This window comes from Balaenoptera ricei, chromosome 5, assembly GCF_028023285.1.
Source record: "Balaenoptera ricei isolate mBalRic1 chromosome 5, mBalRic1.hap2, whole genome shotgun sequence".
NCBI lineage: Eukaryota > Metazoa > Chordata > Mammalia > Artiodactyla > Balaenopteridae > Balaenoptera > Balaenoptera ricei.
Window position 1 is genome coordinate 8948023 of NC_082643.1, and position 1153433 is coordinate 10101455.

The 1153433-nt window shown below is 39.5% G+C and overlaps 9 protein-coding genes, 1 long non-coding RNA gene, 1 other non-coding gene and 1 pseudogene across 27 annotated transcripts; 5 read left to right on the forward strand and 7 right to left on the reverse strand.

Moving 5' to 3' along the window:
- Positions 1-214: 214 nt before the first annotated feature.
- LOC132366818 (U6 spliceosomal RNA) lies at positions 215-321 on the reverse strand. The gene has a single exon (XR_009503541.1). It is a non-coding gene; the product is annotated as a U6 spliceosomal RNA (small nuclear RNA).
- An 8875-nt stretch (positions 322-9196) lies between these two features.
- On the forward strand, positions 9197-75684 carry HERC6 (HECT and RLD domain containing E3 ubiquitin protein ligase family member 6). The gene is given in 30 exon segments (XM_059924325.1): positions 9197-9254; positions 12698-13296; positions 14852-14905; positions 15490-15496; positions 15633-15792; positions 17721-17797; positions 32108-32335; positions 33665-33759; positions 34869-34951; positions 34953-34993; positions 35940-36077; positions 36996-37063; positions 41076-41197; positions 41909-41967; positions 44533-44574; positions 44577-44611; positions 47754-47943; positions 51724-51826; positions 51828-51876; positions 56527-56554; positions 56557-56639; positions 56971-57104; positions 65220-65306; positions 65308-65380; positions 67468-67609; positions 70044-70209; positions 72079-72169; positions 73116-73367; positions 73454-73556; positions 75332-75684. Coding segments are annotated over 30 exon segments (3591 nt in total). The 3' UTR covers positions 75556-75684.
- A 4412-nt stretch (positions 75685-80096) lies between these two features.
- On the forward strand, positions 80097-122266 carry HERC5 (HECT and RLD domain containing E3 ubiquitin protein ligase 5). Of its 2 annotated transcripts, XM_059922395.1 has the most exons (23): positions 80097-80540; positions 82374-82494; positions 83171-83250; positions 85669-85890; positions 87454-87545; positions 87806-87936; positions 89424-89569; positions 90713-90789; positions 91508-91611; positions 92836-92895; positions 94252-94345; positions 97433-97622; positions 98857-99011; positions 105577-105690; positions 106643-106753; positions 108314-108484; positions 110951-111094; positions 111994-112160; positions 117492-117558; positions 118411-118481; positions 120540-120723; positions 120805-120907; positions 121987-122266. In XM_059922395.1, the coding sequence occupies exons 1-23, from the start codon at positions 80270-80272 to the stop codon at positions 122190-122192; spliced, it is 3081 nt and encodes a 1026-aa protein (XP_059778378.1). In that variant the 5' UTR covers positions 80097-80269; the 3' UTR covers positions 122193-122266. The 2 variants fall into 2 exon arrangements, with proteins under 2 accessions (XP_059778378.1, XP_059778379.1); XM_059922396.1 differs by lacking the exon at positions 82374-82494 and having other exon boundaries at positions 80502-80540.
- Positions 122267-124900: 2634 nt separating this feature from the next.
- On the reverse strand, positions 124901-128670 carry PIGY (phosphatidylinositol glycan anchor biosynthesis class Y). The gene is made up of 2 exons (XM_059922397.1): positions 128567-128670; positions 124901-127092 (listed from the first exon to the last, which is right to left on the reverse strand). The coding sequence occupies exon 2, from the start codon at positions 126852-126854 to the stop codon at positions 126639-126641; it is 216 nt and encodes a 71-aa protein (XP_059778380.1). The 5' UTR covers positions 126855-127092; positions 128567-128670; the 3' UTR covers positions 124901-126638.
- On the reverse strand, positions 126951-128643 carry PYURF (PIGY upstream open reading frame). The gene is made up of 2 exons (XM_059924326.1): positions 128441-128643; positions 126951-127092 (listed from the first exon to the last, which is right to left on the reverse strand). Exons 1-2 carry the CDS (start codon positions 128641-128643, stop codon positions 126951-126953), a joined length of 345 nt encoding a protein of 114 aa, XP_059780309.1.
- Positions 128671-128832: 162 nt separating the features above from the next.
- LOC132365745 (uncharacterized) lies at positions 128833-172208 on the forward strand. 2 transcript variants are annotated; one of them, XR_009503210.1, is made up of 6 exons: positions 128833-129072; positions 131613-131810; positions 137212-137490; positions 166716-166867; positions 167256-167311; positions 171057-172208. It is a non-coding gene; the product is annotated as an uncharacterized LOC132365745 (long non-coding RNA). The 2 variants fall into 2 exon arrangements; XR_009503209.1 differs by lacking the exon at positions 171057-172208 and adding an exon at positions 168044-168883.
- A 13146-nt stretch (positions 172209-185354) lies between these two features.
- Positions 185355-698499, forward strand: HERC3 (HECT and RLD domain containing E3 ubiquitin protein ligase 3). Of its 6 annotated transcripts, XM_059922399.1 has the most exons (27): positions 185357-185493; positions 187917-187979; positions 197027-197067; positions 199088-199353; positions 249992-250151; positions 253966-254042; positions 254875-255096; positions 256032-256123; positions 258410-258540; positions 259102-259262; positions 261497-261573; positions 265394-265518; positions 270180-270239; positions 273411-273522; positions 273939-274128; positions 275463-275626; positions 275759-275872; positions 291516-291539; positions 291631-291720; positions 292903-293073; positions 294873-295016; positions 296182-296348; positions 299279-299345; positions 301073-301155; positions 342360-342543; positions 342770-342872; positions 344845-346528. In XM_059922399.1, exons 4-27 carry the CDS (start codon positions 199128-199130, stop codon positions 345051-345053), a joined length of 3153 nt encoding a protein of 1050 aa, XP_059778382.1. In that variant the 5' UTR covers positions 185357-185493; positions 187917-187979; positions 197027-197067; positions 199088-199127; the 3' UTR covers positions 345054-346528. The 6 variants fall into 6 exon arrangements, with proteins under 6 accessions (XP_059778385.1, XP_059778387.1, XP_059778386.1 ...); XM_059922398.1 differs by lacking the exon at positions 197027-197067; XM_059922400.1 differs by lacking the exons at positions 185357-185493; positions 187917-187979 and having other exon boundaries at positions 197053-197112.
- NAP1L5 (nucleosome assembly protein 1 like 5) lies at positions 312584-313323 on the reverse strand. Its single transcript, XM_059923891.1, is given in 2 exon segments — positions 312584-312778; positions 312780-313323. Coding segments are annotated over 2 exon segments (576 nt in total). The 5' UTR covers positions 313236-313323; the 3' UTR covers positions 312584-312658.
- On the reverse strand, positions 363124-703578 carry FAM13A (family with sequence similarity 13 member A). 8 transcript variants are annotated; one of them, XR_009503212.1, is made up of 25 exons: positions 703444-703577; positions 677136-677325; positions 669419-669628; positions 647084-647261; positions 580088-580241; positions 548998-549072; positions 500790-500953; positions 449486-449527; positions 431205-431246; positions 428526-428705; positions 420280-420469; positions 407659-407735; positions 407235-407277; positions 398119-398266; positions 388897-389110; positions 388238-388376; positions 387412-387493; positions 386352-386572; positions 385644-385727; positions 378327-378422; positions 376784-376867; positions 371019-371215; positions 370331-370432; positions 366112-367744; positions 363124-363621 (listed from the first exon to the last, which is right to left on the reverse strand). XR_009503212.1 is itself a non-coding variant. In XM_059922405.1 (24 exons), the coding sequence occupies exons 1-24, from the start codon at positions 703468-703470 to the stop codon at positions 367618-367620; spliced, it is 3066 nt and encodes a 1021-aa protein (XP_059778388.1). In that variant the 5' UTR covers positions 703471-703577; the 3' UTR covers positions 363124-367617. The 8 variants fall into 8 exon arrangements, 6 of the variants coding, with proteins under 6 accessions (XP_059778388.1, XP_059778389.1, XP_059778390.1 ...); XR_009503211.1 differs by having other exon boundaries at positions 363124-363656; XM_059922405.1 differs by having other exon boundaries at positions 363124-367744.
- On the reverse strand, positions 435135-449004 carry LOC132366704 (protein BTG1-like; annotated as a pseudogene).
- Positions 703579-724704: 21126 nt separating the features above from the next.
- TIGD2 (tigger transposable element derived 2) lies at positions 724705-728044 on the forward strand. Of its 2 annotated transcripts, none has more exons than XM_059923892.1 (2): positions 724705-725040; positions 725221-728044. In XM_059923892.1, exon 2 carries the CDS (start codon positions 726134-726136, stop codon positions 727709-727711), a length of 1578 nt encoding a protein of 525 aa, XP_059779875.1. In that variant the 5' UTR covers positions 724705-725040; positions 725221-726133; the 3' UTR covers positions 727712-728044. The 2 variants fall into 2 exon arrangements, with proteins under 2 accessions (XP_059779875.1, XP_059779877.1); XM_059923894.1 differs by having other exon boundaries at positions 724707-724802.
- A 111653-nt stretch (positions 728045-839697) lies between these two features.
- GPRIN3 (GPRIN family member 3) lies at positions 839698-906134 on the reverse strand. 2 transcript variants are annotated; one of them, XM_059923896.1, is made up of 2 exons: positions 906044-906134; positions 839698-843236 (listed from the first exon to the last, which is right to left on the reverse strand). In XM_059923896.1, the coding sequence occupies exon 2, from the start codon at positions 843120-843122 to the stop codon at positions 840771-840773; it is 2352 nt and encodes a 783-aa protein (XP_059779879.1). In that variant the 5' UTR covers positions 843123-843236; positions 906044-906134; the 3' UTR covers positions 839698-840770. The 2 variants fall into 2 exon arrangements, with proteins under 2 accessions (XP_059779879.1, XP_059779878.1); XM_059923895.1 differs by lacking the exon at positions 906044-906134 and adding an exon at positions 905733-905889.
- Between the last annotated feature and the right edge of the window lie 247299 nt (positions 906135-1153433).

The window sequence follows — 1153433 nt, forward strand, 5'->3', positions numbered from 1 at the left end:
TGTATAACAAAGTGAATCAGCTATATGTATACATATATCCCCATATCCCTTCCCTCTTGCGTCTCCCTCCCATCCTCCCTATCCCATCCCTCTAGCTGGTCACAGAGCACTGAGCTGATCTCCCCATGCGATGCAGCTGCTTCCCACTAGCTATCTATATTACATTTGGTACTGTATATATGTCAGTGCTACTCTCTCACTTTGTCCCAGCTTAAAAAATATGGAACGATTCACGAATTTGCATGTCATCCTTGTGCAGGGGCCATGCTAATCTTCTCTGTATCATTCCAATTTTAGTGTATGTGCTGCTGTAGTGAGCACCCATTTGTTTATTTTTGTTTTTATTTCCATTATTCTAGGAGGTGAGTCAAAAAAGATCTTGCTGTGATTTATGTCAAAGAGTGTTCTTCCTATGTTTTCCTCTAAGAGTTTTATAGTGTCTGGTCTTTCTTACATTTTGGTTTTTAATCCATTTTCAGTTTATTTTTGTGTATGGTGTTAGGGAGTGTTCTAATTTCATTTTTTTTACATGTAGATGTTCAGTTTTCCCAGTATCACTTATTGAAGAGCCTGTCTTTTCTGCATTGTGTATTTTTGCCTCCTTTGTCATAGATTAGGTGACCATAGGTGTGTGGGTTTATCTCTGGGCTTTCTATTCTGTTCCATTGATCTATATTTCTGTTTTTGTGCCAGTACCATACTGCCTTGATTACTGTAGCTTTTTAGTATAGTCTGAAGTCTGCGAGCCTGATTCCTCCAGCTCCGTTTTTCTTTCTCAGGACTGCTTTGGCTATTTGGGGTTTTTTGTGTTTCCATACAAATTGTAAAATTTTTTTTCTAGTTCTATGAAAAATGCCGTTGGTAATTTGATAGGGATTGCATTAAATCTGTAGATTGCTTTGTGTAGTATAGTCATTTTCACAATATTGATTCATCTTTGATTTCTTTCATCAGTGTTTTATAGTTTTCTGAGCACAGGTCTTTGGCCTCCTTTGGTAGGTTTATTCCTAGGTATTTTATTCTTTTAATTCTTTTAATTGCGGCATGTGGGATCTTTTAGTTGCGACATGTGGGATCTAGTTCCCTGACCAGGGATCGAACCTGGGCACCCTGCACTGGGAGCATGGAGTCTTAACCACAGGACCACCATGAAGTCCCTCTGCTCTGATCTTTATGATTTCTTTCCTTCTACTAACTCTGGGTATTGTTTGTTTTTCTTTTTCTAATTCCTTTAGATGTAAGGTTAGGTTGTTTCTTTGGGATTTTTTTCTTGTTTCCTGAGGTAGGCTTATATCACTTTAAACTTTCCTCTTAGGACCGCTTTTGCTGCATCCCATAGTTTTTGGATCATTGTGTATTTGTTTCCTTTTGTCTCCAGGTATTTTTAAGTTTTCTTCCTCGACTTCTTCAGTGATCCGTTGGTTGTTTAGTAGCTTCTGTTTTTTTTTTTTTAAATATATATATATATATATATATTTTTTTTAACTTTGGGTTTATTTATTTATTTACTTATGGCTGTGTTGGGTCTTCGTTTCTGTACGAGGGCTTTCCCCAGTTGCGGCAAGTGGGGGCCACTCTCCATCGTGGTGCGTGGGCCTCTCACCATTGCGGGCTCTCGTGCTGCGGAGCACAGGCTCCAGACGCGCAGCCTCAGCAATTGTGGCTCACGGGCCCAGTTGCCCCACGGCATGTGGGATCTTCCCAGACCAGGGCTCGAACCCGTGTCCCCTGCATTGGCAGGCAGACTCTCAACCACTGTGCCACCAGGGAAGCCCCGTTTAGTAGCTTCTTGCTTAGCCTCCATGAGTTTGTGTTTTTTTCAGTTTTTTCCTAGTAGTTGATTTCTAGTCTCATAATCTGTGGTCGGAAAAGATGTTTGATATGATTTCAATTTCCTTAAATTTACCGAGACTTGTTTTATAGCCTAGTATGTGATCTATCCTGCAGAATGTTCCATGTGCTCTCGAAAAGAATGTGAATTCTGCTGTTTTTGGTTGGAATGTTCTGTATATCAATTAAGTCCATTTGGTTTAATGTGTCATTTAAGGCCTGTATTTCCTTATTGATTTTCTATCTGGATGATACGTCCATTGATGTAAGTGGGGTATTAAAGTCCCCTACTATTTAGTGTGTTACTGTCAATTTTTCCTTTTATGTCTGTTAATATTTGCTTTGTGAATTTAAGTGCTCCTATATTGGGTCCATATGTATTTACAATTGTTTTATCTTCTTCTTGGATTGATTCCTTGATCATTATATAATATCCTTCTTTGTCTTTTGTAACATTCTTTTTTTTTTTTAATTAATTAATTAATTATTTATTTATATATTTATGGCTGTGTTGGGTCTTCGTTTCTGTGCGAGGGCTTTCTCTAGTTGTGGCAAGTGGGGGCCACTCTTCATCACGGTGCGCGGGCCTCTCACTATCGCGGCCTCTCTTGTTGCAGAGCACAGGCTCCAGACACGCAGGCTCAGTAGTTGTGGCTCACAGGCCTAGTTGCTCCGCGGCACGTGGGATCTTCCCAGACCAGGGCTCGAACCCGTGTCCCCTGCATTGGCAGGCAGATTCTCAACCACTGCGCCATCAGGGAAGCCCAACATTCTTTATTTTAAAGTCCGTTTTGTCTTATATAAGTATTGCTACCCTGGCTTTCTCTTTATTTCCATTTGTATAGACTACCTTTTTTCCAATCCCCTCACACTCAGTCTGTGTGTGTCTTTAGATCTGAAGTGAGTCTCCTGTGGGCAGCATAAATATGGGTCTTGTTTTTGTATCCATTCAGCCACTCTATGTCTTTTGATTGGAGCATTTAGTCCATTTACATTTAAAGTAATTGTTGATATGTGTGTACTTATTGGCATTATGTTAATCGTTTTTGTAGTTCTTTTTTGCTCCTTTCTTCTTCTTTTTTTCTCTTCCCTTGTGTTTTGATGATTATCTTCAGTGTTGTTTGGATTCCTCTCTCTTTATTTTGTGTGTGTCTATTATAGATTTTTTTATTTTGTGGTTAAATTGTAATTTATATATATGTGATTATTAGTAATCTATCCATATGTGATTATTTTAAGTTGCTGCTATCTTAATTTCTAATTTTAAAAAACTCTTCATTTTTACTCTCCTTTCCTCATGATTACTGTTTCTGACATCATATTTTACTGAATTTCTATATTCTGATTTGACTTTTCCTGCATATTATAAACTAGTAATAGTTAAGGACACTAGTGTGAAAAAATTCTCATAAAACTTTCATGACACAATGATGAGCTCTCCTGATGAAATCTGTAATGGGAACAGCCTTCTATTTTGACTTAGATATATTACTTTATCTTTTCCTTCCAAACTTTCATTATTGACACAGGGCTGGAGGGAGTGGGAAGGAAGAAAATGTCTGAAAATGGAGTACTTACCTGAAAAGCAACATTTCAAACAAGAAGAGATGGAGACAGTTAAATGATAAACTTAAGATCACTGCCCACTCTGTAGCACAAAGGCTGGAGAATAAGTTTATATAAGATCTAGAAAATAAATGTTTTTGCGTAGTCTGAGTTATTAAACCCTGACACCAGTGCCAACTTCATAATTTGTGGGGCCCAGTGCAAAATGAAAATTCACAGCCACGTGTTCAAAGACTAGGAAAAAAAAGTCAATTAAAGGTATAAAATATAATTTTTAAAAATTTTCTTCTATAATCTATTTTTTTCCCATCTTTTCCTTTCAAGGGTAAAAATTTTAATTTTTGAGGAGCTTCGTACTGCTCATTTTCAGAGTCACCTTAGAAAGCAAAATATTGTTCTCCCTTCATCCTAGAAATTAATAAGAAGGGCATACGTTTTTTTCAAAAAAAATCACAACTCTTGGAAGTTTACCACCAGCATCTAAAATGAACAAAAGAGAGAAAAAAACACTTACTATATATTTCAGATTTCTTTGGTGGGGGAGGTCTTCCCATGTGGTATTAATACTTCTTTCAGTTCCTATTACCAAAATAGTAGAAGCAGGAAAAAATATAAACCTAGTGGTTTTTGCTGAAACCGACGAGGTAGCTCTCTTTTTCTGTGCAGACATTCCCAGTGTCTCAGCTTGCTGGAAGAAATTTGCTGACATTTTCCTTTTGTAGTTGTTTGTTTGGTAAAGAATAATAGTAAACATTCTAACATCCACATCTTGGTGATTAATCTTCCACTTTATTGCTTGGTTGTTTCTTTGGTGTTGGTGAGGTCATCTTCCACAGTCTTTTTCAATTTGTCATGGTGTTTTTATTTGCTTAATGTTATTCAAAAATATATATATATAATTTTAAATGATTAGCATGAATTCTACCATTCATCTTTACATTGTGCAATACCAGTTTTAAATGCAAATATAAACATTTAACTTGTATGCAAAATCATAAACATTATGCACTTTGTATTTTGTAGCTCTTATTTACAAGTGTATTTCATCCTTATCAGGATAGTGGAAACACTGCCCCAAATTAACTCAACTGTTTTATTCCACTTCTTGATTCCCACGTGTTCTACCAACACTCTAATTTTGGCCTGATGATAAGGCAGGACAGGAAGGAAAAGGAATTATGGGTTGCCCTATCTTTTCTTTTCTTTCATAATTTAAACTCTTTATTAAATAATGCAATTTCGCTTTCCGCACATTGACTCTTTTCGTAATTTATTAGTTTCCCCAGTTACTTAGCTTTCAAGTGAACCCTCAAATCCCAGGGAAAAGTTTGTGAGCTGAAGTTTATCTAAATAAATTAGGGCTATAAATAAAAAAATTAGTCACTGAGAATCTCTAAAAATAATAGACTTCCTCCTCTGCCACTCTGAGACTAGATGGAAGCTTAACATATTCACAACTTAACCAGCTTAACAAAGTGACCCTCAAAATTATACAGGAAACCTTTATTTTTAGTTTTGAAAGAATATAATATTTGATATTTCAGTGAAAGTATGAAAGTATTCATTATGGGGAAAATCAAAATTTTGTTGGACTTTTCACATTTTTTTAATAAAAAAATTTGTTATTGAAGTATAATTGATTTACAGTACTGTGTTAATGTCAGGTTTACAGCACAGCGATTCAGTTTTACATACATATATATGTGTGTATATATATATATATATATACACATATATTTTTTCAGAATATTTTCCCTTATAGATTATTATAAAATATTGAATATAATTCCCTGTGCTATACAGTAGGTCCTTGTTGGTCATCTATTTTATATATAGTAGTATGTATATGTTAATCCCAAACTCCTGATTTATCCCTCTCCTCACACCCCTTTCCCCTTTAGTAACCATAAGTTTGTTTTCTATGTCTGTGAGTCTCTTTCTGTTTTGGAAATAAGTTCATTTGTATGTTTTTTTTTTTTAGATTCCACACATAAGCAATATCATATATATTTGTCTTTGTCTGGCTTACTTCACTTAATATGATAATCTCTAGATCCATCCATGTTGCTGCAAATGGCATTATTTCATTCTTTTTTATGGCTGAGTAATATTCCACTGTGTGTGTGTGTGTATAAAACATCCTCTTTATCCATTCCTCTGTTGATGGACATTTAGGTTGCTTCCATGTCTTGGCTATTGTAAACAGTGCTGCAATGAACTCTGGGGTATACATGTACCTTTTCAAATTATGGTTTTCTCCAGATATATGCCCAGGAGTAGGATTGCAGGATCATATGGTAGCTCTATTTTTAGTTTTTTAAGGAACCTCCATACTGTTCTCCATAGTGACTCCGTTTCTTTCTATATCATCATTTTCAGCATAAGTGGTTGCCTGACACTGAGAACTAATGGGAGTAAGGAATGGTGTGGTTGGGTTTCTTGCTTCTTTGCATTTCTTAGAATGCCACCGCCTTCCTTCTGTGTTGGAAGCCCAGTTCTTGTTCAAACAGAAAGTGTCGCCTCTAGGGGCTATCAGTGTCCCTACTTATTACTTAGTCGTAGATGTAACCTGCTTACCTTATACTAGGTTTGAGTCTCACTGAGTCTCACTGAGTCCCACACATCATGGACCCAATGGGATTTTGTGCTCACGGGGCATCTTGACCACTATATGTGAACAGGGTGGCAAGAAATAGCAGACATGTTGCACGTATCTCCCCTGCTCACTTGCATACTCCAGTGTTACAGCATGTATCTCCCCTGCTCACTTGCATACTCCAATGTTACATCAGACTGCACTTGTAAAACACAAGTTCAAAGATAAAGTTGTTAAAAATGTTAAGACAGAACATTAAACTAAGTGCAGGGCCTTCTGAGAGCAGGACCCTCTCAGTGTACAACACTGGTCACACACCCATGAAGCTGCCTTGTCTGCTGTATATGTTTGGACCAAACATCTCAAATTCCTTGCTGGTTGTAGAGAGACTGCTCATTGCCACCTAATAATCCTCTCCTTCCTCCTTGGTAACAAAATGCCAATTTTCTTTGGAGTTGTAAGATGCTCAGCTAAAAACTACATTTTCCAGCATCTTATGCAGCTACTTGTAAACAAGTTTTGGTTAATCAGATGTATGCAGAAGTGTTGCATGGGAATTGGGGGATAGCAGTCTCATTCCTCCTTTCCAGCTGCTTAGAATAGAGTTGTGATAGCTAGAACTCCAGCAGTCACCTTGGAACATGAGGCGACCTTGAAGGTGGAAGTTGGGTTCTCAGATAAAATGCATAGAAGGTGCCTGAGTCCCTGAAAAACCATGGAGGTGCCACAGGAGCCCTTGGCTGCTTATCTCAGGACTTTTTATGTGTGAGAGAAATACACTTGTATCTTGTTAAATCACTGTTATTTGGCATTTTAATTATATACAGGTGAAACTAATCCTAACTTACAAGGAAAGCTTCACTGGTTCACATAGGTTAACCAATTAAGTTAAGCAGTGTTTTAAAGACAAACCTTGGGCAGTCCTCAATTTGTTATTGCGTAACATGTTTAGAATACCCTGGCTTGAGTGGCAACGATTTCTAGGATTCAGAGGCACTTTTCCTCTTTCTTCCCAGTTCAGGACTATGTTCTGGAGCTCTGAGATTGCAGGTAGACTCCAGATAAACGCAGTGTTACAATGTAAGGCATTATGGCAGTGATATACGTGAGAGTAGGGTTTTGTAATTTTTTTTCTAAGTAATTTAAATACCAATACCTTACAATGAGCATGGGAAAGAAAATTATAAACATCCTTGTGGATATTTATAAGATTACCTATAGAAAAGAGATGTCAACCATTATTAATTTGTCAACCATAAAAAATAGATGAACTTGTTGCCTAAGAGTAAAGGATCGGGTTGGCTAATACTGCCACCTAGAGTTAAAATTCAAAACTACCACTTATTATCTCTAAGGAGCCTGAAAGGTTAGGGTTTGAGCGGGCAGTTTCTTCTCCCACTGACTAGTACTGGCTCTCCTAATTGTCTTGTGCATTTGTGAAGAGTCACTGGATGACATTTTCCAGGGAGCCTTCCGGAGGTAGCTGGGATGGCAGCTAGAGTGTGATCATAAACCAAGCTAATACATGGGGTGCGGTCCATTTACCATTTATTTGTCCCGTCTAAGGGCTGTCCTGGCTAAGCAGCATGGAGATAGGCTTTGAACTCAGAAGCATTGGGGGTTAAGCAGAAGTGGGTCTAGGAAGAGGATGGCAGAGGAAAGCAATGGAAATGCAATACCCTTACCTCTTCTCAGATGTCCTTCCAGCTGATCCTCAAGGATTGACCTCAGGCCCATTTCCCCTACTCCTACCTGGTTTATTCTGCTTCCCTCAACCCCACGTGTTCCATGATGACCTTTTGTAAGCTCATCCTCTCTCTCATCCCCCTTCTAACATCCTTCTCACCTCACTTTGAGTCAGTGCTGTTTGGTGGAAAGAGGGTAGAGAAGGAGGCGTGGTTTGAATCTGGTCCCGCATTTATCTTACTCTTTATCTTGAGCAAGTCACTACAATTTCCTGAGACTGCAGTTATTCATATCTGTATGGGGTATAATACATGGGACCTTACAGGGTGGTTGCCAAGCCGAAATGGGGAAATGTGTTGTGAGAGAAACTGGCATTTGGTGGGTAGTTAAGAAATTTTATTTTCTTTCCCATTTCTCATTCTCTTGTCCTCCAAAAATCACGGTTAGGGAAAATTAGTAAAAAAAAAAAAAAGGAAAATAGGCTGTTGGTATGAGATATTAGGTATAAATAATCTTCAAAGTCTGATTTTAAAGATACAATGACAATCAATGTCTGTTGCTTTTCTGTTTTTTACCTGTGTGTTCTCTGAGAAAGGGAAGCTCATCAGACATGGTTATAAAGTGGAAAGAAAACCCATGGGCTGTTCAGCTCACTGATCTGTAATTCAAGACCAATCACTTTGACTTCTCTGAGCCTAAGTTCTTTATCTGTGAAACAGAGACAGTGTTCCCTCTCCTGCCTGCTTACTCGGTGCTTATGAGGACACAGCAAGTAAAACAGCTGGAAGGACTTTACAAAGTCTAAAGTAAATACTAATGTAAATAGTAATTATTATTATTTTTTCCCTCCTTGTTATACCCCTAGTAGACATTCAGTAAATATTAAAAAAAATTAACCATGAATTTTACCTAATTAGTTCACCTAATAGTCATTGAATGCCTGTTAAGTGCCAGGCACTATATTTAGCATGTATTGTGTAATAGACACTTTGCTAGGGTTTGGTGAGCCTGCAGAGATGATTAAGGTCCTTTCCGGAGTTGGTTGGGCAAAGGTGAAATAACATAGCCATACAGAGTGAAATCATGGGAGTGTGTGTGTACTGAGGTCAGCATGTGTTGTAGGAGCCCAGAAGGGAGTAACTGATACTGTTAAGTCCAAGAACTTCACAGAGATGAAGCATTTGAGACATACTATTTCTGTAAACAAATGGAGAAGAGGAAATTCCTCTTCTCAAAGTGAACAAAGGGATGGATTTGGAAAAAATCAGGAAGGAAAAGGCAAGTTGTTCGTTGTGACAGTAGACAGAGAGAGAGAACAAGATATGTCTGTAATTGTTGGTGAAATGCAGCTGGAAACATCAAACAAGCAGATCATGGAGGGCTTTATATTATACGCAAAGGATTTTGTGTTTATTATTTCTGTAGCAATAGGCCAACAACCATTAGAACAGTTAAGACATGATCAGAACTGTGTCTTCTGCAGATAACTCTTAGGAGAAAGTAAAAGATTGATTAGAGATGCCAGATATTAGAGATACAGACATGTCAGATGTTATTGCAAAAAAACTGAACCAGGGTAGGAGTGGTGGAGATATAAAGTGGATAGAAAATATGATGCTGATATGAGCCTACATCCTTCAGCAACTAATTGATTAGGGGAAGATTTTGCAATGGGGAGAGAATATACGATGAATTGGAATTGTCTAGATGGAAGGGTTGTGAGGATGTGCCATTAACCCAAAGGGGGCCCGAGAGGAGAGGTCAGGACTCAAAAGTGTGCAAAAATTATTATAACAGAAACCTCAATTAAATGGACTTGGGAGACCAGAAGGGGGAGCTCTCAGGCCCTGGACAATAGCAGAGCCCAACAGGAAGAAAAAGGACTTCCCTGGCAAGGACTCAGCCAATGAAAAGCCATGGACTCTTAGCTTACTACAGTCCTCCCAACTTCCTTTTCCCCTCTATAAACGTGTTCTTCTCTTGCCATGGGGGGATTTGCACATGGTTCACCATGATTGCAGACCCCAGATTGCAATTCTTCACCGATCCCAAACAAACCCACCTTTGCTGGAGAAATATATGGCATTCTATTTGTTAAAGGTCAGCAGGTATGTTATAGTAGAAATTAAATAGGCTTTCTAGTCAAATTAGTCAATGTTAAAATCCTGCCACTTATATGCACGTATCGTCAAACAAGTTAGCAAAACTCTCTGAGCCTTGATTCCTTACCTACAAAATGGGAATGACAACACTGCTTAGTTTCTGTGATTGATGTAGAGGATCCTTGTTGCTTACCTCCTTGGCATCTATCCCCCACTTCTTCCAGCAACATGCCCAGCTTTCACTGGGGAACCTGCTTACTCCTCACTCTCAGAACGCGTGCTCATGAGACATTCTTGCAGGCAGATCTGATCGGCTCAGGAGAGGACATGTGACCCAAATTGGCCCACTGAGGGCATCATGGCTAAACACCACGGCTTTTGTTTGTGAGCAGATTCTTCGCAGGCTGTGAAGCTGAGAGCTGGATATAAAGTTTAGAGCTGCTGTAACCCTCTTGCCACTTCAGAGGAGATTCTGGAATTGTGCAGTTACGCTGCTTGGAGCCTGAAGATGAAGTCCTGATAGCAAGAGGCAGAATGAAGAGATACAGAGAAATGCAGTCTCTCGGACATTGTATAAGCCCTTCTTGACAGCACTTCCCAAAATCAGCCATGACGATGGACTTTTCAGTTATGTGACTGTCAGAAGAGGCTAAGTTATGCTCTCTGTGTGATAACAAACACCCAAAAGCTCAGGGGCTTACAACAACAAAGATTTATTTCTCACTTAGTTACACAGAATGACTGCAACTCTGCTAGATTTTGATCTGGGACCCAGGATGATTGGAGCAATCTCTGTTTGGAAAATCACCAGTTGTAATAGAGGGAAAAGAGAGTAGTAGGGAAAATAAGTACTAGCTCCTAAACCATCTGCCTGGAGGATGCTTCCTGCTTGTCATTGGCCAGAACAAATTCACATACTCAAGCTTGATGCCATAGGGTGGAGAGGGGCAGCAAATATTTCTGAATAATAATAATGCAATCTACCAGTAAATTTCCCTTTTGCTTAAGCGAGCTTAGGTCATATTTTCTGTCACTTGCAGCCAAAAGAACCTTAACTGAGAAAAGCTGTTGAAAGAATTAAATTAGAAATTTTATATACAATAGTCAACACATGGTAAACATTCAGTAACTGGGAGCTACTATTTCCAAGCGCATGAACACAGATGAATTGAGGATTACATCTTTCTCAAATGTTCTCAATTTCTTTAATTTATTCACTATCTCACTAACATTTATTGAGTTCTTTTTATGTGACACACACTGTGCTAGGTGGTGGGGACACAAAATGATACAGTACATTTACAGTTTAGTTCTCCAGTAGATTTCATGTTAAAGAACTTAATATGAGGGCTCAGTGTCTTATGCCTAAGGAAAGTGATAAACATTTAGGAAATTACTATTCAGAAAAAGGTTACATATGGTACATAATGAAATGGAACCAGAAGTATGACCGATACTCATTTACTCACCACTCATTAACCCATTTGTCCAATACATACTTATTAGCCTCTACCACGAGCTAGACCCTCTTGAGGTAGAAAAGCAAAGGACATTTATTCTTGTCTTTACTTAAAATGTAGTAGTAAGGAGAGGTGAGCTGAGAGTATATAAATGGATGCTATAATAAGATAAATAAAACAATAATGCTGATGATGGCTAATGCTGTCACAGTCACCAATAACCTCCATTTGGCCAAACCTAAAGATCAACACTCAACCTTGCTCCACAAGCAATTGACAGAGTTAATCATTCCCTTATTCTTCACTTGCTTCACTTGCTTCACTTGCACACCGCCCTTCCTGGTTTTTCTCCTAAGATCAGTCCTCTGTTACATGCTTAACACACTTACCCCGTGGGTGATCTCATTCAGTCTTCTGGCTTTAAGTATCATCTCTACATTGATGATTCCCAGTTTGATGACCACCTCAACGTCTCTCCCCAACTCCAGAATGATTGAGCTTATTGCCTCCTTGTATAATAAGCGTCTCACAGTTATTACCAGACTGGACTCCTGATCCATCAGCCCCAAACTGGTGCCTCTCTCGGGGTTCCCACTCCCGTAAAGGGTACCACCTTTCACCCCAGTTGCTCTGGCCAACCTCGGAGTAACCCTAATCCCTTTCCTTCTTTCCTCCCACTTCCAATTCATCATCCAATCTGTCGCCTCTGACTTTTAAAACATGCTGAAAGTGATCATTTCTTCTCTCTTCCCCGCTAGGGTATCACCTCAGTCCTGGACTCAGCGTCATCCTTCTGTCCCGGGCTCTCACAGCAGCTTCCCCTAACTGGCTTTTCTGCTTCCGTTTTTGTTCTGTGATTTTCTACATGGCAGCCGGAATAATTCTTTTAAAACTAACGTCAGATCATGTCACTTCTCTTTTCAAAAGCCTCCAAAGGCTCCACTTCACCCTGCACGCTTAGATATGAGAGTGACTCATTCCCTCATTTCCCGGGTCCCATCGGCTCTCTGCTCAAATGCCACTTCATCGGAGAGGTCTTCCCTGATATCTTATCAAAAAAGGCTAGTTCCTTCTGCCCTCGCCCTCCATTCCTTTACTGTTTTATTTTTCTTCACGTTGCCACTTGACATCATACAAAATATTTATTTATCTGTTTATAAATGGGAGGATGTAAAAGCTCCATGAGGATTTTGCCTTTCCAGTGCCAAACGCCGTCTAGAAGAGGGCTGGCACGCAGGTGCTTTTATTAAGTACTCTAGGCATTATTCCACCACAGTTTATTATCAGTTGCATTATCCTAACAGATTAGATTTGCTGTATTACTGTCCACGTTTCATAGACGTGGTAGCCGAGGCACAGAATCGGTAAGTAACTTGCCCAGCGTCACGGGGCTCTCAAGGGGCTTGGCCGGGATGCACATTCGGGCGCTCTTCCTCCGGAGTCCCTCTGCTTCTCAGCACTTGGCGCCCGGGTTCGACACCCGAAAGCCGTTCGCGGGGAGCGAGCTGGACATCAGGGGGCCGCCCGCGAGGGCGCGGCTCACCCAGCCTCCCGTTTCCTGGGACGTCGGCGAGCACCCGTCCCTAGCCTGTGGGTGCCGGAGCCGGCAGAGCGCGCGGATTCGGGCAGGCGGCTGGGCGCGGGAGCGGCCCGTACTTCGGCCGGATCGCGGACCGCCGGAGACGGCGGCGGGGGGACCCGCGGCAACGCGCCGCTGCGGGCGGCCGGCGGGGAGCGTGGCTCGCTGCTGCCGCCGCCGAGCGACGGCGCCACCCGGTCGTGCGGGGCCGACAGCCGGGACCAGCTGGGCCGGAAGGGCGCGGGGCGCGCGGGGGCGCGGGAAGCGGGGCGCCGGGCGCGGGGCGCGCGGGGCGGGGCATCGTGGGGCGGGGCGCGCGGGGGCGCGGGAAGCGGGGCGCCGGGCGCGGGGCGCGCGGGGCGGGGCATCGTGGGGCGGCCGGCCCGCCGGAGACCGGGAAACGGAGCCCCGCGCAGCCTGAGCGCAACGCCTCCCGTTTCGTTTTCCGGACGCGCCTCGGCTTTGTTTCGGTTTCCAGTAGTTCCGTCTTCAAAACGAAACTGAAAGTTGCGCTGAACTGCACAGCGTTCCTTTGCACAGAGATGCCTTTTGGGACCAGCCCTTACGTCTGCGAATCTATCTGGAACAGAGTGACCTTGCAAACGTGGTTTGTGGTTTGGACACCTGAAACTCCCTGAGAAATACCCTAGGGCGTCTTTTTTCTTCAGATTAAAAACATGTATAATAGCATTTTGCTATTATTATTGTATCAATAGAGACACAGGGAAAGAAATCGCTTATTATTCTAACACCCAAAGACAACTGCTAATATTTTGATGCATTTTTTTTAACCTTTTTTTCCTATTATATATTTAATCTTTATAAAATCATGTCATTATACAGTTTTATATACGCAGAATTTAACTCTGTAAATTGCGTTTTCGTCAAACATAATATCATGAACATATTGCCCTTTTATTATGTATTTTTTTAAAATAAATTTTAAATTGTTGCATAACGTTCCAGGTTCTGACAGTACAATTCAGTTATTCTCCTCTTGTGGAAGTTTGTTTTTTTCTCATCAGGGCCATTTATAAATAATAGTATGATTGACATTATTGTAAGTAAATATTTGACCAAATTTCTGATTACTTACTTAAATTCCAAAAGATGTGTCTGGAGGAAAAACTTTTCCTCTACCCTCTTAGTTCTTATACTGAGGGCCTGTGAACTAAACTGACAAAGACAGATTAACGAGAAAAAAACCTTACAACTTTATGAATATTTTATGTGCACAGGAGTTCACAGAGAAGAAGTGAAACTCAAGAAGTGGTTAGACTTAGGAGCTTATATGCCATTTAACAAAGAACAGGGGGTTTGGGTTTTGAGGGATGATCAATTGTGGGGAAATGTCTTTGAAATATATTAGGGAGGCCTTCCCTGGTGGCACAGTGGTTGAGAATCCGCCTGCCAGTGTAGGGGATGCGGGTTCGAGCCCTGGTCCGGGAAGATCCCACATGCTTCGGAGCAGCTCAGCCCGTGAGCCACAACTACTGAGCCTGTGCTCTAGAGCCCACGAGCCACAACTACTGAAGCCTGTGCACCTAGAGCCCGTGCTCCGCAGCAAGAGAAGCCACTGCAATGAGAAGCCCACGCGGCAATGAAGAGTAGCCCCCCCTCACTGCAACTAGAGAAAGCCCTTGTGCAGCAATGAAGACCCAACGCAGCCAAAAATAAAACAAATTAAAAAAAAAAAAAAAAAGATACAAATAATGAACATCTTTAAAAAAAAAAAAGAACTATATGAGGGAAACTAATGGAAGATAAGGGTTACTTTACTAAGGGCTGTTTATGCAGACTCATCTCAGTGCCAGCTCTGGTGATAAGAGTCATTCTTTTCTTCCTGGTATGGAAGGGGGGTGCACCTTCACAGGAGAAATTCATGCCAACTTCACAAATTTATGCTTTTAAGTTGATAAGGGGAAGGCAGAGAACTCTTCCTGCAGCTGTTGATTCTCAATGGCCTTCAGCCCAAAGTCATCCTTAGGCCAAAGTGGCATATTTTGGGGTGGCATATTCTGACCCCCTTCAGGTGGAAATTAGGGACAGCGTGATACTTAAAGCCAAATTCTTCTCCCGGAAGAAGGTACCAGTTTCCACCTTCATGAGTGTATGAATCTTTGGGAATTTTTTTATTGTTGCATAGTTTGCAAAGTAAATCATTGAAAAGGATAAGATCACAAGATTAAAAAAGAAAAAGAAAACTTAAGTGTTAACAAAAACTTTACCGGTAATGATGTGCTTAACTTCAAACCTCTAATAATTCAGAGACAAATGCTTTGGGAGAACAGTTTGGATTGTCCTGTAGGGAAATGTGCTCAGGTTTTCATTTGTGGGCACATCTGGCCCATTGGGAGGCATGTTACTGCACTCTTCACTGTGAGTGCCACTGGCAACTGCCTCTCACACTCAGGCAGGCTCCCTGCCCTTAGCAAAGGATTCACTATTCTCCCTCTTCAGGGCTGGAAAGTCAGAGGAATGGAGGAGGGGTGATCCCATCTTCTCTCCTTTATCTGGCTGGGTTTTGACTCCACCCTCATAGAGCAATGTTAGGGCAAGCAACAAGTCCTTACAGGTTCCCCTCCTCCACATGCCCACCCTTTTAAATAGCAGCCGTATTCCCATAAGGACAGTGCCACACATTGAGCCTATTTCCTTCACACCTTTAAGGTGGACGGTAGGCCTTGATTTAAAAGTCATTGGAAGAGATGGGAAATCCCAGAGACCCTTCCTTTTCAAGAAAAGTCCTTTCTTAAACTTGGTATTAAATTAACAATCTTGTGGGAGGTTTGGTTTTGTTTTTGTTCCTAAAGAACGAATTCCGGCATTGGAAACTCTACATGTTGGTCCGGTGAGCTGTGGAAAGCAGCACTCCCTGGCCGGCTGTCACAAAGGAAGGGTCTTCACGTGGGGATCTGGTTCTGAAGGACAGCTGGGAACTGGAGAATTTAAGGAAATAAATTTTGCGCCTAAGTACGTATTTTAATTCATTCATTTATTCATTCAGTATTTTTGAGTTTCATGTGCCAGGCACCATGCAAGATGCCAGGGTCCAAAGACGGCTGTAACAAACACGGTCCCTAACCTCACGGGTTACAGTGTAGTGAGGGAAGGAGGCGGGAAAACAAGGTATAACACCAGTTATTATTTAATTAGAGTCTGTGAAAGAGCAGGGCAGCATGAAGTGAGAACCTGTGACCCTGTGATCTTAATCTTAGGTACTGGAAATAACTGTGGGACCCACTTGGACCTCCAGAGTTGGTGTAAAGATTATTTTAAAGCGAAAATATTTGAGCTACAGAAAATTCACAGAGACATCTTACCTGACTAAAACAGGGTCTCCTGAAAATACAACTGCCATTAACCCTCCTTTGAGGGAGTTTCCTATGAATTCAGCTGTTGTAAAGACAGACCGCCCAATCAGCATCAAAAAACCCAATTGAACCTTCCATCCTCTCCCACTGAAGCCCTAAAAAAAACCCTTTTGCTAAGTTAATATATGTACACCTCTACTCAGGCTATTGTACAAATTTTCCATTACTGGGAGCTCCTGTCTGTACGTGTAGATAAACTTTGCCTTTTTCTCCTGTTAATCTGTATATACTCAGTTAATTTGCAGGTCCCCAGTCATGGGACACAAGTTGGAAGAGGAAAGGTTTTCCTCCCAACATAACCTTTTGGCTTGTCATAAGCCAGTGGATCCTAATATTTTACTTAGTAAAATCGGGGGAAAAAATCACATCCTCACACACAGCTTCCTAGGCCAAAGGATTTGACAAGCAGTCTGAACTGTGTGTTCATGAATTACGTGCATTGGAAATTTTCAAAAGCGTGTTTTTTAATGCTAGGAGGTTACCTTTTGTTACTTTCTCTGCTCATTAAATTGTGTAAGAGATTGCTGTGGCTTGGGGGAATGAGCACCGAACTTGGAATGAAAAGCCTGAGGTTTGAGTCTGTTCTACAACTGACAGCAGTTCACCTCTCTGAGTTTTCCTAGGTTGAACCGTGTGAAATTGCTGATAGTTATGTTTTTGATCCACAAAAATGGCAATTTAATAGGAATCAACCTAGTGGTATCTTTATCTCACAGGGTGAGATAGGTGATGTAGATGACAGTACTCTATAAATTCTAAAGCCCTGGACTATATGTGTGTGAAGAAATTTATTTTTCTTTTAGGCTGATAAGTATAGCATAAGTATAGCATAAAAGTTAGTACATTATACAATGTGTTAAAAGCCCAATAATTCAAAAGCCCAATTCACTTTTTTTAAAAAAAATTTATTAATAATTAATTAATTTATTCATTTATTTTTGGCTGCATTGGGTCTTCATTGCTGGGCGCACGCGGGCTTTCTCTAGTTGCGGAGAGCAGGGGCTACTCTTCGTTGGGGTGCGTGGGCTTCTCATTGTGGTTGCTTCTCTTGTTGCGGAGCACGGGCTCTAGACACGCGGGCTTCAGTAGTACAGTACACGGGCTCAGTAGTTGTGGTTCCCGGGCTCTAGAGCGCAGGCTCAGTAGTTGTGGTGCACAGGCTTAGTTGCTCCGCGGCATGTGGGATCTTCCCAGACCAGGGCTTGAACCCGTGTCCCCTGCATTGGCAGGCAGATTCTTAACCACTACGCCACCAGGGAAGTCCCCCAATTCACTTTTGAATTATATATTGTCTTGGATTCTGCCCTGCACCTTTGTACATGTTGATGACATGTTAAAATAGCTTGAAGGCTTTGGAATAAAAAGTTTGTTCGGGGTTTTCCATAAGATGTTATGGAAAACCCCGAACAAACTTTTTAGCCAACCCAATAGTACAGAAATACAAGAAAATAAGTTAAAATATCTGTAGTCCACTTGGTGACCCAATCTGAAGAAGGATTAATAGATTTTGTATCATTTTTATTATAGGAAGATAGAAACTCTGACTCGTATAAAAATTATACAAGATTCCTGTGGATGCCACCACTCCCTGGACCTATCAGAAGGTAAAAAAAGTCTTCTTGGATCTCCTGCGTGTCATCAGGAAGTAATCTTTTGTATAAGAATGATACCTGTACCTCGAGTCTGTCATACAGAGTGAAGTAAGTCAGAGAGAGAAAAACAAATACCGTATGTTAACACACATATATATATGGAATCTGAAAAAAAAAAAAAAAAAGAGGTTCTGAAGAACCTAGGGGCAGGACAGGAATAAAGATGCAGATGTAGAGAATGGACTTGAGGACGGGGGAGGGGGAAGGGTAAGCTGGGACGAAGTGAGAGAGTGGCATGGACATATATACACTACCAAATGTAAAATAGATAGTTAGTGGGAAGCAGCTGTATAGCACAGGGAGACCAGCTCAGTGCTTTGCGACCACCTAGAGGGGTGGGATAGAGAGGATGGGAGGGAGGGAGATGCAAGAGGGAGGAGAGTATATATGTATAGATTCACTTTTTTATAAAGCAGAAACTAACACACCATTGTAAAGCAATTATACTCCAATAAAGATGTTAAAAAAAAAAAAGAATGATACCTGTTGAGTTTAATGCACTGGGGTTCCTTTTAATGCATTTAAAGTTAAAAAGAAAACTTAGATGTCGTAACTTACAGAAATCTGACATGTGTTGGCATTTCTCTGAGTAGCGTCAGAAGAACTTGATTTTTGACTTCTTGTAAGTTTTCCATCTCTGGTCAAATTCAACATAAAATGTTGTTGTTTTCCCCCCCCTCCCAAGTCATTCCACAAGTATTTATTTGCCTACAGTGTCTCCAGCAAAGAGGATACAGCAGTTAACAAACCTAAGACCCCGCTTTCATGAAGCTTATATTCTGGGGAGATGTAGGGGAAGTGAGCCTTAAACACACAAATAGTTGTGTGGTGTAACAGGGATAAGGGCGTGAAGAGAAGTGAGGCGAGGCAAGGAGACAGAAAGTGAGGAGGTGGACGGAGGGAAGGGGTCTTTCTATTTTATAAAGGAGGTCAGGGAAGCTATCTTTATAAGGTGAGATGTGAACAAAGACCGAAAGGAAGGGAGAGACAGGATGCTAATAAGGTCATGGTCCAGAGCATGATCCAGATGCAAGGCCATGCCCAGCGGGGGTGCCCAGGAGCAGCAGGGGGTCTGGAGAGGGGGATGAGGGAGCAGGAGAGGCGAGGCCTGAGACATGGTCGTGGGAGTCCTGGTGACATGGGGCTTATGAGCTGTGGTAAGAATTGGCCTTCTATTGAGTGAGAGAGCAAGCTCCTGAAGGGTTCCATCTGACTTATATTTATATTTTTATTATTTATTTATTTATTTGTGGGGGTTTTTTTTTTTTTTTTTTTAGATTTAATTGATCATATATTTTTATCATGCATCAGTCTTTTGCAAACATAAAAAGGAAAATGTGGACCGACCAAACTGGTAAAGCTTTTCCTAAAGCTTCTTTGCATTCTTTTTTTTTTTTTTTTTATAATATCTCTCAATTCTTTTTTTATACAGCAGGTTCTTATTAGTCATCAATTTTATACATACTAGTGTCTACATGTCAATCCCAATCTCCCAATTCATCACACCACCACACCCACCACCCTGCCGCTTTCCCCCCTTGGTGTCCATATGTTTGTTCTCTACATCTGTGTCTCTATTTCTGCCCTGCAAACCCATTCATATGTGCCATTTTTCTAGGTTCCACATATATGCGTTAATATACGATATTTATTTTTCTCTTTCTGACTTACTTCACTCTGTATGACAGTCTCTAGATCCATCCACATCTCAACAAATGACCCAATTTTGTTCCTTTTTATGGCTGAGTAATATTCCATTGTGTATATGTACCACATCTTCTTTATCCATTCGTCTTTCAATGGGCATTTAGGTTGCTTCCATGGCCTGGCTATTGTAAATAGTGCTGCAATGAACATTGGGGTGCATGTGTCTTTTTGAATTATGGTTTTCTCTGGGTATATGCCCAGTAGTGGGATTACTGGATCATATGGTAATTCTGTTTTCAGTATTTTAAGGAACCTCCATACTGTTCTCCATAGTGGCTGTATCAATTTACATTCCCACTAACAGTGCAAGAGGGTTCCCTTTTCTCCACACCCTCTCCAGCATTTGTTGTTTGTAGATTTTCTGGTGATGCCCATTCTAACTGTTGTGAGGTGATACTTCATTGTAGTTCTGATTTGCATTTCTCTAGTAATTAGTGATGTTGAGCACCTTTTCATGTGCTTCTTGGCCATCTGTATGTCTTCTTTGGAGAAAGGTCTATTTAGATCGTCTGCCCATTTTTGGATTGCGTTGTTTGTTTTTTTAATATTGAGCTGCATGAGCTGTTTATACATTTTGGAGATTAATCCTTTGTCCGTTGAATCGTTTGCAAATATTTTCTCCCATTCTGAGGGTCGTCTTTTCGTCTTATTTATGGTTTCCTTTGCTGTGCAAAAGCTTTGAAGTTTCATTAGGTCCCATTTGTTTATTTTTGTTTTTATTTCCATTACTCTAGGAGGTGGATCAAAAAAGATCTTGTGGTGATTTATGTCAAAGAGTATTCTTAAAAAAAAAAAAAAAAAAAAAAAAGAGTATTCTTCCGGGCTTCCCTGGTGGCGCAGTGGTTGAGAATCTGCCTGCCAATGCAGGGGACACGGGTTCGAGCCCTGGTCTGGGAAGATCCCACATGCCGCGGAGCAACTAGGCCCGTGAGCCACAATTACTGAGCCTGCGCGTCTGGAGCCTGTGCTCCGCAACAAGAGAGGCTGCGATAATGAGAGGCCCGCGCACCGCGATGAAGAGTGGCCCCCACTTGCCGCAACTAGAGAAAGCCCTAGCACAGAAACGAAGACCCAACACACCCAAAAATAAATAAATAAACCCAAAAAGTTAAGAAAAAAAACTTAGAAAAAAAAAAAAAAAGAGTATTCTTCCTGTGTTTTCCTCTAAGAGTTTTCTAGTGTCCAGTCATACATTTAGGTCTCTAATCCATTTTGAGTTTATTTTTGTGTATGATGTTAGGGAGTGTTCTAATTTCATTCTTTTACATGTAGATGTCCAGTTTTCCCAGCACCACTTATTGAAGAGACTGTCTTGTCTGCATTGTGTATCTTTGCCTCCTTTGTCATAGATTAGTGGACCATAGGTGGGTGGGTTTGTCTCTTGGCTTTCTATCTTGTTCCATTGATCTATATTTCTGTTTTTGTGCCAGTACCATATTGTCTTGATTACTGTAGCTTTCTGGTATAGGCTGAAGTCAGGGAGTCCTGATTCCTCCAGCTCCATTTTTTTCCCTCAAGACTGCTTTCGCTATTCGGGGTCTTTTGTGTCTCCATACAAATTTTAAGATTTTTTTGTTCTAGTTCCGTAAAAAATGCCATTGGTAATTTGATAGGGATTGCATTAAATCTGTAGATTGCTTTGGGTAGTAGAGTCATTTTCACAATATTGATTCTTCCAATCCAAGAACATGGTATATCTCTCCATCTGTTGGTATCATCTTTGATTTCTTTTTTCAGTGTCCTATAGTTTTCTGAGTACAGGTCTTTTACCTCCTTGGGTAGGTTTATTCCTAGGTATTTTATTCTTTTTGTTGCAATAGTAAATGGGAGTGTTTCCTTAATTTCTCTTTCAGATTTCTCATCATTAGTGTATAGGAATGCAAGAGATTTCTATGCATTAATTTTGTATCCTGCAACTTTACCAAATTCATTGATTAGCTCTAGTAGTTTTCTGGTGGCATCTTTAGGATTCTCTATGTATAGTATCATGTCATCTGCAAACAGTGACAGTTTTACTTCTTCTTTTCCAATTTGGACTCCTTTTATTTCTTTTTCTTCTCTGATTGTCATGGCTAGGACTTCCAAAACTATGTTGAATAATAGTGGCAAGAGTGGACATCCTTGTCTTGTTCCTGACCTTAGAGGAAATATTTTCAGCTCTTCACCATTGAGAATGATGTTTGCTGTGGGTTTGTCATACATGGCCTTTATTATGTTGAGGTAGGTTCCCTCTATGGCCACTTTCTGGAGAGTTTTTATCGTAAATGGGTGTTGAATTTTGTCAAAAGCTTTTTCTGCATCTATTGAGATGATCATATGGTTTTTCTTCTTCAATTTGTTAATATGGTGTATCACACTGACTGATTTGCATATACTGTAGAATACTTCCATCCCTGGGATAAATCCCACTTGATCATGGTGTATGATCCTTTTAATGTGTTGTTGGATTCTGTTTGCTAGTATTTTGTTGAGGATTTTTGCATCTATATTCATCAATGATATTGATCTGTAATTTTCTTTTTTTGTAGTATCTTTGTCTGATTTTGGTATCAGGGTGATGTTGGCCTCACAGAATGAGTTTGGGAGTGTTCCTTCCTCTTCAATTTTTTGGAGGAGTTTGAGAAGGATGGGTGTTAGCTCTTCTCTAAATGTTTGATAGAATTCACCTGTGAAGCCATCTGGTCCTGGACTTTTGTTTGTTGGAAGATTTTTAATCACAGTTTCAATTTCATTACTTGTGATTGGTCTGTTCATATTTTCTGTATCTTCCTGGTTCAGTCTCAGAAGGTTGTGCTTTTCTAAGAATTTGTCCATTTCTTCCAGGTTGTCCATTTTATTCGCATAGAGTTGCTTGTAGTAGTCTCTTAGGATGCTTTGTATTTCAGCAAAGTTTTTGACTGTAATATCTTCTAATATTTTCTCAGGTCCTTTCTCTCTCTCTTCTTCTGGGACCCCTATGATGCGAATGTTGTTGTGTTTAGTGTTGTCCCAGAGGTCTCTTAGGCTGTCTTCATTTCTTTTCATTCTTTTTTCTTTATTCTGTTCCGCAGCAGTGAATTCCACCATTCTGTCTTCCAGGTCACTTATCCGTTCTTCTGCCTCAGTTTTTCTGGTATTGATTCCTTCTAGTGTAGTTTTCATTTCAGTTATTGTATTGTTCATCTCTGTTTGTTTGTTCTTTAATTCTTCTAGGTCTTTGTCAAACATTTCTTGCATCTTCTCGATCTTTGCCTCCATTCTTTTTTTGAGGTCCTGGGTCATCTTCACTATCATTATTCTGAATCCTTTTTCTGAAAGGTTGCCTATCTCCACTTCATTTAGTTGTTTTTCTGGGGTTTTATCTTGTTCCCTCATCTGGTACATAACCCTCTGCCTTTTCATCTTGTCTATCTTTCTGTGAATGTGGTTTTTGCTCCACAGCTTGCAGGATTGTAGTTCTTCTTGCTTCTGCTGTCTGCCTTCTGGCGGATGAGGCTATCTAAGAGGCTTGAGCAAGTTTCCTGATGGGAGGGACTGGTGGTGGGTAGAGCTGGCTGTTGCTCTGGTGGGCAGAGCTCAGTAAAACTTTAATCCGCTTGACTGCTGATGGGCGGGGCTGGGTTCCCTCCCTGTTGGTTGTTTGGCCTGAGGCAACCCAACACTGGAGCCTACCCGGTTCTTTGGTGGGGCTAATGGCGGACTCTGGGAGGGCTCTCGCCAAGGAGTACTTCCCAGAACTTCTGCTGCCAGTGTCCTTGTCCCCACGGTGAGCCACAACCACCCCCGCCTCTGCAGGAGACCCTCCAACACTAGCAGGTAGGTCTCGTTCAGTCTCCCCTTGCCGCAGACCGGCTGCAGAAAGCTAGAAGTTCCTGGCGGTGAGGGGTAAGGAACTGAAAAGCACCAGTATGGGGTCAGAAGGGCCAAGACAACTGATGGTTGCAAGGCTAGTTTATTCAAAGAGCATGAATGTATATATAGTTTTAGTACGGAACGAATACCAGACAACAAATCAGCAAACCTTGTATTTTCACATAATTCTGTCGCCACTATCTATGCGCCATTATCTATGCGCCATTATCTATGCGCCACTATCTATGCATCACTATCTATGCGTCAGCATGCCTTATGGGCCATTCTTTGGAGATACAGACTTCCCCCTCAGGGCAGCACGTCCTTCTTCTGGGGAACAACCAGGGGCTCTTAGATCCAGAGCAGGCACCTGGAACGAAACTGGCCGCAAGCCATTTTCCTTTTTTACGCTCAATACCGCAGCGTCAGGAGTGCATACCAAGAAAGAGACAAGCAGTTCTCCGCAAAGCAGAAAGCTGAATAAGCTTACAGCTTGGGGGCCACCACATTTCCCCCTTTTTTATTATTTTTTAAAGCTTGATAATGTAGTTTTAAGCCATGAACATCCTGACGCAAGATAGCGAAGCGCCCCATTACAAATCTAACAATACAAGGTAATAAACCGATCACCAATAAAAGTAGTACACCAATTGATATCAGGCCTGAGAGCCCTCCATGAATCCATTGTATCGGATTTAGCCCTTGTAGTTGATCTAATAATCCTTGAATCAAATTCTGGGGTCCATCTTTGTCCAGGTGGGCCTCTTGAATAGCTTGTATTTCGGCATTTAACTTTTGAATATCAAGGCTAATGTGTCCATCAGTCCATACACTTAATATATGCATTTTTACTTTTTCCCAATCCCATTGTGAATCATTATATAAATGTTGAGTTACACAAATCCAGGTATATTTGGCATGACAAATCAAACGCATTTTTAATTTTAAAGCCATAACTTGATCCCCTATTCCTATTAGAACATTTTTTAATTCATCTACTTCCGTTTTTAGTTGGGTATCAATATGACTTTGTAGGGCTAATGCTACACTAGTATTTTTAGATAACTGATTAACATAATGAGCCTGGTGAATAGTTTGTGAAAGAGCAATCCCAGCAGTGGCCGCAGTAGCAGTTAAAGCTGCTAAGGCTAGGATTGCACATATTAGAACACCTATAAATCTCTTTGGTCGTTTTAATGCTTCAGTCAATTCCAGCCAGGCTTGCATGCCAGTGTTATGATACCATGGTTCAGACAAATTAACAGGTAACATTACATAAGAAGGTTGCTTCATAATCATAACAGATGTAGATCCTTTAACGGGCAAAACACAACTACTAAAGATACAATTAACACAAGTAATATTATAACCTATAGGATTCATAGTGTTTTCTACAATTAAATCTCCAATCAATAAAGCATAAGGAGGAGCGACGCAAGTAATCACCGGTCTATAAGAAAAGGATAAGGCAAGTTTCCAGAATTCCCATTGCTTGTAAAAAACAAGGCTGTTATTATTAACGGGGACAGAAGAAACTAGTATGGTGCCATTATCATAATCTAAAGTACACCAGACAGAGGCTTTAGTCCATGTATCATTACAAACAGGAAAATCAAACTGCGGGAATTCAGAAGCCATAAAAGCAGGAAATTGTAGTCCTGTGACAGTCTTTACGACCGTAATTTGATGTCCAGCTAATAACGTCCCTTGATTACCTATGGTAGTTTCAATACACAAATAATGTCCAGTATCTTCAATCCTCAAGCGATATATGCATAGAGAATGATCCAACGAAGTATTAGAAGCAAGCTTAGTTACTCTAGCATTCATGTGAATGGGAACGTTATCCTTATACCAAAATACAAAGGTGGATAAATCTTCTTGTCTAGGAACAGTCAAGTAATTTGATTTCGATCTCCCCTCGCCTCCCTGACAAGTTGTCTCCTACTCCGTCGCCGCATTCTTCTCGTCCGCCGGGGGAACCGGTTGGGGTGTGCTGTGGTCTATTGCGAGAGCCTCAGGCGACGCATTCTTCGAGTCAGGGTGTTTATTGGTGATGGTATGATAATGTCGAACCAAGCGCTCCGGGAGCCACCGCGGAGAGTCTGCCTCCCTAGGGAAAACACAAACATGGCCTCGGCCCCATACTAAAACAGGGTCTGGTCCATGCCAAAGGTTAGTCATGGGATCTTTCCATTTAACAAGCGCTTTTTCAGGAGGGGTTCCAGAAAGACCTGTAAACAATCGTTCATAAGGCGTGTGACTAAATGCATCTAAAGTTAAAAAATTTAAAATAAATAAAGCATGATTAAGCATAATCTGAGGAGATCTATCATATTCCCCCTTTTTTATTTTTTGTAATGTAATTTTTAATTGTTGGTTGGCACGTTCTACAATACCTTGACCCTGAGGATTGTAGGGGATGCCTGTTTTATGTGAAATATGGAAAGTTGCACAAAAATTGGCAAAAGCTTTACTCGTATATCCTGGAGCATTATCTGTTTTTAAAGCTTTAGGAATTCCCATAGATGCAAAACAATGAAATAAATGAGTAATTACATATTTAGTAGATTCCCCAGCCAAAGGCGTAGCACATATAAAATTAGAGTAAGTATCAACAGTTACATGAACAAATTGTAATTTACCAAAAGAGGGAATATGAGTAACATCCATTTGCCAAAGATGATGAGGGAGTAAACCCCGAGGATTGACTCCAAATTGTGGAACAGGAAGGTGGGGTAAACATTTAGAGCAGGACTTAACAATGTATCGGGCTGTTTCTCTAGAAATAGAGAATTGTTTTTGAAGCATAGCAGCAGATTGATGATGTAAATTATGTGATTGAGTAGCAAGATCCTGAGGTTGAGATAAACTTAAGCCTATAATCTTTGTATTTTCGTCAGCCAATTGATTTCCCAAAGACAATGGGCCAGGGAGACCTGAATGGGCTCGAATATGTAATATGGCTACAGGAAACTCATGCTGACGAATAATCTTTTGTAGTTGAAAGAAAGTCTGAAACAATTGAGAATCAACAGTATTGCCAATTATAGCAGTTTCTATGTTACGCAAAATAGTAACCAAATAATGGCTATCTGTATAGAGATTAAAAGAACAATGTGAAAAGATTTGAAAAGCCAAGGAAATCGCATGTAATTCGACTCGTTGGGCAGAGGTATGATCTGTTTGTTCTTTATGAAGTAAGTCATCAGAAATAACCACAGCGATGCCATTGGCAGAACCATCAGTAAAAACATTTGGGGCATTGAGAATAGGAGTTGAACAGATAGTTTTAGGAAAAATAAATAGATGTTGAGTAGCAAAATGAAGGAGCTTATTAGAAGGATAATGATTATCAATAATTCCTGAATATCCAGCAAAAGCAAGAGCCCAAAAATCAGAGACAAATAATAGCCAAGAATATTGATAAGTAGTATAAGGTATAATAATAGAATTTGGTTCATATCCTACCAACTGAATATTTCTTCTACGACCCAATTGAACAAGGGTTGCTATTAACTCATAATAAGGTGTAATGACTTTATTAGGCGTATTTTTCACATGAATCCATTCAAGAATTCCTGTTTCTTGCCATAATAAGGCGGTAGGGGTATGTGACGTAGCACAGATTATTAATAGTATAGGTAAAGAAGGCTCAATTCTAGTTAGCTGAGCAGATTGTATTGCTTTGTTTACAAGCTTGAGTGCTTGTTGAGCTTCAGAAGTTAAAATACGAGGGGAAGAAGGATCAGGACTTCCCTTTAGGATATTAAAAAGAGGCTGTAACTGACCCGTAGTTAATTTTAAAGAAGGTCGCAGCCAATTAATATCTCCTAATAACTTTTGAAAATCATTTAAAGTTTTAAGAACGTCAGTCCATATCTCTATCTTCTGAGGTGTAATATTATAATTTGTGATATACTTACCAAGATATGAGAAAGGTGGGTTCATCTGTACTTTGTCAGCAGCAATGACTAGTCCTGATCGTGACAAATGACTTTGAAGGGAATTATAAGCCTTAAGTAAAATATGTTTATCAGAATAAGCAAGTAATAAGTCATCCATATAATGAATAAAATATATCTGAGGAAACTGTTTACGAACAGGGGCAATAACTTGAGCTACAAACTGTTGACATAAAGTAGGACTATTAGCCATACCCTGAGGCAGCATTTTCCATTGATAACGTTGCATAGGTTCTATAAAATTTACAGAGGGTAAGCTAAAAGCAAATCGCAACTTATCAGCCGGAAATAGAGGAATAGTAAAAAAGCAATCCTTAAGATCAATAATAATAATCATATAATTTTTAGGTATGGCTGCAGGAGAAGGCAAACCTGGTTGCAGAGCTCCCATAATTACCATAGTTTGATTAACAGCACGTAAATCTTGCAATAAACGATATTTTCCCGATTTTTTCTTTATAACGAATATAGGAGTATTCCAAGGGCTATTAGACTTTTCTAGTCTGCCCAAAGCAAGCTGTTCATTAATTATATTATGAGCCGCCATTAATTTCTCCTTAGAAAGGGGCCATTGGTCCACCCAGACAGGATTATCAGAAATCCAAGTTATAGGGTCAGCATGTGGTGGAGGAGAATCCAAGGCCCCTAGAAAAAACCCAAGCCTGTTTTATCCCGTTTATTATCAGTCTGTAAGGGTAATTTATTTCCCTGTTGATTTTTTCCCAAACCATTCCTAGGATCATAACCTTGATTTAACAATATATTAGTTACAGTAGGGTTGGGACTAAGCAATAGGATTCCCATTTGTTGTAATATATCTCTTCCCCAAAGGTTAACTGGCAATCCGGGCAATACGTAGGGTTTGAATATTCCTTGATTACCTTCAGCATCCTGCCAATGTAGGTATTGCGAACTTTGTTGTGGAGAATTAGATTGGCCAATACCTTGCAACTGTGTAATGGTTTGGTGCACGGGCCAATTTTTTGGCCAATGTATAAACGAAATAACAGAAACATCAGCACCAGTATCTAATAACCCAGAAAAAGGCCTTCCATTTATTTTTAATACCAATTGTGGTCTTTCCCTACCAATTTGTTGAATCCAGTAAACTGCATCAGAGGAACCGAAAGCCCCAGTTCCTCTTTTGTTATGTTGTAAAATTTTTCCTTCTGGTATGAATGGAATTAATAGAAGCTGAGCTATTCGCATACCGGGTGTGATAAGAAAAGATCCTTTTGATGTTTGAACCATAACCTTTAATTCCCCTTCATAATCAGCATCAATCACCCCAGGAATAATAGTTAAGCCTTTCATAGACATACTACTTCTTCCAAGGATTATACCAACCGTTCCCTGGGGTAAAGGCCCAAAAGTTCCCGTAGGAAGGGCTTGGGGTCCCATATCCGAGGTTAATAAGAATTGGGTGGAGGCACAGAGGTCCAGTCCTGCACTATTTGGCGTGGCCCTTTGAAGGGAGGAGATTCCATTCCCTGAGGAACAAAGGTCTGAGCTGGAGGCGGTGGAGCAGGTTGTGAGGGGATTATTGACATTGCTCCAATTGTTTGATGGGGCCGGAGCAGGCCCCTCCGGAAGTTTCCCGACAAGGGAGTTCCATCTTTATGAGTCACTGATCGACATTCTTTAGCCCAATGCCGTCCTCTTTTGCATCGGGGACAAATTGTGGGAGGAGGAGATTTACCTTGAGGCACAGAACTTACGATAGGCATATTAGGAGTATCAACAGTACAATTTTTTGCAAAATGACCTGGCTTCCCACATTTAAAACAGTTTTTACTTATAGCATTTGGCCCAAATCCTGCCTTAGTTAGGGCTGCAGCTATAGCTGCTCCCTGTAAGTAAGATGATCCAATATCAGAACAAACTCGAATATAATCCTCTAAATTTCCTTTCCTTTTCCATGGACGTATAGCTGCTTGACAAATATTATTAGCATTTTCGAAAGCCAATTGTTTGACGATAATTGCTCCAGAAGGACCATCAGAAATAATTCTATTAACAGCCTGTAATAATCTATCCACAAAATCAGCATAAGGTTCATCTGCCCCTTGCCTTATTTTAGCAAGGTCTTCAGTCCTAGTGGAGGCAGGTAAATGTTTCCATGCATGTAGAGCTATATGATTGATCTGAGCATAAGCCACAAAAGGGAAAGCTAATTGATCCTGTAATAACTGATGTTGTCCTTCCCCAATCAACATCTCATAATTTACTAGCACATTATGTGCAGTATTTCTTTCAGCTTGTTCAGCAGCCTTTTCATAATATTCTGATTTCCAAAGTAAATAGTCGCCACCAGTGAGACAAGCACGAGCAATAGATTTCCAGTCTGCTGGAGGCAATGCTTCTGTTGCAATAGTATCCAACATAGTAATAGTGAAAGGGGCTGTAGGCCCATATTGTGCACAGGCTGCTTTTAAATCTTTTAAAACCTTAAAGGAGAGAGGCTGATATTCCCGATTATTTTGTTGTGGATTTTGAGGATTGGGTCGTTCCACCACCGGGCAGCAGAATAAAGGATCCTCCCCTCTATTAAGAGCTCCCTGTACTGCTTGTTGTAAAGGACTAAGCTTAGGAGGGATAGGGACAGAGACATGTAATTGCTGTAACCGCGGAAGAATATTTTCATCAGGATATTTTTCAGCCTCATATTTGGCTTCTTCACCCTCTAAATCAAAAGAAAAGTCATCATCATCAAGTGAATTAACACTCTTTATCCTCGGTGGCAACGGAGGAGCAGTATCTACTGCAGCAACATGTTCTACAGATTTAGCTGTTAATTTTGGAACTGAATCATAAATTGGATTAAAACAATCTCTTATTAAATTCCACAAGCTAAAAATGGAAACTGAAACAGAAGATGGTCCATGTACTTCATGATATTTAGATAATTCATCTCCTACACGAGTCCAAATTGCTAAGTCCACTGATCCTCCTTCAGGGAACCAAGGACAAGCATCATATACTAATTGCAAAAATTCCAGAAGTTGTGAGGTAGTTACCTTAGTTCCACGGGCTTTTAACATTGAAAGCAAAACCTGAGCAAATAAATCACGCTCCTTAGAGCCCTTTTGTCCCATATTATTTTACTTCTGACTCTTTCTCGAGTTACCGTCCTAAAAACGAAATTATTTCTTGTGGCCACACTATCTCACTCGAGAGTTCTACTTACCTGAAATCTTCCGAAATGCCTCACGCACTCAGGTCCCTGTGCGGGCGCCACTTGCCGCAGACCGGCTGCAGAAAGCTAGAAGTTCCTGGCGGTGAGGGGTAAGGAACTGAAAAGCACCAGTATGGGGTCAGAAGGGCCAAGACAACTGATGGTTGCAAGGCTAGTTTATTCAAAGAGCATGAATGTATATATAGTTTTAGTACGGAACGAATACCAGACAACAAATCAGCAAACCTTGTATTTTCACATAATTCTGTCGCCACTATCTATGCGCCATTATCTATGCGCCATTATCTATGCATCACTATCTATGCATCACTATCTATGCATCACTATCTATGCGTCAGCATGCCTTATGGGCCGTTCTTTGGAGATACAGACTTCCCCCTCAGGGCAGCACGTCCTTCTTCTGGGGAACAACCAGGGGCTCTTAGATCCAGAGCAGGCACCTGGAACGAAACTGGCCGCAAGCCATTTTCCTTTTTTACGCTCAATACCGCAGCGTCAGGAGTGCATACCAAGAAAGAGACGAGCAGTTCTCCGCAAAGCAGAAAGCTGAATAAGCTTACAGCTTGGGGGCCACCACATCCCCTGGGGTCACTGCTCCCTCCCCTGGGTCCCGATGCGCACACTACTTTGTGTATGCCCTCCAAGAGTGGAGTCTCTTTTTCCCCCAGTCCTGCTGAAGTCCTGCAATCAAATCCCACTAGCCTTCAAAGTCTGATTTTCTAGGAATTCCTCCTCGCATTGCCAGACCCCCAGGTTGGGAAGCCTGACGTGGGACTCAGAACCTTCACTCCAGTGGGTGGACTTCTGTGGTATAAGTGTTCGCCAGTCTGTGAGTCACCTACCCAGCAGTTATGGGATTTGATTTTATTGTGATAGCGCCCCTCCTACTGTCTCATTGTGGCTTCTCCTTTGTCTTTGGATGTGGGGTATCTTTTTTGGTGAGTCCCAGTGTTTTCCTGTCAATGATTGTTCAGCAGCCAGTTGTGATTCTGGTGCTCTCACAAGAGGGAGTGAGAGCCCGTCCTTCTACTCCGCCATCTTGGTTCTATCCTCTCCATCTGACTTATATTTTTAAAAGAGCACTCTGACCACTCTTTAGAGAAGAAACTGCTGGGGGCAGAGATGCAATGTGGGAGCCCAGTGAGGTGCTGTTGTCATTTCCCAGGGGAGAAGTGATGGTGACTTGGTGGCTAAGGGGCTAACAGTGGAGTGGTGAGAAGTGGTTGGATCCTGGATAGATTTTGAAGATAGAGGCTTTAGTATTTGTGGGTTGAAGTGTGTAGAAGAAAGAGAGGAGTCGAGGATGGCTTCAAGGTTTTTGGCCTGAGCAGCTGAAAGATCATGGTTACCCTTAACTGGGAGGGAGAAGAAGAGTGGATATTGTTGGAAGGGACTTTTAAAGGTGACCTTGACCATCCCCTTTGCCTTTAGTGAGAGTACTTTAACCTCCTTTACTCTTGTTTTTATTCTTTAAAGATTTTTAGAATTAGGACGGCAGTTGCTCCTTGAATTTGGTATTCCATTGTGTTTGCAGTTCTGAATTTCTCCTCTTTATTTTTGTAGATGGCCAAGTGTTTTCATGGGGAAAGAACAGCCATGGGCAGCTGGGCCTGGGGAAGAAGTTCCCCTCTCAAGCCAGCCCACAGAGGGTGAGGTCCCTGGAGGGGATCCCGCTGGCACAGGTGACTGCAGGAGGGGCCCACAGCTTCGCTCTGTCTCTCTCTGGGACTTCATTTGGCTGGGGAAGCAACAATGAAAGGAAGCTGGCCCTCGGAGGGCGTAAAGTCCCAGGTAACAAGGTAGTCTTGTAGTAAGTCCTTCTTTCTTTCTGGTTGGAAAACCAGTTCTGCAAAGGGCACACTGAAAGGTTAGAACAGTGGTCCCAAACTTTGTGGCACATTAGAATCACCTAGGGAGCTATATTAACTTTTGATTCCTGCTGTAACAAATCACCACAAACCTAGTGGCTTAAAACAACATAAATTTATTAACTCATGGTTCTGGTGGTCAGAAGTCTGATGCAGGTCTCACTGGGTTAAAATCAAAGTGTCAGCAGGGCTACATTAATTTCTGGAGGCTGGAGGGGACCAGAGCATTTTTCTTCCCTTTTCCAGCTTCTAGAGGCACCTACACTCTTGACTCATAACCCACTTTCTTCTTCAAAGCCAGCAATAGCTGGTTCAGTCTTCTTCAAGTCACATTACTCTGACATTCACTCTTCTGCCTCCCTCTTCCTCGGTAAAAGTACCCTTGTGATTACATTGGGCCCACCTGGATAATCCAGGCTAACCTCCCTATTTTAAGGTCAACTGATTAACAACCTTCTTAAATCCATCTGCTTCCTTAACTTCCCTTTGCCATGTAATTTAACATATTCACAGGCTCTGGGAAAAGAACATGGCCATCTTTGGAAGGCCATTAGTCTGTCTACTCTAAGAACATTTAAAAATCTGAATGCCCAGGTTGGACCCCAGACCAATTAAATCAGAATGTCTGGGGTTGGAAGCCAGGCATCAGTCATTACCAAAGACGCCACAGGTGATTCCAATGTGCAGCAAGGTTTGGGAACCACTTGTTTAGAAGATTGCTAGCAGTAGGGGAAACAACCAGTTCCTCTGGCAACCTTTCAACAAAACTCGCTGTGACTTCTTCCCCATGAGCCCCTCTGTTCAGTTCTTTACACGTGACTCACGTATATTTAGTTCTTGTTACATACCAGTACCGTGCTGAGCTCCTACATCTCATTTCATTTAACTTTGTCAACATGAAGTAGGCCATCTTATCTTCTCAATTATTATTGCGTATTTGCAGAACACCTGTTATGTAACAGAAATGAATACAACATAATGGAAGTATTATTGGGAATGGGGGTTTTTAAGCTTAGCTTTCTTGGCCAATAGCCTTAGTCATTCCAGAAAATTAAATATTTTCCAGAAATAAATGCTAAAGTACTGCTTTTCTTTTCCAACACGGGGCTTTCCCTCTGTTTTATAATACTTCTGATTGTTCACTTTTTAAATTATGTTGATGAATTATAACATGACAAAAATATTAAAATATATAAAACCCAGGAAATATGAGTATTTCTTATACTCTAGAGATTCTGCTTTCTTTCAACAGTTCAGAGCTACAAGCCTCAATCAGTTGGTGTACTGAAGACTCTAGGTGTGATTTATGTCAGCTGTGGTTATGAGCACACTGCGGTGCTTACCAAGGTAATCCAAAATGTCTTGCTATTTTTTTTCTTTTTTTTGGCCACACCGTGTGAATTGCAGGATCTTAGTTCCCCAACCAGGGATCGAACCCGGGCCCCTGGCAGTGAAAGCGCTGAGTCTCAACTACTGGACCGCCAGGGAATTCGCATCTTGCTGTTTTTTTAAATCCCAGAGAAATGTTACCACAAGGTACATGTACTGATTATTGTGGAAAGCAATATTTGTATCAACATCTGAAGATATCCATTCAATGTGCAAATGTCTAAAGAGGAGAACTTAGCCAAATATAAACCATGGAATTTTTAAGATCCTATAACAAAAGCTAATTTCAGCTTTAGGAAATATTTTTAGATATTTTAAAATTAGATTAATATAGGAGCTAATCCTTTTAGCAGTTATTCATTCATAATGTAGCCCTACACATGAAAAATATTATACAAGCAACAAAGTAATTTTTATAGGTTTCAATGGCCCATACTACAGACTAGAACATTCTTTGTTCCATTTCTTACTTGGCACAATTATGAGTCAGCTTCCTGAATGTCCCCCCCGCCCCTTCTTGTACTGGCCATACAATACATTCCAACGGGATGGATTCTCTCCATAGATGTAATGAATAGACTTGAAGACTACTTGTGTGGTTGAAATGTTTATTTAAAAACTAAGTATCTAAAATAATTTATATTTTGTTTGTTTTAAAAGCATGTTTGAATTATATTCTTCATAGTTGGCAAGAGGGAGCTAGAGTTGTTTTAATCTAGAATCGTCTTTTGAAAAGAGATTTATTTTCAGAGAAATGATCAAATAAATAAAGCAACCCTATGCTTAAATGTTAGTGTTACTCTTGAACCAGTTAATTTGTCCATCAGTTTATTCCACAAACACCTATAAGTGCCTAGTTCTGAAGGGAATGCCAATGATTTTTCAAGTTTAATGTGCTAATTCTTCATTCACTGTTAGAAATAATAAATACAGGACTCTTCCTCTTTATATAGGGCTTATATTTACCATGGTGCTCTCATAGAACTCTCTTAAGATCCTTAAATCTTTTAGTTTTTAATTACTTTTTTTTAGCCTGAAATTAGCCTGATCCCTCGTTTTTCAAACAGGATGGGAAAGTATTCACATTTGGAGACAATAGCTGTGGACAGCTGGGACACAGCCCCACTGCTGAGAAGAGGGGTCCGCAACTTGGAAAGAATTGAGGGCCTAGTTTCGCAGATTGTGGAAGGTAATAGGTTTTCTTTTTTAAGCATGAGTAGAAAGTGTTGTATTTTATTGCTTAGAAATGGCTCATGTGGAATGTTATTAAACCTTAAGACCCTAAAATATGTGATTACTCTTTTTTAGATCATTCTCCTTTCTGAAAATTTACTTCTTTCAAATACAGTTTAATATTTCTATTTTTTTCTTCTTTATCCTAGACATTTCATTTGTTTCGTAAGAATTTATTGGAAATCTACTGTGCATAGACCACCTTACGAGGGGGGTGGTGGAGTTGGTCTATAACAAAAATAGTGGTGCTTGCCTATTTGAGTTCATGAGACAAAGTTAATCTCATGCAAGTAGAAGATGATATATATTTGCATATGTATTCAGAGTTTTGCATAACCTAATTATGTGGACACTTTGTTTCTTTTTTAATTTTTATTAGAGTATAGTTGATTTACAGTGTTGTGTTAGTTTCTGCTGTACAGCAAAGTGAATCTGTTATACATATACATATATCCACTCTTTTTCAGATTCTTTTCCCATATAGGTCATTACAGAGTATTGAGTAGAGTTCCCTGTGCTATACAGCAGGTCCTTATTAGTTATCTATTTTATGTATAGTAGTGTGTATATGTCAATCCCAATCTCCCAATTTATCCCTCCCTATGAGGACACTTTGCATATAATCTATCCAATTCATGAAAAGCGAAAGACAAAAGAGCTTACATTTAAAACACAAATGATAGAAACCATCAATAATATTCTGCCTTTAAGTTTAGTAATAAGTCAGTATTCACCTACCATTTGTTTAGCCACATGATTTGTCACCCTCTAACTCTGACATTGTGATATGGGATCTGGGTACTTAGTATAAGATAAATCTGTTATTTTGTGTTGAGACATCATCTTTCTCCAAAAATGTGACACATTATAATATGTCTTTATTTTAATATATTCTCTCTTCCACGGTTCTCACACCCTTGTGTATGTCTGTACCACTAGTCAGGTGGTGTCTTTTGGTTGTGGACCAAGTTGCACAAGCAGCTCACCTCATCCGGGGGCTCTGGCAGAGAACTTTGACATTAGCTGCCTGATTTCTGTTGATGGTATGAGTGGTCTCACGAATTTGTGATTTTGTGTTAAATGATGCCGCTGGAGGAGAAATATTATTCAGTTTCCTTTCAAAGGGGTGCACAGAACTGTGGTTCTTTTAGTACTGTTATCTTTGATTTGTACAATATGCATTCTTTTTCTTATGCAGTGCTTCCTGGAGTATTTGGTGATCTTTTCTAAAGATTAAGGTAATACAAAAGAACCCAAATCAGTTACTTAAGCTTCAGAACAGTATACTTTTATATATATATATATATATATATATATTTAATATAAATTTATTTTTATTTTTGGCTGCGTTGGGTCCTCATTGCTGTGCGTGGGTTTTCTCTAGTTGCAGCGAGCGGGGGCTACTCTTCTTTGCGGTGCACGGGCTTCGCGTTGCAGTGGCTTCTCTTGTTGTGGAGCACGGGCTCTAGGTGTGCGGGCTTCAGTAGTTGTGGCACGTGGGCTCAGTAGTTGTGGCTCGTGGGCTCTAGAACGCAGGCTCAGTAGTTGTGGCGCATGGGCTTATTTGCTCCACGGCGTGTGGTATCTTCCTGTACCAGGGCTCGAACCCATGTCCCCTGCGTTGGCAGGCATATTCTTAACCCCTGTGCCACCAGGGAATCCCCACTTTTATATATTCAATCAAACCTCTACTGAAGCACATCAGCCTGGTTTCATTATGCAAGTACATGAAAAGTTAAATTTTAAGCTAAGTGAATATACAACATGTAATCTGATCAAAATTATTGTTTTATACTGTTTGTAGTCAAAATCCATTTAGAAGCCAATAAATAAGTAAATTTAGCTTGGTAATACATTAGCTTATTTTAAAGACTATTTTTTAGAGCAGTTTTAGGTTTACAACAAAAGATTTATTTTTTACTTCTAAAAACAATACTCATGGATTTATGACTTTCTTATAGACCTTGCGGATGTTCAAATCAACCACATTTTTGCTGGAACATATGCCAACTTTGTGACAACTTACCAGGTATCTATTACACTTTCTGTTTCTTTTAAAAACCATTTTTTTCTCTGAGGAAGTGACCAAACCTGACACATACTGATCCAGTAAGACAAGCACAGAGTTTGTTTTTGCTTTGTCAAGACTGAGTCATCTCAGGGGAAAGAGGATGAAACCTAACTGAGTGGGATGGGCAGAGAATAAAGGGGAATAAGTGGGGAACAATGACTGTGACAGTTCTGAGAAGTTTTGTCGTGAAAGGGAGTAGACCACCGTGAGAGGGTTTTGTTGCTGTTTGGAGGGGTGATATTAAGGTATGTTTGTATGATATTAAGGTATGCCAGTGAGAATGATCCAGTTCAGGAGGAGAAAGTGATAATGCATGAGAAAGAGGGAATAATTGTAGAGGTAATGTCCCAGAATAGGAGCAAGGAAGCAGGGTCAAGGGTCCAGTGTGGCAAGTATAGGGCTTTGGGCAGAAATTTTTATTCCGTTCTGATGAGGAACAGTGGAGGTGAGGGTAGGTTGCTTGTGGGAAGGTGATTAGTTCTTCCCTGATTGTTTCAGTTTTCTCAGTGATGCACAAGGCACGGTCCTTATTTGAAACTTAGTGAAGCAGAGGAGGATCGCTACAGGTTTAGGAATAAAAGGAAAGTGTGCAGTAGTGACTCAGAGTGAGACAGTGAACATCGTGGGAGATTACTAGACAGTATAGAGTAACCATTTGAAATCTGTGGTTGTAGGGCATAAGGTGAAATCAGTCGGCACAGTTGTTTGTTTTTCTCCATTGATGTTAAGCTGCTTGGATTCCTTTGGAGTAATTCAGATTGAAGGTTAACTACAGGTGGACTTTTGCTAGGTAAGTACAATAGGAAAGGGACAGAAGACTTGGAGGTATTTGCAAAGGCCTGATTACACTGCTGACCATAGAATCTAAGCTGGGTAAGAAAGACATGAAGAGGAGGATGGATAATGAACAAACAATAGGGTTGATGGATTGGAGAGCCCAGTGGCCTCAAAGAATGTTGGAGTGGATTCCACTCTAAAGTGTCTTCGTCTGTTCGGGCTGCTATAACAAAATACCATAGACTGAGTGGTTTATAAACAGAAACTTGTTTCTCACAGTTTTGGAGGCTAGGAAGTCTGGGATTAAGATGACAGCACATTTGGGAATTCCCTGGCGGTCCAGTGTTTAGGACTCGACACTTTCACTGCTGTGGCCCGGGAACTAAGATCCCCCAAGCTGCACAGTGCGGCCAAAAAAAAAAAAAAAAAAAAAAAAGATGATGGCACATTTTCTGTCTGGTGAGGGCCTGCTTCCTGGTTTACAGATGGCTGTCTTCTCACTGTATCCTCATGTGGCAGAAGGAGCAGGGGTGAAAGAGCTCTCTGGGGTCTGTTATAAAGGGCACTAGTCCCATTCCTGAGGGCTCCACCCTCATGACCCAATCACTTTCCAAAGGCCCTACCTCCTAATACCATCACAGTGGGGGTTAGGATTCCAATATATGAATCTGGGGGGAGAACACTCAGTCCATAACGTTCTGCCACTGCCCCCCTCAAACTCATGTCCTTCTTGCATGCAGAATACATTCATTTCATCCCAACAGCTCCCAAGTCTTAACTCATTCCAGCATCAAAGAATGTTAGCCTGGGAGTTCCACTCTGAAGTCAGTGAATTAGAAGGATGGTGTATGATGATCAGAGAGGAGAACGTTTCTGATGGAAATTTAGAAGGTGGAACAATTTTTGTTGGTTTGTTTGGCTGCGTTGGGTCTTTGTTGCTGCGTGTGGGCTTTCTCTATAGGGGTCTCACTGCGGTGGCTTCTCTTGCTGCAGAGCACGAACTCTAGACGCACCAGCTCAGTAGTTGTGGCTCACGGGCTCAGTAGTTGTGGCTCGCGGGCTCTAGAGTGCAGGCTCAGTAGTTGTGGCGCATGGGCTCAGTTGCTCCGTGGCATGTGGGATCTTCCCGGACCAGGGCTCGAACCCGTGTCCCCTGCATTGGCAGGCGGATTCTCAACCACTGCGCCACCAGGGAAGCCCCTGGAACAATTACTGGTGATTATAAAGTACAGAACATCACCTTTATCTAGGGCAATAGTTCTCAACTAGGAGCGGTTTTGCGCCCCTGCGAACATCTGGCAGCGTCTGTGCTCAGCTGAGGTTGTCCCGAGGGCGGGGCGTGCATGTCGGGGCGGCTGCTGCCGGCCTCTCGTGGGTAGAGGCCGGGGCCGCTGCTGAACATCCTGCAACGCACAAGGCAGCCGCTCACAGCAGAGAAGCATCTGACGCAGAATGCCAGTCGGGTCGGTGTAGAAGCCCCGACCCGGGGCCTGGGCGGCTGCAGGAGCAGAGGGAGAGCGGAGACAAGATAAAGAACTGAGAGGTCACGTGGGGAAAGAAACCGGCTCCATTAAGTGTGAAGCTGCCGAGAAGGACAGGGGAGTGACGCCAGGCGCGGACGTGCGAGGAAGACAGTCGGCAGGGTGCTGAAGTGTTCAGTGATTGAAGGCTCGTGACTAGGACTTCGGCGGGTGATACAGTCTGATGTTACGTGCGTCAGAGGAGCCGGGATTTTGAAGAAGAAAGTAGAAGCAGTGGTCTGTAAATGCCAAGAGCGAGCGCCTCATTGTCCTAAGGTCCCTGGGATGGTGGAGGGGAAAAAGCTTCCCCGTGGTTGAACTCCAGGGAACACCCAGGACTCAGATCAAGACGGTGAAGGGAGCTTTGGGAGTCACGGTAATACATCTTTTTCAGAAGGTCTTTAGCTAAGCATTAAACAAAAGTGAGGCAGAATTCCCTGACTTACTATAAGTTTGTGGAAGCAGAGGTATCTTACGGAGCAGAGCACTAACGTCCTCGGAAGAACGTATTAAAAGACAGGTGTTTCTCTCCAGACGGTGATTTCTGACACCTCTGGTTGAGCCATTGGGTTTCAAATATGATATAGAACCATGGTTCTCAGAAATGTGGTCCCCAATCGGCAGCCTCAGCCTCACCTGGGAATGTGCTAGACGCAGATTCTTGAGCTCCACTCCTGACCTGTTGAATCGGAAACTGTGGAGATGGGCCCAGCAGCCTACGCTTTAACAAGATCACTAGGTGATTCTGTTATCAGTTTGAAAACCACTGATATAAAAGCAAAAACCTGTGGATGATTAAAGGGCAGAAAGAAACTAGTATTTACTGGGTACTTACTATAATCCAGAGGCTTTGTATACCTAATATCTTTTATAAAATCTTAACAGGAGCCCAGAGATGTAGGTATTGTTATCTCATTTTTTAATTGTGGTAAAACATATATAACATAAAACTTGCTATTTCAACCATTTTAAAAGGTACAATTCAGTGGCATTACTTGCATTCACAGTGTTGTGCAACCATCACCGCTATCTACCTCTAAAACTTTTTTCATTACCCCCAGCAGAAACTCTTTTTCTCCCCAAGCAGAAACTTTTAACCATTAAATAATAACTCCCCCTTCCCCACTACCCGTAACCCCAGGTATCCTCTAATACCCTTTCTGTCTATGAATTAGCCTGTTTCATATTAGTGGAATCGTACAATATTTGTCCTTTTGTATCCGGCTTATTTCACTCAGCATAGTGTTTTCACAGTTCATCCATGTTGCAGCGTGTGTCAGAACGTCCTTCCTTTTCATGGCCGAGTAATATTCCATTGTATGGATGTACCATATTCATCTGTCGGTGCTGTTGCTGGACATGGGTTGTTCTCATCTTTTTGGCTATTGTGAATGATGCTGCAATGAATATTGACATACAGTATCTGTTTGAGTGCCTGTTTTCAATTCTTTTGTGTTCTCTCATTTTTCAAATAACAAAACTAAAGCTTGGACCAAGCAAAGTGGCCAAGGCTAGGAAATGGAAGAGCCAGGCCAGTCTGATGCCGTGGCTCCTCCCACCAAACCCCACTGTCTGTCTGAGAGGATGGGGGCCTGTCTCCCACCTGTGTTTTACTCACTACTTAGTGTGTGTGTGTGTATTTTCCTGATCATTCTTTTCTTTCCTCCTAGAAGGATACTAGTTCCACCAGTGTTTCCAGGAAAACCCTGCCAGAAATAAGCCGAATTAACCAGTCGCCGACAGAAAAATGGATGGCAGTGGCAAGAGGAAGTGCAGAGCATGAAGTGGCTGAGAGGTGGCTCTGTCCGACAAAGTAGAAACTGGGAATCTCCTGGTGGTCCAGTGGTTAGGCCTCTGCGCTTTCACTGCTGGGGGCCCAGGTTCGATCCCTGTTTGGGGAACTAAGACCCTGCAAGCCGCGTGGCACGGCCAAGAAAAAAAGGAGAAACCACTTTTATGTGGTTCTGAAGTCTTGGTCATTTTATCCTAGACATAAGAGAGAGGATTTGGCTTTGTCATGAAGGCATTTGCATTTTAACCATGATTCTCTTCTACCATCTCTTAGTTTGAAGAAGTCATTGATGTCTTCATTCATTCATCATTTCTTTAGCAGAGGTATATTGAGGATGTACAATGTGCCAGGCCCTTTGATAGGTGAGGAAGATGCAGGAGTGAATCAAAAATGCTCTCTGTCCCACAAAGCCTTCCTCAAGGCAGACTGTTTTTATGGCTTCATAGTTTATTCTCTGGAGCTCCAGAAGTTTCTGTTTTCAGAAGGATGAATTTTATTTAAATCTAGATGACGTGATCAAATCAGCTATGAAGGGTTTTGGTGAGATTAGCAGTCATATGCACAAAGTATACCCAGAATTTGAAAGACTCTTAAGAGAGCAGTTATTTTCGTTAATGATGATTCCACGTCATTAGTTACATACAGTATTCGGTAAGATAAAAGGGACATGCTTATAGTACGTTGTGACTTAACCTTGTCTTATTATGTTTGCAGGGAAATTGGAGTGATATTTTCATCTCCTGCTTGTCTGACTGCAAGTTTTTAAAGAAAAGGTAACATTTACATGAGACTTACCTTTATTTAAAACACTGGGGGATATTTAAAATGAAATGTTTCGACTCAGTCATTTTAATATGTGAATTTTATCTATGAACAAAAAAAATCCAACATTGAAAACTCCATCGGTTGTTACAGAATTCTCCTATTTTTGTAAAGTAATTTCCTATTGGACCACTGCAAGTTGTAATTTCTAATTTACATTGTTCACTTCCTCTGCCCTGCCCTCCTCTGGTGTCTGATTGGCAGGAATGGTGTTTTTTTCAGAATCTTTGTATCTAGGAGCGATCAGTTCATTCGAACATTGCTTTTGTACTTAGAGGCCAGGGCTGTGCTCTGAAGCTCTTATTTTGAGATCAGTAAGGAAAACAGATTCTATTTATTTTATCTTTAACTAGTCTTACTACCACAGAGGAGAATCTAACTTCTCTCCTGCTTGGTTTGACACTTGGTCTGATTCAGTAGTTTAAACAGTTCCTCTCTTAAATTGCTCAGTGTTTGGTCTTCTGTTTCTTCCCCTCCCTCTATGTGCTCCAATACTGTACCTGGGAACTACTGAAAGATAAAGTGAGGTATATTAAAAATTGTAAGTTTATTTGAGCGAACATCAATTTGAATCACGCAGCACCAATTCGGAATTGCTTAAGAGTGCTCCAGCGAGAGGAGCTCAGGGAGAGACATATAGAGAAGGTACAGAAACAAAGAAAGGAAATTATTTGATTGGCTATAACTTAAAGCCTAGTGGGCTTTTTGTGACTGGTTGCCCTTAGCTTTTGATTCATAACTTTGAGGCATTTACAGGCTTAGATTTTGGTTTGCTTTTACAGGCCACCATGGCACTAGAGCCACTGCAGTGTAATGGCCTCCTTGTTTAATTACTTTAGCAGTAACAAGGGAGGGGAGGGGGAATAGCAGCATAAAGGGGCCCTTAGGCTGCCCTCTGTCTTCTCTGGAGGCCGGTGCCCTGCAGGTCTGTCCGCAGCTGGTGTCACTCATCCCGGTCCTCCTTCGCTAGGTCAGGCCCTGTCCCTCCCTTGTTGACTTGGCCTCAGGTTGGCTCACTGGTTCGGAAGATAGCTGTTCACATCCGCCGCTAGGCGGTACTCACTATTCGCTTAACCCCTGTTGCAGGTACTTCTAGCCTCTAAGTAACCTGCCCTCCCCTCCCCGCCCCCCCCCCCCCATTGTCCCTTTGGCTCTTAACCCAGCTGCGTTCCCAGCCACTCCTCAGGGACACTGGAGGAACTCTTGGGTCCAGCAGATTCACCTGGGAACCAGAGAAGCCCGGGGAAGATGAGTGTCATGCGTGCCGCCCGCAGCTCATGAGGCAGTTATCCTTCTAGAGTCCCCAGAGGCACCTCTATTCATCCCTGCGTATCCCGGCCAAAGGCAGGAGGTGAGAAGTCAAGACACGGCTTCCCTCTGCCGGCTTCCTCTCCCATTTGCCTTCCTCCTCTTGCCATCCTTCTAGCCTAGGAAGGAGGGGACTCTACCATGCAATGTGTCCTGTTTCTCCCCCACTGCAGCCTCAAGCTAATTCTCATTACCTAGAGGAGAATCCTTTCTACACTAAGAATATTATCTTTCTAAAGTGTCAGTGTATCCACGTCCCCTTCCCAGGAGTGATAAACCTCAAGGTTTGATCTGAAGACGCCAAAGGCTGCAAAGGAGAATTTAGTTTACAGGGAAATTTACAGTACTCTGTTTTGGTAGTTGCATAAATGTTTTAGGCCTAGTATTACAGTTGATTGGTTAATCTTAGCAAGCATGAAATATGTAATAGTACATTATAAAGACAAACCGTCCTTCAGAGTGCAGGTTCTTGAAATATTACCAACACAGCCCAGGGAGATGCCACACCTAGACAGAGCCTTGGCAGTATTTCTGAGGGGAATGGCCAGGTCTGAATTTTTTTAAATCAGCAGTTTGGATTAAGGCAGGTCTCTCAGTGTGGGAGGGGAGGATTGGGGACTTCATCAGGATTGAGGAAAGATACTACAATCCGGGAACGGTTGGAAACAGCAAGGCAAGGATTTTGAGGCAAGAGATGCGAAGAATTTTAGGGCGTAAACTGTTGATTGCTTCCCGTGGTAGAGTTAATGGGTCTTTTCAGGAAGTTCCTAAAATGAACAATCAAGCCATTTGCTTGGGCAAAGGTGTCTTGGAATAGTAAAGTCATGCTAATGAAACAGTGGAATCCCAAAGTAATGTAAATACAGATGGTAAGATAGGTGGGGTTAGGGAGTTTCAGTTCTCAGTGCGCAGGCTGAGTGTGAGGGTAAATGGTTTCAGCTCTCAGACGCAACATGTAAACTTTTGCTATTATTGCAGCCCAAACTTGAGATAATAAATTGTTACCTATTCTCTTTTAGGAGGACATAGATTTTATCATTTTTTTGTGTGCCAAGTAAATCGATTATTTTGAAAGAATGCAAGCTTTAAGAAAAAAGATAATATATGATATGTAGTAAAATAAAATTATACATGATGATATATGAAGTTAGAAATATTCCTTTACATCTGTTTATGTGTTTTTTTTTGCATGTCTTGTATCCAAAGAGAATCTGGAGAAACTATTTCCATTGATGTGGACTTAGAAATGGCGAGCAGTTAACAAAAAAAGAATGGATTTCTTCTATGGTAATAACCAATATTCACTTGAGAAAGAGATCAATAGAATTTCTTTACAGGAACCAATATGATTACAGTTTACTTTTGTTAGGAGTTGAGTGAGATGGAAGTGTGATAGGGGAGGGGCTAGTGTTTATTATGAGGTTACTATATGCCAGACGCTGTATTAGGCGCTGGCATTTATTTTCTTACTGCATGCTTAAATGTACAGTAGATACAGTACTTTTATTTTCAGTTTGAGAAAAACAATGCTTGAGAGGTATAACTTATGAAAAGAGTACTAGTTTGGGATTCATATGTTTTGGGACCCACCGATTAAGAATAGACAGATTAACAGAAAAGTTCTACTCGTGAAGAGCAGCTAGGGATGAGGGTTTATATACCAAGGTTAGGGAAGGGGGAGAAATAAATGAAACAATTTCCATTGGGAGACAGATGGGCTTTTACGGGGACACATGGAAGATAGGATAGCTTGTGATAATGTTTGTTTCTGCAATTTCTCATCCAAGTGCAAGTGTGGGGTCTTTTTCCTGGCAGTGAAGCTCGCTTGCCTGCCCACCCAGGAGAGGATTTATAGCTGCTTCACTCTTCGAAGCCTCTGCCTTTAGTGAGATGAGGAAAGCTTTGAAGGCTTCTTTCCACAACAGCTCTATCTCTGACGTCTTCAGTTGAAAATCATCCTTATACCGTTTTGGGTCCCTACATTTGGAAGGGAAAGGGAGAGAGTGTTCCTTAATATGCAGTAGAAACTATTTTTATTTATTTACTTTTTAAAATATTTATTTATTTATTTATATTTTATTTGGCTGCGTCGGGTCTTAGTTGCGGCATGAATGTGGGATCCAGTTCCCTGAACAGGGATCAAACCTGGGCCCCCTGCATTGGGAGCGCTTAGTCTTACCCACGGGACCACCAGGGAAGTCCCTATTTTTATTTTCAAGATGAAAAAGTAAGAATAGTAAATGTGATCAGGTATATTTTTAAAATAAATATTTAGGTTATGCGGGAGATCACTTGGGGTGCTATTCCCAGTGCGAGTTCTAAGAAACATTAGTTTCACAGAATGCTCTATGAAGAGGGGTTCTTAGTGAAGCAGCTTTAAGAACACTGCATACTGTTATGGAGTTGTGATGCACATAAGTAAAGCAAAGATGATGTCATATACTGAAAGAAATCTAGCTTCTTTGACCCTATATTTCTCAAAGTTATTTGACTTTGTGACACTGTTTTCCCATGTACACCTACTAGCATCCCACAGAAGTCATGTTCTTCTGGATATATGAAAACACAAATTGTAAGAACATCAATGTAATAATGTTATACAGTACTTCACAGTTTATTGTTGCACGAATCACCTTACTTAACCCTTAGGACACGTAGAGGCAGATACTCACAGTTAAGAGTATCTAAGATCTGTCAGAGAGAATACATAAGCCGTTGGTTCAGAAACCGGCCCCTGTGCTCAGAGGACAAGGAGAGACTGAAGAAAGAGGCAGCCCCTCCAGATTGGAAGGTAGCAGGTTTAATAAGCAAGGGAACTTGCAAGGCTTGTCTTGGGTGGCCGCAAGATGAGTAGATCTGCACCCGCCCGCCAGAATCCTGAAGTTCACATAGAGGCATTAACTGCTGGGTTCGGTCACATAGACTGTCCAGATGGTCTCAGCAGCACCTTACCCTCTCGAGGCTGCATCCTTGGGAAAGCTCCCACTATGGGCACAGGGGGCGGGGCATGCACTCTAAACACACGGGAGTGGGTGAGGAGCATTTGACTGCCCAGGTCCAGTTTGAGGGTCAGCGTCCTCTTGATCACCGCCTCCAGACATAAGCTCCTCCAGACAACTTGCAGATCTCAACGGCCTATTCACACAGTGAAGATTTTTTTTTTTTTTCTCACACCAAAGTCCAAAGCGGGTTGAGATAGGAGGCACCTGTAGGGAAGGAAAAAAATTACTTTTCCTCTCCTTATCTTAGTTTCATTGGCTGGGGCCTCACAGATCACACTGAGAAAAGACAGATGAACAAGAGAAAAACAGGTTTATTCACACGTGCATCCCACTTACACAGGGAAATACTCAGCGATGAGTAACTTTAAGGAGTGGTTAGAATTTGGGCTTCTAAAGCATCTTAGCGAAGAACAGTAATTTTGTAGAGAAGCGAGAAGACAAAAGATATGGACCTGGAGCTTCTGGGTTGGCAAATGGTGGGAAGGAAAATACACGAAGCAAGCAATGGTGGGTAAGGGCTAGTGAGTAAGGTGTGTGGTGTAGAGTCTCCCTCAGCGCCGGCTATCTCTGCTAGTCAGGTTGTTATCCCCTTCCTGGTGCGGGAAGCTGGGGACGGGAGGGCACCTTCACAAGGGGAATTTATGTTCTGTTTTCAGGTAGATGGGAGAGGCCAGAGAGCTCATTCTGTGTCTGCTTTTTTTCACTTGCCTTCAGCTTAAAATAACCCTCATGTTGGAGTGGCATATTTGGGGGTGGCAAATTCTACTACCCTTCTCCCCCTCTGCCCAGGTTCATTCAGGGGTGACTCAGGCTCCTTTCTGTCATTCTAGGCCTCAGGGCCATGAAATTCTCCAGTAGGTCTTTTGTGTTGGTTGGCAGATGGGGAAAGAGGGTATGAAAGGTCACATGGGAGGCTTTAGGGGCCAAGCCTGGAAGTGTCACACGTCGCCTTCCCTCACGTTCTGTTAGCTAGAACCCGGTCACATGGGCCCACCTAAGTGCAGCGGGGGCTGGGCAATGCCATCTGCCTGCGAGCCCCGGAGGAAGATGACATAGGATTGGCGAGGTGAACATACGGCGTTTTCTCTGCCGCGGTAGAATGTTAGGTCAGATAGATCTGGATATGGATCCCTTCTAATTGAGCAACCGTTCGTTGTGATTCATTCAGTATGTCCAGGCATGTGATTTCACTTTATTTCTTTCATTCACCCCAGTATAAAATAGGGCGGATGGTTCTCACATACTACTTCAGGGGCATTTGGGATACAAGGAGTGATGGAGTTTGAATAGTAGGTTTCGGGGAAAACTAAATGATTATTCCATTTGGAACATAGTGGCCATGAAACCTCTGGTCCCATAGCTTCTTTCTTATAATACTCTGTGTCTAATATATCCTGGGCCTCTCCCTGATCCCGTTTCGACCACAGATGACAACACGTCTCAGGGATCCTCCGCTCAGAGCTCTTCCGTATCGTTCTCCACGCCAAGAAGCTTTGTCAGTCTTGCTTCTGCCCCCGGAGTGTCCTGTCGTGCACGATCCTAAGAACTGGTTGACTCTGGTGGTTCCGTCTGCAGAGGCCGCTCATCACATGACTGGCCAATCTTCACAAGTCCTGAGTAAGTGTGATTACCTTTATGTCACTTTATCTGTATCCTCAATAGAGAGTCACTGTCTGAAGTAGAAGTTGTAGCAAATTTTAGATAGATTGCAAAATACTACACAATTGTTTGAATATGTGGTATGTGCATTATTGAAAACATTAACCTAAAGCTATTGTCAAATCCAAGTTTGTGTGCCTGATGCACAGTGAGGCCAGACAAACCGAAGCATTGGAGTTTGGAGCAGAGAAAGGTTTATTTCAAGTGCCAAGCAAGGAGAACAGGCAGTTTATGCTCAAAAGACCTAAACTCCCTGATGGGTCTCAGGGAAGAGTTTTTAAAGGCAAATTTTCAGGGAGGGCTGCAGAGTGTGTGACTTTCTTCTGACTGGTTGGTGGTGAGGTAACAGGATGGTGCTCTAGGAACCTCAGTCATCAGCTTTCTGGTTGTAACCAGTCTGGGGTTCAAGTGCTTATGGTCAGCCTGAAGTTACCATCTTCCACCTGGGTTGGGGTCTTAGTTCCTGTGGAAGCACTCAGAGATATGTGTCAGACTGTCTTGTATATCCCTTGGGGAGGAACCAGGACCCTGCCCCATCTCTGCACTATTGTTTCCTGACTGGCTTTCCTTCCTTTCTGCGTTCCCTCACTTCCTAGTTAGTAACAGTTTGAATCTGCCCTTTGGAACTCAGGGAAGGTCTCGGAGGTTGAAGCCTTTTTTCCTGCAATCAAGAAGCAGGAGGCGCGGAAAGCGTTTTGTACCTGGGAGCGCCCCACAGGGTCCCGCACGGTTTCGAAGCTATGATAATCATTACTCTGTCGTCACAAAGCTTGTGTAGTTCTTAGACTTGGTCATGGCCTTGACATCAGAATTTAATAACCATAGAGTATCCAGTCAAGATAAAGCCATACTTTGAAACGTTATGTTGTTTTAAAACTTTAGACATTTTGACCAGAGGTGAGGAAAAAAATGTTTAGCTTTGTGTTCTTGTTTTATATTTTATTCAATGCCATGGGATATCCTTTTACAACTTTGAGCTAATGTTCAAGGTCCAAAGCTTAAAAGGTATGAAGGTGAAATGTACAGTGAATCATAAGCTACCTAGTTCCCCTCCCAGAAAGCAGTTACAGAGTAGAGTTTCTTGTGTAACCTTTGAAAGATATTCTCTCTATATATAAAAACATATAGAAATAATAAATCTTTTTAAAAATGGTAGCATACATGCTTTGGCAACTTGCTTTTTTCCCCTAAACAGTATATCTTGGAGATCATTATGTTACAGCACCTATACGACTGCCTCATTCCATTTAATGGCTGAGTAGTATTCTATTGGGAGGATGTACATAAATTTTTGCTATTATAACAGTTGTTGTAACATGCATTTCTTTGTACATACATAAATTTACACGGGCAGGGAAATGTCCAGAAAGCAAAATTACTGGGTCAAATTGTATGTGCGTTTTAAATCCTGAGAGATTTTGCCAAATGGCCCTCCACAGAAGTCAGGGCCACCATGTTGTCCAACTCTAAGTGGTTACCATTCATACTGTCACCCTTGGAATTGGGCAACATAGCTCTGACAGAAGATGCACCAGTTTACACTCAATCAATATGAGAGCATCAGCCCACACACTTCGCCACAGTGTGAACCAAACTTTGGTCTATACCATTCTGAAAAGAAGAATCTCTCTTTTTTTTTCTTTTTTTTTGGGGGGGGGCAGGCCACACTGCTTGTGGGATCTTAGTTCCCTGACCAGGGATCAAACCTGGGCCCCCTGCAGTGGAAGCGTGGAGTCCTAACCACTGGACCGCCAGGGAATTCCCAAGAATCTCTCTCTTTTTTTTTTTTTTTAAATTTATTTTCTTTTGCTGCATTGGGTCTTCGTTGCTGCCCGCGGACTTTCTCTAGTTGCGGCGAGCAGGGGCTATTCTTTGTTGCGGTGCGCGGGCTTCTCATTGCAGTGGCTTCTCTTGTTGTGGAGCATGGGCCCTAGGCGCGTGGGCTTCAGTAGCTGTGGCACGCGGGCTCAGTAGTTGTGGCTCATGGGCTTAGTTGCTCCGCAGCATATGGGACCTTCCCGGACCAGGGATAAAACCTGTGTCCCCTGCATTGGCAGGTGGATTCTTAACCACTGAGCCACCAGGGAAGTCCCCAAGAATCTCTTAATTTGAATTTGAATTTTCTCATTATGAATGAAGTTGTGCTGGTTTTGCTATATTCAGTTCCATTTGTACATCATATTCTAGAAGCTATCAGTTCTCCCCCTTACCTATTTTTCAATTTGTTGTTAGTTTCTTTCTTTTTTATTTAGAAGCTTTTAAACTACTAAGACAATTCTTTTTTTTTTTTTTGCAGCATCTTCCCATATCACTTATTTATTTTATTTTTTTAAATTAATTTTTATTGGAGTATAGTTGCTTTACAATGTTGTGTTAGTTTCTGCTGTACAGCACAATGAATCAGCTATACATATACGATAATTCTTTATCCACAGTATGAGTTGCAATTTTTTTCTTTAGGTTACTAAAATTTTTTTTTACTTTGTGGTATTTTTGCCATGCATAATTATTTTTAAACATTTTTATGCAGGCTACTATATTAACATTTTCTTTTATGGTTTCTAAATTTGGGTCATACCTCAAAAAGTTTACCTCATGATGAAATTTAAAGATTTCCCGTGCTCCTATTAGAATTTTTATTGTTTCATTTTTTAAGTTGATTTTTATAGGATTATATCTGATTTATAATGTTGTGTTAGTTTCTGCTGTACAGCAAAGTGAATCAGTTATATATATACGTATATCCACTCTTTTTTAGATTCTTTTCCAATACAGGTCATTCAGAGTACTGAGTACAGTTCCCTGTGCTATACAGCAGGTTCTTATTATTTATCTAATTTATATATAGCAGTGTGTATATGTCAATCCCAATCTCCCAACTTATCCCTCCCCCACATTGTTTCATTTTTATGTTTAAATCTTTGAACTATATGGAGTTTATCTTGATTAAACTTCATTTTTTTTCTGGATCAATTTCCAGTTGTCACACATTATTAAATGATCTGTTTCATTCCCCACTAATATGCAATGCCACCTTCATCATATACTGAAGTCTCATGTGTATTTGGGTCCATTTGTGAAGTCTCTGCTAACTTAATCTGCCTTTCATGCATCTGGGTCATACTATTTTAGTTACATTAGTTTGAAAATATATTTTAACAGTTGATATGTTTGTTTTTGAGAATTGTCTTTTAAAGGTACAAAAATTCAGTTTGTAACCTCAGTGATATTAAAATATTGTTACTGAGCTAATTTTAAAATATATCCATCTATACAAGGTGTTCATAAAGTCTGAAAACATAGATAATATTATTTTATTTTTTACAGATTAAAAATGTCCTTGATGACATTATATGTCGTGTGTGTATGTGTGTGCATTTGTATTTGTTTATTCACCTATGGATGTTTTCAGACTTTATAGATACCCTATGGAAGTTTCAGTTTGAAAATCATGAAGTCAATCAAGTAATCAAGCATAAATATGAACTATCAACAAATTTTTTCAGAAACCTGAATTTGAGCTTTTAATTCCAAAGATACTTTATCAGGGAAAAAAATTTTTTTCCCAGATCTGTGCGTAATAAATGTTGTCCAGGATGTTATCCTTCAAAAAGATATTTTATGGGTTATGCCATCAGAAATGGAAAATACGATCTATTTCTTACATTAAAGAACTTAGAAGCTGAGGGAGTTTTTTGGGGGGTGCATATTTATCATGGCTGATTTTACACCCCTCAGGGCAGTGTTGGGCATCTTTGCAAGAATCCTCTCTCAACACACTGGTCCAGATGCTTAAAACTGCCATCGTCTCTCAACTGTTTTGTTGGACTGAAACCATTCAGTGACCACAATGTTAAAGCTCTTCTAGAAGTGATGAAAGAAGTGTATAAGGTAAGGGTTCATTTAAAGGAATGTATATACCATTTTACTAAATCAAGATCTCTTAGTTCTTAGTCATTTGGAGGCTTGTTTTGTTTTATTTTCCACATCAAGAATGAAAATATTTTATTTAGCCCTTAATAATTCAGAATTTTGCTTGTTTTGCTAACTGGATAAACGCTGGTGGAATATGTTACATATTATCTATAATATATTAGAGGCACAGATACTCAGATAGGAGAATGATTCAGCATTTTCATAATAAAACATAATCCAGAAGTAACCTAAAGCTACTAATAAACCTAATGATTATTGGAGGATAGGGAGGAGACAGAGCATTTTAAATAAAATAATTAAATTGATATTGTTTAGTTGAAAAATAATTAGCTAACGTAAGATGCTTTTATAAATATAAATTGCTCAATTGGCAATCAAAGCAAATTTCACCACAAAATATCAATCTCAATAGGAGAAAATATTATGTACAAAAGTTAGTGCTGGGACTTCCCTGGTGGCGCAATGGTTTAGAATCTGCCTGCCAATGCAGAGGACACGGGTTTGATCCCTGATCCGGGAAGATCCCACATGCCACGGAGCAACTAAGCCCGTGCGCCACAACTACTGAGCCTGCGCTCTAGAGCCTGCGAGCCACAACTACTGAGCCCGCGTGCCACAACTACTGAAGCCTGTGTGCCTAGAGCTTGTGCTCCGCAACAAGAGAAGCCACCTCAATGAGAAGCCCGTGCACCGCAATGAAGAGTAGCCCCTGCTCGCCGCAACTAGAGAAAAGCCCGTGTGCAGCAATGAAGACCCAACACAGCCCAAAATAAATAAATAAATAAATAAATAAATAAATAAATTTATTAAAAAAAAAAGTTAGTGCTTTTCAGAAGTAATAATGCACTGGTATTTAAAAAGTAGTGTATTTCTTCCCATCTTTATTGAGATATAACTGATATAGAACATTGTGTTAGTTTAAGGTGTACAACGTGTTGATTTGATACACTTATGTATTGTAAAACGCTTATACATTACAAAATGATTACCACCATAGCTTTAGCTAATACCTCCATCACCTCATATAGTTACCATTTTTTACTGTGGTGAGAACACTTAAGATCTACTCTCCTAGCAACTTTCAACTATATAGTACATATTGTTAACTACAATATAATCACCATGCTGTACATTAGATCCACAGAACTTATTCATCTTTTTTTTTTTTCACCCCCCCCCCAGAACTTATTCATCTTATAACTAGAAGTTTGCACCCTTTGACTAACATTTCTCCATTTCCCCCACCCCCCCAACTATGGAAACTACCAATCTACTCTGTTTCTATGAGCTTAGCTTTTTTAGATTCCATGTATAAGTGATAACCTACTGTATTTGTCTTTCTCTGTTTGACTTATTTCACTTAGCATAATGTCCTCACGGTCCGTCCATATTGTTGCAAATGGCAGGATTTCCTTGTTTCTCATGGCTGAATAATATTCCAGTGTGTGTGTGTGTGTGTGTGTGTATACACCATATCTTCTTTATCCATTCATCTGTCCGTGGACACTTAGGTTGTTTCCCTGTCTTGGTTATTCTAAATAATGCTACAATGAACATGGGGCTGTAGATATCTCTTTGAGATTGTAATTTCATTTCCTTTGGATATATACTCAAAAGTGGGATTGCTGGATCATATGGTAGTTCTAGCTTTAATTTTTAAAGGAACCTCCATACTGTTTTCCATAGTGGCTGCACCAATTTACATTCCCACTAACAGTGCACAAAGGTTCCCTTTTCTCCACATCCTCACCAGCACTTATCTTTTGTCTTTTTAATGACAGCCATTCTAACAGGTATGAGGTGATACCATACTGTGGATTTGATTTGCACTTCCCTGATGATTCGTGATGTTGAGCACCTTTTCATGTACTTGTTAGCCATCTGTATGTCTTCTTTGAAAAAATATCACTTCCTCTGCCCATTTTTTAATTGGATTGTTTGATTTTTTTTTTCTCTCTTATATGACTTCTGTATATTTTCTGTATATATTTTGGATATCAATCCTTTATCAGATATATGGTTTGAAAATTTTTTCTCCCATTCCATAGGTTGCCTTTTCATTTTGTTGATTGTTTCTTTTTCTGTGCAGAAGCTTTTCAGTTTGATGCAGTCTCATTTATTAATTATTGTTTTTGTTGCTTGTGCTTTTGGTGTCATATCCAAAAAATCATTGCCAAGACCAATGTCAAGGAGCTTTCCCCTAATGTTTTCTTCTAGGAGTTTTATGGATTTCGGTCTTCTGCTTAAGTCTTTAATCTATTTCAAGATAATTTTTCTGAGTGGTGTAAGATTGGGGTTCAATTTCATTCTTCTGCATGTGGTTATCCAGTTATCCCAGTTGCATTTATGGAGGAGATTATTCTTTCCCCAGAGAGTATTCTTGGCTCCATTGTCATATACTAGTCAATCAAATATGTGAGAGTTTATTTCTGGGCTCTTGTTTCTGTTCCATAGGTCTATTCGTCTGTTTTTCTGCCAGTACCATACCGTTTTGATTACTATAGCTTTGTAGTATAGCTGTAAATCAGGACATGTGATACCTCCAGCTTTGTTCTTCTTTTCAGGATTGATTTGTTTATTCAGGGTCTGAATTGCATTGTCTGATTGCATTGCGTTTATAGATGGCTTTAGGTAGTATGGACATTTTAACAGTACTCTCCCAAGCCATGAACATTGGATATCTTTTCATTTATTTGTGTTTTCTTCAATTTCTTTCATCATAATCTTATAGCTTTCAGTGTACAGATCTTTCACCTCCTTGGTTAAATTTATTCTTAAGTATTTTATTGTTTTTGATGCTTTTGTGAATGGCCAATTAGAGTTTTAAGAAGACAAATAAGAATCCTGAGGAGGGCTTCCCTGGTGGCACAGTGGTTGGGACTCTGCCTGCCAATGCAGGGGACACGGGTTCGAGCCCTGGTCTGGGAGGATGCCACGTGCCGCGGAGCAGCTGGGCCCGTGAGCCACAACTGCTGAGCCTGCGCGTCTGGAGCCTGTGCTCCGCAGCGGGAGGGGCCGCGACGGTGAGAGGCCCGTGCACCGCGATGAAGAGTGGTCCCCGCTCGCCGCAACTGGAGAAAGCCCTCGCACAGAAACGAAGACCCAACACAGCCAAAAATAAATAAATAAATAAATAAATTTATTTAAAAAAAAAAAAAAAAAAAAAAAGAATCCTGAGGAGTCAAATATTTTTAAAAGTAAAAGGGAAATGTTTGACATAAAATAATTGGAGATTTAAAAAGTAAGAAACTTTATGAAGACTTAAAAAGATGTTTGGTAATGGACTCCTTTTGTTTAGAAAAAGTGGACATTACAATTTGTAGTTTCATCATATTTTTCATTCTTGATATTAGTTATTTACCTCTTTATTTTTTTTTTTTTCGTTCAGTCTTACCAGGAAGGTTTTTTTGTAAGACCCAACCTGTTAATTTGTTGATCTTCTCTCCTATACATCTGCTTTTTATTTCCTTAATTTATGTTTGTAGATTTCTTATTTCCTGCCTTCTATCTCTTGGATTAATTTGGATTAATTGGATGTGATGTAGGCTTATTTATAACATTGATTTTCTAGCATTGCTTCTTCTGGGAAGCCTTCTCGAACCCCTAAAGTCCTTCTCCAATAAAAACTGTATCCTAGGTGCCTGATTACTTGTTTTTACCTACTAGATCATGGTTTGGCAATCTATGCCCATAGGCAGCCTCCTTTTTTTTATAAAGAAAATTTTATTGAGGCACATCCATACTCACTTATTTACTTATTGTCTAAAGGTGTTTCATGCTACAAAATGGCAGGGTTGAATAGTTGCACCAGAAACTGTATGATCCGAAGCTCAAAATATTTACTATCTGGTTTTAAGAGTTTGCTGACTACTCTTCTAGACAGTAAGCGATGTATAAACCAGGACAATTTTTAGCATATGTTTTGTCTCATGCCTGATAAATAGTGTGTGCTAAATTAATATTCACTAATTCATAGAGAAAGGGATGAATTTGTCAAAAGTACCTTAGATTGTTTTGTGCTTTTATCCTCAAGATCTAGAAACTGTTTCCAGTGAACCTGTGCCCTAGGAATTGGTTTACTAATCTCCACTGGCAATGTTTTATATCTTTTACAATATTTGTAAAAATTGGAGAAATTATGGATCAAAAAATGGAAGTTTTCTAGAACTCTACTTCATCATTGACCAATGCATTGGGTTTATAGAGCTCTATTCTAATTATCTATATGCTAGCATATATAAAAATAGATGAGGGCTTCCCTGGTGGCGCAGTGGTTGAGAATCTGCCTGCCAATGCAGGGGACACGGGTTCGAGCCCTGGTCTGGGAAGATCCCACATGCCACGGAGCAACTAGGCCCGTGAGCCACAATTACTGAGCCTGCGCGTCTGGAGGCTGTGCTCCGCAACAAGAGAGGCCACGATAGTGAGAGGCCCGCGCACCGCGATGAAGAGTGGCCCCCACTTGCCGCAACTAGAGAAAGCCCTCGCACAGAAACGAAGACCCAACACAAGCCATAAATAAATAAACAAATAAATAAAAATTTTAAAATAGATGAAATCACTTATTGATTGAAAATGAAAATCACAGGTCGTATTCTCTTTAAGGTAAACAAAGCTAATTGTCAACTGCCAGAAATACTTTCAACATAAATGAACTATCCACTTTGTTGAACTTCTATGAAGAGAGAAGAAGAGTGATCTGTAGGGATAAAAACCTGGTAAGAATATCATTTTTACTTTCTGAAGTTTTTCATACTTTAAAGGGGGAACACATTAGTAGCTAGGTAGGTATCTTTTTTGATAAATTAAGATTTGAAAATTTCCTCATTGCAGTGCTGAATTTGCTAAAATAGATGATCATGGAAAACTTAAACACCTTTCAGTCACAAAACAAACGCATTTTCCTAGAAATTTGTTTCTAGTTAATATAGATTCTTACAAATTCTAAAAAGTGTGGAAGTAAATAATTTAAGGTGGTGAGGTAAAGGAATGAACGAAGTTTTCCTTTTCTTTTGATTATCAAAACTATTATCTCTTTTTAATTATTAGATACCTGCAGAAAACCTCAGTCCCATTATTTTCAGTGATTTTCCATTTGTCTTTAATTTGCTCTCCAAAATTAAATTATTGCAAGCTAATTCCCATATAAAAATGCTGATATGTATGTCTTACTTTTTTATTATGTAAAATGTTCAAACATATACAAAATAGAGATAATGCTGTATTAAACCACAGCACACATTTTCAGCCATCATTAACATTTTGCCATACTTTCTTCATTTATCATTTTTGTTATTTTTGTAATTGTTACTATTATTGCTGAAGTATAATATTTTAAAGCAAATCCCAGGCCCAATTTCTTTTCACCTCGCCATACTTCAGTACATTATTTCTGGTTGCTTCACTTTTGTTCATGCTGAGATTAATCAGTGGGTTCAGGTGGTGAACACATTCTTCCATTGTAATATTTCCCATCAACCTTTTTAAAAATAATTAAATCACAGTTGGTGTACAATATTATATAAGTTACAGGCGTACAATATAATGATTCACAATTTTTAAAGGTTATACTTCATTCATAGTTATTATAAACTATTGGCTATATTCCCCATGTTGTACAGTATATGCTTGTAGCTTATTTTATATCTAATGATTTGTGCCCCTTACTCCCCTACCCCTATATTGCCCCTCCCTGCTTCCCTCTCGCCACTGGTAACCACTAGTTTGTTCTCTCTATCTGTGAGTCTGCTTCTTTTTTGTTTTATTCACTAGTTTGTTGTATTTTTTAGATTCCACATATAAGTGATATCATTCAGTATTTGTCTTTCTCTGTCTGACTTCCTTCACTTAGCATAATGCCCTCCAAGTCCATCCATGTTGCTGCAAATGGCAAGATTTCATTCTTTTTTATGGCTGAACAGTACTCCTTTGTATATGTATACCACATCTTTCTTATCCATTCATCCATTGATGGACACAGGTTGCTTTCATATATTGGCAATTGTAAATAATGCTGCTATGAGAAGAGTTAACACCTGTCCTTCTCAAACTACTCCAAAAAATTGCAGAGTAAGGAACACTTCTGAACTTATTCTATGAAGCCAGCATCACCTTGATACCAAAACCAGACAAAGATATCACAAAAAAAGAAAATTACAGGCCAATATCACTGATGAACATACATGCAAAGATCCTCAACAAAATACTAGCAAACCAAATCCAACAATACATTAAAAGGATCATACACCACGATCAAGCGGGATTTATCCCAGGGATGCAAGGATTTTTCAGTATCCACAAATTAATCAATGTGATATACCACATTAACAAATTGAAGAATAAAAGCCATCCAGTCATCTCAATAGATGCAGAAAGAGCTTTTGATAAAATTCGACATCCATTTATGATAAAAACTCTCCAGAAAGTGGGCATAGAGGGAACCCACCTCAACTTAATAAAGGCCATATATGACAAACCCACAGCTAACATCATACCCAATGGTGAAAAGCTGAATGCATTCTCTTTAAGAACAGGAACCAGGCAAGGATGCCCACTCTCACTACTTTTATTCAATATCGTTTTGGAAGTCCTAGCAACAGTACAGAGAAGAAAAGAAATAAAAGGAATCCAGATTGGAAAGGAAGAAGTAAAACTGTCACTGTTCACACATGACATGATGCTATACATAGAAAATCCTAAAGATGCCACCAAAAAACTATTAGAGCTCATCAATGAATTCGGTAAAGTTGCAGGATACAAAATTAATATACAGTAATCTGTTGCATTTTTATACACTAACAACGAACTATCAGAAAGAGAAATTAAGGGAACAATCCCATTTACATCAAAAAGAATAAAAAACTAGGAATAAACCTACCTAAGGAAGCAAAATACCTGTACTCTGAAAACTGTAAGACGTTGATGAAAGAAATCAAAGATGTCACAAACAGATGGAAAGATACACTGTGTTCCTGGATTGGAAGAATCAATATTGTTAAAATGACCATACTAACCAAGGCAATCTACAGATTCAGTGCAGCCCTTATCAAAATACCAATGGCATTTTTCACAGAACTAAAGCAAGTAATTTTAAAATTTGTATGGAAACACAAAAGACCCCTAATAGCCCAACCAATCTTGAGAAAGAAGAACAGAGCTGGAGGAATCATGCTCCCTGACTTCAGACTATTCTACAAAGCTACAGTAATCAAACCAGTATGGTACTGGCACAGAAACAGACACATAGATCAATGGAACCAAATAGAGAGCTCAGAAATAAACCCACACACTTATGGTCAGTTAATCTATGACAAAGGAGGCAAGAGTATACAATGGAGAAAAGACAGTCTCTTCAATAAGTGGTGCTGGGAAAACTGGACAGCTATATATAAAAGAATGAAATTAGAACACTCCCTAACACCATACACAAAAATAAACTCAAAGATTAAAGACATAATGTGAGGCCAGATACTATAAAACTCTTACAGGAAAACATAGGAAGAACACTCTTTGACATAAATCACAGCAAGATATTTTTTGACCCACCTCCTAGAGTAATGAGAATAAAAACAAAAATAAATAAATGGGACCTAATTAAACTTAAAAGCTTTTGCACAGCAAAGTAAACCAGAAACAAGACGAAAAGACAGCCCTCAGAATGGGAGAAAATATTTGCAAACAAAGCAACTGACAAAGGATTAATCTCCAAAATATACAAACAGCTCATGCAGCTCAATATCAAAAAAAAAAACCAAACAACCCAATCTAAAAATGGGCAGAAGACCTAAATAGACATTTCTCCAAAGAAGACATACAGATGGCTGACAAACACATGAAAAGATGCTCAACATCGCTAATTATTAGAGAAATGCAAAACAAAAATACAATGAGGTATCATCTCACACCAGTCAGAATGACCATCATCAAAAAAATTTACAAACAGTAAATGCTGGAGAGGGTGTGGAGAAAAGGGAACCCTCTTGCACTGTTGGTGGGAATGTAAATTGATACAGCTACTATGGAGAACAGTATGGAGGTTCCTTAAAAAACTAAAAATAGAACTACCATATGACCCAGCAGTCCCACTACTGGGCATATATCCAGAGAAAACCAGAATTCAAAAAGACACATGCACCCCAGTGTTCATTGCAGCACTATTTACAGTAGCCAGGGCATGGAAGCAACGTAAATGTCCATCAACAGAGGAATGGGTGAAGAAGATGTGGTACATATGTACAATGGAGTATTACTCAGCCATAAAAAGGAGTGAAACTGGGTCATTTGTAGAGACATGGATGGACCTAGAGACTGTCATACAGAGCGAAGTAAGTCAGAAAGAGAAAAACAAATATTGTATATTAATGCATATATGTGGAATCTGAAAAAAGTGCTATAGACAATCTTATTTACAAGGCAGAAATAGAGACACAGACGTAGAGAACAAGCATATGGATACCAAGGGGGAAAGGAGAGGGTGGGATGAATTGGGAGATTGGGAGTGACATATAAACACTATTGATACTATGTATAAAATAGATAACTAATGAGAACCTACTATATAGCACAGGGAACTCTACTCAGTGCTCTGTGGTGACCTAAATGGGAAGGAAATCCAAAAAAGAGGGGATATATGTATATATATACCTGATTCACTTTACTGTACAGTATAAACTAACACAATATTGTAAAGCAACTATACTCCAATTAAAAAAAAATAAGAAACAGTATGGTACTGGCACAGAAGCAGACACATAGACGAATGGAACTGAATAGAGAGCTCAGAAATAAACCCACACACTACGGTCAACTAATCTATGACAAAGGAGGCAAGAGTATAAAATGGAGAAAACACAGTCTCTTCAATAAGTGGTGCTGGGAAAACTGGACAGCTACATGGAAAAGAATGAAATTAGAACATTCTGTAACACCATATACAAAAATGAACTCAAAGTGAATTAAAGACCTAAATGTAAGACCACATACTATAAAACTCTTAGAGGAAAACATAGGCAGAACGCTGTTTGACATAAATCACAGGAATATTTTTTTTCGATCCATCTCCTGGAGTAAGGGAAATAAAAGCAAAAATCAACAAATGGACCTAGTTAAACTTAAGAGCTTTTGCACAGCAAAGGAAGCCATTGACAAAACGAAAAGACAACCTACCGAATGGGAGAAAAATATTTGCAAATTATATGACTGATAAGAGATTAATATCCAACATATATAAACAGGTAATACAACTTAGCATCAAAAAAACAAACCACCCAATTAAGAAATGGGCAGAAGAGCTGAACAGACATTTTTCCAAAGAGGAAATGCATTTGGCCGACAGGCACATGAAAAGATGCTCAACATGGTTGATCATCAGGGAAACGCAAACCAAAACCACAATGAGTTGTCCCCTCACACCTGTCAGAATGGCCATCATCAAAAAGAACACAAATAACAAATGTTGGTGAGGATGTGGAGAAAAGAGAACCCTCCTTCTGGGGTAATGAGTATCCCAGAAGGAGAAGAGAAGGAGAAGGGAGCACAGAGCTTATTTAGAAAAAATAATAGCTGAGGACTTCCCAAAGCTGGGAAAGGAACTGGATATACAAGTGCGTGAAGCTAATAGAACACCTTATTATCTCAATGCAAAAAGACCTTCTCCAAGGCACATTATATTAAAACTGGCAAAAGTCAGTGATAAAGAATTTTAAAGACAGCCGGGGAACAAAAGACAGCAACCTACAAAGATAGCCCCACTAAACTATCAGCAGATTTCTCAGCAGAAACTCTACAGACTAGGAGAGAGTGGAATGACATACTCAAAATATTGAAAGATAAAACCTGTCACCCAGTGTGGAGGAAAGGGAACCCTTGCACACTGTTGGTGGAAATGTAAATTGGTGTAGCACTGTGGTAAATAGTATGGAGGGTTCTCAAAAAACTGAAAATAGAATTGCCATATGACCGAGAAATTCCACTCCTGCGTATATAGTTGAATTTGGAAAGATACATGCATTCCATCAACCTTTAATGAATAACTTCATCCATTGCATTGTTAAAGTTTGAAAAATGGTGATATTTCTGATCTTATCATTCCTTCCAAAATTATTAACTGGAATTCTGTAAAGAACTTTTCCCTGTCAATCAGGGCCATTTGGTTACCCTGAAAAATATCAGTCCTATATGAAGGTAGAATGATGCTTAATCTTTTTCCTTTCATAATTAAATGTTGCCAAATTACTGTACGTAGTGGTTGTACCAACTTACGTTGCTACCAGCAACGTATGAAAAGCTTCTTTCACACACTCTCACCGATGCAGTGTTACCAAGCTTTGTGATCTTTTCCAGATGTGATGGCTTAATCATAACATTTCAGTTTAATTTTAATTGTGTTTCTTATTATTACATAGTGCCTGAATCCTATACTCTTTTTATTTATGTATTTATTTATGGCCGGGTCAGGTCTTAGTTGCGGCGTGCGGGCTCTTCGTTGCAGCGCGTGGGCTTCTGTCTAGTTGTGGCGTGTGGGCTTCTCTCAAGTTGTGGCGTGCAGGCTGCAGAACACGTGGGCTCTGTAGTTGTGGCGCGGGCTCCAGAGTGCGTGGGCTCTGTAGTTGTGGTGCGTGGGCTCAGTAGTTGCAGCACGCAGGCTTAGATGCCCAGCGGCATGTAGGAATCCCAGTTCCCCGAAGAGGGCTCGAACCCGTGTCCCCTGCATTGCAAGGTGGATTCTTAACCGCTGGACCACCGGGGAAGTCCCTGAATCCTCATATTCTTCAGTTAATATTCATTGTTCTTCTACTATGAGGAATACTGAAATTATCTCGTAACTGTTCTTTCCCACTCCCTTCATTCTCTTCCTCAATCCAGTTTTAGTTACTATGTTCTTAGTGTTAGTCTTTAGATTTTCTTATTTGCTTAAGAGTCTTGGAGCTTGATTTGTAAGCCACAAGTGATATCTTTTCTTCCCGGATAGTGCCTGTGAGTCATTCAGTGAGTTTATTCTGCTTTCCACTTACTCTCCCCTCTGCTTCTTCTCTCCTAGTTGTATTGTTCCCACACAACATTTACATGCTGTTTTGTGTCTCTTATCGCCATCAGCCTGAGCTTTTAGTTATGTATCTATAATCCTCATCCCAGCCCCTACCCCCAGACATTATGCTGAAGATTTCCCAAACATTTTCTTGATTGCTGAGGCTTGTTTTCTAGGCCATTCCTCAGGAAAGGTTTGTATCTGTTTATCTATGATACTTGTACTTTAAAGACTCACATGGTGAGACATGGAGAAGTCTGGGACATCACATGCACAAAATGAGCCGTTTCAGTTATCAAGCATTTCCTTTATATACCCTATTAATTATATAGCTTACATGACATTTTCCAGTGAGCCATGCCCCATAAATCTATAAATTCCATGTTTCTTTATAATAAGCAGCCTAGATAGACAAGGTACATCCTGCTAAAAGCATTCTGTAGTTAAGGACTCTTCCTTTAGTTGTGGTTATTAGTGTCTGTCATCAGCATGTTTACAAGGAGATTTGACTGAATCATCTCCTCTTTTGTTTCCCAGCTACCCCTTTTAAAAATTTTCCTAACATCCCTGGTAATGAGAGAAAATAGATTGTCTTTCCTTGCGAAGCCTACCTGCCCCTTAAGTGTCCTTTAAACAAGTCCTTCCCTACATGGTACTTTCTTCTACAGCAGCGCTCTATCTAACCTCTCTACTGTGTTAATGAGGGTTGGGTGGACAGTGGACCCAGGCAGGTTGCATATTATGAAGCATTAGGGAAGATTCGAGGACAAGAAAACTCTAGTTGTAGTTGTCAAGGGTGAAGTTAGAAAGCAGACGCCAGAGTCCTGTCTTCCAAGGGAGAGATGATGGATGTAGTCAAAATTGTAAGCTCCGAACTGTATTACCAATTCAAATGCATCAATGTAGAGAGGGGAAACCAGTACATGGAGAATGGGTGTAGAGGAGCTGGAAATTAAGTTAAGCTGCAGGTTTCCAGTCCAGTTCTTGGCTAGGTGACAGGAGGGGGGCCTGCAACAGGCCACATACACCTCTCCCTGCTGTAGTCAGTGGAGGGCTTTGCTGGACACTCCCTGTCACTCAGAGCCGCAGGACACGTTGCTCGGCCATCAGAATCGCGACGCATCCCAGAGCTGCAGACTCCTGGACCACAGGAAGAGAAGACCCACCACCAGGAAGGACCAGAAATGGCACTTTTCCATTTCCCTGCAAACCTGGAATTTCTTTACAACAAACATCTTAAGGAACAACCAGAAGAATCTAGGAGCATCATATATCAAATTCCCAGTACTTAGTGGTGGCAGAGATCTGGGACAGGGCCTTCCCAAGCCTAGAGCCACAGGCACACTTATCTCAGATGCTTGTGGAGGGCTTATATGGGCAACCACACTCAGCCTGGAAACCTGGGATGGCATAGCTGTTATCCATCTGTCCTGCTGTCACTATTGCAGGACAGGCCCCAAGAGGGTTGCATTGGTTTATAAATCCTAAATACTCCTTTACTGTCCTTGGGATAAAGCAGAAGCCCTAGAGGCATGTTGAGGTCAAAGCAAGGATAGCAAGTCCAACACTTGATTTCTAATCCAAGGGAGTTCAGCAGAATCAAGATGGTGGGACTAAATTGGTAAGGAAATGTTGAGAATTCAGAGAAGCTACATGGAAGTACTGTATTGGGGGGCCAAGAAGAATGCTAGCTACAAAATGAGGCCACCAGTGACATCTTTTTAGGGAGTTCCCATGCAAATCCAGTAGATGGATCACATAGATCCATCACATAGATCACAGATCTATGATCACAGATCACAGATCATAGATCATAGATCACATAGTAGAGGAGGAGTGGATTTTCTCTGGGAAAGGCTTTCCTCTAGTCTTCTTCCTACATCTGACACGTCTGGGCTCCGCCACTGCCCTTATATTTTTGAGGATTATGGTGGCAAGTCTGTGAAGTGGATAACACTGGATGTAATGCTTCCGCATGTTTAATACCACTGTCACCTGTAAGGATTATGTTTCCTATGATAAGTGATCTGAGATTATTTAGCTGTACATCCATGGTGAGTAATCCCCTGTATACAGTTCCTAGATGCCACAGATCCTGTGATCTCTTTATCTCCCGTAATATAGATACGATGCTCTTTTCCTTAAATAATTACAGTATGAGTGTATATAGCAACGGTAGGCATACATGTGTGCTATATAAAATATGTTTATTTGAAATATTAAACAATTCCTAGTATTCCTATGAGGATTCCTAAACTATTTCTTTTTCTAGGAATCCGAAGGGAAAAGAGTGCATGGATTTTGGGCAAATAATTCTGCAAGGAAAGGGTGAATCCCCTCCATTTACACTTAGAGTCAGACAGTCACCTAGTTGAAGACGCTCTGCGTCAGTTAAGCCAAGCTGAAGTCACTGACTTCCGGAAAATACTAGTGGTACAGTAAAAAGCCTCACTGGCTATTTTTGCTAACGTGGGAGGGAAACATTTATATAGTGTAGCACAGGAAGAGCCTGTGTTTGCAACTATAGTCGTCAGCCTAATGGTTTCCAGGATTCCTTGCTTACCCTTCAGAGAAAAGCTATGGGGTGTTTAATTGAACACTGGGGTTATGAGTTAACTATTAGTTACCTATGGCTACAGAAATGCTGCTTAATGAACCATCCCAAAGCACAGTGACTTAAAATAATAATTTTACAGATCTGCAATTCAGCTGAGGGTCTGCTAATCTAAGTTGAACTCATCTGGGTGGCTTTGCAGATTTTTGTCTATACTTGTTTACGTGTTTGCGAGTTGGCTGGGGATTGGCTGATCTAGGCTAGGTCTGGCTGGGGCAGTTTGGCCCCGGGCCCTGGTTCCTACGTTTTCCATCTTCTTCCTGGGACCCGCTAACATGTTCTCACAGCATTGTCAGAGGTACAAGACAGGAAGCCCAGTCACACGACAAACATTGCTTTAGTCAAAGCAGGTCACGTGGCTGAACTCAAGTCAAGGGCTGGCAAAATACACTCAGCCTCTTTAATGAGAGGAACTGCAAAGTCACATGCAAAAGACCTGGGTCAAGGCGGGGTGAAGAACTGGGGCTGTGAATGCAATCAGCAAGCAGCAGGTACAACAGATACTTATCCTGCATTTTGGCTCTAGTTTTAGTCGTAGACTTTCCAGTATATTGGTTCCAATTGTCGGCATCCTTCACTTCACTTCACACTCTGTGGGCACCTGTAGGGTTTTCACTGTGTGGTACCTCCGATCGTTTGCTCACAGAATAATGACTAACTTTGTAGGTGAGGGCTGGCATCTGTCCAGAAGGGAGTGAATTTTCCTGATATCAGCCATGAGGGGAAGAGTTAAGTTCTCAGAGAAGAAGTCAGAACCTGAGGGTGGGCCTCAGAGAGGAGAGGTATGCCCCCCAGCATGGGACTCTAATGGAAAACATAGAAACTGTTTTATAAGCCAGACTCTCTAGTTGTTGTCTCCCTCTGTACCTATCTTCCTTCAAATCTTGATTATGAGGAAATCAATAGAAAATGATTCTGCCTACAGGAGATGACAAAGAGGTAAGAAGGCAAACTTCAAGACAAACCCAATCAAAATATAGACTCTGAACAAGGCAAGGTTGTCAAGGCCCTTTATGAGCAGGTCCTGACTGTGGCAAAGGCAGACTTGCTAGTGTAAATGAGCAGAAATAGGAAAATCAGAAGCAAGCTTAATTTATTATTGGGCTTTCTGGATGGAATGTGAGGCAGGCCCTTGGAGATGATGGACAGTGGCCAAGGAGTTGGTTGATCAAAGCGCCAGTAAGTAAGATCTTCTAGGCAAACAGAAGAGAAAGAGAACTCTTAGTGAAGCTTGCTGATACTTGTATTAAAAAGATAAAAAGAAACAGACAGAAAGGGAAGGATAGAAGGAGTAGTTAGAGAGGTAGTAGGAAACCCAGGATAGTACTCAACTACAAAGCCCAGAGGTAGACTCTAGAAAAGACGGACCTGTTCTTATTGATGCCCACATGAGTATTCTGGCCAGTCAGCTCTGAAGGTTCCTACAAAGGTGTCATGCCCACGCTGATGGGGAGGGCTGTTTATCTGAAGTCCTAATGAGGGGAGAGGCAGGAGAAAACAAACAATTGTTGACTGGAGCCCAAGTTTTAAAGCCTGAATGATGAGAGGAAGATAAACAAGATAGAAGAATTGAGGAACTTAGTGGCCCAGGGGTTTGAAGCACATCAAAATTTGGTTCAAGACACTGGTCAACATAATTGGAGAATGCGGAGTCTTGCTAGAATCCCGCTTCACTTGGTTCACGCAGCCGTGGAAGGGACCCATGCCCTCACTATACAGTAATCGGACAGTAAATAGGTTCATGGCCTCCGCTGCTCAGAAGCAGATTGAGGGAGAACAGAGTACAGTTAGGTAAGGAGAGCGGATCCTGGGAATCCTGGTGATGGCAGGAGGTTTGAAACTTTTCCGTAAAGGTCAAGGCATTATATTTTAAATCTGGACCTGGGACTGTGTTCTCTTTCCTCAGGTTGAATTTATTAAAGAAATTCGTTCTGTGGGAGAAGGGGTGAAGTCCGGGTTCTTCCACTGTATATTTGAAGATACGACCAAGAAAGAATATGGGATGTTCATATAAACTGAAGAGGGCTCCTACGTGTGGTTTCCTGTCAATGTAAGTTTTTTTTTTTTTTAAAGTATTTGTTTATTTATTTATTTATGGCTGTGTTGGGTCTTCGTTTCTGTGCGCAGGCTTTCTCTAGTTGTGGCAAGTGGGGGCCACTCTTCATCGCGGTGCGCGGGCCTCTCACTATCGCGGCCTCTCTTGTTGCGGAGCACAGGCTCCAGACGCGCAGGCTCAGTAGTTGTGGCTCACGGGCCTAGTTGCTCCGCGGCACGTGGGATCTTCCCAGACCAGGGCTCGAACCCGTGTCCCCTGCATTGGCAGGCAGACTCTCAACCACTGCGCCACCAGGGAAGCCCCCAATGTAAGTTTTTTATTTGTTTTCTTATGGTTTTTCAGAACAGAAAAAGTATACCATATACTGTAACATGAACACAATATATACTAATGTGAAATTAGGTCACATAAAGCCTTGCTACTCAAAACATGCTCCACAGCGCAGAAGCTCCAGCGTTACCTGGAGCTGGTAGAAAAGCAGAATCTCAGGCCCAGATCAGAACATGTATTGTTTAATAAGATCCCCAGGTGATTCATATGAACATTAAATTTTTAAAGAGCTTGAATAAAGCATACTTGAGATATGATAAACGGCACATAAAGTGTCCAATTTGATGAATGTTGATGTACATCTATAGCCATGGTGAAGCTCAAGACAATGAACATATCCATCATCCCCCAGAGAGCCTCAGATCCCCTTCTGATCTTTCTCCTCCCTGCTTCTCCTCCTTGCCCCAGGAGTAGTGGTTGCCCAGGCAACCACTGGTCGGATTTCTGTCACTATAGCACAGTTTGAATTTCCTAGACGTTTACATACATGGACTCATAAGTAGTCTTCGTGTCTGTCCTCTTTCACTCAGCATAATTATACTGAGGCTCGTGCATATTGTTGTATGTATCATAGTTTATTCCCTTTTATTGCTGAGCAGTATTCCGTAGTTTAGATGTACCACACTTTGTTAATCTAGTCTCCTGTTGATGGATATTTGGGTGGTTTCCTAAATTTTAAGAGGCAGTAATCTAGAGTTTCAAATTAAGAGAAATTGTTAATAGAAGCCTAGAGATAATTGCTAATTCTAATAAGGTGATTCATTTATGCAATGATTATATTTTTACAAAGATCCTCAATATGTAAACATTTTCGTAAAGGAACAAAAAAACTTCCTTTCTGTATGAGTAACACAGAGCAAATAATTCTAAAAAGAATCACATGCTGAGCTTCAATTTATTGATCTCCTTTCCCATAAACTTCCAGAATGTTCTTCAGATGACATGGTGGAGTTTGGAACCCAGAAAGGACAGGGACAGGAGGAGAAGATGAATGGGAGTGAAAAAGTACTGAAAGGTGTTTTGTATCTTTTTTGAGAAAGAATGAACCTCTAAAAGATAGGAATGGCCAAGGTGTGCCAGTGGTAGGATTTTTATCAATCAACACGCTTTTGCTGGCTCTTTCTTGAGGTTCCCACATTGTATTAAATATTGTAGAAGATTCAAATTAGTGTGTAACACAATCTCTTTCCTCTTGAAACTTTTTGTATATGTAGATGGAGCGATAAGACTAAAACACCAGGAACTTTAGCAATTTTTTGAAATTATAGGCTGCTGATTTTAAGTGTTGTAATAGTTGTTGAGAAACACGGTAGGATAAGGAAGGAAGCAATCATGTGGGATTAGAAGCCCAGAGTTCTAGTCTTGAGTGCTGATGGCTGTGTAATTTAGCCTCTCTTGAGTTTTCAGTTTCCTCACCTATAAAACAGCTGTCATAATTTCTTTTCTGCCTGCTTTATAGAGCTGTTGTGAGATTAAAACAAGGTATATCAAAGCGTGAAGCACCATGAAAACTTCAGGGCACTATACAAATTTAAGAGATTTCATCAGGACTCTTTCCTTCCTCCTTCCACAGACCCTCACAGTCAACGGCGTCGGTCACCTTCCCTGACCCATATGCTTATCCCTGTAAGCACATCTAGGTCAAGACGGCATCACAGGGGAACGCTCCTCTGACACACACCTGACATGCCTGGTGCCCACTGCAGGTGTAGATAAAGTGTACCCTTCCTTCCTGGTGTCATTTTTGTACATGAATTTGAAGACAAAGACTGTAAAATTAAATAGTGAAAACCTTGGTTTATGAGGCTATCTGAGCATGTTTTTTCATATTCCAGATGTGCTATTAGTAACAAAATGCAAATTCACTTATTCAGTATTCTGAACTGTTAAAATTTGTATTTTAACTTATGGAAGAAATTTACTTTGTGTTTATAGCCTGTGTAAGAACCTCAAATTTTGATTTTCCTGAAGCCCATTTTGTTTCTAATTTCTGACTTTTAGAAAAGGGCACCAAACCTTTTTTTACTAATCTAATTATCCCTTTGGATTATTGATTATTTATAATACATTAAGGATTTTTTTCCTTCTCCTTTTACCCCCTAAATTTGAGAAGAAGAGATATTTCCTCTTTGGGATGCTGTGTGGACACTCCCTGTACAATTTTAATGTCGTCGACCTCCCTTTCCCGCTGGCTCTGTTTAAGAAACTTCTGGACCAAGAGCCATCATTAGATTTAAAAGAACTCAGTCCTCTTTTGGGGAAGTAAGTAAATATAATTGCTTTTCTAGGACTATATATGGAGTCAGTCTCAGTAGTTTAAATATAAATAATGTTATACACACAGACAAGGTCTTCAGTTTCAATAAATGTGCATGCTCTTTAGATGAATTTGAATTTTGGCATGACTTATAATCAAGTAAACATTTAAAAATGGAGAAAAGCCAAATGCTCCTTAATTATCAACCAGCACAATAAACGGAGCTCTGGCCTGGTCTCTTGAATTTATCCAGATGGAAACAGTTGCTTTGGATAGTACATGATATTCTTTTTTTTTTTTTAATTATTGGTTTTTGGTTTTTTTTTTAATTTTTATTTATTTATATTTATTTTTGGCTGTGTTGGGTCTTTGTTTCTGTGCGAGGGCTTTCTCTAGTTGCGGCAAGTGGGGGCCACTCTTCATCGCGGTGCGTGGGCCTCTCACTGTCGCGGCCTCTCTTGTTGCGGAGCACAGGCTCCAGACGCGCAGGCTCAGTAATTGTGGCTCACGGGCCCAGTTGCTCCGCGGCATGTGGGATCTTCCCAGACCAGGGCTCGAACCCGTGTCCCCTGCATTGGCAGGCAGGTTCTCAACCGCTGCGCCACCAGGGAAGCCCAGTACATGATATTCTTTTTTCTTTTTTTTTAAAATTTATTTATTTATTTATTTATGGCTGTGTTGGGTCTTCGTTTCTGTGCGAAGGCTTTCTCTAGTTGTGGCAAGTGGGGGCCACTCTTCATCGCGGTGCGCGGGCCTCTCACTATCGCGGCCTCTCTTGTTGCGGAGCACAGGCTCCAGACGCGCAGGCTCAGTAGTTGTGGCTCACGGGCCCAGTTGCTCCGCGGCATGTGGGATCTTCCCAGACCAGGGCTCGAACCCCTTTCCCCTGCATTAGCAGGCGGATTCTCAACCACTGCGCCACCGGGGAAGCCAAGTACATGATATTCTTAATGAGAATCATGCATGCTATATTTGTTTTAAATAAATCCTATTTAATCATTTCATTTATTTTAATAAATCTGCATGTCATCAACTTTATTTTTTAAGGTTCGAAAAATACTTGTTCTAAGTTAAAAGGCAAACTATATCCTGTGAGGAAAATACTGGCAGCACATAGGACAAAGGATTAATATCTCTGATGCATAACATAGATATTCATGCAGATATGGCTATGTGTGTGTGTGTACATAATAATAAAACGAAAATATGCTCACCTTACTAGTAATCAAGAAAATGCAAATGAAAATGAGATATTTTTCTGCTTACGGATTGACAACTGTTAAAAGTTTCTTGTAAAATGTAGACTTGGCAGCAGATGGGGGGGGAAGTATTCTCTTCTCACGTACTGTTAGTGGAAGAACAAACTGGCTAGATTTTCACCATGTGCTCTGACAGTGTAGAGCAGGGTTTTTCAACCTTGGCAATACTGACATTTTGGGCTGGATAATTCTTTGTTGTGGAGCGCTGACCTGGACATCGTAGGAATGTTTAGCAGCATATGGGGTTGCTACCCACCAGATGCCAGTAGCAAAACTCCCTTCAGTCGTAACAACCAAAGATGTCTCCAGATTTTGCCAGATGTTCCCTGGGGGACAAAACCACCCCTGGTTGAGAACCACTGGTCTAGAGGAAGGTGCTCCTTTTTATAATTTCCACCAAGACGCAGCAGTGTCTGTGTTAGCAGTGGGTCTACCAATCAAACCGTAAATAGAGGTTAATTCCAGGAAGAGGGAGTGGGTAGGTGGAGGAGAAGAAATTCACATGGCATTTTATACATTTCTACATTGTCCGCAGCTTTTTCCACTGAACATTTATTTCTTTTGAAATTTTACAAGAATAATAAATATAATGTTTTAAACCAAATTTTTCATTAGGAATTTGCAGGGAGTTCTAAATGATGAAGCTGGTGACATTAAAGAAGCACTTGGCATACGTTTTTCTGTGAGTACTAATGAAAGCCAGATTGTAGTTTAGATTTAACGTTTTTTAAAAATATTTTTATTACAGTGTCTTAAATATGGGATGTGTCTTTTGAAGGGTGTTTTACTTCTGTAAAACTGTAGGACTTTTCCCCCACTTGCTCCTCATTTGATACCTTATGTCTATATACTCTCAAATAAAGTGAAAAGACAGCAATTATTCAATGTGAACGATATAAAAAACTAAATGGAATGATGTATGCTTAAAGCAATATACAGCATATACTAGGGTATGTCTCTCTCTATATATATATTTAGAAGACGGAACTACATAAGTAATTAACTAACGCCTAGTTATTTAAAATTGTATAGGGAAGAATGTACTAGCATGTTTTGGTGGAAATAACCTCAAGCACACCTGCCATCAGGAAACTCATCACGTAGTGGAGAAGACAACCTTTGCAGAAATAATTTTCACATAGTGATGTATTGTGAGAGGGGAGAGAGAGAGGAACAGAGGACCAACCCTGAGAAAGTCATGCTCATTTTAAATTCTGATGAGTGATGGAAGTTGCCGGGTGAAAAGGAAGCCCCGCCTGCTGTGGCCTAACCATAAGAGAGACGGTGAGGCCAGTGAACTGAGGGTCAGCGCGGCCGGAGGTTCCAGCAGAAGCGGGAAGAGGCTCCTGAGTCGGGCAAGGGTCACATCATGGAGGCCTTTTTGATCCTGCTAAAGAGGTTTGAAATTTACCCTAAAGGCAATGAGAAGCCTTTGAAAGATTTTAAGCAGAATGACATATTCAGATTAGTGTTTTTAAAATATTGTCCTGTCTGCAGCTGGGGAAATGGGAGCAAAACAAAGCCTTCATCCTTTTGCCATATTCTCCAAGTTTCCTTCTTCTAGCTGACCAGGTGTTTCATCCCCGTGTCATACAGGGTTGTGTGCAATGCAGACATAATTTCCTTTTCTTTCTCAATAGAAATGTAAAAAGGGCAAAGTAGAGAATAGTTTAGTCACTGGTAAAGTATATTATTGGCCTTTTTTTTTGCTTCCCTCAAGGAAAGACTGTGTTTCTAAGTGTGTTGATTACATTTTCAACACCTCTGTCATGGCAGTTTATAAGGAATTTCAGAGAGGATTTCATAAAGTCTTTGACAAAGAGATACTTAAACATTTCCAGCCTGAAGAACTAATAACAGCAATAGTTGGAAATACTGATTATGACTGGAAACAGTTTGAAAAGGTAGGTGATCACTAAAGTGCCTCCAATTCTTCCAAACAAGAATTCCCCCTAAAAACCATTTTTCTCCTTTTTTTTTTTTTTTCAAGAATTCAAGGTATGGTCCAGGATACTGTAAATCACATCCTACGATACTGATGTTTTGGAATGCTTTCCATAAATTAACTTTGGATGAAAAGAGAAAATTCCTCTGTAAGCATTGTAGTAATAGATGGATCTATAATTATATATCTTTTAAAATATCTTATTTGAGATAAAGTCATTATTAATGGTGTGTCACAAATGTTAATGGCAAAGCAAGGGTTAGAATCCAGGTTTCCTGCCTTCTAGACCACTGTTCTCTCTCTTACATAAGCCTGTTCCCCATTTTTTAAAAAATGATAGTAATAAAGATATTGCTATTTTACTACCTTGTCTGCACTGACTCTAATACCACCTCCAATTTCAGTTTGTGTCCTCTTTCTTCACTCTAGTTGGCTCCTAATTGAGCCTTTTATCTCACATTCCTACCTTTATTTAATTACCTAAAGTCCTATGGAATTAGGACAATGTCAACTGTCTCAAATGCTATTCTAGAAGTAATAATAATAATAGCAATGACCACTGATGGTGATAATAATAATAACTGCCTTTCTATCGTGTGCCTCCTCTACACCAGGCATTGTACTGATCACTTTATATCTATTACACCCCTTTATCCTAATAGCGACCTCATGAAGCAGGCACTTTTATTTTTCCCCATTTCAGATACAAGGAAAAAAAGGCTTGAGGCATTTAGTGTCTTGCCTGTGTTCAAACAGCTGGTGAGTGTCAGAATGAGAATTTGAACCCAGCAGGCTAATTCAAAGCCCAGGCTCAAGACCACTAAGCTCCGTGTGGTATAAGTACTTCTCTTGGTGGGAACCCTAAGGTTTCCACAGGACAGACTTAATGACTTATTCTCTTACCTTTTCATCCCATTTCTCAGTTTTTCCTGAGATACGCATCTTCTTGCTATTTTTGTTGCTACTGAGGATGTTTGAGGACAACTTTCCCATAAACCTAACCTACTTCTCCACAAGCCCAAACTACCTTTCCAATCTTCTCTCTTAATGGGAAACTTCTGCTTCAGTCCAGTGGTTCTTTTTTTTTTTTAATTTATTTTATTTTTTAATTTTTGGCTGCGTTGGGTCTTCGTTGCTGTGCGCAGGCTTTCTCTAGCTGCGGCAAGCGGGGGCTACTCTTTGTTGCAGTGCACGGGCTTCTCATTGCGGTGGCTTCTCTTGTTGTGGAGCATGGGCTCTAGGTGCGTGGGCTTCAGTAGTTGTGGCACACAGGCTCAGTAGTTGTGGCTCGCGGGCTCTAGAGTGCAGGCTCAGTAGTTGTGGTGCACAGGCTTAGTTGCTCCGCAGCATGTGGGATCTTCCCGGACCAGGGCTCGAACCTGTGTCCTTTGCATTGGCAGGTGGATTCTTAACCACTGCGCCACCAGGGAAGCCCAGTCCAGTGGTTCTGTTGGCTGTACATTCAGTGAGTTCACTTACATTTTCCTACCCCTGGCTTTTTCTTGGGCTTTTCCCCCTGCCTAGAATGGTCACCCAGCTCATCTCCTTGAGAACTGACTAGCCAGCTGTGACCTCTGAAGCTTCCCTGTCACCCCAGCCTGGTGCCTCTCTCCCTGCCTTGAGTCTCAGGGCCTTCATTAGCTCCTCATACTTCCTAGTTGAGCTAAACTAAACTTCCTCGTATCTTGCTGTTATATTTTCACGTATATAATTTCCCCTCAACTAGATCATGAACTCACTAGATCAAGGACCAAGACCAAATGTCATGATTTTTTTTCACTCCACATGGTCCCATGTAGTTAGTTCTCTTTGCACAAGGGGACCCAATAAATATTTGTTGAGTGAAGTGACTGATTTCTTCCTTTTCATTTTAAGTTTTGCTCTTCCTATGAACTCTCTTAACCAAAGTTTATTTCTTTTTAGTTTTTCTTACAGGAAATGAAAGGCTGCATGTAAAAGGCGTACGGAAAGTGGGAATCCTATTTTGCTGTCCTGAAACTTTCAGTGAAAGAGATTTCTCAAGATCACTGACATGTCATAATATTCTGGACCTCCCTAAATATTCTACAATGGAAAGAATGGAGGAAGCACTTCAAGTAGCCATCAACAGCAACAAAGGATTTATCTCACCCACGGTCACAGAGTGATAGTGGCCTTTGAGAGGCTCAGATCTCAGGTTCTCTCACCCTTCGATCCCTCTGTTCTTAGTACAAAGTGTTGGCGGGTTTTAGTTAGAATTAGTTGACAAATGCTGGGATAAACAATAGCATGATGAGTCAAGGATAACATTTTTAATGAATCAACATTTCCTGATCCTTAAACTTGCTATGAGAATGCTTGCTTTTTACTGAATTATTTCCTGAACAATAATTATCATTTAAAAATATACTAAATGTTAAAAGCTAACAGATATTTTTAAAAAATTGTACATCTAGTAAACACTGTCTACAAATATGAAAGACATGCTGAAGTTCAAAAAAATAAAACTGTAAACTAATTCAACATGTTTTTGAGGCACGTAGATATATATTTTTATATTCTGGAATGTCTCCAGAGTTTTGATTTTAGCCAAACAATCTATTTGAAAAATCTAAATGTTAAGGGATTTATTAATTTAATGAATAATGACTTATGCTCATTGCTGTGTTCCAAGAAGCATTCTAAATGCAGATATCATTAATTTGGTTAAAGGCTAAGCCCAACCAGGAACTCCCATCTAATTACAGTTGGAAAAAAATGAAGAACGTGAAATATGTTTTCAGCATCATGGTATAGAATGAATTAAAGGAGAGATATAAGTATGGTAGAAGTGGATTTTGTGGGCCATTTCTATCTCATATAAATTTTAAACTGTAAGCTATTCTATAAATGCCTATTGTCATCCCAAACCATACACAGAAGCCTTGTGTCAGTGGTACTTTGGGAAAGGAAACTATGGGGTGAAGTTCATACTGGGGTGCTGATGTGGAAAGAGGGCAGGCATCTGAGGATAGAGAGAACAGACATAGAGAATTCACCAAGGACACTAGAATGTGAGGTGGTTAGTAGAAACATAAGCCCCCAGCAAATCCTCATAGTTATTTTGGATATATCTGGTTTCTACAATAAATGGAATGAAGGCCCAGATGTATTCTATTTGAATTTTAAGGGAAAAGGTAATCTCTAAATCTTAGGGATCCTTAGGCACCTGACTTTTGGGTTGTGTTTTTCAGGCCTTTCAACTCCAACATTACTTTTTCTATGCAAATGGGTGAACTGTACTAGACATTTTAAGAAGAGATAGTACCAATTCTTTATGTACTCTTTCAGAAAATAAAGGTAGAGAGAACACTTCCCAATTAGTTCTCTGTTGCCAGCATTACCCTGATACCAAAACCAGATAAAGACATTACAGGAAAAGAAAACTATATGTATCTCTCATATGAACAGATACAAAAATCTTCTACAAAGTTTTAACATGTCAAACACCCAGTAGAATATAAAAAGGATAATACCTTGCGACCAACTGGGATTTAGTCCAGAAATGCATTTGAAAATCCATTATATTTCACTATAATAGAAAAAAAAATCACATCATTACCTCAATAGAGGTACAAAAAAACTGACAAAATTCAACAGCCACTCATGCAGGATGAATACTCTTGGAAAACTAGGAACTTCCTCAACCTGATTACTTCATACTTAATGGTGAAAGACCAAATGCTTTCCTACTAAAACTGGGAACAAGGCCAAGATGTCTGTCATCGCTTCTGTTCAACATTGTACTAGATGTACTAGTCCACACAATAAGGCAAACTAAAGAAAAGAAAGGGCATAATGATTAGAAAGGAAACAGTAAAGCTATCTTATTTATAAATTACATGGGTATCCATAGGATATTCAAAGGGATCCATACAAAAAAACTACTAGAACTATTAAGTAAATATAGAAAGGTGTCAGGATTCAAGGTCAATATATAAAAATTAATTGCATTTATATATACTCACAACAATCATACACTGAATTTTTTTAAAGTACCATTTGCAATATCATCAAAAAATAAGAAATACTTAAGGATAAATTTAACAAAATATGTTCAACTGTTTCCTGAAAACTTGAAAATATTGCTGAAAGAGATTAAAGAAGCTTTAAATTAATGGAGAGAGACATGCTCATGGACAGAAGAATCAATATTATCAGCATGTCAGTTCTTCTGAAACTGATCTAATTTAGTGCAGTTTCAAAATCCTTGCAGTCTGTTTTGTAGAAATTGATAAACTGATCTTAAAATGTATATGGAAATGCAAAGGACCTAAAATAGCCAAAACAACATTGAAGAAGGACCATGGTGGAACAGTTGAGTGAACTGATTTTGAGACTTAATTAGAATCTACAGTAATCAAGGCAGTGTGGTACTGGAGTAAAAATGGACATACAGGACTTCCCTGGTGGCGCAGTGGTTAAGAATCCACCTGCCAATGCAGAGGACATGGGTTAGAGCCCTGGTCTAGTAAGATCCCACATGCCGCGGAGCAACTAAGCCCGTGCACCACAACTACTGAGCCTGCGCTCTAGAGCCCACGAGCCACAACTACTGAACCCACGTGCCACAACTACTGAAGCCCATGCACCTAGAGCCTGTGCTCCTCAACAAGAGAAGCCACCGTAATAAGAAGCCCGCACACCACAACGAAGAGTAGCCCCTGCTCGCTGCAACTAGAGAAAGGCCGCGTGCAGCAACGAAGACCCAACGCAGCCATAAATAAATAAATAAATAAATTTATAAAAAAAAAAAAAATGGACATACAGATAATGGAACACAATAAAAAGTCCAGAAGTAAATCGAATCACATATAGCCAACAGTTTTGACAAAGACACCAAGGCAATTCAGTGAGTAAAGGCAAACTGGAACAGTTGGAAATCAATAAGAAAAAGAAAAAGAACCTCTTCCCTTACCTCACATCATAAAGAATAATTCATTTGAAATGTAACAAAGACCTAAAGCTATAAAACTTCTAGAAGATAACATATAAGAAAATCTTTGTTACCTTGGGTCAAGCAAAGATTTCTTAAGACAAAAAAGGCACAAACTATGTAAGAGAAAAAAATGGATAAAGAAGAAAAAATGAATAAACTGCATCAAAATTAAAACTTAAGCTCTTCAAATGACATTTTTTCATGTAATTTTATTTTTTTTGTTTTAGTTTTATCATACCTTTTTTTTAAATTGAAGTATAGTTGCATTACAATATTGTGTTAGTTCAAATGACATTTTTAATAAAATTAAAAGGCAAGCCACAGACTGGTAGGAAACATTTCAAAACATATGTCTAACAAAGGACTTTATATGTAACGTAAAGAGTTCTATTATAGGGACTTCCGTGATGGTCCAGTGGTTAAGACTCCCCACTCCCAATGCAGGGGGCCCTGGTTTGATCCCTGGTCAGGGAACTAGATCCCACATGCTGCAACTAAAGATCCTGCAAGCTGCAAGGAAGATCCCATGTGCAGCAACTAAGACCCAGCACAGCCAAATAAAATAAATAAATAAATATTTAAAAAGAACTCTTGTTATATATAAAAAAACCCTTAGATAATAAGCAATCGAATTAATAAATGGGCAAAAGATGTGAACAGACCACAGAGGAGAGACAGAGATCAGCACTAATAAGCACCTGAAAAAATGCTAAACGTCATTAATCGTTAGGGAAATGGAAATGAAAACTGCAATAAGATAGTACTCTAGACCACCGGGATTGCTAAAATTAAAAAGACTGACCAAACCAAATGTCAGCAAGGATACAGAGGGACAGGAACTCCCAAAAACTGCTGGACGGAATGCAAAATAATATAGCACTTTAGAAGAGTCTGGTAGTTTCTTAAAATGATATTCATGTACTTACCATATGACACAGCAGTTCCATTTTTAGGTATTTACTCCAAAGAAATGAAAACATTTATCCACTCAAAGACTCGTTCACAGTATTCACAGCACTTCTGTTCTTTGTGGCCACAAACCGGAAAGGACTGAAAAGCCTGCCTATTGGTAAATGGATAAAGAAATTGTGGTATATCCATATAATAGAATACCACTCAACAACAAAGAGGGAACCACTGATGAAAGACTACAGGATGAATCTCAAAAGCCTTATGTTAAGTGAAAAAAGTCAGACACAAAAGACTGCACAAGTTTGAGTCCATTCCTAAGATACTCTAGAAAAGGCAAAGATTTATTGACAGACAGCAGATCAGTGGTTGCAGGCACCGCAGCGTGGGCCGTGGGACCGCACGAGTTTCACCACGAGGCTGCGGCAGAGCCCCCAACAGAATGCTTAACGAATTTCAGCTCTCCGGGCCACCATAGTTTCTGGAAATTCTGCACGTCCGCCTGTGTCAGGGCTCCTCCTAGTGGAATTGCAGTGTTTCTTCGAAGGCCACCTGGTCCAGTTCAGGTGGCCACTGCCCGCCCGGGGACACCTTCTCAGCCCTGCCCACCCACCTCTTCACCGGCCAGCGTCCTGTTTACTCTGGCCACCGTCCAAGCCAGTCGTGAGTCATCGAGTTTCCCTTTAACCTTTCCTTTTCGATTCCGCCCCTTTAAAAAAAAAAAACAGCAGTTTCGATTCTCTCTGAAACTGCCGGCTCCGCCCCCCAAACAGCGCATTGGAAGCCCGGCGTCGGGGCAGGGGCGGGGCAGGGGCGGGGCAGGGAGGCTGCGGTTCCTCGACGCCGCCGCGCGTTCCGCCTCCGCACCGCGACGCCGGGGGTCCCGTGGGCGCTCTCGGGGCGGCCATCTCACCCTCTCGTTGCGTCGCCACAGCTCGGTCTCTTCCGAAGGTCCGGAGAGCGGAGGCACGGCCGTGGAGTCCGGGAACACGGTGATGGAGCGGAGGCCACGGAGGAAGTCGCGGGGCGGCGGCGGCGCGCGCTTGGCGTCCGGGCTGGTCCCCGCGTCCCGGCCCGCGGAGCCGCGGGGTGCGAAGCTCTGGCTCTTCCCCAGCGCCGCCCCGCTCTGCGGCGCGCTGTTCCGGAGGACCGAGGCGACGCGCCAGATGTGTTGCACGCGCGAACGCCTGGCGGTGCTGGAGCGCGGCGGGGCCGGCGTCGAGGTCCACCAGCTGCCGGCGGGGAGCGACGGCGCCAGGAAGCCGAGTGAGTGGGGCCGCGCAGCGCCCGCTCGGCCCTCCCGCCGCGGGCTGGGGGTGTGAGTGCGGTGGGCTGCCGGGGTCGGCGCCTGCGGGGTCGCGGTCGCGGTCGGGGCCAGCAGGGACGCTTCTCTGCAGAGTGGCCCGACTTGTGGGCGTGCGGTCCTTCTCTCCCCGCGAAGGAGATTCAGACGGGGACCCGACGCCGCAGCGGTCCGCGGGGGCCGCAGCCGCGCGCCGGCCCGGGGGCTTTTCGCGCTTGGCTCGCGCAGCATCCCCGAGCTCTCGCAGCCGCGATGCCGGCGGGCGTGGAGTTTGGCGGGGTGGTGGCGAGGAGTAGACCGCTCCGTCCGCCGAGCGCACGGACGGAGTGCACCGGCAGCATCGTATCTCCGCCAGCCCTCCTCTGTCGTTGGTGTCTGTTCAGAGTGTGTTTCTCTCTGACCCCTTTTTCGGTCCGCTCCTATTTGGAGTCTTTGGAGAACCTCGCTCGCGTTATCTTGTTCTCAGTGACGATGTTTGCAGGCGTTTTTAAAGAGTGCGTTCAGTTGCGCTTCTCCGTGGTAATCTCTGTAGAGATTAGGTCCGGTGTCCGTAGCTCCGATTCTACAGGTGGGCGGGAGAGCAAATGGCCACACACTCAACTGAAAAATTTGCCCCTTCTGTTGAGTGAAGAAAACGATATTTTACTTTGGTTCGTTTTACTTTTAACTTGAGCGAAGTCGAGGATCTTTTTTCTGTGGGTCATTTGCATTTCTTTTTGGTGAACTGCCTGTTCATTCGTATCTTTGCCTGGCTTTTTAAAAAACTGAGTTGTTCATCTTTTTCGTATTTATTTGGAAGAGTTTTTGAATATTGAGTTAGAGTAGCCTTTTGTCGGTCATATACGTTGTAAAATTTTCCCCTACTTGCTTTTAGCTAAGGTTATTTTATAGTCTACTTCGTCAATCTTTTAAGGAGGTTTATGGATTTTGTGTTATGTTAGAAAGCTATTCACAGTCCAATTTCTTTTTTTAATGTACTCATCTTTATACTAATTTTAAGATTTTATTTTTAAACCTAAAATTTTTGATACGCTTGGAAATTATTTTGACTTAAGGAATGAAGTAGGGGGATCTAGATTGATTTCTTTCTCCAAAATGGCTAGCCGGATGTCCCAATACCTTTTTTTGAATAAACCCTCCTTTTTTTTCAACTGATTTGAAATGCTGGGTCTCTAAAAAACTTTGTTGGGCCATTTCTTCTTTATTACCAAACTGTTTTGGTTCTCTTAGCGTTTTTATTATGAAGTCGTTTGTGCTTTGATATTTTTACATGAATAGATTTTTTTTCGTTAGAACTGAAAACAAACAAAGTCCCAAATCTATCCTACTTTTTGTGAACAAATTAACAGTAAATGGCATAGTGGACAATTTTAAATCTTTAAGTTTTAGAAAGGGCTAAATATGCACTAATGCCAATAACAATTCTTTCAACAACATCCTTTTTAAAAATCGTCCCCCCAAACCAAATGTCTCCTTTTAAGAATATAGGCCTTGGCTTCTAGATGGAGCGTCACGAGGGCTTTATTATTGTTATTTGTTTTGTTTTGGGAAAGAGTGTATCTCAGAATACACAATATATTTGCTCTTAAAATGAGTGGTGTTGTCCAAAAATTAAGATATATTTTCTTACAGCCTTTTTCATTTCTAGCTCTTCAAATTTAGTTTCTCTTTCTGAACTTCTTAAACAGGAATCTAAAAGCAAACTTCTTCCAGGTGTTTTAAGTGTATTATAATGCAATGAATAATAATAGTGGGTAACAGAATGGTGATAGCTCCTGGTTGGATTTGCTCTGCAGAGTGCATTAAGTTAGGGAAAAAAATGAAGATACATTCCATGGACCAAGGAGCAGAGCACCTGCTGGTTCTCTCCTCAGATGGAAAACCATTTGAGTACAACTATAGCATAGAGCACGCAAGGTAAGGAAGGTTTTTTCTTTTATTAAAAATCATTTAAATTTTGCTCAAAAGGCAATCATAATTTTTGCAGGAAAATGTTCCTTTACGTGATCCTTGTTGCTTGCTTTATACAGTGACATCTTAAGTAAATGATGAATTCTGGACAAGTGAATTCTATCAGTGAACTCTAAATCAATTTATGTCTCCCATCGCATGTACCATGTGTTGCTTTGGCATTTAAAGGAAATGATTGGTTAGTCCACGTAGCCCCAGACTGGACTTTCACATTCATTAACTCATTTAGCCCTCATAATAATAATACTGTAAGTTCTATTTACAGAAATAGTTTTCAACCTTGGGAGAAAATGAATTATCATGGAATGATTTGTGAGACTTTTTACTAGTAGATCATATGAATTAGAAGTTATTTTCATCTCGTATTATTCCTGCACCATAAAATTATTGTTTGCAAAAGAGTCTTAGAATCATCTTACCACAGTTTTGTAATGCACATTATTTTCCTTTTAAGCCACTAATTAAACCATGTTATTATTATAATGATTTTACATGTGCTGAATGTGAAGCAGTAAATTTAATGTTTTGAGCTTCAATGCTAATTAAATACAGTTAATAATTCTTACATCAATGTTGTGACTTCCACTGTGGGATCAACATAAAATATATTTTCTTTCATCAGGTTTCAGTGCGTTTTACAAGAAAAAAATAATATAATTCAGATCACATGTGGAGATTATCATTCGCTTGCCCTCTCAAAAGGTACTTTTCTGGAATATTACTTGTTTCTTAGAGGGAGCAAATGTGTGTGTGTATAGAACTAGTAGAGTGTATGTGCTTCACTTTGTCACAGGACAGAAGTATGGTTTTGAATGTGATACGGTCTAGAGCACTACTAAAGGAGATACAAAATTAGAATTCTTGGACCTATAAAATCTTCAGGTTTTCATAATTACTATTCCTACCTTTTGTTCTGTCAAATGACAACACTAAAGCAGTTTGGTAACGAGTTTGATGTTCTTTATTTAAGGGAAAAGAGCCCATGGATTGAGAGTGTCTAGGGCCTCACAAGCACTGGAACACTCTTCCCGAGCGGTTTCGGGCAAGGGCGAGCTTTGTAGAGTGTTAGAAGCCTCAACGCGGAAACAGGGCATGATTGGCTAAGGTCGCATGGCTGACATTTAGAAAGATCAAGGAACAAGGAAATAAGTGTAGAGCGCAGAGTAGACTTGGTGTTTGGGGATTGGCTGACTGCATGTGCTGTGTTTCTGGTCAAGCGGAGCATTTACAGGGGCATGAAAGTTCGGTTTGGTGACACGGCACCTGGGCTACCTCTTGGGGCTAGAGCTTTATTTCAAAAGTTCCATGTTTTTTTATTTTTCAAATATGAAACAGTGAAAATATTTTGAATAATCAAAATCTCCTCTCTGGAAGCAGGACCAGGCATGGTCCACCCTTTTCCAGAACTTTCTTCCCTTTTCCTAGTGCTTTTCCAGCTCCCATGACAGGAGCTCAGAATCCCTTGGGTCTGCTTTTATGGCCAGTTTGCAGGCCTCTGACGTGTTTTAACATTACCTTTTGAATTCAGAGATTCGCCCCAGCCCTTTATTACTTCCTGTTTCTTATCAGATACCATAATGGTAGGGAAGGGAAGTACTGAATATGGAGTATTTCCTGAAGAAACTTGACCTAATTAAGACAGGAAGGCGATAGAGGGGAATTCAGGATCAAGGAAATTTTTTAAATACGTAGGACGGATATAAACATAAACTGAATGAAAGCTGGAATTCAAGGGAAGTAAGTAATCAAGTATTTGACCTGTACTGAAGGCCCTGTTAAGGTTCGAGTGTATAAAACTTGTATTGGAAAAAACTAGTTGTTTGAGTTTATCCATTTATGAACAGATCTTTCATTTTGAGTAAGTACCATGTTGAGGTTGTGAAGGTGAGACAGACACACTGTGCCTTCAAGAAGCCCAGGATCTAGGGATGTGGGGCGAAGGGGTTGTTCAGGGTTTATTATTGGTAAATCACAATCTAGAAGAATGAAAGTTGGGAAAGCAAGAAAGGGAACTCTACTGATCGTTCTCAGTAGTATCATGATATTCCTGGTGGCTGATAGGCATGTGATAATTACGTTTGAAGGAAAACCTCTGTCTCCCACCAGGTCCTGCTCAGTAAACATTAAATCTCCAATATATTTTTTTAGATACTCCAGTAGGTACTGTCATCTCTATGAGATAATATCTAAGAATTTTTCTTTAAAAATATGATCCAATATGTGTAGGTATGACTGAATCACTTTGCTGTACACCTGAAACTAACACAACATTGTAAATCAACTATGCTCCAATAAAAATTTTAAAAATAAATAAGTAAAATAAAAATATGTTCCATATATTCAATTAATGGAAGAAGATGCTCACTCTTTCAAAATGCTGTGCTGCAGTTTTCAGTGTATCTTTAAGGTGTTTATTTAGCATCTTAAGGCACTTGGGAGAGAGAAAGAAAGAAAAGTAGTTTTAGGTTTTATTTTCCCAAATGTAGAATGTTTCTATCTTTCATGGGCCCATCCTGTGGGATTTTTAACATACGTGCTTCTTGAATTTGATTATAATATATTCAGATAACTTTATTCTTCGTCCGTTCGGGCTCCTATAACAAAAGTAGACTGGGGGGCTTAAACAGCAGAAATTCATTTCTCACGGTTCTGGAGGTAGAAGTCCAAAGTCAGGGTTCCAGCAGGTTTGGTGTCTAGTGAGGGCCAGTTTTCTCACAGGTGGAGAGGGCGAGGGAGCTCTATTTATAAGGGCGTTAACCCCATTCGTGAGTGCCCCCCACCTCGCGATCTCATCTAATTCTAGTCACCGCCCAAAGGCCTCGCCTCCTGATACCGTCACACTGAGGGTTAGGATTTCAGCGTAGGAGTTTTGGGGGGGGGACACAGACATTCAGTTCATAGCACTACCCTTTGAGGTAAGAGGTAAGGAATTGTAACTGTCATTGCTAAACGGAAGGTTCTTCTGGTTTTTCTGACCGAGACATGAGAGGATCTGAGCAGTCTTGTCAGTTTGAATGGAGGAGATCACGATGGTACAGTATGGATAGCACATAATGTCCTAGGGTGATGTCTGCTGCATTTTAAACTTACTAAGACAGCGTTTTCTCTGTTTACGTCGAGGTGGTGAGCTTTTTGCGTGGGGAAGGAACTTAGACGGCCAGCTTGGAGTTGGAAGAGGATTTGCCTCGAGCCCTACACCGCAGATCGTGGAGCACCTCTCAGGAGTCCCCTTGGTTCAGATTTCTGCAGGAGAAGCCCACAGCATGGCCTTATCCCTGTTGGGAAACGTTTACTCGTGGGGAAGAAACGATTGTGGGCAGCTGGGCCTGGGCCACACTGACAGTATGGAAACATATTTTCAAATTCATATTCTAAACAAATATATATTTGTCATATAAGAGATGAATGTACCACAGACTTCCCTGGCAAAAAATGGTTCAGATCCCCACTTTCATGAGCACTGACCTCCCCGGTTCTCTCTCTGTCTTCAGGGCAGAATCGGTCTAAACGACGTGCATGCACAGTGTGGAGGTCATGGCTGTAATTGAGACGTGTGTCCGGGCTGAGTGGGAAAAAGGGAAAGAGCATTGGACTGGGGATCAGAATACCTGGGCTGTGATTCCCATTTCAGGTTAACTAATTTCAGGGCCTGCCCAAGTCACTTACTTTTCTCTAGGTCTTATTTTCTTTTTCTGTAAAGTGATGAGTTTGGATGAAGTGACCTTCAAGGTACTTGTGCACTTAAATGTCTATTATTACAATTACATTAGGACAAAAGGATACTAAAATTTTATTTAGAAACTCACCTATCCTAGTCTCATAAGGTATTCATTACATCTGTAAACACACACGAAAACAACAATTCGCATTATTGAGCTACCCTCTACAAAGCAGATGGCAATATTTCTTTTTTTTTTTTAATTTTTAAAATTTATTTATTTATTTATTTATTTATTTATTTATTTATTTTTGGCTGTGTTGGGTCTTCGTTTCTGTGCGAGGGCTTTCTCTAGTTGCGGCAAGCGGGGGCCACTCTTCATCGCGGTGCGCGGGCCTCTCACTGTCGCTGCCTCTCTTATTGCGGAGCACAGGCTCCAGACGCGCAGGCTCAGCAATTGTGGCTCACGGGCCCAGTTGCTCCGCGGCATGTGGGATCCTCCCAGACCAGGGCTCGAACCTGTGTCCCCTGCATTGGCAGGCAGATTCTCAACCACTGCGCCACCAGGGAAGCCGCTGGCAATATTTCTGATGACCCCAAACACCTTGTTAGAGATTTAAGGTGTGGCAGACTCTGCTGCTTTATTAGCTGTGGTAATGTACACGTTCCCCCCAGAGTTACTGATCAGATACTGCATTTCTGCCTCACATGGTCCAATGCTAGTTACTCAGGAGAACCCGTAAGTCAGTGTTAGAAAAATACTCAGAGGAGGGAAAGGAATAAAGGACAGTTGAACTTAGTTTTGCTGAATCTCTAAGTGCTTGGACAAGAAAATAATCGTGAAAGAGAGAAGAGGTGGTGTAAGGCAAGGACAGTGTAGTAGAGACTTTGAAAGAAAAAAAGAAGCTTTATGTTCATAAAAGGGTAATGCTAGATGGGACTTGGAAATATCAGGTATGCTTCAATGAAGGCTAATCAGGTCAGGTTAAAAAGAGAAGAATGGGCTCTGGGAAGTGAAAGTGACACTTTCACAGGTGAGTGCCCCCGAGTGTGGCCCTTTGACCACTGCCCGCCTCTGCTTTTAGACCTAAATGTACCAACACAGAGCCTTTCTTGCCAAAGTGTGTTAGGAGCTGTTGTGATGGGCCTAGAGGAAGTGGTCTGGGTATTTTATCAGTAGCGTGGAACTCTAGTGTGAAATTCACCATTTCCTTTGGGTCACTTGAACTCTTCTTTCCCTTGCATAGGTAAAGATTCTCCTTCCCTTATTGAAGTGCTGGACAATCAGAAAGTTGACTTTCTCGCTTGTGGTGGCTCTCACACTGCCCTGCTTACAAAGGTGCGTGTACCCTTGTCTCTTGACTGTAACTCCAGGAGAGCACTTTGTAGTGCAGAAAGCACTAGAACCTGGAGATGTGGGCAGCTAGCGTTTCCCAGGGAAGAAAGGTCACCACTTCCCACATGCAGGACTGTCTGATCACTGGGGGGCTTTGCTTTGATGGTGATTCTATTGATTTTTCACTGACGCCTTTGCATCAGTGAGTGTTTACTTCTGTGTCCTATTTCTCTAGAAACTGATATGAAGTTCCCTTTCTTTAGGATGGGCTGGTGTTTACTTTTGGTGCTGGACAATATGGGCAACTCGGTCACAATTCAACACAGAATGAGTTAAGACCCTGTTTGGTAACTGGACTCGCTGGGAATAGAGTGACCCAGATAGCATGTGGAAGGTGAGTTGTGAAGTGTCAGTGAAAATGGGTAAGACATGCACAGTAAATTTAGATAGGTAGTTTAATAAAATTTCCATCAGGCTTCTTTGATTGAAATAAAGGTATCAAACATTTTCAGATAGGTGAAGATGCTTAATTTTACATTATTAGACAATCATAGTAAATATTTTACTATACATATTTACTTTCATTGATTTTTTTTTTTTAATGTGTAAATATATTTACTTTCTGTCGGTCCTTTAGTGAAATACCTTTGTAAATGTTCGAATGCACTTTTATCGTAAAAAAAAAGTTATAATTTATTTGGAAAAAAATGAACAAACATGAGTTAGAAAGGTTCATTCATTGATATCATCACTCCATCTCTGCATTAACCAAAGGAACATACATTGTCACCACTTTGGATTTTTCATAACATACATTCCTCCCAGTAGTACGTGTTCCAGAAGGAGTCCTCACCTTAGAAATGTCTTACTGCAAACCAGGCGGCAGTACCCCTACTAACACAGGAGAATTCACTGGAAAGACACGAGACTCACTGAAAGCTATTACACTGACAGTCACTTTTATTACAAGAGGAGGATACAAGTTAGAACCAGTCAAAGGAAGAGATGCATAAGACAGAGTCTGGAAGGGGTCCAAATGAGATGCTTCTGGTGTCCACTCCCCTTGGAGCTATGGGCCGCGTTACCTTCTCCCAGCCTGATACATGACTGAAGAATACTGCCAACCAGGGAAGCTCACCCAAGCCCAGGGTTGTTTTTGGGGTTTCATTGCTTAGTCATGATTGATTGAATTATCGCCCATGTGGTTGAACTCAGCCTCCAGCCTCTGTGTACCGGAGAGGTTGGGCTTACGTACAGCTGGAGGGGCTTCCAGGAGCCACCTGGATAAACTATTAGGTGTGGTCTTAGGGGCGGGCCTACCGTGAATAACAGAGACACTCCTATCGCTTGGAAACTTCTGAGGGTTTAGACATTACCTCCCAGGCAGTGAGGACAAAGGCCAGACCTCGGAGTAAGGCCAAATTCTTTCCTTATACTTCTGTATAGTAGGAGAGGCCATCAAGCAAATCAGTAAGAAAATCAGCATGATAAAGGTCTTTGGGAAATAGAGCTCAGGGAGGATCACCTAATGCTATCTCCTAGGCTGGGGAGGGGAGGGACTCAGAGATGGCTTCCAGAAGGTGGTGACTCAAGCCAAGGCCTAAAAAAGGAGTAGAAGGCAAGAGGTGGTGCTTGTTCTGACGAAGGGAACGTCATTTGCCAGGGTGCAGCGTCATGGCCTTCAGCACACTTAGCGGTTCCAGAATCATCTCAGCCACACGTTAGTGGCGTCTTAGTTTCTAGACGGCTAAGTCGTACATTGGAAATTGGTTAGCTGGTTTCACTGACTGAGTAGCGTAATTTCTTCAGTTCACCAGATTGCTGCATACTCTAATCATTGTGGATAATTGAGAATTGACCGTATGTGCTTTCATTTAATAGGCAGCACACACTTGCCTATGTTTCTGATTTGGGGAAGGTCTTTTCTTTTGGTTCTGGAAAAGAAGGACAACTGGGAAACGGTGGAACACACAATCAACTGATACCACATCCCATGAAATCGCCATCAAATGAAGAACTCACGTTTGGTAAATTCTTTAGGAGCACAGGATTTGACACGAATACCTTGGTTGAGAAACTGATTGTTGTAAGCGTGTAATGTGGGCAAGAAAAGAAATGTATGACTGTGAAGGGAGGTTTTCTAAACATTGCTTTCATTTGTTTACTTGTAAACAGCGTAACACAGCCAATCTAATTTATCAAGTCGAAATAGCCATTAGTTGTCCCTTAGCGCTTCAGGTTAAGATTAATGTGGATTTAAAATGATACAACATAAAATAGACTATATGGGTTCAGAGGCCTATGCAGCCTGTGATTCCAGTTTTCAAGGGACCTATTAATTCCATAGTGATTGTTTTTCTTACCTGATTAAAATGACTCATAATCATATAAAACCCTCAGAATGATGAGCCGCTGACATATGCCAGGCGCTGTCAACTGTGCCTAACTCACCGGCCCTTAAACAGTTCCAGGAGATGTGTACTCTCAGTCCTCTTTTGCTGGAGGGTGCAGAGACTTGGAGGGCAGAAGGTTAGCCTGTGAAGGGTTGTGGCTGGACACGTGAACTGTGCCCTGTGGAACTTAGAGCCTTAGCTCTGAAACGTTCCACTGTAGAAGTGCCTCGGAGCCCTTGGGTCACTTGTTTCTGAAAGCTTAGTGGCGACCGGAAGTACCAAAATTCTCTCAGTTCTTCTGGGGAAATGAACAGTCGGGTTATTTCCTTAAGCAGATCAAGTATTATATCTGATTTCTTATAACCCCTTGCATAGGCTTTTGAAGTACTTAACATTCTTCACAGCCAGTAGTCGTTGATTAAATCTTGAGTTGTAGAATCATATGGGTTTTAGTAAGAGGCGCTGAATTAAACCAGGGAACAGTTAACTAATCAGATATTTGTTTGGCTGTGTTGTATATATAAGCATTTATGTTAATTATGTGTATCAAACTGATACCACGTTGCCGACCTTGTGAATCATCTATGTTTGCTAACTAGACTTTACCCTGAAGTAGATACGTATTTCCGCTTTATCGGTAGGAAATGTACTTGAGTCTTTGTCTGTCAGAAAGATAAAAGGACTCAGTTTAAGAAGAGTCTAAAATTATTTAGGCTGAGTGTGTATATTTGTATCAAATGAGTTTCTAAACTCTTATTTTTTGTAAATCCCTTTCAGAAAGCCGTACCTCGGAAAAGGAGTTAATAATGATTGCTGGAGGAGATCAAAGCATTTTGCTTTGGGTGGAAAAAAAGGTAAAAATAGATCTCTAGAAGTTTTATAACTTGGTATTTTAAGCAAAACAGAAGGTTCTAGAATCTAGATTTGGTGAATTCCAAAATCATCAGGTTACTAGGCTGAGTTTGGGGAATGGTTAGACATTATCGATCCTTTGTTGTCTAAACTACATACGTATTTACTCACAAAAGTCAGCAGATTTGCCCTTAGTGTATGCCAAATACGTGTGATTTCCTTAGACTCTGCTGACCTTTCGGGAGGCTCCTTGCCAAGGGCGTTTTGGTCAGGGTGCTAGTGAACCAACAGGTTGATATTCTGAAGTGACTTTGCCAGCCAATCCTAAAAAAGACCCGAGGTTTATAGTCTTATGAATAATCAGCCCGTAACCCCCGTACCCTACTCCACCAAGGCAGACTGAGTCCCTGCCACTTCTGTACCCAGTCCTTTTAGGATCTCTGCACTCAAAGCTGTCTGATGTTCAGTTTAATCTGACCATACCCATATAAAGCGTTCAGCGTTGGGGCATTCAGAGAAACTTACTTTCGATCTAAGCACCCTTAGACAAGAAATGGGCAACCAGGCAAATGATTGATTGGTAGAATCTTACTTTATGATTTTTGCAGAGCTGTGTTATCCATGCTTAGTATTACTCTATCCTTAGAACGTGCCTAAGAGTTGGATACCTATTTCTGTGGTGTCTGAGTTACTGTATTTTACTCTTTTGTTTGTTTACAGAATTCCTATGTTAATCTGAGGAGGAAAATTCCTACCTTGAATAAAGGCACTGTAAAGAGATGGATTGCTGAAGTGGGGACTAAACAGTGGCAGAATACAAAGAGGTACACCCTAAGGGTCTGTCTGCTCAGATAGCTCTCTAAAGCAGTGTTTCCCCAGCTGGCTCTGCACAATACAGAGATGTGAGATTTTGTGGTCCGCTGGTGGTCCATTAGTCAGAGATCTGCAGAGAAACAGAGCCAGTAAGGTGTGTTTGAGGGTGGTGGGGAGAGATTTTAAGGAATTGGCTCATGCACTTGTAGGGGATGGCAAGTACAGAATCTGTGAGGCAGGACAGCAGGCTGGAGACCCAGGGAAGAGTTGATATTGCAGCTTGAGTCTCAAGGCAGTCTGGAGGCAGAATTCCCTCTTCCTCTGGAGACCTTAGACTTTTTCTCTTAAGGCCTTTAACTGATTGGATGAGGCCCACCCACATTATGGAGGGTAATCTGCTTTTCTCACAGTCTACTGATTTGAATGTTAATCTCCTCTAAAAAATACCTTCACGGCAACATCTAGATTGGTGTCTGATCAAATCTCTGGGTACCATGGCCTAGCCAAGTTGACACATACAATTTAGCATGTAAGCTCCATGGGGGCGTCTTTCTTTACTGCAGGACTTCTCTGGGCCTTTGATATGTTTAATCGTGACACTGAGCAGGAAATACAGTCTACAGTTTCTCAACCCTCGTTGACTTGAGAACCTCTTGTTTGTTGAGCTGTTATTCACAGCTGAACAGCTTAGGCAACCTTACTCTCAATGTTAGGACTCCTACCACCTGTACAAATTATACTCATTTATACAGGCATTTCCTTTTAGAGACATTTTTAGGTATGGCTTCCTAATTCTGGAAAGTAGTTATACCAAATAGCTGCATCATGCAGAGCACAAATGGTCAAGAACTATTTGTGCAAGTACTTCTATGACAAAATTGAGCATACATCCCCACCTTTAATTTCTGGTAATTTTTTTTGTTTCTACTCCAGTGGAATAGAAATAAGTAGGGCTTGGAAAGCTGGGTGGGTTGAGAGTGTTTTATTTGTCCAAGAAAATACCCTAGGTCAAGCCGTATCCTCTTCCCCTCTGGCTTCTCTGAGTACATATCTTTTTATTTCCCATGTTTGCCTCTGAAATTTTGAGATTTCGCAAATGAGACTTTCAGATGCCCATGGCAATATGCAGATAAATTGGAGATGGAGGGAGGAGTTTGAAGGACAACTGATCATGTCTCCTCCTACAAAGAGGCATATTCTGATTTGTTTTAACCACCATCTTATTCCTAATATAGGGAAATCAGAGAGATATTTTCATCTCCTGCATGTCTGGCTGGAAGTTTTTTAAGGGAAAGGTAATATATATAATAAATTTAAAATTCTGTTGCAAACACTACGTATAGATAGCATGGTGACTATGTTAATAATACTGTATTTTACATTTGAAAGTTGCTAAGAGAATAGATCTTACAAGGTCTCATCACAAGAAAAAAAATTTGTAAGTATGTGTGGTGATGAATATTAACTAGACTTGTGGTGATCATTTCACAATATATGCTATACATATATCAGTGCATTATGTTGTACATACCTGAAACTAATATAATGTTATGTGTCAATTATATCTCCATTTAAAAAACTGTGAAAGGTGGTAAAGAAAATGGTTTGAGGGTAAAATAATTATCTATGTCTTTATCTCTTTTTAAAAATTACCTTTTTTTTCCTACAAAAGCACATATATGCTTGCTGTAGAAAATGTCAAAAAAAAAAGACATGAAACAAAAAGAAAATGAAAATCAGAATTCACCACTTAAGTGTAACAGCTAGTGTTTGTATAAATGTCTTTTTTATGCAAATCTGTTGTTTTACAAAAAATGGGATTATATTGTTTTATACATTTCTTCACACTTAATACATTTGCCCATTTTTCCATTTTATTCAATTTTTATATTATTCAGTATTTCCCCATAATATCATTTTAATGGTTGCATGGTATTCCATGGGAAGGACATACCTTAATTTATTTGATTACTTCCTTATTGCTAGATACTAAGGTTTCTTTGAATTTTTAAGTATTATGAAAGAATGACTTTGTACTTCTTTTCCTAAATATTGATATAATACTTACTTAAAAGAACTTTTTCTGTTTTCAGACACTAAATATATGTGTTATTTCACAAAGAATGGGTCTGTTTTTAGACAATATATTCAGTCCAGTATAAATGTAATTCTTGAGTTAAGATAGACATTTCATTAGTAATTTCCTCTTTGATTACTAAAAATTTACTGCTCTGGAACCCCTTTTTTTGGTCCCTGCTTATAGTTCATGTAGCTGGAAAACGAGAAAAACCTTTACCTTTTTTCTGTGGCTATTTTTTTTTTTTTTGTACTGTAAAATAAATATTTATTGATTACTCATTTAAGATAAGACAATATCTGATGTAAAGTCTGATAGCATATGTATTGTTAATGCAGCCTTGCTATTTTTTGACATTTCAGAAATAATCATATTTTGTCAGCTGTATTTTCAATTGTATTCAGCCACATTTTTATAGTTATTGAAAAGGTGAGAAAAAAGTAATTTTATTAAAATGAAGCAAGCTTGAGAAGAAACTTTTCATCTGGATAAAGAATCTAATAAAATATTTAATCTTGAAGTGTCCTTTTTCATTTACTTATTCACCCAGTTTTCATTTACCTTCCTTCCACAGAAGCGCTGGAGAAACGACGTCTATTCATTTGGACTTAAATACAGCAAGGGACACCTTCAAGGAGTTAACCCAGAAGGACTGGATTACTAACATGGTGGTATTCTTCAGATTGTTACTTGGAAAAAGAAAATACACTGAAACATTTTTATAAGAGCTCAAAATTTCAGAAGAAATATCTTGTTTTCAGATACTCTTTGAGACCCTGTGGCATATACAGATTAAGTTAAACTCAGCTACCATTCAGGAGTTTCCCCACTTCGGGTGAAATAGGTGGTATAATAGGCACTTAGGTTACAAATAATTCTAACTAGTTCATCGGTGCCCACACACGCATACACGTATATGTACAGGCACTCCCCGAGAGGGAATGTCTTCAATTTAGGGCTTTAGGAAGATGATTAAAATATTTGTTGAGACTGGTACACTAGAATAAGAACAACATTTTATTTGCAGTTATTTTAAACATAAAAATGTTAGAAATGTATAGAAATGAGAACACTTTTTCTGATATGAGTGTCCCCCTCACCAAGGACTGCCTGGTCTGCACTTCCTTTTTTGTAGGTTCTGGAATGTTCTTGTTCTTTCTGGGATTGTTGCTTCTTCGTTTCAGCACTGTTACTACTATCTTTAGGCTTCCCACTTGGAGATGCTTCAAGCATGCTTCCTTTATTAATGTAGCCTTTCCTAATGTAGCTTTTATTAATTTATTTCCCTGTTCTACTGTACTGATTGATCTAGGGGTGGTACTGTCTATGTTGTTCTCTCAGTCTGTTTCTTTCTGGGTCTCTGGCTCGTTTTTGCACGCTCTCTCTCTCTCTGTCTCTCTCCCTCTCTCTCCCCCTCCCTCCCTCCCTCTCCCCCCCTCCTTCACTTCTCTTGGCTCCCCCCACCCCCATTTGGTCTTTCCTTCCGCTTCTGTGGCTCTTATTCTTTCCCTCTCTCTGTCTCGTGCTTGTTCTCTTCCTGCTCTCAGCTCCCTCACCTGGTCTCTCGCTCTGTCTGTCGCACTCAGCATCCTGTGTCTTAGCTGCAGGTTGTGTCTCGCACACTCTTTTCTCAAGGGAAGATGGAAAATTTCATTATGTTAACTTTGGCAGAACCATTGCCCAATTAGGAGTCTGATGTAAAATGGATCCCTAATTATGCACCTTTATCAGGACTCTGCAGCAGTTAGTAGAAAGATCACCAAAAATAGAAAGCCATTTCTGCATGTGTGAAGGGAAGAGGTTGGACCAGTTCATCACTAAGGCTAATTATACCTTAGTTGTGCCAGAACAATATCATATACAGTGCAAGCGACGTAATCATAGAGCAGTCAGTCTCCCATTGTTTCCGATGGGACAGTTGGATCAGAAGACCTGTAATGTTTCTGTTTTGAGATTTCTGTGATGTGGACGCACAGACGTGGCCTTCCTTCCTTCATTCAGCAGACATTCGAATACTGCGATGCGTAGGGAGCTGTGGTGAGAGCCTGTCTTCAGAGGGTCCTGGTTAGTGAAGGAGACGGATGCCGACGGGCAGGGGTCACTTGTCTCCCCTAGTTCCCAGCTTGGAACATACTGGGTGTATGATAAATATTTTTAGATGAATGAATTCATTCATCGCCTGGGCAGTGAAGGGTCAGCTCTATTTAGAGTGCTCAAAACAAGGTGCCCAGGGGGAGGGGAGTTTACCGGCCACCTACAGGGGAAGCACATTCCAGGCAGGCAGGAAGGTGTGCACCAAGGCACAAGATGTGAAACAGTGTGACTGGCTTGAGAGCGGTACAGTGGTTCTAAAGGGCTGGGAGGTTTGGGGCTGTGGATGAAGAAGAGCCCAGAGGAAGGAGGGGGGGGCACGTGCAGCAGTCAGGTGTGCATGACTCTGAAGCCTGAACCTCGTGGTGGGAGCCCAATAGAATGTTTTGATGTGAAAATAGATCATTGTGAGATTTTGTACATGTAGAGATATCATGTAGCTAGTATCTCATAATTTAGTGATTGAGTTTGAGCTTTGGAGTCAGAAAGATCCAGGAGAGATTCTCACTTAGCTCTGTGACCTTCAGCAGGTTTATTTCCCTAACATGCAGAGTTCTCATCTATGAATCGGGGTTAATAATACCATCTATGTTATAGAGAAACGACAAGGATAAATGAACTTATATATGTGAATTACTTAGCACAGTATCTGACAAATAATAAGAACCCTGTAAACACTAGCTTATCTTCTTAACGGGGTTTTAGGCAAATTACTACCATTATCTGAGCCCACAGAACACATAAACATTCAGAATTCCATTTGAATTTTTCTTCAACACTTGCATTCTGAATTGGGGAAACTATAAGAAGATTGAAAGGGCTAGAAACTAGAGTTTGGTGGAGAGAGTTTGTGATGAGACAGGTGATTCTGTGAGAAGGTAACAGGAAACCATGCTGATTTTCGTTGTTGCAGTTGTTGCTTTTTGTTTGTTTTTGTTTTTTATTTTTGCTTTGCTTTGGGAGATTCTGACACATTCTTCCTCTTTAGAAAATGAGGTGTGCTAGTAGAACTGGAGGGAAGAATGTGGACCTTATCATTGGGAGGGCTGCCTTTTTTTTTTTTTTTTTAAATTGTATTTATTTATTTATTTTTGGCTGTGTTGGGTCTTCGTTTCTGTGCGAGGGCTTTCTCTAGTTGCGGCGAGCGGGGGCCACTCTTCATCGCGGTGCACGGGCCTCTCACTATCGCGGCCTCTCTTGTTGCGGAGCACAGGCTCCAGACGCGCAGGCTCAGTAGTTGTGGCTCACGGGCCTAGTTGCTCCGCGGCATGTGGGATCTTCCCGGACCAGGGCTCGAACCCGTGTCCCCTGCATCGGCAGGCAGATTCTCAACCACTGCGCCACCAGGGAAGCCCGGGAGGGCTGCCTTTTAGTTCTGAGTCCATCGTTCATCCAGTATAATCTTGCACATGTGATTTCTTCTTGATCTCCTTCATGAACCCCAACAATTGGATGGAGAGGACACTTGTCACACATTTACACACCTAGGTATTTGGGAAGCTAGATGAGATGGATTGTGAACAGGGGTTTTAGAGAGACCAAGTGATTGCTCCAAATTCATGGTGGGATGAAACTCCGGGTTCCACACTTTATTTTATTACAGTAATTGCACCCAGTTCCCACTGTGTTCTGAGTGTCTTTTCCTGGATCCTTTCTGACCACAGATAACCACGTGTCTGAGGGATACTCTGTTCAAAAATCTTCCATTTCATTCTCCACATCAAGAAGCTTTAGAAGTTTTCTTCCTTCTCCCAGAGTGTCCTGTGATGCATGACCCTAACAACTGGGAGAGCCTGGTGGTCCCGTTTGCAGAGGCTGTTTATAAAATGCACGCCCAGTCGTCAGAGGTTCTGGGTAAGATCGATGGTTTGCATTTGAAAATACATGACTGTCTTCTTGGTGGAAACACATGCCTAGTGAAGTTACGGCAGAACTTAGATGATTGTGAACACATTCATGGTGTTTAGTTCCTAGTCTTAGTGTATTCTAACATGCTATAATAATTACTGTGTTCATCCAAGATGGATTTTTCTAGTCCCTTTTTAGCGTTCTTTTCATGATACCTGTGTGGCTTGGTCATGAGGTCCTTTGCCCCCTACTTGTCATTATGAAGAACTTCATACACGGATGTTGAAAGACTAGTACAGTGAATCCCAGATACTCTCTACTTGAGAGTCAACAGCAGTTAACATGTTGCCGTGTGTGTACAGATTACATTTGATGTACGGATGGCATTTTATTTTTGCTGAACTATTTGAAAGTGAGTTGGAGATATCAGGGCATTTTACCCATAATATTTCAGCATGCATCTCCGAAGGATATGGAATCCTGTATTACCTCAACATTGTTACCACAGCTAATAAGATTAGCCGTGATTGCATAATATTACCTCACATCTAGGCCGTATTCAAATTTCTGCGCTTGTCCCGAAAAGTATTTTACAGGCTTTTTTTTTTTTTTTCAAAGAGTGTGGGTCAGTAGTCCTGTACAGTGTCTCACATCTAGATTTGTCTGATCGTTTCCTCCTGTCCCTGCATTTCCAGTACACTGGAAATTAGGTCTAGGGGCTTGGTTATATTCTAATGAGGTTTTTGACACAAATAGCACATTCAGCCCAAGGAAGTCCATTCGTTCTTACGTTTTGTCACATTGTAAACGATGAAAAGTTTAAAACATTTTTCTTTTATACAATGCCAAAAGATGGTTTTTAAGAGTTAAAAACTCGTGCTGAGAGCGCAAAAGAGAGTCGTGTAATCACAAATAGTTCTTAATCTGGTTTTTAATACTGTATGCTATTTCATCTGGGTAAAAAATGTGACTAATTTTGTCTGGTTTCCCCCCCCCCCCCCAACAAATTAATTAGATCAAATGTGTGGTTCTCTTAGTGTCAAGGCATTTTTTTGAGAAGATTAAATTCTACCCTTTCAATTCCGATTGTATTTACTGAAAAATTTATTACAAGTGTGTCTTCATAACTACAATATATATGAAAATATTCTGCCAGTTTCAGAAAATATTGACTACTTCTTACCTTTAAGAATCCAAGAAATATTACACGCTGACAGTTACTTACCTTCGTATCCCTCAGAGGAATATTGGGCATCTCTGCAAGAATCTGCTTTCATCAGGCTGGTCCAGATGTTTAAAGCAGCCGTCATTGCTCAGCTGAATAATTGGGCTGGAACTGCCGAGAATAACTATCACATTAAAACTCTCCTAGAAATGTTGAAAAAGCTGCACAGGGTAAGTGCTGTTTTAGAAACCCATGTATCTTTATTTTGCAATAAAAATTCCCTTGGTTTCACCTGGCTTGAAACTTAAGCAGACTCTTACGGAACATGAGGTTGATACTGCTATTTTTAAAATTTTTTTTGTGAATTAAGTCGTGCATATAAAGGAGTGTGTCTAGTATCCACGTACAGTTTAAAGAAAAGTAGTAAAACAGACATCAGTGCAACTACCACCCGTGTTAAAAAAGAAGACATTTCTAGTGCTTTAGAAATGCCTGTGTGTCTCTCACAGATTACACCCCCTCACCTCCCGAAGGTGGCCAGGATCCTGGATTTTCAGTTAATCATTCACTTACTCTTCTTTATTGTTTTATAACCATAAGTATCTCTTGACACTATGCTGTTTAATTTTGCCGTTTCCAAAATTTCATATGAATCGAATACATGCTGCTTACACAACGTTCTGTTTTTTTAGACTCATCCAGATTAATACTTATGTCTGTACTTCATTCATTTTCACTTCTGTATCATAGTGCATAGTGTGACTCTACCAGAATTATCCATTCCAGTATTGATGGATATACAGTATGTGCTGTTTGCAGTTCTTTTTTAGGGGGAGGGTTCCTCTATGAGAAAACATGCTACTGTCAACATTTTTGTACTTATCTCTTGGTGTCCATGTGTCAAGAGTTAGTTTTTAGTTTCCATCCCTAATTCTGGAATTGATAGGTTGGAGGATATGCCTGTGTTGTTCTTTATGGGTAGTGACAAACTGTCTTCCAAAGTGGTTGGACCAATTTAAATCCTCTCCAGGAAATGATGAGAATTCTGTTGTCCCATGTCTGACTTTAAAATTTGGAAAATATTTTTAGTGCCATGTGGAAATCGTGCCAAATTATGACTTTATTGATTGATTGACTGATTGCCGAGTTGGGTCTTTGTTGCTGCCTGCGGGCTTTCTCTAGTCGCAGCGAGCAGGGGCTACTCTTCGCCGCGGTGCATGGGCTTCTCACTGCGGTGGCTTCTCTTGTTGCGGAGCACGGGCTCTAGGCACGCGGGCTCAGTAGTTGTGGCTCGTGGGCTCAGTAGTTGTGTCTCGCAGGCTCTAGAGCGCAGGCTCAGTAGTTGTGGCGCACAGGCTTAGCTGCTCCGCGGCATGTGGGATCTTCCCGGACCAGGGATCAAACCCGTGTCCCCTGCATTGACAGGCGGATTCTTAACCACTGCGCCACCAGGGAAGCCCCAAATTATGATTTTAATTGTATTTCCCTGGTTGTAATGCATTAGAGCATATTTTCATGTTTATAATTGCAGTACTTGTTTCCTCTTCTATAAAATACCTGTCCTTTTGCTCAATTTAAATGTATTGTTTAATTTTTTCTTATTGATTATAGGAGTACTTTTTAGTTTGGATACTAGTCCTTTGTCAATTTTATGTGTTGCAAATATCAGGTCCCAGTTTTTAGCTTGTCTTGGTGCTTTCTGATGAACTCACTTTTTTTTTTTTTTAACTTGTTGGCCACACCCCTCAGCATGTGGGATCTTAGTGCCCCGACCAGGGATTGAACTTGCACCCCCTGCATTGGAAGCGGGGAGTCTTAACCCCTGGACCGCCAGGGAAGTCTGAAACTCATGTCTTTAATTTTAATGTAGATAAAATTTGGGGACTTCCCTGGCGGTCCAGGGGTTAAGACTCGCCGCTGCCGATCGCGCATGCCACACGGTGTGGCTGAAAAAAAAAAAAAAATTTGTCAGTCTATTCCTTTATGATCTTTACTCCATGTGTTTTGTTTTAAACTTTTTTTTCCTTCAAGGTTTTAAATTATTACCCGTATCAGGGATCAGGAGGGCTTTTTTTTGGAAAGGACCAGATGGTAAATATTTTAGGCATTTGTGAGACTTTACAGAAGAAGCAGAGGGCCTGATTTGGCATCGAGGGCTGCTCTAGATAGTCTTCTAACACAGATGAGAGCTGGGACCAGAGGAGGAGTACAAACAGAGGCTCATATACCATATGTCTAATGTTTAAAAGGTTAGAAATCTAGCTAACAACGTGTTGAATGAAATAAAATATACTCTATCTTCCCACCTTGACAAATAAACCTTCCTAATGACAGGGGAAGCCAGGTTTGAATTTCGAAAGCTTGGCTCCTTACAGAGTTCTGCAGCGAAAGGGGAGGCTCCGACGGACTCTCCCCGCTCCCACCGCAGGTCCTCTGCGCTTCTCTTCCTTCCTTGGTTTTCTCCCACACCAGGGCTGGCACGTGGCCGTGTGTGGACACCTCAGCCCATGTCTCTGTGTTCCATCCCACCTCCCACGATAGCCATTCCTTACCCAACCCTGGGGCCCTGGAGCCTTGGGGTGTGTCACCTGTGACACTTGCAGTCCCCAGAGAGCAAGTGGAGGGAGGAACCTGTGTAGCTCCTGGGGCTGGCTTGGAGCCGTTTGGGCAGGGACTTGCGGGTCTTGGGTTCTGGAGCTCAGTCTAGATGGGGATGTGTGATGAGTGGGCCGCACGTAGACAGGCCCCGTTGACCCTGCAGACCCCTTGCGGGAGGGGCTTGGCTGGAGGAGGCCCAGAGCAAAGACCTGTAAATCAGAGGCCCAGGGCACAGGTCACTCCTGCCAAGGTCTAAAGGGAGTATTGAGGTTAGCTTTGCCTTTCACACTTTGGTGTTTAATCCAACTGAAAATTTATTTTTATTATTTTCCATATGAAAACAATTACCTAGCACCACTTAACTGAAATTCTGTCCTTTCTGCACTGATAGGTAATGGGAACTGTCATAAAACAAGTTTCTGTGTGCGGGGTTCACGTACAGGCTCTCTTCTGTACTGTTAGTCATTGTCTGTGGCTCTATATTGTTTATACTTGCTAAAAGAAATACTCCTGTCTTGTTCTTAAAGTGAATCTTGGATATTTTTGGCATTTGGTTCTTCCCTATAAATTTTGGAATTGGCTTTTCAGGTTCTACACACGCATACACAGATCTTACTGGGAATTTGATTGAAATTGCATTTAATATGTATTTCACTTTGGGGAGAATTGACACCTTTACTGTTGTGACTCTTCATGGTATCTATTTCTTCTGCTTATTAGATTATCTTTTAAGTTTTTCAGTGAGTTTTTGTTATTTTACTATGAAAGTCTTGGATATCTTTAGTCAAATCTATTCCAGGGTATTTAACTGTTTTTAAGTTTTTGTAAATGGTATCTTTTAAAAACTATATTATCTGTTGTTGGTTTAACAGCAGATAAACGCATTGATTATAGGAATGCATTGTAGGAATGCATTGATTTTTGAATATTGATTTTTTTTTCTTTTTTTGGCCGCACTGTGCAGCATGTGGGATCTTAGTTCCCCACCCAGGGATCGAACCCGGGCCCCATGCAGTGGAAGCTCGGAGTCTTAAACCACTGGACTGCCAGGGAAGTCCCTGAATATTGATTTTTTAATAGCCAGTGAGTTTGCTAAATTCTTGCATTATATCTAGTAACTTAACTGTAGATACTTTTGCATGTTCTGTGCAGACAATCGTATCTTTGAAAAAAATAATGTTTTTTTCTTCGCAATTCTTATGCATTTTATTATTTTCCTTTGCCTTGTTGCACTGGCTAGGCCTTCCTATCCCTAGTTGTTCAACAGGAAGGTTGAATAGAAGTCGTAGTGATAGTAGGTGCCTAATCTTGTTGGTGATTTTAAAGGAAAATTCTTAATATCACTATTAAATAACATTTTTACTATGGGGTTTTGGAAAATTACCTTTCCAGGTAAAAGGATGTTCCCTCCATTTCTAAGTTGTTACACGTTTTAATTCAAAACAAGTATTGACTCTCTCCTCCTGAAATTCTACTTATTTTGTATGTTAGTTCTTCTCGCTCTGTCATCCATGTCTCTTAATCGTCCTGTCATAATTTCCATCTGTTTGTCTCTTTGTACCCCATTCTGGATGATTTCTTCAGTCCTATCTTCCTGTTCATGAATTCGCTTTTCAGTGATTTTTGTCTGCTATTAAAACTGTCTTTTGAGTTTTATTTCTAGTAGTATGTTTTTCACTTCCGGAAGTTTTCTTTGGTTCTTTAATTTTTTTTTCTTGGTTATTATTTATAATTTCTGGGTATCTGAAGTCTTTGCAGGTCAGTTTTTGCTGTCTTTAGTTTCTGCTGCATCTTCCTCGTGGCTCCTTCATTATCATGTATTTTGTGACTGTGTGTGTGTGTGTATGTGTGTGTGTGTGCACATTTCCCTTGGAACTTTTATCTTTTGGAATTCTTTGAGGGCTGGGTCTTTTCAGGGAGAATTTGCTTCTGCCAGGCTCCTGGCGACACCAGCAGTTTGGTACTATTAAATTAGTCTTTAAAGATATAAAGATTAAAATTTTGGCTTGAGGCTTTTTAGATCTCCAGGTGGTATGAATCTGGTGTGTGAATTTTCGGGAGAGTGCTTTTGTAATGACAAATTCTGTAGGCGACCTTCTTCCCCCAATGCCAGCACCATTTTTTTTTTTTTTAAAAACACTTTTATTTATTTATTTATTTATATTTTGGCTGTGTTGGGTCCTTGTCTCTGTGCGAGGGCTTCCTCCAGTTGCGGCAAGCAGGGACCACTCTTCATCGCGGTGCGCGGGCCTCTCACTATCGCGGCCGCTCTTGTTGCGGAGCACAGGCTCCAGACGCGCAGGCTCAGTAGTTGTGGCTCACGGGCCCAGTTGCTCTGCGGCATGTGGGATCTTCCCAGACCAGGGCTCGAACCCGTGTCCCCTGCATTGGCAGGCAGATTCTCAACCACTGCGCCACCAGGGAAGCCCCATTTTTTTTTTTTAATTAAAAAATTTTAAATTTATTTATTGAAGTGTAGTTGACTTATATTAGTTTCAGGTGTACAGCATAGTGATTTGATACCTCTATAGATTACACGCCATACAAAGTTATTATAAAATATTGACTATTTTCCCTGTCTACATTACACTCCTGTGACTTATGTTATTTTATTTATTTTATTATTTTTTTAATTGAAGTATAGTTGACTTATATTAGTTTCAGGTGTACAGCATAGTGATTTGATATCTCTATAGATTACAATGCACCATACAAAGTTACTATAAAATATTGACTATTTTCCCTGTGTACCTTACACCCCTGTGACTTATGCATCTTATTTTATTATTTTTTTTAATTGAAGTATAGTTGATTTACAATGTTGTGCCAGTCTCAAATGAACTTATCTACAGAACAGAAACAGACTCACAGACGTAGAGGACAGACTTGTGGTTGCCGAGGGGGAGGGGGAGGGGGACGGACTGGGAGTTCAGGTTGGTAGATGCAAACTATTAACATCCAGCACCATTGAAACTACAGTTTGCCTCATGGTCTTGGAGTCAAGGTGGGGATGGGTTGATGCAGGAGTGGAGGAAACAGCTTGTTCATTTCTAGGTTACCCTGGTTCACTCTAATGGTAGCCATTTTGGGTCCCAGATTTATGAAGCAAGGTTCCCTAATTTGAACAGAGTCTGGGCTTTGTCTCCTTTTCTCAAAGTCTCAGCCACTGAAACTGAAGTTCAGGTTCACCAGGTTTGGCAGATACTCTCAAGGGAAATGCCACCTTCCCTTAGTTTTTGGACCTGATTATTCCATATCTGCTGACAAAATCAGTAATGCATCCAAAAATGTTGGTTTACAGTTTATCCTATATTTATGGTTGTTTTCAGTGAATCAAAGTGCCTAATCTATCAAACTGCTTAAAAAAAAAAAAAGTCTGCCCTACTGCTGAAAAGTGATGCCTGTTCTTGGCTGTTTTTAAAGGTTTTATATAAAAGTGAAAGATCAATCAAAAAAATAATTCCAGGTCTTGAAAAATTGAGCAGTTTACTGAAGGGCTCAGGGAAAGTGTATTGTAATGAGCTTGCCATTTACAAAGAGAATTCCTAGAAATACTGAAGCAGCAACAGAAGAAATCTTGAAGGGATCCTGCCGTGTCCTTTGACTCTTAACAGGCAACGTCAGAATGTTTGTCAAGCTCCCCCCACACACACACCTCCAGAAGAATCCACCAAGACGACGCACCCTCTTTCTCCGTGACACTGAGGCTGCTGAGGCTGTCGACAGGGCAAGGCTGAGATCAGCAGGGTCCTGAGGATCCCGGTCACGGGGATGAGACAGCATCCCCGTGCGGTGGCGCTGGTCGGGGCACTAAGATCCTGCAAGCCGGGCAGTGCGGCGCCCGCCCCCCGCAAAAAAAAGAACGAACGAACATGACATGAAGTATTGGGCCCCAGAGTAGTTTGGATTCATATTACACTGTGTTTTTCTTTGCACTTGAGTTTCTTTAAAACTTTTCTGTGGATTAAAAGTAACTAGAAGTTTTTCATCACACCATCAATTTCTACTATTAAATCTTAGGTATCCTTTACGCTCCTGAAAGTTTGGGGCTTTGGCAATGGGGGAACTGGATAGAACTTAATTCTGGTCATTCAGAGTATGTTTAACTTGCTGTTTATTCTGATAATCTCATTTATAGCCATTAAGCAAAATTGTCTTTATATGAAGAACTTTCTCACAGGTGGTATTTTATTTAAGGTAAACCAGACTACATATCAGCTGCCTGAAAATATCTTCAAAGTAAATGAACTCACACACTGGCTTGATTTTTATGAAGATGCGTCCAAAAGGACCGCCTCGATAATGAATGCAGTTAAGTATGGCGTATTTAAAGAGGGTATTGATTGTCGGTAAGTTAATACAGGCACTCGCTGTATAACTTTGTACGAATTTCCAAAACTTCCTGTACTCTGCAAAATTGCCCAATAGAAATAGCAGGGCTTATGGGAAAAGCAAGGCAGACCCCTCAAAACCAATGCAGTTTTGTAGCCAGAACACTGACAGAAAAGTGCTTCCTACCTGGGGAGAGATAGCTCAGATCAACCAGGCAAGCAGCTTGTGGACAGTGCCGTGAGAAGATGAAAAATGCACAAAAACCGAAGGGTAGAAATCTCTCCCCACCCTGATTAGAGGACCGGTGGCACTGAGGTAACACCTATGGGAGTGGAGCTTTGCTCTTAAGGTAGGTATAGGAGGCTCAGTGACTCACCAGGAGCCAGCAGGATAGGGCTGTAACTTTGGGGAGGGTTCCCTGGGTGTAAGTACTCCTTTTTCATTTTCTTAAAATAAAGCTAAAGGGCTCTTGCTGCCAGTTCAGCAGCTAATCTGAGATTTTTTCCTCCTTTTCTCTGAAGGTTCTAATTCTACTCCTAGCACATCGTCCTTTGCCTGGGAAAAATCTTGTCTGAGCTAACCAGCTCTCTACATTCTGTCACTCCCCTGCTTACCAAATGCATCTGAACTAATTTCACATTTCAGAAGTGCAGGTAGCAGCAGAATAGACTCTTTGGGAAAATGTCCAGAGTTTATAATTAATGGTGAAATTAAATGAGTACTGAAAATACTAGGTTTATATACCTTTCATTGATATATATAGAACATTTTCTTAGAATTTTATATATCTGAGCACTACTGACGAGCATTTTGGATTGCTTTGGCTCTAAGTACTGAGACCTGAAACCGTCAGGGCTTTAAGGCTAAGAAGTAAGGCGTAAGATTTCTCTGTCCTTTCGTTTATCAAAATTGTTGTCATTTCCTTTTTTAGGACACTTCAATGGACATCTGCTATCCTGTCATATTCAGTCATTTTCCATTTATCTTTAATATTCTGTCGAAAATTAAACTACTGTATGCAGACTCGCTTTTAAAAATACAGGTATGCATGCCTATTTCTTTGTTTTCATTAGCAAATCAAATGATGAGTACCTTTTCCAGTGTATAATAGAGGAGTGATAAGGGAGCCACCCACGGGTGAAGCATTCAAGAAGCTTATACGCTAATGAAGAAGGCTAGAGAGACTGTCACAATTTGAGTTGGGTTGGCCTTGAGGCCTATTAGGGCCTCAGTAGCAAAGGACAGAGCTTGGGCCTAGCTGTAGGGCTTTTGCCTTGAGGTTGGTGCCGGTAGTCTGCTGAATGGTACTCAAAGACGCGTGGCAGACGTGGGCTTGATTGGGATTAGCACCAGTACATAAGAAGGTCCAATCTAATGGGAAAACATAGTAGTGGGAATAGAGGTGACAGAGGATTCTTGAAATTCAGACCCAAAGAAATGGCTGGTACTCTGTGATCATGCCATAATAAAGGTTTGTGAAAAGTATTTCCCTTCCAGATGTACTTACTGTCATCAGCTGACTTGGTTCTGTTTGTCCGCGTGTCCAGCAAGGGGTTTTGAACTTAAAATTGTACACTTGAAAATGCCTCAGAAAGTGTACCTCATTGCATTTTTGTAAGGATTAAATTTGTTAATATAGGTAAAGCATTTAGAACAGTGCCTCTCACAAAGTGCCCAAAAGTGTTAGCGCTTGTTGTCACTTTTGTGCTTATATATGCATCTGTATATCTCTATGCATGAATAATATTCAAATCTATGTCATTAGAGTAGATACCTTTACATAATGCAGTTGCCATAATAAAACAAAATAGGAAATTGATTTATAAGTTCCAAGTAAGACCATTAATGAAATATTTAACAAAGGAAAATGGAAAGAAAAAAGATATGAGAACTTTATTTTGCTTCAACTCTGTAACTATTCTCTCTTGATTTTAAACAAGCTTCCGGTAATTATTTTATAGAACTGGCATTTGATTTCTCTCTGTTTTGCTAGGAGACATAGACGTTAATGATCCCAAATTGCCATTTGGTTCCAGATGGACGGTCTGCGTGTCTGTCTGTCAGTCTGTGGGTCTGTCTCTGTCATGGTAACTTCGTAGATTATCTGTCCCCTAAAATCTCTTGTCTGAGTTTTCCTCCTAGAAAAGGATATCTCTAGAGAGGTCTTTCATCCTGCACTTTTCCTGCAGCAGGCTTCTTTTCTAAACGTCTGAGCTTCTCTTCCTGATGAGAACACTAGGTTTCAGCTCACTGCTTCAGGCTCACTAGTCAGTCTCTTAGCCTGTTGACGATCGTCAGTCGGTCACTGAAGTGCTCATGATTGTGTTTACGGGATACAGTGGTCCAGAGGAGCCCGCGGTTGGTCACGTTCCTGCGCACCCAGATGAGCCCCGCAGAGCTTTTCATTTCCTGTGTCTCATGTATCTTCTGCTCACGGGGGGTGAACACTGAATATGTAGCCTGTCTCCAGGGGTGTATATAGGGCTCGTTTCATAAATGTTTGTGACACGCGCGTATAATACACTGAACCGGTTTATTCTACTTCGTAAATATCTACTTGGAGCAAACGGTGAAATGGAGTGAAACATTTTTCTTTTCCCAGGAGAAGAAATTGCAAGCTTTTATGAGGTTGGTTGGCGTTGTGGAACAAGAAGGGTCTGAATTTGCTTTACTGCCCACCTTTAATCTAACAGTCAGAAGGGGTCACTTGATTGAGGATGTTTTGAATCAGCTAAATCAGTTTGAGAATGAAGATCTGAGGAGGGAGTTACTGGTAAAGTATAATTCTTACTTAATGTTTTTGCTGCTAAGACAGAAAACATAAAAGAATGTAATGACGGGCCTTACAAAGAGGGAATTATCTCCCTTTTTCCGCTGTGGTTATCTGTATTGGAGTTCCCCTGGTTTCCCCCAGTTACCTGTGAATTCCAGGTGAGCGCTGTCAGTACACTTTGGCTGAGGAGCGGCAGGTGAAATGGTTGTCCTCCCCACAACCTGGTCAGGTAGATAGCCCAGTACTAGCCCTAAGAGGTCCATTCCCTCGTGAGGCTTGAGCAAGCCTGGCTGGTCATCATCACCTTGTGAAGGTTCCGGTGAGATGGGGTGACCCAGAGGAGAACTGAGAGTTTGTTTCTGCTCTCCTGCAGGAACCCAGGTTGCTTTGTTGAAGAGAGAGCATTCTCTTTATTGACTACGTAGTTTTTTGAGGGTATAATTGTAGATATCACCATGTCCTGAATATTCATGAATCACGATCTTTGGTTTAGCTACTATATAACTTGTCTTACTAATAGATACTTGGCACAGAATAATAACGACTAGAAGATCTAATGAATGTTTTCCTTAGGCCAGGAACTACTGTAAAAGCTTTGCACTTGTGTCACTTCTACCCTTGTGTAGAAGGTTCTGTTTTTTCCTCCTTATACAGATGGGGAAACTGAGGTGCAGAACCATGAGGTAACTTATCCCAGGGTGACACAACTGATAAGTGTCAGAGCCAGGATTTCAGCCCGACCATCAGGCTCTAGAATTTCCAGTTAATCAAGACAAGTCAGGATTTTCCTGATAATATTTATTAGAGTGTTTTTGATTCGAGGTGTTAGTTTATCACTTGTCCTACTCAGATTAAAGAATGATTGACTTGACCAAAGCTCAAGATGCTATTTTAAAAGTACGGAGTTTGCAGTTAGAGTTGGCATTTCTGTGTATTTTTGCACATAGATAATTTTTTTAAAATCTAGTGAACTCATGATTCTAAACTGTGTCGGCCAGCCAGCCCACTCAGTTATTTTAGTTCCATTTTTATATTTCATTCATCCATTTTAAAAATTTAGGTAACATTTGATAAGCAGCTACTATTTTCCAGACTGTGTGAGACATTTTACCTGTGTTATCCCATTTAATCTTTCTGATGATCTCGTGGGAAAACACGCTTTGTGAGGTTAAGGAGCTTGCCCATATAAAGGGGCAGGGTAGGAGTAAGGATAGAAGTGCCAGCATAGAGCCGCAGGAATTTCTGGTATTAAAGCAGCATGAAAAAGAAGAGAGGAATGAAAGCTTAAATAGTGCTTCATAAGAGAAAGCAAGGGAGAAAAGAGTGTGAAGAAAGAGGTGGCGGCCAGAAGTGTAAAATGAGTGGGTGAAATCAAGATGAGACATGAGAAACTCAAGTCCTTGGAATTGGGGATTCACAGATTCTTGGTCCTCTTGGAGAGAAGCATTTAAGTAGAGAAACGGGTTTAGAAGTTGGTGTACCTTAATCTCCAAAATTTGGCAACCTACAGTAGAGGAAGCCAGTATTGTCTGTACTGGAAACAATGGTGTTGAGATTTTTTTTTCCTTTTAAGGATAAGGGAGACCTTAACATATTTGTAAACTGAAGTGAAGGATTCCAAGAAGGAAAGGCAGAAAGGAACAGAGCAAGTAATTGAAGGAGCAAAGATGGGTTATAATAGAATCATCCTGAGGAGGGCTTGGTGTCAGCAGGTGGGACGCTGCCTCCTTATGGAATCAACAGCCAAGCCAGTAAATACGTGTGCTCTGGTTTTTCAGTTTTTTTGAAAATTCTGATATTTATGATTTCTTTATGTTTATTTTCATTATACTTAATGTACCTGATGATTATAAAAATGATGCCAGTTGAGGTCAGTTTAGTGGTAAAGACTTCAGGCTCTCAGGTTTGTCACCCGTAGGATTCAGTCTCAGCAGCTGGGGACTTCTTCCCTGGTGGCGCAGTGGTTAAGAATCCGCCTGCCGATGCAGGGGACACGGGTTCGAGCCCTGGTCTGGGATGATCCCACATGCCGCGGAGCAACTAAGCCCGTGCACCACAACTACTGAGCCTGCGCTCTAGAGCCCGTGCTCCGCAACAAGAGAAGCCACTGCAATGAGAAGCCCACGCACCGCAACGAAGAGTAGCCCCCGCTCCCCGCAACTAGAGAAAGCCCGTGCACAGCAGCGAAGACCCAACACAGCCAAAAATAAAAATAAATAAAATAAATAAATTTATTTTAAAAAAAAGTCTTAGCAGTTGTATAACCTTGGGAAAGTTATTTAAATTCTTGAAGCCTCATTGGCCTCCTAGAATTAGTAAGAAAATTCAATACGCTAACACAAGTAATTTGCTTACCCCACCCAGTACCTCCCAAATACTTGGGTCCACAAATAGTTATTAAATGAGATTTAATACATAGCAATACAGAGCTCTGGAAGTGATGCATTATTTGCTCTGTTTCTTTAGGTTTCATTTAGTGGAGAAATTGGATATGACTTTGGAGGAGTCAGAGCAGAGTTTTTCCATTGTCTCTTTGAAGAAATGACCCGGCCAGAATATGGGATGTTCACATATCCTGAAGAGGCTTCCTACATGTGGTTTCCTGTCAAGGTAAGTCCTCTTTTCTTGGTGTAGGTATTTCCTGAGAGAAGAGGTATGGGGATATACCATAGAAAATTAGGTTGTCTAGACTGTTGTATTTTAGGAGAGGAATTATTGATGTAATTATGGAGATAACTTTTTAATTCTAAAAAGGTGATTATTTTCTCTAAAATGGGGGTCCTCTTTCCCTGGGTTTCCAAGTCCACACAAGAGAATTTAAGCAATATATATGTATTGACCATTTCTAGAATGTATAGGTAAAAATGAACCCTTCCTTTCTTAGGCACTCATTCTTTGTTCTGTTTTCCCAGTGAACTTGAAGATAAAGCCTATGAAAAGAAATTGCAAGAACTTTGTTTATAAGGATTACTGAGCCTCATGTGTTTCTATTCCTGTTAATACTTTTATTTTTTATTGAAATATATTTGACATATAACATTGTATAAATATAAGGTGTACCACATGTTGATTTGATATATTTATATTATAGTATGATTGCCATTGTAGTGGTAATTAGCACCTTTATCACATCTCATAATTATTTCTTTTTAGTGGTGGATAATTAAGATCTAGTACCATAGCAAATTTGATGATTATAATACAGTATTGTTATCCATACTCACTGTACTGTGCATTTGAACTCTAGGATTAATTTGCTACTCATTGCAGCTTTTCCACCTAAACAACATCTCTCCTATCTCCTCACCCCCATCCTGTTAATGTTTTCAGTAACCAAAACTGTGGCAGGAATTTAAATTGACTTAATAATTGAATACAAACCCTAAATATTCTTATCTCAAGATTTTTGGTTTTAATTTGTGATTTGATTTTGTGAAAGGGGAAAAATGGTTTACCTAATGTAAATATTCCATCATAATACGTTAAGGTTTTTTTTTTTCTCTTTTCAGCCTAAATTTGAGAAGAAGAATTATTTCTTCTTTGGGGTTCTGTGTGGACTCTGCCTCTTCAGTTGCAATGTTGCCAACATCCCTTTCCCACTGGCTCTGTTTAAGAAACTTTTGGATCAAGCGCCATCATTAGAAGACTTGAAAGAACTCAGTCCTGTTTTGGGAAAGTAAGTTAACATAGTTCCTTTTACAGAACCTTGTCTAACATATATTTAGATAAATATTTAAACACACACATTCCAGTAGTATTTTCATGTTCAATAGTAGCATTCTGGGTATTTTAAACTGATTCTAACTTTGTCAAATTGTTAGACAATAATTTAACTTTCTAAAATTAAGAAAAGTTGGTTTTTCGTATAGTCAGTCCTCACTGTTTGCATTAACCTTTGGTTTATTTGAGCAGAGACAGTCAGGATAGAGCACAGGTTACACCTTGGTGCAAAACCTGCAAGTGATGCTTATTTTATTTCATTTTATTTATTTACTTATTTATTTTAAAGAGACATGTTTTCCAAAGTTGTTTTTTTGTTTTGTTTTTTTAAAAATTTATTTCTTTATTTTTGGCTGTGTTGGGTCTTTTGTCGCTGTGCGTGGGCTTTCTCTAGTTGCGGCGAGCAGGGGCTACTCTTCACTGCGGTGCGCGGGCTTCTCATTGCAGTGGCGTCTCTTGTTGCAGAGCACGGGCTCTAGGCACACGGGCTTCAGTAGTTGTGGTGTGCGGGCTCAGTAGTTGTGGCTCACGGGCTCTAGAGCGCAGGCTCAGTAGTTGTGGCACACGGGCTTAGTTGCTCCATGGCATGTGGGATCTTCCCGGACCAGGGCTTGAACCCGTGTCCCCTGCATTGGCAGGCGGATTCTTAACTACTGTGCCACCAGCGAAGTCCTGATGTTTATTTTAAAAGTTGTTTCATGTCATCATCTTTAAAATGAAAACTTATTTCTAAGTTAAAAGACAAGCCACCACCTCACAAAACGTATTGGTGACATATAATAGAAAGGGTTACTATCGCTGCTGAATAAAGTGTTCCTGCACATCCATAAGAAAAATTGACAGAGTATACAAGAAGGTAACCTACAAAAGAAGCAATAGAAATGGTTCATAAATAAAGATGATCGTGGATAATCATAAATTAAGTGATCATGGAATGCATATTAAAGTGAGAGGCTAATATGGACCTCAAATTGACAGTGGTTGGAAATACTGACGCTGTGTAGTGTCAGCAGGGATTTGGGAAAAGGTTCACTCTGATTTCAAGAATTGTGCGTGGAGTTGTAAATTGGTAACTCCTTGTCAGAGAGCAGTGTGGCAGTACAGTAGCCCCCTATCTGCAGGAGATGCGTTGCAGGCCCTCCAGTGGACGCCTGAAACCGTGGATAGTACCGAATGCTGTATATACCCATGTCTTTTCCTATACGTACATACTTAGGATAAAACTTTATTTACAGGTTTGGCACACTATGAGATTAACAATAACTAATAATAAAAATAGGACAATTATAATAATATACTGTAATAAAAGTTATGTGGATGTGGTTTCCCTCTCTCAGAATGTCTTACTGAGGAAATCTAATGCCTTTTCCATCCTGACTAAGCACTTACCATGCCCTGTGGCCGTAACTTCTGCAGTTTGAGGTGCAAGAGCAAACCAGTATGAATTTCTTTTTTCTTCTTCACAGTTTCCCAGGTAGAAGATTCTTTCATACTGTAGATCCTAGCAACCTCGGCATCTGATTTTTTCTTTCCTTACTAAGTTGAGAACTTTCACCTTTTCACTGAAAACATACAGTTTGTGGCTTCTCTTGGGCCCGTCCGAATTGCCAGCGTCCCTCCTCTTGCTTTTGGGGGCCGTCATTAAGTAAAATAAGGGTTGCGTGGATGCAAGACCTGTGATACCACAGTGGTCATGAGGCAGCTACTGAATGACCAACAGGTGGGATACGCTGGACAAAGGGATGATTTACGTACCGCACAAAGAGGGCTGGTGTGAGATTGCATCATACTACTCAGTACGGCCTGCAGTTTAACACTGATGAATTATTCTGCAGTTTTCCATTTCATATTTTCAAATTGCAGTAGACCACAGATAACTGAAACTTTGGAAAGCAAAACCATGGCTAAGAGGGGACTACTGTGCTTGGAATAAAAAAAAAAAATGTTTGCTGCTTTGACCCAGCAATTCTACCTCTAGACGTTTCACATTCAGAAATAGGCAATCATGCAAATATGTCTGCTAGTGCACGTTGTATTAGATAGTTTATAATATGTAGACTACCTAAGTGCTCTTCAGCGAGGGAATTAAATGTTTTCGGTATATTTATGCAATGGAATACTATGGGGATTTCTAAAAGAATGAGAACGGTAGTATGATTCTATTATTATTATTATCCCTATTTTACAGATGAGGAAACTGAAAGGGAAGAAAGTTAGGTAACTTGCCCCAGATCCCACAGTGACAGATCTGTGGTTGGAACACAGACACTGGCTCCAGAATCCAACTATTAATCATTATACTTAGTATACTAATAAGATAAGGAAAAAATATTGAAAGCACCCAATTTGGAAAGGAGTAGATAAATTTGTTGTTAATTTTTACTGAAAACATTGAAAATGACATAAATAATGCTTATGCCTAAGAAGATGTAATAAACTAAATAACTTAATATACATAAACTGAATAAAGACCACTAAACCCATATTAGCATTTCTCAAACTTTTAGGTCTTAAGACTCTCTTAAAAATTAAGAGAGGCCCCCAAAGAGCTTTTACTTATGTCGGTTACATTTGTCAGTATTTATAATATTAGAAATTAAAAGTGATAAATGTTTTAAATACAGGAATACACGCTCATTCTGTTAGCTCTCATATAGCCTCTGGAAAACTCTGTTCTGTACTTATGACAGAATGTGAAGGAGGCCAGTAACATCTTAGTAGTATTATGAAATTAGTTTTGACCTTGTGGACCCCCCTGTAAAGGCCTCAGGGATTCCCAGAAGTTGTTGGTCTTGGTTATGCTTTGAGAATCCCTGATCTCTATATTCAATAAAACTCCTATTTTAATCCCAGCAGGCTTAAAAAAAAAAAAGGCTTATTTAAAATTTACATGGATGAACAAGGGGCCAGGAATAGCCAAAAATAATTTGCAAGGTGAATAAAGATGGGGAACTTGGCCTACCAGATATCAAGAGTCATTAGAAAGCTGTATTAATTAGGGCAGTATGATATTGGTGCAAGCTTTCCAATGGTACAGGAGAGCATAGAACCTGACCCCTATACACATGGCACTTTGTTAGAGGTAGTATGCTAGATCAGTGGGAACAGAGGTACTGTTCAATTAATGCACCTGGGAAAAAAATGAGAACAGATACCTTACATCACGTAATAGAATCAACTCTGTGTGGATAAGGGACTTAAATATTGAATGCAATGATGATGAAAATATGGACAGTTACCTTTCTTACCATTGGGATTTCTCAAGCAAGGCATAAAAATACCAACATTAAAGGAAAGATTGATAAATTTAACTGCAATAAGATGAAAGAAGTTCTCTGTTCATCAAGAGATACCTTAGCAAAGAGAAAAGATACTCTTCAAACTGTAGATATATGTATAACATTTTGGGGGTGGTAGAAAAATGGGATAAGGGGAGGTACCCCCTATAGGCAGGTACAAGATACTGGCAATGTTTTAGTTCTTGTTTGGGGAGTCAGGTTCACAGGTGTTCTTCATAAACATACCCATAAATAAGCAAATGAGCCGTACAGGGACACATAAAGACAGAGTATCATGAACCAAGTTTATGATGAATCCAGTTTTGTCAGCTGAGTTCCCATTACTTTCCCTCAACCCCCCAAAAGTACAATAAAACATGGTCTGTTTTTATCATGATACCATAATAAAAGATCCAGCATTTTAGAGAATTCCTTGGCGGTCCAGTGGTTAGGACTTGGCACTTTCACCGCCGTGGCCTTGGTTCAATCCCTGGTCGGGGAACTGAGATCTCACGAGCCATTTGGCACGTGGCATGGCCAAAAAAAAAGAAAAAAAGGATCCAACATTTTGGCACAATACGGTAATAAAAAATCCAGCAGGGAAAAGAAATCAACTTGGATTCCACCTTCTCCCAGAGGTCTTCCCCGATGACACGCATCCCTTCAGAAGGAGTTAACCAAGCTCTCCCAAGTTGTAGCTGTACCATTTACATCGTTCCTAGCTGCACATATCTGACAGCACTGTAGTAAGATTTTTATCAGCATATCTTACCTATAAGTCTCAGGATTTAATCAATAATAACGTCTTACTCTCAGCTTTACATCCCTTATCCCTGCCGTACCAGATACTTAATAAATGTTTGTTGAATGAATAAATGAGTGAGGGAGCACATAATACAGTATGCCGTGTATTACTTTACAAGTATTTATAGGGACTTCTCTCCGGTCCAGTGGCAAAGACTCCACACTTCCAGCACAGGGCATGCAGGTTCGATCCCTGGTCGGGGAAACTAAGATCCCGCATGCCGCGTGGCCTGGCCAAAAAATAAAAAATCAAAAAAAAAAAAAGTATTTATAAAGGTGGAAATATAAAGACAGGCTGCTCTCCATTCGGATATAACCTCTGTTCTCACAGATGCCTTGAAACAATTCAGGTGGTCAAATTTCAGGTCTGTCTTAAGCTTGAAGATACTGGGACAGGAGGTATAGAGAAGGTCCTTTGACCCACCCACTCCTAAGAATGTCAAGTGATACCTGATAATTAAAAGGAAATCTATTATTCTGTAAGTAATGTTTATTAAAAGCTTAAAGAAAGGTAACACCAGTGTGGATGAGTTTCAGAATCAGTAGGCATGTTAGTGATCCTTTTCTGAATAGGAACCTCCTGCCAACTGGGTAAGGCAGACAGGGTGGAGGGAAGAGAGCTGGGAATTGTGTGAGGAGCCCGCAGAATTGCAAATAACCCTCCAAATCTCACACTTCCGGTTGAGGTCTGGCCCTCGTTAGACTATCAGTACACAGAAACAGGTTCTGTGAACTGAACCTGACCTCCCACCTTGGGAGTAAGCGTGCCCTTGACATTTATTTTATTTTATTTTTTTAATTTGTTTTAAACTTTTTAAAAAAAATTTTTTTAAAATTTTTATTTATTTATTTATTTTTTATTTATTTATGGCTGTGTTGGGTCTTCGTTTCTGTGCGAGGGCTTTCTCTAGTTGCGGCAAGCGGGGGCCACTCTTCATCGCGGTGCGCGGGCCTCTCACTATCGCGGCCTCTCTTGTTGCGGAGCACAGGCTCCAGACGCGCAGGCTCAGTAGTTGTGGCTCACGGGCCTAGTTGCTCCGCGGCATGTGGGATCCTCCCAGACCAGGGCCCGAACCCATGTCCCCTGCACCGGCAGGCAGACTCCCAACCACTGTGCCACCAGGGAAGCCCAACATTTATTTTAGATGATGTTTCTAGCCATCATGATTATTGACATCTGAAGAATAAAATCATGTGTTCTTTAGGAGTTTGCAGACACTTCTGGATGATGAAGGCGATGACTTCAGAGAAGTATTTCACATCCATTTTAATGTGAGTAACAGTGAAAATCAAATGACAGCTCATATTTAATCTGATTAACCATTTTTATACTTACTTACCTTTAATAAAAAACCACACTGAATTAAGCTAGTACAAAAGGTGTTCTTCCTCATTTTTCATGAGCTGGGTGTATCAGTTAGATTTTACTAAGTAACAGACGACACCTAAACTGAGTGGCTTAGAACAGGAGACACGACTCTGGGGGTGTCTGGACTGGGCCGACCTGGCGGGCCGCCTGGCCCACAGTGGCCTTGCTTACACACCTGGTGGCCAGCGGGCTGGTTGGCTGAGGGGGTGTCGACTGGAACAGCTCTCTCTGTTCTAGTGCCCTTTTATCCTCCAGTAGGCTAGCTGTGGCTTCTTCACGAGTGGTCGCAGGGTTACGGCGAGTAGGAGATGGCAAGCCCCGGCACACAGGCTGCTTTTCAAGCTTTTGCTCCTGTCAGGTCCCTTTGGCTGAAGTACTTCACGTGGCCACACCCAGACTCAGGAGCCGAAGAAATAGACTCGCCCTCTTGATGGGAGGTGTTGCAAAATCACATTGCGTAAATACCAGGATTGGAGGAATTTATGGCCATTTTTTGCAAATCTGCCATACTAGGTCTGTAGTGTGTAAAGTGAATAGTGAGATATGGCAATTGTCCAATTAATTTATTCAATATGATCAGTTAAAATAGATAATTCAAGTTCCTTTAAAAACTTATTTTTCGTTCTGCATGATAAAGGTGGTAATTTTTTACCACCTTGCTGGTTTGAGGAAAAGAGGTATGCTCCAAAGTGTTTTTGTTGATAATAGATTGTTCGGGATTCTCTTGGAGATACTGAGTTCATTTGTGGTTACAGGTGCATTGGGACAAAAATGATGTAGACTTAATTCCTAATGGAAGTCACATAGCTGTCGACCAGACTAACAAGTAGGTACAAAGAAATGAAGTATTTGTTTTGTTTATACACTGTATTTATTTCACTGGGCTCTAAAAATTCCTTGTAGTTATAATTTTCCTTTCTTAATCATTTTCCAAAAAGGCAGAGAATCAGTTCATGTTGTATGTATGTGTGTGCCTCCTAGGGTTTGTGTGCTGGCTGGGAAGGAAATGGCTTTCTTGGAGAGGCCTTCCCTCATCTTCCTGTCTAGGATTATACCACTGACCTCTCTCTCTTTATCCCCTTACCCAGCTTTACTTTTTCTTTTCACGTCACACGTTACGTACCTTTAGGATTTTTTGCTTGTTTACTTATCAGTGTTTCCCGTAGCTCTGAGGAGTGACATGATGGCAGGATCTTGGTCTGTCTCGCTCACCATTGTTTATCCAGTACCTACAGTTGTCCACAGTGGCGTCTGGTCCATAGCAGGCGCTTAGTTTTGTTAATATTATTAGATGTTACTGTGGTATCTTGACTTCCCAATACTTTATGGGATGCCATTTAAAGCCATAGAGTTTGCGATTATAGAACGCTCCCCTGATAGTTGATCAGAGTGGCAGAGAAATATCTAGTGAGCATTCTTTATTTTAAAAAACTTTTTTATTATAATATAACATACAGAAAAGTTCAAAATTATAAGCATGCAGATCAAGAAACAGAACATTTCTAGCTCTGTGGTATATTTTATGAATACACCCCAAGTTGTCCATAGTATTATTGATTGCCTGGCCCTTTCCCCTGAAAGAATTGGCAAATGTGCCCAAAGGCAGAAACTGCAAGTTAAGTGCTGGGCTCACCTCAGGGAGGGAGCTTCCCTTCTGTCTTAGTCCAAAGGCCTCTTGAGTCTTGACTTAGATTTGGAAACCTGGAGCTAGATGTGCTTTTGTTATATTACCTGGGTTTTTCTAGTTCTTATCACTGGGAACATTTGCTACGAGCTACTCCATCAGAGCTAGATGTATAAATCCCCTCTTTATTTGTGTTTAAGCGCAAATAATTACTCTGACAAATTCAGACAATACAAAAGAGTATAAAAAAGGAAGTTTCCCCTGTCTCCCAAGCCCATTCTCCAGAGAGAACAGGGACGGTTTTATTCTTCCAAAATTTTTCTCTTCTAATCTGTCAGTTCTCTTAACTGTGTGACCTTGAGCAATCTCGTACCTTCACTGTGTCTCAGTTTCTTTTCCTCTTTACCAAAATGCCGTAAGAACCTGCCTTGCAGAGTTTTATGAAGATTAAATTAGACAGTACATGAAAAAAACAGCTCTAACAGTTCCGTGGCACATGGTAAGCACCCAGTTATTAGATGTTCTAGCTCTTCCTTTTTTTTTTTCCTGCTTTAAAATATTTTATTGGTGTCCTTTTGATAAGACCAAGTAAAGGCCGCCTAATTCGTTTTGGCCCCCAAATTTCTAGGCAGTCCCCTCCCCCCATCCCCCGGAGGTTGACAGCTGCTCACATGGGTTAATGCGGGAAAGATGTGCAGTTCCTAGGATCTGTCCAACACCGGGTGGAGGACAGCCTTTGTGTCAGCAAAATTCACAGTACCCAGGTAGAAGGCACGCTGCTCTCCACTTCTTGTCCCAGCCTGTTGTTGCAGTGGCAGGAACCATTACCTGGGCGGACCAGCCATCCCAACAGCACTTCTCCAAGAGGAGAATTCCAAACCTTAGGCCTTCAGTCACCAGGCTAGCTAGCCCTGAATCTCTGTGAAGGGGCACTGCCCCAGCTGGACTTCCAAAGCTCTCGTGCTTTATTCAAGAGTAACACACCGGTGGATGTCTCAAGCCCCCTCGTGGCACTGCAGACCCTCCTTCGAGAATCGGGGGGCTGCACACCGGCAACTGTGCAAAGATGGCGCAGGTGGCCGCCGTCCCCTTGTTTGGGGAAGGTTCTGCAGCAGCTGCCAGGCGGACCCCAAGGCCACTGTCTCTTACTGTATTTTTTTTTTTTTTTTCGTACTGTATTTTTATCGTCCTTTTCACCCCCTCCCCCAGTTTTGTTCAGGGTATTGCAGTAAGCTGAAATCATTTTCTGTTTCATTAAAGGAGAGACTACGTTTCTAAGTATGTCGATTACATCTTCAACATCTCTGTAAAGGCATTTTATGAAGAGTTTGAAAGAGGATTTTACAAATTGTGTGACAAGGAGATTATTGAATTTTTCCATCCTGAAGAACTCAGGGATGTGATTATTGGAAATACAGATTACGACTGGGAAACATTTGAAAAGGTACATCATAAAGGCCAAGTGGTTGGAATTAAAATTTTGTTTGTTTGTTTCCTGAATATTTTTTTTTGCATTTTTCTCTAGAATGCACGTTACGAACAAGGATATGACAGTTCACATCCCACCATAGTGATGTTTTGGAAGGCTTTACACAAGTTGACTTTGGAGGAAAAGAAAAAATTCCTTGGTGAGTATTGCATCAGGAGGAGATCTATAATCTCATGTCTTTTCTGTGACGTAAGGAAATCTTGTGTCTCATGGGTACCATTTGCAACAAATCATACTGTCAGAGCCACTCCTAGCCCCGTGGAATGTCCTTTATGCCAGGTTGTCCCAACATCAAAAAATAAATGTTAATATAGGTCTTTCTCCTGTCATTTTCAATTCTGCCTTGCTTCTAAATTTTTCTTCGTTTCTTTGAGCTAAATATTGAGGCTTCTCCTGTAGTTAGTTGTGTCGCCATTCGGTTAGCCAGGCCCTGTGGGATGAGCCAGGCTGTGTGCCGTCATTTGTCTCCACTCCTTTACCTCACCTTCAGACTTTGAGCTCAGTGTTATGCCTGCTCGGTGCTTTTCCTGAGACCTGTCTAATGACTTCCTCTCTCATTTTCTGACTCAACTTCCTTAGCTAATTTTTGAGAAACGTTTATCTTCTTATTCTTTTTTCTGTGGATAACATGGGTTGTTGGAAGGTATTCAGACTTCTCCAGAAGCCCAGCCTAACTCTCCAGTCTTAACGCTTATAGGAAATCTTTGTTCCAGCCAAACAGTCCCCTTGTCTGTACATTCTAGAGCCCACTCTGCGCCTCCCACCTCCAGCTTTCCCCTTCCGTTCCTTGAACCTTCAGCTGCCTCCGTGTGGCCTCTCTAAACCTTTCCCTCCTTAGAGGTTCAGCTTCATTCCGAACTCTCGGAAGTCCTTCCGGTCATCCCAGCCTGATGCCCTCTCCCTGCTCTGAACCCCAGCATTTACACTCAGAAGGTACCTAACTCCATGGCACCTTGTTTGCTGTCTTACTTAAACCCTTTTATTTTTCTCTTGCCGTTTGTCTTTTCCTGCTCAAGAATCTAAATATTCCCAGCCAGACTGTAAGCTACTTGAGGGCAGTGACTGTGTCAGACTTTGTGCCAACAGTGGTCCCCGATGCAGTCCAATGTAGGACTCTGCACAGGGGCCCTCAGTTAGTGTCTTTGAATAAACACATTTCCTCTCTGTAAATTTTGGTCTCTGTGAAGCAGATCACTCATTTTGATTCTTCTTTTTTAGCGTTTCTTACAGGAACGGACAGAATTCAAGTAAAAGGCTTAAAGAACATGAAAATAACATTTTGCTGTCCTGAATATTTGAATGAAAAAGATCCCATGAGGGCACAGACGTGTTTTAGTGTCCTCTACCTCCCTAAATACTCTACGATGGAAAGAGTAGAAGAAGCGCTTCAAGTAGCCATCAACAGCAGCAGAGGGTTTGGCTGACTCTTACCTCACGCTCTTTACCGCTTTCGGGAAATGTTTTCAGAAATAAAATTAACTCCAAAATTAACATAAAAGTCTTGCTGACTGTTCAGTGTGTTTACCTGCTTTTTTAGAATGGCTGTTTTTGCATGTAAGATGTATTAGTAATGATACAGATTAGGCGGTTAAAAAACAAGGTGACCCTGAAACCCAGTGCATCAAGTGAGAGAGAAGGGGTTTTTCTACTTCATAAACGTCTGGGTAGTTTGTCCAGGGCTGAAGTGGTTCTTCTCCCTCTCAAACTGCTCTAGTAAAAGTCACAAATGACTTTCTTGTTGCAAATTTCAGTGGAAGCTTGCCCATTTCCATCTTAAAAAGGTATTTATTGCATTTGAAACTATTGACTACTTTCTCCTCAAAACTCTCATGAACTGCTAGGCTGTCTTTTTTTCTCGGCTGCTTCCTCATGTCCTTTGCGTGCTTCTCTTACACTCCCGCGACCTGAAGCGCCCGTGCAGGCGTCTTTTCCCACTCTGCACGCACCGCTCGTCGCCGTGGAGTCAGTTACGACTTACACGCTGGTGGTACCCAGATCTCTCGCTCTTTGCCTGACAGGAGCTGATAGAGTCCAGCACTACAGCCATCTCTCTGCGTAGCCTGCGTCTACCTGCACGCCTCTCAGCTCCTTCATCGCAGCATGTTCAAGAAGAAGATGGCCGTTTTCCTGTACTCAGCTTGGAATGGTACCACCAATACCTCCTACAGCCGTCTTCCCTTCCTCCCTCTTCTTCACTCCCTACGTTGAAAAAAATCAGTCAGGTTTTGACAATTCTAGTTCTCATCTCCCTCTAAGCCCACTGCCAGCGCTTTAGTTCAGGCTCTCACCATCTGTCCCATCGCTGCAGTTGTCTCTCAACTGGTCTCCTTGTATCTAGACCAACACCGTCCAGTAGAACTTCCCGTGAGGCTAGAAATCTAGATCTGCGCCGTTGAATAAGATGGACCCCTGCTGTAGATAAGGTTTAGCTGTTGAAGAATTTTGAAGAGAGAAAACTTCCGTTGGTAGTGGTGGCAGAAAAAGTGTGGAACTGTGCTGTCCAGTGTATGGCTATTTAGCTAAAATGAGATTCACAATTCAACTCCTCAGTCACGCGAACCACGTTTCAAGTGCTCAGTATCTACATGTGAGACTGCTGGCTACTGTATTGGTGCAGATTTGAGCACGTGTCACCCCAGGGGTCCATGACACACGAAACCTCTGCAAGTTTGCACGTGCTTTTTTTTTTTCCTTTTTCTGGGAAGGAGAGCCATAGTGTTTATCAGCCGCATATATCAAAACAATTTTAAAATCAAGCAATAACGTCCAATCTCGTTAACACTGGTCATTCTAGTTCCCAAATCCATCCCGACGGGCCTCCTGGTCTCCCACCCCTGCCCTGCACACGCAGTGTACCACGTTCTGGTCATTTGTAACTAGCTCAGTTTCCTGGACCGGCTGCAGTCTCTGTCCTGTGCTTTCACACGTGGTTTTTCTTCTGCCTGGAACCCTCCGCTAATCCCACCCCTACCCCTCCTGCTTCCTCACCTCCTCGGGCTTCGGTTCCACCTCCTCCTCTGCCTGGGTTATTCCCAGGCGTTTCTCAGGATTCACTGCCGCTCTCAGGGCTGTCTAGTAGATGCCATGAGAATGAATAAGTTTGTGGAATATGGCTACCTAGCTCAGAATTCCCCAACTACCGTCTTTCAGTTTCCTTCCAAGAGCGTAGCTGCCCGTGGTCCCAGGAGTTAGCTGAAAGTGCCACCTAGTGGCTAATGGCGAAGATAGCAGTCACTTCCAAATGGAGCATTTCATTAAGTGGCACAAAACTTATCCCCTTGCCACACATAATAGTGAGAATCTACTATGGCTCTTGGTTGTACTATGTAATTTTCTTATTTCCTGCCTCACTTAAAACTCCCACCAGGTGTGTGACAACTTCCATGTCACAGATGCAGAGTCTGAAGTTCAAAGAGCCTTCCTTAAACGCCCACTCTGCAGGAATGGAAGAAAATGAAGAGGAAAAGTAGGTCATGACGAGTCCTTTCTTGCTCCCTCAGGGTGGAAAATCCCCACTTAGAAAGCTGGTGGGAAGGAGTTTATTCGTAAGGTGGTTAAAGATGATCCGCGACAGGGATGCGGTGAGGACAGTGGGGAAGAGAGTCTTGCTAAGAGGCTCTGAGGAGGCAAGAGGTCCCTGCCATTGTGGACTCAGCTGATTATTGGGGGGGGAAGAGTGGGGAAGAGGCCCAGTTAGTTAGTGAAAGAACCAGGCAGTATTTCTCACGGTGGGTTTACAGCGCAACAGTCGGAGGTGGTGAGGTCAGCGTCATGACGTGCGTGGCATTCTGTGGCGGAAAGCTGGTGCAGAGATCCCCGTAACGGACAGAAAGCAAGGATGATGTGCTTGTGAGGGACTCAGGGACATGAGAAAGCTGTTGGAGAATTCCCAAGAAAGCGTGTCACATCTCAGAGGGTCGCTAGAACTAGCATAATGTGGTGGGCAAAATTTAGCAGGCTTAAGACCTATATTCCACTACTGTCCGTGTCTCTAACTAGCATTTGACTCCAGCAAGTAAGTGACTTGGAACCACTGAGCCTTATGCTGAACATATAGATACTGTTTTTCTGGTTTTTTTTGGTAACAGCTTTATTGATATACAAGTGGCACAGCATATAATTCAGCCATGTACATTGTACAACTCAGTGGATTTATTATAGTCACAGAATCGTGCAATCATTAACACAGTTGATTTCAGAATACAGTGCTTGTTTTATCAGCAAAATTCTTTCATTTACACTGACCATAGTGAGATTTAGGGCACATTAAAAAGAAAAATAATGCCATTTCAGGAAATGATGGGTACCTCTATTGTCTTCCGTGTTATTTGTATATTGCCATAGAGGAGGGTTTTTTTTTGGGTTTTTTTTTTTTTGCTGCGTTGGGTCTTCGTTGCGGCGCACGGGCCTTCTCTAGTTGCAGCAAGTGGGAGCTCCTCTTCGTTGCGGTGCGCAGGCTTCTCATTGCGGTGGCTTCTCTTGTTGCGGAGCACGGGCTGTAGGCGCACGGGCTTCAGTAGTTGCAGCACGTGGGCTCAGTAGTTGTGTCTCGCAGGCTCTAGAGCACAGGCTCAGTAGTTGTGGCGCACGGGCTTTGTTGCCCCGCGGGGTGTGGGATCTTCCCGGACCAGGGCTCGAACCCGTGTCCCCTTCATTGGCAGGCGGATTCTTAACCACTGTGCCACCAGGGAAGTCCTTGCCATAGAGTAGTTTTTAAAACATGACTTGTACTACAGTATATACATTGAATTAATGCAACAGAAAACACATCCAACCTCGTTTTGTCTTTTGAAGGGGAAGAATCACTATCTAAAGGTTCTGTTAAACTACTTTAAGGTTCTATTAAGAATCAGTTAAGGTTATATTCAGTTCTTAGGTTTCTTTAGGGTAACTACTGAAATATTTATGTTACACTTCTGAAAGAGTTATTGTACTAATCAATCTTGTTGAAAGTTCTGGAAAATCAGGAACTATTAATGTGTAAAATGCTCATGCCCTTAGTAGTGCTATTTAAAATAGGTCTCCTGTGGCAGGAAAATAAACTGAAATGTGCCTCAAAACATAGCCCTCAACTCAATAGGACACAATTAGCTATTTGCAAACCTTTCAACCCCACTTCTACCTCCAGAGGCACATACTTTCCTGGGAAATTATTCTATTTTGGCTATTATGTGTCTCTCTAAATATTCTAAATTTAAAATTTAGAATATTTTACATTTTCTCTTCCTTAGAATCACACTCTAGTGACCAAAGGGGGATAAAAACCCCACAAAACTACAAATTGTTTTATGGAAAATGTCAATATCTTATTTTATCATTAATGTAAGCATGTGATGCCAAAGAAATGAAGGTAATTTTACAAACTCAGAATTTTGGCAAATACATGAAGTTTCCATTTTATTACAGTTTTATACCACATTAGTTCAAATCCATTTCTCTACAACTACCCCAACAGAGCTCCTCTGGAATTATTTCAGTCATCCTTAACATGTGACTTTACCAGACTCTGAATGTAAAATAAACATATAAGATTTCAAATTAGTAACTTTTAATTATGAATGTGATAAGACATAAAAGTCATCAGATGATGGCTGGGGCTATTAATTTCCAACAAGACACTCTGTTGAAATGTTTCTCCTGATACCCCAGGTATAAATAAGAACCTTCAAAAAACAAGGGCACAACCAAAGTACAATAAAGAAGCCTCTGCAGCTTAAGCCTCCCCTAATCCTAAACCTCTGACAGAAGCTAGGCAAAGCATCTTTCTTGCACGTTAAGTGGGTGTCCAGTATTTCCATGTAGTTGAGCTTTCAGAGGCAGACAGACACTCAAGCCTATCCTTAGGATATACCGTCTTGGCTCTGGCTGTATTAATTATGCCTGAAGAGTTTAATACCCATCCAAGTCCAAAGGTGGAAGAACACATACACGGGTATGGTGACCGGCAAGAGCAGACTGTAAAAGCACAGGCTGGTTGTGCTAGTGCAGCCCTGCGGGAAGTTTTCTTCCACGGAGGCCGAGTATAACAGCCCTGCTAACGAGACCAGCGGAATAAGGACAGTCAACGTAGGAAGAGACAGAAACATTCTTCCCCTCCACTGATTACCCGCCACTCTGACTTTTTAAAAGGCGGATGGTATTCAGAAAATTCAGTTGTGTGTGTTGTCGTTCTTACGTGTGATCTAACGCTGCTCCGTTTCTTCTTGCTTCTTATTTTGATGTGTCATCCTAGCTGCCTGTGGTATCATATTAGGAATCCCATCAATAATTGGATAGGCTATTCCTAACTCTTCGTTAATCAGTTCATTTGTCGATGCTTCGTATCTGAGGGGGAGAAAGAAAAACAAAATGAATCGTGGAGAACAAAATGCTTGGAAGAGCTTGATGTTCAATAAAACAGTAACGTTTATCCAGTTCTTCACGTTAAGAGTTAATCCCAGAAAAGCAGAATTAGACTGGTTTTCATTCTAAAAGCAGGAATAGCCCATCGAACCACTTCTCTTAGAAAATGAATCTCTTAATTGTTCCCATTTTAGTCAGTTTCTCTCATTTTCTTTTTCACTTTATTCCCAAGCCATGCCTCAGTTTTTTAAAATACCAGTCAGAAAAGATTTGCCCTTTTCATCCAAATCTTCCTTCATTACTTTTTTCAACCCCAAAACAACCCCCCTTCCTTTACTACTGGAACAGACCCTAGAGGAAATTCCAACTTCTTCATCTTAGAATGAATGCTTAATAGAGCAGCCTTATTGACCCATTAAAAGGAAACCACTGAAAAATCGAGACACAAAAGTTTGAGAGATGAGAGTGCAGAAATGAGGACACTTCGGAACGCAGCGTGTCTGCAAGTGAGCTGTTTACACTATTAGCTAAGAGGGAGATCAAATGGTAGTTTCAAGGTTTAAGAAAACTGAGTGAGTCACATGTTCGTTATGAGAAAAACTCTGAAAGAGACATGAAAAAGATGAAGATAAAGATGACTAGCGATCCGCCACCCCAAGACCACCGCTGACGCCACGTGGGTGTTTCCTGGTGTCGGGGTTCCGAGTCGGCGGCCTGGAACGGTAGTGTTCCCCCACAACGACTCTACGTTAAAGGTTAAGCAGGCCTTTACAAAAGCCAAAAGCCGAAAGAAGGCGGCACCCCGCGCTTACATGCCTAAGGCCGTACACGGCGTCTGCACAAGACTCTGGAGGCCACTGCATTTTTCATCGTCTTGGCTGAAAAATCGGAACGCCGCGGACTAGTCTTGAGTCCTACGAGCTCCTAAACCGGGCTCTCCAGGTGAGAAACCCTTCGGGTCCTTTTAAGAAAATGCGCCATTGCTCAAGCCCCGCCCGCGGGCCTTCCGAACCATTCGGCCCGCCCTGGGGTGCCTGGAAGTCTGCATTTCTAAGAAGGTGCCCTGGCGATTCTCAGGCGCGGCCAGGGGAGAACCGACACGCGCTCCGGCCCGCGCCGGCGAGTGGGCGGTGCGGTTCGGGAGGCCTGGGGCTCGCGCGCCGCCGGCCTCCCGCCTCCCCTCCCCGCGCCGCGGGAGGCCCCGGGGCCAAGGAATGGCAGCCAAGAGCACGCCCGGAGTGACCTGCCAGGGCTGCTCGGCGGCGGCCCACCCGCCCCGCTCCCCGCGACGGGAGGCCGCGACGGAACACCCGCCGCGGGCGAACCTCACCGGAGCGGCTTCTTGGAGAGCGGGCACACCAGGAACTCCAGCAGCGCTGGGTCGAAGGCGCGGGGCGGTTCCCGCGTCCGCTCGCTCTGCTCTGGGGACGGCCGCGACACCGACGCGTGCACACACCTCTGGGCGACCGCGGGCGGCCGTGCGCGTGTCCCCCGCAGCGCTGAGGCGAGCCGGCCGCAAACTCCGCGCGGCATGGCCTGGCGGCCCGCGACCGGGCCCCTGCGCGCCCGTGACCGCGCCCGTGACCACCCGCGCCGCCGCAGGCGCTGCCCCGGAGTCCAGGCCCCGCCCCCCGGTGCTCGGGAAACGCTGCCCCCGACAGGTGGAGGCTAGCGCTTTGGTTCCGAGGACGCCCCGGACCCGACTGCTTTCGCCGCGACACCGCTCGGTAGTTGAGAGCGCGGCGTGCAGCCCGGGCCCCTTGCGGCTTCTCCTGCGCGTTTGCAGGTTACAAACAAAACCGATGCTTAAGGCGGGGAGGGGGGCAGGGTGTCTTGAGTTTTCACCAGAGCCTATCGCAGCGTTGCCAGGAAGCCAGTGGCCGACTTCAGAGTCACACAGTGTTTCACTTGGACCTACGTGGTTATCACCAAAATGAGGTTTCAAACACACTGTCCTGTTGGGTATGTTAAAAACATTACTTTGTTTTATGTAAATCTTTACTATACCACAGTTCCTGCAGCATCGTTTGGCCTTTTTTTTTTTTTTCTTCTCCTTTCATTTAAAAACATTTAAGGACCTGAAAAGAATGACTTAGTCCTCTTCACCTCTAAGATGTCCAGATTCTTACCCTGTGGGACTCATCGGGAACTCAATGGCGTAATAATAATAGCACACCTAATTTGCTTTTATAAATGAGCTTGGAAGCAGCAAGGACTCTAAATAACTGCGTCTGTTAGTTAAATGGGTGATCCATTTAATGGGTTTTTCGCCCCCGGTTTGCCTCTGACTCTCCAAGAAAATGATGCACGTTTTATCTCTTTCTTATAGTGTAGTAGATAAGTGCTTGGGCTCTGGGGTGCGTAGTTTACTCGTTCCATAACTCCAGCAAATGACCTAACTACTCAGTTTCCTTATCTGTGTAATAAGATTAATAATTGTACCTACCTCATGAAATTCCCTCCTGGGGATTAAAATGTGCTAATGCATGCAAAGAGCGTTTAGAAAAGTGCCTGGGACAAATTAATGCTCAGTTAATGTTATCTACTTTTATTTTCTCTATTCTTCCCAGTTCAGTATACTAGGAGATTCTTTGTTAGTCATCATTCTTCTCCCTTTGTTTTGCTAAATATTGAACCTTTTCTCACGTCATTGGTCTTTATCATTTCACACTTCGTGTTCCTCGGAGATAGGGATGGGAGTAAGGAATATAGAGGTACAAATACAAGATTATATTTTCAAATTTCTCTTGCACTCAGCAGTGTAAAAGTAGAGAAACTTTTATTTTGTTTGTTCACTCTATTAAAAAAAAATCCACTACGTTATTTGATGCTTTTTGTTTACTAATGCTCAAAAGATTTCAGCATAGGCAGTTGTCAGGGATGTAGCCTCAAGAGGGCCTATTGTAAAGTTCCTATGTTACTTTCACATTATTTCCTACTAGGGCAGTAGTAGGAATTAATTTTTCAGGTGTAGTTAGTTGATACCTAGGGAAGGAGTGAACTGTAGGAAAGGTAAGTTTCAGCGAGGTATGGGGACACAGAGCTGAACTTCTGCTGGCACTGAGTGGGCCCAGGCCAGGCTGGGCAGGCCAGAACCTTGGACCCCTGTGGGGTAGGGCCAGACACCCATGCTTAAGACAAGCTTCATTAGCTTCATCTCACCTCACCTGGCTGATAGATGTGTATCAACTGGGTTTTCTAACAAGTTATAAATAAATTAGTTTTAGTTTGCATCCACATAGAAGGTTTGAAGCAGATCAGTTAAATTTATATTAGTATTGGGGGAAAATATCTTCAAATTTGTAGCACCCCAATCAACATCCAAGTTTTAAGGAACATGTGAGTGTGTGAAGTATTGGTCCAAACCATATAAGCATGAAGTTGCAAAATATCCCTACACAGCCCTCGCTAATTAAGAAATCTAACTCATTTCTGCATGTAGTATACTAAGCTGAATGTAGGTGACCGGGTAGAATTGTAAAACCGTTAGTCCTTTTTTGACTGTTGGCATGGCTGTGATCTTTCCCATCACAGAGCTCTGGGCTCACACCATATTAGCTCTGTGACCTTGGGAAACTCTCTGCCTCAATCTTCTCATTGGTAAAATGGTATAATAATAGTACCTACCTTGTTAGAGTTGTTGAAGGGATTAAATCAAATAATACAAGTAAAGCAGTTAGCCTAGGGGCTGGCACAGAGTACACATTTAAAGAATGTTATCAGAGCAGCAGAATTCCTTATTGTGGTGAAGCTGTAGAAAATTCTGATGAAAAAGGAAAGCACAATGTACCACTGGAAACCTTAATTTTAACTGACATGGAATTTTTAGAGTTTCCAATGTGGATAATATTGAAACACAACTCTTGGGTTATTATACACATTAAGTGAGTTAGAAATCTCCAGGTAGAGGAGAGGCTAGAATATACATTTTAATAAAGTCCCATGAATACCAAATTTGGGATATTGGAATTTGGGAATCTCTGATTCAGAGAGAGAAATTAAAATCACTTTTCCACTAGATGGCGTCATCAAATATTTGAACTAACATTTATTCCTGCTTGTACTTTTCTTTCTGTGATTACAAAGATTTGCTTTTATTTTGCCAGTTGTTTCCTTAATCTGATGACATTTATTTTAGGAACAGAAGTCATAAAAATGTTATTAATAAAGTTGTAATGAGTTCCTTAAAATCAAGGGTCCAAAGGATAAATGCACAAGAAGTATGAAAAAAATCACAAAAGAGAAAATACAGTTGATCAATAAACACATAAAAATATTCATCCTCCATAGTAAAGTAATGCAAATTTCAAACATCAAAGAACTTTCCATTTCTCACCTATAAAAATTGTAAATATTTCAGAAGTGTAAATCTTAATATTTGCCATTCATTTATTAATTTATTGAATGCCCACTATGTGGCAGGAACTGTCTAGGTTAGTCAGAGTTCTCCAGCGAAACAATTAATTGTGTGTGTATATGTATATATATATATCTGTATATAGGATTTATTATGAGGAATTGGCTCACATGATTATGGAAGCTGAGAAGTCCTAAGATCTGCTGTCTGAAAGCTGGAGACCCAGGAAAGCCAGTGGTGAAGTCCAATCTGAATCCCCGAAGGCCTGAGGGCCAGAGGAGTGCATGGTGTAAACCCCTGTCCAAGGGCAGGAGGAGACAGATGTCCCAGCTCGAGCAGTCAGGTAGGAAGCAAAAGGCATGAATTTCTCCTTCCTCCACTTTGGTCTATTTAGACTTTCAGTGGGTTGCATGATGCCTGTCCACGTTGCGTGAGCTGTTTTACTGAGTCCACTGATTCAGACGCTAATCTCATCTGTCCCTCACAGACATACCCAGAAATCATGTTGAATCTGGGCACCCCTTGGCCCAGTCTAGTTGACACAAAAAGTTAACATCACAGTATCCTAGCGGCTGGAGCTATCCTCTGGATACACCATTATACAGTGTGAAAAATAAAAACTCATTACAACAATACCAAAATGGTTATTACATATAAGAAGTGAAAAAAAGCAGGACACAAATTTTATGCATGAGTACAATTATTTTTTAAACCAAAACTTAGGAATAGGAAAAAAAAAAAAGAATAAAAACCAAGTATTGCACAATTTCTCCATCACTTACAGCTGGGTAACAAAGTGAGTCACCATGTGAGAGGTCCTGATACCAGAGGATCTGAAATGTTATCTTTTTTTTAAATAAATTTATTTATTTATTTATTTATGGCTGCGTTGGGTCTTCGTTGCAGCGTGAGGGCTTTCTCTTGTTGTGGTGAGCAGGGGCTACTCTTCCTTGCGGTGCGCGGGCTTCTCATTGTGGTGGCCTCTCTTCTTGCAGAGCACGGGCTCTAGGCACGCGGGCTTTAGTAGTTGCGGCACACGGGCTCAGTAGTTGTGGCTCGCGGGCTCCAGAGCGCAGGCTCAGTAGTTGTGGCGCACGGGCTTAGTTGCTCCACGGCATGTGGGATCTTCCCGGACCAGGGCTCGAACCCATGTTCCCTGTGTTGACAGGCAGATTCTTAACGACTGCACCACCAGGGAAGTCCCTGAAATGTTATCTTTGATACACATAATAAAGGTAAAGAAATGGACATGCAGTTTTTAATAATGGATACTTTGTTTCTTTCCATGTCCACTAAAGAGATGTGTCCATTTAAAAAGTATTAGTTGGAAGGGGTGCTGCTTTGTCATACTGCCCCAGGCACCACTGTCACTGGCTAGTCCTGCTGTACAGTGTGAGCTGTGGAGCTCTCTTTCCTTCTCATCAACCCTGCTTGGTCTAGGGCACCAGCACGTCTCCCCTGTTGTATCCCAGTAGCCTCCAGCCTGACCTTCCTGCCTCCAGACTCATCCCTTCCATTCATTCCCCCCTATTGTTTTCCAGTGTGATTTTTCTGAAAATCAAATCTGCTCAGACCATTCCCTGGCCTAAAGTCAATACAGCAGTCATCCCCTTAGGCTTGGGAGATCCATTCCAAGAACGCAGTGGAGGCCTGAACCACTGCATAGTACCGAATCCTATATATACTATGCTTTTTCCTATACATACATGCCTATGATAAAGTTTAATGTACAAATTAAGGCACAGTAAGAGATTAATAACAATAATAATAGAATAGAATAATTATTGCAATGTACTGTAATAAAAGTTATGTAAATGTGGCCTCTCAAAAAAAGAAACCAAGTATTGGTTGTCTTTACGTGGTTGGAATATTACTGACTTGTTCTTTAATTGTTTCTCTCTCTTAAATTTTTTCTTTAATAAAATAGTTTTAAAATATAAATATTACTGGTTAATATTTGAGGTTAATCATCAATAGATGTGTATTTTATTTCAAAACTATTGATTCAGTTAAATTAATATTTATTGAGCACTTTCTATGTTCTCAATAGGAGGTAAAAAGAAAGGTATAAAAGCGTAAAAGATATGATCCCGATTTTCAAGAAGTTCATAATCTTAAATGGAGTAAACAGCCTAGGATAAAGTTATCTAAAAATTCTGGTTTATATATGATGCATTTTTTGTGTATTTATTCAACATTTGTTGAATTTATATTGTACATCAGGTACACAAAGGAGGGAGTGTTACCTGTGCCTTATGGAAGGGTGGGGGGAGTATCAGTTAAGTATGGGTCATGTATCACTGTCAAATTATTTACTGAGGTCCCAGGAGACACTCATTTAATCCCCTTTTATAAGCTCTTTTAATCCATGAAAACAAATTTAAATTTTGCAGTGAGGATATAGAATGTTGCTGGCAGAGATGATGAGCCATCAAGACTATATAACTGTCAGATTTCAAATCTGATTACAGAAATGGCCAGGTTTGGAAAAGTCCCTGGTGGTCCATTGGTTAGGACTCTGCCCTTCCGGTGCAGGGGGCACGGGTTCGATCCCTGGTCGGGAACTAAGATCCTGCAAGCCATGCGGCACAGCTGAAAAAAAAAAGGCCAGGTTTGATCTTGAGCTTAAAAATTCAGCATAATTAAGATGTGAACATACGAAATGAGGAATAGTATTTCTTTTTTTTTAATTAATTTTTACTGGAGTATAGTTGCTTTACAATGTTGTGTTAGTTTCTGCTGTACAGCAAAGTGAATCAGCTATACATATACATATATCCCCTCTTTTTTGGATTTCCTTCCCATTTAGGTCACCACAGAGCACTGAGTAGAGTTCCCTGTGCTCTACAGTAGGTTCTCATTAGGTATCTATTTTATACACAGTATCAATAGTGTATATATGTCAATCCCAATCTCCCAATTCATCCCACCCCCCCTTCCCCCTCGGTATCCATATGTTTGTTCTCCGTGTCTGTGCCTCTATCCATATGTTTGTTCTCTGTGTCTGTGCCTCTATTTCTGCTTTGCAAATAAGACCATCTATACCATTTTTCTAGGTTCCACATGTATGCGTTAATATACGATATTTGTTTTTCTCTTTCTGACTTCACTCTGTATGACAGTCTCTAGGTCCATCCAAGTTTCTACAAATGATCCAATTTCGTTCCTTTTTATGGCTAAGTAATATTCCATGTATATATGTACTACATCTTTATCCATAGAATAGTATTTCTTGAAGAGACTCATCACCACTGTTTTGTTCTTTAAAATGTTCTATTTATACATATTTCAAAAATAAGTCATTAAAACTATGTGTATCAGAAAGGAAGTGTCCAGATAAGCAACTCCCCATAATATTAATTTGTCTATTTAGAATAAAGGAAATCAAGGAGAAATGGCAAGAAGTTCTTTCCAACTTGGCTTTAAATAGGAATGGTAGTAGTACCCATCTGTGCTGGCTACTTTGGCCCTCTCAACCGCCATTTCACCTGCCTATATGTGTGGAGAAGTTGGAAAGCTGAAAGTACATTTTCCAGACTCTCTTGCAGCTAGGGTTGTAGCTATGCAGTAGTTCTGCGCACACATGAGATTTGAAAGGGAGACAGAAACAAGCTTCCTGCAGCAGGGAGAGCTGAGAAGCAGGCTCTAACAGACACAAGATTTGCGTGGGTTGGATCTATGTTGCCGTCTGGACACATCTTCTCGAACGTGAGGCGGCTGTGGCAGCAACAGCAGCGTCCTGCCCAATGGATCACAGCTGTGAGGGTGTGACCTTAACACCAAAACTCCAGAGCAAGTCCCCTATTTCTGCTGTTCCAACTCTTCCAATGAATTTATAAGCATGTACTTCCCTATATTAAATTCCTTTATACTGGAAATGCCTAAAATAATTTATTTTTCCTATCCTGAACCCTGAGTGATAAATTATCCTAGAGTGTCGATGAGAATAAAATATAAAAATATATGTAAATCACTTAGAATAGTACCTGACAGTTTGTACTCAATACATGCTAGTTATTTAAATTTTTATTAGGGAGATGAGTTCAGGCTGAAGAGAACAATCTAGGCCCAAGGTTGAAAACTATGGTTCGAAGGCCAAATCGAGCCCACCGCCTATTTTCATAAATAAAGTTTTATTGGAACACAGCCGCTGTCATTTGTTTACATGTTGTCTGTGGCTGCTGTTATTCTTCAAGGTCACAGTGGCAACAGAAACTGAATAGACCACAAAGCCTACAATATTTACCATCTGACCCTTTACAGAAAAGATTTGCGTACCTCTGATCTGAACCATCAAAAAGAATGAGGAGGGCTTCCCTGGTGGCACATTGGTTGAGAATCTGCCTGCCAATGCAGGGCACACGGGTTCGAGCCCTGGTCTGGGAAGATCCCACATGCCGCGGAGCAAATGGGCCCGTGAGCCACAACTACTGAGCCTGCGCGTCTGGAGCCTGTGCTCTGCAACAAGAGAGGCTGCGATAATGAGAGGCCCACGCACCGCGATGAAGAGTGGCCCCCGCTTGCCACAACTAGAGAAAGCCCTCGCACAGAAACGAAGACCCAACACAGCCATAAATAAATAAATAAATAAATAAATAAATAAATAAATAAAGTAAGTTTAAAAAAAAAAAAGAATGAGGAGCACAAGGACTGGGAGACATTCATGAAAACAATCATCCTCTTGACACAGAGTGGTCATTTCTGGGGAAAATAGTTTGGGATGTTTTCTTTCTGCAAGGGTTCAAAGTAGAGCCTTGAGGAGGGGGAGAAGATACTTATTATACGTGCAAAACTCTGATTTTCTCAGTAAAATTGGAGGGATAAAAGGAGGCAAAACCAATGTCACCTGAGGCCTCAGCAGGTAATTTGGTAGTGCTCACAGTACGACCCCTGCCATTTCCCAGGGATTTCCTCTAGATCATGCAGCCCAGCTTGGAAAGTGACCACGTGAGAAGCCACGTAATAAAAGTCTATGCTACCTCTTTCGCACCCAGCCGGTTGTGAGTTCTTACAGTCTGTTTCTTCATAAATACTCTGGCGTTCACCCACTTTGACCTTCATAGTCACTGTTCTAATCTAGGCCTCAGTAAATTTAAAACTGTGGTTAACTGAATATAGTCCTAAATTCCTTGTTTTTAAATTTTTTCTCATTTAAAATTCCAATTTGAAAAGTTTTCTCCTTTTCTTTCTCACTGGCAACTTTGCCAAAAATTTCACAAAAAGAAAAATTATTTATGCTTGATTTATATTTATTATTTTTCAAAAGGCTCATTAACACATCATAGTCACCCAAAGTCCATAGTTTTCCTTAGGGTTCACTCTTGGTGTTGTACAGTCTATGGATTTGGACAAATGTATAATGGCAGGTAACCACCATTATGGTATCATATGGAGTATTTTTACTGCCCTAAAATTCCTCTATGCTCCATCTACTTTTATGTTTGATTTTAAAGTTCTGTGTGTTTTCAGTTTTAACTAAGTTTCTTAGCTTTTATCTCTCTTCTTTTTTTTACTCCTCTTCTCTCTCTCTCTACATCCCTCCCGCCTCTCTCCGCCTCCTCACACTTCTTTCTTCCTCACTTCCTTCCTGCTGCTGGATAAATAGGATCCGTATGATCCGACAGTGCTTTTCTAACTTGAATGTGCATATGAGTCACGTGGGAATCTTGTTAAAATGCAAATTCTAATTCAGTATGACTGAGATCATGCTGAAGAGGCAGCTTGTAATCCTCGTTTCTTAAAAGCTTCCAGGTGACGCTGCTGAGCTTCGGACCACACTCTGAGCAGCGAGATGCTAGGACAGCGATTCTCAAACAGGTGATTTTGGCCTCCAGGGGACACTTGGCAACGTTGCGGAGACATCTTTGACTGTTACAGCTGGGGTGGTGCTACTGGGTGGAGACCAGAGACGTTGCTAAACATCTTACTATGCACAGAACGGCCCTCAGAACAAAGAAGGATCTTGCCCCAAAGGTCCACAGTGCCAAGGCTGAGAGCCCTGCTCTAGAACGATCTTCGAATTTGTAAGTACCCGATGTGTATCTTCTGTGACTCTAACAGGTGTTATTGAATTTTGGAGTCGGGGGGTTGGTGGGATAAAGCTTTCCAGGTTGCTCCCAGTGAGACCTGGTAGGTTCCCTCTTCTTAGCCAGATCCTGTGACTGAAAGGGTTTCTTACATAACATCAGGAAGAATTTTTTCTTTCAGAAGTCTACTAGCCCTCTGGTCGTATCTCCTTCCAATTTATTAAGGGAAAATGATGAATGGAATTTTTCATGGCATTAGCATGATTTTAAAAAGGCCCACTATCCGAAAAGGATAAAAAAAATATGAAGGCAGCAAGTCTATAGGCTTGAAATGTGTGATCTTATATGGCTTTTGTGTTATCCGTATTTAGGCTAGTACTTTATGGGGTTTTAGAAAACAACTGAAGCGATTCCCAAAATGATAATCAATAGATGTTTTACTCTGTATATGTTTCCAATGAATCTTCAGATTGCATCGATCAAATAGTCCGAGGTGTAAAAGAAAACGAACCTTAAAAGAAGCCTTTCGCTGTATTTAGATGAGGAAGATGGGGACTAGCTCTGGAGTTCTTCCCTCTGACCGTAGGAAGCTGTGTTTCCCGTGGTTGAAGAGATTGGGGAATTTCGTAAACTCTAACTTGACTTGGCTCTTCAGCAGCCCAGCCCACACAGAAGAATTATTGCCTATGAAAACTATGATGACTTTACCAGAATCACGATTAAATGAAAGTAAAAATGAAAGATTTTTGCTTAAACTGTGGTCACAATTCCAAGTTTTTGAAAGTCTGCTTTTCCTGATTTTTCTCAGCCTGTCAGGCATCTGTGGCTGACTCACAGCCCAACATTGAACTTCCTACCAGGCGCTTGCTACCTGGCCTGCCAGCACCTGGGGCACAGCCCTGGGATTCATTCTGCCCTGGTTTCTTCTTGCTTTCCTTCCACAGGAAGATAATACCACATTTTCAAACAGTGTTTAGACTTGTCACTGAGGATATTTTCTTTTAATGTAATGATCTCACTGAAACATAATTTATTCACCAACTTATAGAATTCATGAACTGAAAAATGTTATATAAGGTGATTACGTCAGACAGCATGATCCTCTTAAACTTATTATCTCACTCCCCACACAACTCTCCCTCCTCTTTACTCAACTTAGTAAATGATGCCACCATGCACTGAATCACCTGGGCCCCAGAACTGAAGTCTTGCTCTACTCCCTTCCTCTCAGCTCCCACATGCAATCAGTCACCAGGTCCTGTCATTTGCATCCCTTAGTCTAGGTCCTCCTGACTTCTGTCCTGTTTTTCAACGATAGTCTTTTAACAGGTCCTGCCGCCAGTCTTTTTTCAATTCATCCCTCCCACTGTTGCCAAAATATTCTTTTAATGTAAAAAGTAGTCACAAAACTTAACAAGTAAAAGCCTTTGCTTAAAATATAATTTCCAAACTCCTGAATGTGACCGCTTTAGGGGAATTTTCAGCTTTAATCCTCCTGGTGGTCTCTGAATTTTTATGTATATAATCTATATATTCATTACATAATTAATATGTCATTACATAATCAATATGTCATTAATTAATTAATATGTATAATTAATTATCGATTATATGTATATATAATATATGTATAATATATATGTATATGTACATATAATAATATGTATAATTAATTATATATAGATTATATATAATCTATATATTCATTACATAATTAATATGTCATTAATTAATATGTTTAATTAATTATATATAGATTATATGTATATATAATATATATGTATAATATATATGTATATGTGTATATAATATGTATAATTAATTAATTATATATAGATCATATATAATCTATATATTCATTACATAATTAATATGTCATTAATTAATTAATATGTCATTACATAATTAATATGTCATAATCATTACATAATTAATATGTATATTTAATTAATAGATTAATTTTTAGAGCAGTTTCACGTTCACAGCCAACCTGAGTGGTAAGGACAGAGTTCCTGTATATCCCCTCCTCCACAAACACACACAAACTCCTCCGCCATCAATATCCGCCCCCGCGAGCAGTACGTTTGTTGGAATCAGTGAACCTACGCTGACACATAATTTTCACCCCAAATCCATAGCTGATATTAGGATTCACTGTTTGTGTGGTACATTGGATAGGTTTGGACAAAGGTATAATGAGAAGTGTCTACCATTATATATAGTGTCATACAAAGTATTTTCACTGCCCTGAAGATCACCTGTGTTTCACTTGCTCACTTTTCACTTTTGGGGCAGGGGCCCCAAACCCCTGGCAACCACTGATTTTTATCTTAACGTCTCCACAGTTTGTCTTTTCCTGAAGGTCACATAGCTGGAATCATACTGTATGTAGCCTTTTCAGATTGGCTTCTTTCACTTGGCAATATGCATTTAAGGTTCCGTTTTCATGAGTTGATAACTCATTTCTTTTTACTGTTGAGTAATATTTCATTGTCTGGATGTACCACAGTTTGTTTATTCAGTCACCTATTGAAGATCATCTTGGTTGCTTCCAAGTTTTGGCAGTTATGAATAAAGCTGCTGTAAACATTCTTGTACAAGTTCCTATGTGGACATAAGTTTTTAACTCATTTGGGTAAATACCAAGGAATGTGATTGCTGGATCATATGGTAAGAGTATATTTAGTTTTGTAAGAAGCTGCCAAACTGTCTTCCAAAGTGGCTGTACCATTTTGCATTCCCACCAGCAATGAATGAGTGTTCCCATTATTTTACATCCTTGTCAGCATCTGGTGGTGTTGATGTTTTTGATTTTTGCCATTCTTACAGGTGTGTAGTGGTATCTCCTCGTTATTTTAATTTGCAATTCCCTAATGATGAATGAAATTGAGCATCTTTTCATATGCCTTTTTGCCATCTGTATATCACCTTTGGTGAGGTATCGATTCAGATCTTTTGCTCATTTTTAAAATTGGGTTGTTCATTTTCTTGTTGAGCTCTAAGAGTTCTTTTAACATTTTATAATAGATAACAGTCCCCTATCAGATATGTCTTTTGTAAATTTTTCCTCCCAGTCTGTGGCTCATCTTCTCATTCTTTTCATATGTATTTTTTTATATGGGTGTAAATAAAAGTTCAAAATCCTGAGACAGATATAAATTAGAAATATTTTTTCTTTGAAGACCTTTTATTTTTACTCAGAATAATCTTCAGTATCCAACATCTATTTCCTGTACTCGTTCCCTAATTTTCTGATTGCAGTTTCTCTCGTTCATTGTTAAACCCTTTCAAAGATGTGAGCAGAGATTTTTGACCACTTGTCACCCTGATTTATGAGAAGCAAACAAAAAAGAGGTGCACCCGAGGTCAAGCGCTGTCATCTTGACTGAGACACTATTTTTGTCAAGATAATTGACGCAGTGATGACCTTCAATTACAACTTAAACTTTCTCATTTGGCATATTGAAAGTGAATCCCCACCAATCTCTTACAGAGATTGATACTGCAAAGGAGAAGGAATGCAAATTTTTCTCATGTCATAGTGTAAGATATAAAGAGAGCAGAACATCCCATTCTCAGTTCCATTCCCTTGTTATAATTAACACAGTCATCTTACGGGAATGGAATGACCTACTTCAATGTGTCTCGCTTTGTATGTGATAGTTCAACAAGTTAGATATTCACAGATGCAGACAGATGCCAAGAACTCACAACCCCACTTCCATAGGATTGTGCGAAGTTTCCTGGCACAATGGCTTATGCTGCCCTCAGGGAACTGGACCCTGCTTCTCTCTAGCATCTTTTCTCACTGTGGCCACTCCCCATCTTGGATTCAGCCGTTCTGAATTATTTGCTGTCTCACTAATACTCTAGGCTGTTTTATAGCTTCATGCCCTTTGCTCGTGTCCCAAATACTCTTCCATCCATTTGTCCATCTAAACCACTATTCATCTTTTAAGACCCAATTTTAACACAACCTCTCTTGCGAAGATTGTTCTAACCCTCTTCTTTTCTTGGCTCCCTGGGAATTGAACAATCCCAGTGTAAAACGGTGGATTACACACACACACACACCACTTACACTACTTCACTGCAATCATTCATTTATATGTCTGTCTCGCCTGCTGATCCGTAAGATCCTGTAGGTCACATGCCATGTATATTTTTTTCTTTATCCCTGCATCTAGCATAGTGACTGGCATATAGCAGGTGTAAATCAGTGCTTGTAAAATGAATGTAGCGTGTCCAGTACCAAATGTTTTGTTGTTCCTCTTAACTTGCCAGCAGGAAAAATTATTATGCAGTCATAAAACATGCCAGGAAGATTGCTACCAGCAAAAAGCACAGCATAATTAACTTTTCTTTTTCAATTTAGAGAAATTCTAAGCACGTAACATAAAAGACTCTTTGCCAGTTTTTTATAGTTTTGAGCAACATACGTTAGGGTGGTCGTACTAGAAGGAGTGCTGTATGATATCTGTCTTCTAAATTCTTTTTTGTTTGAGGTTATATGTATATTTTAAACTTATATAAAAGTTACAAAAACAGAACAAAGAATTCTTAATACTCTCATCTAGATTTCCTAAGTTAATATATTTCAATAGCTAGATTTAAAAGAACTGAGAGTAACTTGCAGACCTAAGGCTTAAACACTTCAAAACAAAAACAAAACAAAAGACATTATCTCGTATCACCACAGTGTAATTATCAAAACCAGGAAATTAGTATTGATATAATATTATTGTATAATGTATGGATTTCATACCATTTTTGCCAGTTGTTCCATTATAGCAAAAGAAAAAACATTTCTGTTCCAGGATCCAATCGAGGATCAAACATTGCTTTTAGTTGTCATGTCTCATTTCTCTCTTTTAATATGAAGTATTTTCTTGATTCTTTTTTTTTTTTTTGTCTTTCATGATCTTGACATTTTGAATCATTCAGACCAGTTAATTCACAGCAAGTCTATTCCTCAGTTTGACTTGTCTAATATTTCCTCATGATTAGATTCAGGTTATACATTTTGCCAGGAATACCACAGACTGATACTGTGTCCTTCTCAGTGCATCAACCAAGAAGCATTACCGGTGATGTTAACTCTAAACATTATTAAGGTGGCGCCTGCAAGTTGTCTCTGCTGTAAATAACTGTTTTTCGCTATGTAATTATTAAGTATTGTATAAGGATGAGATTATATTTAAGGCTAAATAAAAGAGAACGCAATTTTTCCCAAGTGATCTGATGGGAAATTATTTAGCTCTGTTATTTGACTTCCCTAGAGATTACATGTAAAAACTAGAAGACTATTTAAAATGGCATCTTCTGACACTTTTAGTGCTTTAGCAAAATTATTTATGGAAACAAGATGTAGCTCGGATTTCTGCAGGGCTGAATATTAAAGCCTTAAGTAAACGGGAATTCTGCATTCAGCAGCTCCTCAAGGGGATGAAGCTTGAATAGCAGCAGAACTGTTGTTTCTATATTGCTGTATGCATTTTTCTCACTGTTGGATCACCCTTGAATAGCAGCAGAACTGTTGTTTCTATATTGCTGTATGCATTTTTCTCACTGTTGGATCACCCTTTAAAAACCTCTGACAGGAAGATAATGTCCTAGGCTATTAGTCATAATTTACAATCAAAAGAACAGATTTATGTTGGTGTCAAAGTGATAAGTCCTAACTTTCAATCTCTTTGTTCAACCCACATATTCTTTAAGAGAGAACTCTGCTGAAACTGTACAGGTAATTTGACCCATTTATTCTTTAAATGTTTACTTGTTTTCCAGAGTTATAAATCTAGCACAATAAATAGAATGCTTTGAAACTACTCTTTCAAATGGTTTATATATATATATATATATATGACTTCCAGCCTTAATGTTGAATAAAATTGGTGAAAGTAGGCATCCGTGTCTTAATCCTGATCTTAAAGGAAAAGGTTTCATCTTTTCACCATTAAGTATGATGCTAGCTGTGGGCCTGTCATATACGGCCTTATTATTGGGTTGGCCAAAAAGTTCGTTCGGGGTTTTACCATAACATCTTACAGAAAACCCTGAATGCACTTTTTGGCCAACCCAATATGTTGAAGTACTACATTTCTTCTATACCAAATTTGTTGAGTTTTTTTTTTTTAATCATGAAAGGATGTTGAATTTTGTCAAATGCTTTTTCTTCATCTATTGAGATGATCATATGATTTTTATCCTTCATTCTATTAATATATCACATTTATTGATTTGCGTATGTTACATCATCTTTGTATCTAAGGGTAAGTCTCACTTGATCATGGTATATGATCCTTTTAATATGTTGTTGAATTGGGTTTGCTGGTATTTTTTTTTTTTTCTTCAAATTTTATAATCTCTAGTCCTGGCATATTCTGGGCTTTCCAGGACTATTTTTTAAAAATTTATTTTACTTTTATTTATTTTTGGCTGCGTGGGGTCTTTGTTGCTGCGTGCAGGCTTTCTCTAGCTGCGGAGAGCGGCGGCTACTCTTCGTTGCAGTGCGCGGGCTTCTCATTGCGGTGGCTTCTCTTGTTGCGGAGCACGGGCTCTAGTCATGCAAGCTTCAATAGCTGTGGCACCCGGGCTCAGTAGATGTGTCTCGCGGGCTTAGTTGCTCTGCGGCATCTGGGATCTTCCTGGACCAGGGCTTGAACCCATATCCCCTGCATTGGCAGGCGGATTCTTAACCACTGCGCTACCAGGGAAGCCCTACTGGTATTTTGTTGAGGTCTTTTACATCTGTGTTCACCGGGGATATTGGCCTGTAATTTTGTTTTCTTGCCGTATCCTTATCTGGCTTTGATGTCAGAGTAATGCTGGCCTCATAAAATGCGTTTGGAAGTGTTCCCATCTCTTTAATTTTTTTGGAAAAGTTTGAGAATGATTGGCATTTATTCTTTAAATATTTGTAGAATTCACCAGTAAAGCATAAGGTCCTGGGCTTTTCTTTGTTGGGGAGGTTTGATTATGGATTTAACTATTTTGTTGTTACTGGTCTACGTAACTTAATTTTATTTATTTTTGGCTGCGTTGCGTCTTCGTTGCTGCGCGTGGGCTTTCTCTAGTTGCCGCGAGGGGGGGCTATTCTTCGTTGCGGTGCGTGAGCTTCTCATTGCCGTGGCTTCTCTTGTGGAGCACGGGCTCTAGGTGCATGGGCTTCAGTAGTTGTGGCTCGCGGGCTGAGCAGTTGTGGCTCGCGGGCTCTAGAGCGCAGGCTGAGTACTTGTGGCGCACGGGTTTAGTTACTCCATGGCATGTGGGATCCTCTCAGACCAGGGCTTAAACCCGTGTCCCCTGCATTGGCAGGCGGATTCTTAACCACTGCGCCACCAGGGAAGCCCATTACTGGTCTATTTATATTTTTTATTTATTTATTTATTTTTTTAAATTAAATTATTTATGGCTGTGTTGGGTCTTCGTTTCTGTGCGAGGGCTTTCTCTAGTTGCAGCAAGCAGGGGCCACTCTTCATCGCGGTGCGCGGGCCTCTCACTATCGCGGCCCCTCCCGTTGCGGGGCACAGGCTCCAGACGCGCAGGCTCAGTAGTTGTGGCTCACGGGCCCAGCTGCTCCGCGGCATGTGGGATCTTCCCAGACCAGGGCTCGAACCCGTGTCCCCTGCATTGGCAGGCAGACTCTAAACCACTGCGCCACCAGGAAAGCCCTATTTATATTTTTTAGATCTTCATAATTCAGTCTCGGTAAGTTCTATGTTTCTAGGAATTTATCCATTTCTTGTAGGTTATCTAATCTGTTGGCATATAATTGTACATAGTAGTCTCATGATCCTTTGTGTTTCTGTGGTATCAGTTGTAATGTTTCTCATTTATAATTTTATTTATTTAACTCTTCTCTTTTTTCTTAGTCTAACTAAAGTTCTGTCAATTTTGTTTATCTTTTTGAAAAACCAACTCCTGTTTTCATTGATCTTTTCTATTGTTTTTATATTCTCTATTTCATTTATTTCTGCTTTGATCTCTATTATTTTCTTGTTTTGCTAATTTTAGGCTTAGTGTTTTTTCTTTTTCTAGCCTTGAGGTGTAAAGTTAAATTGTTATTTTGAGATTTTTCTTTTTTTTTTAACATAGGCATTTATCACTATAAATTTCCCTTTTAGACCTGCTTTGCTGTGTCTGATAGGTTTTGGTATACTGTATTCCCATTTTTGTTTGTATAGGGAAGGACTTTTTAAAAGCCCTATCTCCAAATATATAGTCATATTCTGAGGTACTGGGGGCTAGGACTTCAACATATAAATTTGGAGGAAACACAATTCAGCCTGTAACATTGCTCTTCCAGTTCCACTGTTTTGGCACAAAAAGTTCTTAGTTATTCTACCAACTCTACAGGGTTTAAAGGATGGTATCAAACATCCTAAAGTCCCTTAATAGACTTTACAATACACGTTCAAATTTGTTTAATTTTTTAAAGGAAGTCATTTGCAGAATTCTCAACGATTAGGGAATTATGCATGAGAAACATTAATTTTTAAAGTAATGACAGGTCCAAGGGAAATATTTGTTTTCTCTTTTTATATGCCTGAAGGTAACTTGACTATAAAGAGCTTTTACAGTCTAAGCTAAAAAACAATTTCCTTTTTCAGGAAAAATTCTAAACTAAAACCTAGTGTAAGGTTCTCCCAATGTAAAGACGTAATAATTCAAGTGATCTGCATATCTCATTCCCCTTTAATAGTGGTATAAGTGTGAATAAGAACCAAATACTTTAGAAAGGACTTCCTTGCCCTTTGGGGAAATCAATTAGGATAGGCTAGATATGGCACAGTGAAAACAACCCCCAAATCTCAGTGGCCTAAAATAATGAGTTTATTTTGTGTTCTTGTTGTTAGGTTAAATCACATGAAATTACCAGTATTTTATCTTTTTTGAACTAGAGATACTGCAAGTTTGTATGGATAAACCTAGTGCATATCAGTCACAGATGGATTGGGATCTCTCTTTCTTGCTGTCTTTACTGAGGGGTACAGTCTTTGAGAGGTTTCACCAGCTAGGATGTTGCTGGTTACCTTGGCAGAAGGAAACGAACCTTAAAATTATGTACATTCCACTTACATTCAAATATTATTTATCAAAAAAGTCATAAGGTTATGTTTAACTTCAATGGGGTGGGAAATACTATCCATATGGAAAAAGGAAAACCTAAAATATTGGCGACTACCAAATCTGGTAATATTTAGGTCAATGTCAGTTAGTAATAATGATTCTTTTATATACTTTTCTAGTCCTTTCAAGTACTAGAGAACCTGTTTTTAAAAAAATCACATGGCTTAATTATGCAATTATGATTGTTTTTGATTTTTTGCCTCGTAAAATTCGAAACACCCTGGACATTGCTAATCTCAGATGAATCTGATGTTATTTAAGTAAGCTTTGTCACAGAGTTTTAGAAATAGTTTTTGGACCTTGCTATTGTTATAGTAGTAGTCTCCCAGTAATTCTTTAATACTGTGTCATGTTCTTCTATAATGTGTAATATAATTCCTGTGCTAGGGTTATTTTTTTCCAATTTTTTCTGGATCTAGAACTGGAATTTCACAACAGGTACTGAAGAAACCATGTTTCAATAGTTTTATTTACCTTTCTTCTTTCTTATCCCAAACTTGTCATATAATATTTATAATATTTCAGATATTTAATGTTTAACAATGAAAGAGCTGACGTCTTTATTAAACTGGTTGGTCTTATTAACCAGATAAGAGGTTACTGGCCTAGTGAAATACCAGTTCTAATTTTGTATTCTTTGCTAAAATAGTGGTGTAAGAATTGTTTTATAATTTTTTGATTAGAAAGCATAACAACAATAGTAATCTTAGTGGATGTGATGTCGTATTTCCACGTAGTTTTTTTTTTTTTTTTTAAATATTTATTTATTTATTTTGGCTGTGCTGGGTCTTAGTTGAGGCATAGGAAATCTTAGATGCAGCATGTGGGATCTACCCACTGGACCACCGGGGAAGTTCCCTCCATGTAGTTTTTTTTTTAAACATCTTTACTGGAGTATAATTGCTTGACAATGGTGTGTTAGTTTCTGCTGTATCACAAAGTGAATCAGCTATACATATACATATATCCCTATATCCCCTCCCTCTTGCGTCTCCGTTCCACGCTCCCTCTCTCACCCCTCTAGGTGGTCACAAAGCACCGAGCTGATCTCCCTGTACTCTGCGGCTACTTCCCACTAGCTATCTGTTTTACATTTGGTACTGTATATATGTCCATGCCACTCTCTCACTTCGTCCCAGCTTACACTTCCCCCTCCCTGTGTCCTCAAGTTCATTCTCTATGTCTGCGTCTTTATTGCTGTCCTGCTTCTAGGTTCTTCAGAAGCATTTTTTTTTTTAGATCCATATATATGTGTTAGCATACGGAATTTATTTTTCTCTTTCTGACTTACTTCACCCTGTATGACAAACTCTAGGTCCATCAACCTCACTACAAATAACTCAATTTCATTTCTTTTTATGGCTGAGTAATATTCCATTGTATATATGTGCCACATCTTCTTTATCCATTCATCTGTCGATGGACACTTAGGTTGCTTCCATATCCTGGCTATTGTAAATAGTGCTGCAATGAACATTGTGGTACATGACTCTTTTTGAATTATGGTTTTCTCAGGGTATATGCCCAGTAGTGGGATTGCTGGGTCATGTGGCAGTTCTATTTGTAGTTTCTTAAGGAATCTCCATACTGTTCTCCATAGTGGCTGTATCAATTTATATTCCCACCAACAGTGCAAGAGGGTTCCCTTTTCTCCACACCCTCTCCAGCATTGACTGTTTGTAGACTTTTTGTAGATGGCCATTCTGACTGGTGTGAGGTGATACCTCATTGTAGTTTTGATTTGCATTTCTCTAATGCTTAGTGATGTTGAGCATCCTTTCATGTGTTTGTTGGCAATCTGTATATCTTCTTTGGAGAAATGTCTATTTAGGTCTTCTGCCCATTTTTGGATTGGGTTGTTTGTTTTTTTGATATTGAGCTGCATGAGCTGCATGTATATTTTGGAGATTAATCCTTTGTCAGTTGCTTCATTTGCAAATATTTTCTCCCATTCTGAGGGTTGTCTTTTAGTCTTGTTTATGGTTTCCTTTGCTGTGCAAAAGCTTTTAAGTTTCATTAGGTCCCATTTGTTTACTTTTGTTTTTATTTCCATTTCTCTAGGAGGTGGGTCAAAAAGGATCTTGCTGTGATTTATGTCATAGTGTGTTCTACCTATGTTTTCCTCTAAGAGTTTTATAGTGTCTGGCCTTACATTTAGGTCTTTAATCCATTTTGAGTTTATTTTTGTGTATGGTGTTAGGAAGGGTTCTAATTTCATTCTTTTCCATGTAGCTGTCCAGTTTTCCCAGCACCACTTATTGAAGAGACTGTCTTTTCTCCATTGTATATTCTTGCTTCCTTTATCAAAGATAAGGTGACAATATGTGTGTGGGTTTATCTCTGGGCTTTCTATCTTGTTCCATTGATTCTTCCAATCCAAGAGCATGGTATATCTCTCCATCTGTTCGTATCATCTTTAATTTCTTTCATCAGTGTCTTTTGGCTTCCTGCGTACAGGTCTTTTGTCTCCTTAGGTAGGTTTATTCCTAGGTATTTTATTCTTTTTGTTGCAATGGTAAATGGGAGTGTTTCCTTAATTTCTCTTTCAGATTTTTCATCATTAGTGTATAGGAATGCAAGAGATTTCTGTGCATTAATTTTGTATCCTGCTACTTTACCAAATTCTAGTAGTTTTCTGGTAGCATCTTTAGGATTCTCTATGTATAGTATCATGTCACCTGCAAACAGTGACAGCTTTACTTCTTCTTTTCCAATTTGGATTCCTTTTCTTTCTTTTTCTTCTCTGATTGCTGTGGCTAAAACTGCCAAAACTATGTTGAATAATAGTGGTGAGAGTGGGCAACCTTGTCTTGTTCCTGATCTTAGTGGAAATGGTTTCAGTTTTTCACAATTGAGAATGATGTTGGCTGTGGGTTTGTCTTATATGGCCTTTATTATGTTTAGGTAAGTTCTCTCTATGCCTACTTTCTGGAGGTTTTTTATCGTAAATCGGTGTTGAATTTTGTTGAAAGCTTTTTCTGCATCTATTGAGATGATCATATGGTTTTTATTCTTCAGTTTGTTAATATGGTGTATCACATTGCTTGATTTGCATATATTGAAGAATCCTTGCATTCCTGGGATAAACCCCACTTCATCATGGTGTATGATCCTTTTAATGTGCTGTTGGATTCTGTTTGCTAGTATTTTGTTGAGGATTTTTGCATCTATGTTCATCAGTGATACTGTCCTGTAGTTTTCTTTCTTTGTGACATTTTTGTCTGGTTTTGGTATCAGGGTGATGGTGGCCTCGTAGAATGAGTTTGGGAGTGTTCCTCCCTTTGCTATATTTTGGAAGAGTTTGAGAAAGATAGGAGTTAGCTCTTCTCTAAATGTTTGATAGAATTCGCCTGTGAAGCCATCTGGTCCTGGACTTTTGTTTGTTGGAAGATTTTTAATCACAGTTTCAATTTCAGTGCTTGTAATTAGTCTATGTATGTTTTCTATTTCTTCCTGGTTCAGTTCTTGGAAGGTTGTGCTTTTCTAAGAATTTGTCCATTTCTTCCAGTTTTTCCATTTTATTGGCATATAGTTGCTTGTAGTAATCCCTCATGATCCTTTGTATTTCTGCAGTGTCAGTTGTTACTTCTCCTTTTTCATTTCTAATTCTATTGATTTGAGTCTTTTCCCTTTTTTTCTTGATGAGGCTGGCTAATGGTTTATCAATTTTGTTTATCTTCTCAAAGAACCAGCTTTTAGTTTTATTGATATTTGCTATCATTTCCTTCATTTCTTTTTCATTTCTGATCTGAATGTTATGATTTCTTTCCTTCTGCTAACTTTGGGGCTTTTTTGTTCTTCTTCTCTAATCGCTGTAGGTGTCAGGTTAGGTTGTTTATTTGAGATGTGTCTTGTTTCTTGAGGTAGGATTGTATTGCTATAAACTTCCATCTTAGAACTGTTTTTGCTGCATCCCGTAGCTTTTGGGTCGTCGTGTTTTCATTGTCATTTATTTCTAGGTATTTTTTGATTTCCTCTTTGATCTCTTCAGTGATCTCTTGGTTACTTAGTAGCGTATTGTTTAGCCTCCATGTGTTTGTATTTTTTGCAGTTTTCTTCCTGTAATTGATATCTAGTCTTACAGCGTTGTGGTCAGGAAAGATACTTATACGATTTCAATTTTGTTAAATTTACCAAGGCTTGATTTGTGACCCAAGATATGATCTATCCTGGAAAATGTTCCATGAGCACTTGAGAAGAAAGTGTATTCTGTTGTTTTTGGATGGAATGTCCTATAAATATCAATTAAGTCCATCTTGTTTAGTGTGTCATTTAAAGCTTGTGTTTCCTTATTTATTTTCATTTTGGATGATCTGTCCATTGGTAAAAGTGGGGTGTTAAAGTCCCCTACTATGATTGTGTTACTGTCGATTTCCCCTTTTATGGCTGTTAGCATTCGCCTTATGTATTGATGTGCTCCTATGTTGGGTGCATAAATATTTACAATTGTTATATCTTCTTCTTGGATCGATCCCTTGATCATTATATAGTGTCCTTCTTTGTCTCTTGTAATAGTCTTTATTTTAAAGTCTATTTTGTCTGATATGAGAATTGCTACTCCAGCTTTCTTTTGATTTCCATTTGCATGGAATGTCTTTTTCCATCCCCTCACTTTCAGTCTGTATGTGTCCCTACGTCTGAAGTGGGTCTCTTGTAGACAGTATATATACAGGTCTTGTTTTTGTATCCATTCAGCCAGTCTATGTCTTTTGGTTGGAGCATTTAATCCATTTACATTTAAGGTAATTATCAACATGTATCTTTCTATTACCATTTTCTTAATTGTTCTGGGTTTGTTATTGTAGGTCTTTTCCTTCTCTTGTGTTTCCTGCCTAGAGAAGTTCCTTTAGCATTTGTTGTAAAGCTGGTTTGGTACTGTTCAATTCTCTTAGCTTTTGCTTGTCTGTAAAGGTTTTAATTTCTCCATCGAATCTGAATGAGATCCTTGCTGGGTAGAGTAATCTTTGTTGTAGGTTTTTCCCTTTCATCACTTTAAATATGTCCTGCCACACCCTTCTGGCCTGCAGAGTTTCTGCTGAAAGATCTGCTGTTAGCCTTATGGGGATTCCCTTGTGTGTTATATTTCCCTTGCGACTTTTAATATTTTTTCTTTGTATTTAATTTTTGATGGTTTGATTAATATGTGTCTTGTTGTGTTTCTCCTTGGATTTGTCCTGTATGGGACTCTCTACATTTCCTGGACTTGACTGACTGTTTCCTTTCCCATATTAGGGAAGTTTTCAACTATAATCTCTTCAAATATTTTCTCAGTCCCTTTCTTTTTCTCTTCTTCTTTTGAGACCCCTATAATTTGAATGTTGGTGCGTTTAATGTTGTCCCAGAGGTCTCTGAGACTGTCCTCAATTCTTTTTATTCTTTTTTCTTTATTCTGCTCTATTGTAGTTATTTCCACTATTTTATCTTCCAGGTCACTTATCCGTTCTTCTGCCTCTGTTATTCTGCTATTGATTCCTTCTAGAGAATTTTTAATTTCATTTGTTGTGTTGTTCATCATTGTTTGTTAGCTCTTCAGTTCTTCTAGGTCCTTGTTAAACGTTTCTTGTATTTTTCCATTCTATCTCCAAGATTTTGGATATCTTTACTATCATTACTCTGAATTCTTTTTCAGGTAGACTGCCTATTTCCTCTTCATTTGTTTGGTCTGGTAGGTTTTTACCTTGCTCTTTCATCTGCTGTGTGTTTCTCTGTCTTCTCATTTTGCTTATCTTACTGTGTTTGGGATCTCCTTTTTGCAGGCTGCAGGTTCATAGCTCCTGTTGTTTGTGGTGTCTGCCCCCAGTGGCTAAGGTTGGTTCAACGGGTTGTGTAGGCTTCCTGGTGGAGGGGACTGGCGCCTGTGTTCTGATGGATGAGCCTGGTCTTGTCTTTCTGGTGGGCAGGACTGCCTCTGGTGGTGTGTTTTGGGGTGTCTGTGAAGTTATTATGATTTTAGGTAGACTCTCTGCTAATGGGTGGGGTTGTGTTCCTGTCTTGCTAGTTGTTTGGCATAGGCGTCCAGCACTGTAGCTTGCTGGTCATTGAGTGGAGCTGAGTCTTAGCGTTGAGATGGAGATCTCTGGGAGAGCCCTCGCTGATTAATATTATAAGGGGCCGGGAGGTCTGGTGGACCAATGTCCTGAACTCGGCTGTTCCATCTCAGAGGCTCAGGCCTGACAGCTGGCTGGAGCAACCAAGACCTTGTCAGCCACATGGCTCAGATGAAAAGGGAGAAAAGAAAAAAGAAAGAAAGAAAATAAGTAAATAAAAGTTATTAAAGTAAAAAATTTAAAAAAATTATTAAAATAAAGCAATTAAAAAGTAGTTAAAAAAAAAAGAAGAGAGCAACCAAACCAGTAAACAAATCCACTAATGATAACAAGCGCTAGAAACTATACTAACAAAACCCGACAGACAGAACCCTAAGACAAATGGTAAAAGCAAACCTATACAGACAAAATCACACAAAGAAGCATACACATACACACTCACAAAAAGAGAAAAAGAAAAAAATATATATAAAAGGAAAAGAGCTACAAAACCAATAAAGAAATCTACCAGTGATAATAAGCTGTAAATACTAAACTAAGATAAACATAAAACTAGAAACAAATTAGACCCAGAAGACAAACCCCAAGTCTACAGTTGCTCCGAAAGTCCACCACCTCAGTTTTGGGATGATTCGTTGTCTATTCAGGTATTCCACAGGTGCAGGTACATCAGGTTGATTGTGGAGCTTTAATCCGCTGCTCCTGAGGCTGCTGGGAGAGATTTCCCTTTCTCTTCTTTGTTCGCACAGCTCCCGGGGTTCAGCTTTGGATTTGGACTCGCCTCTGCGTGTAGGTCGCCTGAGGGCGTCTGTTCTTCGCTCACACAGGACGGGGTTAAAGGAGCAGCTGCTTCGGGGGCTCTGGCTCACTCAGGCGGGGGGAGGGAGCGGTACGGAGGAGGCGGGGCGAGCCTGCGGCGTCAGAGGCGTCGTGACGTTGCAGCAGCCCGAGGTGCGCGCAGTGCGTTCTCCCGGGTAAGTTGTCCCCGGATCACGGGACCCTGGCTGTGGCAGGCTGCACCAGCTCCCGGGAGGGGCGGTGGGGAGAGTGACCTGTGCCCGCACACAGGCTTCTTGGTGGCAGCGGCAGCCTTAGCGTCTCATGCCCGTCTCTGGGGTCCGCGCTGATGGCCGCAGCTCGCGCCCGTCTCTGGAGTTCGTTTAGGCGGCACTCTGAATCCTCTCTCCTCGCGCACCAGGAAACAAAGAGGTAAGAAAAAGTCTCTTGCCTGTTCGGCAGCTGCAGACTTTTTCCCGGCCTCCCTCCCGGCTAGCCGTGGCGCACTAACCCCTTCAGGCTGTGTTCACGCCGCCAACCCCAGTCCTCTCCCTGCGATCTGACCGAAGCCCGAGCCTCAGCTCCCAGCCCCGCCCGCCCCGGCGGGGGAGCAGACGAGCCTCTCGGGCTGGTGAGTGCTGCTTGGCGCCGATCCTCCGTGCGGGAATCTCTCCGCTTTGCCCTCCGCACCCCTGTGGCTGCGCTCTCCTCCGTGGCTCCGAAGCTTCCCCCCTCCGCCACCCACAGTCTCCGCCCGCGAAGGGGCTCCTAGTGTGTGGACACCTTTCCTCCTTCACGGCTCCCTCCCACTGGTGCAGGCCCCGTCCCTATTCTTTTGTCTCTGTTTTTTCTTTTTTCTTTTGCCCTCCCCAGGTACGTGGGGAGTTTCTTGCCTGTTGGGAAGTCTGAGGTCTTCTGCCAGCGTTCAGTGGGTGTCCTGTAGGGCTTGTTCCACATGTAGAAGTATTTTTGATGTATCTGTGGGAAGGAAGGTGATATCCATGTCTTACTCCTCCACCATCTTGAAGGTCCTCCCTCCTTGTATTGATTTTTATTTCCATGATGGTCAGTGATGTTGGGCATCTTTTCTCATGTGTTTGCTGGCCATTGGTGTATCTCTTTTGGAGGAACGTCTGTTCAGAGCCTTTGGACTCTTTGCAGTTGGGCAGTCTTTTTATTATTGTGCCGCAAGTGTTCTATGTATATTCTGGATACAAGTCCCTTATCAGATGTATGATTTGCAAATATTTTCTGTCATCCTGTTGATTGTCTTTTCACTCTTTGGTGATGTGCTTTGAAGCACAAAATTTCACATCTTCTTTATCCATTCATGTGTTGATGGACCCTGAGCTTGCTTCCATATGTTAGCAATTGTAAATAATGCTGCTGTGAGCATTGGGGTGCATGCATCTTTTTGAATTAATGTTTTTGTTTTCTTTAGCTCTATGCCCAGGAGTGGAATTGCTGGGTCATACAGTAGTTCTATTTTTGGTTTATTGAGGAACCTGCGTAATGTTTTCCACTGTGGCTGCACCGATTTACATTCCCACCAACAATGTATAAGTTCCCTTTTGTCCACATCCTCGCCAACATTTATTATTTGTGTTCCTTTTGATGATAGCCATTCTGAGAGATGTGGGATAAAATCACATTGTGGTTTTAATTTACATTTCTCTGATGGCTAATGATGCTGAGCATCTTTTCATGTGCTTGCTTATTAGTTTTGTTTGTTTTTTGCTAGATTCCTTAGGATTTTCTATATACAATATCATTTCCATATACAATATCGTAACTGTCATAGAGATCGTTTTAATTCTTCATGTACAATCTAGGTGCCTTTATTTTATTACTTAATTGCCCTTCTAGAACCTCCAGCGTGACGTTGAACAGAAATGACAAGAGCAGACATCCTTGCCTTGTTTCTGGTCTTAGGAGGAAAACATTCAGTCTTTCACCATTAAGTATTATGTTAACTAAGGGTTTTTTGTAGGTGCTGTAATGATCTTTTAAAGTATTTATAATTGTTACATTTCTCTTACATGGTCGCATTACCTAAATAAAATGGCATAAGAGAATTTGACAAAATTGAGACCCAATTGAGATAAATGTTGTGAGAAAAGGACTACATCGATAAATATTGTGAGAATAGGGCTACATCTTGTTTTATCCGTAACTACTGGCCATCTTCATTTTTGTGCTTGTCCTGTCCACAACCTCCACCAAGGAAACTGATTCACCATTGGACCCTGCTGTCTCAGGCGTCATATATGGTATTATGGTGATGTCTTCCTCCTTTCCCCGCCCTTCAACTCTGTTTATTGGACTGGAATAACCGTCTGACCCAAGAACAGCTAATCCTCAGGTGAGGCAGTAATCTTCACTCTCTAAGGCCAGATTGAAAAAGATTAATTTAACCAAGTGAGAATTGGACCTAAGGAACGAAGAAAGAATTTTTCAGTTACTGGTGGAAGCTTTAGCTGAAAATTTGTGAGAAGAATCAGGACTTGGGAGGCTATAATGGACCACATATAAGCTAAAATTATAGGGAAGTAGAAATTATATAAATAAGCAGAAACAGTTATTAAAGCAAGATAGAAAGAAGTATATACATAGAATAGAACTGAGTAACATGAACAGTAGAATAGTAGAGGAAAGATTCTGGAACTTCTGCATCTAAGGTTTCTAGAATGACCTTGAATCCAAACCCAATTTCCTGCTTCAGTTCTTGGATTTCCATGAAATCCTAATTTCCTTGTTCCTCCACATGAGCTAATTTGAAAGGGTCTTTGTTCCCTGTAAATAAGTGAAATAACTAAAAACATTCAGGATAAACTCATCACATTTGACAATATTTTTGTTTCTCAAGTGTCCTGAACTCTAAAGAGAAAGACATGGGAAAAGGGAATGGAAATTATTGATATTTTGGAGAGTAGTAAAGGATAAAACCCACGTTGCTTAATATTGTTGCTATTAGTTGTTAGAAACATGATTAGTATTGACTAAATAATTCCTATTTAGGAGAAATATTTGGTAAGGTGCTAATAATGATATTGTTAAAATTACAGTACTGTGCCTGATAAATTGTTCAAGGATAAGGCATTTGGGAAGAAACTTTGTTAATGGGGAATATCCCCTAAGGATGTAAAATGGTATGATGGCAATACCAATTATAGATGATATGAATGGCAAAAGGCTGTGTCTCGGCAGCTGGCACATGACTTCAGATGAAGAAAAAAGTAATTTTGAAGATGAGATAAATAAAATGATTAAGATTAGAGTTGGGCTTTATACAATAATGACTGCTATTTAGTGAAGTGTAGGCTATAATTTTTCCCAGCTGAATTTGATTAAGCCTGCTCAGCTGCCAATAAGGACTTTATTAATGGAAGACAGGAAGAGCTCATGACGGGAAGAGTCAGTATGTAACTGAGATTGGGAGCGATTTTTGACATGTAAGAGGAACATATGAGAAGTTAATGGGATACCTTGGCATTTCATTGGGAAAGAGATAAAGCCTAGCTCCATGGATAGAGTCAGAATTATGTTGACTGAGGTTAGTACATTCATTTATTGGTTAGTAGTCATGCCTTGTTATAACAAATACGTATACTAAAACATGCTGCTGCTTTTGTTGATTTTGGATAATGATTTTGGGTAGGGTGTTAATTTCCAGGCTTACTCAAGCTAATGTTCATGGAGAGCCAAACATAGGATCCAGAATTAAGCTAAATAAAACAATTATCACACAGGCAAACTTTAGTATAGAAATGATATGGTATAAACCATTTTAAGAGTAGGGATTCTACAGATTAATTAATTGACTTTACTTACATATAGTGTAGTATAAGAGCATGGAAGTTTTGCATTCTCTCATTCAGGTTGGAGCCCTTAAATTTATTCCTTCAAAACGTCTCTTACTCATTTTCATGATTGCATATTATATTAATCAGGATTCTCCAAAGAAACAGAATCAACGGGATATATACAGATATATAAGAGGAGATGTATTGTAGAAATTGGCTCATGTGAATATGGAGGCCAAGAAGTCCCATGATCTATAAGCTGGAGAACCAGGAGAACTGGTGGTATAATTCAGTCCAAGTCCGAAGGCCTGAGAACCTGGAGCAGGGGTATCCCAGCTCAAGCAGGGAGCACATTCTCCCTTCCTCCACCTTTATGTTCTATTCAGTTCCTCAGTGGATTGGATGATTCCCACCCACATTGATGATGGGCATCTTCTTTACTCCTGATTTACTACCTATTGAAATGCTAATCTCTTTTGGAGACACCCTTACAGACACACCCAGAAATAATGTTTTACCAGCTTTCTGGGCATCTCCTAGCCTAGTCAAGTGGACAGATAAAATTCACTGTCATACATATGCATTATGTATTATTATGAGGCAGTTTGATATTTGTTTAAAGCACATGATGGTTTAAGGTAGGGAAATTTTGTTCACAAGTGGCTATTCGGTATGCCACAAGTAGAGATTTAATGAAACCCATGGAATTATGGTATATTTTTTATATGGCTAATTATTGGTAATTATGATAGAGTTTGATATAAAAATGCTCTTGAAAATTATATTTAGCATATTTACTGACAATTATATTGCCATATTCTACTAAAAAAATATTTCAGGTGGATATGAAGAACTTTTATATAACTTGAAATAATTTTAATTTACTTACAGTTCTGGTATGATTATGGTTGCTTAAACAAGGATGCAGATAAATCCTATCTTCAGAGATTGAGCAGAAATATTTTATTCCTTAGTTAAGTTTGGTGTGGTGATGGCAATGAAAAAAATTAGTCAATAGTCAAAGAAAGAAAGAACTGGAAATTTCATTGAGCCAACCTGCGGATTATAACTCGGGAGACTGTCTCTCAGAGAGCTCTGAGAACTATTCTGAAGAACATTTTTATGTTTAAATTTTTCTTGTCTCGCCTTAAAATCTGAATTTTACTTCATCAATGAGCATAAGGAGAGAGGAGAATTCTAGTAAATGTTACTCTATAGGAAATTGGTGACCTGTTAAGCTCCAGTGAGACACCTCCTAGTTTGGTAAACTTATCTAGATGAGAAAATAAAGTAGGCTGACAAATTAGACGTAGTGAATATGAGTAGGAGCCTCCAGTTTATATTGATAATTGAATTGGATTTGGGGAGATGGGTCAGAAGGAGAGTTCAAAGTCAGAGTCAAGGGGAGGCTGGGAGCTTTGAAATTGATGATATTGGAAGATATGAAAGTATGAACAAAGGATCCTGGTTATTCTTCCTTTGTTGATGCAAACTTTCCACACAGCAGCTCCTTGGCGTGATACATAAAATCTTTCTAGCCTTATCAAACATCATGCCATTTTCCAATATTCTTTAATGAAAGATGAAGCAATCTGGGTAGCAGCAATTGTGTTACATAAGAGGTGCACTAGGACTTCTAAACTGCAAGTGTCATTGTGAAGAGCAATAATTTTGAATTTTAGCACTCTTTAGCTGTCCAAAAGCTTTTTGTAAACATTTGCAGTCATGGATTAAAACATGAATAAAATGGTACCTAATAGCTCTAAAACCACACTTTTTTGCAGAATTAACTGAACCAAATACTCATATTTTGGAAGAATTAGTTGGTTGAGACCAACCTTTACAAAGGAAATAAGTAATTTAGTTACAGTCTATCAACATTTATGAGTGCCTGTTACGTGCAAATAATCACTGTGGTGAGAGCCATAGAACAGACGTTCTTCAGCTACTTCCTTTTCTAAAACCTCCCCATCAGATAAGTCACAAATTCTATAAGTTCTGCCTCTTTATCCCAGCCTTGATCTGGATCCTCACTTGCACTCAGTTCCACCTCGTTACTGATCTTGCTTGCCCCTCCTTCTACAATCCATCCTCCATCCTGCCTCCATCCGCAGCCGTCTTTCTAAAACACCAGTTACGTCACGTTGCCTGCCTGCCTGCCTAAATTTCTTCAGTAGTGTCCTAGAACCTCCAGGATTAATTTCAACCTCCTGTACATGGCACAAGCCCTACTTATTCTCATCTTAGTTTCTCCAGCCTTATTTCTCACCACTTGTTCTCAGGTACCTTATCATCATACATAGCGAGCTATTTGCAGTTTTGCAGAATGACCTTACACCTCTCCCTTCCCTCTACGTATCCTCTCCAGGTTCATTTCATCTGGGAAGTGCCCACCTCTTCTTTCCCCACCCATCCTTACCCTTTTGGTCCTTTTTCTTTCTTTCCCCAAACTAAGTTAATCACATCTTCCCTGGGCAACCATAGCACTTGTTCATACCACTGTTTTAATGCTTTCCATATTGACTTTTAATAGGTTTAACTGTTTACGTTGATCACTGAACTAGAAGTTACTTAAACAGAAGAGATATTTCTTTCCTTTCTATTTCCTTAGTAGTTGGCACAGTGCCTGGCTCATATCATGGACTCATTAAGTGGTCATACATGCAATCAAATCTACCTCCTAATATCTCTCATATAGGTCTTCTCTTCTTCATTTCTGCTGCCATTGTCTTAACTCAGGTCCTTGTTGCTCATCTGGATTCCTAAAACAACCTGTATCACCACTGTTTTTAGTCCATCCCAGTGCCAATTAATTCTTCATACTGTCACTACTAACATAATATTTTGAATATATAGATCTGATTGTTTCATTGAATTATCTGTGTCTCCTCATTATATTAAGAGTAAAGTCTAAAAAAGCCAAACTCATAGAAACAAAGAGTAGAATGGTGATTACCAGAGGTTAGGGGGTGGAGAAAATGGGGAGATGTTGATCACAGAGAACAAACTTCCAGTTGGAAGGTGAATAAGTTCTAGGGATCTAATGGACAGCATTGTGATTATAGATAACGGTGTTGTACTATATACTTGAAAGTTGCTGAGAGAGTGAATCTTAAATGATCTCATTCCAAAAAAAGAATGGTAATTACATGACATGATGGAGGTGTTAGCTAACACTCTGGTGGTAATCACTTTGCAATATATAAGTGTATAAAAACAACACGTGTTACATCTTAAATTCACACAATGTTATATGTCAATTGTACTTCCATAAAATTGGGGGAAGAAACGGATAAAGTCCAGTTCTTTAGCAAAGCATCTGAAGGTGTTCAGGATAGGGGTCTTCTCTCCTTTTCGAGTCTCGTCATCCACCCCGGCTCCTCCTCAACATAGCCACGTGCTGCACTCCGGAAGTGCCTTGTTCTCTAGCCTCTATTCCTTTGCACACTTGGTTAACTCTGCTAGTGCTGTCTTCTCCCACCCCACAGCTGATAACTCCTGATCATCCTTTATGAGATACATCCTTTTAGAAGTACTTGCTGCTGTACCCAATCCACCCTTGTCCCCATGTACCGTACTGTAACGGTCGCCCTTCCAGGCTATCTCCTGTACAATTCTGTAATGACAGGGATTTTGTCCTGTTCATTTGTCTAATTGCTGATCAATAAATACTTGTTAGACAAGTAAGTGAAGGACGTATTTGATACAACTAGATATATTAAACTGGAATTTTATTTACTTCTTCATTTCTAGTGATAATTGCTTTAAAAGACTTTCTGTTGGTCTACGAACTCCCAGTGGGTTTTTGGCTCTCAGTTAAACAACAGCTCAGAACAGAAGTGTCATATTCATATTCATTCCAAGAAACATTTTTTGAATACTGGCTATGTGCCAGCTAATACACTATATTGCTAGAGTTGATTTTGTTTTCCTTAGCTGTACAGTCTTGAAATTATTCCCATTAAACTTCCTCTGACCATCTACTTATTATAGTGATTTTGGATTTTCTTTGTTTAAAACATTAGCAACCCTTTCAACCTCGTGTTTAACTACAAGCCAAATAAGCATGCACTTGCTATTGCACTATTTCAGTTCAAGCACAAAAATATTAAATGACATTAGCAAATGAATGATCTCTGGTTACTGCCTTTTGATCCCTCCTGCCAGTATGATAGTAAATCAGTGACTGTTTCTGTGCTTTAATTTCTAATCTGTTGTGTTTCTACTTAGTAATATCACCAATATGTTGTTTTCTTTCTTTCTTTTTTAAATTTCTTAATAATATTACATAATTTCCTTACCAAATTTAAACAGGAAGTTTTCTTTTTTTAAAATTTTTTTAAATTAAAAAAAAATCTTTATTGGAGTATAATTGCTTTACAATGTTGTGTTAGTTTCTGCTGTACAACAAAGTGAATCAGCTATACATATACATATATCCCCATATCTCCTCCCTCTTGCGTCTCCCTCCCACCCTCCCTATCCCACCCCTCTAGGTGGTCACAAAGCACTGAGCTGATCTCCCTGTGCTATGCGGCTGCTTCCCACTAGCTATCTATTTTACATTTGGTAGTGTATATGTGTTAGTGCTACTCTCTCACTTTGTCCCAGCTTACCCTTCCCCACTGTGTTCTCAAGTCCGTTCTCTACGTTTCCGTCTTGATTCCTGCCCTGCTACTAGGTTCATCAGTACCGGTTTTTTAGATTCCATATATGTGTGTTAGCGTATGGTATTTGTTTTTCTCTCTCTGACTTACTTCACTCTGTATGACAGACTCTAGGTCCATCCACCTCATTACAAATAACTCAATTTTGTTCCTTTTTATTTTTTTTATTATTTTTTTTTAACATCTTTATTGGAGTATAATTGCTTTACAATGTTGTGTTACTTTCTGCTTTATAACAAAGTGAATCAGCTATACATATACATGTATTCCCATATCTCCTCCCTATCCCACCCCTCTAGGTGGTCACAAAGCACCAAGCTGATCTCCCTGTGCTATGCGGCTGCTTCCCACTAGCTATCTATTTTACGTTTGGTAGTGTGTATATGTCCATGCCACTCTCTCACTTCATCCCAGCTTACCCTTCCCCCTCCCCGTGTCCTCAAGTCCATTCTCTACGTCTGTGTCTTTATTCCTGTCCTGCCGCTAGGTTCTTCATAACCTTTTTTTTTTTTTTTAGATTCCATATATATGTGGTAGCATACAGTATTTGTTTTTCTCTTTCTGACTTACTTCACTCAGTATGACAAACTCTAGGTCCATCCACCTCACTACAAATAACTCAATTTCATTTCTTTTTATGGCTGAGTAATATTCCATTCTATATATGTGCCACATCTTCTTTATCCATTCATCTGTCGATGGACAGTTAGGCTGCTTCCAGGTCCTAAACAGGAAGTTTTCTTTGCTAGGAGTTGCCAGTCTCCATTAGAAGATGGTGCTTAGCCAGATAATCTGTAGCAATATTTCAAATTAAGTGACAGTTTTCTTTTTAAGTGAAAACTGTTAGCTTTGGCTGACTTTTTGGTAATCAAAGGACAAGAAGATCTGAGTTCTTATTTAACCAAAATAAAATAGTATTGATTTCCATCTTATTAAATATAATGGGCAAGTGTTTCTATTTTTACTATGTTTCTAGTTATTTTTCTTACCCATTGATATGAGACCTACATTTTGGACACGGATCCACAAACAATTCATCAAATTGCCCGATTGTTTCATGGCTCTATAAAATATTTATATTGTAATGAGTATAGTATACCTGACTCAGGAATACCACTGAATGAATGGATTTTTGATGAGAGTGCTTGTTGTAGTTTCCTAGGGCTACTGTGACAAGGGGTCACAAACTGAATAACACAAAGAACAGAAGTGTACCGTCTCACAGTTCTGGAGGCTGGAAGTCTAAGATCAGGGTGTTGGCAGGGTTCGTTCACTCTGAGGGATGTGAAGGAATATCTGTCCCACACCTCTCACGTAATTTCTAGTGGCCTGAAGCATTCCTTGGCCTGTAGATGGTGTTCTCCCTGAGTGTTCGTGTTATCTTGCCTCTGTACATATCTCTGCATCCAAATTTTCCCTTTTTATAAGGACACAGTCATACTGGATTAGGGCCCACCCTAATGACTTCATCTTAACTTGAATATCTGAAAAGACCCTATTTCTGAATAAGGTTACATTCACAGGTACTGGAGGGTTAGGACTTCAACATATATTCTAAGAATACATTTTAAAGACTATTATTATAAAAAGTTATAATTATATATTATATATATAATTATATATTATTATTATAACAGAAGATAGCTCTTCCTTTATATTTCCCAAGTTCTGTGAATCGTAATGTCTAAATCCTAATCATCTCAGCACTTTGTTTCCTCAGTTCTAAACACAGTTCCTTTACTCAGTAAAGGTTTATGGAATGAGTGAAGGATATTTTTCTGAAAATATGATCCACAGTGTACACTCCTAGATTGCAAGTGATATGGTTTAGAAAACTTCAGTAATTATTTCAAGATACCAACATATTTCTGGTTTGTTTTCAGTACCAGATCTCTATTTAATAATAAAATTGACATTCAAGGAGATGTAATTAATGTTTAAGGGTACAATTCACAACCCTGCCACAATACTGTACCATCCTGTTTGCTTAGTGAGTTTATTGGTAGATTATATAGCTTCAAGAGTAAGGCAGCAAGTTATGCCTCCTGGAAACCAGCTGGTTTTGCTTTTCTCATGGTTATAGACTACTTACACTAACCAGTCATCTGAAATGTGGGTCATGCGAAGGGACAAGGAAGATGGTGAAAAGGAGTACAGATGGTCCAGCACCAGCCAGTTACCACCATTGGGAGAAATAAACCTCCAAGTCTTCTCTCTGCTTCTACCAATGCCATTTTCACCTTTAAAGAACTCTATCATAATGCTCTCGTCATAATATTCTGAAATAACATGGCTTTGGCGCTCCAGATTTACTATCTTGGAGTGACTTAAGTATTGGGAAGCTGATTCTGATGACTTCAACATCAAAGAGTCATAGGATCCCAGAACTTTGAACTAGACGTAACCTTATGCATCAGTTGGTTCAAAGTTCCAACGTAGTGCACAGAACTTTCCACAGCATCCTGCAAATGCTATTTTAAATGTGAAGAAATAAAATGTAACTGACATCTTATGATATAATATCAAGTAATAAATACTCAGTATAAAGATAAAAATATGCTGACTTTACACTCAAGAATTTATGCATGTTTCCGTTTAAAAAAATGGAAGGCTTGGATGTTCCAGCCGCTGTTTTAGGTGCTTGGATACAACATTGACCGAGACAGACACACTGACTCGCTTTTCTAGGAGTTTACAGTCCCTCAGGAAATGAACACTCAATTTCAATAAAGTGTGGAAAGTGCTACAAATGGGGAAGTTAAGAGTTTGACAAAGCACGTAGCAGGACTCTTAAATTATTCTGGGGTAAGACAAAGTTTCCATGATGAAGCGATGTTTATGTGAAGATTGTAAGGATGAGGAATTAAGATTGGGGGGAGGTGGAGGAAAGTGTTCCTAGCAAAAGCTACAGTACACATCAAAGTCTGGAGGTCAGAGAGAGTATGTTAATGATGATTCTTGTAAAGAATACAGCAAGTTATTTCATATTCTATTTATCTTACTCAATTACAGTGTGACTAATAGTCATGAAGAGAGCTATATAGATAGAGAACACTTTCTTTTCAATGAATTTAATTGTGAATCATCGTCTATTCCTTTCATTTTTTTACACCTTTCTCTTTACATGAATTACAATGAAATTTCTCAGGGGTTCCAGGGGTTCAAGGTCCCTCAGTTCAGGGTTGGTTGTATTAAAACTTTTATTTATTTCCTGAGTATGATCCCTGTGTTATCTCATATAATTCTCAGAACAATCTTGCCAGCAAGTGTTAATATCTGCAACTTGCACACGGGGAAACTGAGCCTCAAAGAAGTTAAATGGTATGTCCAAGTTCACAGATGGCTAGGACACCAGCTCCTGTCTGTCTGCCTCCCTAGCCCATTCTCTTTCCACCTGGCTTTACTGCCTGTAAATTACAGAGTGGACGGTGAGAGGCCTTGTTTGAGACATGAGTTAAGGTTTTTGAAATTGAAAGCCTTCAATTTCAAACGTCGAGACTTCTCTTTTTTATTCTCCCCTCATTCTAGGAAGTCTTCACTCCATTCTCCTATCCACGTGACTGCCTTTGAAAAACTCGTCTCTACTAAAGGAAACTAGAGATTCCTTAAGCCCCCAATTGCTTGGTTTACCTGCTTTAATATTTGAAAATGTACATCATCAGGAAATTTGTTCCTTTATATAAATTCATTCCTTTATGCTTCAGTTTAAAACAAATGTCTCATTGATATACTCCAGAGCAGGGAAAGAACAGAGAGGAAAGGCAACTAATAATTCAGAACCCCAGTGCCAGGACCTATGTTAGACCCTTTAAAGACATTAACTCATTTCATCCTCAGCATATACTGTAGGGTGGATATTATAATTCCCACTTAACAAGGAAGGAAACATTGGCACAGCTGCCTTAGCTGCAGAGCTAGGATTTGAACTCTCATTTGTAGGTAACCGAAGTCCATGATTTTTCTACTACACTATGCTACACTATGCTGATCATTCATTTATTTCTTTCAAGATTTTTTTTGGCCATGCTGCATGGTATGCGGGATCTTAGTTCCCCAACCAGGAATCGAACCTGAGCCCCCTGCAGTGGAAGTGCGGAGTCTTTCATTCATTCATTCATTCATTCATTTATATTTTTGGCTGCATTGGGTCTTCGTTGCTGCGCACGGGCTTTCTCTAGTCGCGGTGAGCAGGGGCTACTCTTTGTTGTGGTGCGCGGGCTTCTCATTGCGGTGGCTTCTCTTGTTGCGGAGCACGGGCTCCAGGTGCGTGGGCTTCAGTAGTTGTGGCTTGCGGGCTCAGTAGTTGTGGCATATGGGCTTAGTTGCTCCGTGGCATGTGGGATCTTCCGGGACCAGGGCTCGAACCCGTGTCCCCTGCATCGGCAGGCGGATTCTTAACCACTGGACCGCCAGGGAAGTCCCTCAAGATTTTCACTGAGAGATTCCATGTGGTATCACTGAGAATATTAAGATGAGAATTGAACTCACTCTTTAAGAAGACCCTTATTTTCTAATTGGCTCTGTATTGCTCATTGGTAATTTATTGCATTAGGGCCTGGTGTGTAATAGGAACCTGACTATTTGATACATTACATGCTTATTTAATTTTCCACCCCAGAATATGTCCACTTGTCACCAGTATGTATGCACTTTGTATCATTTCACCTTTCTTCCTGAGTATACTACTTTGAATTTACTCTCATTATTTATTTGTCCTCCCTGGATGCAGTCATACATCCACGTACCCGTGAAAGTCACTGTGTGTGTTCCCTGAACCTTGATTCTCTGCTCTGCAGGCCGTGCGCATCTGTTCTCCCGGCCCTATGGATGTGGCCAGAAGGATCTCGAAGGGGATGGGCCTGGCGGCGCTCCTGGGCATTCCCACTGCTTGCCTTTGGGGATGGGCAGCTCCTGCTCCTGTAGGACTGCGCGTGCGTCTAGGACTCAGGTGCGGCGAGGCGGAAGGCAGCGAGGAACTGTAGAAGTTCAGCTCCCCTCTGGCTCCTCCACGGGTTATCGTGCTGCTCCCCTCATTTAACTTTGAGTGGGTGGGAACACGTCTGTGCCCAGTGTAGTGCCCGCTTCTCGCTATTTTGTTCTTTAAACTTTTCCATCTCCAGAGCGGCGGAGAGGCAGGGGAAAGGAGGCAAAGCCAAGGCCTGCAGGTGCTTGAGAACCATTAGGGCTTTTTGTTTTCTTTAGAGCAGTGGTAGCCTCTGTGCACTTCGGATGTCCTTGTCTCTAAACTGAGGAGCAAAAGTAGAAACTACCTTGGTTTGAAAATATTTTCCAAAGGTTGCTTCTGAACTCTGATTCACTCTTTTGTTTTTTCCCAGGTCCTAGGAGGATGAACTTGGTGTGCAAACTGGAGGGCTCAAGTACGAAGTCTCAGGTATATCTAACCAAAGCTTTTACACATGCAAGTGTTTAATTTCCATTATACCTGGGACCCCATTATTCCTGATAGGCCTTTGACATCCTCAGGCTTGTGACCTATGTTGGTCCCAAAATCTGCCATCTCTAACAATAACATTTAGGAATCTCCGACAACCTATGCTTGTGCTGTAATCTGGCTCCAGTTTGAATATACTTTAGATACAATTTTTCTGTATAGAAATATTTATCTGGGACTACTTTATTCCACCTAAACCAAATGAAAAACATGGAAAAGTCTGTGAATTGGTATTGTTAAAATTAAATACAAAATGGAGACCAGACTTGAAAATTCCCTGGCAGACAAAACCGTTTAAGCCACAGAAGCAAAACTAAATGGAAATTATTTCATGAACATAAGTAAAAGTTAACTTAGGTTATTTCTTGTAAATGCCTCTGATAATCATAAAAGAAATGTGTTATCTTCCTAAATATGTTATCAGATAATCACTTTTAACCAACCCCCTACCATCTGGAAACCCCCACTGAAATAACCAATCATTGTAAAAGTTAAACAACTTCCTCATTTTCATTTTATAAATCATCCTGTAACATCACGTCCTTGAGCTTCATATCAGTTTTAAATTTGAAATCTCCCAGTTCTCAAACTGTTCTTATATGCAATAAGTCTTACTAAATACCATTTACTGATCTGGTGGTTTTAATTTTGCTATTTCTGGATTTTTGACAGTGTTATGGGCTGAATTGTGTCCTTCTAAAACTTATATGTTGAAGCCCTAATTCTTAGTGCCTCAGAATGTGACTCTATTTGGAGACAGGATCTTTAAAGAGGCAGTCAAGTTAAAATGCGGTCATTAGAGTGGGCCCTAATCCAATCTGACTCGTGTCCTCATAAGAAGAGGAAATTGGGACAGAGATGCATAGAGAGGGACGACCATGTGAAGACACAGAGAGACGATGGCCACCTACAAGCCAAGGAGAGAGATGTCAGAAGAAACCAACCCTGCCAGCAACTTGGTCTCAGACTTCTAACCTCCAGAACTGTATGTAAGAAGACAAATCGTTGTTGTATAAGCCGCTCTGTCTGTGGTACTTTGTTATGGCAGCCCTACCTAGCAAGGTAATACAGTTGGTTTCCAAGTATGTGCTGAAAGGGCTGTGTTTCCAGTTAGACACATTCAATTTAGATAATACAGTACAGCACCAAAGAAGAAATCCTCCAAAACAGTTGATTTTGACAATGTAGTTTTCCTGATTGTATCAATTCTACTCTACCAAGGAATAAGCACTCAGAAATTCAGGGTTATGGCCGCCATTCAGTTGGTGGCAGTTAATGAAGTAAATGTGGCCTCAAGCCATCTTCTAACCAAAAATTGATTTATCAGTGTGTAAAAGTGGTAAAAGTCTTCTCCTTCATGAAGCCTGTAATTAAAGTTACATAAATGGGGACATTTTAATCATAACCTCTACAATCACAATAAAGTCGGGGGACTTCCCTGGTGGTCCACCGGTTAAGACTCCGTGCTCCCAATGCAGGGGCCCCGGGTTCCACCCCTGGTCAGAGAACTAGATCCCCCATGCTGCAACTAAAGATCCTGCATGCGGCAACGAAAATCCTGCGTGCCGCAACGAAGACCCAGTGCAGCCAAATAAATAAGTAAATATTTTTAAAAAGTCAGTAATTTGATATTGTTTTTTGAAAAATTATATTTTGGCAATACTTGTGGGATGCAAAAAATATGGGGCAAGACTAGGGAGAAAAAGAACAGGAAAAGTGTTCACTGGATTTTAATTAAAACATTGTTTATTGAGTATTGCACTTTACTAGAGTGAAAGATATGTATATGTTATAAAAACTAATTTAAGACTGCTTTTTGCTCACGAAGAGAAACAGCTGGGTTTCAGCATTTGTGTGTATTCAAGATCAGTCTTCACTGAGCAAAAGAAACTCTATAGCCATTTGGAGAAGAAAATGAAAAGCTAGCTTACTCATCGGTCATTAGAAGACATTCTTTGTGTGCACATGGAACATAAAGCTCATCAGGTTTATAATACAGCCACTTCCAGTTCTTAGAAAGCTTAATCTCTTGATTAGATGCCATTTTTAGTTGAATATTTTATACCCAAAATTAGAAATTTGTACAATATAACCATTTATTCACACTGCTACCAGGCAGTGTCACTAAAGACCTGTGAACCATGGACCATGCACTTAACGCTGACTTCTGGAATTCTGGGCAGTTCTGGGAGAGGATGATAGGATGGTGACCCAAAGGGTGCAGAGCTTCCCTTCCCACATCTTTGCATGGATTTGAAATCTAATTCTAACAACTCTGAGTATCTGAGAAAAGGAAAGTCCTCACTATAAATTTATTGATCTCCCCAGAGGAGATGCCCGTGCCTTAATGTACCCTTTCCAGAACAAATGAGCAGGAGTAAAGAGAAGGTAATGATTTTAAGGGACACCTGACCTGCAGCCCTGGCAGCCTTTGCTAGCTGTCGGCGAAAACACTCGTGTTGTTCCCGAAACGATGCCAACCCCAAACTCCCCCTCCAGAATGGTTGAATTTCGGAATCTCTTCACCATCCACCAGAAGGAACTTCCACCATCCATGAAGCAACAAGACACAACTGAAGAATGAAAATAGTTGACAGAGCACTGGCATTACGCTGCCAGAAACAGAATGATCCTCACTGAAAGAAGATACGAAGACCCTTGTCGTCTCTCTTCACCTCCACTCCCCAAGTCAGTCTGTACCCGTATGAGAATTGCAGCTCCCTGAAAGCCACTGGAAGGAATGAAACGGTCCACTGCCTTCTGGGGTGTATAAATCCCGCCACACCCCAACTCCAGAGCACTATAAGAAGGGACAAGGGTAAGAAGAGTCTTTGTGGCAGTGCCCACGGGGGGTTGCGGCTTTGCATACATTCCATCTTTTCAGAGTATTAGGGCTCTGGAAAGTGAAGGAAAGAGAAGATGCCACCTTTCTCCTTCAGAGCTGCATTAAATGAAATTCTGCTGATTACTAGAAATGAGTCTGGTCAGGATTTCTCAACGTCTTCGCTCTTGACATTTGGGGCCAGGTCATTCTTTGTTGTGTGGTGCTGCCGTGTGTATGTTTAGCCACATCTCTAGATCTCGGGATGTTTTGCAGCACCTCTGGCCTCTACTTATTAGATGCCAGTAACCTCTTCCCCCCTCCACACACACATAGTGACAACCGACAATGTCTCCAGGCAATGCCAAATGTCCCTCAGGGCAAAATCAGTCCTAGTTGAGAACCATTGGAAGAAGACAACTGGAGACATAATTGAAGAACAGATTGTTGAGTGGAAAAAAATGACCTAGGTATGTAGATCAAAACGGATCACTGATTCTAGGCAAAATCTGTAATTACTGATATTTGTTGCGAGCTTATTTTATGCGAGGTGCTGTTCTAAGTGCTTTACCACATTATCTCATTTAACCCCAGACCACGCTTTGAGGTAGGTACTATTATCATCTCCATCTTACACCCGAAGGAATGGAGACACAGAAAGGTAAGGCAGAGGCCCACTATTAAGTCAAACTGATTCAAATCGGATTCAATCCCAGACAATCTGACTCTGGAGGCAGCTTTCTAATCACTAAGCTATAAACATGTACACCTGTATAAGCCTTTATAAATTGCAGGGCACTTTCCCAGTTTAATCCTGCCTCTCTCCCTGATTCACCTATATTACCTGATGGTTTCTTCCTACAGGTTTAACCTCAGGCAGCTGAAGAGTCTATTTTGACCAAGGCAGCGGTAGAGTTGCAGCACCAGACCCATCAGCTGGGGCCTGGCATTCACTTCAGTGCTTTCAGTTAGACTCTGAAGCGTCTGGGATGAGCCACAACCTTTCTCCACTTCCCTCCACGTTGGCCTAGACCCCTGGCTTCTGCCCCATTTTCTTCTTAAGTGTTTTGATTAATCTGAATCCCATCCACTTGGCTGAGACCTTGATTAATCTAGAAACACCTGCCCCAGTGGGTGTTTTCTATTCCCATGCCCCACAGCAGTATGAGAGTGTACTCTTGCCCCTCTTGTGGGACTGACCTGCCGTAGATGGTCGCTGACCTTCATCAAGCCTGAAATGGTTACGCCCCTTGGTCCACAGTGCTTGGGGTTAACACTGCCTTAGCCTCAGGGATAAGCCCTGTAATACAGCCAGTTCCTCTGGTTCTGGTCCCTCCCAGCCCAGGCTGCCACCCGCCTCCCTAGGGAGCCCTCTAAAAGTTCACGACTTCTCACCAGTCAAGGGAGGGAGGCACTTAACCTTCTTTTTTGGTTTTTGTTGTTTGTTCGTGTTAAAATGTTGTTTTGATCTTCCAAATAATTTATGTAGCAAGCGGGGTATATATTTTAATCCCATTTGAGCAAAGCACCCCAGTGACTTTCCCTAACGCCACAGTGCTACTAAAGTGGCGGGGCCAGGGCTTAAACCCGGGTCATGAAACCATAGATCTTTAGGGCTTGAAAGGCCTTTAAAAGTCATCTAATCCAGCCAAGTAAACGAAACCTGGATCTCCTCCATAACACCTCTGCCAAGTAGTTAACTAGCCTGTATTTGAATGCCTTCCCTCACAGGACAGCTTGGTTCATCTCTGGCTACTTGCGACAGTCATTTGTTTAATCATCTCACACTCTTTTATTCATCAAACAAGTATTTCAGGGCCTAATATGGGCACCATCAGGTGTCATGTGGCTATTGAGGTAATTTCTGGAAGTAAATTTAGTTAAAGATAGAAAGTGGAAAGTTCTACAGGAGGGGTACTGATAAAGTGCTATGGAAACTGTTGGAAATTTCTTCCTTCTACTGACCTGAAAACTGTCTTACTGTGTAGCTTCCAAAATTTGGTCTTAATTCTGTTCTTCCCATTCATTAAAAAAAAATTACTTTTTTTCATTACAGCTAGTGTGTCATCCTTCATTTGTTTCTCGTAAAGGACTTCTCAGATCCTCTCTCTCTCCTGATTACTCCTCCCTGAACCCATTTCAGTTTGTCTATGATTCTCTGCAAGGGTTTCCCTGTAGCTGAACAGAATGGGATGTAGACTGGTCAGAAGAGAAGTGAACTACCATCTCTCATCCTGGATAAAATAATTCTATAGGGCACGAAAACTATTTGGTGACCACACTCATCCATTATTGTTTCAAACTGACTTTACTGTGAACTAATAATACCCACAGTGCCGGATGTTGGAAAGGTAGGGTTGAGATTAGGATCCCACTCTTAGATGTCTTATCCTGTCAGACTATTATACTACTGCTTGTGTGACAGACCCCTTACGACTTAAAGTTAATTAATAATTATTATTTTTAATTGGGGTAAAATACACATAAAGTTTACCATTTTAACCATTTTTAAACATAGAGTTCAGTAGCATTAAATATATTCACTTTATTGTACAACCGTCACCATATCCATTTCCAGAACTTTTTCATCTTCCCAAATTGAAACTCTGTGCCCATGAAACTAACTCCCCATATCCCCCTCCCCGCAGCCTCTCGCAGTGACCATTCTACTTTCTGTCTCCATGAATTTGACTGCTCTAAGTACCTCATATAAGTGGAATCGTATAGTAGTTGATTTTTTTGTGCGACTGGCTTATTTCACCTACCTTAGTGTGTTCAAAATTCATCTATGTTGTAGCCTGTGTCAGAATCCCCTTCATTTTTAAGGCTGTGTAATACTCCATTGTATATATATATACCACATTTTGTTTATCCATCCATCTGTTGATAGACACTTGGGTTACTTCTAGCTTCTCGCTATTGAAAATAGTGCTGCTATGAACATGGGTGTACAAATATTTTTTTGAGACTTTTGCTTTCAGTTCTTTTGGGTATATACCCAAAAGTGGAATTGCTGGATTGTAAGGAATTAATAACTATTTTTAATCCTTTCAGAATATTTTTAAAAATGTACTGCTTGTCTATCCTAGAACATTTTTGTTTGTTTGCTTATTTGTTTTTGTTTTAGATCTCACTTAGACAAGATATAAAATTTCAGGTCTGGATAAATTTAACTGAGTTTGAAATCTCCCTTATCAAATCTGATATTCAGTGATAGCTAGTGCCAGTTTTTGAAAAGCCTTTCTTGGAATAGTAAGGACGCTAGATGCCAATAACCTATCAAAAAGTATTAAAGATACTAGATACCTTTTGGCAAAACACCAATGAAGATATGCTTTTGTATCCTTTTGCATAGGATTCCTCCTTTTCACGTAATGAATCGTCCATTTTCTAGTAGAGTTGGGCCATGCAAATCGCACGTCAAGGTGACTATGCTAAACACCATGTTGCCCTCGGAGTTTAAAAGCTGAGCACTGATTTGGTCGCAGTGTCATTCGAGGGCTCCTCCGTAGCCTGTCAAATCTGACAAGCGTCAGCAGCTGTCACTCGCTCTCTCGTTTGCTCCTGTGTCCACCAAGAGCTAGCAGGGCAAGGCTGCTATGCCATTGGAGTCAGTTCTCTAAGACAATAGAATTCAAGTACTTCAAGTAATAATAAGAGCCCTCATCTACAGTGACGTTTTATGACTTTTTCCTTTCCGAAGTATCAGCTTAGAGCATCGGACTTTCTTTACATCAGACATTCTGTGAAAAAAAGTCCCTTGCTTTACATAAGGCTCATATGTGTAGAAGACATTAACTTATCACTCTCACTTCATAAATTTGAAACGTGAGTCTTTGAACTCTATCCCATGTCTGTTTAATATTTCACTTAGATGTGCTGAGTCTCCTTTCGTAAGCAGTGAATCATCAGGATGTTACAGGATTATCGTCAAAACCGGTTCAGTTAGCGTTCGCCGGGCCAGACAGTGTGCTAGGTGCTTGTGTATACGGTAAGCAAAGTTTAAACCTAGACACTCCCTCAAGGGTCTTATACTTTTAGAGGACACTATTTACGTTCTGAAACCTGTCGTCTCTCAGCCTTCCTCACCTTAGGAGAGGGCATCACTGCCATCTAACCAGCTGCTCAAGCCAGAGATCTAGGACTTTTCTTTGGTTTTTCCTCTGCCAACCCTCCAGCTCCCTTCTCTGCTACCTCCAGAATAGATCGTGGCTACATCTGCTTCTCTTCATCTCCACTGCCATCATCTGAACCCAAGCCACTGCAGTTTCCAGTCTGTATTACTGTGATAGCCTCAATAACCTCCTAGCTGGTCTATCTAACCCTACTCTTGTTCCCCTTCCGTCCCTCGCCGTCCATCAAGGAACCAGCGATCTATTCAAAACCTCCTCATTGCACGTATAAAAAAATCAGAACCCCTGCAAAGCTCTGCGTGCTCCGTCCCTGCCTTTTTCTCGGAAGTTCTCTGCCGCCCCTCCCTCTCTGTGCACTCTGCTCCAGCCACCCTGGCGACCTGGCAGTCCTTTCAGTGTGTAACAACGACCAGCTCTCCTCAGCCTCACAGCTGTCACATCTGCCGTTCCCTCTGCCAGGGCTGCGCTTACCCTGCTTGGCCTCTCTTTACATCCTGAAAATTTAACCTTACAGGCTTTCTCTTCAGGGAGGAATTCCCGGAAAAGGCTGGGTAGGTCTCTCCATTAAAGTGTGTGTGTGTGTGTATGTGTGTGTGTGTGTAGGGGGACAGTGTAGAGATCAGTGTGACAGAAGTGCTCAATGCTGGGCCAAAGTAAGCTAGGGTCAGGGTCTTGGGATGGGTGTGGGGAGCAGGTTGAAGAACTAAGTTCTGATGAATATTTGTCAGATCTAGAATGACCAAAGGAACTGGGAGGGAGGTGCGGGTCAGAAAAGGCAGTTAGGGAAATGTTGAAGTAGTCCAGGGATACAGATAAGGACCTAAACTGGGGTTGAGAAAGAAGTGATATAGAGTATGGAAGGCTGAATAACGGTCTGCCACAGATGTCCGTGTCCTAATGCCCAGAACCTGTGAATATGTTCTTTTATATGGTAAAAGGGACTTTGCAGATGTGATTAATGATCCTGAGATGGGAAATTACCCTGGACCACCTGGGTGTGTCCAATGTAATGACAAGGGTCTTTATAAGAGGGAGGCGGGGTGGGCAACGTTAGGAGAAGGTGATGTTACTGTGGAAATAGAGATTGGAGTAATGTGGACACAAGCTCAGGAAAGTGAGCAACTTCTAGAAGCTGGAAGAGGTTAGAAACAGATTCTCCTCTGGAGCTTCCAGAAGGAATCAGTCTTGCCAACATCTTGATTTTATCCCTGTAAGACTCATTTAGGATTTCTGGCTTCCAGAACTATAAGAGAATAAATGTGTGCCGTTTAAGCCACTAAGTAGGTGGTAATTTGTTACAGCAGCAATAGGAAACTAACATATAGAGGAAGGGATGGATATGAAAGACATTATAAAGGAAAAATGGTGGTTTCTGATGAATGACTAGATGAGGGGAGAAGAATTGAGAATCAAAGAAATTCCAAGATTCTGAATCTAGATTAGGAAGGCATTGGAAGGGGAATTTCTGGGGGAAAAATGAGTCAATTTTATATATTTTGCTTGGGTTCCAGGGAGGGCATCCAAAATTAAGTTTACCTTATATGAGGGTTTGATTTTGGGGCTTCAGGAAGGGGCCCTTAGGAGGCAAAATGCAGCTCCCACATTGTCCAATGATGTTTATATCACTTAGATCTGTTATATCAGAGGTGAAGTCACCTCACTTAAAATTCTCTTCTGGGAGAGAATGACCAAGTATTAAGCCTTATTGCATTTTAGTATGAATGTGCTTATCGTGTTCTTAGATTTGGTAAGTGGTTGAGGCCAAGAGTCCATGAACACTCTTAGAATGCCTGCCGAGCTACTCTTAGAAGTCTTATGTGAGCCATTATTAACTCTTATGTGAGTTATTATGTGAGTATATGCACCGTTTTTGTGGTGATAGTGTATAAGTTTCATCAGCTTCTCAAAAGGATAGAAGATCAAAAAAGAAAGTTAAGAATCATGCTCTACTGGTATGGGATATCAGAGGGCGGAAGAGGACAGGCAAAGGGCAAGAGGAAGCAGAAAAGGCAACACATCAGAAATAGACTCACAGACATAGAGAACAAACTTATGGTTACCAAAGGGGTTAGCAGGGGCGGGGGGAGATAAATTAGGAGTTTGGGATTAACATATACACACTACTATATATAAAATAGGAAAATAACAAGGACCTACTGAGTGGCACAGGGAACTATACTCAATATCTTGTAAAACCTTATAAGGGAAAAGAATCTGAAAAAGAATATATATGTACGTGTACATATGTACAGATATATATAACTGAATCACTTTGCTGTACACTTGAAATTAACACTAAATTGTAAATTAACTATACTTCAATTAAAAAAAAAGGGAAACACATGAAAACTCCACAGTCGTTCTTTTGCTGCAGCACAGTACTGCTAATTCATGCCGCTCTTTTCCCTTACTAGACCCATTTCAGGGCTTCTTGTGCTTCTAGAAACAGCTTGCAAAGCAGCTGCAGAGTTTTTTTGTTCTGTTGAGAGTTATTTTATTTGCTGACAATGTGTTCTTTAAAAGATTCTTTTTTTGGTGTTTTACAGAATATTTCATCTATTTTTAAAAAATGGATGAAGAAATTTTATTTTATTTTTTAAAAAAATATTTATTTAATTAATTTATTTTGGCTGCGCCGGGTCTTCATCGCGGCACGTGGGATCTTCATTGCTGCATGCGGCTTCTTAGTTGCGGAATGCATGTGGGATCTAGTTCCCCAACCAGGGATTGAACCCGGAGCCCCTGCATTGGGAACTCAGAGTCTTACCCACTGGACCACCAGGGAAGTCCCTGGGTTTTCTTTTTTAAAAACTATTTATTTATTTACTTATTTGGCTATGCCGGGTCTTACTTGCGGCACGCGGGATCTTTAGCTGCAGCATGTAGGCTCTCTTAGTTGTGGCATGCGGGATCTAGTTCCCTGACCAGGGATCGAACCCGGGCCCCCTGCATTGGGAGCACAGAGTCTTAACCAATGGACCACCAGGGAAATCCCTCATCTATGTTTTTTAAAGGGGTTTTCTAATATTACAAATACTAGTATTTCCACAAAGTGAATATTAAGGTACTATAACTCAATAAATAATTATCATTGGTAATCTCTTTTCAAAGGTGAGACATAGAAAGCTTAGGTAGCTTTTTTTTTTTTTTTTTTTTTTTTTGAGAAGTAGGCATTTCTTTTATTCACTATAACCCCTATGAATCCCAAACCCACAAGGTCCACACAAACAGAAAAATAATTGTTTAAAATATCTCATTTTCTTTTTCCATTGTGGCATTACTTTTTTTTTTTTATTCAAACAGAAAGTCATGAAAATTATAATCATCCTCCTCAGTTCACTCAGTCCCATGTAATTAATTTTTTTTTAATCTTGATCTTTTGTTAGCACATTTATGAATTCATCAGTTTTCCATTAGAGTTCTGAAAATGCTTATTCACTCAGTTCAGCTGTATAGTCAGTTACCGGAAACCTGTACTTGTCAGAGTCTTTTCCATGAATTCCTTGAAGATGAAACCCTTTTATAGGAACATTTTTGCAAAAGCATCAGAGTACACCCAGAACTGTCTGTATATGACAAAAGACTTAAAAATGACCACAGTTAAAGATTTGGTGAAAGTTCATAACAATGCAATTGACAAGGAAATTTAGTTATTTCTGAGATATACATTTTAAAATAATAACTAGAATTATGACTTATAACATTATACCAGAACATATAAGATCTTTAGGAATTTCATGTAATGTCTAAAACATTTATATTAACATATTTCCATACAAATAACCCAAAGAAAGTTTAATATGTTTTTTTTTTAATTTTTGAATTTTATTTTATTTTTTTATACAGCAGGTTAGGTAGCTTCTAATTAGCAGCAACTATTTTTTTTTTTTTTCCGGTGAAATACATCATCAACAGTTGCCTAGTTGATCTCTAAGTAAAGTGTTTCTGTAGTTAAATCTCCACGTAGCTTAGATTTAGCATAGCCAAGTCCATTGAATGCTTCAGAGGCTGACCTGGGGTCAGAGTCTCTTTCCTAAGCAATTTATTTAGGTAACTGGTTTTCCGTCTCTGTACAGATAAAAATGAAGAGTTTCCATTTTGTTTTGCAATATAATGTTGACTTTAAAAAAAATAAAAATTATTATTGTCAAGATTTCCTTTTAATAATATAAAGGAGTGTACTAGGTTTGTAGTTGATGAAGTTTCCTATAGTTATGATTGATTTCCCCGGGTCCTCTCCATAGTCATGAAGTTTAACATTCAGAGTCTTGCTTTATGGGATAAATATTAATTCAATAAGAGAATAAAATAAATTTAAACAATTTTCAGTTTCTACTATTATAGTCGAATCATAAAGGGTACCTGCTTTGCTGCAATATCAAGGAAAATACAAGCATTTGTTTTTGAAATGACTAGAATTTCATCAAAGTCAAGGCTTGTATAAGTTCAATCTTCTATAATTTATATGCTTTCTGAGTGAAACTGATATGGAACTATGATTTGATTGATAGTGTAACAAAATATCATGTGGAAAGAGGCACTTTGTAAAAACAGATTTGGCTAACCTACATTTGCTCACAAAGAGATGTCAGTGCTTGTTGGGAAGATCTAGCTGGGGAGTACAGCTCCCCGTATATCCTGACTAAGAATAGACTTTGTGAGTTTGGAATGTCATTCTTTTTGATTGAGTTGGCACTTTGGGAAGAACACACATGGGACTCTCAGAGGAAGGGAACTCTGGTCTAAGATGCCAGGTCAGTCAGTCAGTCCTGGCAGTCATCCTGGTGACAAGATGCCATAGCTAGACTACATTAAAAGCCTGTTATAGATGCTTTTTGTAGCAACACACTTACCTTTGTACCACAAACTGGATGGCTTAAAACAACAGTAATGTATTGATATTATCTCACTTTTGGAGGCTGAAGTTTGAAATCAAGGTGTTAGCAGTTGGTTCCTCCTGGAAGCTCTGAGGGGGCATCTTTTCTCTATGCCTCTTTTCTCACTTCTGGTGGTTACTTGGCATTCCTTGGCTTGTAGATACATCACTCCAGTCTCTATCTCCATCTTCACGAGGTTTTACCTGTGTGTCTCTGTGTGTTCACACCGCCTTCTTATAAGGACACCAGTTGTTGGATTTAGGGCCTTCCTAATCCAGTATGACCTCATCTTAATGAAACTATTTACATCTGTAAAGACCCTATTCCAAATACGTTCACATTCTGAAGTTTTAGGTAGACATGAATTTTGGAGGGAAACTATTTAACCCACTACACCCCCTAACATTTACCCTCAGAAACATCAGTACATTTACCCTCAGAAACATCAGTACATTTCCTCAGAACATAATGTTAATAAGACCCAGGGTATATGTTTCACTCCAGGTACAGGGCAGGTCATTTTGGTTGGTTCTAGCCTGACAGGTATACATTTACCTTGAAATTTTATCCAGTTAATTGAAAAGGGAACCAGACAAGAACTTGGATGGAATAGTACAAATCTACCCCTAAAGGCGACAAAAGAACTCAAAGTACGTGCCTACCTGATGGTTGGTGAGTACGGACAATTTCTTTGATTATGCCTGGGACGTACTGCTACCCATAACAAGGTGATTAATGGCACAGGTGATCGGACCACAATGGACGTTATAAATCAGTACACTAAGTTTTCTTTTTCAGAAATGCACAATGAAATGCCTTCTCTGGCTACCACTGCTGGATAACACAAATTCTGACACTTCCGTCTGCTTTTCAGTTTTCTGTGAAACTTGGTGAACCATCAACTCATTGCCATTGGCTTGTGCATGTGTACTGAAGGTGAAAAAGATTAACAATAGTGTGAGTTTGTACAAGACTTCCTTTTTGGAATCTTTTATTTTTGGCAACTATGTGGAAGGACTGTGGGAATCACATGACATCAAACAGAATTTCAGCAAAGGACCGAGAACTCCAATACTACATTTTTATGCATGTAGGTAATTTTTGATATGAATATTTAGAAACAGCTAAACTAATTTTAAGGTAATTTTAACTTTCTTAGCTAAGCTAATTTTAAGATTTTACTAGAAGATTTTTTTGTTTTATTTATTTATATCCCACATGTTCTAGTTGATACCTAAAGCGGCTTACAAAATTAGTACAGTAAAAAAAAGATAAAATGTAAACCAAAACAAAACAACCTCATTACTGGTGAGGGGATTGAGCAGAGGCCACTTAGACATTGTGTGTGTATTTAGCTAGTGTTATTGTTTGTTAGGGAGAATTGGCAATACACTACAAAGCCTTAAAGAGTCTGCCTTCTACCTAACCTAGCAATTCCACTTTTAGGAATTTATCTAAAGGAAATAATCAAGAGCGAAGGCAATCATTTAGCTATGTTCACCATGTATGGCTGTGTTTCACTATTGTTTATAATGGCAAAGGACTGAAAATAATTTAAGCATGCAATAAGCAGGAAATTGGTTAAGTTATAGTATATTTTGTGGATATTTGCAATTGTTTAAAATGCTGTTGTAAAATAGTATTTAAATCTATTGAAGATGTTCAATATATTGTTAACTTCAGAAAACATGGTGTTAAATATTATGTATAAAATGAACCACTTTTAGAAATGCACATACATGCATGGAGAAATGACGGAATATTAAGAACTAAAAATGGGTGGTGAAAGACCAGATCGTTTTTATTTTCTTTTTTCTTATATGTATTTTAAACATCTTATATAGTGTATATTTATTGCATTTGTAAAGAGAAAAACAAGTTTTTTTTTTTAATTAGGTAAGAAAATGAGTACAATGGGAAAATGACAGCAAAGTTAAAATGAACCTTGAAATGAGGTTACTTCTCAAAACGCATGCAATAAGATTCTGTACAGATGGGACATACATTTTGCTGTAAGCTTTCAAAAGCCATTGGAAAATGGGAAACACAATCAGCTACAGTATCTACAAGATAAGATACTATAGTCTCTTATAAGTATAAGGCAAGAACAGTTTGTTGGTCCACAACTTGAAAGTAAATATAATGGCTGATTTCACTGAACTTTTACCTACATGTAGGATGAAAACAAAATGCCAAAGGCCAATAGAAAGTTAAATAACAGTTATAAGTTCCCCTTTATATAAAGGGGAGCCGTAAAGTTTGGAAACACAAACAATACTGTTTTATTTTTTTACAGACTCATATTAAGTAAATTACATTATGTTATAGTATATATCAACTTTACAGACAGAACCCCCTTGATTACTTATTTCTTCTGGAGTGTGCTAAAAGTACAGATTTACTTAGTAAAAATGAGAGGGAGAAATCAGGCAACATCTGCAGATGCCTCTGCTAGGATTAAAGAAAATGTTGTATTAACACACCACACTCATTGCAACATCAACTATGCATTGCTACAAGGCTCTACTTCATGCACTCTTCCGGGACAAACCAAAGCTCGCCCTAAAAACTTTCTTAGGACATGCTCAACCATCCAATCTTGTTAATGTTAATTAATTTCAACCTATATGACGCTAGTGAGTTTCTTATATTTAAGGTAAGGTGCTTGTGTCTCATCCAAATGAGACGGTAAGATAAGAAAAGAAAAACCAATGCAGACTTAAACTATGAATAGTTTCAAGAAAAACAAAGGAATAGTCATAACGGCTGTAAGACCTTTATGGCCAGGAATGATGCTTCTTTTCCAGCAACTCTACATGTAGAAGACATTCAATAAATACTGAATGATTATCTGATTGATGGCAATATTGATTTACCATATCTTTCTTCCAAGTTATTTTTCACATTAATAAATTAATGCTGTGTATTACAGGATGGTTTTCAATAAGTTTAGATAATTTATCCTGGGAATATATAGGCCTCTCAGATAAACTGTATTAAGCAACCAAAAAAATGTGGAAAATGTTTTACAACCAATTTTCCCCTCGAGTATTGACCTGACTGACAAAATGAGTAATTCGTTGGGGGCCCAGGGGGAACCAAGAAACACTGTTGTGATTGTGTAGCTTCACAGGGTGCATACCCATTACCTGTTAAATCATCAGAGATTTCCCTTGCTAGAGATGAAGACACCTATTCTTCAAAAGTATGCCTGTAAGACAGAATGTTGTGGCTGACTTGGTTTTTTCCCTGCATGTTTTTTGTTTTTTGTTTGTTTGTTTTTGACTGCATCGTGGGGCTTGCGGGATCTTAGTTCCCTGACCAGGGATTGAGCCCGGGTCACTGCAGTGAAAGCTGCTGAGTCCTAACCACTGGACCGCCAGGGAATTCCCCCTTTTCCCACATGTTTAATCTGAGATACCAGAAGTCTGTCTCTGTGTAAATTTACCAAGTGACGTTTGTCTGCCGTGCAAGTAAGTAAACACAGAGAACAATAATTATTAAACAGTATTCCTGCTGCACTGAATTTCTTTCAGTTCAAAAACAGGCATATGCATTTCGAGAAGGGAGGTGTGGAGAATGGAGCACATCGCCGTCTGTTCAGCTGGAGGTGCAGCAAACCCCGGGAATCAGCCCCTGTCGCTGGGGATCCTTTGTCTGCCCAGTGCCGGACCACGACCACGGGATCCCTTCTGCCTGTCACGGGTTACGGTTAGAATTTATCACACTGTTTATTTGTTTGTTTATTTTGGGTTTTCCAACATTTTTTAATGTAAACTTTTCAAACACACAGAAAAGTAAGAAGTAAGGTACAGTGAACACCATCTACCCACCACATAGAACCTACACTTAACATTTTGCTGTACTGGATTTATCACATATCTATCCATCCCTTCATCCATCCTTCAATCCATCTTTTAAAATATACATTTCAAAATAAGTTGCTGACATCAGATACTTCCTCCTAAATACTTCAGCATACATAGCATTAATTGGAGCTCAATTTTGTTTACAGTTCTTGTTGGGGTTAAATATTTTATTTTTAACATGAATGTTTTTCTTTTATAAAATTTCTCATGATTAGCCACTATCTAACCCTTGGTATGGTATTTGGTTAACGTTTGCCTACCCCTCCGAGGTAACAGGGACTGTGCCGTTTTGCTCACCAATGTATCCACAGGGCTTGGTATTATAGTAGGTGCTCAATATACAGGGTATTTGTTAGGGAACATGCGGAAGTCAGAAAGAAATGGATGGAAGACAGAGCTATAGAAATGGAAAGAAAAAGTAAACCATGGCCTCTTCAAGCCAGTTTAAATATCTGCTATTATGACTATTGTTGTTGCTGGGGCCATTTAAAGCCATTTTGGTAAATGGAGCAGGACATGCTTGTTGAGGAAACTGCCGTTTTATGTTGGTTCAGTGAAGAAAATAAAATGAAGTACTGTGTATCTTCACTGATTGTTCTGCATAGGAGTAAGTTCCCAGGTTTCTGGCTGTTTATTTGGTAAGGACGCTTAGAGTACCTCAGTTTGTAATTTAGACATCACTCCTATCTCAACTCCAGACTTAAGTCTTTGATAAGCAAGTTTTTCCTAAAGACAAAATTTCATATGAAAAACACTTGAGCCATGAGCCAGAGATAATTGACCTAAATGCTGACTGATTACACATGAAAATACAAATTGATGACACATGAAAATAGAATCTCACTCTCTCCTTCTCAACCATGAGGAACCCTCCTTCCCACCATGACTTCTCTTTGGCCATTCCTCCAGTTCTTTTTGGTGATACCATCCCTGAGTTGGGATTATGTCTTTGTGAGAGACCTGGACTTCTGTGAAACGGCCACATCTCTGGAGCATAAGGAAATTGTGCTAATCTTGTCCCCAGTGTTTCTAAAGGGTCCAGTGTGATTCAGACTTCAAAGGTTGGAATCATTTTCTTAGATGTCCGTCAGTTACCCGGTAACTGAGATTTTGCTTTCTTCTCTCGTCTCAGGAGCGTCTGACAACCTGCTTATGTCACTGAGAATACATATGCCAGCCAACAGTGCCCCGTCCCCAGGATATACTACTCCCCCAAACTTCTTTTCTGCTTGGTCAACCTGTTACATTCTCAGAGAAGATTAACTACAGACCTGACCTGACCTGATTCGGACCTCCTTGGGAAGAATCTGGTCTCGAAGGACCTTCCCGGCTCAAATGGCCGGTTACAGAAATTCTTCCCCGAGTAAAGTCATTCCTTCGGGTTAAAGTAGTACTTTCTTAGCATTCTGCTTCTGTGTTGCAAATTTCAGAGGAGAAGCGGCGGTGGGGTGCGGTAGACTCAGGAGGTCACCTTCGTGAGAATGTTTTCTTCCCAGGATTATCTGTGCATCAGACATGGACCAGGGGAGCTCGGAAAGCCCTGTAACCTCGGGGAGGGCGAGGAGGAAGCGCTGAGATTCAGTGCCAGGGAAAGTGGGCGAGGACAAACTTCTCCATCCGTTACTGGGCTTCAGGCCACAGGGTGTCTTTCAGACGCGAAGATTCCCGCTCCCCCCGCCACCGCGCTCCAGTCTTCCCCAAGCCCCCCGTCGCTGCCGCGCGCCGCTCTCCTCTTCCACGCCAGCTCTCCACGCGGGTCCCGGGAAAGCGCCGACCTCCTTCCCGCTTCTCCTCCCGCGCAGCCCGGCGTTCGGCTCGGCGCCTCCTCCAGCCCTCCAAAGGCGAGTGGTACAAGACTCCTGCACCGTGGATGGAATACGACGCTTAAGAACTCCGCCTCAATTGCCGCCCTCTAGGTTTTCCCCGCCGTGCCCAAGGCTTCTGGGCACCTCTGCACAAATTTGATGAGACTGAGAGCTGAGAACCGGGAAAGCCAACCGCGGATCCGTCTCGTTCCCCTCCCCGCCAGGGAGAAGCAGTCCGGCTCCGGCGCGAACGCTCTGCACCCTGCAGCCGGCGCTCGGCCGACACACACCTGCCCCGCCGTCCCCTCGCCAGGCCCGCCGGTGCCCTCAGCTCGGCCCGCCCCCTCCGCCCTCCCGGGCCTGTGCCTCTCCCCGCCTCCCGCCCGCGGACCTCGCCGCCCCGCCTCGGGCTCCGCCGCGGCCGCCGGGGGTGCGGGCCCGCCCCACAAGGGCGCCCATTGGCCGTGCGCGCCATCCTTCACCCGGCGCATTCCGCCGCCCGCAGGCTTGCGGGGAAACTTCCTTATTATTGTGACGCCGAAATCGGAGAAACCCCGAGCCGGGTCGGCGGAGCCGTCACCGTCGGAATCCCGCGCGGCGGTTCAGCGGCCGCCGAGGTGCGCGGGGCGGGGTGGGGGGGGGCCGGGTCCCAGGAAGGAGGGCACCGCGGAGCCGCGGCCGAGCGTCAGCCGCGTTCGGCGCGGCACGGCGGTCCGCGCGCGGCTCCCGGAGGGGCGGCTGCGGCTGCGGGCGCCTCCCGTGACAGCCCGGGGCAGGGCGCGCGGGGAGGTCGGGGCGCGGCGCCTGCAGTGCCTGCGGGGCGCGGGCGCGCGGGGGCCTCGCGCGCGCCTCGCCGGCGTCCTCGGGGCGCTCCCTCTGACCTACAGAGCCCTAGCGCCCGGGGAGGCCGGAAGCCGCTCCAGAGGCGGGGGCGCCCCCCGCCCCGACTCGGCCGCCTGCGGACTGGGAGGAACTGCGACGCCGAAAGTCAAAAAGAGGATCCTCCCCTTCCTCCCCGCCCGCCCCTATTTAAATTCCGGGGCTTCGGCGACACGGCTGCGGTGAGGGGCGCAGACTCCGCCCCGCGCAGTGGGAGCCGCCGAGGCCTCTGCGCTGGGGGGAACCCCGGCGGCCGCGAGGAGTTGGCGCTGGGGACACGGGGGGCTCGGCGGCCGCGGTGACAGCGCCACCCACCTGACCGAGGCGGGGCTCGGTTTGCCTGCTCGGAGTCCGCCTCCTGGGCGGAGCCGGGGCGAGGGTGTGTGCGGACACGTGTGTGTGCGTGTGTGTGTGTGTGCGGACACGTAAGTGCGCGGACGGGCGCGGGGGTGTCAGGAACTGGGACGTGCGGGGGCAGGTGGCGCTTTGAGTCATCTGCGGATGTGTGGAGTGGGCGCACCGGGACAGCCGACCGAGCCTAGCCTGTGTAACCCGAAACAGACGAGCCGGGGAGGGCTGTAGAGACCGCACCTAAAGCAGCTGTGCACTGATTCGGGCTGTGCGCCCCGGGCTCCGGGATGTGTGTTTTTGAACTTTGCTTTTGGTATATCAGCGTTTCTGGTTGTTTTCTGATTCCGTTTTACTTTAGCTTTTTAATTAGCCCCATTTGGAAGTACCTTAAATTCAGAGCTAAGCCTTCCAGGATTTTGCTTTTGCATTCGTTACGCACGGAATGCTTTAGGAAAGACGATTCAAGCGCTCTCTTCCATTTTTGTGTCTCCTGACTCTTTCCACAAATAGGAGGCTATTTCTAGAACATTTCATCTGATGATTTGATAACATCGAGTGAGCTGCTTTTTTAACTCCAGACTGAGGAGAAAGAAAAGTGAAATAAAATGAGGATTAACACCCTTTTTAAATGCAGCGACTCTGGAGAGAGATGCTGTCTTGTTTTATTTAGTAGCAGATTACTGCGTAGCTCTCTTCTCTTTTCCTACTTTCCTTTACCCTGGGGGGTAGGGGGGTGGCATCATAAACCAGAAAAGGAGAGTAGCGTACTTAACGCCCTTTTAAAGCAAAACCGATGAATTACACATCGTTGACCGCGTGGAGGCTAGGAACCTTCTGGAGAAAGGATGCAGGAATCAAGGAGGAAGGCTTGAGACCTCTTTGGCAGAACTTCTCCCTTGGCATGAAAAAAAGAAACACAGTTGGTTAGCAGGCAGTTTTACTTTTTCAGTTAGTAGTTGGGATTTTATTTTTGAAAAAAGAAACAGAGATTCCAAAATGTTCCAAATGGTGTGGTTGGAGCCATTGGTTAAAGCATTTCATTCCGAGTAACAGATTTAAATTTCTTAAGATTTGCATAATAATTAAAAACTTAAAAAAAAATACATAATGAGAGTTGTACCACTACTGGAGATACAAGATAGTTTTGCTGCCGTCTCAGAAATAAAAGTAATAGTCTCCAAATTGAAAGGCAGTTTCTTACATTATATAGAAATAAAATTGTGATGCTAGTGTCTTAGAATCATGCGGTACTGTACTTTTTCTTTTGAGAGACTTAAGGTGCCTTTCAGATAGTCCCATCTTGTTTTGCATGAAAGAGGATGTGGTGATGAGAAGGAAGGAAAGTCGAGAAAGACTTCAAAACGGCTGTAGCAAAATAAGCTATAATGTGTGTGGTACATGGAAAAATGGAAAAAGTGCATTACTTTTCAAAAATGCATCTTTTTAAACCTAAACGGGAGGTTTTAAAATAACTTTATTTTTAGTTTTACATCTACTACAAATGCTAGGAATTTTTAAAGGTGCGTCTCTAAGTTCGCTTTTAGCATCATGCTCTAACCAACTGAGCTGACTGTCCAGTTGACTCTAACTTCACGTTTAGAGGCGACATCTTCATAGTTGGTCAGTGGTTATCTCATTGGTGTTTAACTAAACTCCAGTCCTGAGATACAATGTTGGGGGAATATTCAAGCTCGCATAATTTAAAGCTATTCTTATTTTCAGAAGTTTGTTTTTCATTTTGTTTTCAATAACATGAAAGCACTTTGTAGCATTCTATATTAATGTTAATTGTTTTCTCTTTAACTTGCAGATCTGCAGGGTGAGGTGGAACTATTCTGGCTTAAGTACAGATGCCAAGTGTGTGTGACCTGTGGTGAGTTCCTTAATTTCTCTGAGCCTCAGTTTCCTCATCTTGTACTTGGGAATAATATCTAACTCACAGAATCGATAAGAAGATTACACAGGATAATCTACGTAAAGGACTCGGATTAGTATAGCTGCCTAGAGAGGGACCTTAACAAATCCTTACTGACTTCTTTCGGCTGTGACAGAGTGAAGAGAAGAAAATGAGCCCAGGAAGTAGGAGACCTAGTTTTTTTTTTTTTTTTTAAATAATTTTTTTTTCCGTCTTAACCATTTTTTATAGTTCTTTATTTATTTATTTTTGGCTGTGTTGGGTCTTCGTTTCTGTGCGAGGGCTTTCTCCAGTTGCGGCAAGCGGGGGCCACTCTTCATCGCGGTGTGCGGGCCTCTCACTATCGCGGCCTCTCTTGTTGTGGAGCACAGGCTCCAGACGCGCAGGCTCAGTAGTTGTGACTCACGGGCCCAGTTGCTCCGCGGCATGTGGGATCTTCCCAGACCAGGGCTCGAACCCGTGTCCCCTGCATTGGCAGGCAGACTCTCAACCACTGCGCCACCAGGGAAGCCCGAGACCTAGTTTCTGGTCTTGGATTCAACCAGTTACTTCTCAGAGGACCAAAGTTAACTTCAGCTGCCATTAAAATGAGGTTAGGAATGTCAATCTCTTGCCTGGAGGTTGGATCAAATGGATTTTTAAGGTCTCTTTAATAAGATGACCCCTTTGATGACATAACGCTGCCCCCTTTAGACATTTACTACATTAAGAAACAGCACTTGCTGGTGTCAGGGGCGTGTGTTTCTGTGTGTGAGCCAGTAAGTGAACTAGACTCGCTCTAAGTTCCGGGGAGTGTGGAGGAAAGCGTGGCTAACTGTTGAGATGGCCTCACGCATCCCTCCGGTCTCCGGCTTACACAGGTTGGTTCTAGCTCTAGTTGCCTACGAACATCGCCAGTGATTCAGCTAATACGAGCTCACTTACTATGTGCAGCATTCTTCTTTTAACATTTGCTTTTAAAATTGGAGAAGGAGTATAGCTTGGCTTTGTTTTAATTTAAGTGGTGGTACAACATCATGTTTAAGAGCATGGACTTTGGAGTCTGGGAGATGAGATTTGAATCCTGCCTTTGCCACTTTAAGTAAGTTTCCTCCACAGCTAGTACTTATTTACCACAGCTAGTACTTATTTACATGCTCTTGGTCAAGTGACTTAACCTGGCGAAGCCTTGAGGTTATAGTAAAGGGCAAATTAAATAATCTATGTAAAGTTTTTAGCACAGATTCAGACACACAGTAGGCTTGCAGTAATAGTAACTATTACTTTTTCTTCATTCAACAAGTATCTGTTGAGCCCTCCCTTGTGCCAGACACTAGTCTAGTCTCTAGGGGTAGAGAAATGAACAAAGAGGCGCAGTCCGTCCTTCATGGAGCTTCCGTTCCTCAGTGCTAGCATTGAGAAACACCATTATTTAATGACAGCTTGGATCGTAAAAGGCATTCTACGGTTCAGATCTGCTAAAATGTGGTGAGGGGCGAGCACATTGAGAATGGAGGAAATACATTGTTGTTTTTTTGTTACTGCTTAGGGAATGTGTATCTAAGGGAACCTGGCAAACAAAACTGTTAACAACTTTAGATTGTGGGAGATGTGGTTTTCTCAGATTCGGGTTCAGTTTTCTAGGCACTCATGAAGCATCTACTGCGCTCCTTTGCTATGCTGGGGACAGGAGACACACAGATGAGTAAAACCCGGTTCCCTACATGGAGAAGCTCTCAGTCTGCTCATGGATGGGGAATTGGTGGGTGAGATGCAAGAAGCAGTGATCTTACCTCAACAGTACTTTTCATTTTTTAAAAGACTGTGAAGTATCTGAAAGCATAAAACAGTATGTGTAATATATGTTCTACAAACAACAATAAAAGGACAGAAGCAGGACTTCAGCCATGCTACTGAAGCTCCCTTTGTGCTCCTTCCAGAAGGTACCCTGCATTGTCACATATACACAGATCTCTCTCAGTCTTTGTATTGATCATTTTTTTGCTTTTCTTCATAGCTTTAGCACCACTAATGTTCTTATCTCCAAATACTTGTTGTACACTTGTGTTTGGACTTTGTAAAGATGCATCACATTCTGAATTCTTCTGTGACTTTTTCCCCTCCTCAACGCCGTTTTTAAGGTTTAGCTGCACTGATGTTTGTAGATGGAATTCATTTCTCTTCCACTGCTGTACAGCGTTCTATTTTATGGTTCTGCTGCAGCTTACCCATTTCCTTACAGATGGACATTTGGGTTGTCTTTGTTCTATGTACTTCAAATAATCCTGAAGTGAACGTTCTTGTGCATATACCTTGGGGCATATATTCATGAGTTTCTTGCTGCATTGTACAGTAGGATAGCCACTAGCCATATGTGACTACTTATATTAAAATAATTAAAACTAAATGAAATTAAAATGTCAGTTCCTCAGTCACATTAGCCACCTTTCAAGTGCTCAGTAGCCACATGTCGCTGGTGACCACCATATTGGACGGTACAGGCAGGTAACATTTCCATCACAAAGTTCTCTGTTTCCAGGTTTTGCTCATCTTTGTATCTCCAGTTCTCAGCATAGCGAAGGAGCACTGTAGATACTTGATAAGTTGGACAGTGCTGGTCACGTACCTAGAATTGGAATGGAATTACTGGGCCGTGGGGTATTTACATCTTCATCTTCACTGGAATTAATGCCCACTTGTTTTCCACAGTGGTTCTGCCAACTTACACTCCCACCAGCTGTGGGTCAGAGTTGTGGTTGCTTTATATCCTTGACTTGGCACTGTCAGACTTTTTAATTCTTGCCAGTCTGGTCAAGTGTCTTTTTCTGAAGGCAGCCCGCGCCTTATGCAGACAACGGAAAGATCATTCTTCTAGTTGTACAAAGCCCAACACCAGGTAGTAAAGAAGGCCCCACCTGTGCAGGGATCATCAGGGGAGGGGTAGGAATGTTTCCTGAGTTGGCTAAAAGGGTCAGAGGACCAAAGTCCAGCTGACGTGAAAGAGAGAGAGAAACCAGCAAGGAGTGGATTCACATTGTTGAAAACTTCTCTCTGCCTTCTGTGCCATTTCTGCCTGTGGTAGTAAACTTTTGGCAATAAAGTATGTCATTAGAATAAATCTTCTTTGTTACTGGAGTTAATTCTGCATTTGAGTTTTGGCTCCAGGTTTATTCAAAGCTTGGATCTGGGGAGTGCCTGCAGAGCACTGAAGCCTGGGACGTTCCCGTTTCCTGCTGTTGGAAAAGACCCTCCCTTCCCCGTGTACCATTTAGGTAAAGGCTTCTGAGCTTATTTGAAACAAAGCTTATCCCTATCATAAATGAGATTAGAAGTCCTTCCTGAGTGTTATTTAGGTTTTAGTGACTTTCAAAGAAATAAGAATCAGTTGTTAGGCTGAATGTTTGCACACTCTGATTAGTAAGACAGAGTTTAGGAATTGCAGCTTGTCTTTTAGCATTCAACTCTCTAGGACTGATAAAAGGAGATTTATCTACCCCCCCACCCCGCCTTGGCCTCCCCAGAATTTAAAAGAAAATACACACAAAAAACTTTGTCCTTGCAGCCTCGGATTTCCTCCGCGTAAGTTATGCCTGCCAGGGTAGGGCTGCCTTGCCCTAGTGCGGATCTGGCGGCACAGCAGGTACTCGCCACAGGAAGAAGGGAGTCACAGCCCAGCCCGTTGGGGAGCTGCCCTGTGTGCCGAGGGCTCGGAGCGGAACACCTGGAGCAGGTGCTGGGGCAGCACGCAGTGACCGACTGGCCCCCTGCACCGAGCGCCGGCAGCACGCAGTGACCGACTGGCCCCCTGCACCGAGCGCCGGCAGCACGCAGTGACCGACTGGCCCCCTGCACCGAGCGCCGTGCCCGCGCTAAGCACTCGTGACTCGCATTCTGTCCCTGGTCCTCACAACAGCCCTGTTGCTCTTCTTGCCACTTCAGGGACAGGAAACAGGCTTAGAGCGTTTAAATATCTTCCCCAAGGTTTCACAGCTAGCACGTGGTTAACTTGGGGCTTGACCTTTGGTCCTTTTGACCCTTAAGCCCTGCTAACATTATCCTGAGTCTTTTACCAAAAACAGAGGAGGAGAAGGACTGGGAAAAGTACGAGATGTGACACGGGGGGAAGGAACGGAAGGTCCAGCTTTCTTCCTTTTGTTCTGCGACGGGGAGATAAGAGGCAGGAAATTGAGGGGCTGGACCGAAGTGGCCCGGGACAGCCAAGGCGGCTGGCGCGGGTGCTGAGCCAGTGTGTCGTCCTGTGTGCTTCTGTAGCACCTTTTTTTTTTAATGGTTAAGCAAATTGTAAAGCTCTTTTTTTTTTTTAAGTTTTTATTTATTTATTTATTTATTTATGGCTGTGTTGGGTCTTCGTTTCTGTGCGAGGGCTTCCTCCAGTTGCGGCAAGCGGGGGCCACTCACTATCGCGGCCTCTCTTGTTGCGGAGCACAGGCTCCAGACGCGCAGGCTCAGTAGTTGTGGCTCACGGGCCCAGTTGCTCCGCGGCATGTGGGACCTTCCCAGACCAGGGCTCGAACCCGTGTCCCCTGCATTGGCAGGCAGATTCTCAACCACCGCGCCACCAGGGAAGTCCCTGTAGCACCTTTTATAATTGTGTGTTTTGAAGGGAGGTGAAAGATTCTACTCCTCTAGAAGCAAGAGAGAGATGGTGAGTGGGGAAAAGTGGGTGAGAGGACCCAGGAGATCAGAATGCCCAGTGATGGAGAACATTGCCAAAGACAGACCCTTAAATTCACGGAAACCCACAGCTCCTAGATTCGGGGGTTCCACCAGAGGGTACTTTAAGTGGAAGCTACATTAATATCTGACTTCTCTTCGACGCACGGAACTTCCCTCCTGAAAGCTAGATGCTTTTAGTGCCTCCTGCTCTAGTTTTGGCAGGGTGCCGTGGTGAGCTAGACCATATCTCCAATTAGGGTTAATCATTCTTTGATAGGAATACATCTTATCTGTGGTTGCTATTTAGTTACCTCTGAATAAGTAGTTTTCTTTTTTTTTTTAACACCTTTATTGGAGTATAATTGCTTTACAATGTTGTGTTAGTTGCTGCTGTATAACAAAGTGAATCAGTTATACATATACATATATCCCCATATCCCCTCCCTCTTGCATCTCCCTCCCACCCTCCCTATCCCACCCCTCTAGGTGGTCACAAAGCACCGAGCTGATCTCCCTGTGCTACGCGGCTGCTTCCCACTAGCTATTTATTTTACGTTTGGTAGTGTATATATGTCCATGCCACTCTCTCACTTTGTCGCAGCTTATCCTTAGCCCTCCCCGTGTCCTCAAGTCCATTCTCTATGTCTGCGTCTTTTGAATAAGTAGTTTTCATTTGACTACTTGAAGATTGCATTACTATAACTCAGGTGGGCAGGATTTTAACAATAGCCCTATTTATCTCTTTTCATAAATGGTTTCTACTAGTCAATCAGGGGTGAAGCCGCACCTCAGGCTGCTTTCCCAGGCTTGCAGTTGGCCAGAGCATCCAGAGTTCACCTGACGCTCAAGGACTGAATCATGTTAAACAGACTTATAAGAAACTGATAGATCCAGGATGCCGAATTAGCAATGAGAAGTAGAAATGCCAAGAAGGCTGGGATGCTTTGGACAGCTGGTCACAGTATTCTTTCCCCATAGTAGTATCTGCCTTGGAAACCAAGTTATTTAAGATTGCTTATTAGGGCTTCTCTGGTGGCGCAGTGGTTGAGAATCCGCCTGCCAATGCAGGGGACACGGGTTCGAGCCCTGGTCTGGGAGGATCCCACATGCCGCGGAGCAACTGGGCCCGTGAGCCACAACTACTGAGTCTGCGCGTCTGGAGCCTGTGCTCCGCAACAAGAGAGGCCGTGATAGTGAGAGGCCCGCGCACCGCGATGAAGAGTGGCCCCCGCTCGCCGCAACTAGAGAAAGCCCTAGCACAGAAACGAAGACCCAACACAGCCAAAAATAAATAAATAAATAAATAACATTTAAAAAAAATTGCTTATTAATCATGGAATCTAAGCAGGGCAGGTGGCTGGGTAAATTTAATGATTAATGTTATGGAGTCTGATCTCCCCATCTCCATTATTGGGCAATAATTACTTAGCAAATCAAATAGTCAACTTGACTGATTATGGTACCCTTTCTCTCTGGACAGAGCTGGAGATATTGGGAAGTTCTGACTGTTTGGCTGTCCATTTTCTAGACTCCTTACTGTATAGCATACTAGTCAAGAGCACATTCTCTGGGCTTAAATCCTAGCTCTGCCACTACCTTATTGTGTGATTTAGTCAAGTCACTTCAACACTTTCTGTCTCACTTTCTTTTTCTTCATTCTCTTTTTTTTTGTCTTCACTTTCTTCATCTACAAATTTGAGATGATAATAGCAATACCTACCTCGTAGAAGATTAAATGATTTAATATCTGTGAACCACATAGAAAAGTGCCAGACTCAGCATAAGCTCAAATGAAGTCTTACCTGCTGTTGTTATTAATAGTGTAATGTTAATATTATCAGTTAGGAGTTTTTTTTTTTAATTTCGAGTGACAGAAATCCAATTCAGACATTCATTCTTAAGCAAACAAAGAAGGGACTTATTAGACTGTATAGAGGTGATTCTCTTTTTTCGTGGTAGTTAAGTTCAATGAAGTTGCTGAGAACACCAAATTAATGAAGACTGAGCCATTGCTCCTGGGGAAACACAGGGTTAGTTAGGTTCCTGCCAAGAGCCTCTGGTCAACAGATCAGTACGTAACCTTGTTTCATATATGTTTAAGTGTGTTTCTGGGGGGAATCTCCTGGTGGTCCAGTGGTTAGGACTCTGTGCTTTCACTGCCTGGGTTCAATCCGTGGTCAGGGAACCAAGATCCTACAAGCCTTGCGGTGCAGCCAAAGGAAAAAAAAAAAAAAATCTAGAAAAAAGTGTGTTTCTTTTTAGACACCTTATTTGATGCCTATTTCTTAAAAATGATTAACTCTATACAGTATTTCTTTATAATAAAACACTAGTCAGGAAGAGTTTTTTTAAACCTCTTCCTGACCCTGGGTAACGTGACAGTAAGTTTCTCTGGCTCTCAGCCTCACAACAGTGCTGTCTAGTACACGCTATAATCAGGCGTCATTTCATGAATCCCCAGATACTCAGTTGCTTTGCTATCTCTTCTGTAGCTTCGCTATGCACTATAGATGTTACTTTAGCACTTTCCAGAGCGGCCACATGTCTTGATCAGTGAATCGCCCCTTTTTCGCATTAGCATTGAACTCACAGCCAACGGCTCTGGAACTCACGCATGAACGAAGCTCATCCATCACGTGTGTTTTCTTTGTGCGGCACTCACAGCCTTCGTGTACTTAGGAACACTAGACGGGGCTTCACCCCTGTGCGTGGGGGGCATTTTAAACAGCAGAATCACCGACAGAACAATATAAAAGTATGAGAACTGTGGCACCAAGTGGAGTCAAATAGATCACTTGCTTGCAGTGTGAGAGTTGAGACAAGAAGGTAGAGAGCATCGTCTTGTTTGATTTGGCTGGGAACGTGCACAGAGAGGGGCTCAGATTTTTCACCTCTCTGCACATGTCTGGGAATGACTGCAAACAGGCTCCAAGTACTGACTTTGAGGTTACAAATAAATATCGGTGGGTAGGCAGATTCACAAGTATGGAATCCGTGAGTGATGAAACACAGCTGTACTCAGGAAGAGTGAAGGTCGGGGTGCTGGCCCTAGGCAAGAGGGGATCCAAGGCTCAGTCACCATCGCTGGGACTCTTTCTGTCTCCTGTCTTTGAACCTCTCTGGCTGGTAGCTTCCCAGTGTCTTACAGGTGTCCTCTGTGCGACAGGGAAGGTAGCTTCCGGCAGCTCCAGTTACCTTCGGAGGCAAGAGGCAGTCTTCCGTCAGAGCTCCACGGGGCTTGGTGGGGGAGGACTCTGGCCCAGCTGGGAGTGTGAACCTCTCTCTGCACCAATCACAGCGGCTTAGGGGTGGCCCTCTCTGAGTGGCTTGGCCAGGGTCACGCTCACCTTTGTGCAGGAGGGCGTAGGGTTTGCTACCAGATAAAGAGGGACTTGAGGAGAGAGATTAGACAAAATAGCAGTCCCTAACACCTTTGAGGAATTTGTTTTAAACTAACCTTCATTCTTCAGGAAGGTCGTGCCACATTGGGTTGCAGTTTCTCTTGCATTAAGTGCGTTTCAGTCGTGGCCCTTTTCAATTGATGAATAGTGTTCCATTGTATTTTATTGATGAGCAGTGTCCATGTTGATGGACATTTGCGTTGTTGCCATTTTTGTTTAGTATGAATAAAGCTGCTGTCAGCATTGTTTATAGACCTTTGTGTATGTAGACATACAATCATAGCTTTTTTTTTTTAAAGAAATACTTTGTCCTATCTAAAGTGAGGCTTTGATTGTGTCCCAAAGGCCTTTTTTTTTTTAATATAAATTATTTATTTTTGGCCACATTGGGTCTTCGTTGCTGTGCGTCGGCTTGCTCTAGTTGTGAGGAGTGGGGGCCACTCTTCGTTGCAGTGCGCGGGCTTCTCATTGCCATGGCTTCTCTTGTTGTGGAGCATGGGCTCTAGGTGGATGGGCTTCAGTAGTTGTGGCACGTGGGCTCTAGAGCACAGGCTCAGTAGTTGTGGCTCGTGGGCTCAGTAGTTGTGGCTCGTGGGCTCTAGAGCACAGGCTCAGTAGTTGTGGCGCATGGGCTTAGTTGCTCTGCAGCATGTGGGATCTTCCCAGACCAGGGCTTGAACCCATGTCCCCTGCATTGGCAGGTGGATTCTTAACCACTGCGCCACCAGGGAAGTCCAGATCTTAATACCATATTTTTAGACACATTGTATTTGGCTGGTTAAGAGGATGGCTTAATGCTTCAGCTGCTTAATCTCATCCTTTATCTCTTAATTCTGACTACTTTCACGCTCTGAGGGCAACTTTATTTTCAAGTTTCTAAGACATCTTGTGTTGTATACTGACTACATCATTCCATACGTTTTTTGGTGTGTGTTCTTGCTCTTGTAGGTGACGTGTAAATCTACTTGGGTGGCGGAGCGGCCCAGTGGGTAAGAGCGCGCGCGTGCGCGTTGGGTGGCGGTGCGGCCCAGTGGGTAAGAGCGCGTGCGTGCGCATTGGCTTCAGGCCTAGATTCCTAGCCTGGTTGTGTTCCTTCCAGCTCTGTGACCTTGAGCGTGCTTCTTAATCTCAGTGAGCCTTGCTTTATCTGAAAATGAGGCTAAAAATAGTGCTGAGGGTACAGAGTTGTTAAGATGAAATGAGATAATGACATAAAATGCTTATTAGGTACAGTGACTGCGGTATAGTAAGCACTATGATGTTTATGTAATTATTGGTAGGAGAGACAAGACAAACTCATGAAACATTAAAAATGAAAGTAATTAGTACAAATACAGCAGCTGAGCAAATTGGGAAAATTAAATTATGACTAGACTGTGAGCTTGCTGCTCTTTTTAAATGTCTGTCCTCCCCCCGCACCCCCCCCACCCCGACCCTATCCCTAGTTTGCATCTTATCTCTCCTCCCTTCCTTCCTATGATTGCATTTAGCTCAAAGAATAACATTTTTTTTTCACGTTCTTTATTGGACTATAAATGCTTTACAATGTTGTGTCAGTTTCTGCTGTACAACAAAGTGAATGAGCCATATGTATACATATATCCCCATATCTCTTCCCTCTTGTGTCTCCCTCCCTCCCACCCCCCTTATCCCACCCCTCTAGGTGGTCACAAAGCACCAGAGCTGATCTCCCTGTGCTATGCGGCTGCTTCCCACTAGCTATCTATTTTACATTTGGTAGTGTATATATGTCAGTGCTACTCTCTCACTTCATTGCAGCTTTCCCTTCCCACCCTGTGCCCTCAAGTCCGGTCTCTACATCTACGTTTTTATTCCTGCCCTGCCATTAAGTTCATCAGTACCGCTTTTTAAAATTCCATATGTGTGCATTAGCAGATGGTATCTGTTTTTCTCTTTCTGACTTCCTTCACTCTGTATGACAGATTCTAGGTCCATCCACCTCACTGCAAATAACTCAGTTTCGTTCCTTTTTATGGCTGAGTAATATTCCATTGTATATATGTGCCACATCTTCTTTATCCATTCATCTGTCGATGGACACTTAGGTTGCTTCCAAGTCCTGGCTATTGTAAATAGTGCTGCAGTGAACATTGTGGTACATGTATCTTTTCGAATTATCATTTTCTCAGGATATAGGCCCAGTAGTGGGATTGCTGGGTCATATGGTAGTTCTATTTTTAGTTGTTGTTTGTACAAAAAGGAAGCATGAATTTTTAAATGGTAGTGAAACTTTGGGGTAGTCAGCTGTAATCAATCAGCCAAAGGTTGACTGAGCACCTGCTAAATCAGAGAGGTATATGTCGTGCTATGGTCTCTGCCTGAGGCAATTAAACTTTGGCTGAGGAGTTAAGTTACAAGAGACAGAGAAAGTTTCCAATCAAGGCGGTATAGTAGATGTGTCAGAGAGGCTCTCAGGTAGGAACTGAAGCTTGACCCAGATCCTGAAGGATGTGTAAGAGGGAATGGCAGAGAAGATAGCATTTCTTTTTCCCCGTTTCTCATTTTTGTTTTGAGTAGTGAATTACTACTATGCAAGTTAACAATTGGCTACCTAAAGGAGTTAGTTCAAAATTAGTTAGTTTAAAAAAACCAAAACCCAGAAAACTCAAAGGACAGGTGCAGCAAGAGAGGACAAGTTGAAGTCGTGAGGGTAGTTTCAAAACAGTTGTTGCCGTCATGGTGTGCAGACATTGTTGCAGCACGTCTCCTGTACTCAGTTCTTCATCAGTGATCTGAAAACCGCATTCTGTGTTCACTGTTCCTTTACACATTTGTTTAGACGTTTTTTAAAACTCTTACTAAAACATAAAAATAGCATTATTATTATAACTACCGTCAGCAATTTTAATATGTTTTATTTTGAGATGCAAGGTATCTGAAGAATATTAAGGGGAGGGCTTCTTTAAAATTGATTACGTTTATTCCTTAAAGTGATTTTTTTTTTTCTGATTCCCCCGCACCTTTTTTTTTTTTTTTTTTCTTACAAAGCTCTCTTCTAGGCTACATGTCTCCCTGAAGGACAAGAACGATGTTATGTTGGGGGTATTGGTCTCTGGGCCAGCCTGGGATGAGCCCTAACCTGCAGGGGATTGTGGCCGAGCCACAGCTGTGTGGATTTACGTCCGACAGACGCGTCAAGGAAGTGGCCTGCGGAGGCAACCACTCCGTGTTCCTGCTGGAGGATGGGGAAGTTTACACGTGTGGTTTGAACACCAAGGGGCAGCTGGGCCACGAGAGGGAAGGAAACAAGCCAGGTGAGTGCACCTAGGCAGCCTCGATGACGGGCGAGGCCGGCCGAGGCTGGGAGAGCTGGTCGAAGGTTTCCTCACCAAGCGTTGACCCTTCAGGGGGGCTCTCCTTCTGGTGAGAAATGATGAGGTAGGGTCTTAAATTGTGACTGTGTAGTATTTTTCACACTAGCATGTGCCGTTTTCTTTGTTACTTGCTGTCTTTTTTTGTTCAGTCCAAATCACATCAAGAGGCCAAAGCTTCATGGAAAAAGAGCCTTGCTGGTTTTTGTCTAGATAATTTTATTCTTTTGTGTTCTTTTAGGAAAGTCAGTTTGACGTTAGGGTGAGCTTTTTTTTTTTTTTTTTCCCCCTGTGCCTGCCTCCCTCTTTTCTCATAGTTATTCTCTCCCATAGCATGTATCAGTATTAACTTGTAATCATTAATTTTTATGTTGACCCTTGGATAAAGGGCTGCAGGGCTGGTCTTAAGGATAAATTGTGAAGTATGTGAAGCACGATTTGTGGGCTCCTTCCCCATTCTTTGCCTCCTGGTTCCCTCATTAGAGCCTCCTAGAGAAAACGCCGCCCCAGGCCTGCCCACCTGGAGCAGTGCCCAGTGTTCTAGCCAGGGGCTCCTAACCTGTGGGCCCTGGACTCTGCGGAGTTCAAGGAAGGGGGTCTGTAGCGTGGGCCATACGTGTATGTACACCTTTATATGTACAGTGCACCTGATACTACATGTTTTCAAATGTAAGTAGATCCTGTTGTTCACTGAAATAAAAAGTCAATTCACAGTGCCAGCAGTTCATTAATTGAGTTAGTAAATCCTAATTATGTGTTTAACCAATGAATATAATACAAAATTATAATATATAGCTATTATGGAGGTGGCAGGAAGGTTTTTGACTTTAAAAAATATTTTTCATATTGGAAAAAACCGAGGTCTTTTTTGGCCTCCTGTAAAAACTCACTTGTGTCTTGCATGGGGCTCCTACGGTGCTCTGTTCCCAGCTGAGAGCAGTATCTCACAGCTAATGCCTGCAGGGGGGGTGATGGCAGGTCCCAGCCCAGCGGCGTGCTCCTGTCTGCGGGGAATGTCTACATTCAAGACCCGCTTTAAGAGACCCATAAGGCCCGCTTTACACCGGTGATCCTGGAGGACTTGTACCCATCCTGGCCAGCCTTTGAAGGGAATGTTTTGGGGGCCAGGAGGAGATCTTTGTGGTAAGGCCTGCTGAGACACCCCGGCTGGGGGGACCCTGGAGTCAGACACACCTGCTGGAGGAGGCGTTACCTCCCCTCTGACTCTGTATTTCTGAACCTCAGCTCCTTTGCTGGAAAAGGTGACTCCCGGCTGTTCTGTAGCTCTTGAAGAAGGCGATTCAGACGGTAAAGACGTCTCCCCAAGGTTACCTGTAGCCTGTGAAGGCCGCCGTCCTCCCGCCTCCTGTCTGTTTTCTCTGTGACCCTGCTGTGTGTGAGGCCGCCTCCCGGTAGGGCCAGCCGCCCAGAGGCGCCTCAGGGCTCACCTTGGTCCTAAGGCCTGGGGCCAGAGGATGGGACCTGGGGTGGCAGGTGGAAAAGGAAGCGAAGCCCTTGCAGGCCAGCGATAGCGAAGATCTGCAGGTGGCAGCGTGGTGAACGCGCCTGAGTGCCATCGGCCGTCCTTCCAGCCGACCCTCCTGCCAGAGCCCCTGGCGCTGGGTGGGCGGTCAGCCCGCAGCTGCTCCCTCCCGGGAGGTAAGGCCGAGTGATGGCGAGCGACTCCAGCCGGCGATGCTCCAGGAAGGCTCTCGGGCTCGACCACGGAATCCAGCCGGAGCTTGCAATCGAAATTTGGGATGAGCCAGGCTCTGGTGTAAATTGCAGCGGAGTCCAGAAATTTCTGTTGCTGGTTACGCTTGCCTGTTAATTATAAACGGCGTAGCAGCTGCGGAATGGTGCCTCATTGAATGGAAAGGTTCTGGGGGAGCGAGCCTCCCTCTTTAATTTTCTCATTGGTAGGTGTGTTCTAAATCTGGGTGCCAGTTGGGTTTAGTTTTAATGAGTGGGAAGAAGAGAGTGAGCTTGTTTTCTCTATGTGTTTATTGAGAGCTGTGACCTGGGGAGCTGCTGGGCACGGAGGGGACGTCAGTGACAGAGGGACCCTGTTTCGGGCAGCCTGGAGTGGCTGGGCCCACAGGAATGCCATCCCCGAGTAACCCCTGTGGTCTTGGGGGAGGGAGCTTGAGAAAAGGCCGCCTCCCCAGAGAGCATGCTTCCGGGGGCAGTGGGCGGGTCTGCCATTTCAAGTCAACATCATTGCCCAGACCAAAGGATTTAGCAGTGGGAAGGATTAAAGAGAGTGAGGGGGGGAAGGAAAGGTGCGGGAAGGTGGTCGTGTAGGGGACGCGCAAGGACGGAGCTCTTCGCTTTGAACGTGTGCCTTGAGTCTGTCCTGCCGACGGTGAAGTGTCCCTTTCTACGCTCGGTCTCTAGCTGGCAAAGTTGCACGGTACCTGAGTTCATTTTTGGGGGGAATTCTGTACGTGCCACGGGGCGGTGGTGTAAAGCCCTCCGCGACAATCTTCAAGGATTTCTGTTTTTCCTCTGTGAGCACATCTAGTAGTTTCCTACTGCATTTGCTGCTTCTGAGGCTACTGTGCTTTCCTTGTACGCGGATTTATCTCCTTCTCAGCACTGCCCTTGTGTGACCAGCGTCGCGTATGTCTCTGTGTGGCGCGGGAGGGTGTTTCCAGGACACCTCAGGCACTGAAACTCCTGGTTACGCAGGCCCAGATGTTCCCCACTGTGCCAGCAGCTGCCGGTTCTAGCTTAGGTGTGTCCGTGACTCATTCATTTGTGCTTTGGCCAAAGGTGGAGAGGTCTGTGACCCCTAGAAGCATTTTTTAATTTAATTTTATTTATTTATTATTTTTGGCTGCGTTGGGTCTTCGTTGCTGCGCACGGGCTTTCTCTAGTTGCGGCGAGCGGGGGCTACTCTTTGTTGCAGTGAGCAGGCTTCTCATTGCGGTGGCTTCTCTTGTTGCCGAGCACGGGCTCTAGGCACGCGGGCTTCAGTAGTTGCGGCACGCGGGCTCAGTAGTTGTGGCTCGCGGGCTCTAGAGCGCAGGCTCAGTAGTTGTGGCACGGGGGCTTAGTTGCTTCGCGGCATGTGGGATCTTCCCAGACCAGGGCTCGAACCCGTGACCCCTGCACTGGCAGGCGGATTCTTAAGCACCGCGCCACCAGGGAAACCCCCTAGAAGCATTTTTTATCGGCAGAATATCAAAGCCCCGTCTAAACTCATTGTCCAGCTTTTTAAATAAGTGTTGGATTATTACTGTCATGTGTACTCCTCTCCCATTTTTCTCCTTCATTCTCTCCCTCACATTGTGATATCAACCTTATCTCCTCCCAAAAATCAGGGATAGTTTCAGTGCTTAGGACAATGTAGGAGGATTAACTAATTTCCTCATGTTTTTGCCCATGAAGTCATCTCATAATTTCCTAAAACATGCAGTTTCAAGAGCTGCATTACAGGAAGCCATGTGTGCCTCTTTGTATTTTCTAAAAATAAAGCAAGCAAACAAAACATCTAAATGATGTTTTTTTAAATAAGTGATTAATCTATAACTAACATTAAGCAAGTCTTGAAATATTTTATTAAATTAAAATAGAAACTAGTGGCCCATAGAAAAAATTCAAACAACTTACCTCAGTTTATTGTGCTTCTCTTATTCCCACCTATCCACATTGTCAACACAACTCTTCTTGTGAAGGGACCCTTCTCCTTTTCCCATACATACTCTGATTTCCCATATTGGGATTTTAGCTTAAGCTAATCCTTGTGTTATCAGGAATGTCTGAATTTATGTAAACCGCTAACCTTTCTTCCTGTCTTGAGTAGGCAAGAACTGTGGTAGATGCAGTTATTTAGTTTAATTTAACCTATGTTAAATTTTAAAAATTCGGGGGACTTCCCTGGTGGCACAGTGGTTAAGAATCCCAACGCAGCCAAAATAAATAAATAGATAAAAATTCTGCAGAGACATCCCAGGAAACCTTTCCATGGCAAACCCCAAGAGTAACAATTTATAAACAGACTAACATTCCGGTGCAGCGCTATTTGATTCACACCTGTGATTGGTTCCTTTTACCTCCTCCTGAGTTAGTTTCTCTCTCTCTTGTAGGTAATTTAATCCAGTTCACATTCACATTTTGTGTTCAATCTAAGTATTTCCGTAATGCCCATCACCATATGTAACAGCTCTCCTGCTGTTTGATAAATGAAGTTTATAAAGCAGACCATCTCAGAAGCCTCAATTCCCAGAGCTGGGGTTGCTGGTAACGGGCTGGTAGAAGTAACACTTTCAAGCAGCTTATCAGGTTGCTCTAGGGCATCTGAAGGACGCCGTAACTCTGTTATGTTAATCAGTTTTTGCCGAAAAGCAAACTAACTGAGCTGAAGGGAAACAGAAGAAATCCGGTAATGACTTCCTAACGTTGCAATGCGTGTTTCCATGGGCTCAACTGTGATATAAAAGGCAGAAGGTACCATAGCAGATATTCAGATCTCAGCACTGCGCTTGTTCGGGGCCCAGCTCTTCCTCAGCAGGAATTGCAGGTGGGGGAGGGCTTACATAGATTCATAAAGGTTAGAGGTTTGCATAAATTCATCATCTCTCTGATGACGAGAATGGTAGTCATCAAACGCCACGGAGGTGTTGACGACTTTGACAGCTGAGTGGACAGCTTTCTGGTCCAGAGCCCTAGGGATCAGGAGCAAATGTCATTTAATAATTTTATTTTTCTGGTGTGGTTGATCGAAAGTTACTTTTTTCTGTCTGTAGTACTCAGCCTACTTTCCTTAAAGACATTTGAATGTTTTATAAAATATATACTTATTCATGAGCATATTCTTCAATGTGAGATGCTATTTGTGTTTTAAAAATTTGCAGTTTACTTTTTTTTCTTTTAAATTTATTTTATTTATTTATTTTTGGCTGCGTCGGGTCTTTGTTGCTGTGCGTGGTTTTCTCTAGTTGCGGCGAGCGGGGGCTACTCTTTGCTGCGGTGAGCGAGCTTCTCATTGCGGTGGCTTCTCTTTGTTGTGGAGCACCGGCTCTAGGTGCGCAGGCTTCAGTAGTTGTGGCACGTGGGCTCTACAGCGCAGGCTCAGGAGTTGTGGCGCCCGGGCTTAGTCGCTCCGCGGCATGTGGGATCTTCCCGGACTAGGGCTGGAACCCGTGTCCCCTGCATTGGCAGGTGGATTCTTAACCACGGCGCCACCAGGGAAGTCCCTGCAGTTTACCTTTAAGTAATTAACACAGTGGTTTGCACCGTGATACAAGAGACTCAGTTCATTTGTTAATTGTAAAAGCGGTTAACTATACATATTACAAGCTGTCTTCATCTCGATGTGCTGATCATTTTTAAGCTGATTAATCCTCATGATAGCCCTGTAAAGTAGGTCAGTAGTAGTATCCCAGGTATATGTAAAGGAGAAGAGGAAAGAGAGTTGAGTTTGAGTTTTGGTTGGGTACTGACAGTTTGGTTTTAATAATCCTGGAATTTTGTCCATGGATATCTTTTTAACTTCAGACTGATTGGGAAGGCCCAGTAGAATTTTATTTTCAAGTTGTTTTTCTCGTTTATATTCAATTTCCACTCAGTCCTTATAAAAGAAACAAAGATATAAACTTGGCCACCAAGAAGCTTGTATTCTTTAATTTACTGGTTGAATACCACATATGATCAAGGTGCTTTGATTAAAGGCACGGAGAAACAATTCCCTTTCATCTTTAAAATCATTAGACGACTGTCAGCTTGTTGTTTTATTCTCTTTTGAGTACCACATAATCTGGGGAAAAAGAACACATGATAATTCATATCTCAGGCGGATACCTTTTGCCTCGCAATTTACCTCATGTTCTTTGTTCCTTTATTTCCTTGAATTACTTATTTCTCATTCAATCATTCAGTCAGCAGATATTTACGGAGTGATTAGACTCCTAGGTTCCCCATTTGCTCTAGATACTGTCAGGACAAAACACCTTTAGCGCAGAGCTGCCCTTTGGGAGTTTATAGGCCAGGTGGGAATAAGGTGTGTTCCTGTGAAGTTTACATAATGCAGTTCACCTTGTGCCGAGCAAGTGATAAAGGTCCTAAGTGTGTCAAAATAAGAGTTGTGGTGGAGAGTTAGGTCTAAGTCAGGTCACCAGCAGTGAGTGCTGAATTCTGATTTCTAAGAAGTGTCATCTTTTCCACTACACACATACAAAGTTCAAGTTTATCTTAGGTTCGTTTGTTCAGGGGCAGCTTTGGTGATGGTGTCAGTCTCTAGGGATGTTCCATGATTTTAGTAAGTCCACCCTTGAATTATTGTGTTGTGATAATGATTTCATTGTCTGGCAGTTTTGATGAACTCTTGTCTAGCTTGGTGATCTGTGATCTTGACAGATCAAGGATAGGTGAAATGTTTCTGAATTTATCAATCTGGATGGAGTATATCTAGTCAGCTGATACTTCACAGTGATTCAAGAGCTATCGGAATCTTTGTCTTCGTGAGTAAATGCCCTTTGATAGCATGTAATGTTGAAATCTGGGTAACTCTCCAACAGATACTGTCTCATATCCTTACAGATTTTAAACCATTTTTTCTCGCATTATTCAGACATGTTTTGCAATTTCTATTATATATAATTATTAAATAACTCATAGCAATTGAAATCATTATTGTGAATGATTTTAATTTAGAGTGTTAGCTAATTATGCAAGCAGTATAATGAATGAGAGCATGGACTCTGGAACCAGACTTATGGGTTAGAATCCTGGCTCTGCCACTCACTGGCTGTGTGACTCTGGGAAGGTGGCTTAACCTCTCTGTGTCTCAGTTTTCTTAGTTGTAAAATGTGGATAATGTTAATAATATCTATCTATTAGGGTTGTGAGGATTCAGTAAGTTGTATGTCAGGTGTTTGGAATAATGCTGGCCCAAAGTATCAATAAGAACTCAGTTAGTGCTAGCTGTTATTACTGCTCATAGTAGTAATTTGTCTTAACACTTTCCATTACAATTTTTTGATCCTCCTATTCCAGAATGTAAACAAATAATAAATTCATTAAGTATATATTATATTTATACATATATAAGTAATTGTGTTAATCATTTTTACAGGTTCCCTTAACACTATAGGGTCTGATGAATGGTATATACATCCAGGGGAGGGAGATGATGTAGGCTAGGGGCGTTAAGAGAGACTTCACACATTATGCTGATTTTTATATTTTGAGTTTTAAAGGACAGTCTTTTCTTTATTTTCCATTTTTTGGGTCCTTGACCTTACTGGTCCCAAGAAAAGTACCTTACATATATCAGGAACTCTGTAAAAACTGCTTATGCACATACAGACATGTATACATATATCTTATCTCTACACCGTGGTTAACATTGCCCCCAGCATTCTGGTCCAAATTTGCACAGACAGGGGAAGCAAATGAAGCCACCGTGGATATTTTGGCACAGCAAGGGCTACTTTGTGATGCCCCTAGAGGACTCGAAGTGGTTTGGCAACACATGGCCAGTAGATTTGATCTACTTCAGAAAGTAGACGGCAATCCATTGATCCTGAGCCCAGCTGAATTTTTTTTTTTGATTTTTTTTTTTTTTTTTTTCCCAGCTGAATTTTGTAGGCAGTTACTTTAGGTTTCCAGTTAGCGTTGATGGGGGCGAATCTTCGGACAGGGTTATACATGACCTGAAAGAAGGTAAGTGGTTTTCTTTCTGCATTCTGCAATGGCCTAAGAAGAGATTACTCTGGAGTCTGAACCTGTCTGATCCCTGGTTTTTTTTTTTTTTTTTTTTTTTTAAATGGGCCTGTACCATCATCAAAAAAAACTACAAACAATAAATGCTGGAGAGAGTGTGGAGAGAAGGGAACCCTCTTGCACTGTTGGTGGGAATGTAAATTGATACAGCCACTATGGAGAACAGTATGGAGGTTCCTCAAAAAACTAAAAGTAGAACTACCATATGACCCAGCAATCCCACTACTGGGTATATACCCTGAGAAAACCATAATTCAAAAAGAGTCATGTACCACAATGTTCATTGCAGCTCTATTTACAGTAGCCAGGACATGGAAGCAACCTAAGTGTCCATCAACAGATGAATGGATAAAGAAGATGTGGCACATATATACAATGGAATATTACTCAGCCATAAAAAGAAATGAAATTGAGTTATTTGTAGTGAGGTGGACGGACCTAGAGTCTGTCATACAGAGTGAAGTAAGTCAGAAAGAGAAAAACAAATACCATATGCTAACACATGTATATGGAATCTAAAAAAAAAAAAAAGGTTCTGAAGAACCTAGGGACAAGACAGGAATAAAGACACAGACGTAGAGAATGGACTTGAGGACACGGGGAGGGGAAAGGTTAAGCTGGGACGAAGTGAGAGAGTGGCATGGACATATATACACTACCAAATGTAAAATAGATAGTGGGAAGCAGCCACATAGCACAGGGAGATCAGCTCAGTGCTTTGTGACCACCTAAAGGGGTGGGATAGGGAGGGTGGGAGGGAGACGCAAGAGGGAGGGGATATGGGGATATATGTATATGTATAGCTGATTCACTTTGTTATAAAGCAGAAACTAACACACCATTGTAAAGCAATTATACTCCAATTAAGATGTTAAAAAAAAATAAAATGGGCCTGTAACAGGATGCTTTCAGCTGCAAGTAACAGAATACTAAACTAAATGTGGCATGAACAATGAGTAAAATTTCTGATCTCACATAAAAAGTCCATAGAGAGGTATTTCTAAGATTGGTTAAACCAAAGGGCACACTGACACCATCAAGCACCCAGGTGCTTCCCACCTTTCTATTCTGCCATCTTTAGTTTGTTGACTTTCTTACTTGGGCTTGTCCCCTCATGGTCACCAGGTGACTGCCACAGCTCCAGGCATCACATCCTCACACAGCTGTGTTCAGAAGCAGACAGGAAGAGTAGTGTCTTGTGTCACCTTTCACAATGGGGAAACCCTTTCTCAGGAACCCTCTTACATCTTTAGTCTCATTGGCCAGGCCTGGGTCACATGCCTACCCTAGACCAGTCACTGGCGTGCCTGATAAGTGAAATAAGAATCATCTGATTGGCACAGCCAGGGCTTATCTCCTAGGCCTGGGGAGGGGCCCAGCAGCCTGGAGGGTTCTGGTGCAAGGAAGAAGGGGATGATGGCTGACAGGTTAGCAGTGCCTAGCGTCTCGTTTCACATTGTGTGCAAACTAATGCCTTTGAATCATGGAGTCTACGTTTTGCTCCGGATTATGGTCTATAGTTCCTTTTACGAACTCAGCACCGTCACATCTGCTTTTAAAACAAAACTAATGGCTGTTATCGTGAGGCAATGACTTTCTTTAGTGTTTATTCTATGATATACGATGTGGAATTGTGTATTTCTTGAGTTAGTATCTTATTCACCTTTGTATCTTAGTGCTGAGCGTAATGTGGTAGGCACATAGTGTAGGTAGTGTGTTAAATATATAAAATGTCTCATGGGTTTTTTATTTTGTTACTTTGCCATGCTCTATATGGGCTTCTGGGAGATTGCTAGGGTTAGGTCAACAAAGATTAGAGTGATCTGTGTTTAAAGAAAATCACCGAATTTTAAGGATGAAGGATAAAAGAGTGACTTGAATGGTAAAGATTTCCACTTATTAGGCTTCACAGAACTGAAAGTGGCTTTGGTGCCGCACAGAACAACTCCAGAGAGAACTGTAGTAGATTCAGAGGCTTCAGCTCAGTAAACCTTACCAGTTCTACCCATTTTTAGGAAGACGGCAAAGATTATGAGTGGTCTGATAAGTGGCATCACCTGGTCCCTGAATCAGGCGTTCATTGATTAGGGGTCCCTCATTTAACTGTCAGACTAATTAAAATCATGAAATGAAACAGACTCTAAAGTACACCCTTTATGATCCGTCCCATCCCTTACTGCCACACCTTTCTGCAGCAATAAGTAAGTTTCCACGTGAGTATGAATATCCATTGGTTAATATGATTGACACAGATCTTCCAGTGTTCAGAGACTTCTTTTTTTCTTCAGAATGTAAGGGTATGAGCTTACGTATAAGTCGGTGGTGGATGGATGGGAGTGGAGTTTTGTAGTGATGCAGATTCCTTCTTCCTCTAGCCCGCTAATGAGGTTGTAACATTTGCTGGGCCCCATTTAAAGCCTGCGTTTATTCTTCGAGTGCTTTACCAACAAGGGTCACTCTGCCACTATGCTGTGTTTTTTTGTTTGTTTCTTTGTTTTGATGTCAGAAGTGGCCTGTTATATTGAAAGTGTTATTTTGGCTCTTGTGATATTTTTCTCCTTTGGTACTGTCAGCTATTGAAATGGAAACATTTGCAATGGACTCAATCTCTCAAAAGGAATATGATTTACGTCATTAAAATTTGAGTGTCTGAGAAGCACAGAGTGAGGTCTAGTCACAATAGCATCTCAGCCTTTTAACTTTTTAAAAATAAATTTATTTAATTTATTAATTTATGGCTGCGTTGGGTCTTCGTTACTGTGCGCAGGCTTTCTCTAGTTGCGGCGAGGGGGGGCTACTCTTTGTTGTGTGTGGGCTTCTCATTGCGGTGGCTTCTCTTGTTGCGGAGCACGGGCTCTAGGCACACGGGCTTAGTAGTTGTGGCACATGGGCTCCAGTAGTTGTGGCTCATGGGCTCTAGAGCGCAGGCTCAGTAGTTGTGGCACATGGGCTTAGCTGCTCCTGCGGCATGTGGGATCTTCCCGGACCAGGGCTCGAACCCGTGTCCCCTGCCTTGGCAGGTGGATTCTTAACCACTGTGCTGCCAGGGAAGCCCAGCCCATTAAGTTTTTTGGGGAGTCGTTCATACTGTTAGGGAGAGAGTTTTAAGGCTTCTTTTTCTCATTGCAAAGTCATGTTAGCTTGTAGAGAGTCCTTACCAATTGAAAAAACCTGCTTCCCATTTCAGATAGATTTGTGGTCGGTTGTATATCACATGAAGGGAATCTTGTGTTTATTGGTTTGGAATTGGCCTGGTGCTGTGTGCATAGGACTAATCGTGGGCAAATAGATTTGTGGTCGGTTGTACTTGGTCCCATGAGGGGAATCTTGTATGTACTGGCTTGGAATTGGCCTGGTGCTGTGTGCATAGGACTGATCGTGGGCAAATAGATTTGTGGTCGGTTGTACTTGGTCCCATGAGGGGAATCTTGTATGTACTGGCTTGGAATTGGCCTGGTGCTGTGTGCATAGGACTAATCGTGGGCAAATAGATTTGTGGTCGGTTGTACTTTATCACATGAGGGGAATCTTGTATGTACTGGCTTGGAATTGGCCTGGTGCTGTGTGCATAGGACTAATCGTGGGCAAATAGATTTGTGGTCGGTTGTACTTGGTCCCATGAGGGGAATCTTGTATGTACTGGCTTGGAATTGGCCTGGTGCTGTGTGCATAGGACTAATCGTGGGCAAATAGATTTGTGGTCGGTTGTACTTTATCACATGAGGGGAATCTTGTATGTACTGGCTTGGAATTGGCCTGGTGCTGTGTGCATAGGACTAATCGTGGGCAAATAGATTTGTGGTCGGTTGTACTTGGTCCCATGAGGGGAATCTTGTATGTACTGGCTTGGAATTGGCCTGGTGCTGTGTGCATAGGACTGATCGTGGGCAAATAGACTTGTGGTCGGTTGTACCTTGTCACATGAGGGGAATCTTGTATGTACTGGCTTGGAATTGGCCTGGTGCTGTGTGCATAGGACTAATCGTGGGCAAATAGATTTGTGGTCGGTTGTACTTTATCACATGAGGGGAATCTTGTATGTACTGGCTTGGAATTGGCCTGGTGCTGTGTGCATAGGACTAATCGTGGGCAAATAGATTTGTGGTCGGTTGTACTTGGTCCCATGAGGGGAATCTTGTATGTACTGGCTTGGAATTGGCCTGGTGCTGTGTGCATAGGACTGATCGTGGGCAAATAGACTTGTGGTCGGTTGTACCTTGTCACATGAGGGGAATCTTGTATGTACTGGCTTGGAATTGGCCTGGTGCTGTGTGCATAGGACTGATCGTGGGCAAATAGATTTGTGGTCGGTTGTACTTGGTCCCATGAGGGGAATCTTGTATGTACTGGTTTGCAATTGGCCTGGTGCTGTGTGCATAGGACTAATCGTGGGCAAATAGATTGTGGTCGGTTGTACTTGGTCCCATGAGGGGAATCTTGTATGTACTGGCTTGGAATTGGCCTGGTGCTGTGTGCATAGGACTAATCGTGGGCAAATAGATTTGTGGTCGGTTGTACTTTATCACATGAGGGGAATCTTGTATGTACTGGCTTGGAATTGGCCTGGTGCTGTGTGCATAGGACTAATCGTGGGCAAATAGATTTGTGGTCGGTTGTACTTGGTCCCATGAGGGGAATCTTGTATGTACTGGCTTGGAATTGGCCTGGTGCTGTGTGCATAGGACTGATCGTGGGCAAATAGACTTGTGGTCGGTTGTACCTTGTCACATGAGGGGAATCTTGTATGTACTGGCTTGGAATTGGCCTGGTGCTGTGTGCATAGGACTGATCGTGGGCAAATAGATTTGTGGTCGGTTGTACTTGGTCCCATGAGGGGAATCTTGTATGTACTGGTTTGCAATTGGCCTGGTGCTGTGTGCATAGGACTAATCGTGGGCAAATAGATTGTGGTCGGTTGTACTTGGTCCCATGAGGGGAATCTTGTATGTACTGGCTTGGAATTGGCCTGGTGCTGTGTGCGTAGGACTAATCGTGGGCAGATAGGTTGTGCTGATGGGACAGCAGGTTCCGCATTCTGCCTGTAGTTCGAGGCTGTTTGGGCCCAAAGTCAGAAAAAGGAGTGCGGGAGGGTCGGGACCATGACGCCCTGGGGCAGCGGATCCCCTGGCTTCCTTCAGGGGGGTGGAGGCCGCCAGGTAGACCCCGCTGAAAGCGAGAATGCGCGGAGCGGGAGGGGGGAAGGGACAGTTGGATCCGTGAAGAATCGCACCCGTGCTGAGCTCACCAGGAGGCACAAGCTGAACTCTGTTCCCTGCGTATGAAGGAGGGAAGGCTGACGTAATTGTGTTTTATTTACTGTGAGGTAGCATCTGACAGGGAGACCTCAGAACAGCTGGTCTCGGTGAGAAGCTGGAAGCTTTGTGTTAGCCCATGTTTTACCCATCCTTCTGTTTTTCGTTCTTCGCTGAAAGTAGCTTTTCAGGTAGAAAAGCTTTGGTGAATGCCTTTAATATATGCGATACGGAGACATTCACGATGAAAGGTGTCTAGTCATTCTGACTATTTCATGCTCTTCCATTGGTCACTGAGGGTAGAATTCAGACTGACTAGGTACCTGTCTCCTTTCTTCTTTACTATTCTGATTCATCATAAAGCAACTCTCAAATGGAGGGGAACTCATCTTTAGGTTTCATACAGGTTTTGTAAATAGCTGCTTTTTTTTTTTTTTTTGGGGGGGCCGTGCCCTGCGGCTTGTGGGATCTTAGTTCCCCGACCAGGGATCGAACCCAGGCCCCGGCAGTGGAAGTGCTGAGTCCTAACGACTGCCAGGGAATTCCTGATAGCTGCTTTTTATATATCTAAATTGACAAAATGTGATTAGGGGTGGGAAGGGGTGGGCCAGTGCCCAGAGAACAATGAGCAGTATTTCCCTTTCCCTCCACCTTCTTTTTCTGTCCCTGTCTCTCTCTAACACACACACACACACACACACACACACACACACACACACACACACACACACACACACACACACACACACACACACACACACCAGCACCACCACTAGACACAGGTTGAATGCGGGGGGCGGAGAATGCCAGTGCATTTCACCCCCGGTTGGGCAGGACCCCTGACCTACAGAGTTTCTTTTCCTTATCATTTCATGAGCTCAAGAAGAACCAAACTGATATTTTACCTCCTCACCATCTCTTTGTTAAATCACTTTATGAATACCATTTAACTGCCCTGATTTAGGTATTTTGTGTCAGAGAAGCTATTCCAAGTTTGTCCACAGTTTAGAGGCACTGTGAACTTTGGCAGTGATGAGAGGACACACCTGTTGCAGTCAGAGCTGCCTTGAGACCTTAGGACTGACCCCCAGGTGTCTAGCCAGGGGGAGCTTCCGGCTTTAGTGCGCGTGGAGGGAACCAACCAGTGCGAGCTTTGTGACGGGAGAGACCGGAGGGGGCCAAAGACTTCAAGACAGGTGAATCCTTTTCTGTTTGTAGTTTAAGTGCCTGCCCTCTGTCCCTTGCTCTGGACGGTGCATCACGGCGAGGCCAGAGCCACGAGTCAAGAAGAAGCCATGCTTCTGTCATCTTTCACTGTTACGGTTGTTTCCTTCCCTTAATGCATTCTTGACTTTGAATTTTATGTGTCACTGCTCTGTGTAATTTGCGTATTTATATAAAGTACTAGGGCGCTTTGACTTTCCTTAGGCTTCTATGCAGAATTTTTTTCTGGTCGGTGTTGCATGGCTACGCTGGTAAGTCAGACGTATGATAACAGGCACTTACTATGCGGGAAAGAATGGTTTACTTAATAAATGCTGTTGATATAACTGGCTGTTCGCCTCCAAACACACCTAAACTCCCTGGCTCACTCCGTATTCAGAAGTAACTTCCAGATGTATGAAAGAGACAAGTGTAAAAAGTAAAACTGCAAAAATAATAGGGGAATGTGTTTGGAACCTTGGGGCTTCTCAAGTGAGACAGATGGTTTCAGAAGCCATAAAGTAAATGATTGGCAGATTTGCGTGAACATAACAATTTTTCCTGTGACATAAGGCATTCATAAATGAAGCCAAATGACAAGTCATAGACTGGGGGAAATAATGGCCACAAATTACCAGATAAAAGGTTTCATATTTCTAATATATCAGAGCATCTTCAAATTGAAAAGTTAAGCAGCCCTGTAATGAAGCGGACGTTTTACAGAGGAGCGCTTGCAAATAGCCAATGAATATATGCAAATATGTTCAGGGAAATTAAAATTAAAACAGGATACTATTTTTTCAGCCATTTGATTGGCACAGAATCTAAGAGTAATATTCACTGCTCGCTGGTCTTGGAAAATGGGCACTGTCATGTCCTGATTGAGGAAGCGTGAGCTGCTGCAATCTTTTTGTAGATCAACTGGCTGTTTTTAGTCAAATTTAAAATGGTCATACCGTTTGAATCAGCAGTTCCATTTTTAGGAGGCTTCCCTACTCGAATAAAAATGTCAGTATATAGCATAAGGGAATATTTCTAAGGATGCTTATTGCAGCAGTATTTTTAATGGCAAAATAGCAGAAACAGTTTACTCATCCTCTAGGGAATAGGTTGAATTAAATATAATGGGTAGTCACAGGATAAAGCTTTAAGTACCGTCTTTATACTGTTGACTCACAGATTATTTCCAGCCTTAACTTCACTGAATTCCAAGCTTGATGTCCACTTAAAATCTCCACCTGGAGATGTATAATTGGCATCTTAAATTTAACATATCCAAAGCCAAACTGATTTTCCTCCCTTAAACCCATTCCTCACCCTGTTTTTCCATTTTTGTAAATGGCGGTTCCATTCTTCAGGTCAAAAACTTGAAAGTCGTCTTTGACTCCCTGCTCCTTCCCTTTCCCCTCCTTTCACTGCCCTGTGTATTTTCTACCCCTGCCCCTCTCCCAGCACCTCCTTATTTCTATTCCCTGCTTTCTTCATAGTTTATCCCTGTCTGATATACTACGTTCATATTCATTTATATCCTCTCTCTCCCTCTCGTAGTTGTTTAAGCTCCTTGAGGGTCAGGGCTTTGTTTTGTATCCCCAATACCTAGAACAGTACGTTGCAGATAGTCAGTGCAAACGTTAGTAATTATTTTTTGAATAAATGATTATATTGTGAAAAGAAACAAAGTTACTAATTAGGGATTATAGGATCCCTTTTTCTGTACAGATAAAATCAAGCCCAAACTTTGTTTTAATGAACTATGTACCTTTCATTTTTCCTTCCTGTGGCTCCTATGTGGAATTCACTTCTAGACAGGCTCACACAGCTCCAGCTGTCAGGCATTTGCTTGGCTGTAATGATCTGCATGTCTACACGTGTGAAGGAGCTGAGACAGAAAGGTCCCCCCCTAGAAATCCTGCCTGCTCTCCTGCATCAGGTTTGCCGAATTTGCTTTTGGGGGCTGAAGTATTTGCGGATCAGTTGCAAATGTATTGTTGCTGCTAGGGACCTAAATATATTGCGCATAGATATCCTGCAGTGTGTTAGTTCCCTTACCCAAATAGGTATGAAGTTTCTTTTGTAATCCTAAAGCTGTAAGTACTCCAGAATGAGAAGCCATATGATTACATCTGTAGTAGACAATTGCACGTGTATTGCTATGACAGGCTGCTGACTAAAGTGTGGACCCATTCCCCGACCCTGAGATATTTTTGATTTTAATTAACATCTTTATTGATGTAATTCACATATTAAACAACTTACCCACTGAAGGCGTACAATTCAGTGGTTTTTATTATATTCACAGGGTTGTACAGTCGAGTTTAGAACAGTTTCATCGCTCGGGAAGGAAACCCCCTACTCCTAGCAGTCACGCAGCTCTTTCCCCCAACCCCTAGCCCTTAGGCAACTGCTAATTTACTTTCTGTCTCTATAGATTTTCTGGGCTTTTCATGTAGATAGAATCATACAGTCTGTGGTCGTTTGTGATTGACTTCTTTTAACTTAGCATAATGTTACAAGGTTCATCAGTGTTGTAGCATATATCAGTACTTCATTCCTTTTTCTTGCCAAATAATATTCCATTGTATAAATATACCACATTTTGTTTATACTTTCAGTTAATTAATGCTATGGACATTTGTGCACAGGTTTTTGTGTTGGTATACGTTTTCATTTCTCTTAGATACCTACCTAGGAGTGGAATTGTTGGGTTATTGGGTAACTCTCTGTTTAACTTTTTGAGGAGTTGTCAACTATTTTCCAAAGTAGTTGCACCATTCTACATTTTTGCTAGTAGTGTTTGAGGGCCTGAGAATTTTTTAAAAATGCAGATCCGTTTCTAAGAGTGCCTACCTCATAGGGTTGTTGTGGAGATAAATGAGATAAAACATAAAGCACTTAAAACAGTTCCTGGCACGTAGGAAGCAGTCAATAGGTGCTGGCTATTTTACTGTTACTGATATAGTGGGTACTCCATGTAGATAACAAGTTCAGAATCAATGCAGTGTTTCCTTTTTTCATTGTGGTAAAATATACCTAACATGAACTTTACCACCTTAGCCATTTTTCAGTATACAGTTCGGTGGTATTAAATACATTCATAATGTTGTGCTGTCGCCACCATCCCCATCATCCATCTCCAAAACTCTTCATTTTGTAAAATTGAAACAGTGACTCCCCATTTCCTCCCCATCCCCCCAACCACCACTCTGTTTTCTGTCTCTATGAATTTGACTACTTTAACTACATACTTCGTATAATCCATTTTGTAGCGTGTGTCAGAAGTTCCTTTTAAGGCTGAACAATAGGCCAATCTATGATAGACTGCATTTTTTTAAAATCCATTCATCCATCAATGGACATTTGGGTTGCTTTCTCTTTTTAGCCGTTGTGAATAATACCTCCAAGAGCATGTGTATACAGATCTCTTGGAGACCCTGCTTTCATTTCTCTTGGGTATATATCTGGAAGTGGAATTGCCAGATTTTTAATTTTGGGGGGGGAACTGCCATACTGTTTCCTGTAGGGGCTGCACCTTTTTACATTCTCGCCAGCAGTGCACAAGGATTCCAGTTGCTCCACATCCTTGCCATCACTTGTTATTTTCTGTTTTTGTTTTTTAAATTAATTAATTTATTTATGGCTGTGTTTTTGGGTCTTCGTTTCTGTGTGAGGGCTTTCTCTAGTTGCGGCATGCGGGTGCCACTCTTCATCGCGGTGCGCGGGTCTCTCACTGTTGCGGCCTCTCTTGTTGCGGAGCACAGGCTCCAGACGCGCAGGCTCAGTAGTTGTGGCTCACGGGCCTAGTTGCTCCGCGGCATGTGGGATCCTCCCAGACCAGGGCTCGAACCCGTGTCCCCTGCATTGGCAGGCAGACTCTCAACCGTTGCGCCACCAGGGAAGCCCTATTTTCTGTTTTTTTGATAGTAGCTATCCTCATGAATGTGAGGTGGTATTTCATTGTAGTTTTGATTTACATTTCCCTAATGATTAGTGATGCTGAGAATCTTTTCATGTGCTTATTGGCCATTTATATATGTTCTTTGGAGAAATGTCTATTTAAGTCCTTTGCCAATTTTTGAATTGGGTTGTTTATTTTTTGTTGTGTTTTAGAAATTCTTTATATATTATTCCCATATCAGATATGTGAGTTGGAAATATTTTCTCCCATTCTGTGGGTTGCCTTTTTTACTCTGTTGATAGTATCTTTGGATGAACAAAATATTTAAATTTTAATGAAGTCCTGTTTGTTTTTTTCTTTGGTTGCCTGTGTCTTTGGTGTCCAAGAAATCGTTGCCAAATCCAGTGTTGTGAAGCTTTTCAATGCAGTGTTTCTTAATATCAGAATCACCTGGGCAACTTAAAAAAACAAAATACAGATGTCTGTTCTTCTTCCCTAAAATTTTCTGATTCTGGAAGCTGGGATGGACTCAGGTATATGTGTCTAGAAAAAGTTTCCTGAGGGATTTCTGCTGCTCGTTTTCTGTTGTGAATCACTCCCTTAGAGACTCCACTCTGGGTGTTTACTCCTAGGACGCTTTCCCTAGGCCCTCTCAGGCAGGTTTTGTTACTCATCCTTTGTCCTCTCATAATGTGCTTTACCCATTTTTGTCTTTGGATTTACTTCATTATAATGAAATCTTTAAATCTGCTGTTATAGACTTTGGGTCACTTTGGATGGATAGATGAATGAATGAGTGAAGAACTAGCTCTTTATCACTCAGGGCACATCTTGGATGTTACCTCTTCCAAGGAGCTTTTCCTGACACTCTCTCCCCTCCACCCCAGGCTGGATTAGATGCCTCTCACGTGGGCTGCTTTTAGCAGTCTGTACATGTGTCTTTCATTACCCTGTGCTGTAATATCAGTTCATATGCCTTGTTTGCCTCTTCAGTCAGAGTGAACTTGAGTGCAGAACTAATCTTATTTCTTTTTTGACCCCTAATAAAATACCTTGTATATAATAAGCTCATACTTTTTCTGGTGTACTGTATTTTTAACAGCTTTATTGAGACCCCTAATGTTCCATTATATATCCATTTGAATGGCTAAAATTAAAAAGACTGACAATACCAAGTGATGGTGAGAATGGGGAGCAACTAGAACTTTTATAGACTACTGGTACGAATGTAAAATGGCACGGTCACTGGAAATCACTGGAACAGCTCTACTGAGATATAATTTACATACTGTAGGATTCACCAATTTTAAGTGTACAGTTTAATGAGTCATAGAGAATCAGGTAACCACCACTGCAATCATGAAAGAGAACATTTTTTCATCCACCAAAACTTCTCTTATGCCCTTTGTAGTCTATTCCATCTCCACACCAACTACTTTCCCTGTGTCTACTTTCTGTCACCATATTTTTTTGTTTTGTTTTGTTTTTTAAATTTATTTTTGGCCGTGCTGTGCAGCATGTGGGATCTTAGTTCCCCGACCAGGGATCGAACCCGTGCCCCCTGCAGTGGAAGCGTGGAATCCTAACCTCTGGACAGCCAGGGAAGTCCTGTCACCATAGTTTTGACACTTCTAGAATTTTATACAAATGGAATCATGCATGAGGTAGTCTCCGGTGTCTGGTTTCTTAGAATAATGCTTTTGAGGTTCTTTCTGTATTGTTGCATCAGTAGTTGGTTTGCTGAGTATTATTCCATTTTATGGGTATACCACATTGTTTATCCATTAACCAGTTGATGGACATTTGGGTTTTTTCCAGATTTGGGCTTTTTTGAGTAAATTTGCTATGAACATTTGAGTACAAGTCCTTGTGTAGACATACGTTTTCATTTTCCTTCAGCAGATTCCTAGAATTGGGATTGCTGGTTCATATGGTAAGTGTATGTTTGACTTCATAAGAAACTGCCAGATTTCCAGTGACCGTGCCTACACCAGCAGTTTATAAAAGTTCTAGCTGCTCCCCATTCTCACCGTCACTTGGTATTGTCAGTCTTATTTATTTGTTTGTTTGTTTGTTTGTTTGTTTTTGGCTGCGTTGGGTCTTCGTTGCTGCGTGCGGGCTTTCTCTAGTTGCAGCGAGCGGGGGCTACTCTTTGTTGCGGTGTGCAGGCTTCTCATTGCCGTGGCTTCTCTTGTTGCGGAGCACAGGCTCTAGGTGCGCGGGCTTCAGTAGTTGTGGCTTGCGGCCTCTAGAACGCAGGCTCAGTAGTTGTGGCGCACGGGCTTAGTTGCTCCACGGCATATGGGATCTTCCCGGACCAGGGCTCGAACCCGTGTCCCCTGCATTGGCAGGCGGATTCTTAACCACTGTGCCACCAGGGAAGTTCCAAGTCTTTTCAATTTTAGCCATTCAAATTGATACATAATGGAGTCTCCTGGTGGTTTTAATCTGCATTTTGCTAGTGACTAATGATCTTCAGCAACTTCTCACATGCTCATTTTTAGCCATTCATATGTTCTTATTTTTGGCAAAGTATATATTCAGATATTTTGCCTGTTAAAAACTCAAATTGCTTGTCCTATTTTTGAGATGTATCCTGAATATATAAAGAACAATTACAAGTCTTTTATCAGAGATACATTTTGAAAATATTTTCTTTCAATCAGTGGTTTTCATTTTCTTAACAGTGTCTTTTGAAGAGCAAAACTTTTTATTTTATTTTATTTTATTTTATTTAATTTATTTATTTATTTATTTTTTTTTTATTTTTTTATTTTTTTTTATTTTTAAACATCTTTATTGAAGTATAATTGCCTTACAATAGTGTGTTAGCTTCTGCTTTATAACAAGGTGAATCAGTTATACATATACAATATGTTCCCATTTCTCTTCCCTCTTGCATCTCCCTCCCTCCCACCCTCCCCATCCCACCCCTCTAGGTGGTCACAAAGCACCGAGCTGATCTCCCTGTGCTATGCGGCTGCTTCCCACTAGCTATCTATTTTACATTTGGTAGTGTATATATGTCCATGACACTCTCTTACCCTGTCACATCTCACCCCACCCCCTCCCCATATCCTCAAGTCCATTCTCTAGTAGGTCTGTGTCTTTATTCCCGTCTTGCCACGAGGTTCTTCATGGCCTTTTTTTTTTATTTTTTCCTTAGATTCCGTATATATGTGTTAGCATACTGTATTTGTTTTTCTCTTTCTGACTTACTTCACTCTGTATGACAGACTCTAACTCCACCCACCTCATTACAAATACCTCCATTTCATTTCTTTTTATGGCTGAGTAATATTCCATTGTATATATGTGCCACATCTTCTTTATCCATTCGTCTGTCGATGGACATTTAGGTTGCTTCCAGGTCCTGGCTATTGTAAATAGAGCTGCAATGAACATTGTGGTACATGACACTTTTTGACCTATGGTTTTCTCAGGGTATATGCCCAGTAGTGGGATTGCTGGGACGTGTGGTAGTTCTATTTGTAGTTTTTTAAGGAACCTCCATACTGTTCTCCATAGTGGCTGTATCAATTTACATTCCCACCAACAGTGCAAGAGTGTTCCCTTTCCTCCACACCCTCTCCAGCATTTATTGTTTCTAGATTTTTTGATGATGGCCATTCTGACCGGTGTGAGATGATATCTCATTGTAGTTTTGATTTGCATTTCTCTAATGATTAATGATGTTGAGCATTCTTTCATGTGTCTGTAGGCCATCTGTATATCTTCTTTGGAGAAATGTCTATTTAGGTCTTCTGCCCATTTTTGGATTGGGTTCTTCGTTTTCTTGTTACTGAGCTGCATGAGCTGCTTGTAAATCTTGGAGATTAATTCTTTGTCAGTTGCTTCATTTGCAAATATTTTCTCCCATTCTAAGGGTTGTCTTTTGGTCTTGTTTATGGTTTCCTTTGCTGTGCAAAAGCTTTTAAGTTTCATTAGGTCCCATTTGTTTATTTGTGTTCTTATTTCCATTTCTCTGGGAGCTGGGTCAAAAAGAATCTTGCTGTGATGTATGTCATAGAGTGTTCTGCCTATGTTTTCCTCTAAGAGTTTGATAGTGTCTGGCCTTACACTTAGGTCTTTAATCCATTTTGAGTTTATTTTTGTGCATGGTGTCAGGGAGTGTTCTAATTTCATACTTTTACATGTACCTGTCCAATTTTCCCAGCACCACTTATTGAAGAGGCTGTCTTTTCTCCACTGTATATGCTTGCCTCCTTTATCAAAGATAAGGTGACCATATGTGTGTGGGTTTATCTCTGGGCTTTCTATCCTGTTCCATTGATCTATATTTCTGTTTTTGTGCCAGTACCAAACTGTCTTGATTACTGAAGGTTTGTAGTATAGTCTGAAGTCAGGGAGCCTGATTCCCCCAGCTCCATTTTTCGTTCTCAAGATTGCTTTGGTTATTCGGGGTCTTTTGTGTTTCCATACAAATTGTGAAATTTTTTGTTCTAGTTCTGTGAAAAATGCCAGTGGTAGTTTGATAGGGATTGCATTGAATCTGTAGATTGCTTTGGGTAGTAGAGTCATTTTCACAATGTTGATTCTTCCAATCCAGGAACATGGTATATCTCTCCATCTATTTGTATCATCTTTAATTTCTTTCATCAGTGTCTTATAATTTTCTGCATACAGGTCTTTTGTCTCCTTAGGTAGGTTTATTCCTAGATATTTTATTCTTTTTGTTGCAATGGTAAACGGGAGTGTTTTCTTAATTTCACTTTCAGACTTTTCGTCATTAGTGTAGAGGAATGCAAGAGATTTCTGTGCATTAATTTTGTATCCTGCTACTTTACCAAATTCATTGATTAGCTCTAGTAGTTTTCCGGTAGCCTCTTTAAGATTCTCTATGTATAGTATCATGTCATCTGCAAACAGTGACAGCTTTACTTCTTCTTTTCCGATTTGGATTCCTTTTATTTCTTTGTCTTCTCTGATTGCTGTGGCTAACACTTCCAAAACTATGTTGAATAATAGTGGTGAGAGTGGGCAGCCTTGTCTCGTTCCTGATCTTAGTGGAAATGGTTTCAGTTTTTCACCATTGAGGACAATGTTGGCTGTGGGTTTGTCATATATGGCCTTTATTATGTTGAGGGAAGTTCCCTCTGTGCCTACTTTCTGCAGGGCTTTTATCATAAATGGGTGTTGAATTTTGTCGAAAGCTTTCTCTGCATCTATTGAGATGATCATATGGTTTTTCTCCTTCAATTTGTTAATATGGTGTATCACATTGATTGATTTGCGTATATTGAAGAATCCTTGCATTCCTGGGATAAACCCCACTTGATCATGGTGTATGATCCTTTTAATGTGCTGTTGGATTCTGTTTGCGAGTATTTTGTTGAGGATTTTTGCATCTATGTTCATCAGTGATATTGGCCTGTAGTTTTCTTTCTTTGTGACATCTTTGTCTGGTTTTGGTATCAGGGTGATGGTGGCCTCGTAGAATGAGTTTGGGAGTGTTCCTCCCTCTGCAATATTTTGGAAGAGTTTGAGAAGGATAGGTGTTAGCTCTTCTCTAAATGTTTGATAGAATTCACCTGTGAAGCCATCTGGTCCTGGGCTTTTGTTTGTTGGAAGGTTTTTAATCACAGTTTCAATTTCAGTGCTTGTGATTGGTCTGTTCATATTTTCTATATCTTCCTGGTTCAGTCTCGGCAGTTTGTGCATTTCTAAGAATCTGTCCATTTCTTCCAGGTTGTCCATTTTATTGGCATAGAGTTGCTTGTAGTAATCTCTCATGATCTTTTGTATTTCTGCAGTGTCAGTGGTTATTTCTCCTTTTTCATTTCTAATTCTATTGATCTGAGTCTTCTCCCTTTTTCTCTTGATGAGTCTGGCTAATGGTTTATCAATTTTGTTTATCTTCTCAAAGAACCAGCTTTTAGTTTCATTGATTTTTGCTATTGTTTCCTTCATTTCTTTTTCATTTATTTCTGACCTGATCTTTATAATTTCTTTCCTTCTGCTGGCTTTGGGGTTTTTTTGTTCTTCTTTCTCTAATTGCTTTAGGTGCAAGGTTAGGTTGTTTATTCGAGATGTTTCCTGTTTCTTGAGGTAGGCTTGTATTGCTATAAACTTCCCTCTTAGCACTGCTTTTGCTGCGTCCCATAGGTTTTGGGTCGTCGTATCTCCATTGTCATTTATTTCTAGGTATTTTTTGATTTCCCCTTTGATTTCTTCAGTGATCACTTCATTATTAAGTAATGTATTGTGTAGCCTCCATGTGTTTGTATTTTTTACAGATCTTTTCCTGTAATTGATATCTAGTCTCATAGCGTTCTGGTCGGAAAAGATACTTGATACGATTTCAATTTTCTTAAATTTACCAAGGTTTGATTTGTGACCCAAGATATGATCTATCCTGGAGAATGTTCCATGACCACTTGAGAAAAATGTGTATTCTGTTGTTTTTGGGTGGAATGTCCTATAAATATCCATTAAGTCCATCTTGTTTAATGTATCATTTAAAGCTTGTGTTTCCTTATTTATTTTCATTTTGGATGATCTGTCCATTGGTGAAAGTGGGGTGTTAAAGTCCCCTACTATGATTGTGTTGCTGTCGATTTCCCCTTTTATGGCTGTTAGTACTTGCCTTATGTATTGAGGTGCTCCTATGTTGGGTGCATAAATATTTACAATTGTTACACCTTCCTCTTGGATCGATCCCTTGATCATTATATAGTGTCCTTCTTTGTCTCTTGTGATAGTCTTTATTTTAAAGTCTATTTTGTCTGATATGAGAATTGCTACTCCAGCTTTCTTTTGATTTCCATTTGCATGGAATATCTTTTTCCATCCCCTCACTTTCCGTCTGTATGTGTCTCTAGGTCTGAAGTGGGTCTCTTGTAGACAGCATATATATGGGTCTTGTTTTTGTATCCATTCAGCCAGCCTGTGTCTTTTGGTGGGAGCATTTAATCCATTTACATTCAAGGTAATTATCGATATGTATGTTCCTATTCCCATTTTCTTAAATGTTTTGGGTTTGTTATTGTAGGTGTTTTCCTTCTCTTGTGTTTCTTGCCTAGAGAAGTTCCTTTAGCATTTGTTGTAAAGCTGGTTTGGTAGTGCTGAACTCTCTCAGCTTTTGCTTGTCTGTAAAGGTTTTAATCTCTCCATCACATTTGAATGAGATCCTTGCTGGGTAGAGTAATCTTGGTTGTAGGTTCTTCTCCTTCATCACTTTAAGTATATCCTGCCACTCCCTTCTGGCTTGCAGAGTTTCTGCTGAAAGATCAGATGTTAACCTTATGGGGATTCCCTTGTGTGTTATTTGTTTTTTTTCCCTTGCTGCCTTTAATATGTTTTCCTTATATTTAATTTTTGACAGTTTGATTAATATGTGTCTTGGCGTGTTTCTCCTTGGGTTTATCCTGTATGGGACTCTCTGTGCTTCCTGGACTTGATTAACTATTTCCTTTCCCATATTAGGGAAGTTTTCAACTATAATCTCTTCAAATATTTTCTCAGTCCCTTTCTTTTTCTCTTCTTCTTCTGGGACCCCTATAATTCGAATGTTGGTGCGTTTAATGCTGTCCCAGAGGTCTCTGAGACTGTCCTCAGTTCTTTTCATTCTTTTTTCTTTATCCTGCTCTGCAGTAGTTATTTCCACCATTTTATCTTCCAGGTCACTTATCCTTTCTTCTGCCTCAGTTATTCTGCTATTGATCCCATCTAGAGTATTTTTAATTTCATTTATTGTGTTTTTCATCATTGCTTGATTCCTCTTTAGTTCTTCTACGTCCTTGTTAAATGCTTCTTGCATTTTGTCTATTCTATTTCCAAGATTTTGGATCATCCTTACTATCATTATTCTGAATTCTTTTTCAGGTAGACTACCTATTTCCTCTTCATTTGTTAAGTCTAGTGTGTTTTGACCCTGCTCCTTCATCTGCTGTGTGTTTTTCTGTCGTCTCATTTTGCTTATCTTACTGTGTTTGGGGTCTCCTTATCACAGGTTGCAGGTTTGTAGTTCCCGTTGTTTTTGGTATCTGTCCCCAGTGGCTAAGGTTGGTTCAGTGTGTTGTGTAGGCTTCCTGGTGGAGGGAACTAGTGCCTGAGCTCTGGTGGATGAGGCTGGATCTTGTCTTTCTGGTGGGCACGTCCACGTCTGGTGGTGTATTTTGGGGTGTCTGTGGCCTTATTATGATTTTAGGCAGCCTCTCTGCTAATGGATGAGGCTGTGTTCCTGTCTTGCTAGTTGTTTGGCATAGGGTGTTCAGCACTGTAGCTTGCTGGTCATTGAGTGATGCTGGGTCTTGATGTTGAGATGGAGATCTCTGAGAGATTTTTGCCGTTTGGTATTACGTGGAGCTGGGAGGTCTCTTGTGGACCAGTGTCCTGAAGTTGGCTCTCCCACCTCCGAGGTACGGCCCTGATGCCTGGCTGAAGCACCAAGAGCCTTTCGTCCACACGGCTCAGAGTAAAAGGGAGAAAAAATAGAAAGAAAGAAAGGAAGGAAGGAAGGAAGGAAGGAGGAAGGAAGGAAGGAAGGAAAGAAAGAAAGAAAGAAAGAAAGAAAAGAAAGAAAGAAGCTATAATATAGTGAAGTAAAATAAAGCTATTGTAAAGCAAAGCTATACAGACAAAATCTCCCCAGAAGCATATACATATACACTCACAAAAAAAAAGGAAAAGGGGAAAAATTAATATATCCTGCTCCCAAAGTCCACCTCCTGAATTTGGGATGATTCGTTGTCTATTCAGGTATTCAACAGATGCAGGCACATCAAGTTGTTTGTGGAGTTTTAATCCGCTTCTTCTGAGGCTGCTGGGACACATTTCCCCTCCTCTTCTCTGTTCGCACAGCTCCTGGGGATCAGCTTTGGATTTGGACCCGCCTCTGCGTGTAGGTCGCCTGAGGGCGTCTGTTCCCGCCCAGACAGGACGGGGTTAAAGGAGCAGCTGCTTCGGGGGCTCTGGCTCACTCAGGCGGGGGGAGGGAGCGGTACGGAGGAGGCGGGGCGCGCCTGCGGCGTCAGAGGCGTCGTGACGTTGCAGCAGCCCGAGGCGCGCCGTGCGTTCTCCCGGGGAAGTTGTCCCCGGATCACGGGAGCCTGGCCGTGGCGGGCTGCACCGGCTCCCGGGAGGGGCGGTGTGGAGAGTGACCTGTGCTCGCACACAGGCTTCTTGGAGGCGGCAGCAGCAGCCTTAGCGTCTCCTGCCCGTCTCTGGGGTCCGCGCTGTTAGCCGCGGCTCGCGCCCGTCTCTGGAGCTCGTTTAGGCGGCGCTCTGAATCCCCTCTCCTCGCGCACCAGGAAACAAAGAGGTAAGAAAAGGTCTCTTGCCTCTTCGGCAGCTGCAGACTTTTCCCGGACTCCCTCCCGGCTCGCCGTGGCGCACTAGCCCCTTCAGGCTGTGTTCACGCCGCCAACCCCAGTCCTCTCCCTGCGATCCAACCTCCGAAGCCCAAGCCTCAGCTCCCAGCCCCGCCCACCCCGGCGGGGGAGCAGACAAGCCTCTCGGGCTGGTGAGCGCTGCTCGGCGCCGAGCCTCTGTGCGGGAACCTCTCCGCTTTGCCCTCCGCACCCCTGTGGCTGCACTCTCCTCCGTGGCTCCGAAGCTCCCCCCTCCGCCACCCGCAGTCTCCGCCCGCGAAGGGGCTCCTAGTGTGTGGACACCTTTCCTCCTTCACGGCTGCCTCCCAGTGGTGCAGGTCCCGTCCCTATTCTTTTGTCTCTGTTATTTCTTTTTTCTTTTGCCCTCCCCAAGTACGGGGGGAGTTTCTTGCCTTTTGGGAGGTCTGAGGTCTTCTGCCAGCTTTCAGTGGGGGTTCTGTAGGAGCAGTTCCACGTGTAGGTGTATTTCTACTGTATCTGTGGGAAGGAAGGTGATCTCCGCGTCTTACTCTTCCGCCATCTTCTCTCCTCCCCCCTCAAAACTTTTTATTTTGATGAAATCCAATTATCAGTTTTAGCTTTTATGACTTATGCTTTCTATGTCCTAAGAATTTTACCTAACTCAAGATTACAGTGATTTTTCTCCTAAGTTTTCTTCTTCAAATTTTATAGTTTAGCTCTTACATGTAGGCCTGTGATCCATTTTTTGCATATGAATATCCAGTTTTCAGTACCATTGTTGGAAAGACTTTATCCGCCACTGAATTACCTTGGCACCTTTGAAAACCAGTTGACCATATGTGTGGTGGTCGATCTCTAGACAGGGTTCATTTTTTGCATATGGATATCCAGTTTTCAATACAGTTGCTGAAAAGACTTTATCCCACGCTGACTTACCTTGGCACCTTTGAAAACCAATTGGTCATATGTGTGGTGGTCTATCTCTAGACATTCTATGCTTTTAATGTACATGTCTATCCTTAGTTCTACACTATGTAGATTACTGTAGCTTTATACTAAATCTTCAGAGTATGTAGTGCAATAGTATAAATTCTCCAACTTTTCTTTTTCAGAACTGTTTTGGCTATGCTAGGTCCTTGGCTTTTGCATATATATCTGAGAATCAGCTTTTCAGTTTCTATCAAAAAACCTGCTGGGATTTTTATTAGGATTGCACTGAATCTATAGATCAATTTGGGGAGGATTGACATCTTAATGATATTGAATCTTGTGATTTATGAACATGGTATATTCTCCATTTTGGGGTCTTCTTTAATTTTTCTTAGCAATATTTTCTACTTTCTAAGTGTACAGGTCTTGCACATAGTTTGTTCTTAAGTTTATAATGTTTTTGATGTTATTACACATGGTATTTCTAATTTTTTGTAGTTTATAGAAATATGGTTAATTTTTTGTGTATTGATCTTGAATAACTTTGCCAAATTCTCTTTTTTTTTTTTTTTTTTTTTTTCGAAGACACCACATTTATTTTTTTTTTTTTAAACATCTTTATTGAAGTATAATTGCCTTACAATGGTGTGTTAGCTTCTGCTTTATAACAATCAGTTATACATATACAATATGTTCCCATATCTCTTCCCTCTTGCATCTCCCTCCCTCCCACCCTCCCCATCCCACCCCTCTAGGTGGTCACAAAGCACCGAGCTGATCTCCCTGTGCTATGCGGCTGCTTCCCACTAGCTACCTATTTTACATTTGGTAGTGTATATATGTCCATGACACTCTCTCACCCTGTCACATCTCACCCCACCCCCTCCCCATATCCTCAAGTCCATTCTCTAGTAGGTCTGTGTCTTTATTCCCGTCTTGCCACGAGGTTCTTCATGGCTTTTTTTCCCCTTAGATTCCGTATATATGTGTTAGCATACTGTATTTGTTTTTCTCTTTCTGACTTACTTCACTCTGTATGACAGACTCTAACTCCATCCACCTCATTACAAATACCTCCATTTCATTTCTTTTTATGGCTGAGTAATATTCCATTGTATATATGTGCCACATCTTCTTTATCCATTCATCTGTCGATGGACATTTAGGTTGCTTCCATGTCCTGGCTATTGTAAATAGAGCTGCAATGAACATTTTGGTACAAGAGTCTTTTTGACCTATGGTTTTCTCAGGGTATATGCCCAGTAGTGGGATTGCTGGATCGTATGGTAGTTCTATTTGTAGTTTTTTAAAGAACCTCCATACTGTTCTCCATAGTGGCTGTATCAATTTACATTCCCACCAACAGTGCAAGAGAGTTCCCTTTCCTCCACACCCTCTCCAGCATTTATTGTTTCTAGATTTTTTGATGATGGCCATTCTGACCGGTGTGAGATGATATCTCATTGTAGTTTTGATTTGCATTTCTCTAATGATTAATGATGTTGAGCATTCTTTCATGTGTCTGTTGGCCATCTGTATATCTTCTTTGGAGAAATGTCTATTTAGGTCTTCTGCCCATTTTTGGATTGGGTTGTTCGTTTTTTTGTTATTGAGCTGCATGAGCTGCTTGTAAATCTTGGAGATTAATCCTTTGTCAGTTGCTTCATTTGCAAATATTTTCTCCCATTCTGATGGTTGTCTTTTGGTCTTGTTTATGGTTTCCTTTGCTGTGCAAAAGCTTTTAAGTTTCATTAGGTCCCATTTGTTTATTTGTGTTCTTATTTCCATTTCTCTGGGAGCTGGGTCAAAAAGAATCTTGCTGTGATGTATGTCATAGAATGTTCTGCCTATGTTTTCCTCTAAGAGTTTGATAGTGTCTGGTCTTACACTTAGGTCTTTAATCCATTTTGAGTTTATTTTTGTGCATGGTGTCAGGGAGTGTTCTAATTTCATACTTTTACATGTACCTGTCCAATTTTCCCAGCACCACTTATTGAAGAGGCTGTCTTTTCTCCACCGTATATGCTTGCCTCCTTTATCAAAGATAAGGTGACCATATGTGCGTGGGTTTATCTCTGGGCTTTCTATCCTGTTCCATTGATCAATATTTCTGTTTTTGTGCCAGTACCAAACTGTCTTGATTACTGTAGCTTTGTAATATAGTCTGAAGTCAGGGAGCCTGATTCCCCCAGCTCCATTTTTCGTTCTCAAGATTGCTTTGGCTATTCGGGGTCTTTTGTGTTTCCATACAAATTGTGAAATTTTTTGTTCTAGTTCTGTGAAAAATGCCAGTGGTAGTTTGATAGGGATTGCATTGAATCTGTAGATTGCTTTGGGTAGTAGAGTCATTTTCACAATGTTGATTCTTCCAATCCAGGAACATGGTATATCTTTCCATCTATTTGTATCATCTTTAATTTCTTTCATCAGTGTCTTATAATTTTCTGCATACAGGTCTTTTGTCTCCTTAGGTAGGTTTATTCCTAGATATTTTATTCTTTTTGTTGCAATGGTAAACGGGAGTGTTTTCTTAATTTCACTTTCAGATTTTTCGTCATTAGTGTATAGAAATGCAAGAGATTTCTGTGCATTAATTTTGTATCCTGCTACTTTACCAAATTCATTGATTAGCTCTAGGAGTTTTCTGGTAGCACCTTTAGGATTCTCTATGTATAGTATCATGTCATCTGCAAACAGTGACAGCTTTACTTCTTCTTTTCCGATTTGGATTCCTTTTATTTCTTTGTCTTCTCTGATTGCTGTGGCTAACACTTCCAAAACTATGTTGAATAATAGTGGTGAGAGTGGGCAACCTTGTCTTGTTCCTGATCTTAGTGGAAATGGTTTCAGTTTTTCACCATTGAGGACAATGTTGGCTGTGGGTTTGTCATATATGGCCTTTATTATGTTGAGGAAAGTTCCCTCTATGCCTACTTTCTGCAGGACTTTTATCATAAATGGGTGTTGAATTTTGTCGAAAGCTTTCTCTGCATCTATTGAGATGATCATATGGTTTTTCTCCTTCAATTTGTTAATATGGTGTATCACATTGATTGATTTACGTATATTGAAGAATCCTTGCATTCCTGGGATAAACCCCACTTGATCATGGTGTATGATCCTTTTAATGTGCTGTTGGATTCTGTTTGCGAGTATTTTGTTGAGGATTTTTGCATCTATGTTCATCAGTGATATTGGCCTGTAGTTTTCTTTCTTTGTGACATCTTTGTCTGGTTTTGGTATCAGGGTGATGGTGGCCTCGTAGAATGAGTTTGGGAGTGTTCCTCCCTCTGCAATATTTTGGAAGAGTTTGAGAAGGATAGGTGTTAGCTCTTCTCTAAATGTTTGATAGAATTCACCTGTGAAGCCATCTGGTCCTGGGCTTTTGTTTGTTGGAAGGTTTTTAATCACAGTTTCAATTTCAGTGCTTGTGATTGGTCTGTTCATATTTTCTATTTCTTCCTGGTTCAGTCTCGGCAGGTTGTGCATTTCTAAGAATCTGTCCATTTCTTCCAGGTTGTCCATTTTATTGGCGTAGAGTTGCTTGTAGTAATCTCTCATGATCTTTTGTATTTCTGCAGTGTCAGTGGTTACTTCTCCTTTTTCATTTCTAATTCTATTGATTTGAGTCTTCTCCCTTTTTCTCTTGATGAGTCTGGCTAATGGTTTATCAATTTTGTTTATCTTCTCAAAGAACCAGCTTTTAGTTTTATTGATTTTTGCTATTGTTTCCTTCATTTCTTTTTCATTTATTTCTGACCTGATCTTTATGATTTCTTTCCTTCTGCTAGCTTTGGGATTTTTTTGTTCTTCTTTCTCTAATTGCTTTAGGTGCAAGGTTAGGTTGTTTATTCGAGATGTTTCCTGTTTCTTGAGGTAGGCTTGTATTGCTATAAACTTCCCTCTTAGCACTGCTTTTGCTGCGTCCCATAGGTTTTGGGTCGTCGTATCTCCATTGTCATTTGTTTCTAGGTATTTTTTGATTTCCCCTTTGATTTCTTCAGTGATCACTTCATTATTAAGTAGTGTATTGTGTAGCCTCCATGTGTTTGTATTTTTTACAGATCTTTTCCTGTAATTGATATCTAGTCTCATAGCGTTGTGGTCGGAAAAGATACTTGATACGATTTCAATTTTCTTAAATTTACCAAGGCTTGATTTGTGACCCAAGATATGATCTATCCTGGAGAATGTTCCATGCGCACTTGAGAAAAATGTGTATTCTGTTGTTTTTGGGTGGAATGTCCTATAAATATCAATTAAGTCCATCTTGTTTAATGTATCATTTAAAGCTTGTGTTTCCTTATTTATTTTCATTTTGGATGATCTGTCCATTGATGAAAGTGGGGTGTTAAAGTCCCCTACTATGATTGTGTTGCTGTCAATTTCCCCTTTTAGGGCTGTTAGTATTTGCCTTATGTATTGAGGTGCTCCTATGTTGGGTGCATAAATATTTACAATTGTTATACCTTCCTCTTGGATCGATCCCTTGATCATTATATAGTGTCCTTCTTTGTCTCTTGTAATATTCTTTATTTTAAAGTCTATTTTGTCTGATATGAGAATTGCTACTCCAGCTTTCTTTTGATTTCCATTTGCATGGAATATCTTTTTCCATCCCCTCACTTTCAGTCTGTATGTGTCTCTAGGTCTGAAGTGGGTCTCTTGTAGACAGCATATATATGGGTCTTGTTTTTGTATCCATTCAACCAGTCTGTGTCTTTTGGTGGGAGCATTTAATCCATTTACATTCAAGGTAATTATCGATATGTATGTTCCCATTCCCATTTTCTTAAATGTTTTGGGTTTGTTATTGTAGGTGTTTTCCTTCTCTTGTGTTTCTCGCCTAGAGAAGTTCCTTTAGCATTTGTTGTAAAGCTGGTTTGGTGGTGCTGAACTCTCTCAGCTTTTGCTTGTCTGTAAAGGTTTTAATTTCTCCATCAAATCTGAATGAGATCCTTGCTGGGTAGAGTAACCTTGGTTGTAGGTTTTTCTCCTTCATCACTTTAAGTATATCCTGCCACTCCCTTCTGGCTTGCAGAGTTTCTGCTGAAAGATCAGATGTTAACCTTATGGGGATTCCCTTGTGTGTTATTTGTTGTTTTTCCCTTGCTGCTTTTAATATGTTTTCTTTATATTTAATTTTTGACAGTTTGATTAATATGTGTCTTGGCGTGTTTCTCCTTGGGTTTATCCTGTATGGGACTCTCTGTGCTTCCTGGACTTGATTAACTATTTCCTTTCCCATATTAGGGAAGTTTTCAACTATAATCTCTTCAAATATTTTCTCAGTCCCTTTCTTTTTCTCTTCTTCTTCTGGGACCCCTATAATTCGAATGTTGGTGCGTTTAATGTTGTCCCAGAGGTCTCTGAGACTGTCCTCAGTTCTTTTCATTCTTTTTTCTTTATCCTGCTCTGCAGTAGTTATTTCCACCATTTTATCTTCCAGGTCACTTATCCTTTCTTCTGCCTCAGTTATTCTGCTATTGATCCCATCTAGAGTATTTTTAATTTCATTTATTGTGTTTTTCATCGTTGCTTGGTTCCTCTTTAGTTCTTCTACGTCCTTGTTAAATGTTTCTTGCATTTTGTCTATTCTATTTCCAAGATTTTGGATCATCCTTACTATCATTATTCTGAATTCTTTTTCAGGTAGACTACCTATTTCCTCTTCATTTGTTAGGTCTGGTGTGTTTTGACCCTGCTCCTTCATCTGCTGTGTGTTTTTCTGTCGTCTCATTTTGCTTATCTTACTGTGTTTGGGGTCTCCTTTTCACAGGCTGCAGGTTCGTAGTTCCCGTTGTTTTTGGTATTTGTCCCCAGTGGGTAAGGTTGGTTCAGTGGGTTGTGTAGGCTTCCTGGTGGAGGGGACTATTGCCTGTGTTCTGGTGGATGAGGTTGAATCTTGTCTTTCTGGTGGGCTCGTCCACGTCTGGTGGTGTGTTTTGGGGTGTCTGTGGCCTTATGATTTTAGGCAGCCTCCCTGCTAATGGATGGGGCTGTGTTCCTGTCTTGCTAGTTGTTTGGCATAGGGTGTCCAGCCCTGTAGCTTGCTGTTCGTTGAGTGAAGCTGTGTCTTGATGTTGAGATGGAGACCTCTGAGAGATTTTTGCCGTTTGGTGTTACGTGGAGCTGGTAGGTCTCATGTGGACCAGTGTCCTGAGGTTGGCTCTCCCACCTCAGAGGCACAGCCCTGATGCCTGGCTGGAGCACCAAGAGCCTTTCATCCACACAGCTCAGAATATAAGGGAGAAAAAAATAGAAAGATAAAAAGAGGATAAAATAAAATAAAATAAAGCTATTATAATAAAAAATAAGAAAAAAAATTATTAAGAGTAAATGTATTCAGAAAAAATTTTTTTTAATTTTTAAAAATAGATTTATTAATTTTTTTATAGTAAAAAATAAGAAAAAGATTTTTTTTAAAAAAATTTATTAAAAAAAAATTTTAATTTTTTAAAATAAAAAATATGAAAAAACTTATTAAAAAATTTTTTTAATTTCTAAAAATAGAAAATACGGAAAAAATTATTAAGAAAGCATATATTAGGAAAAAAAATTTTTTTTAAGTAAAAAAAAAAAAAAAAAAATGGACGGACCTAACCCTAGGACTGATGGTGAAAGCAAAGCTATACAGACAAAATCTCACCCAGAAGCATACACATATACACTCACAAAAAAAGGAAAAGGGGAAATTAATATATCCTGCTCCTAAAGTCCACCTTTTGAATTTGGGATGATTCGTTGTCTATTCAGGTATTCAACAGATGCAGGCACATCAAGTTGTTTGTGGAGCTTTAATCCGCTGCTTCTGAGGCTGCTGGGGGAGATTTCCCTTTCTCTTCTTTGTTCGTACAGCTCCCAGCGTTCAGCTTTGGATTTAGACCCGCCTCTGCATGTACGTTGCCTGAGGGCGTCCGTTCCCCGCCCAGACAGAACGGAGTTAAAGGAGCAGCTGCTTCGGGGGCTCTGGCTCACTCAGGCCGGGGGAGGGAGCGGTACGGAGGAGGCGGGGCGAGCCTGCGGCGTCAGAGGCGTCGTGACGTTGCAGCAGCCCGAGGCGCGCTGTGTGTTCTCCCGGGGAAGTTGTCCCTGGATCACGGGAGCCTGGCAGTGGCGGCTGCACCGGCTCCCGGGAGGGGCGGTGTGGAGAGTGACCTGTGCTCACACACAGGCTTCTTGGTGGCGGCAGCAGCAGCCTTAGCGTTTCCTACCAGTCTCTGGGGTCCGCGCTGTTAGCCACGGCTCGCGCCCGCCTCTGGAGTTCGTCTAGGCGGCGCTCTGAATCCCCTCTCCTTGCACACCGCGAAACAAAGAGGCAGAAAAAGTCTCTTGCCTCTTCGGCGGCTGCAGACCTCCTCTTCGGCTCCCTCCCGGCTCGCCGCGGCACGCCAACCCCTTCAGGCTGTGTTCACGCAGCCAACCCCAGTCCTCTCCCTGCGATCCGACCGAAGCCCGCACCTCAGCTCCCAGCCCCCACCCGCCCCAGCGGGTGAGCAGACAAGCCTCTCGGGCTGGTGAGCGCTGCTCGGCGCTGAGCCTCTGTGCAGGAGTCTCTCCGTTTTTCCCTCTGCGCCCCTGTTGCTGTGGGATCCGCGCTGATAGCCGCGCGGCTCGCACCCGTCTCTGGATTTCGTTTAGGCAGCGCTCTGAATCCCCTCTCCTTGCGCGCCGCGAAACAAAGAGGCAAGAAAAAGTCTCTTGCCTCTTCGGCAGCTGCAGACTTTTTCCCGGACTCCCTCCCGGCTAGCACCAAAGCCCGAGCCTCAGCTCCCAGCCCCCGCCCGCCCCGGCGGGTGAGCAGACAAGCCTCTCGGGCTGGTGAGTGCTGGTTGGCGCCGAGCCTCTGTGCGGGAGTCTCTCCGCTTTGCCCTCCGCACCCCTGTGGCTGCGCTCTCCTCCGAAGCTTCCCCCCTCTGCCACCTGCAGTCTCTGCCCGCAAAGGGGCTTCCTAGTGCGTGGAAATCTTTCCTCCTTCACGGCTCCCTCCCACTGGCGCAGGTCCCGTCCCTATTCTTTTGTCTCTGTTATTTCTTTTTTCTTTTACCCTACCCAAGTACGTGGGGATTTTCTTGCCTTTTGGGAGGTCTGACGTCTTCTGCCAGCGTTCAGTGGGTGTTCTGTAGGAGCAGTTCCACGTGTAGATGTATTTCTGCTGTATCTGTGGGAAGGAAGGTGATCTCCGCGTCTTACTCTTCCGCCATCTTGCCCCCTCCTCGCCAAATTCTCTTAATAGTCCCAGTTATGTTTTTTTGTCGACTCCCTAGGAATTTCTACATAAATGACAATGTCTATAAAAGCATTAGTTTTCACCATTAAGTGTGATATTAGCAGTGGGTTTTTCTTGGTTGCCTTTTATCAAGTTGAGGAAGTTCTCTGATATTTATTCATTTTGTAAAAAATCATGAGTGTTGAATTTTGTTAAATGTTATTCTGAATCTATTGTAGTGATTGTATTGCTTTTCTTTTTTGTCTGTTAAGATGGTGAAATACATTGATTATTTTTGAGTATTAAACCAACCTTGCACTCATGGAATAAATCTCACTTGTTAATTTTTATATATTGCTGCTTTTGATTTCTAAAAATTCTATTAGGATTTGTGCATTTATGTTCATAAGGATAATTGTTTTCTTTTCTTGCAGTGCCTTTGGTTTTGTTACGTGGGTAATGCTAGCCTCATAAAATGAGTTGGGAAGTGTTCGCTCTTCTGTTTTCTAGAAGAGTTTGTCTATATTATATACAGGTTTATTAGAGGTTATTATTTTTTTACTTAAATGGTTGGTAGGATCACCAGTAAAACCATCTGAGGCTACAGTTTTCTTTGTGGGGACATTTTTGTTTTTGTTTTTTTTTTTTAAGAAATTTCATGTAATGTCTGAAACATTTATATTAACATATTTCCATACAAATAACCCAATGAAAGTTTAGTATTAGTTGTTTTGTTTGTTTGTTTTTTTATACTGCAGGTTCTTATTAGTCATCAGTTTTATACACATCAGTGTATACATGTCAATCCCAATCGCCCAATTCAGCACACCATCATCCCCACCCCACCGCAGTTTTCCCCTCTTGGTGTCCATAGGTCTGTTCTCTACATCTGTGTCTCAACTTCTGCCCTGCAAACCGGCTCATCTGTACCATTTTTCTAGGTTCCACATACATGCGTTAATATACGATATTTGTTTTTCTCTTTCTGACTTACTTCACTCTGTATGACAGTCTCTAGATCCATCCACATCTCAACGAATGACTCAATTTCGTTCCTTTTTATGGCTGAGTAATATTCCATTGTATATATGTACCACAACTTCTTTATCCATTCGTCTGTCGATGGGCGTTTTAGGTTGCTTCCATGACCTGGCTATTATAAATAGTGCTGCAGTGAACATTGGGGTGCATGTGTCTTTTTGAATTACCGTTTTCTCTGGGTATACGCCCAGTAGTGGGATTGCTGGATCATATGGTAAATCTACTTTTAGTTTATTAAGGAACCTCCATACTGTTCTCCATAGTGGCTGTATCAATTTACATTCTGTGGGGACATTTTTAAGTTACAATTTCAATTTTTAAAGAAGATATAGGACTAATTAGATTATCTGTTTCATCTTAGGTGAGTTTTCATAGTTTATATCTTTCAAGGAATTTGTCTACTTCACCTAGGTTGTCAAATTTATTAGCAAAAAATAGTTCACAATATTCCCTTATTATCCTTTTCATGTCTGTAACATTTCTTTTCCTGATATAGGTAATTTGTGTCTTCTCTGTTTCCTGGTTAGACTGGCTAGGGGTTAATCTGTTTTATTAATATTTTCAAAGAAAAAGTTCTGGTTTTAGTGATTATTTTTAATCTTTTTTGGTTTTCTTTGTTTCATTATTTGTACTTTTATATTATTTCCTTTTGTTTACTTTGTGCTTAATTTACTGTATTTTTTCTATTCATGCAAAATTTAAATCACTGATTTACCACTTCTATTTTAATAAGTATTTCATGTTAAAAATTTCATTTAAGCATCACTTTACCTGTATTCCACAAATTTTAATCGGTTGTTTTTATTTTTATTCAGTTCAAAATATTTTGTAATAATTTCCCTTATGATTTCTTCTTTGACCCATAGGTTATTTAGAAGTGTGTACTTTAACATCCAAATATATAGGGATTTTACTGATATTTGTCAGTTAATGATTTCTAGTTTAATACTCTGTGGTCAGGGTACATATTTTATATGATTTCAGGCCTTTTAAATTTATTCAGATTTGTTTTACGGCCCAGAATGTGGTCTATCTTGGTAAGTACTCTGTGTGCAGTGGAAAAGGATGTGTGTTTTGTTGTTGATGGAAAGAGTGTTTCATGAATGTCAATTAGACAAGTTGGGTGATAGTGTTATTCAGATCTTCTTTATATTTATTGATTTTGTGTTTACTTGTTATATCAGTTACTATTTCTTCTGGCTCTATCAGTTTTGCTATATGTATTTTAAAGCTCTGCTATTAGGTATGTACACATTTAAGATTGTCAGATCTTTGTGATGAATTGTTCCTTTTAACATCATGAAATATCATTCTTTATCCCTGATCGTATTCATTGTTTTGAAATCTACCTTGTCTCGTATGAATATAGCTATTTCAGCTTTCTTTTAATTAGTGTTAGCATGGTATATCATTTTCCATCCATTTGTGTTTTATTTTTCTGTGTGTTTATATTTAAAGAGGTTTTTAAAAAAGACTGCATAGAGTTGGGTCTTGAGCATCAATCCAATCTGACTGTCTCTGTATTCTGATTGGAGAGTTTATATACAAACATTTTTAAAAGAAAATGGACAGAGGACTACAATTCCATATATAAAGTAGATAGATCTCAGTGTGGGCATGTTCTGCCTGCTGTGATAAAAATTTACCCAATCTATAAACATCAAGTGGGATTAACTATCTTTAGGAAGCCCCTCCAGAAACATCTCATCTTGCATTGTGATTGCACAGAGATACTGTTTATAAGGTAGCATATAGTCTAAAATAGTCAGAAAGCAATCTGCAGTCTTGGAAATGGTCTCCTGTTGCTACATCACATGAAAAAAATTCGAGTTGTTGAAAAAAGATGTGAATAAGAGCGGGAAGTGGTAAAAAGTCCTTTTAAAAAAGCTTAAAAATTTTCCCTGTTACAAAAGTAATACATGTGTATTGCTCACAGTTGAAATACCCATAAGCAAGAAGCAAATAAGAGTGTTTTACTCTTTAATTCTACCACCCTGAACAAAAAACATTATTGCCTTGAAATATATCCTTCCAATATTTTTTAAACATCAATGTAATTTTCAAATGGAGTCACATTGTAATACTTCTCTGTAACTTTCTTTTCCACTTAATATGTCATGAATATTTTTCCATGCTGATGTTCATACTGATCTATATCAGTCTTTCTAATGGCTGCATATTTCAATTTATAATGTATAATCTCAATTTCTAATTTTTCTCTGTTAGTAGCAATGCAGTGTATAGTAATCCTTTAGGATACATTTGTAGAAATTCGACTGTTGGATCAAGGAACTTGAAGAATTCTAAAGCTTCTGGAATATTGTCAAAATGCTTGCCTTAAAGTTTGTACTGACTGGTCGTATACTAACATCAGGTGTCTACTGTTTACTTTTTTGGGAGATATAGTTTGGATTTGTATCATAACTTCAATTTTCTGGGCTTTCATTTTTTTCTAAAAGCTAATCAACTAGTGATTGCTATAATTTTGATTTAATCAAAGATAATTTTTACATTTACTACAGTTTAAATGGTGAGTAAAAAATACTTTTAACACAGCCTCTTGGAAAAGAAGTGGGGTGGAAGGTATTTTGTTGTGATTGCATAGTTAAAACATGTCAGCATCTCAGTGTATTTTGTGATTTCATATAGAGGGTTTTTAATTCTCTTTTGGGTCATCCATGGGTTTTGGCTGCCTTGCAAGGAGGCCAAAGTTAAAAAATTTGAGCTCTGAGGAGGTAAAGTAGCGCTAGTGTTAAGTTAATGTGTATATTGCGTCCCCCGTTCCTTGGTGCAGGGCTCTTGAAACCCGTGTGCATTTCTAAGTGATGGGAGTACTAGGAGCATTTTTTTTTTTTTTTGGCCACGCTGTGCAGCTTGCAGAATCTGAGTTCCCTGACCAGGGATTGAACCCGGGCCCTCGAAATCCTAACCACTAGGCCACCAGGGAATGCCCCATCTTTTGTTCTAATGAGGTGACTCTTGTTGGGCTCCTGGGTGGGTCCTGGTCACCAGAAAGATCCAGCCATGATTAGAGGCTTGGAATTTTCAGCCCTAGCCCCCCATTCTCCAGAGAGGGGAGAGGGGCTGGAAATGGAGGTCATAACTGATCATGCCTATGTGAGGAAGCCTCATGTAGTAAAGGAGACAGACAGGTCTGGCTTGCGGGGGGAGGGGGCAGAGGGCAGGGGCGGTGTGGCAGGGTGGAATGGGCTTTTTTTTTAAAAAATTAATTAATTAATTAATTTATTTATGGCTGTGTTGGGTCTTCGTTTCTGTGCGAGGGTTTTCTCCAGTTGCGGCAAGTGGGGGCCACTCTTCATCGCGGTGCGCGGGCCTCTCACTATCACGGCCTCTCTTGTTGCGGAGCACAGGCTCCAGACGCGCAGGCTCAGTAATTGTGGCTCACGGGCCCAGTTGCTCCACGGCATGTGGGATCTTCCCAGACCAGGGCTCGAACCCGTGTCCCCTGCATTGGCAGGCAGATTCTGAACCACTGCACCACCAGGGAAGCCCTGGGCTTTCTTAACAGTGTTCTATTTATATTAGTAAATCCAGTGCAGATTAATTTATTTTCTAAATGGATTGGTCTTGGTTCTGTCACTTCTCTGATTCATGTATCTTTTGAAAATGTTTTAGTTTCTCCATTCCCCCACAAAGGGTGATGATGCTTTGAAATACCCCTGAACTCCTCCAGTGTTTTGAAATAACCAGTTTGTTTTCCCCTCCTTATTAGGAATTATAGCACTGTAATATGTAACATTTTTTTGGCAGTCATTTGAGACATCTTAAAGCCTGACTTTGCATTTTGATACTAGAGACTTTATATATTCAACAGGTGTTCCCCAGCATTTCTTTAATGAGAGACAGTCTTCCTGGAGCTTACACTCCAATTCTTGTAGGTACCCAAGCAGGTGCTCCAGAGCTGTCATTGTACAAGAAGCAAAAGTTTTGTGAAGGAGAAAGCATCCATGGTAACCTGTGAGCTGAACTTTGGGGGACTGTTAATAGTTTGTGCTGAGGATTAAGATTCCAGTCTTCTTGGAGGGGTCTTGAATTATCAACTGGTGGACTTGGGCATTTGACTATACGAAGTTATATATGCCACTGTATCACCACTGCAGTGGTCCCTTCCGCTTTTAGGGTTCCCTCTATCAGAGCTGTGAGGTAGCTTTCTAATTTACAATCTTTCTCTATTAAAATCCTTTTACAGCATTAAATTATGCCATAGTTGGCAATTCTGAGTTCCTAAAAATAACTGAGTCACTGCAGCTGATCTTATTCTGACTAGTGAAGTGCTAATGACTCAGAAACACAAAGGCTTCTCCCTTCCCATTGCCTGTGACAGGCCTCCATATGTTTTAATGGACTTAGTGATTTTGGCTTTTTTTTTTTTAATTAATTAATTAATTTATTTATTTATTTATTTTTGGCTGCATTGGGTCTTTGTTGCTGCGCGCAGGCTTTCTCTAGTTGCAGCGAGCGGAGGCCACCCCTCATCGCGGTGCGCGGGCCTCTCACTATCGCGGCCTCTCTTGTTGCGGAGCACAGGCTCCAGACGCGCAGGCTCAGTAGTTGTGGCTCACGGGCCTAGTTGCTCCGCGGCATGTGGGATCTTCCCAGACCAGGGCTCGAACCCGTGTGCCCTGCATTGGCAGACAGATTCTCAACCACTGCGCCACCAGGGAAGCCCCCAATTTTGGCTTATTGCATCTAAATGCATACATGGCAAATTTAGATTTACGGTTTTAAAAAAATATTCTCAAACATGTTTCATAGTGTATAAGTGTTTTCAGCCTTTGTATGTGAACATTAAAGCCCAATATTAAAGTCACCTGGCCCTGAACTGAGAACTACTACTCTGAATTTTGTCGTAATTTAATCTTTCTCTCTGATTCTTTAGTTAAAAAGATTTGGTTTAATGATTGTTTAAACTTGGGCAGTCAAACATAGGATCAAGTAAATAAGTGTTTGATATGCTCAGATAACTTAAATGAAGCATCAGCTGCTCAGAGATACTGCCCACAGCCAGGAATCCAGCTCTTAGGTTAAACACAATTGTAGTTTGAACATTTGTGGGAAAGCTGTGCCTTTGAATTTTTTTTTTTTTTTTTAATTTAGCCAAGTGGAACAAAGGCAGTTTGTGAACACACACAAATAGCAGGAAAAAAAAAATGTTACTTTAAAAGTCAGACTCTGGGTTTCTAGTTCCGGGCAGGACAGAGTAAGCACATTCCTTCCTGTCGCTCCTACTGAATGCAGCTATAAAACCTTGATACAATGCATGGAGCAGCTATTTGAGTACTCTGAAAAGCAAATAATAGCAGGTGGATTGGGACAGAAGACCAGAATGCAAAGTACCACCGAACTGGCAATGAGTTTACCATTTTCCCCCTCTGGTCTTCCTGCCATTTGGCCCAGAGGCAAGCACAGCTGTGGAAGTACAGTATGTAGGCTAAAAAGGGAGCCCCAGGAAACCTGAAAGTATCTGAGAGATCTCAGAGAAGGAGGAGCTTGGGAAAGCAACTCCATATAGTTATCTATGAACTCTTGGGCTCATCCCTGAGCTGTACGTGTGGATCTGATCCTACTTAGCATGTAAGTGACTTTGAGAACTTACCTAATAGACCACCACTCAGGTTCCAGACTGGCCACTATGTGGCGCATGCAGGACACAAATCCAAATAGCATGCAAAGGCTTTGAAAAATAAAACAGAAGTGTTATCATTCTCCAGAAGATTTAAATAAGACCCACAGTCTTATAATATTCCAAATGTTCATGATACAATCATACTCAGCATATGAAAACCCAGGGAAATCTCCACTAGCATGGGGGGAGACAACAGATGCTAATGCTGGAATGACATAGATGTTGGGATTATCTGATGAAGACTTTATTTAAAGCAGCTATTGTACAAATGTTCCAACAAACTGGCTCAAACTGTAGTGAAACAAATGGACAAATGAAATTCTTTGCCAAGAAATAGATGACATAAAGAAGAACCAAAACAATAATCAAAATGAAAAACTCACTGGATGGTTTCAGTAGTAGAATGGAGATGACAGAGGAAAGAATCAGTGAAGTTGACGATAAATCAATAGAAATTATGCAAACTGAGTAATAAAGGTTAAAAATATTGGGAAAAAAGTTAACAGGATTTCAGGGGCTTGTGGGACAAGAACAGAAGGTCTAACATTCATGTCAGTCCTAGCAGGAGAAGAGAAAAAATGTAGTGCTGAAAATGATAATGGCTGAAAAATTTCCAAAGTTGGTGAAGGACATAAATATACAGATTCAAGAAGTCAGTAGACCAAGCAAGATACATCCAAAGAAATCCACTCCAAGACAGATCATAATCAAACTTCTAAAAACTAAAGACAAAGAAAATACTTGAAGGCAGCCAAAGAGAAACAACATATTACCTATAGGGGAATGTGGATTTCACCCCAGAAACTATGGACGCCATAAGTGGCACAGTGTTTTTAAAGTGCTGAAAGAAAAGAAGTCAACCCAGAATTCTATGTTCAGCAAAAACAAACAAACAGACAAAAAAAAGCCTTCATAAATGAAGGTAGAACAAAGTCATTTTCAGATGAAGGAAAAGGCAGAAAATTTACAGCCAACAGACCTGTACTAAACAATAGTTAAAGGAAGTTCTTTGGATAGAAGGGAAATGATACCAGAAGGAATATTGGAACATCAATAATGAAGGAAGAGCAACAGAAATAGTAGATATCTGGGTAAATATAATAGACTATTCTCTTCTTGAATTCTTTAAAAATATTTTGATGATTGAAATGAAAAATTATAACATTGTGAGAGTTTTCAAGGTATGCAGATGTAATATTTAAGATTACTATAACTTAAAGGGGAGAGGGGTAAAGAGACCTATATCATGGGAAAGTTTCTAAATTCCACTTGAAATAGTAAATTATTGATTCTAATTAGACTTTGAAAAGCTAAATATTTATATTGTAATCTCTAGAGCACTCACTTAAGTAACTATACAAGGAGATATAATAAAAACCACAGTACATTAAAATGGAAAAGTAGAAAATGTTTAATGCAGAAGAAGGCAGGAATGAGGAAAAAGAGTGATGAAAAACAGGAAATAAAGCAAATAATAAAAAGGTAGATCATGAATCCAAACATATCAATAATTATATTAAATATAAATAGTCCAAACAAAACAATCAATGCAGAGATTATCATATTAGATTTTTAAAATAACCCAACTGTATATAGGAAGGTTGACTACCCAGTCCTGGGTATTTACTCCAGAGAAATGAAAACTTATTCTCACACAATAACCTGTACACGAATGTTTAGTGCATCTCTATTTATAATCGCTTAAAACTGGAAACAGTGCTTTGTGGTACATCCATAATACAATAGAATACTATTCACTAATAAAAAGGAACAAACTATTGATACATATGACAACCTGGATGAATCTCAGAGGCATTATATTGAGTGAAAGAATCCAGTTTTAAAAGGTTAGATACTATATGATTCCATTATGTGACAGTATTGAAAATATAAAACTGTAGTGATAGAAAGCATATCAGTAGTCACCAGGAGTTAGGGATGAGGAGAGAGTGTGACTAAGGGATGGCACAAGGGACTTTTTTGGGTTGATGGAACTGTTCTGTATCTTGATTGTGTCACTGGTTATATGTGCTTAAATTCATAAAATTGTACGCTAAAAAAGGTCAGTTTTACTGTATGATAATTAAAAAATTTTTTTTAAAAAGCTGACTCTGATTTGAGTGCTCAGGAATGAGGTAGAATTCCTTTCATGGAAGTAACTCTCTCTTTTTTTAAATTAGATTTAAAGATATATATTTATTTATTTACGTGGCTGTGCCACGTCTCAGTTGCGGCATGCAGGATCTAGTTCCCTGACCAGGGATTGAACCTGAGTCCCCTGCATTGGGAGTGGGGAGTCTTAACCACTAGACCACCGGGAAGTCCCGGAAGTAACTCTCTTATGGGGGGGGGGGTGGTCCCGCTAGGCATAGTCCTGATCCCCCAAAATGGTTAGATGAAAATAAGAAAGTAGTTGGAATATGGCTTGGGAATAGGACCTTTCAGACACCGAAGCAAAGAAAATGAGGGAGAGTCTTGCCAAGTTGTGAGAAGCCAGGGGCCCCAGAGGAAAGTTGCGCACTAGGAAATTCTCTTTTTGGGGATCTGCAGGGAACTTGGGTTATATTCTATCAAAGATGTTAAAGAAATGAGGGAAGCTGAGCTAGATTACCTAAGGTTTGTCCTGACTCACTTCTAAATTTTCATGTTTCTGTGATATTTATATGCCCTTTGACTTTTTCTTTTAAATGTGTGCACATGTATCCCTGTGTGTGTATATTTTTATAAATAATTTTTAAAATGTAGATAAAAAGTATAAGAATAAAAATGTATGTTTAGTTAAAAGGAGACATCTAAGTGATGAAAGTCTAATCCCTTTTGTCATATTAACTGCTGACACTTAATTTGATTTTAGCTTTATGAAAAATTCAGTACCCAATATTGATCACTGATTTTGTATATGCTGTGTACTTTCCACCCAACTGCTCATGCTGTTAACTGCAAACTATTGGATATATTTCTCATCAGAACAGGCAGTAAGAGGAAAGAGTCTATTTCCCATTATCCATAACTAGACTATTCACTTCGTAGTTACTGTTAACTGATTTAAAATCCACCTGGTCCTTTTCCATGAGGGAAGATGATACAGACTTGTGGGTGTAATGGGCTTGGAAGTCAGAAAGACCCGGGCTCCAGTCCTAGCTCCACCACTCATTCATTGTGAACCTTGGCCAAGCTACACACTTTTTCTCAGCTGGGGCTTATTGGAGAGCCGGCACCTCTCAGGATCGTTGCAAGGATTAAGTTCATACCGGCAACATCCATCTACCCTCCAGGCTCATATCATCCTTCTCTATTACCACCCTATGGTGGTTTACTGCCCAACTTACTGTTAACTTGAAAATACATTAAAAAATTATCATGGGGCTCAAAAGCCAAGTAGCAGTAATCCTAATAACATACGTGCAGTTGAACTGCTGGCTGGCTGTAAGCAGCCTTCCACATTAGCTGCTATTCTGCCCTATTACCTTGGCTTGTTCAGAGTTGAAAACCTTAAAGACTTCTAAAGACCTTCAAGTGTTTCTACGAGAGGATCAGAGATAAAATATACTTTTGTCGTCAAAAAGTGCCAAATATTTCCTTAGTGTGTTTAATTATTTTAATGCGTGGGTTGAGGTTCTGTCATGATCTGCAGAATATAGTGTACAGTCGTGACAGAATGAATCAGAAGAGACGACATGTGAAAATGTGCACTGCAGGCTGAATGTTCCCAACCGGGGCAGGGGTGTATTCAGTGAGAGGTGTGAATGAAGCATTCCCAGTTGACCTAGGGAGTAGATTCTAGAAGAGGGATTAAAGTTGCACTGTAGCAGACCACTAGTATGAATCAGATGAGCTCGGTGTTCTGGCTAGGAGAAATAAAATAAATTGGACTTGATACAACTGTTGGTTTAATCCTCCACAAATCTTTGCATTGCCGAACGGTACCTCTGCCTTTGGGGCTGCAAGTTGTGTTGTGATCGTAGTGGGAGTTCCATGTCTGTTTTGGGGGCCGATATGTGATGGGACAGGAACTGGTTTGCCTAGGGCTTGACCAGACTGGGAGTAAATGGTAATTGGAATCTAGACGTGGCCTTTTGACACTACTCAGCCGTGGTAAGAAAAGATCAAGAGGGATGCTATTGACAGATACCGAGGTAAGGAAATCGGTGGCAGACCAGAGAGTGTCCTGTCAGACCGGGGAGAAACTTATTAGTGTCATGTGAGGCGGTGCACTCACATTCAGGCAGGAAAGGCTCATGGTGGACCTAGGAGGTCAGGAACTGGGGGGCAGGTCTCAGTCCTAGCTGAGGTATCAGGCCAGGCGCTCAGGCCCAGGAGAACATGAAAGCTGCCCAAGTCCTAGAACTATGGTACACTTGGAAATTTGGTCAGAGGAGTAAGAATCTGATTCACCTGAGCTATTTGGGTAAGAGTTTCTCAGTTTTTCCAAAGTAAAGACGGGACTGTTCTTAGTGTGTGGGGCAAGCCTAAGCTGGGAGTTAGCGCCTAATGGTGAGTAGAGGGTAAAGGAGACTTCTCTGACGTGAACATGTTTTCAGCTGCTTAAAAAAATTTTTTTTTAAAGTAACATTTATACCAACTCTGTTCAGGTCCAGTAGCAACTCCCTACCTCTCCTGTTCCCACCCTTGAGTCTCACTTGCAGAGGCCATCACTTTCAATTCTTGAAGCTCTCTTTTTTTTTTTTTTGTACTTAACTTTATGTTTCTAAATGACATGCTTATAATGCTATTTCTTGATTTTTTTTCAATGTTAGACATAATCTAGAGGCTTCACACTGGGGAAGGTTAGCATGCTTTTATATTCTCCAACCACCCTTTCCTCTTTCTCACCCCTAGACGCTTTTCACCCCTAGCTATCTCACCCCTAGCCATCTTTTCCTAAATAGTTGATTTTTTAAGTCAATTAAATTTTTAACTATGTAAATTATATTTATTTGGTTATTATGACTTTATGTACCTTGATTGCTCTTATTTCCTGTAAAACATTGTGTTTCCTGGAGTTATTTCATTTTTTTCATTTGTGTAGTAATCTCTATTCTCTGACAGAAGTGTAAAACTCAATAATATAAACTCATCAGATTGTATGCCATTTTTCACTTTGGAGACATCCCTCCAACTTTTCTTCATAGGCTGCTACATAGCTGTCTTGGGAATATTCTTCAGCTTTTAATGTGTAAGATTCCTGTTTGCTGGAACCTGAATCTTCCTTTGTTTTGGAGGCATGATGTTAGGTAGCTAACTGAGAAAGGCAGCATGGGAGATAAAATATTTTGAGAGCCTTACATCCCTGAAAATTGTTCTTTTCCCCTTCCCTCTCATTTGATTCATGGTTGTCTAGATATGGAATTCTCGGTTGGAAGTCATTTTCCTTCAGAATTGAAGGCATTGCTTCATCGTCTTTCTGATTTTCAGTATTGCTTCTGAGAACTATGATGCCATTCTGATCCCTGTTCTGTTGTATATAAACTGTTTTCCTTTCTAGAAACTTTTGGAATCTTTTTTTGGTGTTCTGAAATTTCAAGCTGAAGTGCTCTAAAGTAGGTTTTTATCAGTCTTTATTCTGAAGTTTTAATAGGTCCTTTCAATGTGAAACTCATGTCCTTCAGTTATGAGCAATCTTCATGTCTTTCTTCTTGGAAATTTTCTACTTTGTGATTTTTCCATTCTCTCTTTTTTAAAAATTTATTTATTTAATTAATTTATTTTTGGCTGCGTTGGGTCTTCGTTGCTGCGCACAGGCTTTCTCTAGTTGCGGCAAGCGGGGGCTACTCTTGCGGTGCGCGGGCTTCTCATTGTGTTGGCTTCCCTTGTTGCAGAGCGTGGGCTCCAGGCACACGGGCTAAGTAGTTGTGGCACACGAGCTCAGTAGTTGTGGCTCGCGGACTCTAGAGCGTGGGCTCAGTAGTTGTGGCTCGCGGACTCTAGAGCGCAGGCTCAGTAGTTGTGGCGCACGGGCTTAGTTGCTCCGCGGCATGTGGGATCTTCCCGGACCAGCACTCGAACCCATGTCCCCTGCATTGGCAGGTGGATTCTTAACCACTGCACCACCAGGGAAGCCCTCCATTCTCTTTTTAAAGTTCTTATTTTTCCGTTGTTGGGCCTCTTGGAATAATCCCCTCATTTCTTTCTTTTTTTTCCTCCTCTGTTGTGTTCTTTGCCTTTTTGTTCTGTTTCTTAGAAAATTTCAGTTCTTACTTCCCATCCTGCTTTTGAAGGTTTTTCCTTTAAATTTATGCTGCCAGGTTTCCATTTTCCAAGATAACTTTGTTTTTTGGATGTTGGAATGTGTCTTGTCTTCTTTTATTTTTCTAATGACTTATTTTTTTTTCTGTTCTCTTCGTGATCTTTTTTTCTTCAGAGTTCATTTTCTTCTGTTTCCTTTGCTCTTTAACTTTTATGTTAAAATTTCCTCATGTATATGTTGATCCTTGGCCAGTCTCTTATATGTAAGAGTGAGGTACTGAAACGTGAGTGGAGCTGTGTGTGGGCAAGTCTTGTTAACTAGTGGGAAGCTGGACATTTCATTGGGGGACCCACAAATGTCAGTAGCTATGGGTCTTTTGGGCCAATTTTCTCAGAGAAATCCTTCTATCTTCTGGCTGGATAGGTATATAGAGAGAGATTGTGTTCTGGAACTAAGGGGAGAAAGGTGTTTTTCTGGATGGGGGAGGTCTCATTGTTCCTAGGCAAAATTTCACTCAATCCCACTGCGTTTTTTTTTTTTTTTTTTTTTTTTTTATTTATTTTATTTATGGCTGTGTTGGGTCTTCGTTTCTGTGCAAGGGCTTTCTCCAGTTGTGGCGAGCGGGGGCCCCTCTTCATCGCGGTGCGCGGGCCTCTCACTATCGCGGCCTCTCTTGTTGCGGAGCACAGGCTCCAGACGCGCAGGCTCAGTAGTTGTGGCTCACGGGCCCAGTTGCTCCGCGGCATGTGGGATCTTCCCAGACCAGGGCTCGAACCCGCGTCCCCTGCATTGGCAGGCAGATTCTCGACCACTGCGCCACCAGGGAAGCCCCAATCCCACTGCTTTTAGTAACATGCCTCACTCCCACTCACACTGGGGCCTCTCTGGTTCCACATCTCCGAATAGTAAGCCTTCAGGCCTCTTTCTGGGGAGAAGCACCAGGCACGGGAGGGAACATCTGGCGTGTGTGTTGCTCCAGGCGTGTGTGCTACCCAGTATAGCTGGGGTTTCAATGGATACCTTTTAGAAACATATAACATCTTTATAAATTTACAGATGTAGTGGTTCTCTTTGAAAAACACAACTGCCTAGGAAGCTAATTCTGTGTAATTCCTGTTTCTGGGCTTTACATTTTCCTCCTTTGGTTTTTTGTTTTTGTTTTTTTCTTTCTTCAGAGCAAATTGGAGCTTTGGCAGATCAGCATATTGTCCACGTGGCGTGTGGCGAGTCCCACAGTCTGGCCCTCAGTGACCGGGGCCAGCTGTTTTCTTGGGGTGCAGGGAGCGATGGTCAACTAGGACTCGTGACTACCGAGGACTGTGTGGCAGTACCCAGGTAAGAATGTCAGTTGCTGTAAGTATTATTTCCTGCTAGTTTCTTTGTTAGATTCCTTGGTTTGGGTTCTGCTTTCTTCTTTTGATCGCTGTTTCCTTTGTGTCACTGTCATGCCTTATACTGTTATAACGCTTGTCACAAAAATTGTAATTATTTATAGAAGTGTCTGTCTCCAGTTAAAAAATGTGAGTTGTTCAGGAACTGTACTTTATTTATTCCAGTAGCCTAGTTGCTGGCAGAGTGTTTGGAACTCAATAATGTTTGAATAAAAAAACACCTCTTCACATTGCTGGACTTACTAACCTTTAACTTAAAATTGCAAACCTAAAACAATTATTCAATGGGTCACTTTAAAATAGAATCACAAGGCTGACCTGATACTCTAATAACAGGCCGAATTACCTTAAGCATTACCAACAGCTAAAATACCAAATATACATAAGTTGTTTAACACAAAAGTACTAATACGATGGTCTTTAGTCCCTTAAGTATTTACTTAATTCTGAATCTTAGATGATTTGGCTAAATACGTAACCGATGCTTCACCACTAAGTAAATGTCTAAAATATTGAAGTTACTTTCAGGTGGATGTTTTGAAGCGGGGGCATCTCTGTTTGTTGAGGGTTCTTAATGATCAAAGAGGCCACTGGTTTATTTCCTTCATTTAATTCCTGCTCCTTTATACTGCAAATGTACAACATTCCTTGTGTTGCAGTACTTGTCACATTCTTTGCAATTTTTAATTTAATAACTATTCTTAGTACAAAGCTGGGAGCGCTTGATGCCAGGAGACCTGGATCATTCATTTTAGCATTGCCATTGCTAAGAGTGCTCCAGCACATGCATTGCTCAGTACAGGTGTGTTTATTAAATGGCCTCTCCCCGCCCCCCCCCCCCCCCCCCCCGCCCAATTACTGTCCCTTTTAAAGGACAGTACATTCTTCTTCCTCTTCCTTTTTTGCCCTTCTTAGATTTTTGTCTCTTTAATCACAAGCTGTTTTAGGGAAAAGAGGAACAGGGAGGTAAGAATGATTTGATTCCATTTCCTGATTTAGAACAGGTAATGTCTTGGATTCATTACTTCCAAAAATTAATTTAATTTGGGGGGCATAGGGAGAGTAGAAATTTTAAAAAGGGGGATGCTATGTTTTAACGAAATTGTAATATTAAGGAAAAGATTTATAACATTAATGACAAAAGTATTTCATTCGTTGATGACCAAAGACTCAAGAAAATCTGTTTAATGGCATTTCATTTCTAAAAATGGAGTGATCTGTGTTAGAGTAGCAGTTATTATTTTTATTAGTCATGTCTAAATTATGGATGACTTCTGAGGCTTTAGTTTGTATATAATTTCATATTATAACTTAATTAAAGTAGATTCATTAATTCATACCTTAGTATTGTGGAAAGTAACATAGTTTTGAGGTCATACGGACTCAGATTCCAGTACTGGCTCTATTACTTATTAGGTGAGGGACCTTGGGCAAATTGTTGAACTTATCTAGGCCTCGATTTCCTAACTTCAGAATGGAGTTACGTAGTATTGTGTACCTTTACAAAGTGATTGGGAGGATGGAGTAAGATGAGTAGGTGAAACACAGTATATGCTTGTGCAGGCGTGTCCTGTTTTCTCCACCTCAAGGGTATAGTTTCTTATTGTTTGTCTTGTCCTATTGGCCTGCTTCCTCTCTGTAACTGTGATTGTGGAGGTTGTATTGAGGGTAATGGTGACGCATAAAGGGAGGAGAGGGGGAATTGGAGTGGAAGCTGGCCAGGAAAAAAGGGCTGTTGCCACATAAGGTTCTGAAACACTGGGCCCCAAGGCAGTATTACGTTCTCCAATTTTAAAACATAGTGGGGTTCTACAAGCTATTGATACGTGCAGCAATTTGGACAAATGTCCAGGGAATTATTCTGAGTGAAAAAGAAGCCAATCCCAAAAGGCTACCTACTGTATGGTTCCATTTCTATAACATTCTCAAAATGACAAAATCGTGGAAATGGAAGGTAGATTACTGGTTGCCAGGGGTTACGAATGGGGGAGGGGAGGAGTGGTTATAAAAGTACAACAAAAGGAATCCTTGTGGCGTTGGAACCATTGAGCATGGTGCTGGATACATGAGCCTGCACAGGTGGCAAAAATACTACAAACTCAGAAATGCGTACAGATAAATCTGGGGAAATATTGGCCTGGCCAGAAAGTTCATTTGGGTTTTCCCGTAACATCCTATGGGAAAACCTGAATGAACTTTTTGGCCAACCCAAACATAAATGAGATTGGTAGGTTATATTAATGTCAGTATCTTTGTTATGATACCATACTGTAGTTTTGCAAAATGTCATCACTGGGGGAAACTGGACAAAGTGTACAAGGGATCTCTGTATTATTTCTTACAAGTGCATGTGAATCTACAATAAAAAAAATAGTTGGCTTCTATTTGGTACTAAATGCATATGTGAACTCTATTTTATACATTTTTTTTAGATCCGAGAAAATAAACCGTTAACAAAAGCAACATCTACCTCTCACTCTAAATAACCCCCTCCTCGCCTATTGGATGTCTGTCTTCTAAAATGCCCTTTCCCGAGAGTGTGCCCGTCTGACTCCTTTGTTCCCATGGCATACACTTAATGAAGAGGAAAACGGCAACTTGTGAATTACTAAAATAGGAAGCAGCAGATATTCTCAGGCTGTCCACCTCTGTTGGGCAGTGCCAAGCATGAATTTTTTCTTTTGATTCTCACCACAACCCTGTGAATGGGTACCGTTCTTATCTCTGTCTTTGACACGAGCAAGCAGAGGAGCGGGATTTAAAAAGTTATCATATGATCTTCCTCTTTATCATCCTAGGGAATCAGAGTTTTGGAGGCATTGCCCTTCTTAATTTTTTAAAATTGTGGTAAAATACACATAACATAAAATGTACCATCGTAACCATTTTAGAGTGTACAGTTCAGTAGTGTTAAGTATATTCACGTTGCTGTGTGACCAATCTCCAGAACTTTTTTTATCTGGCAGAAATTTAACTTTGTACTCATTAAATGACAACTCCCCATTTCTCCTCTCCCAGCCACTGGCAGGCACCGTTAGACTTTGATTTGTATGAAGTTGACTAGTCTAGATATCTCACGTAAGCGGAATTACGGAGTATTTGTCTTTTTGTTACTGGCTTATTTCACTTAGCGTAATGTCCAGGTTTCATTCATGTTGTAGCACGTGTCGGAGTTTTTTTTCTTAAAGGCTGGTGAATATTCTGTTGTATACATATTCCAGATGTGTATACCACATTTGTTTTTCTAGTCATCTGTTGATGGATACTTGGGTTGCTGCCACCTTTTGGCCATTTTGAATAATGCTGCTATCAGTGTGGGTGTACACATATCTCTTTGGTACCCAGCTTTCAGTTCTTTTGGACATATACCCAGAAGTGGGATTGCTGGATCATGGCATTGCCCTCATTTGAAAGCCATTTAGATACTAGCCATGTCCTTAGGGATCTTTCTCCTGTAGTTTACTCCTTTTGTCCCTGAATTGGAGATGACAAGGTGGGAATTAACAGAGGGCTATGGTAATGGGTTTAGGTGCAGAATGGTTGTTTTGTTTTGTTTTGTTTTTTTAAACAGTAGCTACCTAAGAGGCAGGAGGTTAGTGAAAGACTTAGTAGAATTATATCATGTAAGATTATATGTTTGATTTTAAAAAGTCTTTTGTGAAAGATGTTACTTATTACAACTGTTTTATTTAGTTGGGAATATTTCCAATCATTGTTTGTGAATGCCCTTCTTAAGAGGAAAGTCTTTTCTGTTTTAGGTTAATACAAAAGCTGAACCAGCAGACAATATTACAAGTTTCCTGCGGCAACTGGCATTGCTTGGCTCTTGCAGCTGGTAAAGTACATCTATGCTAATGTTACGCTAATTTGAGAACCATTTCCCTTTGCATTTTTGTGTGATGGTATCTAACTGGATACGTTTAACTAACTGGTTAGGGTCTGTGCATTCCTGTTGGACAGCAGCGGTTCTCAGACAGCCTCTGTGTAGCTCACGCTTTTCTCAGGGTTTGGATGATGAAGGAGCTGGTCATCATTGCTGCTCCCACTCTCTCTCGGGGGAAGGTGAGGAGGAGACAGTGCGTCAGTCGTGTGCTTGAGCAGGAGATTGGTTTTTCTGAGCTACAGCTCACTATGGCGTTATATTCCACCATGAAGCTCCCAAATAAATGAAGAAGACGGAGTTAGAAAAACCTAAGCCAGCAGATAATGCTGTATTTTGTTAGGATAAATGTGAGGGGGGGTCAGCACCAACAGGTCCTGCTTGATTCTCTGTGGTGCCGTCCGGGTCATAGCTGGACCCCGTGAAGTCCTGGGTCTCTCATGGCCCTGGTGTGGTCAGAACTCGTTCACCTTGCTTAGTGGATCTAAGCCTGGTAATTGCCTATTCAAAACTGACTTGACTTAAACATTTACTTTTTTCTTTGCGTCAATGTTAATAGCCTTGGAAGGGTGTTAAGGCTCAGCCCATCTCCGTTGTCACGACACGTGGGAGTTTCGGTTGCAGCGCGAAGTGTGTCTGCTCCCTTGCTCTTGGGGGGGCGTGTGTTGCGGCCGGGGGGCGCTAACGAATGGGCCTCCCGGGCAACCCTGTTGTTCTAACAAGGTTATTTTTGTGGACGGCACTTGTGTCATTTCTGGTAATACCAGTTACCCTCTTCTTATTTCAGATGGCCAGTTCTTCACGTGGGGGAAGAACAGCCATGGGCAGCTGGGCCTGGGGAAGGAGTTCCCCTCCCAAGCCAGCCCGCAGAGGGTGAGGTCCCTGGAGGGGATCCCGCTGGCACAGGTGGCTGCAGGAGGGGCCCACAGCTTCGCCCTGTCTCTCTCAGGAGCCGTGTTTGGCTGGGGGATGAATAACGCGGGGCAGCTCGGGCTCAGTGATGAGAGAGGTAGGTGAAGTCTTCACGTGGACCTCTTAACCTCATTTGTTTAGTATGTGCTTCCTGAGGCGCTTGTGTGTGCTGGCCCCGTGTCAGGCCCTAAGGGTGCGGCAGGGACCAAAACAGATAATAATACCCTTGGCTTAGCGGAGATTGCCTGCTCGTGGGCAGACGCAAACCACAAACCCGTAAGTATACAGGACGTCACAGGGTCTGAGAGGAGGGGTTCCTATTTCGTATCAGGTGGCCAGGGAGGGCCTCTCGGATAAGACGTTTGAGCGGAGCCCGTAGGGACTCAGGTCGGAGGGGAGGCGTGTAGATAGGCTGGGCGGAGCCTGCCGCAGTCAGAGGGAGCAGGGCGCGCAGAAGCGCCCGTGCCGGGGGATCCGTGGTGTGCTCAGGGCTGGGGTGAGCGGGAGGCGGGAAGGGTAGCAGCTCAGAGAGCTAGGGAGGCCCCGTCACGCGTGGCCTGAAGGGCAGGGTAGGGATTTGGGCTCCTCTCCGTGAAATCAGGGAGGACACTGAGCCGTAGGCGCTGAGGAGAAGAGCAATCCAATTTCGCTTTGCCTAGAGTGGGTCCACGGGGGAGGCTGGAAGGCCAGTTTGGAAGTAGTGGGAATAAAGATGGATCTGAATGTATTTTGAAGGCGGGGCCAGTTGATTTTGCTCATTGTTGGATGTGTAGTTTGAAATAAAGAGGAAAAGCTGGAAGGGTGAAGCCGCATTTATGAAATGAGGAAAGCTATGCGTGGGGAGTGTAGGGAACCCAAGAGTTGAGTTTTAAATACATTAAAAATGAGGCATCTGTCAGACATCCAAGGGGGGAGGTTCAGGAAGCGGAAGGTGAGAGTCAGGCGTCCAGGGGACCCAAAATTCAGGCTAAGAGAGCTGTGTACATCTCAAAGGCAAATGGTAGTGACACTGTGGTATTTCTCTTATTCTAGATCGAGAGTCTCCTTGCCATGTGAAGCTGCTACGCACACAGAAAGTCGTCTATATCAGTTGCGGAGAAGAGCATACGGCAGTTCTCACAAAAGTAAGGGACTCGGAGTATTCCAGTTTGTTCCGTGGCGCTTTGGTGCTGGGTATGACGCGAATGCTTATTGATCATGCTTTGGTTGGTTGGATAGGGCCTTTTAGAGAGGGCAGTTGACAGTGTCTAAAAGTAGTCCAGCGTTGTCTCCCTTCTCAGCAGCCGTCTGCATTCTCCCTCTTCCCTCGCTCCACTGGCGGTCAGCCTCCAGGCGCTCGAGAAGACGGACCCACGCCCCGTTCCAGTTGACACTAGCTCCCAGGCTAAATGCATATGACCAGTATCCCTACGAAAGCTCCCCAGTAACACGGAGTTAGGCATTAATTCAGCCATACTTCCCTGAAGACCTTTATTAAAAGTAGCACAAAAGTATATATTTTTTTAAAATAAATTTATTTATTTATTTTATGTTTGGCTGTGTTGAGTCTTCGTTGCTATGCACGGGCTTTCTCTAGTTGCGGTGAGTGGGGGCTACTCTTCATTGCGGTGCACAGGCTTCTCATTGCAGTGGCTTCTCTTGTTGCAGAGCACGGGCTCTAGGCGCGCAGGCTCAGTAGTTGTGGCGCACGGGCTTAGTCGCTCCGCGGCATGTGAGATCTTCCCTTACCGGGGCTCAAACCCATGTCCCATGCCCTAGCTGGCGGATTCTTAACCACTGGGCCACCAGGCAAGTCCAACACAAAAGTATTTTTTTCTTCAAGTTGAGCCACAGTGAGATTTAAGAATTTCTAAAAATATGAGGGACTTCCTTGATGGCTCAGTGGTTAAAACTCCGTCTGCCAATGCAGGGGACACGGGTTCAAGCCCTGGTCCGGGAAGATCCCACATGCCACTAAGCCCGTGTGCCACAACTACTGAAGCCCTGCGCGCCTAGAGCCCGTGCTCTGCAACAAGAGAAGCCACTGCAATGAGAAGCCTGTGCACCGCAACGAAGATTCAACACAGCCAAAAAGAAATAATAAATAAATAAATAAATAAATTTTAAATATAAAAAATAAAAATATGAGGACAATACATTCAAATCAGTTATTATTAAGGGAAGCTAGTGGTGTTTAGGGTGTGTCCATCAACCTCCTGAAACTGATATCAGGGAAAAATACGCCCTTTCAGAAAAGATTCTAGAATGCCACTGTGAGAGAGAAAATGCTAAGCTGGCCTGACCCTTTTGGCATTTCTTTGGCATAAATTTGTTCTTAAAGTGATTTTTTTCTATTATGGAAGTAGTTCCTGTTCATTATGGACTAACTGTAAAATAAAGAAGGATTCTAACTCAAAAAGAATCACTGTTAATATTTTGGTGTTTTCAAAGCAGAAATAGAGACACAGACATAGAGAACAAACGCATGGATACCAAGGGGGAAGAGGGTGGTGGGATGAATTGGGAGATTGGGATTGACAAATACACCCTATTGATACTATGTATAAAATAGATACCTAATGAGAACCTACTGTGTAGCACAGGGGACTCTACTGAATGCTCGGTGCTGACCTAAAAGAGAAGGAAATCCAAAAAAGAGGGGATATATGTATACGTATAGCTGATTGACTTTGCTGTATAGTATAAACTAACACAATATTGTAAAGCAACTATACTCCAATAAAAAAAAAAAAAAATATATATATATATATATTTTGGTGTTAAAAAGATAGTTCAATGTATATATAACTTTCAAATATATATAGCAATATTCTGTGTTCCTTTAAAACAAGCCATTTAAATATTTGTAAAAAACAAAGAACAATGTAATTAATGTCTTAAAATTATCTACCTATTTCTTTTGCTTCTAAAACAGTTACATCTAGAGAAAATGAGAAGGTATTTTCATGTCGAACAAATACTATTATAGATTCACTTTGATAAAATGCCTTAGCATTTGTTCAAGTACAGCTGCTAAAAAGATCTTACTCTCCAAGGAATCTGTGGAACATTTAATTTCTTACATACAAATGATCATACAAAATCATCTCATTTCACCTATCTTTTTCTTCTTCTTTTGTTTTCCTTCTTATTAACACATCGTTGTACTTTTAAACAACTTTCAGAATTTATAGATGGCACACATTCCCTTGAGCAGTACTGTCTTTATTCCATAAAGGTGTAGCCTTAAGTTCTTTTTAAATTACTTTTCCATTTAATCAACGTTCCAAAGAAGTGATTTGGCTAAGTACCAAGCGAGTGTAGCGTTCTTATACAGACGGTTGTGATAATGAATTTTGTATACAAAGGCTAAAGGAGTGTACGCAAACTCAGAGACACAGTGCAGTCATGTGGTGTTTGCTCCTTGTTAGAGTGGAGGTGTGTTTACCTTTGGTGCTGGTTCCTGTGGGCAACTTGGACATGATTCCATGAATGATGAGGTTAATCCCAGAAGAGTCCTGGAGCTGATGGGCAGTGAAGTCACTCAGATTGCCTGTGGCAGGTGAGTGCTCCTAAGAGCGTCCCCATAACTGTTAAGACCCAGAAATGGATCTTGTCTTTGTAGTGATGGAGAATGTGGTTAGACCCAGCCACCATCATTTTAAGAAATCTTAACTGCATGCATACCTATGGTGAAAGTTTGCAGAGAGTCCGATCTGAGCAGGGTGTGGCGAGGAAGGGTTTTAGAGAAGCAGAGCCGCCTGGGGCCAGGATGCTTCTTTGGGATAAAGAATAGCGCGATGTGTGGGAGACATGAAGAGAGGAAAGTGAGAGAGCCTCAAAGAATGTCTTGGAAATTTTGCTGGTCCACCCCGCCTCTTCCCACTCATCCCAGATGCAGCAGGCCTTCAGCTCTTTCCGAGTCTTGCCGTCCTCCCGATGACCTAGATTATCAGAGAAGAATGGTGTTACGAAGAGCCAGCACTGCAGAAACAGGCACCTGTGAACACAAGGGGCACCCGTGGGAATTGCAGTGCTCCCATGTGGAAGTGAAAAGTCAGAGTGTGTATTCATCCGTATCAGAAGGGATGCTGATGGGTTAATTTACATTATTTTCCCCCAGACAACACACCCTAGCCTTTGTGCCTTCTTCTGGACTCATCTATGCGTTTGGTTGTGGAGCAAGAGGTCAATTAGGAACTGGACACACTTGTAATGTCAAGTGCCCATCACCTGTGAAAGGTTACTGGGCCGCCCATAGTGGCCAGCTTTCAGCCAGAGCTGGTAAGAGTGATTTTTATTAGAATTTAATGGTATTTTAAATGCTCAAAACAATTGTTTATAGAACACGTATTTATTTTTTACCTTGAGGTCTTTTGGAAGGAATGAATGTGAGATATTTTAACGTCAATCAACAGGTATTTGAGTACTCACTATGCATGAGGCTCTATAGTTGAGATCCTAGAGAATAAAGCAAAACGTGTAATTTTGGCCCTAAGGACCGTGGTGGTGGTGTATACGTTTTATTTATTATCGTTGCTGATAATGAAAGTTCACGTTTACTGAATGCTTAACCAAGTTCCATAACCGTGCTAAGCACTGCAAACAACCTTAAGAACTAGTGGTTATTATCTCCATGTTGGAGATGAGGAAACTGAGTCTTAAGGAGGTTAAGTAACTTGCCCGAGATGATACAGATTCGGGGAACAGGATTTAAAGCCAGGTCTGCCTCATTCTGAAGCCTGTGTTCTTTTTTTTTTAATTTTTAAAAATGTTATACAGTTTTTAAAGATTACACTCCATTTACAGGTATTACAAAATATTGGCTATATTCCCCGTGTTGTACAACACATCATGATAGCCTATATTATACCCAGTAGTTTGTACCTCCCACGCCCCAACCCTATATTGCCCACCCTAGTTCGAACGAACTACTAGTTCGTTCTCTGTATCTGTGAGTCTTAAAGCCTGTGCTCTTAATGCCTGTACTGTGTTACCTTTGCTTTATGATTGCTATTTTGGTGAAAACATGACATGATTTCTTTTCATGCCATTTTTTCCTTCTCTTCAAAAATAGTTGAATTTTGTTCCATTTAGTTTCAAAATAGTTCCATTTCATTAGAAATCAAAATAAGGCAGTCACTCAGTAAGAGTGACTTGAAATAATAAAATCCAGAAGCTTCAATGCAGCTGGAGAGTCATTAGAAAGAAGTGTGATTTAATAATTAATTAATTTTGATTTTGAAGACTATAAAATGACACACTTCTGGCTTGATCAGAATTTTATTTTAACAATAACAATCATAAGTTTCCTACTGGATTATAAGAAACTTAACTACAGGGATGGAGTCTTTTCCCCTTTATAAACCTGGCATATAGCACAGGGCCTGGCACAAACTTCTAACTGAATAAATATTTATGGAAGGAACATTTGAGCATCTAAAAATGTAGTGGAACTTAAACTGTAAAAGAAACAAGATTTTGTTTAGGTGATGTTCCCCAAAGTGAAAGAATGGCTTGGTGTCCTCTTCTCTGTCATTTGTAAATTTCTTTTTCTCTAAGGCATTGTACGCCTGTTAGTAACGAACGCATATATTTAAGAAATGCCACCAATGTAAAAAACTCAAACATTTTATGGGTTAATTTGAAACCACAAAGTTTTTGAAGTTTAATTACCGCATAACTTACGTGATCATAAATCTGTGCTTGGATGTTTGCCAAAGTAGGTAAATTTCAATTTGTTATGTAAATGCTGTGGTTTTAGGAACCTTCCTGGTAATGTGGGAGCACAGAGGAAGGCATCAAGGAGTATTCCGGTTAGAGGAAGTCTGAGCTGTGTCTTAAAGGATGATTTGCAGTTAGCCAGGTAGAGGGCTGTGAGTGGGTGGGCGGTGGTGAGTACCGTGGAATCGCACATTCCAGGAGCACCTTTCCAGTTACGCTCTAGGAGGCGCCGTTTATGGCGAATGCGGTGTGCACTGGGGGAGGCAGAGGAAGAGGCGTGGAGGTAGGAGGTAGTGTGTGTGAGAAGTAAAAGCAAGGTGGTGCCAGGGGTGTGTCAGCACGGACGCAGTATGATGGGAGGCAGAGCGGGTGGTAGGATGTCGAGGTCCTTCGGAGGCAAGCTGCGTCCTGAAGGGGCTGCAGACCACCACACTCAGGTGCCGAATGATTTCTTAGCAGATGTTACGGTTTATGGTAGTGACCGTTCCAAACGTCAGGGCAGTGGCATGACAGAGTTAGAATGAAAAACAGAAACGAGGTCAGGACTAGCTGGCAGTAGGAGGGAGGGAGGGAGGGAGGGTCAGAGTGGAAGGTACAGTTTTATATGTTTAGTTTTAACTGAAGTAGAAACAGTCCTGGGAAGAGAGCCCGGGGAGGAGGTTTCTTACTTTTCGGACATAATTATTAAATGGATAGGAAACCGTTCTGAAGCATATTGTGGAATATTAGAAGAGAGGGGATCAAGGAAAAACGTTAATTGTTGAAAAATATGCTCTTGAAAATTTTTTTGACAGATCGCTTTAAATATCATATTGTTAAGCAGATCTTCTCTGGAGGAGACCAGACTTTTGTACTTTGCTCCAAATATGAGGTAACATTTTCTTTTGACTGTTATTTTGGGGGTGGAATAAGGGTGAACCAATATTTATTTTGATAAATAATTACATGAGAGCAACGTTACTTTTTGTTTCTACCAATTTTATTATATTAAAATAAGCCAACTAAACCTTGAGGTAATCTCCATTTGGCTTCCTTGAAGTGCCAGTAATTTTCTTGGTATTTTAATCACAGAGTTCTAATTTATAATTGAAAATTATTTATTTACATCTGGATTTGTCCCACAGGAGATTTAAGGAGGCCTTAGAGAGTTCACACTCACTTTGGGATTATTTGACTTTCCATCCTTTCCTTCCCTGTTACGTAGCCACAAATGCTGGGTGTCTGAGAACTCTCTGGGTTTGTTTGATGTGATTGAGCCTACGCGAAGTCTAGGAGATGCCACAGTATTCAGCTCTCCTTTGTTATTGATCATCCGCTCGTAGCACCACACTAAAATTTCCCTCTGGTTGCCTCCTGCATCACTGTGGTGGGTGAGTCAGGAAGAATGACATTCTTTCAGGGGTGGAGGTCGAAGAGAACGTGGGCCAGGTATCTGTGACAGGGCTTGAATTCATCCCCCTCTTCTGGACGAGAGATACCAGCCTGAAATCGGCAGCACAGATTCGTTTCCTGCCTTCCACCCCCTCCCCTGCTCCTAGGCTCCCTCTCCTCCCTCCCTCCCTGCCCCTCTCCTCCCTCCCTCCGTGCCCCTCTCCTCCCTCCCTCCCTGCCCCTCTCCTCCCCTGTCCACACAAGCACTTAGGGAGGACCAACCGTAGGTAGTGCATTGATCCTTATCTTCCCCTGGAGGAGCAGGGAAGGGCCCTCGGTGATGACAAAGGAATCAGAATGGGTTGGAAAGAAAATGAGGGTCTGTGGACACAAGGGGCCTTGTCGCTGCTGGGAACTCTCCGCCTTACTCTGATACTTCGCCATCTTTCAATACGCGATGTTCTTGCCTTCTGGTCAGTATCATTCTAGGACTTTGATATTAAAGGTTGCGGTGGGGTCTGAGGCTGCAGGTTGGACAGCTGAAACTGACAACTGGATATTTTCCAGGTCAGGATCCTGGAGAAAGTTCTGTTGAGTGCAGCCCTCTGGGGTGATTTGGAACTGTTGCTTTAGACCTATTTTAGGACCAGCTTCAGTGCTTCACGGAGAAACCTGGAGAAAAGCTGAGGCTATTCTTTGTTCCTTTAAGATGCTAATAAAGCAAAATATGAAAAGCCCTGAATCTCTGCAGGATAATAACTTTGTGTCCACCAGTAGTAGAGTTTGAAGTATTCATTTCCCTGTGAAACTGGCTTGATTAACCAACTTCAATTTTCCTGTGAAATTCAACATAAAACTTTGTCTCATTTCTTTTGTAAATATGGTATCTGGTATTTGTAGTTGGCTTTTGAATTTACTGTAATTAACCCTGTTGGGACTGGAGAACAAAACGTTGATGAGAAGGAGGTGAAAGTAGCCTATTGTTGGAGAAATTAAATTCTCCAGGTTAAATTTTAAACAACTGTAAGAGTTGTATGCGTTAAAAATGTAAGGTAACAAGGAAAAAAGAAACTAAAAATAGAATATGACTTAGAAAAGTATTGTTTGTTTGATTTTGAAGTATAATTAACCTACAACACTATTTTAGTTCCTGGTACACAACATAGTGATATGATATTTCTGTAATTTCAAAATGGTCACCACAAGAAGTCTAGTTACCATCTGTCACCGTACAAAGATATTACGTAATTATTGACTAAGACCTGGGAGTCTTAAAAAGACGCTGATGTCTCTAGAGATTCTGATTTAACTGGTCTAGAGTGTGGCTTGGCTGTCGGGAGTTTTGAAAGCTCTGGTGATCCAAAGTGCAGCCACAGTTGGGAAACACCGACCTAGACCAATTTTTTCTTTTGGGGCTGTATGTAATTCTAAGGTATGGAAAATCGACGTTTTTTCTTGAGTCTTTATGTGATTCTGAGGTTGTACTGCATGAAAGGCATCTGTGGTTTGTTGGACTTGCAACAAGACTGACAGAATAGTTCTTTGCTTATATTTTATTGTAAGTATGTGTTAAGTGTCTGTGTTCAGCTACCCCTTTGAATGGGGGAAGTAATTAAAATTTACATAATGACAGTGGGTTGCAAGACCATGGTGGCAAGGCAGTTTTGTTTGTGTGTTCTCAAGTGTCTGCTTTGTCTTATAGGTTTTCTCTATGTAATCCAAGACGGCTTTTGTTCTCTCAATACATGTCTGTGGTCATTTTGGTAAAATAATTATCAAGAACAGATGATCATAAACTTTGACGAGCATCTCTGATTTGTTACATGCCCTTCTCCTTTCCCCTTATAATGATATCTAAACTCATAACTCTGAGAAAATAACCGAGAAAATTTACTCAGAAAGTTGTGTTTTCTTTGTTTGTTTGTTTGTTTGTAATTAATTAATTAATTAATTTATTTTTGGCTGTGTTGGGTCTTCGTTGCTGCACACGGGCTTTCTCTAGTTGCGGTGAGCGGGGGCTACTCTTCATTGCAGCGCACAGGCTTCTCATTGTGGTGGCTACTCTTCGTTGTGGAGCATGGGCTCTAGGCGCGTGGGCTTCAGAAGTTGTGGCACGTGGGCTCAGTAGTTGTGGCTCACGGGCTCTAGGGCGCAGGCTCAGTAGTTGTGGCACACGGGCTTAGTTGCTCCGCGGCATGTGGGGTCTTCCTGGACCAGGGCTCGAACCCGTATCCCCTGCATCGGCAGGCGGATTCTTAACCACTGCGACACCAGGGAAGTCCCCAGAAAGTTGTGTTTTCATGTGCAGGTACAAAGGAGAAAAAAAATGATCATCTGGTTAACGCTTTAATATTACTTTTTTCCCTCCTTTTTAGTGACAAGTACAGGAGGCATAAAGCACTTTCAACTTTTTCTTAGTTCTAGATCAAGAGCAGGATTTGGGGAAAATAAGTTGAAAAAGAGCAATTTTAGGAAATAGAAGTGCTTATATTATTATTATTTTTTAATCTCACTGAATAAAGGACGTACAGTACAGTGCTGGGCAGCATTTGGGATTTTCAAGGCCATTATTGACATGTCCTTTTTGTTACCTTTCTTATAAATTTATAGCTCTATACTTTGAGCAAGACATTAAGAGGCATTACGTTTTCATGGATGATTTGCAATACAGGTTGTCACTGAACTCTGACTCTTTATAATACGTTTTGTTGGAGTTTGGTCAACAGTTATGGCAAATGATGAGTAATTTACAAGCCTTGATGTTATGGTGATTCAAAGCAGAGCGGGAAAGAAGCCTGAGGAAGTCGTATTGGTTTGGTGTCTCTGGGGAGTGTGCTGAAGGGCCGTCCCCACTCCAGAGCTCCCCATGGGATTGGCTGAGGGCTCTGCAGTTCAGCTTCTCCTTCGGCCCAATCCCGCCTCCTTCATCCCTAAGGAAACGTGGTTCTAAAGCAACCGCCGCCCCCGAACATAAATCTCAGGCTCAGAGTCTGTTTCCCCGAGGAATCTTACAGGTTTAAATCCTGCTGGAGGCAAGGGGACTGGCTGGGTCCTGGTACCACGCCCCCACCAGCTGCTGGGTGGGAAGGGAGCGAAGCACTAGCCCAGGGCAGCACAGCTGGTAGCCCTAGGGAGTGTACTCTCTCGGCAGCTGGGGGAGGGATCGCCCCCATTCTGAAGGGTGGGAGGATCTGGCAGTGCACCCCAGCTCCTGTATGTAAGTGAAGCACCAAGCGGGGAACATCTGGGGAGAGGGAGATGAGAAAAGATCCCTGCTATTACACAGTTTCTCTTTTTTATTGTTACATGTAATCCTCCAGAATTCTTCTCCTGCTGTTGACTTCAGGATGATGAACCAAGCCCATTACACCAGTTTAATAAATGATGAAACCATAGCAGTTTGGAGACAAACACTCTCAGAACACAACAATGCAAATACAGTCAAGTATGTGGTTGCTTGTTTTCATATTTTTTCAAAGTGTGTTGGAACTTCCTAGCTTAGTGATTTTCCCTACTTCCACATTGAGGTTGTGAAGATAAATGGAGTTTTACATTTTAGGGAGTCATTTTTTGGGCACATGTTTATTCAGGATTTGGTGCCCTTAGACCCAGATAACATAATAGGTTGTTCCCCCATTTTCTCACAGAATGTATTCCTCAACCTCCCTTGTTTGGATCTTAATTCTGACTGATGAAGGCCTGGGTTGACCTTTCTGCTAAGAAAGCTCAGTGTTATTGTTTAACTCCAAGAGTTTCTTCATATGCATATCCCAAAGCATCCCAAATCTAAGTCAGCTAATTTTACCTAATCTGAGTAATTTAGCATTTTCACATTCAAAATGATCAGTTGAGATAGTAATTTGGTGTCAAGTAGAGAAAAAAGTACAGTTAAAGGACTGAGGCCTTTCAGCAAGTTTATTTCATTCTTTTTTTTTAAAATTATTTATTTATTTATTTATTTATGGCTCTGTTGGGTCCTCGCCTCTGTGCGAGGGTTTTCTCCAGTTGCGGCAAGCGGGGGCCACTCTTCATCGCGGTGCGCGGGCCTCTCACCACCGCGGCCTCTCTTGTTGCGGAGCACAGGCTCCAGACACGCAGGCTCAGCAACTGTGGCTCACGGGCCCAGGTGCTCCGCGGCATGTGGGATCCTCCCAGACCAGGGCTCGAACCCGTGTCCCCTGCACCGGCAGGCAGACTCCCAACCACTGCGCCACCAGGGAAGCCCTATTTCATTCTTTTTTTTTTTTTTTTTTGTCTTTGAAATTAATTTTAATAACAAGCTTAGTATACTTTGTATTTAATATTGCCAAGTTTCTTACAGACACTTATATGCATTTATATGACAAAACAAAACCATTTGGAAAAATTTGTTAGAGTAATTAGTCATTTTGTTGAAATGAATTTTCCATTATGGTTAACATTTTATCTTAATTCTAAGGTAGACTAGATTTAGAATAAACTGTTGTAGTTGAGGGTGTGGTTGGATACAGCAAGTCTATAACATCTACTCATTAACATTACCATGTGATATGAAGTTAGATGTCTGAATATGTACAAATTGGGTTTCTGGGAGTCTTCCCTGAGAAAAAATGACTAGGTGTGATGAATTAAATGTATTTTTGATTCAGAGATATAGCATGTCTCCTCATTAACTACAATAAAGCTTTTCAGAAATTCAGTGCGGGATTTCCCAGATTCAAAGGCTATAGTCGCTCAGTCCCTTATTGGTGCTAAGGGTAGCCTTTTATGTCCAAAATTGTTCCTTGTCTTACAACAAAAGATGCTTGGAATTCTCATATTTGGGTTAAGCTAACTATTGAAGTACATATGTTGTCTGGGTGAGGAAGTAGTCAAATAATTATCTGCCACAGAAAGCTCATATGACCTATGTCCTTGAGGAGCAGGGGAAAATCTTGGCCATGGTGTCCTGGATTGCTTGGACTATGATTTACACCTGTTCTCCTGATGTGATTATTAATAATTTTTTCTTTACTCTCAAACGTGTCCTGGTTTGGAAGATAATTGCATGATCTTTGTAATATTGTGGAACTCAGGGGATAAATGGAGAGTATGAGACTATTAGACACTATGGAGAGGTGTGAGTGAAAGCATCCAGAAAGAAGATGGAAAAATATGATTAATTTAAATTTCACAGTGTTGTAAATTTTTCTTGGTTTAAATTTCACAGTATTATAAATTTTTCTTGTGAAGATGTACTAGGTATTTTTTTTAATTGTTTATGGACAGTTCAGTGTCAAATTAGTTTTCTTTATACCACTCAATTTCTGATATTTTTTTTCCCTTCCTGCCATTTAGTGTATGCTGAGGAAATGGAAACTAATTTGCTATTAGTCTAAAGAATATAAAATTGTAAAGGTAAATTGCATAGGGAAAACATTTTTTCATTAAATCCCAAATGCATAATAATAATCAACACTTACATGTACTTACTATGTTCTTCATATATTATTATTTAAGAATTAATACAAGTAAAGCACTTAAACACTTAACTCATTTAATTTTCAAATCAACCCTATTTAGTAGGTACATGTATTATCCCTTTTTGTAGATAAGGAAGTTGAGACACAAAAGGATTAAGTGTCTTGTTCAGGGTCACAAAGCTGTCAAGAGGTACAGCCAAGATTCAAACACTGCCATCTAGCCAGTCTGTGCTGTAAGGCTGCCTCTCAAAGATATGTGTGTGTGCTTCTGTATATGTTTTAACTTATTTACTTTGTTATTCCTGTTAATATAATTCTCCTTATCTTATCAAAAGATGAGCTTTAGTTTTATTTACAAAATGTTTCTACTCTTATCCCACTTGTGGTTATTAAAAATAAAAATAAAATTATAGAGTTTTATAGATGTTTTAAAAATAGTCTTTTTCTTATTGGATGAAAGTCAAAAAGTGCAAACTTCCAGTTATAAGATAAATAAGCACTAAGGATGTTATGTACAACATGATAAATATAATGAACACTGCTGTATGTTATATATGAAAGTTGCTTAGAGAGCAAACCCTAAGAGTTCTCATCACAAGGAAAAAAAATTTTTTTCTTTTTTTTTTTTTTTTTTTAAAATTTATTTATTATTAATTTATTTTTATGTCTGTGTTGGTCTTCGTTTCTGTGCGAGGGCTTTCTCTAGTTGCGGCAAGTGGGGGCCACTCTTCATCGCGGTGCACAGGCCCCTCATTATCGCGGCCTCTCTTGTTGCGGAGCACAGGCTCCAGATGCACACAGGCTCCAGATGCGCAGGCTCAACAATTGTGGCTCATGTGCCCAGTTGCTCTGCGGTATGTGGGATCCTCCCAGACCAGGGCTCGAACCCCTGTCTCCTGCATTGGCAGGCAGACTCTCAACCACTGCGCCACCAGGGAAGCCCCAAAAAATTTTTTTCTATTTCTCTAATTTTGTACCTGTATGAGATGATGGATGTTCCCTAAACTTACTGTGATCATCATTTCATGATGTATGTAAGTCAGGTCATTATGCTGTACACCTTAACTTACACAGTGTTGTGTGTCAATTATATCAGTAAAACTAGAAGAAAAAAAATAATCTCTTTCAAAAATGTCCACTACCTAATCATTTTTTTTTGCCAATAGATATCATGTGTCTCTAGCCTTTGACCTCTGTTTTGAGCACTATAGTTCTAATTTCCTGTTAGATATTGTTACCTGGAGCTTTGTAGGTAGCTCAAGCTCTGTCTTTAATCATTTTTTTAAAAAAACTTTTAGTCAAGAATCTTTCAGTGGCCAACTTTAGTACTTTTTTTTTTTTTTTTAAAAAAAAGCAACTTATGCTTTTAAATAACTGAGATGTTCAAAAGATTAGGACTAGCTTCAGGATTCGAATGGTGTTACCAGGACATCTCTCTTTCTCTCTCTCCATCTTAAGAGGTGGTTTATTCTTGGATAGGTTCTTTCTATCCTGTGTTAAGGATAGACCTATTTCATTCTTAAAAGAGAATTTTTTTTTTTTTTTTTTTTACATTTTTACACATTTTATTGGCTTTCCTCAGCTTTTCCTTTTTTCTGCAGAGTCTCATTCTTGGGAATGAATGAATCAGGCTGAATATTAGGTGGTGACGGTTCCCAGAAATGTGTGTAAAGCATCTTGCTTTATGATAGAGATCGTAGTGGAGCAAATGCCCAGGGCCCTAAACTTTGGGCACACCAGGTGGCAGCTTTTTGAGTGGAGGGTCATTGGGAATGCCCTAGAGCAGCTCCATGGTGGTCCTCCGAATCCCTCTAGCTTTGGGTGGTTCTGCTGGGACGCTCAGGCTGGAAGGTGGCAGGGAAGGGGGCTGGGGGACTAGACTCACCGTGGGAGGGGTGGGGGGACTGAGACCTCCTTGGCTGGGACCTTGGCACTTTACTAATTCTTAGTTTTCTTATATACAAAAGGACAGGATGCAAGAAATGGTCTCTAAAGATCTTTCCTGACCTGGATTCTCTGATTAATAGAAGTTACTGTGATCCCCTCCTCAACCGTATATTTGTTTTAGTCCTTCCCTTTTCCTTATATTAAATAAGAGAATCCGGGGTTCCGGACTGCAGTTTCACCCTGGGTCCTGAGAAACTAGCGGTTTCCTCAGAAACTATGTAATTTAGCTAATAGGAATAAACACTTACTTCACTTACTTTTAGTTTCTTTCTCAGATGGGCAACAAAATAGAAGGAAGTACTTGTTTGGTTATTAATTCACAAAGATACTTTCTGTGCTTGATAAATAGCAGCTCAGCTTCTCTGTTTTTGGTTTTATTTTGCGTTCACTTTTGGAGGTGAGGCGGGGAGTGTCTTAGATGATCGGTGGGAAAAGAACGTTCAAGATCATTATTCTTAGGCCCAAGAGTTTTCTTTTGGTAGCTTTGATGCTGTCTTTTTATTTTAACATGACTTACGGAAAACTTACGCTCTTGTCCATCTTGAGACATGACACAATGTTTCTCTAAAGCAATGTACGTTTTCCAAGGCTTCACCTGGGTAAGAAAAAGCGGCTATTAATGGAACCCTGGAATAGAGGACTAAACCTGTTGTTAATGCTTAAACAACCATTTATTTGTAATTATTAAAGGCTTCCCTCCTTTTTTCTTTCTGAGCAGCGGTGTCATTCAGATATTATCTTCTGCAGCCTGTTGGAATGGAAGTTTTCTTGAGAAAAAGTAAGTGATTTAGAGTCTTTAAAAAAAAAAAACAAAAACCCCCACATGTGATGCAAATACTTACTCAGCAAAGGCCATGAAAGACTTCTGTTCTCTTTTAATTAATTAATTAATTTTTTTATTTATGGTTGTGTTGGGTCTTCGTTTCTGTGCGAGGGCTTTCTCTAGTTGCGGCGAGCGGGGGCCACTCCTCATCGCGGTGCGCGGGCCTCTCACTGTCGCGGCCTCTCTTGTTGCGGAGCACAGGCTCCAGACGCGCAGGCTCAGTAGTTGTGGCTCACGGGCCCAGCTGCTCCGTGGCATGTGGGATCTTCCCAGATGAGGGCCCGAACCCGTGTCCCCAGCATTAGCAGGCAGATTCTCAACCACTGCGCCACCAGGGAATCCCCTAGACTTCTGTTCTCTTTGATGGTGGTTGGCCTTAATCCAGTGGATGAGCCAGTGGTTTGCACAGAAATTGGAACGCCCAGTGATGATGAGCGAGAGGACCTCAGGAAGAGCGATCCTGATTCGTGCCTGGCTGGCAGAGAAGCAGGTTACCAGAGAGAGAGACGGCATCTCAGAAAGGGTTGTGTAGTCAGAAGTAAGATTTTTCAGGGCATTCCAAAATGTTAATCGTATTTATTCCTAAATGCTTAATTCTTTAAATAATCTCCTTGGTTTCTTTGGTTTGCTTTCCCATAGTTTTTTCTTTTCTCAAGAAGAGTGAATTTAGGGAAAAAGTTCCAAGGAGGCTTCAGGGACTCCTTGGACTCAGGGCCAGCCCAGCCCACCAGGAAATTACATTTGGCCTGAACTCCCAGGTTGTAAATAATGTTTCTTGGCTGGGCCTTATCCCTTCTGCAAATATCCCCCTCAGGAACTTGCTGCAGCAGAAGGGTCTTGTCATAGGTTTTGATCTTTGGTGATCCCAAGTCGTGACCATCTTTCTATCCTTTTCCTGCCAGTGGCAAGGCTAATGAAATCCCATAAAGACTTAGACTTCAGTTCTGTGTGTGAATCTCATCTCCCGCTCCATCCCTGCCCCAAATTCTGTCCCTAACTGGGTTGCAAGAGATTGCTTCAGAAACTCTGTTCAGTTACAGTTAAAGATTGCGAAGTCATTTACTTGTATCATTAGGGCAACTGAAATGAGCTCATCCAGTTCATTTCAGAGTCAATCCTTAGGCTTTTCCTCCAGGGAAAAATATTCTGTATTGTGCTAACGTTGGTCTTTTAGAATAGTGGTTCTCAACCAGGCTGATTTGCTTCCCAGGGGACATTCAGCAATCTCTAGTGACATTTTTTGGTTGTTACAGTGGTGGAGAATATACGACTGGCATCTAGTGGGCAAAGGCCAGAGATGCTGCCAAACATCTCACAATTCCACCCACCCCGAAAACAATTATCCAACCCCAAAAATCAGTAGTCCCAAGGTTGAGAAATCTTATTCTAGAAGGACAGCTTTTATGAAAGTTGGGAATGGCTCTTGGCCGGATTTCTTAGGCTCTCCATCCTTAGTATCATGGATTCTGTAGATTTGTGGGTAAAACCTTTTCTTTTAAAAATGGACTTTGGTGCTATTTCTGGAGTTCTGCTCCTCCTGCTTTATGTAAAATACATCGTAGTAAACCAGTGAAAATGAAGATCCAGTTTAACAAAGCATAAATACATGTAGATAAAATATTTTGTTTTTTCTTAACAGCATAGCAGAAGGTACTTCTAAGCATATGGACGGTTACCTATGGGACAGTGGAGTTAATTTCTATGTTTTGGGCAAATTTATTTTTAGAACGGCAGTGACAAAAGATCCAACAAACAAAGTCTAAGTAGCTCCTCTTGTTTGACCACTTAGGTTCCAATACATATAATTATGGTTTTTTTCAAATGTTAGAAACTCTACTTATTTTTTATAGATTAAAACAATGATGTCAGATGGTATTAAAACTATCTGAATGTGTCTGTTATGCATAAACAGAAGGCTGTTTTGCAAATAGATAGTCCTGTTGTAATTAGCAGATGTGGTATGTTCAAGAGTGGGAATTTAAAAGAGACATTCTCCAAGTCTCTAAAAAACTAAGACTTTATTTAAGGTTAGAAAAATGATTAGTTGCTCGGAAGTTAAAAACAGTAGCAGTGAAATTAGTCCTTGAGTGAATGTAGTCGTATCCCTTGTGTTAACTGAGCGAGGCATTAACTGTGCATTTATTGTAGATCTGATTTTTTAAAAACTACTTGCTTTAAACTTGGCATTTGTTGATGAGTGGGCCAGTTTGCACAAGGGATGTTTTTTGCACCTAGGCATAGCATCTACGTCTAGTTCAATGTACCACAATGACAGAAAGAGTCAAAAATACAAAAGTCAATCAGGAAAATAACACTGTGCATATAAATTTCAAGACAGCCTCATATTGAAATGATGATCCTTGTACTTTGACTTGAAGGAAAAAAGACTTGAAAAAAAATTTTTTTAATTAATTAACTTATTTTTGGCTGTGTTGGGTCTTCGTTGCTGCACGTGGGCTTTCTCTAGTTGCGGCGAGCGGGGGCTACTCTTCGTTGCGGTGCACTGGCTTCTCACTGCGGTGGCTTCTCTTGTTGCGGAGCACGGGCTCTAGGCGCACAGACCTCAGTAGTTGTGGCTTGCGGACTCTAGAGCGCGGGCTCAGTAGCTGTGGCGCACGGGCTTAGTTGCTCCGCGTGTGGGATCCTCCCGGACCAGGGGTTGAACCCGTGTCCCCTGCATTGGCAGGTGGATTCTTAACCACTGCGCCACCAGGGAAGCCCAAGAGTTGAAAATTTTAAGATCATCTTGAAAAAGGGATTCTAGAGAGATTTATTCTGTCGGGTTTCCCCAAAGTTAATGTTTTTGTGCATCTGGTCCGCCAGGTCAGATTTAAATCTGATCATCTGATCAGTATGTAGAGTATGTATTTTGTTGACAGCTTTATAATTCCTACCTATCAGGGTGTTCGCTTTGTTTTTCTTTTATTACATATTTTTTTTAAATTAATTTTTATTGGAGTATAATTGCTTTACAATGTTGTGTTAGTTTCTACTGTACAACAAGATGATTCAGCTTTACATATACATCTATCCCCTCTTTTCTGGATTTCCTTCCCATTTAGGTCACCACAGTGCATTAAGTAGAGTTCCCTGTGCTATACATATTTTTTGTTTTTGTTTGTTTAGGATTGATGAGCATTTTAAAACAAGTCCCAAAATCCCTGGGATTGACCTGAACTCAACTAGAGTGTTATTTGAGAAGTTAATGAACTCTCAGCACTCCCTGATTCTAGAACAGGTATGTTTTTTTACTTTTACAAAGTGCGTGCTTAAAAATGCATTTTTGCATTGAAATAAGTTGACTTTCAAGAGGAAAAGAAAGAGTAGGATGAAAAGGCAGAAGTCTTGTATACATCATAACTCTGTAAAATACTCGCTTTGGGAATTTGACCTACCTTTAACTTTCTCTCTGGCTTAAGTTTTTCTAAGGAAATGCTCCCCCAGAGTGTAAGGCCTGCATGGGCACAGATCTTTGGCTTTTCTTTTCACTGATGTATCCTGAGTGCCCAGACCAGTGCCTGGCTCATAGAGGGTCTTGAGTACATACTGAATGAATGAGAGTTGAGAGTCTCTCAAATAGTTTATGAATTTAGAGATCAGGTAACTAGATCTCAGGTGTGTTTGAATTTCTCAGTACTCTTTTCTCTCATGCAGATCTTAAATAGCTTTGAAAGTTGCCTGATCCCTCAGTTGTCAAGTTCACCACCAGATGTTGAAGCAATGAGAATCTACTTAATACTACCCGAGTTTCCCCTGCTCCAGGATTCTAAGTATTACATAACGTTGACTATTCCCCTGGCTATGGCCATTCTGCGGCTGGATACAAACCCCAGCAAAGTCTTAGGTGATTTGCTACACTGAATACCAGAGGTTTTGTGCTTTTTATTTTATTCGTGTGACCGTTGGCTCCTGGTGGATTGACATGCAAGAATCTATTTGTTGCCATTTAATATCCTTAACACTTAAACTTTTCTTTCTTTGCTGTTAATTTCTAATTTGCAGTTTAAACAAATCGAACCGTTATTTAGGTTATTTGAAATGATTTACGCCAAACTAATCTTGATTTTTAAATATCCACAAAGTTAGATTATTGGACTTTATTTTTTTCTCCTCCTGCACTTGCTAGTGGTTAATAGTGCCTCAGAATTAGTGTCCATCTGTTGTTTTTTCTCTTATACCTAATTTAGGGGGTGGGAGTGAAATGAACAGTTGGGGTGTGATACACAGGTCTCCAGAAAAGGAGAGGAAGAAAATGACCTTAATGGAGACTTACCAAATGTTTGTTTTGTTTTTCTTTTTTAGGACAGTTGAGCCCACACTGATTTTTGCAGGCTACGGACACTTTGCTGAGATAAGAACCTTCCGTTCCTCAGTGAATTGGAGAGTGTCTCTCATGGGAGTAGAGCCTGAGATGTTTTTATTAATCAAATGCAGAACGTCTGTCACCTGGCTTTTTCCTTTTATTTTATTTTTTCCTGGTAACTTCTTTTTAGGTATTCACTGCAGCTCAGTAACTTCTGTGTTCCATAAGGACTAGGACGTTACTTGAGTGTGGTCTCCCCGTGAGTAAAGAGACCTGTGTGGCTCAGGAGGGAATCACTGGCTTTTCCATGTTGCTTCCACCTTTTGTAGACGGTGGAACCGTTCTACAGATAATCACGAAAGCACTAGTAAGATGTTAGTCCTTAATTTTTTTTAAGCTCCAAAGCCCTTTGGGGCATATTTTCTCAGGTGTTCTAATAGACTGTGAGGTAGAGATAGCAATCTTTGAAGGAATATTACCTGACTTTTAAAAGTTTGGGGGTTTTTTTGCAGGACTTAGGTGGTGGGTGAGAAGAGGGCTGAAAGGACGAGGATATGTGAATGCTCCTGCCCGAAATACGTGCCCGAGCATCTTGTCCGCATGTGCCCTTGGAACTGGACTTCTAGATTAGCCTTCTGGATGAGTCCTTGAGGAAAAAATCAGATAAAGCTTTATAACAAAGCTCCAGGATTCTCGTACAGCTGCCACTCTCTCCAGAAATGCTTTAATGGATTCTTTTTAAAGTTAGTTTTGGGAAACTGTATTTTAGACTAATGCTTATCTTCTAGCTGGAGCAGTTTTTAGCTAGTAGGCAGAAGACATCAATACTTGATGAAGGTCACATGTTGAAATATGTCTTTCCTTTCTTTCTAAAGATAACTGGTGGTCTCAGGTATGCCCGAGATACTTCACGAAGCTGGTAAACCTCTATAAAGGTGCAGTCGTTTATCTACTGAGAGGAAGAAAGACATTCTTAATTCCTGTACTGTTTAACAATTATGTTACAGCAGCGCTCAAGCTCTTGGAGAAGTTATACAAGGTGAGCATAGAGAAGAGCCAGAGGGGGGAGGGATGAAGAGATAGTAGGGTAAAATGATATACCGAGATGTTCTATGGGAAGCCGTTTACCAGTTGCCTGGGCCTTAGTTGTCCTTGTTTTGTTCTTCATCAGGTAAATCTTAAAGTGACGCATGTGGAATATGATACATTTTATATTCCTGAGATTTCCAGTCTTGTGGACATTCAGGAAGACTACCTCATGTGGTTCTTACATCAAGCAGGCATGGTAAGAATTCATGTAAAGCATATCTCAAAGCTTTAATCTTTTTCTCAGAGTACAAGTAAGGGCAAGAAAAGCACATCTGAACTCTAAAATTTGTCCTTGACTTTGATGTTAGTGCTATACCTGTGTTTTATCAGCTGGCTTTTGCATTTTTGAAACACTGAAGTGTTTTGAGTAATCACAAGCAGTCACAAATGGGTAGTCACCCAGAACGGTATAAATTTTAATTAGTTGCCAACATTAAAAAAAATCAAGGTATCTAAAGTAGTCAAACTCATAGAAAGTGGAATGGTGGTTGCCAGGGTCTGGGGAAGGAGAAAATGGAGAGTTGTTGTTTATTGGGTATAGACTTTATTTTATTTATTTTTTTAACTGAAGTATAGTTGATTTACGATACTGTGTTAGTTTCAGGTGTACAGCGCAGTGATTCATATATCTATATCTATATATGTTCCTTTTCAGATTGTTTTCCCTTATAGGGTATTTACAAAATATTGAGTATAGTTCCCTGTGCGATACAATAGGTCCTTGTTCTTCATCTGTTTTGTATATGGTAGTGTGTATATGTTAATCCCAAACTCCTAATTTATCCCTCCCCCCATCTTTCCCCTTTGGTAACCATGAGTTTGTTTTCTATGTCTGTGAGTCTATTTCTGTTTTATAAATAAGTTCATTTTTTTATCATTTTTTTAGATTTCACATATAAGTGATATCGTATGATATTTGTCTTTCTCTGTCTGGCTTACTTTACTTAGTATGATCATCTCTAGGACTTTCAGTTTTGCATGATGGAAAAGTTCTGGAGATTCATTGCACAATAATGTGAATGTAGTTAACACTAATGAACTGTACACTTAAAGATGTTATAAAGATGGTAAACTTCATATGTCTTTTACCACAATTTTAAAGAGTCAAGACACATAAAGTGTATTTCTGACTTTTCTTGAAACTTGGAAGATCTGGCAACATGACCTGTCTTTCCAGATGGCGCCAGTTGGCTGGCGTTCAATGGGGACTCTTTGGATGAGGCTGAGACGTGCCAGAGTCCCCACTGCAGCTTGATTTTGACACTGAGGAAAGGGTCGTTTACTAATTGTCTTCATCGAACAGCTAGCCTACTTTAGTCATCATATGCCAGCTGCCTGAACCCTACAGGCTACCCGTGACTTGGGATTACGTGTGTGAAAATGTCACGTGTCCCTGACTTAGTTCTCACTGTACGTTAGAACTGCGGGTACCTGCCTGCCACCCTTGGGCTGCCTCCTCAGTTTGATTGCAGACTGGCTTGGGATATATGCAAGGCTTTTTAGGATCCCCCATCTGTGGATTATGTAAAAATTTGAGTGATGGCAGAAAACAGAGTGATTATTTGGTTATTTTTTTTTTTTTTTTTTTTTTTTTTAAGAAATTCACGTTCTTTTATTTATTTATTTATTTATTTATTTATGACTGTGTTGGGTCTTCGTTTCTGTGCGAGGGCTTTCTCTAGTTGCGGCGAGCGGGGGCCACTCTTCATCGCGGTGCGCGGGCCTCTCACTATCGCGGCCTCTCTTGTTGCGGAGCACAGGCTCCAGACGCGCAGGCTCAGTAATTGTGGCTCACGGGCTCAGCTGCTCCGCGTCATGTGGGATCTTCCCAGACCAGGGCTCGAACCCATGTCCCCTGCATTGGCAGGCAGATTCTCAGCCACTGCGCCACCAGGGAAGCCCCTCCATTTTTTTTTTAATGTGTGAGTGTTACCGAACCGAACTTGGGTCCGTTTGCCTGCACTCAGTAAAGCCAGTTTCTGACACCGGGTTGTGGGAAGGGAAGTGCACCGTTCACTGCAGGGTGAACTCCTTACCAAGCAAGGAGTCCAGGGAAGCTAGTGTTCAAAACACCTGAACTCCCCGGTGGGTTTCAGGAAAGCGTTTAAAGGCCAGGTGAGGGAGGGGAGTCGCAGAGTATGTAATCTGCCTGTGCACAAGTCTCTGATTGGTTGATGGTGAGGTAACAGGGCAGTGTCACATCATCAGTCCTCAGGCTCCAGTGGGTCTGGGGGCTGTGTGCTCCTGGTCATCAGGTAGTTAGTTTCTTCCATTCGGTGGTGGTTTTAGTATCTGCAGGACAGCTCAGGAAATGCACATCCGATACTGTTATCTAGGTCCTTCAGAGAGGGGCTAAAACAGAGGGTATCGGGGAGGGGTCTGTCCTGGGAAGGCCCCATAGGGTCCTGCTCGGTTACAGGAGCACTAGTCCACTGTGTGTGTATAAACCCCATCTTCTTTACCCATTCATCCATCTCTGGACGCTTCGGTTGTTTCCACATCTTGGCTAATGTAAATAAGGCTGCTGTGGATATGGGGGTACGTAAATCTTTTCAAATTAGTGTTTTCGTATTCTTTGGGTAAATACCCAGAAGTGGAACTGCTGGATCATATGGTAGTTCTATTTTCAATTTTTTGAGGAACCTCCATACAATTTTCCATACTGGCTGCACCAGTTTAAATTCCCACCAACAGAGCACAAGGGTTCCCGTTTCTCCACATCCTTGCCCACCCTTGTTATTTTTTGTCTTTTTGATAATAGACATTCTGACGGGTGTGAGGTGAAACCTCACTGTGGTTTTGATTTGCATTTCCCTGATGATTAATGATGTTGAGCATCTTTTCATGGGCCTGTTGGCCATCTCTATGTCATCTTTGGAAAAATGTCTATTGTGTTAATTGGGTTAACCCAATAATTTTTAATTAATTGGGTTGGTGGTATTTTGTTTTTTTTTTTGATATTCAGTTGTATGAGTTCTTTGTATATTTTGGACATTAACCCCTTATCAGATATATTGTTTGCAAATACCTCTCCCATTCTGTAGGCTGCCTTTTCATTTTGTTGATAGTTTCCTTTGCTCTGCAGAAGCTTTTTAGTTTGATGTAGTTCCATTTGTTTATTTTTGCTTTTGCTGCCTTTGAATTTGAAGTTGGATCCAAAAAATCATTGCCAAGACTGATGTCAAGTTGCTTACTACCTGCGTTTTCTTCTATGAGTTTTATGGTTTTAGGTCTTACGTTCAGGTCTTTAATCCATTTTGAGTTAATTTTTATGTATGATAAGTACGATAGTGGTCCAGTTTTATCCTTTTGTATATGCCCGTCCAGTTTTCTCAACACCATTTATTGAAGAGACTGTCCTTTTCCCATTGTGTGATCTTGCCTCCTTTACATAAATTAATTGGCCATATATGCATGGGTTTATTTCTGAGCTTAACCACTTTTAAATGATAGTAATGAACAATAAGTGGATTTTCCCCCAGCTTTACTGAGGGATAATCGACATTATTGTATATATTTAAAGTGTACAATGTGATGATTTGATATACATTGTAAAATGATTACAAAGATCAAGTTAATTAACACATCCATTACCTCACATAGTTAACTTCTTATTTTGCTTAAGATGTAGTCTCATCAAGTTCCCAGTATCTAATACTGTGTTATTAACTATAGTCACCATGCTGTGCTTTAGCTCCTTAGAACTTACTTATAACTGAAAAGATTGTACCCTTTGACCTATATCTCCCCATCGCCTCCCCTGTTACCGCCCTAGCCCCTGGCAACCACCATTATTCTGTTTCTGTGAGATTGGCTTTCTTGTTTTTTTAGATTCCACATATAAATGATACCATACAGTATTTGTCTCTCTCTGTCTGGCTAATTTCACTTCGTGTAAAATGCCCCTTAGTTTCACCCATGTTGTTGCAATGGCAGGATTGCCTTCTTTTTTATGGATGAATAATATTCCTGTGTGTGTGTCTGTGTGTCTGTCTGTCTCACACTATATGAGTTTTTATGTGTTACATTTTTTGCCTTGGCAGTAGCCGAGGCAGTATAGCATACAGTTCAGAGCACGTGCTTTAGTCAAAAAGAACTGGGTTCAAGTCTCAACTCTGGCCTACTACCTATGTGACCTTAGGCAAATTACTTAATTTCTGTAAGCCTAGCATCCTCGTTTATAAATGTGAATGATAACAGTACTGTGAGAATTAAATGGGAGAAACCATGGAAAGGCCTTACTTGTCAGCGTACCTAGCGCCTGGCATATCATAAGCCCTAATAACTATTTTTCAGTAAGCAGTCTTGGGCACCTAATGTATGTCATGTGCCTGCTACCACTGGGGATGGAGACACGTACAGGACATGGGGGCTGCCTCTGTGGGGTGTTCAGTGTAGTGCAAAAGGAATTACAAAGGGACATAATATGTATGGGCAAAGGGCTATGGTGTATAAAAGCAACATTCTAAAGTGGCTGCTTTTTGCTTATTTTATTTTATTATTATTATTTTTTAACATCTTTACTGGAGTATAATTGCTTTACAATGGTGTGTTAGTTTCTGCTGTTTAACAAAGTGAATCAGTTATACATATACATATATCCCCATATCTCCTCCCTCTTGCGTCTCCCTCCCATCCTCCCTATCCCACCCCTCTAGGTGGTCACAGAGCACCAAGCTGATCTCCCTGTGCTATGCAGCTGCTTCCCACTAGCTATCTATTTTACATTTGGTAGTGTATATATGTCATTGCCACTCTCTCACTTTGTCCCAGCTTACCCTTCCCCCTCCCCGTGTCCTCAAGTCCACTCTCCACGTCTGCGTCTTCATTCCTGTCCTGCCCCTAGGCTCCTCAGAACCATTTTTTTTTACGTTCCATATATATGTGTTAGCATACGGTATTTGTTTTTCTCTGACTTACTTCACTCTGTATGACAGACTCTAGGTCCATCCACCTCACTACAAATAACTCAATTTCGTTTCTTTTTATGGCTGAGTAATATTCCATTGTATATATGTGCCACATCTTCTTTATCCATTCATCTGTTGATGGACACTTAGGTTGCTTCCATGTCCTGGCTATTGTAAATAGAGCTGCAATGAACATTGTGGTACATGACTCTTTTTGAATTATGGTTTTCTCAGGATATATGCCCAGTAGTGGGATTGCTGGGTCGTATGGTAGTTCTATTTTTAGTTTTTTAAGGAACCTCCATACTGTTCTCCATAGTGGCTGTATCAATTTACATTCCCACCAACAGTGCAAGAGGGTTCCCTTTTCTCCACACCCTCTCCAGCATTTATTGTTTGTAGATTTTTTTATGATGGCCATTCTGACTGGTGTGAGATGATATCTCATTGTAGTTTTGATTTGCATTTCTCTAATGATTAGTGATGTTGAGCATTCTTTCATGTGTTTGTTGGCAATCTGTATATCTTCTTTGGAGAAATGTCTATTTAGGTCTTCTGCCCATTTTTGGATTGCGTTGTGTGTTTTTTTGTTACTGAGCTGCATGAGCTGCTCGTAAATTTTGGAGATGAATCCTCTGTCAGTTGCTTCGTTTGCAAATATTTTCTCCCATTCTGAGGGTTGTCTTTTGGTCTTGTTTATGGTTTCCTTTGCTGTGCAAAAGCTTTTAAGTTTCATTAAGTCCCATTTGTTTATTTTTGTTTTTATTTCCATTTCTCTAGGAGGTGGGTCAAAAAGGATCTTGCTGCGATTTATGTCAATAGAGTGTTCTGCCTATGTTTTCCTCTAAGAGTTTGATAGTGTCTGGCCTTACATTTAGGTCTTTAATCCATTTTGAGTTTATTTTTGTGTATGGTGTTAGGGAGTGTTCTAATTTCATACTTTTACATGTACCTGTCCAGTTTTCCCAGCACCACTTATAAAGAGGCTGTCTTTCCTCCACTGTATATGCTTGCCTCCTTTATCAAAGATAAGGTGACCATATGTGCGTGGGTTTATCTCTGGGCTTTCTATCCTGTTCCATTGATCTATATTTCTGTTTTTGTGCCAGTACCATACTGTCTTGATTACTGTAGCTTTGTAGTATAGTCTGAAGTCAGGGAGCCTGAGTCCTACAGCTCCATTTTTCTTTCTAAAGATTGCTTTGGCTATTTGGGGTCTTTTGTGTTTCCATACAAATTGTGAAATTTTTTATTCTAGTTCTGTGGAAAATGCCAGTGGTAGTTTGATAGGGATTGCATTGAATCTGTAGATTGCTTTGGGTAGTAGAGTCATTTTCACAATGTTGATTCTTCCAATCCAAGAACATGGTATATCTCTCCATCTATTTGTATCATCTTTAATTTCTTTCATCAGTGTCTTATAATTTTCTGCATACAGGTCTTTTGTCTCCTTAGGTAGGTTTATTCCTAGATACTTTATTCTTTTTGTTGCAGTGGTAAATGGGAATCTTTCCTTAATTTCTCTTTCAGATTTTTCATCATTAGTGTATAGGAATGCAAGAGATTTCTGTGCATTAATTTTGTATCCTGCTACTTTACCAAATCCATTGATTAGCTCTAGTAGTTTTCTGGTAGCATCTTTAGGATTCTCCATGTATAGTATCATGTCATCTGCAAACAGTGACAGCTTTACTTCTTCTTTTCCGATTTGGATTCCTTTTATTTCTTTTTCTTCTCTGATTGCTGTGGCTAAAACTTCCAAAACTATGTTGAATAATAGTGGTGAGAGTAGGCAACCTTGTCTTGTTCCTGATCTTAGTGGAAATGGTTTCTGTTTTTCACCATTGAGGATGATGTTGGCTGTGGGTTTGTCATATATTGCCTTTATTATGTTGAGGAAAGTTCCCTCGAAGCCTACTTTCTGCAGGGCTTTTTTCATAAATGGGTGTTGAATTTTGTCGAAAGCTTTCTCTGCATCTATTGAGATGATCATATGGTTTTTCTCCTTCAATTTGTTAATATGGTGTATCACGTTGATTGATTTGCGTGTATTGAAGAATCCTTGCATTCCTGGGATAAACCCCACTTGATCATGGTGTATGATCCTTTTAATGTGCTGCTGCATTCTGTGTGCTAGTATTTTGTTGAGGATTTTTGCATCTATGTTCATCAGTGATATTGGCCTGTAGTTTTCTTTGTTTGTGACATCTTTGTCTGGTTTTGATATCAGCGTGATGGTGGCCTCATAGAATGAGTTTGGGAGTGTTCCTCCCTCTGCAATATTTTGGAAGAGTTTGAGAAGGATAGGTGTTAGCTCTTCTTTAAATGTTTGATAGAATTCACCTGTGAAGCCATCTGGTCCTGGACTTCTTGTTTGTTGGAAGATTTTTAATCACAGTTTCAATTTCAGTGCTTGTGATTGGTCTGTTCATATTTTCTATTTCTTCCTGGTTCAGCCTCAGAAGGTTGTGCCTTTCTAAGAATTTGTCCATTTCTTCCAGGTTGTCCATTTTATTGGCATAGAGTTGCTTGTAGTAATCTCTCATGATCGTTTGTATTTCTGCAGTGTCAGTTGTTACTTCTCCTTTTTCATTTCTAATTCTACTGATTTGAGTCTTCTCCCTTTTTTTCTTGATGAGTCTGGCTAATGGTTTATCAATTTTGTTTATCTTCTCAAAAGAACCAGCTTTTAGTTTTATTGATCTTTGCTATTGTTTCCTTCATTTCTTTTTCATTTATTTCTGATCTGATCTTTATGATTTCTTTCCTTCTGCTAACTTTGGGGGGTTTTTTTGTGCTTCTTTCTGTAAGTGCTTTAGATGTAAGGTTAGGTTGTTCATTTGAGATGTTTCTTGTTTCTTGAGGTAGGATTGTATTGCTATAAACTTCCCTCTTAGAACTGCTTTTGCTACATCCCATAGGTTTTGGGTCGTTGTGTTTTCATTGTTATTTTTTTCTAGGTATTTTTTGATTTGCCCTTTGATTTCTTCATTGATCTCTTGGGTATTTAGTAGTGTATTGTTTAGCCTCCATGTGTTTGTATTTTTTACAGATTTTTTTCCTCTAATTGATATCTAGTCTCATAGCGTTGTGGTCAGAAAAGATACTTGATAAGATTTCAATTTTCTTAAATTTGCTAAGGCTTGATTTGTGACCCAAGATATGATCTGTCCTGGAGAATGTTCCATGAACACTTGAGAGGAAAGTGTATTCTGTTGTTTTTGGGTGGAGTGTCCTATAAATATCAATTAAGTCCATCTTGTTTAATGTATCATGTAAAGCTTGTGTTTCCTTATTTCTTTTCATTTTGGATGATCTGTGCATTGGGAAGTAGGGTGTTAAAGTCCCCTACTATGATTGTATTATTGTCAATATCCCGTTTTATGGCTGCAAGCATTTGCCTTATGTTTTGAGGTGCTCCTATGTTGGGTGCATAAATATTTACAATTGTAATATCTTCTTCTTGGACTGATCCCTTGATCATTATGTAGTGTCCTTCTTTGTCTCTTGTAATAGTCTTTATTTTAAAGTCTATTTTGCCTGATATGACAATTGCTACTCCAGCTTTCTTTTGATTTACATTTACATGGAATATCTTTTTCCATCCCCTGACTTTCAGTCTGTATACGTCACTAGGTCTGAAGTGGGTCTCTTGTAGACAGCATGTATGTGAATCTTGTTTTTGTATCCATTCAGCCAGTCTATGTCTTTTGGTTGGACCATTTAATCCATTTACATTTAAGGTAGTTATTGATGTGTATGTTCCTATTACCATTTTCTTAATTGTTTTGGGTTTGTTATTGTAGGTCTTTTCCTTCTCTTGTGTTTCCTGCCTAGAGAATTCCTTTAGTGTTTGTTGTAAAGCTGGTTTGGTGGTGCTGAATTCTCTTAGCTTTTGCTTGTCTGTAAAAGTTTTAATTTCTCTATTGAATCTGAATGAGATCCTTGCTGGGTAGAATAATCTTGGTTGTAGGTTTTTCCCTTTCATCACTTTAAATATGTCCTGCCACTCCCTCCTGGCTTGCAGAGTTTCTGCTGAAAGATCAGCTGTTAACCTTATGGGGATTCCCTTGTGTGTTATTTGTTGTTTTTCCCTTGCTGCTTTTAATATGTTTTCTTTGTATTTAATTTTTGCCAGTTTGATTAATATGTGTCTTGGCATGTTTCCCCTTGGGTTTATCCTGTATAGGACTCTCTGCGCTTCCTGAACTTGATTGACTATTTCCTTTGCCATATTAGGGAAGTTTTCAACTATAATCTCTTGAAATATTTTCTCAGTCCCTTTCTTTTTCTCTTCTTGTTCTGGGACCCCTATAATTCTAATGTTGTTGCATTTAATGTTGAACCAGTGGTCTCTGAGACTGTCCTCGATTCTTTTCATTCTTTTTCTTTATTCTGCTCTGCGGTAGTTACTTCCACAATTTTATCTTCTGGGTCACTTATCCGTTCTTCTGCCTCAGTTATTCTGCTCTTGATTCCTTCTAGAGAATTTTTAATTTCATTTATTGTGTTGTTCATCATTGTTTGCTTTTTAGTTCTTGTAGATCCTTGTTAAACGTTTCTTGTATTTTCTACATTCTGTTTCCAACATTTTGGATCATCTTTACTCTCATTATTCTGAATTCTTTTTCAGGTAGACTGCCTATTTCCTCTTCATTTGTTTGGTCTGGTAGGTTTTTACCTTGCTCCTTCATCTGCTGTGTGGTTCTCTATCTTCTCATTTTGCTTAACTTACTGTGTTTGGGATCTCCTTTTCACAGGCTGCAGGTTCATAGTTCCTGTTGTTTTTGGTGTCTGCCCCCAGTGGCTAAGGTTGGTTCAGTGGGTTGTGTAGGCTTCCTGGTGGAGGGAACTAGTGCCTGAGCTCTGGTGGATGAGGCTGGATCTTGTCTTTCTGGTGGGCACGTCCACATCTGGTGCTGTGTTTTGGGTTGTCTGTGGCCTTACTATGATTTTAGGCAGCCTCTCTGCTAATGGGTGGGGTTGTGTTCCTGTCTTGCTACTTGTTGGGCATAGGGTGTCCAGCACTGGCGCTTGCTGGTCATTGAATGGAGCTGGGTCTTGGCGTTGAGATGGAGATCTCTGGGAGAGCTTTCATCGTTTGATATTACATGGAGCCAGGAGTTCTCTGGTGGACCAGTGTCCTGAACTCGGCTCTCCCACCTCAGAGGCTCAGGCCTGACACCCAGCCAGAGCACCAAGACCCTGTCAGCCACACGGCCAGGTACGTGGGGAGTTTCTTGCCTTTTGGGAAGTCTGTGGTCTTCTACCAGCGTTCAGTAGGTGTTCTGTAGGAGTTGTTCCACATGTAGATGTATTTCTGATGTATTTGTGGGGAGGAAGGTGATCTCCGCATCTTACTCCTCCGCCATCTTGAAGGTCTCCCTCAGCTTATTTTAAAGAAGAGGTGGTAGTGGCTTATTTATTTCTGTTTATTAACTGCCACCATCTACACTTCAAAAACAAATAGCACACAGAATGAGTGCCTTTGTGGGCCCCATAGAGGGCCTCACAAGTGAGAAAGTGAGTGATACAAAGAAAATGCTTCATTGTAAAGCAACCATACTCCAATAAAAATTAATTTAAAAAAAAAACAAAGAAAAAAAAAAAAGAAAATGCTTCACAAATAAAGACTGGAGTCAACCTGACATTGGCTGTCTGTGTGGTCCGGGGCAGTGTCTGGTTCCGGGTAGCAGTATTGTGCGTGGTGAGATGAGGCAGCTGTGTGTGCGTCAGCATTCGGTGATGCTGGGAGCCAGATTTGCCCACGGAAGGTACAGGAACACGTGGTGGCAGGCAGGCCCGAAGGCAGGGGCTCCTGGGTTTCCTCCTTGGTGTTTGTGTGATGCCGCTTGTCTCCAGTCACAGCCACATTTAGGAAATGTTGACTTGGAATTAAAAGAAAGAAAAGAAAAGAAAAAGATATTCTCAGTTCCCCAGTTCTCTAGTTCTGTACCATGTACTTATTCATTGCTTCTGTGTCCTATACTTTAAAAAAATGAACGAAGGTTACAGGGCAGCCCCATTTCAAGCAGGACCACTTGAAATGTGATCCATCAGTAGTACTTTGCTAGTTATAGGTTGTGAGACTCACTTTTGGGGAATGGATGGCCCAGGACAAACAGCTTCTCAGGAGGGGATCACATATCTTACCCGTTCATATACATCCTTCTAGGTGAGGGAGAGCAGTCAGGAAGCAGAATCATAATACTGCTGTTTCAGTATTTCGTTCACGTAGTATGGAAATGCCAGCACTAATACCATTTCTAAAATATTCAGCATCTACAAAACAAAAATCAGTGAAATTATTGTATTTCAAGTACAAAAACTCATAGAGTTGTAAAAAATTTGTAGACATGTAAGTAGACTTTCATATAGGTCTGCTGCTTCTTTTGACTGAATACCCTTCCCTTCTTCACCTTCCATAGAGCTGGCACCTCAGTCCTCCCCCCGGGGTGAGGGTCTTCTGGACCACCAACTCTCTGACCTTGGCTCTGGTTCCCAACAATAGTTTCTTTCCAGCCAACTTACCCAACTGAAAGCATGGTGACCCTGCCCTCCAGAAGAGAGATCAGCCTACCTCCAAAACTGGACTCTTTCAGGGGGCAGGCAGGGGGCCATGGGAGGGACTAGGAGCTGCAGAAGGTGGGCATTAAAGGGGTCTGGGAGGGCTTGTGGTGGGGATTGCAGGGAGAGGGTGGTAGGAGAGAGCTGGAGAACTGGAGTGGGACTGGAGAGAGTCAAGACATACAGGAAAAGCTGCTGATTGATGTCTGAAATAACTCTATCGCACCAATAAAAATACTAGTATTTAAAAATACTAGCTATGGGCTTCCCTGGTGGCGCTGTGGTTAAGAATCTGCCTGCCAATGTAGGGGACACAGGTTCGAGCCCTGGTCTGGGAAGATCCCACATGCTGCGGAGCAGCTAAGCCCGTGCACTACAACTCCTGAGCCTGCACTCCAGAGCCCGTGAGCCACAACTGAGCCCATGCGCCACAACTACTGACGCCTGCATGCTCTAGGGTCTGTGTGCCACAACTACTGAGACTGCGAGCCACAACTACTGAAGCCTGCGCGCCTAGAGCCTGTGCTCCACAACAAGAGAAGCCACTGCAATGAGAAGCCCGTGCACCACAACAAAGAGCCGCAAGTAGAGAAAGCCTGCGCACAGCAACGAATACCCAATGCAGCCAAAAATAACAAATAAATAATAAATAAATTTATAAAAAAGTAAAAATACTAGATATAGTTGTCCCTCAGTATCAACAGGGGATTGGTTCCAGGAGCCCCCATCCCCATACCATGCTCAAGTCCCTCACATAAAATGTTGTATTATTTGCATATAACCTAAGCACATCCTGCCATAGACTTTAAATCATCTCTTGATTACTTATACTACATAATACAGTGTAAATGCTATGTAAATAGTTGCCGGTGTGTGACAAATTCAAGTTTTGCTTTCTGGAACCTTCTGGAATTGTCTTTTTTTTTTTTTTTTTTTGTTACATATTTTCCATCTGTGGTTGGTTGAATCTGCAGATGTGGAACTGTGGATAAGGAGGGCCGACTGTATACTGCCAATGCTGTAAAGCCAACAACTGTTTTTTTGTGTTTTTTAAAAAAATTAATTAATTGATTGATTTATGGCTGTGTTGGGTCTTCGTTTCTGTGCGAGGGCTTTCTCTAGTTGTGGCAAGTGGGGGCCACTCTTCATCACGGTGCACGGGCCTCTCATTATCGCGGCCTCTCTTGTTGCGGAGCACAGGCTCCAGACGCGCAGGCTCAGTAGTTGTGGCTCACGGGCCCAGCTGCCCCGCGGCACGTGGGATCTTCCCAGACCAGGGCTCGAACCCGTGTCCCCTGCATTGGCAGGCAGATTCTCAACCACTGCACCACCAGGGAAGCCCCCCAACAACTGTTTTTATAGTAACTGTTTTCACTTCTCCCATAGTCACTTTTAATTTGAAGTGTTCAAAACTTTATCTTGCTTTATAGACCAACACACCTGGTAAAGATCTTTCTTTTGCCTTGAAAATAGGCAAATAATGCTTAGAATAAAATCTCTTCTGAGAGGGAGGTTAGAAAATTCTGAATATTGGCACCAGTTTTAAACACACTTTCCCAACACTCTTATCCCAAGAGATACTTGTACCCGTTGTAGGTACCTAGTGCTGTTTTATGGTGTGTGTGTGTTTATTTTAGTGATTTCAATTCCAAAATTCAAAGTAATTCGAGAAGTAGGCGTGAGAATGAATCAAGTCACTCTGGGTTCTGTGTGCAGGATTCCAGACCTTGTCTCCCTGCACTGGAATCCTTTCTCTGATTAGTGTTTCTCAGGCTAGGGAAATGTTCCAAGATCCCTGAAGGAACATGTTTCTAAAGAATAAACAAGGGGAATTTTAATTAAAACTGCTTTTCAATGATTTCATTGAAATATACGCAAATACAAAAGGAGGTAGATATACACTTCTTATTCATATAGCATTTAAATGTTATAAAACCAAAGCAAATTTACAGATTAGATATTAACAAAACTCTAAAATCAGTAAAACACCAATGAGCCTCATGGATTTAACGTGATGAGCAAGAATGCCTTACTGAAGCCAAAGCCCACTTGCATTGTGATCAGGTCTGCGGGCTGCCAGGCCTGGGGACTTGAGTTCTGCAGCTTGTTCTATACACCCAGGGATGACTCAGCTCCCTTTTGTCCTTTCAGCTGCTATTAAACCTTCATTCATGCAGGGAGCCAGGACTGCAGTGGCCTTTTCCTGGGCACAAATGCATCACTTACAAAGGAAGACTGCTTTTCTTCTTTCTTATTACCCTTGGACAATTCAGTATAACATGGCACCAGTGCAATCATTAAAATAAATGCAAATTGTATGGTAACACATCATTATAAAGAGGTCATTCAGAATGTGTTTTTATTTTGTTTAGGATATCGTTAAAAAAAACAACACAAAATTTAAAAAATGCATAGCGCACTTTTAGATCTCTGGGAATAAATCCATGGTTTCCTGTTTGAGAAATACTGCTACAGGTCAACATGATCTATACCGTTGATTTTTTTTGTTTCTTTCTGTTAGGTTATGTAGCAAACATTATTCATTAACTTAAGTAAGAAAACCTTTCAGGAGAGAGTTCCTTTTTTCTCTTGGTAAATGAAACTAACATACCTCTTAGATATGTTTGTGGTTGTATTTATTTATAGGCATACCTTGGAGAAATTGTGGGTTTGGTTCCAGACCACTGCAATAAAGTGAATGTCACAATAAAGCAAGTCACACAAATTTTTTGGTTTCCCAGTGCATATGAAAGTTACGTTTATATTATACTGTAGTCTATTAAGTGTGCAATACTATTATGTTTACAAAAACAATGAATGTACAAACCTTAATTAAAAAATACTTTATTGCTAAAAAATGTTAGCTGTCATTTTAGCCTGCAGCCGGTCTCAGTCTTTTTGCAATGGTAACATCAGAGATCACTGATCACAGGTCACCATAACAAATAAGAATGAGAAACTTTGAAATATTGTGAGAATTACCAAAATGTGACACAGAGACATGAAGTGAGCAAGTGCTGTTGGAAATATGGTGCCCATAGTCTTGCGAGACTCCGGGTTGCCACAAAGTTCAATTTGCGGGGAAGGGGAGGGTGGGATGAATTGGGAGATTAGGTTTGATGTAAATATCCTAACTACCATGTGTAAAGCAGATAGCTAGTGGGAACCTGCTGTATAGCACAGGGAGCTCAGCTCGGTGCTCTGATGACCTAGATGGGTGGGATGGGGTGGGAGGGAGGTCCAAGAGGGAGGGGGGATATGTATACATAGAGCTGATTCACTTCACTGTACAGCAGAAACTAACACAGCATTGTAAAGCAATTACACTCCAATAAAAAATAAATGAATAAATAATGTACAAAAAACAAATAAAATTTTAAAAAAAGCCGTATCTGTGAAGCGCAATAAAGTGAAGCGCAGTAAAACGAGGTACGTCTGTATTGTTATTCCCCTCCTCAAAAGTTTATTCAGATTTAGTCACATATTGATGGAGTGTCTTCTGCAGGCCAGGCATTGGTCCCAGTGCCTAGTCAGGGGCAGCTTTCTCAATATCTTTTAAAAAAATGTTTTTGGCTTTATTTATTTATTTTTGGCTGCGTTGGGTCTTCATTGCTGTGCGCGGGCTTTCTCTAGTTGTGGCGAGCAGGGGCTACTCTTCGTTGCGGTGCACGGGCTTCTCATTGCGGTGGCTTCTCTTGTTGCGGAGCACGGGCTCTAGGCACACGGGCTTAGTAGTTGTGGCTCGTGGGCTCAGTAGTTGTGGCTCGCAGGCTCAGTAGATGCGGCGCACGGATGTAGTTGCTCCGCGGCATGTGGGATCTTCCCGGACCAGGGCTTGAACCCGTGTCCCCTGCATTGGCAGGTGGATTCTTAACCACTGCGCCACCAGGGAAGCCCCCCAGGGACAGCTTTCTAAATATTTGGTTTCTCCCAAGAGGAACTCTGTGTGTGTGTGTGTAAAAGGGAGACTTAACATGTTGACAAATAAATGAAATTTGCATTGTCCGCTTTACCCAACAAAATTAACCTCTGAAGTCATGGTTGTAAAGCTCCTGTTTTGGAATTAGATTTCTTATAAATGAGAGTTCTATTAATACTGTGAATTATGGGGTTAGTGAAATGGTTTGTAAAGGTCCTTTAAAATTTTTTTTTAAATTTTTTTTAGTGTTCTTCTCAGTCTGTAGTCATCAAAACAACTAGCCTGTTCCATCAGAACTCCACTAAGCTGTTCAAATGGTGTTAGTTCCATGGTCAAATGGTCAGATAGGTTATCTGTTCTGTTATTTGTTTTGTTATTTGTGCGAGGTAGAAAGTTCAAGTTTTGTAATCCAACTAAGAGACTTTTTATTTTTCTTTACACAGAAGGCTAGACCATCTATAATGCAGGTAAATGACTCTGTAACATTTATTTATGTATTTTTCCAGCAGTATTCTCTGTGGGATACTATAATATTGCCAATAATATGTTTTATTCTAGGATGCTGTAACACTTTGTTCCTACCCTTTCATCTTTGATGCCCAAGCTAAGACCAAAATGTTGCAGACCGACGCTGAGCTGCAGATGCAGGTAACGTATTTTAAACCTTACTTTCTCTTCTTACGGGTTTCTTTCATCTTATACATTCAGTTGTAATTTTTCCAAATAGGAGAAAGTTGATTTGGATGAAGTTCCATTGTAACTTTTAGAACTGTTAGAAAAATTTTCAGCAATTTTGTATTGAATATAACACGTATACGTGAATGCACATCTACATAAACAGGGGGGGTGGCAAGTGTCTTCATAAAGGGCCGTATAGTAAATATGTGTCTTTGTGGGCCATACAGTTGTCTCAAGTATTCAGCTCTGTCGTAGCATGAAATTTGAATTTTATATAATTTTCACATGTAGTGAAATATTTTTCTTTCGATTTTTTAAAGACTATTTAAAAATGTAAAAACTATTGTTAGCTCAACAGCTGTACAAAAGCAGGCAGCAGGCTGGATTCGGTCCTTGGGCCATTGTTTGCTGACCCCTGATAGATAATTAAATGGAGTTGGCAGTTCTTCATTGAGCAAAAACTCGAGTTATAGAGATTTGTTTAATTTATTTTAAACACCCATTTTTATTGTAAAATATAATTGGTTTTGACAAGCCTACAAAGACACCTGTGAATTAGCAATCCAAATCTACCAATTCCCATTGTTGGTGGATATATAACTTCATTCATCTCCCTCTCCCTTTCCCCATCTGTCTGTCTCTCTCTAGCTCTTATCTATATCTCTCTCTATATATATATTTGCTTTCACAGTGATATATCCATGATATTGACAATTCAAAGGTTTTCCAGAGAAAATGGACATTTTTCAAAGAATAAACACCATTTAGCAAGGAGTTATTAGGTTTCTTTTCCTGCCACTTTGAAAGTCATAGTTTCTACCCACTGTCCGTCATCACTTTCTTCTACTAAGATATTATTTCAGTCTTAATCAGCTTAGTCTAAATCATTTTCCTGGAATGAGTTACGGATCATATGGTTTATGAAGTGTTTCAGTTAATCTCTTTGGGTTCAGATTAGAAAGATTTGTGTGTTCTGTAAACATGAGTAACTGAGAAAATCTACTGGAAAAGTTAGGAGGAAAATAAAGACCAAAATGCAGCTGCGGTCAGCCTGGCCCCGACCTGCCCCCGGTCCAGAGGCGGGGCCGGCTGCTGTCCCCACTCACAGGTGCGCTCTGAGTGGTAACTGCGCCCTTGCACGTGCCGTTCCAGGTGGCGGTCAACGGGGCCAACCTGCAGAACGTCTTCATGCTTCTCACCCTGGAGCCTCTGCTGGCCAGAAGCCCCTTCCTGGTCCTTCACGTTCGCCGGAGCAACCTTGTCGGCGACGCCCTGAGAGAGCTGAGCATTCATTCTGATATTGATTTGAAAAAGCCTCTCAAAGTGAGCCCTTCCCTATGTTCCTCTAAATACCTTCCTGGGTTTTCCTTAAACAGTGTTGATGAGGCAGCAAAGATTTTATTAAAATCGTGGAGTACAGCCATTCATTCTTCCTTTCATTCATTTTACAAGAATTTACTCACTTGCTTCTGTCCAATCACCAAACAGAACATCTCAACGTGACATCAGATAAAAATGCCAGTGGATCACTTGAGGGGAACATAGGGCCTTTTTTGTCTGCTCTCTTCAGTTTACCTGCTCCAGCTCTGCCAAAACCAAGTGAACAACAGCACTACTAAAGCTTCAACTAGGTAAAGCTACCAAGCCAGCATCTAGGAAGTCTTTGGATGTCAAAGATTTAAGAGAAAGAAGGTTAAAAAAAAAAAAAGAGAACGGAAAGGTAGTGAGATTGTCTGGGCAGCTGGTGGCCTGTTATGATAGGCCCTCTCAGTACTTGGAAATGATTAAATTAAGAAATTGTCTTTCCTCATAGATTAGGCATGTTTGTGTCACCACTTAGTGTATTCCCAGGGCTTAGCACAATGCTTGGTACGCAGTAGCTGGTCAGTAAATATTTAGTGAATTATTGAAGTTTTAAGTGATTTACCTTTCCCTTCAGAAGACTTTCCTAACTCTATTTCCAATCCTGTTGTAAACTCCAGTTTCTGAAATGTAATAGGCAAGAAACTGGTGGTCTCCACGATCCTGTCACCCTTTTAAAAATTTCCAGTAAGTAGTATCGGTCCCATCCGTCTGCCTGGGAGTTCTCCCTAGAACGTCTGGGTTAGGTTTTTGATATTGCAAAGAGAGGGCGCTTTCTTTGCCCCTTGTTTTCAATCAGTAATTCAGATGGGACAGTTCTTGCTTGCTAGCGTGTTTGAGTTAAGTCTTCTGCTGGCATCCGTATAATCGAAGACCTTTACTCTCCTCCTGCTCTAGGCAACCTTGACCACGGGCACCGGGATAAGCTTGCTTGCTTTTTTTTTTTTGGCTGCGCCACGCAGCACGCGGGATCTTAGTTCCCTGTCCCCTGATCAAAGCCGTGGCCCCAGCACTGGGAGCGCGGAGTCCTAACCACTGGGCCACCAGGGAAGTTCCCAGGATAAGCTTTCTTAAATGCTGTCTTTAGTTCTGTACCCAAGCCCTTACCAGTAAAATGGGGATGATAGTAGTAATTCCAGTGTGTAAGACTGTTCTGAGCATTAGGTTAATAGAGTTTAAGTGCTGGCTGGCATGTAGACAACTCTCAGTAAATCTCGTCCTTTGGTTCGCTGTAGCTGTTGTTGTGATGGGTCTCTTTATAGCCCCTCACAGAGCCCAGGTCTGTGTCCGCTCAGAATGCTCTCCTCCCTTTCATGTGCATCAGTTAGTTCAAGAACCCCACTGAGAGAGATTTCTTCCTTTATTCAAGTTAGTCACTGCTTTTCTCTACGTGCCAGAACATTTCCGTCTCAGTGTATCTGACTCTTGGAAAATAAAATGTATTCTCGAATTGGTTCTTTTATGTTTGCCTCCCTGCCCCAAATAGATGGTAAACTTTCTGTGGACATATGGTAAACTTCTGACTTTCTCCGTATCCCATGAAATGCCTGGTAAAATTTTGTGTGTTTGTAAGTGCCTTGTTAATAATCAGCAGATACACTTTGCAGTTTTCATTGCGTCAGTGTATTCTCTGTTACATCTTCCTTTCTTTGTCCTGACTTTGGAAAGAATTTGCTAAAAAAAAAAAACAAAACAAAAAGAAAAAACATAAAATGCCAATGATTTCCCTGAAGTACTAATTCTACTTTCATTATTTCAAGGTCATTTTTGATGGTGAAGAAGCAGTGGATGCTGGTGGTGTCACAAAGGAGTTCTTTCTTTTACTATTAAAAGAATTGTTGAATCCCATCTATGGAATGTTTACCTACTATCAGGATTCAAATCTCTTGTGGTTTTCAGATAAGGTAAGTTAGTGATGTCACCATTCAGCAGATGGATTGAATTAAACTGCCTTTTTTGTTGTCAGACCAATCCCTAGCCTTCTGATGTTTACAAAGGGGAGCATAACAAAGGTAATCATTTAACATGATTATCTTCATGTTTCCCGTCTTCATGTTTCACCTGTTGCTAAGACCTCTTGGTGTGTTTTGTCACCCATTAGCCCCATTTCCATTTCTAGTAGGTAAGCTCCAAGTTTTGTAATCCTCGGAGGGTAGAAAGAGTATGGTATGATAAAAAAGTTGGTTTTATGACATATAAAAAGTAGTTGTCAAATATATCTTATTTTAATAACAGGGATAGTATGTGTATGAATACTCATACAAATATACACACACTCACACTTTTTGAAAATTCAGTTGGAGAGCTAAGTTTTAAAAGGCATTCTCATTTCAAGCAGACTGTAGTTTCGCTCTTTCTACCAGAGTTTTCTCCCTAGATCTGCACTGTCCTGAAAGGTAGCCATTAGCTTCCTGTGGCTATTTAAGTTTAAATTTTATTTAATTAAAATTAAGTAATACTAAAGTCATTCCCTCAGTTGTACTAACCACCGTTCAAGTGCTCAGTAGGCACATGTAGTTAGTGGCTGCCATCTGGGACAGCACAGAATAGACTGTTTCCATCATTGCAGAAAGTTCTATTGGACGGCATTGCTCTAAATGAGGGTAAGCTGTTCTCTGTATCACAAATGAGCTGTAAATGCTTAACTTACAGCATTGCATCTTTGGGGGACAGCTGAACTTTTGTTAGGGGTACTTCTCTGCTTCAGAAGGTAACTAAATATTAACGAGATCTTCATTCTTTCATACTGAAAATATTTTAAGGTGAATGGCAGATTGTTTTGAGGGCTGCAAACACTGTTTTTCTTTTTTTTTTTTTTAATGTTTATTTATTTATTTTTGGCTGTGTTGGGTCTTAGTTGCGGCGCAGGGTCTTCGTTGTGGCGTTCGGGCTCCAGGGTGCGTGGGCTCTGTAGTTGCAGCACACGGGCTTAGTTGCCCCGTGGCATGTGGGATCTTAGTTCCCCTACCACGGATCAAACCCACGTCCCCTGCATCGGAAGGCGGGTTCTTAACCACTGGCCCACCAGGGAAGTCCCTGCTTTTAACACATTTGCACATGTGGTGAAAGTGTTTCGTAGAGCACAACTGGTTTCACTTGATTGGCATAACCTGCGGACTCGCCATCTACAACTCCACCGTGGTGGACCTGCACTTCCCGTTGGCTCTCTATAAGAAGCTACTGAACGTGAAGCCTGGCCTGGAGGACTTGAAGGAGCTGTCACCCACGGAAGGAAGGTATGGAGCTGGAAGACGGGAGCCTGGTGTGGAGAGCTGCTCTGGCGCTGGGATCAAAGGTTGACAACACCACGTGTACAAGTTAAGAGTTTATCATTAGACTGTGCTGTGTATGCTTTGTCTTAAGACGTAGCTCCACAGCTAGTGGCTTGAAGCAGTGCCTGTGTCACTCTAGGGGCAGAAGGAGAAAAGGGAAAAGGGAAGTCGTAGCTGCCCAGGAATCCAGCTGTCTGCTTTTCTTATCCTGAACAAAAAATTAGGACTTCGAGCTTTGTCATGGTCCATAAGTACAGGGGAGGAAGTATTGAAAAGGGAGTCTGTATTTTGGAAAAGGCTACAGGTCTCCCTGTCCTTCCGTGTTTCTCTTTTCTCTGTCACCTTGACTGTCACACCGCAGCCGCACTCACAGCACTGGTCACCAAACGTGTGGCGGTTTCCCCCTACCACCAAGTAATTCTCCACGACGCCAGCTGGTGTCCTACAATTCATCTCAGTTCTGACACCGGCTACCTAGAGATGGCATTGGATCCCACACACTCAGTGCTCGGTCCCTCCAGACTTCTCTCACCCACTTCGGGCGCCAGTCGCAGGCAGTAGGTCCCCAGGTTACCCGCAACTTCTGTCTGATCTGGTTACAAATCAGAGGTTCCCGTGACCCCTCCTCGGGTCCGATTAATTTCCTAGAGTGGCCCGAAGAATTCAGGGAAACACTTAGGTTTACCAGTTTATTCAAGGATTATGGTAAAGGATACAGATGAACAGCCAGTTGAAGAGATACACAGGGTGAGGCCAGGAGGGGTCCTGAGTGTAGTAGGAGCTTCTGACCCCATGGAGTTGGGGTGCACTACCCTCCCCATGTGTCGATGTGTTCACCAACCTGGAAGCTCCCTGAACACCCTACTGTTGGGATTTTAAGGAGGCTTGCTTACGGTGTGATCAATTATGACCTTCATTCCCAGTCCCTCTCCCCTCTCTGGAGAATGGGGGGCGTGGAGCTGAAAATCATGGCTGGGTCCTTCTGGTGACCAGCCCCCGCCCAGGAGCCCACCCAGAATCACCCCATTAGAACAAAAGATACTCCTAATATTCTCATCACGTAGGGTTTTGGGAGCCCTGTGCCAGGAACTGGGGGCAGAGACCAGTATATGCGTTTTCTGTTATGTCACAGATCCTTTTTAAGAAAGTAGTTTGAGATATAATTCGCATACCACACAATTCACCCAGCTGAAGTATATATAGTTCAGTGACTTTTAGTATATTCAGAGTTGTACAGCCTTTATTACAATCAATTTTAGAATATTTTCATCACCTGAAAAAGAAACCTGGTACTCCTTGGTTGACATCCCCAACTTCCTCATTCCCCAAGCCCTAGGCAACCACTAAGCTACTTTCTGTCTCTATTGATTGCCTATTCTGGATATTTCACATAAACAGAATCATACCATGTGTGTTTTTTTGTGACTGGCTTCTTTCACACAGCACGTTTTCAAGGTTCATCTAAGTTGTAACTTGTATCAGTATTTTATTTCTTTTTATTGCCAACTAATATTTCGTTATATGGATATATACCACATTTTGTTTATCCATTCATCAGTTGATGGACGTTTGGCTTTCTCCTACCTTCTGGCTATTACTAATAGTGCTGCTGTGGATATTCTTACAGACTTTTTGTGTTGATGTAAGTTTTCATTTTTCTGGGGTATGTACCTAGGAGTGGAATTGCTAGGTCAAATGGTAACTCTGTTTCGCCTTTTGAGGAACCTCCAGACGGTTTTCCAGCGTAGTGGAGCCATGTTTTTATGTTATTATTCTTTCTGGCTCTTAAAAAACTCCTTTTATTCTGAGTTTCTCTGTATTGATTTTAGGTAGCATAAGGCGAAGTATATAAAAAGACACCGTATCTGTGACTTTCTCTAAACAGTACAATTCTTTTGACTTCAACAGGAAGGAACATCCCTTTTTTATGGAGAAAGAATACTGATTTTAAGATGGAGATAGAGGAAGGGTGGTCTCTAAGGTGCCCTCTGGAAATGAGACTGTCACACCACCAGTATAGGACACCAATACAGAGAAATCATAAAGGATGTGGGGAGAGGGTGCACAGAGAGAGGAAAAGAAAATTTAGAAGGAATATAAAAAAATGGCAGAGGAGACCCAGGCAGGGTTGCTTTCTTTGGTAACTGAGAGTGACAGAAATGTGTGCTATTTTCTTTGCCAACCTGGCTGAGAATGATGCATTTCAAGTAATCTTCTTGGCTGGTTAACTGGAAACAGATTGAAATTCCACACTAAGAATTTTTTTTCTGGGCAATTTTCTTTCTTTATGGAACTGCCAGACTCCGAGATCACTAAAGAAGAAAGCGTGAATGAGGTCTAGTAATAAGAACGTATTCTCATGAGAGTATACGATATGATCATTGTTGGCAGAAACATGTTTCGGTGTTCTTTAATATGGCAGTTCTTTACCATACAGAGCCCCTTGCATTAACAAGTAAGCTATTAAGATTCCTAAGTGGATACGGTGACTTTGTAGCTTTTTTTTTTATGGTAAGAGGATTTTTCTACTAATGCATATGGATAAAGCAAGTCTATAGGACCGCTGCAAGACCATCTCCTCATGTATCTACTTCTGAGGAATACCAGAGTTAACACATGTGTCAGATATGACTCCATCTGAATTTCTTCATAAATTCAGTAAGATTTGTCAGTAGGAACAGAGAATGATTAATGAGTGTCTTACAAGTCAACTGCCGTATTTCTTTTCAAGATACAGTTGACATGATTTTCTGTCAGTCTGGATTTATGTTCATTCTAGAATCTTCTTTTATAGCATTTCCTTGCAGACAGTCTGGTGGGCATGTGACTGAGATAGAAACACTATTGCCATGTCTGATTTGCCTCATTTCCTTTCTCTGTCAATCTGTGATTAGGAGTCTTCAAGAACTTTTAGATTACCCTGGGGAAGATATTGAGGAGACTTTCTGCCTCAACTTCATGGTAAGGATTTCCACAGTTTACTCATGATTGTAGCTGTCTCTTTCATCATTCATGCTTACAAGTCACAATTAACATTAATTTTTCTCCAAATCGAAGAACAAATTCAGAGACTTCTCTGAACCAAATTATTTTAGTCACAGTGTCTTTTTTTATTTTTAAAATTTTATTTATTTATTTATTTATTTATTGGCTGCATTGGGTCTTCGTTGCTGCGTGTGGGCTTTCTCTAGTTGCGGCGAGTGGGGGCTACTCTTCATTGCGGTGCACGGGCTTCTCATTGCGGTGGCTTCTCTTGTTGCGGAGCACGGGCTCTAGGCACATGGGCTCAGTAGTTGTGGCTCACGGGCCTAGTTGCTCCGCAGCATGTGGGATCTTCCCGGACTAGGGCTCGAACCTGTGTTCCCTGCATTGGCAGGCGGATTCTTAGCCACTGTGCCACCAGGGAAGTCCCTTTAGTGTCTTTTTTAAAATCAAAGTATAGTTGCTGTACAATATTATATCAGTTACAGGTGTACAGTATTGTGATTCACAATTTTTAAAGGTCATACTCCATTTATAGTTATTATAAAATATTTGCTATATTCCTCATGTTGTACAGTATGTCTTTGTAGCTTATTTTATACCTAATAGTTTGTACACCTTAGTCCCCTACCGCTATACTGTCCCTACCCTCTTCCCTCTCCCCGCTGGTGACCACTGGTTTATTCTCTGAATCTGTGAGTCTTCTTCTCTTTTGTTACATTTACTAGTTTGTTGTGTTTTTTAGATTCTATGTACAAGTGACATTGTACAGTATTTGTCTTTCTCAGTCTGACTTATTTCACTTAGCATAAAACCCTCCAAGTTCATCCATGTTGCTGCAAATGGCACAATTTCCTTCTTTATTTTATGGCTGAGTAGTATTCCATTGTGTACATGTGTCACATCTTATTTACCCGTTCATCTGCTGATGGACACTTAGGTTGCTTCCATATCTTGGCTGTTGTAAATAATGTTGCTGTAAACATTGGGGTGCATGTATCTTTTCGAATTACTGTTTTTGTTTTTTTCAGATACATACTCAGGAGTAGAATTGGTGGGTCATATGGTAGTCAGAGTGTTTTGAATGTTACAGGAGTTCAGTAAATGTGTTGAATAAATGAATGAATGATTAATCTATACAATTAAGAAAATTACTGAAGCATTATTTCTCTTTACTCCTATACATATAATTTCTTTTCTAGAGTTCATATCATTTTCTCTTTGATTGCATTTATTGGCAACTCCACGTCTTGGCATATATAGACTACCAAATGTAAAATAGATAGCTAGTGGGAAGCAGCCGCATAGCACAGGGAGATCAGCTCGGTGCTTTGTGACCACCTAGAGGGGTGGGATAGGGAGGGTGGGAGGGAGAGGCAAGAGGGAGGAGCTATGGGGATATATATATGTATGTATAGCTGATTCACTTTGTTATAAAGCAGAAACTGACACACCATTGTAAAGCAGTTACACTCCAATAAAGATGTTAAAAAAAAAACAGTAATGAAGAAAAAAATAAAAAAAGATATCTTTTAAGGTGTCAGTGTTCTCTGACTCAGGTTCCCTTTCTCCTCCTGAGAATGTTCTGTGGTAATAAGTAGTCATTAAGCTACATTTGTTCCTAAAGCTTCTCTCAGTCATTTGGGGTCTAGAAAGATAAGTGGTCAACAAAATTGAAATGTTTCTTTCTTCCCCCTTAAATATAGATTTGTCGAGAAAGCTATGGCGTGATTGAACAGAAGAAGCTGATACCTGGGGGAGACAAAGTGGCTGTGTGCAAGGAGAACAGGTTAGTCCTGACCCTGGACCGTGCACACGTTACTTCATTTCTCTGCACTTTTCCTTTTAAGACCAAGACTGAAGTTAAATTTTCATCCCTTCTTCAGAGGGAGTAAGGGTGCTAAGGCAACTTTAGGGGTTTAATAGTAGAGGAAGCAGCGGACCTGGGTTCAGGAGATAACTGTTGTAGTTCTGCATCTCTGTCTTACTGGCTTTGACCCTGAGCAAATCACGTAAACTCTCTGATCTCAGTTTCTCATCTGTCAAGTGGGGGTTATAATAACTGTCCTGCCTCCCTCATGGAATGGTTGTGAGACTAAAGTGAGATAATTTATAGGAGAACATTTTGGAATGAATGAACTCCCAGCATTTAGCACAAGGTTTCCAGTATCCAGCAGAGTGACTGGCATAAAAATGCTCCAAAAAATGTGTTGAATAAGCGAATGTTGTCAAGATGCTTATTATTATTGTGGTTTTATTGCTGAAGAATTTGTAATACAGGTTTTAAATTAAATTCTTTCTGCCTCATGAAAATTAATTCAAGTATATCTGATTTTTCAGGATGATTTTCTCTGTGTTATCCCTTTGGAGGAGAAAAAAATTCAATTTTGTTTGCCTTTGAATTAAATTATGAGTGAGGTTGTTGGCCATCTGCATATTAATTAATTCAGTTTACAAGCACTGAGTGTCTGCTGTATGCCAGGCATGTTTCTGGGTATAGGAAGTAAGTAACTTTTATCCTCAAGACTAGCTGGGAAGGGGCGGTGTAATGAATGATTGCAGTAGATTATGGTGCATGTGACAGGAAAGTGATAGGCCAAGTGCCAAGGATCCAGGAGGAGAGGCCATAACGCTTTGACCAAACACTGAAGAGAGAAAACATTTTAGACACAGGGAGTACTATGAGTCAGACTCTCAAATTTAACACATGCCAGAGAATGATGAGTATTTGTGGGGCGGGGGTTAGGGTGTGGATGGAGGGTGGGTGCAGTAGTATTGGGGTGGAGCTTGTCAAGACCTTAAATGGGTTTGCAGTGGGACGTGGTTGATCTCTGTTTGAGTGATGACTGGTGGCCATATGGAAGTCAGCCACGTGTGGAGAGGCCCATTAGGAGGCTGTTGAGGTAGCTCAAGGGCAGGGTGGTAAGGGCCAAAGTGAAGGTAGCAGGGATACAGAGCCGGCTTAGTGTCTCATTATATACAGATGGTACTAGAGAGGCATGTAATTTTTTTTTTTAATCAATTTATTTATTTATTTATTTATGGCTGCGTTGGGTCTTCGTTGCTGTGCGCGGGCTTTCTCTAGTTGCGACGAGCGGGGGCTACTCTTTGTTGCGGTGCGCGGGCTTCTCATTGCGGTGGCTTCTCTTGTAGTGGAGCACAGACTCTAGGCGCACGGGCTTCAGTAGTTGTGGCTCGCGGGCTCTAGAGCGCAGGCTCAGTAGTTGTGGCGCACGGGCTTAGTTGCTCCGCGGCATGTGGGATCTTCCCGGACCAGGGATCGAACCCGTGCCCCCTGCATTGGCAGGCGGATTCTTAACCACTGCGCCACCAGGGGAAGTCCCGAGAGGCACGTATTGATAACAACTCTGACTTCTAATTTGGAGAGCTGACCAACAGGAAACAGAATCTGTAGCGCAGGGTGGAGGGGAAAGAGTTCTGTTTTGTATGTGTTGATTTTGACATGTCTGTGTGATACCTGGGTGATTTTGTTTACAGCTGAAAATTTATGTCTATCATCAAGAGAGGTCTTTTTTTAAAATCAATTCATATTTTTTTTTTTTTAAGTAGGATGTTTTCTTTTTCTTTTTTGCATTTAAAATTTTAATACAGTCTTTAAAGGTTACTTTCCATTTACAATTATTACAAAATATTGGCTGTATTCCCATATTGTACAGTACATCCTTGAACCTATCTTACACCAGGTAGTTTGTACCTCCCACTCCCCAACCCCTATGTTGCCCCTCCCCCTGACAGGTAACCATAGTTTGTTCTCTATGTCTGTGAGTCTGCTGCTTTTTTGTTATATTCACTAGTTTGTTGTATTAGAAGAGAAGTCTTATATCAGTAGTTTATTTGTTTACTTATTCCAGTCTTAATCACCAGTGAATTTGAGGTTGCCTACACAAGGAAAAAAGTGGTGAAATAAATAAAAAACGAGGACAGGGAAAATGTATGCTCTTAGAGGCGTTGTATGTATTAGAATAGAAAGTAGACTCTTGAGATGAGGATTTAGGGACCGTTAGCACATTAGCTAGAGACAAAACTTCTCGGCTTAAAGAAGGGGTAGGGGTCAGGAAAGACAAGGGAGTGGCAGTCTCCACTTGGGAGGGCTGTGAGCGAGGGAAGCCTTCTGGAAGCAAGGGTTCATTGAAGCTACGGAAAAAGTTACAGATGAAGAGAAGTTGTTTGCTGTTTTAAGCATGTTGGGAAATTAAAGCTAATTCACTCTGGGTTTTAGTTGGCTTCTCACTGTAAATAGTTGCAAAGATGCAAACAGAGATCCTATGAAATTCACTCTATCCAAGTGATGTATATTGGCTTCCTCCCATAAGTTTTCCCTTTGGAAAACAGGAATGATAGAAAAACTGACAGGCCTCTTCTTCCGTCCTTTTACATTTTTAAAGATAGCTAGAAGCCAAAGTGGTCTAATGTAACATTCAGTAATCTTTTTTGTCATGTAAACTTTTCAGACTATGCAGGAAGCCTCAGCTTTGGGGAAAGTGTGAGCTATAATACCAGAATTAAGTAAAATAATCCAGAAGTTGCTAAGTACCCAACAAAATGGCTTCAGATGATGAAATTATCTTGAGTCTGGGACTCTAATATAGAGGCTAGTCTTGTCTCAAGTAGGTGTTTCAGTCGAAACTCTAACTTGATAAGAATCTTTTGGAGCTGAAAGCACTGTCCTTTCCTTATCTACATAATGTTGGTATTTTTGTTGACAGCAAATGATTTGTTTGATAAGAACAGTCTCATTATTCCGTAGAGTCTGATAATGTTTTTATTTTTTATTTTATTTATTTTTAATTTTTTAATATTTATTTATTTGGCTGCAACGGGTCTTAGTTGCGGCACGTGGGATCTTCATTGCAGCATGTGGGATCTTTAGTTGAGGCATGCGGGATCTTTAGTTGCGGCACGTGAACTCTTAGTTGCCGCATGTGGGATCTAGTTCCCTGACCAGGGATCGAACCCTGGGCCCCCTGCCTTGGGAGTGCGGAGTCTTAGCCACTGCGCCACCAGGGAAGTCCTTGATACTGTTTTTAGAATTGGGGAATTTATGGCAGATCATAAAGTGGCTTTGTGGGTCTAGGTGATTTCTCTTCCCTCCTGGTTTTGACGATCGCTTTATTACATGTGCATGTATGTACCTACGTAGATACATCTATAGTCTTTAGTCTTTCAAAGGATGTCTGAGCTTTTGCGTCAGATTTCAGACACGACGGTGTGTGCATTAGGAGCTAGCAGTGGGCTGGGCAAGCAGCCTGAGGAAGGGCATATTCAGAATTTCTTCACATTCTGGTGAGCCATCCTAATGCGCTGTGTGTTGGATACACCGGGTGGGGAAAAGAGCGATGTCGTGTGGGCATAGGTGATTTGTGATGTAGTCTGCAGAAGAGGCAGTTGTTGGGACTTTTCTTTTTCATATCTTCATAAAATTATTTCTCTTGGGGTACTTTTTGTCTCTGCCTTTTTTGCTCTCTGTCTCTTTCCGGGTCTGAGTTTTTCTCTTTCTGTGTCTGTGCTTCTCTCTCTCTCTCTCACTCTTACTGTCTCTCCTTATTCAGTAGGTGTTTCTTTGAATCAGCAATTGAATTCACTTAATAGTTGAGAGTTTGTGCGGGAACACTGAAGTAGACCACAGTTTGTTTAGGGTGGTAAGCCGTTCTCATATGTAACCATAAATGAAATATGAAGACAAAATTGATTAATTGGACCAGAAGGTGTTCAGAGAAATCCACGTAGACATATGCATCTGGGAGGATGGATATGGGATTAGAGCTGTCGGGAGGACTCCTAAGATTTGGATACTAGAAAGTAGAGACGAGGACATAATAAAAAGGGGAAGGTGCTCTGTAAAGTTTGTGAGCAAAGGAGTTGCATGATAGATGTGGGTCCGTGGCACACTTCCTTTCTTCGTCTTCTTTTTTTTCCTTCTCCATTATTTATATCTGTTGCTGACTCTTGGGCTGCAGCCCGCAGTCCTACAAGCTCTGTACTTGCCCAGCCTTGAGACCGAAGAAAGAGCCCGGAGTCAGCAACAGAGACATCAGTGGTTTACTGGATGGGAGATCTTACATGTCTGAAGCAAGGTTTTGGAGCGACACCCCACTGTGTGCGTCCAAGGTCAGGCAGGATGTGCTGGCAGTCTTTGCTACCGGGGGGATGGGGGAGGTGACCAGTTATAGGGGGAGTTGATGTCAGGTTGGCTCTCAGTTATCAGGGAAACCAGTAGAGGGGCACGCCCCTCAGCACCCCTTTGATAAGCTATCTTCGCAGAGATGTTCTGATCTCAAATTGGAACGGTCATTAGCTAGGGCCTGGGGCAAGTCTGTAGGAAGGTCAGTCGTGTGAGTAGGTGTAGGTGAAGCAGGCACAGGTAGAGCAGGGGATGTACGGAGAGCAAGAGGACAGCCATCTTGAATGTCCTGACCATGCACTGACACATTTGCACTCCTGGACATTGCTGATCCCATGGGGGGTCCTCAGAATCAGTGTGGAGAGCATGCTTTTGTTTACAGCCACGTGGGTTCCTTTTCTCTGTCTGTGCAGTTATTTGCCCCTAATTGACCTCAGGGCTGCTTCTAGAAAACATTTTCCATACGGGTGTTCTGATGACATACAGGTTCCTTAAAAGAAAGACAGTACATAATTTCAAGGGAGTAATAAGGGAACTTACATTATTCTTTTACTTGTATTACAAAACTCCATTGTTCTGTTACCATGACTTTCTAAAAAGTAGCTTCTCTCTTTCTAAAAAAGTTTTCAAATCTTTGTGCAATAAAATGTGCTGTCGTTTTAAATATTGCCAGGCAGAGGGGGATTCTTATTTTTATTGCCAGTACGCGGTGCTTGAAATTTAAACGTGGAATGGCTTCTGTGTTAGGTGCAAGTTTGGGTTTCGGCTTTTCTGGGTTGCTGGCACTCACCGAGCACACGGTGGTGAGCTCACCCGCTGCTTCAGGCACTGTTGTCCGTGACTCTGTACCCGGTGACAGGAGCAGACCCCCTTGCTGACGCAGTTACCTGTTGGGAAGGCTTCTGAGAACCTAGTCTGGTTACTGCCACATTACATAGTATTGCTGTCAGAGTTAGGGACAGCCAGAAGAAGCCAAGCAAATGTTTTTTCCTTTATCTTTAATGTTGCAAAAAGCAGAAATCTTAACATTAAAGCACGTTGAGATCCTGGTAAGAAAGCTTGTATACGAAGGCAAAAGATTAATCATTACAGCTCTTATTTCCTTTTGACAGTTATATGCCATAACCTCATTACTGGGGGGGTCCTTTTTGGGTATTTCATAGATTAGTCTAAGAAAATTAAATGAAAGAACCAAAAGAATAACACCTGCTGGATTTTTAACTTGAACGTTGTGTATACAGATACTGCTGGCATTGAAGCTGTTTCTGTTAACAGTAAGATACTTGCTGTCACCACTGCCCTGGAGGGAAATGTCAGAAGGGTACCAATTCTGTATCCATAATTTATTACATTCCATTTGGACTTAAAATTGCTTTCTTTCCTTGGACAAGAGCTGCAGACAGACAATTGAATTATAAGCATCCAGGTAAAAGAACATCTGTGGGTGATTGCTGGTGGCCACATCTTAGCTAAATCTTGCAACAACTGGCAGTCACATCTGGATAATACTGCATTACATGACTATTTGTGGTTAAGTATTTCTCACACTCTGTGGCATGGTGTTACTACCATTAATAAAAAAACCCCACATATCATTCTAGATTTCCCCCAGTTTAACTCAATTTAATCAAATCGAATGCAATCAATATCTTCCCCCATTTCTTCCATATTAAAAAAGGGGTGGGGAGAGGGAATAGTGAAAAGGAAATGCCAGGCTTAAGGTAAGTGCTCCAAAGGGCACCTAGATTCCATAGAGAGAACCTGAGAATAAAACCCACACATGACAGATACTTCTAGCTCCTTAAGATTTACTGAAGTTAGGACCAATGAAAGACTTCACTTGATATCTCTCTCTTTTTTTTTAACATCTTTATTGGAGTATAATTGCTTTACAGTGGTGTGTTAGTTTCTGCTTTATAGCAAAGTGAATCAGCTATACATATACATATATCCCCATATCTCCTCCCTCTTGCATCTCCCTCCCACCTTGATCTCTTGAGATAGTCTATGAGAGGTGTAATCTTTATTACATCTGCATGTTACTTGCACTGGACTGTTAACAGGAATAGCAGATAATTAAAATGCCAGTAACATTTCTCGAGTGCTTCCCTTGTGTCAGGCATTATTCTGAGTCCTTCACATGCAGTCCTCCCCACTTTACAGTTGAAGAAACTGAGGCAGAGAGAGACGTAAGTCACTTGTTCAAGGTTACACAGCCAGAAGTCCAGTGTTCAAACACCAGAGCCAGAATTCAGAGCCATTCTGTTTGACTGAGAGCTTGTGCTCTCAGTACACTGCCACTTAGAGGGCCAAGACCAGGGCTCCAGAGTCCCCATGTCCCCTCATCCCTAGAAGATAAATGACTTCGAAGAGTTTGCTGTTTTCGTTTCAGACAGACGATGCAATTTTTTAAAAACAAAGTTGGCATAGTTAAAGACATACAATGTACGTATAAAAGTGCATGTCTGAATTTTTTTTTTTTTTTTAATTTTGTATCCGTTTTCTCCCAGATTGTCTTTTTTTTTTTTTTTTTTTTTTTAATGCTATTCTTGTCTGCTTATATTCTTTTTATTTATGTATGTATGTATGGCTGTGTTGGGTCTTCGTTTCTGTGCGAGGGCTTTCTCTAGTTGCGGCGAGCGGGGGCCACCCTTCATCGCAGTGCGCGGGCCTCTCATTATCGCGGCCTCTCTTGTTGCGGAGCACAGGCTCCAGACGCGCAGGCTCAGTAGTTGTGGCTCATGGGCTCAGTTGCTCCGCGGCATGTGGGATCTTCCCAGACCAGGGCTCGAACCCGCGTCCCCTGCATTAGCAGGCAGATTCTCAACCACTGCGCCACCAGGGAAGCCCGCATGTCTGAATTTTTAAACTTAGGTTGAGACAATGCTTATATCTATAATGTTATTATAAAGCCCTCATGGACACCCTTAATAATGGCTGCACAACCTGCTGTGTAAATGTGTATTTTCTACTCTTTCCCTTTTGGGTATCTGGCTTGTTTCTGTGTTCTTTTTTTTTTCTTTCCCTTTTTTTTTTCTTTCTTTTCCCCCTCCATTTTTAATAAGACTGTATCAGTCATCTTATGTATAAAGCTTTGTTTGTTTTTAAAATTTCTTTTTAATGGTAAGGTCCCAAGGGTGAAATTGAATTAGTGTATATCATTTTGAATTTGTTGATATTTTTACTAAATTGATTTTGCTAATGAATTATACCAGCTTATACATTATCATCAATGTATGAGAAGTACCCATTTCATCAAATCCTTACAAATACTGAGTGTTCTTTTTTTTTTTTACATCTAATCTAATTTAATAAGAAACTTGACCTCACTTGTAAAATTTGTATTTCTTCCATGCATAGGCTACTTCACATATTCTGCCCAGCATTGATCCTTTTTACTGATGTTTACCTCTAAAATATTTTTGTTTAAAGAAAGTGAATGAGATAGAAGTGGTCATTGCCCAACATTATTAATGTGTTAAATGCCACTGAATTGTTCATTTAAAATGGCTACGTTTTGTGAATTTCACCCCAATTAAAAAAACGTGTGTGTGTCTGTGTGTGTGCACATGCAAATGTGTGTGTGTACGCTTAATTGTAAACTCTCAGGGAGAGCTGCTGTGATGTGCTTGGGCAGGGAGCGTGGGCATGCTGCAGGCTTCTGCATAATGCTCTTAGAGACTGAGTTGAATGTGTAATGCACGGTTGCCTTTCCTTCTGCCAGTTACGTTGTGCATTGCTTACTAATTTGGGCCTAAAATGGATGAAAAAAGGTTTATGAGTAAGAGTGTTTGACCTGCCTTCAGGGAGGGTATCCTGCTACATGTTAACACACAAGATTTATGTCTGCCTGAGGAACGATCAAATAAGCAATGCAGGAAACAGAGGGGAAAGATCAACCCAGTTAGGAAAATGGTGGAAATTGTTTGACATTACGACGGGCATCAGATATGTGCCTTATCCTGAGAAAAGTAACCAACAGTGGTACGACTGGTAGCTGGGAAACCCCGCAGCTGAAGTCTTACCACAAGTGAAGGGAAGATTGCTGGCCCGGGCACACAGCTCGGCGTGTGTGTCCTCCAGACCCTGCTGGAGGCTGGTCCACCTAGTATCGCCCTTTCAGGACGTGTCTTGCTGCCCCAAACAGGATTGCAGTACTTCCCTTTCTTAAAGTCGTCCGCTGATGTCCTTTACGTATTTCTCTGTTAAGATGAAATGATTCTCGTATCATTTGTATCAACTCTTTATTATATTAAGATTATTAACCCTTTGCCATCTGTATTTATTGCAGATTTTATTCCCAGTTTGCTGTTTACTTTTAAAAATGTGGAGTCTGTTTAAATCTCTAAAACTTCTTAATTTTTGTGTTGTCACGCCTGTCGATTATTTCTTTTGGTCTTAAATCATTCTAAATTTAACCTTTCCCTGTCTAGAAATTGATACTTAATAATATATTTTCTTCAATTAAAAAAATTTTTTTTGTTCTAAGGTAAAAATCTTAATTGTTTTCCTATTCTTACAGGTGAAGATTAGGGTAATTATATGGTTCCAGATCCAGTTTGGGTTTTGATTTGAAGTGTAATAAATTAAAAGTTAATTTGGGAAGAATTGACACTTCTGTGATATTCAGTCTCACCTTCCAAAGGCCTCTTTTACATTTCTTTGTGATACTGTTTTTTTTTCTTTTCATAGGTTATATATACATTTTTATTAGAGGTTTTTGTAAATATTTTGATTTCTTATTTCTACTGTGAAAGAGAGCCCTTTGCATATATTTTTATCATTAGTAGTGGCTAGAAATAGTTATTGGTTTTTTGTTGGTTTTTTTTTTTGTTATTGGTTTTTATATATTTATATGGTTGGTCTATTCCTCAAATTTATGAATGTGATAGCTTTCAGTTGATTCTTTTGGGTTTTCTATGTGTAATTACATGCCTGAAAAAAAATTTTTTTCCCCCCCACTAACTACACACCTTATTTGTTTCATTCATTTTTGCTTTTTTGTGGGATCTAGAAAAATATTAAATGACAGTCTCTTACTCCTAGGGATAAGAAATGAATATTGAATTTTATTCGATTTTTTTTCCTTCTATTTCAGATAATCATGATTAAGATAATCACTGACTTATGTAATACATTATTTTGATTTTCTCTTTTTGTTGTCCCAGCCCTAAGGAAGATTAATAATACATTAAGGTTTCACTCAACTATTGCCATTAGCAACAGGTCAGAGCTTCCTTCCGTTCCCTAAGGTAAAGAGGTCTAATTTTGCTTCTGACTAATTTTAACCCTTAAGGGAAATGGAAGAAAACACGTCTGTGTTTAAAATTTTGGGGGGGTCTTCAATTTTATACTTCATTTAGAATGCCCAAATACAAAGTTGAAATAGACTTTTTAATATATGCATGATGTCACATTAAAGTCTTTTATCCTTTCTGGGAAGAAATCAAAACCTGATTTTTATATTGAGGAAAACAAAACAAGTTTATTGAACTACCTGTGTTTATGAATTAAAGGCCACTTCTTTAACAGTAATATCATGAACTTAGGAATATAATATGTATTTTTTCCTCTTTAGTAATTTAGGAGGATTGAATTTCCAATCATCATCTTTATCTTTCATCTAATAATAATAACCATAATAATAATAGCTAAAATATCTTGAGCACTTAGGGTCAGACACTGGTCTGTGGGATTTATGTAAATTAACTAGTTTGTTCTTCGTAATAATCTGTGAGGAAGGGACTGTTACTACCCCCTTTTATAGATGAGGAGAAACTGAACACAGATTAATGTAATTGCCCAAGATTCACTGCTAATAGGAGGCAGAGCTGGGATTTGATTCCAGGAAGTCAGGGTATGAGTCCTTTTGTTTTTTGAAAATACTGTTTTATTAACACCACAGTGGTAAACAACGTTATGCTTAAATTTCTTTATAGATCACACAATTCAAAACCCACAAAGAAGCTAAGAGTCTTTACATTAAATGTGTCCTCCTAAAAATCCTTTACTGTATGACAGTCTGTTCTCAAGCAGAAAAATTTGATTATGCACCATTTTATATTTAATATATCACATTTACATAGCAACATAATGAAGGCACAGCTAACACAAGCAAACTTAAACCCCTTCTACTTCTGAGCTGGGGGTGGGGACACACAGTTGGATTGGTTGTTCAAGTATATATTTTTTCCACACATTAGCTTCCGTGAAGAGTTCTGATAATTTTCACAGCTACGTTCTAAAAGCTACAAGACAAAAAGACATCACAAGGATCAAACATAACATTGGATACACATGCTTTACAGAATTTACTAGATTCTACATCTTTTCAAGTAAATTAATGTTTGTAAAATGCTAAAGGGATCAGTACTTAAACATTGGGTTTGTTTTTTTTTAACACCTTTGTAAACAGACACTACCAAGAAAACACCTAAGCACGAGACTGTAAATAATGAACACGTATGTTGACAAGAGTGTACAGGTTAATACACCCTCCTTCTCAGAACCAAATATTCAGAGCAGTCTTTAGAATCTGAAGTGGCAGTTTTCTGGGCCTCATTAACAGCACTGTCATGATCTCCGGCACCGGCTTCCTCCCTCCCATCACGCTTCTCTGAAGTGCAAAGCCGATGTCTGGGTTACGAAAGCAAAGTCTTAAAGATGAGATTTTTTTTCTTGGGTTCTGCCGCTTCCGCGCTGGAAAAATGCAAGACTAAAGAAATTGCAGAATTAGGCATATTGAGAACATGTTCAGTCTCGGCTTGGGTGTCTGCGCGTAGTGTGATGATAGTGTGTGATCCAAGGGTCTCCAAGTGACGTTCTTTCCTTCACGTCTACTTGGCACCCTTCGGAAGCCTCAACTCCAGTCCTCGCAGAAGAGATCACGAAAAAACCATTTCAAATTTAACTCGTTCGCAACACCTTTTGGTGTATCGGTGTTCAGACTGGGAACGGGCCGGCCAGAATCTGACTGCGTCGATTTAATATGATGTTAGGAATGTCAGAATTGATTCACATTGTATTTTGGTCCAAAACCTGAGCCTTTTCAAGTCCACCGATGTGTGTAAAAAAAAAAAAAAAAAAAAAAAAAAAAAAATGGGGGTTTTTCATCTGCGTCGTCATTCTGGTCTGCAGTCTCTGCCCCCGCTTATTTCTGGGCGTCGTCAGACACTGCAGCGCGGGGACCCTCGTGCTCGGCGGCGGCGCCCGCCGCCTCCGCTGCAGCCTCTGCCGGAGGCTCTCCCTCCTTCTCCTCCTCCTCCTCCCCCCCCCTCCTCCTCCTCCTCGTCCTCCTCCTCCTCGTCCTCCTCGTCGTCACCCTCTAAGGTCCACGCACACCCCTCCATCTCACCGGTGAGCTCCTGGATCTTAGCGAGCAAGGGCTTATAGATGTCGTTATACTTTTTCTCCAGCGCCTGGAATTCCTTATCAAATCTGGCTTCTATCTTATCGCACCGCTTCTGCAGCTTTTTGAGCGCCAGGACGCGGCATCTCACCGAGTTAGGCAGGCTCCCGATAAAGTCATTTCTAGGCTTCGCTGCGTTCTCCGCAGGCGTCTGGGGCTCCTCAGCCGTCTGACCGACCGCGCCGTCGGAGTCGCCGGACGCGCTGTCAGAATCTCCCCCCTGCGCGCCGCCTTCCGCCATTACCTCCTCCGCCGCGGCCGCCTCCGCTGCCGCCGCCTGGCTCGGCTGCGCGGGGCCCTGGTTCTCCGAGTCGGCCATGTTCGCGGAGCAGCGCAGAGGTCTCGGTGGCCCCCGCGAGCTGCGCCCCAGCGATCCTGCGGCAGGCGGCAGGCGGCAGGCGGCAGGCGGCAAGCGGCAAGCGGCAGGCGGCAGGCGGCGCTGACGTCGGCCGCGGCGGGGACGTTGGCGCGGCCCCGCCCTTTGCCCCCGCGGGCGCTTGACTGGCTCCCCACGATCAGCTGATGGTCGGGCCCTCGAGCCGCGCCAGCCCGCCGCCCGCCGCCCGCCGATGCTGCGCTGCCGTCTCCCCGCACTGCGGGCGGCGTCCGGACCCGTTTCTTAGCGACCGTGCCCGGCCGCCCGCGCACGCCTCCCCCGCGGCAGAGCGGGGCTGGCGCTGGCGGCGGGGACGCGCCGCGGGGAAGGGCTTCATCGCCATGCGCCAGTGCGCCTGGCTTGGCGCTTGTCTGCATCTCCCCTTAGCTGGCGCTGGGCTGCCGCCGGCAGGGCGTCTCTGCCTTACTCCTGGGGAGCCGTCTTTAAGCACCTGAGATTTCACTGAATTCTTCTCCCGAGAGTGGAGGCGCGGGGAGGGCGGGCTCCGTCCCACCCCGTTGAGGACCCGGGTGCGTGTGCTGATGGGGGCGGGAATCGTGCAGTTTACATGCCCCCCATCACCCCCTGCCCCCCCCCCCCCCCCGCAGCAGCCCCTCTCCCAGCCTAGCAGCATATATACTGGTGGCAGGGTCTTCTCCCAGCTAGACGGACCCTGGAAGCAGCTTTGGAGCCGTTTGGATAGGGAATCTCGGAACGCCGGTATCCTGGAATGTTCTCGAAGGGTCCTCGGAGCCCTTGGCCTCTGGGGAGGAATAAAGCGGCAGGAGGGCCAAAGAAAGCAAGACCGTGTAAGCCCTGAGGCCCGGGCCGAGGGCCCCCTGCCTTCCCGGGCCTGAAGCATGTGTTTAGGACTGCCGTTCCTTGGGGACGCGCTGGCACACACACACGCACGTACAGGCATTGTCCCCGAGGCACGTTCAGCACCTGTGCTATGGCTCTTACCGGTGATTCGTGTATGAGAACATCGAGGAAAGCTATTAAATACCGAGCGCTTGTTCTCTAATAGCCATGTGAGTAGACAGTTTAGTTCCTCATTTATTAAATCAGAAAGATAGCTTCTTGAGTAAGGATAAGGGCACATAGTTTAGGTATGGAACGCAAACGATCTTTACAGGGGTTCTTCAGGAGTGGTTTCAAATTCACCATGACTGATATAAATGCTTTTCCTTCATCAGTTATACTGGGACTTGCTGAAGCTTTTCCATAAAACCTGTGACTGTAAGGAAATTACTTCCCTAAGTACATTTGGTGCCGTCTTTTGATTCTTGCGGATATTAGTTAATAATATGTAAAGCACTTAGTGCTGACACTTGGTGGGCACTTCGTAAGTGTTTTGTTTGCAAAATAATTAAATTGCATTTATTAATCCACAAAGATAACCTGCAATAATAATTCTCTTACAAAAGGACATCTCTGTGCCCATCCCCAAAGAAAGTTACTATTTACAAAAGGCCCAGTGTATTCCCATTAGCAAACATGCTAGTTTTTTTTGGTACTTGTGATTCCTATTACTTACTTTCTTAATTCCATTCCAGATAATTTATTATCTGCTTCCCTGTTAGCGTTTGTAATGACTTGAGTTTTTTTTTGTTAAATTTCAATCTTAACTCTGACTGAATTTGCTGTAATAATGTATCTATATTTAGTTGGCTGATCCTATATATATTCCATATATCATATATGGAATATGTATAGGATCAGCCAACTAAAGCTACCTTGAGGTTAGGAATGCCTTTTCTCATTTTTAAAAATAAGGAACTTAGCAGCAGAAAAAGAAAGTGAAATAAATATTCTCTTACAACTATGTATCACCTGATTGGCAGAATTGGGCAGAAACCAGGCCTTCAAACTCCTGTAGTATAGAAGCTGTGACATACTTTAAAAAGACAAAACAAAACAAGACCCAAACTTTATTCAAATCTATTTAACTAACTTAACTTGCTTGAGACCACCAGGGTGTGCCCGTCTTTTAGGATTTTTATGTTCCCATCTTAAAAAAAAATTTTAAACTTCGCCTTAAGCTATGGGGTTCTTGGACTCCTTAATCAATAGAAGCTGATAAGAGGCCAGGTAAGAAATTCAAGCAAGGCTTTATTGGGACTAGTGCTACAGCACAAGGGAGCTAAAGCACGTAACAGTTTCCCTTTTCACTCCCTAAGCGGGGAGGTGAGCGGGTTCCTCATCTGGGGCGAGGGTTAGGAATGGGTCCAGGGGTCAGGCCAGAGGGGTAGCTTTGCTGGTCTGCCCAGCCCCTTGGTGGGTCTGTGTGCAGGGGGCATGCGCAGTACCCTGCTTTCGGTTCCTGGTACCCTGCCTTTGCTCCCGGTTCCTCAGAAGTGACGTTGGGTTTTTGGTCTTTTTGTACCTTGTTCGTAATTTGCCCCAACTGGGCACTCATGCGGTTATTTTTAGTCCCTTCTGCTTTCTTTGTATTTTCCTGCTGGAGGAGATGTTTGTCCAGGTGCCAGCGCTGCAGCAAAGGGTCCCAGCCGGTCTCAAGGCTAATCTTTTTTTTTTTAAGTCTGTATTGAGATCTAATTTGTGTACAATCAAGTTTACCCTTTTAGGATACTTTGATAGACATACAGAGTCCTGTAAACACTACAGTAATCGAACTGCAGAGCAGTAACCTCGTCTCCCCCAGATACGCTCCCTGTCTTTCCCTTCCTGCCCGACCTGGCAACCGTTGATCTGTTACCTGTCTCTGTAATTCTGTCTTTTCCCCAGAACGTCACGTAAATGGAATCATACGTGGGGAGCCTTTTTCACTCAGCGTAATGAATTTGAGATTCATCAGCGGTGTTCCGTACACTGTATTGGTACTTTGCTCCTTTTTATTACTGAGTAATATTCCCATTTGAGTTATTTCCAGTTTTTTTTTGTGATTACGGATAATGCTGCTGTGAACATTCATCAGCAGATTTTCTGTGTGAACAGAGGTCTTTATTTCTCTTGGCTAAGTATCTAGAAGTGGAATTGCTGGGTCATACGGTAAACGTGGGTTTAACTTTATAAGAAACTTCACGGTGTTTTCCACAGCGGCTGAACCCCTTGCCTTCACACCAGCAGTGCCTGAGAGATGCAGTTGCTTCACACCCTCGCCAGCATTTGGTATTGTTGGTTTTTTGTCCCCTCATCTCAGCTGTGTATGTGTCCATGGTGATTAAAGATATTATCTTCCAGCGTGCTTATGTGTCACTCATATATCTCCTTTAATAAAATGTCTGTTTAGAGCTTTCACCCATTTTCTAAATTGAAGTTTTTGCTCTCATTAATTTTTTAATGTTTTTATATATTCTGGGTACAAGTCCTACGTGAGATACGTGTTTTGTAAATATGTTCTTTCAGTCTGGGGCTTGTCTTTCATTTTTGTAATAGTGTCTTCAAAAAGCAGATATTTAAAATTTTGATAAATCCATTTTATTAACTTTTTCTTTATAGATTATGCTTTGGGTGGCATATTTAAGAAATCTTTGCCAACTTCAAGGCCGTAAAGATTTGGTCTTATGTTTTCTTCCGGAAGTTTTACAACTTCAAGTTTCACTTTTAGACTCCTATCCATATTGAGTTGACTTTTAAATAGGTGTCAGGTATAGGGATATATACCTTTAGCATATGAATATTCTGTTGATGCAGTGCGACTTCTATTGAAAATACTATCCTTTCTCCACAGAATTGCTCATTCAGATTTGGCAAAAATTAACTGTCCATGTACATGTGAATCCATTTCTGGACTTTCTGTTCTGTTGCATTGATTTGTGTGTCCTTTCACCAATACCACACTTGATAACTGTAGCTTTATAATAATAAGTCATGAAGTTAGGTAATTCCAGTTGGCTAACTCTGTTCTTTTTCAAAATTGTTTTGCTTTTCTGGTTCCTTGGACTTTCTGTATTAATTTCAGAACCGGTTTGACAAGCTTTTAAAAAGACCCTGACTACAGTTTGGATTCAGACTTCTGAAAACCCTTGGCAATGCATATAGTACCTGCTTTTTTAAATTTGTGTGTTTAAAAATTAACTCGATAAGAGTTGTCTCATTTTATGGGCTTTGTGGACGCTGGTGTACTGTGGAGCTGCAAGTAACACAAAGCTGTGAATAGCACGATGAGCTATCTCGGCACATCGTAATCTCTCACGCAGCTGTCACATTGGAAGAAAGTGCGGTGGGGTAAGGGACGGCACTTTGATCAGGTGGTTGAGAGCACAGGTCTGTACTCAGACATCTGGCTTCAATTTCTGCCCCTGCCCTTATACTAGTTGTTTTCTTGAATTCAGTTGTGAAATTGCGATAATGATCACATCAACTTCAAAAAAGTTGTTTTTTCTTGACTGTTTGTATATTTATTTTTATTGAGTCACAATTCTTATACCGTAAAGTTTACTCAAGGAGTGGCCTTGAGTATTCACTGAGGTGGCGTGTATCCAAGTACTTATTGCAGTGACTAGCACCTAGTAAACACTCCATAACTGTTAATGATCACTATTAAAGAAGAGAATGTGGTGAGAGCAATAGTAATTGACAGAGGTTAGAGTCTGTGTATTAGTTTGCTAGGGCTGCTGTAAAAAAATACTACAGGCTAAGTGGTTTAAACAACAGGAATTTATTGTCTCACAGTTCTGGAAGCTAGAACTCCAAAACCAAGGTGTTGGCAGGGTTGCATCCTTCCGGGGGCTGTGAGGGAAGGGATTACTCCAGACCTCTCTCCTCGGCTTGTGGATGGCTGTCTTCTCCCTGTGTCTCTTCACATTGTCTTCCCTCTGTGCAGGTCTGTGTCCACATTTCCCCTTTTGATAGGGATAGCAGTCCTATTGCCTTAGGACCCACCCTAATACTTTCATTTTAACTTGATAACCTTTGTAAAGACCCTGTCTCCAAATAAGGTCACCTTCTGAGGTAATGGGGGTTAGGACTTTAATACATGAATTTTAGGGAGACGCAGTCCAACCTATAATGCACTGTTCTCTCCCCCCCCAAATTCATGTCTTTCTCACCTATAAATACATTCACTCAATTCCAGCATCCCCCAAGGTCTTAACCTGTTCCAGCATCAACTCTAAATCTAAAGTCTCTTCTGTAATGGTTAGTTTTCTGTGTCAACTTGGCTGGGCCATGGAGTACCCAGATGTTTGGTCAGACGTTACTCTGGGTATGTGTGTGAAGATGTCTCTGGTCGAGATTAACGTCTGAATCAGGAAACTGAGTAAAGCAGATTGCCTTCCCTGACGTGCATGGGTCTCATCCAATCAATTGAAGGCCTGAATAGAAGAAAAAGGCTGAGTAAGAGGGACTCCTCCTGCCTGACTGCCTTTGAGCCGGGACATGAGTTTTTTTTTTTTTTTTTTTTTAAATAAATTTATTTATTTATTTTTGGCTGTGTTGGGTCTTCGTTGCTGTGCATGGGCTTTCTCTAGTTGCGGCGAGCGGGGTCTACTCTTTCATTGTGGTGCGTGGGCTTCTCATTGCGGTGGCTTCTCTTGTTGCAGAGCACAGGATCTAGCCGCACAGGCTTCAGGAGTTGCAACACGCAGGCTCAGTAGTTGTGGCTCGCGGGCTCTAGAGTGCAGGCTCAGTAGTTGTGATGCATGGGCTTAGTTGCTCCGCGACATGTGGGATCTTCCTGGACCAGGGCTCGAACCCGTGTCCCCTGCATTGGCAGGCGGATTCTTAACCACTGTGCCACCAGGGAAGCCCCGGGACATCAGTTTTTTCCTGCCTTCAGACTCTGATGGAAGCATCAGCCCTTCCTGGGTCTCGAGCCTGCCTGCTTTTGGACTAGAACTACATCATCTGCTCTCCTGGGTCTCCAGCTTGCAGATCTTGTGGTTTGTCAGCCTCTATAATTGCGTGAGCTAATGCTTTATAATCTCTCTCTCTATTTGTATATGTATATACACGTATGCCCACACACTTCCTATTGGTTCTGTTTCCCTGGAGAGTCTGGACTAATATATCGTGTAAATATTGTCTAAGTCAGGTATTAGTGAGACTTAAGGTTTGATTCATCCTGAGACAAAATTCTTCTATAACCTGTGAACTTGTGAAACCAGACAGATTATTCCAAATACAATGGTGGGACAGGCATTGGAAAGACATTCTCATTCTAAAAGGAGGAGGAAAGGGGCCAGAGGTCCCAAGCAAATTATAAACCTAGCAGGGCAAATTTCATTAGTTTTTTTTTTAATACATCTTTATTGGAGTAGAACTGCTTCACAGTACCATGTTAGTTTCTGTTCCACAACAAAGTGAATCAGCCATATGCAAACACATGTCCCCATATCCCCTCCCTCTTGAACCTCCCTCCCATCCTCCCTATCCCACCCCTCTAGGTCATCACAAAGCACCGAGCCCATCTCCCTGTGCTATGTGGCTGCTTCCCACCAGCCAACTATTTCACATTCGGTAGTGTATATACGTCGATGCTACTCTCACTTCGCCCCAGCTTTGCCCTCCCACCCCACGTCATCAAGTCCATTCTCTATGTCTACCTCTTTATTCCTGCCCAGAAACTAGGTTCATCAGTACCTTTTTTTTTTTTTTTTAGATTCTATATATACGCATTAGCATAAGGTATTTATTTTTCTCTTCTGACTTCACTCTGTATGACAGTCTCTAGGTCCATCCACCTCACTACAAATAACTCAATTTCGTTTCGTTTTATGGCTGAGTAATATTCCATTGTATATATGTGCCACATCTTCTTTATCCATTCATCTGTCGATGGACATTTAGGTTGGTTCCATGTCCTGGCTATTGTAAACAGTGCTGCAGTGAACATTGGGGTGCATGTCTCTTTTTTTTTTTTTTTTTTAATAAATTTATTTATTTATTTATTTATTTATGGCTGTGTTGGGTCTTCGTTTCTGTGCGAGGGCTTTCTCTAGTTGCGGCAAGCGGGGGCCACTCTTCATCGCGGTGCGCGGGCCTCTCACTATCGCGGCCTCTCTTGTTGTGGAGCACAGGCTCCAGACGCGCAGGCTCAGTAGTTATGGCTCACGGGCCCAGTTGCTCCGCGGCATGTGGGATCTTCCCAGACCAGGGCTCGAACCCGTGTCCTCTGCATTGGCAGGCAGACTCTCAACCACTGCACCACCAGGGAAGCCCGCATGTCTCTTTTTGAATTATGGTTTTCTCAGGGTATATGCCCAGTAGTAGGATTGCTGGGTCGTATGGTAGTTCTATTTTTAGTTTTTTAAGGATTCTCCATACTGTTCTCCATAGTGGTTGTATCAATTTACATTCCCACCAAGAGTGTAGGAGGGTTCCTTTTTCACCACACCTTTTCCAGCATTTTTTGTTTTTAGCTTTTTTGATAATGGCCATTCTGTCATTAGATTTTTTAAAATAATTTTATTGGTGTACAGTTGATTTACAGTGTTGTGTAGTTTCTGCTGTACAGCAAAGTGAATCAGTTATACCTACATATATCCACTCTTTTTCAGATTCTTTTCCCATCTAGGTCATTACAGAGTATTGAGTAGAGTTCCCTGTGCTATACATCAGGTCCTTATTGGTTATCTATTTTATATATAGTAGTGTGTATATGTCAATCCCAATCTCCCAATTTATCCCCCAGCTTCCCCCCTGGTAACCATAAGTTTGTTTTCTACATCTGTAACTCTATTTCTGTTTTGTAAATAAGTTAATTTGTACCATTTTTTTAGATTCCACGTATAAGTGATATCACATGATGTTTGTCTTTCTCTGACTGACTTACTTCATTCAGTATGACGATCTCTAGGTCCATCCATGTTGCTGCAAATGGCATTATTTCCTTCTTTTTATGGCTGAGTAATATTCCATTGTATATATGTACCACGTCTTCTTTATCCATTCCTCTGTTGATGGACATTTAGGTTGCTTCCATGTCCTGGCTGTTGTAAATAGTGCTGCAGTGAACACTGGGGTATGTGTATCTTTTTGAATTATGGTTTTCTCTGGATATACGCCCAGGAGTAGGATTGCTGGATCATATGGTAGCTCTATTTTTAGTTTTTTAAGGAACTTCCATACTCTTCTGTATAGTGGCTGTACCGATTTACATTCCCATGAACAGTGTGGGAGGATTCTCTTCTCTCCACACCCTCTCCAGCATTTATTGTTTGTAGATTTTTTGATGATGGCCATTTTGACCGGGGTGAGGTGACACCTCGTTGTAGTTTTTTTTTTTTTTCCTAGGTTAAATTCATTTTATAACCTGTCCATTTTTTTTTCACACACACACACACACACACACACACTGTATTTTATTTTTACAAGAGATAAATAGACTGACACCAAGCATTGTACATGGATGACCACAACAAAAGCAACAATGATTGCAATTACCAAACACGAAACACACTCATACTATGTCATAATATTGACATTCAGTCCAGTAATCCTCCACTGTAACAGCTCCTTTACTTTGCAGTGAAAATTGATTTGTATATTCTTTGCCTCTGAGTCCTTGTGGGATTTTTTTTTTTTAATTCAAACAAAGTCACAAAAATTACACTCATGCTCATCAGTTCACTCAGTCCCATGTAATTAATTTTTTTTTCATCTTGATCTTTTGTTAGCACTTTTATGAGTTCATCAGTTCTTCATTAGAGTTCTGAAAATGCTTATTCATTCAGTTCAGCAGTACAGTCAGTTACCAGAAACCTGTACTTGTCAGAGTCTTTTCCATGAATTCCTTGAAGATGAAACCCTTTTATAGGAACATATTTGCAAAAGCATCAGAGTACACCCAGAACTGTCTGTAAATGACAAAAGACTTAAAAATGACCACGGTTAAAGATTTGATGAAAGTTCATAATAATGCAGTTGACCAGAAAATTAGTTATTTCTGAGATATACATTTTAAAGTAATAACTAGGATTATGACTTATAACATTATACCAGAACATATGAGATTTTTAGAAATTTCATGTAATGTCTGAAACATTTATATTAACATATTTCCATACAAATAACCCAATGAAAGTTTAGTATTAGTTGTTTTGTTTGTTTGTTTTTTTATACTGCAGGTTCTTACTAGTCATCAGTTTTATACACATCAGTGTATACATGTCAATCCCAATCACCCAATTCAGCACACCACCATCCCCAGTCCACTGCAGTTTTCCCCCCTTGGTGTCCATATGTCTGTTCTCTACATCTGTGTCTCAACTTCTGCCATGCAAACCGGCTCATCTGTACCATTTTTCTAGGTTCCACATACATGCGTTAATATACGATATTTGTTTTTCTCTTTCTGACTTACTTCACTCTGTATGACAGTCTCTAGATCCATCCACGTCTCAACAAATGACTCAATTTCGTTCCTTTTTATGGCTGAGTAATATTCCATTGTATATATGTACCACAACTTCTTTATCCATTCGTCTGTTGATGGGCATTTAGGTTGCTTCCATGACCTGGCTGTTGTAAATAGTGCTGCAATGAACATTTGGGTGCATGTGTCTTTTTTTAAAAAAATTTATTTATTTATTTATTTTTGGGTGTGTTGGGTCTTCGTTTCTGTGCAAGGGCTTTCTCCAGTTCCGGAGAGCGGGGACCACTCTTCATCGCGGTGCCCGCACCTCTCATTATCGCGGCCTCTCTTGTTGCGGAGCACAGGCTCCAGACGCGCAGGCTCAGTAGTCGTGGCTCACGGGCCTAGCCGCTCTGCGGCATGTGGGATCTTCCCCGACCAGGGCTCGAACCCGTGTGCCCTGCATTGGCAGGCAGATTCTTAACCACTGCGCCACCAGGGAAGCCCCCTCATGTGTCTTTTTGAATTACGGTTTTCTCTGGGTATATGCCCAGTAGTGGGATTGCTGGGTCATATGGTAATTCTATTTTTAGTTTTTTAAGGAACCTCCATATTGTTCTCTATCAATTTACGTTCCCACCAACAGTGCAAGAGGGTACCCTTTTCTCCACACCCTCTCCAGCATTTGTTGTTTGTAGATTTTCTGATGATGCCCGTTCTAACTGGTGTGAGGTGATACCTCATTGTAGTTTTGATTTGCATTTCTCTAATAATTAGTGATGTTGAGCATCTTTTCATGTGCTTTGTGGCCATCTGTATGTCTTCTTTGGAGAAATGTCTATTTAGGTCTTCTGCCCATTTTTGGATTGGGGTGTTTGTTTCTTTAATATTGAGCTGAATGAACTGTTTATATATTTTGGAGATTAATCCTGTGTCAGTTGCTTCGTTTGCAAATATTTTCTCCCATTCTGAGGGTTGTCTTTTCATCTTGTTTATGGTTTCCTTTGCTGTGCAAAACCTTTTAAATTTCCTTAGGACCCATTTGTTTATTTCCATTTCTCTAGGAGGTGGGTCAAAAAGGATCTTGCAGTGATTGATGTAATAGAGTGTTCTGCCTATGTTTTCCTCTAAGACTTTTATAGTGTCTTGCCTTACATTTACGTCTTTAATCCATTTGGAGTTTATTTTTGTGTATACTGTTAGGGAGTGTTCTAATTTCTTTCTTTTACATGTAGCTGTCCAGTTTTCCCAGCACCACTTATTGAAGAGGCTGACTTTTCTCCATTGTATATTCTTGCTTCCTTTATCAAAGATAAGGTGACTATATGTGCGTGGGTTTATCTCTGGGCTTTCTATCTGGTTCCATTGATCTGTATTTCTGTTTTTGTGCCAGTACCATACTGTCGTGATTACTGTAGCTTTCTGGTGTAGTCTGAAGTCCGGGAGCCTGATTCCTCCAGCTTCGCTTTTCTTTCTGAAGATAGCTTTGGCTATTTGGGGGTCTTTTGTGTTTCCATACAAACTGTGAAATTTTTTGTTCTAGTTCTGTGAAAAATGCTGTTGGTAGTTTGATAGGGATTGCATTGAATCTGTAGATTGCTTTGGGTCATATAGTCATTCTCACAATGTTGATACTTCTAATCCAAGAACATGGTATATCTTTCCATCTGTATCATTAATTTCTTTCATCAGTGTCATAGTTTTCTGCATACAGGTCTTTTGTCTCCTTAGATAGGTTTATTCCTAGGTGTTTTATTCTTTTTGTTGCAATGGTAAATGGGAATCTTTCCTTAATTTCTCTTTCAGATTTTTCATCATTACTGTATAGGAATGCAAGAGATTTCTGTGCATTAATTTTGTATCCTGCTATTTTACCAAATTCACTGATTAGCTCTAGTAGTTTTCTGATAGCGCCTTTAGGATTCTCTATGTATAGTATCATGTCATCTGCAAACAGTGACAGCTTTATTTCTTCTTTTCCTATTTGGATTCCTTTTCTTTCTTTTTCTTCTCTGATTGCCGTGGCTAAAACTTCCAAAACTATGTTGAATAATAGTGGTGAGAGTGGACAACCTTCTCTTGTTCCTGATCTTAGTGGAAATGGTTTCAGTTTTTCACCATTGAGAACTATGTTGGCTGTGGGTTTGTCATATATGGTCTTTATTATGTTGAGGTAAGTTCCCTCTGTGCCTACTTTCTGGAGGGTTTTTAACATAAATGGGTGTTGAATTTTGTCAAAAGCTTTTCCTGCATCTATTGAGATGATCATATGGTTTTTCTTCTTCAATTTGTTAATATGGTGTATCACATTGATTGATTTGCATATATTGAAGAATCCTTGCTTTCCTGGGATAAACCCCAGTTGATCATGGTGTATGATCCTTTTAATGTGCTGTTGGATTCTGTTTGCTAGTATTTTGTTGAGGATTTTTGCATCTATGTTCATCAGTGATATTGGCCTGTAGTTTTCTTTTTCTGTGACATCTTTGTCTGGTTTTGGTATCAGGGTGATGGTGGCCTCATAGAATGAGTTTGGAAGTGTTCCTCCCTCTGCTATATTTTGGAAGAGTTTGCGAAGAATAGGTGTTAGCTCTTCTCTAAATGTTTGATAGAATTCGTCTGTGAAGCCATCTGGTCCTGGGCTTTTGTTTGTTGGAAGATTTTTAATCACAGTCTCAATTTCAGTGCTTGTGATTGGTCTGTTTATATTTTCTATTTCTTCCTGGTTCAGTCTCGGAAGGTTGTGCTTTTATAAGCATTTGTCCATTTCTTCCAGGTTGTCCATTTTATTGGCAGATAGTTGTTTGTAGTAATCTCTCATGTTCCTTTGTATTTCTGCAGTGTCAGTTGTTACTTCTCCTTTTTCATTTCTAATTCTATTGATTTGAGTCTTTTCCCTTTTTTTCTTGATGAGTCTGGCTAATGGTTTATCAATTTTGTTTATCTTCTCAAAGAACCAGCTTTTAGTTTTATTGATCTTTGCTGTTGTTTCCTTCATTTCTTTTTCATTTATTTCTGATCTGATCTTTATGATTTCTTTGCTTTTGCTAACTTTAGTGTTTTTTTGTTCTTCTTTCTCTGATTGCTTTAGATGTAAGGTTAGGTTGTTTATTTGAGATGTGTCTTGTTTCTTGAGGAAGAATTGTATTGCTATAAACTTCCCTCTTAGAACTGCTTTTGCTACATCCCATAGGTTTTGGGTCACCGTGTTTTCATTGTCATTTGTTTCTAGGTATTTTTTGATTTCCTCTTTGATTTCTTTGGTGATCTCTTGATTTTAAGGAGTGTATTGTTTAGCCCCCATTTGTTTATTTTTTACAGATTTTTTCTTGTAATTGATATCTAGTCTCATAGCATTGTGGTCGGAAAAGATACTTGATACGATTTCAATTTTTTAAAGTTTACCAAGGCTTGATATGTGACCCAAGATATGATCTATCCTGGAGAATGTTCCTTGAGTACTTGAGAAGAAATTGTATTGTTTTTGGATGGAATGTCCTGTAAATATCAATTAAGTCCATCTTGTTTAATGTGTCATTTAAAGCTTGTGTTTCCTTATTTATTTTCATTTTGGATGATCTGTCCATTGGTGAAAGTGGGGTGTTAAAGTCCCCTACTATGACTGTGTTACTGTCAATTTCCTCTCTTATGGCTGTTAGCATTTGCCTTATTTATTGAGGTGCTCCTATGTTGGGTGCATAAATATTTATAATTGTTATATCTTCTTCTTGGATTGATCCCTTGATCATTATGTAGTGTCCTTCTTTGTCTCTTGTAATAGTCTTTATTTTAAAGTCTGTTTTATCTGATATGAGTATAGCTACTCCAGCCTTCTTTTGATTTCCATTTGCATGGAATATCTTTTTCCATCCCCTCACTTTCAGTCTGTATGTGTCCCTAGGTCTAAAGTGGGTCTCTTATAGACAGCATATGTATGGGTCTTGTTTTTGTATCCATTCAGCCCGTCTATGTCTTTTGGTTGGAGCATTTAATCCATTTACATTTAAGGCAGTTATCGATATGTATGTTCCTGTAACCATTTTCTTAATTGTTTTGGGTTTGTTACTGTAGGTCTTTTCCTTCTCTTGTGTCTCCTGCCTAGAGAAGTTCCTTTAGCATTTGCTGTAAAGCTCGTTTGGTGGTGCTGAATTCTCTTAGCTTTTGCTTGTCTGTAAAGGTTTTAATTTCTCCGTTGAATCTGAATGAGATCCTTGCTGGGTAGAGTAATCTTGGTTGTAGGTTTTTTCCCTTTCATCACTTTAAATATGTCCTGCCACTCCCTTCTGGCTTGCAGAGTTTCTGCTGAAAGATCAGCTGTTAACCTTATGGGGATTCCCTTGTATGTTATTTGTTGTTTTTCCCTTGCTGCTGTTTTTTTCTTTGTATTTAATTTTTGATAGTTTGATTAATATGTGTCTTGGTGTGTTTCTCCTTGGATTTATCCTTTATAGGACTCTCTGCACTTCCTGGACTTGATTGACTATTTCCTTTGCCATGTTAGGGAAGTTTTCAACTATAATTTCTTCAGGTATTCTCTCAGTCCCTTTCTTTTTCTCTTCTTCTTCTGGGACCCCTATAATTCAAATGTTGGTGCATTTAATATTGAACCAGTGGTCTCCGAGACTGGCCTCAATTCTTTTCATTCTTTTTTCTTTATTCTGCTCTGTGGTAGTTACTTCCACGATTTTATCTTCCAGGTGACTTATCAGTTCCTCTGCCTCAGTTATTCTGCTATTGATTCCTTCTAGAGAATTTCAAATTTCATTTATTGTGTTGTTCATCATTGTTTGTTTGCTCTTTAGTTCTTCTAGGTCCTTGTTAAACGTGTCTTGTATTTTCTCCCTTCTGTTTCCAAGATTTTGGATCATCTTTACTATCATTACTCTGAATTCTTTTTCAGGTAGACTGCCTATTTCCTCTTCATTTGTTTGGTCTGGTGGGTTTTTACCTTGGTCCTTCATCAGCTGTGTGTTTCTCTGTCTTCTCATTTTCCTTAACTTACTGTCTTTGGAGTCTCCTTTTCGCAGGCTGCAGGTTCGTAGTTCCCGTTGTTTTTGGTGTCTGCGCCCATTGGTAAGGTTGGTTCATTGGGTTGTGTAGGTTTCCTGTTGGAGGGGACTAGTGCCTGTGGTCTGGTGGATGAGGCTGGATCTTGTCTTTCTGGTGGGCAGGTCTGCATCCGGTGGTGTGTTTTGGGGTGTCTGTGACCTTATTATGATTTTAGGTAGCCTCTCTGCTCATGGGTGGGGCTGTATTCCTGTCTTGCTAGTTGTTTGGCATGGGGTGTCCAGCATTGTAGCATGCTGGTCGTTGAGTGGAGCTGGGTCTTAGTATTGAGATGGAGGTCTCTGGGAGAGCTTTTGCCGTTTGATATTATGTGGAGCTGGGAGTTCTCTGGTGGACCAGTGTCCTGAACTCAGCTCTCCAACCTCAGAGGCACAGGCCTGACACTCAGCCGGAGCACCAAGGCCCTGTCAGCCACACGGCTCAGAAGAAAAGGGAGAAAAAAAAGATAGAAAGAAAGAAAAAAAATAAATAAAATTATTAAAATCAAAAATTTTACAAAATTATTAAAAATTAAAAAAATAAAAATTTTAAAAAAAGAAGAGAGCAACCAAACCAATAAAGAAATCCACCTATGATAATAAGTGCTAAAAACTATACTAAAAAAACAAACAAACAAAAAACACGGACAGACAGAACCCTAGGACAAATGGTAAAAGCAAAGCTATACAGACAAAATCACACAAAGAAGCATACACATACTCAAAAGAAGAGAAAAAGATATATGTATCTATATATAAAAAAAAAAAAGGAAGAGAGCAACCAAATCAATAAATAAATCTACCAATGATGATAAACTCTAAATTCTAAACTAAGATAAACATAAAGCCAGAAACAAATTAGATGCAGAAAGCAAACCCCAAGTCTACATTTGCTCCCAAAGTCCACCTCCTCAATTTGGGATGATTCGTTGTCTATTCAGGTATTCCACAGGTGCAGGTACATCAAGTTGTTTGTGGAGCTTTAATCCGCTGCTCCTGAGGCTGCTGGGAGAGATTTCCCTTTCTCTTCTGTGTTCGCACAGCTCCTGGGGTTCAGCCTTGGATTTGGACCCGCCTCTGCGTGTAGGTCGCCTGAGGGCGTCTGTTCCCCGCCCAGACAGAACGGGGTTAAAGGAGCAGCTGCTTCGGGGGCTCTGGCTCACTCAGGCGGGGGGAGGGAGGGGTACGGAGGAGGCGGGGCGAGCCTGCGGCGGCAGAGGCGTCGTGACGTTGCAGCAGCCCGAGGCGCGCCGTGTGTTCTCCCGGGGAAGTTGTCCCCGGATCACGGGAGCCTGGCCGTGGCGGGCTGCACCGGCTCCCGGGAGGGGCGGTGTGGAGAGTGACCTGTGCTCGCACACAGGCTTCTTGGTGGCGGCAGCAGCAGTCTTAGCGTCTCACGCCCGTCTCTGGGGTCCGCGCTGATAGCCGCGGCTCGCGCCCGTCTCTGGAGCTCGTTTAGGCGGCGCTCTGACTCCCCTCTCTTCGCGCACCAGGAAACAAAGAGGCAAGAAAAAGTCTCTTGCCTCTTCGGCAGCTGCAGACTTTTTCCCCGGACTCCCTCCCGGCTAGCTGTGGTGCACTAGCCCCTTCAGGCTGTGTTCACGCCGCCAGCCCCAGTCCTCTCCCTGCGATCCGACCGCAGCCCGAGCCTCAGCTCCCAGCCCCGCCCGCCCCGGCGGGGGAGCAGACAAGCCTCTCGGGCTGGTGAGTGCTGGTCAGCGCCGAGCCTCTGTGCGGGAACCTCTCCGCTTTGCCCTCCGCACCCCTGTGGCTGCGCTCTCCTCCGTGGCTCCGAAGCTTCCCCCCTCCACCACCCGCAGTCTCCGCCCGTGAAGGGGCTCCTAGTGTGTGGACACCTTTCCTCCTTCACGGCTCCCTCCCGCTGGTGCAGGTCCCGTCCCTATTGTTTTGTCTCTGTTGTTTCTTTTTTCTTTTGCCCTCCCCAGGTACGAGGGTAGTTTCTTGCCTTTTGGGAAGTCTGAGGTCTTCCTCCAGCTTTCAGTAGGTGTCCTGTAGGAGTTGTTCCACATGTAGATGTATTTCTTATGTATGTGTGGGTAGGAAGGTGATCTCTGCATCTTACTCTTCAGCCATCTTGAAAGTCTCCTCTCTAGGTCTTTTTTGTTTAACAATTCCCTCTTTATTTATCTCTTTCCCCTTGCATCGTACTGTAAGAAGCCAGACCACACTTTCAGTACTTGGCCAGAAATCTCTACTAAATAACCAAGTTTATCACTTAGAAGTCCTACTTTCTATAAAACACTAGAACAAAACTTGGCTAAGTTCTCTGCCACTTTATAGCAAGATCGCCGTTTTCAAATTTCCAGAAAATAATGTGTTCTTCATCTCCATCTGGGACTTCACCAGAGTGCTTTAATATCCATATTCCTAGCACTGTTCTGTTTATGATTTAATATATGTATTTTCTAAGATAGTAGAAGCTTTCTCTCCAGCTCTCCTCTTTTCTTTCTGAGCCCTCACTGGAATCTCCTTTAATGTCCATATTTCTATCAGCAGTCTCTTCAAGGCAATTTAGGCTTTTTCTATCACTGCCTTAGGACCCTTCCAGCCTCTGCCTATTACCCAATTCCAAAGTCACTTTTACATTTTTAGGTATTTGCTACTGTAGGACCCCCCTTCCTAGTACCTAAATGTGTCTTAGGGTTCTCCAGACAAACAGAACCAATAACACACACACACACGAGGAAGATTGATTTTAAGGAATCTGTGTGTGCAGCTGTGGGGCTTGCCAGTCTGAAGTCTTCAGAGCAGGATGGCAGGCTGAAAATTCTGGCAGGAATTGATGTTGCCGTCTTGAGTGAGAATGCAGTCTGGAGGCCAAATTCCTTCTTTGGAGGACCTTAGTCTTTCAAAGCTTTCAACTGACTGGATGAGGCCACCCACATTAGGAAGACTAATCTGCTTTACTCAAAGTCTACTGATTTAAAAGTTAATCACATCTAAAAAATTCCTTCCCAGCAACATCTTGAGTGAGGTTTGACCAAACAACTGGGCACCATAGCCTAGCCAGATTGACACGTAAAATTAACCATCACAGGCTATAATAAAAAAATTCATGCTGATGGTGCTCTTCTTAGGCAGTTGTACCAAAAAATGTTATTGACTGTTGACAGACTTAAAAAATGCACTACATGAGAGCTGTGAGTTTCAGTTTTATTCAGGGACCTTACTGAGGACGATAGCCCTGGAGACAGTTTCTCAGATAACTCTGAGAAATTGCTCTAAAGAAGTAGGGGAGGAGCCAGGATATATGAATTTTTTGGCTGGGAGATACACGTAGTCAAGCATACATCTTGGTAAAAGATTACTGCTAATTACACAAAAAATTGCTCATCTGTATATGGGAAGGTGCAAGAATCTGGGGTCATTGAAATTCTTCCTTAGATATGTATCTTAACTATCTAGGGGCCCATATATTCAAAACACAGAATGCCTCATTTTGTTTTTTGTCCTGAATTCCTTTCAGTGTGTACCGTAGGTCAGGGACGGCAGTAGCAGATGACTTGATCCTTGTAGAACTGGATGGCGGGCAACATTCTTTGTTTTACAACTCCCTCCCTTTTGATCATAAGTTTAACCAAGTTTTGGGAGGCATTTCGTGACCAATTTGTCCCACAGCACTAAGAAGGCTCATTCCTAGGTCAGGCGAGGATGTCATTGATAGGCCACTCAATGTGCTATCTCTGGATTAGGCCCTGTTAATAACTTAAAAATTCTCTGGATCATTTGTCTTACCAGGCTATTAAGATACAGGAAATATTTTCCCTTGTTCCTTTTCCCATATCTAGATTTGCACCATTACAGTTAAATTTGTATAGGGCTTTATATGTGATGAATTGCCTCAAGATGTTGAGCCATCATTAGTTTTGCCCAGGACCTTGTTACACATTGGGTAATGCAAGAAACAACAATCTTATACAGGATGTAAGTAATATAGCTAGTAACATTAATAAGATCATAAGTAGAGATTTGAGCATGAGCTTCCAGAACCAAACCAGCTCCTTAAAAGATCACCAAGACAAGGAAGTGGATCACTTAAGGCAGAAATCAGATTCTTCATGTGAGTCTTTAAATGTGTAACTTTAGAGAATTCATCTGGTATGAAAATGCAGCATTCAGTTTGAATTATGGCATAGGTGCCTGTCTCTTTGAGATGTTGTTAAGATATCAAGGGCCATGTGTTTTGTAATACTGCTTTTTCTCATCATAGAGATCTCAGAATTCAGTAGGCTCATAGCCTGATTACTATCATTTAAGGCCTATTGGGTGAATTTTGTCAAGGCTTTGATGTGGGTGATTACATCTTCCAGTCCTACTGAAGGCACAAAAATAGCTGTTAAATGGTCATACCAGTGAAATACAGATCTCTAGATCTGTCAGCCTTGTATACATTGTAAATTTGCTGGAGTCATATCTAAATTGGAACACTTACGGCCTTGAGCCCAAGGGAATCCTAGAATACATCTTCCTATCCATTCTGGCAGAAGCCAGGGCCAGAAATTGGTGCCACAAAGCTATTGAATTCCATTAGGTGCAACCCAGTATTGCTGGTCACCTGACCCAGTCTCTTGCATACCAATTGCTATCTTTAAGGGAAATGATTTGTTGGCATTTTTCATAAGGCATTCATTCAGCCTAATTTTCTAGTGTTATTTGGCTCATTATCTTTAATGTGATTTAAGTGTTCACAACATAGGGGGGCCCTTAAACTTAAATGACCATAGCCCAGTGTTAGCCGTATAAATCCATCCCGTAACTGAGGGAGGGTCCCTTCAAATAATTGGGAAGTTCTGTTCTTTGACTGAAATTTAGCTCATTGCTCTGATTGAGCTTGAGTAACTTTAAAAGAGAATTCATGTTTATGGCCAGGGCCATAAAAAGTATGATTGATTGGCCAAGTGAGGGGTTCCCATGTAGTAATATCAATAGTGGCCCTACAACTTCTTTCTTCTAAAATAAATTTTCTGAGGGCCATCCAGTTAGAGCCTTGGAGATAAGAAGTCCACCAAGGTAAACCTGAAGTACTGGATGTAGATAAGTGACCACAAACCCAAATATCAGATTGATTTTTGAAATTTGTATAGGATTGTGCCATGATAGAAAACATTTGATTCATGTGCAAAAGCCCAAGAAATCAAGAAAATACTATAAATGATCATATGGGTCTGGTCTGGCATATTAGTATAGCATATTAGTATAGCTGTCTACTTCTGATATTGTCTTCTTGTCCTGTGGGTGTAGTTTCTCCTCTGAGCATTGTTTTAAGGTGATTTTGAGGCCAGCAGTCCTCTCTATAGACCAGTCTGGTGCAGGGCCCCTTCTTCAGAGGGAAATATGAATCCAAGAATCAGTTCCGTTTAGTTTCACCGTGCATGAGCTAGTTATGGGTACTTGATAAGGGTCCTTTCATCTAGGTTGGAGAGAGTCCTTTAAATGATGTCTTTCCAGTATGTTATCTCTTGGTTGCAGGTCATGGGGCATCTGTCTTTATTCAAAGATAGATTACTGTGATAAGCTTCAGAAACAAATTTAGAATGTCCTTTGTAATATAGTTCAATGAAATCTTACAACAATGCAACATAGTAACAAGGAGCCATGTAGGAAGTTGAGTCTCAGGCAGTAAGTACAAATCACAAAGACAGTTAATAACACTAGAAATTAATATCTACTGAAACAATTTTTTTCCTCTCTAAAATCACCCTCATTTCTGCCAAACATAGCCAAATTAAGATCACATAGGCTCTCTGAAATTCGTTTTGCTGGAACTTTTCATAAGGAATCTCAGGCTGAACTTTTAAAAGGTCTCTCAAGGCCAGAAAAGCCATGCCAAGGACTTGGCATCAGATTCTGCCTGCAATATCCACAGATTTGGGTGGGTTCCTCTCTTCTTAAGGTCCACAGAATACCTTGAGATCCATGCACCTGCCAGGAAGTGGCCTCCCTTATTCGCCTGTAAGCAAAGTACTAGGTTGTTTTTCCAAGAGGCTTTATGGCTCCATAAAGTCCACCTCAGTTCTTTAAAGCTGTCTGCTCATATCTGATTTTTGCATAGTCTCAAATATGACATTCCATCCAAAGTCATTAATGCAGCCAATGTTTCCAGTTATCTCCTGTTATATCCCTGTTATAAGGAGAACAGATTCTTATTGAATTTATGCAAATAATAATATTGCCAGAGAATAAGAATACTAAGAGTTTCCAAATTCTGGAGGAATCAGAGAGAAAAGAGAAATGTTTCAGTTCCGCTTACAAAGGTATAATTTACCAAGTTGCTATGAATTATAGTTAGCTTAAGAGGAAAGAGCAAAAGTTTTCTCAAATCTGCAAAAATAAAACATTAAAAAGAATCAAATTTTTCAAAGAGTCATAAAAATTATAATCATCCTCATCAGTTCGTTCAGTCCCATGTTATTAATTCTTGATCTTCTGTTATCAGTTTTATGAAGCCATCAGGTTTTCCATTAGAATTCTTTAATTTCTTACCCAGTTAAGCAGTATGATCTGAAAGTTACCATAAACCTGTGCTTGTCAAAAAGTCCTTTCTATGAATCTTCTTGGAGATGAAGCATTTTTGTAAAAGCATCAGAGTAAAACAATAACTGTATGTAAATGACAAAAGACTTAAAAAGGCACAGTTAAAGACCTGATTACAATGCATTTGTCAAAGAAATTTGATTATTTTTGTACACTATTACAATATTAAATATTAAAATTTAGATATTAAACACAAGATTAAAATATTAAAATAATGAAATTATAAAGTCCACCATATTAAATATATTTACAATATTAAAATAACTAGAATTATGACAACATTATACCAGGACATATGTAAATTTTAGAAATTTCATATAATTTTTAGAACATTTATATTAATAACATTTACCCATACAGTATAACCTAAGAAGGTTTATCACTACTTATTTGATAATGCTAGCCATGTAATTTAACATATCAAATAAGCCTAATTAGTTTAATATTTCTCTTTGAGAGATATGGGAACATACGTATATGTATAACTGATTCACTTTGTTATAAAGCAGAAACTAACACACCATTGTAAAGCAATTATACTCCAATAAAGATGTTAAAAAAAAAAAAATTTCTCTTTGAGATGTTTCAGGGGCCTTCTGAAGCATCCCAAAGATAGCTAGAGGTCAAAAGAACTTCATTTAGAATTTGATTTGAGGAAGTTTGTCAAAGTTATCAAGAGTTTTTAAAACACTTGGTCAAATAGGATTATAGGTCACTGTGAAACAATACTTATTCACTTAACCATAGTGACAATAAAAGATTTCAAAGGCAAATATAGAAAGTTACAACCGAGTACTTAAAAAGTAAAAAAAAAAAAAAAAAAAACAAAACTTCACAATTGGTTATCAAAATCATATAAATATTCCAAGAAAACTTTGTCTCCTTAACAGAGAACCAACTGCTAGTTTTTCACCATCTTACCATTAACATTATAATTCATTTACTCAATTAAGTTTATTCTAATCTTAGCCAGTCCAGACCATGCACAAAACTCTTTTCTCAGCATTTCTTTTCCACATCATTCTATTGATATCACTTCCTTTTTTACCTTTAGATTTTTTTCCTTATACTTTTCCTTTTTCTCTCTCTTTTAAAAATTTTTATTAGAGTGTAGTTGATTTACAGTGTTGTGTTAGTTTCTGCTGTACAGCAAAGTGAATCAGTTATACATATATCCACTCTTTCTTAGATTCTTTTCCCATATAGGTCATTACAGAGTATTGAGTAGAGTTCCCTGTGCTATACAGTAGGTCCTTATTAGTTATCTATTTTATCGATATATACAGTAGTATGTTTATGTCAATCACAATCTCCCAATTTATCCTTTCCCCCTTTCACCCCTGGTTACCATAAGTTTGTTTTCTACATCTGTGACTCAATTTCTGGTTTGTAAATAAGTTCATTTGTACCATTTTTTAGATTCCACTTATAAGCGATATCATATGATAGTTTTCTTTCTGTGTCTGACTTACTTCACTCAGTATGACAATCTCTAGGTCCATCCATGTGGCAGCAAATGGCATTTTTTCTTCTTTTTTATGGCTGAGTAATATTCCATTGCATATATGTACCCCACCTTCTTTATCCATTCCTCTGTCAATGGACATTTAGGTTGCTTCCATGTCCTGGCTATTGTAAATAGTGCTGCAGTGAACATTGGGGTGCATGTATCTTTTTGAATTATGGTTTTCTCCGGATATGTGCCCAGGAGTGGGGTTGCTGGATCATATGGTAACTCTATTTTTAGATTTTTTAAGGAACCTCCATACTCCTTTTTCTCTTCCCCTCTTTTTAACCTCTCTTGAGGACAAAATTACTTTCTTTTTCCTTAACAAAATGCATTTTCATTCCTTATACCTTGTTTTTTTCTTGCATACAAAGATGTTTCCCTTACTAATTTTAGTAATTTTAATCACACATACTAACTAGAATTCTCAACTTTTTTTAAAAAAATTAATTTATTTATTTTTGGCTGGGTTTGGGTCTTCGTTTCTGTGCGAGGGCTTTCTCTAGTTGCGGCGAGCGGGGGCTACTCTTCATCGTGGTGCGCAGGCCTCTCACTATCGCGGCCTCTCTTGTTGCGGAGCACAGGCTCCAGACGCGCAGGCTCAGTAGTTGTGGCTCACGGGCCCAGTTGCTCCACGGCATGTGGGATCCTCCCAGACCAGGGCTCGAACCCGTGTCCCCTGCAATGGCAGGCAGATTCTCAACCACTGCGCCACCAGGGAAGCCCTCAACTCTTAAGAACCTTAATTTCTAGTGAAAACTAAGAAGTAAACAATTTTAAACTTTCCTTTGTTAGCATCCTGTAGATTGACAAACTTATGAATACTGTTTATAATTTCTAAAAAACATGTGCTCTCTTATAGAGAATGTCTCTGTGTGGCACCAAACATATTTATTAATAGTCCTGAATATCTTCTTTTCTCTGTAAAAGGAAGCCTATGTTTAGTAATTAATGTTTCAGTATATTATTTTATTTTGGAATGATCTAGATATTCAGTAAACTTCCATCATTTAACCTAATTTAGCAAAACTCTAAAGTTTCAAGTAACCAAATATTTGGAGAAACTATTTTTAAGTAGACATACCATAAAACATAATTATCCCTAAAGGGTTCACCTAAAAACTCTTATCTCATTTACATTTAATTATAAAAATTTCATCATACCAAGTTATTTTTCTTACTGACAAATTTTGTAATAGAAATAAGATCTTAGTTGACTTTTAATAAACCTAGGTACAATAAAAGTATTATAATGAATGTCGGTGACTCTAAAGAGTCTGTATTAATTAAACCAGCAAACTTAAACTAAGTTTAGTACCGAATATTAATTTAATACTGAATATTTCCCAGATCATGTGAACCTGAAATTCATTTGGGTTAGTTTCTTTTATATTTCTGAGACTGTATATAAGTGCTTAATTTCCTTTAAGCCAATTAAGTAGAACTCATTGACAAATTAATTTTGGCAATACTATTCAGAAGTAAAGACATATATCTATAACACACACACAGACATATAGACAGATGTAATCAGAGATCTCATAGCTTCATTTTAAAACTTAGTCATGAATCGGGTATTACAATATAAAACTTACTAGTTTATAAATAACAGTTGGAATAAGTTAAGTTTACTCGCTTGGGTTTAAAAGGCCTCTTTTTTCCCTTTTTTCCGTCAGTCCCAGGAATTAGAGATGGTCTAAATAAGAGTAAGATAAGAGTTCTTGAGAGCTCTGGTAGAACATTTATATCTCAAAGATGCAAGGAGAGAAATGCAAGCTCCTCCTAGAAGGACTTCGTGCCCCTAGGGTCAGAATTTTGAAAGATGTTTTATCAAGCTGCCTTGCTCTAACTGCTTATGCAAAAACCAGTTTGGGAATGCCAAAAAAAGAGCCCCATCTTGGCCATTTCAGGGAGGATTTCCTTAATTCTGAAGTAAGTAAGTACTTGCAAGTACAAGTTCTGTATGATAGGTAAACCTGTCTGGGGTATTGGTCAGGGGTTATCTGACATCCCCTTTTCTTCTGTTTGAGAGACTCTATTTCTCATTTTAAAATTGGTTTGTCAGAATAAAATCACTGCTGAAAACTGTGGTGGGCCGATGTGCGGCTTGTGAGCTTAATTCTTCTAGGTGTCACCCTAGAGTCGTTTTAGCTCTTTTACGTGTCTGGGTTTCTCTTACTGGCAGCCTGAAAATGCTCTGGGGGCCCTGAGCACTGAATGGCCCATTCTTGTATGTGCGCCCCTGGCTGAATGAGTGTCTAAGGAGTGGCTTTCCCTAGGGACCTGCTGCACGTGTGAGGCCTTCCGCCACCTCTCCCATAAATGCCTCAGTTGCCCGAGAAAGCTGTAACCACCGGGTCTCCCATAAATGCCTCAGTTGCCCAAGAAAGCTGTAACCAGGCCGGGAGGAGCTCTGTCTCTTATCTGTGGAGCTGAAAGCTCTCCTACGGTATCTTCACTTTTATTCTAACAAATCCTGTTAAGGTAGATGATTTGAGGAAACACATCAGGTCAGCCTCCTACCTAATCACCCAGTCTGAACCTTCCCAGTGTCTTTCAAATGAACAGAATCTTCCCATTCTCTCTCAGCTGGGCACTTTCTCAGAATCTTACAACTGAACACTTTCTCAGTATCTTACAAAGGAAAAGTCTTACCCAGTACTGAATAAAACTCAGGATTGTCAACCAAGGCAGGAGATCCGAGACCAGGAGAGACTCAGCCAAATTCGTCTGGACTCTCCAGGGAGGCACAAGGGCCCTTGCTGGTACCAAGGTCCAGATCCTTGGAGAGTTCAGGTGAAGGAGAAAAGTCTGCTCTGGGTCCGTTCATGGTTGCCAAAACTCTTGACTGAAATGAAGATGCACAACATGAGAGCTGTGATTTGGGGGTTTCTTCAGGGGCCTTACTGAGGACTGTAGCCTCTCAGATAGCTCTGAGGAACTGCTCCGAAGAGGTAGGGAAAGAGCCAATATACGCGAATTGTTTTGGCTGGGAAATACATATAGTCAAACATACATCTTGGTAAAAGATTACTGCTAATCACAAAAAAACCCTCAGATATCTCAAGTTAATGATTTTAGTGCTTATCTATGTATGGGAGGATGCAAGAATCTGGTGTCATTGAAATGCTTCCTAATATACCTCTTAACTGTCTAGGTACCAAAACACACAGAATGTGTCATCCTGTTTTTCATCCTGAATCCCTTTCAGTGTGTACCGTAGGTCAGTGACGGCAGCGCCTTATGACTTGATCCTTGTAGAACTGGACGGCGGGCAACATGCTTTGTTTTGCAGGCTTTGTCTGATGGGTTTCAGGAAAGCAGTATATTGTCTGCATTGTGAGAACTTTCAGCATCTATAGTTAAGATGTACAATAATCTTTTTTACATTGGTGGCTTTTATTTTTAAAACTGAACATTTACCCCATTTTAAAGATGAGAAAAGAGAGGCTTAGATACAGGACATGGCAGACCCTGGACTTGAACCCCTGTCTACCCCACTATCCAGCATATTACATTGCCTGTTGGTTATTGTTTTATGCTGGTCTCAGCCTGTCGACAACCAGTGTTGTGATTGGACCAGTCCTTGTGGTTCTGATACGATTGCAAGATGCCCTTCAGAAATATCCATCAGGACGCTTTGAAAAAAAAAATAAAGGTATATTACTTACTAGACCTGGAAATTACATGGCACACCGGGATCACACAGTAAGGTTGGGTCAAGGGTGGTGGAGAGAAAGCAAGAGAGTGGGAGTGAGAGTCTGGGGTTCTTCTCTTTTGGGGGGTTGACGGTGGAGCCCTAGGGTTTCACGGGCTCACTCTTTGTAAATTTAAAACATAAGAGCAGGAATTTAATGCGTGGGAAGAGAAAAAAAGCGAGTGGCCCGAACGGTCAGTTATCAAAATCAACCGAGATCTCTCAAAGGAACTCCAGTGGCGAGAGGCACCCTGCCTCTTTACGTAGTCTGGTTGTGTGGCTGGAACGTGTTTATTCTCCATTAGCTGTCTTCCAAGTGGATGCTTGCACAATCAGAGCACTTGCATTACAAAGGGAGGAAAAAAAACCCCAAACTGTCAGGGCTCATACTACAGTTAGTTGTCTGTGTAGATTGGTTAATTATTGGTGACCAGATCTGCCTGGAGGAAACCCAAAATGTTCAGATTGTAGTTTTGTGAAGTGTAGTATATATATTACAGAGGACACGTGGAAAGTGTCTGTCTTCAAAGTGTCTGATTTTTTTAATTTTTAGAAAAAAAAATGTAAATACACAAAAGCACTAAACTAATATGACAGACTTCTGTGTATCTATGATCAAAGTTTAAACAGATAGTTATTTGCTTTAGGTTTTTTTAAAAAAAGAATTACTGAAGCCATTGAAATTCTTTCTGTACATCCCCTTAATCCTATTCCTCTCCTCTCACCCTCCTTTCCTACATAGACAAAACTCTTATGAATTTTATGCATATTCTTTCCTGTTTTTATATTTTTATAGTATGTGTAATAAGACAAAGATGTTTTTACATAATGCTTTTATTAAATACACACATTTTATATATATGTCCTATACATAATTTCATACTCATACACAAAATCTCATAGCCATAAACAATGTAATAATCACTAACATTTACAAGGCGGCCTCAGTTCTAAGAACTTTATATGTATTAACTCATTTAATTTTAGTAACAGTCCCATAAATTATGTACTCTCATTCTCCCCATCTTACAGATGAAAAGGGTGAGGCACAGAGAGATTAAATAACTTGCCCAAGGGTCACAAGCCGTAAGTGGCAGAGCCACTGTCTCTTATAGTTAATGTTTTAAGTGTTAAAAAAACAACTTATATAAGTGCTGTTATATTGTACTTAACGTTGGTTTTTACTCAGCATTGTTCTTGAGATTCTATTCCTTTGGACAGAAATTCCATAAAGTGCTATGCTTTTATGGTTTCCATCATATGACTTTACTGTCTTTTCTCTGTCCATTCTCATATTAATGGATATGTAGTTTTGTTTCTCGCAATCTTCTGTATTGCAAGAGAACGCTGCAGCAAACGCCCCTGTACTTGTCTTTTTTTTTTAAATTAATTAATTAATTAATTAATTTATTTATTTTTGGCTGTGTTGGGTCTTCGTTTCTGTGCGAGGGCTTTCTCTAGTTGCGGCAAGCGGGGGCCACTCTTCATCGCGGTGCGCGGGCCTCTCACTGTCGCGGCCTCTCTTGTTGCGGAGCACAGGCTCCAGACGCGCAGGCTCAGTAGTTGTGGCTCACGGGCCTAGCTGCTCCACGGCATGTGGGATCTTCCCAGACCAGGGCTCGAACCCGTGTCCCCTGCATTGGCAGGCGGATTCTCAACCACTGCGCCACCAGGGAAGCCCTGTACTTGTCTTCTTGTGCACACATGTGAGGAGTCTCTCTGGGGCACCAGCTGGTAGTAGAGTAGCTGGGTTAAAGGGTATTTACATTTTCAACTTTTCCAGATATTGGCAACTCCTTCTCCCAGATGTTTATGCCTCAGTGCACAGATTACATTCCCACTAGTCAGAGACGGAATATACATACAGACAATGGCCAGACCATATATCAAAAGGGAACTCTGACAGAGAAAGACAAATATCATATGATATCACTTGTATTTGGAATCTAACCAAAAAAATGATGTAAATGAACTTATTTATAAAACAGAAATAGACTCACAGGCATAGAAAACAAATTTACGGTTACCAAAGGGGAGGGTGGGAGGGATACATTAGGAGTTTGGGATTAACATATACACACTACTATATATAAAATAGATAAACAACAAGGACCTACTGTATAGCACAGGGAACTATATTCTATTGATATATCTTGTAATAACCTATAATGGAAAAGAATCTGAAAAAGAATATATATATATCATATATATATCGTACATATATAACTGAATCACTTTGCTGTACACCTGAAACTAACACAACATTCAAAATTAACTACACTTAAATTTTTTAAAAAATGGGTAAAAAAAAAAAAAAATCACAAACCGCCAAAACAAAAACAAAACAAACCAGAACTCTGACCTGTAACCTGCAGAAACCTGCCCAGAAAACCAACTCCTTATCTACAGTAAGCAGCCCAGGAAGCCAGCTTGCTTTGAGTCAGGCTTGCAGAAGCTATTGTCATAATTAGCATTTGACTGATCCTTAGTGAGATGGAGCCATTGTATTAAGACAGTTCTTTCCAGAGGTGATTAAGGGATTTAGAGTAAGGTGTTAGGAAATTACCTTTTAAAGGAGGGGAGGATACAAATGTCAGATGGGTTTAGCTTTATTCATTTTTGAAGAGAAAGGAAGTAGTCTAGAACCATTATCTTAGACTTTTTCTTTTAAGCAGAAAGTCTTATTTTTTTTTCTTAACTAAATTATGTAGGACCATAAACAAGATGAAAACTGGAACATCTCAGGTAAAATAAAGTCAGTAGTATGGTTCCACCCACCTGGCCCCCTCCCCTTCCTTCTTGCCTCCCCTGCCCCCAGATGACCCAAGACCCCCTTGGTGGAATCCTAGGGCTGGGTGGGAACCTGCAAGATGCTGTAGGGTGCCTGCTGGTGAGAGCATTTGATGAGATTGTTCATCTCTCTCAGCCTCAGTTAGAAGGGGAACGTGATAAATTCTACCAGACTTTGGGCTAAACGTACTCTATTTCTTTGGTCTCCCGGCAGGCAGGAATTTGTGGATGCTTATGTGAATTACATCTTCCAAATCTCAGTGCATGAGTGGTACACAGCCTTCTCCAGCGGCTTCCTAAAGGTGTGCGGTGGCAAAGTGCTTGAGCTCTTCCAGCCTCCAGAGCTGAGGGCCATGATGGTGGGGAGCAGCAGCTACAGCTGGGAAGAGCTGGAGGAGGTAAGCCGGCAAGGTGCCGTCTGTCACCCCCGAGGGAGCGGCCCCGGCCGGGCACAGTGCCCAGAACCTGGTCGCTTTCTTAAGTATTCCCCCGGTCAAGTAGGACTCGGAGGCCTCCTGCATCTCAGTGGCTATTTCTTACTCTCCAGTGCAAATGGTGTGCAGACGTCCACTTGTCATATCCTTCTGGAAGATCATTTTGTTCTTTTTGTCTTTTTTTGGGCAGACTGCCATCTACAAGGGTGATTACTCAGCTACACATCCCACTGTGAAACTATTCTGGGAAACATTTCATGAGTTCCCATTGGAAAAGAAGAAGAAGTTTCTCTGTAAGTAATATCAGTATGGTGTTTGTCCCCATTTCAGTTTTGCGTATGGTACAGGATGGTATACTCCGTGGTGAAGTTCAACTCTTTTAAACGGTAAAGGGTAAGTAAGGAAATGTATTTACATTTTTTGTCTTAGTGATATCTGAGGCGCAGCAGAGGTCGTTAATCCTTATTTGTTGTGTAACGGGGTGGGTGGCATGAAAGGAAGAAAAGCATGTCACTGATTTTTAATTGCTCTAAAAATACTGTTTATTTTATATGAAGGTGATTCCTTTAAGTATTACATTGATGAAATCGAATTGTTTGGATTAACCTCCCTTTCTAGCCTTTTGAAAATATTAGTGTCTACTGCAGATGTAACTGGGGAGATGTGATTTATAATAGCTTTATTGAGATTCAGTTCACACACACATACTGTTACAATTCAGCCATTCAAAGTGTACCGTTCTGTGGTTTTTAGTATATTCAGAGTTGTGAAACTATCAATTAATTTTAGAACACGTTCACCACCCCGAGAAGAAACACTGTACCCATTAGCAATCTTTCCCCATTTCCTCCCAGCCTCCCACCCCTTACCAATCTGCTCTGTCTCTATGGATTCGCCTGTTCTGGACATTTCATATAAATGGAATCATACAATAAATGGTCCTTTGTGACTGGCTGGATGACATTTGAGAATGGTAGTACATTTGGAAAGGAGAATGAAGTCTAGTTTACATGAACAAATTACCCTTTTAAAAATAGTAGAAATCTTTGTGTCATAGTGTAATCAGAGTCATAAATGAGCCATTGAATAGCATAACATTTTTATCAATATAAAATGAAAAAAACAGAGTTTGAAAGGCAGTCTCTTTTGCTTTTTTAAGAATGAGCATATATTAGTATTAATGCAAGATTTACCCCCAGATTCTACTGCTCCCATGGAGTAAGGATGAGAGGAAGCGGAGCTCTTACAAAAGAATTCCTAAAAAGATCCCTGCTTCCCCTCTGCCCAGTTACGTGGGCCCTTGAGAAAAAGCGGCATATGAATCAAAATGACAGGATAAGATTTGCCAGTGGGTGTCGTGGAGCTGTGACGATCAAGAGGCGCTTGCCCTTGGTCCGGGGATTTCCTCAAAAGAAGATGCTTTTCTGTTCAGAGACCATTAGACTTTCGTAAATTTTTATTAACTTTACAGATTTGGCAAGAATGTTTATGTATCGTAGCCTCAGGTAGTGACGGGTTATTTGAAAGTGCTCCTTAACTAATGATTTCATTGTGTCGATAGTTAATTTTCCAGCAGTTCAACAAAGAAGGTTATCTAGTGCTGGAGAACAGGAAAAGACAGCTGGGTTGGTCTTTTTTTCCCCTCCAAGTCACAAGTGTGTCGCAAGAGGGAAATGTCTCATATAATGTTAGTGTCAGATCTTCTGGTTTAAGAAAAATGGAGAGACAGGGAAAGAAAGGCAAGCGAACAGACCCCAAATGGAAGTTCACCAGCCAAGGGGGTCCAATAAGCACAGACACTTGAGGGGAGAGAAGACCCTGAGGCCCCATGGACTGTAGTCTTCTTCCTGGTTTCTGAGGTCAGCTCTTTTCCTAGGTCAGCAGTTCCCTTCCTCTTTGATTTTGTGAAAGCTCATAACATTTATGAGGCCATACATTTCACTGAGGCCATCTTTTTATTTGGGGGCATTTTTGAGCATCTTTCCATTGGATGGATGCTTTGTGTCAGTGTAGAATTAGGGTCTGAAATTAGCCAATGAAAAGTATAGACTTTTTATCCATATAAAACCAAAACACAGGGTTTGAAAGGCAATCTCTTGCTTTATAAGTGAGCATTTATTAATACAACACATATTGGCACACAAAAGTGGTTGTACTTCTCGCATGAGCCACAGGGTGTCACCCCGTCGCTTCTGTTCCCCCCTGGGCCGCAGAGAGCCGCTCCCCATTTACCTAGCTGGTGTTTCCCGTTCTCTTCGTCCGCAGTGTTCCTGACAGGCAGCGACCGCATCCCCATCTACGGCATGGCCAGCCTGCAGATCGTCATCCAGCCCACAGCCAGCGGGGAGGAGTACTTGCCCGTGGCCCACACCTGCTACAACCTTCTGGACCTCCCCAAGTACAGCAGCAAAGAGGTCCTGTGTGCACGGCTGACCCAGGCCCTTGACAACTACGAGGGGTTCAGTTTGGCCTGAGGCTCCCCAGCTTGCCTCAGATTCCCCTTCCTTCCTCCACGTCCACGTTGAGGCCCATACAGAAAATCATGGGGAGTGAGTTCTGGTTTTTTTAATTGTATAAGTGGGTTGGAACTTTTGAATCCTGAACCCGGTTGATGCATTTCTGGGGTGGTAAGCAGTGACCTTTTTGAAAAATCAGGGGTTAGGAATGGGGTGAAAAACTGGCCCTTGTCTGGGAAGCGATTTTGTCTCTAAACCCAGTTCCCCATTGTTCTGTGCACTTGTGACTATGTTGTTGTACTCTGCTGGATAAAAGGGCAGTGGATTTTTAAACTTGCATCCCCCAGATGTCTCTCTCAGCCCTGATCTTTCCTCATGACGCTTCCTTGTCTTCCTAACTTCTCATTCCTCTGCAAGAATGATTTGACTGACCTGTCCTTTCTCACCTGCACATGCAGAACATCTCCTTTCTCTGCAGCCTTGGAAATGCTCCTGGCTTGTTGCCGTCCAACCCTAAGGACTGAGAAGGAAAGGATTACTTCAGAAATTCCCAAGCCCAACAAGCTGAATCTGGGTCCATGACTTTGGTGGAACTCTTGCGAATTTATGGGAGCCTTTCATAAACCTGCCTTGCCTAAAAAAACAGTTCTTGAAGGACTGGCCATCTCCCTGTGGCTCTGCCTATTCCCGGCCCTCCTCAAAGGGGTGCAGAGCCGCTTGGCTTCTCAGCTGAGCCGAATTCTGTCTGGTGGCCCCGCCAAGCCCTTTTGACAACAAGATGAGGTAACAGGCCCTCCCCCTCTTGCATCATTTTGCTTTTGGAGCAGGTTGCATTAATTTTCTAGGGAGTATTTTCTCCCAGAAAAGTAGAACTAATAAATTTCTTATCCTTTTCCCTATCACTTTCTGTCTCTACCACTTCATCTCTCCTCCCCACCCTCCTACTTTTCTCTTCACTTCATCCCATTCTTTGTTACCTGACTTAACGTCCCTTCCTCTCCTCTCCTCCTAGTGGATGCATGCAGTCTATTTTAGTTTTCTATTTAAATTGCAAAATTTCTACTCAGATTTTTTTTTTTTCCTCTTCCCTAACTGCTAAGACTTAAGGACATTCTTTATTATGGAACTTTTGTTTATTGCATTTGAAATGTGTGTTTACAGTGGGATTTCAGGAGGGATTGTGTTTGAAGCAAATACATGTATTTCAAAAATCATGACACACTCAACCTTCTTCATCCTGGGATAAGAAAATTCTACATGAGCAAAGAATCCATGTCAGCCTAATTTTAAATTCCTAGTCACTAGAGAAAAGACTTATTTATATAAAATGAAGTATTTATGAACCGTGAGACAGCATCAAATCTCAATGAAGGATTATAGATTTTTTGCTTTTTGTTTTTAAAACTTATTCCAATTGCTGAATTGGTAGTTTTTCAGTCTTTATAATACAAGATTAAAAAAAGATATACAGTTATATGAAACGTTTATTTTCTATGTGTGTGCATATAGTTCAATATTATGCAATAAATTTGCTGTTTTAACGTAACCAGAACTGTTTCTTCTTGTACTTGCAGAATGGGTAGCTTGCTTTCAGTAGAAGAATTAAGTCATCTACCCGAGTAATCTAATAGAAGGTCAAATTTGCTTCCTGCCACAAGAGAGTAGAACCAACTGCTGGGAAAATGAAGAGGAAAACAAACAGGGTAGCGGGGGGAGCATATGGCATTAAGGATGGATGGGATTTCTGAAGCTTATGATGGGTGAAAAGGCATTTCTCACGGAGGGGAAGGCCTGAGCAAGGGCTTGAACATGGGGGCATATTTAAGGAAGGGCCAGGAACAATTCGAAGGGAGCATCAGAGGAAACAGAATAATGGTAAATAAGACTGGGGAGAAAGACAGCAAGTTTGGGGCTGAGGAACCAGACTAAGCCTTGGGCCTTCAAAATGTTCAGAGCCTTGGGGTGGGGGAAGGAGGCAGTGATAGGAGTTGAGCCTGGTTTTAAGAAAATGCGGATGAGGGTACCTGTGGAGGAATGGAGTGGGAAGGACAGCAGCTGAGAGCAGTGGGGTGGCAGCAGTGGGGTGAGAAGAGCTATGCGCAGGAGAGATGGGAGGAGTGGAGGCGATGGGAGAAATTAAAGGTGAATCTAAGACTTATTAATCTAATGGCTGATGCTAATTAGCCCACTTATACACAGCAAAAAAAATTTTCAATAAGTTTTAAAAAGAATTACCATGTACTGTTTTTACCAGACTTAATAATAGATGGTTTAAAAAGTGGTAAAGAGAACAGTAGCTTTCCATTAATAAGAAGTAAGTTCCACTCAACAAACAAACACTTAAGAGCATACATAAGTGCTCAGTTTGGGGGACAAAAAAGCCTATTACCTTTAATTTTGAATGAAAATAGCCAAGTTATTTTAAATTTGGGGGGGGGGGGCTTCAGAATCCTCATCCATGAAATAAGGAGACTGGACCAGATAATTTCTAAGGTCACTGAGCTCTAAAATTACTGTACATAGAGATGCTCAATAAATTCTTCTAAATGTTTGTTGCATGAATGAAATTCTGTGCTGCTTTTCTAAAAACTATTTATTTTTCTGGCATATATTCTCTTTTTTCCTTTATCACTATTGCTTTAGAAGACTCTTTAGGTAGGCATTTCTAGATTTACCTACCCACCTACCTACCTACCTTCCCTCACCTGCAAACAAACATTTGGAAGTTTCTTCACTGTTTTCAGAAATGTTACCTATTTAATGAAAAAATAATCTCATTAAAATAAGGCAACTTTTGGTGGGTGGGATTTAATGAAAGTGTAACCAGGCAATTTAGCCAATTGTGATTAACTCCCGCTCCGTGTGAAAGCTTTTTGATGACTAAAAAGGTTCTCTATTAATAATCCTGGAGAGCCAGGGTTGGCAACTACAGCCTGTGAGCTAAAATGGGTTTTACATTTTTAAAAGGGTTGGGGAAAAAAAGGATATGTGACAGCAATTATCTGGCCTACAAAGCCTAACAAACAAACATGTTAACATCTGGCCCTTTACAGAAAAAGACTTGCCCCAACCCTTGGAGACCAGACTTGCAGGAATCACAGTAACAGAGTCGATAACTTACTTAACTGAAGTCTCAGGAGGAACTCGGTCATAGCTGATGTTGAACTAGAGAGAACAAATTTCTGGGCCTTTCTGCCACGGGGGTAATACGAAAATCAAGCTTTGTCTAAGATTAACCCACAGAAATAGGCATCAAGGTTTTGTGATAATAACTAACTACCAGGTATTGATTGTAGGCCAGACCCTGCACCAAACATTATCTATGTGCTATTCAGTTTAATTGCTACCACTGCCCTCCTGGCTCGACCACTTACTAGCTGTGTGGCCTTGGGAAGGTTTCTTAACCTCTCTGTAGCTCATTTTCTTCCTGTTTGAAATGGGAATAAACATAATGCCTTCCTCATGGAGTTGTAATGAGAATTAAATGAACTAATTAATGGAAAGCACATACAGAACAGTGCCTAGCACATAACAAGCTCTCAGTAACTATAATTTTCATTCTTATCCCAATTTTTCACATGAAGAAATGAATGTTTAGAGAAAATAACTTGTTCACTGTCACAGTGGTAGGACGTGAACTTGACCATTCCTCTATATTATTATGCTCAGCTGCTAGGGTGGGCAGCAAATTTGACCAGGGATGGATAGCTAGAGATGAGGTTGCCTAGAGCCCAAATAGAAAGACACACTGTGCTGTGTGGCAGGTGACTTCCCTGGCCGCCCGTCTGCAAGTGGTCATTAGAGCAGTGAGCTTTGTTTTCCTGCCACTGTGCAGTTCAGTGAGGCAATTCTACGATCGTGAGACTAAAACACTGATCAGATGTGTGGTTTCTATGTCATCTGCTGTGGATCTCATTGGAGCTAGAGTCTGGGGGCATTTAGTCGTCAGCCTAGTAGCTGTTAACTTCTCCCAGACCATAGTTTGGAACTGATGGTCAAATAGTAGATTCCACGTTGGTGAGCATGTGGAGGTGTGCTAGGTGAGTGGTGTGCCCGGAGAGGGCACTGAAGCTCCGTGCCCATTCCCACCTATACCTTGCTCTATGTATCTCTTCCATCGGGCTGTTCCTGAGTTGCAGGACTGGAGGTGATGCCAGCAAAATGGCAGAGCAGAATACCCAGCCTCCACCCTTCCACAAAGACCACCATTTAGACACCTATCCGTGAACAAACCAGCTCTGCGAGAGCTCGGGGCCCGCTTAAGAAACGTCAGTAATGCAGCTGAACATAGAACCTGAGAATAACCATACAAAAAGGGGAAGACAGCTTCACTCTGCCTGCATCACCCCATCCCCAAAGCCAGCAGTGCTCAGCACCGAGAGGGAGTGCCCAGCTAGAAAGAGGACCCTTCACTAGGAAACGGGGAGTGGGGTGAGTGACCAGCTTCCCCAGCCTTTCGGGGCACCTCATGAAGGTCCCCCTTCAGTTTCACCCCACTCACTCAGAGACTGGCAGAGCTGAGACACATAGAAATGTGGCTAGGGACAAGGAAGAAAAAGCAGGGGCTCCCAGAAGCAGGCACATAGCAGGAGCAGCTGTGGTTTCGAGACACCTGCTCCACAGACAAATCCAGCAGCTTTCACCACTGAAGAAACCAAGAGACAGCACAACCGCCATGGACCCCACAGGTACTTGCATTCACTGACATCAGCCACCTCAGTCCCTACCTATTTATTTTCTTCCCAGCCTGCCCCACTCTGGCCCCTGCTAGAGCCCAGGTACCACACGAGCAGCCAGCCCAGGCCTGTGTGTGAGTACGAGACACCAGCCTACATGCCCCATCGCCATGTGTGCACTTGGGGCTAGCCCCTCCAGCTGTGCACTCGCACACTGCCAGCCTGACACCCACCTGACACCGGCCTCCACTGTGGTGTGCACACCCAGGGGGAGACTGTGCAGCCACAGGAGAACATGCAGACAGCCTGGGACCCTTGCGGCCGCCAGCGTGCCCACAGTTGGCCCTGGCCCTTGCTGCCTGCCCTGGCACCCACCGCTAGGTGTGTGTCTGCAACTGGCCCCTGCCACTACATAGGCATCTGCAGCTGATCCCTGCAGCGGACTGTGTACACACCACTGGCCCCGGCCACCACACTGCCTGTCCTGCTCCTTGGACCAGGGGGCGCTGCTGAGGACCCCAAGCACCATTCAGTTGCTGACGCTGTGGACCCCAGCAGCCTGAGCCAGAGAGAGATCACGCCCCTCCCCCCCCCCCCCCCACCGCTGCCACACAGCCCCACGCTTGGTACCCTGCACCACTAGACCTGGGGTCACGGCACGTTGTAGTGTGCTCCACCAACCCTTGCAGGAGTGAAAGTCTTCACTTACCAAAGTCAGTCCACAATGTCTGGAAGAGGTGACTGCTACTTCAAATGCACAGACACCTGTGAAAGGCTACAGGGATCATGAAGAATCAGGGAAATACGTCTCCACCAAAGGAATACAGTGAACTTCCAGGAACTGGCCCTAAAGAAATGGAGATCCAGGAGATTGCCTGATAAAGAATTTAAAATAATTGTCTGAAGATGCTCAGAGAGCTACAAGAGAACAGAAAAACACTTTAATGATATCTGGAAAATCATACAAGAGCAAATAAGATGTACATCAAAGAGACAGAAAATCTGAAAAAAAAATTTTGGAGCTGAAGAATACAATAATTGAATTGAAGCATTCAAGAGAGACCTTCAACATCAGACCTGAACGAGAAGAAGAATCAATGAGACAGATCAATTGAAAGCCAATCAGAGGAGCAAAAAGAAAAAAAGAATGAAAAGGACTGAAGAACACCTATAAGACTTAGGGGACACCATTAAGAGAAACACTGTACACATCATTGGAATTACAGAAGGAGAAGAGGTGGAGAAAGAGGTAGAAAGCTTATTTAAAGAAATAATGGCTGAGAATTTCTCTCTCAAACCTGGGAGAAATTTGGACTTCCAAGTTCATGAAACTAATAGGTTTATTTTCAATCTAAAATGATCTCCTCCAAGATACATAAAAAACAGTCTAAAATCAAAACCAGAGAATTTTAGAGCAGCAAGAGAAAACAAAATCTCGTACAAGGGAACCCCCATAAGGAAATCAGCAGATTTCCCAGTAGAGACCTTGCAGGCCAGGAGAGAATGGGATAATATATTCAAGTACTGAAAGAAAAAATACCTGCCAACCGAGAATACTTTACCCAGCAAAGTTGTCCTTCAGAAATGAAGGTGAGATAAAGACTCTCCCTAACAAACAAAAATTGAGGGGGTTCACCACCACTAGACCTTACTTATAAAAAAAAATGCTGATAGGAATTCTTCAAGCTGAAATGAAAGGATACCAGTTAGTAACATGAAAACATAAAAATATACAACATACTGATTAAGATAAGTATGTAGTCAGATTCAGAATACTCTAATACTGTAATATGGTAGTGTGTTAATTACTTAACTCCAGTATAAAGGTTAAAGCACAAAAGTATTAAAAAAAAGCTATAGCTACAATAATTTGTTAATACATAATATAAAATATAAATTGTGACATCAAAAACATAAAAGAGAGAAAGTAAAAGGGTAGAGGTTTTGTATGCAATCAACATTAAATTATCAGCCTAAAATAGACTATTATAAGTTGTTTTATGTAAGCCTTATGGTAATAACAAAGCAAAAGCCTACAAGTAGATTGTAGGCAAAGCAAAAGCAAAAGTAGATTCACAAAAGATAAAGAGGAAACTAAAGCATAATCACTATGGAAAATCATCTCACAAAGGTAGGCAGAAAGAGAGGAAGAAAGTAACAAAGGGACTACAAAACAGCCAGAAAACAAAAAGATGGCATTAGTAGGTCTTTACCTATCAATAATTTCTTTAAATATAAATGTATTGAATTCTCAAAAGACAAAGAGTGGCTGGATGGATAACAAAACAAAACAACTATATGCTGCCTACAAGAGACTCACTTCAGCTTTAAGGACACACACAAGCTCAAAATGAAGGTGTGGGAAAAGATATTCATGCAAGTGAAAACCGCAAGAGAGCAGGGATAGCTATACTTGTATCAGACAAACTAGACTTTAAGCCAAAAATGGTAACAAGAGACAAAGAAGATCATATAATGACAAAGAGGTCAATTTATCAAGAAGATATAACAGTTGTAAATATATAGTCACCTAACATTGGAGCTAAATATATTAACAAAATACTAACAGATCTGAAAGGAGAAATAGATGACAATACAATAATAGTTAAGGACTTCAGCATTCCGCTTTTAACAAAGGATAGATCATCCAGACAGAAAATCAATAAAGAAACATTGGACTTGAACCATACTTTAGACCAAATTAGTTAAACAGATATATACAGAACATTCCATCCAACAGAAACAAAACACACATTCTTCTCAAATGCACATGGAACATTCTCCACAATAGGTCATATCATAGGTCACAAAACAAGTCTTAGCAAATTTAAGATTGAAATCATACCAAGTATCTTTTCCAACCACAGTGGTATGAAACTAGAAATCAATAACAAGAAGAAGGCTGAAAATTTCACATACATGTGGAAATCAACACACTCCTGAACAAACAATGGGTCACAGAGGAAATCAAAAGGAAAATAAAAAAACACCTTGAATCAAACAAAAATTAAAACACTTCATACCAAAACCTGTGGGATGCATCAAGAGCAGTTTTAAGAGAAGTTTATAGAAATAAATGTCTATATTAAGAAAAAAGAAAGATCTCAAACAAACTAATTTTACCCCTTAAGGAACTAGAAAAAGAAGAAACTAAGCCCAAAGTTAGCAGAAGGAAGGGGATAATATAAATAAATGAAATAGAGACCAGAAAAATTATAGAAAAGATCAATGAAATTAAGAGCTGGTTTTTGAAAGATAAAATTGACAAACTTTTAGCTAGATTAAGGAAAAAAAAGAGAGAGAAGGGCTTCCCTGGTGGTGCAGTGGTTGAGAATCCACCTGCCAATGCAGGGGACACAGGTTCAATCCCTGGTCTGGGAAGATCCCACGTGCCGCGGAGCAACTAAGCCCGTGAGCCACAACTACTGAGCCTGCATGCTACAACCACTGAAGCCCGTGTGCCTAGAGCCCGTGCTCTGCAACAAGAGAAGCCACCGCAGTGCAAAGCCCACGCACCGCAACTAGAGAAAGCCCGCATGCAGCAACGAAGACCCAACTCAGCCAAAAATAAATAAATAAAATAAATTTATTAAAAAAAAAAAAGAGAGAAGACTCAAATAGATAACATTATAAATGAAAGAGGAGACACTGCAATGGATACCACAGAAATACAAAGGATCATAAGAGACTATTAAGAACAATCACACACCTACAAATTAGATAACCTAGAAGAAACAAATACATAGAAACAGGACACTGTAAAACTCTTAGAGGAAAACAGAACACTCTTTGACATAAATCACACAAGATCTTTTTTGATCCACCTCCTAGAGCAATAAAAATAAAAAAAAATAGGATCTAATTAAACTTAAAAGCTTTAGCACAGCAAAGGAAACCATAAAAAAAAAAACACCTCAGAATGGGAGAAAATATTTGGAAACAAAGCAACTGACAAGGGATTGAGCTCCAAAATATACAAGCAGCTCATGAAGCTTAATATCAAAAAAATAACTCAGTCAAAAAATGGGCAGAAGATCTAAACAGACATTTCTCCAAAGAAGACATACAGATGTACATGAAAAGATGCTCATCACTAATTACCAGAGAAATGCAAATCAAAACTACAATGAGGTGTCTCCTCACACCAGTCAGAATGGCCATCATCAAAAAATCTACAATCAATAAATGCTGGAGAGGGTGTGGAGAAAAGGGAACCCTCCTACACTGCTGGTGGGAATGTAAATTGGTACAGCCACTATGGAGAACAGTATGGAGATTCCTTAAAAAACTAAAAATACAACTACCATATGACCCAGCAATCCCACTCCTAGGCATATACCCAGAGAAAACCATAATTCGAAAAGGTAAATGCACCCCAATGTTCACTGCAGCACTATTTACAATAGCCAGGACATGGAAGCAACCTAAATGTCCACTGACAGAGGAATGGATAAAGAAGATGTGGTACATATATACAATGGAATATTACTCAGCCATAAAAAAGAAGGAAATAATGCCATTTGCAGCAACATGGATGGACCTAGAGATTGTCATAGTGAGTGAAGTAAGTCAGACATAGAAAGACAAATATCATATGATATTGCTTATATGTGGAATCTAAAAAAAGGGTACAAATGAACTTATTTACAAAACAGAAGTAGAGTCACAGATGTAGAAAACAAACTTATGGTTATCAGGGGATAAGAGGGGGGAGGGATAAATTGGGAGATTGAGATTGACATATACACACTACTATATATAAAATAGATAACTAATAAGAACCTACTGTATAGCACAGGGAACTCTACTCCATACTCTGTAATGACCTATATGGGAAAAAGATCTAAAAAAAGAGTGGATATATGTATATGTATAACTGAGTCACTTTGCTGTACACCTGAAACTAACACAATATTTTAAATCAACTATACTCCAATAAAAATTTTTTTAAAATGAGATGTAGAAGTCAGAGGTATAAAAAAAAAAATCAACTGAATCATTTAGAGAAAATTTGGCCATAAGATGAGCAGACGATATAATTTATAAGAATAGCTTAAGTTCTTTCAAACTTATTGTTCTCATAACCATACTTAAAAAGTATGTTTTTGAAATCATGCTCACTAATACCCAATAAAGCTCAGGATGTGTGTGGGGAAAAAAAAAAACGAAAAACTTCATGGGACTTCCCTGGTGGTCCAATGGTTAAGACTCTGCCTTCGAATGCAGGGGCTGTGGGTCTGATCCCTGGTTGGGGAGCTAAGATCACACATGCCTCGTGGCCAAAAAAAACCAACAAACCATAAAACAGAAGCAACATTGTAACAAATTCAATAAACACTTTAAAAAATGGTCCACATCAAAAATAATCTTAAAAAAATACTTCAAATGTCCATCAATTATAAAAAAACAAAACTTAGAAACATACAACCTACCAAGGCTGAATCATGAAAAAAAAAGAAAATCCAAACAAACTAGTAATGAGGAAGGAGACTGAATCAATAATCAAAAACCTCCCAATAAGAAACCCATAGACCAGATGGTTTCACCAGTGAATTCTACCAAACATTTAAAAAAGAATTAATGTCAATCCTTCTCAAACAGGGAACACTCCAAAACTCATTTTATGAGGGTAGCATAACCTTGGTACCAAAGCCAGATAAGGACACTATAAGGAAAGATAACTACAGACCAATATCCCTGATGAATATAAATGCAAAAATTCTCAACACAATATTTGCAAACTGAATTCAATAGCACATTAAAACAATCATACACCATGGTCAAGCAGGATTTATTCCTGGAATGCAAGAATGACTCAATGTATGCAAATCAATAAATGTGATACATCTCATTAACAGAAGGAAAGATAAACTCATATGATCCTTTCAATAGATGCAAAAAAAGCATTTGACAAACGACAACATCCTTTCATGATAAAAAACTCTCAACAAATTGGGAACAGAAGGAACATACCTCAACATAATATATGATAAGTTCACAGCTAACATTATACTCAATGTTCAAAAGTTGAAAGCTTTTCCTTTAAGATCAGGAACCAGTTAAGGGTGACCATTCTCACCCCTCCTATTCAACACAGTACTGGAAATCCTAACCAGAGAAATCAGGCAAGGAAAAAAAGACATTCAAATCAGAAAGGAAGAAGTAAAACAGTCATTGTTTGCAGATGATATGATCTTATATATAAAAAATCCTAATGACTGCACTAAGAAATGCTAGAGCTAATCGAGGAATTCAGTAATATTATAGGACACAAAATCAACATACAGGAATCAGCTGTGTTTCTATATACTAACAATGAAATATCTGAAAAAGAAAAAAAGAAAACAATCCCTTTAATAATAACATCAAAAACAATAAAATATTTAGGAATAAATTTAACCAAGGAGGTGAAAGATCTGTACACTGTAAACTACAAGACTTTGGCAAAAAAAAAAAATTGAAGACGACACAAAGAAATGGAAAGAGATCCTATGTTCATGAATCAGAAGAGTTAATATTGTTAAGATGTCCATACTACCCAAAGCCATCTATAGATTCAATGTGATCCCTATCAAAATCCCAATGGCATTTTTCACAGAAATAGAACAAATAATTTTAAAATTTGTATGGAACCACAAAAGATCCCAAATAGCCAAGGCAATCATGAGAAAAAAGTATAAATTGGAGGCATCACACTTCCTGTTTCAAACTATACTACTATAGCTATAGTAATAACTATTTCAAGCTATACTACAAAGCTATAGCAATTAACATAGTATGGTACTGGCATAAAAAAGAACAAATAGACCAATGGAACAGAATCAAGAGCCTAGAAATAAACCTTTGCATATATGGTTAACTGATATTTGACAGGAAGCCAAGAATACTCAATGGGGAAAGAATAGCCTCTTTAATAAATGATGTAAAAAAAATAAATAAATACATGAATGAATGAATGTATGCTGTTGGTAAAACTGGATAGTCAAATGCAGAATGAAACTGGACCCCTATCTTACACTATTCACAAAAATTAACTCAAGATAAAGACTTAAACACAGGACCTGAAACTAAAACTCCTAGAAGAAAACACAGGGAAAAGGCTTCCTGACATTGGTCTTCGCGATGATTTTTGGATTTAACACCAAAAGCTCTAGCAACAACGACAAAACTTGATAAGTGGGATTATATCGAACTAAAATAGTTTCTGCACAGCAAAAGAAACAACCAGCAAATAAAAATGCAAACTATGGAATGGAAGAAAATATTTGCAAATCATATATCTGATAAGGAGTTAATATCCAAAATATGTAAATAACTCATACAACTCAACAGCAAAAATAACCAAACAATTTGATTTTAATAAAATGGGCAGGAGAACTCAATAAATACATTTTCAAATAAGACACACAGATGGCCAACAGGTACATGAAGAGGTACTCAGCATCACTAAACATCAGGGAAATGCAAATCAAAACCACAAGGAGATATTCATCTCACACCTGTTAGAATGGCTATTATCAAAAAGACAAAAGATAAATGTTGGTGAAGATGTGGAGAAAAGGGAACCCTTGTGCATTGTTGGTAGGAATGTAAATTGGTATAGCCACTATGGAAAACATTATGAAGGTTCCTTAAAAAAATAAAAATAGAACTATCGTACGATCCATCCAGCAATCCCACTTCTGGGTATATATCCAAAGGAAATATAAACAGGATCTTGAAGAGATGTCTGCACCCCCATGTTCACTGAAGCATTATTTACAATAGCCAAGATATGGAAACAACGGGTCTGTCCAAGGATGAATGGATAAAGAAATTGTGGTGTATATATACCATGGAATATTATTCATAAGAAAGAAGGAAATCTTGCTATTTGTGACAACATGGATGGACCTTGAAAGTATTATGCTAATTAAGTCAGAGAAAGACCAATACTGTATGATCTCACTTATATGTGAAATCTAAAAAGCCTAACTCATAGAAACAGAGTAGAATGGTAGTTACCAGGGGCTGGGGAGTGGAGAAAATGGGGAGATGTTGGTCAAAGGATACAAACTTCCAGTTATAAGATGAATATATTCTGGGCATCTAATTAACAGCATGGTGATTATAGTTGATAATACTGTACTATATACTTGAAAGTTGCTAAGAGAGTAGATCTTAAATGTTCTAACTACAAAAAAGAATAATTATGTAATATGATGGAGGTGTTAGCTAATGCTATGATGGTAATTGCTTCACAATATATTAGTGGTTCAAATCAACCTGCTGTACACTTTAGACTTACACAATGTTACATGTCAATCATATCTCAATAAAACCGGAAAAAATAAAGGAAAAAACAGCCAAATCACTGTTAACTGGATGATGGAGAGAAAGGTGGAATGAAGGAGGGCATACAACAGAACGTCAAAACAGATTTGAGGTGCAGCCCAATGAATAGAATGTTTTGTGTCAGGGTCAAGCATAGAAGAGAAAGTATATAAAATCAAGGCTAATATGCAGAATTTTATCATTTCCTCTCAAAAAGAAATGTAAGTGTTGGTTGTCTCCAGTTCTCTTTGGCTCTTAAAAATGCAGCCAAGCATATTTTAAAACATTTGTTAAGTCTCTAGAATATCTAAGAACATGAAGCCCATGTTGCCTTCGTACTACTCAGCCGGGGCTGCTTGAGTTATGAGTCTTCTGCTTTGTGAATGTCTTCATTTTTAAGAGATGCCTTTATGGAGAGTTCATAGGTGCACCGGCGCCTCCACCTGCAGACTTATCTTGGGGAACTGCATCTCACACAGCTGAGGGGGCGCTTGTGATAAGGAAGACAGTAGGTCCTCAGGTCTTCAGAATAGGTGAAAACTCTCCTGCAGATCAGATCAAGGAAATTCTCCAGTTGGATGTGACACAGAAGCTACCACCATGCCTCTCCAACCCACGTAAGGAGGGGTTGGTGAACCTCACTTGTGGAGTGAGAAACAGGGCTATGCAACAGAACAGGTGCTGGAGGAAGTGTCCACCCCATTGTGGGCAGATTCTTTGCATCTATATTAATAACAGCCTCTCCCACGGATTAGCTGATCCAGGCTTTAGTGTTTTTATTTCCTTCTGAAAGTAACGGAGTGTGTACTCCTGAGTTATGTGTGGCATGGAGAAAATTAGTTCAGATGTCAGCATTTTTTTTTCTTCCAAGAGTGGCTGCATGCTTGGCAGGGTGCACAATCATACGGTCTTCAGATCTTTTAAAAGCTGATTTTCCTGGGCCTAACCCCGGGGGAATTGGATACAATCTCTGGTTATTATTGATTCAGTTCCCATTGGTGTTGAACTTCCTGAGAAATTAAATAAGATCTAAAACTCACACACATACACTCCTCAGGTGAAGGGAAACTCTAAACCAGATTAGTCTTTCACGGTCACCTTTTTTTTTAGGATTAGGAGAAAAAGAAAGCCAAAGAGCAAATTTGGAAATAACCCCAATGCCTACAGTGTCATAAGAGGCCCGGGGCTCTTGAGATCAAAGGTCAACAGCAAGTGCCAACTAGGTACTGGCTCGTGGTCCCAGAGGGACCGGCCTGCCACTGCCAAAGTCTTCTTGTTGTTAAAAACGTGTCTCCTGACCTTTCGTGCCTGGGCTCTCCCAGGAGCTCAGATGCTGGTGTAGCAGACTCAAGGGCTCTCAAGTTCAAGTCTGGCAGACTGTCCGGAGAGGAGACCTGGAGCTGCTGAATTTATGAGGTAATGGGGGGCGGGGCCTCATTCAATGAGAGTGGAAGGTCATTTGAACCCAAAGCTTGCTCTGTTGCTGGTGTGAGCAGTGGCACCCCGGCTTTGCCCCCCTGGCGCTGATGAGGGAGTGGAGGGTGACCCCAGGCCCTCTCCCAGTCTCAGCCGTGTCCACAGGCTTGGTGAAACTTAGGATGCTAATTAGGAGCTTGCTAATTAGGAGCTTGCCGAGATCAGAGCAGCTCTTCTCCCTGGGGTACGCTTCATTTTTAGTTATTTAAAAATACAGCCTGAGACAGAAATTTCAGGACACCAGGTGCCTAGAAATCAGTTCAAAGGTTATTCTGTTCCTTCCCTGCACAGAATGCAGGCAATCCCACATCTGTCTCCGCTCAGTTAATTCCCTTGACATGTCTGAGCAGATCTGGACCTCCCAAAACGCCCTAGAGAGAAGCAGACTTAGAGGAGTTTGCCCTGCTCCGTGAGGGAGGGGATTCAGCAAGCAAAGGTCTGTCGGAGAAAGCGGCACACACATTGTGATGCAGATTGCTTGAGAAGAGTCAGAATTTTACTTTCCCTGCCAAGAGAATGGGTCAGTGCTCCCATAAAATCCTTCTCACCGGTTAGTGCTGATTTGTGCCTAAAGTGCTGGAGGCGCCCTCTGTTTCTGACTAATACAAACAAGGCACCAGAGGGCGAGGAGAAGGGTGGTGGTGGGGAACACAATTCCTTTTTTGTAGTGATTCAAAATGTCTTGTTTGGGCTTCGGCAGAGAAAGAATCTTTGTCTCAATGCTTGATGGTAACAGCCCGCCACCATCCTTTACTGCAGATTTATCGTGTGCTCACGTTATGTTCATCCAAGTAAATTCCCACAATAACCCCGATAAGGGAGGTACTCTGATTGTTTCCATTTTTTAGATAAAGAAACGGAGACGGGGAGGGTAAGGAACGTGCAGAGGCCGCAGACTGGCGCCATCTGTCTGCAGCCTGGACCTTGAGCGTCGAGCAGCATTTGGCCTCCACTGGGACTGTCGGGTACCGTCTCTTGTCAACCCAGGATTTGGAACTGATCGTAGGTGCTCATTGCCGCAGATACCCAGGATGCTGTCTGCACCCTCTACTTCAGGTGAGGTCTTTGGACCAGCAGCATTGCAGCACCTGGAAGCTTGTCAGAAAAATGCAGATTGTCAGGCCCCCCCAGGGCGACTGTTCTACAAGACCCCTAGCCAGTATTCCAGTTTGAGAAGCCCTGCCCTCTGCTACCAGAGAGAAATAGATCCTTTGTGATCCGTTGTGCGCCACAACGACTGAGCCTACGCTCTAGAGCCCGCGAGCCACAACTACTGAGGCCACGTGCCACAACTACTGAAGCCCGCACGCCTAGAGCCCGTGCTCCGCAACAAGAGAAGCCACTTTAATGAGAAGCCCGCACACAGCAACGAAGAGTAGCCCCTGCTCGCTGCAACTAGAGGAAGCCCACGCGCAGCAACGAAGACCCAACGCAGCCAAAAATAAATAAATAAATTTATAAAAAAATATTAAAAAAAAAAGTAAAATAGATAAACAAGGACCTACTATCTACACAGGGAACTATATTCAATATCTTGCAATAACCTATAATGGAAAAGAATCTGAAAAAGAATATATATATATATATATAACTGAATCACTTTGCTATACACCTAAAACATTATAAATCAACTATACTTCAGTTAAAAAAAGCAACAGTTACAGAAAAATAACAATAACTCAAAATATCTTACCAAGAAGTACTCAAAGCAGTAGAACCAGCAGCACGACAAAGATTTCTCAGCATCTTTGAATTGCTTTTGAGAAATTAAAGGAAGATTCAAACGTGTGGAAGATTATGAGTTTCAGAATTCACAGTAACATGTAATTTATACACACAAAGGCTCAGCTGAGACATGGAAGTCCAGAGGTCTCGGATTTGGTTCTTGCTGCGTTTTGCACTGGGCCGTTTCCCCGGAAGACGCTGCGCAACTCGGATCCACCGTGTGGTACAAGCCTTGTTGATGGAGAGGAACAGTGAGAAGCAAACTGTCAACAAGCCCAGTTCCTGCCAGACCCCACTTGTGGGCCTGCCAGCCAGCGTTCTGAAAACGCTTTTGGGAATTCCGACTTTCAGCTTTTACTGAATACGAAATTCAACTGTGTATTTATAGCCTTGATAAGCTGACCCAGCTTAGGGATAACCCTGATACACAAGGTTCAGCATCCATTTCTAGAGGGGGTAATAATGAGGCCATTGAAAGGAGTTGACGAGGACTGTCCTTCTCTCCCAACCTCCCCCAGTCGGTCCCTGTTCTGAAATTCCCATTCAGTTCGTCCGTAGTGCTGCAAACTGAGAGAGGAGGAGCAAAAACACTGCCAGGGGAGTTGGGGGAGGCCGTCTGGAGGACCATCAGGCTTTTAAACAGGCTGTAGAAGCTGGTGTACTTGGGCCAGCATCACTTTCTGGTCCCGCAGAGGGGCCACAGCAAAATAGGACTTAAGAAAATGAAGGGTCGCTATATACTGCTTGCCACTTCTGCCTCAGTTTTATTACTTTGGACCCAGTGTTTCAAAAAGGAAGTTACTCACGCGAGCTTCAGTGTTTTTTTTAAATTTATTTATTCCATTTATTTTACTTTTGGCTGTGTTGGGTCCTCGTTGCTGCACGCGGGCTTTTCTCCAGTTACTGCAAGCGGGGGCTACTCTTCCCTGTGGCACGTGGGCTTCTCACTGGAGTGGCGCCTCCCGATGTGGAGCACGGGCTCTAGACGCGTGGGCCTCAGTAGCTGTAGCATGCGGGCTCGGTAGTTGTGGCTCGCGGCTCCAGATCGCAGGCTCAGCAGTTGTGGCGCACGGGCCCAGTTGCTCCGCGGCATGTGGGATCTTCCCGGACCAGGGCTCGAACCCGTGTCACCTGCATTGGCAGGTGGATTCGCAGCCATTGTGCCACCAGGGAAGCCCGAGCTTCAGTTCTGACAGAACGCCAGGCCATTGTGCCGTCAGCAGTGCTGCATCTTCATGCTCCGAAGTCAGACAGATCTCAGTTCAAATCCTGGTGTCAGTACTGGGACAAGGTCCTTGCTCCAAGCCTTAATTTTTTTTTTTTTAATTTCAGGTTTAGTATATTTTGAATGTGTACTTGAGTCACTTAAGTCAGGCGTCTATGACACATGCAGCTTAAAGAACACCTGTAGGCCTAACCTCCACCGGCCACGAGCTGCTTACCTCACACGACTGCAATGTGCCTTTTCCTCCGTGTCACAGTTTTCTGGTGGCCTCATTAGCTTCAGAGTAGTGAGTGGTTCACATATTTGCCTGTGATGGCCTCCGAGACTTTGGAAATGTACTTAAACAGTTGTTTTTCTTAATGTCTTTCTTTCTGCACCCCTCCAGCCCCTTCCATGAACTGCTTCAAAGGCAGCTGAGCACAGAGCCCAAGCCTGTCTTCCTACCGACCATCACGGGCATGTCTAGCTTGTACCCAGTTTGCTCCACCTTCCAATGCCCTCCCTGGAGACAGAATAACAATCTTAATCCTCGGGAGCTGCTGAGGAGCTCAGGGGAGCAGCTTGATCCCTTACATAGGGAAAGGTCAGACCCCACAGAGGGTTCGGTCACACGTTCCTGACGCTGCCAAAAAATTCAGAACATTCACAATGAAAAATATTTTATTTATGTTCATACAAAATACAGTCATGTACAAAAAGGTACATAACATATTTTCATTCGGTTTACATTTTAAAAAAGGAACAACTGTTAATTTCAAATACTTTCTGCTTACATGTCATGTAAACATTGTTCTGGGCCCACGTTATTTACTAAAATTGCATCCACTCTCGGAGATTTTCAGGATTGTATAGGTGCTTTCAGATTGAGAGTTAGATCTGCCGAATCGATTTCTCAAGCTGCACACATGGCCACGACTGGCTGGATTCCAGACCAAATGAGATCCTCTAGAGACATAGCTGCACTTTCATAGCAATATGAAGTTGTAGATGTATAGATTTCATTTTAATACACATCTGTGTGTACCTGTCATTGACCTCAGCTTATCCACATACATCTGTCATGAAGGATCACGGTGGAAGAGTGTGGATGCCCCAAGGGCACGACCTCTACTCTGGAAAGTGGCTGTGACACGTAGATCACCATCTTTTGGAGCTTGCTGTGTCAGCTGCCCTGTGAAGAAGTGCCAGTATGCACAAGTTCAGTACCTACAGATTGGAAAACATGTTTAGCCTATCTTTTGACAAAATGTACTCTTCAGTAGATTTTGAGGGTCACGTGGGGAAAAAAATATAACGGAAGGGAATTAATCAAAGAAAGAGAAAGCACACTCTGGCTTCTGCTAAACCCATGGCCTTCGGAGGAAACACTGCTTTAACGTTTTAGCCCAGTTTTGTCCCTCCCTGTTGGTTTAACCAAATGGATACTACGAAAGAATACCACGGAGGTGCTGACCTTGGTGCAGAAGCTACCACTCCCCACCTCGGGAGAAAACCCCCGAGGATGCAGTGTGTCAGGAAGACCTGTCTTGAAAGCAAAACCAAGTTAGACTACAACCAGATTTTCACAAAGCAGTTAAAAGAGATTATGGCGTTCAGCTGTAAATATACCATCAAAGGTAGTGAGGTATATAGCCTTAAGAAATAGACCCTTAAGAAAGATGGCATCTTCATGATCAGATTAAGAATCTCTTAAAAAATTCATCAACAAACTTTAAATTTTGATTTTCCTTATAAATCTGTGATCAGTTCCGGATACAGGGCTCAATCCTGTCTACTGAGAACTAGGCAGTCCCAGAAAGAACCAACTTAACTGGCACCGTGGCTGCCCTTTGATTCTGATAATAAACTTAACAGTCACCTTATGAGGAATTCTAAGCTCAATCACATTAGCTCTAAGCTCAGCCCTTAGGAGGCACCAAGATCGCTGGCCTGAGTGCATCTCAGTGCCATGCTTATGACACAAGCACAACCCTGAGGCACTTGTCCTGGGCTAGAAATGATACACCTGGGAGCAGGTACACCCTGTAACAGGCTCTTCTGCCACCATGAAAGTGTTGCATCAGGATGAGAGAAAGCAAAAATCACACTGATGTTACATATAGAGGCATTGCTGATCCCTGCCTTGCCAATGAATAATCATCTTTTGACTTCAAACTAGCAACCAAAGCAATCTACTTATTAGCTCACAATAAATTATAGCTAGCAATTAAAAAAAAATAGTTCTCTAGTTTGAAATGTGATGTGGTCTTTCATGGGACTTTTCCCTGAATCGGAGATCACTGAGATTGTGCAGGCTTTCTTCTACCAGCACCAAGACAAACTTCGGCTGTCCTGAAAAACTTCTCAGCAGGCCCTTATCCTAAACCTTGCACATACCTGTCTAAAAAGTAAAATCCAAACTCAATGCTTCAAAGATGAAATGCAGTACTGATAACATACTTAATATAAATATCTATTTCAAGGTTTGCTCCAGACTAAAACACAATAAAAAGCAAATGCTTGGGAAAATTACAAGCCTCTGCTATCTCTGATTCTTACAATCACACAGCCAAGTTTACTCATGCTTTACTTTTACTTATCATTGTTATTAAATAACTCTTGACATTTATTTTGTTGGCAGGTGCTCATAAGCACGCACACATTCCCGACAGAGCAAAGGAAAAACCGCAGTCCAGAGTATTCTGTGTTAAGCCAATTAAGACACTGCCTCTAGGGCCTTGAGACTCTGGGCTGCAAAAATGGTTGCTATGGAAACAAATTTGCCTCAGCATTTCTGGCAGAGCCAGAACCTACGGACTAACCTGTCTTCAGATAGAATCTCGTGTAAACGGGGCTTCCCTCCCTTAATTTGGGCACCATTCTAGAAAGAATATTATTATAAATTACAAAGGAAAACATGACATTCCATACACATTTTACTATAACTTGGTGTCTTCTTTTATTCAATCATACAAATTTGAATGGGAATTCCTGAATAAATCTTTTACTTAATTTACCTTTGGCAGAAACAATAGATTTCAAAACATTTAGTAGCTTCTCATTTATATAGCTTTTTCTCTTTTAAAGTTCTATAGCATATTAGTATTTTCAAAACAATACTCTTAGACAGATGTGCTTTGAAAGTTAACTGGTAATGATGTGATTTATATTATAGCTTATGTAAGAGAATAATTACTTAAAAAGGACAAACTAGACATGTATTTCTTTTAAAAAATACAATTTTTGGTCATGTGAATGATTCATGTTCAGATTTCAAAAATAGAAAACGTCCTAAAGTGCATCATTTTACTTATAATATAGCTCCTTGAAATTATAGCAATCTGCAATGTAAACAGTAGAGCAAAGAATACCAAGCTATATCTATATTGCAGGATTATGTACCGTCTTTAAGTATGTGGATTCAACCAGGGCACTTTCAACATATAGCTCATGCTTTTGGATGATTATTTTTAAGAGCAAACTTAAAGGTATTCTTTTTCCCCTACTCCTGACTTAAACGATTTTCAACCGACAGAGAGCTGCTACTTCACTTCAACAATGGAAAATGCTGCTACAAATCGAATCTGACCAGACAGTTTCTCAAGAACCCATTTTGGAAACTGACAACTGATCAGGAAGAGTTCTCTCCTTGTTATTATTATTAAAGAAAACAAAATGGTACCCTTTGCTGTCCTGTTCATCCCGCAACATTATCTTCAAAAGGCAGAGCCTGCTGAAACACCTTCTCTTGGCAACCAGCGGCTGGTGGGCAGACACCTGTGCTCGACCTCACGGAGCAGAAACGTGGGCCAGGATGGGCAGGCAGAACCAGGACCCACTTTCCTCAGCGCAAACACAGAAAGTCAAAAAGTAACGACAAATCACAAGATAACATCAGCACACTGAAGAGATGAACGATTTGGTGTCTTAAATTCCCTGGTCCCTCCAAAATGTCTAATATAGACAGTTTTGTGACACCGTCTTTGAAAAAATTATGATCATAATTGGCTATACACCATTATTTTTTTTCTCTTTATACATGATCTTGAAAATAGTGTGATTTAGATTCTGCCTTAGGCTGAGCTCTGAGGGCTATACTTACCCCTCAGGAGATTTTTAGTGCAGGTTTACTTAAAAAAAAGAAAAAAAATTAAACTCTGGTAAGTACTCAGGAGGCTTAGAATACAGGCTCTTTCTCTCTCACGATCCTCTACACTTAAGCTAAGAATTAAGCAAGACCCTTTAGTTTGGCTAGAGCCAAAACCAAACCAAACCAAACCCCGAAGAGGCTGCTGGCCTCGCTTAGTGTTTGATATTAAAATCTGAGGCTGGTAAGTGCAGTCAACGTTCAGGAAAGGATTCTCCAGGCTCTTCACCGCTGCCTAATTTAAAAATCAGCACAAATATTAGCTACTTCTCTATCCCCTCTGTCCTCTGCAGATGGTCCAGCCCTAGTCAGGGATCACAGTTCTCTATCAGCTGAGGACGTCGCGAAGAAGCACACGGTCAAAGAGAGGACTGCACGGCCCTTCTGGGCAGATGCAGCTTCCGTCCACCCGAGAGCTAAAGGGGAAGCGATTCACACGAGTGGGGAAAGGCGCAGCTCTGTGGAAAGGTCACGAGGATGGTCGAGGCAGCAAACAGGGCTCCAATGCAGGGCCCCCCCTGACTGGGTCCAAAGAGAGCCCGTGCTCTCCTGGGCTGGGCCCGTGCTCTCTCGGGCACCTGCATTGGACGTGCACAGCAAGTTCGCTCTACAGAGTGAAGTCCTGAGCTTGTTTTGTCACCGTCCGACAGAGAACAGGCTGTGTCTCAGTTATCCAGAGAAGAACAGCGTGTAGCCTCTGTAGATGAGTGTGCGTCAGTGTAGTGATTCGTCGCTGCCAGTGTCAGCGAAGCTTCCGCTACAGCGTGTGTCTGTGAGCGCTCGGGTGCACGGAGATCTCGACCTTCCCTTACACAATTCCTACACGGGGGCAGGTGGGCTCCTTCCATCTAGGCGGTTTCCAAGGCAGGCAGTGGAAACTGGGGATGATCCCAGTGGCCCGGAGGCAGAAGAGCTACTCCCTTTGTAGGTCCAGCTCCGAGGCTGCCTTCCAGTTCCTGCAGAGCTGCTATCTGCCAGGGGAGGCGGGGGGCACATTCCCCCCGCCTCCCCAGCCCCCGTGGCTCGGGTAGGGCTGCCTCCTCACACGGACTTGGAATCGGTGTCTCTCTTGCTGATAAGCACCTCCAAGAGCCTCAGTTTTGCCTTAATGTGCTTATATTCGTTGTATTCTTCAGTCATAGGAGTGCGGTCTTCCTTCTGGACGTTTCTGATGGAAACAAAGGGAAAAGGGGCTGATGATCATCTGCTGTCCCTTCTAGAGGATACTGTTCGCCAGGTGAATGATCATCACGTGGAAATCTGCAGTTTATCACCCCACAGAACCAGTGTGGCCAAGCATCGCTTGGTATCAAGAGTGGAGCTGGGTTTAGACAAGCAGTGAAAGACAGCGTCCCAAGAAGGCACCAGGCAACTGAGTTTCAGAGCTAATCTGGCATCTTGAAGAATGATAGGAAAGACTAAGAAATGTAGAAACTTTCTCCCTCTGCTGTTGCTACGTATGAATTCATACCACAAGTCTCCATACGCTGAAGTCCTTTACTTACACTTAATGCTTTCTCACTTTTATATCCTTCACCTAATGAACCACTAAATTTCTGATTAGTAATTGGTATACCCATAATTTACAAGGTTTAAAAAAGAATAGTTAATACTCCTACTTACTATAAAAATTAGTCTTGGAATTCAGCGATTGGATCACAGAATACTAATAAACCTTATAGTTTACTGAGTAATTTTATATGTATACTTTTTATGTACGCAAGTATTACACTTGGGATCTGATGATAGGGTGAACACTGTACTAAGTACCCTGAACCCGTGATCTAACACAACCCGCAGGAGAACCTGACGAAACGCTGCCGTTGCCCGCACCCTCAGCCGGTACTGCCCCGCTTCTCACCTCACTTGGAAACGCACACGTCAGACATTCAAATACCAGGCTTCCTTTACTTCTTATTAAAGAGTGAAAATGGGAAATGGGACCGCTTGGGGCTCATCTAATTCTGCTCAATGAACTGATTTTATTCCTGCTCTGCCTGCTCAAGGAAAGGACCCTGGATGGTCCCAGGAGAGGGCAGGGCAGGGCAGGGCAGGGGGCATCTGACCCTGGCCCCAGACGTGCCTTTGAGGGTCTTCACTTGCCTCACATACGAAGTGATGGAGCCAGATTTTGTGAAATCTGAAGTCCCTGACAGTTCTAAACTTGCATGATGATGATTGACTCCCATCAATTGTATTTTCTTAAAACTTGTGAAGGTTACATAATTATAGGATATCTGTGCATAATGTGACTATAAACAAATGGGAAAGAAAATGAGCAGACAAGCCAAAAATATGTTTGGAAAGAAGACTGGAATGAAACACATCAAAACATTAATCCTTTGGTTTGTCCTTGGGTATTATTATCGTTTTGGGTATTATTTCTTTTATCTATATTTTCTAAATATTCTACAATTCATGGAGAAAGAAAAACAAATATTTAGGTATAAAAATTCATAAATCTTGAGAAAGTCATTATAGGACAGATCCAAATCAGAGATTCCCAACATAAATTTATACAATAATTGAAATAAACTGAAATATAGTACATTTTTAACGCCTAAGTTAATTTTTATGGTACTTTTATTTCCCAATACTTTTGAGAAGTATAAAAGCAGACTTAAAGAGAAACTGTATTTACACTGTTTAAATAATTTGGATTAAAATAAAACATTTTAAAATGATAAAACTTAACTCCAACGTGAGAGATGGAGCTCTATTCCCTGCTCTAACCTGGTCTCATGCTGTGACTTGAGTCGGACATTCTGTGCGTGGTCACTTGCTAACAGGGAACACTATCCCTCAGCATAGCGCTCTATGATGATGATTACAGTACGTCTTAAAACTCACTGGTGGGGGCTTCCCTGGTGGCGCAGTGGTTAAGAATCCGCCTGCCAATGCAGGGGACACGGGTTCGAGCCCTGGTCCGGGAAGATCCCACATGCCACAGAGCAGCTAAGCCCCTGTGCCACAACTACTGAGCCTGCGCTCTAGAACCTGTGAGCCACAACTACTGAAGCCCGCGAGCCACAACTACTGAGCCCGCGAGCCACAACTACTGAAGCCCGCGAGCCACAACTACTGAAGCCCGCATGCCTAGAGCCCGTGCTCTTCAACGAGAGAAGCCACCGCAATGAGAAGCCCTCACGCAGCAATGAAGAACCAACGCAGCTAAAAATAAATAAATAAAATTTATAAAAAAAAAATAAAAAGAATGTTAGGTGATAAAATGTATTTCAAAAAAAAACAAACAAAAAACCTCACTGGTGAAAGGCACTCATCAGTCAGGAGGGCTTTCTGTTTCTTGTGTATTTCTCATTTGACTTGACGGCTCTGCTTTTAAAATGAGCCTACAAACCAGCGAGACCTAGAGCACCCCTTTCCTTATTTCTCCTTCAGGTTTATTAAGATCAAAAAAACAAAAACAGAAATCAAACCCGGTGCTGTCCACTAGACACTCAGCTTTAAGCTGCTCATTTTAGACTAGAATTTGATGTGGCAGGTGAGTTTTGTAAACGTTCGCTGAATCCGCATCGGTCCTGGATGTCATCCAAGGAGCACTTCTCCCTGAAGGGCCACACAAGCCTCACCATCTCACAGTAAACCTCGAAGGGGCCCTGGGCACAAAACCAAGGGCCGGGTTCCAGGGCAGCTGTAGGGCGGCTCCCACATGGGAGGCTGTGCACGGATGAGACACAGAAGAGGGAGGGCTGCGTGTGAGGAGTGGCAGGGGGAGGACGACACACGCGCTTACCTTCCATTCTGTCTGAAAAAGTTGTCTTCAAAATCACGAAGTTTCTTTCGGATCCTTTTCTTTTCGTCCCTCATTTCCTGAAGGTGTTCCAAGAGTTCTGGTCTAAGAGGGGCAGAAGTATTTCAAGAACATGGCGTTAAATCTGAATAGTTATAAACGTAAGGGATGTGCAACTCGATAGGAGTTGTGGAGAAAGGGAAAAGCATATAAATGCAGGAACTGTGGAAGGAGCTGAGGGTCACCGGAAATGGATGTTTTCCATCCCCGGGAAGCCAAAGCACACTGACGATGGATATGGCTTCTGGGGCCCCTGCGAGGCTCCTGCTACTTATGAATTCCTCAGGCTTGCGAAATCCCATGGCGCTTTGTCGTACTGGCTTTGAAAGAAAGAGATCTCGGTATGTGTTAAATGGCGAGCTGTGGCGCACAGAACCACACAATGCCGTTACCGAGACCTTGCGATTGTTGAAGCAAGATCTCAGATGCTCCCTCAGATAACACGGGATGAAGCATACAAAAACACTGAGCCAGAAGTTAAACAAACAAGCAAAGCCTGTTTTATCCACATAGATGCACCCTAGGCAAGTCACTTACGTTTTGGCAGCCAATTTAAGTACAAAGGCTAAAACAGTATTTCAGAAAATTGTTTTCATCACAACATTCCAATACCACCACCAAAACAACATACATTGAAGCAGCATGGAGATTTGAAAGCCCGGTGTCCTGGCTGCATTTCGATGGTATTTTATCATCCATTGGGGAAATAAAGCCATCAGTGTCATCTTCAAATTGGTCCAGAAAGCAACGTGCACTGAAATCGGTTTTCAGGGTGACGGTGAAGTCTGGCTTTGTGCTGCTATCGTCTTCTGAACCCTCCTCTTCTTCCTGGAGATACACAGCAACCCCAATAAAAACTGGGTCACTTTTTCGGGCCCTCTCTCATTACAGGTATCACTTCACGATCACTTAATTATCCAGACCCCATATAGTTTCTTCTATATAGCTACATTTAGCAACACACGTGTACATGACGGATATATTATTGAATATCTATATATACACAGTAAATAAGACAAACGCTAAACACAGCTACTCAATAGGGAAAAAAGCTGTAAAAAAAAATTAGTATACAGCACAATTAACAGTTATCAAGGCCGAGGGTAGGAAGGAACAATCATCATAATTTATACCCTAAATCAAAAGAAGCAAATGAATCTAAACATTCTCAGCTCTGTGACACTACCTAAAAGAATCCACCACCAGAAAACCAGTGCTTTAAAGATTCTATTAGTTATGTGTCTCAGAATTTTTTTAAGCTATGAAGGTTTTCAGAAATTCAACAATATGGCCTTTCTATCTAAAAGTTGAGATTATGAAATATTTGTGGTTGCTTCATGCACAAAATTTTAGGAAACTTTTGAGAAGATCAAAACATTTATCTTTCCATGATCAGAATCATAAAACTTATGTTTTTTCAAAGAGTTTCCAAGGACCACAGCTGTGTTCTTCAGCATTCAAGATTCTAAGAAAAGTGTGATATTCTCTGTCTTGATAAAAATGCAATTAGAAAAATGAGGTCAACTTATTTTTCTAAGAGAATGTCTTAGTGCCGATTTAAAGCTAGGTGATTCTAAGAAATGATATCGGAGTCTGAAAGAAAGATTTTAAAAGAAGTAATTTACTGCCAAAGTGTACAGTCAGACCAGAAAAGAATATCCTAATATCTTGAGAAATTAAAAAATTGGTTAGGCGTTCAGCTACATGAACAACAGGATTATAACATCAGTCGTTAGTTCAACCAAGTGGCTTCAGGGCCAGTGCAGCCAATGGCTCTCAGGAGGCAGGAGGAACCACCGCTCACAGGTAAAGTACAGGATTCAAACTGTCTGTGGTGGATTTTCTTACCATAAAGTTTGGTATGTTTATAATGGTACCTCTGAGGAGAAATAATGTGAATAAAGAAACAAACAAATGGGCAAAACAAAAGGACTATTACGTAACTACAATGAAACTACTGTTACGAAGGCATGAAGGTAAAGTTGGCAAAAAACTAGGTGGCCTTTCCAGATTCTTTTTGCTGTGACTTCAGATCTCCAATCTCTTTTCTTGATCCATGGAAGTAAAAGCTTCATTATTAATTTTTTAAAAAATTAAAACCATTTTTAAATTCACAGAGTAAAAGTGGCTTTTAAATCAATAGCTTAAAAGTTTCTCTTTTTTATAAGATGAAGTGGCAAGTCCCGTCTACGTCATTTACATAAGAATTGAGATAATGCGTGTTGACTACCTGAGCAGGTACACCGGGCACACGGGCGGTGCTGCTCAGCCTCTGCCCACCTCCCCTTCCCGGATGAGGAGAGCAGGTGGGACCACCTGACTATAAACTCCATGGAGGGAGGGATTTGGGCCTCTCTGTTCACTGCTGCTCCCAGAGCTCAGCCGATGCCTGCCTATATTAGGTGTTCAATAAATGTCTCTTAGTCCAGTAATTCAGCTTTAAAAGAGAAATACAAATTACTATTAAGAGCGTATTAAAGCCCGAGATAGATAAGAAATGAAGTTAGGGGTCTAAGCCTTATCAATTATATCCCAAGGTCCTGAGAGAACTTCAAAATGGGAGAGTGTGTCTTGCACATTCTGAGAACGCAGTGTTTTTGAAGATGAAGCTAAACAAAGCTATTCTCAGTAAGCTGTGAAAAACATAGGGAAAAAGAAACAGCAAAACAGATCTTCAAAGACCATCAGGTGGCTGTGGATACTGAGTAGATTCTAGAAGGAATCAATATCTAGATAACATATGAGCAACTGAAAAAGAATCAGTGATCAACAGTGAGTAGCACTGGCTCCTTGTACACAAATCAGAAAAACGAACCATTTTCTTCTTTTTTGATAGGATTGGCATAATACCTGGATTTCAATAAAGCATGAGGTAGGCTGATTTGTGAAAGGAAAGCTGGCTGTGAACATTTACGCAGAGTGCTGCTGCAGTGCTGATGTGAATCTGCGGGGAAGCCTCTGACCCATCCTTACTCAACATTTAGCAGTCACTTGGATGAGGCGCCAAAGATATTCACAAAATGTGTAGATAACACAGTGGGTAGGGATATCTGGGTGTGCTGGAAATATAAAGTCTAGATGTAATCTATTTCATAAGGCTAGGGTAGAAGTATGAAAAGTAACAAACTGGAAAAATTCAAGGTCCTGTAATTAGATTAGAAAAAAAAAAGTGGACACGCAGACACTAAGCAATCCTTGGAAAAGGAAGCTGGGGGTTGCATAAATCAACAGTTAGGCGGGGCCACAAGCCATGGTTCTCAACTGGGGGCAGGTCTGCCCCCTAGGGGACCTCTGGCAACGTCTGCAGGCGTTTTTGGTCGTCACACTGGGGAGGGATGGTCGTACTGCACTACTTGCACCCAGTGGTGAGTGGAGGCCAGTCCTCCACAACAAAGAGTTATCTGGCCCAAATGTGTGTAGTGCTGAGGTTGAGACCTCCTGCCCTAGAAAGACCAAGAGGAACTCACAGCACGTTGACAGTCGCGTAGGCACAGACTTGGAGAACTGAAGGGCCTTAGTCATCTCGATCAAGGTCAGGACTAGTCCTTGGTCCACTGTCGGGCTGGTTAAACCACATCTAGAATAACGTTCAGTTCTGGGTATCAGTTTTTAAGAGGGATACAGAGAGACGGGTGTGGAGAGCAGAGCCACTGCACTGCCGGACAGTCCGGAGCCCATATCGCACGAGAAAGAGTAAGAAGAACCTGGAGAAAAAATGTTCACAGGGTGTGGGTGGGAGGGGGCAGGGCAGGTGACTGTAAATATGCCAAGTGCTCTCAAGGAGAAAGCAGTATGCTTAGTCCATGGTGCTCCAGAGGCAAAACTAGGCCTGTAAGTAGGAAGTCACACAGTCATAACCGTGAATGCTATAATTTAATTATTTCATCACTTATATTTTATAGTTATTAAACTTACACATTCTAAAATTATATAATTACCATATTGTTTTCGATAATTTTAAAAATAAGTTATAAAACTAATAATATAAATCTTTAGCTCCTGTCGATGCTTAGCCCATGTTAACGAGCGACCTTACTCTCTTCATTGCTGTAGACGTCTCAAGTTGGAGGATGGAATAACTTCTTAGGGACGGTGTCTCTATTTTGTCAGAGAAGTTGTAGAGGAAACTCGTATGTTGGATCAGAGAACTGACTAGCTGATCTGTAGGATTTTGGGGGCTGGAAGTTCTAGGGCTTCAGAACTTGAGCTGGCTCTCTTTCACACACAGCTGGTGTCTTCCCATAAGCATTAAAAATCAGGGATGGTTTTCAAAGAAACCATTTAGATACAATCTTCTTATCTGCACACACACCAAATTCTAAATTATAACCGAATTTCTGAGAATTAGTACAGTCCAAATACATGCTGATAAAGCTGGCCAACTGGGACAAAATGAACTAAAAGACAACACCATTTACGAGAGCAATGTAATAATTGCAAAATTATCTGAAATTTCGATCACCGTTGAGGGCCAGAAGAAGAGCAATGGCCAAAACATAATTGTGAAAAAAATAAACTAAGCTAAAGGATAAGATTTGGAGGAACAACTTTTAAAAAGAGCATCATTCCTGTATCTTCCATTCGTTTCATGAGGCAATTATCAAGTGTCATATTTCGGATGTGTTAAAGAACACATTTTTATCTAGGAATAGTTTTAGCGCACGCTTCTAAGAAAAATATGCTAATTTTCATGCACACACTTGCCCAGATTTCTTCAATTACGGTGATTTAATTCTTGTGTGAAATTACCAGCTAGATAAAATTTGTCTTCTTTCATCAACATCAAGTCTTACTGTAAGAAAATAGCTCTAAGTTTGAAGATACAATTAGTATATTTGCCTAAACTTCACATCTACAGCATTTTTATAAAACAAGTTCTGTTTAAACAACATGAATAGTGAGCACAGCCACTGCCTAACACCTTAAAGTGAGGTCTGTGAAGTAGTTAAGACCCTTGGGAGGTAAGGAAAGGAAGAGAGTGAAGAGAAGAGACGGCTTTGTAGCTTCCGGTTCCTTACCTGAGTTACAGTGGAGAGAAATCAGGCAAGAAAATGGAGCAGTTCTCAACTGGTGTCCCTCCGTGGGAACGAGGCCCCCATATTTTGAAATAATCGTTCCTAACTACAGTAAATAAACGACACCCCAGGCTTGGGGTTGCCACAGAAATATGACAAGAGAAACTCTTTAACACTCACTTCCACTTGGGGTTTTACTCCCACTTCCGACTTAACTGCTAAATAACAATCATCGATTTTTTAAAAAGATTGACTTTGACTTTTCATTTCTAGAGCCCTGTACAAGGCAGTCAGTGTGTTCAGTTGTCCAGAAACAAAAATATGAAAGAGGCTGATCCTAGTCTAGGCCAGTTAGGTCCCTACAGATCTATGGGCACAGATGGTTCCTCCCATTTCAGCAAAAGTAGCCACCGAGGACAAGGGTTATCTGTATAAAATCCATGATTACTACTGGCGGAAAAAATCAGAGCGTATGTTCTAGTGACTGCTGGTCACAGCACTACATTCACAGATCAAGAACAGATTATAAAATTAGCACCAAGGACCAAATGTGCCAGGGGGAAGGCAAGAGGAAAGGAGAGTGGATGAAACTGTACCCACATATCTGTCAAAGACAACTAAGATATTTGTCTATAAAATGATAATTTTTTGTGTGTGCTACGTACACTGCTTTCGTTAATTTTGGTTTCGCTATAAACTTAGTAAATGAGATTTTTTTTTTTTTAAGTTACCCAATGAGTTAATTTAACAAAACTTTGGAGTACAGAAAATCCATTCCTCAAATAGGGGGGAAAGAAACAAAACAAAAAACATTTTGAAAACAAAACAAAAATCCCTGCAAGCAAAGTAAAAACCAACCAAACAACAACAAACAAAACAAAACAAAACACAATAGCGAGGGAATGAAATGAAACTAAGGAGATCAGCTGGTCTATAACATAAATAAAAGAGGACTGCTTAAAGTTGGTTAGAAGCAGCTACTGATTTTCTTTTCTATATTTATTCAGTTCTATTTTATTTATTTATTTATTTTTAACATCTTTACTGGAGTATAATTGCTTTACAGTGGTGTGCTAGTTTCTGCTGTATAACAAATGAATCAGCTATACATGTACATATCTCCCCATATCTCCTCCCTCTTGCGTCTCCCTCCCACCCTCCCTATCCCACCCCTCTAGGGGGTCACAAAGCACCGAGCTGATCTCCCTGTGCTATGTGGCAGCTACTGATTTTTAGGGAAGGCTGCAGGAAGCCATCACCAAAGGGCCCGATCACAGCGGCTTTCCATCCACAGGAGGGAGAGAGGGAGAGAGGGAGAGAGGGAAGGAGGGAGAGGCACTGCTGCAGATGTAGCAAGCGGTTAGCAGCTGGGGGTCTTCACCTTTATCTCCTTGAAGAAGGAAGCAGTTTCGCCCTCGATAATTGGCTGCAGCAAAGGGCTTCTCCGCTTGCTGGAAGGGGAACCCTGCGACAGGCGTTAATAGGCAGGTTACACGGAGAACTTCTTTCCCCATCCCCTTCTGACTCACAAGTATTTACTTCTGCCTTTTAACTACAGACTCGAACCCCTCCCCGCCAAGAAGTCCCAGGAAAACCAGACACAACTGAAGTTCTTGTCCAAGTTGCTGCTTCACTTCGGAGCTCTCCCCGACCCCCAACCACAGAGGCCACATGAAAGCAAGGACGGCACACGAGTATGTTAACCAAACACACAGAAAAAACCTGAGAAGCAACTGCCTCTCCCCTTTCCTCCTAGTCACCGTAACTTCCGGAACAACTAATGATAACGTAAGCTCATCAAGTGATGCAAAGGTTATCAACAGAGGCTACAGAGTCACCCCACTTAGGGACACTAAGGACCCCTGACTGGGGCATATAAAGGACTTCTTAGATTTAATCCTTTTGCTGATTTATTCGGTAGAAAACTTCTAGAAAGGTAGCTTTCTTCAAACACACCTGCCTGAGGTCTCTGGACCCTGCCCCATTAACTATGAACAAATATACTGTTAAAAGACATATGAAGACCGTATCTTGGGCCTAGAAATACACAAGGAGATTTAAAGGACGAACAGAAGAGCGGCAGCTGAGAAGAACACGCGTTTCGGCAACGACATAAAAGCGAGGCCGCGCCCGCTTACTGCGAAGCCTACAGGCCAGCGGAGGAGCCCTCAGGATCCCCGAGGTGAGCGCTAAAACAGAGGCAGAGCGTCCCCACGAGCTGGGCGGGCCAGAAGCACCGCCCCCGCGGCGGGGCTGGGATCGGGGCCGGGGCAGGCTGGCCAGCGCCCCAACGGGCTTCCCAGAGCTGAGGGCCAGTCGCCGCTCCCTACTCCTGACGAAGTCCCGACTCAGAGGCCGAAAGCAGCGAAGTCCAAGGGCGGTGGCCGCCACGCACGGTTCACGGTTGCTGGCCGCCCTCCCTCTTCTTCCACCTCACACTCTCCTACATCCTCCACAAAGAGGAGGGTCCCTCTCCCGAGCTCCTTAGACGCTCTCTCCCTGGACCTGATTCCAGCAGGGCTGATCCATCTCTTGGAGGGGGAGAGAAGACCGTTAACAGAGGCCGCTAAGACTCCTTGTAGCGGGGCCCTGGGGAGGGCACAGCCCCGTCCTCTCGGTGCTCCGCCTCTGAGGAGAGCGTGGGAAAGCCGGCCCAGCACGTGTCAGATGGATGCATACGGCCAAGGCATATCCCCGAGAGGGACAAAACATTTCTCTCGGCCTCGGATTTGCTCATTTTTGGCAAACGTAGCCTCCGAAGTCTCTGATAAATTCTTTATCCCTCAAGCTTAGGGGCCATGGATATTGACGGCAGGTTCAACTATGAAAGACTATTCTTTCATGAGAAGGCAAGTTAGGGCCCTAATAATACAGCCGGGGCCCATTCAGCCAGGTGATCAACAAGCGGGCCGTGGTGTACTCACAATGACGGGGACGGTGCTGGCTCGGGACAGGATCTGTTTGACCAGGCGGTACCTGTCGTACAGCGGTTTCATAACCTGACGTTCATTCTTGCTCACCTGAAATGCAAGAACAGAAGAGCTGAGAAGCCTGCTCCTGGTGGCCAGACTGGCCAAGCACGCTCTGGGCCGAGAGAAAGTACAGGTGATGCAACTGAAGACTCACCACTCTTGCAAAATTTATTAAACTGATGACATGAATCAGTGAATATTTACAATATCTACTCCAGCTGCCGATCATTGGAAATCACTCCCTCAGCAGTACTGCTTTTCTTCAGTCAAAACTATGATCACTACTGATTATTAGTTCCCTATGTAAAACTCTTGAAGGTTGCGAGTTGCCAGATGATTCACTATTTTCTAGGTCCAGGGAAGGAGAAAGCATGTGTTTCTATTATACTACTTACCATGCAGTTCTGTAATCATTTAAAAAAAATATGTCTTTCTTCCCCCTGGAATTGTTGTGTTCTTAGGGACAAATTCTGGCAAACAGTAGGTATTCAAGGAACATATGGCCATAGAATACATGGATTGATTGATCTCTGTGGCCCTAAAATCTGGCACAGGGCTCAAAAATGTTTACAGGACTGACTGTACAGGCAGTGGGGAGACATCAAGCTCAAATACCTGGCACAGTATTTGAAGCCCTTCATGACCTGCTCCTTCTCCTCCTCCTCCTCCTCGTAACTCAAGCTCCAGAGAGAAACTAGGTTGTGTCACACCTCCTGGTCTAGTTCCCTCTGTCCTGGAATGGCCTCCTCACCGCTCTTTGGTTTGGCAAATTCCAGATCAAGAGCCGCCTCCCACACCTGTGCAGGCTTCTCCCGACATGCCCCATTCCGGGAGGCCTGCTCATTCTCTCCTTCGTGTCACCTGCCGCAACCTGTGCGTACCTTGTAATTCACGTATGCTTTGCTATAGACAGAACGTTCGTGCCCACTCACTCCCCCGTCCCCACTCCAAATGCATACATTGAAAAGGAATCCCCGATGTGACGGTGTTTGGAAGTGGGGCCTTTGGGAAGCGATTAGGTCATAAGGATGGAGCCTTCATGCATGGGATTAGTACCCTTATAAAAGAGACCCCAGAGAGATCCCTCACTCCTTCTGCCATGTGAGGACAGCGAAAAGATAGCTGTCTATGAATTGGGAAGTGGGCCCTCACTAAACACCAGCACCTTAATCCTGGACTTCCAGCCTCCAGGACTGTAAATTTCTATCTTTTATAAGCCATCCAGTCTATGGTATTATAGCAGTCCTAATGGATGATATATTTTTATACTCTATAGTAACTATTTGTTGACACGTCTGTCTTCTCTTTAGACTATAAGCCCCTTGACACCAGGAGTTTGTGTTTTTGTACCCCTGGTAACTATTTCAGTGCCTGACATGATAAAAATATTCCATAAATATCTGTAAAATGAGTGAATGAATATTTCAAATATAAATAGGTATGCCAAATTCATAAATATGCATTTGTTTACTTAAATGGAGCAAGAGATGAAGTATCTTTGTTTCAAGTTTGCTGTTGGTCTTCTGCATTTTATTTCTACTGTACACATAAGGCAAGGGTTACAGAGGTAAGGAAGGGCAAATAGTATTCGCTTGGACCATTTCTCTTATGGGCCTTTTGGGCCTTCAACTTTGAAGACAGGTGTAGATTATGCATGAATTGATTATCCTTTGTTGCCTTTTTTATTTGCCTTTCTCAAAGTGATCAACAATAAGTGAACTTTGGATAAACTTGATAGAATACTGCCATTATGCAAAGACATCTTGAGGATTTATCTTCTGTCATCAGCAATAACAATAATCACTTCTTTCTATCTCTTCCTGTTACCAAAATATCAAGAGGCGGCATTTTCTTGCTTTTACTATCTACCATATTAAAAGGAGTCTTAAATTTGGTATTTCATAAAAGATGACTGTCAGAACTGGACGGGAACACAGGAATTATTTCATACAAAAAAAGAGTGAGGGTAGAACCACAGGCTATCACTACTACATACCTACCACAATGGCTGACATGAAAGACAGACCGTGTCAAGTGTCGGAAAGAATGCTGAGAAGTTGGAACTCTCTCTCAGTGCTGGCAAGGGTGGAACACTTTGGAAAACTATTTGGCGGTATCTCCTAAAGCTAAACATATGACTCACCAATTCCGCTCTTAAGTACACATCAAACAAGTGTGGTCTTAAGTTCAACAAAAGACATTCATAAGAATGTTCATAACAGCACTATTTATAAGAACCCCGAACTGGAAACCATCCATATGCCCAACAACAGAACAAATAAGTTCCCGAAATTGAATACTACACAGCCATGAACATGAATGGACACAGCTATATGCAATATCATGGATTAACCTCACAAAAAATAAAGCCAAGGAGAACAAGCCAGAGACCTAAGAATACATACCGTAAAGTTCAAATTATACAAAGTTCAAAAATAAGCAAATCAAATGTATAACGTTAGAAGTCAAGAGAATGGCTTTTGTTGGTGGGGTGGAAGGTCATGGTATTGACTGGAAGGGGACATGAGAAGGGCTTCCAGAGGGCAGGCCACATTTTATTTCTTGATCAGGATGTTGGTGACGTGGATTTGTCTACTTTGTGAAAATTCATCAACATATATATTTATAATTTAGGCTCTTTTCCGTATTCATGTTATACTTCAACAGAAGCTCAACAGTAGCCACAAGTAAGTGTGCGGAATAGAAATAAATGACTTGTACAACCGCACATGTAAAACGACAAAATTTAGTACTGGAACACGTGAAATAATTTTTTCTGTTACTACAAGATGCATTCATTAAATGTATTGCAGATGCAATTAAGGCACATCCTAATCGTCAACCCATGACATGCGGTGAAATATTATGTAAGATAAACAACAGATGTTTAGTGCCCAAAAGACGTGCAAAAAATAAAAGTAATAAGGAGCCAGCATTTCCCCATTGCAGACTAGCATCCTATTACTACATCTGACCATAGAACAACATGGGTGTGAACTACACAGGTCCACTTACACGCGGATTTTTTTCAATAGTAAATACTACATTACTACACGATCTACTACACGGTTGCACCCATGGATTCGGAACCTCAGATATGGTGGAACCATGGATACAGAGGGCCCGCTCTAAGTTATACTCAGATTTTCGACTATGCTGAGGGTTGAACAATGCCTAACTCCCGAATTATTCAAGGGTCAACTGTAGAAACATCTTTGGATTATAAAAGGAGACTCTGGATTTTGGAAGGAAACCTACTGCTAAAATCAGCCAGACATGGCAAATGTGATAGAATCAATTTCCTTTCTAACTCTTTGTTCGAAAACCAAATTTTCTAGTTAGAGTAGATGAAGAGGATAGCTGGCTTATATTTGGCTTGTAATGCTGATATTTAGATTTTCTATGAATTGCTCATTTTAAAAATGAATGACCCTCAGAACTAATCACCTGTGAGAGATCTGATAAAATCCAGTTTTTGACTACGGAGAGTCAAAACTCATCATGATTTTACTGAAGTTAATGTTGGCATTTGATGGAAGTATCTAAACACCAAAAATATCCATGATCTTTAGGTCTGAGGTGATGGAAAGAATACTACTTGATTTACACCAGGATTATTTCCATGATAAATGTCTGAAGCCAAAGGTTTGGTGATACCAAAAGTCAATACAACTTTCACCCTTCATAAAGCCATGTCTTATGTAATTATCAGTGCTGGATTTGTGAGCAGAGCCAAAATCTAACCAAGAGTTAGAAAAACAAAGTAGCACCTTGGTTAAACTGTTAAAAAAAGGGCCGCTGATATTAAGTGGACCATGGGCAAACTGTTCGGAAGTTTGACATCTCTTATTCTCGAGTCACCAGCTGCTCAGGGATTCTACTCCAAACCAAGAATAGCCCTTTGAATGAGCCAGTAAGGTTCTCTGAGTCTCGGTTTCTTGATGGGTAAACTGCAGAATTCAAATTAGAAAATCGTTATGATCCATAATTGCTTAAAAATGACTTCAGGCCAAGCATATAGTATATTGTCTTTTCAATATACTTTCCCTCTTCTTGCTTCAAGCCTTTATTTAAATTTTCATTTAAGTGGCAGCTCTGAGTGGCTTTCAATGTGTGGAAATAGGGTTAAGACTAAGATACACGTTTACACCCAAGTCAAGACAGCATGAACATCTAGCTATGAAGATCTAACGGGTGAAGGCAGCACCTTCCACTCAATCTTTGCTTTTGATGGAAAGAAATCTTCATCTACTGGTCTCTTACTACCCTATTTGGTTGCTCTGTAAGTCTCAGAAAAATATATCAAATCTCCTTAGTAAAACAAAAAATGGTCTGAATCTGTGTGTGGAGGGGTGTCTCTGAGTCATAAAACCGCTAGTGGGAGAAGACAAATGAGATGGATTCTTGTAACAGCTGCATTCTTGGCCCGTTGATTCGGAAAACGGTGACCCTCTCTCCTTTACTATCAGGTAACAATGCTAGGCTGACTGGGCAAAGATCAGCTCAAATAATCCCAAACAGCAGATAAACAAATGATAGTATTTATATGTGGCTTTAGAATTTGCATTTAAATTTGAACACGGTGCATTTAGGGTCCTGTTAGTTCCCTGGTTTTTGAAACAAAAGATTAAAATACATCAATGAGAACCCAGAAGCTCTGGGCAAGCCGCCCACTCTCTCCCCTCCACACCATCATCGGGGTCTGTAAAGAAGGTAACACAGGGAGCTGCAGTCGTCTGTTGTACCTCTGTGACGTGGGCTTCTGATGAGACCCTCAAATGTTGAAAAGGACACACTTCGATAATAATTCATACGGAATCATGTGCCAGTGTGTAAATGAGCGTGTTTTTGTTTTCCTTACATGTGTCGGTCTGTCTGGAGGGTGTCCCGTTAGAGCAAGCAGCCTTGTTAAAACATGTACAGAAGCAGCACACATGGCCTGTGATTTTGACTGTTAGTGTCCTTTTATATCAGAATCTGTAGACTCAGCAAAAAAACCATCAGGCTCTAAGCATCTGCTTTTCTAAAACACTCGCGGTTTGGAATGACGGTTTAGTTCTGGAAGTATATGTATTTTTTGTATTTATAAGTCCAGGGTCCGTGGCAACATCACAGATCTAAGAATGAAAAGTTCACTCTTTGATTTTCAGACTGGTCAGATATCAAGTGAACTCTGCTTTTCCTGAGGAGGCTGGAGTATCATGTTCCAGAGACAGGCAGAGAGCCCGACTCAGGAACAGGAATAAATGACACTTGAACTTCCTAGAGCATTTGTCCCCTGCCCTGTGAGATGCTAGAATGCACATCCCAGAAGTGTTTTTCCTTCATCTAAAAGAATGATGAAAGAAAGGACCACGAATTAATAGTTCATATTCCTAATGGTAAGAGTGTTAAAAAAATGTGCATTTCTCCTGAGTCAATCATTTAATAAGAAGTAGACAGCAGAAGGCAGAACATATAATTGTACCAGAAGTGAAACCTATCATTTACTGAGGAATCCCACCCATCTCTCCCCAAAGCCCCTCTGCCCTACTTCCTCAATGCCAGACAGCCTACAGGTAAATGTGTGTGTGTGTGTGTGTGTGTGTGTGTGTGTAATGTCGTTTAGTCTCCATGACAACCTATAACAGACATCTATTATGAAGACAAAACGCTGGGGCTCTGAGAGTTCCCTAAGCAGCCGAGTCAAGGAGCCAGTCGGCAGGGCGGAGGTTTGAATCTAGGTCTGCTGATCCTAGGGCCTGCATGTTGCCACCGTCCGGGCAGAATGAGAGACTCTGTGCCCAACTCAGAGCAACAAGTACCACTGCACACAAACCCCTGCACTGACAGTAAGGTAAAGACTAGTATTCAGCTGAGAGACCTCGGGCCTCAGGCAAGGAAGTCTTTAAAGGAGTCTGTCAACGTCATAACCTGAATCCACACAATGGAAAGAAGGAAGATACGTAAGTCCCACCTCCCTCATGGAGGCCTGCCTGGTGGCCGGGAGGAGAGCCCTTTAGTGGAGAAGGGGTTTCTCTCTGCCAGAAGAAGTTTTGCTCCATCTCTACAAGTTCTGAATACCCCAGAAGAGAAGGACGAAATTTCACAATGTAGTAGAGCTCCAGAGCGTTCACTATTTGGTTCAACGCCTTGAAAAAATCCGAAACAAAACCTGGCTTGAAACATGACCATTATCCCAGAGCACCAGTATTTTTCCACTGCAGGGACAGGCCAGCAAAATCCATCATCATCAGCGCCAGGTTTTTTGTTTTGTTTTTAATTTAAACCTAATAAATTCAGAACCAAAATACCACGGAGGATCATTCAACAGATAGTTTATTGGGCACATGCTCTGTGTCAGGTCTTGTGCTAGTTGCTGAGGGCCAGGTTCACCATTAGGTAAACAAAACCCAGAATCCCTGCCCTCACAGATCTGATAGTCTAGTGCATTATTCTCGAAGTTTCTTTATCTAAAAGAGCATATTTTTGATGAAAAGACTCTCTCCATGACATAGCTATGGCTGACACTGGAAAAGAGATCTATGCATTTTGGTGGTAGAAGAATCCATACGTGAACATCAACTTCACGCTTCCTTATACCTGCTCTTAAGAACGTGTCTGGTTGGGTTCTTGACAACATTCTTAACAGAAGGTTACTAAGAGTCACTGACTAGGCGATCTGATTACGAGTTCCCTAAGGAACAGACCAGAAGGCTGTCATGCTACCCTCTCCCCCAGGGCTAACAACAAGCATTCAATCAACGCTCTTGCTGAGTAACAAACTGCCTCAAATGCTTCCAAAGCCATATTTTGGACTCCTCACACTTTTGGTTCTGGATGGCAGCTAGAACTTCTCTACAAACACGGGTTGCAAACGGCATTGCAGAGAAACTGAACTTTAGGGCAGATCATTCTAGTTTAGCACCTTCCTTTTATGGATAAGAATGCCTAGAGCCGGCGATGGCAGCTTTATGGGGGCAGGCACGTCTCCCCACTCTAGGGCGCTGCGCACCGATTTATATCCCCCTCCACCATTTTCCCCTCGAAGCAGGACACTAGTGACTACATTTTAGCTGCAAACTAATTTTTCTTTGGAGCTTAATTAAATTTAGCACCTACTAGATAGTGGAACTCCTATCATTGGTTTAGCCTTCCGAAAGCTTACTTCTGGTGAAAATACAGAGTAATCTAAACATCAGGGAACCTCATCTGCAAAATACTGAACACAGATCCACTTCTAAAGCCAGGTAATTTACCCCAATCAGCAAATTCCGCACATTCACGTACCGGCCGTCCATGAATGCTTTCATAATATAACAGAGCTTTCTGCAGGGCCACTTTCTCATTAGCAATCTGGTCTTTGGTCATATCCTGTATAAACACAAGGATAGAGAAATGAGAAAGGGGAAAACACTTGTGAATGTCCCGACTTCTTTATTTAGTTCAACAAATTTCCCACGGTAAGGTTAGAAAGAACGTTTACACAACAGCTCGATCCAAAGCTAGGAATCAGCTATTCCTGGTGTCTTGCTGGAAACACAGCACAGCAGAATCGGCACCTATGAGTACTCCTACCTCCCGTGCAGTGGGCAAAGGCACGTTGCATTGAGGTAAGCAAGGCTGCGAGGCACATGGGGCTTAGCTAACCGGCTCCGGCAATGACTACAGTTACAGGACGCACATTCCCAAAGGCTTGTCTCTAATCCTCCTGCCTCAGAGAGCCACCACGCTATTAACTGAAACAAGTCCATTCTGCAATCTGTACAACAGGGCTTCCTGCTTTCAGTCTGTAGTCCAAACCCGAAGTACCTACAGTTAAAACGCTCTGAGTTTGTTTTATCTGCTTCTCTGGATGTCTCAGAGTGTGGGAGGTTTAAAAAGGTGTCGCTCTGTCACCCTTCCCATTGGGACCCTGGGACATGCCCCGCCATCCTACCACGCTGACCGGAATGCTTTAGGATTAGCAGTCGGCTGGGGGCCTTCACAGAATCACACCTTAATGTCCTCAGGACGGCTGGTTTCCACCCGCTTCTCCTGGAGCTTCCTTTGGATGGACTCCAGCGTGGCTTCGACGCTAGGCTTTAAGGCTTTATCTACCAGCTCTTGCTTCTTCTCGTCTTCTTTCTCAAGTTGGGAGCCGAAACTCTTGGGGAGAGTATTGCTTCTCTGCCGTATCCTGGGGGTTAGGTCCTCTTCCGATATCTTCAGTTTTGACTCTAGGAGAAAAGATTTGGGGGTGGAGATGTATGGGAACTGACGTCTGCTGAACCCAGATTGTTTTTCTGTGCTGTTAACGACTGCTTAGCCTTGTCTTTCTTTTCCCCCAGAAAGTATCTAATTATAATATTAGTCGAAATCCCTGGGTTATTGTGTTAAACCCAAGAAAAATGATAATGTCTTCTCGGATTATCTGGTATGATTTCCTAACCCTCATTCCTGAGGAAGTTTTAGTTCTTTGACAGCCATGCATTAGCCACACCAACCTGTCTGCTGTTCTCAGAATGAGGCGGACGGATGGCTTCCTACACTGATTCCCTTAGTGTTTACAGGTATTTGCAGATCTAGCGCCCAAGTGCTGGCCAACATTTTCCGTATGACGTGTATACCTCATTTTGGAATCATTTTCACTTTGTATTCTATTCTATTGTGTATATGACTCTGTGTCCTAAAAGACAGCAAGTGCTTTGAGGGACAGGGACCAAATCCTTCTCACATCCATCTGTGTTCTCTGTCTTAATTCCACAGCAAATAAAGCCTTGGATTAAACAGGTACTTTGAGTTGAAACCATCATCCTTATATTAGTGATTTAGGGAAGTCAAAAAAATGCTGCCGAATTTGCATCTTAGCTGATCTGGGTTTCCCCGTGATTGAGGCCATGGGAGGACATGGAGAAAGTGTGCCCTGAACACTTAGAGCCCTGGGAAGCAGCTTCAAGAAACTTGTCTTTCCTGGAATACTGTAGCAGTGAGTGGCACTCAGCACGTGGTGAGATCGCAGCTTCGGCACCTGGCTTGTTCCCTGGAGACGGCACCATAGGTCTAGAACGTTACCTACCTTTAAGTTGTTTCCGGAATTTGGCAAGGTCATTTGTCCATTTCAGAACCTCTGGATTGGCTGCTTTGTCGCTGTGGGAAGGCTGAGAAAAGGAAACCTTGAGTAAGTGTTTTGGAATTGGGGCAGGAAAAAGAAGAGTTTGATAATCAGTTTGTTTTAAACAGGAAGGGAAAGTTGAGTTCCACTGGAATAATAAATGAGCCGTGATGAATCAGAGCAACTTCACAGGTGGGATTCCATTATCCTTCTTTATATCTGGTTGTTTATTTATTTTTTAACACTATCTGGTTATTTTTGATGCTTTCAAAGAACTCCTCAGAGGCAAAATTCTGGATTTTTATGATCATGGACTTCTATGAGGCCCATGACCTTGTAGGGTTCAACCTGTCAGGCTAACAGGATAGAAAGCAGAGGGGTATATGATATGTTACACTACAACCACCATGAAAAATGCCTTTTTTGCCACTCTCGTGAGAACTACTAAGGATAGAGCTGAGAGTAGAATGAGGTCAGTACTAATAAAATTTTAGAAGACAATCTCGAATTACGTTTTAGGCAAACAAAATACTTCATTTAATGATTTTTCCCATCCCTGTTCACTGATCAATTTGCAAGACATTGAGGAGAGCATTCAGTTCCTCTGTAAGGATACACCTGTGCACGGAAAATGCTGATACACGATGTCTGGGGTTTATCAGCGTTGATACCCCAGTGTTTATTGCCTTTTAGTTTCGAGATTCCCTAGAAATTTCCCTTCACCTTTATCACTTCTCTGAGTTGCCGACGCATCACGGCAAGGGGGGCGGGGGAGTGAGCAGGCACCCACCTTGTACTTCCGCTCCTCTTCAAACCTGTCTTCAAACTTTCGGATCTTCTTTTTAAGGCTCTGAATCCTCCGCGTGAGCTGGGCAGGCGTCAGGTCCTCTTGCTCGTCGTCGTAGGAGCCCAGAGAGGAGCTGCGTCGCCTGTGAGGGGCACAGCGCAGGGTCAGCTTCCCTAGGGACAGTCACCGCCTGCTGGGAGGGGCGCTGGGAATGAGGGATGTGGCACGGGGAAGGCGGGGGGGGGGGGGTACTGTCCAAACCGTGTTTATCCTCTCGAATAAAAGCAAGCTGACCGCTAATTCATTTTGTGCCCTTGAGCTCTGCGTGTCCTGCCTTTTCAATAGGTCCAATCTTCTCTAGCTCACCCTTATGCTTGGCAAAGCCGGGACTGAAATGTGCACAGCGGACCTCACAGTGAAACACGAGAGAGCTCTGGAAAGGAGGTGCTAATGGAGAGTCAGCAGGTGATGCTGTAGTTGGGCCACAGGTCAAGTGAAAAATTACAACAGAGCGTGTGCACTAGGAGGGAGAATTTCAAATATGTTCCTCCATATGCTTACGACTTAATTAAAAAAAATTACTAGCCATCCGCAACATTCCTCCGACATTCGAATGTTACAGGCATGGTATCTTTGCGCGTGTGCAACGTAAGGAAACATACCTCATGAACGGATGGGAATTGGGGGGAGAAGGAGGCACTTCCGTGTCGTCCAGGTACTGCCTGCTCTGCCCGTAAGCGTAGAAGCGGGGCGAGAGCATGGGGTCGCTGTCCTCATCCAGGAGCTGCCGAATCAGGCGCCCTGCCTGCGGGGAGAGGCGTGCTTCGCCAGCACGAACGCTCTCCTGCTGCCACGAGGAGAAAGCAGGGGCGGGCTCTGGAAAAGAGCAGGGGTAAGAGGGCCAAGCTGCTCTCTAGAGCGCGCTTGTTTTCTGAATGCATCAGGAGCAACTGAACTTGGGAGGCACTGGACGGTTTCACATTTTATTGATTTGTTTATCTTTTGTTTGGCTGCGCCGCACGGCTTACAGGTTCTTGGTTCCCCAACCAGAGACAGAACCCGTGCCCCCTGCGGTGGAAGCACAGAGTTCTAACCACTGGACCACCGGGGAGTTCCCAGTTTCACGGTTTAGGTGGAAGGTTGTAACTCGGGACACTATGCCCTGACCGGAACTGGCAAATCTAACTGACAGCCATCATCTACCCTCTGTCTCCATCCTCACTTGCCTTCAAAGGAGAATGTGCTAGAGCTGTCCTGGGGAACAGTGTGTGCTTCCAACTTTCCCCACAGATCACTGATGATAACTTCTCCATCTGAGGGTGTTACGGAAGAGAAACTCACATGTGCCTGGGAGGGAGGGGTTTGGCCTCATGGCTGGACATCCCTCACTGAAACCACTAAGGAATCACATTAACCTTGTGAGACCCCATCGGTTTAGGAGTTTACGCCCTCCGTTGAGGTCAATCAATAAGCTGTTTTGTGCGCTTCTGCTTAGCATATTAGGATTTAGCATGTTTAAGATACATGCTCTGTACTTGAAACTTTAGAGGCTACTTAAGACTACAGTTAAAGTAAGATACGTGCATAAGATTAGTCAATAGAGAAAAAAAGAATGCCTTACAAAGGACAAATCAGTATGAATTATTTCAGACGACCTTGAAAAAAAAAAAAACAGACTTAGCACAAAATCCTGATTTGTCATTTTGGGAGGGAATAGGATGATATTTATTTCCTTTCACTGTAAGACCCACCTCAATGTATTTCTTTCCTCATTAAAAAAATCCTATCTGACATATTTTAAGGATAGATCTCAGATGATGTAGGGTATTTCATTTGGAATACTCTCTTCATTAAAAAAACAAAAAGATTACGCTTTAAATACACTTGTGGATATTGTGATTTACACAAGGCTGGAATTTGGCCATGATCTTAAATTCTGGGATTCCCACAGTTTGAATCATGGAACAACTGCTCCTTCAGCTATCAAAGTATTTCTAAAATCTACAAAATTATCTTAAACAAGTGCTTACTCTGTATTTTACTTCAAAAGATCATACTGTAATCACGGAACATTAAAGCTGGTTGAAACTTCATACGTCATCTAACCTGGTGACTTTTCAAACCTGGCTGCACATTAGGGTCACAGAGAGAAACCTAAATAACTCCTAACGTACAGGTCCTCACATCACCCAATTAGGCAGAATTTTTAGGTGAGGGTCCACATATGTGTGAGACACACACACACAAACACACGCAAACACACACTCTCTAAAAAGCTTCCCAAGTCTTCCAAAATGCAGTCAGGTTTGAGAACTACTGATTCAGTCCAACAGATTACAGATAAGGACACTGAAACCCAAAGAATTCCAGAGCAAATACCTAATCAATGACAAGAGTTGGGTCTAGAAACTCAGTCTCCTACCCTCCAGGACAGTGCTTCCATTCAGAATGTGCCAGGCGCTTCAAGGACAAGGATGACTGTCTTAAAAAGGTTTTAAAACCCCACAGTACAGTAGGAGAGTTAGGCACATTAATTAAAAAAAATGAACCTCATGTGGAAGGAGGCCCACAGGTTCTCAAAATTTAAAGACAACCGAGTTATCTGGTAACACAGATGATACTGTAAATACTTTGAAAAATGAAAGCATGTTAAAGACAGAGTCTTGCCTATCGAGTCTTAAAGAGTGGCAGAGAATACGCTGGTAGATGGGCATGGCTACAGCCGGAGACTAACAGGAGTTGTTGCATTGTTTGTACTGACGCTGTTGGCTGGCTCCCCTAAGTGGCAGAGGTCAGATACGAGCAGCTCCGGAACCGCCAACAGGAAAGAGTGAAAATGGATTGAGAGGTGAGGGGGTACGAGGGAAGGAGGAGGTGAGTGGAAAGCAATTCCTAGAAAAATAACAAAAATGTAGTATAAAGCTGCAGAAAATGGAACTATTAAACTGACTAGATGACATCATCTGTTTCATGATATTTCATAAGACAGGAGTAATTTTCTATAAGGACTAAAGTCAATGGAACCAGGACAGGGAAAGGGTTAAGATGGCTTGAACGGTAAAGCAGCAGGTAATCACCTCACTGCCAAGCGGCAAAGGGGCAAAACCCCTGGGGGAAGGGCTCGGTGGCTGGTGAGGACAGAGGGCATCGGCGAAACAAAGTCTGATGTTGATATTGGCATGGGCGTGCTGGCTACTTTGACATTTCTCCTCGTCAAAACTCAGTTTGAAAAGCTGTTACTTTAGGTCCTGAAGCCCTTGAATCTGTCTGAATCTAGCAGATACAACTCTTAAAAAATATTACAACTAATCTTTGCTTTGAGCTTGAACTATGTGGTCTCCGGGCACCAAAATTTTTGCAAAAACAGTATGTGTTTGTGACCATTAACCAAACATGTCTCCAGTAAAAAAATATACAGTGATCCTGAGTTAACTACAAAATACTAATCATGTGCTTGTTTGATGCTTTGTGACTAACATGGGGCCATCCCTCAGATTGCCTTTTTGTTAACACAGCTGTCTTCTGGGGCTCCATTCTTGACCCATCGCTTCACTGACAAGACGACAAAATGTGTCATTTTCCTAGTGTCACCAGTGGTATATATAAAGTACATGGCTAAAGAAATTCTAGCTTATGGGTGACACTGTCTCTTGAATTCATTCTTTAAACTTTTACTTTTTACTGTATGATTCTGTTTATTTTTTAATTGAAGTATAGTTGGTTTACAATGTTGTGTTAATTTCAGATGTATAGCAAGGTGATTCAGATATATATATATGTATACATATATATATATACACACACACACACACACACGTATATTCTTTTTCAGATTCTTTTCCATTATAGGTTATTATAAGATACTGAATATAGTTTCCTGTGCTATACAGAAGGTCCTAGCTGTTTATCTATTTTATTTATTTATTCATTTATTATTATTATTATTATTTAACATCTTTATAGAAGTATAACTGATTTACAATTGTTTACCTATTTTATATACAGTAGTTTGTATCTGTTAATCCCAAACTCCTAATTTATCCCTCCCCATCCCCTTTCCCCTTTGGTAACCATAAGGTTGTTTTCTATGTCTGTGAGTCTATTTCTGTTTTGTAAATAAGTTCATTTGTATCATTTTCCTAGATTCCACACATTAGTGGTATCATATGACATTTGTCTTTCTCTGTCTGACTTAGTTCACTTGGTATGATAATCTCTAGGAAATTCACTTATTTAAAAATGAGAAATATAAGACCATTAAGAATTTCAACCTTATAAACTGGGACGAAGTGAGAGAGTGTCATGGACATATATACACTACCAAATGTAAAACAGATAGCTAGTGGGAAGCAGCCGCATAGCACAGGGAGATCAGCTCGGTGCTTTGTGACCACCTAGAGGGATGGGATAGGGAGGGTGGGAGGGAGACGGGGTATATGTATATATATAGGTGATTCACTTTGTTATAAAGCAGAAACTAACACACCATTGTAAAGCAATTATACTCCAATAAAGATGTTAAAGAAAAAAAAGAATTTCAACCTTAACAAAATAAAAAGACATGTTTCATCATTAGTGGCAGACAGAACAGAAGTTTCTCACCTATGCAACATGAAATGCTTATATGATTTCTCTCCTTTTTCTCTCTTTCTTTAATTCTATACAGTCTTATAACTTAAGGCTCCTATTCAAAAGAGTTATATAATTACATGTAATACATAGTTCAATATAACTAAAGAATCAGTAAGACCAACTATTCCTCTGTTTTAGTTTGAAGTGATCTAAGAATACAAGGCTATCTCATGTTTTGATAGTTGGCACTCAAGTAGACTAACAAGAACAAACCGAGAACAACCCTGTAGTCCGTGATAGTATGTCCTATGCATTACCTACCTGCTTAGAGAGCCAGTTTGAGACTGTGTTCACTGACCATTCCCAACTGAGGGCTTGGGAAATATTTTATATTTTAATCAGTAATTCTAGAGCAATGAAACAGACAAGGATATTGCAAGACAATTATTCAAAGGAAAACAGAAAAGAGTTGAGGCTTCAAACTGGATTTTCATCTTAAAGGACCACATAAAACAAAAGCGTTTTCATATCTGGACCAGAATTCCCTGGGTACGGTGGTTTTGATTTTAGCCATGTGTCTGGTCACAAAGAACTCTGGACTTAAGTATGGCACGTCTATTAAAAATTAATCCGCCCAGGTTAGCTGACATCACAGCAGGTCAGAAATAACAGAGATAAAAGCTGTATGCTTGCTACCTAAGTAATAAAAAAGAAGAGATCCTGGGGGAGTTCCAGTTCAGACACACTACAGCGCACATGGAAATAAAGGAGATTCACTGCAGGAAGAGGGAATGCGACTCTGACTGATGTTAATGTGATCACTGGGACATACAGCTCCTCTCTGCTTAGAGGGCTGGACCCATTTACTACACAAAGAAAACTGACTGCTGATGATTTCTCTGTAAGAAATCTGCACAGAATTAAGGGAGCTGATGTCTTCCATGTCTCATTACCACCTATGTATATGCTGTTTAGAGTCATTCCTACTTGTCATGATGTCACACTGTCTTCCCAGAAGGCCACTCAGCAGTATTGGAGGCCCCTGCACATCCCAGATACAGAACCATGGAAGCCCCACTGGTGGGGGGTCTTCCCTGGGGGGATCCTTTCATAAAATTTTCCTTAGAATTCCAGAATTTAATCTTAGAACAATGGCTGTCCTATTACATTGTTCCCATAGTCTCCCAAACTATCAGAGTTAGAGGGAAACTTAGTAGCCATCAATCCAAAATAACATCAACTAGGTCCATCCATGTTCTGCAAATGGCATTATTTTATTCTTTTTAATGGCTGAGTAATATTCCAGTGTATATATGTACCACATCTTCTTTTTCCATTTCTCTGTTGATGGGACATTTAGGTGGCTTCCATGTCTTGGCTATTGTAAACCGTGCCGCAATGAACATTGGGGTGCATGTTTGTCCTAGTGAGTGAAGTAGGTCAGACAGAGAAAGAGAAACATCATATGACATCCCTTATATGAGGAATCTAAAAAGAAATGATACAAATGAACTTATTTACGAGACAGAAACAGACTCACAGACTTAGAGAACAAACTTATGGTTACTGGGGGGAAGGATGGGGGGAAGGGATAGTTAGGGAGTTTGGGATTGACGTGTACACACTGCTATATTTAAAATGGATAACCAACAAGGACCTACTGTACAGCACGGGGAACTCTGCTTCATGTTATGTGGCAGCCTGGATGGGAGGCGAGTTTGGGGGAGAATGGATACGTGTATATGTATGGCTGAGTCCCTTTGCTGTGCACCTGAAACTATCACAACATTGTTAATCGGCTACACTCCAATAGAAAATAAAAAGTTAAAACAAACAAAACAACAACATCAACGAACACTCACTCAGTGCCCATCAAGTGCCTGTGCTGCGTACTCTGCATATGTTAGCTCATTTAATCCCGCAAACACATACTAAGTAGATACTACTATAGTGACTACACGTTATTACGTACTGTGTCACCTATTAAAAGATGGGGAGGCTGAGGCCAAAACTGAGACACGCTGACTACCTTGTCCACAAAGCTGGCTAAGTGGTAGAGCCGGGATGTGAACTCTGGGTGTGTCTGCCTCTTCACCTCATGGTCCACTGTCTGCCGCGATGCTGAACTGGCACTGCTTAGAAAGAGGCATCCGGGTGGAAGTCAGGAGACTTAGTGATCTTGAATCATCATTTTGACTCTTTTGGCCTCAGCTTTCTTAGCTGTATAATGGGAGGGCCCAATTGTAAGATCTTTAAGATCTCTCGCTTCTCTATCTTTTTTTTTTTAAGAGAATTTCCTTTCTACAGTTATTTTTGATAAGCAGTAAGTGATGAATAAGATAGCTGAAGTATTCTATGTCCTTTAAAAAAATGTTCTTTAAAACTTGATTTCACCAGGACAAATCTAATAGAGTAACCAAGTGTTTACATCTCAGGACTTCCACAAGGGGCATCCCCAAATCAACATGAATCGGCTGATTAGGAACATTCTAATTATGTAACTTTCAAGGACTTTAAATAACGAAGACTAGTTCATTTGATTTGTGTATCCATTTAGTTGTGGAGAGTGGAAACCCTAGTAATAGTGATTATGATGTTGCCGTCATGTGGACAGATCAAATAATGTGCCCTAATACATAGCTACACGCAGAGGAAAAAAAAAGATCAAGCGTGTATTATTTATCTGTCAACAGGCACAACTAGACCGTGATCCTACCTTCACCTTGAGAGGGTTCCACTTTATGTAGCCTGTGGAACCTATTGTCAGTTTCATTTTTCTTTTTATTTCCCTGATACCGTACGCCCCAGAAGCCAGAGAACATCATTCCCACGTGGAAGCATACACGGCAGAGAGAAGTACCAGCAGGCTACTCATTAAGTACTGTCTCACCTGATGTTCTGTGAATGAGAATGAACGATGGCTTGCGGATGTAGAATACGCAAACCAAAAAGAGGGCGTGACACTACGTGGTGGTCTGGAGACTAGTGACGGAGACCTATCGACGGATACTGGCTCATATGGTTTCGGTAACGACTACTTTTGTTTATATATTTTGTTGCACTGGTTTCACATTCACAGTTTAAATTAGTGCAGAGTTAATTCCTTACTGGAAAGCCACCATGTTGTTTCTTACTGAAGCTATAGAAAAAGGTGATATTTTAGTGACTGAACTGACTGCTCTCATCTTAGCCACGCTTTAGGCAAAAATTCCTTCATTTTGACTATACTTACAGCTATATTACTGCTATAATGTAAAGCGGACATTTAAAATAAATAAATAAATATATAAGTATACTGAAAGCAGTAACCAAAGGATCTAAACAGCCTTGAAATGAATCCACGTAGATTTCTGAGATATGCAAGTTCAATGACAAATGCAGTCATCGGCAAAAAAAAAAAAAAAAAAAAGTTAAAACAACTCATTTCATAAATTACATGGATAACACAATTCACATTCCCAAGCACAGTAAAATGTATTTCTTTCTCGCCATAAGCTTTAAAAATTTCATCGAGTTTTCCAATACAAAATATAATAAAATGTTGGTCCCTTCATATTATTTTTTGTCTGGCAGAAAGTTCTTTACATTAAGTGATGAAATAGTTTTAAGGAAACAATAAGTTAGCTTTCAACCGCTCTGGAGAGATTTTTCACCTTTATGTTCAGCCTCTTTTAAGTGTGCTGGAAGAGACTATAAATTTATGATTAACCAAAGTAAAAGTAATCCAACACCTGAGTCCACTTCAGTAGGAGAAGGAAGAACCTACCTTCCCCTTTCCTCAATAAATCATCAAGATAATATGGCCAATTTGAATTCTGACCAAAAATCCTAGCTTTTATCTAGAGCTGCATGTTAATGATATGAGGAGACCGTATTCTTGAAACCCAAATATAGCATTTATTTTGGCTACTGTTTTTGTTTTATCTGGGTGACAGTGGCTACCATGGGACTTTTTGGTGGGGTGGTAAGGTTGTTTTCAATGTATGAATTAAAAGCACACCTGATTATTTCAAAGTACACAAAAGAACAACAACAAACGCTAGCCAGGAATGTATCACTTAAAAACAAAACAAAAAACCCTGAATTCTTCCCCCAGTGGACATATTATGAGCTGGGAAGATCTGACAAAATCTCAGATCCACTGCTTAATTACATGGGGAAAACAAAACAAAACAACAACAATAAAAAGAACTGGAACATGTTTCTTAGATTGCAAAGAGGGAAAATTAGAATAAAAAACAGTTTGATTTTGTTTCCCTAAAGCCCTGGATGCAAGGAGCATAATGGGTGCTACTATTTTTCACCTTGTGATCTTTTTAGATCATCTTTTGGTCCTTCATCTAAGATCATTAACATAATGAATACTTTTTGGTTAAAAAGGGGTGGGCAGAAGACAAGAAACTCAGGTGCTTTTGAAAAAGACTGATATTTTTAATAGTTGTAATTCTCTGCTAAGTCATTGTGTTAAATCAGGCTGCTGTTCTGAACTCAGGAGCACAATTTCTCCCCCTCTGTAGCCTTCAAACACACATACGGCCTAGAGGCAGATGGGCACTTATTTTGGACACACACTGATATGTTTGGATGCAGACACATGGAAAATGGAAGAACAGCAGCTTGACAGAACTGCTGCAGGATCCTCCCTGAAATACACTTTTGACAAGATGAGGATACCCTCTTCTTCTGCAGAAGTAAATTTCTAACGTTTTTGTCAAAAATCTGTAGAAAAACCAATCTAAAGCAATGTATTACAGGCTTTCAAGAAGAAGCGCTTTTATTCAATGCTTTCTTGATAAGCAAATTCCTTATGTTTGCTAACCTGGATTTAAAAATTCTTTCCACAAAAACAAACATAGAATCAAAGCAAATCAAAATAACCTTGAAAAATGGGGAGGAGACTTAACGAAGGAGGTGGATGGTGGGCATGTAGCAGGGGGAAGCAGTTACACTGACAGCAAATCCGAAAGGCACACCAGTTCCCTATTACTCAGCTTGGTACTCCTAGAGGGAAAAAGGCACTCACACATCAGCACCCCTGGAGAGTCAAAATGAAAAAAAAAAAAAAAGGACTGCAAGGTGACACTATAATAAAGGATAAGCACATTTTCTTTCACAGATTGCAGTTAGTCTTGGCGACACTGAACGTGACACATTCCTATGTCCGGGGAAGGATTTTCAGTCATTTAGAAAATGTGGTTTACTTCTGCACACACAGCTCTCGCTCTCACCCACACATCCAACATGCTTCTCCTTTCTGCTAATGTACATATGCTTCTCCAACATTAAATCATCCAAACATCAGACGACCTTACCTTCCCAGCTCTTCTCATCACATAACACAGTCAGGTCCAGCTCAGGCGCTCCGGAGACAAAGCTCTCTTGCTGGTCATCAGCACTGGGAGTCCTCTGCAGCTTGCTGTCAGGTACGCTGGGATGCTCCTGGATCTTCATGGTGGGTTCCTGCAATAACAGCACAACGTCCCCAAATCTCCACTGCTCATCAAAACCCCCAAACGTCCGCAGCGATCCCACTCCTGCTGGGTGAAACCTCCTCCCAAGCCACAGCTGCTGATGTCCCCGGCACGGAAACCGAAATCAGAGCTTGATGCCCCCTGGATGATAGCTGGCCACTTGCATGCAAAAAGCGACCATCCATCTGCGCTCCTTTAACTTTGCTTCTGGAAGAAAGACAAGATGTTTTCCGAGGGCTGTTCTTCCTGATAACTGCTGGCAGCTGACAGTCTGGATGATTACCGACTGGGGCCAGGAAGGAGGGAAAAGGAGTTTGTGTTTCCTTAAAGGAGTATGGCTCTCCAGACTGTAAACAAAAACCCAAAAACTCAGCTAGTGCTGTTGCCAAGGCTGTAGCAGCAACATGGTGTCTCCTGCACGCCGACTTCTTTGCCCCTTAGGTAAACAGTGCTGCAGGGCCAGGGGCGGAGGCTGTGTACACGCGTGCTCTCCTGCTGGCCCTGCAGGCTTAGATCAATTAAGCGGGGCTAGCTGCACATTCCCAGATTTCCTGTGGTTGTTTCTGCCTCGAGCGTGGGGAGAACAGGCTATTTATGGAGGAGCTCTGGGTATGCATTGTTGCGCAAATTCAAACAGCAAGGGGGTCTGGTGTCGCAGCTAAGCAGGAAGGAATACACACTCTGGAAATGAGCCAAAATTACACAGGGAGCACGACTTTTTTTTTTTTTTTTTTAAGTAAAAAGGCAAGAGCTGGCAAGTCAGTGATGCATAATTTATATCTTACAAATATGCAACTGTCGCTTGTTTTCTTGGTTTTGTTTATCGGTGGCACGCACACCAGACTAGGATGTCTGGGGGATGGGAAAACTCTCCCCCAAAGGCTGCTATATTAACTAAGTGATTTTGTGTTTAAAAAACTGCATTGAAATTTAGTCTTTTTTACCTTGTCCTTTGGCATCGGGTAAACCCAACCACTGCCATACTCTCCTCTCTCATAAAATTATAAATAAAAGTGTTGCCTCAAAACACATTTCTCAAGTAGCACAGATCTGTACAAAAGATTTTCTCTGAGAATAACTGGAAATTTATTTTAGCAAACATACCATCATTAAATAAAAAAACCAAAAACATATGGAAATCATAAATGATTCTGTTAACGTATGAGAAATATTCTTATGCTTAAAACAAAGCAGTACTAAGACTTCCACCTCCTTTTAATAGCTATTCACCCTACTTTGATATCACCAGGGGAATAGATAGGGTTTTTACTACTATATTTCCATGAAATGAAGCATTCTCTTCACATTTGGGATAAAATGAAATATCACCAATCAGTTCATGATAAGCTACTGAAGTCAGATGGAAATGCTAAGTAAATCTGGGGCTTTAAGACACTTTAAAAATTCTGCTTGTCTATTGTAGGGAAAAAAAACACACAGATTGTGCATTGATGTCACAAAAATCATTTGTTCCCTGAGCTGAATCCTAAGTAGACGGAGTTGAATGACCCAATCTGGCGTTCAGCTTTCTAAAAGTTACAGCATCAGTTAGTCACCTATCACGTGTGTGTGTGTGTGTGTGTGTGTGTGTACACGTGTGTGTGTGTTAGAACCTCATACAGCAAATAAACATTTTCTCAATAAAGATCTCTAATAATTGTTACACTTAGAGACATATAAAAGGGAAGAATATAAGAAATACGATTCCATGCTGTAAGTATGGCACTTTCTTCACGAGGAACGTCTTTGAAGCCACTGACCAGCAGAGGAGCGGACGTGCATTTTCCTTCCGGGCAGAGCTGGGATTGAAGTGGGACTGACATTTAGCAGCTCGGTGCCCTAGCTGAGCCACTTCACTCCTCTGAGCCTCCGCTTCCTAATCTATAAAACGGCATTAAAAACACTAAGCTTGCGAGGTTCCTTTGAAGATCTGCGAGAAGGTATGCAAGGCCTCTGGCATGGTGCCTGGAGCACAGACACACAAATGGAAGCGATCTCTCTTTTCATTATTATTAGGCACCGCAGGAGGATGAGTAAAATATTGCTACACCTCAAAATGCTCGGGAGAGGAGTGGGAGATGAGGCATAGAAACTGCAATTCAAGGTGAAACATGCGACGACAGGGCGGGGCAGAGTCTCAGACGCCTTATGAAAAATGACTGGAGAAGAGAGCCACTTGCGTTCCCATCGTGGATTGACAACAGCGTTTGGGGGCTGTGTGGGCCAGAGGGGCTGGGAAGGAGGGCACTTCATACAGAGAGGAGGGGGAGCAGAGGCGGGCAGGAGTGGGGGACGGTGACCACAGGAGACACAAGGCTTGGGCGCCGGCCCTCAGCACCGATGACGAGGGGGTCGGAGGAGCAGAGGCTGGGCTGCCAAAGGTCCTGCATACTGGGCTAAGTGTGCATTTTACCCTGGGGTAGATAATGGAAAGCCACTGAAGGATTTAAACAACCGACTCCATGGAGAAGTGTGCGTTTTCCAGGCTGATGCCTCGGGCGTGGGAATGCACGCTGCCGGGAAGACCCACAGGCCTCAAGCCGGGCTCACAAACAGCCAGCACCCCCTGCTACACCAGTCACTGGCTCTGCCCCCCCTGTGTCCCCTCAGGGCACTCAAGAGTCCTGCAGTGCTTGACACGACATGTATAAAATCCCCCAGTTCCACAAACGCACAAGCTAATTTAAAACGTGCACTTTTTATGACTGCCACATCCAAATTAGCACCGACCGCAAAGTAAGAAAATTAAAATTAGAACATTCTTCCTTAGTTTTTTCCTCCAGAACGTATGGGTTTACTCACTCCTCCAACAACAGTGGGTTGGTGCACCCGCTCTGTGCCGGGCTCTGTGTGAGACATGCAAGCTGTCTGCACGCAGGGGGCTGGCGTTTAGCGGAGCAGGTTCAACTATGCTCAGTGGAGCTCTGGAAACGCGATTGTGGTGCGAGGCCACAGCAGACCACCTTGTGAACTGGTGAGCTGCCCCTCACGGTGTTCGAGTAAAGTCTGGGAGTCAGAAATGCAGGAGAGGGATCGATTACCGCCCTGGGTAGGGTGTCGGGATAGACAACCTTGATAGGACTCTATTATTCTAACAAAGAGAATCAGGTCGAAATTGTACTAGTTTATTCAATTATAAGAATATATATCACATATTATATACATATAACAGGGCTGTCTATTATATGTCAGGTGCTAGAGACACAAAGAGAAAATTTATTTACTCATTCATCTAAGAAATAATTTGTGAGGGCCTTCCGTGGGCTTGACAGTCTTTTAGATGTTGGAGAAATTTCAGTGGCCCAAATAAAGTCTCTGTCCTAATAAATCTTGAAGAAGGGGACAGTTAATAAAGAAAAAAAAAGTCAGGTAGTGATATGGACATGGAGAAAACACAGCAGGGTAAGGAGGATGATGGAGGTTATGGGCCACGGCCTGCTTTTTATTGGGTGGCCAGGGACAGTCCTTCCAATAAGGTGACATGTGAGCAGAGACACGAAGGAGATGCTCTTCTGTGGGAAGAGCATTCCAGGAAGAAGGAAAGCAAGTGCAAAGGCCCTGAGGCATGGTCATCTCGTACATGTTGAGGAACAGCAAAGAGGTCCCTGTATCTGGAGTCAAGCAGAGGCCGGTCAGGGCCGTCATTTATGCGTGTTTAGAACGTGCACCGTGCCATATATAACGGGATATCATTCACACTGCAGACCTACGTTAACTGACATGAGCTTCTGGACCCCCTGGCTGATCTGCCCAGCAAGGGAGGGATGAGTCCTACATAAACGCACAAGAGCTCGCACAGCCACGGACTCACCTGGCAGGCCTCCCTCGCCAGCGCATCCGCACACGTGGTCCTGTGCTGCTGCGCTCCGAGCAGCCCCCGAGGCTGCTCATTCACTTGCCTGCTGCATCTGGAGGCCTGGTTCCCAGTTTCTGGCCCCGCTGATCTCTGAACCAGACACAGTCACCTTGCCTGTGGTTGCAGAGTGGGCTGCTGGTGTGGTCCCACGGTTTACAGGCACATGGAGCTAAGGATACTGCTCGGAGGCTATATAGGCTCTACAGCAATACACTAGCAAAAAGACTACTCCTCCTTCAAATGTTTGTCAGGCTCCTCTGGGTGAGGCACCTCACCAGGTTGTTTCCCACTCTCTAACAGCGCTTATTTAGAGTACTGTGCCTGTCTACTTGCTTGTCTGTTTCTCCTACTAGATCATTACTGTTAAAATGTCAAGGACATTCTTAAATACCAAAATATTTTTGGTTTCAACTTTTGTTGTTTATACAAATTGTATCTTCAGTTAAGTCAGGGTAAATACATTCATTTCACACGTATCAACTCAGAGGTCCTTGTGCTGTGATGTCACACACTAAACCCTTGTCCAAAATGTGGTACCATATGAAAACATGCTAAATATTCATGTAATGAAATAAACTGAGGGACTGGCTCTTTGGAGAGACGATATGGTATGTCAGATATGGGTTTTAGAGTAAGAGACTGGAGTTCAAAAACAGGGGACCAGTTGCAAGATGTTCCATGAGTAAAACTTCTTTGTACTTGAGATGCTTTTTCTCTCATAGAGGAACAAAACTTCATAAAGTTGTGAAGATTAAGTGAAAAACACGTAGCGTAAAAACAGCTAGCCCGTAATAACTGTAGAAGAAATGCTAATTCCATTTATACGCTACCTCCCCTTCCCATTCATTCATCTGGCAAGTGTTTATTGAACATGTACTATGTGCTAGGTACTGGAATTAAAGGGATTAACAAGATAGGGGATTTGGTGTGGAAGGGGTTCACTGATCACGTAAGTGTCAAGTCACATGCATTTTATAAAAGAAAAACACAGGGTGCTAGAGGGCAAATAAGAGAGAGCTCATTTTGCCTGGGGCCGCAGGTGACATTTCACATTCAGGTGAAGGAACCATTAACTACTAGCCCATCCACCTGAGCCCCGTTAAGACTTGTCCCTGTCTGGCTGGGCCCGGCTTCTTCTATCCTGACTTTATTGATCCTGCTCTTTCTCTGGCATCAAGTCGCTGGTGGATTTTTGTTCTACCCCTTCTCCCTCCCCACACAGGATTTGGATAAGCAGCGTAACCACTAGCTCACCAGAGCGGGGCAGGACACTATCAGTGCCCTGCACAGGAAGAAACCACACAGAGTTAACAGACGGGCCACATGGAAGTATAAACATTTACTGTTTGGCTTGACAATAAAGGAAAAGGAACATAACAAATTCCCCAAATTCATCTGAATCACGAAGCTTCTGTAGCCCTTTCAAGACTGGATGGAATTGGAAATGAATCTAAACAAATAGAGCTTTTAAATTTTTTCTGGTTCTGATATTAAAGCCAGTAACAAATCCCAAAGCTTCCATGATATACAGTGAAGCTGAAATAACAGTCATCCATTTCATAAACACTTGTTGACAGGGATATTTCAGAATTTATCTCAAACCTTCTCAGGGCAAATAAAAGCCTGCATTTAAGCTCTTGTGACAATTCATATTAATTCTTACGCTTGATTAGAAAGTCTTATCTTCTCTCCTCACTTTTTTTTTTTTTTGAAGCAGGATAAGAAAAAGGGAAATAGTCTTTTGTTTATTATGAATGTCCTGTTTGTTATCAAAGGTATGCTTCTAAGCTCTTTTAAGCAGTAGGCTTAGAAAGCATAAAGAATGTAAAAATATCTTGAAAGAATTTAACACTTCATTAACCTTAAACTTCTGACTACAATGACCTCTTCCAGGTAATGTAATACCCATCCATGTACTTAATAATTTTTACATGTTTTGCTTTTTTCACAAAAAGATTAAGTATAAGGTTATAACTTTACTCTTCTGGATTTTATACGGAAGCCTAAAATATTTCCACAATAGAAAATAACTTATTGAAAGGAATCAAATTGAAGCATAAACTCCATTGTAAACTGAACTCTGAAAATTTTTCAGTGTTATCTTTCAGAATCTAGAAATTGCTAGTTTTAAGGACAACCTCTCTCCTGGATACTTCCAGTTGTCAAATGAGTTTAAAAACAAACAGAACAAAGTCTTTGAACTCCACAGGCTCAGGGAAGAGGGGGCTTAAGCTCTTGCACATGTTATCCTATTTCATCCAGACCAAACGGTATTTTATTAAAATGTCAGCCTTCCAAAACTTAGCGGAAGAAATCATACTTAAATTTTTGACATTTTGAAGTGACTCTAACGCTTTTTCCCCATTGCCAATGTGTCACTAAACAAATTTTAATGAAAACCACATTAAGAAATTCAGATGACATAGAAATGGAAAACTCTCATTGACCATCCGAGATCTCAGCAGACTCTGTTTTCGGATAAGATTAGTTGTATAATTAAAAGAAAGTAAAAAGACATGCAACGAAGTATAGGCCCATGTTTACTTTTCAATACATGCCTTCAGACAAAAACACACTTAGGGCTGCAAAATGATTATTTAAAAAATAAAGTCACAGCTGTGCCTGCATTTGCCTTTGAGCAGCGGACTCTAAGCCAGCCTCTCTCTCTACCTGTGTATCCCTCGGAGGAGCATCTGTGAAGCTGAAGGTTAATGTTCCTCATTCTGATGAAAATACCAGTGAAAGAAGAAAGACCAAGCACCTTTCTCCAATAGCTGTCATCTGCTGTGTTACCGTATATGAATCTGGGCGTTTACAAGGAAAAACTTCAAGGGCAATATTAATGAGGACAAAATCTGCCTTAAGTGGAAAATGAAATTGGAAACTTTATCATATCCATTCATAGTGGGCATGTAAATTTTAGCATCTCAATCTGATGCTATAGGAGACTTGAAAAAAATAACAAACAGAATTCTACTAGGGGTAACCAACCTCTAGACTTCCTTTCCATCTCTGAAATTTAGGAATTAGTGCGATATTATCAGAAAACCAGATTAACTATTTGGGTTGTATAAGTTCTAGAAAGTGCTCCATATATTAAAAAGTAGGAAATTATGATAGACTGTAAACAAGGGAAAGAGGTTTAAAAATGGAAGACAGATCTTTTCACAGTCCTTCATTAATAATAAAATGTATTTCTTTCAGTGAAGGAGACACATGCCATCACAAGTAGAAACACAGTCCTAATCTTGTGGAGTGATGTCTTTTTTCCCTCCTTTGGTACAGTTGTGAAAGAAAGATGACACAGAGAGCTTAGTCTGGATTCTAACTCACTGCCTAATTTTATCTCCTAGCTGAAATTACCATGATTACAATGATTATTAATAGTGAGTGCTTCAGGAGTGCCAACAGTGGGCTAGGCGCTGATTGGTAAATGCACATGCGTGACACAAGTAAGAATAGATCCTGGCCCACGGAAGAAAGACTTGAGATTCTTTCCCCGTGATGCATCCTCTGCTGTGGGAGCTGTCCACAAAAACACCAAGGTAAACGGAGTTCAGCACGCATTTTGTTTGGGTGCCACTTGGAATTTATGAGTTAGTTATGTAGTTCATCCACAAAGGCTGCTCTCTACCCTTTTATCTCCTAAATGATAAGAGGCATAAAAGGGAATAACTGAGAAGACCTCCCTAGGAGGCTGGTAAAGCCATTTGCTTTAAAATCAGGTTCAATGGCGTGATGAGTAGGTGCTTGCTGTGAGCAGAGGAAGACAGCAGAGAAAGGAGGAAACAGAAGGAAACTAAAACAACACTACCATGGGGACGCTGTGCTCTGAAAAAAGGTGACTAGAGACAAGGAAAGAAGGTCTGCTTGTTGCCTGGGTCTCAAGGAAGGAAGCATAAAGGAGTTGGAAATAAGCGATGAAAGCAGTGGCTCAGAAGCTGTAAAGTCAAAAAGAAGCAGCTTCCCTTCCCTTCGTCTGGCTGCGTTAATGAAGGAGTGCACGTGAGAAATTGCATAGAGGAGATATGAGGAGTCTAGGACATTGCAGAGGCGGGGTGTCAGGTGGCCATTCATTTCTAGCAATTTTATGCCAAATTCTACATGAGTGGGCATTTTTCTAAGAAGGGGGTCCATAGCTTTTGAATTCTTAACTTGCTAGATTGGAAAACTTTATGGAGGTAGGAACTGCAGCTGTTATTAAATCCCAGCTCCTAGCACATTACCTGCACATAGTAGGACTCAATACATATTACTGAATAAACCCATCAGTGAGTTAGGTTAGTGTCCAAAAAAGATTAACAATCACTGGGTTAGAGGGGAAGTTCTATGTATAATTAATATCTCAAGAGTCAGAATCCAAGGACAGGTTGAGAAATGCTTTAATTCTTGCCAAAAAGAAAGCTGATAATAAGATTGAAGGTGCAGTTGGAAGCATGTGGAAGTACTGGATTACATACACATGCATGAATGAAAAATGAGGCTCAGCACATTGAATGGAAGCCAGCGTCGGGAGCAAAGGAAACCAAATACTTGGGTCAGCAAGGCAATGCCCCCAGAGGACAAGAGGAAAGCCAGGAAAGTCACCGAAACTTTAAGATATAGACCACAGAAGGGAGTTAGATATTTTTTCTCTGTTGTCTACTTAAAACAAGACACAAAACTCAGAAAATGAACTGGATTTAATAACTTGAATTGATTTTATGTTAATTTGAAAATTAATGAGATCATCTCTTTGACAAATCCACTAAAATTCACTATTTATTTTAATCACTTAAAAACTGCATGAAATCATGGAAAATAAAACTAGTAGCTTTGGCTTTTTGTTTTGTCTTATTTTATGGAAAACCTAAGGAGAAATCTCCATGCTATTAAAGTTTATCTTCACAAGCAAAATGAAAGAATTTAAAAAGCAAAAGAGTGGAGTTCTTATGATTTCTCAAGGAATCTTCACATCTTGGCATTTGTCTTTCTCACCAATCACAATCCCGTCACTGAATGTCATCACCCCTTATTGGTAAGCTAATAATACTTCACACTAACTCTCAAGAATGTAGGAACAGACCTGTCACAGTCAAAATCTTACTTGTTAGCAGCTCACCTCAAAATGCTGGGTCTGTCTGCCGTCGTTTTCATTTTCTTTGCTACAAACAAAATATCATAAAATGTCATTCTGTTTTATAACAATGCTTTTCATTCACTGAAATTATGATTTCATTTATTTTAGAAGCTCAACAGCTCTAAATAAAATTCTTATGAAATTCAAAAAACAAAACAAAAAAATTAATCAAAACGAAACAAAACTAGAAACAACACAAAACACGAATATGGTTATCTGCCTTTAACAGCACCATGGTAGATTTTTCCATTTAAACATTTTTCCTCGCTATAAAATACTGTTGGTAAACATATAGTCCTTTAATTCTATTCTTTTTAGTTCTTACAATGCACATTGCACTAAATGAAAAAAAAAAAAGTCTATTCACATTCTTATAAACAGTGTAAGGAGAAAACTCTAAAATTACCTTCCATCGGACATCAGTTCAACATCATCAGGTCCAATCCTTTCATGAGATGGTGTGGGATTGAGACTTTCCATATTCTGTAACAAAACGAACCATTAGTTGCCCAGTAGGAATGGTAAGAGGTATGCAACAACAGACCCTCCTTTCTTTAAAATAGAAAGAGCAGATAACAAGCAGATATTACTTTTAGTCATCAGAGTCCTATCTTTAAAATTATGACAGTTTATTATACACCGCTGGCATAAAATTATATGCTGAACTTTACCATTCCATTACAAAGATATCTGATAGCAGCATAGAAATGGTCATTGTGGCCTATAACGTTCTTGTTACTATCCACATTTTACAGCTAAACAGAAACAAAACCCAGACTCTCAGAATATCAGGGTGGCATTAGAACTAGACTGGAGGAATCTGACCTCTAATGTAATCAGAAGCCAATGTAACATTCATTGCCTATTTAACATCTTTTCAGTATATATTGACAATATGATCTGGGGTAGTATGTAGCTTATATCTAAGCCATAAAATATCCATAAAAAGACATGGAGTTAACTTGAGAACCTCTCTTTCTGTGATATTTAATGTTAATCTTTATATTAGCCAAGATGGAAAAAAAATATAAACACGAAACTTACTTCAAATAGCGTGTATTTCAGGCTCACCAAGAGGGCTTAATGCTTATCAGGAGGTATATTTGTAAGGTTTTCTGACTGCCTCTGTAAAAACGGCCAACAGTTTCTAAATACAACTCAGGTGACTGAGCACAGAGAAAGTAAGCCGTCCCCATGCAGGAAGATTACAAATATGCAAACAAGAGCTCGTTTACATTCGGTAGACCCAAATACAGAGCTGCCTCGGAGATTTGGAACCGAATTTCGTTGAACTCAAAGATTCATACCTGCATTAAAAGACCATTAAGCACAATCCATGTACTCTGTTATCGAAATAAAGAACACATAGTGAAGCAACATGTATTCATCTACATGTTTATAATCTCTCCTTATGAAAAGCCCGTTGGAAAGTATATCTGATTAAGGTTCACAATGATCCCATGAAATTGACATATATAAAAATCTTCACAAAATAAGCATATAATTAGAGTGGATAACTAATCTTTGGCTTGGTAATGGATAAATATTTCCTATTTATGGTGGTGTGGCCAACTTGTCTGGAATTCTTAAAGTTTAAAACCCTAGGCTCGGGACTTCCCTGGTGGTGCAGTGGTTAAGAATCCGCCTGCCAATGCAGGGGACACGGGTTTGATCTCTGGTCCAGGAAGATCCCACATGCCGCGGAGCAACTAAGCCCGTGCGCCACAACTACTGAGCCTGCGCTCTAGAGCCCACGAGCCACAACTACTGAGCCTGCGCACCACAGCTACTGAAGCCCGCACGCCTAGAGCCCGTGCTCCGCAACAAGAGAAGCCACCGCAATGAGAAGCCCGTGCACCGCAAAGGAGAGTAGCCCCCCCCTCGCTGCAACTAGAGAAAGCCCGCGCACAGCAACAAAGACCCAACGCAGCCACAAAAAACAAACAAAAACCCTAGGCTCCATCAAGAATAAAAACAAAGGGAGACAGCGTACCATAATAGCTATCATGGTGGCTTTGGAGCCAGAATGTTTGGGTTGGAATCTTAGCTCCACCATTTACCAACTGTAAGACCCTACTTGACTCTCGGTTTCCTCATCTGGAAAAGGGGGATGGCAACAATACTTAACACAGGGTGGTCATAAGGATTAAATGAGATAATACATGTAAAGCATTAAAATAATACCTTGTACTTTTAATGAATAGTAGCTGTTGTTGTTGATGTAATTATGACTTCTAAAACTGTGAAATCTCCAAGGAAATATTTTGCTGCTATTTGCCCACAGTTAAGGTGATGTTCTAGAAACTAGTAAGAAAGTGTTTGCGTCTGCCACTACTGCACACCAATTTACATGTTTAGATAATTTACACAGTTAGATAATTTTAGAATGGATCTGAGAAATTAAAAAAAAATTATAACCACATTCAATTATACTTACATTTTTATACCTCTAAAGTTTGAGTTAGAAGAGGCCTCTCTAAAATGGCTCTCATTAAGCCAAAGCGTAGTTGCTCTTATTACCTGAATGTGATCTTCCTGATAGAGGGATCTATCTATGACAAAGAATCTTTGTTCTCATTGGTAATCTTCAATAGAGTATCAAAATCTTTAGTGTAAGATCTAGTGCAATAGCATTAGGTTTTCCTGATGCTCTGAAACATGAATTCCTAGGGGAAGCACAACCCTCTACCTTCAGATCACTTTAAAACACTGTCAATGAAATACATTTATAATTACAGTAAATACAAATGACTATTTCAGAAGAAATAAAAAACCTTCAGGTTGAGGCTAAGAAATATTCAGAAAGAAAGAAGAAAAAATAAGCCATAATATTATTATATAAATTTAAAGATACTTCAGTTAGAAAAATGTTAGAAGACTGATTTTTTTCCAAAACAGAAAGAACCAAGATTTAAGCAATATAGGTTTTGAGAATTATAGAAAAAAGATAGCTATGTTTTACAATAGAAAGCTCTGCAAAAAGCAGGTGTGAAATGTGAGAAATTTTAGCTGATTTCCAGGGTTAAAACAAGTAGTAACTTCAACTCCCTCGCCCCCCCCCCCCCCACTTTTTAAAAATGTTTGATCTGTGTGTTTTAGAACTCTCCAAGGACCTGAGTTTTTAATACATGTAATTGACAAAGGATGACTTTCAGTATTGTTCAGTATTCCTCTCTAAAGCTTTATAATAATTCCAGTTTTCAGGTTGTCCTCCACATGTCTGAGACTAGTGAATATTCATAGTCTGCTTTCACCAAAGCAGCACGCAAGTACACCGTGTTCCTTTGCTAAGGTAGTTGGGTTGCCCCTATACCTTTGAGAAACAGGAATCTGTGAAGAATGTGTTTCATCTGGCAACCTACCCTCATTTTTTCAGAAGGAAAATAATAAAGGTAGTGAAGATCCAGGAGTAGTGTAACAAAAGTACCTATTACCATGGGTGCAAAGCATTTTATAGATTCTAACTTGCATCCTTCGCCTAAGGGTTTAGGGAGGGAAGGTTAAGAAATAGATCAGCCATTTCCCCACTTGACTGAGATGGGGGAAGGGGAAAATGGAACGTACAGGTCAAAATATTGGCTGAAATGTAGAAAGCTTCCATTGTAAGAGAAGTATGCTACTGGACTTTCAAACGCTCTGTAGTTGTTAATAGTGCTGGTCTTATGAGAAACACTGACTCAATGCCTTTTGAAGGCTTTAAACTGTTTTATGTCCCAAACACTTCTCTAGGTGTGGTAAAAGAGTAGTTCATTGATGTTTTCATTTATTAAAGTTGAAGTAATAGAATTCTTATTAAAAATAATGTCATTGCATTAACTTAATTTTAATTAGTCTTCTAAAGTTAGGATCTTTTAAAGGTAATAGGTAATTTTAAGAAATAGCAAAGAACAGATTACGTCTTTATGTAGAATTTGATAAAATTGCTTTTAGAATTGCATTAAAAAAAGACAGATAAAGCCTAGTTCTGCTTCATAGAAGGCCTACCAGTGACTTTCAAAACACACAGATTTTCTATGATATAATTTACTTGGACAATTTTTGGGTGTCAGAAGAAACTGAATTTTAAGAACCACTCTCCTCAATTTATAAAAATGACCTCAAGTCTATAAAGAGCAAAAGCTTTGAAAAAATTAGCTTCAGACTGTGGAATTTATTTTCAATTTTTTCCCCTGGCCCCCTCTCTGTTTTGGCGTTGACAGCTCGGCTCAAAACTTGTTTGACCACTGAAGCACTTGAAAACACTTGGAGCAAAAACAAATTTGTCTTCTAGAACTATAAAATGCTGACAAAGCCTTTCTAGAGGACACTCAAAAAATGCCTTCTCTCAGTATACAAACAGCTCCGTCTGAAGGCTGCGTGGAATAGTGCTAGCCAAAACAAGTTCATTATTCTAACCTTGAGCTCTAAGGGAAGGTACGTGATATATTCTCATTAACAAAGGATTAATGGCAAATTTGAATTTCTTTCTGTATCCTTCTGTTTGATGTTTTATTATGCTGAAAACTGCATACATTAATCCACATTCAAAAAGAATTCCTGGCACCGTAAGAGGACACCTACGGAAGAGCCGGCTAGCTGTGCACCCAAGTCCGTTCCACGTTTCTCGCACAGCAATGCAGGAGCCACATGCCCATCGACAGCGTATCCACAGCCCCTCTGGCAGGTAGACGGGGCCATGTGACTGACTTCTCTCCGACAGGATGTGAGAAGTGGCATGTGTGTTTCCCAGGCCTGGCTAGTAACCTGCCTCACCAGGTTCATGCCTTGACACTCACTTCTTCTCTCCTCTTGTGAGCTGGAACGGAGAGGAAAACCGCGAGTGCTCTGGAAGCTACTTGCTGAAGACGGCAGAGAGGCAGTTGGCCTGGGTCCCTGCAACATGGCGTGGAGCAAGTGCTGTAACTCTTCTCCTGAGCCCTAAGCTGCTTTAGATCGTCATGGGAGAAAGAACTTTTACGGTGTTCGAGGCATTGCATTTTGGGTCTTTTTGTTACCCAAGTTACCCTAAGCTATATGGCAACCATTCCTTCGCTCACTTTTTTTTAACACATTTTTTGTGAGTGCTGAGCTATGCTGGGCACTGGGGTACAACGGTGGATGGTGAACCGGCCAGACACTGGGCCCTGCCACTGTGACTTATGTATTTTGGTTACTGCTCCAACTGTAGCTTGTTACACTTTTAATATTATCTTCATTTTTAAGATGGGTGCTATCTGAATAGCCCTCAGCACCCTTGGACCACACAGGTGCCAGAGTGACCCTTTCAAAAGGTACTTCAGAAAATGACTTTTTTTCTCTTTAATCTTCAAATGGCTCCTCATCTCACTCAAGGTAAATGCTCAAGATCTAAAGATGGCTACAAAACCTCAAGGGATCAGGCCCCTTGCTAGGCCTCTGACCTCATCTCCTACAACGCTCCTCCCTCAACTCTGCTCCAACCATGGTAGCCTCTTGTGCATCCTCAAAAGGCTAGGGCTGTTCTCCCTCCACCTGGATAGTCTCTCCCCAGATATCCTGATGGCTCACTTTCTCACCTCGTCCAGGTTCCTGCACAAGCACCGTTCTCAGTGTGGCCTGATCTGAGGACTCAACCTGTGCAATGCCAGCTCTTAACCTCCCATCCATTTCCCATCTTATTTATCCTGCTTCACTTCTCTCCACAGCATGTGCTGCCATCTGACTATACGTTGACTTGTTTCTTATCTGCCTCATCCTTCGAGAGTATCAACTTCAGGATGGCAGACAGTGTGTCTGTTTTGGTCACCATTTTGTCTTTAGTGCCTAAAATGGTGCTGGTCATAGAGTTAATTGTTGTATGATTGAAGGAATGAATCCTTTTAAATCAGTGGTTCAAATGGTGGGGTTTTTTACATTATATTGACACCACTCAGAGAATCACTGTCATGTAGTTTTGGACAGGAGTTCTTGCTGAGTTATGCTGCATTAAAAACACGAGCTGAAACTTTCTGCATTAGGTAAATTATTGTTCCTCAGCAACAGATAAAATGGTTTGGAGGGGGACAGAGGGGAGAGTGGAGGTGTGAAAATATGCTGGGTGGCTGTCCTGATATTCCAGAAGAGTCATAAAAAGGGCCTCAGCTATGCGATGGCAATACAAAGGGAAAAGGGGGACATATTTTTAAAGCAGTCAACTAAATTTGACATATGACTGAAAAGTTGGAAGAAAGATTGGGAGTAAGGAAAAGGAAAGGACTTCAAAAATGACTAAGAAGATGATGACCTGATGAAATCAGATCGGTATACTGAGTGACAAGAGACCAATGAGGAAATGAAGATGAGTTTGACCTTCACATGTTGACTTGGGAGGACTATCTAAGGTGAGCTGCAGAGAGCATCCTAAATGTTGACTTCTAAGTCCTCTGTAGAGAGGTGACATCTGACACCATGGAATTAGAGAAGCTCTCTTGTGAAGTGCTGATGAAAAAGAGATATAAGGCAATTATCTGCATAACATTTACATCTAAGCATGTTTTGCGGAAGATCAGCCAGTAAAGGACACAGTAAAGAAGAATACAGTCATTGAGGTAAGAGGACAAGGAGAGGTCAACATCCTGGAGGCCAAGGGAGAAAGAGTTCTGAGAAAATGAGAGTATCAAGCACCACAAGGACTTGGGGAGGTCAAGGACCAAGCAGACAACAGCACAGAGGTCTTAAAAGACCACTTCCAACCACATGTCCACCCGGCGACACAGAGAAAGTGGTTTCTTAGAGAGGTCTCTAGAGGGGTAGAATTCAGATTACAGGGGTTGATGAGCAAGTGTGGAAAGAATCGGAAATGCAGATTGTTCAAAATTTTTGATGGCAAAATGAAGGGGAGAGATTGGCCATCAGAGCAGAGGGAGGAGAAACGAACTTAAATACGTCCTGCTGTCAGTCTTTCCTGCTCTTTAGCACATTTCACTGCACTTAAATCTCACACAAAACCAGAAAGAGATATTCCTATTCCCATGTTGCAGACGAAGTCACTGAGGCTAAGTAACATGTTCACTTGCCATAGCTATTCAGTGATAAAGTTACCACCGAAATTCAGGTCTGAGTGTAAGACCTATGCTCCTTCCTTGAACCCTGCCTATGATTTCAGAGGGTGTACGCGACATTAAGTAGATGCTGTTTATGAATAAGAGAGCTACTAGACTATGTTTTTTTTTAATATATTAAATGTAAGGCTTATTATAGAATTAGTATAATCACACAAAGAATATTTGGAAAATATTCTTTGGGAGTAACAATTGCCTCTAATACTACCACCACTCCCATAATGCAATCATACAATCGTTTGAGGTATATTTGTCTTTTTTCCTAGGAATGAACATTTAAATATATACTTATATACATATATTCATGCATAAATGCATGCATTGTATATACTGCTTCATAACCTACTTTATTTAAAAAATCTATTTATTTATTTATTTTTGGCTGCGTTGGGTCTTCGTTGCTGCATGCGGGTTTCTCTAGTTGCGGCGAGCAGGGGCTACTCTTTTTTTTTTTTTTTTAAAGAAATTCACGTTCTTTTATTTATGACTATGTTGGGTCTTCGTTTCTGTGTGAGGGCTTTCTCTAGTTGTGGCAAGTGGGGACCACTCTTCATCGCGGTGCGCGGGCCTCTCACCATCGCGGCCTCTCTTGTTGCGGAGCACAGGCTCCAGACGCGCAGGCTCAGTAATTGTGGCTCACGGGCCCAGTTGCTCCGTGGCATGTGGGATCTTCCCAGACCAGGGCTCGAACCCGTGTCCCCTGCATTGGCAGGCAGATTCTCAACCACTGCGCCACCAGGGAAGCCCAGGGGCTACTCTTCGTTGCGGTGCGTGGGCTTCTCATTGTGGTGGCTTCTCTTGTTGTGGAGCACGGGCTCTATGCGCGTGGGCTTCAGTAGCCGTGGAACGCGGGCTCAGTAGTTGTGGCTCGTGGGCTCTAGAGCGCAGGCTCAGTAGTTGTGGCGCATGGGCTTAGTTGCTCCACGGCATGTGGGATCTTCCTGGACCAAGGCTCGAACCTGTGTCCCCTGCACTGGCAGGCGGATTCTTAACCATTGCGCCACCAGGGAAGCCCCATAACCTACTTTTTTTTCTTTTTTTTAAATTTTTATTTATTTATTTATTTTTTATTTATTTATGGCTGTGTTGGGTCTTTGTTTCTGTGCGAGAGCTTTCTCTAGTTGTGGCAAGTGGGGACCACTCTTCATCGCGGTGCGCAGGCCTCTCACTATCGCGGCCTCTCTTGTTGCGGAGCACAGGCTCCAGACGCGCAGGCTCAGTAATTGTGGCTCACGGGCCTAGTTGCTCTGCGGCATGTGGAATCTTCCCAGACCAGGGCTCGAACCCGTGTCCCCTGCATTGGCAGGCAGATTCTCAACCACTGCGCCACCAGGGAAGCCCCATAACCTACTTTTAATATTGAGGGAGAGTATCGTGGAATCCAAGCTCCACCACTTATGTGTGACCTTGGGCAGCTGTTTAATCTCCTGTGCCTCATTCTCCTCATGTTTAGAATAAGAATATTAAAAATAATAACTACCTTATGGATTATTGGAGGATTAAAATTGATAATACATGCAAAGCACTTAAAATACACTTTGCTAAACATTTTTCACTTTATTACATAGTCTTCAGAACCATAACTTTTATTCGATGCATAATGTTTTATTGAATTGACATACAAATGTTACTTATCTGGTCTCCTACTTTTGAACATTTAAATTGCTTCTAATTTTCCATGATTATAGATACTCACGTGGTGAGCAAATTAATACTTACAGTCTTTTCCATATTTACAATGATGTCTCTAGAGCAGGGTGGCAGAGGTAGGATTATTAGATACACTGCGTGACTGAGTTACAGCTTTTGATTCAAACTGTTAAATTGTGCCCTAGAAAGAATGTTTTTAGAGACAGAGACATTTTCTGGGCTGACAGAAATAAGCCAGTGGAGAGGAAGCAATGAAAAGTGTCTGTATGAGTGAGTGAGTGAGTTTGTGTATGTGTTTGTGCACGTACATGGGGTGGGGAGATGGATGTAGAAAACAGAATTTCCCAGGATACTTAACCTTAGAGTTAACCTTAGAATTTAGAAAAACCACTTTACCATTTGAGCAGGTGAGAAAATAAAACGGGTGGAGATCTAGAGAAATTTTGAAGCAGGAGTGAGGGAAGCTGCTGAAACACAAGCTGGCTCTCTTAGCTCTTCAAAATAAACCAGGGGGCAAGGTTTCCTTCTGAGCAAGGCTGAAGAGCACAGGTGTGAGCTAGTAGTGCCAGGAGAGAGGAAAAGGTTTCCCAACCTTTGCAATGGCAATAATTAGAGATAAGGCAGAGCACTCGAATGCCACTCACTAATTTCTGAGCTCTGAATTATCTGTAGTCTCTTAGTCTCTGCTGGTCTTGGCAGCCCCGAGAGGAAAAAGGATAAGGGAAAGTACGCAGACAGTTCCCACTTTAGAGATTCCAAATTTGCAAGATGCTTTTTTAGGTCACTTTGGCTGTGTTGTGGGCTGGTGAGATCACTGTGACATTATCACTCAAACTCTTCAGTCACTCTCTTCTCATTTTCTCTGGAAGATGGTTTGCTCCCATCCCTCCATCAAAACTGCTCTTACTGAGTGATCTCCAGCTTGGTAATTCCAGTGGCTAAGCGTTCAGTCTTCTACTCGGCCAATCATCTGACCTTCTCTTTCCAACTCGAGATACGTGGTTCACTTGGCATTCAGGACACCAAATACACTTCATTTTTTTCTACTTCGCTGGGGTCTCCTTCTTGAGTCTCCGCTACTGGGACCTTGGCACCTCCCCATCCTTTACACGATCGTATGCCTCAGGGCTCACGGTCCCTGAGGCCACTTCCCTTTTCTGTCCATCGTCGTTCCCTCGGTTATCTCATCCAGAACACTGACTTCAAATAGCCTCCGTCTGCTGCTGACTCCCATAATGCATCTCCAGCCAGGATACCCTCCCTAAACTCGCAGAAATCCAGCTGCTTTCCTGCTGTCTCCTCTTACATATTTGACGGGCAGCTCAATCTTAACATGTCCAACACTGAACCATGACATTATCACCCAAACTTCTGTCTTCTCCATCTCGGTAAACTGGCCACACAAATCTTCTAGTTGCCAAAAAGCCCGGAGTCATCTTTGACTCCTCTGTTACTTTCACACCCCCACAGTTACGTAATGTCAGGAAATCCTGGCAATTCTATGTTCAAAAATATATCCAGAATCCACCTATTACCTCATGACTACTGCAATACACCGCTCCAGGAGGACCCATGCACATGTTAGTCAATATGAACAACGCCCCCTAGACTATCGCACTGTGCAGCCTGCAAGGGAATACGTGCTGGCTCTGGTATCACCTTAGTTCACACGAGCATCAGCGCAAACCTAGGTTATGGCAAGAGTTTCCTAACGGGTTTTCCTGCTTCTTGCCCTTGCATGCTTACTGTCTATTTTCAACACAGCAGTCAAACCAAATTTCAGTAAGTCACATCACTGTTCTACCTGGAACCCTCACATGGATTCTCATCTCACCTGGAGTAAAGGCAGAGTCCTTAACAACAATCTAGGAGGCCCTCCTTAATCTGTTCTCTCCCCCCTCCAACGACCTCTTTCACTTTCCTCATTCTCTTCTAACCGTAACAGTATCTCTGTGGTTTCTTGAACAGTCCAGATGAGTGACTGTCTTGGGGTCTCTGCAACCTGCTGTGATAGTATGGCTTGTTTCCTTACTTCCTCTAGGTCTTTACACTCAAGTGTCAAATTCTTGGGAGGTCTCCTCTGACCACTCTCCTTAAAATTGTATCCCCCGCCCTCTCACAATTCCTATCCTCATTTCTTGTTTTATTTCTTGCTTAACAGTCATCACTATCTAATATATTTTATGGTTTACTTTTTTTATCTTGATTTTGTCTGTTTCCCCTACTGGAATGTAGGCTCCGTGAGGGCAGTGATTTTTGCTTGTTTGTCTCACAGCTGTATCCCTAGATTCTGAAATATTTCCTGGCACACAGAAGGCATATAATTATGTATGTTTTTCCAGCTATAGAAACAAAAGTCTAGTCGGTGTATAAAGAACTTGAAGTGGGAGAAGGTTTTGGAGGAGAGTGGGGTAAAGTAAAAATAGAAGGTTAAAAGTAAGTGGGAAGTTAAGATGCACAACTGCACTTTGGACCAGTCTAAATACTAGTCAGTGCTATGTTCCCTGGCTCCTTGCTTTGTGGTGACCTGTGAAGATGAGATTTAAAATGAATGGAATATGAGAGTCAGAAAAGATCTTTGAGAATACCCTCACTTCACAGATGAGGAAGTTTTGCTTCTGTCTCAGTTGTGTAGGCGGGGTTTTAAATTATTCATTGCAACAAAGACACGGTCCACCTAGCTCACTTATGTTAACATGTGACCTGCATAATCCTGGAATGCAGAAACTGGCAGCTAAGGTGGAGACAAACCCTTTCACAGAAAAAAGACCACAATGGAATTAGGGTCTCTCCTCCAGATGTTTTTAAACAAAGACGATGTCCATAGTTTTAGCAATCACACATATTCTAAGGAATAAATGTACTTTCCCACTTTTATTAGCTATTACCACCTAGCTAATTAAGATACTATTCCTGGTGGAAAAAAAAAATATTGATGAGTTAAGTTCATTTTAAAAGGGATTCAGAGAAGTACATTCTTCTCTGAGAAGCCAAGTGTCAGACTTTTAGTCACTGTAATTCTCTTCGGCAGATAAACAAATCATGGGCCAAATAAAGAGCTAATGGAGTTAGTATCATTTAGTTTATTAAAAGTGTTACTTTTCCCCCAAATAAGAATTAAGTTAGTGTTAAAAACCATTTAATGTGCAAGGGTTCCAAAGCTTACATTCTGTAATGGGAGAACTGTGTCAGACACGGGTCTGAGGTGGATGATTGCCATTCTAGCTGATCAATTTATTTCTAGAAACAGGGTACCAAGACATTTGGAAGAAAATGGAATAAACATGTTTCCCCCAGATTTGTATTTATGCATATTTTATTTAGGGAATAAAACTGGGAATCTTCTCTGAGCATATGCAGAAATTGACAATGGGAAAATGAGTGGCCCATAAGTTTTGCTAAATTTACAGAAAACCCAGCATGGAAGTAAAAACTGCTCAGAGATAAAGCAGAACAGAGGCTTTACACATTGTAATAATGGATATTACCTATTACCTAGTTTTATTAGGGACGCTAGTTCATGTTATATTATAAAATTCATCTTCAGGTTTTTTTTTCCTTTTTCTTTTTGGTTAAATTTCTTCAAACTACAGGGAATTAGAAGACAGACTTTTGTTCTCACTTTTCAGAGAAACTGAAACATACACAAAAAAGGATGACATATATTTATAGTTAAACTGCGTAAATGTTTAGGTATTGACTAAAACCACCTGCAATAACTTATGTATCAAATTAACGATCCAGAGTTCAGGTCTGAGGTAACCGTGTAGGAGACTAATTTTTTTGTTTCTGAGTAATACGGGAAAAAAAACTATTTATAGTGTACAGCTTTGAAATTAAATTTCTGAACACAAAGAGATTTCTGAACACAAAGACAGTTGACCCTCTTCCTGTATGTATTTTTCTTTCACCTCACTTTAAGTTCATTCACTCATTTTTTTTTTTACCTATTCATATAGACAGGAACAAATAAAACGGGGGAATATAAGGAAAAATGCTTTGACCATTTTATTCCAAAAATAAAATTTAAAAATGCTCAAAAGAATGAGAGGAAACTCAGACCGATTTCAATAACATGGAAACCGAGGTACGTGTAGCCCCTTGTTCCTTTGGCAAAATGTAATCTACCTTGGACTTGATTCTAATATTTATGAAAAAGAAATACGTGTGTATACTTCGTAGCTCTAAGGTCTTTTTCAGAACTCATGCTCTGTAATTCTGTGAAACTCCACATTGATATTTTTTTACAAAGCAAGGAAAAGAAGTGTGATAGTCCCTAACTGGCCACAAGTAAAAATTTTACGGAAGTATGCACTTACCACAAGACTATCTTGATGTTCACTGAGCTCAGAAAGTTTGCAACTGGATTTCTGACGTTTCGGTTTGCCCCTTTCTCCAATATAACCAGAAGTATTTTCATGTAATTTTTCCGCTTCATGATGAGCATTCAAAATACATTCATCAAGGTTGTTGAACCCAGAAGGAATATTTTCTTTGTTGATAAGTCCCCTTGAATTGAAAAAAGATTTAGCTTAATTTTACTTTAAAAGGTAAAAGGGACATTTAAATGACATTGCCACTGCATCACACAGAAAGTCAGAAGAGTGCTTGGAAATCCCAGGTTGCATCTTTGATCAAAATCTGAGCAGAATACCGCTCCTGAGACCACTTGGTGCCGAATATATCACATGAAGAGAGAAATCATTCCCAGAGGCAAATTGGCAAGGGCTACGTCTCCACCAATGAACAGCTTTTGCGTTTGTACCGAAAGTAATCTGTATTCAAATCAGGAGAATAGTGCAAACTTACAAAGACATTTCCCATAATTCATAGGTTTTATATAAATACACACACACACACACACAAATCTTATAAAGTAATATAATGTATGAAGAAAAATCTGAAAATGAAATATGTCTTTTTCTCCAGAATGGAACACTGATTCTCCCAATTGAGAAAGACACTTTAGCACAGTAGAAATGCATTAATACCTAAATCTGATTGCATTAGATAATCTTGGTAGAAATAGTATAATAAAAACTATGGAATACAAAGCATTTTAACTGAAATATGGATTCATTACTTCCCAGTACAAGTTTCTGGATGTAAGCTTATAACGAGAGTTCCTTCGTGACTTAGTTTTAGACATTTTAATTACAGAATTTAATTCATTTAATGCTCTTGAAATAGTTTTCCTTAAGTATTTTAACATTCCCTTTTAAGAGGTTTTCACAAAATTAAATTACTTAGCAAAATGTTTATCCTTTACTACATCACAGAACAAATTAAACCATCAGTGCAGCACCATGGCTTGGTCAGGTACAAATAAATGAGACTTTATACGCTCCCTCATGGTGTGACCTTAAAGGTACCTCCCTGCAGCTAGAGGTTTTCATACTAAGTGAAGTAAGTCAGAAAGAGAAAGACAAATACCGTATGATATCACTTATACGTGGAATCTAAAATATGGCACAAATGAACCTATCTACAAAACAGAAACAGACTCAGAGACATAGAGAACAGATTTGTGGTTGCCAAGGGAGAGGTGGGGAGGTGAGGGATGGAGTGGGAGTTTGGGGTTAGTAGATGCAAACTACCACACATAGAATGGATAAACAACAAGGTCCTACTGTACAGCACTGGGAACTATACTCAATATCTTGATACAAGCCATAATGGAAAAGAATACAAAAAAGAATGTATATATGTGTGTAACTGAGTCACCTTGCTGTACAGCAGAAATTAATACAACATTGTAAATCAACTATACTTCAATTTAAGAAAAATATATAAAGGTATCTCCCTAGGGCTTCCCTGGTGGCGCAGTGGTTGAGAATCCGCCTGCCAATGCAGGGGACACGGGTTCAAGCCCTGGTCTGGGGGGATCCCGCATGCCGCGGAGCAACTGGGCCCGTGAGCCACAACTACTGAGCCTGCGTGTCTGGAGCCTGTGCTCCGCACAAGAGAGGCCGTGACAGTGAGAGGCCCGCGCACCACGATGAAGAGTGGCCCCCACTCGCCGCAATTGGAGAAAGCCCTCGCACAGAAACGAAGACCCAACACAGCCATGAATGAATGAATGAATGAATGAATGAATAAATAAATAAATAAAGGAGTTCCTTTAAAAAAAAAAAAAAAAAAAGGTATCTCCCTAAACACCCAAAGCTGTTATCTTGAAATAAATGAACTCCAAAGAGTAAAAATAGATGACCATATTTTACTATCAGTTCAATCATATCCCCAAGTGAAAGATAACATTAAATATTTATTCTGCAATTTAAATTCATATCCTGTCTTAGATAGGCTATCATGGAGGCAACATTATGAATTAAATATTATCATAATATTTTCAAAGTTATATTACCTTTGGTGATTTTTAATACTCCATATTTAATTTAGTCTTATTTTATACAACTTTTAATGTACAAATATGTAGATTTAGTAAAATTATATAAAAGATGTATGTAACATTTATAAGAAATATCCTAGGGCTTCCCTGGTGGCGCAGTGGTTGAGAGTCTACCTGCCAATGCAGCGGACGTGGGTTCGAGCCCTGGTCTGGGAAGATCCCACATGCCGCGGAGCGGCTGGGCCCGTGAGCCACAATTACTGAGCCTGCGCGTCTGGAGCCTGTGCTCCGCAACAAGAGAGGCTGCGATAGTGAGAGGCCTGCGCACCGCGATGAAGAGTGGCCCCCGCTTGCCGCAACTAGAGAAAGCCCTCGCACAGAAACGAAGACCCAACACAGCCATAAATAAATAGATAAATAAATAATAAAAAAAGATTGACACCCAGTGCCCAAATTTAAAAAAAAATAAAAAAAAGAAATATCCTAAGTATAAAATAATTGAAGACATGAGGAAAAGTTGAGAAGGACTCACATGCCGGCACATATACAAACACGCTTAAATCTCTCCCCTCCCTGCACTGAGGCCAGTGCCTTCTGTGGATGGTAGATGAGTTTGGTCTCAAATTCACAATCATTTGTTTTACTATTTAAATTTGTCTTCTTCTTTCTCTTCATATTTTCCCTAACTCCCGGGGTATAAATCCAATTGTAATTTTTTAATGGAGGAGTTTTTAGGTTTGAAAGTTGTTATGGACTAAACTGTATTCCCCCCAAATTCATATGTTGAAGCCCTACCGCCAATGTGACTGTATTTAGAGACAGAGCCTCTGAGGAGGTAATTAAGGTTACGTGAGATCATAAAGGTGGGAACATAATTCAAGAGGACTGGTGTCCTTAAAAGAAGAGGCAGAGACACCAGAGAGCACAGCAGAAAGGCCATGTGAGGACACACTCACTGAGCAGGCACCGTCAGCAAGTCAGAGAGGTCTCAACAAAAGCCAACCCTTGGGCTTCCCTGGTGGTGCAGTGGTTAAGAATCCGCCTGCCAATGCAGGGGACACGGGTTCGAGCCCTGGTCTGGGAAGATCCCACATGCCGTGGAGCAACTAAGCCCGTGCGCCACAACTACTGAGCCTGTGCTCTAGAGCCCGTGAGCCACAACTACTGAGCCCACGTGCCACAACTACTGAAGCCCGCGCACCTAGAGCCCGTGCTCCGCAGCAAGAGAAGCCACCGCAGTGAGAAGCCCGCGCACCGCGATGAAGAGTAGCCCCCGCTCGCCGCAACCACAGAAAACCTGCGCACGGCCACAAAGACCCAGTGCAGCCAAAAATAAATAAATAAATAAGTTTAAAAAAACAAAACAAACCCAACCCTGTCAGCACCTTGATCTTGGACTTCCAGCCTCTCTGAACTGTGAGAAAATACATTTCTGTTGCTTAAGCCCTCTAGTCTGGGGTACTTTGTTATGGCAGCCTGAGCAGATGAATACAAAAGCTAAAAATTATTTTTAGAAATTAAAAGACCAAGTTTATTTTCTAATCTTTGTGAATACTGAATGAATGACTGGAATAAATCCTGTCCAAATAAATATACGAAAATCTGATCGTGCCGTTGTGCTCAGGTGGAAATCCTGTTCTCAAAGGAAACTCTTTGCTCTTGTGTGGGTGAGTGCCTCTCACTGCAGTGCCCATGTGACCATGAGAAGCACAGGTGCACGACTCCTTCCCATGACATTGCGACAGGCTCAATCACACCCGAAACACTGTGATCTGACCTGAACTGAGATCTCGGTGGCCTCTCACTTTCACTATCTAGATCTTAGTTTTAGTTTTTCTTTGTTTCCGAGTTTCCTCCTCACCCCTACATACACACATAATGTTCTAGCAATACTGAACTCTTCATTATTCTAAGATAGCATGCTTTTCTTTTTACTTTGCAGTAGGAATTTAATATTTATATAACAAAAGATATGTATCATTTTCTAGTTCACTGTGTTTTGGAAGATTGAAACCATTTTCACCTGTCATGCCTTGCTTTTCTTTTTAAACAAAAGTTTATTATGAAATTTTCAAACAGAGAAAAATAGAGGGATGATCGCCATGAATTTCCTTATATCCATCACCAAGATTCAACATTCCATGCTCCTGGCAGATGGTTAATTTTTTAATAAGAAGTAAACTGAACCCTTTTACATAATGAATACAACATTCCTTAAACTTTCACATTTTGATTGTAACAAATAATAATATAAGCCTGATAATGTTTCCTTATGAATTGAGACAAGAAATCATGTGCCCTAAAATGAAGTATTTATGGTCTTTGTCCTCTACATTGCTTATTTAAAAAATCTGCCGTGATGATATTACTGCAGACTTTATTGACTCTTTAGTCTCACCTTGAAATGTGGTGACTGTTGGCTTAAAGGATATTTTTTTAAATGGTTGCAGCTCTAAGTTGTTAAAGGCAAAATAACAGATCACAGATTTTTATTTTTCAAAACATTTTAAAACCACTCCATATGGCTAATAGCTTTGAATACAGTAAAGTCTAGCTTTAATCTTTCCTTATTTTTTAAGCAAAATCTGTTGGAAATCTTAGATGACAAGTCAATTATGTATAAGCAAACACTGAGAAAACATACTTACTTTAGGCTATAATAATGATTCTTAACTTTTTCACAACTGACACCATGTTAGTGCATCTCCTGGGGACATACCTTCATGGGGGCAAAAGTAGCAGATCTAGCGCTCTGAGAGATAAGGTCCTTGTTCCTCCAAAGCTGTGGAGAGCTTATAGAGCAGCCATTCAGTACGGGCTGAGAGTTCAAGAAGAAGGACTATCAAGACACGATAGTGTCAGGTTAGGAGGGGCCTTATGACCAGGAAGGTGAGGCCAGCAAGGACCATGTGAAAGGGACTTCTGAACGCCCAGACTACACACTAAGGAGAAGCGTCAGGCGAGACTGTGAGTTACTTCTGCTATAAACAGTTTACACCCCAAGATTCTTTCACTCAATGCACAGCTGTGGTTTGACCACAATGAGTGGCCAGAATGAGCGGTGAAGGAACATCAGAGAAGAAAAATGAAGGGAAAGGCTAGAGCTTCATGGATACGTCTTTAGATGATTAGTCAGACTCTACCATTCCCCACCTCCTTTTGTTCCCCTGATGTTGATATTGAAAAACAATCAAGGTAACTTACACTAGAAATATCCCCAGATGTGGGAAACTGTATTTAAATTCTGCAGGAGTGGTTACTCTGTGTTTCATATTTCTCTCCCTGTCTAGCCCCTGTTCACTTTTTTAAAAAAAGTTTTTATTGGAGTATAGCTGCTTTACAATGTTTCTACTGTACAGCAAAGTGAATCAGCTACATGTATACATATATCCCCTCTTTTTTGGATTTCCTTCCCATTTAGGTCACCACAGAGCATTGAGTACAGGTCCCTGTGCTACACAGTAGGTTCTTATTAGTTATCTATTTTATACATAGTATCAATATTGTATATATGTCAATCCCCATCTCCCAATTCATCCCATCCCCCTCTTCCCCCTTGGTATCCATACATCTGCTCTCTATGTCTCTGTCTCTATTTCTGCTTTGCAAATAAGATCATCTATACCATTTTTTTTAAGATCCCACATATATGCGCTAGTGTATGATATTTGTTTTTCTCTTTCTGACTTACTTCACTCTGTATGACAGACTCTAGGTCCATCCACCTCACTACAGATAACTCAATTTTGTTTCTTTTTATGGCTGAGAAATATTCCATTGTATATATGTGCCACATCTTCTTTATCCATTCATCTGTCGATGGACACTTAGGTTGCTTCCATATCCTGGCTATTGGAAATAGTGCTGCAGTGAACATTGTGGTACATGTCTCTTTTTGAATTATGGTTTTCTCAGGGTATATGCCCAGTAGTGGGATTGCTGGGTCACATGGTAATTCTATCTTTTAGTGTTTTAAGGAACCTCCATACTGTTCTCCATAGTGGCTGTATCAAGTTACATTCCCACCAACAGTGCAAGAAGGTTCCCTTTTCTCCACACCCTCTCCAGCATTTGTTGTTGGTAGATTTTTTGATGATGGCCATTCTGACTGGTGTGAGGTGATACCTCATTGTAGTTTTGATTTGCATTTCTCTAATAATTAGTGATGTCGAGCAGCTTTTCATGTGTCTCTTGGCCATCTGTATGTCTTCTTCGGAGAAATGTCTATTTAGGTCTTCTGCCCATTTTTTTGATTGGGTTGTTTGTTTTTTTGATATTGAGCTTCATGAGCTGTTTGTATATTTTGGAGATTAATCCTTTGTCAGTTGCTTCGTTTGCAAATATTTTCTCCCATTCTGAGGGTTGTCTTTTTGTGTTGTTTATGGTTTCCTTTGCTGTGCAAAAGCTTTTAAGTTTCATTAGGTCCCGTTTGTTTATTTTTGTTTTTATTTTCATTACTCTAGGCAGTGGATGGAAAAAGACCTTGCTGTGATTTATGTCAGAGAGTGTTCTGCCTATATTTTCCTCTAAGACTTTTATAATATCTGGCTTTACACTTAGGTCTTTAATCCATTTTGAGTTTATTTTTGTGTATGGTGTTAGGGAGTGTTCTAATTTCATTCTTTTCCATGTAGCTGTCCAGTTCTCCCAGCACCACTTGTTGAAGAGGCTGTCTTTTCTCCACTGTATAGTCTTGCCTCCTTTGTCACAGATTAGGTGACCATAGGTGCGTGGGTTTATCTGTGTAGCTCCTGTTCACTTTTGCCCTTACCCTGCCGTGCTCCTCCCCGGCCCACCCCAGGTACCCACCGCCACCAGGACCACTGTCCAGCTTTGTTCTACCACGCTCACTACCGCTTCCAGCCTCTGCTTGCTATGCCTCTGTCCAAACAACGAGGGTGGAAAGCACGATGTCACGACACATTAAGGATCTTAAAAATGCAGTGTTGCTACATCCTGTGTGGCAAAAAATGAGGCAGAGGCTAAGAACAGTGTTAGGTGAATAATTGGTACTTGCTGTATTAACACAATATAGGCGACACAGACTAATTATATACCTAAACACTTTCTATAAAGCTTAGTCAGTAGCTAATTTTAAATGTAAATATGTGCCGTATTATAATTTTCCTATTTTCTAAAGGAAATATTACAGCACCCCCTCCTATCCACCAGCTCTAAGACAAATATTTTTTAAAACGTGCTGCTTATACCACTTGAAAAGTCAGTGGGTTATATTACTGATACTTTTTAATTTCTAAAATTACATTTGTTAATATAGCTCTTAAACATCTTTATAATGTGCAGCATGGAATTTATTTATACTATTTATCTTTTGTATTTTCTTTAAGCAAAGAGAAGTTGCTTTTTTTCCATCAACATTTTGATGTAGATTATGAGTCCAGGTGAAAAGGAACGAGGCAAACTAGGGCTTGGTTTAGTCTTTAACATTTAATAAGAATTTCAAAATAATAACTTTATAGAGACTAAATGCTACAGTAGATAAAACTTTCAGGAAAAATATGGGACTATCTATTATATATAAATTTATTTTCCTTGACAATTTAAATCATGATTATTCAATAAGATGAATGGTAATTATTCATTTGTATTTTATCAAATCTTTTAATGGAGAATAAAATTTGTTGTAATACTCTTCTTGAAATTCATACTGAGAGAATGCCTTAAAATTAGTCATTATAATAATAAAGAACTCAAGCATTTCCTCTTTTGTTAGACTTAAGCTCAACCTCTCTTGTAGTAAAACATCATCAACTGTCAGAGCATGACAGTAATATTCTGGTATTTAATCAGGTCAAAATAGTAGGGAAATCTGCTGGCTCATAAGCAGTCTGATAGCCAACTGAATGTTGTCTAACAAGGAAAAAAACCACCTCTGGACAGGCATGTGGCAATTTTCTCCTCCAGTGGTTCAGGATCCCTCTAAATATTGACAAGATATTCCTGAGGAAGCCATGAAATGTATTAAATCAGAGGTGACTTCCCATAACATACAAAACATCTAGATGAAAAGGAAATACTTATTCAACCACTTATGAATTTCCAAATGCTAGCCAAGTTTAGAAGGGTCAAAATGAAAACTTAAAATTTTAACCTGAGTACTGAAACGAGAGTGTCTATAACACAGTCACTAATTCGGGTGTATATTTTTAAAAGAAGATGAGCAAATGCAAACAAGAAGTACCAATGCCAACTCACACGTCGCTGCCATGTCGAACTTCATCCTGCTCTTCAGACTGGCGTCGCCGCTGTTTGGTGGATGTGGAGAAAGATGCTGGTGATGTTCCAGATTCTGAGTCCTCTGAACTCTGGCCTCCAGAGCTATTAACATCCAAAAGATGTTGTTCTACAGCTGACCGGATGGTTCTTTCTAAGAGCCTGGTAAAAAAGAATGCAGAGTCAATCAAGCAATGAAACTTATCAATAACTGCGTTTAAAAATATGTCCCCGTACACAGAAAACACACTGGTGGTGGCCAAGGGGGAAGAGGCTGGGGGAGGGATGGAGTGGGAGGCTGGGGTCAGCAGATGTAAGCTTTTATATATAGAATGGAGAAACAACAAGGTCCTACTGTAGAGCACAGGGAACTGTATTGAGTATCCTATGATAAACCATAATGGAAAAGAATATGAAAAAAGAATGTATGTGTATATATATATGCATAACGGAATCACTTTGCTGTACAGCAGAAATTAATACAACATTATAAATCAACTATACTTCAATTAAAAAAAGTCCCCGTAATATTGGAAATATCAGCATTTTCCATGGAACATCGACTACAGCTTCATGAGCAAAGACAGTATGAGGCATTAATCCCCAAATATTTGCGCTGTGTATTAAAAACAAAGCTACACAGTACAAATTCCACCAATGTGATAATTGTGTTTTCCATCTTTGTGAGCCCAGGATACTGAAACACTCACAGCAGGTCTAGCAACAATTATAGGAGGCATTCAGGAAATAAAGATCATTTAATATAAGGCAGAATGAGGAAAGATTTTTTTCCTCATAGAATAATAATGGACCTATTCTTACAAAGGTGAGTTTCTTCCAGATTTATACCAGTTCTGCAGAGGAAGACGGTATGATTTACAAAGCAAATTGGCACAAATGATTTTATGATGCCTAGTATCTCTTTGGAATCCCTTTAAGATAAAATTATATAGGCAATAATGCTATTAAAAAAGAACACCTTACCAGAGCAATTACTCCTCATAGCAGAATGGTAAAATCTTTCTGAACCTCTATTCAATTAAGTTGTAATATATATGATTGAAGCTGTATTCATGCAAACACCCCAATGTATATTACTGGAGATGGAAGGATAGATTTACTTTGTTCAACCTGAAGAAAACAGGTAAGCTCAGGGGCTAAAAAGAGTGCATGATAAGACAGATGAGGTATCATTTTTAAAGCTATATAATCTTTCAATGTGTCTAAACCCATTTTTATCACTTCATTATTTAATTCTGAATAAGCAGGCATGAAAAATTCTAAACTGACACTCCTCAAAGCATGTTTTCCTTCACTTGAAAAAAGGATCACATCCAAACTCATCAAATTGTATACATTAAGTTTGTGTACAGTTTTTTGTATATACACCTCAAAAAAGCTGTTAAAATTTTTAAAAACCACATATATTTTTAAAAAATCGTCAGATCGAGAAACACATTCAGTTAAATAAAATGAGTTTTGAAAATTTAAGAACTTTAGATTTTCCAAATGTAGTTTTATAATAGACTCACAGTAACTTCATTAAAACTATTTTACAACCATGAGCAAGTACGGAATGACTAGGCGTTAGAACTTTAATATCTAGAACTCTACATCCCGACTATTTGAGATTACCTAATAGTGGTACATAGGAAAGTGAATAAATTAATATATACATACATACCAAAGCCACACCTTTTCCAAACGTTACACAAGACATATAAGAAGTAAAGGTCATTAGGAAACAGACAAGAACACATCAGTCTTGGTATAATTCTGGAAGCTCTTTAAAATTCACAAAGATAAAAGCCGTCAAACCTGCCCTCTGAGTGCTTCCTCACATAACAAGGAAGGGAAAAAAAAAAAAATCCCAACTCATCCTATTAGAGCCAAATTCATACCAATTAGTGTTCCTTCTAATTCTTTTCTCTTCTTCCTTATCACACATCTTCCCCTCCTCCTCCACCTGATCCCTGCTCATGGAAGATGCTCCAGAAGGCCCACCCAGGTCCCAGCAATGTCATAGGGGTAAAAGCACAATGACCAGGCAGGGGTAGACAGCTGAAGTTTAGATTTTAGTCTAAGTGCGGTTGGTCGTCTTAGGAGGAAAAAGACATGTGATGGACATAATTCACAGAGCACTGCCCCTGCCCTGTGGAAAAAGGACTTGCTGCCATCACTCATTTGCCTCCTTTTCTGTGTCCTATCAGACTGTAAAGGCCCCAAAGGCAGAGCACAAGTCTTATTTGACATTAGACACCTAACACTACGCTTGGCATACAGCAGGCACTCCATAAATCGAGGCTGATTCAAACGAACAAAGGAAGAAGTAAAATACACGGTTCATATTTCCACCGTTAATGGCAAGACACCTCCCAAAGCACACAGACTGCTTTGCACGTATTAACTGACCGACACGATTTGACTAAAATCAACAGAAAATCTCATATGTTCACACAGCTGAGGGGTCTTCAGTCACACACCCACACAGAAGCTCAAATAGGAACGCTTCTTATTTAGTCTTCTCCTCTGGGTGGTTTTAAAAATCATCATTGGTTGCTTATTATATTAATCTTCCAATGCTATACACCATTAGAAAAGCTTTTTTACTGTTTAATACGTGAGAGGAGGGGAAAAGAACCCAAAATCCGGATCACTTACTCTCCCGTTGCTGACACGTTGCTGACTTGGGATACGTGGGCACTGCAGAAAAGAAGCAAAAGAAAGGAAGCCAGGTTAGACAGAGGACCAGAGACCGCGAATCCAACAATGTGAGGGCATCCCGGGCTCAAAGTATTAGCCAGGCCCTGAATGACCCTCACATGACATTTAATTATCCACTGACGGATGCTGATTTTCACCTGTCTCTAGATTAGAGATGGCCCTGGGTGCATATTCCCAAACAGCTTTTTTTCTCCATGTTAAGATGTGCATGACAGATAGTTTCAAAGGTGACCCCTGAAAACAAGTGACCCCTGAAAACCATCTCTGCCTCTCAGACTACTGCCATGGCCCTAGTCTGGGGTCTTTGAATTTTCCCCAAATGTTAATACGATTGCTGCCGACTGCTTTCCCGCTACCAACTCCCCCATCCCTGCTCTCTGCAACCCAAGTCTGTTCCCTCCTGCCCCACTCCCTCCAGACCTGCAGACAGAAGCATCTTCCTAAAACTGCTCTGAACATGGAGCAGGGGCCATAGGGGACAGAGAACAAGGAACAAACACTGTTTTCTACATGACTCTAACTGAGCCACATTTTCTGCCTAAGTTCCTCAAGATGGAAAATACCTCAAGCTCTATAATGTTTCATCTTAACACCTAATTTATAGCCCTTTTATTGAGCATTTATAAACTTCCTCTAACCTTCCCATTTTCTCCAAAGCCTGAATTCCTTCGAAAGTATTAAAAACTAGTCAATAAAAAAAAAAAGTAGTCCATATAAAACGGAATGGTGAAATGAGAGAACACTATCTGATTAGCACATTTCAGAACTTCACCCTTTTGCCTCCATTCTACTTTCATATAAGCACAGTGTGGGTCGAGGCTGGCATCTGTTTTAACCATATCAGTGTGAGTACTTTCTTACATTCTGCCCTGTAGTGCTTAATTGGCTTCTAAATCAAGATTCAAAAGTATCTATGTTGAAAATGAGATTTAAAAAAAACCTTCAGTGCATGTCAAACTACAGTTTTGCCTAATCTAACAGTTCTCCCATTTTTACTTTCTTCTTTGTAGAAGACACCTGAAGAAAATAAAAGCTGTTAATGACCAATACTGATGGTTGCCTTTCAATCACTCCAAGAATCCTCACTTATATGACAGAATTTTCAGCATGTGAATGTGTTGCTTTGGAATCATCTGTCGAGTTTTTCTTCCATGTACATGTATATGTATATCTCATCCCTTTCCATTTAGAACCTAAGTGCTTCAAGGGATTGTATAATATTTCTCATCTTCTTTCATGACAATACCTACGAATACCACCAGCACCATACCCAGCACAGTATTCATTATCCCAGAGGTGATCAACAGACACTCACTCTACCCCAGAGAATTCCTTTAGCTAAAGCTGCAGCTCTTTGTCATGGTCACAAACCACAGCCAAGTCCCAGAAAAACTGCATAAAAGAGTGCTATTGTTCACAAGGGAAACATATGAGAAGAATCTTCATTAATAAATGAATGAACAAATAAATAAACCTGCATGCTTACTGAGTGCTCACTATGTTTCAGACATTGTGCTTAGTATTGTTTACATAGCTTTTCTCATTTACTGTTTACAATAACCCCATGAAGTAGGCACAATTGTTTTCTTTTCCCTATTTTCAAATGAAGAGGTTAGAGGGGTTAAGTCACTCACAGTCATAGAGCCAAGAAGTAGATGAGCTGAGATTTGAACCAAGAAAGTTTTAGCTTAGAGTCTAAGCTCCTAATCACTACACTCGGCTTTCTGAATCCGTCACTCACTAGAAGAAACACTCTCTAGAGTCATCTTCCTATATGGAGGCCTGGACTTAGGTATTTAACTTTGCTTTTAATTACAACCATTTCTGCCTCACAATACCTGCTATTCATAGAGGTCCCCAGGTTACATAACCAACAATAAATCCTTTGCTGTTCTCTGTCCTGAGCTGGAACAGGCAGTCCCTGCTTTTGATGCTTGTGGCTCACCCTCTGTAAATTCAACACTGTATAATTAACTCCTGTACTCCACTTCTCATGCAGTTACACAACCTTGGTTTTGGGAGCAGGGGCCAATTTGAATAATGACTCCGGGAGAACATACAGGCGGGAAAAGAATACAGACCTGCTAGATACTAAAAACATGCCAAAGACATACAAATATAATCAGCCAATCAGTCAGCCATGCCATCTCAGAATGAAGAGATGTACTTCCTCTCCTCCCTTCCATACACTTTTGACCTGAACTTCTTTTTGCTTCTTAAAGCACACACCGATATTTTTATGTTCATTTTGGGGTGGGGGGGGGTGGGTAAGGAGGAGAAGATGAAAAGAGGTGAGGAAGAAAGAGACACGAAAATGACAACAAATGGGACCAGGTTCTGAGATTCCTAGCTCTCTGAGTAAGTGCTTCTCAAACTCTAATGTGCATCAGAATCACCCAGGATCTTGTTCACTCACAGATTCTGATACAGTAGGTCTAGGTCTAGGAAAGGGGAAGCTGAGATTTTGTATTTCTAACACATTCCCCAGTGATTCTGATGCTGTTGATTTGTGGAAGACATTGATTAGCAAGGTTCCAAATTCTTGCAACTAAAATTCTTTTAGACTTCAGTGACTTAGATATCACAATTGCTATTTTTAAAGATTCTGAGTTATGAAGGTATGATTTGGAAAACATGTGCTAATTGGAATGAATAAAAGGCAATACATCAAAATTTCTCTCAGAGCTTAAAGAAAAATGACCTGAGCCATCTAAATCAGTCTTAAAGAGCCTTTCTCAGAATGCAAAATAAATGAATAAATCAATAATAAGACTAAGTAATTAAACCATATTGATTTTTGTTAATATATTTATCTTAGGTCAAATTTATGATAAATTTATATTTTTGGGTTTTTGTAATAGGCCTCTGGAATTTTTGGTATTACTTAATGTGTCCATACTTCCATGCTTTTAAAATAGAATTTTTCTAAAGGAAGTATCCTTTTTTTTAAATGCCAAGAAACAATTTATTATAGAGAGAAGAAAAATCTCTCATCCAAAATACAGAAATCTGTACAACTCTGCCACAATCAATACACATGAACTGTACAAATTCACACCAGTTCATAATTTACCAAACAAACTATGACTAACAAGGTTCACAAAATAGATGGTGGTTTATGGAAAAGACTTTTCCCCAATTAAGTACCAGGAAAGTTACAAACCAGACCTCTACTTTCTAAAAATAAGAAGTATACTCAGTCTTAGAAAACTACAAGCCAGCAAATGTACAGAGAGCTGGCCGGTGCTAACACCACACTTGAGACAGTGCCTTTTTAAGGGTCTTTTTCAAAGCCTGTTGCCACTGCAGATTCTGGTCACTTGCTACTTTCAAAGCCAAAAACACAACACAAGGTCTGACCATTTCCCCAGGTCATACTTCCTAGTTTGTCTTATGTACATTTATACATATTTAAGTGCTAGGTAAAAGTCTTGTCATAAAATTTCCAGTACTACCATGTTTAAAATGTTGAGCTTTCCTGTTGAGCTGCCAAAAAGGATAACAACTTTAAGTGTCATAGTGCAAATTTTCTCTGCAAGTTCTACTGCAGAGAAAGGTTCTTTGAAATACAGATTGGCGTTAAAGGGACTGATGTAAAAATTTAGGCATCGTGTCTGGGAGAAACTGAAACCGCCCTAGGACTTCACTCCCTTGCAAATAAGGTGATCCTTTACTTGGACTCACAGGCGATTAAATCATTGAAAGGTACTGTCCAAACTATGGCACTGTCACTTAAAAAATTTTTTTGACCACTCTATCTTGTGCCTGTGGTTTAAATTCCATAATCTATCTCCCAAGAGGAGCCCACCCAAAGCAAGTATCAAGTTTATCCATCCATTGTAAGACGATGCATCCATAGACTATATCTTAACCTGATACAGTCATTATACTGTAGTGTTTGGAAGGGCTTGTTCCGTCCAAGAGGAGTTCCTCCTTGCAGCTGATTCCGCTGTCTACGGTTTGCACGTTGGTGCTGTTTTGGGTGCTACCTCCTGCTGGTGAGGCTTCGTGCAGCACACAGATGGAGCCAACCTCTCCAATTCTGTAAGACACTTCGTAGGGATCAACCCAGAGTGTGAGTTCACTTGGGAGAAGCCTGGACAGCTCCTGACCGCTCAGCCCAATCCGCTGTGCTGGCCTGTCCAATGAGAGGATCCACTTTATGGTTGATGCGGACACAACGGTAACCCGATCCCTTGCAGGGCTTTTCTGGGAACCAGGGATGTTTCTAATGTTCTGCCAGCAACTCCTGCAGGCTCCGGCCGAAGGTCTGCAGCTGTCGCTCGCTCGTGAGCCCCTTGATGCGGAGGAACTTGGAGACGAAGGCCTCCTTGGCTGCCATCTCGCCTATCACGGTGTTGGCCCGGGTGTAGAAGGGATGCGCGGGGTCGGCCCGGCCCGGGGCTCCCTCACGGGTCAGAGGGCTGAGAGAGAGAGAGGGAGGGAGGGAGGGGCGGACGGCTACGCTTTTTCTCCTTTCTTTATAGTAAAAAAGTTATTTTCGAGCCAGGAGGCGGCCAGAGAGAGGAAGGGACGAGCGACCGCGAGCCGGTCACAGCGCCCGGACCTCCCAGGACGCCGCCGCCTCCGGCTCTGCAGCCTCCGAAGCTCGCAACAGTTGCATTTCCAGCTCCGAGGGGCCTAAAGAAAGTATTCTGAAAAGAGAACGTTTTGCGTTGGGAATCAGAAAAGTGAAGTTCTGGTCTTGGCTTTGCAGTTCATTAGCTGCAATCACAGTCAGATTGTTGGTTAGCTTGTCTGCTTTGGGTTGGTTTCTTCATACAGAAAATGAAAGCCTTGGTTCGTGATCTCTGTGATTTTCTTTTAGCTCCAGAAGTTTATGACTATCTCAGTTTCAAGGTTATTGCCCTAAAGTTTAAATCATTACAAAAGCTTATAACTGCATATTTAGTTTTATGACAGTGTCAGTCATAGTTAGGGTTTATCAGATACCAAAATGGCTTTGGTCAGGTATCCAATCACCTCCGTAGTTCCTGTGGGATGTGCTTAACAATTCACCAATAACAAGATTTCTAAGAATATTTGATGTCAGAAATAGGGCCTGCTTCCATTGCTATCATCAGCTCATGGAGGTAATGTTAAGACACTAACAAAAAGACAATAAGCAAATAAGCTAAAGTGAAAGATAATGATTTTCTTCATCTACATGTAGCTTGTTTTCTATCCCTTGCAGAGAGCTAAGAATAATGCATTTTTTTCGGAGCACTTGACTGATTTGCTAAGAAAATCTCTTACTTATGCAGTGTAAACACCTGAATATGGAAGAATTCATTTCCTAATGTTGATAAAGCGAGTATTCAAAACTAAAATAAAGAAGCAGACTCAGCATTATGGTCAATTTCATTACCCAAGCCTACTTAAGTGATGATGCAAATGAATGTCCTCCTGGTACGGTCATTCAAAACAGATTCTGAGCCTACTCTGAAATATATTCTATGACATAGTTAAATATATTTAGTCTTTATTTCTATTAGCAAGACACTTCCATAAAGTGATTATGCTCAGAAATATTAGTCTATAAAATTTGCATGTGATAAGATGCACAGAATGCCTGTTGACAACTGATTCTCTTATTAGATCTCTTTTTTTTTTTTTTTTTAATATTTATTTTTGGCTGTGTTGGGTCTTCGTTTCTGTGCGAGGGCTTTCTCTAGTTGCGGCAAGCGGGGGCCACTCTTCATAGCAGTGTGCGGGCCTCTCACTGTCGCGGCCTCTCTTGTTGCGGAGCACAGGCTCCAGACACGCAGGCTCAGTAGTTGTGGCTCACGGGTGTAGTTGCTCCGCGGCATGTGGGATCTTCCCAGACCAGGGCTCGAACCCGTGTCCCCTGCATTGGCAGGCAGATTCTCAACCACTGCGCTGCCAGGGAAGCCCTAGATCTCTTGATTTGAAATAAAGAAATCTTTCAAATCTACTGAAACCAGACATCTTGAAGAAGGATGTGTTCTCTTTTTTCTGTCTGTTCTCTTACTTCAGTATATTCTCTTTTCAGTGGTGTATAAAATGCTGCCCGTAAAATATTGTTTTAATAGGAACCATTAGGTCTAACAGAATTATCCTTTTTCTCTAGGAGATAATATTTACATTCAATTTTTTTAATGAGTAAGAATTTAAAAGACAATTATGTGGTTTGTTTAAGCCTCAGGATGAGGATCCAGTAACTAATCGTCAAACCAGAATGAAACTCTTAATTTGTCTATTTAACAGAATACGGTATTTTTAGTATCATCTTAAAATACTAAAAGTTGATACACACTGTCAACATTATAAGATGACTATACCACTACTTCCTTGTAACTGTATAATGAATTTTTAAATTAAAACATTTTCATGATTTTTAGTTCAATTCTCTACAGTGCCATAAAACAAATACACTCAGTCCTCAATATTTATTCACTTTGTTTTAACTTTTAGTTATGATTATCACATGCAGAAATTTTAGGGAGCATTTATACGTATTTAGATTTTGACAAAAAATATTTATCCCCACATATTTTTATTGAAACTCACATATACTATTCCTTTAAGTATTAGGACTGATTTGAAGAAACGAATTATTCTTCATTCCTATATCTTGATACTGTATAAAATATTTTCTAACAAATTAAACTGAGCCCATCAAAATGTCAAAATACATTTTGTACAGCTTCTTTTGGGCCCTAATTATGGGGGTTATAAGTTTCATATATTTAGAATGTTTTGCATAAAAAGAAATTCAGAGGTTTTTTTAGTTTTTAGACTAAGGTCTTTATAAAGCAAAATTAAGAAATGAAATGGAGAGGTGACTATATATACTATACCCATTTATAGATGAGGAAATTGAGGTTCCGAGAGGTTTAGTATCTCACTCAAGTTTACACAGCTCTGATTCCATCTCATGTTATCTGGCTTCAGATATGTCCTTAATAAAAACATAATCCTTATTCTCAAATAATGCTGCTATTCACATAAATCTTTGGCTACACATTTGTTTCTTTTCTTAGAACTAGAAGAGATTATTAAAAGTACTTTTTGCATTCACATGGAAATTTCTTCTCGAAACTTATGCTTTCCAGAAAACCTTTTATTTCATCTAGGTTTTCATGTTTATTAGCATAAAAGTGCATGAAGTATTCTATAACCTTTAAAAAACTACTATACCCTCACAGCAAATTTCACTTCTGATTATTAGTATTGTCCCTTTTTTTTTTTTTTCTTAAGTTTACCAGAGGTTTTCTTTTTTATTATTTTCATTTTTACTCTCAAAGAATGAGTTCCTGGATTCAAACATGAGTTCTGCTATTTTTATGTTTTCTTTTATTATTATTAAATCCTTTCAGGTTTCCAAGAAGTTGCTTTTCTTCCTTTTTATAACTTCTTATTCTGAATGTGTGGCTCGTTTACTTTCAATCTTTTTAAGAAGGTGAAGTTACTTCTTAAAAAGAGCTTAGATCTCATTCCACAAATTTTGATAATGTACTTTTCCTCTTTTTCTTCCAAATAGTCTGTTTTTATTTCCTATTTGAATTTCTTCCTCCCTTTAGGAGAGTTTTCGTTGGTTGATTGGACATTTTTTCTTAATTACACTGTGGTTAGAAGACATGACTTAATATTTCTACTCTTCAAGAACTTTTAGAGATAGCTGAGTAATCTTTTAGAAAGTAGCAGGAATGCTTAAGCCCTATTTGTAGGTTGTAAAGTTTAGTGTATGTGATGCTCCTATATTTTAAATCTTATTAATTTTATTAAATTCTCAGCGCTATTTATAAATTTTTTTTGTTATAGACATATTGTGCTATATATAAGTTCTATACTTCAAATGTGTTTGCATGTTTATCCTTGTTAACTTAAGGGTTTAAATGTATATGATTTGATACAATGCTAGTTTATACATACTTATTATTTTAACCTTTATATTTTTAGTATGGATTTTACCCAATAAATGTAAGTCTAGGTTTGTCCTGTTTAATGGATTTGGCTTTAAACTCTAGTTGTTCTGGTACTGATATTGCTATCTCTGCTTTCTTTCTGTTCATATTTATCAGAGATAAATCCTATATTATTAACCTTTCTGTGCTATTTTGTTTTAGGCATAGCTCTTTTGAGCAAAACATAGTTCAAGCAGTCATTTTAAAAAAAGTATTTTTAGCTTTTATCAAAGAATTTAATCAATTTACACTTATTGTCATAGCTGATACATTTGTTCTAGTTTTATATTTTTGCTTTATGTTTTATAATTTTGGAGCTTCCTTTTCCTTTGATTTCTGTCTTTGCTCTTATCTTCTGAGGTGATTTGGGATATAGGAATCCTATGCACAATTCTACTAGTTGTTGCCTCTCCAACCCATACATCTGTAACTATTAAAACTGAAACAAAAACCCAAAAAACAAACCACCAAAAAAAAACCCTGAAACGCTTGATGCCTGCTTCTACTCTCCTACCTTCCATGCAAGATAAGAAATTTAGAATTTCATTACTTTCTTTGGCCCTCCACTAATAATTATAATCAGGTTTCTACTTCTTAATTAAAAAAATATTTTGGGGGATTCACCTCTCAATTAGCTGGGTATATGTTAACACTGATTTCTATTTCTATTAGTATGGTTTCCTCCTTAGAATCATAATTTTCAGGTTGGCTTTCTGATCTCTGACTTTCATATCTAACATTATTTCTCTCACAGCTTTTTCTTTACCCTTTTCATTTTGGAAGAGCTTCTCAAGTTTCTCTCTCATCATGTACTTGATTTATTTTAAATACTTGCTGCTCTTTACTGCTTTCCAAAGTTTTAAAAATCTCTGCAAATACATTTCTAGGCTTCTCTTTCCCTCATTTCAGCTGTTCTTGTGTGTCTCTAGCCTTTTAATTCTCAACTTATTCTCTCCTTACAGGTTCCTACTCATATTTCAAAGAGGTTGGTTATGTCCTTGAACATTTTTGGAGAAGATTAGCAAATATTACTTCTCAAGTTTTCCTCTGAATCATACAAAAAACAGTTTTCTGAAATCTGTTTCTACTCTGAGTCCTCAGAGCAAGTCATCCTTTCCCCTAGTTTGTAATTTCTCTTTATAGGTCCCAAATAGTTCTTCGTGTTTAGGGGTTCGTAAGGGGGAACAATCAATTCAGGCAGAGCCATTATCAAAAACCTGGCTGGGTATATTGTTCTGAGTTTATTTCATTGTCGCTTGGCCACAGGCAGATGCCCCCTCTTGGATTTAGACTTTAAAAGCCAGGATACGATTCTGCCCTTGAACAATCTACAATGCATACTTGAGTGGACCTGCTGTTTAGTCCAATTTATGATTAAGCTGGAGAATCAGAAACAAATTTGTAGTTTGTCTTTGTGCAGTGTACACTTGAAAGCATGCATTAAATCCAGTAATCTTCCTGCCTTTATCCCTTTCTCAGATGCCTTTGTTAGGTAATTGAGCATCCCAGGGGGATACCTCCTCCTCTCTGTTGTTTTGTGTACTTAATGTTCTAGTCTCTAAATGGGAGGTGAAAAAGAATACACAACTCAGCTCTGGATGGTTCAGAAAATAAGTTTCTGCTCAGTTGGGGGAATGTCACTTGCTTTTCTGGTCAGTGCAGTAGATACTGGAAGGAATCCAAGTCAGTTTCTTTTGCCTTCCTTCTCTCTTTGTGCTCACTATGTTGTTTAGATGATGAAACATGAAGCCTGCAAGGCGAAAATACGTTTCTCAGTTCATCTCCACTGATGAGGTTGCCTTTGACTTACAGTTTTCTTCTTTTTTTAAAAAATAAATTTATTTATTTATTTATTTATTTTTGGCTGCGTTGGGTCTTTGTTGCTGCGTGCAGGCTTTTCTCTAGTTGCGGTGAGCGGGGGCTACTCTTCGTCACAGTGTATGGGCTTCTCATGGCAGTGGCTTCTCTTGTTGCGGAGCACGGGCTCTAGGCATGTGGGCTTCAGTAGTTGTGGCACACGGGCTCAGTAGTTGTGGCACGTGGGCTCAGTAGTTGTGGCTCGTGGGCTCTAGAGCGCAGGCTCAGTAGTTGTGGCACACGGGCTTAGCTGCTCCGTGGCATGTGGGATCTTCCTGGCCCAGGGCTCGAACCTGTGTCCCCTGTATTGGCAGGAGGACTCTTAACCACTGCACCACTAGGGAAGCCCCTACAGTTTTCTTCATCATTGTTATAAAATTGTCTCTAGTTTTTGTCTTTTATATCATCATTAGAAATTAAATGGGAAGCTGGGAGTAGTTATATCAGACGAAGCTAGTCTGCTTTTAACCTAGAGGTTTACATTTTATTAAAATCTTAAGTTCTTACAAACAGAAGTCTATAGGGAGGCAGGGAGAATGAAAAATGAAGCAGTAAGAGATCTAGACAGAATGGCTACAAAGGCATCATTTTCTACAAGTAAATTTTTCCTTTGCTTTTTCATGCTGAGGAAAGATATGAAGAGAAGCATAAAAATATAAAAATTTATATAATTTATCTTTGTTTCTCAGTATAGCCTAAATATATGTTTAATATTTTAATTAACATTGATAGAATTAAACTCAGAATCTGTACTTCTCTCTTACTATGCAAAAAATATAACTGATTCTCAGATGTCAAGAACTCAATACTGAATCCCTAAAGAATGGTATGATAAACAGTAGTAAAGTTTATAACCATTCTTCAGTATAAAATAATTATACTGTCGGTCTGGTTCAGTGATTTTCAGCCAAGGGTGTGCATCACTTTATGACACTTTTTCTCTCTAACTTTTTTATTGTCGTAAAATACACATAATACAAAACTTACCATCTTCACCATTTTTAAGTGTACATCCAGTGGCATTAAGTACATTCACATTGCTGCACAGCCCTCACCATCATTCATCTCTAGAACTCTTTTCATCTTGTGAAACTGAAATTCCTATTCTTAAACAATAACTCCTGAATCTCCCCTTTCCCCCAGCCCCTGGCAACCACCCTTCTATTTTATGTCCCTATGAATTTGACTACATTAGGTATTTCATGTAAGTGGAATTTTACAGTATTTGTCTTTTTGTTATTGGCTTATTCCACGTAGTATAAATGTCCTCAAGGTTCATCCATGTTGTGTATGTGTTAAAAGTTCTTTCCTTTTTAAAGGCGGAATAATACTCCACTGTGTAGTCTGCATTTTGTTTATCCATTCATCCATTGATGAACATTTGGGTTGCTTCCATCTTTTGGCTATTGTGAATAATGCTATTTTGACCATGGGTGCACAAACATCTCTTTGGGACCCTACTTTCAATTCTTTTGAGTATATACCCAGAAATGGAACTCCTGGATCATATGGTAACTCTAAGTTTAATTTTTTGAGGAACCACCTTTACTAATTTTGCTAGTGGCTGCAACATTTTACATTTCAACCAGGAATGCACAAGTGATTCAATTTCTTGTTATCTTTACCAATACTTGTTATTATTATTATTATTATTATCATAGTAGCCATCCAACTGGGTATGAGGTAGTGTCTCATCGTAGTTTTGATTTGTATATCCCTGATGATTAGTGATGTGGAGCATCTTTTCATGTGCTTATTGGCCATTTGTATATGTTCTCTGGAGAAATGCCAATTCAAGTCTTTTGCCCATTTTTTAATTGTGTTGTATTTGTTTTTTGTTGAGTTTTAGGAGTTCTCTATCTGTTCTAGATATTAATCCCTTATCAGATATATGATTTGCAAATATTTCCCCCCATTTTGTGAGTTGCCTTTTTCTTCTCTTGATAATGTTATTTTTTTGATCATAAAATTTTAAAAAATTTAAAGAAGTCCAATTTATCTATTTTTTCCTTCTGTTTCCTGTGCCTTTGGTGTCACACCTAGGAAATCATTGCCAAATCCAATGTCATGGAGCTTTTGCCCAATGTTTTCTTCTAAGAATTTTGTAGTTTTAGCTCTTGTATGTAGATCTTTGATCTATTTTGAGTTAATTTTTGTATATGGTGTTAGGTAAGGGTTCATTAGGTAAGGCTTCAACTTCATGCTTCTGCATGTGGATATCCGGTTTTCCCAGCACTATTTGTTGAAAAGACTGTTCTGTGACACTTTTTGAAAATATGGACACCCAGCCCACTTGAGACTCAGAATCTTGGCCAGTGAGACCCAGGCATCGTTAATGAGCTCCATATACTTCATACCATTAAGATAGTGTTATCAAAAAATAGAAAAATAACAAATATTGACAAGTATGTAGAAAAACAGGACTCTTGTGCATTACTAGTGGAAATGTACTTAAAAATGTATAAGGTGGTAAATTTTATATTATGTGTATTTTATTGCAATTGAAAAATAATTTAAAGTTGTTTAAATGGCAAATTTTATTTTATTTATATATTACCACCAAGAAAAAAAGAAAAAAGAGCTCCATAAGCAGAGGTGATGTATCTCCTCAGTTTAGAAATACTGTTGTAGTCAAAACGGACAAGGTAAAAACAATTTAAATATATAGTTACCTGTGTCTAAAGACACCCAAAATATCTAGCTGACTTTATCATCTTGGGGAAGAAAAATCAAGTAGATAATTAAATAAACAGCCTGCTTATTTGTTCTACTTTTTAGTTAGTAGCCTGAAACAGGCTTATAAACAAACACAATGTATGGTATGATACACTTCTCCAAACTATCCCATCTGATAATAAGAGCTTTTTACCTCAAAATGATAATTTAGAAAACATACATTATGCTTAAGGAGAAAAATAAACTATTAAAAATTTAATAATACTACCCCACCGCCAAACAACAAACAGAAATTCTAGCACAAGTTGTTTGGAAAGGTAATCCCCAAAAAGCTATCTAAAGATGAGTTAGAAATAATTTTTCTACATATCAAGATAAGAGTGGTATGATATAATTTCCAGATCCCATCTAGTATCTATTTAAATCTGAATTTATCCAAAGCTAAATTTTTTCTTCAACATAAATTCTGCAGTAAAGACTTTCATAAAATTGATGCTTCCTGGAGTCTAAGAATAAAAAGTTAATAAAATCCTAAAGAATGAGTTTGTGTGCCAAACAGCTAATTTAGAAATAAATCTAATTGATGTTCCTGATTCAGGAAAATTAGAAAACATATGAGGGGGTGGGAGGGAGGTCTAAGAGGGAGGGGATATAGGTATACATATAGCTGATTCACTTCATCGTACAGCAGAAACTAACACAATATTGTAAAGCAATTATACTCCAATTAAAAAAAAAAAGAAAACATATGAAATACTGAAACTGACCCTAAGCAATTCCAAATCTGCTAAAATAGTAATTCAGCTTCAATTTGCATGATGAGTATTAAAACTTGGGCTGAAATTGATAAAGACTTAATTTCAAGGTTTCAATGAAGCCCAAAATGAGAAGGGGAAAACAAGAGGATCAGTGCAGATGCTAGAAGCCAAGTGTTAGGTAAGGAATGAGACACTACTCAGAGGCCAGGTGAGTTGTTTAGAGCCCAGTGAATAAAACTGGTTATAGGTATGCAGTCCCTGAAGCATAGATTCAGGATTTTCATAAAGCACAGGCAAAGACGGGTGCTAGGTATATGTAAAATTTAGGTATTCGTAAAGAAGGAATTCATGGGTCAAAGTTAGATGGGATAGGATGAGGACAGGACCTGACCCTGGCCATAGGGAAGGTGAAGATAGTGTGGGGAGATGGGAGCGAGCAGGTAGAGACGAGGAGGAATAGAAAGTGGAGATCAAGAACCCATCTCCCAGTGGAAATAACCACAGAAATCAAAACCTGGGCTTGGCAACACTGAAGACTTAGATAAATAGAAGTAGAACTAGCAACAGATCCCAACCGGATCTGACTGGATGCCACCAAAAGAATTCAGACAACAGTGTGCATGTGGCACAGAAGAACACCTACTGCAAGCTGCTTTCACACTGATCTGAGCAACTGAGGTAGGGGCTCCTTTTCCGGGATTCCAGCCTAGACTAGGACAGAGGCCAGGGTGTGCGCATCTTTGCCAAGCGTGTTCTGCACCCTTAGCATCATGCAGGTTCGTGTTTATTTGCGGCAATCTCACTAAGGGTTTGGTATAACCGGTCCTTCCCTTTCATTCCCTTAATCACTTCAACAGGGCAGGTAATCTCTAACGAGCATCTGGGGAACAATGACACCTACTGTTTGAGCTACTGTAGCTGCAGTAAACTTGCCACATGGGATGGTGGCAGGCGTAGATTTGTAGCTACTATTTCTTTCCTTTGCAAAAAAGGACAAATGGCTCTATGGTGAATTAGGTTAGGTTGGAGAAGTACTGGAATTAAAGAAGACAAGAGTTCTTATCACAGAAGACTATTCATCTAGAATGAGAACATCTGAGTGCATGCCTGTTTATAAGAGGCCTACCTTACTACAGAAAGGCCTGAAGGCAGTGGAAACGTACAGTAGACTAACACGTGGTTCAGCCGTAGATGTTAGAATAGCAATCACAGAAACCGCAGTTCTACAGGGTGAACGGTGGAGCAAGGTAGTGACTGAAATGGCCCCTCTTGGCCTCTGTTCCTGTAACCGACCTCCCTACCCCCAGCCACAGGAAGGTCCTGGAACCTCCACTAAGGCACTGCAGCCTCTCGATATGCTCTCCATCTCTACCCCAGACACAGACCCTCTCTTGTTGCTATAAATAATGCACCTCGTCTCCACTCCAATTGCTGGATGCCTGTCGGATCTACCGTATCTGAGTTCCTTTACAGAGCAGCTATTCTCCTTCCTCTGAAATGGGAGGCCTGCTTTGCCCTCATCTTCTCTCTGTTTTGATTTGGTCTACCTGAAGACGGCCCACTCCCAAACTTGCAGCCACTGAGATTTGCCATTCTACCTTATGTCGGACCTCTCAGAATAAACCACAAAACGGAATACCCCTCCGTTAAATACCCCGTCCCCTCTGGCCTGGCTGCTTGTGGCTGAATCTACTTCTGGTGAAGACCCACCTCAGATGTGTCTCATCTCTTGATTGGGCCTTTCCTCCCCTGAAAAACCTGACCAATTAACACTGTCAACACATAATATTTAGTATTCAATATCCTTAGCCAGGGAAGATAGCATTTTGCCACTACCAATCATTTTTTACTTTTCAAAGGCACAGAAAAAATTATTTTGGATTTAAAAGAGCCAATTTAGTTTTTCATCATGTTAATAATCATTATGAAATTCATTAGTCATGTAATGACTCCCCTTTTCTAACACTGCAGCAAAGGAATTGTAATAAAGTTGGAGGGAAAGGAATAGAAGACAAGGACATTACAAAAATTTATTTAAAATGTTTAAGCATTCATTTGCTCTTACTAGAGGAAGTGCAAAAAAAAAAAAAAAAGTGCACTGATTTATAAATTAAATTATCAGTGGACATGTTTCTGTTTCTAGTCCCAAAATCTAGAACTTAGTCATAATCAACAATCATGTTTTCCTTTTTCTACTTGAATTCTGTACGCTAGATTAACTCAAGAAAAGTCAATCTCAAACCAGCCATGCAAATAATTAAAAAAAAAACAGTTCATGTTTTATCAATAGATTCTCCCTATTTCATGTCAAGTGGGTAAGAAAAAAAGCTAAGTTAACTTGTACCAACCTAATTCTTACATAATTTTTAAGATTATCATGTAATGTTATTCAGAAAAAGAAACTACATTTGAAATTTTTAATTTCAGGCCAAATAATTACGAGTTTTGCATTTATGAAATATCTCCACTTAGTTTAAATTCCCCTCACATGAAAAGAATGCCTGCTGGTAACTTTTCCTTTCTCTGCAACTTTACCACTACTGTAAATGTGGGCTAGTATGCACATTCATTTTCTCCCCTACTTTGATCATATTTTAGTTTTTATGACTCTTAACATTGAAAGCTCAAATAGCTTCTATCGAGAATTCAGTAAATATACTAATTTTCTTTACATTTTTTTGCTTTCATTTAGGAAGTACAGAATTTCTTTTTTCAAGACTACAGAATTACTCTAGATAATTACAAAATTTACACTCTAAAACACAATTATGTGTATCTGAGGACTTACAACTTATAAGTCCATTTTCCCCATCTGCTTTTTAAAACAGTAGTAAAAATAAATAAATAAAATTCAATACTATGTAAAACATAGATTGATGTTACCCAGAGTAATAAAACTAAGACATTCAGAGAATAGTTTTCATTAGTTGTCATGAGCTGGTGCTGGAGTCTTCTGTACCGTGTAAAACCTGATTTCCATTAATATATGATAATCATTTGTTTGATATTACTGTGTGTATTTACATAATGAATACTAGCATCACTGTGTACCCAGCAAGGACATCCTCATGGGTTTACAGTAATTGCACAGTCAAGACAGCCTATGAACCAGAATGTGCTGATTTGGTTGGCAGGAAACCAGGACGAAGCAAATGGACCACCATGTTGTCTCAAGCTGAAACCTCAGATGTTCCCTGTCTTGCCACAAAGTGATTACGCAACAAGCTTCAAGTCGCTAAAGGGCAGAGCACTACTGCAAAGCAGTTACTTGGCCAAGCCTGACGCCCTATGACACATTTCGGAACTGTGGTGGTTGAATTAAAGTCTAAATCTAACACTGAGACTATTGCAACAAATCAGACTCAAAAACAAAATACTTATGTGATACCCTGACACTGCTTTTTTTTTTTTTCCGCATCTTTATTGGAATATCATTGCTTTACAATGGTGTGTTAGTTTCTGCTGTATAACAAAGTGAATCAGCTATACGTATACATATATCCCCATATCCCCTCCTTCTTGCGTCTCCCTCCCACCCTCCCTATCCCACCCCTCTAGGTGGTCAGAAAAGCACCGAGCTGATCTCCCCGTGCTATGCGGCTGCTTCCCACTAGCTATCTATTTTACATTTGGTAGTATATATAAGTCCATGCCACTCTCTCACTTTGTCCCAGCTTCCCCTTCCCCCTCCCTGTGTCCTCAAGTCCATTCTCTAGTAGGTCTGCGTCTTTATTCCCGTCCTGCCCCTAGGTTCTTCATGACCATTTTTTTTTTTTTTTTTTAGATTCCATATATATGTGTTAGCACACAGTATTTGTTTTTCTCTTTCTGACTTACTTCACTCTGTATGACAGACTCTAGGTCCATCCACCTCACTACAAATAACTCAATTTCGTTTCTTTTTATGGCTGAGTAATATTCCATTGTATATATGTGCCACATCTTCTTTATCCATTCATCTGTCGATGGACACTTAGGTTGCTTCCACGTCCTGGCTATTGTAAATAGAGCTGAAATGAACATTGTGGTACATGACTCTTTTTGAATTATGGTTTTCTCAGGGTATATGCCCAGTAGTGGGATTGCTGGGTGGTATGGTAGTTCTATTTTTAGTTTTTTAAGGAACCTCCATACTGTTTTCCATAATGGCTGTATCAATTTACATTCCCACCAAGACTGCAAGAGGGTTCCCTTTCCTCCACACCCGACACTGCTTTTTAAAAAGTAGAATTCAAAATTGAGGAAAGGTTAAAAGAAAAACAAAAAAAAAAACTTCAGCAATTTAAACTTGAATTTATATGGTCATATTACTTTCAAATATAGTTTCTAAGCCTCTGAAGTGGGTAGGTAGTGAGGAAAGTAATGCAGTAAGAAAAGCCTGGTTCTAGGTTATTACTGATACCTAAGTGGGATGGTTCACTGAAAATCACATCAATACAACAACTTCTTAGTCTGGAAGGAAGTGATCTCATCTAACATCTACTCTGATGTAAACTTACCTGTTTTAAGAGTTGTCATTCTGGCTTTATAAACTTTAGAAAATAATCCTGAACTCTAAGAACTTGCTGAATATTAGTTTCACACTTCACTACTATCTAGAAAATGACCTAACGTAAGCCAAGACTTCTTCAGCAAGTGAGGCTTAGGCTCAGAACCCTCCCCACCTGCATGTATGTATAGAACAGAGATTTTAAAATTTAGGTTACACCCTAATCATTAGGCAGATTTTGAAATTAAAATGGCTAGCTTGACATCTTTGAATTTAAAACCAAATATCTTATTTTAGTCTTTTCAACTTCGTTAAATTTTGTTCTAAGATTTCTTAAACAAAAGAGAAGAAAAATATAGCATGAACATTATGGTGAGGGATTCCAATAAGCTTAGTCTGGCCACATCACAGAATATTCTATTGAAAAGAACTAACGTGGGCAAATAAACCCAAAGAAGCCTTAACCCTCCCCAATTCCCTGTAACAGACCAATAAAAATCAAATAAGTACCTCAAATAGAAAGGTGACATAGGTCTTTCATCTTCCTGCGAACTGAAAGGAAAATAAAACTTGAATTAATATAATTCCTGTTAATATCATAACATCTCAATTTTACTAAAACTCTGTTCCACCTATCACGATTTTTCTTTTGACATATTAGAGCTAATCTCACAATGGAGTAAGGTTAGTAAAATATACTCTACCTTGGACCTAGCCAAGGCCAATTACTTCCTCAAGGGAGACCATCAAGAGATGTTTCTTTCAAGATTAGCCTAAGGCAAAAGTAATTCACATCACCCTTTGAAGAGGAAGTTTTTTACTACCTTATTCTACAAGCCCAATCCAAGTATTCATATATTACACATAAACCCTTAAAATGATTACATACTCAGTTATCTCAATAAAGCTAATTACAACTCATTAACGTGATGAGGAAAGTAAGACACAGCCAACAAAATATTCCTGTTAAGTATATGATGCCCTAGCAATGAAATGCTAGGGCATCAGTAAACAACACTCAGGCTCTCTGTCTTCTATAGTTACGCACAGTATTAATGAGGGTGAATAACATGAAAGGACACAAATGAAACTATAAAAAATAGTTTAAGGGACTTCCCTGGTGGCGCAGTGCTTAAGAATCTGCCTGCCAATGCAGGGGACATGGGTTCGATACCTGGTCCAGGAAGATCCCACATGCCGCAGAGCAACGAAGCCTGTGCGCCACAACTACTGAGCCTGTGCTTTAGAGCCCCTAAGCCACAGCTACTGAGCCCACATGCCGCAACTACTGAGCCTGCGCTTTAGAGCCCCTGAGACACAGCTACTGAGCCCACATGCCACAACTACTGAAGCCTGTGCTCCACAACAAGAGAAACCACCGCAATGAGAAGCCCGCACACCAAAATGAAGAGTAGCCCCCGCTCGCCACAACTAGAGAAAGCTCGTGCGCAGCAACGAAGACCCAACGCAGCCAAAAAAAATAGTTTAAGTTCCTCAAACAGCACTGAAGCAATATGAAGCTTAATATAAAAGTATTTAATTAAAAATATGAAATATATACTATAGTAAAATATTTTTCCTTTCTTCTACATGTTTTTTTCTTCTGATAAATGACCTCGAATCAATGAATGAGTCTCTCCTCTTCAGTGTCTACTGGAGTGGTCTTTGAACATTTTTGATTACACACTCATATAAAAATTTGCTTTTAAGCAGCTACTCCCCTTAATATATGACTAAGTATCTATTTATGTTAATTATGTGCATCATTAAACAGATAAAAGTAGAAATGTGAAGTATCAGGTAAAATTAAGAAGCGCAAATATTTTCGTCTTGTACCCCTGTGGTATACCACAAGCATCATTGATGAAAAGAGAAATGTTTGCTTCAGTTGGTAATATCCTGGCAATCACCAAAAATCTTATTACAAGTTATAGTGTAAAACACACACACACACACACACACACACACACGCACGCACCCCTGTCCTGGAAGTTGAAAAGGTCTTAACATTTTAGTTGCAAGATGGCACATAAAATACGGCATGCTATTTTTCACTCTCTCATGATTTTGGTTTCCAATGTCAATATTGCTTAACTATTCTAGTGTTTATCTTGCCAAAGATTTTGTTTGTAACTGATTGTGCCAATTCTTCCCAAGTGAAAGGTAAGTGATAGATCAGCTTTATTCTTGACTCTAATGTTAATGGGCTGAAGGCAAAGCTTGACAAGTTACAGGCACTAACACCTGGGAAATGTCCAGGTGTCTTGGGAAGAAACCACCTGGAGCAGTGCTATTACAGCAGTGACTACTTTAAGCCAAACTGATACAAGGGGCTTACACATTTGACTTCAAAATAGTCCTTGAAAACACTTAACAAATTATAAACATGTTAGAATTGGGTTTGTTTGCTAATCAAGCGTTCAGTGTCAAAAAGTACTAAGTGTGACCCCACTATGCAAAAAGGCTGCAACAAAAAACTTATAATGATTTTACTATTATGGGAACATTGCCTCCGTGTAAAACGGAGCAGGGCCTATGGGGCTCCCAGGCACAGAGGCCTTTTTGTTCCCCATTTCTTGTAGGCAAGACTCCAGCCTCCATGACCTTCCCTGAGTTCCAAAGGGCAGATTCGAACAGTTGCAAATCAAGCGGGGAGCAGCCAGGAAACCACCTGAGGTAAGATTAAAGGGCCCAGAGAAACTCATCAAAATTAGCAGACTGACCACCTGAGACCCTGCACACACCCTAATCCTGTCAGCAACCCCACCCTTTTGAAACTCTGCAGAAGAAAGAAGAATGCAGGACTGTTACTGCCTTGATCCTTACTGCATACCCCTGACCACAAGCCCTGACTGTAAGACCTCTCCCTATTCCCCAGGGAGGGGGGCACAGTTCTTGGGGTGCTAGCCTGCTGTGTTCCCCTCTTTGCCTGGCAAAGAATAAAGCCACCCTTTCTTTCTCCTCCAAAACTCTGTCTCTGTATCTCATTTCGGCATCCCTGTACAGGGAGCCAAGATTTTGGCCACACAAGTGTTATAAAACGAGCGCCGTACTAAATACTTTTTTGCCCAGAACAGATCCTTAACTCTAACATGTAACAAATTATAATGAAAATTAACAAGGGTACTTTAGTGACCATTCAATTAGCAGTATGGTTGGTTTTCTTAGAATTCAGGAGTGCTTTGGGAGGTGATTTAATGGTACAGAGTTCTGAACACAGCTGTTACGTGCTTTGGCTAACACTTTTTGTGTGTGCCTGAAAATTTCCTTGTAGCCAACAGGGGGAATCAAAATCAATCTTTTCTTTCTTTACACCTTCTCTCCCTCAGACACTTACTCAACAGCCAGGTACGATCAGGTGCTTGACATTAATTATCTCATGTAAATCCTCACAAAAATCCCTCCCTGGTACTTGCCCCTCCCTTGAGAACAGCAGGCTCAGAGTGGGCACACAACTTACCCAGGTCACACAGCTAGTGATGTGCAGATAACACACTTTTGTTGTTTACTGCCTTGCCTTCCATTTTAACTTATCAAAATATTATGGAGTGAATGTCCTCATTCTGGCACAAGATCTTGTGGACTTTATAATTTATAAGCTCCATGCCATGCTTCGGATTATAGCAACTCTACACTGACTTTAGTCAAAGTCCATTCACAATGCATTATGCCTGATAGTGCGTACAAGGTGGTTAATTTATTAAAATGTATTGGCACCATGTCAAGAACGTCTCGATAGAAACACAAGTTTTTAATCATGAGCAAATATTTTTCAGGCTGCATGTGTATAAGGTAAATTTGTCAATGAAAGACAAAATCAGAAATTCTTAATTTGGATATGTCCCTGAATTCTGAGCAGTTATAAGTGTTCCAAAAAAGAAAATGAAAGCACTGTTATTTAAATGAAATGAAACAGACTCAGTAGTAGATGTGCTTAGTCAGTAGCAGCCAACAGGGCAGCAATCCATGCGCAGTACCAAGAAGAACAATATAATTTGAAAAGAAAATGAGGATAAATAATTAATTTTGACACTTAATTAGCCTATTTCTTTTTTCCCTTTCATAAAAGTACCCTTGGCCTGGGGTTTAGTAATGTAATCTTGACAACAGTATAAATTATGAAACAACTAAAGCATTGATTTCAAATTGATTAAGTCACTTAATTCTAAAAATCAATTTTATGCATTGACTTTAAAGGCAATTTGAAGGAAAAATGGCCGAGGACAATTCTTCCAAATAGAACAGAGAAAATAAACTTTTCCATAAAATGTACACACTGGAATGCAAAACATTTGAAAATATCACCACTTCTACCTCTGTGCAAAATGAATACTGGACTATTATCACATGTGCCCAAACACCTATTTATAGAGATACTTATGCCTGTTCCTAGCTTTACATCAATCTCAGACATGTCCAATGATATTAACTGAGTTGTAATTTTTTTCCCTAAATTTTAAATTGAGAATTAATTCAGATTTACTTTCAATTTTTAAAAATAAGCACATGTACTGTGAATGAAAAGGGGAGACGTGTCATGAAATGAAGCCAATGACAAACTGTAACAACTTGGAATTTATTCAGTTTCCTCCTTGGTTACTAGTATAAACCCAATGTGTTAATTATTTCCTGTTTGCTGACTCAGAATAATAGCCAAGTTTAAGCGGCTCATTAGTTTGCCTTTTTTTTTTTTTTTAATTCAAATACATTGAGAGATTTGGGCAATCACCTCATGTATGTCAGGCCACTGGGCGCTTAACGTCCTAGACATGGGGTGTTATGGTCTCTCAAAACAGCTACCTGTGGGAAGAACATTTATCAAATAGACCCAAGTAACAGTCCAAATCTAAGAAGCTACAACTGAGAAGGGCAATAACAAAGACAGGAGGGTTTTAGTGGGGGCCTAACTTATCTTTTTTTTAATTTAATTTTTATTTTATATTGGCGTTTAATTGATTTACAATGTTGTGTTAGCTTCAGGCCTACGGCAAAGTAATTCAGTTACACATATACATATATTCATTCTTTTTCAGATTCTTTTCCCATATAGGTTATTACAGAATATTGAGTACCGTTCCCTGTGCTCTACTAACTTATCTTTTTATGTGGTTCAACATTGGTTGAACATAATGGCATGTAAATGGATGACACCTAGATTTACAATCTCTTCCTGAGCTGCACTCATTTCTAAACTGAAGCCACAGAATGCAATCCCTATCAATTTAATTACACAGCAAGCTAACCGAGATTGTGAAAAGCATGGCGTTTTCTGTGTCTAAGAAAAACCAAATACTGTTGGGAGAATTCCCAGACTGAGGTATTCAGAACGGACACTCAGTTACTGGATCAAACCACCATTCCATTCAATTCCCTTTTGAACTGTCCCGATAAATGTTCCAATTAGTCCAACTTTCTAATTGGTTAATGTGGCTGGCTACCCCCAAATTAACATAATCTGCATATTTGGCGACATACTTTAACTACATTTTCAAGTGATCTGAGCTAGGAGAAATAGTTTGTAAGTGTTCCTTGGGTACTGAAAAGTACAGCAAATAGGTAAAGGCTAAGGATTAGGCTCCATTCATTGAAAAAACTAGAAAAACCATCTCCTGGGGCTTAAAAACAAACAAACAAACAAAAAAACACAAAGAGCCAAGGGGAGAGAGAAAGGGAGGGCCAAGTGAAAGGACAAACTTTAAAGTATTAGGTAAACATTTTCTCTGGAATTCAGGTTTTTCCCTCACGTTGCAACAGAATGTACTAAGTGGAAGAATTTTCATAGATGAATTTTCTTTGAGGACGATGAGGTGAGTGAAATTAGCATATTTACTTTCCTTCCTTCCTCTGCAAAATATAAAGTGCCATACTGGAGCCTTTTGATTTATCCACAGTCTCAGGCATTAACATTCATAACCCTCCATTTATAGCGTTTATAACCCTCCACTTGGGGTGTGATGTAGCAGCTGGCGTTCTGCTGCTCAGATTTTTGGTTCAGCTCCATTCACGAACACGGTAGAAAACAATCTCCCTGTTCCTTTTGGAAAACAAATCAGGTTTGGAAAACAGATCAGTTTGTAGCCAAGTGTTTGCCCCTGTAATTTTAGGGGGCATTTTTGTAGATGTATGTATACTTCTTTATTATAAACCCAAGCAACTTTGTTTACAGTTATATTATTTGTATGTTGTAACTAAGAATGCAACACCTAGCTGCCAGTAGAAATAAAAACAAACCACTGAAGTTCAAGAGCAAATATGTTTTCCTGACCAAAGGGTAAATGCAAAGAGCTGAACTGTTAACGTTCACAGGACTAGAAATTTTAGCTAACACGAAGAGGTATTACACTTCGGAAGCAAAACCAATCAAAAGACTTCCAAACATTTACAGCTTTCCCCCCAATAAGACAGGAAAATATTTCTACTATTTTCTTGATTGCTTAGTAGAAATTTGAAATATATTGTTAGGGGATGAACTGTGTCCCTGCAAAAAGATATGCTGAAGCCCTAACCCCCAGAAACTCAGAATGTGATCTTATTTGCAAATACAGTCTTTACAGAGGTGACCGAGTTAAAGTGAAGTTACTGTAGTGGGCCCTAATTCAATATGACCAGCGCTCTTATCAACAGGATATTTGCACACAGGGAGCACGCGTTGTGAAGATTGGAATTGTGTTGCCACAAGCCAAGAACTCCAGGAAGCGAGGAGAGAGGCAGGGACAACTCATTCCCCAGGGTCTTTAGAGGGCGCACAGCCCTAGCCAACATGTAAATTTGGGACTTCTGGCCTCCAGAACTGTGAGACAAGAAATTGCTGGTTTTCTGGGCTACCCTGTTTGTGGTACTTCATCACAGCTGTGCTAGGAAACTAATATATCTACTAAACAAATGTTTTTTCCCCAAATCCGGAATTAAGAACCTGACGAAAGTGTCTCCATCTTATGTAAAGGTTGTGCTCTGGAAATTCATTTGTAGGGATGCGGAGATTAGAATAGATTTCCCACACTGACATGAGGATTCGATTTCCAGGCCTGTACTAACCTCTCGTTCAAATAAACTATCCTCAGTAAGCAGTCCAGAGTCAGTGTTTTGAAAAACTTTGGCCACGATCCAGTTAGAAACACATTTTACATCATGATAGTACACAGACACATAAAAGGGACACATGTCATAAAATTATTCTTACTTTGGATATTTTCTATTTTGTTATACTTCGCTTTATATAAAACACTGGTCACAACCTGCTCCATTGGTTTTATGACCACCAATAGTTCATGACCCACAGTTGAAAAATGCTATGCTAAAAACACATCTCCCTTGCTTGATGTGTAATTAATACTCAGTGAATGTTGCTGAATTAAGATCTATGTTCTCATAGGACAGAGAACAAACACTTTTTCTTCTCTGCCCCACTGCCAGAATCAGCTCTGGGCCAAAGAAGTACAGATATTGTTGAGCCTGGATGGCACAGAAAATCAGAGAGGAAGCGGGTCCAGATCTGCCCAGCAATGGGCGCGAGAATGTCGTTCTAGATGACCGTGGTGGAGCTGACAGAGGATTTCCAGGTCTCTCTCTCTCTCTTTTTTTTTTTTTTTTGAATTTTATTTCATTGTATTTATTTATAGATTTTTTGAATTTTTGAGTTTTATTTATTTTTTATACAGCAGGTTCTTATTAGTCATCCATTTTATACACATCAGTGTATACACGTCCATCCCAATCTCCCAATTCATCCCACCACCATCACCCCCATCCCCGCTGCTTCCCCCCCTTGGTATCCATACTTTTGTTCTGTACATCTGTGTCTCTATCCAAGTCTCTTTTAAATATTCTTTTCCTGCTTATACCACAGGATGGTGTCAAGGAGACTCAGGGACCCCTGGTTTTTTTGTTTTTTTTTGATTCCTCCTTACTTTGTGACCACAGCATTCTTTATCACCTATATTTTGGTCTCTTCAAGTCAAAGAACTATTATACTTGGAGGGAACTAGGGAGCATCTCATTCTAATTCAATCCCTCTACCCAGCTAGTTCCACCCGTGCCCTTCTGATGACCACCTTTCGATCTCTAGGGAGTTGGAGGGGGGTGGTGAGTGTGCTTGTCAGGGAAGGGGAGTAAAGTTTTTAAGCAGGGAGGGGTGGGATTGCTTCACCTTCCATCTCTTTTGCATCTTCCCTACAGTGAGAAGGTCAACAGGAAACTAGCACCACCTGTGGACACAGCCAAGAGCATCACATTCACTTTACAGGGGATCCTGGCTGGAGATGTGTTTAGAAGTCACGGGACAGAATCCTCATGCCTGTTACAATATTTAAGTTGTATTAATAGGCCAACTGCTCTCCTTAAAAAAAAAAAAGTTTATCCCTTACCTCCACACGTGGTCAATCACCAGACTGTGTTGATTTCATCTCAGAAAGAGTCAAGTCTTCTGAATCTGATCTTTCCTTTCCATTTCCATTGCCTTAGTCTTTCATAGGGGCAGTACTCTTTTCCCCTGCCATCCAGAGCAGTTTATCCTTAATACTCCCACCAGATTTATCCCCCTAACCTAAAAGCCTCCCTGCTTCCCCTTCGTCTCTGGGGTAAAATCCAGATGTCTGCACCTGGCACACAAGAGTCCTCCCAATCTCAGGGCAGTGAGCCTCTGTCGACCTCTCACTGCACTTTCATAACTCTGTCTGTACGTGCTGTTCCCTCTATCTTAAATGCTTCCGCCACCTCTCTCTGTCTGGTAAATACTTCATCTCTCAGCTCAAATGTCATCTAATCTGGGACGCCATCTCCATCACCCTGGAGAGGGGAGCGGCTTCTCCCTCCAGGCTCCCGGACACTGTTCACAGCCACGAGGCAGTGCTTAGCGCACGACGCCAAAATTCCTGAGTTCCGATGCTTGCCCCACCTCCTGGATTTGTCTTTATCTTTGCCCCACCAGCACCCAGCAAGGTACATTCCGGGTGCTCAGTCAGTGGCTGTGGAATAAAACCAGCATCATCAAGACCCTGCTGAGTGCTGACACTACCGTGCGATTACATATTTTTAAAACATACACTGTTTATAATTTGTAAAATTAATTTTGCCAGCTGGAAGCATTCTCAGAGAGCTGTATGTTGATTAGTTTAAGTTATCTTCTTCCCTGCGATTCCGAACTTAATGGAAGTGCAACTGTGCCATGGGTTTTCTCCCACCCTTATTTCGAAAAGAAAATTAATTTTCTCCCACTGCACAGAGGGGGAGCTCTGCCATTGTGCCAGTAATATAAACCCTGTACTTTCTGTAGGGTACAGTGAGCCCAGAAAAGGATTTGTTCAGGCAAGGCAATGTTTGAATATGGCCTTGCCACACACTCTATCTGTTTGTTCTGGCTTGAGAGCAGGAAAAGAAAATTTTTTTACTTCATTGCAAACCCAAAGGTTTGGGTGGAGCTTAAAGAAATTTTTGGTTTAGTCACAAAACTATTTTCAATGTAGCTGGAAGCTCTGATTTGTTTTTGAGATTCTTGTTCAGCAAACTGATGTTTATCATTATTATAGACATAGCAATATCGCCTTAGGGAGGCAGTAGTTTAGAATGTAAAAACACAGTAACTTTCTTTTTGAGGGCGTTGATATTAGTGGATAAGAGGATATTTTTAGAACATTAGCAAATCAGTTAAAATGCTTTCTAATCTTTAGATACTGAAACAAATGCAAAAGAATAGGGGGTTACCTGCAGAAGGGAAGAAGGAAACAGGAAACTGTTTTTTTTACTAACTTCTTTCAATTGTTACCTTTATTATAACATTCTTAATGGCTCGTTAATATAGTTTTTATTTAACAGGTATATAATTTCCCCGGTCGTTAACTCTGAACGCGGATTTCTTGAGGCACACGAAACTGTGCAGAAAGCAATGCGAATTCGCCTGTCACCTTCCAGCCAGTGAACTCTCCCTCTGCCAGAGGAAGGCTCCGCACAGAAAGATGAGTCAAGGACTTGTACCTGCACTGCCGTGATTTTACACCGGTTTGCAGGAGGACGAGTGACCGGCGAGTGTACAAAGGTTGATGTCCACCCAGGCTCGAGCTCCGTGAGCTTCCAAAACCAGGGCCAGAGCTCACTCAGCCTTTTTTGAGTGTCTACTACTTATCAGAGCTTATGATAGGGGCTGGAGATACGAAGGCTATTAAGATATGGGCTCAACCTTCCCAGAATTTATAGGCCAGCCGAGAAACAGAAACTTGACATTTGACCATTATCATAAAAAAAAAAGGGATCCAGAGCTACCAGTACTGAGAGCTCGCCCTAATAAGCCAGGCCTTGGGCTGAGAGCTTCATGTACGTTATCTCACTCTATCCTCAGTCACATCTTTGGAGGAAGGTATTACTCACCAGATTTTTCAGATAAGAAAAGTACGTTTTAGAAAGGTTATAAGCAACTGGTGGAAGGTCACAGAGCCAGGCGGGGCTGAGATTCACATCCTGAATCTCAGGTCTGTGGAAGCCAGAGCTCCAGACCTTAAAGTCAGAAGCTCGGTGCAGACCCGCAGGTTAGGGGAGCTTAGGGGACGTAAGTGACACTGGGAGTGAATTGTGCGGGTCACACTGGCATTATTAGGACAAAGATAATGAATGGACAGGAGAAAAGTTCTCCAACAAAGGCAGAGGATGTGTGAAGGTGTGAGGAGGCACGGCAGGGAGCCCAGCGCTGTGGACACAGCAGGTGTGTGCCAGGCGGCGGCACTAGAGGAACTGAGAAAGACACAGAGACAGACAGACAGACACACACGCACACAGAGGCAGGCACTTGAGTTTTCGCCAAGTCAAGGCGTTGAAAATGAAGGAGAGTCCCTTACAAAAACACAGCATAGTTTATCAATGGTCTCCTCTGGCTGGCTTTGGGTTCCTAATTATAGTTTCAGGGGCTATTTTAACCTAGACAGCAAAGTTACATTTCTTCCCATCGTCATTTTGCTGGCAGCAAAAATACTGAGGTATCATCTTAAGCTTTTCCTGAACCCTTCTTAACTTTTTCTAGTGTGTTGGTTCCATTCAATGTGATCTGAGAAAAGCAGTTCAGTTCTTCATTTTTATTTCTATGACGTTCAAGTGTTCTGATTTTTATTCTTATATTTGATGAGAAGATACCATGTTTTCCTGACCCCAAACCTTAAAAGGTTTTCATAAAATGTGTCCTGTGTCTCTTCCCTCTCCCCTTACCCAGTATTTTTATTTCTTTTACTGGGGTCACTTACTTTAAAAAAATCAACTTCTAGGGCTTCCTAATATTTCTTTTTACTACCCTCATCCCCACTATTTCCCATCAATATATCTTTTCTATGCAAGAAATAAAATCAGTTTCCACATCTGGCTTCTTGATGATCTGTTATAATGTAGTATCTAGAAAAGGCAAGTCTATAGAGACAGAAAGTAGATTAGCGGTTGCCTAGAGGTGGGATAGGGGGCTTGAGGGTTGCTGTGGTCAGTTTGGGCTGCTATAACAAGATACCAGATTGGGCAGCTTCAACAACAGAAACATTTACTTCTCACAGTTCCAAAGATTGGAAGTCTGAGGTCAGGGTGCCAGCACGGCAGGTTCTGGTGAGAGCTCTCCCTGGCTTGCAGACTTCCACCTTCTTGCTGTACCTCCACGTGGATGGGGGTGGGTGGGGAGACTGTGCTCTGGTCCCTTCATCTCCTTGTATGGGCACCAATCCTATCTTGGGAGCTCCACCTCCATGGCCCTCATCCAAACCTAGTTACCTCCCAAAGGTCCCACCTCCAGATACCACCACACTGGGGATTAAACCTTCAGCATATGAATTTTGAGGGGCACAAACATTCAGCCCACAGTAGGGATTGAGAGCTAAAGAGCACAGGGTTTCTTCTTGGGTGACAAAAATATTCTAAAATTGACTGTTAGCAATGGTTGCATAACCTTGTGAATATACTAATAACCACTGAATTGTATACTTTAAGTAGGTGAAGTACACGGTATGTAAATTATATCAATAAAGCTATTACTAAAAAAGTTATTTCTGGTTCTTGTTAAGGGAATAAAAAATAGTGCTTTTAAAAGGTTTCATATAGTACGAACTATTTTTTGGCAGTTCATTCTATCATCACATAAATATATAAGTATTATAGGAAAAACAGGGTAAAAGGTTTTGAGAGTTTCAAGAAATTTGATTCTATGGTATTTGCAGTGGCGCTTCCCACAAATCACGCTTTAGGTCGCTTTCTACTATTCACCCAATACAATGCAGTGGTAGAGCATCACCTTAAGTGTAAAGCACTCTTGCTTCAAGAAATTGAAAGACAATGCAAGTGTAAGAGTAACAAAATCAAAAGAAAAGCAATATGCTACTACTCTTTACAATTGAATAGTTATCATTTACAAAGAACTATAATATTCTTTAACTACAAAATTTCTCCTCTAAGTAAGTGTGGTAGGTATTATCATCGCATTTTATAGGTGAGGAAAATGACCTGCCCAAATTCACGTGGCTAATTAGCTGTCGTGTCTGGATACATTTCGTGACGGCAAGTTTACTATCTTTCCATTGCTTTCCCCACTGTTTAGTGCTGACTCTAACGCCTCTCTTTCAGTTTTTCAGTGGCTTAGACAGGGTGATCTCTGTAAAATTGAAGAATACCCTCACCTTAGTTCATACTATCTTCTTTATCTGGAGTAATTAGCAAATATTTAAACTCCAGAGGTACTGCAACCATCACATGAGAGTAGAGCCCACAGAGGTCTGTCTTGTTCTCAATGATTCTTGTTACTACCAAATACAGACCACACTGGTGATGAAGTCCAAGTTCAGATATTCAACCCCAGAAGGGTTAACCCAGACTTGAGGCGAGGCAGCTTTTAACCCCCTCTTAGACTGTGTTTGTGGAGGAGGAGGGCGGGGAGTGCAGGAAGTGCTATCAGAGTGCCAACAAGTTCGGAATAACACGGGTTGAAGAGATAAATTAACTGAAGGAGTCACCACCACAAGCAGTAGAGGGCTCTCTAACATCACCCAGAAGACTCACAAGCAGGACCATCATTGCCTGGGCTGTTCCCTGGTTAAATCCCACATCATCCCCATGTTCCCAGTGTTTACTTGTTTGCTAAAGGACATTCTAAACACCAGTGCTTAGAAAAGACCAGATGAATTCTGCTGATAAGAAGATTCAGTGAAATTTTCCCATGCTGGATCACTAATACATGTTAACTAATCCTGTTGCTATAAACCTTCTTCAAGAGCCATTGCAATTTAGAAGTATGGTGTGTTTCACCATCATAAAATGAATATTCAATAACGTTATGTTGAACACCATAATTTGCTAGGTAAAGTAATGAAAAAGAGAGTTACACTGACATTGTTAATCTCAGTTTCCCACTTTGATAAATAAACCAAGGGAAAAAAGGGATGCTAAACCTGTGAAAACAGATGTCAATGCATTAAAACCAAAGGAATCTAGATTAATCACTAGTGCTCTTAATGTCATGCATCCATCATTAGTCTTTGTGGATATAAGATGAGTTAGTGACTATTTGAAAGTTAATCTAGCAAATCAAACTCCTGCTGTGAAGTTGAGAGTTCTGTCATAGACATAAGAGTGAGTGAAGACTTTATTGCTTAGCCTACTGAAGTCTTTCTCTACAGAAAATGGAGATCCTTACCTACGGATCTGTAATATCTCAGGGAAAACAAGCCAATGGCATATGAATCATGCAAAGAGTCTGAGGTATAAGTAAAGCCTAGAGTCTGATAAAACATACTATCTCTTTAGTGACAGAAGGTAAATTTAATACCAGAGAAGAAAACTTTTATTTCAATTCTTAATATAGTTTCTCTACTTATTTATGACATTATTTTATTTCTTTGGAAGAACTTTTTCAGTTGGCAAGAATATCCATATAATGTTATACAGTGCAAATATTTTAGTATTTCCAAAAATGTTTGGGAAAATTTAACCATCTCAAAAGACATATAAGATCCATCGTTAATTTAAGCCATTTGAAGTGAACTTTAAGAACTGAGTCCCTCACTCTACAGAGGGTCACATTTTCAACATTCAGCCTCTGCAGTTTTTCTAAAAGATGATGAGTTTCTGCATAGTTACTCCCACCCTGGAAAGTCTGCAAATTACATTAAGTTGTAAACAGATAGCAAAATACATTAAAGCGAACCCAGGTATTTATTTCAGTCTTAGCCTCTGACCTCATCTGTTAGTCTCATCTTAGTTACAGATAAGCAGTAACAGATTTATCTTCCAGATACTTTCACAACATGCTAAGAAAGGCTAAAAAGTCACTCATGGGAATTATAAGCTAAGTAGACACTGAGATGCAAACATGCCATCTAATAAGATCATATGCTTATATGAGGTTACATAGGGTAATATTATCCACGCAGGTGCATCTCTACTATTATGCTGATTATACTCTCCATTACTGGATTCACCACAGTAATGTAACTGTAACGGTCTGGTAATGTGTCTGCATCCTTACTAGCATGTGACCTCTCTGAAGCAGAGTTGTGTCTTAATTTACTGGCAGTATAGGGTAGTGTTCGGTCATAAAGAAAATATTAAAAAACACTGTAAGTATGCTTTGTTCTAATAGGTAACACCGACCGTCTAGTAAATGAAAGCATCAATTATGACAAAGACACCTCACCTAAGGTCCTGATATTAAATATGTTATTTGGGGATGTTGAGTAGTATAGCGTTAGCATCTTACATCTTACATCTTGACACCTGCTGTCAATGGCTTTATACAAGCTATAGTCATTAACCAGAGTTTAGATCAGTGTTTCTCTGTGTGGACCATTTGTACCAGATTCGCTTTCAGGAAGCTCGTTAAAATGTTGATACTTTCCCTGTCACACCCAGATTCAGATTCGGTAAGTCTAGGGAAGGAAGGCAGCAGGAAGAAGCTGATTTTTAAAAAATAAGGTCCCTAGGTAATTCTCATGCATCTAAAGAATGAGAGGCATTGGCCTCTCTGCTCAATACAAACATGAGTGAGCATGAGTTTCTCTAACTGGTATTTAAAGCTATTCTTTCCCTCACCCCTCTTTTCATTCAGTTTCTAGCCCCTCAGTGCTCTTAAAGAGAATGGAGCGAAGCATTCATCCCATCAGCCGGCATGTGCACCACGAGGCTCTGCAACTTTCCTGTTCCGGGCGGGATAACAGTGCGGGCAGTTGGCAACAGTCATCTTTACTAGAGGGTCACAGAAATCCTTAGCCAAAAATATTGAATTGGGCTCGGAAGAAGCAATTATACATAGGAACAGGAAAGTTTTCTGCATAAGCACTTAAATTCACAAGAGGTCCATAACGAAGTGAACAACACAAACCTACCTGTTCCTTGCCTTCAAGAAGTACATAATCACAGGCAGGCACAGGCTGGAAGTGAGGATTGCAGGGTAATCAATCAAATTAAACTCTCAGAAACAGGGAGACAGTGAATGCACTGATCGGCAGTCTTGAACGCAAAGTCAAATTATTCCTCTTACGTAGGCTTATTAGTAAGGACTAATAGTGCAAAATAATTTTGCAGGAAATTACGCTGATTCTATTTTAGCTTTCATCAACTTAACTCTCTAAACAATATTTTAGCTGAATAAAGATCTGTTTGCTTCTTAACAGTGATTATATCACTGAGCAGCTTATTACAGAGTTCAGTAAGAGCCAATATGCTTATCTAGAAAGAACTTGCTTAAGACACTTAAGACCTGACACCATTATAAGATAAAACAAGGTCCCAACTTTAAAGTTGGAAACCAAATCAAGACTCCAAAAAGTGTACATTAGTTTTTAGTCTCTTGCAAGTTTCAAGCATGTGGACATTTCCACTGAATTAATATAGACAAATTTCAGATCTATCCATAAATCACTCTGTGCTACCTTGGGTTATCAATTTTAGAAAAGGAATTCTAGGGACACCCCCATCAAGCTCCCATGACAGTGCACTTGGCATTACAGTGAAAGGAAAACAACTACACCGTTTTCTCTCACAGGGTACATCTGCAGGAACCATTTTCCAAACGAACACTCAATTTTTGTTTACCTTATTTTCATGTTGAAACATGAACATCCAGTAAAATATGGGTGGCATGGTTTTTAAAAATAAAATTCAATTTTTTGTCTAGGTTTTATTCAATCTTATAGATAAACCACGTTAACCATTTGACTTTTAAAATCACTTCCACTAACAGTTTTCTTAAAGGAAGCGTTTACATGGAATCAAATGCCACCGCATGTAGAGCAGGTGCGGCTGAAATAGGATAATATGATTGGCAAAAGTAATTCTAAAAATCCTAAAACATGACCTTGGGCAACTCAGACTTCCTTCAAGCCTCAGTTTTCCTGCTGTGAAACTGGTGGGCTGGACTCCATCACCACGGAGGTGACTTCCAGCTTCAACATTCCGCGACACCTTATTCACGTATTAGCTCACCAGCCGTGTTCTTTTTAACAAGCCCTTTGTTTAAATTTACCTTTTTCTGCACTGGTATAACTCCTCCACCTCACCCTCCACGATCCATATTACAATCATTAATGAACAAAACAGCGCCTTGAGCTTAATCATTCTTACAGAGCAGTGTTTTTGTTCAAAGATGTCATCTGTGTAATAAACCTATCTAGAAATTATTCATGGGGAAATAATAACCTTCACGTTTATGTCCACGTATTATAAAGCACTTATTGATAGAAAATCCTTGCCTAGATCTGAACTCCAGCAGAGAAGCCTCCTAAGATGCATTTTTAAGAGGTCTTTTCGCCTGTCGACATCCTTCAAAACGAGCTTGGAGCTCACCGCAGCTCCACAACATTGCTAAGAAGCTGACTCAGTTTTATTTTAAACCCGCTCGATACATTCTTCACTTTCTGTTTTTCTTCACATGTCAAAGCCGCTTTCTTATATTTATTTTCATTCGAGGAAGGCAATAACTGAACAGACGAATCAAGTGAAGAAGATGAGAAGCTGGGCAGAAGTTGTCAGCAAAAGAAGCGGTCAAATATCTACACTCCTCCGGTCTCGGGGAAGCACGTTACGTCCAAGGAACTCTACACCGTTTGCAGCACATGACTGAAAGATGCCAAGTCCTGGCAAAGAAGTCACACGGTTTTGGAACATTCAGAAAAACACAGAAGAGAAGAACAGAACCAAGTAGGAAAGCACACTACCTTTGCAGGGGCATGATTTCACAAGCCATCCTTGTCTGGAGATTTGCAAGGGACCCTCACAACTGTGTCTTCGGCGCCCAGCAGGGCGTCTGTACGGGGTGGAGGGGGGCCAGGCTGCTCTCAGCGGCTGGGCTGGGCTGGGCTGGGGGCCGCGAGGCTGCAGCTCGCCGCCGCCGCCGCCGGAGAAGCAAGTTGCTCTGCCGCCAGCCGGCGTCCTGGCGGGTTCGCAGCCTCCGAACTTCCCCGGGCGGAGCTACAGGGCTGCTCGCTCGCTGCCGCCGCCGGAGAAGCAAGTTGCTCTGCCGCCAGCCGGCGTCCTGGCGGGTTCGCAGCCTCCGAACTTCCCCGGGCGGAGCTACAGGGCTGCTCGCTCGCTGCCTCTGCACATTTCCCCCCGCAGTCCACTCTGACCTTTGTTCCAGGGAAGCAGCTGAGCCCGCCAGCCAATCAGAGGAGCAGCTGCCGCAGGGCTTAAAGGCGCGGCTGCTTCTGCTGCAGCCTCTCGGCGGCGGGCTCGCCTAATTCTGGTAACGCGAAACTCTCCTCCGAGCCCTTCCACAGACGGGCTTGTCCGTCTGCGGAAAGCAACCAATAACTGCAGCAAGAGCAAAGGGTCCCTCAACTTCTCAACGTTTCGGAGGACGGCCAACAAGGAAATCCATTTGTCAAGGAAAGACACTGCCTCCGAAACGAAAGGTTTCTGTGACACAAGGCGTGAGCTATGCTCAGTGTCCTTTCTTCCTTAAAAAAAAAAAAAAAAAACACAAAAAAATCAAACCACTAGCATTGGAAGGCGTGACACTTTTCTAGAAGGCACACAGGCATTCTTCTAGACTCCTGCCCTACCCATATTTATTTCCTGCTCATGTCTGTTTACATTGCGGTGGTTACTGGTCACTGGGGACATCTCCCAAGGCACATAGCTCTCGTTTCTGGGGAGGACACACGTCCTAAGACAGCCCACCGTCTCAAGGGATCAAAACGGCTATTCCCACGGAAGTATTTCAACTGATTATTTCTGTTTATCCTTATAAAGTTGAATGTGTTTATTTAAAGAGTCATTTTCCTCTAAGAACATCACCAGCATGTTTTTGGTTGGTTGATTATTTATAGATTTTTTTTTTTTACAGGTAACACCAAATCAATTTCTCGTAAGGTCTGCTAAATGCCTGTTAATTATCCAGCTCTCCCTTAGTTTCCTCTTCAGTGTGGAATACTAAAGTGTTATTTTAGGAACATAATTGTTCATTCACAGGTTTCAAACGTTGCAACAATAGTAAAAATATATTTTAATAAGATTTCTTCATATCATAGGATTTGCCGAGAGTTACAACAAAGTCCAGAGCACAGCTTTTTGTAGAAGAAAGGGCAGAAAGCTAGAGTCCATGACGTTCAGAAACAGAGTGGGGAGGCTTCCCTGGTGGTGCAGTGGTTGAGAATCTGCCTGCCAGTGCAGGGGACACGGGTTCGAGCCCTGGTCTGGGAAGATCCCACATGCCGCGGAGCAACTGGGCCCGTGGGCCACAACTACTGAGCCTGCGCGTCTGGAGCCTGTGCTCCGCAACAAGAGAGGCCGCGATAATGAGAGGCCCGCGCACCGCGATGAAGAGTGGCCCCCACTTGCCGCAACTAGAGAAAGCCCTCGCGCAGAAACGAAGACCCAACACAGCCATAAATAAATAAATTAATTAAAAAAAAAAAAAAAAGAAAGAAACAGAGGGGGCTGGTACGACCAAAAAAGTATCCTTCTCCCCTGTATTTTTTCCCAGATTTCTTACAGATCACTCATAATTCTGAATTTAGAACACGAAGTCCTTTTGTAAGCGTCTGCTCTCCTTTGCTATATAAAAATATTTCATTGTCTGACTAAATCCTCCATCATATTTATGAAAATGGATTAGTTATCCTGAAACTTATGTTCAGACATTATGACAGAATATCAGTAACTAAAATCAGCCTTTTAAAACACTGGAAGTTAAGTCCAGAACTTACTTTAAGTTGTCAATATAGTCTTTGTTTTGATTCTAGATTTAGAAATACTAATTGGATTCTCCAGTAACAGTAACTTAATTCTATATATTTGCTTAAGTTTTTTATCTTTCAAAAATGCAACTTTACATCTTGCTTAACACTTCAATTAACTTCTTGAGTTAGGAAATCACTATTATATATCATAATATCTATTTTATTGATGAGTAAACTCGGTACTAGAAAATTAAGTAATTTGTTCAAATTCACATGGAAAGTTAGTGGCAGAACAGAAACTGGATTCAGAATTTCTCAGGTCTGCTTCAGAACTCTGCTACATAGCATAGTGCCTACTCTATTCTACATGAGTTTTTAAAATATTTCACAACAAGTATTTTTAGAAATAGTTAAAATTCAAATGACAGAAATAATATTTTGTCTTTTCTAATTTTATGCACACATCAATACTACATGGCTAAAATAGACATATGAGTTCAACAATAAAGGACCCAGCACTTCAGAAATATGTTAAACCAAACTATAATTTACATTCAATACATACTAGCGGTAAAATACTGATGAACAGGGGCACTCAAATTTAAAATCTGATTCCACATATATTTCCTGATAATTTAAGTCTTGCTATCAACATCCCTCGAACATGCCATACTAGTAGTTAGATGTCAGTGGTCATTTCTGAAAATCACCTAACACTAGAACTCAGTAATTAGCTGCCTTTTCAAGTCTCTATTATTTATTTATCACAATTCCTCCTTTTTCTGGTTTTTGGTCGATTTTGGGGGCATGACTTGATGATCATTTTTGAATTTGTACCTGGACCGGAGCTCCGCCTCTCAACTACACCCCCTGCCAGAGTCCTCAATCACTGGAATAGCTTTATTACTCTGTGTCCCACATCCTCACGTCAGTTCTTCACCGTCAGGCAGCAGGAGTACCACTCCTTGAACCCTGCTGGTTCCAGCTTCTCAAACTCTGATACCCTGCCTGCATTTCCTCCGCACGAGCCCCCGGATGTGCATCCCTCAGAACCGTCCTGCCCCTGCCTCCCCCGTTCCTCCTCCCTCTCCTTAGCTACTCAGCTCCGACTGTCCGTGTCTGCAGAGGACAACCTGCACCCAGACCAGCTAACGTGCAGCTTTAAAAAAGGCGCATTCCTGGCTTTCCTCAGCGTTTAATTATTTCTAAAAACAGGTTCACTAGCATCCTCTGCTACTTCACCCCGTATGCATCCTGTGAGCTGCATGCCCTACTAAAACACTAAAAGCCTCCAAACTTCTACACGCTAAAACACTGCAAAAGGAAGTCACAGAACCTTGGCAACGGGGTAGATTAAAATTTCCTGTTATTTCATCTTGGCCTGAACCTCAGTACTCCGGGGCAAACTCTGTAGTTGTCTTTGACTGATTTTTGACTACTTTCCCACAGAAACTATTGCTGACCTTCTCCAATGGCACAAATCTGAATCTCTCTCGGTCACTAATTACCCTGCCTCCTAAATTTACTAAGAAAGTCAAGATCAGCAAATATGAGTGAGTGCCTTTGATCGTCTTTGCATTAGGGGTTGAAGTACCACCACCGCCCCCCGGCCCCCTCCAAACACACACACACACCTTTGCCTCCTTCTTTTTGACTTCTTCCTAGTCTAGGGGAACATGTCCCCACTCACGGGGCTCAAATTTCTTACCCAGGTATTGGATCTCATCATTTTATCCTTCCTCAGGAAGAAGCCTCATGTCTCCTCCATCTTAAATCTGTCCCCCTTCCGACAGGCACCCGAATAAGTGCCCCCCAGCCTTGAAAGCTTTTCCTCGGCAGTCTTACCCTCTGGTGACGCAGCGCCACTTCCCTCCCCTTCCCACTGACAGGCTCCCCAAAGTCCACCTCTGCGGCTCCCACTGCCTCAGAAATTACTCCTCTGCCCCATGTCAATGGACTTCAGACTTCACCACGTTTCTGAAACTGCTTTTAAGGCCACCAATGCTCTTTTGGTCACTAAATCTAAACGCTTCGTCTTAGATGCCTTTTTACTCTCAACTTTTCATTAACACCCACCTTCAGTTTTCTGAAAGTCTTTGGCTCTCTGTGATCTTTCCTGGGAATTCTCCAAGTGCCCCCAGTCACTCCATCCTCCTTTTATCTCATCTGTCTTTCCTCCTGTCTTACGCCTTTCCTGCCTCACCTTCCAGCCCCACATCTTTCAATACAGGCATTCTATTAGGGCTTAATAAACTGCGCTCTGAAATTACGTTCCTAGGGATTGGTTTCTGACTCTGCCACAGACAGGCAGCATAAACTTGGGCAAGCTGTTTAAAAGCTCTGAAATGCCTCTGAGGAATAAATGGAATCATGCATGTAAAACACATAGGATAGTTCCTGGCAAGTAAGTGCTCAATAATTATTAGTATTATCGCCCTAATCAACACTTTCAAAGCCTCATATTATCTGATTCTTAAAATTCTCCTCCTCCTGGCCCCTCTTGTTAATGATGTTATTATTCTCTTTATGAATCAGATTCAAAGCATAAGTCATCTTTACTCCTCCCTTTCCTCTCCTTAACCAAATCTGTTGATTGACCTGTCATGTCTCTTTAATCAGTAGGCCTTGGTCATCTGCAGTATCATGATAACCTTCAAAACGACCTTTCTGCCTCTATTCACTCTATCCCCAGTGAATACATTTCACTATTAGAGTGAATTTTCTACTGTGGTTGTGATCTGGTCACTCACTCCTCTTCTCGAAAGCTTCTACAGCTCTCAGCTACCTCTTAAATGAACCCCAGTGTCCCTCTCCAGTTCAGCTGCTTATACCTCCCCTCAGGAAGCCACTCCAGATGTACCTGGACACTATTTTCAAATCTGCTCTGAACTTTTCTACCCCAAACATTTACCTTTTGTCTAGAGTATTTTCCCATTCCATTTTCTCCTGGCAAAATTCTATGTATACTCAGGCTTAGGCCAGATGGAACAAATCTCTTGCCCCTTTTAACTCAGATAGCCCTTTGCATCGCTTACAATATTTATCTTTTTTTCCCAGCACACCATTTTATTATTATTTGAATCTAAATATTATCTCCCTATTAGAACGTAAGTTCTCCAGGACAAGAATTGTATTTTTCCTGCAGCCGTTACACAGAACAGACACTCAATAAGTGCTGATTGAATGAATTGATACGTCAATCACTCTTCACCAGAGACTGAAGCATAGTTCCTTTAATTAGATTTTAACTTATCAAGCAATATTTCTACCCACTTTTTAATATTTCCCATTGTAGGCCTACACTAAAGATAAAGTAGACACTTCTTGGAGTTTCAAATGAAGGATAATGATAACCAACAATTGAGTAAAGAAATAAACTCTTGGGGTTATACATTGATGTGCAACCACAGAGATGCAAAAAGTTAAGATTCTATTCAAAACTTTCAAAATCTTTTAAGCATTTTACATTATCCAATTTCTCCTAGTGTGTTTATTTCCTTTTCTACACTTCAGCTGGCTTGCAGACTTCTAATTTTCTTACATAACTTCTTCAGCAGATTCCAAGTGTTTGGCAATATGAGTTTGCACTTGTGCTATCAAGAGCAGCAACTGCTCCAAAAATGATGTGGTTTCATTTGTTTTAATTTCAACATCAATTTGAAGCAACCAAAGAACCAAGACCATTTCTTGGCCACATTAATTTGTTTTCATATATTGTTTTAACATCAGATCGATTTGTTTCCTAAGAAAAAATATGTTGCAATAATTTCTTTCTTACAAGTTTGGTAAGAAGGTGCTTCTCAGGCAAGGTTTCTTCCTCATATTTTTTTTATCAATCTTTATAAATTGCACTAAGGAGCAAAACCTTCCACAAGATGCTCGCATAGTATTCATAAATGGTAATGAATAAATCTGACAGGATTTTCATAATCACAAAGGCAGGATTTTCAGGGCACATATAATTTAGATATCCTGGTACTGCTGCAAAGGATCCTGACTAAACTTGCTCTCTGGCAATCTGGGTGAGAACACTAGTGAATTTCAGGGCTCATCGGCGGACTTCATCATCACTGACAGCAGCAAATGTCAAAAATAAAAGAGTCGGGGGGAGAAGGAACTGAAAGGGTGGTATATGTAAGGCAACTGGCACTTATTGAGAAGTTATGCTGCGTTCATTTTCATAGATGTGGAAATGAAGAATTAACTTGAGCATGCAGCTAGTAAGTGTATGACACGAAGCCAGCATCTGAATGCCACAGCATTTCCACCATACGAAAGCTTTTAAAGATGGTAAAGTATTATACTCACCCATCGATAACACACATTATCAACTGGCTATAGGAAATAAAGAATCCTTTCTTTTGGTCTGTGTTTTACATTTTGATGAGTGCATATATATTAAATAAGGTCTATACAGTCTAATAGTGGCTGTCTGAACCAAAGATATACAGTGGACCAGAACAAACCTCTTTTGCTACTCTGAGCCAACAGTCAGAGAGTGTGTGTGTGTGTGTGTGTGTGTGTGTGTTGTGTGTCGTGTGTGTGCTGTGTAACGGTAGAAGCCAGCTGTAGTTGCAGTGGGGGAAGGAAGTGGTTGCCATGGGGTGTTGAAGGAAAGAGGAAGAAATAGAAAAGATGGAAAATCAAGTTTTCAATTGAATTCTTAATTGTATTCCTCTAAGAACATATGGAACTGACAGGTAGGCCGTCAGTTGTTTTTATGTAAAAAACCCCACAAACCTACAGTATTTCTTAACTCAAAGAATTATTATAAAACCTCATTAAAGATTTATTTTAGAAAGCAAAACAGTGACACTTAAACCAGGTTCATGCTAATAGGAATACGGAATTTCTAGTTAGGTAAACTATTTTTCTTCAGTCACAGCAGAAACAAAGAAGCTTGCTTTACTTAAGGCCCCGATAAAAATAACTAATAAAATTAACATAATTAACGTTTCCTCACTTATTTATTAGACTTATTTAGTGTATATTAGAAGACCACTGGAAAAAATCCCATGGGGATAGAAATTATATAATTGTTTTTCCAAAGACACACCTCTTTAATTTTAATGATGGAGCTTGCTTTTAAAACGGTGTATGCGGTTATTTCATTAAAACGTATCTGATTGGCCTTGGTGGGCCTACAATGGCACACAGGGTTCACTTACTCAGGTTCTAAAATCCCGTAGAGCCGCCGTTGGGGGCAGAGGAGAAGGCTGTAAAAAGTGAGGCAAGGCTGAAAGTCCTCCAGAGCTGAAGAGGCACTACTCAGGGTTCCCCTTTCCATCCCACTGACTCCTTGATTTCACTAACTGATTCCAGTGTTCCCAATATGAGTCAAAACCTTCGCCAGAAAGACTGAGTAATGATTTCAAATCAAAAGACAAGTAATTACAGTACATACTCACGGGGGATATGGCCAATATTTTATAAAAATTGTAAATGGAGTGTAATCATTAAAACTGTATAAAAATTAATAAAAAAGACAATTAGCTGTAATTTATGGCACATAAATACAGTTATATAGAAATTCAAACAGAGGCTCTATTTTTTCTTAAAAAAGTGAATTTCTTCTAACAACGGAGGGACTGCAAGTTCTTCATAAAAAATGGTTAAAAATAAATTCTTTGAAACAACTTACATAATTGTTCTCCAACTTTCTGGGACAGTGAAAAATCCACATTTTTGCCAGATGGAATCTCAGTTAGTGATCACTGCCAATAAATAAATGCTTGAGCACATTTTCCTGGAATGGGACTCCCTGGGCATGACTTTCTCCAAATCTCCCTCAGGAGCCCAGATAATAGTGTTTCTGTTCTCACAAAATAAGTCATGTCCCACACAACAGCTGCTACCACACCTGAGATCAGCTGCCTCAGACTGTCCCAGTGACCTTTCACCCTGTTAAATGGTATTTCCTGGCAGGGGAGAAGCAGGCTTCAGCGGGGCTTCCTTAGAGAAACGTCAAAACTGGTTAGTGTGCAATGGTAACCGATTGGTAATCACAGCTGACTCTGTATCCCTCAGACATAAAATAAACTTTTCAAATTTCTGAGATACGAAATACTTAGCATGAGCACAAAATCTCTCAATGGCAATACACTGGCTGATAAAATTAATTTACTTTAAAGTGGCATGCTTTGCTTTCAAGCAACTCAGTAAATGAATGAGCGAAAATATATTAAGAAGGAAAGTGAGAGGAAAGTGATTATTTGTATCACCAAAAATAGGTCACATTAAAAAAATCACACAAATACAAACAAATTAATATAACAAAGCAGAAACAGACTCACAGACATAGAAAACAAATTAGTGGTTACCTGTGGGGAGAGGGAAGGGGGAAGGGCATGATAGGGGTAGGGGATTAAGAGGTACACACTGCTATGTATAAAATAAGCTATAAGGATATATTATTATACAGCTCAGGGAATATAGTCACTATTTTACAATAACTTTAAATGGAGTATAACCTATAAAAATTTTGAATTGCTATGCTGTACACCTGAACTATATAACACTGTAAATCAACTATAGTTCAATAAAAAAATAAAATTAAAAGAATCACAGTAATGGTGCCTTAAAGTGTCAACATCTCTAGAACATTTTAAATGACTTGATTTAAAAAACCATTTTAAATTCAATGTTTCAGAGAATTGGACCCACTGCATTAAATAACTGCATATGTGTTAACATCTTCTTTCTCTAGTGCAATTCATGTGTAGATATTAGAATTCATAAATGAATCCGAAAACTTTTTCCACATTGAATTTTAGTGAGGAGATATACAAGTTGGACAAAGAAATTTCAAATAAATTAGGAAAAAAACTAGACTTATACATAAATTCATACGTAAAGCTAATAAAAGCAATGGTCCCCTCCAAATAGGCAATGCAGTTAATTCATTATTTAAATAGGTGAAAAAATACATTGAAAAGTGAATTATAATTCCATAATAAGTTTCCAAAATGCTGCTTCAGGAAGACAACACTGAAATGTAAGTCAATCTAATTTGAAGAGTCTGGAAACAACCTAGTGAAATATTTTTGGACAAATATGCATACTGCTGGAAATAACATCAGCCTAGACTTCAAATCACTCTGTGTAGAATAGATAGATGGTAATGAGTTTGGCCAAACCGAGTGATAACTGAATGGATACTCTGTTACTAAGAGAAGCTTAAATGAAATAATATTGCCTCTCTTATCCTCAGTGAGTTCACTACCACCACCTATTCTTTTCCATTTCCTTCACCCCTCCCCCTAGTTAAAATTTTTATTACTTAACCTCTGGATGATAGCTTTCATATTAGGTTTGGTCTTTGGTCTTTCCCACCACAAATCCAAACTGTACAGAAGTGATCTTCCCAAAACGCTGCTTTAATAATATCAGAAAGCTCTGATTGCTCTTCATCGCTTAACAAAGTAAAATTCAAATTCTACACACACAAACAGGGCCCTTCTACTCCTCCATCTCCACACACAATATCACTCTCTCCTTCACTTGAACTGGAGGTCCAGGCAGGCTGAGCCGTGCTTGCCCACTGTCGGGCTCTGCTGCCCACTTGTTTCCTGTTCAGGCATTTCTCCTAGCTTGGAATCCTCCTCCCGAACACATACCCTCTCATCCAAACAAAACTCAGCCTTTCTGGGCTTCCCTGGCGGAACAGTGGTTAAGAATCCGCGTGCCAATGCAGGCGACATGGGTTCGAGCCTTGGTCTGGGAAGATCCCACATGCTGCGGAGCAACTAAGCCCGTGCGCCACAACTACCGAGCCTGCGCTCTAGAGCCCGTGAGCCACAACTACTGAGCCCGCGTGCTACTACTGAAGCTTGCGCGCCTAGAGCCCATGCTCTGCAACAAGAGAAGCCACCGTGATGAGAAGCCCACGCACCACAACGAAGAGTAGCCTCCGCTCACCGCAACTAGAGAAAGCCCGCACACAGCAATGAAGACCCAATGCAGCCAAAAATAAATAAATTAAATAAATTAAAACAAACAAACTCAGCCTTTCTGGGCTACTCATATGCTGCCCTTTCCGATTCCCCTACTCAGGGGATTTTATGCTCTTGAATGAGTGAAACCATAATTGTCAAGTCCAAAAGCAGTTCAGTTGTCACTCTATATGATTTCTCTAAAATCTGACAATTACTATGTCTTCCTGGAAACATATGTCATATTTTAATTAAAAGACAGAAAAAAACATTTTTCTTACTGCAAACTATGCAATCTGTGCTCACGCAGAAAATTTAGAAAATACAGAGAAAAAGAATGTAAAAGTCAAGCACAATCCCATCACTTACATAACCGGTATTTAATACGATTCTATGTTCTTCCATTTTTCTCTATTTATATATAATATATATAGTTATGTATAAAGATGGGACAAGGTGAAGGTACTTAATGCCACTGAACCATATACTTAAAAATGGCTGCAATGGTAAATTTTATGTATATTTTACCACAATAAAAAATATAGGACTATGCAGTATAACATACTGTTACAACATACTGTTTTATATCATTAATTTTCATTTAATAATCAGTAATATATTTCTGTGACATTTCTAATCCTCAAAAATACTTTTATGCTTATCTTATCATTTTTTATCCACGATGATAAGTTTAATCATTTGGTTCAAGTAGTGACTGTGAGATTTCTAAATTGTAAAAGAACCTTTCCTCTTTGTAATGAAAAATTATCTGTGAGATGATGATTTGAGACGGTGAAAATTTAGATTCCAGATGTTTGAGCATATATTTTGAAGGCAGAGCCAATAGGACTTGCTTATGGATTGGCTGAGAAAACTGGAGGAATCACAGATTTTTGGCCCGAGTAACTGGGTGAATGGTGCAAATTATTGAGATGGGGGAAAACCTGAGTAGAAATGGGATTGTCTTTTTTTAGGCAGAATTGTAAATTCGGAGTTTTGTTTTATATAGATTGAGTGTGATATGCTCATTAAATATCCAAGTATACTTGTCAGGTAGCCAATAGGCAGGGCTGGCCTCACAGGTATATGAAATATGCAGTTTCACAGGGCCCACACTCAGAAAGCCCCATATTTGGTTTAATGCTCTGCTGTTGTCATCTTGACATTCTCAGTGATTTTTAACAGAGGGCTCCACATTTTCACTTTGCATTGGGGGGCACCCCAAAGTTAAGTAGCTTGTCCTACCAATTGGATATAATAATTTCTAATATAACAGAGAGGCTGGAGCTGGAGGTATAATTTTGGAGGTCATAGGAATAAAGATGGTATTCAGAACTGTGGACCTGGATGAAAGCATGCAAGATGAGCAGGGCTTGAGATGAGGTCATAGGACTGAGCCTTGTGGTGCTCTAACTTTGAGAGGTCTTGGAAAAGAAGACAGATTTTGCAAATGGGACTAATAAAGGGTGTCCAATAAGACAAGAGGAAAACCAGGAGAGTGTAGTATTACAGAAGCCAAGTGAAGAAAGTGCTTCAAAACAGAGTCATTAGTTGGGTCAAATCCTGCTGAGAGATAAGAGTAAGATGAGAACAGTAGACTGACCTTTGGATTTGGCAAGATGGAGACTGCTGCTGTCCTTGACAAGAACAATTTCAGTGGTGTGTCGGGTGAAGAAAGAATGGGAAGAAAGCCTATAAAGACAGCAAGTACATATAATCCTTTACCAGAGCTCTAAAAGAGAAGAGGGATATTGTTTCTAGGGAGGATTAAAAAATATTGAGAGCTATTATAAAATGTTTCTATGCTGATGGGAAGAAACTGGAAGGGCAAAATTGATGTCATAGGGGAAGGAAGTGATTATTTTAACTTAGTCCTTGAGTGAGTGAGAGAGAATGGGGTTCAGAGTACCAGCACAAGGGTTGACCCCAGAGAGGGGCAAATTTGGTTCATCCATTGAGACAGGAGAGAAGGCAGAGTGTAAGGGTACAGGTATGGATACACTGGTAGATTTGGGAGGTAGGAGGCTAATAGGCTTTCCTGATCACTGTGTGAAATAGGATAAAATCTTTGGATTGTGCTGTAATATTTTATAAATCTAAGCCATGCCTATTTCTCTACTAAACTGAAGTTCATGTTTTTAGAAAACAACGGTGGTGAGAGAAGAAAAGAGCTAGTAGGTTTAGCTTTGTTTTTGTTATTCTAACATCAGACTCAGATGTTTGACAAGGAAACCAAAAAGACAGTTTAATGGGAAAGGAATAATCTTTTCAGCAAATGGTGCTGGGACAAATGAATATCCACATGCAAAAGAATGAAGTTGGACCTGTACCTCACACCATATATAAAAATTAATTCAAAATGGATGAAATACCTAAATACAAGGGCAAAACCATAAAACTGTTAGAAGAAAACATAGATGTAAATCTTCATGACCTTGGATTAGGCAATGGTTTCTTAGATAGGACATCAAAATCATAAACAAAAGAAAAAAACAGATTAATTGGACTTAATAAAAATAAGAAACTTTTGTGCTTCAAATGACACTATCAAAAAAGTGAAAAGACAACCCAAAGAATGAGAAAATATTTGAAAATCATATATCTGATAAGGGTTAGTATCCAGAACATATAAAGAACTCTTCTAACTCAACAGTAAAATGACAAACAATCCAATTTTTGAAAATGGACAAAGGATTTGAATGGACATTTCTCCAAAGAAGATATACAAATGACTAACAAACACATGAAAAGATGCTCAATATCATTACTCATTAGGGAAATACAAATCAAAACCACAATGAGATACCATTCTTCTACACCCAGCAGGATGATTATAACAAAAAAGACAATAACAGGTGTTGGTAAGGATGTGGAGAAACTGGAAACATCATATATTGCTGGTAGGAATGCAAAATGAAGCAGCCACTTTGAGAAACAGCTTATCAGTTCTTCAAAAAGTCAAACATAGAGTTACCTTATGATCCAGAAATTCCACCCTTAGGCGTATACCCAAGAGAACTGAAAACATGTCCATAGAAAGACTTGCACACAAATATTCATACTAGCATTATTTGTAACAGTCCAAAAGTAAAAACAACCCAAATGTCCATCAACTGATGAATAAAAAAATGTGGTGTATACATACAATGGGACATTATTCAGTCATGAAAAGGAATGAAATACTGATGTATAATATGATATGGATGAACCTCCAAATCAGATACTAAGTGAAAGAAGGTAGATCCAAAAGGATCCATATTCTGTGATTCCAATTATATGAAATGGCAAGAGTTAGTGGAAGCTTCCTAGAGGAGATGAAAATTGACCATGGACGAAGTGGAACAAGGACACTCCAGATAAAGGGCACACGTTAGCAAAGATACAGACATGTGAAACCACTGGGATATTTGAATAATGTCGTTGCAATGTAGCCTGGGTATACAATAAAGAACTGTAGAAGAGTAAGTCAGGAATGTAGGATGAGCCAGATTTTTAAAGGCCTTGAATGACTTGAAATTTATTCAATGAGAAGTCCTCTTTGTTTTTACAGCACATCTATTACGTCACTTTAAAACCTTCTGCAGGAGGAGCTTCAAGATGGCGGAAGAGTAAGATGCGGAGATCACCTTCCTTTCCACAAATACAACAGAAATACACCTGCATGTGGAACAGCACCTACAGAACACCCACTGAACGCTGGCAGAAGACCTCAGACCTCCCAAAAGGCAAGAAAGGCCCCAAGTACCTGGGGAGGGCAAAAGAAAAAAGAAACAACAGAGACAAAAGAATAGGGACGGGACCTGCACCAGTGAGAGGCAGCCGTGAAGGAGGAAAGGTGTTCACACACTAGGAGCCCCTTCGCGGGCGGAGACTGCGGGTGGCGGAGGGGGGAGCTTCGGAGCCGCGGAGGAGAGCGCAGCCACAGGGGTGCGGAGGGCAAAGCAGAGAGATTCCCGCACGGAGGATCGGCGCCGAGCAGCACTCACCAGCCCGAGAGGCTTGTCTGCTCAGCCGCCGGGGCGGGCGGGGCTGGGAGCTGAGGCTCGGGCTGCGGTCGGATCGCAGGGAGAGGGCTGGGGTTGGCGGCGTGAACACAGCCTGAAGGGGGCTAGTGCGCCACAGCTGGCTGGGAGGGAGACCGGGAAAAAGTCTGCAGCTGCCGAAGAGATGAGAGACTTTTTCTTACCTCTTTGTTTCCTGGTGCGCAAGGAGAGGGGATTCAGAGCGCCGCCTAAACGAGCTCCAGAGATGGGCGTGAGCCGCGGCCATCAGCGCGGACCCCAGAGACGGGCATGAGACGCTAAGGCTGCTGCTGCCGCCACCCAAAAGCCTGTGTGCAAGCACAGGTCACTCTCCACACCGCCCCTTCCGGGAGCCTGTGCAGCCCGCCACGGCCAGGCTCCCGTGATCCGGGGACAACTTCCCCGGGAGAACGCACGGCGCGCCTCGGGCTGCTGCAACGTCATGACGCCTCTGACGCCGCAGGCTCGCCCCGCCTCCTCTGTACCGCTCCCTCCCCCCGCCTGAGTGAGCCAGAGCCCCCGAAGCAGCTGCTTCTTTAACCTTGTCCTATCTGAACAAAGAACAGACACCCTCAGGTGACCTACATGCAGAGGCGGGTCCAAATCCAAAGCAGAACCCTGGGAGCTATGCAAACAAAGAAGAGAAAGGGAAATCTCTTCCAGCAGCCTCAGGAGCAGCGGATTAAAGCTCCACAATCAACTTGATGTACCTGCATTTGTGGAATACCTGAACAGACAACCAATCATCCCAAATTGAGGAGGTGGACTTTGGGAGCAACGATATATATATATTTTTTCCCTTCTTCTCTTTTTGTGAGTGTGTATGTGTATGCTTCTGTGTGTAATTTTGTCTGTATAGCTTTGCTTTTAACATTTGTCCTAGGGTTCTGTCTATTTTTTTTTTTACTTTAAAAAATATTTTTCTTAATAATTATTTTTTATTTTAATAACTTTATTTTATATTATTTTACTTTATTTTATTTTATCTTCTTTCTTTCTTTTGTTCTATTTTTTCTTTTATTCTGAGCCATGTGGATGAAAGGCTCTTGGTGCTCCAGCCAGGCATCAGGGCTGTGCCTCTGAGGTGGGAGAGCCAACTTCAGGACACTGGTCCACAAGAGACCACCCAGCTCCATATAATATCAAATGGTGGAAATCTCCCAGAGATCTCCATCTCAACTCTAAGACCCAGCTTCACTCAACGACCAGCAAGCTACAGTGCTGGACACCCTATGCCAAACAACTAGCAAGACAGGAACACAACCCCACCCATTAGCAGAGAGGCTGCCTAAAATCATAATAAGGTCACAGACAACCCAAAACACACCACCGGACGCAGACCTGCCCACCAGAAAGACAAGATACAGCCTCATCCACAAGAACACAGGCATTAGTCCCCTCCACCAGGAAGCCTACACAACCCACTGAACCAATCTCAGCCACTGGGAACAGACACCAAAAACAATGGAAACTACGAACCTGCAGCTTGCAAAAAGGAGATCCCAAACACAGTAAGTCAAGCAAAATGAGAAGACAGAGAAACACACAGCAGATGAAGGAATAAGGTAAAACCCCACCAGACCAAACAAATGAAGAGGAAATAGGCAGCCTACCTGAAAAAGAATTCAGGGTAATGATAGTAAAGATGATTCAAAATCTTGGAAACAGAATGGGGAAAATACAAGAAACGTTTAACAAGGACGTAGAAGAACTAAAGAGCAAACAAACAGTGATGAACAACAAAATAAATGAAATTAAAATTTCTCTAGAAGGAATCAATAGCAGAATAACTGAGGTAGAAGAACGGATAAGTGATCTGGAAGATAAAACAGTGGAAGTAACTACCACAGAGCAGAATAAAGAAAAAAGAATGAAAAGAATTGAGGCCAGTCTCAGATACCACTGGTTCAATATTAAATGTACCAACATTTGAATTATAGGGGTCCCAGAAGAAGAAGAGAAAAAGAAAGGGACTGAGAAAATATTTGAAGAGATTATAGTTGAAAACTTCCCTAATATGGGAAAGGAAATAGTCAATCAAGTCCAGGAAGGGCAGAGAGTCCCATAAAGGATAAATCCAAGGAGAAACACACGAGACACATATTAATCAAACTATCAAAAATTAAATACAAAGAAAACATATTAAAAGCAGCAAGGGAAAAACAACAAATAACACACAAGGGAATCCCCATAAGGTTAACAGCTGATCTTTCAGCAGAAACTCTGCAAGCCAGAAGGGAGTGGCAGGATATACTTAAAGTGATGAAGGAGAAAAACCTACAACCAAGATTATTTTACCCAGCAAGGATCTCATTCAGAGTCAGTGGAGACGTTAAAACCTTTACAGACAGGCAAAAGCTAAGAGAATTCAGCACCACCAAACCAGCTTTACAACAAATGCTAAAGGAAATTCTCTAGGCAGGAAACATAAGAAAAGGAAAAGACCTACAATAACAAACCAAAAACAATTAAGAAAATGGTAATAGAACATACATATCAATAATTACCTTAAATGTAAATGGATTAAATGCTGCCACCAAAAGACACAGACTGGCTGAATGGATACAAAAACAAGACCCGTACATATGCTGTCTACAAGAGACCCACTTCAGACCTAGGGACACATACAGACTGAAAGTGAGGGGATGGAAAAAGATATTCCATGCACATGGAAATCAAAAGAAAGCTGGAGTAGCAATTCTCATATCAGACAAAATAAACTTTAAAATAAAGACTATTACAAGAGAAAAAGAAGGACGCTACATAATGATCAAGGGATCGATCCAAGAAGAAGATATAACAATTGTAAATATTTATGCACCCAACATAGGAACACCTCAATACATAAGGCAAATAGTAACGGCCATAAAAGGAGAAATTGACAGTAACACAATCATAGTAGGGACTTTAACACCCCACTTTCACCATGGACAGATCATCCAAAATGAGAATAAATAAGGAAACACAAGCTTTAAATGGCACATTAAACAAGATGTAGTTAATTGATATTTATAGGACATTCTATCCAAAAACAACAGAATACACATTCTTCTCAAGTGCTCATAGAACATTCTCCAGGATAGATCATATCTTGGGTCACAAATCAAGCCTTGGTAAATATAACAAAATTGAAATCGTATCAAGTATCTTTTCTGACCACAACGCTATGAGACTAGATATCAGTTACAGGAAAAAATCTGTAAAATATACAAGCACATGGAGGCTAAACAATACACTACTTAATAACCAAGAGATCAATGAAGAAATCAAAGAGGAAATCAAAAAATACCTAGAAACAAATGACAATGAAAACACAATGACCCAAAACCTATGGGATGCAGCAAGAGCAGTTCTAAGCGGGAAGTTTATAGCAATACAATCCTACCTCAAGAAACAAGAAACATCTCAAATAAAAACCTAACCTTACACCTAAAGCAGTTAGAGAAAGAAGAACAAAAAAACCCCAAAATTAGCAGAAGGAAAGAAATCATAAAGATCACATCAGAAATAAATGAAAAAGAAATGAAGGAAACGATAGCAAAGATCAATAAAACTAAAAGCTGGTTCTTTGAGAAGATAAACAAAATCGATAAACCATTAGCCAGACTCATCAAGAAAAATAGGGAGAAGACTCAAATCAATAGAATTAGAAATGAAAAAGGAGAAGTAACAACTGACACTGCAGAAATATAAAGGATCATGAGAAATTACTACAAGCAACTATATGCCAATAAAATGGACAACCTGGAAGAAATGGACAAATTCTTAGAAATGCACAACCTTCTGAGACTGAACCAGGAAGAAATAGAAAATATGAACAGACCAATCACAAGCACTGAAATTGAGACTGTGATTAAAAATCTTCCAACAAACAAAAGCCCAGGACCAGATGGCTTCACAGGTGAATTCTACCAAACATTTAGAGAAGAGCTAACACCTAACCTTCTCAAACTCTTCCAAAATATAGCAGAGGGAGGAACACTCCCAGACTCATTCTATGAGGCCACCTTCACCCTGATACCAAAACCAGACAAAGATGTCACAAAGAAAGAAAACTACAGGCCAATATCACTGATGAACATAGATGCAAAAATCCTCAACAAAATACTAGCAAACAGAATCCAACAGCACACTAAAAGGATCATACACCATGATCAAGTGGGGTTTATCCCAGGAATGCAAGGATTCTTCAATATAGGCAAACCAATCAACGTGATACACCATATTAACAAATTGAAGGAGAAAAACCATATGATCATCTCAATCGATGCAGAGAAAGCTTTTGACAAAATTCAACATCCATTTATGATAAAAGCCCTGCAGAAAGTAGGCATAGAGGGAACTTTCCTCAACATAATAAAGACCATATATGACAAACCCACAGCCAACATTGTCCTCAATGGTGAAAAACTGAAACCATTTCCACTAAGATCAGGAACAAGACAAGTTTGCCCACTCTCACCACTATTATTCAACATAGTTTTGGCAGTTTTAGCCACAGCAATCAGAGAAGAAAAAGAAATGAAAGGAATCCAAATTGGAAAAGAAAAAGTAAAGCTGTCACTGTTTGCAGATGACATGGTACTATACATAGAGAACCCTAAAGATGCTACCAGAAAACTACTAGAGCTAATCAACGAATTTGGTAAAGTAGCAGGATACAAAATTAATGCACAGAAATCTCTAGCATTCCTATACACTAATGATGAAAAATCTGAAAGTGAAATTAAGAAAACACTCCCATTTACCATTGCAACAAAAAGAATAAAATTCCTAGGAATAAACCTACCTAAGGAGACAAAAGACCTGTATGCAGAAAATTGTAAGACACTGATGAAAGAAATTAAAGATGATACAAATAGATGGAGAGTTATACCATGTTCTTGGATTGGAAGAATCAACATTGTGAAAATGACTCTACTACCCAAAGCAATCTACAGATTCAATGCAATCCCTATCAACCTGCCACTGGAATTTTTCACAGAAGTAGAACAAAAAATTTCACAATTTGTATGGAAACGCAGAAGACCCCGAATAGCCAAAGCACTCTTGAGGAAGAAAAACGGAGTTGGAGGAATCAGACTCCCTGACTTCAGACTATACTACAAAGCTACAGTAATCAAGACAGTATGGTACTGGCACAAAAACAGAAATATAGACCAATGGAACAGGATAGAAAGTCCAGAGATAAACCCACGCACATATGGTCACCTTTTCTTTGATAAAGGAGGCAAGAATATACAGTGGAGAAAAGACAGCCTCTTCAATAAGTGGTGCTGGGAAAACTGGACAGCTACATGTAAAAAAATTAGAACACTCCCTAACACCATACACAAAAATAAACTTAAAATGGATTAAATACCTAAATGTAAGGCCAGACACTATCAGACTCTTAGAGGAAAACATAGGCAGAACACTCTATGACATAAATCACAGCAACAAGATCCTTTCTGACCCACCTCCTGAGAAATGGAAATAAAAACAAATAAAAACAAATGGGACCTAATGAAACTTAAAAGCTTTTGCACAGCAAAGGAAACCATAAACAAGACGAAAAGACAACCCTCAGACTGGGAGAAAATATTTGCAAATGAAGCAACTGACAAAGGATTAATCTCCAAAATTTACAAGCAGCTCATGAAGCTCAATATCAAAAAAGCAAACAACCCAATCCAAAAATGGGCAGAAGGCCTAAATAGACACTTCTCCAATGAAAATATACAGATTGCCAACAAACACATGAAAGAATGCTCAACATCAGTAATCATTAGAGAAATGCAAATCAAAACTACAATGAGATATCATCTCACACCAGTCAGAATGGACATCATCAAAAAATCTACCAACAATAAATGCTGGAGAGGGTGTGGAGGAAAGGAACACTCTTGCACTGTTGGTGGGAATGTAAATTGATACAGCCACTATGGAGAACAGTATGGAGGTTCCTTAAAAAACTAAAAATAGAACTACCATACCACCCAGCAATCCCACTACTGGGCATATACCCTGAGAAAACCATAATTCAAAAAGAGTCATGTACCACAATGTTCATTGCAGCTCTATTTACAATAGCCAGGACATGGAAGCAACCTTAAGTGTCCATCAACATGTGAATGCATAAAGAAGAAGTGGCAGATATATACCATGGAATATTACTCAGTCATAAAAGGAAACAAAATTGAGTTATTTGTAGTGAGGTGGACGGACCTAGAGTCTGTCATACAGAGTGAAGTAAGTCAGAAAGAGAAAAACAAATACCGTATGCTAACACATATATATGGAATCTAAGAAAAAAAAAAAAAGGTGGTGAAAAACCTAGGGGCAAGATGGGAATAAAGATACAGACGTAGAGAATGGACTTGAGGATATGGGGAGGGGGAGGGGTGAGATGTGACAGGGTGAGAGAGTGTCATGGACATATATACACTACCAAATGTAAAATAGATAGCTAGTGGGAAGCAGCCGCATAGCACAGGGAGATCAGCTCGGTGCTTTGTGACCACCTAGAGGGGTGGGATAGGGAGGGTGGGAGGGAGGGAGATGCAAGAGGGAAGAGATATGGGAACTTATGTATATGTATAACTGATTCACTTTGTTATAAAGCAGAAACTAACACACCATTGTAAAGCAATTATACTCCAATAAAGATGTTAAAAAAAAAAAAAGTTACAGTGACAAAAAAATAAATAAATAAATAAAAAATAAAACCTTCTGCATTTTTTATCATTGTTAATCATGTATAAGTTTGCCTCACTTAATGGACTAGGAGACCCCTAAAGATTAGAGACGGTGCCTTAGTTCTCTTTGACTTCTCAGGGCCCAGTGCAAAATGTACAGTACAAAGAATGTGCCCAATAAGAATCTGTTGACTTTGAATTACTAAAATAAATTCAGTTAAGACCACAGCAGTCCAGATATACTCTGGTGATTTACATGTTACTAGAAATGATCTGCAGGGACTTCCCTGGTGGCGCAGTGTATAAGACTCTGCGCTCCCAAAGCAGCGGGCCCGGGTTCGATTCCTGGTCAGGGAACTAGATCCCAGATGCATGCTGCGACTAAGAGTTTGCATGCCACAACTAAGGAGCCCATGTGCTGCAACTGAGGAGCTGGTGAGCCACAACTAAGGAGGCTGCCTGCCGCTACTAAGACCTGGTGCAACCAAATAAGTCAATATTAAAAAAAAAAACTGGTATCAAAAATACTTCCAAGTTAATAATAAAAAATAACTCCTTAAATTTGTGTAAAAAAAAAAAAGATCTGCAAACATGATAATAAATTTCTTTACCATTACTTACCTTCCCTTACCAACTGCTCATACTATAAATGGAGTTTAGAAAAAAATTTTAAATTGAAATTTGCATTCCAGTGAAATGCCAAAATTTGAAGAGAGCAATTGTATTGAGTGGCAGACTTTGGTGAATAGGTAAATTGTTTTTTAATAATCAAAAAAATTGGAGAAATCTCAGAGACTTTCATTTTAAATTATAGGAATAAAAAAAAATTATAGGAATAAAGGGAGATTGAAATTAAACACTAGAAAATATGTTTAATAGTTATTCAACATATATGAAATAGTTTATCTAAGATGACCCTGGAATATTTATCATGTGAGCTAGTGGTGGTTAAGAATAGATTAGAAAACTATCTGTAGAAATGGAATTAGATATTTTTTCTAACCCAGCCTGGGACCCTGGGGACTTTTTCAAACCTACGTTTCTATTCATCTTTGTTACGAAGGCCAGGGAGCGTAAATACCTCAGAAAATAGTAGCTCTGTAGGTGAACTGTGTGGTGAGACTTACCACTATGCTTTTCACAAGGTGGTTTTAAACTTTCCTTTCCTCATGTGGGACTTATTGGAGGAAACCTTGAAGAGTCAGCAGCACATTTATATTTGGTAATTTTTCAAATTATACTGTACATGATATGGTTATGAATCTTGTAGCTAAGAATCCTAATTTCATTTCAGCTTCACTAGTCAGTTAAAAATTCTGAAACTTTTTCCAAGTAGCAGAGAGTGGGACACTATGGGGAACAAACAGGTGTTCAGGAAGTAACTGGAGTGCCCTTCGTGAAGTACAAACACAGGATAATTATGGCTGCTTTCTGTTGCTGGCTTGACTTCAGAAATGAAGAAAGTCATAGTTGATTGCCAGAGTTAACAGATTAGCTATCTTGAAAGACAATGGGTACAGTTAATATTGTTGAATATTGATTCATTATTAATATCATTGGAAGTCTGAATCTTAGGAGGTCTACTGTTGTAATGTGACTAAAATATGAAGTGTCATTTGGCAAACATCACAAGACACGATTTCTGCTACAAGGGCAGAGAGCTGCACAGAGATGTTATGAGCCTCATAAAACAATGAACGTCTCCACATAAATAAGCAGCACATTACTGATAGAAATGCAACATCAGGGCCAGAGCCCCCGTGGGGAGATGGCACAGAGATTAAGTGGGGATAATGAGAGGGCACAGCTGCCTGGAATTCTGTGGCATTTTCAAGAGTGGCCAGTGCAAAATAGCCAAGGAACACTTTCCAAGGACCACAAGAAACAGAATTAACACATAAAATTCTACCGTTTTAGAATCAGACCTCAACGTCAGAGAGGTTTAAGTCAGCTAAGAGGACGAGAGTAGAATTTAAATTCAAATTGAGCACGTGTAATAATATTACAAGAATAACGACTATGGCAGGAGCAGCTAAGTATATACCTACCAGGTACTGTCATGGATGCAAAAAAAACACATAAGATGCAGTCCCTCCAGTTCAGGAAGTCACAATCAGGTTGAAGAGAGAAGTATAAAGACATGAAAGGGTGACGTAAATCAAGGTAGAAGACAGGCAGGAAATAATTGTAAAATAATCAGAAGACATATGTTAATCTCAGCCTGCCAACTATGCAATCTTAGATAATTCACCTAACTCAATAAATATCTGTGAAATGAATAACCTTTTCAGAATCATAGTTTCTTCATCCAAGATTACTTTTCAGATCTGAAAATCCTTTCACAGGGTCACCTGACAAAACTGTGATGTAGACAAAAATGTTACACGTAGGGTTATTTAATTTTTTCTAGCATTACTGAGATATAATTGACAAATACAAATTACATATATTTAAGGTATAAAATGTGATGATTTGATATGTGTATACATTGTAAAATGATTACCACAATCAGGCAAATTAACACATCCGTCACCTCACAGCTACAATTTTGTTTTTCTGGTGAGACCAATTAAGGCTGACTGTCTTAGCAAATTTCAAGTATACAACACAGTATTGTTAATTACAGTCATCAAGCAAAACATTAGATCCCCAGAACTTACTCATCTTATAACTGAATATTTTTACCCTTTGACCAACATCTCTCCTTTTCCCCAACACCTCAAGTCCCTGGCAACCACTGTTCTACTCTGTTTTTATGAGTTCAACTTTTTTAGATTCCACATATAAGTGAGATCATACAGTATTTGTCTTGCTCTCTCTTATTTCACTTATTTCACTTAGCATAACGTCTGTCAGGTTCATCCAAGTTGTTGCAAGTGGCAGAATTTCCCTTGTCTGTGTGTGTGTATGTGTGTATACATATATATATACACACACACACACACACACACACAAGAAATATACAAGCAATGTATATACACACACACACAATGGCATATTATTTATACCATGTTGACTTTATCTATTCATCTACTGACAGACACTTAGGTGGTTCCATATATTGGCTATTATAAATAATGCTACAATGAACATGGGAGTGCAGATATCTCTTTGAGATACCAATTTCATTTCCTTTAGATACATACCCAGAAGTGGGATTGCTAGATTACATGTTAATTCTATTTTTAATTTTTTTGAGGAAGCACCACACTCTTTTCCATGTGGCTATACCAACTTACATACCTACGAACAACACACAAGGGTTCCCTTTCTCCCACATCCTCATCAATGCTTACTATCTCTTGTCTTCTTGATGACAGTCATCCTAACAGGTGTGAGGCAATAGCTCACTGTGGTTCTATTTTACATTTCCTTGATGATTAGTGATGCGGAGCACTTTTTCATATACCTGCTGACCATTCCTATGTCTTCTTTGAAAAAATGTCTATTCAAGTCCTTTGCCCAGTTTAATTGGGTTAACTGGATTTTTTTTTTTTTTTTTGCTATTGAGTTATATGAGTTCCTTATATATTTTGGATATTAACCCTTTCTCAGGTATATAGATTGAAATATTGATATTTTCTGCTATTCCATAGTTCGCCTTTTCATTTTGTTGGTGGTTTCCTTGCAGAAACCTTCCTTGCAGAAGTTTTTTTAGTTTGATGTAGTCCCACCTGTTGATTTTTGTTTTTGTTGCCTGTGCTTTTAGAGTTGTATCAAAAAAATCACTGCCAAAACCAACGTCAAGGAGCTTTTCCCCAATGTTTTCTTCTAGCACTTCTACAGTTTCAGGTTTTACATTTAGGTGTTTTATCCATTTTGAGCTAATTTTCAAGTGTGGTGTAAGATACGGGTCCAGTTTCATTCTTTTGCATGTAGATATCCAGTTTTCCTAACACCATTTATTGAAGAGCCTATCCTTTCTCCACTGTGTATTCTTAGCACCTTTGTCAAAGATTAGTTGACTGTATATGCTTAGGTTTATTTCTAGGTTGTCTATTCTGCTCCATTGGTATGTCTCTGTTTTCATACCAATAGCATACCGTTTTGATTACTATTCCTTTGTAACATAGTTTGAAATCAGGAATATGATGCCTCCAGCTTTGTTTTCTTTCTCAAGATTGCTTTTGCTATTTGGGGTCTTTTGTGGTTCCATATAAAATTCAGGATTTTTTTTTTAAGCTGTGAAAAATGCCATTGGAATTTCGATAGGAATTACACTGAATCTGTGGATCTCTTTGGGTAGTATTTTTAAAAATTATTAATTAATTAATTAATTTTGGGGCCTGCACTGGGTTTTCGTTGCCATGCGCGGGCTTTCTCTAGTTGCAGTGAGCGGGAGCTACTCTTCATTGTGGTGCGTGGGCTTCTCATTGCAGTGGCTTCTCTTGTTGTGGAGCATAGGCTCTAGGCATGCAGGCTTCAGTAGTTGCGGTTTGTGGGCTCTAGAGTGCAGGCTCAGTAGTTGTGGCACACGGGCTTAGTTGCTCCATGGCATGTGGGATCTTCCCAGACCAGGGCTTGAACCTGTGTCCCCTGCATTGGCAGGCAGATTCTTAACCACTGCGCCACCAGGGAAGTCCGGGCAGTACGTTTTCATGTGGTTACTTAGCTTCCTTTTCTTTCAATTTGAATAATGCTCTTAGGCCTTTCTTGTAAGGCAGGTCTTGTGGTGATGAATTCCCTGAATTTTTGTTTGTCTGGGAATGTATTCATCTTCCCTTCATTTCTGAAGGACAGCTTTGTCAGATATAGTATTCCTGGTTGGCAGTTTTTTCTTTCACACTTTGAATATATCATCCCAATTCCTCCTGGCCTACAAGGGTCATGCCAAAAAATCCACTTATAGCCTCATGAGGGTTCCCTTGTATGTGGTGAATTGTTTTCTCTCTTGCTGCTTTCAGGAGTCCCTCTTGGTCTTTGACTTTTGACAATCTGTATAACATGTCTCAGAGTAATCTTGCTTGGGGTCCCTTGAGCTTCACCTGGATGTTCATATCCCTTTTAAGATTCAGGAAGTTTTCAGCCATTACTTTTTAAATAAGTTTTCTTCTCCTTTCTCTCTCTCTCTCCTGCTTGAACTTCTAAGTTGTGTACATTCATTTGCTTAATGGTGTCCTCTAGGTCTTGCACGATTTTGTCACTCTTTTTCATTTTTTTTTTTTGTTCCTGTCTTCAAGTTGGCTGATTTTTTCTTCTTCATGATCAACTCTGCACTGTTGAAGGTCTCTATTGAATTTTCAGTTCTGTCATTGTATTCTTCAGCTCCAGGATTTCTGTTTGATTGCGTTTATGGTTTCTATTTCTCTATTATATGTCTTGATCTGTTATGTACTGTTTTCCTGATTTTATTTAGCTATCTACATTCTCTTGCATCTCGATGAGCTTTTTTTTTTTAAATTTATTTATTTTTGGCTGCATTGGGTCTTCGTTGCTGCACACGGGCCCTCTCTAGTTGAGGTGAGCAGGGCCACTCTTCATTGCAGTGCACAGGCTTCTCATTGTGGTGGCTTCTCCTGTTGCTGAGCATGGGCTCTAAGCATGTGGGCTTCAGTAGTTGTGGCACGCGGGCTCAGTAGTTGTGTCTTGCGGGCTCTAGAGCGCAGGTTCAGTAGTTGTGGCGCATGGGCTTAGTTGCTCTGCGGCACGTGGGATCTTCCCAGACCAGGGCTCGAACCCATGTCCCCTGCATTGGCAGGCGGATTCTTAACCACTGCACCACCAGGGAAGTCCCTTGATGAGCTTTTAAAACATGATTTAAAAAATTGCTTTTCAGGAAACGTGTCTATCTCCATTTATTTGGTTTGGCTATTGGAGCTTTACTAGGTTCCTTTTGTGGTGTCACGTTTGCCTGATTCTTTGTGATATGTGTAGCCTTGCACTGGTATCTGCGCATTTGAAGGCGCAAACACTTCTTCTGGTCTTTACAGACTGGTTTTGGCAGGAAAAGACATTCTTCTTTTAGGTCCCTGAGCTGATGGAATTGCCTCTGGGATCCCAGTTAAGCAGGATTAAAGCCATGTCATAGGGCTGCTGCTGGGTCTGTGGTTGGTGGACTTAGGCAGGTGTGGGTCCTATCTGCTCCCTGGGATGATGCAACTGCCTCCAGGACCTTGGTTAGTAGAGCTGGCACTGGGACAAGGGTCTGCCTTAGGGTCCTCAGACAGTGGCCTGTTACCAGATGTGTGGCTCCTGCCAGGTCTCTGGGAGGGTTCCTGCCAGGTCCTGGGTGGGCAGGACTGCCCCGACCATTGCTGAGAAAGGCTGGAACTGAGTTATGGGACTGCTTCGGGGTCCACAACCAAGCCTGAGGTCTGTATCCCTGCCTCTGGGTATATGGATGGATGAGCCTCTTGCCAGTTTCCTAGGTGGGTAGGACTGCCCCTGGCCCATGGCTGAGCGGGGCTGGTGCAAGCTAGGTCATAGTGCTGCTTCAGAATGCAGTCGGACCAAGCTCAACAGTCTGCCTCTGGGGGCTTGGAGAAGCATGTCTGCTGCCAGGTCCTGGGTGGGCAGGACTCGTCTTGGAGCACAGCTGGTGGGAGCCAGGGCGAGTCGCGGTGCTACTTCAGAATCCTCCGTCAGACCGAGGTTGGCAGGCCTGCCTTTGGGGAAATGGACAAGTGTCTCTCTTGCCGGATGCCTGGGTGGGAGGGATTATTTCCAGATTAAGGCTGAGAGTGGCTGGAGCCAGGTCACGGGCTGCTTCAGGTCTACAGTTGGGACTGAGGTCATGGACCTGTTACCCAAGGCGTGGGTGGGCGTGTTTCCTCCCTGGTCCCCTGTGTGGTACTGGTGGTGGAACCAAGGCCAAAGGGGGCTACAGCTGAGTCCACAGGGGAATGGGCCTTTTCCCAGGCCTGTAGCCACCATCATGGAACCATGGTTTGTGAGCCTGCCACCTGGTTGAGGGTAGGTTTTCTCAAAATGACCTTCCTTAGTCTTGGGCTATGCTGGAGTTTTGCAACCTCTTACTTGGATCCCAAAGCTCCTACAAAGGCACTTTTGTCTATGGATGGCTGCCAAGTTATTGTTGCTGTGGGGGGAATATGGGCAGGGGACCTCCTATTCTGTCATCTTGCTGTAAAATTTTTTAAGAAAATATCAAGACAAAGTCTGACACATGATTTAATCTTGAAGAGGATACATGTGAAACCAAGATAAGTTATGGAAAGTATGGGTTATATGGTGGCTGTAAGTATGAGAAAAAGGCAGCCATAGAGGAGGGAGAAGGGGCTGGGAAGACAGGTGGAGAACAGAGAAAGGATTTTCCTGTAGGCTGGGCACATGTAAGCCACTAAATAGTTCCGAGAAGGAGTATGATCTGCATTTGCATTTGCAGAGGTGGTAAGGAGTAGGGTAGTAATGAGGCAAATATAGACAGTGAGACTGTCAAATAGCATTCTGGGATTGGCTGGCTATGGATGGGGTAGGGGGCAAGGGAAGGGTCTGTGGTTTCTTATGGATAAGGTTGACACGTCTGCTAGTTAAGAGTGACATACAATGCAGGATTCTGAATGGGAGATATAGATCCAGAAGTCACTGTATAGAGTTAGGAGTTGAAAACAGAGGCATAGGACCAACTTGTATGAAGAAAATAAATCCAGTAGGTTAGAGGAGTGCAGAAGATGTAGTAATTATCTAACCACAAGGTGATGGAGGCCTAAATTACAGTTGAGATCATGGGGGAGAAAATGGGGAAAAGTATGTCGGAGATACTGAAAAGGAAATACTGACAAGATTTGGTGACTTATTATATAAAAGGTTTGAGTCTAGTGGTTGAGAGAATGCAACACATAGCAAAGTTGGAGGGAAAGATGAGAACATGAGTTCTGTTTGGGCACAGTGAGTTTATGGTAAAGGCTGAAGTAGAGATGGCTGCAGGCCCTGGAAACTTAGAACTGAGTTCAGGTCCAAGATACTGATTTGCATATTATCATTCTGTGACTAGATTAGCTGTGGAAGAGACAACAGACAGAGGAGGGAGTAGGCAGTCAAGGAAGGAGACTTGGAGACCACTGAATACCAAGGTGGGAAGGAAAGGGAAGGAATGACACAGTAGGGGGAAATGATACAGGAAACTGGAAAATTTCAGGAACACGTGAAGCATCACAATACATTCAGTATCATGAAAATTGTTTCCTAAAAAGTGGAAAAGTATGCAAACTATACTCCTGTGTAAATACACAGAAAGAAGTCTGGAAGAATATATAATTAAACCCATAATAACAGTTATCTCCTGGAGGAGAGGGGAGGGAATTTGAATTGTAGAGCAAGAGGGTCAAGGGGAACTTTAGTCTTATCAGTGGTATTTGAAATTTTTCTAAGAAGAATGTATTCCTCATGTAATTCAAAAGTATTGAAAAATGGAACAAATAGATAAAACTTTCAGAATACAACAATGCTTTCCGGCAGAATATGCTATCCCAGGGAACAATTGTTTTTAAAACACATTGAAAAGAGATTTATTGTAGTTTCCCTCATTTATCTATCAAATTAAGAACACCTCTGTAACATAAGCAAATATATTTTAATTCTATATTCTTCATATTATTTTAGGTAAATGATTGGCATAGTGGTAGCTATTTATTTATTCCTATTACAGAAAATGAAAGCATTTTAATCACTCTTATTTGCTTTATCTCTTTATGTAAGAGCCAAGTACAAAACTTATTTTCATTGCCAATGTGTCTATAGGACACTCACCTACAGGAAAGGAGACCAGGAACTTCCGTTGACAGAAGTATACTGGGTAACTTTTCTGCTTTATGAACAATGGACCTATGATTTTCTTTGTGGAACTCCCAAGATGTTGGAGCTTTTCCTTTCTGTTTCTATGTCTCCCTGAAATACTGATCACTTCAATAACTTTTGATTATAGCACAGTAAACCACAACCTGGAATCATTCCAGGGATGAAAAAACAAAGAGCTTTTTCCCTCTCTACCTTTCTCTCCTTATGAATTGCATTTCAAGAGGACCTGACCTTTATTCCTGCCACCATGCTGTCATAGTCAATGAAAAGTACAAAGGAACAAATTCTCTTAAAATGTAGCAAACACAATTCTCTGCAGAGAGCATTTACTTATAACAATAGTGGTATCTCAGCAATTTGCACTCAAGTGACTTTCTTGGTAAAGCATATCCACTTCTCCTTACTCCAACTTTTTTTGTATTTGTATTTTTTTAAACAGTGTTATTGAGGTGTATTTTACATATCATAAAATCCACATTTTCAGGTACACAGTTCAGTGATTTTTAGTAACTTTACCGAGTGGTGTAACTATCACGATAAATCAGTTTAGAATATTTTCATTCCCCTAAATAAGGTCCCTCCAGGCATGTACAGTTAATCTCCTGTACATATACAGTGCCTTCCTGGCTCCCCACCCCCTGACAATCACAACTCTACTTTCTGTTTCTATAAATTTGCCTTTTTTGGACATTTCATATAAATAGAATCATACAACATACAGTTTTTCTTGAGTCTTCACTCTGACTTTATAGAACAAAAACTAGAAGTTTTCCTTTGGCCTTTAAGAAAATCACACATTTAAGGAAATGCATAACCTTTCAAATAAAACATTACAATAAATATTGTTTAACATCTAAAAGACTAAAAATATTAATCCTCTTCTTTAAGTTCTAAAATTAAATTCTGAAAGTAATAATATAGTGCCAGTAACATGAAAAAATAATCATTTATCTATTTCACATGTTGAAATAGATAGTAATATAGCTATCCTTGAAGCTTCAAATTATTGTAACATCTTAAACTTTACATACAGATCTTTTCCTTTTACTTTTTTAGGATGGATGTGTAACTTTCCCTTCCAGGAAAATTTTTAAGTGGCCTGTTTACTAACCAAGTTAACACCTATAGTTTAGTTCTTGTGTAAATGACAAAACAAATATTTTCCTCAATATTTTTAAAAGAAGCAAGATAAGATTATCATGTGTAGGGAGAGGGACTGGAATGTTCTAGCCTTGCCTAAGGGATGCATCTGTCCAACAATATCCTCACTTCTTTGCGTGCCTCTAACCCACCAAACTTGTGCACTGTACTTACACGGCGGAGAAGGACAGGGCTTTTACTCTTTTAAAGTCAGCATGTCAGATTAGGAGTTATGCCTTTCAGTCTACTGTGAGTTTCGGTAATGCCAACAGCTGGATTACAAAAAAGAAATCTTGACAATATTTTAGAAATTGCTGATGTCAGATTTAGACGATATAAATGGATTGGCTAAATGCCTTTTCTGAATGAACTGAACCTGTCACTAAGCACTTCTGTCCTTGCCTGCGAATCCAGTATAAAATAGCTCCACTGAGCTCTAACAAAATCAAGAGATAGTTATTCCTAAGCTTTTCTCATGAAGCCATTTTAATTATGAGAGAAAGATTCTATGAAGACTAGAAAAATGATTGTTTATATGATTACATCCTCAATGCCAATTTTAGACAATTACAGAAATACAGAAAAAAGTTATTCATATAAATAAATAATGTTCCAAGATAGAAGTCAGCCAGTAAACAATACATAATACTGAGCTCCTCTTTGAATGCTCATTTTAAAATGTGTTACCGCTTTATGCTTTTATTTCTACTGCCACTATCTGAAGAGCAGAAAAACAATCAACATTTGCTGATAAAAATTCGTATTTCTATTACATCTCAAGAAGCAATGGGACTATGTTTACGATTTGAAACTAAGAAGAAAAAAGATCAAAGTCAGCCAACCTGGGAAAAAATACTGAACAAGGTCTAAACTCTAATAATTCCAAGTTATCAAGAACACACTGTTAGCCAAAATCACTTCTCAAAGCCCTAGAAATCAAACCTGTTGTTGAAAAATCATAGGACACTTCATCATTCTGGACATTTCAATACCAAAGGTTCTTTCTTGGTTTTATCTTTGTTGTTAACTGATATGGTAGCTCCACTGAAAATCAAACTGTTATGTATAAATGTGTTGCAATGATTTTATTAATAAGTGCAAAGAGAATTGCTTTATTTTTTGTTTTGTAAAGTAAATCAAACTTACCAGATCATAGGTCAAACAAGAATAGATTTTGCTGAATTGCTTTTTTTTTCTTTTAACAGGAGTAACTAAAAAATAAATCAATACTATGAAAAGCTCAGATGAATGCTTCTTGACAATTCCTTGGAAAAGTGTTGGTAAGCCAAAGTAAATACTGTATTTAGAGAACAAGGGCATAGCAAAATACTTAATACAACACTGCCAACCTCTGTGGTTAAGACTGAGGCAACCAATAAACTGTTAAAGAGAAAAATGGAAACTTCCCTAAAAAAAGATTTAGAGAAAGTTGAGTGTGTGTACCAAACACAGGCACACTTCTTTTTTTCTAGCTCAAATTTCTAAACTAACCAATAACTTGTTTTAGAAAGCAACCGCAAATGAAAACATCTTCGTAAGTTAATTTTTGAAATAAAAATTGGCACAATACCTATTCTGCTACTTCAAGACATATAAAGGATTTAAAAGTTATTTTTAGTTAAATTCATTTTAATGATCTCCATTTGTCTTTTGATAATTTGTCACACAATCTATTAAGAGGTATATAAAAATAAAAAAGTAAAAATCTCTGCACAGACACTCCAGATTTATGGATAGAGACAAGAGACTGAATGAGCTTTTGCACGATGGTGGGTAGCAATGTTTGACAGGGACGTGTCGTCCTATCTAAATCTTTACGGTTGCCCAGCGGGAAGAAGTTAGTCCTTTAAGACCGTACTTAAAAAAAAAATTGGAAGGTACAGAAGAAATTAAAAAATACTAATATGCATTTGTTTTAACTGGAGATCTGCCAACCAGAGGGACAAACGGAGGCCAGAGCAATGTTAGCTGTGCCTTCTCTCCATAATCTCACTTCTTGATTTGTGTCTCAGAAACACACAGGAATTTATAAAATGCAAGTCTGTTTCTATCGTTTTCCTGCTCATATTCCTGTAATCACCCTCTGCCAGTTTTAAGAGAAAAATCCAAGCTCCTTAATATGGGGTACAGTTGCTCACACTCTGACCTCTCCATCTTTGTCTCTGACCCCACCTGTAGCCCCTCTGCCAGTCTCAGTTCCAAAATCCAGATGCCCTGTCTGCCCGCCGCACTCGCAGCTCTCCTCCAAGCTGCCCTCGCTGCCCTATCTGTCCTTGCACGTGTGCTTTTTTCTTCCAGAAGCACCCTTCTCTCAGTTTCCCTGCCCAGTACCTCCACGAATCCCACTAGCCCTAGTTCAAAAATCACCCTCTTTCTGAAACTTCTGAACTCCAGGTCCCCACCTGGTCTGTGCCCTTCCTCTGCTCTCACACGGCAACCTGCGGACGGTTTTCAAAGCGCCTTAAGAGAGGCACTCGAATCTTAGGTATGACTTTATCACCAGCCCATTTCACAGTGCCTGGTACGCAACAGGCACTTAGCGAAATGTCTATTTAATGATAATTATGGAATTTTTACTCACTTATCCTCTGTTTCCCCAAGTTCAAGGCATATGTCTCTCATTCTCTGAATCCCCAGCACCCAGCAAGTAAATGCCACACAACTAGATCTCAGTGAAAATTAATAACTGTTGAAGGAACCAACACCGTACCAGCCTCCAAGCTCTCCTCTTCCAATCAAGCCTGCATGCTGATGGAAGATTCCTTTTCCAACATACCAACTTACCATGGCTCCCATCACCTAACCCTACCCAGCTGGAACTTTCCCTGGTTTCCTGCTACCTGTAGCAGGAAGCTAAGCTTCCCTACCTCAGTTCTTTTGCATAGAAATGCTCTTGCCTTGATCTCCGAAGGCTCTCTTCTCTCCCGCCTTCTTGTGTCAATTCAGGCTTCCCCTGCCTAAGCAAACGAAAATGGTCTTCGGGTCAGTCTATTACGTTAACCTACTTGTTTCTTAACTCCCCCATTTATTAATGAGCTGAAATGGTCTTCACAGGCTTTTTGTTTGTTTTTTTTTTCCTGTGTGTCTTGCTATTGCCTCCCTCACTAGAACATAAGGTCCATGAACTCCAGGGTCTGGCTGGCTTTGTTCACTGCTGCATCCTCTGTCCTAAAGCACTTCCTGGAAGCAGAGGTCAAGTGCTGAACATCTGTTCAGTGAGGGGCAAGCCTGAACAAGAAATAACTGCAGGCTGGCATTCGAGGTCCTCAATGGCTTGGCCTTACCCCACCTTCCCAGCCTTTTTCCCCACTGATTCCTCACATGACTTCTGTTTGGTATGTCCCAGATACACTGTACCTACTCTTGCCTCCTAACTGGGCCCATCTACAAGAGCCTTGACTTCTTTTTCTTCATATTTAAATTATCTTCATTTAAAAAATCCAGCCCGAACTCCATCTTTTCTATAAGGCAATCCAAAGTGGCAAGCTCTTTAACTGTATTATTTATATAATGTCTTAAAAATCTTTCCATTCTTTAGAGCTCTCTGTCTTATACTTGTAATGACATTTTTTAAATTATAGAAATAGGTTGTCAGTTATAATAAAAGATGAAAAACCTTTAAAAGGAAAAATTCTATATGTGAGGAGTAAATAAGATTCAGACCCCATTTTACCTATTTTAAGAAAATTGTATGCCTTTTTCCTCAAGTATACCAAAGAAGTTTGCTTTCAGGTTTAACGCATAACCTAAAGGTTAAAGGGCAACATTCAAAATTTGTGAGCGAGAGTTGGTTCTAGTAACAACTGTGATGTCCACTTTAATTGCAAATAATATTGACCACTGAACACACTGTGAAAAGGCATCTAAAAAATAACTCTTCTAACTTTTAAGGTGAGCCTAGCACAGTCCGACTGACTAAATAATTTGTTTTAATCCATAAAATAAAATATAACAAACCAGGAATGCTTGTGTGATAAGAATGCTTCTGTGATAAGAATTACTAGTCAGAAATTTTTCAAAAGTTACAGTAAGTTTTAAATAGTTTTACTGATCTGTATCCCGATGACCCCGGTGGTGGATACGTGCAAACATACCTGCATACGCGGGCCTGTATATCAGCACAGATGGTGCAATACACGATGTGTAAACAAAGGCAACATGCTAACCTGGATGGCAATTTGGCAGCATTAGCATCCTCTGCTGAATTCATGTCATCCCAGCAGGAATTTCTCTGACTTAGCTGCAGGCTGACCTGAGGAACGCCATCAGACAGCTCTGGTTGCGGTACCCTGTGGGCCTGAACAGATCCCTCACTCCTAGATTTGGGGATCTAAAAAATAAAAAAAAATAAAGAAGAGAAGAATTTTTAAAAGTCTTTCCAATTAAGTTACTGAAGATAATTTATTCGAATTTATTAATAATCTAATGTATTAATCACACTCCAGAAAAATATCAACCGAGGTATAGAATTGAAAATGCATACAAAAATTCTTATATAGCAAAGGGCACAGTGAAGGGGAGATACCAATATTCCTGAGGGGAACTTTCAAACCATTATGGCCCATACCCCTCTCCTGGATTCTCATACAAATCTTCCCCAGGCCTAACCTCTCCTTAGAATAATTATTCTATGTAATGAGAGATTATGAGAGTATATCAGACTGCAACCTAGAAGGAGAGAAGAAATAGTCAGAAAGAGGCAGAAAAAAAAAAAAGGCTGAGAACCACTGAAATAGAGAATGCCAATGTGAGAAAGGTGTCTGGAAATATTTACTACCAACAAGCAAAATACACACCAGTTGGCAAGTTTCTATTGTAATCCTCTGTTGTAGGGCAACGTATGGTGTAATAAATTTTGAATTAAGGAAATAAATAGGAAAAACACAACTTTTTTACTTTTCTTCTATCTCTGGAATCATGGGCAACCCAAGTGTCAAATGAATACTGGGTGTATTGACTTTTCATATCTCAGGTCTCTCTGACCCCAGAAATACCTTCATGCTCTCTTATTTTAGGTCAGAAAAAATGAGAATACAACCAATATTCTTTTCCTAAAAATGTGTAAAAATCATGTCAGAATTTCAGGAAAGTTTCAAACCCTTGGATCAAAAGTATTCATTACACTGGAAGCTTTTTCTCATCTCTAGGACTTTTCTCTTGCTTGTCCTTTCATCTACAATGTCATGTGTTGATCACTGGCCAATCACCAACCAAACCAAACCCTAAACTCCTTTGAGGTTGAGATAAGAATCCACTGCCCACAGAGCAATCTGGGCAAACTACCCTCAGGTCTAAATAACCTTTCCCAACTCTGAATTCCTGTAACTCACCACCACACAATCTACACTTGATTGCATGTCATCTGATACCGTAATCTTAGTTATCTCAAGTTTCTAGGTCACGTGGCCTCAACCAGATCGCTCCTCCTACCTCACCCTTCTCTTCTCCTTCTTTATATTATTTGTAACATTTTTACCAAGAAGTCAAGCAAAGTTTTGAACCCATTAATAAATACTTATTGTCAGACAAACACTCTTCAACTACAAGATATTCCCAAGACACTGACTGACCAAGAGGCTAGGATAATGGACAATTAAAAAGAGTAACACGGACAATTATGGACATAAATATTTAATAAATTCATACCACTATGAGGATTACATGAAAATAATTTAGCAGAGTTACATTTAACACAAAACAAACACTAAATAAAAGCTAGCTTTTATTAATATTGTTATGTAAAATTTGCCCAAATCTGATGACTGCCAATTAATTGTTCAGTTTCATTTCTCTGTAGAGCATTCGTAAGCTCATGAAAATCAAAGGGAAAATTTTTTAAAATTATGAAATAACTATAGCTCATAGCTATATTTGCCAAGAATACTTCTAAAAGAAATACTCAGATAAACAGCAACACAACATGAAAAGTGTAAGCATATGCTATTACATATTTCATAAAAATAGACATGAAAAATCAATAAAAACCACTGAAAAAGCAGTACGATTTCCAATTAGTTAGCTAAAAAAATCTCACATCCACAATGATATTTATTTTAATATTGAGAGAAAACTAAGAACAGTTGTTTGGCAATATTTCATGGTGTTAAAATAATGACATGACATTTTAGGTTCAGTGATAATTTGGGTTCTAAATTTGATTCAACAATTTATGTAAAAAAATATTCTAAGGTAAAAAAAGGTAATATGCAGCTTATTCCATCTTGCCAGTTTATATTAAAATAGACTCCATAACGCCATAATAGAATTCACATACCAGCAACTACATCAGCTACATTTATCTAAGTGTATTTCCCAATGATTTAATTTCTATAGAAATAACAGACATGATTGTCATTAACCATTAACTTTAAAATATAAACTCATTATTTACACCAAAGGAGTGCAAAGAATTGAGCTTGTGCACAGAACATGAAAATACTGCATGAAGTTTATGAGAACAAAATTGTTAGAAAAGAAGTGGCTCAATAAGTCTAAGATGACTAGAACTGTGGAATACATACACATTTTTAAAAGGAATGCACAATTTTTAAAGGTGATTAATGATATCTTCTTGAAGATGTACCTTGAAGACTATACATTTTCACTATAGAGATGACGACTACAGGAAAAATTAATAGAGTGATAAAATTTTAAAACCTGCCGTTTTACTGATGTAATTAATTTTAGTACAAATGTATTAACTTTGAGAAAAAGGAAGAGATCACTTTCTTTAGCTGGAATTGAGCTTTTTAGGAACACAGAGTTTAAGCCTTGGCGTTATAACGTTGGTAGAGGAGTGGTTTTATTTCTGTGCTTCCAGGTGTCTATTTCGGATTGCACAGAGTTCAGTGGTGGACTTTGAGATGGTGTTCAAGGCCCCTTTCATCACAGGACTCTCTGAGGAATATGACACCAGTCGGCCAAAGCCAAGGGTACAAAGACACATGTTATTACACTGTGGCCTTAGAGCAGGGGTTCTCACCCAGAGCCAGTTCTGTCTAGAGACATTTTCGGTTGTCATGAACAGGGGTGAGGGTATGTGATATTAGAATCTAGTGGGTAGAGGCCAGAGATGTGACTAAACATTCTATAATGCATAGGATAGCCTGCCATGAAAGAGAGTTGTCTGGTCCGCCTGTCAGTACAGCTGACGCTGAGAAACCTTGCTTTAAAGGGAATGGGGAGGAGAAATCTGTACGGAGGCAGCTCCTCTCTCTATATACACTCTTCTTCTGGTTGCATCCTCCCTTTTTGTCACTGGCATGTACACGTATAACAGGCCAGCATCAGCTCTGAGTTTAGCAGGAATGGGTCAAGAAGGCCCAGCAGGCCTGCCTTGTCTACACAAGAGTTGCTAGTGACTCCATGAGGTTCAGCCAAGCTCTGTGGGGCAAGAATTTACTGTAATAAAAATAAAACCTTACTGTAACAAATGGAGTGCATGTCCTTAGAGAGACCCATCTGCAGCCTCATAACGTGTGGCCCCGGTAGGAAAACGGCCAAGGGTTTGGGATACGGACTGGGGTAGGCAGCTTTCTCTTTCTGCTGGAGATATGCAGGAGTTCACACCACACTTTGCTCCTTTATTTTAGTGATCTTCATGACAACTTTTGGACTTGAAGGTGAAAACTATAAAAGCCCCCCAACCATCTGTGAAAAACATTTTGCTAAGAATTCTGCCATTGGCTGTTTGAGATAAGGATCTATGCACATGCTGTGTGATTTATGTGTACAACTCAAATACTAGCAATCCCAGGAATCTTAAAGCACATTCCGTGCATGTATTTGCAGGTATGGAAGAGTCTAAGAAGTAATTTGAGATACTTCAGTATTTGAGATGCCAGAGGAAGAGAAACAAAAGAATAATCTTTGAAAATGTAAAATTAGGAAATATCCTCTTAGATACTGTTGCTGTTGCTGTTAGGAACAAACATTTAGTGAGTGAGCATCTACTCACATCTAGCATCTAGCACAGTTCCAAGAGATTGACATAAATTAACCCATTTAATTCTTACAACAACCTGAAGAGGCAGGGACTACTATTATTAGCATTTCACAGCTGAGGAAACAGAGGCATAGCTCGAGTTGTCTGTCCAGTGAGGAAGTGGCAGAGACACAGTTACACCCCAAGGAGCCAGACCACAGGACCTGTGATTACCGCTACTCTCTACAGTTGGTCATATGTTAAACGTTAGAATTGCAAGAAGAAAAGGCAGTTTTGGATAAAAGTCACATTATATCCCATAATGCAACCCATTTTCTTCTTTTTGGGGGGGGAGCATTAGTAATTAAAACTTTCTTTAAATTTATCTCTCTGGCATCCACTGAACCATTCTAGCAATATAATTTTAGGGGGAAGAAACTGGGTATGAGGAAACTATATGGGAAGTGTGTTCATTGTATTTTTATTTATAATAGGCCCAAAATGTAACTATTCTAAATAGCCAAATTACTATAAGGTAATTATGGCACATGTATATGATGAAAGAATATTCAGCCATTAAAATATCTACAAAGTTTTTAACAGGACTGTGAAATAATTTTATGATATATAATATAGAATGAGCTCAGTTAGCAAATATAAATGTACAGACATAGTTATACACACACACACACACATATATATATATATATATGTATATATCTCCAATAATGCTTGGAACATCACCATACTTGAAATATACATGAAACAAACTCATGGTTACCAAAGGGGAAAGGTAGGGATAAATTAGGACTTTGGGGTTAACATACACACACTACTATATATAAAATAGATAACCAAAAAAGACCTACTGTATGAAACAGGGAACTCAATATTTTGTAATAACCTATAAGGGAAAAGAATCTGAAAAAGAATATATATACATTATATATATGTTTATATCTGAATCACTTTGCTGTACACCTGAAACTAACACAACATTGTAAATCAACTGTACTTCAATTTAAAAAAATTCAAAATACATCAAAAATAAAACATACATGAATAAATTTCAAAGGCCAAAAATCAAATTCTGCCACAGTCAACACTATAAAGGTTTTAACAAGGTCTCATCTTTAAAAGCTGAACAAAGAATCCAGCACTTGAAAAACATGCTTGTGATACCAGACTCTGATTTACCCTGATACAATGATCTGACTAAAATTAAAAGACATAAGAAAATAAGACATAAAGAAAATAACGTGTGCCTTAATATTTATCCATATAAATCTGTCACTGCGAGGGCACAACCGTGCCCTCTGTCCCATGGGCAAGTGTTGGGTAGGAGCTCTGTGCCCTGCAGGACTGAAACAGAAGAATGACGGTGAGTCAGAAGCAGGAGGGACTCAGTTTACTGGACGGGGACCAATCTCTCTGAAATTCGTAGCTCCCTTGCCTTTGTGTAGGTGAATGTTTCCTGATTATTATAAGAATCTTCCTGGAAAAGTGATGTGCATGTGAATCAACTGCAGGAAAATTTATAACAGTAATTTAGCATACTATTATGAAATAGTATTGTTAATACATAATTTTTAAAAGTTTAAGCAAAACAAACTTTAATGTTTTGGTCTTAGGAGTCACCCTAACCACCGGCCAGGCGCTGTGCTTGCATTTTGAAATGACAAAAACTGTAAGTCTGTTCTTTTCATCATCAGGTACTTTGGGAGAAGATTAGAACAGGGCAGAAAATTATATTCAAGGCTCAACGATGAAGGAAAATTGTGATAGCAGGATGAAAGCAGAAAAGTTAATGTTTAACATTTAGACTTTCTAAATAAAGTTCACTAGACCTCCTCAATATCCTTGACCTTTTCTGTCTTCCATTTGTCACTTGTATGGAAGAGGACAAAGCCTCTTGCTTTTTCTTCATGTTCATTAAACTCAGCATCTTCATAAAAAGAAATGGTGAGATAACTAAGTACCAGAAAATCGATGTTTAGCTCTGATTTTTTTTTTTTAAAGAAGACAGGCATTTCTAGCTTAAAATATTAAAAAAAAAAAAAAACCTCTCTAAGTTAGAAAAAATTGAAATAAGAAAAAATTTAAAAAGGCCTTTGTTTTTGCTCAAAAATCTTTACATTTTGCTTTTCAAAAGTGAGGCTTGTTTACTAAATGGCAGCAATCAATTCTCCCGATAAATAACTTGCCCAATCTATTATGTGCCAGCTACAGTGCTAGCTAATTAATGTCCCAGTGGTTGTCTTTTTTTTTTTTTTGAGCAAGTTATTAACATGCTTTAGGAAATTAGTTATAACTAATTAAAATCTCATCTTGATCTAAATTTTAGACTGGATCTGTACTTAGCATAAAATCATTTTAACTAAGTTTGTCAGAAAAACTACTCACAGGTGAAAAGACAAAAATTTCACAGTTAAAAAAAAAGTTTATCTTGAAATATAGTAGATCAGATTAATTATGGTTTCACAGTGTGGCTCAAGCAAGTAACAAACCTCTTAGCGTTTGACTTTCCTCAACTCTTTCCTTCTCACCTCCTCACTCCTCTGCAAAAGCTAAATGCCACCACAGCAGGAATTTCTGTCTGTTTTGTTAACTGCTGTAGCCCTGCCTCCTAGGGCTGTACCTAGCAAAATAGTAGGGGACCATTAAATGTTCCTATAATGAATAAATCAACAAATGAATAACCGAACAAACTAACTGATAGTAACTACCTTCCTTTCAGAAATATTGATGCCAATGAAGCACATTAATTGCATTGTGTAAGCATTATTCTTATTCTAAAAGTTTCATCTATATTCAGTTTCAAAATCTATGTCAGTTTAAAAAAATAGCTATGGTACAGAAATGGGAAGAATCTGAATTTACAGAGCATAGGGATTATTAACGCAAGATCAGGGGCTGGAACCTGCCAATACATTTACTTGGACTAAGTGGCCCCATGGTAGAGCCATCTGTCCTGGGACTTAGGCTCAAGTAAGTCTCACCTTTTAGAAGCTGCTCATAGATAAATCTGTACATGGCAGTAAGGTGAGGCCTCTTACTAACATCAACACAGTTCCATCTGCTATTTTACGAAGTCACTTGTTCAAGTTCCTGACTTCAGGTCTTTCATCAGAAAACAATTCAGGCCAAAAGTAACTGTGTAAACTGAGCAGTTTAGAAATTTAAAGATAAGATTTCTACAGATTTTCATTCTATTAATAATATAAAAATTTGCTTTGAAAATTTTGATCATTTATCTCTGATGATCAAAACCAATGATCAATCAATGGGAATGTTTGCCATCCAATCCCAAATGCAATCCTTTGGCCTCAAAAGTTCTTGCTAACTTAGAGGACAGGATTACACAGGGTGATGGGGCCTTAAAACAAGATGTTCTCTGGAAGCTTGTTCCAAAGGGACACTACTGACGCTAGCTGGAATGCCGTAAGCAGTGCTTCTTACCCAGGGGTGCACACTGGAACATCCTTTGGAGCTTTAAAAAAAGTGGTACACTTGCTAAAATTCATCCCATCACCTCACTTCCCATTCCCAGGGAATATATCTGAGTTGCATCCTGGGCAGGTGAATTTTAAAAAAATCCTTAGAATAATGTGTGCTGCTGATTCAGAGTTTAAAAATTTGTCAAGTAAATAATTTCTCTTTGAGCTTTTTAAAAATTAGCGTTAAGGTGAAAAAATAAACTAAACATTAAATAACGGAATTGCTTGATCACAGCTGGTCATGTTTATGCAAGAAAAATTAGGCGGAAAATTCAGAAATTAAATGATTATTTTAGAACCACTCAGTTTTAGAGTTGACGAGAGGTCTACTCCAATCCCTGCATCTCAGAAGTGAAATCCAGGGGCCCAGAGAACTGACATGATTTGTCCAGAGTTGTCCAGAGAGTGGGAAACTTGACTATTAAAATCCCCTTCTGACCAAAGTGAAGGTGAGAAGTAAAGTAATAAACTGTAAAATCCTGGGCAAACTAACAATTAATGGTAGTGCAGGGCAACAACACACCTCCTGTGGCCTGGAACAGGAAAGCCGATGGCAACACCTAGGCTGGGAGGCCCGCTCTGCGGCCATGCGGGGCTGTAAGCTGAAGCGTCCTAGGTCTGTGGTGACCTCGTAGAGCCTCATTACCAGTCCTGGCCTGACTTACAGGTTTTGTTCATTTGAAGGAAGTATATTTCTATCTTGTTTAAGCCAGTGTTGTTTGAGGTTTATTTACACGCAAGAACACCTAATCCAAACCGATGTAAGATTTTGCTCAAATGCTGTCTTATCAGTGAAGCCTTCTCTGTCACTACAGAATAAATAGCAAAATTCTCCCTTATGCCCCATTCCCCATTTGCTTGACCCTGCTTTCTTTATTTCCATTACACCCAATACCATCAAGCATACTGTATATCTACTTATGTGTATTTATTTGTTGTCTTTTCCCCCTAACCAGATGTAAGTTCCACGAGGGCAGGAACTTTGGTTTGTGTTGCAAACACTGTGGGATGGAGGGAGGGTGAAGGAAGGGCGTGCCTCACTCTTAAAGGGAAATCCAACTGCTTACTTTTGTTGGTCAAAATTTAGTCACATGGTGACACACAGCTGCCCGGGAAGTTAGGGAAAGTGGTCTTATAGCTGTGCATACATGTACGCGGCCAAGGAAGAGGAGGAGACTAGATCTCGGGAGGCCACTAGCAGTCTTGACCACAGACCTAAAGAAATAAAGGAGTGTCTCAGAAGAATGTCTGGGGAGGAGCATTCCAGCTGGAGAGCCGTGCAGAGGTCCTGAGGAGGAAGCATGATTTCCAAGTCTGAGGAAGAGCAAGGAGGCCACTGTGGCTGGCTGGAGACAAATGAGGGAGAACAGTGGCAGGAGGGGAGGTCACTGAAGTAGCAGAGGGCCCGGATCACGGAGACCTACAGGCATTTTTAAGGACGTTGCCTTTTACCCTGGGCGGGGGTGGGGGGGGTACTTTTAGAAGGTGTTAAACAGAGAAGAAACATGCCTGACTTTCATTTTGAAAGGATCCTTACTGCTACAGAGAGAAAACTGTTGAAGGGTCAGAGTGATTAAAGGAGACCAACTAGGAAGTAACTGCGATGCTCGTGGGCTTGAAACCATAAAACTCCCAGAAGAAAACACCTTAAGGTGTTAAGCACCTTAACATCAGTCTTGAAAATGGTTTTTGGATTTGACATCAAAAGCAAAGGCAACAAAAGCAAAAATAGACAACTAGGACTATATCAACCTAAAAAGCTTCTGAACAGCACAGAAAACCAACAAAATAAAAAAGTAACCTACTGAATAGGAAAAATATTTGCAAATCATGTATCTGATAAAGCATTAATATCCAAAATATATAAAGAACTCATACAACTCAATAGAAAAAAAGTCCAAATAGAAAATGGGCAGAGGATCTGCATTTTTCCAAAGATGGTCAACAGGTACATGAAAAGGTGTTCAACATGAATAACCATCAGGGAAATACAAATCAAAATCACAACTGAGATATCATCTCACATCTGTTAGAATGGCTATCATCAAAAAACAAGAAACAAGTGTTGCCAAGGATTTGGAGAAAAGGGAACCCTTGTGCACTGTTGGTGGGAATGTAAATTGGTGCAACCACTATGGAAAACAGTATGGAGGTTCCTCAAAACATTAAAAATAGAATTACTATATGATCCAGCAATTCCACTGCTGAGTATTTATCCAAAGAGAATGAAATCACTATCTCAAAAAGACATCTGCAAACCCATGTTCACTGTAGCATTATTTACAATAGTTAAGACATGGAAACAATCTAAGTGTCCAAAGACAAATAAATGTAGAAATAAAATGTGATGTATACATATATATATATATATACACACACATATATATATACACACACACAATGAAAGCTATTCAGCCATAGAAAAGGAAATCCTGCCATTTGCACCAACATGGATGGACCTTGAGAGCATTATGCTAAGTGAAATCGATCAGACAGAGAAAGACAAATACTGTATGATCTCATTTACATGTGGAATCTAAAAAAAAAAGTGAACCCACAGATATAGAGAACAGACTGGTGGTTGTCAGAGGCAGGGGGTAGGAGGTGGGTGAAGTAGGTAAAATTGATGGAGGTGGTCGAAAGATACAAACTTCCAGGTATACCATAAGTAAGTCCTGAGGATGTAATGTACAACATGGTGACTATTGTTAATAATACTGTATTGTATGTTTGAATGTTGCTAAAAAGTAGATTTTAAAAGTTTTCATCATAAGAAATTAAAAAAAAACTGTAACTGTGTGATGACTGGATGTTAATTAAACTTATTGTGGTAATCATCTCACAACATATACAGGTGACCCCTGAATAATGCAGAGGTTACGGATGCTGATGAAAATTCGAGTTTAACTTTACTGTGGGCCCTCCATATCTGTGGTTCTACGTTAGCAATTTGACCCATGTAGTACTGTAGTACGTATTTACTGAAAAAAATCTACGTATAAGTGAACCTGAGCAGTTCAAACTTGTGCTGATCAAGTGTCAAACTGCATATCTCTCAAATCATTGTGTTGTACACCTAAAACTAATAACAGTGTTATATGTCAACTGTATCTCAACAAAAAAATAAAGTGAGGTATCAGTGTAGTGTTGTGGGTTTCTCCAGCTCCATTCAGCTGCTGGGGTAGGCAAGGAGTAAGTAGCATGTTGGTTTTAGAGAGGGTTGAGATTTTAAGGTAGCAGATATTAGCTTCTTTATTCCTGTGTTGTAAATGCTTGTTTACCTGCCGTCAGCATCATTAGCTTGAGTGATGCCCGAGTATATGTCTTTCTCATTGTTGTCTCCCCTGCCTGTAACTCTTTGACATATAAGAGGTGATTAATAAATGTTTAATATAATATTTCCTTTCTGAAAACATATTTAGGAATTACTGTGTTCGTTATGCTCCTTCCCCAAAATATAGCCGATGAATCAAGCGAGATGATTTACTTATAAATTACATAAGACTACAGTCAGTTTTCCCCTACCAGTTCTTTATATTTAAACGGAAAAAATTAATATTTTCAGAAAGTAGTTATATTCCCTTTTCTGAGAACTAATCAAATGAGTCCATCAAAGTGTTAATCAAACATGAAAACGTCCTTTGATAATGTCATGGGTGAGTTTTAAAAAATATTATCTTAATCTTCTAAGCACAAATATGGGGAGGGGGGGGCAGTGTAACGCAGCCTAGGTTTCTCCCAAAGATGAGAGTTAACTCCTCGGGGAAAGATAAGTATTGGGTTGGCCAAAAAGTTCGTTTGGGTTTTCCATAGGATGTTATGGAAAAACACGAACGAACTTTTTGGCCAGCCCAATATTTGCAGGATTCCTCGTTGTAAGACTTCTCATACTGTCCAGAGATAGTTGAGCTTCTTCCTCTGCAAAACTTCTAGTACCATTCTTTCTTCCATGTCTGTGAACGGTAACCACCACTATTATCTCGTGATCTGTTTGTGTTTCTGTGATAAATTGGTAAGTAAAGGTACATTTTTCAGGGGAGGGAAAAGCACCTCCCACATCAAAACGGGAAACTAAGATCCCACATGCTACGTGGTGCAGCCAAAAAAAAAAACAAAACAAAACAAAACGAAACAAAAAACAGTGACGGAATACTGCTTTAAGGCTCCTTCTGAAGGTGCTGTTTTGGTGAGCAGGGCAGCACATTTCAGCCTGCATCTGTTTGTCAATGTGTGTTGTGAGCATGACTGCCAAAAAATGATTAAAGGGATAAAAAAATGCTATTTGTAGTCCAAGCTTTCTTTTAACATAGTTCTTACCATAAACAAGGAAAGCTGATGGAATGTTTTGCACTCCTTTTGCCAAACTCTGAAACTAACGAACCCTCAGCCACAAAGCCACCTGGGAATTACAAGATCTGGAGTCAGTGGGATCTCTTTCATTTTGGAGGAAGTCTCCATTAGGGCACTGCTCAATGTAACAAACTATGAGGCGTTACTAGGTTGTTTGGTTTTGGTAAAATACCCATTCTCAATAGGGTAAAAGCCATTTTCAGGCTTCCCTGGTGGCTCAGCGGTTAAGAATCCGCCTGCCAATGCAGGGGACACGGGTTCCAGCCCTGGTCCGGGAAGATCCCACATGCCGCAGAGCAACTAAGCCCGTGCGCCACAACTACTGAGCCTGCGCTCTAGAGTCCATGAGCTACAACTGCTGAGCCCATGCGCCACAACTACTGAAGCCCGCGTGCCTAGAGTCCGTGCTCCGCAACAAGAGAAGCCACCGCAATGAGAAACCCGTGCACTGCAATGAAGAGTAGCCCCTGCTCACCACAACTAGAGAAAGCCTGCGTGCAGCAACGAAGACCCAATGCAGCCAAAAATAAATAAATAAATAAATTTTAAAAAATAGAGTAAAAGCCATTTTCATTGTCATAAATATAAGTGAGTATTTTATAACATATTCATTTCTGGGGAAGAAACTGGCTCTGAACTCTACGTATTTCTTCCTATTGCTTGCTGCACGATTTTGGGCAAGTCTTCTAACTTCTCTAAAGCTGCACTGTCTCATCTGTATAATTAAAAACCTACACCTCATAAGACGTGATGGAAATTAAATGAGATAATTCATGTTCCATTAGCGCCGGGAATAGAATAAACATATAATAAATGATAGAAGTGAGAGCTATTAATTTTAACAATAAACAAACATAATAAAGGACTGCAGAACTTGGGACAACATGTCACTATTACCAAATTAACTTAGTGATTTAATCTTAGACAGCATTCTTCAAATTTGACAACAGTGTAATTCAATGAGCATTTATTGAACAATTACGACATGCTGGACCTCAGGCTAAGTCCTGGTATCATTAGTGATAAAGGCTGCCGTCTTACAGAAGTGGAGAGTCTAGTAGGGAGACAGACACACAGACTCCTACCTCCTGCAGCAACTGTTGGGTGTTTACTGAACAGTAGGCATAATATTTAAGCACTGCATATATATTTTCTCATTTTCAATTAAAAACAACCCTATGAAATAGGTATTATGATTCTCATTTTATCAATGTGAGAACAGAGACACAGAGAACTTAAACTAGCCCAAGGTCACCTAGCTGTTAAGTGACGAATCTAGGATTTGAATTTCTGGCAATCTCACGAAGGAGCCAGCAGCTTTAACTTTATGCCAGCTTGCCTCTTATGTTTTAAAAAACATTCAAGAGCAACAGACATTTACTGAGCATTTACCACCTGTAAGGCATGAGGGAGAATAAATCGGACCTGATTTCTGCACCGTGGCGCTTGCGATACAGTAGGGAAGACAAATGTTCATCACCTAACTACATAAATATATACATACGAACTGTGATAAATGCTAGAAAAAAATTGTAAGTGTTAAGTAAAGAATGTGTAACGTATGCAATGCTATTTGCGAATATATACAGGGCACACAGTTAATTCTGCCTGAGGCAGATAGAGGAGAGGAGGGAAGGGCTTTCACAAGATAATAAGAACAGGAAGAAAGGTACAAAATAAGAAAGCTGACATGACTGGGCACAGAGGGACTAGAGAGACGGGGGCAAGGGCTGAGGCTGAAGGAGTGGGCTGGAGTCACACTGTTGAAGGCATGTGTACTGCGCTAAAGAGTCTGACTTCTATTCAGTATTCAGCGGTGAACAAAGCGTTCTATAATACTCCGGCTACAGTGGTGGAGGAAAGGCCAGGGTGATACTAACACAGTTTTGGACTGAAACTCCCCCAGACACTAACCTTTATTGATAATAGAATGCCCTAGATTACATTCATACCTTTTCCACTTTCTAACTTTGACACTCAGTAAACAGAGCATGTGGAATGGACGATTTTGGGTTGCCTTCCCAACGCTCATATCCCTCCTCGTCCTCTGCCAATGTCCCCAGTTTCTATTGGGGTGCCATGGGGGTCCCAAGGTGACGCCTCTCCTGGCTCAGGGGCGAATCATGTGACCTCGCCTGAGCCAATTAGTACACTCCTACCTCCCAGCCACAGTAATTGGTTCAGGAAGGCGACTCTCAGGAATTCTCTTGGGAATGCTAGGACAAAAGGTCCTCTCATTTCAGTGAACATGGTAGTGTTAGGAGAGAATTCTCTATAGGTCTCTTATGTTCCTGCATGTCTTAAACAGAAGCACTCACTGCCTTTGTTCTGGATTATCTTTTCAAAATATCTATATAATGAACTGTCTTGGAAGATTAGATAGATTTTGCATCTGGAGCAAAGGCTGGTTTCCTTATAGCCTTGGAAGACAGAGAAAGCTTCTCCCTCTGGAGCAAAGGGCAGTCATGCTTACTGCCTGTTACAAAAGAGTCAGGTTCCCTAAATTCAGAATACCTCTCTGGTAGCACAGTTGACTGCTAAGGTATCAACTGAACCTCTCTGCATCACTGTGTGGGAACTGGGGTTTAGGTAACCAGCATGAAAAAATGCTGGCTATTGCTACTGCTGGGAGTAAGAAAGTGTCCTTCATCTCAGACCTAGGAGTCTCGTGTCTTCTAGTAGCATACATGAAACTGGCAGGTTAACTTGTCAGCTTGCAGAAAGGGTAAAATCTCAGACCCTCACAGTTCTCAGTTGGTAGCATATAGCCCTGGAAGCCATTGGCAGCCATCTTGGGGCTATAAGAGGGGTTGGTTCTAATGTGAAGCTGACACTGTGGAATTCAAAAACATGGAAAGAAATCAGGTCCTCAGTAGACATTATTAAGCTACGCGGTAAAGCTTTGACAGAACTCACAGTATTTCTAAGATTTTTGGTATATGAGTCAATAAATTCTCTTTCTGGCTTAAGTAAGTTGGGATTGTGTTTGTCTGCTATTTGGAACCAAAGGTATTCTTACTGGTTCCATCTGAATGTTGTTCTTAATTTGAAAATACATCTGATTTAAATGCAAGCCACATTAACTCTGGCATAATCATGTTACTTTGCTGCTGAAAGCGATAGCATTATCAATTTAAATGCCACTGATTAATTGGAGTGCTTGGCAGAACCGGTATTGACAAGATCACGTCCCATGAAAGCCCTAAGTAGAAAGGACTCAGAAAAGTTTTTTGGGACGTGAGAATACTACTAGTCAAAAGCAGTAGTTTTTAAAAAATATTGAACTCTGCTACTCTGTTTTCAATTGTTTAGCAGGTCCAGCAGTATATAAGAATCCCATTTAAGAGGTCTGGGTAGATTTAAGAATTGCTAGGCTACTTACCAGTCTTTATCATTCTATGCAATGTAATACGGTCACAAAGAGAGACTTCTGACTGGCGGCATGATGGGCATAAATAACTATGTCATTTTTTTTTTTTCCTTTTTCTCTTCCCTCATTTAGAAAAATAGAAAAGAATAGGATAAAGGGATGTGAGGCCCCTATTAACAGGATGAGTAAATAAAGGGCTGGTTAAAGTTATCAGGGTAAGCAAATGATTAAAGAACTTTAACATGAAGCAGAGGACAAGGTCAAGTACAAATTTTCAGGATGTTCTCAGATCCCAAAGTGTATATACGAAAAAGAGAATCAAATAGTGTTGCATTTAAGATCAAGGAGTAAACAAAAAATGGGAGTAAATTGTGATAACAGAATTAGAGAGGGAGAATAAATCATTTATTCAAACAAGACGCATTTACTGAAGGTCTATGCCAGGCAATATGTCAGATTCTATATACACAAGGATGAACACCATACAGCCTTATTCTGAAAAGAGCTTGTATTCTACTGAAAGGGAGACAGAGTAGTAGTCAAAAAAATGCCATACTGACATGGAACCCAATAGGTGTGATGATTTCCATCAGGGAGAATGATACCAGGAAAGGCTACAAAGAAGAGTCACTTGCAAGACAAGTTAGTATTTATCTGATGGGCAGAAGTAGGTGTTGGAAGAGGTTAAAACACTTCTTGATTTATAAAAACACATTTCTTTAAACTTTCCCCTGAATCATACCTTTCCTTAGGAGTTCCTAAATCAAGATAACTGCTAGAATTTCCTTGTATTTGTGATATTTTAACAAGGATTTACCTACGTTTATGTGCTAACTCTGATTTCCTTTATGAAGAGCATTGCTGTGGGATTTTTTTAAAGTATTTCTCTAAGAAATAGAAAAAACTGAAATGTTGTTTTCTCTGTCATTCATAGCTATAACTAAGTAATCAAACTGAAAGGTGATATCCACGAAAACTCCAGACATAAAACCTATGAGGAGGGGCTTCCCTGGTGGCGCAGTGGTTGAGAATCCGCCTGCCAATGCAGGGGACACGGGTTCGAGCCCTGGTCTGGGAAGATCCCACATGCTGCGGAGCAACTAAGCCCGTGTGCCACAACTACTGAGCCTGTGCTCTAGAGCCCGCGAGCCACAACTACTGAGCCTGCACACCACAGCTACTGAAGCCCGCACGCCTAGAGCCTGTGCTCCGCAGCAAGAGAGGCCGCGATAGTGAGAGGCCCGCGCACCGCGTGAAGAGTGGCCCCCGCTTGCCACAACTAGAGGGGGCCCTCGCACAGAAACGAAGACCCAACACAGCTATAAATTAAAAAAAAAAAAAAAAAAAAAAACCTATGAGGAAATAAATAATATACATAGGGGTGCAAACATCCCTAGATATTCCATGACTGCAGAACATCACAGGGTATTTCAAAGAAGTAGCAACTTGTGATAAACATCAGAAAAAATTTTCATATATAGCCACCCAGAAAGAAAAACCAAATATCTGTCTAGGCATATAATTGAGTTCCTTGGGCCATATCAATACATAATTGGGTCTGACGTACTGCCTGGTAGAGACACTAAATAAATGCTTGGTGAATGAATGAATGAATGAATGAATGATTTATTCTCCCTCTCTAATTCTGTTATTGCAATGTATTCCAATTTTTTGTTTACTTCTTGATCTTAAATGAAACCCTAACTGATTCTCTTCTTCAGATTCACACAATGGGATCTAAGAATATCATGAAAATTTGTACTTGACCTTGTTCTCTGGTTCATATTCAAACTCTTTAATTAGATGCTTACCCTGACTTCAGAAAACAGAAGTGAGAAGCAAAGTAAAAGCTGAAGTATGATCAAGATTATAATAAGTTTTTGAAAATGTATTTCCTCAATCCACATTGCCTATTATTATTTTTGTCCTAGCCAGTATGTCAGTAGAAGCCAGAGAAACAATTCACTCTAAAAGTGACTCATCAGATGGAAAAGAAAAGGAGAAACCAGTGTGATTTCTTATAATTAATTTAAAAATGAGATGGAATGTGATTTTAAAGTAAAATAATAAATTCATCTGCTTGCAGCTAATAAATAATTTATACTTTATAGTAATTATGTAAATTTTAAAATGACAATACAGTTGTAAAATAGGCCCATGAGAATACAAAAAAGTTTCAACCATATAAATTCTGAGTTTTAGTATCTGGTGTGGTAATAGCAAATGAGAAAAGTGATTAGTTATAATAATTCAGGTATTTACCTTGGTCTATAGCAATTATGCCTCTGTGTTAGGAGGTGGCAAACATTATCAGTAAAAGGCCAGAAAGTAGTCATGGCTTTATGGGTTATATGGTCCCTGTTGAAACTATTCAACTCTGTTGGTGAAAAACAGTTTTTCACACTGAAAAACAATGTGAAAGCAGCCACTGACAATATGTAAAGACAAGCATGGCTGTGTTCTAATAAAACTTTATTTAGAAAAACAGGTACTGGAGTAGTGTTGGCCTGTAGGCCATAATTTGCTGACCCATGTTCTATATCATTCATTTCTTTCACCTTTTTCTTTCTTCTCTATTTTTTTAAAGTGTCCACACATTCATCAAAGGGTCAGCATTGTACATACCATTTTATATTGAATTATTTGAAATTAATTAATCTGACCAAACTTTTTTTTTTTTACATAATTAACCTTTAAAATGTAATTATCAATAGTCCAGAATTCAGCAAACATTCTCAATCCCACTGGATATTAGGAAAATGACATTTTACATTCCAATCAGAGAGATACTAATTCACATCTATCATGTTGATAAACATATAAGACTAATAATATCCCATGCTCACAGTTTATAGAGCGCTGGAACTCCCATATACTGTTGGTAGAAATACCAACTGGTACAACTGTCTTAGAGAGTAATATGGCAACATCCAGACTTACTAAAAATGTGTAGACACCTTAGTATTTCACTCCTGGCTACATATCCTGATGAAATATATTAATATAAAATGTTTCTGTAGCATTTTTTATAATTAACAAGTTGAAAATAACTTAAGACAAGGGATCATTAAAATGTGTCATGGTCATACCACAGACTATCTCAAAGCAGTTAGATATATAGCTGGTTCTCGTTATTTGTGATAGTTGTGTTCTTTGAAGTTGCTTTGAACACTGAATTAGAGAATACTGAACCACTGCTGCCAGAGGAAATACAGAGTTTGGTTCCTATGGGCCTCTGATTCCATTTTTGTCAACTAATCAATATAGAACCTTCTTTTCTATGTGTTTATGTTTAAAGATACCTTATTTAATATACCTGCTGATTTATTAACATTGAACTCACAGCAAACAGCACTATAGCTCATGCCTGAACAATGCTTATGAACACACATATTCTCTGTAAGGCACATCACAGCCTTCTTCTGCTTGAGAACACTAAGAGCTTGGAGATTTCATCCAGCCAATACAACAAAATCAAGCGACTTTACAAAATACTATTCACGAGATCCACGATAGAAAAATAAATTATTAGACATACGAAGACACAGAAAAATGTTTCTCGTATACAAGAAACAGGAAACTGAGGGAGTCTGATCTGAGAGTGTCCAGATACAGGATTTAGCAAACAAGAGATTTTCAGCAGCTACTACAACTGTATAAGTTCCACTGCAGTATAACTGTATAAACTCAAGGACTTAAAGGAAAATATGCTCAGAATCACTATGTTCAAATAGGAAATGTCAACAGAATCTATAAAATAAAAGCACCAAATAGAATTTCTATAAATAAATTTTAAAAACAGTATCTGAGAGAAAAATTCACAAGATAGGCTTCCCTCAGATTTGCGATAACAGAAGTCATTAAACTTTAAGACAAACATTAGGTATTATCCAATCAGAAGAACAGAAAAAAAATTAAGTATTTAACAGCACCTGTAGGACAATAATATAAGGTCTAACATAAAGCTACTAAGAACCCCATAGGGAGAAAAGAGAGATTGAGACAAAATAAAATACTTTAAAAGAAATAATAGTTTAAAACTTTCCAAGTTTGTTGAAAGACAGAATTTATAGTTAAAAAAAATTGGAGCAAATCTCAAGCAGGATAAAAGTAAAGAAAACCCATTTAAGCACATCACAGTCAAACTGCTGAAAACCACTGATAAAGTGGAATATTTAAAGCAGCCAGAGACAAATGATATTTTATGTATACAGGTACAATGACATGATTCAGAACTTACCACGAAAAAAAATAAAACAAAAAGAGACCAGAAGACAATGGAATGACAGTTTTAAATGGCTGAAAGAAAAAAAAAAAAAAAATCAACCGTACACATAGAACTCTATTTGTCAAAAATATTCTTCAAGATTGAAAGCTAAACAAAGTCATCTTTGGATAAACAAAACTAATATTTCATTACCAGCAGAGTCACACTATAAAAAAATACTAAAGGAGATTCTGTTGAACAGAAATGATAACAAAACTGACAACTTCAGGAAAGAATAAAGAGCACCAGAAATCGTAACTATACATGCGTGTAAATATAAAAATTGTGCTTCTCTTCATTTATTTGAAACACACATGACTTTAAAGCAAGAATTTTAACATTGTGTTGTAGAGTTATAAAGAGAGAATATATCTGACAATTAGAGCATAAAGAAGTGAAAAAAGGAGGGACTTCCTTGGTGGTGCAGTGGTTAAGAATCCACCTGCCAATGCAAGGGACACGGGTTTGATCCCTGGTCCGGGAAGATCCCACATGTCGCAGAGCAACTAAGCCCGTGCACTACAACTACTGAGCCTGTGCTCTAGAGCCCTCGAGACACAACTACTGAGCCTACGTGCTGCAACTACTAAAGCCCATGCGCCTAGAGCCCGTGCCCTGCAACAGGAGAAGCCACAGCAATAAGAAGCCCACGTACTGCAGCAAAGAGTAACTCCTGCTCGCCGCAACTAGAGAAAGCCCACACACAGCAATGAAGACCCAACGCAGCCAAAAATCAATCAATCAATAAATAAAATTTAAAAAAAAAACAAGTGAAAGGAGCAAAATGGATCTAGATTACAAGGTTCTTATATTTTACGTAAGTAGTAAAACATTAACTCTGAGTAGATGGTGAAATGTTAAGGATGCATACTGTAACAACTAAGTAATAATGCAAAGAGCTATAGCTAAAAAGCCAACAGATAAATTAAAATGAAAAATTTTAAAAAGCTCAGTAACCCCCCAAAACACATAAAAATAACAGCAAACAAAACCAGGGAAACAGAAACAAAACCAGGAAGAACATACAGAAAACAAATAATAAAATGGTAGGCCTTAAATCTAACCATATCAATAACTGCTTTACTGAAAGGCAGAGATCAATCAAATGAATAAAAAAATAAAGACAATAAAAATTTGATTATATGCTGTCTATATTACATGTACTCTAAATATAAAGACACAGAGTTTGAAAGTAAATAGCAGAAAAAGATGTATTTATGTAAATGTAAGCATAAGAAGAGGTTTTATTAATAAAAGATGATGTAGACTTGGAGACAAAGAGTATTATCAATGATAAAGGTGAGCATATCATTATGATAAAAGGTCAATTTATTGGGCATATACAGCAATCACAAATGCTTATGTGCTTTAAAACAGAATATCAAAATAAAAGAACTAAAACTTGACAGGATTAATGGAAAAAACAGGTAATTACCTAGTTGGAGATTTTAACACCGCTTTCTAAGCATTTGATAAAATGTGACAGAAATATCGGTAAAGATATCAGGATTGTGAAGACAATCTCTAAAACATAATCAACCACTGTGACTTCACTGAAACTTGTAGAACACTGTAATAAAAAATTGTAAGATACACACTTTTTCTAGCGCACATGCTACATTCACCAAGATGGATCATATGTGAGTCATAAAATAAGCCTCAGTAAATTTAAAAGGAATGAAATCATACAGAGCATGTTCTCTGATCACAACAGAATTAAATTAGAAATATCAATAAGATATCTAGAAACTCCCCAAATGTTTGAAAATTAAATATTTGTACTTCTAAATAATCCGTAGGTCATTCAAAACTGAATGATAATGAAACTATTTTAAAATTTTTGTGATGCAGCTAAGGAAATGCTTATATTAGTGAAGAAGAGAAAAAAAATGTATGTCCCAACGTTTTACCTGAAGAAGCTACAAAAAGAAGAGCTAAGTAAACCCACAGATAAAAGCTGAAACTACAAAGCTTCTAGAAGAAAACAGGAGAACATCTTTGTAACTGGGAGGTAGGCAAAAGTTTCTTAATCAGGACAGGGACAACACTAAGCATAAAAGAAAATAATCAATAAATTAGACCATCAAAATTAAAATCTTTTAATCAAAACATAACACTATTAAGAAAATGAATAGTTAAGCTTCAGGAAGGGGAAAATAGTCACAAAACATATATCTGACAAATTATTTATATCAGAATATAATGCACTCCTACAAAAAAAATAAAAAGACAAAAAACCCAGTAGACAAACTGGACAAAAGACGAGAAAAGACACTTCAAAAAAAAAAATATATATATATATATATATATAAATACACACATGAATGGTCAACACACACATAAAAAAGTGCCCCAAATTATTAGTCATCAAAAAATGCAGATTAAAAATAAGTAAGCTGCTGCCACCTCTTCCAGCTCCACCACCAGTGCTGCAGGGAAAGGCAAAGGCAAAGGGGGCTTCTGGAGATTCAGCTGTGAAGCAAGTGCAGATAGATGGCTTTGTGGTATTAAAGATTATCAAACATTACCAAGAAGGACATGGAACTGAGGCGGTTCACGGAGTGCTTTGGGGCCTTGCTGTAGAAGACCAGCTTGAAATCACCAACTGCTTTCCTTTCCCCCAGCATACTGAAGATGATGCTGATTCTGATAAAGATTTGTAAACTTGACAAGCCTCTTAGACAACCTCATCTACCAGAGGGCAGACAGCAGAAGCAAGAAGAACTACAATCCCGCAGCATGTGGAATGAACCACATTCACAGAAAGACAGACAAAATGAAAAGGCAGAGGGCTATGTACCAGATGAAGGGACAAGATAAAACCCCAGGAAAACAATTAAATGAAGTGGAGATAGGCAAACTTCTAGAAAAGAATTCAGAATAATGATAGTGAAGATGAGCCAGGACCTCGGAAAAAGAATGGAGGCAAAGATCGAGAAGATGCAAGAAATGTTTAACAAAGACCTAGAAGAATTAAAGAACAAACAAACAGAGATGAACAATACAGTAACTGAAATGAAAAATACAATAGAAGGAATCAATAGCAGAATAACTGAGGTACAAGAATGGATAAGTGACCTGGAAGACAGAATGGTGGAATTCACTTCCACGGAAGAGAATAAAGAAAAAAGAATGAAAAGAAATGAAGACAGCCTAAAAGACCACTGGGACAACATTAAACGCACCAACATTCACACTATAGGGGTCCCAGAAGGAGAAGAGAGAGAGAAAGGACCAGAGAAAACATGTGAAGAGATTATAGTCGAAAACTTCCCTAACATGGGAAAGGAAATAGCCACCCAAGTCCAGGAAGCACAGAGAGCCTCAGGCAGGATAAACCCAAGGAGAAACACACCAAGACACATAGTAATCAAATTGACAAAAATTAAAGACCAAGAAAAATTATTGAAAGCAGCAAGGGAAAAACGAAAATAACATACAAGGGAACTCCCATAAGGTTAACACCTGATTTCTCAGCAGAAACTCTACAAGCCAGAAGCGAGCGGCATGATATATTTAAAGTGATGAAAGGGAAGAACCTACAACCAAGATTTCTCTACCAAGCAAGGATCTCATACAGATTCGATGGAGAAATCAAAAGCTTTACAGACAAGCAAAAGCTAAGAGAATTCAGCACCACCAAACCAGCTCTACAACAAATGCTAAAGGAACTTCTCTAAGTGGGAAACACAAGAGAAGAAAAGGACCTACAAAAACAAACCCAAGACAATTAAGAAATTGGTCAGAGGAACATACATATTGATAATTACCTTAAACGTGAATGGATTAAATGCTCCAACCAAAAGACACAGGCTCGCTGAATGGATACAAAAACAAGACCCATATATATGCTGTCTACAAGAGACCCACTTCAGACCTAGGGACACATACAGACTGAAAGTGAGGGGGTGGAAAAAGATATTCCATGAAAATGGAAATCAAAAGAAAGCTGGAGTAGCAATACCCATATCAGATAAAATAAACTTTAGAATAAAGAATGTTACAAGAGACAAGGAAGGACACTACATAATGATCAAGGGATCAATCCAAGAAGAAGAAATAACAATTATAAATATATATGCACCCAACATAGGAGCAACTCAATACATAAGGCAACTGCTAACAGCTATAAAAGAGGAAATTGACAGTAACACAATAATAGTGGGGGACTTCAACACCTCACTTACACCAATGGACAGATCATCCAGACAGAAAATTAATAAGGAAACACAAGCTTTAAATGACACAACAGACCAGATACATTTAATTGATATTTATAAGACACTGCATCCAAAAACAGCAGGTTACACTTTCTTCTCAAGTGCACACGGAACATTCTCTGGGATAGATCACATCTTGGGTCACACATCAAGCCTCAGTAAATTTAAGAAAATTGAAATCATATCAAGCATCTTTTCTGACCACAACGCTATGAGATTAGAAATGAATTACAGGGAAAAAAACGTAAAAACACAAACAAATGGAGGCTAAACAATACATTACTAAATAATCAAGAGATCACTGAAGAAATCAAAGAAGAAATAAAAAAAATACCTAGAGACAAATGACAACAAAAACACGATGATCCAAAACGTATGGGATGCAGCAAAAGCAGTTCTAAGAGGGAATTTTATAGCTATACAAGCCTACCTAAAGAAACAAGAAAAATCTCAAGTAAACAATCTAACCTTACACCTAAAGGAACTAGAGGCAGAAGAACAAACAAAACCCAAAGTTAGCAAAAGGAAAGAAATCATAAAGATCAGAGCGGAAATAAATGAAATAGAAACAAAGAAAACAATAGCAAAGATCAATAAAACTAAAAGCTGGTTCTTTGAGAAGATAAACAAAATTGATAAACCTTTAGCCAGACTCATCAAGAAAAAGAGGGAGATCGTGGATAGATCTACAGACTGTCATACAGAGTGAAGTAAGTCAGAAAGAGAAAAACAAATATCGTATATTAACGCATATACGTGGAACCTAGAAAAATGGTACAGATGAACCTGTTTGCAGGGCAGAAACTGAGACACAGATGTAGAGAACAAACGTTGGACACCAAGGGGGGACACCCTTGGACATCAAGGGTGGAAAGTGGCAGGGGGTGGTGGTGGTGGGATGAATTGGGAGATTGGGATGACGTATACACTAATATGTATAAAATGGGTAACTAATAAGAACCTGCTGCATAAAAAAATAAATAAAATTCAAAAATTCAAAAAAAGAAAAAGAGAGAGAGGACTCAAATGAATAAAATTAGAAATGAAAAGGAAGAAGTTACAACAGATACTGCAGAAATACAAAGCATCATAAGAGACCACTACAAGCAACTCTATGCCAATAAAATGGACAACCTGGAAGAAATGGACAAATTCTTAGAAAAGTATAACCTTCCAAGACTGAACCAGGAAGAAATAGAAAATATGAACAGACCAATCACAAGTGATGAAATTGAAACTGTGATTAAAAATCTTCCAACAAACAAAAGTCCAGGACCAGATGGCTTCACAGGTGAAGACTACCAAACATTTAGAGAAGAGCTAACACCTGTCCTTCTCAAACTCTTCCAAAAAACTGCAGAGGAAGGAACACTCCCAAACTCATTCTACGAGGCCACCATCACCCTGATACCAAAACCAGACAAGATACGACAAAAAAAGAAAATTATAGAACAATATCACTGATGAATATAGATGCAAAAATCCTCAGCAAAATACTAACAAACAGAATCCAACAACACATTACAAGGATCATATACCATGATCAAGTGGGATTTATTCCAGGGATGCAAGGATTCTTCAATATACACAAATCAATCAATGTAATACACCATATTAACAAATTGAAGAAGAAAAACCATATGATCATCTCAATAGATGCAGAAAAAGCTTTTGACAAAATTCAACACCCCATTTATGATAAAAACTCTCCAGAAAGTAGGCATAGAGGGAACTTTCCTCAACATAATAAAGGCCATAAGTGACAAACCCACAGCAAGCAACATTCTCAATGGAGAAAAACTGAAAGCATTTCCTCTAAGATCAGGAACAAGACAAGGATGTCCACTTTCGCCACTATTATTCAACATAGTTTTGGAAGTTCTAGCCACAGTGATCAGAAGAAAAAGAAATAAAAGGAATCCAAACTGGAAAAGAAAAAGTAAAACTGTCACTGTTTGCAGATGACATGATATTATACATAGAGAATCCTAAATATGTCACCAGAAAACTACTAGAGCTAATCAATGAATTTGGTAAAGTTACAGGATACAAAATTAATGCACAGAAATCTCTTGCATTCCTATACACTAACAACAAAAGATCAGAAAGAGAAATTAAGGAAACAATCCCATTCAGCACTGCAACAAAAAGAATAAAATACCTAGGAATAAGCCTATCTAAGGAGGTAAAAGACCTGTACTCAGAAAATTATAACACACTGATGAAAGAAATCAAAGATGATGCCAACAGATGGAGATAGACCATGTTCTTGGATTGGAAGAATCAATATTGTGAAAATGACTATACTACCCAAAGCAATTTCCAGATTCAATGCAATCCCTATCAAATTACCAGTGGCATTTTTTACAGAACTAGAACAAAATGTCTTAAAATTTGTATGGAGACACAAAACACCCTGAATAGCCAAAGCAACCTTGAGGGAAAGAAACAGAGCTGGAGGAATCAGGCTTGCAGACTTCAGACTATACTAAAAAGCTACAGTAATCAAGACAATATGGTACTGGCACAAAAACAGAAATATAGATCAATGGAACAGGATAGAAAGCCCAGAGACAAACCCACACACCTATGGTCAACTAATCTATGGCAAAGGAGGCAAGGATGTACAATGGAGAAAAGACAGTGTCTTCAGTAAGTGATGCTGGGAAAACTGAACAGCTACATGTAAAAGAATGAAATTAGAACACTCCCTAACACCATACAAAAAAATAAACTCAAAATGGATTAAAGACCTAAATGTAAGACCAGACACTATAAAACTCTTAGAGGAAAACATAGGAAGAACACTCTTGGACATAAATCACAGCAAGATCTTTTTTGAGCCACCTCCTAGAGTAATGGAAATAAAAACAAAAATAAACAAATGGGACCTAATGAAACTTAAAGCTTTTGCACAGCAAAGGAAACTATAAACAAGATGAAAGACAGCCCTCAGAATGGTAGAAAATATTTGCAAACGAATCAATGGACAAAGGATTAATCGCCAGAATATATAAGCAGCTTATGCAGCTCAATATCAAAAAAAACAAACAACCCAATCCAAAAATGGGCAGAAGACCTAAATAGACATTTCTCCAAAGAAGACATACAGATGGCCAAGAGGCACATGAAAAACTGCTCAACATTACTAATTATTAGAGAAATGCAAATCAAAACTACAATGAGGTATCACCTCACACTGGTTAGAATGGGCATCTTCAGAAAATCTCCAAACAACAAATGCTGGAGAGGATGTGGAGAAAAGGGAACCCTCTTGCACTGTTGGTGGGAATGTAAATTGATACAGCCACTATGGGGAACAGTACAGAGGTTCCTTAAAAAACTAAAAACAGAACTACCATATGACACAGCAATCCCACTACTGGGCATATACTCTGAGAAGACCATAATTCAAAAAGACACATGCACCCCAACGTTCACTGCAGCACTATTTACAACAGCCAGGTCATGGAAGCAACCTAAATGCCCATCGACAGACGAATGGATAAAGAAGATGTGGTACATATATACAATGGAATATTACTCAGCCATAAAAAGGAATGAAATTGGGTCATTTGTAGAGACATGGATGGATCTAGAGACTCATACAGAGTGAAGTAAGTCAGAAAGAGAAAAACAAATATCGTATATTAACGCATATATGTGGAATCTAGAAAAATGGTACAGATGAACCAGTTTGCAAGGCAGAAACAGAGACACAGATGTAGAGAAGAAACGTAGGGACACCAAGGGGGGAAAGTGGCAGGGGGTGGTGGTGGTGGGATGAATTGGGAGATTGGGATTGACATACATACACTAATATGTATAAAATAACATTTCAAAAAAAAAATCAAGTAAGATACCACTATATATTCTCCAGAATGACTAAGTTTAAAAAGATGGAAGTCTTGAAACAGGAAAACCTAATTAAAGCAAAGAAAAAAAATCAAAAAAGCTATTCCTTCTGGAATGGTAGGAATGGCGTTCAAGTGGGGAAGGGCATCCGGGAACTTTCTGAGCTGTTGGAGGTGTTCTACAAATAATTAAACTCTAATAAACTGCATGCTCAAGTATTTAGAGGTAAAGTGTATGGATATATGCAATTTACATTAAAATACATAAAAAAATAAGATGGAATGAAAGATGGATCAAGGATGGACAAATAGATCCATATGTAATAAAGTACATGGAGTAAAATTATATAATTTTATATTATTATTATATATTAATATATATAATTTTGTAATATTGTTATATATATTAATATATAGAAGTATATAATATTATTGTATAGAATTATATATTATTATAAAAATTATAATTCTATAATCTGGTTGGTAAGTATATGTTTGTCCATTGTAAAGTTCTCTCTACTTTCTTAATATTTTCATATTAAGTGTTGGGAGAAATATGTAAGTCAGAAATCGATGTAGTTTTAATCACATTGAAAACACATCTAATATACCTGATCTTGTTTTCTAAAAACATATTCCCTGCTAAAAGGAACCAGGGCTCCTTGGAGAAATGGCTCATTCCAGGTCCATGACAGGAAAGGTAAAATATAAGCTCAAGATTAATGAATACATATTAAAAGTACACAGGAGCCAGTCTGAAAAGTCTCCACTGGCCAATGTGGGACATTTTTAAGCAAAGAATAGATTTCAAAAAGGCTTATAATTCATTGAATTATAACGGAACCCGTGAGTCCATGATGATAGTAAAAAGAAGACTGGGGTGGTATGAACAGGACACTCTTCTTTACAGAAAAATGCCAGTTAATACAGGAGGAATGCTAGACTCAGAAAATTACTATTTTGCATCTTAAGCAAATTAATTGATTCAGACAAGGATCATCAATGTATGCTTACAACATTACTATGTGAGAGGTGTTGGGGAACAGGATATTCACTTGGTATCAAAGTTTACTTATCAGTTACTCACGGAGAAAGGTAATTTTACAATGGAGAGATCTGGCAGGACCCCAGCTCAACCAAATGATCACACTTAGCATCACCAAATAATGAAATAAGTAGATGTATGCTTGCTGATGTTATGCGATAGGGAGCACACAACAAAAAGGTTACCCTCAATCTATGAGAAGAAACAATCAGCTAGATCTAGACTGTGGAACATTCCACAACAAGGGTTGGCAAACTTCTTCTGCACAGGCCCAGACAGTAAATATTTTAGGCTTTGCATGTTGTAAAGTCTCTGTTGCAACTATGCAACTTTCTGTTGAATGAATGGGTGTGGCCGTGTTACAACACAACTTTATTTACAAAAACAGGTGGTGAGTCTTAACCATAGAGCTGCAGTTTGCCCACCTTTGTTCTGTCCCCTGACAACTGTCCAAGAGTCTTCAAAAAAATGCCAATATCATGAAAGAAAAAAAAAAGAAAAAGGCAGGATGACTATTCTAGATTAAAGGGATCTGATGCTATTACGACAATAAAACAATGTTTGATCCTTGATCAGGTGCTGGACTTTAAAGACATTTGGGGTACAAATGAAGCAATTTGAATAAGGACTAAAAATCATACACTACTTATTGTGTATCAATGTTACAATTTCTGCAGTGTGATAATGGGATCGAGACAATGCCATTGTTTTTATTAGATATATGCTGAAAACATGATGCCTGAAAAACAGTTTCAAAAAGGAGAGGTAAATATGTGGCAAAATGTTAAAGCAAAGTAAGCTATCTGCTAATCTGTGTCCAACAATAAAATGAGTATGTAGGAGAAAAACAAACCACAACAGTTCACTGAAAAGAAAACCGATGTCTCTATATATACTACTATGTATAAAATAGATAACTAATGAGAACCTACTATAGAGCACAGGGAACTCTACTCAATGCTCTGCGGTGACCTAAATGGGAAGGAAATCCAAAAAAGAGGGGATATATGTATACGTATAGCCGATTCACTTTGCTGTACAGCAGAAACTAACACAACATTGTAAAGCAACTATACTCCAATAAAAAAGAATTAAAAAAAAAAAGATGTCTCAAAGGGCAACACATAACAGAGACTTTCTTGAAAACTGTAACTACTTTTTGAAACTTTAAGGAATATAGTTACATTTTATTGTACCAAGAATCACTTCAAAAGTTTCCAAACATAGAAAGTAAGATAGATTTTGCCAAGGATGTTAAGATGCCAATACCAAACGGGTTGTCTTGTCTCCATTTCCTGATCTTGAAAAAATAATGATCCACAGGCAGCTGTTAATTTTGGCTAAGGCCTAATCAATACACATGATGCTATGCTTGTATCTGCCCTGTCAAAGCCTATAATGAATGTTCAGTCAAAATATTTTTATGTTAGTCTTAGCATTTTATGAGAGCACCCCTCTACATTTTCCCCAAATATCCCAAACTCCGCAAGGCCCAAACTAAACTCATCCTCTTCCCAGCCCTCAAGTAAGCTCCTTTTTTTTTTTTTTAAACTTCTCGCCCTGAAGAAGGCAGGAAACATCCACCTGATTTGATCTGGAAGGCATTCCTCCATTTCCTTGCCAGGTACCAAGTCCCGAGGCTTTTATCTATATACTTTCCTCCCTTACCTATCACTGCAGTTAGGCCCCTCCCAGTTCTCATCTGGACTACAGCTTCCTTATGAGTCTCCGCCTTTGTAATCCACTCTCTCTGTTGATAGGGGTGATATGACCTTACTCCCTGATGAAAACTGTTCAATGGCTTTCCACTTCCTATAGTCTATAATCCAAACTCTTTGGCGTTGCGTAAATTGCACCGGACTATTTCTGCATGTCCTTCTCCTGCCACTTCCCAAGACACACTCTACTCTAAGACCAATATTTTTGCAAGTCTATAAACACGCATGCTCTCTCCTCCACTCCTTCCCTTTGTACATGCCGTTCCCTCTGCAGCACACCCTCTTACAATACAAGTTCTATCTTGGCTGCTCGGTATATATATAACTTCCCTAAGACTTCAACACAAGCATAGCACTAATCACCTGCCTTTCCTTAGTTTTTTTCATATTATAAAACAGAGAAGATTATGACAGCTCATTTATGCACCAAATTCCATCAATATGCTAATGATTCTTAAATGTGCACCTTTGTCCAGACCTCTCTCTCGAGCTCCAAACCTATATCCAATCTTGATCTTCAGTTAACATCTCCATTTGGAAGATCGTGAGGCTAATGCACACCTTGCAGAGCACACAGGAGGGCTGGGGTTCAAACCATCAGGTACATGGTCTCCAACCAGCTTGGTCCCCAGACCAGGAACCTGAGGGTCATCTTTGACACTTCCTTTTCCTTTACCTCTCACCTCCACCACCCAGTTCTAGTTGATTAATAAAGATCCCAAGTAAGCCTACCTCTGCTCGCCTCTACCTGTTCCAGCCTTCCACACATTAGTGCTCTGACAACTGCAACTGCTTCCTGATTGGCTTCCTACTTTCATTTTTGCTCTCTCCTGACTTTATTCACTACATCTGAGCCAGATCTATATTTTCTAAACAGAAATTTTGTTACAGTTTTCCTTATTTAAAGTTTATCAATGGTTTCTCATTTTGTTTTGGCAAAACGCCCCAATTCTGAATAGCCTAAAAAGCCCTTTTCCAGCCGCACTGGAGGTGCTCTCTGCTGCTCTCACTGGGCTTCGGCCTCCTCCCAGTGGCCTCTGTTCAGCTGTCTGCCTCAGGCCCTTGTTACATGTTTGGAAATTCTCTACCCCTCCCACTCCTTCCTCACCTATTCTCCCTCATCTTTGGTCTCAAAAGAAATGCAACCTCCTTTACGAGTTCTTTCCCAGATGCACCAGTTTAAATCAGGTACCACTGTTACATGCTGCCAGCGCATTCTATTCTCCTTCCTAGCAATTTATACAATTTGCAACTAAATATCTGAGTGTTAGCCTCTGCTCCTCGCTGGCTTGAAAACTCCTCGTACCAAGTTTAATATCTGAGTGCTTAGCTCTAGTTCAATGCCTGTCATATGATAGACAATTAGTATTTTGAAGCAATAAGTAAATATTGCAGGCTAAAATAATATAGGTTAAATGCATGGTAAGACAAAGAGAAGAAATAATCAAAACAGATATGACTCAGTATGAAACAACCAAAAGGACTAACATTGGAAGGTGCACAAAATTCAGAATATGTCAGCAAAGTCACTATGGGCCCAGATGAATTAGAACCACTTAGAGTAATTCATATATTTACATCCTTTCTAATCATGCCAATTTTCAAAACCCAAGATTAACTCTAAACTGAGACTTCGGCAGTCTAAATCTATGTTTCTAGCCTGAGCCTGTGATCTAAAGCAAATTACTTCCCTGTGCTTCCTTCTTAAGAACAGGTAACATTTCTGCTATGAAAATGAACTGTAATGATGAAATTTTAAACTTAAGGGGAAAATAGTTTGAAAAGTACACTATTATCATTCTGTAGTGTGAATGCAAAAGGGGAATTAAAAAAACCTCTGCCCAATATCAGAGCAACATTATGATAAAAAATAATGTAATACAGAATTTGTCTTACTGGTGATTCTGTTCTAAAATCTATTCACTAGACAATAGGCAGATTAATCTTAATATACACTTATGTCTGGTCCCATACTTCTTCACTCACAGACCTTCACTGCCAGTATTTTTAATACAGAATTAATTCATACAGCTTCTTAAGAAAAACACCAAGATTGCACGAGCTAAATGGAGAAGTATGTTGAATTGAAAGATACTCCACAAAAGAGGAAATGTAAATAATAGTAAGCCTGTATACAGAAATATGTGGAATTTCGTTAGCAATATATCACAAAGTATGAAATTTAGAACAGGGTCTTATTTTTAGTCCTTTTGGCTCATAGACAAGGATCAAATACCTACTGTTGATAAGGATGTATGCAATTGGCACTCTCATATTTTCCACTGACTGTGTAAATTTTTATAACTCTAGTAAAAATTTAACTTAGCAATAGGTTTTAAGGGCCATAAAAATATTTATACCTTTGAACTGGTAAATCCACTTATAGCGATCTATCCTGAGGAAATAATTCTAGCTAAGAAAGAAACCTTATGCTGAAAAATGTTTAACCACTCAGTATTTATAATATTGAATCACTGAAAACCTGAGGTACAATAATGAGGAATGATCATCATTGTTATTACGAAGCTTGTACTAACATAGAAAATGCTAATAATAATATATTAAGGGAAAATAGGAGAAAATAAAATTGTTTATATAATACGAGTATATCTTTCAAATACATCCACATACGTGTAGGCAAAGAGGCAATAATATTATACATCAAAATTCTAATTGTGATTATATTAATAGAGGTAGAAAGGAAGGAGCTGAATTTTTGCTGTTTTCCTTTACTGTCTTCTTTTCAATGTCATTTGACCTTTATAATAAAGTTAACAACAGCAACAAAATCTTCAATGGCTCCCCACTGTCGGTTTAATAAGGTTTAAATTTATGAGTACAAATCTCCTATTCAAGGTCCTTCTCAGTTCACCTCCGCTTTCTCTTGAATCTTATCTTAGACTTCTTACTCCTTACACTGTATCCAACCCTTAACAAGTCCCCTTCCAGTGGGCCCAGTGGTGGTGTTCATTCCAAGTTTACTTAGTTGAATAGACAAATCTTTTCTCTTTTGGAACCTTTCCTGACCCACTCCCTGCTGGAGAGAGATATATTTTAGTTAAAGCAATTTGGTACTTTTAAGAGAAATTCTATTTCCATAAAAAGACTGTTTATAAAAGCAGTAACCTATTTAATTTGGAAATAGGCATCAGGTAAAGTCAATCGGGACACTGTACCAGTAATTTTTTTTCTTTTGTAGACATAGAGTAATTGACTTTATTTTCTGCATACCATATGTCTCAAAATAGGAAGTACAGTTGCTTCAATAAATGAATTTAAAGGAGTCAAGTTATATACCACATCTAGAATTTTGTTCTCTTATTTAAAATTTATTCCATTAACATGTCAGATACGAAAATAAACATAAACATTCTCTCAATATTGGTTTTCAATAAAATTAGTAGGTAAAGCTAATGGTTTAGGATTATAAGAATTAAGGCAGTATTTAGTGATGGCTTTAAGAATCTTCTTTAGCATTTATAAAGCTATTTAATGCCTATAAATTCTAGGTATGAGAGGCCTTAACAAACAAGTACATTTTACAGCTGCATATGATAGTGTGAAACAATAAACAAACATTTATCACACTGGGGAAAAAGTCCAAACTTTATGGCCTGATATGAAACTTAACCTGTAATATTCCATAGCGATAGCCATATTATTGGTAAGGCATTGGATTCCTAGGACACCCCCCTAAAGCCTATTTACCTTATTATACTGAGAGTTTGGTAGGATAGCCTGAGGAAATCTGATATCCCAAAACCTTAGTTGACATATAAAATGGTGTTCAGAATGGCTGATGAGAATAAGAAGTCCTGTGCAATCGGCTGCCTTTACAAACAAGACATGTGTAATGTTGGTAACTGAGAAGAGCTGCTGTCATCACAGAGAAAACACAGTCACTACAAAAACAGTTCAGAGCTTTTGCACTTAAGAAAGACTCTGAGTTATGGGTTAAGAAGTAAAAGAAGACAAAAGATAACATCACTAGCCCCTGCAGGCTCACTCCATGTCCCGGGCAGTATAACAATTACTTAATTATCTTTAATTCTCACAACTTCTCTGCAAAGGAGACAGCATAACACAATACACCACATAGGGCCACAGAAATGGGAGAGGCGCTATGAGGGTAAAGAGTTTGAGCTTTAGGATCAAATATATCTGGCACTTATTACCCATACAACCTTGAGAAAATTAACTAGCTTTTCTAAGCCTCCATTTTCTCATCTATAAAGAAAGAAGGATGATGCAGACGCAGACAATGGACTTGAGGACACAGGGAGGGGGAAGGGTAAGCTGGGACGAAGTGAGAGAGTGGCATGGACATATATACACTACCAAATGTAAAATAGATAGCTAGTGGGAAGCAGCCGCATAGCACAGGGAGATCAGCTCGGTGCTTTGTGACCACCTAGAGGGGTGGGATAGGGAGGGTGGGAGGGAGGGAGATGCAAGAGGGAAGAGATATGGGGACATATGTATATGTATAGCTGATTCACTTTGTTATAAAGCAGAAACTAGCACACCATTGTAAAGCAATTATACTCCAATAAAGATGTTTAAAAAAAAAAAAAAAAAGAAAGAAGGAAAATTAAGGTATTGGTAAAGTTTCTTCCAGGCATATCATAGGGTTGTATTTCCTGTTTCCACTGTGGCTGGGTGAGGCAATAGGATTACTTCTGGCTAACGAGTTATGACCAGAAGTGATGAAGTTACTTCTGAGCCAGGGCATTTAATTGCCAATGCAAGATCCTACAGAGCTCTTTCTTTTTCCTCTGGCCCTGTAACTGGCCACATTTGAGACGGGTTGCTCTGTCAGAACGGGTCCTCAAGAAACCATCGTAAGCAGAGCCCCCTTGTCAATCTAAATTGGACGGGTAGCATGAGCAAGAAATAAATGTAGCTTTAAGCCACAAAGATTCGGGGATTGCTTTATCATAAGTGTAACCAAGGCAATATGAACTGATAAAGGTCATTTCTCTCCTAAGAGTTATGAGGATTTAATAAACTAATGTTAGAAATATTTTTCAAAGTCTCTAGCAAACAGTACTCAATAGACATCTATGATTACTATTATGTTATTATCTTTTATAAATCAGAATACTGAGATTGCAAAATATTCCATAATGTGCCTCAGGACACACTGCTATTAAGAGACAGAGTTGCTTCTGTAACACTGGAAAGTCAAAGATCTGTTCACTAAAGTCACCCTTCTTTAGTCATCTAACCCGGCCAAAAACACCCCTAATCTTCTAATAGTTATTAGCTTTTTGTTCATATATGTGTTGTTTTTTGTTGCTGTTCTAAAACCCTCTCTCTGTTGCACAAAAATTAATTTCCTTTTATTCTCTGATTTTTTTCTGTGTGTTTGCTGTTTATTTTGTTTAATAAATTTTGTCACACAGCATGGCAATCTTTATGCAAGATTTAACAATCACACCCCCCTACAATTTGGCTGCAGCCTATCTTTCAGAATTTATCTTCTACTTCTACCCATGCTACTCTGGTCTATAAACGCTGATCAAAATATGAAAATGCTCATTTTCTCCTTCTAGTCTTTGCTTATTATGCCATTCTAACTGAAATTCTTCCTCTGTCCAGTTTCCGATTCTTCTTTTTAAAAATTTGACTTAAACTCTATTTCTTCCACAAAGCCAACTCTAATCACAATTTACTAGCACAGATGGTCCATTCTGCTCATTTGAAACATAATTTCATGTGATTTTATAAGACAGCTGTGTACTGCAGGGGTATAAACCATGGAAACTGCAGTTCCCAGAATCCCTTGCCAGTAGAGTTCTGGTTAATTTCTTCCTATGACGAATTCTTATGAGATCTGAAGGCAGAGGAGGAAACAACATGCTGTGAGGATTTTTACTGCCTCATGGAACTGACTGAAAGCAAACAGGTCAGACACTAATTACATTTTTACATTTTGAGGGAGTTTACTGTAAACCCCCTTTACAGGACAGCAAACAAATCAACAAACCACCGCCACTACCATGAAAAAACGTCAGCCCACGCTAAAGAAGTCTTTGCTGTTCAAGAGGTAAAACAATCCCTGAGACACCAAACTTCCATGAATAGGAGGCAAGCTGTAGTTTAAAGAAGACATACTCGCTATACACACTTCAAGGGGAATAATGACAAAGAGGCAATTCTAAAAGGTGACGGCAGCTGTCAGAGAAAAAGGACAATGGAGTTCCTCACAGAAAGTGCCTCCACTGCTTCTGTGCACGTGTATGTGTGTGTACTAGAGTGTGAATGGGATTGTTTAGTGTCCCATTTGTATATGGGGTGGATGTGTGTGGAGGGAGGGACAATTTGTCTCTTAATTTCATAGATTCTCAGAACAAGAGGAACCACTTCTAGACCTGATGGAGCATTGACAGGTCTCCCAGATATTTTGGAGATTGAGTTGGTTGTAATGACTGGTTGGTTCTTTGGATTTTTATCCTGGCAGAAGGACTGGGTGTATTTTCTGCAGGGTAAGAGAAAAAATATATCTGGCAAACAGAAGGGCAGGCTGCGGCAGCAACAATATATGTACTCGTCAATTCCTAGTTCATCGTCCTCTTCCTGGGCACACTGGAAAACTACATTTCCAGACTCCCACAAAGGTTACTGAGTCCTAGAATGTGAGTAGAAGGGACAAGAGTTGCTTCTGTGCTAAGGCGGTTAAGTACCTATGAACTTTGCACACACTTTTTTTCTTTTTCATTCCTGATATTAGAAGCCACATTTTTAGATGACATAGTTGAAAGATGGAAGCAGCTTGCCATCTGAATCACTGCTTGGAGGCTTGCTACCTACGAATCCCATCCCACCCCACCTGCATCAGACTGTGACAGCAGTGAGAAATAAACTTTATGAATGAAGCCAATAATATCATGGGGCTAATTGTCACAAAAGTTGACATTAATAATCGTGATTAGACTGGTCATAATTATTGAACAGGACAAACCAGGGGAAACTGGAACAAAAAGGTCAGTGAGAACTTTAGGGTTAGTGAGAAATCATGGCAACCAGGCTAAGATTTGGTTGTTTGCAAAATAGGACAGTGAACCCAAAGGTGGATCTGAGATCAGAAAATCAGTCTAGCACATGTGATGTCTTAATTTTGTTGCTTGTATGTATGTCTGGGCTCCAGTTCCTTCCGGTAAGAGGCAGTGGCTTTTCAACTTTGCATCCCTAGCACCTGGTACAGGACAGATGGGATAAAATGTCCAAACTGAGCATAAGCTTCAGGGTGTTTATCAAAGCAGGGCAGATATACAAGAGGAGATGATTTTGGCTGGGGAAAGTCAGGGATCAGGTTTCTATACCCAGTCTTAGGAAGCTGGGTACTCAGGACCAGTGGGTCCAGGTCAGCTATGCCCTGTGTGCCACAGCAGTGCTAGTCTAGAGGTACTTCACAGAGGTCCTTGCATTCCTTGGCCTGGGGTCACTTCAGCTTATAGCATCTGGAAAGAGGCTAAATACAGAGGTTAAATGAGCCAAGTTATTAGATTAAGAGATTAGGCAGGTATACCCAGAAATACCATCATATTTGCATTATTATTTAAAATAACTATTTAACCCTGTATTATTTTTTACTCGATAGTATAAATATATGTTATAAAATATCACAGAACATAGGAAAACATTATCCAAATAACTGAATCTACATGTCATTAATTCTAGAGAGATTCCAGGAATTCTTCAAATAGATTAGTGGTGATTTAGGAAACTAAAGAAAGAATATGCTTGTAAAAAATAAAAGATTTAGTCATAGATATAACTGTAGTAATAAATGAACAAAGTTATTCACTTTTACAATTTTTATGCTTCTTAACACTGAAGAGACAGCTTTGCAAAGTGATTTCCCAAGATAATGAAAGAGGCAAAAAAGAAAGAGAATTTTATCACCCAGCACGTATAGGGGAGATGGAAAAATACGGAACATTTTCTATCTAGTGAAGTAAACATACATTCATATATACAAACATATGGGGGCAGAGAAAGCAGATGGGAAATTATTACAAGAAAAGCTCTAAAGAGACAAATCAGGAAAAGAAACACATAAAACCCAGAATCTTAAATTCCAGAAATAATTATGTATTAATGGTTATTGAACCCTTTCCAAAGGAAAAACGTACTAAATTTTACTAGATTTTTACAAGAGCAAATTCTCTTTAACCTCCCCCCCAAACACACACACACTGACACTCACTGCTTTCATATAAAATAAGAGAAAAAATTGATTGATTTATTTGTTCTTTCTCAAGTATTTCTTGAGCATTCACTATGTGCCTGGCATTGTGAAAGTATTACCAAAAAAAAAAAAAAAAAAGGAAGGAAGAAAATGACATGATTCTAAAAGAGCTCTCTAATGTAATAAAGACACTCAACACATCAGAAGAGGCTGTCAATAAACAGAGCAAATACACTTAAAAGGACTGGTTATCGAATTTCAGTATCACATCCCATGGAAAACGTATTAAAATATATGTCTATGGAGGAAAAGGTGACAGACATTAGGAAAAAAAAAATCTACCTATTGAATAATAGATATAGAGAAAATAGGAAATAGTAGCAGAGATCGATGAAACGGGAAACAGCTACAGTAGAGAATCTGTAAAACTAAAAGCTGCAAAGACTAATAGACAAATTTCTAGCAAGCCTAATCAAAAGCAAAAAAGAAAATGTCCCAAAATATTAAAAATGAAAAAAGACTATAACTACAGATAAAATATTGATTTTTAAAATAAGAGGAAACATTAAAATATTTTATGCTGATTAATTAAAATAGACAATTTCCTAGAAAATATAACATCAAAAAACTAAAAATAGAACTACTGTATGATCCAGGAATTCCACTCCTGGGTATATACCCAAAGAAAATAAAAACACTAATTTGAAAAGGTACATGCACCCCAATGTTCATAGCAGCATTATTTACAATAGCCAAGACATGGAAACAACCTAAGAGTCCATCAATAGATGAATGGATAAAGATGTGTGCACGCACGCGCACACACACACATATATTTATGTATCGATAATGGAATACTATTCAGCCTTAAAAAAGAACGAAATTCTGCCATTTGTAACAACATGGATGGACCTAGAGTGTATTATGCTTAGTGAAGTAAGTCACACAGAGAAGGACAAATACTCTGTTACGACTTACTTGTGGAATCTAAAAAATAAACCAAATGAATTAACAAAACAGAAACAGACTTATAGATATGGAGAACAAACCAGTGGTTACCAGTAGGGAGAGGGAAGGGGTGAGGGGAAAGCTATGGGTAGGGGATTAAGAGGTACAAACTACTATGTATAAAATAAACATGCTACAAGGACATACTGTACAGCACAGGGAATATAGCCAATATTTTATAATAACTTTAAATGGAGTATAATCTATAAAAATATCAAATCACTATGCTGTACACCTGAAAGTAATATAATATTGTAAATCAACTATACTTCAATAAAAAACTAATAATTCAGAATAAATAAAAAATATGAGGGACTTCCCTGGTGGCGCAGTGCTTAAGAATCCGCCTGCCAATGCAGGGGACACGGGTTCAATCCCTGGTCCGGGAAGATCCCACAGGCCGTGGTGCAACTAAGCCTGTGCGCTACAACTACTGAGCCTGCACTCTAGAGCCCGCGAGCCACAACTACTGAGCCTGCATGCCACAACTACTGAAGCCCGCATGCCCTAGAGCCTTGGTGCCGCAACTACTGAGCCCACATGCCACAACTACTGAAGCCCACATGCTCTAGGGCCCGTGTGCTGCAACTACTGAGCCTGTGCGCTGCAACTACTGAAGCCCGTGCACCTAGAACCCATGCTCCATGACAAAAGTTCCGCAATGAGAAGGCCACGCACCACAAGGAAGAGTAGCCCCTACTCGCTGCAACTAGAGAAAGCCTGCGTGCAGCAACAAAGACACAACACAGCCAAAAAAAATAAAATAAAATAAAAAATAAATAAATTAAAAACATGAATAGGACTATAGGCACAAAATAAACTGAACCAGTAGTTAAAAATCAACTTGCCAAAACAAATTTAAAAAACAAAACAAAATTTAAAACAAATAAATCAATAAACCTCACTAAACCTAGACACATTCTGCCAAATATTGCAGGAACTGATAATCCTCCTCTTAAACTGTTTCAGATTACAAAAGGCTCTCCTCAGTTCATTTTATTAAGATAGCGCAACCTTTATACCAAAAGTAGACAAAACAAAAAAATTTATTAACCTAGATGCAAAAATACTAAACAAAATATCAGCTATCCAAAACTTTCAAGGTGTTTAAAAATAGGTATCAGGGCCAGGTTCAGAACTGGTTTATTCCAGTGATGCACTGTTGGTCTAAGGTTAGAAAATCTATGAATATGACTCTCCACAAAAAAGAAAATGGGAGAAAAACCATGCAATTATCTTAACAGATGCAAAGGAATATTTGCTAAAGTTTAACATTCACTCAAAATAAAAATTCTTAGCAAAATATAAATTTATAAAGCATACCTACCAAAGACCTAAAGTAAACACCATAAACCTAATGAGTGTATGTGTGAAGAAAAAAATGCATGAAAACATACTGACACTAACTACTTTTATATGAAACAAAAAAACAAGAAGCAAATATTTATGTGTTCATTTTCAAGATTTTATTGGAGGTCTGCTATGTGCTTGGCATTTTGAAAGAATTGCCCGCCCCCTCCCAAAAAAAAGGAAAGAAAGAAAGAAGACAAATGCAATTATAATATGTAAAAGCAAAATGTAGAAAACGTCCCTTAAAATCAGGAAGCAACTCAAGAAGGCATGCTATCATCATTTCTATTTAACCTTATACTGGGAGTCCTGGAACATAGCACAAGAAAAAAGATATTAAATGATAAAAGGCTTGTAAAGGAATAAACGATGCGCATTATTTCCACATGATATGACTCGCCAAAGGAAGTCAAACAGAATTGCTCACGAAATATTATGAGAATTTGGCAAGGTTTTCAGATATAAAGTCAACAGTAAAAATCAGTTTCAACATTGAACATCAGCAACAAAGTTTGAAGACATAGTAAGTACTCCATTTATAATATCTACAAAATGGAGATCTAGGAGAAAATTATAATTTTTTAAAAATCAAAAGACATTAAAGAGGACCTGAGTAAATGGAAAGTTACATGATGGTCATGGATAAAATACCAATGCTCATGAAATTAATCTATCAATTCAATTTAAATTCTAAATAAAATTTCTCATGAAACTTGATAATATTCAACTGCAAAAGCAAAGGACCAAGAATGGCCAAGATAATTTTCAAGAAGAAAAACAAAGTTGAAGAAACTTATTCTACCAGATATCACTAATTAAGACACTGTGGTAATGACATAAGATAAACACACAGAAAAAGCAACAAATAGTACAGTCCAGAAAGAGACATAAAAACATTTGATATATAATGGAAATGCTATTTCAAAAAGTGGGGGAAAGACGAACTATTGAACAAATATGCTGAGTTGATTGATTTTCACATATAAAATGAGATTCCTACTTTATGCTTTACATAAAATTCAATTTCGAATGGATTAAGACCTATATATATATATACAAAGCAAACTTTAAAACTTTTAGAAAATAATAAAAAAGATTTTCTAAGTGACCTCAAAGTAGGTGAGGATTTCTTAAACAAGATGTAAAAAAGCACAAACACTAAAGACTGATGAATCCAACTTCACTGAAATAAAAAACTTTCAAACATTAAAAGACACTGTATTCTATATATATATATATATTAAAAAAACACCCAGAAAATTGGGTGAAAGTATTTGGAATACATATAGCTGACAAGAGCTAGCAAACTCTTAAAAATCATTAAGAAAAAAGCAAACAACCCAATAGCAAAATTTGCAACAGTAGGAGAAAGCAGTATACAGAGTAATAAACACAGATATGACCAAAGTTTAAGAAACATATGAAAACAAACACATGCACTACACGCTGCCCGCGTGGTAGACTACATTATAGGGAAGGTACAAATTAACTCAGAAATCTCAGTGGCGTAACAAAACAGGTTTGTTTTTCAGTCATGACACAGATCCAATGCCAGCTGACAGGCGGCTCTGCGGACCCATGCTCCACTGTCCAGTTAATGTACTGTAAGAAAGGGCTGGAAAAGTTTTGAATCTCTACCTCTGAAATGACAGTTGTCGCTTCTGCTCACAGCCTACTGGCCAAAAGTAGTTGACTGGCCTCACCTACCTGCAATGGGGCTGGGAAACGTTGGAGAAACACTTGGATATTCAGTGAAAAATAAATGTCTCTGTGATGACTATAGAAATCTAAACTAAGGCAATAGCAAGATGCTTCCCACACTCATTAGACTAGGGGAAACAACCATGAGAACTCTGATATTACCAACGATTTGTGAGGATGTGAAAAACGGAAACAGTCACACACAGCTGTTGAACATGTAAATTAGCACATTTTAAGAGCATTTGTAATACCTAGACAAAGAGGTACCTACTTACGACCCTACTCTACAGGTGCATAAAAGGTGTCATGTGAAAATTATTCACTTAAAGTTGGTTTGTAATAGCAAAATATTGGAAATCAACTGAATATTGGAGACAACTTAAATATTAGAAAAACCCAGAATACCTAAACTGTATTTTATTCTTACTGAAAGTGAATATTGATAGAGCATACTGAACAGGAAAAACAGTTGCAGAAGGTGATATACTGTACACTTTATTAATATAAAGTTGTAAAACCTGCAAAATTATCATATATATTGTGTGTAGATACAGGTACGTGGTTAGCCTATAATAATGTGCATAAATTATAAACAATTTCAAAATGGGGAGGCGAGATGGTATGTTAGGGTACACTAGTCATAAAACAATTCATATCTGTTAATTCTACTATAGGTAATAAAACCTAAGAAAATAATACTGTTTAACAGTCAGAAGTTATTCTTTGTTAACACTTACCTAGTAAGGCTTTTTATATTAATGATAATTAGAAGCAGTTCTATATTTTCAAAATAGTTAAATATGGATGACAACATATGAAACGTTACGATTATTAGAAAATATATACATTAAGTAGTTAGTATAGTGACTGGAACTTGATCAATAGTAGCTACCATCATCATCATCACTGTTACTGCTACTACTATTATTTACTTTTATTAAAGGAATAAGCACGCAAACTAGGCCGATGCATGGAAACAAAAGTGAAACAACGTTAACTGGAAAAAGTGGAACACTAATTAGAATGTTTTATACATTAATTAAAGCACCATAAACTATATTCACATCCATTAACAATGATTTTAAAATAACTTAGAATTTTAGTAAAATTTAATGCTTATTAAATGACTATTAATTTGCATAATGAAAATAAAATTATACTGTCACTAAATTTTCTCAAAACCCTACATTAGTTTAAATTTCTAGTTCACTTTGCTAATAGGCATAGGCATTTTTAAAACCATTTAAGAAAATACAACTGTGACAACTAGTTTCATTATTGAAGAAAATCTCCTTCATAAATGATGCATGGTCCCTGAAATCATTAACTTCTGAAAAGAAAAATAATTTAACAGTTGCTTCTACTACATAACTGCTTACTTGATAACTGCATTATTTTTATCACACATTTTTTAGTTAATATGGCTTGGTTTACTAAAGGAAACATCTATAAAAGCAGTAGGAGAATACAATGACTAAACCTATTATGTGCTTGTAATTTTAATTTTTATCAGTACAGTTTTAACCATTGAGAAAAGGCAGGAAGGAAAGAGATTATCTTTTATTTTATACTTTCACTCCAGCACTGAATGAATCTGATATTCATTTTTATACAATGGCCCGAACTTGAGGTTTTTTTTTTTTTTTAACGAGGTCAACGAGAACACAGCAAATTCAGTGGGAAGTCTAGGTCATACCCCAAGGGGAGAGAGAAGAAAGAGTTTTCTTCCCTTAGTTCCTGGATCTTCTTCAGGGTTTATACTGTGACCAATGAATATGGGTTGTGAGGCTTATTTAGAGCCATTTGCACTTGTGTTAGGTAGAAAAAGACCTTGTCTCCTCTCCTCTAATCATTATTATACTAAGTTACAAGGAGCTGTGCCTATGTTCTACACCTCTTTAAAAATCTATTTGATGTTCCCTTCTGTATCATCTATTCCATTTATTTGTTTGCATATGTAGTCTACCCAGTTATTGGGCATGAAATGGTTATATGAGCATGCCCTTGAGCTAGCAGGGCTGGTGATCATTGCTCATCCAGGAAGTGTCATGGCACTGTGTAATGGAGGTATCATTTTTTTTTCCAGCTTGGACTCAGATCAAGAAGAGGCTTTCCTATATAAGGGACAGAAATACAATTCTCCCCATTGCCTAAGAGCAGAGGAAACAGCTAGCAGAGGGAACACAGATGGGGACAGATGGCTTAGACTAGAGAGACATCTCCAGAGCCAGTGGACAAATGCCATTTCTGGATTACCATTTTACATCTCTAGCCATACAGGGATCAGAAATGCTTAGCTGTTCAAGACACATACAGCTGTAACTAGAGATGTCTGAGAAAGATAGCAATGGAGGCCAAATGAAGTAACATTAGTACCAAGGATACACATCATTCTCACAGCTCACTAAGTCATTCTGGAAAGGACACACCAATCACATTTTGTTTGTTTGTTTTATACCAACTATATTTGAAAGTGTTTTCAGCTTCAGTTTTCAAAGATCAACTGGCGGAAAAAAGATCTTAAGATACAATCTCGGTGAAAGAGTTAGTGCCTTATAATCTCTTGCAACTCACATGCTCTGCCTCATTTCTGGGGATTTGAAATAAGAAGGATTTTAATCACCTCTAAACTAAGCAGAGCTAAGCAAAGATTAGTTTGCTCATGTAAATTTAAACTTGCTCATGCAAAACCACAGAGAAGCTAAAGTTACAAACTACGGATTAACCAGTGAAGCAATTTCTCTATTGAGTTAGCTTGGTCATGAACCATACAGTGAGACTGATAGAGGATAATCAATACACATTAATTATTCTCTATATGCCTGAAATATTCCAAATGGGATTAATTTCATAATAGTAATAGAATCCCTTCAAACAATTTTTATGACAGGTTTCAAGATTATCTTTCATTTATGAAGTGATTCATCTAAGGTCTCTTCACCTAAAAGTAGGTATATTCCAATATAAATGGAGTTAATGAGCAAATGTTACCTAAAAATGTTCCTCAAATCCTATATTTTTAAATGCATTTACTTGGTGAGTATATTTTTGACACTGAATTTTTATTAATTCACAGTAAACAAAATTTCTACTATACATTTGAATTAGTTTTCTGTAAGCTTGTATACACAAATATTTCAGTGAAGAAGATACAGAAGATAGTTTGAATCTGGAAAGGAATGCATAGTAGTTAAAAAATTTTTCCAAAAAACAAAAATTAAGGTGGAGTAAGTTTTATAAAAAAAGATGTTTGTATTTCCTTTAAAAATAAACTGTAGTCTCTTACACTAAGTATCAAGTAATGACTCATTACTTCACTTGATTTAACTTTAAAAAGAAAGCCGCAATTATTTTTATAATAACCTGCAAATAAAACCAGAGATAAGAGTCCTTTAAAATTTTGCCTACAATGGACACAAGAAAGTTTGGAGGACATTTTGTCTTAGAACTGGAAAAAAATGTAGCTATATAAATATCATAGTGGCCAGTTAGGAATATTATATACACCTAGTAAACAGGAGAAGTTCTACTCAAAAGATTTAAGATTTGGAAAGGGGCTCTAAAATTAATGCAATCACTCTTCTGGTTGGACAAATGATCAAATAAATTCTCACGATATATTTTAGGTTAATGGAGTTTTTCTTTTCACTAGCAAAACAACTATGTGCATTTTGGAATTCTCTTAATAAAGAAAACAAAATTTTACACGTTAGACCCTTCATTCTGTCATATGTATGAGAGTTCTTATTTTTCTTGTTAAAATTTGCTTACATACTTTCCACTGACCACATGTTATTTTTATAATTATGAAAAAATCAATAAAGTGATTTCTATTTTGCAAAAGAAAAATTACAGTTGCACATTTTATTTTACCCCCAGAAGTAACCTTCCATTATAATTCAGTGTTCTCTATATTATAGGGAATACAATGGAAACAATTCTGATTGAGCAGAAGTAAAACTGTCTACTAAAAAATATCACTAAGAGTTTTGTAGTATCCCATCTTACATTTAAGTCTTTGATCCATTTTGAGCTTATTTTTGTGTATGGTGTTAGAGAATGTTCTGATTTTCTTCTTTTACATGTGGCTGTCCTATTTTCCCAGCACCACTTACTGAAGAGACTATCTTTTCTCCATTGTATATGCTTGCCTCCTTTGTCATAGATTAATTGACCATAGGTGTGTGGTTTTATTTCTGGGCTTTCTATCCTGCTCCATTGATCTATAAGTCTGTCTTTAGGCCAGTACCATACTGTTTTGATTGCTGTAGCTTTATAGCATAGTCTGGAGTTAGGGAGCCTGATTCCTCCAGCTCCATTTTTCTTTCTCAAGATTGCTTTGGCTATTTGAGGTCTTTTGTGTTTCCATATAAATTATAAGACTGGATACTATAAAACTCTTAGAGGAAAACACAGGCATAATACTCTTTGACATAAATCGCAGCAATACCTTTTTGCACCAACCTCCTAATGAACATAAAAACAAAAATAAACAAATGGGACCTAACGAATCTTCAAAGTTTTTGCACAGCAAAGGAAACCATAAACAAAACAAAAAGACAACCCTCAGAATGGGAGAAAATATTTGCAAATGAAGCAACCAACAAGGGATTAATCTCCAGAATATACAAACAGCTCATGCAGCTCAATACTAAAAAAAAACAACCCAATCAAAAAATGGGCAGAAAACCTAAACAGACATTTCTACAAAGAAGACATACAGATGGCCAAAAAGCACATGAAGAGGCTCAACACTGCTAATTATTAGAGAAATGTAAAACAAAACTACAATGAGATATCACCTCACACCAGTCAGAATGGCCATCATTAAAAAGTCTACAAACAATAAATGCTGGAGAGGGTGTGGAGAAAAGGGAACCCTCCTACACTGTTGGTGGGAATGTAAATTGGTACAGCCACTATGGAGAACAGTATGGAGGTTCCTTAAAAAACTAAAAATATAGCTAACATATGATCCAGCAATCCCACTCCTGGGCATATATCTGGAGAAAACCATAATTCAAAAACATATAAGCACCCCACTGTTCACTGCAGCACTATTTACTACAGCCAAGACATGGAAGCAACTTAAATGTCCATCAACAGAGGAGTGGATAAAAAAGATGTGGCACATATATACAATGAACTATTACTTAGCCGTAAAAAAGAATGAAATAAGGCCATTTACAGGAACATGGATAGACCTAGAGATTATCATACTAAGTGAAGTAAGTCAGACAGAGAAGGACAAATATCATATATCACTTATATGTGGCATCTAAAAAATGATACAAATGAACGTATTTACAAAATAGAAACAGACTCACAGACATAGAAAACAAACTTATGGTTACCAAAGGGGAAAGGGAGTGGGGTGGGAGGGATAAATTAGGAGGTTGGGGTTAATATATACACACTACTATATATAAAACAGGTAATCAACAAGGACCTACTGTATAGCACAGGGAACTCTATACTCTGTAATAACCTATATGGGAAAAGAATCTGAAAAAGAATAGATATATGTATATGTATAACTGAATCACTTTGCTGTACAGCTGAAACTAACAAAACATTGTAAATCAACTATACTCCAATATAAAATTTTTAAAAAGTTAGTGGGTAAAAAAAAGAAAAATAAAAACATAAAAAATATCACTATCTGTTAAATAATAAAGAGTGTCCTGAGCATTTTTGGATGAATATAACCTTGGATTAAATATGCTAAAAAGAAGTATATTTAAGACCACTAGGTCCAAAAAAAAAGAGGGGTGTGGTGCTGAGGGAAATGCAAGCCACAGAGCATGGAAACCCAAGAAGATAAAGAGTCTTTCTACACGTTTCACACAATAGCCTAAAGAGCAGACATAACCTACCTTGGTTTTTGGAGATGGCTTTTGTGTGTCTCTTTCGAAGTCTTTTGTTAGAAGGATGTTCTTATAATTGGCCTCCTATAAAAGAAGTATAAAAGAAACATTAGAGGCCGAAGAACACTACCCTAACCAGAAATTACAATGTAGTGAAAAGCATTTCTGGATTGAGTTGTTCACATCAGAAGCTAGTGAGATTGTAGTGAGGAGTCAAAACGTTTCCTTTCTTCTTTGTCACATACATCAGTGAAGTAACATAAGACAGTGATGGAGTAGGTATGGGACCTACAGGACATATATATTCAGAGATGATTATTAAAAATCTCATCTACGCTATCACGTCATTTACATATCCACAGACAACTCACCCCTTCTTTGGAGAATTGAATAGTAATTCTCCAAGATATCAACACCAAACTTGAAGTTTCCAACTTTCCCCAAGTATTTTACAAATGGGTTCTGATTCTGTAAATGTTTTATCATAAACAAATTCCTTCACATTGTTCATAATCCATATCAAATAATGACAGCTGCGTATCAATATCCTGAGAAAAAATATCTGAGTATCTGTTTACAAAATTATTAAGCTTCTAAGTCCTTGGTTCACGCCAAAACAGTACATGCAAAAATAAGAGCAGAGATTACAAGGCAGCAGCTTACTTGCGGTTGGATAGATTTACTATTTATTTCTACGTGGTAAATAAAAACAACAATCTTGTTGTTTTTTACAAAATAATGTAGAGCCTCACTTCTGAATAGCCATTAACTTGAGTCAATTTTCCATAGATGATTCTATCTCCAAATTAAGACAGAACAAAAATACATAAGAGGAAGATTATAGTCAACAATAAAGCTAAGGAGAAAATAAGTCAGATTTCTTTTACCTGCTCCATAACCTTCACCTCTGCATCCCATTTCTTCCCCTATCATGTCTACCATTCACTCATCTAAATAATGAGGTTTTTTTCCAATTTACTTTAGGGTTAATCATCATCTTTTAAACAAAATTGTATTCTACACACTTTATAATACTAGTAAAATTTCCTGGAATTACATTCTTATATTTTTAAAGGGAACAGTATATTATTAGGATAAAATGTCCCTAAAGAAAATAACAATACTACTTACTACTAATAAATCATTACTAAATCATAGGATGTGTTAGGCACTGTGCTAAAGACTTCGCATCCATAACGCCATTTCCCCCTCAACAGCCCTATGAGTCAGGTACTATTATTATATCGTATTATCATTCCCCTTTTAAGTATTACACAACAAAAGCATACAGAAGTTAAGTAAATTGCCTAATGTCACACAGGACTCAAAGATGGTTCTGAATAACTTTAAGGCACGAGCTCTTATCTTTATATACTACTTCTCATCCAATATACTTGACAGCTTAAATGGTTCGGTTGTAGAACCATAGCATTTTAAAGCCAAGAGAGTTTTTAAAGATCAACTACTCTATCCACGCCCTTAATTCTACAGATGAGGGGTGTGCAACCTGAGGTGATGTGCCCAAAATCACACAGAGAGTGGTAGAGCCGAGACCCATGCCTGGACCACAGGGCTGTACAGGGCACCTGTTCTCCGCTTTGTGCTAGGGAGCAATATTCCCAGACTCGGAGGGGATCACGAACCTCTCGTGAGCTGGGGGCAGGGGTGGTTGCGGCGCTGCCAACACTCAGCTGCCTGTGGCCTCATGCACAGCCCTGTGTAAGGACCAAGGGTGCATTTCTGAGGTCTCCAAATAAGTGTACATTCCAGTCCTACCCTTTCCCACCAGTCACACCACCTGCTGTTGGGAAGCTGTTTACTGGAAATAGTGAATGAACCCATTCCCGCTTCTGACTCACTGTGAGAGGGATAAACTATATCCAGCACGACATTTAAAAGGTTCAAGTGATTAACTGCATAATCCGTTGCGCAATTTGGCTACCCTTGGATAATATAATTAGGTATAATCCTTATACCTCTTTTTAAACTACCGGTAAGTAAACGTTAGAATGTGATGAGAAGAAAACAGGCCGACTCTTAAGGGAAGTGAATAGGAATAGGTGACCTTTGTTTATGTCTGTCTGAGTTTATAAATGCCTGTAATTCTTTCTTCCTTAAGCATAAACTGAAAGTGGTGGTGTTTCCTTTAAAAGTGACAGTATCACTCCTATTCAGCCTCCCTGTCCCTGTGAATTAATAAGTATAAGGCTGAGAGTCAGCTCTTCCCTAAAAGACTCTGAAAGCATTTTCTGTCAACTTTTAACTGACAATGCAACCTACATAAATTACGTCTATTTTTTGTTTTATGGCTGAATTCAGACAGTGGAGTCAAAGTGAAGTTCAGTAGTCACAGCACCATCCTAGCTCTCATCCTAGCTCTCTAACCAGCTCTAGGAAGCCAGGCACGCATTGTAACCTCTTGGACCTCTCCCTCAGTTTAAAGATCTATACAACAAAGGGACTGGATTAGGTGAGCTCCAAGAATCCTAGCTAGCTCTTAAATTTCAAGATTTTATGATCTTATGATTCTTTCAGGAAGCAATATTTATTGACAAAAAGGTTAAGCCACATCCTGTTGGGGGCTGCATTCCCAGTGCCCCCATCCGAATGCTGCTGGAGTACTGGCACCCGGGCCACAGCAGTGAGCTACAGAACACAGGCTACACTTCCTGCAGGGCCAATGTGACTCAGATTTCTGGAGGGAAGTTAAGCAATTCAACTAGTACCTTAAATAAGTAACTGGTAATAACTTAATGTATTGTTTTAAAACAGATGTAGTATGGTAACTCCATAATATATTATGAGAAACATTTTAAAGATAAAGCCTTTTTAAAGTTGTGCTTTTACAACCGCATAGCACAGGGAGATCAGCTCGGTGCTTTGTGACCACCTGGAGGGGTGGGATGGGGAGGGTGGGAGGGAGGGAGATGCAAGGGGGAAGAGATATGGGAACATATATATATGTATAACTGATTCACTTTGTTATAAAGCAGAAACTAACACACCATTGTAAAGCAATTATACTCCAATAAAGATGTTAAAAAAAATAATAAAGTTGTGCTTTTAAAAAGCCATTTATGCTTGTAGGTATATACCTGAGAATTAAAATCATATGTTCACACAAAAACTTTTACATAAGTGCTCACTGTAGCATTATTCATAATAGCCAAAAAGTGGAAACAACACAAATGTCCATCAACTGTTGATCAGATAAGAAAAATACGGTGTATACACACAATGGAATATTGTCCAGCTATAAAAAGGAATGAAGTACTAATACCTGTTAATCACATAGTTTAACTTTGAAAACATTACGCTAAGTGAAAGAAGCCAAACACAAAAGGACATATATTGTGTGAGTCCATGTGTATGAAATGTCCAGAATGGGCGAATAGTGACAGGAAGTAGATTAGTGGTAGCCAGGGCCTGGGAGGAGGAGGGAACGCATAGTCACGTCTCATAGCTCCAGTCTGCATGGGGTTTCTTTTGGGGTGACAAAAATGTTCTAGAATTAGGTAATGCTAATGGTTGTACAACTTGGTGAACATGCTAAAACCCAATAAACTGCATATTGTAAACAGGTGAATTTTATGGTACGTGAATTATGTCCACATTTTAAAAAAAGCCTTTTAAAGCAAATCCCCACATTCCCAGGGCAAAGGGAAGAGACCTCAGGTTTGTGTTTGAACTCTCCCCTTAGAAGAACTTCTTCGCAAAGGTTTGAAGGGGGAATGTTCTGTGTTTGTAAGTATTATGTGGGCATGGAAAGTCTCTCAAATATTAACTGAACCCTATTATTATGTGTGGCATTCCAATGCTGGTCACTGGAGAATGGAATGATAAATTAGACATGAATATATTATATAGGGTATACTTATATTTATTTTAAACATTTCTACTTGAACGAGACTTCTGACTGAACTGACTGCCCACTGTAAAGACCTGAGCAACAACCAATTGCTTAAACCCGCTGTATCATGAAAACACCATTGAAAAATACAATAGGGAAAGAAAAAATACCTTGTTTGTCACTGCTTTGTTGGCCTTTCCATTCACCTACTAATGACAATAAAAAATAGAAAAGCACGTGCCGTTCTCTCAGCCTAGCCCGCCTGCTCCCAGCTATTCACATCGTGTGCCCACACTTCATCCAGGTCTCTGTTCAGTTTCACTCGAGAGGACTCCCTCCCCGGAACACCTTATCGGAGTCACCACTGCTCTCCCCTCCCACTGGGGCTCTCTCTATTTCTTCAGAGTGCTCAGCAATATCTCACTTTAATATTTAGTGGTTTTAATTCTTCACTGTCCATCTCTCCCTACTCTGTGAGAAGACCTATATCACTCACGGATATATCCACAAGCCCTGGAACACTGTTTGGCACACAGTAGAAGCTCAACTGCTGTGGTGAATGAGTAAACCAAATCAATGAACAATATCCCTTTTCTAACCTTTCACAATCCCTTTGTGCATTCCTCCTGTTTTTAATTCTCTCCTTAATCAGCTTACACTTCATGACCTTTCATTCCTTTGCTAATGCCCTTCGTTTTCTTCCTCTCGTCGTCAATCACTGCATTTATTTCACAAAAGGACGACCTTGGATGAATCCGGCTATATGCCTTCTCTGTGCTGGGAATGGAGCAACTGAAAGTGGCTGGAAAAAAATTATAGAATTGGTTGACTGTGTCATGTTAAATTTATTACCATAAATCTTGAATGAACCCTCTCTAATCCACAGCAATCCTGCTATACTTCTTTAGTAACATGATTTTCCACTCTCCAAGATGATATTTCATGTCTCCTCCTCTCTTCTCAAACCCATGTCCTTCCATTCTTGCTTCACTGGAAAAAAGAGGCATCAGAGAAGCTTCTCATTACCCCACCATCAAATTTACAAACCACTCTACGTCCCTCCAGTTACAATGGAAGATTCTGGTCCTAATCAGCCATTCCCTCCACGCCACCTTTGAGCCCATCTCCTCTCACCTTCTCAAGGACGTCACTTTCAATTCTCCCCTCCCACTCCCTCTCCACTAGATCATTCCCATAATCACATGCGTGCTCTGTAATTATCTTTAAAAACAAAAAACAACAACCAAAAAAACAACTTCCTTCATCTTAGTTCTCTCACTAGCTGTGGTCCCATGTTATTTGCTTTCCTTTAGAGCACACACCTCCAAAACAGCTGTCTTCACCACATCTACTTCTTCATCTTCAGTGCCCCCAAATCTGTGTGTTTTGTTTGTTTGTTTTTTTGGTCACTAGCCACAGAAAGTGCTGAAAACAGTCACTCACAGCTTGGTTTCCATCTTACTCAGTTAGCAACATCTGACCCAGGTGATTCCTTCTAATAGCTGCCACATCATCACTGATAGGGGGAAAAAATTGCCTACCTCATGGACCAACTCCACATGATCTCCTTGGCTGCTGCTTCTCCTCTATACAATAAAGTTACATATCTACTGGTTATTGGTTCGTTTTGTGTATCCTCTACTAAATAGAAGTCCTATGAAGGTAAATAATTGGTCTCCCTTACTCATTAGTAAAACTACAATGCCACTGAAAAGTGCCTTGTATAGTAGGAGCTCAATAAATATGTGTTGAATAAATAGTTGAATGAAATTGGAGTGACTCAAGGGTTGATGTAGAGAATTCTTCTTTTCCCAAATATATAATGATCTCAGAACATTTTCATTTCTTTTAAATACAACCAATATCCTAATGACTCCCAAATCTGTATCACTATCTTTCACATTTCTCCTAAGCTACTTAAGTCTAACTGCTTACTTGGCAACTCTACCTTGCTGTCTAATAAGCACCTAAATTTAGTCCAAACCTGAGCTTTTGATTTATCAGCAAAATAATTTATGTCAGTCCTTGAGTTTCTTCCCCAGATTAGCAAATGGTACCCAGTTGCTCAAGCCAATGTCTTAGGTATCAACCTTGATTCCTCCCTTTTCCATACCTCCCATCATCAAACCTATCATCAAGTCCAGTCAGCACTCTCCAAAGTAACTGGGATTCATTCACTTCTCTCTGTGTACACAGCCAACCCAGTCATAGCCATCATTTTTCACCTAAATTACTTCAATCATCCTGCTTTCTATAAGCTTTGTATACGTAAATCAGATGATATCATTCCTCAAGCAATGTCTCATCATTACTCCAGGAATAAAATCCAAACTATTTACCATAACCTACATAGCCTCGCGTAATCTAGCCCTTGCCTTCTTCTCTAACCTCATCTCACACCACTTACCCCTCCCTTACTATGCCTCAGACACAATGGCCACCTTTTCTACCTTCAAATACTCCAAGTCCTTTCCTGCCTTCAAGTATTCGTCCTTCACATTCCCTCTCCTTGGAATGCCTCTCCACCATTTCTTTAGCATGGCTGGTATATTCTCCTCCTTCAGCTCCTATGTCACCTCCTCCAAGAGGCCTTCTTTAACAACCCCATCTAAAGTGGCTCTCCTGATTACTCTCTTCTCTTATTAACCTGCTTTACTTCAAACACAGTACTTATTCTAATTTGTAATTCACGATTTTGTTTTACATTTTGATTTATTTATTGTACATCACCTCCAGTAGACTTTAAGGTTCATGTGGGTAAGGATTTGCCCAGTGTATCCCCAGCATTCTGTAGGTATTTAATAAGCGTTTTTTTGAACGAATAAAGAAAACAATGTCAACTCTTACATTTCCCTTGCCTTTAGTATTAATTTCCAACCATTAAAGAAATGTGATGGATCTCCATGATATTGAGAATCAGATAATAATACATTTTCTTACTACCTGAGTAATATAATAATGGGTGAGGGTAGGTGGCAAAGAAGCTGTTATTATGACAGGCAGAGGTTGTTAGAGAGCTGCAATTGGTATGCTGGAATCAAACCACACAAGTGATTTGACCAAATTTAGTGAGTTGGAGAGATGATAGAGAGCAATGCTGATATGATTACAAGTGGGTGTAACAGCCCAAGCCTAAGGCCTCCTACAGGAAAAAGATACATAACACACTGCTACTTTGCACACAACCAGGATCCAATAAATGTCATTGGCAGATTGCAGACCACTCCTTACAATACCATAAAAGTCTCCACTTTAATTCAACTGTATTTGCAAAATGAATCTTAATTTGACTGACTATAACAAATGAACAGGATGTTTTCTTAAAACTCAAAAGTAATACGATGTTATCTTTACATAAATAAAGGGAACAAATTGAATTAAAATAGCATTTAACAGATTTTCATTATGTAAACTTTTGGGAAGAAATCTGTTCTTGGGCTTGGACCAGGGAAATATAAAGGGAAGAGGTGAGAAGTAGTTAAGTTTCAGATATATTTTGAACTCATTACTTTTACTTTATAAACTACAACTATAATAGTCACAAGTACAACCTTAACTGTCTTTTAAAATTGCTTTACAGAGAATGTTGAAAATTGTTTTACAGAGAATGGCAACCAGTCATTTCTGATTAAAGAAAAAGGGATAAGAATGAATATAGCAAGAGATGGTTAAAGATTTAAGCATCATTAAACATTAGAATCTAGACTTCTGATCTTACTATTACAATCCATTACAGTTTTCTCTTCCTTCAGCTCCTCTGTCACCTCTTTGGAGAGGCTTTTTGTAACAGCCTCATCAAAATCAGCTCTCCCCAGTTACTCTCAACTTGCTTTACTTCTGTAACAGTAACAACTGGTTTAAGATTGGTTTAGGTGTCCATATGTTGTGCTGGTGATTTCAGATCTATTCTTAATATATGTGCATATTAGCCCACCATGCTTTCTTGTTTCACAGTCCTGAAGAAGCTCTACTTTTTACTGATTTGCACAGGGGTTTGAATCTGTTGTCAGAGGCGAGTGAGCGAGTGCCAGACTCAGGCCTTTTTACCTGCTGGTCCCCCTGCCTGGGATGCTCTTCCTCCTCATGTCTATATGGCTTGCTCCACCATATCACTGTGATCTCCACTCATCTCAGAGGGGCTTCCCTCAATTTTCTATAGGAAATAGTGATGCCAACTTCCCTCTCTCCTCTCATACACCATTAATCTCAAGTCCTTATCATGGTTTTAATTTTCTTCACAGAATGTATCATCAAATGTCATATTAATTTTCTTAATTGTTTACTGTCTGTGTCCCCCTCCTAAAGAGGCAAAGTCCACGAGGGCAGAGACTTTTTTAAAAAAATTAAATGCTATAGCTCCAGTTCACAGAATACTAACTGCTACACAGTAGGTGTTTAATAAATGGTGGTTCAAATTATACTTTATTGCTGTTTTCAGGACATTACATCCAAAAAAAAGCAGAAAACATTTTTTTTTCATGTGCACATGGAACATTCTCTAGGATTGACCACATATTAGGGCACAAAACAAGCCTCAACAAATTTAGGAGTATAGAATTATTTCAAGCATCTTTTCTGACCACAGTGGCATGAAACCAGAAATAAACCACAGAAAAAGAAACAAGAAAAAAATGATTATATAGAGACTAAACAACATGCTACTAAAAAAACAACAGGTCAATGATGAAATCAAAGAAGAAATTAAAAAATACCTTGAGTCAAATGACAATAAAAACAGAACCATACCAAATCTATGGGATGCAGCAAAAGCAGTTCTTAGAGGGAAGTTCATAGCAATACATGCCTTCTTCAAGAAAAAAGAAAAATCTCAAATAAACAGTCTAACCCACCACCTACAAGAATTAAAAGAAAACCTAAAGTCAGCAGAAGGAAGTAATAAAGAGAGGAAATAAATAAAATAGAGACAAAAAAATAGAAAAATGAATAAAACCAACAGCTGGTTCTTCGAAAGAGTAAACAAAATTGACAAACCTCTGGCCAGGCTCACCAAGAAGAAAAGAGCAAAGACCCAAGTGAAGAAAATAATAAGTGAAAGAGGAGAAATCACAACTGATACCACAGAAACACACACACACACACACACACACCAAAAGAGAAACTGTACAATTATATGCCAACAAATTCAACAACCTAGAAAAAAATGGACAAGTTTCTAGCAATATACAGCCCAACAAAACTGAATCAAGAAGAAATAGATAACTTGAACAAACTGATCACTGGTAGTGAAATAGAATCTGTTAATAAAAGAAAACTCTCTACAAACAATAATCCAGGAACAGATGGTTTCACAGGTGAATTCAACCAAACATACAAAGAAGAACTTATACTGATCCTTCTCAAACTCTTCCAAAAGATTGAAGGGGAAGGAATACTCCTAAAGACATTCTACATTCTATGGTATCACCCTGATACCAAAACCAGACAAAGATACCACCAAAAAAGAAAATTACAGGCCAATATCTTTGATGAATATAGATGCAAAAATTCTCAAGAAAATATTACCAAACCGAACCCAACAACACATAAAAAAGATCATACACCACGACCTAATTGGATTCATCCCAGGGTCACAAGGATAGTTCAACATATGCAAATCAATCAATGTGATACACCACATCAACAAAAGAAAAGACAAAAACCACAGGATCATCTCAATAGATGCAGAAAAAACATTTGATAAAATTCAACATTCATTCATGATAAAAATCCTTACGAAAGTGAGTATAGAGGAAACATATTTCAACATAATAAAAGCTATTTATGACAAACCCACAGCCAACATAATTCTCAATGGTGAAAAGCTGAAAGTGTTCCTGCTAAAATCTGGAACAAGACAAGGATGCCAACTCTCACCATTTCTATTCAACATAGTACTGGAAGTCCTAGCCACAGCAATCAGACAAGAAGAAGAAATAAAATGTATTCAGATTGGTAGGGAAGAGGTAAAATTATCATTATATGCTGATGACATGATGCTATATTAATATATTATGGATAACCCTAAGACTCCACACAAAAACTACTAGAACTGATAAATGAATTCAGCAATGTAGCAGGATACAAGATTAACACACAGAAATCAGTTGCATTTCTTTACACTAACAATGAAATATCAGAAAGGGAATGTAAATAAACAATCCCTTTTAAAATCTCATCAAAAAAAAAAGTACTTAGGAATAAACCTCACCAAGGAGGTGAAAGACATATACTGAGAACTACAAAACAGTAATAAAGGAAACTGAAGGTGATTCAAAGAAATGGAAAGATATCCCATGCTCTTGGACTGGAAGAATTGATACTGTTAAAATGGCCATGCTACCCAAAGCAACCTACAGATTTAATGTGATCCCTATCAAATTACCCATGACATTTTTCACAAAACTAGAACAAATAATCCTAAAATTTATATGGAACCATAAAAGACCGAGAATTGCCAAAGCAATCCTGAGGAAAAAGAACAAAGCTGGAGGCATAATGCTCTCAGACTTCAGACAATACTACAAAGCTACAGTAATCGAAACAGCATGGTATTGGCACAAAAACAGACATATGGATCAATGGAATGGAATAGAGAGCCCAGAAATAAACCCATACACCTACAGTCAATTAATCTTTGACAAAGGAGGCAAGAGTATACAATGGGGAAAAGACAGTCTCTTTAGCAAGTAGTGTTGGGAAAGTTAGACAGCCGCAGGCAAGTCAAGGAAGTTAGAACACACCTTCACAGCATACACAAAAATAAATTCAAAATGGCTTAAAGACTTAAATATAAGACAATGACACCATAAAACTCTTAGAAGAGAATATAGGCAAAACATTCTCTGACATAAGTCGTAAAAATACTTTCTTAGGTCAGTCTTCCAAGGCAATAGAAATAAAAGCACAAATAAACAAATGGGACCTAATCAAACTTATAAGCTTTTGCACAGCAAAGGAAACCATTAAAAAAAAGAAAAAAGACAACCTACAGGCTGGGTGAAAATATCTGCAAATGATGCAACTGACAAGGGATTAATTTCCAAACTATACAAACAGCTCATACAACTCAACAACAATAAAACAAGAAAACCCAATCAAAAAATGGGCAGAAGACCTGAACAGACATTTCTCCAAGAAAGACATACAGATGGCCAATAGGCACATGAAAAGATGCTCAACATCACTAATTATTAAAGAAATGCAAATCAAAACTTCAATGAGGTACCATCTCACACTGGTCAGAATGCCCATCATTAAAAAGTCTACAGGACTTCCCTGGTGGCGTAGTAGTTAAGAATCTGACTGCCAATGTAGGGGGCATGCATTCAATCCCTGGTCCAGGAAGATCCCACATGCTGTGGAGCAACTAAGCCTGTGCACCACAACTACTGAGCCCACGTGCCAAACTACTGAAGCCTGCAAGCTCTAGGGTCTGTGTGCTGCAACTACTGAGCCCACGTGCTGCAACTACTGAAGCCTGCATGCCTAGAGCCCGTGTTCTGCAACAAGAGAAGTTACGGCATTGAGAAGCCCGTGCACCGCAACGAAGAGTAGGCCCCACTTGCGGCAACTAGAGAAAGCCTGCACACAGAAATGAAGACCCAACACAGCCAAAAATAAAATAAAATTAAAAAAAAAAGTCTACAAATAACAAATGCTGAAGGGGGTGTGGAGAAAATGGAACCCTCCTACACCATTGGTGGGAATGTAAATTGGTACAGCCACTATGGAGAACAGCATGGAGGTTCCTTAAAAAACTAAAAATAGAGCTAATATATGATCTAGCAATCCCACTCCTGGGCATATATCTGCTCAGGAGATAATTCAAAAAGATACAAGCACCCCAATGTTCATTGCAGCATTATTTACTACAGCCAAGACATGGAAGCAACCTAAATGTCCACTGACAGATGAATGGATAAAGAAGATGTGGCACATATATACAATGGACTATTACTCAGCCATAAAAAGAAACGAAATTGAGTTATTTGTAGTGAGGTGGATGGACCTAGAGTCTGTCATACAGAGTGAAGTAAGTCAGAAAGAGAAAAACGAATACCGTATGCTAACGCATATATATGGAATCTAAAAAAAAAAAAAAAAAACTGGTACTGATGAACCTAGTGGCAGGGCAGGAATAAAGATGTAGACATAGAAAATGGACTTGAGGACACGGGGGGCAGGGGGAAGCTGGGGCGAAGTGAGAGTAGCATCGACGTATATACACTACTGAATGTAAAATAGTTAGCTAGTGGGAAGCAGCTACATAGCACAGGGAGATCAGCTCGGTGCTTTGTGAAGACCTAGAAGGGTGGGATAGGGAGGGTGAGAGGGAGGCTCAAGAGGGAGGGGATATGGGGATATATGTATGCATATGACTGATTCACTTTGTTGTGCGACGGAGACTAACGCAGTTGTGAAGCAGTTATACTCCAATAAACATATATATATATTTTAAAAAGTATATAAGGGAATAGTCTATTAGCCACAAGCCTTCAGAGTTGCCAATGGAAAGCAGTCACTGTGCTTTAAAAACAAATGCAGAGAATTGATTAATCTAGCAAATTAGTTAGGTGGAGTTCTGTTAAGCAAACTTTTATTGTATACTCTATAAATGTGATTGATTACTTAATGTGCAAAAGAGTTACTATGACTTTCCTGAAATAAATTTGAGTCAACTTTTATTTATACATACATGGTGCAATTCAATTGATATTTCTGAGTAAATATAAGGAACTAGAATAAGTGCTTTGGAAGACATAAGAACGTATGAGTGATTCCACAACTTTTAGAGAAAACCCAATGTACATGTAAATATGAGACATTTTTCTTAACTTTGAAGAACTTATAATGCAATACAAGAGAAAAAACCAACTTTCCCAGGCAGAAGGTGAGACTTGTTCTCATAAAAGGAGAGAGAGAGCATCCTAAGACAACACAGGAGATGGGGATTAACTGCACCTGGAGAATGAGAGAGGGCTTCCTAGGGGGAAGAGAATTTGAGATGTCTTAGTTGGACCTCCACTCTCCCAACCAGAAGTAGACCCTGCAACAAGGATTGAGGGCAGGTAGTTGATATCGGTAGTTCAGCAGGGGAATGGGACAATAATGGAGGGAGAAAGTAGTTAGTAAGGGGTGTCATTATTAAGCTACTAGAGCTTTTTCAGTGGTTCTAAAGCTTCAACCTAGAGGGAAGCTCTGGGAAACTCTATAAAATACACTCCTGAGAATTATTCCACCCAAGGAGTAAGGTTGGGAATTTATACCTCCATACTCCTCAGTCATTGGTTAAAGGCTGCTCCTGGAGGGATACGACTTTCTAGGCACTTCTGGTCCACAGAAGTATAACCTCTATCCCTAGGAGGCCAACTGGCGAAAACAGCAGAAATTCAGATCTAAAGCAAATACAAGTAATCTTTGAAAATCTTCAAATATTCTCTTGCTATTTACTGAGCGCCCCTATTTGTCAAATATACACAATATAATGATTGAAAGTAGGCAACTTCTGAGGTGTCAGTCCCGAAGTATTGCTTTCTCACTGTAAGTAAAGGTTATACAGTATAATAATGTTTTCACAAGCAAAAGCAATTTAGTCTATCTTCTGTTAAACATTCCTCACAATAGGAAAGAAGGAACTTAACACCTGGCACATATATATCTAATCTATTCCAATGATTTCTGAGCAGACATGACCTTCTAATGTTTATCTGTAAGCACTCTACAAAACAAAATGTCTGGGGAGAAGAAATTAGTAATCTGAATTGTAAATATGTGACTATGATCTAAAAACTGGAGCCATAAAAGTACCCCAAGCTAAGTAATAAGTTTTAAAACTACTTTTATTACTTAATGCTTTATACTTATTGATAATCTAATCAGTTTCCACTACTGGAAGGTGCCCATTTGAGTCATGCAAGCAAACAACATTCTATCATGCTATTTTATCTTTGCTTTTATTAACCATCATTGAATATTTTTTAACCTTCAAACTTAGAAGCAATCTAAAAGGCACAGCTCATGATCCAAGGAAAGGTTTGATCTGACAAAATGAGCAGATGAATTTAGTGTCACCTCTGAGTTCCTCAGTGCTCAAAATGATAACCTACAGATTTTGGTGGGTACAAGTTAGTCATTCTTACTATGTAAGTTCACCCACACAAAGAGACAACACAGCTAAATCACAAATATCAAACAACAACATAAAAACCAAAACATTTTTTATTTTCTATTATGACTCCACTGCTACCCAGTTTGGAGTATTCTTGAAGGGCTACAGAAAAGACCAGTAGTAGTAACAACATGTAGGACTAGAGTCAGAAGAACAGAATTCAAGTCCTTTCCTGATATTAAATTGCTATAATAGATACAGAATGAATAATGTATAAATGTTCATGGTACTGATATTCCAATTTAAAACTACAATTTTGGTTATTTCTGTACTTCGCCTGTAATCAGTACTTTGAGTTCAAAACCCAGCTGTCATTTACTGCTATTGACCTTGAATAATTTACTCTTTAGATTTCCTCATCTGCAAAACAGAATTAAGATCACTTACTTTCCAGGATTACTTTGAGAAGTAAATGAGATCATATGAATAGAAGAACTTAGCACAGTATCTGCATAAAGTCCCCCTTCTCCTTTTCACCCCTCTGTTCCTGCACTGATTTTGCTTGTGTGTTGTAGACTGCAAATTCCCTTAGGGACAGAGACATGTCTTATTTTCTGAAAAGGCCCAGCACTTAGTCCAGATCTGTACACAGAGTAGGCATTAAATGAAAAAAAAAAAAAAAAGTGAACAAACCTGTTGAAGTTAATTTTAGATTATAGCTCTAAATGAAAAATGGAGACACACGCAATGTTTTTGAGCATGAAAAAGACATGGGAAATGTTCTAGTAAGTTTATGTGATACACCAGTTTATATGATAAATGACTCTACAGGAATGGAATAAACTTTGTAATCAGACTTGCCAAAACATATATTGACAAGTGAGCATGTCCCTTAACTAATCACTGTTGTAAGATTTTCCTTTTGCTCAAAACATTTTAAAGTAACTGTTTTGAGAGTCTGCATGTGAGTCACACAGGAAAATCAGCATAATTATTTTATAACCAGATTTCAATTTTAAAACCATAAGTTAATATTTAATCACTAGTCCCCAACTTAGTGAACTGCTGCAGCTCAAAATGATTATTGACTACTTTTTGTAATCAAATAAAGCATTACAGTACAAGGATTTCCCAGTCCAACAATGTATAAAAAAATAGGACACATGAATGACATATATTTGAAGACAATTTCTAAATAAATTCCCAAAGATATGCTAAGTGATAGCAACACACTGTCTAGTAAAGACAGTCTCACAAAATGTTTATTTGGAATAGAGACTCATCTAGATACTTCTAGATAGATATTTAGTAACATATTAATCACATTATTTTGTGTATGTACATACATATGAGGCTCTACATGAACCCTATACATTAAGTATATATACTCATAATTTACGCACAAAGCATATAAATAATGTGGATATACTAGGTAGACCAAACGCACAGCCTTCCTGTACGCCTCAGTATCTGCTACCCTCCTGGGTAAATTCAGGATCAATATGGACAAAGCATCATCTTTGTCATCCTTTAACTATCTCTTTTCCAATGATTTTCTTTTTTTCTTCCATGTCAGTCACTCATTCTCATAAACACAACTTAAACCTCACCATCTCTGCAGACAGTTCCACCTCCAAAATGACTATTGCAAACACCCCATCCTCTGTTCACAGCCCCCTACTCTTCCAGCTTGCCTCCTCACCTACTCTCATCTCAAACATTCTCCAGCCCACCTGGAGTCTCCAGGGCCTTCTATGGTGTTGCTCCTTCACATCCTAACTCACACGGCAGGTCCTCTCACCACCTTCACTGCCACCACCTGGGTCCAAGCCGCCGCTGTATCTTAAGGTGACTATTGTGATAAACTCCCAGTGGGTCTCCCTGTTTTTGCCTGTCCCTCTCAACAGTCCATTCTCAGCGTAGCAGTTAGAGTAATCCTTGGAGTAGATAAGTCCTATCATGGCACTCTTCTGATCGATACTAATAAAAAACTGCCAGGATAAAAATCCAGGTCCTTACAATTACCTGTAAGAGCACACACGATCTGGTCCCTTGTTGTCTATGTGACCCCTTTTCTTCTCACTTTCCCCCTTGCTCACTGTAATCCAACCACACCAGCCTTCTCAACTCTGCTCAGCACACAGACCAGCTATACTTTCATCTCAGGCCTCTGGATAGCTCTTCTCCCCCACCAGCAGTGCTCCTCTCTCAAGGGTCTTCAAGGTTTGCTCCTTTACCTCCTTCAAGTCTCTGTTCAGACGACCCTTGTAGATGAAACATTTTGTTCATCTTATTTAAATCAGCAAATGACATTTACCAGCACTACTTCTGTCCTCCCCTGCTTTCTCTCCATAGAACATATCACCGTCTGACAAAGTACCCATTTCCTTAATCCTTTGTTTATTGTCTGTTGTTTACTGTATCCTCATTAGAATATAAGCTTCAAAAGGGCAGACACTTTTGTCTCTCACTCACTGATGTACTCCCTGTTCCTAGAACAATGCTTTGCACATGGTAGGCACCAGATGATTATTTAATGAAAGCAGCCTAGATTTCACGGTCCATTATTTCAACCATATTTTTGCCACCAAACTTTGTGTATATAAGTATTTAGGTGATTAAGTTAATTCTTGAGTGCAGGGGCTTCCCTGGTGGTGCAGTGGTTGAGAATCTGCCTGCCAATGCAGGGGACATGGGTTCGAGCCCTGGTCTGGGAAGATCCCACATGCCGTGGAGCAATTAGGCCCGTGAGCCACAATTGCTGAGCCTGCGCGTCTGGAGCCTGTGCTCCACAACGGGAGAGGCCGCGATAGTGAGAGGCCCGCGCACCGCGATGAAGAGTGGCCCCCGCTCGCCGCAACTAGAGAAAGCCCTCGCACAGAAACGAAGACCCAACACAGCCATAAAATAACAAATAAATTAATTAATTAAAAAAAAAGACGACTCCAAGGTTTAAAAAAAAAAAAAAAAAAAAAAAAAAAAAAAAAAAAAATTCTTGAGTGCAGATAAGGGAAAAGCTTCACTAAAGTTTGCACTTAAATCATCTCATGAGAGAAACTCTAAAATTATTCTGAAGCTGGAGAAATTAAACTATGGCTATTAGATGCCTACTTGAAAGATGTGATTCTCTTAACCCATTTATTCAGAAATATAGCTTTGACCTTCCAGTTTGACAAAATAAAGGCACTTCCACTTATGCTCTTCTTTGAAACCTACAATAAAAATAATGAAAAAGAAAAAAGAAAGCTTCACCTTGCGTAAGAAATGGCCATAACTGTAGACAACCAACTGTGAATACTACTTGTCAAATTCAACAAAATGTGGACCAAAAGCCCAATAGCCAACATACACATTCTCAGACCTCCAGCAGACTACAGATTTCCCCAAATGTCACAGTCCTAAGAGGTCTATCCAAAATTCCTGTGACTGAAGTTGCTAGATGTGCTAGACACGGCCAAACCACTGCAAAATCTGGAAAAACCTTGCAGGGCCCGAGGTTCACACGCAGAGAACGGCAGGGAAATGGAGCTGCAGGAGGAAGCATGCAGGTACACCTCTGTCCTTATCTTTGCTTTGACCTCCTGGTAAAGGACGCCTGTCTGGAAAGGAGGCCGAGGAGGGTGCTACAGAAGCCACGATCAGTTTTGCAGCCCTGACCAGAGTCAGCTGAGCAGAAATAGACTGACAGCTTGCTACAAATATGCTTTACCGAGTCACATCAACTTCCTGCTCGTGCCAAAGGGATAAAGTAAAAATCTAAAGTTTAAATCAAATCCATCCTGTTCTTAAAACCTTTCTTTATTTTCCTATTCCTATAAGTTTTAGCTACTTAGTTAAACTCCATCCTAACTTAACTCTAGTATCTAGCTTTCTCCTGTTACTTCCTATGGCCCAGCCAGAAATGTTCAGTCACCACTACATGAACCCTCCATGTCCTAAAACATCCTTTCTACCTAGAAGGGTTTCTGTTCCCCACACCTCCCTCCCTCTCCCCACCAACGTGCTGAAATCCCAGTCATCTTTCACAGAGCCACTTAATACCCCATTCATCCATAAAACTTCCACTTCAAAGAGTTTTATGGTTTATGAATTAATTCATTTTTAAAAAGCAGATCTGGAGAGATACATTAAATACTAAAATTACACTCTTCTGTCCATTGAGGATGCAATCAGATTCTTGCTTCCCAAAGATAAAAAGATGCTTAATTTAACTATACTGAGAAAACTAGAATACTGAATAGTAAAAAATGTCTAGAAGTAGCAGGTGTTCCATCATGAGTAACACATCTGATTGGCAACTTTATTTTTCTGCTTTTGACTGTTTTCCTTCTGTTACCAAGCCTGATACCCTTTAAGGTAAAGGGAAGTAAGGTGATATCATAAAGGTGATGTGACCCTAATAATTTCTTTATTTAAAAGGTAAAATTTATTGAAAACTGGCCATCAATATCTCATTTAATCATAACAAACAACAACCAAATTAGTTACAGATATTTTTCTTATTTTACAGATGAGGAAGTCAAGGTTGAAGGAGAGATTGAATAATTTGCCCAGAGTCACACAAATTGTAAATCCTAAGCCAATCTGATTCTAGAACTAGAATTTTTAACTCTGTGCTCTAAGCTTATTAATATATTTACTAAAGTATCTCTGACCAGATGGTTTCAAAGTAAGCCAAAGGCTTCATCAGTTACTCTTCACCCTATATTATCACCCCACCCCACCCCAAAAAAAGTTGCAATACTTTACATTTCTACACTACTTAACTGGCTTTGAGAATACTTCCACAAGTATTAATGGTTTAAATCCCACAACAAATCTATAGGACTTTCACCATTTTATACAGCAGGAAAGAGGAACAGAGATATTATAAATTACGCAGTCACATTGCTGAGTAGCCAGGATACAGATACAAGCCTTCTTAACCTAATATCAGTGCTCCTTCCAGAACGGCTAAACAGTTTAGAAGTATCTGATACCTTTTCTTAGATATGCAAGTCATGAAGTATTCACTGAATTGTCATGTTTCCCAGTTCCATTCAATTAATTTGAAGACATTCATTGTTATTACTTTTATACTATGTAGAAATTATGATCATAGACATATTTTCAGTAATATAATGAGTCCAGTCATTAATCAAGGACTTTTCAGTGTCAGGCAATGTGTTCACCAGCTTGACAAGCACGAGGCCTGAAATGACATGGTTTCTACCATTTCAATGGATAGAAACCATACTGTGATAGGTTTCTATCAATGACTGCTAGAACACCAAATGTACGGGCGGGAGTGGTGGGAAAGAAGTGTGAATAGGTAGGGTGAGTTCAAATCATGGAAAGCCTTGTTTGTCATGCCAAGATTGAGATACAAGGATGGGTGAAGAGGATCCACTGAAGAATTTTGATATGGGAAGTAGTACGTTCATATTTACATGACAGGAAGTAGTAACTTAGGCAGCAGAAGATGGAAGATGGTGTCAAGGGGCAGAGTAGAGTCAGGGAAACCAGTAGAAAGGCTACTGTAGTAGTCTCCCGAGGCTCAATCAATTCCCAAATTTGGCTGATTACTTGAAATTACCAAGGAAGCCTTTTATTATTTTTTTAATTTCTTTTTTCATCATTAGAATATATTTTGCATTTATATAATAAAATATAGAAGACAATAAAAATAAGGGAGCCTTGCTACAAGCAACAACAGAAATAAAACTCATGAGCAATATTCAGCAAAACAAGGCAGACATAAAATGATATACATTGTATGGTTTCTTTTCAAAAAATTCAAAACTGGGCAAAACAAATTTATGGTGAAGATAATGGTTACTTTGGGGGCAGAAAGCAGGGGCCATGACCAGGAAATGGTATAAGGAGGGCTTCCGAGGTGCTGGGAAAGTTCTGTTTCTTGATCTGAGTAGCGGTTATACTAGTGGGAGTTCACATAACTCACAAAAGTCATAAGTTTATAGTTAAACTTATGACTTATGTACTTTTCTCTGTGTTATAACTTATTAAGAAAGCTAAGACAAAAGCCTTATTTAGTTCACTAAGATCAACAGTTGGGAAAGAATTACTGAATATTATTTTAGACACCTACAAAATTCAAGGAGCTGTCTTAGGTGGTCAAAGATTCCAAGTCCATTCCACTATCAAACTTTTTTTTTTCTTATTAGTCATCCATTTTATACACATCAGTGTATACATGTCAATCCCAATCTCCCAATTCATCACACCCCCACCCCCACCCCCCGCGGCTTTCCCCCCTTGGTGTCCATTCTTTTTTTCTCTACATCTGTGTCTCAATTTCTGCTCGGTAAACCAGTTCATCTGTACCATTTTCTAGGTTCCATGTATATGCGTTAATATACGATATTTGTTTTTCTCTTTCTGACTTACTTCACTCTGTATGACAGTCTCTAGATCCATCCACATCTCTACAAATGACCCAGTTTCGTTCCTTTTTATGGCTGAGTAATATTCCATTGTATATATGTACCACACCTTCTTTATCCATTCATCTGTCGATGGGCATTTAGGTTGCTTCCATATGACCTGGCTATTGTAAATAGTGCTGCAATGAACATTGGGGTGCATGTGTCTTTTTGAATTATGGTTTTCCCTGGGTATATGCCCAGTAGTGGGATTGCTGGGTCATATGGTAATTCTATTTTCAGTTCTTTAAGGAACCTCCATACTGTTCTCCATAGTGGCTGTAACAATTTATATTCACACCAACAGTGCAAGAGTTCCCTTTTCTCCACACCCTCTCCAGCATTTGTTGTTTGGAGATTTTCTAATGATACCCATTCTAACTGCTGTGAGGTGATACCTCATTGTAGTTTTGATTTGCATTTCTCTAATAATTAGTGATGTTGAGCAGCATTTCATGTTCTTCTGGCCATCTGTATGTCTTCTTTGGAGAAATGTCTATTTAGGCCTTCTGCCCATTTTTGGATTGGGTTGTTTGTTTAATATTGAGCTGCATGAGCTGTTTATATATTTTGGAGATTAATCCTTGGTCTGATGATTCATTTGCAAATATTTTCTCCCATTCGGAGGGTTGTCTTTTTGTCTTGTTTATGGCTTCCATTGCTGTACAAAAGCATTAGGTCCCATTTGTTTATTTTTATTTCCATTACTCTAGGAGGTGGATCAAAAAAGATCCTGCTGTGATTTATGTCCAAGAGTGTTCTTCCTATGTTTTCCTCTAAGAGTTTTATAGTGCCTGGTCTTACATTTAGGTCTTTAATGCATTTTGAGTTTATTTTTGTGTATGGTGTTAGGGAGTGCTCTAATTTCATTCTTTTCCATGTAGCTGTCCAGTTTTCCCAGCACTACTTATTGAAGAGACTATCTTTTCTCCATTCTATATCCTTGCCTCCTTTGTCATAGATTAGTTGGCCATAGGTGCGTGGGTTTATCTCTGGGCTTTCTATCCTGTTCCATTGATCTATATTTCTGTTTTTGTGCCAGTAACATATTGTCTTGATTACTGTAGCTTTGTAGTACAGTCTGAAGTCAGGGAGTATGATTCCTCCAGCTCCATTTTTTTCCCTCAAGACTGCTTTGGCTATTTGCGGTCTTTTGTGTCTCCATACAAATTTTAAGACATTTTGTTCTACCTCTGTAAAAAATGCCATTGGTAATTTGATAGGGATTGCATTGAATCTGTAGATTGCTTTGGGTAGTATAGTCATTTTCACAATATTGATTCTTCCAATCCAAGAACATGGTATATCTCTCCATCTGTTGGTATCATCTTTAATTTCTTTCATCAGTGTCTTATAGTTTTCTGCATACAGGTCTTTTGTCTCCCTAGGTAGGTTTATTCCTAGGTATTTTATTCTTTTTGTTGCAATGGCAAATGGGAGAGTTTCCTTAATTTCTCCTTCAGATTTTTCATCATTAGTGTATAGGAATGCAAGAGATTTCTGTGCATTAATTTTGTATCCTGCAACATTACCAAATTCATTGATTAGCTCTAGTAGTTTTCTGGTGGCATCTTTAGGATTCTCTATGTATAGTATAATGTCATCTGCAAACAGTGACAGTTTTACTTCTTCTTTTCCAATTGTATTCCTTCTATTTCTTTTTCTTCCCTGACTGCCGTGGCTAGGACTTCCAAAACTATGTTGAATAATAGTGGTGAGAGTGGACATCCTTGTCTTGTTCCTGATCTTAGAGGAAATGCTTTCAGTTATTCACCATTGAGAATGATGTTTGCTGTGGATTTGTCGTATATGGCCTTTATTATGCTGAAGTAGGTTCCCTCTATGCTCATTTTCTGGAGAGCTTTTATCATAAATGGGTGTTGAATTTTGTCAAAAGCTTTTTCTGCATCTACTGAGACGATCATACGGTTTTTATTCTTCAATTTGTTAATATGGTGTATCACACTGACTGATTTGTGTATATTGAAGAATCCTTGCATCTATGGGATAAATCCCACTTGATTATGGTGTATAATCCTTTTAATGTGTTGTTGGATTCTGTTTGCTAGTATTTTGTTGAGGATTTTTGCATCTATATTCATCAGTGATATTGGTCTGTAATTTTCTTTTTTTGTAGAATCTTTGTCTGGTTTTGGTATCAAGGTGATGGTAGCCTCATAGAATGAGTTTGGGAGTGTTCCTTCCTCTGCAATTTTTTGGAAGAGTTTAAGAAGGATGAGAGTTAGCTCTTCTGTAAATGTTTGATAGAATTTGCCTGTGAAGCCATCTGGTCCTGGGCTTTTGTTTGTTGGAAGATTTTTAATCACAGTTTCAATTTCAGTGCTTGTGATTGGTCTGTTCATATTTTCTATTTCTTCCTGGTTCAGTCTCAGCAGGTTGTGCATTTCTAAGAATTTGTCCATTTCTTCCAGGTTGTCCATTTTATTGGCATAGAGTTGCTTGTAGTAATCTCTCATGATCGTTTGTATTTCTGCAGTGTCAGTTGTTACTTCTCCTTTTTCATTTCTAATTCTATTGATTTGAGTCTTCTCCCTTTTCTTCTTGATGAGTCTGGCTAATGGTTTATCAATTTTGTTTATCTTCTCAAAGAACCAGCTTTTACTTTTATTGATCTTTGCTATTGTTTCCTTCATTTCTTTTTCATTTATTTCTGATCTGATCTTTATGATTTCTTTCCTTCTGCTAACTTTGGGGTTTTTTTGATCTTCTTTCTCTAATTGCTTTAGCTGCAAGGTTAGGTTGTTTATTCGAGATGTTTCCTGTTTCTTGAGGTAGGCTTGTATTGCTATAAACTTCCCTCTTAGAACTTTTGCTGCATCCCATAGGTTTTGGGTCGTTGTGTCTCCATTGTCATTTGTTTCTAGGTATTTTTTGGTTTCCCCTTTGATTTCTTCAGTGATCTCTTGGTTAATTAGTAACGCATTGTTTAGCCTCCATGTGTTTGTGTTTTTTACGTTTTTTCCCCTGTAATTGATTTCTAATCTCATGGCGTTGTGGTCAGAAAAGATGCTTGATATGATTTCAGTTTTCTTAAATTTACCGAGGCTTGATTTGTGACCCAAGATGTGATCTATCCTGGAGAATGTTCCGTGCGCACTTGAGAAGAAAGTGTAATCTGCTGTTTGGGGATGGAATGTCCTATAAATATCAATTAAATCTATCTGGTCTATTGTGTCATTTAAAGCTTGTTTCCTTATTAATTTTCTGTTTGCATGATCTGTCCATTGGTGTAAGTGAGGTGTTAAAGTCCCCCACTATTACTGTGTTACTGTCGATTTCCTCTTTAATAGCTGTTAGCAGTTGCCATATGTATTGAGGTGCTCGTATGTTGGGTGCACATATATTTATTATTTTTATATCTTCTTCTTGGATTGATCCCTTGATCATTATATAGTGTCCTTCCTTGTCTCTTGTAACATTCTTTATTTTAAAGTCTATTTTATCTGATATGAGTATTGCTACTCCACCTTTCTTTTGATTTCCATTTGCATGGAATATCTTTTTCCATCCCTTCACTTTCAGTCTGTATGTGTCCCTAGGTCTGAAGTGGGTCTCCAGTAGACAGCATATATACGGGTCTTGTTTTTGTATCCATTCAGCCAGTCTATGTCTTTTGGTTGAAGCATTTAATCCATTCACGTTTAAGGTAGTTATCGATATGTATGTTCCTGTTACCGTTTTCTTAATTGTTTTGGGTTTGTTTTTTTAGGTCCTTTTTTTCTCTTGTGTTTCCCACTTAGAGAAGTTCCTTTAGCATTTGTTGTAGAGCTGGTTTGGAGGTGCTGAATTCTCTTAGCTTTTGCTTGTCTGTAAAACTTTTGATTTCTCCATCGAATCTAAATGAGATCCTTGCCAAGTAGAGTAATCTTGGTTGTAGGTTCTTCCCTTTCATCACTTAAAATATATCATGCCACTCCCTTCTGGCTTCTAGAGTTTCTGCTGAGAAATCAGGTGTTAACCTTATGGGAGTTCCCTTGTATGTTATTTGTCATTTTTCCCTTGCTGCTTTCAATAATATTTCTTTGTCTTTAATTTTTGCCAATTTGATTACTATGTGTCTCAGCGTGTTTCTCCTTGGGTTTTTCCTGTATGGGAATCTCTGCACTTCCTGGATTTGGGTGGCTATTTCCTTTTCCATGTTAGGGAAGTTTGCGACTATAATCTCTTCAAATATTTTCTCGGGTCCTTTCTCTCTCTCTTCTCCTTCTGGGACCCCTATAATGCGAATGTTGGTGCGTTTAATGTTGTCCCAGAGGTCTCTTAGGCTGTCTTCATTTCTTTTCATTCTTTTTTCTTTATTCTGTTCTGCAGCAGTGAATTCCACCATTCTGTCTTCCAGGTCACTTATCCGTTTTTCTGCCTCAGTTATTCTGCTATTGATTCCTTCTAGTGTAGTTTTCTTTTCAGTCATTGTATTGTTCATCTCTGTTTGTTCTTTAATTCTTCTAGATCTTTGTTAAACATTTTTTGCATCTTCTCGATCATTGACTCCATTCTTTTTCCGAGGTCCTGGATCATCTTCACTATCATTATTCTGAATTCTTTTTCTGGAAGGTTGCCTATCTCCACTTCATTAAGTTGTTTTTCTGGGGTTTTATCTTGTTTCTTCATCTGGTACATAGCCCTCTGCCTTTTCATCTTGTCTATTTTTCTGTGAATGTGGTTTTTGCTCCACAGGCTGCAGGACTGTAGTTCTTCTTGCTTCTGCTGTCTGCTCTCTGGTGGATGATGCTATCTAAGAGGCTTGTCGAAGTTTCCTGATGGGAGGGACTGGTGGTGGGTAGAGCTGGCTGTTGCTCTGGTGGGCAGAGCTCAGTAAAACTTTAAATCGCTTGTCTCCTGATGGATGACGCTATCTAAGAGGCTTGTGCAAGCTTCCTGATGGGAGGGACTGGTGGTGGGTAGAGCTGGCTGTTGCTCTGGTGGGCAGAGCTCAGTAAAACTTTAAATCGCTTGTCTCCTGATGGATGACGCTATCTAAGAGGCTTGTGCAAGCTTCCTGATGGGAGGGACTGGTGGTGGGTAGAGCTGGCTGTTGCTCTGGTGGGCAGAGCTCAGTAAAACTTTAATCTGCTTGTCTCCTGATGGGTGGGGCTGGGTTCCCTCCCTGTTGCTTGTTTGGCCTGAGGCAACCCAACACTGGAGCCTACCCGGCTCTTTGGTGGGGCTAATGGCAGACTCTGGGAGGGCTCATGCCAAGGAGTACTTCCCGGAACTTCTGCTGCCAGTGTCCTTGTCCTCACGGTGAGCCACAGCCACCCCCCGTCTCTGCAGGAGACCCTCCAACACTAGCAGGTAGGTCTGGTTCAGTCTCCTATGGGGTCACTGCTCCTTCCCCTGGGTCCCCATGCGCACACTACTTTGTGTGTGCCCTCCAAGAGTGGAGTCTCTGTTTCCCCCAGTCTTGCCGAAGTCCTGCAATCAAATCCCTCTAGCCTTCAAAGTCTGATTCTCTAGGAATTCCTCCTCCCGTTATCAGACCCCCAGGTTGGGGAGCCTGAAGTGTGGCTCAGAACCTTCACTCCAGTGGGTGGACTTCTGTGGTATAAGTGTTCTCCAGTTTGCAAGTCACCCACCCAGCAGTTATGGGATTTGATTTTATTGTGATTGCGCCCCTCCTACCGTCTCACTGCGGCTTCTCCTTTGTCTTTGCATGTGGGGTGGCTTTTTTGGTGAGTTCCAGTGTTTTCCTGTCGATGTTTGTTCAGCAGTTAGTTGTGATTTTGGTGTTCTCGAAAAAGGGAGTGAGAGCATGTCCTTCTACTCTGTCATCTTGAACCAATCTCCAAGGAAGCCTTTTAAAATACAGGTTTTGGAGCCCTGCCTTGAGTTTTCTGACTCAGTCTGGGTCACCAGGTGCATGTGATAATGGGCCAGGTGTAGAATTCTCCTGCCTGGATGAGAGGCTATGAGGAAGCACCAGTGAGTGTGGGAGAGATTTATGAGATACTTAAGCAGCAGAATGAACAGGTTTTAGTGATTGATGGACATCAACCTGGAGTGACTGTGTGGATGGACAGGCCATTCATTATGCCCCAGAATTCAAATGGAGCATTCAGATCTTCAAGGGCAAGGAAAGATGATGAGACAATCCACAGGACATGCAGGTACAGGTGAGCATTAGGTAGTTAGATATAGACGTATGGTTGGCCAGGGAGAGCTCTAGACTGAAGGCCTAAGAATGAACGTAGGAAATAATGTTTAATTCTGACTCAGAAGGAAGAGACCTCAAAGGAGATGGAAGAGAGGCCAGAGAAATAGGAAGAAGATAAGAACAATTCAAAATTCATTCAAGCATTTAACGGGGAATGTTTGGCTTGCGGACAGAGTATAAAGGGCCTAAATTCCAAGTAAGTAAGTTTTGATTGTATATTGTCAGCAAAAGTGGGGGAGAGCAAAACAATAACAGTAAACAGTTTGCTTACTTAAGTCAAGACTATGCTATGATCAGGTTTGTTTTGGGGGAACATCATTGTATCACTGGTAGAAAGGAGATGGAGAGAGGGTGAGTCTAGAGGTGGGAGAACAGTTTGAAACTGTGTGGCTGTAATAAGGGCCTAATCTAAAGCATTGGGGGGCGGGGTGGACACAAGACACCCGTTTCAAGAGAGATGTCTAAGGCAGAATGTGAGTGCCAGCGGGAATGGTAAAGGAGGAGGAGTTAAGGGCAAACTAAGGCTTCCAGCTTGGCAGACCGGTGGCCGGCAAACTAAGGTTGGAGAGGGTAGAACGTAGACAAAGTTTTGGAGATGATGCTGTGGGCATGAGCAATTTCAGGCACCATATGGTTTTTCATGGGTAGTGAGAAATATGGCTCTATTGCTCTTCCGATAGGTCGAGGCTAGGAGTTATGATTTAGAAGTCATCAGCAGTATGGGAACTGAAGTAAAAGACAGTCACCCAGGCAGATACATATTTAGCGAGAATAAGTGACGACCAGTGGTGATTGTCAGGAGAGGGTGAACACAGTACTCAGAATCAGACCTGATGCTATAGATGCTGCCTGACCTACACCAAGTGCAGGGAGACATACGTTCTTTATTCTAAATATTACTCAGTATACTCAGTGAATCAATCTGCAGTTTTTTGTTTTATTTTGTTTTTTGTTTTTTTGGCAATCACATCACACTGACATTTCATACTGTGTTAGAAGTTAACTAAAATCCATGCATATTTTAATTGAACTATTATTAATTAATTTTGGTCTCCTCTTGGCCATGAATCTAAGTACAGGACTTTCCAATTATACTGATTCCATCAGACGTGATGCTTTTGTTGCAAGAAACAGACTACTGCACTAAAAGTAGTTTATCCTATGACGACATATATTTCCCTCTCCTAACTAAAAGTCCAGAGGTATGCGTGTTGAGGGTTGGCTCAGCAGATGAGCAACGATGAGGAACTGAGTCTTTTTCCTACTTTGGCTGCCAACCTCAGTGTGTCAGTGGTACATTCCTCAAGGGCAAAAGGTGATGGTGGCAGCGCCCCGCATTCTGCTTTCACATGAGAACACCTGAAAGCAGGATGGGAGCAGGGGCATGTTGACCCAGAGGCCTACTCTCTTTCTTTTTTATTAAAATTTACATAATAATTTATACACAGTAAAATGCATAAATTTTAGGTGTACAGTTGAAAGAGTTTCGACAAATGCATACACCCATATAACCCACTTCCCTATTGAGAACATTTTCGTCACCCCAGAGGGCTCCCTGGGGTATTTTCTTCATCAATCATCACCACTGCTGCCACCCCCAACTCCATGCAGAGGCAACCACAGCTCTGATCTCTTAAATCATTCTCTTTTTGGTAATCAGGAATGAAAATATTTCCCAGAGCCCTCACTTTCCCTTACATCTTTCCCAGCACACTTTCCCCTACATCTCCTTGGCCAGAACTGTGTCACAGCCAACCTTTAAGTCAATCACTGACTAAAGAGGATAGTATTATAGACCATTTATGCCTCATCCATCTGTTGGGGTCCGTCTGACCTAAGCACACTGCTGCAGACCCAAATAAAACTGGGTTTTTGGGGTTTTTTTAAAGCAAGAAAGAATAGGGAAAGGGCTATACACACACACACACTATTTTGTTGGTCTACATATCCAGCCATCCAATATCTGACCTATTCTTCCAGCTTTATTTCACTCACAAAAGTGCTAAGTATGTGCTCGTTCAAGCCAATGATTAAAATACTGAGAATGACACAGACACATGTAGAGACCTCCCCTGAACTGAACAGCAATCTATGTTCCAACACTCTGGTCAAAGTTCTTCATCCTGGTCCAAATGCAACCAAATTTGTATTTGTCTGGGTCCCCAATTTTCATTTAGCCCACAAGGGTATCATGAGAATGTCATCCAACACTTTGGCTCCTACACTGGGGCACACAGAGGTGTGTCAGTGGATAGGTTTAGTACTTTTTCCCTTTAAAAGCCCTTTCCTCTGTCTCAGTACTTTTTATGAGACTCAGATTATTCTCAGCTCAGATATTTCGAGTCTCTGTCACTGTAGTGTATTTATCACTTGTTCTGTGCCTGTTTACTCTTTTTGTATACATCCTTCTAAAAGCTGAGCTCATGAGAATGATACCTTGTTTTTCTTAGCTGCTCTTCCATTCTTCCTATTTTTCAGTATGTTAATGATATCATTGTGAACTTCCCAATCCCTTTTCAATCTAGCTTCCTTTTGGCTTATATCTAATGTTTCTACGATCTTTGGAATTTTAGAAAAATCTGCTTTCTAAACAATGTCCAGGTTTACATATCTAACCATGGCTAGCACATTCTTTATTGTTATGGACCTTAAAATGGCCCTGGTACATCCCATTAAACTAATTTCCATAACTTCCATTCCATCCTATTGGTTATAATTAGATCCAGAAAACCATGCTTCCTTGTTGCATTATTTACCATCTCAGAGGTAAGACTATCAGCAAGATCAGTAAAAAAAACGCATTAAATATTCTGCTTTAACAGAATGATGCTTCAGAGTATAGACATGGAGTTTCCAATGATGACATTTATCTGCCAGGTTTGAAACTTGCATTAGGAGAGGAGCAGTCATATTCATCCACCTAAGATATCCGTATTTGACTCCCTCAGTGTTTTCAGTTTATGTATCTTGTACTCTCATGCTTAAACCTAGGAGCTCAAGGATTTCCATGCAGGGCACTCTTCCAAAGATCTCAACAGGTGTTATTTTATTTGTACAGCATGTAAGCTCCTGTTGGTGTATTCTAGTGATTATCTGTATCTCAGCAAGTCTGTCTTGCTTAGGAGATCATATTTATCTATTTTCATTCTATTTTAGGTTTACCATATTATCTTATCAGCCCTAGTTAAAAGGTATGTGTTAAAAAGTGTTTATCCGTGATACAGCTGAAACAAAGTCAGTCACTTTTTAATATTTTAAAAAGAGACCCTTTGCAAAGCACTATAGGAGTCAGATAAACATATTTAAGGTAGATTTTTTTCTATTTAGAAAACTATTTTAATTTTTCATAGCAAAACTGATAAAAGTTATATTTTTTTAATATTCTCTGTGAATCAATGATATTTTCTCAGCTACCACATTACCTCCACTTTATGCTACACTTGATATTCTCCAAAGTAGCTCATTTCATCTGAGCATTGTTCTTCCTTTTCCTCAGATTTCAGTTTAAAGTTCTCTTTATCAGGTTGGCAAGATTCTTGTCCAATGCATTCCTCTCATACGCACGCTATCCCCTATACGGAGTCTGTTGTATTCACACATGAGCCCTAGTTCAGAAAACCTCATTTCGGTCTTTTGCTGTTTCGGTTGGGTGCTACACGATACCCTTTACCTTTCATTTCTTCTTCAATGTCATGCCTCAACTGGAAGAAGAAATGAAAATAGCCCTTCAGTGCCCAAAGTGCCATATGAATCAACAAGAGTATAGTGTGGTCTGTAAATGTGATAAGTCTCAGGAAACCTCTTGAGGGAACCTCCCATATCAGTTCCATCAAGATTTACCTCAATATGAATGAGAAAGAAATAAGATACCTTCCCTCTAGTCGTTACCTGAAGGACTTGGTTTGGATGTTTACCCTCTGACTTTCAGTTGTAAATCTTTAGAGAACTACATGCATTAACCTAATGTGTAAAAGATATGTTATAAATTATCAGCCAATGATAAAAAGATTTAGATAGTATTGTCAAGATTCCTTTATAGGTTTTAAAACTAGTCCCCTTTACTGGTGACAGTTACCAAGGACCGCACGTATGAGACTTACAGTCTCTAGTTGAACTTGGAAGTGTGCCAGGAACAAGAGAGACAAAAAGACATAGTAATACTTTCTTCAGGAATCCGCAGTCTACTTGGTAAGCTAACACTTCCGGACACAGACCTAAGCACGTATCCCTGCTATTAACACCAGGCTTCTATAAAAAGGTGGTGCACCCAATTGACCATATCTCTGGGCTCATGTAAGTGCTTTTGAGATGATTTTATAGCAGCAAGGAAACATCAATCCACAATTATTCTCCAATCTTAGAAGAATATATATCAGTTTAACAAACACTTGATACAAAGAATAGATTTTGTAAAAAGAATTCAACATAGGAATAATAATCTGAAGGTATATCCATAAGGAATTTTTATAACAGAGAATGATTAAATAAAATATCTTCCATTAAAAATACAGCAATACTGAAAATTAAACACCAAAGTTACTTACTTTTACTATGATAAGCCTCGCTAGGTTTTCACACCTCTGGTTATCATTTTCCACATACTCCACTTCAAACAGGGTATTATAATTTTCTAATATTTTAGCCATTATCTTGTTGCAGAGGTCTTGCTCTTTCATGCCTTCAAGCCCAGGAGGCACACTAGAAATAAGGGAAACAAATTGAGAGGAATTACTTTGTAAAAACACAATTGCCAGCACAGCTGACTCAGACTTATACTTTGACCTTTCCTGAATGATTGATCAGCCTTCTTATAAATACACATGGGATTTTTAATAAGTTCTATGGTGACACACAGGATGTTGTTGGGACAATTGGCAAGTTACCAAGATCTGAATTAATAACTTGTGCTGAATAAGAAAAGTACATGTTGTTTAGGAAGAGGGTACAGGTTAACATGCATGCAATCAATAATGCTTTATACATATTAGAAATTGCTACACATAAAGTAACATTTATAAAAAAGTAAAAGCTAGAGAGAGACCTCCAAGATGGCAGACGAGTAAGACGGGGAGATCACCTTCCTCCCCACAAATACAGCAGAAATACACCTGCATGTGGAACAACCCTACAGAATGCCTACTGAACGCTGGCAGAAGACCTCAGACTTCCCAAAAGGCAAGAAATTCCCCACATACCTGGGGAGGGCAAAAGAAAATAGAAACAACAGAGACAAAAGAATAGGGACGGGCCCTGCACCAGTGGGAGGGCGCCATGAAGGAGGAAAGGTGTCCACACACTAGGAGCCTCTTCACGGGCGGAGACTGCGGGTGGCGGAGCGGGGAAGCTTCGGAGCCACGGAGGAGAGCGCAGCCACAGGGGTGCGGAGGGCACAGCGGAGAGATTCCCACACGGAGGCTCGGCGCCGAGCAGCACTCACCAGCCCGAGAGGCTTGTCTGCTCCCCCGCCGGGGTGGGCGGGGCTGGGAGCTGAGGCTCGGGCTGCGGTCGGATCGCAGGGAGAGGACTGGGGTTGGCGGCGTGAACACAGCCTGAAGGGGCTAGTGCACCACGGCGAGCCGGGAGGGAGTCCGGGAAAAGGTCTGCAGCTGCCGAAGAGGCAAGAGACTTTTTCTTACCTCTTTGTTTCCTGGTGCGTGAGGAGAGGGGATTCAGAGCGCCGCCTAAATGAGCTCCAGAGACGGGCGTGAGCCGTGGCTATCAGCACGGACCCCAGAGACGGGCATGAGACGCTAAGGCTGCTGCTGCCGCCTCCAAGAAGCCTGTGTGCGAGCACAGGTCACTCTCCACACCGCCCCTCCCGGGAGCCGGTGCAGCCCGCCACGGCCAGGCTCCCGTGATCCGGGGACAACTTCCCCGGGAGAACGCACGGCGCGCCTCGGGCTGCTGCAACGTCACGACGCCTCTGACGCCGCAGGCTCGCCCCGCCTCCTCCGTACTGCTCCCTCCCCCCGCCTGAGTGAGCCAGAGCCCCCGAAGCAGCTGCTCCTTTAACCCCGTCCTGTCTGAGCAAAGAACAGACCCCCTCAGGCGACCTACATGCAGAGGTGGGTCCAAATCCAAAGCTGAACCCCGGGAGCTGTGCAAACAAACAGAAAAGGAAACCTCTCCCAGCAGCCTCAGGAGCAGCGGATTAAATCTTCACAGTCAACTTGATGTACCTGCATCTGTGGAATACCTGAGCATACAACGAATCATCAGAAATTCAGGAGGTGGACTTTGGGAGCAACTGTAGGCTTGGGGGGGTTTGCTTTCGGCACCTAATTTGTTTCTGGTCTTAGGTTTATCTTAGTTTAGTATTTAGAGTTTATTATCACTGGTAGATTTGGTTACTGATTTGGTTGCTCTCTTCCTTTCTTTTCTTTTAATATATATATATATATATATTATTTACCTATTTCTCTTTTTGTGAGTGTGTATGTGTATGCTTCTTTGTGTGATTTTGCCTGTACAGCTTTGCTTTTACTACTTGTCCTAGGGTTCTGTCTGTCCTTTTTCTTTTTCTTTTTTTAGTAGAGTTTTTAGCGCTTCGTATCATTGGTGGATTTGTTTTTTGGTTTGGTGGCTCTCTTCTTTCTTTCCATTTTTTTATTACTTTAAAAATTTCTTTATTTTTAATAATATTTATTTTTTATTTTAATAACTATCTTATTTTATTTTTTTCTTTCTTTCTTTTCTTCTCCCTTTTCTTCTGAGCCATGTGGCTGACACGGTTGTCAACCAGGTGTCAGGCCTGAGCCTCTGTGTGGGAGAGCCAAGTTCAGGACATTGGTCCACCAGAGACCTCCTGGCTCCATGTAATATCAAACAGCAAAAGCTCTCCCAGAGATCTCCATCTCAACGCTAAGACCCAGCTCACTCAACGACCAGCAAGCTACAATGCTAGACACCCTATGCCAAACAATGAGCAAGACAGCAACCCAACCCCACCCATTAGCACAGAGGTTGCCTAAAATCACAGACACCCCAAAACACACACTGGACGTGGTCCTCCCCACCAGAAAGACAAGATCCAGCCTCATCCAGCAAAACACAGGCACCAGTCCCCTCCACCAGGAAGCCTACACAACCCACTGAACCAACCTTAGCCACTGGGGGGAGACACCAAAAACAAAGGGAACTACGAACCTACAGCCTGCAAAAAGGAGACCCCAAACACAGTAAGTTAAGCAAAATGAGAAGACAGAGGAAACACACAGCAGATGAAGGAACAACGTAAAACCCCATCAGACCAAACAAATGAAGAGGATACAGGCAGTCTACCTGAAAACGAATTCAGAGTAATGATAGTAAAGATGAAGCAAAATCTTGGAAATAGAATGGAGAAAATACAAGAAACATTTAACAAGGACCTAGAAGAACTAAAGAGCAAACAAACAATGATGAACAACACAATAAATGAAATTAAAAATTCTCTAGAAGGATTCAACAGCAGAATAACTGAGGCAGAAGAACGCATAAGTGACCTGGAAGATAAAATAGTGGAAATAACTACCGCAGAGCAGAATGAAGAAAAAAAGAATGAAAAGAATTGAGGACAGTCTCAGAGACCTCTGGGACAACATTAAACGCACCAACATTCGAATTATAGGGGTCCCAGCAGAAGAAGAGAAAAAGAAAGGGACAGAAAATATTTGAAGAAATTATAGTTGAAAACTTCCCTAATATGGGAAAGGAAATAGTCAATCAGGTCCAGGAAGTGCAGAGAGTCCCATACAGGATAAATCCAAGGAGAAACATGCCAACACACATATTAATCAAACTATCAAAAATTCAATACCAAGAAAAAATATTAAAAGCACCAAGGGAAAAACAACAAATAATATACAAGGGAATTGCCGTAAGGTTAACAGCTGATCTTCCAGCAGAAACTCTGCAAGCCAGAAGGGAGTGGCAGGACATATTTAAAGTGATGAAAGGGGAAAACCTGCAACCAAGATTACTGTACCCAGCAAGGATCTCATTCAGATTAGATGGAGAAATTAAAACCTTTACAGACAAGCAAAAGCTAAGAGAATTCAGCACCACCAAACCAGCTTTAAAACAAATGCTAAAGGAACTTCTCTAGGTAGGAAACACAAGAGAAGGAAAAGACCTACAATGACAAACCCAAAACAATTAAGAAAACAGTAACAGGAACATACATATCGATAACTACCTTAAATGTAAATGGAGTAAATGCTCCAACCAAAAGACACAGACTGCCTGAATGGATACAAAAACAGGACCCGTATATAGGCTGTCTACAAGAGACCCACTTCAGACCTAGGGACACATACAGACTGAAAGTGAGGGGATGGAAAAAGATATTCCATGCAAATGGAAATCAAAAGAAAGCTGGAGTAGCAATTCTCACATCAGACAAAATGGTCTTTAAAATAAAGACTAAATAAGAGACAAAGAAGGACACTACATAATGATCAAGGGATCAATCCAAGAAGAAGATATAACAGTTGTAAATATTTATGCACCCAACATAGGAGTACCTCAATACATATGGCAGATGCTAACAGCCATAAAAGGGGAAATAGACAGTAACACAATCATAGTAGGGGACTTTAACACCCCACTTTCACCAATGGACAGATCATCCAAAATGAAAATAAATAAGGAAACACAAGCTTTAAATGATACACTAAACAAGATGGACTTAATTGATATTTATATGACATTCCATCCAAAAACAACAGAATACACTTTCTTCTCAAGTGCTCATGGAACATTCTCCAGGATAGATCATATCTTGGGTCACAAATCAAGCCTTGGTAAATTTAACAAAATTGAAATCTTATCAAGTACCTTTTCAGACCACAACACTATGAGACTAGTTACCAGTAACAGGAAAAAATTGGTAAAAAATACAAACACATGGAGGCTAAAGAATACACTACTAAATAACCAAGAGATCACTGAAGAAATCAAAGAGAAAATCAAAAGATACCTAGAAACAAATGACAATGAAAACATGATGACCCCAAACCTATGGGATACAGCAAAATCAGTTCTAAGAGGGAAGTTTATAGCAATACAATCCTACCTCAAGAGACAAAAAACATCTCAAATTAACAACCTAACCTTATACCTAAAGCAATTAGAGAAAGAAGAACTAAGAAACCCCAAAGTTAGCAGAAGGAAAGAAATCATAAAGATCAGATCAAAAATAAATGAAGGAAACAATAGCAAAGATGAATAATACTAAAAGCTGGTTCTTTGAGAAGATAAACAAAAGTGAGAAACCTTTAGCCAGACTCATCAAAAAAAAACGGAGAAGACTGAAATCAATAGAATTAGAAATGAAGAAGGTGAAGTAACAACTGGCAGTGCCGAAATACAAAGGATCATGAGAAATTACTACAAGCAACTATATGCCAATAAAATGGACAACCTGGAAGAAATGGACAGATTCTTAGAAACGTACAACCTTCTGAGACTGAACCAGGAAGACATTGAAAATATAAACAGACCAATCACAAGCACAGAAATTGAAACTGTGATTAAAAATCTTCCAACAAACAGAAGCCAAGGACCAGATGGCTTCACAGGCGAATTCTATCAAACATTTAGAGAAGAGCTAACACCTATCCTTCTCAAACTTTTCCAAAATATAGCAGAGGGAGAAACACTGCCAAACTCATTCTACAAGGCCACCATCACCCTGATATCAAAACCAGACAAAGATGTCACAAAGAAAGAAAACTACAGGCCAATATCACTGATGAACATAGATGCAAAAATCCTCAACAAAATACTAGCAAACTGAATCCAACAGCACATTACAAGGATCATATACCATGGTCAAGTGGGCTTTACCCCACGAATGCAAGAATTCTTCAATACACGCAAATTAATCAATGTGATAAACCATATTAACAAATTGAAGGATAAAAACCATATGATCATCTCAATAGATGCAGAGAAAGCTTTCGACAAAATTCAACACCCATTTATGATAAAAACACTCCAGAAAGTAGGCATAGAGGGAACTTACTTCAACATAATAAAGGCCACATATGACAAACCCACAGCCAACATCGCTCTCAATGGTGAAAAACTGAAACCATTGCCTCTAAGATCAGGAAGAAGACAAGGTTGTCCACTCTCACCACTATTATTCAACATAGTTTTGGAAGTTTTAGCCACAGCAATCAGAGAACAAAAAGAAACAAAAGGAATCCAAATCGGAAAAGAAAAAGTAAAGCTGTCACTGTTTGCAGATGACATAATACTATACATAGAGAATCCTAAAGATGCTACCAGAAAACTACTAGAGCTAATCAATGAATTTGGTAAAGTAGCAGGATACAACATTAATGCCCAGAAATCTCTTGCATTCCTACACATTAATGATGAAAAATCTGAAGGAGAAATTAAGGAAACACTTCCACTTACCATTGCAACAGAAAGAATAAAATACCTAGGAATACACCTACCTAAGGAGACAAAAGACCTGTATGCAGAGAACTATAAGACACTGATGAAAGAAATTAAAGATGATACCAACAGATGGAGAGATATACCATGTTCTTGGATTGGAAGAATCAACACTGTGAAAGTGACTCTACTACCCAAAGCAATCTACAGATTCAATGCAATCCTTATCAAACTATCAATGGCATTATTATTCACAGAACTAGAACAAAAATTTCACAATTTGTATGGAAACACAAAAGACCCCGAATAGCCAAAGCAATCTTGAGAAAGAAAAACGGAGCTGGAGGAATCAGACTCCCTGACTTCAGACTATACTACAAAGCTACAGTAATCAAGACAGTATGGTACTGGCACAAAAACAGAAATATAGATCAATGGAACAGGAGAGAAAGCCCAGAGATAAACCCACACACATATGGTCACCTCATCTTTGATTAAGGAGGCAAGAATATACAATGGAGAAAAGACTGCCTCTTCAATAAGTGGTGCTGGGAAAACTGGACAGCTACATGTAAAAGAATGAAATTAGAACACTCCCTAACACCATACAAAAAAATAAACTCAAAATGGGTTAAAGACCTAAACGTAAGGCCAGACACTATCAAACTCTTAGAGGAAAACATAGGCAGAACACTATGACATACATCACAGCAAGATCCTTTTTGACCCACCTCCTAGAGTAATGGAAATAAAAGCAAAAATAAACAAATGGGAACTACTGAAACTTAAAAGCTTTTGCACAGCAAAGGAAAACATAAACAAGATGAAAAGACAACCCTCAGACTGGGAGAAAATATTTGCAAATGAAGCAACTGACAAAGGATTAATCTCCAAAATTTATAAGGAGCTCATACAGCTCAATATCAAAAAAACCAAACAATCCAATCTAAAAATTGGCAGAAGGCCAAAATAGACATTTCTCCAAAGAAGATATACAGATTGCCAACAAACACATGAAAGGATGCTCAACATCACTAATCATCAGAGAAATGCAAATCAAAACTACAATGAGGTATCACCTCACACCAGTCAGAATGGCCATCATCAAAAAGCTACCAACAATAAATGCTGGAGAGGGTGTGGAGAAAAGGGAATCCTCTTGCACTGTTGGTGGGAATGTAAATTGATACAGCCACTATGGAGAACTGTATGGAGGTTCCTTAAAAAACTAAAAACAGAACTACCATACCACCCAGCAATCCCACTACTGGGCATATACCCTGAGAAAACCATAATTCAAAAAGAGTCATGTACCAAAATGTTCACTGCAGCACTATTTACAATAGCCAGGACATGGAAGCAACCTAAGTGTCCATCGACAGATGAATGGATAAAGAAGATGTGGCACATATATACAATGGAATATTACTCAGCCATAAAAAGAAACGAAATTGAATTCTTTGTAGTGAGGCGGGTGGACCTAGAGTCTGTCATACAGAGTGAAGTAAGTCAGAAAGAGAAAAACAAATACCGTATGCTAACACATATATATGGAATCTAAAAAAAAAAAAAAAGGTTCTGAAGAACCTAGGGGCAGGACAGTAATAACGACACAGATGTAGAGAATGGACTTGAGGACACGGGGAGGGGGATGGGTAGGCTGGGACGAAGTGAGAGAGTGGCATGGACATATATACACTACCAAATGTAAAATAGATAGCTAGTGGGAAGCAACTTCATACCACAGGAAGATCAGCTCGGTGCTTTGTGACCACCTACAGGGGTGGGATAGGGAGGATGGGAGGGAGATGCAAGATAGAGGAGATATGGGGATATATGTATATGTATAGCTGATTTACTTTGTTATAAAGCAGAAACTAATGCACCATTGTAAAGCAATTATACTCCAATAAAGATGTTAAAAAAAAAGAAAGAAAAAGCTAGAAAGAACAAGTGTTATCACAAAAAGAATGAGTGTTTTACCATGACAGAAATACTCAGTTACACAAATAACAGCAACACAGTCTTTATTTAAAGATTTTTTAGATAATGCACAAAAGGCTCACAATCTAAAGGAAAAGATAAATAATTCTGGGAAAAAATGCTGATAACTGTTGAAGATTATGTACATTGAAGATGCATTATACTATTCTCTCTTCTTTTGGGTATGTTTAAAAGTTTCCATAATTAAATAAAAGAGGTATAAAAAGCTTCTGAACACAGAAGACACTCTATATAAGGTAGAAAGACAAGCTATAGATTGGAGGAAAAGAAATATCTCTTCAGTAACATGGACAACTGACATAGCATTAGTAATCAGAGTATCTAAAGTATTTTTACTAATCAATAAGACACTGAGTAATTCTCTTATCTTTGTTTCTTTTTTAAAAAAAGAGACAAAAGACAAATTGAAAAACTCAGAAGAAAACACTTGGACAGTCAAGAACCTTATGAAAAGATACTTAATCTGACTGAGTAATCAGTGAAATGCATTAAAAAAGTAACAATGATGCATCAATTAATATCCACCTGTATTCATTTCCTACGGCTGATGCAACAAAACTGGGACAAACTGGGTGGCTTGAGACAGAAATTGATTCTCTCCCAGTTCTGGAGGCCAGAAGAGTAACAGCAGTATTACCAGACAGAAATTAAAGTGAGCAAGGCCATACACACCACAGAGGCTCAAGGGGGAGATTATGGCTACGGCATTACTTGGCTGTAGCTGCACCACTTCAAGCTTCAATCAAGGCCGACATCTTAAATTTCTCTCTACTCCATGTTCACATGGCCTTCTCCTCTGTGTGCGTGTCCGATCCCCTTCTGCCCCCTTCCTATAAGAATACATGTGATTGCATTCAGTACCCACTCAAATAATCTAAGACAATCCCTTTATCTGAAGATCTCTATCTTAATTACAACCCTAAAGTCCCCCTTTTTCACTAAATAGGGTAGTATTTACAGTTTGCAAGGATTATAACTTGATATCTCTGGGGGACATTGTTCACCCTACTATACCATCTTCGGGGTACATATCCTAAGGTGACTCCCAATGAGTCACACTCCTGTACTCATCTCGGGGGTAGGCAGAACCTGTGACTTGCCTCTGATCAAGAGAATATGGCAAAGGTCATATGACGTCACTCCCATGATTGAGTCTTATATAATGTAACATAATCTCAGCAGACTGGAGTGAGGATTCTGCTGCTGGTCTTGATGAAATAAGCTGCCATGTTCGGAGAGGACCCATGAGACCGCCACATGGCAGGGGACTAATGTGTACCTGAGGCCTGCCTCTAGGTCACAGCCAGTAAGGAGCTGGGGTCCTGATGCAGCTGCAAGGAAATGAGTCTACCAACATCAACTCATGAGCTTGAAAGCAGATTCTGTTCCAAACTTGAGCCTCCTTATGAAAATGCAGCCCAGCTGTTACCTTGATTTCAGCTTTGTAAGACCAGAGACAGAGGACCCAGCTAAGCTGTGCCTGGACACCTGAGCCATAGAAAGCATGAGATAGCAAACTTTTGTTGTTTTAAGGCACTACATTTGTGGTGATCTGTTACACAACAATTGAAAACTAGTACAGAGTTCGGTATCTGGAAGCGGGTTACTGCTCTAACAAATATCTAAAATGTGGGAATGTCTTTGGAACTGGATAGTGAGAGGAGACAGCAAGAATTTGGGTAGCATGACAGAGACAGCCTAAAATGGCTTCAACAGATTTTTAGTTGACATCTGGATTTTAAGGACACCACTGGTGGACTTCCCTGGCGGTCCAGTGGTTAAGAATCCACGCTTTCACTGCAGGGGGCATGGACTCGATCCCTGGTCGGGGAACTAAGATCCCGCATGCCACGCAGTGTGCCCCCTGCCCCCCCCCCCCAAAAAGGACACTGCCGGTGAGAGCTCAGAAGTCCTAGCCAGGCAGTAATAAGGAAGGGGTGCGGTCAAACCACAGTATGTCATATCTTACAGAAGTAAAATAATAGGCAATGAGAGAAGTGGTAACACGCACTAGACAAACTTAGGTAGAGACCCAGAGCGTGAATTTTAGAACTCTTTTGTGTTCTGTTTACCGATGACTTGGAAAAAGATGAATTATGCCCTCCTGGGTCTTCATGTGGAAACAAAGGATAGGTCTCACTAAATAACAATTTTTAAATAGAACAAAGAATGCAGGAACAAATGACTTATCAGGAGGGAGAAGAAACCACAGCAAAGATAATAAATCAGTCATAATGACTCCCAGGTTCTGTTCCAAAGGTACAGATCAGCCTAAAGTACATTTTTTTTTTAACTTTTTGGCCTCAACCAGGGATCGAACCCACACACCCCTACAGTGGAAGGTGGCTGGCTTTTGTCAACCTAGAGTGACCTTTGCCTCATTTTAAAGCTAAAATCTCCACCCCAAGGGTGGGGGATTGCCACTATTTTTGAACCTGCAACTGTGTTTGAGCATGTTGTTGTACCGTGCAAGCCCATCTGGAACTCCACCTCTACGTGGAAAATCACACTTGCCCCTTCATGAATATGCATGCACCCATAGCTTAAACTTCCCTGATCCTGCTGTGCTGGGAGACAAGGCTTTGAGAGCTATCTCCCTGTCTCCTTACTTGTCACAAGGAATAAATGCTTCTGCTTTAATCAAAAGTACTTGGTGTCTTCATTTGGCTAAGCACCCCAAGTGATGGACGCATTGTGCCCAGTAACAAGAAAATAAGAAACACGTTATTGGAAACTGGAGGAAGGGAGATCCTTGCTTTGTTGGCAGAAAGCTTAGTGAAATTGTATCCTGCGTTATGTGGGAAGCAGCATTTGTAAGCAACAAGCTTGTATATACAGTGCAAGAAATTTCCAAGCAATATTTTGAAAGTACCACCTGATTTCTCCTTGCCACTTATGGTAAAAGCTGAGAGTGTGAGAGAGAGACAGAGATAGAGAGACAGAGGAAGGGAGAGGGAAGAGAGAAGGAGGGAGAGAGGGAGAGGGAGGGAAGGGGAGAGAGAGAGAAACTGAGGTTAAAACTTAAGTAAAAAGGAAATAGGACTTGATTTAAAAGTTGACTCTACAGATGGCAAAAGACACTGAAATTAAGAGATTCACTGTCAGGAAAGCAAGTTCCATAGAAAAGGTTGAGACTGTGAATGATATAACCTTTTGCTAAAACCTCAGAAAGATCAAAACCTCAGACTATTCAGTTAGACAAAGGTCCCTTTCAGGTGATTAAGGGTGTGTCTCACAGATCCTTTCAATTAAACCAGAGAGCCTCTAGGAACTTAAAGGCACTGCCCATCAACCATTTTAGCACGAGCCTGAAACAGAGAAAGGATTATCTTGGAAAGATCTGAGGGGGTGCGTCTTTTTTTCTACTGGCGTGAATCCCAGTGAAATTCACAGAAGACTAGTAAGTTTTTGAGAAATTTATTTCGGCAGAAACACTGCCAACTTGGAAGGAAAGGGACAAAAAGGGTACAAAATGAAAGGAGGCCATTAGATTTCCAAAATTCTATTGGCAGGAAGCAGGCTGATAAAGCTACTCAGCTGCAAATGTGCTGCCTTTCATCAAAAATGAAGGATGACTCAGAGGGCAGAACCAAGAACCAAGAGGGTGAAGTTGAAAAGCACGGAGAAGTATTCCCAGGCTTTGAGACCTAGTCAACAGATCTGCAACATTTGCTGGGCTGGATATCAGAAATGTCATTAGCCAGCGACTTTATTTTTTTATCTTGAATTTCTTCCTGTTCGAACCAGAACATCTATTGTTGTTATCCTATGTTTGTTCCATCAATATATGTTAGGTGTGTTGAAGCAAATAACTTCTCTCTTTAGTTTCATCCTCTAAGGATGCCTTTCTCAACCACAGAGTAACAGCCCGTTTTGAGATGTTGCCAGTTATCTCTTGTAACAAAGCAGACACTTCAGGCTTATTTTGAAACTAAATTAGATTCAAGGTATTCTATATAATACATTTACTCTCAATCATTTTTATTACAGTATGTTTCTTTAGTCAGATGTAAGGGTAAAACTTCAGTTAAGGAATGCATGGATCCTATCACTTAAGACCTTTTGCATCAATTCTGCAGCAGTCTGCTGGAGATACCTGTGGCAATTATAACTTCCTGCCATAGGGTTATTCCCATTCATAAAAGCTTGTCAATTTTAAATTTACCACTTTTTAAATATCCAAGACAAAACAAATGAGAAACAATGTAAGGAGAGGATTCTGGGAAGATAGTGGAGTAGGAAGCAACAGACATCTGTCCCCCTACCTAGATAACAATTACACCAGCAGAATTTGTCTGATGAAATATTTTGGAACTCAGTAACATCCAGGGAAGGCTCAGACAGTAAGCTGTGATTAATTTTGGTCAATTTTAGCTCTTAGCACAGTAGCCACTCATCCCCCACCCCAGCCATGTGGCAGGAAGCTACTCTCAGGTTCCTTGAGCAGCTTGCACACAGCTTGTGGGAGCCAGGATAAGCAAAAAGGACCCTGTCGTTCAAATAACTGGGGAGCTGTGCTCTGAATGCTGACTGCTACTTCTGAGGTGCAAAAAGGTGGGCAGCCATTGCTGCTGCACTTCCCTCCCTTGTTGAAAGCCCCTCCCTCTTAGCTGAAGTGACTTCTTGGGGATTTAAAGGGCTGACACTCTTTTTTCTGCCACTTTGACTTCTTTCCTTTTTCCTCTTTTGGGAGTCAGACATTCAAGTCTAGGACATTCAAAAACAACTGCATATATGGGGAAAATTAGAAAGTGACTGTGCATGCCCAGGGAAAGGCTCAAAAAAGACCTGAGAAGACCTTAAGTTCATACTTAAGGCTGATGTTGGTACAAAAACAGTCTACAACAATCAAAATCAAAAACTAAAACCAAAACCAAAACCAATCAACAAAAACATTAAAAACAGCATACCCCAGGCAAGGAGGAAAATCTGATTTCCAGAGTTGCTACATTAGTAGATTTACATGTCTTTTGTTCAACAAAAAAATCACAAGGCATACAGAGACAGGAAAATATGGCTCATTCAGGGAAAAAATAAAGCAACAGAAACTGTGCTAGAAAAAGATTTGATGGAAGATATACTAAAGACTTTAAAACAACTGTCTTAAAGATGCTCAGAAAACTAAAAGAAGATGTCGAAAAGTCAAGAAAATAATGCGTGAACAAAATGGAAGTATCAATAAAGAGAAAGAAAACCCAAAAAGGAAGCCAAAAGAAATTTTGGAGATGAAAAGTACAGTAATTGCAATGAGAAATTCACTGGAAGGATTCAAAGACAGATTTCAGCAGGCAGAAGAAAGAATCAGTGAACATGAAGACAGGACAATGGAAATTATTGAGTGTGAGGAAAAGGAAGAAAAAAAGATCTAAGAAAAGCAAACACAACCTAATGAACCTGTGGGACACCAGCAAGTACCAACCTACACATCGTAAGAGTCCCAGAAGGAGAAGAGAAAGAGAAAAGGGCAGAGAAAATATCTGAAGAAATAATGAATGAAAACTTCAAGATGAAAGATATGAGTATGAATATCCAAGAAGCTCAAAGGACCCAAAGACCTACACTAAGACACATTATAATCAAACTTTGAAAAGCTGAAGACAAAGAGAGAATTTTGAAAGCAGCAAGAGGGAAGTGAATCATCACATACAAGGGATCTTCAATTAGATTATCAAGAGATTTCTCATCAGAAAGTTTGGAGGCCAGAGACTGATATACTCAAAATGCTAAAAGAGAGAAACTATCAACCAATAATTATATCTGTGGCAAAAATGTCCGCCAAAAGTGAGGGAGAAATTAAGATATTCCCAGATAAACAAAAGCTGAGGGAGTCAGTGACCAACACCCCTGCCCTGCAAGAAATGTTCAAGGGAATCCTGCATACTGAAATGAAAGGACAATAGGCAGTAAAATGAAGCTGAACTGAGAAAGAAATATTTCAATAAAGGTAAATACATGGGGAATTATAAAAGCTTGTGTTACTGTAACGATGGTCCCTCTCATCAAGCCACTTAGATAGCCTCATCCACCAGAGGGCACACAGCAGAAGCAAGAAGAACTAAAATCCTGCAACCCGTGGAACAAAAACCACATTCACGAAAGATAGACAAGATGAAAAGGCAGAGGGCTAGGTACCAGATGAAGGAACAAGATAAAACCCCAGAAAAACAACTAAATGAAGTGGAGATAGGCAACCTCCCAGAGAAAGAATTCAGAATAATGATAGTGAAGATGATCCAGGACCTCGGAAAAAGAATGGAGACAAAGATCGAGAAGATGCAAGAAATGTTTAACAAAGACCTAGAAGAATTAAAGAACAAACAAACAGAGATGAACAATACAATAACTGAAATGAAAACTACACTAGAAGGAATCAATAGCAGAATAACTGAGGCAGAAGAACGGATAAGTGAGCTGGAAGACAGAATGGTGGAATTCACTGCTGTGGAACAGAATAAAGAAAAAAGAATGAAAAGAAATGAAGACAGCCTAAGAGACCTCTGGGACAACATTAAACACACCAACATTCACAATATCGGGGTCCCAGAAGGAGAAGAGAGAGAGAAAGGACCCGAGAAAATATTTGAAGAGATTATATTCGAAAACTTCCCTAACATGGGAAAGGAAATAGCCACCCAAGTCCAGGAAGCGCAGTGAGTCCTATACAGAATAAACCCAAGGAGAAACACGCCGAGACACATAGTAATCAAAGTGGCAAAAATTAAAGACAAAGAAAAATTATTGAAAGCAGCAAGGGAAAAACGAAAAATAACATACAAGGGAACTTCCATAAGGTTAATACCTGATTTCTCAACAGAAACTCTAGAAGCCAGAAGGGAGTGGCATGATATATTTAAAGTGATGAAAGGGAAGAATCTACAACCAAGATTACTCTACCAAGCAAGGATCTCATTCAGATTCGATGGAGAAATCAAAAGCTTTACAGACAAGCAAAAGCTAAGAGAATTAAGCACCACCAAACCAGCTCTACAACAAATGCTAAAGGAACTTCTCTAAGTGGGAAACACAAGAGAAGAAAAGGACCTACAAAACCAAACCCAAAACAATTAAGAAAATGGTCATAGGAACATACATATCGATAATTACCTTAAATGTGAATGGATTAAATGCCCCAACCAAAAGACATAGACTGGCTGAATGGATACAAAAACAAGACCCATCTATTTGCTGTTTACAAGAGACCCACTTCAGACCTAGGGACACATATAGACTGAAAGTGAGGGGATGGAAAAAGATATTGCATGCAAATGGAAATCAAAAGAAAGCTGGAGTAGCAATACTCATATCAGATAAAATAGATTTTAAAATAAAGAATGTTACAAGAGACAAGGAAGGACACTACATAATGATCAAGGGATCAATCCAAGAAGAAGATATAACAATTATAAATATATATGCACCCAACATAGGAGCACCTCAATACATAAGGCAACTGCTAACAGCTATAAAAGAGGAAATCGACAGTAACACAGTAACAGTGGGGGACTTTAACACCTCACTTACACCAATGGACAGATCATCCAAAATGAAAAGAAATAAGGAAACAGAAGCTTTAAATGACACAATAGACCAGGTAGATTTAATTGATATTTATAGGACATTCCATCCAAAAACAGCAGATTACACTTTCTTCTCAAGTGTGCACAGAACATTCTCCAAGATAGATCACATCTTGGGTCACAAATCAAGCCTTGGTAAATTGAAGAAAACTGAAATCATATCAAGCAGCTTTTCTGACCACAACGCCATGAGATTAGAAATCAATTAAAGGGAAAAAAACGTAAAAAACACAAAAACATGGAGGCTAAACAATATGTTACTAAATAACCAGGCGATCACTGAAGAAATCAAACAGGAAATCAAAAAACACCTAGAGACAAATTACAATGAAAACACGATGATCCAAAACCTATGGGATGCAACAAAAGCAGTTCTAAGAGGGAAGTTTATAGCTATACAATCCTACCTCAAGAAACAAGAAAAATCTCAAGTAAACAATCTAACCTTACACCTAAAGGAACTAGAGAAAGAAGAACAAATAAAACCCAAAGTTAGCATAAGGAAAGAAATCATAAAGATCAGAGCAGAAATAAATGAAATAGAAACAAAAAAACAATAGCAAAGATCAATAAAAGTAAAAGCTGGTTCTTTGAGAAGATAAACAAAATTGATAAACCATTAGCCAGACTCATCAAGAAAAAGAGGGAAAGGACTCAAATCAATAAAAGTAGAAATGAAAAAGGAGAAGTTACAACAGACACCACAGAAATACAAAGCATCCTAAGAGACTACTACAAGCAACTCTATGCCAATAAAATGGACAACCTGGAAGAAATGGACAAATTCTTAGAAAGGTATAACCTTCCAAGACTGAATCAGGAAGAAATAGAAAATATGAACAGACCAATCACAAGTAATGAAATTGAAACTGTGATTAAAAATCTTCCAACAGGGGGCTTCCCTGGTGGTGCAGTGGTTGAGAATCCGCCTGCCAATGCATGGGACATGGGTTCGAGCCCTGGTCTGGGAAGATCCCACATGCCACGGAGCAACTGGGCCTGTGAGCCACAATTACTGAGCCTGCGTGTCTGGAGCCTGTGCTCCACAACAAGAGAGGCCGCGATAGTGAGAGGCCTGCGCACCGCAATGAAGAGTGGCCCCCACTTGCCCCAACTAGAGAAAGCCCTCGCACAGAAACGAAGACACAACACAGCCATAAATAAATTAAAAAAAAAAAAAAATCTTCCAACAAACAAAAGTCCAGGACCAGATGGCTTCACAGGTGAATTCTATCAAACATTTAGAGAAGAGCTAACACCCATCCTTCTCAAACTCTTCCAAAAAATTGCAGAGGAAGGAACATTCCCAAACTCATTCTCTGAGGCCACCATCACCCTGATGCCAAAATCAGACAAAGATACGACAAAAAAAGAAAATTACAGACCAATATCACTGATGAATATAGATGCAAAAATACTCAACAAAATAGTACCAAAGAGAATCCAACAACACATTAAAAGGATCATACACCATGATCAAGTGGGATTCATCCCAGGGATGCAAGGATTCTTCAATATATGCAAATCAATCAATGTGATACACCATATTAACAAATTGAAGGATAAAAACCATATGATCATCTCAATAGATGCAGAAAAAGCTTTTGACAAAATTCAACACCCATTTATGATAAAAACTCTCCAGAAAGTGGGCATAGAGGGAACCTACCCCAACATAATAAAGACCATAGACGACAAACCCACAGCAAACATCATTCTCAATGGTGAAAAACTGAAAGCATTTCCTCTAAGATCAGGAAAGAGACAAGGATGTCCACTCTCACCACTATTATTCAACATAGTTCTGGAAGTCCTAGCCATGGCAATCAGATAAGAAAAAGAAATTAAAGGAAAACAAATTGGAAAAGAAGAAGTAGAAGTGTCACTGTTTGCAGATGACATGATACTACACACAGAGAATCCTAAAGATGCTACCAGAAAACTACTAGAGCTAATCAATGAATCTGGTAATGTTGCACGATACAAAATTAATGCACAGAAATCTCTTGCATTCCTATACACTAATGATGAAAAATCTGAAAGAGAAATTATGGAAACACTCCCATTTACCACTGCAACAAAAAGAATAAAATACCTAGGAATAAACCTACCTAGGGAAACAAAAGACCTGTATGCAGAAAACTATAAGACACTGATGAAAGAAATTAAAGATGATACCAACAGATGGAGACATATACCATGTTCCTGGATTGGAACAATCAATATTGTGAAAATGACTATACTACCCAAAGCAATCTACAGATTCAATGCAATCCTTATCAAATTACCAATGACGTTTTTTTACGGAACTAGAACAAGTCATCTCAAAATTTGTATGGAGACACAAAAGACCCCGAATAGCCAAAGCAGTCTTGGGGGAAAAAAACGGAGCTGGAGGAATCAGACTCCCTGACTTTGGACTACACTGCAAAGCCACAGTAATCAAGACAATATGGTACCGGCACAAAAACAGAAACATAGATCAATGGAACAAGATAGAAAGCCCAGAGATAAATCCACGCACCTATGGTCAACTAATCTAACACAAAGGAGGCAAAGATATACAATGGAGAAAAGACAGTCTCTTCAATAAGTGGTGCTGGGAAAACTGGACAGCTACATAGAAAAGAATGAAATTACAGCACTCCCTAACACCATACACAAAAATAAACTCAAAATGGATTAAAGACCTAAATGTAAGACCGGACACTATAAAACTCTTAGGGGGAAACGTAGGAAGAACACTCCTTGACATAAATCACAGCAAGATCTTTTTTGACCCACCTCCCAGAGTAATGGAAATAAAAACAAAAATAAACAAACGGGACCTAATGAAAGTTAAAGCTTTTGCACAGCAAAGGAAACCATAAACAAGATGAAAAGACAACCCTCAGAATGGGAGAAAATATTCACAAACAAATCAACGGAGAAAGGATTAATCTCCAAAATATATAAACAGCTCATGCAGCTCAATATTAAAGAAACAAACAACCCAAACCAAAAATGGGCAGAAGACCTAAATAGACATTTCTCCTAAGAAGACATACAGATGGCCAAGAAGCACATGAAAAGCTGCTCAACATCACTAATTATTAGAGAAATGCAAATCAAAACTACAACGAGGTATCACCTCACACCAGTCATAATGGGCATCATCAGAAAATCTACAAACAACAAATGCTGGAGTGGGTGTGGAGCCACTATGGAGAACAGTATGGAGGTTCCTGAAAAAACTAAAAATAGAATTACCATATGATCCAGCAATCCCACTACTGGGCATATACCCAGAGAAAACCATAATTCAAAAAGACACATGCACCCCAATGTTCACTGCAGCACTATTTACAATAGCCAGGTCATGGAAGCAACCTAAATGCCCATCGACAGACGAATGGATAAAGAAGTTGTGGTACATATATACAATGGAATATTACTCAGCCATAAAAAAGAACAAAATTGAGTCATTTGTTGAGATGTGAATGGATCTAGAGACTGTCAGAGTGAAGTAAGTCAGAAAGAGAAAAACAAATATCATATATTAACGCATGTACGTGGAACCTAGAAAAATGGTACAGATGAACTGGTTTGCAGTGCAGAAGTTGAGACACAGATGTAGAGAACAAACGTATGGACACCAAGCGGGGAAAGCTGTGGTGGGGTGGGGATGGTGGTGTGCTGAATTGGGTGATTGGGATTGACATGTATACACTGATGTGTATAAAACTGATGACTAATAAGAACCTGCAGTATAAAAAAACAAACAAAAAAACAACTAATACTAAACTTTCTTTGGGTTATTTGTATGGAAATATGTTAATATAAATGTTTCAGACATTACATGAAATTTCTAAAAATCTTAAAAAAAAACAAAAAAAATGGTCTGTAACTACACTTTCCGTTTTCTACCTAATTTAAGAGACTAATACACTTAAAATACAAAAAAATTATTAGTTTAAAAGCTAGTAGTACTATAACTTTGACTTGTAGCTCCAAATCTAAGAGACTAGTGATTCAAAAGAATTATTAGTAACCCCAATATCAAAACCAGACAAGGACACTACAAGAAAAAAAATTACAGGCCAATATCCTTGATTAACATAAATGCAAAAATCTTCAACAAAATATTAGCAAGCCAAATTCAACAATACATTAAAAGGATCATACACTATGGGATTTAGTCTGGGATGCAAAGATGGTACAATACCTGCAAATCAGTGTGATAATGTGTCATTAACAGAATGAAAGACAAAAATCATATGATCATTTCAACAGATGCAGAAAAAGCATTTGACAAAATTCAATATTCATTTACAATAAAAGCTGACACCAAACTGGGTATAGAGGGAACATACCACAATATAGGCCATATATCAGGGGTCCCCAAACCCCAGTTCCTGTTGGGAACTGGGCCACACAGCAGGAGGTGAGCGGCAGGCGAGTAAGTAAAGTTTCATCTGCCGCTCCCCATCGCCCCCCATCGCTCGCATTACCACCTGAACCACCACCTCCCCGTCCATGGAAAAACTGTCTTCCACGAAACCAGTCCCTGGTGCCAAAAAGGTTGGGGACCACTGGCATATATGACAAGCCTGCAGTTAACATCATACTCAATGGGGAAAAGCTGAAAGATTTTCCTCTAATAACAAGAACAAGAAAGGATGCCCACTCTCAACACTTTTATTCAACATAGTATTGGAGGTCCTAGCCAGAGCCATTAGGCAAGAAAAGAAAAGAAAAGACATTCAAACTGGAAGAGATGAAGTAAAACTGTCACTCTTTGCAGATGACATGATGTCATATATAGAAAACCCTGAAGACTCCACCAAAACTGGAGCTGTAAAGGAGCAAAGTTTTTGTATGTTACTGGAGTAAAGCTGGTATTTATTCAAATTAGAGTATTAAAACTTTAGGATAGTAAATGTAATCCCCATGGTAACCACAAAGAAAATAGCCATAGAATGGACAAAAAAGGAAACAAGAAAGGAATTTAAACATTTCAGTACAAAAAAAATCAACTTAACACAAAAGAGAATACTAATGCAGGAACTGAGCTACAAAGAAGCTATAAGGCTTCCAATTATATAAGGTACATAAGTACTTGGGATGTAATGTACAACATGAGAAATATTAACACTGCTGTATGTTTTATAAGAATATTTTTAACAGAATAAATCCTAAGTGTTCTTATCACAAGGAAAAAATTATTTTTCTTTTATTTTGTATCTATATGAGATGATGGATGACCACTAAACTTACTGTGGTAAACATGATGTATATAAGTCAAACCATTATGCTGTACACCTTAAACTTATACAGTGCTATATGTCAATTACATCTCAATAACACTAGAAGAAGAAAAAAGCTATAAGGCATATAGAAAACAAATACCACAATGACAGAAATCCCTACTTATCAGTAATTACTTTAAATGTAAATGGACTGAACTCTCCAGTCAAAAGACAGAGACTGGCAGAATGGATAAAAACACATGATCCAACCATATGCTATGTACAAGAGACTTGAGATCCAAAGACACGAACAGGTTAGAAGTAAAAGGGTGGAAAAAGATATTCCATTCTTACAGTAAGCAAAAGAGAGCAGAGGTGGCTATTCTAATATCAGACATAACAGACTTTAAATCAAAAAAGGTTTCAAGAGACAAAGATGGTCATCATATATTAATCAAAATTTCAATACTGCAAGAAGATATTATAATTACAAATATTTATGTACCTAATGACAGACCATCAAAATATGTGAAAGACAAATGGACAGAACTGAAGGGAGAAGCAGACCATTCAATAGGAGTTGGAGAGAGTTCAATGCCCCACACAGAACAACAGAAAGAACAACCAGAGAGAAGATAAGTGAGGAAATACAGGACTTAAAAAACAACAAACCAAATAGATCCATCAACATATACAGAATATTCTACCCAACAACAACAGAAAGCCCACTCTTCTCAAGTGTACATGTGACATTTCCCTGAACAGACCATGTGTTAGGCCACAAATTAAGTCACAACACATTTTAAAAGACAGATAACATACAATGTATCTTTTCTGACCATAATGGGACAAAGTTAGAAACCAATAACATTAAGAAAATTGGAAAATTCACAAAATTGTGGGATTAAATAACACATGTTTAAGCAGTCAATGGATCAACGAAAAATTGTCAAGGCAAATTAGAAAATATTGATACTTAGAGATGAATGAAAATAAACCACAACAAACCAAAACTTATGGGATGCAGCAAAGTGGAGCTAAGGAATAAGCTTATAGTTATAAACACATTAAAAAACAAAAAAGATCTCAAATCCAAAACCTAACTTTACAACTTAAGGAAATAGAAAAAGAATTTAAAAAAATCCAAAGCTAGCAGAAGGAAGGAAATACTAAAGGTTAGAGCACAGATAAATGAACTAGAGAATAGAAAAACAAAAAAGAAAATGAAACCAAAAGATGGTTCTTTGAAATGATCAACAAATACACACACACACTCACACATACACACACACACATATATATACATACACACACAATGGAATATTATGTAGCCATTAAAAAACAATGAAATACTGCCATATGCAGCAACTTGGATGAACCTAGAGAATATTATGCATAGTAAAACAAGTCAGAAAAGACAAATACTGTATGATATCACTTACATGTGGAATCTAAAAAAATAATACAAATGAGTGTATATGCAAAATAGAAACAGACTTACAAATATAGAAAATAAACTTGTGGTTACCAGAGGGGAGAGAGAAGGTGCAGGAACAAATTAGGGGTATGGGATTAACAGATACAAACAAAAGTATACAAAATAGATAAGCAACAAGGATATGCTGTACAGCTCAGGGAATTATACCCATTATCTTGTAATAACTTATAATGGAGTATAATCTGCAAAAGTAATGAATCACTGCGCTAGATACCTGAAACTAACACAATATCGTAAATCAACTATACTTCAGTAAAAATAATATATATGTAAGGAAATGCTAAAGATCACACAAAAAACTGTTAGAAATAACAAATGAATTCAGCAAAGTAGCAGGATACAAAGTCAACACACAAAACTCAATTGTATTTTTATACACAATGAACAATGTGAAAAGGAAATTACAAAAACAATTCCATTTACAATAGCATCAAACAGAATAAAATACTTAGGAATAAATTTACCAAGGAGGTAAAAGACTTATACAATGAAAGCTACAAAACATTGGTGAAAGAAATTAAAGAAGACATAAATAAATGAAAACATACCAAATGTTCATGGATTGGAAGGCTTAATATTGTTAAAATATGACTACTACCCAAAATAACCTACAGATTTGATGCAATACTTATCAAAATTTCAATGACATTTTTCACAGAAATAGAAAAACCCATCCTAAAATTCATATGGAATCTTAAGAGACCCCTAACAGCCTAAACAAACTAAAAAAAAAAAATGAAGAAAAATAGAAGACTCACACTTAACTTACTGCAAGTCTACAGTAATCAAAACAGTGTGGTATTAGCATAAAGACAGACATACAGACCAATAGAATAGAACACAGAGCTAGAAATGAACCCTAGCATATATGCTCAACTGGTTTTTTGACAAGGATGCCAACACCATTCAATGGGAAATGGACAGTCTTTTCAACAAATGGTACTGGGAAAACTGGATATCCACATGCAAAAGAATGAAGTTGGCCCCTTACCTAGCACCATATACAAAAATTAACTCAAAATGGATCAAGGATCTAAAACAATAAAACTTTTGGAAGAAAACAAAGGACAAAAGCTTCATGACATTGGATTTGGCAATGATTTCTTGGATATGATGCCAGAGACACAGGCAACAAAAGAATAATAACAAACTGGACTTAATGAAAATTAAAAAATTTTGTGCACCAAAATACACTATCAACAGAGTAAAAAGACACTCAGAGTGGGAGAAAATATTTGTAAATCATGTATCTGATAAGGAGTTAATAACCAGAATATATAGAGAACTCCTAAAACTCAACAACAACAACAAACAACCAACCTGATTCAAAAAGAGCAAAGAATTTGAATAGACATTTCTCCGAAGAAGACATACAAATGGCCAATAAGCACATAAATGATGCTCAACATCACTAATCATTAGAGTAATGGAAATCAACACTGCAATGAGACATCAACTCATACCCATTGGAATGCCTAATATCAAAAAAAAAAAAACAAACCAGAAAATAATAAGTGCTGGTCAGGATGTAGAGAAATTGGAAGACTTGTGCATTGTTGGTGGGAATGTAAACTGGTATAGCCACTATGTGAAACAGTATGGTGGTTCCTCAAAAAATTAAAAATAGAATTACCATACGATGCACCAATTCCACTTCTGGGTATATACCCCAAAGAATTAAAAGCAGGGTTTAGAAGAATATTTGCACACCAATGTTCATAGCAGCACTATTCACAATGGCTAAAACATGGAAGCAACCCAAATGTCCATGGATGGATGAACAGATAAGCAACATGTGATACAGTGGACCCTTGAACAATCAAAGGGGTTAGACACAGGGATCCCTGTGTAGTTCAAAATCTGCATGTAACTTTAGAGTCGGCCCTCCAAACCCGTGGTTCTGCATTTGTGGATTCAACGAACCTCATATGGTGTAATACCATAGCATTTATTGGAAAAAAAAAAAACCCCAGGTTCTGTATAAATGGATCTGCAGAGTTCAAACCCAGGTTGTTCAAGTGTCAACTATATATACATACAATAAAATATTATTCAGCCTTAAAATAGAAGGAAATTCTACTATATGCTACAACATAGTTGAACCTTGAGGATATTAAGTAAAATAAGCCAATCATAAAGAGACAAATATTGTATGATTCCACTTACATGAGGTACTTAATAAGATGGTCAAAATCATAAAGGCAGAAAGTATAATGGTGGTTGCCAAGGGCTGGGGGGAAGGGTGGGAGTTAGTGTTTAATGGGTATAGAGTTTCAGTTTTACAAGATGAAAAGTGTTATGGGGATGGGTGTTTGCACAACAATGTGAATGTTTTTAAGACCACTCAACTGTACACTTAACAATGGTTATGGCAGTAAAATTTACGTCATGTGTATTTTAGCACAATAAAAATACAGTAAAAAAAAAAAAAAAAAAAGGAAAGTAAGGAATGCTTCTTCCTCTGTACTGCATATAAGGCAATTGAGGACATTGGCATCCGGTTATCATGACTCTTCAGTGATGACTGCTTGATGAAAGGCAGATAAAGTGATGAGGCAAGATACACTTGCAATAATCATATTCACATTAACAACATATTAAAGCTATACATTATATCCATTGCAGTACTTAACAAAAGTAAGATTAATGTTTACTCTTCAATAGAACTAGTCTGTTCACCTTATTATATGTTGAAGACAGGATTTAGATTAAAAGCCAACTTTTAAAAAATTACTTTTAAAAATCAGCCATATTTTAACTTCTCCTGTTAAATAATATTTGAAGATTATGTCTAATGGCTGATTTTACTTACCTACATGTTCTTAAGATGCTTTCATAAACATCTTGCCTAAAGTCTGCTGCGCTATTTTCTAAATTTGTAGTGTTATGAAAATTTGGGTGTGACCTTGAATGTGTCTCATACTCACTCAAGGGTCATGTGTCATGCATGTCAGTTGGGACAATGGTTGAAGATCATTCTGGTCTAGTTCTAGTCTAAGCATTCTCAGTGAGGGCTATATTGCTCCCAGTAGGGCATATTGGTTCTTGGGGGACGGGTGAAAAAAAACCTACTCTTTTTATATATAAAGCACAGATATTTACAGTACACACAAAGAAATATAGTATATCTATGGTGTTAAAGTTTAATTGGGGAGGGTATGCGATTAGGGAAAAGAATTCTAAAAAGGATCCTTATGGGAATGATAATGAAAGAAAGGTTGAGAAATGCTGCTCTGGCCCCTCCATTGTTACTGTGAATGTTGAATGCTGGCTCCTAATATAGGATCCACCTGCAGGTGACTGAACAATGCAAAGAAGCATGGGGCTCTTAGAGCAAGGGGCTAGATGGAAGGATCAAGGAAGTGTTTGGGGTTGTGAATTAGAAAAAATGAAGGTTCAAGTCCTGGATCCACTATTTACATAGTGTAGCTTTCAGAAAGTTGCTTAACTGAACCCTGGTTACTTCATTTATACAACAGACATTGCTAATATTAGATGCTGTAGAGATCTTATGAGAATTTTAAAAGTTATGTGAAGAATGCTTTGCAAAACTATGGGGCCAGAAAATGATCAGGGGTTATGAGGGGCTTGGATAAAGGGAAGAGCTGACTAAAAGGGACATGAGGGAACTGTTGGGAACAAAGGAAGTGGTCTACAATCTAAGTTGCGGGGGTGGTAATATGACGGTATGACTTTGTTGAAACTCAGAACACTATACTACAATGGATGTGTTTTACACTATGTAAATTGTACCTCAATATCCCAACTTTAAAAAAAAAGTGCCTTGCAAACTATAAATAATCATGCCAGTGCTTTCTATTATGAAAAGTAAGATTCTAGCTTTCGAAGTAACACTGTTGGCCTGCACTGAACTTGCAATTGCCTAAAATTCTCTAGCCTTTTTCTTAGGAACTGCTATTAAACTAGGTCTTTCTAGTTCTGATCTCTCTTGAGAATCAAAGTTCAAGACTAAACATTTATTTACTGTAAATATCAATCTGCTAAGTCTCCACCCATTTTTTCCATCTATGATAAGATAAAAAGAAACAACTAACATTTTCGTAGTGGTCTTCAGATCTTTTATTTCTAACCTTGCTATTTGACATATTAGTTATCCTTCTCAGCTTTGTTTCATTGACTACTTTCATATGCATAAAGTCTTCTATACCTTAATCTAAGTCATTAACAAAAGGCTTAAGTAGGCAGAGAGTGATGAGATACTTCAATTGCAAACTCTTTTCAGACTGTCATCATTTGATTCATCAATACCGTTAGAATACGCTTGCTCACCGAGGCCTGAATGTACCTAATTTCATTATCTTTAGATCACATTGCCCAATCTTGTGCACATACATTATGTGCAAATAGTAACGTCCTCAACTAATTATTTCGCAATGAAAAATGCTGATGTGCTGGGACATTCCCCCTTATTTAGTTCTTAGAAAAAAAAATCTATTATTGAAAGCAATCACTGGAGGCCAGGTTTAATAACCATTTTAAAAGGTGTAAAAATTTCCAAATGTATTCTGTTCTATTAATGAATCTATTGTGACTGACCTATATTTATTTATACATTATAAATAAAATATTAGTACAAATGAAGAGCTGGAAGATGGTTTTAAAAGATAACATTCAATAATAAAGCTCCTGGTGGTCCATCAAGATGGCGGAGGAGTAAGACGTGGAGATCACCTTCCTCCCCACAAATACATCGGAAATACATCTACATGTGGAACAAATCCTACAGAACACCTACTGAACACCCGCAGAAGACCTCAGACTTCCCAAAAGCCTCAGGAGCAGCAGATTAAATCTCCACAATCATCTTGATGTACGCTGCATCTCTGGAATACCTGAATAGACAAAGAATCATCCCAAAATTGAGGCAGTGGACTTTGGGAGCAACTATAGACTTCAGGTTTCCTTTCTGTACCTAATTTGTTTCCGGTTTTATGTTTATATTAGTTTAGTATTTAGAGTTTATTATCATTGGTAGATTTGTTTATTGATTTGGTTGCTCCCTTCCTTTTCCTTTTTTAAAATTAATATATATAGATATATATACATTTTTCCTTTTTCTCTTTTTGTGAGTGTGTATGTGTATGCTTCTTTGTGTGATTTTTTCTGTATAGCTTTGCTTTTACCATTTGTCTTAGGGTTCTACCTGTCTGTTTTTTTTTCTTTTTTCTTTTAGTATAGTTTGTAGCGCTTGTTATCATTGGTGGATTTGTTTTTTGGTTTGGCTGCTCTCTTCTTTCTTTCTTTCTTTCTTTTTTTTTATTACTTTTAAATTTTAAAAAAATTTTATTTTAAAAACTTTATTTTATTTTATTTCTTTCTTTTTTCTTTCTTTTTTTCTCCCCTTTCTCCTGAGCCGTGTGTCTGACAGGGTCTTGGTGCTCCGGCCGGGTTTCAGGCCTGTGCCTCTGAGGTGGGAGAGCCAAGTACAGGACAAATGACAACCACAGACCTCCTGACTCCACGCAATATCAAATGGTGAAAGCGCTCCCAGACATCTCCATCTCAACATTAAGACCCAGCTCCACTCAACGACCAGCAAGCTACAGTGCTGACACCCTATGCCAAACAACTAGCAAGACAGGAACACAAACGCACCCATTAGCACAGAGGCTGCCTAAAATCATAAGGTAACACACACCTCAAAACACACCACCGGACGTGGTCCTCTCCACCAGAAAGACAAGATCCAGCCTCATCCACCAGAACACAGGCACCAGTCCCCTCCACCAGGAAGCCTACACAACCCACTGAACCAACCTTAGCCACTGGGGGCAGACACCAAAAACAACGGGAACGATGAACCTGCAGCCTGAGAAAAGGAGACCCCAAACACAGTAAGTTAAGCAAAATGAGAAGAAACAGAAACACACAGCAGATGAAGGAGCAAGGCAAAAACCCACCAGACCTAACAAATGAAGAGGATATAGGCAGTCTACCTGAAAACGAATTCAGAGTAATGACAGTAAAGATGATCCAAAATCTTGGAAATAGAATGGAGAAAATACTAGAAACATTTAACAAGGACCTAGAAGAACTAAAGAGCAAACAAACAATGATGAACAACACAATAAATGAAATTAAAAATTCTCTAGAAGGAATCAATAGCAGAATAACTGAGGCAGAAAAACGGATAAGTGACCTGGAAGATAAAATAGTGGAAATAACTACTGCAGAGCAGAATGAAGAAAAAAGAAAGAAAAGAATTGAGGACAGTCTCAGAGACCTCTGGGACAGCATTAAATGCACCAACATTCAAGTTATAGGTGTCCCAGCAAAAGAAGAGAAAAAGAAAGGGACTGAGAAAATATTTGAAGAAATTATAGTTGAAAACTTCCCTAATATGAGAGAGGAAATAGTCAATCAAGTCCAGGAAGCACAGAGAGTCCCATACAGGATAAATCCAAGGAGAAACACTACAAGACACATATTAATCAAACTATCAAAACTTCAACACAAAGAAAAAAATATTAAAAGCAGCAAGGGAAAATAAACAATTAACATACAAGGGAATCCCCATAAAGTTAACAGCTGATCCTTCAGCAGAAACTCTGCAAACCAGAAGGGAGTGGCAGGACATATTTAAAGTGATGAAAGGGAAAAAACCACAACCAAGATTACTCTACCCAGCAAGGATCTCATTCAGATTCGACAGAGAAATTAAAACCTTTACAGACAAGCAAAAGCTAAGAGAATTCAGCACCACCAAACCAGCTTCACAATAAATGCTAAAGGAACTTCTCTAGACAGGAAATGCAAGAGAAGGAAAACACCTACAATAACAAACCCAAAACATTTAAGAAAATGGGAATAGGAACATACATATCGATAACTACCTCAAATGGAAATGGAGTAAATGCTCCAACCAAAAGACACAGACTGGCTGAATGGATACAAAAACAAAGACCCGTACACATGCTATCTACAAGAGACCCACATCAAACCTAGGGACACACATGGACTGAAAGTGAGGGGATGGAAAAAGATATTCCATGCAAATGGAAATCAAAAGAAAGCTGGAGTAGCAATTCTCATATCAGAAAAAATAGATTTTAAAATAAAGACTATACAAGAGACAAAGAAGGACACTACATAATGATCAAGGGATCAATCCAAGAAGAAGATATAACAATTGTAAATATTTATGCACCCAACATAGGAGCACATCAATACATAAGGCAAATGCTAACAGCCATAAAAGGGGAAATCAACAGTAACACAATCATAGTAGGGGACTTTAACACCCCACTTTCACCAAAGGACAGATCATCCAAAATGAAAATAAATGAGGAAACACAACCTTTAAATGACACATTAAACAAAATGGACTTAATTGATATTTACAGGACATTCCATCCAAAAACAACAGAATACACTTTCTTCTCAAGTGCTCATGGAACATTCTCCAGGATAGATCATATCTTGGGTCACAAATCAAGCCTTGGTAAATTTAACAAAATTGAAATCTTATCAAGTACCTTTTCTGACCACAACACTATGAGACTAGTTATCAGTAACAGGAAAAAGTCGGTAAAAAATATAAACACATGGGGGCTAAACAATACACGCCTTAATAACCAAGAGATCACTGAAGATATCAGAGAGGAAATCAAAAAATACCTAGAAACAAATGATTAGGAAAACACGACGACCCAAAACCTATGGGATGCAGCAAAAGTAGTTCTAAGAGGGAAGTTTATAGCAATACAATCCTACCTCAAGCAACAAGAAACATCTCAAATAAAAACCTAACCTCACACCTAAAGCAATTAGAGAGAGAAGAACCAAAAAACCACAAAGTTAGCAGAAGGAAAGAAATCATAAAGATCAGATCAGAAATAAATGAAAAAAGAAATGAAGAAAACAAGAGCAAAGATCAATAAAAGTAAAAGCTGGTTCTTTGAGAAGATAAACAAAAGTGATAAACCTTTAGCCAGACTCATCAAGAAAAAAAGGGAGAAGACTCAAATCAATAGAATTAGAAATGAAAAAGGAGAAGTAACAACTGACCCTGCAGAAATACAAAGGATCCTGAGAGATTACTACAAGCAACCATAGGCCAATAAAATGGACAACCTGAAAGAAATGGAGAAATCCTTAGAAAAGCACAACGCTCCAAGATGGAACCAAGAAGAAATAGAAAATATAAACAGACCAATCACAAGCACTGAAATTGAAACTGTGATTAAAAATCTTCCAACAAAGAAAAGCCCAGGACCAGATGGCTTCACAGGCAAATTCTATCAAACATTTAGAGAAGAGCTAACAACTATCCTTCTCAAACTCTTCCAAAATATAGCAGAGGGAGGAACACTGTCAAACTCATTCTACAAGGCCACCATCACCCTGATACCAAAACCAGACAAAGATGTCACAAAGAAAGAAAACCATAGGCCAATATCACTGATGAACATAGATGCAAAAATCCTCAACAAACTACTAGCAAACTGAATCCAACAGCATACTAAAAGGATCATACACCATAATCAAGTGGGGTTTATCCCAGGACTGCAAGGATTCTTCAATATACGCAAATCAATCAATGTGATACACCATATTAATAAATTGAAGGATAAAAGCCATATGAAAATCTCAATAGGTGCAGAAAAAGCTTTTGACAAAATTCAATACCCATTTATGATAAAGACTCTCCAGAAGGTAGGCACAGAGGGAACCTACCTCAACATAATAAAGGCCATATATGACAAACCCACAGCAAACATCGTTCCCAATGGTGAAAAACTGAAAGCATTTCCACTAATATCAGGAACAAGGCAAAGTTGCCCACTCTCACCACTCTTATTCAACATAGTTTTGGAAGTTTTAGCCACAGAAATCAGAGAAGAAAAAGAAATAAACCGATTCCAAGTCCGAAAAGAAGAAGTAAAGCTGTCACTGTTTGCAGATGACTATACATAGAGATACTATACATAGAGAATCCTAAAGATGCTACCAGAAAACTACTAGAGCTAATCAATGAATTTGGTAAAGTAGGAGGATACAAAATTAATGCACAGAAATCTCTTGCATCCCTATACACTAATGATGAAATATCTGAAAGAGAAATTAAGGAAACACTCCCATTTACCATTGCAACAAAAAGAATAAAATACCTAGGAATAAACTTACCTAAGGAGACAAACGACCTGTATATAGAAAACTATAAGACACTGATGAAAGAAATTAAAGATGATACAAACAGATGGAGAGATATACCATGATCTTGGATTGGAAGAATCAACATTGTGAAAATGACTATACTACCCAAAGCAATCTACAGAGTCAATGCAATCCCTATCAAACTACTAATGGCATTTTTCTCAGAACTAGAAAAAAAATTTTGCAATTTGCATGGAAACACAATAGCCAAACCCTGAATAGTCAAAGTAATCTTAAGAAAGAATAACGGAGCTGGAGGAATCAGGCTCCCAGACTTCAGACTATACTACAAAGCTACAGTAATCAAGACAGTATGGTATTGGCACAAAAACAGAAATACAGATCAATGGAACAAGAGAGAAAGCTCAGAGATAAACCCACGCACATATGGTCACCTTATTTTTGATAAAGGAGGCAAAAATATACAATGGAGAAAAGACAGCCTCCTCAATAAGTGGTGCTGCGAAAACTGGACAGCTACATGTAAAAGAATGAAATTAGAACACTCCCTAACACCATACACAAAAATAAACTCAAAATGGATTAAAGACCTAAATGTAAGGCCAGACATTATAAAACTCTTAGAGGAAAACATAGGCAGAACACTATGACATACATCACAGCAATATCCTTTTTGACCCACCTCCTAGAGTAATGGAAATAAAAACAAACAAATGGGACCTAATGAAACTTAAAAGCTTTTGCACAGCAAAGGAAAACATAAACAAGACAAAAAGACAACCCTCATAATGGGAGAAAATATTTGTAAATGAAGGAACTGACAAAGAATTAATCTCCAAAATTTACAAGCAGATTATGCAGCTCAGTATCAAAAAAACAAACAACCCAATCCAAAAATGGGCAGAAGACTAAATAGACATTTCTTCAAAGAAGATTTACAGATTGCCAACACACACATGAAAGGATGCTCAACATCACTAATCATTAGAGAAATGCAAATCAAAACTACAATGAGGGATCACTTCACACCAGTCAGAATGGCCATCATCAAAAAATCTACAAACAATAAACGCTGGAGAGGGTGTGGAGAAAAGGGAACCCTCTTGCACTGTTGGTGGGAACGTAAATTGATACAGCCACTGTGGAGAACAGTATGGAGGTTCCTTAAAAAACTAAAACTAGAACTACCATACGACCCAGCAATACCACTACTGGGCATATACCCTGAGAAAACCATAATTCAAAAAGAGTCATGTACCACAATGTTCATTACAGCTCTATTTACAATAGTCAGGACACGGAAGCAACCTAAGTTTCCATCGACAGATGAATGGATAAAGAAGATGTGGCACATATATACAATGGAATATTATTGAGCCATAAAAAGAAACGAAATTGAGTTATTTGTAGTGAGGTGGATGGACCTAGAGTCTGTCATACAGAGTGAAGTAAGTCAGAAAGAGAAAAACAAATACCGTATGCTAACACATACATATGGAATCTTAAAAAAAGAAAAAAAAAAGGTTCTGAAGAACCTAGGGGCAGGACAAGAATAAAGACGCAGACGTAGAGAATGGACTTGAGGACACGGGGAGGGGGAAGGGGAAGCTGGGACAAAGTGAGAGGGTGACATGGACATATATACACTATGAAATGTAAAATAGATAGCTAGTGGGAAGCAGCCGCATAGCTCAGGGAGATCAGCTCGGTGCTTTGTGACCACCTAGAGGGGTGGGATAGGGAGGGTGGGAGGGAAACCCAACAGGGAGGAGATATGGGGATATTTGTATATGTATAGCTGATTCACTTTGTTATAAAGCAGAAACTAACATACCACTGTAAAGCAATTATACTCCAATAAAGATGTTAAAAAAAAGTATATATGTATAGAAAAGTCTGAACGAATACATAAAAAATAATAATAATAATAATAATAAAGCTCCTAATGCTTCTTGCAATTGAGGTAAGGCAGTGGAAACAAAATTTTCCAGAATCGTTTTTGTACCTGCAGCCCTTCCACCCGTCCCCACACCCCCCCGCGGCAATGCTTCCCTTCTTAAGAACTAAGATGCTGGTGTTTCCAGGTATTCAATTTATATTATGTATCTCAGCTCCATTTTTTTCCCTCTCATATTGCAGATTTTATAAACAAAACCATTTACTATTAATCCAATTGATGAGTTAATCTTTTCTACTTAAAAGCACTAATAGAACATAAAACTTCCTAAATGAAAGTTCTAGTCTACTGTGTCAACAATTACCCAAGCATGTCTATATAATAATCAATGTTTTAAATAAATTAGAAAAATTTACATGAATTATTTACGTTTTAAAATATCCAGATGATCGACACTGCATTATCAATCATTTAGTTGGATAACTAATTTTTTAAAAATTTATACTAGATTACTAGATATGTTTCAATCTATTTTAGATACATGGTTTCAACCAAAATAGTGAAAGAGTAACAACTGACTGTTATTAAGGATAGTTATTATTAAACTTACAATGATAAATATCAGATAGAAATTGATATCCTTAAAATGAAGATCGGGATATTGTTATTGTCATTTCCAAGAGTTTTCAAAAAATTTGCCATGTTATATTAAAACAACATATCTCCTCAAGTATCTTATAGAAAATCTGTCAGTAGTCTAGAGGCGAGGAGAAAACTGAGGTATAGGCAAAGGTAGGTGGGGTTTTTCCAAACCACTACCAGAATTAACAGAGATTAAGTGTTGGTGTCTCAAAGATATTGTTTGTCTGAAAGGCTCACAATCAGAAAGGATCTAACAGATTCTGGGTGAAGAGGGGTGCCCCAATTCAAAATCTCACTGAAATTTTCCATGACTCCCATTTTTATACAAGGATGCGGCTGATGTTAAAGCAGCATATTAATAGCAATGGGTTAATAACTCTCTTCAGCTGTTGTTAACTTGCTCGACCCAGAAGCAGCTAGGGTATCTATGGCATTTCAGCTAACCTGCTTTAGATAGAAGAGCTAAAACATGACAAGACATACAGAGGGGAGCGGGGCTCACGCACAGAGGTGGAAGCCCCCTGCCCATTCCTCTGCTGTGTGGAAACTGGGAGGACCCATGGGCTGAGAGCCAGAGCAACGGTGCCCCTGAGCCGCTGCTGCCATTTATTACACTTGTCACCTGGGCACTGAACCTCTCTGGAAACTTTCTCATTTTCAAAATCTGAGTTTTGTCCTGAATGGTATCTTGGATCTCTTCCATTTCTGTAATTCTACTTTTCCGAAGAAGCACACTGATGAGGTGAGGTGAGTGTAGACTCCCTTTGGCTTTAGAACACCCGTGACTGGACAGAAGACCAGGTATGCATATGAGTTCTACCAACATTAACAAAACATGGGGATTTTGTAGAAACTCAACTTTACCACCAATTCTCATTTTAAAGCAGGAGGGGAGAAATCTCATTTCTCGTGTAAAGGGTTAATTTCAGGGCCTTACCTACAGAAACTTCTCACTGGGCAGGGGCTATCACTCTTGGTCCTGGGCTTGGTCATACACTTTACACCCACCGAAAGTGATTAGGATCAGAATGTCAGCAATCTGAATGCCTCATGTCACTTTCAGTCATTCTTCATCATTTCCTCCCCCGCTCCTTCGGGTCCTGTGACACAACAACACGTCTTCAACCTCAGAGCTTCTACTCATGATGTATGATTTTTCCTGGAAAGTCTTTCCTCTCTTTCTTCACTTAGTAAAGTCTATTTATCTTCCAGGGTTCAACTAAGCTGTGCCCTCCACCTCCATCAAAATTAACTGCTTCTTCCTTATTCTCACGAAATTCATTTCATCTTCTATCATAGCATTTGTAAGTGTCTGTTTTGTATCATAATTTGCTATGAAGGTGTTTCTCTCCATTACACGGTAAGTATCTTAAGGGCAGGCCGTCTGTCCAAATCATCTTAAATTTCCAACAGAGGCTACTACTACACACGGCTAAGAACTAAAACGTCTGCATACTCCAAGAAGCAGAATTGGTCTTTACAGTTCACTTTCAATTTAATTAAAAGTTACTTTCCACTTTCAGTTATAAGGTGAATAAGTTCCGGGGATCTAATGTACAGCTTGGTGATTATAGTTAAAAATACTGTATTATATACTTGAAAGTTGCTGAGAAAGTAGATCTTATCTGTTCTCACCACAAAAAAATGGTAACTATGTGGCATGATGGAGGTGTTAACTAACGCTATGGTGGTAATGATTTTGCAAAATTTAAATACATCAACACATTGTACACCTTAAATTTACAAATGTTATATGCCAATTATACCTCAATATAGCTGGGAAAAAAATAAAGTGTTAATGGCACCAAAAAAAATTAATGTCCTCTTTGTATATAAATGTATCATATGCTTGTAGTGTATAGTATAAAATATAGTGTAAAGAATATACCCAAATGTCCTTACTGTCAGCATCAGAATAAATAGCATTTATGACGCATTTCATCTCCAATGGGAAGAGATACTCCCCAAATCAGCAAGTTATAGGCAAAAGCAGCCATTTTCAATCTAGATAATGCCTGGGTTGGAACAACTGGAATGCTTCCAAATGTGCTAAAGAAACACTGGCAAGGCCTTCAGGGAAATAAATACCAAGAAACATATGGTCTTTACCAAGAGCTCATCCTGTAATGTTACTGAAAATAAAAGTAAAACTTGAATCCTTCATTACTCCAGTATCAATCCCTTTTCAGGACCCAGTAGGGGTGCATAACATTGCTTACCAAATGAGTAAGAAAACCTCTCAGAGTCTCAGAATCATCTTTATAATAGTTTGAAAGAAACTGTTTCAATATTATGCCCAGCTTCAGGGTTATCTGACAGCAGTCTAGCTATTAACTGACAAGAGTCTCATGAATCCTAGCTAAAACACGGTGAAAATGTAAAGAAGATGACCATCTTATTCTTGTTTTATTCTGTACTACATGGAGATACATGTGTTTTATTCTAAACCTTTAGCCCACTGAATACTTAAGGAAAGTTTCTTCAAGTAGCAAACCTGACTAACTCAAATTTTAACTCCTTGCTTCCTCTTCTTTTTTTAAAATTGTGGTAAAAGCACATAACGTAAAATTTACCATCTTAAGCATTTTTAAGTGTAGAGGTTCAGTATAAGTATACCCACATTGTTGTGAAACAGATCTCCAAAACTTTCATCTTGCAAAACTGAAACTCTATAGCCATTAAACAACTCCCCTCTTCCTGTCCCCCAGCCCCTAGCAACCAACATTCTACTTTGTTTCTATGAATTTGACTATTTTAAATACCTCATATAAGTGTAATCATACAAGTATTTATCTTTTTGTGGGCTTATTTCACATGGGCATAATGTCCTTTAAGTTCACTCATTTTGTCACAAATGACAGAACATCCTTTTAAAGGTTGAATATTCCCTTGTATGTATACGCCACATTTTATTTATCCATTCATCCATGGAAGGACACTTGGGTTGCTTCCACCTCTTGGCTATTGTGCCTTGCCTCTTTCTACACAGAAGTGTTAAACAGCAAGCAAGGGTTTAAACAGCGGGACAAGGAAGAATGGAATAAAAACAATGCACAAATTCTGAAGTCAGCCTTAACCCAACCAAAATGAGCCAAAATGTTTGGAAATGACAAACATTTAGTGAGGCTGTTTACTTCTTTAAAAAGTTAAAAAATAAAATGTTAGACTTGCTGAATTTATCTGATCTACCTACAACTAAGCCAAAGTGGGTCTTAAGAGAAGCCAAAATAAGATAACTTAGTTCGTACAACACATAAAACCTTACGAGGTACTATGTATTTCTGTATCCTTCAGCCAAAGCATTTTGTTGATTTTCAGAAAAGGTAAATACTTTATCAGTAGCAAAAAAGAAAACTGATTCACGACCGTGAACTAACTTACTCCTCTTATCTGTTTCTTTTGGGCGGTCCAGAGGAACACAGGAGAACGCTATTGTCCAAGAAGAGCTACAATACTTTTTCTAAGCACTAAACTGTCAGCTATCCGTCCATCTGTAAATCCAACCATTCATCCATCCACCAAAGTATCGGAAGCTAGGCAAGTCACTGACACTTCTGAGATGGGGAGATGGGACTCCTGCCCTAGAGAGGTTTACAAGTGGGATCCCGGGAGGAGTCAGGAAGAAGCAAATGTCAACAGGCTTAAACAGCTATCCAAGACACTCACATAATCTACCTGAATACAGGCAGTTCCCAAGTAGTAAACAATTGCGCTCTAAAAATTCGCGTTGTAAATCAGTCACCTAGAATACAGAACCTATTCTCCCATAAGGAAAGGAGAAGGAAGCGTGGCCCGGAGAACAGGGCGCCGCGAGCGAGCGGCACGGAGCGGGGGGACCGCGGTCTGCATCCTGCGCGCCGACGCGCCCGGCCCGGCGGCCTTGGGGGCTGCGCACCGGCCCGGCTCTGCTGTCGCTGCGGAAACGCACAGCCCAGCACGAACGCGTTAACAACAGAAAGCGGGGCTGGAACCGTGCGCACCAGCAATTTCGCACAGGAAGCTTTGGGAGATGTTGTTTACTGTAGTCTGCCTGAAGTTGGGGCAGAATTGAACGAACAAGAGGAATCTGGTGCTTTGGGAAGTGTGAAAGCGTCTAGTGAACTCTATTCTCCTCTAACAGAAGGAACTGAAATTGATGAAGCTCTAGCAGGAAATCCAGGACTTGTCAACAAATCTTGTTATGAAGAGGGTTGGCTGATCAAGATGACACGGAGGAACCCTTCAGAACCAGATGAACGAATGAGTGAAGAAGCATATGAGAAATACATAACATCTACTGAGGAGTGAAAATGGAACCCCTAAATAAACTAGTTTGAAACAACTTAATCTAGCATAGTTGTCTTAAGTTAGGGGTGGATAGATTTTTAAAAAGCAACTTTTGGCAAAAGAAACTACTTGCAACCATGTTTCCTGAAGAAAATACCCCTTAACTTCCTAATGACTTCAGATAAACGCTATGCATCTTTTTCACAGCACCCTATGATTTTTAGGTTAGTCTCCAGTTATAATATTCAGAATTCCTGAAATTATCTGTGGTAAAACTAGTTATAAAAATTATGTAGTTCAAGGATAACATTGTCTTATATAATATTGTAATTTGCTTACAGCCATCCCTGGTTTGGGTCAAAATACTCAACGATCTTCCCGCTGGAAATAAGTGGCAGTGGAGAAAAAAGTGTGTTAGCTGTATAGTGTCCGATGAAGACCATTACTACCTTAATTTTGCAATATACTGTGTTTGCCGGTGTTCTTTTTATACAGTGAAGCAACAGCAACAGGAAAATAAACAGTTTAATAATAAAATATCCAACCTCTTAATTTAAAAAAAAAAAAAAAAGTAAGCATGGTATTTAGGTTCTGACGTCACCCTCCAAAATCAATTTAACACATAAATTAGATTTACATTACTCACAACATAAATAAAAAGCAACAGTAGCACTGTGTGTCAAAATATATTTTTGTGAATTTTTTCAGGAATCTGAAAAAAGCAACAGAAAGAATAATAAGTAGTAGAAGCAGTAGAAAAAGAACATTTATTGAACACTTACGATGTGTTGGACACTATGCAAAGCACTCTGAACTCACAATCTGATTTAATCCTCACAACAATCCTAGGAGGAAGGTGCTGCTATAACGTCTGTTAGACATAAAGGAATATTAGTCAAAGTGGGGAAAAAAAAAAAAAGACACAGGACACCACATACTGTATGATTCTATTTCTACACAATATCAAAAAAAGGAAGATTTATAAAGACGGTAGATTAATGGCTGCCTGGAGGTTGGGTTAACTGTAAAGTAGACATGAGGGGTCTTATGGGAGGTGTAAAAACACGTTCCAAAACTGATTTGGTGATGGTTACACCACTCAGAAAAGTTACCGAGCATCACTAAATTGTACACTTGAAATGGGGGAATTTTATGATATGCAAAAATATATCTCAAAGAAGTTATTATGAAAAAAAAAAAAAAAAAAGATGGAGAAACATAGGCTTAAAGTTTAAGGAATTTACCCAAGGTCACTACATAAGTTTCCTACTGCTGTAACAAATTACCACAAACTTAGTGGCTTAAAACAACACAAATTTATTATCTTACAGTTCTGGAGGCCAGAAGTCCAAAATGGGTCTCACTGGGCTAAAATCAAGGGGTCAGCAAGGCTGCGTTCCCTCCGGGACAGAATCAGCTTCCTCACCCTTCTGGCTTCTAGAAGCCACTTGTATCCCTCAGCTGGGGGCCTCTTCTTGCATTACTCTGACCTCTCCTTCTGTCATGATAACTCCTTCTCTGACCCTCCTGCCTCCCTCTTCTAAGGGCCTTTGTGATTGCACTGGGCCAACGCAGGCAACCCAGCAAATCTTCCCATCGTAAGGTCTTTTCCTTAACCACATCTGCAAAGTCCCTTTCCCCATAAGAAGTAACATATTCACTGGTTCCAGGATTAGCATACGGACAACCGTGAGGTCAAGTTCTTCTCTCAACTGCAGTCACTGCTCTAGGCAGGTTTAAAACCAAATCCAAACCCAGGCATCTGAGTCCCTTCTTGCTTGAGCACCATATTCCTACGCCCCACTGTACACAGTAGAAGCTGCCAGGCCCGCAGCAAGAAGGCCCCAGGACAGCTCTGGAAATGTCTTCCCCAAATACCCTAGACATTGAGAAAGAAAGGATGCTGGGGTCTTAAAAACACATCTCACGTTCCAGAGTTCTCGAGGCAGTCATCTCAAGTTCAAAGTGGTTGGCAATCCATATGCACGGAAATACCTACACAAGACAAGAGCCATCTCCCACCTCTCTGCAGGACATATGTGAAAATGCTGCAGGAAATCCTTTAGGAAAATAAACTATCAGTTATTGTCTTTCTCCCTCTATTGGTTTTTTTTTTTTTTAATAACACAATTTTCAACATCCCAAGGCCTATTTGATTTCTGAGTGAGAGAGGCAATTTAAAAAATGTTTATCCTAGTTCTGAGTGGAAGTGTACCTGAAGATACAAAAAAACTGATGATTCAGTTCAACTATAAAACAATAAAGAGAGAAAAACAGAGGGATAAAAACCAGCCTGCCCAAATGATCAGAAAAAATCCTTTGGTTCTACTCCCTGAATATCACCTGCTTCAAAGGAAGACAATATACACAAAAGAGCAAAACAAGAAACGATTTCTTTTCTACAACAACAAAGGTATTAAGGTGACTAACTTGAGTGCTCTCATGGAGAGAGAAGAATGAAGGAAGTAGCAGGTAGGAAGAGACATACAGAGGTAACCCCAATGCATTTAATTCTACTTTCTTTAACAATAACTTCCTTATCATGATTATTAGAACATTTAAAAAGTAGAATACTCATCTTGATACATCTTGATATATAGTTGCCTGGCCAGACCTATCTCTAATCCTCTACTGCTGATTTTCTGAATTTTTTTTTCAACATGGTTTTCCCAATTCCCTTTTTAACCTACAACCCTAATGTAGGGTTTCTTCCTACGTGTAGGCACTGTCTCTTGTAAAACTGCTTCCTGAAAAAATTTACAGGATTTTTGTGGAACACGTATGTAACAATTTATATTGTAAACCGGAAGTGTGCAAGCTGTAACACAAGGAACATTTACTAACCGAAAAACACAAATGCTAGTGAGAAGAAACTTTATGAAGAAACTTGAACAAAACTGTACTTCTTATGGAAACTGATGAACTGCCTCGTTGAGTAGCACAAAAAGTACATCTGTACTAATTATTAAAACTTCTTTAAGGAGGCCCCCCTCTTACAGTTGTATTCCAAAGTTCACTTTAAGTCAGTTTTAGAATTCAGAATACGCTTTCTGATAAACACAGTGATCAATTGGTGATTTAACTGCAAATTAGCCTAGAGCAACTGATATAACCCAAAGAAGTTTTGAAATACTATATACTTGAAATAGAAAAACCAAAAAACAGAAAATAATATAATTGGAATGAACACTTTGAAACAAAACACCCGTTTTAAAAATAAACGAGCAGTAAATTATGTTTTACCTAAAACTCACTCATTCATTTAACATGTAATATCAATACCTACGTATGCCAAGAATGGGGAAACATCAAAACAAATTATTGGGCTTCCCTGGTGGCGCAGTGGTTAGGTATCTGCCTGCCAGTGCAGGGGACACGGGTTCAAGCCCTGGTCCGGGAAGATCCCACAGGCGGAGGAGCAACTAAGCCCACGTGCCACAACTACTGAGCTTGCACTCTAGAGCCCGTGAGCCACAACTACTGAGCCTGTGTGCCTAGAGCCCGTGCTGCACAACAAGAGAAGCCACTGCAATGAGAAGCCCGCGCACCGCAATGAAGAGTAGCCCCCGCTCGCCGCAACTAGAGAAAGCCCGTGCGCAGCAACGAAGACCCAACGCAGCCGCAAAAAAAAAAAAAATTCAGCATTTGCACAGTTTTCCAGAGGGGAAAGAAAGGAGGTGGGAAAAACACTGGGAATCAGAGTTTCCAAGACTGGGAGTTTAAATGCAAAACTGCATAAGGAATGGGCTGCTGGGGGAGGCTCCAGAGTGGTGGGAACAAGGGGTTACTGGGCTGTATCACCAAGGAGTCGTTGCTATTTGAGTGTGTGTACATACATATATATGTCTATATATGTGTCAATCATGAAAGAGTCATCTAAAAACTATGTAGATTTTAACTTTATGACATAAGTAGAAGTCACTGGAATATTTATGGGATGGACACCATTCACTCATAGCAACCAGCCTTTCTGGACCTTTCTGGCCACTGAAATGTGAGTGGATAATATTCTAAAATTGAAAACCACCTAAATATTCATCAAAAGAGAATATAGCAAATTATAAAGCATAAAGGAATACTACAATAACTGTTACAACTGGTGTATAGATTAATGTTTGCTGACAGAGAAAGATGTTCACGGCATGTTATCTAGATGATAAAGTTAGTAACAGAATAGCAAGCATGAATAGTACTTTTACGTAAAATGCCTTTAAATTTTTGTGTAGAGATTTCTAAAAGGATGTTCAGAAAAATGTGAAGAGCAATGGGTCACTGGGTAATTTTTGCTTTTTCTTTTTGCCCTTTTGGGTAGTATTTTAGTTACCTAACAAGGAGAGAGTATCATTTTAATGGAATAACGTTACTTAAAAACATTTTAGAGTGATGAGAGTATATGCTTCTGTGAAGCTTAGCAATCTGATAACAGTATCATTTCCTCACCCAAACCAAACAAACAACATTTAATAAGCTGGTCTTATTCTATAGCAACAGGTTGGCCACCCAGAGAGAGAATACTAATACTCTTAACAGTTTCATTTGAAACCTTTTTCTTAGAGATGAGAGAGTAATTTCACCTCAGTGTTAACACCTAGAAAAACAATTTTCATTAGTAAAAAGCCATTACTAAACATCAAACTATATACTTTACATAAATAATTTCTATGAAAAAGTAAACAACATACTATGTGAAAGATAAGAAAGCCTCTCCTACCTGTGAGTAACAAGCGGCATTCCTTCAGGTGACTCTTTTGGAATGTATTTAACCAGTATACTCTTAGGTCAACTAAATTAAAATCAGTTCCCTGAAAATTAATGATATGCCAAAGTTTCATTACACAGTATGTTTAACCTTAAAAAATATATGTCTTTGCTGAATAAGTAATGTTGATGGGTGATTGTATCCTTTCTACCTCCATAGGGTGATAGCAAATTTCCCTAGAATAATAAGACGATGACCAGGGTTTCTTTTCAAAAGTTTTCTTTTAAAAAACATAATTATATTTCATAGCTCCTTGTTTATCTGTTTGAGGGACCAAACTGTCTTGTTAGTTGGTGCTAAAATGTATAGATAAGATGGTAGGATACTTACCATTTGAAACAGATCGTACCGACATGAAGGGTATGTGAAGCATGGAGACACCCACATTTACTTAATAGTGACAAGCAGTAGACGAGTCACCTGATGGCAAACCAACTAATAAATGAGTGCTGAGCGTAAACTGTTTGGTGTACAGTACAATCCTCCGGCAGGTCCCACTGAACAGCAGCACCAATGAAGAACAGAAGCTGTAAACAACTTCCCGTTCGCCAGAGAACTCAATAGGTTGGACTTCCATTCAACACAAACAAAAACTTCCGGAACACTCAACAAGAAATGAAAGTAGCTGCAATCTGCCTACCTAGGTTAGGCAACAGGATGTAGTGAGGGACCGGACTTGCATATCTTTCAGCTGACTGAGAACAACCAGAACAGTTAATTGAATGAATATGTAAACAGCTCAGTTCGATCCAACAAATATTTACTAAGCACTTACTGTTTTCTTTGTCAGTGGGAAGTGCTTCAGACAATGCCAAGATAAAAGGCAAGATAGTCCCTGCCCTAAAGGAGCTTATATAATGGGGTGAAGGGGAAGAAAATTATGTATCATAATTAATAGACTATTTCCATAGGAAAGGTACAAACCGGCATAATTAACAGAGTATTTCCATGAGATATGCACAGACTGGTACAAGCTGGCACAAGGTACGAACAAGAGTTAAGCATTATGTATTTTGGGGAGTGATTTTGTCTGTTTAGGAGCTAAAAAGCATTATCATTAGGAAAGGTCTTCTAGGGGAAGTGGCATTTGATGTAGGACATTTGATATAGGACTTAAGTCTGGATAACATCGTTAACACAAGTACATTCTTCCAGAACCTCTTTTACAGAGAGCACCGGCTAGTAAGCATAGTGAGTCACAAAACTAACATGCACTCTGCTTTCAAGTGGTTTCCAAACTGGACTGCTATTTATTAAATTCAAATTAAATAGATTATTAGTACAGTTTAGATTAATTCTGGGTAATTGCTTTTCCTCAAATAATTAAACATTAAACTCGTGTGGGCTCCATCCCTCCCCTCCTTTACCTAGATTATTAGGAACAGAATTCACCCTTCATATTCATTCACTCAACAAATACACACTGGGGGTCTATTATGTGTTGGGCATTGTGTGTTAGGCATTGGCACCAAACAAGACACAAGTGAAGTTTTCACCTGTCCCCTCTCACATCTGGCCTCTTTCCTGCAATAGTCAAAGAATTACAGCATTAGGGGGACCATCAGTGATCCTTCTGCCTAGAGGTTGGGCTATATCTTCATATGCCCAACAAAAAAGCTATTTATTTTTCCATCTAATTTATTATCTGCTTTATTACTAATTACAGGATGTAGGTTCAACTAAAGTTGAATCCCTGACATTCAGTTACAATATTCATTATTTTTAGTCCATCCTGACTTCTGGTATTCTATGTTAAAAGGAATCCCATTAGTGCTTCTTCCAATGAAGTACAAAGAGAAAAAATGCTTATAAAGTTAATCAGGAATGTTATATTGAATTAAGCATCATGGGCCTATCTCTAACACATGCAAAACAAAACACTGCAGTTACTAAAGTAGAATCTAAACTTTTAACCTACTAGAAAATCATCATCCTTTCTCTTCAGTATTCTCCAACTCAGTACCTTGTTTTTCACTCTAGGGCCCTTGTTGTGTTTTGTAATTACAGTGTAGAAGCCAAGAATTCAAACTCTGAGCCTTGTATCCAGGTTTAAATCTTGGCTCTCTATATTACTAGCTGCATGACATTGTATAAGTTACTTAACCTACATGTGTCTCTTTCCTCATTTGTAAATTTGGGATAACATTACCCAATTTATGGGGTTGTTGTTAGGATTAGATGAATATATGTAATTTGGTTACAACAGTGTCTGACACCTAATAAACACTGTTACCTGTGACTACTATTGTAATTATTATTTATTTGCATAGTGTTTTTGTCTGTTTCCTTCCACAAAAACATAAGCTCACTGAGGGTAGGTAGCATGTCTCTCCGGTTCACCCACTATGTATCTGATGCACGGTACATGCCCATGACAGAGGATGTGCTCAATAAAAGTCAGTGTATGAATAATCTCATTCCCTTCCAAAATCTACTCAAGTGATTTTTTTTTTATGGGCACTTTCTCCAATACCACCAGTATTTCATATGTAACCATCTCCAGTTTAGACAGACTGTACCAAATTCCATTATTAGAGCTTTTATTAGTAAGTTCTATGTTAACATTTTAACTATTCTAGAGGGTTAGCTACGAATACTGTCAAGTCTTCACATTTATCTTAATTTATAGCATGAGTCCTCTGTGAGATGATGTCCAAGTGGTGTGCCTTATCTTTGCTCATTATAGAAATGAGAGACATTTCCATCTGACTTGTAACATGGGAAAGAACAATGGAAAGAAAAATCAGTGGGACAAGCGTTGGGCCGACATAACTTTAGGAAGAGCAAACCAAACTCCAACCAACAGTCAGTTAGTCCCACTATGGGCAGGAGGTGGGTAAGGGGGGTGGAGGGAAGGAAGATTCTTTTGGAGACTGTAAATCAGTTGATACTCAGTTGTTACCAAGAGTTTTATGCTGCCACATGGAGGGGACTGGCTGAGTGACAGAGTCCATGGCGGTGTAGGTGTTTGCTCTCCACAATTAAGTCCACTGCATACTTACTCTTCCTGTTTATTCCTTTCAGAGGAGGTGCCATTATGCCTGTGCTATTGACTAAAGGTTTGTTGACTCAAGGTGGGAGGCTGTCTGGGTCCAATGGCCAAGAAGGGCTGATAGTGAGAATTATCTGCAGCATCTGATACAACACACATACAGGACACACCTTTCAAAAGTTTCAACTTCACACCACTTCTAAACAATTGGGAAGTGGGGGGCAGACAACCAGTGTCCCCAACATAGCAAGTATAAAAATACTAGCGTCAGAAGCAATGTAAATTTGATTCTTTGAAAAAGCTCTCAAATTTTCTCTTGGCCCTGACCTAGAATCAAGCTGTGATGAAGTGAGGATACAGTAATTACTTATTCCACAATGAAACATTTTGTTTTGAGTTTATTCATTCACTTGGCAGTTGTTCTCAATCTTTTTTTTTTCCTGTCCAACGTGCATGAGAGGATATACACTGTTCTTTTCTTAACAGCAGGTGAATCACTGACTTAATTTCCAAAGGTATTTTGGAGGTTTTAATCCTGTCCTCACCTTTTCCCATTTTTTTTCATATTTCTTACTTCATGTTACTGCCCTTTTCACCTTATCCAGAATAATGGGTATTTAAATTCCAGGATATCAGAGCTAAATAATAGCCTTAATTTTTTTCAAAGAATCAAGTGGCATTTATTTCACCTCTGCATCTTCAAATTACTATACTTATTCAACAGAAATCTGTATAACACTGTTAGGGGCTTTGGGGTTACATAAAGAAGTACAACTGGGGCTTCCCTGGTGGCGCAGTGGTTGAGAGTCTGCCTGCCAGTGCAGGGGACACAGGTTCGAGCCCTGGTCTGGGAAGATCCCACATGCCGCGGAGCAACTAGGCCCGTGAGCCACAACTACTGAGCCTGCGCGTGTGAAGCCTGTGCTCCGCAACAAGAGAGGCCACGATAGTGAGAGGCCCGCGCACCGCGATGAAGAGTGGCCCCACTTGCCGCAACTAGAGAAAGCCCTCGCACAGAAACGAAGACCCAACACAGCCATAAATAAATAAAATAATAAAAAAAAAACAAAAAAACCCCCTGGACCAGATCTCTGTTCAACCACTTACTAGTTTTATGATTTGGACAAGTCATAGCGCCTCACTGCCCCCAGCTTCCTCATCGGAAGAGAGGATATAGTTTTTTAGGAGAATGAAGTAGCAGACATAAAAGCGCCTTCAAAATTAGAATGTGCTACACAAGTGCAATGCTCTATTTCACATGCAATATGGAACAGAGAGGGAAGAGTCTTAAGGCAGAGACTTCAGTTGGTAAGTTACTGTGCTGTTCGGAGAAGATGATAAGAGTCTGAAGTAGGGCGATGGTAGGAAAAACTTTAAAGAAGACTCAGGATTGGAAGAATATTATAAAGCAATAGTAACAGAACTGGACACCGATTTTTATCACGAGTATTGCTGAGGAAGGAGAAGGTATACGGTGCCTGAGCGGAGGACGGCAGGAACAGGAGTCGATGCAAGGCTGGGAGGCAGGGGGAGGGGGCAAGTTAGACTTCTGGACAGATGAAAATGATCACCAGGGGCTTCCCTGGTGGCGCAGTGGTTGAGAATCTGCCTGCCAATGCAGGGGACGCGGGTTCGAGCCCTGGTCTGGGAAGATCCCACATGCCGCGGAGCAACTAAGCCCGTGAGCCACAACTAGTGAGCCTGCGCGTCTGGAGCCTGTGCTCCGCAACAAGAGAGGCCGCGATGGTGAGAGGCCCGCACACCGCGATGAAGAGTGGCCCCCGCTTGCCGCAACTAGAGAAAGCCCTCGCACAGAAACGAAGACCCAAGACAGCCAAAAAAAATTAATTAATTAATTAATTAAAAAAAAAAAACGACCACCAGGCACACAGAGCAATGGAACGGGGGGCGGGAGGCGGCAGGGCTAGTGGTGGAGATTTAGGCCTGGACCTTGTGCACCGTTCTGGTTCACTCTCTCCCTCAGGTGTCTCCTCCACATGATTTCAAGCACTCAGAACACTTGGGCACTCTGGGCACTCTGCCTCCCCTACCCCCCCCAGGCCACATCACCATCCCCCTCCCCAGGACCACCCCGATGGCCGGTCCACAGTCCTCCACACTTCTCCCCAAGTGCGGCCCACTGCCATCTTCTAAACATGTGCATCAGGCAACGTCACTCCCTGGCTTAAAACCTCCCAACTACTTTCTGCTTTCCATTGTGCTGAGAACTCCGTCTAAGCTCTTCACTCTAATTAACGGAATTCTACACAGTCCAGCCCAGCCTCCCTTCACATCATCATCTCCTACCATGTTCCAGAAACACAGACCTATTCTCTATTTTTCGAACATGCCAAGCTTATCCTCATCTCTGAGTCTTTGCACTAGGTGTTTACCTGGGGGGAAAAATAGTAACACTTACTGAGTCCTTGCTAGGTATATGCATTTTACATGTCTTAACTCACTTAAGCCTCCTATCTCTATATAAAGTAAATACTAAGTCCATTTTATAGAGTCGCCATATGATCCAGCAATCCCACTCCTGGGCATATGTCCAGACAAAATTATAATTTGAAAAGACACATGCATCCCAATGTTCACAGCAGCACTATTTACAACAGCCAAGACATGGAAACAACCTAAATGTCCATTGACAGATGAATGGATAAAGAAGATATGGTACATATATTCAATAAGTGGTGCTGGGAAAACTGGACAGCTACATGTAAAAGAATGAAATTGGAACATTCTCTAACACCATCCACAAAAATAAACTCAAAATGGATCAAAGACCTAAATGTAAGGCCAGACACCATAAAACTCTTAGAGGAAAACATAGGCAGAACGCTCTTTGACATAAATCACAGCAGTATCTTTTCTGCTCCACCTCCTATAGTAATGAAAATAAAAACAAAAATAAACAAATGGGACCTACCTAATTAAAAGTTTCTGCACAGCAAAGGAAACCATAAACAAAATGAAAAGACAACCTACAGAATGGGAGAAAATATTTGCAAACAAAGCGACCGACAAGGGATTAATCTCCAAAATATACAAACAGCTCATGCAGCCTTATGTCAAAAAAAACAAACAAATCAAACAACCCAATCAAAAAATGGGCAGAAGATCTAAACAGACATTTCTCCAAAGAAGACATACATATGGCCAAAAAGCACACGAAAATATGCTCAACATTGTTAATTAGTAGAGAACTGCAAATCAAAACTACAATGAGGTACCACCTCACACCGGTCAGAATGGCTATCATCAAGAAGTCTACAAACAATAAATGCTGGAGAGGGTGTGGAGAAAAGGGAACCCTCCTACACCGCTGGTGGGAATGTAAATTGGTACAGCCACTATGGAGAACAGTACAGAGGTTCCTTAAAAAACTAAAAATAGAGCTAACATATGATCCAGCAATCCCACTCCTGGGCATGTATCTGGAATAAACCATAATCCAAAAAGATACACACACCCCAATGTTCACTGCAGCACTATTCACAATAGCCAAGACATGGAAGCAGCCCAAATGTCCATCGACAGAGGAATGGATAAAGGAGATATGGTACATATATACAATGGTATATCACTCAGTCATAAAAAAGAATGAAATAATACCATATGCAGCAACATGGATGGACCTAGAGATTATCATACTAAGTGAAGTAAGTCAGACAGAGAAAGACAAATATCATATGATATCACTCATGTGTGGAATCTAATTTAAAATAATGATGATACAAATGAACTTATTTACAAAACAGAAACAGACTTACAGATATCGAAAACAAACTTCTGGTTACCAAAGGGGAAACGTGGTGGGGAGGGGAGGGGATAAATCAGGAGCTTGGGATGAATATACACACACTACTGTATAAAAGATAGATAACCAACAAGGACATACTGTATAGCAGAGGAAATTCTACTCAATATTCTCTGATAACCTACATGAGAAAAGAATCTAAAAAAGAATGAATATATGTATATGTATAACTGAATCACTTTGCTGTACACCTGAAACTAGCACAACATTTTAAATCAACTATACTTCAATAAAATTTAAAAAAGGAAAAACAAAGAAAGGCTAGTTTTTTTCCACTGATGTGAACTTCCAGGTCTTTGCACAAAGACTGTAAAGAGCTCTAAAAAATCCAACCATATTGGATTGTTTAATGCATTGATACTGTCTCCATCTTTGTACATACATGATTACATCTGTTATAAAGTTAAAGAAAATTGTTCAGAAAAAAAAGAAGATATGGTACATATATACAATGGAATATTAGCCATAAAAAGGAATGAAATCATGCCATTTGCAGCAACATGGATGGACCTAGAGATAATCATATTAAGTGAAGTAAGTCAGAAAGAGAAAGACAAATATCATATATCACATATACGGAACATAAAATACAACACAAATGAACATATTCTATGAAACAGAAACAGACTCACGGACATAGGAAACAGACTTGTGGTTGCCAAGGGGGAGAGGGGGTGGGGAGGGAAGGATTGGGAGTTTGGAATTAGCAGATGCAAACTATTATATATAGGATGGATAAACATCAAGGTCTTACTGTGTAGCACAGAGAACTATATTCAATATCCTGTAATAAACCATAATGGAAAGGAATATGAAAAAGAATGTGTGTGTGTGTGTGTATATAAATCACTTTGCTGTACAGCAGAAATTAACATTGTAAATCAACTATACTTCAATAAAATTAAAAAGAATATATATATATATGTATATAAAACCACAAATAAAGCCCATTTTACAGATGGGGAAACAGACTCAGAAAAGTTAAGGAAACTGTCCTAGGGCCCTACAGTCAGTAAATGGCAGAGCTTGGATCTAAATCCAGTCAGTCTGGCACTGGAGTTTACGCTCTGAAGTACTTTCTAACCTGTTCGTGATTTTCTTCTTCGCTGGGATGAAGTCTCGTACTTCGGATCTCAGCGTAAATGTCACCTCAGCAGAATGGCCATCTCTGATTCCCTAATCAAAAGTAGCCATCCAGCCCCTTGCTGTTCTATCACCCTCTCCTTGGCCATAAAACAGTGCCTGTCACAGAGCAGCACTCAATAAATATTTGCCAAATGAACAGGGATTAAGAAAAGTTTGTTACAATTACTAGAGTCTTGGAGCTGTAAGGTACCTTTGAAATAATATATTTCAGCTTCCTCTTTTACATCTGAGAAGAGCTATTAAAAAGACAGAGTGAATTGCCTAGAGAAATCAGGCATGCAGTGGTAAAGCAAGGACTTGCGTGCGGTGCTCCGAACAACCAGTTCTGTGCTCACCTTACTATTTGGCTTCCAAATTTAAGAGACTTTTGATAGCATATCTGCAATCAAATTGTGATGACAGAAGCCATGTTTTATGCTTAATTAAGGGAAAGACTCAAGAAACTAAAACCCATGGATACAGAAAAACTGCTCATTTTATGTGTAGGTTTATGTCTTTGAGTGAGTGAAACTGATCAACATAAATGACTGAATAGCTAAAATGGTATTTTATTGCTCTTTGAAGGTATTGCCAAGAGAAAAGTTGCTAACGTTGCAAAAACATAACTTTGTTCCTTTACTTTAATATTTACTTAAAATAAATGCCAGTCTTCAAACTCCCGTTCCACCCAATGTCCCTGCTGTCCAGCTTGTATGCACAGCTAAGCAAAGCTCAAGCTAAACATTGCAGACTAGGCTTCGCATGTCCAGGATTATCAGTATATTCCTCTAACTTAATCTGACCCCGCCATGTCTCAGGGTGCACGTGAATTCTCCTGATAAGAAAAGTACTACTGCCGCCTTTAATTTCTTTGGGCAAAGCTGTTTCCATAGAGAACTAGAGTAAGTACCCGACTGACCACATAGCATAAAGAAGGGTGGAGTCAAGGCAGAGCTGAAGATGAACTGCTATTTGAGCCATCTTGGTTTTTATAAAATGTGAACTAGTGCCATTATTTCCACTAAATGGATAAAGATAGATAGCCTAAGGCTGATGAGTTTTTACAAAACAATGAAAATGTTTGAGATCTCAGGATTCCAAAATCCAAAAAGAAAACTCGACAAAATATATTAATTATTCAATTACAGCTCAACAGAAATCAATTTTAAAAATAAATTATAGGACTTCCCCGGTGGTCCAGTGGCTGGGAATCCGCCTTCCAGTGCAGGGGACGCAGGTTCGATCCCTGGTTGGGGAACTAAGATCCCGCATGCCACGACCAGAGAGCCCATGTGCCGCAGCTAAGACCTAATGCAGCCAAAAATAAATAAATACATAAAGAAAAAAAAAATTATAACGTTATGGGTTGTGGGTACATTTTTAACATGTTTGATGTGATGCAGTGTGGGGCTGTCAAAAGAAGAGAGTTTAAAAAACCTAGGAAATTCTTTGAAAACAAAAAAGGTCTAGAAAAGCAATACACTGAAATAAATGCAAGGAATATTTGCCATCTATGTTTAAAAGTACATCTACAAGCGAGATTAATCCCCTAGATTAATCCATGCACAAGGAAATTACATTGATCTATATTAGAAATGAATACCATAATTATATCTAGGAAATAATAGTGCCTAACCTTTTACATGTCCCTGGACGTCTTTCTTCCAAGACATACACTTGTTTCCTATTTTAAGGACAAATCTGTGGCCGCAATGCTGTCAACTGAGTTGAAGCCCCATGATGGGGAAATTTACAAACTGCGGTGAATCTGCTTTTCTAGAAAATCACTAACCTGTAATCATATATAATACTAATATGTTCCAGGAACTATTCTAAGCTTCATATATTTTATATAAATATATATACTGATATATAGCTATATATACACTTACATATATATATTCATATATACTAACAACCACTATATAAGATAGCTAATATTATTATGTCTCTTTTGTAACTGAAGAAATGAGAGGTTAAATAATTTGTCCAAGATCCTACTCTTAGAAAGTAATGAAGCCAAGTTTAAACCAAGACAGTCTGGCTATGCTGTCTTTCTATACCAAATTATATAAAACCTGAACCATGTCTTATTTCATTTTGATTTATCACAGAATTGTTCCCATGACCCACCAAGGTAATTCTCTAGGCTCATCAGGGGGGCAAATTTTTGCTTGTTGGCCGCATTAAGGAGAACGAGATACCATATGATCAGTCTGCCTTTAAATATTCTATTAGTCTTTAATTATGAATGGCAGGGTCTCAGTTTTTTCTAATTGTAACAGTTAAATCTTTAAAAACCAAAGTGATATGACCTTCTACCTGAGCCCAATCTAACATAAAAATATTCCAATCAACTGTGTATATAGCAAACATACTATTCGATCACAGATTCTATAGAACTCATCAAAAACTAAGTCCTCCATCATTTACATTCTACTGATACTTCGGGAACAAACCTACCTGCATTTTTCCCCTTTTGTTATCTAATAGAAAATTTAGAGGAGGAATGACAAATTTAACAAAGACTGTATGTGATGGTAAAAAGTTGAGAACTTCCAAGTTCTCAAGTTTAATAACTGAGTCAGTCATAATTTATATTAATACATCTTAAAATGACTACTCATTCTAGAAACAGAGGGTTTTTCCCCTAATCCCAGAGGTAGAGTTATTTTTTTCCCCATGTAACATTATGCTTCTCATAATGTTTTCTTAATGAGTGTTATTCAGATGACTGTTCTTTTGGAAACAGTATAAAGTGTCATTATGTGCCTGCAATTAATGATTTAAAAAATCTCTATATCTACAAATCCAGGATACTTTTCTCAGTTCTCTTTCTCCTTGATCCCTCCCTATAGTTCACGCTTTCTTGAAATTCCATTTTCTTTGGCTTTGGTGATGCTACACTAGCTTATATTCCTCTGATCTCTCCAAATGTTTTTTCTCATTACTTAGTATAGACATTTCCCAGATGCCACTGTTCTTGGAGAGTTTGTCCATTTTGTCTTCAAGAAGTAAATTAGAATGAATGACTTCCAAACTCTAGCTCAGCCAGATTTTTCTCTAATCTAATTACAGTTGCCTAGCTGTAGATCCCTGATGGATAATTCTTAGGAAGTAGTAGGAGAACAAGTGAGGCTACCCAAGAAATTAGGGACCAAATCATTATAAGGCTTTGAATGTCATGGTGGAGAAAAGAAATATCCTTGAATGAAAGTCTTGGAAACAAGAGAGAAGATCTGATTTATATTTTAAATAGGTAATCTAGCAACAGTGTGGATTTGAAGTAGTTGAGAGCAAAAAGGAAAACCAGTTAAGAAGTTACCAAAATCAGCCAAAGAGGAAATGAAGAGAACTTGGGGGATGTTGAGTACATTAAAAGGGAGGGAGAACTGTAAGTCAGCTAAATTTGAATGAGTCACAAGCCACTTCCCTGGCACACACACTCATATATTCACATGACTGGGATCTCTACTATAAACCCCACCGCAACACTGATCTCAACTGTAATTCAGTAATTATTTAAGGAATCTCCCTGTTCCCCCCAAAAGTATGAGCTCCCTGAGGGTCTGAACAATGTTGTTTGGCCAAGAGCTGGCACACTGTCTGCTGGCATATAGTATGTACTCAAAAAATATCTGGTAAATGAATAAATTTGCCAAATAAATAAAAATTCTAGAAAACTAAAGTCACAACAAAATCTTAATGCTGAAAAGAAATTCACGGATCAACTAGTAGCAAATAGAAGGTTAGAAAAATTAAGTGACTTGCTTCAAGTCGCAAAGCTAGTTTATCACAGAGGCGGGGAGTAGAATTCTGCTTCTCCAAGACTAGAGGAAAATAAAAGAAACTGCAAATGTAGAAGGCAGATACGGGGGTGTAAGATAATTCTGGAGATTATTACATAAGTGTACATACACGCCCACATGTAATGTTGAGAATATAAATTTGTCACTGGATTTTGTCAACGGTGAGGTAACATGCCTCAATGTATATACATCTATATATTTTTGCATATATGCCTAAATCTGCTGCTTGTCATTACTGGCTGATGATGTCAAAAAGCTTAAAAGGTCAATAGCTATTTTTAAGATTACCCTTGAACAAGACATATGGCACTAGTTTTTACTTGAAATCTTATAGACAGCAGCCATTACATTAGTAATTTGATCTTGCTTTCACTTGAATTTTCTTTTAGAGGTATGAAATGAGAAAGCAGAATTATTAGAGTCTGCGTTTGTGTTTTTCCCCCCGAAGAGAAGAATATTCATTTTAAATGCTTTCTTCAATTTTTTAAAGTTATATTTAAAAACTGACTATACACGTATGGACATCAAGGCAAAGAATACAATGAAGGTTATTAATCCCGCGCGTAACCCATGACTGCTGAGATAAAGCACGGTGCAGTAAATGACAACTTCTATAGCTGAGAAAATATGTGATGTAGTGGAAGATCCAGCAGGCCAGGAATCAGAAGACATCCTATTCTTAGTCTTCCTGCCTGCAAGTTATATAACTTGAAGCCAATCATTGACATCCAGCCACAAGCCATCTGATGGAGCCTCAAGTCAGCCTTTGTGAAATAAAATCAACTGGCCTTCTCTCTTCCTAATACTGATACAAGGAATAAGCAAGATCATGAATGCAGAAGTCCTCTGAAGGTATTTTTGAAGGGAAACATGCAATTTCATTTTTTAAATCAGTATTTAACAGAGGAGTGCTGATGACTTCTGGCTGAACATTTCTCTTTAATAAATAACTGACTGACTTAAAGGACCTTGAATTTACCCTGGACCATATATTTTCCCAGCTGATCATTAACGGTCAGGCAGACGTTATTGCTTATTTATTGCATTCCCACAGAGACTGAAGGACTCAAGCTATTATTTTTAAAAGGATGAGAGATTTTTTTGCTCTGGCCCCAATCAGTAATGTTCAACTACTGAGCCTGGTTATTCTCTAAAGAGGTATATTCCAGAGAAGGGTTCACACATTTTAAAAACACTGCATCACACTGATGGGGTAAAAGACCTGCAAGTCATCTACTTTACCCTTTTTCTCACATCAGCACTGACCTTAAATGTATTGACCTAAGACTACTAGGGGGAAAAAAAAAATCTCTGCTCCTTGCAATATAAAAGTAAATTCTTATTTCACATAAGAAAGGATGTAAATTACCCTGGACATTTTTCAGTACTATTGGTTGCTTATCTCATATACTATAAACAAGCAATCTATTTCTATTTTTGCAACCACTTGCAGATCTAAGGTTAGTACATTGCCATCTCTTGAGTGAGACCAAGGTCAAAAAGCACCCTTTCTAATTGCTTACATTTAAAAAAATCAAGGCTTGACGCATCATTATTACCATTAACCAGAGTAATAAACTTTACCTTCACACAGAATATTGGGAGGAACACTATGTATGGGTCACACAAAATTATACACCATCATTATTCCTGCAAAAAAGTAAGAGAACAGCTAATAGAGAATTTGTAGTATCATCTTCAATATGTATATTTGATTTCTTATGATTCAAACTCATGTTCTTAGCTGATAATAAAGGGAATAGTAGACTTGAGCTTACTATTAGATTTAATTATATGTAATTGCAATATTTGGCCATTTTGAACTAGAAAAATGGCAGTTTTATATGGTTCGACCTATACTTCTATTCATCTGAGCAAGAGACAATGATAATGTAGAAATCTTTCTGCATCAATGTGGTTGTTTTCTCTCTGAAAAGCAATTGATTATTCTCTTGCCTAGTTCAGAGTTTCAAATGGAAAAAACCAAAATAAATTTCAGTTCTATTTTAGCTTCTGTAATCCTAAAGATCGATACTTTGTACACTTCAGCTTTTTATCCATAAAAGTATGAGAGTACCAACTATGCTTATGGATGCACCCTGAGAAATACATAATTGAGGAATATACTTTTTGTATACACACAGAATTTAATATATAAGTCTGTCATCTTCTACACAAAAAAAGCTTGGTTATGAGCAAACAAAAAAGATGTAAAACTAAAGGATTTAAATGACATGGGAAACATTATAATTTAATATTTTGTAAAAAAAAAAAAAAGCAGGATTAAAAAGGTATATAAAATGTAAAACATAAAATTTACAAAAGAATATATACATAAAAAGAAAGCTGAAAGGAATAGACAAAACATTTTAAGTTAGTATTTCTGGTATTACCTAGGATTAGTGGATGATTTTTCACCGTATATTTGACAACTTTACATATTTTTTTCAAACGTCTACAACTTTAGGGAAAAAATCTGTAAGTAAAAATTGGACTAAATGGGGAGATATGTCATTTTACTAAATGAATGAATGACTCAATATTAAATATTTCAAACTATACCTGATTAAAACTAAAACTCAATGGGAATTTTTCAATCTAGAAAAATATTCTGATGTTCTAGGAGAATATATGCACATAATTATCCAGGAAAATCCTGAAAAAGAATTAAGTGGAAGAATATCACTCATGACATTAAAATAGAAAGGGTATGATACTAGCACCAGAGAGGCAGACACATTCAAGTAGGGGAAGAGAGCCCAGATAAGGCCAAAATATATCTAAAAATTTGATATAGTAATGACAAAAGTGACTTTTTGAATCACTTGGAAAAGTATGAATTACTCACTAGGTGTTTGGTTAGCAGGCTAATTATTTCAGTGAAAAATTACATTTTTTTAAAATTACATTCTTAAAGCATACCTTATTCCAAAGTAAATTTCACTAGAATTCAGTATCTAAATATTTTAAAAATTATAAATATGCTATGATAAAATATAGGAGAATATTTAATAACTTTAGATTCCCATATCATACCTTTTCTAATGTTCACATATACTCAAGATTTAATTATCAAAATATGAAACTGCAAAAATATTGAGACAATATAAGTAAATATTCTTACAACCTTGAGGTAGAAGGTCTTTTATGGATAACATCAAACCCAAACAACACAAATTCATATACAGGATTAATAAAAATTTTGAACTTCTTTATGGCAAAAAGAATTATGAGGTTTAAATGTGAATTATAAGCTGTGAGTATTTCTAATATATAACAGTAGATTAATAGGTGTACTACAAAAGGAACTCTTACAAATTGATTACCAAAAAAAAAAAATAAAAACAAAACTCACCAGCTTAGAAAGCCTGAAAAAAGTAAAAAGGCAATTTACAAAAGAAAAACTATATGGGAAAACAGGTTTTTAAATATTTTGAACCTCACAATAATCAAATAAGCAACATTTTTTAACAAGAAATAATATTCACTTATTATATTGGCCACTATGAAAAATAATAACATCAGTATTGGAGAAGGTGTGGGAAAGGGGAGACATTCAGAGGTGGACGCTCCAGCATGAACTGGTACAACCTCTTGATGAAGAAAAAATTTGATGATACAAATATCCTTTGACTAGTCAAGTCGACTTCTAAAAGTACATCCAAAGAAAATAATTAGTGACGTGTGAAAAATGTATGTTCAGTGATAGTCTCTGCAATGCTGTTTATAGGGGGAACAGTTACTGAGTGGTGATTAAGAGCTTGGAGCTGAGAAGCCAGGCTGTCTGGATCCAGACTCCTGACGCTAACCTCTTCCTACCCATGTGACCTTCAGCAAGTTTAACTTTCTGTGCTTCAATTTCTTCATGAGTAAAGTACAGACAATAATAGTATTTGCCTCATAGGGTTTTAAGGATAAAATTGGCAAATAAATGAAAAGCACCCAGAACATTGCGAGGAACTTAGTAAGCACTCAATAAATGTTACCTGTTATCACCGCTGAGAAAAAAATTGTGAAATGCCATTTATAGGGATGGCTTAAGTAAAGGATATTGATCAAAAGATCAGAACACTATGCGGTCATTAGAAATGATGAGGTAAAATTATAAGCACGGAAAAATGCCACAGTAGATGACATTAAGTTCTTAAATAAGGGTTACAAAGCAGGAATATTTTACTACCTCATCTTTAATCAAACAAATATAAATATATATGTGAGCATTCAGAGAAAAGAATATGGAAGCACTTAAGCCGAAGTACAAACAATGACTGAATATGGGTGTAGAATTATGATTTTCATTTTCATCCTTATACTTGTGGTTTTTTGGTACGAAAAAAAACTTCTCTTTTTAAATTAATGTTACTTTTATAATAAAAAATAAACTTATACCCATTTTGAAAAAAAAGGCAACTGGAAAGTCAATTAAGACAATTAGAAGTGATGGGTGATTGATAACACAGAAGTACAGGCAATGAAGTAACCACGGGAAAGGGCTGGTCCGGGTTTCAGCAGAGAAAGACCAAACTTTCCACTCACCCATTCTTTAATTGCCAAAAACATGTTTACGGAGGATGACGATAACATATACAATTGTGATAAAAGTTACATGAACAACTTGCAGTTTATAAAGAGATATGTCAACAGGTTATAAATATATAAATATGTGAGACTAGGGCTTGGGCTTAATTTTTTTTAAAGATCAACCATCTACATTTTTCAATCCAAATGACCAATTTCCCAAAAGTAACATTTGGGCTACAAACCAAAGCTTCTTAGTAGCAGTTAGCAGATAAGATGACAGCAACATTGCAGGCTTATCTGGTTACACATCCTGTTTATGTCTACAAATTTAGCTGATCTCATCTAATATTAACTGATGTCCAAATACCTAATTATACACACACACAGATCATGTAACCACAGGTTATAAGTTAGTGACTTGGTACCATTAACTTACTGTGTTATTTTTTTTTTTCAACATTTGAAAGAGGCCAATAAAACCATTTTTATGCTGTCTCTAAGCAAAAACGTAATATTTCGGATAGAAGCACATGTGGAAGGCCTTATCATTCAAAATCTAAAATTGATCTATCTCTTTAAGCTTCAGAAATACCTGTATTACTGATTACCTTATTAACAGTGAAACATTTGTTTTAAGGGATAGGATTAACTTCCTGATCTATAGACAAAAGGCAAAGGAAGCAAAGGGATGAAGCAGAGTTTGATCAAAATGGCTTACTCATCGGTAGCAATCAGCAGATTTGTTTTAATTACTGGATATTAAATTTTGATGTTATTGATATTATTAAATGATAGAAACTGAGTCTACACAATGAGTTTAATGCAGAGTGTCAAGAATATTAAACAACCAAAAAAAAAAAAACAAAACTCAGCTAAAGCATCACTAGGGGGTCTTTGGTCTCTTCCTCAATGTCTATTTAACAAATAGATTTTTAAATTAATAATAAGTAAGAGTAAATACAAATATTTAGCTTTTTCTAACATCATTCTCAGCTTTGAATACTTTTTCTCAAAGGAAACTTCAAACTCAAAGGACTCCTATAATAATACCGGGGAGGTAGAATGTTTACAGTGAAGTTGCTGTTTATGAGGAAATTAGGTTCCAAAGTCAGCATGTTAAAAAAAAAAAAATCATGCATAGCCAACATTATTCTTTAAAATTCTTAAAGTACAACACTCTCACCATAACTTAAGAAAATAGATTTCTTCCTGTACTGGAGCAGCCTGCTGAGTCCTTAGGTGCACAGTGCCTTAGAGCAGATTCTCAAAAAACAAAAACCAAAACCCGAGACTGGGGCAAGGATGGGCATGTTGGTGCATAACTTTGGAAGCAGGGGACAGGTCAACATGGGTGAGGAAAAGAGGCAGGTGGGGATGTGAAACAATGAATAGTGTGCATAGCTACTTCACAAAGAACACCAAGACACACAACAGTTTGTTTGAAAGATGCTGTTTGATGGCCTGGAATTCAGCAGGTGGGCTGAAAGGAGAGAGAAGCCATGGCATACAGTATTCCATGGGAGGGTGAAAGAAGGGATCTAGCTGGTTTCCTGCCAACTCCTGTTCTGCACTGCTATGGTTCACTCAGAGGGACTTAACTGTTCTAGACTTTCAGGTTACCTTATCCAGCCCCTCTGGCAGCCCATCAGGAATTCAGATCCTAGTCCAGAGTCCAAAAGTGATGGGGGAAGCTCTGGGCAGGCGGCTGGTTGGCCCAGCTGCAAGGCAGCAGCCAAGGAGAAGGATCCAGCATTCCCAAGGCAGCTGAACAGTCAATCCCTGGTGGCAGATTCGTCTGGGAGGAGGATAGTGCCAAGGCAATCTGGGGAGGTCACAAGATGTGTGTCTGATAATTTGAAGAAGTTGGTTTGTATTTAGAAGTTTTACTGGACAAGAAAAAAATACCTTCTTTAAATATTAAAAGGCATACTCAATACTGTATGATCATAATATATGTAAGAAGAAAGTGAAAACTAAGACAACTGAGGTAAAAAAAAATGTCATGTCTCTCACCTCACATTTCTAAGGAGCTCACTTCATTAAGCGGTATGATGGGCAAAAGGTATAAAACCTGATCTTTCCCTTAATGCAATTGTAAATGTGTTCAGTTAAATGTACACACATTTCAACACCACTTTACCAACTGTCTACTATGCACCAGGACTTTCTCCTATAGTCTCACTTAAGCTTCAAAGCAAACTCTACAGGTCCCATTTTACAGAAAACTTAACAGAAAAATAAATAACACAGAAGGTCGCACCTATCAAATGACAGAACAAGGACTAGAATAACATTCTTTTGTTATGTCATGTTATCCAAACCACTGAAAATCCAGTACCCATTTTAATAATTTTCAAAACTTAGGAAAGCAATTGCTTCTAATCTCTAAGAACATTCTTTAGGAGGACTTGTACTTGTCTTAGAAACTAGAATATTAGGGATCTCCCTAGAAAAACCATATACAACTTACAGTCTAAAATTTGCTGAAATTTTCATAGAAAAATATGTATTACTGTACCGTAGTATATTACAAAAACATTAGTATACAAATATAGTGGACTTTGTGGGCCTCACATGCCCCTTCATACCAGAAATATTCATTACCCCAGGTGCCGAGAGTGTCGCCTACTTATGGCTCATAGCCAAGTCCCTCCCCTAAGATTACACCACCTCCCTGGGCACAGCTCACTTCCAGTGACTGATGGAGATGGGGTAAATGGACCAACCTCCTTGACTCAATTTAGGGTATCTCTGAAAAGCCATCCCAGCTTCTAAGTAATGCTGGGACTGAGTGAGGCCTCTGTTACCACTGTAGAGCAGTTTAACTTCTGCCTAATCCTTCTTCCCTCTATTCCTTACAGGTATGGTTCCAAAGAGCACTACCCAAGAAAACTCCTGCTTGAAACCTTAGTCTCAGGGCTTAGAACTTGGACAATCCAAACTATGACAAGAAGAGATACAATAATATTGAATGTGATGGGACAAAATGAGACTGACAGATAATCAGAGTTTTAAATGTGTTTACTAGAGGAAAAAAGAGAGCAAAATAAATAAATATCCAACAAGAGAAAAAAAAAAAAAAAAACCTGAGGACCTGATAGGAAAATGGGCAAAAACACGAACAAACACGTCGAGAGAAAGATACACAAATGGCCCTTAAATATAAGATGTTCCACTTCATTTATAATAAAATAAATGCAAATTAAAACTACGTTAGCACTAGCCATGAACAATCTGAAAATAAAATTAAGAAAACATATTTAGAATAGCATCTAAAAGAATACACATTTAAGAATAGATTTAACAAAAGAGTATGAAATTTGTGCTCAGGAAACAATAAAACATTGTTGAAAGAAATTAAAGAAGACATAAGTACGTAGAAAGACGACATCTCATGTTCATAGATTGGAAGATTCAATATTGTTAAGCTGGCAATACTCCCAAAATTGACCTACATATTCAAGAGAATTCCTATCAAAACACCAGCTGGCTTTTTTTTTTTGCAGAAATTTACAATATGATCCTAAGATTTATATGGAAATGCAAGGGGCAATCTTGAAAAAGAAGAACGAAGTTGGAAGATGGACATTTCCTGATTTCAAAACTTACTAAGAAGCCATAGGAATCAAGACAGTGCGGTAACCGCATAAAGATAGATATATAATAGATCAATGGAATAAAACTGAAAGTCCATAAATAAACCCTAACCATATGGTTAACCAATTTCTGACAAGAGTGCCAAGACAATTCAATGGAGAAAAACAGTCTTTTCAACAAATGGTACTAGGACAACTGCATCCAAAGGAATGGAGTTGCACTCCTTCCTTACATCACACAAAAATTAACTTCAAATTAACCCCATAGACTTAAGTGTAAGAGTTAAAACAATAAAGCTCTTAAAAAAGTCTTCATGGGTTGGGCAAAATTGTCTTAGATACAACACCAAAAGCATAAGTGACAAAAGAAAAACTAGATATATTGGACTTTATCAAAATTTAAAATTTTGTGTTTGAAAGGACACAATCAAGAAAATGAAAAGACATCTCATAGAATAGGAGAAAATATATGCAAATCCTATATCTGATAAGGGACTTATACCCAAAATGTAGAAAAGACTCTTACAATTCAATAATAAAGACAAAAAATCCAACTAAAAATGGGCAGAGGCTCTGAATGGACATTTTTCCAAAGATACACAAATGGCCAATAAGCACATGAAAAGATATTCAATGTCATTAGTTATCAGGGAGATGCAAATCAAAACCACAATGAGATACCACTTACCATGGAGACTCTAAAATTCCTCTGAAAGGGTAAATGTAATAGAAATATGGAAAACAGGAAGAATCCATACAAACACCAGAAACAAACTCATGTATGTGTAGGAAGTTAATATGTGATTGAGTTGGCACTGTAAATTAGCAAAGAGATGTACTGCTCAATGAATGATTTGGTAACAATTAGCTATCTACTTGATGAAAAATCAGACTGGATCCATATGTGATATATACAAAAAATAAATTCTAGGACCTCCCTGGTGGTGCAGTGGTTGAGAATCTGCCTGCCAATGCAGGGGACACGGGTTTGAGCCCTGGTCCGGGAAGATCCCACATGCCACGGAGCAACTACACCGGTGCACCACAACTACTGAGCCTGTGCTCTAGAACCCATGAGCCACAACTACTGAGGCCACGTGCCACAAGTACTGAAGCTCATGTGCCTAGGAGCCCGTGCTCTGCAACAAGAGAAGGCACAGCAGTGAGAAGCCCGCGCACCACAAGGAAGAGCAGCCCCCGCTCTCCGCAACTAGAGAAAGCCCACACGCAGCAACGAAGAGCCAACGCAGCCAAAAATAGATAAATAAATAAATTAGTTCATTAAAAAATAAATTCTAGATAAAGTAAAAACCTAATCATAAAAGCCTATAAATATGACAAAAGAAAAATGTTTTGAAATACCTTTATGATATTATTAGCATTAAGCAAGACATTATTAATATTATTTAGAAATATTATTAAGACCTAAATTCTGATAAAAAGAGGAAGAGTTGACACATGAAGTAAATTAAAATCAAAAAAATTTATAAAGCACCATAAATAAAGCTAAAAGGCAAACAACAGAATGGGAGAAAATGTTTGTAATCTTTATAACGGACAGGAGACCTAAAGAGCTTCTACAAAGCAATAAGACAGTGTACATAAAGAGTCACACTCAGGATGCACACTGCAACTCCGTTTTAATATCAAAAAATCGACAACCTCAGTGCTCATTAATGGAGGGATAGTTGAGTTAGAACAAATTCACACTTTTAATAGTTAAAAGAATGAGGTATATAAATATTTTGTCATTAAAAGTTCTAGTGTTAGCATAAAAACAATCAAGCTTCACAATATATGCATCTTAATCCCATTTATATTTAAAAATAGATTTATGGGACTTCCCCCTCAGTCCAGTGGTTAGGACTCTGCCCTTCCACTGCAGAGGGCGGGTTCAAAACCTGGTTAGGGAACTAAGATCCCACATGCCACGCAGCATGGCCAAAAAAAAAAAAAAAAAAAAAAAAAGATTTATGGCTATGCTGAAAAAGAAGAAGCAGGGGACACTTCCCTGGTGGTGCAGTGGTTAGGACTCCGCGCTTCTACTGCAGGGGGCACGGGTTCCATCCCTCTTGGGGGAACTAAGATCCCGCACGCTGCACAGCGTGCCCACCCCCCAAAAAAGAAGGATACGTATCTACCGGTACGTATTTTACTGATTTTATCTCTAAAGAGAAGAGGTTGGAATGGGAGGAACTAATGGATGATATTTTTATTCTATATACCTCTACATTGTTTGAATATTTTACAGTGATAATATTACCCAATCATCTAGATTTAATAACCCATAACTGGAAGTACATGTTGAAAACCTGGTAATTAAGAGTCACCAAGAAGCCCAGCATCCAGAATACCAATCATATATTATTGGTATATTCCTTCCAGTTTTATTATTGTATATTTCATAACAATATCACTCTGTATCTAAAGTTTATAGCCTTTAAAAAGATAATATTTCATGAGGATTTCCCCTTTTCAGAAAAAAATCCTCCTCTACTGACCATATAATGTATACATTGTATTCACCTAAGTTACTGAAAAGTATTTCATTTGTCTTTCAGTGGTTCATGGTGAGAGAAGTGTCCTTAAATGGCAGGCTTTCTACTGATGATTTTTATAACAGTTATGGACTAACTGTGGTCATTGACCTAACTGTGGTCACAGGAACTGAAGTAACTATTTTCTTGTCCTAAATCGGGGAACTTCAAGTTCAAAATAAACCATCTCTCCCTCTTTGGACTCAATCAGATAAATGAGTACAGTACTTAGTAAGTTCTTAATAAACACTACCTGCTATAACTATTATACTCTATTTCAGTGAGAAAAGTACCTAATAGTGACTTCAAAATCCAAAAGTTTAGGAATACACATCAATTAGTAGATCACACCAATGTGAATGTACTTAATGCCATTGAACTGCATACTCAAAATGGTAAAAATGGTAAACTTTATGTTTATTTTACCACAATAAAAAAATTTGAAAAGCTATACTGATTAAAAGACCATATAACTCATTTCTTACTGGATATTATGATTGACTAATTGAAGCAGGTTACCAGAAATTCCAGGTCAAGCCCAATCCAACAAGTCAGCAATGAAGTATGATACGTATGTCATTAAATAAGCATTCTATTTACAAATTCATTTTCACCTCTTCTAGAATCTAGGGTTTCAAAATTACTGAACAGTTTTCTACTTACCTTTATTTCTTACACATAGGTCACCCAAGGTTTACTCTGCAGATAAGTGTAAAAAGAACAAATACCGTCTTTTTACTATCACAGGGCTCCTGAATAAGATATTAGTGGAGCCCGTGTCTGAGATATCTATTCACAAGACCCTAACATATCCTATGCCATTATTTAAAATGTAATTCTCTAAGGTTACAAGGGGGATTAGTTATTCAAGGTAGAATTTCTCTCCACAGTCACTACGATCTAAGCCAGAGTTTATATTTAGAGTCATTCTAAGGACTGTAATATTACTAGTTCCGGGCAGCTGAATGAGTCTGTAGATAAATGGAGTGGATAAGCAGATATACTATTTAAAAAACAAACAAACAAAAAAAACTTGCTGAGAACTTCTGAGAGCTTTAAAGTGTGAGTGTTCTTTCTTTCTCTCTCCTTGTAAGTAGAAGGAACATGTCCGATATCAGAGGTATTAATAGGAGAGTTAAAAGCAAAATCTCTGGTTTACAAGATCATGGTTCATGTATCAATGATTAAAGAGCTTTAAGGAATAACAGGGAAAATATAAAGTTTTACCAAAGTTCTGTGGCTAGAAATATAGCACCTACCAAGGAGTCTAGTTTATTTCTAGTCTATTCCTAGAAAATGAATAAATGTAGCTGAGGTTACATTTTTCTCTCACTGACATATTCTGCTTGTTATTTTCCATCTATTAGCAATGATTTGAACTTTATCACTATTAAAAAAATTACATACTATATCAAACTCCTTCCCTTTTTTCTAATCAATGTTTAAGATTAGATTTTTTTAAATGTCCATTTTAATGAAAGTAAAACTCATTTCCAGAATTTTAAATGAGGTTGTTTGAAACATTACAAATTACAGTTTCATAAGAAGGCATAGCTTCCTTCTTCAAAACTGGGATGAAAAAAAAGGCTAAAATGCCCAATACCAAAAATGGAACTTCTCCAACATAAATTGGTTGACTTTTTAGTCTGAAATATGCTTCTACATTGCAGTGATTTCAGGCAGTTGTAAAGGAAAAGGCGATATGTGATGATATTAACAGCAAAACTTCACTAACTTACTGAAAGCAATTTGGCCCAAATACAGTGGCGAGGTTGTGAACATTCATGCGGTTCTGCACATGGTGCTTGGCTACTTTTGTCAGGAATTGGCAAAGGTACTTGAGGAGGCAGTAGTGGGTGTCTGGCAGCTCTTTTATTAAGGCTCTTAAGCTACTCTCCTGAGCAGCATTTCTGTCATCTGGAGAGAAAAAAGAACAAAAAATGTTCTCAGGCATATTTTACAGTAACAATAACAAAGATACACAGGTACAATACATTATAACACTTAATTCAGAAAATCATTCCCAGGGACTGAGATACGGCATTATAAAGAGGTATTTGTGCCTTTTCTTTGATCCTCAAGCGTTTGACTTTAAAGAATAACTAACTTATTCAAGACATCCTGAAAACCACAAGCTTTTTATTCAGTGCATAAAATAGGTTAGTATTTCAATTTTGTGTTTTCATGACACAAATTAAGATAATGGTTGGGTTTTTATTCATAGTGGAATCTTCCATTTGACTTTTGTCTTCAAGTCTGTTAAAAACAAGAATCTCTTGGTTGAATAAAATTTGATACAAAAGACCTTCCAGGATTACCATGAGTGACACCAAACTTAGAAATCAGGAATCTGTGCACAGAGAAAACTGAAGGAAACTTTTAATTTTTACACAGCTTTTTAATCACCCACGTAATATAGTTTAGAATTTGATATGTGCCTCATACAAAAGCTTAATAACCTTGTATAAAGCCAAAAATATCCAATGATGTGCCAGAATTCACAAGCAGACATGTGAAAAGTTCTCCTCAGTTCTCAAAGATTTGTTTGTTTTGTCAATATTTAAATACAGTGAAGTTGCTATCTTAAGTAATTTTGTATACTACTTTCTGTCAGAGGAAAATACAAATCTTTTACAGCAAATACTTAAGGGGAATAATGACAATCCATCCTTTAGACAGATGTGTAAGAGAATAAAAATTTAATCCACTTATATTTAATACACATTGGATTCTTTAATTTAGATAGGCCAGCTGCTTTAGCCAGTCAAGAGTATAAGAAACAGAAAAGTGAGGCAAATAAGATGCAAAGGAAGAGGACTGATTGTTAACACTGATTAGTCAGCGTTACAAGATACATAGGTAACGTGCCATCACAGGAAATGAAAACACAGAAAACACACAGAAAGTCACAGACTGCTACTGAGTGTCCGTAGAGCACAGGGTAAGAATGCAGGCTTGGGGGCCACTTTCTGGGTTAGGATCCTGCTTTAGCCACCTACTACCTGTGTGACCTCAGACTCTTCACTAAACTGTTTCCTTATTTGTAAGTGGTAATAGTAACTATCCAGTAGGGTTGTGATGAGGATGAAATGAGTTGACAGTTGTGGAGTACTTAAAACAGAGTAGCTGACACATGCTAAGTGCTATGTTAAGTATCTGTTACATAAACAAAATAACTTTTTGCTTTACCTTCATTAATTTGGTTTTATGAACACACTGAGGTTTTAGTGAAATGTCTTTTAATATGAACCCTAATCCAAACCTAACCTTTATGAATATTAGAATAAGTGATGCTGTCAAAAACAGCAATGCCAAAAATGTGTAGATTTCAATCTTTGGTAGAATCATATTGGAGAACATTCTATTTATGATTAGAATAATTATTTCTTACTGATCACAAACAATGTGATTCAATAAACTATAATGTTTAGGGCAAAATAGCTTTCTTGATTCTAGAAGTTTTTCATATTAACTTAAGTTACATTTAAAAAAGAAATCATATCCAAATACTTTGATAATCCATAAAGACATGCGGTATGTTGCATATGATGGCATTATTTTCCACTGTACTATGATCTTGCCTATCAGAAATAGGTAAGAAATGGAAATAATTAAGTTTGCAGTGATTAAAAATGAATTGAAGACTACCCATTTCTCATGCCTTTACATCATATAAATATGAACTAAGAGAAAATGTACTCCTATTTGTTTTTGTTTTTTTTTATGGTGACTAATCCAAAGTGAGTCTGGATGTTTTCATGGGTGTGTGCTCTCATTCTAAAATTGTGGATTAATTCCCAGCATTTCCGGGTACCAGCAACAGCTTTCCAACAGCCTTGACAATGCACCCCTGCCCTTCTTTCTGGCTCTGAAATGAAACCTCAAATCCTACGGCAGGCAATGTGTGAAGACACCAGATCAAAAAAAAATATTCAAAATAGTTAGGAATTTATGACATCTTTGAAAAAGAAGCAGTACTTTGATCATACTTCTAATATTCTGAAATACAATGAATAATTTCCCAGGAAATAAGACTGACAAAAAATGGGAAGGGAGACATCTATCCAGAGAATCTCCAACTTAACAAAATACCATGAAATCCTGTATGGCATGAATGAAAGAATCGCTAAATATGGTTCCCAAAAGCAAAAATAAATATGAGGGAAAAAATATATATATCTCCTTCTACCCAAGAGCATTTCTGCTTCCTCTGATGGAAGACCAGATTCACTGGTTCACTCGCTGGGTGAATTCACTACTAATTCACTACTTGGGCGGCTCTGACAGCAGCACATCACGTCTGGACCTTAAATATACATAATTTACCTCCTGAATCTGTTCAAATACATCGACAGTGCTGTCAAGACCTTACTTTATTAGCATGACATTTCTACTCGCCTCTTTCCATACCGATTAATTACGTGCTACCGTAATACTGAGAATCTGCCATGTGCACTGCGTTTCCAGAAATATGGGGTAAATATCACCATTATTGTCTGCCTACAGCCACCCCACAGACGAGGTTTCCTACACGTAAGATTAATAACTGCTCCACACGTTTAGAGGGGGACTGTGGAAGAATGCCCAGCGTAGCACTCAGTGGGGGAGGGTGGGTGTGAATGTGCTAAGGAGATGCCTTCTGATGTTCTCCAGAAGCAAAATTCATAATAATCATTATTGCTGCATTACTTTTTGATTCACTGGTACCTAAATATAATAAACAGTGCCATATTCACTCATGTTCTTGCATTTATATTGGTTATGACAATGTCTCCCTCAACGTCTCACGTCATTAACAAGCGTTAGCCATGCTTCTATCTTGGGCACATTGATTCCTAACGTATACTTATGGCACACTATGTGTGATGTTGATCACGTGCTGTCTGCGTGTCTGACTGTCTCTAACACCAGGAATATAGCACTGAACAAAATAAACATCATGCTTTTGTTAAGCATATTCTCTTTGGGGGGAGACAGACAAAAATCAAATAAAGTTTTTTGATTTATGCTATGAAGTGCTATGAAGAAACATAAAGCAGGGTCAGGGGGACTAAAGCAGAGTGATTCAGGAGTGAGGGATGGCAGGGAAGGCCTCTTAATGAGGTAATGATCGTGTTTACCTTATCAAAGTCGAGAAGGCCTCTCGGCTGTGGTGACAACCGAGCAGAGCTGAAGGAAAGAGCAAAGTGCATTCTAAGCAGTGGACACAGCAAGTGTTCGGGCCCTAAGTGGGTCCTGGGGCTGGGGCCAAGGGGTGGAAGGTGGGAGAGTGGCAGGACATGAAATCAGGGGACAGTGAAGACAGAGCATATCATTACAGTCTTGTAAGTCATGGGGTTTTTTTTCTCCCCCTAAGTCAGGGTTTTGAGCTGTGGGGAGACTTTAAAGGGCCACTCTGGCTGCTCTACTGAATCCCAACTGTGGGAGGCAGAGCTGAACGCAGGGAGACTCTGGTTAGAGGACCACTGTGACACTCCCAGAGGAGAAAGGCCAGTTGGCCTGCACCAGGTTGCCAGTGGTAAGATGGTGAGACATGGGCAGATTCTGGATAGAGTTTCAATGTGTCCTGTTTGTTTTACACATGAAAAATATGTGTATGGAATACTTATTCAATCATTCAACAAGTAGCTATTGAGTAACTACTCTATGTCAGGCACAGTTCTAAGCATTTGGGATATATCAGTAAACAAAACAGAAATCCCTGCCTTGATGGAACTTATATTCTCATGGATGAGACATTAAAAAATAAATATAGTAATAGGGCTAGAAGAAACTGGGAGTACTGGCCAGCGTGAGGCGTGGTGACTGTAATTATAAATAAGATTGTCAGGAAGGCCTCGTTGACAATGCATTCGATGTCTGGAGGAAGTTAAAGTGAAAAAAAAAAAATCCACAAACTGGCAAATGTAAGCTCTTTCAGAGTTGGAGATTGAGTTTTAAACATCTTTTAAAGCCCCTCAATGCCTGGCATATAAAAAGTGATCAAGAAGTAGTTTTAATAGATCGATACACATTTAAGGCACACTTTTAAGACACCCAGTAAGACCTAATACTATAGGAATAAAGAGACATCTATATCTCAAATATATCTACAAGAAATGTGGACTAATTTAGTCCATTTACAGAACTAGCTGGGTCAGGGTGTTACATAGGAATTACACTACAGGGAGTATTTAAATGATAAGAAATCCTTTGGTGGTCAGAGAGGAAGGATACTCGGCAATAAAATTCCACAGAAAGGCCTCAGAAATAGTGAAGTGCGCCTCTGCAGATGTATTAGAATATTTTAACTGTTTTAAACTTGAGGTTACTTCTAGAATTAGACTGGAATAAAAATTAGGATGTGTATAATTTATTAATCCAAAAGGCTTAAGAAAACTTTGCAGATGGAATAATGGTTAATAATTGAAACAGTCATCATTTTCCTTAACATCAATCTTTTCCTAGGACAAGAATTAACTTTTTCCATTAGTGAAAAGTGCCACTTCAAATTATTCATGTTTCTTAAAAGATTTTCATTGTTGGCTGAATTTGACCCATTTTTTAAGCTAAACCGCAAACAAAAAACTAGCACACAGTACGTGCGGTATACAGGTAAACTACTCAGCAGTTGAAGAAGATTGGACCGTAAGAACTTTTGTTCCAGATTAGGGAGCAAACACTGAACCATGTGACAAGTATTTGCTCTCATTAAAAAGAGATTAGGGTCGTAATCAGCAATGCTGGGCCTGCATCACGGGATGGCACCTAAATCTAATCTGGACATTTATCCCAGCGCTTGTCATGTGCTTTGACTTTTCAGTGGCCATGAAGTTATACTGTATTACTATACGTACAATCTTAGCCTCAAGGAGAAAAAAAAAAAACAACTGGCAAAATGCTAATCTCCACTACGATATATCTCAGGGCCGTGAGAAGGTCAGCCATTAAAAGAACCAAAATATTTAGCTTCATGGCGCCAGATTCACTGAAGTAGCTTTTTATTTCCTCATTAAGTCTCACACAAGGATTTCTGAAAACTTGCTAATCTATCAGATAGAATAGTGAGCTGCTGCTGACCCTGAAGACGGAGGAAGGTCACCAGCCTGAGAATATGGACGGCCTCCAAAAACAGAGAAGCCAGCAGGGAAACAGGGGCCGCGGCCTCACAACCACGTGGAACTGAAAACTCCCCCAAACCCGAATGAGCCTGGAAGCAGCAAGAACTCAGGCTGACTGACACGTCGGTTTTGACCTTGTGAGACCTGGAGGAGAGAAACCAGCTGAGCTTACACACTTCCCACAGAACAAGGAGACGGTAAACGTGTGATGTTTTAAGCCCCTACATTTCTGGTAATCTGTCACAGCAGCAATAGGAATCTCAGGCACCCCCAACTAGAGATGACTAGACTGAAAGAGAGAGATTAATTAACTTCTCCACGTTCACACAGCTCCCACGAAACCGAGCTGCAACTCAGATCCCGGCAGTCTGACCTCAAGAGCACATGATGTGATTGGTGCGCTCCAACAAAGCTCGCCGTCACTAGCGTCATTATTACACAGCACCTAGCACACTGTCTCAGACGTGTAAACATTTAAGAAATGTTCCTTGAGTCAACAAATAAACAAGCAAAATTGGTGAGCAGTCGGGGGTGGGAATCTTCATTCATTTACAATCAATTATAGCTTCTTAGGTCCTGGGGAGTATGCGGGGAACAACCTATTCATAAAAGCCTACAAGAGTGTCAGGTCACAAAATGTTTTATACCACATGTAAGAATAAACAAAACACGAACCGTATTTCTTTCTAAATACGCATTCCCAGAAGAATGGGACAAATAATCATAAAACGCCAGCTACCCTGGATTAGCCTGAATCTTACCCCCGCATTTCATTCCTCAGGAGTGGAATCGCTTCTTTAGAGTGACGAGAAGTTTATATACATAATTATGTCTTATGATTAATGGAATTGGTATTTTTCCACGTAAAAGGAGAGGTTATATTTTTACAGCTCTCTCGCAACCCTTGCCCATGACACCATTCTCAGAAGCCTCACGCGAATTTCCCAAAGGGCAGGATGATAAAGTGACTAATAAAAATTAATAAATTACAGCCTATTCTTAGATGCTATTAATAAAACTACAAATCTTATCATTCTGATTAGCTTCTGCCAGATGCAGAGGCGTGTTTATTGCCAAATTAGCTGGTATCTACACTGACACTCCCACTCCCAGAAGGAACCCACATGTTAAAGCAAAGGCAAAGGGCGCAGAAGAACAAAGAGGTGATACTTCACATTTCAGTCCTATGGCCAAAAACTAACTCTCTATGAGACCTAAGTAGTAGATCAGCGTATCTATTCTGTGGGCATTCACCGAGGGCTGAATGCCTGTCAGTGGGGACGAAGACATAGCTTAAAAATATAACAAGCATGTAAAATATTCTGTCTAAATATCAAAACTAAGAGCTCACATCCAGGCTAAATGTTAGACACAAGCATGTAACAGCTGAAGAACCTGTTTATAATGTGGGAATGTCTGTACACAGGAGCATGGGAAAAACCGTCATAGCATATAGGAGGGGGAACCTCCCACAATGACGCTCATCTTCAACAGTACTGGCAATATCCCAGCCAATAAAACTTGGCTTTCTCCATAAATCTAGTGTTATATTAAGCGAGCAAAGTACAGTAAATATGTAGTTTCAGTGCAAATCATGCTACTACTACTCTACCCGCCCTCCACTACTGATGCAGCTGAAACTTGTGTTCAGATGTAAGTAGACTGGATTGGTGTAAGTCACAGGACACCAGACCATCAAGCCCAGAGTTATTTAAGACTGTTCTGGATGTCTTCTCCTTCCCCTTAAGTCTTCAAATTGCTTATGGACTCAGTGTAAAACTTGACCATGTCCATGGGCTCAGCCAAGCAGGGGTTCAGGACACAGCTTAGCTCAGTTCAGGCAGAGATGCAGGTGTCTAGTAAGCTCATCACTTGACATCCCTTCAAACTGATATTCTTTACACAAATTTTCAATATTTTACGTGAGTCGATTCTACTGATACAAGTTGTTTTACTCCTTTTTTTTTTAATAACTCATTTGTTGGCTGTTCTCTCTTTCCCTCTTCCAGCTCAATCGAAACAAGACCTCCTCACAAAAGCATTCATGAAAAATGCAGAATTTACTGAGGATTTCACTCGGTTTGCAATAATTTGTTCCAAAAATCCCCAACAGACATTATCTTCTTGGACTTGGAGCTGCTGGGTCTCTCTTTTTCCTCTTCAAGCCCATAATCTTCATGCTATTATAAAACTCTACTGTCTGTACTATGAGGATAAGGAAAATAAAAAAACACAGACAATAACAGGTATTATCAACAATGTAGAGAAATTAAAACTTCCATTCATTGTTGATGAAAACATAAAATAGTACAACTACTTTTGAAAACTGTTCTTTAAAATGTTAAAGTCACCATTTGACTCAGCAATTCCACTCCTAAGTAGATACCCAAGAGAAATTAATACATATGTCCATACAAGAACTTGTACATAAATGTTCATAGCAGCATTATTCCTATTAGCCAACAGGTGAAAACAACCCAAATGTCCATCAATGGATGCATGGATAAATACAATGTAGTATAGTCATACAGTAGACTATTACCCAGCCATAAAAGGAATGAAGTACTGATGTATGTTCCAGCATGGATGAACCTTGAAATTTATGCTAAGTGAAAGAAGACAGTCACAAAAGACCACATATTGTGTGATTCCATTTATAAGAAATGGCCATGATAGGAAATTTGTATAGGTGGAAAGTAGATTAGTGTTTCTCTAAGGCTGGTAGCAGTGGAGGGGGGAAGTGGGGAAGGAATGGGGAGTGCCTACTAATGGCCTTGGAGTTTCTTTTCAGAGCGATAAGACTGTTCTAAAACCAGATAGTAGTGATGACTGCCCTCTATGAATACACAAAAACCACTGAACTGTACACTTTAAAAGGGTCAATTTTATGGTGTGTAAATTGCATCTCAATAAATAGGGAAATTCTGTTGGCTCTAAAATCCAGTGTAGGAAAAAGTTAGATGAGAACTTTCAGTCAAAGATGAGTTTATCTACTAAATGGGAAGGAAATCCAAAAAAGAAGGGATATATGTATATGTATGATTCACTTCACTGTACAGCAGAAAGTGACACAGCAGTGTAAAGCAGCTATACTCCAATAAAAATAAAATAAATAAGCTACAAGGATATATTGTACAGCACAGGGAATATAGCCAATATTTTATAATAACTTGATAGAGTATAATCTATAAGAATTTTGAATCACTATGTTGTACACATGAAACTAATATAATTTTGTGAATCAAATATACCTCAATTTTAAAAAGTAGATACATTTTAAAAAAAGAAACGGAACTGTCAAACTGTTTTTCAAAGTGCTGTACCATTTTTACATTCATACTAGCAGTGTGTGAGAGCTCTAATTCCTTTATATCATAACCAACACTTGTATGGTCAGTCTTAATTTTAGTCATTCTGATATGTGTAAGTGGTAGCGCATGGTGGTTTTAATTTGTACTTCCCTAATGACTAATGATGTTGAATAGATTTTCATTTGTTTAAAAAAAAAAGCATATATAGTAAAAAGTGAAATGCACTTCCAGAAACATGTACCCATCCACATATAATATTTTTAAACAATCACCTCAATAATAATACATAAGTCATTTACCATGTACTAAAAAAAAAAAAAAATGAGTTTATCTACTTTTCCTCTTAATAACTCACTAAAAGGACAAGAATTTAAGGTATAAGCCATCAATCAAGGATAAGGAGAACACAGTTGAAAGGACAAGGTAGATGGAAGATTTCAGTAAGTTTACATACACACGTATTCACACGTGTACCTCAAGACCAGTTGTTCTAATGCAGAATAACTTTGCTCAGTCATGACCTCTCTTCCCAAATCTGCATAATCCCACTCAGTACCTAATACTACCTCACAGTGTCAAAGGTCACTAAGAGGAAAATATTTATATGTGTACTCAGCAAACAAACGATCATCTAGTTATCTGGATCTACAATCTTAGAGATTATAGGGGATTATAAACAAGAATTAGGCTTTTCCTGTCACATGGATGTGGATGGAAGCAGAACCAAACTGGAATATCATCAGAATGTATAAAGTCATGTGTGGAAACCTGGGTTTCCTGGCACCACATTTCTCATTTATTCCAGTGGAGGGTTCACACATCGGACTGATTGGCAGCTTGGACAGATATGCAAATGGCCATGCTTTCTGCTCTGAGTTTAGGTCTTTACCAGGAAAAAATGCATAATTTATATATTTGGCATTGCTTATAGAAAACCTAAAAGGCATACGCTGAAAATGGAAAGGGCTTAAACTTGGAGTTTAATATAATGATTCTCTTTTTCATAGAAACAAATTTGTGAGGGCTGAATAATTTTGAAAGAAAAGGAACTCAGTAAGAAGGAATGAACCTAGGGAAGGAAATATTTCATACGCTTCCTCTGGAGCTCACTCTACCCAAGGAGTAATGACTTAAGAACTAGTATTGTAACTAGCCAACATCTGCATAGTACTTTAAAATTTGCAAGGCAAAACCACCCAGCTAACATCAAACAGTACAAGTAGCATTATGATATATATCAATAGATAAAAGACAGCCTTAACTCAAACTTATCTAGTGAATACCCCACGTAATGAAGAAAACCAGCACAAGACTCAAGTGCAAGTCGGTGTATGAAATTAGATTTCTTTACAATTAGGCACTGTGCTGATTAAAATGGCATTACTTGGGTGGTTTTCTTAAGAAAAACAGATGCTGTCTCAATTATCAAATGCTCATAAGCTAAAATTCACAGGTACTTAACTCTCACACATTGTTTGAACAGCTATTATAAAATTCTATCCCATTTAAAATCAAATATGCGGGGGGAGGCAAAGAAGAATGTCCATTTAAAGAGACGAACTGATCACGTAATTCTTCCCAAGACCCCACTAAAATGACAGTAAAATGATGTTTAAAAAGTATGAGCGCCCGCAAGCAAAAAAAGAACAGCAGAGAAGACAGAAGGAGATGAGATTTCAAAGCCATTTGGAAGTGAATGCGAGTGACTGAAAACAGACAGGCTGTGTGAAAGCCCTTCAGGCTCCAGGGAGCTCCCGCCACCCTGAGTACCCAGGAGAGCGTGCCGGCAGGCAGGAGTGCTGAAGTTTAGGCTCTTCATAATGTCAGTGTGTTCTTGGACATCTGAGATAGCTAAGGGCTAGAGCAAGGAACACAGTGGAAAATGTAAAGATCAGTGAAAATGTGCTAAGAACTAACGGGTCCATTAGCTTACTTCCCACCTCCCTCCCACTCCTGCTCCTGAGGAACTCAATGGTTGAAGAGAAAAATATATCCACACATTGACATTTGTGGGTTCCCAATGAAACAGCTAGATTTCTCTATATCCCCACCATCTACTCTACCTGAAGTGAGATACACCAGTAGACAAGCCCACTGGCCCACATGCAAAATGTTATTCCTAAATCACAGCAGCCAAAGATCCTCATATGTTTGAGTAAAGAGATACAAAAAGAAATATAAGGGGGAGAAAACCAAACCAAAAACAAGCAAGCACATACCACCAAAAGCCTTATTTGTATCTCAGAAAGAATAAGAATAGAATGCTATAAAACAGAGTACTTTGAAACAGAGCATAAATATGTTGGCTATTAAAATCGAAAAGCTAAAATTTAAACAAACAAGGCTGGAAAATAAAGTTGACTGAATTTCACAGAGAACAGAATTAAAAGAAAATGATCAAACCTCTAAAGGCACAACACAAGCTAAGACAGGTACATTTCCAAGACCAAAAGACAATATTTTCCAGGTTGAAGGGATCTGCTGAATGTCCAACACAATAGACGAGAAGGGATTGAAGGGGAGAGCAGGTCCAGGAAGACTGGTGTGGGAGGCTCAGGGTGACACCTACTACCGGGGGAGAAGAAGCAAAAGGGCCAAAGAGGAATCGCCCCAGAAATAAAGAATTGATAAATTATGCGATGTTTTGAAAAAATATAGGTAATGGTGGATTTGTTGGAGCAATTTGAAAAAAACTGCAGATATGTTTTTATTCACATAATTTTCTATAAACCTCAGACAAATATTAACATCAGGCAATGCACCTCACACAGGCACGCACCCTCACATAGTCTTAACAAGGTAAAAATTAATTATGAATTCAGCTAAAATTATGATAGAACGATACTGGAGTAAGTAACAATGTAACAGCTAATTCCGCATATTTCGTAAGTGGAAGCAATGAGATGATGTCTGAAAGTGAGAGATCAAGATAAAACATTTTATTATCAAATGGAAGCAAATACCAAAAGAACAGCTAGATAAGTGAAAACTGATTTGCTCTGGGAAAGAAAATTAAGGGCTGTCAAAGGCTGTGTAGGCGTTTTCTATAAAAATCTTTCCATTTTATTTGATTTTTTAATAAAATCGTATGCATGTATTAGTTTGACAAAAATATTTCTTTAAATAAAGGAAAATATGTCAAAAGCAATAAGATGATGAATTTTATTGAGAGTAATAAAATCACTTAACAATGTGCCACTTCAGTATTTGATTAATAATGTTACTGACAAACAACCAAACCCAATTATATTATAAACTACCCATTCCCCCCACCTTCCTGAACACACACTGTGCTCACTGTTGCAATCACGTACCTCTGTTTTCCAAACACCTTTGCTCCTGTAATCTTTTCTTCCTAAAATGAACACCATCTGTGGGAATTCTACCAGCCCTCCAAAGCCCAGCTCAAGTACTAATTCCTTCTTCCATAAACCCTCCTTATCATCTGACTTAGAAATGATTCCTCGCTGTCAACCCCACTTTATTCTGTGTATCCTGGCTCTCTGTGTACATGTTCTAGTTCCCTAATAAAACTGTAAGCTCACTGTTGGCAGGACAGTATCCTACTTTTCTATGTGATCAATAAAATACCAAACAATGCCTTCATCTCAATTTAATAATTGAAAAATTTTCAATCACTGATTTAATATAAAAAAAGTCCTGTACTATATATAACAGGCCATATCTGCAGGCTTATGCTTTCATTAAAATTATATAAAATATTTTTAAAAATAAAAATTGATAACTGGTAGCCATTCCAAAAATATTCCCAAATGAATTTCTGGAAGATATGGTCCATATTGTGTGATTTACCGGCTCAACCAACAACCAAAACTTCAAGTAGTTTCAATTAACTTGGGCAAGAATTTTGAAATCTTCATTTAACTCCAAACTGGAACTCATTTTGTCCCTTTTCCTTCCTCCTCCTTAATCATTAGGCAGGTAGGTGCACTTATTCTTCTGTAATTTTTTTTTAAGAGACAGGGAAGTTAGGATACAGAAAGGATAAAGAAATCAATTTTAAGGTTAAAAGTGGAAAACTTGAGGGAAATCACACTAAATGGTTTGTCTTCGTATAACTAAGAAACCAAGGGGTGGAAGCGAGGGTTGAGGATAAATTGGGACATAAGTACAGGGAAGGAAGACTGCATTAGAACTATGGATGCCTGTGTCTCATCTCTAGAGATGATGATTTAATTGGCGTAGGATGTAATGATCTCTGGGATTTTTCAAAGCTTCCCAGATAATTCTTCTGGGCTTCCACAGTTGAGAAGCACTAACTTAACATTTATTAAACATATATGACTGACACTGTTTTAAGTGCTTTAATGGATAAACTCAGTATCCACAACAAACTCAGGAAGTAAACACTACTATGAACAAACTACGACAACAGTTAGGGAAACTAAGTGTGGTGGTTTCACAATGTCCACAAAGTCTGACACTTCTTCCTTCAAAAGATGGTGCCTAATTCCTCTCCTCTTGAATATGGGCCAGATTAAGGACTTCCTCCTAATGAATAGAATGTGGGACAAATGATGCTATTTGACTTCTGGGGCTAGGTCATTGAAAAGATAGCCTCCATCTCTCTTGATGTGCTTACTCTGGGGGAAGCCAGCGACATGTTATGAGAACACTCAAGCAGCCATCAGGAGAGGCCCATAGAGAAAGGAACTGAGGTTTCTCACCAAGAGCCAGCACTAAATTGCCAGCCATGTGAATGAACCACCCTAGAAGCAGATCTCCCAGCCCCAGTCAAGCCTTCAGATAATTGCAGCCCTTTGACAACTCTTGAGAGCAACTCCCTGACAGACTCTGAACTAGTGCTGCCTAACTAAACCACACCTGAATTCCTAGCCCACAGAAACTATGACAGGAAATACATGTTTATAGTAGTTTTAAGAAAATTGTTACGTAACAATAGATACCTAATATACTAAGGCACAGAAAGGCTAAGTAGCCTGTCCATACCAGTGCAGCGGGCGGTGGGCAAACAGATTTGTAACTAGTCAGAATGGACCCAGAGCCTATGCTCTAAGCCACATGCTATAATTTCTTTCTTCAAAATGAAGATTATCCTATCTGTACCTCATTAGAGTTGATGCTGGGATCAAAAGAGGTTATATAAATAAAATATCTTCTAGGTATTATGCAGTGAGGAGTCACTAGCACCTATTATCACTAAAAGGAATAAATTCTTAAAGAGAATCAATATTAAAATACAAACAAAAATACAGAAAATTATCTATACAAAAAACGAACACACACCCCAGTAACATTTTTTTCCACAGCTTATCATTTGTTTTAAACTCATTCCTTACTCCTAGCTCTGCTAGTCATCTTTAAAGATTTCCAAGAAAAAAAACATCAATTCTGTAGTCATGATTTCTATACCAGAGACTACCTAGGTTAGCATCCACTGTAGGCATTTTACTAATTAATTTTTAATCATACATATACCAAACTGTGATAAGTTTTTAAAAGTAGTGTTATGGGGCTTCCCTGGTGGCGCAGTGGTTGAGAATCTGCCTGCCAATGCAGGGGACACGGGTTCGAGCCCTGGTCTGGGAAGATACCACATGCTGCGGAGCAACTAGGTCCGTGAGCCACAACTACTGAGCCTGTGCATCTGGAGCCTGTGCTTCGCAACAAGTGAGGCCGCGGTAGTGAGAGGCCCGCGCACCGTGATGAAAAGTGGCCCCCGCGCGCCGCAACTAGAGAAAAGCCCTCGCACAGAAACGAAGACCCAACACAGCCATAAATAAATAAATAAACCCAAAGTTTAAAAAAAAAAAAAGTTGGTAAAAAGAGAATGTCTTATTAAAAAAAAAAAAAAAAAAAAAGTAGTGTTATGGACTAAATTTCGTCCCTACAAAATTCACAGGCTGAAGCCCTAACCCCCAACGTGACTGTATGCAGAGGCGGGGCTTTTACAAAGGTAATTAAGGTTGCGTGAGGTCATAAAGCTGAGGCTCTAATCCAAAAGAACTGATGTCCTTACAAGAAGGGGAAGAGGCAGGAGAGCACACACACAGGAAAGGCCATGGGAGGCAGCAGTGAGAAGGCACCACTTGCAAGCTCAGGAGAGCTCCAAAAACTACCCTGGCCAGCACCTTGATCTTGGACTTCCAGTCTCCAGAACTGTGAGAAAATACATTTCTGTTGGTTAAGTCTCCCAGTCTGTGGTATTCTTTTATGGCAGCCTGAGCTGACTTATACGCACGGTATGATGGAAAAAGCTTGGGCTTCGGAGTGAGGCAGATCCTAGCTCTGCACATTCTAGCTGCTTGCTTTTTGGTAAGTAACTTACCCTCCCCAAACTTCACTTTTCTTATCTATGAAGTATCTGTAGGAGTAGCTGTAATGGAGTTTGGAAGGCACACATATGTAAAGCCTCTAGGCAAAATCTTGGCACAGAAAAGGTACTTAAATCATGATGAAAGGCATATAAAATCCCCTTGCTGTCATCCGTTTACAGCTACAATATTGTCCACACGTAAGTGGTGCTCAGGATTATAAGTATGAACACGGTTAACTCTACAAAGGTGACTATAAAGTTCACATCTTCAGCCCTGATACCCCTCTCCCAAGCACTGATGTTCATTTTATCCATTTAAAATGAGTTCCTCATCATGGCCCCATAATCTTCCCTTCTTGACTTCCATTATTGTTATTAACAGACCAATTACCAAGATGCCACATCAGGATCTCTCCTCTTTCTTCAATAACAACAGCTGGATCTCTGAGACAGGAGACAGACAATAAAGTCCCCACAAAGAGATCATCAGATCCTACCAAGCTAATAGCATCTGAGCCTTTGGGCTAAGTCCCAAATTCACCTGAAGGTAAAGAAGGAGCATTAGTCAGTCACAGAAGGTTCCTAGAAAGTTGAAGACTGGGCTTCTTCATTTCAGGACAAAAGATCAAGTCTACCAGGCTGAAGCATTTTATAAAATGTTAAGACCCACCCTAGGTACAGATAGAAAAGATTTGAATTACTGAAGACAAAACAACGTTAGTTGCTTTAAGCCTTGTCAAAGCACAGGAGTTGGCAGGGAGCTCTCCCCAGTGCTATGTCAACCTTGCCTCAGAATTTCCTTCCTAATTTGTTTCCATTCACAAAAGTTTAATAAACGCCCTCTGCTGCTGTGGCCTTCCCAGGTGCCATTTCTGTGGGCTTCACCAAAGTTATGGCCACCAGAGTCAGGCCACCATGCTACTCGTCCCACAGTTTTTCAAGTCACCTAAACTCAAAACTTAGGGTTATCTTTCACTCCTTTCTTATGCTCACCCTCTAATTATCAGCTATCATGTTTCTGCTCATGTTTTCTCTCTAATATCTCTGTCTCTGGTAACCTTCCTTTAAAATTCCATTACCAGTTTCTGTTTGGGATGATGAGAAAGTTCTGGTAATGGGTAGTGGTGATAGTTGTACAACACTGGGAATGCACTTAATGTCACTGAACTGTATACTTTAAAATGGTTAAAATGATCAATTTTACATTATGTATATTTACCCCAGATTTAAAAAAATATTCCATTGCCTATTACTTATCAGATACAGGTCGTTAGGACCAAGATTTCTGCCAGCATTCTAGATAGTCCCCCTGCACCCAGCATCTCCCCATCCAACCATCTTACACAGCACAGCCTGAAATACTGCTTCCATCATATGACTTCTTTCTTCAAGTACTTACTACTTACAGATAAATATTAGTTCCTTCAGCCTAACGTTCAAGACCCTCTACCACCTAGTCTCAACCTACTTTTTAAATTATATATTTGGCAAATTTCCTTTAGCTATGGACAACTCTGTCAGACATTCCTGTCTTACACTGACAGTGTTTTTACTCACACCCTTTCCTCACCTAGAAGATTTTCCTCTCCATTCAAATTAATTTTACATACCCCAGTTTTACTTTTTTCACCAAGTATTCTCTGATTACCATAATCCAGATTGGCTTCCTCCTCTCCTTGTGATCACCAACTGAATGCATTACTCATCTGAAGGACTACAGAAGGTATGCAACATACATCTATCTCCTCAATTAAATAGCACACTCCTTGAAGTCAAGAAGTTTAATCTTTTATTTCTTGGGACCATCCAGTATATAAGTAGATGGTGTTAAATAAATATTGATGGATTGATCCAACTCAAACAACAAAAAGAATATTCCATTATGAGGCAGAAATATTTGTATTTACATTATAGAAGTTTTTTCAATAGAGAGCATTCAAATACTGTAAAGGGATTTCTAGTTAATTCTAAATTAAATGAATCCTATCCTAAAATCATTTTATTGCTTGACATTCATATTTATTCCCCAAACACATCTGAAATTATTAAAATAAAAAATAGATCTATTACTGGCCCACCAAGATAAGGATAAAATATCAGAAGTCATGGAATATAGCCAAACTGAGACAATTATACTGGAAACCTAAATAAAGGAAGGCAAGTTGGTACAATCAGAGATAGGTTTAACATGACAACAGAAAAGGATAATCACTGAAGATCCTTTAGAGTCTCTCTCTTAAAGATGAATTGTCTAAAGCAGGCATCTGACAGAAGCAAAAGGCTCTGGCAGAAATCAACTTTAGATAGAACTTTTTGGTAACACCTGGTAGGCAGGTATATTGGTTTGCTAACTAAAAATATATACAGTCTCAGAGCTTTAGACACTAGACAAAGTCTAAAGTTGATAATTATCTAAAGCTGATAATTTTTTATAAAGAGGAAAGAATCTAAATGTGCATGCACACAGGGGGCCACTGTTGACCTATAAGATCAAAAGGTGATCTAGAGCACGGGTTTGCTCACAGGCGGCAGTTGTGCTGTCCTTGGTGGCACTTGTGGTTTAGCTTAAATGTCTAAAAATATACTAAGTTGGGGCTCCAGAATTCCATCCTCTAAAGTATGGAAGAGATGAGCTTGAGCTGAAAATTTTTAAGTTATATTCAATCACAAATAGCTTGCTCTTTATACAGGATACAATTCGAAGGCCCACAACATTTTTTTAAAAAAAGAAATCTGGCATTGATTTGTGACAGACTATCAAAAAAAACTATTTAATCTGGTGTCATAAGGATTGAAATATAAAAATAGTGTAGTCTTTACTAGGGAAATTGTATCAAAAAGTTTTATTATATATTATTGTCTAACAGAAAAGAGATGAGAATATTATAACAGGCCAAGTGTAATGTCTGCTTAGTGAGTCTGCAAAGAGCCTTCAACCTCTGGCTTTGGGGTGACCAGTCGCAGCGGGTACCCTCTACTGTGAGAGTGCTGTGCACAGGCTGAACCAGCAGAAGCACAGAAGCCCTACTTGCATATTTTCTACCTGGACTATTAAAGAGAGAAGTTTATTTTATAAAAGCTATACTGTCTGGCACCTAAGACATACTTTATTCCCTCTACTTAGCAGCTTACATAACTTGTAAGTACTTCATTAGTACTTCCTTTATTGAACTTCTCAGATCTAACCTCAGAGGTTTTCAAGGAATGAGAGAATACTACCAATAAAGCAAAAATTAGTTTTTCTGCCCCATTCAGAATTTGTTACTTGTGCACAATCACACAACCCCCAAGGCTGACTAAATAAGCAGTCTTACTTCTAGTAGAATGATACCCCTTGCTTTTTCTGATGCATATCAACTTTTTTAGCCACCAAGAAAACATGTCATGAATGATAATTTACAAAGAAAACTTGAATTATAACACATTACTATAATGTAAAAATTAACAAAAAAATAAAATAAAACAGTGTATTCTCATTATCAAATGAAAGCTATTCTAGGAAATGTGATAAACACTTTTAAAATTCACAAGTATTCACAAGCAGTAGTAGTACAATAAGATAATATTATGATTATAGTATTTTAAGTTATAATAATATATAATTATAGTATTATAAATTATAAGATATAATATTAAGAGTAACAAAGATTCTTCGTAATACTAAATATTTGATTACTAAATATTTTGTATTAAGCACACAATATTGTAAATCTTCAACTTGCTTTTGTAGCAATTATTTTAAAATGTAACTTACTGATAAAAAACTTAAAAGCACTGAAGAAAACCATAACAGACAAACAGTTCTGCAATTTTTGCTTTCATATTTTATTCCTGTTTTTCAATAGAATACAACATGGCCTTCTCACTTACTCATTCTTTAGCATACTACATATGAATAGTTATACCACTGCTTTAAAGGAATGTGGCTTTAAGTAACATCCTTCTTAATCTGGTATCTAACACTCTTATAAAATACATTTCCCATTTTCACCCTAACTTGGCAAAAAAAGGGAAAGAAATGGCTTTTCAAAGCTAAATCATCTTTCTTCCTGTATTTAGGAGGGAGAACTCAATAATGATTATGCCTAAAATTAGTACCTTGAAAAATGAAGATTCTTCATTTAAAACCACCTTATAATACAATCAATGTGATACACCACATTAACAAATTGAATAAAAATCATATGATCATCTCAATAGATGCAGAAAAACCTTTTGACAAAATTCAACATCCACTTATGATAAAAATTCTCCACAAAGTGGGTAGAGAGGAAATGAATCTCAACATAATAAAGACTGTATACAAAAAGCCCATAACTAACATCACACTCAGTGAAAAGCTGAAAGCATATCCTCTAAGATCAGGAACAGGACAAGGATGCACACTTTTACCACTTTTATTCAGCACAGTATTGGAAGTCCTAGTCACAGCAATCAGTCAAGAAAAAGAAATAAAAAGAATCCAAACTGGAAAGGAAGAAGTAAAGCTGTCACTATTTGCAGATGACCTGATACTATACACAGAAAATCCTAAAGACGCCACCAAAAAACTACTAGAGCTCGTCAATGAATTTGGTAAAGTTTCAGGGCACAAAATTAATATACAGAAATCTGTTGCATTTCTGTACACTAACAACAATCAGAAAGAGAAGTTAATAACCCCATTTACCAATGCATCAAAAAGAATAAAATATCTAGGACTAAATCTAACTAAGGAGGTAAAAGACCTGTACTTGGAAAACTGTAAGATACTGATGAAAGAAACTGAAGATGACACAGATAAAAAGATATACAGTGTTCATGGATTGGAAGAATTAATATTGTTAAAATGACTATACTACCCAAAGCAATCTAAAGATTCAAAGCAATCCCTATCAAAATACCAATGGGTGTTTTCACAGAACTAGAAGACTTCTAAATTGTATGGAAACACAAAATATCCTGAATAGCCAAAGCAATCTTGAGAAAGAAGAACAGAGTTGGAGGTATCACGCTCCCTGATGTCAGACTATACTACAAAGCTATAGTCATCAAAATAGTATGGTATTGGCACAAAAACAGACATATAGATCAATGGAACAGAATAGAGAGCCCAGAAACAAACCCACACACTTATTATCAATTAATATGACAAAAGAGGCAAGGGGAAAGGACAGTATAATGGGGAAAGGACAGTTTCTTCAAGAAGTGGTGCTGGAGGCTTCCCTGGTGGCGCAGTGGTTGAGAATCTGCATGCTAATGCAGGGGACATGGGTTCGAGCCCTGGTCTGGGAAGATCCCACATGTCGCGGAGCAACTAGGCCCGTGAGCCACAACTACTGAGCCTGCGCGTCTGGAGCCTGTGCTCCGCAACAAGAGAGGCCACGATAGTGAGAGGCCCATGCACCGCAACGAAGAGTGGCCCCCGCTTGCCACAACTAGAGGAAGCCCTCGCACAGAAACGAAGACCCAACACAGCCAAATAAATAAATAAATAATAGTTAAAGGTGCTAATAATTAAAAAAAAAAAAAAGAAGCAGTGCTGGGAAAACTAGACAGCTATATGTAAAAGAATGAAATGAGACCATTTTCTCACACCATATAAAAAATAAACTCAAACTGATTAAAGACCTAAATGTAAGACCAAAACCATAAAACTCCTAGAAGAAAACATAGGCAAAACACAGACATAAATTGCAGCAATATTTTTTTGGGCTGTCTCCTAAAGCAAAGGAAACAAAAGCAAAAATAAACAACTGGGACCTAATTAAACTTAAAAGCTTCAGCACAGCAAAGGAAACCATTGACAAAATGAAAAGACAACCTATTAAATGGGACAAAATATTTGCAAAAGATATGACCAATAAGGGATTAATATCCAAAACATATAAATAGCTCATATAATTCAACATCAAAAGAACCGATTAAAAAATGGCCAGAAGACCTGAATAGATATTTTTCCAAATACATACACATGGCCAAATAGGCATATGAAAAGATGCTCAACATCGCTAATCATTAGAGAAGTGCAAATCAAAACCACAACAAGCTATCGCCTCATACCTGTCAGAATGTCCATTATCAAAAAGAACACAAATAACATATGTTGGTGAGGATGTGGAGAAAAGGGAACCCTTGTACAATGTTGGGGGAATGTAAATTGGTGCAGCCACTATGGAAAACGGTATGGAGGGTTCTCAAAAAACTAAAAATAGAACTACCATATGATCCAGCAATTCCACTCCTGGGTATATATCCAAAGAAAATGAAAACACTAATTTGAAAAGATATATGCACCCCAACGTTCACAGTGGCATTATTTACAATAGCCGAAATATGGAAGCAAACTAAGTGTCCATCAATAGATGAATGGATTAAGAAGATGTGGTATATATATTTAATACATATACATATACAATGGAATAGTACTCAGCCATAAAATAAGAATGAAATTTTGCCTTGGCAGCAACATGGATGGGCCTAGAGGGTATTATGCTTAGTGAAATAAGTCAGACAGAGAAAGACAAATACTGTCTTATCACTTAAATGTGAAATCTAAAATAATAAAACAAATGAATACACATAACAAAACAGAAACGGATTCACAGATATAGAGAACATACTAGTGGTTACCAGTAAGGAGAAGGAAGAGGGAAGGGGCAAGATAGGTTGGGGTAGAGGATTAAGAAGTACAAACTACTATTTATCAAATAAATAAGCTACAAGGATATACTGTATAGCACAGGGAATATAGCCAATATTTTATAATAACTTTAAATGGAGTATAACATATAAACATTTTGAATCACTATGTTGTACACCTGAAACTAATATAATATTGCAAATGAACTATACTGCAGTGAAAAAAAGATGTTTAAGAACATTTAAAAAATCAATTTTAACCTCAGTTATGTAAAACAACTACTGTTTTAGGACTCAGTCTTGCTTATAAGGAAAGCCCACCAGTGACTTTTCGGTCTCAAAGGTCACTAACCAAACACAATTTAATTAATTAATATTTCCTACATAGAACTTCATGCCTTAGTCTTAGTATCAATACTTCCATGGCAGTCACTAAGCAGTCAGCAAAGAATTTCTTTGGGCCCAAAGCATCAGGGCTTTTCAATATTATGTTATTTACGTATTCATATGCCAATAGTCTTAGAAATTACATTTAATATAATGGTATTTCACCGTCAGTTTGGCATTATTTTAGGGCAGAAGATGAAGATCTAGAGTGAAACAGCAAGATGATGGTTATGGAGAGACCACAGATGTTTAACATCCTATTTTAATATTCAGAATTTCAATATTTAATATTTAAAACCTTAGTGTTAGCTGAAAACTAAAATTGCTTTAATTCCTAGAAGGATTCAGCGTACTGACCCTGAAAGAGCTGAATGAACCGAGGCTGCAGCGCCGAGGTGATCACGCCCTCCGGCAGCTCCCTTAGGAAGAGCTTTAACAGGCTGGCCGCGGCACAGACGTCGCCGTCCCTCCCCAGCTCCACGGGCACCCCGCTCTCAAACTTCCATCGAAGCTGTTCCACCACCCTGACGTTGCCATTCACCCGAAAAAGGCCTTCCTGGGCGAGTCCTGGAACAGCAAAGTACATGCACAGAAAATAACAGAGGTCTCTCACAAACAGGTACAAACTCTGAAGAACAGCGACGTAAATAAGTCTCAGTACAGAATTTTCTGAATAATTATCAAGCACTGGAAGATTTTCACGTCCTATAAAAACGTTTTCTTAGAATAATACATCTTCCCATCTATTACATACCAACTACAAAGATCATAAGTGGTTATAAAAGCTGACGTCTAAAACTAAGGTTAGGACACATACAAACACAGAACACGTACTACTCTATAAAGAAATTTCATTCGTATAATTTTCTACAGTGTACGACAGAAACTTACCCTGGGCTCCGAAAGCAGCTTAGCATTTTGAGAACAACTGTTTAAGGAAAAACTAACATGTACGTAAAAAATTTTAACTCTATGTGATTACCTTTGTAATAATTTGATAAAGAACTATTACTTCTTTAGTAATTAATAAATTCAAATTATAAGACTCAGAGACTGTAGGGCTTCCCTGGTGGCGCAGTGGTTGAGAATCCGCCTGCCAATGCAGGGGACACGGGTTCGAGCCCTGGTCTGGGAAGATCCCACATACCGCGGAGCAACTGGGCCCGTGAGCCACAACTACTGAGCCTGCGCGTCTGGAGCCTGTGCTCCGCAACAAGAGAGGCCGCGATAGTGAGAGGCCCGTGCACTGCGATGAAGAGTGGCCCCCACTTGCCACAACTAGAGAAAGTCCTTGCACAGAAGTGAAGACCCAACACAGCCAAAAATAAATATTAATTAATTAATTAATTTAAAAAAATGTACTTTAAAAAAAAAATGGCTAATTGAGGCTCTTCCTTTAAAAAAAAAAAAAAGACTCAGAGACTGTAAAGTAGCGCAAGACAAGATCCTTGCCTTTAGCCAATTGATTTGTGATTATTCGCGTGGGCTGGGGTCAGCAGAGAAGGCTTCACGGAGGAGCCACTGGCTACACTGCGTAATCTTTGGCTGAAGCACAGTCAAGACTCGGGGGACTGAGGCTGATGTACCGCGAAGCTAATGAAGTTTAAGCTTCAGGGCCCCTCATTTGTTGGGGCCCTTTCCAATGCTCTGTCCCTAATTCTGTACTCTAAATTTTGTGTTCTTTTTCTTAAAGAGGGTCCCAGGAGGACTAAGCATCAAACCCACAAAAACTTGATCTATCCCTGACACTTTGTCAGAGAAACAAATATATGAACTGAGAAGCAGAGAGAGGAGAGCATGAAGAAAGGTAGGCAGATGAAAATATGGAAGTGCTTAGGTCAAAGAGTGATAGGGTACTAAAATGGAAGAAATGGTCAGTAGAGGGTCATGAATGTCAAGGGAAAGAGTGAAGACTTTATCATTATTTATCATTGGAGCATTAAATGTGTGTGAGCTGGGGGCGGGTAGGGGAGAGACACAACATAATCGTGGTTTAAGGAGGACCTAGCTAGCAAAGAAGCAGAGAATGGAGAAGGCAGAGAGCTTGCCTTAGGGGGACTACAGTCTACTGTAAGACAGATTATGGTGGGAAGGAAGTGAAAAGGAGAGAATAAAGATGATTTGGTAACTTAGTACAAAAAGAAAATAGGGAAGAGGAAGGGTTGAAACCTAACTTTAAGGTTTGAAAACTAGAAATCCAGGAGAAAGCATTGCAAAGGATAAGGTGAACTGAGGGGGAAGGGTGGCCGCTGCTTTAAGGTAGAGGATAATGATTTCCAGCTCAGTGTGCTAGATTCAAAGAGACAGAGCACCATGAAAGCAAGTGAGTCAGACCACGGAGGGTTGTTAAAGGTGTAAGAAACATTCTAAGAAAAGAGCGACCCAAGGACTCAACTTACCACTCTCCTTTTGAGAGCTTAATGGTGGATTTTAGCAATGACCTAAAGCACTGAAGCCTATTAGATTTATTTAGATGGGAGGTGTTTGCTCATATCAGCCTTGGCTTCTCTCTCTTTTCTCCTAACTGTGTTGCTCTTTCTAAAGAAAAAGGAAGCTAATTTCATCTTAGTTTATAATTTGATAAAACATCTTATGAGCCCTTTAATTCAACAAACATTTAATGAGTACCTGGCACTATGTTAGGTACTAAAAAAAAAAAAAAAAAATCAACCATGAGAAAAAACTTCAAACACCACAAGGATCCTTATGGAGTTTGTCGCCTGGTAAGATGTTTATGTTCTTCTACATAGAGACGTATTATTTGGTTATGAAGAACATGAGTGTCAAAAATTGACATGAATTTTAGCTCCAATTTTGACAAAAATCTGTGAAACCAGAGACGCTATTAAAAATATTTAACAACCAGTATGGCCAGGGCACCATGTAATCAGAGGAGACACCAGTAAGTCTGTGTGCTGTGCAGCTTGTCCACTGGCCCCAGTGATCCCCACCCCTTGGTATCCATATCATGTATAATCCCCTCCTCGCTTGAGTGCGGTCTGGACCTAGTGACTTGCTTCTAACCAAGAGAAGGTGATTAGGTTCCAAACTCACTTCTGAGATTGGGTTATAAAAGACTGTGAAGCCTACTTTGTTTCCTTGTGTTCTCTCTCTCTCTGGCTCTTCTTGCTTGCTCACTGTGATGAATCAGCTGCTATTTTGTGAGCTCCCTTACAAAAAGGTCCACGTGGCAAGGAACTGAGGGCGGTTTCTGGACAACAGCCAATGAGTAACCGAGACCCCTCAAGTCAACAGCCCGCAAGGATCTGAATCCTGCCAACAAGCACATGAATGAGCTTGGAAGTGAACCTTTCCCCAGTCACGTCCTGGTATGACTGCAGCCTTAAAGAGTCCCGAAAGACAAAAGACATAACTAAGCTGTGCTCAGATTCCTGAACCACAGAAGCTGTAAGACAATAAACACTGTTTTAATCTACTATGCTCTGGGGTCATCCGTTTTGTAGCAAGAGATAACTAATGTGATATACCATTCCCTTTAATACTGCAGAATATCGGTTACTATCAGGAGACTTCAGCTTAGTCGTTTTTAAAGCCTTCAAGTTCTGTTTCCTCTACTCTACAAAGCTTCATCTGTAACTTCAGAGACATATACTGGCATCAAGCAGATAGCACCCAATTAAAGAGAACCCCATTCCTGGTCAAGGCGCAGATCCTGAAGATATAGAATTTTACGACATAGTCCTGTATCTTACCCAGCTCCAGAGCCTGTTTTTGGACCAGTAGATGCCCCTGGGTCTGATTTCACAGTGTTTTTCTAGCTTTGACCTGAGGTTCCCTCTTCCAATGAGGTTTTTTGACCTTTTCCTCAAATAAATATACTTCCAGTTATTCAAAAATAGCTACCCATCTCCAAGAACTGGCTTTGGTCTTGAAGTTCCTGATCCCCCTGGACCTTACTAGAGGAAAGAGAAGCTATAAATGGAAGTCATCAAAGTCAGTGCTTCTCAACCATTTTTTCTGCCCTCATGCCATTTATTTGCACAACTCTCTTCCCTCAGGAACATCTCTCACTCAAAGAACTCTTAGGATACTTAGTGATTTTTCAATCCGGAGAAGTTTACTTCTGGACATGGCTATATTACACTCTGGCAAAAAGAATCCACATAGCTTTTAAAAGTCCCTTACGAATTTATAATATATACAGTACCCATGTGAGGCTTACCAGATTATATAATCTCTAATCTTTCCTACTCTAAATTTTTAGGAAATGATTATAACAGAAACGTTAGAGGGAGGAGATGTTTAGAAAGCTTTATGGAGTTGCTGTCATACATTTGAGATTCTGTCATATTTGATTTCATGAGATATGGGTTAATCATCATGAAACAGCAACTTACAAATGGTTTAGTAATACCAAAAAATAATATATAACACTGACAACTACTTTCTTGTACAACTGAAGTATTTATTTCAAAGTCTGATGAGTACATGTATGAATGTATGAATACATCAACAGAAATGAAATATGCCAGAAGTCAGAATTTTTCTTATTGGCACACTGGCCCTGAAAGTCATGTGACAATATGTAAGCATATTCTGACATCTAGTGGTAAGTGGAGAAACCTACACTATTTAACTATCCCACAGCATCTTAACGGTAAAGTAGAAGGAATCCAGTAACACTGTCAGCAAGATTAGTTATTTTAAAATAGTATAAAGATGATATGCCTCGTAACTTATAAGATTTTCCTTTGAATGGAAAAAACGTGTATGTTTTTCTTTTTTTTCTTTAAAGAAAAAAGGCCAAAGTCTATTGAACAGGCCTTAATATAGGCCTTTATAAATGCTTTCTGTCCTAAAATTCCTTTATAATAATATTCCTTTATAATAATAAAAATAAAAATAATAAAATCATGTTGAGTTGTTATGTATCTACATTTACATTAAACAACTAAGTATGACCACAATATCTACCTATGGTTAATTATACAACCAATCACCCCATATCCCATACCTGACAGAGTGCCTACTGTATCAAGGTCCACAACAAATATTTGACTTAAACAGTTAAATAAAACTAATTGAAGTATCTTGCTCTCAAACTTACACAGGCTCCTTGGTTTATTAACATGATATCAATAGTTTCAAATACAGAAAGGGGCTTCTGGTTGTCTATGGAGTAATTAACTACATAGCCTTTCAAAATACAGGGCAGGTGCCCTACCCTAGTTTGCCCCATCAGGATTCTGATTCAGGGGCTTCCTTGGTGGCGAATGGTTAAGAATCCGCCTGCCAATGCAGCGGACACGGGTTCAAGCCCTGGTCCGGGAAGATTCCCACATGCCGCGGAGCAACTAAGCCCGTGTGCCACAACTACTGAGCCTGCGCTCTAGAGCCCACGAGCCACAACTACTGAGCCCACATGCCTAGAGCCCGTGCTCCGCGACAAGAGAAGCCACTGCAGTGAGAAGCCCATGCACCGCAACGAAGAGTAGCCCCTGCTTGCCGAAACTAGAAAAAGCCTGCGCACAGCAACGAAGACCCAACGCAGCCAAAAGTAAATAAATTAATAAATTTTCAAAAAAGATTCTGATTCAGTAGATCTGAGGTACTGCCAATTGCATGGGTATTCTGAAAAGATTCCACTAGTGACCATTTCACATCCCTGGTTAAGAATGACTGAGCCCACTGAAACATTTAGTTTTGCATTACCTGAACACACCCTATAAAGTACAGCTAAGGGTATGCCAAGGAGAGGCAGAAGAAAAGCAATCTCTAATTCAAATTTTTCCCAGATTTTCATACATTGATGGTGTGACTATAAAAAACTGGTTTATTTTAACTCCTGGGGTTGATTATAAGTGCACATTATCTTTTGACCCAGCAGTCCACTTCTAAAGGTTAGTCTACAGACACATCACAGCGCTTGATACGTGTTAAAGGTCAGCCACTGAATCACTGTTTGTAGACATCAGCAGACTGGAAACAATTCAATGCTGATCAGGATGAGACTGGTTAAAGCAGTGACACGTACAAACATAAAGTGGAAGAGCGTGCAGGGGGAAAAAAGAATTAAATGAGGAAAGCTCTTTATGTGAAATGGAACAGTCTCCAAAATATACTGTGGAGTGATTTTTTTTGGCCGTGCTGTGCAGCATGTGGGATCTTAGTTCCCCGACCAGGGATCGAACCCGTGCCCCCTAAAGTAGAATTGCAGAGTCTTAACCACTGGACCGCCAGGGAAGTCCCGAGTGTTTTGTTTTGGTTTTTATTAAGAGGATTCATAAACGGTGTACACTGTGTGCTATGTTAAAAGGGGGAAAAATACACATATCTGCTTATATAGTCAAATATCTTTGTAAGAACATAGCAAAAAATAGTATAGTAATATTGTTTCTGGGAGGGGAAATGAATGGTCAGGGGACAGGGTTTGGAGGGAGAGACTTTTCACTATATACCCTTCTGAATTTTGAACCACATAAATAGATTAATATGCAATACTCTTAAAAAGATTAAAAGTGAAAATGATTTTACATAAGAGTAACCTCAAAAGGCTATTATTCAATCATAGTTGCATAAAAGGTCAGAACACTAATGATGCCAAAACCAAAATATTATTTTAGGTGGTCACACTTTGGTATCCAAATGAGTAATACCGAACAACCCTATTTAAGATATTAAATGAATTACCTAGAGATCCGTTTGTAGCTAAGTCAGTAGGATACAGTTTTACCCAATACTGAGTGTGTAAATGAGTCCTGTCAAAGCTCTAACTCAGCAACATCTGGCTTCAGGATCCTCTAGGCCAAGGGCCCATCTTCCTGCCATGCTGCATATAACACCTTTGTATTTAACCTGTTTAAAGTATTTGAACAAACCCAGAGCTGTTCTCTAAGAATCTCACCCTCCTGCAGCTATCTTCCTCCAAAAACAAGGAGATAACGCCTACAGGTTAAGAATGCAAACCTGGCTCTTCAGTTTTCAGAACAAAATACCATTTTGTCACCTACATACCAAGTAACCTGAGCAAATAGCTGTTTTTCAACTAACACAAAACACCTGACAACCTTCTGAGGTCTGAACTGTCTTGCCATATATTCCCTGTGACAAGCAGACACATGTTCCTACAGAAGAAAGGCGGCCCCGTGCCTCTCAGGCATTTCCAAGGCAGCCGCTTTCTCAGCAGGAAGAACGGACTCGGAATCACGGCAAGATTCAGGGGCGGGAGCAAACTGTGCCAAGTACAGAATTTCTTCCAGGTCTCAAGTTTTACCTTTAAAAATGCCCACAAATGTTATATTCTACTCTGCAGTGAGTCTTGTTTCAGTATAGAAATGTTGTTTCAGCATAGAAAATGAAAATTCCAAGCTCTTCCCTCTGAATACCTTCTTCACAAACCTCTGAAAGTTTGTTGATATTTATTATATAGTTTGGAGTTCTCCCACGATACTGCCCTAGTTTGATAAGCCTCATTGTCTCAAATTATCCAGGTTTCTAAGTTCTATTTTAAATAAAATAATTTAAAAAGCTATAAAACATAATAGTTCTCAGCAACTAAGAGAGAGAGAATTTATCTTTTTATCGTGCAATGTACTGTGGCACTCTGCAATTATTTTACACAATTAATTGTATCATTCCAAAAGTTAATGTCCCCCCCAACACCATACTAGGTTATATATCACACTTTTTTTTTGGTATTCTCACTGAGTTTTGAAGGCAATCAAGGCATTCAGTAAGTTCATGACTGACCTCAAGCTGAAAGAGATGCTCAAAAAGTATTCTGTTACATTAAAAATTATTGACTCTCGGTGGGAATTTAATGAATCAAGACAACTCACTGTTAATATTAAAACAGTGTATTTTAGCACTTAAAACTAGGAATCATTCCAAACTAGAAACCTCAATAATTAAAGTGATTTCTCCATGGTAAGTTGAATTAAATATTTTCAAAAGAATGTTAAGCAGTTGTAATGCCCTTAACATCCTTTTATAAGGGCAAAGTATATTATGCCATAGTTCAATATTCTAATTAAGGTGGTTTAGGGAATATTCTAATAATGCATGATGAAGTAATTCACACAAAGCAACAGAATTACAACACAACTGGACTTACCATGCATGGTCAAGTACTCCACTATGCTCCCCACGATAGCTGGAACGCCGTTCTCAGTCAGCCCCTGCTGGTGGAGGTCTTGGAGACTGACTCCAAATAACTTTGTATAGGTGGAATTCCTCTGCTCATCTAGTGGCACTGCTGCAATCTTTTTCATGTCTTCTTTCAGCCGAACTGCTGCTTTACTTTGCTTAAAATAGCGGAAGAAAAAAGAGCAGTCAGTCATGTTTGCCACAGGAGGCTGCAATGGTTACTACAGAATCACCTGAATCAAAGGGTAAGCGTTTGGAGGCTGTAGAGTAGTGGTCTTCACTTATTTTCACTTCAGCTCAAACCCAAATCCCTAACACCTCTCACGTGTTCCTCAGTGTTAGGAATGGTGCACACTGATATAACGGTTAAAAGGAGTGAAAAATAATGAGGCACCTAAAGCCACAACGTAAGCGTAGCTAAGAGAGGCAGCAATACACTGCAGTAGCTAAGATATATTACTACAGTAACCAGGGTGTGACTCACAAGTACCTCGTTAACAGGAAAATAAAACACTTATCGGAACACCGAAACCCCATGCAGATCCTGAAACAGTAAGATGTTACTGAAGACGAAAACTTATCTAGATGTCATCTTAAGGTAGCTTTAATTTGAAGGATTAGAAAAAAAATATGTATGTGTAGAAGGAACATCTATTTCTCTGATTTGATTACATCTGAATATCTCAGTAATATTTTAGCACATAAAAATCAAGTCAATTTTCTTTGAAGTTCAAAATGCTATAATCTCCGAAATAGCAATGTTTCAGGTAATCACAATTTTAAAAATTTCAACAAGACTGTACATATTATAAATAAAAAATGCAATTTACAGTCAATCAATTCAAGTTATCACCATGCTGAAAACTTCATACAAATTTGTTTCTTCCTTTTAATAGAAAATTTTTCCCCAAGGAAGTATTTTAAAAGATAACTTTTAATATGGTTTAATAAAACTAAATGAGGGATTTTTTTTTTAAAACAGCATGTGTCCTACATAAATGTGTGTATCTGTAACTTTAAACACTGAAAAGATGGCAAAAAGCAAAAATTTTATTTGTGGACAGAGGAAGCAGATTAGGGGAAACACACCCTTTTTGAGAATGAATGCAGCAACTAACCTAAGTGTCAATATTGTAAGTGTAGGCTCATGTAGCTGTTACAATCTAAAAGAAGAAACATTACCGCCATTGTAGAGATGAGGAAAGAAAGATCAAAGAGTTAAGAAGTAATCTGGTAAAAGTCATGGAACTGGTAAGACTTCCATCATACTCTAAGTCCATGCTCCTCTCCTTAATTTAAATTTATATTAATGTTAAAGTACAGTTTGTGTATAACACAAACTGTGATAAATTCTACATGTGACACATGACAATTACACGAAGAAAGTTCTACAATTGTGATTTTTAGTAGGTTCCCTGTAGTTTCAATTTGATTTTGAATCTTACAATATATAGAATCAGGCCAACTTTCATGGACATCTCTGCATCTTTTAATAGGTCATATTTGAAAGCCAGATTTCCCTAGTGACAATTCAGCAAATGTATAAAGTTACAGAATAGATTTAGCTATCTATTAATATTATAAATAAGGCATAGTGTTAGCTACTACAGAGTAGTATGGGCAAGAACTATCATCTCTGTTACCAAGGAAGTTACTTAACTAAGTCAAATCTGTAACCACTACTATTTTTGTGTGTGTAAGTTTAAAAACCTATCAATACCTTTCAAAAGAATACATGGGAAATTTCAGTCAACCAGGTCTATCTGGTGAGTAAGCAGCCAAAGAGTAACCTTTAATAATGAAACTTCGAAAATAGTCTCAAATGTTGCATCAGAAACAGCTGACAATGAGATTAAACCATACATGTTTTATCTTCTTATTTTCTTACAGACACAATATAGCAGAGTCGTTTAGAGCAGGGGTCCCCAATCCCCGGGCCGCCGACCATTACCGGCCTGAGGCCTGTTAGGAACCGGGCCACAAAGCAGGAGGTGAGCGAGTGAAGCTTTATCTGCCGCTCACCATCGCTCGCATCACCTCCTGAACCATCCTCCCCCCACGCCCCCCACGCCCGCCCCGTGGAAAAATTGTCTTCCATGAAACTGGTCCCTGGTGCCAAAAAGGTTGGGGACCGCTGGTTTAGAGCGTGAACTGGGGAACCAGACTCCCTGTTTCGAATCCCATTCTGATCTCATTAGCTGTGCAACCTTGGACAAGTCACTTACACGCAGTTTCCCCGTCTACGAATGGTACACGCAGTTTCCCCATCTACGAAATGGGTATACCAGAAGTCCCTCGCTCATAGGAATACATGAGGTTGGAAGGAGATCATAGACATAGAAGAACGAGGAGGGTGTCTGGCATACTCAGTAAGTCCTGATTATCATCATCATCACCATCATCATCATCATCATCATTCTTCCAGGAAATTATTCTGATTTCTTCTCAAAACAATTGAGAGATACTTAACCGCTCCTGTGCTCAACTGTTTTCGTGGACTAAAGATTGCTGTTGAAGAAGGCACCATGGTCTAGGCCTGTGGTTGGTAGACAGTCTGCTGACCTAATTATTCTCCGTGTATCTCAATCTCTTAAAATATATACGTATGACTTTTGAAAGAGAAACATAAAATCATTTTGCATGTTAGTATCAGAATTTCTCAAGTTTTTATTAGAAATTCAAGGTTTTCTTAGAAATCCTGTCTATATGTGACATTCTTTCGGCTAATAGCCCTGTTTTATATTCTGTCCTTTACTCAAGTACAGTCAGTATGTTGTGTCTCCTATTAATAGCATAAATAAGCAATCTTGGCATTATGGCTCAATATTTTCAAGGATGAGACATGTAACTAACCTCACACATTTTGAACTGATTGCAAATTAAACTACCTGTTTACTCAGTACAGAGCCATACTACAAAGCAAGTTTATATGTAATTATAGTAACAAAGGAACATCTGATTATTAATTGGTAATCTAATTTAGGTTAATACATTTAAAAAGATAAATATTGTTTAAAGACAACCACAATGAAAAAAAAACAGCTGTATTTTTAGAGACATCCAAATCAGTTCTTCCCTGATGGACTTAGAACAAATATTAAAAAAATATCCTTTCTGGTAGGCTATAAGAAATATTCTATAGTTCCCTACTCACAGAAGAAATAAAATAACTGAGGAAATGGAAAGCCATTTATGATTAATTCCATCTAAACTGAAATTACTTTCCTTTATACAATAACATCACTATCTCTTTATAAATGTCAGTATCTGTGGAATTTCAGCTTCCCTTCAAACACACATTTTACCTTTCTTGACCTAATATAAGTTGAAAAAGAAAGTTACTAATTGAGGTAATCTAAGTCAAACTTAACTGTTTAAAGCTTTGTTTGCATACATTGCCATACACCACTTGAGTTCGGAAACTGGAGTGTGTGTGTGTGTGTGTGTGTGTGTATAAAAGCAATATAGGTTCCCACATTAAAAAAGACAGGGAACCTTGGGGTTTACTGCTAGAACAATCTGTAGGGATTAGTGCTTATAATATCACTTTAGGATTAAGGAAACCAGGACCCCAAAACTTGTGGTGAACTCAGAAAGGGTTGAGCCTACAGCCCATGTCACCTGAATTTTATGTCAATATTCATTTTTATAATTGCATGCTGGGACCTTGCTTTTCTATATTTATTTGCGATAGAAAATAGTTCAGATAGCTCACAAAATGCATGCACCAGGACAGTAGTGCATATTTGTTGATGTGGGGACCACTTGGTCTTCACTTCCCCTTTTTTCTAGTGACAAATCCTGACTGCCTTTGGGGGAATGACCGCACCCTCACTGTGAACATCCTTGATGAGGCTGCCACTTACAACCGCTGCCCTGCCTTTAGCAAGAGCTGGGCTCTGGTGCCCTTGCAGGGCAATCAGACCCTTCGTCCTGCAGGCCACTGAAGCTTGAGCGGACTGTCACTGAAGCTTGAGAAAAATGGATGGAGCTAATTTATTCCAGCTGCAGTGCTCTCACAAGCTGGTTAGATTAACTAACCATGATGCACCTCTTGCCACCTGCATCACTAACCATGATGCACCTCTTGCCACCTGCATCACTGGACCTGCTGTGGGCCTTTAGCTGCCCCTTTCTGACACCGGTCCTTCCGCTGTTCCTTCTACATGGTGGGCCACTCTGTAACTTTCCAGTAAAGTTTCTTTGGGCTTAAGTTAGCCAGAACCCATTTCTGTTCTGTACACACACACACACACACCACCAACTGATAAAAGTACTCCAAAAAAAAATAAATAAATAAAAGACTAATCAGAGCAAACAGAAAACCAGGGTTTTAGATAATGAGAAAATCAGAATGATAATGACAGCTAACTTTTATGGAACGTTTACAGAGTATGTCAGTCACACTTCCGAATACCTTAGATGGCTTCACTCCTTAAATCCTGATAAAGTGCCACTAGGAAGGAAGATACTTTTGTGACCCTCATGTTACAGAGCAGCTAAGGAATGTGCTCCAGGTCCCATCAAGGATATGGTGCGGCCAGGAGTCACGCTCAGGCCATCTGAGTCCAGAGGGCACATGCTTAATGCTGCCTCCACGAAGGACGTAGTGATACTCAAGAAGCATATGCTGGGAAGTCCAGTTCACGTGCTAAAGATAAAACAAAATTCCTATTCTTGTAGCTGAGGAAAATAGGATTATTTGAGCTTCTTGGTCCCCTTAAAATAAAGTTAGATATGCTCAGAAGTGACAACAATATTTGATATTAGGACCTGTATAGAGAAGGTTTTCATCAATCTAGTAAACAGGATGAGCTTCAGAAGCCTTGAGTTTTTACCACAGCTAACATTTATTAAGTGCCGATTATTGTGCCGGACTCTGTGGTTAAGTGCTTTAAAATTAACATCTTTAAATTTCAAAACTAACTTTTTAGTAGGTACTCTTAACTATTCCCATTTGGACACAAAAACTAAGGCACAAAGAAAAAGAAACTTGCCTAAGAAAGTTTTATAGCTAGAATGTAACCCCCAGGTGCTCTAGCTCTAACGCATGAGCTCTTAACCATGACAGACTATCGTGTTTCCAGAACCTTTAATATTGGTGGTTCTATGAGCCCCCAAAGGGGACAAAACTAAACGCAGCACTTTCTTTACAGAGCTTAAAACAAAATCGATTTTAGATTACTGAATTCAACGGCTTGTATTTCCTTAAGGCAATCCTCCAAAAATTTAAGTACCATGAATTTAAGGTACTTTGAAGGACAATCAGGTTATACTACTGGTTAAATTCAGAATAGTGCACCTTAAAACTCTTTGCAGCTGGGGCTAGCACTGATACATCTAGGCAGGAACGTGTAGAATAGAAAGCCACTCCACCACCGAGTAAAACGGGTGCGAGGAAAGCACAAGATGAGCCTGAGACAGCTTGTTCCAGAAGGCGTGGAAATGCTCAAAGACAAATGGGGCGTGTCAAAAAGACATGTGGGCCAGCTTAAATGGGTTCCTACTGGCCAAGTTCGGGACAGTTGGAGCACCAGGAATAATAACTATAAACGATTATAAAATATTATGTAAATAAAATTCCCTGAATCAACAGTGATACTAAGAAGAGTGAAAGAATGGGGTTACCAAAGTAAAAGTCTGCTTTACAGAACGTGCTGCAGCTAAATACAGAAGGAACAACAGAATTAGAAAATCACCTTTTTCCCACAAATCATTTAACAAATAATTTTGTCAAAGATTGACAGTGGATGCTAAAACATCAGGTGAAAAGTTGTTTGAGAACAGGATTTTCACAGTGTCAAAGATCACATGATATTTGCAAAGGAAAAAAAATTACCTTTACAATTGATATCTGGGTGTACTCAGCTTAACTCAAAAGATTAAATTTATCACCACTAATCACGAAGAGCTGACATTACGTGCTCCTGATGTGATGCAACATGCAGAACACATCATTTATATTCTTGCCAAAAGTGTTTAAGCTGCTGCTAATCTAGCCTCTAAATCTAACAGGTTACAGGTAAAACAGGAGCTAAAAGAACAAGTTAAAAGAGACTGTAAGGAAACAGACAAATTCAGAATTGGGGACGTTCTAACAGGCAACTGGCCTGGACTCTTCAAAACATCAATATTATAAGGAAAAGATCGGTTCCAGATTTTAAAGAAATTATACAAAGTTCAAATGTAGTCTATGAATACTGATTGGTTCCTGACTGAAAAAAACAAAACAAAAAACTAGCCAACTGTCTCTTTGAGACAACTAGGGAAATTTAAATGTGTTGGACATTAGATGAAATTATTGTAAAGGTTATTCGGTGTAATTCCACAGCAGCGGAATTTGAGGGTGTGCACACGCAGAGGTGGGGCTGACCCCTGAGCGTACTGTGGGCGCTCTCACAGCAGGCACAGCTTTGGTGGGCTTTGGGAGCTCACGCTTTGGGAGCATGCATACACAGGAGGTAGAACTGACATCCAAGCAGATTATCGGAGCTGCCACAGCGGAGGCGGTCAGGGGCAGTGCTCTTTGTGGGCCTGCACACCGGGTGGCAGGTGGCGTCACAGAGCCATAGGTCCCGGCTGACAGCTCCTGGGGAGGAACACGCAGAGGCTCCCTTCCCAGAGGGGGTGCTCCAGTCCCGCCCACCTCACACTACAGCTCAACATCGGATCTGGGGGCTTCTACTCCAACAACTGGGGAGCACAGTCTGCCCCCAACAGGTCTGTGACAACCACAGAGCAAAGAGGAGATCCCACTCAACATCCAGTGCAGGCCCTGGTCTCCACAACACCAAACACACCCCTATCAAGGCGACAACAGCCAGCACACTCTGAGGAAAGACACGGCAGGCATCCATCCCAAGAACAGCCCTTGCACCAAAAATACTGGACCCACACAGTCTGCACAGGGATACTCCCACATAAAAACAGCCCTTCAAGACCACAGTGGGTAACTGTTTCTCCTAAGTTCAGAGAGTAAGAGAAATAAGTAAAATGAAAAAGCATAGGAACCACTCCCAATTAAAAGAACAAGAGAAATCCTCTGAAAGACAGTGAAACAGACCTCTGCAGTCTACCAGAGCCTGAGTTCAAAAAGGAGGTAGTAAAAATGCTAAAGGAATTAATAAGGCTATGGATAGAAATGCAGATCACTGTAAAAAAGGAACTCGAAACTATAAAGAGGAGCCAATCAAAATTAGACAACTCAATTGCTGAGATAAAAACCGAGCTAAATGCAATCAAGAGCAGACTAAATAATGCAGAAAAATGAATATGTGATCTGGAAGACAGAATAATGGAAATCACCCAATCAGAACAGCAGACAGAAAGACGAATGGAAAAAAAAAAAAATGAAGGCAACAAACGAGAGCTATGGGATAATATAAAACACGCCAACATACACGTAATAGAGATTCCAGAAGGAGAAGAAAGAGAAAGGGGGATCGAAAATGTATTTGAAGAAATAATGGCTGAAAACTTCCTAAACCTAAAGAAGGAAACAGATATCCAGGTACAAGGAAGCACACAGGGTTCCAAACAAGATGAACACAAACAGACCCACATCAAGACATATCATTATTAAAATGACAAAAGTTAAAGATAAAGAGAGGATTCTAAAGGCAGCAAGATGCATAGCATCTTGGAGATCAGCATCCTTGGAGATCAGGGAGATCAGCTCGGTGCTTTGTGACCACCTAGAGAGGTGGGATAGGGAGGGTGGGAGGGAGACACAAGAGGGAGAGGATATGGGGATACAGGTATACATATAGCTGATTCACTTTGTTATACAGCAGAAACTAACAAAACATTGTAAAGCAATTATACCCAATAAAGATGTTAAAAAATAATAATAATAAAGGCAGAAAGAGAAAAAAAACAAAGTCATTTATAAGGGAATCCCCATAAGACTATCAGCTTACGTCTCTGCAGAAACTTTGCAGGCCAGAAGGGAGTGGCATGATATATTCAAAATCCTGAAAGGGAAAAACCTGCAACCGAGGATACTCTACCTAGCAAGATTATCACTTAGAATGGAAGGAGAGAAAGAATTTCTCTGACAAGCAAAAACTAAAAGAATTCAGCAATATTAAACCAACCCTAAGAGAATAATGAAAGGTCTTCTTTAAATAGAAAAGTAGCAAGAATCTATAGGAAAGGAAAAATCACAATAGGAAAGGCAAATATTTCAAAGGATTGAAGAACACTAAAGCCAGTATGTAGATAAAAAGACAATTTAAAAAATTGTAAAAGCAATTTTAACTACAATAAACAGTAAAAGTATAAGCATAAAAATGTAAAATAGGACATCAAAATCACAAAATGAGGGGGCAGGAAAGTATAAAAATACAGATCTTTTAGAATGGGTTTGAGTCTGTATGACTATCAGTTTAAAGCAAGTAGATATAGTTATGGGTCAACATGCTTGAACTCCATGGTAACCACAAGTCAAAAACATATAAGAGATTCACAAAAACCAAAAAGAAAGGAACTCAAGCATACTACAAAAGAAAATCACCAAACCACAAAAGGTAAAACAAAAAAGAAGAAATGAACACGCTGATACCAAAGCCAGACAAAGTCACTATAAAAAAAGAAAATTATAGGCCAGCATCTTTGATGAATACAGATGAAAATATCCTCAACAAAATATTAGCAAACTGAATCCAACAATAAAGGATCATACATCATGATCAAGTTGGATTCATACCAGGGTCACAAGGATGGTTCAACATACACATATCAAGGTGATACACCACATTAACAAAAGGAAAGACAAAACCCACATGATCATCTCAACAGACACAGGAAAAGCATTTGGCAAATTTCAACACCCATTCATGATAAAAACTCTCATTCAAGTAGTTGTCAGAGGGAACATCTCAACATAATAAAGGCCATTTATGACAAACCCACAGCCAATCCTAATACTCAAGGGTGGAAAGCTGAAAGCCTTCCCACAAAATTGATGAACAAGACAAGGATGCCTACTCTTGCCATTTCCATTCAACATAGTATTTGAAATCTTAGCCACAGCAATCAGACAAGAAAAAGAAATTAAAGATATCCAAATTCTAAGGGAAGGGATAAAACTCACTATTTGCAGATGACATGATACTCTATATTGAGAACCCTAAAGTCTCCATACAAAAACTATTCAAACTAATAATGCAGCAAGGTAGTAGGATATAAGATTAATATACAGAAATCTGTTGTGTTTCATTACACTAACAGTGAAACATCAGAAGATAGTCTCTTCAGCAAGTGGTGTTGGAAAAGCTGGATAGCCGCATGTAAATCAATGAAGTTAGAATGTTCCCTCATGCCATACACAAAAATCAATTCAAAATGGCTTAAAGACTTAAGACATGACACCATAAAACTCCTAGAAGAGAACATAGGCAAAATGTTCTCTGACATTAATCGCAGAAATACTTTTTTAGATCAGTTTCCCAAGGCAAAAGAAACAAAAGCAAAAATAAACAAGAGTGACCTTACTAAACTTAAAAGGTTTTGCACAGCCATGGAAACCATAAACAAAAAGACAACCCACAGAATGTGAGAAAATATCTGTAAACAATAACAACAAGGGCTTAATTTCCAAAATATACAAACAGCTCATACAGCTCAATATCAAAAAAACAATCCAATCAAATGGGCAGAAGACCTAAAAAGACACTTCTCCAAAGACGACATACAGATGGCCAACAGGCACATGAAAAGATGTTCCACATCGCTAATTATTAGAGAAATGCACATCTAACCTACAATAAAGTATCACCTCACACCAGTTAGAATGGCCATCATCAAAAAGTCCACAAATAATAAATGCTGGAGAGAGTGTGGAAAAAAGGAAACCCTTCCACACTGTTGGTGCGAAAATAAATTGGTGCAGTCATTATGGAGAACAGTGTGGAGGTTTCTTAAAAAATTAAAAATAGAGTTACCATATGATCCAGCAATCCCACTCCTGGGCATGTATCCGGAAAAGATGAAAACTCTAATTCGAAAAGATAACGTGCACTCCAATGTTCATAGTAGCACTATTTACAATAGCCAAGACATGGAAGCAACCTAATTGTCCATCAGCAGATGAATAGATAAAGATGTGGTATATATATACAGCATGGAATATTACTCAGCTATAGAAAGAATGAAATATTGTCATTTGCAGCAACATGGATGGACCTAAAGATTAACATACTAAGAAGTCAGACAGAGAAATACAAATATTATGTGATAACATTTATAAATGGAATCTTAAAAATGATACAAGTGAACTTATTTACAAAAGAGAAACAGACTCAGACATAGAGAACAAACTTATGGTTACCAAAGGAGACAGGGAGCATGGGGGGGAACAAATTAGGAGTATGGGATTAACAGATACAATCACTATACTTAATATAGATAAGGAACAGGGATTTACTGTATAGCATAGGGAATTATATTCAATATCTTGTAATAACCTATAACGGAATATAATCTGCAAAAAGAAAACTGAATCATTATGCTATACATCTGAATCTAATGCAATATTGTAAATTAACTACACTTTAATAAAGTAATAATATAAAAAATTGGGGAAAAAATAGAGACCTCTCAAAGAGATTCCATGCCTAAGAAAGAGTAATACCATTTTTTGACAGCAGAATTAGGAGGGAAAGGAATATGTTCTCTTCAAATGGCAATTTAAAAATTAACAATAACAATTGTGGGGATATTCTTACACAGAGACGTGGACAATCCTATTAGCTTGGATAGGGTTGCATCACCGGGAAAGCACTCTGTCGGAAATTAGGGTACCTGGGTTTAAACCACGGTTTTGCCACCGGGTATTTTCCCTGGGAATGTCAGCCTCTCTGGTCGAGTGTGAGCTTAGGAGGGGGGCAAATGCACCCCTAAAGAAGGATGACTCATGCTCTCTGTCCAGCCACAAGAGCTAAGTCAAGCTTACGTATCACCCCGAGGACAATACTGCAGCCAGATTCCCCCTCACGTTCAGCCTGCTGACCTTACACAAGTTTTCATCTACAACAACACTGGGTCCTCATCTGCTGAGCTACAATAACACTACCTACTTTAAAGTGTTATGAGAGTTTAATAAGATAATGTAGAAGATATGTAAAAGCATCTATTTTACAACCAGAAGACAGTCAATACTGAAAAACACTGAATAAGAATCTCTCTGTGGTAACCAATTCTTTAAAAGGACACTGTGACAGAGCTTACAGTTGCCTGTTGATGGGTAATTTCTCTCTTCTCTCTTGACAGAACTCTGATTTTGTTGGAGAGGGTGGGGAGCAAATTGCCCAGTTAAAATATACCCCATCTTCTCTGCAGCAGTATATCCTTGTAGATATGGATGATCACATATCTAAGTTTGGCCAATGAGATATAAACAGAAGTTGTTAACAGGACCACCAGAAAGACTCCTTAAAAGGGAGGCCAACTCAGTCTTTTTCCTATACCCCTGTTTTCTGCTTAGATCACACCTGCAATGCCTGATAGCCATCTTGTGACTATGCAGCAACCCAGAAGCTAGAAGCTAAGCTCTAAGGACAGTAAAATAGGAAAAAAAAAAAAAAAAAAGGGACTTGCATCATGATGACATCACAGAATCCACCTGGAATACCTATCTATGGATTTCTTTTACATGAAATGAAAAAAAATCAGTTTCAAATAATGCTCTGTTAGAACATCAACAAGTATTTACTAAATGTATTGTTAAGTCAAGAAAATCAGAAACTTTCTATAAATCAATTTTTCCAAAGCTAGCTCATTAATTATAAAAGCCCAAAGAATTTTCTGGATTTCTTCTTAGTTATCCTTACTAGTTATGCTTTAGAGCATATATTATCAATGTGCATTGTAGATCTAAACAATGTTTCTTAACCTGAAATCCAAGGATCATGAGTCCTTAAAAGTACATGAAACGTACCACAATGCCGATTGCAGCTCTATTTACAATAGCCAGGACGTGGAAGCAACCTTAGTGTGCATCGATAGATGAATGGATAAAGAAGATGTGGCACATATGTACAATGGAATATTACTCAGCCATAAAAAGGAACAAAACTGAGTTATCTGTAGTGAGGTGGATGGACCTAGAGTCTGTCATACAGAATGAAGTAAGTCAGAAAGAGAAAAACAAATACCGTATGCTAGCACATACATATGGAATCTTAAAAAAAATGGTTCTGAGGAGCCTAGGGGCAGGACAGTAATAAAGACGCAGATGTAGAGAATGGACTTGAGGACATGGGGAGGGGGAAGGGTAAGCTGGGACAAAGTGAGAGAGTGGCATGGACATATATACACTACCAAATGTAAAATAGATAGCTAGTGGGAAGCAATTTCATATCACAGGGAGATCAGCTCGGTGCTTTGTGACCACCTAGAGGGGTGGGATGGGGAGGGTGGGAGGGAGACTCAAGAGGGAGGAGATATGGGGATATATGTATATGTATAGCTGATTCACTCTGAGAAAACATATTCTCAGAGGTCTATGATCTGAAAAGTTACGATCTAAGGATCTTTAGACATGCATAGAAAAGTTAGGTTTAATTAAGATGTAAAAGCAGAACCGATTTCTCTATCCAAATAAACACATTCTTAAAATATCTCAGATCGCTGAATACCTCACATATAAGTTCAACTAATTTCCACCACTTAGATTAGAAAACATTTATTAAAGAGCCCTTATGTTACCTGGTATTATTGAAATGTTAAAGAAAGTATTAAAAACAAATCCAATAAAAATCTTGTGAATTTTATCACCTTTCTTTTTGAAACCATACAGATTAAGAAGATAACAGAAGACAGAAAAGCTATGAACTCCAATTTGTGTATTATTGTTGCTAAACATAAAGGTGGGGCAGGACACTTAAGGCAGACATCACACCAGCACTATGAGGAGTCCGGAGAGCATCAGCAGGAGCCCAGCAGTGGATGTTCTTTAAAATCTCCTACAAATATTTATTACTTTAAAGATAGAGCACACTTTGACAGGGAGCTGAACAGGGCTCAACTGCTTAGAGGAAGAAGAGAAAGAAGGTACAAAAAGTACCTACAAGGGACCCCAAGAGGCAGATATCAGGGAAGCACCAGAAAAATCCACCACCTAATAGTGAGTTCATGACCTGGGAGGGCAAGTTTTTGAAGAAAAGGCAGTAGAGCGTTCCTGACCCGGGTGAGCTTCTGAGAGAAGGAGAGATGGGCAAACAGAAGGGCCACACTTAAGAGAATAGTCCTTTGGTAGCAACAGAGCAGGGAGTTCCAGGGCTGTAAAACTTGAAAAGCTACTTTGGCCTCTCATCACTATACCTCACAGGAACCTCTTGATACTGATACCACAAAAAGCCATCTCACTGAAATGTGAGTAAGAAAAAAGGAACACAGCCAGCAACTAGACAGAGACAGTATTTTTTTTAAAGTATAAAAGAGCACCACGACTTTCTTGAAATAACTCGTTAGAAAAATGCTGCCAAGAAACAAATGAAAACTGTAACTTAACCTAACAAAAATAACTAACAAAAGTTAAGAAGGAAATGATACCAAAAGCACATGCCACAATGACAAAGATAAACTGTATTTCTTTAAAATGAAAAACTTTTGTGCATCAAAAGAGATTATCAACAGAGTGAAAAGACAATCCACAGAATAGGAGAAAGTATCTGCAAGTCATATATCTGATATAGGTTTAATATCCAGAATATGTCTAAGAACTCCTACGACTCGATAACTACAACAACAAAACCCATTCCAAAAATGAATAGACACTTCTCCAAAGAAGATATATGAATGGCTAATAAGCACACAAAAAGATACTCAATTTCACTAGTCATTAAGGATATGCAAATCAGAACCACAATTAGATACACTTCACACCCATTAAGATAGTTATTATCAAAAAAAAATCAGAAAGTGCTGGATAGGATGTGGAAAAATTGGAACCCTTATGCATTGCTGGTGATGATGTAAAATGATACAGCACTATGGCAAACAGGTAGTTCCTCAAAAAGTTTAAAAATAGAATTACCATATGATTCATCAATTACACTTCTGAGTATGTACCCTAAAATCAGGAACTAAAAAAGGTATCTGTACACCAATGTTCATAGCAGCTTTATTCACAGTAGTCAAAAAGTAGAAACAACCCAGGTGCCCATCAACAGATGAATAAACAAAATGTGATATATATATACAACATAATACTATTCATTCTCATAAAGGAATGAAATTCTCATAACCTGAAATGACATAGATGAACCTTGAAAATATTATGCAAAGTAAAATAAGCCAGATACACAAAAAAACCCAAAATTGTATGATTCTATTTATATGAGATACCTAGAATAGGCAAATTCATAGAGACAGAAGGCAGAACAGTGGTTCCAGGGGCTGGGGGGAGGGGGGAATGGGGAGTTATTTTTTAATGGGTACAGAGTTGGAGATGAGGAAAAAGTTCTGGAAATGGATAATGGTAATGGCCACACAATACTGTGAATGTACAAATGCCACTAAATTGTAAGCCTAAAAACAGTTAAAATGGTAAATTTTATGTTACATATATTTTACCACAACTTTTTTAAAAGTTAATGAATCGATCACAATGATGAAAGGATACCACAAAGCAGAAATACAGAAATACAGGGAAGAGATAATCAGTCAAAAGGAGAAAGTGAAATGGAGACTGGCAGAAATCAGCAGTGGAAGGAAAGGAAAAGACAGAAAATTTTCAGAAGTGAAGACTAAATTCTGATGAGCCCAAAGGAGAACAGAAACCATGGACAGCCCAGTAAGGGACATGGAAGACATAAATGAGAAAAGTAGACACAATCAAACATTTTTAAAAATCACAAGGAGTTGACAGCTACAGAAAGCAGTTAAGTGAGCTCCAATATATGTGTTATTGAAGTCCCCAAAGAAGAAAACCAAATAATACCTTGGAGTAGAATATTCAGTGAAGTAGAATATGTAAAGATGTAATTCACAAAAACTTTCTTTAAATAGAAGCCTTGAATCTACAGATTGAAATGGCACAACATACCCAGAACAGTCTACGCAAAGATACATTCTAAGGAAATTATTAGACTAATAATAAAGAAATAATCCTTTGGGCAGCCAGGCAAAAAGTATGTCATAATGAGGAAAGAAAACACGAGTGGCCTCAAATTTACTGACTGCAGTATTTAACATAGGAAGACAATGGAATAAGGCTTACAAGACAGTTAAGAAAACATGAGCCAAACTGAATAACCAATCAATCTGTCCTCCAACTATAAAAGCTACAGTTTGAATAATAGGCTAAGAGAACACTGTACACATGAATCTTCCTTGAGAGAACTACCAGCGCACAAATTTTAACCAATTAATAGATGACTGAGGAGACTCTGATGAAAGGACTGGCAAAGACATTTTAAAAGGAAATTCAAAATTTTAATTTAAGAAAATTAAGCAAAAATAAAATAAAGTAAAAATTTTAAAGTATAACCGTGTTATGCAAGGACGGAATGAAGAACCTGGAACAATTACACTCAAAAGAGAAGACTTGGGTTAAAACATTTCCAGATTTTAGAAAAGCTGCCATGTGATTCAGAGGACAAAACCAGAAAGTGAATGGTATTTATCTGGAGACAGATTTTAAGATATATAAACAAGAAATAATGGTCACTTCTAAAGATGGAATAGATTTTCGCAGAAGGTGGTGAAGTTCCTAGTAATCAAAGATAGGCAAAAACAATAATGTGATACCATTTGTCGTCCTTTCTACTCATGGAAATTTTCCTTAAAAGAAAATGTTGGTAAGAAGAAAAGAGGTGGAATGTAAAGCGGTTCGTATCTGGAGGGCAATTTGGCAACACCCAAGAGACGCTGTATTCACCCTCCCTCTAGGCCATCCTCCCTCTAGCCAGGTCTCCAAACAGGGGAGAAGGGGAGGTAACAGTGTGCAAGACTCGTGCCTTATGCAAATGGGAACTCAAGAGAGTCACAATATACTGTTAATTGGGGAAAAAAAAGAATGCTATGAAATCAAGGTCAAGTATAATCTCTTTTTATAACTTTATATGCTCATAGAAAGAACTATAGGACATAAGCAAATATAGTACATGTTTCTGGGTTATGGAATCTTAGATGATTCTTATTTTCTCCTCTTATTTGTATTTCATAATTTTATATGTTAGACATATATCACTATTATACCAAGAAAAATTAAAAGGTTATTATAAAAAGCTATATTCTCTATATAAAGGAACTCAGGACCTACTGCTGACTTCCAGTGACGGTAGAATAAAAGGTCTGCAAATCCTCTCCTTAAAAAACACTACAGAGACTGGACAAAATTGTCAAAATGACCGTTTCAGAGCTTTAGAAACTGACTGAAGGCAACAAACATTGAGAAACACTTATTGATGAAAAACTCATGAAATTTAGTTAAGAATAGCGTGAGTTTGTGGCACTCTGCCTGGGCCTGCTTCCAACCCCTCCGCCCCCCAGGCTGGGCTGGTAGAGCCCTGAAGACCAGCAGCTTGGGTTTTGGCTGAACTGATTTAGAAGACAGGACAAAACCCCACACCCAGTGGTTCGTGTATCTGAAAATGAACTTATATCCAGAGTATATAAAAAGAACCCCTACAACTCAATAAGAACAAACAACTCAATAAAGAAATGGGCAAAAGATATGAACATTTAACCAAAGATGATATACAAATGGATAATATGCATATGAAAATAAGCCCAACATCATTAGTCTTTCAGAAACTGAGAGAGCACTACAATTTCACTACATGGGCTACAGTAAAAGAAAAAAAAAGCCTGACAAGACCATCTGCTGGCAAGGATATGGAGAACCTGGAACTCTCATACACTGATAATGGGGATGTAAAGTGGTGCAATCATTTTGGACAACAGTTTGGCAGTTTTTAAAAATGTTAAACATAAATTTACCCTATGATCCAGCAATTCCACTCCTACGTACCTACCTAAGAGAAATGAAAATACAAGTTCACACAAAGACTTGGATATGAATGTTCATAGTAGCATTATTCACAATAGTCAAAACTGAAAACCAACCAAATGTCCATCAACTAGTGAATGGATAAACAAAATGTGATATAGTATATAAAAGAATGTTATTCTATTATAATAAAAAGGAATGAAAACTGATACATATTTTTGATGAACCTCAAAAATATTATGCTAGTAAAGAAGCCAGTCGCCATAGAACATATATTGTATGGGTCCATTTATATCAGAAGTCCAAAAAAAGGCAAATGTATAGAAATATAAAGTAAATTAGTGGTTGTCTATGGTTGGGGTTGGTGGTGCAAGTGGGAAGTAACTGTAAATGGGCACAAGGGATCTTACTGAAGTGACAGAATGTTCTAGAACTACACTGTAGTGCCGTTTGCACAATTGGTAAATTTACTAAAAATTATATTGTACATTTTCAATGAGTATTTTATGGTATATAAATTACACCTCAAAGATCGGTTTAAAAAAACAGAAAGTCAACTAGTGCTTGGTAATTTCCTGCTAGACTGTCAGTAGAAAGAATACACTGAATATTAATTTGCTTTTAGAAACATTCCACATTCTTCATTATAACTGCACACTTTATCCAGCTTCAATAATTCTAGATGAAATAGGTAAATTCTGGGGTGGTTCACTATCAAGTGACTGCTGCTATACCAATGTATAAAAACCTGGAAGCACAGAAACATCTGTGTGCTTAGAATCCTTTGGTTATTTTGGGAAAAGGGGTACAAGCTCTTCATGCCACTAATGTTGAACCTGCTGTTCATCACTGCCGGCAGTCTTAATAGAGTCAAGGAGGATTTAAATGGAAGAGAGGTTGTCATCAAATGTGAAAAACACTCTTGGAAAGGCTATACTTGCCATTGGTTCTCAACAAGTTTAGCAAAATGTGAAGTCAGAAACAGAAGGACGTTTTTTAAAAAGTTAGAAAGACTCATTTAAGGTCAATGACCTAATACAGTAAGAAGAACTAGAGTGTTAAAAGATTCTAAAATGTATAGCTTCAGAAAAGCCAAATGTGCTTAAAACTAATGCTGCACGTAAGTACTTGCAGGCTGACGTGATTTACTTAGAGCGTAAACCACAGAAATAAACATTTCTACAAGAGATCATTTACTTACAGTTTGACTAAAACTAGTTTCTCCAGTATTAAAAGAATTGCTGGAAATTAAGACCAAAAGTAAATTAATTGATAGGACAATTTTATATCAAAATTCTCTTTGAACTGTTTTACTTCCAGCATACCTTTTCTACTCTCTACGCTTTTCCTAGAATGAACACTATTTGACTGAGTTCCACTGTATAATTTTAAGTGACATACATTTTTCATACAGTGAAATGGAGTAAAAACTTAGCAAGCCTGTAGTAATATTCTCTAATTCCTTCATTTAGAAAATCTGTTTTTACAGCTAATGAGACTAATTCAAACGTTAGTTACCCTCACCCCATCCCCAGGGACCTAGTTTTGTATTCTTAAGATCATGGAATCTTGCTTTCAGCTTAGGCTAATCACCCCATCACTCATATAAAGGAGGCCCTAATGAAGAGAGGATGGGGGTAGGGGCGTGTTTATGTTAAATTCCCAACAGCCTGACGAAAACGTATAATTGGCTGAGAACTACAAATTCTGGGACATACGCAATGGCTCACAGAATCCTAGAACACTTCTGGGGTATCTCACCTCATTAACTCTAATTCCTTCATGGAACGCCTACGACTAGTCGACCCATGACCACTCAGCTTTCCTTTTCTTACTTCTAGTGATGGGGCACTGACCACCTCATAAGGCAACCAGCTCAATTTTTAGACACCAGAATCTTTAGATGCTTCTTTCTACTGGTTTGACGCTGCATCATTACCTTCTACCCAGCTCTAGGTCTGCTTTATGAAATTTACAGGGAAAGTACACTTCCTTTCATATATTAGACAATTTTTCAAGTAAGTTATATATTTCAATATATATCTGTAAAAGAAGTACTGTACACATTCAAAGTTAACATTCATTGCCTTTATGATTATAAACCAATCTGTTTCTTCCAGACAGAGCTACCATTCCCTGCTCTTTGAGCAGCTTTTATTTTTAATAATTTAAATGTAATAAAAGTAACACATGCACTTGATCAAGACCCAAACAACATACAGGAGTTTAAACTGAAAAGTCTTCTTATCCCAGCTCCAACAGTTCTTATATTTTCTTGCAGAAATTTTGTATGCACAATTAAGTATATATATGCATACTCTTTTGAAAAAGGCAAATGTAACTATTTGTATACTTACACTTGCTTTTGCTACTTTACCTATTTCGGAGGTCTTTCCATATTAGCACATATACCTGTTAATATTACATTATAAAGACACTATAATTGACTTAACCAATCTTATTTACTAATGTTTAGGTTATTTACAGTTCTTGATATTACAAATATTTCAGCAATAAGCATTCTTGCAAACATTTCTATGTAATTGTACAGATACCTGGAAGATAAATTCCTAGAGGTGAGATTGCTAGATCAACAAGTTTATAAATCATACTTTTTTTACGCTAATTCCAAAAGTTAAATGAGTAGTCTCTTGACACCAGACTTATATATGAAAGCAAAATAAATTTTCATTTTACTTGTTACTATATAAATTATAAATTTTGATACGCATTACCACGTTGCCCTACAAAAATGCTTCGTGGTTTACAGCTTAATTGATAGCACGTGAGAATGCCTATTTCCCATTCTATCGTCCTGAAAATTATAAAATTTTAAATTTTGCCAAAATTTAACTATGGATGAGATTGAGCAATTTTGTGTATTAGCACTTACGTTTCTTATTTGTGTGTGAACCTCCTATTCGTAAGCTTTGCCTAATTTTAATTGGGTAGTTTTTCCTACTGATTTATAGGAATTTTTTTGTATATTAAAAAAAAATTAATCTTGTTTTAGTCATGTGTGTTGTAAATATCTGTCCTAGTTTTCTTTTGGCATTTTAATTTGTTTATGATACTTGTGGTTGTGCAGACATTTTGGTTGTCAGAAAACTTTACCCATCTTTTTCTTTAGGGTCTGCGGCTTGGGTCTCCTTTGAAACACATTCCTTGATCCAAAATTAATTTTTAACTTCACACGTGTTCTTCTAGTATTTTTATGATTTTACTTTGATATTTACATCTTTGATCCATCTCTAGTTTTAAAGAGTTAGGAAGAAATCCAGCAATTATTTTCCTTCAAGTAGCTAGCCATTATTAAACTGTTTTAATTCCTGTCATTTTACTATCTGATATGCTAAATTCTCCAAACTTAGTCTTAAAGGAGTAGCTATAATAATTCAGAGCTGTCATAAAATAATATCATATAGATTATTTTCCCATAAACCACTCATTTTGAATGATAAATTTTAAAAAATCTCCAAACTGCCTGTTATTTATATAATTATATAACATATAAACTTAATTATGCTATGACTTGCTGCAGTATCTCTCCATAAACCATTGCTATTTCACGGTTACAGAGAACAGCTCAGATATGCTTTCTTATGGTCTCTGTTTCACAAACTACTGGACGCAAGCTTCTTCTGTGTCTTTGAAATTTAGTTTCCCTAAGTCAGCTTTAAGATATGGATCAGAATTAATCTAACTTCTCATTTTAGCATGGTCTTCCCTACTCAGTTGCCTCATTCTTTCACTTTCTATGCTACTTCATGCTAGTTTGCAGGTTCCAGCACTGTCACTAAAATTTCCTCAAAATCTTCTGTACAGGAATTAACACTAAACCCATCCACACAACCAACCGTGCTTCAAACTAATGAACCCTAGAATAAGTAACCTAAATACAAGTGACTTTACCCCCAACTCAGCATCTAAACACTCATCTATTACTGTGTTATGGACGATTTTCTGTTTGATTTTTGAATTCTCTATGGCAAAGATGAAAATTCTTCTTGCAACACAATTCACATGTGAAGAAGATAGACATGCCTTTGACTATGAATCTAGTCTTCTAATACCTCATCATTGGTTTACTGTAAAAGAAAACAAGGCAAAATGAAATGTTTAATCCTGTTTAAAATTTGGTCTAAATCCAATAATATAAACATTCCATTCAGATTATAGAGTTCCTTTTTTTATTTAAAACAGATAATTATAGTATTAAGGAAACCACCTTAAGGCAAGTAGCGAGCCATATAACAAAGGTAGTATTTTATGATGCTTTACAGTTTACAGTGTATTTTCACATTAGTGTTTGATTTGATTCTCACAACAATCTCAAACAATTTAGGCTGCTATTGTCCCCATTTGATTGATGAGGAAGTGAGAGGTTAAACATCTTGCCCAAGGTCACAGAGCCAGGAACTGGCTGACCCAAGACTCAAAGCCATGCCTCCTGCCTTCAAATCCTGCCTCATTCTAATGCATGACAAGCTTCCCCAAACCACAGAACTTTAAGCCATTGCGTGATGCGGTATATCGGTTAAGATGTCTTGGACTGCAAGTAATTGAAATTTCAGCTCAAACTAGCTAAAATAATAAAGGACATTTATTAACACATTATAATAATACAAAGGAGTTCAGGGGAATGGAAGACTAAGTTGGTAGATGCAATGGCTCGTCAATGTCACCACTACTTTGCCATTCATTGATCAATTAACTAAAGGCAGATCTTTAGGCTGCCTTCCCTCTCGATCCATAGATTAGATGCCTGCCAGCAGCATCTGGGGTATTGAATTCCTTGTTTACATTCAGTAGGGGAGTGGGAGACAGACTGCTACCGTAACCATGGACCATATGTCCTTCTCTTTGTTTGATTTGAGCAAGTTAGGTTATGGCCAGAGACAGTGTTTGTTTACACATTTCCCCTGCTACCTTTGCATTTAGGTGGGAACACGTGACTAGTTCAAAGCAATGAACTATGAGAAGAGAAGTGAGTCACTTCCAGAATGAGGCAGATAAGAGCATGTGTGCCTCCTCCATTTCTTTCTTTCCCTGATGTAACCTAGGGGATACACGGTAATATGTTAAACTAGCAAATAGATCACAGAATGGAGGAAGCCTGGATACCAGAGCCACCAGATGGAAGAGAGATTCTGATAACCTGCATCAGACTCTGAGTAATCTACAAATTAATTTTTGTCTCCCTGAGCTACTGAGATTTCAGGATTTGTCTGTTGGGACATCCAGCGTTAATTACCTTGATCCATGCAGATTACATGCCCACCTGAGGGAAAGCTATGCACTGAGCAGACTAAACATCATCTGAGATGGAATGGATGTGCAGTCTTTTGACTATATGCAATTTTATAGTAAGAATTCCTGTGCTATTCGGGTGGAAACTCAAATGATTAAAAGTACAAAATATTTATAATTATCCTGCTAATTTTTGCTAAATGGAAAATTGTGCCATTTTCACGAAAAGCACCATCAAAAAGATAGAATGCCTTTGCAGACATACCTTTAGATTCTTGAGGGTCTTCAAAAATCCTTTTAAAAATAAAATACAAGCAGGTGAAACTGCAAAACCTAGGGCATGACTGATCTGTTCTGTGCAAACATTTATTGAACAACTACTACTGCCTAGCTCTGAGCAAGAAGCAAGTAATGCAAATAAGATAGGACCCCTTCTGTCGAAACTATTGCCTACTAGAAGGTGGATAGACAAATTATGGCAAAAATTTGAACAGATGGTCAAATACTCCCTAAAATCTACTATCAAGACAGCACACTGCTCAATAATGTCTAAGATCAGAGTGTAGTAAATAACATAACCAGCATTTAAGCTCAGGTACTCCAAGCTCCAAACAAGGCCCATGTTTTTCTAAAACCCCAATAAAAAACGGGTTTAAAAAAATTAAGAAATTCATCATGACATTTAAGAAACCTAAATGCAGCCTTTGTGGGAGGAAGCTGGTACCAAAAATCAAACTAGAAACTACAAAGAGGATAATTGTGATGGCCTTGAAATTTGACCTTACATACTGTTTGTTGTATTAAAGAAAGTTTGGTTCAGTTAAATTGATAACAAGAGAAACAATAAGCAGAACAGACACAACGTAGTATTGACAACATGTAAGGATATAGGATAGCTTGGTAGATATATTCAACATAGATAATTAAGAAGAGATGAAAGATAATTAAGAAGAGATGGAAGAACCAAATTAAGCACCCAACATTTATGAGACACTAAATATTCATGTCTTTAATGGGTTGCCCATTGATTGTACCCATTCTGGCCCCATGTGCTCTCTGCCTGAGATATGCGCATAAAAATCCATAGCTGTTCAGCAGTGTCTTAGCAAGTTACAATTATACCTAGGCACACTTGCCCCTGATGATAGAGCAAGCTCTGTTGGCTCCAGATACACTCCATCTGCTGGGCCAGCTCACACTCAATACTGGTCTTCAGAAATGCACCATGATCAGGGAAGGCTGATTGCCGAGAAGGCAAGAAAGAAAGGAAGGATGAATATTACGTAACACAGGATTCAGGGAGTGTGGTCCTTTAGTCCCACTTAAACCCCTTCTAAGTAGGTAAACCTACCCCTATGTTTTCCCCCTTGCTTCATGCTGTGTTTTAGGCTGATTCAATAAATCTGCGACTAGAGTATCTTGATTTGGTCTGTGAGCCTTTCTGTACTGTGACCTGCCTACACTATGAGGTATGTGTAAGGTAAGCTGATGGCACCAGAGGGTAAGGCCAGGAGGTGCCCAAGTTAGGGACAAAGGCTACAAAAGCCTGGGATACCCCTGGAATTGTTGCCAGCACCAGCAAGAGTTGGGGCTAAGTCAGGACAGGTGGCCCGCTGGGTCCTGACAATACCAAGAGAACTGACCCACAAATTTACCAGCCACAGACTTGCTACCTGAACTCACTCACACAGCAGAACATTCAGAGTATGTTCTTATAGTATAAGAACCTACTATAAGAACCTACACGTAAGCACTCTAGGCTCCCCTTTCTTCATCCACTGGAATATGCAAACTCCCCATTCTCAGCCCACCTCTCCTCAAAATGACCACACGCCACCTTGGACAGAACAGCTGGAGGGGCAGGGAATCTGAAAGACTCAGGATTCACCTGAGAAAGCTTGAGTCATCACGAGAAGAGACTAAGATAACATCAGTTGGCAAGTATAAGTTTTCTGTTCCGCCTGGGGGTGATGTACTGAAGAAAAATAGGTATGTTACAGTAAAGAACCTACCTCTTCTTTGTAAAGTAAGTAAATTCGTGAGTCCATTACAGTTCTACTAACAGCACTAGAAATTTGGGACAGAGAAAAAACAAAAGGAATGAGGAAGAGAAAGTTGGTAAGTCAATGGAAGTAGGAAATGAAAATCTTTAAACCTGTCTGTCCCACTTCAAGAATCCATAAACACACACACCCATACACACACTCTACAAACATCTGGTACTCGATTATTTTGTCTGCAGAATGACTATCTTCAGTAGCAGGATACTGAGCAGTTACTACATACATGTCTAAGTAGAAAAGTCCCAAACTAAAAAAAGCATATGAGCCCATATGCATTCATTTATGTGTGACTTAGTTCTCACTTTTCTGCCACAAACATAAAGTGTTTTGTTCTTCGATAGCTCTTTTTCCAGAAATACTATGCCACGATTCCTAAAAATGTGTTTCCTCCTATAGTAAAACTGAGACACAGCACAATCAAAGGCCAAGCTGAAGTCGAAGGGTAAGAATGATTGAGAAGTACTCATTCACTGGAGTGAATAATCTCTTAAATGGTATGATTTTTATGTCAACATTAAATGAAATTTTGTACATGCTTTGGATATAAATTAAGGAAAAATATGGAATTTCATACATGGGTTAGTCTGCTTTTTAGTCAAGGTAGAGATCAATATATGAAGGCCAAGGGCAAGTAGTAAAGATCCAATCAATCAGATGTCTGCAAATCTCAGGACAAGTAGATCAATCTGATGCTTTACACATTTCCAGCTCTAAAGTATTTCTTTTATAAAGCTGGAAGAATGCACACCTGTGTCTGAAGTAAAATAAAAACCCAGTATTTCCACATAGAAAAATCAGATTTTGAAGGAAACTCTTTGGAGTGATAAAAAGATCACCAGCTGCACACCTGGATGCTACAAGCACCCAAGCATCGGGGCTGAACAGAAAAGAGACAAGAGTCGGGAAGACTGGCACACAAGATGCTGAGATGTTCTGAGCTGAAAACGAGGGAGTCAATCACCCTGTAGTTTTACTAAGAAGATTCAACCTGTGGGGCTAATGCGCCATCTGGTGGCCATTCAGGGCCTATGTGTCAAAAATTACCCAGATATTTCTAGATATTTTAGGATGCCATCATAGCTACAACAAAATACAGCTCATTCTGAAACTTAATAAAAATTATCTGATCTCAATGTGATGAAACACTAGGGAGCAGTTAATAATACAGAATAAGATATTTTTCATTTAGTACCTCCAGGGACAAAAAAAAAATGCCCCTTGGAATACAATACCAACTTGAGATTTCTTTATGCATTTTCTGTATATTGAGATAAAAACTTTAATTACAGTATCCTGTAAGTTATATAATTGAAGATATATTCGGTTATTGCAAAAGATTACATGTAAGCACCAACAGAACTGCTTTTGAAATTCATGAATTTCAGCCCTAGAAATATACACATTTCCCCATGGATTTTATATCAGTGTTATTTATTGCTGCCACTGTATTATAACCAGAAGTTTCCAGAAGGATTCACACTCATTTATCCACTTAGCTCTTTCACCATTACTTTTAGCAACCACGCTGAAATAAAAATTCTAGAAATTACTAAATGAAAACAAGAATATGAAATAGAAAAATGCTATATATATTCTCGGAAGCAAATAAATTAATGGTTATTTTAATTCTTTTAATTTGTTCTCAATCTAGGCACAAGATATTTCCAATAACTACAATTTAGCTCATATTTAACTCTTTCAGAACAAGAAAGCCTAAAACGCTCAAGCGTGATCTACAGTGTACCAAGTTCACTCAACTGAATAAACTCGGCACGCATCTTCCTTCACCTTTTTTTTGGAAAAGGAAAGTGGACAAAAATACGGAATGCCACCCCAAATACTGCTTCATGTCCATCTGAATAGACAGGAATTTAAGTTAACAAATCTCCGGCCACCTCCTAGGAAGGAAAAACAGAGGCACTCAGACATCTCCCCAGAAGTCGGAGGGCGGAGGCCCCTCCTGGGCCCCGGCAGAGCCCACGGAGACAGAGGCGGCCTGTACTCACACAGATGGTGAGAGCTCCAGCGCCCATCTCGCAGGAAGTACCCAGTAGATCTGATGAAGACTGGATGAAAACATCAAAATGACAGCAAAACACTAGAATTCCATTCGGTCGATGTGCTCCGATGTGAAACACAGCTCCAGATCCAGAGGCCCCACGGTGAGCGGAGAGCGGCTCCCAGCATTTTCGGAAGTGTGGTTTTGCTTCTGATTTTGGCTGAACTCACATGGCTGGGAGGACCGCCTGGAGTTGAAATCCGATCCAGAGCGTCTAGGACTGGCGAGCAGGCGGAGCCACGTGACCTGGGTCTTAAGTCGCTGACATCTTCTCCTTAAACCTGACTTGCTAGATGCCACACACAGGCTTCTTCCGTTCAGAAAATGCCCATCACCTGGCGGTGTTCGTTAACAGGACTTAACTAAGTGCAGAAAGCGAAAACATGCTTGCTTCCCGTGGCTACTCATCGCCAAGAAAAATTCACGTATTTACACTCAGGTTTAAATCTGCAGGCATACCTCTCACTTTTTCTGAGGCAGTTTTCACTTCTGTTGCCCCCCCCCTAAAAATCAGTTACATTCCATCAGAATTTTCTTCCTTCCACCTTTATTCTATCAGCACTGTTCTAAATGACATGCTCTATTTTGTGTAGCTGTTACTTAATGCTTCTAATTATTTTCAAATTATCTTACCTACACTGGTGATAAACATAAAACATGTTTCCAGACAGCCATAATTCTACGTATGTGATTTACTGTCTGGAAAATTAGCCTCTAGCTGACCTTTCAAGAATTTTCTACTCCATATGCTGTGTCATTAGAAAATCTGATTTAACAATTTCCAAACATTTAAACGGATAGCTAAAATATCCATTTCATTCAAGCCAGAAGGAAACTATCCTATTTTTTTAATACCACTTTTCTGTCAAATCTTTTTTACTGGCACCTTTAAGAGAATGCTGACGAATAGTACGTGGGAAGTTTCACTTGACCCAACTTTAAAAGACTTAAATTGCCCCCAATCACAAAACATATTAATAATGTTGTATCTTAAGGGGAGGAGGTGGGAGGAAAAGGGAAAAACGAAATCATCTCGCATTTCAATACTTTTCTTCAAATCTAGTATTCTTTGTGTAACTATAGCCAACCAATGCTACCTGCAGCAGAGCCAAGATAGCAGATCGTATCAAGCAAGCCACAGAACGTGACAGAGTATGTTTTATTTCTATACATGCACACATAACACTGCACAGACTCTACTTCCAAGAGACAGAATAACACAATCCCAAGGCCATACAAGGGAATGGACATGGGATAATGGACAGAATCTTCTCTATTGCAAAAAGGAAATTTTTTCTACTTCCACCTTAATCTAGATTTTATCACTTCTGCTTCTCGTTCACCCATTAGAAAACTAGGCTGATTACTAAGGAAAATCATAAAATAAACTGTTTCTAATACTTAAATTTGTCTTTTTCTAATTATATAAATATTGCTTGTCCATGGTGAAAAATAAAAAGATTAGGTCACCTCGAGGCCCATCATCCAACATCACCCAATCAATATGTGTTACCTACACACTGGGCCAGGTGCTATGCTATACACCTTACTGACAATGTATGTACCTTCATTCCGGGATCATCCAATGGGGAGAGGAAGGAATAAGTAAGTAAACTTTTTTTTTGGATTAGTAAATGTAGAGACGCTAATAAAGAAGCCAAGATGTGGTAAAAGAATAACAGAGGTCACCCAGAAACATTTAACATATCTACTTCCAGGATCTTTTCTATGCTTTTTAAAAAACATAATTTGGGCTTCCCTGGTGGCGCAGCGGTTGAGAGTCTGCCTGCCAGTGCAGGGGACACGGGTTCGAGCCCTGGTCTGGGAGGATCCCACATGCCGCGGAGCAACTGGGCCCGTGAGCCACAACTACTGAGCCTGCGCGTCTGGAGCCTGTGCTCCGCAACAAGAGAGGCCGCGACAGTGAGAGGCCCGCGCACCGCGATGAAGAGTGGCCCCTGCTTGCCACAACTAGAGAAAGCCCTCGCACAGAAACAAAGACCCAACACAGCCATAAGTAAATAAATAAATAAATAAAATTTAAAAAAAAAAATAGGAATCTACCTTTAAAAAAATAAATAAATAAATAAAAAACATAATTTAAATCTAATTTCTGATCATTTTAAATCCTAATTTTTTTCACTTAACATTGCATCAGAGGCCGGATCCCATATTGTTAGCATTATAAACAATTTTAATCATGTGTAGTACTACATTCTGTGTATATAACCATTTAGTCATTCTCCCATTTTTAGACATTTACATGGTTTCCGATTTTATGTATGTATGATTTTAAGTAATGCTTTGTCCTCATTTTAATTTTTTTTCCTAGTAAAGACTCCTGAAAGTGAAATTTCTGGATCACAGAATATGAACATGTGCTAAGGCTCCTGACATACACTGGCTTTGGCAGTTTATATTCTACAACCCACCCTACCCAAGTCGGAATATTTTGTAAAACATTTCCTACGTCAGTTAGCGAAAATGATTTCTCATCTTAAAACTTACACTTCTTTTTTATTATAACATTAAAGATATGAAAATCCTTATTAGTCATTGGTATTTTCTGTTCTGTGAACTGTCTTTGATCCATTTTCTTTGTCCATTTACCAAATGCAGTCAGTTGCAGTCTCTTTTATAGGGTCATTGTAAAGATCAAATGATATAATCCATAAAAGGCATTTATTTTTATTACCATTTGCCAGGGGCTATGCTAACAACTTTCGATGCTTATCATATGGTTTGACCATATATCTATCTGGAATTATTCAAAATATAGTAAAAAGATGATGTTTTATTTTCATATAACTACTGTGGCCCAGACTGTTAACACTCTCCTGTATGTAATCTCTCTTTCTGATAACATTTGAGCTCTTTCTCCCCCTTAGTTGGCTGAGCCCACGGTTATCCAGCTGGAGACTACATTTCCCAACCTTTCACACAGGTAGACAGGGCCATGTGACCAGATTTGCATTACAGAATGTGTACTGATAATATATGTGCAATAGTATTCTGTGTCATGTGCTTAATAGGAAATCCCTTGCTCCACATTTACTCTCCGTGCCCTTCATCACAAGCCGGAATGAGGATGCACCGGAAACCCAGCTTCAACCATGCAGAAGAGGAACAGTGTCCCAGAGGATGACGGAGTAACTAGATGGAAGGAACCTAGACCTCTGAATGACCTTGAGGAGTACAGCGTCCGACAAGCCTAGACCAAGTAAACTTTTATGTGGGGATGAAATAAATCTCCCAAAAAGCTACTACTATATTTGAAGGTCCTATATGTAACTATATGTGTATGTATATAAAACAACTTTGTCTTTAGCCTAACTCATATACTCAACAAAAGGACTCAGCCCCATTTATTGAGCAAATTTTTCATTTCCCACTTGTGACACTATCCATACTATATATTAAATTCATACATACACACACATACACACACATGCACAAAACAGGGTGTTTTTCAGGCTAAAATATTCTATCTAGTTTTTTTTCCTAGTTTTATATCACTTTCATAATATTTGAACAACTATAACTTTATAATATTCATTTAAATATCTAACAAAGATAGCCTTTTTTCATTATCCATCTCTTTCAAGACTGTTGCTCTTCTTTCTAATCAAGTCTTAATGATGAATTTCAAAAACATTCAGTAATGTCACGTCAAGTTAGAGAACCAAAAAATTATACCTCTTGTTATTGTTTCTAATAGATATATGTTTATCTTATTTCTAATTTGGATATTACTATATAAAGATGACATAAGAAGGAAAAAAATCTAGTTCTAATCTCCATAACTTTTTATATACCATTATAAAGTAAAATTAGTACTGTACCTAACAAATTTTTATCCTTATTTTTCTGTGATGACTAGATTTCACTTGCAAAAAAGAAACCCTGAATAGGCCATTTAACAAAAAGCACCAGAAGACTCTCTTCACTATAAACAAAGTTTGTTTCTCCATGGAATATATCTATAACTGGACTCTGAAATATTATATTTTCCTGACCCTCAAATGGATGAAAGTGATAGCAGAGTCCAATTAATTCCAGAAAGGTCTCTGAACTGTCACACATGTACATCCCTGAGTACTGATTTACAAAGAACCTTAAGATATACAAGCCATAGCCAAGAGATTTGCTTATATGAGTTACTGCTTTTCCCCCAGAAAGGATAATCAAGGAATTTTAAAAAGCGCTTTTCTGAATAGTCCACTATGGTGGGCTAATTCGATGACTACTTCCAGAAATGCTGAAACGCCATGGCAGGACAAAGGATGTCCTATTTTCAAGACGATCCCTGGGCACCCTGGAGGAAGGTGCCAAGGTTACTTCACAATGGATGGTCAAGGCCCCTAGGACACTGTCATTCAAAATCACCCTTTGACCTGGGGAAGCCTGATGAAGGAAGCTAAAAGGACCAGGTTTACCCTCTAGCCTCCAGTAAAGCTAAAAACGCTTCAAAGCCAAGCCCTCCGATGCCAGCTGGCAGAGCTATCAAAGGACAAAATCTCTTTAGCTGGAGTAGATATAACAGTTGCCAGAAGAACAGTTGGCAGCACCTGTAGATATAATACTGTCAGCCATGTAGCAGGCACCAGCGAGTATCAGGGTGGGTAGTGGCAGTGGGTGGCAACTATAGAATGAACCACCTGAGGCCCATTAGAAATGGGGCAGTGGAGGCTTTTTTTGGTCCAAACTCAGGCACAGTCTTTACTCCAGCTCCTGCCGTATCCCAGCTATTTCTCCATGAGAATCCCAACCTGGCCTGGAATCAATGACATCCAATCAGACAGGATATCAGAAGTCAGCCAGTCAGCAACTATTTAGCATTTATATACTCTCTCGCAGTCAGAAATGTTCCGTTACTTTGGTGTTTGAATCCCTCACGGTAGATGCACCTGGAAGATTCCCTGTTCTAGTCCAGGGTCAGCTAACTAGCCTGTGTGCCAAATGCAGCGACCCTAGATGACGTCTGGTCACACCCGTCTGTTCACATGATGCATACGGCTACTTTGGCAGTACCAGGCAAGAGGTGAGTAGCTGCAACAGACAGAACCCATGGCCCGAAAGCCTAAAATATTTACCACCTGATCCTTTATAAAGCTTACTGACCGTTGCTCTAGACTATTCAGTAACATTACTGGGTATTAGAGTCCTCATATAACCAGAGAAAGACTAGTCTATGGGCTTTGGTGCCTTAGAAAACAGGGGGAACTAAGTCTTTCTTTGGTTTGTTCATCTGCTTTGTTCAAACAGCCCCATTCTGTGGGGTCAGGCCTATTCTTACCTTCTCCTAAGTATTTTCTGAAAGATTTCCCTGAAAAAGGTCCCGTTTAAATCTGATGATCTCATCTCTGCTCTGAATTCTAGATACCTTCCCATCCCACTTCAGGAAAAAAAAAATGACCACAGTCCTAGGAAAAGATCAATTTCTTTGTAGCCATGGAAACCAATAGCCAAAATAACTAACTTAAACCTGTTCAATCGTCAGCATGCCTCAGTAAACCACCTGGTTTTGCAAGCCAACCCATAAATGACAACCCACCACTTCCGGCCAGTGAAGAATGCTCCAATAAACATGTCTCTGAGGGCCAAGCAGTCGATAACCGCCTTATTTGAATAACCACTCTCCTTCAGATGATGTCAACACCTCCTGAAAGCCCACCAATCCTAATTCCACACTTCCTGGGTAAGACAGCAGTCTGCTCTGCTCAGAAGGACTTCCTGCCCAGCATAGCTTTCCCTTACCACAGTAACCAACAATTCAGCCGTCTTTTTATTTCAGGTACTGAGTATTGGTCTCGTCATTCTTTGATGCAACCCGAAGTTTAGACACCCCAATTCCATGGGTCATTTTTAAGCCACATTGGTTGACCTGCACTTCTACTGCTTCCTCACTAGCTTGCCTGCGGCCCCTCTTCTAGTTCTCTTTACAGCTTCCATGTTAACTCTCAGCATGCCCCCTTGGCTGAGGCTAGACTGCTCGCTATCTTTCCCTCCTCCCCCGGAAGCCAAAGCAGATCCACTACACCACTCTCCAGGGCAGGAGAAAATCAGGGCCCAGCCCACGATGAACTGGGCAAGAGGGCTGACTTGGGAATAGGAAGCCCTGGATATCCACGGTAATCCCCCAGACCTGGGAAACAAGAGAATAGCTACACTTGCTTTTTTTTTTAAATTGAGGTAAAGTTGATTTACAACATGATATAAGTTTCAGGTGTACAACACAGTGATTCACGATTTTAAAGGTTATACTCCATTTATAGTTATTATGAAATATTGGTTATATGCCCTGTGCTGTACAATATATCCTCATAGTTTATTTTATACTGGATTTTCTTTTGAAAAGTTTTAGTTATTTTCCCAACAAGCTTGCTAAAGCCATAATTAACTTTTTAATTTCACAAGCACTTATACAATGCACAATGTGTACCTATTAATATTCTAGGAATTATGGCTAAGGAGAGGTACGGGGAATGGTGTATCACTTGAACTATGAAGTATATGTAAAAATATTAAGGACATCAGTTGCACATCTTGTGAAGGTGTTCTGATTGACCATTTTGTCTCACCTGCAGAGTGATTTGAAAGGCCATGTACCTGTACTAGGTGGGAATTACTATTGCTAGCAATCAACACAAACACTTAATACCTACTGTTCGTCATTCTGCCAGCTTCACAGTTTACGATTACCTCATGGCCCCTGGAGGCACTTGAGTCTTAATCCTTCAATTAGAAAACACAGTACAGTAAACTGTATAATCAAATTTGAAATGTGTGCCCTTAGTAGTTGAGAAAATTCTAAAATTAGAAGACAGGAAAAGATGGGATGGACAGAAGCGACTGCAGCTAGAGCTGCAAGAAGGCAAGTGTTGAGCTGACTCATACAGAAGTCATTGATTAGGACGGCAGGGGAAGGAGAGGGCATCTAACGTGGGTCTGTGTAATGAGCACGGAGACAGACACCAGCGGGAAAAGCACGGGGTTTTAAATAGCAAAGAAAGAAACCTAGGCGAATCAGGAACTACTGTAGGTTCTTAAGTAGAATGAAAAGCTTGAGAAAACTAGTGCCAGATTCATCTGGAAGTCTAACAAGAACGTGCCAGGATGGGAAGGAGACTCTTTATACATAAATGGACTCTGTTAATAATAATCCAGCTGAGATGAACAGGTCTTGAATTTATGTAGTGAAGGATAAATCACATGAATTTTGTAGAAAGAACTCCTAGGATGAATAACTGACTTTACATAAGAGGCAAAAGAGGTGCCATACTGGTCAAGGTAAGAGAGGCATGCAAGATGATTCTAGAGTTGGTTTTCCAGGACACTGGAGCAGTGCCTAATAACTACAGTACTTTAAACTCCAGTCTGCCTGGAGTAAAGTTTCGATTTATGCTTGTTGACTTAATGTGATTATTAATAAGGTCCCCCTTCACTCTTAAAAGTGTTCTGGGAAAGCTGAGGTTAAGTGAGGTACCAGCAAAGGCTACTGCCAGGGTATCAGAAGGACCCTCTCCACCAGGATCTTAAGAACCCAGAATCACCAAACGTCTGCCTTGCACTGGGAAGATCTTTTCACCCCCCTCTACATTAACGCCAACGCAAGGTCCCGTGGACCAGTTCATGAGATGGGGACCGAGGCGGCCTATGTGGACCACCGCAACACACTACCTCCAGGGGGTTTTCTGGACCACCACAGTCTTAAGTAGCAATCAAAAATGTCTGTCCACCAAGGGGGGTTTCTTGTCTTCTTCTCCCATGCTGAATTTTCCTCCATCATGCCCACATACTGAAAACAATAGTGAGGTACTGCCAGTGTCGATTCAATCTTCAAACAAATTTGCTGCATAAATCCAGAACCCCAAGAAACTTGAGGCTTTTTGACACTCTTCAAAAGTGATTTTGAATTCTTTTTCACCTTTGATTTAAGAAACTGTATTACTTGGGAACTCCCTGGTGGTCCAGTGGGTAGGACTCCTCGCTTTCACTGCCAAGGGCCCGGATTCAATCCCTGGTCAGGGAACTAAGATCTCACAAGTCATGCGCCTCCCCCGCCCCCCCAAAAAAAGAAAGAAACTTTATTACTTAAGCGATTGTATCTTTGACAATGGAAGCTTTAAAGGAACAAAATTTTTACCTTAGTGTTTTACAAGTAAGTTTGATTTAAATATTTAAAAAAATGGTTCTAGAAATCATTGTCCTAGTTGGGACTACGTATTATATGGTAACCCTAATAGAAGAAATTAATTAGTTGGCAAGCAACGTGTTTGAACAGAAAGTTACAGTTGGTTTCAGGTAGACTCTAGAAATCAGTCACGAAGTGGGAGAAAATTTCAGTAGCAAGTGTACATTAGGGTCATTTTCATAAACATCTCAAAGGCTGCTGCAGCCTCCTCTGGATTCTTTAATCCCTCCCTAGAAAATCATCACAGCCTATTTTCTCTACCTCATAAAAGTTTTTCAAGTCAATTTCCTCTCTGTTCCCACAGCCATTTTTAAAATGAAAACATTTTAAATGCAGACCTCATCAGCATTCGCTTCGGTACAACTACACCCCTTCGTTTCTGAAATAGGTTTGACTGTGTTCCTTTCCTGCTTATTCTCTTTAGGTCTAAGGGCTCCACAGACGAGGTTCGAGGGACCTGTGATCACCCGTTTAATTGTATTTGGGTTCTGAGTGCGTGCACACTGAAGCGAGCATCCACTGTAACATTTTTAACCTTTTATGAGAATAAAAACTGTAGGTCCAGATGAAATTCCAAACTCCTTAACGTGGCTTCACGGTTTTTCAAAATCAAATTCTGTACTAGCCTTATTTCCATCCTATACCTTAAACTCTAACATCTTGCTCGTGGTAGGCTGGATAAGAACCACCCAAACGTGTCCACATACTAACGCCCAGAACTTGCGAATACGTAACCTTGCGTGGCAAAAGGATTTTGCAGATGCAAATTAAGATGCAAATTGAGGTGCAAATTGAGAAGGGAAGATTAGCCCGCAAAATCTAATCTCAAGGTGGGCCCGGTCTAATCACAAGCATCCTTATAAGAAGGCAGGAGGGTCAGAGTTGGAGGAGCTGTGATGATGGAGACAGCAACTGTAGTCAGAGAGATTTGAAGGTGCAGGGCGACTGGCTTGGAGAGAGAGAAGGAAGCCACAGCCAGGGAAGGCAGCTGGCCTCTCGAGGGGCAAGGAGGACCTTGATTTTAACCCAGTGAAACTGATGGCAGACTTCTGACCTCCTGAACAGTAAAATAATAAAATTATGTTGTTTTAAGTCACTCAATTGGTGGTAATTTGTTACAGCAGCAATAGGAAACGAACACACTGTCATTCCAGAAATTAAGTGAGGCTTACATTTTCCTTTTTGTTCATGACCTTGTATTTGCCAGAAATGTCTTTGTCTCCTCTTCCCACTTAGGGAACTAATACCCACACTTCAATGTCCAGCACCAATGTCACTAGCATGCCTGACGAGTTGTCCCTTTGTGCACATATGTCTGGTTTAAACCACTCGTATAATATTTACACATGGCATTGCTATTGTTTGCAAACCTATCTTTCTAGATTGAGAACTCCTTGAGGGATAGGGCATTATCATATTCAATTTCCTTATAAGCGTCATAACACATATATTTGCACAATTAATGAATTAAATGTGTGGTGATAAATCTTGGGTGGCTCCTGGAAGTGCTTTGGGACTCATTTAAAAGTGAGGACATGAAATAGAGATCACACGAGCGTACCAGACAAAGAACTGAAAAGCGTGAGCACGCATATATTTTCGAAGGGATTTCGGAGAAAAAAGTTCAGAGATCTGAAAGAGGAAAACGAGTCAAGAATAATAAGTACAGGATGAGGGAAACAGGTGGTCAAAAGGTACAAACTTCCAGGGGTAAGATAAATAAGCCCTGGGGATATAATGTACAGCATGGTGACTATAGTTAATAATACTGTTGCATATTGGAAAGCTGCTACGAGAGTAGATCTTAAAAGTTCTCATCACAAGAAAAAAGATTATAACTATGTGAGGTGATTATGTAACTAAACTTACTGTGGTGACCATTTTACAATATTACCTATATCAAATCATCATGTGTATTTTAAACTTATGCAATGTTTATATGCCATTTATATTTCAAGACAACTGGAAAAATAACAAAGATTTATATTTCTGTAAGAAATTAATATAAAATTATATTCTGTAATTATATTGTGCAAGCATATAAAATCTCTAAGACAAAAAAACAAGGAGTGTAGTGCTCATGGGAACATACATTTGTGGCCGTTAATATCCGAGCTCTTCACTTTCAACCTCTATCAGGAAGAGTCCACTGAACTTTTTCAAATCTTAACTCTGAATAAAGGTTAAGTTAAAATTCTTGAAGCAATTACTTTCGATTTTTTTTTTAATAAGAATCCAGTTTGATAAATTTTATTAAAAAAATTTTTTTAGGGACTTCTCTGGTGGCGCAGTGGTTAAGAATCCACCTGCCAAGGCAGGGGACACGGGTTCAAGCCCTGGTCCGGGAAGATCCCACATGCCGTGGAGCAACTAAGCCCGTGCGCCACAACTACTGAGCCTGTGCTCTAGAGCCCGCGAGCCACAACTACTGAGCCCGCGAGCCACAACTACTGAAGCCTGTGTGCCACAACTACTGAAGCCCGTGTACCTAGAGCCCGTGCTCTGCAACAGGAGAAGCCACCGCAAAGAGAAGCCCGCGCACCGCAACGAAGAGTAGCCCCTGCTCACAGCAACTAGAGAAAGCCTGAGCGCAGCAACGAAGACCCAACGCAGCCAAAAAGAAATGAAAAAAAATTTTTTTTAAATATATGACCTGTGGCTGGCACAGTGCCTGACCCATTGAGAGACTGTAATAACATGGTTCATATTCTTTAAAAAAATCCAGAAAAGTGAAAAAACAAGTCATGAGCAAATAAAACAAACATCTTATTAACTGAATAATTCCCAGAACTAGAATTAAAAGTTGTTTTTTACTTGTGAGGGTGTATACGAAATAATCACTAACATTTGTTTATTGCCAAAGTGTTTCACCAATGCTCTCATTTAGTTCCTGCAACAATTCCACAGTATAGGTATTATTCACGTTTATCAAATGAGAGACTGAGACTCAAGAAAAGGTTCAGATTCGCACAGCCAACAACGGACAAAGCTAGGTTTCAAACCCAGGCTTCTCTGAGATCTATGTTTTCACAAATGCATTAAATTACAATCAGTAAATCCCTCTTTTTGTAACACATCTGATTTCCAACTGTGACAAGATTAAGTGTAAAGACATATTATGAACATCATTGCTAATTACAAGATATAAATAGTAAACCAATAGCAACTGAGAATTAAAGCAGAAGAGATTTTTTAAAAAATTAATGACTAAGCATTTTTACCTGTATTATATCTCATTCAATCAACATGAAAAAACCTAGGATGTAAATGCCATCATTCTCATTTTATAATGAAAAACTATTTGAAACTCAGAAGTCAAATTACTTGCCCAACCACTGCTGGAAAGATGTACAAACAGAAAGAAACTCAAGATGTCACGTATTTATTTATTTAACAATAAAATAATTACTAAGAGAATACCATGTGCCATGTACTACTGCAAACAGTGGATTTTTTATGGATATAACTTATAATTGTAAAAGCATTAAAATTCATGAGTTATAATATGCTAGACTATCAGGGACTTCTGGGCAAGATGGAAGGTGCATTACTACAGGATTCTCGTGTATTCACGTGGCAGCTAACTGTTCAGTAACAGTATCTCACATTACTGTAGCTGTAACAGTTTAATGATTATTTACAGATATGAATTGCTATTAAATCCCCATTTTATGTATAACAATGTGTGTTCCCCTTCACTGGAGTATGGTAAAACACCTAGTGGTCAAGCAATTAACTACTGCAGCCTGAGATAAATCAATTTCATAGTCATGCACATCAAAGACAGTCTCAAAGTACACAAAAGGGAGAGAATCCTTCAGCTCAAAAGTAAAAAGTTAAAAAATGCAAGGAAGGGAAGGAAGGAGGGAGGGAGGAAGGGAGGGAGGTTGGTTAAAGTCCCAATACTGCATATAAAAGATATGTCAGAAAACAAATAAAACTAAAAACTTTCTCTTCAGTGACTGTAGCAATGATAAATTAAAATCACCTACTGGTTACAAAAAAAAATTCCAACAACTTCAGAACAAACAAGGTCAGTGCAAAATTAATTCCTGTGTTGTAGTAACAGAGATCACTGTTAAATAAATCACTCTGTTTGTTTCTGTTTAACACGACTGGAAACAAACTACCGATTGAAGTGAGAAATTTTAAAAGTCCAGTCAGCATTAAAATGATGGATTTAATGAATCCATAAATTTCTCCTAAATAAGCAATCACGTAATTGCACATCAATTTCAGCACACTGTTGATAGGGACTTTCCAAATTGCTAGCTAGTTCCACTATTATATCCCCAAAGGAAAATAACACAATGTAAAACGAAGAGGGGGAAAACAGAAATTTGTGAGATCTATAAGCTTAATTATAAACAGAAAAGGGTAGGGGAAAATATATACATACTTACACATATACATATATATAAAATGACATATGTGTACACATATAGACACACACACACACACACACACACACACACACATATATATGAAACAAAGCAAAGGAGGAAAAAATATGAAAAGCCAAGGAAAAGAGATAATTATCACCTACCACCACCTTTCAGAATTTCGGTGTCAGGGTTTAGGTTGAGAGATACAATAAATGCAACTAGGAGGAGTAGAGTTAGACTTCCCTCTCTCCATTTTTAAAAATTTCTCTCCAATTTTGGTTTTCAAACCTTATAAAGGAGGACAAAGATAATAAAGTATATTTCAAACATATTTCCAAAAGATGACTATCTGAAGACTGTCAATTGCATCATACCCATGTTTTATATGTTTACTATTCCCTTCAGATACCTAAAATCAGGCTAAAAATCTGTCCCAAACATAGTATACGTAATATGCTGTGATTTAGGATTAAAGCAAGGAAAGAAAATGTGCAACTGTTTTGAATTAATGAGATGAGAATTTTTAATAAATAATCCTGAGGTAGGTTTGTGAATTCCCCTTATAATGACAACCACAGGTACACAATCCACTCTTGCAAATACTCTACAGTATCATTATATCTGTATGAATTAATTTGGCCTTTTGCACTATTGTCTTTTAGTTCCTTTCAAAGTCTGTTTTCTTAAAAAGTTGAGAGAATGCAAGTGTTTCCTTCTAGTCAAAAGATGTAGGAAATAATAAAATCACAGCTAGTACTTACTTACTAGGAGAGTGTGGTACTTTGCAAAGCAATTTCTATTTCAGTTCATCCTTACAACAAAAACAAAATCTGTATGATTTTTATTCCCATTTTTGATATGTGAAAGATTCTATAAAACCAGCTGGAGATTCCAGGGCTGGTGGGTGGCAGTGAGATGTACAAATCAAGAGACTGTGTTTCTAGAACCCATAAGGTTTATCACTAAGATGTACTGCCTGTCTGGTCTCTTAATTTTATTGTTTACCTGCTTCTAAAACAATGGTTGAGGTAACTGTAATATAAAAAGAGAGTTACCACTAAAACATTAAGGCTAAAAAAGAACACAACCAATGGATAAGAAAAAGAAAAGTACCAGGAATTCAAAAGGAGTTAGCTACAGCAAATTCAGCACAAACCAAAGGTGACAGATTTGTGTTGTCAGTGCTGAAATGGACATAACTAGCTCTTCTGTCAGATAAAAGGAAACCAAATTTCTTCTGGATGTCATAATCTTTTCTTCTGACATTAAAGATAGCCAGAATTTATCACATGAATCCTTAAGTAAAGTGACAGTATATCATGAGAAGTATTTTCAACATCAGCTGGGCTAAATACAGAGATACGCCTCAGAAGGTTCTTATTCTTATGTCTTGCCTCTAGGAAAGCCAGTGGAGGAACAGTAAATTGGAACACCTGACACTTAACATTGTAACTCTGTTATGGCTTAATTAAAGAGTGAGTTAAGGATCTGAATAGATGCAGTTCCAAAAAATATATGCAAATGGTAAATAAGCACCTCAAGCATGCTCCAGTGAGCTATTAGGGAAATGAAAGGCAAAATGACAATGGGATACCACTTCACACCCACTGGGATGCTATAAAGAAAAAAAGACAGATAATAACAAGTGTGGGTGAGGACGCAGAGACCCTGGAGCCGCTGTGGTCTGAACGTTCACGTCCCTCCAAAATTCATATGTTGAAATCCTAATGCCCGACGTGATGGCATGAGGTGGAGAGGCCTTGGGGAGGTGCTTAGGTCATGAGGGTGGAGGCTTCATTAACAGATTCTTATAAAAGAGACCCACAGAGACCCCTCACCCCTTCCACCATGTGGGGACCCAGCAAGAAGGCATCTATCAACCAGGAAGTGGGTCCTAGCGAGCCATCACGCTGAATCTGCTGGCACCACGGTTCTAGACTTTCCAGCCTCCAGAACTGTGAGGAATAAATTTCTGTTGTTTATAAGCCGCCCGGGCTGTGGTATTTTGTTGCAGCGGACTGAATAAGACGGGGTCCTCACACACTGTAAGACTGTAAAGGGCTTTAGAAAATAGCTCCTCAAAAGGTTATACATAGTCATCACATGAACCAGCAATTCCAGTCTGCTGTATACCCCAGGGAAATGAACACCTCTGTCCACACAAAATCTTGTGCATGCATATTCACAGCAACATCATGCGTAATAGCCAAACAGTGGAAACAACCTAAATGCCCATCAACTGACAGATGTGAGACAGGAGGGAAGGGGGCAGGGCACGACCTTGAAAAGAATGACACGGCCACAGTACGTGACGAAAACTAGTGAGAACCAACTAGGTCCAAGACGGTGGAAGATTTGACTTAAAACAGACCTTGAGCCTCATTATACGCTCATTGTAATATATCAGCACGCTAAATGACACACCCACCATCACCATGACAATCCTGAAGCTAACCATAAAAGGCCAGAAAGTGGGCGGTGGCCCATTTCCTGGAAGTCCCCGCCCCTTCCCCAAAAGAGTTGGAATAACCCTCCCACTCATTAGCCTATGAAATTACCAGCCCAGAAAAACTAACCACACCATATTTTGAGGCCTCTTGCCTCTTGCCTTCGGAGATGGCCCACGCTTTGTCAGTGGACTGTGTTTCTCTCTAAATACATCTGGTTCTTACCAATCACTTCGTCTCCGAATTCTTTCGCGACGGAGAAAGAAGCTGAAATTCACCAGCAACAGATGGATAAAACATAGTATATCCATATAACAATTATTTAGCAATGAAAGGAAACGATGTATGATGCATGCTACAACACGATGAAGCTTGCAAACATTTTGTTAAGTGAAAGAAGCCAGTCAAAATGGACATATATTGTATGATTCTATTTATATGAAACATCTAGACTAGGCAAATCCATATAGATGAGTGGTTGCCGGGCTGAGGATGAGGAAGAAGAGAGAGTGTTGGAGGGAATGTGGAATGACCACTAATGGTATGGTATTTCTTTTTGGGTGATGAAAACTTCTACAGTGGATCCAAATTGAGTTTCAGAAACACTATCATGAGGTCTTTTTAATCTAGAAGCATTGCAGCAGGTGTTAATAACTGTCACCTTCAAGCCTAAGGGAGTCTCATAAGGTAGAATTGCATCATAATATGACTAGCCAGTTGCATTAGGGATAGCTTCAAGGCTGAATGAGCTAATGATTATTATTTACATTTATCAATGATTATTATTTAAACTTTTGGGATCCTGGACCCTTTGAGTATGGGTTGAAAGCTCTGAACAAGGTAGGCATGGTGTTACCCTGAGGAATGTAATTGATTTCAGACATTGGAAGAGGACTCTGACTAGTGAAACAAGACAAAAACAAGCTCACTCTCTAATCCTGCCTGAACTGAAAATTTAACCAGGAAAGAATCGGAATGCTGCGCCACCACAAAAATGACCAAACATCCCCCACTTCTGGTTAGCAGGAGCGACTACTGCTTCTTCTCCAATGATGACTCTAGCCTGTTCCTCTAGCTTCCTGGATAAAAATTAAGATACCTAACAGCCAAATTGCCTCTGCTTTTTGACAGCACGCAGCCCAGAACAGACCCTTCACTTTCTTTAAACTTCTCTAAAAACCACCTTATCCAAATCCGATAATAAGCTCCACCTGACCCTTCTTTTTGAGACACGCCGTGGTTTTCCAAGGTGCGGATCTCCCTTGCTGCAGTAGTAAGCCTAATTTGGCAAGGGTGTGTTCTTGCTGGTGTCTGGCTGATGGGAATCAACAACATCTAAAATATTTATAATATGTTGTTAATAAAAGCATGTATAAAATTTTATGTATATTATAACTTCATGTTCCTATTGAAATACGCATATAAATATCACACCCGTTACATCTATAACAGTTACACTGATACAAGAAAGAACATGGATACACACCAAACTATTAAGAGTAGTTATCTCTGGATGTTGGTATGATTTCCTTTTCGTTTTTCTGGATTTCATATTTGCCTTCAAATATCATATATAATTTAAGAAGGGAGGAGGGGAAGAGACAAGAAAAACCCTCCCAAAAGAATATGATTTAAGAGAAGACTCTCATTCACAGTGATTGTCAATGTATAAAGTTTTCAACCTTTAGCATATTAGAATCACTTGGGATGCTTGCTGAAAATAAGGATTCCTGGGCTACATCCCTGGGGTGGACCACAGAATCTGGATGTTGGATCCCAGGAGATACTCAACCATAAAGTCTGAGGAACCTTGAATAATGCAGCTTTGGGGACAAACTAGAATTTGAAAGATGTACAGATTAACAGCAGAAGGAGAGGACTTTTTAGGCTAAAGGAGAAGAATGAGTGCCGGGAACAGGGAGAGTAACGCACCGCAGGCTCTCAGTAAACCTGACTGGACCCACCTGATGGAACTGCAGGCTCCTTTAGAGAACAGTTGGAAACTGGGCAGGTTTGGAAAGGTCAGGTGGGTAGTATGTAAAGTTCACTCAAGTTCCCCACCCACATTGCTGACGTCAATCAACAATTCACTGGTTTCTTCAATTTATATCCACACGTTTTTCTAACTTTTCTTTAACATTTCCACTAGCAATTTTCCTTCTTCCAACCCTATTAAATCTTTTCTACCCTCCAGGAACTCATTCTCTCCTCTTTACTTATTCTGCCAGTCAGCTGAAAACCTACTGCCAGCCAACAAAGAAACATGGAAAACAAAATTAAGTTTAAAAGTCCCCTGCTGAGCACCTATATGATACTATGACACAAGAGTATAAGTCGTCACTATCTTTCCACATCATGTTAACTTTTTTTTCTTTTAAAGGAATGGGACTTTCCAATGAGTAATCTGATCTCTTACTTGTGTCAAGAAATTTAAGCGGAAAAGTGTTCCTACCTTTAACCATTTAAAAGAAAAATTTTTATATTAAAAATGAATAATTTGAGCTTTTGTCTACAATATAAAGTAAAATAACTTTACAGCTAAAAGAGACTTCAAAGTACAAACTTTCATTTTACTGATCACAACTGTTTCACAGCTTATTTGCCCTACAACACACCCCCAAAATTATATTTTAGCTGAAAATTCCCCTCTACATTTTATGTCCCTTAAAATAGGTAACAGTAAACCTTTTTTGTGAAAACCACTGATTTTCCATTGGCAGTAAAATTTTCAATTATTAACAGAGAAATACTATTTGATATTAAATCAGTTTAATACATATGGAATAATGTTATCATGTCCTCTTCCTAAGCTTATTGGAGTAGCTAATTCAGGTATCAAACAAAAAATCTCCAAGTAGATGATGGTCAGTGATAAACTAAATGGAACCCCAAAAGCAAAAAAGCAGTTCCTTTAAAATTAAAAATTTACTCTACCTAGAGGTTTTCTATTCTGCTACAAAACTATTATGAATAAAGGATACCACAGAAAATGAGGCACATAATGTACTTGCACTGATATTATCTCAGCAGAAAAGGAATTTAGAGCTTGTAATGGTGAGAAAGATAAGCCATTTTCAGGTGATTTGGAGTAATTTTAAGAAAACTCACATTCCAATAAATCAAATGCTATGTCTGATGAACATAGTTGCAGACTCGAAGGGTTCTCACAACTAGAATGCCTTTCTGGTAGGTTAATGTCAAAAGTTCCATTTTAATAAATGGCAACTTTAATTTTGCAAAAAAGTGATCATGATATACTTTCTTCTTTCCATGTCTTTGAGTTAAATAATACTTCGATTGTGAGAGCGTGGGCAGAGAATGTTGTTTTAAAGCCAAATAAAACTCCATTCTACAACCTACATTTAATAGATTCATACACTTCCTTAGACTTTTTTTCCCTGTATATAAATGAGGTAACATCAGCCTCATAGTATTATTACAAGGATTAAGAGAGACTGTGTATATGTAGAAGGAAACAAATACTGGTGGCGGAATTCCACAGGAGTGAAGTGTCTTCTGATTAGAGAATAAACCACAGTGAATGGTAAGGGACAACTAGAAAACAGAACAGTATACGAAATTACTCTGCGTAATAAAGGAAAAAGAATCTTAAGATTTCACAAGCAGCTGAGAGGGAAGGAGAGAGGGGGCCTCGAGAAAAATGCTGGAGAGAGAAGGCAGAGGACGGCAAAGCAAGACGGAGCAAGACCGTGACCCAAAGAAAAGAACTGGCAATAAGAAGTTCCCTGTGGCCAGCCAGGCTCTTAATAAAACAAGGCTGACAGACATTCTATTTTAAGGTCCCCCCCCCCTTGTACTCTAATGTATATCTGCTGCAATTAGCGACCTCTCCCCCCAACAAAAAGCAACAAGTCTGTTAGAGGAAAGGATCTCGTGTAAAGTTGTCTTGGGTAAAGTCTTTTTTTTTTTTTAAGATTTAATTTTATTTTTGGCTGCGTTGCTTGCGGTGAGCGGGGGCTACTTCTCGCCACGGTGCGTGGGCTTCTCATTGCAGTGGCTTCTCTTGCTGCGGAGCACGGGCTCTAGGCACCCGGGCTTCAGTAATTGTGGCATGCAGGCTCAATAGTTGTGGCTCGCGGGCTCTAGAGCACAGGCTCAGTAGTTGCAGCACACGGGCTTAGCTGCTCCGCGGCATGTGGGATCTTCCCGGACCAGGGCTCGAACCCGTGTCCTCTGCATTGGCAGGCGGATTCCCATCCACTGCGCCACCGGGGAAGTCCCCTTGGGTAAAATCTTATTAAAAGTCGGCTAAATACAACCGCCTCCTACCAAGTGGTGTTTTGAGGAAATCAAGGAATGTGGGCTGTGTTCCAGATTTGAACTTACACAAGGTGATGAAAAGGGAACAGTTCTAAGTGATAAGACACAAGCAAGCTGGAGAATTCAGCAGAAACAGAAAGGATCCAAGTGGTGTCTGGAAGAAAATTAAACCCCAGAGAGAGTGGGGGAGGGAGGTAAGAGGCAGAGTTCATTTCATTTAAATATCATGGGACCAGTAACCCCAGTAGGGGGAAAACCAGGCTGCCAACTTCTGCCAGTGTCTTTTGATTGGCAGTCAGTAAATGTCAGCTCTCTTCCCTTCTGAGGAATGAATAACGTTTCATACCTCGGATACAACTGTTTTCACGCTTGTTACAACTATCAGAGACTAGAGGCAAACTTTAAAAAATGATACAAAACTAGCATGAAGTTGCACTTTATCCAAAATAGTCAACCAAGACTGAGTGGTTGATTTGGGGGGGGGGGGGGAGGGGGGGAGGGCGGAGATCTACCTTCAGGAAAAGCAGACATTTGTCAAAGACCACTAGAACTTTACAGTGTATCTAGGAGATCAAAGATTCTCCAACACGTCAGACAGGGGAAAGCTACGATTTTGAGGAAGGCAATTGAGCAGTCTGGGCAAGTAAGTCAGATAATTAGAAGCCTTAAAATCAACATCTTCTTTTCTGCAGTAAGAATGCTCAGGTCAGTTCCCTTTTGAAACACTGTAGCAACAACGTGGCCTTCGCAAAGAAATGAGGAATTACTACGCTACTTTATGTTAACGAAAAAGGTTAGACATTTATGTTCAGAAATTAGAGAAACTTAACTGAAGGCGTCTCCATTTTTTCAAAGTATACAGAAAAGAAAGGGTAATAAAGGAAAGACGAAAAGCGTTTCCTCGGTAAACAGGTGCTACCGGAGGAAGGCGGAGCTCCCTTCTCCAGGGAAGGCTCCGAGGGCCCAGCGGGGAAGCGAGTCCGGGAACGCGGAGAAGGCACGGTTCACCGCAGGGTAATCAGCGCACAGGTGCCCGCATTCCCTCCATTTAAAATGCCAAGATAGAAACGTACTGTACCTCCGTTTCAAACAAACCAAGGGAGCCTCTGTCAAGCTGCAATTCTCTTACTACTACCTACAGACTCGGGCACAGGCAGCTCTGCACAGAGCAGCTTCCACGGAGAGTGTGACTCACACCCTCGAGCAGCCCACCGGGGAGGAGAGACCCGACATCCAGTTTGACCGCCCTCCGCTGCGCCCCACCTGTCCAGGGCTCGCTCGCATGGGTGTTGCAGACTGTAAGCCGCACGTCCTCTCCTCTTCCCCCCCTATCCCCACGGGGAGCCAGCCTCCCCGCCTTCGGCCAGGAGCCGCGTCCGCTCGCTCCTACCCTGGCTCGCGGCCCTTGCTCCGGCTCGTCGTGCCGCGGCGGGCGGGCTGGGGATCCCCGGGAGCCGGCGCTGGGAGGCGCGGACGCCGGGGCCGCTATTTGTAAACACGCTCCACGTGCGCTCGTCCTGCCCCATTCGCATCCCGCTCGGGACACCTGAGGATGCGCAGCTTTCTCGCGAGCCCTCCGAAGGTGCGATCTTTATTGCACCTGAGAGCGGAGGAAGCCTTGCCCACGGAACCGGGACCCTGGGAAAAGGGCTGAGACAAGGTGAGCTTGTACCGCCCCCTGCTGGCCGGCGAAGCAGTCTGCAGGTTGGAGCAGCCGGGCCCTCAGCAGAACCCACGCGGCGCCCAGAGACTCCGCGGCGGCTGGGCCCGCCCCCTCGCGCCCGCTCGCCGGAGACCCCGCCCCCGGGCCGCGTGCTCGCCCGCGGAGGCCCCGCCCCCTCGCCGACACAACGTTCCTGCGGGGGCGCGCGCGTGCCCCCTAATCCCCCGCCTTCCGGCTCCGGCGGCGACGATCGCTGCCTGCCGCCGCCGCCGCCGCCGCCGCCGTGGCCGCCGCTGCCGGTGTCAGCCTCCCTCGGGAGACTCCATTTGCTCTCAGGTTGGTCTGGCCGCCGCGAAGGCAGGCGGAGAGCGATGCCCCCGGCCCGCGGACTGGCGTCCCCTGGGCCAAGCGCCCGCCCGCTCGCTGGCTGGCTGCGGCGGTGACATCCTGGTCGCTGGCGCGCACGGAGGAATCCGGGCTCCCAGGGAGCACAGACGGCCGGCGTTCCGGAGCTCGCCGCGCGGGGAGAGGCCCTCGCTAACGCGGCTCCTCTCTGACCTCTTAATTTCAGGAGGTAGGCAATTCAGGTCCCGATGCCTGACACTCTAGACGATGCCTAAGAGCAGTCTGTGTCGTGTTTTAGCCATCACATTCCTAGGAGGCGTTAATTTTCTCAACACAGTCGCAGGATAGATGTGGATAATGCCACAGACCCTGATACTGAAAGAAAAATGTTTTTGGTATCTTCCTTTAGGTTTCGGAGGCTCCGGGTTGCCTATACAGCCCCCGACAGGAACTACTTCTGTTGGCCCATCGAGGATCATCTTTCACCAGGATTATCGTAACATCTTCACTGAGCCCTCCCCCACCCCATACCCTCTACCATGAGTCCTGATCTCTGCCAATGAAGTTTTCTGATGCTTTCTTTAATCATGTGACACCACTTCTTGTCCGCCTTTTTCCTTTTCAGTTGCCAAACACATGAGGTGGAGGTTTGTGTCCTGTTAAAGTACACAGTTTCCTGCCTGTCCACTTTCACCTGATTTGCACCGCTCCCTTCTGTTCAGCTTGCCTTATCCTGCTTGCTTACGATTTCCATAACCACTCACTTGCCCAACGTGTCGCAGCCCTTGCCTGGGGAAGTAGTATTCCATACAGCGCACTGCCTGACAAGGACAGCAGTCAGGGGGCGAGTTTTCCCGTTGTATTTTCCTATACGGTTTGCAAGCCCTGTCTTCCAACTCTTTGTTCCCTAGCACATTGCCCCAAATACTCCCACCAGAGTCTTAGTTCCTTTAACATAGAGCTTCGCCCGTAAGGATGGCAAGAATCAAGTATGTAATAGGACTGTTTTAGAGACCTTGCTGGTGCAATATTGGTTGTCATCGCCGCTGAGATCGCAGTTCGTGAAAAGGTCTAAAACTAAGGGAGGAGGAAGCAAGATAGAAGATAGGATTAAGTGGAGCCAGTCCTTGTTGTTTGAAGTTTGTAAGTTTCAAAACAGCAAAGTGAAGAGGGTCATGTAGGCCTTGTCTGGAAACTGGCCAGCACACTGCCCATCTAGGTCCTAGCGGGGGTAGGAAAGGGATCTTAAAACCCCATTTTCTAGTCTCATTGTGTCCAACCCTAAGTTGTTAAATATCTTGTTCTGGTAATCGTTAGATACAATGTTGGGGAAACGAAAGCGTGTGGTGTTGACAATTAAGGACAAGCTTGACATTATTAAGAAACTTGAGGAAGGCATCTCTTTCAAAAAACTTTCTGTGGTGTACGGAATTGGTGAATCCACAGTGCGTGATATTAAAAAAAACAAAGAAAGGATAATAAACTATGCGAACAGTTCAGATCCTACAAGTGGGGTATCCAAACGTAAATCTATGAAGTCATCAACATATGAGGAACTTGATAGAGTTATGATAGAGTGGTTTAACCAACAGAAAACAGATGGGATTCCGGTGTCTGGAACGATTTGTGCAAAACAAGCCAAGTTCTTTTTTGACGCTCTGGGGATGGAAGGTGATTTTAACGCGTCGTCTGGCTGGCTGACTCGATTTAAGCAGCGCCATGGTATTCCAAAGGCTGCTGGTAAAGGAACAAAACTGAAAGGAGATGAAACTGCTGCCAGTGAGTTTTGTGGTAACTTTCAGGAATTCGTTGAGAGAGAGAATCTACAACCAGAACAAATTTATGGTGCTGATCAAACTGGATTGTTCTGGAAATGTCTACCGTCAAGGACATTAGCTCTTGAAACTGAGCGGAGTACTTCTGGTTATAGGTCAAGCAGAGAGAGAATCATTATTATGTGTTGTGCAAATGCCACAGGTTTACACAAACTTAATCTTTGTGTTGTGGGAAAAGCAAAAAAACCTCGTGCGTTCAAAGGAGCTGACCTTTCAAACCTTCCTGTCACTTATTTCAGTCAAAAAAGTGCATGGATAGAACATTCTGTTTTCAGACAGTGGTTTGAAAAGTACTTTGTGCCACAGGTACAGAAGCATTTGAAATCCAAGGGGCTTCTAGAAAAAGCAGTGCTCCTTTTGGATTTTCCCCCAGCACATCCAAATGAGGAACTGTTGAGTTCAGATGATGGCAGAATAACTGTGAAATATCTACCACCAAATGTCACAAGTCTCATTCAACCTATGAGCCAAGGAGTTCTAGCCACAGTAAAAAGATACTACCGAGCAGGACTTCTCCAGAAGTACATGGATGAAGGAATTGACCCCAGAATGTTCTGGAAGAACTTGACAGTGTTAGATGCAATTTATGAAGTGTCAAGAGCTTGGAACATGGTAAAATCAAGTGCCATAACCAAAGCATGGAAAAAACTTTTCCCTGGCAATGAAGAGAATTCAGGCATGAATATTGATGAAGGAGCCATTTTAGCAGCTAACTTAGCAACAGTTTTACAGAATACAGAAGACTGTGAACATGTTGACCTTGAGAATATTGATCAGTGGTTTGACTCTCGGAGTAATGACTCAAACTGCCAGGTGCTAACCGACAGTGAAGGTGCTGAGGACCAGGCCAAGCCTGCTGAGCACAGGCCTTCCAGGAAGACTAGAAAAACAGAGCTGAACCCAGAGAAGCGTATCAGCCACAAAGCTGCACTGGAATGGACCGAAAATTTACTGGATTATCTAGAACAACAAGATGACATGCTTCTGTCTGATAAACTGGTGTTGCGGAGGCTTCGAACAATAATAAGGAGAAAACAGAAGATCCAGGATAACAAAAGTCATTAATAATCCTCTTAAGGGTTTCCAGTGTGTTTGCGTCTTTGTGACTTTATCTGCAGTGGAACTTAATGACCTTGTTTGAAGTGCTGTGGATGTCAAGGCCAAATACATTTTATTAATGAATTTAGGATTAGATGCTGTTTTGGATTACTTAAATTACTGTGCTTGAATGTCGATTCTAGGAAGTGAGCATTGACATGTATCTTGTCTGTTTCTAATCTGTATTAAATGAATTTAGATCATAAGGTACCTGAGGCCGGGGATCCTGTGTCTGTTTTGTGCCTGAATTTCATTGTCTAATAGAGTACCATGCACACTCTAGGCAATCAATAAATCTTTCTTAAATTGAATTTTTATGACTTTCTCTGAACTTCAGTTTCCAAACTGAAATACGTGGAGGGTAAGTTTCCCTTTCTACCGTTTTTCCACCTGCCGAAAATTTTAGAACTCAGCAAAGATTATACCTGAAGTACATGTATTTCACTGTGAAAGCAGAGAACTGAAGGAAAATAGTCTGAAGCCCGAAATATGGCATTCTATACCAACAGTATTTGGACAATCAGCAATTCAGATTGGCTGTCTCTGTATAATGAAGTAAGAAGAAATAAGGTTAAAACGTCCCCAGGCAAAGGACTTGCACTTCACTTTTATTTCATCTGGCAGTAGGGAGAGTTCCTTCAGAGTTGTGGAAAGAATGCCATCATTGTTCCAGAAAAATAGATTTCATTTTCCAAATCATTGCTATTAGAAGAGAATAAGGATTAAACTGTGTTATCTGTCATTTTGATCCTTTATTAGTAGAGATATGTTAAGTCGTTTCTTCTCTTTAATAAGCTATTTGATGTAACACTTCAAAGCTTTAAAGTACGTCATTTGCTTTCATAATAGCGTATTTTTCTGTGAGAACTAATACTGAGAATGTAAGCATACATTGGCATTTGGGGAGCCGTCACATGAACTGACATTAAATTGAACATGAGAAAGGCACTATAGAACAGCATAGGCTGCTGTGTGACCGTGGGCAAGTTACTTAACCCATCTGTAAAATAGGAATAATACCTGCCTCTGAGAGTATTTTGAGGAGTACGTGAGTTAATACATGGATTTTAAGTAATACAGGCTTAGAACAGGACCTGGCGCAGAAAAAGTCCTCTAAGTGTTAGCTCCTGTTACCGAGTTGCAGAAATGATGTTTCAGAAGTGTGTGCAACAGATCCAGTGTGTGAATCAACCCCGATGTTGCTGCACTGGGAAAACCCTTTAGAGGGAGGTGACATAAAAGAGATGCAAGTGACTAGATTCAGCTGAAATATAATAATAATTGACTTCAAAGAAAACTGGAAGGTGAATCCAATTCAGAAATCATTTCCCGACCATCCACTGCCAGGCACAGTGAGGCAGGCCGGCACGTTTAAGACATCTTAGTTTGAATTATAAAAGGAAATGGGAATGGAATTGTAGTTTCTTTGCTCCAGGCCTGCTAATAAAATACATAGATGTTGGCTTTGTTCATAGAATCTGTTACTGATATTGGCCTAGTTTACTGAAGAAATAAAATACCTTTAAAGCAGATAAGATAGCAGTTAGGAGGACACTTGAAATATCAAACTAAAGTAACACAGGATCAGTGGAAAATTAGAGCAAAAGAAATATCACAGGAGACTGGTTACAGTAATCGGGTCCAGCCATATACTGGGAGCTTTGTTGTGATTGACTTGAGATTTTCGAAGCTCTGGCATTCCTTCATGAGGACTGTTAGAGCTCAGAATTCTGCCTTTTGACAGAGCAGAGGCTTTGAGTGCGAGAAAGGCCTTTTCGGAAAACCTCTAAGAATATTTTCTTTGGGAGAATGCATACCTTATCATTAACACACCTCTCTCAGTTTACACAATTTCACTTACTAGGAAGCCCTGAGGAAATGAAACTCTGTGCAGATAAGTCCTGAAACTATTTGGCTTCTTGGAGGCAAAGGGACTCTGAAGCCTGGAAATGGTAATGACATATTTGAATACTGCTTTGCATTTTTCACAGAGCTTTTTGCTAACAAAAACTTCTCAAACTTCTTTCAGTCATGACATTGAAATGGTTTAATCCTGTTTCATCATAAAGACTGATATAAACTGTGCATTCTAATTCCATAATTAATTGTAATACAAAAATCTTTTTCCTTTTCCAGGTATTGTTATATTAATTATATCCTCCAGGAAGATGCATTGTGTTATCTTGGATAACCCCATGCTCCTTATATGTATCTTAGTTTGAGCAGCACAGAAAATAACGTGCTCTCACTTGACTTTGTGCACCTTAAAGAAAGTATCCACAAATTTATTTTTAAATAAATTTATAAATGGAAATTAATAAATTTTCCATTTATAAAAGTGCCTATTTTTTAGAGGATTTGAAAGGCAAACAGAACCCAGACCAAATGGGAAGTGTTTGGCAACTGAGAGTATACTTTAAAAAAAACTTGTGTAGTGGGAATATTTACTATTTCATAATTTAATTTCAGAGAGTAATATAGGGGTTGACTGGAGAACCTTGAGTGCTCAGTAAATATAACAGAGTTGGCAGGGCCCAGATCAGTGGGCACAGTCAATTCAAGTAGAATTATGGGATTATCATGGTGCTCTTGTTCTGGGACTCTCTTTGTTTTCAATCTAGCTTCAGACTGAGCTCTGTGGTCACTTCATCATGAATTTTCTAGATTTAAGGAAGCTCATGGTGGACTCAGTAGCACAGTTGACATGAAGCAGGAGACAGCTAGTTAGGTCATGATCTCAGAGACACTCTGCCTCCAGTGATGTGGCCAAAGCCACACAACGTACTACAAATCAAAGCCAGGACCTGCACTCCAAACATAGCCCTCCTTCAGGAGGGCTGTGTCTCTACTTACTAGTATTTTCACAAAGTTGACCTTTTCTTATTTAAACATATACTTTATCTCCGTCCTAAGCAAAATCACAGGTCTTGTGTGCCGACTGCGGTCTCTTTCTAGTCCAAGTTAAAGTAAATATAAGACTTTTTTTTTTTTTTTATAACTTGACAATCTGTAACCCAAAATTACCTCGTATATCTCATCGGCACACTTTGTGAAACTCTGGCTAAGACGAAGGAGTGTTGTTGTTGAAGGGTAATGGATTGGAGTACAAACACCAGCTTCTCTGCTTTCTCCCTAGATGACCTTGACAGCTTTCCGGACCTCTCTGAACCTCAAGTTTCTTCATATGTAAAAGGGTGGCAGGTTAAACGGGCACACTGCAAGCGTTCATAAACACCAGCTATTAAGCAACCCTGTGGCTGTTCACTGAGAACCCCTGGCCTCCAGGCTTAGGCTGGAGAATGAGTCACAGCCCTTCTCTCACGGTGACTCTGTGCTGACCTCCGCGAGGCCCGGGCACCCTTGTTGAGGTCTAGGGCGCTGCCTCATCACTGGGAATGCTGGCTGGGGTGTCTGCCACAGGTAAGAGGGCAGTGCTGAGTCCCTCAGGCCCTTAAGACTACAGTGTGTGCTGTCAAGTCATCACAGGGGCCCATCAGTAAACAGACAAACAAGCACAGGCGGGGCCTGCTTTAGCTGTAGTCTGGGATAACGGGGCTCAAAGAGAAATGGGTTCTTCCAAGCAGCTGAAGGCATCCTTGTGAGATGATGAGCTCTTATGCTAAAGGCAGAAATGCAAACTGCCGGTGCAAACACAGGGGGGAGCTGGCGGAGCCGACAGGCGCCCAGCCAGGAAGCAGCGCCGTCAGTGCGCTCCCCCATCTAACAGGTGAGCCCGGGGGGCACTGGGCCTGGTTCACGCTGGTGGTTCAGAGTAAGTGTTACAGAGCCCTTTTTACTCTCACGTGTCCCCGCTTAGGAGAGAAATCAGACGGTTTCCCTACCAATGACCCAGAGAAGGGAGCTGACCTGCCTCAGGTCACATAGTCGCTAGGGGCCAAGAAGGGAGTAGAAGCTGCTGCTCTCAGCTCCAGACACCGGTGGCCTAGTGGCCAAGGGTAGGAGCTCCCTCCAGGCCGCGCCCCCCAGGGCCGGACTTCATCCTGGAGCCCAGCGCAGGCCTGCCTGTTCGGTGGGACGTCCCGTAGTGAAATTCCCTCCTAGAGGACGGGGAGTGCTGCAGTTCACGTGCCGAATGTCTGCCGTGTGCCGGGCACGACGCTGGACATCCCACAAGGCAACGTCTATTCTGTGATCCTCAGCACCAATCCTGTGAAGTGTAATTCCCGTTTCAGAAGCAGTTCCCAAAGGGAGCTGGCAGAGACCAAGCAAACACTCCTGTCTGAGACAAGGACAGAGGTTGCAGCCCTGGCGGGAAGCTGCGGTCCTCCATTCCCGCACGGGCATCCGGACTGCAGGAATCCACGAGGCTCTCGGCCAGAACCTTCCTTAAAACCACTTTTAGCTGGGTGTGTGTAATTCCAGAGAATGCTTCCACCAGGGTTATCCCCCAGGCAGCTGAGTGTCATTGTAAATCCATCAGGCTCAGAAAATCCTTCAGCGAAGCTCCATGCAACAGACAGATGCGGTCATCATGAGGGCATCTTTTAAATGTTCTTCTGATCAGAAGATCAGGCCCAGGGCTAGAGGGTAGATCCAGCCACGTGTCCACAGGTTATTGGGGTGGCCGACATCCTTTCTACATGGAAACCCCTGGGGGTGGGTGGGTGCTTATCCTTGTTCCTGGCTCCTCACTATTCCTCCTGGTCTAGGTTGCCCCAAGAACCAAGCCTGCCTGGCTCGCAGACCCATGTCAACAACATACTTGTTTAGTGTAATTTGGAAAGTGAGAAACAAAAGGTGCTATAAATGTATAATGAAATGTGTAAGGCGTAAAGTCTGCCACATTTTTTGGTCAACCTAAAGATGGTTATGAAAATATTTAGTGTAGTTCCTTTATAGAACTTTAGGTGTAATTTATGACTATCCCTAGAACTTCAAACATAGACCTTTGGGGTTTTGTATGTTCATAGTGACTCTGTAATGAGGTTATTAGCTAATACCACTGTAACTAATTAAATCACTGGGGGATATGATAGATTAGAGTTACTCTACAGATATTAAAGGAATCAGTGAGGTTTTGGAACATGTAACTTTTTTTTCTTAAATTAGAAGAGAAAAATTGACTGTAAAACTCAGCCTCATTAACCTATGAAGTAACTACCAAAAGTGCTTTTGTTCTCGAGAGGAACCTTAATAGCTGAACTTACAACCAAATCACATCTAATTTCTTCTAAAACCAACAAAAATGTTACCCAATTCTTTACTATATTTCAGAATATGTTGATCATCTGGAACTTATTTACCAAGAAAACATAATTACCTTTGAACCTAAAAAAAGGCAAAGTAAACTTAAGGAAAACAGTTTTCCTCATCCACTGAAGCATTTAATATTTTTTAAAAAGTCATATAACAGAATAAAGTTTTAAAGATACTCTTTTTTCTTAATGAGAAATGTCTGAGGTTATACACATAGTCTTGGTGTGTTAATTTAAGATGACAGAGAACCCAGATTTTTTTTTCCCCTTTTTGGCTTTAAAAATGTAACTTAAAAGATGAATTCAATAGGAGTCTCGATAATCAATGTGATCTAATCCAAACTAACATTTTAAGCTGTTTCAATGTAATAATCACAGCACAAAGCTGACTCCCAAAGTATGGTTGTATTTTTTTAAATTATTGTTATAGTTGGACAATATATAGGGAATAGTATTTCCATTTTCTGTTAATCAGCTTTTTGGGGCCATTTGCTGATTTACTTTAGTATTTGGGAGAGTCTGTGTCTCCTCATTGTATTAATAAGATACTTAACCTATGGTACATAAAATACCTAAGTTGCTTTTCTATAAAAACCTAGAGAATGAAGGGTTTTCTCCTGCACTGTACAAATATTCAGTACTGTAAATTATACTCACCAATTAAATTAGCACAATGTATAATTAAAAATGTTTCTACCATGAGAAAAACTACTGTATTTGATTGATTCTAAAGATACACATTTTAATACCTGTGAAATTGGGATACTTCTTGAGATCAACAGCATCTTACAATTATAGTTGACAGCATTTTTGTCTTCATGGTATGTAAAATAATTGTATCTTTTAGGTTCTATGAAATATAAATTTTTTTGTAAATCTTGCCTTTCTTTTGAAAATAGAACTAGAAGTAATGGCATACATAAAAAATTTCCATTTAGTATATATACATTTATAAAAGCATAATTATATGTTACATATGAATATACAAAAATCAGATATTTACAAGATAAGAAGTGTTATTTCATGATACTATTAATTGCTCTTGCACACACACTTACATTTTACTAATTTAGGAGTAAAGGTAGGGTAATCCTTTTAACTACTACTGCATGTTTTTTAAAAAATCCTTTTAACTACTACTGCTTTATTTCATTTAAATATATAAAATAAATTGTAGAGCTATCGAAGTGTAGACAAATAGTGGCTTTTTACTGGCCACACTTCTAATGATTTGTATGTGAATTAATCTGTTAAGAAGTTTCTAGATTGTTCAAGAATAGCATGTTTTCTTTGTTTATATGTTCTATCCATGTAACTTACCGTAATAGGTTTTTGTTTGTTTTTCTATAATTTATTCATATTTCCTTAGTTTTAATCTAATATCTTTTTTCTGTTCCCGGATCTCATCACATTACATTTAGTTTTCATATCTCCTTAGGCTCCTCTTGGCTGTAACAGTTTCTTAGAATGTACTTGTTTTGATGACCTTGACAGTTTTGAGGAGTACCGGTCAGGTATTTTGTACAATGTCCCTATACCCTGTACCTCTACCATAATTTGTTGTTGTTCTTTGTGCATCCCTTGCCTACTCTAACACAAAGCAGACTGTGAAAGTGCCATGATTAAAGATACATTATAAAGAAATAAAAGTATGAGAGAGAGAAAGGTAAGTTTTGATGAGGATCGGGAAGGCTTCTTGCCTTGGGTGGAACAAATGTGAGGAATGCAGGTCATCTTCTAGTAACAAACTAATATGATTTCAACACGAAGTTTATTAAAAGTGTAATTACAAGTGTTGGTGTCAAGTTTGATAGGGGCCTGAAGGGTTTTTTCCCCTCCTGACACCAAAATACACGATGTCTTTTCCAACACAACTTCTCCAACGCTGACACCAACTAGGTGTCCTACAGTTCTGACACTATCAGGGTGAGACCGCACAGGTTTAAGGGCTCAGTTCCATAAGACTGCCCTCACTTCACAGCTTAGTGGCACGTATCAGGTCCCTAGGTTACCCTCACTTCTCTCTGTCTTGACTACAAAGCTGGAGGTTCCCACAACCCCCCAGTTACTATTATAGTTTACTATAAAGGATACAAATGGTCAGATGTAGTGCCATGTAGGGTGAGGTCCAGAAGGGTCCTGAGCACAGGAGCCTCTGTCCCTGTAGAGTGGGGTGGGCCACCCTCCTGGCGCATGGATGTTTTTGCCAACTTGCAAGCTTCCTGAATCCTGTTGTTTAGGGGCTTTAATGGAGGTTTAATCCTATAGGCATGGTCGGTAGAATCAGTGGCCATTGATGATTAACTCAATCTCCACCCCCTTCCTTTACCCCGAGGTTGGGAGGTGGGTCTGAACATTCCAAGCTTCTAATCAAAGCAACCAGCCCCACTCCTGAAGCTACCTGGGGGCCCCCAAAGAGTCATCTCTTTAGAATGTCACCCTTATCACTCAGGAATTTTTTTTTAAATTAGAGAAAAAATTGAGAAGACACACAAAAGTGGAGAAGCAAAAGCGTAAAAGTTTGGAGAAGTAAGACTAAAAGAAGGGGACTGGAATGCAGAGGGAGAGGAGCAGGTCCCCATCTTTTGAGGGAGAAGCTTGGAGAAGGAGGAGGTACCCCTCAGAGCCACTGTCATCATCTTATTTCAGTGCTCTTAAATGACATATGTACACATAGCAGAGCTGTGATAAAAAGCAAGATAGTCAAGAACACTACAAGTTTGTTGGGATATTGTTTCGCTTTCCATTTCTAGACTTTTCTATGCCAGTTAAGCCAGTTTATTCTCATCTTGGGCCCTATCTGACACTCAACCTAGATTTGGTTCTAGAATGCCTCCTTAGACAGCTAATTTTAACTCTCTTGGTCCTTTTTGCTGACATTTCCGTAAATGTAACCTTACCCTCTTTTGTGGCTGACAATTCTCTTTTTTTCTTTTCCCTTGTTACTCATCACTGGATAATTCATTTATTTCACTAATACTTTTTTGAACACCTATGATGTACGCTAACAAATTTAAGCCCCAGGACAGCGGGGACTTTAAATGCCTCGACGATTTTTGTATATCCAGAATACAAAATAGTCCTGGGACAAACGTGTTCAGTAAATATTGGTTGACAGAACAAATCAGTACCATATGGAGCACTGTATTCTTGATTAAGATAGAAGTTTTATTCTCAAGCATTTTACAGTAAAGGAGTGGGACAGCACTGTTTACTCAAATAATTACAGGAAAGAATTATTTAATAAAAGTCAGAGAGATAGGAGAAAATCTCCCATAAAGCTGGGATCACAAAAGACTTACATCTTCAGTGAAAAGGAATCAGAATAAACTTGTGGCACAGGAGTGGCAGCAAGAAAACTCTCCCATTTTGACCCTGGCATTGGGTGGGAGGAATAGAAATATCTTTCCTCAGAATTTGTAAACACGAGCCTGACTTCTTATAGGTTTGCAATACGAATTTACTGTCTATCCCCAGACCATTCAGCCGACAATTTAATTTAAGATGGTGGTGCTTGCAGGAGACTGGTGAATAAACACAAATCCTCCCTGAAGGAATACAACTTCAACATAGTCCTCAAAAACTTTCCATGGATAAAGTTCCAAAGAAAAAGAGCTCACAACGCACCGTAAGAGCCAGCAGAAACAACTGAAAGCAGCATCAGACCCACTCAGACTCTACTTATTGCAATTACTATAGAATGCAAACATAGCAAAGTTTAGCTTATACAAAGAGAAGGTTTAAAATATGAGCAAGAAATAGGAGACTTAAAGATCAAGCAGATTTGAAAAGGAACTAAACAGAACTTTGAAAAATAAAATATAGTTATCAATATAATAATTGAAGGTAAGTCACTGTGACCCTTATCGGACGGAGTAGGGTCACTGAGGGATGAAGGCAGAATCCAGTACCAGTCAATTGAAGAGTTAATGGCAGTAAATAAACCATGCAATATATGTTACGTGATTTTCTGTATGCACGTGATATTTTACAATTTAAAAATGTTAAATAGAAGATAATGAGAGATGAAATAAATAAGACTGGTAAGTGCAAACTAATTCTAGTACCTTTCAGTGGTGGTAAAACGGTGATGGTGATGAGGACAGAGAGGGAATCCCTTCCTCCATCAGTGTATCTCATTACTCCCAGATGCCAAGTCTACTTCTTTCTCTTTAACTAAAGAAAATGGGAGATGGAGAAAAGGGAGGGAGAGTGGGAAGATGAAGGAAAGGGGAAAAAAGAATAGGAATAAGAACAAAGGGGAAGTGAAGGGGATAAGGGGGGAGGGGAAACCAATATGGCTGTATTGAGTGAGCCCCTTGTCCCTGCGCTGGACTTCATGGCAATGGAGAAAAATAAAGTTGTGGGAGAGAAATGGGGAACATGTGAAGCACATTCTGAATCAATTGCCTTGAAAATTAATATTAAGATAATTTTTTTCCACTGTAAATCATAAATTTCACTTAAAAAAATTTTAACGCTAAACTAATCCTCTCTGATTTCATTTTCAACCTATGGAACTGGATTTGAACCTAACCAAAAGTGAAGGCTCCACTCTACAAACCTTGAAACATCACTACCTCTTAAAAATAAAAAGTGTAAAGTAGGACTTTCAGTTGTCAGCATGAATTACTTTTCCTTTTTTTAAAAAAACATAGTTTAGGCCTCTCAGAGAGCCAGGGCGAGGGGAAGGAGAAGAAGCCCACTGCTGCGGTTCATAGGTCAACAGAAAAGAATTCACCTTCTTGATTTTGTAGGGCAAAGGATTAAACATTTTTCCTCTCCAACTATCATACTTTGAATGTAGTTTAAAGTCAGGTAATATTGAAAAAGCACAATATAATTTTAAGACAAATCAAACAGATATGTCCATTTCAGTTCTTTACAAAACAGCAAGTCAAAGCATTTTTCAAATAAAACAATAACAGCATAATTATGTAATTAGAAGCAATATTTCTCAATTTGGGTGATCATTCTCCCACTTTATTTTACAAAGTACTTTAGAATGACCATCACATTTTCTCCGTTTCCTGCTTCTGCTTGAAAAGTAGCCTGACTTGGGATGTTGTATTCCTTATGACTCTTTATAAAGCAAGTGTCATACTGGTTTTAAAGGAGGAACGTGATAGGCTCTTAGGTACTGATTCGAAAGTCCAGAGGGAAGCGTGGCTTTAGGTATAGCTTGATTAAGGACTCTACCCATGCTCATAGGGTCCATCTTTGTGATCAGCACCCCTGTAAGTCAGCTTCGCCCCCAGGCTGGCTTCTCTCATCACAGAAAGGTATTGGTGAGCTCCAAGACCCATGTTCTCGCACCAAATCCACCTCCAGCAAATGTCTCCTCATCTCTTACTGTCTCTGAGAGCTCACATGTGTGTCTAGGCTTGAACTGTAGATGAGTCCCATTGCCTGGTTTAATCCAATCAGGGCCCAGAGCTCTCAAGCTTACGGCAGGGACTGTCCCTTCTAAACAGTATTGCTAAGAGTGCTTTTCAAATAAAACTGAAGCAACGATCACCTGATATTTTAGGAGGAGGGACGGATGCTTGGCAACAAGAAAACCAGATCGTTTGGGTAATTAGTGGCCAAAGTTGGCTCTAGAAAAAACCCTGAAGAAGTAAAATTGGGTATTTTCTCTCATTTTGAGATCTTCCACTCTCACACCTTTCCCCCTCCATGTTCAGTTTCTATTTTACTCTTGCACAGCAAGACCCTTGCTTTCTAAGGCAAGGGTCATTATTCATGTATATTTGGCTTCAAGCTACGATGGCTAGTATATTGTCAGTCAGTGAAAAATCAATAAGCACCAAGAATTGGTTTCTCACTTTAACATGTCAGTTTATATTGACCCTGAAATTTCAGAAGAAAAGAGCATTTCTTTAATGTAAAGTGAAGTAAAATGTTACTTAATATAAACTGTTAGAGAACAAAAAAGCTTTCATTATTCATCAGTCATCACAGATTTATATGATCTTTTTATGCTCATTTCTGTCCCAGAAAGTAGAAAATAGACATTTGAAATCTAATGTCACCAACAAGAATTTTATTTTTATATAAGCCAGTTTAAATGATAAACATAAGAAAAGTATGCAAGCATATTTTACTTGTGTATTTTGATAAAGACACATTTCTCCCTTCCCTTTGCCATTCTCCTATAACTTATTTATTCAGCAATTACTACGTACCTCCTATATTCCAGGCACTCTTTTAGGAGTTGGGAATATAAGACTAATGCTTTATTATATCACTCACAGTGGAATCCCAATCATATACCCACAATAAAAATAATTTTGTTTTGATGGATTATAATTAAAGAGGAACCATATATATGTAAACGAATATAAAATTGTTATAATTTCCAGTGTAGCAAGGGTAATATTCTGGTTCCCAGGAGGAAGAACTAGTTTTTATTTAGACACATAAAATCTCAGTGTGAAAGAAAAGTTTCTCTGTCTGGGACCAGAATTGTGCTCAGAGTTTTTTCCATCACCATTCTCTATCCCTGGTGGAGACTGCTCAGACCAGTAGTTGACAAAAAGAGGGTACGGAGCATCTAAACAGGGTTTTCCTAGAATGTGGAACAGGTTTGTTTAAGGAAAAAAGAATTATAACTCTGCTATGATTTCTTGTTCAAGCTTAACTGTTAAAAATTAAAATTCACATATGTGAGACCATTTTATATTAATACAAATGAGAAAGCAAATATATAGTTCTTTTCACTAATCTATTTTTTTCCCTTGGATATTTGAGGTTACAAAACCAGGGCCTGGGAAAACCAGATTTTAATGAAATTCCTAGAAAATGATGTCTAGAAGACTTGTTGTTTCAAATGCAGCAAAACAACCTCTGATTTGCAGGTGGTTACTTTGGGTTTTCTTCTGCTTGGCTGGAATCCTAAACTTGGTTTTCACAGTGTTCTGTTCCCATGTAATCCTTGTGTTGTAGAGAGGCAGAATAGGGAGGTGGTGAAGAAAATGACTATGGGTCCTGCCTGCCTGGGTGGGAATTCTCATTCTGTGGTACACTGGCTGTGTGATTTTACTCTCCACCTCTGTTTCCTCATCTATAAAATGAGGATAAAATAAGATCTACCTTAGGATTGCTATGAGGATTACCTGAATAAATGTGTGTAAAATGCTTAGAACAATGACTGGCACATAGTAAACGGTATGTGTTTGGTTAAATAAACACACACACATATACAGTAATTTCTCACATTTCGTGTAGTCAAGCTGGGATTATTACTTTATAATACCCTTATTTAACTATAAAGGAATATTTTCTTATTTGACTTAGCTTATTCACTGAGGACTATTAAAACTTAAAGGATAAGACTGGATATCTAACAGACAAGTGAATTTTCTAACTCTTCCACTTAAGATGTCTACCAGAACCATTAAGTGTACTTACATTTAATAGGTGATACATAATGCCATATTTGTGTGTGTTCCTGAACAAATCCACAATGGGTATAAAAAATGCGCAAGTAGCATAAAAACAAAGGGGAGTAAAAAGCTTTCATTTCTAGTTACAGCTTCCCAGTGGTGTTCATTGTCATTTCTGGACACACTGGCAATGGGAAGATAAAGACCCGAAGGGAGCTCTTCCACGAGGCTTCAGGAAGAGCCACTGCATACTTAGGGAATTAAGGAATGAAAGTAAAAGAATTTCATGAGACACCTGGGACTCTTCTCCTTTACCATTTCCTCCTAATACACGAAATTCTGAAATATATATATGTATATTTCTTCACTAAGGCAGTACATTCTTCCTAGAGGCATTTAAGAATGTACAGATGCTATAAACTTAACACAATGTCATTTGTCAATTATACCTATAAAGCTGGAGGGAATGTGCAGGTGCTACTAAGATTTAATAGGTTTGGCATAGGAATGCTAGATGTCTTGCAAAGAGTGGGAGAGTCCTGCAGAATAAAAATTCAAATGCTCGGGCATCCCTGGTGGCGCAGTGGTTGAGAATCTGCCTGCCAGTGCGGGGGACACGGGTTCGAGCCCTGGTCTGGGAGGATCCCACATGCCGCGGAGCAACTGAGCCCGTGAGCCACAACTACTGAGCCTGCGCATCTGGAGCCTGTGCCCCGCAACAAGAGAGGCCGCGATAGTGAGAGGCCCGCGCACTGCGATGAAGAGTGGCCCCCGCTTGCCACGGCTGGAGAAGGCCCTCGCACAGAAACGAAGACCCAACACAGCCATAAATAAAATAAATAAATAAAATTTAAAAAAAAAAATTCAAATGCTCAAAACGCCAATAGCACCTGATCTTCCCGCACCGAAGCTCACAAAGAATGTTGTAAGACAAACAGCTCTGGCCTGGAAACAGGAGACCTATGTTGTGGACCTGCTTTAACTCTCAACTAGCTACATGACCTGTGGGAGTCCTGGAATCACTCTGAGTTTCATCCTCTCTTATAAATGTAATAGTAGAAGTCCATTTCACCACTATTTCTTTAAAAGACGAAAGATAATTATTTTGCTTTCCTGTTTAGCAATAACTTTACTTTCCAGTAATATCCTCTCCAGGTGACACAGTGACATTGGTGTCAATCCATCTGAAGCCACAACTGTGTGCAAATATTATCCTGTAAATATTCCAAGAAGTCTTTAACAAAAATATTTAGTTTTAACTGGAGTAAAAAAATGTAACTTGAATTCAATATTTAATGTGAAAATATTACTATTCTCTGATTTGATAGATCTTGTATTATATTTCAATTTGTTCCTATTCAAGGCCCAAACAGCAATCTGATTCCAAAAATAGTTATAATTAATATTATATTTCTTCTTTTCATAAATAAATATTAAATAATGTACATGATAAGAAAAGGCCTATTTAACAAGCAAGGCTAATGATCTCCTTTATAAAGGCAATTTATCAGCAAATTCTGAACATACTTAGAGTTGATCATTTTAGTGTTTGTATCTTCAACGTAATAATAACTATAACTCCCCCAAAGTTATTATGTTAAATCTGTAACTTCTAATAAAGGGTTACCTGATGTATGGCATATTCTTTACATTTACATTGTGAGCACCTATAGTTCTTTCATTTTTATTATGTAACTACTTATTTTTATTTTGTAACTAGGCTCATTCTATATAAAGTGAACATTTATTAAATATTGATGTTAAGAAAGAAATCTAATACAATATACTCTACTTTTGCTTTGCTAAAACTCAGGATGAAAAGCTTTCCACATAATATTTTTCCTCCTAAAACAAATTGGTTGTTAATATTATGCAAGCTTCTGTGTGAAGATGGGGTTGAAAAATGCTTCTGAGACCAGGTTCCTTGAGAAAATGTTTTATCCATTTTGAGTCAAGAGAGGTGCTATAAGTGCTGTGCACACATTCAGTCCTTTCTGACAGATTCACTAAACTGTCCTTTCATCAGATTCACTAAGCTGTCCTATCAGATTCACTAAGCTGTCCTATCAGATTCACTAAGCTGTCCTATCAGATTCACTAAACTGTCCTTTCATCAGATTCACTAAGCTGTCCTATCAGATTCACTAAGCTGTCCTATCAGATTCACTAATCTGTCCTATCAGATTCACTAAGCTGTCCCATCAGATTCACTAAGCTGTTGTCCTATCAGATTCACTAATCTGTCCTATCAGATTCACTAAGCTGTCCTATCAGATTCACTAATCTGTCCTATCAGATTCACTAAGCTGTTGTCCTGTCAGATTCACTAATCTGTCCTATCAGATTCACTAAGCTGTCCTATCAGATTCACTAAGCTGTCCTTTCATCAGATTCACTAAACTGTCCCATCAGATTCACTAAGCTGTCCTATCAGATTCACTAAGCTGTCCTCCTATCAGATTCACTAATCTGTCCTTTCAGATTCACTAAGCTGTCCTTTCAGATTCACTAAGCTGTCCTATCACATTCACTAAGCTGTCCTATCAAATTCACTAAGCTGTCCTATCAGATTCACTAAGCTGTCCTATCAGGTTCACTAATCTGTCCTATCAGATTCACTAAGCTGTTGTCCTATCAGATTCACTAAGCTGTCCTATCAGATTCACTAACCTGTCCTATCAGATTCACTAAGCTGTCCTAGCTTTGCGGTTTCATTTTGTGACCCAGAATAAAATGTATCAAAGCCATTACTGAATAACAGTTGGCAAACTCTGATCCAAAACAGATTTCTTAAAAAAATTCCCTAAATTTTTGAGCTCCTGACTGGTACTACTACAACAACAAAGTAAGTGTTTGTGGCAAATTAATCAAAATAAGTAAAATCATTTCTTCATCCTCCAGTGGCCTTTCTTATCCATGTTACTGTTTAAATATACACTTTCCATAAGAGATAAAAGGACTCATGGAAGGGTTTTTCATTTGCTTTGTTTACTTTGTAGGAAAATAAATTAATTTGAAATAAAGTGTCTCTTCTTCACAAATCTTGTAAAACTCTAACTTCTAAATAATTGTTTATATCTTGTATCAATAGTTATTGCTAACGCCTGATACTATCAGTCATATCCTTGGCTAGAAAGACTAAATGATTTTTTTTTTTAATTTTCTCTCAAGAAACATAAAAAACATATTCCAGGAGTAGTACCTACCTAAGCTTTTAAAGTACCTTTTATATGACAGATATGAACATGTGGCTCTTCATTTACATCATAAACTGAATTCACTTTGAAAAGTTAAAAACTATATATTTTAAAAATGGTTAATTTTTCCCATTATAAAATGATTGTGTGCTTATTATAAAAACTTGGATAATAATGAAGGTAAAATTAAGAAAAATATGTAAAGAAAACCATAGTTAACATTTTGGTATATATATGTATAATGTTTTAAAATTTTCATGAAAATTAATTAAATTAACATATATTTATGCAAAGTAAAAATGGGCAGCATTTTAAAATCAAAGAGTACTACAAGATTTATAACAGCAATCCCCTCCCTTTCCTATCCTTTAGTCCCTATCCCCAGATCCAACAATTATTTTCAACACATTTTAGGTGGTTTCCAATACTGTCTCCACATTCAAAGATATCCACATCCTAATTCCTGGAACTTGTGAATATGTTACCTTACATGGTAAAAGGGACTTTCAGATTCTAAGTTTAGGCTTTTCGGATAGGAAAATTGTCCGGGGTTATCTGAATGGGCTTCATATTGGGTTGGCCAAAAAGTTCGTTTGGGTTTTTCTGTAACATCATTCATATATATCTATATATATACCCATATATATAATATACACACATATATATATCCATATGTATGTACACACATATATATATCCATATATATACACACACACATATATATATCCATATATATACACATCCATATATATATACACATATATATATATACACACATATATATTTCCATATATATATATATATCCATATATCCATCTATCTACCTATCTATCTATCAACAAGGTAGGAGGATCAGAGTCAGTAGTAGGAAATGCAATGAAAAAAGCAAGAGTTTGGAGTGATGCCAGGAAGGGGTCATGAGCCAGGGAATGCAGTGGCCTTTAGAAGGTGAAAAAGGCAAGGAAATGGATTCTCCACATAGAGCCTCCAGGAAGATTCAGCCCTGCTGACACCTTGACTTCAGCCCAGTTAGACTGATTTCGGACTTCTGACCTCCAGAACTATGAGATAATACATTTGTGTTGTTTTACACCACTAAGTGTGGGATAATTTGTTATAGCAGCAAAGGGAAACTAATACAGCCTGTTATTTTTTCATAGAACTCTGTTTTTTTTTTTGTTTTTTTGTTTTTTAATGTACAGTGTATCTTCCCCTCTCTCTGAGGATATTTTTTATAAATTAACTTACCTCTTAATTCTGCATATTGTCTCTGATTTTTTTTGGGTTCTCTTTTCTGGTTTTCCTCATTTTATTGTTTTATTATCTTTGGCTAGCCATTTATATTTGAGAGTGAAATCCTAAAAATCGGTGAGGAAGCGTTGTTTAAATGAGCAGGTTTATCCCGAGGAGAACTTTACTATATATAATGTAATTGGTGGGCATATGGCTATTTCACTGAAAGCTCCCTGTTTCTGTTACTGTTGCTTCACAATAAGTTACCCTAAAGTTCTGTGGCTTAAAATGATTATTTTATTTTGCTTAGCACTTTTGTGGGTCAAGATTCAGGAGAGGCTCAGCTGGGCAGTTCTCAAATGGGTTATCCCATCCATTTGCAGTTAGCTATCAGTTGGAGTTGGAGTTATAATCTGGCTTATTTGGGCTGGAGTCTGAAATTGCTCACTCCCTTGGCTGACAGTTGATGTTGGCCGCTGGCTAGGTGCTCAGGTGGTCTGTCAACTGGGTCATCTGCATGTGACCTTTAGGACATGACAGTCTCAAGCAGTCAAACTTCTTGCATGGTGATTGGCTTCCTCTAGATCCCAGAGCAAGCATCCCAAGAGAATGAGGTGGATCTTTCGTGACCTTTTCCAACCAACCTTCAGAAGTTGTGCAATGTTATTCCTCTTCATTCTACAGGTTGAGGAGGTCATATGCCCACCTGAATCCAGGGGGACTGGATATAGACCGACCATTCAATTGGAGGCACGTAAAGAATTTAGAACTTGATTGTTCCATTCCACTGATCTATTTGTGTATCTTGACACCAATACTGTATCTTTGTAATAAATCTTGAAATCAGGTAGTCCTAGCTCCCCAAATTTGTTATTTTTCATAATTGATTTGGCTATTATAGGGCCTTTGCATTTTCATATATGTATTTTAGAATCAGTCTGCCAACTTCTAAAAAAAAAGACTGCTGAGATTTTGATTTGGATTGCATTGGATCTATAGACCAATCTGTGGAGAACTGACATCTTAGCAATACTGAGTCTTCTGACTCATGAGCACAGTATATCTCTCCGTTAATTTAGGTCCCTTTTAATCTCACTCTGCAGTGTTTATATTTTTCAGTGTCCAGATCTTTCACATCTTTTGTCAATTTATTCTTAAATGTTTTATATTTTATGCTATTGATTTTGTATATTGATCTTGTATCATACAAACCTTTCTAAACTCATTTTTTAGTACTATTAGCTTTTTTGTCAGTTCCATTAGACTGTCCACATAGACAATCACATCATTTGTGAATAAAGACAGTTTTACTTCTTCGTTTCCAATCTGAATGCCTTTTATTTCTTTTCCTTACCTGACTGCACTGGCTAAAACCTCCAGTACAATGTTGAATGGAAATGATGAGAGTGGACGTTTTTGTTATTTCTGAGCTTAAAGGGAAAGCAAACTGTCTCTTACCATTAAGGTATGATATTAACTGTAGGATTTTATAAGTGCCCTTTATCAGGTTGAGGAATTTTCTCTCTCTCCTAGATTGCTGAGAACTTTTTTTTTTTAATCAGGAATGAATGTTAGATTTTGTCAAATGGTTTTACTGAGTCTATTGAAATTATTATGTGGTTTTTGTTTTCTAGTTTATTTATATGGTGATTTACATTGAAAGATTTCAAATATTAAAACAACCTTACATTTCTGAGATAAGCCCCATTTGGTCATGATGTAGTATCCTTTTTATACTCTGTTGTATTTGATTTGCTAAGATTTTGTTTAGAGTTTTTGTACCTATGTTCATGAGGAACATTGGTCCGTAGTTTTGTTTTCTTCTAATGTCTGTGTCTGGTTTTTATATCAGGTCAATGCTGGCCTCACAGAATGAGTTGGAAAATAGTCCCTACTTTTAAATTTTCTAGAAGAATTTGTGTAGACTAGGTATTATTTCTCCCTTAAACATTCGGTAGAATTCACTGGAGAAGCCATTTGGGCCTGGGATTTTCTTTGTGGGAAGGTTTTTAAGTAGAAATTTAATTTAAAAAGTAGATATATGGCCATTCAACTTATCTATTTCTTTTTGACTGAGCTTTGTAATTTATGTTTTGCAAGTTTTATCTAATGTGTTAAATTCACTGGCATAAATTTGTTAATAATATTCTCTCATTTTCCTTTTAATATCTGTAAAATCTCTAACAATGTCCCTCCTCCCATTCCTGATGTCACCAATTTGTGCTTTCTTTCTTTCTTTTTGTCCTTATCAGTCTGGTTAAAGGCTTATCAATTTTATTGATCTTCTCAAAGAACTAGCTATTAGTCTCACCGATTTTCTTCTATTGTTTTTCTATTTTCTACTTCATTGATTTCCACCTTGGTCTTTATTATTTCCTTTCTTCTACTTAGCTGGGACTTAATTTGCTCTTCTTTTTCTATTTTCTTAGTGTGGAAGCTGAGATTATTGATTTGAAAGCTTCTTTTTCTAATATAAGCATTCAGCACTGCTAGATGGCACTAGGTACTGCTTCAGGGGCATCCCAGAAATTTTGATGTTTTTCAATTTTCATTCCATTCAAAGTACTTCCTAATTTCACTTTTGATTTTTATCCTTGATCCATGAGTTATCTAGTAGTGTATTACTTAGTTTCCAAATATTTGGTGCTTTTGCAGAGATCTTTCTGTTATTGACTTCTAATTTAATTCTATTTTGTTCAAAAAAGCTTACTTTGTATGAATTGACTCATCTTAACATTATTGAGACTTGTTTTCTGGCCTAGAATATGGTCTATCTTGGTAAATGTTCTGTGTGTACTTGAAAATAATGTATATTCTGCTGTTAGGTGGAGTGTTTTATAAATGTCAACTAAGTTGTTTGATAGATTTATTCACATTTTCTGTACCTTTACTGACTTTCTGTCTACTTGTTCTATCAATAATTGAAATAGACATACTGAAATCTCCCCCAATAATTCTAGATTTGATTTATCTGTTCAGTTCTGTCAGTTTTTTGCACCATGCGTATTAAAGTTCTGTTATTAGGTACATAAATATTTAGGATTGTTATGTCATCTTGATGAATTGACCCCATTATCCATAGGAAATGATCTTTTTATCCCTAGTATTATTCTCTGCTCTTAAATTTGTTTTCTCTGATTTTAATATAGCCACTCCAACTTTCTTTCGATTAGTATTAGCATAGTATACCTTTTTCCATACTTTCACTTTTAACCTATTTGTCTCTATATTTGAAGTGGGCTTCTTGTATGCAGCATGTAATTGGATCTTATTTTTGAAATCAATCTGACCATCTCTGTTTTTACCAAGGTTTTTTGTTTGTTTGTTTGTTTTACATTTATTTATTTATTTATGGCTGTGTTGGGTCTTCGTTTCTGTGCGAGGGCTTTCTCTAGTTGCGGCAAGTGGGGACCACTCTTCATCGTGGTGCGCGGGCCTCTCATTATCGCGGCCTCTCTTGTTGTGGAGCACAGGCTCCAGACGCGCAGGCTCAGTGATTGTAGCTCACAGGCCCAGTTGCTCCGCGGCATGTGGGATCTTCCCAGACCAGGGCTCGAACCCGTGTCCCCTGAATTGGCAGGCAGATTCTCAACCACTGCGCCACCAGGGAAGCCCCCATCTCTGTTTTTAAATTGGGGTATTTAGATAATTTCCATTCAATGTATTTATTAATATGGTTAAGTTTAAATATATAATCTTGCAATTTGTTCTCTAATAGGAGAGAGCCTGTTTTTTGTTTACATTTTCTGCTTTCCTGACTTTTTTGGATTAGATATTTTCTGATTCTATTTTATCTTATTGGTTGCTTATTAGCTATAACTCTCTTTTAGTTTAGTTGTTTTAGGGCGTTCATGTATATTTTTAATTTATCACAGTATATCTTCAAATAATATTATACCACCTCATGTATAGTATAAGAACATTTCAATAGTTTACTTCCATTTCTCCGTTCTCTACCTTTGCACTTATTGTTGTAATACATTTTACTTTCACATATGTTATAAACCACATGCTACCTTGTAATTAGTTTTGTTCAACTACAGATTTTAATAGTAAGAAATTTAAAAGAAAAAATTCTTATGTTTAACCACAGAGTTACAATTTCTAATAATCTTTATTTCTTTGTATAGATTCATATGTCTATCTGGTATCATTTTCCTTCTGACCAAAGAACTTCCTTTACCATTTCTTGTAACGTGGGCCTGTTGCTGATGAAATCGTTTGGCTTTTGTATGTCTGAAAAGTGTTTTGTCTTCATTTTTAAAAGATATTTTGGGAGCTAGAGTATTCTAAGTTGACAGATTTTTCTTTCACTACTTTAAAGATTCTACTCTACTCCCTTTTCACTTGAATTGTTTCTGATGAGAAATCTAATGTTACCTCTGTTCCTCTGTATGTAACAAGCCTGTCTCTCTAGTTGCTAGGATCTTTATCACCAGTTTGGAGAAGTTTGATGATAATGTGTCATGATATAATTTTATTCACATTTCTTGTGCTTGGGTTTGTTGAGCTTCTTGGATCTAAAGTTATTACAACCTAGTGCTTTCTTCAGAGAGACATACTAATGTCAAAAACTCTTATAGATGAAATGAAAAAGTTCCTAAATGATGGTACAAAATGATTATTAAATAAAGATCAGCTCGTTCCAGAATGTTTTAAAATTGTGTTATCATTTGGAAGAGGATCACATAAACCTCCTGTTACATATAAAAATCTTGTGGCTAAGCAGAGGAAGAGTTTGAAACATGTGTTTTAGCTAAAATGTGAATTACAGGAGGATTTTCAAGAAGCAGCAGGCCAAATTTTGTCAGGTGCTTTGAAGAAGGCTACAGCAACTAGCTACTTAGCAGGCATTTTCTTCACACGAACCAGTTGGACAAGTATCCACAAGACGCTGAAGAAAGTAGTTTGACTTCAAGTGACAAGATTGTTGGATTTATAAGAATCTGAATCTTTGGAAAAATTATACTGCAATAGGAAATCTCGAAATTTTCTCACTGCTGCTTGGGCTTGAGAGTAAAGAATGTTATTAGCAAGACTTAAGCTTTATTGCAACCACCTGGAAGAACCACAGAACCAAATGGAACAGTATTTTCTCTTTCTTTCAACACAAGGGTGAGAGGCCCTTTCTCTGAATCTTCTGCTCAGCCTGAGAACTTGACTTTGAGAGAAGAGTGAGAGCTTTATGAGCTGCAGTCTGATAATGCAGTCAAGATGAGGTGCACTCATCTGCCCCTAGACAAGTTCTGGGTTTCTGTGAGAGAAGAGTATCCTGTCATTCATAGGAAAGCAGAGAACATTTCGCTGCAGTTTTCTACTCATTACATATGTGAGCAAGCTTCAACTTGTTTGACAATTATCATGAGCAGGGATGAAAATCACCTCATTTTAGTTGAAAATGAAGTCCATGTGTGTTTATCTCAAGTTTGATCCAGAACTGAGTACTTGTGCACTAGAAAAACAAGCACAAGTTTCCATTTATTTTATTCTTTATTCCTAGTTTCAAAAATAACAATTTTATGCATAAGTATGTATATAAAAGAAATTTTCAAAAGCCTACATATATGTATAATAATTTCATAACTGGTAGGCCTAGAGGCCTGATAATGTTATTCAGGAAGGAACTGATTTTTTCAAAGTTCTGTATAAAAAACTATCTCAGGATACACTTTTATTCACATTCTGTTGACTTATGGTTTAGTAGCTATACTGATTATATTGTCAATAATTTTCATGTTGTAAATAACATTAGCTAAATCAAGTTATAACTTTTATTTAAATTAACCAAGCCTACCTTTAGAAAAAGTAAATCACATTTTGGGGGCATAAACCAGCTATTTAACAGAAATGTATTATCTTTGCTTTATATGTTTTTAAAAAAAATAATTTATGAAAAGGGAAGTAAGGTGTTAATTTCAAGAAAGGTAAGCTAAAGCTAACTTCTTTTTCAAGAAAGTTTGGGTAAGAAGTCATTTTAGTTTTAAATGGGGTGGGGGGGAACCACATAGCTTACCTCATTCGCTACTTGTAGAGTAGACATTTATGATAAAGATTTTGGCCTTCTTAGGTGTGATGGCCATGAGTTTGTGCTTTGCAGACCTCCAAGCTATAGGAAACTTAACTGACCCAGGCCCCTGCTGCTGTGCTCTGGACACCACGGCTGTGTTGGTGCAAAGGCCACACGTGCCCTGATGCTCCCAGCTGGTGACTGAGTGAACCAGGAGCACGGAGGCAGGCCGATACCTTGATGTCATCAGACCCTTTTGACGGCCACCTTTGATTCGAAGACTCCCTGACAGCACTGCAGACCTTTTCTCAGACTCCACAGCAATGGAGACTATTTCCACCTAACCTTCTTTCCTCTCTCCTTCATCCAGAGTCATGTGTGCTTCATGGTCCAATGGCTCTACCAGTCTTCCCAGTCTCTTTCTCTCAAAGGTATTTCCCTCATAAAATCCTTGCATGTTTAATCCTGTCTTGGTGTCTTGGAGGAATTGCACTAACACACCGGATATGGTTAAAAAAATCAAGTAGGAAATAAAAAAGGAAAACTAAATTTTCTCTACCTACACTACCAACTTATGTTAGAGCTGGTGTCTTTTGTGGGGAGAGAGAAACACACTAATATTTTACCCCCAATAGTCACAGAAAAATATCATTCTCTTTTTCTATGACAATGATTGACAATTGTTACTGGATTATTATATCTATAACTTAGTGATCACATTAACATTCTGGGATTTGTAGGTATAAGAATATTTATGTAGGAATACCTTGAGACTTGAAAATTATTTCAAGAATTCCTCTAGGGTAAAAAGATTAAAAACGAGTACTCAAGCCTATTTCTGACAGGCTTCAACTCAATCTCATTTCATTCCTTGATCCTCTGGGTGTTGTATTTTTGTGTTGAAGCTGAAATATTTTGCTCTCACTTTGCAGCTCAAAGTAGCTGAGTCCAATTCTTGCCAACACAGAAGCCCATCCTAAAAGCCATTTCCTGTTTCCTCCCTCTTTATGTGATTTATGGAGGCTCCGACAGAGTCTAGCTGTGTGGCAGAGTTAAAAGGCTAGACTCTAGTCCTAGAGGGATTACAAAATTTTACAAGGTTATTAAGACAAAATTTATGTACAGGGGTGTTATAGGACTAGAGTTCACAGATTAAGGGGAGGAAAAAAATCAAAATTTGGGTATTAAACGTGGGTATTAAATTTGGGTATTAAACATGAAAAATCCCAATTGCATGGGTATTAAATTTGGGTATTAAACATTAAAAATCCCAATTGCTATAACTGACACTCAAGATCAGGAGAAGAGCAAAGTGTAGTATTTAAGAATATCCTGTATTGCTATCAAGCTGCTTGAAACTTGGCTCTATCACTGACTAACCACAGGACGTTTGGCAAGTCACGTTCCCTCTCTAGTTTCCTTATCTACGAAAATCGGAATGATAACACGTGCTTAGAAGAATCAAATGCAAAAATATAGGTAAAGTGCTTAGCACTGTACCTGACGCAGTGTAACCACTCAATAAAGGTTGGTTTTCATCACTAGTAAGGATGACTTGTACAGTTTTTCATCTGAGTGCTATACTATGTAGGCACTTTGCATCTTGCATTGAGATCAAGTTCTTTTTGTAAGTTAATTTTTATTGTTATGAAAGAAGTACAGGAAAGTACAAAAAAAATCCAGGGTGCTGAGGTTCCCACAGTTCAGCACGCACACTTCCGTTTGACACCCATCCTTGATGTCCGCCATCTCTCTCCACTTCTCCATGGTGTCCTTAGGCTTGGAGCTTCTCCACCCATCTTCTCCAGGGAACAGTTGTTCATTGTTTATAGCATTGATATTATAATGACACATCCATTTTTAAAGGCCACTTAAAAGGAATACTTAAATCAATAAATGGTAATGTTTGTGTGTAATTGTGCCTATATGCTACAAGTACATAAAATTTAAAAAATAATTTAGTTAAAATTTTTCATTGAGGTAACATTGGTTTATAACTTTATATAAGTTTCATGTGTATATTTCAACTTTGTTATACACTACAGTGTGCTCACCACCAAAAGTTTAGTTTCCATTTGTCACCATATAGGTGACCCCATTTACCTATTTTGCCCTCCCCCAAACCCCCCTTCCCCTTTGTAACCATTACTCTGTTCTCTATATCTATGTGTTTGTTACTGTTTGGTTGGTTTGTTCACTTCCTATTTATTTATGTTTATTTATTTATATTCTACATATGAGTGAAATCATATAGTATTTGTATTTCTCCATCTGACTTATTTCACTTAGCATAATACTCTCAAGGTCTATCTATGTTGTTGCAAAAGGCAAGACTTCTTCTTTTTTATGGCTAAGTAGTATTCTACTGTATATATATACCACATCTTCTTTATCCGTTCATCTGTTGATGGACACTTAGATTGTTTCCATATCTTGGCTATTGTAAATAATGCTGCAATGAACATAGGGGTGCACGTATCTTTTCAAATTAGTGTTTCTGTGTCCTTTGAATAAATACCCAGAAGTGGAACAGCTGGATCACATGGTAGTTCTATTCTTAACTTTTCAAGGAATCTCCATACTATTTTCCACAGTGGCTGCACCAATTTACATTCCCACCAACAGTGTAGGAGGGTTCACTTTTCTCTACATCCTCATCAACATTTGTTATTCCTTGTCTTTTTGATAATAGCCATTCTAACAGGTGTTAGGTGATGACTCCTTGTGGTTTTGATTTGCATTTCCCTAATAATCAGTAATGTTGAATATCTTTCATGTGCCTGTTGGCCATCTGTATGTCTTCTTTGGAAAAATGTCTATTTAGATCCTCTGCCCATTTTTAAGTCAGGCTGTTTGTTTTTCTGTGGTTGAGTTGTTTGTGTTCTTTATGTATTTTGAATAGTAACCCCTTTTCATATGTATGTTTTGCAAATATCTTCTTCCACTTGATAGGTTGTCTTTTCGTTTTGTTGATGGCTTCCTTTGCCATGCAGAAGTTTTTTTTTAATTTATGTAGTCCCATTTGTTTATTTCACTTTTGTTTCCCTTGCCTGAGGAGACATATCCAGAAAGATATTGCTAAGACAAGTGTCTTGAGCACTGATATTGCATAAACTGATGTCTATGTCAAAGGGCATGCTGCTATGCTTCTTCTAGAAGTTTTATGGTTTCAGGTCTTACATTCAAATCTTTAATCCATTTTGAATTGATTTTTTGTGTATGTTGTAAGAGAGTGGTCTGGTTTCATTCTTTTGCATGTGGCTATCTAGTTTTCCCACATTATTTATTGAAGAGACTTTACTTTCTCTAATGTATGTTCTTTGCTCCTTTGTCAAAATTAATTGTCCATATATGTGTGGGTTTACTTCTGGGCTCTCAGTTCTGTTTCATTGATCTGTGTGTCTGTTTTTCTGCCAATGGCATGATATTTTGATTACTATAGCTTTGTAGTTATAATTTGAAATCAGGGAGTGTGATACCTCCAGCTTGTTTTCCCCTGCCTGCTCAGGATTGCTTTGGCTATTTAGGGTCTTTTGTGGTTCCATATAAATTTTAGGATTTTTGTTTTATTTCTGTGAAAAAATGTCACTGAGGTTTTGAGAGCAACTGCATTGAATCTGTAGATTGCTTTAGGTAATATGGACATTTTAACAATGTTAATTCTTCCAATTAATGATCACAAAATATCTTTCCATTTCTTTGTGTCTTCTTCAATTACTTTCAACAATGTCCTATAGGTTTCAGCGTACAGGTCTTTCATCTCCTTGGTTAAATTTATTCCTAAATTAAATAATTTAATCTTATCAAGAGGACTAGACAGAAATTTTTGGTCCAAAGAACTGTGTCCTCTAGGATAAAAAAATCCACCAAAGAAAAAAGAAATTCACTTAGCATTTTTGAGAAATTCATTTCTTCATCATTAAAGCAAATGCATGTTAAGTTTTTCTAATTGAAAAACATAGTTTATACCCAGAGATTCTGTGAAAATTGGATATTACATAGCCTTATATTAACATATCAACAGCTTATTAGTCATTTCTCAGGTGCTTGGTATCCTTATTTCTAATTAGCATCCTTTTATAACATAATGATCTTTTAATATCTTTGATATAAAAAGCTGGTCAGACTTAAAAAGTAACCTTTATGGTCCTTCACTTTTTCTATTTAACATTTTGATCTCTGATATGCACAAAAGACTATAGGGGACCCTTGATCAACATGGGTTTGAACAGCTCAGGTCCACTTATATGGTGATTTTTTCTCATAAATATGTACTACAGGACAACACAATCTGCAGTTAGTTGAATCCACTGGTGTGGAACCATGGACTGCGTGGAGGGTAGGTATCCCTAACCCCTGTGTTGTTCAAGGATCAACTGTATTTGTTTTTAAGTCATTTCATGGTGATAAGACTTGCTTCACTACTAAACTGTAAATGAGGGGACCATTCACAGTGACTAACAGCATACCTTCTGCAGCCAGACTTCTTGAGTTCAAATCCTAGTTTTGCTACTTAATAGTTGTGTGGCTTTGATCAATTACTTAATCTCTTTGTACCTCAATTTTCTCAACTATAAAATGGGGATAATATTGATAATAATTCTTAGCTTGTAGTGTTATAGAAGGAATTAAATGTATTAATACAGGTCAAACATTTAGAACAGTGTCTGGAAACTAGTAAGATCTAAAAAAAAATCCAAGCTATTATGAATATGAATATTTATTCCTACAATATTTTATTGCCAAGATACTGTCTCAGTCAGCTAGGTAAAAATCCATCTTAGTCAGTATCTCTACATTTCCTGACAGTTTTGGTGAGCTGTATCTTGTTTATACATGTGATAAATGCCCTGTGTGACATTTCTTTCAGTTCCTGGTCCTTGACAAAACTACATCTTGTGTATTCACTGAATTTTTTTTACAAGGGAATATATATTGTTATGGGCTGGATTCTGTCCTCTTCCAAAGATGCACTGAAGTTCTAACCCCCAGTACCTCAGAATATTACCTTGTCTGGAAATAGGGTCTTTGCAAATTTAATCAGGTTAAGAGGAGTTCATGAGGGTGGACCCTAATCCAATATGACTGGCATCCTTATAAAAAGGGGAAATTTGGATACAAACACATAGAAGGAAGCAGATGTGAAGATGGCCATGTGACTAGAGTGGCACATCTACAAGCCAAGGAAAGCCAAGGATTGTTGGAAAACACTACAAGCTAGGAAGAGGCAAGGAAGGATTTTCTCCTAGAGCTGTCAGAGAGAATCAAGGTCCTGGGACACCTTGATTTCAGATTTTTAGCCTCCAGAACAGTGAGACAATAAACTTCTGTTGTTTTAAGCCACCTAGCTTTTGGTACTTTGTTAGAGCAGCCCTAGGAGACAAATACAGGTATCATATAGATTTATCTACTTTCTAACTAGACACTGAGGAGGCTGCAATTAATCATTCCCTCATTTTTTTTCTTAAGGGTCATGAACTATGGATTTGAAGAAATAAATCCTTAATTTCTAGGTGTAAATGAATTAATGCAATTATTTTTGATCAGTGAGTGGAAAACAAGCTGGTGAGTGACTGAACAGTGTCACAGCAACGTGATTGGGCCTAGATTTGTTTTCATTTTATACTGATATACTTTCCAAGGGATACCTTTATTAATGTTTTTTAAAAACTACCACTGCTATCTTCTAAAATGATCTACTTTTATATTCTGGGAGACAAATGTACCTGTTAAATAAACTGTCTTTAGCTCCTTAAGTACCCATCACAGTGATAGATTGATTTAGCAGGGAATTAACAGATCAGGTAGTTGAACTGCTTTACTTCTCACAGGAGGAAACTGAAGTCAAGAGAGGTTAAGTGACTCGGACTTCTGATGCACAGTGTAGAGGTTGTACTTATTATAACCTTTTTTTCTGCATCACATCACTAAGGACTTAAACGTAAGTTAAATCACATTTAAAAGATCAGATTCTTCTGGATCTTTTTTATATCCTCTTCATAGCTTGTAGTATTAGTGGCCTACTAAGGGGAAGTGATAACTGTTTATTGGGGAGAATGCTTGTTTGCCAGTTATCTTGAATCTGTAAACAAACTTGCTATTAATAGTTGAGTAGAATGTGGGTATATATGACTTCCCTGTCCTTGTGATAGCCATGACACGTTGAAGCCAGTGCATGTGAAGTCTACACTGTTTTCTAAAGGCAGAAGCCTTCCTTAGGGTGGTTAAGTCAGTAGGAATATTTCTAAATGGGGCCTCAAGTAAAGACTGGCCCTGAGTTTTGGAAGCATGTAGACATTTTTAGTACGACCTCATATCCCATCACAGCTGACTTCGGAAGCACTGGGTGAGGAGGTCATGAGAAAGATCAACAAACCAAAAAAAAGAGAATCTAAGAAAAACTACCAAGATCAAAAAAAAAAGAGAAAAGGCATAACATCTTTAATAAATGACTTTGTCTAGAGCTATTAGTCAATTCATAGCTCGAAGACTCAACCTGGTAATTAACAGTTTAATTAATATCTACTAATCTACAGTTACTTAGGGACCTCTTTCATCTTCAAATATTTGCTTCAAATATTATTAAACTTACTTTCTGCCAGAAATCATGCTAATTACCTTACAGATGTTGTCTTTTTTTAATGCAACAAAACTGTAAGAAACTACAAATATTATCCTCATGTTTACAAGAATGAAAATGAAGCTTAGAGAGTTTAAACAACTTGCTTTATGTTGCATTCTTAGCAAATGATTGGGCCAAGATTTAGACTTAGATCTAAGTCCAATGACACTTGCATTCATTATCTAATCAGAAGGTTGACAGAATCCCTGACTGGGCATCTTTCCGTCTCCCTGCTGTTAGGGAACATATGGGCCCTCCTGCTGGTTAAGCACTTGGGTCATTCTCTTCATCTGAGGTCAGTTTTCAGTATAATCCTTTCTTCTTTCAGGCCTTAGGGATTTGGTCTGCTTACTTTTCTTTTTTCCAGCTGTCACTACTGATTCTCTCTCCTGTGATTCATCTCCTACTAGAATTCTGGAACAGAATACAGATTCCCTTTTTTCCCTCTTTCTGTTATTTCTGATTTAAAAAAAAAAAAAGCTTCAAATTTTTAAGGAGAATCTCACTAGCAACTTCAAGTTGCAGTATAATGATATTAACAATTGCTTCTGTGCTTCACTAGCAAAGGGTTACTTTTGCTACTGATGTTAAATATACTGTTCATAATTATTTTTGCATATGTTCTTAGACACTTATAAGGCAATAAGTAGAATTTTAGGTTGACTCAATTACAATTTCATAACCCTTGCTCTTTCTGCAGGCGTACAACTGTCCTGATTTATCTTGCTATAGCTTATACTTGAGAGATACTAAAAGACATTATTGAAGATTATATTATCAAGATTTACATCTTAAGAAATAACTAAAGACAAGAGACCTGAATATGAGGAATTTCAGAAAAAGCACTCCTATTAGCCAACTTTGCCTTTACTGAGATTAATATTTATTGAGCACTTAAAGTTCTAAATGCTTCTTATATAAAAAGTCATGGGGGCTTCCCTGGTGGCACAGTGGTTGAGAATCTGCCTGCCAATGCAGGGGACACGGGTTCGAGCCCTGGTCTGGGAAGATCCCACATGCGGCGGAGCGGCTGGGCCCGTGAGCCACAATTACTGAGCCTGCGTGTCTGGAGCCTGTGCTCCGCAACAAGAGAGGCCGCGACAGTGAGAGGCCTGTGCACCGCGATGAAGAGTGGCCCCCGCTTGCCACAATTGGAGAAAGCCCTCGCACAGAAACGAAGACCCAACACAGCCATGGATAAATAAATAAATAAATAAATAAATTTAAAAAAAAAAAAAAAAAAAGAGCATCAGGTTCTTAAAAAAAAAGTCATGATGATGATTACCTACACTTTACTGATGGAGAAACTGAAGCACAGAATCTGTCCAAGAATACCAGTTAAGTGATGGGCCTAAGATTCAAACCCAGGTCTGTATAAACAAATGCATTAAGCAGATTTTCAAAAATGTAGTATATGAACACAAATCTCGACTATTATGTAAGAACAAATTTCATTTTCTGTATTTTTTATCCTGCAATTCCTCTGGATCTTAATTTGCTTTCACACTTGCAGTATCACTCGATGCTTTTGAAAAATGGGTCTCATTTTACTTTAAAAAATTCTACAGTTAAATAATAGATGAAATGCTTTGTTAGTGTGACTTTTTAAATTTAGTCATTGTGAGGCTAGCTGGTTAGCTAATTCTTTTGAGATCCTTCGTTTAAATTAGTATCTCCGAATGTAAACTCTTTTTTAAAATGTACACTTGCCATTTGTCTTCTGGATTCTTTGATAAATGCAAGTGCATAACACATATGTGATAAAACTTCAGATATACCATCAATTTTACAGTCCTCTCTTAGAAACTTTACCAGTTGAAATGTTCTTACTACCGTTGAGTGTTTTTTGTATGTATTCAATCCAGGAATACTGAATAAATTAATAATTTTTATAGATTTGTTTTTACTCTTGTCTCTTTTTGAGGAAAAGGGGAAAAATGCCCCTCCTCCTAACCCCAAAACAAAACTGGCATCGACTTCAGAACTCAATATTTATGTTTAATAGACAGCTGTGTATAAATGTGTTTAGTAAACTATGCATAGTTCTTTTAACAGAATGGCTCTAGAATCTCAGGAAAACGTTTTTTAAGGAGAGGTTAAAATGAAGATTATTAGCCAACAGTAGTAGTTCATTTTACAGTAAAAATATATTATACTGCATAAAATGGCTCTCTACTCATAGCCATAAACTTGCTTGAAAAACTACTATGAGCTTATGCTATAGGTAACATTGGTCTAACAGGCTTATCTTTTATCCCATTTCATTAGATTATTAAAAAATTTTTTTTAAATACTTTAAAAATAGAACAGAACATATAATTAGTGAATGGGAAACATTTTGAAGGTTATTAATAACAGCCAAAAATCAATGATGTTACTCAACTCCAAGACCATTTTGGGGGGAAAAGATTATCTTATCAATATCTGTTCTTGGATGAGATATTTTCCCTCTGTATCTATAGTCAGTTCAAGTTCAGAAAACTGACTTTCAGAGGGAGGAAACTGAGAGAGTTTTGTCTGTGGCATTTTTAAAAGACTCAAAGTCATAATATAGATTATCCTTGTGGAAATGTCTACATATTATCAAACATCTAGAGCTGTGCTGACCACATTTCAAGTTCCTAATTGCAGACAGAAATTTCTGCCACTACTGCAGAAAGTTCTACTGGATAACACTGTTGCAGAGGGGCAGAAATGGTAGTAAATATTTTAATTGTTAGACAGCTTATCCGTATACATCCAGATATTTGGTAACATATAAAAGTAACTATGAGTTATTTTTCCCAAGAAATTTAGAGAAGACAAAATTTAGAGATGACAAAAATAACTTAAAAATTCATTTATCAAAATTTTAATAAAATTCATTAATATGCTAGGCACTAGGTTAGGCAAAAGTGAATGAAGTGTGATTTTTTTTTTAACCCCGAGTGATTACGGTCTTGTGGCTAAGCTAGACAAGTATCCAATCACTATATAATGTGAGTTTTGCTATAATGAGATTATACACTGAACAAAGAAGATATTAGCTCTGTCTGGAGGAATTGAGGAAGACCTCAAATAGGAGATGATAGTTGAGCTATTACATTAGAAAGCTATTTTTGAAGGATGTGCAATAGGAACATGAAATAAAAGCCTTACTCTTTCTTGATGTCTGTATAGGTAAATTTGGGACTAGCCCTGAACCTGAGGCAGGACACTCCACCAACAGAATAAACGAGGGGCGGGCTCAGGCTGAGAGCACCGGGCGTCACTGTAGCTGATGGCCTTCCCGCATGAACGTAGTAGGCCAGGTGAGAATCCTGGAGGCGGGTAAGGGGTCCAGATAGTATCAGAACAGAGACTTTACTCTGCTGGTTACACACAATCATCAGTTCCTTCAGTGAGAAAGACTGGAAGTTATTTAGCCTTTGTAGTATGTTGTCTATAAATTTGTATATGTCTTTGTATCAGTCAGGGTTCAATCAGAGAAGCAGAACCATTAGGAAATATATCTGTAACAATCAGAGATTTGTTATAGGGCTTGGATTTTATGCAATTGTGGGAGCTGGTAAAACAGTCTCTGCAAAGCTATCACTCTTGTGTCTGACGCTGGAGTTTCAAGTCCACAGGGCGGGTGGGCGGGAGGAGAAGATGGATGGTAAGTGGGGCAGTGTGAGAACAAGCTGGACCCGTGAGCATGAGCTGGAGCTCAGGAGGAGGGACCGAACCTCGCGTCAGTTCTGTGTCTGATGTTGAGGGAATGGTGTCTTGCAGGAGCTGGGAGCCTCCTTCATGTAGCTAAACACACTTCAGGCCCAGGAGCTGGAAGTAAGGAAGAGGGTCCCGGGAAAGATGGAGCAGCTACTTTCCACCAACGAGGTCAGGAAGCAGATAAATGACAACGTGTGAGAGCTACAAAAATGGCTGCGGCTTCACCTCCATCCTCCAAATCTCACGCAATAACCTCTCCTGGGCCTAACCAGAGATACACAGGAAACAAGAGTTCTAGGAAATGCAGTTCAGCCCGGCCAGGCTGACACATTGCAAAGTCAGTATCTCCTTAGGGGATGGTGTTTCGGTCACAGGCAACAACCTTTGGTTAACTTCATAGAGCCATGTGTTAAAACAACAAAAGACCGCTTTAGGTATTTATAGAGAGAGATACTTAAATGGAGTAGATTCTGACTATTCTACTTGAGTCTGGTGCTCCAAGTGGGCAAAACCAGATAAGTATCACTTCTTAGATGATTTTAACTTGGTGAGGAAAGGCCTACGTAATGTTAACCTTCACAGCCACATAGACTTGGCTACTTTCTTCTTGAGGGCTAAAATTACAAATTATATGTAGATTTCTTCATAAGTATGCAAAATTAACTAAGTAGAAGAAAATGCCTAGATAAAATTCTTAGGTATTTATTGACAGGTACCCATGACGTTGAGAGACTTCCCGGTGCATGAAAATTAGTATGAACCACATAAATATATCTCATTAAACTCAACCTAAATGTATCCCCTACTCAGCTTCTGCTTAGCTGGATCTCAAAATGCCTAGGCACTCTAAAAGCAATGAACCTGAGGGGAAGTAGGAACTGAAAGAGACAGTGGTCTTAACTAACTGTGGTTTAAATTTCTCACTTTGTAAACTTTATAAAGCTATCTAAACATGTGAAATCATTACCAAGCCTCTTTGGAACCATGAAAGTGAAGTACAGTCGTCCTTCTGTATCTGAGAGGGATGGGTTCCAGGACCCCTGGAAGATGCCAAAATCCACGGATGTTCAAGTCTTTTATGCAAAATGGTGTAGTATTTGCAATATAACCTGCACACATCCTCCTGTATACTTTAAATTATCTCTAGATTACTTATTATACCTAATGAAATATAAATGCTATGTAAATAGTTGTAAATAGAATGCAAACGCTATGTAAATAGCTGCCAGAGTATGGCAAGTTCAAGAGGTGCTTTCTGGAACTTTCTGAAAATTTTTTTCCTGAATATTTTCCATCTGCTGTTAGTTAAATCGATAGATGCGGACCCTGTGGATATGGAGGAGAGCAGCTGTACACAGAAGCTTAAGCTTCTTTAGGTGTGTGGTCAATCTGCCTCTGGGTCACGCTTTATTACGATTAACTGTGAAGTCCATGAGATCATCACCCACACTGCTTAGCACTGTTCTTAGCACATGTTTGTCTCTTATTAAAAGTTTGTGGAAGGCAAAATAAAATAAGGGGGAGAGAGAAAGAAAGAGAAAGAGAGAAGGGGAAGAGGGGGAGAAGAGCAAGGGAGCAGGGAAAAGGTAAGAAGGGAAGAAAAAAGGAAGGAAGACAGCAAAGAAAAAGAAAGGGAGGAAAGGAGGAAGGAAAGAGAGAGGGAAGCAAAGGAGAAATGTACAAGTTCATTGAATCAATTGAAGACAAGTCTTGGGCCAGATTCCAGGTAATCTAGTCAGTTCCTCAAGAAATCAAATAAAACTAAGCATATATTTTGTAGACCTATACTTTAATCCATGATTATAAAAGTAGTAGGAATATCCTATATCATATAAATGTTCATTATAGCATGATGTAGAAAAATAATAGTTATGAGAGAAAAATAGTGTTTTATTCTTTAAAAATACCTTATACAAAGAAGATTTCTATAGATTTGTAGGGTCTTAATGAAGATTTATTTTTAGAAGTTTTGAGGTCTAATATTTCCTTGTTTAGTGATCAAATATAAACTGTATTAAGGGTCAGGAATGATTATTTTGGGGTCTCTGAATCCCAAGGGGCCTGTGGCTCGAACTCAAGTGGTCTGTCAACTTAGGAAAAAATAACAATTTTTTCCCAATAATTTCTAGCTGTAGTTTAGCATGTCCTTCAAATGTGAATATAGGCAACAAACCACAATAACATTAGCCTGTGACACACATTTTCAAATCACATCACATGTTGTCAATATCTCAAATATGTTCACTTACTAATTTGAGATCATTAGTAGTTATTAGACTGGCTACTAGATTTTGTTAATGTGTTAATGAAGAAGCATACATGTTAGTCTATTTCACATTTGTCATTTTAAATCTTTTGGTAACTATATTTCAATATAGTTTCTAATTCTAGTATTTTATTCCATACACTTAAAAACATTATTACAAAAGAGGTCCATGGGTTGCCAAAGAGTCCCATGGGCACAAAAAGGATTAAGAAACCCTGCCTTTTGCAAGGACAAAATATCTCCTTCATTGCAGGATTTTCTTCTGGTTAGTATTCTAGAGATAAGAATGGAAAATAATGGTGATTACAGGCGTAGTACACAAGGTGGCAGCACATCACAGTTTAATTTCCCCAAATCAAATCCCCTCATTCTCAGCCGTATCTGGATGCTTCAGTGTAAACAAGGAGATTATTAGGATGTAATACATTTTCAAAAAATAGCCTTTGATACTTTTCAGCCTTCTAATGTATATTGGTATGCTCTTTTTTTAAAAAAAATTTATTTATTTATTTTTGGCTGTGCTGGGTCTTCGTTTCTGTGCGAGGGCTTTCTCCAGTTCCGGCGGGCGGGGACCACTCTTCATCGCGGTGCGCGGGCCTCCCACTGTCGCGGCCTCTCTTGTTGCAGAGCACAGGCTCCAGACGCGCAGGCTCAGTAGTTGTGGCTCACGGGCCCAGTTGCTCCGCAGCATGTGGGATCTTCCCAGACCAGGGCTCGAACCCGTGTCCCCTGCATTGGTAGGCGGATTCTCAACCACTGCGCCACCAAGGAAGCCCCTGTATGCTCTTTTTTGTGTGTGATACATTGCACACATTAAAAAAAAGTTTCTCAGTTTGAGAAACACAATAAGAAATGAAGTTAAATTATTTTCAGAACTTTCTCTAAATATGTTTCCTAAAAACAAAACAAAAAACCCCACCAAAATTCAAAGAACCAAAAAACACACTACCCTTATGAAGAAAGACTTTTTTCTTACTATAGGCACCATGGTTTCATTTACACTAATATGGTCTATGTGCCCAACGGGTAATTGGTGAATTACATAAAATTTTTTCCACCGGCATACACCATTTATAATCACATACCCTCTCTGGTTTAAACTTATGCGTTTTTTTTAAGTGAAAACAAAAGGAGCAGGGAGGTAGAGGTGGTAAAATGCTCTTGGGCGGAATAGGTTGCAAATTGGCTGTAATGCTTCATTTCTCCCATGATACCTCCGGTGTTTCCTTTTGTTTTCCCTTTTTCAGGACTGGGGATGGAGCTCACGTCTGCACCTCACGGAATAACGTGCCTGGAAGAGCCTGCTGCAAGGATGTGAGAGTCATGAGAACGAGACCTGGAAAGCTGAGTGGCCCCGGCCAGATAAAGCCCAGAAAAATGAGACCCCAGCCAGTCTACTCCCAGACAGACAAGAGAGGCCAGCTGAGGCCAGGAGAATCACACAGCCTTAGTCTCTGAGCTGCACCTGATTCTAGCTGGATGAGCAATAAACGCTTATTATTTTTAGCCACTGAGTTTTAGGGTAGTGTTTTAGGCAGCAGTGTCTGTAGAACAGGTTAAGTGTTACAAACTATTCTTTATTACTAACTAAACATGAGCTCATGACCAACCCAGGTGACATGTTTTAACAAAAGGTAGAAACTATGAAATACCTAGCATTCTATTGCATCGGCTATTTTAGCCTGTGTGATGTTTACTGAGAGCTTCTAGCCATTTAGTAAATCTAGTTTTGACTTTAGGTATAGGAACTGGGGGTAAAAGAAGAAATTGAGTATGGGCATGGGGAGGAACTGTTATATATGAATGTTTGTGTCCCCCGCAAAATTCATATGTTGAAACCCTAAACCCCCAGTGGGTCTGTATTTGGAGATAAGGTCTCTAAGGAACCAATCAAGGTTAAATAAAATCATAAGGGTGGTGGTCTCATAGAACTGTCTTCATAAGAAGAAATATCAGAGATCAATCTCTTTCTCTCTCAAGCCCTGTGTGCACACAAGGAAGAGGTCATGTGAGCACACACAAGGCCAGCTGCTTACAAAACATGCCTCGGAATGAAACCTACCTTGCTGGCACCATGATCTTAGCCTTCCCAGCCTCCAAAACCGTGAGAAATAAATGTCTATTGTTTAAGCCACCCAGTCTGTGGTATTTTGTTATGGCAGCTGCGTTGACTAATAGAACGTGGGAAGGCAAAATAGAGGGAAAGTAATGATAACTAATAATTATTGTTTCCCAGCATTCTGAGGACTTAACAACTATAATTTTATTTAGTCTCCCACCACAGCCCACTGGGGTGGATACTATTACTAGCATCCTCATTTTATTCACAGATCAGAAAACTAAGACAAAGAAAGGCCAAGTAACATGACCAAGTTCTCATGGTTAGTAAGTGGCCGAGTTGGAATTGGAATCAAGATGTCTGTCTCTAGAAGCTGTGCTCTTAATTGTTACTTTATACTGGCACATGAAGGTGGGGAAAGAAAGAGGAAAGAGAAAGTGGTTTATAGGATGAGCCCAGGGCTGGTGATCAGAATCTGTCGTCGTCTCCCAGGCCAGCTTTCCCTGACTCAGAGTTTACTCCTGAGGGATACATCGCAAAGCTGGGTGTCCCTGGAGGCCCAGTGCACTGTGCGATCTTGTCTGTGGACATCTGCACAGGACTTTGAAATATGTTCTCCATTCTCTTCTTCCATTGTTTTCATAGACCAAATTGCTAAATTTTTTCAGGACCCCTGGGCCCCCAACCCCAAAAGCTGTCTTTGGGTAGAAACAGGATCACGTCAGCCTTGCTAGACCTGATGATAAACGCTGTGTAGTCTGGAACATGATGATACACTGCCACATACAGCATGCTGTTCTGATGAAGATATGAATAGGCATGTTTACTATAATAAAACAAAATTCTATGTACACTTGGAGGCATGAACAAGAAGGTATTTAAAAGCATTTATCTAGCACTGCTCCACACTGAATACATATAGGATGAAGTTACAAATTGCTCACGTTAATTCTACCTGAAAGGTAGAAGATTAACTTGTTGATGATTAGGTCTCCCATATTTTATTTTTAAATAAATTTATTTATTTTTATTTATTTATTTTTGGCTGCGTTGGGTCTTTGCTGCTGTGCACGGACTTCCTCTAGTTGCAGCGAGTAGGGGCTGCTCTTCGTTGTGGTGCACAGGCTTCTCATTGCGGTGGCTTCTCTTGTTGTGAAGCACAGGCTCTAGGCACATGGGCTCAGTAGTTGTGGCTCACAGGCTCTAGAGTGCAGGCTCAGTAGTTGTGGTGCACGGGCTTAGTTGCTCCGCGGCATGTGGGATCTTCCCGGACTAGGGCTCGAACCCACGTCCCCTGCACTGGCAGGCGGATTCTTAACCACTGCACCACCAGGGAAGCCCTAGGTCTCCCATACTTAACTGGTTACACAGGACATGTGAAATACGAAAAAAAAAAATTTTTTTCCCAGGCTTCCTCTTGGCCAGAGAAGGAGTTGCTCCTGTGTTCATATAAGCAGGAAGGTATTATAAAATTCTGCAGCACTCTGACAGACCAGCTGGAGAAGCCAGCCTCACTGAGAAAATGAGTCCCCATCCTCCAAGTTCCCCTCAGTCCCAGAGCATACAGAAGGGAAGCAAGACAACGTCCATGCTCACTGAGATGCGTGAGGAGGGTCTGAGAATTGAGAGCCGCTGTGCCTGCCCGAGGGTTTCTATTTTAGAGAGAATGGATGTTGCTGTGAGGCTGCAGGCTGACCTGATACTATGGCAAAGTTTCAGGGTATCAGCGGCGCTAGTATGAGTCAAGGGCAAGAGCAAGGTGGGGGCAATGCAGAAGGTGGGGAGCCCGTGACCTGGCCGTGAAAGAGAACAGACTCCTCTAGTTACATCAGCCCCCAACGCCAGTGCAGTGAGAACAGAGAACGTCCCAAAATGAGGCTGGTCGCACTGCCGCTTACAGGAGATCAGTAAACACGAGAGGCCAACGCACAGATCAGCCGGGTGCCCTCATCCCCATTCTAAGACATTACGTAAAATTCTTCCTGGATCCAGCCGCTCATCTGGGGAGAATGAGGGAAAGGGAAGAGGAGAACAAATAAGAGGGGCCGCCGTCCAGAAATGAAGTTTGGAGTTTGAATAGACCAACTGAATTCCCAAGAGACCAAGAGTTATGCTGGAAGTGATTACATTGTTTTAATTAGCTACTGTCAAGACATCTCACGTCCTGCCTCCCATCCCCACGTCCAACCAAGTGAAACAAGGAATGTGTGAGCAAAGTGAGCTCAGTTATAGGCTAGAGATTTCTGCCTTCATGAGTGGCGACTATAAAAATAAAGCTGCTATATGTCTAAAACACAAGCTACTTTCTTACCAAGAATCCAGTCTGCTACACATTAGCAGTACCTGCATATGCAACATTTGTCTGTTGCTACAAATTCTCTCTGATATCCGCATTACGCAATATCAACAGAGATTCTGATCACAGGAAAAGGAGTGTGAAAATAGTCGTTTGCACATCTAAATCGACATACTGAAAAGGTACTCATACAATTACATTATAGACATGAAAAAGTATTTTTCTAAAATGCAGTGGGAAGATATTAAATATTTAATACATTTGTACTAGTTATCTATTGCTACATAACAAAGCACTCAAAACGAAGTGGGTTAAAATGACATTTATTATCTCATGGTTTCTGTGGGTGCAGAATTCAGTGAGGGCATAGTTGGCATGGCTGGTCTCTGCTCTGCAATGTCTGGGGCCTCAGATCAAAGACTCGAAGGCGGAAGAGCTAGAATCATTGAAAGCCTGACTCGAGCTGGAGGATATACTTCCAAGGTAGCTCTCATGTGAGCGCAACGTGGTGCGGGCGAGTTGGTTCCTCCACGGGCTGCGTGAGTGTCCTCGTGATGCGGCAGCTGTCTTTCCCCAGAGTGGACTCTCCCCGGGTTTAAGGAAGTTGCACTAGATTTGGGGACCTATCTTCAGAAGTCTCACACCATCACTTGTGCAGTATTCTACTGCAGCCTGATTGTGCGCGGGAGGAAACTACACAGGGGATTGTATTAGTTATCTCCTGCAGTACTAAAAATTACCCTGAAACTTAGCAGTTTAAAGCAATAAACATTTATTATTCACAGTTTCCGTGGCTCAGGAATACAGGAGCAGTTCAACCGGATGGCTGTGACTCAGAGTCTCTCATGAAGCTGTCTGCTGGGGCTGCAGTCATCCGAGGTTCAACTCGGGATGAAGAATCTGCTTCTGACCTCCCTTGTTTGTTGGTAGACTTCAGCTCCTTGCCGTGTGGGCCTCTCCTGAGGCTGCCTAGGTGTCCTTAACGACATTACACTGGCTTCCCCCAGAGTGAGCCACGCAAAAGACAGAGCCCAAGACAGAAGCCACAGTCTTTTATGACCTCATCTTGGAAGTGACATACGGTACTAGTTTGCTGTTGTTGCTGTGACAAATTACCACAAACTTAGTGGCTTACACAGCGCAAATCTCTTATCTTACAGTTCTAGAGACCAGATGTCCAAAATGAGTTTCTCTGAGCTAAAATCAAGGTGCTGACAGATCTGTGTTTCTTGCAGAGACTTTAGAGGAGAATCCATTTTCTTGCCTTTTTCCAGCTTCTAGAGGCCATCTGCGTTCTATAGCTCACGGCCCTTTCTCTACCTTCAGAGTTGTGAGGGTAGCATCCTTTAGTCTCTCTGACTCTGACTCTCTCCCATCTTTTAAGAGCCCTTTTGATTACATTGGACCCACCCAGATAATTCAGGATAATCTCCCCACTGTAAGATCTTTAATTTAATCATATCCGCGAAGTCCCTTTTGCCATGTAAAGTAATTTATTCAACATATTCATAGGTTTAGGATGTGGGGATAAGGATGTAGACATATTTTGGGAGTTATTATCTTCCTACCATACACACCATCACTTTTGCTTTATTATACTCATCACACAGACCAACCCTGGTACAATGCAGGAGGGGACTACTTATGGGTGTGAATAGCAGGAGGTTGGGGTCATTGGGGACCATTTTGGAGGCTGGCTACCGTTACATTTTTATATGACTGTTACGTAACTTTGAAAAGTGTTAGTTATTGCTTCAAAATACAATTCTGAAATAAAAATCCTATACAACTATTAACATTCTATTCTTGTTAGACTAAGAATAATAATAATAACAATGAAATCACACTAGCGGGCTTCCCTGGTGGCGCAGTGGTTGAGAATCTGCCTGCCAATGCAGGGGACACGGGTTCGAGCCCTGGTCTGGGAGGATCCCACATGCCGTGGAGCAACTGGGCCCGTGAGCCACAACTACTGAGCCTGCGCGTCTGGAGCCTGTGCTCCGCAACAAGAGAGGCCGCGATAGTGAGAGGCCCGCGCACCGCGATGAAGAGTGGCCCCCGCTCGCCGCAACTGGAGAAAGCCCTCGCGCAGAAACGAAGACCCAACACAGCCAAAAATAAATAAATAAAAATAAATAAATTTATTAAAAAAAAATAAATCACACTAGCTACTGTTATTGGTTGAGTGCCAAATTTGTGCTGGGCACAGTAATAAGCATTTAACATAACACCTCTAAGTTATGTGGCATCTTGAAATATGAGAAGATCAATATTTTTATCATTTATAATGACACATATAAAGAAACAGGTTCAGAGAAGCTAAATGATTTGAGTAAGTTCACACAGAGGAGTAGCAGGTGGAGAGAGAAGGTTTGAATGGAGTTTGGTCAGGTGTTAGGATATGTGGGCTCCGGTCCCTCTTTGCCACTAACTACCTATGATCCTTTACAGGTGACTTCAATAACCAAGTTTTCCTTGTTGATGTTAATTGGACTATAGACTCAACTGTATGATACTGAAAGAATAAAGAATCACAGGTATTCATGAAATTTATTATCAACCTACCGATGGCACTTTTGTGTAACTAGAAGCTCAATATGTGTATAGAAGCTCAATTTGGAAACTTAGGCTGAAGACAATTATATCAGAAAGTTAAGTCCCTATGCACGTAAACAGCATACCATTATTCTTGTCTGTACCAAAGTGAAAGGGGAGAGAGAGCGAGCCTCATGTAAAGATTTTCTCCATGAATTCTAATCTACTCATATAAGCCACCGAGACAACTTTAAAAAAGGCCCTTTACACCGCATATCCTCAGTTCACCAAACATCTAGAAAAATCCATACTGTGACACACCAAAGTTCTATACAAAACAAAGGAATCCTTTTTTCTGTACCTTTCTCCCCTTCTTTCTTTTCTCCCTATTTATGTATAGTCTTTTCAGTAACAGATATTTACCCTATTTTCCTTAATTGGCTGTCTTGAATAGCTCATTTAAGAGAACACTTCTGGAGAGTCATTAAAATTTTTTTTTAACATCTTTTTTGGACTATAATCACTTTACAATATTGTGTTAGTTTCTGCTGTATAACAAAGTGAATCAGCTATACATATACATATATCCCCATATCCCCTCCCTCTTGCCTCTCCCTCCCACCTCCCTATCCCACCCCTCTAGGTGGTCACAAAGCATGGAGCTGATCTCCCTGTGCTATGCGGCTGCTTCCCACTAGCTATTGATTGTACATTTGGTAGTGTATATATGTCAGTGCTACTCTCTCACTTCGTCCCAGCTTACTCTTCCCCCTCCCCATGTCCTCAAATCCATTCTCTATGTCTACATCTTTATTCCTGTCCTGCCCCTAGGTTCATCAGAACCATTTTTTTTAGATTCCACATACATGTGTTAGCATACGGTATTTGTTTTTCTCTTTCTGACTTACTTCACTCTGTATCACAGACTCTAGGTCCATTGACCTCACTACAGATAACTCAATTTCATTTATTTTTATGGCTGAGTAATAGTCCATTGTATATATGTGCCACATCTTCTTTATCCATTCATCTGTCGATGGACACTTAGGTTGCTTCCATGTCCTGTCTATTGTAAATAGTGCTGCAATGAACATTGTGGTACATGTCTCTTTTTGAATTATGATTTTCTCAGGGTATATGCCCAGTAGTGGGATTGCTGGGTCGTATAGTAGTTCTATTTTTAGTTTTTTAAGGAACCTCCATACTGTTCTCCATAGTGGCTGTATCAATTTACATTCCCACCAGCAGTGCAAGAGGGTTCCCTTTTCTCCACACCCTCTCCAGCATTTATTGTTTGTAGATTTTTTGATGATGGCCATTCTAACCGGTATGAGGTAATACCTCACTGTGGTTTTGATTTGCATTTCAATAATGATTAGTGATGTTGAGCATCCTTTCATGTGTCTGTTGGCAATCTGTATATCTTCTTTGGAGAAATGTCTATTTAGGGAGGGTGGGAGGGAGACGCAAGAGGGAGGGGATATGGGGATATATGTATACATATAGCTGATTCACTTTGTTATACAGCAGCAACTAACACAATATTGTAAAGCAATTATACTCCAATAAAGATGTTAAAAAAAAATACTTTCTATCTCCTTTTGAAGCCTTTGTCTTGTCTAGAAATTTGTCCAGTAGGAACTCTTTGATATAACAAGTCCACTCTCAAACAGATAGTTTCAAACTGCTCTTTTGTTCTTGAAACTGACAATTATTTTGTCCCTATGCGCTTGAGGCTTGGATGGGAACGATTTTTTTCACAACTATCAAGCACCACATGAATAAACAGTGGCCTTCATTTACTGGAAATAGACAAAGTGGAAATCTCGACTGCACATATTTCAGGGTTGTCACATAAAACGGTGTTCCTTTTTATCAGCAAATGGTTTACAAATGTTAACATCACCCCGAAACAAACAGCCTGGTTTAAAACAACATATTTAGTGGTGTTTCAATTTGTAATATTCCGTGCCAAGTTTAATATCTTATATTCATGTTTCAAGTAAACTGTTTAATTAGAGCTTAAACAAGGGTCTCCAGAGCCTTAACAGCAAAGCATTATATTAGAAAAACAGGTAATATATTCTAAAAAATTAATTTAGTATGGCCTCCTTATGTCAAATAAATAAAAGTCTATGACATCTTGCCTGATGTTATAGATCTTGCATTCTGAAAATCCTGTGTAAATACTGATCTAAAATCATATGTTCTGAGCCACATTTTATATTTACTTACTTATCTGATCAACAACAGATAAGCCTAGGTTTGGTTTCCAGTGCTGCCACTTAGAAGCTACTTGCCTTCTCTGAGCCTGGGTTTCTTCAGCTGTAAAATAGGGACAACATCACTTAACTCGTGGGGTTGACGTGGAGTGTAATTGAGAGAACGTGGGAAAAGCACAGTGCTGGGTTACAACCCTACGTGCCCGTTCTCCTCCCATTCCAGGGGCCACACTCACCCTCACCCTCACCCGACACACTTACACGGGTGTTTTTAGAAACCGACGGGAAAAAAAAGCAAAGGAAAAAAGTATGCTTAAGGCGAGCAAGTGCCTTTCCTTCAGCTTCTGCATTTTCTACACAGGCTAAATCAAGCCAGGCAGAAAGAGGAAGTATTTAGTTAAACAGAAAAGCCTTCAGTTCCCTTGGCTCTTGAAGCTGGTCTGGAATATCTATATAATAACAAGAAGAGACTGAACTTCCAACACGATTTTATACAGCTCTTTAATCGGAGCGTCTTATTCAGCAAATTGGGAAATCTTGCCAGTTCACATTTTAATTTCTCTCCTCTGAAAGGGAGCATTGCTGTGTGAGGAAAGGACACATTTTACTATGGAATTCCCTTTTTATAGTCCTAAAATGTTATTTATCTACATTCTACTTGAGGCAGAATCATGTATTCTGCAGTGAAAAGCTTTGGAATCAGTTCTATATTTGAATCTTATTCCCTCACATGTTACTTGTGTGAGCCTTAGTTTTTCATCTGTAAAATGGGATACCCACCTCATGGTGTTGTGATGATTAAATGAGATAATATACGTAAAACTTCATCTCATTGACTTTGAACAGTAAGTATGCTAGGAAGTGAGCTGTTATTATCCTAAAGTATTCCAGACATTAGCTTTAATCAAAATTTCCAGTTGTTGGCTATTCTTTGCCAGTGCTTTAGTTCCAAACTAAAGCAAGAAGACCATCTGGTGAATGTCCATAAATGCCAATTCTGAAGGGTGAAGGAGAGTTGCTTTCAAAATTAAAAAAAAAAAAAAAATTAGGGATGTAGGAGAAATTATCCAGCTTGTATATGAATGCTCTCAATAGGACCAATACAACAAAAAAGAAACTTATCACTAGCTTATCTAAATAGACACATTCAATTTCTGGACCATCCCAAGGTCAAGTTCAGAAAGTCAGCAGTGGGAAGTTGAGATTGGAAGCTCCATGTGAACATCAAGAATAAGTCAAGCACACTCACCTTTCTGAAAGCAGGGAGAGAAAGTACAAGAGGCCTTTGTTAATCAGACAGGAAAATCATAGCCTGAAAATGCTGACAATGACATTTCAAAAGTCTCAGTTACTTAGTAATAGGCAAGAACATGTGAAGAAGGAGAAAAAAAAAAAAAATCCCTGAAGTTTTAAAAAGCAAAAAAGGATCAAATATCTGTTGTACGTCAGAACTTTATCTTTCTTGCGAGGTTACTTCAGTTCACATTTCCTAAACAGGGGCACCTCTGCAGAGGGAACACGAGGTTCCTCTTGTGAGGCACTGCGCTGGTACTTTGTGACAGTGACAAATGCCACCTGATTGATGGCCCTGCCTATCCCACTTTAGGCAGTCAGAGACATACTGAATACAGAGTCATCCAAATCCAAGTTCACTTATGAAATACCAAAGGGAACAGAACCTCCCATGCCCTCCAACTCCCCTCCTCCTGGCACCGTAAGGGGCCCAGGGGGGAAGCATCCCCTCACTAAGACTGGCCCAGTGATGGGAGACACGGAAGGGGAGCAGCGAGCTCCCTAGGTACACCCCAGACGCAGAAGCAGATGGGACCACGTTAGCCTCAAGTCGTGATATGGTACCCTCTGTCCCCACCCCACCTCCTCCTTCTGGAGCAACCACTCCTTCATTTTGTCTCTTTTCTATCCACCACCATCTGCCCACAAAACCTCTGGAGGCCTTAATAACTGAGTCCTTTGCCCTGAGACATTCCTCCTGTTTATCCACTGACCCTTTTACCCAACCTCACCTCCCCACCCGCCTCCAGGTGTCTCTCTGTCATTTTGACATCTGGGGATTCAGATGGTGATATACCACCTGGGCTCAAACGGTGACTTCTTCAATCCATAAACATAAACTCTGTTGCTCCAGTCATAATAAACCAAACTTCCATGAAGGGAGCACAGGTCTATATTCTTAAATCTTAAGAAAGAAAATCAGGTAAGTGGTCAGGTAGTTGACCTGGGAGAATTCTGTCTCTCCTTGTTACAGTTGCCATAGCTTGGCTATTGTTGCTGTTTCCGTCTTTGTTTACTGCTGAAGGATTCCAGAAATCTCCATGCTGAGAAAAGCAGCAGGCTGCTCCCCGGATCCACTCTCCCCACCTAGCTAAGAACACTGGGTCAAGGTAAGGAGGAACATGGCAGATGACCCAGAAACGATTGGGAACAAGGAGGCGACAACCTCAGACTCACAAAGGATATAAGCAGGAAGTAGAGACTTGAGAGGTATGCAGGGAATTGGCACAGAAATGAACTTGGGTCACACAATGAAGAGAAAAAAAAAGGTAACTGTCTGAAGTTAAAAGCTCTTTTCTTTCTTTTGTTAAATTAATAATCACAACTAAAAGCATGGAGGATTTATAGGCTTTTGTTTAAGGAGCGTATCTTTTTTTGCTTCAGTAAAACAGTATCTTTAAAGATGAATAGGACTGGCAAATGAATTTCTTTTAAAACCCAGAAGGATATATTAAAAGGCAGGAAACCATATAACATAAACATTTTTGCCCAGTCACTGAAAATGTTTCAGCAAGCATGAATAAAGTGACCTGTAAGCTATGGTAATACAGCCAAAAAGGATCATTTCAGCAAAGGAAAGAGACTTACTGAGCTCCACACCGATAACAAAAGTAGCTTAGAAACAGATACAGCTGTATCCACTTACAATCCAAATTGCTATATGAATTTGGATGCACCTTGCCCTAAAAGTGTCACAGAGTTCTGGAACAAAGATTGAGCTGGCAGTGGTTCTGGCTTTGTTATCTCTGTGACTTTTAGAGAGTTCTTAAGCCTCTCTGGGCCTCAGGCCCTCATCAAGAAAAGGAGGGGGCTGGGGCTTAGATAGTGTCAAGGTCCTTCCTGCCCTAGAATTACTTCATTGTCAAGATTTATAGAGAAAGCATTGTAAAAGCACAATTAGCCTAAAGTTCGGGCATTTGTTCTGCCCCTCCATACTTCATCAAAGGATTCTTCGGCCCCTTTCTTAAAGACGATTAGCAAAACTCGTTAGTGGAGTTGTTATACTGTGGTCTTTGGCCACAGCCGGACCTGGGATAGGTCTCATCTTTGTCAGTTCCTAGTAGTGTGATGATGAGCAAAGGACCATGCCTCTCTGAGCCTGTTTCCTCATCAGTTAAGTGTAGTCTTATCTCATAGGATTGATAGGAAAAAAAATGGCATTAATCACATAAAGAGCTCAGCATAGCATCTGACACCCAGTGAGTACAGAAGTGATACATTATAAACTGTATGTTACATCTATAATATGGAAAGTGTTTGAGAGAGTCAGCATAACATAATGGGTAAGCGCATGGGCTCTGGAGCCAGACTTCCTGGGTTCAAATTCTTCTCTGTCATTTCTTAGCCATGTGGTCTTGGGCAGATTACTTAAATTGTCAGTGGCTCAATTTCTTCATTTGTAACTTGGGGATCATGATAACAGTATTTAGCAAATTGGGTTGTTGGGAGGTGTGAATGAGTTAATATTAAAACACTTAGAACAGTATCTAGCTGGGGTGCGGTGCTAAATAAAATAATCAGATCAACTTTTAATTAGAGGCTGGAGCCCAGAACATATTCAAACAAAAAAACCCGCTTTAAAAAAAAAAAAATTAGCAGCCTAAAGTGCAATTACTTTAGGCACCTCCTGCTTAAACTCTTTCACCCAAGTATTTGTCTTTTAGAGGCATTCGAACTCCGTCAGGATTGTGGGTGGGAGCAATGGTGTCTCCTTAGACACTTCGTCCTCTAACGGAGTCGGTGGGAACAGGTTCTAAACTCCTGGCTGGTGAATTTAATCTCTGATTTGTATGCATTCTCTCCAGCATAACATTAGAAACCATGAGATGAAATTAGCTGCCTTTGTGCTACTAAAATAATAAATGACATATCATAGCAAATGGATTTTGTGACATTTCACATATAGTCTTTGGGCTCAAGGCTTTTATAATGATGCTCTGCCCTTTCCCTTTTGCACCTCTTCAGAAATGCTCTTGATTTTCCATTTACCGGAAAATATGTGACTCACACAAGCCAGCAGAGCTCTATCCCTCATTATCTGATCTTGTTTTATGGTTGAGTTAGAACAATATGTTAGGTCTATTTTAGTACAATATATGGCTTTTGGTGAAGAACATTAAATTCAAGTATCACTGATTAGTGAAATAAAAGAGATTTTAACAGTGATTTCAGGGAGATGGAGATTCATAGTATAGATTAATAAGTCAAGTATCTTTTGTGATATAACTTATTTGAATGCCTTCATCTAAAGTTGTAGAAAGTGATGCTGAACTTGTGCAAAATAGTTTCCAGTTAATGGACCATGAAATGATGAGGCTTTATTTTTTGAATTACAGGAGTATCATGAAAACCACTGCTCTATGCCCCAAAGCAGATTTTACTGTGATGGTAAAAATGTGTGAAAATTCACTTTGCTACTACATGCTCTCAGTATGTTTTCAGGAGGGAATAATGTCAATCACAATCAGTTACTTTGATCTCGAAGGTCCTTTTTATCTGTAAGATTCTGACTCTGATTACTGAACACCCACATGGTGGAAGGCACTATACCCGATATTGGCTTTTATACCAAACGTTGAAACAGGCTCCAGAATCTCCCCAGGGACCTCCCTCCACATGAGAATGTATACTCTCCAACCACTGGAGAATTCTCCGAGTAACCCATTGTGCCTTCAAAGACACATGACTCTTCTATTATGGAGTTGCTACTGAAATGAACATTTCTTGAAATGCTCAACTGCCAATCCTTTTAACATTTACAAATCTTGGGAGAGCCTCTTTTGTTGAATCCTTTTCTTGTATCTGCTTTAATAGCAACCATCTGAAAATTCAGAGAGGGCTTGACATCATTCAAACTGTCAGATACAGGAAGTAGCTTGGTGGTTATTTTAAGAAGGATGAAACACACCAATGCTTGGCCCTCAGCAGCGCTCACAGAATAATATTTGAATGAATTCGTTAAAGTTTGACAGACCTAGGAATGAGCTCAGGGGTAATAGGGGAAAAAGTTACTGCACTAGGTCAAAGGTATCACTTGAGATACTAAAGGAGGAGTATTCACAGTTAATGGTTGCCATGAAAGACACTCTTCCAATGGGACACATTTTAATAAAGAGGCTGTAATTAATATACACCCTAATTCTGCATAAGTAGGTTAAAAAGTATTGAAAATGAAAGTAGATGCTTTTGCTTTACAGATAAAATAAATGGAAGATTTTAATATTAATTTTGTATCTTTCACATATATATCTTTGGGCTCAATGTTTCTGAAAAGAAACATAAATCTGTTTTATCTTTAGGGAACATCTTAATTTTCACTCACATGAAATGCCCTTGATAAGGTACTTTCTGGGATTCAAGGTGCAGTGACCATCTTTTCATGATATCTGCTCAACTGAGGATGAAGTTCTAGGAATACTTCGAGAAGCTTTTTTTTTTTTTCTTTCTATTGCTCAGCTATCTGAATGAAAAAAAAGACAAACAAGAAAACAGAAATTCCCTTACTGCTTTCCCAGGCTCCCACCCCAGTGCTGCATCTGTAATGCTGCACTAAGGGCACCGTGTAGTCTAGGGGAGAGAATAGGAGCTTCAGCAGCAGACCTAATAGCTGCAGTTCTGGCCCAACCATTTTCCGGGAGGCCTCAGATGTGATAATTAACCTCCTGGACCTCCATATCTGTCTTTGTAAATGGGAATAATATTTATACCATAGGGTTATTACGTGCATTTCCCAGCATACAGATTTTGAAAACTTTTTATTTTGAATTTCAGACTTATAGAAAGGTTGTAAAAATAGTACAGACAGTTACTGTGTAAACAGGTTTTAACAAGTGTCAATTTCCTTCTCTTCCTATGCAACGTAAATTTGGTCTATGTTTTTCTATTTCAAAAACAAGAGCTTCAGATATTTCCTTTGATTTGGCCTCTCTAGCAATCAAATACACACACACACATATATATATATACACACACACACACATATATATATTTTTAATCAATAGAATTTAGTTTTTAGGGCAGTTTTCGGTTGACGGCAAAACTGAGCGAAGGTACAGAGAGCTCCCACATACCCCCGTCCCCATGCGTGCACAGCCTCTCCCACTATCAGCATCTCCCACCAGAGTGGTACACTTGTTATCATCGATGATTCTAAATGGACACATCATTATCACTCAGAGTCCTTATTTTACGTTAAGGTTTACTCTTGGTGCTGCCCATTTTCTGGGTTTTCCCATGTATCCACAGTTATAATATCATACGGAGTAGCTGTGCTGCCCTAAAAATCCTCTGTGCTCCACCTTTTTATCCTTCTTTCCTCCCTACCCCCCTGCAACCCGTGACCTTTTTACTGTCTCCAGAGTTTTGCCTTCGGAATGCCGTATGCTGCCATCATATAGTATGCAGCCTTTTCAGATTTGCCTCTTTCACTTACTGATATGCATTAAGGGTGTCTTGGTTGCTTCCAAGTCCTGGCAATTATGAACAAAGCTGCTATAAACATCCACGCACAAGTTTTTGTGGAGATAAAAATTTTCAACTCGGGTAAATACCAAGGAGTGTGATTCCTGGATTATATGGTAAAAGTATGTTTCATTCGGTAAGAATTTGACAAATTGTCTTCCAAAGGGGCTGTACCATTTTCCACTTCTACCAGCAATGAACGAGAGTTGCTGTTGTTCTGCATTCTCGCCAGCATTTGGTGGTGTTATTGTTTTGGATTTTCGATGCTCTAATAGATGTATAGGGGTGTCTCGTTATTGTTTCAAACATAGTTGTGTAAGTGCTTGAACTCTTGGGAGGGCAGAGCTAAAGTCTGTTTCTCCAGGAGGCCTCTGGGCTCTTATATAAATCAATGGATTGAATTGATAAATTAAGGAGAGATGGAAGTTTCACTTAATATTACTCAACAGAGTCACTTGAATACCAGATTCTGCTGGCCAAGGAAACCAGGTCCCTGATCAACAACTGTCTCCTTTCTAAACCCTAGTGTTTTAGAGTTAAGTTTGGCTACATGATACCCAATGAAGTAGCTGCTGTCTATGGGACCAATGCCATTCAAAAGCTTGTGTGTGGGTGGGCGTCTTTCTCTGTAGGGCCAGTGATATATAGTTAATGAATAATAGCAGCATAATTGTTTCTCCAACTGGAAGAAAGTAAAATTGGACTTATATCTCCTACCATATACAGAAGTAAACACCAGAGCAATTAAAAACTTGAATGTAAAAAATTAAGAGAATAGAAATCTTAAAAGAGAATTTATGAGATTATATGCATAATGCAGAAGTTGAAAAAGAATTTTAAATCCAAAATAGGAAAATCAAACATATTTGACTATACAATAATAATTAAGAACTTTTGTACAGTGAGGATATAGCAACTGTTGAGGAAATATATCTGTAATTTACATGACAGGTAAAAGTTTTTCTATAATATACTGTGAGCTCTTATAAATAAGAAAAAGATAAAAACTAAATTGAATAATGGACAAAGGATATATAAAACAATTAACAGAAGAACAAATCCAATTGGCCAAAAAATATATGTAAAGATGCTAAACCTCATAAGTTGCAGGGAAATGCAAATTATAGTGAAAATGTTGGAAGAAAGGCAAGTAGGAGGTCTGAGCTCGCAGAAAACCCAGTCTATTACAGCCTTCAATGAACACCCTGGTGACACCACGACGGTAGTGGACGACACTGACTTGGGCAATGCTGAAGTATTTTCTTAAGGGCACTTACTATAGCCAGAAGCCATATAGTGATAAAAAGCATGAACTCTGGAACCACTTCAGAGATGTGAGTTTGAATCCTTACTCCTCCCTTTTACAAACAGTGCAACAAACAAGTTAAATTTTCTAAGTTATTTCTTCATTTAAAAATGAGAATAAGAATACCTACCTTCATGAAGTTATATAAGTTCATAGGTTTTTAAGCTCTTAGGGTAGTATAAATGCCTACCGCATTTTTGATATTTTTCTTAAGATACTTAAAATTATGAAAATTTATGAAAAATTTATCCGAAGTATTGGTATGGAATCCATATCGTTTATTTGCAGGACGATTTTATGGGAAGTATGTACTGTACTTCTTGAATGTGTTGGGTTACTTTTCAAAATGTTCTAAAATATTAGAAATTTCATCTCAAACCTAGATAGTAGCAATTTCAGTTAAAATTGGGCTAGTGCAAGGATCAAATTGTGAATGGTTGGATGCCACAATTGTAAGACAACCCAGCAGATAACAGCCTTGACTGAGGTTCAGTACACAATCTATAAGCTAAGTCCGGCAAGCCAGAAAGTGATTTAAAAATTTCCAAGATTGTACAGAGAGTACAATTTGGCAAAAATCCCCATAATCTAATTAATATTATGATGATCTATCTATTCAATTTCATGTCTTTTTAACACCCCCCCCATATGCTTAAAAGATTACACAATATGAAGTCTGAAAATTCTTTATCTAGTTTTTTATTTCTACATTAAAACAAAAAATATACTCTCTCATGTGATGGAAAAACAAATTTTGACTTTAGAGAGTGGAGTGACTGTGCCATTGTTTTTTTTTGTTTCAGAGAAAAAGAAGAAACTAACATTTCCTGAATTCTTACTCTATAAACTTTCTCTGCCTTAAGAGAGCAATTTGTTTCTGAAACCCCCTTAATAGGACAAAATATTATAAGTTGGGAACTTAATTACTATTAAAAAGTTACTATAGGGCTTCCCCGGCAGCGCAGTGGTTGAGAATCTGCCTGCTAATGCAAGGGACACAGGTTCGAGCCCTGGTCTGGGAAGATCCCACATGCCGCGGAGCAACTAGGCCCGTGAGCCACAACTACTGAGCCTGCGCGTCTGGAGCCTGTGCTCCACAACAAGAGAGGCCGCGATAGTGAGAGGCCCGCGCACCGCGATGAAGAGTGGCCCCCACTTGCCGCAACTAGAGAAAGCCCTCACACAGAAACGAAGACCCAACACAGCCAAAAATAAATAAAATAAATAAATAAATTTATTAAAAAAAAAAAAGTGACTATAAAATTTTTAAATGTACTTCTCAGTCCCCAGATCAGAACAATTTATACTAGAAAAACTATAGTCCATTAAAGTAGAAAGATCACACAGGGAAAGGTGAGGCAACATGTAAGAAGCTGTTATTAACCCAAGGGTTGGGGGACATCGGGAAGAGGTGTTTTACCAGAACCCAGGCGAGCAGCCTCGGCAGCTGGAGCCCAGGGGGTATCCTGCTAGAAGGGTCACATCCCTTTCTCTCCTCCTCTCACCTTTTAATCTGCCTTTAGTGCCTCTCACAGTCTCTGAAGAAGCCAGGTGGCAAGGAAGTCTGGGAAACAGTTAGCAGGAGTTTGCTCCCTGTGGGCAGAGCAGAGCTGGGGAGGGAAGGCAAATGGATCTGAGAGCAAATAGGTATGACTGGCACAGTCATAGAACAAAGCAGTTTCCCAGTTGAAACACATAAATTAGTCTGTTTCTAGGAATTTGATTTTTTTCCCCAGATTCCACATACGAGTGATACCATGCAGTATTTGTCTTTCTCTGTCTGGCTTATTTCACTTAACATAATGCCTTCAAGACCCATCCATTTGTTGCAAATGGCAGGATTTCCTTTTTCATGACTGAATAATATTCCATTGCATACACCACAACTTCTTTACCCATCTATCCATTGGTATCAGAACACTTAGGTTGTTTCTATATCTTGGCTATTGTGAATAACTTTGCAATGAACGTGGGAGTGCAGGTGTCTCTTTGATATCCTGTTTTCATTCCCTTTGGATATACATACCCAGAAGTGGGATTGCTGGATTGTACGGTAGGGTGGGGACAATAGGGAGAGGTTGGTAAAATGGCACAAACTTTCAGCTCTAAGATAAATAAGCTCTGAGAATCTAATATAAAACATGGTGACTATAGTTGATAACACTGTACTGTATAATTGAAATGTGCTAAGAGTGTAGAACTTAAATGTTCTCACACACACACACACACAAAGATAACCATGTGAGGTGAAGGATGTGTTGATTAACTAGCCGGGGGACCCTTTCACGGTGCATACGTATAGCAAATTGCCCACAGGGTGCACTTTAAATACCTCACAATTTATCTGTCAATTATACCTCAATAAAGCTGAAAAAATGCAAAATAGTTCTCGTACGTGCAAAAACACTCGCTTACTAAGCCAGAGTAGGTGTATTCGATGAAACACTTTATAAAGCAGAACTATCACAGCCCAGTTGAGTGTCTTCCAGGATTTTACTGCATTAGATATTGAGTTAATTACTTTACATCCGCTAATTCTTTTAATCTCAGCAAGGATTTAGGCCCTATTATTCATACAAAACAGAAAACGTAAGGATCAGAGAGATTAAGTAATTTTCCCAAAATTTAGTTAGTTAAGCAACAGAACCAAGATTTGAGCCAAGCTCTCCCAGACTCCCATGACCTTTCCACTACTTCAGATATAAAAATGATTAAATAACCATTAAATAAATGAAATATGCCAATCAACATAAATGCGGGACTATGTAGTTATAAACAGTATATACATTATATGTTTAGTATGTATACTAAATATTGAGAATTTGGGCTATATCAATTAAAAAATATAATTTGCTTAATCTAAACTAGACAAAACCAATATAAATTCATGATATTTGGTCTCAGGTTTATGTGCGTTTTTTTTTTTTTTTTTACTGAACCAATATTTCTCAGCATGTTCTCTGAATCATTTGGGGAGTTTGTTAGGAAGTTAAACAGGCTTCACTTCAGACATCCTTAGTAAGAGTCTCTAGGAGCAATGCCTGGGAATCTGCATTTGAAACAAGCTCCATAGTAGATTCTTAGGCACATTAATGTTTGACAAACTTAAAGTAATTCTGTATTTGGTCATACTAGCTCTCTTACCAAGAGTTATTTTAAAATAATTTTCCTTCAAAAAAGGAAAACAAAACAGATTGACCAAAGGAAAAAAAATAAACCCACAACCCCCGTCTACACCGACCAAAACCAAACAACCTACTCTTTTCTATATAGAACCTTAGTTCAGAGATGATAAAGCCAAAGACAAATACCATAGGATTTCACTTATATGTGGAATCTACAAAAACAAAACAAGTGAACAAACATAACTACAGAGAACAAACAGGTGGTGGCCAGAGGGAAGGGGAGTAGGGAAATGAGTAAAATAGGTGCAGGAGATTACGTGGTACAAACTTCTAGTTACAAAATAAATGAGTCACGGGGAGGAAACGTACAGCATGAGGAACGCAGTCAATTACATCGTAAAATCTTTGTACGGTGACAGATGGTAACCAGATTATCGTGGTGATCATTTTGTGACGTATAGAAATATCAAAACACTACGTAAAAAAGAAAGAACTAGGAAAGAGTTCAAATGTTAAATCTTCAATTTAACATCCTATCTTCATGTACTTCAAACACTTTTATATTATCTCAAAAAGTTTTTTCTCAGTATGAATGGTTATTTTTAAAGCCTTTGGTTATGTTACATGATCTTAAAGACTGAAGGTTTTCATATTTCTCTAGTTTATTTCTTACATCATATATGATATCTCACATTTCCCAATATGCTTCTTACATACTGCTTTCAATCATCAGGTTTATGAAACTATGTGTTTATATAGGCTATGTCTTCTACTGTGTTCGAAAAATTCCTAAAAATACATTTCTTTGTCTCATTCTTATAAGAACAAAACAAAACAAAAAACGATGATTCAGGGGAAAAAAGATGACAAAGCTTCTTCAGGTTGGCGATATATTTAAAGAGTAATATGTGATATACAACTTAGACACTTGGCTTCTGAAAATTTGACCAAGTTAAAAATATCCCAGGCTATGTAGTAACTCTAAAATTCAATAATCCAACTTTGTTATAAAGAAAGAAACTCCAAGGTACAATATTTTAGTGGACATCTTAAATTCTTCCTAAAGAATCATAACTACTAACTGTTAATTATTTCATAAGATTATTATTACTATCAGCAGCAATGGATACCTAGCTCTATTCACATTAAAATTAATCTTGTTATCTAGTCAAATTTGCAATAATTTGAACCTAATATCCTGATTCCATTTAATACATGAAGAATTGGGACTTTAATTGCCTTAAAATACATACATTTCATTTTTATCCTTCTGATAAAGCTTTCCTCAGTCTTCTAATTCCTGAGAAAATCTCAACCAGGAAACAAACTGGTTTTATAATATAGAATCATATAAGAATTTATGATGAATCTTAGATAATTAATATATAATATATATAATAGACGTATCATCTAATCCAAATCACAAAGCAATCATATATATATTTATATATACTTGAATTATAGGTGTATGTATATATATAGTGTAATCTAAAACACAAAGCATTCATGCACTTAGTCATTCAACAAACACTTACTTAAAACCTACAAAATACAGGCAGTGCCTAGGCTCTTGTGATGCATCAGTGAACAAATAAAAATCCTTGTCCTAGTGGAACTTGCATTTTAGCAGAAGGAGACAATAAACAATAAGCATAATGAAGAACCAAATTACATAGTATGGTAGAAGGTAACAATTACTAATGGATAGAAGAAAAAGTAGGGCGGCATAAAGGATGAGGTAGATTACAGTTCTTAAACAAAGTGGCCAGTGCAGGCCTCATTTGAGCAAAGCTTTGGAGAAATTGAAAATAAGTTATTTTTGTTTCATAAATATGATCATACATAATAAAATATAACCCTTATTTCTATTAAATACTCCCTTACACATTAAGTTTTCTAAATGAGTTAATTATCTTTTATTATTTATAATAAATTTTCTCTTTTGTTAGAATCTCATCTCCTTGAGGAAAAGAACTGAGTCTTATTCATCTTTCTTTTCCAAGCCCTTAGCACTGTCCTTGGTACAATATTTGGAGAATGGGAATTGAATTGTTTAATAAGATATGGTTAGAAACAGCTTGTGAGATTTCTAGCAATGGGATTTTAGTTATGAGAATGAAAACAAACTACTGCCATTTTTCTTCTACTTGTTTCTTTAATACTCTCTATAAACCATATTTCATGAATCCCCAATTTTACCATTTTCTTGGAACTGGGAGAAAAATTGTCAATAGAGGAGTCCCAGTGTGCATGGAAGGAAATGGAGTAAATCTTAATTTTGTTTTTTGAATCTTAAATAACAGCAATTAAAATATATGGTAACACATTCAGCCTACAAAAGTGAATATGAAATATTTAAGTAATAAAAACCCAGGATCGGGCTTCCCTGGTGGCGCGGTGGTTGGGAGTCTGCCTGCCAATGCAGGGGACACGGGTTCGAGCCCTGGTCTGGGAAGATCCCACATGCCGCGGAGCAACTGGGCCCGTGAGCCACAACTACTGAGCCTGCGTGTCTGGAGCCTGTGCTCCGCAACAAGAGAGGCCGTGATAGTGAGAGGCCCGCGCACCGCGATGAAGAGTGGCCCCCGCTCGCCGCAACTAGAGAAAGCCCTCGCACAGAAACGAAGACCCAACACGGCCAAAAATAAATAAAAATAAATAAAAAAATATGGCCTCGAGGAGCCCTCCCGGGAGTGCCAACCCACAAACATTTAAAAAACAAAAAACAAAAAAAAAAAACAACGCAGGATCTTCAACCAATCTAACTTTTTAATAGCATAAGTTAGACTCCAATGATTTTGGGTAGTAGGCATAATTCTTTGGTGTTTGGATAATTACTATACTCTCCATGTAGGCCACTTATAACTTCATCACAGCTGAGAAAGAGAGAACGAGAATTTCTGGGTAGCAGTCATAACCAGACTATTTCGGAAAAGGAAATCAAATACCATTGGAAGTGAGGTTGATAAGTGAACTTTGAGAAACTGCAATCAGAGAGATGCAAAGAAATAATATCCCAACAATAGGCATTAGGGTCTATGAACAAGAGTCATGAGAAGAAGATGGGCAAAATACTACAGGACAGTAAAACAAAAAACACCACCAACAGCTATGTCTATATATCTGGATCTGGATCTATGTCTACATGGATGAATACATGAATCAGATATAGACATAAATGAATCTTTCTCCTAACCTTGGTCTCAAAGGATTTCTCTACCATCCTTATGATACAAGATTGGAAATTAATACCAGAATTACACTATATTCTTTGTGCTTTGTTATATACATATGTGTATATATATACACAGATATATATATTCTAAAATTAATATAATAAGAAGTTGCATAAAGGTCATGGTCAATGCAGCAATTCTTAACTAATGGTCATTCTCCTCTAATGTTTTTGTTTTTATAGTAACCTGAGTTAAAGAGTATCAGATTAATTAAAGATAAATATTAGCTCTGGCTGTAACTCACTGAATGTGGCAGCTCTACAAACTGTGTTACTGTTGGTGTGTTAAGTATGCGGTAAGTATTGATTCCAAAAAATTTAGAGTGAATTCTCTCAATCTAGGTATCCAACACAACAAACAACAACAAAGCCCCTAAACTCCTTGCGCAAAGGGTAGATTATTACTAATTCCTTTCTTGACATAAATTTAGGCTTTAGCCCAAGAGTAGTCTTCAAAGCAAGTGAGCTCTTATTAACATTTTGTTAACTTGGCTTCAATCTCTGAGAATGTTAAAAGCAAGATTAAAATTAAAAAGGTGCTACAGAAGTTGCTAGGCACTTTGGTTTAAGTGCTGTATGGTATCAGCAGGAACAAATTTGATCTACTGGATGTGTTTGACACAGCAACTCTTGGAATATGTACTGAGAATTTCTGAGAAATTTGTAGGCCATGCCTTGTAAATTACCAACAGTAACAATTTCAGTCTTTGCTCATCAGTCAGGAACAGCCACTGAACGATAAGCCTTCTCCAGGGTCACCTGGACTTTAGCGGTCTTAGTAGAGCCAAGGGAGAAGGAATTTTCCTGCTAGGTCAGGAACCCGATTTATAGAAAGGAGTAACAACCAATGAACAGCATAAATTTGTTACTTGCTGGCATTCTCCCAAGACAGGACAAATGAACAGAAAATTCAAAGCGCAGGGGTCTACTTTTCTTTTCAATCTTTACCTTTTTTAATATATAAAATTATCAAGTCAAAAGATGAGCACTTATTAAACAAGGAATAAAGGAAACAGCTACCACAAGCCTGGAACCATTCCATCTTTTTCTCTCTCCTTGAATAAACAAAATCCTCACTTTATTGCATTGTGCACAGGTAAATATAGCTTTGAACTCAATTCTGATTTCATTCTGGCCAACCCTGCAGTGACCTTTGGCAAATGATTACTTTTTTTGTACGCTTTTTAACAGCTAAAATGAATTTACAGGACAATCTTTTCACCTTTAGTTGATGGTTTAAAAAGTGCTCAAATTTTAGGAAAAGGTGTTTTATATACATTTTATATTGTCAGGTTGTTCTCTGACAAAATATTATTTTGGGTGCATTCTTTTTGGAAATCATATTGAGGACAAATACATCTTAGGAAAATAAAACTGTGTTAAACTATGGCTTACTTGGTAAATATTTATTTAGTCTCTTCTAGGAGCTGGGCGTGTTGTTAAATACACCGCTGAATTCAAAGAATGATATGATGTTTCTGCTAAAGAGGTGTGTTTGTGGTGGTTAATAACATGGGTTCTAGGATCAGGTGGATCTGATTTTTAATTCAGGCTTCATCCTTTACCAGCTGTACATCCTAGAGCAGGACACGAACTGTTTAAGCCTCAGTTGGCTCATTTGTAAAGTGAGAATTAAAATCGCACTTGTCTCATAAGGTTATTGTGAGTCTTAAATGAGATAATATATGCGGCATAAAGATACTAATTTATATTTTATTTTCCTTATGGTATAGAAATCAGCAGGAATGGGACTGTGTTTTATTTCCTTCCTTTTTTCCTCCTCTTCCCTCCTTCCCTCTCCTCTTCCCCTTTCCTCTTCCTCTCCAAGGTAGCCTGAATCGAATCCCTCTGTTTCTGTGGAGAGGGTGAGATGGGGTACGAAGACAATTTCCTTTTATGGTGATGGGGCTCAGGACACACTACCCCAAATATGGCACCTAGGCATAATGAATATTTTAAGCTGAAGGAGTTGGAGAAAATGGTGGGTCACGCTGAACTCTCCCCAACCCTTCTCCTCTGAAATAGGTCAAAAAACCCTCATGTGAGAGGTGCCCTTCCCATACCCGGAGGGAAGGCACATCTTTATCTCCGAAGACAAAGGGATGCCAAGGAAGAACCTGGACAAACAGGCCTTGCCAAGTTTCCCTCAGTTACTACACTCACCTCCTGAACTTAGCGCACCCCTCCATGACTACCCACTCTTCAACAAACCTAGCACACAATACTCAGGTCTAACTCTTTCTTTGGGACTTCATTTCCTTATAAAGGCTCCGGTGTAACGTAAAACTTATATTAAGTAAATTTGCATGCTTTTTTCCTATTAATCTGTCCATTCAATTTTCAGACCCAGCCAGCGACTGACCCTAAGAGGGTTGATAAAAATTTTTTGGCTTTTCTGTATGTGTGTAAACTTTAGCTCATTACTGGAAATATACTAGAGAACGGGAAAACAGTGGTAGCAAGAAGCAGGAGAGAGATTTTTCCCAGGCCGGAAGGGCCCAGAGATCTGTGGGTTCCAAGAGGAGAAGGAACCTGAGCCCAGGTCCATGGCCGTGGCCAGAGGTGACGTGGTCTTGGTAGGTAACTTTATGGTACTCCTCATAGGCTGGGTCCAGGCACCCAGACTCCCAGCCTTGAAATATCTCCACAACCAGGCCTGGCACAAAAACGCTAAGAGTGCCTGTTTGGCAACTTTATGAGAGTTTATAATAGCTGCAATAAAAGGGGACCAAAGAACAAAGAGGCTATTCCCCATTTTCCGGAAAGCACATAAACCTCACATGCTTTTAGGTGACTCCAGCAAGGAATAATAACTGAGATTGAATTTCTTAGTGAGTTTGACAGGAGTGGGTTTGGTATATAATTTAATGTGATTTAAAGATGATAAAGATATACAACTTTTTTTTTTAATATCAGGTTCATGTATATAGAGCATTCGACACAGTGCCTGGCAAATAGTAAGCACTTAATAATACTTACTATTATGGCATCTTTAATCTCTGTAGAAAACATTCTTATTACTTTAGTCCTTCTAAAGTACTAGCTGTTTGGAAAGCTTGCTAAGCTTTCTTTACTACATTAACCACCACCATCTGAGTAGTTCATGTGCTTTGATGTATTGTAGAATGGATGTAACATCCAGTTTGTAGCACAGCAAGAGTGTACATTAAGATATGGAATGGGAATTGTCAAATATCTGGAGCTACCACCTCATTGTCAGCTAAGATTGCTGTTCATGTGCTGATGTTAATGAGTCAGAGTTCTTCTGAAAATTTCAGGACAAAGCAGTTATAAGATCTGTGTTTCTCCAGTCTTTCTGGCCATATAACTGAGCTCTGAGCCCTGATGCTGGAACAAAAATTATTATCTGGCGGGGATAGAATAAATCTGCAGAGGTTCTAACCAAGTCCAAGTCTAATTCAGCTACAGAACAACTCAGTTAACGTGCAGATCTTTGCATTCGTGTGAGCGGTTTTTGCAGGAAAGAGCTCTTTGCAGGAAAGAGCTCTCTGCAGGAGGCCCCTTTTGTCTTGTCACTTTAGCAAAGCTCTATTCTAACTAACTTCTGGCCCAAGCACAACTTTCAAATCTTTTGATCACACAAAGCCTTGTGTAACCTGTTGGATCCTTCCTCAGACCAAGAAATAAGAATTAAGAATAAGTAATTAACAGATGACCAGATCTTTTCCCCAACCTTCCCTTCAGTAATCTCACAAACTGTGTGAACAATATAGCATCCAAAGAAAGATCACAAGGAGTCAACAAGCCTTCATGCAATGGGAGATGGTGACAAATCTGACCGCTATCTCGTTGATTAACTGAGATTACTTCTCCATTTTCCCTTTAAAAACTTTCATGGTTGAACAGAATCTTCAGAGTTGGATTTGGGACACGAGTCTGCCTTCTCCCCAGATTGTCAGCTTTCTGATTAAAGCAAATTTTTCCATTCCTACCAACATCCGTCTCGCACACTGACTTCTGAGCAGCGAGCAGCCAGCCTTGAGTTCATTAACATTAGATTCTGACAAGCTCTTCCCTTCTGAAGATTGTACTGCCAGCACTCATCTCTCATCCTCACCCAGGTGCCCAAGAAAGAGAAACAGAGAAGTGAAATTAAGTGGCTCTGGCACTGCTAACATGGAATTACCAACAGTTCAAACATCCAAATTCTCAAAAAGAAAAATTTAAGAGCTCTATCCCCATTAATGCTCAAATTACTATTTTTGAACACTCTTCTCTTTATTGGACCTGATTAAAGTACCAAGAAATGTCACTTTACCAAATGTTTCAAAGTTATTAAGTGTTCTGAAATTAACATTCAAAAAGCTTCATGTTAAAGTAAAATCTCTTCTTTCTTCCATAGAACTTCTCCTTAATTTAACAAAGTCCAGCATGGAAAAATCTGAACTAATAAACAAATGGGAAAATAGATGCACAGAGAGGTAAGTAACTTGCTTAAGGTCACATGGTTAAACCTGGCAAAGCTCTGTCTCCAGAGGTCTGATCTCAACCAGAGCTGATTGTTACTTTCGTTTCACTTTTCTGAGTTGCTTATTCGTGTCCTTTCCCCATTGTTCTCATGTCCTCAGAAATATGTAAAGTTCCCGGAATGTTAAACCTTTGACGTATATTTGTTGCAAACATTTGCCCCAGTTTGTTCTTGATCTTCTACGTTGCTTACGTGTTTTGAAGGTTTTAAAAATTTTTTGTTATTTAAAAATATTTAAGTCAATATCTACCAGCCTTTTGACACATTAAAAAGCATATTTAGGGCTTCCCTGGTGGCGCAGTGGTTGAGAATCTGCCTGCTAATGCAGGGACACGGGTTCGAGCCCTGGTCTGGGAAGATCCCACATGCCGCGGAGCAACTAGGCCCGTGAGCCACAACTACTGAGCCTGCGCGTCTGGAGCCTGTGCTCCGCAACAAGAGAGGCTGCGATAGTGAGAGGCCCGTGCACGGCGATGAAGAGTGGCCCCCGCTCGCCGCAACTAGAGAAAGTCCTTGCACAGAAACGAAGACCCAACACAGCTAAAAATAAATAAATAAATAAGTAACAAAAGTGATTGTTTAAAAAAAAAAAAAAAGCATATTTAACTTTTGCTTTTATAAGTTCCTTCCTTCCTTCTTTCCTTCCTCTCCTCCTTTCTTTATCACTGGTGCTTTTTTTAAGAGTATGAAAATAGGGAGTTCCCTGGCGGTCCAGTGGTTAGGACTCCATGCTCTCACTGCCTAGGGCCCAGGTTCGATCCCTGGTCAGAGAACTAAGATCCCACAGGCTGCACAGCACAGGCAAAAAAAAAACCAAAACCAAAACAAAACAATTGACCGCATATATATTTTTTCAAACAATGTCACTTTCCCTTCCGACTCCACCCCCATCATAAAGGCTCTGGCAGCTGGGAGGCTGTGGTTAAGAATCACTTTTCAGCTGTTCACCACTGCATGATTCCAGTTGTTCATTTGCTGAATCTTCAGGTATTTTGAAAAGCCTAGTAAGTAATATCAATATATCTTACAATCGTGAACTATCACCACATTACTAGAATGAACCCCACGTTGACAAGATATATTGTTCTTTTAATATACCGTGAGACTTAGGGTTTTATTTTATTTAAACCTTTTTTCTTTTTTTAATAAATTTACTTATTTATTTATTTTTGTCTGAGTTGGGTCTTTGTTGCTGCGCGCAGGCTTTCTCTAGTTGTGGCGAGTGGGGGCTACTCTTCATTGCGGTGCGTGGGCTACTCGTTGCGGTGGCTTCTCTTGTTGCAGAGCACGGGCTCTAGGCGCGCGGGCTTCAGTAGTTGTGGCACGCGGGCTCAGTAGTTGTGGCTCGCGGGCTCTGGAGCGCAGGCTCAGTAGTTGTGGCTCACGGGCTTAGCTGCTCTGTGGCATGTGGGATCTTCCCAGACCAGGGCTCGAACCCGTGTCCCCTGCACTGGCAGGCGGATTCTTAACCACTGCACCACCAGGGAAGTCCAAGGGTTTTATTTTAAAGAAAAAAATTTCCTGTAGCTCCTTTTAACATGTAAAAAATCATAAACCTCTTAAAATAGTTTCAGGTAAAGTGATTTAAATAATTGATTATATATTTAGAGTCAATTTTTGATCAATTAGAAGGAAAAGACAGATATTCTGAAATTATAAGTGAAACAGGAAATCTGACTTACAAAAATCTGAGCTATATACGTTTTCTATGTATTGAATAGCTTTGAATGTAACTATCTGGGGGCTAATTTCCTGAGACAAGCACTTGGATGGGCCTTCAAAACAAAGCACCCAGAAATTTAAAATGGTTGAGCTTACTAAGTCTTCAACCTACAGAACAACAAACACAGTGAAAACTGCCAGCAAGAATCATGTTTTATAAAGAAAATGAAAACAAAGTGTAGTATTCGCTTGGAGAAATGAAAATTTCATGGACGTCTTCAACCCTCTTAACTGTTGCTTGAAGTTTAAATCAGTCATTCTGTCAGGCAAGTTGTCTGTTACCTTGACATAATAAAGGCTGAGTTAGCCAGCACTTTCCAAGACACCTCCCGTGGTTGTCTTTTACTGAGGGCTCATTCCAATTCTAAGTCTAGTTTGGTTATCTAAGTTAGCTAGAGTAGCTGCAATACAGTTGTTCAGATTATTCAGTGTTTTAATCCATTCCGGCTGCTATAACAAAATACCACAGACTGTGCGGCTTATGAACAACAGAAATTTATTTCTCACAGTTCTGGAGGCTGGAAGTCCAAGATCAGGGGGCCTGCGTGGTCAGGTTCTGTGTCTGGTCAGAGCCCTCTTCCTGGGTCCGAGATGGCCATCCTTTCCCTGTATCCTCACGTGGTGGAAGGGGCTGGGGGGATCCGTGGGACCTCTTTTATAAGGCCACTAATCCCAATCTCCTACTTACCTCCCTAAAGCTCCACCTTCTAATACTATCACTTTGGGGATTAGAATTTCAACATGTGAATTTGGGGGGAACATACACATTCAGACCATTGCATTCAGTTATAGGAAGTAGCCAGATGACTGTTGTTTACTTTCTCTTGGGGGGAGAAGGGGTGAGAGGGTGAAGAAGTGGATTAAGTTAAGGAATACTTAGAGCTTGACTTCTCAGAAAATTGATAATTTCCAGATAAATGGATACATTTCTGGGTTTTTTGATTAATGGCTGTCCTTTCATGTAGTTATAAACCCTGGAAGAAAAAAAAAAATCTGGAAGAGTTAACTTCAGTTAATTTAGTTTACTGAAAATTTTGATAATCAGTGTCCTCGTGCCAAACAACAGAGCTTTTACGGTATTTTGATTGACGGATATGTGTTTACAGAAGTTGGTGGTAAAAGACTCACAGTCAGCATTTAAAGTGCATTTATTTCAGTTAGAAAAATAAGGAGGTATATGTGGTTTCCTCCTAGCATGATGGGAGGGTGATATTATGATCTCCTAGTGTGAAGGTATCAGTACAACTTTAGTTGACAGAATAATAAAAAAATTTGAAAAGGAAGGCAAAAATGTCAGAAAAGTAAGAGGATGGAGTATAATAACAGAGAGAACATCTAAACTCATTGCTTCAAAACACATGAAAATATTTTAGACATCATTTGTTGGAAATTGTTATGGGCTGAACTGTATTCCTCACAAATTCGTTTGCTGAAGTCCTAATCCGCAGTACCTCAGAATGTGATTGCATTTGGAGACAGGGCCTTTAAAGAGGTAATTAAGATCAAATGGAATCATTCAAGTGGGTCCTAATCCAATGTAACTGGTTCCCTTAAAAGAAGAGGGGACTTGGACACAGACATGCACAGAGGGAAGACCATGTGAAGATAAGAGACAGAAGACGGCCCTCTACAAGCCAAGGACAGAGGCCTCAGAAGAAACCAGCCTAGTCAACCCATTGACCTTGGACTTCCCAGACTTCAGGACTGTGAGAAAATAAACTTCTGTTGTTTAAGCCACCCAGTCTGAAATACTTTGTTACGACCACCTAAGCAAACTAAAGAAGCAAAGTGTATACCCATCTGAGATAAAAGTGAAGAAAACATAACACTCTAAAAAAGAAATGATATGAAACCACATTTAACTCCATATTCCTTTTCCTCCCAATGAAATTTCATTTCGTAATTGATTGCTGTTGTAAATCTGGAGTTGGTCTAGCACAGAATGATGTCATGGAGAGGGAGGGCCCGATTACACCACCCTGAAAGAGTCCTCACGAGCCCTGATGAGGCCATGACCGTGGCCCCAGATCAGGGTTTCCAGGGCTCCACGTCAGTGAGCCCAAGCAGTCTTCCCTCAGTGGAGACAGAATGCTGAGGATGTAGTACCTTGCAGAAAGGAACTCAATCTTAGGAAGATCTGTAGGAGACAAGAGGAGGACCAGTAGCTCGGTGGCTTGCAGGTATCAGTTTACATTGCAGGATTCCCTTTGATGGGGTTCAGGACGTGCCACTCCAAAATATGGCACCTTGGCATATTAAATATTTTCAGCTGAAGGAGTTGGAGAAAACAGCAGAAGCAAGGACACTCTGCTTTTGCCCCTACCCTCTTCTCTAAAACAGATCGTAAACCCCTCATGTGAGAGCTGTCTTGCCTATATCTGGAGGAAAGGAGCTTCCTTACCTTGGAAGACAAAGGGTGCCAAGAAGAATCTGAACAAACAGGCCTTGCAAATTTCCCCAGTTTACTATGCTTACTCATAACCCTTAGCCTCTCAAACTCCTCCATGACCATTCACTCCTCATCAAAGCTGGCATCAAATACTGAGCTTGGACTGGGTCTTTGTCTCTGTTTCCTCAAGAAGGCTCCCAAATCATGTAAAACTTGTATTAAATAAATGTGTATACTTTTTGCCTGTTCATCTGTTTTTGTCAGTTTCATTTGCAGACATAGCCAGAGACCCTAAGAGGGTTGAGGAAAACTTTTTCCGCCCCCACACCTTGGCATCTTTCACATCTGAGCAGAACTTTTTGAACTTGAAACTCCTCCAAGAGAAACAGCTTCCTCAACTCCTCCCCTTACCAAGAAACACTGCTGCCTAGAATGACACTGTAAGGGCACTGGCTTCATGCACGTTCCTCCCTTCGTTCCAAAGACACCATCAAAGGCAAATGGTTTGAGGGAAAGAGGGTATGTTTTAGTTTTTAGGCAACCGAGTCAGAACGGTATCTGTAGGAAAAAAGTACTTCCTTTTGACCCTGCTATGCATCTGCTTAAATCTTTTCCTATCAAGAGTGAAGCTTGTATTTGTAAAAACAGGATTCTTGCAATACAGCTAAGCTGGTGTGACTTTCAATGATCTGCCCGTAGATGTCTGTCTCATTAAATAAGTTATTTGGCCTGAAGGCAAATATGTTACAGTATTATCTGCTCATGCTGAAAAGCAGATATAAAATGGGTGTCTGTGCATATGAAAAGAGAATAAAGGGAGCCTTTGACAAGGCAACTACTTTATCAAGCATTCTGTGCCTCCTACCTATTTTGCATTTTTAAGATGCAGAAATCTGGGTTACTATGGTTTCCAATGGTGTTAGTAAAATATAAGTTCCTGATGCATGTTTGCTTATAATAAAATATAGGTGCTTATGCATATTTCCTTTAAGCACATTTGGAGCAAGGAGATCTTTCCATTTAGGTTTTGATAATATGTTTGCAAACAGTAGACCCCCAGATGCGACAAACTTACCAGGTAGCTCAGCAAGATCACCAGAAAATGGCAGCCTATGGCATCCCTCTGTTTACTTATTTTTTTTTGTTTCTTGCACCATTTTTGTGCTTCCTCATACAAACTTTGATTATTTAACTCAAATTGGGATTAAGGTTCTGACTAGAATGCCAGCGTATAATGGACAATGAAATATCACTGATGCAATAAAATTTCCCCAGAAATATACTGAAATGGAGAAAATGATATTCATGATATTTATCAGAATTCTTCCTGGGAGTGTTCCGTATGCAATTGGAAGGAATACTTCGCTATTGCACTCTCCAGGAGCAATGCATAGTTGCACTTGCCAGTCTGCCTTTCAGAAGGGTGGTCCTGGTAGCACGAAAGATTTTATTTTGTGCTGAGTGGGGTATGTTAGTTTGGGGCCAAGGGGAATAGCTAGAAATCATAAGAGAAAGGCCAGTCTTTAGCAGTGGTGCATCTCCATCAGCGTTCAGCGTCACCTCAGTATGACTACCAATGAATGTTAGAAAGATAACCACAATACAATAGAATTATGGAGAAAGGATATTGAATTGGCAAATCACAGGGAACCCAAACAGCAAATAAACATATGAAAAGCTGCTCAACTTCACTGGTCATCAGAGAAATGCCAACTAAAACCAAAGAGATATTGTTCCATAGTCATCATATCAAAAAGTTAAAAGCCCAATAATATTAGGACACACAGAGGACATTATATTATTCTCTATCATTTTCAGTTTGTTTGTGAAATATTTCAACATAAATAGATTCCAAAAAAAAGAATATTGATTTGAAGGGATTCCCATGACGTGCGTCAGTCTGGCTGTGTTAACCCCTCTGCATCTGGCCCTGTATCACGTCACGTGAAACCTTCTGACAATTCCAGTTCTCATGCAGAAAATACTCGCACTGCAATTCCTTCAGGCCCAGGCATTCTGTGAGGAGCTGGGGGACTTAAGGCCAAAGGAGTAGGTGCTAGAAATGGAAGGAAGTTCCCTATGCTTTCTGATTTTCTGTGAAATTTCCAAAACAGAAAGTTAGAGATTTTATGTTGGGTTACCTATCTTCATGATGCTTAATAATAAGGTCAGAATTGTTAAGTCATGTGCTTTGGACTTAAGTGGGAAGTTAAATAAAAATATATTAAAGACCCAGGGAGGAAATTATTGCAGAGACATTATACGTTCACCAAATCATTTTGTTCTCTTTTCATGTACACAGGAAGGTTACATTTACACACCCTTCTTGCCACTGCTTGTGAGCATGTGACTGAACTCTGGCTACAGCAAAGTAAGTGAAAGTTGCAACTTCTACACCTGATATCAAACAGCCTGTGTCATCTTCTGCTCTGTCTTTCCCTGTCCATTTGTCTGGAAATGAAGGACTATGAGAATGGTGGAACAACAACAACAAAATATTGATTTGAAGGGATTCCCACATTGCCCATGTATCTCCATCCGGCTCTGTCATGAAAGACGTCTGGATCTCTGAGTCACCACATGGAGTAGAGCCTCCCGGGAAAGCAAGATAACTAGGAATGTCTGCACTGGGGACTCTGTGTGTATGTTAGAAATACATCTCTTCGTGTTAAGCCTCTGAGATTTTGGAGCTACTTTAGTGCCAGAAATTAGTCTATTTGGACTTACCCAGTAATTCCTTAGACTAATATATATTTTCTTAAATGTCCCAGGAAGTCCTTCGAATGTCCCAGAACAGCGACCATCTAACTGAGAAATATTTATTAGCTAGACATTTAAAATAAACGGCTTTGAAATGACTCAATCTATTTTCCTCCTACCATTGTCACCATAAGGAGAGACAAGGCCAGGAATATGACATGCTTTCTGAAGAAATGATATAAAAGCTGGAGCAGAAACTAGACTATTGAACTCCACTGTATACATCTCAGGGTTTGGTATTAGCGTAACTTCCTATTTCCTTTCATGTGTTCTATGTGAATGATTCGTTTCCAGGGGCAGGCTGGGGTCTGGACCTGCTCCTTCTAGCGTAGCTCATCCAAATACATTTATTCCGTGAGCTGACGGATACGACTTCTTAGATTTTATCAGTATTTGGTTTTGCATTATAGTTGTGACTAAGAGTTGGGGTTTTAGTTATGATTTATGTTGGAGAGTTTTTATTTTTCAAGCGGGGTAAGAAATAAGATTTGATATGTAGTGAATTTTTGAGGACAGATCTGAGCAAATCACCCCAAAATTTAGACTCTGAATGGCCACTTGAGACCAGACAGGAGTGACCATGTGAGGGTAGATCATGGCAACCGCTACGTGGTGAAGCCTTGATGTACATATCCAGCTACGTCCTCGGCATCTTTCCTTGGAGGTCTAATAGTTATCTCAAAAGGGACATGTTCAAGCATGAAATCTGGTCTCCCTCCCATGCTGGTAAGTGGTTGCCCCACCCACCTCAGCATCACCCTTCACTCCTCTCTTTCCCTTTGTATCTAATCTGTCAGGATCATTCTGCGGTCCTTCTTTCAGAATATACCCTAAATCCATTTTCTCTCCTGGATTATTTAATACCTTTGGACTGTTCTGCCTGTTTCTGTCTTTGCTCATGGTTTCCTGTGTCACTCAGATAAAGCCAACTTCTCAAAATGCCTTCCAGGTTTTACATGATCTGTGCCTTTCTCTCTCCGCAACCCTCTGCTACCTCCTCACTGACCCCTCACCCTAGCGCTCATTCTGTTCCAGCCACACTGACTTCCTTGATGTTTCTAGAACAAATCAGACATGACCTACCTCAGGGTCTTCCATTTGCTGTTCCCTCTATTTTTTTTTTTTTTAAAAGGAATTCCTTTATTTTTATTATTTATTTATTTTATTTTTGGCTGTGTTGGGTCTTCGTTTCTCTGCAAGGGCTTTCTCTAGTTGCGGCAAGCGGGGGCCACTCTTCATCACGGTGCGTGGGCCTCTCACTATCGCGGCCTCTCTTGTTGCGGAGCACAGGCTCCAGACGCGCAGGCTCAGTAGTTGTGGCTCACGGGCCTAGTTGCTCCGCGGCATGTGGGATCCTCCCAGACCAGGGCTCGAACCCGTGTCCCCTGCATTGGCAGGCGGATTCTCAACCACTGCGCCACCAGGGAAGCCCCTGTTCCCTCTATTTGCAACACTCTCCCCTCATTTATCCATGTGAGTTGAACGTCACTCAAATGTCAGTGAGGACTTGCCTGACGCCTTGAGTCTAGCAAGTCTTTTCCTCCACAGCCCCGTCCTCTGGACCACATAACTTCCATCCACCTCCCAGTGGGTACTTCCTAGATCTTCCTACTGGTTTTATTTTCCTCTGTAGCACTTACTACCATCTGATATTCTTTTCTTTCTCTCTCTCTCTCTTTTTTTTGGTTACCATCTTAACCATTTTCAAGAGTACAGTTCAGTAGCATCAAGTATATTCACATTGTTGTAACGACAGACACAGAAAAACAGAAAAGTTGTCTAGAACTTTTTCATCTTACAAAACTGAAACTCTATCCTCAGTAAACATTAATTTCCCCTCCCTCCAGTCCTTGGCAACTACCTTTCTACTTTCTGTTTCCATGATTTTGACTACTTTAGGTACTTCACGTGAGTGGAATTATACAGGATTTATCCACTGTGATTGGATTATTACGCTTAGCATAATGTTTTTGAGGGACATCCCTGTTGTTACATGGGACAGGATTTCCTTCATTTTCAAGGCTGTATAATATTCCATTGTACATTGGCAGCTATAACAAAACACCATAGACTGGGTGGCTTATGAATGACAGAAATCTATTTCTCATAGTTCTGGAGGCTAGAAGCCCAAAAACAAGATGCTGGCAGATTCGAATCCGATGAGGACCTACTTCCTCCTGCCTCCTAGTTCCTTTGTAGCTGTTCTATCACTGTGTTCTCACACGACAGAAGGGACGAGGGAGCTCTCTGGGGCCTGTTTCCATTCACGAGGGCTCTGTCCTCATGCCTTAATCACCGCCCAAAGGCCCCACCTCCAAATACCATCACACTGAAGTTAAGATTTCAACATATGAGTTTCGGAGGTCACATTCAGTCCATTGCAATCATTTTTGCAGAAATATTACCTAATTGGTATTGCATCCTTAGAGAATCCTATGAGGGGCACATAATGTCAGTTCGTCCCAAATGTAAAAATTAAATCGACCCCAGGCTTAGCGAGAGTGCAGTCTATAGACACTCAAGCACTGCTGTGTACAAAGTTCACCCATGTTGTCCTTATTATCAAATAAAAAAATTGCATGAATTTTAGGTAGCATATTCAGCGAATAGATCTTTTCTTTTGGAAAAAAGGAAAGTCGATTGTTTCCCCTCCCCTCTGGTAGAGGAGAAATAGAAAAGTTTGCCAAGCAGACGCTGTAAATGTTGGCTAAAAGAATTATAAATTTGAGATTCTGAGCACTGCGGGAGTTCTTGTCATTATTGTCCTCGGACAAGTCATTTAGTTGTTGATCACCTTGTTTCATCTTCAAAATGATGGAAAATCATTCTTACTGCTCACCTCATCTCTCTCACAAAGGCACTGGTGGCCTAGCCCAAGCAAAGGCACTCAAGGGAGTACCAATCTTGTAATTTAAATGAAAGGCACACAGAGAGGCAACACTCTAGTATTATACAGACTGTTTTCATAATTAGCTTAACGGCAGTCCTTGGAAGCGGCAATTTTAATATAGTGTACATTTTCTAAAAGGTAAACAACAGATGAGGCTGGGACAACCATATTGGAAGGAGCTGATAAAACAATGATCTCTAAAAACTCCCCTACAAAGAAATACAATCCTGTAATTAAAATGAAGCCCCTTTTTATTAAGGAAAAGTGAACAGGTCTTTTGGATAAGAGTGGTTTATAAGATGAATAGATCTAAGGCTGTTAGAGTAGACAGTCTCATAGTTAAGTCTTTGGGGGGATGGCATTGCAATTATTACACTGGTACCAGTGTCAAAAACAGACACCATGGAGCTGGACAAAATTAACCATGTTTTAGCCAGCTTTCTTCTGAGATAATGTCTATACATGTTTAAAAAATACATGTAACTATTACAGCGCTCTTTCTCCCTCGTCGTCTTGACTAGAGTTTGCTTATTGACAGAGGATCCTACTCTCTATGCAGGAACTTGTTCCTCTAGCTCTCGTGTGCCGAAGGGCTGGCTGTCCGTTGCTGCCAGACCTCGGCAATCCTACCTTTGTGCAGCTTAGGTGTCTAGCTAGAGTCTTCAAAATCCCTTTTCTGTCAATGACCTGACCTTCTCCCCCCTTCCCCTTGTTTATCCAACATCTTGGGACCTAGCTGACCCATCCACCCCCATTCCGCCACCGGAAATTTCAAGGAATATGTAGACGGTTGTATGGCCAGCTTCAGGGCATGTGATCTATGCTGTCACACAGAGCTCCACAATTAAAAGGGCCCAACAGTTGGTTAAATATTCTGCTTTTGCCATTTTGAAGTCCTCAATTTTTGAACAAGTTTTATTCTACAACAGGCCTCGCAACTTTTATAGGCAGACCTGATTTTGTTATAAGTTAGGTTTCCCAAGAAGCAGATTCTGCGATGGAGATTAGCAGAGAGGATGTTTATTGGGGATTGTTGGTACCACCACTTGTGGAAGCGGGGAAAAAGGAAGGAGCCCTGGGCAGGGGGAGAAGCTGAGTTCTGACGCAGTCTCAACGAAGACCTCTCCAAGCCCACAGGGAACTCTGATACTAGCGTGGTCTTTAGAGTCGTTCTGTGTGAAGGCAAGAAAGCCAGGCTTTGCATTAACTGTCAAGAGGGGAGTACAGCTCGGAGAGCTGATTCTTTTCATCCAAGGAAATTCCAAAGACAGCTTACAGCTGAGGGCCATCTCTCTGCAGCTGGGGGAGTCTGGGTGGCACACCACAGTGTCCACTACAGCTACCCGTTCAACCATTTTGCCCGTAGCTCTTCAGACGTCGTTCTTCTAATAACCTCCAAACATTCCTGGGCATTTTGTCCTTGTGTGGACTTGCTTTACCTTAGAAATCTTCGTGTTCTCACTCCTACTGCTGTGGCTGACTCGATACGTTCATCACACAATTTTCTCTTTCTTGGGACAAAGAAAGACTATCTTTCCCATGTATCTAAGTTGAAACTGAGTCCCTGTCAACAGAAGTGTGAATGGATATAGTGTGCCACTTCCTATCTGAGACAATTAAGGATGGATGTGGGTTCTCACACTCTCTCTTTCTTTTCTATAGGTTGGATGTAAAGATCTCTGAGATGGCAGAGTTACAAAATAGAAGCTGCCCTGGTCGGTGAGCCATTTTTGGAGTAGATCTTTCAGAGACAGCTGCCTCTACCACTGTGATGACAGTGACTAAAACACTGCTCTTCCACTTCAAAAACACAAAACAAAGAACAAAAAACATCAACAGAACTTCAGGCTCTTAATTTCTGCTTTTCTTCCAGACTCTCAGTCTCTCTTAGCCATCTGCCTTCCCAAGCCAACCTGCGACTCACAGTTGATCATGAGAAACTATCTTTCAGCTACACCTTTATTTGCTTTGCACACTTTTCTCCTGCTGTGCCCTTTCAGCCAACCCTCAACTCCAGAGAAATTCAGCAATCCATTTTTTCCGCTCCTATACTAGAATGGTTCAGTACTGCTGGAGACAATCACAACCATTTGTCTGACTAATGCCACCACAAAGTCAGATTTCCATTCTCAGCTAGGTCTGTAGCATTTCCTGGAAGTTCTGGCTCAGAACCCTCCTTGGTCACCTCAACAACCTTTCCCAGATTCACCTGTTTCTACATGTTCTCTACTCTCAGTCCTTATCCTAATCTTAGCAGAAACCTTATTTCTTCCAGAAAACAAAACAAAAAAACTATAGACAGAATCTCTCTCCAACTTTTTAACTATACAACTTTGGATAGTACTCAAGAGAGTTGAAGGGATAATTTTTCCTCTTGTGAATGAAAAATGTTGCCTGCCAGTAAACAAAGGATGTTGTACAGCCATCAAGCCATCACATTACAGATGCCCCAATGGTGAGCCCTGAGGGAACTCAGGATAGAAACAGGATGCCTGCCATCTAGCAGTGAACTGCTGCAGCCACCCCTGACTGTGCACCCTGAGGAGACTCAGGATGAGAAGCACAGGATACTGGCCCTGGATAGCTGAGGTGCCTATCAAAGGAGTGATTTCAGTGAGCCCAGACTCTTGCATCTTCCCACACATAGAAAAGTGCTAAATTCCTTGAGATGTCTGGTTTTCTTTAATTAACAGTACTCTTTTGATGTTCTAACTACTTAGCCTTTGTTGCATAAACTCCTATATATCCTGGCTCCCCTCCTTGCCTCTTTGGAGCAGCACCTCGGAGCGACCCAAGAGTCCTGTCTCCTGGGCTTGAAGTCCTCAGTTTTGTCTGTTGAATAAAACATAACTCTCAACTCTTAGGCTGTGCATTTTTTTCAGTTGACACCCTTTACATTTTTTCTCCTTTGTTTTTCTGAATTAAATTACAAATTAAGCCCACCTTTGAGTCCTCACCACCAGGGTTGTAAGAAATTCAATTTCCTCCTTGTTTTGAAGTTGTACAGGATCTAGGGAGCTTGTGTGGGGCCTGACACATGGGGAAAAGGCCTCTCGACTCCCACCTCTTATGGGATAATGTTGATACTTCAGGGTCCAAACCTGTGGGCCCACCCAAAGACTGGCAGCTCTACTATTTAGTGCCTATTTTCTGCTTGTTCTCTCTGAGGTGGGGTACCACTCTGCCTGGTGTCCGGCATTCCTGTATGGCCCACATGTAATTCCTCTTTGAGTTTGGTTATCTCTTGAGATGCTTTCAGAGACTGGAGACACTAGTCTCTGCTTCTCGCAGGACATGTCAAAACCTCTATGCCTTCCTAGCTGAAGGGAATTCCACGTCCTTTCTTCTATGACTATTTCAGCTTCTCCTCTTAAAGTTATTCAACTCTCACTCCACTCCCCAAAGGGATGAGCTAGCATAACCCTCTCAGTGACTTTCAGTTTTTAAACACAAAAACTTGGGGGCAGTCTGTCTTCAAGAAACTTCTGCTTGACAATCTATAAGAAATGGATAAATTCCTAGGAACATACAACCAAGCAAGACTGAGTCATGAAGAAATAGAAAATATGAACAGACAGATTACTTATAAGGAGATTGAATCAGTACTCAAAAACCTCCCAACAAACAAAAGTCTAGGACCAGATGACTTCACTGGTGAATTTTACCGAACATTTAAAAAGGAATTAATACCAATCCTTCTCAAACTCTTCCAAAAAATAGAAGAGTAGGGAACACCTCCAAACTAATTTACAAGGCCAATATTACCCTGATACCAAGACCAGACAAGGACACCACAAGAAAAGAAACTCATTTACAAGGCCAATATCCCTGATGAACATAGATGCAAAAATCCTCATCAAAATATTAGTAAACCAAATTCAACAATACATTAAAAAAAGCATATACCACGTTCAAGTGGAATTTATTTCAGGGATGCAAGGATGACTTAACATTTACAAGTCAATAACTGTGATACACCACATTAACAAAATGAAGGGTAAAAATTATACAATCATCTCAATAAGATGCATAAAAATCATTTGAGAAAATTCAACATCCAATTAAGATAAAAACTCTCAACAAAGTAGGTAAATAGGGAACATATCTCAACATAATAAAAGACCATATATGACAAACCCACAGCTAACTTCAGACTCAATTGTGAAAAGCTGAAAGCTTTTCCTCTAAAATCAGGTACAAGACAAGGATGCCCACTCTTGCCACTTTTATTCAACATAGTATTGGAAATCCTAGTCAGAACAATTAGAAAAAAAAAAAAAAGAAAATTCATTCAAATTGGAGAGGAAGAAGTAAAACTGTTACTATTTACAGATGACATGATAGTATATATAGAAAAACCTTAAAAACTCCATCAAAATGTTAGAGCAAACAAACTCAGTAAAGTAGCAGAATACAAAATTAATACACAAAAATCTGTTGTGATTTTATACACTAATAATGAACTATCAGAAAGAGAAATTAAGAAAACAATCCCATTTACAATTGCATCAAAAAGAATAAAACAGCTAGTAATAAATTCAACCAAGGAGGTGAAAGACCTGCACACTGAAAACTTTGCGACATTGATGAAAGAAATTGAAGACACAAATAAATGGAAAGACATTTGATGCTCATGGATTGGAAGAATTAGTATTGTTAAAATGTCCATACTACCCTAAGATATCTATAGATTCAATGCAATACCTATCAAAATTCCAATGGCATTTTTCTCAGAAATAGAAAAAACAATCCTAAAATTTATATGGAACCACAAAAGACCCCAAAGAGACAAGCAATCTTGAGAAAGTGAAACAAAGCTGTAGGCATCACACTTCCTGATTTCAAACTATATTACAAAGCTATAGTAATCAAAACAGTATTGCATTGGCATAAAAACAGACAAATAGATCAATGGAACAGACAGAGAGCCCAGAAATAAACTCACACGTATGCCACACTTTATCTATTCTACTGTTGATAGAAATTTTGGTTGTTTATATTTTTGGGGGTAAAATGAATAAAACTGCTGAGAACATTCTTGTACATGTTTGTGGGGGGAGAACAAGTGCTCATTTTCTGTTGGAATTGAGTGGAAATGCTGGGTCATAGGATATGTGTATGTTTAATTTTAGTATATATTGCCAAACAGTTTTCTAGAGTGACTGTACCAGCTTATACCCATCAGCAACGTATGACAGTTCCAGTTGCCCTAAGTGTTGCAGAACTCCAGAAACCATAAAGAAAAAAAAGTTGATGAATTCACATAAAGACAGACAAAACCTATGTGTGGCAATAACTAGCATAAAACAAAGTTGGAACTCCAAAGATAAACTGGGAAAAAAATTTTGCCATGCATCATATTTAAGGAGCTAATTTTCTTTAAAAAGAAAAAAAAGAACAAAAAAACCCCCTGGGATTCCTTTTAAATCAATTCAGAAAAGACCAACAACTCAATAAACAAGTGGGACAGGACATTCAAAGACAGTTGAAAGTAAAAACAAATAATTTTAAACAGGAAATGATCCCCAGTTTCAATCATATTAAGAGAAAAGCAAATTGAAAGTATATTGAAAGCATTTTTAATATATATGATTGGCAAAGAGAAAAAAGGTTGATTAATGTAGCTAAGATGTAGAGAAATAGCTACTTCCATTTAGTAATGGTAGGATTCTAAACTATGGAGAGCAGACGATATCCATTAAAATTAAAAATGCATGTACCTCAAGAGTGATATGGATCAACTGTGATGTATTACACAATGGAATATTACAGAGAGAAAGAATGAATGAATTACAGGACTTCCCTGGTTGTCCAGTGGTTAAGATTCCGTGCTTCCAGTGCAGGGGGCGCAAGTTTGATCCCTGGTCGGGGAACTAAAATCCCACATGCCGCATGATGCAGCAAAAAAAAAAAGAATGAATGACAGTTCATACACCGTATAGATGATTCTTGCAAACGTAGTGTTGGGTGGAAGAGCCAGACACCTAAGTTCAAAACCAGACAAAATTAATCTATGGTGTTAGAGGTCAGGGAAGTATTACCCTTGATGGAGCTCACTGAAAGGGAACACAAGAAGGGCTTTGAGGGGCTTGTAATGTCCTGTATCTTGATGTGGGTTCTGGTTACACGGTTGTGTTTTCATTGGGAAAATTCATCAAGTTATAAACCTAGGATTTGTGTACTTTTCTGAATGTATGCTATATTTCAATAACAATTTTAAAATAAAAAGTGTATATACATAGTCAAAAAAAAACCTCACACATATGTTACTTAAGACAAAGGAGGCAAGAATATACAATGAGGAAAGGACAGTCTCTTCAATAAACGGTGTTGGGAGAACTGGACAGCCATATGGAAAAGAATGAACCTGGACCACTATCTTACACCATACACAGACAATAACTTGAAATGGATTAAAGGCTTGAATGTAAGACCTGAAACCATAAAACTCCTAGAAGAAAACAGGCAGTACACTCCTTGACATTGGTCTTGACAATAATTTTTTGAATCTGACACCAATAGCAAAGGCAACAAAAGCGAAAATGAACAAGTGGGATTACATAAAACTAAAAAGCTTTTGTACAGCAAAGGAAACCATCAACAAAAAGAAAAGACAACCTACAAAATGGGAGAAAATATTTATAAATCAAATATCTGATAAGGGGTTAATAATCAAAATATAGAAAGAACTCATACAACTCAATAGCAAAAAAATCCAATTAAAAAATGGGTAGCAGATCTGAATAGACATTTATCCAGAGAAGACATACAGATGGCAAACAGGCACATGAAAAGATGCTCAACATTACTAATCATCAGGGAAATGCAGATCGAGCAGATCAAGAGTACAATGAGATCACCTCGCACCTGTTAGAATGGCTATTATCAAAAAGACAAGAAATAACATGCTGGTGAGGATGTGGTGAAAAGGGAACCCCTCATGCTGTTGGTGGGAATATAAGTTGGTGCAGCCATTATGGAAAACAGTATGGAGGTTCCCCCAAAAATTAAAAATAGAACTCCCACATGATCCAGCAATTTCATTTCTGGGTAACTATCTGCAGAAAACAGAAACATTAACTTGAAAAGACATATGTACCTTCATGTTCACTGTAGCATTATTACAGTAGCCAAGATGTAGAAGAAAACTTAAGTGTTTCCTTCATCAACTGATGGATGAATGGATAAAGATGGGATATATATATTTATACACACACACATATACATACAATGGAATGTTATTTAACCACAAAAAAGAAGGAAATCTTTCCGTTTGCAACAACATGGGTGGACCTTGAGGGCATTACTCGGAGTGAAATAAGTCAAACAGAAGAAGACAAATACCATATGATCACACTTATGTGGAAGCCCCCCGCCCCAAAACAAAACTGGAACTCATAAATACAAAGACCAAATTGGTGTTGCCAGAGGCAGGGTGTGGGGAGTGGGCGAAATGGGTGAAGGGGGCAAAAGGTACAAACCTCCAGTTATAAAGTAAGTAAGTCCTGGGGATGTAATGTACAGCATGGTGACTATAGTTAGTAATACTGTATTGTATATTTAAAAGTTGCTAAGAGAGTAGATCTTAAAAGTCCTCATCATGAGAAAAAACATTTGTGACTATGTGTGATGATGGATGTTAATTAGACTTAATGTGGTGATCATTTCACATATACAAATGTTGAATCATTATGTTGGACACCTGAAACTAATGTAATGCTATATGTCAATTATATCTCAATTAAAAGGAAGAAAGATTAGTGTGCCAGTTGGTTTAAGCCACTCGACTATAGGGCCTTTTTGTTATCACAGCTTAGATCAAACCCTAACTAATTCATGTCATCCATTTATATGAATCATTTTCTAATAATCGTGAAAGTTTAACTTATGAGTATTAGAAAAATATGTTGTTCTCTATTCTTGGTTGCAAATTCATTGTGAGGCCACACATTTATATTCCACTATTATTCACCACATTGTACGGTTTTCTTAACAAGACTATTTCAAATTTTAAAATTATGAGACTTTCAAAAACAAAATAAATTGATTATATTCAAAAGCAAAAATATAAATATATGTGTGTGTGTATATATCTATATCTATATCTATATCTATATCTATATATATAAAATACTTCTGCTCTCTGCTTCCACTAAGCAAATGCCCTGAGGAATGGGACACAAATGCCTGGCCACCCCCTTGGAAAGGAGAAATTTTAATATGAACAAAACACAAATTTATAACTTAGTTGCGTATTTTGTCACTCTTAATTGCATCTATATCCATCCTTCCTTTTTTTAGGTTTAAGGTAATTCCTTAACCCTGACTTTCATCTATTCCGTTTCTTCTCCTCTGAAACCTTGATCAGGAATGACTTTTCTTTTTACAGCATCTTCAGTGTTACCCTAGAAACATGCTTCAGTCTCTCCCTATCTGCAAATTGTCCTTCAACCCTGTGTCACTCTATTTTTTTAGTTAATTAATTAATTAATTAATTAATTTTTGGCTGTGTTGGGTCTTCGTTGTTGTGCGTGCAGGCTTCCTCTAGTTGCGGTGCACGGGTTTCTCATTGCGGTGGCTTCTCTTGTTGTGGAGCACGGGCTCTAGGCGCGCGGGCTTCAGTAGTTGTGGCACGTGGGCTCAGTAGTTGTGGCTCGCGGGCTCTAGAGTACAGGCTCAGTGGTTATGGAGCACAGGCTTAGTTGCTCCATGGCGTGTGGGGATCTTCCCGGACCAGGGCTCGAACCTGTGTCCCCTGAACTGGCAGGCAGATTCTTAACCACTGCGCCACCAGGGAAGCCCAACCCTGTGTCACTCTTGAGTACTGTCCATCTCTCTTCTCTTTCAGAGCCAAACACCCTCAAAGCAGTCAGTCTTCGCTTCCTCGTCTTGCATTCACTCCTCAAGCCCCAGCTATCTGTCTTCTGACCACAATTCACTGAAACTACAGTTGCTAAGGTCATTTGTGACTTCCAGTTGCCAATGCCAGTGAAAAGATTTTAATTCTGATTTTGTCAGACCGCCTCACTGCATTTAAAATTGCTGATTTGCATTCTTTCTGGAAATTGCCTAAACTGTTTCTCCTTATACCTACAATCTTCCTCTGAGCCCTCTGAGGGCTCGTCTTCCTCTGGGGACCCTAACATGTTGCTGATTCCCAGCAACTGACCAAGAATCACTACTTTTCTCATTGTACTCACCCTTCCTGGGTGATTTCATCCACTCTCATATTTTTTTAATAGGTTAAAAAAAAAAAAAAAAAGGCTTAAAAATTTGTATCTGACATCTCCTAAATTAAAATCTCCAACCCTGAGGTCTCTTCAAAGGCTCAGACTTTCGTATCTAATGGTCTGCTGGGCATTTATGCTGGGTGAGGAACAAACTTACTCTCAGAAACCCCTATGTAGACACATGTGGCAGATTCTCAGGGCCTTGTGATGACATTCACATATTACTTAAAAATATTCATTGACCTCACAATCTCATTAATAGTGTGGAAGTATACATGTGCTGAATATTTTAGACATTCCACCAACCTCAAATACATAGAGGACATGAATTTAATGAGCCCTGTAAACTGTAACCTTTGGGATAGTCCCCTGAGCTTAATCCCTGAAGTGTCCCGTGGGCCTCAAGTAGTCCAGATTCTTTCATGCCATATATTAAAAAAAAAAAGGGCAGCTAAACCCTATCTCTGGCATGGTATCACACTTGCCTAAGGCGAAGCTTTTTATGAAAAGTATTTTTGGAGCAACAAAAAGGACGAAAAGCTGAGACTTCATCATTTTTAAAGAATAGGTTGCATGACTGTGTTGTGCCAGCTTTCTAACTGTGGCAGATTGTATTTTCACAGACTAAATGATCTTGTGCAAAGTGACCTTGTCACCCTCCCGTCAAGCTATAGGAGCTAGTTTCTTCATCCCACTGAATGTGGGTAGGCCCTGTGCCTGCACTGGTGACAGAGTACAGCCAAAATGACTCTGCCAGTTCTGGGTACAGCCCTTAACTCTCCTGCTTCCGGCCACCACGCTGTGGGAAGCCCAGGCCACATGGAGAGGATATGCACAGGTGTTACGGCCCCAGCTGAGCTCCCGACCAAAGCCAGCATCCAAACCAGCCACGTGAGGAGCCGTGATGGATGTTCAATCCATCTGTCCTCCAGAACCCCAGCAGACGTGACAACTGAGAGATCCCAAGGCAAAAAAAAAACACCCAGCTGAGATCAGTTATACCTCAGAACTGTGAGAGATTAACAATAAGATTGTTATTTCAGCTGTGAAATAAAAGTCGTATTTTTAGGGCAAGACAAGAAAAATTTTAAACAAAACTTTTCTCTGCCCTTCGGCCTCCCCTCTCCCCTCACTGGGCACCGTATATCCTTCCCCATCGGCAGAAATACCTGCTCGACCATAGGGCAACATTCTCCTACCATCAACAAGACAGCTCCTTAAAGACGGCATTCCTTCTTGATCTCAGAAGGGTTCACATGACACTTAGATTTATAAGTGTCAATAATATGTCGTCTAATGTACAGCCCTCTGTCTCAGAAAACTTGTATAACTGTGCCTTGGTTTCTAAAGGGCAGAGCCGTCTTCAGAGCTTTCTGAAATGCTCTTCCTGGGTTATAATCCTCAAATTTGGCTCAAAGAAAATTTTCCATTTCTTTCCTAGATTGACTGATTAATTTTTCATCGACACAGTCTACTAAGTTTTAGGGTGGTTTGTTATGAGGATAGATAGCAGAACACTAATAAATGCCTGTGTTTATGGCAGAATTTGGTCTGCAACTTGCTTTCTTTATAACCTGGTATTGAAGTTGTAGGGAGGCTTATCCCTTATCTACCCACCTACAAATATTGTTGCCTATTGAGATCTAACAAAAAGAACCTATGACCAAACTGACTTGGGGAGATAAGGCATTTCCCCCGGTACTAACAGAGCAAGAATTTCAAGGCTCAGAACCCAGATAGTAGGCCTGTGTAATGTGGTTTGTCGAATAACAGAGCTATAGCTTCAAATGGTACCATAAGTTACTGGGTGCTGACATGGCCGAGAGTATAAAAGTCAGGAAAGCCCACAGATCTGTAATTCTTTTGTCCCTGTGGACAAATTGTTCATATACATTGCCTAGACACCGCATTTGCAATGTGTCTCCTTAAGATAAAAGGGAGGCAATGAGGAACTATGTCAGCCCTTCACATCCCTGGCTTCGCATTGCTTGTTTGCTGCTTCAGGAACCAGCCAAAGCAAAAGCAAGCTTGAGTGAGTCGAGTCCATATTCTCAGCCATCCTGAAACCTGGCACAGGTGGCCTTGTACAATATCTCCATCCCAAGGCTCCACAGGCATTTCAGATGCATTGTGTTCCAAGCTGAGCAGATCCTATTTCCTCCTAAACCTACTGCCATTACCACCTTCTCTGTTTCAGTAGGTGTTAATCTCCATCCACCTGTTCACCAGATTTCTCCTTCCACCTCTTCACCACACCCCAAAAATATCTGAGGCCAGTTAATAGGACTTCCTGAACAGTTTTTAGGAATCTCTTCCTAATGCTGTTTCAAGATTCTGGCCTCCATCATGTCTCATTTGGACATCCTGATTCATCTCCCTGCCTCCAGTCTTGTCTACCTAAAAATTCCCCCCTCTACTCAGCTAGCAAAGGAAGCTATCTACAACGTAAATCTGACCGTGCCATTTCTTTGCCCCAAATCTGCTATCCTGAAAGCAGCACATGGCTTCCTTGCTCACCTCTCTTGTCTCATTTCCCACCACTGCTCTCAGAACACTGAAAGCCTTCTTAAGAACACTGCCCTCTCATAAAACTGAAACACTTGTCAAACGCCGAGCTCTTTGCTGCCTCAGTGCCTTTGCTCATGCTGCTCTCTGCTTGACATACCCTCTCTCCATGCCCTTCCCCACCTTCCCAGTCCTCAGCCTGACAAGTTTCTTCTCATTCTTTAGAACAGTAGAGCTTGAAAAGATCCTGTTCCCTAAGAAACACCCCAGGCCAATTACAACAGAATTTAGGCAAGTGGCTCCCAGGATCCAGTATTTTTTAAAGCTGCTCAGCTGATTTCCATGGCAGCTCAGGCTGAGAATGATGCTTTAGAGTCAGGGTGCCCCTTTTCTCTCCAGATTGAAATGCTCATTTATAATCCCATCATGTTCTGTAACATCTGCTTTATGGCACAGTCCACAATGCATTATAATCAGCTGTTTACGAGTTTGTCTCTCTAGAGGAGATGAACTTATTTAGGGTAAGAACTGTTTTTTCACATTCGTATTTTCAGTATTTCGCTTGGTGGCTGGTAGGTACTAAACAATCAATCACCCTTCATGAAAGAGACTGAATGAGAAAACAACTAAACTTATGCTAATAAACATCTTCAGCATATTCATATAAAAAGTAAATGAAAATGTCATCCTATTTCACTCCAGCACTATTCATTTCTGGTAAGTCCCAAAGCACATAGGTATGAGTAGGGTTAGAATACACAGAGTTTGCTTTATGATTGGAAATGAAGATATTAACAAACCAAAGGGGGCACTGCAGATTTTGAGCAGGGTCCCCTCAAAGAGGCACTTACAAGCCCAAGAATGTGAGACGGGCTACTGAGCTGTAGTGAGAGGTAAATTCTTGCTTCAGAGAGAGAAACAGAAAAGTGAAACATTTAGGGTTTACTCAATAACTTTACAGGAAAAAAAACCCTTTTCTCCTATTGTAGTTTCATGAGAAACTTCATTGGGTGGGGCTAGATATAATAGAATATAAATGTGTACTTTTGAGAATTTAGAACACCGTAAAGAGGGAAATAATAATTTAGAGAATTAAATTATTAGAATACTGAATTAAATGAGAATGTTTGACATACATACCAACCTGAAAAAACATACTCTGGAATCACTGCAATTCACTAACCCATTTCTGAGCATCCATATTTCAAGTCTCTGTGAACTGGAGCAAGAAAGTCTCTGATACCAAGAAACTTAGTCTAATAATAAGGGTAATGTGATCAATAACGTAAATATATATTTTGAGTATCTACTAGGTGCCAGGCTTTGTCCAAAGATCTTTACGCATATAAGGTCAGCTAATCTATGGTTAACTTGTTATTCTCACTTTTTTAGATGAAGAAACTGAGACTTAGGGAGATTAAGTCATTTGCCCAAGGTTGATAAAACTAGGATTTAAACTCATAGTTTTTTGGTTCTAAACCATTCTGCTTTCTTAACAGGGGAGATTAAATATGTACATCAATTACAAAAGTTAGAACGTGATATATGTTGCCAGCAAACAAAAGGCCATGAGAGTATGTAATATAAAGTTTTGCTTCTCACAGGGGATGGATAAAAGCAGACATAATGGGGAAGATATCTGATCCAGCTCTCGTAACTCTCCTTAAGTTTAGTAACTCTCCTTGTTTTCTCTAGTGGTTTTATTATGAAATATATTTGGGTTTACAGAAGAGTTGCAAAAATAGTACAGGGTGTCCCCTTGTACCCTTCACCCAGCTTCCCTTCAGGTTAACATCTTACATACTCATGGCACAATGAGCAAAACCAGTAAATTAACATTGATACAATACTATTCACTAAATGACAGGTTTTACTCAGATTTTCCCCATTTTTCCCACTAATGTCCTTGTTCCAGGCTCAAGTAATGAATTTTATCAGGAGAAGATCAAAGAGGAAGATATGCCAGAAAAAGGGAAGTCCCTGAACAGTGAAAACAAATTCTAAGCCCAGGATACTTCTTCTAAGATGACCAATGATGTTTAAGGAATCTAAATTGCTCTATTAGCAAATGGAGAATTTTCCATTGCTGTTTACCTTCCTGTCAGTCAGCTCTGTCTGGTTGAACATATAGTGATAAATAAAAAGGGAAATAATTCCTGTTATTCTCTTCTTGCTCTGACATATTTTCCTTTTGCATCACCAGTAATAGAACATTAGGCTGTGTGCATTTCAGTGCTAATGCACTCTCATTGGCTTTGCTGTCTTGGTCTGACAGTTCTGGCCTCATTGTAACATACCACAGGTTTGAGAAAAATATGCCAGTCTATTCTGTATTTCCCCAAATAACTTTTTCATTTTGCAGGGTAGAAAGAACCTGCTCTCCAAAAAAGCATAAACAAAGCCATTAAGTTCATCCTACGCCTTCTTCTAAAAGGCTTTTAGAACAGCCATATTGAAAAAACAACCACCATAAACCCCATGGAGCAATAATACACTAGACATAAATTTAAAGAGTATGTCTCCATTAAAAACAACCATCACAGAAACATTTACCTGAGTCTCTGGGGAAATATGAATGATAGGAAATGTTGAACCTTGCCAAGTTCTATGTGAAGAACCAAAAGAATACTTTCTCAGAGGAATAGCAAACACGTCTCCAAGTTAATTTTCTTTTTTTCTTATTGGATTTGATGCATTTCAGCCATGTTCATGTTCATCTACTTTCCTATTCTGCCCTCCAGATAATCACCTGCATATATAATTTTAAAGGTGAATCAAGAAAAGTTAATCGTTTTTTTAAAGAATAAAAGTCACTATCAACTCCCTTTCTTTGACTTTGAGGTAAAACATGGGACATATTCTGGCTGATCCAAGGCAGAGGCAGGGCTGCAATCTGGCTGTGCCCACGTTATCACGGACAATGACTCAAAAGTCACCAGTCGTCAATATTTCCTGTTGTTGTCGGGACTGCAAACCAGCACATTTTTAGCGACATTACTCATAACCGTGCTTTGGTTGTTTAAATTGGAAGGAATGATAATGAGAGTAATTTGGGGGTAATTAAGCCTCTCCTTTCCACCTGTCAGTTATGCAAACTAGAAGATGAACAGCACAGTCACGTGCTGCTTCAATTAAGAACAATTTCATGGGGACTTTGAATAATGTGGGTAGTCTATTAAAATGTTAGGGGAAAAAGTTGAAATCTGTTATGCTTTTAAAAAAAGTTTTATTGAGATTTTTATATATCATAGAATTTACCCATTTTAAGTGTACAAGTCAATGAATTTTAGTGTATTTACAAAGTTATACAAACATCTACCGGAATCTAATTTTACGACATCTCCATCACTCTAAAAACAAATCTGTGCCCAATTAGTCACTCCCGATTTTAACCTCCAGCCCTAGGCAACTACTGATTTTCTTTCTTTCCCTATATATTTGCCTTTTAGGATTCTTTTTCATATAAATAGAGTCATACAATAGGTGTCCTTTTGTGTCTGGCTTCTTTCACTGAGCACATTTTTGAGGTTCATCCATGTTGTAGCCTGTATCAGTACTTCATTCCTTTTCGTTGTTGAAGTTATCCATTCTATGGATATACAACATTTTATCTCTTCACCGGTTGATGGACATTTGAGCTATGTCCACCTTTTTGGCTACCGTGCACAATGCTGCTCTGAACATTTGCATTCACACTTTTGTGTGGACATATATTTTTATTTCTCTTGGGTAGATACGCAAGAGTGGCATTGCTAGGTCACATGGTAAGTCTGTTTAACTCTTTTAAAGAAACTGCTAATCTGTTTTCTAATATGACTGTTATTTTACATTCTCACCAGCAATGTGTGAGTGCCAGTTTCTGCACATCTTTGGCAACATTTGTTATTGTTTGTCTTTTTTGTATACTCATCTTAGTGGGTAAGAAATGGTATCTTATCATGTTTTTTTTTTAATATAAATTTATTTATTTGTTTGTTTTTATTTTTGGCTGTGTTGGGTCTTCATTGCTGCGCGCGGGCTTTCTCTAGTTGCGGCGAGAGGGTGCTACTCTTCATTGTGGTGCGCGGGCTTCTCATTGCAGTGGTTTCTCTTGTTGCGGAGCAAAGGCTCTAGGCGCACGGGCTTCAGTAGTTATGGCTCGCAGGCTCAGTAGTTGTGGCACGTGGGTTCTAGAGTGCAAGCTCAGTAGTTGTGGCACACAGGCTTACTTGCTCCGTGGCATGTGGGATCTTCCCGGGCCAGGGATCGAACCCGTGTCCCCTGCATTGGCAGGTGGATTCTTAACCACTGTGCCACCAGGGAAGCCCTCTTATAGTGGTTTTGATATGCATTTCCCTAATGAGTAATGATGTTGAGTATCTTTTCATATTCTTATTGGCTTATTGGTACTGTTTATTGGTATAGTTTCTTTGGATAAATGTGTATGCAAATCTTTTGTCCATTTTTGAGTTGGGTTACTTGCTTATTACATTTTCTTGTCTCCTCCTGAAGGAAAGCACTATCTCAAATTTTAGGACCATTATTCCTTTGCGTAAAAAATTGTTTTAATAATGTATGGCTTTAAAAATTAATTTTATCACATGTCCCTAAACAAAACATTGTTTTGTTTTGCTTTTTCTTGATCTGTACAAAAAGGGATTTATATTGTATGCAGTCTCCATCAATAGAATCTTGAATATTCTCAAAAATCCAGTTTTCATGTTGGATAAAATCAATTGTTTTCCAACAGTGGTGCTAGAATACTTAATGCAGAAAGTTATCTTTAAGTTTTAAAAAAAGTGTATAAATGAGAACATGCAGCTGCTGATTCTCATCTTTTGGAAAATTTAATGGAGTTACTATAAATAAGGTATAAGGGTGACAAAAAGGCCCCAGAATTTATGAACATCAACTATTGCACTAATCTTAGAACTCAGAGCTATTTGCCTCTAAGTAGTCCTATCCTCCTGGGAATTTTTCAGTTTGTGAGACTAATTTTTACAACTTTCCTGTCTCCTTTTTTTCTCTGAATCTGGTAATTACATCTTTTATTACTCTCACAGGTTGTTTTCTATCTGACACAGATGTAGAAAACAGATAATCTAGAATTGTGATTAGGATTAGAGTGACTGATTTAGGTTCTGATTAAGAGCCTGAGGGATTCCCTTGGAGATGAGTTAATAGACTTTAGAGTATGGATTATGGGAAATTTATTTTGGTTGCAGAGGCCTTTTTTTGTTTCCTTCCTTTTTCTTAGGTTTTTTTCTGAGCGGAGATTTAAGAGCATGGTTTTAAAGGCAGATTTGGTTTTGCATCTTTGCTTTGCCATTTTATTGGCTATGAACACAATACTCCATATTCTTTATTCTCTAAATGGGGAGGAATGCATTTATCACATATATAATATGATATCACAAAATAAGATGATATCTCTAAAGCATCTATCTCGAAGCATTCAGATGTGTGGATATTGTCTTTTTCATAATATGGCGCATCAATATCAAGCTCTCCAACTGTTCTTTGGTGACATCCGAGAGTAGCAAAAATAAAAACAGTACAGACAAGAAAGATTGTACTTCTTACATAAGATATGTAAGGCTTGTTAGGACAAGAGAGGAAAGAATCGAGAACCATTATTGGATGGGCGGGAGGTGGTAGTGGTGAAGATGGTGACAGGGAGGAAGTATTCCAGGAAAGCCTGCAAGGAAAACTCCCACATTCCTGGTGAGACAAGTTGATGCCAGAAGGGGTGTACCATCAAGAGAGTCCTGAAAGGGGGCTTAAGCATTACGTAGCTCAGAGTTCTTAAATTTTATCACCACTAAGATTTTCTTTTATTACTTTTTCCTCCATTGACTTAATCTGTTCACCAAAAGATCTGATGTCCCAGTGAATTAACTATTGTGTGGGAGAACACAGTCTGGAGAAGAGAATGATTCTTCCCCCTTTTTCCTCTCTGGGATAATGAAGTGGGGATGGGGTGGGGCTTCAGAGACTGTAAGACAGTGGCTGACAGCACATGGACTCTTCCCTAGCTCTCAACTTGGCTAGGGTCCATGGCTCTATCTGGGCTTTATATAGAGAAGCTATTCTCCCTCATTCTGCACTGAATCTGGCTTAGCTTAAGTGTAGCAGAAACCATAGGGTACATGAGCTTGTCAGTAACTCAAGGGTCCCACAGCACTGGAAAGTCAAGGAGACAACCTCATGGGCTTGGGAGACCTCCATAGACAGTGTCTGCAACCAAGGTGATGGTGTTTACAATCTCGGATTTGCAGAGGACAGTTACCATCTAGCTGACAGGAGGGCAAAAATAGGATTTCACTGATCTGTGGGCATCTGTGTAACTTCCCTGGTATTCTCAGAACTAACTATGGGAGAAATGATTAAGGAGGTACCTGATAGTTATACAGATGAGGGTGATGGATCAGATAAATTTTGGCTTAAATGATAACATAAAGTCATTTAAATCCACAGAGAGGTCCCAAGATTTTTGAATTATGTAGATAATGATTTACAAATTAAAGCAAAAATAACCAAATGTATTAATCTAGGACCAAAGTAATAATTATTATAATTATATATTTTTACTAATAATTATATAAGTCTTTAGAAATGTGATGTTTTAGCTAACATATGTGTTGTTCTTCATGCATAAGCCCCTTGTAGTTCACAGATCCTTTTGATTACATTCTAGAATCTCCAGGGGTCTAAGGACCTTAAATTGGGAACAATGATATAGTTCATCTTTTTCCATCCATATAGGGATAAATGAGGCCTGGAGTGATAAAGTTAGTATTAGAACTCAGCTCTCTTTTTCTGACTCAGTGTTTTTCTATTCTTATCCTCTGTTCCTCCTAGTCATTTTAAAGATCACTAGCCCATAGTCATGTGTTACATACAAGAAGGGAACTCAGCAAACATACAGAGCAATTAGAGCATTGTAAAGTGGTCACATATGCTGGTAGTCGATTTCACTCTAGACATAAAGTACTTTTGAGACAGGCTGGGACCTGGGTCCCGGGACCCTTTGCTGCAGTGCTGCAATGCTCGCACCTAGACACACCTCTCCTCCAGCAACAAAACACAAAGAAACTCTATGGGACTAAAAATAACTGCGTGCATGCAGCAGTTGGGGCAAATTCTGGACCCAGAAGATACAAAGAGACCAAAAAAAAAACCAACTGCCACTTTTGAAGAGCCTGGAGCAAAAACAGGGTACTGCGCATGCCCCCTGCACACAACACCACCAGAGGGGTTTGCAAAACACCTAAGCCTCCCCTAGGGACACACCCATACCCTCACCCCATATAAGGAGCAAGCTGGCCCCTCCTCAGGGAGTGGGCAAGCAAGGGAACCTATGTTGGTTCTCGTTCCTCCGTGCTGCAGCAGGGGCCCCAGTAAAGCCTGGCCTGAATTTCTTGCCTGGCCTCTAGTCAATTTCTGTTGATTGCGGAAGGCCAAGAACCCTGGTCGGTTAACACTTCGGTGTTTTGGGTGGAACCGGGAAGGGAAAGATGTCTCAGGCTTGTGGCAGAATGTCACCTTGGTTGATAATTGGGGAAAGCAAAAATACAAGGCCTACGTACTTAGCACTACTTAAGAAGCCACAGCACAGAGCTCGGGAGGAGAAGGAACCAGCATGGCGGCGAGCTGGAGCGGGGACAGTAGAGGCTGTAGCAACTAGCGGGAGAGAGTATTTGTGAGCTTAGTTGGCAGGAGGGAGGGAGAGTAAAGGGGAACTGGCACCTGGGTCCTGCGGAGGAGTCTCACAGAGGCTGGTCATCTAGGCCTTTCCAGCAGAGGGCACTCACAGCTTGGCTTTTCTCCGGCAATCCATGCTTTCACACCTTGGGTTTCCCCGCCAGGTCTGAGCTAACTCTGGGGTCCCAAGCATGGGGTAGGACAGCTCCCTCTCTTCTGCAGGGGAAGTCTTCCCCAATCCGTAGAAAGGAAAAGGGTCTCAAATTTATTGAGACCTCACATTTATTTATTGAGACCTCAAATTTATTGAGGTCTCAAATTCCAGAGAGGACCTTGGAAATCTAGCTACATTTCTCCTTCAGGGCACAGAACTGAGGGCCCATCCACATAGATTTTCTTTTTGCTTCCCTGCTCTCAAGTTTGATCAGTTCTCTCTTTAGCATATGTCTGTTCAGAATATGATTTAGACAAAGGCTTGACTGAAGGGGACTTCCCTGGTGGCGCAGTGGTTAAGAATCCACCTGCCAATGCAGGGGACACGGGTTCGAGCCCTGGTCCGGGAAGATCCCACATGCCATGGAGAAACTGAGCCTGTGCTCTGGAGCCCACAAGCCACAACTACTGAGCCCACATGCCACAACTACTGAGGCCCACGCGCCTAGAGCCCGTGCTCCGCAACAAGAGAAGCCACCGCAGTGAGAAGCCCGCGCACCGCAACGAAGAGTAGCCCTGCTCACAGTAACTAGAGAAAGCCTGCGCACAGCAGCGAAGACCCAACGCAGGCAAAAAATAAATTAAAAGAAAAAAAAGGCTTGACTGAAGTTATTGTTGCTTAACTGAAAGTTTCTTGCAAAAGAGAAAAAAATATAGATGATTGAAGGTGGAAAATCTAAAGTATTTAACAGATTTCAGAAATGTATAAGGAAAAAAAAACCCCACCTATTTAAGGGACTTCAAACATCTTGAAGACAGGTACTTATATTCAAATAATTATTTTACTAGTGATTCTGGATAATGAAGGGTAGCAGAATATACCACCTCAAAATATGCCCTTTAGTATATTGATTATTTTGAACTGTAGGCACTTGAAAAACAGCAAATGCAGAGAAAGGCTTTCTCTGAACTCTCCTTATCTGCCTAAAGACAGATCCTCCAAAAGAAACTCAACTGTCATAAATCCCCTCCCAGGGAGTCTCATTACAGGAGAGGGGACTGTTTGACGCCAGACAAACCATCATACCTCCAATCTATTCTTCTGCGGGACGATTCATCGTTCCTAAAAATCATTTACTCTCCCCTCAAAGGCCTACATTGCCTCTCCCCTTTCCCTATTAAGATGATATTTAAGCCTGAATTCTAAGCCACCTCAGAGAGTTGCGCAATTTTTTCCTGGGTTTCTTCCGTGTGCACGTGAGGTATACATGTTAATAACCTTCTGCTTGTTTTTTCTTGTTAATCTATATTTTTACTAAAGGGGTCTAAGCTAAGAACTCAGAAAAGTAGAGGAAAAATTATTTTTCCTCCTCTACAATAATTTATTCAAGTCCATAGTCTACAACTCTCTGTTAATTAACTCTGTATTTAAAAATAGGAAAATGGAATGCTATGCTGTTCTTACTAACAACCAAGTCTTAGATCATATGTGTTATAAATGTTTTAAATGAATCGTTGTTTCTTTCTCTTCTTTCATTTGAATTTGGGATTCAAAGTATATTTTAGCCAAATCATCCAAACTATTTTTCTGTTCCTACAGGGAAGTTAATTCAAGAGACTCACCTTCCAATAAACTGCCAAGTAGTTTATAATAAAGTTTTACCTACTGCATTCTTTTTTGTAAATTGAAGTATAGTTGATCTACAATGTGTTACCTATTGCATTCTTAACTGTGTACTGTTTTGCTATATTTTCACGATAGATACAAAGTTACTAGTTACTGATGTTACAACTGAGTCAAGTAACTCTTTGGTTCCAAATTGTAATATATTTTAATTCAAAGGTTCGGCATCCAATTCGTGTGTGTGTGTGTGTGTGTGTGTGTGTGTTGGCAGTCGTTGTGGGGCACATTTCCCCACATCACCAAACAATTCTGGGACTCCAGCTGGTGACCTACAATTCAACTCAGTTCTGACACTCCCTACCTGGAGACAGTGTCAGATCTCACACGTTAGGGGCTTAAGGGCTCAGTCCTACAAGACTGCCCCACCTCACCCCTCCTTCGGGCACCAAGTCCAGGTTGCCACCTGTGTTTCTCACCAACTGACTACAGGTCAGAGGTTCCAATTACCCCCTCCTTGGGTTTGATTAATTTGCTAGAGCAGCTCACAGAACTCAGAGGAACATTTTACCTAACTAGATCACTGGTTTACATAAAAGGATATAATTTGGGAATAGCCAAATGGAACAGATGCATAGGGCAGGGTATGGGGAAAGGGCACAAAGCTTCCATGCCCTCTCCAAATGCACCAGTCTCCTTGAAACTCCATGTGTTTACCAACCTGGAAGCTCTCTGACTCCCATCCTTTGGGGCTTTTACGGAGGCTTCATTACAAAGGCATGATTGATTAAGTCATTGGCTATTGGCGATTGATCCAACTTCCAGCCCCTCTTCCTTCCCCTGAGAAAACCTCTAATTACACAATTAGTTCCCCTGGCAACCAGCCCCCATTCTTAGGTTTTGGTCCAAAACTCACTCAGTAACATAACAAAAGACACATTTATAGCTCTCATCACTTAGGAAACGCCAACAGTATTAGCTCTATGCTAGAAACAGGATAAAGACCAAACATATACTTCTTGTTACAGATCACAATAACCCAGTCAGAAACTTGAGTCCACAATCTCCCTCCTGACAATTCGGGACGTGAACCTTGGTTTACAGATTCCTACTGATGGATTTATTTGGCAGAAACACATTTATATACACCCAACTGGATATGAATATATAATTTTCATTTTTTTAGAGGAAATATTTTGCCCATTCTTGTAAGAGAATGAATAAAATTATTTTCCCTATCCTTGAGCAGGAGAGAAAGGCCATTATATTTCTAAGGCCTGGGCCCTCCTTACCTTGGAGGGAGGGTGTGACAGATTGAAGATTACATGCTCTAATGATGGTCGCATCACTATGCTTATTCAATCTCGCATGCTTTTCTTACCAGATGATTGACACTCCTCTCAATGGGGTTTATGTTCTCTCCCTAGAATCTGGGCCTTGACTAATGGATATCTCAGAAGTGATGCTATCTGATTGCCAATGCTAAATCATAAAAAGGATGCAGTTTCTGCCTCTCACTCTTATCCTGAAGGAATCTAGGGTTGTGTTTTCAGATGGAGGGGGCACTGAGGGTGAAGTGGTGTTGACAGCTACAAACTCCAACATTTTTGAGGGGCCGTCTTATACTACAGGCAGCATGTGGGCTCAGAGAACTTAGATTTTAATCCTATTCACGTAATGGGAGCAGAAACTCTGAAATCTGTAGACTGAATAGTCAAGAGTGAAAAGAGGAAGTTTGCTTCTCCCTGACCTTTTTAAACTAAACTGAGAGAGTTTTCATTTCGAAGACTCTCCAATATCCCAAGAGTGGAAGTAGAGACAGAAAGAAAATCCAGACCACAGTAACCCTACCTTTCCCCGTGACTAAGACGTGCTTTACAGGCGAGATAAGCATCATGAGATAGAACTAGGCAACCTCTGACCCTTTAGCTCCAGGTTGGAAAATAACTTGTCTTTCAACGTGAAAGGACATGTATGAGAGTTTTTGATCAATGGAATAATTTCTGATTTACTCCTGTTGCTTCTTCTCATCTCATTTTGAGGGTCACCAACACCAGGCAAGATACGGACAGTGAGAAGCCTTGTGGTCTGAAGCGACTGCTGAAAGGCACCAGTGTTTTCTATCACAGGAGCACAGCCATTAAGCTGCTTCCACCTCAAACCCTCACGTACTGAATTCCTGATGGTTGTGTGAGGACGCCCTCTCCCCCCACACTGGAACTCCTGGGGGGCAGTCTAAGCACCTCAGGATGAATTATATCAGAGAACCCCAAGCTGAGCACAAGGAACAGTCGACATTCCTGTTTCACACCCATTTGGACCCACATGACTTCTCCAGCCAAGAAGATCATGTGACTTATTGTTTTGTATTAACAAACATTGAACACTGGTAGACCTTTTTTTTTTTTTTTATCCTGCACTGACATCTGGTATTCTTTGTCACGCTCGTGTCTCAGAGATCACAAACACAATAGGTCAAAGGGAAAGGAAACAACAGCCTGACATGTTTCATAGGAAAAAAAAGTATTTTCTTAGACACTATTTTAGGTCAGGTGTACTTCCCTCAACTATTGGTTCCAAACATGATTTAGGGGTTTTGGATAAAGGAGGTTCATTTCTACATATCGTATCTCACCATATATCATCTCCTCATATTGTATATACATATTTTATATACTATATATTTTACTATTTTTCTTTTCAGTGTTCATTCACTCAATTATTTTTCATGGTACTACCCACTTAAAACTTTCACATCTCATCAATGAATGTGTGAAAATGTAAATTCAAGTTTACCAATATTGTGATAGTCTAGTGACAAATAATTTGTGACGTAATACAAGATACTATAAATACGCAGGAGCGCAAATCTACACAGTGACATTCTAGGCACTGTGTTTTCCTGTTTCCATCCTCTAACTTCTAGCTGGAACTCTAGAAACAGGGTCAGAGCTTCATCTTGCGGGCTCCTATAGTAACTGATAATAGCTCCACTGTGGCCGTTTTGATACTGTTGTGTTTTGTGGTTTATATATCTGGGAACCTATTAAAGGTTAGAGTGTGGGTCATTTTCAACACCTGCATGTCACATATGTGCTTGGTTCAGGTGCCTAATTTATGTCTACTGAAAGAATGGCTCTTCTGATGTCATTTGAAAAAAATCTATTATGATTTCTTAGGTTAAGATTCTGGTTGACATTTGACTTAGTGGAGAAAAAGTCCCCCAATTATGGGCAGAGTTGGTTATTATGACCTGGAAAGTTCTCATAAGGAGATATGATCTGTTCCTGCTTTTTTAAAATTGAGAATTTACCTGCCAAGTCATCTGTGTCTGTGCTTATCTCTTTAGTATTTCTAATGTTTTTCTCAGAGAGGAAGTATTAATACACTGTGTCTGCCTTCCTTTCTTTCTTTAGCCACATCAAAAATGCCTATAGTTTCTGTTCTGTTGCAATATACAGCCTTGGAAGATAAATCAAAAACCTTTTTAAAATGAAATGATTATATCACTTATGAATTCGTAATTACTTTAAATGTCTCAGTCCACATTTGGCCAATGCTATTAGGATTAGTATCTTTAATTGAGCATTTCACCTTCAAGGAAAAAAGAAGTTGTACCAGGCCTTGGTTCTGTCATAAAGGAGAATGTAATTTAAAATGTATACCTTCCAATAATTTTATTAATTATTTTAAAATGTGCTCAAGGCTTGTTCATATATTCCATGAGTTACGTTTCTAAAGCTCATAAAAATTTAACTTAATTATTAGAAACACTTGTGAGGGTAGAAAGCAGTCTCATTTGCTAGGAGACAAGAAATAACTTTTAGTCAATTTGTGTAACTGTAATTCAGATTGCACATAGAATAATGCCTTCATACATCCAGATCTTTTTTTTTCCCCTTTTCCCAGAAAAGGGCAAGTAATTTTGTACAGTTTCAGTAAGTATTCTATTTTTTTTGCAGTCTTGGCATAAAATTACTCATGGTGATTGTGAATATGAGATTTGCATAGAGTATGGATGGATATTTTGGTAACTTAACCTGTTTTTTTCTTCCTTCCATTTTCCACACTACTTGGAGGAAATATATTTAAGTGACCCTCATTTTCTTCTAGAAATAATTGTCCCCCCCCCCTTTTTTTTTTAATACTCCACCCCTGGTTTGAGAAGATTTGTTACCTTTATGAGGGATGCATCACATAACACTTCAGAAGCCTGAGTTAATAAAACTTTGTAAGGGCTAACAGAAGAATGAGTTAGGTCATAATGAGAAAACCACTAGGTTTTATTAACATTTATTTATCTAACATCCTGATAATCCCCATTTTTTTTGTCATCAGCGTTTTGTGTACAGTAAGGCAGCCTTAGTGAACTAGTTACGTAAGTAGATAACACTGAGCTTGAGTGGGTTTGAATCTTGGTGCCAACGCCAACTAGCTATATGCACTTAATCTCCCTGCATTTCATTTCATCTGTAAATTGCATTTCAGCTTTCATATGTAAAATGAGCAAGATAATACTACTACTTACATCACAGAGCTATTGTGAAGAGTAATAAGAAATGTATATAAGAAACTTAGAATAATGACCAGTATGCAGTAAACACTCAATATACCTGAGCCATTATTATTAACAGCAACAGTCTGGAAAAAAAAACACTAAAGTATAATCATGTATATATAAATTCAGTTGTGAGCAAGGGACAAATAATACTAATTGTCCCATTTTGTGAATGGGGAAGATGAGGCATGTAATTTCATTAAACCTTTATCCTAAGAGCCCTGGGAAGCACGGGTACCTGAAGACATCTTGTAACAACCTAGTGCCTATTTCATACCAGGAAGCTTCTTTACTAAAATGACACTTTATCATACAGTACAGAAAATCTTACCTGTATATGAGCTACATTATTTACACCAACAAATGGTTTCCCAATTTTATGGAGTATTCTCCCTAAAGGGAGGTGAGAATAATAAACTAATAATACTGGAAGGTGAAGGAGCACAGATGGACGTAGCCAGCCAAAAGAGAAAGACATTTATCTTAAGTCCCATGTTCTATCGTTTAAAAATGGGCACTCTGTCCTTTGATTCCTCTAACCGTCAAATTCTGGTAGGAAACAGTTGGCATTTTCAAATTGGGTAATTGAGGAGAATTCCATAAAGAGATTTACACGGATGTAGGTGGGTTTTAGGGCAATCACAAAATAGTCGTGCAGTACCAGGGGTCTCGAGACAGGGTTGGGTCCAGGACATCACTCTTAGGCCTGAGAAGTCAAGGGCAGGAGGAGAATCCAGGAGCCCGCCTAATGGAGAGCCCTGCCTGGCGGGGGTTTTGGCTTGGTTGAGTGTGACACAGCCAACACAAGGCCTACAGCTGGGGCCAATCCGGGAAATAACTGTCCCGGCCTTACTCCCTCTTCTCCCTGCCACCCATCTCCAGCCAGCAAGTGGACAGGCTGAAAGCAGAGGGTAGAAGCACGGCAAGGGGACTTGTGGTACCCGTCCCTCCAAGTCAGCCTCCAAGCGCACAGAGCGGGATGAGTAAGGGTGAAGAGTGGATGGGGAAGGGCAGAGAGGAGATACTCGGCGTAACTACAAACATCTATGTTCGCTTCAGTGTTAAAGTGACTCACATACTTACCCGTTAATGCTACCGTCAGGTGTTTCAGGAACATCGATACTTCAGCATGGAAGGCTTCCTGTTTCCTGGTTTGGATAGCAAAGAAAGAAACAAGCCCTTGACTGAGCAACTGATCTTTGGCAAGTTCGAATCCCTAATTGAGAGCTGTTATTAGTGTTTCATTGCTATGTAACAAGTTACCAGAGTCTCAACAGCTTAAAACAGTACATATTTGTTATCTTAACAATTTCTGTAGGTCAGAAGTACAGGTCCAGCGTGTCTGGATTCTCCTCCAAGTCTCGTCTGAGTGAAATCAAGGTGTCGCAGTTCTCACCTGAGTTTGGGGGTCCCCTTCCAAGCTCACTGGCTGTTGGCAGAATCCATTTCCTTGCCGTCATAAGGCTGAGTCGCTGTTTTCTTCCAGGCATCCGACGGCGGCTCCTCTCAGCCCCTCGAGGGTATCCCAGTTCCTTGCCACGTGGCCTCCTCCTCGCCAGCCAAATGGGATGCTTGCTTTCTCCCAGGCCAGATGGAATATGCGTCTCTCTGACTTCTGCGACCAGCGGAGTGGGGGGCGGGGTGGGGGGAAGGTATCTTTTAAAGGGCTCATGTGATTAGGTCTGGCCCACGCAGTTAATCTATTTTAAGGTCAGTTGACTTGGCACCTGAATTACATCTACAAAATCACCCCACAGCAGTGCTTGGTTGAATAACTGGGGGAAGGTGCGTGCATATCAGAGGCCAGGAATCTCCAGGGCCGTCTGAGAATTCTGCCTACCTCAGTGGGTCTGAATAAACGGAAGAGGAATCACCTGGGACTCTGTCTCCTCAACCTGCGGAAGGTCTGATGTGGTCGCCGACCTTTAAAACCTGGGGTAGCTTTGGGGCCTCTGGACTAGCGCAGCTGCAAATGCAGATGCCCTCAGGGTCCAAGCAGGGAGCAGGGCTCAGTCACGTGAACTTCCGGTATTTTCTGTGCACACAAAGCTTTACGTCAGGTGGCAAGGTCATCACTGGTGACATCGTCTATTTCAGTTTGGGGAGCCCTCCTTGATTCAGCCATTTACAATTGAAAGTTCTCTCCTTATCAGCCAGACCCACAGACCCACATGAAGAAGGGGGCTGTGATTGGGATTCTTGTTTCTTTCCACCCCTTAAAGATTCTGTTTCTGCCAGACAATCTGGATGAAGACCAGGGAGAGACAGGAAAGGATGGGATCTGGAAAGTTCATACTTTCCCGAGTGTTGCACACTCTCTCGCAAGGGTTACATCGAGCCCGCCCTCACGTGCGTCTGGGGCTTCTTTAGAGAACCCACCTCCGCCTCCCCTGCGTGCAAACACGTGCTGCTCCCGGGCGCATGCGCACACACCCTGGCTCCGCCCTCCCCCCGGGCGCATGCGCACACACCCTGGCTCCTCCCTCCCCCCGGGCGCATGCGCACACACCCTGGCTCCCTCCCTCCCCCCGGGCGCATGCGCACACACCCTGGCTCCTCCCTCCCCCCTTCTTCCCACGCACACCTCACCAGGGATCTCCAACTTGCATATTTTTTTAGGCAGGTGAAGTACTCTCTTCCAACTCTTGGATGGAAAGCTCCTAACTCAGCCCCTGTGGATGTGAATCTGTTGTCTCCTCCAGCAGCATGCAGCTGTGGCGGACAGAGATTTGTTGGTGGAGTCGAGCATATTTTCATACGTTTCTGATGCTCGCTTGTGCAGTTTGACAAATCTCTCTGTTGTATTCATCTTTTTGTAACTGATTTGTAGGTGTTCTTCCTATTTTTCTAGATTCCAATATTTTGTCAGTTATATCACTTCTCTTTTAATTTGCATATGGAATCTTTTATCATCTCTAAGTTTTAAATATTCGAGTAAAGTTACCAGTTGTTCCCCCTTTTTTCCTCCTGTTTTTGAATTGGTAATATTTTAATTAGCATTTAACTTTATATTTTAAAAATCATACTTGATGTGACAAAGTTAAAATCTTTTACTAATTCTTAAGGATCTGATAAAGCTAAACGTTTGAATAGTGTTATCCTTATGTTTTAAACAAAAAAGGGAAATATGCTTAAAGTGACAATTTAGGTATGTCATAGTCATGTTTAAAACCATTCTTTGTACTTTTCTAGATTTATAAAAAGCTTACTAAATAGAAGGAAATAGCAAAATGCCAGCCTTTTTATAATAGAACGTTAACGTTCAAGCAAAGAACACAAAGCTCAAAGGAGTAGGGGAAGGAACTAAAATTTGTTTTACCTGTGTCATTTAATCCTCACAGTTTTGCAAAGTATTGTTCGCCTCAATTCACAGGTGAACGCACTGAGCCTCAAAACGATTAAGGGCCTGGGCCAAGGAATTTAGCTTTAAAGCTGAAATTTGAACCCAGGATTCTTTAGTTCTAAGCCTGGGTAATTACCACTATATCTTTTTGAGACTCCATCTCAAGTCAACACTGAAAAAAAATTGCCTGAAAAAAAATGTGCATTTATATACAATACCTCCCTGGGTTGAGATATATGTGGAAGTGCCCAACAGAATATTTAGCCCTTGGCCATTACTCTTTGTATTGACTTTTAGGCAAAAAGACCACAGATAATAAGCAAATACTTTCCAACCTTTTAAGAAGTCTTATCTTGCTTCTAAACACCTAGAATATCTTTGACAATGACATTCTGCTTAGTTGTTTTTTTTTTTTCTTTTTGAATGACAGGCCAAGGTTCCTGTGCAGTTTGATTGAGAGGTGTCAAGTGGGAATAAAAAAAAAAAGGCGTAGGAAAATATCCTCTCTTGGAAGCTAATACTCCCACCAGAAATCTCTTTGAGCACTTGCAGCTTTCATCCTGATAATATGAATTTCTACTATGTTAGTCCTGTATGATATATTTAGAAAAACCGGCTGTAGGACATTAAGATAATTAGAAGGGTCTAAAGAATTTAGAACTCTGTAACTTAGCTCACTGATAGTCTAGAATGGTGTTGAGGAAAATCAAACAATGTTGGTATTCATGAGTTCATTAAGAATATATGCTAGACTGAAAGCCATCCTATATGGTTTACAAAAGGCATACGCTTCACAAGAAATGAGGTATTTTGAGTTCACAGTCAGTCCAGTGAAACTGGATTATGCTAAGGCTGTTCTTGTGTTTACTACTTAACATTAAAGATGTGGATGAGTGAGAACAGTTGGCTGGAAATGGCACCCAATGACAGGAATGCCTGCTGGTGGGATATAAACAGCTAGAGGCATAAGACAAACCATCTCAGCCCCACCGAGGACCCTTGCATTATCTGACATCTCCACGAATAGCATTTATGTCTTTGGAAATGCATGAAGTTTAATTTGCCAAAATGAATGTCTAAGTATGCAAGAGAGGTAATGGCAGCTTCAGGACATTGTTTTAGGCTGAAATGGTGTGTATTTATCCATATAGAGTTGTTGGAGGGAGAGCATGGCCCTTGGAAGTTTTGAAATAGTCACTGTTTAAAGTTCATGGAAAATTCACTACATCATTTTTTGAGATTTGGGGTTAATAAATTTTATATCTATCCAGCTGTCCAGTTCTTCAGTGAATTGAACACAGATTCAAGGAGGCAAAAGGGGATCTAAATATAGTATTAGTTTTATTAATGATTAAACTGGATTGGAGGCCATGGCTAGGTTTTCTGTTTCCTTCTAGGAACCTAAACCGCAGGATCCGGATTTATTTACCCAGGAGTGGGCAGAAAAGCTGAAATCACACAGCAACACACCTGGGTGGCCATGGGCAGAGGCATGAGACAATATAAGCCTGAATATAGGTTTCCATGCTTCCACAGGAGTAGATGTACCCTGTACCCGCCGCCCCCCCCCCCAGTATTTCCATGAATGTCAACCTCTCATCACCTCTCACAGAGCAAAAGTTCATACGTGTACACACACACACACACACACCACCGTGCCATTGAGAGCAGGGAAAACCACTGCCTCTGATGACCTTGCAGGCACTGTTGATTCCATAGGAATTCTATTTTAATCAAAGGAATAAACCCTTTCATTGTAAATACTTTCAGCTCCACTGCAGATACCTAGCAGAAGTGTGTCACAATGAAAATCAACTGATTCTAAACATGTAGGGCTAAGAGAACAATTTTGACAGCAGTAGCAGAAGCACTAACAATAACAACAAAAAACAAAGACTAACTTTTTATCTATATTACATTTATTACGGGAAGTAAAATGCAAAAAAATCATATTTGACATTTTTTCGAGGGTTAAACTAAGTCATCACTTGAATTTCATTCATTCATCTATTCAAAAATCAAATCCAAAATGAGGGTGGATGTGCAGGTAATTTCAAAATCTTGATCTATCATAACATTCCAACTTTTCTAGCAAATGAAATTTTCTTGGTAGGTCGATTTCCGGAGGATGGGGACTTTCTTAAATAAACAATTTAATGACCTTTGTATATCGACATCATGAAAAGACATAGCTTTAGATTCTAATATTGATACATTCATAAATGGAATTTCATTTTAAATATTACCGTTTCTTCAGTGATTTAACATCACACTACAGTTTTGGTCTTTCTCTTTTGAGTATTTACACACATAAATGATTCTTATATTGACAGCTATAATTTTTCTGGTTGGCACTTAAATTAATACATATCTTCCAAAATAATTACATAAATTTATCTTTTAAGCAACAGTAGATATTGACATCAAGATTTCATGTATGCTGCTCTTATAAAGAAGGATGTTTTTAGTAGTTAAAAAACACAGCTAGCTAGAGTTGTAATTGTATTGTTCTTATGGTTGTTAACCTTTTTTTTTAAATCTAAGATATAAAGATGGCACATTCAGTCTTTAAAATATGAATATGTATTAAATGGTATTATTAACTTTCTACTGAGAAGTGGTTATATTTGTACTTTGCCACACGGAATTTTCTATTAATGGGCAATTCTGGTATTTCTATTCATAACTTCAACCTAATATCCAGCCAACATAATTTTTAGTGGCAAGGAATCGGGGTCAAATCATATTAGGTTTTAGGAACCAGATCAGACTTTTTGATGTCTAATAGAGTACTTCCTTTTCAAAGAAATGAGAGAAACTAAAACAACATCGATTCACTGATTGGAATTATGATAAATTGACAAAGGTCATCCAGTGTTGGCATTTGCTGGCTAAGGACTCTAATCTTGTTATCCAGTCCATACGGTATCACCTGTTGTCAATAATAGTAATTTATTTGAGTCCATCTTAAGGAAATCCTAATTGCTAGTCTCCTGTTATTCTACCAGCATCATCTATAATTTTAAAAAATAAAATTTTTACTCTATGACTTCTCCTTGGCGTTGCTAAACGTTGTTTTGCTGATCTCAAGAGAATAATGCCTGCAATCATGTTTCACTTAGAGTGATTATACACTCTTTTGAAATCTAGGGATACATCTCTAAAATGTAGGGCTTTTATCAGCCTGTGCAAATAAACATACTAATAAATGCACAAATGAAGTCTATGAGACATAATTGGTTTTCCCTGGTGTTTGTCATTTCCACAAATAAAATTAGCTGCTTAAAGAACAGCATTAAATCTTTGAAGCTGCTCAAGTACCTGTCTGTGCCTCAGTAAGATACCAACTAGATTTTCGTGACTCAGTGGGTCTGGGCTTTCCTAAGCGCCAAATCTGCTACCAGGGAGTAACACCATTTAATGGGGAGCATCTGATCTGATATTAATATATGTAAAACAGAACAGTCATGAAAAGATGCCGTTTTCAATTAGTTGTTTTAATTCGTGATTGATTTAAATATACCAGTATGAATAAAATGCATTTATGTGTGCATATATAGGCGGGTAAGCTATTTACAGTTATGTTACGTATACATTTTTATGTGTAGAAAATGAAAATACACATTGATTAGCCCTTTTGAGGCTTTTGAACAACTGTTTCTTCTTCCTGCTTTCCTGCACTGCTTTGAAGATTTAGATAATTCATACAAGGTATGTACACAATCACACCCATAGTATGTACATCCTAATCACACACTTAACACAGAGAAGATGTGTGAGGAATGTAAATCAACCCAGTGGTCAAAGAACTGACCTTACCTGTGACTAATGGTGGGGAATTAGCCCTGGCATATTTAGTAACATGCCCATGAACTGATGACTACATTCAACCTTTGTGATAATTAATGTTATCTACTCTCAGAGAGGATTAAAAGAAAAAAAACAACAGCCATTTCTGACCTTCAAAAATGAAAGGACAAATTCTGTTACTTCACACACACACCCACACACACACACTTTTGTTGGTTTTATTCACTTTCAGCCATGTGCCTACCTAATGACAGAGCTTGGCCTTAAAATGGGATACAGTATGTTATTTTTTTCTACACATAAAAATAGAAAACCAACGACTTACAGACTGTACACACTTACAGAATGTACTGACGTACCACAACCAGCTACAGTGTAATAATGCACCACAGTGTTCACACGTTAGTACAGCAGAGATAAATACATTTAGAAATGTAGTAGTAATTGTTAGTATATTTCCTTCTTGAGTTTTCAGGCCCTGTTGACCTTTCTCGACCTCAGGCAAAGGTATTTCCAGATGCCCTTAAAAACAAGAATTAGTCTCTCCTCCCCTGTAGGGACTGTAATACTGCAATCTCCTGATTTACCAGCATCATCTTAAGACATGACAGAAAGCATTATGGAAAATAATTTACTCAAAGATGTGGTTAAAATAAATGCCAAGAAGTCTAAACTGAAATCATTAAGAGATACTGATAAACATGGGTAAGCCCACTCTGCTCATTCCATAGTTTGCTCTGTTACATAACACAAAAGCAATATGAACCAGAAAAAAAAAATGTTTAACTGCTCAGAAGTTTTGCTGAAGAATAATTTAATTTTCAAAGGAACAAAGAGTAATGCTAGCAGCAATGTTAAAAATCAAGCTATCATTTTCACCCTGAAATAAGCCGATGACCTACCCACATCTTAAGAGATTGAGAAAGAAGTTGGCATTTCTCCCACATTTAATTCTCCTTAACACACTTAAGTCACTAGGGTATCTCTAGTCATAATTATCACCATGCCGGTTGACCATCAGTATCTTTTTCTGAAGTGTGAAATATGTGATCTTTATTCCAGCCAATCGATTTTGAGCTTGAACCCAAAAGGATACTTGATGAAGAATTAGTATTTAGAAACACCCATCTGGAACATCATTTTCTGTAAGGCATTATTTCAGGCCCCTTTTGATATGAGTACTCTCATTTTAGTTATTTTGCATTTGAGAACCCCCCCCTTTTTTTTTTTTCATAGCTAAGGCTGGTAATCCTCTAGGCAGAGTTAACTGAATTGCTTTCCTACAGGCTAATGTCCAGGAAGAGTAATCACCAGACATTTAACCCTCCATTTCAACCAAGTTTCGGGTTGGAGCTGTCTTGAGTTTTAAGCTAGCAAGATTCTTGGTGATTCCTTCGGTCTTGGCTAGTGTTAAAACAGAGCTGTTAACCATAAAACCTAATGCTCACGAGTGCTGTACCTCTTTATGGAGCTCCTAAACGAGTTTTTCTGGCAAGAAAGCAGAAATTATGCCTTTGCTTATTTTACCCTGTGGGTTTCGGTCAGTCTTCATGGAGCAAACCATAATTATATAATGGTGCGCCCATGATAGATGCACTTGCTGGTATAACTGCCTCTTTTTGGCACATTATTGCTTGGCTTTAATTTCATTATCAACAGTCTTTATTCTCATGATGAGTAACTGAGATATCTGGGTCTTAAAAAAAACACACACCATACTTGGGAATAACATCTTGTTGCACCATTCTGGCCTCCACAGTCATTTCACCAAGGCCTGCTGTTATTTCAATGTCCTTTGTAATTATCACCTTGATTTACCTAATAGCCAACAGTAATTTTTCAGGGTTTTTTTTTTGTTGTTGTTGTTTTTAATCTATACATATATACAGATGTATTGGATTTGCTTTGAGAGAGGTTATTTGGTTGTGGCTAGTGAGTAGTTTAGCTGGTGAATGTTCACAGTTAAGAGCAGCTGTAATGAACTCTGGCAGATGTCACTGATTGTGAGACAGAACTGTTCCACCTCCATCCATCTTCATTTATGTCCTTGGCTATTGCAAATCAAGTTTATTTCTGTAGCCAAGGAGAATTCGTTTTTTCCAAGAGTAGGATAAAGTTCAAGGAAATCTGTTTCAGTCTTTACAAGACTATTTTTTTTCCCTTTTGCAAAAATGTCTAAAATTTTGTAGACATCGTTAAGCCCATGTGTCTGCACAGATGACATTTATAATTACTCAGCCGGTTGCAGAATTTCATTAAGAAGGATATAGTTACAAAGATGGACAGGAGATTCGGCATTATCACCTGTTATTTGCCAGGTGGCAGCAGGTGACCCACCTGTGGAGAGATTCAACCCAAAGGGGCCACACATGGAATCAAAGAACATTGCTAACAGAAAACAAAATGCTCAGATATGAATATAAAATAGCAAACACTGCGGCAGACGTGGGCAAGACTTCTGATTCACGGTGTAGACAAAACAGGGGTAGAGACAAGACGGTCAGCTCATTTATCCAAGATACTGCCGAGTTCATAGTATTACTATCACAAAGGGAAGTTCACAGGCTTCATTTCTCAAATACCACTTAGGACAAAGCTGGAGAGAGTAAACAGCGCCATCTCCATGGCAGCATTGTAGATGATTAGTAAGTCAGACAGATAGAGGCCTACACAAGGCTCCAAGTGCCCAATTTTCAGTAAAAACACATATACATATATGCAAACCTTACCCTAATGTATTGTTTTTCTTTATACTGATTCTTCAAAAGTAGACGAGGGATGTGGTAAATTATGTGGTACTAGAAATGGACAAATTTTTTAACACTTGCACAATATGTAGGAGGAAGAGAAGACAATTTCTCACATGTTGGCAGCAAAACAGTAACGAAGTGGATACAACAGAGCCAAGCAATTTACATTAACAGCATACTCATATATGTCCTCTGTAAACAAATTTTAAAGTCACATCGTATTCTAGTCTTCATGTGGTATATATACAGGTATTCCCCAAATGATAGGAACTCCTAGAGATGAGAGGAAGAACATTAGAATAAGCTAGGAACTATAAAACCTTAATACTCTGAAATGCAACCCAAAGCTGTTTTCCTCTTCTGCTGTCTACTTTAAGATAAGCTCTTATTAAGAATTTGGTTCCAAAATTCAACCTCTAGGTATATGTTACACATGCATATTTGGTCCAATTTACTTCAATTATGATATTTAACCTATAACATGGAGAACAATGGTATCCAAAATAATAAATATTAGACAACTCTAAAGATTAAACGTCATCAAAAATCAAATTGTAGTCAATATAGCTGACTTGGCAAGGTAGGAAAACACAGTAATATTTTTTATAAATATTTTTATAAATTTTGGATGCAAATAAAAAGGTTTCTGGTTAACCTTGACCTAACAAAATGTTTAACTTATACCACTGATCCAAAACACAAAGCTTAATTAGGATTTTACTGTACATAAAGTAGTTGGTCTGCGGCATCAAGGGTAATAATCCAGAAAGACATAATTAGAAAAGCACGGAAGATACATAGATATGACAGTTGAAGCGATCCCATTTTTCGTATAGTCAGAAAGATAGAAAAATCAATATTTAAATTAAAAATCCTAATATTCGCTGGGTAAGCATCTTCACATTTTAAACATTTAGATGTTTGAACTTATCTTTCTTTTGCTACTGGTTTAAAAAATATCTTAAACTTATTTACTTAATAAAATATCTCCTCCATTTATTTCAACAACTAAAATGCATTAAAAAGGACCAAAACATAACTAAAAGAAATTAAGGAGAAAAACAGCTTTCAACCCGATGTGTATCATGCAGGTAAGGAAAAGAAGAACAAGTTCAAAAAGTCTGCCATGAAAATTATTTTGAAACTTCATTTGTTGAATGAACCTAAGGAACCACAAATGATGTCCTGAATGTGTATGCTGTGTCACAGATCGAAGTGAAAGAACATTTTCAAATCAAGGTTTTGTCCTGAGGGTCCTTGGGGGATCATAATGCAGAAACACTGCGGTCTTAAACAGGCTCCTGTTCACTGAACGAGCTATTTCTGTGACTTGTTTTTCAAAGCTGTTCCTTCTATAAGATTCAGCAAGCGAGAAGAAAGCTTTCATAACATTTTGTGACAGTCTTTAGAGTGTGGTAAAGATCGAAAGTAAAAAATGAAAGATTAAGAAGTAAAGGTTAGTTTCAGTCCCAAAGAAAGTCAGCTAAAGTGACTCCATCACACATTACGCTTTAATTTGAGGGCCATATCTACAACACCAAATTCAGTTTTAATTTATTATATTTTATTAATTAATTAATTTATTAATTTATTTATTTTTTTATTAATTTATTTTTAATGTGTGACAAATGCCTACAACTCTCTTCGGTCTCTGTTTCCTTTTACTATTTATAAATCATGTGGTTACTCCAAACTCATGAAAACAAAATATTATTACCAGATGCTGAATTCTTCCTTTCCTCCTCCTATTTTAATGCAGGGAACAGCCTGTTCCAGCCAGTTCAGAGCAGAGGGTGACCTGGGGCCCGCCCGTCTGGAACGGGTACTGCTGACAGCTGCCACTGTGTACAGAAGGTGTTCTCCGTGTGTACACAGCACGTGTGAGGGAGACAGTCAGTGAGCGAGAGAGGAGGGAGGTTACATACTGGCAAAGGCATCTTCTACAGAAGTGACATGAACACTACGACACATGGGTATTTAAGGTCAAAAGAGAGTTTTAGGCTCAATTCACTAATAAGAATTTGACGGCTAATTTGATGGTAATTTCTACTTTAGATAGCTTTCTTACTAGAGGCCAATTGGTAAGAAACTGAAACATGTGCTCTATTAAAAAATTCATTGTAAGTTTCAAGTCTAACAACTCTAATCGCCATTCTCCGGCTCTGAGAATGCTGTGACTGGTCTACTGATACAGGCTTCATCGACAGTCCAGTGGCTTTGAAAGGAATCAATGGCTATTTAGTAATTTAGGTTATGTCCAGTGTACCTTGTGGCGTTAAAGTTTACGTATGAGATCCCCGCACCCCCATAGATTCAGAATCTTCAAAAGAGAATTAAAAAAAAAAAAAAAAAAAAGCCAAAACAGAAACTGTGCATTTACCGCACAAATGGCATTTATGAATCTCTGGAGAGAGAATACACGGCCAGTCAATCTTTTCTGGCTCATCAAGGGCAGTGCGTTTAGAGAAGGCAGCCAATGTCCCTCCAACCTCTAACAGAGATTTTCTAAAAGCAAGGTGGAAACCAGCAACCTCCCTGCAGGTCCAGGAGGGGAAGCCTTTCAAGGACCCTCGCTCACTCCCCTCTTCCTCACTACCCTGACTCAAGCCACTGTTGGTCACCCCAGCCCAGTGCCCTGCAGAGCACTCAAGGACCCCAGGGACACGCTCCCCTATGGAGACAGCTGAGGGCTCAGCTCAAACAGGTGCCTGTGTTCTCAAGGACCAAGCCCACCCAAAGCTCAAACCATGTTTTTGTAAAGGCGGCTTCTTTTATTGGGTTTGAAGGATGAGATATGATGGTATTTCTCTTAAAATCAAGAGGCTTGCAGAGGTTACCTTTTTACCACAGATTAGACTTAAGTAATTAGACGATATTAGTCTAAATACAAAAACAGTGAGTTCATTTCTATTTGACTACATTTTCTATGAGAAGCTACTGAACCAAATCAAAACAAAAACAAAAAATGAATCCTGTTTATAGGAGTCTCAGTTAAACCTCTTGTTTTTGTTACTCAGGAGGCTTTCTTTTTTTCAACACAGAAAAAAGTGTTTGGTAATTGGCTATTTATAATTCCTTACCAGAACCATAACTTTCTCAGTAGAATGTCATCGGAGAACACCTGAACAACATAAAATTTAGTATTATCAATAATTTGAGGACTCTCTTCAAGAATTCAGTCACACGTACTTCCTCTAGGGTAAGGAAATATGAATTTAATCTAGTTACAATCACAGAGATGACCCTTTCCTTCAGTGCAGGAAAATGTGTATACATAAATTCATGTTTTATGTGGGCGGTATTCATAGTCAAATGCTGTGCTAATTTTTTTCCTAATATGACTTTCTTACGTTTATTAACGGGTATAACAAGGTTCATAAAAAGGGTTATCTGCAGATGTTTACAAATATTACTTCATATTTGGCATTTTATGCATTTAAATGCTTTTATTTATTATCTTCTGGCCGAGGAATGAGTCAAATTTGTTTCCATTTTTTACATGATACTTCTCATCACCTACTTGAATTTTGTGTGGTATCAGCATTCTTATTGCAATGGACTAGAAAGTATAACCGTGTTTTTGCTAAGAGTGTTTTTGCTATTTTTAATATAAAGCAGGGATTTTAATGCAAATGCCACAGTGTGATAAATTGAGTGAGTAATACAAAATGACACGTGTAATGATCATGTTATTCTATAAGCAACATCATATTAAAAAACCCACTGAATGTTATTTCCTCTTAATTAAGGTCGTAAACCGTCAGTGAAGCTTGCTTCTTTTCTTTCTTTCAAACTGAAATGATGTATTATTTATGGACCCCCAATCAAAGGACGCCACGATCCTTAATAGCAGTTTCCTCAAGTTAATGCTTTCTCTTCCTGGTCTCTCAGAAAACACTAAGTAAGCTTTGACATAGACAGAGGGATATCTATGAAGACCGTAAAAGTATACAAGGGCTCCCGTACATGTTCCTTTTCAATCTAACACAGAAGAAGGAGCGGGACGAACGCAGCAGTTGGGCCTTCGAAAGTTCTGCAACATGGTCTGCAGAACACTGGGCTGCCTGCCTTTGAGCTTTTTATTTGAAGAAGTATCCGAGGAGATGGATCTCCGGCTCTGGCTGTTTTGACCTTTGATTAATTTCTCGTGTTCCCTGATTTGTCGCTGTAAATGGTTCTGGATGGCGACGCCCAGGGACTCTGGGTCCAGGGAAGCGCCGTACACCTCCCAGGTCATGCCCTGCTCGTCCCACACCACGTCCCGGACACGCCTGGACTGTTTCAACTGCAGCCTGGAGTCAGCACCCAGGTGCTTCTTCTTCTCTCCCGGGGTGAGTCCCACCTGGGCGGCGGCTGCCGTCACGTTTAACTTCTGCTCCTTGAGGAACTCGCTGACCCGGCTGGCCCGGCGGGGACTGGCTTTGACGGAGCGAGAAGGGGTTCTCTTGCCAGAACCGGGACTGGAGTCCCCCATCGAGTCAGACGGCAGGCTTAGGCTAGTGGCTGTCTTGGGCTGTCTGTTTTCTTCCACGCTGCCCTCCTGGCTCCTTCTAACCGGGGAGGGTGTAGGACTCGCCGCTGGGGCGGTGCCTCTACTTTCTGGAGATTTAGGATTGAGCAGTACGCTCTTGGCCTCTGCCCTTGCCCTCGGGTCCAGGATATCGATGCCAGGAGATCCTTGTTCTCTTACTATCTGAGGAGATGCAAGCTTCTTCTCTCTTGCGTCCCCTTGATTCGTGAGATCCAAGTTCCCTGACTGGTCAGCTCTGCTGGCAGGGCCACAAGAGTTGGAGAGTTTCCAGTCTGGGTCTGGTGTGTGGCCATTGGTGGTTTCCGCTGCAAACTCAGATGGCTTCGTTTCAAATTTCCCTAATCCGTGACTTGTTTCAGCTTGACATCCTGCACTGACAGAAACCTGGTCACCGAGGCTGGCTTTCAGGGAGGTAGAATTCGTACCCCAAAGCTGCCTAGAGGCGGGCTCTTGCCCCACCTGGGTCATTCCTGCTGACCTCCCATCTTCTTCACGTGTAGCCTGAGCATTGCTGGATGCCACATTGGTTGATGCGCTTTTAAGGACCTCAGCCGGTAGGCTCCCTGATGTACCTTCCCCGCGGAAAGCTGCAGAAACAGCTGCGGCTGGCTGGATGTGCACCTCTGGCGTGGTGCCAAGGCACCGACCCGCCTCCCGGGGGGCTGGGGTGCTTGCACACAGCTCCAATGTGCGGCTTAGGCGGCCACTGCCGCGGCAGACGACACGCAGCTGCTCTTGTTGGAGCGGCTCTGGAGCGGGGCTTTCCTTTAAGAACGCAGTGAGAATGCCGGGGCTGGTGGACACGGATCTGCTCTCGACACTCGCCACCGCCTGCACCTCAGCGTCTTGCTGAGCCCTGGGCGGAGCTTGCTTGATCTCATTTTCAGCTTGGTTGGTCATCGTGCTCGCTTCTCTGAACCTTGACCCCTGAGGCTGGGCTGGCGGCAGCATCTTCTCCGGATCCGGAGGAAACGTGGACCCTCCGCTAGGGAGGCGGGATGCTTGAGGTGCCACCGAAGTCACGGCCTGGGGGTCTGAGGTCGTGGGAGAGGGTGGTTTGTTCTCCGAACATCTAACTTCTCCGGCTGGAGGGTCACAGGACCTCGTCTGGGCACCGCAAACGGCTTGCCGCCTTTCCCCTTCAGGTCCACCTACGGGAGCGGGGGCAGGACTGAACGCCTTGGCTGCTGTATCTGCAGGTCGCACGCTTCCCTGGATTGTTTCCTGAGAAGGAAAACAAGGGGGCACCTGATCTTTGCCGCCGACCCCTGCCACCGGGCAACTTGACTTCTCGGCTTGTTCTCCATCCGCAGTTCTCTGTGGTTCCACCAGGGTGTCTTCAGGTCCTGATGGGAGGCTGGAGTTGGGCTGGTCCCCTGGGACGGCCGGGTGGGCGTGCTGATTGGCTGGCGCGGTAAATGTTACCTGTATCAGATCCTTTCCTGCTGCAGAACGTGGGGCCGGTGCTGCGGGCTCCCCGCTCCCTGGCAGCTGGGTATTGCCGGGAGAGTTGAGCGTGGGAGATGCTTTCCCCACCTCACTGACAATGCCAGCAGACGACATGGCTGGCTGTGTGGTCTCATGCTCAGTGGCCTGCATCAGGGCCTCAGCAGCTGTCCTGGGACTGAGGTCTGGCTCTGCAGGAGTGCCGGAAAGGCCATTGGTGTTCCTCCTACCCAGGAGGGCTGGTTGAGGCCGAGGTGAAGCAGCCTGAACCTCTCCTAGGTCGTCTTCTTTTCCAGAAGCTGCAATCAGGGAAGTTTTAGCCGATCTCAGAGGGTCAGGTACAGTCCCCATGGAATTTCTCTTCGGGAAAATCTCAGAGCTCTCCCCGCAGCAGCGCTCCCACTGGGAAGCAGTCGTAGCTCAGAGTGAAGATGCAATCAGAGATGGTTCCTCTGAAGGACCAATCTGTGAATCAAGGAAACAGTACCATTAATACAGTACAGTATTTGCGGATTGAAACTACACCAAATTGTCACTTGTATAAGATCTCATAAGCCCATGAAAACTTTTCTTCCCATATCTGTTGATATAAAAATAGATGTTGGGAAGAAAGATTCTGGAAAAATTATTTTAATTATACAGGTATTATTTTGATATATTAGTTTCTGCTTGCATCCCATTGCTGTCTAGCAAATAGGTTTTTAACGTATTTACCTATGCACTTGATAATTACCTCATTTGAGTAATCCGATTTACCAGATATGAGAAAATCCTATAAAGCTACTGTAATCAAATGAATAAGTATTGAAATAGGCCTAAACAGATATGTGGAATAGAATATCTAGAAATAGATCCAGATATAAATGAGGATTTAATATATGACAAAAAAGGCATTTCAATTTGGTGACAAAAGGATGGGTTATTTCATATAAGGGGCTGGCAAACTATTCAACCAGAAGAAAAGAAAACTAGATCTTTATCTTACACCAATTCCAAAAATAAATCTTAGATGGACTTAGAGAGATGAAAGGTTAAAATAGAAAATAATTAATTAAATAAATAATCCTGTTAAGAAAATGTAGGATCATAAATATAATCTAGGGGCAGGGTAGGTAGGCTTCTTTTGGCAAGGCAGAAAATACAAAAACTATGAGAGAAAACATCAGCATAGGTGACTTAAAAAATGACAAAACTTTTGCATGGCAAAAGATGACGAACAGATGCGATAGGTTTAAAAATGTTTGCAACCCTAGAGGACAGGCAAAAATATCTGTAGTATAGCAGAAGCTCTTAAAAACGTACAAGGAGACAAAATAATCCACTGGAAAAATGGATAAAGAATATGAAGGAACAGTTTGCAAGATAGGAAATCCAATAGCCAACAATCTTATGAAAAGATGATCAAATTCATTTGTACTCAAAGAAATGCAAATAAAGTAACAATGAGATTTTACTCTACACCAATTGCACTTGCAAAAACTTAAAAAAAAAATGTTATAACACCATGTCCTGGGGAGATAGAGTGAAGGGAAGTATTTTCATTAATTGTATGTGCAAATGTGTATTGTTGCAGCTTTCTTAGGGAAGCAGTTTAGCTTTTAAAACTAAAAATACACACGTCCTTGACCCAGTGATCCTATCCATAGAAATAAAATACCAGCATATGTAGCTATACATACAAGTATGTTTACTGAAGTACTATTTGTAGAGACAAAAAATTCAGAATAAACTGATCTCCTTGATTAGGTGGAAAGGCAGACTAAATCATGACAAAGTTCTATGGTAGAGCATTATACAACCATTAAAATAAATAGTTAATTAGACTATAACTTTTCACTTGGGAGAAATTTCCCCAAGGTATGGTTGAATGAGAAAAGCAAGGTACAGAAAAGAATATATATGTTTTCATTTCTGTAAAACAATGACCTAAAACACTACATATGTTTGTGTTATGTGGGTGTATACAGATATGTTTGTGTATGATTACATAAATTCTAAAAATATACAGAATGAGACATATTAGGTGGTAAATGGAGGGCGTGTGATGACTTTGGAAACAGGGAAAAAGAGATGGAGGTATCCAAAAGTATTCTGGATTTTAAAAGTATATTTTAAAAAGTATATCTGAATTTTTTAAAGTATTTATGAAAATTTATTCATGTGTGTTCATGCATAAACACTTTTTAGAAAGGAAAACCAGACTCCAGCAATGGTTCAGAAATTAGTAGATGACTGTTTTAATATTACCTCTATCACTCATAGGTTCTGTGACCTCATGGGAATCACTTAATCTTTCTGCACCCCAAATTAACTCATTGGTGAAATGAATTATGTGATTTCTAAGGACTCCTCCAGATCCAAAAATCAAAGATCCTACTGTTTTGCATGTGTTGGATAATAAATCAAACAGCACAATCTTAACTTCAGCTTTAGGGTCAAAGTAAGGCAAAGGCAAATCTGGTTGGGCCCAGATTTTGAAAATAAATAATTTTATATTTTGGTTCAATGTTATTTGGCTGATCTATCATATGACATCTAACAATTAATCCCACTTATCTTCTTCCCCAAACCAGCTCTTCCTTCTAACTTCATTATTCATATTAATGGGTTAAATATTCTTGGTCTTGACAGCTTTCTGCTCATTCAAACCATGTCCCCAGGTTTATATTCCATTTCTTCCTTTCTGGAGTTTTCTATTGCAATCACTTGTTGTGGCGCAAGCCCCCATCTTTCCTCTCCCTCCTTTGCACCTGTCTTTATTGTACCTTTAGTCCTCTCTCTGAGCCCCTTATCCTCAGAAAGCCTACCCATTCTTCAAAGCCCCACTTAAAGCCCATAGTCTCTCTCTCTTTTCAAAATCCTACAGCTATGGTCATCTGCGTCCTTTGTATTGTGCTTTTTATGTACTGTTTTTGTACTGCTGTTACTTGTATAAATGCCTCATTTCTCCCAAAGTCCTTCAAGTCTCAGGAGATAAGGGAACTAGCTTATTGATTCTTTTCTGTTCACTCCACAGGACACAGTGCAGGGTCTTGCGCACAAAAAGGTGTTAATTGATTCCATTTCCCTCCAAAATGGCCATTATTAAGCCCTGCCAAACTTCGAAATAATAAAAAAATTTAACCCATGGCATGAAATATTAATGAAAACACAATTTAAAAGAGTGCTATTTTTAGAAATAAGAACATGGTTGTATCTTATCTTTGAGATTTTATGTATCTGTAATCCAGGTCTAGACAATTAAAAACAAGTACATTGGCCACCTGCTACAAAAAGCTGGAAGGTCTAATAAACCTAGGAGGACAGAACATCTCCTGTGTTATTCGGCTGGAGCCAAGAAACCTGGCTTGCCAAAGAGGACTGTAAAATACGAGCACCTCAGAGTTCAGCAACTGAAAGTTGAAAGACTTAGAAAAGATGAGGGACTTCATTAAACTCTCAGAAGTCACTGAGTTTACCCCCATTTCCCACAGAGAGCTGATTGTACTGGTTTATTTTTGAAAGGATGTTTTCTTTTATTTGCTTTGTTAATAGTGGCTAAATTATCCATCAATTCAAGAATCAAGAAGAGGGACTTCCCTGATGGTGCAGTGGTTAAGAATCCGCCTGCCAATGCAGGGGACACGGGTTCGAGCCCTGGTCCGGGAAGATCCCACATGCTGCGGAACAACTAAGCCCGTGCGCCACAACTACTGAGCCTGTGCTCTAGAGCCCGCGAGCCACAACTACTGAAGCCCGCGCACCTAGAGCCCGTGCTCTGCAACGAGAAGCCACCGCAATGAGAAGCCCACGCACCACAACGAAGAGTGGCCCCCGCTCGCTGCAACTAGAGAAAGCCCGTGCGCAGCAACAAAGACCCAACGCAGCCAAAAATAAATAATAAATAAATTTATTAAAAAAAAAAAAAAGAATCAAGAAGAAAAGCCCAGATTGCTTGGCTATCACCTGTAATTCGAAATCTCTTGATTCAAGGGTAGATAGGAAATCAACACTACTCAAAACATATCTGCTATTGTAATTGTCACAGCACCTCCAGGAGCCCCGGAAAGACTGCTTAAGCTCAAGAAGCAGCCCTCCCTCATCTGCCCCTCTCCTCTCCAGCCAAACAGCAGAAATCTATATAGTCTCTAATAGGTTGGACAAATAGGTCATTTAAAAAATGTAATTACTTGGTGGTTTAGAGTGAGGAGTAAAAGTCTTTAAAAGCAATGGGAGTCCACTGTGATAAGATTTAATAACACCTAAAAATGAGGTTGCAAACAGGTGCTCCACAGACTGAATAAATTCCTTCTGCAGGTCTGTGTGTGTGTCCTGTGTGATTTTCCCTTCCCTTCCCTCCTCTTCCTCTTCCCCTCTCTCCTTGCCCTTTTCCTCTTTCCTCCCCTTTCTTTTCTTTCTTTGTCCATTGAATTGATCTTTCATAAAAATCCAGATTTCTCTCTTCTTGCTTCTCTTAAAAAAAAAAAACACTCAGAAGGTATGCATTTCCAGGTAGCAACACTAGGTGGCGAAGATAAGGGCGGTCCCTCTAGAGGGCAGGGACGCGCCCGACTCCAGATTGCCCATTCGTCACCTAGCCTGCTTCACTCCTTTACATAACTTACCCCGGCTCCAATGGGCAGCTCAGTTTGACAGCTTTGTTGTTAAGTGCACTGACACAGTAGACTTCCCAACCTAATTTTCAGTCCTCTGTGGACAGTTTGGCACTGTGTTAGCCTCTTCAAAAAACCTCATATTTAAGCTTTGATCTCTGTTAAAAGAAAAAATTATTCTTATACTTGTTAAAATGATAAGGAAGGTTCAGAAAGATTGAGCTCAACTCCAAATACGTACACAAGAATGTGTGGGGATTTATAACCAAGGGGTAGGATTGTGTTGGGGAGGTTTGTCAGTGGATGGAAAATGATTAAGAAGAGGCATCAAGGATAGGGGGATTATTGCAGAAGGCAGGTCAGGTGATCAGCTATCACCTGGGGGATGGTGAAGGAGGAGGAATTTGACTGGATATTGAGAATGATCAGATACCATGGGTGGGAGTATTCTCTCTACACCGGCTGAGCAGGATTCTTGCTAACACTGGACTCTGGAAGGGCAGACAGGGAAGCCCAAGGCTGAGGCCTAATTAAGAAGCGGGCTCAGAGGAGAGTGACTCAAGTTTGCTAAAGGAGGAGTCCTTGTCTTCTCATCAGCATCAGCAAATAGGGAATTTCTTATAAGACTCTCTGGAGCATCATGACTTCTTTCTGAACTGGGCATGGATCCCACAGAAGCTACTGGCATCTCGAAGTGAGTTTGTCTTTAAGTCTGACGGGAACTGGATTCTTGACAGCAGGTCCCTTTGGCGCTTTTGCCTTTAAAATTGTGAGCCAAGATTTAAAGCCTTGTTCCAGCAATGCAGCCAGCCTGCAGGGTACACATGAACGACTTTTTACAGGGAAGGAAACTGAGGTTCAGAGATTAAGTCACCTACTCAAGGCTGAATACATCTAATTCCAGTTCAACTGAATTCTAATGAATGGTCATGCCTGGGCCCCTTCTATGTGCTGCCTTATTATCTGTAACTCTGGAAAGAAAATGGAAAGAAAAAAATGTGTATCTATCTATCTGTCATCTATCTATCTATATCTATCTATCTATCTATCTATCTATCTATCTATCTGTCTATCTATCATCTATCATCCATCTATCTTCAAAGGAGAGGGAAACTTCTTTTTGTAAGTCGTTTGCAACTTAGCAGCAGCCTGGATGGTACTAACAGCGACTACAGTGGCATTCATAACTGGTCACTTTATGAAAAGCCCGGCTTGTTGAAAGCTGACACCACCTCTGCTCATTCTGAAAATACTAGGTTCCACTACGCTGCCACGCTGCCTATTTTCATAACAGACACCCTTGCTTAATAAGACAGGTAGCGGGGAATCTCAGCCCTTTGTGACTTGCTCCAAAGCTGCTCCGGTGGGAAGAGCATTAGACAGAAAGAATGGAGAGAGGTTTGGCAGTTCCGGACCAGCAAGATGCTGATACCCTGCAGGTCATGGTGATAATCCAGTGGGCAGCAATTACCTCCGCCCACTTCACAACGGCTGCACTGCTAGAACGAGGGCGCCAGGATGTCATCAAATCTCTTTAGTGACATTAGGAAAGTGTTACAGGGACCTTGGTATCCCCGTCTCCACCCATCGGACAGCAGCCTTCAGATGGATGGTACAAAGACCCTTAGAGAAGAGTGAGGTGAAACCTAAGAGACTATTAATCCTCAAGAAAAGGATAAAGAAAAAACTGTCATCTGGTATCCTATTTAATCCAATTTTATTTGCCTCCTTTAATTGGGAACGTTTGCCTGGATCATTTGCATTCTGAACCCAGCAGATCCTGCCAGTTTAGTTTTAAGGGGGGGTGATTCAATCCCAGGAAACACCCACAGGCTGGGAAAAGCAGTTGCTTCTTCTTTCTTTAAAAAAAATCATACCCTCACGCTAATAGCTGCCTCAAATGCACTCTTCAAAGATACCAGCTGAAAAAATTGGTTCTTCCCTTCGAACTGCATCTAAAGCAAATCAGGAGGGCTGAAGAGACAGGCGGCTGCTTTGCTTAGTGCCAACACAGTGTCGTGGACTTTGTTATAATGGCTACTTTAATAAAGGCTTGTGAGAAACACACTGCGTCCCTTCCCTATTCAGTTCTTCTTTTGTTCCACAGTGTTTTAGAAAAACAAATACCTGGCTTGTTATCTCACTGAATTCCACGGTAAGCAGGGCTGGGCAAAAACCGAGAAGTAAGAAGGGCCTTAAGAAGCATGAAGACCCCAAATATATCCTCCCTTTTCGTCAAATATGATTTGAACAGACGGCTTCTAAATTCACAACAGATTAGAAGCACACAGTACAGCAAGCACTTATTGCTTTCTATATTCCAAACACTGTTCTTTACATGAACTTATTTAACCCTCAGAACAACTTTAGGGGCACGGTCCTACTCTGAGTTCCACCTTGCAGAGCTGGAAACTGAGGCAAAGTCATGCAAGCAGTAAGTGGGAGAGACCAGATTTAAATCCAGACCATCTGGCTCCAGAGTCCAGGTTGTTAACCAATTTGACACAGGGCAGAGACGGGCATGTTTTCTGGAGGCAAACTCAGGGACCTGGGCAAGAAGCGTCATCAATGAGGGAAACAAGAGAAAACTCAGAAAACATAGCCTTGAAACCATTTACTTGTTCACGCTAATAGAGGTAGACTAGGCAACCCAGAAGTTCCTGATCTTCATAATGATTAATCCAATTTGGATGTTTTAAGGGCCACAGAGTTTTCTGAGAAGCTGACGAAAACCATGGACTCTCGAGAGAAACGCACATGTGCACACACACATACATGTTTGCAGATAATTTTAGGAGGTTCATGTCTGGAAACCTTTCCAAGGCTGCACGTTAGTATCCTTTTGTCTAAGGCATTGGAAAATGTCACAAAATGGAATTTACCTGCCTCAAAGAGTTGTTATAGAGCTTAAATAAGTTAAATACTCTGCATGGTTCTTGGAAAATAACAGATACACAATCGGGAGTTATTATTACTTAAAAATTATTATTTTGGCATCATTTACCTAAGAAGGTAGAAACTATGCAATCTCTTTCTAGAGAGTCCAAATTATACGTTCTAACACTTAAATAAGTTTACTATATGTTCTCCCAAACCCCTGCCCAAAGACTATCATTTGAAGAGGAAAGTTTTAGCTACCTTGAAAATAAACACAATAATGAGCTCTATTCTTTTTAGATCATGTGGGAAATGTGACCTTTTGGGTTCTTTCTCAGCAAAGTCGACTCAGGTTTTAGTAACCTTCAAAAATTAACCCCTCAATAGCTCCACTCTCCTCACCTGTGGAGATAATTCATCGCTAGATATCAAAGTTGCTGTTTTAAAAAGGCCTTGAAATCGGTATTTTTAAAACTTGAACTCTTCTAGGGAAGAGATGATTCAAATATTTAAGTTTTGCTATTTCTTTACCTTCCCTCATCAAGCTGTCTCTTATCGTTTACTCGGTTTGCCTGATAGATATTCAAATCTGAATGTTTTCCTTTTCTCTCACAACTCAGCTTTGAAGGTCTTCAACTGCAAGCTTATTTTAATTGGAAAGAGAAAGCAACAGGATCTCAGGGCTAAATGGTAGTTAAACAACAAGCTATTGGAAATAAACCCAGCAGTTCGGCTTTTGCATTTTTTTTGTATTTGCATTTTAAACTCAGATAGGATCAAAGCTGCCCCCCAGCCCAGTTTTCTGCAGGATCTATTTAGCGCCACTGAGCCTTCCAAGCAAGGATTCTTGCCCTTGCTTAGTTCTCTCCGACCTTGCTGGTCCGCTGATGCCCCTTCCCCACCCACACCAGGGGCTTCTCATTAAAACAAGGCCTCGGCTCCACCCGCTGTCCTTCAGGCCCCGTGCCTGCCCAGGTGTGGTGGGCCTGGAGGGGGCCGCTAAGCGGAGACTCCTGCTAGCGGGCAGTGGGAGGAAAGCTTACGAGTGATTTCTGTGTTTAGCTCAAGTCACACTGGGGCCTTTAGTCCTGCTGAGTTGGGAAAGTGTCTGGTGACAGCATGTGCAGCGATGGACACAGACGTGAAAAGAGAGCTGTGCACGGTCAGTCGGGGCTCTTGTCTCCTGGGGAACGAGGTGGGGAGGTGGGAGAAGGCTAAGTCAGGAAGCAGACGGGTCCCTCAGGGCCCTGCGCCTGGCTCTCCTGCTGTTGGTAAGCAAGGAGGACCCGAGTGTCTGGGAGAATCTGGGGTGCTCTTGAGAAGGAAGAGTTTCTTTGCTGACGTCAGGATCTTCTTTGGGTTTGGTCTGAGTTGTGATTAACAAAAAAGAGAGAGAATTAAACAACCTGTCACTCTCCTGCTTTATAGACTGTAAAGTACTAAGTTAGGTCTCACTGAGGTCCTTACAATTTTTGATTTTTGCCCTTCAGGAGATTTCAATCCATTTGAGGAGACGAGACAAATTCAATCAGAAGCTATAAATGAGCAAGCTAGTATATAATTAAGTGACTAATGCTGTGGTAATAAACCACAGTTTACAGAAGTTTAAGTCAGGGGAGAGGCCCATGTTTCTTATTCAGCTGACACTTCCTGGTACAATTCCTCTGTCGGCTAGAAAAAATTACTTGCGTCAGTCTAAAGAAAACTGGACATTTGAAATTAGGAGAAAGTGAGCAAATAAGAGTAAAAAAATGGCCTTTGATTAAAAATAAAATAGGGCTTCCCTGGTGGCACAGAGGTTAAGAATCTTCCTGCCAATGCAGGGGACATGGTTCGATCCCTGGTCCAGGAAGATCCCACATGCCACGGAGCAGCTAAGCCCGTGTGCCACAACTACTGAGCCTGCGCTCTAGAGCCCGCGAGGCACAGCTACTGAGCCCGTGTGTCACAAAAGCCCGTGCGCCTAGAGCCCATGCTCTGCAACAAGAGAAGCCACAGCAATGAGAGGCCCGCGTAATGCAAAGAAGAGTAGCCCCCGCTCTCCACAACTAGAGAAAGCCAGTGTGCAGAAACGAAGACCCAACGCAGCCAAAAATAAATAAATAAAAAATAAATTAATTTTAAAAAAAAGAAACGAGAGAAAAATAAAATAATCCCTTAAGTCACACTGAGACAACTAGAAAGTACTGTTACATCCATTCATTCATTTAATAAGCTGAGTGCTTTCTTTGTGCCGGCTATTCAGGATACAGATATAAATAAGATACATTCATATTTTTGAGGAGCTCACAGTTCCTATAAATCATTAATTTCAATACAATATAAATGTTGGAGAAGAAACAAAAACCAAATGTACTATAGAAGCACAGAGGACTTGTTATTTTATTTGGCACAGACCTTAGGTCTCAGAGTCAGGGATCCTCAGCTTTGTAAAAGATGTATTTAATACCATCAGCAGGATGTAGACATTGATCTAGGGCAGATGTCCTTACTCTGCACTATCGCCATTTTGGACCAGATAACTCTTTGTGGGGCAGGAAAGACAGGTGACTGTCCTGTGCCTGTAGGATGTTTCCCAGCATCCCTGGCCTCTATCCACTAGATCCTAGCAGCACCTCCACCTCCTAGTGGTGACAATCAAAAATGTCTCCAGGGCTTCCCTGGTGGCACAGTGGTTGAGAATCTGCCTGCTAATGCAGGGGACACAGGTTCGAGCCCTGGTCTGGGAAGATCCCACATGCTGCGGAGCGGCTGGGCCCGTGAGCCACAACTACTGAGCCTGCGCGTCTGGAGCCTGTGCTCCGCAACAAGAGAGACCGCGATAGTGAGAGGCCCGCGCACCGCGATGAGGAGTGGCCCCTGCTCGCCGCAACTAGAGGAAGCCCTCGCACAGAGGCGATGACCCAACACAGCCATAAATAAATAAATAAATAAATAAATAAATAAATAAATAAATAAATAAATAAATAAATAAATAAATAAATAAATAAATAAATAAATAAATAAATAAATAAATAAATAAATAAATAAATAAATAATAAATAAGCTAAAAAAAAAAAAAATGTCCCAGACATTGCCAAATGTCTCCTGGGAGGCCAAACTGTCCCCAGCTGAGAACCACTGATCTAGAAGACAAACGTATCACCTTGGATGGAAAGCAACATCTTCAGAATGAATACCTGTGAGCTGATGTGAGACCCTTTGAATTTACTCCAGGTACACATGAATTAACGATACAGTTTTCTGCTCTCAAGTTAAAGATAGTGTTCTTCATACTCTACCTGTGAGAATGCAAATGTTTTTTTGAGAATGTAAATTAATACAACTTTTATAGAGAACACTTTGGCACTATTGGTCAAAAATACAAGGTCAAATACACTTTGACTCAACAATTCCACCTTAGGTACTCCTTAGGTAACCTTATGAGTAAAATAAATAAATAAATGTACTAATTGATATATGTACAAGGTTATTCACTGCATGAAATAACAAAAGATTAGAAGTAATCTAAATGTCCATTAATAGGGAGTGGTTAGTTACAAAAATTATGGCGCTTCCATATAATGATATACAAGCAGCCGGATTTAATAACAACGAAATTCTTTATGTATTGATATGGAATAGCCTCCAAAATATATTGTTAAGTAAAACAACAAATAAAACAAAACAAAAACACAATGATAGTTAGAAAAAACCCTAAGATACAGAACAGTATGTTTACTGCGCTACCAACTGTATTAAAAAGGGAAAAATGAATATCTTTTGCTTGTATATACATAAAATATCTCTGCAAGGGTAAGTAAGAAATTGCTATCAGAGGAAGGTAGCTGTGTGCCTGGGGGGTGGGATGGGTGGAAGACTTTTCCTTCTATATCCTTTGGTACTTTTTGAATTTTAAACTACATGAATGTATTACTTATTCAAAAATAATTAAAAATTTAAAAGCTGGTGCCCCCCCCGCCAGGCAAAACTGAACATGCCTGCACCCTGGAGCTTTTCTATCGCTGGTGATGGATTTGTGCCGATCTATCCTTCCACACTCTTTCCATCTGCTCTTTGCTCTGCAAGGAGATCAGCCCAGAATGCAACCAGTTAAAAAGAAACCATAATTTCTTTATCCATTTTGGTTATCTACAAGCTTCAAGCTAGATGATGTAATTATTTTTCAAAGTCAACAGCTGACAAGTGCTTTTTAAAGCGATGTCTGTTGGGCCACAAAATAAAGTTTACTTAAGTTTCTTTTCCCAGACTCTCTGACTCCTTTTTATCAGTTGATTTTTTTTTTCCCTCCTTTCCTATTCTTGGTAGCTTGAGCAGTTGGTCCTCAAATCATATATACCTCAAACAATAAATCCAAGGATGACCTAAAGCCAAACTCTGGGAAAATGGGTCAAACCATCAATGAAAATGATTAAGAAAAATTTATTTATTTTGCCGATATTTTGAGAATCAACTACATGTTAAGACAAAGTTTAGAAAACATATTTTAATTGCCAGTTATCAAATCCACCTCTGCTATCTCTACCAGGCTTAACCGAATTTATCACATCTCACAACAGTGCCATATCATACTGCTTGGTCTCATTTAGCCAGTTCTGAAAAACGTACCCTCCACTTGCTGCTCACGTTGTCTTTCTAAAACAAACATATACTATGTCACTTCTCTGTGCAAAACAATTTTAACGGTTCCCCATTACCTATAAAATAAGACACATGCTCCTTAGCACAGTTTAAAAAATGGCCTTCACTATCTGATCCATTTCTCTTGTAACAGTGATATCCTCTCTCATCATCTGTCAGACCTCGTATGTTACTGACTTTTCTTCCAGCAAGCTTCAAAGAGGGTTATTATCTTTATTTTACAGATGAGAAAACTGGGGCTCAGAGAAATCCAGCTCACCAAAGTTGCACATTCAGTAAGTAGCACAGTTGGAATTCAAATCCAGGTGAGTCTGAACCCACACTCTACTGCGTCCAAGAGCACAAAATGGGAGGTAAAAATGAATTCATGATGTATGCACATTAAAGACAGCAAGAGGGGAAAATCTGCACAGCATTTTGGAAAGATAATATCTCCCTAAGACCTTTTCTGATCACATCAACCCAAAGTGATTGTCCCATCTCTCGTCTCTGGTAGTAGATTGTTCATTGTTGTACCAACGGCACCTTGTACACTGTGCCTCATCCTTTGTTCTCCAGGTGCAGAGGGCACAACTAGTGCAGAGGCAGGAGCTTGTGGGGAAGAGCGAAGAGCTTAGCGTGGCAGCGGGAGCTGAGTAGGAGGGCAGGGGAGTGAAATCAGGTGGAGGGATTGCACAGGGCTTCTGTAGGTCTTTGCTCGTGTGTCGCCTTCCCAATGCGGTCCCTCCAGACCAGCCTATTGTTAAATCGCCAGTCCTCTGACTTCCACTCTCTGTCACTCCTGAAGTCCTACTAAGCTTACTTATAATTCTCCTTCTGGGACCTGAGCCTAAGGAAGAAAACAAAATGACTGGTAAGTGTTTGTGAACCACGAAGCTCACTGGAGGGTTATACAGTAGAAGCTCTCTACCTAACCCCACCCAGCTAAAGAGCTTTCCACTCTCAAGGCAGGCTTTGCTGGTGAGGCTCACGACTCATGGGACCTTGTAGCTGGTAGCCCTCTCTCTGGCGGTCCTGCCTGACTCTGCTTCTGTCACTCACATTGTATTAAGACCGAGAGTCAGCAGCTCTTCCTGAACTTGACTGTGCCAGTTGCCCTTGTTCTTGTCACCCCATCATCTGACTACAACTGTATTGCGTTAAAAGGATAACTTGAGGGAAAAAGTGTTTTTGTTTCCTGGAAACTAAGTTGAATGCTTTGGGAAGACTTGACAAAGGTGGGTGACTACAAAAAAGGAGCGATTGAATTGGGAATGGGTGACACAGCTATAAAAGGGGAAAATAATTGTAAACACTTAACATTCTTAATTAGAAATGCTTTGCTTCACTTTAACAAAACTGAAGTAGAAAAATATTGAGAGTCCATTATGAGTTTATATAAGAAAGAGGTTACAAAATTCCAACTAGTGGTTCTATTCTCAAAGAAAACATCTGCCCTGTATCAAAAGGCTAGTGAATGATGCAAATTCAAATGTTTTAGTTGGAAGGAAAAAAAATCTTAGGAATATACGTATCATTTTCATAATTCCTCATTTTCTCTAATTTTGATCAATTGTATCAGTAAGTTGTGATGCTACAGGCTGCGAGAAATTTATATCTAATATAATATTTAGAGAAAATACATATGTAGAAAAAAATATTAGAAGGAAATGTGTAAAATGGTGAGTCAATATATAGTAGTTTTATGGGTGATTTTTAAAACTTTATTCTTTTGTACTTTTAAAACCCTGTAAACATAGTCTTGGTTCAGCTGTGTAAAACTTAGCAAAACATGTAAAGAAGAGTAAGAATGGAGAAACACGATTACTGCCAAATCAAACTCCATAGCCCTGAGGTTTCCTATTTTATAACGCATGTTAAAATCTTGGGTTTCCCATTGCTAAGAGTATTCGTGGTGTAAAAATGGGAAGGATGTTTTTCTCGAACATTGCACTTTCAGACCTTGTTTTATCTTGAGGCACTCTCTGGGTTTTCAGATATTACACCAGCTCTTTACTTTATCTAAACTAGTTCTGCACGCGAGTCCCCAGTATACAATTAGACTCCACTAGATACCTGGGAAGGAATCTGGGGTTAAACCTGCCCCATTGAGGTAGTCTTCTTCGTTGCTGCCTTAGAAGGATTACAATCGCCCTGACATCTCTGGTTCAACAGCATTTACATGGCTTTCCTAGGAATTGCTTATCACTGCTCCTCCTCAGTCCTTGACATTCTTTCCTACCTGGGCTCCAGGTAGACTCTGGCTTCTGGTTTAAGCCATTTACATGCCACCGCCATTTCTCTCTTCTTGTTTTAAGACGTATTACCTCCTCTTTCTGTTTGTTAATGTCTGAAAGTGCTACACGAATTTGAGTCAGACCTTGAATGACAGGGAAGATTTCAACTGTACAAAGGGGAAAGACACAGACACAAAAAGAAAGACGCAGACATGGGGAAAATATACCAGTTATTCAAGGAAGAGTGGGTTGTCCTGAAAATTTAAACATAGTGTACTCATATGCAGGAGTGTCACTAAAAATGTTTATCAGCTAGTACGCGCCTGCCTTATCAGATGGGGAGCTATCTGTAAAACAACCAATACTGGTATGCAGTTCCATAAAAGTGGCTATTGGGAGCTAAAAGCTGATATGGTAGATCAGGTGAGACTGGAAAACCTTTAATGGCTTTGTTGACATATTTGGGGTTTCTTGGTGGGCAGTAGGAAGCTACCAGAGCTTTTCCAACAGGCCAGTGAGACAATTAGAAAGTTTACAAAGGAAGCACGTTTCAAGTCGCGCTGACTAGTCGAAAGGAATCCACAGTTAGGGAGATCAGTTGCAAGGTTACTGCCACGTAGAAGGTAGGGAGAAGTCCATCAACGTTGTTAGTAGTTAGAGAAAAGAGACGTGAAAACTATGGCAGAGGTGGCACGTGGGAAGCAAGGGGAGGGAAGGAATGAAGGATGATTCCAAGATTTCCAATCAGAGTGACGGGGAGGATGGTGGGAAGGTTGACAAGATGATGAAAGAACAGGGACCAAGCCTGGACCGGAAGACGTTTAATGGGTGATTGTTGCCAAAGGTGGGTGAACGGCATGAACTGGGGTTGGGGGCTTTAGCTACTCCCCACTGCTCTCTCTATGCCCCTGAATTCACTCCAAACCCATATAATCCAATAAAAATAGTGCAGTTAATATGCAGCGTCCCTTTGCAATTACAGTGGCCCTGCAATTCCCTTTGATAGAGAAATTCTGAAGCCACTACTAAGGTACCTAAGGGGCGAAAGATGGCAGTAGCAGGCGTACAAGCAGTAGTGTGCTGGATCTCTGTAATCAGTGAGTCTGTAATCAGTGACATCACCGGCAAACTCCAAATCTCAGGGGTATTTTTCTCCCAGAGAGCCAGCTGTTAAATATTTATACCTTTCTTGAGAAGCTGGCTATGGAAGTAAGAAAAACAGTGAAGCTCTTGAATGATTGTAAGGCAAATCAGTTGGAAGGCGAAAGGGAGAAGCGTATAATTTTGAGGTATGCTGGATATACACGTTATCAAGGTTGAAGGAAGGTGGGATGGCAGAATTTATTCCCACCTGGAAGGAATCCTCTAAACATTTCTAAGTTAGTTATTAGTTCCTCGAGAGAAAAATTTCTTCTGGTTTTTAAGACAATATTTAATACTCCAGTACAAATTTTGTTTTTCAAAGATGGCCATTGTAGGTGGCACCTGCTTCTCATCCTTCCTGTGGCAATGGTGCTTCTGGATTTCCTCTGCAAATTTGGTTAATTATTCAACTGAGCAATAATGACTTTTTTTCAGTGGCCTAGCATGCTTAATGTGTAGCAGTTTTTAAAAAGATAACAATTCACCTCAATAGTATATCACTAAACTTCCCTTTGAGGGCACCTTTCTGGAAGTAGGTCTGTGTTAAAATGTCCACCCCATCCCCTCTACAACCACATCTGCCTGGCCTTTCTCCTCCCTCCTCCAAAAGGCTAGTGTCGTTGATATTCACTCTTTTCATAATGAATCATTTCTAAGGCTTAATCCCTCAACTGTGAAATTTATTACAGAAATTGTTAACCAGAGAAGGCAGGATACAAGAGGTGATTGTGCCTAAACGGCATTTTGGTTGGATTAAGGTTAAGATACCCATTATTTAGAACCATATTCTCCCATACAGGACAAAACAGTTCTTCAAGCCTACTCAGGTGTTGAAAAAGCTATAGATTAAGCAACAGGGATTCCCATTTTCAAGGCAGTGATTAGGCACTATCAAAGAATCCAACCTTTTGCTATGTGGTTTGATACATAATTGGTGATCAAAAATATTTGTGGAGAGACAGGAATATTTTTCTGTAGCAATAGGATTCTCATTGCACTAAGCTTTAAATCAAATATTTGACGAACTAAGGTAATACATGTCCCTTTCACTTAAAACACTTTTAGAACTGTCAGCTTAATTTAGCCAACCAATAGCATGTAAATCTTGAGCATTTATTTATTCTCTTAGTCAACCTGAGTATCTTTAATTCTCATTTGGGGAGAAAATATTACACGAGACCTGTTGATTAATCACCATTTTCAAGTTACCAAAGCAGAGTACATAGTGACATGAAAAAACATAAAGGAGGTGAGGAGAAGGATGTGATAAACTGATTTACCATAAAAAGGACAAAAGGAGTGGGAGAAAAAATGATAAAGGGCTTCCCTTTATCTGGTGGTCTTAGTACAGCTTCTCAGGGATGAAGAAGGCAGCTTAACACTGATAACCTCTGGGGTCTATATCAAATCTTTGTGACTAAGTCAGTCTCCTCGCAATTTGCTTTGACGCTAAGAAAACAAAGGTCAGTTAACTAGAATCAAATTAACTTATCAAAGTTGCCAGACAAAGGTAGGCCTCACTGAGTCTACAATGAAATACAAATGGTTCATCTATTTCTTACTCTTTCAAACACATTTTGTTCTTATACGTAATATAACCTATTTGGCATTTTTACTTTTTCGTTTGCTATGGCATCTTTCCTATAAATCTCATGCATGGAGATACACATAGGAGAAACAATAACTCATGACGTATATTGCTAAGGGCCAAGTGAATGACAGAACACAAGATGCAGCGTGATGCAGACGCTGGAATGTGGCACAGCAGAGAAGGATAAGAGCGCACTGGGGAAGTGGCAACTGAGGGAGAAGGCAAACATCCCAGAGGCTACAATGCTCAAGGACAGCTACAGTGGTGAGTCTGTGAATCAGAAGGATTTGACACTTTGAATACAATATGTCAGACTAAGGAGAGTTGAGTATTGTTTTGAAGAGTGTACACCCCATCATATAGGTTAGCAATATGTTATGATGTGGAAACGTATTTTGTTGAGCACATACTATGCTCTAGGTGTTCTTATGTCCTAAAAGACTTCATAAGCATGATCTCATTTAAAACCCACAATAACCCTATGAGGTAGTACTCATTTAACTCACATTTTATAGCTGATGAAACTGAAGCTCGTAAAATTTAATTAACTTACCCAAAGTCAATAGCTAATAAGCGATACCTCTGGCTTCAGAGTTCAGATTCTTTCAGCTCATTGAAGTGCTGGGACTAGGAGTGAAGCACACAGGACAGGGATGGCAGCATCAAAGGGCAGTGGGCAGTACACGGGTATATGGGAACGCTGTGGGGAGTGGAGTAAAGGCAATGAACAGGTGGTTAAAACAACAGTCTGGACAAACAGTGAGAAGGAAAGTGGAAAGAGACACGGATGCAATACATCTTTTGATGGAAGAATTACCAGGACCTGAAACTCTAACTGGTTAGAGGGGATGATGGAGAAAACAAGAACCTGGAGGCTGGGCCTACGTGTTGGTGGGAAGGCTGTAAAAATTAGGTCTTTAATATAAGCCTGCAGGGAGTGGATGGAAAGGGGAAGGCAGTACAGTCACAGAATGGCAATTGCTGGTGTTGGGTATTGGACGAGTTACACTTTACCACAGCACACAGAACTCTGCTAATCCCATAAGGAGTTTCCTTTCAGAGTTTTATGGCCAGTCATACCATTATGGCAGTCATGATTATATTAGCACTTACTATTTTAAGATTTATAAAAATAACATTTTCGTTTCACATTCTCAATCACTCTTTGGGCATTAAACTCAAACTTCCATTTCCCCTGATTTTGTTTGGTACTCTTCTCATTGCATGTTTCTAATTGTTTGAAAAGAACTGTGGTTAATGGGATTTTTGCTTCAATGGATTACTCAGGCTATGACAAATTTTCTCTGTCAATATATTAGCTATACCAGTGGATTTCAAGCTTTTTTGACACAATCCAGCTTTAAAAAAATACCTCACAATCCAGTACACACATTTGTATCCAACTGTTTAGTCCACTAAAATAAAACGATACTAAAAACAACAGTTCTGATATTTCTATTCAATTCCATCCCGTTTAAAAATGCTGACTAGATGCAAACTATTATATATAGACTGGATAAACAACAAGGTCATACTGTATAGCACAGGAACTATATTCAATATCCTGTAATAAACCATAATGGAAAAGAATATGAAAAAGAATATACATACACATATAACTGAATCACTTTGCTGTACACCAGAAACTAACACAATGTTGTAAATCAGCTATACTTCAATAAAGTAAATAAAAAACAAAATGCTGACTAAAACCCACCAAATTGATATCTGTAGTGACCCAAAGATTGAAAAACAGAGAGTTTAACTCAGAGCGCCAAATAAGAGGTAACCATGTGTTCAGCTTGGGCCTCTGGAGCCCAGCACAGAATCTAACACGTAGAGCTTTAGAAATGTTGCAAACAAGAAAGAGGGAAGGAATCACATCTTTTTGCTAGATCATTTTTTTTTCTTAAGAAATATCTGGTAAATTCATTGCATGACCATCTCAGTTTATGCCACCTGCAAATTTAGCAAATGTCCTCCCAAGTCCCAGATAATCCCAACTATAGCATTAATCCAACAGTTACAACAAACTGGAGTTTAAATCTTCTGAAGGTCATGGACAGGCATAGGAGCTATAGAAGTGGCAAGAGGAGCTTCAGTCTCTTTGGCAAGCACTGTGTCCTGGTGACTTCTGCATTTTCCAGGAAGGGGCCAGGCAAACTGTGTGTGTCTGCATGTGTGCGTGCAGTGGGTACACTCACACGTGGTTGTAGGGGGAAGAAAGCAACTAACCTAAGAGTAAAGCAGTGCCTTTGTCTGAGAAGAGAACTCAAATAGAAACAGGTTTGGCCCTGTGATTTGAGTAATAGAACAAAAGCTAGATATCTAATTTTAAAGTTTTACCAGTGATGTTTACATTGTATTATTGAAGATATTCTTCTTTTGTTTTTTGAAGTTTTTTTGATGTGGACCATTTTTAAAGTCTTTATTGAATTTGTTATAATATTGCTTCTGTTCTATGTTTTGGGTTTTTGGCCCCAAGGCATGTGGGATCTTAGCTCCCCGACCAGGGATGGAACACACATCCCCTGCATTGGAAGGCGAAGTCTTAGCTACTGGACCACCAGGGAAGTCCCATTTCAAGATATTCTAATCACTAATAAAATAAGAGCATCCTGCCTGGAGTCAGCAGTCGCTCCATGCTAGACGGAGTTAGCACATTCTTTGACCTCAGGTTGTATTTGAGTATTTTGGAATCAGTAGGGAAAAAAAGGAATCAAAACAGAGACAAAAGACAACAGGATAGCTTTCTTCTTCCTTCTTCAGAACAGATTCGGATTCCCCGACAGCTGGACTAGATTTGCTCTGGCAGCTCTGTGCCCCCTGCTGACATGCTGAGAATGGCGTCCATCCTTGGAGGAGGGGCGGAATGCAACCCTTCTTCCTGCTCGCTCATTTCCTGCCAGCCCTGCAAAGAGCTCTAGGAAAAATGATTGCGCAACCCCTTCCTGGGCGGTTATTTATTTCTTCCTTAATGAAACAGACCTTTGTTTGCCTCCCTGTCAACGTCACCAGTAATGACGAACTGTAATGTCGTCACCATAATGCAATCTGGGATCCTAATCAGACTGCTTAATATTTGCCAACACATTTCGTAAAGAAAAAAAGGAAAACAAAATCCTAATCTGCCTAAGCGATCTTAACAGTGGGTCAGTTTCACGTGGTTCTCTCAGTTCCATAATAAATAATGTCTACAGTTTACCTAGGCCAGGCAGACTTAATTTCAAGGGAAGTTCCTCTGAGCCTTACCTGTCTCAAGAGACTTGAATTCCAGGAAATTATTGCTTAAAAACAGAATTACCTGTCTTGGAGCTCACAGCTATCTTGTCCCTCTGCCATATAGCAAATAATATAGAGTATTTTTTGTTACTAACAATGAATTACCAACCATTCTTTCATAAATATTTATTGATCACCTACTGTGCACCAGGTATAAACATGTATAATTGTATTTTATACAGTTTTTACTCCTCTTATTTATTCTATCAACTGTCTATACACTGATCCTTTAAAAATTAATTTAAAAAATTTTATCCAAGTATAGTTGACTTACAATATTACATTAGTTTCAGGTATACAACATAGTGATTCAATTATTTTTATAGCTTACACACCATACAAAGTTACTGCAGTATTACTGACTATATTCCCTGTGCTGTACATTACATGCCCATGACTTTTTTATTTTAGAACTAGTAGTTTGTACCTCTTAATTCCCTTCATTATTCCGCCCATCCCCTGACCCCCCTCCCCTCAGAGGCCAACCACCACTTCGTTCTATTCTTGTTTCTGTTTTGTTACATTAATTTGTCTTTTAGATTCCACATATAAGTTAAAATGTACACTGATCTTTAGGTCCCTTTCAGAATATTTATTTTAATTATTATAGTTTTGCTAATGATATTCTAATTCACATTTTAATGTAATCTTTCTTAATTATAGATCCCTTTCATTACTTACTATTGCACTAGACACGTCTGTTATTGCCTAGAATTTAGATTTTCCTTTTCCTTATTTATACATGTAGAAAGGCTAGCTGAAAAAGATACCCTCAGTAGTTAGTTTCTTTTTAAAAAATTTTATACAATAGAAATAGACATATTGATATAATATCGTTTTTATAAGAACATATAAAAATGGCATGACAGGCCACGGTGACCCATGGGGAAAAGGATAAAGAGAAATTAATTAATTATTTAAATAATTAAACAAGATAGCGTCCTTTACAGACCAGTGCTCATAAACTGAGTTGAGAAATATGATTAATGCAACCACCAACAATAACTATAAGTAAATTTTAGAATATAAAAAATGTAAAGAAGAAACTTAAAAATCCCTAATGTCACTCTGGAAATACCATTAAACTTTTTTTTTAAATTAAGACTTTAGTTTTAAAAAGCAGTTTAAGGTTTATAGCAAAACTCATAGGAAGATAGAGACATTTTTCATATACCCCTAACCCCACACATGCATAGCCCCTGCTATTAACGTCCCCCAGCAGAGTGGTATATCTGTTACAACTGATGAACCGACATGGACACAGCATTATCACCCAATGTCCATAGTTTACATTAGGGTTCATTCTCGGTGTTGTACATTCTGTGGGTTTGGACAAATGTATAATGACGTGTTCCCATCATTATGGTACCATACAGAGTAGTTTCAGTGTTTTGTGTCACTCTGTGCCCCACCTATTCATCCCTCCCCTCCCTGCCCTTCTTTTTCAGTATATGTGCTGCCTGAGTGAGCACCCTCCCGGCCCTTTTAACCCCTGGAAAACACTGATCTTTTTCTTTTTTTAATTTTTTTTGATATCTGTGTTTTCTTTTTTTTTTTGGAATTTTTGAATTTTATTATATTTATTTTTTATACAGCAGGTTCTTATTAGTTATCTATTTTATACATATTAATGTATACATGTCAATTTCAATCTCCCAGTTCATCCCACCACCACCCCCCCGCCACTTTTCCCCGTTGGTGTCCATACGTTTGTTCTCTACATCTGTGTCTCTATTTCTGCCCTGCAAATCAGTTCATCTGTACCATTTTTCTGGGTTCCACATATATGCATTAATATATGATATTTGTTTTTCTCTTTCTGACTTGCTTCACTCTGTATGACAATCTCTAGATCCATCCACATCTCTACAAATGACCCAATTTCGTTCCTTTTTATGGCTGAATAATATTCCATTGTATATATGTACCACATCTTCTTTATCCATTCATTTGTCTGTCAGTGGGCATTTAGGTTGCTTCCATGACCTGGCTATTGTAAATAGTGCTGCAATGAACATTGGGGTGCATGTGTGTTTTGAGTTATGGTTTTCTCTGGGTATATGCCCAGTAGTGAGATTTCTGGGTCATATGGTAGTTCTATTTTTAGTTTTTTAAGGAACCTCTATATTGTTCTCCATAATGGCTGTATCAATTTACATTCCCACCAACAGTGCAGGAGGGTTCCCTTTTCTCCACACCCTTTCCAGCATTTGTTGTTTGGAGATTTCCTGAAGATGCCCATTCTAACCGGTGTGAGGTGATACCTCATTGTAGTTTTGATTTGCATTTCTCTAATGATTAGTGATGTTGAGCATCCTTTCATATGCCTCTTGGCCATCTGTATGTCTTCTTTGGAGAAAAGTCTATTTAGGTCTTCTGCCCATTTTTGGATTGGGTTGTTTAGTTTTTTAATATTGAGCTGCTTGAGCTGTTTATATATTTTGGAGATTAATCCTTTGTCTGTTGATTCATTTGCAAATATTTTCTCCCATTCTGAGGGTTGTCTTTTCATCTTGTTTGTAGTTTCCTTTGCTTTGCAAAAGCTTTTAAGTTTCATTAGGTCCCATTTGTTTATTTTTGTTTTTATTTCCATTACTCTAGGAGGTGGATCAAAAAAGATCTTGCTGTGATTTATATCATAGAGTGTTCTGCCTATGTTTTCCTCTAAGAGTTTGATAGTGTCTGGTCGTACATTTAGGTCTCTAATCCATTTTGAGTTTATTTTTGTGTATGGTGTTAGGGAGTGTTCTAATTTCATTCTTTTACATGTAGCTGTCCAGTTTTCCCAGCACCACTTATTGAAGAGACTGTCTTTTCTCCATTGTACATCCTTGCCTCCTTTGTCATAGATTAGTTGACCATAGGTGCGTGGGTTATCTCTGGGCTTTCTATCTGGTTCCATTGATCTATGTTTCTGTTTTTGTGCCAGTACCATATTATCTTGATTACTGTAGCTTTGTAACAGAGTCTGAAGTCAGGGAGTCTGATTCCTCCAGCTCTGTTTTTTTTCCCTCAAGACTGGTTTGGCTATTCAGGGTCTTTTGTGTCTCCATACAAATTTTTAAATTTTTTTGTTCTAGTTCTGTAAAAAATGTCACTGGTAATTTGATAGGGATTGCACTGAATCTGTAGATTGCTTTGGGTAGTATTGTCATTTTCACAGTATTGATTCTTCCAATCCAAGAATACGGTATATCTCTCCATCTGTTTGTGTCATCCTTGATTTCTTTCATCCGTGTCTTATAGTTTGGAAAATAGTGATCTTTTTACTGTCTCCATAGTTTTGCCTTTTCCAGAATGTCATATAGTTGGAATTATACAGTATGTGGCCTTTTCAGATTGGCTTCTTTCATTTAGTAATATGCATTTAAGGTTCTTCCAAGTTTTTTCTTTTCTTCTTAGCATTGAATAATATTCCATTGTCCAGATAAACCATTGCTTACTTATTCATTCATCTACTGAAAGACATCTTGGTTGTTTCCAAGTTTTGGTAATTACAAATAAAGCTGCTATAAGCATCCATGTACAGGATTTTATGTGACTGTCAGTTTTCAGTTTATTTGGGTAAATACCAAAGAGTGCAACTGCTGGATTGTATGTTAAGAGTATGTTTAGCTTTGTAAGAAACTGCCAAACTGTCTTCCAAAGTGGCTGTACCATTTTGCATTCCCACCAGCAATGAATGAGAGTTCCTGTTGGTCCACATCCTCATCAGCATTTGGTATTATTATTTTTTTGGATTTTAGTCATTCTAACTGGTGTGTAGCGATATCTTGTTGTTGCTTTAATTTGCATTTCTCTGATGACATATGATGTGGAACATCTTCTCACATGCTTACCTGCTATCTGTATATCTTCTTTGGTGAAGTATCTGTTAAAGATTTTTGGCCCATTTAAAAATCAGGTTGTTTGTTTTCTGGTTGAGTTTTAAGAGTTCTTTGCATATTTGAATTAACAGTCCTTTTTCAGGTTTGTCTTACAAAAATATTTTCTTCTAATCTGTAGTTTGCCTTCTCATTCTCTTGACATCATCTTTCATAGAGCATAAGTTTTTAATTTTAATGAAGTTCAGTTTATCAATTTTTCCTTTCATGGATTGTGCCTTTAGTGTTGTATCTAAAAGGTCACCACCATATCCAAGGTCATCTTGGTTTTCTCCTATGTGATCTTCTAGGAGTTTTATAGTTTTGCATTTTACATTTAGGTCTATGATCTATTTTGAATTAAGTTTTGTGAGGAGTGTAAGATCTGTACCTAGACTAACTTTTTTGCATGTGGATGTCCAGTTGTTCCAGTACCATTTGCTGAAAAGACTATCTTTGCTTCATTGTAGTGCCTTTTCTCTTTTCTTCATGATCAGTTGACTATATTTATGTGGGCCTATATCTGTACTCTAATGACATTTCAACGTTCCATTGATTTATTTGTTCTTTCACCAATACCAGACTGCCTTGATTACTGTAGCTTTATAGTAAGCCTTGAAGTTTGGTAGCATCAGTCCTTCAACTTTGTTCTTCTTCAATATTGTGTTGGCTATTCTAGGTCTTTTGCCTCTCCACATAAACTTTGAATCAGTTTGTCAAGATCACAAAGTAACTTGCTGAGATTTCAATTGGTTTTTCATTAAACTTATAGATCAAGTTGGGAAGAACTGACATTTTGCCATTACTGACTCTTCCTATCCATGAACATGGAATATCTCTTCATTTATTTAGTTCTTTGATTTCATTCACCAGAGTCTTGTAGGTTTCCTCATAGATTTTGTACATATTTTGTTAGATTTATACCTAAATATTTCATTTGGGGGGTGCTAACATAAATGGTGGTTAGTTTCTTTTGAAAAACTAGACATCACTCTTATGTTTCTCTACAGAAATAACAGGTAATACACATGAGAAGTGTATCCTCCCCTCACTCATCCCAAAGCCTCTAAAACTAAAAGAGAAGAAACACAAATGTATTAGAAAATAATGTGAGTGCATTGCAATCTGTAAAGAAACAGGGAAAGAACAGTTACAGATTATTATTATTGTCAGGCATATTGGCAGTGTTTCCCAGCCTCTTCTCTATTACCCACATGACGGGAATTCAAAGGTGGTGGTATCATCATTTCTCCTACTCTCATTTGTAGAGTGGGTATGTTGGCTGGGTATGTTGGTTGCCTGCCAAGAATCCAGCAGGAGGAGTTTGGCTCCTGCAGCTTTAGTCTGAACATATACTTAACATTCCCATAATGGGGAGAGGAGGGATACATTCATAAAATGATAGGTTATAATAATACATGTCATATGTAAGACTGGATACTATAATGTAAGACCGGACACTACAAAGCTCCTAGAGAAAAACATAGGCAGAACATTCTTTGACATAAATCGCAGCAATATTTTTTTGGATCGTCTCCTAAAGTAATGGAAATAAAAGCAAAAGTAAACAAATGGGACCTAATCAAACTTAAAAGGTTTTGCACAGCAAAGGAAACCATAAACAAAACAAAAAGACAACCTATGGAATGGAAGAAAATATTTGCAATTGATGCAACTGACAAGTAATTAATTTCCAAAACACACAAACAGCTCCTGCAGCTCAATAACAGAAAAACCCAAACAACCCAATCAAAAAATAGGCAGAAGACCCCCAATAGACATTTCTCCAAAGAAGACATACAGATGGCCAACAGACACACGAAAAGGTGCTTAACATTGCTAATTATTAGAGAAATGCATGTCAAAAATACATGGTTTTGTGAGTACTGGTGAGGTATCACCTCATACCAGTCAGAATGGCCATCATCTAAAAGTCTACAAATAATAAATGTTGGTGAGGGTGTGGAGAAAATGGAACCCTCCTATACTGTTGCTGGGAATGTAAATTGGTGCAGCCACTATGGAGAACAGTCTGGAGCTTCCTTAAAAAACTAAAAATAGAGTTATCATATGATCCAGCAATCCCACTCCTGGGCATATACCTGGAAAAGATGAAACTCTAATATTAGAAAAGATACGTGCACCCCAGTGTTCATGGTGCACACGGCCAAGACATGGAAGCAACCTAAGTGTTCACCAAGAGATGAAAGGATAAAGATGTGGCATACACACACACACACACACACACACACACACAAAATGGAATATTACTCAGCCATAAAAAAGAATGAAATAATACCATTTGCAACAATATGGATGGACCTAGAGATTATCATACTAAGTGAAATAAATCAAAGACAAATATCCTATGATATCACTTATATGTGGAATCTAAAAAGATGATACAAATGAACTTATTTACAGAACAGAAATAGACTCACAGACATAGAAAACAAACTTATGGTTACCAAAGGGGGATGGGGAGGGAGGGATGAATTAGGAGTTTGGGATTAACAGATATACACTACTGTATATAAGACAGATAAACAACAAGGTCCTACTGTATCACACAGGGAACTATATTCAATATCATGTAATAGCCTAAATGGAAAGGAATCTGAAAAAGAATATATATGTATGTATATATGTATAACTGAATCACTTAAAAAAAAAGAAAAGAAAAAGGATATGGGTCAAATATGCTTGTTTGGGCAGACCTAAATATAACACTTTTTTAATGTCTTTTTTTCCTCTTCAACAGTTCATTCTGATTCATTAGCTTCTCACACAGTTTGGGAAGGGCCTTCAGCCCAAACAAAGAATTTTTCTCCTAGAACCATTAAAGTTGGGGAGTGTTATGACCTCAGAAGTGTCCATTCTCCATCACAGTGGCTTTTGAGGTTACAGCTGAATTCTTAAAATGGCTTCGGAATTGTAAATTCCAGCCCAAACGGTGAAAAGAGTAGCCAGTGTTCCCTCTATCTGTGGGCTAACCTCTCAGGAGAAGTGGCCGATCCCGCCCTTGTGGGGCCTGTGTCTAGGTGGGAGGCAAGATGATCCCAGGGGAAGACACAAGAGACCTGCAAGAGCAGAACATCTGTCTGCAAGGGGCAGTCTGTAGTCCACACACTGCACATGCCAGGGAGGGACCAGGAACCCCAGGGAACACAGGCTGAACTATATTCTACTTCCAAACCACTGTGCTTTCTTGTGCTGACCCAGATGTTGCCCTACGTGGCTGCCTGCCCATTATCACTCCACCTATCACATCTACAACTTGGCTTTTCCCCTTGTGTCATGGGACCTTGGAGAGTCAGTCCACAATGGTGACCTTAGATTACTTGTCTGCAGAGAGGAAATTGTCATGTTTCATTGCTGGGCCACTTGCTGGGCCTTAGTCATTCCAAACTCCTTTTTTCTGTCCTCTGTCCTTGGGTGTCTGAGGCTCCTGGGTATAATTTCTTGTCACTAGTTGCTCATTATTTGACTCATAAAGCCCAACCTTCATCACTGCACTCCACCCAGCCTCACGCTGCCATCACTGGTGACCTCGAGGTGGATGAATCCCAAAGACTTTCTGCCTTCATCTTAGTTGACCTCTTAGCCACATTCAACATGTGACTATTTCTTCTTTGAAATGTGTGCCTCTCTTGGCCTCCATGACCCGCCATTTATTTGTTTTCTTCTGTATTTCTCTGCAGTCCTCCTTGGGTAGCTTTTCCTCCTTAGCTCTAACTGCCAGAGTTTGTTAGATTTATTCCTCGGCCTTTTCCCCCTTTTCCTTAAAGGGGATCTTACCTAATCCCACTGCTTTATAACCCACCTTATCAGTTACCTTTAGTGGCAATATTGCTGTGTAACAAACTACCCCAGAGCTCAATGTCGGACAGCAGTGAGCATTTTCTTCATGAGGAAATTGAGACTCATTGAGAAATGTCACCTTTAGGGGACATAAGTGACATAAGCCTTCAAATCTGATTCTTGGATCACTGCATTTTCTACTGTATTATGAATTTAGAAAGAAAGGAACAATCATATCCATCTCATTTTTATCAGTAGACAGTGTGGAGTTATCACATTTCAAAATAATTTTTTAAAACTCCCCCATATTTTTTCTCCAAAACTCTGTACAAACATGCCATTAATGTCTCTTGTTAACCTTCTTTATTTGAAACTTAAATGAGAGCTTTCATCCATTTGCCACAACTATACTATCATATTCAAATTCTCTTTCTCTCTAAACCATTGTGAATGGTCAATCCCTACGAAAGTATTAATTACATGCGATTTTCAAGTTCAGTATAATATAATGTTACGCCTTTGGAATGAAAGAGGTATCCATTAAGATTCTTTCATGCCACATAGCAACAGATGATCCTTGTTAGCTTACAGAGAAGGGGGATTTATTGGAATAATAATAACAAACACCTATAGTGCTTACTTTGAGTAGGCACCATTCTAAGCATTAAACTCATTAATTCCTAGAGAACCCTGTATATAGGCACCATTACTAGTCCCACAGATAGGGAAACCAAGGCACAGAGAAGCTAAGTGATAACTTGCTCCAGGTCACGCAGGTAGGATGTGGCCAAACTGGATTTGAACCCAAGCCATGTGGCTCCAGAGTCTTTGGCACTATAGCCTATCAAAGGATATGGGGTAGTGATAGAATTGAAGGAGAGGCTACAGAAGCAAGGTAGAAGAGGGCAGAAGCCAGGGTATGGTAAAGAACTGTCATTGGGATAAGTTAACTCTAATCACCCCCTCCTCCCATCCCCCAAACCCCTGTACCAGTTAAGGCTCCAGATTCAAAGCCCTAGGAGAGAGGCACAATTGACCCTTGCCTGGGGAGGACAGGGCATCTTGTCTAAGAGTTCTAAGGCTGCAAACATAGCAGAACAATCAATTCCCCAAGAGGAAATGGGAACGTTGTTCCAAAAGGACAGGGAATGGATTTGGGAAAGGTAGCCAGCAAAAAATGCCCATTTCATGGAGAATGAAGGAAAGATTTTTATTCATATTAACAAGATGTCCACATAGCAACTGTATGAGAAACCCCTCAACTGCCTTAAGAACATGTCCTCATAGACTCCTTTATTTGTAAGAGATATCCCTACACTTTTCCACCTTCCACCTCTGCCCCAAGGCCACCCTGTAGAACCCATATTTTCCCACGTGAGTTGGATCACAGCATGCTTAAATCCCCATCATTAGGGGAAACCTCTTCCCTAACCCCACGGAGCTACTGACTCCAAGAGATCTTCGATTCCCTCACAATCCAACTTCTTGAAAAGACAGTCCACAATCCCTACACGCCTCCCTTGTCCCAAACCTACTATGGTCTTGTTTCTTCCTCTGTCATTCCTGCCACTCCACTGAAACTGGCCTTGCTAAAGCCATCAATGACTGGATTTTGCCAAAACAAACACTCTTCTCTCCTTACCTCTGCTGACTTCTCAGTAGCATTTGACAGTCTGAGCACTGTGTCCTTCTGGAAGCTCTCTTATCTGTGGTATGCTCTCCCTGGGTTTTCCTCTTTTTTCTACAGAAATCTCCTCTTTAATGCATTCTTTGGTTCTTTTTTCCTCAATTAATTTCCTAAATGTTGGCATTTCCCAGATCGTCTGCTCCTCTCACTTTTTACACTCAACTTGAGGGACACAATTACTTATATGCTCATGAATCTCAAATCTCAAGGCAGAACTGCCTATTGATCTCCAAAATAGCAGCTCTCCACTTAGAAGTGTTATTGGTACCTCAAATAGGTCCAAAAGCTCATCCACCTTTACCTCTAAGCACGTTCCTCCTCCTTAATTATCTCAGCGAATGTCACCTCCATCTCCTCACGCAAGCCAGAAACTGGAAAGCCATTCTTGTCTTTCTCTTCTCCTCCTTCACATCTAACTAGCCACCATGTCTCAGAGATCCTTCTTTCTACATATCTCCTCTATGAACCACCTCTTCTCTAGTCTCCCTGCTGCTGATGTAATGTAGGTGCTTATCATTTCTCGCCAGAATTATTTCAAGGACTTCCTACATAATCTCTCTGCCTGCAATCTGTACCTTCTTCTCTTCTCCACACTGCTGCCAGAGAGATTTTCTAAAATGTAAATGTGATCATGTACCTTCCAGAATTAAAATCCTTCTGTGACACCCACACATTTCATGAGGAAATTCAAATTCCTGAGCTTGGCACACAAAATTCTTTGTGACGAAGCTCCTGTTACCTCTTAAGCCTCATAACTTGTTAGGATTCCCAGAGCCTTTCAATCCAACCGTTGACAAGCATCCATGGTTCCTCAAACATGTCAAGGTCCCCACGTGGCCTTATCCATGCTGCTTCCTATTTCTTGAATGCCCTCTGTACTAGCTGAATACTGTCCCCTAAAATTCAGGTCCACCCAGAACCTGTGAATGTGACCTATATCCACAACTAGGGTCTTAGTAGATAGATTCAAGTTAGGATGTGTCATAAGAAGAGGGAAATATGGACAAAGACACAAATACAGGGGAGAATGTCCCGTGAAGAGATAGGAGCAGAGATTGGAGTGATGTATTTACAAACCAAGGACTGCTGGCAACCACCAGAAGCTAGGAGAGGGACATGGAACAGATTCTCCCTCAGAGCCACTGGAAGGAACCAACCCTGCTGACACCTTGATCTTGGATTCTAGCCTACAGAACGGTGAGAGAACAGATTCCTGTCGTTTCAAGCCACCCAGTTTGTGGTATTTTGTTACGACAGCTCTAGGAAACTAACACGCTGTTCCTAACTCTTTACTCCTTTGTGAACCTCAGTTCAGTTCAGCATCTCCTCCTCTGGGAAGCCTTCTTGGAACTTTCCCACCCTAAGCCTTTCCCAGTCCCTGCTTCAGATACCTCCCCTCTGTTCTCTCATTGCCTCTGTGCATATCTCCATTATAATGCATTGCTATGCTGTCCATCGTTGTTTATTTTTTTCCTTTGTTTTTCTTTGTTAGGCAGTAAGCTCTGAGAGAGTATAGAGAGGGTGCCTACATGGCAAACCCAGTATCCTGCATGGCACTAACAAGAGAAAAAATACACGCAGTTAACATTGGTATAAGTTAACATGCCTCAAAAGAAGTGTGATTTTATTTCCTTCAAGTAGAAAGTTACAAATCATCAAGTAGAGTGGATATAAATTAATGGGAAAAATAAGATCTCACATAAGACCAACAAGGTGCAATGTACTGCCAACAAAATTACTTTAACATAAAGGAAGAGCTTTTTCTGTTATTGAAGTTAATTTCATTCACTAGCAATGATGAGAATTATGTCCATGCTATCTCAAATCATGAATTGTTTGCTTTGCATTTTTATTTTACTGCTTTGACCAGCAGCTTATAACAAAAATAAATATTATATGATTATCTAGGTAATAGAAATATCCTTTTCAAACAATAAAATAAATGGAAGCCGGGAAAGTTTACATCATGCCTTGTCAGCCTGACCATGAGCAGTTGCAGTCTCTCTGTTGCTTCAGCAGTGTGCAGCCTTCATTGGGATAAACCCACAGGTTTATAAGAGTTCATTAGGAAAGGATCAATGCAAAGTGTGTAGGATGCTAGCCCGAGAACTTACTTGTCAGATGTGTTGGCACTTTTAATTAAAAATGACCTCTTCATGGCCTGAAGTGGCTTAGTGGGTTATTCCCACTTGGTTATCATGGGAACTATGAATTTACGTCAAAGATCTCACAAATCTGTGGAAATTCGCCTAATAAAGATATAACAAGCTGGACTTGTTTACTTTTAAGAATTCATTAATCTGATTATTTGTCATATATGCAATTATATTACTCTCAGATGGTAATGGAGGCCATTTTTTCCCTAAAAGTGATAAGAACATCATCTACATCTGTTCAGGCCTAATAAGACCACCTGTTATTAAGATTAACAAAGCTTGCCAAGGGCCTTAGTGTGTTGCTTGTAAAACCTCTTGCTTGATTGAAGGCTATGAGATGAGATTAAAGCAGGGCCTTCGCAGTAATTATTTTTTGTATTCACTCAACTCAGCACAGCTAAATAAAGGGCCTGAAGTACTAAACATGAAACATATTACTTTTTTTTAGCTATTCCAAACTGTTTAACATATATTAGTGCTGAGCCTCTGGTAAGTACTAGAGAGACACAAAAATGAGCAAAACTCCATCCCTGCCTATAGGGGTTGGCATCCGCTGGGGAGAGAGGCAATTTCAGTGCCAGAGATTTCAACCGGAGCCCAAGAGGAGCATCAGGAACACTGTAAATAACCACACAGGTCATGGTACACACAAGGACAGCTCCAAGTTTAATGAGCAGTGAGGGGGAAGGAGAAATAGTAAGGCACGAGGCATAAAAGGTGGAAATAATGTTATTTATATATGTGACATTTAAACATGTATATTAACTCCTTAATTAATTCATCAGACATTTATCAAGCTTTTGCTATGTCCCAGGCACTGACAATATCATAATAAGTATATACCAGTCCTCACTTTCAAGAATTTCCTCTCTAGTGGGGGAGGCAGAAACACAAAGGGATGATTGGAATATAAACTACTGAGCTCCATGAAAGAATAAGGTACAGGGCATGAGGAGAGCACACTGCTGGTGCAACTGAGTGAGGGCCTACCTAGGGATTCTGAGTGTAAGCGACAGCAAAGTTGCCTTGAAAGTCAAGCAGGAATCCTCAACAAAATATTAGCAAACCATATCCAACAATATATAAAAGAGATCATACACCATGATCAAGCTGGACTTATTCCAAGGACACAAGGATGGTTCAATATTTGCAAATCAATCAATGTGATACACCACATTAACAAATGGAGGGATAAAAATCACATGTGCATCTCAATAGACACAGAAAAGGCATCTGACAAAATTCAACATCCATTCGTGATAAAGACTCTCATCATGGTAGATATAGAGGGAACATATCTCAACATAATTAAGGCCATTTATGACAAACCATAGCTAACATCATACTCAGTGGTGAAAAACTGAAAGCCTTTCCTCTAAATTGAGGAATAAGACCAGGATGTCCACTTTCTCCACTTCTATTCAACATAGTATTGGAAGTCCTAGCCATGGCAATTAGACAAGAAAAAGAAATAAAAGTAATAATAGTAATATAATAATAATAATAAAATTTGGATACACTGGAAGGGAAGAAGTAAAACTGTCACTATTTGCAGATGACATGATACTTTATATAGAAAACCCTAACGTCTCCACCCAAAAACTATTAGAACTTATAAATGAATTTAGAAAAGTTGCAGGATACAAGATTAACATACAGAAATCTGTGGCTTTTCTATAAACCATTAAGGAATTATCAGAAGGAAAAGTAAAAAAAAATTCTGTTTAAAATTGCATCAAAAAGAATAAAATACCTAGGAATAAACTTAACCAAGGAGGTGAAAGACCTATATTCTGAAAACTGTACACTGATGAAGGAAATCGAAGATGGTACAAAGAATTGGAAAGATGTCGCATGCTCTTGAACTAGAAGAATTAATATTGTTAGAATTACTCAAAACAATATACAGATTTAATGCAATCCCTATCAAAATACCCATGACATTTCTCCTAGAAGTAGAACAAATAATCCTAAAATTCATATGGAATCACAAAAGGCCCTGAATTGCCAAAACACTCTTGGAAAAGAAGAACAAAGCTGAAGGTTTCACCCTCCCAGGCTTCAGACTATACTACAAAGCTACAGTAATCAAAACAGTGTGGTACAGTAATCAAAACAGTGTTTTTGTACTGGTACAAAAACAGACAAATAGACCAATGGAACAGAATAGAGAGTCCAGAAATAAACCCATGCACCTATGGTCAATTAATCTAGGGCAAAAGAGGCAAGAATATACATTGGAGAAAAGGCAGTCTCTTCAGCAAGTGGTGCTGGGAAAACTAGACAGTTAAAAGTAAAACAATGAGATTAGAACATTTCCTCACAACATATACAAAAATAAACTCAAAATGGATTAAAAGACCTAAATGTAAGACCATAAGCCATCAAACTTGTGGAAGTGACATTAGGCAGAACACTCTTTGACATTAATCGTAGCAATAGTTTTTTTGATCTATCTCCTAAGGCAAAAGAAATAAAAGCAAAAATAAACAAATGGAACCTAATTAAACTTAAAAACTTTTGCAAAGCAAAGGAAACCATCAACAAAACAAAAAGACAACCTACGAACTGGGAGAAAATTTGCAAATGATATGACTGACAAGGTGTTAATATCCAAAATATACAAATAGCGCATACAATTCAATATCAAAAAAGCCCAAACAACCCAATCAAAAAATGGGCAGAAGACCTCAATAGACATTTTTCCAAATAAGACAAGCAGATGGCTAACAGGCACATGAAAACATGATCAACATAGATAATTATTAGAGAAATGCAAATCAAAACTACAATGAGATATCACCTCACACCTGTCAGAATGGCTATCATCAAAATGTCTACAAATAACAAATATTGGTGAGGATATGGAGAAAAGGGAACCTGTGTACATTGTTGGTGGGGATATAAATTGGTGCAGCCACTAAGGAAAACAGTATGGAGGTTCCTCAAAAAACTAAAAATAGAGCTACCATATGATCCTGCAATTCCACTCTGGGTATATATCCAAAAAAACCAAAAACACTAATTCGTAAAGATATATGCACCACAATGTTCATAGCAGCACTGTTTACAATAATCAAGATATGGAGGGCTTCCCTGGTGGCGCAGTGGTTGTGAGTCTGCCTGCTAATGCAGGGGACACGGGTTCGCGCCTGGTCTGGGAGGATCCCACATGCCGCGGAGCAACTAGGCCCGTGAGCCACAGCTGCTGAGCCTGCGCGTCTGGAGCCTGTGCTCCACAACGGGAGAGGCCGCGATAGTGAGAGGCCTGCGCACCGCGATGAAGAGTGGCCCCCGCTTGCCGCAACTACAGGAAGCCCTGGCACAGAAACGAAGACCCAACATAGCAATCAATCAATCAATAAATAAATCTTTAAAAAAAAAAAAAAAAAGATATGGAAGCAACCCAAGGGTCCATCAACAGATGAATAGATAAAGAAGACGTGGTATATATATATATATGAAATATATAATGGAATATTGCTCAGCCATAGAAAAGAATGAAATTCTGCCATTTGCAGCAACATGGATGGACCTAGAGAATATTATGCTTAGTGAAATAAGTCAGACAGAGAAAGACAAATACAGTATGATATTATATCACTTATATGTGGAATCCAAAAAATAAAACAAATGAATGTAAGTAGCAAAAGAGAAACAGACTCACAGATATAGAAAAGAAATTAGTGGTTACTATTGGGGAGAGGGAAGGGGGTGGAAATTAGGGGTATGGGATTAACAGATACAAACTACTATGTATAAAATAGATAAGCAGCAAAGATAGATTGTATAGCACAGGGAATTACAGCCATTGCCTTGTAGTAACTTTTAATGGAGTATAATCTGTAAAAAGTCCTGAATCATTATGCTGTATACCTGAAATTAATATAATATTGTAAATCAACTGTATTTCAATTAAAAAAAAAAGTTGAACAGGAGTTGTCAGCGAAGGGGAGAGGGCATTTCATGTGCACATGAACAACAACATGTAGACAGATGTACAGAAGCGAGAGACAGTCTGTTGGGAGGAGTGATTGAGGGTGGGACGGGGTTGGAACAACTTGTAGTTGAGCATTGCTGGAGCTCCAGATCCAAGGCCGGTCGCACAAAGCAGCCATCTGTCAAGGGAGGAGGCTAAAGGGAGTAACGAAACAAGACTGCTCTGGGCCTTGTGTGGCATTTCCCCAGGTCACAGAGGGCTTGACGGGGCAGGTGTGTGGAGATTGGAGGCAGAAGGACCTCTCAGAAGGCGACTGCAGGAGGTACTGAGAGAACCAGGGTAGTGGTCACAGGAATAGAGGGGAAGGGATTGGTCTAGAAATACTAGAAGAGGTGAAATCTCCTGTGCACCATGGTTGACTAGATGTGAAGGACAAGTTAGCAGGAGGATCCAAGGTGTCAAGATGAGGCAGAACGGTGGTATCAGGATGCTATGGTAAATGCTATTATGGATGTACTCATAGGGTACCACATACGCCTATGAGGGAAGGGACCCCACCCACCTTGAGGAGGGTTCTGGAAAGCTGTGCTGAGCAGGATGGCCCCTGAGCTGAGACCTGAAGGGTGAAGAGTTAGCCGTGTGAAGGAAAGGATGGTTGGAAGGAGGTCACTCAAGGCAAGGAAACAGCATAAGCAGAGGCAGGAGACTGAACGCAACACATTAGAGAACTACTAGGAGTTCGGAGTTACTGTGTCCCTTACCTTCAGGAAACATTTCTCTGTGTGAGAGCCTACATTAGCACAGCTGTTTAGAGTGTGCTTCTAGAATCAGATGATTTGGATTCACACCCAGCTTGCCACTTATGAGCTGCATGGCCTTGGGTAAATGACTTAACTCCTCCGTGCCCGAGGCTTATCACACAGGGATGGAAAGAGAGGTCGTTGTGAGCTCTTAGAAGAGAGCTTGGCACACAGTGTTGGCTAGCAGTAGCAGCAGCATAAGTAGTATTAGTGATGGTCACAGTACAATTGCTTGTACTTTCTTACTAATGGAAACTCACTGCCAGGTGACCTTCCATGTCCACTGCCCGTTCCCCACCTCCCGTCTCTCACTCCATCCACTCCATAGTCACAGAATAACAAAAAGATCATGGTCCATAACTTGACATTTTAATTATGAAAATGTGTTGGCAACCTCAGGCTGCATTGCAAAGATCTCAGTTCTCTACTCTGTTATCCAATGCACTTCTTTTTACTTTTCTTAAATCTAACTATGTCCTTTCTCCATAATTATTCCTAAAAGAAATTACTCAAGATTCCCTGTACATAAACTGAAAGTAAGTCAGCATCCAAGAATTGGCAGAGGAACTGGTGTTTGAGAGGGAAACACTATGAACAAGTAGCTTGTTAGAACATCCACTCTTTGCCTAAATCTCTAACTCTGCTGCTCCAACTGCTTAATTTATCCTCAGTGGAAAAGGAAGTCATACACTAGTTCTCCATTTAGATTCATCATTTTCTAGCTTGACTTCATCAGTTGCTTATCTTTTCAGCTCTCTCCCTTTTCCTTTTGCAAAATATACCTTTTCCCTTAACTTTTAGACATTTTACTTTTGGTTGAGGTTGCTCAATTACACTCATTTTTTTGAATAGAAGGAATATGTTTTCCTGATGTAAATATACATAAAAATTAAGAGGACATGATGCTTGAGTAGTTGTCATATTCTCTGAATGTTTTAACGAGAGCAATGAAAAGAAGTAGAAGTCAGGAAGGACACCAGTTTGCAAGATATGAAGATGTTCATTTCAAAAGCTGAACTTGCTTCAACAAAAGTATGGTTTTTGTTGATCATCTTGTTAAAGTTATACAGATGACAGTATCGGGTGGGTGATGCTCATTATAACCACTGTATAATGATGATCCCAAAAATCTTGTCCTCAACTTTTTGATTTCTCGTGCTCTGGCTGGGGCTGGCTTCAGAACAGCTTTGATATTTCTCTTTCAGCCAAATTCACCTTTCATTGGTGCTTTCCTATATTCTGTCTTGATCACATGGGATATAATTTCTTTTCATCTGAGAATCTACCTCATATTTGGAAAGCTTACTTCAAAAAATACTAATGTTCTTTTGTCTTTTTTTTTTCATGTTTTAGAAGTGTGACTCCGATTTAAATGTATTTCCATTTCCTATGTACATCTCCTCTTATACATTAATTTCCTATTTTTATTTTAGCCCTTATCATTAGTTCCAGGAGCTTTTTTACTTTCATAATGAGTAGAAAACAAAAATCTCAAGGAAGAAAAATCACCAAGTACTGACAGGGAAATATATGCTTTATCTCATTACATTAAAGATACCTTAAATATGGTAAAAATCTTAGATACAATAAAGCCACTTAAAAAAAAAAACCTCAACTGTTAATTTTAAAAGGATTTGAACAGTAGTACCACAAAAATACTTATAAAGCAAATTATTATTTTTTTAATCTACTACTGTCGTCTCAAATTTCTGAAGAATTCAGTACTGAACTCGATGGAAAACTGAACTGAATTCAATAAACATTTACTGGGGATTCCCATGTATAGGGCATTATGTTAAGTTGGGGGGCTATGCAAAGATATAGAAAGATATAGAAAAGCTGGCTGATATGCTCCACAACTGACCATTTTAGGGAAGATATACCCCTAAGGACAACTATAATACTAGGCATGTAAAGGAAAGTGCTATGGGAGTACAGGAGGGCAAATGTTCAATTGACACTAGAGTGAACTTCAAAGGCCTTTTGGAAGTGCTGGGTAAGATTTTTTAAAATACATACATATAATGTTATTTCCTTAAGCCTTGACATTTTGGGGTTATATGTTATTAGAAGTTAGTCTACTCTGGCTTATATATTTAAACTGACTAAATTGGACTGTGTGCTATTTCCTAGCACATGGTAAAGATCTGAGTTGGGCTTTTAAAGTTGAGCTTTGGGGCCGAAATGGGAAAGCCTAAACAAAGATTCAAAGATGGGAAATTATAGACTTACTGTGGTCCATTATGCCTGGAACTTGAGTATATGAAGGAGGAGAGCTGGGAGTAGTGTATAAACAGGGTATGTGTTGGGATACTCATTGGGAAACATGGCTCTAGGCCCAAGTCTATTATGAATAGACTTCAATGCCAGTTAAGAAACTGAATTTTATTCTAGAAATTATTTCAAAGTTCCATACTTTGAAGTAAGTGAAAAATAAATGACTCCATTAACTAAAATGTGGAACGAAAGTAGAGAAAGAAATGTGTATGTTTAGAAATGTTTGAAAATTTAGAAAATCATAATAAATCCTGAAGTTAAGAAAGATTGATGGGCCGATTCAATGATAACATTGATTTTTACTGATTACTGTAAAGATAGAAGAAAATTTGCCTTGGTTTCAGTGTTGGGACAGCAACTTATATCAAATGATGACAAAAAGGTGTTATCAATTTCCTTGGGAGGTCCCACAATTTTTTAAATTGACATATAGTTGACCTACAATATTACGTTAGTTTCAGGTATACTACACAGTGATTCGACATTTGCATACATTATAAAATGATCACCACCAGTCTAGTAACCATCTGTCACCAAAGTTATTACAATATTATCGACCATATTCTTATGCTGTATATTACATCCCAGTGGCTTATTTATTTTATAACTGGAGGTTTGTACCTCTTAATCTCCTTAACCTATTTCACCCCCCAATCCTTCCCCTCTAGCAACCACCCATTTGTTCTGTGTCTATGAGTGTTTTCATTTCATTTTGTTTTGCTTTTTAGGTTCCCACATATAAGTGAGATCATATGGTATTTGTCTTTCTCTGACTTTTTTCACTTAGCAAAATACCCTCTAGATCTATCGATGTTGTCGAAAATGCCAAGATTTCATTTGTTATGGCTGATTAATATTCCATTATATATTCAGTTGACTCTTGAACAACATTGGTTTGAACTGCTCAGGTCCACTTACATGCAGATTTTTTTCATTAAATAAAGTGCTACACAATCTGTTTGGTTGAATTCACAGATGTAGAACTTGAAGAAAAGGAGGGCTGACCATAAAGTTATATGCAGATTTTTAATAGCATGGGGGTGGGGAGGTCAGCCTTCTATCTCTCGTTTTGTTCAAGGGTCAACTGTATATATAACATCTTCTTTATCCATTCATCTACTGATGAACACTTAGGTTACTACCTTAGATATTGTACGTTATGCTGCAAAAAACATTGAGGTTCATTTATCTTTTGAAATCAGTGTTTCATTTTCTTTGCGTAAATACCCAGAAGTGAAATTGCTGGCTCATACGGAAATTCTATTTTTAAATTTTTGAGGAACCTCTGTACTGTTCTCCATAGTGGCTGCACCAATTTACATTCCCACCAACAGTGCACAAGAGCTCCCTTTTCTCCACATCCTCCTCAACACTTGTTATTTGTTGTCTTTTTGATGATAGCCATTCTTACAGGTGTGATCACATTGTGGTTTTGATTTGCATTTCCCTAATGATTTGTGTCTGTTGGCCAACTGTATGCTGTCTTTGGGAAAATGTCTATTCAAGTCATCTGCCCATTTTTCATTTGCGTTTGTTTGTTTGTTTGTTGATGATGAGTTGTATGAGTTCTTTGTATATTTTGGATAATAACCTCTTATCAGACATATCGTTTGCAAATAATTTCTTTCAGTTGGTAGACTGCCTTTTTGTGTTGTTGATAGTTTCCTTCACTGTGCAAAAGCTTTTAAGTTTGATGTAGTCTCATTTGTTTATTTTTGCTTTTGTTTCCCCTGAGAACAGATCCAAAAAAATATTGCTATGATTTATGTCAGAGTGTTCAGTCTATGTTTTCTTCTAGGAATTTTATGGTTTCAGGTTTTACATTTAAGTCTTTAATCCAATTTGAATTTTCATGCATGGTGTGAGAGAGTAGTCCGGTTTGATTCTTTTGCATGTAGCTATTCAGTTTTCCCAACACAATTTATTGAAGAGGCTGTCTTTTCCCCATTTTATATTCTTGCCTCCTTTGTTGTGGATTTATTGCCCATATAAATGTGGGTTCATTTCTGGGCTCTCTATTCTGTTCTACTGATCTATGTGTCTGTTTTAATGCCAGTAACATACTGTTTTAATGACTGTCTTGTTGTGGTCCTCTTTGGGTTGACCCTGTTTAGGACTCTGTACTTCCTGGACCTGGATGTCTGTTTCCTTTTTCAGGTTGGGGAAGTTTTCAGCTATTATATCTTCAAATATGTTCTCCACCCATTTCTCTCTCTCTTCTCCTACCGGCACCTATAATGCGAACATTAGTACACTTGATGTTGTCCCAGAGGTCTCTTGAACTGTCCTAGTTTCTTGTTTTTGTTTTTTTCTGTTTGGTTTCTGTGTTTTCCACTACAGTTCTCTTGAACTGTCCTAGTTTCTTGTTTTTTTCTGTTTGATTTCTGTGATTTCCACTACTCTGTCTTCTGGTTCGCTAATACGTTCCTCTGTATCATCTAATTTACTGTTGATTCCTTCTAGTGTATTTTTTATTTCAGTTGTTGTATTCTTCAGCTCTGTTTGGTTCTTTACATCTTGTAACTCTTTCTTGAAATTCTCATTGTGTTCATCCATTCTTCTCCCATGATTGGTTAGCATCTTTATGATCATTACGTTCAATTACTTATCAGGTAGATTGCTTACCTCTACTTGTTTAGTTCTTTTTCTGAAGTTATGTCTTGTTCCTTCATTTGGAACATATTCCTCTGTCTCCTCATTTCGCCCAATTCTCTGTGATTATTTCTGTGTGTTAGGTAGGTGGGCTATATTTACTGATCTTGGAGAAGCGGCCTCGTGTAGGAGATGTCCTATGGGATCCAGCGGCCTGCTCCACTCTGGCCACCAGAGCCATATGCTCTAGGGGTGCTCCCTATGTGTACTGTGTGCACCTTTCTGTTATGGCAGAACTGACTACTGTGGGCACACTGGTAGGTGGGGTGGGCTAGCAGTGTAGCAGTTGGCTACACGGCACAGGGGGCCATGGGGTTGGTGCTGGCCTGCTGGAGGGTGGAGTTGGGTCCCTATGCAGCTGTCTGCATGACCCCACGGTGCTCAGGGCTGACACTGGTCTGCTGATGGGCAGGGCTGTGTCCCTAGTATTAATAGGTTATAGGGAGAATTCCAAAATAGTGCTTGCCAGCACTGGTGTTGTCACGGTAGAATGAGATCCCAAAAATGGCTGCTGCCAGCATCTTCATACCCAGGGGGAGTCCCAGTTGCCTCCCGTTTCTCCAGGAGGCTCTCCAAGATCAGCAAGTGGGTCTGACCCTGGCTCCTTTCAAACTACTGCTTCTGTGTCGGGACTCAGAGTATGAGATTTTGGGCACACCCTTTAAGAGCAAAGTCTCTTGTTTTCTATGGCCCTTGGGCTCTCCTGAACATAAGCCCCCTGGTTTTCAAAGCCAGATGTTCTGGGGGCAAGCTTAGCCCATTGTAGGGCTTGGACCATTTGCTCCTTGGGGAGGACCTCTATGATTGTTATATTCCTTCCATTTGTGGGTCATTAGTCCAGGGATGTGAGTTCTGACTACACTGTGTGTCTGCCTGTCCTACCCATTTTGCTGTGGTTCCTTCTTTGTGTCTTTAGTTGTGAAAATTTTTTTCTGTTAGTCTTCAGGTAGTTCTCATAGATAGTTGCTCTGTAAGTAGCTGTAAGTTTGGTGTGTCTGTGGGAGGAGGGAAGTTCAGGGTCTTCCTGCTCTGCCATCTTGGCCACCTTCCCTCTACAGTTTTTTTTTTAATTTTTATTTATTTATTTATTTATTTATTTATGGCTGTGTTGGGTCTTCATTTCTGTGTGAGGGCTTTTTTCTCTAGTTGCAGCAAGTGGGGGCCACTCTTCATCGCGGTGCGCGGGCCTCTCGCTATCGCGGCCTCTCTTGTTGCGGAGCACAGGCTCCAGACGCGCAGGCTCAGTAGTTGTGGCTCACGGGCCCAGTTGCTCCGCAGCATGTGGGATCTTCCTGGACCAGGGCTCGAACCCGTGTCCCCTGCACTGGCAGGCGGACTCTCAACCACTGCGCCACAAGGGAAGCCCCCCTCTACAGTTTTGGATTAATCATTTGAACATGTGGAATAATGTGCCACTGAATTTCAGAGCCACAAGGATCTTGAAAGACCACAGCATCCTGTGCCTTGCCTTGGATAGTTTTCCCCAGAGTGACTGCAGATGTCCCTGAGCCTTTTCTGCTTTCTCACTACGTTTCCTTAACTGTGTACATTTGTACGTTTTCAAGGTGGCTGGTTTGAGATGAGATGCAAGATGGGATCCTGGAAGAGAGGGGTTTCTTTGTTTTGTTTTTTGTTTGTGTTTTCCTGTTTTAAAAGCAAACTGGTTTTTACCTGAAACAAAGCAGAGATGCTCAGCCTCTTAGATAAAAATTTAAAAAATAACTGGCATGGCACAGATAGATTTTATGATTGTTCTATGCTGTCCTGATCACTTATTCATTAAGACAAAGTAAAAGTGTATACATCAAACCAATATTCTTTTAATATTTTTACCTTCACTAGTGATTTTCTGCGTAAACTAAGTTTACATTGCCACCTTCAGGATTGAAATGTTGCATTAATTCCATATAAATGATACATTCCACATTAGGGCAGCGGGAAGCAGATGGGAAAGCTCTTCTTACCCCGGGTTCCTTTGCTATGATTTAACTTTGGCAGGGATGGGAGAAATGTTTTTCATGCAGGGCACCTTCATGAGTTACTGAAAAACAATATGCTCTTGTCAGGACAGTACGGAGCTCTTCTGAAACCGGGGTGGAATTAGGTTTTACGCTTTAAAGGTTGGGAGATGTTATTGTGCAGCAAATTTAGCCTATGATTTACTTTTAAGAAAGGAACATCACACATACGCAAAATTCACAAGGCTTGGGTTACATTTTTTTAAATTCCTAAAGGATATTGAAAACGGGAATTAATTTCCAGGAGCAATGCTAATAATAGCTCCTATTTTAAGCCTATTAAGTATATTGCACTACATACTGTTTCTTATTTATTCTCCACAAGCCAGCAAAGAAAGTATTATTTTCTTAAGTTCAAAATGAGGAAACTCAATTTTATTCCTCATCTGTCTAGAAGATGGTTTTCCCTGCTGACGCCCACCTCTTCCTGACACTCTTCCTTGCTGACTTTCATGTCCACTTTTGGATGGTCCCTTTGTAGCCTTAGATCAAACTTTTTCCTTTTCTGACCCTTATATCTGGGTTTTACTAGGAATTCTTCTCTTCAGTCCTCTTCTTTCCTGTCCTTGGAAATCTCTTTCACACTTAGGGTATCTAACGGTGCTGACCTACTGGCTGTAATTTCAGGCACCACTTTTTCCCCCAACATTGCCGTCCTTCTCCATTTTATAGCTGTGGACCTGCATGTCATGCCAGTATCCCAAACTTAACATCCAGCCTAGGATTGGACATCAGTCAATCAATGCCAAAATGAACTTTCCCTCTTGACAGCTCTGTTTCTGTTAATGGCACCAGTGGTCTCCCAGCCAGGTCTGGCTTAAAATCCTGTAGTCATTTTGACAGTTTCAGCTCCCTTATCCCCTATAATCATGCAGTCACCAATTCGTGTCACATCTCTGCCAGAAATATTTGCAACTTTCTTTCCGATAGCCGAGACTCACATTTATATAGCTCTTTAAAATATACAAAGCTCCCACAAATATTCTTTCTTATAATTTCCACATTAACCTCATAGATACAAAGATTGAGGCTTCAGAAACTTATGTGATTTGTCCCATAGCTTAGTGGCAGAGTTAGGACTTGATCCCAGGGCTTCTGACTTCTGCAACCCCTGCCTTCTCCACATCATGCTTGAGCTGGTATAGGTGCCTCAGGTGTGGTCTTTCTGCTTTGCTCCAGTACAGCTTATATAATCACTATAGTCACTGTCTCATAATCACTGTCAAATGACATTGTTTTAAAACAGACTGATCATATCATTCTCAGCTCAAAATCCTTCAGTGGCTTCCAATACTGAAAAATGTTCAGAAGAACACTTCCAGTTTGATTTCAACACCGTTTTGGAACATTGCTTCCCCCAAGCACCCTATACTCCAGCCAAACTGAAGAAGTCTCAGTTTCTCAAACATGCATTTCTCAAGCATTTGCCTGCATTCCTGTGCTCAGGCCATGTACCCCTAGAGTGTGTTCTCTGTCTCTGTTTTTTCTTTCTCTTATTAATTAATTCAGAAATATTGATGTATCAATAGTGTATCAGGGACTGGACTAGATATGGGGGAAAACTAGTAAACAAGACAGAAAAGACCTATTTCTCAAAGAGCTTAGGAACTAAGAATCTTAAAGTTCAGGACAAACGCCACCCTCTCTGCAAAATAACCTTTCCTGATGCTTCCTGGCAGGAAGTGATGACTTCCTCCTCTCAACAGCCATAGTACAGTGAGAAAACCTCTACTATAGGATTTATCATAATCTGATTGAATTATAGTTACTGAGTCACATGTCTTATCTCTCACCCTAGGTTGTAAGCTCCATCTCTGACAGATTCTAAGTAGCCTGGTATCAGCGCTCACAGCATGTAGAACAGCACTTCCCATATTATAAGACCTTAATAAATCAGATTGTGAATAATTACTTTCAGGGTCTGTGAATATGAGATTGGGGAAAGAGGGGGGCGCAGCCCATTTACACACAGACAGCAGATGACACGGAAAGCTCACACTACTCTCACACACATCCACCGGCTGGTTAACATAACATCATTTTAAGCAACAGAATTGTCAGCTGATATCCAGGGCCTCCATCCATTTAAAGAGAGTTTTGAGATCTAAACTAACCCGAGATTTCTGGACATCAGAGCACAAATCTGTTCAGTCTGCACATTTTTCTGTGTCAATAAACAGAGAATAGGATTAGCATCTTCTCCATATGGCCTGCTTTTCTGATTTCAGAACCAGGAGGATGCTAAAATTTGGACCATGATTCGAGGCTAAATTTATTTTTTAAGAATTAAAAAAAAATTATGTACAGTAAGATTTTCTTTTTTTGGTATACAGTTCTGTGAGTTTTGACAAATACATCGTTGTATAACCACCACCACAATCAAGATATAAAACTATCCTATCATCCCCCAAAGAAATTCCTTTGGGAACTGACTATTCCACTGTAGTCAAACTGTCCCCCACTCATCTGTGCTCTACTCCTGGTTTTGCTTTTTCCCGATTGTCGTGTGATGATAAAAGTACAGAACTGTTTCGGGCTGCCTTCTTTATTTGGCATAATATATGTGAGGTTCATCTGTGTTGTGTATATCAATAGTTTGCTCCTTAACACTGTTGGATAGTATTCCATTGCACAGGTGTGCCACTGTCTGTTTATTCATTCTCTAGTTGAGGGATATTTTCAGTATTTCCTGTTTTTGGTGATTATGACCGAGAAATAGGTCTTTGTGTTACGTAGGTTTTTATTTCACTTAAGTAAATAGGAGTGGAATTGCCAGGTCAAATGGTAAGTGAATGTTTAACTTTATAAGTAATTGCCAGATTTTCCATAGTAGCTGTACCATTTTGTATTCCTACTAGCAGCATATGAGAACCCCAGTTGCTTCACATTCTTGACAACCCTTAGTATTGTCAAGTTTTTTTGTTTGTTTGTTTTGTCTTTGTCATTCTAGATGTATACTGTGGAACAGAATTTTAAAACTTCATCTTTTTAGAACCATAATATTTCCATTTCCATATTAAGCACACACTTAACACTTCCTCCTCTCCCTTTGCTTGAATCTCTGTGTTCTCTCTCCTACTAGATTGCAGATCCATTAGTGGATAAGGAGTAAATCCTAGCCACCTGTGTACATATGATGCACTGTTACCCCAGCCCAAGTGCATAGATTTGCAATGATAGGCCAATACCACATGCTTCTTCAATAAATGCATCTCTATGATCAGATTAGATCAACACACACAACGATACAACTAATGCATCCAAAACGTAAGATAGTATTGCCTAATTTCATCAGTTGTTGTATACCACAGGAATTTTTATAAAACTATGCATTTTCCTTCCTTGTTATGGATATTTCCATTTTTATTTGTGTAAACTATAGATTTTTGTTTTCTTGCTTTACTAAGCAGTAAATTAGAAAATATGGTTAGCATGGCAAAATATGGTTGTGATCTGTTTTTTGACAGATTTCTCGTGCGTATATGAAAGACAAGATTTTTCTTCCTAGTACTTAAGTAAGGGATAATGGATTATTTATTTATAATTTATTTTTTGAGTTAGATCACTTACTTGTATTTTAATGTGTTTTTTAAGTGAGAGAGAAAAAGTTGGAAATACAAGGGGTACCCAACTGTAGACATCATTTATCAAGTGAGTTGGGGGCCAAAAAAAAAAAGGGGTTGAGAGTCACTGATAATGACTCAAAGAATCTCAAAAGTGGAATAAGTCTCAGAAGCTCTGAAGGCCAACCTCCCAGTCATTGCAGGAATTCTGGCTATAGCAGCTGGTTGAATACTTCTACCATTAATAAGCTCACCACTTCATATAGCACCACTGTATACATCCTTACAAGCAAAAGAGTCTCAAAGATAGCAAGGGTGGGAGGGAGGGAGACACAAGAGGGAAGAGATATGGGGACATATGTATATGTATAACTGATTCACTTTGTTATAAAGCAGAAACTAACACACCAGTGTAAAGCAATTATACTCCAATAAGATGTTAAAAAAAAAAAAGAGTCTCAAAGAAAAACAAAAAATAAATAAAAAAAAAAAAGCTCTCTAAACGAGCTTTGCTTTTCTGTAACATGATATTATACGAACCTTCTGTAGCACCTACAGAAATCTAAAAAGGGAGTTTGGAGTCTACTGTGGCAGAAAATATGTTTATCGTTACATCACCCAGACATGTGCTGAGTTAATCTCATTAACTTTTATATTGCAAGATGATATACATTTTGAAGAGATGAGCTCAGTGGCTTAAATGACATAAATCTTGGAACTTTTTAAATAAATACCCCTTCTGAAGCTTTAGTTTTTGAGTGTAAGTAAACCAACAACTTATAGTTGTGTATAGCAGAAAATTTGTATAAAATAGAATAAAACGTCTGCAACGTAATCCACGAGCAGATTGGATTCTGAGTCCTTTAGCAGGAAGGATTCTTGCAGAATTCAAAAACAAGGGACTGTCTGACCTTAGACATTTCTCTTCCTATTGGCTAGTTTCTGTGATGGTTTTGTACCAGCTGTCAATTTAGCTCAGATGGAAATCCATTCCCAGAATTCCCTTCTCTAAATGATTCTTCGTTACAGCTGGTTACAAGGGAAACCTAGGTGAGGTTTGGAAGGCAGAGTGAAGCGGCAGTGTTTCTACTTTCAGAAGGGCAGTGTGGTGCAACAGGTGCCGGGCGCTGATCTTCCCGTTCACCTCGGTGGATTCGGGCAGAGGCCAGGCTTTGGTCCTTTGCCTCCCACCAGATCCCCACCTTCACCTTCTGGCCCAGGTGCACGAACAGCTTTGCAGTGCAGAGTGCCAGCTCCTTCCACAGTTCTCCCAGGTCACTGAGGCTGGAGGAGACAGGAGTCCAACACAGGTTCTAGTCTGTCCTTGCTTGTCTCCACTTCACATCCAGCTTTTCTTTCCACTGCCAGCTCTGCTAACCTATGATGACTTCAGACCCAATACCAGATGCAAAAGCAACCACTGCTCATAAACTTTTCTATAAGCTCCCACAACTGTGCAAGGCCTAAAACTTATAATAAATCCATTATTCCAAATCACCATAGTGGTTCTGCTTTCCTAACTGATATGGCTTCCATTAAATCATTTCTATTCAGAATACATACTTGGTTACAAATATTCTCTTTGTGCATGGCTTTCTTTCTTTCTTTGAAATTTATGATAGTGTCAAATGCAATCGTACTGATTTATTAAGCCTAAGTATATCATTTTATTTTACCTTCTCTTTGAGAAAGGGACTTGAAATATGCTCTTTTGCCCAATTCCCCTCAGAACTACTGGGCTGGGGAATTAGAAGTCTGATGCATCACCAGAGAATACAGAAAAACTAACAAACTAATTTGAACTTTGGTGCAGTTACTAGCATTAAAAACTACCCGTACTAACTAGCTGTTTCTTCAAAATATGTTTTAATGTGACACTTGGAATGTTATACCTGCTATGACAAAACATAAACATTAAAATTTTGAAAACAATTTCAATTAACTTTTATCACAATGTATGTGCACTGAAAGTAGATAAATACTGCCATGAATGTTTCAACCTCTTACCCTTAATATTAAGATTTTATGGTCTTTTAAGGCAGGGATGCATTTTTCATTTTTACATCCTCCCATAGCGGTACACGGGTAAGTCCTTATTAAACATCAGTTGAACTGAGTAAAAAACAAACTTCAGCTTCCTGTTTTTTACAAGAAAGAAAAGAACAGCAGTACATGAACGAACAACCACAAGCAACTGCATCCTCTGATGCTTTTCTCACTATTATATAGAAACTCCAGCAGGAAACCACAGCTATATCCTTTTTGCCAGTATAGGAGAATCTTATGAATTGCTGGCAAGCATAAAAGAGCTCTATTGACATTACACAGATGTTTGTGACAATTTCTACTTACGACACTCAGGTGCCTTACAACATTTTTGCAATGTTTCTCAAGGACAAATTCCCACAGAAATATAGTCATAATAATAGTTATACCTTAACCATGTGTTTGGGGGTAAATTATATAGAAAAACAATAAACACCACTGAAATTCAATTCCTCCCTCAATGTAACTGAATTCAAAAAAAACACCTGATGTATTCCTCATTTCACTCAGACCTGTAAAAATTTCTAGCTGACCAACTGCATTGCCCTCTACTCAAAAATCAAGAAAGTACTATTTTTTTTTCCCTTTGTGTTCAGAAGATCCCAAGCATTAGACCACTCTAGCTATGAAATATAGAAAGCCCTTTTTGTCCATTCTCATGTGTAATCCATTCAGGATTTGCACAACACATGTTTTAAATTTGTAATGTGAGCCTTGATAATGTGTTTTTATCAATGAAGGGACTTTCCACTGAAGATCTTTTAGTTGTTCAGGAAGTACAAAGAAAAGATTATGGCAGAAGTCCAGGGCTTTCGAGGGCTTTAACTTCAATGGGAATAACAGACATGTATACTCATTTAAAACTGATGTCAGGGGTACAGAATTCTGTAGCTTTCTTGTTTGCCCACATTACCTAGTATGTAAGGTCTCCACAGAATGTTTGTTTCAGGAGTATGTGGCGTAAATGAATGAATGCATGAATGCTTGCTGCTGACGGAGGGGGAAGATAAGAAGGGTATCTTTAAGGTCCAGAAAAGGCTGAAGAGAACTAAAATTTAGAAAACAGGCCCAAGAATAAAGACTGTTAAAAATAATTGGACAGGGCTTCCCTGGTGGCGCAGTGGTTGAGAATCTGCCTGCCAATGCAGGGGACATGGGTTCGAGCCCTGGTCTGGGAAGATCCCACATGCCACGGAGCAACTGGGCCCGTGAGCCACAACTACTGAGCCTGCGCGTCTGGAGCCTGTGCTCCGCAACAAGAGAGGCCGCGATAGCGAGAGGCCCGCGCACCGCGATGAAGAGTGGCCCCCGCTCGCCGCAACTAGAGAAAGCCCTCGCACAGAAACGAAGACCCAACACAGTCATAAGTAAATAAATAAATAAAATTAAAAAATAATTGGACATTAGAGCTAGAATTGATCTTAGGGATTCCTGGACTAACCTTCTCATTTCTAGAGAGAACCTGAGGTGCCTTGGGCAATGACATGATTTCATGTACCACTTTCACAGATTGTGACACCTGTGTACCTCTCTCATGATTTCTATCTTATGTACTTCTTATCTAAATGATTTTTTTTTTAATTTTTATTTACTTATTTATTTATTTTTGGCTGTGTTGGGTCTTCGTTTCTGTGCGAGGGCTTTCTCTAGTTGCGGCAAGCGGGGGCCACTCTTCATCGCGGTGCGCGGGCCTCTCATTATCGCGGCCTCTCTTGTTGCGGAGCACAGGCTCCAGATGCGCAGGCTCAGTAATTGTGGCTCACGGGCCTAGTTGCTCCACGGCATGTGGGATCTTCCCAGACCAGGGCTCGAACCCGTGTCCCCTGCATTGGCAGGAAGATTCTCAACCACAGCGCCACCAGGGAAGCCCTAAATGATTTTTGACTTAATATTTTTCATTCAATTGACTGTAACTGCTGCACTAGTTAAAAATATTAGCCTAGCCTTAAGAAATGATACCTGTAAGATCACAGGTTTGTTGTGCCAGTGATATGTTTTTCATATAGCATATTTTAAAATATATACTTTAAAATTTATTCTAAGTATTTTTATATTAAAAGAAATTCATAACTATTCAATACAAAGTAAATCCGTATACTACCTAAGATCATCTCACAGGTCACTGATGGAAATCTCCCACACTTTGAAAAGCAGTGCATTCTACTGTGTTACCCTCTGGAACAGAGTTTGTATTTTGAAACAACACCAAGTGGTAAAGACATTCCATATTGATGACAAGAGTCCAGTGACAAGCCTAGTGCCTGCAGGGGACTTCTGTTTTCTTTCTTTTTAACTAGAAAAAAAATCAATCACTTATTACTTAAAAAAAACTAAGGCAGAAGTCACAACTTGAAAACAATTAGTGGATTTTCATGTTTGAAATGGACAAATATAATGTATATCCATCCTCCTGACAAGCAACATTAGTTTGTCAGAAATAGACTTTTAAGAAGGAATTTGTCTCAAATGGGCCTCCTGTACATAGATTACCTTTTGTTCAGCCTTCAATTTGCAACCAGAACACTTAGCTGCAAGCTATAATAAGGAATCGCTCACTTTCATAAGTAAATGAATGTCTGTGATTAAAACATCAATCACGGAAACACTAGTTCTATAAATAGTTTCTAGGTCCAAAGTCCGTTGGGAAAGCTAAACACAGACTCGTGCCTGGTTTTCTTTCTTGTTATATGTGTGTATGTGCACATGTGTGTGCACGTGACTGTGTGAAATCGGTTTTTCTTTCAAGAAACAGACATGTTGTTTGTAGGACATATGTGTCACCTGGATATTCTGATAAAACGTTTTGTTGTGCTAGTTTACCACCTATACAAAGATTTTTAAAGTTTCAACCTAAAATGTTTTGTCCTTGAGCTCCCCCTGTTTGCTGAAAGAATGACTTATCACTGATCTAGAAGCTTTCACATTTGCTCTTTAAACAACATGAAATGAAATCTGAGATAGGAAAGAACAGTCTGTAAAATCCTGCCCATTCCTCGTATTTTGACTCATAGTATTAATGTTAATAACGTTCATATATTGCAGTGTATGTAGCCCAGTGCCTTTGAAGTTGTAGACAACTCTGGATTCTCACACAGCTCTACCAATTAGTATCTGAGGGACTCTGGGCAACTTACTGAATCTGTTTCCTCCTCTCTAAAATGGGGAAAATAATAGTACAAACCTCACAGATTTGTTTAAATGAGAAATGACTTTAGCAGATGCTACTGGCAGAGGAGCCTAAAGAATGAAGTTTTGAAAGGGTCAGAGGTCATTAATTATACACATCTATAACCCACCCATGTCCGGTTTCCTCACAGTGGAAAGCAGATGGATAAAGAGAAATGTATTCCGTTCTCTCGTGCCCCAGAACCAAGACGGCAAAGTGGCCTGAGTGGGTCCTTTGGTCTCTTGCTCCCATTTACCCCGCTTTACTTTCTTTTCCCTCATGTGTCTGGCTGGTCTTTTGTTCCTTCCCACTCATCATCATTAGTTCTGTAATCCAGGTACCCTCCCCCCTTTTCCCTCTGCCACTACCTTCTGGGCAGCAAGGCTAGGAAGTTCTCCTCTAAGTAGGGGTAAACACACAGAGATGCAGTCATTCACCAGGGCTTTGCAGAGACGTGAATTACCATTTGAACTTTCAGGGTCCTAACCCTGGAGAGGAAAACCAGGGTAAAGTGATGAGCGCCACCTTAGAAAAAAGAAGATAGTATGAGGGCATGGGGCATCTCACTGAGCAACTATGAAAACAGACAGGTATTTTCAGTACCCTGAAACAGGTACATTACCCAATAATGATCTGACTCAAGATCATCCCCCCCAGGGTGGAGGTAATCCCTGAGAGTCTAAGTAATGGTGTAAAACCATGACCTTTAAACCATCTAATAATACACTAGTGTATCACAAACTGTTTATGAGCAATGATAAAGTACCAATGACAACAAATGATTTATTAAAAGAATAATTTAGAGCAGTTTTCTCTCATGTCAGCTATGCCAATCTCGATAATAGTCATTTCTAGAATAATGTTACCTCATTCATCTCAGTTGCATTTGTAGATGTTTTCTTGAATAGAAAAGAAAGAGAGGGGATGAAGTTACACAGAGTTTCTGGTATACTCATGGGGAGGAAACGTCCTATAGTATTCAGACTAGCCACCAGCAGAAACTTAGAAGATTTCTTAATCTTGTATCTGCCCCATTTTAGTCACTCTTGGGACCCTCTGTTTCTTAGTTGTTTTTAGCAGGATGAAGTTGAAAATACATGTGTCTATGTTTTTATTTTTGATGGCATGAAGGAAGTACAGTGTGGGAAAGACTTCTTCTAGTTTTCATGTTGGCCTGGCTAGGAAAAAAGGAACCCAGGTGTGGCGAGAAGGTGGTGAAGCTGTGAAGACGGACGGAAATTGAACTGAATTGCTGGGGCCTGAGGAAGGAAGAGGGAGGTACAGGGGTTGCTTGGTTAGGACTGAGAAAGGAGTCTGGTTGTTAGGCTGCTGGGGAAATCCCAGAGATCCTGACCAGGAAAAGAGTCCAGTGTAACCTTGCTGAGCCACATTTATCAATAAGGTTATCTAATCCAGTAGTCTGGGAATTATTTTGAAAGTTCAGATTATGTTTTATTCAACTTTGAATCCCTAGCACATAGCACACGGTCTAAGATATAAAGTACTCAACACCAACTTATTAAATGAGCCAAGCATCCATCCTCTTTAAATCAGGGCCTTCTGCCAGCCCTCTCTCACATTCTATCCTTCAACTCCTAAATAAATTCCTACTTCCAGTTTGAGGAATGCTTTTCTTTGATTTACCAAGCAGAAGTACTGATGTACCCTCAGTCCAGTCCAGTTCAGATTATTAACTTTGATCATCCCTTCCTGAGACTTGGACTCACCACTCAAAAGCCACAAACCCCAGAGGGATGATCTTTAAAAACCCATCACTGCAATTTGAAACATCAAAATAACCACCAGGGGAATAGGAGAATAGTTTCATAAGAGAGCATAAAAGTTTCAGTGTAACTAAATTTAAGGTACTTAAAATCACTAAGAAAAAAATAACTTTATCCCTAAAGAATTTGAACACCTCTGGTTTTGTATATATTATCAGTACACTTCAGGTGATGCCTACTACTTAAAGATTTGGACATTATTCTAGAAGGAAATACACTCTGTCCCAAGAAAGCACAGAATAGATGTAGCACCGTGTCCTCCGCTGGCTTCCATTGATACTATTCTCAGCACTGTCTTCTTGGAGTGAAGCTGCCGAAGCACTGATACTTTGGGCTTAATAATTAGGTGCGACGACGTTTTTAGAAGTAAAGTGGGAGGCACGATGTGGAGGTGGCGGGCATGAAGTGTGCACGAGGAAGGAGAGTGGCAGCGGGAGTTGAGAAAGTAGGAGAGATGTCAGAGCTGGGAAGAGCTTTCTCTACTTTAGGGATCTGCCTGCGTTTTCCATCTTGTTGTCTCCAAAGGGCCTTTGTGTTTATTTACAACACGAGTAAATCAACCCTGACAGAGTCACCTCATTTTCAGCCACATGAACAGAGCAGTTCCGCACAATCAAGTAGCCAGAGTGCACAGGGATCTGGGCAGCTGCAGTCACAGGTTGGAAGCACAGCCGACTACCATCGTTAGGTGACCCTTCCTCAGGTGTGCAGGCCACAGCTACAAACGGGGATACGAGTCGATACCACCCCTGACGGTTTATTCTCAACTGCCCTGCCTACCAAACAGAATGTACCATCTACTGAAAGCTCGAGATATGCTTTGGGCTTTCAGGAGGCTATGCATGTGTCGTGTCTATGGAAAGAGTTGTACGTAAAACAAAGATATGGTGCATTTAAAAATATATAAAGCTAAACGACAAGGACCTACTGTAGAGCACAGGGAACTATACTGAATATTTTGCAATAACCTATAAGCGAAAAGAATCTGAAAAGGAATATATATATATACATATATATACACATATATACACACACACACACATATATATATAACTGAATCGCTTTACCGTACACCTGAAACTAACACTATATTGTAAATCAACTATACCTCAATTTAAAAAAAAGCAAAAAAAAAAAAAAATAAGCAATCCAATGTAAAACTGTAATCATTGGTCATGTTAAAGAATAAATAATTGATCAAACTTTTTGTTTGTTTTGCTTTTTGCAACACGTGGTAGAGTAAAAAGCAAGCAAACAAAAATTTCCACTATTCTCTTCTTAACAGACCAGGTCAACTCAGTTTGTATTCATTACCCTTTCACAGAATCTACATATTCTGATGATGAAAACCGTTTAGACTCTCGCTATAGTTTACGGGGCTTAACTACATTCAGCACAGTGGCCTCTCTACTGTGTAGAGTCCCATCAATTTCATGAGCACACTCACAGCACTGGAGAGCTCAGTGGTACTTAGAAAACATCTCGTCCAGGCTTTGTGAACTCAGTATCTACGGCTTCTAGGTAGCTCACACAATTAAGGGAAGCTGTTGAGTACAAGGGACTTATATGAAGTCTCAATGTCAGGGAGACAATAGGGAGTAGTGGGGTCTGAAGTGTAATAAAGAGGTAGCACATACTGTTATTCAACTCCAGCTTAGAGAATGTGGGTTGGTGTTTCATTTTTATAATAGATCTTCTGATTTTTAAATACTGGCCTAATTAAAAAGAAATACCTGCAGGCCAAGTAGAACATGATCGTCCTGCTGGGCCCACAGACTGCCAGTTTTCAATGTCTGATCTGTAACATACATCCTCACACCTGTCTGGGCAGTTTAAGTGAAGTGCAGCAGATCCCTCAGATGCTCATGGCAAAGGATTCTTTCGTTCTGAGAATCTACATATGTAGACAAGAAATCATCCCCCACGTGAAAGGAGAAGGCATAGCCATTTTCACTCAGTCAGAGCTTAGCCCCTGACCTTGACATTGACAGATTTCTGCTCTCTGACTGCTTTCAGAACTTGTTCAACGTGAAAAACAAAACCAATCCTCCACACCCATTTGTCATAAGCAATTTTTACATATTCAAGGATGCAGGGGGAAATGTACATCTATTTATTAACCTTAGCTCTGGTTAAAATTCTCATTAGCATTAAAATTCTAGTCACTTCGGTTTTGCCTGCATATTTCAAGGAGAAATAATTTGTAGGATTCAAGGAAAGGCATGCTTAGAGAACAACACAAGTAAGGATAAATTAAACATTCATGCCATGGGAACTTCCCTGGTGGCGCAGTGGATAAGACTCTGTGCTCCCAATGAAGGGAGCCTGGGTTCGATCCCTGGTCAGGGAATTAAATCCCAGACGCGTGCCACAGCTAGGAGTTCACATGCCGCAACTGGGGAGCTTGGGAGCCTCGGCTGAGGAGCCTGCCTGCCTCAACTAGGAGTCTGCGTGCTGCAACTAAGGAGCGGGTGAGCCACAACTAAGGAGCCTGCCTGCCTCAACTTAGACCTGGTGCAACCAAATAAATAAATAAATATTAAAAAAAAAAATTCATGCTATGTATAAAATAGTAGTTAGAAACAGGTCTAAAGAAGCATGGAGAGTTTGCTGAAATAATTGAGCTTTAAACCATGTTTTGAGGGGATTGAGAAACTAATTTCAGATGAAGAAATAAGCATTCCAAAATGATGTAATGGCAAAGGCAAAGACCAAAGTCCAACAAAGTGGAACCCACAATGAATCAAATATCTTTTGCATTTTTGGACAATAACAAAATTTTTTAAAAGTGTATCATGAGAAGGCACATTCACATCAGAGTGAAAAAAAAAAAGAAAAGCAGTTTAAAAATTCTATATTATATTCGGCAGCCCTGTCCTACACAGGTGTAATTCAGAACAGACACCCAGACGCGATGCAAAATTCTGAATCCTGATATTTGCCATATTGTCCTTATTAAGGCAGATATACAGGCACAGGGTATTAGATTTTAGAAAAATTGTCAACAAGAATTGAAACAAAAAGTTCTCTGATTCTTCAGAAAATATACTGAACATAAACATTTAACTCCCTCAAGCATTTCATTTGCCCAAAGTTTTATGTTATAAAGAAAGTCTCCCATAGACACAATATGGTTAGTTTAATTTGAGTCTATTTAGAAGTCAATATCCTGAAAAAACAGTCAAGAATCTGTCCCCATAAAACATCTTGAGTATTCCCCCTAAACTAGATCTCTCACTTTGTTGGACCATTTGCAATTCAGGCTTTAAAAAAAATGATTCTCTGCAACTTCCTTTGCCTCCAGAAAATTAGTAGGTCCAATTAGATTTTTTAAGGAGCTCTGGAGCTCTCTGCCCAGCTGTCTGTTACTGAATTAGCAACAGTCCTGAGGTCCCTAGAGGCGCTTGTGACTTTGTGGATTTTTACTCTCTGGCCTTGAGTTTTTTTCAGGGATTGCTTGCTTCTGCTAGTATCACAGGCTGTGACTACTGACTAAAGCAGTCTTCCTAGGGATGGCCTGGGTACCCACTGGGTTTAGGACCCAAGAATTAACATTTTAAAATTGAATCTGGTGTGTAAGGCCAAGAAAGCACCTGGCCTCAGATCACACAGCTGATCCCCACAATTTTTCTGCCCCATCAGACCCTTGAGACAGAGATCACTGCATTGACTCGCAATTTGGGAGGAAGGGCTGCAGGAGTAATTTGATTTCCCTCCCCCTACCACTGAGGAGCCCTCAGACCCTCACTTCAGGTCCTGTTCCTCCTCCCCTTAGTGGAGAATCAGTGGAGAATTAGAAAGCTGAGGTCTAGATTGTTTTGCCCCAGTTCTAAGAGTGATTTAGGACAATTTATTAACTTGTCTGGGACTCACCTGTAATCTGTCTACTTCCTTGTATATAAAGGCAGGACTAAACAGGGGTGTCCAAGTCTGGCTATGGACATCCTTTGGGGACCATTACAGAATACAGATTTCTAAGCCCTACCTACAGACTTGGATTCGGATTCCATAGGTCATAGCATTTAACCCTCCAGCTAAGGGTCAGTTACTACTGACTGAAAATAATAATTCGGGCCCTCAGTTACGCTGCTAGCTTCAAGTAAAGCTGACAGTCTAATTACAGACATGAAAAATTAGAAAGTTGCTACTGTACTGCCAACTCTAACATGCCCAGATAAAAAGCTGTGAAAATTTTTCTCACCGGCATTCAGGACAGTAATCTGAATTGCAAGAGTATGTATATATATGTATATACATCTTCCCCCGTGAAATTCAACAAATGCCTTTTCAATTCAAATGCAGCCTCTAAGTGTTTTTATTATTCCAGACTTGACTCATGCAAAAAAGTTAGATTATCACTAGTCTAAACATTCTGATGTGGAGAAAGATGAAAGAGGAGTCCAGGATATCTTTATAAAAAAGTGAATTTCCATATTTGACTGCCTTTCAAATCAATCAATTGAAGCGCATGAGTCTCTATTTTAACTGGCAGTGGTTCTCCTGGTTAAAGGTACAGCTTTATTCAAGAGGATATCAATATCATAAGATTGTTTTACTGCTTAGGAAAGACAGCAAGAGCTGAGAGTAGCCCACCAAAAGTTTTCAGAAACACAAGTAATGACTGTTTTCTCTGATTTTACCTCCTCAAAATAACTATTTAGCTATAGCAAAACATTCTGAGGTTAATTTCTCAAAGTGCCTGTAAACATATTTACATATTTAGCTAAAATGATGGACAAGTCAGAGAGCAACTGAAAGAGAAAATCTGGCAGTTTCCGCCCTTCCTTTTGGGATTCTGAGTACCAAGTGGTCTGATTCATCTTCACAGAGCTGCCAGCGCCTAGCGCGGGGCGTTACACCTACAAGGCACTCAAGAAAGAAGACTTGCTGGAAACGATAGAAGGGTCTGCTCTATTTATGACAATCACTTGATCACCCTTGACCCTCTGTGCCAATGACTATACTTGTGTTCTGAGAAATGAAATAATCATGCTACAATGTGGTGTATCACATAACTTCAATAATTCAACCATTAAATTCATTTGAAACAAGCCTTAGCCATTAAATGATTGCAAAAGAAAGAAAAAGATGGCAGGAAATAAGAGATTAATGACTGACATGATGGCCCTTCTGTCTAGATTTTCCTAAAGTACCAGGATTAGGAAAAGAAATCTTAGATAGAAAATAAATAAATAAATTATAGAAGTAAGTGATTTTTGAGTCATATTTTAGTCTAAACAGAAATTCTGCTGTAATTCTCTCCCTCCCAACTCAATATTCATTTTTTTCTTTTCTAAGTGACTCTTAAATAAACCTCACATTACCCCACCTCCTTCTCTACTTCCTCCTCCTATATCACCAGCCCTTGCTCACTGCCCACCAGATCCATCCATCTTTCATAAACTACCTCAAGTTCCACCTCCATTCTGAACTTTTTCTAGACTAATTCAGTCCCCAAGGATCTCCCTCTCCTCTGACTGTACTGCCATGAATTTACTGGTAAATTATGATGCCTTGCCTTTCTCAAGACCAGTTTGTTATTCAGAATATGGCATAAATGCTTGTGTAGTAGATCTCTAGTTGACTCTCGGGTTCTTGCAAACTGGAAGCATCTCTTCTTTGTATCACTTAAAGCAGTAGCTTTTGGACCTTCTGAAACGATGCATAATAAGATAGACGTTTTATCATAGCCTGATGTGTATATACATGTAGATATCTATTTAAAAGTTCCAAGAACAATACTTATTTACCCGCCTATTCTGTTTTACTCTATTTTGTTTTTCAAAAATAAAAGTGCTATCAGACCCAGTAAACTGACTTCACAACCGGTTGTGACCAGTTCTAGTAGGGCACTTATTGATTACTCTGGGATTGCTGTATGTAATTTCCTTCACTTTAAATAATTGTATAATTATCTGTGGCCTTTGGGCTTTTCCTGAGTTCCTTTTTTTTTTTTTTCTTGCCTTTTGGAGTCATCTGGGACAATTAAATGCTTGGAATATACAAGTATTTTCCATTCTTTTGCCCTGAGCAATGCTGTCATAAAGATTCCCTGCATTTCTATAAAACTCAAATCTCCATTCCCTCATTCTCTTTTATTTTCGCAATATGCACAGTAGGTGGTAGACATTTCCTGGATGAAGAAATTGAGGCACAGAGAATTCTGACTTCCTCAAGGACATATCTCCCTTTTAATCAGGCTATCGTAAATTAAGGTAAATATGGTTTCTAGATAGTTGAAAGAGATAAACTTGGGTAATATGAACAACACAGAGCCTCAACATGAATGTATTTACCTAACGTGTCTGGATCAAATGGTCTCCTGGCCAGACGAGTTAGCAGCTCTTCTGGATTTCAGTTTGAGGATGGATCCACTTCCTTCTCCATCCCCATCTTTCCATCTTTCTATCCTCACAGTTTTTCAACCACCTAGAGCTACTTGTTCTTCCTGGGCCTCTGTATATTTTGGTCCCTATACCAGGAGTGCCCTTCTCTCTCGTCTTCGCCAGGCTAGCCCCTCATCCTTCAGGTCCCTGGGGCTGTTCCTCTCCCCCTCCGCACCCTGCCTGCCATAGCACCCTGTACTCTCCCCGTCCGAGCACTCAAGTAGCTGTTCCTCCCTCCCTCCCAAGTCTTGCAGGCCGAGACTCTTCTATTCCACAATCCAGGACCACGTCGAGTTCAGGATAAAAATATGTAGAAGGCATAAAGGAATCAATAAGAGAGTGCATAAAGAGATGCCACTGAAAAAGTTCGAGTGTGATCTGGGACTGGAATTGTGTGTCCTGACCCTCCGAGGCCAACCTTTCATGATTTTGTGATTCTATGATCAATATTTTAGTGCTTCCTTGAAAGCTGCGGATTTTGTGACTGGAAATTCATACAGTGAAGGATAGCTGTGTCTAATACATTCTTTCCAGTTCATTTAGGGTACAACCAAGGATAGGTTGAAAGGACAAATAATTAAGTGTATTGGGCAAGTGTATTTGTTTTAAGGCAATTTTTAAAAAACACCCAGATTTTAAAACTGCTTGTTGGAACCCACCCTGCCCTCCAATTGAGGCGCTTCTGATTCACATCATGCCTCAGTCCTCTGTTTCCAATATGAAGCTATACACTGGCAATTTTGCCCTCATCATTTTCATAAAAGTCTACTGAGTGATTGCGCGGAAGCCTCACCGCACCAAAACACACTTTACAAGGATCTCCATGCGTTCCTCTGCACTGTTTTCAAAATAAATTCCGATGATATAACATCTAGGCTTGCCATGGCAATTACTACTTTTTTTTTTCTGTTTATGAAACAACAACCTCTCCCCTCCACTAAACGCACCAAAAAGCTTGAAAAATGTTCTTCGTGATCCTATTTCAAAAGAATATTCTCTAATATAAATTCCTGCCATTCCCAGATAACAACAGAGAAGATTTTCTTCTTTAAGCTGTGACTCATGTATCTTTGTTCCCACAGTTGCTACTCAGGGCAGGCCAATGGTGAACACAATGGAAGAGAAAGAATAGTTTATAACTGGAAAATAAGCAGATTCGGGAGACGTACCCTCAAAGCATTATCAAAGTAAAATATGCAGCTGTACCAGCAAGAGCAAACAAAAGCCCACGCAGGAGATGTGTAAATATTTCATGAAGCTAAAGCCTTAATCAACTCTCTCTCCAAATCTTGCTGGTGCTGTAAACACTTCAGTTCCTCCCAGTCCCACCATGACCCAGATTCTTTGCAAAAAACAAAATGAAAACATGGTCCAATGGATCTTTAACAAATGTGTTAGGAAAAATATTGACATGGAGCATATCCAAGGTATTTGCCTTAACAGGAAGAAGAGGATACCTTAATAAAAGGTGGTTGCTTCTTGGTGACTTTCAGAGCTTCGTTTCTCCCCTCCTCCTCCAAACCATTGCCTTTTTCCCACCACCTGTGCTGCTTTCTGGACCTTCACATCCTCTTAACCTTGAACTACCTACACCCCAAGCCGAGATTTCTCCCAATGCCCCTCCGAAAAGCCCTTGCACCCTTTTGGGGCTTTGCTGCCTTCCCACCACCCAAAATGCACTTTCCAGTGTTTAAATTCCTCTCCGCCCCCCTCTTCACTGTCCATTGTTGCGTCTGAAATTTTGCCTGTATCTTGTAGATCTGCCTGGTTGGCATAAGGATCTGTCTGTGTATTGGCTGACAGTGTTCTTCAGTGATTTCTTTTCTAAAATCCATCTCCGAAGAACTGTTTATAGCCTCTAGTCTCTACCCTCATTCAGTGTGGTTCCAAAGTTCACCTCTAGATACTAAACAGGTCTCTGCAATGATTTCCCTTTATCAACCTCTGCCCGCCCTTCTCTCTCCGCCTATCTCAAGAAAAACTGTATATGTGTAAATGTGTGGATACACATGCACACAAACGCATGTATATTATATATAACGATAGTATGTTTCCCTTAAAGGAAATAAGCGTAGGAAAATGAGAAAAATGCTTGTGTAGTATTGCCAAACGCGCGCGCACACGCGCACACACACTTCTATCTGGATATTCAGTGTGCAGACCTGATTGATTATAAATACTTCTCCCAAGCACAAGAGCAGCAGGCGTCTTCTCTCCTTTACCTTCAAAGCCAGAGCCTAAGGGAGCAATGACCTTGCCGAGAAATTCATCACCCGCGAGAAAGACGGCCCCTCCTGGAGCTCAGGCTGGGACGGGGACGAGAGCAACAGGCAAAAAGGACCACCTGGCAAAATGTGGGACCGAATCCACTCCCCACCAGTACTGAGCACCCCGCAAAGCTCCGGTCCCCTAGGGCTGGACCCTAGCCGGGCAGAGGTGGCTCGGGGGGCCGGCTCCTGCCGCGGCCGCCGGTCGCCTACCTGCTGTCGCCCGGCTCTCCCGGCGCGGCGGGGCCGCTGCCTGCGCTGTGCCGGCGGCCTCCCGTCGCATATCCCGAGCAGCGGCTCCCGGCGCCACGCCGATGGCTCGGGCGGGCTCGGCAGCGGCGGTCCTCCTCACACGCGTTCCGGGAGCGAGCGGGGCGCTAGCAGGAACTGCAATTACTACGCAAAGCGCAGAGGCGGCGCGCAGGGGCCGGGCGGAGGCGCCGGGGGGCACCGCGGGGCCGCCGCCGCCGCCGCCGGGCACTGAGCCAAGCTGGAGGTGGGCGTTCACGTGCCCGACTGCTCACCCGTCAGGCCCGGGCTGCGGCCATCTGTCCTCGCCGGCGGTGCTGCTCCGCCCGAGCCTCCGGGGAAAGGGTGGGGGGAGCGGCGGCGGCACCACCGGCAGCGGCTCCGGGAGCAGCAGGCCGCCGAGCTCCGCCCCCGCCGCGGCCCCGCCCAGCCCGCTCGTCCCTGGGGAAGGGCTTGCGGCGGCTGCTACGGCGGGCCGGGGGGCAGCCGGGCGCGGGCTGGCGCGCTGCGGAGCGCCTGCAGGCAGACCGGCAGCAGATGGAAAGTTAAGAGAAGGATTACGGTAGAGGGCTTGGGGCCGAGAGCGACTCAGCAGGGATTCTGGCTCTTGCTCCCTCCCGCAGGTCCCCAGACTCCATGCTGTGTCTAGACGCCAGCAGACGGTTTCTCATAAAGCCACGCGCCGGGGAGCTCTGAAAGCGGGGAGACCACCCAGCGTTTCCTGGGTGTTGCAACATGTACGGTACCTGCGTGTTTGGAGACGGCATTGTTGCTAGGGTTCCTGTCTCCCCGCCCCACTGCGCTCTCCTGGGCGTGGATGGCTTTGGAAAGTGTCCACTCAAAGCGGCTCCAGCAACACTGAATGGATGTGTAATATGGCTAGCGGCTGTAGATGGTGCAAATGATTCAATGAAAAGGAATCCTATTCACTCAGGATTTGCTGGCAGGCACTGTGCGAAATGCCTTATATGCAGCCTCTGTAATTCTCATAACGACCGAGTGAGGTGGGTGTTATTCTCCACCTTATTGATGAGAAAACGGAGGCTTTGATGATTCAGACACTTCGCTTGAGGTCACACAGTAGTGACCTGCACAGTTGGGATTCAAAACGCTGCAAAATATATCCTCTCTCCCATGGGAATCTCCTGGGGATCTTGTTAAAATGTAGATTCCGATTCCGTATGCCCAGAGTGGGCCTGAGGGTCTGCATTACTAACAAGCGCACAGGGGGTGCCCGTGATGCTGGCCAAGGGACAAAACTTTCTAAACCACTAGGTCAGGGATTTTAATAAGTTTCTTCCTTCACGGCAGCTCTAGGTGATTGACAGCAACTTCCTAAAGGTGGGTTAAGAAGGATTCTAAGGCCGTGTCTTGGCTTTTGGGCAAAGAATGTTGCAGTCCATTAGCCATATTCAACTGGGTTAACGGAGAGAAGTTTGTGACCAGGGTGCCAGGTGGCCACTTCTACCACTGCTAAAATAACACGTCGGTTACTGAGGGTGGTTATGATGTAACATTCAAGGATGGACGTCTTCATTCCAGTCCTTGCCCTTGTTTAGAAAACACGAAGTCAAAGTTTTACACCTAACATTTGTATAACACAAAACACGTTGCACAGTGCTCACATGAATAATTTTATCTGTCTTCATAACGACGCTGTAAGGCAGGTATAATTTTACTTTACAGGAAAGGAAGCTGCGGTAGAGTGATTTTCCTGATATTACACAATTAATAAACATGTGGTGGGGACTAGATTGTGACAGATCCCTAGCTCAGGACTTCTTTTTTTATTATACCACTGTATTAGTTTCCTACTGCTGCTGTAACAAATTACCACAAATTTAGTGGCTTCATACAACACAAATTTACTATTTTATAGTTTTTGAGGTCCAAAACCTGAAAATAGGTTTTCCAGGGCTAAAATCAAAGGGTCATTAGGGCTATGCATTCCTTCTGAAGGCTCTGAGGGGAGAATCTGTTCCTTCCTCTTCTTTCCCAGCCTCTAGAGGCAGCCTGTATTCCTTGGCTTGTGAGCACATCACTCAGACTTCTGTTTCTATCCTCTACTCTGACTCTGACCCTCCTGCATCCCTCTTATAAAGACCCTTGTGATTATGTTGGTTCAACCCAGATAACCCAGAATAACATCCCCAGCTCAAAATCCTTAATTTATTCACATCTGCAAAGGCTCTTTTGCGATGCAAAGTAACATATTCATAGGTCCCAGGGATTAGGATGTAGGTACTTTGTGAGGGTCATTATATCTACCAAAACTTCACTTAGTGCTTATCCTATAGTTTCTACTGTATTTTACTCATCCTTCTGTTCTGCTTGATTTCTCAGACTGCTGGGAAGTTCTTTCAATGGAAATATTCACTTGAAAGTCATTCAAGAGACAATAACAAATGTATAGTGGCGAGAAATACCCCGAGGCCGTGAAAAAGCCATGAGGATGCCTAGGATTGTGGTCATGAAGTGGACACATAAAATTAGGAGATACTTATTGGTCTGAATGGCACTGAGGTAATCCTTAGGGGACGTCCTAACCACAGGTATAGGCTCACTTTAGCAATACAGAATTTTTTTAAAAAATTCTGCTTCTCAAAGGTACATTGTTCTATGATGAATAAGGCAATTCAGAACTCATACAAAATTGAGTATAACACCAAATTCCAAAGAGTAATAATTATCGGAGTGATGATAAACATTAAACCAGTATGTGAAACAAAGCCAAATCATATTATTGAATTCCTCAAGGAATTTATAGAAAGACTCTGACATGCACAAGTTTAACATTTCATTAGGAACACAGAATTTATGGAAAATGAAAATAATAAAGGATTTAAACAGAGGAAAGAGGAGAAGCAACGTGAGATGGTACTTGGTTAATTGCCAAGTGAATCAGGTAAAGCGAAAATTGTATTTGGAAGTTAGGTTTATATAGGGGAGTGGAAATAAAACTGGAAAGGTAGGTTAGAGAATTGTGTTGTGAAGGCTCTTAAATGCCAAATTACAGAGTTTAGACTTAACCTGAAATAATAACAACAATAATAATACCTTATGTTCACGTAGTGCCGAGTAATTTACCAAGTGCTTTTTACATATTTTCAGTTATTTGAGTTCCTTCCCTCTGCCCCCAGAGAAGCAGGCCAATATGCTCACAAACACACGAACACATACGCCCCTCACATCACATGGGGAAGGAAATGCAAGCTTCTTATCAAAGAGGTGTTCTCAACCACTCTATATAAAATAGCAGCTCCCTCCCCACTTACCTGTCATTCTTCCTATTCTCCTTACCCTGCTTTATGTTTTTCCATCAGACTTCCTACTGCATTCTGTATTTATTTGTTTATTGTATGTCTACTGTCTATGAGGGCAGGGACTTTGTGTCTTTTGTTCTCTGCTAAATCCCTGTCACCTAAAACAGTACACACCATTTAGTAAGGGCTCAGTAAGTTGAATGAATCATTATCCCCAATGTATAAACCAGGAATCAAATCCCAGATGTTTAAATAAACTTTGTTAGGTTCCACAGCTGTTCAGTTCCTTTACCAAGACTGAAGCCCCGTGTCCAGCCAAATGCTTTTTTGATAGTCTATTTCCTTTCTGAGTGAAAGCTCTTAGGGCTGTTTAGACAGGGGCAGCACTGTATTTTAAAAAGATGAGAATCTTCTCTAAATGTCACATCTTTCCTAAAAGCTTCATCAGTTTAGCTGGATTGGCAAGAGGCATTGGCGGGATGAGTTAGCAATGGTAGATTCTGAAGGGCTGCCGTCACTCCTGCATTAGTTGGCACTGAGTAATACTGTAAGTTGTTTCGTAATTGTTCTCTGGTTCATTCATACGTGTGTCTTGACACTTTGTATTACACTTTTTGGGCTCAGTGACTATAACTTCTATTTTTTTGTTTGTTTAATATCCATGCATTCTGCCCAGTGCTGGACTCTAAATCGATTTTATCGCTGCATGGTTACAAAATGGCTGCCATTGCGTTAAAAATCATATCCTTACAAACCACATTCAAGACAGTGTAGGGGATTCAAATATGCCACCGCAAAATATGCCACTTTGGCATAAGGATTGTTTTGAGCTGGAGGAAAATGAGAATCAACAGATGCAGATAGAAGCCTTCTTGGAGTTTCCCTTATCTGACTAAAACCAGAAACTTCTGAGAAGTGAGGATTACCCTAAATCCCCTCTCCCGGGGCAGTTTTAAGGCCATGAAGAAAACAGAAAGCTGGCCCCGAGATAAGTCTGCAAACAAATCTGATTAAAATAACTCATCTTTAATTAGGTTTCCCCCTATATATTTGCCTTCCCACAGTTTGCTGCCCCTAAAAGCCTAAACCCCTTTTTCCTTTGTCTTGTTATCTCTATACAAATTTACTGTTTTTGTGAAGATGCTATATAAGCCCAAGTTCTAACCACCCCTTTGAGTTACTCATCACTGAGTTTCTTCTGCATCTACGCCTGATGTACATACGTATTAATAAACTCTGTTTCTTTTTCTCCTGTTAATCTGTATTTTGACTATCTAATTTTCAGGGCCCCAATTAGAGACCCTAGGAGGATAGAGGAAAAAGGTTTTCTCCCCTCCTATATAATAGGAAGAAAAGAATTCCGGTGGAAAAGGGAACCTCTTCTTTTTATGGAAGAAAAAAATATTTTCCAGAACCCATTCTCTTATTCCCAAGTCATTGGCCAGAATTCAGTCACCAAATCACCCAAGGAGGCGGTGAAAGTGAGCACCTAGCCAGGAGGAACAGGCTTGCTTTGATTTTTCTAGGCTGGTTGTCCTGGTGCCCCAATCATAACCAAGGTTCTGTTATTAAGAGAGAAGGAACGTAGGCTCTAGGATCAGCCCTTAGTAGTGTCTTTCACAGAGAATCAGTATAGAAATACTGAAGACTCACAGTAAGGTCCGTTTTGATGTTACCTGACTGCCTTTGGATTTCTGGAAAACTAGGGCCAGTCATATAAGTCAGGCTCTTACCTATTTTCCTCCCTTCGCTCTCTCTCTCTCTTGCCACTATTCCCTCCCCCCACCTTTCTTGTTATTCTTTTCCTTTCTTCCTTCCTTCCTTTCTTTCTTCCTTTCTTTTTCTTTCTTTCCTCTTTCTTTCTTCGTTTCTTTCTTTCTTCCTTCCTTCCTTTCTCTTTCTTCTTTGCTTTCTTTCTTCCTTCCTTTCTTTCGTTCCTCTTTCTCTTTCTTTCTTTTTCTTTCTTTCCTTCCTTCTTTCCTTCCTTCCTTCTCCCCTCCCCCTCCTTCCCTCCCCTCCTCTAATACTAAATAGCCTCTGCAGCATCATTTATAGTCATATTTAGTATTCTACTGTATATTTAGTCAGTGCCCTACTGTCAAAGGTTTAGATTCTCACCATCTGCAATAGTCTTAAGATAGGCTTGTTCAGTTGATTGGATAAAAGACACTCAGATCACTGCTTGTCACACCAGCGTCTCTCTTGCTGCTCCCCGAGCTCACATTTTCCATTCCTGCCCCAGTAGTTTGTAAAGCACACAAGTATGTTTTCCCACAGCACCATGACTTTGTTTTGATTTGTACCCGCCCCTCACCCACCTCCCTAAACGCCCTTTCCTCAGAGCCACTTGTCAAATTCCTGTTCCTCTGGCAAAACCTAGTTTAGCTATCCCCTCCTCCGGGAACCCTTGCCCAGACCACCCAGCCCCATATTTAATTACTTCTTCCTCTGTGATACGTCTGCACCGGGTATCAATCTTTGCTCTGCTTAAAGCACTGTACCAGAATTTGTGTTTTTATTTGTTTTTCTCCTTTAATAAACTCTGAGTCCCATGAGGACAAGTCTTTGTATTATATTATTTTCTGTTGTCAAACTTGGCACATTGCCTATTGATTGTCAACATTCGTAGAATTTCAGGCCGGCTCAATTTTTAAAAGGACTGACTCTGCTTCAGTTGTTGTGCTAGGTGTTTTAAAGTTTATTACTCTATTCAATTAAAGTCAGAGGAGATGGAATTATCCTTTTACAACAAAAGACATCCAGCTAACTTTAAGACAAAGGAAGAGTCCTAAATTACTTTAGGCTCTGAAAACCGTGGTTGTGCTGACGCCATCTTCATGGCTCCGCAGTGGGGCAGTGTTTGGTTTGTACTTGGCCATTTTTGCCATATGCTCTTAAGGATAACCATCACCTTCCATTTAAAAATTGCATGTCACACACGTAAAAAATCTATTTCACACAGGACCATTTTTTCAAGTGATTATTTTTCCCAGGAACTTTTAGGCTATGAGGAGAAGAAAACACACACACACACACACACACACACACACACACAGAAATATGCTGAGTTGACATCAGCTACTGTGAACTTGTTTGAAAGATGCAGGGAGGGAAGGACACACAGGGACCCATTTATGGAAGAGAGCTGCTGTTTCTGTCTTCTAAACTTCCACTGAGGAATATCCACTGAGGAACCACACCTCAGTCCATGTGCTTGGGTGGAGCTGACCTTGACCCAGGGTGCATATATGACCTAGGACAGAGAAATAGAAGGACCACCTGTCCCTGGCCATAGTGATCGGTTCACGAATATGTGCAATAACCAAACTATGGCTGGAACTCTTGGGAAAGATGGGGTCTCCTGCCTAGTAAAATGTAAAACTGAGGATGCTAGTGGGGACCACTTGGAAGAAGCTTGCATGAGGGAGACATGAAGACAGAAGAAAGGAAAGCAGGGCTGGGAGATGGAGAGAAAGAGATAGAGTTCTATTTCTGGTGATATCATTTAAACCTCTACATTCAGCCATCCTTGAATTCAAGTTCTACCGTTGAATTTTACACTGCTCAGTCATTTTCAAGGTGGGTTTGTCTCCTGCAAGGGAAGAGTTCTTATAGGCTCTTACAACAGCTGCACAGAAAGACTTCGTATGTCCCTCAGAATAGAGCAGCAGACGCAGTGATTGGCAATGGCGCTTATGGTCCAACAAGAAGCTCTGGTGACTTAGTCACACTATTCCTTAAGAAGCATCCATTTGCTGTTGCTTCTTTTTCTGAAGCCTGCAAAGGACCTTGTAACTGTCTTTCTTTCTGTTTCTCTGTTTACACCACTATTCCCTGAATTCTTCTTTTTCTCTGCACAACTTGCATTCAAGCTTCCCAAGAAAGAGAATCTGACTGACTACTTGATACATTCCCTTCAATGTATGAAGTGCTTTCTTGTAGGTCGTTCCCTCTGGCATGATTTCCTGCCCCAGATCTGCCCCTCCCCCCTCCCCCCACCCGTTTTTTTGGCCAATGTCTATATATCTTTCAAGTCTTAGGTAAAGCCATTTCCTCTAAAAAGACTATCTGAGACTCTGGGATTGGGTTAAGTACTTCTCTGTGTTCTTAAAGCACCTACCTGTTCATCACTTGGTATTACATTGCCTATTTATATGTCTGCCTCTTTACCACAACTCCTAGGCTGTAATTTCTTCGAGGACAGGACTTTTTTCTTGGTTTACGAGTGGCACCTGGCGTAGTACGTAGCACACAGTCGATACAAAAAAACAATATTGGTTAACTATTGAATAAAATAATTGACGGTTAGATTAGGGTGTATCCCCAGTCTCTATCAGAAATACCATTGACCAAAATAGCAAGGGCTCTCCAGAATTAGTTCACTCAACATGTTCAAGGTGTAACATCGGGAAAAGGACTGGAATACAACTAATGTAAAGAAAACTGTAGCGTGAGTTGAAAGTTCATATGACCATTTAACTTATGTAAATATAAATACATAGTATTGGGGAGGGATGGTGAGAGAAATACAGCAATACAATTCATAGGATACAGGCATTAGGACATGACATTCCACCATTTAGCGTTTGACCCGGGGTTAGCATGAGATAAGAGACAAAAACCTGCTGTTCCCTCAGTAAGGCTCTCATAGCAGAGTTCTCTTGACAGACTGGGGAGTATTCTGGTGTTTAAAGGTCCCTTTTTTCCCATAAAATATGGCACCTGAACACAATCAATGACTTGCTTTGGTATTAGACCAAAGGTTCAGAAGTCTGTTCCAATGATGGAAGAAAGGGTTCAAAAGAGGAGATACTACTTTCTTCTGAGAAAAATTGATAGATGATTGATAGACAGACTGACAGACAGATAGATGAGCTAGTGTTGAATATATCTTTTGATTGCAGAGGCTTGGAAGTCCCTGCCTTTCTCTTACACAGTGTTGCTAAGACCTCAGGCTTTTCACCATATATACTCAAGTTTTCAGATCCAAAGCCAAGTCTAACAAAGACAGGCAGTAGACTCTCACCCTCCAGCTGGTGGAATATGGAAATAAGCTCACTAAATTTCCACATTGAACGTGAAATGACTGAGGTGGGCCCTGGGCCACCATGTCTACGATGATGATCAACCTTCATCTCTGTTCTCCACCAGGTTCTCCTGGTTCATATGGGCCCACTTCTGCCTGACTTCTCAGTAATGCTTCATCTGCTGGCATTTCAGCCTGCTTGTTTAAGACCCCGACCCTTCTTATCCCTTGCCCGTCCATCTTCTCCAAGGGCAATGAGCTAATGGTACTTGGTGCAACTTTCTCTGGTAACTGGGTAAAGTTCTGCTCTAAATTGGATGGACCTTCTGGAAAGAGAATGCGACTAGCACGTGGCTGTAGGTATAACCACTCTCTAGAAACTGGCTGCCTTGCCTAAGACTATTCCACCTTCTTAGGGGAGCAGAGACTTCTAAGACTACTCTACCTTCCCCCCACCTTAAAAATGTTGGCTGTATGTTATAAATTTGCTGTGTTCTTTCCAGGCACTATTACTTTTTTCTGAGTTAGGCCTATAAACCAAATTCATTTCCATAGTACACATTTCCCTGGTTCTCTATCCTGCTGACATCACCAACATTCTCCATAAAAATACAAACATTATTCCACAATGTCCATCAACTGATAAATGGATACATAAAATGTGGTATAGCCATACAATATAATATTACTTGTCAATAAAACAAATGAAATATTCATACATGCTCCAATTAAAAAGTGGGCAAAGGATCTGAACAGATATTTCTCCAAAGGAGATATAAAATGGTCAGTAAGCACATGAAAAGTTGTTCACTATCATTAGTCATTAGGGAAATGCGAATCCAAACCACAATGAGATACTAACTACCTCACACTCATGAGGATGTCTACTAACAAACAATAGAAAATAACAAGTGCTGGTGAGGATGTGGAGAAATTGGAATGCTTATAATTGCTGATGGGAATTAAATATGGTGCATCTCCTTTGGAAAAGAATTCGTCAGGTCCCCCAAAAGTTAAACATAGAGTTATCCTAAGACCCAGCAATTCCATCCTTAGTATATACCCAAGAGAAATTAAAACATCTATTCACACAAAAACTTGTATGTAAGTGTTCATAGCAGCATTATTCATAGTAGCCAAAAAATAGTATTAACCCAAATATCCATCAACTGATGAATGGATAAATAAAATGTTTATTTACATATACTCTATATTTACAGTACATCCATAAAATATCATTTATTCAGAAATAAAAAGTAACAAAGTATTGATACATGTTACAGCATGGATAAACCTAGAAAACATGCTAAGTGAAGAAGCCAGCCACAAAACACCACATATTGTAGGATGCCACTGATATAAAATGTCCAGGATATGCAAATCAATAGAGACAGAAAGTAGATTAGTTGTTGCCTTGGGATGTAGGGCTGAGGGGAGGAGAGAATGGGGAATGACTGGCAATGGGTATGGGATTTCTTTTTGAGGTGATGGAAATGTTCTAAAGTCAGATAGGGGTGAATACACTAAAAACATTCAATTGTACACTTTAAAAGGGTGAATTGTATGGCATGTAAATTATATGTCAAAAAAGCTGTTTAAAAATATTACTTTAACAACTAGTTTAGACTGATGGAATACTTTTTGTGAATTCTTAACTCCCATTATTCTAAGGCTGAGCACACAAACAACCATTTTACCTCTAATGCAGTTTCCTTAGTGCTTTATCCTAATCAATGATACTTACTCTGCCAAATATGTCAACCATGCACATAAACTGATACTCTGGTTTGCATGCCCATCGCTTGTGAGTTTTTCCAGTCCAAATAATTTCCCCAGAGTTTGATCACACTTGGGATGAAATGATAGAATTAATTTTAGCAAACCGCAAAGCTAAACCCCTGGCCTGTGTTAGCCTCACACAGGTACTGATTCCCCAAGAGACCCTCCCTAAAATCATTAGCCAGCCAGCCAGATGGCCTCTTGCTCTTTCTTTTTGACAGGTCTCAGCTACAATAAATTAGATGGAATATTATTTTTCAGTGCAGAACTATAAAGATTCCTGCTGGGAATTTGCAGTATCATATCACAAAAGAAAAATAAACCAAAAATAAATAAAAAATAAGATATAGTTCTTGATTTTGTCTTCTGTAATGGATGTGAAACCATGGCAAGAATAAACAGTGATTTGGCATTCAACATCACCACTACATCAGTCATCAGAACTGAATTAATGAATGAATAAACTCATGTCATAAGAATATTGTTTGTAGATTGATGAATGTATCCTGTTTGCCCCAGATTGGTTAAGTTTATCTAGTTATCATGAAATTGCACAACTCAAGGAATACAACTTAACTTGTATTCTATGTAAATGGTGTTTTCCAAATTTGAACAAAATGGAAAATCTGATTTATTTGTTAGAATGGTAGGAAAACCTGGAACCTCAAAGAAAAAGTGGTTCTTTATATCCTATCTTTCCTCTTCCTTCACCCAAGGGTAGAATTGTACCAGGTATCTCACTTTACTTTCTGAAACTTGAAATCACTACAGCACACATTATTGATGAGTCAATGGGGTTGATGCCTACTCAAGATCCCAGAGAAATTTAAGCTATATTTGGTTTTCATGGTCTTAAAGACTCATATGCATTGATAACTGTATTAATATTATGACATCCAGTTGGCTCAGTTTTCTTTGGCTGGTCTTCACCACGAGGTGGTAGTCGGGACATGATTGATTTTTAGGTGAGTATCAAAACAGAAATGGGACAAATGCATTTTGTAAACTCACATCCAGTTTGGCTGCTGTGTCTTAACCCTGCTCTTTTGGCATGGGTGAAGGCAGAACCAAACATCTAATCAGTCCATGAAGTGCAAATAACATGGTGGAACAGGATTTCTAAAAGTCATGATTCCCTACTCCGAGAGGCATGGTTATTAAACATGCTAAATATTAAGATATATATATCTATATATAGATATATAGATATATATATGAAGAGAGAGAAAGAAAATGCTTTATGTACAAATACAGATGTATATGAATATATGTGTGTATCACAGAAAATATATACATGTACATAGGGGATCCACAAAGTCTAGATACATAGATAATGTTTTATTTTTTATAGATTGAAGGTGTCTCTGACAAGATTTACATTTTTCCAAATGTTACCATATTTTCTGGAAACCTTTTATGCACATGAAAGATGAATGGAAAAAAAGACTTCTCCAGTTAAGAAAAATACTTGATTTTCCTAATCATCTAATGGGTTATTATTTCTGTTTGTTATTTCCAGGATTAATTTGTCTCTCTAATTATCCATTTACTGTAAGCAATCTCCACATTTCTCTATAAGACTTTCCTGGAAGTTATATCATAAAGTATGTCAGTGTGAAATGGATCTTTTTTTCCTATAACAATAATGTTACCATTAGGCCTGGCTTCTCTGATCATGAATTCAACAACAAAACGACTCAAAGTTAAAAACTAACAAATACTAAAATCTCTACAGTCATTTAAAATAAGATTATGTTCTAAATTTTATAAAATGACGTAAATAGGTTGTGTACATCAACTATTCACGGGATCTCAATGTACTACAGTACATATATAATAATAAAACTATTATAACTGTACTGTATCATAATGACTTACTTAAAATGAATAATCCAGCTCTAATAACCATTGCATTAATTATATATGATTCAAGGAACAATTTTGTTTGCATTCTTACAACTTGGAAGGAGTTGAGAAGAATAATGTTTTGCCAAATCCTTATTAAAACTGCTTAGGGAAGTTTGAGTGGTTGGTATTTTTTTCTCTTGTTAAGTTTTCCTGCATCAAGAAGTCTTCAAAATTATTGAACAGTTCTGATGAACACATATTTGTTAAGATTTTACCAAATGCCAGATACTACCCTAAGCAACGAGGATACAAAGTTGAATAATACACAGCCCTGCCCAGGAGGAATTCATTGTTCTGTAGGGGAGATGGACACATAATCAGTTGATTTCCATATAGCAACGAGTTATGCATGAAGCACTATGGAGTACAGGGCAGCTGGAGTTTTGTGAAAAGAGAGGATCCTTGAAATGAGTTAAATCCAAGATGGGTAGGAGTTGATGAGATGAAGAAGTGGAATGAACAGGAGATATTTGTGAGAGAGGATATCCTGGGCTGTGCTCAAAATGGGTCATTAGAAAATAGAGCCATTGCACTATTACATATTTGAAGTCTTTATTAAGAAACACAGTTCATTCAATAAAATGCTTCCTGAGTGTTTTATCATGTATTGGGCAATGTTCTAGGTGCTGCAAATACAGCAGCTAACAAAACAGACAAAAGTCTCTGACTTTCAGGAGCCTACATTCTAGTGAGAAAAACAGGAAAAATGGAATGAACAAATAAATATATGTTATAATGTCAGATAGTGATGAATGACATCAAGGGAAAAAAGCAGGGTGAGGGACTAGAGAGTGACATCTATTTTTAGATGGGGGTGGGTGTCAGGGAAGTCCTCTCTGAAGAAGCGGCTTTGAGTGGAATGGAGTTAGAGGGCCAGCTGTGTGGATATCTAGTGCAACAGCACTTCAGTTACTGGGAATAGCCTGTACAAAGGTTCTGAGACAGGGACCTTGGCTTAGTATGTGTAAAGATCAACAAGGAGGCCAGAATGTTTGGGGTACAGTAAATGAGTTGGTAGAAGTGGCCAGAGGCCAGTTATATAGAAAACTTATCTCTACCGAAGTTGTTTTCTCTCATTCAGAGCCATACTATATTTCCCAGAATTCCTTGCACGTAGGGGTGTGTGGCCGTATGAAAGAGTTCTAACCCCTGGGAGGTGGTAAAAATGCTGTATACGACTCCCAGACTTACTCACATAAATGTTCTGCATGCTTCCCACTTCTCTCTGATTTCCAGTCTCACGGAGGACTCCAAGGCCTTGAGCAGTCCTGCGTCCCTAACGAAGCACGTGGAAGACTGCTCATCGACTAGGAACCTTTGCTCTGTACTTTGTATAAACAAAAAATACAGTCAGCTGTGCTAAGCCACAAGATCTGGAATTATTCTCTTCCATCCTCTTCTCTCCTGCCCTTGGAAATCTTTCACACCTACACTATCTGTCTAATGACGCTGCCTCTAAAGGCTACGATTCCAAGCATCGCCAGCAGCCAGAGACTCTAATGAAGTTTTTAGTAGGCGGGGCTTGAAAAGAGGCATCTATTGAATTTGATATTTGAGTTCATTTTCTTTTCTTCATTCTTTATCTTATATCTCCCCCCCCCCCAATCAGCCCCCCTTTGGAGGGAAAACCTTAAAGAAGCAAAATGGCCACAGAAGATCAATCTGAAGGCTTTTGTTTTAAAGAGAAGGGGGACAATCACCTTTTGTCTTAGTGATGCTGAGAGGTAAGGACATGAAGTTCAAGGCTTGTAGGAATCATCAACTTCAGCCTCCTCCCTACAGCAACTCCTAACTGATTCATTATTCCCTAATTCTTTCCCTGCCCACTTCCAAGAATAGCCAGAGTGAACAGGAGTGCAGAAAAAGAAAAATATAATTATTTCCTAAGCAGAACTGAAGTTTGGACCACCTCATTCATAAATAACAAAAGATTATGTGAGAAAAGGACTTGTGTAGTAGGGAATCTGGCTGAATAATTAATCAATTCACCTTAAAATTTATATAATAATTCTCTTGCACCTGCACCTTTTGGGTGTAAACACATGGCAAAGATATAGTTATTTTTATACTATAGTTTCCAACAGTATTTTTAAGCTTTTTTTTTTCTCCCTGTAGGAATGTTCCTCTAGGTTCACTTTTAATTCTCCTATCTTTGTAAAGTATACATGATACCACTATGAACATTCATTGCTTCATTGTGTTCTTATTGAGCATATACTCTGTTTCTGGCACTGTTCTAGGTGCTAAGATAGAAAACTCCCTGCTCTTATGGAGCTCAGGAAAAAAAATGAAATGATAATATAACTTAGCTTGGTTTTACTTTTGGTACTGGTTTCCAATAGCCATGGTAAGAAAGGAACACAAATTTAGTGGCTTAAAACCACACAAATGTATCCTCTTCTAGTTCTGCAGGTCAGAGTTCTGAAAAGAGACTTATGGGGCTAAAATCAAGGTACTGACAGGGCTAGTTATTTCTGGAGGCTCTAGGGGAGAATCTGTTTCTTGTCTCTTCCAGCTTCCAGAGGTTGTTGGCATTCCTTGGCTTGTGGCCAAATCACTCCACCCTCTGCTTCAATCATCACAGTTTCTTCTCCTCTGTCTGATCTGCCTGAGTCCCTTATTAGGACTCTTGTGATTTTATTGGGCCTACAAGCATAATCCAGGATAATCTCACCATCACAAAATCATTTATTTAATCACATCTGCAAAATCCCTTTTGCCACGTAAGGTACCATATTCACAGGTTCTGGGGATTAGGCTGTGAATATCTTTGGGGGAGGTAGGGAGCAAGTTTTCACCCTATCACACTTTTTCAGTATTTAAGAGCAAAGAACTTATTTCCCTCTGGGGAAAGCTTCAGTTGGAGTGTCATAGAAGTTGTTTTATAAAAGAAAAATTTCATTTACTTTCTCCCAATTTGCAGATAGGCCGCTACAACAAGAAGGCACACGTGAGCTCCGTTTTACTAGGTAGCAGGTGTTCACAGACTCAGCCTTGACACTTTCTAGCCTGGGATCTCGGGCAAATTGCTCAGCCTCTGTGATCCTTAGTTCTTTCATCTCTGTAAAATGGTGATAATAGGACCTTTGTCAAGTGTTGTTATCTGTTGTCTGAGGATCATCTGAGATAAATATGAAAAGCATTAGACTTACTGTAGGCAGGGTTTCTCAACTTCTGGTACCCAGACTTCCAGGGGATCCACAGATAGGATTCAGTGAATCTCTGATCCTCTGGATTTACATGCAAGATTTTGTTTGTATGTATAAATACATGCTTTTTTGGGGGGGGGGAATCTTATCTCTATTTCTTATTACATCTTCTAAGGGTCTGTAAACTTGTCAAATACTAAAAATCATTGTACTAGATAATCATAATGGTACTTCCCTTTTTCTTTCAATTTCTCCAGGAGTGGGATTGGTTCCTCCATCAAAACCACAAACTTGACATGTAGGCAAACTCTTTTGAGTGAATACTCAGAGCCTGAGGTGACATCAGTGGTACATCCTTTTCTCTTTTTATAATGGTGGTTTTTGGTACACAGAACACATCCAGTTTAAAGTAGATGATATGCTTACCTATCACACATCAATATCCTTATGATATTATTACACTTACAGTGTCATGTTCCATTTCAGCTTCCTCTTAAAGGAATAAGCATGACTTCAGCTGTCAGCAACAATTTAGGCTTGGTCTGTCTGAATTTTTAAATCGCATTTCCATCCACACGATTCAAAAGTCATCAAACACTCCTATCTTCATTCAGCCAACACTCACTGGCAAATTTTTCAACTTGCCCTTTTCAGCCCAGCTCACTGAGCCACGAGCACGTTTTGAGGATTAATGTGATTTGAATGGAGGCCCTTTATTGAGGCCGTGTACATGGCTTGCTTATTTCAAGACACAGAACTTCCCTTGCGTTGTGGCTCCATGATATGATCTTAGCACATTGTATGATTGACTGTGAGTTTCTTGAGAGCAGAGTTCATATTTTGTCCATTTTTTTTAAACCCCTTGCACCTAATACCACACCTAGAATATAGTAAGTGCTCAGGAAATATCTGTCATATTCAATCAAATGTTTATTAATACCAAACTCATATTTTTTTCTCATGAAATCTATCTTCCCTTCTATTTTCTTCTCTATTAATGATATCAGTTTGAAACTGTGATTATTTATATCAGGGGTCAACAAACTATGGCCCTCAGGCCAAGTCTGGCTGCCACCTATTTTTGTAAATTGAAAGTTTAATTGGAACGTGGCAGAGTTAAGTAGCTGTGAAAGACTGTGTGGATCGCACAGCCTGAACTATTTGCCATCGTGGCCTTTACAGACAATGTTTGCCAACTGCTGACTTAGGTGAAGATGCCCAGCAAAGTTCTCTCTTGGGATGGAAAAGATTTCTGTCCACATTGCTTTCTTAAATATGGACTTTTCTCACTGATTCTCTCGCAACTTATCCTTGATCTTCCCTTACGCTAAGGGCCACCTTGTTGTTGAACTCTTCGTAAATCAAGAATAACAGAGGTGACCTCTGGAGGGCAGGAATTGCATCACATTTCTCTTGCCTCCTTGACTGAACTCAGTAACTGTTGCTTGTGTGAGTGTGATCTTCTCCAAATATCTCAGCAAATATCTTACTGTTTGTGATCATCTCTAGACTTTGTTGTAGGTATTTTACGTAGAGCGTAAAGGTCTTTGGAAGATATTTACCTGCATCTTAACTGCAACTTCTGTACAAGTAAATGCTTCAGGGATCATTAAAGGAGAGTCTTCAGAGTGGGCAAAAAGCCCAGAAATGGCATCATGGGAAACAGAAAAGTATGCGAAGGGATAAGAATAAAATACCCACTGATTTTCTACAGCACTTTTAATGATTTTAGAGTGTACTGTCTAGCAACAAAATCATTAATAAGAAAAGGAAGATCTATGGAACATGGAGTGGCACTTTATGTTCCATCTCTTATCTAAAAAAATAAAAATATATAAACGACTAATATAAAAATGGGTATAAAACAACCTTACTTAGTAATGGTAAGAAAGACATGTCTTACTCTGGACTGGTTGAGTGATATTACTAACCCACAGAGGTTGAAATGGATGAGATCAAACATTTTAAAATGTTTCCTTTTTAGGAGGCTCCCCAGATCGGCCTCTTTAACCCCTAGGGTGTCATTGGAGGAAGACTTAAAATTGATGAACCTATTTCCTCAGATACTCTAGTGATCTGATGACAGAGAAATCTGAGCTTTCATAGCGCTTCCTGAAGTGTAAAGAGAATTCTTCGATGTTAAATTTTGGAACTTTATGCACACCCATAAACCTGGGGATATGTGGCACACATTTCTGTCATCCAATGGCTACAAAATAGCATTAAAAACTCTCAGGTACATTGAGATAAATGGACTCATCCCAATCCTGAGCTCACCACCACACAAAGAGGTGAAAAGACAATGAAGGTTACCCCAGGGTACGGATGGTCTGGGAATGGGAATGGAGGGCTATGGGGCAAGGGTATTTGTTTTCTTTTCTTTTTTGTAGTTTTCTCTGATTGTGGCAACATAGGTTAATTTTGTAATTTATAACATATTCTAATACCAAACCCCCCAAAGACTACAAATAGTCATATATAAGCTGAGTAATGGGTATTTAAAAATTTTGAAGTCTAGAAATATTTCAATTAACCAAATTTGATCAAAATAATTAAGTACACACACATCACACAGAGACACAGACATATGCATATCTTTCTCTGTCTGTCTATCTATCTACCTACCTACCTATTAGATTATAGATAGATTAGATGCTCTATAACAATATCTATTGCTCAGGGAAGTTTTTGGCAATATGATTACCATAGACATAAGACCTGTACACATTAGGGTGAATAGTAATAAGATTTCCTCTTTCATATGTTGCTTCATCTCTGAGTCCTAGGAAACAAGAGACAATACACTCTTTATTTATGGGTTACAATCATGTACTCTTTACCTTTAGTCAGTTATGGTCCGCTATTACCTTTGAGAATAAATATTCCACTGCTACTTGGGTCCAGATGAGAGATTCATTCATCACTAGAACAGAAGAAAGACACTGGATTCAGGAAAGTTATTTTTGCACAAATTTAATATATAAAACAACTCAATCATTAGTCTTACTGAAAACATAAAGCCTAAGTCCTCTGGGGCCATATCTCAATGTTACAAGATTGTTGAATAACTCTGGACAAGATTTAACTTCTGTGTTATTGTGAAGGGTAGGTCAATTTTTATTGCTGTGGGAGTCAACATAATTATGTAATATTTTACAAAAGTTAAGAGACAGTAATAAATCTCTGATCCTTCATGTCTTTGTATATACCTTGTTCTAACCTAGAAACTACTCCTCTGACAGCTCACGTTTAAATCTTATTAGGTATACACTGAAAATTATGCCAAAACTCCACCCCTGCCAACCACACTATCACCCTCATCACCTCCTACATTCCTTCTATCTTACTGAGTATTTCTAAAACCTTTTTAATCTTATTGTTTCCTTCTCCCACTCTATCCCATAGTTAGTACTTATTTTTGCTCCACTTTTTGGATTTGAATATTATTCTGATTAAGAAGTGTCAAGCTTCAATCTCCAAATTTTCCTTTGCTCAAGCATCTCCTTAAACCCACTCAAATCTTATCTCACCAGGGTCCCCAAATGCCCTGCTGAGTTGGATAGTCTAGTAATGTGGATTTCACTGTTCTTCCCGTTGAAAATGTAGACTACAGGTTAAGTAAAAAGCACAACTAAATCAACAGTCTCATTTTGGGCTTCCCCAGTTCCTCTTTGTTACTAAGACCCTAACAATGGAAAGCAAGCAAGCCAGAACAGGGGCAGTCTCTCCAAGGCTGGGCATCATTTCCAAACCTTCAGTTTAGGTGTAATACATCTAGAAGATTATAAACTAGAATTAAGTTAGAGGAAAAGAGGAATCTGTAAAGAACACCTGAATCAGGTGAGACACAAGTGGAAGTAATCTATATCCTTAACTTACCTGTTGAAAAAATTTTGGGGGCTTCCCTGGTGGCGCAGTGCTTAAGAATCCGCCTGCCAATGCAGGGGACACGGGTTTGAGCCCTGGGCCAGGAAGATCCCACATGCCGCGGAGCAACCAAGCCTTTGCGCCACAACTACTGAGCCTGCGCTCTAGAGCCTGTGAGCCACAACTACTGAGCCCACGTGCCACAACTACTGCAGCCCGCGTGCCTAGAGTCCATGCTCTGCAACAAGAGAAGCCACCGCAATGAGAAGCCCGCACACCGCAACGAAGAGGAGCCCCTGCTCACCGCAACTACAGAAAACCCACATGCAGCAATGAAGACCCGACGCAGCCAAAATAAATAAATAAATAAATAAATAAATTTAAAAACAGAAAGAAAAAATTCTGGGCTTCTCAGACTTACCATATGTAAAGGGAGCGTCATAAGATCTATCTTGTAATTTATCATAAGAACGGGCATAATGTATTTAAAGCACATAGCACAGTACCGACACAAAAGTAGAGCTCATTTAATGGCAGTTTTTGTTATTATTTTTTACTTCAGAGAGAGCAGGGCTTATAAATGAATTAAGAAACAGTTAAAATTTTCAGAGCCATGGTGGCAAACACATACTTCTGGAGTATCAAGTAAATAAGAGAGGGAGTCTAGAGAACTTGGCTGTGACAACATTTGTCTTCACCCAATGAGAAAGTCATCCCTAATAAACTCACTCAATGCTTTCCTCACCAAGGTCCCCAAATGACCTGCCAAGTCTGAGAGTCTAGTGATATGGATTTCACTGTTCTTCCTATTGAAAACATAAATAGGTATCTTAGTTATAGGTTGCTATAACAAAAATACAGACTGTCCCTAACTTACAATGGTTCAACTTACAATTTTTTGACTTTATGGTGGTATGAAAGCAATATGCATTCAGTAGAAACTATACTCTGAATGTTGAATTTTGACCTTTCCCTGGGCTAGCATCATGCAGCACGATACTCCCATGATGTTGGGCAGTGGCAGCGAACCACAGCTCTCAGCCAGCCATGAGATCATGAGGGTGAACAACCAATACACTTACAACCATTCTGTTTTTCACTTACACTACAGTATTCAATAAATTGCATGAGATATTCAACACTTTATTATAAAATACGCTTTATGTTAGATGATTTTGCCCCAAAGTAGGCTAATGTAAGTGTTCTGAGAACATTTAAGGTAGACTAGGCTAAGCTATGGTGTTCTATACACTAGGTGTGTTAAATACATTTTCAACTTGTGATATTTTCAACTTACAATGGGTTTATCAGATGTAACCCCATTGTAAGTGGAAGAAGATCTGTACCAGATCTAAGACTGGCATAGATGACAAACATTTATTTCTCACTGTTCTGAGGCTGGGAAGTCCAAGATTAAGGTGCCAGGAGATTTGATGTCTAGTAAGAGCCTGCTTCCTGGTTCATAGACAGTTGTCTTCTTGCTGTATCCTCACATGATGGAAAGGGGGCAAGGGAGCTCTCTGAGGTCGCTTGTATAAGGGCACTAATCCCATTCATGAGGGATCTATCCCATGACCCAAATAGTTTCCAAAGGCACCATCTCTTAGTACCATTACATTGGGGGTTAGGGTTGCAGCATATGAATCATGGGGGGGAAACAAATATTCAATGTATTATAATAGGTTAAGTAAAATGTACAATTCAATGCATTATAATAGGTTAAGTAAAAAGTACAATTAAAAGCAACAGTCTCCTTCTTTTGATCCATTAAACACTACCCCTCCCCTAAGATATGTTTTCTCTTTTAGCAAAAAAGTGACATGTTGGATCTATGCTCCAATGGCACCTGAAAACCTCTATTTACTATTAGAGTATCCAGAATGTAATTATGATGTTCAGCCCCAAATTAGGGCAGAAGATGGCTCTGTTCTTGATGTACAACAAGAAGGGTGGAGTGAAAGGCAGGTTAACGTGTTTCCTTTCAAAGGCCAGTTGTATGGCATCATTAACCCAAGGTATTTAGGAATGTCTTGAGGCTCTTCATTATTTTGGCCTTTTAAGTAGTTTTACTAACTCCATTTGGAGAAAGTCACCTACACAGGACTCATCTATGAGAGACAAAAAGATGAAAGAGCTATCGAGGTCCCAGGAATTGGCCTCACTGTTCCAGGTCCCACCACAAAGAACATGTTGACTTCTGATGGTGATGGGGGCCAGAAGGCAACACCATTGGGTTCTGCTTTTCCTCTGACAAAGCATATGACCTCAGACAAATTGCAATCTATCTGGGTCTCGTATTTTTCATCTAGAAAATATGGGAGTTGGACTAGGTGACAACATTCCTTTAGGTCTAATATCATATCAGCATCATTATTTTGATTACCATTCTGAACTTTCACATCCTCCAGGGACCCTGGATGCAGGAAATAAGAATTGGACAGGAAGTTAGTAGCCCTGCTCCCTTAATGGCTGGTGGAGTGATAATGGTCACTGGGCCTCAACTTCCTCTTCTGTAATGCAGTTCAGTGAAGAAAAAGCCAGGCATGTTCCTTGCCCAGAGTTCCTAAAAATAATTTTAAAATCCAATCTCCTGATACATAGAAGGACTTCTCATAAACCTAGGGACAAAATTCACAGAAAAACAGGGTTTCACAAAATAGTTTTTTGTTTGAGTGTGTCCAGTGCATGAGTTTAATGAGCAATAATTGCTTAATATTAAACTCTTGCCCTTATTTGTTAAGAAAAGCAAACAGCAGAAAAATCCACATTGTGCTACTGTATATTACTAACCTTACAGATAGCCATTTCTGAGAATTACAAAGAATAATGGGGAGACGCAAGAGGGAGGAGATATGGGGATATATGTATATGTATAGCTGATTCACTTTGTTATACAGCAGAAACTAACACACCATTGTAAAGCAATTATACTCCAATAAAGATGTTTTTAAAAAAAAAAGAATAATGAATCTTAATTATCAAAGAAAGGCAGTGCATTGCTCTTTACCATTGGGTAACTTGTATGAGGACAATTAATTACCCTTCCCAACTCTGAGAATCCTGGAGGTTAGAAAGGACATGCTGTTGTTTACTGTTTAGTAGATGTAGATTGGTTAACCAGAAATCAGATTATTTTATGTTCACATTTCAATTAAGCAGCAAGGAAGATAAACAAATAAAACTAAATATAGTATTACAGAAAAAACTCTTTCCAGTTGTCTTCTTTAAAATTTCCCAAGCTCGGACGACTATAAGAAATATGAACCAGAATACTTTCTTCCAAGTTGTGTATTTTGAGAGGCCAATGGGCCCCATGTAATAGATTATCTAGGATCAGCCAACTGAGTCATTAATGAATAAAGGCTTTGTAGCTATATATGAGCAAAGAAGTAAAAGAATACATGGATAAAACTTCTAGCCATAACTTTAAAAAATATAGTGTTTATTCCTTGATTCCTCAGTACAAAGTAAGCATAGACCTAATGAATTCTTGCTGCTATTACTATTATTTTCTAGGTTGTTTTTTTTTCTTGACCCACGTAATATCAAAGTCCAAGTAGCTAGAAGTGTCTTTAAATAGTGTTTGGATATTTTTGAGAAACTAAATGAATAATTCAAATATTTAGGATTTTTTGAATATAGGCTAATCTTTCATATGACACAACATTGCATTTTAAGAGTATAATCCTAGCACATTACAAAACAGAAAGAAAAGAAAGAAAAGAAAATGGTGATTTATGTAAGAGAGAAAGTTGGTTTCAATGCTTTAGTTATAAATGCTACTTTCGTTGACTGGAGAAAATATGTTTCTTAAGAGTTTCACTTTCTAAAGTTTGTTTCTTTCTCTTGAGTACTATCGTCAGAGATTTATGACTAAGGAACTCCCTGATTAATTCCCTTCAAGAGACATCAGGAGGCAGGTAAACCGAGAAATGGAAGGAACATCTTTCCTTAAGTACCTAAGCCTTCTCTTCATTGTGTCATATCAGCACAAGGGAGTTGTGAGTTTGGAACCTTGGAACCTTTGCCATGGCAGCGTAAAACCATCACGAACAGACTAGTGAATCTTGAATGACGGACCTTGAGAGAACCTCCAAAGCATCATCCCAAAGGCAGCAACATCCTTGAAAAAGTCGGCATAAGCTCATTTAGTGTATTCTGAGAAGGTTCTGAAAATATAAACTTGTGTGCACAGTAACCCATATGTTGCCAGACTGTGGGGTCTTGGGGCCACTGAGGTCTTGGACAATAATTGCAATAGTGTGTCCTTAATTTCTCTGCTCCCTCTCCAGAATTCTCATGGGAACCCCCGCCCTTTCTTTTCTTTCCTCTCTCACTTCAAGGGTTCTGGGGACTTCATATTCTTTCTCAGTGGCTGCTACAACTTTGCAGGCCTATAAGTGTTGCTGCTATTGCTACTCCCATTCAATACTCTTGTTGCTTTCTCTTCCCATTGTTACTTTCCCTTGTTGTCAAAACTTCTGACGTTGGTACTAACAATGACGGAGAGAAGTTTCTCTATCGCTGGTTAATGCTTTCTAGGCCTCCAAGGCTCCACTTGGCTGCTTTTTCCTTACTAATTCTGTATTAGGAATTTTGGATATGATTGCCAAAGCCCAAGGTTAGCACAGCAGATATATTTCTCTTCAATGATTGCTGAGTTACACAAAATGAGGCATGTGTTTTATCAGCCTAAGATCTCTGCCTTCTCTATGTTCTGATTCTGAGGCCTCTCCTCCTATTCCCCTTCTTTGTGTGGGTGCTAAGATTAGGCCCAAAGTTTCCTCCCCCAAAACCCAGGAGATCCTGTTAATAGAAGCTTTGGTGTTATGGTCTGATTCCCCAGACTCTCCAAGGCAAAAACAGTGATCAGAATCCATACTAGTTTTCTATTCCTGCTGGAACAAATGACCACAAATGTGGTGACTTAAAACAACACAAATTTATTATCTTATAGTTTGTAGGTCAGAAGCCTGGTGTGTGTCTCATCAGACTAAAATCAAGGTGCCAGCAGGCTATGGGGAGATTATGTTCCCTACTTACGTTGTTGGCAGAATTCAGTTCCTTGTGGTTGTAGGACTGAGGTTCTTGTTTTCTTGCTGCCTTCTGGTGGTCATTTCCAGCTTCTAGAGCACACCACGTTCTTTGGCTCATGGCCTGCTTCCTCCATCTTTCAAGCTAATGATGGCAGGTGGAGTCCCTCTCATGCTTAGATTCTTTCCTTATTCTTCTTACATCTCATTTCTTGACCTTTCTTCTGCTTCCAACATCTGTATTTAAGAACTTACATGATTAGATTGGGCCATCTAATCTCCAGGTTCTTATCCTTAATCACATCTTCAAAGATAGTTTTCCTTGTAAGATAACATTCTACAGATTAGGACGTGCATATCTTTGGGGGGGGGGTGTCATTATTTTGCTTGCCACAGAATCTGCTCATTGATTCTTATTGTATTAGTGTTACCAAAAAACATGACTAGTGTCTAATAGAAAGCTACAGACTGAAATTATGCTCTGTATTAGATGACTTTGATTGAATTAAGAAATTGAGATTAAGCGGAAAAAAGATATTCATTAAATTATTAAGTAGAGAAGTTCAGATGGCTTCAGGCACAGATGGATCCAGGAATTTTCCTTTCTTTATCACATGACACTTCACTCCTCTGTGCTAATTTCAAATTCAGGCAGGTTGTTTCTTTGTCTCTAGGTTTTTGCCTTATCATTCTAGCAATGCCAGTAGAAAGAAAGGTTTTCTTTCTCAAGAGTTCCAACAAACATTTGGAGGACAATTCTCATTTGCCCTGCTTTGTCATATGACCATCTTAAAAGCAGACACCCTGTAGTCAGAGTAATTCAGTGCTTTGATTGTCTAGACATGACTCACATGCCTAAATCTGGAGCCAGGTGATGGGGTCAGGCCCACCTAATCACAGGGAATGAAAGTGGATAGAGGTACTATTATCTGAAGGATGTGTGAATGCTGAGTAGGCAAAAACAACAGACGTCTATCATTTCTCAGAATTTTTGGAAAATACTACATAGAGATTTAATATCTAAAAGTAAAAATATAAGTTGCAAGAGTAAGAGAAAACAGAAATAGGTGGCCTTTCTATAATGCACAATATAAAATATGTGACTAAATCAAAATGACTTTTATCTTTCATGTAAATATTGCACATTTATATGCATTCTTCCATATATTATCTACGTGACTTTAAGCAAATTACTTGATCTCAGATTTCTCATATATAAAATAAAGTAATAGACCTTACCTTTCTGAGTTGTTGCAGGAACTAGAGATAATGCATAGAGATAATGCATGGTAGGAGAACCTACCATGGTGTCTGGTGTATGGGTGATGCTCAATGGATGACAGATATTGTCATCATCAACAGATGATGTCATCATCATCATTATTTCAATAAACAAGCTTTCTCACTGTTGGAAGAACAGTTTAAATTACAGCACTTCTATATCTAAGTTTTCCTTGAGGGCAAGTAAGCTACTTGTAATGTTCTGCTTTAATGTTAGGCTTGAAATAAAATGTTGATCAATTTGTTCTAAAGCCATTAGGCCTTTTTACTGATTCAGCTCAAAGGAAAACTCCAATAGTTTTAAATATATCGATGCTGGTTGAAGTTAATTTTAATTTAACATAAACCAAAGGCAAAGTGAGGTCAGACTAGCAATGTTGCCAACATGAAATCTGCATCATTTCAAGATGCTCTTTCCTTGCTGCTCATCATTAAATCAAGTTTCATTTAATTAGCCAAAATGGATATGCTTCTGAACCTATTATCTCTTCTCAATCCCCTTCTTATAGAGGGATATCTGCTACTGATAAGTAGGATTCTCCGCAAGCTCCTTAATGGCAAGGAATGTTTCTCCTTCACTATTTTATCTGTCCAGTAGCCCTGTACCGAGCCTACAATTAGATGCTCAGGAATTTCTTGGATTGATACTTGTTTAGACATCAAGATGCAGAATATGTACAGATATGTCTGTATGTGGTCTACTTGCTACAAAATTGGCAGGAAGTATAAGTGATTGAGATGGGAAAAAAATGAAAGAAAAATTAGAGAATAATAAAAAAGAAAATTATTTTTAACAGAAGACTAGGAGTTAACCTGGGGTCCTTGGGCAGTTTCAGGGGTGATGTGAACCTTCTGAGATTCTATGCAGAATTTCAAGCACACGTTTGTAGGTGCGTTTTCTGGAAGAGGATTTTCATGAGCTTCTAAGGAGGCTCCTATCCAGGAGGTTTCCTTTTTCCAGTGTCACTGGGCAGAGTGCAAGGATTTTATGTCAGAGAATCATCTTGGCAAGTGCACTTCAGATAATTTGTATTGCTATGCAGAATTAAAAAAAAAAATGGCTAAAAAACGGAGAAAATTCTCCTGGACATTAACAACCCTCCTCCCCCAGCGATCCTAAAAGCGATAGATGATCCAGTGTTCCCTAAGTCTTGTAGGGATGCCCTAGCACATGCTATAATCCTGAACTGAGGAGCTGGCAAGAGTTTGCCCTTTGACAATCAAACCCTGGGCTCAAGTTTCCAAACCTGAGAATTCAGATCAGTTCCGTTGTCCAGGCTCAGCCTTGCTCATGCGGAGCCTGGGGGAGCACGTTACCTAACTAAGATGTGTGAGCCTGCAGTGAACACAGGTGTTTGGGATGGATGGAAACTGGGCGTGGCCTAGCTGAGCCACACCCCATGGGGACATGGGGCAGTGAGAGAATCAACCTGTGCTTACGTGCTGCACCTGGGAGGAAGGGGTTGTTGGTTAGGAAATTCCACATGTAAACGAGGGGGGATGGGCAGGGAAGAGGAAACTTCCAAGAGGCAGATGATAATAATAGCTAATATTTAGTGCAAGCTTATTATGAGTTATACATGGTTGTAAGCCTTTTACCTGTACTTTCTATTTAATCCTTCCAAAGCTTTATCAGGTAGGTTTTATTATTATCCCTATTTTGCAGTCAGGAAACTGAGGGCTGAGAGAGTCAGTAACTTGCTGGAGGTCCCACAGCTCAAGCAGCAGGGTGGGATTTGAGCCCAGGAAGAGGGGTCCCATTGCCCACCCTCATCACCATGATCTACCTTTCCCTACTCCAGCCCTTTCCTGTAGCTAGCCAAAAGGGCCAAAAGTTTCAGCCCCTTTTGGGCCCCAAGTCAAGGAAAACCAGCACTGAAGATATAATGAGATCATCCTTCTCTCTTGTCAGTGAAATCTGAAAAAGTGCCTGCTTCTCCAACCCCTCCCCACCCCAAGTCACATTGGGAGAATTTAGTTTTTAGGGCTGCAGCTTCATTCTTCTCCAGGTCCTATTGGGGATGGTCTTTCTGCTGTTTCCCCTTCTGCCTTTGTTCTTTGTATCTCTGGAACTGGAGCCCTATACAGGACTCCCCCCGCCTTTACCTGGGTCCCTAAAACTCTCGTCCCCTCCTCACTTAGTTTCTTAAAGCATCCTAGGAAGTGATGACTGCTGACAATCTTACTTGTGTAGCTTTAAAATACAATACATTGCCCAAAACCTCACTGCATTGCTGGCTAGAAGTCTTTGTAGATGTTCTGAGTCACGCTGCCTGGGTTCAAGCCCAGCTGCGTAACATTAGTCAAAGTAATGATGTTTGTGAATCCTTGGTTTTCTCATTTGTAAAATGAGGGTAATAAGATACCTCCTCATAGGCATTGCTGTAAGGATTAAATAAGATAATTCCTGTAAAGTCCCCTGCACAAGTTGAGCACTCAAGAAATATTAGCTATTATTATATCCTTCTGCTAGACTAAATCTTAAGAAGTTGCTCTCAGTCTTGTGGCTTAGGATGTTGATTCTTTCCTAAAAGGGTTTTGCTTCTCTGTTCTGCTTTGCTAAGACCCTGCTCTGTGTCAGTATGGGCCCTTCTTCCCCGTGGGGCTGGGTTTACCCAAGTTATGGGTAGTGATGGTTCTGAAAGCCTGGCGCCTTGGTCAAGATAGGACCAGTGTGGGTCCATATAGGAGCTCAGTGTCCAGAAGAGGCCCACACAGATTGCGGAAGAAGGAGCGGACAGGAAGAGATGTGGGTTCAAGGGCTACAAAATTGCCATGTTGCTCCCCAGTGAGCTATTTACTGGGTCAGATTGAGGGCATCACTTAATTCATGTTCCAATGGAGAGTGGAACTGAGAGTTTTGACACATTTCCTGGCCTTCTCATGATGTTTTCAGGACCAGGAAAGGGCTTGGGCTTGTGGGGTGCCCTGCAGTATACACTGAGTATTAGCTTCCTATTACTGCTGTAACAGATCACCACAAATTTAGTGGCTTCAGACAACACAGATGTGTCATCTGAAAGTTCAGGAGGTCAGAAGCCTAAAATGGTGGGCAGAGCTATGTTCCTCCTGGAGACCCCAGGGAAAATCCACTTCCATGCCTTTTCTAGCTGCATTCTTTGGCTACTGGCCCCTTCCTCCATCTTCACAGTCAACAGTCTAGCCTTTCCACATCTCTCTCTGTGTTTAAATGATGACTCCCTACTGGAAAAGGAGATTTCATGTTACACAAAAGCTTGCAAAATATAAAAAAATGAGTTAACTCTTTTCCCAGTATTTGATTTATAAAACATGTGTCTGGCCTCAAATGCTGACAACTCTTTCTTTTTGGCACTAAAATGAAGTGCTGATATTTTATATAACACACACACACACACACACACACACACAGATATATTTTTTTTTACAAAATAATAGAGGAAAAACCCATCTCAAATATAGGCTCAGCAATTTAGTTCAAAGGTAAAAATATTAAATTCCCAGAGAAATATTAAATTGCCAGAGAAAGGGAGAGAAATCACAGGGAAAGAATAATTTTTACATAGAAATTTTCATGAGTCCCCAGGATCCACGGTGTGTGCTTAAGACACCCAATGGAGGTCTTAAGGGGTGTAGGCCCTGTTGCAACATTAATTTTTGGTATATTTCCCCTTTAAAAAGGCTCTTCAGTGCCCAGAGGGGATTGGTAGATATGGGAAAAAATAGTAGATATGGTAGATATAGGTGTGAAGCTATTAGAAAAACTTTCATGAATATCATGGTTATTTATGAGCATAAAGGGAAACTCCCACCCCACCCAGACCCCAGTCTGGGGTTGTTTTACTTTGCTAAGGCATCTATCACAAAGTAACCACAGACGGAGTGACTTAATCAACAGAACTTCATTTCTTCACAATTCTGGAGGCTGGAAGTCCTAAATCAAGGTAGTTGCAGTGTTGGTCTCTTCTAAGGCCTCTTTCCCTGGTTCACAGACAGAAGACTTCTCACTGTGTCCTCACATGGTCTTCCTTCTGTCTAAGTTGTCTGTGTCTCCATCTCCTCTCTTTATACGCACACCAGTCATATTGGACCAGAGCTCACCCATATGCCTTCATTTTAACCTCTTTAAGGGCCCTGTCTCCAAATGCAGTCACATTGTAAGGTTCTGGCTGTAGGGCTTCAACATATGAGCTTGGGGGTAATACAATTCAGTCCATAACAAGGACCAACCGAATTCATTCTTTACATTATCTTTGATGGAGTAGTTTATTCCAGCTGTATCCATCACTCTTTCTGGTGAGATCAGGGTTAAAACAGGGGTAAGCTTCACTGCCAGTCACCAGGTGGTGTTTCCAAACCTGGCCAAATTACCGGTGTCACATTCAAACCAAAAGAAGATAAACCCATTCTGGGTCCAGGTCTCTGTCAAAATCATCCAGAACTGTGGAGATTCAGAGGTTACCACAGAAAGTTATTTAAAGCTATCTAAGCTGTTATCTCTTCCTTTTTTTTAGCATTTCATATTAACTCACAATCTTTTGAGGACAGAGAGTTAAATTCCTTGACTTTTCTCTGTTTCAGTCATTTTCTTTTCATATGTAGGGGGTTTATATTTATTGTCACCACTTAGACATGCTGAAATGTAATTTTATTTCCTGTAACTGAACTCAACTGGTCCATGAGCCCCCCCAGCTCTGGTCAGGAATGGGGAAGAACTTTAAATTGCTCGTTCAAGTTTTCTTACTCATTTTTAGTTTAAATCTTCCTCTTTTCCAGAGTAAGTCAGTGTTTCTGCCCCCTTTCCTGCCGCCAGGATAAGCTCTAGATCCCTGGGAAAGGCCACCGGTCCTTGCTCTGTCCTCCTGCCCTCCTTGGTCTTGGCTGAAATATCTCATACCTGGAGTTGAATTTACCATACTGTTAACGAAGCTTAAATTTCAGGGCTTCTTCTGAGCCCTTGGAAGGGGAAGCAGTGATGGGTTCACATCGTCATAGGTTTTATAACATTTATGGAAGTAAAATATTTTAACAGCATTTGATTAAGACCACTGTTGTTTGCCACTTGATTTCCACTCTACCAAAACTTTCCCTCATATAAAATAGCTTTGGAGTGGCTGTAGGAATTGTGGGGATCTGATTAAGGGGAAGCTGAGATGGGGATATGTTCAGTTTGTATTTAGTGTGATAGATTCATGTGGCTTACAGTCACTTCTATGAATAGTTAAGTTATAGGCTGGTCAACCTTGGCTAGAAATGGCTTCTAGAAATATTCCTGTCACCTGCTGTGCCAATTCAAAACTGTGGAAGGCTGGGGTCATATCAGGATATAGCACCTATGATGCCTGACACTAGAAGTACGTGGGGAGTGGAGGAGAGAAGGCTTGGGAAAAGCCTATGGAAGATTCTTCCAGTTACCAGAGGGGTAACATTGTAAGCAGAAGATTTTGTTCTCGTTGACAGCTTGACATAGAGATATTTTTAGGCCAGGAATATTTCAATAATGTAGCATATGCAATTATAAATGCTACATATATTTTTTTCTGGCAGAAATTATGCAAAATGGAACTTAAAATTCCTGCGATTGTAAGGCACAGGCATGGAGAGCAGGTGTATCCATGTGTGAGGCCGCATGATTCCTGCTTTCCAACTATCAGTTATAAAAAAATAAATGTCAATCAGTGATCCTCGAGGAAAACCTGGATTATCTAACTTTTTATTCTATCTACAGAAACTGTTACAAAATAGTTATCATATGAATAAGTGATCAAAAAGTGTGCAGCCCCAAATGCATGAAAAATGTCTTATAGAGATATAAACAAATAATTTATAAAACCATTGTTATTATCTAGATTTTATGATATTTGTACGTTAGCTTTTATATATCTGTTGTTTTCTTTTCTCACATATTTGAAGAAACATTTACTTTCATTCTTAGTATTGTATTTATCATGTTATATTCTTTTTTCTCACAGAGCTCCCCAAAGCTTGGAGGCAAGCTTCATGCCCTGTGAACCCTATTCTGCTCTCCTCATGCCCCTTGAGGTGTGAACATTGCTGTGTGATGGGGGCTTGGACTCCAGCCCCTATGCAGTGACTCTGTGTTCTCCTTGTCCAGACCCCAGCTGTCTTCCAGAAACTGTGTTCCCTGAGCATGCACGTTTCAGCACACCTGACTCCATTTCTGAGTTCCAGGAGCATTTAATGCCCTAGTAACACTGAGGGTACCACAATGATATGCAGGGTCACGTAGGACTTGCACAGCAGAGGGCATGCTACTGCAGGGTCACGTAGGACTTGCACAGCAGATGCTACTGCAAGCCCTGCTTTTGAACAGATGCTCCATGCCAGTGTGTCCACTGCTGCAGGATTGGTGTGTGTGTGGCAGCGTTGGGGATGAGGAGTGGGACCCTCTGTGAGGCTGTCTTTACACAGCCTCCTCTGCTTTCGAATTTTGAAACATAACTGGAGATATTTTTAATCTGCCCCTTCCAAGTGTTAGGATTTCAGATCTTTCTTACCAATTCTCTCCAAGCACCTTCTCCCAAGCCCAGGATCTGCTTTTATAGCACCATGGTGCAGTAGTTAAGAGCACAGACCGGAGCCAAATCACATAGGATCAAATACTAGAGCCATCGATTACAAGCTGTGTAAGCTTAGATAAGTTACTTAACCTCTCTGAGCATCAATTTCCCTATCTGTACAAAAGGTTGTTATGAGAATGAGCGAGTTAATGTATCTAAAGTACTTGGAATACAAAATGCAGATGGTTTAGCTATTATAATCTCCTCGCTACAGAGTAAGCACTTGTGCCATATTCTACATCTTTCTTGGTCTGTGGCTTATACTAAAAACACTATGCTATGAGGGTCAGGCTTTGTTCCTTGATATTTAATGATAAGATTTTGGAATTTAGAATACTTTTTTTTTAAATCACAAAGGCCCAGAAGTTATAATCAAAAGCCTGGATTTCAGGACTGTTGTTTCATAGATGGATTTCTAGTGCCTACTGTGGAAGTCTAGAAATGAACAAATAATTTTTATTTGTGCTTTCATCCCAGCTGTAAAGATACTAAATTTCTCTGAGGCAATGAACACTTCTGGCTCAAAAGGAGAAGCTTATGAAAAAAAAATTTTAAAAAGTACAAATATTAAAATAATAACGTATTTCAAAATGCTACATAAATAACAGTAAAGGAGAACCAACACTTTTAATTTCCTTTAAGGGTGCCAGGTCGAAGGCCATGAAATTTATATTGCTTAATCTTTACAGTAGCCTCTTACGTAGGTAGTTTCATTTCCATTTTACTGGTGAATAAACTGAGGTTCACAGAATTTCAAGTTACTTGCCCACACTATTAAGTGCGATAAGGGGTAGGTCACGATTCAAACCGACATTTTGCTTCCAACAGACATTCTCTTCCCACTCATTTCTCATGTTGGTCCACCCCTTACTCCCTAAAATTTAATTCTCTGAAAGAAAAGCATCTGACTGGGAAAGAGCATTTTTCTGTAAAGAAGAGTTTTCCATCATCAGCTGAAGTCTTGTCAACTGTGGGAGGCATCTTCCTGAATCTCGAGAGCCTTCCCTCTGTCAGAAGAATAACCTCAACTTAATAAAATAATCTAGGATACAGTTTCCATCTGCAAGTGTGACATCAATTATGAAAGTATATCTCAGTGTGACTGTAGTCAATCCTAATGAACTCTCCTCTACCAGTGAATTCTGCCAATACATTGATTCTATTTTAAAAAGTCAGGCTGTCCTTGTGGAAGAACCTCATTCCGTCTCTCTCAGGTATTTGTTGCTTTGACCCTAAGCCTCATCTTTCTTCTTATCACAAATTCCTTAGAAAAACTTTTCCTCCCATTCCCATAATGAATTAAAGGAATCATGCTTAAGACAGTGACAAAGAAATTTTGCTCTGAATTTAAAACAGGAATACAGAAAAAATATGTGAACTCATTACTCTGGCTAACAGTGAAAATTAGTACCATGCAGCGTGTTGCATGTGTTGTCAAGCTTGGTCCTAAGTGAAATCATGAGGCCGATAAAATTTGCTTTATATGATCCACTCACTCCTTTCTTAGCAGTTGCCACCTTGCGTTTATATCCGCCACACAACACTGTGTCTAAGAATCTCATTTCTTCTTTTTTTTAAGATCAGAATATTATCTTCTGAATTTTATTTTTTACTTTCACATTTTTCATTGAAGTATAGTTGACTTACAATATTATATTAGTTTCAGGTGCGCAACAATGATCTGATATTTTTATAGGTTACACACCATATAAAGTTATTGTAATATTAGTGACCACATTCTCTGTTTTGTACATTACATCCCTGTGACATTTATCTGATAGCTGGTAATTTGTACCTCTTAATCTGCTTCATTAATTTCACCCATCACCATAACCTCCTCTCCTCTGGCAACCACTAGTTGTGTCTGTGAGTCTGTTTCTGTTTTGTTCGTTCATTTGTTTTGCTTTTTGATTCCACGTATAACTAAAAACATATGGTATTTGTCTTTCTCTGTCTGATATTTCACTTAGAATAATACCCTCTAGGCCCATCCATGTAGTCAAAAATGGCAAGATTTCTTTCTTTTTATGGCTGAGTAGTATTCCTTGTATATATATACATCTTCTTTATCATTCATCCATTGATGGACACTTAGGTTGGTTCTATGTCTTGGCTATTGTAAATAATGCTTCAGTGAACATAGGGGTGCCTATATCTTTTCAAATTAGTGTTTTCATTTTCTTTGGATACATACCCAGTAGTGCAATTGCTGGATCACATTGTAGCTCCATTTTTAATTTTTTGAAGAACTTCCATACTGGTTTTCATAGTCGCTGTACCAATTTACATTTTCCTTAACCATACATGGCAGTTACTTTTTCTCTGTATCTCATCAACACTTGTTATTTGTTGTCTTTTTGATAATAGCCATTCTGACAGGTGATATCTCAATGAGGCAATATCTTGTGGTTTTGATTTGCATTTCCCTAAATCATAGTGATATTGAACATCTTTTCATGTGCCTGTTGGCCACCTGTATGTCCTCTTTGGAAAAATGCCTATTCAGGTCCTCTGCCCACTTTTTAGTCAGATTGTTTGGTTTTTGATATTAAGTTATATGAGTTCTTTACATATTTTGGATATTAATCCCTTATCAGACATATAATTTACAAGTATCTTCGCTCATTCAGTAATTTCCCTTTTTGTTGATGATTTCCTTCACCGTGCAAAAGCTTTTGAGTTTGATGTAGTTCCATTTGTTTATTTTTGCTTTTTTGGCCCTTGTCTGAGGAGACAGATCCAAAAAATATTGTTAAGATTGATGTCATGGGCAGTTTTAGCAAAATATCGCTAAAACTGCCCATGTTTTCTTCTAGGAGTTTTATGGTTTCAGGTCTTACATTTAAGTCTTTAATCTATTTTGAGTTTATTTTTGTACATGGTATGAGAAAATGGCCTAGTTAATTCTTTTACATGTAGCTGTCCAGTTTTCCCAATAACACTTATTGAAGAGACTGTATTTTCCCCATTGTATATTCCTGCCTCCTTTGTCTTAGATTAAGTGACAATATTTGCATGAGTTTATTTCCAGGCTCTCTATTTTTCCATTGATCTACATGTCTGTTTTTATGGTAGTACCATACTCTTGATTACTATAGCTTTGTAGTATAGTTTGAAGAGAGCATGATACATTCTGCTTTGTTCTTCTTTCTCAAGATTGCTTTGACTGTTTGAGGTCTTTGTGGTTCTGCACAACTTTTAGAATTATTTGTTCTAATTCTGTGAAAAATACCATGGGTGTTTTGATAGGGATTATACTGAATCCGTAGATGGCTTTGGGTAGTATGTAAATTTTAACAACATTAATTCTTCCAGTTCATCAGCATGGTATTGAGTTGGCCAGAAAGTTCGTTTGGGTTTTTCTGCTGTATATATTTGCATTGTTTTCAATTTCTTCCATCAATGTCTTACTTAGTTTTCAAAGTACAGTTCTTTCACTTTTTGGTTAATTTATGTCCAGGTACTTTATTCTTTTTGGTGTGTCTATAAATGGGATTTAAAAATTTTTTCCTTCTGATAGTGCATTATTAGTGTATAGAAATGCAAAAAATTTCTGTATATCAATTTTGTATTCTGCAAATTTAATGAATTCATTTATTAGTTCTAATAATTTTTTAGGTGGAGTCTTTTTTTGGTGGATACTTTCTATATAAAGTATCATGTCATCTGTAAATAGTGACAGTTTTACCTCTTTCTTTCCAATTTGGATGCTTTTATTTATTTATTTTTGTCTGATTGCTGTGTTTAGGACTACCAGTACTATGATGAATAAAAGTGACAAGAGTGGTCATCCTTGTTTTGTTCCTGATCTTAGAGGAAAAGCTTTCAGCTTTTCACACTGAGTATGATGTTAGTTGTGAGTTTGTCATAAATGGCCTTTATTATGTTGAGGTATGTTCCTTTCATACCCACTTTGTTTAGAGTTTTTTTTTATCATGAATGGATGTTGAATTTTTCAAATACTTTTTCTACATCTATTAAGATGATCATGTGATTTTTATCCTTTGTTTTATTAATTTGGTGTATCACATTGATTGATTGACAGATACTGAATCAATTTTGCATTTTTCGAATAAATCCCACTGATCATGATGTATGGTCCTTTCAGTGTATTGTCGAATTAGGTTTGCTAATATTTTGTTGAGAATATTTGTGTCTATGTTCATCATGGATGTTGGCCTGTAATTTTCTTTTTTGTGGTGTCTTTATCTGATTTTTGTATCAGGGTGATGTTGACCTTGTAGGATGAATTAGATACGTTCTTTCTCTTCAACTTTTTGGAATAGTTTGAGTAGAATAGGTATTAAATCTTCTTTAAATGTTTCATAGGATTTCATTTCTGAGGCCATCTGATCCTGGATTTTGGTATAATGGAATATTTCATATTAATGATTCATTTTCATTACTAGTAATTTGTCTGTTCCTATTTTTTATTTCTTTCTGATTCAGCCTTAGAAGATTTGATATTTCTAGAATGTATCCATTTCTTCTAGATTGTCCAGTTTATCGGCATATAATTGTTTGTAGTATCCTCTTATGATTGTATTTCTGTTCATATAGGTTGTAACTTCTCTTTTATTTCTAATTTTATTTGGGCTCTTTCCCTTTTTTTCTTGATGAGTTGGGTAAAAGTTTGTCAATTTTGTTTGTCTTTTCAAAGACCAGCTCTTAGTTTCATTGATCTTTTCTATTTTTTAAATCTATTTCATTTATTTCCACTCTGATCTTTATTATGTCATTCATTCTACTAACTTTGTTCTTCTTTTTCTAATTTCTTTAGGTATAAAATTAGATTGTTTTCTTGTTTCTTTTATTTTATAAATTTATTTATTTTATTTTATATTTTATTTTTTTACTTTTGGCTGCATTGGATCTCCGTCACTGTGCGTGGGCTTTCTCTAGTTCTTCTCTGATTGCTGTGGCTAAAACTTCCAAAACTATGTTGAATACTAGTGGTGAGAGTGGGCAACCTTGTCTTGTTCCTGATCTTAGTGGAAAAGGTTTCAGTTTTTCACCATTGAGAACGATGTTGTCTGTGGGTTTGTCATATATAGCCTTTATTATGTTGAGGTAAGTTCCCTCTATGCCTATTTTCTGGAGGGTTTTTATCATAAATCAGTGATGAATTTTGTTGAAAGCTTTTTCTGGAGATGGCAGACAGTAGAAGCAAGAAGAACTACAATCCTGCAGCCTGTGGAACAAAAACCACATTCACAGAAAGATAGACAAGATGAAAAGGCAGAGCGCTATATACCAGATGAAGGAACAAGATAAAACCCCAGAAAAACAACCAAATGAAATGGAAATAGGCAGTCTTCCAGAAAAAGAATTCAGAATAATAATAGTGAAGATGATCCAGGACCTCGGAAAAAGAATGGAGGCAAAGATTGAGAAGATGCAAGAAATGTTTAACAAAGATCTGGAAGAATTAAAAAACAAACAGAGATGAACAATACAATAACTGAAATGAAAAATACACTAGAAGGAATCAATAGCAGAATAACTGAGGCAGAAGAACGGATAAGTGAGCTGGAAGACAGAATGGTGGAATTCACTGCTGTGGAACAGAATAAAGAAAAAAGAATGAAAAGAAATGAATACAGCCTAAGAGACCTCTGGGACAATATTAAACGCAATAACATTCATATTATAGAGGTCCCAGAAGGAGAAGAGAGAGAGAAAGAACACGAGAAAATATTTGAAGAGATTATAGTTGAAAACTTCCCTAACATGGGAAAGGAAATAGCCACCCAAGTCCAGGAAGCGCAGAGAGTCCCATACAGGATAAACCCAATGAGAAACACGCTGAGACACATAGTAATCAAACTGGCAAAAATTAAAGACAAAGAAAAATTATTGAAAGCAGCAAGGGAAAAGTGACAAATAACATGATAGGGAACTCCCATAAAGTTTACAGCTGATTTCTCAGCAGAAACTCTACAAGCCAGAAGGGAGTGGCATGATATACTTAGAATGATGAAAGCGAAGAACCTACAACAAAGATTACTCTACCCAGCAAGGATCTCATTCAGATTTGATGGAGAAAACAAAAGCTTTACAGACAAGCAAAAGCTAAGAAAATTCAGCACCACCAAACTAGCTCTACAACAAATGCTAAAGGAACTTCTCTAAGTGGGAAACACAAGAGAAGAAAAGGACCTACAAAAACAAACCCAAGACAATTAAGAAATTGGTAATAGAAACATACATATCGATAATTACCTTAAACATGAATGGATTAAATGCTCCAACCAAAAGACACAGGCTCGCTGAATGGATACAAAAACAAGACCCATATATATGCTGTCTACAAGAGACCCACTTCAGACCTAGGGACACATACAGACTGAAAGTGAGGGGGTGGAAAAAGATATTCCATGAAAATGGAAATCAAAAGAAAGCTGGAGTAGCCATACCCATATCAGATAAAATAAACTTTAAAATAAAGAATGTTACAAGAGACAAGGAAGGACACTACATAAGGATCAAGGGATCAATCCAAGAAGAAGATATAACAATTATAAATATATATGCACCCAATATAGGAGCACCTCAATACATAAGGCAACTGCTAACAGCTATAAAAGACGAAATCGACAGTAACACAATAATAGTGGGGGACTTTAACACATCACTTACACCAATGGACAGATCATCCAGACAGAAAATTAATAAGGAAACACAAGCTTTAAATGACACAATAGACCAGATAGATTTAATTGATATTTATAAGACATTGCATCCAAAAACAGCATGTTACACTTTCTTCTCAAGTGAACACAGAACATTCTCCAGGATAGATCACATCTTGGGTCACACATCAAGCCTCAGTAAATTTAAGAAAATTGAAATCATATCAAGCATCTTTTCTGACCACAACGCTGTGAGATTAGAAATCAATTACAGGGAAGAAAACGTAAAAAACACAAACACATGGAGGCTAAACAATATGTTACTAAAAAACCAAGAGATCACTGAAGAAATCAAAGAGGAAATCAAAAAATACCTAGAGACAAATGACAATGAAAACATGACTATCCAAAACCTACGGGAGGCAGCAAAATTAGTTCTAAGAGGGAAGTTTATAGCTATACAAGCCTACCTCAAGGAACAAGAAAAATCTCAGATAAGCAATCTAACCTAACACCTAAAGTAACTAGAGAAAGAAGAACAAACAAAACCCAAAATTAGCAGAAGGAAAGAAATCATAAAGATCAGAGCAGAAATAAATGAAATAGAAATGAAGGAAACAATAGCAAAGATCAATAACACTAAAAGCTTGTTCTTTGAGAAGATAAACAAAATTGATAAACCATTAGCCAGACTCATCAAGAAGAAGAGGGAGAGGACTCAGATCAATAAAATTAGAAATGAAAAAGGAGAAGGTACAACAGACATGGCAGAAATACAAAGCATCCTAAGAGACTAATACAAGTAACTCTATGCCAATAAAATGGACAACCTGGAAGAAATGGACAAATTCTTAGAAAGGTATAACCTTCCAAGACTGAACCAGGAAGAAATAGAAAATATGAACAGACCAATCACAAGTAATGAATTGAAACTGTGATTAAAAATTTTCCAACCAACAGAAGTCCAGGACCAGATGGCTTCACAGGTGAATTCTATCAAACATTTAGAGAAGAGTTAACTCCCATCCTTCTCAAACTCTTCAAAAAATTATGGAGGAAGGAACACTCCCAAACTCATTCTATGAGGCCAACATCACCCTGATACCAAAACCAGACAAAGATACTACAAAAAAAGAAAATTACAGACCAATATCACTGATGAATATAGTTGCAAAAATCCTCAACAAAATACTAGCAAACAGAATCCAACAACACATTAAAAGTATCATACACCATGATCAAGTGGGATTTATCCCAAGGATGAAAGGATTCTTTAATATATGCAAATCAATCACTGTGATACACCATTAACAACTTGAAGAAGAAAAACCATATGATCATCTCAATAGATGCAGAAAAAGCTTTTGACAAAATTCAACACCCATTTATGATAAAAACTCTCCAGAAAGTGGGCATAGAGGGAACCTACCCCAACATAATAAAGGCAATATGTGACAAACCCACAGCAAACATCATTCTCAAAGGTGAAAAACTGAAAGAATTTCCTCTAAGATCAGGAACACGACAAAGATGTCCACTCTCACCACTATTTTTCAACATAGTTTTGGAAGTCCTAGCCATGGCAAACAGGGAAGAAAAAGAAATAAAAGGAATACAAATTTGAAAAGAAGTAGAACTGTCACTGTTTGCAGATGACATGATACTATAGAGAATCCTAAAGATGCCACCAGAAAACTACTAGAGCTAATCAATGAATTTGGTAAAGTTGCAGGATATAAAATTAATGCACAGAAATCTCTTGCATTCCTATACACTAATGATGAAAAATCTGAAAGAGATATTAAGGAAACAGTCCCATTTACCATTGCAACAAAAAGAATAGAATACCTAGGAATAAACCTACCTAGGGAGACAAAAGACCTGTATGCAGAAAACTATAAGACACTGATGAAAGAAATTAAAGATGTTACCAACAGATGGAGAGATGTAACATGTTGTTGGATTGGAAGAATCAATATTGTGAAAATGACTCTACTACCCAAAGCAATCTACAGATTCAATGCAATCCCTATCAAATTACCAATGGCATTTTTTACAGAACTAGAACAAAAAATCTTAAAATTTGTATGGAGACACAAAAGACCCCAAATACCCAAAGCAGTCTTGAGGGAAAAAAATGGAGCTGGAGGAATCATACTCCCTGACTTCAGACTATACTACAAAGATATAGTAATCAAGACAATATGGTACTGGCACAAAAACAGAAATATAGATCAATGGAACAAGATAGAAAGCCCAGCGATAAACCCATGCACCTATGGTCAACTAATCTATGACAAAGGAGGCAAAGATATACAATGGAGAAAAGACAGTCTCTTCAGTAAATGGTGCTGGGAAAACTGGACAGCTACATGTAAAAGAATGAAATTAGAACACTCCCTAACACCATGCACACAAAAAAAATCAAAATGGATTAAAGACCTAAATGTAAGACCGGACACTATAAAACTCTTAGAAGAAAACATTGGAACATGTTGTCATGTCAGGAACAAAGAATGCCAAACATTCTTTGACATAAATCACAGCCAGATCTTTTTTGATCCACCTCTTAGAGTATCGGAAACAAAAATAAACAAATGGGACCTAATGAAACTTAAAAGCTTTTGCACAGCAAAGGAAACCATAAACAAGATGAAAGACAACCCTCAGAATGGGAGAAAATATTTGCAAATGAATCATCGGACAAAGGATTAATCTCCAAAATATATAAACATCTCATGCAGCTCAATATTAAAAAAACAAACTACCCAATCCAAAAATGGCAGAAGACCTAAATAGACATTTCTCCAAAGAAGACATACAGTTTGCCAAGAAGCACATGAAAAGGTGCTCAACATCACTAATTATTAGAGAAATGCAAATCAAAACTACAATGAGGTATCACCTCACACCAGTTAGAATGGGCATCATCACAAAATCTACAAACAACAAATGCTGGAGAGGGTGTGGAGAAAAGAGAACCCTCTTGCACTGTTGGTGGGAATGTTAATTGATACAGCCACTATGGAGAACAGTATGGAGGTCCCTTAAAGAACTAAAAATAGAATTACCATATGAGCCAGCAATCCCACTACTGGGCATATACCCAGAGAAAACCATAATTCAAAAAGACACATGCACACCAATGTTCACTGCAGCACTATTTACAATAACCAGGTCATGGAAACAACCTAAATGCCCATCAACAGAAGAATGGATAAAGAAGATGTGGTACATATATATACAACGGAATATTACTCAGCCATAAATAGGAACGAAATTGGGTCATTTGTAGAGACGTGGATGCATCTAGAGACTATCATACAGAGTGAAGTAAGTCAGAAAGAGAAAAACAAATATCATCTATTAACACATACATGTGGAACCGAGAAAATGGTACAGATGAACTGGTTTGCAGAGCAGAAACTGAGACACAGATGTAGAAAACAAATGTGTGGACACAAAGGGGGAAAGTGGCGGGGGGGGGTGGGTGTGGTGGTGTGATGAATTGGGCGATTGGGATTGACGTTTATACACGCATGTGTATAAAATGGATGACTAATAAGTAAATAAATATTTTAAAAAAAGAAAGCTTTTCCTGCATCTATTGAGGTGATCATATGATTTTTCTCCTTCAATTTGTTAATATGGTTTATCACATTGATCAATTTGCATATATTGAAGAATCCTTGCATTCCTGGGATAAACCCCACTTGATCATGGTGTATGATCCTTTTAATGTGCTGTTGGATTCTGTTTGCTAGTATTTTGTTGAGGATTTTTGCATCTAGTTCATCAGAGATATTGGCCTGTAGTTTTCTTTCTTTGTGACATCTTTGTCTGGTTTTGGTATCAGGGTGATGGTGGCCTCATAGAATGAGTTTGGGAGTGTTCCTCCCTCTGCTATATTTTGGAAGAGTTTGAGAAGGATAGGTGTTAGCTCTTCTCTAAATGTCTGATAGAATTCTTCTGTGAAGCCATCTTGTCCTGGGCTTTTGTTTGTTGGAAGATTTTTAATCACAGTCTCATTTTCAGCGCTTGTGATTGGTCTGTTTATATTTTCTATTTCTTCCTGGTTCAGTCTTGGAAGGTTGTGCTTTTCTAAGAATTTGTCCATTTCCTCCAGGTTTTCCATTTTATTGGCCTATAGTTACTTGTAGTAATCGCTCATGATCATTTGTATGTCTGCAGTGTCAGTTGTTACTTCTCCTTTTTCATTTCTAATTCTATTTATTTGAGTCTTTTCCCTTTTTTTCTTGATGAGTCTGGCTAATGGTTTATCAATTTTGTTTATCTTCTCAAAGAACCAGGTTTTAGTCTTATTGATCTTTGACATTGTTTCCTTCATTTCTTTTTCATTTATTTCTGATCTGATCTTTATGATTTCTTTCCTTCTGCTAACTTTGGGGGCTTTTTGTTTTCTTTCTCTAATTGCTTTAGGTGTAAATTTAGGTTGTTTATTTCAGATGTTTCTTGTTTCTTGAAATAGGATTGTATTGCTATAAACTTCCCTTTTAGAACTGCTTTTGCTGCATCCCATAGGTTTTGGATTGTCGTGTTTTCATTGTCATTTGTCTCTAGGTATTTTTTGATTTCCTCTTTGATTTCTTCATTGATCTCTTCGTTATTTAGCAGTGTATTGTTTAGCCTCCATGTGTTTGTATTTTTTACAGAATTTTCCCTGTAGTTGATATCTAGTCTCATAGCATTGTGGTAGGAAAAGATACCTGATACGATATCAATTTTCTTAAATTTACCCAGGCTTGATTTGTGACCCAAGATATGATGTAGCCTGGAGAATGTTCCATGAGCACTTGAGAAGAAAGTGTAATCTGCTGTTTTTGGATGGAATGTCCTATAAATATCAATTAACTCCATCTTGTTTAATGTATCATTTAAAGCCTGTGTTTCCTTATTTACTTTCAATTTGGATGATCTGTCCATTGGTGAAAGTGGGGTGTTAAAGTCCCCTACTATGATTGTGTTACTGTCAATATCCCCTTTTATGGCTGTTAGCATTTGCCTTATGTATTGAGGTGCTGCTGTGTTGGGTGCATAAATATTTACAATTGTTATATCTTCTTCTTGGATTGATCCCTTGATCATTATGTAGTGTCCTTCTTTGTCTCTTGTAATAGTCTTTATTTTAATGTCTATTTTGTCTGATATGAGAATTGCTACTCCAGCTTTCTTTTGATTTCCATTTTCATACAATATCTTTTTCCATCCCGTCACTTTCAGTCTGTATGTGCCTCTAGGTCTGAAGTGGGTCTCTTGTAGACAGCATATATATGGTCTTCTTTTTGTATCAATTCAGCCAGTCTACGTCTTTTGGTGGCAGCATTTAATCCATTTACATTTAAGGTAGTTTTTGATATGTATGTTCCTATTAACATTTTCTTAATTATTCTGGGTTTGTTATTTTAGGGTTTTTCCTTCTCTTGTGTTACTGCCTAGACAAGTTCCTTTAGCATTTGTTGTAAAGCTGGTTTGGTGGTGCTGAATTGTCCTAAGTTTTGCTTATCTGTAAACGTTTTGATTTCTCCACTGAATCTGAATGAGGTCTTTGCTGGGTAGAGTAATCTTGATTGTAGTTTTTTCCCTTTCATCACTTTAAGTATGTCTTCCCACTCCCTTCTGGCTTGCAGAGTTTCTGCTGAAAGATCAGCTGTTAACCTTATGGGGATTCCCTTGTATGTTATTTGTTGTTTTTCCCTTGCTGCTTTTAATATTTTTTCTTTGTATTTAATTTTTGATATTTTGATTAATAAGTGTCTTGGTGTGTTTCTCCTTGTATTTATCCCATATGGGACTCTCTGCGATTCCTGGACTTGATTGATTATGTCCTTTCCCATATTAGGGAAGTTTTCACCTATAATCTCTTCAAATATTTTCTCAGTCCCTTTCTTTTTCCCTTCTTCTTCTGGGACCCCTATAATTCGAATGTTGGTGCATTTAATGTTGTCTCAGAGGTCTCTGGGACTGTCCTCACTTCTTTTCATTCTTTTTTCTTTATTCTGCTCTGCAGTAGTTATTTCCACTATTTTATCTTCCAGGTCACTTATCCGTTCTTCTGCCTCAGTTTTTCTGCTATGGATTCCTTCTAGAGAATTTTTAATTTCATTTATTGTGTTGTTTATCATTGCTTGTTTGCTCTTTAGTTCTTCTAGGTCCTTGTTAAACATTTCTTGTATTTTCTCCATTCTATTTCCAATATTTTGGATCATCTTTACTATCATTACTCTGAATTCTTTTTCAGGTAGACTGCCTGTTTCCACTCCATTCGTTTGGTCTGGTGGGTTTTTACCTTGCTCCTTCATCTGCTGTGTGTTTCTCTGTCTTCTTATTTTGCTTAACTTACTGTGTTTGGGGTCTCCTTTCGCAGGCTGCAGGTTTGTAGTTTGCATTGTTTTTGTTATCTGCCCCCAGTGGCTAAGTTTTGTTCAGTGAGTTGTGTAGGCTTTCTAGTGGATGGGACTGGTGCCTATGTTCTGGTGGGTGAGGCTGGATCTTGTCTTTCTGGTGGGCAGGACCACGTCCGGTGGTGTGTTTTGAGGTGTCTGTGAACTTATTATGATTTTAGTCAGCCTCTCTGCTAATGGGTGGGGTTGTGTTCCTGTCTTGCTAGTTGCTTGGCATGGGGTGGCCAGAACTGTAGCTTGCTGGTGGTTGAGTGGAGCTGGGTCTTAACGTTGAGATGGAGATCTCTGGGAGAACTTTTGCTCTTTGATACTGTGTGGAGCCGGGAGGTCTCTGGTGATCCAATGTCCTGAACTCAGCTCTCCCTCCTCAGAGGCTCAGGCCTGACACTCAGCTGGAGCAGCAAGACCCTGTCAGCCACATGGCTCAGAAGAAAAGGGAGAAGAAAAGAAAGAAAGAAAAAAATAAAATAAAATAAAGTTATTAAAATAAAAAATAAAAAAATAATTAAAAATAAGAAAAGTTAAGGAGTAATTAAAAAAAAGAAAAAAATAAAAGAAGGAAGAGAGGAACCAAACTAAGAAACAAATCCACCAATGATAACAAGCACTAAAAAGCTATACAACAACAACAACAACAACAAAAACGGACAGACAGAACCCTAGGACAAATGGTAAAAGCAAAACAAGACCAAAAGACAACCATCAGAATGGGAGAAAATATTTGCAAATGAAGCAACTGACAAGGATTAATCTCCAAGATTTACAAGCAGCTCATGCAGCTCAATAACAAAAAAATGAACAACCCAATCCAAAAACGGGCAGAAGACCTAAATAGACATTTCTCCAAAGAAGATATACAGATTGCCAACAGACACATGAAAGAATGCTCAACATCATTAATCATTAGAGAAATGCAAGTCAAAACTACAATGAGATATCATCTCACACCAGTCAGAATGGCCATCATCAAAAAATCTAGAAACAATAAATGCTGGAGAGGGTGTGGAGGAAAGGGAACCCTCTTGCACTGTTGGTGGGAATGTAAATTGATACAGCCACTATGGAGAACAGTATGGTGGTTCCTTAAAATACTACAAATAGAACTACCATACGACCCAGCAATCCCACTACTGGGCATATACCCTGACAAAACCATAGTTCAAAAAGAGTCATGTACCAAAATGTTCATTGCAGCTCTATTTACAATAGCCAGGACATGGAAGCAACCTAAATGTCCATCAACAGATGAATGGATAAAGAAGATGTGGCACATATATACAATGGAATATTACTCAGCCATAAAAAGAAATGAAATGGAGGTATTTGTAATGAGGTGGATGGAGTTAGAGTCTGTCATACAGAGTGAAGTAAGTCAGAAAGAGAAAAACAGATACAGTATGCTAACACATATATATGGAATCTAAGGGAAAAAAAAAAAAAGGCCATGAAGAACCTAGTGGCAAGACGGGAATAAAGACACAGACCTACTAGAGAATGAACTTGAGGATATGGGGAGGGGGTGGGGTGAGATGTGACAGGGTAAGAGAGTGTCATGGACATATATATACTACCAAATGTAAAATAGAAAGCTAGTGGGAAGCAGCCGCATAGCACAGGGAGATCAGCTCAGTGCTTTGTGATCACCTAGAGGGGTGGGATAGGGAGGGTGGGAGGGAGGGAGATGCAAGAGGGAAGAGATATGGGAACATATGTATATGTATAACTGATTCACTTTGTTATAAAGCAGAAATTAACACACCATTGTAAAGCAATTATACTTCAATAAAGATGTTTAAAACAAAAATGGTAAAAGCAAAGCTATACAGACAAAATCACACAGAGTTCACCTCCTCAATTTGGGATGATTCGTTGTCTATTCAGGTATTCCACAGGTGCAGGTACATCAGGTTGATTGTGGAGATTTAATCCGCTGCTCCTGAGGCTGCTGGGAGAAATTTCCCTTTCTTTTCTTTGTTCGCACAGCTCCCGGGGTTCAGCTTTGGATTTGGACCCGCCTCTGCGTGTAGGTCGCCTGAGGGCGTCTGTTCCTCGCCCAGACAGGACGGGGTTAAAGGAGCAGCTGCTTCGGGGGCTCTGGCTCACTCAGGCGGGGGGAGGGAGCGGTACGGAGGAGGCGGGGCGCGCCTGCGGCGTCAGAGGCGTCGTGACGTTGCAGCAGCCCGAGGTGCGCCGTGCGTTCTCCCGGGGACGTTGTCCCCGGATCACGGGAGCCTGGCCGTGGCGGGCTGCACAGGCTCCCGGGAGGGGCGGTGTGGAGAGTGACCTGTGCTCGCACACAGGCTTCTTGGTGGCGGCAGCAGCAGCCTTAGTGTCTCAGGCCCGTCTCTGGGGTCCGCGCTGATGGCCACGGCTCGCGCCTGTCTCTGGAGCTCGTTTAGGCGGCGCTCTGAATCCCCTCTCCTCGCGCACCAGGAAACAAAGAGGTAAGAAAAAGTCTCTTGCCTCTTTGGCAGCTGCAGACTTTTTCCCGGACTCCCTCCCGGCTAGCTGTGGTGCACTAACCCCTTCAGGCTGTGTTCACGCCGCCAACCCCAGTCCTCTCCCTGCGATCCGACCAAAGCCCGAGCCTCAGCTCCCAGCCCCGCCCGCCCCGGCGGGGGAGCAGACAAGCCTCTCGGGCTGGTGAGTGCTGGTCAGCGCCGAGCCTCCGTGCGGGAATCTCTCCGCTCTGCCCTCCGCACCCCTGTGGCTGCGCTCTCCTCCGTGGTCCCGAAGCTTCCCCCTCCGCCACCCGCAGTCTCCTCCCGCGAAGGGGCTCCTAGTGTGTGGACACCTTTCCTCCTTCACAGCTCCCTCCCACTGGCGCGGGTCCCGTCCCTATTCTTTTGTCTCTGTTATTTCTTTTTTCTTTTGCCCTACCCAGGTACGTGGGGAGTTTCTTGCCTTTTGGGAAGTCTGAGGTCTTCTGCCAGCGTTCAGTAGGTGTTCTGTAGGAGTTGTTCCACATGTAGGTGTATTTCTGATGTATTTGTGGGGAGGAAGGTGATCTCCACGTCTTACTCCTCCATCATCTTGAAGGTCTTCCTCCCACTGTATGTCTTTTGATTGAGGCATTTAGTCCATTTACATTTAAAGTGATTATTGATAGGTATGAATTTATTGCCATTTTGTTGCTTGTTTTCTGGCTGTTTGTGTAGTTCTTCTCTGTTCTTTACTTCTTTTATTCTCTTCCCTTGTGGTTTGATGACTTTCTTTAATGTTATGTTTGGGTTCCTTTCTCTTTGTTAGGTGTGTATTATTGTAGGTTTTTGCTTTGTGGTTAACATGAGGTTCATATATATTGACCCATGTATTTATCTGTTTGTTTTAAACTGTTAGTCATTTGAGTTCAAACACATTTTAAAAGCTCTAAATTTTCACTCCCCCACCATGTTTGATATTTTGACATCATATTTCATATCTTTTTGTGTATGCCTTAACTACTTTATGTAGTTATAGTTGATTTTATGACTTTTGTCTTGTGACATTTATACTAGCTTTTTAAGTGGTTAATCCACTGCCCTTATTATATACAGTTGATCCTTGAATAATGGAGGTGTTATGAGTTCTGACTCTCCATGCAGTCAAAAATCTGCATGCACGGTTCCTCCATATTTGCTGTTCCACATCTACAGATTCAAATAACCACAGGTCGTGGATTGTGTAGTACTGCAGTATTTACTATTGAAAAAATCCGCATATAGGTGGATACATGCAGTTCAGGCTCATGATGTTCAAAGGTCAACTGTATATGTCTTTACCAATGAGTTTTTACCTTCACATAGTATTTATTTCTTGTTGTAGCCTTTATTTTTTTGCTTAAAAAGATGGCCCTTTAACATTTCTTGTAAGGCCGGTTTAGTGGTGATGAACTCTTAGTTTTTGCTTGTCTAGGAAGCTCTTTATCTCTCCTTCAATTGTGAATGATATCCTTTCTGGGTAGAGTACCCTTGTTTGTAGATTTTTACCTTTCAGCATTGTAAATATATAATGCCACTCCCTTCTGGCCTGCAGTTTCTGCTGAAAAATCAGCTGATAGCCTTATGAGGGTTCCCTTGTAAGTGACTCTTTAATTTTCTCTTGCTGCCTTTAAAAAGTCTCTCCTTATCTTTAACTTCTGCCATTTTAATTATGGTATGTCTAGATGTGGGTCTTTTGAGTTCATGTTATTTGGGATTCTCTCTGATTTCTGGACCTGGATATCTGTTTCCTTCCCTAGGTTAGGGAAGTTTTCAGCCATTATTTTACCAAGTAAGCTTTCTGCCATTTTCTTTCTCTCCTTCTGGGATCCCTATAATGCAAATGTAGCAGGGCGTAGGGTGTGTTGGAGCCAGTGCCTGGTGTGGGTTGGGGCTTTTCCTGGGGCTCACCAAGGGCCACTGCTTTGTTGGGGGAGGGATGCTGGAGCCAGAGCCTGGTGTGAGTTGGGGGGGGCATGCTGGCATGGTCTTGGCAGACCAGCTAGAGGGCCTGATACTTTTCAATCAGCTTCCTCTGCACTGAGACTCGGAGGGAGTAAGTTTGTGGGTGTACACTTTAAGAACGGAGTCTCAGTATCCTATAGCCCTCTGACTCCCCCAGTTGTAAGCCCTGCTGGTTTAAAATCCATTAAGGTGGCTTGTCTTCCTGATGCCAGTCCCCAGGGCTTGGGTGCCCAATGTGGGGCTCAAGCCACTTGCTCTTCAGGGAGGACCTCTGAGTTTGTAATGTCTCTTTCCTATTTTGGGTCGCCTGCTGGGGGTGTTGGTCCTGGCTGATTGCATCTCTGTCCCACCTACCTGTCTCAATGTTTTTTCCTTTATATCCTTTACTGTAGAAAAGCTGCCCTGCTAGACTTTAGGTCATTCTCAGAGAGAGTTGTTCTATATTTGCCTCTAATTTTGGTGTGTCTGTGGGAGGAGGTGAACTCAGGGTCTTCCCTCAGGGAAGGGTCTGGTATACTCATTCATGCTAATGTCATCAGACCTTATCTTTTCCCCTTCATATCTTCATTCTCAGTTTCTCCTATGTAGATTTGTGAATATGCTTGCCTTCCTCCCACCTTCCATCCTTCCCTTAGGATTATTTCTGCTCTGGTCTTCAATTTAATTGTGAGTCAGGAAGTGTTTAAATTATTTCCATTTTGCCACATGGGAGGGTTTAAAAATAGATAATTCTGCTCATAATCACATTATCATTTAACATTGTTCTGTAAGTTCTGGTTAATGTAATAAGATTGAAATAGAAGTAAGTCGTACATACATTTTGGAAAAGTGAGGGCAACATTATTATTTGCAGATGTGAAGATATACCTAGAAAATGTATGCGATTAAACTAAAAAAGTACCATAATAAAAAAGTGTAGCAAAATGGCATATATGAAAAACATTTAACAGTAACTGTGTGTTATTCCAGCAATTCTAATTTAGAAAATATAACGAAAGAAGAGCTCATTCATTGTATAAACAAAATACACCAATTAAGTTAGAAATAACCTCATCAAGAACTATAGTTATTATTTGAAGTAAACTATTGTTTTTCATAAACAGATAGACAACATGCCTTTGGAATATTTGGAGAAAAATGCCATACTCTAATTAGGAGAAGACTGAATATTGCAATGATATTTTCTTTCAAACAAATATATATGCAAACTAACTAATTAAAATTCAGATGGGATTAAAAATCAAAAACTTTACAAATGTTTCCAAGGTTTATCTGAAAAAATAGACAGAACAAGAAGAACTGAATTTATTGCTAACGAAAGTTACTTAGTAGGAGTATAAAAAAGTTTAAATAAAATATTTTATACAAAGAATTTGAGATTGATTAGAATTTCAATACGTTGCAGTTTTATACATGGTTATTTAGTACTTATGTGTTCTAGAATTCTCCTGGGTCTCACCAGCCTGTTGAAATGAAGTCACGTTAACATTAATTTCCAAATTATAGTAACTTAGCATCTGATTTTGATACTGAAGGACTTCTCCAGTCTCCTGTCAAAGTTACCCCTAGTTATTTCTGGGATGTCAAGTTGTGTCACTTGTATCCAGGAACAAATTAGCTCATAATCTTCGTTATGAGTCACATCGCCACAACTTCTGCTGCCAGTGCCCTCTGTGAGAACCCCCTAAAGTGGCTCCTCTGAGCCCATGGGTTGGCTACCAAATCCTCTCAGTAATACATGGCAAAGTTGGGGAGGAATGTTCACTGAGACCAGCAGTAACATTTGTGCCCAGAGCCTCCAGTGTCCTTTATGTATACATCTCCTAAACTTTCTGCCCTTAATCCCTCTCATCATCAGGACTGAAATATAGTATCTGAAGCCCGAGAGAGATAGGTCCAAGCAATCCCTGTCTTCCTCAGCTCTCTTCCCTTCATTTTTCTTCTTAGGCTTTAAAACTTCTCCATTCTATGTCAGCCTCAGGAAAAAAAAGACCTGTGCATCATCAAAGCACACAAATAGACTACCAGGTCATCAAATAGCCAGATTCTGAGCACAAGTTCATGCTCAGCAGAGACACTCTACTGTATAAGAACTCACCTAACTCTATTATAAATCATTCATTCACAGTGATCTATTACAGTGTATGAGGTGTCAGGCATAGTTTAAAAAATTAAGAAGTCATAGTTTCTGTGATCCATAGCTAGGAATCATAGCTCTTATTTACTAGGGAATCATGAGAGCTTACCAGATGCATTTCTAAACTACATAAACTACATTTTCCTACTGTACCAAGATAAATATGCTACAAAAGAGCAATTAAATTTATCTGGTATGACTTGTTCACAGTTAACTGATGTTGGCTCCTAGAATCCTTTATTCCATTTTTTAAAATGTTCTTAAAATCCATCTGATAGCATTTTTGAGAATCCACATCAAACTCACCAGAATGTAGTGAAAAGTGAAAACATTAGCCCATAGTCGGTCTTTTAGCAATACCCTGGTTCTCTGCAGAACTGCAATGGTGACTCACTGCCTCCACATTCTGTCAATAACTTTCCATATAATATACTAAGGCAGGATGTCAGAACTCTGAAAATAATCATGTGCTTTCTTACAGTATCTCTACCCATATTATAAATTGACATGCATAATTTTTAAATAAATGTTAGTTGAACAAACTCTTAACTAGCAGCTGTGTTAGATATAGAGGAAAAATGGTGAATAAAACACAATTTTGTCCAAAGATGCTAATGGTTTAGTGGAGAAGATAGGTTTATAAACGAATGATGACAATAGTGATGATGATGATAAAAATAGTGACTATGGGGGGCTTCCCTGGTGGCGCAGTGGTTGAGAATCTGCCTGCTAATGCAGGGGACACGGGTTCGAGCCCTGGTTTGGGAAGATCCCACATGCCGCGGAGCAACTGGGCCCGTGAGCCACAATTACTGAGCCTGCGCGTCTGGAGCCTGTGCTCCGCAACAAGAGAGGCCACGATAGTGAGAGGCCCACACACCGCGATGAAGAGTGGCTCCTGCTTGCCGCAACTGGAGAAAGCCCTTGCACAGAAACGAAGACCCAACACAGCCAAAAATAAATAAATAAATAAATAATTAAAAAAAAAAAAAGATAGTGACTATGATAAAATAATGATAATAGTATAATTGGGAGAAGTATTTTTTAAATTAAAAAAATCGTGCTGGGTTAATTGGCTATCTAATTGACCTCCACCTCACAGCATACGCAAAAATTAATTCTAGATGTATTATAGAGTTAAATGCAAAAATTAAAGCAATAACTTCTAGAAAATAACATGGGAAAATATCTTCATCTCCTTGGGGAGAAAAAATTTTCATAAACCAGGCATCAAAAGCATTAACCTAAAGGAAAAATTGATAAGTTGAACTTCATTAAAATTAAGAACTTTTATTCAGTAAAAGATACTAGCAAGAGAGAAAACCAACGAGTAGGAGAAATATTTGTAATACATATATCTGGCAAAGAACTATATCCAGACTATTTGTACCTCAATAAAAATATTCCAGAAAAAAATGGGCAACACACTGGAATAAGCACTTCACAAAAGCTATAGGGTTGACCAATACACAATTGCAAAGGTGATCAACATGGTTAGTCATCATGGAAATGTAAATTAAAATACCAGTGAAATACCTTTACAAGAAAACTAAAGTTAAATAAAAAAACTGATAATATTGGTGAATATATGATACCACAGTTTGCAAAACTTGCAGTTACTAAAGGATCACACACTACCCAAAGTCTCTGCAATTCTACTCTCAGACAAGAGAAATGTGTACTTGTTTACCAAAAGAACAAAAATGTTAATAGAACCACTTCTTGTAATAGTCAACAAAACAAACACAATAACTAGAAATGAGTCATTTGTCCATCAACAGCAGAATGAAAACTACACAATGGGATAGCCTCTTCAACATATGGTGCTGGGAAAACTGGATATACACAAGCAAAAGAATGAAATTGGATTCCTATCCCCACACCATTCCTGAAAATAAACTCAAAATGGATTAAAGACTTAAATGTAAGACCTGAAACTATAAAACAACTAGAAGGATGCAGATCAAAACTACAATGAGGTATCACCTCACACCAGTGAGAATGGCCATCATCAAAAAATCCACAAACAATAAATGCTGGAGAGGGTGTGGAGAGAAGGGAACCCTCTTGCACTGTTGCTGGGAATGTAAATTGATACAGCCACTGTGAAGAACAGTATGGAGGTTCCTCAGAAAACTAAAAATAGAGTTACCATATGATCATGCAACCACTCCTGGGCATATATCCAGAGAAAAACATGGTCCAAAGGATACATGCACCCCAATGTTCATTGCAGCACTGTTTACAATAGCCAAGACATGGAATCAACCTAAATGTCCATCGACAGAGGAATGGATAAAGAAGATGTGGTACATATACAAAGGAATATTACTCAGTCATTAAAAAGAATGAAATAATGCCATTTGCAGCAACATGAATGGACCTAGAGACTGTCATACTGAGTAAAATATGTCAGAGGAAGAGAATTATCATATGATATCACTTATATGTAGAATCTAAAAAGAAATGATACAAACAAACTTATTTACAAAACAGAAACAGACTCACAGACTTAGAGAACAAACTTATGGTTACCAGGGGGGAAGCGTGGGGGGAAAGGATAGTTAGGAAGTTTGGGATTGACATGTACACACTGCTATATTTAAAATTGGTAACCAACAAGACCTACTGTACAGCACAGGGAACTCTGCTCAATATTATGTAACAATCTAAATGGAAAAAGAATTTGAAAAAGAATAGATACATGTATATGTATAACTAAATCACTTTACTGTACACCTGAAACTGTCACAACATTGTTAATCAACTATACTTCGATATAAAATAAAAAGTTAAAAAAAAAACAACTAGAAGGAAACATAGGGAAAATCTTCATGATGTTGGTATTGGCAATGATTTCTTGGATATGACTCCAAAAGCACAGGCCACAAAAGCAAAAATAGACAAGTGGGACAACATCAAACCAAGAAGCTTCTGCAGAGCATAGAAAACAACCAACAAAATGAAAAGGCATCCTACAGAATAGTAGAAGATATTTGCAAACCACGTATCTGATAAGGGGTCAATATCCATAATATATAAGGAACCCCTACAACTCAATAGTAAAAAACAAATAACCCAATTTAAAAATGGGCAAAGGATCCTAATAGATATGTTTCCACAGAAAACATACAAATGGCCAATAGGTAAATGAAAAAGGTGCTCAGTATCACTAATCAACAGGAAATGTAAATCAAAACCACAATGAGCTATCTAACCTCACACCTGTTAGGATGGTCATCATCAAAAACAAACAACAAATTACAAGTGTTTGTGATGATGTGGAGAAACTGGAACCCTCGAGCAGTATTTGTGAGACTGTGAGATGGTGCAGCTACTGCTGAAAACAGTAAGGAGGTTCTTCAAAAAAGTTAAAAATAGAACTATTATACAGTCCAGCAATTCCACTTCTAGGTATTTATCCAAAAGAATTGAAATCAGGATCTTGAAGAGATATTTGCACTCCCATGTTTCTTGTAGTATTATTCACAGTAGCCGAGATAGGGAAGCAAACTAAATGTCAATCAATTCATGAATGGATAAAGAAAATGTGGTAAATACACACAGTGGAATATTATTCAGCCTTAAAAAAGAAGGAGATCCTGTCACGTGACAAAATGGATGAAACTTGAAGATGCAACATATGCAAAGTGAAGTAAGTCTGTCACAAAGGGACATATACTGTGTGATTCCACTTATATGAGTTATCTAAAGTAATCAGACTTCTAGAAACAGAAAGCAAATGGTGGTTCTGGGGACTGGGGTTTGGAGGAAGTGGGGAGCTGTTGTTCAGTGTGTATGAAATTTCAGTTATGCGTAATGAAAAAGCCCTAGAGATCTGCTGTACAATGCTGTGCGTTGGTTAACAATAATGAACTGTTTACTTAAAATTTTGTTAAGACGGTAGATTTCATGTTATATGTGGTTTTTTTTACCATGGTAAAAAACCCAGTAGAATGAATAATTAGATTGAAGATGCATTTAGACAACAGAATATTACACATTTCAGTAATGAAAATGAATGAATTATTGCTACATGGTAAGCATCAAGATGGATGGATCACACAAGCACAATGTTGAGTGAATGAAACCAGACACAAAATTACACATCGTTATCATACTATTTATATAGAATTACAATCAAGCAAAACCAACCTATGCTGATAGAAGTCAGAATTGCGGTTACCTTGCAGGAGTTGGGGGGATAGATAATGGGAGGGGCCACGAAGGAGGTTTCTAGAGTGCTGGTGAGGTTTTGTTTCTTACTTTTGATCTGGGCAGGTATGCAGGTGTGTTTCACTATGAGAAAACACATCAAGCTGTATATTTTAGAACTGTACACTTTATGTAGGTTATGCCTCAATATAAAGTTTACTTAGTAATAATAATAGCTGTCATTTATTGAACATATTAGTTATCAGACACTTTACATATTGTATTAGCTCATTTAACCCTCCCAACTATCTTCTGCAGTAGGTATTGTATTATCTTTATTTTGTAAGTGAGGAAAGTGGAACACTGTGCAGTCAGCTAACTTGCTCAATGTCACACAGCTGACAAATTCACTGGTAACTAGCAATTCCAATGCAGGCAGTTTGGCTTCCCAACTCTCTTCCTAACAGCTGTGCATAGACACTCTAATACATCAGAGGAGGAACCAAGGGCTGTGCTTTCAGTGATTAAATTTTTCTGGGTGGACAAATTAATAGACAGCTTCTGGGGACATCTGGTGCTTGAGCAGCCTGGAAGGAGAGTAGGTATTGTCCAGACATAAAAGGAGAGGAGGTATCCCAGGTCAAACAAATAACACATGCAAAAGTGAGAGGTGTTGAACTTGAAAATGCCAGTAGTTTGGTGTGGCTCAAAAATAGTGTGAATGCAGACATAGAAAACAAACTTATTGTTACCAAAAGGGATAGCCGGGGGTGGAAGGGATAAATTAGGAGTTTGGGATTAAGAGATACACACCACTATATATAAAATAGATAAACAACAAGGACCTACTGTATAGCACAGGGAACTATATTCACTATCTTATAATAATCTGTAATGGAAACTGAAAAAGAATATATATATATATATATATATATATATATCTGAATCACTTTTCTATCCACCTGAAACTAACATAACGTTGTACATCAACTATATTTCAATTAAAAAAGTAGTGTAAGGGGAGGATCCTTGAGAACATGTGCATAGACAAAGAGATTTTTATTTAATTCTTGATGAGGAGAAAACTATTTTGAGCAGGATAATTATAGGATTAAGTTTACATTTCAGAAATAACGTCCTATTGGCAGTCTGGAGGATGGATGGGAGGGGAGAAATCCGAGTCAGTATGACCAGTTAGGAGGTGAGGTACTAGTAATGGTGAGGGGAAGAGGCTGAGACAATGGACATTTCAAATTGTACATTCTCAGTATTGTCACTAAATACCTATTTGGAAGGAAAAATGTTTCTCTCTCCTCAGAATTATGAAGAAAAATTTCCTCCTATAAATTTATGTACTAACTATTTATTTGAGTACCTTCTCTGGGTGAGGCATTGTCCAGAACACTTTTAGAGGTGGGCCAACCTCAGGCCTGCCTGCAGGTGTTGCAGGCCAACATTTCCACAAATTTGGTCAATAAAATGCTGCAACAGGCATATTTTTAAGAAGAGAAACCAGCTTTCAGATGGTGACACACAAATAAATATGCAGATAACCCTATTAAAATCTGTAATAAAAACATGTATGACCTTTGTAATAATAATACAAACTTGAGTCATTTTAATAATTATGTATAATCTAGTTCTATCCATTTGTCCTTTGTCCTCTTAGTCAAGACAAAGAGCTTGGATGGTCCTTGCCCATGAAGGAAACTCCTGTATTTATACCTAGAAGGGTGAAACATCCAGGTTGGAAAGAATGTGTAGAAATAGATCTAAGAATCTGTCTCAGTATCACCATTGGATCAGTAGCCTGAATTTATTGCTCAAGTATAGAAATTCCAGACTCCTAGTATTGAGTATTCTAGTTCCCTCTCTCTGATGGAGCAACAAAGTTCAGGGGTGATGGAAGGAAATGAGGGGTGCAGACAGTTCCTTCTTTCCAGGTGGGCAGGGCTGTCTCCTGGCCTCTGTCCAGGTCCCCAGTTGACACAATGGGATGGTAGGTTCTCTGGGCCCTATCCCACCCCACTTCTCAGGCCCATGCTTTCTTGGCTGTGGGCAACATATTTTCTCTGTTTGCACTGGCTCCATTTAAAATTTGATGGTGGACAGCTTGGACCCTTGACCTGACTGGCTATTGAGATATGCTGTTGCCCAGCCTGGCCTACAGGTATAAACGATATGCCACAGTGTGGCCTGGCTATCTGCCTGTGGTACCCAGAGCTTGTTGTCACACAGGAAACTTGCCAACCCCTCTCGAAGCCATATGTTCAGGGCAACATCCTTTCAGACCACGTCTAGTGAAAGTGTGGAATTCTGCAGCGAACCTCGTGCTCAGCCCTCTCTGTTTTCTTGGGGGCGGAAAGCTAGGTTTGAATTTCTGCCATCACAGTTGCATAATGAAATGGATACAGTTTTAAAGGAAAGTGATCCTTGATTGCATGTGCAAAATGGCGCTTTTGTGTGTCTCCCTTGAGTTATAAAAAGATCAGAAAAGTCAGCTTGAGTATTGCCGAGAAGGGAGAAGAGGGGAGAATCCAGATGCCCATTATGCACAGTAGCTCATTCTGTGTGTTGCTGACAGAGAGATGCAAAAACCAGACTCAAGGACCTGTAACCATGACAGACCAGACTCGCGGTGTTTCAAGGAGAAATAGGCGCTTAGGAGCAGTGACAACTGTAATCACAGTTGTGTAGAGAAGTGGGACAAGGGTTGAAATAGGGAATGGAACGGATGGGCAGGTTAGGAAACCGAGGCACGGGATAAGCGTGCTGGTTGCTGCTTGAGTGTGGTGTCTGCGTAAAGCTTCAGGTCAAGCTGAACCCATCCACCATCAAACGTATATCCGTCCTGTTCACACACTGTCTGTCTCTATTTCTGTCTCTCTTTTAAAGGAAGATCTGAAAATTTCCATCAGAGATCCAATTCTAGGCAAGGGTCCAGCTTTCTGGGTCGAGTACCTTCATCAAATTCCTGCTATTTTCCTCTAATGGTGATCTGGGTTGGTAAACCTAAAAAATTCTTAACTCTTTTCTCTTCAACTCAGAATGATCACTGAACCAAAGTGATCTGTAGGCCACCACTTACATATGAATCATCTGGGGTCATTGTTAAAATGCAAACTTCCTGTTCCACTCAAGAGCCCCTGAATCAGTATCTCTCAGGAGTAGGTTCTAGGAATCTGTATTTTAAACAAGCGCTCTTGGTGATTCTTAGGAATTCTAAATTACGGAAAAACCCAAACGAAATTTTTTGGCCAACCCAATAGTAAGGCACGCTCCTAAGTGTCCTTTCTCAGCTCTTTTCTCCTGGGCCTTGGTCTCGTCTCCTTGTGTCTCTAGAGCTAAACGTATTTTCTGGGGAAAGATACAGCACCAACAGGAAGAGCCAAACAACGAATATGATCTTCCCCAAAATGTCGGAATGCATTACTTTCCTGCTTTAAAATGCTCAGTGCCTTCTCAATGAGCTGGGAATATAATATTTCCACGGCTGCGTGCCCTTCCTTTCTGATCTCTTTCCCTCCTACCTCATTCCTCCTGGCTTGCTAGCCTGTGGTTATACTGGTATAAGATCTGATCCTTGAACCTGCCAAGATTATTTCTGTCTGGGAGCCTTTGTGGATACTCACTTCCAGCAAGGAAAACATTTTCCATGTCTTCCCACCCCTGACTCTGTCTCATCATTCGGACCTCAACTCCTGCTTTACCTCCTCAGGAAGTTCTCCCTGGTTTCCCTTTCTAATATGTGCATATGCTCCCCACCTGTTATCTCTAGCACATCAACCTATTCCACTTAGAACTCACTTTCTGGCATTTATCACCATCTGAAATCAGTCAATCAATCAATTAGTCTTTCTATTCTCCTTTGTTTTTACTTATCAATCTCCCTTCCCTCTACCCCAACTGAATGGAAGAAGAATCTTCATCTGTGTTATTCACTGCTGTATTTTCAGTGCCTAGAACTGTGGTTGGCACAAGGTGAATATTCAATAATTAGTGAATGTCGAATTAAAAACTTCAAAAGTGCAACATATAAGGGATTTTAAAGCTCTTCAAATCCACAATGGTCTCAATTCCTCTAACTGCTTTTTTTTTCTACCCGAGGAACTTCCCCCAGTATTATGAGACCTGTCCCTAATTGTGTATGAGGACAGAGGGAGCACAGAGACCTGGATAGCACAATTTGTGATTCTTCTGCAAATGTCACCTTACTCTTTGGTATGAAAGCTAAATGGCAAATCATTTCAGTCTCATTCTCTACATATAAAGTAAAAATGTAGACCTTTAACTAGTTAATTAAATCATCCAACAAGCATTTATTGCTCACCAATCGGGCCTATCCTAGGTAAATGGAGTATATCAGTAAGCAAAATAATGATTCCTGCCCTTATGGGGCTTACTCATATTCCTACCTGCTAACCAGGCCATTTGGTTCAGTCAGGAGAATCTTCAAGTTGTGGAGAGACGGTCCCCCATGCTGAATCATCTTCTTTATTTGTGAAATAATATTGATATGTTTAGAAACTTCAACTCTTCTTAAATATGAAAATAAGTTGTTCTGAAACATATTTTTAAACATCTCCAAGATATCATACATTATAAACTGAATATATATCAATGCTATTTCCAAGAGGAAATCCTTTGTATAATAATAAAGCTAAGAAAGTAGATGTATTCAGAGGGAAGAGTAGATGACAGAGATTATTCAATTAGAAAACTGCAAACATCTCTTTCTCTAGAAAGAGATGCCATTCAGTTACTAGATCATTATTCCATTTTCTTTGAAAATATCAACCTGCTCCACATTAATGTGAGAAAAAAATTACTTGAGCAAAACTCATAATTTAACTTGCATTTCATAGAGAGGTATTTGTGTAATGAAATAATCCTTTGAAAATTTATCTTAACTCTATATTGTTTGTCAATCTGAGGAATTAGTAAAAAATAAAAAAAACCTTGAGATCATTCAAGATTAAAACTTTATATGCAAGAAGGAAGAGATATGGGGACATATGTATATGTATAACTGATTCACTTTGTTATAAAGCAGAAACTGACACACCATTGTAAAGCAAGTATACTCTAATAAAGATGTTAAAAACAAGACTTTATTAAAGAATTTTATCAATATATCCAAGTACATCTAGATAAAACCAGCTCATTTAAAATAAACCAAAGCACACGTCTTTTATACTTAAAGACATTATAAAGCCATTTTTATTTCTCTGTTTAGAAGAGAGGGCCACCCTCCTTCTTGCCATGCTGGGTGTTCTCAGAAGAGTCGTTAAGTATTCAATCTTTATTCCATTACAAAGAGTAGCATGCAAATGTGAACAGGCCTAAGGTGTAGACAAGTAGGAAATAGCAAGGCTTCTTTTTCTAGGCACTGATGACTGGATGCTTTGCAGTTGTGCTCTTTCATAAAGAACCCAAAAGCTGGGGAGAGAGGCGCACAGGGCTGACACGGTTCTTTTGAACAGTGTAAAGCCTGATTTCTACTGTGTGAGGGTCTGTGTAGATCGTGGCACATTTAGGAAACTGCTTTTCTTCCTAAATATAGTTGGAGACTCTACTCTCTCTAAGAATGAGAGCTTCTCTCTGGAAGAGTTGTTTATGTCTGATTAAACTGGTGCTCCCAGAAGACCAGGAGAACCTGGGTTCCTCACTTTTCACTCTACTGCACTAAAGGCCTTGGACTGTCTAGAGCCTCCTCTTCCCAGCCCAGAGGTTACTTAGTCTGCACTAAATAATCATGGTGCTGGGACATGTGTCATTGGGGGATATCTATTTTCCAAGAGTTGTCTGATGATATGGGCATTTTAAAATTTTATTGGAAATACATTTCTTTTATTTATTTATTTTTTAAATTAATTTATTCTTGGCTGCGTTGGGTCTTCGTTGCTGTGCGTGGGCTTTCTTATTTTTTTAGTTGCGGTGAGCAGGGGCTACTCTTCATTGCCATGCGCGGGCCTCTCATTGTGGTGGCCTCTCTCGTCTTGGAGCACTGGCTCTAGGTGCGCGGGCTCTAGAGCGCGGGCTCAGTGGTTGTGGTGCACGGGCCTAGCTGCTCTGCAGCATGTGGGATCTTCCTGAACCAGGGCTCGAACCCGTGTCTCCTGCATTAGCAGGCGGATTCCTAACCACTGCGCCACCAGGGAAGCCCCGATATGGGCATTTTTAAAGCACAACCAACTTCGGGGTAGGGAGTGAGTTTCCTCCCAGTGGTTTGGAGGATTGTGTGTTATCTGACATTCTCTCCAATGCTCTGCACCTGATGAAAGAGAGCGTGACTAGGGACCCCAAAGACCAAAGGTAAAAGGCCAACTTTTTGGGATGCCTATTTTTTTGACTACTAAAATAATTAAACTCATACATATAGTTAAAATTGTTTTCCTTTTCTGTATTCAGAATCAATGTATTTATCTTAATCCTTCAGTAAATTCTGATACACCATTAAATTCTGATGGTGATGTGGAGGATAGAGGGATGAGTCAGTAACTAACAATGAGGTGCATCTCATATTTCCCACTCCACTGATGTCCAGGTGGAAGATTATAGCCCAGGATTCAAGGTAGGCCCATCAGAGAATGATCTGTGGTCCCAAATTGTTAAAAGCGGTGCTTGTGACCAGAGCTTGTTAGGTGATGATCAGCTAGGTGGCAGAAACGTGGTTCAGGAACAAGTATTAGACAAATCTCTTCTTTTCCCTAATTAAAGTAGGAGAGAGTAACAATGGAAGAGAGAGGAGACTGATGCTCAGATCACGGTTCAATGAAGGGAAAGAAAACACCCTCAAAATAACACCTTTAAAATCTAAATAACAAATATGTGACTTTCCAAAATATGTGACTTTTCCAAAATATGTGACTTTCTAGAATGTGATGTCTTATCATCATTTATCATACTTTCAGTCAAGACTAGCATTCAATCACATTAAGAGTGTTGGGCTAGGAAAAGGATCAATATTGATGCTTTGTAACAAAAGAGACAAGTAAGGTAGTACTTACTGTCACTCTGAATGAAGTATGGCTGTCAGAGTAGTCAATAAAAGAAAAGAACACCAAAATAACAATTGATGGGGTGTCTTAACTCAATAACATGTAGTCTTTTCAAAGGAATAATTATTACTGGTACAGTGAGTAAATTAGGAATATCGTGCATGGCCAGTTCATTCTGAATTGTGTTAGAATGTATTAAACTTGAGGATTTAAGTGATTTGATAACACACTGATTTAATTTTGAATATATCCCACTGCTCCAAAGGCAGCAGACACAATACAGAAGAGATGAAAAGAAATAATGTGATTTGGAGTCTGGGAGCTAGAGAGGGCGGTGTTTACAAAAGCAAGTCCTAGAGCCAGACTGCCTGGGTTGGAATACCAACTTCACCTAATCTCTCCAAGTTCAGTGTTCTTGTCCATAAAATGGTGATAAAATATGTAACTACAAGAGGTTATTTTGAGGAATACAAGAGATAATGTATGAAACGCACTTAAATGGTATATTGCAAGTCTTTAATGATATTTAGAAATTATCGATATTGCCATGGAAGACATTTATTTGCCCAGATAACCGTATCCAAGGATAGAAAAGTAAGGAGTGAATTTTGTATTAGGTCACAGGGCCAAACCAAACTAAACCTCACTGTTTCATTAAAATTTTCCCAAATACTATTCTCCCACTAATCTTCCGCTAAGCTCATGTCTGCACAGGCAAAGCCAAATGAAATCCTAAGCATATTTATTAGTTTGCTAAGGCTGCCATAACAAAATACCACAGACTGGGTGACTTAAACTACAGAAATTAGTTTTCTCACCGTTCTGGAGACTCGAAGTCCAAGATCAAGGTGTTGGCTGTGTTGATTTCTTCTAAGGCCTCTCTCCTTGGCTTGTAGATGGCCACCTTCTCACTGTGATCTCACATAGTCTTTCCTCTGCGCACAGCATCCCTGGGGTCTCTTCCTCTTCTCATAAGGACACCAGTCATATTGGCTTAAGGCCACACCCTAGTAGCCTCACTTTAACTTAATCACCTCTTTAAAGAGCTTATCTCCAAATATAGTTACATCCTGAGGTGCTAAGGGTTGGGACTTCAGAATATGAATTTCGTGGGGCACAATTCAGTCCACAACAGCAAGCATTTGTTTATTACAAATAATCAAAGCATGAAATTTATATTTTGAATATTTTATAATTTTTAATGGCAAAGTAATTCAAAGTCATACATTCACATTGCAAAAAATAGAACACACGTGGAGTAAAATGTTAAGTCCTTTTTACTATTTGACCTTTCACCCCTCTCAATCTGGCCATCTCTGGTGGCAATAGTTTGGTAAGTTTCCCTAGAGAAGTTTTATGGATATACACATGTGTGTGTAATATATTGTAGAATATATACATATATATGTCATTGTCATGATTATATTGGATAATTATATTGCATATATAATTAAATTCTGTTATTCTTTTTTTTGCTATAGAATTAGCCTAAATAAATTGTTCTTTGATGTACTTTTTTCATTTCACTTGCTTTTTTCTTGATGACATTTGCATTTCAGTACACATATATATAGCTCATTATTTTTATATATAACATAGAGTTTACATATATAATTATATATATTTTTATATTTGTACTATATAACTTAGTGTGGAAAATCTGTTTCACCATATCCCTATTGGTATGTATTCTGGATACTTCGAATTTTTCTTTATTTTAAACAATAATGCATACATATCTTTGCATTTATATGGGAAAACTGGTCTTGAACTATACAAGATATGTGCAGTTTTAGTTTTAAACAAATTTGCCAAATTATCAGCCAGTTTTTTAGTTCCAACAATGATATAGGAAAGTATTTTTCCACACTATGGCCAGAAGTGCATGTGATGAGCATTTTAAATTCTTTTCATCTAATGTTGTTTTATTTTGGAGCATTTTTTCACATATATTTTTGACCCTCTATTTTTCTTTTTTCATGAATTCCTTCTTCATATGCTTTATTTTTTTTATTGTGTCATCTTTTTCTTTCAGAGTTGAAGCTCTTTTTATTCTGAAAGTTAATCCTTTTTGAAAGGTATGCATTACAAATCTTTTCTCCCCGCACATATTTGTAATTTAATTGTGCTTGTGGTGTTGTTTGCCTTTGTGACTTTTGGGTATTATATCTTATTTAAGGAGGCCTACCCACCCCAATATTTTAAATTAGCTCCTATATTTTATTCTAGTATTTTAAACAGAGGAATGAGGTGCTCAGTGAAAAGTTTAGTTTAAATTTTGGCTCTGCCATTTATTAGCTGTATGACAATGGAAAAGGCACTAAAGCTCTTCAGATTATAATAATTTCATGATATCTTGCATTAACCCTTAGTTAGGCTTAATTACAAGTTTTACTGATTTATTTGTTCACTGCTTTAAAAATAAATAGTATTTGTTGAATTAATTGTAAAATGTTTATTATGAAATTTTTAAACATTCAGAAAAATATGGAGAAAAAAAACAAACTTGGGTAATCGTATACCAGTTTTATCAAATCTTAACATTTTGCCATATTTTCTAGACATGTGAAAAAAATATTGCAGACATAGTTGAAGCTGTCTGTGTATCCCGCCCTGATCCCAATACCTTACCTCCCTCACTACTACCATGAAATGGTGTGCATTATTCCCATGAATTTTAAACATTTTGAATACACACACACACACACACACACACACACACACACACACACAGGTAAAAATGTTTTGTGTCTTTTTATTCTTTAAGCAGATCGTATTATACTATATATACAATTTTGCAGCTTGCTTTTGTTTGAGATTTATTTATGTTCATAGAAGTAGTTCTGGTTTGTTCTTATACTTACCGTTTGGTATTTCATTGATTATACCATAATTTATGAATATACCACAATTTCCGTATTCTCCTATTAACTGATGTTTGCATTTTCAAATTTCATTTCATTCTATTCACTTTTATTTTCTACTTTTTTGCTATTTAAATAACACCGTAGATGTGTTTTTGAGAATATGTATTGGTCTTTCTAAGATAAATATTTATACATAGAATTGCTGGGTCTTAGGATACGCACACCTTCAATCTAAATTGTTATTCATAGATATGACCAGATTGCTCTCCAGAGTGGTGGAGCCAATTCCACTCAAACCATGAGTGTTGGATCGTCCATATTTTTGTGTCTTCATTAACAAATATTTTCCAAATTCAATCTCACAAGTTTAAAGTTTTGATTTTCACACTTAAGTCTTTAATCCTCATGGGAATGATTTTATCTTTGTAGAAGTGAGCTCGGGCTCCTGTTCCCATATGGCTAATTAACAGTCCCAGCACCATTTGCTGAGTTGTCCATTCCTCTTTCACTGATTGTTAGCACTTTAGTTATATATAGAGATTTCCTAAAGGCATGACTCTGTTTCTGGGCTCTCTACTAGCTTCCGTAGCACCATTTGTCTTCCCCTGTCCTAGACCACACTGTCTTAATTACTCTGACTTACTATGTCTTGCTGTCTGAGAAGGCAAGCCCTCCTGTTTTGTGTGTCTACCAAACTGTCTTGGTCCTTTACTCTTTCCAGCAAATTTTGGCATCAACTTGACTTACTTTATTGACCAGAGTTGTTGTGGTCATTCAAACTATAAACTAGAGTATTTTTTTTGGAAGAATAAGGCATTTTAGTGTATATTTTTATTTCTCCCTGTTTTCCTTCCCTCCCCCACTCTGTGCTTTCTGTGCTTCTGCACAGAAACACCTGGTCGATGGATGTTCGAATTCATAGATCTATACTCCACGTCTCATCTCCTAACTCTTCCCGCATACTTTTGATCATTTAGCTTTTATTTCTTATTTGCATGGCATTCTGGGGCAGTCTCTAGGATTGATTTTTCAGCTGCATTTCATTTTCTGTTCATCTCACTTATTGATTGTTTTAGTAATTTCTTTTTCTTAGCAGCCTCATTCTTAATGGATGAGTTATCCTTTGAGCCTTTCAGAGGTTCCTAGTGGTGCTTATTTTCAAATGCTCCTTTGTTGCTCGGGGCATTGATTCTTTTGTTTATAGATTTTATTAGCTTTCCTTCATGTTAATGTTCCTCAAATGGTTACTGAATATTCGTTGTCTCTGATGTCTCTGGTTGATATTTGAGATTGCTCTTGACAGCAGGAGAATATTTCAGTGTTCAAATAAAAGTTTATGGAATCTTGGCAGTGAATATAGATTCAGACCTCAGGGTCTGAATTCTAATGAATATAGATGAGACCTCACTCCTTGTGTGTGTACATGTGTGTGAGTGTGTGCACGTAGCAAGAACACGGCACTCCTTGTGTGTGAGTGTGTGCACGTAGCAAGAACACGGCACTCCTTGTGTGTGAGTGTGTGCATGTAGCAAGAACACGGCACTCCTTGTGTGTGAGTGTGTGCACGTAGCAAGAACACGGCACTCCTTGTGTGTGAGTGTGTGCACGTAGCAAGAACATGGCCAGGCTGGCTTTCTTTTAGGAAATGCTTATTATGGATCTTCTCTGTCTGGGGGGGGCTTTGTGTCCTTCACGGCTGCACTGGGTCACCTGATACACCTGCTTCTCCGTCCCCAGGCTCCAGTTTTCAAAGGGCTCTACTTGTAGAAGGCAGTTGCTCAGAGTCAGCTTCTGGAAGCAGGGGACTGGTACAGCCAACTAGGCTCCTTTACCTCTGTACTTAGCATTACTTCATGATTCAGCTCTGTTGCATTTTTCCATCAGTTCATGCTCATCCGAAATGCCTTTCTGTTCTGCCGTGCTGATGATATATTTTCTGGCTTGACAGGATTGCTGAGGATTTGTTTTTATGTCATTTCAATGTGATTTTTTTTGAAGGAAGAAAGATAAAGCCAGACATCTTGAACCAGAAGTGTTGAGTCAACAATTTAAACTGAGTGATGCATCATTTATATTGTGTTGTGTGCTCTGATTAGAAGCAAATGAGAGAATAAGTTCTCTGCGCAGAAAAACCATATCATATATTTAACTGTATTTTCCATAGGACTTAGAACAATAAGTATTTTTATCGTTGAATGATTAAAACCACTTTTTCTCAAAATCATTCAGTCTCAAAATCTCAGAAAGATTTATTCCTCTAAAGTGTCCAAGTAAATGTTCCAAAATTTTCCACTTATTCTTTTAAATTTACTCCTATACTGCTTCAGTTTTTTTTTTTTTGACTGAAATGCTCCAGATATCATCTCTTCATTTCCCAAACTAAACTAGAAAATATTTTCAGCTTTTGGATTTTAATGCATTATTTTTGCCATCCTCTTCTTTCTAGCCTCTAATGCGCATGTGTCAGACCAATTGTTATGGACTGAATGTTTGTGTCCCACCCAAATAAATTCATGTGATGCAGCCCCAATGTGATGATAGTGAGAGGCAGAGTCTTTGAGGGGGTAATTCGGTTTAGACAAGGTCAGGGGTATAGAGGGCCCATACTGAGATTAGTGTCTTTACAAGAAGAGGAGAGACTCCAGAACTTCCTCTCTCCACTGTGGGAGGATGCAACAAGAAGACAGCTGCCTGCAAGCCAAGAGAAAAGGCCTCAGAATGAAACCAATCTCGCCAGCACCTTAATCTTGGACTTCCCGGCCTTCCGAACTCTAAGAAATACATTTCTAATGTTTAAGCCAACCAATGGATGGTATTTTGTATGGCAGCCCCTTGCAGACTAAGACATCAATAAAGATGGAAAGTTCCTGTAATAGGATGTCCATGGTGGCACCTCAGTAGTAAGGCTTCAAATGGAGGCTTGGAGGTGATTAGTTGCATCAGCCTATATTCAGCCTTTATCTCCTATTTCATTTGTAGTTTTGTGCTCCCATAGGACAACATACATGCCTCTATTCTAGAATCTCTCATTCCTCTTGTATCTATACGTGTGAGTACCTCAAGGTTGCTTCTGTTTTCATCCTTAATACTATAAATAGAAGAATTTCTGAGAAAAGGCATTTGCTCCTAAATGAATGAATCATGTTTTTAAAAACATATTTCTCTGCTATATCAAATACAAATGGCTCAGACAAAGGGGAAACCTTTTTAAAAATATCGTTTTGAATCCAAAGAAAAATTTAAACTGATCTAATAGATTAGCATTCACATAGGAAGAATCTCTATTACTGACAACTAAAGGTCTTGCTTCTGAGCTGGCGGTTAGCTAAGTAACTTGACCTAATCACATTACTGAATTGTGTTTTCAGACCAAAGATCTGCCTCAGAGAACATGTTAACATCTTATTTTAGATTTTGATATGTATACCAAGCTTTGAGAAAATATGTAGGTTCTTTCACTGCATTTTGAATCAAAATAATAACAAGCAATTAAAACTTATGATTGTGAGGGACTGAGAACTGGGAGAGCCTCCCTTTATTATATTTTCTTCCTAAGTATAAATCATGATCATTACTTTTGAAATAAACACAAATATGACTCAGCAGTCTTATCAGTTATCGTTTCAATCCCAAAGATTTACTGTGCGGCCCAACGAGGATCACAAATAGCTAAGGAACTCACTCAGGAAATGACGACAACAAAATAACCTTCTGCGTCCCAGTGACATGGGCCTGGCTGTGGTTATTACTGGAAAGCTATAGTAACTGTTGCAGGCCCCCAACTGCTGTTGAGTAATGAGAGTAATTCAATTATGCTCAACATTGTTTGCATATGATAAATCATTTTGACTGAATTACTAAGGTTTAATTTTGTTTGAAAGGGACTCATCAAATAAGGAATGCTGTGGCTAGCCTGAGGTGGGTAAGTGTGACATCACAGTTGTTTCGTGGTGACTGTTAAAAACAGCATGGAGAGGTGTCTCTATTAGGGAAATGATTCTCTGTTGACAGCACTTTAAAAAATCAGAATTAGTAAATAGCCAGGGGGATGTGTGTTGGAAGTGAAAAGATCTCCAGGATATCATGATTCATGAATCAACATTTTTGAGAAGTGTGAACTTTAGTGGATGGATTTTTACATGTTTTATTTCTATCACCCTCCATTGCCTACCACCTACATCCCCCTTTCCACTGGCACCGCACACCTTTGTGCACCACAGTTATTTATATTCAATTGCAAGCACGTCTTGGTGAAGAGGATTTGAGTCCCTTCCTAATTAAATGGGAATGGAAACACATGGAGGAAATCCAATGATGATTTGTGTTTACATCCAGTCTTAAATGTCTAAACTTCCTAGTAACATGACACCTATTTCTATAATTTTCTCTCCAGCAAGCAATGTATGGTTCTATAAGATGCAATTCATCTAAGTAATAAAATGTGGATATAGATTATGAATGCATCTTAAATCTATTATATTCCTACAGTGCACTACTTTCTCCATTTTAAGATACTTAGGACATTCATCATTTTTATTCTGTTATTCTGGATTGTGTTAGATGAAATTTCATAATTTCTCAGAACATCTTGATTTTATTTTATTTTTTTGCCAAGTGACAGGTTTACTTTCAATATCCTCCAGTTGTGCTTTCTTAAAACTGGTAAATTAAAATGTATTGCCATTCTTTCCTGTGACTGTATCATTTTCATGAGCCCTTGGAATTGGCATGTCAGTAAACCGAACTCCTTCCTCTCCCAACAAAGAATGCTTGTGCTGTATAGAAGATCTGCAGAGGCAGATTCTAATCCCAGCCCCACTTAATGCTTGCTCAGCCATGTTTGTAAGTCATTAAACTACAGTGTAACTTCATTTATTAAATGGATTACTTCCTGACCTCAATGTGTTCTCTCTGAAATAAACCTGAGGTCCTTTGTGCTTTGCAAGTAACATAACATGTTTGGCAATAAAACAGCACAGTGCAAAAGAACTCCATTAGAACTGTGTTACTAAAGGCAAATAATCAAAATTTTATAAGTGTGAGAGTAGAAAAGTACTAAAAGATGGTATTGGCTGATACTAAACTCTAAAGATTTGGAAACAAATGTGATAAAAGTTCAAAAACAAAAACAAATCCAGTGTTCCATTTGTACTTTTTTAGTTAAATAATCTGGGTACACTTAGAGACTTTATATTCATTTTTATAGGTGCATACATTCATAAGATTGGAAGGGACTTCTGAAACTATTTCATCCAGCTACTTTCTCCAGCTCATTCCCATTGGATACGTGAATCCTTTCCATGTTACCTTGGCAAGAGATTATTTAATATCAACTGAAATAACTCTAATGACGTACACTTCACTAACTACATTTAGCTGCTTGAAAATTCTCCCGAAGTCTGCTTCCTTACAAATTCTACTCAGTGATATCTGTTTTGCTTTCTGAGGAAACAGGAAAGAACGCAATCAAATCAAACCAAAACAAAACAACTGTACCTTCTACATTTAATGGCCTTCAAATATTTGAAGACAATGATTGTAGTCCCAAATGTTGTATTTCTCAAAAGGTTTTCCTTTTCTTTACGGCATCCCATGGCATCGTTCTTTTTTCCCTTAGCCCTCACTGCTACCCATGATCTATTTGGCACACAGCATCCTGAAAGTCTGCTATCAGATTAACTCGGACTCCAGGAACGGTCAGAGCAGTTTGATGTGAGCCGAATCAGCCAATATCCTCCAGGCTTCATTATATTGCGAACTAATAGGATTCCTTCTGCCAAGACAAAGGATGAAGTTATCATCCTTTCTTTTTTCTCCTTCATTCATTCAAGAAATACCTTTTGAGCCTATACTAAATTTCTGACATTTTCCTATGTGGTGGAGATCAATAATGGACAAGACAGTGTTGACATTTGCCCTTATGGAATTTATAGTCTAAAAGGAGAGAGAGGAAGAAAAAGGTTACAATTTGGGACTCGCTAAGTAAAAAGTCAGGTGCCAAAACAGATAGTAATGTGGTAAAGGGAGGAATGTAAATTAAATTAGGTGGTCCACTAGGTCCTGTTTGGGGGGTGCTATTTCAGCTCAATGCTAAAGGGTGAGAAGTAGCAAGTCTTTAACCATGGATTTAGAGCTGCCCCCCGGTCACTTTGCAACTACGCTGCCCATGTTGGTTGTAGTTTTGCCCCTCTAGAGCAGCCGTCCACACTGGCTGCCCCTCTCCTCTAGGTCAACCGAAAGGGCCGCTGCCTTGCTTGGGCAATCTTCTGCAGTGTGAGGCCTGTCTGTGCTGCCCAAGCTCCAGCTGGGGGTCCTACTCTGGAGTAAAGAGCTTTCTTTACACACCGTATTAGTTGCCTAGGGTCGGCATCACAAATTACCATAAACTTGGATGGCTTAAAACAACAGCATTTATTGTCTCACAGCTCTAGAGACCAGAAGCTCAAAATCAAGGTGTCAGCAGGGCTGTGCTCTCTCTGAAGGCTCTAGGGATAAGTCGTCCTTGACTCCCAGCTTCTGGAAGTTGCTGGCAATACTTGGCCTTCCTTGACTTCTAGATGCATCGCTTCTATCTCTGGCTCGGTGGTCACATGGCATTCTCTCTGTGTCTGTGTCCAAACTGTCCCCTCCTTGGAAGGACATCAGTCATTGGATTAGGACCCATGCTAGTCCAGTATGATCCCAACTTGATTACATCTGCAAAGACAACTTCCAAATAAGGTGACAATCATAGATATGGAGGGTCAGGACTTGAAGATATCTTGTGGGGGTGGGAGACACAATTTAACCCATAACGCACACTGATGTTTCCAGGCACACTGAGTCTGCTATTGTAGAGCTTCTTGATGACCACCTGTGGGTCTCCTTTGTCCAGCCAACCGTACTTTCCCAAGTAGGGAAAACGTCCCCTTACATTGTCTAGCTCTTTTAGAGGAAGCTCCTCCCAAAATAAACACGAGCAAACAAATAGAATCCAAGCTTGGACCACTAGGGAGAGAATTATTTCTTTAATTTTTTTTCAAGCCATAATTCTTTTCTTCCCAAAGAGCAAACTGCGCCAGGAGCCAGAGGTAGGGAGTGATGAGGGTAAGCGTCATGAGCACCCCAGATCATCATTTCCTCCTGATTTCCGCCCCACAATGTTAAAGTATCATTGGATTTTTGGTGATTTCTCTTTTAGGAACTCCTGTGTTTCTCCTGCATTGCTTTCTCCCTGAGTTCATAGAACAGATACACTGTTTTATGTGTGCTCTCCAGGGGGTTGCATTTTTACTGGATGGGTCTCCTGAACCCCAAGCCAATGTTGAAACCCTTAGCAATTAAGGAGGCTTCTTTTCCAAGAAAAGGAAGCGGACATCTGGGGGCCGTGGTGTCAATTCTGGTCCATTTAAGATACTTTGTTATACCTATAACACCAAGAATCTCTTGAGAGGGATCTGAAAGGTGAAAACCGTCAAGACTATGCACAGGGCCATCTGTCCCTGCTGAACTTGGTGACAGAGTGGGGAACTTGGCTGACAGCCTGAACAGCTTTAGGAAAGACAGATGCAAAGACAAACGGTGGAGCGAAACATTGAATTAGGGCTTCAACGAGCTATTGAACCAAGTGAGGAAGAAGGAAAATTGATTTTTTTAATCTGTCCTCACATTTTTAGAATGCTTTATATTGTGATATGAATATATATGTACATGGGCATATATATAAGTCTGTGTTTGTGTGTGTGTGTGTGTATGTGTGAGAGAGAGAGAGAGAGAGAGAGAAATTTATAGTAGATGCACGCTTTCTGGTTATTGGAAAGATAAATTGCAGAGTGGAGCAGCAATTAATCAAGAGACTCAACTCTAGCCCTATTTATTTTTGCTTACTAAGAAGTTTTCCTATTACTCCTTTACATCATCAGTTATAAGCGGTACACTTTAGTTATATTTTAACATCTCTAAAATCAAGGTGTGTCTTACAAATAATAGTGTCTTTCAGCTGTTGTTGGTGGGCCTGTGAGGACCTGGTCACCATTGTCTTTAAATGCACGTATGTGGAGATAGCTTTCCATATCATCACAGCTACTGTGGTTGAGTTATGTGCATTATTGGTATCACACATGTTGATTTTAATTGCTGTTTAAATCTCTTCAAAAAGAAGACAATATGCTTTAGCTTTACACTGAAAATTTATTGCATATAAAGAAAAATAAAATTAAAAAATCATGTCTAAATAATGCTGAAAGGACTCTTTGAATAAGTGTGAAACAAAATTTCTATGTAAGAAAGTCTTGTCATAGTTTAATTGGGAGCATTTTTTTTTCTTAGTAGTACTGTACATAAAATCATGGTGCATCTTTAATAAATGACATATTAGAGTCAAAGAAATGCAGTAATTTATTCCCTCAGGTACAGTGAAACATGAGCTATTCAAAACCCAGTCTTCCATAACTTTTTGACTTCACTACTAATTATACACTTATGTCAGTATAACTAGGGGGAAAAAAAATCTCTTTGGTAGCAAATAAACAACATCAGAGGACCTGAGGATAAATTCGGAGTTTGGGATTATCATATACACACTACTATATAAAAAACAGATAATCAACAAGGACCTACCACATAGCACAGGAAACTCTACTCAATACTCTGTAATAACCTATATGGGAAAAGAATCTAAAAAAGAATAGACATATGTATATGTGTAACTAAGTCACTTTGCTGTATACCTGAAACTAACACAGCATTATAAATCAACTCTACTCCAATATAAAATAAACATTTTTAAAAAATAATATAAAATAAGAAAAATGACCATAGTTGAGAAAATCTGAAGAGCACTTAATGAATCCCATTACTACTGCCTTGATCCAAACTCCCATCTCCCACTGGAACTATTGAAAGAAACTCCTAAACAGCCTCCCTGCACACTCTTCAGTGGCTTCCGATTGCATTTAGAAGAAAACCTAAATTCTTCAGGGGCACCTGCAAGTTCCACCTTCTTGAACTGGACTGGCCTTGCCCACCTCGCCTTTCTGCTACTCTGCCATGCCAGACGTCTTCCCACTTTATCACCGTTAACTGGCTCTTGTCTCACCCTGCAATGCCCTCCTTCCAGCTCTGATTTACTGTCTCTTGTCATTCAGCTCAGAAGTCACTGTCTCAGAGAGACCTTCCTTATCCAGTCAATCTAAAATAGTTCTTTAGTGGTTATCATATCACATTGTTTTATTTTGTTTTTATAGCCTGTGTCACTCTGACATGATCTTATTTGTTCACTTCTTAGTTGACCGTGCCTCTCTTACTAAAATATAACTGCACCAGAGACAGGGACAGGAGGGGTTTTTCTGTCTGTTCACTGCTATTTCCTATCACTGTAACATTACTAACCATTTGTTGAATGGATGAATAAATAAATTGTAATTGGACAGCCTAGTATGAAGGAAAAAGTGCTTTAATGAGCTGGGGAGATCTACAAAAGCATATTTACATATAAATATATAAATACCCCCAAATTGAAAAGTATTTCAGAAAGAATTGGAAGCTTAAGAAACAGAAAATGGAACATGTAAAGAAGTGGAAGAAACAAAGAATGGCGGACTCCAGCCATGATGGTGGTGACTTAGGCACAGATTAGAACCAGCTATGTTGATGACGTGTAACAAACACTGATGATGGAGAGGAAAGACAGACGGCTGAGCAGCTTGGATGTCTTGAGGTGGGGAGAGCGCACCTGTTTCAGCGCAAAGCCCTCACGGGAATAGATGTGTTCCACTCCAGGCTGCCAAACCGCTGAGCTCAGTGGTCTTGGGCCGGGACGTGCCATTGACTCTGTAGACTGCTGTGGTTGTAATAAAACTTTACGTTACCAAAGTATTCATAGCAAATGCTTGTGAGGATCAGGGCAAGTCATGGGAGAAGCAGGCTGTGAGGAAACTTGTGCCCCACGAAAAGGACCAGCTGCTGCCCTGTGGGAAAGTGGGCCCAGCATCATGAGATCTTTGGACTTTTCTAGTAGGCCAGATATCTGGATTTTTATATGAAATTTCCCCATATGTCAACGCTGGCAACAAATCAGTTTACAAAAACACGTCATCGGCCAAACAAAAACAGATCTGCAGTCTCAATCTAACCCATAGGTAATCAGTCTGCAACCTCTAGGTTATAAGGACTTTCTCAGTATTATCCTTTTGGAAATATCCAAGAACCTCATGAAATACATCGGTGGAAATTTTAAATTCTTCATTATAAAATGAGCACATTCTTCTCTTAAAATAATTTGAAAGTACAGGAAAGCATAAAAGTTTGGAAACAAGAAACTCTGTTGTGTTCCTACATTAGATAACATTCTGCTGTATTTTTTCTCTAGTTAAGATCAATGATCACCAATAAAATGCACACATATATGCAAACACACACTACCTACATATACATAGGTAGCTAGGTAGCTTTATGTCCTGCTTTCTCTTTTAACACCAGATTATAATATTAAAACATTTACTTGTTATTTAAATTTCACATGAATATTATTTTAAAGGCTGTACACTACTCCATTGTAATTATGGATGATCATTTACTTGAAGTTTTCTTTATTTTAGATGTTCACATTGCTTCCATTTTTTAACTGTGACACTAACTTCACAATGAACATCTTTATACCTAAATATTGGCTCGTATTTCACATTATTTTATTAGATGTGCTTGCAAGAAGTAGAATTATTGAGATGTTGCTGATGAATGAAACCAAATTAATTTTTTAAAATTTTGCCACAAAATCCACTCCCAAGAGCAGTTTTGAGAATACATCAGTAAAAATGACAGAAAGGAGACTTCCCTGGTAGTGCAGTGGTTAAGAATCCGCCTGCCAATGCAAGGGACATGGGTTCGAGCCCTGGTCCGGGAAGATCCCACATGCTGCGGAGCAACTAAGCCCGTGCTCCACAACTACTGAGCCTGCACTCTAGAGCCCGGGAGCCACAACTACTGAGCCCGTGCACTGCAACTACTGAAGCCCGCGTGCCTAGAGCCCGTGCTCTGCAACAAGAGAAGCCACCGCAATGAGAAGCCTGCACACCGCAAGGAAGAGTAGCCCCCGCTCGCCGCAACTAGAGAAAGCCTGTGCGCAGCAACAAAGACCCAACACAGCCAAAAATAAATAAATTAATTAATTTTAAAAAGTGACAGAAAGAAACAAAATTTTCACTTGATCTAAGTTTGTTTAATTACTAGTAAGAGTGATTATATTTTATATGACAATTAGCTGCTACATGTATTTTTTGTTTCTTTTAAATTATCTCACTTTCTTCTTTGGTTGTTCTCTTAAATTTGGGGTCTACTAAATATATTAATCTAATTTTCCTTGTATAGGACATATGAGACTGTTTTTCTGTTGGTGTTTTCATTCTGGTATGTTTTGGGTGACAGAAGCAGTTAGTGGCCTGACAGCCACCTTTGGTGGAAACAGGCCTGCTCAGGGGGCTGCAGGGTCATGTGACAGTCTGGGGAGACTGAGTGGTCTCCTAGGCTGACAATTATAGTAAGAACCCCAGGGTGGCACTGTGGGTAAGGAGGGAGCCAAGTGATTCTGGTTAGTGGGTTGAACATAGTAAATTAGGGCATAACACTCATCTGAATATGACCAGAAAGCTATCAACTGAGAAAGACAATGTGACATGGAGAAGTCAATGGTGGGAGTTTCTTCATCATATTCAATGTTTCAGTTAAGTGGGCTGAAGCCAGACTGATTTTTGTACCTTTGTAGGTAAATACGAATAAAATGAAAAAATAATACAAAAATCCTCTAATACAACAGCAAATTTAAAATCTGCACTGGTGGCAATCAGAAAACAGAATGTGAAATTTGGATAACAATAAATGATGCTAAGAACCAATTTAATAGAGAAAAGAGGGTGATAAGGGAAAAACTATGTTTCCTACAAAGGAAACATATTTATGTTTTGGTTGGATGATGATTAACTTGTTTCTTTATCCTTGTAATTAAAATTGCCCAAATATATCTATTTAAAATTAACTTTCCATGAAACACAGTGAAACATTTCATTGTACCTTCTGATGCTTTTGTTCAGTTTAGCAAAAACTTCCCTATTTATTATTGTTACGTGTCCACTTGTTCATATTTGTTCTTTAATAACACCCAGGATTTGTAGGTTGGCACTCCATATCTCTATTTTTTCCCTTATCACCCTCTTCAGAGGAGAGGGCGCAGGTGTGGTTGCCTCAGGTGGCAGTCCAGGTCCACATCCTGTCAAAGGAGAGGGTGCAGGGGGGACGCGAAGGGTTCAGCCTGAAGTGCAGGTCTGAGAGCGTGTGGCCAGTCCAAGCAGATTGCTCATTAGAGGAGTTCCACGCTGGGTAGAAACAGCTGCTCTCCAGTGTCCCCGCTGTGAGTGTAATTGGCTGGGGATTGCCTGGGGAGAGAGTGGCCTCTGCAATGGACCCTGAAGGCACAGCAGCAGGAGGGAAATTTGCAGCAGGTTCTTGAAGGAAGGCCTGAGGAAACACCACCATGGCTGCTGCAGAGGGGAACAAGAGAATCGATCCCTTTCATTCTGAACGTGTCCGTTTATGACCTCAGGGTATCTTAGTTACTAAAGATGTTTTTCTGGTCTCTTCTGAAGGTGTCATTTCTTCTTACATAAAGCAGCAGGAGTGTGTGATGGTCAGTAGGCTTGACAAGACCCAGCAGACTCTGTAATATTCTTTTGGGGGGGGGGGTTATTTATTTATTTATTATTTATGGTTGTGTTGGGTCTTCGTTTCTGTGCGAGGGTTTTCTCCAGTTGCGGCGAGCGGGGGCCACTCTTCATCGCGGTGCGCGGGCCTCTCACTGTCGCGGCCTCTCTTGTTGCGGAGCACAGGCTCCAGACGCGCAGGCTCAGTAGTTGTGGCTCACGGGCCTAGTTGCTCCGCGGCATGTGGGATCCTCCCAGACCAGGGCTCGAACCCGTCTCCCCTGCATTGGTGGGCAGATTCTCAACCACTGCGCCACCAGGGAAGCCCCTCTGTAATATATTGATAGTCCATTGTTTTCCCTGAACACTACACATTTTTGCATAAGCATGTCTGTTCCATAATAACGTCCTTTCACTTGATCTGGCTCAGTGTATTTCAGATAATCCTTGAATCCTTTCTGCTGTTGTTTTTGCACAGCTTGCCTGCTCCCTGTTTTAATTTCCTCTTCTTCCAGGGCCTGTTTCACCCAGAAACGGAGAATTGATTGTTGCTTGTGTCCTCCTTTTGTGCTATCTTCCTCTGAAGATTTGTACGGTTTCAAATCACATCAACTTTCTCCTGGTTTAATGCTCTCCATTGGCACTCCACTGCGCTTCAAATAACCCTCAAACTTCTTACATGGTCTACAGGATCCTGTGTCATCTTCTGCCAGCCTTCTGACCTCATCTCTTATGGCTGATTACCCTTGATGACCATATTCTAAACACATTGACTTTCTTACAGTTCCTTGAATACTTACCTGAAACTCTATCTGGGCTCAGATTCTTCCCTCTGCTTATACACCATGAGGCTTCTGCTCGAGTCTCAGTATTTCAGAAACCTTCCTTGACTGCCCTACTTAGAATACAACCACCCCAGTCACTCTTTAGTCCCTTACCACACTTTCCCCTGTCGCTGACAATGCTGTCATAAATCAGTTTTGCCCTGCACCTTACTGCTACTAGGTGTTAACGTTCTCCTAGGCGTGGCTCAGGCACTCAGGATATTCAGGTATCATTCGATCAAGTGAGACCTAATCCATGCTGCAGCCAGGTGGGAGACCTCAAGGCTTCTAGGGAATGCAAAATAATGTTAGCCATTCTGGGCTGTGCCCAAGCCTTCACCACCTGGCTCTAAATCTTTCCTCTGCTTTTTGTCTGAAATTATATTATTTACGTGTTGTCTTATTTAACATCTATCTTCCCCAGCTAGAAATGAATTTCTAGGATGTCAAGGGCTCTGTCAGATGCATAAACTAACGTATGTCCTACCCTAGAACAGTACCTGGCACATAGTAGACTTTTCAAAACGTATGTGTTCAGTAAAGGAGGGGGGGAGTGAATAAATGAATGACAGAAAGTCTTTCTATGCAAAAACTATAATTTATATTCTCAGCACAGTTTCACTAACCTCAACTATGTGCATGATGGCTGTGGTAGTCTGGGTTCTCCAGAGAAACAGAACCAATGGGAGATAGATGATAGATTGATAGATAGATAGATATGAGGAGATTTATTATAAGGATTGGTTCATATGGTTATGGAGGCTAGGATCCACCCTTCCTCCATCTTTTTATTCTATTCAGGCCCTCAGTGGATTGGATGATGCCCAGCTGTATTGGTGAGGGCAATCTTTCCTCAGTCTATGGATTCAGATGCTGATATCTTCCCATGACACCCTCTCGGACACGTTTTACCAGCTATCTGGGCATTCCTTTGCCCAGTCAGGTGGACACATGAAATTAAGCATCATAGTGACCATAATAACTTTGACAGACAGAATTTAGGGAAGATATTATGAAAGGTCTTAGGAGGTGTGGAATATCAGAACACATATTACCAAGTGAAGAATATCACCAATATCATTTCATATTAGGGAATATAGATTGGGCATTCTGTCAAGTAGGTAATGTAGCTAGTCACTCCGCAGCCAAAGCTGCTAGAGATTTCAGAGCTGACCCTCCCAGGGCTGCTTATTTTCGTTCCCCTTCTCTGTTTCCCTGTAGCCTGTCCTTTCTTTCCACCTTCACTATCTGACTTTTGCAAGAACAATTTTCTTCCTCCTGTTGGGACTCTGCCCTACTTTCTGTCTCCTGATTAAAATTGCCAATTGGACTGAAGGTCACACCATTGCATCTATTTTTCTACCCTATGCAATTTTGAATTTTTACAGCAACTTTCATGGGATTTTGTTGTTGTTGTTGCTGAGGACTTTTCAAAACCAACAGAATCAAAATGCAATTGGTCTTAGATTAATTTGTTCTCTGCACTGCTACCTCTAAACGCATACCTCTCACATTTGTATTGAGACAGAAGCAACGCCAATCGTTCGTTTCTTGTGAATTTCCCTCAAACGTTGCGACCCTCTTGGAGAAGATGGGGGCATTTTCTCTCACCGTTTTAGAATATTTTCAACCCTAATGGGAATATGCAGTTCAGTTCTAGTTACTCTCTGATGGTATGTGATGCACATGTATGGTTTATTTCTTGGGAATTTCATATTCATAGATTATTTAAAGAACAACAACAAAAAAGCCCAGAGTCTATAGGTGGATTAGAAAGAAGGGCTGATTATTTTTCTATTTAAATCTCTGTCACTGTAGGAAAATATGATGTAGGAAGCACACTTACGGGTCTGTACCAGCCCGTGTCACAGAGGCCTGGCTTCTGGTGCCCTCTCCAGGGACTGGTGTGTCCAGATGACTTTCTGTGTGAGTGTGTGGCAAACATACTGCAAGCCGAGGGGACACGACGGTACAAGATTGGCTGCAATCAGAGCCTGGAATTACGGGAATATTGAAAACATGATTTGCAATTTTTACTCTGATACTGAGAATCAAAATGAGCTTTATTATTCTACAACTGCTCTCACTGAATAACCGTCTCTTGTCTCTATTTTTGCTCTGCAACAAATTACCTCTGATTAATCTTGCAGATTTTTATACGAGCAGAATTTGAGCAGAAAAAATAGTCTGTGTTAATCAGCTGTGACGTTGTTCATATTAATTGATTAAGCCATCCTAAAGCCATTCCTTTTTGGAATCATAAGAAGGTAAATATTATGAATTGATTATTACATTGCCATTCTAACCATCATGAAGTATCTCTTACTGCAGAAGCTTGTGTAAAAATGCAGTAATGTTTGTTTACAGATAAGAAAAAATAGCAGAAGTTCTTCCACACCATGGGAAAATGAGGGGAATCATATGGTTTCGAAGGATAACGATGCTTTTTGCAGTGTTGTCAGTAACAATAGCAAGATGCCTGATGTTTCGTGCTCCTAGCCTAGCCAGCCGTGCTACCAGACTTCCCAACAAGCCTCTGGCAAGTTACGAGGACAGCTGATAGACAAGCTTTTGGGTGACATTGTGCTTAATCACTCAGGCATATAACTGTATTAATTAGCATTTCCTGGTTCTTAAAAAGGTAAAACATGCATGCTATATTTAGCCAAACCTGAAATGCTTTCAGAAGCATGCAGTCTTACCCACAGCCAAACATCTTTTGACTAATATCTTAATGGACATTTTAAGTAAAACTGTATTAGTATCTTTTAATGAAGACATATTTGGAGACATTAGATTTGGTCAGATGATCGGGTACTCAAGTCATGTTTTGGAATCCTTCGTGATTGTGGGCAAGTTAGTGCATCTCAGGTACTGAATTGTAGAAAGAGGAGAATAATAGCTAACAACAGGGTGGTTGTGTGAAGTAAGTGATCTAAAGGATGTAAACTTCTTGGTTCAGTGTCTGGAATGTAGAAAGCAGTGAATAAATGAATTTACTCAACAACGTTTACTGGGGACTTATGATGATGTACAAGTCATTGTTCTAGACCCAAACTGTCTAATATGGTAGCCACTGGCCACATGTGGCTATTGAGCACTTGAAAGGTGGTTGGTCCACATGGAAGTGTGCTGTAAGTAAAAAATATATGCTGGATTTCAAAGCTTTGGAACAAATAAACAAACAAAAGAATGTAAACTATCAGGTGAATATTTGTATATTGATTAGATATTGATATAATATTTTGGATATATTATGGTAAATAAATACATTATGAAAATTAGCTTTATATATTTCTTAACATGGCTACTGAAATATGTATAACTACACATGTAGCTCACATTTGTGGCTCACATTACCCTTCTGGTAGACAGTGCTGGTCCAGATGCTGAGGAAAAAGTGAAAAAAAAAACCAAAAAAAAACCAAACCAATAACCAGAAAAAGGCTTGTCTCCTATAGAGCTTAGATATCAGGAAGAGGAGATAGATAATGCAAAATGAACAAATAAATATGGTTGATGCTCATTATTTGCTGTTCTCTATTTGTGAATTTGCCTGTTTGCTAAAATGTATTTGTAGCCACTGAAATCAATATTTGTAGCCCTTATGCAATCATTCACAGATACGTGCTGGGTGGCAAAAACTTTGAGTTACCTTATGCGTGTTCTCAGCTGAAGTCAAACAAGGCGATGCTCTTCTTGTTTCTGCTCTCATTCTGGAAACAAGTATCCTTTTCATGGACTATTTAGTGCCATGGTTTTTACATCTTTTGTGTGTCTTTTTGGGTGATTTTGCTGTTTCCAATGGCCCCCAAGGGTAGTGCTGAAATACTGTCTAGTCTTCCTAACCTTAAGAAAGCTATGATGTGCCTGATGGAAAATATGTGTATTAGATAAGCTTCATTCAGGCATGAGCTACAGTACCGTTGGCTGTGAGTCCAATGTTAATGAATCAACAGTGTATTAAGTAAGGTGTCTTTGAACAGAAACACACATAAAACAAGGTTATATATTGATAGGTGGTGAAAATGCTGTGTCCAGAGGTTCACAGGAACCTAACCCTGTATTTCCCTTGGGAATATTGGTTCAGTACTTGCTAATTCAGCATCCTCAGTGACTTTATAAAGCATAACTGCCATAAGTAGCAAGAATTGGCTGTATAAAATACAATCAATGTCAGGTAGTGTTAAATGCTGTGCAGAGTGTGAGGATAGAGAGGCATGGGTGTGAAGAGGTGGAAGAATTGCTAATTTGGAAAGGACTCAGCAGAAAATCTCTCCAAGGTTGTCGAATTTGAAAACAGTAGCAGAAGATGAACGTGGAGGCCTCTGAAAGCCAGACCCTGCATGCCTTTAGGCCATGGTAAAGATTTGGGATTTTATTCCATATGTGATTGGAAGGTTTTGGAGGATTTTGAAGGGATGATAAGTTCATATTACATCTTAAAGGGCCACTCAGGCTTCTGTGAGGAGGATAAGTTGTCAGGGGGAAAAAAAAAGAGAGACAAGTTAGGTGACTGCCGCCAGAGTTCGGGTGAGAGGTGGTGGTGGTGGCTTGCTGTTTCCCTCATTGCCGGTCATATTTGCCCAGAATCCTAGGCAGGCTTTGTCTCTTGGTTTCCTAGTTGTCCCTGTCTCAGTTTTGGTTCTCGCACAAGCTGGTCATCTGTTAAGAACTGTTGTGCAGTTACTTTACTGGAAGTGGTCCCCAGAGGCAGGAGCGAGGCGCGAGGAGAGAGGGACATGGTGGAATGTACATCCGTCACAGGATGTATCACTGGGCGAATCACTGCTCTGAGAAACTGGGGCTTAAGCTCTTTGGGGCCCTCTGAGAAGCCTTGAGAATTAGCCTGGGGATTGCAGCTCCTTACCATAGGAGGCTCGGGCAACCTCCTTCCCAGTTGATTGAGGACTGTCGTTGGGAAAATTAACCGTCTGTACTCCTGGGCTGCCCTGAGCAGATTACTCTGAGCTCCTGTGGCTTCAGGGAAAGCCTGAGGCAGCAAAGCGGAGAGACACAGTGAGCCCATGAGGTAGGATATTGGCCGCCTGCCTGGGGACAGAGCAGCTCAGTACAGCTACAGTTGTAGGTGGGGCAAGGGGAGGGGTGAAGGGACACAAAGACCTGCGCTCCAGCCTCCAGTTCTCTGCTGACAGTTGAACCTACCTAGAAACCTTGGCATGCATCCCTCACCTTGGAAACCTGTTCAGTGCTTTCACTCCCAGGAAACTGGGTTCTGAACCAGACAGACTCCCTGAGACCCTGGTACCATGCTCATCCTGCCGCAGTGTGAGTACTGCTCCTTCCAAGAAACTCACTTAGGTATCTGCCACCATAATCGATCCTGTCTGGGCATGATGATTTTAACTGCAGGCCAGCTTCCTTGGGCACTAGACCTATTGCTGGGTTAGTTCTGGTGCCAATGCTTGCTAGATGCTGACCTTGTGAGAGCCGCATAATCTCTCTAAACCTCATTCTTTTTAATTAAAAAAGGAATGAAAATAGCACCTCTCTTATAAAGTTGTTGTGGGAATTAAATGAAATGATGCAAGTAAAAGCCTTAGCCCGGTACCCGGTACACAGTAAGGCTCAATGCATGTCACTGCTTGCTGTTACCCCAGATGCCCCTACTTTTCCCCATCACCATTTTCCACTTAGTTCTCCTCTCCACTGGCCATGGTGAGAAGTCCTAGGTGCTCACCAATTCTGGGAGTGCTGTTACCATCAGATTTGCAAGTCTCTAGGGTCAAGACTCTGCTCCTACTTTGCTTCTGACCAAGAACATTAGTCTTCAAGGATCTTCACCCATGATGCTCTTTCATGAATAAATCCTGAATTAAATCTCATTTGCCAGTCAGGATGTAGTCTATTTTATTCATGGTTTTCTAATTCACATAAAGGATTTTGTCAGATTTGTAGTGGTGATTTTGTTTATTGAGTTGGAGTGGCTGTTGCTAAAGACATTGTTTTTACAGTTTCACTTCTTAATTTTAATGAATAGTTTGTTTTGCCTTCGATCTTTTTCTTTAAAAGGGAATAGAAATAGCAGAGAAAGGGGAATAGTTCTGAGGATAAACAATGGAAACTGGATGCTTTCTATACTCTGGTTATCTCTGCATAAATCTTCCTACAAACCTAACGGAGATGATCTGAGTCCTTGATGGAGACTTGCTCCAAAATGTATTTATCTCGGAAAGATTGATAGAGCAAGTTAAATTTATATCAGGAAAATTTAGGAGACTGAAGGCTATATTACTTCTGCAGGTGAGCAGCGATACTAGTTCTAATGAGAATCCGAGAGTATTCCTGGAAAAAAAAAACTGCTTTTTATGTTTTGAGAATGTTTCAAGCTTTTATGAGATAATTTCTTATGCTGAACTCTTTGAATTCCCTCTGTGGTGAAGCACACCTAGCATTTGAATGAAAGAGGAGGGACACAAGGATGCATAAAGTACAGCTTCTTCTCTCAAGAAGCTTTCAAACCAGAAGGGACAGTCGAGACAAATATAATACGAGGAGTTATGAAAAGGTACAAAAGATAATGAAGATGTTCTTTTATTTCCTTTATTAGTAGAAGTATTCATGGGAGAAGTCGAATTTGAGCCGTCATTGCGGATGGGTGGGATTTTGGTACAAGGAGTTAAAAAGTAAAAGGAGACCCTTGGGCATTAGAGGGTGAAGAAGTAGTTTAGGCAAAAGCAAAGGTATCAGAGTGTATTGTGAGTTCAGAAAATAGCAAATAGACCAGTTGGACTGAAATATAAACTGCCGGGGTTATCATCTTGAAAAATCTTCATGACATCTTTATTTATAGGAAATGTTAAATTTCCTATAGTCCTAAAAAAATAAGCAATGTTAACATTTTATTCTTCAATGTAGATGTCAAAGAAGCATGCTATCACCTAATTTAAAGTACATTTTCTATTTATATATTCCCTGGAATTTTGTTTTTTTTTTTTAAAGATTTATTTATTGATTGATTGATTGATTGCTATGTTGGGTCTTCGTTTCTGTGCTAGGGCTTTCTCTAGTTGCGGCAAGCGCGGGCCACTCTTCATCGCGGTGCGTGGGCCTCTCACTATCGCGGCCTCTCTTGTTGCGGAGCACAGGCTCCAGACGCGCAGGCTCAGTAGTTGTGGCTCACGGGCCCAGTTGCTCCGCGGCATGTGGGATCTTCCCAGACCAGGGCTCGAACCCGTCTCCCCTGCATTAGCAGGCAGATTCTCAACCACTGCGCCACCAGGGAAGCCCTTCCCTTGAATTTTGTATTTTGCACGTTGGGCAGACTTTTTCCCATGTATTTGGTCTTTGTGAAATTTTTAATAATATTTGTATTATATTTTGAATTAAAAAAAATTTTTTTTAATTAATTTATTTTTTTGGCTGCGTTGGGTCTTTGTTGCTGTGCCTGGGCTTTTCTCTAGTTGCAGAGAGTGGGGTCTACTCTTCGTTGTGGTGCGCGGGCTTCTCACTGAGGTGGTTTCTCTTGTTGCGGATCACGGGCTCTAGGCGCGCAGGCTCAGTAGTTGTGGCTCGCGGGCTCTAGAGTGCAGGCTCAGTAGTTGTGGCGCACGGGCTTGGTTGCTCCGTGACATGTGGGATCTTCCCAGACCAGGGCTCGAACCCATGTCCCCTGCATTGGCAGGCGGATTCTTAAGCACTGTGCCACCAGGGAAGTCCCTGGCATATTTTTATTGAGTGGAAGGTAGGAATTATTAATATTAAAACTGAGTTTTGTAAGTGGCTACTAGGATGAAAAACCACAGGAAATTTGTTGATTAAGGTGGTTGCTTAACCACTGTGCCACCGGGGAAGCCCAGCAGCCACTGTTCTCGATGGCTTTGACCCCTCATCAGTCACAGTCTCAGAAGTCCTGCTTTCTTCTCAATGCCGACTCACTGATATCCCTCCAAAAACGTGCAGGTGCCTTCTTACCTTACACCTTAGTCCTCTCTGATGTTTTTGGTTTTTAATATAGTTTTCTCATCTCAGAGTTCTTCTCACTACTGGCGCAACTGATACCAGCTGTTTCCCATTCTTTTTTTCTTTTTTTAAAAAATTTATTTATTTATTTATTATTTATTTATTTTTGGCTGTGTTGGGTCTTTGTTGCTGTGCAAGGGCTTTCTCTAGTTGCGGCGAGCGGGGGCCACTCTTCATCGCGGTGCGCGGGCCTCTCACTGTCGCGGCCTCTCTTGTTGCGGAGCACAGGCTCCAGATGCGCAGGCTCAGTAGTTGTGGCTCACGGGCCTAGTTGCCCCGTGGCATGTGGGATCCTCCCAGACCAGGGCTCGAACCCGTGTCCCCTGCATTGGCAGGCAGATTCTCAACCACTGCACCACCAGGGAAGCCCGCTGCTTCCCATTCTTGATGTTGTCTACCGTTCTACCTGGTGGTAACTTTTCTGCTTCCAACCAAGCAGGAAGCAGATGTGGTTGCAAGAGATTCCTCTCATTACCTGGCTACAAATTTGACTTGGCAGCAGGTCAGCAGCTGGGAGTTGCCAAGTCAAATGCAAAAGAGTGTGTGTGATTTGATTAAGCGAAATATCGAGTTTCCTCTTGCTGACCACATCTCTTCATTTGGGGGCAGCGGGGGCTCCAGCAGAGACATCAGGTGATCGCAGCAGAGGTCCTCTCGGAGCCCCTGGCCCTGCTCTCCAACTGTCTAACTTTCACGTCCACTTGAAGTTGCTCTCTTAACCTGTCCCACACCAAACTCTTCATTTCCCCCCAAAGCCTGTGGCTCCCCTCATCTTTCCTGTCTCTCACCCATAATCATCCACCCCAATTTTTATTTTTATTTTTATTTTTTTTTATAAATTTATTTATTTATTTTTGGCTGTGTTGGGTCTTCGTTTCTGTGCGAGGGCTTTCTCTAGTTGCGGTGAGCGGGGGCCACTCTTCATCGCGGTGCGCGGGCCTCTCACTATCGCGGCCTCTCTTGTTGGGGAGCACAGGCTCCAGACGCACAGGCTCAGTAGTTGTGGCTCACGGGCCCAGTTGCTCCGTGGCATGTGGGATCTTCCCAGACCAGGGCTCGAACCCGTGTCCCCTGCATTGGCAGGCAGATTCTCAACCACTGCGCCACCAGGGAAGCCCCACCCAAATTTTTAAATCAGAATCTTTGAAGTCATTCTTGAGCCCTCCATCTTCTTTTTCTAAATATGATTTATCACAAAGTTTAGTCAGTCTGCTTTCAAAGTCATCTGCCCATTTCATCAACCATAGCCCTAGACCCAGTCACCATCATCTCTCATCCGGATACCAAAACTGCCCCCTAACATTTCTCCCTGTGGTCCTCCTTGGTCATTTGTCCTTATCTCCAACCCATTCACCACACCACACTGAGAGTGGTCTGTAAAAAAATTCAGTCCTATCAGGTTCTTCTCCTGCTAAAAGCCCTCTTATGGCTTCACATTGCATTTAGAATAAAATCCAACTTTCTTACCCGGTAAGGCCCTGTGTTACCATCTCCTACATATTCCCCCAGTTTCCTCTCCTCCACTCCTTCTATGGCTCTCTCTGTCCCAGCTATTCATGCGGTGTCTCCTTCTGTTCCTTTAGTTAGCTAAGCTCTGCCTTGCCCCCCACTGACTGCAAGGCTTTTCCTCCGCCTTCAAATAGATGGTTTCTCCTTATCATTCACGTCTCAGGTTAAACATAATCCATCATGACTTAATTCTTAATTCACAGTAACCTCCATCCCCTGTTGTTAATATTTTTTTAATAGCACCATTGTTTCCCATCTCTTTCTTAGTATTTGTTTGTAATTATATATATATATATATATATAAACTTTATATATATATATATAATTATTTTTGCAGTTTACTCATTTAATACTTACATTCCATACAAGAGAGTAAGACCCTAGAGGCAGATATAGAGCCCCTAACACTATACACTCATAGGTGCTTTGAACATTTATTTTGAATTGATGAATAGAATGGAAAGCACGAAGGAGCAGTGAATTCTGAACAGGCATGGAGCTGGAAAATGCTCAGCTCCTGTGTCACCACACAGAGAGGTCCTATTGATCTTTTAATTGAATCCTTTTGTCTTATTTAATAAAAACTTTTTGTCAGTAAAAGGGGGCTGGGATATTATTTTCATTTTCAAAATCTTTAAGGAAGAACACCGTTTCATAGAGCTAGGTTAGTGGGAAGGCTCGTCTCCAATGCCAGCGTCTGAGTCATACCACACCCCACACACACCTATCAAGCAGAAAAGTGTCTTTGTCCTCTTCAGAATCACATGCTCAGTGAGCCAAAGTCCTTAACACTTCAGTAATTACCAGACCCCAGTCCTGGGCTCCCCCTTGGTGACTTTGGAGTCACATCTTTAAGGCCTCTCTGTACATAAGCTGGTCATACCCAACTGATTTGGGAACCTTTTTCCTGCTGGGAGCTCAGGAGAATCCTTTGTTTAGTTTTAGCAGGGTCATCCTAAATTTAATAGAGTTTAGTTTGTAGAGTTTTGGCACATAATGCTGAATTTATCATCTGATCAGTAGGGGCTTAGTTCATAGGACACTTTAAGTGCTCAGATTCCAGAACCCAGTGGACAAAAAGTAGATGCTGGCTAGGATTGTGTCCAAGGACAAAGACAGAGTCTAACACAATATATTTATTATGTCACCTGTCCAGGGCGAGTGTCACTCACCTATTAAGAATTATACAGCAAATCACCTGAGCTCCTCAATCTAGGTGTCCTGTGCACCCCAGGGGATCGTTCTCAAGGTGGCCATATTCTGGAAGTCATCCTTGTCAAAAAGATACAAATGTAAGTGCTAATGATGCAAAGAGAGCGGAATTCAGGGAAAGCTGGACACAAGCTCAATAAACTCAAAGAAGCCAAAGTAATGGGGTCATGCAAGTATTAAAAGAAATTATTCCATGGCCAAAAGTTATTGATGGAGAGTAGTACTAGATAGTGGCTTTCCACTAGATAGTGGCTTTCCAAAAGTTATTGATGGAGAGTAGTACTAGATAGTACTAGATAGTAGTACTAGATAGTGGCTTTTTCTAGTAGTACTAGATAGTGGCTTTTTCTAGTAGTACTAGATAGTGGCTTTCTAGTAGTACTAGATAGTGGCTTTCTAGTAGTACTAGATAGTGGCTTTTACTAGATAGTGGCTTTTTATAATTTTTATAAGGCAATATTTACCCATAGTGTGGATGTATTTTTCCCTTCCCTTCCTTTTCCTTCCTTTTCTTTCTTTTCTCCATCCCCACCCCTCCTTTCCAAAATAGCTGGTCTCAACCCACTGGGTTAATTTCTTGACAATCTGATGGGTATTGACTTGCAGCTACCAAAACAAACAAACAAACAAAAACACATGAATGAAAAAAAGCAACCAACCCACCAACCAACAAATGAGCTTTGTTGTAGAACATTCTGGAGAGTACCAGTGCCAACCTCACAATGTAATTGATAACAGTTCTGCACTTAAAGTGAACTTTGAACAAGCACATCAGCAAAGATAGAATTTTCTGCAAATATTGTAAGTGTTCTGATGCAGGGAGTCAAAAACCCAGTACTGAGTGGTGTGAGACGAGAGCCATGTCGGTCACACACTAGAGGAGCGATAGAAATTAATCAACACAAGAAGAAGGAAACATGTCTTGCACCAGAACAAGTGGCTAGGAGTGTAAACATGTTCCTTGGTGAGTAGTTTGTATCAGAAGCCCATTTATTCTTTTGTTTGTTTATTCAACCAATATTTTTGAAAGATCCAGACCCTATGTGGGAACAAGACACACCCTGTGCCTTTAAGGAACTTATAGTAAATATATTATTTGTGGTTTAATACATATGAAATGAAAATTAATATATAATAATATGGAATATAACAAATTGACTGGAAAGAAGAAAACTGCATATAATTCACATTTCACCTCACAGTTTTAGTTGTTTTCAGCTAACCCTTCTCGTTAGCTGGGTTAAGTCCAGAGTCAAAAACACCTCTCTAAGTGTTGTATGTAGATATTTAGACAATGTGTACATGAAATCACAATTGCAGTCAAGATGCTGGTAGTTAAGGGTGGACAGATTGAGTAAGAAAAATCTTTAAAATAAAGTTGATTTAAAAAGTGTACTTCTTTTTTCGAGTATTAATTATTATGCTTGCACATATTAAATACTTAATTTAAAAAGATAGTTTCCCTATGAGACTTTCATACTAACATTGAGTTTTATAGTACTGTTACATGGTTCAATTTAGAAATCCATTAAGGATTGTCTTTTATTGATTTTTTAATTTGGTCAGTGTCTTGCCTACCCCCAACTAATTATAAGCTCTTTAAAGATAGAATTTTATTCTCACTTTTTACATATTTCTTAAATAAGTGTAGGATATAAAACAAATATTAAATAAAGTTATGAGCTCATGAAATGATTACCATGAAAAATTGTTCTCCTTCCTGAAAATGGGGGGTAGAGCCATGATGCATGAATGTAAGGTTAAGAAAATCATACTTCTACCTGTTTCTTTGTTTTCTAAATAAGCTGTACCTTGTTACTGGTGCCAGAACTTATCCTCCAATAGTTGTAACCACCTGTGGCCTAAGTAACCAAGAGTGTATGAAGTCTACTGTTAGTTTTCTAGGGCTGCCATAATAAATTACAAACTAGATGGCTTAAACAACACAAATTTATTTTCTCACATTTCTGAAGGGTAGAAGTCTGAAATCAAGGTGCCAGCAGGGTTGGTTCCTTCTGAGGGCTGTGAAGCCGGATCTGCTCCATTCCTCCCTCCTAGCTTTGGGAGCTGCTGGCAGTCTTTGGTGTTCCTTGCCTTATAGATGGTTCTTGTCTCTCTGCATCTTCATGTCCTCTTCCCTCTCTGCATGTCTGTCTTTGGGTCCAAATTTCCCCGTGTTTATAAGGACACAGTCTTATCGGGTTAAGGTCCACCCTAACAACCTCATCTTAACTTGATCACATGCAAATAAGATCATGCTCACAGGTAGGGGAGTTAGGTCTTGACATCTTTTGTGGGGACACAATTCATCCAAAACAACTATATTGTGAGACCTTTGATTTTACTGAGAACACCACCTAAACCTTGCCAAGAGAATTAGACAACATGCTTGTCCATGCCTGAATTAGGGAGAGAGAGAGATTTACCCACTTTTATTATGAATTCTAAAGGCTCCTCCCAATTCCTGCTGTTGTTGTTTTGTCAAGGGATTTTCTCTGCTTGATTATTCCACAATGTAAAGTAGCATCCAATAGACCAAGTCGGTATGCCCACTAACCCATGTCATGCATCAAACATTTTAAATTACCTAGATTTGATTGTTACATGTGCCCTTGCTTATAGGTGGGGAATCATAAGGAAAACTGCCTCAGGGATCTCACAGTTATGTGGAAACAACAGAAAAAATAGGATATCTACTAGAAAAATGTCCAGCAGGTCGAGACTTTTTTTTTTTTTTTTTTGAGAAAAACAGGTTATGTTCAATATCCACAGAAGAAGGAAGAAGACTCAGAAGTGTTACATTTTCTGGGTTCACTTGAACTCTGGCATCCAAAGCATCAGGTCTCTGCCACCATGCGGTTAATACACAACACACCTAGTATCTAAAGGTATTAACAACTGTCCTACTATAAATGTATGTACTTTGAAGGTTTTTCCCAGAAGCAATGATGCATGGACGAGATTTATTCTAGTCTCTCAGCCCACATCCTGCTCGTGACTAAGGGCAAGCAGGTTAAGAAGATGAAATGATGGCATGTTAACTGGCCCATGGGGGTATGGGTCTCGTGTGTGATGAGTGCTAAATCCTGCTCCTGTGAACAGCAGAGGATATTATCCAAGCTCAGCTTGTTCATTGAGGAGACGGCTAACTGGAAGTGTGTCCTGTAAAGATATCAGAAAAAGGCAGGTATTCACATCATGATGGGAGATTTTAGAGGGATAGGGTGAGAGAAAGAAAAAGGAGTCTTAACATCAGGTGTGATTTCAGTCATTATTAGATTTATTTGTATATGTTTTCTTCAAAACTAGCTCAGTATTTGAAAGAGAAACCCATTCTGTCTGAAAAATACATCATTTGACTTTTCTGTCTATTCATCGCATCAATGATGCTGAAATATTTTCTAGGTAGTTTTGAGTGAAATATATTTGGACAGATATAGAATAATGACAGTAATTTGTATCATCTTAATATCAATAAGTACAGCATATTCTTTAAGAGCATGACATCTGGAACTAGAATGCCTGGATTGACTACTAACCTTGTATTGAACTAATCAGCAAAACAGCGGCAGGTGCCACAGGCAGAATAGAGTGCCCAGTGGGTTGCTCCCTGAGAAATCCCTCTTGAGGAAGTATTTTTCTCATAAAAGTGCCTTTTAATTGACCACTGTAATAGCCACTTGTCCTACTCAAGTGTCCAAGACACTCTCCTAACCCACAGACTCCAAGTCACTGAGGGTGTTTGTGGGTGCTCGTGTTTCATGAATAAAAGGAAAAAGTCAAATTAAAAAAAAAAAAATCCATGGTAGTTGTGGACACTGAGAAAGCCACTTAACTACACCTGGTCTCAGTTCCCTTCTTTGTAAAATGGGGCTAAATATAGACCTATCTTATACAGTCACTGTGAGAATTAAATTATTTAATATACTTAGAATTTAATGACTTTACATACCTAGAACAGTGTCTAGCAAAGTGGTATATAATTAATATTATAAATATGAATTGAAAACATAATATGTGCCCAGTCTGTATTAAGCATTTAAGAAATTTCAAGAAAACTATGTTTTGAATTTTGATCTTAAGAACATATAATTTGGGAACCAATTAGATTAAAACACATGTGATCAGAAAACAATAAAAGAGAGTGTGTCATTATATCCCAAGTGTTGTATATCATTTTCAAAGATGAGCACAACCTTTCCTCTCTTCTCTAGCACTCTTCTTTGCAATGTGCCTTTGTGACTTGTCCCACCAAGAGATGGAGACTGTTTCCCTGACCTTTGACTTATTTGGACCAATAGAATATTAGTGGAAGTGGTGTTATTTTGAGTTCTGGAATCTACCTCTCAAGAGACACTGCAGCTTCCATCATGACACTCTTGGAACTCTGCCCTAGTGCTAGGGCAAAGGAAGTTGGTCTAGTCTACTGGAGGACAAAAGGCCCACGGAGGAAAATGAAGGTGCTCTAACCAACACCAGTACCACCTGTCAGACATGTAGGTGAGGTCGTCTTAGATCCTCCCGCACAGCTGGCACTCAAGGTGACGCTTCACATGAGTGAGCCCAGCCGAGGAGCTGCCCAGTCAACCCGCAGAGCCATGGCAGACAGCAACCTGCTGTTGTAAGACACTGAGTTCAGCAGTGGTTTGTTACACATCAGTAGGTAACTGAAACTCCAAGTGATGCGGAGCAAAATGCAATTGCTTTTTAGAGGTTTAAAGAAAGGCAGTAGGAGTAAAGGGTGATCAGGAAAGGCTTCTCAAAAGATACGACATTTTAAGAGGCCTTAGAAGATGTTTTAGTCTGTTTGGGCTGCTGTAACAAAATAGCACACATGGGGATAGCTTATAAACAACAGAAACATATTTCTCACAGTTCTGGAGACTGGGACATCCAGGATCAAGGTGCTAGCATGGTTGGGTGAGGACCCTCTTCCTGTTTCATAGCCAGCCCCTTCTTCCTGTGTCTTTACATGGTAGAAAGGTTAGGGGTCTGTCTGGAAGCTTGTTTATAAGGGCACTAATCCCACTCACAAGGACTCTACCCTTATGACTTAATCACCTCTCAAAGGCCCTACCTCCTAATACAATCACCTTTGGGGGTTAGGATACAATACATGAATTTTGGAGGGACACATTCAGACCGTAACATTTGAAAATAAATAGGACCTGAATAGCTGGAGAGGAAGAAGTCAGTATCTAAGCTATAGAAGCAGTATAAACAAATAAACTTGAATGAGCAAGAATAAGTCAGGCATGTACGTAATCAGGGGATCTGGACGGGGAACATGAGGGTCAGGGAGGAAATTAGATTAATTGACAAATAAGTTTTGTGTTGGAGTATAGTGAGAGATAAGATTGAATTTATAAGGTTAAGAAAAGTATGGAGAGCTTTTAAAGCTATTCAGAAATACCAATGTGATTTTTAAAAATTCCTACCTCCCTTATAACAGTTCCTATTTCACAGTATTTCTTTATTCAACAAATATTTATTGAGTGGCTATTATGTGCTAGATACCATAGTAGTTTGGTTGAATAGTGTCTGCCCCAAATTCATGTTCACCTGTAACCTGTGAATGTGACCTTATTGGGGAACAGGGTCTTTGCAGATGCAAAGATGCTGTCATACTGCATTAGGATGGGGCTCTAAATCCAATAACTGGTGTCCTTTTAAGGCGAGGGAGATTTGGGGACATAGAGGCACAGAGATACACAGGGAAGAAGGCCCTGTGACAACAGCAGCAGAGACTGGAAAGTTGCAGCTCTAAACTAAGCAATGTCAGAACCATGAAGAGATGCATGAAACATTCTTTCTTAGAGCCTCCAGAAGGAACCAAACCTGCTAATATCTTGATTTTGAACTTCTAGCCTCCAGGACTGTGAGAGAATAAATTTCTGTTGTTTTAAGCTACCTCATTTGTAGTAATTTGTTACACCAGCCCTAGGAAACTAGTACGGAGCTATTCTAGATTTTTGAGATACAGCAGGGAATAAAAGAGATAAAAATCATCTTCCTATGTTATCATTCCTCTTAGACTATAAGCTCCTGGAGGGAGGATCTCTTTCTTACTAATCTCTGTTTTCCATGAAGTTCTGCGTACAGCATAGATGTTCAAAACATAAAGATTCAAGGAGAAGTGTGCTAGATAATGAGGAACAATTGAGAATTTGAGAGTCAGCAGCGGGGACTTGAGATAGCACATGTTCAAACACCAGCTTCATTGATGATTAGCTGTGGGTGATCTTGAGCAAGTTGTTAAACTTTCTGACCCTTTCTCCCATCATCTGTGAAACAGGAGTCCTAATACCTGCCCCATAGTATTGGGTGAGAGAATGTCATAAGGTAACCCATTTAAAGTGCCAAGGTCATGGTTAGATGCTCAATAAATTTAGTTCCTTCTCTTTCCCTTCCCAGTAATGGTATAAGGAAAGCAGATTTCAGGAAGACTAATTTGGCGGTAGAATATCAGGTAAATTAGAGGGAAAGGTATGGCTTTGAACACCTGTTTTGCAGACAGTAGAAGGAAGCTGGCTGTGAAATTGTGAGGGCATGGACTGAGGTGCTGATGATGTGAACTGAGAGGGGAGGACAAATACAGAAATGTTTCTAAAGAAGAATCTATAGCATTTAACTACTAGTTGGAGAAAGAAAAAAATAAAGTGAAAGAGGAATATTCAACCAGACTCCTGGTATAGTAGTCTGAGATACTGATGTGTAACTGACATAGGGAAGTTTGGAAGTTTGGTTATTAAGTCTGGGAGATAAGCTGCGTTTGATTTAGGCTGAGTGATGTTAAGGCATAAAAGTGATGCCTCATAGAGCAAAATGAGGCTATAGTTGTGGAGAGAGTTAGAAATGTAGATTTGACCATCATTTGAAGACAAGTAGCAACAGAAACCATGAAAATAGATGATTTAAGTCAAGGAGACAGTATGTAAGAACAAACAGACAAACAAGGGGTCAGGGCAGAATCTTGAACAATAAGAAGTACCAACAGCTGAATAAGATATGCTGTAAATTTCATGATGAAATGACTCCGTGGACTTAGCAATGGTGATTAGGCAAAGGTCTCATTTGAAAAAAGCCGCACTTCTAAATGTCCCGTCATAAGCCACCAGGAAAACATCGAAAGGTCCCAAGGAAAGTGTAACTGCTTTTAGTGAACCTCAATTAAGTCTTGATTTAGATAATGTTGTATTTATCTTAACTTTTTATCTATACCAATGTACTGCAGAAAAAGCCATAAGACAATATCAACAATTAATCTTTCTTGCCTCAGTTGGAAAAGACAATATCTAGCATAGATATTTTTCTTTCCTGTTTGTAGGTTCCATGACTCTTTGATCTAGTCAAAAACATAAGAGCTGTAGGAGAATTCTTTGTGACTAAATGTAGGTAAGCAGCATATTTTGGTTTCTAGCTGAGACATGTTAATTTCAGAACTTAGGCATGTATAGGCAGTGTCTGAGGGGGCTACACATTCCAGAAGTCTAGTCTCTGAATATGAGAAGCCCCTAAGAAAGAAACTTATACTGAGGAAAATGTTGAATTCATAAGAGAGGTTCAAGGTCATGGACTAGTGTGGAAAGAGTCGGGTAACTATGAGTGTGTGCAATTCATATGGTCCTCTGTTCTTGTCCTGTATGGCACACACATCTCCTGATTTCCCAACACAGACCCAGGGATTTGTACTACCCGAGGCCTGACAGTGAAGCTCAATGGGAAAAATAAAACAATGGGAAAAATAAAATAGACTTTCTTTAAGTGTCCTAGACAAAAAAGAACAAGGCAATGCTCTTGGGGCCAGGTAAAAGGGAAAGCAAAAGAGGCATCTTCTTGGCCTTTTGAGAAACAATTTGGAAACAACAGCCACTATACAGACACTAGTTTCCTTTACATCACTGATAGGCTCTGGGAAGGATAGAAAAAAAGAGTACCGATATTGGTTGACTAGTTAGTTCAAAGTGTAAAGATGCATGAGATATTGTCTGATATTTCTATTTTAGGGCTAATTATGAGGCAAGATTGTCAAATGAGAAAGAGTTAGACTAGAAGGGATGCAGAATTTGAACATAGTAATGCACGAAAGAGTCATTTTGAAGAGTCATATGATAAACAGAATTTCTGAGCAGTGTTGTATGCCCCTTTGAGCTTTGTGACCATACAATACATTCAAACTCAGTAAGTGTGTGTTTTTCTCCAGGAAAAATTGTTTGCAGATTGAGACTCAGTGTATTAGTTGAGTTTAATTAGGACTGGGATTTTGCCAAGAGAGTATGATGTAGAGAGAAATTAGTAAAATAGCATTTGGCAATAAATTATTTAAATGATGGACCATGGAAACTAAGTTCTCGCTAAAGAGGGAAGTGAGCATAGGAGGGGGATGATAGTGAAAAAGCTATAGAATCTGTGGGCTGGGTGCTTTGATGGGGTAGAAAAGCAGTCCAGGAGGGTTGTTAACTAGGAAAAAAAGGAAGTAGCTGGACATTTTTTCATCTCATTGCTGCATAATATTGAAACAAAACAGCGGAAGATATAGTGTGATCCTTTTCCTGTCAATATGGGAAAATAAGACATCCGGAGATAAGTTACCTGGCTAGATAAGACTAAACTGTACTTGACTGATTTTTAGCAATCCAGTAAGAAGACATAACTTAGGATATCACTGAATGTTGAACTGGTACATCTTTAAAACTATGGGAAGGAATTTTCATTTTAATTTCTGGCCTACAACCAAAACTCCTCATCAGCCATTCAATTACACCTGAAATTTGGCCATCCCCCAACTCTTGGGCTCTCTATGTTAGAATAGGAGTGGAAAGTTTTTTCAACTGAAAAGATTCACAAACACTGAGTTTAGGTTTTGTCCCATACTATGTTTTCATATTGATTATAAGATTAGAGTACATGAAGCCAAAAATATAGAAAGAAAAGTTTATATCATGAGCCTTGCCAGTATCATGTACTTTAATTCAGTATTGTACGGTTACTTTCCTTCTCAGACCTACCTTGATTCAGATTCCTTTGTCAGAAAGGACACATTTTTATACAGACTGAGCTGAAATCAAGTGCTTTTTTAGTGCAAGGGTTAATATTATCCTCAGAGAGGACAGCCATGGAAACTAGGAGACCCTCTGTTCTCAATGTATAAATAGCTTCTCCCTCTTATTTCCTCCATGGCTATTTATGGAGCATGAGGGAACTAGAATATGGCCAATATGTCATCCAATGCCATTTATTCCAGAAAAACTGAACTCATTAAAAGTTTTCTCCAATCCTAATAAAAAATGTAGATATAGTATCAGTGTGACACACCATATTACAAATTGAAGAAGAAAAACCATATGATCATCTCAATATATGCAGAAAAAGCTTTTGACAAAATTCAACACCCATTTATGATAAAAACTCTCCAGAAAGTGGGCATAGAGGGAACCTACCTCAACATAGTAAAGGCCATATACGACAAACCCACAGCAAACATCATTCTCAATGGTGAAAAACTGAAAGCATTTTCTCTAAGATCAGGAGCAAGACAAGGATGTCCACTCTCACCATTATCATTCAACATAGTTTTAGAAGTCCTAGCCATGGCAATCAGAGAAGAAAAAGAAATAAAAAAAAAGGGAGCTGGAGGAATCAGACTCCCTGAATTCAGACTATACTACAAAGCTAGAGTAATCAAGACCGTATGGTACTGGCACAAAAACAGAAACATAGATCAATGGAACAAGATAGAAAGCCCAGAGACAAACCCACGCACCTATGGTCAACTAGTCTATGACAAAGGAGGCAAGGATATACAATGGAGAAAAGACAGTCTCTTCAGTTAGTGGTGCTGGGAAAACTGGACAGCTACCTGTAAAAGAATTAAATTAGAACACCCCCTAACACCATACACAAAAATAAACTCAAAATGGATTAGAGACCTAAATGTAAGACCGGACACTATAAAACTCTTAGAGGAAAACATAGGAAGAACACCCTTTGACATAAATCACAGCAAGATCTTTTTTGATCCACCTCCTAGAGTAATGGAAATAAAAACAAAAATAAACAAATGGGACCTAATGAAACTTAAAAGCTTTTGCACAGCAAAGGAAACCATAAACAAGATGAAAAGACAACCCTCAGAATGGGAGAAAATATTTGCAAACGAATCAACAGACAAAGGATTAATCTCCAAAATATATAAACAGCTCATGCAGCTCAATATTAAAAAAACAAACAACCCAATCCAAAAATGGCAGAAGACCTAAATAGACATTTCTCCAAAGAAGACATATAGATGGTCAAGAAGCACATGAAAAGCTGCTCAACATCACTGATTATTAGAGAAATGCAAATCAAAACTACAATGAGGTATCACCTCACACCAGTTAGAATGGGCATCATCACAAAATCTACAAACAACAAATGCTGGAGAGGGTGTGGAGAAAAGGGAACCCTCTTGCACTGTTGGTGGGAATGTAAACTGATAGAGCCACTATGGAGAACAGTATGGAGGTCCCTTAAAAAACTAAAAATAGAATTACCATATGAGCCAGCCATCCCACGACTGGGCATATACCCAGAGAAAACCATAATTCAAAAAGACACATGCACCCCAAATTTCATGGCAGCACTATTTACAATAGCCAGGTCATGGAAGCAACCTAAATGCCCATCGACAGATGAATGGATAAAGAAGATGTGGTCCATATATACAATGGAATATTACTCAGCCATAAAAAAGAACGAAATTGGGTCATTTGTTGAGATATGGATGGATCTAGAGACTGTCATACAGAGTGAAGTAAGTCAGAAAGAGAAAAACAAATATCGTATATTAACGCATATATGTGGAACCTAGAAAATGGTACAGATGAACTGGTTTGCAGGGCAGAAATTGAGACACAGATGTAGAGAACAAATGTATGGACACCAAGGGGGGAAAGCGACGGGGCGTGGGTGTGGTGGTGGGATGAATTGGGAGATTGGGATTGACATGTATACACTGATGTGTATAAAATAGATGACTAATAAGAACCTGCTGTATAAAAAAATAAATTAAAAAAAAAGGAAAAAATAAAAGTTTTCTCCAATCTTAACCAAAAATGTAGATATATTTTTTTTTCAATTTTTTAAAAGTCAGATTAACTCAAAAGATTTTCTCAGAGGAAAAAAAATTGAGAAGCAAAAATTTGTCAAGAGTTGTTTCTTCATGTGTCAATTACTGGTAGTCAAATTATTTTCCTCATTCTGTTGATTGTATAAAATCCAAAGAAAAATCTCTCTTTCTGGGCTGATAACTTGAGAGTCAGATAGATAGTTAGGATTAGTTTCTCTGAACTTACATGGAGATTTCACAGCAACATGACAATATGAAGGAGTAATTGCATTTTCTACAGTGCTGGTGTTGAATTTATTGAGCATGGTGCCTTCATAAACAATATTATTTTACACAAAGTGTTTGAGCTTTTCCATGTAAAGGAGAAACTGCCTCATCAAATGGTCAGAGTTACCACGTATTTTCTTTTTCTATTTGCCTTAGCTTTCAAGAAATTTGAAGATTTTGATGTTTATCATTTCTAGTTTCTCTAATAAAATTGCATCTCCTATGCTCATCCTGAAATTTTATATTGCATAAGATATTTCTATTTAATTTTGTAAAAAGTGTCGGCCATGAAACACCATTTGGGAAATAGAATTGGAATTTCAGAATGTTAATGCTGACAAAGCTGGGAAAACAGAGTGTATTCTCCCTATTTGTATAATGTAGGAAAGTGGGCTCGGAGATGCTTTGTAACTTATGTAGCTAGAAACTGACAGAGTCAGTACTGAAAACAATTTTTACTCAGTCTAAGCTTGGTGCTGGCTAGAAACAAATTAATCTAGAAATTATATTTGATGTCAAATTTTGTTGTCTGTTTTAAACTTAGAGTTACTGCCTCTGAATTGTTCTCTATGGGTGAGATTTTTTACCCCTGGCTTGACTCCAAGCTCTTCTAGGTTAGGCCCTGCTTAGTCTTTCAGTATTCAGTAAACACTTAAATAAACAAAAGGCTGGAACTGGATTTTTTTTCAGTGAATTATTTATTATCAATGATAATGTCCAACTTATTACTTCCCCTGGAATATGATAGGCTCACCGTATTTTGAAATTCTAGAAATATTTGGAATTTTACATGTTACTTTTTAACCACAGAATTATATTAACCTGTTTAATTGAAAACAGCACATCTGTAAGAGGACAGTCCAGGATGGTGGCACAGGAAGATCCTGAACTCACCTCGTCCCACAGATACCCCGAATTGACAGCTACATATAGAGCAGTTCCTCCTGAAGAAGACAAGGGCTGATTGAACATCTTCTGCAAAACACATGATAGAGGGACCACATGGAGATGGATTGGAAAGATGAAGACATGGTATCTATAGAAACTCCATCCCCGATGTAGCAACCTGCAATAGGGAGGGATATCACTGAGGGGCCTGCCTGCAGACTCTCCCACCCATGGCAGAAAAATAGCAGTTTAAAGGGCACCTAGAGGATACTTAAGGGAAATCCATTTACTAACCCTAGCGTGCTGCCGAACAGGCAAGGAACTGCTGGAGCTCTCTTCGGGGTCGGAAGCACCAGAGAGTGCTATTTTTTATGTTCCCCCTCCACCTTCATAGTGTGGACAAGAACACGTTCCAGGTGTTCTGGCCCACCTGCCAAGTTCCCTGGCCCATGCCAGCTACACCTGTCTCCCTAAGGCAGACATCCTTGGCATGGCACACTCCCTAAGTGAAATCTAGGGAAACACCTGTCTCCCTAAGGCATCCCTGGCATGGCACACTCCAGGACCCCCAGCCCATGCACACTCCAGCTGTCCTGTCATGGTGGTCTCAGCACAGCCTGTCCCCACTCCTGCTGACCATCAAGGTAACCCTAGTGAGATGTGCCCCAGGAATCTACTGCACATGTCTGCTCTAGCTCTAGCCATTCTGCCAAGGGGCCTTGATGCCTCACACCCCAGCACCCCCTGATCTGCTAACACTCCAGCTCCAGCTGTCCCACCAAAGTGGCCCCAGTTTGCCCTGGGACCCCGCTGACCCGTGCCTGCTCCAGCTCCAGCAGTCTTTCCAAGGTGGCTGTGACATAATGTGCACTGAGATACCCCTGTCCATGCCCACTTCAGGTCCAGCCAGCCTGCCAAAGTTGTCTGTCATGTGCAGTCTACACAAGGAACACTCCTACATAAGGCCACAGAGGAACCTCTTTTACCTAATTCATAGAAACAAACAGAAAGTCAAACAAAATGAGGAGACAGTGCAATATGTTCCAAACAAAAGAGCAAGATAAAACCCCAGGAAAAAACCCTAATAGAATGGAGATAGATAATGATGAAGAGTTCAAAGTAGTGGTCATAAATATACTCACCAAACTTGGGAGAAGAATGGAGGAACACGGTGAGATCTTCAACAAAATGTTAGAAAATATAAGAAAGAACCAATCAGAGCTGAAGAGCACAGTAACTAAAATGAAAAATACACTAGAGGGAATCACCAGCAGATTAGATGATACAGAAGAACAGATCGATGATCCGAAAGATGAAATAGTGGAAATCATCAAATCAGAACACCAATAAGAAAAAATAATTTTTAGAAATGAGGATAGTTTAAGGACCCTCTGGGACAACATCAAGCATAGTAATATTCTCATTATAGGGATTACAGAGGGAGAAAAGAGAGAGAAAGGAGCAGAAATTTTATTTGAAGAAATAATGGTTGAAAACTTCCCTAATCCAGGGAAACATATCCAGGCCCAGGAATCACAGAGAACCCCAACCAAGAAGAACTCAAAGGGATCCACACTAAGACATCATAATTAAGGGCAAAAGTTAAAGGTGAAGAGACAATTTTAAAGAACTCATGCAACTCAATACAATTTTTTTTTTTTTTTTATTAAAAAGTGAGCAGAGGACCTGAATAGACATTTCTCCAAAGAAGAAATAAGGATGGTCAAGAGGCACATGAAAAGATGCTCAACATCGCTAATTATCAGGGAAATGCAAATCATAACCATAATGAGATATCACCTCATTGAGGTAGCACCTGTCAGAATAGCTATTATCAAAAAGACAAGAAATAACAAGTGTTGGTGAGGATATAGGGAAAAGGGAACCTTCATGCACTGTTGGTGGGAATATAAATTGGTACAACCATTATGGAAAAGAGTGTGGAGGTTTCTCAAAAAAATCAAACTAGAACTACCATCAGTTCCACTACTGGCTCTTTTTTTTTTTTTTTTTAATTTATTTATTTATTTATTTATGGCTGTGTTGGGTCTTCATTTCTGTGCGAGGGCTTTCTCTAGTTGTGGCAAGCGGGGGCCACTCTTCATCGCGGTGCGCGGGCCTCTCACTATCGCGGCCTCTCTTGTTGCGGAGCACAGGCTCCAGACGCGCAGGCTCAGTAGTTGTGGCTCACGGGCCTAGTTGCTCCACGGCACGTGGGATCTTCCCAGACCAGGGCTCGAACCCGTGCCCCCTGCATTGGCAGGCAGATTCTCAACCACTGCGCCACCAGGGAAGCCCCTGGCTCTTTTTCTAAAGAAAACAAAAACACTAATTTGAAAAGATATATGCACCCTAATGTTTATTGCAGTATTGTTCATAATAACCAAGATATGGAAGCAACCTAAGTATCCATCAATAAATGAATACATAAAGAAGATATATATATGTATATATACAATGCAATATTATTCAGTCATAAAAAATGAAATCTTGCCATTTGCAACAACATGGATGGAGCTAGAGGGTATTATGCTAAGTAAATAAGTCAGGCAGAGAAAGACAATTATATGATTTCACTTATAAGTGGAATCTGAAAAAACAAAATGAGCAAACAGAAACAGAAACATTCTCATAGATACTGAGAACAAATTACTGGTTGCCAGAGGGGAGGGGAGGTGGGAGGCTGGATGAAATGAGTGAAGGGTATTAAGAGGTACAGACTTCCAGTTATAAAATAAATTAGCCACAGGGATGTAATAAATATACAGCATAGAAAATATAGTCAATAATACTGTAGTAACTTTTAGCTGACAGGTGTTAACTAGACTTATCCTGGTGATCATTTTGTAATGTGTAAAAAATCTAATCACAATGTTGTACACCTGAAACTAACACAATATTTTAAGTCAATTATACTTCAATAAAAAAGAAAACAAATACAAAACCCAGCATGTTGAATATTTATTCACAGAATGCTTTATAAAAATGACAAATTCTTTTCTCACCCCAACCTTAAAATATATGCACACACATGGCATGCACACATACACTGAACACATGTAGAGGGTCTGAAAGCTAATTATGATAATTGAAGATGGGAGGATTGTGTTTCTTGTGACACAGATTTTCTTACACTAATTCTCTTAACAGCCTGTGATCTTGTTAATATCTAAAATAGACTGAGTCGTGTTCACTACTTTTCATTCGTTGCTCCTCAGTGTGGTAAGTGCTAATGGGAAATGAAATAACAACGAAGAATAAGCAGCAGGAAGGAGAAAAATAAGGAAAAGGTGTAGCTAAAATAGAAATCGGATAACTGCCCCTTAACATGTATTTCTTGTCTTGTCCATTGTCCTGGTGAGTGGGAGGAAATAATCCTGTATGCTGGGGAGTGTGGTGGTAGCACAGTCTAGGGCTGGGTCTGCTGGTGACCAGAGGTCCCTCTCACACAGCACTGGGCATAGGCTGAAAGGGTTTTAATGCACATGCAGGAGACTTAGGGTTGGTGACAGGTGATAGCAGTTAATTCAAGGCGAGCAATTGAAAAGCAATGAGAACAAACTGCAGTGGATTGGGGAAAGACAAAAAGCAATTTACCTATATCATCCCATTTGATATGGAAAAACTCTCAACTTAGGTTTTATTGGCTCCATTTTACAAAAGATGACTTGGAGGCGTTAGTCAAATATAAGTCTAATATTTGGTTTCAAAGTCATGTTCGCTCTTTGGTAAAACAGGGCAGAAAGCCCAGAGTCATGGATTCAGCAATCAAGATCAGAGCAGAATTTCAACTAATGAAATCAAGAAGCATGGGATTAAGCATGAGGCAGTTCTGCAAATTTTAATCACAGTTTATAAATTTGCATTTTGGTGCAACGCAGTCTGCTTCCTTTGGGTTTTGACTTTTAGGGGTCCTGCAGCTTTAACATATGCAAAATTTCCAAATAAGTTCTGTTTGACTTAGGAGTGCTTAGTGTTTAATATTTTAGGCACTAACAATACTTTTAACAAAACAAAAATACAAAAATGAGGGTTATATGTCTCCTCCACTCTCTGAAAAAGAGATCACTCAGAACAGAAGGAAAAGAACCAAATTTTCTATGTGACTCATAGGGTGGCAGCTGGCCTCATGAGTCTATTGAGCACTTCAGGTCTGCCTAGTCCAAACTGACATGTGCTTTCAGTGTAAAATACACATCGAATTTTGCAGACTTAGTTTGCAAAAAATAGAAAATATCTCATTAATAATTTTGTTATTGATTACATACTGAAGGGTAATAATTTGGATATCTTCAGCTAAATAAAATATACCATTAAAATTAATTTCACTTGCTTCTCTTTACTTTTTTTTGGTGTAGCTACTAGAAAATTTAAAATGATGTACGTAGTTTGCATTTGTGGCTTGCATCATATTTCTATTGGATGGTGTTGGTTTATATTGTCCCCAACTCTATTCCTCCAGGGCCATAGTCCATAATATATTCCAAGTTTTTAGGTATTTCCCAGTTCAGGAAATGCCTGCTTATGTATTATAAACATAATATATCCCATGCTTTTTTCTCTCAAGATATACTCTAACTTTCCGTGTATTTCCCAGTTTAAGGAATGCCCAGTTATGCCCTGCTATGCATCTCTGTGGACCCAGATGTGGTGATATCTGACACTTTTCCTGGAAAACTTACAAATGGTCTCCAAATTTTGAAGAGGAATTTTAATAAAAATATAGGTAAACAAAACAATTCAACCAAGGTCAGTTGCTACATATAGGTGGTTAATATTTTAACTTGATGGAAATTTTGTCTGGTGTTCATTTATTCCTCTCTTCACCTGTTCATGTATTCCACAGATGTTAATGAGGGCTTCCTGGGAAAGATGCTTGTTACGTAAGACTTTCCAAGACCACAGGGACTGAAGAAGTTCAAGGAATGAAGGACACACTGTCAGCTATTGAAAATGTTTTGATATAGATTACTTATTTAATCACTCTCAGCACAGGCTTTGAGCATTCATTTATGATATTTGTTAAAATAGAAGAACTGCCTGATTTTTTAATGTACCTTTATGTAGGCTAGAAGATCTCTTAAAGAAGGAAATCAATCCTGGATTTTATTTTTCCATAAAGGGAAATGTTCCCTAGGCTTTAGAACAACAACCATAACAAAACTCCCTGAAATATTTTTGGCTCTGTTAAGGGTTATATAACATCTTAAAGGAATTATTGATATTAATTCTAATATTACATTGGATTTCATTGTACCTTTGAGGCTTGTCATCATAAATGATACATCTAGTAATAATCTGAGATTGTCATGAATTTAGATGATCTCTTATTCCTCACCAGGTTCTTTTACTGAATTGGGTTGCTACCTATTTTCCCATATTTGTATTTCCTTCATCCATTAAATAAAATAATTTTTGAGTATTATTTTGAAAAGAAGAATAAAAAACCATTAAGTATGATGAATGAAGTGGGTGGATAAAAAAAAATCCATGTGCCCAAATTTACTGTTGAGAGACAGTAAATTATTTTCATTTAAAGGATTGCTGTCAGAAAAATTTCAGGCCACAGTCCAAAGTAATCAAAGCACAAATCATAGTCAGTACTAGTCACCCAAACAAGTTATTATTGCCTAAAAAAATATATGATACTTCCTTTGTACATAGGAATAGATCTATTGTGGGAAAACTTCCATTATCCTCACAACAACATCCCCAAGTACCCAGACCTCAGCCATGGTGGAGGTCAAAGACAATATTTCAAGACTAGACTGCCATGACAAGACACTCAGTTTTATTCTCCTTTCAGTGGCAAGAACATTTAATCAACACGAATTATTGCATAACATTTGGGCATGTAAAAATATTTTTCTAAATACAATTAAATCGGGACTTCCCTGGTGGTGCAGTGGTTAAGAATCTGCCTCCCAGTGCAAGGGACACGGGTTCGATCCCTGGTCTGGGAAGATCCCACATGCCGTGGAGCAACAAAGCCCCTGCGCCACAACTCCTGAGCCTGCGCTCTAGAGCCCACGAGCCACAACTACTGAGCCCACGTGCTGCAACTACTGTAGCCTGCGTGCCTAGAGGCCGTGCTCTGCAACAAAAGAAGCTACCGCAATGGGAAGCCTGTGCACCACAATGAAAGAGTAGCCCCCACTCACCACAACTAGAGAAAGCCTGTGCGCAGCAACGAAGACCCAACACAGCCAAAAATAAATAAATAAATTTATAAAAATAAATAAATACAATTAAATCTAATCCAGACTCCATCCTCCTAGACTTTGGAAGTAGACACAAATCCTTCCTTCCTCCCTTTCTTTCTTTTTCCTTTTCTTTCTTTCTTTTTTGTTTCTGGAGGGGGGTAAGGTACCCTCTTGGGTTCTTATAAAAACTCCAGGGCCTCTTGAATTCATTAGGGCATAAGTTAGTCTAAAGAAGCGAAGAGACCTATAAATTCAGTGCCTTACACAAGTTAAAAACATGTCTTTCTTGCATAAAATTCTGGGTAGGTGGCCAAGAGTTGGTAGGATTGCCTTTGGAGTTGTTGATTTCCTTTTCTTAACTCAAGGTTTTCAATTCTTGATCAAAATGCCCACATTCCAACTAAGGGAAAGGAAGAGGAAAGGTCTGGCCAACTTCTTTTATGAGGATGAACTTAGAGTTGTACACACAATTCTTCAATGGCCAGAAGGTGGTCACAGGGCCACATCTAGCTGCACAGAAACTCAGTAGTATTTGTTATTGATTGGGTGGCCATGTGCCTCACTAGAAATGCTATGGCCATGGGAATAAGGGGAACCCAGACAACAACTAGAAGTCCCTCCGCTTTTGTAATTGAAGAAAATTAGGAGCTGGCCTCTAGACTGAAGTCCAGAGTCGTTACTGCTGAGATGATGTTGGTGGTCAAGTTCACACAGCCCACCTGAGGATACGTTGCTCCACTTTTTCTGTGTCCATTTCATGGACATCCATCTATCCATACAGTCAGCTCAGTCATCTCCCGGAAATAATACATTTCTAGGGCCAATAGAAGGGCTCTGCCATTTGGAAACCTGCCTCCGCTTTGTCTCTCCATCTGGGGGAACAGTGCATTTCTGGATTTGTGCTACTTTCTTCCCTTAATTCCTCCAAATTCCAGTTTCTGTATCCTTGTATCCTGAGACAATTCCATTATATTCTTTATAGGTCTCTAAACTCTTAAAGAATAAGGGTCATTTTTAAAAAACTTTCTCAGGAAAACAAAACAAAATGAAGTTTTAGTTCCTCCAGGATTAAGAAAATTACAGTCATTACACTGGATGTCACAAACTGGCAGCTGTGGATAGACTGAGTCCGCTGATGTATTTTGTTTGGTTTGCAGGGATTTTTTTTTGTTTGTTTGGTTTTTTTTGTTTTTTTTCAGTGTGTCTGGGGAGGTTGTTGTTAAACTGAGTTACTTACCAGTACTAAAGAAAAAAAAAATATAATCCAGCAATCTCCATGTCCCACCTCTAGGTATACATTCAAAGAAAATGAAAATGGGATATCAAAGAGGTATCTGCATTCCCATGTTCATTGCAGCATTGTTCACAATAGCCAAGATATAGAAACAACCTAAGCGTCCATTAATGCACAAATGGATAAAGAAGATGTGAGATATATATAGATATCTCTATATATCTCATAAACAGTGGCATATTACTCAGCCATGAGAAAGAAGGAAATCCTGCCGTTTGTACATGGATGGACCTCCTTGGGGGCATTATGCTAGGTGTAATAAACCAAAGACAAATACTGCATGGTATCACGTACACGTGGAATCTGAAAAAAGAAAAAGTCAAACTCCTAGAAATAGTGAATAGAAAAGTAGAAAAGGGGCTGGGGGTGGGGAAAAGAGGAGAGTTTGGTAAAAAGGTACAAACTTCCAGCTGTAAGATGAATAGGTCTCAGAATCTAATGAAAAACATGGTGACTACTGTTGATAACACTGTATTGTATAATTGAAATTTGCAAGGAGAGTAGAACTTAAATGTTCTCACACACACACAAAAAAGATAAATCTATGAGAATACGTGAGGTGGTAGATGTGTACTATTTGGGGGAATCCTTTCACAATGTGTGCGTACATCAAATCACCATAATGTACACTTTAAATATCTTATTTTATATATAAATCATACCTCAATAAAGCTGAAATTAAAAAAGCAAAACCAAAACCAAACATATTTCTGCCTTCTCATGGAAAACTGCAAGATGTGGAATGTGGAAATTGGGCTGTATTCCTGCAGAGTTGGAGCTGAATAGCAGCCATCCTGTTTGGAAAGAACATGCCATTTCTCCACTCACGGACACCTCATCCGCATTGTTCTGTTATAGTGCCTGTCTAGCCCTCATGGGGATTTTCTTTGAGATGCTACTTGGAACAAAGAGAACTGGCTCCTGTGTTAGGGGAAGGAAAAAAAATCATTTTTATCTTTGAGCGCCTACAAAGCAAAAATCAAAGTACAAATTAGTAGCTCCTACTTCCCCCCACCAAAAAAAAAAAAAACAAAACTATGAATAAAAACTGACAATAATATTTTGCTAATATTGTGGAAGTATATAAGAGATGTTAATCTATGAAAAGCAAAAGAATAGTACAGTAGTCCAAGTATGATGAGAAGCTACACCTTTCAGTCCAAGAAACCACTGCTATAAGAGACTGAAATTAAGAGATTGAAAAAGACATCAATTTGTTTCCTGATGTAAAATCAAAGACCAGCAAGTAAAAATCTTATAAAATGCTAATTTTAATAATAGGGGAACATATAGGAAGAAGTTGTTTCAACTTTTCACTTAATAATGCTGAAGGAAAGTCTGCTATGGTTTACTTCTTATTTCTCTTAAGTGAAATCTCAGCAGGCTCTTCTCAGTCATGGGTCTGGTCTATCATTTCAATTCTGTGATTTTATCATCATGTAAAGCAATAAGAAACACACATTGAAATCAGCCCTTTGTACTGTTTATTCAAAAAAGTCATTTAACACCTGTGCCAGGCATGTTGTTTGGTTCTAGAAATTCGGAGATGAATAAGACAAACTGCCTTAAGTTGCTGATATGGTTCAGTGAGTAACCACCACAAAAAATCTTAAAAATTATAATACTATGGGATGCTTAATTCCATATATTCTGTCAGCTGGGTATTGATAACCCACATATCAACAATGCCAAAAATCAAGAACAAATAACAAAATAAGTTGATTCTATAAAATTAACCTTCTAGCAATGGTAAACTCCAAGGTAGAAAATAGCTCCTCAATATGAAGAACCACAGGTAAATGGGCCAGAAGCAATCACAAATTGCAGAGGAGGGTTCAACATAAAGTTTAAACTTTTGAGTGCTAGGAGTGTTTGGAGTTACAGAATGTTCTAGATGGGGTTGGAGGAGGGGAGTCCGGGTGTCACCAGGAAGAATTTCTATGTGAGCATTTCTGGTAAACTGCCTTAAAGAAATTTTAGAAGATAAGAGTTACCTGTTTCATTTCATTCCTTCATACGTCTCAAGAGCCTAGACTAGTGCCAGGACCACTATAGATACTCATAGCTGTTGAATGAATATTTGATTAAAACAACAACAGAGAAAATGAAAAGAGAGTGGACCTTGCTGACTTGAATTAATAATCTGGAAGGTCAAATTGGTGTGCAACCTCACAATGTGGAGCAAAAATACCAAGAAATGGGAATAATGATTTAATAGATAAGATAGCTAGATCCAGGTATTTAATAGGCAAATAATAACATGTTTGAAAGGAGAAAAAAAAGAACAGGGGGAGGGGAAGCAATAGCTCATAAAACAACAGGAAGAGAAAAAATTCTGAGCTGAAAAGCTTCTGTATTTTTAGATCAAATGAGCTTAATAAGCACCTTTTATCATTTGAGAGAATTTGACAGACCAAATAGTGAAAGAATAAGTAAACATATGCAGGAGAGGAAAAAGATTTCCTCAACCCTCTTAGGGTTGGTGGCTGGGTCTAAAAATTAAACTGACAAAGACAGATGAACAGGAGGAAAACATATACATTTATTTAATATAAGGTTTATGTGACATAGGCGCCTTCGTAAGGAAATGAAGACCTAAAGAGACGGATCTGGGTATTTCTGTGCTAGGTTTGATGAAAAGCGGGAGGTCATGGAGGAATACGAGAGGTTAAGAAATGTGAGGTAAGTATGGTAAAGTGGGGGAACATAGCGAGGCCTGTTTATGTGGGCTCTCCTTGGTGTTCCTTTATCGTTGGAGATAGGGATGTTCCTTTCCTCTGGGTATAGGGAGGGCATCTCTCACATGAGGGTTTATGATTGTTTCAGAGGAGAAGGGGTGGGTGGGTTGAGGGGAAAAGTTCCGGTGACCTTCCTGCTTCTGCTGTTTTCTCAACCCCCTTCAGCTTAAGATATTCAATATGCCAAGATGCTGTATTTTAACCCCATCACATACAAAGAATTCGAATACTAAAATGAACAAATTAATTATGCGCATCAGTGTCTATTTCTATACATGACAGAAAGAGACTACAGGTTCTTTCCTTACGGCTTTGGGACACTTAGAAAAATCACTCATGTCCTTGAGAACTAATGGAAGACTTCACCAGGTGTTGGTGTTTGGGTGGGAGGAGAGACATAGGGGTTTTGTCCCCCTGGATTGGATCTGTCCCTTTTGCTCCTTAGCTCATGTAAACCCCACCTCTCTAAGCCTTGGTTTACTGTGAAAGTGGGATAAGACCTACTTGACAGAACTGCTGCAGGTGGTAACAGGCAAACGCTTCACGCAAGATCTAGCCTGCTGCTTGGTGCGCTTTGGCATTTAGCACGTAGTCATTCCTGTTACTAATAACTGAGAACTGGGACAGTAGGGAACTTAGATAACACACAAGGAGATCGAATACAGATGCCTTTCCAGATCTCTCCATTTCTTCTATTGTGATAACCCTGAAAAGAATTTCTGCAGAGTCCACGATGGAAAGCTGCAATGAAAGTAAGTAGACAAGACCTAAGAAAGAAGGTTGGAACTCTGTAAATTGGTTAAGAACCATCACTGATGAGACAAACTTTAAAGTAAATTAGCTCTCTTGTATATCATGTATTTTAAAATTATCTGACACATTAGAATGTTTTATAATGTATTCATTCCACATTATTGCCACGCTAGTGGCATTAGAAGATTTAATATTCTCCTCTAATAAGGAACAGTCTGCCAGGAAATGATGTGGGTAATGGGAAAACTAGGGTTGAAACTGTCTTTAAGGGTATTAAATATCCTTAAAGTACTTGAAGCTATACTAAATCGTTTCATAATTATTTAATGGCTCTAACCTGCTTTTTAAAAAAAAAATGTATGTGTTTTAGTGCAGCTCACTGAAGTGAATTCTTGGTACTTAGCACAGAGAGAAAAGGTAAGATGCCTGAGCAGATCAGAAGACTTCAGGGAGACTGGTATCACAGTCTTACTTCCCTCATTGTCCTAAGGAGTGAATCATCTAGCACAGTGTGCTAATTTTGAGGAAGGCAGGAAAAGCAGAGCAGGTAGGAGTTAATTGTTTCGCTCCCTTTGGTACCCCCATCACCAAGCACTGAGCGAAGCACATTGTGGGCATTTTCGTGAAACACTTGCTAAAAGAATGAATAAATGCAAGAATGAAGAGTAGGCAAATCCTAAGGATACAGTGTCCAAGGTCATGTCAGTAAACACTGAACCCCTTTTCCACCCTTCTCCCATTAGCCAGTATGGTTCCCTGTCTCCTCAGCAGCTTAAACGTCACCCGAAAGATGGTTAGAAATGTAGACTCTCAGGCCTACCTCAGGTCTGCTTGAGTCAGCATCAGCAGCTAAACAAGATCCACCGGTGATTCATGTGCACATTAATGTTGGAGAAGCTCTGGTCTCTCTACAAATCAATGTCTTTTATTTTATCTTACTGCATTTTATTTTTTAATTTAATTTTTATTTTATATTGGGGTATAGTTGATTTACAATGTTGTGTTAGTTTCAGGTGTACAGCAAAGTCTTTGAATTTCCTCCTCCTGAATCTCCCATCTCTAATCAGCTGGGTCTCTGAAACTTGCATAATGACGACTGTGATGCAAATTTTCTGTTTTCTTGCCATACAAGTTTTTTTTCCCTTGATCTAATTTAACTCCAGATCTGTTCCCTGTTCTGTGCTTCTTGAGCTCCCACGTGTAGAAAGTATCAGCATTTCAAACAGAGATATCAATATTAACCCGAAGAGGAGAATTATATGGGAATTTCTTTATTTCCTAGAAGGATGGTTCAGGATGGTTCATCACTGAGAAGGCTGTCTTACTAAGAAATTGAGAAGGCTGCCTTCCTTGCCTTGCTAAAAATCACACCTCCATTGGGCACATTATTTGTTTATGGCACCTGCCCCAACAGGATAAGTGGACTAAAGTTCCCACAAAAAACCTGACTGATAAAAGCCATTCAGAGTTTCTCAGTATTGCTAAGAAATGCTCTGTTTTAATCTTCAGGCAAAGAAAGATAATCTATGAATGAACATTGAATTTTACATGTTATTTATTTAGATAAAATAATATACAGTAATACAAATTGCTTCATTTAGTTATCTGTAAGAATAACACCCCGGGGAATTAAGGAGAGGTTTTGCAAATTGGCAGGCAAGTCTGCTATTACTTGAGACGGTTCTTCCTCTCACTAGCTTGGTTTAATCCTGATCCCACAAAGCAGCTGTCTTTCCTACTAAGCCTCACCTATTTTGATTTGCCAAATGCCTTTGTTAATCATCTGGTGCTACCAGATGTCAGAATTCCCTGCTGCTATCTCAAGTATTGATAGTCTTTCACTTGTGGTAAATATAGCTTGTGTTGATTCAGTTGGCTTGTTCTCTGAACAGCTGGAGAGAGTGTCAGAGGGGCTTGGGAAAGAGGCTGAACACGTACTGAGAGTCCTGAGAGACCTGGTCACAGCTGGAAGATGGGACACCCGGAAGAGCCTGAATAACGACAAAGCTCGCATCTTATGCAAAATTTCCCTGTAAAATGGACTCTTTTTTCCATTTGCAGATATACTTTGTCTGTGCTTGCAAGATGATATGGAAGCCTGGCACATCTTGTGTGTCCCTTCATCATAAATTACTACCATAAAAATGTTCATCACAAACACTTCTTTTCTTAATAAGGTTTGCCTGCATCATCTCCTGCTCCAGTTTTCAGTGCGTGGGTCTTGGGTAATCTGCATCACCATCATATGGGGCCCCTGTATGCAGATTTCAGGGTTTCTCCCAGACGATCTGAATCAGAATCCAAGTTCTGAGAACTACATTTTGAACAGGCTTCCTGAGTAATTCTAATGCACCCTAAGTCTGAAACTACATGCTTAGATTAAGTCCCGTGAAGTTAGGATTCATGGCTGGTTTGTTCCCTATGCTATATTTAGCACAGAACACAATACCTGGAAGGCAATAGTGTTTTATTTTATTTATTAAATAAAATATCCAATGAAATCCCAAATACTGATTTCATTTTGCTTTTGAGGATCCTTCTAAATAATGGAAAAATAAACAAATTACATTCTTTAAAGCAAGAGACAGATAATCTTGCTTTGTAGATGTATTTTCAACTTTTGCAAAATGACTGCTGAGAGTAGCTTATCTTGCCAATTTTTGCAAGTGTTTTTCAGTTTTACATCACTGAGCAACTTTACAGCTGTCACGGCTTTGCTGTCATAATGTTACAAATGGAAGGGACATTAGTGTTGGGTATCTTCTTTGTTACTGAGAAACCAAAGGCACAAAGTGAGAGATGTTTGCTGCTTATCCTACAGCGCTAGGCTCCAGTGGCAGTCGTAAAGGGACACGTGTGTAGTCAAGAATTCTACCGGCAGAATTACTGATAAAAGTTGAGACTTTCAAATCAGTACTGCAGAGAATTCAACAGCTCATTCAGGTCTGTGTTTTCCAGAAAGAAAAGTTGAGGGGGAGGAATGTATTCTCAAGAAGAAATGTTTTTGGCATGATTTTAACCACAATTGGCTGACCTCCTCCAAGAAGAGGAACAAATTTCATTTCCAGATTTGTGACCTACACAATTTATTTATAGTTCCTTTGTCGTTCAGCTCTAAAAATGTAAAATACAATAGAGGTGGCAATGGTAGAATACCAAAGACAAGGCTAAAGAAGCATAGAGGCTGGCTGGCCTCCCTGGCTAGATAGGAACTTGGAACTGTTCGAACAAATATTCTCGAAGTTTTTAAAGTAGCTGAAATTAGTGGAGGACTTACTTGTGCCAGGCTCTGTTCTACGTATTTTATGAGTAGTAATTCATTGAACCCTCTCAACATACCTGTGGAGAATGTTCTGTTTCCAGATGAGGAGTAGAGGCAATGAGAGGTTAAATCACGCGCTCACCGTCCTACGCCTTCTACGTAGTCTCGTAGTCACGTAGCGCAGCAGGGATGGCGCAGGTACTCCGAGTACGCAGTTCCGCTGCTCCAGCAAAGGCCAGAGAAGGAGCACCTGGGCGGCAGTTCTACTGCCGAATCCTCTGGGAACCACAACCAAATCCTGCAGTTCATTTGCCTCATCCTCCGAAAATCATCTGTTACTCTAGCATGCTCTTTTTTTTTTTTTTTTTCGGAAGGGGGACAGGATTCTTCCACCAATTGCCCCAAGGGGCTTTCTGCAGTATTCCTTTCATTCTACCTGCTACACGTGGAGGCAGCTTCTGGTAAGTACCGTCTTCCTGATTCCCTAAAATTGCCAGTGATGCTTTCAGGAGCCTTTCAGAATAGCCCTCTATGCTGCACTAGAAAGCTGCCCAGGTTCTCGGTAAAAAAAAGCATTTAAACCTAATAGCGCTCAGAGTCAAGCCAAACTTGAGACATTTTGATGCCAAACCTTATTTCTAACGGGTAACAAAAATACTAAATTCATCTCCTGCTTCCCCTTCCCCTCCTGCCCCTTGAAAGGACAGGAGAATTATTTGGGGTTGAAGTAGCTGCAGACCATTAACATGTTAATGTTATTTTTCCTAATTATTAGCCTACTTATTTAGGGGCTCACTAACTAAGTGAACTAGGATCCCTAAGAGTTGACATCCTCAGAACATATGCCGAGGAGAATATGGCCAAGCAGAGAAGTCTTCCACAATCCCTCCTGCACACAAATCTGAGGTTTTGAGGTGTAGTGATTACAAAACGTGCAAGTGACAAACGTTACACTTGCAGTCTGATAGGTTTGAAAGAACCTCAACTAGCTCCAGTTTTTTTTTTTTTAATAAATTTATTATTTATTTATTTTTGACTGCGTTGGGTCTTCGTTGCTGCGTGTGGGCTTTCTCTAGTTGCAGCGAGCGAGGGCTACTCTTCGTTGCAGCGCATGGGCTTCTCATTGCGGTCGCTTCTCTTGTTGCGGAGCACGGGCTCTAGGTGTGCCAGCTTTAGTAGTTGCAGCGTGTGGGCTCAGTAGTTGTGGCTCGCAGGCTCTAGAGCGCAGGCTCAGTAGTTGTGGCACTCGGGCTTAGTTGCTCTGCGGCATGTGGGATCTTCCCGGACCAGGGCTTGAACCCGTGTCCCCTGCATTGGCAGGCGGATTGTTAACCACGGTGCCACCAGGGAAGCCCCTCTCGTGTAGTTTTATGTGAGCAGACCTAAGCAGGTCTGATTTCCATGTGTGTGTGTATGTATGTGTACATGCGTATATATGGCAGAAGTACCACAAAAGTAATTTTAACCACCAACGTATCTTAATATGTTCTTAATCACCAATATGTTAAATTATGGTATATATGGCATATTTGTGCTATATAAAAATACAAGTTGACCCTTGAACAACATGGGGGTATTAATCCATGTATAATTTATAGCTGGCCTCCGTGGTTCACTCCACATCCACGGATTCAACCAACCATGGACTCTGTAGTATTGTAGTATTTACTGTTGAAAAATATCCTCCTCTAAGTGGACCCACATGATTCAATCCTGCATTGTTCAAGGGTCAACTGTATACAAGTCATGGAATTTGGCTTAAACATTTCCCCTGAACACAATTTGAAAACCATGGCCTAGATTATTCTATTTTATAATTAACCACACATTGGCCATGATAACATTTGGAGAATCTTTCATTTCTTTTTCTGTATCAGGTTAAATTGTTACCTCAACTTTTGTACTCTAGGAAAGAAGTAATTTTCATGTAAAACCCTTTGTGTAGAATGGCTTGAAATACATTTATATATGTAGTTCCTACTTTATTTTAGCTGGGGAAAAAGGAAAGTACTTATCGAGTGCATCACCTAGGATTCTTACATTTTGTAGAATGTGGATACTTTAAGGATCTATAATGGGAACTTAGTACTCAATAGACAGAACTCATTCAGGAAAACACCATTGGATATCCTCTGTGTTGGTAGTTCTCCACCTCGTCTGACCACAGGATTACCCAGGAAAGTTTTTTTAAAATTCCTGGTGCCATGATGCCTGATCCACACACCACCCACAAGATTCTGATTTAACTGGTCTGGGGTGAGTTTCAGGGGTTGGTATTTTCAAAAAGTGCCTTGGGGCTTCTAACATGAATTCAGTGTTAGAAAGCCCAGTTCTATCTGGCAGGGCTTATTTTGGGTACCAGAGGAACAAAGATTATCAATGTCTCCAATGGGAAAGGAAAATAAAGAATAATTTAACATATAGTGTCAAGTGCTAAAAAAGAAGAATATATAAAGTACTATATTGAATTAAGAAATAAGTAAATCTGTGGTTGAGCGCATTCTGATAGACTTACAGTAATTCTAATGTGGGCGAAGCATGGAGAGGCTTTCGGTGGAGGTGATGATGGTTGAGTTGGAAGTAGGATTCTTTCAGCAGGGAAGAAATGATGTGAATAAAAGTACAAAACTGGAGTTCCCTGGAGGTCCAGTGGTTAAGACTCTGCGCTTCCACTGCAGGGGCGCGGGTTCGATCCCTGGTCGGGGAACTAAGATCCTGCATGCTGTGCGGCGTGGCCAAAGAAAAAAAAGTGAAAAACCGTAAGATGTAGGGAGTCATCCTGTACTTCTGACAGTGGACAGAAATGCTTAGCCCCTTTGGGAGTCATCTGACCCATTTTCCTGATCTTGAGCACAACCTCCCAGAATGGATCCATGATTTCCCTTTTGTGACACCCTGTGTATACTGGGAGGCCTGGGTCTTAGCAGTAAATTCCATATGCTGAGAAAGAGCATTAACTCTTTTAGATAATAGTGCCCAGTACACATCATTTCATAAATGGAATTTCTATAGCTTGAACAGTTAACGCATCTTCCCAAGCGAGCATCTTAGTCACTTCTCAAGAGCAGGACAAGAGCCATTACCTTGTCAGAGTAAAACTTAAAGCAAAGAACTCTTTTCCCCCATGAGGTCTAATAAAGCAAATCACTTACATGGAAAGACATTATTTTTGCCTGAATGATAGGAACACATGGTGAGTCATAAATCAATAAAAACATAACCATAAGCTGTTTAGTGATTCACCCATTCCTTATTTCTAAAATAAGCTTCAAGCAGAAGAGCAGTTTACTTATATCATCAGATTCTTCTCTAAGATGCGCCTATAAAAATGCTAGGGTCAAATCATGCCTTTGACTGCTAGGATAAAATTCCCATTGACGCAACACCTCAGGAAATCTGTGGTTGGCAGAAGAACGGTACCAATACCTACCTCTCTGCTTCCATTTGAGAAAGCTTTTCGACTTTCTTTTCTCTGTAACTAAATGAAATTGGACCTTACTTTCCATACCTTTTTATTTTTGAAAAGAAGTTTCCTAAATGTGGCGAACTGTATTTTCCAAAAGTGGCCAAAGCATTCCCAGGACCAGCACTTTGCCCTTTGTCATTCCCCCATCAAGAAGAAGAGTCTATTTCCTTTCCCTTTGAAACTTGACAGGCCTTTGTGACTGCATAGATGAAAAGAATGTGGTACAAGTGACTTGGCATGTCTGATTCTCTCCTCTTCTCTCTTGAACTTGGGTGGACCTTCACGACTGCCCCCATGAATAAAATGCAGGGGAAATGACGCTTCGCAGGCTCAGTTATAAGAAGTGATACATCTTCCATCTGGCTCACTCTCTTTTGGAATGCTTGCCCTAAGAATCCCACCACCATGTCGTCAGGAAGCCCAGGCCACATGGAGAGGCCACATTAGATATTCTGGTAGACAATCCCAGCTGAGGTCCCAGTCAACAGCCAGCACTAACTGACAAACATGGCACTGAACAAATATTTAGATGATTCTAGACCCCAACCTTGGAGCCACCTCAGCTGAGGCTGAGTAGATCAGAGTCAAGATGCCATCCCTGAGCCCTGCCTAAACAGCATATTTGGGGACAAAATTAATTATCTTATTTTAAGTCACTAAGTTTTGGTATTTTTTACACAACAATAGATAATTGGAACACTAGACAACAGTAATGAATAAGCTGATTTTTTAAAATTTCAAGATGATTTTCAAGATGTAATCAATTCTACTTTGAATATATTCAAAAGACTTATTAATCAATTAAGTCTGTTGTAAAATAGCGGAAAGTAGAAAGAAGATTCAAGAACCACTGTGGAAAGAATGAAGAGGAGACTGTGTTTCAGACTTACATCCCACTTCCAAGCCCCCATCTTCCTCCGTCACCTAAATTGGTATTAAATAGTCAGTTTATTTTGGGAAGACCAGAGCTCAGAAATTTAAGTAAGGATACCCAAACCTCTACCTAACTGATTTGCCTCAGGCACCCTATTTATTAATATGTAATAAGTATGTCAGTCTCAAGAAGTGATGCAGATTATCTTCCTAGGATCCTCTCTTTCTTCTCATTATGGACACGTACACAGCCTGTACCTGGTGGGCAGTTTTCCAATGCCCGTCCCCCAGCACTGAGCAGGCTTTCCCTAATGGTAGTTGTCATGCAAGCTGCTGGACTCCCTCACCCACACCCCAGCCTTTTTTGCCACGTCCTCTTGTGGCCAATCTTGAGCTACCACTTTCTCAGTTCTTTTTCTATGGTTGCTAGTGCTGATGAGGGCTAACATAGCTACACTAAGTCACTCTGGATTAACTTCAAATGAACATTTACTGTCATTCAGCAAGGCTTTTAAAAATTCAGCCTTCTTGAATTGCTAATAGTTTGGAGGTTAGTTGTCCCAGAAGTTTTCAAAATGCCCAACGTATATTCAAGGCTTCTAACACATGACCTAAATCATTTTACATGAAGTTAGAGGTCATTGGGACTCACATTTCTTCTTCTGTGATACAATATCTTTACATCTCCGTAGTTTTGCCCCATGCCCTCAACTCTAGTTTGGGACGTGTATCATCAATGATATCCATTTCCTTCCAATGGGAAAAAAAGAAGATTGCCCTGGGCCTCCTTCTGTTCTCTCATCATACAGCTGTGCTTCTCTGCCTGAATATGTCCTCCTTGGACCCGCATACTTCTCACCTAGCACTGACCTTGTGGTCTCTAATACACACACACACCTGGAAAAAAAGTCACCCCAAATACTTGTAATTATCATGAGAATTGTAGTCTGTTATACTACATTATATACATAGTAGTATATATATACATTTGTACTACATTATATTTCATTTAATTATATTCTACATTAAAAAAAAAACTGGTCATGGCTGCTAGTAGTTTGAGGACTACAGTTTAAAAGACACTGGTCTAGAGGGAAAGATTAGGTCTCCAGTCTGCAGATAGGCATGGGCCAAACCAAGAAGGAAGAACTGAAGACCAAAGATGGTATCAGAAACTTCTTAATAGAGCAGGGACAGCAGATAGCAAACAAAGTTCAAATAACAGAGGCTTGAACAAATCAAGGTGAGACAGAGAGAAAAAAAATTCAGGAAGCAAGTACACTTAGATTTTTTTTTTTAACATCTTTATTGGAGTATAATTGCTTTACACTGTTGTGTTGGTTTCTGCTGTATAAAAAGTGAATCAGCCATATGTATATATACATCCCCATATCCCCTCCCTCTTGCATCTCCCTCCCACCCTCCCTATCCCACCCCTCTAGGTGGTCACAAAGCACTGAGCTGATCTCCCTGTGCTATGCAGCTGCTTCCCACTAGCTATCTATTTTACATTTGGCTCACTTAGATTTTTTAAATGTGTACATTTAGAGACTGAAGCCCACTGGAAGGACACAGGTGGAGTACCTTGCAAGTAAGTGGGCTCTAATTTTAAATACAGTGGGATTGGCGTCATGCCTAGTAGACAGAGAAGTGCTGGCTTCATATTCCCTGATGGGTTTTCTGGGGGTCACGGTTCACCTGAGAAATCTGCAGATGACCTGAGCAGATGCCTGAGGAGGAGAAGAAGAAATCTAGAAAAGTTAGATTGGCGAATGCAGAAAAGATCAGAAAGAAGGCAGATATACAGCCTCTCTGTTGAGGAAGTTTTAGCATCTGTGGGAAGGTGGATACAAGGACCAGGGAAAGAAGTTGCTTGATTTAAAGAAGTCTAAGGCTTATCCAGTTCTATGTAGGATGCAGCATTTGATGACAGGAACCAAACGAAGCCTTATTGCCTAAAGAAAAAATACAGAAAAGTATGCTAAAATTTCCTGTGTCTCTAGCACAGGTGGAAGGTAAGGAGACTTACAATAAAAGGACCACCAGCAAAAGTATGGAGGATTATTTTTAACTGCTATGTGCCTCAGTTTTCCCAACTGTAAAATGTGGATCCCAATTGAATCTCCCTCATAGGATAATTGGAAGGATTAAATGAATTTGTATATGTAAAGAGTTTAGAACAGAGCCTGGCATATGATAAGTATTAAGTAAATGTTCCTGTTATAGTTATTTTTACTGCAAAGTTCAAATAGTATGAAATCTTGATTCGAAAGTATCCAGTTTCTTTGAGTCTCTTAGAATTTGCTAAGGGACTTCAGCAACTGAGGCTTCAACTTGAATAGGATGGACCAAGGCCCGTGTTTTGGGAGGATCTCCAATTTTTTCAACTCCAGTGATACTTCTGGCCTCTTCCCAGCCCTTCATTCACTGTCCGCAGGCAAGAGGAGTGGCTTGTTTATTGAGTGAGTTTGGAAAAACTACTTAGAATGTGCCCCTCTATACCTTCTCCTCTCTCACTTTTGGATGCAGCTTGCCTGCAGGAAGTTATGAATTCTCTACTCCTACGTGTTATAAACCTGCGAGATCAGGCCTATGATTGCCCAGAGCTGCTTGTTGCTGGCTGGGGACACTTGAGTAATTCAAGAGTGAAGTAGAGGAGGCCTGGTATGGCTGTAAATCTAAGACAAGTCATTCCTTCCAATCAGACACTCATTATAATAAAACATATTTTAATATCCATCTCTCTGATCTCTGTGCCTTCCTCTCAGATGGTTCTGAACCCAGGAGTGACAGGGAAGGGTGCTGTTCTGTGACTTCCTAAATCTTGGGAGCCAAAACTCATGCAAGGCATGAAAGTTTTAATTTCAAAGCAAATAAGCACTTTATAAAAGGTATACTATTACATTTAGATGTTTATTTCTTTCCTGTCTTGATCCTTCTGGGTATTCGAATTTTTCTTCCCTCCTGACACTGTACAGCTGATTAAGCTATTAGCACCTTTAATAAAGTATTCTATTTTTACAAAATGATGTTTTCCTAGCGTGTGCTCTATCCATGCCCTATGAGTCCTTGGTGGCCACCCAGAATGGAAGCCAGTTTCCACAGGGGTAATTAACGACAACAGTTCCATTCCTAGAACATTCAATCCTATGTCTCAATTAATATTCCCAACATATGGCGGCCTAATGAATCACTTGTATGTATTAGTAAAGTGCATCTGTCCAAATCAGTCGTTCTCCACTAGGAGGGTGTATCTGATTCACTTTGGGGGCTTCTATAAACTACACAGTAGCACCCTTTCCTTCCCTAGCACAGGATTCTAGCCACCTTATGGTCAGAGCTATCTCCACTTAGGTCAGAAAACAGACAGACAGGTTCTTAATTTGTCTCCTTGATTTACATTTTCTATGCTTGTGTAAGTACATCTTCTGATTTCTGAGTGTTTCAAACTTGGGTTACTTACTATGTTATTCTAACCTATTTTCTATTTTCAAATATACATCAGATTGGTCTTTTACTTGTTGGGGTTGATATTACTTAATGGCTAGGAGCATGGCATTTTATGGTATTAGTGAAATCTGGATTAAGGAACTCTGACCTGCTTCTGGGTAACTTTTCTTAATCCGTCTTAAGCCCCAATTTTCTTGTCTATTAAATGGAGAACATAGGAGTATTTTTCTCATAGAGATACTGTGAGGATTAAAAGACAAAATGAGCTGATGTATATAAAGTGCTTGGCAAAATGTGCAACCCAAATATACGAACAATAGTAAGTGTTCGATAAAGTGTTAGCTATTATTATTATCTTGTGCTTACTTCAAGAAGAGAGTTTTTTCCTTTAATCTTTTTTTTTTTTTTAAGATTTATTTGTTTATTTTTGGCTGCGTTGGGTCTTAGTTGCGGCATGTGGGATCTTTCGTTGCAGTGTGTGGGCTTCTCTCTAGTTGTGGTGTGCGGGTTTTCTTTTCTCTAGTTGTGGCGCGCATGCTCCAGAGTGCGTGGGCTCTGTAGCTGTGAAGCACGTGGGTTCCAGAGCCCGTGGGCTCTCTAGTTTGCTACACGCAGGCTCTCTAGTTGAGGCGCGTGAGCTCAGTAGTTGTGGCGCACGGGCTTAGTTGTTCCACGGCATGTGGGATCTTAATTCCCTGGTCAGGGATCGAACCTCCCTCCCCTGCATTGTAAGGCGGATTCTTTACCACTGGACCACCAGGGAAGTCCCTCCTTTAATCTTTGTCTAATAATCTTTTATTGTTTCTTCCTTTCTGTGTTGCTGTCTAACCCTCAGGAGGCTTTAAATGACAATTATCTGTTTTCTTCAAGGGAATAAACTTACTACTCTATCAGTCTCAATTGGAATTAATTAAAAGCCATGCCAACTATATATGATAATGAACAATTTATCTCACATAATTCTTTCAATAAATATTTTTGAGTTCCTGGTGAGTGACTACATTCTGTAAGATTCCTCTCTTTAAATTGTATCATTTACTTTAAAGTATTTTACTATTTCAGACTGGCCTTCCCCAATTATTCTGAATTAATTTTGTGCGTCTATGTAAGAAATAATAAACTGATCTCATTTGATCTATAATGAACCATAGCATGGAACACTTAAGTGCCAATTTATCCATCCAATAATTAATATTCCCATATGAAATGTCACACCTTTCCATCTTCCATGCTGTACTGAGAATTAGAGCTGCCAGATAACATGCAGATGCCCAAATAAATCTGAATTTCAGACAAAAATGAATATATGTCCCAACTACTGCAGAGGGTATACTTCTACAACATTATTCATTATTAAACTGAAATTCAAATTTAGCTGACATTGCTAAATCTGGTATTCTTGCTAAAGAATGCAAGCAGAAAGGAGATTTAAAAACTGAAATAATGGCACTACCCTTAAGTATGATCGCTAAACTTAGAGATTGCCAGGCCAGGCCATTCTCTTATGTTTATATGTATATATAAAATTTATATATATATATTTATATATTATATATCTCTATATATCTATAAATATATACAAATATATTATGTCTATAAATATATAGAGATATACAGTATAGATACATAATACATAAACATATTATCTATAAATATGTATATATTTCACTTGATCAACCAGTTATTTGCCATAACTGAAGAAAAACACTGCCTGTGTTCCTTCACTTTGTGGTTAGAGGAAACATAGCTCAATCTGCAAATTCAGGACAAGAATGTTGTTGCCTGTATGCTAGTCAGGCTTAATTGATGTAATATCAAAGCCCCAATTCAAGCCTGCTGTCCTTCCAGGGGCCCTAAGCCCCGCCCTGCTTTCCTACCTTCCTGGATCCTGTCTGTGCACAATTCCTCCATTGATTTCTCAGGCTTCACCTGGAGTTCTATCTGGGTAGAGCCGGCAGGATCAGATTAACACTTCAAACACAGAAATAGCTCCATACATAGACTGGTGAGTAAAGGCTATGAGATCAGTACTTAACCGTGACTTTTGCCTGTAATTTAGCTGTCAACTTCATTTCTGCGAGCTCAGACTTAATGGCCATGTAACGCAAACCTCAATTTTAGAAGAAATTAATTTGGCTTTGTGCCCGTTTCTGTAAATGGGAAAACAGAACTCCCTCTCTCTTTTCTGTGGTACACAATTTTGACTTTCATTCTGTAAATATCCAGTCATCTTTACTGTCTTTAAGGCGCCTTTACTTGGCCTCTAGTTCTGCCATGTACACCGGTGCAAGGGCCAAGGTAACTCAGTCATGAAAACTGCATACTGAACTGGGCAAAAAGAAAGCAAAGGGATCATCTTCTGGGTTCTGATAGTACTGTCAACTGGGAAAACTGATAGGACCTAAGGTAATGGGCCAGTCATTGCCCTTCTTCAGACAATTATGTGCATGTTTCCTCTTAAAATCTTCTATCTGGAAAAAAGGTATAAAACATTTTCTATTAAAATAACTCTCCTGGAAATGTCTGCATTGTCTCCTAGAAAGGGGACATCAGTTACTACCCAGTGGTACATTTCTATAGGAAGAAAGATTGATATTGGCTTACCTATAAGGCATAAGTCTCAATGATGGCAATAATAAATTTGAAGGATTAGTTGGCTGGACCTGTTTCTATAGAATAACATTCATAGTTAAAGTTACAGAGTTATATTACAGAGGGGGGAAAGTGATTAAATAACACACATACACGCACAAGTATATCAAACTTGCTCTTTGCATTAAGACAGTATTATTACGAAGAATAATTATAAAAAGGATCATTGATTACCAAAAATTGAGAATCATAAAAAGCAAAGTTTAGTGTGTATATATATATATATATATATATATATATATATATATATATATGAATCAGATACTATCTCATAAAAAGTGAAGGATGAAGATTACAATATATTTAAAATATGCTTCATATTGTATAGATAATTTAATGCAGACTGAACCCTAGAATAATATATACTCTTATCCATATGAAAGACACATTATATAACCCAAAGATACACATGGCACTTTGCATAGATGTATGTGTGTATATTGAATAGTACGTTTTACTCTAAGGTAGGGGTTGGCAAATTACAGCTCATAGCTTGGATGTCTTTTTTTTTGTAAATAAAGTTTTATTAGAACACAGACACATTCATTTGTTTCTGTATTATCTGTGGCTCCTTTCACACTACACAGTGGACGTGAGTAGTTCCAATAGTGATTATAAGGCCCACAAAAATTTTTGGTAAAACACAAATATTTATCTGGTCTTTAAAAAAAACGCTAAGACATGGTTATGGTATCTCTAACTATAAAAAAAGTAAAAAAAAAATCATGTCTGTTTTAACAATTTCATAATGTGAAATTCAATTTAGCTCTTCAGTGTTGACAGAGCAACAGGGAAAAATGCCAGGTACTGAGTAAGATTTTAATGTGTGTGTAGATAAGTAGAAAAAAGAAAACTTTTCTGTATGTCCACTCCAATTTTCTTCTCTTTATAATTTTACTTACATTTTTCCCCTCTCATTTTTATTATTTTGTTTCTAGCTTCTCCTCACTTATCTCTGTTCTACCTTTTCCCACATTTTTCACACTTCCACCATTTTCCCACATATATTTAAATTTAAATTTAAATTTGGGATTCACGTAAATCATAGGACTTTTTGCATGGAGGATGTATTTATCTGTATCCATATGAGCAGTGTTGAAAACTTTTCACCTCTGATGAAATAAAAAGCTAAACTGAGTAAGGTGAATTAGCCTCTTGACAGTTTCCCCGATATTTGTTTGAAGTTATGTAACAGCAAAGCAGGAAAAATACACTTGCAGTTCAATATACTTATAAGCTTTGGGGGTAACTCTGGTAATTTTTCAGATGTTGGCGATTAAAAGACAAGTAAGATAGGTTCAGATCTCTTGTTGTTCTCTCTCGTACGTCTTGCACTTTCTTCTTAGCGGTTAGGATAACTTGTGCTTTGTGTGTGCAAGTGCGTGTGTTTTAACTGGGTCTTGCTCTGGACTGTCATCTCCAGGGAGACAGGGGTGATGTACACTGTGCTTATACTTTTATTCCCAGTGCCTAACATATCCTAGGTCCTCCAAGAATATTTACTGACTGACTTGGATGAATGACAGCAAGTTATTATATAATAATTGGAATGACAGGCTCATTCAAGTCTCAGTTGAGTAATTCTAGCAATAGTTTAAAGTTTAGAATTAAAGAGGATCAGACTGGAGACTGAGAGTTGGATCTTGTCATTTTCCGTGACAGAAGATTCAGAAAACTCTTTAAAGAAACATTAATTGAACATGCTTCATAGGCTAGATATTGTTTTCAGTCTTGGACAATCAAGACACAGTTCTTACAATTTAGGATGCCCATGAAATGTGTAATGAATTCTGATTAGAAAACTCAAAGGAAAGTATTTCATGGAGAAGATGGCATTTAGAAGGGCATTGAGGGATGAATGGGAATCTGATTGGGAGAAAAAGTATTCTAGGTTGTGGGAGGAGATAAAGCCAAAGAGGGGTGGAAGGAAAAGCTTGCTGTTTTAGAGATTAGAATAGCACTCAGGGAAAGTAATAGCTTAAGCTACCACGAAAGGTGGCAACGTGCTTACTCGGACAAAAAGCAATAGGGGAGCACTGCAAGTTTTCCAGTGGATATAACATGATACATAGTTGGTGTATTTTAGAAAGATAAGTTTGGTGGCTGTATCAGGAGTATGCTGCAGGGAGGAAATCTGGTAAGAAGCTTATGGTAATAGCTTCAAATAAAGACAGTAAAACACTGAACTAGTGAATTCACTATGGTGCAGGAGAGGAAGACAGAATACTGGGACACTCAGGAGAGAAGGATCGACAAATTTGGACATGGTTTGACTGTTAGGGGTGAGCTGAAGGTAGCACCATTGGAAGATCCCAATTCACTGGCACTTTCCAAATATGAAAGAGAGGATGGAACCTATTCAGGATGAAAGCTAGCAGGACCCCCTTCCGGCTGCGAGCAATATGTGTAATGGGTTCAAGCACAGATCGGACGGTGTTGTTCGCTCAGAATGCACTTCAAGCTACAAATACTTCAAGATGAACCATTTTGGAGTCAGAGTCTGTGTGTTGTAATAATACTTGTCTTACTCCATTTAATACTGAGAAGTTGCAATGCTAGGAAGAGGACTCATGACAGCGAGAAAAAGAAAACTAAGTCTATTATTCAAATTGACAGTTATACCGTAAAATTAGCTGTTGAAGTCTTACAGTACCATCCTTCCTAAAGGCAGTGAGTTTGTAAAACAGAAATCTGAGTGAACTATAATCATTTTTGTTTCCACACTAGTTGAACCAGAGACTTGATTAAGTGCAGTTCAATGGGGTTTACTTTTTATAGTAAGTTGATAAACTGGTTTTAGTCACATGAACTAAGATACCAAAACACTGATAGGATTCTCAATACAAACATCCATCTATTTTCTTTTTTTTTAGGGCTAATTTTTTTATATAGGAGTATATTTGATTACAATACTGTGTTAAGTTTCAGGTGTACAGCAAAGTGATTTAGTTATACATACACATATATCTATTCTTTTTTAGATTTTTTTCCCATACAGGTTATTACAGAGTATTGAGTAGAGTTCCCTGTACTATACTTTCTAAAGTTATAGGGAAAAGATGTCCTGAACAAAATGCAGAGACAATTTAAATCATCATTTAATTTGGTAATTAGAATGTGTTTCTTTAATAAATTTTCTAGTAGAACTGGGTGACAAATAGGATTTAAACTTCATTTCTTCAACCATCAAACAATCATAATAACACCAGATTGTAGAGGACAAGGAGAGAAAATAAAAGATAAGTGTTTACCTGATAGGATCCTAATATTTACTTTTTTAAATATGAGAGAAATTTGATCTTTCTTGTGTAGGAGAACAAAATAAGATATTTATGTAACTCATCAATTTGGGAGTATGAAAGGCATGAACCTAGAAATAAATGCTTCTCCAGCTCAGTCTGGTTCTTTGCCCCACAATAGTTACCACCTTCCCCCATCCCCTCAGGTGTGCCTTGTAGTTCTCAACTACTTGCCTTGATCCCGCTTGCCATCCCAGCTTTGCCAGGATCTATTTGAGCAGCCCAGCTTTGCCGGGATCTATTTGAGCAGCTCCCGTGTGCTTTTGGGCTTTTCCCCAGTCATGTAATCGGGATTCTGCATTGTTCCTGTCAATTCATGATAGGTGCTTTTCAACATCATGACAGTTTCTGGGGATAAAATGATGAATAAGACACGTCACAATCTATAAAGGGATAAAAATCAAACGTTGACAATAATATTGGATGATAATTGCACCCAATTATGTGCCCATTATAGAGATGGCAGAGGGAAGAGAGAGATTATGCCTGTGTTATGGGCACTGGGAAGGCTTCACAGAGGAGGAAACATCAGGGCTGTGTTTTCAAAGACTTCCAAGTTTTCAGATTCAACAGAAGGCAGTGTGGGGAGATGGGGAGTAGGTATTCCAGGTAGAAGGACAAAACAAGGCATGAAAAAGTTAAAATATTTGGCACACTTTTTATAACTAGACATCTATATCAGTTCCTCTTCCTATGTCCCTATTCTTATAACTTGCCGAAGTCCCATTCTCCTCCAGAAGAACTGAGTTCTGCCCCTGAATATCAATACTTTTTGATAGTAGCCATTAGAATTCCCTGATGCTGCCTTTCAGCCCCAGATCCTGATCTGAATGTCACCTGCCCCAAATCTCCTATTTCTGCATCTACTTTCTGTCTTGTATACTTATTCGCCTGAACTGAGATACTGTGGTTGTGACTATTGAATACTGAGCTACGCCTCCATCTTACATCAAGCTCTCTCTCCAAAAGAGAACTTTTAATTAAGGATTCAGGTGCAAGTGGTTTATAAAAGAGGGCTCTCTGGAGAGGCAAGTGAAGGGACAAAGCAGAAGAAGCCAAGCAATCTTCCTGTGATTTCAGGTGTAGCTCCAGACTCAACCTGATCCCATAGGGCGCTCTGGAGTATGAATTATATTTCAGAGATTGTCATATCTGGAGGCAAAGGTGTGGGGATTTTGTACCCTCCTCGGAATCAATCACTGACTAAGGTAGACCTCATATTTTGTGTATGTGGAGACCTAACCTACCAGGCACTTGCCGGCGAGGTAACTCCAGTAAACAAGGGTGAGCCTCCGAAAGTCATAGGTTCAGCTGCTCGCAGCATAGCAATCAGAAGATGGTGAATGCTAGGCAAGGGGATAAGAAGGGATCTGGGGAGGTACTACAGCCTCTGATTCTTCCCCACGTTCATGCCTGTGATACCTAGTGGGCAGGGATGCTTCGGGTACTCGAATCTCTTCGGGCTTTTCCTTCCTCCTAGAATTAGCTGGGCTCCTCTGTACTGTAAAATGCCTGCATTCCTGGGAAGCTATAGACCTTTCGAAGACAACAAAAACGGAAGATGCTTTTCCTCCTTGGGAGGCTAGCAAAATTTCAGATGAGCAGAGAGCTTTTGGTTCATATCAAAATACAATTCCATGTTGAATACAAAATTTGAAACTTTACTATGCACAAAATAAAGGCAGGATTGATCTTCGGATTTAAAAAGCATAGGCTGTTTCCTGATCAGTATCCAAAAGCAGGATAACGTATTTCCAGGATATTTTGTATTCAGATTTATTATGCTCCAAATTCAATCTTTCAGATTAGAAGGTTTATTCTTGCTACAATATAAAAGAAAGTGTAGGAGACAAGGGTATACAGCTTAAGTAAATTTTTGCAACTTCAACCAAAATTTTAAAATATTTTAAGCCATGAGACTTATACTATATGATTAGTAATTAGAAGTAATGTAGAAAAAACATGTGCCTTTTTCTCTATTATTCTTATGTGAGGATTATCCTAGTGATTTTCACTCCTCTCTTTCTCTTTCTCTGAAATATTTTAAAAAGCTCAAATTATGGGAATTATAAAAAATGTGCACTTGTACACCTCTGTAAGAAAGACAAATAATAATGATGTATTCAAATGGCAGAAATTTGTTGAAATCAATGACTTTCAGGTCAAATTAGAAAGCTAGCTTTGATTCAGCCTTGTATCTAGCAGCCTGAATTGGTGTTCAGAATTACTAGCATGGCATAGTTAGTTACTGCTGTGAACCAAATGGGTTAACGTGTACTTACTATAGTTTAAATACATTCTATTTTTACTCTTATTTCTTGGAAAATTGGTAATTTATGTACAGTAATTGTTACCTAATGAGACTATTCAATTATCCAGTTTCCTGTCATTCTGGATAAATGGGCACTGGCTATATCTTTGTTTCCATCATACCATTTGTGGTGACGTCATACTCCAATTTTAAAGATAATGTTATTTATCACACCAGAATTGACCAATGCCTGGAAAGGTTACATCTGTAAAGTAAACATAAAACACTATGGAGCCAAGTGGAGCCCAAATGATTTGTTTACATTTAACATTGATTTTTTAAAACCTCATTTCCCTGTTTTGTTACAGATGGCAGTGGAAAAAACAATAGAATCTCCGAATGAAAAAAAAACCCAGATTACTATGTTGTAAAAACGGGTCCTTGACATTCTTCCTGTTTGTCTAGGGAGATGCTGACATCCACTTTGTTACCTTTGCCTCTGGTGGTAGGAGTGCAGGCCATTCATGCCTTGATGCTTAGACGTTTCTTCAAACACAGAATGGTGGCAGATAAAAGGAAGTGACGTGTGGCGTTGGCATGGATGGCAACTGTCAATGCGAGCAGAGATTACACTATTTATACACATTTGTGACCACAGACGGTCGTCCTTCATGTTCTAATTTTGATAACTTTATGCACATAGCAAGTAAACATTAGCATTTTCCTTTTGTTCTCAAATGTTCGTGGTACTACTGTGAGGACAATGCTGGCTTTTGACTTAGCTTGTTATATTTGAATGATACTTAAGAAAAATATAGATGATTAGTCAGACATTTCATTACTCACCTTGGGAAGCTGATAGTTTTACAACCTTACCTTAGTAGAGTATGAGCAAGTGTAGTCTTTCAAGAAATGTCTATGAAGTTTTATTTCATAATCTTGTTGAAATCATTTGTGGGTTGAGCTTGTCAAGTCATACTTAAATGCCTTGTCAATTAAAAAAAAAACAATCTTTAGTATGTTCTATTTATTAGATCTTTGTTTCGTCTTTGATGAAAAAGCTGTAAAAAGAAGAGGAATGATGCATTTTCTCAGTAATCCTGAAAAATGTATAAAGATTTAAATTGAACAGGATTTGACAAAATATCAGATGCAAAATATCAGATGCATCCTTTTAGTAGACTCTAAATGTGGTACATAGGAGATGTTCTTTTGTCAGTTACTATAGATATGAGGCTGCATATTGACTAATCAATATATTTTCTTATTAAAGCTATATGTTTTATATATTTTAATACATGACATATTCTTTTATTTTTTAAACATCTTTATTGAAGTATAATTGCCTTACAATGGTGTGTTAGCTTCTGCTTTATAACAAAGTGAATCAGTTATACATATACAATATGTTCCCATTTCTCTTCCCTCTTGCATCTCCCTCCCTCCCACCCTCCCCATCCCACCCCTCTAGGTGGTCACAAAGCACCGAGCTGATCTCCCTGTGCTATGCGGCTGCTTCCCACTAGCTATCTATTTTACATTTGGTAGTGTATATATGTCCATGACACTCTCTCACCCTGTCACATCTCCCCCCTCCCCCTCCCCATATCCTCAAGTCCATTCTCTAGTAGGTCTGTGTCTTTATTCCCATCTTGCCACTAGGTTCTTCATGGCCTTTTTTTTTTTTTTTTTTTTCCTTAGATTCCGTATATATGTGTTAGCATACTGTATTTGTTTTTCTCTTTCTGACTTACTTCACTCTATATGACAGACTCTAACTCCATCCACCTCATTACAAATACCTCCATTTCATTTCTTTTTATGGCTGAGTAATATTCCATTGTATATATGTGCCACATCTTCTTTATCCATTCATCTGTCGATGGACATTTAGGTTGCTTCCATGTCCTGGCTATTGTAAATAGCGCTGCAATGAACATTTTGGTACATGACTCTTTTTGACCTATGGTTTTCTCAGGGTATATGCCCAGTAGTGGGATTGCTGGGTCGTATGGTAGTTCTATTTGTAGTTTTTTAAGGAACCTCCATACTGTTCTCCATAGTGGCTGTATCAATTTACATTCCCACCAACAGTGCAAGAGTGTTCCCTTTCCTCCACACCCTCTCTACATGACATATTCTTAAAAGTGTTTATTGATATCAGGAGAGCAAGCATTTTAATTTGCCTACCAAGTGATATGTCGAAGTGAGTCCTTCTAGACCAGACTTCACTTCCCAGTTACATTGGGAGTAAGTTGAATTGCAAAAGCTCCATTTAAAATTGTTGAAATTATGATTCCCATAGAGACAGGGATTACTGATGGACTTTATGAGGCTTATTCAGTATCTCTTAAGAGGCACTTACCCTGGAAAGCTGTTAATAGCACAAGCTGTCAAATCCAACTGGCAATTCATCGGGAATCCCCTTGGCTCAATCTGCAAAATATATCCAGAATCTGGCAACTTGTTACCATTTCTGCCCCCACTCTTCCAGGACACCATCACCTCTCACTTAGATTGTTGCCATAATCTCCTAAATGATTTCCCTGTTTGTACACTACTCCCTCTAAGTGCATTCTCAATACAGCAGCAAGAGAAATCACTTGGAAACACAAGTCAGGTAATGTTTTTCTTCTGTTTAAATCCTGCGATTGCAGCCCACATCACTCTCAATGAAAGCTCAGATCATTACTACAGCTGTCACCGTTCTACATGACTTGCTTCCCTCTCCTCATCACCTCTTTGACCTCCTATCCCATGAACTCCACCTCTCCCCTTCCCTCTACTCCCTCTTCTCCAGCCCCACTGGCCTCCTCACTCTTCCTGCCCCAGAGCTGTTTCCTCTACCCCAGAAATCTCCATCAACTACTCTCTCACTTTTATCAGTTCGTTGTGCAGTGGTTTTTTTTTTTATAACACCTTTATTGGAGTGTAATTGTTTTACAATGGTGTGTTAGATTCTGCTTTATAACAAAGTGAATCAGCTATACATATACATATATCCCCATATCCCCTCCCTCTTGAGTCTCCCTACCATTCTCCCTATCCCACCCCTCTAGGTGGAAACAAAGCACCGAACTGATCTCCCTGTGCTATGTCTCTGCTTCCCACTAGCTATCTGTTTTACATTTGGTAGTGTATATATGTCCATGCCACTCCCTTACTTCGTCCCAGCTTACCCTTCACCCTCCCCGTGTCCTCAAGTCCATTCTCTACATCTGAGTCTTTATTCCTGTCCTGCCCCTAGGTTCTTCAGAACCATTTTTGTTTTTTAGATTCCATATATATGTGTTAGTATATGGTATTTGTTTTTCGCTTTCTGACTTACTTGACTCTGTATGACAGTCTCTAGGTCCATCCACCACACTACAAATAACTCAGTTTCGTTTCTTTTTATGGTTGAGTAATATTCCATTGTATATATGTGCCACATCTTCTTTATCCATTCATCTGTCGATGGACACTTAGGTTGCTTCCATGTCCTGTCTATTGTAAATAGAGCTGCAATGAACACTGTAGTACAAGTATCTTTTTGAAATATAGTTTTCTCAGGGTATATGCACAGTAGTGGGATTGCTGGGTGATATGGTAGTTCTATTTTTACTTTTTAAAGGAACCTCCATACTGTTCTCCATAGTGGCTGTATCAATTTACATTCCCACCAACAGTGCAAGAGGGTTCCCTTTTCTCCACACCCTCTCCAGCATTTATTGCTTGTAGATTTTTTGATGATGGCCATTCTGACTGGTGTGAGGTGATACCTCATTGTAGTTTTGATTTGCATTTCCCTAATGATTAGTGATGTTGAGCATCCTTTCATATGTTTGCTGGCAATCTGTATAACTTCTTTGGAGAAATGTCTATTTAGGTCTTCTGCCCATTTTTGGATTGGGTTGTTTGTGTTTTTGATTTTGAGCTGCATGAGTTGCTTGTATATTTTGGAGATTAATCAATCCTTTGTCAGTTACTTCCTTTGCAAATATTTTCTCCCATTCTGAGGGTTGTCTTTTTGTCTTGTTTATGGTTTCCTTTGCTGTGCAAAAGCTTTTAAGTTTCATTAGGTCCCATTTGTTTATTTTTGTTTTTATTTCCATTTCTCTAGGAGGTGGATCAAAAAGGATCTTGCATTTATGTCATGGAGTGTTCTGCCTATGTGTTCCTCTAAGAGTTTTATAGTGTCTGGCCTTACAGTTAGGTCTTGAATCCATTTTGAGTTTATTTTGAGTGTATGAGTGTATGGTGTTAGGGAGTGTTCTGATTTCCTTCTTTTATATGTAGCTGCCCAGTTTTCCCAGCACCACTTATTGAAGAGGCTGTCTTTTCTCCATTGTATATTCTTGCCTCCTTTATCAAAGATAAGGTGACCATGTGTGCGTGGCTTTATCTCTGGGCTTTCTATCCTGTTCCATTGATCTATATTTATGTTTTTGTGCCAGTACCATGCTGTGTTGATTACTGTAGGTTTGTAGTGTAGTCTGAAGTCAGGGAGCCTGATTCCTCCAGCTCCGTTTTTCTTTCTCAAGATTGCTTTGGCTATTCGGGGTCTTTTGTGTTTCCATACAAATTGTGAAAATTATTGTTCTAGTTCTGTGAGAAATGCTATTGGTAATTTGATAGTGATTACATTGAATCTGCAGATTACTTTGGATAGTACAGTCATTTTCACAACGCTGATTCTTCCAATCCAAGAACTTGGTATATCTCTCCATCTGTTTGTATCGTCTTTAATTTCTTTCATCAGTGTCTTATAGTTTTCTGCATACACGTCTTTTGTCTCCCTAGGTAGGTTTATTCCTAGGTATTTTATTCTTTTTGTTGCAGTGGTAAATGGGAGTGTTTCCTTAATTTCTCCTTCAGATTTTTCATCATTAGTGTATAGGAATGCAAGAGATTTCTGTGCTTTAATTTTGTATCCTGCTACTTTTCCAAATTCATTGATTAGCTCTAGAAGTTTTCTGGTGGCATCTTTAGGATTCTCTATGTATAGTATCATGTCATCTGCAAACAGTGATAGTTTTACTTCTTCTTTTCTGATTTGGATTCCTTTTATTTCTTTTTCTTCTCTGATTGCTGTGGCTAAAACTTCCAAACTATTTTGAATAATAGTGGTGAGAATAGGGAAGCGTGTCTTGTTCTTGATCTTAGAGGAAATGGTTTCAGTTTTTCACCATTGAGAACGATGTTGGCTCTAGGTTTGTCATATATGGCCTTTATTATGTTGACGTAAGTTCCCTCTGTGACTAATTTCTTGAGAGTTTTTATTCTAAATGGATGTTGAATTTTCTTGAAAGCTTTTTCTGCATCTATTGAGATGATCATATGGTTTTGATCCTTCAATTTGTTAACATAGTTTATCACATTGATTGATTTGCATATATTGAAGAATCCTTGCGTTCCTGGGATAAACCCCACTTGATCATGGTGTATGATCCTTTAATGTGCTGTTGGATTCTGTTTGCTAGTATATTGTTGAGGATATTTGCATCTATGTTCATCAGTAATATTGGCCTGTAGTTTTCTTTTTTTGTGACAGCTTTGTCTGGTTTTGGTATCAGGGTGATGGTGGCCTTGTAGAATGATTTTGGGAGTGTTCCTCCCTCTAGTATACTTTGGAAGAGTTGAGAAGGATGGGTGTTAGCTCTTCTCTAAATGTTTGATAGAATTTGCTTGTGATGCCATCTGGTCCTGGGCTTTTGTTTGTTGGAAGATTTTAAATCACAGTTTCAATTTCAGTGCTTGTGATTGGTCTGTTTATATTTTCTATTTCTTCCTGGTTTAGACTTGGAAGGTTGTGTATTTCTAAGAATTTGTCGATTTCTTCCAGGTTATCCATTTTATTGGCATATAGTTGCTTGTAGTAATCTCTCATGATCCTTTGTATTTCTTCAATGTCAGTTGTTACTTCTCCTTTTTCATTTCTAGTTCTATTGATTTGAGTCTTTTCCCTTTTTTTCTTGATGAGTTTGGCTAATGGTTTATCAATTTTGTTTATCTTCTCAAAGAACCAGCTTCTTTGGTGTTGTTTCCTTCATTTCTTTTTCATTTATTTCTGATGTGATATTTATGATTTCTTTCCTTCTGCCAACTTTGGGGGTTTTTTGTTCTTCTCTCTCTAATTGCTTTAGGTGTAAGGTTAGGTTGTTTGTTTGAGATGTTTCTTGTTTCTTAAGGTAGGATTGTATTGCTATAAACTTCCCTCTTAGAACTGCTTTTGCTGCATCGCATAGGTTTTGGATCGTCGTGTTTTCATTGTCATTTGTTTCTAGGTATTTTTTGATTTCCTCTTTGATTTCTTCAGTGATCTCTTGGTTATTTAGTCGTGTATTCTTTAGCCCCCATGTGTTTGTATTTTTTACAGTTTTTTTTCTGTAATTGATATCTAGTCTCATAGCGTTGTCCTCAGAAAAGACACGTGATACGATTTCAATTTTCCTAAATTTACCAGGGCTTGATTTGTGACCCAAGATATGATCTATCCTGGAGAATGTTCCATGAACACTTGAGAAGAAAGTGTATTCTGTTGTTTTTGGATGGAATGTCCTATAAATATCAATTAAGTCTATCTTGTTTAATGTGTCATTTAAAGCTTGTGTTTCCTTATTTATTTTCATTTTGGATGATCTGTCCATTGGTGAAAATGGGGTGTGAAAGTCCCTTACTATGATTGTGTTATTGTCAATTTCCCTTTTTATGGCTGTTAGCATTTGCCTTATGTATTGAGGTGCTCCTATGTTGGGTGCATAAATATTTACAATTGTTATATCTTCTTCTTGGATTGATCCCTTGATCATTATGTAGTGGCCTTCTTTGTCTCTTGTAATCGTCTTTATTTTAAAGTTTATTTTGTCTGATATGAGAATTGCTACTCCAGCTTTCTTTTGATTTCCGTTTGCATGGAATATCTTTTTCCATTCCCTCACTTTCAGTCTTTATGTGTCCCTAGGTCTGAAGTGGGTCTCTTGTAGACAGCATATATACGGGTCTTGTTTTTGTATCCATTCAGCTAGTCTATGTCTTTTGGTTGGAGCATTTAATCCATTTACATTTAATGTAGTTATTGGTATGTATGTTCCTATTACCATTTTCTTAATTGTTTTGGGTTTGTTATTGTAGTTCTTTTCCTTCTCTTGTGTTTCCTGCCTATAGAAGTTCCTTTAGCATTTGTTGTGAAGCTGGTTTGGTGGTACTGAATTCTCTTAGCTTTTGCTTCTCTGTAAAGGTTTTAATTTCTCCGTCGAATCTGAATGAGATCCTTGCTGGCTAGAGTAATCTTGGTTTTAGGTTCTCCCCTTTTATCACTTTAAATATGTCCTGCCACTCCCTTCTGGCTTGCAGAATTTCTGCTGAAAGATCAGCTGTTAACCTTATGGGGATTCCCTTTTATGTTACTTGTTGTTTTTCCCTTGCTGCTTAATATTTTTTCTTTGTATTTAATTTTTGATAGTTTGATTAATATGTGTCTTGGCATGTTTCTCCTTTGATTTTTCCTGTATGGGACTCTCTGTGCTTCCTGGACTTGACTATTTCCTTTCTCGAATTAGTGAAGTTTTTAACTATAATCTCTTCAAATATTTTCTCAGTCACTTTCTTTTTCTCTTCTTCTTCTGGGCCCCCTATAATTCGAATGTTGGTGTGTTTAATGTTGTCCCAGAGGTCTCTGAGACTGTCCTCAATTGTTTTCATTCTTTTTTCTTTATTCTGCTCTGTGGTAGTTATTTCCACTATTTCATCTTCCAGGTTAGTTATCCGTTCTTCTGCCTCAGTATTCTTCTGTTCATTCCTTTTAGAGAATTTTTAATTTCATTTATTGTGTTGTTCATCATTGTTTGTTTGCTCTTTAGTTCTTCTAGGTCCTTGTTAAGCATTTCTTGTATTTTCTCCATTCTATTTCCAAGACTTTGGATCATCTTTACTATCATTACTCTGAATTCTTTTTCAGGTAGACTGCCTGTATCCTCTTCCTTTGTTTGGTCTGATGGGTTTTTACCTTGCTTCTTCATCTGCTGTGTATTTCTCTGTCTTCTCATTTTGCTTAACTTACTGCTTTTGGGGTCTCCTTTTCACAGGCTGCATGTTCATATTTCCTGTTATTTATGGTGTCTGCTCCCAGTGGGTAAGGTTGGTTCAGTGAGTTGTGTAGGCTTCCTGGTGGAGGGGACTGGTACCTGTGTTCTGGTGGATGAGGCTGGATCTTGTCTTTCTGGTGGGCAGGACCATGTCCGGTGGTGTGTTTTGGGGTGTCTGTGAACTTATTATGATTTTAGGCAGCCTCTCTGCTAATGGGTAGGGTTGTGTTCCTGTCTTGCTAGATTTTTGGCATAGGCTGTCCAGCACTGCAGCTTGCTGGTCGTTGAGTGGAGCTGGGTCTTAGCATTGAGAAAGAGATCTCTGGGGAACTCTTGCTGATTGATATTCCGAGGGGCTGGAAGTTCTCTGATGGACCAATGTCCTGAAGTGGCTCTCCCACCTCAGAGGCTCAGGCCTGACACCTGGCTGGAGCACGAAGGCCCTGTCAGCCACATGGTCAGGTATATGGGGAGTTTCTTGCCTTTTGGGAAGTGTGAGATCTTCTGCCAGTGTTCAGTAGGTGTTCTGTAGGAGTTGTTCCACATGTAGATGTATTTGTGGGGAGGAAGGTGATCGCCAGGTCTTACTCCTCTGCCATCTTGAAGGTCTTCAGATACTTGTTGAATGAATGAATTAATCCATTGCTATTTTATGACAGTGGCAGAAAGAGTGGTTTGGGTCACCATAACATGGGCTCCCACCTTCTGCTGAAATGTGTAGGTATCTTGGAGGGGGCACCAATAAATAGCTCCTCCTACCTGTTCTAGGTCTAAAGCAGTTGATAAATAAAACTGAGTTTCAGTGGTAGGAGGATAAAATATCACCTTATTACTGGAAGGACCAGTGAAAGAACATGCATATGTCTGTAGGCAAGTCAGTTACCTAATACTGAATTCCCAAATTAGGCACATGTATCTACAAAGCATTACTGGACCATGGCAAATGTCTCACAACAGAGCAGAATGAGTTGCCAGAGAAGCAGAGAATTCCTACTCCTCAGAGTAAGGAAAGAGGAAGGAAATGGGCTATTCATCCAGTTTCTCTTTCCAAATTAACAAATAACATATTTTCCTTCTCTTGGAGGTGGGTGGGAGGTGGAGGAGCAGTGGAGGTGGATATAGAAGAATGTGTGGTGAGAGGATGGGGAAAGACCACAAGTGTTACTCTAATAAATATCTCTTCATATAGAAGAAAACATAAGGTATGGGGAAGAAGTATTATCCCCTAATGATACCTATATTATTCCTCTCTTGAAATTGTTTTTTGGTTAAAAGTAATAGATTTAAGATATTTGGAATTGTTACTTATGCTTTCAGCAAACCCATAGAGAAAAAGAAAGGTCAGTATGCTTGTAATGGAAAGAATTGTTCAAAATATAAATCTGGGACCTAACCCATCAACTGTCACAGAAAAGTTAGGAGAAGGCTTGCTTTTAAAATAGGGATCCTTCAGTGGCCCCACAATCCTAGTAATATTGCCAGTGTTTACAAATCACAGACCATGCCTTTGGGTTTTCTTCAAGGTAATGGGAAGCACATCATAAAGAAAACACAGATATATTTGGGTGTTTCTTATGTAACAAGCACAGGAGACATAATAGTGCACAAAATAAATATAGTTCTTGCCCTTACAGAATCTACTGGGGAAGGAGTATAAGTAGATGTAGAGTGAAAATAAAGTTATCAATAGTACCAGACAAGTATGCATATTGAGGCTAAACGTGGGAAATAATCATTGTTTACAGAATGCTCCTCATGTTACAGGCACAGTAGCAAGTACAGGGGGTATAAAAATAAGATACAGTCCTGCCCTTAAAAAAGAGAGAATTTGAAATGGAAGAGATAGAAATAAGCAGAAAGTTAAAATAAATTTTTAAATGTACTGTATATTGGCCTGCACATGGACCTATGGTGACCCACAGAAAGAAAACTTAATTCAGGTTTAGGTTTCAAGAAGACTTCTTAAAGAAGTGAGTTTAAGCAGTAGCATAGAAATAACAGAGGAAAAAAGAAAGTGAATTAGAAGATAGATTTGAGATACTCATGATATAAAGTGATAAAGAGATGAAAACATGGAGTAAGAAAGCTAAGAAATAGGTAGGATAATGTGATCAATTTCTATGTATATTTAATTAGAGTAAAAGGAGAGAATAGAAAGAATTGAGGAAAGATAAAAGCTCAAGATTTTTCCAGGAGAAAGTGATTGGAGCCCTCAGATTTAAAAAAGTAATACGTTCTTGGATTGGTTCAAGATGGCAGAGTACAAGGACATGAGCTCATTCCCTCTTGCAAGAGCACTGGAATCACAACTAATTGCTGAACAGTCATCAACAGGAAGACACTGGAACTCACCAAAAAAGATACTCCACATTCAAAGACAAAGGAGAAGCTGCAATGAGATGGTAGGAAGGGCGCAATCACAATAAAATCAAATCCCATAACTGCTGAGTGGGTGACTCACAAACTGGAGAACAGTTATACCACAGAAGTCCACCCACTGGAGTGAAGGTTCTGAGCCCCACGTCAAGCTTCCCAATCTGGGGGGTCAGGCAATGGGAGGAGAAATTCCCAGAGAATCAGAATTTGAAAGCTAGTGGGATTTGATTTCAGGACTTCGACAGGACTGGGGGAAACAGAGACTCCACTCTTGAAGGAGACACACAAAGTAGTTTGTGCATCAGGACCCAGAGGGAAGGAGCAGAGACCCCATAGGAGACTGAACCAGACCTATCTGCCAGTGTTGGAGTGTCTCCTGCAGAGGCAGGGGATGGCTGTGGCTCACCGCGGGGACAAGGATACTGGCAGCAGAAGTTCTGGGAAGTACCCCATGGTGTGAGCCCTCCCGGAGTCTGCTATTAGCCCCACCAAAGAGCCGGGTAGGCTCCAGTGCTGGGTCACCTCAGGCCAAACAAGCAACAGGGAGGGAACTCAGCCCCACCCATCAGCAGACAAGTGGATTAAAGTTTTACTGAACTCTGCCCACCAGAGCAACACCCAGCTCTACCCACCACCAGTCCCTCCCATCAGGAAGCTTGCACAAGCCTCTTAGATAGCCTCATCCACCAGAAGGCAGACAGCAGAAGCAAGAAGAACTACAATCCTGCAGCCTGTGGAATGAAAACCACATTCACACAAAGACAAAATGAAAAGGCAGAGGACTATGTACCAGATGAAGGAACAAGATAAAACCCCAGAAAAACAACTAAATGAAGTGGAGATAGGCAACCTTCTGGAAAAAGAATTCAGAATAATGACAGTGAAGATGATCCAAGACCTCGGAAAAAGAATGGAGGCAAAGACTGAGAAGATGCAAGAAAGGTTTAACAAAGACCTAGAAGAATTAAAGAACAAACAAACAGGGATGAACAATACAGTAACTGAAATGAAAACTACACTAGAAGGAATCAATAGCAGAATAACTGAGACAGAAGAACGGATAAGTGACCTGGAAGACAGAATGGTGGAATTCACTGCTGCAGAACAGAATAAAGAAAAAAGGAAGAAAAGAAATGAAGACAGCCTAAGAGACCTCTGGGACAACATTAAATGCACCAACATTCACATTATAGGGGTCCAAGAAGGAGAAGAGAGAGAGAAAGGACCTGAGAAAATATTTGAAGAGATTATAGTCGAAGACTTCCCTAACATGGGAAAGGAAATAGCCACCATAGTCCAGGAAGCACAGAGAGTCCCAGGCAGGATAAACCCAAGGAGAAACACGCCAAGACACAAAGTAATCAAATTGACAAACATTAAAGACAAATTATTAAAATCAACAAGGGAAAAAGGACAAATAACATACAAGAGAACTCCCATAAGGTTAACAGCTTATTTCTCAGCAGAAACTCTACAAGGCAGAAGGGAGTGGCACGATATATTTAAAGTGATGAAAGGGAAGAACCTACAACCAAGATTACTCTACGCAGCAAGGATCTCATTCAGAAATCAAAAGCTTTACAGACAAGCAAAAGCTAAGAGAATTCAGCACCACCAAACCAGCCCTACAATTAATGCTTAAGGAAGTTCTCTAAGTAGGAAACACAAGAGAAGAAAAGGACCTACAAAAACAAACCCAAGACAATTAAGAAAATGGTAATAGGAACATAGATATTGATAATCACCTTAAATGTGAATGGAATAAATGCTCCAACCAAAAGACACAGGCTTGCTGAATGGATACAAAAACAAGACCCATATGTATGCTGTCTATAAGAGACCCACTTCAGACCTAGGGACACATACAGACTGAAAGTGAGGGGGTGGAAAAAGATATTCCATGCAAATGGAAATCAAAAGAAAGCTGGAGTAGCAATACTCATATCAGATAAAAAAACTTTAAAATAAAAAATGTTACAAGAGACAAGGAAGGACACTACAGAATGGTCAAGGGAACAATCCAAGAAGAAGATATAACAATTACAAATATATGTGCACCCAACATAGGAGCACTTCAGTACATAAGACAAATGCTAACAGCTATAAAAGAGGAAATCGACAGTATCACAATAATAGTGGGGGACTTTAATACCTCACTTACACCAATGGACAGATCATCCAGACAGAAAATTAATAAGGAATCACAAGCTTTAGATGACATAGTAGGCCAGATACATTTAATTGATATTTATAGGACATTCCACCCAAAAACAGCAGATTACACTTTCTCCTCAAGTGCACACAGAACATTCTCCAGGATAGATCACATCTTGGGTCACACATCAAGCCTCGGTAAATTTAAGAAAATTGAAATCATATCAAGCCTCTTTTCAGACCACAACACTATGAGATTAGAAATCAAATGCAGGGCAAAAAACGTAGAAAACACAAAGACATGGAGGCTAAACAATACATTACTAAATAACCAAGAGATCACTGAAGAAATCAAAGAGGAAATCAAAAAATACCTAGAGACAAATGACAATGAAAACACGATGATCCAAAACCTATGGGATGCTGCAAAAGCAGTTCTAAGAGGGAAGTTTATAGCTATACAGTCCTACCTTAAGAAACAGGAAAAATCTCAAATAAACAGTCTAACCTTACACCTAAAGGAACTAGAGAAAGAAGAACAAACAAAACCCAAAGTTAGTAGAAGGAAAGAAATCATAATCATCAGAGCAGAAATAAATGAAATAGAAACAAAGGAAACAATAGCAATGAGCAATAAAACTAAAAGCTGGTCCTTTGAGAAGATAAACAAAATTGATAAACCTTTAGCTAGACTCATGAAGAGAATGAGGGAGATGACTCAAATCAATAAAATTAGAAATGAAAAAGAAATGACAACGGACACTGCAGAAATACAGTGCATCCTAAGAGACTACTACAAGCAACTATATGCCAATAAAATGGACAACCTGGAAGAAATGAACAAATTCTTAGAAATATATAGTCTTCCAGGACTGAACCAGGAAGAAATAGATAATATGAACAGACCAATCACAAGTAATGAAATTGAAACTGTGATAAAAAAATCTTCCAACAAACAAAAGTCCAGAACCAGCTGGCTTCACAGGTGAATTCTATCAAACATTTAGAGAAGAGCTAACACCCATCCTTCTCAAACCCTTCCAAAAAATCGCAGAGGAAGGAACACTTGCAAACTTATTCTACGAGACCACCATCACCCTGATACCAAAACCAGACAGAGATACTACAAAAAAAGAAAATTACAGACCAATATCAGTGATGAATATAGATGGAAAAATCTCAACAAAATACTAGCAAACAGAATCCAACAACACATTAAAAGTATCATAGGGCTTCCCTGGTGGCGCAGTGGTTGAGAGTCTGCCTGCCAATGCAGGGGACATGGGTTTGAGCCCTGGTCTGGGAGGATCCCACATGCCGCGGAGCGACTAGGCCCGTGAGCCACAGTTGTTGAGCCTGCGCGTCTGGAGCCTGTGCTCCACAACAAGAGAGGCCGCGATAGTGAGAAGGCCCGTGCACCGCAATGAAGAGTGGCCCCCACTTGCCGGAACTAGAGAAAGCCCTCACACAGAAACGAAGACCCAACACGGCCATAAATAAATAAATAAATAAATAAATAAAATTTAAGAAAAAATAAGAATAAAAAAAATAAAAATAAAGCAAATAATTTAAAAAAAAAAGTATCATACACCATGATCAAGTGGGATTTATCCCAGGGATGCAAAGATTCTTCAATATATGCAAATCAATCAATGTGATATACCATATTAACAAATTGAAGGAGAAAAACCATATGATCACCTCAATAGATGCAGAAAAAGCTTTTGACAAAATTCAACACCCATTTATGATAAAAACTCTCCAGAAAGTAGGCACAGAGGGAACCTACCTCAACATAATAAAGGCCATATATGACAAACCCACAGCAAACATCATTCTCAATGGTGAAAAATTGAAAGCATTTCCTCTAAGATCAGGAACAAGTCAAGGATGTCCACTCTTGCCACTATTATTCAACATCGTTTTGGAAATCCTAGCCACAGCAATCAGAGAAGAAAAAGAAATAAAAGGAATCCAAATTGGAAAAGAAGAAGTAAAACTGTCAGTGTTTACACATGACATGATACTATACATAGATATCCAAAACATACCAACAAAAAACTTGTAGAGCTAATCAGTGAATTGGGTAAACTTGCAGGACACAGAATTAATGCACAGAAATCTTTTGCAGTCCTCTACACTAACAACAAAAGATCAGAAAGAGAAATTAAGGAAACAATCCCATTCACCATTGCACAAAAAGAATAAAATACCTAGTAATAAACCTACCTAAGAAGGTAAAAGACCTGTACTCAGAAAACTGTAAGACACTTATGAAAGAAATCAAAGATGACACAAACAGATGTAGAGATATACCATGTTCTTGGATTGGAAGAAACAATATTGTGAAAGTGACTATACTACCGAAAGCAATCTACAGATTCAGTGCAATCCCTATGAAATTACCAATGGCATTTTTTACAGAGCTAGAACAAAATATCTTAAAATTTGTATGGAGACACAGAAGACCCTGAATAGCCAAAGCAATCTTGAGGGAAAAAAAGTGAGCTGGAGGAATCAGACTTGCTGACTTCAGACTGTACTACAAAGCTACAGTAATCAAGACAATATGGTACTGGCACAAAAACAGAAATATAGATCAATAAGGATAGAAAGCCTAGAGATAAACCCATGCACATATGGTCAGCTAATCTATGACAAAGGAAGCAAGGATATGCATTGGAGAAAAGACAGTCTCTTCAGTAAGTGGTGCTGGGAAAATTGGACAGCTACATGTAAAAGAATGAAATTAGAACACCCCCTAACACCATACACAAAAATAAACTCAAAATGGATTAGAGACCTAAACGTAAGACTGGACACTATAAAACTCTTAGAGGAAAACATAGGAAGAACACTCTTTGACATAAATCACAGCAAGATCTTTTTTGATCCACCTCCTAGACTAATGGAAATAAAAACAAAAATAAACAAATGGGACCTAATGAAACTTAAAAGCTTTTGCATAGCAAAGGAAACCATAAACAAGACGAAAAGACAACCCTCAGAATGGGAGGGAGAAAATATTTGCAAACGAATCAACAGACAAAGGATTAATCTCCAAAATATATAAACAGCTCATGCAGCTCAATATTAAAAAAACAAACAACCCAATCCAAAAATGGGCAGAAGACCTAAATAGACATTTCTCCAAAGAAGACATACAGACGGCCATGAAGCACATGAAAAGATGCTCAACATCACTAATTATTAGAGAAATGCAAATCAAAACTACAATGAGGTAACACCTCACACCAGTTAGAATGGACATCTTCAGAAAATCTCCAAACAACAAATGCTGGAGAGGGTGTGGAGAAAGGGGAACCCTCTTGCACTGTTGGTGAGAATGTAAATCGATACAGCCATTTTGGAGAACAGTATGGAGGTTCCTTAAAAAACTAAAAATAGAATTACCATATGACCCAGCAATCCCACCACTGGGCATATACCCAGAGAAAACCATAATTCAAAACACACATGCACCCCAATGTTCATTCCAGCAGTATTTACAATAGCCAGGTCATGGAAGCAACCTAAATGCCCATTGACAGATGAATGGATAAAGAAGATGTGGTATATATATACAATGGAATATTACTCAGCCATAAAAAGGAATGAAATTGGGTTATTTGTAGAGACATGGGTGGACCTAGAGACTGTCATACAGAGTGAAGTAAGTCAGAAAGAGAAAAACAAATACCGTATATTAACGCATATATGTGGAATCTAGAAAAATGGTACAGATGAACCAGTTTGCAAGGCAGAAATAGAGACACAGATGTAGAGAACACACATATGGACACCAAAGGGGGAAAGCTGGGGGAGGGGTGGTGGTGGGATGAATTGGGAGATTGGGATTGACATATATACACTAATATGTATGAAATAGACAAGTAATAAGAACCTGCTGTATAAAAAAAAAAGTCAAAAATAATTAATACTTCTAATCAGTAAAACTAAAAACAAATCACATACATAGAGTGAAACTGCAGAAGAATACGAAAAACTGAAAATTGGAAAACCACCAAGTAGAGAAGAAAATAGGTTTTTTACTAAGGAATAACAACTGAATAGCAATGATATATGCTCGAAAACGTAAGAATCTTCAAAGGAGTGTGGAAAAATAACTGTCAGGATAGAATTCTGTTTTCAGAGAAGTTATATTCACAAGGGAGAATGAAATAAAGCCACTTTAAGAAATAGAAAGACCAAGTGTTTATCACCCACAGACTTTTGAAGAAAGTACTCTAAACGATGAAATTCAACACAGAAGAGAAGAGCGGGTGCAAAAATCAATGGTAACCAAAAGAGCAAGGACAAACTGGAATTTCGTGTGTGAAGATCTGGGGGAAGAGAGAAATGGAGAGGGACACAGGGGAGAGGCAAGCAGAGGCCTGTGATGGGCCGCTCTTGTCTTTCCTAGGGATTTGGGCTTCATCTGGCGGTTCAGGGAATGATGGAAGGGTCTTAGCAAGGTGGCAACGTGGTTAGATGTGCTTTCGTAAGATCACTGGCAGGAGGGTCGAGAATGTTGGAGGGCAACAAGGCTCATGCCATGAGGCCGGCTAGAGCTTGTGGGTGTAATTTAGATAAGAAGTGATTTGGGCTCGAATGAAGATGAGACATGGAGGAAAGCAGGCAGATTCTGGAACTATTAAAGAGATGGAGTCCCAGGACTCAGTAATGACTCCTTATTAAGAGAAAGAGAGGAAACATCAAGGATGGAACGGTCTTGTTAGGGCAGTTTCAGTGGAGTCCAACTGCAGTGGAGGAGCCATGGGCTGTGACAGTGGAAGCCCTGATAACCCTGTAAGAACCATCAGTGAATGGGTGGTGAGGCTTGGAACTTAGTCCTAAAGTTAGAAGAGTGCCAGAGGAAGACCAGAGTGAAGAAGGATTTTAGGGTGGGAGCCTTATTAGCAAGTTTCCGTGCTAATGAGTGGAGAGCAAAGAAGAAGGCAAAGCTTGGGGGTAGAGAGAGGATAAGAGATGCCTGATAGAATAAGGGCCTGGGGAGGTAAGACGTAGAGTCATATGCAAGGAAGGATAGAGAAAGAGGCAGATGTAAGAAACTCACAACTCTCTCCTTCTTTGAAAGTAGCATCAGAGCAGTGATGAACAAATGATGAGCGAATTAGTGAATCAGTGCATGAAAAGATGGGTAAATTATGGACACACACAGGCAGGCCCCAAACAGCATTAACACTAACAAATGCGAGCATGTTGTCAAGATAGGTACGGTAGACCTCTAGTGGCCAAAAAGAAACTCCAGAAATCTAATGGCTGAGAACAAAATTGGAATAAAATGGCTAGGGAAAATTTATTTACAAAAGAACAAATAGATAAAAACATTGCTCTACAATGCTGTTGGTTCTGTTGTGCGTAATTTTTGCTGTGTTCAGTTCTTATCAATAGGGTTTAATGGCATACGCCTTATGAATTTGCTTTTATAATTAAGTACTTAGAGTGACTGGCTTATGGAAATGAAGCCAGTAATCTTTTAATTATGATTAAAACTTTTAAAAAAACCTGCAGGAGGGGACTAATTACTTATGTGTGGAATTTCATGTACAAGCTAGGTAAGATAAAAGTATTCATTTTCAAACAGAGAAAAGGGGAAAGAGACAATTATAAACAAATGAGCCATTGATTGCCAAAGTCACAAATATGATGAAAAAAGTGAATTTAAAAACAGCAACAGCAACAAGGTTTTTTAAAAAATTGAGTAAAAATATAAAACTGTAAAAGCAAGGATAAAAATCTATTTGAATCCTTAAAAATTAATAATAGTATCCTAATGTAAAATTACTTTGATTAAGCTTAGGGAAGAATCAGGAAAGTACCTTATGACTTCTTAGGCATACTGCAGCTTTTCCATTACAATACTTTTAATCAACAACATACAGTGTCTTAGGTAGGTGAAAATAAATCCATTTAAGAGTAGAACTGTTTTGGGGAATTGTAAGCAGCTGGTGAGGGGTAGTGTGAGAGATAAGGAGATATTGGACATGGGAGCATATATGAGGAAACTTGTCTAATCCACCTTTGCAGAATATAAAAACCCAAGTTAGCAGAACTGAAAGCAGCTCAGTTCTCTGGGATTTCTTGTTTGATTCTGAATCCTTTTTAATGTTCAATTCAATACTACTGTATTTGAGAATAACATTATTAATAATGTCATAATGATCTCTACACTATTTTAAGGTACCGTATACAGTGTTGACATTCTTTATTGACTGTGAGCTACCTGAGATTTAGTCATCAGACAGCACTGTATTTTTAAGTAAGTTTTGAATTTGACAGGAATAGAAGCAGTAATCTGGAAGCAAGTAAAAATGATTTCCAAGCAATACTTAAGCACCTGTAGTAAAAATATCTCTTAAAAGTACAGTCATACACCCAAAGAAGGAATGATTATCTCTGGATTTTTTTAAAATAGGTGGTTTTATTCTGTTTTTCTTCTATCACGTGTGTGTGTCCAAAGTTCTCTGCATGGTGCATGCAAGCATGCATTACATTTGTCATTTTCCTTCTTTTTTCTCCCAGCTTTATTGAGGTATAATTGACAAATAAAAATTGTATATATGTCAATCCCAATCGCCCAATTCAGCACACCACCATCCCCACCCCACCGCGGTTTTCCCCCCTTGGTGTCCATACGTTTGTTCTCTACATCTGTGTCTCAACTTCTGCCCTGCAAACCGGTTCATCTGTACCATTTTTCTAGGGATTGGGATTGACATGTATACACTGATGTGTATAAAATTGATGACTGATTAAAAAAATAAAAAATTGTATATACTTAAAGGGTACAACACAATAATTGTGAAATGATTACCAAAATCAAGCTAATTACACATCTGTCGCTTCATATACTTACCTTTTTCTGTGTAAGGACACTTAAGATCTATTCTGTCAGCAAATTTCAAGTGTAAAATGCGTTGTTATGAACTACAGTCACCATGCTGTATATTAGACCCCCCAGAACTTATTCATCTTATAAATGAAAGTTTGTACCCTTTGACCTGCATCTTGCCATTTCCCGACCTCTCGCCTACCCACAACGTTGCAGCAATTCTACTCTCTACTCCTATGAGTTTGACTTTTTTAGATTTCACATATAAGTGAGATCATACATTATTTATCTTTCTGTGTCTGGCTTATTTCATTTACCATAATGTCCTCCAGGTTCATCTGTGATATTGCAATGGCAAGATTTTCTTCTTTTTTAATGCTAATAATATTCATTCCTATGTATATATCTCACATTTTCTTTGTCCATTCATCCACTGACAGACACTTAGGTTTTTTCCATATGTTGGCTATTGTGAATAACGCTGCAAAAACATGGCAGTGCTGATGTCTCTTTGAGATACTGATTTTATTTCTTTTGGCTATATACCCAGGAGTAGGATTATTGGATCATACGGTAGTTTTATTTTTAATTTTTTTGAAGAACCTCCATACTGTTTTCTAGTGGCTGCACCAGTTTATATTCCCACCAACAGTGCACGAGGATTCCCTTTTCTCCACACCTTTGCCAACACTTGTTATCTCTTGTCTCTTTAGCCATTCTGGCAGCTGTGAGATGATATCTCACTGTGGTTTTGATTTCAGTTTCCCTGATGATTAGTGATGTTGAACACCTTTTCATGTAGCTGTTGGCCATTTGTAGGTCTTCTTTGGAAAAATGTCTATTGACATTTATTGAGGTCCTTTGCCCATTTTTTAATTGGGTTATATGTGTGTGTGTGTTTTGTTTTGTTTTGCTACTGGGTTGTATGAGTTCCTTATATATTTTGGATATTAACCCCTTATCAGATATGATTTGCAAATATTTTCTCCCATTCCATAGATTGCCTTCTCATTTTGTTGTTTCATTTTCTGTGCACAAGCTTTTTAGTTCAATATAGCCCCATGTGTTTATTTTTGCTTTTGTTTCCTTGCTTTTGGAACATTTCCAAAAAGACATCGCCAAGGCCAGTGTCATAGAGATTTTTTCCTGTGTTTTCTTCTAGGAGTTTTATGGTTCAGATATAATATTTAAGTCTTTAACCCATTTTGAGTTAATTTTTGTGTATAGTGTAAGATAAGGATCCAGTGTCATTCTTTTGCATGTGGATATCCAGTTTTCCCAACACTGTTTATTGAATAAACTATCCTTCCCCCATTGTGTGTTCTTGGCACTCTTGTCAAAGATTAGTTGACTGTATATGAATGGATTTATTTCTGGGCTTGTGATTCTATTCCATTAGTCTATGTGTCTGCTTTTATGCCAGTACTCTACTGTTTCAATTATAATAGCCTTGTAATGTAGTTTGGAAACATGAAATGTGATGGCTCCACATCTATCATTTTCTGAATGTGATTTTAAAAGGTTCAATGTCCTTTTTTGACTAGAAACCATAGTAGGGCCACTGCAGAAGCTATTGTGTCTTTGTGGGCAAGTCTGCAGCATCTCTTAATATTCTGAGAACTGTCCAGAACCGACCTACATGCAACTCCAGACAACAGTACAAGTTCTCTGGAACAATGTGATGATGTCAGCCTTTTATTAATAATTTTTGCAATTAGGGAAAAGTTAGAGGAAAGTAGGAAATTCCAAGGATAGCTATTGATTAGTTTAAGACTTCACAGTGAGTAACTGTGAATACCAGGAAGAGGGAACACAGGAAGGGCCTGGAGAAAGTTTCATATTTGATTCAACAGATTCCTAACCTTAGGAAAGTCAGACACTTGCAAGCAATTATCTGTCTCAGTATGCAGCCATATTCATGCCCGGAGATAGGATGCTCTGGTCCTGTTTCTCAATAATGCCCTTTATTTGGCAACGCTTAGTTTCCTGGACCTGCGACCTTCACTTGTGCTCTTGGTTTTTGTCCTTTTCTCACTTCCTCCCATTCTCCCTCCTTTTCTTCTTTCTTTTCCCTTCTCTATGTCCCTTAATAATTATATTCTATGCCCAAAATAAGAGCAGATGGTGAGTTCAGATTTGTAACTACTCCCAGACGTGAGATATCTTTGTGTTGTTTATTTAGCCAACTCTTAATCTATTCATTTCACAAGCATTTGTTTGCTAATAAATGTTAACATGTAACTATTGTTATAGAGAGGGAATGCTTAGTAAATAGTAATTAAAAAAAGAAAAGAAAGGGAAATTCAGACACAGTCTCTACCTTCAAGAAATTTACAGTCTAGTGGAAAGGACTGATAATAATCACAAGTAATCACCCCCAAATAGTTTTTATTGCAAATTGGTATGAGTGTTATGACAGAACAGCACAAGTAAATGAATGAGGGTGAGGGTTCCAAGAAAGGATTACCTGAGGATGTGACATTTAACCTGATACCTAAAGTAGGGATTCACAACCAGGGCAATTTTGACAACGTCTGAAGGCATTTTTGGTTGTCATAATTGGGACAGGGAGGGTTTATATTTTCTGATCATTTTGTGTGAGTTTGGTTTATGTCTATAACAGGGATATTTTCAAAATAAAAGAGAATCTATTCTTAAAAAAGAAATAGGTGAGGGAGATTAAGAGGTACAAACTTCCGATTGCAAAATCAATGAGTCACGGGTATGAAATGTGCAGTGTGGGGAATTAGTCAATAGCTATGTAATATCTTTGCATGGTGACAGATGGTAACTAGACTTATCATGGTGATCATGTTGGAAATTTATAGAAATATTGAATCGCTATGTTGTGTAACGGTAACTAACAGTGTTGTAGGTCAATTATGCGTCAAAAGCAAACAAACAAACTCGGAAAAAGATCAGATTTGTGGTACCAGAGGTGGGGGTGATGGCGTAAAGGGGAACTGGATGAAGGCAGAATAAAAAAAGAATCATTTTGGAACCCCATGATGTATATTGTCCTGGATATCCCCATGCATTGACTAGGCGTCAACTGTTTCAGGGTGATTGTAGATAGCACCTAACACAGAGAAGTCATCGTTCAGCTTTGAATGTTACATTAGACATTTTTTTGAGCACCCAGTAAAACAGTTGCCTTGAATACCAGAGTTTCAAAAGAAAGAAAGGTTTTTCTTGGAATTCTGACACTTCCCTTTCACATATCAAGGTACCTACATATGACTCAGGTCATAGTGTTTTATACTATAAGACATTCAGTAGATTGAAGGAAGGTTCTGATATCAGGGCAGTTCCCATCAGACAGGAAGAGGTAGAAAGTGCTTCTTGTGCTTCAGGGAAGGAACCAAGGGAACGAGAGAAAGAGGAAAGCAAAGCAAAGCAATCTGATTTGGATGTCCTTGCATTGTCCTTGGTAGGGCTGGGAGGGCATCTGAAGCACTGAAATAATTTTGAGGGAATCCGAGAATCAGAAGCTTCTTCTGCATTTCTCATAGGTTCTGTCTGCTCTGTCCTCCTTTCTAGGTTGTTGCCCTTGTCCCTCAGGCTAGCCAAATGGCTGAATCTGCTGTCATATTCAAACACCACACCATCCAGACCAAGAGAGAATGTCTTTATATTCCAGCGAGTGTTCCAAGATCCATTCTGATGAGACAGGCTTAGGTCACACCACTGAACCAATCAGCATGATCACCTGATACTAGGAGGGGAATAAAATGTGTTAATCACTTAGTTATTGTCACATCCACCACTGGACTCCAGGAGAGGAGTTGGCTTCCCTACAGCTACGTGGATCCCAAATGGAAATCAGGCACTACTAAAAAAGGGACATGGATTCTGGAGACAAACACAGATGCCCACTTTAGCCTACTCCTTAGGCCACCCAATAGCCAGACATACTCTTCTTTCAACACGTGGTTTAAAACATGGCCAAGCTTACATAGAACAAGCACACACCTCATACACAGACCTTATAAATGTGCACGTCACCTCAGAAAACACAATCCAAAGATTGATTCGGTTACTGAATCCAGATTCTAAGAGCTCTGATAAAAATCAAAACCATATATAATCACACAGCTTATGGGCTACATTACCATGCTTTGTGTTTGACCGATTGCATAATTCCCAGAGAGTCTTGCCTATAAGATGAAGTGACAAATAACTTTTCTCAGCTTGCCCTCACAGGGTGTCTCAATAGATCACTAAACTAGGATCATTAGACTGTTTATTCTTAAAGGCTTGCTTTAAAACTTTTCTCTTGCTGGGTCCACCAACCCTAAACTGTTACATAATAAAGTTGGCCCAATCTTCAACTGCCTCTCACGTGGAAATATCCCCAGATATAGTAAATCAGAACAAAGCCCTAACCTTTGACCTTGTTATTCTGAAATGCTACTAATTTTGCATCAGTGGTTTCCTTTACAGTGGTAAGCAATAAACTTGACTTTGTTTTAGCAACAGGTTATTTTGGAGAGCTCTTCAGAGAGTGAGCAGTTGACCATGGGTGAGGTGCATTCCTTTTCTTGGGTCCAAATATAGTTTCTCATGATTCACTAATTTATGGCTAAATGGATACTTATTTTGATGGAGTGCATATAAGAATACAATGGTGCAGAAAAAAAAGAGTGACTAAAGTGAAAACTTCCATTTGGAAAAGAGGAAACATCTCATGGGGATGACTGGTCCCGATATCCATGATATGACAGGACTCCCTCACCTGGGAGTTCCTTAGTTTGCCAATCTGCTCACCTCTGGTTTGGTTATGGCAGGATGTTTCTTTTCTACTGTCCTTCACAGCCATCTCTGAGATGGGCACTGAGTATGTCACCCCTTTCCCTTTACTTCTTAGAGGCTCACTTCCTATTAATTAAGGAGCTTAGAGTTTATATTCAGGTCCTAAGAAATCACAGACTTGGAGCTTATTTGGCAATAAAGCTTCAGTAAAAGTATAGAGGCTTCCAGGCTATTTGTTTCATAGGCCAGCAGCCAAAGACTGAGACCCCGATGAGTTGAAGTCTTGAAGTTCAATTCTAGCCACCAGAGTTTCTTTGGTCGTGAGCCTCCACTTCCCTGCTTCGCTCACTCCTCTAGTGCTGTGGTTCTCAAAGTGTGGTTCCTAGGCCAGCAGCAGCAGCACCTGAGAACTGCCTAGAGATGCCAATTCTTGGGTCCAGACCTATTCAGAACCTCTGGGGCTGGGGCCCAGCAATCTGTGGTGGAGTAAGCACTGGAGGTGAGATAAAGTTTGAGACCACAGCTTTAAGTGATGTCATTTGGGGGCAATTTGAAACAATAAGCTGGGGCCTGAAAATGCCATTAAAATTGTCTCTCCCTGCAGGCTTTACGTGAGGGCTTCTTCTCAAGTGGAGCCATGACCCTTTTCCTTTTCTTATTAGTAGGAGCTCATTAGCAGAGGCCTGGATGGGGGTTAGGGAACAGCAGCGTTTTCCTGAGCCACAAAGATAACTACTCTTCTAATCTTTCAGGGTTCCAGGTACTAGACTCTCTGGCAACTGAATAGACATCAAAGGTAGTGTTTCTCTAGGCAAGGTCTTATTTTCTTCCTTCTGCTTTCCGATGGCAGTATCAAAACTATCATACGTCTTTTGTGTAGGAATTTATTGAAGGCCACTGAAAATAGTCAACACACTCTAACATCCTAATTTTTCCTCCAAAGTCCCTTCATGCAAAAGCTTCAATATGTACATGATCTGGTTCTCCACGGTACAGATGGACAAAAATGATTATTTCCATTACCATGTATTAATAACTACAATCTTCCAACCACCGAATAGATGTGTCCCATTGGTCTCCATCCAACCTTCTTGGCTCAGCTAAGACCACATTTTAGAGTCTCTTAATGTTAACCTTACTCTCAGTCCCAATTTCTGTATCAAGGATCTGAATTACAAACAACAGAAACCAAGTATGGTTGTCTTACAAGGAAAATATTGTGGAAAGAGAAAGAGGGTTTATTGAAATGAAATGGTACCCCACAGATTCACCTGGGGGCTGGGGGATGAGAGAGGGTGAATGGGCAGGACTAGGATGATGAAGGTGAATCAGTGGGAAGAAGAGCCACTGCAGGGTGGATCAGGTCAAGGTGCCACTACCAGCATTGCTGACACCGAGTCATGGCTGCTGAAGTGACCTAACATCTAACCATCAGGACATGTTCTTATGTCAGACACCCAAAGTCTCAGTGCCAGGGTGAGCTTAGAGTTGAGCTAAGTGGCTCAACGTAACTCATATGCCAACTGATCCCTGACCAGTAGGAGAAGATAAAGGAGGATCTGGGCCCTCTCATCTTCCATAATGGTTGGTGGACCCCAGAGATCGTAAGATGATAAGAATGATATTAAGGAGGAGAATGAATGCTGGAGGGAAGGGTTGGGAGGTGAAAATAATGGTTGCCTCTGGGGCCTGAAGTGGGGGTATTGCACTGCCCTAAAGAGTCCACATGGGAGTTCAGTGACTTTATAAAGTATTGACACTTAGAACAGGGACTGGCACATAGTGAGCACTAGGTAAATGTCCCTGCTTGCTGTTTGATGCTTTTTTCCAAGGCATCGTTATTGCCTTGATCATATGTAAAATTAAAAAAGAATGACTCCACCTTACCCCACCCCTCAAAAAAGTAGAGAAAATAAAGAAAAAAAGGCAAAAAAAATTTATATCCTGCCTTTCCATTGAGTAATGTAACATCAGTAGTATCCTGTGTTCATAAATATTGTTTACAATTTAAAATGTTTTTCAGTATCAGGATTGCATATTCATAATTCTATTGTGATATCTTGGCGTGGAAGCCTGATATAGTCATCATTGGTTAATATAAAATATCAGCAAGCAGAAACAGAAAATGATCAGAAATCTTTTCTCTTTTATTTCTGTGGAATAAAATCGGTAAATGATATCATATCAAAGAATTATTTTTTAAAATGCCGTGTTTGGGGAGGTTTGTTTCGATATCAAATATTTCTATTTCATTTTTTTGTTTATCTGTAAAATTATTATTGGAGACATGGTAACATACATGAGTGAAGGATGGGAGAAAGGGGAAGAGGGATATGGAATGGGAAAGATAAAAGGAGGAAGAAAGAGAGTTAACATTTGCTGACTATTGTGCAACTTTCCTTTACATAAATTATCTCATTTCATCTTCCAAATAACTGGACCATTTAAATCTGCAGAACACATTCTTTAAACGAAAATTTACCTGAAAGCCATTATAACAAAGAAGGTAACTGTTGAGTGAATAAATAGCTCAGGATGAGCAGTTGAGGAAGTGGGTACCCTCTTCATCTTCCTTGGGATAACACTCTGAATTATTTAAAAAATATCATCTAATTTATATTTTAAAAAAGGCTAAACTCTGGTCAGTGTAGTTTTGGTAGTTAAGTCAATTACGTTGTATTCTAACTCGTCACAGATTTGTAACACATACATCAAGTTTAAGTTCACGGGTAACTCTTCCTTGACTGTATGGATTTTAAGTTTCGTCTTTGAGTATGGAATCAAAGACTATCTATACCTAGTAAAGAAAATTCAAATACACGCACACACAGACTCAGAAACCAAATTACTGCATTTCACAGAAATTTTCAGCCTTAACTATTATGTGTAAGGGGAATTTTATGTGTAGTTATAATTTTAACATGTAAAAATAGACTAGCGATAAGGTAAAAATCCAAGTAATTTCTTGCTAAATCCAAACACCCTTGACTTAAGATCACAAGCTAAGTTCCTAACCATATGGAACCGTTTACTAGTTGAGACACAGTTACTGATTCAGCTATTATGAACCAGTCCCTAGCATATGTTCTCTGGCCATTTTATGGTTTTAAAAATGACAGACCAAGGTTGAACTCAGAAGACTGAAAGAGGCACCTATGAGGTTGAAAGCGACAAATAGAATTTGTACATATTACAGAAGGAGCTGTCAGCTAAAAGCACTAGAGTTGGAATTATCAAGGACATAGGGTATTATTTTGTCATTTCATTTGTAAAAAAAATGAACGGAAACATGTACAAATATTTGTTTGACTACAGAAATATCCCATTAGAACTCCATCTCATGGGCATCATTATCCTATAAAAGAAAATTGTTCCCTTTGTGGATTGCAGATATGAATATATTCACCGCAAAATGTGTGCAGTTTGAAATCTATGCTATATTTTCTCTTTCTATTTGTACTGGTTTCTCTTTACAACAGCAGGGGATGCTCTTAAGGGGATGCTGGAACAAGTTCCTTACTTACTACCTACATCCAAAATCTGAGCTAGTTAAAAAAAGTTTTTTTTAAACCAGGTATAGATAGCCTTTGATTGCATACTTAAAGATGAAAGAAAATTCATATATTGATGGAAAAGTTAACTCTGCATTTTAAGGTATTATAAATGGCTAATATCAAACCAAGGAAAGACATATGACTATCTCAAAATAAGTAGAAGAAGAAATTTGGACCAAGAGGCTGCAAGAGATTCTTGGTTAATACTGTAGAAGATGAATCTCAGAAACCATCACATGACAGACACATATCTGCCATTGCAAGAGCCTCTCACTGACTTTCCTATACCTCCTTGGCCTCCATTGAATCCATCTCTTCTTCAAACAGTGAAAAGCATCTTCTCAAAATGAAATTCTAGGGACTTCCGTGGTGGCGCAGTTGTTAAGAATCTGCCTACCAATGCAGGGGACATGGGTTTGAGCCCTGGTCAGGGAAGATCCCACATGCCTCGGAGCAAGTAAGTCCCTGCCCCACAACTTCTGAGCCTGTGCTCTAGAGCCCGCGAGCCACAACTACTGAGCCCGTGTGCCACAACTACTGAAGCCCACATGCCTAGAGCCTGTGCTCCACAACAAGAGAAGCCACTGCAATGAGAAGCCTGTGCATCGCAACAAAGAGTAGCCCCTGCTCGCCACAACTGGAGAAAGCCCACATGCAGCAACGAAGACCCAACGCAGCCAAAAATAAATAAATAAATAAATAAATTTATTAAAAAAAATAAAAACCACAAAAATTTCTCTTTGATTAAAAAAAAAGAAATTCTAATCATATAATCCTACTCCATAAATCTTTCATTATGTTCGAGATAAAATGCAAAGTCCTTAGCATGACTTACATGGTCCTTTTACAAAACAGATATTCCTGTGTCTGCCTTTCTAGATTCAGGGCCTTATAATTTCTAACCCTTTTACTGAATGTGCTTCTTCCCTTTTTTGGATAGTCTACTCTGATTTATGGCTCGGCTGAAGCACCACCTTTTCAGGAAAGCTTTCCCTGACCCCTCAGACCTATGAGGGAAGGACAGGAAATAAATGCATATTTTTGTGGTATTAACTGCTACAGAGAACTATATAGAATGATAATGGGGCTGTAATTTTACATAGTATAATCAAAAAAGACATTGCTGATCAAGTAGTATTTGAGCAAAGACCTGAAGGGATTTGAAATAAGACTTATCACTTGCAGCTATCTGGGGCAAGGGCAGTCCAGCCAGAGGCGGAAGCTGGTGCAAGGGCCCTGAGGTAGGATGGACTTGCTATTTGAGAAAGAACAAGAAGGCCAGTATGGCAAGCACCAAGTAAGGGAATCAAGCAGGGAGAGCACTAGAAGACAAACTCATAGAACATGTAGATCATGGTGAGCAGTTTGGATTTAGATCTAAAGAAAGATGAAAAGCTAGATTTGAGTGAGTGAAGGGGTGAACAGTGGGAGATGAGGCTAGAGAGGGAATGGTTTAGGGGTTTGGACACAGTGTGGTGCAAATAGGCCATTGTAAAGGTCTTGACCATTCCTCTGAGTAAACCGTGTTGGCTTTGGATTGCTTAAGCAGAACAGTAACATGATCTGGTGTGTATTCTGGATGATCACTCTAGCTGCTATGTTAGAATAGAGGGGGAAAGAGTGGTGGCAGGGAACCTCGTAAAGTGCCTCTCATCCTCCCGATGAGTACTGACTGTGACTGCACAAATGTAGTAGAGGTGCTGATGAGTGCCTGAGAGCTGGATTTATTTATCTGGAAGAGAGAGCCAACAGAATTTGCTAATATAAAGTGGAAGGAAGAGAAGTGTGAAGAATTATTCTAACGTTTTGGCCTAAGCAACCATAAAAATAGGGAATAGAGTTGTTTCGGTCTAAGAACTATTAAAAAATAGGGAATAGAGTATAACAAAAGGTGGAAAACTAGGAGACGCTCTTTTGTAGGAGAGGGACTGCTGCTGGTACTTAAATAAAGAATTCCCTTTAGAATATGTTGAGTTTGAGATAACCATTAGATAATCAATTAGAGTTTTCTAGTAGAGAGTCAGATACAAAAATCTAGAGTTTAGCAAAAAGTTCAGGGCCAGAGGTATGCATTTTGGAGGCATATGGAAATACATGGTACTTAAAGACTGGGAGTAAGTGTAGCTTGAAGAGAGGAGGTCAGAGGACCTCCAGGGGCTCTCCAAATTTTAGAAGTCAGCAAGATAAGGATGATCCAGCAAAGCATTAAGCTGTTCTGTGAGATAGAAGGACACCCCAGAGACTGGGGTTCAGAGGCCAAGTGGAGAGTATGTTTCAAATATTTGTTAGGAGCTACAAATTACTAATATCAGAATTGAAAAAGGGGACATCACTACAGATCCCATGAGCATTGAAAAGATTAAAAAGGAATACTAAGAACAACTCAATGCCCACAAATTTGATAACCTAGATGAAATGGACCAATTGCTTAAAAAACACAATCTCCCAAAACTCACACAAGAAGGAATAGATAATCTGAAAAGGCCAATGTCTATTTAATATTGAATCAATAATGAATAATCTTCCAAAAGAGAAAACACCAGGTCCAGATAGATTCACCACTGAATTATACCAAACATTTGAGGAAGAATTTATGCCAATTCTCTATACTCTCTTCCAGAATATAGAAGCAGAGGGAATACTTTCTAACTAATTCTAGGAGGTCAGCATTATCCTAATTTGAAAACCAGACACAGACATTACTAGAAAAGAAAACTAGAAATTAATACTTCTCATGAACACAGATGCAAAATCTTCAACAAAATATTAGCAAATTGAATCCAACAATGTATAAAAGGAATTATACACCATGACCAAGTGGCATTTATCCTAGGTATGCAAGGTGTTTTAACATTTGACAATCAATTAATGTTATCCATCACATCAACAAGTGAAAGAAGAAAAATCACATGATCACATCAATAGATGCCGAAAAGGCATCTGACAAAATCCAATACCCATTCATGATACAAATTCTCATCAAACTAGGAATAGAAGGGAACTTCCTCAAATTGATAAAAAATTATCTTCAAAATCCTGCAGCTAACATCATACTTAATGATGAAAAACTAGAAACTTTCCCAATAAGATCAGGAAAAAGGCAAAGAAGTCCCTTCACCACTCTTTTTCAACATCATACTGGAAATGCTAGCTAATGCAAACAAGAGGAAAAATAGACAACAGAAACGTATCTAAAGATAATCCATAAACTGGAGTTGTCAGACACAGATTTTAAATAACTATTACTTATATGTTTGAGAAAATAGATGACACAATGGAGAATTTCACCAAAGCACTAGAATCTACAAAAAAAGAATCAAACAGAAATTCTTGAACAGAAAATCATAATAATTAAAATTAAGAATTCAATATTTGGGTTTTCATCAAATTAGACTGAGCAGAAGAAAGGATTTGTGAACTGGAAGATAAGCTTCCAGTTAAAGCCATGCAAACTAAAGCACACAGTGAAGAAAGTATGGAAAAGCCATAGTACACAGCTTTTGTATCTATGTGTAAGAGTCACCCAAAATTAGTGTGTTTGCACCATTCCATGGGTAGAATACCCATGGAATGTGGGTATTGTGATACCATGAAAGAAATCCCGTCCTGGCCAGTGAGGGTGATCTGGTCACCAAGCCACCCTCTTGGAACCAGGACCTGACTCCGGAACTCGACTTCAGGGCCTTAGGACAACCCTATGGGTATGATTCTGGGAGCTCTTCAGGCATCTGGTTGACCTCAATGATTGGTATAGAGAGTTGGAGAGTGCTCCTAAGAAATCTCACCCATGCAGGTCCTAATCTAGGCTCTGGGTGCCCTTCCTGGATAATAATGCAGATTCTGGGTGATTCCAATCACCAGAAGAGGATTATGAAAACTTTGGAAAAGCACTCTGAAGTGGTGGGAGTTAGGGGATTAAAAGGAGGCCTGAGGTGTGGAGCCCAGGTCAGGGGTTCCACTTACTTGGGTCTAAGGCAGGTAATGAGAATTTTAGTGATCATTTAGGGACCTGTGATCTAACTCAAATCAATGAGAATCATTCCTTGGCTTTTGCTTGAAATATTGGAGAAGAGATTTTCTTCCCAATGAAATTCTTAAACTTTGATAATATAAGCTTTTAGATTTTGTTACCTTTCTTTGCTGCCACTGGGATGAATATGATTGAGAAATAAGCCAGCAAAGTTGAAAACAAAACTAAGTGACAAAGAGAAGGAGGGAAAAAATATTCTTGAAGACAAGGATTAAACAACTGGATTGCACCGAGTCAGCAGCTAGTTTATTACAGAAATATATGAGTCAATATGTTCCCTTATTTGCTTAAACTGAGTAGATTTGGAATTTTCTTACTTGAAACAGGATGAGCCCTTATTCACATGCACAAGATTTTTATCTTCCTTCTTGCGTGAGGATCTGGTGGTACTGTTTCTGGTGGTACTGCCTCAGTCATTGAGCAGAGCAGAGTCTGAAGGGTGACTGGCTCTGATGGAATGATAGTAAATTTGACACTCATTTAAATTGTTTACAGGATATCCTGGTAGGACAGCAGGTGCTCTGAAACATGAGTGTGGAGCTCAAGGGAAATGTCAGGTTTGAGATATAAATTTTGGTAGCACTATCATATTAGTAAGAGAAAGTTTTGGCATTGTATGAGATATACAGTAAGAAGAAAAAACTGAACGTGAACTATAAGGGAGCTAATATTTAATAGGGAGCTAGAAGAGAGGAATCAATGAAAAAAGGGAGGCTGATCTGAAGTAGGAGAAAATCCAAGGGTGAACAACGAAGAAAAAAAAAGAACAGAGTTGTAAGACTTCGGTACATGTGGTAAAAGTAAAAGATGAATGACATGCAGCTTTTCAATTAGCATTTAAATATTGGATTTGGCAACTCGGGTTAACTAATGACCTTTAAGAGAGGAGTTTTGTTAGAGGAAAGGGACGAGAAAAAATTCAGAGGTTGAGGGTTGCACAGATGTATCAACTAAGATTATATTTGGCTCAAAAATAATGATTTACATATGGGTAAAATTTTTAAATATCATATTTCTCTGATGAATTTTAAATATCAACAGTGATTATATTCTGCTTTAAGGTCAAATTGAGATTAATTTCTATGATTTCTATTTGATTTTGAGACCTTAAAAATAAATAGTAATTTCTGTTTGTCAAAAAACTCCTAAGCTGATTCATAGAAATCAGAAGACAATTGAACTTTCAAAGAATCATTTTACTTATACTTTTGCATCTATATGCATAAATATAAAATATCAACTAATTAAAATCAACATAGTATATGGACTGAACTATATTATGTTAAAATATTATTTATATGCTAAAACTAAAGTTCACAGCCTTAAATAATATCATCTAAACTTATATAGCTTACTACATATGTGAATGTTTAAATAAATGCATTCAACACTACATCAATAAGTAAATGAAGATAAAGAGTAGTTTAAAGGAGAGGACTGGTAATTTAAAAAGTTATAATGAAATAAAACAAAAGTTAAACATTCATGTCTTTCATGGAGGAAGTCAGGAAGAGACATCCCAGAGCTGGTATGAATCTCCATATTTACCTGGCTCACAGGCTCTTTTATCTTTCTCCTCTACTGTGTTTGGCCATGGCTTCCATCCTAAAGCTTTTTTCATTGTCCAGATGGTTGCTGGGGCTTTAGACACCAGACGTGTATTCTAGACAGGAGGAAGGAGAAAGGACTAATGACAAATGGAAACATGTTAAAGCCCCCTGTTCAACACTTTTTTTGAAGTCTACCTAACTTCTGCTTAAAACACATTGAACACCCCTAGCTGCCAGAACGACTGGGAAATAAAATATTTTATCTGGGCACATTGATCAGGGTCCAGTTAGAGACAAAGAACAGGATAGACAGCTAACAGTCTCTGTCTTGATGGATTATGAGACACAAAGGAAAATGCACTGTATTTTCCAAAATATTTGGTAGAGATATGGGGAGGTATTTTGAATAGTATTTGAGAGAATGGGAATTTTTAGGATGGGAAAGACTTGAGTGTTTGTGGGTTGAGGGGCAGAATGCATAAGATAAAGTGCAATTAATTAAAGGAGCAAGGCACCTGGGGAGGTGAGAGACAGGGATCGAGGGCACAGGAGTCCCTATTGATTCCTCATGCCTCCCATTTCAGGAAATCAATGTCAAGGTGGTCTACAATGCATTGTTCACACTTGGGTCCCATCTGCCTTACATGGGATTTTAGAGTTTAATGGCATAGTTATAACACTTTAACTTTGCATGAAAATGCTTTGCAAATATAATTTGTGAGGGTGCCATGTTCATTATGGTAAAGAATAAGCTATTTAGCAAAAAAGGGATTGTTCTTCATAGATTTGAGCAAGAAACCTTTGCAAAAAAAATGTTTTTAGATTAAATTTTAAAATAATAGGCTATGTGCCTAGACGTATGTATAAAAATTAGATAAAATGAGTCTTTGGATAAATGATCCTTTGGACAATTAACTTATATTTAATACATTGCTTTCAATATTAGCATTTATCTTTCTTTTTTATTATCTGGTCTGTACAGGTGCGCGCGCACGCGCACACACACACACACACACACACACACTACTCTTAAAAAGGTCCAATAGTTGGTAAAATCAACATATATGGAAATAGCCCCTATAGCTTAAACGGGTCTTTTTAGCATTTATTAGAAAGTATGATATAATACCTTATTCCTTTTGCTCTGTGTTGACATTCCAAATGCTATGTTCTAATAGCATATGACAACATAAATAATTTACTAATTTAGAATTTACCCACTCCTCAATTTTTTAAAGGAGAATATACAGAATATTTAGAATGAATATTTTCAAGTTTCTACCATATAGATAAGAGGCAAACTTTTACTTTTCATAAGATTGAAAAATTAAAGGCACTAAATCATTCTCCAGCTATCCATATTATGTGTAAAAATTGTTTCTTATTGTGTATGTTCAGGAATACTACTTTAATATCTCTAAAGTTTTGTAAGTATACACTTGCTTTCTTTATGCTTTATTTCATCTTTGCTTAAAATATGATTTATTCTAGTTTCATTTTAGATTTATTCACTCTCTAAAGTTATGGGTCAAAATTATAATTTAGCAATCACCATACTTTCTGCAATTAAAAAAATCTTGTGTAATTTGAAGTTTAATTCACATGCTTTTGTCTACTCTTTATCAAAAACCAAATAATTTATGTTTTCAAAAATTCCATTGAGGGGGCGCCTTCAAGATGGCAGAGGAGTAAGACGTGGAGATCACCTTCCTCCCCAAAAATACATCAAAACTACATCTACATGTGGAACAACTCCTACAGAACACCTACTGAACGCTGGCAGAAGACCTCAGACTTCCCAAAAGATGCCCTCAGGTGAACTACACACAGGGGCGGGGCCAAATCCAAAGCTGAACCCCAGGAGCTGTGCAAACAAAGAAGGGAAAGGGAAATTTCTCACAGCAGCCTCAGGAGCAGCAGATTAAATCTCCACAATCAACTTGATGTACCCTGCATCTGTGGAATACCTGAATACACAATGAATCATCCCAAAATTGAGGCAGTGGACTTTGGGAGCAACTGTAGACTTAGGGTTTGCTTTCTGCATCTACTTTTTTTCTGAGTTTATGTTTATCTTAGTTTAGTATTTAGAGTTTATTATCATTGGTAGATTCGTTTACTGATTTGGTTGCTCTCTTCCTTTTTAAATTTTTTATATGTATATATATATTTTCCTTTTTCACTTATTGTGAGTGTATATGTGTATGCTTCTTTGTGTGATTTTGTCTGTATAGCTTTGCATTTGCCATTTGTCCTAGGGTTCTGACTGTCCGTTTTTTGGGTTTTTTTTTTTTTTTTAGTATAGTTTTTAGTGCTTGTTATCATTGGATGTTTTGTTTTTTGGTTTGCTTGCTCTCTTCTTTCTTTCCCTCTTTTTTTAAAAATTACTTTTTAATTTTTTTATGTTTAATAATTCTTTTCTATTTTAATAACTTTCTTTTCTTTCTTTCTTTCTTTCTTTCCTTCTTTCTTTCTTTCTTTCTTTCTTTTCCTTTCTTTTCTTTCCTCCCTTCTTTCTTATTTTTTCCTCCCTTTTCTTCTGAGCCATGTGGCTGACAGGGTCTTGGTGCTCTGGCTGGGTGTCAGGCCTGAGCCTCTGAGGTGGGAGAGCCGAGTTCAGGACATTGGTCTACCAGAGACTTCCCGGCCCCATGTAATATCAAACAGTAAAAGCTCTCCCACAGATCTCCATCTCAATGCAGAGACCCAGCTCCACTCAACCACCAGCAAGCTACAGTGCTGGACACCCCATGCAAAACAGCTAGCAAGACAGAAACACAAACCCACCCATTAGCAGAGAGGCTGCCTAAAATCAAAATAAGATCACAGACGCCCCAAAACACACCACTGGACGCTGTTCTGCCCACCAGAAAGATAAGATCCAGCCTTATCCACCAGACACAGGCACCAGTACCCTCCACCAGGAAGCCTACACAACCCACTGAACCAACCTTACCCATGGGGAGCAGACACCAAAAACAATAGGAACTATGAACCTGCAGCCTGTAAAATGGAGACCCCAAACACAGTAAGTTAACCAAAATGAGAAGACAGAGAAATACACAGCAGATGAAGGAGCAAGGTAAAAACCCACCAGACCAAACAAATGAAGAGGAAATAGGCAGTCTATGTGAAAAAGAATTCAGAGTAATGATAGTAAAGATGATCCAAAATGTTGGAAATAGAGTGGAAAAATAAAGAAACCTTTAACAAGGACCTAGAAGAACTAAAGAGCAAGCAAACAATGATGAATAACACAATAAATGAAATTTAAAATTCTCTAGAGGGAATCAATAGCAGAATAATTGAGGCAGAAGAATGTGTAAGTGACCTGGAAGATAAAATAGTGGAAATAACTATCACAGAGCAGAATAAAGAAAAAAGAATGAAAAGAATTGAGGACAGTCTCAGAGACCTCTGGGACAACATTAAACGCACCAACATTCGAATTATACGGGTCTGAGAAAAAGAACAGAAAAAAAAAGGGACTGAAAAAATATTTGAAGAAATTATAGTTGAAAACTTCCCTAAAATGGGAAAGGAAATAGTCAATCAAGTCCAGGAAGCACAGAGAGTCCCACACAGGATAAATCCAAGGAGAAACATGCCAAGACACATATTAATCAAACAATCAAAAATTAAATACAAAGAAAAAATATTAAAAGCAGCAAGGGAAAAACAACAATTAACATACAAGGGAATCCGCATAAGGTTAACAGCTGATCTATCAGCAGAAACTCTGCAAGCCAGAAGGGAGTGGCAAGACATTTAAAGTGATGAAAGGGAAAAACCTACAACCAAGATTACTCTACCCAGCAAGGATATCATTTAGATTCGATGGAGAAATTAAAACCTTTACAGAGAAGCAAAAGCTAAGAGAATTCAGCACCACCAAACCAGCTCTACAACAAATGCTAAAGGAACTTATCTAGGCAGGAAACACAAGAGAAGGAAAAGACCTACAATAACAAACCCAAAACAATTAAGAAAATGGTAATAGGAACATACATATCGATAACTACCTTAAATGTAAATGGATTAAATGCTCCAATCACAACACATAGACTGACTGAATGGACACATAAACAAGACCCGTATATACGCTGTCTACAAGAGAACCACTTCAGACCTAGGAACACATACAGACTGATAGTGAGGGGATGGAAAAAGATATTCCATGCAAACAGAAATCAAAAGAAAGCTGGAGTAGCAATTTTCGTATCAGACAAAATAGACTTTAAAGACAATTACAAGAGACAAGGAAGGACACTACATAATGATCAAGGGATCAATCCAAGAAGAAGATATAACAGTTGTAAATATTTATGCACCCAACATAGGAGCACATCAATATATAAGGCAAATGCTAACAGCCATAAAAGGGGAAATCGACAGTAATACAATAATAGTAGAGGACTTTAACACCCCACTTTCACCAATGGACAGATCATCCAAAATGAAAATAAATAAGGAAACACAAGCTTTAAATGATACATTAAACAAGGTGGACTTATTTGATATTTATAGGACATTCCATCCAAAAACAGCAGATTACACTTTCTTCTCAAGTGCTCATGGAACATTTTCCAGGATAGATCATATCTTGGGTCACAAATCAAACCTTGGTAAATTTAAGAAAATTGAAATCATATCAAGTAGCTTTTCCGACCACAGCACTATGAGACTAGATACTAATTGCAGGAAAAAATCTGTAAAAATTACAAAGACATGGAGGCTAAACAATACACAGCTAAATAATGAAGAGATCATTGAAGAAATCAAAGAGGAAATTAAAAAATATCTAGAAACAAATGACAATGAAAACACGATGATCCAGAACCTATGGGATGCAGCAAAAGCAGTTCTAAGAGGGAACTTTATAGCAATACAATCCTACCATAAGAAACAAGAAACATCTCAAATAAACAACCTAACCTTACACCTAAAGCAATTAGAGAAAGAAGAACAAAGAAACCCCAAAGTTAGCAGAAGGAAAGAAATCATAAAGGTCAGATCATAAATAAATAAATCAGACAAAGATATCACAAAAAAAAACTACAGGCAAATATCACTGATGAACATAGATGCAAAAATCCTCAACAAAGTAGTCACAAACAGAATCCAATAGCACATTGTAAAGGATCATACACCATGATCAAGTGGGGTTTATCCCAGGAATGCAAGGATTCTTCAATATACGCAAATCAATTAATGTGATAAACCATATTAACAAATTGAAGGAGAAAAACCATATGATCATCTCAATAGATACAGAAAAAGCTTTCGACAAAATTCAACACCCATTTATGGTAAAAACCCTCCAGAAAGTAGGCATAGAGGGAACTTACCTCAACATAATAAAGGCCATATATGACAAACCCACAGCCAACATTGTTCTCAATGGTGAAAAACTGAAACCATTTCCACTAAGCTCAGGAACGAGACAAGGATGTCCACTCTCACCACTGTTATTCAACATAGTTTTGGGAGATTTAGCCACAGCAATCAGAGAAGAAAAAGAAATAAAAGGAATCCAAATCGGAAAAGAAGAAGTAAAACTTTCACTGTTTGCAGATGACATGATACTATACATAGAGAATCCTAAAGATGCTACCAGAAAACTACAAGAACTAATCAATGAATTTGGAAAAGTAGCAGGATACAAAATTAATGTACAGAAATGTCTTGCATTCCTATACACTAATGATGAAAAATCTGAAAGAGAAATTAAGGAAACACTCCCATTTACCATTGCAACAAAAAGAATAAAATACCTAGGAATAAACCTACCTAAGGAGACAAAAGACCTGTATGCAGAAAACTATAAGACACTGATGAAAGAAATTAAAGATGATACCAACAGGTGGAGAGATATACCATGTTCTTGGATTGGAAGAATCAACCTTGTGAAAATGAGTATACTACCCAAAGCAATCTACAGATTCAAAGCAATCCCGATCAAACTACCACTGGCATTTTTCACAGAACTAGATCAAAAAATTTCACAATTTGTATCGAAACACAAAACACCCTGAATAGGCAAAGCAATTTTGAGAAAGAAAAACAGAGCTGGAGGAATCAGGCTCCTTGACTTCAGACTATACTACAAAGCTATAGTAATCAAGACAGTATGGTACTGTCACAAAAACAGAAATATAGATCAATGGAACAAGATAGAAAGCCCAGAGATAAACCCACGCATATATGGTCACCTTATCTTTGATAAAGGAGGCAAGAATATACAATGGAGAAAAGACAACTTCTTCAATAAGTGGTGCTGGGAAAACTGGACAGCTACATGTAAAAGAATGAAATTAGAACACTCCCTAATACCATACACAAAAATAAACTCAAAATGGATTAAGGACCTAAATGTAAGGCGAGACACTATCAAACTCTTAGAGGAAAACATAAGCAGAACACTCCATGACATAAATGCAAGATCTTTTTGACCCACCTCCTAGAGAAATGGAAATAAAAACAAAAATAAACAAATGGCACTTTATGAAACTTAAAAGCTTTTGCCCAGCAAAGGAAACCATAAAACGAGACGAAAAGACAACCCTCAGAATGGGAGAAAATATTTGCAAAGGAAGTAACTGGCAAAGGATTAATCTCCAAAATATACAAGCAGCTCATGCAGCTCAAAATCAAAAACACAAACAACCCAATCCAAAAATGGGCAGAAGACCTAAATAGACATTTCTCCAAAGAAGTTATACAGATTGCCAGCAAACATATGAAAGGATGCTCAACATCACTAATCATTTGGGAAATGCAAATCAAAACTACAATGAGGTATCACCTCACACCAGTCAGAATGGCCATCATCAAAAAAATCTACAAGCAATAAATGCTGGAGAGGGTGTGGAGAAAAGGGAACCCTCTTGCACTGTTGGTGGGAATGTAAATTGATACAGCCACTATGGAGAACAGTATGGAGGTTCCTTAAAAAACTAAAAATAGAACTACCGTACGACCCAGCAATCCCACTACTGGGCATATATCCTGAGGAAACCATAATTCAAAAAGAGTCATGTGCCACAATGTTCATTGCAGCTCTATTTACAATAGCCAGGACATGGAAGCAGCCTAAGTGTCCATCGACAGCTGAATGGATAAAGAAGATGTGGCACATATATACAATGGAACATTACTCAGCCATAAAAAGAAATGAAATTGAGTTATTTGTAGTGAGGTGGATGGACCTAGAGACTGTCATACAGAGTGAAGTAAGTCAGAAAGAGAAAAACAAATACCGTATGCTAACACATTTATATGGAATCTTAAAAAAAAAAAAAAGGTTCTGAAGAACCTAGGGGCAGTACAGGAATAAAGAGGCAGACATAGAGAATAGACTTGAGGACACGGGGAGGGGGAAGGGTAAGCTGGGACAAAGTGAGAGAGTGGCATGGACATATATACACTACCAAATGTAAAATAGATAGCTAGAGGGAAGCAGCACATAGCACAGGGAGATCAGCTCGGTGCTTTGTTTCCACCTAGAGGGGTGGGATAGGGAGGGTGGGTGGGAGACGCAAGAGGGAGAGATATGGGGATGTATGTATATGTATAGCTGATTCACTTTGTTATACAGCAGAAACTAACACATCAGTGTAAAGCAATTATACTCCAATAAAGATATTAAAAAAAGAATTCCATTGAGATGGGAAGCTTAGGAGAGACAAAAATGCAGCCCATGGACTTTTTCAGTTTGTATGACATAATTTAAAAAATCGTCAGTGTCTTCAATGAAGTACTATGATGCTAAAATTATAATGACTTAAAGATGATGATGTTCATATCAACATAGAAACGTCACCATCACTACAAATACTCTATCAGCTTATTCCAGTCCCTGCACCCTGTTAGTCTCCTCTCTACTCCAAACCGGTTCCTGGCAAATAAGAAATGTGGAGAAAGGGAGAGAGGGGAACGGGTGGAAGAGATGGTGGAAGAGAAGGAGAGAGAAGGATGGAGGAATTTTGGAATGAATGAGAAGAGCTTTGATTTACAGGCACTGTGTTTTAGAGGGGAAGTGAAATGAATTCTAAACTCTAAATTACTTCTTCCATGAAATGTTTCCTGATATCTTTCACTTGCTCCAGACACAATTCTACTTTGTATCAATCCCCTTAATTCTTATTGTACCCTTTAAATAATCTGTATCACTTGTATTATGGTTTTTAAAGCATCAGTTTTTCTTTTCTACCAGATTATCAAGTATTTCGTAAGAGGGACCGGGCCTCATTTATCTTTATGGTCTCTGTATGTTTAACGCAATACCAGCTACATAGGACCTCATTAAATATTTGTTAGGCTAATGAATTAATTCATATAGTTTTTTTAGGAGCTTTGGAATCTGTTAGAAGTATTTAAAGAATAGTAGTGGGACATTAAGTATTCGTCATTGATTGTCATTATAGCAATAATCACAATAATACATATTCAGGCTTCTTGAGCTTTCTTTTAATTATGTTAGATTTAAAATTTAAATCTTTCGCAGAAAATCTTGCTTTTTCTCTCTTCTCTTTATAATATTGATATATAGCTGACACCAAAGGAAGGGAATACAAATAGATTTACAAAAGCTGATACTTAACAAGTAACTGTCGTCAGGGAATGTGAGTTATCAAGTCTGCAGCTTTGAACAGTTTGGAATCTACATGTAACAAAATAGGCCATGTAAAGAGCTATTTTTAACCACCACCAACACCACCACTACCATCACCACTGACAACAACAATCTCAAAACTAGAAGAAAAACATTTGTACCTCAGCAGCCAGGGCATTTATACACTCACATTGACCAACCTGTATTTGTTCTGATCAGAGGTACAAAAATTCATATCCACTATTTGTTAGATTTAAGTTGGAATTATAAACATTAAAAGATGCTATTTCTACACAAACAATTTTATTCCCTTTACAAATTATAAGTTGAGTTTGCCTGCAATATCAAATACCAATTTTTAAAATAAAATATGGTAGAACTTCTTTCTAATTGAGTTTATGAAGAAATCACATGAACAAAGGTAAAAAGAGGAAGAGGAAGAAGAAGAGGAAAAGGAAGAAGAAGAAGAAAGAAGGAGTGAAATGGGGAGGAGGAGGGGAATGGGATGGAGAAGGAGAAGGAGACAAGGAAAAGGAACTATAACCAATTTGTACACTGGATAAGGCAGTTTGGCTTTAGATAGCTTAGACGTCCAAAGAGAAGTGAAGGAAGGTGAAAATAAAAAGAGAAAGGCACAGTGAGTCTCTTTGTACTGGACTTCTCAATACTCTTTCTGGGCCCTAGTACCAAAAACGGGAAGAAGTGACATCTGCTGATTTTGAGGATTGAATTTAATTTTATAGTAGTTTGGTAAGAAAATAAACATTGTGGGATCAGGTACTAGTAGAAGAATTATTATAAATTCAACCCTAAATTGATGAAATAGAATTGAGAGTACAGAAATAAACCCTTACATTTATGGTCAATTACTTTTCAACCAGTGTGCCCAGGCAGTTCATTAGGGGAAAGAATAGTCTTTTCAACAAATGAGACAACTGGATATCCACATGTAAAAGAATGATGCTGAAACCCTGCCTCACACCATATACAAAATTAACTGAAAAATGTGTCCTAGTGCTAAAACTATACAACTCTAAGAAGTAAATGTGAGAATAGATCTTTGCAACCTGGAGTTAGGCAATGGTGTCTTAGATATAACACCAAAAACACAAGTGACCAAAAAACAAAAGATAAATGGATTTGTCAAAATTTTAAAATTTTGTGCTTCAAAGGAAACAATCAAGAAAGTGAAAAGCAACCCACAGAGTGGGAGGAAATATTAGCAAATCATGTATCTGATAAGGGACTGGTATCCAGAATGTATAAAAAAAACTTTTACATCTCAGTAATTAAAAAGGCAATCCCACTGTTTTAGTCTGTTTGGGCTGCTATAACAAAGTACCATATATTGGGTAGCTTATAAACAACAGAAATTTATTTCTCAGAGTTCTGGAAGCTGCAAGTCTGACATCGGAGTGCCAGCATAGTTGGGTTCTGGTGAGAGCTCTATTACAAGTTGCAGACAGCTGGCTTCTTGCATCCTCACACAGAAGAAAGAGAGCAAGAGTCTGGAGTCTTTTGTAAGGTCACTGATCCCATCTATGAGGGCTCTACCCTCATGACCTAATTAACTCCCCAAAGCCCTACCTCCTACTGCTATCACATTGTGGTTAGGATTTCAACATACGAATATGGGGCAGGGGGCACGTCACAAACATTCAGTGCATAACATCAATTTAAAAATGGAGAATAGATTTGAATAAACATTTCTCCAAAGAAGATAAACAGATGGACAATAAACACATGAAAATATGCTCAACATCGTTAGCCATGAGGGAAACACAAAACAAGAAGATACCACTTCATATCCACTAGGATGACTATATTAAGAAAGACAGAAAATAATAAGTGTTGACAAGGACACAGAGGAATTAAAACAATCATGCATGGCTGGTGGGATTTTAAAATGCTTCAGCCACTTTGGAAAACACTTTGGCAGTTCCTCAAAATTTTAACCTAGAGTTTCTTTTCCATATGACCTAGCAATTCCATGGCTAGGTATATACTCAAGGTTAAAATTATAGGTCCAAACACAAACTTGTACACAAATGTTCATAGCGGCATTATTCCTAGTAGCCAAACAGTAGAAACAACCCAAATGTCTCTCAAGTGATGAATGGATAGATAAAATGTGGCATATCCGTAAAATGGAATATTATTTAGCAAAAAAAAGAATGAAGTACTATTATATGCTGCAACATGGATAAACCTTAAAAACCTTATGATAAGTGAAATAATCCAGACACAAAGGCCACATATTGTACTATTAAAGTTATATGAAATTCAGAATAGGTGACTCTATAGAGATAGAAAGTAGATTAGGTTGGTAGCAGCTGGGAGAAGGTGGAATGGAACATGCCTCATAATGGGTTCTGGGTTCCTTTTGGGGGTGATGAAAGTGCTCTAAAATGAGATATTGGTGATGGTTGTGCAACTCTGTTAATCTACTAAACCCTATTGAATTGTATACTTTAAAACCATTAATTTTATGGTATGTCAATTATATCCCAATAAAGTTGTTATTAAAAAATAATAATTCACATCAAGACATTTAGGATACTTCTCTGGTTATTGACTAGAGTCCAGTTTCTAGTTTAATAAGTTTATATGTAAAACAAAGGAATTGAGTAGATGATTTCTAAGGTTGCCTCCAGAAGTATAATTCGAATTTTATAAGTTTATGATTTTATCCTGAAATCTGATGGAAATCTGATTCAGTCGTGATCAGTACGTGCCCCTAATTGAAATTCTCTCTCCCTCCCTCTCTTTGCCTCTCTCTTTTCTATTTTGCGTTACATATTTTTGATTCATTGAGAATAAGAAGATTCAAAATGGTGATATAAAAGAAGTCAAATTAACCTTTTATAACATTTAAAGCTCAGTATTTTTTACATAAATACAATTACACTTTAATAAAGTAGGTAGAGAAATTCAAATGAAAAACACAGGAGACTTGCTCAGAGCATGCAACCTAGAGTATTGGTAAATTACATCATTATTAAACTTGTATATACTTAAACCAAAAAAGCAAAAAAAAAAAAAAAAAACCCGTCAGTTTACTTATATGTTTATCCATGATCATTATTTGATTTGATCCCATGGCAGGAAATTTCATAAATAAACCTCATTACATAAGACCACTGTAGTGATCAATTTAGCTTACAAAAAGCATTCCATCCAACATCATCAGTTGGAAATATGTTTTAGGCAATGGCAATTTCTTTTGACTACTGGATTGCAAACTGAAACTAAAATCAGTGCATTTACTGAATGTCTGTTACTGTGCTGGGGCCCAGAGGAAATACTAAGTAGTATAAAATCAATGGTTTTAACTCAAGAAAGTTTCCAACTTTCTCTCTGGTTCAGAAGATCCTTGTCGAACCCCTGTTAACCCTTCAAGATCTATACCCCTCCTCTCTGAAGTATTCTTTGTCCCTCACAGGCAGAGATGGCTGATTAGTATCACAGCTTTTATTAGTGTTTATCTTAAATATCTGTTTACATGTCTGCTTGCCTTTCCTGGTCTTGAGCTCCAGGACAGTACCTTATTCATTCTTTCATTCATTCGTATGATGAATATTTATCAAATACCTATTACCATGCTAGGCATACAATGGTTTAAAAAAAAAAAAAGATGCAGTTCCCATTTCTACAGAACTTTCAGTCTAATGGTACGTAAAAGTAAACAGGTATTACTAATTTAGTAATTGCTTACACATGTACAAATAAAATGCAACTTTTTAATTTTTTACAAAGCACCCCACTTTTGGGATTCCCTGGCGGTCCAGTGGTTAGGAATCTGGGCTTTCACTGCCAAGGGCCTGGGTTCAATTCCTGGGAACTAAGATCCCGCAAGCTGTGCGGCATGGCCAACAATTCAGTTATAGAAAAAGAATCATTACACGTGTATTCAATAAGCTAACATTACAATCAAAGCAATTTTATATTTACCATGCGTTTCATACTGTTAGTCCCTTTAAAGGTATAGTTATTTTTTTAAAAACCCACTTTAGAATATAATGATCTCTCCATCTCTTCCAGCATAAGTAAGCTCTTTGGCTTGTTTCAAGCTTTTTGGTGTAAGTTTTCAGTCTTTTAAATTTCCTTCTTCTCCCCCCTGCTCTAATTCCAGATAATTTCTAAGTGACCTTGTGGGAACCTTGTGGAAGCATGTTGAATTATATGAATCCTTGCTGATGTTCTGTGAAGCATGGAATCTTATCTAGCCCCTGACTGGTATCCACTGGGATGTGACCACTTCTGTGTGGCGTTTTGAGACATTGTGCTGGCACCTGCCCTGAAGTCAATGGTCCCAGTCATTTGTCTGCAGTGTTGAAATCCTGGAATATTTTCGCCGTGACCCCCAAGCCTTTGTTGGCTTATTGGTCCTCTCGTACTCTGTATCTTGGATTATGTGGACACATATGCAGCACATGGAGATCTGGGATTTATTTAGACTTACTTAGCTGAGAGCCTCCCTGCGGTTAAGTTGTTATTGCTTCTGGGCTGAGCTGGCTGTCAAGTCAAGCAATGGGCTTCTCACAGAGGCTTGAGTCTTCTGCTGATACACACCAGGGGGAGTAGGCCATTATCTTTGATGTGCTTATATCTATCTAATTTCTTCAGAACTGGCCCCTAAAAGCAGTTGTCATATGTTCTTTTACCCTAAGCCCAAAATAACAAACGGAGTGCACTTAGAAAATATATCTTACCTATAAGGTAGTATCTTAAGTATAATTTCAATTGCATAGGCATTATGAACCAGTGTGGTAGGTGTTTAACCTGTCCTGTCTGAGGCAGTTATTGCTGTGGTGCTCTAATGGTGGTTTTTCCTCATCCCTTCTACATCTTTAATTGGAAATCTTTTGTAAAGAAGACTAGTCCCTTTCCCCCATTTATTTGTTTGTTTATGTGTTCACTTTGGGGGGGGTGTTAATATCAGTGTGGATATGTATTTCATTCTTCGGGTTACAATCCAATACTATTGTTACCTATTTTGTTTTTGAAAATGTTCTAATTTTGGCTATTGGGAACTTTTTTTAGGCCCTTTCACTATGTCTTGATCTTTTATTATTTATTTTTAATCACTTCCTTACTTTCTGGCATGACATACCGCTCCAGGATTATCCAATGTTTTCCCTGCCCCAGCCCTGGCATAAACCAGTTTTACAAGGAGCCCAGTTCCTTTTATTAGAGAATGATATTTAGAAACCAAGCTCATTGCTGCTGGGGTGACACTTCTTCTAGCACCTCTAAGTGGATAGAACTGGGGAATATATGTACCCTAACTCATGCCTATAAACATGTCTCTGTTTATTCCTATTATATTTGTAGGTATTAAAAAATCATGAATCTATTTGAATACCCCCATCTCCAATCCACTACCACGTGGTTCATTCTAGCGTTTACGCGTTCCTTGGTTGCAACTTCTTCCTTTGGCAGTGAGAAAGCCAACTCTCAGTTTCTACAGTATATTTATTAGTTCAACCCTAGCATAAAAGGAAAGTAGTTTTAGAATTGCTAGGCCATACCCTTGTGAGGAATAAATTTACCAGCTCTAGCAGAGACTGGCCAAGTACAGCTCACAGGCCAAATCCAACCCAGCACCTGTTTAATAAATAAAGTTTTATTGGAACACAGCCATGCTCATTCGTTTACGTATTGTCTGTGGCTGCTTTTGTGTTCCAGCTGCACATTTAAATAGTGGTGACAGAGATCCTTGCTTGCCAAGCCGAACATATTTACTGTCAAGTCCTTTATGGAAAAAGTTTGCCAAGCCGTAAGCTAGAGCGTAGAGTTAATGTACATTTCTTTTTGTGTTTAACTTTGAAGTGTCCAGTCAGAAAACTGTTTGCCAAAGTTGTTTGGGTCAGCAGCTTTTTGTGATTATGTAATCCCTTCGAAATACATCTAGATTTGTCACATCCTGCATCCCTCCCCACATCCTGTTCGATCTGATTTTTAAAAGTTAACATGCAGTAAAAGTCACTCTGCGATGTACAGTTCTTTGAGTTTTGACAACTGTAATGACTCGTATTTATCCCCACAATTCTGTACAGAAGTTTTCTCACCCCCCCCCTCCGCGCCCCAAGTTCCCTAGTGTTGTTCATTTATATTCAACCCCTCTCTTTACACCTTTATCACTGGCGACCACTAATCTGCTTTCTGTCCCTACAGTTCTGCCTTTTCCAGAGTGCTATATATAAATGGAATTGTGCAAAAGGAGCCTTTTCATGTCGGACTTCTTTCACTTAGCGAAGTGCGTTTAAGATCTAAGCATGTTGCTGTGCTAAGATATTTCCTACCTGGTCTTTTATAGAAAAAGTTTACTGACCCCTGTTATAAAGAATAGAAAGGAATGGAAGAAGATGGGTGGCTTTGTTAGAGATTTGATATAAGAAGCAAAGAAAAATTAAAGATGGTTCTGTAATTTTGAATTTGGGTTCTTGAGAGAATGTTTTACCTTAGTAAAAATAGTGAAGCCCTATTTAGGGGTTGTTCTTAAATGGCCAGATACCTTTTTGTAATTCTTCATTATGCGAAACTAGAAAAATGAACATTAAAGTGGTCATGAGTTGGCCAAACAACAAACCCCATCAAAGTGGCAAGTGTATCGGTTTTCATTCTAGTTGCTGGAAAATGGGAGGCATTCAGTAGTAGGAGTCAGGATGCAACCACAGAAGAAAGAGTTTTTACATCATTCAGCCCATATGATTTTCCCTGTCTGAACAAGTGTTGTCCAGAAAGCTCCTCATAAGACAACAATGGAAGTCCTTTCGTAATACATATTTTTTTCAGATAATGTATTATCATTCTAAAATTTCAGATGATAGAGAGGAAGTGAAAGTAACCCTGCAATCCCACATCCTTCAGGATAACTACTGTTAACCTGTTGGGTAATTCCTTTCCGAATTCCTTATGCATATAGATAGAGAGCATCATGCCGTAATACTCTCCTATTAGCTGCTCTTCGATGTAGTAATATATTGTCTATGTCTTTTTTTGTAATACTTTCAGTTCTACTTTATGGTGGCATAATATTCTATTGTGTAGTTCTGCTGTTATTATATAACCAAACCATTTTTGATGTTAATATACGTGATGGCTAGGTTTTCACTATTAAAACTCAAAGAGCACCATTCTATGCACACATAGTCATAATTTCTTCACTATGGTCCTAGCATAAAGTTCTAGAAGCAGAACTTCTAAGTAAAAAGATGGCTTTTTTATCAGTTGTATTTCTAAGGCTCCATCCAAAAGTAAACACATTTTTTTTTTGACTTTTTAAGCTCAGGAAGTCTGTCAATGATAATTATAAAGGGATAGAACATGGTTGTTTTTGAAGGTTGGGGAAGCAGACTAAAGGTGAGGTTGTTAACCAAAAAAATATCGGTATTAAAGAAAAACAGTGAGGAAGCCATAGACAATTAAAGATACCATTGTCAACCTGTCTCCATTCTTTTCTGTATCTTGACTGATTTCAGCCCTAGAGGATGAAGTAAAAAGGAAGAGGAGGAATTGATGGGAAAACATCTCAAGTGCCTAATTGGGTCTTTTTGTTTAATCTTCAGAGGGGTGTTCTTTTGACCCCGAGCATGATCAAAAAGAAGATAGCATGTTGCATCTATAAGCAAGAACCTTAGAGAAAGCATTAACTTCACTGTTTATCACTTCTTTTATCTCACGTTTTTTGTTCATAATTTCTTTACCATTTTCCTAGCATAAATTTCTAGAAACAGAACTTCTAGATAAAATAATGACATTTAAAATTTTGTGTTTTGAGAGAAGTTTTCACTGGTCTTACCAGACATTTTTGAATACTTTCATAAAACTTATTTTCTATTTTGATCATTTGGTACTTAGCAAATACCACAATGCGCTACTAGTTCTTTTATGAGTTTGGTCTCAACATACTCAACTAGTAAAAATTCTTTGAGAGTACTATCTTTAATATCTAGTGGGTATGTTGAAAATATTTGTTGATTGATTCATGTTACTGAGATATTGATTCTAATGCGTTGTACTTTTAATAATCCATAAACACAGGAAGTGGAAAAGTCTACCATTAAAATATATACAAATTACTCTCATCTTCCTACTGTATGCTTAATTTATCATACTTTTGTGGCTAGAACATTTCCATTTCTAAATTGTGCCTATCTGGTTTTCTTTACTACAGTGAAAGACATATCATTTATCTAGCTGCCAAATCCAGAAAACTTAAATTTTCCTTCTGCTTAAGTTTCTGAGATCCATCCATATCTTTCTATTCCCCAAATTACTTTTGGTACATTTCAGTCTCTTAGACACTCCAACAGCCTCCTAATTTGTCTACCTACCTTTGGAGTAGTGCCCTACTCCCAAACATTCACTTTGTTACAGCTAGAGAGACTTTTAAACAAAAAACGAATCTCATAATGTTACTCTGTTTAAGACTCTTTAATGCTCTCCCTTTGCCCTTACAGGGAAAAACTCTGTAGCAGGGCATTTGAGACTCTAGGTTCTGGTTCCTGCTTATTTCTCTAGTCTCCTTCAAACCTTTCTATTTCTGTGCTCTGCATTCCAGAATACTAGTTAGACCCTAAATATATAATGTCTTCTCTCTGGCCCTTTTACACTGTGGTGTAAGGCTGAAATTATGATTTGGTGTTAACGTTGCCTTGACATCTGTAAAATTGGGAGAGCTTTGAATGACCTAACCACAAGTTCCCCTTCCCCCCTGCTGCTGCAGATAAAGAAACCTAGTCTAACAACCCTCTTATCACAAGACCTGGTTCAGTCTTGAAGTTGCAGGCTTCAGTTCCCTGCCAGTGCAAGAAATTATTCAAACAAGCCAAGGGCCACCTCATCCTCTTGTTACTACAAAGCCTACCCCCTACAGCCCCTGCTTATTAATTTGTTCCCAAGAGCAACCCCTGTATGGCCCTGCATGGCATGTGATGTCCTCTTCACCTGGCTTGTGTAGTTTATGTGGCTAAGAAATTGCTGTCAGTCTCATCTGGCTAGTGGTGGGTGTTGTCTGTTCAGTCGTCCACATAACTCTAGGGCAGGAGTCTCCCCCTCACCATAGGGCTGAGGAGGAGGTGAATAAAACCTGCATATGCTATTTATTATGTTTTGGAGGAAAGTTTCTGTTGATCTCACTAAATTCTAATCATCCATTCGTACTCAGAATTGCAAATGAGACGCCCAGCTTCTTTTAATGATCCAATCTCTGTGCTTCATTTAAATTAAAGCCTTTTTTCATGCCACTGACAGTCATGCTACTTCAACCTAGGAAGTGTTTAACAGGTGTATTAGTCATGGTTTTCCAGAGAAATAGAACAGGGAGAGAGGGAGAGAGAGAGAGAGAGAGAGATGGGGAAATGTATAATAGGAATTGGCTCATGCAATTACTGAGGCTGAGAAGTCCCAGTATCTGCAGTCTGCAAGCTGGGAAAGCCAGTGGTGTACTTCAGTCTGAATCAGAAGGCCAAAGAGAGCAAATTCGCCCCTCTTCTGACTTTTTGCTCTATTATTCAGGCTCTCAACAGATGGATGGTGCCCACCTGCATTGGTAAGGGTGATCTTAACCCAGTCTGATTCAACTGCTAATTTCTTCTGGAAACAACCTCACAGACACATCCAGAAATAATGTGTGCCAGCTATCTGGGCGTCCCTTAGTCCAGCCAAGTTGGCACATAAAAGTAACCATCACAGGAAAGGAAGAGAGTGTGACCACTTCTCCACTCCCCAACCTTGTTCCAGATCTTCTCAACATCACTTTCCCAGTAGGCTGCCACTGCAACTTCCTGAGTTGGTTCTGGAGGAAGCAAAGGAGGAATGAAAAAAATCCTAGTTGGCAGGGGCAGATGTAACTTGGTATTTGGTGCCCTCTGAGTATGGCAGATTCCCAATGTTCATTCTTTTTCTCCTGAAATATTTTTGCCGGTTTTTTAGATATTCTCCCTTTGAAAAAAACCAAAAAACAAAACAAACAAACAAAAACACCAAAGTTCAGCTCTTGTGCTGTGAGGTTTGTTTCTCCTGCAGTTGTTCCCTACATTCCCCTGGTCTCGCAGCTACTTCTTCATCGGACAGTATCTCTGATCTCTTCCTGCTAAAGGCTCCTTGTTCTTGGCAGCAAACCCTCCTAAAGAGGGTGTTCCCCTAAAATGATCTTTGTGTGGTTCTTTCCTCCAAAATCTGCATCTAAGCATAGGAATCATGCCTCTCTGACCTACCGGTGATGGAAAACATAGCCTGCTTTCTTTACTCTGCAGACCCAGGTTCAGACATTCCCTTTGGAATTTCTTCAGGTAGTCAAGCCACATACTCCATTAATAAGTTCCCTGACAGAAGAGACAATCCTAAACCCAATGTGTCAGAAGTTCTGAGATCAGCAGGGCTACCATCTCACTCTTCTTCAATTTCACAGCATTCTAAGGGAAGTAAATTGCCAGACTGGCTGATACATCAGGGTCCACCTGACACTGCAGAGATAATAAAAACTTTACCTCAGAAGTACAGAAGGAAACTTGTATCTCAAGAAGAAATTGAATTTATCCAACGTGGAGGTCCAGAATAATCATGGACAATGTGGCTGCTGTTTGTTTAATCAGACAAAGAAGAGTCTTTACAATAAAGGACTTCCAGGATGACACATGAGAAATTGAACATTAAACAACTTTAATAAATATTCTGTTAAAAAAAAAAAAAAGAATGAAGTAGAAAATTTAGATGGACACTTATATCTCCTAATTTATGTATCTTGGTCAGCTTCTCTATAAGCTTATCTGATTGTCTATATACTTTATACTTATTAAAGTATACGTTTAAAAAAAATGTTTATGTTCTCCAAACTTTAGTAGTCAAACATTCAATTCTCTCATCGGTACCTTGGTTGATCCATTCAGTAGCCTTGAGGTGAGGGAGAGGCACTATCTCCCCTACCCCAAGAGTGGGGGGTACGTAAAATGCCGCTGTATTTGGATAACTTGTGCTAAGGAAATTCTCTTATTTATTAGGTTTATTCAACTACTTACATATCCCTAAATTAGGTAATGAGCCAACAAATGCAAAAATATTTTGGGGGCTTCCCTGGTGGCGCAGTGGTTGAGAATCTGCCTGCTAATGCAGGGGACACGGGTTCGAGCCCTGGTCTGGGAGGATCCCACATGCCGCGGAGCAACTAGGCCCGTGAGCCACAACTACTGAGCCTGCGCGTCTGGAGCCTGTGCTCCGCAACAAGAGAGGCCGCGATAGTGAGAGGCCCGCGCACCGCGATGAAGAGTGGCCCCCGCTCGCCGCAACTAGAGAAAGCCCTCGCACAGAAACGAAGACCCAACACAGCCAAATAAATAAATAAATAAATAAATAAATAATAATTAAAGGTGCTAATAATTTTTTTTTAAATGGTAAATTAAAAAAATATATATTTTGGATTGCGTCTTTTGCATATCCTACATAAATGATTTAGCAAGATGCTTTGAAATGGAGAGCAGATGGCATCAATGGTTCTATTTTCCCTTTGGGCCTGATGTAAAACTAGAGCAGATGAAGTGCCATTTTAACATCCTGTTATATTTTGTACCTAAATTCTATTTTCCACGACATTACTGTACATTCTCAACAGTCTGGCTAGACTTTTATCTATAAAGGAATGTAACTGCAGTCGACTTGCTACATTAACCAAAGATTTTAAAGACAAGTCAGTCATCTGTTTAAAACTGTGTTGAGTATATACTTGCTGAGCTCATTCATATTCATGTTTGGAAATAGTAATATTTTAGGTTGAATCATATGTACCATGATTATTTCAAAATAAATAACTATTTAAATAATATTTGTGATGGATCATTAAACTAGGTCTGATCTTGTTGTGTATTTTAATTTCCACACTTTGGTGGTGACAGCAAAGGCAAGTTTTCCTCCTTTATCATAAAAGGTTTTCTATTTTGAGTGTTACACTCTCACATTCAACTTCCTTCTTAATCACAAAATAGGTCAGGATAGGCATTAGGAATTCTGAAGAGTTCTTGAACCTCCTGAAATTCTATGCAAAAGTTTATGTATATATTTATAATTTGTTATATGCAACTTAATCTTAGAAGGACAATGCCTTAAAACAAAACATTCTAAAAAATCAACATGTTTTTTGGTCAAAGAAAACTGAGTGCTATTTAAAAAAAACTGTATATATATCAAAATAATTGTGTTTGTGCACTTATATTGTCGTTCTACAAAGGATTTGACTTGACTTATAGAAATACATTGGATAAAAGAAGATTTTTTAAAAAAGGATTTTTCAGTTTAAAATTGGAAACATATAGTTAGTCTTTTCCCTTCTTCTCAAAGAAATCACAAGAAGTAAACAAGAAAGATAAAATTAAATGCAAATTTCTTCTTCAGTAAAACTAGACAACAGGTGAAACTCCAGACTCAGAAATTGTTGGAAAAGGTTCTACAGCCAGTGAAGACTAAACAACAGAGCTGAAATCAATAAGCACTTCAAGAAATTATAAATTTTTAAATAATCTCAGAGAGGGAAGGTCTGTCTAATTAGGATCCCAAACTTAGAATATATAAAATAAGATTGATAAATTCAATCATATAAAACAACAAAAACAATAATAATAATGAATTTTTTTGCAAGGTAAAACACCTTTAAAGAAAAATGACCAACTAGTAGAAATATTTGCATCCTATTACATTCAACAGTCTAGTTTTCCTAATATAAAAAAGACTTTAACAAATCAATAACGAAAGGATCATCAATCCAATAAGAAAGGGTAAATGATAAAAACAAACCATTAACAAAAAATACAAATAGGTCTTAATCATAAAAAGATGTTCAACTTCACTCACAATTAGAGAATACTATCACTGTGATATTGTTTTTCACCAAATTGGTAAATATATATGATAGTAGCATAACAGTGAGAATGTAAATCGATAATACTTATATAAAATATTCTGGAAAAAATCCTTCAAAATTGCAAATATTCATGTGTGAATTTTAAATGGCATAAGATTGAAAACAGCCCTAATATTATTAGTAGTACAGATTGGGTTAAATAAATTATGGTACATCTAAAGAAAGGAATAAGGTCTGTATGTACTGAGATGAAACTATGTCTACATATATTGTTAAAAAATAGCAAAGGGCAAAATCATGTATGTGGCTTGCTCCATTTTTTGCAAAAAAAAAAAAGAAAAAAGTAAAAGTATATGCACATATTTATACATATTTTGAAGACTTCTGGAAGAATGAAAAAGAAACTGGTAACAGTATTTTTTTTCCTGATGGGAGTGGGGAAGTGAGTAGCTGAAGGATAGAGGAGTGAAGACAAAGTTTCATGTATACATTTTTATATTTTTTGAATTTTGAACCATTCGAAATTTGTACTATACTTATCGTTGTATTCTATATTCAACCAAATAAAATTAAAGGTGAAATCAAACAAAAATAGTGACAATATGTACACTTATGACCTTGCCCAATTGTTGTTATTTTTTTAGTGAAAGAACATATGAACATATTTATTTTTAGGTTAAGGGTAGCAGCAGAATCTTTATTAACAAGTGAAGATATAATTTGTATTTGTTTTATCCAAAAGTCAACTCCAGTTGTCATTTATCTGCTGGAAAAATAATTAAATGCCTCAGTGCAAACAGAGTAAAAAATAGAGGATTCTATCTTCTATTTTCATTAATATAATTGTACTCCATGTCTCACTTATCAAATTACTCCTCTCTAAATAAGCTATTTCTTTACCGTCACACGTTAATAACAACACATAATCACTATACCATCCAGATTTTTCTCAAATATTAAAATAAAAAATTCCAGAAGTAAACACTTCATAAGTTTTAAATTGCATGTTCTTCTGAGTAGTGCGATGAAGTCTTGTGCAGTCCTACTCTGTCGCTGCCAGAATCCCCAACCATCAATATCTTTCTGCTCCTGACATCCAGCCATTGACATCATTGTGGTTCAATGATCCAGGATCATCCAAAGAAGATGATCCTCCTTCTGACTTATTGATTGGCAGAGGTCAATAGTAGCCTAACACTACATCACAATACTTGTGTCATTAAACTCAGTTCATCTCATCATGTAGGCATTTTATCATCTCATATCATCACAAGAAGGGTGAGTTCAGTACAATAAGACACTTTGAGAGACCACATTCACATAAGTTTTATTACAGTATATTGTTACAATTGTTACATTTTATTATTAGTTGTTGTTAATCTCTTATTGTGCCTAATTTATAAATTAAACTTTATCATAGCTATGTATGTGTAGGAAAAAACATAGTGTATATAGGATTTGGTATTATCTGTAGTTTTGGACATCCACTGGGGGTCTTGTAATGTATCCCCTGCAGATAAGGGGGGACAACTGTATATAACTCGATGAGTTTGGGAATAAGTATACAACTGTGAAACCATACCCGTCATCAAGGGCAGAGACATACCCATCACCTCATAAAGCTTCCTCCTGCCCTTATTATTATTATTGCTTTATTATCATTATTATTTTAATTATTTTTGTGGTAAGAATGCTTAATGTAGATCTACACTCTTAGAAAATGTTAAGTATACAATGCAATATTGTTAGCTATATGCTCTATGCTGTAAGGTAGATCTCCAGAACTTATTTATCTTGGATAACTAAAACTTTGTATTCTTTGACCAACATCTTCCCATTTCTCTTCCCCCAGACCCTGGCAACTATCATTCTACCCTCTGCTTCTATAAGTTTGACTATTTCAGATTCCAAATATAAGTGAAATCATGCAGTATTTGTCTTTCTGCATTTGGCTTTTTGCACTCAGCATAGTGTCCAGGTCTATCTCTGTTGTCACAAAGGGCAGGCTTTCCTCCTTCTTTATGGCTGAATAATATCCCATTGTATGTATATACCACATTTTCTTTATCCATTCATCTGTCAATGGATATTTAGGTTGTTTACTTATCGTGGCTATTGTGAATAATGCTTTAATGAACTTGGGGGTGGAGGTTTATCTTGGAGATCCTGATTTCAATTCCTTTGGATATATACTCAGAAGTGAGGTTGCTGGATCATATATAAGTTCTATTTTTAATATTTTAAGGAACCTCCATACTGTTTTCAATAATGACTTACAACTTACATTCCTACAAACTGTATACAGGGCTCCCTTTTCTTCACAATCCTCGGCAACACTTGCTATGTTTTGCTTTTAAAATTATTCATGATGGGCCTCACTTTTAGATTTGAGTTTCTCAATTGTTTTATCCACAATAGAAAACAAAGTTCTTTTTTGTGCCATAAAGAATGGCCCCTAAAGAAGACATTAATAGTTGCTCTTTTGACTGTGGGAAATCTCAATAATCCCTCTCTGGAATGATTTTAAGCAATATAACTTCCCAATGGACCTTCTAGGATAAAGTTGTAACAAAATGCACATATGTGTAAAGAAATGGATGCGTTTGCTACATAGAGTTGTTGATTGATAGTCAAGTACATTTTGGAAGATGTCTTTCAAAATTGCCACATTGAGTTTTAGAGTAATTCATCTTTAGCTATTATTTCTGCAGTAGTTAGATGGTAGAACAAGTATCCATTGAGGCTAAATCGCTTCATAAGTGACGAGGAGACTAATCATCTCTCCATCCTCTATAGCAAGAAGACAGACATCCAGCATTTTAAAAGATGTTCAAAAATTAAGCTTTTAATTTAAAAAGGAGGGTGAAAACATGTCTCGTTACATGACTCTAAATTATAATGTGATCGGTAGGTGGTTCTTACCCACATTTACTCTTATGGTAGTATTAAAATAGACATTCTATTTAAATATAAGTCATACAGCTTGTCCCATACCTTCTTCCTCTTTATAGAGTTAAAGGAGAGGAAATGATGATGGTGATGGTGGTGATGATAGTAACAAGACTAATAGCATCTGACATTTATTGAGCACATACTTTAGGCTAGGCTCTGTGATAAGTCCATTACGTTCATAATGTCACTTAAGCCTCACAAAAAACCTGTGATGTAGGTATTATTACTGGTCCCTATTCTACAGAGAGGAAAAATGGATTTTAGAGGGTAACATTCAAAGTCACACAGCTACTATCAATACATGGCAGCTCCTGATAGTGTGATGCCCAGAATTGTGCACGTGGTAAATTTAGAACAAATTATCACATTGATTGATTTCCAAATATTGAACTGTCCTTGCATCCCTGGAATAAATCCCCCTTGATCATAGTGTATGATTCTTTTTATATATTGTTGAACTCAGTTTGCTAATATCTTGTTGAGGATTTTTGCATCTATATTCATCAGTGATTTGAACTTGTAATTTTCCTTTTGTGTAGTGGCTGTGTCTGGTTTTGATATCAGGGTAATGGTGGCCTCTTAGAATGAGGTTGGGAGTATTCCCTTCTCTTCAATTTTTTGGAATAGTTTAAGAAAGATAGGTATTATCTCTTCTTTATATGTTTGATAGAATCCCCCTGTGAAGCCATTGAGTCCTGGGTTTTTGTTTGCCGGGAGTTTTTTGTTTGTTTTGGTTTGGTTTTTTTTTTACTAATTACAGATTCAATTTCACTATTACTGATTAGTCTGCTCACATTGTCTATTTCTTCCTGATTTAGTCTTGGCAGGTTGTATGTTTCTAGAAATTTGACCACTCTTTCTAGGTTGTCTAATTTGTTGGCATATAACTGTTTGTAGTATTCTCATATGATTTTTTGTATCTCTGTGGTATTGGTTGTTGTTTCTCCTCTTTCATTTCTTATTTTGTTTATTTGTGTTCTCTCTCTTTCCTTCTTGACAAGCCTGGCTGAAAGTCTGTCAATTTTGTTTATCTTTTTGAAGAACAAGCGCTTGGTATCATTGACCTTTTCTATTGTTTTTTTGGTCTCTATTTTATTTATCCCCTCTCTGATCTTTATTATTTCCTCCTTTTTGCTGACTTTGGCTTTGCTCTTCTTTTTCTAATTCCTTTAGGTGGAAATTCATGTTGACTATTTGAGATTTTTCTTGTTTCTTAAGGTAGTACTGTATAACTATAAAATTCCCTCTTAGAACTGTTTATTCTGCTGTTTTTGGATGGAATGTCCTGTAGATAACTATTAAGTCCAACTGCTGTATTGTGTCATTTAAGACCACTGTTGCTGTATTGATTTTTCTGTCTGGATGATCTGTGCCTTGATGTAAGTGGGTTGTTAAAGTCCCCTTCTATTATTGTATTATTGTCAATTTTTCCCTTTATGTCTGTTAATATTGGCTTTATATACTTAGGTACTCCTGTATTGGGTGCATATATGTTAACAAGTCTAATATCCTCTTCTTGTGTTGATCCGTTTTAAATTATATAATGTTATATAATGACCTTCTTTCTCATTGTTATAGACTTCATTTTAAAGTCTATTTTGTCAGATATAAGTATTGCTACCCTCACTTTCTTGACATTTCCATTTGCCCTTACTTTCAGTCTGTGTGTGTGTGTGTGTGTTTGTGTAGCTCTGAAGAGAGTCTCTTGTAAGCAGCCTATAGATGGGTCTTGTTTATTTATCCAGTCAGCCAACTATTTATCCAGCTCCACCTTTTGACTGGAGCATTTAATCCATTGACATTTAAAGTAAGTATTGATTGGTATGTACTTATTGCCATTTAATACTTGTTTTCCAATTGTTTTTGTAGTTTTTGCCTTTTCTTCTTCTTTTAGTTTCTTCCCTTGTGGTTTTTTTTTTTTTTTTTTTTTTTAAAGAAATTCACATTCTTATTTATTTATTGATTGATTGATTGATTGCTGTGTTGGGTCTTCGTTTCTGTGCGAGGGCTTTCTCTAGTTGTGGCAAGCGGGGACCACTCTTCATCGCGGTGCGCGGGCCTCTCACTATCGCGGCCTCTCCTGTTGCGGAGCACAGGCTCCAGACGCGCAGGCTCAGTAACTGTGGCTCACGGGCCCAGCTGCTCCGCGGCATGTGGGATCTTCCCAGACCAGGGCTCGAACCCGTGTCCCCCGCATTGGCAGGCAGATTCTCAACCACTGCGCCACCAGGGAAGCCCCCCTTGTGGTTTGATAATTTTCTTTAGTGGTATGTTTCTGTTCCTTTCTGTCTTCTTTCTGTGTATCTATTGTTGATTTTTGATTTGTGGTTACCATGGGGTTCATATATGTTGACCTATAACTATATTTTTTTAAACAGGTAGTTCTTTAAGTTCAAAAACATTCTAAAAGATCTACCTTTTTTATATTCCTTTCTCCCACCTTTTATGTATATGATGTCATATTTTACATCTTAATGTCTATCTCTTTATTAATTATTGTAGTTATACTTGATTTTACAATTTTTTGTCTTTTAATCTTTGTACTAGGATCAACTAGTGGCTGATTCTCAGCCTTTACTATATATTTGCCTTTAGTAGTGGGAATTTTTTTCCTCTCCTGTAGGTACTTCTTGTTATAGCATTTTCTTTTCCACTTAGAGAAGACCCTTTAACTTTTCTTTTAGGTTTGGTTTAATATTGATGAACTCTTTTAGTTTTTCCTTGCCTGAAAAGCTCTTTATCTCTCTTTCAATTCTAAATGGTAATCTTGCTGGGTAGAGTATCCTAGGTTGCAGGTTTTTCCCTTTCAGCATGTTAAATATATCATGTCACTACTTTCTGGTCTGCAGAGTTTCTGGAGAAAAATCAGCTGATAGCCTTATGGGGGTTTCCTTGTATATGCCTTTTTGTTTTTATTTTGCTGCCTTTACAATTCTCTCTTTATATTTATTTTTTACCATTTTAATTATGATATGTCTTGGTATGGATATGTTTGGGTTCATCTTATCTGGGATCCTCTGTGCTTCTTGAACCTGGTTATCTGTTTCCTTCTTCAGGCTTGGGAAGTTTTCAGCCATAATTTTATTCAGTACATTTTTGACCCCCTTCTTTCTCTCACTTCTTCTTCTGGAACCCCTATAATGGGAATGTTGGTATGCCTGATAATATCCTAAAGATCCCCTAAACTGTTCTCATTAAAAATTGTTTTTTTCTTTTTGCTGTTCTGATTAGGTGATTTCCATTATTCTATCGTCTAGATCACTTATGCATTCTTCTATATCACTTAGTCTGCTGTTCATTCGTTCTAGTGTGTTTTTCATTTCAGTTATTGTATTCTTCAGTTCTAACTGGTTCTATATTATATTTTCTACTTCCTTGTTAAAAATCTCAGTGTGCTTATCTATTATTTTCCCTAATTCCATTAGCATTCTTATTACGAATGCTTTGAACTCTTTATCTGGTAAATTGTTTATTTCTGTTTATTAGTTGTTTTTTCAGGGAGTTTCTCTTACTCTTTCAATTGAGACAAATTCCTCTCTCTTCTCATTTTGCTTATCTTTTTCTGTCTCTATGAAATTAGGTGAAACAGTTACCTATGTCGATGTTGATATGGTGTCCTTATGTAGAAGTATTCCTATACAGTCTGCATGTGCCTACTGGCTTTGGTGAGAGCAAGCCACATCTTTCCTCAGGGTGTGCTGGCAGCTATAACCTTGGTAGGATGTGGGGCTGGAATGGAGGGGCTGAAGCCAGAGCCAGGTATGAGGCAGGGCTTCCCCTCTGTTCAGTGGCCATCACCACCCCATCGGGGCCAGGATCAGGTCCCAAGTTGCTAGAGAGAGGAAGCCCTAGGTTCAGGACCAAGCTGCCTCAGTTTCCTTTAAGTGTGTGCTCTCGCCCATCCCAGCACCAGCCCCTTTGCCCCAGAGGGGAGCAGTGCCGGAGCAAGAGGGGCTGGTGTGGGTATTCAGTGAGGGTTGTGCATGGGCTGTGGTGGTCTGACTGCTGTCCACACCGCCTCTGAGGCACCGCCTAAGCAACAGCAGTAATGGCGGCCCCCTCCCTGCTCAGACATCACTTAGGGTTTGAGCCTCTGCAGTGTTTCATAGTCGAGCTTTTTCCTCAGGTGTGGCAGCCCTTGCTCTAGTGTGGAGCTGCAACGTGAGGCACGCAGTGCTGGAGCAGTTGCTTGGCTCAGGTTGGGGCACACCCTGTGGTGGTCCTGGGAAATGAGTCAGCCAACCTTACGGTTTCAGTCTGCCCTCTCTGGCCTGCTTTGGGAGAAAGAAAGCATTTATGTGCATCTCATGAGCTGAGTTCAGGCTTCTCACAACCCTCCTATTAGTCCCACCAGCTCTCCAACCAGCCAAGGGGGTTGTCTTCCACTTGTCAGACCCCAGGGCTGGGGCACCCAATATGTGGCTTAAACTGCTCACTCCCCAGGGCGGACCTCTACCGGTATATTCTCTCTTTTCCTCTGAGTCCCCTCCCAGGGGCCAGGCCCTGACCTGATCATTTCTCTTCCCTTCCTATCTGGTTCTATGTGGATCTTTCTTAGAGCCTTGGCTGTACCGGATTCTTTTTGCTAGTCTCCAGTTAGTTTTCAGTGAGAATCGTTATATGTGTAGATGTATGTTTAATGTGTTTGTTGTGAGGAGGTGAGTTCTGTGTCCTCCTATTCCACCATCTTGATTCTAGTCTGGTCACCCATAGATTATGTGTTTATATCTTTTATTATGTGTCTAAATCTTTATTACGTGATCATATCTTTTAATGTTCTGATAATGAACGTGAAGAAGTTTTAAAATGTTTCTTAGTTTATACAGATATGTAGTTTTTATTTTTATAAAAAATTTATAGAGTTTTGTGAATATGAAAAAGATATATATTTTTTTACTCTCAAAAGTGTCCTAATCCAGACAACAAATTACATGGTCATTCTTAAATCATCTCATTGAGGCACAACCTGCTCTGTCAGTAGATGTCAGTCCTGACAATGTTATCTAAGGGACAGTCAAGCAAGTGGGGAAAACCAGTTTAGTGCATGTGTATGTATCATAGAGAGTATAATTTGACTTAGAGAAAAGTGTGGCCTCCTTGTAGCCATTTCACCTACTTATACCACAGATTTGTACAGAGCTGAAGTTAAGCTGCCTGATTCATGCGGATATTTAAATATTTGTATAGAAGTGTAAATTATCTTTATAATTTTTTTCTGTCAGTTGAATTTGTCCTATTTTCTTTCTAGGTTGTGTGAAGTTAGACTGAAACTATAAATGAAAAATAAAGGATGGTGATTTAATTTTACGAATATGCTGAGGTTAGTAGAAGAATAGTGGTAAGTGATTAAAAAAACTATAAACTCATACACTGGAGACTCAAAATTATACTTGCCTCAAAAAAAAAAACTATAAACTCATACACTGGAGACTCAAAATTATACTTGCCTCAAAAAAAAAACTATAAACTCGTACACTGGAGACTCAAAATTATACTTGGTAGAGTTGAGAACCCCAAACTTGATCTAGTAGAAAAATGTTTAGTTATTTGTAGAATTAAGATGAAAATTAAATTCTAGGCAGAATCTCAACGTGTATATATTTACGATGTGCATTTGAGTTGTCAACTGAATTTAATTATCTCTGAATATATTTGTACCTATATATTAGGCATTTCAGATATGCTGTTTATATATTTTATTGACAGGTCACAAAAGGATTATTTCAAACTTTAAGATAAAGTGAACCCAGGGGTTTTTTGGAAGGTGGGTGAAGGCAACTAAGTTGGGTGAAGTTTCCTCCTATATCTCTGCCTTTTTCTATGCTGTTACTTTCCCACTTTCTGTGGTCAAAGGAGATGGCAGTTATGTTCCCAGAATATCCTTTTACTTACCAGAAGTGGTAAGGGAAAGGCTAGGGCTGAATATGATAAAATGTATTTGGAGAAGAAAATCTAAAGTATTTGAAAATTGATAGCATAAAAATAATTTCTCAGGGAAAAATGGTGATTGTAATTTGTAAATTTTAGAGGAAGTTGGGGAAACAAATTTTTCAGAATCAAAAGTATAAACTGATCTGTGTGAAAGATCTATGGCAACTTGCCAAAAAGGCTTAGTCTTAGATCAGGAAGAATTCAAAAGTATAGGAAGAATGAAGCTGGGGAAAACCCAACCCGGCACAACAGCTTTGAGATGAAGCTAAAAGGAAATTGACTTGAAACTCAGAGTTGAAGACATTTCCCTGCCATGATCTAGGGAACTGGGGTAAGGCACTCAGTATTCCCGGTAAATATCTCAAACTCTTTAGTTTGCAAGTCAGGGCCCTTTGTGAGATGTCTCAACCTCTGTTTGTTTCTTCGTCACTGGTTTAATAGCCAAGGTGTATCCAATGAGCAGACATCCAGGGATGCTCAGTGTCAGGCCCCTGTCTAGGCCTTCCTGTCTCGGTGAGGACTGGGGTCTTGAATTCCACGTTACCTAGACCATCCATAACAGCACTTTGAAAATGCACACACTCCTCATATTCGATCAAATGGATCACTTTCTCCATACATTTTCCTCTGATTCCCTCAGCTGGAAGTACTCATACCTTCTTCTAAATCCTTATCTCATTACCGTAGATCTCATTTGGTTACTTAGTGCCTTCTGATTTGATTTGAACTGTTGATGCATCCCTTTTCCAGGCTGTAAACCCTTGAAAAATAGTCTGTATTTTATTGTTCACAGGGTGAGCCAGCCTTGCCAATAAATATTTGCAGAATAATTAATTAATTATTTAATATGTAAGTATTAAAATAGTATAATTATAAAAATAATAGCATAATTAAATGATTACTTGACATGGGTTATTTCTTCATGCAGATTATTGGGCCTTGGGGTCATTAATTAAAAAAAAAAAAATACCGAGGACTGGAAAGGAAATCATATGGGGAAGGAATTGCTTAATAATTTATATCTGTTCATGTAACATTACATGAGACTCTAGGCTTGTTTACTTTTTTTTTATAGGCTTGTTTACTTCTATCATATCTGGTTTTTACACTGTAACAAACTTAAAATGGCTGTCTGTTCACTGGATTACAATGGGCAGGTTGAAAAAGTAGAGTTTTTTTTAACACCTGGAGAACCATAGCCAATCGGAGATATACCTTCTCACCTCTTACCAGAGTGAGTGAGAATAGCTTGTTCTATGGAACAGGGGGTCCCCCTGTTTTGAGGTTTTTCTTTGGTAGCTATACCATTTCATCCCATGTTACATTGGTGAAAGCAGCTAGCATGATACTATAATAGATACTCAATAAAAAATTATTTACTTTGTTGTTGAATTACTAAATTCCTCTGCAAGAATTTCCTAGTTATAATTGAAATTGTTTGCCTTTTGCAAACCACCAGCTGTGAACAGGTTGAGCATAATTTAGGAGTACAAATGATACTGTACATACCAGATAATTCTGCTATTTTTTATAGCTAGAGAAATAGCGAGTCAAGCTGACAACTGATTTGGAGCTTTTATTTCCTTTAAAATTCAAGTTCTACTGTAAATATTACAATTATAATATCAATTTTAATAATATTATATTTTAATTAAATACATAACATTTAAATAATAATATTTAATTAAGTCCTCAGAAATGGTTCTCTTTAAATATAAGAGAATGCATTTAAATATTCACTTTAAAATTTTTCCTAATATTTAAACAGAGGTTTAGCAAAGTCTTTAAATTGAAATGATATCTTTAAAGTATCTACCAGAGAATTAAGTTAGGATTTGTCAGCACGGACTGATATTTCTATGGCTCTATGCAGTAATACATATGGAAATTACTTAAATGTCATTAGATTTTAAAAATGAGGCCTGCTTATATTGAAGGAAAGAATCAAAAAAGTTGTAGCATATAAATAAAATATAAAATAAAATAATATAATTTCTAGAATATCTCTGGGTACAGAATGATTCCAGAGCATTTCCCCGTTTGTACAGTAGATGTCGCCGCAAAGTTAAAGATGCCTGAGTAGTAAATGCTCTTAGTACACAGGAGGAGTGATTAAGTATTATTTGGATCTAGTTGTAAAAAAAATGCTAGCTGGAAAAAACGTGCTTTTTCATGGAGTGTGCCCGACTGAAGTCTTTATCAATTAAATGCAGTGTCTCTTCCTATTGGACAGATTTAAAGCCCCTTGAAAGGACAATGTATTTTATTTCTTTATATTATTGTGCCTTTTTTTTCACATCTTAAAATTCCAGCTATGCTTTTTATATGTGGTTTGCAGGTTCTAAGAATAAAAATACCTCATTCATTAAAGGTTAACCAGCTAATTGCTATAAACCTCTGAGATTCTTAGGTGAAAGTTGTTAAATGAAATGCATGGCTAATTGCAATATGTTCCAATCATCGTATTTTTCTTTTAAACAGGGGTAAAAGATTCTCCCTGTACTATCAATAATGCTAACATCATCATGTTTGAATATTACTGCCTAATAGTCAATTAAGGGTGGTGGAGAGCTGCTTCTCTCAATCGGAGGCAGAGAAAGAGGATAAGGGCCTCCCAGCTGCTTTCTCAACTTACCAAAGGCTAATTCCAACCTTGCACTGGTGGTTTGATCCCAAGGCAACAGCTGCAAAATATCTCAGGCCCTTGGGCTAAGGGAAGAAAGCACAGGGGTGAGGCCACCCCACTTCCCCAGTTTCAGCACCCACAATGCTTTGAGGAAATCAGCCTCAGCCCCAGGCCTTGCTGGGAAAATTGAGCTGTGGTCTATTCATAAGACTTTTTAGACCACATTCACTTTCTCACTAGTTCTGGGTCCAAACATCTGTATCTAATATAGGTGAAAAATGTGTCAGCTCAAATGCCTCTGGGATCCAGGCAAATGACAAAAATGTTTGAATTGGTCCAGACTGCTTGCTCTACCATACTGCATTCTCATTCAAACTTTTGTCAATACCATGTCCACCTGAACATAAATCTGTAAGCCAGTTTTAGCCCCCAGGTCCTTAGCTTTTAACCCCCTGCCCTAATGCTTGGTTTAGATATTTATGTGTACTATCTAGAGACAAAGCATTAACTTGGGCCTCTGTGAAAGCAACCAGAGGATTTGTGCAGCCAGACTGAGCTCTCATTCTAATGAAATTCGTGCAGCAAGTTTTACACATAATCATGTAGGTAAAATTATAAAGGATGTTGTACAGGATAAAATTATAAAGGGTATAGAGGAGAGTTCTGGTGTCGATTTCACTTTCTCCTCTCTAAGCACCTGGAGATGATTTCTAGTTAGAACAGTTCTGGTTCTGTCTGTCTTGCCTCTTCTGTCATCCTCCGCCTGCACTGAACCTCAGTCCCTTGTTTTAGAATCCAAAACATTGTCAGTTAGTTCAGTGAAACATCCCATCAAACCTCCTATACCTGAATTGATAGCACCGACCAAATATTTTACTGAATATAATTTCACAGCATGTATATAACTGAAGGATATTGTTTCTGAAATAAATTGCAATACAGGATTAATTAGAAGAGCTTATACTTAACTATCTGGAAATTATTGAATTCCAGTAGAAGCCTGAGCAATCTTTTACTCTACCATCTTTCTCCCCAAATAAGTTAAAACAAAATGTGGATAAAAATTAGATTCAGAATTAGCAATATTTCCACTCAAAGTTATTTTCTTTTTCCACATTTCTCTCTATTCCCTACAGCTATGCAGTTTTTCGACAGCTACTTATACTTAATATTTATGATATGTTGCTACAGAATCCTCGTAAATAACATTTTAATTATTGCCCAATATTATACCATGAAGTCGATTGGACAAAATGTAATTAATCATTTCCTATCGTTAAATATCTAGTCCTTTTTGCTTCCATAAATAATTTTGCAATGAATGTAGATATTCTTTCCTTTAGATAATCCCTAGGAAAATTTGATGCAGATGAGATTACTCTTTCAAAGGATACTACCATCTACATAATTTTTGGAATACATAGTAAAAATGACTTCTAAAATACTTAGCAATTTACATATACACATTACCAGCATAGATAATTACCTTATTTTTATTTTGCACACTTATTAGGTGTAAACATGTTTTCAAAATTTTAATTTCTGATTTCTTTAATTTTTTACATTTATTTGTTTACTAATTTTTCTTTAGATGTTTCTTTGCAATTTCATGTCTTTTCCTGAAAATATTTTATTAGCTTTTCCTCTTTAGTTATGATATATTTTATTATAAAGAAAGAATAGTTCATAGAATAATCTGTTTATCTTTTCCTCTGTGGTATCTTCTCCCCTCCTTTTTATCAAGATTGTAAATGAGACCACTTTCCTCCAAGGTCTTCTGTTAATTAGTTCATATAATTCTTCCTGGCAACCAAGCTGTGGGTAATGTCCCTATTTAGTTATTAATCTCCTGGCTTTGTAGGGAAGTCATGTGATAAAAATTATCTTTAATAATTCTCATTAACTTTGAAACACTTGCTGCAAATATGCTATTATTTACTGTCTTAACTAATTTCATTGGGAGTAACTAAAAATAAAAACTTGCTAATAATTGGAACAATCAGGAGTACAGTCAGTTTTGATATAGTGCTGCTCAGCTCTGTGAATTTTAGACTATTTTTTTCCCTTCAACTTAACTTATTAATATCCAACTCTAAATACCAAGGAACCAATTCTGAAGTGTTTTTTATTTCCCTAACGATGTAACAAAATCAGTTATTGCTTTATAGAACATACAATTTGTTTTAACCAAACAGCTAATTTTCAACACTAGTTTCTAATTGGTTATTTAAAATGTTAACATTTGCTTTCAAGTTAATTTTCTCTTTTTTCAAAAAAGAGGCCACATGATTTAAGAATTTTTTTGTTTTTCTGAACATGGCTGTCTTTAGAATATTCCAGTGTATACATCAAAGAGTGATATTCTCTTTTTAATGTAAGAATTTGAGAAGATGAGATGATGTCATCAACTTCATAAATATGAAATGAAATGTGTCTACTTTACCACTCAGAATTCAGTTCAGGAAACATTTTATGCAGAAAGGGATTTACTACAATTTGCTGAGTGTCCCCATACAACTCTCCCAACGACAATTATTGATCTCTTAGGCTTAGTATACTCACTCAAGTAGACTAAATAGATTGAATATTCGCTTAGGCCTTCTTCACACATTTCAGATGTAGTTTTCTTCTTCTTGGTCTTCATCTATAATATCTAACTGATCTCCGAATCAAGAGGTAAGAGAACAGGAGCATGGTGTGGAAGAGATTTCTTAAAGCTCACGACCAATCAGTACCACAGAGAACAAACCACAATTTGATGGAAAGGCAGGACAGAAATCTTTGTATTTCTCCTAGGGTCTCTGCCTACCACCTATTAGGAGCAGTGCCTGTTTCACATTAGGCCCACCCTGATTTATTCTAAGCCCTAGACTCCATAGGCTGGTGCTTATTGTCATGTCATTATAAGCTATTATTATCTGTTCCTAGAGTGCAAATGAGCCCTTTCCTTTTTAATTCCTTTCTAGGGAAGCACCCCAAGGGAATGATAATTTGCAAAAAATGGCCACATGATTTATTTTTGCCTAATGAGCTTAAGTTCAGTTTTAGGTTTTGAAAAGGAAAAGCTAAAAGGAGCCAAAACTTGCTATGGTTAATTCTAACTGATCATATCAAGGACATTTCATACTCATAGATGACAGAATCTCAGGGTCAGAAGGTATCCTGAGGGTCTTCTACTCAAGTCACACTAGTCTCAGGAGATTGTTGTGAGAAAGAGAAAGAGATTTAGTAAGGAAAACTAGGGACCAGTCTGTGGGAAAGGCTGGAAACAGGAAAACAGGATGGTATAAATGAATGGAGAAGTTCCAGGCTTTCTGGGAGCAGTTTCAATATCTTTTAATCGAGAAATCTTTGCAAAAATGCATTTCTTTGTGAGGATCCTGTGAGATTTGTTTCTTTGGTATTGTAGTGAAATTGTTAGTGAAGTGACCCACAGGTGACCCACAGCTTAATAGAAATACTGAACCTCTTAAAATGTCATAGAAAAGAAGAGTGCAGGGTTAAGGGTGAAGTGACAGATGTTTCATGCTGGCAACTTTGTTTAATTATGAAATTGCTTCTTTTTGTTTCCTGAGTGAGACCTTCATTTGCCAAACTGCTGATTCTTGTACAATGGCATTATTCCAATATTTTCCTACAAAAACTAAAATGACTTATATCCTTTTCCCCCTTCTTTCTCCTTAAAATATGGAATTCATATTAAAGTAGCTGTCAGTACTGTCTGCACAATTCTTGGTAGTTCTCTGATGAAATATTCTGGGTACATGGGAATTACACATCATTGTCTTTCAGGTTTTATTGTACAGGAAATTCAGGGAGTAGCAGGAACGCTTTGTTTCTTTAGCAGATACATGTTTGGATTCTCATGACTGTGACTAATAATATATTTTCAATATAGAGCATCTTTTTCCAGGAAAGTGGTTTAGGGAATATATAACTGGAAGATATAATTCTTTGTTGGCTGTTCTTCCCATTGCAGTGTTTTAGGATTATTACTGATCTTTGCCTGTGACCCAACACTGTGTTCCTTCAAGCAATGGAACAAAATAGAATCTGGACACATTCTCCATGTTTAGAAAGAATCGTGTCTTGCTTTGTCTAATGGCTTGTACATGAAAAATCTATTTCTCCTTGGATTTATTAGCCTTCTAGATTATTAGCCAGCCCCTAAATATAACAGGGCTAGGTTTCTATACTTCCTGTTACCATGATCTGAATCTCTTCTACACTCTTTCCCATGGATCATTAAAGTACATTCCCAAATTTACCTTCAAGTCAACTTTTATGTCTCCTTTTTTCATCTCCTTCTTTATTTCTTGTTTGTAGCATAAAAATTGTCTTTATCTACCTTTGGACTGCTGATTTCTGCTGATCTTGAAAGGTCCAGCACAGTGTCTATGAACTTACCATTCCAATCTTAAGTGATTGAACTCTTTCCCTAGAAGTTTTTTGAGCACAGACTATGTAAGGGGAGGACGTGCTGAATTGGGATTTATAAAGGGAAATTTAAGGAGCAGAATTTCCAGTGTACTTGGCTATCTCTTTTCCAGGATGATGTCCTTCCATCATCGCAAACAAATATTCTCACCTTTTGACACTTACTAGTAGAATATTTGGTCATAGCAATGAAAAACAATGTTTGCTGTTAAAAGGAAATTTATCACCTATTGTACAAGTTCTGGATGAAGCTTACAGGATGACAGGCGATTTCTGGTAAGAGTATTAACAATGCATTTCCATGGCCACTTAATGGTTTGATCTTAAAATACATATCAAATGTTCCTACTAAATTCTTTTGACTTATTCACTTTCTTAGCTATATGAAAAATTAAGTTGTACTACCTTAGGGTAAAACCTCTTAAGGCAGACATTGTTATTATTGGAATTCTGGTTAGATTATTGAATTCTTTTCCATCACATCGCTAAATATAGCAAAACTAGGAGATAACATATGCCTTAAAACATGCGTTCTAATCCATCAAAGAATCACCATGTAGTTTACAATAGGAATCTCTAAGAGACGAATGAGTAGTTCTTCAAGTATTATTGAATGCACTTGTAGTTAAACATTTATGTATAACGTTAAACCTACTCTAAGTCAGAGTTCTCTCTGACTTAGATAAATTTAGAATTTATAAATGAAACATTGTACATATTTGCATGATTGTTGAGATTTAAAATTACTGGAAGTCTCCCTTTTTGTATTAAAAAATTGAAACTAAGTACTAAATACTAATGATTTAGTACCTGCACATTAACTTAGTCATGAATTCGGGGCAGAACCCTCTTGTGTACTCACAGTTCTGCGGGGATGCCCACCAACAGGAAGGAGACTCAGTGAGCGATGAGCCCCGGAGCCCAGGGTACTGAGGGGCGAGGCAGCCGAGGGGTACCTCATCGTCTTCATCTTCCACATAGCAATTTAAACTAGTTGTTAAAAAATATGTGGGACATCAAACTTTCTTTTGGAAGAGCCATTGTATCCTAGAAAAAAACCTCTGCACATTCCATTATTCCATTTCCCTTTCCTATCTTCATTTTAAAGAAAATCTGTCAGAGGAATTCTAAGTTAACCTAAATAGATTTTGAACTTTCCTTTTAAATGCTTAACCTTCTTGATAGCTCTGTTAACAACTACCTTTAAGACTTTTCTAGATGTAAAACTATTCAATGAGAAGGATACCTGAAAAAAATCAACTTTGGGAGGTAGGAGCATATATCTCTTGGAGGGGAGGAAAAGTTTTCCTCCTCTCTCTTAACATCAGTGGCTGGGTCTGAAAATTAAACCGACAAAGATAGATGGACAGGAGGAAAGCATACAAATTAATTAATATAATTTTTACTTGACACAGCAGCCTCCATAAGGACATGAAGACCTGAAGTAAACCTGAGTATCATTTTGCTAGCTTTGATGAAGAGTGGACAGCCATGGAGGAATATGATAGATTAAGAAGTATGAGGTAAGTGTAGTAAACTGGGGGGAACTTAGCAAGTGCTGTTCAGATTCTTCTCGGTGTCCCCTTGTCTTCCCAGATAAGGATGCTCCTTTCCTCTGAGAATAGGGAGGGCACCTCTCACAGTAGGGTTTTATGATATTTCAGAGGAGAAGGGTTGGAGAAATGTCAGAGTGACCTTCCTGCTTTTGCTATTTTCTCAAATGCTTTCAGCTTAAAATGTTCAATATGCCAAGGTGCAATACTTTGGGGTAGCTTGTCCTGAACCCCATCACTCTGTTAGTAGAAGCAAAGAATTAAGACTGAAAAGGTACCTCTCTACTCAGTCTTTAAGAAAATCAATTCCATTCCTGTCTGTTTTACTTCTGTCTTTGGAGCATTTGTTACTTTCCTGCTGGATACCTGTGGAGGGAGGGCTGGGAAGTATGGGAGAAATATACAGAAATATATATGCTTTGGTCCTCAAGGACCTCAGTTTTAGTATTTGTAGAGATGGACATTTGCAGTGTGAAACAGAGGACCATAGAAAGTAGAATGTAATGGTGTATTTAACTGAATATAAACAAGTACTATTTTATAACTTATGGGCAATTAGTGTTAAAACAGCTATCTATGAAGGATTTGTTTTGATCTAAATCATAAAGTAATTGAAACTTGGTTTTGGTATCTCTTCCTTCTATCAGTGGTTTGCATACTTACTTTTTCCTTTTACTTGGATCTTTCAACAGTCAGAATGGGCTATGCTAAAATTCCAGTGTAACTACACTTTGCTTTTTCTTCCTCTCCTCCTTTTGTGTCAGAGATTTCTTTTTTTCATTTTATAATTTCAAAATTGGAAAATAGGAAATGAAAACTTTTATATATTTAAGTTAATTTGAGAGTTTTTAATAAAGTGATAGTTCTGGATATTTCCAACACCATTCAGTGAAATATGAAAAAGCTACTGCTAAGATTGTGTTTTCATTAAATCTTCCTGAAATTTGCTTATATTGTACTATGAAATAAAGTTGTCCCACTGTATAAAAAGGCAAAGTAATAAGGGCAGAAATTCAGGCTCGTGATTTCAATATTTAAATTAGAAAGAAAAAAATTCCTCCTGCATTTGTAATGAATGTATATCCTTATTCTTCATGTTCCATTTATTTCCTCATTTATCCCAGTGCCTCTAGAGAATCCCTCAGATTATCACTTCCTTTTTTCCTATTATAAAACAGCATGCCCTGTTTTTGAAGAGCTTCTTTGTGGGATAATTTCAAACCTATTTTCTCCAATGGGACAGTGAATGCATTTGTGCTTTTTCTATTCAGTTTCTCTCTTGTTTACAGGTTCATGAGAAACAAGATTATCACCATTTTCAACCCTCTCTATATTATAGTTTCCTTGATGACCAGCAGAAATCCTTTACTGACTTAGTAATGGTGAATGGGAAGATTGAGCTGAACTAAAAGTTGGGAGAAACCAAGCATTATTTAGGTGGAAAAATGGCTAAACTCTAAATTTAGTATGTCGGTATACAATATTAGTCTCACAATGAAAAACTGATTTCTGGGATTTTCATGAATTACTCAAAATTCCCTTTTCAGTTAATTTAAAGAATATAATTTTCTAAACAGGAACAACCACAGGAGGTTAGGAACTTCACACTGTTACAGGAGAATAGAAGAGATAGCCTTTCCTCCTCAAATTCTATCATTTTTTATTAGGAAAGGAAAAGATCTTGAAACTTCTGGGATGAGGGTTAATCTCTCTGTAAAGACTTCCCAAAAGATTCATCTCCTAATTTGGGGGGGATTGTGGTTATATCACAGAATTAGCATCTTCTCAGGTACCTTTCTGTTTTCTAATTTACCATATAATTGACTGAATTATATCATAAATGCAGTGATTGCAAATTTTGTAAAACCCGTAATGCCTTGCTCACTAATTATTTTGGGTATAATGTATGCCTTACATTTCTACCATGTTTAAAATTCCCTATTTGTTTTGTTGTATTGTTGAAGCAGTAACAATTAGGTACGATAAAATCTTATCAATCAATATGACGTGAATCCAACTAACATGAAAATGACAAAAAGTCATTATATTTTTAGGAATAAAACAGCACTGATTTTCAAGCTCTGTAAGGGCAGGGAACATGTCTGCCTTATTCACAGTTGTTCTCAGAGGGTTTGGTATAGTGCCTGGCCTACAAAATTGTTGAGATAGTTTTTTTGAGTAATTGAATAGGAGAATTTTTATTAAAAAAAGTCATAACTAGATTTCTATGTACTCTATAACTAGAAGGCTTTCTCCCTATATGTATTCAAATAGAGCCAAATACCATGCAAACACATATATCTTTCAGCAGGAAAAAAGTGCTGGAAGGGTTTTTAGAATACAAAGAGTTCTTGTCTAAAGGACTTTATTAATCATTGTAACCTGGCTGAGATTACTTCAGAATTCAAAATATTAAAGGAATGAATTACTTGCTTTAAAAATGACTAGTATCTATGAGATCATTAAATATTAAATTTGACATTTCAGTAGTCATCAGCTTTTTGCATATTACTTTCTTAGGAAATATTGAATCCATGCACAAAAACATATGTACAGTTCTCAATGGCATTTGGTTAGAAACATCAAGACTGATGATTTAGGCTTGTTTTGTCAGAAGGTCTAATCAGCATGAATTTCTTTTTTTAAGATATTATTGAGTAAAGAATTTAGAAATTGATTAAAATGGATGTGTGTTTGAACTACAAGAGCAACGTTAGGAAAATTTTATGGGAAAAAATATCATTAAATTTAGCTGAAGAATCTTGGTTTTCAGGACATTTTCCACTGCCTTTTTAATGAATGACCCATTGAGATTTAATTTATACCAGCTCTGCTGTGCTGTAACAAGCAGCCATTATGTCTCCAAAGCATGAAGTTAATGAAATAATGGCTATTTGGAGTTGGTTATTACCTGCACAGAGATATTTTTTCTTGTTTAAAGCTAATTAACATGAAAGACAACTTGACCCATTTTAAATGAAATGAGAAGAAAATGGAAATAATGTGTCACAATGAGGCAGACAATGGAAATTTTAGCCATCAAAGAAAAAATGGAACAAGTGTAAACCACATACACTTTTCACATTATTCTAACTTTGAGAAAAGAAATATCTTTTCAGGGAATATTTTAACTAAGTGGTGCCAGCTGAAATTATTTATTCTTCAGATAGATTCAGCCTAATTCTCTATTATGTATGTGATCCTTGGTATTATATCATTAGTCTAGAAAATGTGACAAGAAATCCATTGAAGGAAGTGAAGAAAGTACATGGAGATAATGTTTAGATATGTAAGCACACTTCTCAATATGGCCTTTCGTAGCTGGGTCTTGGAAGGGGCCTTATTTGAAAAAGGCCCTTGGAAATGCTGAGATTGAGAAACAATCACAAGAAGTTTTATTTCTGTGAGTCCTTTGTTATGGGACTGATAGACGCTTCCAAATAAAAAGTCAAGAACGAAACTTTCTCAGCCTCTGAATTTGGGAGCACCCCAGTATTCACTTGGAGTTCGGACACTGCTAAAAAAGTTTCAAGTTCTTCCATAAATGGAAGCTTAAACTAAGGCTGAAAATTCCTTTGGCATGTCCAGAGACTTGTAACCTCCTATAGCGGTGGACAAAACAGTCACCTGGGAGCCAGTGTTAAAATCAGGTCTCTGAGCTCCATCCCAGAGAGTCTAAGTCCACAGGTCTAGGCAAAGAATCAGTATCCCAGGTAATTCTGTTGTAGGTGGCCTTCACACCACTCCTTAGGAAGCACTGACCTAGAAACAAGACTAAGATGATCAAAATAACTTTGACTATCCAACACTGATCAAAATTTATAAAATGAATGAGGGAAATAAAGCCCTCCTCCAAATTCTGTTGCTCTCTCTCCATGCAACAGAATAAAGAAAAGGCAGTTATGGCAGGGAAACAGAAACAGAAGCAGTTAATGAGGCTGTAAGGCCTCACCTGGAACTGAAGCATAGACCAGTGAAGAGAGAGAGCATGAAACACTATGAGCTAACCGGAAAAGTAAGAGTACCTCTGGTGGATTAGGGATCGAATCATGAATATCAGGGGCGTGCTTGGAGCAAAATCTTTAATGCTATTAACCTATTGCATAATGATCTCAGGTTTGATATAGCTTAGAGAAAATTTGCCCTTGAAAACACTTAACTGACACTAATCGTTTGTTTGTTTTTGGCAAAGGAAGTAAGTTGATACAGGAAGCCTTCCTGAATTATCACAAAGAAGTGGAAACATTTAAAATTTTATGCATCAAAATTTCATCATATATCTTTGGCTTATTCCTTCTAAAATGCAACTAATTCACACGTTTTTAAAAACTACCTTCATAGCATGTGTCAAGTAAATGCTTTTTGACTGTGTCATTCCACATGCTTTTTTAATGTTGACTTATTTTTTTCAGTACAGTATTTATTTTAGAATGCTTTAAGATTCTTAGTAAAGTTGCAAAGATAATAATGGAGAATTTCATATACGTCTCAGTTTCTCCTAGCATTCACATCTTACATTACCAGGGCATAATTTTCAAAACTAAGAAACCAACATGGGTGCATTCCTATTAACTTGAACAGCAGGATGTCACTGATTTTTCCATCAATGTCTTTTCTGGTCCAGGATCCAATCCAGGATACTATATAGTATTTAGTTGTCTGGTTTCCTCACTCTCCTCTGGTCTGTGATATTTTCTCATTTTTTCTTTGTTGTTCATGACTTTGATGGTTTTGAGGAATATTGGTTAGGTATTTTGTAGAATGTCCCTGAACTTGGGTTTGTATAATGTTTTTCTCGTGGCTAGACTGGGGTCATGGGTTACGGGGAGAAAGACCACATGATGAAATGCTCTTCTCATCATGTCGTATCAGGGGTTCATGCTATCAACATGACTTATCACTGATAATGTTAACCTTGATCCTCTGGACAAGGTAGTGTTTGCCATGTTTTTACACTGTAAAGTTATTATTTTTCCCTTTGCCTATTCTATTCTTTGGAAACAAGTCACTAAGTCCACCCCACACTCAAGGGATAGGGGCATTAAGCTCCATCTCCTGAAGGGGAGGATATCTATATAAGTTATTTGGAATTCTTCTCTAAGAAAGATTTGTCTCTTCTCTATTTGTTTATTTATTTAGTCATGTATATCTGTGTGGAGTCAGGGATATTTATTTTATACTTTGCATTATAACCCAATACTACGTTGTTTTTGTTGTTCAAATTGTTCCAGCTTTGATCAGTGGAACCTCTTGCAGGTGGGCTCCCTCTTACCTTTGACATTCCCCTCCCCCCCCCCCCTTTTTAATCCTTCTTCCCTTTCTGGCATAACAAGATGTTACAGGCTTACCATGTATTTGCCTGTCCTGGCCATAGAATTAGTTGTCTTTGATTTTTAACCTCATGAAAACAAGGAGTAAATGTATTTTGTTTCCTATGTATAATACCTTATGCAAAATCATGATTGTTTTTGGTGATACTGATGGTACAAGGCCAAGAACAAAATAGGATCTTATTAGGTTCATTTCCTGCCAGGCCAAAATGTAATGAATACTCATTTCTGACCTGAAAACATTGTTTGGAAAGTGACAAAAGGGATACTTTAGGATGGACTGCACATTTTCCTTTTCACTTCCTGCCGTTTTGTAGAAATAGTTTGGAGAGAGCACTGTGGGGAAGGGCGGTGCTTTCACCACCTAACCACCCACAAAATCAGGCATGATCTTGGTCTTTGTTTTGTTCGGGAACCTTAGTTTCCATGGTAAATAGCACTGGCCCCAGACTCCAAACAGCTGAGAACTATTCTTAGCAAAAGATAAAGAAGAATAACTTACTGCTTTTTTCTTTCTTCTCCCCTCATCTCCCGTTATTTCTTAACTAACATGTGCTAAAAATTCTGGTACTCCCATTATTTCAGCCAACAAATGAGTGGAACTGTCCTCTTACATCCATCTTTCTGAGGTTCTTAATCTTTCTCACAATTGTACCCAAAACAGGTAGAGAGTAATCACAATTTCTTTCTGCCTTCTGGTACAGTTGGAAATTAAATCAGTGGCTGAGTTTGCCCCCTTTGCCTCTTAACAGTTGGGACATGCATTGCCAAACAGGTAGTGACTATACAGTATAGGTCTGAGAGGTAAGGGTACATTTAAAAAGGACTTTCCTAAAATGGTTTTACTTTAAGTAAGGAAAATAGGGAGGTATTGCCTCCAATAGGAATTAGGAAAGAGAAGCAAATGAATAAATGAGATAAAATACCTCTGCACAGCAAAGGAAAACCATCAACGAAATGAAAGGGCAACCTATGGAATGGGACAAAATATTTGCAAATCATATATCTGACAAAGGGTCAGTATCTAAAATATATAAAGAACTCACACAACTCAATAGCAAACAATCTGATCAGAAAATGGGCAGAGGAGCTGCATTTTTCCAAAGAAGACATTTTTCCAACAGCTACATGAAAAGGTGATTAACATCACTAATCATCAGGGAAATGCAAATCAAAACCACAATGAGCTATCACCTCACACCTGTCAGAATGGCTCTGGCTGTCACCAAAAAGACAAAGTGTTGGCTAGGATGTGGAGAAAAGGGAACTCTTGTGCACTGTTAGTGGGAATGTAAATTAGTGCAACCACTATGGAAAACGGTGTGTAGGTTCCTCAAAAATTAAAAAAAAAAAAAAAATAGAACTACTATATGATCCTGCAGTTTCACTTCTGGGGACGTATATATCCAAAGGAAAGGAAATCACTACCTAGAAGAGATACCTGCACTCCCATATTCATTATAACATTATTTGTAATAACCAAGACATGGAAACAACCTAGTATGTATAAAATATATAATGTATGTAATATATATATACATACCTTATATATTTCATACATATATGTGATATATATAATGGAACGTTATTCAGCCGTAGCAAAGAAGGGAATCCTGCCATTTGTGACAACATGGATGGGCCTTGAGGGCATTGTGTTAAACTAAATTCATCAAAGAGAGAAAGATGAATACTGTATGATCTAACTTATATGAGGAATCTAAAACACCAAAACTCATAGAGAACAGATTGGCGGTTGCCAGAGATAGAAATGGGTGAAAGTGGTCAAAAGGTACAAACTTTGAGTTATAAGATGAATAAGTCCTGGGGATGTAATATACACCATGGTGACTATAGTTAACAGTACTCTTGTATATTTGGAAGTTGTTAGGAAAGTAGATCTTTAAAGTTCTCATGACAAAAAAAATTTGTAACTGTATGTGGTGATGGATTTTAACTAAAGTTACTGTGGTGATCATTTCACAACATATACATATATCTAATCATTATGTTGTATAACTTAATCTAATGCACTGTTGTATGTCAATTATATCCTGATAAAACAGGAAAAAAAATTTTTTGAACACTCTGAATGTGTCTGCCAAATTATCTTACGAGAAATACTTGCCCATGAAAGAAGCCATTTATACTGGGAAAAACACTGTGATTAGTTGGTATATTCACATGTGTAGAAAAACATATTACTGTCAAAATACATCCGTGGAGCTAAAGTACTGGAGCCACCTGAAATAGAGCTCTTGGAATATTTAATCTCAATATACAGTATTTGAGACAGTCAGATACTCCCAAAGATTTTGTGTTCTCTAATATCCTTTCAATTATCTTGATTGCGTTTTGGATAAAGACATAATTAGGTGGTTGTACTAGACTGCAAGGTCAGTTTCAAACTGTGGCAAACACAAACACAGAAACCAGATTGTCATTAGGATGGCACTAGTAAAAGTGGCTTCTAATACCTAGAGAAATGGACTTTTTGGTCTAAAGTGCCACTGGGGATGTGTGTCGGCAAAAAGGAAAGGAAAACAATATACTGTTTATTCCCTTAGATGAGTGATTTCCACACTTGACTACATTAGAATCACCTGGGAAGTTCTTAAAACTGAAGATGCCTGGGTTATGTCTGAGATGGGTCTAGGCATTGACATCTTTTAAGGCTTCCTAGGTGATTTTAATGTGCATCCAATGTCATAGAACAATATTATCAAATTTTAGTGAACATTTAAAAAAAAATCTGGATAATTTGTTAACAAGGCAGATTCTTGGGGCCAACTGTAGTACTCATATTTATTGATCAGGTGTAGTGTCCAGAAATTTATACCTTTAAAAAATAAGTCTTCAAGTGCTTTGGTTCATTGCATGATACTTAGATCTTAACTGCCGTAGCTGCTTGTGATGCCAGTCAAGTTGTGGCATCAGCCAAGCCCAGACTTGCACCACTGCCTAGAGCTGGCCAAAGCTCCACGGAACTGCTTGGTTTTCTTTGCAAGCTCTGAGGTCTTCTTTTTTCACTTATGCCCTTTCATCAGCTGTCTAGGTAACTCAGCCTTTGACATTCAGCTCATTTACCTGCCCTTGGAATTTCTTGACTCTTCCAAGCCCTCTCTCACTCTGCCCCTGTGTCTCCATGTGATTGTCTTATTGTTTTGTAAACCTTAGTATTCTTATCTGTGTTTTCCATGAAACACTAAATTCCTTAGATGACCAACTGTGACTTGCTAAACTTTTATAGTTCTCGTGCCTGCCTCATTTCCTTATCATTGGGTGCCCTCAAAACTCCAAGCCTAATAGACAAACATCATAAATAATTATAATATGTTGTGAAATATTCTCTCTCAATGATAAATGCAATATGCCATAGCAATCCAGATTTCTTTCATCAGTAAATTTAATTTATTCATGACATTTCTTCTCCTTCCCCACAATTAGCATGAATAATTCAGAGGAGGCTATATTCTGTCTAGTTGTGAATGAGAAGTTCACATGCAGTTGACTCAATTTTCTAAGCTATTGGAGAGGAACAAAAGCAGATAATCCAAAAATCACTTATATTTGTGTTTGGAACGCGTTTTGACATTTCCTGTGGAAAAAGTGTGGCCAATGATATAGGAATTCACAGTATATCATATAAAAAAATTTGGGGCTTCCCTGGTGGCGCAGTGGTTGAGAATCTGCCTGCCAATGCAGGGGACACGGGTTCGAGCCCTGGTCTGGGAGGATCCCACATGCCGTGGAGCAACTGGGCCCGTGAGCCACAACTACTGAGCCTGCGTGTCTGGAGCCTGTGCTCCGCAACAGGAGAGGCCACGACAGTGAGAGGCCCGCGCACCGCGATGAAGAGTGGCCCCCACTTGCCGCAACTAGAGAAAGCCCTCGCACAGAAACGAAGACCCAAAATAGCAATCAATCAATCAATCAATCAATCAATCAATAAATCTTTAAAAAAAAAAAAATTTGAAGCTGTTATGCGTAAGACCCGATTCTCCAGAAACCAAAAACTGCCCTCCTGTTTAGTTCTCCACACACTACCCATATGGCCTGCTTTCCTGAGGACTCCTCTAGGGGTAAGGAAAGCTATCTATTGAAATAAAAAGGAACAAAAAGGGATTGGTGTTTGCGGTGTGCTGTGTGTTTTAATTTAGGACTCCTCCCCCTCAAAGATAGCTCTCTACTATTTCTTTCCGCATGTGAAAGAATATTCTGTTCATGTCAACAAACGAGTTAATCAAGCAAAATAGGTTGTGATACCCTTAAGATCTTGAATGCAAGCTAAAAGGATCAGGGGTAATTTCTTGGAGTGATAGAGTGGATTTATATTCCCCCCCATAAATATTTAACCATTTATAGAGAATCTTTTTTTTTTTCAGAAAAATTTTTAGGAGCTCCTACAAATTGGGCAATTTAACTTTCTTCAAATAAGTAGTCAGTAGAAAAACACTGTAAATTTACAACATCTGGATGAGAGTTAGTTACCATAGTTTCTATTAGAAGCATAAAAATAGGCTCGTGGATATGTAAATGTGGTAGGTTCTGTATTATGTTCTTTTATCTCTTTATATGATAGTGGTATATTCCTTAAAGCTGATAAAATTTACAAAGCAGTCATTAAAGTATCCTCATTAAATCTTTGGCTTTCATTATGGACGTGATCTGCACATGGACTCTCCAACAATCCCTTTACCCCCCATACTGGGCAACCATAGGGTTCTGGGTAGGCAGAAACCAAGTAGCAAAACCAGATTCTCTTTCTGACTGTGATTGGTTCAGGGAACTTGACAAAAGTTGATCCACTTAGAGGAAAGCCCAGAACTTTTAGTTAATAGCTGGGATGGCAAACGCTCTCCCTTTGGACTAAAAGGAAAAGCACACGTGTCCAGTTGCAGCTGGCAACCATCTTGTGAACTCTAGAGGGGCCAGACTTGGGACAAAGCTGACAGATTCCTGGTGAAATCTTTCAGTCATCAAATCCAGCTATCCGTGAAGGTAGTCCTCCTCTAGGCTTTTTAGCTGTGTAAATTACTGACTCTTTATTTTGTACAACAATTTGAGTTTTTTCTCTTATTTGCAACAGGAAAACTCTTAGCAGATATGAGTACCTATGACTGACATGTCTGTCAAACGAGAGAGGAGCAAATGGGTTATTCTAATATGTGACAGAAAAAAAGTAGCTATCTCACAGTAAAATATAAAAGGGTTTACATCCGTGGTATGGTGTGTTTGAACCAGCCCTTATATGTAAATGCAACCTAGCTGTTCTTGTTCCATTTTGCATTTCCTTCCTGATCATGACACACTGAGAAAATGTCACACAAAACTTGAGCGACCTATTGGGAAGTAATTTTTCTTTGTAATCTTCTTATGTTGCTTTGCACTCCAACTGCAACGTTTAGTCATATAATTCAGACTTGAGGGTTCCTTTCAGAAACCCCTTCATTTTATAAATGAGGAGACTGAATCTCAGTGAGGTTGAGATGGAAAAGAACAAGGACAAAGCCTCCTGTCTTCTGATGAGCCCTTTTCCCACTGCACTGTGCTGTCTACAAGGAAAAAATGAAAAAACACATGACTGAGTGACATTAAAAATTTAAAAACACATGACATTGTTCCCTCTCCTGTAAGAGGGTTCTATCTTGTTGCCGTTGCCATTGCCATGTGACTCTCAGAGCTTTCCTGCACTCCGTATTCCATCAGCAGCCTGACCGCATGACTTACTGAGGTAAATGCGAATAGATGTGCAGAATCATGGAGGGCAATCGTGTGAGGCAGCTCGCTCTTGTACTATTACAGCAAGTCCCAGAGGGTGGCTGTCATTTCATCCTTGGTCCTGGAATGAAAAGACCCATGGAGAAATTCCTCTGCCTGGAGTAGAAATGCAGTTACATTTAACATTAATGGGCAAGAAACATTTGTTAGAGGAAGTCATTGAAAGTTGGGGTGGTTTGTTACTTCAGCAAAGCTGACTAATACTCAGAGGATCAGGAGCAAGTATGCTATATGTTGTAAAATTTAAAAAAAGAGGAAAGTCCTGTGCATTTAGAAAACACTGCTTGCATTTCTACGGCTGTTCAAAGGACATAATACTGGCTGGTTTCCCCCTTATGTCATTAACATCTTACAGAGCCTGGGTTAACCTGTTTCTTCAGTTTTGCTAATTGTGAGGAGGAGAAGATATCACGTGAACAAATCAAGTTACAGGTAAATAACAACATCTATATTAATACAGCACTTTAAGTCCATCCTGTGGTAGGACACAACGTACTGTATTATATATTTTTTAGTGTATCTCAAATTGAACTGTGAGCTCTTAGCAACAACAGGTACTATTTCAGGGACTAAACTCATACAGATTAGGAAGACACAGTTGTTGACCTCAAAGAGGTCAGAGTAGATTGTCTCATTCTTGTTTAGACATTGGGGCATGCAGTAAGACTACTATGGTGTATGAGAGAGGGAGAGAGAGAGAGAACACCCATGAAAGAATATGGCATACTAAGGGTACTATATCTGTTTAGAAAAGCCAGGAAATTTCCAAGAGAATCCAAATGCTAAAGAATAAAATAAGTTATCAAAATAGGGGAAGGGGGGCTTCCCTGGTGGCGCAGTGGTTGGGAGTCTGCCTGCCAGTGCAGGGGACACGGGTTCGAGCCCTGGTCCGGGAAGATCCCACATGCCGCGGAGCAAATGGGCCCGTGAGCCACAATTACTGAGCCTGCGCATCTGGAGCCTGTGCTCCGCAACAAGAGAGGCCGCGATAGTGAGAGGCCCGCGCACCGCGATGAAGAGTGGCCCCCGCTTGCCACAACTGGAGAAAGCCCTCGTACAGAAACGAAGATCCAACACAGCCATAAATAAATAAAATTAAAAAAAAAAAAAAATAGGGGAAGGGATCAACATATGCAAAGACAGGGAGTCATTAAGTAATTCCATAGGGCAAATGTGGGGTGACAGGGAGAAACAGACATGGGTCCAGCCATGGCAGACTATTTATACTGAGGAACTGGCCTTTATTCTCTGCATAATAAAATGTCACTGAAGGAATATGATCAAAGTACTGACATGGACAGAATTTAGTTTTGCAAATATCTCTTTTTCAGAAGAATGAAGAAAAGAAGATCTGGTAACACTTTTCAAAGAAGACTTTGAAAGTTATCTGTATTAGTGTGGGTAAGAAATGCCAAGATCTTGCATTAAAAGCAATGGCTGTGGGACAGAGGCTATGTAAACTTATTTTTAAGGTACACTCTGCTGGATTTTGTGAGGGTTGAGGTAGAAGTCGCTCTCGTTAGGCAAGGAGGTATATAGGAAAGTTATGTCAGATATTTTAAGGAAAAAAAAAAAGTGAAACACCCTAATGCAAAGATTTTGGACTTGAGACTAGGAGAGAGTATCATTTACTATCTCCCTGGTCTTAATTATTAATCTTTTCTAAGGCTCAGTTTCCTCACCTGTAAAATGGATACAATAAAGTACTTCTCCTGTAAGGTTATAATGACAATGAAATAATATGGAGGATAAAAATATTTTAACCTTCTGACCCGTACAAGGGATTTATAATTTTTTGGTCATGCCTTTTTTTTTTTAACATCTTTATTGGAGTATAATTGCTTTACAATGGTGTGTTAGTTTCTGCTTTATAACAAAGTGAATCAGCTATACATATACATATATCCCCAAAACTCTTTCTTGTTGCATCTCCCTCCCTCCCACCCTCCCTATCCCACCTCTCTAGGTGGTCACAAAGCACAGAGCTGATCTCACTGTGCTATGCGGCTGCTTCCCACTAGCTATCGGTTTTACATTTGTTAGTGTATGTATGTCCATTGGTCATGTCTTTTCCCCCCTAATTCTTATTAATTCTATAATATCAGCCAGGACAGGAAATATGGGAGATTTGGGGTGAAAAATGGGGAGGGAGACAATTTCAATTTGAAAATCTAGAATCTGATTTTCTGTAAGATACCCATACGGAAGTATCTGGTAGGTAGTTGGCAATTCAAGGAGGTATCTAGTAGGTGATTAGTAATTCAAGCCTGAGACTTAGAAGAAGGTACTGATGGGAAGTAGGTCATATTAAAATTGATGTCATAGCTATAAATGATATTGCCAGAGATAATGTATAGAAATAAGGGAAGAGGGACCCCAAAAAATAAGGGACCCCCAAAAAGGATACTGAGAAGGAGTAGCCTGACAGCAAATGGGTAATCAGCATTAAGTAATGTTTTATAAAGCAAGGAAGGAGTTTTTAAAAGAAAGGATTTAATTATAGGTAAACACTCCAGGTAGAAGGGTATAATATGTTGAAAGGATCAAATATAGGCAATTATAGAGAAGTTAGATTGAAAGAAACTACATATATTAGGCAGTGAGTTAAAAGTGATCAAACAGAGAACAGTAATTTAAGATTGTTCTTTTCAAACCCTCAAGTGTAAGGGGAAGGAAACTATAAAGACTCCTAGTTGCCTCCTTACTATCAACTCTGTCCTTCTCATTGAGTTACAGAACTCTTACATTATTGGTCATAGTATTATGCCCAGTTTAAAGTGACATCTGCAAGCCCCCATACAATTGGGTGGCTAGTGAGATATGATCGTGAGTCATGGGTGGGAAGCAGCTTCCAGGACAGCTGCTTAAAAGGGCTGCCTCAGCTGGGAGTCATGTCCTTTCCCCTTTGTGTTTCTACCTTCCTGAAATGGGGATGAGATGGCTGAAGTCAGAGCAACCACTGTGGGACCTTGAAAACAATGTCAAGAGAATCTCAGGTACTTCAGCGCTAATATTCTTGAACTCCTGAATCAATGTCATCAACAGTTTACTTCTGTTATGTGAGAAAAGTAATTATTTTAAGTCCCTGTTGGAACTCTGTTTTTAGCAGCTGGATGCAATTGTAGTTATAAACTGACAAAGTATAACAGCTAGGTGACATAAGGTTAAAAGAATATGTATATATTCAAAGCAGTGGCTTACAACCTTCTTGAGATTCTTTTCTTTATTTTACTCTTCTTCCCTCAATAGGGAACACTGGTAAATCAGGGTCTGTACTTAACAGATTACACTCGGTAACCTTATGAACACCTGGGCCTGATTGAAATGATTTTGAGCTGATGCTTTAATGCAACGAAACCTTAGGAACCTTAGGAAGAGATTCCCAGAACCCTTGGGAACCTTACGAAGATATTCCCAGAACCCTTGGGAACCTTAGGAAGGGGTGGTCAAGCACATGGGCAGGTGCTCCTCATCACTGGGAAAGGCAAATTAAAACCGCAATGAGATATCATTACATACTCACTAGGAGGGCTAAAATTAAAAAGACTGATAATACCATGTGTTGGAGAGGATGTGAGCAACTGGACATCTTGTAAAATATGCAGTGACTCTAACACTTGGGAAAAAAGTTGGGCAGATTTTTACAAAGTTAAACTATACTTACCATAAGACCCAGCAATTCTACTCTTATGCATTTACCTAAGAGACAAGAAAGCATATGTTTTCACAAAGAGCTGTGCATAAATATTCATAGCAGCTTTATTTATAATATTCACAAACTGGAAACAATGCAAATGCACAGCAACAGGTAAACGTATCCACTAATTGTGGTACATCCCACAATGCGATACCTCTACCTGATGGCTGAGACAGCGGAGGTGCTGATTCCAGCCCACTCCTAAAAGACACAGGAGCTCCTCTGATGGGAGACTGACCGGAGGATGCCCCCTGGGGCCTGGCCAACGCTTTCCTGGGATTGCATTTTGCCCTCTTGAGTATCTATCTCTCTACCCCCTCCTCCTGACTTCCTCCTTTCTTTTACCTATATCAGAGCTGCATTGTTTTGCAGGATTTCCACGCCTTCTTGCTTCTCTTCCCTTTATCCTTCACATTATTTCCCCTAGATCTATTTCAGGGCTAGTTCTATCTTGGCATCTACTTCCTCGAGGATGCAAATTAACACGATGAGTGTCTGAGTCAGAGGGTAGGGACATGAAGGAATTTTTGGGTGTAATGGAAAAATGTTTTAGGCTTTATCATTGTGGTGGTTACATGGGTATATTCATTTGTCAAAACACTGAAATGTATACTTAGAGTGAGTGTATTTTATTCCTTAATAAAATTGACTGAAAAGAAAAAATAATTCCAAATGCCACGGCTTACTGGTCAGGTCAGGTAGTGGTTAGATAACATATTTTATACAGACTACAGGGCAGAGGGGATAAACAAAGAATCTGCATAGCATTGGCAAAACCACAATCTTCACTTATTTAGGAGTTGCATTTATAAATCTTTAGGAATCATAAATCTCCTTTTAAGGATGTTAGGTCACTTTGGTGACTTGCTCATAAGTGGGTGTAAAATGGTTAAATAATAAAAGCCCAGATGGCTGTAGCAGGGGTGATATTTGAATGAGACAGAGAAATTACGCTTAAGTGATGGCTTTATACAGTAAAAAAGGGATAAGGGTTTTGGAGGTAGCTTTTTATCTGAAAATTATTTTTCCCCCATAAACCCAGACTGGCTTCTGGATTCATAACCACTGATGGTGCAGGGCGAGAAGATGTGCTGAGGCAGCCTCCGGGCATATTTAACAAAAGCACAGACACTGGAGGAAAAAGGCAGAGCTAGCACTCATCAGTGTATTTAAATCCTCCCTTTCCTGTCTGTCTTTCCCCCCAGATTGTGACTTACGTGAGCATGATGACCAGGGCTTTATCCGTTTTCTCTGTCTCTGGAATAGCTAGCTTACTACGGGCAAGCAATACATTTTTATTGAATAGATTATTAAAGGAATAAATAACTTTCCATCACAACTCTCCTTCTCACGGGACCATCTTTCCAAACATCTCTTGCTCATTTTCTCCCAGACGAAGCTGAGTACCTATAATGACAAGGTTGTTTTATTGATCTTGTTTTGCTTCATTTACCATCTATTTATTTTACTACCAGGTGTAGCCTTTACCAGAAACTAAGGAGCCAGATCAAAAGAGGATCCTGCTATTGTAATTGAGGTCAGAAAGCTTGTGTCTGGCAAGATCCTGAGTCGGGAGGGTTTGACGTGGCATATAATTGAATCGCTGTGTTGCTCAATCTGGATGCAATCTTTTCAAAGTGACTTTACTACAGCAGAACAATTAGAGATGTCAAAATCCAACTGATGTAGAATTTTTCATTGCGTAGCTTTTAAGAAATCCGTAGAGCCACCATGTGAAGAAAACAATAGTTCCCTTTTTAAAAATAATCTTTTAATTTAAAAATACTTTTTGACTTAGAGAAAAGTTGCAAAGATAGTAGAGAGTTCTAGCTCCCCTAATGTTAACATCTTTCATTACTATGTTATCTTTATCACACTAAGAAAACAACTTTGGTTTGTTACTATTAACCGAACTGCAGGCTGTATTCAGATTTCACTAGTTTTTTTCCTAAGGTCCGTTTTCTGTTCATTACATTTAGTCATCATATCTCCTCAGTCTCCTCCACTGTGTGACAGTTTCTCGAGCTTTCTTTGTTTTTTATGACCTTGTCAGTTTTGAGGAGTACTTTGTAGAGCGTCCTCCAGTGCGGATTTGTCTAATGTTTTTCTCACTGTTAGACTGGGGTCGTGGGCTTTCGGGAGGAAGACCAGAGAGGTGAATTCTCACCACATCCTATCAGGCTACATGCCATTTCCATGATTTACTAGTGATGGTGCTAATCTTAATCATCTGGTCGACATAGGGCTTGCCAGGTTTCTCCACTGTGAGGTTACTTCCTCTCCTTGTTTTCCTTGCTCTAAGGAAACGAGTCACTCCGGGTGGCCCGCCTTTAAAGGTGCGGGGTGATTTAAGCATCATCTCCTGGATAGGGGAGCGTCCAAATGAATTGTTTGAAATTCTTCTGTAAGAAAGAGTCGTCTCTTCTCCCTCATTTGTTTGTTTATGACATCATTTATTTCTATCAGTATGGACCTGAGATACGTATTTTATGCTTTAGGTGATCTTCCAATACTGTTGTTTATTTTGTTGTTCAAATTATTCTGATTCTGGCCATTCAGAGCTCTTTCACTTTGGTTCCATTTGACAGGCCCCATCCTTTTCTCTGAACACTTCCTTATTTCCTGGCCCTGTTAAGATGCTCCTGATTGATCATATCTGTTCCCTGCCCCAGCTCTAGAGCCAGCCAGCCATTTCTCCAAAGAGCCCTGGTTCTTTTCATTGGAGAATGGTGTCAGAACCCAAGGTCAGAACACAGGGTAACAGTTTTTGTTTTTGTTTTTTTAAGAACATTATTGAAGTTCCACCAGCTACTAATATACCATTATATCTGTTTATGCCTAGTATTTAGCTAGGGGAAGGGTTTTGTTTTATATATTAGATTATTAGGGTTCTCTGTCTTACATTCTTTTCTTTTAGTTCTGTTTACTGTTTTATTTCCTTCTGAATTCTTGTCAGATGAATGGAACTCTGGATTATGGTAGGCATAGTTTTGGCAGCAAGAAACATCTCATTTTGAAAATGAACTTATCCCTGGATTAACTTTTCTCCCAGTAGGGTTGCACCATGGCTGTTAAGTTGTGCAGAGCTTACTGTGTTGAAGAGGCCTGTTACGTAGGCCTGTTGTATATTTTCGATATATAAAGGTATATTCATTTGGTGAATTGATCATATTTGGAGTTTGGTCCCCTTTTGTGCCTGCTGTTTTATCAGAGAAAGAGCTGATCTATCTTTCAGGAGTGGGCTCATGTTATTCAAGCTTGTAGAAATGGATACACTTCCATAATTCTGATTTATTCATTTATAGTAAGAAATGCAATGATAAGCAAACAAGAATGCTTGTATCAGTAGAATCTTTCCTGTCAAATGTGGTATTCAGGAAGCAATAGCATAATCAGAAGACTTTTGGTGAGCATGGTTCAAAACAAGGGGAGTGTCACAATTTACCTGTTGAATGGCATGCTGTCTAAGTAGCCTGCCTCTAACTGTTTGGGTCTCTTCTTTGGTCCTCTGGGCTGACAATTCCCCCTTCTTTTAGCAATTACTCACAACACAATACATGCATGTGGGGAATTTTCTTAATGCAAAATTTCCATCCTACTCCAATTGTACCTTCTCTGAAAATAATTGCCTAGTAACCTTGGTTCAAGATTTTGATGTTTACAAACTCTTCAGTCACACATTTCAAAAAAGAAAAAAATATATATCAATTTGGGGTTTACTTCTATAAAAGGCTTAAGCACAGATATTGCATGTGGATTTTCCTAGTTTAATCCAGACAGAGCAATTTTTCCTTTTTACCTAATTCTACTTCCTGACCCCCTATTGTCCACCTCCATACGCCTTCTCCTGGGAGAGACACTTTTCTGTTGTTTACATGAAATTGTGTGAGCATGGGTAAGTTACTTAACTTCCAAAATCCTGTGTTTTCTTATGTGTGAAATGAGAAAAAGTAGTAACACTTCAGAAGGTTTATGTATGGATTAAATTCTCATTTAAAATATATCAAATGTCTTAAAAAATTACTGACAAATAGTAAGTAGTCAATAAAGGTTAGCTTCAGTCAGTGGCCCAAAATATCCCCAAACAGCAGCTTAAAACTAGTCAGCATTTCAAATGCTACAGCAACAATATTCACCCTGACTCAGTGCTGCCCTGTTAAAGACAGGGATAAGCCAGCATTTTTCTACTGAATAAAGACATATGTTGTGCTAACATACTCATATTGGAGGCTGAATTCTCCACATCAATCATCATTGCTGCATAGATGCAGCAATTAATTGCTAAGTCCTTTTATTTTTATTTTTATTTATTTATTTTTTAACATCTTTATTGGAGTATAATTGCTTTACAATGGTGTGTTAGTTTCTGCTTTATAACAAAGTGAATCAGTTATACATATACATATGTTCCCATATCCCCTCCCTCTTGCATCTCCCTCCCACCCTCCCTATCCCACCCCTCTAGGTGGTCACAAAGCACCGAGCTGATCTCCCTGTGCTATGCAGCTGCTTCCCACTAGCTATCTATTTTACGTTTGGTAGTGTATATATGTCCACGCCACTCTCTCACTTTATCCCAGCTTACCCTTCCCCCTCCCCGTATCCTCAAGTCCATTCTCTAGTAGGTCTGTGTCTTTATTCCCGTCTTGCCACTAGGTTCTTCATGACCTTTTTTTTTTTTTCTTAGATTCCATATATATGTGTTAGCATACTGTATTTGTTTTTCTCTTTCTGACTTACTTCACTCTGTATGACAGACTCTAGGTCCATCCACCTCACTACAAATAACTCAATTTCGTTTCTTTTTATGGCTGAGTAATATTCCATTGTATATATGTGCCACATCTTCTTTATCCATTCATCCGATGATGGACACTTAGGTTTCTTCCATGTCCTGGCTATTGTAAATAGAGCTGCAATGAACATTGTGGTACATGACTCTTTTTGAATTATGGTTTTCTCAGGATATATGCCCAATAGTGGGATTGCTGGGTCATATGGTAGTTCTATTTTTAGTTTTTTAAGGAACCTCCATACTGTTCTCCATAGTGGCTGTATCAATTTACATTCCCACCAACAGTGCAGGAGTGTTCCCTTTTCTCCACACCCTCTCCAGCATTTATTGCTTCTAGATTTTTTGATGATGGCCATTCTGACTGGTGTGAGATGATATCTCATTGTAGTTTTGATTTGCATTTCTCTAATGATCAATGATGTTGAGCATTCTTTCATGTGTTTGTTGGCAAGTCCTTTTAAATATAAAACTGATGAAAACCAAGAGCAATTTTTCATAAACATTTATTATTACTCAATAAAAGTGACCAGCAAGGGTTGCCCAGTGTAGATTATGTCCATTAAGATTTTTCTGTGTTAGGAGAAAGGCTTTATATTCATACATTAATCAATACAGGTACATATTACTATTTTAACTTGATCATTTCAATTCTACAAATAAGCTTATTTTGAGGCAGCTCTATTTGGAAATTGAATGACTAGCCTACAAAACAACAGGGGGTATGGTTGAAAATGACCTTCTTTTATTGTTGTGTCCTAAATGCAAGACTGTAATGAGGAAAGCCTTGACAAAATGTTATCCACTTGGATTACCGTGCACGTGGTAATCTGTCATTCAGATCCTCTGGAGAGCCAAGGAGCAGGCCACTGTACGTCATGTTAACATGTGTTTGTGGAGAGATATTCACCAAAAGTTATGCTCGACGTCCATAAGGGTCTCCTGGTGGATCCTGAATTTCATCTTTAGTTTCATTAGCCAGATATTGGCTGTTAGAATTATTAGTGCTCTAGGAGAACCCACCCAAGTATGGTCACCAGTGTCTCCTCCCTGTGGAGCAGACTGTATCTTGGAGACTCATCTGGTCCCCAAACCAGGGGATGTGGGGCACACAGCTGTGTCCTACAAATCACTGTGTCCTAAAATCACTCATGCTTAGTTCTTTTGGGGAATAATTGCTTGTTTTCAATCCCTAAATTTAAACTCACCTCCATTTGGACTTATTTCTCCTGGTTTTTTGTTTTTGGTCTGATTTAAACCCTGAATCCAGGCTGGGGTGTCATTGTCATATTCTGCTCTGTCCCCTTACCCAGTTTGGTTCTCTCAACGCTGACCGCAATCTTTGACTCTAACCGTATTTTTGGTCTTGTGTAGGTTCGGACAACAACTCTCTGTCCTATACTCTTGCCCACTTTGAACTTCTGAAATGTAACCTTGGCCTCCTACTGGGAAAGGATCCTTGTGTATGTCCCTGGTTTTGACCTTATCACCTTGGAAAACAAGCTCAGGATCCATAATCCCAGCTGTTCCAGCCGCACTTCCACGTGGATCACTGAGTCTCACGCGGGCACCAGACAAATGTTTCACATATTACACATGATCTAGGTAATGGGGTAACGGTTCCTCTTGAGCACCTCTTCCTTGCTCAGTGGATCATGAGCACTTCTTTCCTGAAAAGTCAGAAAAAGAAACTAGAAACTATGTTATTGCCAATCTTATTTTTCCATCTTAGAGATTTTTGTGAAAGAAGACTGGTAAACAGTAATTAAGTTTATTATTTTTTTTAAAACAAAGACAGTTATCTTGAATTCCTTTCCTTTTCATATTTTCCAAACTCACATAAGTTCTAAAATGTTCGAGGTGACTGTATAGCAGAAACAAACACAACATTGTAAATCAACTATAAGCCAATAAAAATTAATTAAAAAAAAAGAAATACAAATGTTTGCTAGAGAATGGAAAAAAAAAAAAAAAAAAAGACTTCCCTGAACAACAACAAAAATCCATTTTTACCCGTTCTGGACTATTTCTTGAAACATATCCATCTCATGGGGCATTGGAGTTGGCATCCAAAATAAAACCCCTTTTTTGAGAGAAGTCACCATTTTCAATCTGCTTTTCTTGACTGGAGCGATAGTGCTTGCTTAGTAACGTGCAGGAAAATTGAATATAAATCCTGTCTTTGCTCCTCTCTGTATGTTAACTCTATTCTTTCATATCACAGTCAGTCTTGCTGGGCTATCTGGTCAAACTCGCATCCTTCAAACTTTGGGACCAATCACCATGGCCAGGAGGATATAATATTATGACTGCCTGACCCTGAGTCATTTACCCAACCCTCTGTCCAGGAACATGGGATATGTTCCCAAAGGAAGGCAGAAGAGGACAGGTCATGTTAAAGCGGGACAAAAACAAATACAATAACCATGCATCTCTCCACCACTTCCCCCACGTATCCATTCCATAAGTTTATTTAGTACCTAGTGAACCAGCACTGGCCTAGGTTCTGAGCTTATAATAAATAGTGATCAAAGTCAATATAATCCCGATCCTCACTGAACTTACAGTTGAGAATTTCTAGCAAACGTTGTGACTAAGCTACCTAACATCTCTGAACTTCCGTGACCTCATCTGTAAAATGGAAGTAATAGTATTTACCTTTCATGGTTGTTGCAGGGAAAATTAGACATGGCTTCCAGTGTTCAGCATTTAGCAGTCTGAGTTGTGGTGCAGTGCCCGGGGTAGCAGTTGTGGTGTCCCCATTACCTCCAATTCTGCAGTGAGATTTTGAGCATTGTTCCCCTCCGTACAGCTTCCAACCCTGTTCTTTAGCTTTGCTAGAGATTCTGTGCACAACCCAATATCCTTTAATAAATTACCCTCTGATCAAACCAGTTTTGTTTGCTACAAAACACCTTAACTGATAAAGAAAGTGCTTAATAAATGGTAACTATAGTTCCAAATAAAGTAAAATAAAATGTTTGAGGTGATAATTATTCTGATTTCAGTTTTGATAGTTTAAATATATTAAAGTGGGAAATGTGAAAATTCTTATCTTTAAATCAGTGAAATATAGTAATAAGATCTATCTTCTATAATTGCCATAAGTATCATGAGTTTATACATGTAAAGCACTTTACTCAGTGCCTTGTACATGGTGTGCTATTAATTATCTTTTATTATTATTTAATTTCATACTTATAAAATGAATGGTTTGTACCATATGACCTACAATGTCATTACCAATTTTCAAATCTTCAGTCTGAATTTTACCCAAAGTAGGCTCTCCAATGTATCTATGACATTGTTCACTGATTACTCAAAAATATTAAATATGTAAAATGTGGATAGCACATACACATTATATATACATATGTAATAACAAGATATGAAAACATAAGTGTATAGTATATCAGGTGATAATAGGAGCAGGAAAAGCAGGGTAAGGGGATGAAGGGAGAAATCCAGAATGTGGTCCTATTTTAGAAAAAGTTGATCAGAAAAGGCTTCTCTAGTAGGGTGGTATATGCACAGGTATCTGGTTGACACAATAGAGGAAGCTCTGGGGGTATCCAAGGGTAGAGGGTTCTTCTTTTGTTTCTGAGAAGTAATATATCCAAAGCATACTGTGATCCTTGAGGTCAAGTTGGCAATTCCTTAGTGTCCAACTCGATATAAAGGTTACCTCTCTGCTTTCAGAACAAGAGAGAAGCCATTCAACCTCCCCTAAAGCATGTTACACATGGTCTGACCCAAATCCAAGAAGATTAATTTTCAAACAAAAACCCTTGGATAGCTGTGTTCACAGGATAGATATTCCACTTGGTAGGAAAGTTGTCTCTCACATCACTGGCTTAGACCATTAGATATCACCAGTAGATTTTTGTTACCAGATAAAGTTTAGTTTATATGATTGATACAGACTATATCTACATGAAACCCAATAATCAAATGTACATGAAATATCTGTTCCCTTTGCTGTTGTGTATGTTGCCTCATTGAAGGCAAGTAGCCAGAAGCCTGGTAAAAACATGAGGCATGCTATATTTATTATTCATCCGAACAGTGCAATGGAAAGTTTGTAGAAACCATTGATTTATTAACCTATTGATTCATTAATTCCTTAAATATTTATTGATTATGTGAAAGTCATCATGCTAATAGTAGTGCATTTGAATTTTAGCACAAGTACTGTTATTAATGAGCTGTGTGATCTATGAAAACAGCTTCTCTCTGGGCTTTATGTTTCTCACCAGTTCAAAAATATGTATTTATTAAGCCCACACTCTATGCCAGGCTTTGTGCTTGGTATTAGGAACAGAGAAATGAATAAGACAACATTGTAAGGGAGATAGGTATGGAAACAATTAAAGCATGCATGTTAAAATTACATCCAAGTTTTCTGTTTAAAAAAAAAAACCCAGAGTGCTAGTGATTAATCTGCCAGGGTAAACAGGATTAGGAAAAACTTCAGAGAAGAGACATTTAAGAATTATTAGGAGTCAGTTAGACAAAAAAGTGGAAGAAAGTCATTTTATACAGCTCATTAAGGACAGCTTAAAATTTCATGATTTTAGCAATATACCTTTTAAACTTTTGGAAAAAGACATGGGGCTAGATGATAATAATATCAATTAACCATTAAAAGTGATATTCAGATGCTTTGAAAATGTTGAAAACCTCATAAATAAAACTTCTCATCATATAGATATTTAAAAATTCTGTTTAGGATTTTTTTTTTGGCCTTATTTATACATCTCCAACTAGGAATGTTTCTGCCTGAAATGCAGAACTCCCTGTATCATAGAGTAGCTTACTTCTACTAAGTCTTTTGACTAATAGTTCAGAATAATGTCTTGATTTTATTTTATGCTTCCATAGCTATTAAGATATAAGAATTTTGCATCATTATATGTAAGTTCACTTAAAATATATATTTTTTCTCTCACTATATGGATTTTTATGAAATACAGAACTAATACCTGTATTTTTTACTGCAATATTGATATATGGTTTATTCCCTCAGTGATTGCTGCGTTTGTTTCAGACACTACAGAATTTACTTTTTAATAATATAAATCTTCCTAAACCACACTCCCCCCCTCCCACACCCTGCAAAGTTATCAACAGAGGCATTTGGATTCACAGAGATTCTAACAAAAGATTACTCAACATTTTCTCTTATCTTACAATTGGATGTATTCCCTTGGGATAAGACCTCATCCAGAACTAAGACTGCTCAACCAAATGGATTTTTTGGTTGGCTGAATTCACAGACACTTAGACACATCAACAGAAGAGACTTCGCTTTATCCAGTGACTGTATCAAATAGCTATTGTTAGGATGTTATGGTCTCAGTCAATCAGGACTCAAGAGTCTAAAAAGTTTGATTTCTCTTTAAGAGTCAGTTAGAACAGACTTGAGAACACAGAGCCATCCTTGTTCAATAAGAGATGAAGATGGTATGAGATTAAAGGAACGTTTACCTCAATGGAATATGAAAGGAAGAATGGGAGTATATCTCAGACTAATAGACTTTTAGGGTAGGAAGGGTCCTTAGAAATAGCTAAGCAAATGCTCTCACTGCACATATGAGAAAACTGAACTGCAGAAATGTTAAATGCCTTCCAAAAACCATGCAGCCAGTTTTCCTACAAAGGGTCAGAAAGTATATTTAGTGTAGGATTCAAATTCAGACTTTTGACATTGTTTACAAATTAATTTATGTAAGTACATACCATGCTACAATAATAACACTGAAATATATTCATTCCACAAATTTAAATATGCCACAATTCTATAATGCAGCTCCCTTCACAATTTAAGTAGCACTTCCCCCACCCCAGCACTTTTCAATATCCTTTTCCAATATCCTGGAAATTTACAGGTGTACCTTTTAATCGTTATTTTCGTCACTATCCACTTCGAAATAAACCAAATGATGCAGTTTAAAATTTATGAGTTTTGGAGGAAATATATACAGAAAATATAGAGGAAAATAGAGCTGTAGGCAAACTGGAACCAAAACGTCTTTAGAGCTATAAACAAATGAGTTTAGGGTATATCAGTGATATAATTGAGTTGAAAGGAAAGCAAGACTTACATGGTGATGAATAATCCGTTAATATGTGAGAACTCCGAATAATCATTCATGGGTGCTTGACTGGAGGGGCAAAGATGACTCTTTCCACAGATACTCTTGTGGAGTAAGGTGGGAGCTGGTTGGCCACTGGGGATCTCAGATGCATATTTATCAAGGCCCCACTGCTGCTACTGCTACAGCTCCTGGGGAAGGGGTGGAAGAGGGAGAATGGCAGCACAAACAGCAATTCAAAACTCCCTTTCCTTGTTCTGAATTGGCAGTCTTTTTCTGAGTTCTCACAACATAACTATGGATGACAGAATTCAACAGACTTCTAAGATTGTGGCCTCAGACTTTCTTTATAGATCTCTGTGAACACACTACTGGTTTGGGGTTCATTTCCCAGCCTAAGATGAATAAAATACAGTTGATTTAACCATTAAAAATCTATGATAAAAAAACAAAAAAAATGGTGATTAAAAAGGTTGAAGGAATTGATTACTTAACCAATTATTAAGGCTATTAAAATTTTTCTTTTTCTTTGACATTTTCTATGTCTGTGAGTCTAATTCTGTTTTATAAATAAGTTCATTTATATCATTTTGTAGATTCCACATATAAGTGATATCATATGATATTTGTTTTTCTCTGTCTGACTTACTTCACTTAGTATGATAATAGTTAGGTCCAGCCAAGTTGCTGCAAATGGCATTATTCCATTCTTTTTTATGGCTGAGGAATATCATTGTGAGTGTGTATATCTATCTATCTATCTCTCTCTCTCTCTATATATATATATTTATACATATATACACCACTGTAGGTGTGTGGGTTTATTTCTACTCTCTCTATTCTGTTCCATTGATCCATATGTCTATTTTTTGCCAATACCATGCTGTCTTGATTACTGTAGCTTTGTAGTATTGTCTGAAGTCTGGGAGGGTTATGCCTCTAGCTTTGTTCTTTTACCTCAGCATTGGTTTTATGGTCTTTTATGGTTCTATATAAATTTTAGGATTATTTGTTCTAGTTCTGTGAAATATGTCATGGGTAATTTGAAAGGGATCACATTAAATCTGTAGATTGCTTTGGGTACTATGGCCATTTTAACAATATTAATTCTTCTAGTCCAAGAGAATGGGTTATCTTTCCCAGATGATTTCTTTAAATCATTTTCAATTTCCTTTTTCAGTGTTTTGTACAAGTCTTTCACCTCGTTGGTCAGGTTTATTCCTAAGTATTTTTACTTTTTTGATTCAATTTTAAAAGGGATTTTTTTTTACTTTTCCTTTCTGATATTTAATTGTTAGTGTAAAGAAATGCAACAGATTTCTGTATGTGAATCTTGTATCCTGCTACATTGCTGAATTTGTTTATCAGTTCTAGTAGTTTTTGTGTGGAGTTTTTAGGGTTTTCTATTTATAGTACCATGTCATCTGCATATAATGACAATTTTACTTCTTCCCTTCCAATTTGGATACCTTTTATTTCTTTTTCTTGTCTGATTGCTGTGGCTAGGACTTCCAATACTATGTTGAAAAGAAGTGGTGGGAGTGGGCATCCTTGTCTTCTTCCAGATTTTAGCATAAATCCGCCAAAGTCAGAGAGCCGCCTGAACAGGGCTCAGATTTCAGCTCCATTTCTGAAGTCACATGGGCCCTGGGGATTGGCTCGATTTCAGCTCTACCTCTGTGTGTGGGCAACCCACCAGGGCTTGCGGGCTCCCAGAGCTCATAGAGAATGAGGTGCGCCTGCTGTGAGTGGAAAAAAAATGCTTAATATAATTTCTATCCTCTTAAATTTGTCTAGACTTGATTGTGGCCTGGTGTGTAATCTGTTCTGGAGAATGTTCCATGTGCACTTAAAAAGAATGTATTCTGCTGCTTTTGGGTGGAATGTCATATAAATATTAAGTCCAACCAGTCTATTGTGTAATTTAAGACCACTTTTTCTTTATTGATTTTCCGTCTGGATGATCTGTCCATTGATGTGAATTGATTTCCATCTGAATGGAATACTTTTTCCATCCCCTCACTTTTAGTCTGTTGTGTGTTTAGCTCTGAAGTGAGTGTCTTGTAAGCAGAGGTCTTGGTTTTTATCAAATCAGCCACCCTGTGTCTTTTGATTGGAGCATTTAGCCATTGACATTTAAAGTAATTATTGATATGTATGTACTTAGCATTTTGTTACTTGTTTTTCTGGTTGTTTTTGTAGTTTTTCCCTGTTCTTTTCTTCTTCTTTTAGTTTCTTTTCTAGTAGTTTGATGATTTTTTACTGGTGCGGTTGTGTTTCTTTCTAATTTTTTGTGTATCTATTGTAGGTTTTTGATTTGTGGTCACCATGTATGTTGACCTATATCTACTTGTTTTAAACAGGTAGTCCTTTAATTTCAAACACATTCTAAAAGATCTATTTTTTACTCCCCTCCCCAACCTTTTGTGCTTTTGGTGTCATATTTTGCATTTTCATGTTATCACTTTGCTGATTATTCTTGTTGTAGTTGATTTCACAATTTTTTTGCATTTTATTCTTTTTACTAGCTTATTTAAGTGGTCGATCCTCATCCTTTATTATACATTTACCTTTACTAGTGGGATTTTCCTTTCCTATAGATTCTTATTTCTTGTTATTGCCTTTTCATTTCCATTTAGAAAGACCCTATAACATTTCTTTTAAGGTCAGTTTAGTATTGATGAACTCTCTTAGTTTTTGCTTGTCTGAGAAGTTCTTTGTATCCCTTTCAGTTCTAAATGATAATCTTGCTGGGTAGAGTATCCTAGGTTGCAGGTTTTTCCCTTTCAGCAGTTTAAATATATCATGTCACTCCCTTCTGGCCTGCAAAGTTTTTGCATAAAAATCAGCTGATAGCCTTATGCAGGTTTCCTTGTATATGACTCCTTGTTTTGCTTGTTGCCTCTAGAATTGTCTCTTTATGTTTAACTTTGATATTTTAATTATGATATGTCTTGGTGTGGGTCTGTTTGTGTTCATCTTGTTTGAGACCATCTATGCTTCCTGTACCTGGATATCTGTTTCCATCTCTAGGTTTGGGAAGTGTTCAGCCATAATTTTATTAAATATATTTTCAACCCCCTTCTCTCTCTCTTTTCTTTCTGGGACCACTATAATGTGAATGTTGGTATGCTTGATGTCCCAGAGGTCTCTTAAACTGTTCTCATTTGTTATAATTTGTTTTTCTTTTTGGAGTTCCAATAGGGCCATTTCCATTTTTCTATCTTCCAGATCACTTATGCATTCTTCTGTATCACATAGTCTGCTATTCATTCCTCCTAGTGTCTTTTTCATTTCAGCTATTGTATTCTACAGTTCTGACTGGTTCTTTTTTATCTTTTCTAGTTCCTTGTTAAAATGCTCACTGTGTTCATCTACTCTTTTCCCTAGTTCAGTTAGATTTCTTATTACTAACGCTGTGAACTCCTTATCTGGTAAACTGTTTGTTTCTTTAATTATTTTTTCAAGGTTTTTCTCTTGCTCTTCAACTGAGACAAATTCCTCTGTCTTCTCATTTTGCTTATCTTTTTCTGTCTCTAGAAATTAGGTGAAACAGTTACCTATGGCGGTCTTGAAGTGGTGTGCTTACATAGGGACATCCCTATACAGTCTGCATGTACCTGTTGGCTTTGGTGTGAGAGCTGGATTCCAGGTGAACACAAGTCACATCTTTCCTCAGAGTGTGCTGGTAGCTATCACCTTGGTAGGAAGTGGATCTGGAGATGAAGGAGCTAGGGCCAGAGACAGGTGTAAGCTAGGGCTCCCCATATGCTCAGTGGCCATGACCACACTATCACAGGTAGGGGAAGGTCCCAAGTTGCTGGAGCAGAAGTCCCGAGGGTTGGGTCCAAGCTGACTCCACTCCCTTTAAGTGCGTGATCTCCCTGCTCCCAGTACTGGCACCCTTGCCTTTGACCCTGCTTCAGGAACAAGCAAGCTTGTGTGTGCTCTTCACAAGTGGAGCTAAAGCTTCCAGCAGCCCTCCTGTTGGTCCCACCAGCACTCCAAAGGAAGCTTGTCTTCCCTGTGTTGGACCCCAGGACTGGGGAGCCCAATGTGTGGCTTGAACTGCTTACTCCCCAGGGTGGATCTCCTCCCATGTCATCTCCCTTTTCCTCTGTGTCCCCTCCCAGGGGCACAGGTCCTGACCTGATCACTTCTCTTCCTTTCCTACCCAATTCCATGTGGCTCTTTCTTATATCCTTGTTTGTACAAGTGACTTTCTGCCCGTTTCTGGTTAGTTTTCAGTGAGAACATTTCCATGTGTAGATGTATTTTTGATATGTCTGTGTGGGGAGGGGAGTTCCACATCCTCCTATTCCGCCATCTTGATCTCCCAATCTTAGATTTTGTTCTTTTAGTTAGGTCTCCTATGACATTAAACTTTCTTCAAAAGTGCAGTTTTGATTTATGTGACTCTTTTCCTTCTAATTCCATGATTTTGAGGTGTTAATTATTTTCATAATTATATTCTATTTAAAGAATCCAAATAAGAAAAAGAAGACTGATAGTCATTGAATATGGTAGTGACAAGATAATTTCAATTTCAGTTATTAACTGACCTTTACTAATTCTGCTTTACTCTCTTTATATATGAATTAACACTGATGAGTTTCCTTACTTCAAATGTCCCTCAAAATATTTATAGTTGTTTCTTATTTAAAGAAGTCTCAATACACTGATAGTTAAATTTGTAAAACCAAATATTAGAAGCTAATAAATTTGATCATTAAAAGATTTTTTTCAGTTCACACACGGAAAAGAATGGTTATAATGTTCTATTTAAAGCAACCATCTCTAGGACATAAAACATAGTGAATGCTTGCAAACTTTCAAGCAAATTTTTAAGAACATTACTACAAAGTGAGGCTCATATATAATTCTTCTAAATGTTGCCACGACCTCTGTCTGCCCTTTTAGTGTGTCTGTTTTCTTACTGTGGCTAAGCTTACTGAAGTTTAGATGTGAAATGTCTGACATGTATCCTTTGCAGAAGAGTTTTCTAGTGTCCTTGGGTTCTCTGCTCTGTTGCAGTTTGCAATGACTGCCCTCCACTGTTGCAGCTCACTTCTCCCCCTTTTGCTGTGCAAATCCCTCTGGAATTAAGAGGGAAAAAAGAAAGCACCAGGTCTACTTCTCTTCTGCTAAGCTCTCTATTCAGCCCCATTATACTGCACAGTTATGTGTGGATTTCTGAAGAATAAGGGCCATTTCAAAAGGAAATTATAGAAAAACCTTCATGGTCAGGAGACTCTATATTCTCATATGATAGTTCTTCCTTCTTTCAGGGACAAATAGTGTTCATAGACTGTGGTTAGCTTTCCTCAGTGAAGTACTACAAGGCTGTGTGTGGCTAAACCCAGCTCATAGTTTATATACAGTTTATACATTTTGCAAGAAAAGAAAAGACATGTAATATTTGTGAATTTCCAGGAAAGGCTTTTTGTCTAAAAAATTGTGTTTCATTGCTTTTTTAGTATTTCTATTAGAGATTAGAATGAAAATTGCCCTTTAATGTGTCTAATGAGGTATAGGATGCCCCCCAAGGACTATTGATTTCCGCTTAGACAGTCATTATGAAAAAGGGTTAGAGCATCTCCCTTCTCCTTTAAAAGAGTTGTCCCCTCCTGCCCACAGAGATGACCCCAGGTGTGCCCCTAAGTCCAAAGTGAGCCATGCCAACTAAGGGTTCCAGGATTTTATGGATATTCAAGTAAATTCTACCTTTGGCAGAAGTCAAGTAGTAGCTGAACTCTGCTTAGTGTCCCCTTATGTAGGGAACCAATGAGTATTAAGAAGTTTGAGCAGGTATGTCTCTTAGCCCTGTAATGTTCATTCTGTTATTATAACTTTTAAGGTACTATCTAACTTATATTTTGTTTGGCAGTGCAAGGGAAAAGCACCTAAAGACCTTGGTCTCCATGAACAAAATAGAGTTGATATCTTTCTTTTAAGGAGTGAGGGGCGAGGGAGTCCATCATTAATCCCTCCCCCCTTCTTCTGATACAAGCACCATGTACCCTTACCCCTGCCTCTAGGTGATGTTCCTTAACCACCTTCTGTAGGTGTTGTGTGAATGTCCATAGAGTATCCTGTCCACCCAGACCCCTTTCTAGACACCAGGGTGCTCATATGACCCAGTCTGACTAATCATAACACTCCATTCCTAGAACTAGAGTTGTTTATCACAGGGTGTGTGATCTAAGCCAGTACAATTCAATTTCTTCTCTGGGATTTTATGTGACCGAGAAGGAGGAGGGAAGCTCTTGTCTCTCTGGATCACTAACCTGGGAAAAGGTAAACCCAGAACAGATGATAGATCCATGATTTTCCTTCCCTATCCTGCTGTACCTTTGGACAAAATTGTCCATAATGTGGCAATGAAGTCAACCCACACAAGGGAGTAGAGACAGGAGTGTAGCATAAATTCCCAGTTCTAGTTCCTCATACGCCCAGGCCTGTTTGGGTCCCTTTAGGTTTTCCTTTATTTCCTTGAGTCTTTCAGTTATTCCAGTAGCCTTACAACTCTGAAATGAATTTATCTATCTATCTATCTATCTATCTATCTATCTATCAACTATCCATCTGTCTTCATCATCATCATCTACTTATTTGTCTAAACTAGTTAAAGTTGGGGTTCTTTCATTTAGGATGGGGAGAATCCTTACTAATACAATGCTTTTCTTTGTAAACTCTTTCCCCCATATCCCAGCTGGGCTCTTCCACCATCAGGTTTGTATCTGTGCCTCCCAAGCTCCCCACTTTCAAGTGTCTCAGTCTGAAAATCCACTTTGCTCCCTGTATTAGCCTATTTGGGGTGCCAAAGCAAGATACCACAGACTGGGTGGCTTAAACAACTGAAATTTATTTTCTTACAGTTCTGGAGGCTGAAAGTCCAAGATCAAAGTGTTAACAGGTTTGGTTTCAGCTGAAGCCTCTCTACCTGGCTTACAGACGGCCACCTTCTTGCTGTGTCCTTACATGGCTTTTTCTCTGTGCCAGGTATCTCTCTTCCTATAAGGACACCAGTCATATTGGATTAGGCTCCACCCTTATGACCTCATTTGACCTTCATTACTGCCCTAAAGGCTCCATTTCCAAATATGATCACACTGGGGGTTAGGGCTTAAACATTTGACTTTTAGGAGGATACATTTCAGTCTATAACATTCCCCGACTCATGAACATCACTTATTTTCATCGGGAATAAAAATCTTGTTTCTTGGGTTCCAGGTCCCACCCACACAATGAAATGGCCTGAGTCCTACCGTCTACTCTCTGGAGCTCTGCACTCCCCTGGACGTCACTGGGGCTTATACTGCCCAGTTTCAAGATAGCACATCTCCCAGGGACAAACATTATTATTATTATCATTATATTATTATATTATCATTATTATTACTAGTGCTAGTACTACTACTACCACTACTATTATTATTATTATTTTCTGAGAGTAAACGTAACCCCAAATTGATGGGGGAAAATGTTTCTTCCATTAGAACGGCAGCTGCACTGTCCTTGGTGTTAATGAGATCCCATTATTTGTAGAACTTCATTTAATTGCACCTGGGCCTGTCAGAACGATAAAGACTTGCATCAGCCCTTAACCTGGTTTTGTTTTTTTCATTTTCCTAGAGAAGCTTTCCAAACATTATTACATTCCAATTTCTCCCACCTTCAGCCCACATATTTAAACCAGCAGGTTGTCATAAACTAGCTTGTCATGTGGCCGTGTGCCTTTATTCCAGCTACATTCAGCTCCTTAGGGGAAGGCACAGAAAAGGCAGACAGTTGAACTTAACTAGGGATATGGTTATGGTCATAACAGGCTCAAATGGTAGAAAAATGAGAGCATGGAAGTTGAGTGTACGTGCAAGGGAGTACAAATACTGCTGGACTGTGGAATCCAACCTAGGGAATGAGAGAAGTAAGGTAGGGAAAGAATGATGACAGCATCAATAGGATGGGTGGTTGAAGACGGTTCAAGCAAACCAGAAAGAGCGGAGGGGGCAGTCAGAGAGGGGACTTTTAAAATTGTGATTTCGAAAGTGCTGCAATTATTCGTAATGAGACAGTTTAGGGCAAGGGTGAGTAAACTTTTAAGTAAAGGGCCAGATAGTAAATATTTTCAGCTTTGTAAGCCGTAAGGTCTGTCACAACTACTCACTCTGCCATTGTTACCAGAAAGCAGTCATAGATGATATAAACCTGAATGAACATGGGTGTGCTCCCCTGAAAAATACAAAATCCTTGGGCTTCCCTGGTGACGCAGTGGTTGAGAATCTGCCTGCCAATGCAGCGGACGCGGGTTCGAGCCCTGGTCTGGGATGATCCCATATGCCGCGGAGCAACTAGGCCAGTGAGCCACAACTACTGAGCCTGCGCGTCTGGAGCCTGTGCTCCGCAACAAGAGAGGCCGCGATAGTGAGAGGCCCGCGCACCGCGATGAAGAGTGGACCCCGCTTGCCGCAACTAGAGAAAGCCCTAGCACAGAAACGAAGACCCAACACAGCCAAAAATAAAAAATATAAAAATAAATTAAAAAAAAAAGAGTGAGAGATAAAAGGCAAAAACTTAAAAAAAAAAAAACAAAATCCATCCTTAGTTGTCAGGCTGTACAAAAACAGACAGTGGTCTAGATTTGGCTACAGGCCATAGTTTGCCGACCCTCTGGTCTAGGTTATAACCATGGATGTAAGTGGCAGAAAGTGAAGTGTAAAACACTGAACTTGAAAAGATTTGAGGACTGAAGAACTAGAAGCCTGAATGAATCATCAACATAGATGTTAAACTCACCATGAACAATGACATGGATTCTGTAGGAATAAACACTTGAAGCCGAGTGCTAAAATCTTCAGTGAATATAGGGAGTGACCAGGTGAATGGCAGATACCTATGAAAATGAGAGGTGGTATCATGATGATACTTGCTTCAAGTAGGTTTGGGTTTTTGTTTGTGTTTTGCTTCTTTCTATGGCAAGGGGAGGAACACTGATCTGGAAGCCATGGTGGGGGGCAAGGAGGCTGCCAACCCCACCCGCCCCTCATGTTATGTGAGAAGAGGGAGGACATTCTTCACTTTCGAGGCCTGTAGGAAACTTCGTGTCCTCAGGGCATAGCCTGGTTTCAACAGGAGAGAAAGTTACAGGAACATTCAGAGGACTTGAGGATACAAGCTTTTTGCAGATGCCATTGTGGAGGGCACAGTGAGTGAAAAGGCAGCTGGAGTGGGGACTTGAGTAAGTGAAGGGGCTTGTACAGAAGGAGATAAGAGTCTGGAGGACTAAGAGTTCTTGTGTCAGAGGAAGAAGTTTGTAAATGCAATGAGGTTAGTCTGCAGGATTTCCTATGAGGAAAAATAATAGTGAGTAATAGATTCTCACGTGGTCTCCTTCTAGATACTGATCTCTTTGGCTGTGAGACAGGCAACATTTTGAAATAGGTCAGGGAAGCAGAGGGGCTGTTTTGCCAGGATGGTGAGGATCCCTGTGGGATTCTCAGCTCCGGCTGAGGTCCCGTGCATCCTTTATCGTTATATTCCCAATGTCTAGTACCATTAGTGGCAATCCATCTTTGTAATAAAGACAAATACACAAACAACAGTAATAAAAGGCAGAATAAAGGAATGGTGTAAGAATTGTCTTGACAAAGCAATTGAGGGAGAAAAGAGGGCAACGTTTATCGGATGAAGAATTCAGGGGAAGACGTCAGAAGGTGATGCATTTACTGAGATCCCTGGCAGGTGAATTTTTGACGCATCACTGGTGGTGACCCTCATGCTGCCTGTGTCGTGACTGAGGGCATCCACGCGCTTGCACGACTGTCTGACGAGGATTGCTCTCAGGCATCCTAGTTACGTCTATATGTGTTCAGCGATCAAAATGAAAAGATGCGGTCATTTCAAATTGCTTTTGTTCCTTTGTTATATTTCTCAAGAGATAAGGAGCTAGGAACAGCCAAACAAGTAACAGCAAATTGAAAAACCAAATCATCTCATCTGCTGTCTGCTTTAAAAGGAAGCTGGGGCCCATTTGGAAAGGTATCAAGGGTGGAGACCAAAAAAAAAAAAAAAAAAAAAAGAATTAGAAGATTATTTCTCCAAGGAAATAATTGGCATTAAAAAAAACTGCCTTCGCCTCCTAGATAAAATAAATTTTGGTGAAATGTCGGTATTGTATAAAACGCCATGTTCAGTCAGCCTCTTCATATGTACAATTTAGTCAGTAGAGAGCCTGAGGGCCCTTATAGATATAGAATGATTTCCTTGTGCTGTCAGAGCAGGAAGGTAATAACTCAATGCTTTCAATTTGGATTTACACCTTTGGTCTAGTTTTCAATAAAATTATAGCCAAAGGCTAAAATTCTCAAGTTGGTACAAAATTGCTTTAACCTTAAGGGTTCTTTCCCACACTTACATTCACTTTACCTCAGATTTTTCTATCAGTCTAGATATAACCTGTGATGGAAAATATTCCCTCTTCACAGATATGAGCATAAATGAAGAAGGAGTTCTGGACTTGTCGTGTCAATTAGATCTTTCACTTTAGAAGAATTGTTCCAAACTTGGAGTCTTCATGGATGAAGGTGAGTAATGTTCACCCCCTCCCCTCCAGGGACAGTGCAGAAGCCACCTGAAAGAAAAAGAAATACAAAAAACCCACTTTCTCCATCTGGTTGTTTGACCTTATCTTCAATATTATAGAAAAGAATAGTTAACTATTGCTGAGTAATACATTACCCCAAAATGTAACAGCATAAACTAACAGATATTCATGATTACCCAGTTTTGAGGGTCGAGAATCTGAGAGGGTGAGGAATCCGGCTGGTTCTAGCTTGGAGTCTCTGGCGGGGTTGCAGGTGCACTTCTGGCCGGAGCTGCATCATCTACGGGTCCCACTGCAGCTGGAACATCCAGTTGTGAGCTCAGTTCCAGGTTGTTGGCAGGCTTCAGTTCCCTACTGGCTGTTAGCTGGGGGCCTCCATCTCTTGTCATGTAACTCACTTCATAGGCTGCCTGAGAGTCTTTACGACATGGTGAAGGCTTCCCTCAGACCAAGTGATGAGCTAGAGAAGAACCCAAGACAGAAGCTGTAGTCTATTATAACCTAACTTTGAAAGTGACCTACGATCACCTCTGCCATACTCCCATGGGTCACACAGGCCAACCCTGGCGCAGTGTGGGAGGGTCTACACAAGGGTGTTAATACCAGGAGGTGGGGATCTTTAGGGACCATCCTGGAGGCTAGCTGTCCACTAATATGAATTCAATTTAATGGTCTGTTATAAAAGAATTCCATATTTTGGTAAATACAGAAATGGAGACTTAGAGAAAAAAATTTATAGCCATCTGAGATACTCACCGTTACAATGTTGGTATACACACATCCATCCAAGGATTTGTTTTGCGTATGTTGATCATGTGGTACATACAAAACCGGTTTCTCTGAGTTAACATCTCAAATTAATTAATTCTGTCCATTACAGACAATTGTTTCATTATAGAATGTTTATTTTTTGTCCAGAAATGAGACTCCTTCCTTTCTTTGTGTATAAATTACTCACTCGTACCGAGGCACAGTTTGCAACTTTAGTTCCCAAACCTGAATTCAAAAGCGACCAACGCGTTCCTCTGATGTCCGGGGGCTCTGTGGGCAGGAACACGCTCTGTCCCTTCACCATCTAGTGGTTTTCCATTTGGGGGCAGGAAACCTTTGGCTGAGAAACAATGACAGGATGAAGCTTTCCCACCACTAGCCTGGGACTAGGGGGATTTGGGGGTAGAAACGAGGAGGAAGGACAAGCCTAGAATCAGATAAAAAATGATCTGGAAAAGCCGAAATGGGTCCACAATTAAGGTGAAATGCGGAACACAAGAAAGTGTCGCCTTCCCACAGGGGCAGAACTAATTTAGTCCTTTCGTCTGCAATACTGTTTCTTGGAAAGTTCTGAAAGAGACTCTCTAGGTGGCAGCTAATGGGGGGGAGGGAGCAGTGCGATAGGGCAGCTGTAATTCGCACCCTCTGGGTGTCAAGCTTTGGCGAATCCCCTGTCTCTCCAGGCAAGGCCAGAGGTGGAGTTAGTGGAGAAGCCATGGGGCATTATGTTATTTCCTGTGGATATTTTATTTTGCTCTTGGCTTCTATTTTTGAAAAAAATCTTTCTTTCCTCCTAAAAACAAAACTCTCCACTTTTTTATAACAGATATTAATATTAACCATTGACTTGGTGTTGAATAATAACAGCTAACTTTTATTGTGTGAAGCTATTATAAGTACTTAAAATGTTTTATCTTATTTAATCCAGCCAACATGGTAATGCTATTATTATCTCACTTCTACAGATGAGGAAAGTGGGACAGAGCATAGTAAGTACCTTGCCCCGAGTCACTAAGCTAGTGAGTGTCAGAGTCTGGCTCCCAAGGGGGGCACCCTTATCCACCAAGTACTAGTAGAGCCTTCCCATGCGTCCCAGGTTCTGTGCTAAGCATCATGCATATATTCTCTCACTGTATCTTTATACAACACTGTGAGGTAGGTATTAGTTTCCACATTTTATAGATGGGGAAACTGAGGCACGGGGAAGTTAGTTAGTTATCTTGGCCAAGCTCCCTTGGCTGATACAGAGCTTGTATTCAAACCAAGGTTCATCCAGGCTCCCTCCACTGCTCACGTCCTTATGTTCCCAAGGTAAGGGAACAAATTATTTAATGGTAAGCAGCAGATGCATAGAGAGTACTTCACATTACTTCCATGTAAATTACATAGGAAAAAAGAAATTTGAACAGAGCATACCAACTATATTTTAGACCTTTGGTTTAGTTACCACATGACTTCTTGATTTTCTTAAGGTTCACCATCAGTTATTTCATGTCTCAGATTTAGAAGCAGTACTTATTTTCATAATGAGATTATAGGGAAGATCTGAAGTGTGATTGTGAAGGAACAAAAGTTTCTTCTGATATGATGTCTAGATTTATCCACGTAATTCAGTAAATAGTAGAATATACTGCTCTTGATGCAGAATTTTCCACAGGCATGCAAATGCACACGTATAAACTTGTAAATACACACACAATGAGGGCACACAATCTTTGACTGGGCTGGTAAATGTGAAATAAACTTGCTGGTAGGTAAATCTAATTGTAAGTTCTATGTTTGCCTGTAGATATTCAGGGGGAGGTTAGGCGCTGGAGAGAGAATAATGTTATGCCTATATTTTTAATATTATATTCATATAAAAGAACTTCAAAAGCTTTCACACACCTTCATTAATGAAAGGAAGCAGTAGATTAAGGTTCTTTGTAGCAGTGTAAATTATACAATATTTTTGCTGAATGATGTATTTACGTGGTCATACTTAAATACTGCTATGTCTGATGTTTGGCAACATAATACTTGAAATGAACCTAAATGACAGGAAGAACTAGGGACTCATTCCATTTTCCCTTCTGTTTCTTGGCTCAGGTCTTCCCAAACATGGAAATAAACAGCTTATCTGAAACTGGAACACTGACCTTTCTTGAAGCAGGTTTTGTAGCTAAATATTGAAGGCTCACACAATTTCCTTTCTGAAAGAAAGCCATTTATGTACAACCAAGAGTAGGTTGATAAGGGAAAAGCACTAAGAATGTTATGTGTATTTAAGGCAGTACTTTTGTTTTCCACAGATAAACTGCAATGAGGTTAAATATTTCAGGTCACCCCTCACTGTAATTATAAAGTTGGAAAGTATTTTCTCCAGTATATCCCTACTTCTCCTTTCTGTTTTCCTTTTCTTCTCTGGGTTACTGTCTCCTCTTTTTTCCCCACCACTATCACCCCCCAAGTACCCCTGCCCTCCTCCCCTCTAGAGGTATATATAATGACCACAGATTAGACCTTGTAATGAAACCCTCTATCTTCAAGTCCAGACTCTGGACCCATTACTTGAGATGATTCACTTGATTTCTCTGAGGTGTTTTTCTTATTTGCAAGCTGGGAAGAATAATAGTTAATTTCCAAAGTCGTAAGGATTCCCAAAAGATGCTTATGAAATGCTTGATATGTAGTAGTTCTGACTCTTAAGATTACCATTACCCAAGCTGTCCCCCTAAAACTACATTTCTACTCCACAATTATTTCTGTTCTCTTCCCTCATCAGTACTCCCATTTCCTCTGTGACTTCATGTCAGATTACTAAATGAGGAAAGGATTAGATGAACTAATTTAAATATGAATTACCAATAACAATGTGTAAACAAATTAATGAACAGTGTGAATTTGATGGGACACAGATATAAAGTTGTTAATCTCTTTCTTTTAAAAGTCACTTCCTTCAGCTGTTTTCCATAGAATTTCCATTTCTATTCCTTAGTGATATCTTGGGACAAATCCCGTAGCTTTCCTGTCACTCAGTTATTAAACATCAGCTTATATCCAATTTAAATCTTCCTCTTCCTTCCATTAGCAACAAGACTTTTGGCTCAAAGGAGTTGGAATTGGGAAGTGAAAAGGTCTGATTTAGGGACTTTCCCCCATCCTCCTTTTTCTGAAGCTCTTTTTCTTCTGGTGTATTCAGGACAGAGAAGTGAGATGGGAGAAAAGAGTCAGTCAAATGATTCTCATTTAGTTGGGGTTGGTCTTTTCCTCTCTTGGCTGTGACAGTTGCCTTGGTGATGACCTCTGAGTGAAAGGTACCAAATGCTGGTTCTCTCCTGGGGTGCATATACAAATGCTCAGGAGACCCTGCAGGAAGCTTCCTGCTACATTGTTCTCTGCCATAGAAGATGTGCTGGGCTTTGAACTCTTCCATCCAATGAATCTTTACCAGTATAATTTCAGACAAGGCAGTTGTCCAAGGCGATTTAAATTGGAGTTTGGGAGAGATTTTGCCACCGTCTCCCAAATTGTACCACTTGGGTAGGCATTGTCTAATCTGTGCATCCATTCCTTGATCGATCCCTCTTTAAGAGAATTGTATTTGTGCTGTCTTTATTTGTCTTTACTACTTCAAAAACCGTGGCAGCAGAGGCAGGCATTCGAAAAGTAAAGGCATTAAGATGGCTGTAACATAGATGGGAAAAACTGGTAAAATTTGGAACCAACGAAAGCTAAAATATATTCTGTACAGGGAAACCAAAATCTTAGAGATCATATACTCTTAGCATTCCTAATTGCATCTGCTCTGACAATGTGAATACTTTGTACAGAGAAGGAGAATTTTCCTCTTGGGGGTCTTTGGGATCATCAGATTTGTGCTACCAAGAAGTTGACACTCATATTTGACATCTGGGCAAAGAAATGCCCTAGTATCTTTACACTCCATTCACATACCTGAGCAAGGTTATTGATGAAACTTCGATAGATATTATTGCCACTCTAAAACAAATCGTGAGCCAATACTCACTACCAGTAAGTTGTTATGAGAAAGCTTAATTGCACCACAATATAGAACTCAAAGTATTTCACTTGATTGTTTGGTTCTTAGCAAGAAATTAAAATTTCAGGTTTCTTTTATACAAAGTAGAAATCCTTATTATTATTATTTTGAAGAACCAATATGCCTTACTCGGAAAATGGCTTACATCTCCATTATGGCAAGAGCAAGGTGGAACAGTCTTTTCCTCATTAGCTAAAACAGAAGAGATTTTGTTTAAGAACAAAAGAGATTTTTGTACACTTACTCGTCTGTGCGTGCACCGATGCTGTAATGAAGTGCCAACACTCTCATTAAGCCATTTTGACAACCTTCAGTATCAACAGCTCCTTTGAAAACCACCTATCAGTTGTCGCTAGGACTTGTGATTTCCTTCTGGGTCAGTAAAACTGTGACATTTAGGGTCAGCTCGCTCTTTACCTACTAACCACTTTGTCACTTGGAAGATGAAACTCCTTTTGGACAACAAAGTCTCTCTTGGTCTTTACCATTCCTTTCTCTTTCTGTTTCCTGTTTAAACTGGCAAATTTCCCTGTGTCCATACTTTAGTCAAATACCCTTTTGCCCTTTGTATTATTTATTTCCATCAGGCATTCTCTTCTGGTTGCTTTCCTGAAATTCATGAAGTATTTGTCCAGATGTTTTTAATAACAGCCTCAGAAATGGACAGCAGCTGCTGCCCAAATGTGTACCTGCTCTGACTAAGAGAGTGAGTCAGGGCTCATTGTGCAAACAGGCCTCACAGCAGCTTCTTTCCTGTGGTACACACATCCCATTTCTCTTACAAGTACTCTGTGGTTCATTCTTTCTCATTTTCCACGCTTGGTTAGTATTGGATATTTAATTAGTAAAGCAATGCATTTAAAACCTATTTTTTGATTATTGTCTGCATTAACAAAATAAAAAGTAGAGCTGAATACAAACCATGAGGTCTACAGAAGGTAGGAAAAAATATTATTTTAGCAAAAGTTTCAAAACCAAAGATGACTACACACAAGCTCTAAAATCAATGTGCATATTCTAAATAATAAGATCTGGTTGGCTTTTTCGTTGTTGTTGAAATTTTACAGAAGCTTACACTAACTCCAAAAGGGATAATTGAGAGAATGAATTTTAATAGTGCTTTTCAAAAGTACTTGAAGGTTCTGAATAAAATAGAATAGGGTTCTATAGGAATATTATATAATTTTTAAACATAAAAATATAGAACATAGTTTTTCAACATAGAAACAACCTGGCATCTTAACAAAGGGAAAACAGTCTCTCAAATTCACTGGGGGTGTTTGAACTGAATGCACATTTTGGCTGGAGGTTGAATGGTCAAATGTTAAAATCAACAGTTGGCCAAGATGGATCACATAACATAGAAAAAACGTCAAATGCAAAAATAAATCTGAAATATTATTAAATAAAGTCAAATCATTGAAATTTTTTTTTAATAATTTTAGTAATTGTTCTTTAAGGCTTGACATTATAGAACAGAAACATTTTTTCAGCAATGGCAGCTGGTAGATTGCTCCTATGGTAATGATATTGCACATTAGGGAGGCTAAATAGACATTTATTTTCAACTGAGGTTGTGGAGGAACAAATTCCTTTGTTTAGCTCCTACATCTGGGGCACAGCTGATGTAACAATGTGGCCAAGTTATTAACTCCCCTCCACCAATTGTAACTCACTTTCCCGCCTCTTTAGCTTCTGGCTAGATGGTGAGGATGAGGTGATGCTAAGGTCATGCTAATGATGTGGTCCCCCAAATGGATGCTCTGAATCCACGCTGAAGAAGATGCTTTCTGAATATTTTCAGAAGCAGTCTTGCAATTGTGAATCTCACATATCTTAATATCTAATATTTTCCTTTTTTTAGTTGAGGTATAGTTGTTGTACACCTGAATCTTATGTATTATTGTAAAACATAGCGAGTCACAATTTTAAAGGTTATATTCCATTTATGGTTATTGTAAAATACTGGCTATATTCCCTGTGTTGTATTATACATCCTTGTAGCTTATTTATTTTATATGTAGTAGTTTGTACCTCTTAA

What these genes read in the sequence shown, in the direction of transcription:
- TIGD2 (XM_059923892.1), top strand. Translation starts at nt 726,134, where the DNA reads ATGTTGGGGAAACGAAAGCGTGTGGTGTTGACAATTAAGGACAAGCTT.
- HERC3 (XM_059922399.1), top strand. Translation starts at nt 199,128, where the DNA reads ATGTTATGTTGGGGGTATTGGTCTCTGGGCCAGCCTGGGATGAGCCCT. An exon ending in TCTTGTGGTTTTCAGATAAG is followed by an intron (nt 295,017 to 296,181) that starts GTAAGTTAGTGA and finishes ATGTGGTGAAAG; the next exon opens with TGTTTCGTAGAGCACAACTG. An exon ending in CTTTCTGCCTCAACTTCATG is followed by an intron (nt 299,346 to 301,072) that starts GTAAGGATTTCC and finishes CCTTAAATATAG; the next exon opens with ATTTGTCGAGAAAGCTATGG.
- PIGY (XM_059922397.1), bottom strand. Translation starts at nt 126,854, where the DNA reads ATGTTTCTGTCTCTTCCTACGTTGACTGTCCTTATTCCGCTGGTCTCG.
- PYURF (XM_059924326.1), bottom strand. Translation starts at nt 128,643, where the DNA reads ATGCCGCGCGGAGTTTGCGGCCGGCTCGCCTCAGCGCTGCGGGGGACA. An exon ending in CTCTCCAAGAAGCCGCTCCG is followed by an intron (nt 127,093 to 128,440) that starts GTGAGGTTCGCC and finishes TCTCCCCCTCAG; the next exon opens with ATACGAAGCATCGACAAATG.
- GPRIN3 (XM_059923896.1), bottom strand. Translation starts at nt 843,122, where the DNA reads ATGGGGACTGTACCTGACCCTCTGAGATCGGCTAAAACTTCCCTGATT.
- HERC5 (XM_059922395.1), top strand. Translation starts at nt 80,270, where the DNA reads ATGGAGCGGAGGCCACGGAGGAAGTCGCGGGGCGGCGGCGGCGCGCGC. An exon ending in ACACTGCCCTGCTTACAAAG is followed by an intron (nt 87,546 to 87,805) that starts GTGCGTGTACCC and finishes CCCTTTCTTTAG; the next exon opens with GATGGGCTGGTGTTTACTTT. An exon ending in TGTTGAAAAAGCTGCACAGG is followed by an intron (nt 99,012 to 105,576) that starts GTAAGTGCTGTT and finishes ATTTTATTTAAG; the next exon opens with GTAAACCAGACTACATATCA.
- FAM13A (XM_059922405.1), bottom strand. Translation starts at nt 703,470, where the DNA reads ATGGGCGCTGGAGCTCTCACCATCTGT. An exon ending in AGCCATCTCCAAAAACCAAG is followed by an intron (nt 500,954 to 548,997) that starts GTAGGTTATGTC and finishes TTTATTTTTTAG; the next exon opens with ATCCCCAAATCTAGGAGTGA. An exon ending in CCAGCACCGTCCCCGTCATT is followed by an intron (nt 376,868 to 378,326) that starts GTGAGTACACCA and finishes CGCCTGTCGCAG; the next exon opens with GGTTCCCCTTCCAGCAAGCG.